This window comes from Stegostoma tigrinum, chromosome 10 (genome assembly GCF_030684315.1).
Source record: "Stegostoma tigrinum isolate sSteTig4 chromosome 10, sSteTig4.hap1, whole genome shotgun sequence".
Lineage (NCBI taxonomy): Eukaryota > Metazoa > Chordata > Chondrichthyes > Orectolobiformes > Stegostomatidae > Stegostoma > Stegostoma tigrinum.
The window spans coordinates 56619745-57571727 of NC_081363.1; the positions used below are offsets into that span (position 1 = coordinate 56619745).

General features: G+C 40.6%; 5 protein-coding genes across 21 annotated transcripts; 1 reads left to right on the forward strand and 4 right to left on the reverse strand.

Moving 5' to 3' along the window:
* Positions 1–103203: 103203 nt before the first annotated feature.
* Positions 103204–132938, reverse strand: mbip (MAP3K12 binding inhibitory protein 1). 3 transcript variants are annotated; one of them, XM_048538359.2, is made up of 10 exons: positions 132747–132930; positions 121624–121746; positions 119689–119946; positions 119473–119569; positions 119143–119208; positions 111838–111990; positions 108350–108447; positions 105106–105147; positions 103723–103821; positions 103204–103620 (listed from the first exon to the last, which is right to left on the reverse strand). In XM_048538359.2, the coding sequence occupies exons 1-10, from the start codon at positions 132837–132839 to the stop codon at positions 103603–103605; spliced, it is 1047 nt and encodes a 348-aa protein (XP_048394316.1). In that variant the 5' UTR covers positions 132840–132930; the 3' UTR covers positions 103204–103602. The 3 variants fall into 3 exon arrangements, with proteins under 3 accessions (XP_048394316.1, XP_059505172.1, XP_048394318.1); XM_059649189.1 differs by lacking the exon at positions 103204–103620 and having other exon boundaries at positions 103711–103821; positions 132747–132932; XM_048538361.2 differs by lacking the exons at positions 103204–103620; positions 103723–103821; positions 105106–105147; positions 108350–108447 and adding an exon at positions 110753–111451 and having other exon boundaries at positions 132747–132938.
* Positions 132939–250169: 117231 nt separating this feature from the next.
* On the reverse strand, positions 250170–252864 carry nkx2.1 (NK2 homeobox 1). Its single transcript, XM_048538064.1, has 2 exons — positions 252387–252864; positions 250170–251496 (listed from the first exon to the last, which is right to left on the reverse strand). Exons 1-2 carry the CDS (start codon positions 252763–252765, stop codon positions 250826–250828), a joined length of 1050 nt encoding a protein of 349 aa, XP_048394021.1. The 5' UTR covers positions 252766–252864; the 3' UTR covers positions 250170–250825.
* A 67667-nt stretch (positions 252865–320531) lies between these two features.
* On the reverse strand, positions 320532–321862 carry nkx2.9 (NK2 transcription factor related, locus 9 (Drosophila)). The gene is made up of 2 exons (XM_048538422.2): positions 321437–321862; positions 320532–321333 (listed from the first exon to the last, which is right to left on the reverse strand). The coding sequence occupies exons 1-2, from the start codon at positions 321636–321638 to the stop codon at positions 320789–320791; spliced, it is 747 nt and encodes a 248-aa protein (XP_048394379.1). The 5' UTR covers positions 321639–321862; the 3' UTR covers positions 320532–320788.
* Positions 321863–439165: 117303 nt separating this feature from the next.
* Positions 439166–447827, forward strand: pax9 (paired box 9). 4 transcript variants are annotated; one of them, XM_048538453.2, is made up of 5 exons: positions 439166–439532; positions 440571–441203; positions 443005–443153; positions 445607–445829; positions 447160–447827. In XM_048538453.2, exons 1-5 carry the CDS (start codon positions 439529–439531, stop codon positions 447264–447266), a joined length of 1116 nt encoding a protein of 371 aa, XP_048394410.1. In that variant the 5' UTR covers positions 439166–439528; the 3' UTR covers positions 447267–447827. The 4 variants fall into 4 exon arrangements, with proteins under 4 accessions (XP_048394410.1, XP_048394407.1, XP_048394408.1 ...); XM_048538450.2 differs by having other exon boundaries at positions 439166–439397; XM_048538451.2 differs by having other exon boundaries at positions 439166–439397; positions 447163–447827.
* slc25a21 (solute carrier family 25 member 21) lies at positions 445182–922424 on the reverse strand. Of its 12 annotated transcripts, none has more exons than XM_048538455.2 (12): positions 922324–922424; positions 921921–921993; positions 698375–698395; positions 574022–574070; positions 517607–517690; positions 491313–491379; positions 483461–483520; positions 467501–467608; positions 450624–450788; positions 449297–449478; positions 448347–448399; positions 445182–448207 (listed from the first exon to the last, which is right to left on the reverse strand). In XM_048538455.2, the coding sequence occupies exons 1-12, from the start codon at positions 922354–922356 to the stop codon at positions 448146–448148; spliced, it is 957 nt and encodes a 318-aa protein (XP_048394412.1). In that variant the 5' UTR covers positions 922357–922424; the 3' UTR covers positions 445182–448145. The 12 variants fall into 12 exon arrangements, with proteins under 12 accessions (XP_048394412.1, XP_048394415.1, XP_048394414.1 ...); XM_048538458.2 differs by lacking the exon at positions 922324–922424 and adding an exon at positions 922153–922209; XM_048538457.2 differs by lacking the exon at positions 922324–922424 and adding an exon at positions 922090–922169.
* Positions 922425–951983: the final 29559 nt, after the last annotated feature.

Consider the following 951983-nt stretch of genomic DNA (forward strand, 5'->3'; position numbering starts at 1 on the left):
GTTTGGGACCAGTGCTCGATGAGATCAAATTATGATCTAAAATATTATGTGACCTGATTAACATATTGCACAAAGTGTGATGTTGATGATTTAACTATTGATAATTAGTGATAGAATCTGATCTGGATCAAAAGAATGCAAATGATTTACTAATTACACTTCTGTAACAAAGTTAAGAAGCGTTTTTATTGTTGCTAATAATGGTAGGAAAATTCTTGGTGGCCAGTTTCCTGTAAATTGGTTTTTGAAGGGTCAATCCATTTTTCAGGAGCAAAACGAAGAATAAAGGGGCTGAACTCTGTTATACCACATGAGTGTGATGGGCTTGTGAGGCCTAAGGTTGTTTTCTTTTCTTGGAAGCAGGTTTTCTAATAGCAAGCTTTCTTTTGCAATGGCAGAGCCTACTGAATCTCTGTTGTGTACGTTCTTGGACGGACCCCTCAAATATCTGAAGGCTGAAGTATCTGTTCCATTTCTTGCAACCTACTGGCTGACCAGTGAATGTCCCATCTGGGTTTTCAAACTAGTGTGAAAATATAATTTGTGATATTAGGGCTGGCTGTCATTCTTGAAGCTAGTAGCATGCTTACACTTTGACATCAGAGAACTCTCCTGGGATATGGCTGGTCTCTCAACAGTGTCCTACAAATACAGCTAGTGCTCCCGCAGTTGTGTAATGACTACTTCAGGACTATACTTTCATCTCTCCCAGCAAATGAATGACTAACATGATTGGCATTAGCATGGCACATCATTCCCTATAGCAAATGAGTAGCCCAGGAGGCAACATTAGAAGCTGTTTTACATTATCTGGTGTTTGTCCCAATCCTGTTAATCTAAAATCAAAAGGCAAAACCAGTCTAACAGGCTAAGTGGCTGGGACATTTATCGACGATACTAAATACATCTGAGTATAACATACCATAAATGAGACTGAAGAATTAACTCCAGGAAATTATTATGATCAAACTGAAAAAGATCTGGGAGTCATTTCAGACTTATTACTCAATATGTCCAATTCGTACAGAGCGTTGAGCAACATTACCGATAAAACATAGACTATTGCAGAACCAAAGCAGGAGGATTCTTGTTGAATTAAACAGTTTTGTGATGCAGTGATAGTGACACTGTCTCCAGACCTGAAATACTAGGTTCTGCCCAGAGGTGTGACTTAGCATGTCTCAGCATGTTATTTCAAATAACTACAAGCTAAATAAAGTTATGATTAGCCTGTTCAGAACTCTGGTCTGACTGAGGAAACATAAAGCACTGAAGGCAGCAGAGAAATGAGGCAGAAGACTGATTTCCATTGAAAGAGGTGTCAATAATGAGGAAAAATTGGAGTAATTTGAGTTGTCAGCCTTAAACAAATATGTCATGGGGTGAATGTTGTGCAAACTTCATAAAAAATGTTATATCGAATTGTGACAATAGAGTAAAAGGTTAAAAGAAAACAGACATCTGTCAAAAGTGAACTAGCATCCCAACAGAGGAGCATCATTGTTGTTTTGTATGGATGAACTAAGGCAGGGCAAACAGGAGGGAAAAGTGAAAGTATGGTGTGGCAGAGTTGAAGAAGTGACTTGTTGCTTCCAATGACATTTGTCATTCCGTGGCTTCAGCTTGGCTCAGTACATAAGACTTGTACCCCGAGTTAGAAGTTTATGGCTTCAAGTTCCACTGCAGGATTGAGTACCTATCTCAGCTGGCACGTCAGCACAATAATGCCAAGCTGTTTATTAATTCCATCCCCTATTCCCAATTCCTCCGCCTCCACTGCATCTGCTCCCAGGATGAGGCATTCCACTCCCGCACATCCCAGATGGCCGCGTTCTTCAAGGACCGCAACTTTCCCCCGCAGTGGTCGAAAACGCCCTTGACCGTGTCTCCCGCATTTCCCACAACACATCCCTCACACCCTGCCCCCGCAACAAACGCCCCAAGAGAATCCCCCTGGTCCTCACATATCACCCCACCAACCTCCGGATACAACACATCATCCTCTGACACTTCCGTCATCTACAACCCAACCCCACCACCAAAGATATTTTTCATTCCCCTCCCTTGTCTGCCTTCCGGAGAGACCACTCTCTCCGTGACTCCCTTGTCCGCTCCACACTCCCCTCCAGCCCCACCACACACGGCACCTTCCCCTGCAACCGCAGGAAATGCTCCACCTGCCCCCACGCCTCCTCCCTCACCCCATCCCAGGCCCCAAGATGACTTTCCATATTAAGCAGATGCTCACCTGCACATCTGCTGATGTAGTATACTGTATCCACTGTACCTGGTGTGGCTTCCTCCACATTGGGGAAACCAAGCGGAGGCTTGGGGACCGCTTTGCAGAACACCTCCCCTCGGTTCGCAATAAACAATTGCACCTCCCAGTCGCGAACCATTTTAACTCCCCCTCTCATTCCTTAGATGACATGTCCATCATGGGCCTCCTGTAGTGCCACAATGATGCCTCCCGAAGGTTGCAGGAACAGCAACTCATATTCCACTTGGGAACCCTGCAGCCCAATGGTATCAATGTGGATTTCACAAACTTCAAAATCTCCCCTTCCCCCACTGCATCCCAAAACCAGTCCAGCTTGTCCCCTCCTCCCACTGCATCCCAAAACCAGCCCAGCTCCTCCTCTCCCCCCACTGCATCCCAAAACTAGCCCAGCTCATCCCCGCCTCCCTAACCTGTTTTTCCTCTCACCTATCCCCTCCTCCCACCTCAAGCCGCACCTCCATTTCCCACCTACTAACCGCATCCCACCTTGACCTGTCCGTCCTCCTCGGACTGACCTATCCCCTCCCCACCTCCCACCTATACTCTCCTCTCCACCTATCTTCTCCTCTATCCATCTTCGGTCCGCCTCCCCCTCTCTCCCTATTTATTCCGGAACCCTCTCCCCATCCCCCTCTCTGATGAAGGGCCTAGGCCCGAAACGTCAGCTTTTGTGCTGCTGAGATGCTGCTTGGCCAGCTGTGTTCATCCAGCTTCACATTTTGTTATCTTTTTTATTAATAGTGGTGCCCTTGTTTTGGATGATGTGTAATAGCGTCATATCTTCCTGGTCAGGTAAAGAATTCTATGATTGTATTTAAAGAGAAATGGGACACTATCCAGATGTACTTCTCAGCATCCATCCAACAACTAAGACCATCAAAAAGAACTTGGCCAAATTTTGAATACTTTTTTTGTCAATAAGCCCTTGCTTTGTGAAAACTGGGTGTAGTATGTACCTATATACTAGCAGTTAATTTCAGAAGTATTTTATTGATGTTGGAGAAGAGTGGTGTGGTTGTAAGTATCTGAAGCTGCAAAATCTTTGGAGAATGAGCACACATGATACAACATTGTCAAAGTCACAGAAAATATCATCTTGCAGCATAAGTTATTAGAACATATGGTAGCTTTGGGATGTTCTACAACATTATAGAAACAATAATATGAGAAATCTAAATCTTCATTCAGATTTGATGAATCTAATTGGCAAAGGTAGCCTTGGGAACAAGATCCCATATTGTATTTGGGACAATCTCTTAGAAGCATACATTGTGAATTAACCGGGGAACAGGACATTTTAGACATGGGACTGTTTCATGAGTGAGGATTAATTAATGATCACAGATTCAGTTTAAGGATGTGAAATTTGAGTGCAAAACTATTGTGTGAAATAAATAAAGGCAATTATAAAGGTACAAAGAAAGAGTTAGCTGAAGTAGACGTGGAGTATTGGTAAAAAGCTGATAATCAGTGGGAGGCATATAAATGATCTTTCATACATCTTTCAACCAGTATATATTCTATTGAGAAAGGAAGATTCAATGAGGATGATAAACAATCCATGGCTAAAAGCATCCTAAGAGTAGTAGAAAATCAAAGCAAAAAGGGGAGAAGAAGTTAAAACAGTTACTATCATGAGAGAGAAATTATGAGGAAAACTCATGGGACTAAAGGTCGATAAGTCCTTGGAGCTGTTGGCCTGTATCCAAATGTCATAAAAAAAGAGCTAATAGAGATTCAAAAAACATGCTCCCGATCCCACTGCATGCCTTTGGAACACACTCCCATAGATGTGTAAGTCTGAGTGTAGCCTTGTGACTTATAAGCAGAGAGTGCTCCTTTAAATGATGAGCTGGCTATTCTCCTACAGTAATCAAAAGGTTAAAAAAAAATCGCGTCCCAAACATTATTGATCTACTCAACAACACCCTTTTGCTGGAGATTTTCTGAAATAATGACAATTAAAATAGTAAGTTTAGTGGAGGAATTACAGAAAGCAATGTCACATTATGGTTATAAATTATGCAGCCATCGTTTTGGCGCAAAGTAATTTTATTTGATTAGTGATAAAACTGAAGTTTATATAAAACTGCTCAAAAACTAGAAAAACAGCAGAGTACTTCGATAAATGGAAGCCAATCTCTACAGCAATACTTTTTTGTTGTTTCTGCAAATTCAAACGCTGCTTAAGAGGTCCAATACTGCAGTAAGAGTTTGTTTTGTTCCTGCAGTTGCAAACTTATACAATGTAAATGATATTTGAAAAAGTCCTCAACCTGTCTTTGGCAAAGTTTACATCAGTCCAGAGTTCAGAAAAATGCAACCCAGTAAGTGCTCAGTGTTTGCTTTGTTCAGATTTTCAGAGGAAATAGGAGCACTGACCTGTTCAGGGCTGCCTGAAGCGTGGACAGCTAAGGGTTTGAAATGCAAACTGAATGCACTAGTTGTTAGTGCGTTTGACTGTTTCAAAGCAAACAGCTTTTTTTCGATCAATGCATATGTAGTGATTTACTTTGCTGGCTGTTTTCTTTGTTACATAATAGAGTTACGTTTCAGTTATTCTTCAGCTAAACTGATGCCAAAGCTCTCATAATAGCACATTGAACATTTCCCTGTGATTATCAGAGAAAAGCAGACTCACATAAAGGTTCACTGTTTGTGTCAGATGAATCAGAACAGTTTCAGAAACTCCACATCTTACTAACATTCACCAAAAATCTTTTTGTCATTTAAACAGTGGTGAAAGTATCTACAAACTTCTTTTTATGCTGCTATCAGTCGTTCAAGGGGCATTTCTATGCAGAAGTTACTTGGGCTCTCTCACTTAAGGCTTTGATCTGCTTTACTATCATGTTGGCTGAGATTACATGAGACTGCAGAGTACACAAGGCTGTCTGCTCTTGACTCAAATATAAAAGAGTGCTGTTTATATTCAGCAACTGATTAGCCAACTCAGTTAATATTTGCATGATGGGAAGATATTTAGTTTTTTATGTGACACTGGTTTTAATTTAGACAGGAAGAAAGTTGCTGGTGTGTTAACCTGTCTTGTCACAAAGAGCCAATCTGAAATGAGTAAGGAGGAGAAATCTCTCATGGTCTGTTTCAGGCCTAAGTTGAGCAATTTACGTGAGAGAACATTGGAATTTGAGGACAGCGTTGTATTCAGCCTGAAGTTAACTAATATTATCTAAACATTTGCTTCACTGGTAGAAAGGATGGAGAAACAACAGGAGGGTGAGGGCTTTGCCTGCTCTTACAGGATTGACAGGAATGACAATTGAATTTTAATAAAATAACTTGTTGATTGCTGCATAAGCCGCAATAGTTAGTGTGGAATCTGAGCTGGATCCAATATTATGTTCCACTTTTAGTTCAGGGGGTAAATCATGTTTTGGTCTCTTTTTATTCATTCATTGGATATATCCATCTGTCAGTTCTTCTATTTTCTTCACAGCCTACTTTCCTACCTATTTTTATATCATCTGCAAACTCAGTCACCTTGCCTTCAACCTCTGAGTTAAGTCATTTTTCAAATGGATAAAGATTGAAGGCCCAGCAGAAACCCCACTCATCACATTCTGCCAATCTGTAAAAGACACATTTATGCAGATCCTCTATTTTCTGGCAGCTAGCCCATCTTCTTTTCATGTAAGCATATTACTTCCCACACCATGAGCTTTAACTTGCACAATAACCTTGTGAAATACCTTCGGGAAATCCTGTACAGTTGATCGATGGGCTCTCTATATTCATAGCATATTACAACTTCAAAAAAATTCTCATTGGTTGGCTAAACATGCTTTGCCTTTCATAAAACCATGCTGACTGTTCCCAAAGTTTGAAGTATCCAGTTATAACCTCCTTATTAATTGATTCTAAAAGCTTCTCAATAACATAGGTCAACTTAGCTGGTTGACAGTTTTCTGCTTCCATCTCTTCCTGAACAGAATGTTATATTTGCTGTCTTCCAGACTAATGGAACATTCCCAGAGTATACTGAAGTTTGGACTATCTCATTAGTTCCCTCTTATAAGGACACCTAAGATTAAGCCCATCAGGACCCAGAGACTCATCAACTGGGCAAGGGAACCTCCTGCTGATTATCACATACTGTCCTCCCTCAGTTGATGAATCAGTGCTATGCCATGTTACACAACACTTAGAGGAAGCTCTCAGAGTGGCAAGGGTGCAAAATTTACTCAGGATTGGGATTTCACGCCCACCATGAAGAATGGCCTGGCAGCAGAACTACGGATCGAGCTGGTCGGGCCCTAAAGTTCATAGCTGCTAAATTGGGTCTGAGGTAGCTAGTGAGGGAAGTAACAAGAGGGTAAAACATACTTGATCTCATCCTTACCAAATCTGCTGGCTGCAGACACATCTGCCCATGATAATGTCGGTAACAGTGGCCATGGCACAGTCCGTGAAGAGATGAAATCCTGCCTTACTTTGTGAATACTCCATTATGTTGTGTAGCACTATCACTGTACTAAATCGGACAGACTTTGAACAAATCTAGCAAAACACGATTGGGCCTCCATGAGGTGCCGTGGGCCATCAACAGCAGCAGAATTGTACTCCAGGACAGTCTGCAACCTCATGGCCCGGCATATTCCTGGCTCAACCATTACCGTCAAGCCAGGGGATCAACCCTCGTTAATGAAGAGTGATGCTAGGAGGAGCGCCAGGCATACCTGAAAATGAGGTGTCAACCTGGTGAAGTTACTCGAGTGGACTACTTGCACGCTAAACAGCATAAGCAGCAAGTTATAAACAGACATAGGCAACCCTACAACCAACGGATCAGATCTAAGATCTGCAGTCCTGCCACATCCAGTCCTAAATTCAATGGAGGAGGAGACTCCACAAATATCCCTATCCTCAATGTTGGAAGAGTCCATCAGTGCAAAAAATAAGGCTGAAGCAGTCACAGCAATCAGCCAAATTCTCCCCAGCATCACAGTTATCAATCTTCAGCCAATTTGATTTACTCCATGTGATACCAAGAAACTTTCCCTAACTTCTTAAGTTACTCATAAATAATGGATCCTCCCTTTAGCATTCTTCTTTATAGTAGTAATATGCTTTTTCAGAGTGTTCTGAAGTATTCCCTTAAGTATCTGTCACTGAGTCATTATTGATCTATCCCTTAGCCTTTAGCTACATCCCCTTTCATGCTTAGTTTTAAAATACAAGTTGTAGTCTCAATCTTCTCCCTTCCAAACTTGATGTAAAGTTTAATCATATTGTGGTTGCTGCTACCTAAGAGTGCTTAACTCTGAAGCCATTAATTAATCCTACCACATGACATAATCTTGCCGAACATGCTGATCTGATAAACTGTCTCAAAAAGTACTCTAAGAACTCCTAATCTTGGCTATTATTGCCAATCTGAAATTATAAGCAAACTGCCAAACTTTTATCACAATCACCCAATGTTTATTCTTAAATTCTTTGTCCCACAGTGCAGTTGTTGTTAGCTGTACCATTAAGCCACTTCCATTAATGACAGCTTTCCCCATGCTCTTCAACTCCACCCAAACTGATTCTACATCCTAATCTTCTGAGTGATCTCTAATGATTGCACAATTGCCATTATGATTAACAGTGTTACTGTTACCTCAGTGTCTAGTTTCCTACATGAATGTCATATACTCTTGATATTCAAGATCAGTCCTTGTCATCTTTCAGCCAGGTCTTTGTAATGTAATCCGATCAGATCACATGCATTTACTTCAAAGTTCTCTATCAAGTCATTTATTTTGATCTGAATGCTACGCATATTCATATACACAATCTGTCCTGATTATTCATGTAGTCCTGGGTTTCTTTTTTCTTTCCACTCCTTCCTGTAAGTCTCTGATTCTCATTTCCCACATTTCTATTTTCCTCCCTTCCTCATCTCTACAGGCAGTTCCTAGGTTATGAACAGATTCTGTTCTGAAGTCTGTTCACAAGTTGATTTATACAAAAGTTAGAACAAAGTGCAGGGCAATATCGAGGAATGTTTGTTAGTACAGGAAATGTCTGTAATACTGGTTCTTTAAAATTACATCTCTGTATGCTCGTAAGTCCGAGTGTACGTGAGTCAGATGTTTGAAAATTGGGGATCCCACTACTTTTAACATGCCACATCTTTCTCCATTTGATCCCCTGCCTCCATTATTTGTTTTAAAACCTCTACATCCCTAGTTGTGGCCCAGTCGAAATGTCGGCCAGCTGAATGCTACAATTCCCACTAGTAGTGGTGTCAATAGACCACAAACTGGAACCCATTTCTCTCACACCAATCTTTGAGCCATGTATTCATCTCTCTAGTTTTATGTATCCCAAATAAATCTGCATGTGAATCAAGTAATAATCTGGAGATTATAAGGGTTATGGTTCAGTATTTTTAACTTAGTGTCTAATTCCTCACACGGCCTATGCAAACTCTGTCTCTTGGTTCTACCTAAGTTGTTGATACCTAAATGCACCACAACCACTCAACTTTTCCATCCCCTCCCATTCCTTTCCATCCCTGATCAGATGTCCCAACTCTAACAGCAGGGAGACCGTACAGCCATTTGGATTCTTGGCCTTTGCTGCAGGGAGCCCTATCAATCCACCTCAATATACTATCATTTACTACTGCTACATTCTTTGTTCATCGCCCTCTTGAATAGTTTCCTATACAATTGTCAGTTTGCATATCTTCTCTGCAGTCCTGACTCTCATCCAATCAGGTTGAGAGAACCTGAACACTAATGGACATTTCAAGAAACTAACAGTCCTGGACTCTTGGGTCCCTTTATTTTGTCACACTCACAGACACAATGAAAATACAGTGATATCAGAAAAAAAACTGTTTTTACATAGCCACTTGTTAGGGTATAGAATACACTGCCTGGAAACATGGTCGAGGTAGGTTCAATTGAGGCATTCAGAGGCATTGGATGTATTTTAAACAGTAAGTCTTCAGGAATAAGAGGAAGAAGCAGGATAGTGGCACTGGATAGCCGACCCAGACTAGATAGTACAACCTATATGGCATGCTGAGCTCAATGACCTCATTCTGCCATGTAATAAGTCTTTGTTTCAATGATAGTTGCAAGTACATAGAGTAATCAATATATAAGCCACACTTATGCATGTTAAAAAAATTACTGAAGTGTTTTTGAAGCCACCTAAAGAAGTGAATCATGTAGGAGAGAAGCTGTGGAAATTAAACAGATGCATTTCTGGATTGATGGTTGCGTCACAGGTGTGGTATTTCTTGGCTAAGTCTGTGTTCTCAAAAATAGGCTATACTCAACTGAAACCAGATCCTGCAATATCCTGGAAGAAAAACTGTGTTACATCTTTAGAGATAACAAAGTGTGGAGCTGGATGAACACAGCAGCCAAGCAGTATCACCACCCACGCCCTCCACCCCCTCCGGAACTTCCAATTCCCCGGTCCCCAATACCAAAAGAAACTAAGATGCTGTTAGCCTGCTGTGTTCATCCAGCTCCACACTTTGTTATCTTGGATTCTCTAGCATCGGTAGTTCCCATTATCTCTGAATACATCTTTACGATTCATATTGATGATTTTGTATGGGGAGGTTCTGTGACTTTGAACAATTTGTTACATAAAAGATCAGGGGTGTATTTAAGATTAGCAGACAAGTTTTAGGAGCCTTTCAATATATAAATTTGGGCATGAAATAGAATAGAGCAGAAATAATCTTACATTAACAATCATACCTAAAGATGCTACTCATATTCCAGGTTAGGTCATCAAAGGAAAATGATCTTACAAAAGAAACCGAGCAGTTCAGATGTTTAATTAGACAGTTAAATTGACTGTGTAAATCAGACCAGACCCAACACTAGTTGACATATTGGAAATAATAGAACATAGAACACAGAACATTACAGCACAGTACAGGCCCTTCGGCCCTCGATGTTGTGCTGACCTGTCATACCAATTTGAAGCCCATCTAACCTACACTATTCCATGTACGTCCATATGCTTGTCCAATGATGACTTAAATGTACTTAAAGTTGGTGAATCTACTACCATTGCAGGCAAAGCGTTCCATATCCTTACTACCCTCTGAGTAAAGAAACTACTTCTGACATCTGTCCTATATCTTTCACCCCTCAATTTAAAGCTATGCCCCCTCGTGCTCGCCGTCACCATCCTAGGAAAAAGGCTCTCACTATCCACCCTATCTAACCGTCTGATTATCTTACATGTCTCAATTAAGTCACCTCTCAACCTTCTTCTCTCCAACGAAAACAGCCTCAAGTCCCTCAGCCTTTCCACGTAAGACCTTCCCTCCATACCAGGCAACATCCTAGTAAATCTCCTCTGCATCCTTTCCAAAGCTTCCACATCCTTCTTATAATGCGGTGACCAGAACTGTATGCAATACTCCAAGTGCAGCCGCACCAGAGTTTTGTACAGCTGCAACATAACCTCTTGGTGCTGGAAATCGATCCCTCTATCAATAAAAGCTAAAACACTGTATGCCTTCTTAACAGCCCTGTCAACCTGGGTGGCAACTTTCAAGGATCTGTGTACATGGACACCGAGATCTCTCTGCTCATCTACACTACTAAGAATCTTACCATTAGCCCTGTACTTTGCATTCCGGTTACTCCTACCAAAGTGCATCACCTCACACTTGTCCGCATTAAACTCCATTTGCCACCTCTCAGCCTAGCTCTGCAGCTTATCTATGTCTCTCTGCAGCCTACAACATCCTTTGTCACTATCCACAACTCCACCGACCTTAGTGTCATCTGCAAATTTACTAACCCATCCTTCTACGCCCTCATCCAGGTCATTTATAAAAATGACAAACAGCAGTGGACCCAACACCGACCCTTGCGGTACACCACTAGTAACTGGACTCCAGGATGAACATTTCCCATCAACCACTATCCTCTGTCTTCTTTCAGCAAGCCAATTTCTAATCCAAACTGCTATATCTCTCACAATCCCATTCCTCCGCATTTTGTACAATAGCCTACTGTGGGGAACCTTATTGAAAGCCTTGCTGAAATCCATATACTCCACATCAACCGGTTTACTCTGATGAAGGGTCTAGGCCCGAAACGTCAGCTTTTGTGCTCCTGAGATGCTGCTTGGCCTGCTGTGTTCATCCAGCCTCACATTTTATTATCTTGGAATCTCCAGCATCTGCAGTTCCCATTATCTCTGATACTCTCATCTACCTGTTTGGTCACCTTCTCAAAGAACTCAATAAGGTTTGTGAGGCACGACCTACTCTTCACAAAACTGTGCTGACTATCCCTAATCAATTTATTCTTTTCTAGATGATTATAAATCCTATCTCTTACAACCTTTTCCAACACTTTACCAACAACTGAGGTAAGGTTCACTGGTCTACAATTACCAGGGTTGTTTCTACTCCCCTTGTTGAACAGGGGAACCACATTTGCTATCCTCCAGTCTTCTGGCACTATTCCTGTAGACAATGACGAGTTAAAGAACAATACCTCCCTGGCAATCTCCTCCCTGGCTTCCCAGAGGATCAGAGGATAAATCCCATCCGGCCCAGGGGACTTATCTATTTTCACACTCTGTAGGATTTCTAATACCTCTTCCTTGTGAACCTCAATCTCACCTAGTCCAGTAGCCTGTATCTCAGTATTCTCCTCGACAAATCGTCATTTTCTAGATTGAATACTGTCGAAAAATATTCATTTAGTGCTTCCCCTATCTCATCTGATTCCACACACAACTTCCCACTACTATCATTGATTAGCCCTAATCTTACTCTCGTCATTCTTTTATTCCTTAAATACCTATAGAAAGCCTTAGGGTTTACCCTGATCCTATCCACCAACAACTTCTCATGTCTCCTCCTGACTCTTCTGAGCTCTCTCTTTAGGTCTTTCCTGGCTACCTTGTAGCCCTCAAGTGCCCTTACTGAGCCTTCACCTCTCATCCTAACATAAGCCGCCTTCTCCCTCTTGACCAGAGATTCCACTTCCTTCGTAAACCACGGCTCCTGCGCTCTACAGCTTCCTCACTGCCTGACAGGTGCAAACTTATCTAGGACACACAGGAGCTTTTCCTTGAATAAGCTCCACATTTCTAATGTGCCCATCCCCTGCAGTTTCCTTCCCCATCCTATATTTCCTAAATCTTGCCTAATCTCATCGTAATTGCCTTTCCCCCAGCTATAACTCTTGCCCAGTGGTATACACCTATCCCTTTCCATCACCAGAGTACACATAACAGAATTGTGATCGCTATCACTAAAGTGCTCACCTACGTCCAAATCTAACACCTGGCCGGGCTCATTACCAAGTACCAAATCTAATGTGGCTTCGCCCCTGTTGGCCTGTCTACATACTGTGTCAGGAAGCCCTCCTACACACACTGGACAAAAACTTACCCATCTATAGTACTCGAACTATAGTGCTCCCAGTCAATATTTGGAAAGTTAAGTCCCCCATGACAACTACCCTGTCTCTCTCACTCCTATCGAGAATCATCTTTGCTATCCTTTCTTCTCCGTATCTGGAACTATTCGGAGGCCTATAGAAAACTCCCAACAGGGTGACCTTTCCTTTCCTGTTTCTAACCTCGGCCCATACTACCTCAGTTGACGAGTCCCCAAACATCCTTTCTGCAACTGTGATACTGTCCTGATCAACAATGTCACATTTTATATGGAAATATTTTACAATTGGAGTCACAGTCATAGAGTTGTAACAGCATGGACACAGACCCCTTGGTCCAATTCATCCACATCAACCTGATATCCTAAATTAATCTAATCCCATTTGCCAGAATTTAGCCCAGTAGCCCTCTAAGCTTTTCCTATTCATGTACCCATCCAATGCCTTTTCAATGTTTTAATTGTACCAGCCCTCCACCACTTCTTTTAGCAGCTCATTCCATACACCAAATATTTTACTCAGAATTCTATACCAAGGCACCCTGAATAGAGATGGCTCATTGAATACTATGTAGAAGTCATTCACTGAGATAATACACATTTTTCAAAGAGTGCGGCTCAGAGAAAGGTAAGGATTTATCTGCTGATATAAAGGATATGTTAAAGAAAAAGAAATCTCAAAAATAAAATGGATGATACACGTTACCAATTATCAGAATGCTTTATGAAATGGATTGCTGACTTGAAGAAATTGTTGGTGAGTAGAAAAGTGTTGCTTGGATTATGATTGTCATAGAATCTTAGAGTCCCACAGTATGGAGACAGGCCCTTCGGCCCAAATGAGCCCATGCTCACCAAAATGACCTTCCATGCTAACCCTATTTCCCTGCTCTTGACCCATATCCTTCTAAACCTTTCCTATCCATGCATACGTCCAAATGCCTTTTAAATCTTGTTAATGTACCGACACCAACCACTTCTGCCAGCATCTCATTCTATATGAGTATCACCCTCTAAATAATGAGATGCCATAAGATCCCCCCTCAGTTTCCTATGCTGTAATGAAAAACGTCCTAACCTGTCTATCCTCTCTTTATAACTCAGTCCCTTGAAGCCTGGCAATGTCTTTGTAAATTCCTTCTGCACTCTTTACAGCTTATTAACATCCTTCCTATAGCAAGGTAACCAAAACTGGACAGAACACTTCAAATGTGGCCTCACCAATGCCTATAAAACTATAACATAACTTCCCAACTTCTGTACTCAATGCCCTGGCTGATGAAGGTCAGCGTGCCAAAAGCCTTCTTCACTGCCCTGTCTACCTGTGACTCCATTTTCAAAGAACTGTGCACCTGAACTTCAAAGCCATTCTGTTCCTTCAGAACACTCCTTAAGGCCTTACCATTCACCATGAAACTCCTACCTTGATTTCACTTTCCAAAATGCAACATCTCACACTTCTCTACACAAAACTCCATTTACCATTTCTCAGCCCACTTCCCCAGCTGATCAAGATCCTGCTGTAATTTTTGATAACTTTCCTCACTGTCCACAATACTGTCTATTTTAGTGTCATCTGCAAACTTACTAATCAGGCCTTGTACATTTTCATCCAATTCATTGATATAGGTAACAAACATAAATGGGCCCATCACCGATCCCTGTGGCACACCACAAGTCACAGGCCTCCAGTCCAAGAAGCATCCTTCCACTATGTTTCCTCCCATCAAAACAATCGTGTATCCAATTTGCAAGCTCTCCCTCGATTTTGTGCGACCTAACCTTCCAGAGCAACCTACCATTTGGAACTTTATCAAAGGCCTTAGTGTAATCCATATAGACCATGTCTACTACCCTGCTGTCATCAGCCTTCCTAGTGACTTCAAAGAACTCTAACAAATTTGTGAGCCATGATCTGCCACAAACAAAGCCATGCTGACTACTCCTAATCAAACCCAGGCTTTCTAAGTGCATGTAAGCCCCCAAATAGTCAATGGGAATTATAGGAACAAATATACAGGGAGACAGCAGAAACTTGCAGGAGAAATAGGGTTGTCAATAGTGGGGGATTTTAACTTTCCTAACTAGGTCTGCATTAGTGTTAATGGCTTTGATGGGGTGGAATTTCTTAAATGTGTGCAAGAATGTTTGTCAAGCAGTATATAGAGGGTCCTACTCGGGAAGGGGCAAAACTCGACCTACTCTTGGGAAATAGGGCTGGATAGGTGACTGAGGTGACAGTGGGGGAGCGCATTGGGACCAGTGACCATGGTTCTATCAATTTTAAAATAGTTATGGAGAAGGACAAAACTGGTCCACAGGTTCAAGTTCTAAATTGGGGCAAGGCAAATTTTGATGGAGTTAGAAAGGAGCTTGCAGGAATTTATTGGAGTAGCTCTTTTGCAGGCAAATGGACCCCTGCAAAATGGGAAGTCTTTAAAAGTGTGATAGCTATAGTTCAAAGTCTACATGTTCCTGTGAGGGTGAAGGGCAGAAAAAAGGAGGCAAGGCTCAGGAATAAGCAGGTGGGATCAAGGGAATCCCCAGGAGTTTACTGAAGAAAGAAATCAGGAGGGCGAAAAGGGGGTATGAGATAGCCTAGGCTGAGAAGATTAGAATGAATCCAAAGAGATTTTTTCAGTATATCAAGGAAAAAGAATGACTAGAGAGAGAATTTGACTCCTCAAGGTTCCAAATGGACATATATGTGTGGAACTGTAGGAGATGGCAAAGTCCTCCTCTGTTTTTGCCGTGGACCTGGCCACTGCTGCTTTCCACTGAATGGTCGTTCCTCCCGACAGTATCCAAAACTGTATACTGATTTTCGAGGGGAATGGCCACAGGGGATTCCTGCACTCTCTGCCTACTCCCTTTGCCTTTCCTGCTGGTCACCTTGCTGATCTCGGCCTGCACCTTAGGTGTTACCACCTCACTAAAATTCTTACCTATGATGCGCTCAGCATCTCGGATGATCCTGAGTGCACCCAGCTCTAACTCCAGTTCCCTAACACGGTCTCCCAGGAGCTGCAGCTGAATGCACCTCCCACAGGGTGTAGTCATCAGGGACGACGGAAGTCTCCCTGAGCTCCCACATCCTGCAGGAGGAGCGTGCATCTGCCCTAACTACCATCTCACATACTGTAAGTCTAAAGAGGAAAGTTAAAAGGCCTTTACTTCAGTTACCTGTACTTTTTGCTGAGCCACTACCCTCCAAGCCTCTCCAGCAAATGTCTTACTTCTTGCTCTGATATCAGCAAATTTTCAACAGCTCATCTCTCTCTCCCCTTTTTTTTTGTTTAGTGGAGGAGAGACGGAGGGAAACACTACAGTGATCATATAAAGCATGGGAAATCATTGCTTAAATTGTTTTTGTTTTGTTGTTAAAATTGAAAATAATAGGAATCTGTTAATAGTATGCAATTATACCCTCAAGATGCCTGGGTAAAGTGCATTGTTTAATTCAGTCCCTTCTACTCCAAGGGTGTGAACTAACATCTCTGAAAAGACCATCCAAAACTAGGATCTCTGGGGGAGCAAAAGGATGTAGTTGTCCATGTACAACAATCACTAAAAGCTAATGGTCAGTATCTCAAGAGAGATTCATAGAATCCCTACAGTGTGGCATCAGGCCCTTTGGCCCAACAAGTCCACACCAACCCTTGGAGCATCCCACTCAGACCCATCCCCCTCTAAGCCAACTAAGCTACACACCCCTGAACACTACAGGCAACTTAGCATGGCTTATCCACCTAGCCTGCACATCTTTGGACACCAGAGCTCCCAGAGGAAACCCACACATACACAGGGAGAATGTGCCAACTCCGCACAGACAGTCACCTGAGGGTGTATTTGAACCCAGGTCCCTGGTGCTGTGAGGCACCAGTGCTAACCACTGTGCCACCCTGAAATACCAGAGAGAAGAAGTAACATTTCAGTGTGCAGGGTCTTCGTCAGGCACAATGTGGAAACCCATGTCCATATAAGTCACTGTACTGCAGGTAATTGATACCTTCTAGGGTCTGAGTGATGTGGCTCCAGCGACAGTTATGGCAGAATTCTGTGATAGGTTCCCCGAGGACTATCTCCGTTTTGGGAGCATCGCTGATCATGCATTTATCGTGCATTTCACAAGCATTAAGGTGAGTTTCTGTCCAGGCAATAAAAAGTTTCCAAGTAAGAGTGATCATAATTTGTTGAATGCCTTGTAATGCTATGCTTCAACTCATTAATACGCCAATCTTGCCAAAGATGCTGAGCAAGCTTGAGGTTGAGTAATCTCAATGTGAAAGTCAAAGTGGGTAACTGGTGGTCAAAGTGGGTAACTGGTGCCTTCAGCTCATTGCTGGCTGTGTCCATCCTCCAAGCCATTTGATACTGAGCAACTTACCAGGGACCAGCTTCACACACACTGCTCAAGCATGGACATTGGCCTCTGACACTTGTCAACCCCTCAAGACCATCGTGGCACCTTTCTACTTCATTTACAGGTTGCTTTGGAAGTACAGACATACGTTGTACAATGCACCTACAACTTGCATTGAAAGGCTGCTGAAGGGATGTTTTGCGCACAGGGAGAGGCACCCAGACAATGAGTGAAATTCAGGGCTGCTCGCTTGATCTCTTAGCACTAACTCACTCAGTACCTACCTGTATGCTCGCACTATCCAAGCCTTGGCTTGTGTCGTGTCATTTAGTGCAGTTACATATTTAGGTAGCTTGCGCTGTTGATCAGCATTCCCCAGTCAAGGGGTATACATTTTGCTCTCTGGCAGTATGCTATGCCAATCCCATGCCTGCATCATAGACCAGCAGCTTACACAGCAAACACATTGCATGTGCATTAGCAGGCAGTCATGTCTCAAAGTTTTAGAGGGGTAGTTCTCACTGAAGTCCACGGAAGCACCTGTCAGCACAGTAAGTCAAGGGAAGCCTCCCAGACCAGTAGATAGGGCTAGCCATTGTCAGGCGTCTGGTAGGAGTGATATCAGTCAGTCAGTCTATGCCTCTGAAGTCCAGGAAATGGGTCACGGTTAGTTCTAGAGCTCTGTAATCTGGTGGAGCGTGGGTGGGTGTGTTGGTGCAGAGGGCAGTGGGAGTGGGGATGGTGGGACCCTGTAGGAATAAGGAAGGCAACAGTGATGGGGAGCAGAATTGGGAATTTATTTTTTGGCATTGGCAGCTTTAGGCTGTGGGAGGGAGTAAGGGATGATTATTGTGAGGAGGGCAATGATATTTATAAGGCAGACAATATGGCAAATCGTAGCAAGTAAAGGGATCATGCAGGAAGGAGGGTGCCTCATTCATGATGGGGAGCACCTTGGTTTCAAGGTAATGTGGGTGGGGGGAAGTGTATGACCACATGTAGCATGCCAGGAGCTGTGGGGAAAGGTACAGCAGGTTCATGAGATGTGTTGAGTGGGGAGATACAAAGCCTACAGGATTCAAAGGAAGGGCTAGGTGGAAGGGGATCTAGACACCTGTAGGCTTCATCCTCATGCAGGGCTAGGGCTGGAAGCTACTGGATGAGAATTGTTTACCTCCCATCGTGCTTGGATTTGAAAGTGCATAATAAGAATGAAAATAGCATTGACAACACCCAGAATTGCTGGGGTAAGTGTCTGGACCTATGACTGAGGGAACTGTTGAACCCATAAATATGTGACTTTTTACAAAATTATTAGAGGCATGTGTAGAATTGCTAATTGGAGTCTTTTTCCCAGGATAGAAATGTCAACTACTAGGTGACATAGGTTTAAGGTAAAATGGCTAAATTTAAAGGAAATGTGAGAGGTGATCCTTTCACACAGAGGGGAGTAAGTGTCTAGAACGTGCTGCCAGAGGATGTGGTGGAGGTGGACACATTTAAAGGCATCTTGACAAATGCATGAATAGGCAGGAATAGAGCGTACAGACAGTATAGAGGCAAATGGTTTTTGTTTAGAAAGTCTTCATATGTTGGGTGCAGTCTTGGTGGGCTGAATGACTTGTCGCTGTTCTGCACTGTTCTTTGTTCTTTATTTTTAAAATCATTCACACCGAACCAATCCACTATCCAGGCCACAGTCTAATTTCTCACGATCCTGGTTCACCTCTGTTTGCTGCGTACATCCCTGTCCCAGAGACCACTGATCACCTCATTCACCCAGTGCTATTGGGCGCACAGGCTAGGGATAGAATAGGAATTTCATACAGTAAGGGGCAATGGTACCGGCATAACCCACAGTCTTATATATGCCATGTTCCTCTTGCTTCCACTTAATGTACAGCAATTGAATCATGGAACATGCAGTGTGAATGTGAGCTTTGTTATCACGCTGCCAGAGTTATGTTTGTGATTACATAGTGACTCAAACAAACAGATGTAATGCCAAAGCAGTGACATTTATACAAATGCAAAGATTTATATACAATGCATTGTATCCGTGCCACCAAAGAGCACTCAGTAGGTTTTCCTCCTTTTCTCCCTTCCACTATGTCTCAGTGTTGTCTCAGGTTCCACATCTGGGGTGGAGGGAGCCTGGTTGGATCAGTTGCCCATTGGTCGTGGAGGTGTGGTCAGGTTACCCTGGGGGCATTTGAACCTGAATGGATCACACAGGCTGAGAGACTTCTTGCTAGAGGCCAATGAACCCTCCATGGCTGAATTCCCAAGGGTTGGAGGGGGGCAGTCAGAGTGGAGATGGAGGGCCTGGTCACCTCTGGAGTGTTCTGAAAGGGGACTTCTGAGGGGACAGTGAGTGGTTTCTGCTCCAACTGTGTGCCTCCTGGCACCATTCTGCTGCTCTCTGAGGAAGGGGCACTTTGAAATGCATCCTGCCATTGTCATACCCTTGGTCCTGAGGACAAGTGACTGGGGTAATAGAGTGCTGGTTTGTGTGCGTCTCCAGCAAGCCCTGACAGTGCTGGGCCTGGCTGTCCATGGCAATTACCAACCTGTCCATTGGGCTGTTTGGGGGTGGGTGATACAGTCAGATGGCGACATGATCCACTGCACTGCTGCAGCTTCTGAGCAATGAAACCATTGCCTCCCACATCCCTGACTGCTGCTCCCGCACGTCCTTGTGCATGTGGACAAAGTCAATGACTGCTGACACCACAGAGCCCTCTACTGCCTGGGGCTGAGCAGGTACTTCGTCCCTCTGAGTTCCAGCGCCTGGGGTATGTCTTCCTAGGCCAGCAATAGAGCTGTTGTGGTGAAATGCTCACCTGATTGTGGCCCCACACTCTCTAATGGTGACATTCCCCTCATGATGCCAGTACTTGGCCTGGTGTGGCGTGCAGGAGGCAGCCTTGCTGTTGCTTCCTTTGAGGCCTCAGTGCTATCGTCCTCAAAGTTTGAAGAGGTAGCTTTGGTCAGAGCTGCCATTTCTCTACCGAGGCGGTGAACATCCTGCTGGCACATATAAAACAAAAGGGAGGGAAGGCACGGCGGCCGCTGGGTAGAAGTGATATTCAATTAATGAGAATGCCAGTGGCGCTACCGTGAGAGTTGCATTGGAACGAAAAATGGTACTTACTTGGTTGGCAGGGCCTGTATCAGCACCAAGCAAGAGTTGTCTCAGGTTTCTGCTGTGGGGGCAATGATTTCCTCCTTTCGTGGGACTAAAAAGTCTCATATCAGGCAGGCTTCCACCCTTTCTGCCCTTGAATGAAAGGAAGAGTGGTAGTAAGTGAGCGATAGGGTTTTACATGATTATTGTGAGGGAAAAGTAGTGTGAGAGATTGGAGGGCATGACAGTGAGTGAGTTGCAGGTAATAGTGAGTATGGTTTGTTTTCCTATGAATGCAGATGGTTGAATGGTTAGTATAAAGAAAGGCTTGATTGAAAAGCCACATAGGAAATAATTTGTCTGGTGGGGAATCCAAAACAAAAGGAACACCCTAAGAAATTGGGGCAAGGCCATTCAGCAGTGATATCAGGAATTTTTTTTACATAAAGGGTAATGAAATCTAAATTCTTTGCATTAAAACATGATAAATGCTTGGTAAAATGAAATTTTCAGGACTGATGTTGACAGGTTTCTGTAAGTATGGTTTTCAGATTGAAAGGCATAATAGTAGATAAATAAAACTGAGGTTCAGATCAACCATGGTCTAATTGAATTGCAGCACAAACTTGTGGGGTTGAATAATCTACTTCTCGAACAACGTTCCAAACAATGAGAACAGAAATTTAGAAAAATGGAAATGTGATCAATTTTAAGGCTGTTGTTTGAGGGATGAATGTTGACCAGGAAATCTGCCCTGCTTACAATAGTGCAATAGAATCTGTTGAATGCACCCAGTCAGTCAAATGAGGCCTCAGTTTAACAAATCATCCAAAAGATAGTCACTATGCTAATTGCATTTCAATTTATACTGGGAAAATCTGCTCGGGTTTTTCAGGGAACAACAAGATCAGCATGGGACAACAACAGAATTCAAATCCTTTAAAAGAATCATATGAAATGCCACAGCTTGTTAAATTATAGTTATTATAACTTCAGGAATGATAGCATTGTTTGTACAAAAAAGTACATCAACACGTTGAAAATAGATTCCTTTAACTGTTTTCTGTTATATAGTTATTTAAATTCACTTTGTTGCTGGAACCCCAGGACTAATATTTAATCCTGGAAGCCTGATGCAATCTCGTTATCATCGTCTGGTTAATGCACTGCAGAGCACAGTCTCCCTGTGTCTCATAAATAAAGGAACAATGAGGTTATCTTATCTCAAGCCTTTTGTTAATGTTATTCCCAACAATAATTTAGTTTCTTTCTTCCCTGCTTGTAACTCCATGCAGTGGATTTAAAAGGAATGACCTTAAACACAGTTCTGTTTGCACTTTACCTCCTAAGCAGCTGCCATGGAGAACAAGGCAAATAGTGGATTAACAGTGGTACCTTTTGTAAGTCTGACTAGTCTGTAAAATATGCTCATGGGAGACAAAACAAAGCCTCTAATTAGTGCAGAAATATATGCCTTCAGCATACTGTTTTGACTAATATATTTTTCCTCAGCAGGCTAAAGATAATGAGACATTATTCCTTTGATTGAAAGTTTTGCAAATACAGTGCTGTGGAATTGATCAGATACCGGATATAAATTTCCACAGTCAACAACAGCTCAGTTACAGAAAAAAAGAGCTTAATAATAGGGGGATTTAGGTGGATCTGATGAAAATGAGAAATGGCTTTCTTTAAAAAAATTTCTGAATACTGATAAAGAACTGTATTTAAAGTGTCATTCAACTTAATTTTAATTCAACGCCAGAACAAATCAATGCCACAACAGAAGTTAATAAATATCCTTTTGTGGGAACGTTTTATGTAGACTAAATCATTTTTAGAAGATCAGAACGTATTGTGCAGGCAATACCTTTCATTTACCAAATAGTTCTAAAATCGTAACCTTGTCGTAATATCCAGTGCGATACAGTTCATTTCTACTCCCACTGAGATGTGACCCATGAAGTTTAATTGAGGATTATGTACTGTGCTTGCTAATTAACATTAGGTAATTGTAAAATAATGTTCCATTGCTATACATGTGCTTTTAAACAACAGAAGATTACTAACACTATCAGATTGCTTTTCTCTGAAGTATTAAGGCCATTCAAAATTAATCAGGTACTGAATAACAAAGTTTTGTTAGTTTACCAGTAATCCTTTAGCTTCCCCTTGAAAATTATTCTTCAGTGTAAAATTTTAATAGTTGATGACATTCTGGTAGTTAACGATTGGTAGTATTTTTGAGCAGTTGGGAGTGCAGGGCAGGAAGGAAACTACAGAGAAAAGTTTGGTGCAAAGCTCAAGATAATCATAACTAATCTTCCAGCCAAAACCCAACAGGAGTGAATTTGGGGAAACCAAGCGGAGGCTTGGAGACCGCTTTGCAGAACACCTCCGCTCAGTTCGCAACAAACAACTGCACCTCCCAGTCGCAAACCATTTCCACTCCCCCTCCCATTCTTTAGATGACATGTCCATCATGGGCCTCCTGCAGTGCCACAATGATGCCACCCGAAGGTTGCAGGAACAGCAACTCATATTCCGCTTGGGAACCCTGCAGCCTAATGGTATCAATGTGGACTTCACCAGTTTCAAAATCTCCCCTTCCCCTACTGCAACCCTAAACCAGCCCAGTTCATCCCCTCCCCCCACTGCACCACACAACCAGCCCAGCTCTTCCCCCCCACCCACTGCATCCCAAAACCAGTCCAACCTGTCTCTGCCTCCCTAACCTGTTCTTCCTCTCACCCATCCCTTCCTCCCACCCCAAGCCGCACCCACATCCACCTACTAACTTCATCCCACCTCCTTGACCTGTCCGTCTTCCCTGGACTGACCTATCCCCTCCCTACCTCCCCACCTATACTCTCTCCACCTATCTTCTTTACTCTCCATCTTCGGTCCGCCTCCCCCTCTCTCCCTATTTATTCCAGTTCCCTCTCCCCATCCCCCTCTCTGATGAAGGGTCCAGGCCCGAAACGGCAGCTTTTGTGCTCCTGAGATGCTGCTTGGCCTGCTGTGTTCATCCAGCCTCACATTTTATTATCTAGGAGTGAATTTATAGCTAGAGAGTAGGAACCAGTGTGTTTTTAGATTAGATTCTCTACAGTGTGGAAACAGGCCCTTTGGCCCAACAAGTCCACACCACCCCTTGATATATCACACCCAGACCAAATTCCCTGTAACCCACACACCCCTGAATACTACAGGCAATTTAGCATGGCCAATCCACCTAACCTGCACATCTTTGGATTGTGGGAGGAAACCCATGCAGACACGGGGAGAATGTGCAAACTCCACACAGGCTGTCGCCCGAGGCGGGAATCCAATCCAGGTCCCTAGCGCTGTGAGGCTGCAGTGCTAACCACTGAGCCACCGTGCCACCCCAATACACCTTTCACTGCACCACTCAGTTCAACAAAAATGTGAAGTATGCACGGTACACAAACTGAACAAATGAGTGAAAATTATATTGGGCTTATGCCTATATGATAAAAGTTTGACGTTCAGGCATTAACAATTCAGGAGTTGCTCTGGTGCAACAAATATAAGACTGTATTAAATATGGTGGCAATTCAGTTATGAGGTCCCGAGTAATCCATGATGATTTGACTCTCCGAAAGTCGTTTTACTAAGGGATGGGCTGAGTTTAATCACCAATTGTGCTCAGAGGGTAAAAACCTAATATCATTGTTCCAAAAAGAAAGTTGCAGTGCAATATTTATTTGTTGATGTGACATTAATAAAATAGTTGTTTGTTTTAATGATACCCAAAGCTGTCCCAAAAATTGTAGCCTATTTCTGAAATTATTCTTAACTTCTTATCAGAATTTTGTCTTTCAACTACAAAGTTTTACTGAAAACTGATAGATAAGGAAACAAAGTATTTTGCAAACAAAAGATAGTTGCTGGTTAAACATCTCAGTTAAACATAGGTTAGAGAGAAAAAATGATTCCAGCTTATCTTTATCTACTAGGAGTAGAAAGTTTTTGTTATGCAGCTTTTATTGTGTGAATATTGATACACCTATAATGACAACAGCCAATAGTTTATTCAAAACAGGTTAATATTTCTGCTAAATTTGCTGCCAGAGGAATTTTATATCAATGTCCTGAGAATATCACCACTAATAGTTTCTAGGCTTGTAAGTATGTTAGGCTGCAATGTGGAACAGACAATTCATTACTAGGTGAAAAGTTTACAAATTAGTTCTTAAAATGTAACTCGGTGCATTGGCTAAGGATTTTTATACAGTACTAGATTTGATCTCTGTGCTCTTTGAGGAATGCAGGCTTCTACCATGCATTAGTGCTACCATCGAACTGTATGATTTATTTCCATTAACTACTTTACTAATGGATGACTAATGGGCAACAGGGTGCAAAGGGGAAAGGTCATGTTAGATTTTTAGAGTATATTACAGCTGAAAATATCCTTCTCACTCATGAACCAGTGTGTGAATGAATCAAATTGGGTGCCATAGGTAAAAAGACAAAACATTCCTGTCGCAAACAAATCCTTCAGCAGAACTTTTATTTTCTTTATGTTTGATAGATTGGTAGATGTGTGGTGTCCATCATTTCATACTTTTTAACTAAACTTTAGCTATCATTTCCTGCACAATGTTCACTTGAAAAGTTTGAACATTTATTTCAGCATGAAAAGTTCTGATGATACAATTTATGGGATAATTGTGATCATTGAAGCTTTGTTTTTATATGTAATGTACATGGAACAATGGTTAACAAACATTTATTCAGTATTAACAATGTTGAAAATAACATTAGTGAAAATATCCTTTTAAACGGCTTGTGATTTAATTCAGAAAGCAACTTGCATTATTGCAGCATTGGATTTTCTTTCATTCAATCTGTTGTGGGTGTTGAGTATTTATTGTTCAACCGTAATTGCCCTGACAAGGTGGTATTAGCTGCTTTCTTGAACAGCATCAGTCGTTGAGCTGTAGGAACAGCCATAGTGCAGTTAGGAAGAGAGTTCAAAGATTTTGACACAACAACAGTGAAGGAATACTCATATGGTTCCAATTAGGAAAGTGTCTGGCGTGGAGAGTAACTTGCAGCCAATGGGGGTACCATGCACCGTTGACTTGTCCCTTTGGGGTGGTGGAGATCACAAGTTAGGAAGATGCTGCCAAAGGAACTTTGGTGAGAGACTGCAGTGCATCTTATAGATGGTATACACTGTTGTCACTGTGCCAGTGGTGACTAAAGAGAATATTGAAGGTGTGCCAATCAAGCAGATTGTTTTATCAATGATAATGGGAACTGCAGATGCTGGAGAATCCAAGATAACAAAGTGTGAAGCTGGATGAACACATCAGGCCAAGCAGCATCTGAGGAGCACAAAAGCTGACGTTTCAGGCCTAGACCCTTCATCAGAGAAGGGGATGGGGAGAGGGAACTGGAATAAATAGGCAGAGAGGGGGAGGCGGACCAAAGATGGAGAGAAAAGAAGGTAGGTGGAGAGGAGAGTATAGGTGGGGAGGTAGGGAGGGGATAGGTCAGTCCAGGGAAGCTGCACAGGTCAAGGAGGCGGGATGGGGTGGTAGGTAGGAAATGGAGGTGCGGCTTGAGGTGGGAGGAAGGGATGGGTAAGAGGAAGAACAGGTTAGGGAGGCGGAGAGAGGCTGGGCTGGTTTTGGGATGCAGTGGGGGGAGGGGACGAGCTGGGCTGGTTTTGTGATGCAGTGGGAGGAGGGGAAGAACTGGGCTGGTTTTGGGATGCGGTGGGGGAAGGGGAGATTTTGAAGCTTGTGAAGTCCACATTGATACCATTGGGCTGCAGAGTTCCCAAGCGGAATATGAGTTGCTGTTCCTGCAAACTTCAGGTGGCATCATTATGACACTGCAGGAGGCCCATGATGGACATGTCGTCTGAGGAATGGGAGGGGGAGTTAAAATGGTTTGTGACTAGGAGGTGCAGTTGTTTATCGCGAACCGAGCGGAGTTGTTCTGCAAAGCGGTCCCCAAGCCTCCGCTTGGGTTCCCCAATGTAGAGGTAGCCACACCGGGTACAATGGATACAGTATACCACATTGGCAGATGTGCAGGTGAACATCTGCTTAATATGGAAAGTTAACTTAGGGCCTGGGATGGGGGTGAGGGAGGAGGTGTGGAGGCAAGTGTTGGGGAAGGTGCCGGGTGTGGTGGAGTTGGAGGGGAGTGTGGAGCGGATAAGGGAGTCATGGAGAGAGTGGTATCTCCGGAAGGCAGACAAGGGTGGGGATGGAAAAATGGCTTGTGTGGTGGGGTCGGATTGTAGATGGTGGAAGTGTTGGAGGATGATACGTTGTATCCGGAGGTTGGTGGGGTGGTATGTGAGAACGAGGGGGATCCTCTGGGGGCGGTTGTGGCGGGGGCGGGGTGTGAGGGATGTGTTGCGGGAAATGCGGGAGATACGGTCAAGGGCGTTCTCGACCACTGCGGGGGGAAAGTTGCGGTCCTTGAAGAACGTGGACATCTGGGATGTGTGGGAGTGGAATGCCTCATCCTGCGAGCAGATGCGGCAGAGGCGGAGGAATTGGGAATAGGGGATGGAATTTTTGCAGGAGGGTGGGTGGTGGAGGTGTATTCTAGGTAGCTGTGGGAGCCAGTGTGCTTGAAATGGACATCAGTTTCTAGCTGTTTTATAAAAATTGGATTTGAGCTCTTTGATTGTTGTTGGGGCTGCAACAATCCAAGCAAGTGGACACTATTCCATTATACTCCTAACTTGTGTCTTGTGGCCAGGTTCTGTAGAGTCAGGAGGTGAGCTGCTCAACGCAAGATTCTAGCCTCTAACCTGCTATTTTAGCCACAGGACTTACATGGCTGATTCAATTTGTTTTGGCCAATGTTAACTTCCAGGATATTAATACAGGGGGATTCAGTGATCATACTGTCATTGAACATCAACAGCCAAAGGTAAAAATCTCTCTTGTTGGAACTGATCACAGCTTGGCATTTGGGCAGCATTATTATGACATGCCCAAGCCTAGATATCATTCATATTTGCTGCATTTGGATGTGAATTGCTTTAATATCTGTGGAGTTGTGAATGGTGCTGAACATTGTGCAATCATCAAACATCCCCACCTCTGACCTTATGATGGAGGGAAGGTCATTGATGAAGCGGCTGAAGATGGTTAGGTCACGAACACTACCATGAGGAACTCGGGACTCTTGTGGTGGAGTGGTAGTGTCCCTATCTCTGGCTTAGAGGACTCATATTCAAGTTCCACCTGCCTCAGAGGTGTATCAGAACACACAACAGGTTGATTAGCGATATCTACCTTGAACAACTCCTCTAGTGATGTGCTGAGGCTGAGCTGATTGACCTTCACAGCAATCTTTCTTTATGCTAGGTGCTACTCCAACCAGCAGGGAGCCTTCCTCCTGATTCCCATGGACTCAGGTTTTGCTGGTGGTCTTTGAAGTCATGCTCATTTGGGAGCTATCTTAATGTACTCTCACCTCACTTTTGCAATTCAGCTCTTTGGTCTATGTTGAAACATGGTTGTACTGAGTTTAGGAGCCAAGTGGCTAAGTGCAACCCAAAAATGATCAAGTTTTTCTTTTGAAAATATTGTTTGGTAGCACTGTCAGAGACCTCTTCCGTCACTTTACTAAAGATTATGAGTTGACTGATAGGGTGATAATTGGATAGGTTGAATTTGTCCAGACTTGTGTATACAGGACATGTCTGGGCAATTTTCAACATATTGAATAACTGTCAGCATTTCAATTGAACTGGAACAGCTTGTTTAGAGATGCAGAAGTTAGCAAGAACTGCAGATGGGCTGGAGTTAGAGACAATGCAGTGTGGAGCTGGAGGAACACAGCAGGTCAGGCAGCATCAGAGGAGCAGGAAAGTTAATGTTTCAGGTCAGGATCCTTCTTCAGAAAAAGCTTGTGCTAGAGCACAAGTCTTTAGTATGATTACTGGAGTAGTACCAGTGCCCATAACCTTTGTAGTATCCAGTGTATTCAGGCATTTCTCAATATTGTATGGAGTGAACTGATTGATGCCAGTGCTCAACCAATGTCAGAATGAGGCCAAAATGGATAACCCACCTGACACGTCTGGCCAAAGAAGAATGTAAATGGCCCAGCCTTGTCTTTTGCTGGTCTCCCTATTGTTGATGGTGGGGATATTTGTCCTTTCTTCCTGCTGGCTGTTTAATTGTCTACCGCAAATCAGGACTGGATGCGACAGAACTGCGAAGGCTAGATCTGATCCATTTATTGAGAAATTACTTAGACCTGTCTATCACTTGCTGCTTCCTCTGTTTAACATTCAAGAATTCTGTAATGTAGCTTCATCATGTTGCCACCTCCTTTTTTTAGGAGGTGCTACCGCTCCCAGTATAGCTTCCTTCAGTCTTCACTGATAGGGTTGTAAAGAAGGCGTGTAATGTGTTGGCTTTCATTGACAGGGGAACTGAGTTTAAGAGCCGTAAGGTTATGCTGCAGCTCTATAAAACCCTGGTTAGACCACACTTGGAATATTGTGTTTGGTTACGATCGCCTCATTACAGGAAAGATGTGGAAGCTTTAGAGAGAATGCAGAGGAGATTTACCAGGATGCTGCCTGGAATGGAGGGCAGGTCTTATGAGGAAACTTTGAGGGAGCTAGGGCTTTTCTCACTGGAGTAAAGAAGGATGAGAGGTCACCTGATAGACATGTACAAAGTGATGAACGGCTTTGATAGAGTGTATACCCAGAGGCTTTTTCCAGGGCGGAAATGACTATTACAAGTGGACATAATTTTAAGGTGATTGGAGGAAGGTATAGGGGAGATGTCAGAGGTAAATTCTTTACACGGAGAGTGGTGAGGGTTTGGAATGCTCTGCCAGCTGTGGTCGTGGAGTCAGATACATTACAGACATTTCAGTGATTCATGGATGATAGCAAAATGCAGAGTATGCAGAGTAGTTTGATCCTAGTAGGATAATAGGTTGGCACAACATTGTAGGCTGAAGGCCCTATATTGTGTTGTGCTGTACTGTTCTACATTCTATATTCTCCTATGTCTTTGGTGCAAGTAGCTAGGTACAAATCTTACAGAATTGAGAAAAAACTGTGGCCTTACACAAAGGGAATTAAAGGAAAGCATAAGCATTACTTCAGAGGTAGTTACAACACAGCGAAAAGTTTTTTAAAAATTACAGTCCGATAACAACAGCTCAGCATGTAGCGCCAGACCCAAACCCAGCAATTATCTCGCGCTGCTCCAGCCTTCAGCGTGCTCCTCGCCGTGACCAGGTAAATCGCGCTGTACTGGGATTCTTACCTCGGCTTCTTCATTGCTCTGGGACTCAGTCTCCCCACCCCGTCACTCCGGGGCACAGCCTCTCTGACATTCCAGGGACTCGGCCCCTCCTTCGTTGCCTTGGGCTTCTGTTCCTGCGCATGCCACGAGCTCATGATTGCTACCTGTGTGATGCTCTGGGCCTGCTTCCGCATGTGCTGCTGTGGTGCCCTTCCCCATGCTGCTCCTGGGTTGGAGTCGCCACTTGCAGTGTTCTGGGGCATGAGGGCTCGCTGCTTGCTCTGGTGCTGAGGGGATAGAAGAAGAAATAAAAGGGAAGAATAGGAAAAAGGAGAAAAAAGAACAGGTGAAGCAGTGGAGCTCCAACAGGCGCACACCTATTATTTTACCCCTATTATCAATGCCTTACTGGATGCTCTCACTGAGACCCTATCATGGCCATGCCTTCTCTAGCCAAATGTCTATCTGAGAGATACAGGATCAGTTTCCCAGTTTGTGGGATGACCTAATAACCTTCAATAACAAACTTCTGTCAATACAGTGTCATCCATGACTTAGTTGATTCTCGTTTCTGACTTACAATGTTATTAGAACCAAGGTGCAAGATCCGAGTGAGGGAGTCTTTACCTGAGTGAGACAAAGTAAGTATCCGGTAATTTTGGTTAAAGTAATCTCAAAATTATTCCCAGTGCCACATGCTTGTGAGCATAAAATCAGGAAGATTGATTGAAAATGTAATTGGAGAACTGGAATAGGAAGGAGGCCATCAGATTTCTGTGGCAAGTAGGCCCCGTACCAGTGGGACTGATATCTTTGCAGGGAGATTTGCTAGTTTTGTTCGGTGGGTTTAACCTAGCTTGTCACAGAGGAGGTTTGGCGGGTGGTGGGGGGCGGCGGTATGGTGGGGAAGGGGTGAGAACCCAAATGGTAAGCCAAATTAGAAGGATATAAAGTTGGTAAGAGGAATTTGAAAATTTGCTTGGGAGCGAAAACAGGAGAAACAAAGCCAAATATTCAGAGTGCTTCAAAAGTGGAAAGGTGTCAACATATCCAGTTCTGGTTCTCCTACTTATAGGAAGGATATTATTAAGCTGCAGAAGGTTCAAAAAAGATTTACCAGGATGTGGCCAGGAATGGAGCATTAAGTTGTAAGGAGAGGCAGGGTAGGTGGGACTGGAGCATGGGAGGTTGAGGGGTGAACTTACAGAGGCTTATAAACTCACGAAGGGCATAGATAAGGTGAATTAGATAGGAGCATAGATAAATTGTTTACAATTTACATAGATGATTTGGAGTTGGGGACTGTGTGTGGTGTGTCAAAATTTGCAGATGACACAAAGGTGAGTGGTAGAGCAAAGTTGCAGAAGACACTGAAAGTCTGCAGAGGGATAAAGATATTCTAAGTGAGTGGGCAAAGGTCTGGCAGATGGAGGACAATGTTGATAAGTGTGAGGTCATCCATTTTGGTTGGAATAACTGGAAAATGGACTATGTTTTAAGTGGTAAAAAATTGCAGCACGCTGCTGTGCAGAGAGACTCGGGTGTCTTTGTGCATGAATCGCTAAAAGTAGGATTTCAGGTGCAGCAGGTAATTAAAAAGGCAAATGGAATTTTGTCTGCCATTGCGAGAGGGATGGAGTTTAAAAACAGGGAGGCTATGCTGCAGCTGTATAGGGTCCTGGTGAGGCCATACCTAGAGTAATGTGTGCAGTTTTTAGTCTCCTTACGTGAGAAGAGACTTACTAGCATTGGAGCGGGTGCAGAGGAGATTGACTCAGTTGATTCCAGAGTTGAGAGGGTTGGATTATGAGGAGAGACTGAGCAGGCTGGGATTATACTCATTGGAATTCAGAAGAATGAGGGGAGATCTTATAGAAACATATAAGATAATGAAGGGAATAGATAAGGTTGAGGCAGGGAGGTTGTTTCCGCGAGCAGGTGAAACTGGGACTAAGGGCATAGCCTCAAAATAAAGGGAAGCAGATGTAGGACTGAGGTTAGGAGGAACTTCTTCACCCAAAGGGTTGTGAATCTGTCGAATTCCCTGCCCAGTGAAGTGGTTGAAGCTTCCTCACTGAATGTTTTTACGGCAAGGCTAGATAAATTTTTGAACAGTAAAGGAATTAAGGGTTACGGTGAGTGGGCGGGTAAGTGGAGCTGAGTCTCAAAAAGATCAGCCATGATCTTAATAAAGATCGGGGCAGGCTCAAGGGGCCAGATGGCCTACTCCTGCTCCTAGTTCTTATGTTCTTGTTATGAATAACAGCTGTCTTTTCCCTAGCGTGGGGGATTTCAAGACTAAGGGGCATATCTTGAAGGTGACAGGAAAAAGATTTGAAAAATACAGCTAATTGACAATCTTATTGACAGAATTTTGTTATTGAAGGATATTAGATCACCCCACAAGCTGGGAAACTGATCCTGCAGTTCTCAGATAGACATCTAACTACAGAAAGCATGGCCATGATCGGGTCTCAGTGAGAACACTCTTGTTTTACACAGTGTGGTTTATGTGTGGAATGAAATTCCAGAGAAAGTGATGGATACAGCTACAGTTACAACATTCAAAAGACTACTTGGATAAGTAGATGAATAAGACATGTTTGGAGTGAAATGGGCAGGTGGGATGGGATTAGTTTGGGATCATGATTGGCATGGACTAGTTAGACAAAAGGGTCTGTTATCATGCTATATGACTCTATGATTGTATCAGAGAAAGTTAAGGGCACTCTACCTGAAAGCTTTTGAAATTTACCAAAGTTAGATAATTTAGTGGCTAAAATAGACATACATGGTATAATCTAATAGCCATTACAGAAACAGTGCTGTGTGGTAACCGGGATCCTGAATATTCCTTTAGGAAGGGTAAAGATGAAGGAATAGGAGGTGGAGTTGCACTCATAGTACAGGATGGCGTCAGCACTCTAGTAAGGAAGGATCTCAGATTGGAACAACTATGTGTGCAATCTGTTTGGGTGAAGCTTAGAAGCAGCAAGGGCAGCAGTAATTCGTTAGAGTAAATTATAGTCCACTGAATAGTAATAGTGGTGTGGAGCAAGGTATTAATAAGGAGATGAGAGAAGCATGTAGCATGGTCAATACAATTATGAGTAACTTCAAGCTGCATACAGAGTGGGTAAACTAGTTAAGCACCAAACTGTGGAGGATGAGTTTCTGGAGTATTTTAGAGAGATCTTTCTGGAGCAGTATATTGAGAAGTGATGTTCCCTCTCAGCTGTGCTCCTGCATTCGTCTGCAGTCGCTCTGATGTTTCATGCACAGCGCTCAGCATCAGTATACTGAACACAGCATTGACTTGCACCTCCTGAAATCACTGTCATGCAGAGACCACAGAGGCCTGCGCAGTCATTAAGAAAATTAGAGGGAACACTGTTGAGGAGTGAATTAGAGAACCTGCTAATTTAAATCTAGTATTATACAGTGAAAACAGCTAATTGACAATCTTATTGTAAAGAACCTTTAGGGATGAGTAACCACAATGTGAAAGAATTACACATTATGTTAAATTACATTAAAGTGATGTAGTTCCACCTGAAGTAAAGGTTTTAAATTAGAATAAAGGAAGTATTGAAGACATGAGGTATAAATTGGCTAAGGCAAATTGGGAAAATACAATAAAAGACATGACTATATACAGGCAAAGGATAGTCGTTAAAGAATGATTACATGACTCACAGCAAAAGATGCAAAAAACCCAATAAACATCAGTCAACCGTGGCTAACAAAGGTAGGTTCAAGATTAAAAGAAAGGGTTTATAAAGTTGCCAGAAATATCAGTAAATCTGAGAGCTGTTAGATTTTTAGAATGCAGTAACAGGGAGGCAAGAAACTGAAAATGGAGAGTATGATATGAATGTATTCTAGCAAAAAAAATACAGTAATGGGCTGTAAGAGCTTTGATTGGTACATAAAAGAAAGTATATTGATAAAATAATTATGGGTTCATTACAGGAGAGTCAGCAAAATTTATAATTGGAAATAAAGAAATGGCAGTGATACTAAATGGTTACTTTGTGTCTGTTTTCACTGAGAAACATGCATGAAGTCTCTCAGAAATAGAGATTGAAGTGACTAGGTAGAATAAGGAGTAAGGAAATTGTTGCAGGAGGGAAGGGAAGGGGTGAGGGCAGAAGTGTGGGAGATGGGTCGGACCAGATTGAGCTCCCTGTTAACAATGGTGTTGGGGTATCCCTGGTTGAGGCAGAAGATGGATATTTCGGAAGCTCTCTTGTCAAAGAAGACCTCAAGTGAATGTATGTGATGAAGATGGACGAACTGAGATAATGGGATGGAGTCTTTACAGGAAGCAGGGTGTGAGGATGTGTAGTCGAGGGAGCTGTGGGAGTCATTGGATTTATAATGGATACTTATGGCCAGGCTATTCCCGGAAATGGAAGTAGATATGTTGAGGAATGGAAGGGAGGAGTCAGAGCTAGACCAGGTGAAAGTGAGGGCAGGGTGGAAATTGAAAGCAAAATTGATGAACTTTCCCAATTCTGGAGGAGAGTAGGAAACAGCAACAATGATATCATCAACATATTGTAAAAGGAGTAGTGCGCGAGGGCCGGAATAGGACTGGAACAAGGAATGTTCCACGTACCCCACAAAGACACAGGCATAATGGGGGCCCATGCGGGTACTCATGGCAACCCCTCTTACCTGAAGAAAATGGGAGGAGTTAAAAGAGAAGTTATTGAGGGTGAGGATGAGGTTGGCCAAGGGGTGGAGAATGGTGGTGGGTGGGGGTGGAATTGCATGTCTATAATAAAGAGGAGATGGCTGTAATCTACAAACTGGAAATTTTCAGACCAGTGTAAAGCATCAGAGGAATCACAAATGTATGTTGGCAAGGACTGGGCCAGGGGAGAAGACTGAAAAGACTGTGGTTTCTAAGCTGTGATTTAGAAGTGGCAACACTGTATTCCTTTTTAAACAGAATCTCATCCACTTTGTTTTTAAAAACCTGCCATGTGTTTTTGTTCCATCCTTCACTCCTGCCAATCTGCTTCACAATTCTGCCACCATCTAACTAAATTGTTGTTTGCTGTCTTCTTTTGACATCATCAGTTTGAACCATGGCCTTAAGCCTCAAAGCTTTGCCTGTTGGGGGAGCTTTCCAGGTTTAAAATGTGTCGCATCTGTAATAATCCTATATAGTACTGTTAATTCTTCCTGCATCCTCTGACAAATAAAATAGTGGAAAAATTGATCCAATAAAGAAAAATAGTGGAAACAGCTATTCCAGCTGTAATGACTAATTCATATTAAACATTTATCTCATACTTTCAAAGTCAAGTCATCAAAATAGTTTGACACAAGCTAAATTATTATCCATTTATATGCTGTTATACTGCACATTTCAAAGAATCATCCATTGTGGGAATGTTATTAATAGAAATGTCTTTTCACTTAGCTCATTAATTTTTTGATATTGTAAAATTTGTAGTCCATAAAATAAAGGAAATATTATAATGATTTTTAAACCAAAGCCAGTCCTGGAGATCTAATTTAAAAGTAACACTCTGATATTTTAAATTAATGTTACTTAATTGCAAAATTTTGTTAGGAAAGCATTGCGTTTGATGGATGATGTTTACGGCATTCCAAGTAATTCACTAAAAATGTATGCTCCATAAACACAGAAGTTTTTAATAATGGTTGCATTCTACTTCATTAGCAGCATTTTCCACATACATAATACTGTCACTTTCTTTTGAGAACATTTTAACCCCAGGGTTACTTCTCTTGCTGCAGCCTATTGATTCCTTTTGTGTTAGATTGTCAATACTGTGAAATGATTTTGAGGGGAAAAAGCCCATCCACTTCAGATGTGATGTCTCCTGCATTACCTAAACCACAGCAGAACAATGATAGACAACAGAGCTTTTCTACTCTCTGCCAATTCATTCCCCATGGCAACACGGATAAGAATGCTTGTCTGGAAGAGCTTCAAGCTGAGGCCTAGGATAATAAAAAATGGAATAACATCACAATAATACACTGATGAGTGAGAGAGGCCACAGATGCATTCAGATACCCACAACACTGTAGGCTTGAGGCATTTAGTGTTTTGCTCAATGTCTCTTGTATGTTGAGAGCAGGTAAATAGAGATTTTCAAGTGAAACATGTAAGAGATACAATGTAAGAGGCAGCATGCAACCTTGGTTGCTTTGGTAAGTACACAAGTAGTTTTCAAATATATTGTCATCTACTTCTCCTAATTTAAGGCAACCTTTGGTTTTATACTTTATCGACATCTAAATGTCTGATTAGTGGTTTACCAGTGCAGATAAGAACAGAATGTCCAATATAATTCATCAGTCAAAATGCACTCTGCTCCATAACAGAGAAAAATATTTCCTTCTTAAAGTTTGCCAAAATGTTATCCCGTGGAATTTGACATTTGCGAATAAAGACACTATTTGAAATGTACAATAATAAAGTTGTTTACTTAATTTTCATAGCATGAAAAATACATGATTTTACAACATTAGACTTCCTAGCAGAAAGAGGTGTAAGATTTTGAAAAGATATTTACTGTCTCAGAACAGTCAGTCCTTGTCGCCTTGACTGTTCCACCATATTGTTATTAACCATGAATATTAGTGTTAACTTGATTCGTGATCTGCACGTTCTTTATATTTTCTGTGACAGTCTGACCTATAAACACATTTCATGTCACCTATGCTCAGTGTGCCCCAGTTCTCCCTTTAAGTAATGTGTATCACATTGCCTCACCTACCTGGTGAGCATACCAAAACTGCTTATGGTAATCCAGATGCAGTCTAACCAAGGAATTTGCTGAGGTAGAATGTTCTCCAGTACAAGTATTGAATGGTTCTATTAATGGAGTACAACACCCTGTTTCTTTTACTCTATAATGATACATTTCTCTAGTCTCCACACAAGCAATAGGGACTGAAATATAAAGGCTTTGGGAAAGGTTCAGGAGTAAACTAAGAGAAAAGCTCCTATCTTAAAGTAGAGATAATGGGAACTGCAGATGCTGGAGAATCCAAGAAAACAAAGTTTGAGGCTAGATGAGCACAGCAGGCCAAGCAGCATCTCAGGAGCTCAAAAGCTGCTGTTTTGGGCCTAGACCCTTCATCAGAAAACGGGGATGGGGAGAGGGTTCTGAAATAAATAGGGGGAGAGGGGGAGGTGGACTGAATATGGATAGAGGAGAAGATAGGTGGAGAGGAGAGTATGGGTGGGGAGGTAGGGAGGGAATAGGTCAGTCCGGAGAGGATGGACAGGTCAAGGGGGCAGGATGAGGTTAGTAGGTAGGAAATGGAGGTGCAGCTTGAGGTGGGTGGAGGGGATAGGTGAGAGGAAGACCAGGTTAGGCAGGCGGGGATGAGCTGGGCTGGTTTTCGGATGCAGTGGCGGGAGGGGAGATTTTGAAGCTGGTGAAATCCACATTAATACCATTGGGCTGCAGGGATCCCAAGTGGAATATGAGTTGCTGTTCCTGCAACCTATGGGAGGCATCATTATCGCACTGCAGGAGGCCCAGGATGGACACGTCGTCTAAGGAATGGGAGGGGGAGTTGAAATGGTTCGCGACTGGGAGGTGCAGTTGTTTACTGCGAACCAAGTGTAGGTCTTCTGTAAAGCGGTCCCCAAGCCTCCGCTTGGTTTCCCCAATGTAGAGGAAGCCACACCGTGTACAGTGGATGCAGTATACCACATTGGCAGATGTGCAGGCGAACATCTGCTTGATGTGGAAAGTCATCTTGGGGCCTGCGATAGGGGTGAGGGAGGAGGTGTGGGGGCAAGCGTAGCACTTCCTGCGGTTGCAGGGGAAGGTGCCGTGTGTGGTGGGGTTGGAGGGGAGTGTGGAGTGGACAAGGGAGTCACAGAGAGAGTGGTCTCTCCGGAAAGCAGACAGGGGTGGGGATGGAAAAATGTCTTTAGTGGTGGGGTTGGATTGTAGATGGCAGAAATGTTGGAGGATGATACGTTGTATCGGGAGGTTGGTCGGGTGGATTTACACAAATTGACCTTGTTTTAGAGCAGTCGAGGCAAAGTGAGTAAGAAATATGTTAAATAATGGATGAGCTGGATTGCATGTCTATGACTAGGCTTTTTCAATTTGGCAACTAGTGAAGGATTAAGGAACATGCACTTAAACAACCTAAGAGTTACAGTCAGAACAGTCTAGTGAGCCTCTGGTGATAATCCAGCTTGTCTGGCATTTGCCAATTCACAACACATTTCAAAGTGTGCAGCTTATTTGGGGCAGCAATCACTGCAGATAGAAGGCTTATGGCAAATTTATACATCGTCTCTGTTATTGTTTGCTCCAGATTCTAGGAATGAGAGACTGCAGCTATGAGGATAGATTGAATAAACTGAGATTGCTCCCCATGGAAAGAAGAAGGGGATTTGAAAGCAGCACAGCTTTATGCGTTAAACAGGATGAAAGATTAGTGTATTAAACAACTACTGCTAAAAATTATTTAAGTTTAAAAAAATGTCATTGGGTAAACAACAGATAAAAACTTTTAAAGTTAAGATAAAAGTTATGTATGAAGTTGAAAATGAGATCACTCTATATTGTCACACACCAGGCTCACTTGAGGATACTTTATCTGAAATGATGAGTTGAAATTTGAGTTAGATTCAGCAGCTGTGATAGCTTCTGTAACTGAATAGCCAGGTCTACCTTTATAGGTACACTCACTCCATAGGCACAGCAACTGTAGCAGCAAGTAAAGGTCACTCTTCTTTGCTGCTCCTGTTGGCTTGACACTTGAAAACAGCCTGAACTCCTTCTCAGCTTAACAAAGTCTTTCTGGACACTTTTTCTATGTAACTGCTTGCGTCAGAGAGACAAACCACTCTCACATGCTGTTCACAACTAGCTCAGATGGAGCTTGCGGTGGGAATTATCTTCACAAGGTCTCTCTAACACAGATCGAGACTTAAAATGGTTGTCATCCCAAACTGGAAAATTATGGTTCCACATCAGCATTGGGTTGTCTAGGCTTTGGGCATAGGCCGTATTCATTGCCTTTTAGTTGAGGTTATTCACTTTTAACCATCTTAGCCATTAGCTTTGGTGGCTCTGGATGTGAGTTTGCTCGCTGAGCTGGAAGGTTGGGCAAACTCACATCCAGAACCTCAACCTGAGCTACAAATCTTTTTTGGTGGGTCTCATTATCAGGTTTCTTTGGTGATGGGAAGAACTGTCCGCATCTAAAGGAAATCATATCAAGGAGTTTCTATTTACACTTGTAACTATCCATCAGATTTTAAAAAGTCTGTTGTGAGTTCTCCCTAAGATGTACATTCTAGTCCCAATACCAGCTAATATTCACAGGGGTAGTCATATCACTTTGGGAGCCAGTTTGTAAGATCCTGTGCCCATTTTAAAAACTAATCAACATTTTTAAACATCATATGTAGTATTATAAATATACAGCCAAGGAAAAGTATTCACAATTACAAGCGAACTGTTTAGCTCAACCATAATGTTACAATGGAATCAGTCCCCTGTTATCAGAATCAGTGTTATCCAGTGCATAATAGTGTTCTGCTGCATTAAATAATGTTGATCGGTACTTTTTGAGGAGCGCAGAAAGGATACCTCCCTTCAACTGTGATGCTTATTTTACTTTGGTCTGGATAGTTTAATTAAACTCAGATGTTTTGCTGTGTAAAAGGAAATAGGCAAAGTGTATTAAAAAAAAATCATAATCGTGTAGTCTAATACAGTAAAAACTCATTGCAGATACTGAAAGTCTAAACAAATGCAGAAAATGTTAGAAAAACTCAACAAGTCTAGCTACATTTGTGCTGGTGGAACCATGAATAATGTTAACAATTTGTTTTAAATATTTATTTACTACGTTAATGATAATAGGTCATTGGCAACTTGCAAGACCACAAATGAGCTAATTAATATATAATTGTAATAATATGGTTATAGATACTGGTAAAATATATCAAATATAGGGATTTAGATTATTTTGTCTAATGTTCTGAATTTTAACCCTAAGTAAAACTTTCTTAATTAAATGGCCTATTGAAATATTTGCAAACGAGGATATTTCATGTTTTTTTATTGCCCTTCCAATGTATTAAATTCACAGAATTTTACAGAGGTTATCTTGAGTGGAAGATGAATATGATCAATGAACCTGATTTGCAGTTTTTATGGCATAGTAAAATTGAACATTGCAATATGGCTGCCAAAACAGGAAATCTCATACCGTATATTATAAATACAGTTGACATAGTCAGTCACTATAAACTAATGACTTTAATGTTAAGCGAACAGAAAAACGGGATAAGATTTTCAAGCTCATGTCAAAATACTAAATCCCAAACTTAAAATTTGTATTATCCAACAGTTGTGATCCTACAATGTATTTTAACACACTTTCTTTTCTTTTCAAAGCCAATATGTGGTCTTTCCCATTTTTCCTGTTCCACTCACCAGGCAAAAAGTCTGTCTGGACCTTACTGCAAGGCCCTCCACACTCAGACCAGTCCAAGCATCAGGACCTCAACTTCAGGAGGCCTAACATCTGCTCAACAATGGCTGGTTGAAGAACGTAGTGTATTGAGTCTATATTCGTCCTCAGCCAGGGTTTTGAATCATTGAGTCATTAGCCATGGTTGGAGGGATTAAACCAAATCTCAAAGTAGCCATGCTTGCTTTTCTTTCTTGATGTGGTTATGGGAAGGCAAGGTATCAGTAACCATACAGAACTTAATAATGTCCTATTTTATTTGTGTGACATGGGTTGTGCTGCATTCATGAGAATAACTCACTGTGTCAGAATTCCATGTAGGGAGACTCCAAAGTGCTCTTTGTGGGAGTCCTCCATATCCTACTGTGTGGACGACTAGGCTAAACCATCATTTATGAGAAATGCGACCTGTATCTTTCACACACAGGTTCATTGGAACCATGACCCATGGATCCAGTTACAACAGTGATGGTAAAATATGAGGCTGGATGAACGCAGCAGGCCCAACAGCATCTCAGGAGCACAAAAGCTGATGTTTCGGGCCTAGACCCTCCATCAGAGAGCTCTCTGATTAAGAGTCTAGGCCCGAAACGTCAGCTTTTGTGCTCCTGAGATGCTGCTGGGCCTGCTGTGTTCATCCAGCCTCACATTTTATTATCTTGGATTCTCCAACTCACACAACAGTGATAGTCATTGCTGTCACTGAAGTGCAGCAAATGCATTGGTAAATTGAAGAGAAAAGAGTGCTTCAGCAAGCCTAAGACAGGTAGCTATCTCCCGTGAAGAGCAAATAGGGATGAAGGGGTCCCAGATGGTAACCTCGGGATTTGCAGGAGGTAGAGAAGACTCAGAGTCTCTTGTTCTCAATGCTCTTTCCTCCAGAGGTGCATTGCTGCCACATTCTGAGGATATCCTGGGACACTGTCACTGATTTTGCAACTGCTGGAGTAGAAATTGTGATCTAAAGGCAAGTGGGTGGTCATTCTATCTCAGTAGCTTTCAAGGTCAGAGCTGTGTTAAATTTTTATGCTACTGTCTGCTTCCATGGATCCACTGGGAACTTGTATGGGATCTCTCAACCCTCAAGCCAGAAATGCATCAAGGCTGTTACTGATATAGTTTGTGTTCAATCAATCAGCTTCATCTCATTTGTCCATGAAAAGCTCCGTGTGGCAGCACGGGCAGTAGGCTTTGCCAACATCGCTGGATTCTCCAGGTGCAGGGCACTATAGAATGTGCACAGATTGCATTGAGAATGCCATATTATAACACAGCTGACTTCAATAATAAAAACAGATTTCACTCCATCAATGTACAAGCCATTTTGGGATCATCGCTGTCACATCTTAGAAATCTGTACCAGGTACCTTGGTGCATACTTTCATGTTCCTACTGCATTTCAAGGGCTCACTGAGCATAGATCCAATGCAGCCCATTCACACACTATGGCCATCATGGAGCACATGACAGGCCTTCTGATGATAAGACTGAGATGCATGGCCCTGTGTGGGAGCCTTGACGTACCCTCCAGGCAAAGACTGCTACCTAATTCTTTTATGCTGTGCTCTGCAAACTGAAGCATGCAAATAGAGGTTGTGATGAACGTTGAAGATTTGGGAGAGTGGCAGAAGAGTTCCAAGGAGGAAAATATGGACATTAAATTGGAGAAACAACGCCTTCAGCATGATAGAGCAGTGCAGCATCAGGAGCAACAGACCCGACTGGACTTAATTGACACCTAGTTTGGGTGAATGATCATTGACTGTACAATTTTGTTCGAAAGGCAAGCAGCCCCTGTCACTCCCCGAAGAAAATGCAACTTTTTATTACGTTTGTTTTCTCTTTATTTTTGTTGTTGTTCACTGAAAGTAAACATTTTAACTGACACAGACAATCGAAGGAAGTTTTAGCTGATGTAACATTTCATACAGCTGAACTCATGGCCTTCTCAGCCAGACAACAGAATGCCTCAGCATCTTAATAAGATGAGACTAGAATGCAAACAGTTTATATGAAGTAGAAAGGGAAAGTTTGCCCTACCTGAGATGATGCTTTTAAAATAATTTTAATTACACTTTAGAGTAGGTACATAATCATACAAGTAGAGAAGTTTAAATTTATTAGATATTGGAGAATTAAATTTGTGAAGGCAGTTAACCTTGGATGCAAAGACTAGTTTTGATAAACAGACTTGAAGAAACTGGGTCCCCACATGAAAGCCAGACTCAGAGCCACCTCTAGCCTCTCCCACACTTCTGGTGAAGGAGCTTTAAACAAAGATTAATTTGTGCTACTGGATGTAGGACTCAGACTCCTGTTTAAAATCTGGCCTGGATGGTATGAAGCTTCTATTTATTAAGCATTGTGGAGCTTCATTCATCCAGGAAAGTGAGGATAATTCCATCACACTTTGGATTTGTGCCTTGCAAATGATGGACATGCCTTGTGGAGTCAGCAGGTGAGTTACACACTGCAGCTTTCTTAGCCTCTGACCTCCTTTTGTCGCCATAGTCCTTACATAGCTAGTCTAGTTCATTTCGTGGTCAACAATACCTCCAGGATGTTGATAACGGGGATTTCAGTGCTGGCGATGTCATTGAATATCAAGGGCCATAGTTAGATAATCACTTGTTGGAGATGATCATTACCTGGCATTTGTGTGATGCCACTTACCACTTGTCAGTCAAAACTTGGATATCGTGCAGGCCTTGTTGCATTTTTATATGGAATCATTTGGTATCTGAGGAGTTGCGATGATGCTGAACATTATGTGAACATATACAGTCAGTGAACCAGTGACTTCTGTCCTTAGGATAGAAAAAGTTCATCGATGAAGCAACTGACGATGGTTGGACCAAGGACACTACCCTGAGGAACTCCTGTATGCATAAAAATCTCCTTTTATCTCACTTCTACGCAGATTTATATTTTTCCATGGACTGGTGAAACAAGACAATGTCAATTCATGACTTGAAATTTAAAGCAATATCCTGGATGATGCAGATTGTCAGTATCTTCTTCATGTCTCCACGTTGGCCAGCCTTCCTTAATATCTTAGGGTATGTTCAATAGACAGTGACTATCCATATCTCCCCATTGGCAGAAGCTGGCATTGGCAAAGTCTCCACGTATCATCATTGCACATCTCAGACTAACATATATTACAGTTCAGCACTTTTTTACTCACCTGTGGGGCTTGTGTGTTACTGGCTTGGTCAGCGTTTACTGCCCATTACTCGCTGCCCTTGTGAGGCTGGTGGAGAGCTGCCTTCTTGACTCACTGAAGTCCAAGTGCTGTTGGTTGACCCAAAATACCAAAGGGAGAAAATTCCAGTGACATATTCGTTTGTCAAAAAAACTGCCAACAAATGCCATTAGATGATAATGTAAAGTCTTAATGTGGCATCCAAATCTGAAACACTTGGAAGCTGATAAGGGGAGTAGAAAAGGGAAGATCATTTTATTGAAAAATACAAACCAACTCAGGAAATGACCAGGAGTTCCTGGACAATGAACATATTTAGTGAGGAGCTTAAATTGTGGGGTGGGAAGGATGCTTTACAAAAATGGAGCAAAACTCAAAACACAGAAGATTGTGAGCACAGAAAAAAGACACTTGTCCTGATAAATCTCTGAGCCAGCTGATAAACAGGCCACTTAGTTTCATTCCACTTTCAAGCATTTGGTTCATGTTCTTCAGGTCATCGTTCGTCAGGCATCCCGACCACCTTTTAAATGAGCTGAGGGTTTCTGCCTGCACTAGCCTTTCAGACAATGAGTTCCTGAGGCCTATCATACTTTTGGTGTAAAAAATATTGTTTCTCATTTTCCATTTACTGTTCCTACCAACCACTTTAAATCCATGTTCCCTAGCCACTATTGTGTTGTCTCGCAGTCAGAATGAGATATGCACATGAATCATAGCACATGACGTGAGTGTATAAAGACATCACATTCAATCTTACTTTAGATCACACAAGGCATGACACTGTACTGAAAGCAAACTTTTCCAATGTATGTAATAGTTTAATATTAGTTTATGCTTTGATCATGTCTCCTACTTTTTGGTCCACATTTTAATACATAGCACAAAGACCCCTGCAGACCCAATTGGAAACAGTCTTCCAGTTGGAAAAATACCTATCAACAACAACCCTTTGTTTCCTACCACTGAGGTAATTTTGTATAAGGCTTAACATATTCTTTTGGATGCCACAGACTTTTACTTTATTAACCAGTATGGAACCTTGTAGCAAGCTTTGCTAAAATCCACATCGACAACATCAAATGTGCTACCCTCCTCAGTCCTTGTTATTACTTCCTCAGAAAAACCAATTAGGCTAGTCAGGCACAACCTATTCTAAACAAATCAATGCTGAGTATCCTTCATTAATACATACCTGCCTAAATGACAGTTTTTTCTTTCCCAGAATTGATTCCACTAATTTTCCTATTACTGAGGTTGAACTGACTCACCTGCATTTATTTGATCTTGACTGAGCTTCCTACTTAATTGAACGGTCCAACATTAGCAATCCTCTAATCCTCCATCGCCATACTTGCAGCTACAGAGCATTGGAAAATGATGGCCAGATTTGCCACTATTTCTTCTCTGACTTCTTTTAACAGCCTGGGTACATTTCATCCAGCCCCTTTTTTATTTATCAACTTTCAAGAATGCTAATCCATTTCAATACCATTACATTTCCCTCTTTTACAATTCTGATAGAATTAGAAATTCCACAGTGTGAAAACAAGCTCTTCAGCCCAACAAGTCCACACCGACTCTCTGACTATTGCTCTCAGACCCATCCCCCTGAAAGCTACATATCCCTGACCACTATGGACAGTTTAGTGTGGCCAATCCACCTAGCCTGCACATCTTTGGACTGTGGGAGGAAACTGGAGCACCTGAAGGAAACACATACATACATGGGGAGAATGTGCCAACACCACACAGACAGTTGCCCGAGGGTGGAATCAAACTTCGGCCCCTGGTGCTGTGAGGTAACAGTGCTAACCACTGAGTCACCGTGTTCTCTGTCTTACTCTTGTTAGGGATGCTAGTGCATGATCCGTAACATAAGATGAAAGGCAGGTGGACAACTTTTCTAGGGACAGTAGTTGCCCCTCCTCTGTTATTAAGGATATCCTCAACAGCATCTCCCCTATTTCCCACACGTATGCCCTCAAACCCTTCCCCCAATAACAATAAAGATAGAATCTCCTTAGTCCTCACCACCCCACCAACCTCCGACGTGCAACATACTGCAATATTTCTGCAACCTACAATCAGACCCTACTACCAAAAAGATATTCCACTATCCACTTTCCGCAGGGACCGTTCACTTCGCCACTGCCTTGTCAGCTTCAAACTCCCTGCCAAACGCTCCACCACACTCAATACCTTTCCCTGTAACCGCAGGAGATACTACATCTGCCCCAGACAACTTATACTGGAGGAACAGCACCTGATATTTTGCCTTGGAAGTTTACAGCCCAATGACCTGAATATTGACTTCACCAGCTTCAAAATCTCTCCTCCCCCAATCGATCTATCTTCTGACTCTCCTATCCCCTCCACCCTTCCCAATGACCAACCACAAAAACCCCAACTTGCATCCACCTACCTCCATCCCACCTACCATCCTCCTAGCCCCACCCTTCTCCCTCTTCTTAACTCTGGGCTCCCCTCCCTCTTTCCTGTCCTGACGAAGGGTTTCAGCCCAAAACATCAACTTCCCTGCTCCTTGGATGCTGCCTGACCTGTGCTTTTCCAGCTCCACATTTATGGATAACTTTTCACACAAACATATGGTTTTGTATTGATTTAAGTTGTAATTTAATGTGCAACACATCCTAGATGTTGCGAAGAGGGATACAATGAGGCAAGGAGGTACAACATTGAGAGCATATTGCATTCCTAATTACCAGCAGGAAAGATCAGAATGGAAAGAGTCAAAGGCAGCCTTCCTGCTTTAACTGGTGCAGCCAAGCAGGAGCACAACATCTGAGAAAGCTGCCCACTTGGTGTGGGCCTGCCTGCAGTCTGGCGAGTTTGTGATTGGGCAAGCTATGCTGAAAGACAGGATGCATTGACAAATACAGTTCCCTGCAGGAAGAATCTTTAACAGAATTCACCCTACTTTGACTCACTTATTCACCGAGGCCTGCCCCAGCCAGCCTGCCCCTTGAGATGTGAGGATCAATGACTGTTCTTCATTCTGTGGCCTACGGCAGCATCAACAGTATCAACTATTTGCAGTGATACGGCTGGTACCGAAGAAGAGCTGGCCTCCTACTGAATGGCAGCACTGGAAAGTGATACCTTTTCACTACAGAGCCTGGGAAGCCTGTGCTCACCAGGCAAGTTACTGACTGGGTCACGACATCTGGGAATGGCCACAGAGGTAGTTTCTCGCCAACAAACGGACTCATTGTTGATACAATTAAATATAGTCCTAAATGTGGTATTGAGTTTGTTTATGATGGAATTTGCCACAACAAGTAATGAAAAGTTTGTAGCATGTGCCCTGAATCAATATTGCTACCAGGATTTAATGGTATGTTGCATTTTAATCAACGTTCTCATCTTGTTCTTTGGACATCATATCCTTGTAAATAGATTTTAATGATATTACCTGCTTTATGTATATCAGTTATTTGCTACATGAATATATAATTTGTACAACATTTATAATGCATACATTATATTTTGACATCTTTTTGAATAACATGCAAGTATATTCATGTGCTAACTGCTTGAAATTCAAGCAACATTCAATGCAGTGATATCCATTTATATTTGCATTTACAATGCAGTATTCCCACAACACTATTGTTATAACCAAGTGAGGAAGGGGAGACTGGTTCTTCTCTGTGCCCATTCCACCCTTGACTGGAATGGGAATTTGAGTTTTTAAAAAAGTGCTAGATTTCGAATCAATGTATACTCGACTGTGTGTAACAAATGAGCCAGGCTGTTATTCTTCAGTGAAGCATGTAATGAGTTAGATTTATTGCTAATACCCACTGACGTAAAAGGTTTTTAAAATGTTTTCAAATGCACAGATAGTTAGTAATTCTTACTAATGGGCAGAAACTTACATACACTTGCCAAATGTGTAGAAAATACGCAATGTTACAGATTATCAGATGTTTAAACTGGATTAAAAGTACAGTTTGTTGTTCAGATATTTTCAGCCGAAGAAATCACTTTTCACAATAATGGTTGGGTGTAATTCTTTTTCTCCTGAAGATAGTAGCCTTACTTCAAAATCCTTTGTTTCCAGTGGTGAGGTTTTTTTAGATGGCTTGCAAAGCACAGAAGAGTTCAAAGATTTCAGAGAGACAACTGGCCATGGAAGGGTCTGAGGGCAATTGAGCTGTCTGATACTCCCTCACTATTCAGTGTAGAATGGAAATCAGGTTGGAGGAGATGGCGGTCAGGCCATGCACTGCATCTTTTCTGAATTTCCATTCACAAATTGGAAATTTGTATTAGCATTTACCTTGAATTTTGTAGCTACATTTTTCCAGTGGACAGCAACTTTTAGTTGCTTGGAAAAAGCAAATGCCTCACAAATATTAAAAAGGGGATTTGAATCTGGTCTTATGAGATATGTAGTCAGAGAAAATGCAGCACATGCAGTAAACTGAGAAGTGAGATTAGGCCAGAAAAAGAAAACAGAAAGAGCAACATACTTAGACAGGAGAAGTAGTTCAACTTGTCTTAAGGGCAACAGGTTTAGATGATTGATGCATGAGGGATAACACATTTAAAGGTCTGTTTTGAAAAATGAACCCTTATTTTTGAAGAGGATAATGGTGATAAACACACAGATGAATCAATTTATGATGACAATTTTCAGACCTTATCATCTTATACCAGCTCCTAACCTCTGCAGAAAGTAATAAACAGACTTTTGCCTCAAACAGTTCCATTAACCATCTTTCTTCCAAGAAATCATTTGAAAACTTTGAGTTCTCTCAGCAAAATATTGACAGTGCATCCCATAAGGAAGACTTGTACATTTAGATTGAAATCCACCTTGTGATAAAGACTCCAAAAGAAACTTACAGCCATTCATTATTATCTGTGAGGGTTCCATTTCTGAGAACCCCTGTATGATGAAATTTGTAAGTGTGGAACTCATTAAATACAGGTTAAAATGGTTAAAATATTGCAGATATGCGATTTTTGCTCACAGATATTGATTTTTCTTGTTACTTATCTTTTGGTGTGGATAAGCGAATTCACAATTTGTGACGTAATAGATACAGAGGGTTTACTGTACAGAAAAATGCTTCAGAAGAACAAGGCTGCAATACATCTTAAGAAGCTATTGTTAGGACCAGGTTAGGAGAGAAGAAACAGCTACCCTCTTTTCAACCTACTCAGTTGGTCACAAAAGAGGCTTGAGTTCTTTATGAACAAGACTGTACCCCTCTCCAATGAAAATCTTATTGACTATTGTTATTGTAAGCAGTAAGGAGCCAATCACAAAGGTTTCCTGAGCTAAAGAAGTAATAAATTTATTTGTAAACCCTAAGAAAAATAATAAAGGCATAATGTCAATTGTGTGGCTATCATGCAGTCATGTGAGCCCTCATACATATACAGACACATACAAAGTTAAATTAAATAGTATCAAATACAAAGGAAGACAAAAGTATAGATTCCTTAGGCTGTCTTTGAGGTGTTAAGTGTTTTAACCTGAGACCATGGTTATTTAGCTGTTTCCTTTGATGCAATTTGCATTGGTGAATGTTTCAGTAACTTTTAATATTCTCAGTACCCAAGTGTATCATTTCCAGAGCTGTTTCCACAGGTACTAGATCTGTTTCGAGAGAAAGAAAGAGTTAAGCGGCAATATCAACTTACTTTTTTGATAATTTGTCCAATTGTGACCTCGGAACTCACGTTAAAATATTAGTTGCAATGTGTTTTCTTCAAGATGTTATTTTTGGGTAGGTCTGCCTATGCTCAATATTTTGCTATTGCTAATGTCTACTTGAGAGTGTAATGTGTTTTGATTGATCTGGTCTATAAGGAATATTGATCTTCACCCCAATCCTTTCAGTGAATGATTTTTTGATTCACTCACCTCCATCTTGGGAGGATTTGCTTTTTAAACCTTTTTCTTTGTTTCAGTCAAATTTGCAACAGTTCCAACCAATTGAAAGTTTAAAAATTATATCTTCAAAAAAATGGTGCGTACCTTAGTGACCCTATGAAAAGGGCCAATCTACACAAAGTCAGTAGTGGCCAATATCCTAGAAATTATAATTCTTAGAGAATGAATACTCAAGTAGATAGGCACAGGAATATGAGAAAATTAGTTTATTAATGCCTGAGTAGAAAGGGTTAGGATTAAAAGGGAAAGTGGCTATGCAGATAGCTCCTGTCCGATGCCGTGGGATGTACACATGCTGGTTGGCCAACATTTATTGCCCATCCCTGGCTGCCCTTAAAAAGGTGGTGGTGAGCTGCCTTCTTGGTCCACTTCAGTCCACATGCTATAGGTAGATCCACAATGCCATTATGGTGAGAATTCCAGGATTTTGACTCAGCAACAGTGATAGCATGGCAATATACTTCTAAGTAAGGATAGTGAGTGGCTTAGAGGGGAACTTGCAGGTGGCGTTTTCATATACGTATTGTACTTGTCCTTTTAGATGGAAGTGGTCATGGGTTTGGAAGGTACTTTTTAAGGATCTTACATGAATGTCTGCAGTGCATCTTGTAGCCAGCACACAATGAATGTCAATGGTGGATGGAATGGATATTTGTGGATGTGGTACCAGTCAAGTGGCTGCTTTGTCCTGGACAGTGTCAAGCTTCTTGAGTGCTGCTGGAGCTGCATCCTGGTAAATGGGGAGTATGCCATCACACTCCTGATTGTGCTGTGTAGATGGTGAACAGGCTTTGAGGAGCCAGGAGGTAAGTTACTCCCCATTGCATTCCTAAACTCTGACCTGCTCTTGTAGCCACTGTATTTATATGGAAAGTCAAGTTGAGTTTCTGGTCAATTGTAACCCCAGGATGTTGATATTGGGTAATATCATTGATTGCCAGGAGCAGCACCATGCATACTAAAAAATGAAAGTATCAAACTGGTGAAGCTACAAAACAGGAATACTAGCCACAAGTGATAGACAGGGCCAAGCTATTTCACAAAATTGGATCAGATCTAAGCTCTGCAGTCCTGTCACATCCAGTCATGAACGTCAGTGACAAATTATGGATGGAGGAGCTTGCCACATCAGTGAAAAGCACACCTATCCTCCCCCGCTTAGGAAACCAGAATCCATCAACACCTAATCCTAGCCTCTCCCTCCAGGTACCCCTTTTAACACCTGACACCCTTTTACCCTCTCACCTATTTACCAATGTGCTTGGGCTGTGTAATTTTAATCAAAGTACCCAAAAGGATTGGCGTTGATTGATTGATTGGTTTTATTGACATGAATGGTAGTGGACAGTTAAGCTACAAATGAGAGGAGGACTTCATATTTATCCCTATTTGCAATACTGGGGGCTTCTACCAGGGTCACTCCAGATATTATAACTCTGGTCCAAATATAGACAAAAGGGAGGAAGGCAAGAGCTGTAATGAAGATGTCTGCACTTAACATCAAGGCAGTGTTTGACCATGTGTGTCATCAAAGAGTCCTAGCAATACTGAAATCAATGGGATTAATGGAAAATTCTCCATTAGTTAGAATCATGCTTAGTACAAAAAGAAGGTGGCTGTGGTCTGTCCAAGGACATCTCTGCAGGAGTTTTTTAGGGTAGTGTTCAAGGCCTAACCATATTTAGCTGCTTCATCAATGACAGTCTCTCCATCATAAGATCAGAAGTGGGAGTGATTGCTGACAATTGATCAATATTCAGTAGTTTTTGCAACTTTCTAGATTCAGAAAGTCTGTGTCCAAATGCAGCAAAGCCTGTATTGGCCACCCATGTAACAAGGAACATGCACATTTCACGTGTCAGGTAATGACAATCTCCAACAAGAGAGGGCCCAACCAATTCCCCTTGACATTAAGTGTTTATCAACGCTGAATACTCCAACTGTCTGGGTTTACCATTGGCAAGGAAATAAAACGGGCCATATAAATACTATGCCTGAAAAACAGGTCAGGCTGGGGATTCTATGGTGACTAACACAGCTCCTAAGTCATCAGTGCCTATCCACTATCTTCAGGCAAAAGTCAGGAGAGTCTGGAATTCTCTCCCCTTTGTCCGAATGACCACAGCTCAAAAAGACAAACACTCAAGAAGCTTGATACTATGCTGGAAAAAAAACAATCCACTAGGTCAGATCCCCATCCAGCATGTTTCACATTCACTACCTTCATCAGCAACTTACTGTGCAGCAGTGTGTAATATCTATAAGATGCATTGCAGCAACTGACCAAGGTTCCTTTCACAAAACCTTCCAAACCCATAACCTCTAACAACCTGAAAGTGTTAAGGCAACAGATGCATGGGGACACGACCACCTGCAAGATCACCTTCAAGTCACACAGCATCTTGACTTCAAACTACGTCAGCCTTTGTTCGCTGGTGCATGGTAAAAAGCATGTAACTCTTTTCCTAACTGTGATTGTATATACAACATATGGACTTCAGCATATCAAATAGACAGTTCATCAACACCTTCTCAAGGACAATTACAGATGGCCAACAAAATCTGGCTTGGCTAGCAATGTCTATATCCTGTCAAAGAATTTTTTAAAAAAGGAAATTTTACAGGATCAATTTGAATGCCAATTTACACTGTCTGATTTTACCTTCCATTGAAGTTGATGGGATGTACAACAGTGTGGGGTAAAAAGTAAATTGCTAATGCTGTCTGGCAGTTTTCTATCAGATCAACAGGCTTATGCCAACTCCAATAACTTTCAATCCTTGATTGTGCATTATTGCGTAAAATGAAAGTCTGGTGCACCTTTATTTCTAACTTAAGGAAGGACACAATTATACATTTGCTAATATAAATCATTGATTATTTAAATTCTTCTAGTGACTCCAGTTGAATTGACTGCTAAACTATTCATGAAATAAGAGAGCTATGAGTTAAAAATAAATAAAAAATAAATACCAAGTATTTGCTTGGTGAATCTACCTGCCTGCATTCTGACAATAACACTGACCAGATGGTGGAGCAGTCAGATATCACAAGGAGAACTGATGGTAATTTATGCTCAGTAACTTCTCAATTGAATTTGATGGTGCAGATTAGACAGCTGTTTTCATTGAAATAAATATTATTCAAAATTTGAGTGTTAGTAGAAGCCCAGTACTTAAAGCATGCTGTTCCAAAGGTAGAGATTTTTTGATGGTCCTTTTTGAAATGTGGTTCATGTCCACTGGATAAAGCTCAGGTTTGAAAATATATCAACATAACATGATAATCTGCAAGATTGTTTATTTAACCAGTACTAAGTATTGCAGTAATAGAAACTTTGCTCATTTTTTCAAAATTATTTCCTCAGTGCAATTTTTGCTAAATAACTAAAATACCCGAAAAAATCCCAGACTTAGTGAAATCTAATTATCATTTAATTTTGATTGCAAAGAGCATTTAATTACATATAGGTAAATAGATTAAATGAATTAAACAATAGAAAACAGATTGGACTATTGCTATTGCATCATGAGTCTTTTCTCTTCTGGTCTCTTTTGCAGTGGTTCCCTCACTCTTTGTCTTTAATTCAATACAACTGCAGTCCTCTATTCAAAATTCCTGGCACATTGATTTCAACTGTATCTTTTAATCATTGTCTTGCTATGTACCAAATGAAAATGCTTCACATTGCAAATAAATCAGATCACCAATATCGACATGTGTGATTTAGCTCAATCACAAGCTTGTATCATCACATTTATAACGTATATGACAACAATGAACTAGACAAAATTTCTGTTTACTAAGGCTGTACTCAGTACAGGAGTTAACGTGGCATTAAAAGCTGCATTACCTGGCCTAAACCTATTGTTCTTGCTGAGAAGGAATCATAGAATCTCTACAGCATGGAAGCAGGTCATTCAGCCCAGCAAATCCACACTGACCCTCTGAACAATGGACAATCCACCAAACCTGCACAGCTTTGGACTATGGGGGGAAACTGGCGCACCCAAAGGAAACTCACACAAACACAGGGAGAACATGCAAACTTCACACAGTCACCTGAGGGTGGAATCAAACTCGGGTCCCCAGTGCTGTGAGGCAGCAGTGAGAACCACTAAGCCACATGCCAGCTCAGCCAGTTAATGTTAAGATAGCTTTTGGTATTTTCGTGATCCGAGGACTGAAATACCACTGTAGCATTGAGCTATGCTACAAAGCTGTCTTTCAGATAAGACATTAAAACAATGCCCATTGCATAAAGAGGCAAAGATCTGACAGGATTAATGGTGAGGCATGTCATCCAGGTTTGGCAGAAGAACAGCTTAGAATCTTGAAGAATTAAGATTACCACCCCGGTCCTCCTCATAGTCTCTGTAATAGAGTCTATCATATCAATAATATTTGCACTAAACTCCTAACATGCAAAAAAAACAAAAACAGAAATTCCTAGAGAAACTCAGCAGGTCTGGCAGCATCTGTGGAGAGAAAGCAGAATTAACATTTCAGATCTAGTGACTGTTCTTCAGAGTTCTACTGACTTGCTGAGTTTCTCTAGGAATTTCTGCTTTAGTTGTAGATTTCCAGCATCTGCCGTTTTTTGTTTCTTTTTCCAGCACAATAAACGTTGTGTTGAAAACAAATGCCTCTTCTCTTTAGAATAGAAAGCGGGTTTCCTGTACATCCCTACCTGTATATCCCTACCATAAAAGAAGATTGTGACAACAAATGTAATCCATAACAACAAGAGTGTGGAGAGCCTTCAATCTCTTCTCACACCTGAGACCATTCTAGAAAATGGCTTCTGGGCATTTTCCAATGCATTAGTGTCATAGAGTCGTACAGCATGGAAACAGACCCTTCAGTCCAACTTGTCCATGCCAACTAAGCTTCCCCAACTAAATTAGCCCCATTTGCTTGCAATGGCACGTATTCTTCTGAAACTTTCACATTTGTGTACCTGTCCAAATGACTCTTAAATGTTGTAACAGTATCTACATGTATCACTTCCTCTGGCAGTTCATTCCACATATGAACCACCCTCTGTGTGAAGAAGTTACTCCTCAGATCCCTTTTAAATCCTTTGCTCTCACCTTCAAATTACACCCTCTAATTTTGAACTCCACTGCCCTGGGATATGACCTTTGCTATTCACCTTATCTATACCCCTCATGTTTATATAAATCTCAATAAGGTCACCCCGTCAACCTTCTGTGCTCAAGCTTATCCAGCCTCTCTTTATAACTCAAGTCGTCTGATCCTGGTAACACTCTTATAAATCTTTTCTTCACCCTCTCCAATTTAATAATATCTTTTCTATAGCAGGGTGACCAGAATTGTACACAGCCCTCCAAAAGTGGCCTCAATGTCCTGTACAACTCTAACATGACATCCCAACTCCTAAACTCAATGATCTGAGCAATGAAGGCAAGCATTCAAAGCTCTTTCTATACCACTCTCTTTGGCTGGGTGGCAACTTTCAATGAACTATACCTAAACCCCTAAGTCACTCTATTCGACTACACTCCCAGGGCCCATTTACTAAGTCCCTCTCATGTTCATCTTACTGAAATGCAAACATTACATTTATCCAAATTAAACTCCATCTGCTGCTTCTCAGCCCTTTGCCCCAGTTGACCAAGATACCTTTATAATCTTAGATAACCTTCCTCGCTGTCTTCTATAACACCAATTTTGGCGTCATCTGCAAACTTACTAACCATGCTTCCTATATTCTCATCCAAATTATTTATGTAAATGACAAATCAAAGCAGACCTAACACCAATCCCTGAGAATACTGCTGGTCACAGGCTTCTGCTCTGAAATACAAACCTCCACCACCAGCCTCTGTGTCCTACCATCAAGATAATTTTGCATCTAATTTGCAAGATCTCCCTGAACCCTATGTGATCTAAATTTACTAATCAGTCTACCATATTGACCTTGCCAAAAGCTTTACTAAAGTCCATGTAGACAATGTCAAGGGCTCTGCCTTCATCTACCATCAACTTGTTCATCCTCAACAAATGTATGAGTTACAATTTCATACTCACAAAGCCATACTGACTATCCCTATTTAGTCCTTACCTCTCCAAATTCATGTAAATTCTGCATCTAAGAATCCCCTCCAACAACTTACTCACCACTGATGTCAAACTAGTTTTCAGGCTTCTCTTTACAGCTTTTCTTAAATAAAGACATAACATCAGCTGCTCTTAGAGTTCTGGCATCTCATTCATAGTTATAGATGATGCAAATATCTCTGCTGGGGCTCTGCAACTCCTTCCCCAACTTCCCACAATGTCCTGGGATACACTTGATCAGGCCACAGAGATTTAACTACCGTTATGCTTTTTGAGACTTCCTATACCTCCTCTTCTGCAATGCGGACTATTTTCAAGAAAGAAGTATTTACTTCTCCTGGGTTCCCTAGCTTCTATATGTTTCTCCACAATAAGTAGTGAATTGAAATACTTGTTTAGTGTCTCTCCAATCTCCAGTGGTTCTACACACAGATGACCTTGTTGATCTTTAAGAGGCCCTATTCTCTCCCTAACTGCTCTTTTGCCCTTAATATGCTTGTAGAATATTTTTACAGTATGTAGTTTTTGGGCCCCAGGCCAGCAGCATCATTTTCTCTCTGTGTTATTCATCTTTTTGTTTTTCTTCCTCCTTCCTTCTTCATCTTTGAGGCCAGAGCAGTGTTAGTGGACCAGTGGCTACAGCTTCAGCAGCATGGATCAGGACTCCTGACAGCAGTGGCAGTGCCTGGAGCCTAGATTGTTGATGGCAAAGGGCCAAGAGCCTGGAGTCTCGGCAGCGCCAGCAGAGCTGGGTTCTCCTGGGCCATTGGCAGCATCACTGCTGTCCCCACAGCAGGACTCCTTGAGGCCCCAGAACACCCAGCAGAGACCTTGCAGAAGCCCTGAAGCCATGCTTGAGATCCCAGTTTGAACCAAAAATGAACTTATATTTAATTATTTCTTTTTTATCCTTAATGTAACTCAAAATGGCGCCAGGTTATGGCAACAAAACACTTTTCACTGTATCCACAAGATATATGTGACAATAAATCATTCATTCATTCATTGACTTTATCTGCCAAGGCTATCTTATATCCTCTTTTTGCCCTCCTGACTTCACTCTTCAGAATGCCCCACACCCCTCATACTCTTCAAGAGATTCACTTGATCCCAGTTACCTAACATATGCCTCCTTTTTATTTTTGACCAGGCCCTCAATATCTCTATTCATTTATTGTTCCCTACTTCCACCAACATTTAAATCTTTCCTGTGATGTGACACCCACACCTTTACACAATACTTCAGCAATTTATTTTTAATTCATCCTTGAGACGAAGGGAAGAAAAGCCCTGGCTTGCCACAGCATTTATTGCCCATCCACGGTTGTCCTTGAAGTGGTGGTGAGCTGCTTTCTTGAACCGCTGCAGTCCATAGGTCGATCTACTCTGCTATTAGGGAATGAATTCCACAATTTTGACCCTGTGACAGTGAAGCAATGGTGATATATTTCCAAATCAGGATAGCGATTTGCTTTGAGGGAGGTCCTTGCAGGTCATGGAGTTCCTATGTAACTGCTGACTTTGTCCTTCTAGATGGAAGTAGTTAAGGATTGGGAAAATACTGTCTAAGAATTATTGGTGAATTTCTGCAGTGCATCTTGTAGATATACACTACTGTTACTGAGTGCTGGTGGTGGAAGGAATGGATGCTTGTGGATGTGGTACCAGTCGAGCAGACTGCTTTATCTTGGATGGTGTCAAGCTACTTGAGTGCTGTTGAAGCTGCACTCATCCAGGCAAGTGGGAAGTATTCCATCATGCCATGATTTGTGTCTTGTAGATGGTGGACATTATCCCTAGATTCTGACCTGCCCTTGTAGCCACTGAGTTTATGTGACAAGTCCTTTTGAGTTTCTGGTCAATGGTAACCCTAAGGATGTTGATAGTGGGGGATTCAGGGGGCAGTAGTTGTATTGTTTTTTATTGAGCATGATCATAGCCTGGCATTTTGTGGTGTAATGTTACTTGCCACTTATCATCCCATCCTGGATATGTCTGGGCTTTGTTGCATTTGAACATGGACTGCTTCAGTATCTGAGGAGTCATGAATGGTGCTGAACATTGTGCATTCGTCAGCAAACATCCCCACCTCTGACCTTATGATGGAGGGAAGGTCATTGATGAAGCAGCTGAAAGTGGTTGGGCCGATGACACTACCCTGAGGGATTCTGCAGAGATAACTGACCTTCAAAGAACATGACCATCTTTCTATGTGCTAGGTATGGCTCCAACCAGAAGAGAGTTTACCCCGATATCAATTGATTCCTGTTTTGCCAGGACTCCTTGATGCCACACTCAATCAAATGCAGCTTTGATGTCAAGGGCTGTCACTCTCAACTCACTTCTGGAATTGAGCTCTTTTGTCCATGTTTGAACCAAGGCTGTACTGAGGCCAGGCGCTGAGTGGCCCTGGTGGTACCTAAACTGGCTGTCATTGAGCAGGTTATTGCTGTGCAAACGCTGCTCGGTAGCACTTTTGATGACACCTTCCGTTGTTTTTCTGATGATAGAGAGTAGACTGATGAGACAGTAATAGGCTGGTAATTTTCCACACTGTCAGGTAGATGTCTCTGTTGTAACTGTAGTGGAACAGCTTGCCTAGGAGAATGGCAAGTCTGGAACACAAGCCTTCAGTACTATTGCCAGAATATTTTCATAGCCTTTGCTATATCCAATGTTCCCTGCTGTTTCTTGATATCACTTGAAGTGAAAGGAATTGGCTGGGAATGGTATCTGTAATGCTGAGGATCATTGGATGAGTCCAAAACTGCAGAATATTGCTGCAAATGCTTTAGCTTTCGCTGTTGCACTGATGTGTTGGGCTCTTGTATCATTGATGTTGGGGATATTTGTGGATCTTCTTCCTCTAGTGAGTTGTTTAGTTGTCTATCACCATTCACGACTAGATGTGGCAGGGCTGCAAAGCTTAGATATGATCTACTGAATGGATAGCTTAGTTCTGTCTATTACTTGCTGCTCATGTTGTTTGGCATGCTAGTCATCCCATTTGGTAGCTTCACCAGATTGACAGCTTATTTTCAAGAATGTCTAGTACTGCTCCTGGCATACCCTCCTGCGCTTTCCAGTGAGCAAGAGTTGATCCACTGGGTTTATGGCAGTGTTGAGTGGGGGATATGCCAGGCCATGAGGTTACAGATCATGCTGGTGTACAATTCTGCTGCTGTTGATGGCCCACAGCACCTTGTGGATGCACATTTTAAAGATGCTGGATCTGGTCAAAATCTGTCCCATTTAGCACAGAGATAGTGCCACACAACATGATGGATGCTATTTTCAATATGAAAGCCTGGGTTTGTCTCCATGAGGACTATGCAATGGTCACTCTTACCAGTACTACAATGGACAAATGAATCTGCAGCCAGCAGATTAGTAAGGGTGAGTTTGAGTATGTTTTCCCTCTTATTGGTTCTTTCACCAACTTCTGTGGGCCCAGTCTAGCAGCTACATCCTTAAGGACTGACCAACTTGATTAGTAGTGCTGCTGCTGAGCCAGTCTTGGTGGTGGATATTGCAATCCCCCACCCAGAGTACATTTTGTGCTGTTGCCACCATCAGTGCTTCCCCCATGTGTTGTTCAACATCAAGAAGTACCAATTCATCAACTGAGGGAAGATAATATGTGGTAATCAGCAGAAGGTTTCTTGTCAATGTTTAACCTGAAGCCATGAAATGTCATGGCGTCCAGAGTCAATGTGGACAACTTCCAGGTCAACTCCCTCCTGACTGTATATCATTGTGTCACCACCTCTGCTGGGTCTGTCCTGCCAGTAGGACAGAACATATCCCAGAATGGCAATGGTGGTGCTGGGGACATTGTATGGTATGATTCTGTGAGCACCTCAGACTGTTGCTTGACTATTCTGTGAGACAGCTTTCCCAACTTTGACACTAGCCCCCAGATGTTAGTAAGAAGGGCTTTGCAGAGTCAAAGGGCTGTTTCAGTTGTTTTTTCAGGTCTCAGTTGATTGATTTGGTTTCATTTCTTTGTTGAAACTTTGTAGCAATTGATATAACTGAATGGCTTACTTGGCTCTTTTAGAGGTCAATTGAGAGTCAATCACGTTGTTATGGATCTGGAGTCACATGTAGAACAGACCAGATGAAGATAGCAGATTTCCTTCCCTCAAGGAAGGACTCTAGTGAGCCAGATGGATTTTTCCAACAATTGACAATAGTTTGATTGTCATCATTTTATTTTTAATTCCAGATATTTTTATGTGGCAGGATTCAAACCCAGTTTTCTGAAGAAGGATCTAGGCCTGAAACGTCAGCTTTCCTGCTCCTATGATGCTGCTTGGCCTGATGTGTTCATCTAACTCTACAGCTTGTTACCCCCGAACATTAGCTAAGTTTCTGGATTACTAGTCAAGTGATAATACCAGTAGAACATCAGTTCCCCTTGTTAGTGAAGGCTAATAAGTGTTCTATACAAGTTAAACATCACTCTCTTATTTTGTACTCTGTGCCCCGTTAATAAATCTGAGAACACTGCCTGCTTTATTTACTCACCTCTCTACCTCTGACCACCTTCAATGATCTGCACACATATGCATTCAGCTGCTTCCACTCCTGCAACCTTTTAGAATTGTACCACCTATTTTAAATTGTTTTTCAGTGTTAGACATAGACATAGACATAGAACATTACAGCACAGTACAGGCCCTTCGGCCCTTGATGTTGTGCCGACCTGTCATACCAATCTGAAGCCCATCTAACCTACACTATTCCATGTATGTTCATATGCTTGTCCGATGACGACTTAATTCTTCCAACCAAAGTCATCACTTTTCTGCATTGAGCCTTATCTGTCACCTATCCATCCACTCCATAACCTGACAATGTCCTTTTCAAGCTCCTCATTATCCTCCTCACAGTTGACAATTTTTCCAAATTTATTGTCATATGTAAACTTGTAAATTTCCCCCGTGCACTAAGATCCGTTTTATTAATATATATCAGAAACAGCAAGTGTCCTAATACTGACCTCTGGGATCTCTGTTTCCCAACCCTCAGCAAATTTTGCCACTGTTCCTTTTGCACCATGACCTACATCTTGCCTCACAGGTCTGTTGTGAGGCACTGTATCAAAATGCCTTCTGAAATCCATGTATACCTCATAAGTGCTACCCTCATCAATCCTTTCTGCTACCTCTTCAAAAACTCCAACAAGTTAGCTAAATACCATGTCCGCTTTAGAAATCCAAGCCGACTTTTTCTAATCAGCACAGCTATTGCATGTAACTACTGAATCAAACCCATATAACTGATTCCAAAATCTTCCCACTACTGAAGTCTATAATTGCCAGGATTAGCATTACAACTGTTTTTGAACAAGGTTTAATGTTGACAATTCTGCAGTCGTCTGGCACTTCTATGGAGTCCAGGGAAGACTAAACTTTTATGGCCAATTTCTACAATTTTTACCCTCATTTTCTTCAAAATTGTTGGATACACCCTTGTAATGTAGGCTTGGAACAGCAGGGTTTTGTGTGTATATGGTGTACTTGCCAAAAATAGTGTAATGGGGGTAATGCGGGCTTTTAGTTATTTTCGTGCTGATTTGGAAGAAAATCGCAGAATTGACCGATATCTAGATACAGTTAAGTTTTTTTTAAAAATATAAAAATATTCCATTTAGCTTCTATTAACATTTATTCAATTCTAGGAATGTTTTGGGACTGCCCTATGAGGACCATGTAAATATCCATCTTGTTTAAATGGGATTAGCAGCAGAAGCCTCCAATGTTCATTTTATTTTTATTTATCAAGGGGTAGGGATGAGATAGAATACTCATTATTCTTCAGTACAGATTTGTAGCTTTTAGCTTTCATTATGATTGTTAGAGAGTTAGCTCTGAACTCGGATTGTTACGAGAAAATTGTTTTGACAACTGCTGCAATACTGTCAAGTTTTCAGCTTTTAGTGCCCACTTACTACCACTAACTAGCTGTCATGACTAACTTTTAGTACTCGTGCTGTCATCATGATCCCATTTGTGCTTTTATATGCCATATGCCACAGGTAGTCAGTTCTTCTTGAGTCAGAAGATTATTTGCAACACGAAATATTAAAGAAGCTATGATACCCAAGGCTTGCAAGCATAGTCAGGGATCTATACTCACTGATGTTACTGTACATTACGTACTGATACAGCTGACTGACTACACTGACTTAGACAGATTGTAGATGAGGAGGGTTCTTTTATACTGGAACACCACATGTCATGATGTCATGTGGCCAGTTTGGCATCTATGCCATCCTACAACAGGCATGAGAAATGCTATATAAATCCAATCCTTTCTTTTTAACTGAAGTATAAACCAGTGGGAACCATCGTAAAATTCTGGGGTTACCATTGACCTGAAATATGATTAGATAAGACATATAAATATTATGCCTACAAGAGGAAGCAAGAGGCTGGTAATTCTGCACTCAGTAACTCATCTCTTGAATCCTCAAAGCTTGTCCACCACCTATAAGACATTAATTATGAGTGTCATAATTTATCTGGACAGGTAGAGGCCCAAGTACACATAAGAGTTGTGTCAAGCCTATTGAAAAGTGAGATAACTCCTCAAAGGCTGGTATCCCATCACCAAGTCACCCTTTATTGACACATGGACCGTCCTTGACACTGATCCAGCTTGCTCAGAGTGAGCAGAACCCCTGACACTCCTGTTTATATCTGTTAGCCAGCGTCTCCTGACTGGACCAGATTAACAGCCCAATCAGGAAGCCCACATTCTATGTGGTCCATTTGCCTGGCCACACTACCATTATTGCAATAAAAGACAAGATTATGTTGATTTTTCCCTCTTCTCTGGAAGAATTCTTTTGTGTGTATTAATGGCATTGACTGAAGTTTTCAGAGTATGTGGTACATAACATGAAGCCCAGAAAGACAATTAATAGTTAGGATGATTATAGTAAGCCTCAGGAAATCATGACGACGCAATGATCTCATGTGATGTTATCACTGGACAATTAGACTCCAGACTGAAACCTTGTTTAATAGATGTATTTCATTTTGTTCTGGTGTTAGCATTATAGCACAAGCACACAATGTTGCAAATTTTATTTTAACAATAAAAACAGAAGTTTATGCCAAAAGAGGGAAAGGTAAAATAGAATAAGCCAAAAAACAAGTTGTTTGCAAAACAAATTGGAAGATTTATTCAACACAAAATAAAAATACAATCCCATTAATTGCAAAACGCTCCTTTACAAGTTCCAAAAATACACACTACCCCTCATATTGTACCCTAAAGCACTTCTTTTATGAAACTCATGTCAAAGAAAATATTTAATTTCCTAACCCAATAGGCTCATGTTAAGCTGATGTACTGTTCCTCTGATGCTGCTGGGCCTACTGTGTTCCTCCAGCTCCACACTTTGTTATCTCTGACTCCAGCATCTGCAGTTCTTGCTGTCTGAGGCTCATGTTAAGTATGACTTTAATTCCTGGACTGAAAACACTGATAGTTCTTCCTGAAACATACTCAGCTTTAACTGACTACTTCAGCATTTCATCCCAACACTTTTGGTTTCATACAATCATTAACCCCTTACACTCAGGTAATCTAGCTTGACTGTGTTCTCCCCTTCTCAGGAACACAGCTCTTTATAACTGTCTCCATCCAGAATTCACAGAATTGCCCAAAGCAGAGTAAAACTGAAAAGAAAGTCCCAGTCTCAGTCTCAGTCTCAGTCTCAGTCTCAGTCTCTCTCTCTCACCTATGGGAATTTGCCTTAAGTTTTAAAAACAAGGCCTAAGGCATCCTGTTGTTCAGGAGTAACGTCTCTATCTCTGGACCAGGATGCTTGGATTAAGTCCCACCTGTTTCAGGGGTGTTCCATTATATCTGTCATGAGGTTAATTAAAATATCTTTAAAATCCCTACATTTCTAACAGACCTTAAATCACCTTGCTCAGGTGTAAATCAGAAAGATAAACAGGAACCATTAATGCTACCAAAGAAGATCCAACAAACTATTGCAAAGAAATCCGCGTGGATACAGAAATAATTACAAGTCAAATATCAACTTCAGACACACAGCAAGTATATATATCACTAACCCAAAATTGGAAGCCTCCAAATTTAAAATAAATGATGTAAATATATATTGTGATATTTTGTTACAACTGTTAAAAGCAAAAACCTATGGCAGATGTGATTTAATGCAAAGTGTAAATTTATGCATTTTGGTAGGAAGAATGGAAACAATCAGCATGAAATAAATGATACAAGTTTAACTGGGGTGCAAGAACAGAGGGAAGAGAGGTCTATGCACAGACCTTTTTGAATATGGTGGGATAAGGTCAGAAATCTGTTTAAAATAAAAACTTCTGAGTCTTTGTCTTTAAAAAAATTAAAGCCATGGAATACAAAAGCAAGAAGGTTATGCTGAATTTTTATGAATGATTGATTTGGCTCTAACTAGAATATCTGGGCATGGTGCAGGTTATCAAAGTTTCAGAGAAGGGCTAAGGAGATTTACTAGGAGTGATACCAGGAGTGTAGGAGAGATAATGGGAACTGCAGATGCTGGAGAATCCAAGATAACAAAGTGTGAAGCGGGATGAACATAGCAGGCCAAGCAGTATCTCAGGAGCACAAAAGCTGATGTTTCAGGCCTAGACCCTTCATCAGAGAGGGGGATGGGGAGAGGGTTCTGAAATAAATAGGGAGAGAGGGGGAGGCAGACTGAAGATGGCTAGAGGAGAAGATAGGTAGAGTGGAGGTGGGGAGGGGATAGGTCAGTCCGAGGAAGACGGGCAGGTCCAGGAGGTGGGATGAGGTTGGTAGGTGGGAAATGGAGGTGCAGCTTGAGGTGGGAGGAGGGGATAGCTGCACTTCCCAGTCGCGAACCATTTTGACTCCCCTCCCAGTCCTTAGACAACACATCCATCATGGGCCTCCTGCAGTCCACAATGATGCCACCCGAAGGTTGCAGGAACAGCAACTCATATTCCACTTGGGAACCCTGCAGCCCAATGGTATCAATGTGGACTTCACAAGCTTCAAAATCTCCCCCCCACCCCGCATCCCAAAACCAGCCCAGCTCATCCCCACCTCCCTAACCTGTTCTCCCTCTCACCTATCCCCTTTGTGCACGCTTTGTGATAATACTATCAGCAAAATTAGACTACGAACCTGTCATCACACAAGGCAACTTGCATTTTATCGCTGAATCCGACAAAGTAAACTGCAGAGCATTCATTTCCTGTTATGCATGTTTCAGCTTTTGGCTTCTCTGCTCATTGCTAAAAAAAATTTCATGCTCTTGCTCATTCTCAGTCTGTCTTTGTAATCAGACTTCAGCTGCCTGTATTTGTGGCTCTGCTCTCAACTAAAGCCCTGCTGAAGAGTTTCTCTAATTAACCATTATGCCACAGATGTTATTGATTTTTTTTCAAATGTAGTTGAAACATCGTTCTGTTGGATAATAGCCAATATCAAGACATGAATTCCTTGTGCTCAGCTTTTTCTCCTGAGTATCAACACAGAAATGTTATATTGAACTGCAAGAACTGGAAAGTGTAACTGTTACAGAATCTACGACATTGATTTTTGAGGCTGTCAACAAGATGGGTCTCTTAATTTGGAATTTCAAAAATATTTGCTACAGCACGTTTCACAGGAGTGGGCTTTCTAAATACAGGATTTGAAAAATGTGCAGTTGTTTAATCAGGGGCAGAAACCTTGCCTGAGCGCATTTCATGACTCACAAACCAAATTCATGAGCATTGATCCCAGTTAGACCAAGGAAAACCACTAGATTTTAAAGTAATTCTTTCACAATCCTTTCTCTAGCTTTAACTTTTCTAATAGTTTCATGTCTGGCTTTCTAAAAATTCCTATTGCACAGTTATATTTCAGGATAAAATTATAAATGTCAGAAAATTAACTAATCAGTGGAGACAGCATTCGAAGAAGTACTGAACATTTTGTTTTTCTTTGAATGAATAAAGCTTACTGAAGTTACATATGGCACAAAATTCTTTTGCATTAATATGCATAGTTCAGAGCCAAACTGTTGTGCATGCACCCTGCTAGAGTAGTTCACATATGAAACCATTTTAGGTAAGATGTTAGCCTGTGCCTGTGGTATGCAAAGCAGATTGTGAGGTCAGTCATTTTATAAGAGATAATAGGAACTGCAGATGCTGGAGAATCTGAGATAACAAGGTGTGGAGCTGGATGAACACAGCAGGCCAAGCAGCATCAGAGGAGCAGGAAAGCTGATGTTTCGGGTCTAGACCTTTATAAGGCTGATTTGACTCCAGCAATGCCCTTCTCAATATTAAAGCTCCAACGATATGTGTCTCTTACAGCCAAACATGTTCAGAATCAGGGCTATTGAAAGGGATCATCTGCTATTTTCAGGTTAGATGCTGTCCTTGTAGGAGAACGTAAAACTACTCCTATCTGCCTCACTAATGCCCTTTAAGGAATGTAATTGCCCATCCTATCTGGTCTGACATATTTGTGATTCCAGACCCATAGTAATATATTGGCTTTCAACTGCCATCCGAAATGGTCCAGCAAGCTCTGTGTAATGACAACTGGGGACTGGCAGTAAACTGACACTTTACCAACAATATCCACTTCCAGTGAAAGAATAAAGAAATAGAAAACGTTGGTGTTAATTCCTTTGGCAAAGTCAGTGAACTTCTTGCAGAACGTCTTCAGTGAAGGCTCCCACTGCCTTCTGGTCCCCTTCATGAGCATCTCACTTCATCTCGCACACTAAGGGCTCTAATGGTGGGAACATTGCAGCTTGCTCTGTCATATCCGGCTAGTTTTGTAACCTCACAGGTCAAACATACCAAGATAATGGCTACCAGCACCTGTTCCAGTCAAAATGCACCTCCCTTTAAGACATTCAGACTGCCTTTAAATAGTGGCGGCTAGCTTGAACTTGATTTTGGGTGCTCAGCTGATGTGTGCATCTGCTTAACAGCATACTCGCTAATGGTACAATGATTTAACTGAGAAGCAGCACAAGTTGCATTGGAAGTTATAAAGCAAGTTTCACTCACAGTAATCCCCCTGCCCAGTAATCAGCTGCCAATGAGTCCACAATATGGAAACAAAGCCCAACTGCTTTCTTTAGGAATGTTAAATGCTAAGATTGTTTTTGTTTGAACTGTAGATGTCAGTTAGAGAAATGGTCACTAAGAATTACTCGGCCATGTAGTGAGCATGGAGTGAAACAGTCAGAGCCCCAGGAACCTTAATGTCGTAGCCATTAGATGACAACTAATGCAACTAGAGCTCACCTCCTCTGCTGTCTCAGTGTTGCAGATCAGCCACAGGCACACAAGAGACATGCATGACTAAATCTTATGTTTTTTTGGCAAAGCGAGCATGGCATTGAGCTTTTTTTGGGAGGGAGATTTGCTGAAAGGCCTACTGGGATTCCATGCTGTATCTTGCCAAACTCTTCTCATTAACATCTCATCCAGTTGCCAGTTCTGAGGAAGGGTCACCGGACCCGAAACGTTAATTCTGTTTTCTCTTTCACAGATGCTGCCAGACCTGCTGAGCTTTTCCAGCAACTTTGTTTTTGTTTATCTCATTGACTACTTACCCTGCCCCATTGGTCTCTCCCATGTCTAATTCTGTCTGAATCTTCTCACATGACATTTCAGGAACATCTTGCACCTGAAAGACTAACATCCCTGACACACTGGTATCTTTAAAAGGGCACTGTACACCTGGACAAACACTTGCAATACAAAGCCTCTCTGGTTAGCCAAGGATACAGTTGGAATATGTTGGAGATGGGGAGAATGGTGCCACTGTTATCCAAGATGGATCTGGGGGTTCTGGTCGAGAGGTGGTGGTAAGAAGAGGAGACCTTTTCCTGGAGGACTGACAGAGCAGGGTAATAGCAGCCTGGTCTTGTCTTACTCGTTCTTATTTGCCACCGACATTCCAGTCAACTGACCCTATATGCCCTCTGCACTGCCTCCTCATTACAGCACCCCTCTTGACCACCTGCGCCAGCATGAGCAGATATGCCACTAATTTGCACCTCAGTTAATCCATGCCTTGTTCTTGTTCCAAAAGAAGACAGCCTACAACAAGGCAGAAAGGACCCAGATGGATATAAGGGAGCCCAAAATTTGACTGCTCATCCTAAAAGAAAATAATCTGGGCCCTTGTAGACTTAAGACCAAGACCTGTAGTGCAGGAATTCTGAGATATCCATGTCCCAACTGTGTAAATACCACTGTACATTCCTGTGTAACTTTCACAGTAACTCCTTGTCAGCCTCATTCATTGCAAACCACTTCTAAATACGATGCCATCTCTCTCTGTCTCTCTCTTTTGTCTTGCAGGGACTGACAGGATCTGTAACATCTCGACAGTGAAATGTTCAGCTATCCTATAAGCCCTGGCCTCTGTGGACGAGAGTACTGAGGTCTCAGAGGAAGCATTGGCAAGCTGTCTGGTGCATCAACCACTGTCTCAGGTACTAACACATTACTGGGTACATTAGATGTAGAAAATGTGGGAGCACAATCCAGTGAGCATCTTACTGTGACTGTTGTCTGAGGAAGATACCCTGAGTTGGCACTTGGAGGATTGCCACAGACCAGGTACCTGCTCAGCCCCAGGCAGGAGAAGGCCCTGTGGTGTCAGCAGTCATTGACTTTGTCCACATGCACAGGGAGGTACAGGAGCAGCAGACAGGGATGTGGGAGGCAATGGCCTCGTTGCTCAGAAGTTGCAAAAGTGCAGTGGATCATGTGACCGTCTGACTGCATCACACCCCCACCCCACCCCCAAGCAGCCCGATGGACAGGTTGGCAGTTGCCATAGACAGCCAGGCCCAGCACCCTCAGGGTTTGCTGGAGACGCACATAAACTGGCACTCCATTGTCCTCAGGACCAAATGAACAGCAATGCCAGGATGCACTCCAGGTGCCCCTTCCTCAGAGGGTGACAGGCCGGTGCCGGGAGGCACCCAGCTGGAGCAGAAACCACTCACTGCCCCCTCAGAAGGCTCCTTACAGAACACTTCAGAGGTGACCAGGCCCTCCATCTCCACCCTGACTGGCCCCCTCCAACCCTTGGGAATTCTAGCCATAGAGAGTTCATTGGTCTCTAGCAAGAAGACTCTCAGCCTCTGTGATCCATTCAGGATCAAATGTCCCCAGGGTAACCTGACCAAACCTCCAGGGCCAATGGGCAGCCTAGCCAGGCAGTTTCCCTCCACCCCAGATGTGGAACCTGAGACAACACTGAGACATAGTGGAAGGGAGAAAAGGAGGAAAACCTACTGAGTGCTCTTTGGTGGCACGGATACAATACATGGTACATTATTTGTTAATTATCTATAAATTTCACTGTTCTGATGTTAGACCTATTTGATAGACTCCGTACATAGTCCTGAATGTAACTATGCCAACAAGATGTCTAATTTTATCACTCCACAGGATTGCCATGGATCAATGCATTTGCTGAGAGCCTGCTGGAGCATGTTGAAGCAGGATGAGCAAGGCATATACAGGGCATGGGGCTTGCTGATATTATTGCCCCTTACCATACAACATCCTATTCTATGTCTAAAGTGTTGGTGTGAATGAACATGGTCAGTGATGTCTGGGCAGGAAGGTGCACAGCAAACAGGAGGCCAATGCATTGGGATCACCAATACCTAGGCACTCTGCAGACCCGTGTGGTGAATACCATATGAATTGAATTAGCTTTTGTTGTCAGGTGTACCCAAATGAGTGCAATGAGAAGTATCCAATGTCACCACTTATGGTGTCATCTTAGGTCTGGATGTAGTTTTTATTTCCTTTACAGTGTCCTGCAGACCCTCCCTCACTGATCAAAACACTTACCCCACCCACTCAGAGCATGGTCATATCAATTTTCTTCCCAATATGTACTTGCAATTTTCAACTCGATGGAAGATGGTGGAGGGCTCTTCAGCCTGCAGCTTCTGCCCTCTGCTTCTGTGGAAGAGAGTACTGAAGCATCAGAGGAAGCATTGATAAAGGTGCCTCTTACACCTCCCACCATCACAGATAATGATACCTCACTGGATACAGTCAGTGAGATCCCAATCATCCAGATCCCCGTCCCATGAACACCATAGGCTTATATATTTCCAGGTCCCCACCCAACTCATCTACATGAGCCTTCATCTGCCTAATTTCTCTGCCCTCAGCCCCTGGCATATGGGATTTCTTGAAGCCAGGATGTTCCTGACTGTGGATGAAGCCCTGCTTCTGCATGAGCCCTTCCCATCATGCTTTTCCATAATGCCCTTGCAGATATTGTTGCACCACTGAATACTTGTCACACTCCTTTCTACTCAAGCCTGCAGCCCCTCATCTCTAAGAATAGGTTCCTGAGTCACAATCCCACAACAGTGGGTCCCTCTGTCCCCTCCACCACCATTCCTCTGATTTCTGTGGACAGACTCAACTGGGTTGTGGCCTACATCCTTGAGCAATCTAACCAGACATCCACGAGATGAGAATGTCCAGATCACTGACTGGAAGCACATCTCTCCTTGGGCACAATAACCCTGCTACCTTCTCCCCTTGAAAGGCAGCCAAACAGCTGTTTACCAAAAGGAATTCCCGATCCATTTTGTTTTTGTACTTTGCATGCCTTTGATTTTGATTGGATACTGGCCTCGACCACCTTTGTTTACTATGCATGCTCCATCCTTCCCATGTGGTCCTTTGTTTTTGACCGGAATAGATTTTTGCTCAGTGCTATGACATATCTGCCTAAATGCCAGCCAACACTTATCCACTGACTATTCCTTAGTCTGTTTTTCCAGCCTACAGTAGACAAGTCTTTCCTCATACCTCTGCAATTGCCCTTATTTAAAGTGAGGACATTGGTTTAGACTTGGGTTCCTCTCTCTCAAACTAAATTTGAAATTCCACCATGGTGTGATTGTTACACCCTGTAGGATTCTTAACTGGGACATCTCTAATTAATCCTACCTCATTGCGCATTAGTAGATCTAAAGTAGCCTGTTTCAGGTAGGTTGTGCAGCTTTCTGATTTAAGAAAAATCCTTGATGTGCTTTATGAATTCATCATCTAAGTTACACTAGGCTATCTAATCCGCCCAGTCAATAAACAGATTAAAATCACCAATAGCAATTTCAATGTGCTTCTTATATGCCACCATTATTTCCCAATTTATATTTTTTCCACAGATAGGAAACTTTTCAGGAGCCTGTAGATGATTCCATTCATGATTTCCTTCCCCTGTATCCCGATTTCCAATCGAATTGACTCCACATTGTGATCTATTGCATCTAAATCAATAGTCACCACTGTTACTTTCTAAGCAATTTCTTTTTTGTCTGTTTTTCCAGAACACTGAATACTCTTGACTATTGAGTTCCCAGTCACGGTCATTCTGCATCGTGTCTCTTAGTAGCTCATAAGTCAATTCATTTGTTTCAATTGCCTATCTTGGTTAAAATGCTGCATGCTTTCAAATAAAGAGCCTTAAGCTTTTACTTTGTATCATTATTACTTATCAGGTTCTCATTCCTGATGCACTTTTCTACTTATGTCTCCTTCCCTTCCTGTCAGACCAATTTTCATTTGTCTCTTCACTACTTGCATGCCTACTCTATAATTTTATTGTGAATTTTTAAACTTCCCTTAAATTGTATCCTTCCACTACTATGTAGTTTAAAGCTCTTTCTATAACTGTAATTATATGATTCAGCAAGACAGGAAAAGAGGCAATGCATTTATAATTATTACATTTGATTTAAAATGATGTGTCACCTGTATCACCTACATACCATCAGAAACTTTTCTATTTCCTTCCCGCTACATCTACAGTGAAAGTCTATTTGTCGCTGGCAGGATTTGCACTGGTGCATAGCTGGCCTTTAAATGTGGCACAAATCTCAGAAGACCCTGTCAGAGTCAAATACCTTTGCTGATAGTGAGCACATGATAGCGTGAGAGTGGCAGTGAGCATTGGAGAGCCGTGTGAGCTAACTGAGTACAGCTCCATAAAACTCAGTGAGAAACCCTCTGTGAAACTGCTTCTTAGCTGATTTCTCGTAAAATTCAACTCTATGTTTTTACGGCCGCTGATTTTGCCTCTCTGTAATTTCCAGACATACAATTATGTCAGAGATAACAAAGTATAGAGCTGGATGAACACAGCAGGCCAAGCAGCATCATAGGAACAGGAAGAAGGCTAATGTTTTGGGCCTAGACCCTTCATCAGATCATGTCACCCTCCTCCATTGAGGCTTTCAAGTTACAACCACCCTGAGCTAAGATAATTTCCCTCATCGTCCCTCCATTATCCCATTCACCGCTCCCATCTTCACTTCTCATTCCCTCTGTTCCTCTTTGTTTTCCTTATTCTTAACCTGATCTTTCCTTCCCATTTCTAGTTTTATTCTCTTCCTTAAATAAAAACCAAAAGATCTGCAAATGCTGTGAATCAGAAACAAAAGGAGAAGTTGCTGGAAAAGCTCAGCGGGTCTGGCAGCATCTGTGAAAAGAAATCAGAGTTAACGTTTCGGGCCCAGTGACCCTTCCTCAGCACGTTAAGAAAAGTTAACTCCGATATCTCTTCACAGATGCTGTCGGACCTGCTGATCTTTTCCAGCAACTTCTGTTTTTATTTTCTGTTTCTTCCTTCTGTTTCTGTTTCTTCCTTCTCTGAATATTCACCTACCTTGTTCTCCTTCTTTATCTTACCCTAGTTATGTCCCACTCTTGATATAATTTACCCAATGAGAACTCAAACTATTGTTAGCCTGTTTTATCAGAGGGAGGTTCTCAGCACATTTCGCTTTCATGCACTCAGGTACCAAACAAGATATTAAGTCCAGAGTTATACATTCACTGTCAATCTGTATATGAAACCACTGTATAATGATATGCACTTGGAACATATTACTCAAATCATGCTATTTTAGCCAAAACATAATTAAATTTAAGATTGTTTTTAGTGATTAGATTATTATGCCAAATAATTTTCAGAAAATTTGGCTAATGACCCTTAATCCCAGTATGCAGTTCAATTTTGATCCTCTGCGTAATTCAAAATGAGTATGTGATCAGTAGGAATTCTATCAAAGATTTGAAAACTTAGAATTATTTTACTTGTAATAATACAACAAAGCAAATGTTATGAAAGTAAGGCTACATAAGATATATTTAAGATTACATTTGATTTTTTGAATATTCTTTTGTTATTGGTGAGGCCAGATTTAGAAAACTGTGTTCAATTCTGGTCTCCCTGCTCTAGGAAAGATATTGTTAAACTTGAAAGGGTTCCAAAAAGATTTATGAGAATGTTGCTTGGATCGGAGGGTTAGAGCTGTACAGGCTGATTAGGATGGGGCTTTAAATCCCTGCAGTGTTGGAGGTGAACGGTGACCTTATAGAGGTTTATATGAACAGGAGGGGCATGGATAGGGTGAATAGCCAAAGTCTTTTTCCCAAGATAGGGGAGTCCAAAACTACAAGGCATAGGTTTAAAGTGAGAGGGGCAGGATTTAAAAGAGACCTAAGGGGCATCATTTTCATGCAGAGGGTGGTGCATATATGGAACTAACTGCCAGAGGAGGAGGTGGAGGAAGATACAATTGCAACATTTAGCATCTGATGGGTATGTGAATGGGAAGGATTTAGAGGAATATGAACCAAATGCTGGTAAATGAGACTAGATCAGTTTAGGATATCTGGTTGGTGCGAAGGAGTTTGACAGAAGGGTCTGTTTCCATCTTGTATGACTCTATGACTCTATTCATAGCACTCTCAACATTACTGTTCATAAATTCCTTACTGTGGATGGGACTATATTTAACTTGCAAATTCTGAGTGGTGCACCTTTTTGGGGGAAAGACTATGGCTATTTTCTCTGTGGTAAAATATTTGGCGTTGTCATGAAATTATTAGCTGAGCTAAAACCTGCAAGTCATCTTCTGCCGGAATGTCATTGTGTGACAGTGTGTGATCACTTGCATGTCCTACATAAGGATGAATCTTGCTATTCCAGTAGACAATACATATGGGGATACTAGATTGAAACAGCATTCTTCACAAGATTTTAAAATCTATTTTTGTAATAAACCAAAGGCTATCTATTTGTTATTGTTTGATCCTCTTTGAAATATTCAAAAATAGATTTGTTTAGTTTAAAGACCATTTTTAACCCTTACAAATAAGGCCAACTTCAAAAATAGCTGAGAATCAGCCATGGAAATTATTTCCCTCAGAACCAAAAAGCAGTGCTGAATTAACAGGATTGAATTTTGTAACGCATGTAGGAACCTTGTAGAATAGCAAGAACAAAATTGCCATTTACTTAGGTTTTGAATTCAATTCTCAAATTGGAATTAAATCTGCAAAATCTTAGGAAATGTGGTCATTAAGCAATAGATCTCAGACAAGAACAATGATAATACCATCACATCCACATGTCTTAGAGATAATGGGAACTGCAGATGCGGGAGAATTCCAAGATAATAAAATGTGCGGCTGGATGAACACAGCAGGCCAAGCAGCATCTCAGGAGCACAAAAGCTGACGTTTCGGGCCTGGACCCTTCATCAGAGAGGGGGATGGGGAGAGGGAACTGGAATAAATAGGGAGAGAGGAGGAGGCGGACCGAAGATGGAGAGTAAAGAAGATAGGTGGAGAGAGTATAGGTGGGGAGGTAGGGAGGGGATAGGTCAGTCCAGGGAAGACGGACAGGTCAAGGAGGTGGGATGAGGTTAGTAGGTAGATGGGGGTGCGGCTTGGGGTGGGAGGAAGGGACGGGTGAGAGGAAGAACCGGTTAGGGAGGCAGAGACAGGTTGGACTGGTTTTGGGATGCAGTGGGTGGGGGGGAAGAGCTGGGCTGGTTGTGTGGTGCATCCCTAAACCAGCCCAGTTCGTCCCCTCCCCCCACTGCACCACACAACCAGCCCAGCTCTTCCCCCCCACCCACTGCATCCCAAAACCAGTCCAACCTGTCTCTGCCTCCCTAACCGGTTCTTCCTCTCACCCATCCCTTCCTCCCACCCCAAGCCGCACCCACATCTACCTACTAACCTCATCCCACCTCCTTGACCTGTCCGTCTTCCCTGGACTGACCTATTCCCTCCCTACCTCCCCACCTATACTCTCTCCACCTATCTTCTTTACTCTCCATCTTCGGTCCGCCTCCTCCTCTCTCCCTATTTATTCCAGTTCCCTCTCCCCATCCCCCTCTCTGATGAAGGGTCCAGGCCCAAAACGTCAGCTTTTGTGCTCCTGAGATGCTGCTTGGCCTGCTGTGTTCATCCAGCCTCACATTTTATTATCTTGACATCCACATGTCTTGCCCCTTTCATTCATTAAATCACAAAGCATCATGTACAACAGCAAAAGAAATTAGCTGCAACACAAAACTGTCTACAGGGTCAAGATGCACAGTGCTCACATGTGTTCATGTAATTTCATATTAAGACCCCGTTAAAATGATTCAGGGGTGCAACCTGCACATTTCATGCTTGTTCACAGAGAATGGGTGTGGAATGTAAATGTTTCTGAAATAATGAAAGACAGCCTCCACCTCTTTAAGAGGAGGTATACTATGGACACAGAGAAATGACTGCTAGACTTTCCAGTTGGGCTCCCAGGTTCCTGATGCTACCCTACAGACCTTGGTTTATGCAATAGACACACAGAGGAAAATCCTGAAAAAATCCTCCAGACAAAATTATTCCAAATAAAATTCCAAAACTCGCTTTTCCACACTTGACATCTGACTCATCCTGATAACTACTTTCTCTAAATAGTTCATAACTAATAAAGTTTTTTCCTTTCTTAAAGGAAAAGATTGAGTACAACTCCAGGAAAGAGATGGAAACTGGAGGAAGCCAAGTCTATCTAAACACTGTCTCACCCTCAAAGGAAAAATATTTGCCACCAAGCATTAAAGAGAATTATAACCATGGTGATTGCCAGTACTGGGGGAGATATTGTGTAGGGTTATTTTATACCGTAATTTCTATTTCACTATACACATTGTGTATGGCAAATTGCAGAGGTTTCCACTAATGTGTTACTTCTTTGTTCTCCATTCACACCATTTTGTCCTTGCCTTTCTTTTGGCTATTGAACATGTGGACACAGCTCTGCTAATTCAAAAAGAGATTCTTGGAGATGTAGCATCTCTCAATTTGAGTCTTGCAAACAGCTCAGAGCATCCAATGTTCTTCAAGGATATGCCAGCGGACAGATCTTCTTTAGACTCACAAGACTGGAAAACAACTTTAATAAGTAGGAAACTCATTTACGATGGTTAAGAAATGAGCTTCAAGAATTAGTTTTATGAGTTTGTGTAAATGCTCATCCTCACACAATTATGAAGTAACTGAATGTGAAGAAGGTTATATTTTTCCACTTCACTATTCCGACACAAAGAAAACTTTGATATGCCTTGAACAGGCAAGCAGAAATTAAACAGTGTAGTTGGATGGGCTGCGGGCCAAGGACACCAAATCTCTGTTTGAAGGAAGTATGAGGTAACTCCTGTTGCCCGGTGCCTGGCATTTCACATTTTAGAATTAAGAATCTGAATTCCAGTGCGGTTTCCACATTTATTAGGTTGGCTGATAGACCAAAACATAAGCAGCTGCCAGTGAAAGAACAGGATACAAAAATTACTCCATATGAAATTCACAGACAATATTGAATATAGTAACATGGTCACCACCACACCCAACCCAATCACATTAGCTGGAGAGCCAGCAGGGGCCCCACACCACTTCTTTTCAGGGAGACAAATGCATTAAGTGACAATCAGTTACTTAACTTGGTAGCAACATGCCTCCCCCAGACTGAGACTGGCCAATAGGACTTCTTTTCCTGGCAACACCAGTTGGAAGTATGTATCTGCTGCAGGTATTTTTTCTTATTCGTTCACGGGATGTGGGCAGCGCTGGCCAGGCAGCATTGATTGCCCAGAGGGCAATTAAGAATCAACCACATCGCTGTAGGTCTGGAGTCACATGTTGGCCAGACGAGGTAAGGACAGCAGTTTCCTCCCCTAAAGGACATTAGTGAATGAAATAGGTTTTTCCGAAAATCAGCAGTGGATTTATGATCATCATTACACTCTTAATTCCAGATATTTACTGAATTCAAATTCCGCCATCCGCCGTAGTGGCATTGTAACCCGAGTCGCCAGAACATTATCTGGGTGTTTGGATTAACTGCCCAGTGACAATACATGCACCCAAAGCACAGCACTGTCTGAGATCTAGGCTACAGGTGAGCGATAGTGGGCTGGGGATTACAGAATGGAGATTCACTGCAGAGAGATGAGTTGGCACCAAAGCAGTAGGGTGGCTATTACTCACATCCACTTCCCAATGCCAGATCCCTTCATCAGGCAATAAGTGTCTTTGAATGAGGGACACCCCTGAAAGCCTATAAGAAACCCCCTAAAATTTTGCTTTTTAGGCTTCCTGATTGGGAAACCTCCACTGCTGGGTGAATATCAGCAGTAACAGCAGCAGAGTGAAGACCGCAAATTCATGTTAATTGCTCACATAAGGGCCACAATTGGCAGCAGGGTGAGAAGGTTGTCCATGATTCTTTCTACCCTGGACTTGGGGCAAAAACAAGTAGATGGTGGGGTCCCATCTGCTAATGTGGCCCCGCCATCAAATTCGCTATAGGGCAGAATATTAAATTCAATCCCTTGTTTCTCCTTTTCGCAATAGCAAAGTGTGGGGAGGGAATATAGGTTCTTACCGCATGAGTCATCCTGGAAACTTTGACATTAGGCTGGGACCTGAGTGTATCTAATCCCTTGGCCAAGTTTCTTCTTATTCTGGTTAAGCCTCGCTTAAGGTACAGCAAAAGAAATAAGCACAACTGTGAACTTTTAGGGTTGAACACTTTAGCTTTTATTTTGGGTAAGTATTACACAATAACTGAAATTTCTCTACTTAGAGAATGAATATTTAGTAAACATAGTTTTGCATATAATGAATCAGATGCTTCAAACAAAAGTATTCTTTTTCAGTATATATTTTCAATGCATTCCAAATGGTTAAACCAGCTGCATTTTTAATATATAGCTGTTTTAAGAGAAAACTGTTGGCAGTCAGGGAAGTCAAGCCTTTAATATGGGCAGTAACAGCTAAGCAGCCGGAGTACTGAACAAAAATATTTTTTTAATTTGAAATATTTATTAGTTATAAATAAAGCTAAGCTACAGAGATATTTGATAAAGAAGAAAATGTTCAAATTTACTAAATATTTTCTTATCTTTTTTGGCTCTGATTATAACATAAGCAAATGGATTGAATAGTCATTCTGATATCTCAAGTAAGTAGTTGCTTTACCCTTTTCCCTCCTGCATGAGACAAGTAAATATTTATTTTGCTTTACAAAAAAGAGAAACGAGTTATCTAGCTATCTGGAGCAAATAAGGAAAGCATTGTCTATTATCAATCAATAATCACTTGTGCCATACTCTCTGAAAAAATCTTTTAGCAACTCATATTTAAATTGTTGCAAGTCAATGTGAATGCAATGCCAAAGGCCTACGTAGAAGTTCTGCATTAGATCACACATACGGACTACTACACTAAAATCATAATTATTTGCTGAGGAATTCCATCCAATCAAGAGGCTCTTGTATAACTACTCACATATTCTCCTTTTGCCACTCTGTTTCTTGCTTCTTCAGCTAACACTGATTTTTTAAAAACATTTCTTTCATTCGCTCCATTTCCAACCACTCCTATTCTTTTTTCCTCACAAATTATTATTTGATTTAAGTCAACATTTTGTCACATTATAAAATTTATTTCTTCCCACCTCGCTTTTATTCTTTCTTACTCATTCCAGTTGCACTTTTTTCCTTTCAACTTCCTGCTCAATATTTTAAGCTGTATTATTACTTATTTTACAGGTGTTTCAATTATTTATTTAGTCACTTCCAACGTATGGAAAGTGACATTTACAATCCATGAAAGTTTATGATCAACACATAAACACTTCCTCTACAGCAGTCCTTTCATTGCAATGTATGTGTGAATAGGACAATGCCAGTTATATATACATTTTCAGCAGATATTCCTTGGTTCTTTTTCCCCACACAACATAAATTTAGCTCTCTTCAATCGAAAACATTCATATACCTTGCCACCTATTTATCTCCAACAAGAGGAACAGCTATTACTTTGTCTATAATTTTGCAGAATCCACTTACTCAGAGGATTTTTATCCAGTGTTTATTTACATTGTAGAAGGAGAAATCCCTACTATTTAGGGAATGATACTTTTTTATAATTAGGGAATGATGCATGTTCTTACAATTCTTTCTATAAGAGCATTTTAAACAAGTCTCACAATGACCTATAGCCCATCTTATGCATGAGTGATAAATAACAATGAGGGTTCTTGACAACTCAGACATCAAGTGTGAATTTCAGCAGTTCCGCACACTTAGAAAAGAAGTCATTCAGTAAGCAATTAATTAATGCTCGTTAGCAGTTATCATTTTCGCTCTTTCGGAAGAGGTGTAGCAGGAAATAAATAAGCCATTTGCAGGTGGTGCTTTCAGCCTCAGTGCAATCAAATAGCTGAAAGAAGCTTCAGAACCCTTAGTTGTACTTCAAATCTCTTAGGGCAAATACTGATGGGAATAGAAGCACAGAAGGGGTCTAAAAGCTTCAGGTGTTAAACGTAGTGTTTGAGATCAGCAAGGGGTAAAATTTTACGGATTCCTCCAAACAGCTTCCCACTTACAACAGTCACTTCTTGTGCTTTATTGCTGTGATAGTCACAAGTATTCTCTAAACTGGACACTCAAGTGCAAACATGATCTGCAACTTAAACCTGGCAGAGCTACTCAGCACTGGCTGCTGTTTGAACTGAGACATGACTGCAAATCAAAAAGCGCCTTGTGAAGGTGGTAAACACAGAGGAATGAACATTCTAGATGGCTAATGCATCATTTTTATGACACGTTGTGACTGATGAGTGTAGCTGATGTGGGTTTTTGATAAGTGCCTCATCAGTATCCTCATCATGATCACGCAACTGTGCCATGGTATGTGCCCTGACTTGATTGTAATTGCCTGAATCTGCTCCTGCTGCTCAGAAGCACAGACCAATATGCAATAAAACAGCAAGAGTTCAAGGTTAACTCTCTGAGCACTGAGGCAACCATATTTCCCCAAAAAACACCTTGATAATGTATTACTTCAATACCAAAACAACTTGACCGAAAGCAAAGTATGTGTTGGATATGTATTTTTCTGTGTGCTTTAATATTGTTGATTGTATTAATTCTATTTTTATTTGGGCCATGAAGTTGGCTATCATGCTTTGTATCTAAAACTCAAAATCCTTGCTAACAATTCATACTTCGAGCTCTAATTAAATGCACAAAAACATAGCAATTGAAATAGCTCCAAGGATTCCATCTGAAGCAGAATTCCCATGAATCTTTCTCCTTCAAAAAAAATTCAAAGTAATCCAACTATTGTAGCTCTCCCAATAAAATTTCAAGCTGCACAATTTCAAATTACAAACATGCAAAGAGGGATATCCAATGAGACGTCTCATTTTTTTCCATTTTCCATAATATTGATGGAGTGGATGCAAGCTGTAAAAGACGTTAAGAACTTAGTGAGGTAAGTTTTAAAAAAATCATTTTTATGTTGTAAAGGGTTTCTTTTCATGCAATTGCAGCAGCTTTAAAAAAATGTTTTACTCAATAGGTGGTCTTTTTATGTTCCTGAGCTTCAACAATCAGAAAAAGCAGGCCACCATGAATGTGTCAGAATCTAATGTTCTGAAGCAGGCAAAGACCATTCACTTTCTTTTGTTAATTGTTAGTTTCTGTAATGCCAGGTATTGTTCAAATCACAAATGTGGGAACATTCTTATTTGACATTTTTCCATAAATAGATGCTGACTGAGAATGACCAGTCAGTGAGGCATCTTGTCAGAAGCAGGGAGGTACTTACTGGTGTAAAACAAGGCCACGAACCCATCTTGAATGAATGACAGTTAGAATAGCCAAAGAAATTGTGAATGTTTAAATGTCAAATAATTTAACATGGATTACCACTGCCAGATTATCTTTAAATGGACTTAAAACTTCTATTAAAGCTCAAGCATTGTTTTCCTGTGGTTATTAATGAACTTGCCGACAGAATACAATTAATTTGCTCAATTAAGACCACTTTTCATAATTTTGAAAAGATATATTGTCATAAGAATCTTATAAGTACATATATTTATTAATGTCTTTAAACATTTAACTGACTTGCATTTTGTTGAGAGCATTTAACTTACATTGGCAAAATCTTTGGTTTATTTTATGGATATTAATTTGGAAATAACTTACTGGGAATATGGAGCAAATGTTTAACTATTTTCAATGTAATAATGGCAAAAGAAACAATCTGCAGTTACTGACATTCACCCACATTAAAGACTTCATTGTATATGCCAAATTTGGAATAAAGAAATATTTCTAAAATTTGGTGATGTCACTTGGAATTTTTCACGATATTAATTCTATATAAACACAAATCGCTGTGGTATACAATAGCCCTAATGCTTTACAACTCATAGATACATTTTTGGGTGTTTATCTACTTATTCAGGAATAGATTTGATCTGTTTAACGCGCAAAATGTACCAACTATTTGAATGTTGATTAGGATGATGAGTTGGAACTCAAATAGAATAGTCAAAGTATGCAATTTTGAATGTCAAATCAGTTTTGATGCAACAGGAATTGTTCACGGCTTTCCATTACAGTTTGCACCCTGACAGTAGAATGAATATAATTCATTAAACCTAGTGAAGAGAGGGCTGGTTAAGAGCTGAGCTAACCAGACAATACAGGTGCTGACAGCTCCCATTCAAGGTGCTGATACTTAACACTCATTTACAATAATTTTACCCGATTCGTTTGGTTTGCTTCTCTTCCTTTGTACCTTCCTATACTAAGGTACTCAACTTACTATACTTAACTTGCAAACATTTAGCACAACTGTCTATTTCTTTACCCAAGACACCGATATATATGCTAAGCAGCTGAGGCCTCCCTACAAATCCGTGGAGAACACCACTCATCTCATCCTACTAATCAAAACACATGCCCTTTATCCCAATTCTCTGCCTTCTTCCTCCCAAGCAATTACCAACCCATATCACAAGGATATAGCCAATTCTATGCGTTTTTCTTTAGCTAATAATCTCTTGAGACTTGACCTACACTTAACAAATAGACACTGATTCTCTTTGATCAGTTCATGCTCGTCCAATTGCTTTATTCCTGTGCTGAGGATAGACCGCAATATTTTCCCACAACAATTAAAGGGGGAACACTTACAGGATCACCTATTAAGACGATGCAGACCTTATACATGAACTAAATAAAAGCAATGGGGCAAAACACATCAAATAAACTTACATTATACATTGCAAAGATGTTGAAAAATAGAACTGAATGATTGCAGGATAGCAGGATGTTCTTCGTGTTTCTTTGATGTAAGGAAGATTAAGGTTGTTGTGGGTCTTGTTATATGGCTAAGGCCAATGCCAATGATTTATTTGGCAAGAATACTGGCATCTGCGGAAATGGACGTGTTGTGCTAGAGATGTATTTGTTAACCAATCTTACTTGATCCACCCCAGCGCTCTCTGAGTAAGGAAGCCTCTCTCCTATGATTGAGTTTATGTTTTTGTTTTCCCTTTCTTCCCTTTCACAGCTGTGTCCTTCACTAAGTGAAGTCATGAAGGTTACAGCAGACAAAAATAATCTTGGAGACGTGAACAAGATTTACCACAGTACTGGCATCTTTCTTCTACTTACTGTACACACTGCTTTTGTCACGGGTACCATGCATTACTCATTATTTATTTTTGCTAGCCATCATGTGAAATGTGTTGTGAAATAAGTTGATCAGTTCATTGGCTTCCCACACACATGGAAATTAAATAAGAGTAGGGTGTGCCATTTGTTAAGTAATTTACACTTATTATACCCTGTGAGTGTGCAACACTCAATATTATCTTATATATTTTCAGAGTAATAAAATTGGTAAGGTTTTTTAAAATGCTTTTAGTTAGGGGCCTCTGTATTTCTCTATACCCCCTTCCAGTTTACTTCAAACTTCACCTTCAAAACTTGAAACTTTGAAACCTTCCCACTTGCACTTCAATTTTTATTTCACAATTGAAACCTGAATCTTTTGTCGATGGTGAAGGGCTGGAAGAGCTTCTTCTTCTTTCCATTTAATTTGAGATCCCTCAACCCGGCGTTTGCCTCTACTCATTCTCAGTTACTACCTGCAGAGGACCAGCTGTTGCTGTTACCAACAGCTCCAGAACTGCTGCTGAGTGTGATCACAGAAATATTTCTTCAGAAAGTCCAGCCCACACGGCGCTGTGTGCAGCTGCTATTTTTGTATCCCCCTTGAATGCACAAGAATCAACAATTCGTTAGCATGGTGACCCATGTGAGAATTAAAGATGATCAACTTTTCAAGCTCCATAGAAATTCTGAATATTTTGAATCCTGTGGTATTGGTTGACCATAAGGATTCATCTGTAAAGTATTAAGGAACAACAGCCACTTTTCCTTTACCACGCCATGCTGCAGTCTTTAAAAGCTAAATGCTACAGGCGCTGGAAATCTGAATCAAGTACAGATTTTGCTGAATAAACTCAACAAGTTTGCAATATCTGTGAAGAAAGAAACAGAGTTAATGTTTTGGGTTCAATTATTCGGAATTGGTTCTGAAATTTCTACAGCATTTTCTCTGTTGACTGCGATTATTCAATTTGTAAACTCAATCAGCCAACGAAAGAATTATGTTTTTGAAAGTACCTTCCAAAGCGATTGACAGCCAAGAAAACAATGCTCCTGTTAAATAAATTAACAGTCAATGTGTCCACTTTAAAGCCCCACAGTCAGCAACGAATTAATAGGCTGGTAATTTGTATCAACAAGATTGGTCAAGGGATAAATATTTGCCTGGGGTCAATAAGGAGCATACCACTGATTATTGAAAGAGTAGGATGGGGTGTTTTACATCTTAGTGAACAGATGGGAGTTTGGTTTAATGTCTCAAACAAGATACAGCACTTTCATAAGAGCAGCACTTCTCCAGCACTGTACTGAAGTGTAAGTCTGGATTTTGTCCTCTGGAATCTGGAATTAATTTTCAGAGGGGCAAAGGCCACAGTCTGAGCCAAGGCAACATTCATTAGAGTGGCCTATCTATAGCAGTCCTTGCTTCATTTTTCTTTAGTCTTCTTTGGTTTTTTTAATATTTCCTAAATTACTTTGTTGACCTGAAAAATTGGGCTAACTACTGTAGAAGTAGAGGGATTAGAATCAGTCCGTTCTGCTTTCAGAGTATATCAAAAGTGCCATCTGCAATAAAACTTCAAGGCTACATTATTTCAGATTAAATACATTCTGCTAGGATCACAATATTAAATCATACATAGTTACCAATCAAATTTTACCTGGAACTCAACATTTCAAAAAATCTACTTTTGCTGCAAAGATCTATACTCATATTGCTTTGTCTATTCAACCCTGTCCTATTCAGTCATATCTTACAGAAACTTTGGAGATTCAATTTCCTTATCCAAATTGTTAATCTATACTGTGAATAGATGGGGCCCAAGCACTGATCTCTACGGTATCCACTCATCACTGTCTTTGGCTCTGAAAATGTCCCAATTTAAGTACCATCTGAGTACCTAATGTGTCTTTTGAACAGTGAAACCAAGTCGGAGGTACCAGTCTAGTGTATGCATTATACAGATAACAAGAGGTTAATGGTAATTGATGGCCATGGTTATTTTGTGTTTTATTACTCCTATCACCAAGAAATTAAATGCCAGGAAGTTTTACTTGCACCTAAAACAACAAAACGTCACGAATGGTTTAGCACTCATCTCAAACACAAGATGATACTGGATTCAGACCTCATTTAAGACAACTGTTGAGCTATGGGCATGCCATCATAGTGCATGGTTCCTATGATCTTAATGCCCACAGATAATATCGGCTACCATAGGAATAGTCCACAAAATAACATTTCATTTTATCTGAGTGTCATTAAGCTTTTAAACAATTTAGGACAGCATGGTGACTTAGTAGCTAGCATTGCTGCCTCACAGTGCAAGGCACCCGGGTTTGATTCCACCCTCAGTTGACTGTCTGTATAGCGTTTGGACATTCTGCCCGTGTCTGCGTGGTTTTCCTCTGGGTGCTCCGGTTTCCGCCCACCGTCCAAAGATGTGCAGGCTAGGTGAATTGGCCGTGCTAAATTGTCCGTAGTGTTCAGGGATGCAAAGATTAGGGGATGGGTCAGGGTGGGATGCTCTGAGGGTCAGTGTGGACTTGTTAGACCGAAGGGCCTGTTTCTACTCTGTAAGCATTCTATGATTCTAACCCTACATGCTACTGGAGGTTTTTTGAGGACATAACTAGTAGAATAGATGAGGGAGAACCAGTGCATGGCATTTGAATTTTCAGAAAGCTTTTGATAAAGTGCCACCTAAGGAGTTAATATGCAAAAGCATAATGCACTGGATTGGTGGTAATATATAGGAATGAATTGATAATTGGTTGGCAGACAAGAAATAGGACTAAATGGGTCATTTTCAGAGCCCAAGACAGTGATGAGTGGATACCGTAGAGATCAGTGCTTGGGCCCCATCTATTCACAGTATAGATTAACAATTTGGATAAGGAAATTAAATTGAATATTTCCAAGTTTGCTGACATCACAGAACTATGGTTGGGGGGTTTATTGTAAGTTGTGTGGAAGATGTAAAGAGGCTTCAGGGTGATTTAGACTAATTGAGTGGGTGGGCAAATGAGTAACAGATGAAGTATAATGTGGGTAACGTGTGAAGTTGTCCACTTTTGTAGGAAAAACTGAATGGTAGAGTATCATTTAAATAAAGATAGATCGAGAAAGGTTGATGTACAAAGGAACTTGTGAGTCCTTGTACACAGGTCATTGAAAATAAGCATACACGAGCAGCAAACAATTAGGAAGGAAAATGATATAGAATAAAATAAAAATTGCTTCAAAAACTCAGCAGGTCCGGCAGCATCTGTGGAGAGAAAGCTGGTATAACCTTATGAGTCCAGTGTCCCTTCTTCAGAACCCTGTTGAGTTTCTTCAGCAATGCCTATTATCTTTTCGGATTTCCAGCACCCGCAGTTCTTTGTTTTATTTTAAGGCAAATAATATGTTGGACTTCATTGTTAGAGGATCTGAGTAAAGCAGGAATGAAATCTTGCTGCAGCTGTGTGAGGTCTTGATGAGTTCATCCATGAGGATTGTCTGCAATTTTGGTTTGCTTGCCTACGACAAGATATATATGTCAATTAGGGAGTGCAGTAAATGCTAACCAGATTGATTCCTGGGAAGACAAGTTTGTCATATGAGGAGAGATCAGGTTGGCTGTCCTGTAGTCACAGGAGTTTAGAAGAATGAGAAGGGATCTCATTGAAATGTATCCAATTCTGACAAGGCTCAATCGACAGGATGCAGGGATGATTTTTTTTCAATGGCTGGAGGGTCTAGATAAAGGACCACAGTCTCGGGATACATGAGAGGGCCTTTCAGGCTGAGATGAGGAGAAACTTATTCATGAAGAGAGTGGTGAACTTGTGGAATTCTCTACCACAGAAGTAAAGCCACTGAATATATCTAAGAAAGAAATAAAGACAAAGATTAAAGATGTCAGGTTTATGGGGAGAGAGTGTGACTATGGCACTGAGATAGAGGATTGGCCCTGATTTCATTTAATAACACAACAAGCTTGATGGACAAATTCCTCTTTTTTTTCTATGTTTATATTTGATCCCAATATTTGCAAGTGTTTTGCCTAGACTTTCCATAGATGACCAAGATATAGCCTGTTGGGCAAAAGGGGATGTGATTCATGTACAGCTTTACATTTTAAAAAATAAGCTATTGACTATCATGTCCATATAGGATGCATGTGTTTATTTCGTCAGCTGAGTAACCTGAATTTAAATAATGAAAAACATCAAAAGATCAGTATTAGTACTAGCTTAATATTTTTTAAATAAAATTTAAGAAATCTTATAAGCTGATTGCTAGTATCTGTGGCCTAAAAGAAAATAACACAATTTAAAGATTTCCTTGAAGGAATGCTAATAGATACAATTGGTAAAAAATTATCCAGCTTATTCATTTAACCCATGACATGGTCTGTACTTGGGTGGGGCTGGTTTCCACCACTTTTTTGTTTAAGCAAAACTGGACTGTGGCAACTTGACTTGTACTGGACATTACATGCATACAATCTTTTACATCAGTTTAAAGACATTCAAAATGCATAGTGGAAAAGCTATCCCTTAATCTGTGTGAATATTGAAGAATTCAAAAGCAACATTTCATGTTAATACCCATTCTTATTCCTTTCAGATATATCATTAATGTGAGGAAATGTGCTTTAGAGTTGAAATCCTGCCTATTCCTACTACCGAAATCACTCACATCTGTTTCAGTTTGGTGACAGTCTAATTGATTTCTGGAGTATCATCCATTGTACATATTATTCATTTCCGCCTGCATAGCATTTACACTAGCTATTCAGCTAATTTCATCGAGGCCAAATACAAGGGGGAGCAAGAGGGTGATGGAGAATATCTTACTGCACAGTAGTAGCAGAAAATCTCATTGGATGACAGGGACAATAAAAAAGGTCAATGCAATGACACTCCTAATGGAGTAAATGATTATTATCTAAAATAATTCAATACAAATTTGAATTTGTAGGGACAGTACTAACCTTTTTCACCTGTACTGAAATTAATCTTATTCCCTTTGTAATTGCTAGTATCATTTTACATGTTTTAGGTTTTGGAAATACATAGTTCAAGTTATGCTTGTATTGGAAGAACAGGTTCAAATGTCAACATGCAAATGCTGAAAAATATGCAGAATTAGCAAAAATCCTTATGGGGAAAGATGCATTACAAATGTACTTGAACACATTTATCCGCACTGATTTACTCGAGAGTTGCTTTTGGTTTTGCATTTTTTAAATAAGTATTTATTTTCTGCAGCCTCAAAATACTTTGTCAGGAAAAAATAACCCTCTAATGTTGTGATGACCACAATGTTAATGTGCTTATGGCTTGTTGTGTATGTATGGCTCACTTTATGTAGATACGATGCTTTTTCTATTCCACTGATCAGCTTCAATGAGTTTGTGTACCTTTTCCAATCTCAGTGAATCACATTCCTTTTTGGCCAACAGGATATATCTTGGTCATCTATGGAAGGACTAAGAAGAACATTTGTAAGTTCCAATCATTAATGTAGAGTGCCAGAGAATTACAAACCTATTAATGTAACACCCTAATTTAAAAAGGAGAACAAAAACAGGTAACTATAGACCAGAAAGCTTAACAGAGGCATAGATAGAGTCGATAGCCAGAGACTATTTCCCAGGGCAGAAATGGCTAGCACGAGGGGTCATAGTTTTAAGCTGGTTGGTGGAAAGTATAGAGGGGATGTCAGAGGCAGGTTCTTTACGCAGAGAGTTGTGAGAGCATGGAATGCGTTGCCAGCAGCAGTTGTGGAAGCAAGGTCATTGGGGTCATTTAAGAGACTGCTGGACATGCATATGGTCACAGAAATTTGAGGGTGCATCCATGAGGATCAATGGTCGGCACAACATTGTGGGCTGAAGGGCCTGTTCTGTGCTGTACTGTTCTATGTTCTATGTTCTATGTTCTATCTGTTATTGGAAAAATGATAAAGTCTATTATAAATTATGTACTTGTTGGCATTGAAAATAATGAATAAAAGTCAGGCAGGACCAGTATGGCTTAATGAAGGGAGAGTCATAGCCTGACAAATTTGTAATAGTTCTTTGAGAGAGTAACAAGTTGAATAGATAAAGGGGAACCAGTAGATATATTTGGATTTCCAAAAAGGTGTTTGATAAAGTACCGCACGTAAGACTGCTTAATAACACAAGTATCTCTGGTCTTGGGGTAATTTATTAGCATGGATGGAAGATTTGTGAAATAATAGAAGGCAGAGTTCGGATAAGGACGATATTTTCAGGATAGCTACCGGTAATTAGTGATTCCTGTAGCCTTCCAGTATTGGGGGCGGGATTATGCATATAGACATTGCCGATTTGGATAACAGAAGTTAATGTATTATCATCAAGTTTATACATGCCACAAAGGTAAGTGAGAAGGCAAGCACTGAGGATGATGCAACGACTCCACAGAGGGATACTAACTTAACTGGTTTCTAGGTGAAAACTTGGCAGCTGGACTATATGTGGGGAAATGTGTGGTTATTCACTTTGGCAGGAAAAATAGAGAGGTCCATGTTATTCAAATGAGGAAAGAATTCAGAAAGCTGTATCAAAGAGGGATTTTGTGTCCTTGTACATGAATCTCAAAAAGTTAGCATACGTGTTCAGTGGGTAATAAGGAAGGCAAATGGGCCACACCTGGTAAACTGTGAATAGTTTTAGTCCCATTATCTAAGGAAAGATATATTGGCTTGGAGGCAGCCCAGAGAAAGCTTGTTAGGTTGATTCTGGGTATGGAGGAATCTTCTTATGAGGAGAAGTTGAACAGGTTTCACTTAAATTCATTGGATTTTAGAAGAATAACAGGAAATGTTATTAAAACATGTAAGATTGTTAGGGTGGATGTGGAGAGGTTTATTGGCTTATGGGAGAATATAGAACCAGAAGGGAGAACCTCAGAATAGGGAGTTGACCACTTAAGACAGAGATGAGGAGGATTTTCTTCTCTCAGAGGGTAGACAATCTGTGGAATTCTTTACAACAGGGGGCTATAGAGGTTGAGTCCTTAAATATATTCAAGGCAGAAATAGATTTTGAATCAGTGAGGATATCAAAGATTGTGGGGATAAAGTAGAAGAGTGGAGTTGAGGATTATCAGAGCAGCGATGAGTTCCTTGAATGCTGGAGCGGACTCAATGGGCCGAATAGCCTGCTTCTATTCCTACAGCTTATGGTCTAACAGAGATGTACTGTGACACTGTAAGTTCTGAATGAGGTACCAATGCAAAACCAGGAAATGCACGGCAGGCATTCTGTGAGCATTCAAAGAAGTACAAAGTGAGTAAGCAATAAAAAACGGACGTTAAGAGCTTGAGGTGCACAGTGTTCCATTTCATGAGATTGGGTTTTGTCCCTGTGTGCAAAGCACACTGGCAGCAGCATTGTAATGTAAGGTAACAATGAGCTCCAAAATACTGCATTGAAGTGGTGAACTGAAGATGTGGTCTGATGTGATGCTGGGGCTTGTCCAATGCCAGCCTCCATGGATGAAAGTCGAAGGCAGTCTCTGCCCACAAGGCACTTCCTGAGGTATTGAGGATTGCTGCCCAAGATGGATAAGTGGAGTAAACACTGGCAAGTCAACTGCTAGGTACCAGCTCAGACTTTCACTTTGAGAATTGTTGCTGTGTAGCGTCTGCCCAATGCCTACAGGAATAGCAGCCTGCATAAAAATAATAATGATATGTTAGTAAAAGCAAAGAATCCACTCACTAGGCACAAAAATTAGATGGACAAAAAACTGGATGTTTTTCTCAATTGAGGAAAGCTCAATTTTCCTAGCTCACCATATTTTCCCAACTGATTCACTATCATCCAGGGACTGGAAAAATCCAGCCCAAAGACTTGTCTTCCAACTATACAACTGGATGAAATTTCTTCCGGTCCAGCACAGAATGCAAGACAAACATTCAGACAACCAAGGTATAAAGGAGATAATGGGAAATGCAGATGCTGGAGAATTCCAAGATAATAAAATGTGAGGCTGGATGAACACAGCAGGCCAAGCAGCATCTCAGGAGCACAAAAGCTGACGTTTCGGGCCTAGACCCTTCATCAGAGAGGGGGATGGGGAGAGGGAACTGGAATAAATAGGGAGAGAGGGGGAGGCGGACCGAAGATGGAGAGTAAAGAAGATAGGTGGAGAGGAGAGTACAGGTGGGGAGGTAGGGAGGGGATAGGTCAGTCCAGGGAAGACGGACAGGTCAAGGAGGTTGGATGAGGTTAGTAGGTAGATTGGGGTGCGGCTTGGGGTGGGAGGAAGGGATGGGTGAGAGGAAGAACAGGTTAGGGAGGCAGAGACAGATTGGACTGGTTTTGGGATGCAGTGGGTGGGGGGGAAGAGCTGGGCTGGTTGTGTGGTGCAGTGGGGGGAGGGGACGAACTGGGCTGGTTTAGGGATGCAGTAGGGGAAGGGGAGATTTTGAAACTGGTGAAGTCCACATTGATACCATTGGGCTGCAGGGTTCCCAGGCGGAATATGAGTTGCTGTTCCTGCAACCTTCGGGTGGCATCATTGTGGCACTGCAGGAGGCCCATGATGGACATGTCATCTAGAGAATGGGAGGGGGAGTGGAAATGGTTTGCGACTGGGAGGTGCAGTTGTTTGTTGCGAACTGAGCGGAGGTGTTCTGCAAAGCGGTCTCCAAGCCTCCGCTTGGTTTCCCCAATGTAGAGGTAGCCGCACCGGGTACAGTGGATGCAGTATACCACATTGGCAGATGTGCAGGTGAACCTCTGCTTAATGTGGAATGTCATCTTGGGGCCTGGGATAGGGGTGAGGGAGGAGGTGTGGGGGCAAGTGTAGCATATCCTGTGGTTGCAGGGGAAAGTGCCGTTTGTGGTGGGGTTGGAGGGCAGTGTGCACACATGGCACCTTCCCCTGCAACCGCAGGATATGCTACACTTGCCCCCACACCTCCTCCCTCACCCCTATCCCAGGCCCCAAGATGACATTCCACATTAAGCAGAGGTTCACCTGCACATCTGCCAATGTGGTATACTGCATCCACTGTACCCGGTGCGGCTTCCTCTACATTGGGGAAACCAAGCGGAGGCTTGGAGACCGCTTTGCAGAACACCTCCGCTCAGTTCGCAACAAACAACTGCACCTCCCAGTCGCAAACCATTTCCACTCCCCCTCCCATTCTCTAGATGACATGTCCATCATGGGCCTCCTGCAGTGCCACAATGATGCCACCCGAAGGTTGCAGGAACAGCAACTCATATTCCGCCTGGGAACCCTGCAGCCTAATGGTATCAATGTGGACTTCACCAGTTTCAAAATCTCCCCTTCCCCTACTGCATCCCTAAACCAGCCCAGTTCGTCCCCTCCCCCCACTGCATCACACAACCAGCCCAGCTCTTCCCCCCATCCACTGCATCCCAAAACCAGTCCAACCTGTCTCTGCCTCCCTAACCGGTTCTTCCTCTCACCCATCCCTTCCTCCCACCCCAAGCGCACCCTCATCTACCTACTAACCTCATCCCACCTCCTTGACCTGTCCGTCTTCCCTGGACTGACCTATCCCCTCCCTACCTCCCCACCTATGCTCTCTCCACCTATCTTCTTTACTCTCCATCTTCGGTCCGCCTCCCCCTCTCTCCCTATTTATTCCAGTTCCCTCTCCCCATCCCCCTCTCTGATGAAGGGTCTAGGCCCGAAACGTCAGCTTTTGTGCTCCTGGGATGCTGCTTGGCCTGCTGTGTTCATCCAGCCTCACATTTTATTGTCAAGGTATAAAGGAGGTTGTGACAAAGCGCCAATGGGAACATGTAAATTAAAATAGGAGCGGTGAATGACTATTACCATGAAATAAATGAAGTTCAGCACGTAACAGCTATTAAAAATGTGGAAAAGCAGACTACTCCTTTCAGATCTGGGACCCATTTGCAGGGCCACTTACCAAACAATAACTGTTATGGAGGATCACTCCACAGTGACAAACAAAAATTTACATTTTTAAACAAAATATGCATTATTGCCCAAAAATTTGAAATTTCGCATAGATATGTTCTCTATCTTATTAAAGATTAAAAATAGAAAATTTAGGGATCTTGATCTAGGCTCTCAGAATTTTTCTGCAAATTTTTTCTCTTTATCCCTGTCTAAACACATTCAATTGCTTGGCCTTCACGGACCTCTGCAGCAATGAGTTCCACAATTCACCGCCTACAGGCATCTCAGTTCCGAAGGGTTTTCCCTTCACCCTGAGGATGTACGCTAGAGTCTTAGCCTCGCCAATGAGTGCAGACATCTTCTCTATGTCAATTTTATCCAGGCCTCTCAGCTTCCTGTAAATTTCAATCAGATCCCCACTCATCTTTCTAAACTCGATCAGGTACGGCCCGAGAATCCTCAACTGTTCTTCATATAACAAGCCCTTAATCCATGGGAGCATTCTTGTAAACCTCCTGTGGATCTCCAAGACCAGCACATCATTCTTTAGATAAGAGACCCAAAACTGATCAGAATATTCAAAATACGGTCTGACCAGAAACCAATACATCTCTGCTCTGGTTTCCTAGCTCTTTAGAAATGAATGCCAACGTAGCATTTGCCTTCCAAAATGAACCTATATATTAACCTTAAAAGAATCCTGAATGAGGATTTCCAAGTCCTTTTGCACTTCAGATTTACAAAACATTTCCTTGTTTAAAAAATAGTTTATACCACTATTCTTCTTACCGAAACCAATAACCTAACACTTTGCCACATTGTATTCCATCTGCCACTTCTTTCCTCACTCGCCTATCATGTCCAAGTCCTTCTGCAATCTCCTGACCTCTCAACATGACCTGTCCCTCCATCTATCTTTATGTCATCAGTAAATTAGCAACAATGCCCTCAGTTCCTTTGTCCAGATCATTAATGCATAATGTGAATAATGTAATTAATGTATAATGTGGTCTCAACACTAACCCCTGTGGAATTCCATTAGTCACTGGCTACCATCCTGAAAAAGACCTCTTAATCCTCACTCTCTGCCTTCTGCCCATTATCTAAGCCTTTATCCGTGCCAGTATCTTGGATTTAACACTGTGGGCTTTTATCTTAATTAACAGCCTCCTGTGCACCATCTTGTCAAAGGCCTTCTAGAAATCCAAACAGATTAGATCCACTGGCTCTTTTTTGTCTAACTTGATCAAAGAATTCTAAAATTTGTCAGGCATGACCTCCCTTTGATGAAGCTGTGCTGACTCTACCCTATTTTATTATGTATTTCTAAGTAATCTGCAATGTCATCTTAATAATGGGCTCTAAAATCTTTATTGCCACGACAATGGAGGGTTTGAGTTATAGGGGGAGGCTGGATATGACAGGCTGGGACATTTTTTTCCCCCAATGGGGAGTAAGAGGTTAAGGGATGACCTTATACAGATTTAAGAAATCATGAGGGGTATAGATAAGGTGAATTACAGGTGTTTTTCCCTGGGTAGGGGGATTTTAAGACTAAGGGGCATATTTTTAATGTGAGGGGAGAAAGATGTGGAAAAGACATGAGAGATAATTTTGTTTTTTTAAAATAGCGTGGCTTGTGCATGGAATGAACTTCCAGAGGAACTGGTGGATGTGAGTACAGTTACAACGTTTAAAAGACATTTAGATAAGTACATTAATAAGAAATGATTGGACAGATATCAGCCAAGACCAAGCAAGTGGGACTTGCTTAGTTTGCAAATATGGTCAGCTTGGCCTGGTTGGACCAAAGAGTCTGTTTCCATACTGTATGACTGACCTATAGTTTCCGGTCTTCTGCCTCCCTCCCTTCTTAAACGGAGGTGTTATAGTTGCCACGTTCCAATCTTTTGACACCCTTCCTGACTCTAGCAATCCTTGAAAGATCACCACCAATGCCTCTATAAACTCCTTAGCCAGCTCTTTCAAAACTCTGGGGTGCAGTCCATCTAGTCTGAGTGATTTATCCACCTTCAGACTTTGTAGCTTCTGCAGAACCTTCTCCTCAGTGATGGTCACTTTATTTGCCTCTGTCCCCGCTCTTGAAGTTCTGATTTGTTACTGGTGTCTTCTTTTATGCAAAGTACGTTTTCAGCTCCTCTGCCATTTCTTTGTTGCCGTCTACCACTTCTCGAGCCTCATTTTCTCATCTCAGTCCTGAAATGGGCTATCCTGCATCATTAACTTGTGACCCACAGTTCTGGATTCCCCAGTCATCAGACAATTCTGTGTTAACGTTTAGTCCTATTAGATGTTGATAGCTTTCAACAAGATCCCCCTGATTCATCTAATCTCCAGTAATATTAGAGGTGCGTCTTCAGAAAGGCCCTGATCAAATGACCAAACAGGTAGATGAGAGTAAACCGGTTGATGTGGTGTATATGGATTTCAGCAAGGCGTTCGATAAGGTTCCCCACAATAGGCTATTGTACAAAATGCAGAGGAATGGAATTGTGGGAGATACAGCAGTTTGGATCGGAAATTGGCTTGCTGAAAGAAGACAGAGGGTGGTAGTTGAGGAAATGTTCATCCTGGAGACCAGTTACTAGTGGGGTACCGCAAGGTTTGGTGTTGTCATTTTTATAAATGACCTGGATGAGGGCATAGAAAGATGGGTTAGTAAATTTGCAGACGACACTAAGGTCAGTGGAGTTGTGGATAGTGACGAAGGATGCTGTAGGTTGCAGAGAGACATAGATAAGCTGCAGAGCGGGGCTGAGAGGTGGCAAATGGAGTTTAATACAGACAAGTGTGAGGCGATGCACTTTGGTAGGAGTAGCCAGAAGGTAAAGTCCAGGGCGAATGGTAAGATTCTTAGTAGTGTAGATGAGCAGAGAGATCTCGGTGTCCATGTACACAGATCCTTGAAAGTTCCCACCCAGGTTGACAGGGCTGTTAAGAAGGCATACAGTGTTTTAGCTTTTTATTAATAGAGGGATCGAGTTCCGGAACCAAGAGGTTATGCTGCAGCTGTACAAAACTCTGGTGCGGCCGCACTTGGAGTATTGTGTACAGTTCTGGTCACCGCATTATAAGAAGAATGTGGAGGCTTTGGAAAGGGTGCAGAGGAGATTTACTAGGATGTTGCATGGTATGGAGGGAAGGTCTTACGAGGAAAGGCTGAGGGACTTGAGGCTGTTTTCATTAGAGAGAAGAAGGTTGAGAGGTGACTTAATTGAAACATATAAAATAATCAGAGGGTTAGATAGGGTGGATAGGGAGAGCGTTTTTCCTAGGATGGTGATGGCAAGCATGAGGGGGCATAGCTTTAAATTGAGGGGTGAAAGATATAGGACAGATGTCAGAGGTAGTTTATTTACTCAGAGAGTAGTAAGAGAATGGAACGCTTTGCCTGTAACGGTAGTCGATTTGCCAACTTTAGGCACATTTAAGTCGTCATTGGACAAGCATATGGACGTACATGGAATAGTGTAGATTAGATGGGCTTGAGATCGGTATGACAGGTTGGCACAACATCGAGGGCTGAAGGGCCTGTAACGTTCTATGGTCTATGTGCTCAAATCTTCTCACTACGAAGGCCAACATATAATTTGCCGTCTTCACCATGTCCTGCACCAATCTATTGCAACTTGAAGAATGAGCTGCCTTCCTGTTCTTGCTACCACACTGGATAGCTTCTCATTTATTGACATTTCACTTCCTCTGTCATGCATTCGCCTACTCATTCAACTTAGTCAACTAACACTGAAGTATCTGTGTGACTTGACAATTTGTGCAGAGCAAGTCTCCACAAATTGTGATACGATAATAATTGTGCTTTTCAGGAAAAAATATTGTCCAAGGCACAGGAGATAACTCTCCTGCTCTGTAACTGGCATTCAGTGCACTACACCTCAGTACTTCACTGGTGTGTTAGCATTAAGTCAGAAGCTTAGAAAACAAAGATATGAAGTGAGTCATAGCTGACACCAGCAATAAATGAACATGCTAGAAACTATGAGCAGGGATGTGATAACAGAGCACTTAGAAAATAATAATATGACAATGCAGAATTAGCATCAATTTGCCACAGGGAAGGTAAAACTTGAAGAGTTTATAAGTTGTAACTAGCTGAGCAGGTAAGGAGTTGCAGATGTAGTATCTGAATATTCAAAAAGGATTTGATAAATGATACACAGAGGATCATTACTCAATACAAGAGCTCATGGAATTAGGGATAACTTATTTGCCAGGATTGAAAATTTTGAAGAAGAGTAGAGCATATACAGAGAAGGAAGTTATGGATATTTTTTCGTGTTAGCAGGCTGCAATGAACAGGTATTTCAATAATAGTTCAATTACTCAGGTAAAAGGTTTTCTGATCAGGGTTTGAGGGAAGATTTGTAGCTCCGATGCTGGTTGTAGATGTTGGTGTATTTGCTAAGCTGGGAGGTTTGATAGCAGACATTTTGTCCCTTTACTAGGTGCTCAGAGCTGTGGAGCCTCCAGTGAAGCGCTGTTGTTTTGTGCCAGTTCCAACTTACATGGTCTGGCTGCGTATGGTAGGTGCCGGTTCCGGTTGTGCATTGTAATAGTTGGCATATTGGTCTTAAAGGTCTTAAACTATCACAGCAACTACCCCAACTCATACAAGAGGAGATGCATCAGGGCCACCACACACTGCAGCACACATGATCTGCAGAAGGAAGAACACCTCTACAAAGGTCTTTACCAGGAATGGATACCCCCGCAGCTTCATCCACAGATGCCTAGCCAACAAACACAACCAGGACAGACCAAAACCCAAAACAATATCCACCAAACCATATATAAATAAAAAACACAGAGCTGACAGCCAGACTACTCAGACCACTAGGAATCATGACAGCTCAAAAACTGGCAGCAACTGACCAGGGTTAAAAACCCTATACATACCATCGACAGGACAAATGTGGTTTACAAGATACCATGCAGAGATTGCACAAAACACTACAAGGGGCAAACAGGCAGACAACCAGCAACCCACATCCATGAACACCAGCTAGCAACTGAACAATACGACCAGATGCCCTTGGTTTCAATATATACAGACAAAAAAGAACACATTTTCAACTGAGACAACACTATTCTCATAGGGCAAGCCAAATAGAGGACACCCCGGGAATTCCTGGAAGCTTGGCATTCATCCATGGACTCCATCAATAAACACATTGAATTAGACGTGAATGCCAAACATTACATCGCACAGCCAGAACCCACACCTATTAGAAAGCAGCAAAAACCAGACCACATAAGTTTGAACCAGTACAAGACAATAACATTTTACGGGAGGTTCCACAGCACTGAAGAAGTCACCTAGTAAGGGGACAAAACATCTGCTATCAAACCTCCCAGCTTGGCGAACACACCAAAATCTACAAGTTTTCTGATGATGAAAAGGTAGATGGGAGAGCAAGTTATGAAAAGGATGTAAACTGGCTGTATACAGATGTAGGCAGTTAACTAACAAGTGTGAGCATAGTAGATGGAACATAATGTATGAAGTGCAAGTTAACTACTCTGAAAGGAAAAACAGAAAAATAGAATATTCGTTAAATTGACAGTTGGAATGTTGGTTTTTAAAAGGTACCTAAACGTCGTTGTTCATAATTCACAACGTTAACGTAAAGATAAAGCAATAAATTAAGAAAATAAATGGCACAGTCACAAAGATTTAAAGCCCTTTACTTTTGAAGAGATAATTTTTAAAAAACTTTCAACAGGTTACAAATGTTGCAATATTTGTCTGAGACAAGACAAGCTGCTTAAAAACACAAAGCTACCTCAAACAGAAGTGATAGAGCCAATGGATCACCCTTGGAAAGGGGTGGGGTACAAAAACTCTTCTTACAATCCAGATCCATCAAAACCTACCACTGTCATTGTCTCAAGAAATATTAACAAATGATAAATGCTGGACTTTAGTACCAAGCTTATCACAGATGGACCCACAGAAGAGGAACTTTTGAAAATAAATACCAGAACCAGTATTTCAAAAGGAGGTTCTGACAGCTTTAGGGATATTACTGAAGGGGATGCTGCTGTCTCCACACGTTTTCTCTCAAAGAAAATGACATAATTCCCACAGAAACAACGCCAAAGGAGGACTATCATGAAGCTAAGAACTTCAAAAATAACTGCATTATTCATTACTGCTATGATGTAGTCAGTCAAGTAACCAACCAACAAATCTTGTCCTCAGGTTAAACTTATAAGCTTCCAAAATGACCAATGGATTGTAAACATCAGTTGTCTTCCTTCTCATTTTATACCTGTGTGTAATATATGTGTGTGTTTATTGCTTACTGTAAACATTGTTAACTATACTTTAATTGGAAAGAGGTATAGTCTAGTTCTAAACAGAACAAACATTTGTTGCCATCAACTAAGGGGGCTGAAGAGAGGGATGCCAATTTATCACTCTTCACCTGGTTGTAATAGTATGTTTGCCTTCATTACAAAGGAATTGGAGTAGAAATGTGACCACATCTAGGAGTAGTATACACAGTTTGTATCTCTTTCCTCAAAAGGAGACATACCTATCTTGAAAGATATGCAATGAATGGTTTACTAGTCTGATTTCAGATGAAGAGACAATTCTGAAGAGGAGTGAATTAAGTTGGCCAATATTTTCTAGAATTTTGAAGAATGAGAAGCAATTTCATTGAAACGTAAAATTCTAAAGAGATTTATCAGTACAGGCGTTTTCTTTGGCTAGTTTAGTCACAGTATAACAATACAGGTATTTAGAATCAGGGTTGAAAAAATTGTTCAGTGTTGTGAATCTTTGGATATTCTCTACCCCAGAGGACACCAGATATTCAATCATGGAGCATATACAACATGGGCTGATAACATTTTTTAAGAGGATCAAGGGATGGCAAGATGGATGGGAACTTAAGACAAAAAGCGATGATTTTACTGAATAGTGAAACAGGTTCCAAGGACCAAATCGCTTAGTCTTGCTGCTATTTTTCTGCAGCAGTACCGAACATGACTGAAACATTCTGGTTTAATTGAAAATACTGAACTCGGGTCTTAAATATTTAGCAAATCATCTAAATTTGATAAGCCCTGAATTTCTACTTCAAATTTGAAGATGAATATAAATAATTCAAATGTAGTTTACCCCATGTAGAATATTGACAACACAGAAGGATGAAATAATTTCAAAATTCAAAATTTCGTTTGCCACATAAAGAAGTATCCACCTGCTTTAGTAAATCGCATTTTTCAAAAAACTCACCTCAAGTTTTGACTTCATGCTATGCCTTCTTGAAAACAAAGAAGAGATAAGACTTACAACCATCCAACTACAGAATACCATGAATGCTCAATTTTGCTTTTTAAAAAGGTAAAAACCCTCATTCTAATTTCATCTGTAGTTATTCTCATTAGACCTAGTAAAGGAGGCAGTCTCTGAGAATAGCGAGTTTTGAGGAGATTTGCAGCTCAGGTTAAGGTTCTGGATGCAAGTTTGCTCACTGAGCTGGGAGGTTAGTTTTCAGACGTTTCATCACCATTCTAGGTAACATCAGTGAGCCTCCGGTGAAGCGCTGGCGTTATGTCCCGCTTTCTATTCGTGTGTTTAGGTTTCCTTGGGTTGGTGATGTCATTTCCTGTGTTGGTGATGTCATGTCCTGTTCTTTTTCTCAGAGAGTGGTAGACGGGCTCCAAATCAATGTGCTTGTTGGAGTTCCGGTTGGAATGCCGTGCTTCTAGGAATTCTCGTGTGTGTCTCTGTTTGGCTTGTCCTAGGATAGATGTGTTGTCCCAATCAAAGTGGTGTCCTTCCTCATCTGTATGTAAACCTAAACACATAAATAGAAAGCGGAGCATAACGCCAGCGCTTCACTGGAGGCTCACTGATGATGTTACCTAGAATGGCGATGAAACGTCTGAAAACGAACCTTCCAGCTTAGCGAGCAAACTTACATCCAGTCTCTGAGAATGTTATGCAGGATGGGTCTGGTTGGGATGCCTCGAGGGTTGGCATGGACCGTTGTGTTGAAGGGTCTGCTTCCACACTGTGGGGATTGTATTATGATTCTATGAATATTGATCATTTTCTGTCAAAACAGAATGTTGCTACACACTTGGAGTTACAAAATTCTATAACCTTAAGACAACCTTTGAGCACAGCGAAACTTCTGGGAAGTCTCAGGCATCTCAGAAGCCCAGACACTCCAAGTTCAAGCTCCTTTAAAGAAAAATCTGCAGTCAGACATCAACTTGAAAACAAGACGATAGATATGTAACAATTAGTTGTGTTACCACTTCTTAACTAAGAAATGTATAAAAATTAAGTCTTGACTACACTTTACATATTCAGCTACTTTGAGTTGGCAGCAGAGGTCTTTTGCAAGTATCGTATGCAATTTTAATTGGTAAATATTGCTGACTTACTCAACTGATAGTTTTCAAACACATATCTGTATGGTGGACAGTCACTGACACATCATATTGATAAATATACCCATTCCCAAACGCCCTGGGAGTCCTCAACATTGATTTTAGACACCATGTGGTCTCATGGTATCAGGTCAGACATCAACAAACAAATCTCCCGCTGACTAACATGTGACATCCTCTCTTGGCTGATGACGCTGTGCTCCTCCATGTTGAACAGCAAGGGTTACTCTGGGTGGGGGATTTTTATGTCTCCCACCAAAAGTGGCAGCAGTACTGAGCTGATTGGGGTATTAAAGAACATCAATGCTAGGCTGGGTCCGCAGCAGGTGGAAAATGAGGTGGAAAAACATACTTGCCCTCATGTTCAGCAATCTGCCGGCTGTAGATGCATCTGTCCATGACAATATCAGCAAGACTGATCGCCGCGCAGTCCTCATGGAGACATAGTCCAAAACAGTTCAGACTTAAAACAGGTCAAGCAACTCAAGACAAGAAAAAACATGGGATACTGTGGGCCATCAACAACTGTAGAAGCATTCAAACACAACCACATCCTCATGGCACAGCATATCCCCCACTCTACTACTACCATCAAGTCAGTGAATCCAGCCTTGCTCAATGGAGAATGCAAGAGCATGTCAATAGCAGTCCTAGGCATTCCCGAAAATAAGGTGCCAATCTGGTGAAGATACCAAGCAGGACGACTCGTGTGCCAAACAGCATTAGCAGCAAACAAGTGACAGAGCTAAGCGAGGCCATAACCAACTAATCAGATCTAAGCTCTGTACAATTGTGAATAGTAGTGGAGAATTAAACAAATCTACTGGAGGTATGACCTCCACAAATATCCACATCCTCAATGACAGAACAGCCCAACAAATCAGTGCAAAAGGATAGCGCTGAAGCATTTGTAACAATCTTCAGGCAAAAGTACCAAGCGAATGATCCATTGACTGCCTCCCATATCAAAAGATACCAGTCTTCAGCCAATTCAATTAATTCCACATGATATCAAGAAATGGTTGGCAGCACTGGGTACTGCAAAGGCTATTGGCTTGACAACATTCCAGCAATAGCAGTGAAGACTTGTGCTCCAGAACTTGTCGCTTGCCTAGCCAAGTTCTTTCAGTACAGTTATGATCCATGATAATGGGGAAAATTGCCTAGTTATGTCCTGTACATACACACATAGCTCAGCAATAATCTGCTTAGTGACACCCAGTTTGAGTTCTGCCAGGGCCACTGAGCTCCTCACCTCATTATAGCCTTGGTTCAAACATGGAGGAAAGAACTAATTTCCAGAGGTGAGGCAAGAGTGACAACCCTTGATATTAAGGTCACACTTAATTGAATGTAGCATCAAGGAGGCCTAACAAAACTGGAGTGAATGGGAATCGGGCAAACTCTCCACTGGTGGGAGTCATACCTGGCACATTGGAAGATGGCTGTGGTTATTGGAAGTCAGTCATCTCAGCTCTTGGACACCTCTGCAGGAGTTGGTCAGGTAGTGCCCTAGGTCTAACCATCTTCAACAGCTTTATCAATGACCTTCCTGCCATCATAAGGTCAGAAGTGGGTACATTTGCTGATGATTGCTCATCGTTCAGCACCATTTGCAACTCCTCAGTTACTGAAGCAGACCATGTCCTAAAATAATGATACCACGAAAATACGCTGGCTTGGGCCGAAAAGGAGAAAATAAACATTCCCACAACAAAACTGCCAGGGAATGACCATTTTCAATATGAGACAATCTAACAACTGTCACTCAACACTAAATAGCATTACCATCAATGAATTCCCACTATCAACATCCTGGAGGTTATCATGAACCAAAATTAGAACTGGACTAGCCACATAAATTCAGTGGATACAAGAGCAGATCGGAGATGAGGAATACCACAGCAACTAACTCAGCTCCTGACTCCCCAAATACAAGTCAGGGTTTTGATGGAATACTCCCCACTTGCCTGGATGAATACAACTCCCAAAACACTGAAGAAGCCTGACACCATCTAGGACAAAAGCAGCCCACTTGATTGGTGTCATATGCACAATCATCCACTCTCTCCAACACTAACACTCAGTACACACTATTGTAACTATCTACAAGACACTTTGCAGAAAATCACCAAAGATCCTTAGATAGCACCTTCCAAACCCATAATCACTTCCATCTAGGATGAGGGGAGCAGATATATTGAAACAGCACTACATGCAAGTTCTTCCGCAAGCCACTCAACATCTTGTCGTATAAATATTCTGCCATTCTTGTACTATCACTGTTAAAAATCATGTCAAGTTCAACTCTTTTGCATGTGTTTGGATCAAAACTATAAATGAGTTCAGGAGCAAGACAGCCTTGCCAGAATCCAAATGGAGAGCCAATGACCAGGTTTTAGTTCAAGGAGTGAAACTTCACAACACTGTCAATGCAAACTTCCTTCACTTTACTGATGATTAAGAGTAAACAGATCAGGCAGTAACTGGCCTGGTTTTGTCCTGCTTTTGTTCTGCTTTTTGTTAATGAAATGTACATGGACAATTTTGCACATTAGTGGGTAGACCTCATGCTGAAGCTGTAATGAAACATATTAGTTAGGGTGAGTTTAATTCTGAAGCACAAGGTCTAATTCCAGCATTTCTCCACATGGAAACATTTTTTAAACCAAGACTGTTAAATTTACACATTTCTCAAGACTGGCATTTTATATCTTCAGAAGGTGGTGTAGGGAAACAATCATTTACAAAGTAAAATTTAAAAATTAACATGAATATTATCAAAACTTTTATTGCATCACTGTTGTGCATACATAAAATTAACATGCAATAGTTACATGAACAATGAATGCTTAAAATATGATTTACTTGAGTGACTTGTTTGGTCAGCATTTGATACTTTCAACATTAAAAGCAATCTGATGCCAGAATCCAAAATTTTATACAAAACACATAATACACATGCTGTCATAGCACAAGTTCTGTTTATTCTGAATATTGGGATACATATATTTCTAAGTCTCCACTGTTGCGACAACTTTTGAAGAGCGATGGCTGCTTTTCCCATTTATCTGAGAACTAGAATTAGGAAACAACTTTATAGGAGCCAAACTGACATTTTCAATCTGGAATATGGATTTCAGACCGCAGCATCTGAACGTTAGTTACGTCACTTCAGCAGATTTTCATTTTCTGAAACAAAAATTTTTTCAGAAATTAGTAACTGACTAACTTGGTTGATTTTAAAGTCAAGTTATAAAGCCCAGTAAAAGAAAAGTGACATTAAACAGACACCTTGTCAGCTTCCGTTGGTTGAGTTTGGTCATTTGCTTTCTGCAACAGAACTGCCTTCAGTGCATTAATCTTCTCATCAATTTCTATCAGACTGTAGCCCTGCAACACAAATAATTTAAAGTATTTAAATGTGCAATACACTGGGATAAACAACTATAATTATGCTTCTCATTTAGAAGCAGCATGATGCAACACAAACATTCCAAATGAAAAAAAACGCAGCCACATTTAGCTGCTTTTTACATAATGTGAGCTCTGTTTATTTGCTTTAGCATTCAGGTACCAAGCTGAACTTGATGCAGCAACAAGGTAGGACATTTAGGCATTAAAATCATCTGACTTATTTTAATTAGATCGTTCAGGTTCTCTTGCTCCCCAAGACTGACAAACAAGATTGTTTGCCGCTCATCTGTTAATTACAGCAAGTTATGTGCACTTAACATCAGAGGAAACAGGTTAGCATTGATCAGAAGTGACGATACTGCAGCATATTAACAAAGTATTCACATCAATACTTCAGTAATGGCACTTATTGGGTTATTGTAAAAGGGACAGGGGGGGATAGAGAAAATTTGTCTATCCTCGAGACAGTACTGGATAATCCAGTGTTGAAAGACAACAATGCTGGTACTTCAATCAGTTCCTTTTCTCATTGTCCAGCAAAAAGTCGAACAGCAAGATGATGTTAAGGAAGGGAAGATGAAGAACGAGAAGTATGTAAAATAAACGAGTAAGGAAGAATTACATTAATTTTACTTTTAGAGTGGACTGAAAATTGCTCTACTTTCACTGTAACATAAATAGGAACTACACGTTTAGCTTGTTGACACTTTGCAGAGTCCGAGGCATACATATTCAAATCTAAGGACTAAACTATTTGCACACTTTCTGTAAATTGAAATGATTGAAAAGAGGGATGAATACAAGCAAATACTTTTAATTATTAAATTGTAAATGAGTTTTTGTATTCAACTTTAAAAGCTATTTTCTGACATACTTTGCATAAGCCACCTGTAGTGCAAGCAGATGATATCTGCATTAACAGTGGATTATGCCTAATTAGGCACCCACATTAACACCAAGAATAAATGCAGTATACAGGGATTGAAAACCCATTGATTCAGTAAAGAATATATACTTTCCATGTTTTTCAAATTGGTGTTTAAGATAAACAAGAGGTGGTGCATCCAGTCAAAAACAGCAGCCCAGATTTTTGTCACCATTCGTCCGCTAAGATTGAAGGAAAGTGAGGAAGGGAAACTGGCAAAAATTTCCCTGTCACCTCGTATGGAAGTACTATAACTATAATATCATTAAATGACCAAATATCCACGACCTCAGACTATATTGTATAAAATATTGAATATCAACGCAAAAACCTACCTGCATTGTTTCATGAGCTTTACGCCTTTTGCTTGGAAAATTCTGAAAAAGGTACCAGTTTGTGCATTACAAGCTTAGTTTCATTTAAGACACATATTTACTTGATAATTATTGATAATGTGAAATAAACCATAAAGAAATTGCAAAATCAGAATCATACCAGCTAACCACTTCCAGCAGCTGTAATATTAATGCCATGAAAACAAAATAAGTTGAATGAAGCATTTTTCTACTCTTAGCCGCCACCCCCTCGAACAAATTATCAGGATAATTAATATGGGCTGTGATATAGTCTAAATGCATCGTTTATTGAAGAGGGTTTTGTAAGTATAAGCTCCAAAGATCCCTCCGACCATGACAATATTTGTGCGAAATAAAAATAACTTACTGTCTTGCAGGATTTGTAGCAGGATATTCAATGTGTATTCAGGGTAAAATGATACTGCCCAACTCAGGTAATGAATTAAATGGGAAATGTGAGTTAATCAAAAATGGAAAATAAGAGTTTATGTTGAATGGAACACATCATGGACAAAATACTGGCTGCCTAACAGGAAGCAGAGAGTAGTAGGTATAATTAGTTCTTTTCAGGTTAGCAGGATGTAACGGTGGTGTACCACAGGGGTCAATGATGGGAACTCAGCCAGTAACGATTTATGTAAAACCATTTAAACAAAAGAAAGTGAAGGTATGACGGCCAAATTTGCTGATGACATAAAGATAGGTAGGAAAGTAAGTTATGAAGATGATGAAAGGAGGTTACAAAGATAGATATTGATAGGTTGAGAGAGTGGGCGAAGATTTGGCAAAACAAATTCAAAGATAGAAAATGTGAACTGCATGCTTTTGGCAAGAAGAATAAAAAATTATCTAAATATTGAGACACTGCAAAGTTCTGAGAGGCAGAGAAATCTAGGAGTACTTGTATAGGAACTGTAAGAAGTTAGTAAACCATTATAGCAAGTAATTAGGAAAATGAATAGAATGCTATCATTTATTGTAAGGGGAATTTAATACCAAAGTAGAAAGATTAGCTTCAGTACTTTCAGGACATTGGTGAGCCTGTATCTAGAGTTTAACTGAGAAAGACATGGCTATTAAAATAACGTACTCAAACATAAGGGAAGTAAAGTTAAGACTTTAAGTAAGGTCTCTAAAGACTTGAGGCAAGAATTATACATTGCAGCAAGATCATTTGGAGTGAATTAAAGTTCATAGCATAATTAGTATTCTTTAAAGGGAATAAGTTACAAACTTAATCTAAAGTGAGTCATGGCAATGGAGCTCACATCTGTGAAATGCTCCTCTTATGCTACTGGGCAAGTCATGACCCTGGCAACTAAATATGCAGGAACTGTGTCCAGCTGCAGCTGCTGGTAAACTGCATTTTGAGGAATGGGTGGACTTGCTGTGAAACATCCGCAATGCTGAGATTGTCATGGAGGGCATGTTCAGTGAGGCATTAACAATGTAGGCAAAGACTGAACAGGCATAAAGGGGATGGGTGATTACCAGACAGAGCAGAGGAAGGCAAGTATGTAGGAGTCCCCTATTGCTGTACTAGTTTCTCACAGGGATTTTGTTTTGGATACAGTGTGGGTTGTGGGAGGCAAATGATTGCTTAGGGCTAGCAATGGAAGCCATGTGTGGCTCTGCCAAATTTATTATCAGGCAAAGAGCAGGACAAACTCCTGAAATATATATCAAAGAACTTTATTAATCAAATGTTTCCAGCCAAACAAGGAAGGAAGCAATATTGATTTTAGTGCTGGGAACTAAATACAGGTTAAAGATGGGAAAGTATTTGGGGAAGTGATCATAATATCATGTTAATTAAGTTAGGGTTAATAATGGAAAAGGACAAAAAGAAGGATGAAAGATATTCATCTAAATGATCACTAACTTCACACAGTTGAAAAGGCGTTTTGCTCAGGTGGGCTGGAAGCAAAAGATTAGTTGCAAAACAGCACTTGAACAATGGGAAGTTGAAGAGAAATGGTTCAACTTGTGAACTGTACATTCCAGAAAGGAGAAAAGCAATGACATCCCTTTGAAATCAAGGTATTGAGGTTAAAATGGGAAAAAGAAAAGTTAAGAATATAGAGCTCAAAATGCAGTCAAGAGCGTAGAAGAAACAAAAACAAAAACCTTTTGCATTCACAGAAATATGGTCCGTGGAAGGGTGAGGCTGACTAGGGGGTGAAAAGGAGATCTTGTTGTTGAACTCCAAGCGAATGCATGAGGTACAATTTGAGTACTTTCTCATGTTTTCAATAAACAAGGGAACATTGCCAACTTAATAGTACAGAAAGAATACAGCAGGTTTTGTTATGATACAACAACATAAAGGGATAGTATGTAAACAGCTGGCAGTCCTGAAAATATAAAAGTTATCAGGTCCACATTATGCGTATCCCAGATTAGTACAGGGTGCAAGAATGAAGCAACCTTATAGCTATTCAGTACAAGGGTTCAGTACTACATTTTAAAATAAAAACCAAAAGAACTGCAGATGCTGTAAATCAGGAACAAACACAAACACAAAGTTGCTGGAAAAGCTTAGCAGGTCTGGCAGCATCTGTGAAGAAAAAAAATCAGAGTTAACGTTTTGGGTTTGGGTTCTGAGGAAGGGTCACCGGACCCAAAACATTAACTCTGATTTTTTCCTCTTCACAGATGCTGCCAGACCTGTTGAGTTTTTCCAGCAACTCAGTTTGTTCTTCAGTAAAACATTATTTTAATGGTATATTTTGGATGAGGTTTTTGTAATTTTCCCTGCTATTTGAAAGAGCTTATAAACATCCCTGTCCAGTCCTGACATTCAAGCTTACAACACGGTAAATCATCACAATTTTCAAAGAATAGCAGGCAAGTTTTCCAGGTATCCTGAGCAACATTGCTGCCTTAATAAAAAAAAATCCGACATTTTTTCAGGCTAGCCTAGTTCTTAGTGGTTAAATTTCCTTCCTCTTTATTGTGAAGTAGAATGCCAGACACGAGGTAATGATGGAAGCAGAATCCATAAAAACATCTGAGACTGAAGATGTGTTATTTACAAATCAAACACAAAGTTCTTGTTAAAGATAAGTATTGGGAAAGGGAATGGTATTAAGGAGATAGCTCTTTCAGAAAGCTAACACAGATAATATAGATCCCATGGTATCTTTCAATGCTGCAAAATCCTATAAGCTTACATTTAACCCTAAAAACATGATACTTTAGGGAATTAGGCTGATAAACCCACCACATGTTGAAAATATTCTGGAGAAAGTCCTTCCAAATGAAGAATTCTATCCTCCAGCCTCTTGATCCTTTGATAAATATCAATCGGAACTGGACCATCTAATAAGTAATGTAAACAAAAATATGATTTCTATTGATTAAAAGGTACTTAATGAAATATTTTTAAAAATGAGATCCTCTAAATTTATTTAATCTTTCAAGTTTTGAACATTAATGAAATTCAAAGTTCATGGAACAGAAGCAGTACCATGGTGAGAACCAATTCTCAATAATTAGCAAGAGTCACTGTGTTGCTCACCTGGGAAACCTTACGGGGCTAGCGATGAACTTGTAAGACAGGGTGGCGCAGACTGGGGGAGGTAAATCTTGTTGTTATAGTCCAATTTGAAACAAATAAACTCGATTACAATAGGGAGGAGTTTTGGGTGAAAGACGATTAGGGGTTTGGTTCTAAAATTAAAAAGCAGGGCCTCAAGGGTAATACTTACAGGATTACCCTCCTAGCTATGTGCAAACTGCCAACAGGAGCGGACAGATCCGGACAATCAATGCGTGGCTAATGTGCTAGTGTGGTAAAGATTGGTTCCTTTTCATAAGTTCTGGCACAGGAGGCATGGCACCTCGTGAATTGGGATGCGACCCTCACCTCGCAAAAAAGGATAATTATTGAGCTGACAAAGCTTTTCAGCTAGCAAGATGCACTGGGGGAGGGGTGGTGGAAATCTCCAGGAAGCAAAATCAACTTCACTAACTGTGCAAAATAAAACAATGCAGCAGAACAGTTGATGGAAAATAACGGGGGAGACTGATGGCAAGAAAATAGTTTGAGCAGATTTGTAAAAAAAAAAGGTTAAACTTACAGTCAGAGGAAATCCTGTGAACGATTGAAAATTACTGTACAGCAATACACTCTGACAAAACAAGGGCGATGGAGGCATTCATGTAACAAAAAAAATCTAAAGAACTGCAGACGCTGGAAATAAGAAACAAAAACAGAAACAGATCTCTGAAGGCGGCAAGCCAACTTAATAGGGCAGTTAAGGAGGAATACAGGACACATCTTTATCAGTTATTGTTTAGATTATAAAAAGCAGGGAGGTTTTGTTAAGTCCAAAAATCTTGATTAGGCCACAGCTGCAGTACTGTGCACAGTTCCTGACACTGCATTATAGGAAGGAAGTGAATGCACTGGAGGGGGCGGAGAAGAGATTCACTAGAATGTTGCCTGTAGCTATGAAGAGAGGCTGGATGTGTTTTTTCAGAAAAACAGCAGAGAAAGCTGAGAGGAGACTCGATTGAAATGTATGAGGCCATGAACAAGACAGATAGAAAACAGCTGTGCCCCTTAGTTGGGTATAATTTTAAAGATGAAAGGCAGGAGATTTAGAGGGGATTTGAGGACAAAAAGTAAAAATCACCTAGGGGTAATTGGGCCCTGAAATGCACTGCCTGAGAGGGTAGCTGAGGTGGGAAACCATACAACCTTTTTAAAAAAAAAGGTACTTGGATGAGCACTTTAAATGTCATAACATTCAAGGCTATGGGCCAAGTGCTGCTAAGTGGGGCTAGTGTAGGTTGCTTTGTCAGTGCTGACTCAATGGTTCCAAGGGCCTCTTCTGTACTGTATACTCGATGTATAGACAGCTTTTGTACAAGTGTCATTTGGTAATGGAGATAGGAAAAAAAAAGCATCAGCAAATAGATGCTAAAAGTTAGATGGTGCAAACAGCTGAAACATTAAAGGAGAAAAACAAGGGTAAAAAAGTCTGGATGGTCCAAAAGGTTTGGTACTGAATGTAGAAGATGGTGATGGGATGAATGCAGGCAGGAAAGAAGGAACTAGGGCTAGGAACAACAAAGAGATTACAGACGGATTCTTAAAATTTGAGGTTATTGGGATCTCAAAAGTGTGACTATAAAAAACAAATAAAAGCTGCTGGAAAGAGAAGAATTGGCAGTGATAGCATTTTAAACATTCTCAGATGCTACTGGACACTGGCTAATTTTTTTTTCACCATTGCACTCCCTAGCCTGACATTTTCTGCCAGTTCAATTTTTAAGTGCCACTGGTGCATCCAGGGTAACTTTGCTCATGCTCAGATTGCAGGGCCTGCCTTCAATTGAGTTGACAAGAATTACATCTCTGGGTGAAAATATTAAGCCAAGGTGGAGGTGTGAGAGGCTCAGACATTAACATACAACTTTATTGAAGTATTCAAGTTGCTTAGAAGAGGAGTTAAAAATAATTGTTATTGTGAGATACATGTGAATAAAATCAAAATTATATATCTCCTTATTTTGAACATGAAAAATTTCCAAGATTAAAAAAGGAAAAACAACTTTCCTAAAAAAAATGTTATTGATTTAATTAGATCACTTTTTCAAATAGATTTTTCTGTATCTGTATGTTCATTTCAACTGAGTCTTCCATAAGTATTTAGTGATCTCTTTTAACCAGCTAACTAATTTGAACAGTTTGTTCCCTGCTTGTTCGTCTGTGATTTGCATTAACACTTTGGCTCCCAAAGTGACAAAAAGAAGTTCATAATAAGATGCTGAATACCTTTAAGAGGCTGACAATTACAGAAAAGTAGATAAATATTTAATATGCAAATGGAAAAGCAATCATAATTCACTATTTAAAAATGTGTTTCAATGCATATGCAAGTGTATATGAAGAGTCAAATACCAATAAAAAGATAAATGGTCCAGTATAGTTAGAGCTTATGCAGATTTTCTTCACAGATGGTAGAATCCCTCACCATATCAATACCTTGATCAGGAATCCTTTATCTGAACTGGTTTTCAGATAGTCCATTTAATCTGTTTGGGCCCTTCACTTAATCTGAACAGACCTGAATGAACCCAAAAGTGAAGTTTCTTTTACCAAAGGGCTGAACTCTGTGTCTACAGATCCTGAGTTTGGCCCCTTTGGATAAAAGTTTTGCTTTATAGTTCATTAGGGTTTGTGCAGGCCAAGCAAAAATTTTTCCAAGGGACACAAACTCAACACTTGTACAGGTTCATTTAGATCTACTTACGAAAAGATCTTTGGGTTTTATGGCTTTTTGGTTTTCAGACGTATGAACAATGGATACTGAACCTGCACAAGAAATTTTATTTTCAGGTTGTGCTTATCTTTGTTTAATAAATATAAACTTAATTGTATGGTTTTATGAAATGCTCATAAGCTAAGCTATCATTTGTCCTGGTAAAGTCACAATGTATACAAGGCATTTATGAAAAAGTTCCAATTTCAGAACAGTAGAGGGTAAAACATCTGGCAACGAACAATGGTAAACAAAAACAAAATAGAACTGACTCTAATACTATTCCAATGTCAGAGTTCTACTAGCAGTACTAAAGGGACCAATCAAATATTCCCCTTGCAATTTACGCTAGCATATCAATTTAGTTAGATATTTTACAATCACTCCTCTGTACTCTTTATTAAGTTAGCCTTAGGAAAGGATACAAAATGAACTACACCTGTTGGAAGCTTCAAGTGGGTCTCCATATTCTGAAGCCTTTCTTCAACAGCAGGGTTACCACAATTTTGTGTCACAGTTTCACGTTTTTGCAGAGATGCTTCCACACCTTCAGTCCTTGTCTGAGGCCCATATGTATTCACAACTCTTGAAACTGCAATAAAAACAATTTTGAAAAATAAAGAAGGTGTATAGTTTTTTTTTGCTCCTTTGCTATAAATGACAGCTTTCACAAAGCAGCAACCACTTAAATAATCTACAACGATCACTTCAAATTGACTTCAAAACTCAACAATAATTATGTACAGAATGCAATGGTTACATAGAACAATACAGCGCAGAACAGGCCCTTTGGCCCTCGATGGTGCGCCGACCTGTGAACTAATCGAAGCCCATTCCCCTACACTATCCCATCATCATCCATATGCTTATCCAAGGACTGTTTAAATGCCCCTAATGTGGCTGAGTTTACTACATTGGCAGGCAGGGCATTCCACGCCCTTCCCACTCTCTGAGTAAAGAACCTGCCTCTGACATCTGTCTTAAATCTATCACCCCTCAATTTGCAGCCATGCCCGCTCGTACAAGCCAACGTCATCATCCTAGGAAAAAGACTCTCACTGTCCACCCTATCTAATCCTCTGATCATCTTGTATGTCCCTATTAAATCCCCTCTTGGGTCTTTTCTCCTTGGAGAGAAGAAGGCTAAGTCCCTCAGCCTTTCTTCATAAGACCGTTGCTCCAGACCAGGCAACATCCTGGTAAATATCCTCTGCACCTTTTCCAATGCTTCCACATCCTTGCTGTAATGGGGCGACCAGAAATGTGCGCAATATTCCAAGTGAGGCCGCACTAGCGTTTTGTACAGTTGCAGCATGACACCATGGCTCTGGAACCCAATCCCTCTACCAATAAAACCTAACACACCGTATCCCTTCTTAACAGCACTATCAACCTGGGTCGCAACTTTCAGTGATCTATGTATGTGGACACCAAGATTCCTCTGCACATCCACAGTACCAAGAATCTTTCTACTGACCCGGTATTCTGCCTTCCTATTATTCCTCCCAAAGTGAATCACCACATATTTATCTGCACTGAACTCCATTTGCCACCTTTCAGCCCAATTCTGCAGTTTATCGAAGTCTCACTGCAACCTGCAACATTCTTCCACACTGTCCACGACTCCACCGACTTTAGTGTCATCTGCAAACTTACTAACCCATCCACCTATGCCTGCGTCCAAGTTATTTATAAAAATGACAAACAGCAGTGGTCCCAAAACAGATCCTTGAGGCACACCACTTAGTAACCGGACTCCAGGCTGAATATTTTTCATCAACATCTACTCGTTGCCTTCTTACAGAAAGCTAGTTTCTATTCCAAACTGCTAAATCTCCTTCAATCCCATGCCTCCGCATTTTATCCAACCGCCTACCATGTGGAACCTTATCAAAGGCTTTACTGAAGCCCATGTACACCACGTCAACTGGCCTACCATCATCCACATGCTTGGTCACCTCAAAAAACTCAATGAGGTTTGTGAGACACGACCTCCCCTTGACGAATCCATGTTGACTATCTCCAATCAAATTGTTGCTTGCTAGATGATTATAAATCCTCTCTTATAATCCTTTCCAAAACTTTTCCTACAACAGACGTAAGGCTCACTGGTCTATAATTACCTGGGTCATCGCTACTGCCCTTCTTGAACAAGGACACAACATTTGCATCCTCCAGTCCTCAGGTACTAAACCTGAAGACAATGATGACTCAAAGATCAAGGCCAAAGGCTCCGCCATCTCCTCCCTAGCTTCTCAGAGAATCCTTGGAAAAATCCCATCCAGCCCAGGGGATTTATCTACCTTCACACCTTCTAGAATTGATAACACCTCCTCCTTACTAACCTCTATCCTTTCAATTCTAATAGCCTGTAACTCAGTCTTCTCCTCTACAATATTCTCCTTTTCCTGAGTGAAAACAGATGAGAAATATTTGTTTAGCACCTCTCCGATCTCCACAGGGTCCACACACAGCTTCCCACTTCTGTCTTTGAGTGGCCCTATTCCTACTCGTCATCCTCTTACTCCTCACATACCTATAGAAAGCTTTAGGGTTATCCTTTATTCTGTCTGCTAATGTCTGCTCGTGACCCCTCCTTGCTCTTCTTAACACTCTCTTTAAATCCTTCCTCGCTAATCTGTGACTCTCCATCGTCTCATTTGAACCATCTCGTCTCAATGTCACATAAGCCCCCTTCTTCTGCTTAACAAGAGATACAATTTCTTTAGTAAACCAAAGGTTCCCTTACCTTATCACTTCCTCCCTGCCTGACAGGGACATACCTATCAAGGACACGCAATATCTGTTCCTTAAACCAGCTCCACATTTCGATTGTCCCCATCCCTGCATTTTGCTACCCCATTCTATGCCTCCTAAGTCTTGCCTAATCGCATTATAATTGCCCTTCCCCCATCTATAACTCTTGCCCTGTGGCATGTTCCTATCCCTTTCCATCGCTAAAGTAAACATATCTGATTTACGGTCACTCTATCCAAAGTGCTCTCCTACCACTAAATCAAACACCTGGCCTGGTTCATTACCCAAGTACCAGATCCAGTGTGGCCTCCCATCTTGTTTGCCCTTCAACATACTGTGTCAGGAAACCCTCCTGCACACATTGGACAAAAACCGATCCATCCAACGTCCTAGAGTTACAGCATTTCCAGTCAATGTTGAGGAAGTTAAAGTCTCCCACAATGACCATTCTGTTCCTTTCCAGAATCGTTTTGCCAATCCTCTCCTCCACATCAACTTAAATCTATGACTGCCCACCATCCCCCGCCCCCAAAACCTACCCCTACCCAGTCACATCTCAACAACAATGCGGATGCCCACAACCACACACAATTCTTCACACAGCGAGAGCGACACAAACAGACAGACTGAACAGACACATTTATTTTGTTTAGAATCCCTACAGTGTGGAAACAGGCCCATTGGCCCAACATTCCACGCCAGCCCGAAAGGCATCCCACCCAAACCGTTCCCCTCTACAACCCACTCCAACCTACACACCTCTGGGCACTACAGGACAATTTCCCACAACCAATCCCACGCTAACCCGCACATCCCTGGGCACTATGGGACAATTTAGCTCAGCCAATCCAGCCATAGCCTGCACATCTTCGGACAGTGGGAGGAAAACGGAGCCCCCGGAGGAAACCCGCGCAGACGTGGAGGAGAATGTGCAAACTCCACATAGGCAGTCACCCGAGGGGTGAAAAAGGAGTGACATTTTGTCAAAGCTTTTCATTGTGCACTCAATGTGACAATTCACAAGAACACCAATATAAAGGAAAACAAAATTTTTATGTTATACAGGAAAAGCAAGCTGATTGGTTGGCAAGAGGACTCTGGTTTGGTATAGACATTGCCTTGAAAAACATGTTAAACGATGACTGACAGTTAACTGTCATGCTTGTTTGAATTTAAACCAGGCAGGGTGACTCTGACTGGTCAAAGCACTGTCCTTAGGGATGAATAGAGATTGGCTGTTGTCTGTTTTGTTCAGCCAAGATTGGCAAGTTGCACATACACGTTCTTTCCATCTGTAAATAACACGGTCTGCTCTGTTAATGCATGCAGCATTCAGTAAGCGCAAGTGCATCGCACTTTTTGCAGGTTGGCCTAGTAAGTGCAAGACAAAAACCTTTCATAAAATGTTCTTTTGCAGTAATTCTAAATGATTGTTTATCTGTACTGCAACTGGACCAAATGGGATACACTTCTAAAAGGAATGGGGAAAATTAGACAATAGACTTGGTTAATCTATCTCCTCCTTACTCCTAAAAACTCTATTAATGAAAATAATAGCTTAACTCTGATATCCAAACATAAATAAACTTGTACGTTGATCTAATGATGACTAGAGAGCTTGCCGAACTGCAATTAATAAGGTTTTTTTGGATACAGAAGCACTTTATTGGTTATGGTATGGGGCCAGCAAACCAGAGGTTATGCACTAGAATTTCAACATGATTAAGTTCCGCGAAGGAATATAATCTGTCGTCCGTGCTTTGGACACTTTGACTAGTTTGTGTGCTTAAAACACATTAGTTTGTCGGTGAGGTGGACAAAGGGAAATAAAATTGAATTGAAATGCAAACCAAATTCTATTAACAAAATATTTCTTATTAAAAGGATATGTGAGAATTTCCCAAATTCTCAATATTTATTCTCTACCAAGCTCTATCCATCTGAGAAAGGTGATTATCCACAACAATCCACACGTTTAAGGTGGGCTTTCCGAATCCCCTTTTTTCTGACATTGGGCTAGCTCTCTTCCACGAAGCAGGGTCTCTCAGGAATTAGGTGGATTTTCTTTCTCCAGGTGGTTGGAGCTCCAGTGCTGGGCCATTTTTCACTCGGTCTTCACCGAGGGTCTGGTATCCAGGTGTGTGCTCTTATCTCCCCTTCTTCCCGACCTTCCAAACTGTTTTTGACTAATGGAATCATGAGCTGATTTCAAATTATCCAATGGAGTTGTGTCAAAACTCTTCACACTGTTGCCATGCCACGAAGTATAAAGTGCACATACTCAGGCTGTCAGGATGCTAGAACATCTGGTCAACATTTCTCCAATACACAACACTCAGGGTGGCTGTAACAGGTTCCTCATGAACATTTGTAACCTCTTTGATTTTAGTTTCCACTTTTCCCTACAACTAATAGGTACTAGCTGCTGTTTAATTTAGCTTGGCCAATTTTCTGTCATGCCTCAGTTCTCCAACTGTCAGTCAACTCAGAATGTCCAACTTTGGGCTTGTGGTCACTTGATCTCAAATACAACAGGTAAAAACCAAGGGCAAAAGGAAAGGAAAGATGGCGGAAGTCATCAGATGAAAAAGTCAAACTTGTTCACAGAACGAATTCTGCCATTCTTGCCCAGATTAGATTACTTATGACTCAAGCTCCATATGTAAAATATAACTCATTAGTCTCTGAAGCAGCCTAACAAGTCACTTGATTGAAAAGCAACTCCAACTTGTACAAAGGATGCGCAACAGATGCAGGTTTTCTGGCACAGGTCACATTCAAACAGCATTTGTTGAAGTGTATAGAAGTACAAAATCAGATGGAAGACGGAGAAAGGAAATGTCTCACAAATCAACAGGAAAATTTTGGGCAGGTAACAAAATTAATGGGGATGGCTCCAAGTCTGCACTTTTTACTAGTATGTTGAGGAGGAATTGAAGGTAGAAAGCACTTAGTACAAAATAATGATGAGATCTACAAAGGACTTAGAGTTCTTTGCGATGCTTACGTTTCTAGTCAATTTGAAGCAATATTAGATTAATCAATTATTTAGTTGCTTCAGAAGGACAAATAATAATTTTGATTTTGTTTAGATTGCTGAATAAGGTAATTTTAAAATCTGCCTACAGTTTAGAGCAAGCTGTATTCAAAAGATGATAACAATTGTTAAAACAAATTATTGGTTTCAAGACACCAATTACAAAGACCTACTGGAAAAAGTTGAAACATTGAGTCGGATTTTCTAATGGCCTAGAAGTAGTTTCTACAACATAGGCAGTTGTGAATCAGGACCCTGTGGACACCCTGGTGTAACAGACTCTAAAGAAACTGCACTGAAATTGAAATTTCCAATAGGCAATTTCCTTGCACCTGGAACCCTCCCAGAGAATCCATTTAAAATCAGACAAAATGGAGAGTTCCATTACAGTTAGTAGTTAGGAATAGTTAAACAATTATAAACCTAGTCTAACTCTAATTATTAAACTTAATACACACACACCCAATTCAATATCTCCCAGATGCCTCATAAACCCTCCTTACCCCAAGGCTATGACTTGACATCATGCTCTCTTCCCTGATATTCACCCCCCTCTGCCCTGCAGGACTTGACACCATCTCCCTTACCCACTATGCTCTCCCTGACAAAACTGTATACCCCATCATACTTTGGTACCCTACAAACTCAGTCCCCTTTTCACAGCAGTGGTTGTCACATTCTGTGATTTTTTAAACATCCAGCAGCAGAAAGAGTCACTTTAACTACTCATTCGTACACGTCCACAACGTAATTAAAGTGACTCTTTCTGCTGCTGGATGTTTAAAAAAGAAACACACACAATATGGCAACTGCTGCTGTGAAAAGGGGACTTGATTTCATTTCCCCTGACTATCATGCACTATAAAATACCTTTTGGATTTAAGATACCCTCCAAATCATGATTGAAAATTTCCTACAAAAAAAATGCAGAGCTCATTCTTAGTATATGAAAAGGAATGATGTAGCAATGTGATTGTAACTGCCCCTCCTTTGAAAATTGTGATCACCATGGCTTTATTCTTTCTTGGATAATGAAAGCAAACAAATTTAGACTTTAATAGCCAAAGGCATTTTCTAAGATTGTGTGTTTCAGCCTGTTTCCCTCTTCCAATTCTTGATTCAAAACTCGTTCAAATGAGGGTGATTCTACAACACATTTGTCAAATAATTTCAAAATAGGGCTTTATTTGTACCCAATTAAAAAAAAAGGTGTGACCTCATGGATTTCTTTAAACATTATTAAAAGCATTGTTTAGGCAGATGTCAGGAAGATGTTCCCCCTAATGAAAAAGCCCAAAACTGAAGAAGTTCTTATACAATATTTAGCAATTAACAAACCTAATAGGGAATTCAAGAGAAATCATTTTAACTTAGCGTGTGCAGACAGTATGGAATATAATACCAGAAGGAGTAGTTAAAGCATATAATACAAATGCATTGAAAAAGCTGTATAAAACACAAGGGAGGAAGGAATAGCAGGTCATGCTAGTCGAGTTATATGAAAATAGTAGGAGGTTACTCCTCTGAAGTACAGATACCAGCACATGACCTAGTTTGGGAAAATGGCCTGTCACTGTGATCTACATTATATGTCAGTGAATGCAGAAATTTGACCATTAAGTTGCTCTGGCTGACTTATTACACACAAGAGAAAAGTCAGTAGTGACCGATGTACTCAAAATAGTGACAATTTCAAAAATCTACTACATTTAAACACAAGTCTATGAGTAATATGAGGTCCTCACGATTTCAGCTGCAGTGTAGTGATGAGATACATTCAGGATTTTCACAAGGTCAAACATACCCAAGGTGTATTTTTAAGTGAATACGCAAGGACACTGAAAATACATTTCAACCTTCTTTTTCCGATAGATGCCATACCATAAATCCCTAGCTTCAAAGGAGACATTGGAAAAATAAATACCTTTATAGAGTATGAAACTGGCATACCTTTTATATGACTTTTGAAACCAGGGTGCGGCGTGAAGACTGCATCTGTTCTAGCACAGCTGTTTTCTAGTTCAACACAGATTTATTCCAGAGATTAATTGTAAAAAGAAATCAGGAAAGATACTTCTCACATTTCAAATTAAATAAAACGGGCACAAAAGTTGACACAAAAGAAAATCTTCCAATATATATTATTAGGTATGTTTTACTACATGGTAATGGAGAATCAAGTGGACAGGTTAATATTTCTAATCTCACTAATATTTAATACACCTTAAAAATTAATACGTATTGGTACCTCGGTCTCTGCGGTACATCTTAGAAACTAACCTTGATTACAATTAATAACATTGCAGAATTCGCGGATGTTATTTTCATTGATCTCTGCCTGCTTTCTCTCCATGAATGCTGAAATTCTTCTTTCAATCTGTCAGAGAATAAAATTGCATGGTAAACAGTTTCAATACAGTATTTGCTCGAAAATAAGCAAACAATATTCAAAGAATTAAAACCAACAGACTTTCAGAAAATGTAACTACATCTTACTTCATCTCTGTTTGCCTTGATTTGAACCAATTCTGTATCAGTTTGGCTATTTGGTCCATCTTGTCCTTCAGACTTGTTTTGAGCGTCATTTAGGAATACTTTTGATTTTAGATTAATCGGTTTACTTGAAATTTGCTTATGGCCAGTCACTGCTGAATTGGAATAATTATTAGGTTTTGTAGGCAGCATAGTCTCTCCTGTGCTTCCAATTCCAGAAACGTCTTTTCTCATCAATAATTTCAATTTATCTGAAACACACTAACAATAATAATGTTAGCATACTATACTGGCGTTTTACTTTAATTGACACACAATCAATTCCATTTTTACATTCACCTCGGATGTTTTAACGAGTTATTTCCAACACCAGTCTCATAAGATATTGTTAAATACACCATGCCCCATGTGATTCAAACATTTTCTTGTCCTGTAAGGATGCATCCAACTGATGGAACTTTAAATCTTATCAGTAGTGTCAAAGCTCAAGAATCAATTGTATCTGCCGCTGTTTAACCAGCCAGAATCAGACAGTTTCCCATCACAAATTGCCAGTATACTTATATATCTTTAGCAAGACCTCCCTAACTATGGGACCCTGATTTTCACAGAATTATTTGGAGCATTGTGTGGAAAATCCCAATATGAGTAATGAGCTTTCTTCTCTACCCAACTCACCTCAAATGAGCCAGTTTAGTTGCTTAAATTATTAACAATGCCATGCACTAGCACCGACTCAACTGGCTCAACGACAGGAATATCAAATCTGCCAGTGTTGACATTGAAAGTATGGAACATCGCTTGGTCAGTGTCAGTTTAACCCCAAGAAACCCTGCTCATTTGAACAGCTTCACAGAAAATTAATCATTAGATGACTTCCTTCAATGAGTCTGAGCCTGTCCTGAACATCCCAAGAACTCCAGAGGCATAGCAAATACAAAACAAAACAAAACATTCAGTTGACACCATTTCTGATTGAACAATAGAAGCAAAACTCTACAAGCATTTGCTTACCCTGCATACCACTTGCAAGAAACCAAATGCAAAGTTCCACAGATACTAGAGAACTGAAATTTTGAAAGGTACTCGGTCATATTGGATTTAAAGTGTTGACTCTGTTTCTCTCTCCACAGATGCTGCCTGATCTGCTCAGTTTAGCTAGCTTTTGCTATTTTTATTTCAGATCTACAACAGACATTTGTTACAAATCTCAGCCTTTCATTTATTGGACATGCAATTCCATAAAGGTGAAAAATAAAGATAGGGAGCTTACAATGCACTATTCTGATGATTAATGATATAACAGCTGTTGCTGTAAGAAGTTTTTGCTCTCAGCCTCAACCGAGAAAGATATCTGTACTCACCCTCTGATATGTTTTTTAATTCATTCAATGGGATGAGGGCATCACTGGCCAGGCCAGCATTTATTGCCTATTCATAATTGCCCAATTAAGAGTCAACCATGTCTAGAGTGATGTGTAGGCCAATCCAGGTAAGGGTGGCAGTTTCCTTTCCTAAAGGGAATTGTTGAACCAGATGGATTTTTCCAGTGATTTGCTGAATTCAAATTCTACCATCTGCTTTGGCCGGATTCAAACCCAGATCCCCAGAACAATACTTGAGTCTCTGGATTAACAATCTAGCAATCCATCGCCTTCCCCTAGATTTCTGATTTTGCATCAGCACATCACTACTTTACCACTACTTCATCTTTACTTCAGATGGGTCTCATATGTTGTTCCAATTTCAATAACAAACCATGCTCTGGTCTGCCTCATACACTATACATGCAAAGAATATAGGAATTTATTTCCAAATAAGTGGCAACAGCATCTTGTAATTTAGTCATGCCATACGTAGAGCTCAATTTAAATTAATTTACTTAAAAGATACCTTAACATAGAGAACAATTTTCTTAAAAATCAAACTTATACTTACCTGCAAATCAAGGATATGTTGCTGGAGTAAGCTACTAAGGTGCCCTGGGTTGAGATGTGCTGGCAGGCTCTGAAGCTTACGTAGATCAATAGTAATGTTTAGAACATCACCTCCAACGTTAAGCTTTAAGAACAGAAAATCATAATTTTTAAAAAAAAAAAAAAATCACTGGTTTCCAACATCAGACAGCACTGACTTACTTGCAAGTCATATAAACTGAGTTAATTAATGAATGCAAATTTAACTGCCATCAATAAACTGATCATTTCAACATGTGGGAGCAGAGTTATTCTACACTTTAATATGCCGGCAAAGAAAGCACTGACAAAGGCTGGTGTTGCAACAATTATATGGAGTTATTGCACTATATTTCCAGATCATAATTTATCACTACTTTTGCATCAGTATCTTGAACACGTTGCTTTTACAACAACAATTCATAAAACTTCAGTAATTTCCCTACGGTATGTTTCTGCAGAGAAGGAGAAACAAACTCAGACACAAACACAGACACCTTTTACAGAAACAAAGAAGATAGGAGCAGGAGGAGGCCATTTGGTTCTTTGAGCCAGCTCCACCATTCATCACGATCATGGCTGATCATCCAACTCAATAGCCCAATCCTGCTTTCTCTCCATAACTTTGACCCCATTTTCATCAAGGGCTATATCTAGCTGCCTCTTGAATACATTCAATGTTTTAGCATCAACTACTTCCTGTGGTGATGAATTCCGCAAGCTCACCGCTCTTCGGGTGAAAAAAATCTCATCTCAGTCCTAAATGGTCGACACCGAATTATCAGGCTGTGACGCCTGGTTCTGGACAGACGCACCAGCGGGAACATCTACGCTGTCTAGTCCTGTTAGAGTTTTATGAGTCTCTATGAGATACCCCAGCCCCCGCCCCCGGTCATTTTTCTGAACTTCAGTGAAAACAATTCTAACCTAGCCAATATCTCCTCGTACGTCAGTCCCGCTATCCCTAAATCGGCCTGGTAAATGTTCGCTGAACTTCCTCAAGAGCTAGAGCATCCTTCATCAGAAAAGGAGATCAAAACTGCACACAAGCTTTTACCTCAAGCATTTGCTCTGGAGAACATTCCAACCATTATAGGTCACTCAAACTTGAATATTTATTTGTTAATGATTTATTTATGGAAGTAGCAATGATGGATTAGGCTCACATGTAAGCAGTTTTATGTAACACCTTTGTCTATTTTTAACACTATTTCTACTTTGTAAAGATATTCCTTAAATTTTGTAATGCTGACAGCTTAGAGATAACAGTAGAATCATTAGCAACTAATTTGTCCAACACCTCTCATCACTCCACACTGGTTGATAGTAGGCCTCAAAAAAACTCCAGTGTTTCATAAGAGGACCTCGGTTCAATTCCCACATCTGGTGACCATTTGTGAGGAGTGCACACATTCTCCACGTCTGTGTGGGTTTCCTTCGGGTGCTCTGGCTTCCTCCCACACAATCCAAAGATACGCAGGCTAGGTAGGGTGGCCACGGGAAATGCAGAGTTTACAGGGATAGTTTGGGAGCTGGATCTTGGTTGGGCTGCTCTTTGGAGGATCGGTGTGGACTTGAGGGATGAATGGCCTGCTTCCAGGGATTTTAAAGATTTTAGGTCTCTTAGATGAAGTAAATACTTGAATTGCATTTGCAATCCAAGTCTTTACAAGCTATGTGTTAGAAAGTGGTGCTTACTTTGTGAAATCTTGTGGCATAGTTTTGTCAGTTAGTTCATGGTCATTCAGATTTCTTCTTCAAATGCTAATGATCCCTCGCAGGATCAGAATAATTGCAACAGTGCTAAGTGCCTGAGGATACAATCTATGATATGATCATCAGATAGGAGACCTGCTTGGTTAGGTTTTTTGTTTAGAAACACTCATTTAGCAATAAACTCTTTCCAGGGGTTGCAGGCATTTACCACCCATCTCTAACAGACCTGGAGAAGGTGATGATCAGCTGACTTCTTGAAAGGCTATAGTCCATTTGGGTCTAAGATCCTAAGACATAGGAGGAGAATTAGGCATTCAGCCCATTAAGTCTCCTCCGCCATTCGATCATGGCTGCTACATTTCCTCGACCTTTCTCCTGCCTTATCCCCCAATACATTGCTCTCCTTACTAAAATCAAGAACCTGTTTATCTACTTCTGTTTTAAATGTACTCAGTGACTTTGCCACAGAAGGCTGTAGAGGCTACGAGTTCCATAAATTAACTGTCGTCTGGCTGAAGAAATTCGTCCACATCTGAGCTCGAAAGGGTAGTGGAACTATCTTCTCCGCATCCACTCTACCCAGGATTTTCAGTATTCTGTAAGTTTCAACATGATTGCCACCTCTCCTAAACTCCACTGAATACAAATCCAAAATCCTCAACTGCTCTTCATATGATAAGTCCTTTATCCCGATCATTCTTGTAAACCTCCTGTTGTTACACCCACCGTAAAATTTGGGAGGGAGTGAACGAATCAATATATTTCCAAGTCAGGATGGTGAGTTGCTTGGAGAAGAAGTTGTAGTTGATGGGATTCGCATGGATCTTCAAACCCAAATGTCAAGCGCAGCAAGGTACTCAGAAAGAAGCCTTGGTGAATTTCTACAGTGCATTTCATGGATGACACACATCTCTTCTACTGTGCAGCAGTGGTGTAGGGGTTGAATATTTGTGGATGTGGGCTGCTTTATCCTGGCTAACGTGAATCTCCTTCAGCATTGCTGGAGCTGCACTCATTCAGACAAATGAGAAGTATTCCATCAGAGAATTGATTTGCGCTTTCAAGGTCATGGGCTAGCTTTGGAGGAGGGGCTTCAGCCGATGAGCAGTTGGTGTTATTTTAATTCAGTGTGTGAACTGAATGGTGCAAATGTAGCAGCAAGCAGCTCTGGTAAAAGTGAGACCGATGTGAATCAAGTAGAAAATTTTCCAATGAGTGTTGCCCTAACTACCGCAAAGTAGTTGTTGGGGCCCATTTCTTTCAGCTGCAGGACATCAGTGAGGGGGGAGTCCTCAGTAGAGTGTTCTAGTCCCAACCACATTCAAGTGCTTCATCAATGGCTTTCTTTCCGTCAGAAGTGGGAACATTTGTTGATGATTCCATTCAATACTTCTTGGATATGAAGTAGTTCATGCCTGGGTAAAATGTCAGCTGAGTTAATAAAATGGCAAGTGTCATTTTCCCCCCTCAAATGTCAAGCAATGATCATCTCCATGCACTGAGAGCCTAACCATCACAACTGACTAGAAATTAACTGGGCTAACCATTTAACATAGTGATAACAAAAGCAAGTAAGAGCCCGGGTATTCTGCTGTAGTTTACTTCTCTCACACCCCAGAAGTCTTTCCACCATTTACAAAGCAAATGTCAAGTTTTCAGGGCACCAACTCCAGCTCAATTAAATGGAGTGTAAGTGTTGAAGCTATAGAATAGGGCTGCTTGCATGCTGGACAGCACAAACAGCATATTATTCCCAGAGCCTACAGATTCCATAACCAACAAATCAGAACAAAGTCCTTGCACATCCAGTCATGAATTGTGACATGCAATTAAACAAGTAACAGGAATCATCCCAACAAACATCTTATCCTCAACATATCAATGCAAAAGGCAAGGCTAAAACATCAGCTGCACCTTCAGCCATAAGTGTCAAATGGATGATCCTTCTCAGCCTCTTCCACTTATGCCCAGCATCATATGTGCAATTGTCAATGAATTCAATTCATTCCATATGATATCAAGAAACAGCTGAGCATCATGGCTACAGAAAAGGCTAAAGGTCCTGAGAACATCCTGGCAATCAGATTGAACATTTGAGTTCCAGAAGGAGCTGCACCTTGAATCAAGCTGTTCCAATACAGCAATAACACTGGTATCTACACAATAAAAAGTGTCATAATGCCTCCTGCCCACAGAAGGTAGAACAAATCTAATCTAGCCAATTACTGCAAATCAGTCCACTCTCAGTCATCAGCAAAGTGATGGAATGGGTCATCGAAAGTGCCATCAAGTGTCACTTACCCACAGTGACACGCTCACTGATGCGCAGTTCAGGTTCTGCTATGGCCACTTGGCTCTAACTCACATCACATCCTTGATCCAAATATGGACAAGAGCTGAATTTCAGAGGTAGGGCTGAGACCACTTTTGTGAAGTTGTTGAATATCTTACAGCACTGAACTTGAGTGTGTGCCTGGGCAGGGAAGGTGTGGGGCTCCAGGTCTCTACATTTAAATTGCTCAAAGTGTGAACTTTATCCGATACAGTAAAGGAAAAAATAGAATTGTGATCCAAGTGGAACACAGTTTACTGATATCACCTTACTCAGACTCTCTAAAAATTACCACAACCTTTCAAGAAACGTACTAACAGGTGTTCAAAGTGTTATTGGGATATCATAACAAAATGCTGGCCTTTCACATTCACACTGGACATCACAACTCACCAGCACAGCACCCCCATCTTCCATACAAATTAGCCAATTCCAACGTATGTTACTAGCAATTTACTTTACGTCAAGTGCATCTCTGCAGGAGTTCCTCGGGGTAGTGTCCTAGGCCTAACCATCCTCAGCTGCTTCAGCAACAACCTTCACTCCATCATTAGGTCAGTAGTTGGGATGTTTGCTAAAGGACAACACAACGTTCAGCACCATTCGTGACTCCTCAGGTACTGATGCAGTGCATTTTCAAATGCATCCAGACCTGGTCAATATCCAGGCTTGGGCCAAACAGTGGTAAGTAACATCTGTGCCACAATAGGAGATAATCTAACCACCACCTTTGGCATTCAATAGTCCAATGTCAACATCCCAGGGGTTACCATTGACCAGAAACTGAAGTAAACTGTATAAGTCATATAAATGCAGTGCCTGCAAGAACAGTTTAGAGGCTTGGAATATTGCAGTGGATAACTCACTTCCTGACTCCCAAAGCCTGTTCACAATCTAAAAGGCACAGGTCAGGAGTATATTGGAATACTCCCCACCTGGCTACATGAGTGCAGCTTCAACAACACAAAAAGATTGAAACCATCCAGGACAAAGCAGCTGTTTGGCACTTCATCCACCCCCTTCATCAGCAACGCTCAACAGCAGCATTATGCATCATCTAGAAAATGCTTAAAGAAATTCAAAGATCCTTAAACAGCATCTTCCAAACCCACTTTCCATCCAGAAGGGCAAAGGCAGCAGATGCATGGTGACACCACCACTTGCAAATTCCCTTCCAAGTTACACACCATCCTGGCTTGGAAATATATTGCCTTTCCTTCTGTATTGTTGGGGCAAATTCCCAGGATTCCCTCCCTAACAAGATTGTGGGTTTACCTACAGCGCATGGACTGCAGCACTTCAAGAAGGCAGTTCACCACTTCCTTTCCCAAGGCAACTACGGATGGGCAATAAATGCTGATCCAGGCAGTGGCACCCAGGTCACATGAGTGACTAAGACAAAGTCTCATTTACACATCAGCACATGCTTTTTTTTCAATACAAGCTTCTGGTGTCAAAACACCTCTATGTTAAATTTCACGTACCACTGTTCAAATCCCTCCATTATGTCACTCATCACTCCCTACCAACTCTCAATTACTTCAACAATCTCCTCCAGTCTCCCTGACTATTGACAGTTTGAAAAGCATCATAATCTAATTACGCTCCTGAGAATATATTGGGACATTAGGCACAATATAAATGCAAGATGTTAATTTTCAGTCATTGTTGACATGAAGAGAAAGGAAATGAACTTATCACAATGAAATAAATGACCAGTTACTCTGAAAATGCTACGAACAGTCTATATCTGTTACTAACTGACTAGTCTTCCCAGTTAAGGCATTTTAGTGCCATTGACTAAACGATCAATGATCATCAAGAAAGATACAAATAAAATCCTATTCCTCTGCAAACAAGAAAACAACACAGAATTGCCGGTCAAACTGAACAGATAAGATTGAAGTTTTACTTATAAACAAGAACATGATTTGATACTACTCACTTCATGTCGGCACTATTCACTTCATTCATCCTTATCCAAGTGCCACGGAAAGGAATTTATAAGAAATTATAAATCCAGATTTGTTTGGATCACTGAGATGATCGTTGGCACTGTTTCATTAACAGTTGTTACCTACAATCAAAGCTTTGCTCATGGAACAATGTTCTTGGCAAAATATTTCATACGCTACCTCAAACATGCAACACCTCTCACACGTACAAGGAGCAAAAGTAGGCCATTTGACCCCAAGAGCCTATTCCCCATTCAATATTTCCATTTACCCCTGAAAAACAAGGATTCCCCTACCTAAGAATATATCCACTCCTGTCTTATATATATTAATAACATCCTCCTTCACTGCTTTCTGAGGCAGAACATTTCAAAGTCATACAAACCTCAGAACAAAATTCTTCTCATCTCTGTCCTGAAAGGGCAACCCTTAAAATGAGTGCTGCCTATTTCTGGACGAACTCACAAGTGGAAAAATCCTTTCCATATCCACCTTATCAGGATCTTATACATTTCAAGTGGCTACTAAGTTTTCTAAACTCCAGTGAAAACAAGTTCAACCTATCCAGGCTATCCTTATTAGACAACTCTCTAGCTATCAATCTACTAAACTTCCAATGAACTGCTTCCAATTCATTTACGTCCTTCCATAAATTGGTAAGCCACGTACACAGTATTCTAGATGTGGTCTCTCAACAGTAAGGATGATATGCTTCAGCTATGTGCAATTTTACTTGTAATAAAGGATAGCTTTCTGTTAGCCTACTTGATTATGTGCTGTACAGTCAGTTCAGCTATAACACAATATTTATGTTCCTGGGCAATGTAGAAAATTGTGCTATAGAAATAATAGGGAATATGGGAAAAGCAGGGTTAGGGGCAGACCAAAGTAAAAATCACTCAAATCGCTCAAAAGCCGAACACAAAGGACAGCACACAGTTTGAATAAGTGTTTAATTCATGTCCAATAATGAAATAAAAAGAAATTTAATATCTTACTTTGAAAAAACTGCCAAGGTGACTTGATGGGAGGAGGAGGTTTTGAGGCTGCTCTGTTGCTAATGCAGGGGGCGAGAGCTATCATCACCTTCGTCATCATCATCACCACCACCACCACATTCAGGCAGAGTCATGGTTTGCAGGTTTAGGGCAAAAAATAGTTACTCCAGAAATGGGTGGCTGTGGTTCACTGTCTTCTGAGTGTTTCTTGAGGGTTGGCTTAAAAAAAACACCCAATTTTTGCTGCTTTGCCCTAAAAGATCTTATTCCATGAACTGCTACCCTTCTTCATCTTCAGCTTCCACTTGCCCCTCAGCAAAATGCTGTGGTAGATAGCTGTAGAGAGATCTTCACAGTGGGGCTCGTGCAACTCTTCAACATCTTCATCCTCCAGTTCTTCAAATCCAACTTGCTTTGCTAGATAACACAATGATCTTTGATTCTTGGGCACTCCTCTGACAGATCAAAGCCTTTAAAATCTTGAAAAAAATCCGGGAGAAGCTACCGCCAAACTGCACGCACAAAATCCTTACTGACATCAACTCAAGCCTCTACAATAAGGTCAACTGCATTCTTGATGTTAGACCTCTTCCAAAACTGAAGAACACAGTACTTATCCCCCACAGTGGCTGCAATCAGTACCTGAAATGTGGCGGCGAAATAATCATGTGATGCCGGAAGAGAACAATTTTTGGCACTAACACTGCACATGTTCAGGAAAAAGCCTGCAAAACAATCATGTGACATCATTTCATACTCCCCCACGCTCTGAAGGAATCAAACTATAACCAACACCAGTTCCCATTTTAGAAATAAGTTCCCCTATTCATCAGTTGCGGTGTAGCCAATTACCGTTGCCAGAACACGCATTATAGTAGAACCAACCATACTTGCATACTAACATTTTGTGACTCATGTACGAGAACAACTAAACATGTGTCCTTCAATTCCATTGTCAAATCTGACTCAACCACTGAAAACGTTATCATATTGCTTTCATGTCTGCTAAACTGCTTACAATTTCAGGATCAATGATAAAGGAGTCTAAAACCAAACCTTGGATTCTTTCCTCGACAGAAAGCCATCTTCTTTAACTACCTTCACTGTCCACTCCAAATTACAACCACAGCATGGGGAACTCATCAAGACGATCGGTCTGCTGTCTTTGCTATGACCCTGCGTTCTACTAGTCTGCTAGATTAAACTTCCAATAATGCTCCCCCACTTCCAGCTCTATTCCTGAACTCACATCTCTTTTTATAGTTTCTCTCCTCTCTGCCCTCATGCTCTCTCTAAGCTCATCTTGTCTATTAGATTCATCCAATGCACCGGCAATCTCTCTCCTTCAGTTCTCTGCCCGAAAAGAGGTCAGTCTAACAATGTCATGACCTCTGCCACATATAGAGCAAGGAGGGGCTAGCCTCAAATCCACCCCGGTGAAAATGGGAGTTATACAACCATGACAATGGCATCAATCTGTGTTGCAGGATATATCTGTGCTTGTATTTTGCATGATCTGTGAGTAGTTCTAATAAAGACTCCAACTTGCTTTCCATCACATAGCTAACCAGGGAATTCTTCCGCTCTTACCTTCTGCCACCTGTATATGTTAGAAGATTACACAGTTTGAAACTCAACCTGTTTGGTAATGTTAGGAATATTTCTTCCTTGGCCATCTGGTCCTGAGATGAGATCTGAACTCTGAGTTTCTGATCAGAGGCAAGGATATTATCATCTGTGCCATAGGACGTCTCCAACCAGCCCATTCTCACCAAACTACTAACTATCCACTTCCTCTCCTAGTCCCTATATTACCCAATGTTGCGAACAGATTTTCCAGTGTGGTTACCCATTCTTTTAAAATCTACCAAACTTCTTGAACACTATAGTGCCATTTCCAATCACACATTTCTCTCCATAATCCGTGAAGCAATTTTCACCTCCCAAATCTTTTCCCAGAAATCCATGAATAGAGGACCTCAATTTAGTTTTCCATACCAACCATATTAACAAATCAGCTCTTATCAAAGTAATAAACAACATCCTCTTTGACTGACAAAAGTAACTTTGCTTCTGTGGCCTGTATGCAGCACAACATGAGAACGTGGTTCACCACACCATGTTCGTCCAATGCTTCTCCATGTTCATCCATTCGGGCTGCTCTCGTCTGGTTTTGTTCTTATCTTAGGTTGGCAAATAATTTGCAATGATTTCTCTTCCTACACTAAGACTTTAGCATCCCCAAATATGGAGACTTGAACCCTTCTTATTTCTCATCTACATTTTCACCTTAGGTGGCAACACCTGAAGGCATGGCATTAGTCCTAACACACATTCTGATGACACCCAATTCTATCTCACCACCATTCTAAACTTCACCATTGTTAACAGATTGCCCGCCTTGAAAACCGAGGGCAGAGATATAGGATTATCACCACTTGCAAATACCCCTCCGAGCTACACACCATCCTGACTTGAAACTATATTGCTGTTCCTTCACTGTTGCCTGGGTCAAAATCTTTGCTAAGCAGCTGTGGATGTACCCACACCCCAAAGACTACAGTGGTTCAACAACACAGCTCACCACCATCTTCTCAAGGCAATTAATGTTGGCATCACCAACAACGCACATATCTTAAGAAGAAATTGAAAGAAAGACACTCCATACCTGACACCAGTATTGAACACACCACTATCTCCTTCAATTAAAACACACAGTCATCACTTTTGACCCCTGCTCCAAATCCCATTGCCTAGCAACTGGCTTTATCCCTCTAAGCTAATCTGTTCTAAGCTTTATTGCCATGTTTGACCCAAAATGAAATTCCTACCTCATATTCATGTAATGACACGACTACCTATTTCCAAATCCATAACATCATCTTTGTCTTTTTGTCAGGTCATCTTCTACTCAACCCTTCACAGACAAGTTGGGCCAATGGTATTCCTTCCATGCTGCAAAATCTCTATGACTCCAAGTGGCATTCACCCATTGCACATGTGTTCTCAGCTTGACTGGGAGCCAATATACTATGCGTTGATTTTTAAAACACACATTCTTGTTTTTAAATCCATTCATAGGCTCCCCTGTATCATTGTAAAGTCCTAAAGTTCCACAATGCTCCAAGACATATTGTGTTCTTCAAATTCTAGCTTCTTGAGCATCCCTGATTTTAATTGCTCCACTGCTGGTGACCAAATCTTCAGTTTCCTCAGCCCCAAACTCTAGAATTCCCCCTCTCTGCTTAGTTTTCCATCTTCATGATATCCTGATAAGGAAGTTTTGCTAATTCTATTGGCTCCACCTATTCTACTGATGTCAAGCTGTGAATAGAGGCAAGGAATTCGACTCTAACTTTTGGATGGATGAGCTGTGCTTACACTACCTTTTCCCCTTTGCTGTCATACGTATAAAACCATGTTTTTCTGGAGGTACTCTACAATGGCATATCCTGTACTACTAAGCACTAGGTAGGCCCAAAACAAAACAAAGCAAAGACAAAAGGATTGGTGACAGTAAACTACCTCAAACAATTCTTACCAAGTACCACATTCTGGTAAAGGTCGTTAAAAAAGGTAACAAGGAGTGGTCACCTGCAAAAACACCCCAAAATTTACGCTTTAATCTAGATGTTGATACTATATGGCTCTCTTACACTTTTATAATAATGTGAAAAGCCTTAAGTTGTTTTGATACACCAAAGCAAGTTATTGTTGAATTGTGCATTATTTCTAATGAAAAGCCAGTATCTACCTAAAACAATGTGTAAAGATGCTGCCTGAGGTCGCTCCACCGTCATTTAAACAGAGAGCGCTAACTCAAACGCACGGCCAGCTCCTCGGGCAGACATTTCTCGGCGAGTGAAAACAGATCCGCCTGAAATTACCTCGGTGCTCGGCGGCCGAAACCACAAACCACACCCTCCCTCCCCACCGTAAGCTCGGGCAATATCCGTTTGAGCCGGGGCTGGCGTTTTACTCCAGGCCCAGGCTCGGCGCGGGCCCGGGCCTGAAGACTATCTGCCCGCCCCCCACTCAAACAAAAAGGTCGGGGAGAAGATCCAGGACTTTTCAAATCAAAGAGATCGGGAGCGCGGTAACAGACCTGCTGGTGGAAGCGGCTGAGCGCATTGAGCAGGGTGTGCAGGCTCTGGGCCATCTCCTTGTCGGCAGCCCCTGGTTCTACCTCGGCCGCCATGACCGAAGCGAAAGGCGAGCAGGAGCAGCTCACAGGAGGCACTGGTACATTCTACACTGCACTGCCTGAGATCGAAACTTCACACACCTTCTCTGGCCGTCTCCCTAGCAATAAATATGTTGCATCTATCACCGATATTGGGCGCAATCTCTTTTTAACGCGTCTTAAAAGTTTCAGTTAAAGTCACATATTTAACAATTTTTAAAAAAAAACACCGAGATTTTTTTTGCTCGACAGAAGCCGAGTGTTTTCGGCGATTCTTGTTTCTATTGCAGCAGTTTCTATATTTGCATCTCCTCCGCCAGTAACTTGGTTCTAAGTTAGCGTCTAACCAGTAAAATGTTCCATTCATCGAAGTGTTATCGCACGCAATTTTAAAGTCAGCCAGGTAAGGAAATAAAAGGGCAGTTTCAATTCAAGGCACCCACTCTCCTCACCTCTGAAGTTTCATCGCTTTTATGCATGCCTGAACTTTCGCTGTAATCAGTGTGGAGTAGCTCTGGACAACTATCAGTGAACACTATTAGTTCGCAGTGTCGACTACATCTTTCATCACCTTGCTGATGACTGAGAGTGGACTTATGGGGTGACAAGTGCCGAATTGCATTTGTCCATCTTTTTTGCAGATAGTTTTCCACAACATTTGGTAGATGCTCTTATGTACCTGAACTGACAGTTAGTCCAGCAGCGTGACTCCTGTGAAACGCAAGGGTAGGAAGAATATAAAAGCAGAGTTTTGTTAAACATGGAATGTCTGAAGTGCAGAGTTATGTTGCGCATGAGTCATGATAAGTTAGTACAACTGTACAGCAAGTAATTGAAAGATTAATAGAACCATGTCCATTACTACAAGAAGAATTGTACGTGCAAATGTTGTGTTTCAGTTATATTGCAGTTTGCGAGACCACGTTCTGAGTACTGTTTGGTCTCCTTATATAGTAAAGGATGTAAATATTTTGGAGGCAGTTCTGAGAAGTTTTGCTAAGTTGATGCCCAGAAGGAGTGGGTTGTCTTTTGAACAAAGATTGTACAAGTGAGATAATGGGAACTGCAGATGCTGGAGAATCCAAGATAACAAAGTGTGGAGCTGGATGAACACAGCAGGCCAAGCAGCATCTCAGGAGCACAAAAGCTGACGTTTCGGGCCTAGACCCTCCCGAAACGCCAGCTTTTGTGCTCCTGAGATGCTGCATGGCCTGCTGTGTTCATCCAGCTCCACACTTTGTTACATTGTACAAGTGAGCCTTTTTCCACAGAAGAGTGACAGAGGCATATCGAAAAATATAAGATCTTCATAACCATAACAAGGTGAGTGGGTCCAGACTAGGCACTGTTTTGTTTTAAAAACTAGGCTTGCCCTTTTTAAGGCAGAGATGAGGAGGGTTCTTTTTCTCTCAGAGGGGTGTGCAACTTTGAAGTTCTCTGCCCTAGAAGGTGGCGGTAGGTACAGCCGTTGAATACTTTCAAGACAAGTAGTTTAGAGAATCAAAGGTCAGCCTGGGGTAGGTGGGGGCTTGGGGTTACGTGATGTAGTGTTGAATTTCCTTCATTTGGACTTTATGAAATATTAGAAAGACCCTCAAACTCAATGGACACGGCACTGCAACTAAAATTCATTCTTCCACGCAAATGCACAGAGGTTAAATTCAGACAATGGCTCAGCATGAAGGATTCAACATTGTCTAAACCCAAGAAATGCAGATACTGGAAATCTGACTGTCACTGGACCTGAAACATTGACTCTATCTTCTCTTCACAGACGCTGCCAGACCTACTGAGATTCTACGACAATTTCTGTATTTGTTTCAACTTTGTTTGACTGCTACCATGTGACAGTGGTGCAGAGAAATGTAACAACGCGCCTGATGCAATCCTAGAGAGTGATCACATACGACAAGGATTGTATTGGACCCTAGCCATTGTTATGGAGATGAGTTCCCATTCAGGAGGGAAATCAATAATTTGAGAAGTTGTCCATCTGGATTTAGGCCCATAATTGGGGTGGAGTGGCAGATTATAAGGACAATAAAGTTACCTTCAGCCCAGTGTCATCCATCTGTGCTAGTTACAGAAGGGTTTACCATTCATGATACTGCCCAAAATGCACAATGTATGATGTTCATTTGAGAAGTGAAATATACTCCAGACACAGGTGACATCCTGAGAGGGAGGAATGCCTATGAAGACTACCTACTTCTGGCACTGGTGGCTGAATTTTCATAGTGCAGCCAAGGCAGGGTAAAAGAAAGATGTGCCAGCAAATTTATAATCGCACTACGGCATGCTGAACTCCTGAAGCTTTCCCATCAATTCAGGTGGAGGCATTATATAGTGCCAGTTTAACCAAGGAACATTCAAAGTTATAGTTTTACATATCAAAACACTTATCTTCCTTTTACGATCCAAACCTCTTTTGGCCACTTCATCTGTTTAACTAGCTTTTCAAATGAGATAAAATACATTTTGTTGAATTCAGGCACCAAGCATATATAAAATCATTTCCCTCATTGGAATCAGAATCATCCTCTGAGCTGCTATCTTTTTTATTCTAAGCCTTCTTTTGGCCCACTCCTTTTTTTAAAAATTCCCAATCTCTTTGGAGTTCCAGTCTTTTCAATCCATCTCCTTCTGTTATTCTTTATCCTTTTTTTTGTTTTATGTTTTTTGAACACTACCTCCCTGTTTTCTCTCTACTCACTTTCCATTTTGCTCCCTTTTCATTTTCAAATTTTTTTTTCATTTTTCTTTTTCCAGTCAATTCTTTTTCCTTTCTTATCGTTTTGTTGCTAATCCCAGTTCCTTTCTCCTGATTCTAAATATTGTATAATCACTTGATGCATTTCGCCCTTATGGGACATTGCTGTTTGCTCTTCTGTTCATTTATCTGCTAACGGTGTTTAGATTTTGTCAAAGATTTTAGATATTACAATTTCGATTCCAGAAAAGCCTTAGCAAATTCAGAGTCATCTTCAACTCTCTGTACAATAAACTTCACCACAACAAAGCTGCTTTTTATGCCCAGAGCCACCATGTAGCCATAACTTTAACAATTCACCATTAACAGTTGATTCAAAAATTCCCAGACAATCCTCCACCAGAATGACCCACCAGAAGTTATTACTGTTTTGTTTACGTTTTGACAAGGTGGTCTCTAACTGAAATATAAGCATGCAATGTTGCAGATTTGGTTTCAACAGTAAAGTAAATTTTATTTCACACCAGCTATGAAGATAAAATAGAATAAAACCGAACTATTCACACAATACAAGTTTAGAGATTTTGAAACACACAGCAAATACAATCCCACTCCTTTTCAAATTCCCTAAACCATTGCTTATGCAATACACAAAAGCACACCTTGTACCGTACTCACACTGGAGAAGAATGCCTTCAGTAACACCTTGATAGGTTTAATTTAATGTTAACTTCACCTCCCATTTGTAGAAAACCTGAGCCTTTGCTTGGAGCATTAGGCATGGGTTCAAAACCCATCACGGAAGCCTATGAAGTTTAAATTCAATTGAATAGGACTTAGGAGTAGAGCATTTGGGTCTTTGCACTTGCTCCATCACTTAAGATCATCACTGATTTAGCTGTGGTCTCAGCTACACTTTCGCATTTGCACCATGTAATCCTTGACTCCCTTGTTATTAAAATTCCATCTAACTCATGAGCCTCAAATAAATTCAAAGATCCAACTTCACTGCCTTCTTGGAAGAAAATAAGACCATAAGACATAGAAGCAGAAATTAGGCCAATCGGCTCAGCGAGTCTGCTGTGCCATTGAATCATGGCTGATAAGTTCCTCAACCCCATTCTCCCATTTTCTCCCTGAAACCCTTGTTCCCCTTGATAATCAAGAACCAAGTCTTAAATGTACTTAATGACCTGGCTTCCACAGACTTCTGTGGCAGTCAATTCCATAGAGTCACCACTGTCTGGCTGAAGACGTTTCTTCTTATCTCCGTTCTAATAGGTCTTCCCTTTACACTAAGGCTGTGCCCTTGGGTCCTTGTCTCTCCTACAAATGAAAACATCTTCCCAACATCCACTGTGCCAGGTCATTCAGTATTCTGTAAGTTTCAATTAGATCCCCCCTCATCCTTCTAAATGCCAATGAGTAAAGTCCCAGAGTCCTCAAGCGTTCCTCATATGTTAAGCTTTCCATTCCTGGGACATTCTTGTGAACCTCCTCTGCATGTGTCTTACTAATGATCCTGAAGAACATAGTTCTTCTTATCACTGTCTTAAAAGACAGACCTTTTATTCTTAAACAATGTCCCTAATTTTAGCCTCCCCAACAAGAAGAATCATTCTTTGAGTATCTCCCTATCAATTTCTCTCAAGATCTCATATGTTTCAATAAGTTTGTCTATTTCTGTGATTGGTTATCTCTGATCTTTCTGTCAAAACTCTTAATGTAAAATAGATCAGAGTTTGCATTCTGTCCATTCGCATTTGGATAAGGATTACTTATTGTCCTGTAAATGATGCGGCTGCAATACTGAAGGAATCTTGATTGTAATGTGCTAAAACATCGGTGGGAAGAACGCCTCCTTTTGATCTTCTTCAAAATCTGCAGTCTGATGGCAATACTTTGCTGCACCTTTTTCGAAAGCTTTCTTATGGGTTAAGTAAAGCAGGCTTAGCTAGAAATAAGAAATAGTAAGAACTACTGATGCTGGACTCAGAGATAACACAGTGTGGAGCTGGAGGACAACAGCAGGCCAGGCTGTATCAGAGGAGCAGAAAAGTTGACATTTCAGGTCAGGACCCTTCTTCAGAAAAGACCTGAAACGTCACCTTTCCTGCTGCTCTGACGCTGTCTGGCCTGCTGTGCTTCCTCTAGCTCTATGCTGTGTTATCTATAAACTGGAAATAAAATGACTGAGCATACCTAAGCAGCTCATTTATGCATATCAATGTGGAAATTCAGGTGATGTGAACCTATTCCAAAGGCTTCTATTGATTCTTTCAAATACTGCAAACTAATTTTCTTCCCACAGCATCATAAGCTGTTTGGAAGTACAGCATAAAAAGAAAATCTGCTGACTTGGTGGTGTTGCTGTTTCACAGGTAAGCTTGAAGTCGTTTCCTTTGCTGAAAACTGCCACTTCCTGGCCATTCACTTTTGACCTCTGTATGGTCCTTTGTTGTTTATCATATGGCTGAGACAATGACAAAGTCTTCAGTAAAGCTGCTATCCCTGCAGACTGTCTTGCCCAGCTGACATGGGTAAGTACTTGGTTTTTTTTCTGCCTTTATTGTTGGTGTGTTCTGATTCTGTTTTCTTCCCTGTGTGGAATGTTGCTGACTCATGGCTAGGCTTCCGAATCTTCTCAGGTTCTATTTCCTGCCTGTCAGAGTCTTCTCCTTATACAAGTCTTCTGAGGTCTTGATCTGCCTTAGGAGTTTTCCTGCTTTATTCAGCTCCACCTTTGATGTCTTCCAGGTCCTGTCCAGCCTTTCCTGTCTTCCTATTTCAGCTTTATCCCCTGGACTTTGTTTTGATTTTGAATCCTGGCTCTGGAGGTTTTTCCCCCTGGTTGCCACAGCTTTTTGCCAATATTGCTACCTGCATTTTAGTTAGGAGTATCTTATGCTGTGCACATCTGCACATACACTGGCCCCTGACTGCCTAATCTAAATCTAATGAACATTCTTCAACTGCTTATGTACTGTAACACTTCTTTTAATACCTGTACCATATTAAGACAATGGGATGGCAATAAATGCTAACCCAGCCAGCATTGCGCACAACCCATGAAAGAATAATACAGTAAATACAATGAAAAGCACTGTATTTTACTGTATTATTCACTATAAAATACAAATATAAATCATTTGTTTTTACTTTATAAAAGAAAGGTTCTCAAATACAATTCTCTAATATGATGACTAAGACCTCCTTTTTTCCATGTTTGTTTTAGATTAGTGTTTTCTCTCTTACTGTTATCAATCATCCGTGACCAACTACTGCATCATGATTTTCATGTATTTGATTACACCATAACCATCCCTGGGTGTGTCATCCCTGCCTCATTGCCAGACAGACTCACAAGAGGTTACAACATAGTAGTGTACTCTGGGGAAGAATTTATCTTGGGAGTTTTGACTTTTAATTCAAGATCTCATGAAGACTCATGACCTCAAGTGAAACATAGCCAGTGAAATTTCTTACAGATTGCCTGATGCCCCTGCACACCACAATCCCCATCACACCTTCACAGTAGAAGAACGGACAAAAGATGACCAAAAGAATAGATGGAGAAAATAAACTTTGAGGGTAAACTTACAAGTAATATAAGGACAGACATCAAGAGCTTTTTGTTTCAATTATAAAAAAGAAGAAAGAATCAGCCTTCATGGTAGAAGACACTAATTGCGTTCCAAAGATACTAAACCAAGACAGAAATAGGAGAGGAAATAATTGCAATAACTATCACTCGGGGAAAGGGTACAAGGGAAACTAATGGAGCCTAAAGCTGATAAGTCCCCTGAACCTGATAGAATGCATCCTAGAATATTAAATGAATAGTTACAGCAATAGTGAATTCACTGGTGGTAATCTTCCAAGAATCCTTAGGTACTGTGAAAGTTCTGGAGGATTGGAAAATTGCTAATGCAAAGAGTTACTTTCCAAAAAGGAGATAACAACACAGGTAACTGCAAATTGAGAGACTGCAGAAAGCTGCAGCACAGAGGGACTTGGGAGTACTTGTGTATAAATCACAAAGCTAGCACCCAAGTTCAGCAGGTAATAGCAGAGACAAATTGAATGTTGGCCTTTATTTCACAGAACAATGGAGTATAAAACAGAGAAATCTTTATTATATGTGTAGAAGAAACAAGGCACTAGTTAGAACACACCATAAATTATGAACAGTTTTGGATTCTTAATCTGAGGACAGCTAAGGTTGAGGCCTATTCTCAATGTTTCGAGGAATGAGAGCCATCCTTATTGGAACATAGTGATTCTTTGGGTTTGACAGTTGCTACAGAGATTGTTTTCTCTTATGGAAGATTTTAGGACTCAGGAACATACTCATCAGAGTAAGGATTTGCCTAGTTAGGACAGAGTTGAAGATAATTTTTTTTGAGGGTAGTGAATCTGTGGAATTCTTTACTGTAGAGGTCTGGTCGTTAAATATATTCAAGACTTAGACAGAGAGTTTTTTAATCAATAAGGGAATCAATCGTAATGGGAAAAATACAGGAAATGGAGTTGAGGGTTTTAAGTTCAGTCATGATTTCATTGAATAGAACAACAAACTTGATGGGGCTGAATAGCCTGTTTCTGCTCCTACATCTTCTGATTTTACTAGCACTTCTCTGTGTTGAATATCGGTTAGAAGAAGCACTGAGGTTGGCAAGGGCACATAATGTTCTCCGGGCAGGGAACTTCTATGTCCACTATTGAGACGGAACTGATCAAATCTTGAGGACTGCAAGTCCAGTCTAGCAGTTAAGTTGAGATAACAAACAGGGAGAGAAACATACTTGACCTGGTTCTCACCAATCTACCTACCACAGATATATCTGTCCTTGATGTTTTTGGTAGGAGTGATCATCACATAGCCCTTATGAAGATGAACTCATCACAGAATTGTTATGTTGCAGAAAGAGGCCATTTGGGAAATTGTGCCTACACAGGCTCCACTGTCTCATCCAGCTCTATTATCTGGTGTCAATCTCCTGCCTTTACCCCATATCCCTGCACACCATTGCTATCCAAAAAAACTCCAATGCCGTTTTGAAAATCTCACTTGAATCTGCCTCAACTACATTTCCAGGCAGTGAATTCCATACCCTATCAGGTACATCCTTTCAACTCTATCTCGCCTGCTCATTTTTTGAAAACTTCAGTCAAATGTTCTCTCAGCCTTATCTCCAGGGAGAATAGTCCCAGCTTCTTCAATCTATCCTCTTAGCTGAAGTTTCTCATACCTGGAACCATCTTGGTAAATTGTTTCTGGAGTTTCTCCAATACATTGCAAGTTTCCTATAATGTGGCACCCACAACTGTACACAATACTCCAGTTGTGGTGTAACAAATGTGTTGTATAAGTTCAACATTACCTCCTTCCTCTGTACTCTATGCCTCTAATAATGAAGCTGAGAACGGTTCTGAAGAAGGGTGACTGGACCTGAAACTTTAATTCTGCTTTCTCTCCACAGATGCTGTTGGGCCTGCTGAGATTTTTCAGCAATTTATGATTTTGTTTTTAGTCAAATTTTAACTCAGCCTAGATTCCAATATGACTGCCTCACAATCCTGTATAAAACAGTTTTCCTGTCCTCTGTTGCAAATTGCTCCCGTTTATATCTTGTATCTATCATCCTGTCTCTCTTATAATGCGAAATGCAATACTTCTCTTGTTAGTATAAATGAATTGTTAGGTTTTATGCATAATTTTCATTATGATTTTGTTTTTAAGTTCTTTACTCATGAAATAAAGCTTAAAAGTTCATTCACTTTTATTTTTCAGGATTATCTTTCATATTTTGTGAACTGATACCCTAGGTTGCTTTGTTCTTTCACAGCTCTAAGCCTACATCCACTCAGAATATAATAGCAACAGTTTTTTGTTTTGTAACAAAAATGTATCACCTCAAACATATTGAATCTGAATTATATCTGTCATTTTTAGTTAATTCCTCCATGTTATCAATATCACTTTGCAGTTTAATTTTCATTCTCAAGAATTAACATTGTTTTCAGTTTGCATGAAAATTCCAACCCTTCTCTCTTTAGGTTTATGCCCATGCCATTGACACAGTGTTTAAAAGTGAGCCCAGAACTACACCATATGGGATACCAGCCCCCAGTTCCAAACAATGGAAAACTAACTTTTAACTTCTACTCCTTATGATCAACTTTGCAAGCTACTTTCTATGCAAGTTTCCTGTCTTCCCCCTTCCTTTCAAATCCATTGTTTAAAATATACCTTCTTGACAAAACCTTAACCTCTTCCAGTAACTTCTTTGGTTCAACATCTTTTATCTAATTAATGATATTTCTGAAAGGCTTTTTGAGACACTCTGTTGAGAAAATGCAGCAGTAAAATTAGATAAAAACGGAAAGCAAAGAGAGATACCCAGAAAAATACTGGCAGGTACAATCAAAGATATTTTATAAATGCATAAATAGCAAGATGATGAATAAAAGTATAATGGCAATTAAAGACTAAAAATATAATTTACATGTGAAGGCAGAAGATGTAGACATGGTTCTTGAATAATACTTTGAGTATGGTTTCACAAAACAGAGGGACAAAGCAGACATTGTATTTATGTGGGGCAGTTTGAAATATTGATTTAGATAAACCTAGTGATGGAAAATATATCAAGGTGTTTCTTCAAAGTCGATAAATCACCAAGCCCAGATAAAATACATCCTTGGCCATTCAAGGAAACAAAGGGAAGAAATAGAGGAAGATCTGGCCATCTTTTCTGAACCCTGCTGACTGTAGGCAAAGTGCCAGACAACTACATACATTATATACAAAAATAAAAATTGCTGGAAAAGCTCAACAGGTCTGCCAACATCTGTGGAGAGAAATCAAAGTTAACATTTCAGGTCAGGTGACCCTTCCTCAAAACTGATGGTAGTTAGGAAAATATCAGTTTATCTGCAGAAGTTGGGGGCAGGAAGGGGTAAGGTGTAAACAATAGCTGGGGATATAGCCCAAAGAGACAGCAGAGCATTTAGACAGACATGATCTAGCTAGGAAGGTGAATATCTGGAAAATGGGGACTGTTAGTGGTTAACAATAGATGATGTGTAATAGTAGGCTATGTGATAACGAAGCCTTGTTGTGGGAGTTGGGGTAAGGACATAGCAGAGCTCAAGCCCTAAAGTTATTGAACTCGATATTGAGTCCTGAATGCTGCAGGGTCCCCAAGCAGAAAATGACATGCTGTTCTTACAGCTTGCGTTATATTTCACAGGAGCACTGTAGCAAGCGTGAGACAGAGATGTTGGCCAGGGAACAGGGCAGTTGAGATGGTAGGCAACTGGAAGTTCATGGGTTTTTTTGTGAACAGAATGCGAGTGCTCTATGAAGCAGTCACTCAGTCTGTGCTTCATTTCCCTAATGTAAAGGAGACCATATTGTGAGCAGCGAATGCAGTCGACTAAATTGTGTGAAATGCAAGTAAAGCGCTGCTTCACCTGGAAGGTATGTTTGGGCCTTTGGATACTGAGGAGGGAAGAAGTAACTGGACAAGTGTTACACCTTCTGCAGTTGCACCGGAAGGTGCTGTGAGGCTGTTGGGGGTGTTGGGCGTGAAAGAAGATTGGACCAGGGTAGTCTGGAGGGAACAGTCCCTGCAGTAGGGTGACAAGGGAGGGGACGGGAATATTTGCCCAGTGGTGGCATCTCGCTGGAGGTGGCGGAAATGGCAGCTAATGATCCTCTGGATGTGGATGCTGGTGGGATGGCAGGAAAGGACAAGGGCGACCCAATCACTGTTGCATGAAGAAAGAGAGGGCGTGAGGGCTGAAGTGTGGGAAATGGGACAGACCCGACTGAGGGCCCTATTAATTGCAGTGCTGGGGAATCCTTGGCTGAGGAAGAAGGTGGACCTTTCATCGGCTCCCCTTTCCAACTTTAACTCACTAACATTATATAGTGGTTTAAAAAGCAAGGTAGAGATAGAATATGTAATTGCAGACGAATCAGCCAAACCTCAGTGGTCGGCAAATCATTGGTAAAAAAATTAATTAGACAGTAAACATTGTTATGTGGTGAGTCATGGATTACTGGGAGATAGTAGGCATGGATTTGTTAAGAGAAGGTCATGTCTTTAAAATCTTTCAATTTCTTGCTCAGGTAACAAGGAGGTCAATAAATGTGGTATGTTTAATGTATCTAAGGTGGATTTTAACAAAGTTTTTGACAAGGTCCCATATGGCAGACTGATCAGAAAGTTACACCCTTGAGGGATCAAAGGGAAAGTGCCGAGCTGGATCCAAAATTGATCTAGTGTCAGGAAGCAGTGGCTTCGGGTTTACAGGTTTCCTAGTGGCTGGTAAGTGGCTTCCAGTGAGGTTCCTCAGGCTTCAGTTTTAGATTCCTTATTAATCATGGTAAATATTGATAAATTAAATTTATATGTAGGGGTCTTGATTACATAGATGGCACATGATGTGAAAATTGGCAACGTCGTTGATAGTGAGGAAGAAAGCAATAGATCATAGCAAGATATCAATGGCCTTGTTGACTAGAAGAAGGATGGCAAGCGAAATTCAATCCAGAGAAGAATTACTTAGATAGACAAACAAACAGAATGTACAAAATTGGTAAGATTCTAAAAAAATTAAAAATATTAAGTGACTTAGGAGTCCAAGACTACAGATCCATGGAGGTAGCTAGACAGGAAGAAAAAGTGTTAAAGCAGACATTCATGATATTTTCCTTCATTGATCAAAGCTGTTACAAAAGACTGTAAGCATCTGTAAGGGGTATTGATGAGTAACGCAATACTCAGTGCCCAATTTGATAATATTGCATGGACTCTGCTTAACAGCTTTCAGAGCAATGAAAGCAATCTCAAAGGGCTAAGATCTAAAATTGAGGTTTCCCTCTCAGTTTCAGTAATGTGCTGAATTTTGCATTTGTTTTGGCTAAGTCTGATTTGCATTTTTTTTGGAGGGATTCCTGTCATAAGGCCTAGCTTGCTGTACTATATCAAAGTGGCCTCACTCCTTTCCTGTCTATCACATCTGATTTTTAGCCCCATCTAACACACACCACGCCTGTCAAAACTGGCCACTCAGCATATTTCCAGAATTTATTCGCGTCCTTTTTGCCCATGTCATCTTTAAAAGATTATTGAGCACCGGGACCGGCACTCAGTCTGGAGCTGCCCTGCACAGTTCCTGACATTTTGCCCTAGATATGGCAGACAGAAGGAAATTGTATACCCACTTTGTGGGCAGGGATCTGGAAGTCCTGCTGGACATGGAGATACAGATGTGGGATTTCCTTTTCCCCGAGGCCCAGCAATAGAGGCCATGACACCGAAACATGCCACCCTGTCCAAAGGTTGTCATTCAGGTAAAAGCAGTCTCAACTGACCGGAGGAATGCCCAGTACTATAGGAATAGTGACCTTCAATGATCACCTCTACTTTGCCAACTAATGACAACATCTTCTCTCCTCTACCTCTGACTCACATTCTTTTTGCTACTGTACACCCCCCACCAAGGTTTACGCTGTACTTCTCTTTATTGTGTGAAACATCTTCCCTCCTTTGTTCTCTGTCACCAAAACTGCCAACACCATCACCCTTGCATGCCCTCTGGATTGCCTACTAATGAACTTGCAGCACCTCCCCCTTGTGTCTGTTGTGCCTTCCCATTGCATCTCCATTTAATACCTATCTCTGTCTATTTCATTTCTGTTGAAAAACAGTCTTTACAAGGCAGAAAGACTAATGACAGGTAGCAGGCTGCCTATCATTCTGTTCGTCACCTATGCATCCTGTCTCCGACCAAATGGCTGACTGACCATGTCCAAACCATAGAGCCATAGAGTTTTTACAACACAGAAGGTGGCCTTCAACCCATTCGGCCTCTGCGCAATGGCCTTGTTGACTAGACGAAGGATGGCAAGCGAAACTCAATCCAGAGAAGTTTTCCATGGATATAAAATATCCATATACTCTAATCTCTCGTCAGTGTCTTGACTAATGCTGCCTAAAGACGGTCATCATTGACTTGACTGATTGTACCTGGGCCCTCTGAATAAATATTATTTCACTTGACTTGGCTGAGGCCTGCTGATGACCTTGACAAGCTTCCTACTTTTGTATCTGCACTAAATGGTAACTCAAGATACAAGTAATATGACCTGATATTTCTGACTGAGGAGCAAACACAAGACAGCGAGGCAATAAAGGATAGGGATGCTGAGACTATCCTCACAGGTTCAGAGTGAGCTTGCAATGGCACTGAGCAAGAGCTCATAGATGAAGCCTGGTCTTGTCCATGAGCTGAGTGCATGTCTCTGAGTACACTGTTCTTGCAGCAGCATTGCAATGAGAATTGCCAGTGCAGTAGGGTCCTGTTGGTGGATCTGAGATGTGCCAGGAGTTGTCTTGGAAGCTGGTCCTATCATATCTGATGCCAGTGTTTGTGGATTTGAGGTGTGTGTGTGTGGCAGCATCCAGGGAGTGTGCATTGAGATGTTGATGCCCAGTAGACATCCTTCTAAGCATATGGTGAGCTGAATTTGCCAGGTGCCAGCTCTAATATCCATGTTATGTTTTCTCTGTTTAGCTTTTTGTTACATTTAGTAATATAGGAAGCTGAATAACAATGAGGGAAACCGGACCATTAATAAAGCTTTAACAAGCAATAACCCCCTTTAGTTGGCAACTTGGTGCAGCCTAGCCAGAAACTTGTCATGCTGTTTGTCAAAAGCGAAAAAGATGGCGTGAGATCCTCTTGATATGGAGACTGGCCTTGCTGTTCTTCTTATCTGCTTCTGTCACAAACTTTGCCATAGCCCGTGACACTCAGGGTCCTAAAAGATTCCACCCATTGTAAAATAGACAATGTAACTTTTACCTAGTTGCTATCATGTAATGGTTTAAGATAAGATTTTCCTGATGACTGCCAGGTGATTTTCTTCAGGCATACTAGACTAAGCAGATCCTGCCAATTCCTACCAGGAAAGAGGATGATGGCAGCAAATCTATCAGTTAGATCTTGTGCCATGGTGAGCTGTGGACAACATGGTGGTAGATGTTATAGACTCCATTCAGCATCAGCATACAAAACATTGGCAGCCATGTAGATCTGAATATTCTTTAGACATAGTTTTAAAAGACTGCTGAGGCAACTGAAAGAGCTGAACAGTGAACCATACAGAAGAGATCCTTGTGGCAAAATTCTACAAGGCATAACATACTGTTGATGTTTGAAAAAAACATTTCAGGCTTAGGAAAAGACATGCAACAATGCACATGAGCAGGGGACTCTGTGCAGTTGAAGCATTAGTCAAACTGAGACAGTCACAGGTATAGTAGTGGTCCCAAGTCATGGTTCAGCTGGAGAGTGAATGGATGTTAGGGGTATGTGAGTAAAGTTGAAATCCCTGATAGGCAGGGAAATAGTTTGTTTAAAAAAAGTGTAGGCTTTGAAAGCTATAAGTAAATGAAGCACTTGAAGATCAGGTTAAGCATTGCCACCATTTTGGCTGAACACCATGAAGCACATCTATAACAAGAGAAATCATGGGCCACAGCAACAGTTTGTTAGGTTATAGACCTGGGAATGTTAGAATTAAAGGTATAAATTACAAGCCTAAGTGGGCAACATCAAATGGAAAAAGAAAGTTAGAAGATTATTGAGGCTGTTTTAAAGGCAAATAAGAGAATACGCCCAAACTAGTTTTGGCAGGAATAGTGGTGAGTGAGCTTTGACCATTTTTAACCAATACAGAGTTGGAGTGGAGGAATATTCGGGCCAGTATGGCATGTTATACAGTTTAGTTACTTGTATAAATTCACTGTAGAAGTCACTTTTTTTTTTACCAATCTGCTTACTTTGAGATCTATTAAACATCATGTTAAACCACAGACAACAGGAGTCCTTCCCGTAGGCAACCATAAACCACAATGGGGGTTATTAGTGGTGTCACAAACAATAGAAATGATCTAGGGTAATAACTAAAAGAAGGGAATACATCTTTGTAAAGCAGTAGAGAGCAGAAGTTATTTACTGAAAATGTGATTTCGAACAGAAATCACTTGTTAAAGCTGCAAGCAGCAGGATTCAATCAGTAAAGCCTGAAACAGAAATTATTTGTTATGCCTGTGACTGTAAAAGATGGGAATCCTCAATTTGACTTTATAAACAGGGGAAACGCATCCAGTACAGCAGTACAGAATAGCAGCATTGCTATACTGCATCAATAACCTTTTCAACAAGGAAGATATCTAACAGCATGAGCAAGACATGATATAAAAATAATACAGGTAGCAAGATTTGATTTCAGACTTGTCATGTGAATACGATTGTACATGTAGGAGAAAAGAATCCTTAAGATACAGCATTGCCTCCAAAACTACACCCTAATCAGAAACTGAGCAAATAAATGCACTTTCATATTTAAGATTGCAGCTGATGATGCTATAGCTCGCCATCACCTATGGCCATTCTCAATGCTAACACTGCCCAGATATCCAAGAATAGACTGGCATCCTTGACAGCAGCACCATCTTAGAAGCATAGCTAAACACATTGACACATACTGGCAGTCTGGAATTAACCTGCAATGTCAACGTAGTGTGACAGGAGCCACAAACACATATCTCTCATGGTACCTGACGTGGCACAACTGACACATCTTCACAAATGCAATTCCACCTTCTTACCCCAGTTGCTCTTTAACCTCCAGGCCACACAGCTTACTGTCTTTAGCTACATCTTATCTTACCATACTGTCTAAGTCGCCATAAATTCTTCAGCAATGTGCACTGTAGTCCAGCATCTTATCATTGCTCAGTCATGGGAGGACCATCACATACTGGGAAGACATCAAACGAACTTAACACGTATCTTTTATTTTACAAACTCCAAAAACAAACAGACATGACAGTTCTGTCCCAGATTATAAATGAATTGCTTGCATGTTGACCAGTATTTATTTCACTATCAAGGATTGTGACTGCATCCAGTAGTCATTGATTGGAAATGTGTCTCAATCAAGTTCAGTGTTATTTCCATCACCTGACCTAACTGAGCTCTGCCACAGCTGAGGTAAGGTTCCTCCTCCTCAGTATCTTCTTATTCCTCCTCAGAAAACTACTCCCACTCACAAGTTCCTCAACATCCATCATATCCCCTTGTTCCTGCTCTAACTGTTCTAAACCAGCTATGTTTCTGAATTTTACTGCCCAGGCTGCAGCACTAACCTTGACGCAGGGGAATGAAATAAAGCAGCACGATCTTGCACAAATGACATCCATAAATGATGCATATATCGATGGACAACTGAGAGATCCCACACAGGTCCCCCATACACATGTATGTTCTATCTCTTTCGCTGAACGGTGATATGACTGCAAATGATGTAAACCTGCATTCTGCAGGTACATGACTGATGCAGTGTTGACTGCATCAACATTGACTTTTCTGCTGCTCTGATGCTGTCTGACCTGTTGTGCTTTTTCAGCCTTACACTTATAGATTCAATAGTCTTAAACCCAGAGACCCACCAACTTACTGACGTCTGAAGAGAATGCACTCATGTTGACAAAAAAGCGTGTCATCATTTTCAAAAAATAAAGCACAGAGATGTATGCCTAAATAAGCCAACATGGAACCATGATACTTGTGTTCTCCTGCGGAATTTCACCACAAGATTCTGTCATCAAATTTCCTTCCAATTTCACTATTCATTGTCTGATACATGGTTCAGAATCTGGTAATTTCAAAATAACGCACAGTGCACAGTGCCCTCTGCACCTCAGCGTGCCACCAGTGTTTCTAACCACCGCCCCCGCCCCCACCCACCCACCCCCCATGCACATAGACAATGGGCTAGGTGAGACAGAGCCTCAGTTGTCTTACCTGATTAGCTGCCTCTAGCCTGTGCCACCATCCTACTTCAAGATAGCATGACCCCTGTCCACATTCTTCCCTGCTTGAATGCAATACAAACACAGTGAGGGTCATTTTCCACATCGACATCTGGGTGGTAACTTGGCAGACTGGATAATCCATTGAATTTCCATTGAAATCAGTGGGAAAAATGCACAGAACCAACAAAAAATCTGTAATCCACTTTATTCTAGGAAGAAATTAAAACATCTTGTTTCGTTTGTGAGTTTGACTACTAATGCAACTGCATTCCTCAAAGAGTTAACAGCATTATAACTGAAAAGCTGCTTTCTTTTGCCTTTTGTATTTGGAAGCCAATGTCTTTCAGCCAATTATTGGGAATATTTGTTCACTTTATTGCATGAAACAATACTTGAGCTGTGTTCATTGCCTTTTCCTCCCCAGATCCCATGTATATGTCAGGTCTAGAATATGGAAGTTTGACAGGTCAAAATAAACTGTTCCTTTTTCAGGTATCGTGCTTTTTTGGCTTTTATGTATGAATAGGAAATGGCTGAAGGCACCTGTGTTATTGCAGGTCCCACAGGCAGCTGCTCGGCTAATGAATGCCTGATTATGTGTTAACATGCTTTGTCAGATATTGGCAGGATCCATTCTGTTCTCTTTCTTGCCTTTTCAGTAAGGGTGCCATTGACAGACAGGTTACCATTTATAAAAATGTTGTCCATCAAGCTGAGGAAAGACAATGATGTTTTCTGTGGCCAGTGACTGTGGGAAACTTTCCTTTGGCTATTCAAGCAATTTTAGTGGCTTACATTTGATAGAGCAGAATGATGAGTGCAAAAAAAACTATAATTAGGATAAACGTATCGTGATAATTATAGCACGGTCATTCTGCTGTTTAAATTTTACACCACTGCGGAACAGCCTGATTTTTAAAGCAATGGCAGAATTTGGCAGAATAGTTGCAATAGTAGAGGTGAATTTAGTACCTAAGTCTTATCATGTGTGCATGTTTTAAGATTACTTTGTTAAGTGGCATTGGGAAGAAATGTAACTGTCACTGCCGACTGTGCTCCTGCAAAATAGGCAGCCAGCAGTCGAAAATAGAGGGGGTGCCTTAGCCAGTCTATTGATGCCCTCGTCCCACCCGGTGCCATATTCAGGAAACCCTGGTGAGCAGCCCACCTGCCGGAAACAGGAGGATAGCTGCATGAACATGCAAATCACGATCCCCTTCTGCCTGTAAAACAACAAAGGAAATATTCAGGTTAATGGATAGAATGTGTGCCAAACACGCACTGGCTGGTTTTACCATGCATTGCTTGAATGGATTGTGCACTGTCATATACTTTATAATAGGGTCCAGGATTTTTTTTTTAAAGCCAGTAAGAAGTAGAATACTTCCCCGAGGACCCACAAAAAATTCCAATCTGTTATCAATACACTTGCACTGTCCCCAAATTGTTTGCACTACCCAGACCCAATTTGCCAACCATAGGAAGCAGCCAATGTCTCAGTCTCTCTGTCTGCTCAGCCACAGCAATGGATCTATTACACACAAGGAGCATTTTAATTGGGCCCATTGTGAAATTTTAGCCCTGACCTAAGCTGGCAAGTATATTTACAGTGCAAGTCCATTTTCCACACACCGTCCTCCCAGCTCATATGGTTTCCTATCGGAATACTTACAATCAGACCAATCATATGGAATGTAATGATAGGTGTAGATGTAATATATTGTATATTCTTTCACTTTAAGTTAGAAGATGGCAGATGTAACTACTCTTCCTATAAGCCAGGAAATTTACATTTTATGATAGCTGAAACCTGACTGCGAATATTCGGTGCATAACGTTATCAATGATCCATGCAAGTTGACATTTGACTTAAGTTTTTTCAGTTGTGCCTGATTCCAATTGTTTTAAGTGTCCTTTTGATATCCATTAGATGTTAAATAAAGATAAAAGTTCTTTAATTTTCTTTTGATCATTTTATTATTTGTTGATTATTTCAAGATTATGATGAATGGTTTAGAAATGAACACATGATAAAGTGTTGCTGACTATTAAGGACTAAACTATAAACATATTTTTAACTAGAAACATGTTTCAATATGACATTTGGAAGACTTTTACTGGCTCGACTACAAGTACATAAAACAAGTGAAACAACAATGCCTTAAGTGAAGAATGGAGTAATATGTGTTATAAGAGATGAAGGGCTGAACTTCCCAGGTTTTGGAGAGGATGAGAAGGGAAGGGGGTATCAAGCAAATTCTGAAAAATAATGCTTTGGGCTAACTTGCTGAGTTCACACCTCTGGCTGCCCTTCCTGGCCTGGGTGTGTAACTAATTCACTGCCTGTCAGTCTGGGCTGCTGGTCATTTACAGTTATTGAAAGACTAATTATTGGCTACTTTTATACCACAAGGCAATTCTGGCTGCCTCTGTGGCACTCTACTGGTAAATTAGTGGAGACATCATAACAGATCCTGTTATAGCTAAAGGAGATCTAAATGTTTTCTGGAGGAAATGGCAGGGTATCCTGTCATGTTAGTCCAGAATTCTTGGAGACAAATACGTCAATCACTATGGCCTCGTGAAGTTTGAAGGTTCCTCTGACTTGAGAGGGCTCTGGTGTTTGGAGCTCAGCAGCTGTCCCACTGGTCACACATTGAGGCCTGCTGTTTCCCCTGGCTGTGTGCCATGCTGTCTGCTGCTCCCACCTCCAGAATAATGTGGAGGACATACTAATTGTGTCCATTCTGTAAAATTCATCCAAAAAATACACTGCTACCTTGAGCAGGGAATTGGCTCCAACATTATGGTATCATTTAGCTCAAACTACTTCCTTGAGTGTGGGGGAGAAAGGCAAAAGGAGACCAGAAGAAGAGAAAATAAATCAGTGAATTCAACCTTGTTCTCTCATATTTCCTTATTAATAGCCACGGTAACATCAGCAGAGCTTTGGATTAGGAAATAGTTTCTATCATTTAGAGAGCTCAAGAAAGATTTGCAAAAGCTAATTTACTTATAACTGTAAAACCATGGTGGCAGTTGTCTGCAAACAAAGCACACTATGTCCATATTTTTAATGACATAAAATAGTAGTATTCACTGTCATAACAAAAGGATGCTATTCCAATCTGACCCAATGTATGAAAGTTCTTTCACATCTTGTGCAATTAAATGCTATAAGTTAATGATAAAATCAGGACTGTGATAAACAAGAGACAATTAATGTTGTGATTTAAATAATATTGTCAAAAGTAAATTTGAGATGCAGAGCAAAGTGCAGCCCACCGAATGGAATGATCAGTTATTAGACAATATATTGTGTGGCAATTATATTTCACTTCTTCCAGCCTTTCATCTAAATCTTGTGGATGATGTAACTAAAGTGATTGTTGCTGATACAAAGTACAGGCAGGGGGCTGAATCTGTCGTCTGTGAATGGTAACACAAGCTGGTACATGCTACAAGAGGGGATGAAATAGCTTCAGCACTGGAACAAAATGTTTGAATAAGCAAATAGAAAGCAAGTCAACAGTTTTACTTTATTTGTCCCAATCCATCAGAAGATTGCTCATCTTCAAATCATCTAAAAAATTCAAGTAACATTCTTTACGTTTTAAACAAATACATGCATAAAAACCCATTATCCCTTTCTAATTTGTTCCAGGAAAATTTTATTCAACCAATCAGAAACAATGAAACACTTTCATTCAAATTTAGTTTCAAAATATCACTTGCAAAACATCATCAATGATATTGTCAAAATTATTAGGGCACTAAGGTTATTGACCCTATTTTGAGGTAGTTTTCAGTCTCATTTACATGAGGGTGTGATAGTGAATTGACAGCTCATTCTACCATTTATTTCCATTCATGATTCCAGAGATGAAATAACGTAGGTCGAGAGAAAGGGCTCGAGCTACCGGTGCTATTTGCACCAGAGTAAAGAAAGTAAGAAGAGATTTAGGAACATAAAAGGAGTAGACCATTCACTCCTTGAGCCTGCTCTGCCATTCTAGATCATGGCTGATCATCTATCTCAATGCTAATTTCCTGTGCTACTGTCATATCTCTTGATATCGTTAGTATCTGTACATCTATCAATCTCTGTCTACCTAATGATCCATCTTCCACAGCCATCTGAGGTCGACAATTCCTAAAATCCAGTGCTTCTAAGTGAAGAAATTCTTCCTCATCTCAGCCCTAAATTCTTTATTCTGAGATTTGTACCTCTTTGTTCTACGCCCCAATCTGTGTTAAACATCTTTTCTACATGTACTTCATCCACCGCTTTGAGAATTTTATGAGTTCCATTGACATCCTGTCTCACTGTAGACATTATTTGCGCACTCTCCTCAATTTCTCCTCTCAGGACAGCCCACTTATCCCAAGAATTAACCTCTATTGCATTACCTCAATGGAAAGTATATGTTTTCAAGGTAAGGAGACCAAAACTGCACATCGTAATACAAGTGTGGTTTCACCAAGGTTTTATAATCTGAAATTAGATATCTTTATTCCTGCAATAAAAACTGGAATACTATTTGCCTTCCAAATTGTTTGCTGCACTTACATGTTAACTTTCAGTGATTTATGAAGAAGAAAACCCAAGTCCAATTGGACATCAATATTTCACAATCACTCACCAACAAAGAAATAATCTGTACCTCTAAGGTTTTGTAGTCGATCTGTACTGTTTCTTCTACCAAAATGGATAACCTCACACTTATCCATATTACATTCCATCTACTATGGTCTTGCCTGCCCAAAATTCCCTTTAAGCTTCTTTGCATCATTCTCACAACACATGTTCCCAGCTAATTTTTGGCATCTAAAAACTTTAAAATATTGTAAATGAATCATTGACGTGGATTGTGAGTAGCTGGAACTCACGTACTGATCATTGTAGTTTCTTAGCCTGTCAACCTGAGAATGACTCATTTATTTCTACTGTCTGTTTTCTTTTTGTTAACCAATCCTCAATCCATGGCAGCATATTACCCTCTATCCAATGTGTTCTAATTTTGCTTGCTAGCCTCCTATGTGGGATCTTTTAGAGAACTGTCACAAAATTCAAATACACGACAACTGAGGGTTGCCCTTTATCTACTCTCTCATAGCATCTTCAAAAAACTCTAATAGATTTACCAAACACTGTTTCCCGTTCAGAAATCCATGCTGATTCTAAACAATCACATCAAAACGTCATGATTTTCCAAGTGTCTAGTTATCACAACCTTTATATTAGATTGTAGCATTTTCTCTGCTATTGACATTAGGCTAATAGTTCCCCATTTTCTCCCTCCCTATTTCCTTAAATAGGGATTACATCTGAAAACTTCCAATCTGCAGGCACAAGTCTAGAACCAGTAGAAATTTTGAAGATGATCACTAATGCATCCAACATTTCTTTCAACAGTTTTTGGCATAGATCATCAGGTTTTGGGGATTTTCAACTTTCAGTCCCATTAATTTTCCTAGTACTTCATTTTCACTAATTCCGATTTCTTCCAGTTCTTCATTCTTATTAATTCATTTTGTTTTATTTCTTGGAGATTTCTTACTTCTATGAAGACAGTACAAAGTAGTGAATCAGCTTGTCTGGTATTTCCTGAATTCTCATTGTGCTATCTGTGCCTAATCTGAAATTAGATTCGTCTTTGGTATTGACTTTCCCTTTTTATGTATCCATCAAAGATTTTACTGGATGATTTTATGTTTCTTTCTAGTTTGCACTCATCCTCTACACTCCATTTCTTTATTAGATTCCTGAACCTTCTTCACTGAAATCAAAAATGTCCTCAATCCTCAGGCTTATAACTATTCTTGGCAACTTTATGTGCCAAATGATTTAACCTAATATAATCTTTAAATTTCTTTGTAAGCTAAAATTGACTCACTTTTGCTTCTGGCATTTAAAAGAAGATATGTTTTTGTAAACCATGAATTAATTCTTTAAATATCAGCCATTTTCCTTCTGCATCTCACACAAAAAGTGAACACCTGGTTACCCGGTATCTATCCGCAAGACTTCTTGTCCCCTTTTACATTGGTCTACCTCGACAGCCCATTTCTATGCATTCCCTTCCTCCCCTCCATTTGTAGATACATCACATTGAACTCCACCTTCAAAAATCTTCCCTGCCCCTTAATCTCCAATATACACCTCAGTGATCCTCATCATGCTCCTCTATACTCATCCTGTGGATACAATAAAAGTGGTTCATGACAAAAACCCACTTGTCGGTAGCCTATCATGCCTCTCAATACTGTTCCATGTACCCCTCGTGTACAGTGTTTTTCCAAGTCTCTGAGCTTAATTCCGCTTCCACAAAAGCCTCTGCTTTCTGCCCTTATCCTGCTGCTGTAAAAGAGAATTGATGGACAAACACTAGAACTGTATTTGTCTCAGACCTCTGACTGACTTTGATGAGCAGCAACTAGAAATGACTAACCAGACTCCTGACTGCTATCTTTGTGGGTCTGTGACTGACGGTGCTTAATTTTCATGACTGCTGCCATTGGCCATAGAAGATGTACAGCTTTCTACTGCCAAGACTATATTTAAACAGGTCTCCTGACAGTAAGTTGCCCAAGCTGATAGTGGCTGTTGCCAAGCCCCTGGACTGTGCCTCTAACTGAGCACCAGGACCATCTAACTGACAACTACCCTCGCCAAAACCCTTTGAATGTATTGAGATCTTGCATCGAACCAGTTTCTGCTATAGATATTTGGTTGAATACCTGCACAGTATTGTAACCATGTAGGTAGCTGGCAGATGCTATTGGGGTTCAACTGCTGCCTTGGTGTTCCATACAACAAGATCTGAAGAATCCCTAATGATAAGTAGCTGGACTTTGTGTGAGCACAAAAGAGCACGTCACTATGGCAGTATTGAGAGCCTTTTGTTCTTACTGAAGCATCAATGCCCTGACAGGCAGAGCATAGCAAAGTAAGGCAAAGCCTGGGTGCAGTGAGCATATAAGTAGGTACTCTTAGGTGAATGATTCTTAAAAATTTTGACTATTCACATAGCCTATCTCTATCCCTTCACTGAGTCTCTACACTGACTTCACAACTTGCATTATTACTAATTTATATTGCAAATTTGTAATAATACAATCTAATCCAAGTCATAAATAATTGAGGCTCCAGCACTGAACTCCATGGTACTCCACTGGCGTCAGTTTGCCAACCAGAAAGTGACCCATTTATCATGATATTCTGTTACTGAATTATATCATGTTCACACATGGCTTTTTGTGCTTGTAGCTTGCCAATGGTATCCACCACACTCTTGTGTTTATATAAATATATTCTAAAGTTGCTTTTATATTTTTATAGTCCATCTAGGTACAATACTATCTAATAAGATACTAAATCCTTCACTAATATTATACAATGTTTGAACTCTTTTATGTATTTTCTTCTTATTTTTAGGAACCCAACCCCCTTCAGTTTTGTTTAAACCTTCCCAAATAAATGTGAGCCTCTCCACGGTGGCATTAGGGGCCTGTAGACTCCTTTTACTAATGACTTATTTTCTCTGCTGTTCGTCATCTCCACCCAAACCAATCCTACATCTTCATCTCTTGAACTGAGAGCATCTCTAACTGTTGCATAAATGCCATCCTTGATCAGCAGTGCTAGCCCTCCACCTTTACCCAGCCCAGGATTAGGGGGCCAGCATAAAAGAGTGTCATAGGTAAACCGTCAATAGGTGATAGCTACTAATTTGACTGTCAATTATAGGCTACTTTCAGATTGAAGGTAAATAGGGGCAATATTTACAGGCTGCAAACTGAAAGATCAACACAATATTTTTAAAAATCAAGGTAAGACCTGAATAATTAAAACAGACATGCTTGGCCAGGCAATGTGTTGTGACTGCATGTTACTTCCAGCAATGGCAAACACATCACCTTAAATCAGTGTGACAAAAATCACTGGCGTTCTCTTGCAGGATAAAATAGCACTAAATAGAAGGGAACAGATTAGAGATATAGGCGACGCAGATGCCTTCATCTCCTGAACCTCAAAAGAGGATTGCTCTTAGCATCTTGTAACAGCTGTGGCAGGTAGGATGATGATAAGTTCTTGACTTATGCTCCTTCTCAACCCTCTGCACACATTCACCCTGCTACTTGCTGAAGGTGTGATTATGGATTTGTGGCTTCCTATTGCAGCCCTGTTCACTTACATCAACCTTTTCCTCTTGATTTCCTGCTTCCAGACCCTCAAGAACTGCTAGCTACCCAGCCTTAGTAGCCCAAGGAAGAGGAAAACAAGAAGTACCGACACTGATGAGCTCCCCTTCTCAGCTCAAATACGAGCACATGTGCATCCTGGAGATACGTGCTGTCTGTGCATACTTGGCCTGCAGCCAGACAAGGGATAGTTAATTTTCCAGCCAACTGGAAGATGAGTTTGCATAGGATTAAAATAGTATACACTACACAGAAAGAGGCCATTTGCCACTGTCTATACAAAAGGTTATGCTCCATTAATGCAAAAGATATAACTGAAGTATTTGCCACCATCTTTGGCCGTAATTCTCAAGTGACTGGTCCATCTCAGTCTTTTTCTGAGGTCCCCGGCATCACAGGTACCAATCTTCACTCAACTGAATTTATTCTATATGTTATCATGAAAAAAAATTCAGCTGAAGGCATCAAATGCAGCAAAGGTTGTTAACCTGACAATATCCCAGCAGTAGAGTTGAAGATGTGTGCGCCACAACCAGTTGTGTCTGTAACCAACGTGTTCCAGTTCAGATTTCTGACAATGTGGAAAATAGCCCAGGTATATCCAGTCCACAAAAAGCAAGACAGATCAAAGAAGGCTAATTACCACCCTATCAGTTTTCTTTCGAATGTCAGCAAAGTGGTAGAAAGTTTTGTCAACAGTGTTATCAAGCGGATATTACATAGCAATAACCCGCTTTACAAAACTCAATTTGTGTTCCATAAGGGCCAATTTAGTTTCTGAACTCATTACAGCCTTAATCCAAATATGCCAAAACAATTGTATTACAAACAAAATGAGACTGACTTCCTTTTATGTCAGTTTAGCATGTGGCTGAGTATAGTATCAAGAACCCTCATAAAATTATGTTTGTTTTCATTCACAGGATGAGGACATCACAGGCTAGGCAAACATTTATTGCCTATTCCCTTAAAGCCCAGTTAAGAATCAACCACATAGTCATGGTTCTGGAGTCATATGTAGGCCAGGCCTCAGGTAAGGATGGCAGTTTTCTTCCATAATGGACATTGGTGAACCAAATGAGTTTTTCCTGATAATCAATAATGAAATCATGGTCATCATTAGCCTTTTAATTGCGATTTTTATTGAATTCAAATTCTATCAACTGCTATGGCAGGATTTGAACCTGGGTGCCTAGAACATTACCTGGGTCACTGGATCAATAGTCCAGCGATTAATGCCACAAGACTATTGCCTCTCCAATAACTGTTGATGGGGATCAGATGGAAAACTCCTACCGTTTGAATCACATCTAGTTTTAAAAAATGTAGTTGTGATTATTAAAGGCCAATCAGCTTAATCCCAAGATAAGGGTTCCTTAGGGTAGTGTCCTGAACCAACATCATCAACTTCTTATATTATTAGGTTAGAAATGGGGATATGTGGTGATGACCACACAATGATCAACATCATTTTCAACAGCTCAGACATGGAAATAGCATCTGAGGTGTAATAGGACTTGGACAACTTTCAAGCTTGCGCTGTTAAGTGGTAAATAACATTTGCACTACAGGAATGCCAGAAAACTCCTTTCATGAGATCATTTAACTGCTTCCACTTTACAGTCAATTGTATTGAATCCTCCACAATCAACACTCTGGAGGATAGTATTGACTAGAAGTCTAATTACCACAGTGACTCCATGTTTTATTTTTTATCTATCCTTTCTGATTACATTATAACTGACTATGTTTATATACCAGTCTTTATTATCTGGCCATTTTTTTGCCTAAAGACTTACAATATTTTCCTCAGATTCCTTCAACCACCTTACTAGGCTAGTCCCAAGACACAACTCCTTTCTGTATCAGTACAATGTGTCAAAAAAAAGACACCCACTTCCCACATTGGTCCTTTAGCCACACATGCACCTTCCTGATCAACGTATCCTTATTTCAATTAGCATGCGCCTGTAGTGACAATCACAAGATTAACACTCAGAAGATCCTGCTATTAAAATTATATCATTTCTGCTGATAATTTCTTAGCACATCCTCCCTTTTCTTTCTGATATTATTGGCCTGAACATGGAACTGGATCGCTAGTTATTTGACTTCCTTTTTCCAAGTTCTTCCCTAGTTGGCACCAAGGAATTCTTCAGTTCTTCACTGGATAGGCAATCCAACATTCTGCATTTCTTGTGCACCAGCCTGCAGAGAATTCCTTCCTTCCTTCTGTTTACCCATCTGTCAAAATCAATTATCAACTAAGTGTGTTCTATTCTGTCCTTTCCCCACTTTGACCGGGATCCTGATGTATGGTTCGCAAATTGGCTGTCAGCACCTTCATTTTCACAGGTAGCACATTGCAGCTGTGCCTATGGGACTCCCCTGTTGACCCTTGGTTCCCCTCACCTAGCTAACAGTCACACCCTGTCCTTTCTGTCGCTGTGTTTTCCTTGTATTTTGTATTTCAGTACTTTTGGTATTCTTCTCTATCATTTCTTCTTTCCCTTTAGTTATTCATTTACTGGAGTAATTGGCTGGCCTGTTTATTGCCTTTTAGTAAAATGTTAGTAAAAGTAAAAATCTTGAGATCTGCTAATTACCCTTTTAAAGTTTCCCACTGATTTTTTTCTCTTTCATTCTCAATATTTTCTCTACTTACTGTGCTTACTTCACCTTCATTTCTTCAAAATTTAGACTTTGCTAATCTCTTATCTTGGTTTTACTCATTCACAGTCCTAATCATCTCCTTCACCAAAGCACTATGAAAGATTGCGTATCCACCTGAACAGCCAAAAGGGGCTCAATTAAACACTTTATAACAAACATGACATCTACAGTAATGGAGCAATTCATTCAAATTACAGGGGACTCTTGAAGAGGACTGGGGTTTCATGAGATGGAGGAAGAAAAAAAATCTGACAGTGAATCACCCATGCATGTCCTAATCGGCAGCTCCAGAACAGCAGCCGCATCAGAAACAGTAAAACATGTCACTCCTTCTAAACTCCAGTGGTGCGTGGTATAATGATTTAAACTCACAGGGATTGCATGATGCACCGAAACCATGATTTTTCCATCCATCAGTTTTGTTAGGAAGAAGCTGATGGACCACACGCCTGTGACTGCCCTTTGGTTATACCTTCTGAGCTACATTTCCCATTGGGATGATAGGAGTATAGATTTAACTTTATAAAAAGAAGAAAGAGTTAAGTAATGAATGCAACAAAAAACTGATTCTGTTCTCATTGTATTCAATGAAAAGTTACTTTGAATGTGGCCTTTTGTCATTATAAATGTGACTTTCATTGCACCTTTGCTTGATCAATCTAACGCTGGGATAAATTGATTTTCTCAGTTGAAATGAAGATCATCTGCTGCTATGAGGATCTGCTAACAGAACATGCCGTGCACAGCAGGAAATCTTTGAAGGGCAGAAAGAGAATGTTTGCTCCACTACGTTAGCAGATTTAAGATCCAATTAGAGAGTCTATTGTGAATCCAAATGCTATTTTCATGCAATTATGTGATCAGAGAAGCATTAATTACTTTGGTAGGAAGCGTATATTGTGTCTTTGTTATATGGTCTTGACAAACATATATTGATATAATTGAGAGTTCCCTTTGAAAACAAACATGTTAGAATAATAATTGATAACAAATGTAAGAATTTAATGTTTTAAATTAAATGTTGCTTTGGAGTGAAAAGGGATTTGTTTAAAAACTGTGAAATAAAAACTAGGAAATAAATGTATCAGTCATTTTTAAGTGAGATGATATTTAGATCTCTCACACAACTTTATGAAAATAAAATATATATTTGTAAAGTTTAATAAAAATGAAAACATATCATCATCGCATGCTGATACAGTTAGTTTACTTATAAAGATTATTGATTCTTAGACAATAATTAAAAATAAGTTTATATTGAGAGCCTGTGGGCTGCACAGGAAATGATCATTGAATCCATCCTAATGTTATGTACACACATCTGTGAAAACACATTTTGAAGATAATTATGCATTAAAATATTATAGCAACTAAGCTCTATAAAGACAATAGCAAATTTTAATGAAAAGAGTATCTGTAGAATGAAAAGAACTTCATTTAACATTTAGGAGTGACATCGGTCTCAGGCAATTGTGGATCAGCTCCTTGATTTTCTTCTCCAATGACTTCTTCACTAAGACAGAAGTAAGATGAAAACTTCTTGAATGTAGAAGTTTCCACCATGCTCTCACCATTGTTCCAGTTTGATTTAAACTTTCACAAAGGCATCAAACGTACAGGCATCTTTATATGATACAAATTCTGTATGTAAATAGCATCCCAATACGATATTCAAATACTAATATATGTAGTGCGCATGCTGTGTATGGCCTGCTCTTGAATACTAAAAATAGAATGATTGAAGCAGTGATTCTTAAAGAAAACTGCTGGAATCTGCTCTAAAAGCAGCTCAGGTAAAGGGTTTTAGTATTAGCTTTTATGGAGCCAGACTAGGTTTCAATACAAAGAATGATCCACCCAATGGCCAATTTTCTATGATCTGTCCCCTAGTTTGTCTTTCTGTCTTAACTGTATCAACTTAGCTTTGCAGACCAGTCAGTAGATTTCCTTCCCCTCTCAGCAAACTGCCAGCCAGTGACCTAAATGCACATTAGAATGATGGACAATTTAAAAAATGGTTCAGACCTCCAACTTGCTAGAATATTGTTCAGAATACTCCCACTTCCCTCCAGCATGTGCTTAATGTATAGCACATTTCAATAATTTACTCCACTGTTATTAATGTTAAACAAAGGACAAAATTATCCTGGTGGTTCACTGTAAGCAATGGATGGAATCTGACCGATCTATTTCTACTGATTACTGGGTTACTGAGAGAGAAATTGATGCATTGAAACTTACACCCAGCACAGCCCTGACGAATCGTGGGTAAGCTTCACATTCCTATTTGTTCTGATTTGCATTTCATTTAATTTGTCTCTTCTTGTGCAAGGAAATGAGTAATAAAGACTTCCCGAGGCTCAACTGAAGCATTTGAGGGTGGTCTCATTTTTATAACTCCCAGGGTAGAACTCTTAAACCTGTTAGGAGCAGAAAATACCCACATTTATACCCAACATAAAGGAGCCTGTGTAAAAATAATAAAACACACAGATTTTAGGAAGACTATGCATGGGTTCATTACAATATTAACATTTTGAAAAGATTGTTAAAAATAGAAATTGAGGAGAGTAAGTGTGGAGCAAATGATTGAGAACCAGTTGTTAAGAAGTTATTAACATAATATAAAAAGGGGAGAGAGGAAAGGTAAAGAATGACCAGAGAAGAAGTTGGGTGAAGTGAAAGAGGTGTAACCAATCTCAGTACCTAGAAAGCTAATGTGCAGATCAGTGCAAGGAAAGTGAAGTATGGCAAGAGGAAATGTGCATGTAGATAGAAAATGAAGAAAGAGTGGAATCTTGAAGCCAGGACCTGAGGCAGAATTTAAAATAGCCATTAAAACAGCCATGGAACAGATCGTCATGGGAACCGTACTGACTGCCATTGGAAAATTAAGGAATGAAAACAGGAATTCCCCAAACACAGGGTGATAACAACAGCCCAAATTAAAATGAGGCCCTCTGGAGGATGAATGATGATCTCTACCAACTGTGCTATCATCTGCAACTTTCATTCTGGTAACTAAAGCCAGGTAGTGTTAAAAGTGAGAGATAGGAAATGAACCACAGAGGTATTTTCAGGTAAACAATAATCGTATTCAGTGAATGAGATGATGAGAAAGAGAAAAAGCTTTTGTTGCATACCTTTTGTTCCAAGGTCTTGACTTGTCTTCCTTCTGTGAGCAGCAAGTGTGAGAGGATTTATTAGTATTTAAAACAATAAGTTGGTCAAGTATTGCAACAAGCAAAAGGGAATCCACAATACCAGCAAGTGTTATTCCAGGGGTTAATGCAGAGATTGCAGACATGAGTCATGACACCCAATTTGATGATACGATGAGAAATTGGAATTGTGAGCTCACCTCTTCTGAAGCAACAATGATCATCGAGATTAATTTAGGCCTTAATGGAACAGATCTTGCAATAGGCCACTTTGTGAGAGCTATGCTATGCTCTCATTCTATGCTCTATGGCTGGTTATCAAAACATCCAATGGACTCAGTCTCTACTTAAAAAAAAGTCTGAAAGGACTGTGGATTCTGTAAATCAGGAACAAAAGCAGAAGTTGCTGGAAAAGCTCAGCAGGTCTGGCAGTATCTGTGAAGAAAATTCAGTGTTAATATTTCAGGTCCAGTGACCCTTAGAACTGATGGTAGCTAGGAAAATAAAGTCTGCAGAAAGGCCTAGGCCCGAAATGTCAGCCTTCCTGCCCCTCTGATGCTGCTTGGCCTGCTGTGTTCATCCAGCTCTACACTCTGTTATCTCAGATTCTCCAGCACCTACAGTTCCTGCTATCTCTGTTACTAGGAAAATGTCAGTTTATATGCAAAAGATAGGGTGGGGTGGGGTAAGCGTGTAAGGAGTAAACAATAGATAGAGATACAGCCCAGAGTGAGAGAAGAACAGTTGGACAGACAAAGGAGTTCATACCAATCTGGCTAGGAGGGTGAATATCTGTTAACGGAGACTATTGGTGACTAATTGGTGTGTAATGGCAGACTGTGTCATACAACACCTGTTGTGTGGGTAGGGGGCTAGGACACGGGAGATTTTAGGCCTTAAAATTATTGAATTCAGTATTGAATCCAGAGGGCTGCAGGATCCTCAAGAAGAAATGTTCTTCTAACTTGCATTGATCTTCGCTGGAACACTGCAGCAAGCCAGAGACAGAGATGTTGGCCAGGCATCAGGGTAGTGTGTTAAAGTGACAGGCAATTGGAAGCTCAGGGTCTATTTTTATGGATAACAGTCCATGCAGAAGGTGGACAAGGTGGGGAGAGGGAAATGTGTATCTGGTGGTAACATCTTGTTGGAGGTGGCAGAAATGGCGTCTGATGATCTTCTGCATGTGGATGCTGGTGGGATGTTAGGTTAGGTTAAGGTTCCACGTACCCCACAAAGAGACAGCCAAGCTCGTCCTCACTCTCAGTAACTTCTCTTTAAACTCTTCTTACTTTCTTCAGGTCAGACGGGTGGCCATGGGTACCTGCATGAGCCCCAATTATGCCTGTCTCTTTGTGGGTACTTGGAACATTCCTTGTTCCAATCATATGCCAGCCCACACCCACAACTCCTTCTCCGATACATCGATGATATTATTGATGCGTTTCCTGTCTCGTCCGGAATTAGAAAAGTTCATCGATTTCGCTTCCAATTTCCACCCTGCCCTCACTTGCACCTGGTCTATCTCTGACTCCTCCCATCCCTTCCTCGACATCTCTGTTTCCATTTCTGGGTATAGACTGGCCACTAATATCCACCATAAATCCACTGACTCCCACAGCTACCTGGACTATATATCCTTGCACCCTGTTTCTGGTAGACTCCATCCCATTCTCTCAGCTCCTCTGTCTCCGTCACATATGTTCAGATAAGGCCAACTTCGACAAGGGAATCTCTAAAATGTTCACCTTCTTCCTTAACCAAGGATTCCCCAGCTCCGTTGTCAACAGGACCCTTGATTGGATTCGATCCATCTCCCATACTTCCACCTTCACCCCCCTCTCTTCCCTCCTGCAACAGCGATAAGGTTCCCCTTGTCCTTACCTACCATCCCACCAGCATCCACATCCAGAAAATTATCAGGTGCCATTTCTGCCTCCTCCAGCAAGATGCCACCACCAGACACATCTTCTCCTCCCCTACCTTGCCTGACATCTGCATTAACCGTCACCTCCAGGACATCCTAGCCCACTCTTCTTTTACCCCCAACATTCCCCCACAGCCCCACGGCACCTTCCCCTGCAACCACTGAAGGTGTAACACCTGCCCCATTTACCTCCTCCCTCCCCAGTATCCAAGAGCCCAAACATACCTTTCAGATGAAGCAACACTTTATCTGCACTTCCCACAATCTAGTCTACTGCATTCGCTGCTCACAATGTGGTTTCCTCCACACTGGGGAAACGAAGCATTGACTGGATGACCACTTTGAAGAACATCAATGTCCTGTCTACAAAAAAGACCCTGAGTTTCCAGTTGCCTGTAACTTTAACACACCATTTTGTTCCCTGGTCAACATCTCTGTCTCAGGCTTGCTGCAGTGTTCCAGCGAAGCTCAGCACAAGTTGGAAGAATAACAGCTTATTTTTGGCTTGGGGACCCTGCAGCCCTCTGAACTCAATATTGAGTTCAATAATTTTAGCATCTGACTCTCCCAGATCCTAGACCCCTACCCTACTCACCAGGCCTTGTTATCATATAGTCTACCATTACACACAATCTATTGTTAGTCACTAACAGTCCCCATTGACAGCTATTCACCTCCTATCCAGATTTTTATGAACTGTCCAGCTGTTCTCCTCTGTCTCTCTGGGCTCTATCCCCACCCATCGTTTACTCCTTACACCTTCACTCACCCTATCTTCTGCATATAAGCCAACATCAGTTCTGAGGAAGGGTCACTGGACCCAAAACATTAACCCTGACTTTTCTTCACAGATGTTGCCAAACCTGTTGAGCTTTTCCAGCAGCTGTTGTTTTTGCGCCAGTATCTATTTTACTGCCTTTGACTTCGATACAGTGGTATTCACTAGACAAACACTGGGCCATTCCTCTTTCTTATGGCCTGCATGCTGCCTCCCTTTTTTTCAACGTTTCACTCTCTAAGTCTTCTGCTTGCTCATTCTCCATTCAGCCTTGCCTCTCACCACGTCTCTCTGGCTCACAACTCCCTTTGCCCACCCCTCGCGTGCTCACCTCCCACCTACTCAACACTTCTTGTCTCTCCTGGTGATCATTTCTCTCACTACCTTTCACACTTGCTGTCGTCCCTCTGCAAGGGCTCAAAATACATGGGGACAGCAGCCACATTCACTGCCTGAATCCTCGAAACATCCAATACAATTCAATCAGCAAGCAAACAGTCAGGGAGAAATCACTTGTAAGTAGAATGGACCAAGTTTCTGATGAGCTGCTCCTTCAAGTACTAATTCTCCTTTTTTTCATTTGCTACTGATGAAACCTATCAGCAGTTAAAGAGGGAGAGAACCAGCCAGTGATGGGAGAAGCAGGGAGCAGTCAGGGAAGTAAGTTGTGCCAGTGAGGGAGTAGCTGGGGAACCAGAGCCACCTTTTCTGGAGGCTGGGAATGGGATAGGCACTTTCAGAGGCTGGGGATTGGGGGCTGAGGCCAGAGGCCAGAGGTCAGAGGCCATATGATTTCCTAGGAGTCAGGAGTCAATTCTTAGACCTGGGACCTTATTCCAGGGACTTGGGGCTTGGGAGGAGGTATATGTCAAATGTCCAAGGCTTGAGCCGTGAGCCGGTGAGGCTGTGGGGTATCTTCCAGTTTAAAGGAGATGGATACAACAGGAGTTGGGTTGGAATAGACTGTTGTGGTGCTCACAATGTAGGCTGAAAGTGAGAAGTGGTGACCAAGAGTTTAGTTGGAAGAGTTGCGAAGAGTGGCTCCAAGAGGGTGGGGGAAGAAGTTGGTCCAAGTGTACCAGGGGAAGGAAGGAAGCTACAAAAAATAAGCTGGGTGAGGAGGATGCTAAAGGATTATGGAGAGGAGGAGGAAGTTGCAAAAGGAGATTTAGGGGAAGAGCAGGCTAAAAGAAGGGCAGAAGGTACTATTGTGCACTTCTTCACAAAGGCAGCTACAGATAGGGTGCTACAATGAATGGTCTCCAAGAGGGTCAGAAGAAGGAGCATGGATAAAGGAAGGCAGGAGGAGGTTGCATGATGGGTGTGTAGGGAGGAAGAGGCTGTTGAGGGGTGGGTGAGGAGGAAACTGCAATTGAGTGAAGGGGAACAGGAGCCTTTGAAGGGACTGGTGGGAAGAAGCTGCAAAGGGACAGAACCATTTCAAATCTGTCAACAAAGAAATACTCAGCTAATTGAGTAATTTAAGGCTACAAAAATTTTGAAAAATGTAGTGAATGTTACTGAAATGAACACAAGTTTTGTCAATTGGTAAATTTAAATCTATGATTGAGATCGGAGATGCAGTAACAAGAGTAGCAATGGTCTATTTAAAACAATTTGGTGTGTATGTGATGGTAATGCATTAACTGTGACCTCTTTAGTCTGTGGAAGGTGTACTTAGAATAGTGGCTTTTTGTGTATAGAAGTGGGCATCAGTTATTTAAAAGAAATTTTTTTATGAACTCATCACTGTGTCTTCTGTTGATTTAACGGCTGTGGTATTTAGGAAATTAATGCTTTCTTTACATGTCATAGCTTTAAACTTAATTAACTTGGCTACTGAAGAACTCTCCTCATTGTGCTCTGTGTTAAGTCCCAATACCTCATATGACAATACAAATATACAATGTATTGTTACTACGTGACTTCATCAGCTAATAACTGAGTCAATAATGATGAAAAATGGGCCCCTGGAAACTGAAAAGTCACTCCAGAAAGGCTAAAGTAGCCCTCAAGAAAACCTCCAGAATAGTCTTTGAAAATATATGATTTTGTAATCTGTCCTCCATCCAGCTTTTAAACTTCCACTCATAACGAAGATTCGGGAATCAGAAGTGCTAATGTGGGAAGATGGGTGGGCAAGTGGGAGGCAGAAAGTGATATTAATATTAAGTAATTAAGCAAATGATTAGGGTTAATTGGTTAATTAATTGGCAGGGTAAATATAAAGGGAGAACTGCTGGAATTGCTATGTGTACGGCTCTGTAAGACTGAGTAGTTAATAATCCCTCTCTAAAAAGAAAGATGTCTTGGTTTCTGTCTCACTGACTGGTGTGCATCCAATTAACAAGTGACTAATTTGGGGAGGGAAGTGACAAGCAGAAGGGAGGTGGTGAACGGGAGGGTTAGGGAGAGATGCAGTGAGTGCAAGGAAAGCAACAGCTAACAGTTGGCAGTTGGGAGAGAAACAGCATGTCGGAAACAGGGTAAGCTGAAAGTGAGAAGTGGTGATCAAGAGTTAAGTTGGAAGAGTTACTAAGTAATTTCTTAAGCAATTTTAATTATAAAGAGTTAGTATAAAGAAGCCAATATGTTTCATTAAAATTGGAGGTCAAAAATATACCAACCCTTATTATGTATTGGGTCAACTCCTTTCCTGACAACAGTGTGGGTTCTATTATATCCCAAGAACTTTTGAGAAGGGAGCTCACTGTCACTTTCTCCATGGGCAACTAGGAATGGGCAATAAATATTAACCTTGCCACAACACCCACATTCCATGAATGAATTCTGAACAGTTCCTATGGAAAAGTGATTTTTCCTCTGGCATGATTTGGTTTAAAAAACCACTTTTAGAAGTACATTTGGAGTGTCAAGGTTAGTGAATAAATAAGGGTCTTTGATACCACAGAGACAGCAAAATAATTCTCTCTTGCTAACTGGGGATTAATCTGAGAAAAGTGCAGAGCCTTCAAAATGGTATTGCATGTGGTCTGGCATGCTGCTCCCACAACTTCCACCCCACCTACCAACAACTTTCATGCCAAATTTTAACAAAAAGTGACTGTGGACTAACTGCAAATTAACCAAAAATACAAAGTTTCATGTACACCAGGCTGGTGTTTTAGTAACTTTCTTTGCTGTAGCCAAGAACATAAGATAAAAGAACAGAAGCAGGCCATTCGGCCCATTGAGTCTCTTCCACCATTCAATAAGATCCTGGCTAATTTCAAAATTCTCAAATCCTTTCTTGTCTTTACCCCATAATCTCTGATTCCTTTGCCAATTAAAAATCTAACTTAGCCTTGAATATAACTAATGATCCAAACTCTACAGTGCCCCTATGTTGAAGAATTCCATAAATTCTTTATATACGCTCTGAGAGAAGAAATTCCTCATTATCTCTCTTTTAGGAGGGTGACCTCTTATTCCAAGTTTATGCCTTCTTAACCACTTTATCCACCGGTCCCACTACCTTAAGGGACTACCATTCATTGTACATTCCTTTGCCTTGTTTATCCTGCTCATTTACAGAGTCATTGTGTCATCCAGCATGGAAGCAGACTCTTCGGTCCAACCAGTCCTTGCTGAACATAATCCCAAACTAAACTAGTCTGACCTCCCTGTGCTTGGCCCCTATCTCTCCAAACATTTCTTATTCATGTATTTATCTAAATATCTCTTAAGCATTGTAACTATACCCACTTTCACCACTTCCTCTGGAAGTTCATTCCTCACATGAACCACTCTCTGTGTAAAAAATAATGCTCCTCATGTCCTTTTTAAATCTTTCTCTTCTCACTTTAGAAGTATGCTCCCGGTCTTGAAATCTCCCATCTTAGGGAAAAGACGCCTGCCATTTACCCCATCTATACCCATCCCTGCCTATCCAGCCTCTTCTTATAACTCAAACTGTCCATTCCTGGCAACATGCTGGTAAATCATTTTTGAACCCTCTCCAGCTTAATAATATCCTTCCTATAACAGGGTGACCAGAACTGGACACAGTCCACCAGAAAAGGCCTCACCAATGTCCTGTAGAACCTCAACATATAGTCCCAACTCCTGCACTCAAAAGTCTGAGCAATAAAGGCAAGCATGTTAAATGCCTTCTTAATCACCCTATCTTGTAAACTTCAAGGAATTATGTACCTAAACCCCGAGGACCTGTCTGGTCTACAACACTACCCAATGCCCTACTTGTAATTATTTATGTCCTGCTCTTGTTTGTTTTACCAAAACGCAATACCTCACACTTATCCAAATTAAACTCTATCTGCAATGAATCCGATTTGTCACTGATCAGCACATCTGACCAGGCTGTCTATATCCACCTGTAATCTAAGGCTAACATCCTCGCTATTTACCACCTCTCTAATTTTTGTATTATTCACAAACTTATTGATGATCCCTCCCACATTCAAATCAAAATTCTTTACATACACCACAAACAGCAAAGGCACAAATATTGATTGCTGTGGAACACCAGGGCTTCCAGTCACAAAAACACCTTTCGCTCATCTGGTTCCTACCATTAGTCAACTTTGGATCCAATTAACCAAATTTCCTTGGATCCCCTGGGCTGTTACCTTTGCTATCAGTCTCCTATTTGGAACCTTATCAAAAGCCATGCTGAAGACCAAGCACACTATATCAAAAGCATGGCCTCATCTATACACCTTGGAAAAATTCAATCAAACTGATCAGACGTGACCTCACCTGAACAAAACTGTGCAGACTGTCTGTTCAAATGCAGAATAATTCTGTCTCTCAGAATTGCTTCCAATAGTTTCCCCATCACTAAGGTTAGACTGATTGGACTGTAGTTTCCTGTTTTATCCGTTGCTCCCTTCTTGAATAATGGTACCACATTGACCATCTTCCAGTGCTCTGACATGTCTCCTATGACCAGGGAGGAAGTGAAAATTATTTCATTTTGCCTGTTATTTCCTCCCTGGCCTCACCCAACAGCCTGAGATATATTTCATCCATCCTTGGAAATTTAGCTACTTTTAAGCCTGCTATACCACTCAAAACCTCCTCTCTCTGTGCTAATTTCTTTGATTGCATCACAGTCATTCTCCTGATTTCTTTATCCACATTATCCCTCTCACTAGCTAACACCACATAAAGTATTCATTTAGAACCCAACCTACGTCCATAGGCTCCATGCACAAGTTACCACCAAAGTCCTTAATGGGCCTTACTCTTTTTCTAGTTATCGTTAATGTGCCTGTAAAATAACTCATAGAACAGAATGTTGTACTCATAGAAGCCCTACAGAGTGGAAACAGGCCCTTCGGTCCAACAAGTCCACACTGATGCTCCCCCTACCCCCATAACCCACTTAATTTACACATCCCTGAACACTACTGGAAATTTAGCATGGCCAATCCACCTGACCTGCATATCTTTGGACTGTGGGAGGAAATGGGAGCACTCAGGAGAAGCCCACACAGACACAGGGAGAATTTGTAAACTCTGCATAGACAGTTCTCCTGAGGTGAGAATTGAACACAGGTCCCTAGCGCTGTAAGGCAGCAGTGCTAACCACTGAATGACCATGCCACCCCAGGACTTTCAGGACTTTCCTTTATTTTACCTGCTAGTATTCTTTCATGCCCCCTTTTTACTCTCCTAATTTCCTTTTAAATTTCCACTTGTACCTTATCTCAAGTCTCTGTCTTCAATTCAACAGTAAATCCTCTATTCGTGCTAATATATTACCTCCAACAGCATGGGCTCTAATAATTATTGAGCAGTCTAATGCCTATAACCTTATCAATGCCACAAGAAAACCTAAATATTACATCCACTTCTTCCCCTTTATCTAGCCTGCTTTTTAAATCTTCAGAGAATTTCAGTAAATTTATCAGGCGTGATTTCCCTTTTGTGAAATCTTTGTCACTCTGCTTGATCATATTATGGTTTGATTGATTTTATTTGATTTATTATTGTCACATGTACTGGGGTGCAGTGAAAAGTATTGTTTTGCATGCTAACCAGACTAATCATACTTTACGTAAGTACAGGGCAGTAGAACCAAATGCAGAATATAGTGTTACAGCAACAAAGAAGATGCAAAAAAAGATCAACTCTAAGATATGAGGGGCCATTCATAAAGTCTGATAACAGAATGGAAGAAGCTGCTTTGTAATTCTAAATGCTCTGCTTTACATCCTTTATAATTAACTCCACTGACAGCATATATGAACCAAAATAACCCACTAGACAGCTTCGGCCACACAACAACCCACCAGCTACCTCAGACAAATGTTGGGCATTTCCTGGTAAGACAAAATACTGAACATGGAAATACAACAGAAAGCAGGCATTCTTGCCCTCTTGAGGCAAGGGCAACTCCATTTACTGACCCATGGCAGTCAAATGCTATCAGAACAAGACTAACAGGTTGCCCACATCTGCAATGCAAGGATATCTGCAAATGAAACCCAAGTTCACTGAGATTCGAGTAAGTGTGTGGGAAGTCCTCGCTGCTGAATCGGGTGCCTGGAGACAAATAATCAGGAATGGCATGGAAAACGCAAAGGACAAAAGAAACAGTCATATACAGGAAACAGAGCTTGGCAGAAGGAATAAACATCTGTAATCATCCGGCCACCTGTACCAGTGGTGGAAGGGATTTCCACTCACAGGTCAGCCTCTACAGCCACAACAGATAATATTTAATCCAGGAATGACATGCACCCTGGAGACAGTCCATTATCTCCTGAGCTAGACAGATACCTACTGCTACCACTACGAGTACCTGAGCAGATGGCTGCATGTGATGGTATGCTATCTTCATTATCTTGGATATCAGACAAGAGAAAGACTCATGAGTAACGTTGTCTTGAGCAATGCTGGGGAAAGAAGAGGGGCATCCTTACAATACCTGCACCTTGTAAATCAAAACAGATTGTGGGATGAAGGAAGTGAGACGTGTCATAAAGGATTAGATATGATAATGCAGTTATCTTTGATGGTTTCATAACCATTGCAGGTAGATCTCCTCCATTTGGGATTCAGACATCCAGCTGTGCCACCCATTCTGGGTTAACTCCTGCTATCGCCAATTGTGGACCACCTCGAACTGCAAGCAAGAAGTATGATAATAAATCTGATACAACATCTTTGTACTATGTAGCTGCCATAGAAAAAAGGCTTACATTCATATAGCAGCTTTCACAACCTCAGGAGGTCCCAAAACATTTTGTAGCCTGAAGTATCATCACTGTTTTATGTCAGCAACTAAAGCAGCCAATTTGCTTACAGCAATGCACCAGTAAGGATTGTAAGAGGTAACCTATTTTGTGATGCTGATTGATAGATAAATATTCTCAATAAATGGGGATAACTTCCCTGCTTTTCTTAATGGGTCTCTTAAATCCACATGGGATAGCAGATATGCCTCCAATCAGTGATAATGGGAACTGCAGATGCTGGAGAATCCAAGATAACAAAGTGTGAAGCTGGATGAACACAGCAGGCCAAGCAGCATCTCAGGAGCACAAAAGCTGACATTTCGGGCCTAGACCCTTCATCAGAGAAGGCCCGAAACGTCAGCTTTTGTGTTCCTAAGGTGCTGCTTGGCCTGCTGTGTTCATCCAGCTTCACACTTTGCCATCTTGCCTCCAATCAGTGTCTCTTTTAAACTACAGCACCTTTGACAATGCAGTATTCCCCCTAATTGGTACTAGGTCTTCTGTGATAATGGGAACTGCAGATGCTGGAGAATCCAAGATAATAAAGTGTGAAGCTGGATAAACACAGCAGGCCAAGCAGCATCTCAGGAGCACAAAAGCTGACGTTTCGGAACTAGACCCTTCATCAGAGAGGGGGATGGGGTGAGGGTTCTGGAATAAATAGGGAGGGGGGGGGTGCGGACCGAAGATGGAGAGAAAAGAAGATAGGTGGAGAGGAGAGTATAGGTGGGGAGGTAGGGAGGGGATAGGTCAGTCCAGGGAAGACGGACAGGTCAAGGAGATGGGATGAGGTTAGTAGGTAGGAAATGGAGGTGCGGCTTGGGGTGGGAGGAAGGGATGGGTGAGAGGAAGAACAGGTTAGGGAGGCAGAGACAGGCTGGGCTGGTTTTGGGATGCAGTGGGGGGAGGGGAAGAGCTGGGCTGGTTGTGTGATGCAGTGGGGGGAGGGGACGAACTGGGCTGGTTTAGGGATGCAGTAGGGGAAGGGGAGATTTTGAAGCTGGTGAAGTCCACATTGATACCATTGGGCTGCAGGGTTCCCAAGCGGAATATGAGTTGCTGTTCCTGCAACCTTCGGGTGGCATCACTGTGGGACTGCAGGAGGCCCATGATGGACATGTCATCTAAAGAATGGGAGGGGGAGTTGAAATGGTTCGCGACTGGGAGGTGCAGTTGTTTGTTGCGAACCGAGCGGAGGTGTTCTGCAAAGCGGTCCCCAAGCCTCCACTTGGTTTCCCCAATGTAGGGGAAGCCACACTGGGTACAATGGATACAGTATACCACATTGGCAGATGTGCAGGTGAACCTCTGCTTAATATGGAAAGTCATCTTGGGGCCTGGGATAGGAGTGAGGGAGGAGGTGTGGGGGCAAGTGTAGCATTTCCTGCGGTTGCAGGGGAAGGTGCCGGATGTGGTGTGTCGCGAAACAACTGCACCTCCCAGTTGTTGACCATTTCAACTCCCCCTCCCATTCTTTAGATGACATGTCTATCATGGGCCTCCTGCAGTGCCACAATGATGCCACCCGAAGGTTGCAGGAACAGCAACTCATATTCCACTTGGGAACTCTGCAGCCCAATGGTATCAATGTGGACTTCACCAGCTTCAAAATCTCCCCTTCCCCCACCGCATCCCAAAACCAGCCCAGTTCGTCCCCTCCCCCCACTGCATCACACAACCAGCCCAGCTCTTCCCCTCCCCCCACTGCATCCCAAAACCAGCCCAGCCTGTCTCTGCCTCCCTAACCTGTTCTTCCTCTCACCCATCCCCTCCTCCCACCTCAAGCCGCACCTCCATTTCCTACCTACTAACCTCATCCCACCTCCTTGACCTGTCCGTCTTCCCTGGACTGACCTATCCCCTCCCTACCTCCCCACCTATACTCTCCTCTCCACCTATCTTCTTTTCTCTCCATCTTCGGTCTGCCTCCCCCTCTCTCTCTATTTATTCCAGAACCCTCACTCCATCCCCCTAGGTCTCCTGTGGTCTGTTTCTGGAGTGGAATATTAACTTACAGCCTGACAACTCAAAGACAAAGTGTTATTAACTGAACAACAGCTGCCATCATACTGCTGGATGGTTGAATACGTTGTAATATGTGCAAGCTGTGGTATACAGATGTGAGACAGACAGACTACCAAGTGTAAGGGTGAGTTGAAGCTATGAATATTAGCTGTAAGACATGATTGATAGAGATTGTTGGTTGGTTAGCAACTGGGATGTGAGTGGTACGTGAGGTTTGTGAGCAGTAGTGATAAAGCAATTGAAGATACATCCATTGGCTGTGATGGCCTTAAACCTTTGTGGCACTGTATCTATGTTTTGAGGATTAGACAACTAGCATTGATCATCACAGTTATGTTGTTCCACTGTCTTAACAAAGTTTGTCTGTAGGGCCCCAGATTGCCCATGAATAGATGGCCTTTCCCCTTCCCTCCATTTCTTGCGCTAAGGCATCTACCACCATATTGAAACTTCTTGGAACTCACTATCTGCCTCCATGTGCCAGTACTGAATGTTCCAGTTATCAAAATCACTTTTAGAACAAATTGGGTTCCTGCATCAGCCATAATATATTTTCCTTTTGGAGGGCAGGCCAGCTTTAAAGAGATGCTAGCTTCATACAAGCTTCCATGCCCTGCTCAGGTATGCAAATGCTCAGTGGTGGACTTAACACTGACTGCATAGTACAATCATTTATGTTTGCAAGTAGTACAAAGTTTTTGTGCTATCCACAATGGAATCATTGGGAATGTATAATCCACATCACAATTCCCTATGCCCATTTTTGAGCCACAACCAATGGTGTGGCCATAGTCTTGAATGGTAGTCACTGGAACCTTCACCAAAACATGCTATCACAGTATTTTAAAGCACATTTATGGACTGCAGAGAATGGCATATGACCTAGCCTCCAGGAGAGGTTCCAAACAGAGTTGGCAATCCTATAGAGCCAAAGAAAGGTTGGCCCATAGGAATTCGCATAGCTGGGTGCTAAAAAAAACCTCTAATAACAGCTGTATAAACAATCATTGACAAAAGAAACAGTACGGCTCTAAGTAGTTATCAGGAAGGCTCCAACAAGATTCAGTAGCTTTCTTTGTGCGACGAGACTAAAACAGTGCACAAATAATGAGTTGCTAGGAGATAACATTAATAGTAGTAATGTATCTTTAACAACACAGACTTAACTAAGAGGAACAAGCCTCTGTTTTATAAAGGCATTAAGCTTATTGGGTCCTGCTAAAGCCTCCTGTTTGCATTATGGGGGAGTACCTCTCATTAACTTAAAAATGTAGGCTGTAATGAGCCTGGTACACTGTCTGTACGCAGGCTCAAGTGCTTTTAAGCTTTTCAAGCATTTTGGCATTTTGTGCTTTGGACATATATTAGGCCTAAGGAGTCTATGCCCAATAAGACAATATATTAGTACCTGAAGTGCAGCACTTCTTCTTGCATTGTTTGTTTCAGTGTTTCTTCATGCAAGTGCATGAAGGATGTGGAACATCTATTTGTTTGTATAAGTATTGTTCTGAACCTATGGTTACTTATATTCAGCATTTTAAAAACATTTTTGCTACAGCAACCACATCACCACAACATTAACCTTTCTGGTTGACAAAGCATACAGTCACTCATTTGTCTCCAAATATATTGTGTTACATTATTTAAAAATATTTCCTCTCAGCAAGGTAAACAAAATGCAGCCTTCAACGTTGATGTGTTCTTTTCATACATGTTGATATCCTCTTAGTACCCCACCTTTAACTTACACCATGAATGAAATAAAGAATATATACCATTCTGTTAAAACCAACAAAATTCAGGTTTGTTTTCTCTTTCTATTTTCAGAGTTATGCTTGGTTTGCTGGCCTATTTTCAAAAATACAGGGTTTGTTTTTACAAAGCTTACAGCCATCATTAACTTTATCTAATTTGTTTCTTTGTAAGAGGTCAGTGTCCTCACTCCACATTAAAATACACAGGGAAGCAATCTTAAATGGATCAAGCATTTCATTCATAGCCCCTGCATATAATATTCAAAGTATCATATCTGACAGAGCCAGAGTTTGGGTGTGGTATCTTCAAATATCTCTTCCTCCTTTCTCAATATATTCCTATGATTACTCTTAATCAGTTTTTCTTTCAAATACATTGTCTCAGAACACTTTGAGAACACAAAATCAAAGGATCCCTTTCCACTGTTCAATAACTGGCAGCTGACTCACTGGAGCTGTGAACTCCTGCGCTTCAAATGTCACTGCTTTGCTATGAAACTGTCTCGGTGAATTGTTAACAGTGTTGACGCTGCAAGCATTATGTCTTCTTTTATGCACCCTATTTCTTGGACACTGTGTTGGTGATTGACCAAGAACAAGGAGTTATCACTCATTATAGATGTTTGCAGAGATGACCTGGATGGCCTATTAAGACTAGGCCTATGGGGCACACACAAGAAACCCAACAGCAAGAAGTTCAATGAACTCTCCTGGGTTGCTAAGGTTATATTTACATTCACAGATCTGCACAACTCTACCAAAGTCCCACATTGCCAAACCTCACTACCATCTTTTGTGTTGTTCTGTCTTTCAATAACAGCTGTATACATCGATGTACAGTCTATGCATCATGCAGCAGTTGTTTGGAATGTCTTCTAATATATCTAGCAATTGCTGCTTAACATTGATGAATTAGAATTTTGTTTATTGTCACCTGTATTCAAGGTAAGCAGGAGAGGAGCACAGTAACAAGTTAACAATGTCGCCCCACACCGTGCCATCTTTGGTACAAGTTACCTAGGTGCAAATGTTGGACTCAAAATAGAGAGATAAAGAAAGAAAAGTTACATTATCCTAAAGTTATTCACAGTATAAGTTAGAAAAATAAGAACTAAAGTTAAAAAGATAAACATTACAGTCCTTCTATAAAGGGCTTGCAGTGGATCAATGCAGGAGGCTTTCACATGTGGTCTGACCAGGGTCACCAGCTGCTGACTGCCCGCACCGATCCCCAGATCAACAACTGTCCTCATTCCAGGCATACCTGGGCACGCTGGCGACCTCTGCACCACTCCATAGCCTTCAGCCTGCACTGCTCCAGCCCTCAACTGTTCCGATGATGTCACGGCCACTCCAACATAAGCATTTTTAAAAAAAAACACCGAAAAAAATCTTTAAAAAGAGAGAAAAAGAAGAACAAGAAAGAAAAGAAAAAAAAATACAGGATGGATGAGTCCCGGCTGAGGAATGCGACTGCTGCCTGTTCCATCGCTACCATTTGGAGCAACAGATTCGTTTTCTCTAAAGGCTGAGGCCTAGACTCAGGCTTGCCCTTTGGAGAACTGTATCCTATACCATCCTTTCTTCTTACCTTTGCTCCTGATCACCTCTGTGCAGTGAATCATCTGGTACAGATCTAACACTGATCCTTATGCCCATTCAGTAAACCTTACCAATCTGAAAATAACCTTTTACCCCTACTTTCTTCTTCCCGTTAGGTAACTAATTCTCTAACCATTCCAAAAACTTAGCCCTGCACCACGAGTGCTTATTTTGTATAATGTTCTTTGATGCAGTATTTTATCAAACCTCTTTTAGAACTTCAAGTACTACACAGCTTCATGTTCCCCTTTACTCAGCTCAAGCAGTGGCACATAACATTCTTAGAACAGTAGTGCCAGCTAATGCCCATTCTGAACTAAGCAATGTATACCCAGCTGTCTTTAATCTTCAACAGTATCGTACTATTAGCATTTTTGGTGTCAACACTAAACATCAGCTGAATTGAACAAGCTAATTTATGACCATTGGCAATACAGCAGAGTGGAGACTGTGTACTTGCCTTATGACTACACAGAGCTTCCATTCCCATTGCTCAGGTATGAAGGATTGCAGATTTTTTTTATTCAATCACAGGATGCTAGATCAGAATTTATTGCCCATCCCTTGCTGCCCTTGACAAAGTAGCGGTGAGCTGTCTACTTGAACCACTACCATGTATAATCTACAAGATGTACTACAAAAAATCACCAAAGATCCTAAGACAGCATCTTCCAAATCAACAATCACTTCTATCCACAAAGACAAGGGCAACAGATACATGGGAACCTGGAATTTCTCCTCCAAGCCAGTCATCATCCTGACTCAGAAATATATTACCATTGCTTATTATCATTTAGCTGAGTCAAAATCCTGGAATTTCCTCCCTAAGGGCATTGTGGGTCAACCTACAATGAGTGGACTGCAGCAGTTCAAGAAGGTAGCTAGGGACAGGCAATAAATACTGGCCAGCCAGCGATGCCCATGTCCCATGAATGAATAACAAAAAAAACTGCAGTCCATGGGGGAGTTAGATGTACCCTTAGTGCTGTTAAGTAGATCCAGAATTTTGACTCAATAACAGTGAAATAATGGCAATATACTCGGTACATGGTAAGAGGTGCTGGAATGGCTCTAACTGCCTTTATGCAGCCTTCCTTCTGTTGTCCAAACTGTGGAGGACAGCATCACGACTCGCATTTAGGGGTCTAAATATTTTAATGACTTCTGAGATGGGTCAGCTGGCAAAACAGTGAACATTTGGTTTCCCAGTCTGAATCAGATGAATGATTTTCAACTAGTACAGCAAGATGGCAAGGTTTCAAACCCAGAGTTAAAGCGGTAAAATATCAGTAATTATCCCTGCTCATAACTTCTATCTAATGATCTCTTCTAGAATGCACACATGTATTGATGTCAAATGAGGACTGGAAATTGGCTCAGCCATGATGCTGCTCATCTCTATTACCATATAGCCTTGTCAACATCGCTTGGGCAATGCATCAGACTTTACAGACTAACCATGAACCGTAGTCCAACAGGACTGAATTGGATGGGAGAAAACTTGCCTATAAAAGCTTCTTAATAGTACCAGTTGTTGTGCTATATGAATTATCATCCATTTCAATACTTAATTACTCAAGTTGCACAGTAAATTGAGCATCATCAGAGTTTAATAAAACAAATTAGTGTCAAATTACAAACTATCACTTAGTCTTAAAATATTGTTTGGTGTATTGGAGTGAAATGCATAAAATTTAGTAATAAAGAAAGATATTACGGAGATTATAAATATTATATTATTGTTGCTGTCTCATGTAATAGCAGGATAAGATGATGATGTAATTCATTTAGAGATTTAAATTGAAAACGTGGAAGAACTTGAAGCTTATTGGTTAAAGTGTTTCAGAGAATTAGAAATTGCTGTAGATGGCTAAACAATTTAATTGCTAAAGAAAACTTAATGGTTATTCTTTTTCATATATTGTTTAACAACTGGAACAAAAACATTAAACATCATATTGACTTGCAATAAGGCAATATTTAGTGCTTGAACTGAACTAATCTCATTGACAGGCTTAATAATATTGATCAAAGATGGTTTAAAATGCTCTGAAGGAATTTTTGTAATTGCTTGTTTGTTTCATACATTTACTTAAATGTTCAAGAAGGGGAATAGAGACAACCCTGGTACTTATAGACCAGCGAGCCTTACTTTGGCTGTGGGTAAAGTGTTAGAGAGGATTATAAGAGATAGGATTTATAATCATCTGGAAAAGAATAATTTGATTAGGGATAGTCAACATGGTTTTGTGAAGGGTAGGTCGTGCCTCACAAACCTTATTGAGTTCCTCGCTAGGTGACCAAACAGGTGGATGATGTGCATAGATCCCTGAAAGTTGCCACCCAGGTTGATAGGGTCGTTAAGAAGGTGTACGGTGTGTTAGGTTTTATTGGTGGAGGGATTGAGTTTCGGAGCCATGAGGTCTTGTTGCAGCTGTACAAAACTCTGCTGCGGCTGCACTTGGAGTATTGCGTGCAGTTCTGGTCACCGCATTATAAGAAGGATGTGAAAGCTTTGGAAAGGGTGCAGAGGAGATTTACTAGGATGTTGCCTGGTATGGAGGGAAGGTCTTACGAGGAAAGGCTGAGGGACTTGAGGCTGTTTTCATTAGAGAGAAGAAGGTTAGGAGGCGACTTAATAGAGACATATAAGGTCATCAGAGGATTAGATAGGGAGGACAGTGAGAACCTTTTTCCTCAGATGGTGAGCACAAGGGGACATAGCTGTAAACTGAGTGGTGATAGATGTAGGACAGATGTCAGAGGTAGGTTCTTTACTCAGAGAGTAGTAAGTGCGTGGAATGCCCTGCCTGCAACAGTAGTAGACTCGCCAACTTTAAGGGCATTTATGTGATCATTAGATAAACATATGGACAATAATGGAATAGTGTAGGTTAGATGGGCTACAGATTGGTTTCACAAGTCAGTGCAACATCGAGGGCCAAAGGGCCTGTACTGCGCTGTAATGTTCTATGTTCTATGTTCTGTGCGCTGACCATTAGCCTGCAGTCGTACTGCCACTTTCAGATAAATTCTAGCATTTCAGATATACAGGAGCTAAAGTAGTAAATAAATCGGAGTAAAGCCAAATGATGTGAACTATAGAATGTTTACCACGCTATTCAACCCATCGTATCTGTGTCAGCTTACTGACCTCCTCTTTCTACGAAGCCTAGTATCTTCTTCAAATATTAATTCAATTTTCACTGAGAATAAGCAATAATCTTTGCCTCAACCACTTTCTATTGCTAAGCAGCCTGCTGCTTTAAGGAATTCCTCTTAGTCTCACATTTAACCGCTTCGTGATCATTTTAAATTAATTACCCCGTTGGCACTAACTCCTCAATACAAAACAGCATTTCCTTTCTCATTGTATCTAGATTTTAATAAGTACCATTTACATTTTCAGTTAGCTTTCTTTAATGGATATATTCTTTCACATCTTAAGTCTTTCTTCGTTGTTTGCCATACCTGTTATTGTATTGATGAACCTAAACCATGCGTTCCAAATACCTTAACATCCTTTGTATAACAGAGTGTGTGGAACTGTAAATGGTGCTCTCTTTTCTAATCAGTCCTTTCATATAATCCCATCATTACTTATTTGCTCTTGTAATCAATACCATTTTTCTAAAAATGTGTTTCTTACTTGCAATTACTTTGAGGGTATATATTAGCACCTCCGGGTTTTGGTTCATCTATTCCCTTTAATGATTATGTAAGCTCATCTTGTTTTTTTACTAGAATGTATAATGGTAAATATTTATTCATTTTAAATTGCACTTGTCAACTGATTGCTTGTATCTATATCTTCCCAGCTCTTTTAGAGAATATCTGTAACTCCATGCTTTTTTTTAATTCACTTTCACTTTTCTCCCATTTTTTACTCAATTCTTTTTCCAGAACTTCTACTTCAATGGTTTCAGGAACTTTTGAGCTGTGTGTTTTGTAACAATATCCAAATCATAATGAGAAGCAAAAGTGACACAACACTGAACATGAGCTACACACCTTTCAATGTTTATCCAGTGTGAGTGGCATGCATTTACACTAATTTGGCTTCCTGTTCATCAATCAACTTTCTATTCATGGCACAACTTTGTTCTCCTATATCATCCATTTAAATTGTCTCACATCCTTCTTGACAGACACATGGTGAAAATACATGTACATCTATATGTACTGCAGTTAGTTGTCCAGTTAATTGCTCAATAGGTCATATAAATACATTAAACATTACAGCTTTATCCAATCCATGCCACCAGTTCTAGATTAATTTGTACATTCTTATCCACTTACCTAACTTTGACTTTGGTTATGGTTTCCATGGCCACAAAATTTGGTTGTGTATTATATGTATTTTTTGGCAAACTTTATACAAGTTTGTGTTCACAGAAGACAAAACATAGAACATAGAACAGTACAGCACAGGACAGGCCCTTTGGCCCACTATGTTGGGCCGAAGTTACCCTAATCCTAAAGCCTATCTAACCTCCACCCCTAATTTACACTATAATCCATATGTCTACCTAATAGATGCTTAAATGCCCCTAACGAGGCTGACTCCACTACCCTCTCCAGCGATGCATTCCATGCCCTGGCCACTCTGAGTAAAGAACCTACCTCCAATGTCTCCCCTATATCTACCTCCATGTAGATGTATGAATAGATTCAAGAACAGCTTCTTAGCCACTGTTATCAGATTTTTGAACAGACTTGTTAAATGTTAATTCTGATCTCTCTCTCTCTGTGCACCTTTTCTGCAACTGTAACACTATATTCTGCACCCTGTTCTGCTACCCCAATGCACTTTATATGGTATGATCTGGTTGTACAGCACTCAGAACAACACTTTTCACTGCATCTTGGTACATATGACAACAATAAATTAACCAATCAATCACAGATGTCATTTGGGGCCCGGTGTGGACTGATCATTCTGGGTAGTATGCATGCTTCTTTGAGAGTTACTAGCTAACTTTCTGTAATGCACAATAGCTTTAAGTGGCACAAACCTCTCATGGATTTATGTCCCTTCATTTGCCTCTGATGGTAATCTACAAAATTTGTGTGCTGCTTGTTTCAAATGGAATTGGTATGGTTGATTGCACATCATGAACCTTACATTAGTTTCAGGCCTTTTTGAATTTTGTGGCAGAATAGGTAATCCTCAACTGATATTAGACCAACTAACCTGTAGTTATCTAGTTTACCCTTGTCTCTGTTCTTAGTCAGGTGTGTGACCTTAAAATTTCTCTCTAATTCCTTGGTATAAATTGTTTCTTTTAATGATTAAAAATACTTTCTCAGAAGTGCAGCTGTTCCTTAATTGGCTCAGAGGTTTACATTAAAGTTTGGTGGTCATCCAACTGAAGCCTCCTTATTTTCTGTGAGAATTAATGCCTACATAAATGGAAATATAATGTGCGCAAATGTGAAGTCATTCATTTTGGCAAGGAGAATATAAGAACAGAATATTATTTAAGTACAGAAAAACTGCAGAAAGCTATGATACAAAAAGGGTACATGTATGTGAAACACATAAAGCTAATACACTGTGTAGCAGGTAATCAGGAAGGTTTCAGAATATTGGTTCTTATTTCAAGAGGGTTGTAGCATAAGAGCAGGGAAGTCTTATTGCAAATGTACAAGGTGCCGAAGAGATGGCATCTTGAGTACTGTGAACAGTTTTGCTTCACTTATTTAAGAAAAGATATTGTTTCATAAGAGGCAATTCAGAGAAAGTTAACTAAGAAGGTCCCTCATATAGACAAATTGTCTTAAGAGCAAAGGCCAAACAGTTTGTGACTGTAGTCACGGAAGCTTAGAAAAAGGCAGGTGATTCTTAAGCGACTTGACAAAGTAAATGTTGAGAGGATGTTCCCCTAATCAGATAGTCTAGGACGAGAGGGCATTGTCTCAGATTAAAGGACAGCCAATTTATGACCGAAATGAAGAGGAATTTCTTCTCTCAGAGAATTGTGAATCGATGGAACTGCTTACCACTGAGATCTGTGTGGCCAAAGTTCTTGTGTGTATTTAAGGTTGAGATAGATTCTTAATCACTAGAGGAATCAAGGGCTATGGGGGAAAAGCAGGAGAGTGCATATAAGGAATATTCAGCCATGATATGACTGAATGGTGTATCAGACTCAAGGGGCCAAAACAGTTGACTTCTGTTCTTATTTCTAGTGGCCTTTTCTATACTTATCAGTAAAGGTTGGTCCATATCTTCCTGTGGTATACCTACACCATCATTTGTAAAAACTGGTACAATATATATATTTAATACTCAAATAATAGTTATGGATGCTAGAAATCTGAAACAAAAGCAGAAAATCCTGAAGAAACACAAGAAATCTGGAAACATCTTTGAAGGGAAACAGAGTAAATGTTTCAAGTTCAATATGACTTCCTCAGAACTCAAGTTACTGTTTCCTTTTTATGCTATCTACTAGTCTCTTATCTTTCACTGTTGGTCCTCATCACTGTTAATCTTCTGGTGATACTTTTTATGTTCATTATAATGATCTTTATTAAGTTCCTAACTTTATTGATATAACTCCCTTTGAATATTCAGTTTAGTTTTAGGCTATTTGTCCATAGATCTGTATATTTTGAAGCACAGCCATTTCATCTAATAAGAACAGGATTTTGTTTTTTCTTAGTTTAAATCTAGTTCCATTTCAAATACTGGGTATCTTATGCATTTTGGAAACTTATTTGTGAATGTTTTTCATTTACGCAACAGCAAATGCTTCCACTTTTAATAAAAATAGGAGATGCTGAAAGTATTCAGCAGTATCTGCAGAGAGACAGGGTGGGTTTGGGGGTGTGTGATTTCTTGTGGTTAACGAAATATTGTTGATTGCATGTTAGGAACTAGTTACAGGTTGAGAAAGAGACAGAGAGAGAGAGAACAGAGATAAAGAGAAACTTCTTCAGCCAGACAGCGGTGAATCTATGGAACTCACTGCCTCAGACAGCTGTGGAGGCCAGGTCATTGAGTATATTTAAGACAGAGATAGATAGGTTTTTGATTGTCAAGGGGATCACGGGTTACAGAGAGAAAGCAGGAGAATGGGCTTGAGAATCTTATCAGCCATGACTGAAAGGCAGAACAGACTGGATGGAGGTGAATGGCCTCATGTCTGCTCCCATATCTTATGGTCTTAGACAGGTTTGATTTTACAGGGTTCGTGATCACAGTTACCTAATATAGGCAGTCAACAATTTGTCACAATTTTCTGTTAGTTTATTGGGAAACAGAAGTTTAATTATGATACACTAATTTATTAAGCAATAAAAGGAAATATATGACCCATAACAAATGAGAACGCTTTACCAATTCCAGAGCCTTTCTATAGAATGGAGGAGTAGAGGCAGCATACTCCCACACCCAGCATCCAAGTCCTTCTATGGTGGTCTTTGGTGTTCCTGGCACCAACAGTCTTTGCTCTTTCCTTAAGGTGATGTAGGGGAATTCCTGGTCATCCTGCAAGGTGGTGGTGTGGCTCATCTCCCTGGGTCTTCTTGCCTCTTCCTCTCCTTCTGTCCCTGTCAATACCTTATTTTAGGAGCTGGAGATCAATGCTATATCAATCACCTGTCAAACTCCTCCTTGGCCAAGGGCAATGGGATAGCTAGTCTATCAGGTGAATGTTGTATTTTCACCTACCTCCATTTGAAGGTGAAGTTTAATTTTTTTCTAAGACTAAAATTTTCCAATTTTTGACACACTGCACTGATAATAGACTGGTGTGTCAGTCAAGATCTTGATGAATCTTATGTTTTCGTATAGAGATTTGTTTACATTATAGAAGCCTAGTTACTAATGTGACACAGTTAGATGAGGTCTCATGTTACATTGGAAATACCAAATATGCAATACCAAGTTAACACAGATTTAAGGGGATCCTCAATTCTCAACAAGAGTTGCAGTTCAGGTTAATTCACGTGTCATTACTTCTGGATACTAACAGTTATCTACTTATGGAACAAGCTTGCAGTCTTTGTTTGTTGATTATCTCAGTGGAATTTATTGAAATATACAGTCCGTGATATAATTCCAAATTGCCAGCTACATGATACAGTTCATGCTTTACATGGTTCTGAAAGGGTTAATACTGAGAAGTTCCATAATGACCAACCAAAATGGTGATGTCACTTGGACCCATGGGCAGAACAATTCTGGATCTCAACAGAATGAGACTGAATATTTTGTTTTTCTCAAAGTCTCTGGAACAATACCCATCATATCAATGCAACCTGTAACTAGTTCCTAACATGCAATCAACTATATTTCGTTAACCACAAGAAATCACAAATTTTCTACATTGAAAGGGGATAGTGGCAGCAATGTTCATCGTGAGCAGTACCGCATACAGTGTAGTGAGCTCACATGCCTATACACCCAACCACAGTTACTGATACTGATAATTGAGCTGTAGCAATCAAGTTATTTGAGTATTTCATTTTAAATAGTCACAAGGGATGTCAGTCAAAACAAATCATTGTTTAATATGTCATCTAATAGACAACCCATCTCTTAAAGCAGTGTTCTCTCTGTGTTTCACTGAATGTCAACTGACGTAGTGGTGTCGGATTCAGACTCAACTCTGACTCAAAAACTCTACAAACTAATCCCAGCTGACACAACAACACAAACTTCCTTCAGTGGCATCAACTGACTACTATGGAAGTCGGACAAGTGTCAAATTTGGACGACAGAAAATATTATTCTTATGGCACATTACTAGTGCAAAGTTCAAATTACATAAAGTTTATTATTTATTAGTCAGACAAAAAGAAAACATATGGGATAAATGATAAATAACAATGGTATCTTGGAAAAATGGGAAACTTTTGTGCTCCTAAGATGCTGCTTGTCCTGCTGTGTCCATCCAGCTTCACACTTTGTTATCTTGGATTCTCCAGCATCTGCAATTCCCATTATCTCAGATCAAATTTTGACCTTTGTCTTCTTGGGGTGAGGGCCTCATAGGCTGTCTGAAGAATGTGTGACAGTTCTGTGTGTTGCTCCAGTAAATGCCACTGATATTTTAACACCAAACAGACCCAATCTCTTCAGGGGTAGGATGTTAAAATAAAGTTAAATTTAAAGAAATTAAGGGATAAAGTCACAAGCTATTTTTAGTGTTTAAATAAAATGTTTCTGTAGGGTAAAATATTCACTTCACTGTGACAGAAACATGATGCAGTAAGTAAGATCAAACTCTCTACTGTTCAAAGTATTGGTTTAGTCAGATGTCAATATTTACCTAGGCTTAGGCTGATGGGACAACATGATATATATCACTGCAATTGCCATCAAACTGGTTTTAACTTTTCAAACACATCTTTGGTGTATTTGCACTACAGAAATGATGCTAAGTTGAATTTGCTTTGCATTATCATTAAATTTGGAGCTTTAACCAGGTAAGTGCCAATTTGAAAACTGATTCAATTGGAATTGTGCTCTACCTATAGTCATAGTGTCAATGTAAACTGCTTTTGCTTCATACCAGCTTTAAAGTTGTTTGTGAACGCAGTGGTGAGCTATTAACAATAACTGCCAAAGCACTTAAAATGCTTAGTGCTCATATGATGCACTCAAATGTTGAACGTTTCTGTCATTCAAATCAAAAGTTAATCATAAAAACTAAGGTAGTCTTCTGATTTGAGATATCCAAATCTTTTTTGACGACAAATTGGACTCATTAGTGACAGAAATAGCAAAAAAAGTTAGAAAATTAGCTGGGTCGGCACAGTGGCTCAATGGTTAGTGGCACTGCCTCACAGTGTCGGGGACTTGGGTTTGATTCCAGCCTTGGTTGGCTGTATGGAGTTTGCACATTCTCCCATTGGCTGCACAGTTTGCTCTGGTTTCCTCCTACAGTCCAAGGCTGTGCAGGTTAGATGGATGAACCATGGGAAATGCAGGATTACAGGGATAGGGTATGGGGATGGTTCCGGGTGGGATGTTCTTCGGAGGGTCAGTTTGGACTGAATGGCTTGCTTCTACACTGTAGGGATTCTATTGGAAGTTATTGTTATTTCATTTCTTCACCCAATCTTGATATTCTTCTCTTGCCTCTTCAGGATCACACAGGAGTTTGTGTGTGTGTGTGTGTGTATTGGGTTGGAGTGGGGGTCCAAATCCTTGTGCATTTTCCTCTGAACTGGTCCTCTTGACAGCAAGTGAGCCCAGACAAAAACTGGCAGTAGGCTTTAGATGGGGGTTATTATTTCCAGACCATAGTCTCAAATTCTTTTACCTTCTTTGACCTCTTAAATGATGTGATGGAAATATTTTGAGCTGCAGCACTTTTCAATGCAGTGTCAACACGAAAACAATCTAGGAATGTCTCAGCCACCTGAATAAAACTTTCTTTACCGTGTTCCAAATTTGTTTCTCCAAAAGGCATCCTTATTGCATTAATGCTATTTATGGCTTCCCAGAGCTTTTAGAGTTCTTAGAGTTTATAGAAACATTAACTTTTTGTATTTTGAATCCAGCTGGAACTGAGTCTTTATTCTGTCTTGTATTAAAAGTCAATTCAATTGTATTCAGATGCCATCTGTTAATTTCGAGGTCAGTTTCTTTCAAGCATTATCTTTCTGGCAATGTTGTGTCTTTAGCTGACAGTAAGCAATACTGGACAAGTCAGATTGCAGAATAAAAGGTCGTCAATGTCCTTTTAACATAAGGAAACAAGTTTAAAGCACAAATGACAATAAAAACAAATTTCTTACTTTGCAGAACACCTCCGCTCGGTTCGCAATAAACAACTGCACCTCCCAGTCGCGAACCATTTTAACTCCCCCTCCCATTCCTTAGACGACATGTCCATCATGGGCCTCCTGCAGTGCCACAATCATGCCACTCATATTCCACTCGGCAACACTGCAGGCCAATGGAATCAATGTGGATTTCACAAGCTTCAAAATCTTCCCCTCCCTCACTGCATCCCAAAACCAGCCCAGCTCACCCCTCCCCCATCTGCATCCCAAAACCAGCCCAGCTCGTCCCCGCCTCCCTAACCTGTTCTTCCTCTCACCTATCCCCTCCTCCCACCTCAAGCCACACCTCCATTTCCCACCTACTAATCTCATCCCACCTCCTTGACCTGTCCATCCTCCCTGGACTGACCTATCCCCTCCCACCTCCCCACCTATACTCTCCTCTCCACCTATCTTCTCCTCTATCCACCTTCGGTCCACATCCCCCTCTCTCCCTATTTATTTCAGAGCCCTCTCCCCATCCCCCTCACTGATGAAGAGTCTAGGCCCAAAACATCAGCTTTTGTGCTCCTGACAAGCTGCTTGGCCTGCTGTGTTCATCCAGCTTCACACTGTGTTATCTTGGATTCTCCAGCATCTGCAGTTCCCATTATCTCTAATTTCTTACTTTGCTGACTCTTCCTAAGTTTCCTTCTTCGACTGCAAAAAATGTGTTAAGACTCTTTCCAGTTCTGAGGGTCAAAACCTCCTTTCAGCCTTTCACTTCTGACAGCTTGGGAACTTTTAACAAACTGATAGCTAGGTGATCTCACAAACTAATGTCCTTTCTGCTAAGGTGGAACTGTACTCCTAAATGGTAAATCTACTTCTTCTATTAAGATGAAATTGAAATCTAATTCTGCTGAACTGAACTCACACTACGGAAGAGGCCACTAGTTGTCTGTCCCTGCACGTTACAAAAGTTCCACTTTGTAATCGCTAGATCAGTTAACACCACCGGCAGTCAACGAGGCACTTAACTGAAGTCACATGCTTTCTGAAATAATGTAACGATTTCCCTGTTCCAAAATTAATTTCTCACCTCTTAAAAATGCTTTACAGATTTGAGAACGCAGATTCAGTTTATGTCCACTATAAAATCCAAGTTCCAAATAATGACAATACATTGCACACCTTTAAATCAAGCAGAGCAATTTTTTCTTGTCTCCTGGAACATTCAGAATCTTACTCATTGTCAGAGATACAGAGAGATGCTTTTGAGTATTCCATGAAATGGCAAATTAGGTGTGCTCATACATTTGCTCATGTTCCTATCTGAAATTGGCTTAATTTTAAGTCAGTGGAAAACATTACAAACTTTAAAGGTGGAATATTATGGAGCCTGCAAGATTAGGAAACATGGAGCTGAACCTTACATTCTGTTGGCTAAGTGTCAATTTTGCCAAGTTTCATGTAGGATTTCTGTCCATGAAGCCTACTGAGTTGTTACTACTGCACCTTACCTTATTAGCTACTTACACTGTCACTATGGTAGCTTTCTCATGTGATTCTAGCCTTATTTTAACAGCTGCCATACCCAACATACTGCGAAGCAAGCCATCATAAGATGGACCACAGCCCTGGTTCAAGGTCCATCCTTACAAGGCTGTTGTGCATGCAGAAAAGTACAGTTAGTCCACAGCAGTCTTACACAGTTCCTGACATTTTCCCTGGACATGAAAGACAGAGGAAAATTTGGTGACCCTCTTTGCAATCAAGACCTGGATGTCCTACAGGACAGGGCAGTGCAGACATGGAACATGCCCTTCCCTCAGATTTGGCCTGGAGTGAGGTTGCCACCCAGCTTAGTGAGGTCTCAGCCATCTTTAGGAATATACAATAATGGGTGAAGAAGGTCAATGAGCTTCTCCACTCTGCAAGTTAAAGCGCCATCATCTTCTCTCCAATATGTTGCACTCAATCTCTGGTACTGTACCCAACTCCCACCAAAAGTCATAGCCTACTATCTCACTAATGCCTGCAACATCTTCCGTTACTTGCTGTCACTCACCACCAACCCTACACACCATCTTTGCTGTCTACTCACCCACTGAGGCCACCTCCACACCTGCACTAAAAGCTGTGTTAACCACTTTCACCTCTCTTAGTACCTGTCCCTTGCTCATTCCAGGAGGAAAACAGCCCACAATGGGGAAGAAACAGTAAGATGGGCCTGTGCTGTCTAACATTCAAACTCTCGCCACCTGTAAGGAGAGGATTCTGAGTTTGACAGCCCTGAGCACCAACTGGCCATGGATAAGCCCCTGGACTGATATTAGAGACTACCCTTAACGTTCTATGCCAGAAGTCCCTGATTAAAGACTGTGAGTTGACTGAGGACTGCAGACAACTTTGGCAATCTTCCCATCTTTGCGTCTCCACTAACCAGTGTTGGCAATATAGCAGTACTCTGAGCCCGGTATCCCTGGCTGAAGAGCAATGCACAAAAAGACAAGGAGATGCAGAAAATGTTGTGAGCATCCAGGTAGGTTCAAAGTTGCTGAGCAGAAAGAGAACAAGCAAATAGAGCAGAAATACAGGCTGGTCTAGTCTGGGAGCTGGCTGTGTGACTCTCAGTGCAAAGTGCCCTTGCTGAAGCATTTTAATGATAATTTCTGTTGCTTCCTGAGGTGCAGAACTGAAGTGTAGACCAACCTACAAGTGGATCAGAGATTGCCATGAGCTTTCTTAGAAACTGGCACATGTCAGATGTAAATGCCCATAAATGTGAGGTGTGTATATTTGGCGCCCTTGGAGCGTTCCCTGCAATTTTGATGCCTGGTGTTCAATACTGAGGTCCTTTGAAGAAAGCAGCCAGCTGAATTCACCAGATACACTCTTTCACTTCCTTGACGAGAATTCTTACTGTTTGCGAGGTGGATACTATGATAGAAAGTTGTATATTAATATATTTTCATGCTATGAATACTCATCAGTGTAAAATATTTTCTAATTGAATCCTACCTTCCAGATAAAACCAGCACTGCATGGGAATCTCAGGACCTCCACTTCACATTTATTTCAAGGTATCAAGAACCAGAGATAGTAGGAACTGCCGATGCTGGAGAATCTGAGATAACAAGGTGTAGAGCTGCATGAACACAGCAGGCCAAGCAGCATCATAGGAGCAGGAGAGCTGACGTTTTGGGCCTAGATGCTTCTTCAGAAATTTAAAAGAACAACAAGAATCAATTGGTTTTGTGCAACTGTGAGTTTCTTGTTAAACTCTGGGGCACAAAAAGAGAAGGGTAATGTCAGCTTGCATGGAATTTTGAGACAGGAAAGTGGAAGGAGTTTGGATTTGGAGTTCAGGAGCAGAAGAGGGAGGGGCCTAGCATCTGGTTACTGTAACACTGTGCATGTGTGGGGTACAGGAAAGGATAGAGACAGAAAAAAACTGCAGATGCTAGAATCTGAGGTCGACAGGAGGCTGAAAGAACAGAGCAAGTCAGGCAGCATCTGGAGGAAAGGAGGAGTTAACATTTCAGGTATTACCCTCCTTCAGGACTGGATGTGGGGGTGGGCCATGCTGCAAATAAAGAGGGGGGGGGTGAATGGGTGGTAGCGGACTCTTGGTGATAGGTAGACACTGGTGGTAGGTACAATGTAGTTGGCCAATGGGAGGGATGAATCCAGTTGATGGCTGCAAGGGAGAAGGTGGAGCCAGGAAGGGAGCAGGGGGATGGGTGGGGAAGGTTATTTGAAATTCGAGAGCTCAATTTGAAGAACAACACTTTATCTTTCACCTGGGCACCCTACAGCCCAGAGGACTCAACACCTACAAGTGACTCCAGGCCCACAGCAATGAGATTGGCTCTTAATTGCCCTCTGGCCAATTCGGCATGGGTAATAAACGCAGCCTAGCCAGCAACACCCTTGCCCTGTGAATGAATGAAAAAAAAAGCCCAAGTCTGGATGTTGTATAGTTTTCTCTGCTTCAGTGTCTGAGGAGTTCCAAGTTGTGCTGAACATCATGCAGTCATCAGGAAAGTTCCCTTTTCCGACTTTACGATGGGATGGAATTATACTCTCAGATGAAGCTGCTAAAAATGATTGGGCCTAGGCCTATCCTAAGGAATTCTTACAGAGTTGTTTCAAAATTGAATTGCACCTTCAGATGAAAAAAATCAAACTGGGAGAGTTTCCTGTTAGTTGTGTGGAGTTCTGAGTGTGGACAATTATTAATTATTAAAGGTACTCAGTGTTCAGTAGGTCCATAAATGACAATTATGGACAAGAATGTTTTCATCTCATTGTCTACCTTCTTAATGCAGTGAAATTGTCACAATAGCCATCAGTCTCATTCACAAAACTTCCACAAAGCTTTGGGGACACAACAGCAAGGATGCAGTGAAAAGTCTTGCCAGCCACCATCAGATGTTACAAAGCCAATAGCAGGCAGCACCAAAGCAGGGTGGAGGCTTGGTTCAGATACGGTTACTCAGGGAAAGTATCATTGAGAGATGGCTTTGCTGTTCAACATATCCTCAGGATAAGAACTAACGACCTGCAGATGTCTGAGAGGCAGTGCCAGATATGACTGAATATCTTCCAGGAAGTAATCACTAAAATACGTGGGAATGTTCCTCAAGATCTGCAGCCAGGTCACTTTTTTGGGTACCCCCTGCCAGAGGACTTCAAGGTCACAGTGGTTTCTTTGCCAACACTCAGACAGCCACTTTACAGGCAATTCTAATAAAGTCAGCATGCAAGTTCTCTTTGCACATGTAAACTCTCCAGAGGTTTTTCATTCTCTCCACAGAGGAAACCATGTGCTCATATGCCAGAGGCATGGCAGAACTAATACTATCCACGGACTCCCCCATGCAAAGCCATGCACCTCCACTATATTTTCCCCTGCTCTATGCTGCATGTCCAATAAGCTTTTGTAACTCCAATCAGCATGGAGCTCAGCAGGGACCTCGTCCCCACTGGTCCTTTGATGGTCTGCAGAGATTGTTACGGAGCCTCTCACAGCAGCTGGGTCACTCACGAGACTGGAATCCTGAATGTAAATGCAATGCTTCTGCAACGTGTGTGAGTGTATGCTGCACTGGCAGAGGTTGATAATGAGGCAGCTGACAGTGAAGGCTTTAGAGCAAAGACTTCGTTAAACCCAGGTGTACAGTCTTCTGTCTTCAGGGCATTGTTGACTTCAGTAGAGAACAAACAGAATCACACAAAGGATAATCACAGCACTAGCATTTCTCATTCCACCAGGTGCATCCTATGTCCTCTTCTATCACCACGAAAGTGATAATGGAGTCCAAGCAACTGGTGTGAAAGAAACTAAGACTTACTGTTTTCTTTGTGAAGGGAGATAATTGACAAGCTCAATCTTGTAGCTGTCATCAAACAATTCCAGTTTCCCAGCTGTCCCTTATTCATATGGGCTCAAAAACAATTAATATCTACCGCCTGTTTCTCTTAACATTAATAATGGAATTTACCAGCTTGAATGTTGTGAGTGACAAGTTATTCACACCAAAATGGTTGTCTCTTCTTCTTTAAAATTAACTGGTCCAGCTCACCATCTGTGATGGATCTCCTCTCCTCTTGCTTAGCAACAGGCACCGTGTCATTGTTGGCTCCAGTGAGGAGTCTGAAGTTAGCCATTCCACTGCCTATCTGTCTTCTCTCCCTGGCATTATGAATCTGCTTGTCCTGCATGACAAAGTGCAGAGATAGTGATATGTCGAGTGACACCTAAACTCCTTGCCTGCATGAATTCCCATCACATACATTTACACATTGTGTCTAAGAACATACAAAAGCTAAATGTCCATATGCCTTAGCCTCAATTAACTGGTGGTGCTAAAGCTGATCACGAATTCACACTTTTAAGAAGACTGCCCACTTGCCCATATTTATTACCAATGATTCCATAGTGAACTCATGTTGAAAAAGTGATACTTGCACTTAGCCTAGCTGATCAATGCAAGCTGTTGATTCATTGCTCACCTGCTCCATCATCTTCAATGGGCTACCCTTGGTCAAGCCAGAGGACCTATTGATATCATCCAGAGGAAAAAGCATTCTTTCCTGATAGTCTGGAGAAACATCTGTCGGCTGAATCTCACTGAACCCTGGAGCTGTTCCATTGTGACACTCTGATATTACAGAGGGACACAATCTGGATGGATTTGCTATATCTATGGAAGTGTCGTAGATACAAAAATACAGAAAATAAGTGCTGAAGCATTTGTTCTTTCAAGCTTACTCTCATGTTCAACAAGTGCAAGACTGATATTGGCCCAGCAATTCTATCACCACTAAACAGGTTGTCTGATTGCTAAGGTACAATTATAATGCTAAAATCTTCAGTCATGTTTTGAAATCCCTCCATATTCCCACTCCTTCCTATCTCTGTGACCTAAATCAGTCTTGCAAGTTTTTGATGTCTCTCCACTTTTCCACCCCTGAATTTAATCAGTCCCTCTTTAGAGATTGCACTTTCAACTTCTCAGGATCTAAACTCTGGAATTACTTCCCTTAACTGTTCTGCCCCTCTTTCCTCCTTTTCCGTAGATATACTCATGGTGCCATTTCGAAGCCTCTTCCTGATAGCTCTGTATGTGTTCCTACACCATACTACTCTGGCTCAAAAAGACAATATTCCATTCCACTTGCAAGGAAAATTAGACATCAGAAATACAGTAAAATCACATAAGTTAAATAGCAGGGGTCCAACTACAAATTAGAGTTAAATGGAGCTTTGAGATAGCTAAGGAACCCCTATGGAACCCAGTTTGAAAAAACAATGACATTATGTGGAAAAGCGCCTTTATTTTTCAACTTGTTCACACTTTATAATGACCTGACCTTGTTCAGTAAAAGGCATTGAAAGGTATTGGGAGCTAGTTTGGGAAAACATGATTAATTCTTTTCTGTTTAGCATGCAGACTTTGGACAAGTCCATCATCATGCCATGTCTTGGTGCATTCGGGACATGGCAGCCATTGCTGCACCCATAACTTCACACTGTAACATTGTCTAACTCCATTCCCATTGGTTGTCAAATGATGAAATTAACCAATGTCCTGGAAGCAGTTCAGAGAAGGTTTATGAGATTCAAAACAAAGTTGCTGGCAAAGCTCAGCAGGTCTGGCAGGATCTGCGAAATAAAAATCAGAGTTAACAGCTCTGAGGAAGGGTCACCAGACCCAAAACGTTAACTCTAATTTTGTTTTTCTTGACAGACGCTGCCAGACCTGCTGAGCTTGTCCAGCAACGTTGTTTTCCTGATTTACAGCATCCACTGTCCTTTTGGTTTTTGTGAGATTAAAGCCTAGAATGAGTGGGTAGTTTTATGAAGAAAAGATGGATAGGTTAGGCTTGTATCCTTTGGAGTTTTGAAGAGTAAGAGGTGGTTTGATTGAAACATATAAGATCATGAGGGGCTTGATAAAGGGGATGTGGGGAAGATGTTCCTCTTAGGCATCACTGTTTAAAATAAAAGGGTGTGTTATGGGTGATTTGGTCGTGTAAGAAAACCGTTCAGTTGTGTAGAAGAGCACTTCTGCGTATCAAAAAAAATAAAAATAAGGGGCTGCCCATTTAAAACAGCTGAAACAAATCTTTTTTCCTACAGTGGGCCTTTGGAGTCTTTGCAATATACCCTTTGAAAAGGCAGTGTGAATAAAGTCCATTAAAAGGCATAGGTGGACAGGTAATTTGGTGAGCAAGTGGGGGAAAGGTTATTAGGGTAGGTGGGTATATGGATTTGAGGTTATAATCAGATCAGTCACCATGTGGGCTTCTCCCATCACCTTTTTGAGGTTCAAGGAAGCTCACATGGTTTTTCTTAAATGGCGCTTTTATCAGTTGTTTAATCCATCAGAAACAAAACTCACTGTCGTTTTGGTCTTTTCAAAGAGACGTTATGTGCTGGCAGAATAATGAGCTGCAGTGAACTAACAAGCAAAATAGATTGACATCCAGTCTTGTAATTCAAGTTCACAATCAACTACCACAACCATCAGTTTACCCAATTTTGTCAAAAGATATTTTTGAAAAAAAATGAAGGATATACTATTTGATGGAAGGAACGATTTTACAATTTTCCATTAAAACACTCTTATTGAATTCTTAATCACTCTACAACAGAAATTTTCTGATTGTTTATCTCCAACGTAAGGAAGAAAATAATCTTTATCTTTACTTAACTATCAGTAGAAACATCGATAGAAAAGAAAAAAGTGACGTCCTAGTTTAACTTTTCTTTAACTGAGTTTAAAAGTTTTTTCTAATCAGGGCAGCTAATTCTTGTTGGAATCACAACAAAATATTCAAGTCATCAACAACATTTTGTACATCATGGCAAAGAAATATTTAAGCTAAAAATCTTTTATCATCTAAAAACAATCACTTGTTATGTAGGCAATGACAGAATATATTTTACATAATGTGTTTAAGATTATCACAATCACTGCAGCAAAGTTCTTGAAATATCTGTAAGTCGGTGACGTGGCAGTTAACTGCTTTAGATATTTGAGTTCTATAGTGTTATCATTAACTGGTAAAGTACTTGTTTATCTTCCATTACAATTTGTACAGTTTTAAACCATTAAGAAGAGGAGTATAATTGCTGACAAGCCTGGACCACTGCAGAAATCACTTCCTTGTTGACAGCAATTTTTCTCCTCGACCTAAATGTCACAGATTTCTGATTTGTGCAGATCTGTTATGGACTCATCAGTTGATTTACTGCACCTGTCACCTGTGTGCTAGTATTCTACTCAGGATCAATTTACATAACCTCATTTAATGGTTCACAAATCATGCCCATTAAGCCAAGCTAACAGGAGCTGAGGGTTCTAATTTACTCTGCCTTTCACAGCAGGAAATTGGGAGGCTGGAGTCTGTGGATAAAGAAGCAGGTCTTGGCTTTGATTGTTGATTGTGCTGGTAAATGTATGGATGATTAGGACAGATTTTCACTTTATTGATTTCCTGCCAAAATACAGCATGTTATAATGCAAAAGGGGGCCATTTGCCAGCAATGCTAAAGTGACAGTTGTGTACTTGCCCAAGTCAAGATGATACTTGGAGCAACATAAAATGACAAATACTGAAACAGTAACAAACTGGCACTTTTGTTTTCTATAATTGTTAGGAACGTACATGAAAATAACAGTACAATGAATCTATACTTCATAAATTTGAATAATTCTTTGACTGCAGTTATATTCCTGTCCTGACATTTGAATGCACAAGACCCCTTTATGTTGTCTGGCTGTGATTAAAGCGCTCTGGATATACATGCTTACACACACTTATCTGTGGTTCTACACCCAGTTTGTATAAATCAAGTGTTTATATCCTCAAAGTGTTTTTTAAGAAAAGCTGCTTGGGTTTCTAATGTGTCAGGTGACCCAATAGGCACCGAAGCACTAGTTATACTCCATTTGTTGTCCAGCCCAAGCAGTGTGAAACAGCTTCTCCAATGGGCTATCAAATTGGTAGGTTCTGGGAATAGATAGTGATTGAAGTGAAACATTGCCATCACTTAAATGGGCGAATAATTGTAACAAGAAAAAACTTTATCCCATATTCTTTTTGCAAAGAAGTTGTCATTGATTCAATTATGCTGAAATTGCAGATTTTAGGTCAATACATTTTGCATTTTTGTGTTAAAATCATAATCAATGGGAACTATATTAGCTAACATGTTTGTGGCAGATAAAATAACTTTTTTTGGAAAAACTTGCAATATAATTTGCAATCTATTAGATTTTTTATTTTAGCCATGCTCTGGATGTGAATTTGCTCGCTGAGCTGGAAGGTTAGTTTTCAGACGTTTCGTCACCATTCTAGGTAACATCATCAGTGAGCCTCCGACGAAGCGCTGGTGTTATGTCCCGCTTTCTATTTATCTGTTTAGGTTTCCTTGGGTTGGTAATGTCATTTCCTGTTCTTTTTCTCAGAGGATGGTAGATTGGCTCCAAATCAATGTGTTTGTTGATGGAGTTCCGGTTGGAATGCCATGCTTCTAGGAATTCTCGTGCGTGTCTCTGTTTGGCTTGTCCTAGGATGGATGTGTTGTCCCAATCAAAGTGGTGTCCTTCCTCATCTGTATGTAAGGATATGACTGATAGTGGGTATAGTGATACTACTATCCTTACATGAGAATTAGGAAGGACACCACTTTGATTGGGACGACACATCCATCCTAGGACAAGCCAAACAGAGACACGCACGAGAATTCCTAGAAGAATGGCATTCCAACCAGAACTCCATCAACCAACACATTGATTTGGAGCCAATCTACCATCCTTTGAGAAAAAGAACAGGAAATGACATCACCAATGCAGGAAATGACATCACCAACCCAAGGCAACCTAAACAGACAACTAGAAAGCGGGACATAACACCAGCGCTTCGTCGGAGGCTCACTGATGATGTTACCTAGAATGGTGACGAAACGTCTGAAAACTAACCTTCCAGCTCAGCGAGCAAACTCACATCCAGAACCTCAACCTGAGCTACAAATCTTCTCAAAACTCGCTAGCCATGCTCTATCGAGCTTTAAAAACAGTTAAAAAAGATGGCAGTGATAACAGTGAGCAGTATTTTATCAGTTTGACCATTGCTTCAATTCGACTCACAATTACAAAATTACATGAACTATAATCATTAGTGCTCTAAGCAATTCATATAGCTCTTATGTGATGATTGGATTTCCCTTTTGAATTAAATGCTTTTATTTATAAATCCTTTAAACTTTCCTTGATATTAAGGTATTGTCACACTTGATGAATTATTGTAAGCATGTCACCACATAGTGGAAGTCAAGTACAATTGAATGATACTCAGTTAGAATTAGATTTGGCATGATATTCTAAAAAAAAGGCTCAATTCAGAGTTTCCACTTGCTTCTGTTAAACTTGTCACTTGTAGGTGCTAGAGTGCTTGTTGTGTTAGTTTAATTAGTCAACAAATTGTTCGCTACTTGATTGCATGGTTGATCACATTCTTGATGGAGATATTAACAAGTGACAAGAGTCTCTTACACCACGGTCTAAAAAGAAGATAAGCTCTTCTATATTATTCCATTTGGCACTGCCAATGTTTATTAGATCATGTGCCTCACATGCAGCATGTCTACAAGTGAGAGGCAAGAAAAAATTCACAGGCTTATGCTCGTCTGAGTCTAAAGGGAAGGTCACTGAGCAATTGGTGTGCGAAGAGTGCAAATAAGATAAGTGTTTGCTCCTACGATGCCTTAGAAATTCATTATTTGCTACAGTTGCTTCAGATTTCCCTTTGAGCTATTTCACTTAAGGATAATTTATGGCAAGAACAGAGTGGTTCTTGAAAATACTATAGCAACTGGAGCTGAATGCTTAGTCTACAGGCCGCGTACACAGCCAAGAATGGCCTGCAATTTGTTTGTATTTGTATTCAAAATTTTAAAAAAAGATGAAAACAAAATTGCTTTAATATTCTATGAAACCAATGGGTTTACTTCAATATAAATTCTATTGTTAATGTACTGTCACTTTTTGTTTTGCTGGTACAAATTACTATGTTAATAAAACTCTCTGTAGGGCTGTTGAATGAGAATCATCGAGTCAGACTTCACAAAAGGATTTCTCTATTCATGTTTTGGCAAGACTAACAACAAAAGGGAGTGGATCCTTTTCATGTTATAGTTTTTCAAAAGTATCTGTGAATGAGCTCACAAAGAGAGGTTTTTGTTTTCAGCATTCCTTTCTATAAATTAGATGAATGATCTTCATTAATCACCAATGTTTGTGCAGATGCAGGTAATGAAACAACAGAAATATCTTTTATGGAATTTTTACTTCCCTTTAAATTTAAAATATGCAGCATTTAATCTAGATTACGTGTGCAAAGTTTTACAAATTTTGATAAATGTGTTATTTTTAATTAGGCTCACTCTAGGGTCCCAGAAAAGCATAGCATTTGGTTGAGTTATATATTGGCTATAACTCTTTTAAAAATGTGCTGTGGGGTCTTTTTGTACTCTAAAGGCTCATGTTAAGTACTTTTGAAATTTTGTGATATTGTTCTACAGTTCTGTTCTTTCAGATGAGGTCTACTTCGAACTAAATAGATCCATGTTTTTGAGAGAAAATGTAATTTTTTAATTTGAATCGGCAATGGTATTGAAATTATGGAAGATAGCACAGCAGTTTTCCTTATGTTATATCATAAATTACATTTTTAGAAAACATTTGAAGATCTTTACAAAGCAGTTTTAAAATAATCTTGTCCGAGGACAAAATCTCAGTTTTCCTTTTCTTGTTAGGAATTCACAACAGAAAGAAATAAACTGTCATTCTTTTTCCTTGTGCAGTTTGATAGCCAGACGCTGCCAGTTGTTGCTAGGGTAGTCATGCTGTTAAATTAGGTTTAATGAACAAGTAATTGCTTTATATATAGTGAACAGTTTCAAAGAAAACAAGGATTCTAATTGATTTGCAATTTGTTTGGCACATTGCATTGTCCAGTGTACTATTGATTAGTCTTCTGTATTTCACACTGCATGTGTTTCCCTTTATTAAGGGAATAACAGGTTACTGATTACTTTCCTCCTGGGTTTAATGTAGCGGTTAATGTCTACTTTGTTCCTGTGTCATGTTGCAGGGCAGGGACGAATAATATGCGAGTGGGTGGCCCTTTGCTATTAAAGATCCCCACTGGTGTGAGCTGTGTATTCCATAGCACGTTGAAAGGAAGATCACTGAAAAGGGTTAGAATAGCAAGAGTCACAGGTTATGGCCTGTACAAGACCAGCACAGGACTGAAAACTTAGCTTTTCACATAGGGTGTCAGTGCAACATGGTATTAGTAAACTTTTTTTTAATGCAGTGGCATAATTTGCAGACATATGTCACAAGAAAATATCAGAAACACCAGGAGAAAATATACTCTCAATGACTAATCAAAATTAATACATATCATTTACACGTCAAATATAAAAATTACATTTAACAATCTGAGTAATTTGGATTTAATATTCTAGAATTGTATGCTTAAACCTTAAAGAAAACTCACAATACCGAAATTGCTTCCAATAAATATATTTGTGGAAAAATAATGGTTGAATTAAAGTGCCTGTTGAATGCATGAAATTATTGCTTAATCTTTAAAGATATGCAAAAAATCTGAATGAAAATAACTAATTGTGCGGAACAATAGGTTCCAAAATACAATGATTAGATGAAGTAAACTGTAGTCTGTGAACACTGATTTGCACGTTAGTTAATTGTTAATTTTAGCAAATGCTACGGCTAATTACTGTGGCACACATCGGCTATTAGCATGACGCCCTACCACCTGCTTTTCTTATGAGCGGATTTCACCATTGCTGGCAGTAAAGCAAGTGGTACAATTATTGGCTATCAGTGGTGCAATTTTTCAGCTATTCTTTTGTGTGAACTGAATAAAACATAATGGCATATTTTATTAGAGGGCAAATAGCCATTTGTCACTGACAGGAGGTCTATGTTAGAAAGACATGAAGTAAAGTTATCCTTGGTAGTGGAAATTTAAAGACCTCATGCAAATTCAACCTGTTTATTTTTTGATGTAAATATGTTTGTATATATTGATGACCCCAGTCAATTGCTGCAAACACATATTCTAAGTTTTATTAATCTGATCCTTATTCGGATGAAACAAAACAAAAAGTTCTTGATCAAAATTCCTTTGGAAAAATTTTAATGCAAAATTATTTGTTTGAAAATCATTAATAAGTATGTAGGAAATGTCTACCATTGAGAGAACAACAAATCAGGCTGAATTGTTTTATACTCAAATGTGACGAGATAACTTGCAAAAGCAAAAATTAGAAAGTCTAAAAGACCCACAAATGCCCAGGTTATGTGCAAAATACAAATTAAATTGCATTGAAGTCCAGCACGACTATTCACACTTGAAAATTAAAAGGCAAGCTAAGTTCACAGATATTACAATTAGCTTCTTCACACAGGGTAAGAACACAACAGGGATTGTTTTGCATGTTTCAGTGGATTTAGTCAGTTTAATTGACCAGAAAAAATCCAATAAGTCTACACATGGGACATGTAATACACACCAGTCATTGCTTTCATAGATAAAAATCAATGGAACCCCAGCAATATGCCAGGTTCTTTTAGTCTAGAAGAACACTAACAATGTTATATACAGTTGACTGGAAATTTGGCATGAACATGACATCAATTTAGCAGCCACAAGAAAAAAAAGTCTGAATAATTGTTTTTAATTTATTGTGTTTGTTAAGTAAATGCTTATTCCTATTTATTTTACAGTAATACACAGTTGTGCATCAGATTTAAATTCTATGAAAACTGAGTATATTGAACAACATTATTCACCAGAGAAAAAACATTAGATACCATTTTAAAGAAAAGTTGTCAAACATTACATTATTACTGTAATATGGCTATATTTCTCCACCACTGAGTCTAGGGAGAATAAACTAAAATACTTAAATATTTTGTTGCTGCTCCAGAGAATTTGTGGTAAAATAATATATGTATGCAAATTAAGTATTAGTAAAGGTGATTCCAAATTATTTGCTATTTTCTATCAAGGACAGATGTTTTAATTTCACAACTATGACAGAATTTGGTTGTATAAAAAATAAGGACTGTAAATATGTAACTTATTGCTTCTTATAGCTACAATTTCATTTTATTTGCAATTCTATGTAAAACCTAAAATGCTGCATTGTAGTATTAAATAAATTTATTCCATCAATATCATTAACTTTGCCGTGAGCAACAATTATCAAACTGGTCCATAAACATGAACATCTCTACTAACAGCCCAAAGGAAATTACCACCTCCATGGGACAGCCAATCTTTTAAAGTATTTATCGCATTCACAAAAGACTACAGTTAATATTACTACAATAAACCTACTTAAACACCATGTAGTTTTTTTACTATCTAAGATTAAATAATAATTCTATGTTCACTATCAAAATGATGGCACAGAAATCTTTAACTTACCTATTAACCTTATCCCTTTCTAGGTTGGTAGAGGCAGAAACTTTTAAAGAATAACTTTCTTTGACAGATTAAAAAAGATCAATATGACAGATACTGTCAATTTAATCTTTAATATCAAATTCAGAGGCCCTATCTGCAAGAAAAATATACTCATGATGGGATGGATATTAATTTATCACTATTCCTGCTGTTACTGGTGACTTATTCTTGATGTTTTTCTTCTTCAATTGCAATTTACAGTAAAAATCTGAAAACCTCAGTTGTACTGCAGCATTCATTGTTCAAATTTATCCTTATATAGAAAAATGTTAAAAGTATAATTGCAGTGTGACCAATATTATATAATTTTTTTATTAATCTAAAATAATTGTTTATATTCGTAACATCCAATAGATGAGACTGTATGCCATCTCATTTTATGAACATTAACTGTCATTGCATATATTCAGCAACTTTCAAACTTGCACCCTCATCAAATCAAAATAATTTGGAGTTTGGAACTTGAATATTTAGATACTATAATACTTGTTTTAATATGGTGGTTTTACATTATGACACAACAAGCCTCCTCGATGGTACACTTCTGTTTTGAACACAGATCTAAATTTTATGGTTTCAATAATGGTGAAATAGTTTTAATGCTACCAAGCATTAACAATGGAACTTACAGCAATTTTTAAAGTCTGCACAAATGCAGTTTAACTCAAAAGTCCAGAAGTTGCTGTCGGTGATTCCATGCCCCTCTCGAGCGTATGCTTTTGAAGTCCTTGCATATAGGAACAGAGGCCTCATCTTACAGCATAGAAGAGGCTCTTCAGTTCATTAAGTCTGGACTGGCCTATCTAAATCAACCCCATTTTCTAGCACTTAGCCTACAGTCTTGAATGATATGACATTTCAATGCTCATTTAAATACTTTTTAAAGGTTATGAGGTTTCCCATCTTTACTAGCATCCAGAGCAGTGCATTCCAGATTTCCACCAGATTCTGAATGAATAATTTTCCTCAGATCCACTTTAAACCTTTTGTCCTTCGCCTTAAAATAATGCCTGACATGATTGAGTTCATTTGAGGAGAACAGTTGCTTCCTATCCAGTTGGTCTGTGCCTTTCACATTTTTATACACCTCAATGAGGTACCGACTTAGCCATTATATGAAAGCTCAGTATTGATAGGGCACTGTTTACAAAGCTGCTTGTTCAAGCAGTAAGGGAAGTGTAGTTTGTAGGTGAGCTAGAGCCAAGTACCAATGGAGCTCTGGGTTTAGAAATCTTTAGAAATCATTTGAATTAACATGTATCATCCCCTCCACACTGTAATTTTAAAAATAACTCTGAAGAGTTACACCTGTGAATGAGCTATAACTGGGTTTTTAGCTACTTGCTGCATCATAATTACTATTGACCAATTATCTAGCCTTGAGAAATCTCTCATTTTATGTAATGTCATTTTTAATATTATTAAAAGTTTTCTTTTTAATAATTAAAGTTATTATTTCATGTAAAGAATTTATAATTTGTGTTTATCTGCTATTCCAACCTTTATTTTGCCCTTTGATCATCCCAAAGGCTTTATAAAAATTTTTGGTACATTTACTTCCTGGTTTGCTGCCCATGAAGATTTTTCAATGTATTTGGTTTCCTATCCTATTTGATTATATTACTATTTCAGACTATTGGCCAAGGTTTGTATACTAAATGGTTGGGCATTGCATATGTTTCACATGCAGGCACTATGAAAGTGCCTGATTAATCACTTGCTCCTTGAAGGGCCTCCCATCATTCACAAGAACAAGCTGCGTCCTAAGACTGAAAAAAAACACTTACCCAGTCCACTGAATTGCGGTCCCAAAAGGGAAGGAGGAATATAATCTAATATGGTAGATGTTTACATTGGTATAGGAAAAAGCATTAAATATTTGTTTCTATTATTACATTTGGCAAAGTAATCAAGTTAATCTTCGTACACAATTGATCAAATACTATTTGTTTTGTCTCCCTATCGAGAACATTGATTGATTGATTTAGTCAGCTGTTTCATTTGCTGCACTCCCAGGATTTCCTTCAAGGGATATTGAACAAAATACACTGAAACCAAATTTATCTAACATGTATTGCTTATGGGAAAGTCTTTAAAAAGTATTTTGTTCCCACACAGGAATCACTTTAAGTAGCCATTGTTTGCAAATGACCTATGAAAGAACAAAAAAGTTGCATTTATATAGCGTCTTTCACAACCTTGAAAATCTCTATGCCAATAAAGCACTTTTGAAGTGTAATCCCTTTTATAATGCAGGGAATATGTTATAAATGGTAAATATTCCTGCAGTAAGTTTCCACAAATACCAATTTGCTAATAACCAGATAATCTGTTCAGATGATATTAGTTGAGTGTTAAATAAATATTAGCCAAGAAATCAAGAAAACTCACATGCATTTCTTTCAAAAAGTGCCATGGAATTGTTTGTAATCATCTGGGAGAGTGGGCGCATCTTAGGTTTAATTTCTCATCTCAAAGATAATGCTCTGAAGGTTCCCAAAAATAAATTGTATTAATTTCAGGGAGTTTCACAGAGCATTTCTCTCTGGGAGCACCAGCAAGTGATGTTAAGCCTTCTCCATTTCTCACATAAGATACACCATGTCTCTATGGCACTGCCCACCTGCTATTTGGCACTTACCAGTGGCAAAGTGTCCCTCACTATGGAGACTTGTTATTGTTTCCTGTCCCAATATTTAAAGCCCAGCTGTGCATCAGATTAAATACTGCCAGCTAGGAACAACAATTAAAAACTGAAGTTTCTGGGAATGCATAAGTAGCATTTGTAAATAGGATATCACATAGAATATTTATATTTTAAAGCATCATGCCGGGTTGACTATCATTGTAATAGGAATAAAGGCACAGAGACCAGTCATCCTTAGTGCCACTACTCTTTCCCTAACACCCAGTGTAGCAAAACATCATTGTTGAATATGGAAGATCACATGTTGTCAAGCCTTCAAGAGGAAATCAACTCCATCACCTTGAGCAGCCTACGAGATCTTGGATTGTTTTTGCCAACTGTGGTGTACAGGTGCCACTTTAAAGGTCATCTGTGATTACTTCTGCTTCACAGAGATGACTAAAATACATTTTTAAGGACAAATTGTTAGTGTTCAGGATGTGTATTAAGCATACTTGGTCACTGCATGTAAATCACATGAAGAATTTGGTGATGACAGATGATTTTAGCTTCTAGTATCCAAGTAGCTGAATAATGCAATTCCCCTTAAAAGGCCTCATATTGCTCATAAGTAGAGCCCGCAGGCTCAGAGAGAATAAAAAAAACCTTATTCTGCTCATGGTGGATGTGTTGCTGCTATTTTCACTTCTATTGAGCACTTGCCATTCAAATGGTGGCAGAAGATAACATCAGCTTAACCTCACAAAGTGAGTTCTGGGTTCAGTGCATCACCCACACCCTAAAGGTCCTTTCTTCCTGGCACTCCCTACTGACACCTAGGTTTGCATTTCCACATGTCCTCACTCTTCTCTTCGTATCCCCATCTCCCCACTTTATCCCCTGAGCCCCAGTTCTCGCTTAGATACGACAAATATTGTCAAGCATTGTTTCCTTATCAAAGTCGATGATGCCCCTCCCACAGTAATCCACCCTTTAATGCTCTACCTTTTCCCATGATTGTATGTTGACATGCTTTGCCTTCACAGTTATTGTTCTTTCTGCATCCCATCATGCTACAATGCCCACAATTGATTTTTCAAAATTCCTCACCATAGCAATGGGCCCTGATAACACCTCCACTCAACAAAATCAGTGAACAGACCCACAGGATTGATCATGGACCACTCCTCTGACCAATTTGGAAGAACAAGCCCAAATGATGAGTTACAAGACCCCTGTGCAGCTCCCCAAACTGACTTACTGCAAATGGCTAAACTGGTTGCTCTGGACCTATGGCGTGTGGACTGTAGGTCACTCCCCAAATTATAATGATATGGAACCCCTGGACTTAATTCCCAACACCACGCCCTACCTTCAACACCTGACTGACTACGTCTAAGCTCTTGGACTAATAATAGAAAACGTCACTGTCTGATCGATAGTTCGTCTTGACTGAAGAAAAATCCCTCTACACTTTATGATGTGGCCATTTGGTTGAAGCACATGTATTAGTATGTTGGCTGCTAACACATGGTGTAGCTGTAACATAAATGTCATACAATACTGAACAGAAACATGTCCACCCCCTTAACTGGTCGTAACTAAAGACAATCATGACAAGCTGCTTGGCTTTGTGTTTACATTAAAAAGGCAAGGCAAGACAGAAATATTATCAGCCTAGAAGTTCTGAATGAGGCAGCAATGCACAAAAAGACAAAGCAGACAGGGTAGGGATGCTGTGAGCACAATGCGAGTGAGCACTAAGACAGAAGCTAAGACCTCTCCAATGACTCTTGCTTCAATGCATGGGATGGGTGCCTGTCTCTGGGCACAAGCAACCTGGCAGCACCACTGCAATATAAGGTGTCAGTGAACTCCGAAGTGTGTTATCAGTGAGTTTGAGATGTACCATGACAACGTGGCGAGGCTGATACCTATCTAATGACAACTTTCACGAATGGGGGAGATTGGGTGGAGGCATGGCTGCTCAAGTAGCATGCCCTAAGATGTTGGAGAATGCTGGCAAAAATGGGACCACAAGAAAATGTCAGCATCATTTAGTTAGTTGCAGTTAGTTCTGAGCAGACTTTGATATCAGGAAATATCACCATGTAGATTCTTTCCACTACTGGAAAATTAGCACCTTATTATTGATAAGGTGAGATTTAGTGATGATGAGATATTAGTATATGCAAATAGGGCTCTCAATGCTCATTATTAGGAATTTTATGTAGTTGTTAAAGCCTTCATCAGAAAATCAGACTTTTTTATTTTTCATTTTTAACACCGTGGTTAGTTCTGAGGGGCTTTTTGTTTTGTTCTGGCCATGTTTTCCCAGGGTTTGCAAAAATGCCACCCATTATCTCCGAAAAAGCAACGCTGGGACCAAGCATAGATTTTGTGGTAAATAGTGTTCAAATTGTATCGTCTCTTTTTTTAAATAAGCTCAGAGGCCTGGATTGGATTCAAACTGCACATATCAAAACTAATTTATGTTGATTCATTGCATTTCTGATTAATGTCTGATCAATATAAGTTGGTTCACTGATTAATCTGGGGCTAAAATTCTCATTGTTGTTGATTAGATGAGCTGTGCTGATCGATACTTTAAATACTGATCAGTAAACAGCTAGTTAAACAGCTGTCTCGCTCCCTCCCAGTGCGCTCTACTGAATGTTAATGCTTTCAGTATTCGTCCTGGTTTTGATCTGCTTTTGGAGCTACAGCAGGCACATTGAACAAAATGGAATTCATAGCTGACAATTTAAGTTGTTGAGTCACTGTTGCAATTATCATTTAGATCACATGTCGAGCACAACCTGCATTGATAGATTTCCTGACACTACATTACTTACCTATCTATAATACAGATAGACATTATTATATAAGAAAATGTTTAAACTTGCCTTGATTTTAATTGTACTTCAAATATTTTGAAGTGAATTAAGAAGATGGGAGATAAGTTAGATCGCCAAAAAGTTTTCAGATTGGTGGGCAAAGTAAACTAAACTAGTGTTCCATACATGAATGCATGTAGCACAAGAGATAAAACAAATAAGAGACAATCTCAACTGCAGCTCAAAGATCTCAATACTGTAGCCATTACCAAGAGTTGGTCGTAAACTGGTGTGATTTAGAATTGAACAATCCAGACTACAGGACCTATAGATTGTGGAAGAAAATTGGCAGACCAGCAATACTGATAAACAACATAATTATAGCAGCAAGAAGATGCAGTTTAAGTACGGATGATCAAGCAGGGGAAACATATATGGGGAACAGCACAAACAGGGAAAAGTTCAACATATGGTGTTTGAGAATGTTAAACCAAAACCATGCTTCTTCTCTCAGGTGAATGCAACAATTCCATTGCACTAGTTTGTCAAGTGTCCTGCCGATATTTATCTCTGAACCGACATAATTAGAACAGGTTATCGGATCATTTATCCAATGCAGTTTGTGGGAATTAATTATGTGCATATTTGCTGCTGTTCTCAATATATCACTAAATGACGTAGGTGTTTTCAACAGACACCTAAATAAAAATGATTTGTGTATAAATAGAATTCAAGAAAGCAGCAGCAAAAACAATGCAGTTATATTGGCAGATATTAATTTTCACAGATTGAGAGAAGAAATGCTTAATGAAGGGAATTACTTTTTGTGATATATTTGACGCAATTTATGACAACATTGGCCTAGAACCTGCATAATAAAAATGGTGAAAATATTAGTGCTCATTGTAATTAGGCTGTGAAACTGACAACTTTGATTATCTGCACAAGTACAAATATGGAAGATCAAATGTTCCACCACAGGGCACACTGTTGAGGTTCTCACAGATGAAAACAATTAGAAATCACTGAAATCTTGTAATATTTCTGATAAAGAAAGAAAAATCCTCATTGCTGAAATGTAACTAGGTTTTTAAATAGTGTATTAAATTATAAAAACTTCTGAAGAACCTTTAAAGTTATAGAAACTTAATTTTATATTTGTGCAATGTTGAAATGTTTATGATAAAAGGTCAACAGTTGGTCAATTAAAGTAACTTCTAAAATTCATGACATTTCAGCTTCTGCGGTCTATGTTCTGATCTTTATTTTCCATCATATTTACAAAATGTTAATAATATTCAGTTCTTTTTATTTTCTGCTTTATTTTTTCGACAAAGAGCAAGATTGTATTGAATGGCAAAACAGGCTCAAAATTTTGAAAGGGCTGCAACTGCCCCTGTTTCATCTTCTGATGGCTTATGGTCTGTGAGAATTCTTTAGTATGATTGATGTCATCAAGCAGAGTCAGATGCCAATGTTCGTAGCTGCATAGCAATATCTGTGACTTAGTGAAAGATTCAAATGAATTATGGAAAAAGTAAAATCCATATCACAAGGATGGTGAGATCTTGGTAGAAAACATTCTTCAAGACCTTTGATAAATATTGTCACCTCACTGTTGTTAATGAAATCCAGACAATCAGGTTTTAGAGTCACAAGGGGTAAGGCCATATTAGATTTAGCGATAAGTAATGTATCAGAACTAGTGGTCCACATTAAATTTTCTTGTAAATAGTGGCCATTGTATGATTACATTTCAAATTAGTTTTCAGAAAAAGAGTGGAGGGTCTCAGACAAAAGTTATAGATTTCTGCAAAGAATGCCATGAGGTAATGATCAACGAATCAACCACAAGAATTTGGCCTGAACTATTATCAAGTGAACCTATAGATAAAACACTGGGAAAAATTCAAAGCTGTAATGAAACTTTGCAAAAGAATTACATACTTCCGAAAAATCAAATGCTCCACATGTACAGTTAAACAGCCATGACCAATGATTGAGGTAAAACCAAAGACAAGCTAAAAATTAGGCTTACATACACGCAAACCAAAGCAGATGGAAGATCTAAAAATAGATGTAAAAAAGATGTGTAAAATTGAACAGGGAAAAAAAATCTTGCAAAGCGTATCAAAGTTAACAGCAAGAGTTTTACTAATGTACCAAAACGTTGTGTGGACATATTAAAGACAGATTTAAACAAGGATTTAGTGGACAATAAGGTAATGACAGACAGGTTAAATTAATCATTTTAAATCAATTTTCTCAGTTAAACAAACGAACAAAAGCTTGGTGGATTTAATGAAAGTTTCAAAACATCAGAAAGAAGTCAGATCAAAGAAATAGTGCGTACTTGACCAAATGCTGAGTTATCTGTACTCTGATGCAGAAGATAATACCGTGGAACAGTTGATAATATCTGATTAATTCAGTTGAATATTATTGAGGAGCTGTCAAGTTCTCGAGGCAGGAGAGAAGGAATTCCCCATGGATGTTTCTATATGGATTTCCCAAAGGCATTTAATAAGGTTCATCACAAGAGATTCTTAGCAAAAATGAAAGCATGAAATTGATGGCAAATTAATGGTATAAGTTGCTAATTATTTGGGAACCAGACAGTTGCAACAGAGGGAAAGCTCTCTAACTGACAGGACAACGAAATGTGACGGAATATGATATTCCACAAGGATGTGTACTTGGATTTTCCCTCTCCGCCATCCATAAGAATAACTTAGGTAATGGAATACAGAGTTATAAATCTAATTTTTCACATGGCACTAAGAGGTACTGTAAGTTAAACAGGTGGGAGTTAAGTGTTACAAAGGAACAAAGATAAACTATAATGGTTGGAATAAACTATGTCAGATGGGGTTCATAACTGGTATTTCTGAGTCATTGAGAAAAGGTTTCCTGGACACTAGGGTGATGACAAAAGTGATAAGGAGCGGCATTCAGATGGTCTTCCAGAGTACTCCTCCGGCTGTAGAATTTCCCCATCTAGGCCCTCATCACATGAAGTGCCAAGTTCGCACAGCAAACTGGGGGAACCATTGGTAAAGAGGACAGTGCAGGAAAGAAATATAACCCCAGGCATCCTCAAGCCACCCACATAGGTTTCTCCACTTACGAGAAGCCTGCCTAATTGGTGTGTCTGAAGTTTTATTTTAAGCTCAGCTCACCAAAACACCTCCATGTTGAGCCAACCTCTGGATCTTGTGCTTACCTTAGTAATATCAATCTCTTACGTTGGGGCTAATGAAGTTTCTGGCTTGCCGTGTGAATGCAAGCACTTAGGCAGCCATATTCAGGAAAATCTTTGCACCAAATTTGCTGTCAGCAAGTGTACACTTGAGAATTCCATTTGGTTCCACCATCAGGATCCCCAAGTCCACAAGAAATTTCTGCCCACTGAACACAGAACTGAGAAAGACAAATTAGCAATTATCAAAATCGTTTTATGTTGTTTTCTCTGTGGCTCCTGTGGCCTTTCACCCTCACCCATTTCTGTTGAGTCCATGGTTTTCTAAATTCCTATGTCCATGTTGGTGTATACTCCTACCCACGCAGAAGCCAGGGTGACTGTAACAAGTGAGAATCTCCCCATCATGGAGCTCCCAGTCTTCTCTGGTGTTCTACGGATTTCATGCCTGTTCTAGGACCAACTGAAACACCAGTTCATCCTTCAACTCTTTGAAGCTCAGGACCTATCACTTGTAATTTTTCTGTGGAGCTGTGCAGAGATATATGGATGTGTGAATCCACTTGCAGAAACCAGTAAAAGCTTGTGCCCAGCTACAAAACAACCCTGATGGTATAACAAAGTGTGGAGCTGGATGAATACAGCAGGCCAAACAGCATCTTAGGAGCACAAAAGGTGACGTTTCAGGCCTTGACCCCTTTTTCTGATGAAGGGTCAAGGCCCAAAACGTCAGGTTTTGTGCTCCTAAGATGCTGCTTGGCCTGCTGTGTTCATCCAGCTCCACACTTTGTTATCTTAGATTCTCCAGCATCTGCAGTTCCCATTATCTCTGATCACAATTTTAACCCTGATGGGATGCTTGTCTTTCTTTGAAAAGGTATGGTTTATAAAAATTAAGGAAGTTATGCTTCTGTTCAGAGTTAAGACCATAAGATATAGTAGTGGAAGCAAGGCCATTTGGCCCATCGAGTCCACTCCACCATTTAAATTATGGCTGATGGGCATTTCAACTCCACTTCCCTGCACTCTCCCTATAGCCCTTGATTCCTTGAGAGATCAAGAATTTGTCGATCTCTGCCTTGAAGGCATCTAACGTCCCAGCCTCCACTGCACTCCGTGGCAGTGAATTCCATAAGCCCACCACCCTCTGGCTGAAGAAATGTTGTATCATTTCTGTTTTAAATTTACCCTCTCTAATTTTAAGGCCGTGCCCACGGGTCCTAGTCTCCCCGCCTAACGGAAACAGCTTCCCAGTATCCACTCCTTCTAAGCCACACATTATCTTGTAAGTTTCTATTAGATCTCCCCTCAACCTTCTAAACTCTAATGAGTACAATCCCAGGATCCTTAGCCGTTCATCATACGTTAAACCTACCATGCCAGGGATCATCTGTGTGAATCTTCACTGGACACGCTCCAGGGCTAGTATGTCCTTCCTGAGGTATGGGGCCAAAAATTGGACACAGTATTCTAAATGGGGCCTAACTAGAGCTTTATAAAGTCTCAGAAGCATATCGCTGCTTTCATATTCCAACCCTCTTGAGATAAACGACAACATTACATTCGCTTACTTAATCATGGACTCTACCTGCAAGTTAACTTTTAGAGAATCGTGGACCAACTCTCCCAGATCCCTTTGTACTTCTGCTTTGCGAATTTTCTCACCATTTAGAAAATAGTCCATGCCTGTATTCTTTTTTCCAAAGTGCAAAACCTCACATTTGCTCACATTGAATTTCATCAGCCATTTCCTGGACCACTCTCCTAAACTGTCTAAATCTTTCTGCAGCCACCCCACCTCCTCAGTACTACCTGCCTGTCCACCTATCTTCATATCATCGGCAAACTTCGCCAGAATGCCCTCAGTCCCTTCATCCAGATACTCCAGTTGGAGTAATGTGTTCAGGAAAGATACATTGGCCTTGAAGCTTGAAACTTTATTCCCCAGAAGGATGCATATTTTGGACCAACATAAATGTTCAAGACTTAAGATCAATAGATTTGTTTGGTTTTGTTAAGCTGACGTTAATGGTACTTTGTTCTTCTTTATAATCAGACTTACCTAATTTCAAATGTACATTAATTTATACATTTTAGTCATTATTAACTAAGCTTGGCCAGCAATCAGCAAAGTAATAAAGTGTCAGTTTCAAAGCCAAATGAGTGATATGCTAACTTTGTCCTTAAATGCCTTTAACAGTCTGGCACCTCAGTTGCAGTTTCTTCTGTCCCATCTTTCTTGTTATAATGTAAAACTTGACCCACCATTTTCAATGACAGTACAATGTGCACAACAGTCAGCCTGTATTAAAATAGAACCTCTCAACTTTAACCTGGTTGGCATTACAGTACAGCAATTGCATGTCAGCTTATCTTTGAATTTATTTCATCTGTTGCAGTGATGACATCATAAAATGCATTGTCGACTGCTAATCATAAGAGATGGGCACAGCAAGTTGCTAAGCAACAGTTCAATTGGATGCCTCTCATGACATTGGCATAGTCACTTAAGTCTCATCATGTTACATGAACTATTAAATTATAGCGTTATTACTCACTCCAATCATTCATAATTTTATACTTTTCAAAGTTCACATCTGACTTTTATACCATTATGTGGCAAGTGCATTAGAGGAAATGTGACATATTTGAAAAAATAAAAATGACAGTGTTGAAGAACCTGACAATGCACAGCATTACCTAATGCTAAAAGCCTTCAGCTTCACTGTCAAGGCACAATTCTAGCCCTCTTCTCTGTCAATCCCCTAACTCCACTTTGCAGTACATTACAGAAAGTACAGAATTTACATCAAAAATATTAAATATCTAATTTCAACTTGTTTCTGATGTTCATATTACAACAATTTAAACTTGTAGTTTAGTTAGCATAACATTTGCAGATGAAATATGAAACATTTCTAGTATTCTACAGAATCCAAAGTAAAGGCAGGGTAATTTCTTTTTATCTCAAATCTAGTATTATGAATATTATTTACCCTGCATTCCTTTACTAATTTGCTCACATTAACCACTTTTTTCAGTATTAGATGCAACACTGCTTCTATTCTGATTGTCTCAAATTCCATAAGCATTCTTCCAATCTTTAATCCAATGATAGAATTACTTCTCCTTGTCATGCCATAAACAATAGTAGGAATGTTGGAAAATTCTAGACAGATCTGTCTATTCAGGTACATGAATGGGCAGGGAGCATAGGGACACAGATCTTTGGAAATTAGGCGACCAGTTTAGATAGAGGACCTGGATCGGCGCAGGCTTGGAGGGCCAAAGGGCTTGTTCCTGTGCTGTAATTTTCTTTGTTCTTTCTTAAATATGATAAGAGTGAAAAAAATCAAAACGTCGACAAGAAAATGTTTTGATTTTATCCTTATGGCAACTTCAGAAATTTGGTGATTGAGCAGGGCTGACTCTATTTCCCAAGCATCTGCACTTTACTATTAGTCCAACTTGCCCATTTCTACACCACTTCCAGTTCTCCTCTCCTTGTCTGTAAAACTAGACAGCACAAACACCCACATTGCAGCTGGGTGGGTACCTGGTAGCTACTGCTTCAAAACTGCTTCTCCCAGCCATCGTGTATCTTTCTTTGATCATAACATCCGTACATGCTCCAATGGGCACTAAACTCCTTGTTCTTTCGTCAACATGTCAGCAGCAACAAACCATCAGGCTCACCATATCATTCTGCCTGTTCTGGGACCAACTGAAACACGAGTTTATCCTTCAACTCTTTGAAGCCCAGGACCTATGGCTTGTAATTTTCTGTAAACAGCAGTTATATACATTCATTTCCTGTCTCTATACAGGAAGCATTTGATGGCTCTTAGCTTGTGTTTTTAGCACTCATTCACTTTCTGCTTACTTGGAAGATGCCAGTACCTGTTGCTTTCATTCTTTTGTGTGTGTGCAGAGACTCCTCAGTGCTCAGTTAAAGACTGCCAGCATTTGTTTTCACAGTAGAGTAAGAGGCAAGTAGCTTGTCCTGGAGGAGAGCAGTGAAGGGTCAATGTGATGGACATGTTACAGTACGTCACTGGGCTACATCAATGTCATGTCTGCACCATGTAGCAGCAATTTAGGAGGCAAATGCATTGCATTTGCCTCACGCAACTGGCTATGTGTGAAAGAAAAAAGGACAGCAGTCCCTGGTTAGGTCAAGACAGACTACATCAATTGAGAGTACTGTCCCAAGCATCAAGGTACTCATCCAATTACAATATAGGTGCTTGACAGAACCAGTGTCCAGGGATTCATGTCCTCACAGTCTTGGAATACAGCCACAGTCAGTCCGGCAGGTTAGGTACAAGCCGTCAAGGATTATAGGGACATTACTCGGGGTGCTGTGGTCTCAGTTCCTGAAAAGGCTCAGTTGCAGGCTGTCCAGACGAATGATTCAGTAGATGGGTGTGGCACTGTCAATTCTGGGTGTTCGCTCAAAAATGATGAGGGAGCTAGTCACAGGGGCAGTCTGTAGTGTTCTAGGAAAATGGCAAATCAAGCTTGGGAATCATGTTCATTGTACTGTTCAGTGAAAGAGTTGATTCCAGTGAAAGAGGACAATTCTAGAAAGAAAGGTGAAATCCATTGAACACCAGAGAAGGCTGGGAGCTCCATCATGGTGGGATTCTCACTTGTTACAGTCACCCTGGCTTCTACGTGGGGAGGAGTGTAGACCAACACAGGCATAGGAATTTAGAAAACCATGGACTCAACAGACATGGGTAGGGGTGAAAGGCCATAGGAGCCACAGAGAAGGCAACATAAAAGAGAAGATGAAGAATAGGGTGTTGGAACCTTGGCATGTGAAATCGAAACGCAATCATGCAATGACTGTCCCAAAGTGGAATCGATTTTTTTTCCTTCAGCCAGAAGAAAATTTCTAGAATTTGAATCCATGCTTTGGGCAATATCAGTAATCATGGTACCAGTGATTCAGTACTGCCACCCATTTGGCCTTATCGAAAGGCCACTCAATCTCCAAAAGTGCATATTCTTGGCCTCACACAATTGTGACTATTTCATTGTGTGGACTAAGTGTCTCCTTATAATGTCATTTCAGTAAATGTAATTTGACAAACATACTTATAAAAAGCTTTATTGACCTTTTTTAAAACAAGAAATATGTTTCATAGTTGGAATTGGAAGAAAATGCTTCACAACTGCCAGAATTGCACACTGACTATAAGGATGCAAAGACACATAATGGCATTTTTATTTTGGTGGCCAGGATGATTCTAATACTTCAACTCAGTGGCAAAGTTCTAAACCACTGAAGTAGCACGAAAGTTTCAGTTTTGTAACTATACTTGGATACCTCAGAATTCCCTATGTGGGTGCAATATTGACATCCTTGGGAAGGCTTCATGTCACATTGTTTCAGCGCATACCCCAGAGGCTTCACTGTGATGGATGAGGGGGGCTCTGGAGTTCTTCCAATAAAATTGCATTAACTTTTTACCTCCACCACAGACTACCTGCTCACAGATCTTACATGGATGTCATTTTGGCTGGAATCCTTGTGACCTCTGTTCGAATGTGAAGTAGCACAGAAGGAGACAGCAAGTAGAATATTATCAGCAAGCCAAGCAGCACGATTCTCCACCATCACTAGTTTAGAATATAGAATCCCTACAGTGTGGAAACAGGCCCGTCGGGCCAACAAGTCCACACTGAACCTCAGAGCATGCACCTAGACCCATTCCCCTATAACCCACCGAATCTACACCTCCCTGAACACTATAGGCAATTTAGCACAGCCATTCCACCTACCCCGCACATCTTTGGACTGTGGGAGGAAACCAGAGCACCCAGAGGAAACCCACATAGACACAGGGAGAATGTGCAAACTCTGCACAGTTTCCCAAGGATGGAATCGAACCTGGGTCCCTGGCGCTCTGAGGCAACAGTGCTAACCACTGTGCCACCGTGCCGCCCACAGTTTATCCACATTCAGGACACAATGAACTGTACTCACATTGTTTTGAGTGTGTTCCATCACCTACTTGCAGAGTTCACAAACAGAAAAGGCTTCCACTCCAAAGCCTTGACATTTTGCAATGTACCTGCAGCTAAAGTGATAGGAGAATAGAACAGGTCCATTTGTGCATCTGAAAGGCATTGAATGTGCTGAACCTCGGTGCCATGCTAAATTGCCCGTAGTGTTCAGGGGTGTGTGGGTTAAGGGGGATGGGTCTGGGTGGGATGCTTCAAGGGGTGGTGTGGACTTGTTGGGCCGAAGGACCTGTTTCCACACTGTAGGGAATCTAATGTAATTCATGGCAGCTGTCAACCAGTCATGGGCACAGTCAGGTCCGCACATGTTGAAGCTAGCATGGCACTGATAATATTAATGGTCTCCTGCATCTTCAATCAAGTTTACTTACCGCCTCTGGCAAACCTACTGTGACTGTGCCTATCAATGCATTTTGAAACCAAGGGATAAAGTGGATGTTGTACTTGGATTTCCAGACAGCGTTTGCTATGATTTCACATCAAAGGTTGCTGTGGAACGTAAAAGCACATGGAGTAGGAGTTAACATATGAGCATGGAGAGAATACTGGTTAGATAACAGAAAACGGAGTATTCAGAAACCGGCCTTCAATTGGTAGGATATGATGAATGGAGTCCCACGTGGATCCTGGGGCCTCAAACTATTGCAATTTGCATAAATGACTTAGATAAAGGAGCAAAGACATGGAAACTAAATTCATAGATGCATGTTGTGAAGAAGACATAAGGAAGTTTCAGACAGATATAGAGAGGTTGAGTGAGTTGGCAAAAATCCAACAGATTTTGTATAATTAAGAAAATGTGAAGCTATTCACTTTGGTAGGAAATTAAAAACAGGTGATTACTTAAATAGAGAACAACTGTAGAATTTGGAGGTGCAGTGGGATTTGCTTATTCTAGTGTATAATTCATGAAATGCTAGGATGCAGATGGTGCAGGTCTTTAGCAAGGCTGATGGGATGTTATTCTTTATCATGAGAGGAACTGCACATATAAAAGGTTCTTATGCTCCAGTTATATAGGCTATTGGTGAGAGCACATCTTGAATACTGTGTGCAGTCTTGGTCTCCTTATTCAAGGAAGGACGTAAATTCATTGGAGCTGATTTCAAAGAAATTTTATTGACAGCTGGAAAGCATGGAGCTATGAAGCTAAGTTATGCATGCTGAGCTTGCTTCCTCTGGAGTTTTAGAAGTGGCTCAATTGAAGTATGTAAGATCCTAAAAAGAAGTCTTAACCAATGTTCCCTCTCATGGGTCAGTCCAGAATTAAAGTTTAAAATTAGGTGATGCCCTTTTGTGACAGATTTTTTTTTTCTCTCTCAGAGGACTCTGCAACTTTGGAACGTTCTGCCTCAGAAAGCAGTACATGCAAAGAAACTATAGTCCTATCAGGCTGCAGGGCTAATCTCTCAAAGAGAGATAACTGATGGTGGTTTAACCTAAGGGTCACCACAATTCAGTTGAGGAGACAGTTGAGAAGACAAGTCCTTTGTGGTACCTTGCTTGGTACAGGATTAGAAACCACATTGTTGGCAACACTCTGCATCACAATCCAGCCAACCGGCCAACTGAATTAAATTATTCCCACTTGAAGGCTAATTATTATTATGGTGAAAATTCTAATTTATGTCCCCCTTACTTTATCTTAAATGTCAGGAAGGGAAAAAAAGCATATGCCTTTTCGGCTCATTGAATATTGCTTCATAAAAACTGAAATGTTGTAAATCAGGAACAAAAACAGAGTTGCTGGAAAAGCTCAGATTGTCTGGCAGCATCTGTGAAGAAAAAATCAGAGTTAACATTTCAGGTCCAGTGACCCTTCCTCAGAACAGGGAATATAGCTTGTCCATTTTGATATGCCTAAACTGTCAGGGATTCATTTAAATGAAATCTTGCTTCGAATGTACATTTATAACTAGGGATTTTAGTTTCACCCAAATAACTTCACTAGTTATTTCATAAAATTATTAATTATCTGGAATGTTCTCAGTTACTTTCCCACTAAAGTATTAAAAAATAATGTTCATAACCAATTTGAACTCCTCTTATAACCTATAACACTTTGAAAATACAATGTAAACAGGATACAATTTCCTAAAAACAATCTCACTAATATTCTGCAGGATAGTGTCATTGAAACATTTAGATTTAATTTAAGACTTAGATTTAGATTTTGTTCTCATGGACCTTCAAAAGGATTTGCTTCACTGAATCCCCCAACGTCTTTCCTGGGGTCGCTATTAATCGGAAACATAACCAAGCCATCCCAGTAATAATGGTGGCTGCAAAAGCACATCAAAAGCTGAGAAATCTACAGCAAGAATCTCACTTGTTCACTTTTTAAATCTGCCATAGCTCAGGACTGTAGTGGATCACTCACAGGAATACAGGAACAGGAGTCAGCCGTTCAGACTGACAAGCCTATTTTACCATTCAACAAGATCACATTTACTTGGATAACAGCAACTTCAAGAATAAACAGGAGGCTGAACTTCATCCAGAACTAAGCAACCCCATGTGGCTGGCATCTCATCCACCGCATTACACGTTCACAGACTCCACCATAACACTGGCTCAAGTTTGCACTGTCAATAAGACGCACTGCAAGCATTTATGAAAGCTGCTTTGATCTTGTGATTTTTTTTAACTTTCAGAGATAAACACACAGCAAGTGGATGGGAACATTATCACTTCTCTAAGCCACATATGATCATGCGTTGGAAATATATTGGTTTTCCTCCACCATCGTTGAATCAGAATCCTGGATCTGCAACCTTAAAAGCGTCAAGAGTGTACCTACGCCACAGGAATTTCAACCACTGAAGAAAGCAGCTCATCCTCACCTTCTAGGGTTAATGAGAGGTGGGATATAACCATTAGCCTTGCCAACAACACCCATATCCAATGATGGATCCACTTTGGCATCATGATATGATCTTAATAATTGCCCGATTAAAAACAAACCATATATTTCTACAATAGAAATTAAAGGGCTTTAGACATTGGAATTAAAGCACCTTCTGGCTCCACTATAAAATTGCCAGCCACTATCTTCCAGTCCCTTCACCCTAATTAATTTCCTTCTGTCTGAATTCTAGATTGCTCGAGTCCTTCTATCCTCACTGAATTACTGACATCTTATGCATGACCAGTTAACTTGCTCTTGTAGAATGGCTGGCAATCCCAGCATGCCTCTTTAAAGCAGATCAGCAAGAGAACCAAAATGTTTATGGTTTCTTGCTCATCAGAATCAGTTTCATGTTTGGTGCTGGATTTGCACCGAGTTTCTCAGTCAAATAGACTGCACTTAAAATAAACCAACCATTCACAGTGAAAAGCTGCGCCAAGTAAAAATGCTTGACAATACATGAGTAAGAGTTGTTTAGATGAGTCATATGTGCCTATAGAACTGTAACCAATGGTCAATGTTTTTGTGTGAATAATGCGGAGAAATGAGGAACTTGTTTTTCTCTATCTGTCAATATTCTAGCCACTATCTTTGTGGCTCATATATTTCAATCTCATAATTTTTCTTCTAAAATCAAACGTAAAAAGGAAGAAAATCTGCACAGCATGCAAATTAGCTGTTGTAGAATAAGATGCTTGAAATAAATCAAATTTCCTAAATTCTTTGCTATGCATGAAGTCTGATCTGACCATTTCCAACCTTTTACAAAATCTATTTCATCAACACAATTATGCCAGAACTCTTTCATATGTACAAATTATGTATTAATTTAGTTTTTTTATAAGGCTAGGTGGCACATCATATACAGAAAGCTACACAGAGATGAAAGGTCACTGACTCATTAAAACAGGCAAAAGCCCAAAAATGTTATTCTGTCCTGGAGGTATTTTGTTCAAATGTTTCTTTTGGTTGGTGTCTGTAAATAAGCTGAATATTTAATGCTTCTCCACAGTTGTAATGGGTTGCTATTCCGTCACCTGGAGTCTTCTTACTGATAAGAGTGCAATGGTCAGCAATAAAAGAAAAAAACAAGGGTCAAGTTGAAAGGTCCTTGAGAGGGAAATTAAAATAAAAAAGATGTTGAAACAATAAAAAGAAATCAGCAAATGTCTAAACCTGCCAGTAGCAAAGTCTGCTGCATAAAGCCAAAGCATAATTAGGCACACACCTACAGTAATTTTCCAGTGCCATACAAAATCTGGTCTAAAATCAGAAATTGCTATTTTTAAACATTTATTCCAAATGCTGGCTAATTGCTGCAACGGTCATTACATAATGAATAATTTTCACTCAGAAAAAGAAAGAAGGGAACATTTTCTCTTTTTATTCCGCCGGGAAGCTCTATTCAGCGAATGTTGAATGCACAGCGTTTCACTGAAACATTTATTATGCTGAGAGGTCAAGTATTACACAGCATCTTGTATTATGCTTTGCATGCTAAGTATTTCACTTCGCCAATTGACCCTTCGGTGTACTTTGCTATACAACTGGCTAAAATGCAGGACAATTAGCAATACTTTTGTTACCAGTTAACAATCAGAACTGTCAAGGCAAGTGATTGCATTTACAGTACTTTTTCACAAAATTGCTGATTGACATATTCAGCTAGCTAAAAACCACATGGCACCAACAGGTACAAGGAGCTTCCTACAAATAATCTTTGAATGTTCACACAAAATAAACATGGCTGAATAATGTTCAAGTTAAAAGACAAACTGCACATTTTAGCTAATTATATAAATTTTAAGAAAAGAGAAGTCACACGCTTTGAAACCATTTGGGCAGTTTAACTTGTAATTTACTTTTGTTGTGGTGTTATATAATCAAATATTTTAACTTAATGTTTAATTGAAAGGCTTATTCAAAGAACAATATTTTCTTGTGCTAATTTTTAAATTAAGCACCGTGTGAATGTATGTATATCACACAAACTATAAAAAAAACTGTCAACACTTGTTACCATTTTTGTATAGCTTTGAATAAGGTATTTGAGCTCAGGATTTGTTAAATGCTGTGATGCCCATTATCTGTTCAGTTGATCTCCCAGCTATCCATTTGCTAGGATAAATTATTTTATCACAATATCCTCGACCTCATAATGGTTATCTGCTGTTGTCAACAGTAAAAACATGTTATGATACTGTGCTCTATGTCAACTAAGCTAATTAAAATTTCAATAGTCTGCATAATGCTCAAAGATAAGCTCATGCAAACTCTGATATGAATCCTCTTGGCAACTCATGAAGGGCATATAACATCAACTAAATATATTATTTCCTGGTCTTAAACAATATGAATGGTGAATGGATTAATTAAGTAGTAAATTAAAATATTCTTACAAATAATAATGAAACATTTATGTTATAAGATCATCTATTGCCAGTTAGATAAGACTTCAGGGACGCACAGAAGAAACCAAAGCAGACACAATTTTATTTCAAACATTAAAGGAGACAACATCCTTCTTTCAGTATTTCACCTTCAATGCAAACAATGTTTAAATATAAATGAGTAATTCTGTTAATAGGAAACAAAATATCCAAAAGCAAATCACTTTGAATCCCATACATTGCATACATTTTATTAACTTATTACCTTGAACAATAAATTTCTATTAAGTACCACGTTTTCCAATCAACTATACACTGCAATAAATTAAAATAATAAGTATCACTGCTCGTATTCTGCACTCTGTTCCATTTGGTCGGCATGTTCCATAGTCTAACTTTAGGTCTTCCACTAAAACAATACAAAAGAATGGTTAAATAATGCAACTGTACATCTTCCATTAAACTCAAGTATTTCCTTTCTACCAGAAAGCATACTGAAAATTACAGTCACACCATTAATATGATTTCATTATCATTTGACTAACATTGTCGTAAAATGGCCACATTATTTTTAAAAAATTCAGGGAGTGGGGGTTTTGTTGACTGGGATTGCATTTATTATCCATTCCTAGTTCCCCTGAGAAGGTTCTAATGCATTGTTCTCGAACTGCTGCAATGTATTTGGAGTAAACACATCCACAAAGCTGTCAGGGAGGGAGTTCCAGAATTTTAACTCAGCAACAGTGAAGGAATGGCAATATATTTCCACATCAGAATCATTAGTGTCTTTGAAGGAAATGGGCAGATTGTGGTATTCCTATAAAACTTCTGCCCTTGACCTAAGTGCTGGCACAGTCTTTAGGGATTCAGAAAGTGAGTTACTTCATGCAGTATTCCTAGCCTCTAGCCTACTTGTGTAGCCACAGGATTTATATAACTGTTCAGATCTAGGTTCTGCTCAGCAGTGGGCAATATAGCGATGATATGCCATTGAATGAAAGCATCAATGGTTTAGAAGATGGTCATTGCCTGACACTTATATGATGCAAATGTGACTTGCCACATGTTAACCCAAGTCTCAATATTGCTCAAGACTTGCTCTGCTTCAGTATCTGCGGAATCACAAATGGTGCTGCACATCATGCAATCATCAGCAAACATCCTCCTTTCTGACGGTATGATGGAGGGAAGGTCATTGGTGAAGCAGCTGAAGATTGCTGAGCCCAGAACATTTCCCTATGGAACTCCTACAGAGATGTTCTAGAGCTGAGAGGACTGACCTTTGACAACCACAAACATCTTCCTTTGTGCTAGATATGACTCCAAACAATAAAGTGTTTTGGCCCTGATTCCCATGGACTCTACATTTGTGAGGACTCCTTGATGCCACACTTGGTCACAAACCACCTTGATGTCAAGGGCTGTCACTCTTGCCTCACCTCCTGGAATTCCGGACTTTTGTCCAGGTTTGAACCAGGACTTCAATGAGGTCAGAAGCTGAGAGGTATGATGGAATTCAAACTGAGCATCAATGAGAAAGTTGGTGTTAAGCAAGTCTCCTTTCTATAACTTTACTATAGTCAAGTGTAGATTGATCGGACAGAAGTTGGCTGGGCTGAATGTGTTCTATCTTTTGTGTACAGGATATATCTGGGCAATTTTCCATACTGCCAGGTGGATGCCAGTGTTGTGGCTGTATTGGAACAGCTTGGCAAGGTGCATAGCAAGTTCTGGAGCACAAGTCTTCAGAACAATTACTGAGGCTATAGCCTTTGTAGCATTATGCACCTTCAGGCATTTCTGGATTTCAGATAGAGTGAATTGAACTGGCTGAAGACTGGCATCTGACTGTAATGCTGGAGACCTCTGGAGGAGGCCAACATAGATCAGCCACTTGTTCTGAGGGTCACTGGGTCCAAAATGTTAACTCTTGAGTTTTTCCTCACATATGCTGCCAGACCTGCTGAGCATTTCCAGCAACTTCTGTTCTTGTTCCAGCCACTTGTCATTTCTCACTGAAAATTATTCAGCCTTATTTCTGCAGTGACGTGCTAGGGTCCCACATCACTGAGGATGGTCATATTTACCGAGGCTTCTCCTCCAGTGAGTTGTTCAATTGCCAACATGATCCACAACTGGATATGGCAGGACTGCACAGTTTAGGTCTGATCCGTTGGTTGTGACTTACTGACCCTCATCCATCACTAGTTAATTATGCTGTTTAGGCAGATGGTCCTGTTTGTGACTTCAACTAGTTGGCATTTCATTTTTCCGTGTACTTTGTGACATACCTGGCATATCATCCTGCACTCGACTTTGAACAAGGGTTGATTCCCTGGCTTGATGGTAATGGAATGGTAATGGGGTAAGCTAGCCTACAAGTTTACAGATTTTAAGTATGATTCTACTGCTTTCTATTTATTTCTGAGCTCCACTACCCCTCCTCATTTTTGAAGAAGGGTCCCGAGCCAAAATGTCAACTTTCCTGCTCCTCTGATGCTGCCTGGCCTGCTGTGATCCTCCAGCTCCACACTGTGTTATTTCTATACCCAATACTTAGAATCCTTAATTATTACTGCTAATGGTAGGATTTTTAAAAAGTCAATTTTTACTGTGAAAAGTAAATCAAAAACAGTAGCACTTCTGATATTGAGGTTTTACTTTTCACATAATTTCGGCCCTTTTCAGATTAAAAGTTTATAATCATCAAACATTATTTTGGAAAGAACAAATAACATATAACATGAATTACAACTGTTTACAATCATTTCCAAAAGTGAAAATGCTGCAAAGTAGGTGAAATACATTATTTCATACATCCTCAGAAGCTCATCCTCTACTCAGCCATCTCTACATAATATGATTGTCTAAAGGAATATTTTATATCAATGCCTACTTCCCAATTAAAAACACAATGATGATCTCCCTGTATTTGATACAGAAATTTGATGTGAATGCCCCAGTCAAAAGTTGAATGCACTGATCTTTGTTTCTCTCTTCAAATAAATTAACTTCGGATGGGTCTGCTAGATGGGTGGATTGAGTATATTTAGAACTCATTTTAAGACAGATTTTATGATAATCAATATACGGTGGAAGTAGACAGTTGAAGTGATTTTTTTTGTCGAATAGCTTAGAGGTTGAACTTCATCTATGTTATCTTTGCGAAACAGGCTTGTAAAGAATCAGCAGCTGATTTCCCACATATAAATTCACATTTTGTAGAGACTCAGAAATTAATGCCATGATTTTTCATATGAAGCCAAAAGAGCAGGAGTGAGAATAGAATGGAGTCTAAAAAAAGAGCCTGAACTTTCATTCTGAGCACTTTAGTGGAAAGAAGACTGAGCAGGCTAAAAAAAATTACTGTCAATCCATTCTGAATCTGTTTTACCTTGCTGGCATAGACTAATTTAATCTGCTGAATACCTCCAATGATTTCTGTTCTTGCTTCAAATTTCCAGCAGTTGCAATATTCTGCTTTTCAGTACTAAACGATGGTATTTTTGGAAAGACTTAATTTGTAATGATAGTATTAAAAATCATTCTCTGCTTGCAATTCCATGTTCATGTATTTTATTAATAATTACATGAATCTGAGTGACTTTTTTTTACTGAAATAATTGAACACACTGGCTTTTAAAAGAGTAGTGAATGATGAAAACTTAAACTTTAACCCTAGAAATATCTTCACGTATTTTAACCACTGTGAACTGGTCTAACTTATACCAATAGTGGTTGATTTGTATCGATGCAATCTTTTTGTGGAAAATATAGATGCATGTAATGTTATTACTTTCAAATACTTGAGAGAAATAATAGACCCCAATTTCATCTTGCATTCTTGAGATATACAAAATAACATTTTAAAATTTACATTTAGATAGAAGTGTCAGTTTGAAACAACGGGTAAGGCCCTTGTCTCCAAATCAGAAAGTTTCTGTCAAATCTTTGCAACATCACTTAAATTCATAATCTAACACTTCTTTCGAATACAATTGAGTGAGATTAAAACTAAATCCATGTATACTATTAAGATGGATGTGAAATAGGCATATTTTGAAACAGCATATTCTCTGGCCATCTTTCTTCTGCTAATCCACACTAAAACAGCAACTGATCATATTTATTTTCTGGGATCTCACCATACAAACACTACCTGCTGTAGCTGTCTATACAGCAACCGTGACTGCACTTCAAAAAATATTCATATGATGAGAAGTGATTTTGCACATCCAGATAATGTGATGAAACCTGTTCACATGCAGTGTCTCCCTTTCAAAGGTGGCAACCTGGATACTAGACTATGGTAGTTGCAGAGTATGGCAATTATACAATTCATATTAACATGACATATGGTTTTATCCTTGCAATATAACAAATTTTACTTATTGATTTCCATAATTTTAAATTTAAACATATACCACAGTTTTATTGTCAATTCCTAATGCATAGAACTGTACATTACACAATTTCAGAATGTTACTCTGATGTTCAATACATGGACTGATGAGTATAGAACTTTTTAAAAAATTATTACTAGGTTCACCTTATAGTTTAATATTCTCAGATTGACTTTAATATGGATGATGTGGAAAATGAAGCTATCCCTCTAGAATACCCTGGTTAAGTGTCTAAGCTTAGAAAGGCAGCTCTGTCATATTGATCAATCCAACTCTGCAATTAAATCATGAGATTTCTCAGAGATCTGCAATGAAATTAATGAGGCTGTCACCATTAAAATGGAAGCAATATTTAAGGTAAGTATTAAAAGCAGAAATCCAGAAGATGTTACTGGAGATACCTTCTTTCTCCACATGGTGCACTATTGCAGTTCTCACCGACAGACTGGACACTGAAACAACTGCTTACGACAAGTGCTGGACTCAAATAATAACTTTTTTCTTTCTCCACAGATGCTGCCACACCTGCTGAGTTTCTTCAGCAACTTTTGTTTTTATTTCAAACTTCCAGCACCCACAATATTTTGCTTGCACTTAAACAGATAATTCTTTTCTCAAAAATCTTTTGGGGCTTAATGTAACTTATCATGTTATAATGAACGTAAAAAGTTCAACAATTCAGAAAACATATTATAGCCAATCAACTCACTCAATCTAATATCCCTCCTGCTTATCAGCAAAAAGCTTCGTACAGGAGTCCTCCAAAATGGTTAGCACACTTCTCAGATTAACACATTTCTTGACATCTGTAATATGTTGACAATCACTTAAAACAGTAATTTAATATACTTAGCATTATTATTAGTGAACTTTTATTACTCTAAATTTGTGAATCAATGAAAACTGGAATTGCATTAGCCCTTCATGTATGTTCACCTACAAAGTAGTCTGAGGTAAAACCTTACTTGAGTGGGCTATTCATATACAAGAATAAAAAGCCCACTGTGCTTTGACTATGCCATAATTTAGTTAAGGAATCCATAGAGCAACAGAACAGCAATTCTCAAATAACTTAATCACAAAAGGAAAAGGCAAACTCTAACAGCAGGAATGTGAAAAAATGGTTAAAATGTTGATAATGGCCCGCTTTGATGTTGTGATTTGAAGGTTTTACGAGGTGCGCCAAAGGAGACAGGCTCAATTTACAACTGAGGATTACGCTCTGGCGAACATCCATGAATCTAGCTGAAAGGAAAGAGCTCAGCAGCCAAGTTGGAGCTGTTAGCCAATCATTTGCACCTGTCTGAATTGAGCAAGAAGGTTGCTGGTGTCAAGAGTAAAGAAAGCGTGGTGTTCATTTTTACAAATATCTTTTGTGATATTTGCCATGGTGCAAGCCTAAGTTTGGAACTCTTTTGGTGTGTCAAATCTTTATACCATACTTGACCACAAAATCAAGGTGGTAGCTAAAGAACAAAAATATAATTCTGAGACATCTAGCTGCGAGCACCATGAAGTTTCTCAGTATATCTCAGTTGTAACCTCAGTTGCTGAAGATCAGGCATTTTTGTCCTGATAAGAGCTATCAATTTAACAGTGTTTCTTCAGTGACCTGGGCACAGTAGAATGCAACACAATGAACACATCATTTCTGCTACCTGGGCACAACAACCTATTACATTTAATGATTGTTCCAGGATCAAATGTCACCTGAGATAACTAAGTATAAGATTTTTCTGTTTATGAAAGCCATGATAATAATTTAGCATCTTGATACCTACATTGTTCCATCTATTGTGCTGCACTTGTGGGAACCGTGCCACGTGCCATATAAACTGTGTAACCTGTGCAGATGATATTGCTTTTCTCCAGGAAGGATGAATGAAAGTGATACCACTTACCATTTACTTGATATGTGCACGTACTGCAAGCTGTCTAATGTGCAGTTACTCCTGGGTGGGTTCAAATGATAGAAAAGCATAAAAGCTTCATGCTGTGGTAATTTTCACTGCTAAAGAAAGAACCAACCCTAAGCTAGATGTTATCTTCAGACAACTGTGCAGATGTGATGAAGGCTCGTCCCCCCAACACATACTTTCTTCCTCAAATCCTTTACAAAAATATTTCCTAGAATGACAGATTGCCCATGGTTGCCCATCTGAAAAAAACATTTGTACTATCAACTTGAAATCACTGTTTCTTCAGTCACCAAGGAAGAACTGAACACTGAATATGTTATAAAACCATATTTGCAAACCCATTAAACAATTCTGTGTTTATTCAAAGTAAGGCAGTGGGGCACCGTAACGACAGCATAATGATCAGTATGTGCAATAACCTGTGCCGGCTGAAGTGCTCACCAAATAATTCAAGGTGTTTTACAGATTTGTGTGAAGGCATTTTGTGAACAAGTGAATTTCTTGCTGGAGTAAAGGGAGATTGCAAAAGTTATGCTTTGATGATCAGATGTACAAGGCTCTGGTACAAGAACACATCAGAACTTCAGTAAATAGTTGGCATGAAAATGTCAACTAAGGTGCATTCAAGAATATTAATATGAATTAGAAAATTATTTTAAAAGGTAAAGACTACAAACAGAGATCAGGTTGATCACTTTTTGCCCTTCAATTAAAAATGTCATGGGACATATCATCCAGTCATTCATTCACTACTTCTGGGGACTTTGGAAAGGACAAAATTGCTGTTATTTTTTACTACATTACATTTGAAAGTAAATTAATTAAGGGTCGGCGCTTAGGGATATCTTGTGAGGTTCAGCAAGTAATATATGAACACAAAATCATTCTTCCCTTCAGTGTTTTGCCAACAGGCAAATCAATAGAGAGGTTAAGGGAATTTCCATATTAGGAGAATAAATGTAATAACCAGAGATCATTACAGTAATGATAATGGGAACTGCAGATGCTGGAGAATCCGAGATAACAAAGTGTAGAGCTGGATGAACACAGCAGGCCAAGCAGCATCTTAGGAGCACAAAAGCTAATGTTTCAGGCCTAGGCCCTTCATCAGAAAAGTAGGAGGGGGAGAGGATTCTGAAATAAATAAATAGGGAGAGAGGGGGAGGTGGATCAAAGATGGATAGAGGAGAAGCTAGGTGGAGAGGAGACGGGCAAGTTAAAGAGGCGGGGATGGAGCCAGTAGACGCGAGTATAGGTGGGGAGGTGGGGAGTGGATAGGTCAGTCCAGGGAGGACGGACAGGTCAAGGGGGCAGGATGAGGTTAGTAGGAAGGAAATTGGGGTACGCCTTGAGGTGGGAGGAGGGGATAGGTGAGAGGAAGAACAGGTTAGGGAGGCGGGGATGAGCTGGGCTGGTTTTGGGATGCAGTAGGGGGAGGGGAGATTTTGAAGCTTGTGAAATCCACATTGATACCATTGGGCTGCAGGGTTTCCAAGCGGAATATGAGTTGCTGTTCCTGCAACTTTCAGGTGGCATCGTTGTGGCACTGCAGGAGGCCCATGATGGACATGTCGTCTAAGGAATGGGAAGGGGAGTTGAAATAGTTCACGAATGGGAGGTGCAGTTGTTTATTGTGAACTGAGCATAGGTGTTCTGTAAAACGGTCCCCAAACCTCCGCTTGGTTTCCCCAATGTAGAGGAGGCCACAACGGGAACAGTGGATGCAGTATACCATATTGGCAGATGTGCAGGTGAACATCTGTTTAACGTGGAAAGTCTTTTTGGGGCCTGGAATAGGGGTGGATGCAGTATACCATATTGGCAGATGTGCAGGTGAACATCTGTTTAATATGGAAAGTCTTTTTGGGGCCTGGAATAGGGGTGAGGGAGGATGTATGGGGGCAGGTGTAGCACTTCCTGCAGTTGCAGGGGAAAGTGTCGGGTGTAGTGAGGTTGGAGGGGAGTGTGGAGCAGACGAGGGAGTCACGGAGGGAGTGGTCCCTCCGGAAAGCAAACAAGGATGGGGAGGGAAAATCGTCTTTGGTGGTGGGGTTGGATTGCAGGTGGTGGAAGTGTCGGAGGATGATGCGTTGGATCCGGAGGTTGGTGGGTGGTACGTGAGGATGAGGGAGATTCTCTTTTGGTGGTTATTGTGGGAACGGGTGTGAGGGATGAGTTTGTTATCATTATAGTAATGTTCACAATAAAATCATATCTAGGCCATTAAGTTTATTTATTCAGTTTACCGCAGACGTCCATTAAGTATGAAGGAATGGACAACTTGACGCTATGGAAGCATTATGCTCCAGTAATCCAGAGATTGTGGGATTAAATCCCAAATCTGCTAATTTGAGGGATACATGCGGTTAAAATAAGCAGAATTTTCCCCTTCTGAGAAAAGCCTGGAAAAGGCAGGGGAGGGGAAGATAATCAGGCAGGTTGGCAATGGGAAGAATCCTGTCACATTCTAGCCACCACAGCAATTACATGCTCAGTAGAAGAGCAAAGTATCATTTTTACCCTCCTGATGCCAACTGAAGCCCTTAAGGTGATTAATGGATGAACATTTACAGTTCTCTTCATGTCACTGCTACAATTAATTCTGTTTCCAGAGAGCGAGAACATTTTGCATGATCAGGGACATGGATAGGATTCAATGGCTTAGACAGTGAAAGCCATCTCCCTAACCTCTTCTCATGGCCCCACCTTGGAAAAGTTCCATGCCCCCTCCCACCCACAAATAACATTTCCCATTGCTTCCGGACTTCAGCATGTCACACCATGGCCAATGGCTTTAATGGAACATTGTTATCCAAGGCTCAAAAGTCATCTTCATGCCTAGCCACTCCACTCTCAAAATCACCTAATCTCAAAATCATTACGGTTTATAATACACCAGGTACAGTAGTTGAGGCAGTGGGATTTTGTGCACCAGTAGCTTTTATTTACTTAAACTTTTTTATTGTAGGAAAAGGCCAATCAGAAGTAAATGATGTTTTAGAGCCAAAGTCTTTGGTAGGAGATATGATAGGTATCCTACAAGAAGATTAAACCCATTCGTTGGATAGCTAACAACTTAGGAGGGTGGTTAATAAGTTCACAGATGACACAAAAACGGGTGGTGTATTGGACTGTGAAAAAGGTTATCAGAGCACAAGACCTTGATCTGATGGGCCAAAGGGCCGAGAAGTGGCAGGTGGAGTTTAATTTAAATAAATGTGAGGTGTTGTATTTGCTAAGGCAAGCCATAGTGGGAATTATACATTTAATTTTTGGGCCCCAGGGGCTGCTGCTAAATAAGGAGACCTCGGGGTGCAGGTGCATAGTTCCTTGAAAGTGGACTCACAGACGGACAGAGTGGTGAAGGTGGTGTTTGAAAGGTTGCCTTTATTGGTCAGTGCATTGAGTATAGGAGTTGGGACGTCATGTTACAGTTTTACAGGACATTGGTGAGGCCACTTTTCCAATACAGTGTACATTTCTGATCACACTTCTATAAGAAGGATGTTGTCAAACTTGAGAGGGTGTAGAAGAGATTTACGAGGATGTTGCTGGGACTGGACAGTTTGAGTTATAGGGAAAGGCTGAATAGTCTGGGGCTTTTTCCCTGGAGCATCGGAGGCTGAGGGGTGACCTTATAGAGGTTTACAAAATCACGAGAGGCACAGGTAGAGTGAATAACAAAGGTCTTTTTTCCTTGGGTGGGGAGGTTCAAAACTAAAGGGCATAGGTTTAAGGTGAGAGGGAAGAATACTTAAAAAGGACCTGAGGGGTAATATTTTCATGCAGAATATCGTGCATGTGTGGAACAAGCTGCCAGAAGTAATGGTGGCGGCGGGTGTAATTACACCATTTAAAAGGCATCCAAAATGGTGTATAAATAGGAAGGGTTTAGAGAGGGATATGGACCAATAAATGGCTGATAAATGGGACTAAGTTAGGTTGGAATGTCTGGTCGGCATGGGTGAATTGGACGGAAGGATCTGTATGGCCTATGACTCTATAGCCTCAGACTCTTCCGGCACATGCTTGATCGTTCTAAATAATTCTGCCTATACCTAAGGTTCTGGATATAGGAAAGAGTGTAGCATGCACAGCATGTGTCACTTCAGTTCACATATCTACTTTTCTTGGTCCTTAGCCAACTACGAAGCAAATTATACATTAATTCAAATTGCTGGGAAAAATTAGAATCGGAGCTCTCCTCAAAACAGATCATCTTTCACAAGCAAATGGATTTTGCACTTACTGTTTCAATGCCAGTTACATATCAGAATCCTGAATATAGCACACGTGATGACTGAATAGTGTAGGATGGTGCAATTGAATTTAAATATCAATTATGCCAACATTACCTATCCCAGTAGTTTTACCATCGTGATTCAACGCTTTAACATCTGACCAGCTACTTCATTCAGGTATCACTTATGCAGCAACAAAGATCGGAAAAAATGTGTGCTGAATTGCACTCTTACATTAATGGAACCTAAAACATAAGTAGCACATTGAGGAATAACCCCCAGTAAATTCTAGACTAAATTGTTCAACATACACTCCAATGTGTACATCTAAGTTCATTTTCATTTATCAAACAATGCAGCAATTGCTTAATGAAAAAGGACCTAGCAGATGAAATAAGAATGAATGGGTTGGACAAAATTAGATAAGTGCAGATTTCTACAAAAGAAAGATAATTTTCCAGAAACGGGTCTGTACAAACCTGCTGGTACAATTGGAACGGGCAAAAAAAAAGTGGGAAGTCAAATAGTGAGGATGACACAGAAAGTCTGCAGAAGGATTTAGACAAGTTCAATAAGTGGCAGATAGAATGTACTATGGGAAAATTTAGATTGTGCACTTTGTTAGGAAGAATAGAATGGATGAATATTATTTATATGGAAAAACACTGGATAAAGTCCGAGCACAGAAGGATTTGGGGATTTTTGTGTATTAATTACCAAACATTAGGAACAATTTCAACAGCTAATAGTGAAAGCAAATGGAATGATGGCCTACATTTCAAAAGAAAATGAAGTGAAAAAATGGGGAAGTCTTGCTAAAACTACATAAGATGCTTGTTAAACCACACCTGGTTTACCACAAACAGTTTTGATCCCCTAGCTAAAATATACTGACATTGGAGGCAGTGCCCAAAAGGTTCACTGGGTTGATTATGGATATCAGATGTTTTTTTTTAAATGAGGAAAGGATGGTAGGTTGGGCCTACATTCATTGGAGTTTAGAAGAATGAAAAGTGATCTAATTGATTGTTTAAGATTTTTGAGGGGTAGAGTTGGGGGGTCAGAGGATGAGAGGATATTTTTCCTTCTGGGACAGTCTCGGACCAGAAGGCATAATCCTAGAATTAGGATTTTCCTATTTTAAAGACATTGTTAAGGAGCAATTTGTTATCTTAAAGAGTAGTGAATCTGTACAATCTGCAGAGTGCTATTGAGGCTGAGTCATTAAGTATATGCAAGGCCTAGATAGGCAAATTTTAACTTAGTAGGGGAATCCATGGTTATGAAGAAAGGACAGGAATGTGGAGTTTAGGATTATCAGATCAACCATGATCTCATTGAATATCACACCAGACTCAATGGGCTGAATGGCCAACTTCTGCTCCGATGCCTTCTTGAATTATGGTCTGACGTGAAAAATAATCCCTGCAATGGAATGGATATGCTGACATCACACACAATGTGTGGCTGTCAAACTGCAAACTGTTTCAAATGGCAACATCACATAAGTTGATCCTGGGAGGGAGAGGAGCAATTGAGAGGAAGGAAATAAATTGGCATGAAAAAGAAGATTTATTGATTCAAAATCACATTTGATTCACCTTCTTCTATACATTTCTAATGTTCAATAAAAACTATTGTTCTGTACTAACATTAAGATTTTACTGGTATTAAATGATAACTACTGGTTCTCACCACAATTAAGTAAATATGCATGGAACTCAGCTGTTCTTCAACACAAACTGATAAAGTACAGTCGCAGAACAGAGACGCTCTCAAAGAAAAGAGGTGAGCTAAAGCTGCAATGTTTAAAGTCTAGTATTTAATGCAAGATAATCTTGAGGGATATTCTAATGTCTACACTATTTAGAAAAGGGTCTATTTTCCCTGACAGACAGTCCCAAATCACACTCTCATTAAAGACTTAATAAAAATGCTTTGTTCTTCCCCATATCACTGAACAATGCAAAGAAAATTATACTCATGTATGTAGAAAAGGATGTGTGTGACTGATCCAGGTTCTGAGCCATCACAACGCTTGTCAAGAATATTTTATTTTAACCATCATTTTAACAAGCATTTCCTGTGGGATGATTAAATTTATAATAGATACACAACTTAAAGCTCTAAGGATCGCACTTACGAATGCAATGAATTCTTTTGGCAACATGTTTGTACTGAATCCCATGTAATGAAAGCAAGCAGAATTTCTATCAGACTGTAATAAATTTTAATAGCTAGCTAATGGACCGAAGGTTAAAAAAAACTTAAGGATTCTAACTTAAGCACAAAAGTGATGCTTGAATGAATATCATCACCAAAAACAAACTGAAGTTTGGCCAATAATGTGCATCTTTCATTGCATTATTTTTCTATTTCAAGAGAGAAGAATATGAAACTCCACATTTTAAAAGTTGATCCATACAGTCATACAGCACAGAAACAGACCCTTCATCCAGCCAGGCCATGCTGACTATAATCCCAAACCAAACTAGTCCCACTTGCCTGCTTCTGGCCCATAACCTTCCAAACCTTTCCTATTCATGTCCTTATCCAAATGTCTTTTAAACATTGTAACTGTACTCACATCCACCATTTCCTCTGGATATTGACTCCATACACAGACCACTCTCTCTAAAAACTTTGTCCCTGAAGATTTGTTTTGAAAACTATCTCCTTCACCTTAAAAATGTGCCCCCAAATTTGATGTCTCCCATCAAAAGGCCATTGCCATTAAGTCTATCTATACCTCTCACTATTTTGTAAACTTCTATAAGGTTGGCTCTCAACTTCTATGCTCCAGTGAAAAAATCCCAGCCTATCCAGCCTTTCTTTATAATTCAATACTTCCATGCCTGGCAACATCCTGGTAATTATCATCTGAACCCTCTCTATCTTAATAACACCCTTTCTATAATTGGACAACCAGAACTGGACACAGACTTACAGAAGAGGCTTCAACAATATCCTATACAACATCAATATGACATCCTAACTCCTACATATTGGTGATAACAAGATATAGAGCTGGATGAACACAGCAGGCCAAGCAACATCAGAGGAGCAGGAAAGCTGATGTTTCAGATTTTTGCATAGTTCCACTCTTCAGCTACTGGATAATTAAAAATGAAATACTTCAAAGCTGTATCAACAGTAATTACAGCATGTATGAGTGAAGTTTAATCTTAAACTATAATGATAGATTACTTTCAGCTAGTTTTTAGTTGTCATTGAAGAATGCAAGTATGTCATCACTGAATATCTACATCAAACAAGCAAGCAATCCAGTTTTAAAATGAAAATACCTAATCTGTCTTCGGCTGTTTTTGCACTGTAAATTGGCATCAGTGTAGAACAATTAGGTGATGCAATGGCCTACTGGGACTATCACCAGACTATTAATCCGGACACTCAGGTAATGCTCTGGAGAACCTTGTTCAAATTCAAATTCAATTTGAGTTCAATAAAAAGAAGCCTGGAATTAAGAACACAATGGGGACCATGAATCAGCTGTCGAAAAAAAACCCACCTGGTTAACTAATGTCCTTTAGGAAACGAAACTGCCATCTTTGCCTTAGATAACAAAGTGTGAAGCTGGATGAACACAGCAGGCCAAGCAGCATCTCAGGAGCACAAAAGCTGACGTTTCGGGCCTAGACCCTTCATCATCTTTGCCTTGTCTGACGTACATGGAACGCCAGACTCAGCAATGTGGTTGAATTTAACTGCCCCCTCGGCATTGTGGATGGGCCATAAATGTGGGCCGAACCAGCGACGTCCCCCATCCCGTGAGTGAATAAAAAAAGGAATCGTCAAAGTTGCAGTGCGCAAATCTGCAGTAAAGGCCTCACTAAATTCCAGAATATTTTGGACTGGGATTTGGTTAAATGCATGCATGTATTCTGTGCCAACTCATAATCTGCATTCAAAGTGTGTTAGACTCTGAGCATAGCAAATCGACATATTTTTAATTTTAAATAACTGGGGAGGAGAGAATGTCCTCCTCCGTACTTTTTACTAATTTTGAAGTCAACCAATGTGCCTGCACTAAACAATTGAAGTTTCTAGAGACAAGCAATGTACGTACAGTAAGTAGAATTCTATCTGCGTGGAAACCGTGCTGCAACACGTAGCCTCAAACTAGTAAATACACTCACAAACCCTGCAATCCTATTTCGCTTGTCAAAAAAAGCTTTAGCTTTCTTTCAAAAAAAAGGAAACAGCCACCTCTTCCTCGCTCTTCGTCACAGCTCATTGGATCCTCCTATAATCAACTCACTGTGAAAACCGCCGTCATGTCCGCGGTCGCCTTCAGCAACAAAGATTGCAGCAAACTCAGAGCAAAGTGTCAAGCAGCACCATGTGCTACAGCTGCTGATGTTGCTCTGACCGCTGTGTGTGTGCGTTGGTGGGGGGAACTGCTCGGAGCAGGCGCAATAAGTGCGCTGGCTGTTGGGTGTGGTGGCTGCACCTCATGAAGATAGAGGTGATGTCCAAGATCTCCTCTTCACCTTTTGCATTTGGCAGAGTTTAAGAGGTTTTTGCATCACAAATTTTCTGTAATGTGCACTTTGGTATGTTCTCTTTATTTTACCACAACTAGGTCCCTGTATGATTCTGTGTATATAGTGATTTTTTTAGAAGAAAATCTGACCTCCCATTTCTCCCCAGTGTTTCATCGCTTTGCTGCAAAAACATCTCGCATTTCTTCATAACTTTTTTGAACTTCAATTAGCTTCAGCATGCTTACATTCGACCTATTCAATCACAACTGAACATGTTACAAAAAGAAACTAATTAATTTAAGCTATTCTTAGCATATTACACATTTTTAAACCATTAGAAGTTTATTGGTTTTAGCTATGCAGTGTTAAATCTTACTAAAGTATGAAAACATTAATACATATCCTATAACAGATTATATTTACGTTAAAAGACTTTCACACTTTATTCTTTATCCCTGGGTTATTGGTAGATTTTCAGTAATTGAAACGTAACATTTAAATCTTTACAACGTAAGAGAATATCCTTATATATTTTAAACGCGTTTAGCTAGGATCACCACTGCAATTTTTAAAGCGCTTGAATTGGCATCTACATATTTTTTGTTTTGGCTCTTAATTGAAAGCGATGTAACTCTGATGATGTCTTGCCCACACAACACTGAAACCGGCGACAGTTATAGTCAAAATGTATTTTCAAGAAATGAATTAATGCACCTTCAATTTATGTGCAGATAAACCCTGTTTAATAAGTTGATGTCTTAATATTATCACGGTTCTATATGTTTCTGGAAGATTTTACTGTGTAGTGCGTCTATTTGAGTTTATTATTTTATAGTATCAAATGCACTTGCTTACAATTTGTAGTAATTTAAAACTTTTCATTTCAAATTTTAATTAAACCGATGACTCGCCACTTTAAATTAAAATCTGCTTCGATGTTGAAAATACGGCAATCGTTTTACCCGTGTATCTGTTACATATCTGTAGACATATAAAATGGTTACTGCTGTAAATTCTTCTTCACAGAACAGAATTTCCGAATGGTACAATAATGAGTCTTTCTTGTTGAAGATTACATTGACATGGAAACTAAAATAATATATTAGCCCTGATACTCTCATCAAAAGTTTGGCCTGCAGTGGGATGTGTACCAACTACATCTGAAGAACTAATAGAAAGTTCGCTTTGTCGAAATGTACTAGGATGCATACCTAGGTAAATTTTCCGTTTAGAACCCCAAGTTTTTTTATATGTTCCAATGACCAGCGTCACACACCATTGTTTTACATTCAAGGTGTACAAAGTGGCATTAGCTATACTTTATTATACGTTCTGGTCAAAACTGGTAGTGCCATTTAGTAATTAAATGACTGAATGTACTTTTCTCTGTTTTATTACCTCTTTCGCTAACTTATAAGTTTGTACCGCGTATATATTTATGTGCACTACTTCTGGAATTAAAACAGTCACACCGTTAGCGAACTGTATTTGAACCTTCCATGAATTAAAACACCTGAAAAGATACATACAACAGTACAAGTTGGGACAGCGGGTGCATGCAAAGACTATCCTGGGATTTAATTGCATTTTCCCAAATTAGGATGATAAACCTTGAAGTTGAACAGCATGTCTTATTTTTACAGGATAACAATTATGTGACATTCGACGTTGGTTTAAAGAAGGGCAAATAGATAGGAGAAGATAACTCTATGATGTGTATGTGATCGCGGTAATGATAGCGATAAAAATAAACGAGAGCGTTTTCGGAGCATACCAAGTCATGAACCGAATAAGTTCTTCTCATAAACTTACGGCATGCTTTACGCTAATAGAGCTGCCTGTATTCTCTATTTTGTATGTGTCATTTGATAGAAATATTATTTGCTTCTATCGATACGCTTATTGGAATATTGGAGTGGTATTTACCGCGCGAAGGCCTCATTTCTGATTATTGCTCCTGAAACTCTTAGGCAAAATGTGAAACTATTAATGGCCATGACTATGCCAGTCACAGCTTTCTCAATTTAACTTAAGAATTGTTACAAGGTTGCACTTTGAAATATTTCCAACAATTATGTGCAAATGACGATGGAAAATGTAATCTGTATTGCTGCTGACACATCAATGGTGATATCTTAATGACCCATTATCTTTCGTACTTTGTGTAAGTTACATGGCATTGCCAAATATTTCTTATATTTGTTCAATCAAGGCAGCAATACGTTATTTTTTCCGGAATTGAATCCCCTCTTGTGTATAAATATATTTATTTTACGTATAATTTGTGAAATATTCCAAATTAACACATTTTATTCTGTTTTCTTGGTGTGTAGCTTTTTCAAATTTCCTCCATTTAACATTTCAGAAAAGCACAATATCAACATATACTGGTCACTTCCAAACTCCTTTCAATGTTAATTTGAGCTCAAAGCGTCAATTCCTTCATTTAGTGACGTCAACGTCAAATAAATTATGTGGCCTTTGGATAATTTTTCGTAGAATTGGGAAAATATATTCAGTGGCAAGTTTCCTAAATGAATAGTCCCAAGCATCATACATTTCAATAGCTTCCCATATACATTCAATTTGCTTGTGCATTCCTCAAAATACAATGTAAATTGGTCAGGAAGCCCCTTTTACCTGTTTACAAAATCTGTAGTCACACTGAAAGTGAATAGGAATGAAATATTAAAACATCTGTTTTAATGTAAATGAATTTCTTCAATCATCTGTGCAGTTGTTTTAATTGATCAATTACGATTCTTTTAGTTTAAACCTAGCTTTCTATTTGACTTAATTAATGGAAGAACAACTGATGATTCGTGACAAATTTACGGTATATATAAAGGGTATTTGTTTTAATGCAAACTGTTCAAGATACAACAAATATAGATTACCTAATAAACAACTCAGACTTTAACTCAAGGATGCCGCTAAACTTACTTAGTGCAATTTCAAAGAGTCTAGGCAAACATTTTAATGACGTATGGCGATAAATATTCTCTCATTTTCGTATCCTAGATTTTCTAACCCTGTTCTTGCGTTTATCATTCAAGCAAGAAGATGCAGTAAAGCCACTTTTAGTACATGGTATCAAAGTAGTTTGTAACTTTGTAAAGTTGTAGTGATGAAGAATTCTGAAGAATTTGCACAAATTATAGCTCTACGGCGAGAATATTCTCTAATTGCTTTCATTTTCGGACAAATTTGAAGCAAAGACTGCATATGCTTTTTATCTGTAGACCTTCTTGAGTTTTCCACATCATCGTTGAAGCTGAGACAGAGATGAGTGCACGCACGCTTCCCATAAGTAATTTCCAACAGTTACAAGCTATCCACAAAGACCACACAGAGAGTCTAAAGAGATGCAAATATAATCCGTGGTCATCCTACAAAGCTTGAGCAAAAATGTGCCAACGCCTAATGGAAAAGCAATCATTTTTCAATCATCGACTGCTGTTAAGATACCATTAGAAAATTATAGAAATAGATCTGTTTATGGACATGTTAGAGAACGATCTGGCAAAATCACAACTTCGGTGTGAGTGCCAATGTTTGATAAACGCTGCCATTTTACTGAAAGACAGAATGTGTTTCCATAAATGAAAAGAATGTATCAATTTTTCGCTGAAATGCATGCTGAACACAGTTAAACAGAAAAGCACTATACCAATAATTGCATTCCGAATATACTTATGTTTTTAGAAAGATGTATTATCAAAAATTGTGGTATAACGTGTGGCAGATATAGTGACTGTATGGTAAAAATGCTGGTTGTGTTTCTGTCCAGCATCTAAGCAAGCAATTATAGGGCATCTTGCACGCTCGATGATCGGATGTGGTGAACCAGTAGCTACAGTTAAGGTGTTTGTTCTAAAAAGCTGATAAAAAGTATTTAATCACTTTTATGGCAGAAATTCATTTAAGAACGAAAGAAAATGTTCTTTCCTAATCCACCCCTAGAATTAGGCAACGCATTTTCGTCTTGCCCGTGTGTAAAAACCGCTCCAGGCTCGGCTATAATTAAATGCTGTTACATGGACAAGAACTTATCATGGGCAACTGTGCTACGATGACAAAACGTTGCCATATGTGGAGTTTTTTTTAACACTTGTTATTTGCTTTAACATTTTTTAGATGAAACGGAAAATGCGTTGCAAGTCGTCCAGTTTTATATTGCAGGAAAGGAACAATATTTGTTAATTGACACTTCAGAATAAATGGTTCTTATGTCCTGGACAAAGACTGGTGCTCCAGATTCGTGAAATATAGCTCCTCAGACTAAAATGCGCATTTTTCTCCAATCTGTTCATATAATTTGAAAATACTAACGAGTAATCCCGTGTTGAATTCATAAAAAATCTTCCGTCTTATAAATGAATAGCGTTTTGTTTTAATTAATTTTAAACACTGTATTCTACAATCCATTGCTACTTTAAGTTCGTTAACCAATTACTTAAAATTGAATTGTGTTAACAGGTATAATGAAGGTCTGACGCATCCGACTAAACCTCAAATTAGCCAGTAGTTAACATACTGCGCCACGCAAATGGAGCTGCAGTTGTTATTACCAATTTGGAGACTGCTATGAAAGTAACAATGAGGAGGTACAATGATATATGTGAAAAAAGTAGTCTTAAGAGGTGCAGAGTTGAATGTGGTGTCCAAGAGTTCACAACTAATTCGCATTAAAAGACGAAATTCATAAAGGTTTCTATTTTATCGTCCTGGAGGCAGAACGAGACATGTGGATATTTTTAGTTATAAAACCTTAAGTATATGTTCCCAACGCCTATCACGACTTTCTATTCTGTATTCATTCTGAATCATTCACCATCCAGAGCTTTCATGATTGCAAATGTGCCTGTTTTCAAATGGAAATAAGACACAAACTGATTATGTGTACTGAATCCGAATCAGCCGTGGCAGTCTTCTGAAACCCCGCACTGAAAAGAAGCTGGCTGAAGACCTGTGCAACCCGGCCTTCTTATCTGAGTGGGGTCGATCTATTTTCCAACTTTTGCCATTTGTGAGTGTCTCTGCTAGATAATTACATTGCCATTGTAAATTGCCCAAACAGAATCTAGAGAGTCGTGCTCTTCCACGTCTGGGTCTTGCTACTGATTTTTCCAACAATGGCTTCAATGACTTGCATAGAAACGCCTTATTGAAGTGAACAAATGGGAGCGACATGTCTCCGCGGGAGGAAAAAAATGAGAAATCATGAGTTTTGAGTTGTTTGTCACTGCTGCAATCATTACACAAATTTAACTACCATTGATTGTACTCGAACATTTCATCTGCTGATGGACTTATGGTGCAGGATCAGAGAAATAGCTCGGTACTGTTTAAAGACTGTATAGGCCAGTTGCTGTTACTTACACTTGCACAGTTGGGCTATCGAAGAAATAAACGATTTCACAGCAGTTCAACATTCTTGTATTAATAAGGCGAATTACCCAACCACTGAGATTATTTGTGAATTTCCAATATAAGATTATTAATGTTAGAACGTTAATATGAAATCCAATTAATGTCTGTCCCTAGATATCTGCAGAAGACCTGATTTAAAAGCAATTTCCCGTGTTTGTCTATTAATCGCCCTGTAAATGACGAATATACAGACTAAAGAATAAACTTTCATCGGTTTGTCTGTGTTTTGAAATGTACAAGCAGGAAGTCTAACTTTCATTAATTTTTATAGCATTTCTTTCCAAAACCGTTATCTTTATTATAGGCAAGTGTACATTTATAGGATGATAAAGAGTAGTTATGACTCGCAACATTTGCTAGCATAGCCATGCAATTTTCTTTGAAAATATTCTTGACAAAGCTATGTGTTAAAGAGGATATGTTATGACGATACAGCAGGAATTTCGTCAGGAATCGTTGTAACAAATACATTCCGTCCGAAAGTGTCACTCCCAATATTTGTAGCTGAGGTGCTTAACTTCGTTGACGTTCTCGTTTCGTAATTTAAATGGGACGCAAATGATTTGAAAAGAAACACAGATGGTAAGGCGTCTTCTGCTATAGGAGACACTTAACATAAATGAGCAATAACAGATATGAACGGGATTACTATAACCGAATCCTCCATCTAGTTGATCGTTGAGCCTTGGGTAAGCACGAGGAGATTTCTAATATTAAATTCATACACACGTGTCTACGAAAACCACTTCTACAGCGTAGTTTGCCTCCAAACAAAATCTGTTACCAGATCATACTACATACAAGCAAACTAGGTTCTCTCAAGTCTGTTTTCATACAATCTTGTAGGTTATCAATTTTAAACAGTTTCGTTTCCAGTCCATACGGGAACACTTGCTCGAAGGCAGTTTTAAAAATCGTATCTCCGCTGTAAAGCTTGGAGAACTAGTTATTTCACCTTGCTCCGCTTAGAACAAAACAGCAATGGAATAAATAATCTTAGAATTATAGTCAGAGCTTTTCTGTTGAATGAATAGATTAGAGTTCACAAATGTCAAGATTTATGTTCATTTCTATTCACATAAGACCTTATCACTATGAAGTTAACTACTTTTTAAACTCTTTTGCTACATGTTCTTAACGAAATCTCGTTAGCACTTAAATTTCATCTTCTGCATGGCCGGCTATTCCGATTTTCGTCAGAATAGAGTTTTACTGCAACCTTTATTATAAATGTAAACGTAAAAGAATTATTTGTAGAATAACTATCATAATATCTTATTTTAAATCAAGCGATTATACAGAATTACACTCCTCCGAATGAAACTTTATATAATACCTTTGGAGTACACAATATCTACACGGTTTTTTAAAAAAAAATCAAATCTCAGTACAGTTCGAATGTTATAATTAATGGGATTAGATGAAACTAAAAACCATAGCATGTTTGAAATTGCTAGATAATCTCCATCTACATAAATGTGTGTAATGTACGGCATTACCTGTCGCAAACACGGCTCGGCTTGGCATGCGGGGGACAAACAAGTGGCCTACCTATCTGATTTCGAAATTCCATTTGAAATGTTATTCAATCGACAATGATTATACTGCTGGGAGCACAATTGTTGTTTTGAACACCTTAAAATGCAATCATTCTTTGCCAGACTGATTTATTATTTCAATAATTATTGTAATCTAAGAATTTTCATGATTTCAAGTAAAAATATTCTCTGTCGTGTTTTTGTTACGGAAGCAATTTAAATTTACAATTTAAGGAAGTTTGGATATGCGTTTCCGCAATAAATCGAATATATTGGATATCTTTTGTATTTCAAATAAGCGAAAAGAAAACAATGCCCATGTTTCACAATCTGGGAGAGTGTCGGTTGACCATGATGACGGATAATAATTTTCTTTCTGAATCCATGGTAATTCGCTCAGTAACAAACGAAAAGCGCTACATCACTTCAGAGCATTCCTTTGGAAATAAAATAAACTGCAAGAAAAAATTATGATCGCAAAGAAAGCATCCGAATTACAAAATTGAATTTGAAAGCATTGTATTGTTTAAATCTGTATTTGCGAGAAAATGGATACCGCCGGAAAATGAAGTTTAAAAGGTGTATCTTCATCATTTGGTTCTGCAAATGAATTATGCTTCGACTGAACACCGTTATACTGCAGTTTTGTGCCTCCATTTCAATGTTCTATTTGTACATAGGAAAGAAAACAGAGTATTCAAACTGCATTTTTTTCGCATTTGTTTTCAAAATCATCGGATCTCCTTTCTAAAAGTTCTCTATACTATTGTACCGTGTATTGTTTTACTTCATATCTTCTACACAGGTAATTGTCAGTGATAGATCATACAATTTTAAAACAACAATTGCATTGGGTAAGTATTTTCATCACGTCAATAAATAGAAGATGTTTTGGAGTACATCAGCGAACCGCAGCAAATGTACTGCCTGTCTAAGAACGCCATTAATTGACTTAAGTTAAAGTATAATTCAGAGCGTTTTGTAGAACGTTTGGAAGTACAAGTACTCATCAGAATATAAATTCATACTTGAAAGCGTGTCAATACCATTCCTATCTTCAGTAGTACCACTCTTTCACTAAAGAAATCCATTCGGCCAACTCCAAAGCATTCTCAAGTATCTATTTTCGGACTGAAGCGATGACAAATAATTCTGGAAACATACAGATTTAGCTCCAAATCTAAGTTATACAGCACTGAACTACACAACATTAATGATCGCTTATCACCATCTGACAACTTACCTCTAGTATTTTTCATTAGTCTTTGCGTTGAAAGGGGGTTCACGTATCACCACGCAGTTTAACTGCCTGATCTTAACAAAACAAAAACAAATTAATACTTCTAATGCTAGTTCTTTCATTTGTTATAAATAAGTGCAAATTTGAAGCGCTGTAGTCCGATACTTCCCAGGAACACGACATGCATTAACTAAAATTGTTTGGCACACCTTTTTAACAAACACCGACGCGCTGACCTGCCTGATAGCCTCAATTTCCCGAAATCATTCCACAGCACCCAGACAACTGAAAATCTTTAAACAAGCCATGGCCTTAATTTAAACAGCTCTCAGATCATTGCATCTTTATGTATGGATCGGCATGCAACGGTTAGTGCCAAATAGGACGAAAAATTGATAACATTTTAACTAACTATATACCTATGGGTTACACACAGAAATATTCATCAAAATGTTGTCTCAACCTTTTCTCGCAGTGTTTCCTGAGAGTGGAGTATTTAACGTTCACCCCTTAACTCTTCTGCTTGTGAGTATCATCTGCTAGAAGGCCTAGGCCTGAATGATCTCACAGTTCTACATACCGCTCAACAAAATCATGCCGCTTGTGTTTGGCCCTCCGTAGAACTCATTGACAGCAGATCTTGGAATTATTTCGTAGTGTACAATTCAAACGAGTTTCCACTTTTCTTTCAGCATGATAAAAATATGACAATGTAAGGGCCAGTTTAAAGGACACTTAACAAGCTTTGAGGTTGCTGGTGTGCAAATTTGAAAGGCCATAACCTTAGCCGTGATGATTACGCTTATTTCAATCAGACTAACAGCAGACATTTTAATTCTAAACAATCATCGCGAAAAGAAATGCATATGTTCAAGAAATGAGTCATAATGCGCTTCGCCAAATCTAATCCTTTAAATGTTGCGTCTTCCTTTGATGAAAAGGTGATCATTTGCATTGTTTTTTTTTGTGTAAATATCGATCAGCACTGCTGTCTGTCATTGAAACAACTCCTGGTTTGCTATAAAATTCGATCCCTGGTGTTTGTTAATAATCAAACATGAAACGACCCACGTCATGAGCAGAGAGTTTATCTTTTGTGCGAAAGTGGATCTGACCTTTTAACACCGGGCAAACTCCACGCCGCCACAGGCAGAAACATCAAACATAGTTTCCAATTCCAAGTGGTGGGCTACATTAGCCACTTCCTTACTGTGGTCTGTCAGTGGACTCGCTCATTTAGACTAATCGCTATATTTCCAAACCCGATACAGAAAATTATGAAAATATTGTGTATTCAGGTATAAGAAGGCTGACTGACGAAATCAGTTGCCCAAATTCTTGCTGAGAATAAATCCCAGCACTGCCACCACATCTGAATACAATAATGACAGGGGCGCTGATCACTGGATCGTGTAATCTGAACAGATTTCATTCTCATCGAAATGCACGCAAATCGTCTCGATTTTTGCGAGCTCATTTTTAAATCGACAGAAGCTGGCCGTACGACACGTAGATGGCTGCCTTTTACCCACAGCAAACAACTGAGATTTCCTTAATGCCAAAACAAACAGTGTCTTCCATGCAGAAATTATACTTGATCGTCCTAATTGAAATGCACTTTGGCCTCATTAACTACTTTAACTTTAATTCACTCTGTGGAATTAATTCAAAATAAATATCTGTAAAGCGCTCAAAGTGTTTAAATCATCACTGTTCTATTCTGGAGTTTACGGTCAATCCACAAACTGAACTTTCTAACGTTTGACATTTGTGGACTTTGAACTATTGGTTATCATCAGCGCTAGCAACAGACCAGATTATTCCGTCTGTGTTTAGAATGTGGGGCTATAATTAATTTACAACAGTAGTAATGCTCACGACAAAGTATATAAACCGGAGTCAAATATTTTTCTTAGTAAAGTTGCACGCAGGCCTCTGCATACGAAAAGTGAAGTGCAACATAGAACATGGCGAGGCAATATCATAAGTCTTTCTTTATACTTTTAGTTAATGTTAAATCAAATATACCATCGGATTCAGCAGCATTCATCTAGATACAGAAGTTAAGCTTTAAGTTACCTACCCTCCCTTTACAGAAATCCCAGGAAAATCAGGGGAGATTTCGCAGATTACCTGCTGGGCTGACTAGAACATATTATCTATTACCTCTTTGCTCAATTTATGTAACTGAAACTATACAATCGCTAGAAATACAGCGCGATGAATTCTAATTGCGCGGTACGTTTAGGCAAATTGTATTATTAAGAAGTAAGGGAAAGGTACAATGATCTTCAATAAAACATTTGTGGTTTTGCGGTTTAGGGATTCATAATTTATTAGAAGCTCTCGGAACTATATTTATACCAGTTATCTATTTTAAGTTACAACAAAAACGACTTTCATACGCCGGCAATAACGAACAAACTATCAAATACTGTACACGCTGAGTCCATCATGAAAACAGTTTTTACAGCATAATATACAAATTCCTAAAAACTATAAATTCGGCCCAGGCATGTGCATTTTACAGAAATATACACCTAAGTTTTATAGTAAAAACTAAGAAAATGCCGAGTCGTGTTAAATAAACCTATTTCTTTTCTTCCCGAGGAAAGAATATTACTGGGTGTCATATTTTTGTTAACACTATTATATTGCGAAAGCGTCATTCTTTCGGAACCCCTCAAAAAAAAGTTATGTTTCCAGATCTTATGTGTGGACAGATCTGTGCCGCATCAGGTTCAGCCTATCTTTGTATATGGAGCAACCGCTTTCGCTGTGATATTATAAGTCCAGCGAGCAATGTGTGCATTTCAAGTCTACAAAACAAAATTAATTTACAGCGTTTTGCCATCACTTCAGCCGGAGCCTCCTTCTATATTGATGCACATCTACGCAAATTAGTAACCGGGACACTTTACCAAAATACAGCAGATATGAATCAATACAACCTGGTGTTAAAACACAAGCCAAGTGAATCATTCACCAGGTCCTACCATACAGTAAAGTAGAGCATGACATGGCTGTACCATAATCAGAGCTAGAAGAGTTTAGGTGAGACAAGCTAGTGACGTGGCTTTGGATAGACGATGGACTTCCTGAGGTTTGTCCTAATTCCGATGTCTGGCCTGTGTTATTAGCTTGCTGGCTTGGGCCGTGAGCCGTGCCATTGGTAGCCACTGTGATTGATGTGTTGGTGGATTGCTGTTGTTGGGTCTGCATGGTGGTGGTTGGGGCATTGCCACCCCCTTGACATGGTTTGCCATCTTTAACCAGGACGGGCACAGCCACTCTTCTAGGAGATTGTTGCTGCTGTTGGCAAGTGCTGTTGTCCTGCTGCATGTGCTGCTGAGCCGCCTTGTCTTTCGCTTGCCGCTTCATCTTATAGCGGTGGTTCTGGAACCAGATCTTCACCTGAGTTGGCGTGAGATGGATCATGCTGGCTAAATGTTCCCTTTCAGGGGCTGAGAGGTATTTTTGCTGCTTGAAGCGCCTCTCTAACTCATAAACCTGGGCTTGCGAGAAAAGCACTCTGCGTTTTCTCCTTGGTGTACTTTGAAGTGGGGCCATGGGTTTGCCAACGTCTCCAAGAGAACCCAATGCGCCCATGCCCCCCATGTTCATTCCTGAGGATGGGGCCATGAAACGGGAAACTAGAGTGGGAATTAAACAGGATAAATTCAGACAAAGGCGTTTGAAAAGGAGTATTTATGCAAATTTAATATTATCAAAACAATATATGTCTTCATTCCAGCACATTTTCGACAAAGTAGGCGAAACGCGTAGCGCTGTTCCATAAAACCACCAATTAAGTAAACATTTTAAAATTTTCTTATCATAATTTTTGAATGCTTAACTTCCATTTAGAACTTTTAAATGAAATAGTTTGCTATTCTATGTTTGCAATAGAATAGGAATATCGGACGGTTTTAAAAACTCGATATTACAAAAATTGCCCAATTGATAAAGTTTTTTTATGTTTGGCAGACATTTTTACCGAAATGCTGCAACTGTGCAAAAATGTATATCTTAAGTTTGTGTATTTACCATTTTAAAAATTAAGTAACATTTATACAACTTTGGGAAAGTGCACTGGATTTCTTTAAACATTTCTCAATAAAGATAACATCATTATTTAAGTAGCACTGGGAAAATATTCCTCCATTTTATTTCGCACAATGCTGATGCGTTGCTTAGTCATTAAATACTTTAGCCTGCCTTATTAATACAATATTATAAAAATTAATTTAAAGAATTGTTACGAGAAACTCTACAGTTGTAGGATTATTTCAGCTGCCTATGTATTTACACCAAAAATATTGCTACAAAAGGCATGTGAAGTAAAACTGCACCAAGGTAACTGTTGTTCCATGTATCAAAACATTTACGTTTAACCTCATTAATGTAAGATTAAAACCCGCAAAACTCATGATTTTGAAATACTGATCTCTGAACAACATTTTCATAAAATGGGCACGCTTGCAATCTTTTGCGGGTTGCATTTTAACTGATCTGTTTATTAGAAACCAATTATTCCACTTACTTGATGAAAAGCGTGGATCGGGATTTGTCCCGTACCAGCCTGTCGCACTTGCACTGTTTCTCATGGCATCTTGGTAAGCAGGGAGCTCGCCCATATTGCCAATATTGCTAATATTGCCGTTGCAGTAGCTTCCCATAGCAGCATGTGAAAGCTGGGGGACCCCGTGTGACATGTGGTAGGTCGCCGCAGGCACCGACGTATTATGTCCGATAGGGTGTTGCTGCATGCCCGGCTGGGAGACCTGTGGCTGCCGGTAACTTGTCAAGTGAGCTCCGAGGTTACCCGCTGCGTCCATGCCAACTTTCTTGTAGCTCTCCTCGATGGGGCTCAAAATATCTGAAACTGAGAAGGGCGTAGTATGCTTGGGGCTCATCGACATGGTTCAGCAGCGAAGTAGGCAAATTTGTTGAACGGATAAACAGTGTTATGTTAGCGCCGATCTTGTGGACGTACACGTAAGAGAATGATTGAAGTCCGCCTTAATTGTATTAAGTCGAGGCTATAGACCTGCGAGCGCCTAGCTTTTGTTTGTTGTAGCCAGGCGCCAGGTTTTAGACAGACAGGAGAGGCGGGGCATGAGCGCAAACGAGCAAACAATAGAGCTCAACATCTTGCTAAGATAATTAGGTAACATGCTGATGGCAAGGTAAATACTTTTGAGCTTACCTTGCCAACATATTTTACTTTTAGTGAAATATTAAATAACATAGCATTTGAGGGCTTCCGTTATCTATAAAGGATGCAGACTGACATTTCATTGCATTCTTAATGGTTATGTTTAACGCCGAATTTTGATGTCATTGATAAAGCTTGAGGATAATTGCATTTTTAGATCGTGTTTTCAGTCTGGCTACATTGTACTAAAGCAATGTAAAAGTGACTTGCTACCTTAGAATAACTAAATATCTTTAGGTAGAGTGGCAGCATAAATGCTTGCTCGCTTTGTGACTCTACTCGATATTAATGCATAAGCATCGTTTTGCTTCAATTCAGGGCTCTTATTCAGCAGCCAAGAAGTCTTTCAGGAGAAAGAAGGCTCCCGCATGAGTTAACATCGTTCAAGTGTAAACCTCTGCCCTGATTGTATTTCACATCTCACGGAGAGGCGAGATTTCTACAAGATAGAATGTTAAGAGTCTTATTCTCGAAGCCGCAAGTCGATGTCCCTTGCAGCGCCGCAGCATCTATTTACCGTTTCCATCCCTCTGATATGTGGTAATATTTAAAATGTACCTAAAGATGCAAATTGCACGATTTGAAAATTTTCGTTTGACGCAAGATAACTTGTAGCAAATCACCAAAAGCATTCTGACTGGCGTCTATATAATCCTTGGAAACTGTTATCGACACTTAGATAAGAGATATTCCGGTCAGAATTCAGATTGACACTAAGTTTACAAGTGTTACTTATAGTACGTTCGTTTAACCCGTGGCTTGTAAATCGCCATTGTAGAACTGAGAAATATTAAGGTATTTGAGAGCAATTTTTGAACAGTTTGCAATAATACACGAAGAGGTATATCTCTGTTCTTGGTGTGCTCTATTGGTTCGTATGTTAATGATGATTCCTACCTCTTGCTAGTCACTTGCAGCTCCTCAAATACTTTACAATTTGCTATTTCAAATATGATCGTACTATTTATCACAATCACATTTCTTATATAGCTAGTTTCAAACAAATAAGCGCTATTTTATGAATTAATTAGTTTTAAGGCAGTCTTTGTTCACTTTATAACCGCAACCATATGAAGGACCATTGTCTGTGGGAAGATGACTGTCAGAGAATGGACACAATTTTGTGTCTGATACAAGTTTAAAACTCTCTAACGTACACATTTTTTTAGTTGTTGGATGATATATTTGGTTGTTGTGAATCAACCTTCGAATTGACAACAGCAATTCATTGAAATACTGCGCTAAATCTCCCATTTTAACGTAACGATTGGGTGGTGATTCTGTTAAAGATTGCATTACATGCGGCATATTTTCAATTACTTGATAATTCACATGATTTGAAATTGATTCTTTATTTGCCAATATTAACACACATTACTGCTTCAAGTACTGAAATATTTATTTGTTCTTCCACAAAATAACGCGCGCGATCTTACCCTATTATTGACCCTATTCTTTTCCGGGCGGTTATGTATTAACCAAGAAGGTATGATATGCAATGTGCAGGCTCATAAAATCCTTTTTAGAATGGTGCAGTCCTTTCTGTAGTTATGCGTACTTCATGAAGGGCTGCATCGAGATTGTTCAATAGCTTCTGACCTTACACAATCTAGTTGATAACACTCGAGATGCCGTGCTAGGCTAGATAATATTGTCAATCAAATGGTCCTAAACTTAATATGAACGGCCCCTCTAAGGCGAGGATGTTTTATTGATGGGTGGGACAAGTCGGAAACAAGCTTGTTTGCATCATGCTACTTTTAAAGAATAGATTAACCTAATTTTGAACAGACATTCGCACGCACAAGAAATATATATTTATTTGGCATAACCGTATTTCGAATGAAAAAGTTTAGTTTAGCTCGCCTCTCTATAGTCCCACCTTGAGAATTAGTACTTCATAAAGTATAGTCATTTGAAAAGGACTTGAACATTTTTTTCTAGTAATATTGTGGTATGAAATTTAAAGAATATAGCATTTTAATCGTTTTAACTGAATGGCATTGCATTCTCTGTTTCATCCAGCATTAAGCGATCGACACAATAGTCAGATGCACAGAAGCGAAACCCTTTAATTGCCTTTTTAAATGTAATTAGTGTTATTATGGTGAAAATCATAATAGCGATATAGCAGCGTGTTACGCTAATTTAGGATTTCTGATAAATGAAACATCCAGTGAGCTGCTGTTAATCGCTGAACTATGTGTTGATGCACTGTATGAAAGGCTCCCCCCCCCCCCACCCCACTCTGATCACAACAGGCTGAGTACCGGACAGAAGAATTCATAATGTTTTAAAAGTTCAAGATAAGTGCATTGACTGGAGATGTTCAATTATATATTTGAAAACAGTCGTAACTGTATTTTCAGATTTTTTCTCTCTCTCAACGTCTGTATTGTATTCGTATAAATGTGATTTTTCATCGGTGTAAAATATAAACAAAGTAGCAATTTATATTTATCAAATTACATTTAAGAACACATTCAAATGTGGTTTATTTGAAATCTGTTATTTCATGTAAGAGAGATCAAGGTCGCAATTCATGTTATATAAATGTCTATGTTTATAAACAAATTAACAATGTCCCCCAGATCATCTGAATGTCATAATTCTAACCTTCTCACCAGAGCAGATATACGCACGTATGAAATAAATTATACCATTGTGGATAACTAAAGAAACACAATAATTTCGAAATAAATCAAGCAATATAAGTCATTGAATCAGGTTAATGATGTAATACAGGCTGAAACACTGAAGTGCCTAACTATAAACATTGGAATTTCGTGTCTGCCCTAGAACTAAATTCGAGTCCAGATACCATCATCCGGATTTAATAAATGACGTTAAACGTGGTTTGCATTTTTTTAGAAGTGTATGCACCATCATATTTTAACATTGGTACTTGCTAGCTGTCACACTTGATTTTACCAGCATCCTAATAAAGTATCGATTCTCAACTCAACTGTAAGCGCACATTGATACTGAACATATGGGTGTACTTTAAAGCGTTACCCAGAAGTTCGTAACTATTAGCGCAGATATATATGGAACCACAAGGGAAAGTTGTTTTGATTGTAATGCATACTCGCAACAATTATACATCCTGCACTTGCTCGATGATTAACTCAAGAAAGTAACATCAACAAACAACTGAATTAATTAGCAGAACGCGAAGCCAATAGATACTATACACGACAGCATAGGGCGCTTCCAAATCACAGCACGTTCTACTTCGCGACTTTGTAATTCTCAGCAGCCCAGCAACAATTAGCAACACGGCAGTAGGTCGATAGCAAGTGAGGTATCTCTTTGAGAAATCCCATTTAATAGAAACTGAACGCGAACAGCGGCCTCTGTTGATGGTTTCTACGTACAATTTATTTAGCGAAAAGTGTACGATGTGAGTCCAATTCCATATGTCTCCATTTCCAAATTTTATCTGGAGATGTAATTCAGACTTCTTTCGGTAACAAGAATAGATGAGAGGGTGTTCTGCGGAACCTTCGCTATAGAAAAAAGAATACAGTTGTGATCTGGCTGAAGATTCTTCTTCAGTCTAGCTTACTGTTTCTTTGAACCCGATTCAACGCCAGAATGTTACCAATAGATAACTCCGATTTTATTTCCGAAAGAACGGCGGGATTTTGCTGTACTGACTACAAGTGTACAACAGTTTGTCAAACCACATTGCACGACAGCTGATGCCCACGTTTTGCGGTTTGTTTCTCATAGACAATTTGAACATTCCTATTGGAAATGTACAAAGTGGAGCTTTTCAGGAAATGTACTGCTACATTTAGTATTTAAAGCATTCAGTTTATGTCATGGGTTAATCTGATTTGAATTACATCTTTTAATTGCCTTGAAGTACTCAGTAAAGCTCAACCTCTTTCGATTGTTTATAATATTTTCAAGAAAAGTTAACTCAGTACAGCATTGTGGGAAGTTAAGGTAAAATAAGTCATGCATTTATGATATTTAATCCATGGTTAGGTCAGAAGATTCCAATTTCTCTTCTAAACATTCTCTCATAAATAGAATGTAATATGCTTGAGGTAATGGCGCATGTTTCATATCAATAGTCCAAAAACATCTTGATTTTGGGTCGTTATCGGCACAGAAACCGGGAAATGGAGATGACACAGGTAATACTGTCGGTGCAATTTATCTGGAATTTCAAAAGATCCTCCATCAGATGTCCACAGTAGACGAGTGAATAAAGTTAGAGAATATGGAATGAGGGAACAAGTGACAGAATGGATTGCTAGCCGGCTTCAAGATAGGAAGCAGGGAATGAGAGCAAAGTCTAGTTATTCAGTGCCAGAAGGTCCCACAAGGATCAGTACTCGAACTATTGCTGTTTATAAATTACATTAATGAGTTAAACTTTGCAAACCAATTTAGGCATGTAAATAATTTTTCAATTCGCAAATAGCACCAAATATAGTGGAAGGACGTCGATACAGTGTGGAGCTGGAGGAACACAGTAGATCAGGCAGCATCAAAGGAGCAGGACAGTCGACGTTTCGGGTCTAGAGCCTTCATTGGGTCTGGGGAGGGGAAGGGAGTTGGGAAATAAATAGAGGAAAGAGCGCTGGAGCTGGGAGAAAGAAGGTGGGATGGTAATACATGAATTTGCAAGTAGGGATAATGGGGATTGGTCAGTGGGAAAGCTGGCGCCGATAGGTGGGAAAGGAGAAGGGCATGGTGGAGAGATAATCAATACTGAGAAGTGTTGCATCATATTATTGGAGAACATTTAACAAGTTTGACGAATGAGAAAATAATCTTGTAAATAACATTCCACACAGGCAAAGGCGGGGGCGGGGGAGCATATTTTAACAGGAATACAAAGACAACTTACTATTTGGAAGGTGCAAGTCTGAATAGGGTAACACAGGCAAGTGGTTCTAATTTAGTTTGGGAACATTCTACGTCAGAATGTTGCCAATAGATAACTCCGATTTTACTTCCTAAAGAACGGCGGGGTTTTGCTGACTACAAGTGCACAGCAGTTTGTTAAACCATATTGCACGGCAGTCGGTGCCCACGTTTTGCAATTTGTTTCTCAGATACAGTTTGAACATTCATACTGGAAATGTACAAAGTGGCGTTTTCCAGGAAAAGTACTGCCACATTTAGTATTAAAAGCATTCAGTTCATGTCATGGGTCAATCTAATTTGAATTGCATCTTTCAGATTGCCTTGAAGCACACAGTAAAGTTCACGTTCTTTAGATTGTTTGTAATGCTTTCAAGAAAACTTAACTCACACAACATTGTGGAAAGCTACGGTAAATCAAGCTATACGTTTATAACATTTAATCTATGGTTAAGTGAGAAGATTCCAATTTCTCTTATAAAACATTCTCTCATAAACAGAATGTGATATGTAGCAGTTGGACCGAAAGGTCTGCTTTCATGCTGCACGACTCTATGACCGTATGAGAGATTAAAAAGAACTGCAGATGCTCTTATCTATGGTTCTATGACCTGAAACGTTAATTCTGTCTCTAGTTTTACAGATGGTGCTTGACCTGTTGACTATTTCCAGTTTTTTCTGTTATGATTCCAAACAGGTTTTTACTGAATTTACTTCATTAGAACAAGACGATTTCAAAGTGTTTGCATTCGCTGTGATTTAATGATTAACAGCTTCACGTTAAAAATACGTAATGATAGTACACAATAGAAAATACAAAAGGGTGAAACACAACACAATTACATTCTGCCGATCAGGGCGGCAGCAGTGGCAATTAAGCCTTCAGCACACACACTGGAGATAGTAGGAACTGCCAATGCTGGAGTCTGAGATAACAAGGTGTAGAGCTGGATGAACACAGCAGGCCAAGCAGCATCAGAGGAGCAGGAAAGCTGACTTTTCGGGTCTGGACCCTTCTTCAAAAATGGGGGAGGGGAAGAGGACTCTGAAGTAAATAGTGAGGGGGGGGTAGGCGATGATGGTAGGTGGATAGAGAAGCACACAGGTGGAGAGAAGACGGACAGGTCAAGGAGGCAGTGTTGGAGCCAGTAAAGGTGTGTGTAGGTAGGGAGTTGGGATGGGGCGCTGGTCAGCTAGGTGTGAGGGGTGGGTAGGTGGATGGAAGACGGACAGGTTAAGGAGGCGGAGATGAGGCTAGTAGATAGGAAGTGGGATGGGGTGTTAGTGAGGTGGGAGGAGCAGATAGGTGGGAGAGAAGGCGGACAGGTTAAGGAGGCGGGGACGAGCTGGGCTGTCCTTGGGATGAGGTCGGGGGTGGGGAGAATTTGAAGCTTGTGAAGCCAACTTTCAAACACTGGATACGGGTTATTGCTGATAGTTGCAATCACGGCAAGGTTAAAATCTGGTCGTTTCAGATAATATTGTGGAATGTATTTTGACATTTTAATGAAAACATTTGCGATATTTCAACATAGGAGTTAAAGTTCATTTGACTACCTAATGTTCTTACTGTTCAGAGACCAGAAAATTTTTGAGATCAGTGCTGTCTTTCAGGTCCACACTAGGCAAACAATATTTTTATTGCATTATTTTATTTAAAAGGGTGCAAATTGGAAAAAGATAAACAAATATCGTATGCACTGGTAAATACAAGCTTTTATTTTGCAAAGAAATTCAAACATCATGACCAACCCTTCACATCATGCCCATGGGCGGAAGTACACAGCCAACGACCATGGCTATGTTGACCACTTACTGGATTGGAGATTTTTTAGATTAGATTTTGTCACGTGTACTCAACTACAAAAGTACAGGACTGTAGTGAAAAGTGTGTAGAGTCGCCATACTCCGGTGCCCTCCTAGAATGCAATAGTTAGAATTACAATCAAGAGCTGAAATTACAGAAACAGAAACAAAAGGAAATGTCCACTCCATTCTCGGTGCCGCCGCCACAACCAGACTTTTTCAGGCTCACCAATGCCGGACTCACTAATGCCGGGGTACCGCCACTGCCGCTTCATCACCGCCGATGCCACCATGTCAAGTCCTGCACCTCGCTGCCACCTTCGCCATTCTCTGTAGCCATCACTCACTGTTGTGCTCACCTCGCTGGTGCTGTTACCATCTTGGAATCAACTGAAGTATCAGAGTCCACAATCTTCCTGAATAAATGCAAAAGTGTAACCCTTTGAACCAGCACTGGCATCAGAGCCGCCATCGATGGCTTTCTAATTATTGCAAATTATTTGTCTTTTAATTGAATACTAAGTCTCGTTAAACAATTCCTAAGTAAATCCAGTTTGAAAGTGGGGTAATTTGCCCCAATTCCGTCATTCAGAGCTTACTTAACATATTTTTATGAGCAAGAAAATGTTCTACAAATAAAGGAACATTAGTCAGATGCATGATCGTCCTTTCTCCTAGAGTCAAGGTGATTTGTTCAATTCAAATATCGCAAAGAACTGCGGAGATTCGGGAGTCCAGCTATGTTTATAGCATTTTTGATGGATGACAGTTTTTTTTAAATTCACCTTTGAGAAATGGTAAGTTAGATATTTCGAAATGGTTTCGATATTGGTTGCAATTGTAAGAAAAAAACATTTTCTCTTGGGAAAGATAATGCAACAACAGACTGTTGAGATTGGCTTGTATTTGCCCTTCCGCCTAGAAAATGATTCTTCTTAGAATATACGACATAGGAACAGACCAAAATAATTTCTGTTGGTAACTGAACTCCAATCAAGCCAAACAGTAATTTAAACACTTTTATGCTGAATAATTCACAAGTTGGAGGTTTATTTTCTGAATATTTTATTTTTAGGATATGAAGTGCATGTATCCTTGTTAAGCATAAACCTTTAAAAATTCGTCCTTGTTTATTTGGTCCAAAAGTTGAGTTTATTGTATTCCAATTCGCTCATCCACAAAATATTCTTGTTATCTCTTCCCTATTTCACATGTGTAGTTTCAAACAACTGAGTCGGAGCCTTATTCAGCCTACCCATATGTTCTTGGTTGTGCAAAGTGTGGACAAACAACTACTGAAAATATGACAAACTATTGATGCATTGAGATCCTGATGGAACACAACCTTAGAACTGAGCAGGCTATTGCTAAAGTAAATGTCACTCGATAACATTATGAGTGAGGCTGTCCATCTTTTGCTGATTATTGAGACAAAAGGGGTTCTAATTAGTTGAGTTGGATTTCTCCACTTTTATTTTGGAAATTGCTGGACAACTTCTAAAGAGCCAGATGGGTGTCAGTGTTACAGCCGTACTGGAGCTATTAGGCAAATCCTGGACACAAATGTAGAACAGGAATGTTGTGAGGGCCTATAGCTTTGGCAGCACTCAGTGCTCTGAGCCGTTTTATGCTATAACATGGACTGGATCAAATTCCCCGAAGACTGGGATTTGTCATGCAGGCGGCTCAAGTGGGCGTTGAAATTGATCATCCACTTGGCACTTTTGGCAAAAGATTGTTACAAAAGTTTCAGCCTAGCTTTTGCACAGATATGCTGGGGTCCCCTATTTTTGATAATAGGGGTGATTGTGATGTGTCCCCCTCCATTGTGTTGTTCGTTGTCCAACCCCATTTGTGACTGCTTTATGTCCTATGCTTTCATTAGCTTATTGACAATGATACAATAAAGGATATGCTGAGCCTGGAGAATACAGTTTCTGGTTAAGGATAAATCTGCTGCTGATGGCCTTAGCTGGGCATGAATGTCCAGTTTCGTGTACTAGATTGACTCCAAGTTTATCCTATTTAGCATTACGCTAATATAATTCAATCAATGGAGAGTATCAGTGTGAAAATGAAGCTTGGTTTCCACAAGAACAATGCAGTTATCGCTCCTGTCAATACTGTCTGGGTGGATATTTCTTGATAGATAGATGGATGAAAATGTTTTCCTTTTCCTCCTTGTTTGGTCCCCATATCACCTGCTGATGGCCTAGTCTGGAAAATATGTCCTTTCGGACTCAGCCAGACTTTGACACCAAGAAGAAAACTCAAGATCTGCTGTGAGAAGGCAGCGAAACCTATTTCTTAACTGTTAACGAGATGATTTCAAGAACATACCACGCAACTAAAAGTTGATAGGATGGACACAAAATTACAATGGACCTGTTTCTATGGCTTAGTATTACGCTTTGTTCGGATTTCCCCACCCGCCCCACGGTTTCCCTAGTATTCCTTAACATCAGGCAAATGGATCCAAGTATTGAGGACACATTGGTGAAATATTACACCGTTAGCCATTTAATTTCCAGCGCTTTCCAAACGAAGAGGCAACATTCCATAGCTTTTGGTATGGCACTGAATGGAATGATATCCCGCGAAAACTTGGCATCGGAAAGAGAAGCAAAACAAAAATCATCGAAGCCTTGTTTTGTGGGTACTGAGTTGATGTGACAGAATATTTCACAGCAGACACTTATTTTATTGAGAAATTTCAGTTTTAAAAGATATATGACGCTTTCTCTGTAACCAAAAGAGATTCTGCAGTAATGGAAAGCTCCTCTTGGATTTGCAACACGGCAACACCCCTGTTTCCCCATCTTTTGGTGAGATGGATAGATTCTTGGAGAAAATGTACGCTGCCAAAGTTACTGAGACGTCTACAATTACCTTCAATCAATCTGTTCAGGCACATACTTGTGGAATAGGAGGAACTTAAATCTGGTCCATGACAACTGCTCCACAAGACCATACAGCATTAAACATTGCAGATAGGACCGCCCGGAGTGGGACTCGAATCTACAATACAGGTTACAATTAACCAGCGTCTTAACCGCTTGTCAATCAAAGCTGAATGTTTTCCCAAAACTTCCATTAACAGCAATACTTGCGCACGTTCGGTCGACGGTATGTTTCTATGTTCGCCGCAGCATTGCTGTAACAAATATACAGTTTTGAATTAAGCCTGAAGTTTTGACGCATATTCAGTACCCCACCTTGCCGGGCGCTGTTGTCAGTGCCGATGCTGTACCATCATTCAGGATTGCTGGTGAAAATGCGCGATTGGTGCCGGCCACGGCTGGGTAACCACACTGTAAACGCACATATTCCAGAAGTATACTGCCGACCGTCCCTTGCATTAAGATAAATGAGAAAAGAGTATGGCACAGTGTTTTACTCCTTAGTTAAATTTCCTAATACATTGTTGTGCCATGACATTGTGACACCATGCTATATACTAAAAGTACACGTGCTTATTCAGGAGTAAAATGACATATTCGTTGGACTCTGATAGCACAACTGTTGGGTAGGGAATACTGATGCCGGTCCAACAACATTAAATCACTTTGATCCACTGCCTTCGAAGATGCTGTATTCTTTACATTTTGGAGCGCTCCACTGATACGCGTGTGCACACGAAATACAAACAGGGTGACGTATCGCTTGCAGACCGGAGGCACATCAAGTGCTTATTCACCACAGTAAGCAAGTCTAACGCTGAGGTGTTCTGGAGTGCTATCAATGGCATGACTGTAATAGTTAAGTGCTGTCTTTTAGTCTTGTGGGTATGTGGAGGATAGGATAAGTGTCAATGTAAATGCATTGCCTCCTCCAATAGCGCCACAAATGTCCAAGGTAATTGATCCAGTCATGAAGGTTCCATAACAAATTAGATTTGGAACCCATCTGAAAATTATATTGTGATAACAATACTTGTGTTTCCGATGTTTGATGAAAGTTGTAAAAAGAAATCAATGTTATATCTAGATTTAAATAACTCTCAATCTTGAAAATTTTGCGAATCCACTTATAATGATATCTTCAGAAAATGATTCCCAAAGTAACATCTTCCAGTTCAATTTGAATCCCAAGTTATCTGCAAAACATTCATTACCTGATTCACTAGAATAACTTGTAGGCAGCAATTTGATGGAAAATTTAATAGGGAAATTCATGTTTAAAAAATAGGGTTAGACAAGGTCTTCTTTGTTATGTTATCAGAAAATCAGGGCCTTATTAATCCAATTGGTATAACCTTCTATTCATTTTCTCCCTCAAGGATTTATCTAGTTTTCTTTTAACCACATCAATGCTATTCACTTCCTTTTTAAAAAAATGTTGACTTTATTCATTCATGGCACCACTGTTAAGGATAATATTTATTGCTCATTCTCAATTGCCCTTATGAAGATGCTGTTGAGCTGTCTCCTTAGATTGCTGCTGAAGTCCTTGGGGTATAGAAAGACTCACAGTACTGTTAGGAGGTGAGTTCAAGGTTTCTCATTCAGCCACAATGAAAGAACAGAGATATAGTTCCAAGTCATGATGCTGTGTGGCTCAGAGAGGAACCTGCAGGTAATTGTTTTTTTACTCGTATTTGCTGCCCTGGCCTTTCTGGAAGGTAGAGGTCATGGGTTTGTAACATGGTGTTGTAAGAGTTTTGGTGAGTTGCCACAGTGTATTGCATAGATGGTAAACACTGCAGCTGTTGGTGCATTGATGCTGAAGGGATTGGATGTTGCAAAGGTTCAGCGTCTTTATCTTTACCATGTAGCAGACAGTAGGTTATTTCTAAGCAAGAGCAGCTTGGTAGCATTGTCAAAGACCCCTTCCATCACTTTGCTGCTGATCAAGAGTAGACAGTTGGGGGGATGATTATCTGGGTTGACTTATTCTGATTTTGGTAGATAGGATATGCCTGCACCATTTTCTGCTTTGTTGGGTAGATGCAGGTGCTGTAAGCTGTATAGGAATAACATAGCTCAGGATGTGACTACTTCTGGAGCACAAGTCAATGAGCTGCAAATAAATCTCAGGGTAGTCTCTTGAATTACTTTTTGACTTTTAATTATCTTGCGATTTGTATCCTTAATTCTGAACTCTCTCATAAGTGGAAACTGTTTGCTATAAATACTTCATCAAGTTCTTCTCATAATCGTGGGCTGAAGGGCCTGTTCTGTGCTGTACTGTTCTATGTTCTATAATCTTATTTTTCACTATTATTATATAGACCCCAGGTTTCTCCTTTCAGTATTGTCCTATGAATAGAAATTCTTTGACCCTCATTTATTGGTCACAGGTCAAGGCATAGACTCAGAAGAAAGCCCAAATCTGCAATAACAACTTTTAAAAGTGGTCACTCATCCTTTAGAATTTTGTTTTGGGGTGTGGGCTGCATTTGGGAGTTGGGCTAGTCAACATGAGAAGACCCTTACAGTTTTTGACAAAGGCTGGGTGGAAAACCTGTCTGGGGACTTCGTTGCTCGATGCAAACTTTCAATATAAAGAGTTAAATGGAAAAAAATGGCTTTTGCTCTCACTCCCTCATTTTCTTCACTCTGTATGCCCCTACTGTCCTACAGCCAGTTCATGGCTCCTCATATTCTCTGTGATACCAAATGCCTATCTTGCTTCCTCTATGGCAACTCATTCCCACCCATGGAATCTCATGCACTATGCCAACCTACGTCAAACTACCAATTTCCAATTACCTTATTACTGCTTATGTCAACCCATGCCCATGTCTCCATTCCCTATGCCGCTCTCCACCATTGCAACTCCCCCTTCTTTTCTCATACATCATACACCATTCTATGCCATGTACCCATATCTTACGGCCCTAATGCCACCTGTTGCACCCTATGCCAATTTTCCATGGCCCTCATACTTCAAGGCATTTGATAAGGTTCCCCATGGTAGGCTCATTCAGAAGGTCAGGAGGAATGGGATACAGGGGAACTTAGCTGCTTGGATACAGAATTGGCTGGCCAACAGAAGACAGCGAGTGGTAGTAGAAGGAAAATATTCTGCCTGGAAGTCAGTGGTGAGTGGAGTTCCACAGGGCTCTGCCCTTGGGCCTCTACTGTTTGTAATTTTTATTAATGACTTGGACGATGGAATTGAAGGATGGGTCAGCAAGTTTGCAGACGACACAAAGGTCGGAGGTGTCGTTGACAGTGTAGAGGGCTGTTGTAGGCTGCAGCGGGACATTGACAGGATGCAGAGATGGGCTGAGAGGTGGCAGATGGAGTTCAACCTGGATAAATGCGAGGTGATGCATTTTGGAAGGTCGAATTTGAAAGCTGAGTACAGGATTAAGGATAGGATTCTTGGCAGCGTGGAGGAACAGAGGGATCTTGGTGTGCAGATACATAGATCCCTTAAAATGGCCACCCAAGTGGACAGGGTTGTTAAGAAAGCATATGGTGTTTTGGCTTTCATTAACAGGGGGATTGAGTTTAAGAGTCGTGAGATCTTGTTGCAGCTCTATAAAACTTTGGTTAGACCGCACTTGGAATACTGCGTCCAGTTCTGGGCGCACTATTATAGGAAAGATGTGGATGCTTTGGAGAGGGTTCAGAGGAGGTTTACCAGGATGCTGCCTGGACTGGAGGGCTTATCTTATGAAGAGAGGTTGACTGAGCTTGGTCTCTTTTCATTGGAGAAAAGGAGGAGGAGAGGGGACCTAATTGAGGTATACAAGATAATGAGAGGCATAGATAGAGTTGATAGCCAGAGACTATTTCCCAGGGCAGAAATGGCTAGCACGAGGGGTCATAGTTTTAAGCTGGTTGGTGGAAAGTATAGAGGGGATGTCAGAGGCAGGTTCTTTACGCAGAGAGTTGTGAGAGCATGGAATGCGTTGCCAGCAGCAGTTGTGGAAGCAAGGTCATTGGGGTCATTTAAGAGACTGCTGGACATGTATATGGTCACAGAAATTTGAGGGTGCATACATGAGGATCAATGGTCGGCACAACATTGTGGGCTGAAGGGCCTGTTCTGTGCTGTACTGTTCTATGTTCTATGTTCATATGCCACTAATCATTCCTTTGACCCTTTTTAGCCCCTATGCAAACTCAGTAGCAACTCATCTCCTACTCACCACCCTTTGCCCCTCCCTTTCCTTGCCAATTCAACTGTTCTTAAGAAGGTCGCACCTTGACAGAAAATAATGCTGCCAGTATTTTAGTTACTTCATTAATGAATGAACAGGCACTGATACGAAACAAGCATCCTACAGAAGGAAATTGCTGCATAAAAGTCACTGAGAGAAACAAATGGTTCACTGATGTTCCATGTCTAATGTAAACAAATCTTTCACGTGGTTAATACTTAGTGTCAAAAAATCTCACCCAGGTACTCAAAAGCCATATGTCAATAAATGTGTCCATTATCCATCAACAGGCATCCCATTGTGAAAACTATTTGGGAAAACAGCCTTGCAACATGAATCATAAATTGGTATTATGTAGCCTGACATTCTCAAATACCTATTGCTTTCTACAATTGCACATTTTTTGGATAGTTCGTTGACAAATTTGCAAGCCTTAATGAGTTCATGCAAGTTTTGGTAAGTCAGGAGCTGAGATGTTGACAAAAGAATTCTTACCCATTGATCCACTCTCATAACCATTGTATTTATAGGGCTTGTCTAGTTCAGGTTCTTGTTAAGCATAATGCTGCATCTTAACACTTCTAGACAGGTTAACATTCATTGAATCTTGTTGGTAGATCTTGACAAGATGGATAGTTCAAAGGGGTTTAGGTAAATGTGCACATAATCTTCTCCACAGCCAACAATCCCAAAGACTCCTCATGCCTCAACACCCAAAATGACCTTTCTGCCATGTCCAACAAGGTGTCCTGTGAATCATGTCTGCAGGGGTACCTCAGCACTCCAAGTAGGTACCTTGACTATCCAAATTAATCCCATTGAGAATTGGCCTGCTGTTTCCTGGTCTTATCTCCACATTCGAGGCTGCACACTTCAGGGGCTCCAAAATCATAATTCAGTGGAGGCGGCTGGCCACCTAAATGCTCAGCTGGTTCCAGGAACTGTACATAAAATAAATCATCCACCCACAATCCTCTCCACATGCAAATTTGAGAGGCCAGGATTAGGAGGAGAACTGGTGGTTTCAAGCAAATTCTGTCAATATCATCAGGCAGAGACAGTCTCTGTCCTGGTAAAAATCAGGGCTTCATTTCTGGTATCATAAATGGAGTTTTTTTTTCACTTTCTCCAATGGTTCTGTAATCTTTAGATAACAGGGGCTTAGATCTGTCCAGAACAAACAGTGTGGTCTGATCAAGATTTTATGCATGTTTAACATAAATTCTCCACTTCACAGTTCTATCCCTCTTGAAAGCAAACTCATGTAGGAGAAAATAAATGAAGTTTCTTTGCACTATCTGCTCAATATCCCAAGTTGATTCCATACTGCAGTAGTTAAAAATTTGTAGAAGCACAAGTGAAATTTACTACACTACAATTTCCAGAGAGCAATTGAGAATTGAATTATCCATTATTGACCATTCAGTAGAATGTGTGTCTGCTTTTACCAGTATATGTACCTTTTCCTGTTTGACATATTTCAAATTCTTCCATACTGAGAATGACTCAACTTCTCTTGGGTATGCCTCAAAACGAGGACTACAGCAAAATCCACCTACTCATGTATACATTTGCTATGTGTCCCTATTCTGTCCAGAAAATCGATCCAGGCAGTCTATAATGAGGCATAGGCCTTAGGTTTTGTTTATCTCCTTTTAACTTAAGTACAAGTTTTACAGTGCTTGTTTACTGTTTCCATGGTGATTACAGACTTCGAGAACAATGAATTTTAATTGTAATTAGAACCTATTTTCAGCACCGTTTTTCTAATTCCAACAGGGAATAAATAACAGAGTGAAAACTATACTATTTGAATACCATCTTTTAACTGGAAATCTTGATAGTAAACTATGCTATAAGAAATTTTAATTATGAAAATTAGCAAAAGGATCTTGTAAGATATTATTCAAGATTGATGAAAGTTGAAACCATCAGCTCCCCAAACACAAGGCGATAAACAAAAAGAATTGTAGACAGCTTTCTTTTCTCTTAGTTTTTGAGCAATAAGTGTATCACTGCAATAACAAAGCCACATGTGGAGCAAATGTTGATCTTCAATCAACAACAACAGCTTGTATTCATGTAGCACCATTGATGTAGTGAAAATGTCCTAATGCACTTCTCAGGAATACTATTAAGTAAAATTTCACACAAAGTCACATGATGTTACAACAGGGGCAACCAAAATCTTTGTCAAAGGAATGGGCTTCAGGAATATTCTACAGGAGAAAAAAAAGAGGAGGAAGTCAGAGAGATTTGGGGAGGACACTCTAATGATTAGTGTTACTATGTAAATCTGTTCATAAGATGCTAAATATCTAGAAGTTAAAGGTAACAAGGTAAACCAGAGAAAAATCAGCTAAAAGAGGGCTGGGTATTATGGTATGTGGTTGGTTATAAACTCCAATTAGGATATGAAAGTCTGGGCTTTGCTGAAAAGCATTTAACTTATTGCATGCAACATTTAAGGCCTACACAATGAAATTTAGTGAAGTGCTTAAAACTCACAATGCTCAAGGACAAGGAATAGGAGATGTGTAGATACCTCAGAGGCTTTCTGGGCTGGAGAAGATAACAGTGGTATGGAAGGTTTGAAAGCAAGTATGAGACTTTTACAATCAAAGCATTTCCACACCTGAAGCTTACATACAATTGAGGATGAGTAGTGACTAAACAGAGTTTGGTGTGATCCAAGTGACAGCGAAAATACTTTTGGATTATCTCAAGCCACTCCGTTTGCATCTGAATAGTTAAGTCTTAAAGCACCAAAGGTACAAAACAGAGTTTCAGCAGTAGAAGAGCTGAAGTACGGGCAGAGTTGGAAATGTTACAGAGGTGAAAATGTACAGCCTTAGAGATTGCATAGATATTTTTTTGGAGGCTCACCTCAGGGGCAAATATGATATCAAGGTTGTGAGCCATCTCTGAATTCCATCTTGCGCATTTGCCAATTTGGAGTTGGTGGCCAGTGAAATAGAGCTTGTGATGGGCCTGAAGACAAGAAGAGTGATTTTGTACTTTGTGGTGCTCACCACTGATTTTGAAGGTAGCTGCCCACAAAGGATAAAGATAAGTCTGTGGGATGAAATTCCACTTTTCTGATGGTAATTTGTTTTTGGCACTAGGCTGAGGTGACCTCCAGGCATATAAAGTAGCAATGTCATCTAACATGATATGTAACCAACCACAGCAAAGTATTCTCACAGGTTAAAAAAACACAAACTTATGCTGGTACAAACATTTCCTAGTTACAGCTAGAGTTAGGGTATAAGATAGGAAGTTCTCACATGGTAATTGGTCCAGATTTTTTGTGAAAAGCAAAGCAAGGGTCGGAGCTGCTGACATTGAAGTCTTGCTGAGACATCTAGTGATTTGTCATGGGAAGTATAACTTTCTCATCATTTAATTGGTTATAGCACTCTTTAGCGGAGATTCCCAGTTGTGCGCTACAACAATGCAACCAGCTTATCTAAGCTTTGCAGAGTCAGGAAATCAGATGCGTAGTGAGACAGCCCAAGTGATTCCATGGTTTAGTGACTCTGGAGACAGCATGGAAATTTGGTGCAGAGGGAAGAGGCGCTTTTCACTTACTTTTTTTTGGTTCATGTTTTATAAGATCCTTTAACAGGATAAATCAATGTGAACACAAAAGAAAGAGAGAAAACATGCAAAACCTATAAGTTCATTGCTTGGTGACAGCTACTAATTTGGCTATCAATTATAGGTTTCTTTTAGATTATAGGTAAATAGGGAAATATTTACAAGTTATAAGAGACCAATATGAATTTTTTTAAAAACCTAATTAAAAACTAAGGAAACAAATAGAGATGCAGGGCTGGGTGATGTGTTGTAGCTGCATGATCTGGGAGCTTGTAAGACCCATTGTGGTTTGAGGTGATCACATTTATAGAGCACATTTGGTTGCTTAAGGAGCTCCAGTTCAGAGTTAATGAGCTGGATTCTGAGCTTCAAACACTCCGACACATCAGGGAGGAGGAGAGTTACCCAGATACAGTGTTTCAGGAGGCAGTCAGCTCATTAAATTAACCTCAAATTTGGTCAATGGCCTGGGACAGGAGGGTGTGACCTATGAGTGAGGCAGGGGCAGGGCTTCAGGAAGTAATGCTGAAGGAACCTCAGAACTTGAGCTTGCTCCTGTCTGGTTGAGAGTTTGGGGGTGATGGGGGCTGTAGGGAGGATGAGCAAATTGATCGGAGCACCATGGTACAGGGAACTATTCAAAAGGGAGGAGTAAAGAGAAATTTAGTTGTAACTGGGAGTAGTACAGTCAAGGGAATAGACACAGTTGTTTATGGTCAGGTTCAAGAGTCTTGATGGCTGAATTCATGGGACATTGGCACTAGTACTGGGGAAGGATGGAGCTGTTCTGATGCAATAGGGTCCACCTGAATCATGCTGGGACCAGAATACAGGCGAATTACATAACTAATATTGTGGAACGGCTTTTAAACTAAATAGTGTCCGAATTGGGAGTTCAGTTGCATGAGAAATTGTAGAAAAGTTAAAAGGGTGGGGGTGGGAGGGATCAGCACAGTTTAATAAAGTTTCAGAACAAGTAATAGAGAAGACAGAACAGAAAGGCCCAGCAATCTAACTTCAGGCACAGTAGATAAAGGGTCAAGGTTAAGAGTATTATTAAGGATGAGAGTGTGGAGTACTTGCAAGTGCATGGTAAAATAGGGCTGAGTGAACATGGCTTTTTCAAGGGGAAGTCATGACTTGCAAATTTGTTAGAATTCTTTGAGGAGGTAACAAGCAAGACAGCCAAAGGAGGGCCAGTGGGCATGATATATTTAGATTCCCAGAGGCCTTCAACAAGGTGCTGCACAGAAGGCTGCTAAAAAAGAGCCCATGGTGTTAGCAAAAAAGTACTAACATGGATTGAGGATTGGCTGACTGGCAGAAGGCAGAGAGCAGGGATAAAGATGTCTCTTTCAGGATGACAGCCAGTGACTAGTGGAGTGCTGCAGGTGACAGTGCTGGGGCCACAGTTATTCATGTTATACATTAACACTCTGGATGAAGGAACTGAGGGCATTGTTCCTAAGTTTGCAGATGAGACAAAGATATTTAGTGTTGAAGAAGTGGGAAGGCTATGGAAGGATTTGAATCGGCTAGGAGAGTGGGCAAATAGGTAGCAGATAGAATAAAATGTGGGAAAGTGTGAAGTTATTCACTTTGGCAGGAAGAGCAAAAGGTGCAGAAAATCTTCTAAATGGGAAAAGGCTTTGAGCTCTAGTTCAGGATTATCTTGAGGTTAACATATGGGTTCATTTGGCACTTAGGAAGGCAAATGCAATGTTAGCATTCATTTCAAGAGTAGAGACACACTGCTGATGCTATAAAAGGCTCTGGTCAGAAACATTTGGAATATTGTGTGAGGTTTTGGGTCCCATATCTTTTTGGAAAGATATAAGATTTGTTACATGAGAAGTAGTTGAGGGCTCTGGGTTTGTACTCAATGGAGTAAAGATGGAAGAGGGGAGATCTGACTGAAACATAGAGAATACTGAGAGGCCTGGGTGGCATGGATGTGAAGAAGATGTTTCTTCTAGTAGGGAGACTAGGACCCAAGGGCATAACCTCAGTGACAGGTCAACCCCTTAGAACCAAGATGAGGAGGAATTTATTCTGTCAGTGAGCAGTAAATCTGTGGAGCCCGTTGCCACAGAAGGCTATGGAGGCCAAGTTATTGAGTATATTTAAGCTAGAAATAAATATGTTGTTGATTAGTAAGGGGATCAAGTTTTCTGGGGAGAAGGCAGGAGAATTAGGTTGCACATCATATCAGCCATGATTGAATGGTGGAGCAGACTGGATGGTCTAATTCTGCTCCTATATCTTATGGTTTTATGATCTTACATTAGAGAATTCTCATAGAGAATCAGAAGGTGAAGCCAGAAGATGAAATATCATGAAAAATCATTATTTTTTAATTATTTAAAAAACAGTTTTACAAAATCATAATTGAGGCAGAACAATATTTCTGACATCTGTCAGCATCAAATATGTGGTTCAGATATAAGTATTTCTCAGACCATTGTTCAACTTCTGGTTAGACTTCATTGGGTAGAATCTAACCATTATCTGTCTTAGTGTGAGTTGGGTTGAGCTTGGTGGAGTCATTCCTGCTGTGAGGCTGAGTGGATTTTCTCGCTGTTTCTAACCAAACTTGAATTGTTGTTTGAGTCCTTGCAGTGAGAATCACATGTATTTCTGCCCATGTTATCAGGCACCCTTTATGGTAAAATTCACTACTCATCAAACATCATGGAATTGTCCTGCAACAGAACCTTTTTTAAAAGGCCACTGTGCACCCAGATAAGCAATATTAGGCTGGAATTGCTCCACATAGTTCCTGATTTTGTTCCAGGCATGACAGATTAGGGGGAACTCCTCACCTTTCATCAGATGGCATGGTGCACAGGCAGGAATTCCTCCCTGCAGAGAACCATCAGTGGAAGCCATGACAGCAGACTATGCCAATGGTGTGAAGTTGCCTTCCATGTCAAAGTTGTTTCAGCCATCTGAAGGAATGCCCAGTACCAGACGAAGAAATTCAATATCCTTCAATATCCCAGTTTTAGTGTCATCATTCTCTTCAAATCTCATACTCACTCTATCTCTGCTACTGCACCTACCTCCTACAGTGCTTAATATTCTTCCATGCATGCAATATCTTCCTCACTCACCCTGATCCACCACAAACTGTGATACCACTAACCTGGCATATAGTCTGCGTTGCTGACTCATTCACTTAAGGAACCTTTCTCCTTTTATCTTCTGTAATACCTGCCTGACTCTCATTCAGAAGCAAAATAGCCCAATGGATAGAAAAAGTGAAAGCAGGTGGCATGTTGTCTGTCATTTGGCTCCCTATGAGCAGAAGATAGTAGCTCTGACTGCACTGAACAGGCCTGGACTGATATCGGAGGCTGTAGTGACCTTACTGTACTGGGATGCCCTATGTGAAACCCTCAACAATACTGAGGCCGGCTGACAACAGTGGCAAGCTTCCAGGCTTTACATCTGTGTTAAATTTCATGGCAACACTGTAGTACTATAAGCCAGCTTCCTCTGACTGAAGAGTCTACATAGAACATAGAACATTGAACATTACAGCACAGTACAGGCCCTTCGGCCCTCGATGTTGTGCCCATCTGTCATACCGATCTCAAGCCCATCTAACCTACACTATTCCATGTACGTCCATATGCTTATCCAATGACGACTTAAATGTACCTAAATTTGGCGAATCTACTACCGTTGCAGGCAAAGCGTTCCATTCCCTTACTACTCTCTGAGTAAAGAAACTACCTCTGACATCTGTCCGATATCTTTCACCCCTCAATTTAAAGCTATCCCCCCTCGTGCTCGCCGTCACCATCCTAGGAAAAAGGCTCTCCCTATCCACCCTATCTAACCCTCCGATTATTTTATATGTTTCAATTAAGTCACCTCTCAACCTTCTTCTCTCTAATGAAAACAGCCTCAAGTCCCTCAGACTTTCCTCGTAAGACCTTCCCTCCATACCAGGCAACATCCTAGTAAATCTCCTCTGCACCCTTTCCAAAGCTTCCACATCCTTCTTATAATGCGGTGACCAGAACTGTACACAAAACTCAAAGTGCGGCCGTACCAGAGTTTTGTACAGCTGCAGCATAACCTCTTGGTTCCGGAACTCGATCCCTCTATTAATAAAAGCTAAAACACTGTATGCCTTCTTAACAGCCCTGTCAACCTGGGTGGCAACTTTCTAGGATCTGTGTACATGGACACCGAGATCTCTCTGCTCATCTACACTACCAAGAATCTTACCATTAGCCCTGTACTTTGCCTTCCGGTTACTCCTACCAAAGTGCATCACCTCACACTTGTCCACATTAAACTCCATTTGCCACCTCTCAGCCCAGCTCTGCAGCTTATCTATGTCTCTCTGCAACCTACAGCATCCTTCGTCACTATCCACAACTGCACCGACCTTAGTGTCGTCTGCAAATTTACTAACCCATCCTTCTATGCCCTCATCTAGGTCATTTATAAAAATGACAAACAGCAGTGGACCCAACACCGACCCGTGAGGTACACCACTAGTAACTGGTCTCCAGGATGAACATTTCCCATCAACTACCACCCTCTGATAATAAAATGTGAGGCTGGATGAACACAGCAGGCCAAGCAGCATCTCAGGAGCACAAAAGCTGACGTTTCGGGCCTAGACCCTTCATCAGAGAGGGGGATGGGGGGAGGGAACTGGAATAAATAGGGAGAGAGGGGGAGGCGGACCGAAGATGGAGAGTAAAGAAGATAGGTGGAGAGGGTGTAGGTGGGGAGGTAGGGAGGGGATAGGTCAGTCCAGGGAAGACAGACAGGTCAAGGAGGTGGGATGAGGTTAGTAGGTAGCTGGGGGTGCGGCTTGGGGTGGGAGGAAGGGATGGGTGAGAGGAAGAACCGGTTAGGGAGGCAGAGACAGGTTGGACTGGTTTTGGGATGCAGTGGGTGGGGGGGAAGAGCTGGGCTGGTTGTGTGGTGCAGTGGGGGGAGGGGATGAACTGGGCTGGTTTAGGGATGCAGTGGGGGAAGGGGAGATTTTGAAACTGGTGAAGTCCACATTGATACCATATGGCTGCAGGGTTCCCAGGCGGAATATGAGTTGCTGTTCCTGCAACCTTCGGGTGGCATCATTGTGGCAGTGCAGGAGGCCCATGATGGACATGTCATCAAGAGAATGGGAGGGGGAGTGGAAATGGTTTGCGACTGGGAGGTGCAGTTGTTTGTTGCGAACTGAGCGGAGGTGTTCTGCAAAGCGGTCCCCAAGCCTCCGCTTGGTTTCCCCAATGTAGAGGAAGCCGCACCGGGTACAGTGGATGCAGTATACCTCATTGGCAGATGTGCAGGTGAACCTCTGCTTAATGTGGAATGTCATCTTGGGGCCTGGGATGGGGGTGAGGGAGGAGGTGTGGGGACAAGTGTAGCATTTCCTGCGGTTGCAGGGGAAGGTGCCGGGTGTGGTGGGGTTGGAGGGCAGTGTGGAGCGAACAAGGGAGTCACGGAGAGAGTGGTCTCTCCAGAAAGCAGACAGGGGAGGGGATGGAAAAATGTCTTGGGTGGTGGGGTCGGATTGTAAATGGCGGAAGTGTCGGAGGATAATGCGTTGTATCCGGAGGTTGGTAGGGTGGTGTGTGAGAACGAGGGGGATCCTCTTGGGGCGGTTGTGGCGGGGGCGGGGTGTGAGGGATGTGTCGCGGGAAATGCGGGAGACGCGGTCAAGGGCGTTCTCAATCACCATGGGGGGAAAGTTGCGGTCCTTAAAGAACTTGGACATCTGGGATGTGCGGGAGTGGAATGTCTTATCGTGGGAGCAGATGCGGCGGAGGCGGAGGAATTGGGAATAGGGGATGGAATTTTTGCAGGAGGGTGGGTGGGAGGAGGTGTATTCTAGGTAGCTGTGGGAGTCGGTGGGCTTGAAATGGACATCAGTTACAAGCTGGTTGCCTGAGATGGAGACTGAGAGGTCCAGGAAGGTGAGGGATGTGCTGGAGATGGCCCAGGTGAACTGAAGGTTGGGGTGGACGGTGTTGGTGAAGTGGATGAACTGTTCGAGCTCCTCTGGGGAGCAAGAGGCGGCGCCGATACAGTCATCAATGTACCGGAGGAAGAGGTGGGGTTTGGGGCCTGTGTAGGTGCGGAAGATGGACTGTTCCACATAACCTACAAAGAGGCAGGCATAGCTGGGGCCCATGCGGGTGCCCATGGCCACCCCCTTAGTCTGTAGGAAGTGGGAGGAGTCAAAAGAGAAGTTGTTGAGTGTGAGGACGAGTTCCGCTAGGCGGATGAGAGTGTCGGTGGAGGGGGCCTGGTCGGGCCTGCGGGACAGGAAGAAGCGGAGGGCCTTGAGGCCATCTTTTCCATGCGGAATGCAGGTGTACAGGGACTGGACGTCCATGGTGAATATGAGGTGTTGGGGGCCAGGGAATTGGAAGTCCTGGAGGAGGTGGAGGGCGTGGGTGGTGTCACGGACATAGGTGGGGAGTTCCTGGACCAAAGGGGACTTTTCCATGCGGAATGCAGATGGCCTCAAGGCCCTCCGCTTCTTCCTGTCCCGCAGGCCCGACCAGGCCCCCTCCACCGACACTCTCATCCGCCTAGCGGAACTCGTCCTCACACTCAACAACTTCTCTTTTGACTCCTCCCACTTCCTACAGACTAAGGGGGTGGCCATGGGCACCCGCATGGGCCCCAGCTATGCCTGCCTCTTTGTAGGTTACGTGGAACAGTCCATCTTCCGCACCTACACAGGCCCCAAACCCCACCTCTTCCTCCGGTACATTGATGACTGTATCGGCGCTGCCTCTTGCTCCCCAGAGGAGCTCGAACAGTTCATCCACTTCACCAACACCGTCCACCCCAACCTTCAGTTCACCTGGGCCATCTCCAGCACATCCCTCACCTTCCTGGACCTCTCAGTCTCCATCTCAGGCAACCAGCTTGTAACTGATGTCCATTTCAAGCCCACCGACTCCCACAGCTACCTAGAATACACCTCCTCCCACCCACCCTCCTGCAAAAATTCCATCCCCTATTCCCAATTCCTCCGCCTCCGCCGCATCTGCTCCCACGATAAGACATTCCACTCCCGCACATCCCAGATGTCCAAGTTCTTTAAGGACCGCAACTTTCCCCCCATGGTGATTGAGAACGCCCTTGACCGCGTCTCCCGCATTTCCCGCGACACATCCCTCACACCCCGCCCCCGCCACAACCGCCCCAAGAGGATCCCCCTCGTTCTCACACACCACCCTACCAACCTCCGGATACAACGCATTATCCTCCGACACTTCCGCCATTTACAATCCGACCCCACCACCCAAGACATTTTTCCATCCCCTCCCCTGTCTGCTTTCCAGAGAGACCACTCTCTCCGTGACTCCCTTGTTCGCTCCACACTGCCCTCCAACCCCACCACACCCGGCACCTTCCCCTGCAACCGCAGGAAATGCTACACTTGTCCCCACACCTCCTCCCTCACCCCCATCCCAGGCCCCAAGATGACATTCCACATTAAGCAGAGGTTCACCTGCACATCTGCCAATGTGGTATACTGCATCCACTGTACCCGGTGCGGCTTCCTCTACATTGGGGAAACCAAGCGGAGGCTTGGGGACCGCTTTGCAGAACACCTCCGCTCAGTTCGCAACAAACAACTGCACCTCCCAGTCGCAAACCATTTCCACTCCCCCTCCCATTCTCTTGATGACATGTCCATCATGGGCCTCCTGCACTGCCACAATGATGCCACCCGAAGGTTGCAGGAACAGCAACTCATATTCCGCCTGGGAACCCTGCAGCCATATGGTATCAATGTGGACTTCACCAGTTTCAAAATCTCCCCTTCCCCCACTGCATCCCTAAACCAGCCCAGTTCATCCCCTCCCCCCACTGCACCACACAACCAGCCCAGCTCTTCCCCCCCACCCACTGCATCCCAAAACCAGTCCAACCTGTCTCTGCCTCCCTAACCGGTTCTTCCTCTCACCCATCCCTTCCTCCCATCCCAAGCCGCACCCCCAGCTACCTACTAACCTCATCCCACCTCCTTGACCTGTCCGTCTTCCCTGGACTGACCTATCCCCTCCCTACCTCCCCACCTACACCCTCTCCACCTATCTTCTTTACTCTCCATCTTCGGTCCGCCTCCCCCTCTCTCCCTATTTATTCCAGTTCCCTCCCCCCATCCCCCTCTCTGATGAAGGGTCTAGGCCCGAAACGTCAGCTTTTGTGCTCCTGAGATGCTGCTTGGCCTGCTGTGTTCATCCAGCCTCACATTTTATTATCTTGGAATCTCCAGCATCTGCAGTTCCCATTATCTCTCAACTACCACCCTCTGTCTTCTTTCAGCAAGCCAATTTTCGATCCAAACTGCTGTATCTCCCCCAATTCCATTCCTCCGCATTTTGTGCAACAGCCTATTGTGGGGAACCTTATCGAACGCCTTGCTGAAATCCATATACACCACATCAACTGGTTTACTCTCATCTACCTGTTTGGTCACCTTCTCAAAGAACTCAATAAGGTTTGTGAGGCACGACCTTCCCTTCACAAAACCCTGCTGACTATCCCTAATCAATTTATTCTTTTCTAGATGATTATAAATCCTATCCCTTATAACCTTTCCCAACATTTTACCAACAACTGAGGTAAGGCTCACTGGTCTATAATTACCAGGGTTGTCTCTACTCCCCTTCTTGAACAGGGGAACCACATTTGCTATCCTCCAGTCATCTGGCACTATTCCGGTAGACAATGACGAGTTAAAGATCAATGGCAATGGCTCGGCAATCTCCTCCCTGGCTTCCCAGAGGATCAGAGGATAAATCCCATCCAGCCCAGGGGACTTATCTGTTTTCACCCTCTGTAGGATTTCTAATACCTCTTCCTTGTGAACCTCAATCCCACTAGTCTAGTAGCCTGTATCTCAGTATTCCCCTCGACAACATTGTTGTTTTCTAGAGTGAATACTGTTGAAAAATATTCATTTAGCGCTTCCCCATCTCATCTGACTCCACACACAACTTACCACTACTATCCTTGATTGGGCCTAATCTTACTTTCGTCATTCTTTTATTCCTTAAATACCTATAGAAAGCCTTGGGGTTTACCCTGATCCTATCCACCAACAACTTCTCATGTCTAAGCACAACATGGCAAGACAAACCAAGCCAAGGCAAGACAAGGCAAGGATGTTATGACTAACCAGCTAGGCTCAGTGTGAGTGAGAACAATGATAGCAAGTGAGGAGCCCAAAGATGCAATCTGGTCCAGTCTTTGAACTGGTTGCATGTCCCTGTGCACAAAGTGTTCTCGTTGCACCATAACCAAAGGTGAGGTGTTAAAGTGCTGAAGCTTCCCATGAGTAAATCTGAGATATGTTGCAAGGGTTCACAGAGATTGTAACATGTTGGATGTCAATGCTGTGGCTGTAGGCTGCACGTGGCTGGTGTCTATGAAAATGGCCCAAGATGATAGTGCCCAATGTCCAACATGGAGGTCTTTGGGAGCAAATGGCACGTTGAATCTGCCAAGAACCACTCTAGTTTCCATGCTGAGCTTTCCCGACCATTTGTGTGACAAGTTTGGTAAGATTGCAACTTGTGGTGAGTTGGACTGTTAACAAGAAACTCACCATTCACTGGGAGAATCTTGCCAAGCCAATTGAGCAAAGTGGGAAATGAAGCAAGATTATCTGAACATCAAGATGACCATCTATCTCAATTCTATCACTCATCATAACCTGTGTCACTGAGGTAACTTTCCATCAAGACTTGGTGACATTCCCGACAGTGATATGAGGCTGGAACAAGAAAAATTATCGCTAGAATGAACAGATTTTACAGAATTGAGAAAAGATAGATACAAAGAGAAAAAGAGGAAAGAGTGAAAAGAGAGAAACTGAAGAAAAAACAAAAACTAGTAATGAGAAAGGAAACAAGGTAAGGACAGAAGTTTCAAACTAAGTTTTTGAACTCTCAAAATACATATAAAAATAGTATGTTTTGCTACAACTGTACAGGATAATGTTGAGACCATGTCATTGTACTGCATATAGCAGCACATGCTATACTGCTTCCAGTACAACCCCACTTTAATATTTGAAAATTAACTCAACCCAAGATGCTAACGAAAGTAAAACAGTAATAAGGACCATAGAAACAGAGCACATAAGTATTAAAGTGCACATATTATAGATCAATATATACTTTATCTCATGCATATGAAAATCTGGAATGAATCTCCTGGGCCCTGGGTCACACATTCCTCTCTCCCAAAGGCACCAGTAAAATTATCATCCCTTATTAGACTGAGTGCACATCCTCGCATGCCATACCTCCACCACATGCCATATTAAAACCTCACTGAATTGTTCAAATCTAACTCATAATTAAATGGATATGTAACCATACCTTTTCCATCAATTTTAATATATTCAAAAGACTAGCTAGTATGAAACAATTTCTGTGATCTTAACATAATGTTATGGTGATTACCTGGATGCTAAGGCAGAGATTTACTGCTATGTTCAATTTTTACATCAGGCACTCAGTTCTGGACACCACACATTAACAAGGATGTGAAGGCATTGGAGAGAATACAGAAAAGATTCCCGAGAATGGAAAATGGAACAAAGAGCATTAGACTGGTAAATCAGGCAATGTTTTCTTGGAGAAGAGTGGATTGAAAGGAGGTATGATCATGGTGTTCAAAATCATGTGAGGTCTAAATAGAGTAAATCGGGAGAATTTGTCACCACAAGATGTCAGACAGTTATTATAATTAAAAAAAGAAGCAAAAGCAATGTGAGAAAAAGGTTTTTTACAGGGTGTATAAGGTCTGGAATGCACTGCCTGAGAGCGTGATAGAGACAAGTTGAATGAAATATCTAAAGGGAGTTAGGCTTCTATTTGATTAGGAAGAATATGCAGGGTTATGGGAAAAAGGCTCAAGGTGGATAATAAGTGGAAAGTTAGTGCCGATGCAATTAGTTGAATCCATCTCCTTCGATCTAATAAGTCAGTGATTTTGCTTAAGCGGTAAGTTTCTTATCGCAGATGTGCTTGTAGAAGTGTTTAGAACATGTTTAGAAGTCTTCACCCAGAATCTGGCAAGAGTGCATGACTGCTGGAACAGTTAAATCAATCAGGTTCAGTTGAAATAAAATTCTAGATAAGGTCCGAAGGAAGCTCAGATAATCCTTGAAGCCTGACTAGATATTACAGTGGAATCATACACCAAGGAATGCTAAAGGAAGTTATGGGTGGAGGTTAGAGATTATTTTTTCTTTGAATTTCATGACTTTTCCCCAACGTGAAATTAGATCCAGGCCACTAATTCAGCTTTATTGGCAAGAGAAATCTATTTTGCAGTAAAAGCTGCAATGTGTATGTACCCTAATCATATACATCACACTAGACACAGGAAAAATATCAGTAAGCTACGAATGGAGCACAGGCAACAGTGTGGTGGAGATTCTTGAAGAGTGATTGAATGAAAAGCTAACGTTATCGTCTAGAGTTTGAGAGGTCAGTTTTCTTGACATTTGCTTCATGTAATGAAGGTAGAAAAACAAGAAGAATTAAATGGTATTAGAAATGATTTTTAGTTTTTATATTTATAAAAATATTTGTGGGGGCACTAGTTCTGAACTCTGGCACTACTGACAATTAATTATCATCACAGTGATGCATCTATCTGATGTTCTTTACACTCCCACTTTTTTTCAATGCAAATTGTAATGCAGATCATATATTTGAATGTTCCAAAATAAGACTTACCTTCAATATAAATTTGTTGTATGTATTATTATTGAAAATACAAAATAGGAAAAAATGATGCTTACAGTTCACTACAAACCTTAAGGATGTCAATTTATTAATGCCACATCCCTTGAATACTGAAGCAACATGAAATAACTCTGAATGAACATGAATACTTAGTTTGTGGTTAAAAAATAAACTGCACAAGATAAATATTGGTGTACGGAATGTGCTGAGATAACGGTTCAAGTTATTGAAGAAAAATGCAGAGTATAGATCCATCACAGAATGAATTCATCTCTGGAGACATGTGAATCTTAGGACAGCAACAACAAATTGCAATAAACAGCACGAAAATGTGCTCAATCACATGCACAAATCTGTGCAAGAAGATACAACGGACCTTTGAAAATTAATGTCTTAGAGATGCAATAAAGAAGGCTTACCATCCAAATGGAACAGTGAAAATATTTCCACTGACAGGGGCAAATATTTGCAACTCTGGATCAAATGCTACCATGAGGTTTATTCAGGTGAAACTGCTGTTTCTGAAGTGGCACTAAATGTGATTCCTGGCCATTAGCCTATCAAACAGCTTATCTTAGAATCATCTATGAATAAACATGAATAAGTAACCATCACTCTAACTTCAGAAAGGATGCAGGAAAATGTGGGATTCCAGCTGGAGTTCTGAAACGAGGATGTCGACATCTATTACAATGGCTTGCTTGCATGCTGGAGGAAAGAAGGAGGGCCACAAGCCACTGAGGATGCCAACATAATTTTGTTGGTCAAAACTAAAGGGAGCAATTGGAGAAACATAAGTGCATCTTTTTTTCTCCGATTGATACTGGCAGAATATATTTATGGGTCACTGTTAAAAAAATCGCAATGGCTTGCTGAATTATTTTTCCATTAAATTTCCTGAAAGCATTTTGATTTTGGTGTCAAGGCAAATCTAACAATCGTGATGCCATCAAGCAGAATAGGGCAAATCACATCGAAGCATAAACACAGACAGCAAACTGGAAAGTAAAAGCTGCTTTTTGCTTAATTAAAGTTATACAGAGAGTGATATAAATAATTCTGACACAAACATGTGGTTGAGGAATAAATGTTACAAAGAAACTTTGTTTTGTAAAATATTATGTTTTATCATCATCAAGAAATTGAAACATTCCACAGATATAATATTACTTTTTCAGAGCCAGTGAGGTCTGTTTAACTTGATGAACTGATTTGTACTTCATTATGATTGAAAGTGCTCTTATCCCCATGTTGACTATAAACATATACTTGCTGCTTTACTTCAGGCAGTCCAGAGAAAGTTCACAAGATTGATTCAAGCATGGAGGAATTTTCTTATAAGGAATTGAATGAACTGAAATCATTGGAGTTTAGAAGTATGAGAGATGATCGTATTGAAAAATATGAGGTCATTAAGGGGCTTGACATGGTAGATGGGAAGATATATTTTTCTTCTTGTAAGATCAGAAGGCATAATCTCAAAATGAAGAATCACCTACTGAAGATAGACATAAATATGTTTTTTGTCTCAAAGGTAGCCAATATGTAAAATTATTTATTGCAGAAGATTATAGATGTTGGGAATTAAGTATTTTCAAGGCTGAAATTCTAATCAATAAGAGAATCAAGGGTTATAAGGAAAAAAGCAGGAAAATGAGATGAAGATTATTAGATCAATCATGATCCTATTGAAAGGCAGCATAGATTAGTTGCAATGGGAGAGAGATTCCCTCCGGACCAACCTCAGGGAATCTCTCTCCCATTGCAACTCTCTTGTAATCTCTTCGGCCTTGAACTCCACCTATCTTCTTTACTCTCCATCTTCGGTCCGCCTCCCCCTCTCTCCCTATTTATTCCAGTTCCCTCCCCCCATCCCCCTCTCTGATGAAGGGTCTAGGCCCGAAACGTCAGCTTTTGTGCTCCTGAGATGCCGCTTGGCCTGCTGTGTTCATCCAGCCTCACATTTTATTATCTTGGAATCTCCAGCATCTGCAGTCCCCATTATCTCTGATACTATTTTAACCTCACTGCGAAGCCTCTTCCAGGGATGCCTAACCTGAAGAAGTTACCCTCCTCCCACCGGACCAACCTCAGGGAATCTCTCTCCCATTGCAACTCTCTTGTAATCTCTTCGGCCTTGAACTCCACCTATCTTCTTTACTCTCCATCTTCGGTCCGCCTCCCCCTCTCTCCCTATTTATTCCAGTTCCCTCCCCCCATCCCCCTCTCTGATGAAGGGTCTAGGCCCGAAACGTCAGCTTTTGTGCTCCTGAGATGCTGCTTGGCCTGCTGTGTTCATCCAGCCTCACATTTTATTATCTTGGAATCTCCAGCATCTGCAGTCCCCATTATCTCTGATACTATTTTAACCTCACTGCGAAGCCTCTTCCAGGGATGCCTAACCTGAAGAAGTTACCCTCCTCCCTCCGGACCAACCTCAGGGAATCTCTCTCCCATTGCAACTCTCTTGTAATCTCTTCGGCCTTGAACTCCACCTATCTTCTTTACTCTCCATCTTCGGTCCGCCTCCCCCTCTCTCCCTATTTATTCCAGTTCCCTCCCCCCATCCCCCTCTCTGATGAAGGGTCTAGGCCCGAAACGTCAGCTTTTGTGCTCCTGAGATGCTGCTTGGCCTGCTGTGTTCATCCAGCCTCACATTTTATTATCTTGGAATCTCCAGCATCTGCAGTCCCCATTATCTCTGATACTATTTTAACCTCACTGCGAAGCCTCTTCCAGGGATGCCTAACCTGAAGAAGTTACCCTCCTCCCTCCGGACCAACCTCAGGGAATCTCTCTCCCATTGCAACTCTCTTGTAATCTCTTCGGCCTTGAACTCCACCTATCTTCTTTACTCTCCATCTTCGGTCCGCCTCCCCCTCTCTCCCTATTTATTCCAGTTCCCTCCCCCCATCCCCCTCTCTGATGAAGGGTCTAGGCCCGAAACGTCAGCTTTTGTGCTCCTGAGATGCTGCTTGGCCTGCTGTGTTCATCCAGCCTCACATTTTATTATCTTGGAATCTCCAGCATCTGCAGTCCCCATTATCTCTGATACTATTTTAACCTCACTGCGAAGCCTCTTCCAGGGATGCCTAACCTGAAGAAGTTACCCTCCTCCCTCCGGACCAACCTCAGGGAATCTCTCTCCCATTGCAACTCTCTTGTAATCTCTTTGGCCTTGAACTCCACCTATCTTCTTTACTCTCCATCTTCGGTCCGCCTCCCCCTCTCTCCCTATTTATTCCAGTTCCCTCCCCCCATCCCCCTCTCTGATGAAGGGTCTAGGCCCGAAACGTCAGCTTTTGTGCTCCTGAGATGCTGCTTGGCCTGCTGTGTTCATCCAGCCTCACATTTTATTATCTTGGAATCTCCAGCATCTGCAGTCCCCATTATCTCTGATACTATTTTAACCTCACTGCGAAGCCTCTTCCAGGGATGCCTAACCTGAAGAAGTTACCCTCCTCCCTCCGGACCAACCTCAGGGAATCTCTCTCCCATTGCAACTCTCTTGTAATCTCTTCGGCCTTGAACTCCACCTATCTTCTTTACTCTCCATCTTCGGTCCGCCTCCCCCTCTCTCCCTATTTATTCCAGTTCCCTCCCCCCATCCCCCTCTCTGATGAAGGGTCTAGGCCCGAAACGTCAGCTTTTGTGCTCCTGAGATGCTGCTTGGCCTGCTGTGTTCATCCAGCCTCACATTTTATTATCTTAGCATAGATTAGGTAGTCAGATTGCAGGCATTGGCACACAAAATGCTCTCTTACACCGTACTGTTTCCAAAGACAACACAGGACAGCTTCATGGTGGGTACAGGTCACAGCACTTCCCATGTTGTTTTCTTGCTTGCTGTGTCTTGGCTACACCAAAGCTCCTACCTTCATCCAATGTAGGCAGATGTTATAATTAGCCGCAACGGCTTCACATTTTCTCCTACTTTTAGCAGTGTGTCAAAGTCATATATTTTTTCTACGAAAGGTCTTTCTGGAAGGCATTGATTGTATAAAGCTATGAATAGTTCCATCAGCCTTTGGGAGAGCTAGGATTCAGAAAAATTACAATCTATGTCATTATTATGGCACATTGCTGATAAACTGATTAATTAATTCTTACAGCTGTTGGTCTATACATATTCAGCTCCAATTGATGTAGCTGCAATTTCATCTTTACATCAAACTGACAATCCAGAATGTGCCACAGTTTAACATGGTCCTACTAATCTTTTTCAATCAGATCTGAAGTTCTGATTTTATGTAAGTTCTGTTTCTAATGGTTACTTTTATTTTCACACTTGCTTTTTTGGTCCTGTGACAGACACTAGTGCTCAACACAGCATAATTCATCTGTTGTTTCAAGGAACTAAATTTGGATGTTACAGCTGTGGCCTTCCAATTAATGCTGGGGGAATATTGGTTTATTGCTTTGAAGTTTCCTATCTTTTACAAATAACAAATTTGCCTAGAAAATAGATATAAATAGTCATGATGTTGTTATGATGTGGAGACTTGGCTGCAGGATGACCAAAGACAAGGAATGAATATCCTGGAATATTCATCATCTAGGAAGGACATATAAAAAAAAGGAGGTGGAGCAGCATTTTTTTGTAAATTTTAAATCAATTTGATAGTGAGGAAGAATATTGGCTCAGTAAATCATGATGTGGAAGCTGTATGTGAGATTATTAGCAACACAAAGGGGCAGAAAACAGTTTTGAGGGTTCTGTATAGATCCCAAACAGTGGTAGAGACGTAAAGAAAACATTAAACAACAAAAGAAAATCAGAGATGCATGCAATAAGGATACAACAGTAATCATGGGTTACCTTAATTTACATGTAGATTTGACAACCAATCTGCTAGTTGTATTGCAGAGGAGAAATTCCAACAGTGCGTATGGGTTTTTTTTATAGCAATATATTGCGGAAGCAATCAGACAACAGGCTATTCTAGATTGGGCACTGTGCACTGAGAAAGGGGTCCCTTTGGGAAGCGACTCCATAATATGATAGAACTGTTCACAAAGATAGACAGTAAGTAGTTGAATCCAAATAAATAGGGGTCTAAATAATGGGAACTGTAAGGGAATGAAGCTTGAATTGACAAGGATGGATGAAACCTTACTAAAAAGGTGGATAGACAGTGGTTAATATTTAGAGAAAGTGTGCAACAATTTCAACAATTATTCACTCCTGTCGGTCATAAAAATAGAAGTGGAAATATGGCTCAAACATATCCTACAAAATAAATTATGGACAGTGCTAGATCTACAGATATATACAAATGTCCGAAAAAGCAGCAAGCCTGAGGATCGGGAGAATATTAAAATTCAGTAAAACAGGACAAGAAGTTTGATCAAGAAGCAAAAAATAGAGAATAAGAATAAAATTGCAGAAAGCATAAAAGCTTCTATAAATATGTGAAGAGAAGAAGATTAGTGAAGGCAATAGTCGGTCCCATGCAATCAGAAGCCAGGGAAATTATAATTGAATATAAATAAGTGACAGAAGAATCAAATTTATACTTAGATCCTGCCTTCACAAAAAAGGGCACAAATAATCTCCCAAAAAATGTTAGGGTGCCAAGGGTCTAGAGAGAGGGTAGTATCAAAGGTAATCAGTATGAGTAAAAAAATAGTGCAGAGAAAATCACTGGGGGTTAAAGGCTGACAAATCATCAAGGACTGATAATGTACACCCATAATACGAAAGGAAATCACTCTGGAAATATTGAATGTATTGGTGTAATTTTCCAAAATTCAAGAGACTCTGGAACAGTTCTTACAGATTGGAGGGTGGCAAATGTAACCACGTTATTTAAAAAGGGAGAGAAAAAAAAGAAGTAGAGATCAGTTAGCCTAACATCAGTCATAAAAAAATGCTAGAGTCTATTTCAAAAGATGTGATAACAGAACATGTGGAAAGCATTAACAGGACTGGACAAAACTAATATGAGTTTCTCAAAGGGAATGCATGACCTACAATTCTAGTGGAGTTTTTTTTTATTAGGATAGATAAAGAAGAACCAATGGATGTATTTGGATTTTCAGAAGGCTTTAGATAACGTCCCATATAAGAGGTCAGTGAGCAAAGTTAAAGCATATGGTTTGAAGGATGGGATATTGGCATGGATCAAGAAGTGACTGGCAGACAGGAAACAGAGGGTGGGCATAAATGAGTCTTTTCCTGGGTTGCAGGCAGTGATAGGTGGGTTACTGAAAGTATCGGTGCTTTGCCACAGCTATTCACAATATATATAAATGACTGAAATGAGGGAAGTACTTACAACTTTTCAAACTTTGCTGACAACACAAAACTAGGTTGGATTGTGAGTTGTGAACAGGGTGCAGGGAGGGTTCAGTGTGATTTTGACAAGTTGGGTGAGTGGGCAAATATGAGATAAATGCAATAGAACATAGAACATAACAGCAGAGTACAGGCCCTTCGGCCCTCGATGTTGTGCCGACCTGTCATACCGATCTCAAGCCCATCTAACCTACACTATTCCATGTACGTCCATATGCTTATCTAATGACGACTTAAATGTACCTAAAGTTGGCGAATCTACTACCGTTGCAGGCAAAACGTTCCATTCCCTTACTACTCTCTGAGTAAAGAAACTACATCTGACATCTGTCCTATATCTTTCACCCCTCAATTTAAAGCTATGCCCCCTCGTGCTCGCCGTCACCATCCTAGGAAAAAGGCTCTCCCTATCCACCCTATCTAACCCTCTGATTATTTTATATGTTTCAATTAAGTCACCTCTCAACCTTCTTCTCTCTAAAGAAAACAGCCTCAAGTCCCTCAGACTTTCCTCGTAAGACCTTCCCTCCATACCAGGCAACATCTTAGTAAATCTCCTCTGCACCCTTTCCAAAGCTTCCACATCCTTCTTTTAATAAGGTGACCAGAACTGTACACAATACTCCAAGTGCGGCCGCACCAGAGTTTTGTACAGCTGCAGCATAACCTCTTGGTTCCGGAACTCGATCCCTCTATTAATAAAAGCTAAAACACTATCTGCCTTCTTAACAGCCCTGTCAACCTGGGTGGCAACTTTCTAGGATCTGTGTACATGGACACCGAGATCTCTCTGCTCATCTACACTACCAAGAATCTTACCATTAGCCCTGTACTTTGCCTTCCAGTTACTCCTACCAAAGTGCATCACCTCACACATGTCCGCATTAAACTCCATTTGCCACCTCTCAGCCCAGCTCTGCAGCTTATCTATGTCTCTCTGCAACCTACAGCATCCTTCGTCACTATCCACAACTGCACCGACCTTAGTGTCATCTGCAAATTTACTAACCCATCCTTCTATGCCCTCATCCAGGTCATTTATAAAAATGACAAACAGCAGTGGACCCAACACCAACCCGTGAGGTACACCACTAGTAACTGGTCTCCAGGATGATCATTTCCCATCAACTACCACCCTCTGTCTTCTTTCAGCAAGCCAATTTCCAATCCAAACTGCTATATCTCCCACAATTCCATTCCTTCGCATTTTGTACAATAGCCTATTGTGGGGAACCTTATCGAACGCCTTGCTGAAATCCATATATACCACATCAACCGGTTTACTCTCATCCACCTGTTTGGTCACCTTCTCAAAGAACTCAATAAGGTTTGTGAGGCACGAACTTCCCTTCACAAAACCGTGCTGACTATCCCTAATCAATTTATTCTTTTCTAGATGATTATAAATCCTATCCCTTATAACCTTTTCCAACACTTTACCAACAACTGAGGTAAGGCTCACTGGTCTATAATTACCAGGGTTGTCTCTATTCCCCTTCTTGAACAGGGGAACCACCTTTGCTATCCTCCAGTCGTCTGGCACTATTCCGGTAGATAATGATGAGTTAAAGATCAATGCCAAAGGCTCGGCAATCTCCTCCCTGGCTTCCCAGAGGATCTTAGGATAAATCCCATCCGGCCCAGTGGATTTATCTATCTTCACCCTCTGTAGGATTTCTAATACCTCTTCCTTGAGAACCTCAAATAAAAGGTGGCTAAATGTGAAGTTATATTGTTTGGTATGAAAAACGGAAATGTAGAGTATTACTTATATAGAAATTTATTGGAAAATTTGGACGTGGGCAGGGAGGTGCAGCATGCAATAAGGAAGGAAAACAGCATATTGTCCTTGATTACAAGATGATTTGAGCTCATAAGTACAGACGTCTTACTGATGTTTTACAGGGCCTGAGTGAGACAACACCTGGAGTATTGCATGCAGTATGCCTCCTTACCTAAGAAAGGAAATACTTGCCACACAATGTAGGTTCATTGGATACAGCAGGCCTGTCCTTTGAAGGGAGATTGGATTGATGGGGCCTGTGTTCACTACTGTTTAGAAGCGTGAGAAAGGTTCTGGAGAAGGATCACTGAATCCAATATGTTAACTTTCTTTTCTCTCTACAGACACTGCCAGACCTGCTGGGATTTTCCAACAATTTCCAGATTTAGGCAGCGTGTTTTCCCGAGTTGGGAAATCTTAAATCTGGGTCACAGACTCAGAATATGGGGTACACTACGTAGGACTGAGAATTGAAAATATTTTTTCACTTAAGAGTAATGAACCCTTGGATTTCTCAGAAACAGAAGGCTGAATATATCAGTCACTGAACATATTAAAGAAAGAGATTTTTTTAGATTGTAAAGGCTTCAAGGGGTATGGGGGAAAATAGATGGAATATCACATTGCGATAGGAGATCAGGCATGATCATATCGAATGGTGGAGCAGGCTTAAGTGTTGAATGGACTACTCTTGCTCCTAGGTTTACATTTCAATGACACCTGTGACTTATAGGAGATTTGTAAGCTCTCTAGTCTTTGGAGAGAATCAGCATAGGTTGGAGGTGAGAGTGGAAAGCATCGCAGCTGCTTGTGTTTTCCTTTTTTTGTCTGCAGTATGGTCTCTTACATTCATTGCAGTAGTTTTGTCTTTTCCAGTTTCTTGCTTTTATTGTCTTTTGCATTGGTCATTTTAAACAACGAATTAAACACTGCATTTTATAGGTTGATAACAGGAGATGTGTTGCTACATGTGTTACTCCAAAACAGTAAAGACAGAAATCCAGTGTGGCTTACAAGGCTGTGGTAGTGTTCGACGGGAATACATCTTGCAAAGTTATTAAAGATAAAAGTTGAAGGAACCCACGTCTGGTAGTTATAGTGAATTGAGTTGGCAGATTGTTTAAAGCTTGCAGGGAGAGACACTAAGTGAAGTGTTTAGCGTCAAGAGAATGCACACAACTTTGCCAGAAAGGAAACTGATTACAGCTGTATAAGTTGTTCAAGAAGTTTAATGTGGAGATAGGTGTGATCTTATAATGAGGTTTGATTTTCTGCATGGTTATTGTTGGGGTAAAAGGGTTGACTCTTTCTTTCTGATATTTGTAATGAGTTTGTTTTGCATAGCTTTTGAATAATGTAATACAGTTTTTTTTCTCCATTTTTACTTACGATTTTGTTAAAAATACATCGGTAGCCTCTTGTGAATTGTTCAATGACTGGCCTTCAAAGTAAACTAAAAGTTTAAAAACCTCTTTCTGTATCAAGCCAGGTTTCACTCTGGCACCTGACATTTCTAGTATTGTCATTAGCTGAAATCATAATTAACTGCACTCAAGAATGCCTTAAAGGCTGTGCAGCTTTTCTGCCTAATTCAAAACTAGGATTTCAATTCATATATAGCCTCAAGAAATTTTTAGGAAATTTTAAGAAATATTTCAGGAAATTCTGTCTGTAGCACTTCTGTGATCTTCATCCCACAATGCAGTCACCACATGTATTTTTTAGCTTCTTTATGTGAACTAACCAATCACATACACACACAGGATTAGTAAATAACATGCAGGTTCAATTTATTTGAAGTCTTAAACACATATCACAGGATAGCTCAACAGATAGGTCTATGTTAAGGATTTAGCAAACACCGTTGTTCACACCAACAATTGTAATTCACAATTGCGCTAACAGACTGCTGATCACATGTAATGTTACATTCTGGTTCTTTGATGACATGTGTACATTATGTACTTATTCTCTTTAAGTCATCTGTGTAACTTTTTCCAAGTGGTTTCACAACAAGACAAAAGTGTAAAAGTTCAGCATTTATCCTATTGAATGTTGGAACACACCAGCAGAATGGTTTCTACTTATTTACAGATGGGAAAGGGGCCATCAAAAGCTGAAGAGTTGAATCCTATGAGAAAATATTGAATTGAATGGATTTAAGTTTTCTGGAGTTTTCAAGCATGAGCGGTAAACTCCTTGAATCATACAAAGTACATTACTTCAAGAAGGTAGATGTTGAGTGGTCATTTTCCTCTCAGGAATGTCCTCAACTCGGTGCAATGATTTATCAAACATTTTCTTCATCCAGAGAATTGCAAATATTCAAACCTCTGTACCCCAGTGAGCTGTGAATGTTGAGTATGTCCAAAATTGAAAATGATACATCTTTGGCTAGTAAGGAAAATCAAGATATATGTGAATAAGGCAGGAAAATTTAGTTTATACAAAAGTTAAGCCATACTTTTATGCAATGGTGGAGAAGGTTATCTGGCTAACTCCTGTGGTTAGCTCTAAACTTCTTAGCTAAATGTGAAATGATTCTGTATTTCATTACATTGATAATAATTCTAACAATGGCAGAATAATCAGAATACAGTTTTGTTACTGGCTATCTATATTTCAATTGATTCCCTGAATATTTTCTACGGTAAAGTATTGCCCTTCCTTGAGACTTGACATGGTATCCACGTAAGCCTTGATAGTGAAGGAGCAAGTAAATTGACAAGAAGGTGATGGCCTATTGGTATTATTCATAGATTATTAATCCACAGATTCAGGTAATTTTCTGAGGAGTCAGGCTCAAATCCTGTCATTGTATAATTTGAATTCAATTAAAAATCTGGAATTAAGATTCTAATGATGACCACAAAATGATTGTAAGGGAAAATATCCATCTGGTTCACCAATGCTCTGTAGGGAAGTAAGCTGCCATCCTTACATGATCTGTCCATTTATGCATGAGGATACCTGGATCTTTTTGCACCTTCTGATTATTTAGAGAATATGTTTCCTTTTTTCTGCGAAAATGGACAAGTTCCCATTTTTTCACATTATACTCCAACTGCCTGATCAGTGCCCACTCATTTAGGCCATCTACATCCCTATGTGGATTCCTTATGTCCTCTTCACAATTCACTGTTCCACCTATTATTGTGTTATCAGCAATTTTAGGTCTCATACCTTTGATCCTATCATTCAAATTATTTATATAAATTGTAGAGAGTTGAGGGCACAGCATTGACCCCTGTGGCATACCACTCATGAAATCCTGCCAGTCTGTAAAATACCCATTTATTCTTATTCTCTGCTTCCTGTTAGCTAGCTAATCTTCTATCCATGCCATTATTCCCTAAACCATGAGCTTTTATTTCCTGCAATAATCTTTGATGTGGCACCTTAGTAAATGCCCTCTGGAAAACTAAGTATAATACATCTACTTGTTCCCCTCTATCTGCAACAAAGTTACTTCTCAAGAAATTCAAATAAATGAGTCAAACATGATTTCTTTGACAAAAGCATATTGCCTCTTCTTAACCATCTTGAACGTATTCAAGTGCTCTATTCAAACATCTTTAATAATAACATGACATTTTCCTTGCCAGAATGTGAGCTAACTTGACTGTAGAGTCTTGCTTTTCATCTTCATCTCTGTTTGAATAAAGGAGTTACATTAAGTATTTTCCAATCGAAACATATATTTCCACAACTTGATGAGTTTTGGAAAATTAAAACCAATGCATCAACTATCTCATTGACTACTTTCAAGATTCTAGAATGAAATCCATTAAGACGCTAGGACTTGTCAACATGCAGCTCCGGCAATTTAGTACTATTTCCTTGGTGATTGTATTTTTTTGCGTTCATAGCTCCCTTTCAATTTCTGATTTATATTTGTTTCTGGGATGTTACTTCTATCGAGTCCAGTGAAGTCAACTCAAATTATCTGCTCATTTCATCTGCCATTTCTCTGTCCTCTATTAAGAATTCCGCAGATTTATTTTCTACTGGACCATTACCTACTTTGTTAACTCTTCTTTTGTTAAAAAAATCAAGGATATTGGACCCGGGAATAAAATGATGTCTTTCTAAATCTGAATGCGCCCTCAGCGCATTTCTCACGAGCGTAGAAAAGTCGCAAAAATCCGTACAAGTATGAAGTAAATTATTATGTCACTGGATGATTTTTCACTGACGAGCGAAGACAAAAAAAAAGCGCTAATTAGCACACTGAATTTCCTCATCTGCACTCGATAATACTGAGCTGTGCATCTTTGGATGTATATCTGGGAGTATTTAGTACATCGCGGTTCTCCAGATGGAAACAAATCTAATAAAACAGCGACACCAACTGCTCATTCCAAAAAAAATCAGTCCGACATAATCACGGTTAGACCGGAGTATAATCGCAGTCTAACAGCTTTCCAATAATTCAGGGGCTTTTACGAAAGCTGCCTGCTGTTTCCAGCAAGAAATAGTGAAAGGTTAAATACAGATTAGTTGAATTTTATTGTTAATGCACAAATTACACTGATTTCATTACTTGAACACAAACAATAAGCGCTACACGAATTTTCCCTCCTTACGCAAAGTTATTTGCTCTTATAAACAGGAACAAACTAACAAGAATGCTTCAATACAATCCGGCTATCCACCCAATGAGTTGACCGACACCACAGGAGCAATCCAAACAAATCTAACAGAAACTTTTTGCGAACTCATTGTCGCCCTCTTCTGGAATGTACTTTTCAATGTTTCTGGATTGCTTTCAATGTTGAATCATTGTTGTCAGTTGCCGAACTAATTAAGACATATATATATGCTGCTACTTTTCCAAAATGAGGGAGGTTTCTCTTAAGAAATTATATGCAGAGAAAGCACAACCAAATAGATAAATGTTCAATTCATTCCTCACCTCAAGATAGATGAGACTTTCTGCAGGGGACCACCTGCAGTAAACAGGATAGTTTGCAGAATGAGCTACACTATCTATTAAGCAGGTCGCTAGTGAAGCTGGACAGTTCAGTTCCACTTGGACATTTCAAAGATGGCGGTGCTGGTAAGGTAGGCAGCATTTGGGATCTTGTGCCCATCCGCTCCAGGCCAGCCACTTTCTTCTTCTTTCTTTTTCTTTTCTCCATCTTCCTGTAGGCGGTGGAGAAGGTAACATCGTGGAGGAGGGCAGCTGGAGCAGGACTCTTGGTGAGGCCATGGCTTGTTAGAGGTGTACAAAATGATCCGAGTTATAGATAGAGTGGACAGCCTGAGACTTTTTCCTAGGGTGGAAGTAGCTATTACGAGGGGGCATAGTTTTAAAGTGAATGGAGGTAGATATAGGCGAGATGTCAGAGGTAGGTTCTGTACTCAGAGAGTGGTTGTGATGTGGAATGCATTGCTGGAGAGGGTAGTGGAGTCAGCCTCATTAGGGGCATTTAAGTGGCTATTAGATAGGCATATGGATGATGAAATAAAGTAGGGGTGGAGGTTACACAGATTAGGGTAAAAATTCGGCATAACATCATGGGCCGAAGAGCCTGTACTGTGCTGTACTGTATTGTTCTATGTTCTATGTTCTGGCAGGAGTGTAAGAGACCCCTGGTAGTGGTGTGCCCAGAGCTGGGCATTCCTGTTTATAGGTGAGGAGGTGGCGGTGGTGTCAGCAAGGTGGTCCCAGCAATGAAGAGATGACTCCAATGTTGATGGGTCCAGCACAAGCAACGTTCGGCAGGCTCAGGGCTCAGGGCTTGCAGTGGATGTGGTTGAATGAAAATGGACTCTTTCAGTTGTATAATTTTATTTCATTTATTCTTCAACTATGCAAAATGTCCAACTGCTCTTCTCTTTCTTTAGGCTCTATCCTATTGTTTACTCCCTACCCCATCCCCCACCCTTTTATTCTGCATATAAACTGACATTTTCCCAGCCACCATGTGTTCTGAGGAAGGGTCACCAGACTAAACGTTAACTCTGTTTTTTCCTTCACAGATGCTGCCAGACATGCTGAGCTTTTCCAGCAACTTTTGAATTCAAAATAGTGCCTGATTGTGGCGATTGAAGCTTTCCATTATATTTTACTGTGTTGTTCATTGTAGAGTACAAGTGTCAATAAAACATCATTTACTCGTAAACTTGTTTCTTAACTTCTCAGATTGCTTTATTCATCTTTCTTCGATGGTCGATTTTCTCTGATGCTGTGTGATGACAAGATGTTGTGGGCCATTTTGACCCATCATTGTTCTCACAGTCGAATGAACCCAGCACCTTTGTCCACATAACATTTTAATCTGTAGTTATTCTGGAAGTTTCACGTACTTTTTTCTATTCAAATACACATCAAATTTATTTATTACTCCTTGTGTAGACTATCTCCCTGAAACTGGGCCTGAATTTGGCCACACAAATATGAGCATGTGTCCTCTCAACTTATTGCACAAAATGTTAATCAGGGAAGCTGTAAGATACTGTGTATGGTGGACTTTGTGCAGTTATAAACTTTAAAGGAACAAAGCCACCTGTTCACTACAGAGGGATGTAAAATGGGTGACCTGCTGATTCTCATTCTGTAGGTCCCAGCTTGATTAAGTAAACTTTCTTTTTCTATTTATTTGTGGGATGTGGCATCGCTGGCAAGCCAACATTTATTGCCCATTTCTGGTTGCCCCTGAGAAGGTGGTGGTGAGCTGCCTTCTTGAACCTCTGCAGTCCACCAGCTGTAGGTCAACCAGCAATGCCATTCGGGAGGGAATTCCAGGATATTGTCCCAGTAACAGTGAAGAAAGTCAGGATGTGGCTTGGAGGGGAATTTGGAGGCAATGGCATTCCCATATGTCTACTGCCCTTATCTTTCTAGATGAAAGTGGTCGTCGGTGGTGGAGAGAGTGAATGCTTGTGAATGTAGTGCCAATCAAGTGGGTTGCTTTTTCCTGGGTGGTGTCAAGCTTCTTGAGTGTTATTGGGGCTGCAGTTATCCAGGCAAGTGGGGAGCATTCCAACACAGTTCTGACTTGTGCCTTATAGATGGTGGACAGGCTTTGAGAAATCAGGAGGTGAGTTATTCGCAGTAGTATTCCTAGCTTCTGGCCTGTTCTGTAAGTCATTGTGTTCATGTGGTGAATTCAGTTGAGATTCTGGTCTATCATAACACTCAGGATGTTGAAAGTGGGGGATTCAGTGAGGGTAACACCACTGAATGCCTAGGGGTGGTGGGTAGATTATCTCTTAGTGGTGATGGTCATAGCCTGGCATTTGTGTGGCACAAATGTCACCTGCTACTTGTCAGCCCAAACCTGGATATTGTCCAGATTGCATTTAAACATGGACTGCTTCAATATCTGAGGAGTCACGAATGGTGCTGAACATTGTATAATCATCGGCGAACTTCCCCACTTCTGACCTTATGATGGAGGGAGGGTCATTGATGAAGCAGCTGAAGATGGTCTGGCTGAGGGCACCACCCTGAGGAACTCCTGCAGAGATGTCCTGGAGCTGAGATGATCGACCCCCAACAACCATGACCATCTTCATGTGTGTCAGGTATGACTCTAACCACCGGAGAGTTTGCCCCCGATACCCATTGATTCCAGTTTTGCTCGGGCTCCTTGATGCCACACTCAGTCAAATATAGCCTTGATGTCAAGGGCTGTCACTCTCACCTCACCTCTAGAATGCAGCTCTTTTGTCCATGTTTGAACCAAGGCTGTAATGAGGTCAGGAGCTGAGTGGCCCTGGCAGAACCCAAACTGGGCATCACCGAGCAGGTTATTGCTGAGCAGTTGCTGCTTGATAGCACTGTTGATGATTACTTCCATCACTTTACTGATGATCAAGAGGAGACTGATGGGGCAGTAATTGGCTGGGTTGGATTCGTCCTGTTTTTTATGTACAGGACATACTTGGGCAATTTTCCACATTGCTGGGTAGACACCAGTGTTCTAACTGTACTGGAACAGCTTGGCTAGGGAAGCAGCAAGTTCTGGAGCACAAGTCTTCAGTACTATTGCTGGAATGTTGTCAGGGCCCATAGCCTTTGCAGTATCCAGTGTCTCCAACTATTTCTTGATATCATGTGGAGTGAATCAAATTGGCTGAAGAGTAGTATCTGTAATGCTGGGGACCACTGGAAGATCACCCACTGGGCACTTCTGGTTGAAGATTGCTGAAAAAGCTCCAGCCTTATCTTTTGCACATCTTTTTGATGTACTGGACTCTTCCATCATTGATTATGGTTGATACCTTATCTTCAGGTTTGGCTGATGCTGCTCCTGGCATGCCCTCCTGCACTCTCCGTTGAACCAGGGTTGATCCACTGGCTTGATGATAATGATTGAGTGGGGAAATATGATGAGCCATGAGGTTACAGATTGTGCTGGAGTACAATTCCGCTGCTGCTGATGGCCCACAGCACCTCATCGGTGCCCAGTATTGAGTTGCTACATCTGTGCAAAGTCTGTCCCATTTAGCATGGTGATAGCGTCACACAACCTGTTGGAAGTTGTTATGAATGTGAAGGTGGGATTTCATCTCCACAAGGACTTTGTGATGGTCACTCTTACCAATACTGTCATGGACAGATGCAACTGCAGCTGATAGCTTGGTAGGAATGAGGTCAAGTGTATTTTTCCCTCTTGTTAGTTCCCTCACAACTGCCACAGACCCAGTCTAGCAGCCATGTCCTGTAGGACGCGACCAGATCAATCAGTAGTAATGCTGCTTAGCCACTCTTGGTGGTGGACATTAAAATCTCCCAACCAGAGTACAATATGTGCTCTTGCCATCCTCAGTGCTTCCTCTAAGGGTTGTTCAACATGGATGAGTACCAATTCATAAGCTGAGGGAAGACGGTCTGTGGTAATCAACAGGAGGTTTTCTTGCCCAAGTTTAACCTGAAGCCATGAGACTTTGTGGGGTCCAGAGTCAATGTTGATGACTTCTGCAGCAACACCCTCCCGGCTGTACACCACTGTGCCACCACATCTGCTGGGTCTGTCCAGCCATTGGGATAGGATATATCCAGGGATGGTGATGGTGGTGTCTGAGACATTATCTGTAAGGCTTGGTTTTGTAAGTATGTCTATGCCAGACAATTGCTTAATCAGTCTGTGAGACAGCTCTCCCAATTTTGGCACTCGCCCCCAGATGCTGGTGAGGAGGACTTTGCGGGGTCGACAGAGCTGTTTCTGCTGTTGTCCTTTCTGATGCCTAGTTTGATGCCAGGTGATCTGTCCAGTTTTAGTGCTTTGAGACTGTAGTGTTTGGTACAGCGGAGTGGCCATTTCAGGGGGCAATTAAGAGTCAACCACATTGCTGTGAGCCTGCAGTCACATGTAGGCCAGATCAGGTGAGGGTGGCAGACTTTCTTTTCTGAAGGACACAAGTGGAACTCTTGGCATCAGTATCTGAAACCAAAGCAGAGAATGCTGGAGAAATACATATATCTGTCAGCATCTGTCGAGAAAAAAAGAGTTAATGCGTCAGAACAGTTTTATTTTAATGTCAGTATCTCCTCTCTAACACCACTCCATTGAATATTTTTGCCACATTGCTATTGCAACCATTGAGGTGGTGGGCTAGAATCATAGAATCCGTTTGAACAACGACACCTATGTCAGACTCCTGCTCATTGACTACAGGTCCGCCTTCAAAGCCATTATCTCTTACAGACTGATCTCAAAGCTGTGTGACCTTGATTTCGGCTCCACCCTCCAAAAATGGATCCTCAGCTTTCAGACCTATAGACCACAATCAATGAGGATAGGTAACTGTACCTCCTCCACAAAAAACAATTAACACTGGATCCTACAAAGGATATATCCAATGCCCCCTTTTGTACTCCCTATACACCTACAACTTTGTTGCCAAATTCTGAATGAATGCTACCTATGAGTTTGCTGACAACACCACCACACAATGGCACAGATATCTACCAACGATGAGTCAAAATGCAAAACGGAGATAGAGGGCTTCGTAATTTGGTGCATTGAAAACAATCTGTCTCTCAACATTAGCAAAACTAAAGAACCAATCATCAACTTCAGGAGAAAATGAGAACACGCTCCCACCTACATCAACAGAACGGAGGTTGAGAGAGTGAAGAGCATCAAGTTCCTTGGAGTGCCAATAATGTGTCCTGGATTTCCCGCGTAAAGAAGGCATGACAACGCCTATTCTTCCTCAGGTGGCTCAAGAAATTTGGCATGTCCATAAGGTCTCTCACCAACTTCTACCGATGCACCATTGCAAGCAGACTGTGCGGGTGCATAACCGCCTGGTATTGCAACTGCTCTGTCCAGGACTGTAAGAAACTACAGAAGGCAGTGTGCACAGCCCAGACCATCACAGAAGCCAACCTTCCATCCATGGACTCCATTTACAAGGCTTGCTGCTGCGGAAAGGAGGCCGATATCATCAAACACCCATTGCACCCTGGCAATGACCTTCTGCGATCTCTTCCATCATGCAGAAGACACAGAAGTCTGAACACATGCACAGGCAGGTTCAGGAACAGCTTCTTTCCAGCTGTTATTAGTCTGTTGAATGGACTCTGGCCTCAAATAATGTAATCTGCAATGTAACCTCAATGCCTGTAAGTCTTTTTGATCTGTGATTTTCCTCTACCACCCGTAAACAAAGCTTTTCACTGTATTTTGGTACATGTGACAATAAATCAATCAATCAACCAAACAATCATGTGGAAGTAGGCCTTTTGGCCCATCAAGTCTACAGCAAGTCTCTGAAGAGCATCTCACCCAGACCTATCTGCCCTAGCCGATCCCTGTCACCCTGCATTTCTCACAGCTAATCCAACCAGCCTGCACATACCTGGACCTATGGGTAATTTAGCACAGCCAATCCACACAGATCTTTGGACTGTGGGAGGAAACCGGAGCACCTGAAGGAAATCCACACATTCATGGAGAGAATGTGCAAACTCCATACAGACTGATGCTGGAAGATGGAATCGAACCTAGGTCCCGGATACTGGGAAGAAGATTTCTCCAATGATTTGATCTTATTTTCTCAAATACAATTGGTTCATTACATTTGGTTATTTTTCACTTGCACCTTAATCTTACTGCTCTTTTATCAAAATCAAAAGATGTTTAAATCTCAAGACAACATTGTTGGCTGCAAAATTGAAAGTATAGATTTAATAGTTATTTTTCAAGTAGTCATGATCACTATTTTGTGCCATCTAATGTTGTTTATTGAATCACTGTCCTTTTACAATTAATGCAATCAGTTTCTTATATTAACAACTTAACTTCAACAAGTGGTTAATTGTATCAATATGCTGTCATAAGTTGTCATTATCCCAGAGGGCTGCTGTCTCCTTAGAAAGAGACAACTATTGCAGTTTTATATAATTTTAGTCAACCTGTTCAGGGATACTATGACACATCTCTGGAACTGGTGAGACCAGAACACAGACTTTCCTGACCCAGAGGCAGAGACAATACCACTGAACCAGAAGAGCCCTGATGGTAGTTTAAATTGAGGGTGACCACATCCTCAGGCAAGTAGCGAGGTTGAGAAGGTGGGATGTTCATGGTAGTCTCAGCAAGTACAGGAAATGAAACTGTGCTGTTGGTGTCTGAAATAACTGTGCAGAGGTTGGTATCCCAGCTCCAAGTCACCCTTTTATTTACTTGTGCACAGTACACTGGCTGCAGTCAGCCAGGTCAGAGTCAGTCCCCTGAACTGAGGAGATTCTAAATCTTCTGTTAATATTGGTCAGCTAAAGCTTCTTGATTGGCCCAGGTTAACAACTCAATCAAGGATCTCATAGTTAACAAGGTCCACTTGGTTCCAATCACTATCATGTCACTCTTCAGTAAGCATGTGGACAGGTGTTAGTATCTATGAAATTAGCACCCATATCATTGTTTAATATTTATGAAACAAAACACAAATGTTTTATTGACTTGGAGAGAGGTAAAGCAAAGAATTAAGATTTCAGTAAGCTAGAAGGCATAAAATGTTTTGCAGATGGAAACAGGAAGTGGAAAGGAGAAATAGAAGAAATGAGTAGTCAAAACTATGCAGATGGAGTTCACTATTGCAAAGGGTACAATCAATTCCTTTAGCTTTGTGAGGTACAGAATATTTTCTTAACCGTGAGTGAACAGCATAATGCAGAAGTAAATGTACTTAGGTGTCTATATGCACAAATACACCAAACATTAATGATCAGGCAAAAATGTAATCATGAAAGGCAAATGGAATGCTGGCATTCATCTAAAAGGGTTGGAATTCAAAACTGAGGAAATTAGCCTTCAGTTCATAAATTAATAAAAAGATTATCTTCTACAGATAACTAAAGCCACAAAAACAAACAATTTGTATTTATAGTATCAGAGATAATGGGAACTGCAGATGCTGGAGATTCCAAGATAATAAAATGTGAGGCTGGATGAACACAGCAGGCCAAGCAGCATCTCAGGAGCACAAAAGCTGACGTTTCGGGCCTAGACCCTTCATCAGAGAGGGGGATGGGGGGAGGGAACTGGAATAAATAGGGAGAGAGGGGGAGGCGGACCGAAGATGGAGAGTAAAGAAGATAGGTGGAGAGGGTGTAGGTGGGGAGGTAGGGAGGGGATAGGTCAGTCCAGGGAAGACGGACAGGTCAAGGAGGTGGGATGAGGTTAGTAGGTAGCTGGGGGTGCGGCTTGGGGTGGGAGGAAGGGATGGGTGAGAGGAAGAGCCGGTTAGGGAGGCAGAGACAGGTTGGACTGGTTTTGGGATGCAGTGGGTGGGGGGGAAGAGCTGGGCTGGTTGTGTGGTGCAGTGGGGGGAGGGGATGAACTGGGCTGGTTTAGGGATACAGTAGGGGAAGGGGAGATTTTGAAACTGGTGAAGTCCACATTGATACCATATGGCTGCAGGGTTCCCAGGCGGAATATGAGTTGCTGTTCCTGCAACCTTCGGGTGGCATCATTGTGGCAGTGCAGGAGGCCCATGATGGACATGTCATCAAGAGAATGGGAGGGGGAGTGGAAATGGTTTGCGACTGGGAGGTGCAGTTGTTTGTTGCGAACTGAGCGGAGGTGTTCTGCAAAGCGGTCCCCAAGCCTCCGCTTGGTTTCCCCAATGTAGAGGAAGCCGCACCGGGTACAGTGGATGCAGTATACCACATTGGCAGATGTGCAGGTGAACCTCTGCTTAATGTGGAATGTCATCTTGGGGCCTGGGATGGGGGTGAGGGAGGAGGTGTGGGGACAAGTGTAGCATTTCCTGCGGTTGCGGGGGAAGGTGCCGGGTGTGGTGGGGTTGGAGGGCAGTGTGGAGCGAACAAGGGAGTCACGGAGAGAGTGGTCTCTCCGGAAAGCAGACAGGGGAGGGGATGGAAAAATGTCTTGGGTGGTGGGGTCGGATTGTAAATGGCGGAAGTGTCGGAGGATGATGCGTTGTATCCGGAGGTTGGTAGGGTGGTGTGTGAGAACGAGGGGGATCCTCTTGGGGCGGTTGTGGCGGGGGCGGGGTGTGAGGGATGTGTCGCGGGAAATGCGGGAGACGCGGTCAAGGGCGTTCTCACTCACCGTGGGGGGAAAGTTGCGGTCCTTAAAGAACTTGGACATCTGGGATGTGCGGGAGTGGAATGTCTTATCGTGGGAGCAGATGCGGCGGAGGCGGAGGAATTGGGAATAGGGGATGGAATTTTTGCAGGAGGGTGGGTGGGAGGAGGTGTATTCTAGGTAGGTAGCCCTCTCTGATGAAGGGTCTAGGCCCGAAACGTCAGCTTTTGTGCTCCTGAGATGCTGCTTGGCCTGCTGTGTTCATCCAGCCTCACATTTTATTAATTTGTATTTATAGCTTCTGTTTAATCAGGAAAATGTGTTAAGGAATTTCACAGACACTTTGCCAAACAAAATTTGATACTAAACTGTATAGGAGATTTGTGGTGGTAGTGATGAAAATATTAGTCAAAGAGTTAGATGTTATAGAGCTTCTCAAAGAGGAGAGAGAAGAAGAGATAAAGGCAAATTTAGGGAGTGAGAAATTCAGATTAAGAGAGACCTGACCTGATTGAGATGTATAGGATTATTACGGGATTGGACACTCTGGAGGCAGGAAGCATGTTTCTGTTGATGGGTGAGTCCAGAACCAGAGGACACAGTTTAAAAATAAGGGGTAGGCCATTTAGAACAGAGTTGAGGAAAAACGTCTTCACCCAGAGAGTGGTGGATATATGGAATGCTCTGCCCCAGAAGGCAGTGGAGGCCAAGTCTCTGGATACTTTCAAGAAAGAGATAGATAGGGCTCTTAAAGATAGTGGAATCAAGGGTTATGGGGATAAGGCAGGAACAGGATACTGATTGTGGATGATCAGCCTTGATCATAATGAATGGTGGTGCTGGCTCGAAGGGCCGTATGGCCTACTCCAGCACCTATTGTCTATTGTCTATAAAGTTCAAGCAATTAAAATTTGGGACCACAAAAAGACAGAATGGGAAGAGTGGTCAGATTTCAGATTTGTAGGGCTCAAGGAGGTTATAAGGTACAGAAGGTCAATACCATGCAAGGACTGAAAGCAAGAAAAAGAATGTCAAAATCAAGATATAGCCAGATATTATTATAAAGATATGGTTGATAAATACTGAAACTGTGGATTCTAATTCATTAGCTGAGCCACCCTATCATTTTGCAGTCTTAAAATCACGAGGGATCCAAAATGGAGGGAAACATGTGACTTTAACTACCAATGGGAGCAGACTGATTTGCTTTTGCTAACAACCAGCAACAGGCATAGTATGATTTCATCTCATAACATGAACTTCTTTAGTTCTTTGAAGTAGAACATAGAACATTACAGCACAGTACAGGCCCTTCAGCCCTCGATGTTGTGCCGACCTGTCATACCGATCTGAAGCCCATCTAACCTACACTATTCCATGTACGTCCATGTGCTTATCCAATGATGACTTAAATGTACCTAAAGTTGGCGAATCTACTACCGTTGCAGGCAAAGCATTCCATTCCCTTACTACTCTCTGAGTAAAGAAACTACCTCTGACATCTGTCCTATATCTTTCACCCCTCAATTTAAAGCTATGGCCCCTCATGCTCGCCGTCACCATCCTAGGAAAAAGGCTCTCCCTGTCCACCCTATCTAACCCTCTGATTATTTTATATGTCTCAATTAAGTCACCTCTCAACCTTCTTCACTCTAATGAAAACAGCCTCAAGCCCCTCAGCCTTTCCTCATAAGACGTTCCCTCCATACCAGGCAACACCCTAGTAAATCTCCTTTACACCCTTTCCAAAGCTTCCACATCCTTCTTATAATGCGGTGACCAGAACTGTACACAATACTCCAAGTGCGGCCGCACCAGAGTTTTGTACAGCTGCAGCATAACCTCTTGGTTCCAGAACTCGATCCCTCTATTAATAAAAGCTAAAACACTGTATGCCTTCTTAACAGCCCTGTCAACCTGGGTGGCAACTTTCAAGGATCTGTGTAAATAGACACTGAGATCTCTTTGCTCATCTACACTACCAAGAATCTTACCATTAGCCCAATACTTTGCCTTCCAGTTACTCCTACCAAAGTGCGTCACCTCACACTTGTCCGCATTAAACTCCATTTGCCACCTCTCAGCCCAGCTCTGCAGCTTATCTATGTCTCTCTGCAACCTACAGCATCCTTCGTCACTATCCACAACTCCACCGACCATAGTGTCGTCTCAAATTTACTAACCTTTCAGTGATATCACTACTGTCTCATTTGCAAATTATTTTAATAATGATTTTCAGCCTGATAAGGACAGTTTCATAATGTAGCATGAAGAACTTTGCAACAATATCTTGCATTTATATTATGCCTTGCTCGTAGTGAAACTTCTAAAGAAGCTTCACAGGAGCATTTTAAAAACAAATTCAAGATCGAACTAGCTGAGGGGACATTGTAATGAGTGACTGAAACTTGATCAAAGAGATAGGCTTTAGGTAAATTGTAATGGAGGACAGAGATATGGAGAGGCAGAAGGATTAAGTGAAGAAATTTGTAGCTTAGGGCCGAGGCAGCTGAAGGCATATTTGCCAATTGGAGTAATGAAAATTAGAGAGATACAAGGGGGTGGAATTAGTGGAGTGCAGGGACATTGAGGGATTATAGAACTGTGGGAGTTTATGGAGATAACAACAGGAGATTTGAAACAAGAATCCTAATTTTAAAATCAAGGTATTATCTGACTGGGAGCACAGGAAGATAAGTGAATGAACATGGGGCAATTTAAGAAATATGTGAGTACTTAACTCATAAGTACATCAGACCAAAGGGTGTAGGAGCAGAAGTAGGCTATTTCACCATTAAGTCTGCTACACAATTCAATGAGATCACGGCTGATTTGATAATCTTCAATTTCACTTTCATGCCTTTTCCCCATAACCCTTAATTTCCCTGCTGATTAAAAATCTGTCAATCTCAGTCTTGAATATACTTAAATTAAATGACGGTGTTCTGTGATAAAGAATTCCACAGATTCGCAGCTCTCTGAAGAAAAAGAATCCTCCTCGGCTCTGCCTTAAATTCATGAATCTTTGCTAAGGTATTATGCTCTCTGGTTGTAGACTCTTCCAAAAAGGGAAATAACATTTCCACATCTACCTTTTAAGCTTACAATAATATGTTATATTTCAACAACATCTCCTCTCAATCTAAAACATTCCATTGAGTACAAGCCAATCTTCTCAATCAATCCTCATGAGAAAATCCTTCATACCTGGAATCAACTTAATGATGCTTGTCCAGACTGCATCCAAAGTCCGTGTATCGTTCCTGAGGTAATGGGGACTAAAACTGTTCACAGTATTCCATGTGTGATCATTACAATGCCTTGTAAAGTTTTAGCAAGACTTCCCTATTTTCAAATCCTATTCTCTTTGAAATATAGGCTAATAGTCCATTTGCCTTCCCTATTATCTTAGATGCTAATGTTTTGTGATCCATTCAAAAGAAACTTTGTCATTTTACTGCTCCCACAGGGTACTTAGAGGCTTCAAAAAAACACAGTTGGGATGATTCAAGGAAGCTCCGCACGGATGAAGACCTGTGAGGTGACTGTAGCTGATGAGTCACGAGCGTGACTGGACCCAGCAGCATACATGGCTTCTGTCGGTTCTGTTTGGCTTTGCAATGGATTTTCGGCCACCATTCTTATATAAGTGACAAATGTTATCCTGAGAAGTGACTAACCCTGTTAGTGCAGTTGTGTGGCTGTTACCACATTTTTTTCCAAGAAAGAAACATTATTCATAAATTTGTAAAAATACATTACAGAACATTTCAATATAAATATTACAACATTTGCAAGTAAATTCTTTTTGTACCTATACCACATGTTCCATTCAATATGATTATCATTGGCTTAATATGTACAAAATGGCTCAATTTCAGGTGTACAGTCCAAGGGCAAAAACATTTCAAATTGAAATGAACAAGAATTGCAATTGATATAAAATTCTTTATACATCACGTTTTACCAGGTGTCTTAAAACCTTTATACACAATGTACATTTTTTATAAATAATAGCCTGAGGTGTTTCACAGTTTCAGCTCCTTTGTGTATGACAGCTGAAAGGTTTTAGAAAGGTCTTTGCCTACTGCACCTCTGCCTCAAGCTGTGTGCATTTCATGGTGCATTGTCCTAAATGTTCGTATGTACCCATCTCCAACAGTTGGTCAAGAACAAGTCTTTGCTCCAACAAGTTTTGGGTAGACCATCATCATCTTTCACCTCATTGATGGTCCTTCAGGTGCCTTTGACATTCTCAGGATGAACCACAACTAAAAATATTGCATCTCTTTTTACACGTTCTTTGCAAAGGAAAAGGTGGACAAGAAGGTGGACAGCAGTCTCTCCCTCACCGTATCTACTTCAAGGGCAATGTGCAGAGGGTTAAGATGCCTGATGTGTCAGAACAATCTGACAGGAAGTGCATTTTCCACCACCAGCCAAGGTACATCTTGGTGTTTCTTCACTATTCTGCTGATGAGGTATTTTTGACTTTGGCAGTTGCTTAGGGAATCATCTAACAAGATCTGCCATCTTTTACAATAAGCCCTTCAGGATGTTATATGCTGACCACTGCATGATGAACCTGTAAGTTGCTCTACAAAGAATGTCCAGGTACCTATTTTGTGTTCTGCAGCAATGTGGCCAGACCCATCCTTCATTTCACCTCAGCATATAATAATAACCTGATGTATACATACTGAGGATTCATGCACAGCCATGATGTAATGGGATAAGGATAAGGGTAATGTTGGGCCTGTATTTTTTCTCCCTTTACGTGGAAGTTTATACATCAGGTGTCTTTGAATGCAATCCAAATTGTACCTGCAAATAAAGCAGAAGATTGCTTGCCATGGTACAGGATTGAGGAACTATCATCTCAATTGTTGCAGGTACTCAGTAATGATGCACTAGAGAGTACACTACTGAAGATAATTAATGCCTATTCATTTAGACCACTAATCATTTCAAGGTCAACATCTCCAAGACAGATAGCATCTACTCAGAGGAGGTCTATCTATCCCAGATGCAACGCAAATTAATAGAATCACCTGTTATGAGTGTTACAACTCTGAAGGTAGCTACATGTTCCAAATTGGCTGAAAAATGCTGAAGCATGTAAGAGCAGACCACCCAGGATAGAAACAAAATGGTATGAAACTTGTTGGCAGCACTTCCAATACCTCATATATCTGTTTGTCTAAAGCAAGGAGGTTACTTCTCATTGCAGTACCTCCAAAGTTTCCAACTCTGTCCTGTAGGACTAATAGGGAGATCGGTTGTTCGCGATTAAGATAGTCGTAACCACACAAAGTATATTTATTGATGAACCCATATGCATTATTTTGTCCCTGTAGACTTTACTTTAAACCAAGTGACTCTGCTTAGCCTCATTTGACAAAGAAATGTACTTTTGGATTTTGTGCAGTTACATTATGAGAACGTTCAACTTTCTTTTTGAACAAACTTATATCATCTCACTTGTTCCATTTGTGTCATCGAAACTGCTGTTATCAATTAAAGAAGATTAGCAGGGATTTATTGTGGAAAAGAGAAAGAGAAAAATAAAGCAGTTGTGCTGTTCATTAGATTTATTTTATTTATAGTGTTTTAGAAGTGAAGTGAGTTAACTTTGTAACAATGTGTACTTGAATTTGTAAGTTGCAGTCCTTTAGACCACAATCACTCAAAACTATATACTCATTAAACTATTTAGACCGTAAGCGACATGATCATTAAAAATACGAACAGGAGTAGGCCATTCTGCCCTCTAACCTGCTTCACCATTCAATACACCATGATTGATTGAACATTCTTTAAATTCGTTTGCCTGCCTTTTCCCCGTAACCCTTGATTCCCCTACAGATCAAGAATCTATCTATTTCAGCCTTAAGGACTCTGCCCCCCACAGGTCTCTGTGATAAGGAGTTTCAAAGACTCTCAACACTCTGAGAGGAAAAAAAATGCTCCATTCTCAGTCTTAAATGGGTGGCCCTTTATTTTGAGATTATGCCCTTTGGTTTTAGACTCTTCCATGAGATGAAATATCCTATCAGCATTTATCCTATCAAGCCCCTTAAGAATCTTATGTATTTCAATAAGATTACTTCTCATTCATCTAAATTCTAAGGAGCGGGGTAACAACCTCTTTAGCCTTTGCTTGTAAGCCAATCCCTCCATACCAGGATTATTTTAGCGAATCTTCTCAGAACTGCCTTTAATTAAATGATATCTTTCCTTAAATGAAGGGACTAAACCTGCTCACAGCATTCCAGACTTGGTTTCGCCAGCACCTTGTATAGTTATAATAAGACTTCTCTATTATACTCCAACCCCTTTGAAATAAGGGTCAACATTCCATTAGCCTTCCTGATTACCTACCGCACCTCTGTGCTAGCTTTCTGTGCTTCATGCCCAAGTACTCCGAAGTCCCTTTGAGGTGTAGCTTTCTGCAGTTTTTCTCCATTTAAACAATATGCTATTCTTTTGTTCTCTCTTCCAAATTTACAACTTTACATTTGGCCACATTATTCAACTTCTGCAAACTTTTCCCCACTTAATTAACAATTCATTTCTCTCTGTAACCTGTTTATATCTTTTTTGCAACTTGCCTTTCCATCTACTCTTGTGTTCAGGTTATAGTCCAATAGGTTTATTTGAAATCGCGAGCTTTCAAAGCGCTGCTCCTTCATCAGGTGAAGTGACCTGTTCACCTGACAAAGGAGCAGTGCTCAGGAAGTTTGTGATTTCAGATAAACCTGTTAGACTATAACCTGGTGTCATGTGATTTCTGATATTGGCCATCCCAGTCCAACACTGGCACCTAAACATCATGTTTTTGTGTTGTCTGCAAACTTGCCTATAATACATTAACTTCCTTCCTCCAAGTCATTGATATTTTAAAAAGTTGTGGTGTCAGACATGATTTCATTTTCATGAGGCCATGCTGACTCTGCTTGACTAGATTATGATTTTCTGAATGTTCTGTTATTATTTCCTTAATAATTAATTTCAAATCTTTTCTAACAATGGATGCTAGTTGCTAGATCTCATTTTGAATGGGGTGTCACATTAGCAGTTTTCCAATCATCTAGTACTTCGCCAGAATCCAAGGATTTTTGGAAAATTACAGTCAACACATTCAATACCTTTAAAGCTACATTATTTAGGATCCTCAGATACGTTACATCTGAGCCATCTGAGCACCTGTTTTTAGCTCCATTAGTTTGTTGAGTACTACTTCTCTCGTAATGGTGGTGGTACTTAATTCCTCTTGCTGTATTATGCATTTGCATTGCATACTCACTCTGTAATCTTTTATATTATACTGTGTTAACTCGTAAATTAGTTTCATATATTTTTTAATTCATAGTAAATGTTTCCACTACATCCTGTTTTTAAAGTGAAGAAACTCGATCCAGTAACCCACAACCACACCAATAAAAATAGTACTGAGCAGATGAACTCTGAAAACCTGCAGTCATTAATTGTTTGATTTAATGAGAGATGGTAACAACTTAAGCAAAATCTAAGATCGAGATCTCAGACTATCAATCTCAGTGACTTAAAGCCATAGATTGATACAGCACAGAAGTGGATCTTTGGCTGTTTGAGTTTGTGTCAGCATGGCAAATGCAAGCCCCTTTCCTAAACAAATGAGCAAGGAAAATATCGTGAAGTAACAAAAACAGACCATTATCAAGGAGATGAGTCCATGGATGAGTGATACCTTAAAGATTCAAACAGGAGACAGTAGAAGTGATGGCAATCAATGCCCATCGCTCTCAAGGATCAGTCATGGTTTGACAGTGCACCTCTTCAGCAGCTTAGAAACAGGTCTAACTTCACCTGGGCTAACCAAATGAAATAATTATTGAACATATTGAGGTGTGGCTTGGGAAAAATTAATAGACAACAGTGACCAAAGCACATGTGCCAAGTTTGAAACTGACCTTAGTAAGGTCAGCTGTCCAGTTGGAAGTAGAAAGCTCCAAAGGCTTGGAGAAAGAGTGAGACGAAATATCAAACCAAGTACCAATCCTAAACTAAACCAGATAGTAAATAGAGAAGGTGTTACTTTGCAACTTAGTGCAATTTCCAGAGTTGCCTCACCAAATAATCTCCTGTTGCCTGAATGGTTAAATACTTAAGCTAATAAATAAATAAATAAGTGGATTAGAGTTGAAGTTATGATTTATAATATGTGTTTATCAACAGAAGCAGACATGGATCACTGAAAATTTGTATAACATTCCATACAAAGAGTCCTGCAAACCAGCATTAGGTTTATTACCACGTACAGATCAGACTACCACATTATTTAATGTAATCATAGTACCAATCCCTATACTGAGCTATTAATTATTGAGGAATGGGATAGTTTTCTCTCAAAATGATCCTCCTCTAAGATATAGGGTGAGGGGAAGAATGTTATAACTAATCTAATACATTTCTCTGAACATGCGTCTTCCATTAATTAATGGTGGGGCACAAGCAATAGGAAACTCTGCATTAAGTACAGCTCTGGGTGGTCCACAATTTTCTATAGGGTTTGTCTTCAGCTGACTTAAAGATCATGAGATTAACTGGTTCTCTCTCAATTTTGTTCTTCTCGTGATTATTATACACGGTTGTGCTATCTTTAAACTAGGCCCCTCCCTTCCTGGCTGCAATGTTAGCTGGCAGTTGCAGAGTCAGAGAATAATTTGCATCTCGGAAGACCATTCAGTGCATTAACTTTATGCTATTTCTCCATGCGGCAATCCAGTCAATCTCATTTCCCTGTTCTAACTCCAGAGTCCTGAATGTTTATTTTCTTCTAATGCCTATCAAATTTCTGTATGGAATCACTTTCACACTCTTGTAAACTTCAATGCTTTTAAGCTTAAACTGCTCAATTTGTCTTCATAAGACAACACCTTCAATTTAGGAATCAGCTGAGTTCACCTTCTTTGAAGTGCTTCCAATGCAGGTATTGGAGGGTTCTTCTGGCACAGTGGTAGCCACCCTATCTCTACACCAAAACAACTGTGTTCAAATCCCCTCTACTCTGTGAGGTGTTTAATAACATCTCTGAGCAGGTTGATTTGGAAAATATCAATCATTGATGAGGTGAATAGCCACTCTCAAGGACAAATGCAGCATTACTTACCCCTCACCCTGATATTCCAGCCTTTTGAGATTAAGGCGAATATTTCATTAGCCTCTTAAATGAATTCTTGTAATTGCACACTTTTTCAGTGATTAAGGTGTACGGTTTTTGAAATTTCTCTCCTCTATGGTTCCTAGTTTCTCAACAGTTAGATAAAGTTTGGACTTATCTTCCTTTCAGCCCAAAGGCTCAAACCTCACACTTCTCTCATTGAACTCCACTGTTACAGTTTTGATGACTTACTTATTCTATTAATGTTCCTTTGCAACTTCCTGTTTCAATCAGTACTACATGCTGTGCCACCTTGCTTGGTTTCATTAGCAAACCTGAATTTATGGATCTCTACTCTGTCATCTAGGATCTGAATAAACTGAACAGCTGGTCTTGTATAGATCTATGAGGTAAAGAGAAACTAGGAGCAGGGGTCAGCCCTTTGGCCTCCCAAGCCTATTCCACTATTCAAAATGATCATGCCTGATCCTCTGTTCAGTGCAATATTCTTGCTTTTTCCCTATACCCCAATGCCTTTAATAACTAAAAAATTAACAATCTCTTTCTTGAATATACTCAGTGACCCAGACCACAAGCCCACATCACTAGTCATAACTTGTCAACTGAAGTGTGTACCCATAGTTCCTGCTCTCTGACTCCTACCTCCTAATCATTTCTCTATCCATATGAAAGGGTGACCTCCAATTCCATTTGTATTTACTTTTGTTTAAGTAAGCTTATCGAATGCCCTGTCGATTGAGAGGTTTGGAGTTAATGCATGCCTATTGGTAAACAGAGTGAAGATGTAACCGGGCTTAGGCTGGCAATGGTAGAGAAGAAGTAACATTAGAAGTTAACGAAAAGATGCAAGTGTGTAGAATATTAAGTTAGGAAGGATGTGAAGACATAAGAGAGACAGAAAAGAAAAAAAAATCACAAGAATTGTGTCAGGAATGAGAAAATTCAGTTAGACAGATTAGATAGACTAGAGAAGTTTGAACAGTTCTGTTTGGACAACAGAAGATTGAGAGTAGATTTTAGACAGACATTTAAAATCTTGAATGGTCAGAATATAGTAGGTCAGGGAAAGAGTAAGTTCTTGTTGGTTGAAGGAGTGAGAGCGGAAAGATAAAAATTTATGGTAATTGGCAAAAGAAGCAATGACACTATAAAGAAAATATTTTATCAAGCAGTGATTAGTTTTGATGTGATATGTACTGCCAGAGTGTTTAATTAAAGTTGGTTCAATTGAGGCATTCGGGAGGAAATTGAGTTGTTAGCTGAAAAGAAAGAATGTGCATGGCTACAGGGAGAACACTGGGTGGAGGGGGTGGAGGGTGGCAGTGGCACTAGGTAAATTACACTTGCATAGAGCTCGCACAGACACAACAGGCCAAATGTCTTCCTTCTGTGCTTCTGGTTATCAAAACCTGTCAGACCAAAATTACAATTTGAAATTAGATTTTAAAAAAACACAAAAGCTCTGCTTTTGGTTGAACTGGGTAAATTTTAGACTGAATGAAAATTCAGCATTATTAAACTGATCCAGAATGAAAATTAGGGTCACTGTTAACTTTAAGTGCCCTTCTTCAGGGGCCATAAATGTTCTATTCAATTACAATTAATGCTATCCTCAACATTTTTTTCCAGGGAATCCTTGTGCAGTTTAGGCCAATAATTCATTATTATCTTTTGACAGTTTGAATGTTAAGGACTCTTGCAAGAAGAGAAGAAAGGAGATAGTACAAGTATTTGCTTAATGCCTCACCATTTGAACATGCATTTCTCCAGAATTCTTAATTGGATTAACTGGATAATACCTTATATTTAAGACGCCTAGTTTTGGATAGCCATTATGGAAACATATATCTGCTTCTCCTCGATCCAACTATTTAACATCAGGTCACTCCTCAATTTTCCCTTTTCTAAATTAGAAACCTAACCTATTCAATCTTTCAGATTTATTGTGGGTTGATTTTAAATTTACTATGAGTGTAATGTATTTGAATACCTCACGTTGTATGCATTTGCTTGATATTATGACTGAAAAGAAGACTCGGATCTATGTAGTTACTTTTTTGTTGCACGGATCAGATATGTTTCCAAACACACCAAATGCATGGAAAGCACGGTAAGCTCTTCCTATGAAGGAAGATGATGCAGCTATTTTGAATACTTACATCAAAACCACTAGTTAATTAATTGCGGACATTGGTTGTGAAAATCTTAACTAAGACATCAAGGACATAACTGAATGCTAGTACTGGGTTTTTAGTATCTCATATGAAAAATGGTGCCTCCAACTACAGACCCTATATTGAGCTTAAGGCTGCTTTGAAGCTGCTTCATCAATGGCTGTCCCTTCATAACAAATCTGAGGTGGGGATGTTTGCTGATAATTTCACAATATTCTGTACCATTTGCAACCTCTTAGATTCTGAAGCAGTCCATGTCAATATGCAGCAAGATTTGGACAACATGATACTCAGGCTGATAACGGGAAGTAATTGTTTGCACCATGCAATAGCCAAGCAATGACAATAAGGACACGGTATCCTCACTTTCAACATCCTGGGGGTTTCCATTAACCAGAACCTAAGTTGGACCAGGTATAGAGACTCTGTGGCTACAAGAGCAGGTCTGAGGTAAGTAAATCTCGTATCTTCTGTAATTGCCTTACCTTCCGTCTCCCCAGTGGCTGCTTGCTATCTACAAAACACAAATCCGGAGCGTAAAAGAGTACTGTCCACTGGCCTGGACGAGTCAACCTCCAGCAACACTCAAGAGCTTGATATCATGCAGGACACAGCTGCCGGCTAAACTGATACTCCAACTTAAACATTTACTCGCTTCACCGTCGATGCTCAGTCACAGTAGTGTGTACCATCTGCAACATGCACTTCAGTTATTCAGCAAGGTTCTTTCAACAGCGGGCTTTCCAAATCCGTCACCTCAACAAGGACAGTAAACTTGCGGGAAGACTGACACCTGCAAGTTCCTCTCCAACTCATATCTGATCCTAAGTTGTTTCTTCATTGTCACTGGATTAAAATCTTTGAAATGCCTTTCTAACAACACCGAGAATAACCTTTCAGTGATTCAAGAAGGCAGTTCACCACGACCTTCTCCGGAGCATTTAAGAATGTGTAATAAATGCTGGCCTAGCCCGCAACGCCCATATCGCATGAAATATAACGTTTTCTAATCGGCCTAAAGTATGGGCTCACGCCTTGAGGTATAACGTGAAGCGACAGCTTTGCAGAGACTATAATGCTACCAAGTTCTCATATCCATTTTTTAGAAAAATTCGAAGTCTCTCGTATATCGTTTGTGCAGTCTTCAAACGTTTGGTTACAATTGCATCATGTGGCGTCTCCTGGGTATTTCTTAAGTTATAGAGGAACAGCTATTCAACTGCATGAAAATCACAAGGGTGTGGAACTCTTCCACACAATCAAAGCAGTGTCTTGGATAGACCCTCCGAATGTTTCACACTGTGAATTCTTGACGGAAGTGTGAAAGTACGCATTTTTTTTTCCAAACACAAAAATATTTGTTGCATACAGTTAATGAAAAATACTTCGTTGTGCCTCTCGCAACTGGGCTTTTCAAAAGCATTACATTTCCTTAGCTATTCAGGGAAGTTTGAAGCGTCATTGTTTTGTTAAAGTATTGCATTATCCAACAATAGCGACGAACAAATAGGCAACGAAGATACTGGCAGAGATTTTGAGAATGAAACACACAAGCGTTTAGATATCAAACGCGTTCAATGAAAGAGCAACAACATTCAAGGAGAGAAAACATCAATCGTGACATTTTAATATCCAATTTAAGGTTTCATGCGAAAATCAATCACGTAAATTCCCATCGTGTAGATGTCAGTATTACGGCTATCTGAACAAAAGTGTGTATTCTTTCGTATTTTTCCCATTTAATGAAGACAACACTATAAGGGCAACGAGTCAAAAATAATCACATTACCAATAGGAATAATATCGTCTTTGTTTCTTTAAAAGCCATTTGGAGTAACAAATCATTTTAATAGATGAGTTAAGTTTCGTCCGAAAGGCATAATATCTTAACAAGATCACGGATTTCCAAAATAGCATTGTCACCCCTTCAAAAACCATGTCCTTTGTGTTCATGAAGGTTACAATGTTTTAAAAGATGCTATTGTGTCCTCCGTAAACCATAAAATTGTCACCGGGGACTGATTAAAAAGTTCTGAATTGAAACACTGCGGAATTTGTCTGCATCCTATTCATTCCTGACAATGCCCCTTTCAGCTTAGTATACAAAAAGACTTTAATGGTGGTTCTGCTGGAGATTCTCCAAGGCTAGCTGCATCCATATGGAATACACGGAGGACATCAGCTGGGACAAAGAACCCAGGTGACGGCGCCAGCCCCTGTCTTTGCCGAGCAGGGAGAGATTCTCCGCGAGGTTCATCAAAATGCACGCCTCCTACATTTCACTTTCTCATGGAGACAACTTTCTCTTTTACTGCTCCTTAATAGTAATTGTGCCAATATAAACTGCTTAACTTCCTGATACATCCCCAGTGAGATCCAAGCGCTGCCTTGATTCCGGGCGAGATATGATGACAATGGGTCATTTTGCATGATCTTGCTGCGGTTGTTGCAGTAACCTTCGCTCAGTTTGTTTCCTTAGACACGAGCTAAACATCGAAATTATTGATGTTTGCAAAACAATGTGATAGTACAACGACATAATGCGATCAGTTATTCAGTTTTACTTCTCATGACGATCTTTTCCATAGATCATTTACAGGTATAATGCAGCGATAACAGTAAAGTTTCCTTGTACGGAAACACGGACATTTTAGTTTGGGGAGGGGTTGGAGTAGGGGAGGAGGGCGGTTGAAACAATCCACAACCTTTAGCCTAGGAGCACTCTTACCTGAAGTATTCTTTGGCTCAGTTAAATGCAAAGTGGCTGTACGTCTCAGGAAAACCGAATAAATATATAGGTGCCCAAAATTGTTTAAATTATCTTCAGAATGCAATAAGGCACAGTAATGAGCGTGTCCCCGTTACCCCCACCCCCGCCCCACAACCTGGTTATTGGCATTTTAACAGTCACGCAATCACATACTGTTGTTTACTCCGATATATCTCTAAGATCATCCCGATTTCTTGGCTGGATATGTAACGTTGAGCTAAACGTTTTTTCAAGCTTCAAATGGGCTCTTCAGCAAACACACTTGAAACCCGGCGGTTACACAAGGCAAACCATTTTATTTTCCAGGATGCCCTGGTGGGAAACATTCTTTTTGGAGATCTTTTAAGTGTTTAAAACTTCCAATATAAATCTCTGACCTTTTTCTCAGTCTCGCCTTAGCAGCAGTTTTTGGGATTTCTGAAACTATAGAGAAAAAGAATTATGACTTGAGAGAAGCAACGTTTGTAATATCGTGTTAGAACGTACGGGACTCATCTACTTTACTGGTCAGCTATCATTCTAAATACCATGCCATTTCATTACATTGAAAGTACAAGACACAAAACAATTCGACATTGTTTCACTTTCTTCCTTTACTTATATGCATTAATCTTCGGGAATCTAACAAAAGTCACCTTTGATATTACTCTGGTGTTCTGACGAAGACTGTGCATCGATTTCCTCCTGGGTTAGGCTAATTGAAACGGATATATCATGACGAAATTCACCTCAGTCTATAACTGCCGCGCCAACTGATGTTTCGGAATGCTTTTTAAATTACAGAATGACCAATACAATGACCTATTTTGAACTATTGTAACACATCCTTGATTTATCTTAAACTAAATTTATTAGAATTCAATGACATTTCTCAAAAGTGAGCGAAATTTACCTTGTGTTATTAATACTATGGATAGACGTTCACAAATCACTGAACAGAACAGAAAAACTACATTTGTAATGATGGTTCGTTTGCTATATGTTTATTCACTTCTATTCTTCGGATCAATGACATTTAATGAGCGTTGTTGCAAATTTTAGAACTTTTTGTGATCATGACAATTCATGCAAACAAGTTCATCAAATCCCGTTACAAAGTTCTTTGTTAAAATCTAACAAGGAGTGAAGAGATTTAAATGTATCCTCTGCTAGTGATTAAATAGAAAGGGAGAGAGGATTCTAGAAAATACGCGCACATCGTTATCCAGCGTGTCTTTGGCGTAAGATTTCGTCTGTTGGTGGCGCGAAACTAAATTTCAAACACGTCTATGAAGAACGGGTTAATGATTTCTTTTAACAAAACATCTCAGGGAATATCTCTCCTTTTGTGCTTCTAGAGTCTTTGAACATTTTCTTAAAACGATAGCATTTAAATAATGAGAAGTTCAGGAATAAATTAGGCTGGCACTATTTTCAAATTTATATATCTGTTGACAGTAAATTAACCGATATTACTGCCTCTTCAGAAACATTTTTAAAAAAATCTCAGGTAATTTAGCAGTAATGCAGAAGTACATTGTTTTCTCATGGTAACGTGTGTGGCTTCATTGGTTGAAATTATGAATATGTTCTTTAGTAATATTTCTTAAGAATGTGCGATCTATAGTAAGATTTGGGTACAGAACATCTTCGCCGGCAATTATACAGACTTATTTCACTGTAACCAGCATTTAAGAAAAAGAATGAAGCTGATATTGAGCAATGTTAATTGCCTTTTTTTATAACATAGCATGGGTGTATTTTAAATAATGCATTTATATTTAAACGCAAATTCTCCTCAGCAGAATAAAGTAATGCGAAGGGCTAAATCTGTTTAAGCTCAGAAAAAATTTGCTTGTTCTCCTTTCAAAAACGTAGAGATAACTGATGTATATAGTGCAAGTATTTAACCTATGTATGAAAGTTAGGAGATTACATTTCCATTGCCAATGTAACGCGTTGGTATGCATGGCACCTCCTCACCCCGTGGGATTTTTTTGTACAATCTTGATTTAAAGGGGAAAGTTAACTTTAACATATAATTCAATAAAACTCACTATGAAAGAATTGTCTTCAGTTACAGGTGGAGTGTTTGTAGGACAACTGTTACACATTTTTTTAAAAAATGAATTTCATTCTGTAGAAGAGAATTTAGTTCGAACACTTTATCTCACAAAACGTGCCTAATGAATGCGTTCGAATCGCCCAATACGAAAATTATAGTCAATTTTAACATTAATTGAAAGTATTCGGGTCAAATCTCAAAAATAATATTTCGCATTAGTTTCCAATGTCTGACGTGGCGTAAGAAATCCACTCATGCACTTTATCGGAGCGAAGAAGTAAATGGTTCTTGAAAAAGCAGAAATATCAGCGTGGACGTTTAGGAGGAACTAATCTGGTAAAATACAAATGACTGTGATAACTAATACTTTCAAAATAAGCCTTTGTTTAATGAAGGATCCATTTGCATCATTTTTCCCCAGAAACAATATATAGCAAAACAATTGGTGACTAAGTGTCATTTTTATTTTCTCAAGCAGGAAATTACAACGTATAAAGCAAGAGAAACTGCTTTGTTGGCATTTTCTATGCTTGAAGAGGAATAGTTTAGACGTTTTAGGCTATCTCACATCCATGAAATTATGAACCAGGTATATTGCTTTTGGGCGACGAGTTATGTACGATAGGAAGACGTCAGTTACATTCCAAAAGTGGTCAAAAGAAAAATCTAGAAAAGGACTTTGAAAAGCTTTCGTGCAGAACATACCACAAAAACGACTACAACGGAAAATTCGACCATTCGCAAACTCACTGAACTATGTAAGCAATTATTTATACATGGCGTAACAACAGGAATTATTTTGAGTTTAGAGTGTCCTTGATTCACCAGCTCCACTGTTGCCTCCGTATTCCAGGATGTGTTAAATGATGATAGCTGGGGAAGACGCCAAACGGTCCAGTGTGCTGTACCTGTTGAAAACCGTGAACTGTGAAAGCGGTGTAGGAATGATTAGGCTGAAGAGCGTCGGCGGGCTTCTCCTGAATATGTACGGAGGTAATGGAACAAGAGTGACATGGCTTGCCATCTCTGACCAGCACTGGCACTGCCACTCTGCGAACCAGTTGCGGCTGGTTCATATCTATCTGAAGGGTGCCATCTACACGGGCTCTCTTCAATTTATACCTGTGGTTTTGGAACCAGATCTTCACCTGAGTTGGGGTAAGGCTCAAAAGGTGAGCGAAGTGTTCGCGTTCAGGGGCGGATAGGTAACGCTGTTGTTGGAATCTTCGTTCTAACTCAAATGTTTGTGCTTTGGAGAACAGAACTCGTCGTTTCTTCTTCTTCTTCTCATTCTTCATGATGGACGAACAGCCTTTTCTTGGATGACAATCGGCGGGAGTTGTTTCCGTGCTGCTTTCATCAGAGGCTACAATGAAACATTTTCCAGTTAAAATTTCTTGCGAAACTTTATCAGAGGCCAAGGTACTAAATTCGCACTTGTAAAACGAAATTTGCATGGGTATACTTACAAATCTTGTCCGAGCCAAGCCACCCCGAAAATGATAATTTTGAATACTCATGGCGTGATTTTTGGCCTGCTTCTCTCTTAATGACAGGAGATTGTATCGCTTTGCCACTTCCTTGATCCCAGTGATCTAAACTGTCAATTTCATGTTGATCGGGTAAATTCAGAATACTGCGCACAGTGAAACTGGCCCTGGTTAGCGACATGTTGACAAATTATCAGCGTTCACCGAACTTTTGAGAAATAATCTACTTGCAGGTTAAAGCCCTCCCTGTGAATGGGAGGTACGGTTATATCTCTCTGCTTAATGGTGCAGCAGTAGAGAGTCTTTTACAGGGAGCGTCCTGTGTTTACACACACAGTCCTCTTCAACGCAACAGTGGCAACCTTCAGATGGTGACTGACCACAGGATACCAAGTACCTGCATCAGTCAAGTGCCAAAGCATTAATGTGAGTAAGTGTAACCTTACCAGAGAATTACCCAGCACTTCCCGAATGACAGCAGGAAACAGGCTTCATCGTTACATATTCTGCCTGATTAGCAAAGGACGTAGTGAACAGATAATGGTAATTGTGTCAGTGAATTAGTGAATGACATCTTGGGTGGTTAGTGGCGGCCACAGCCCTTCCCCCTTCCCCATTATTTGCATACAAAGTAAAGCAGTGACAGATTTCTCCAGTTCATTTAATTACTTATTCATTTGTTAACTAACCCATGAGTGTTACTTAACGTGAATTGGGCGCTGTATTACTGAGAGTAAATACATAAAATGCGTATTCCTGCTCCAGAGAAAATTCCTTTTTGAGATTACGACAAATGGGAATTTCTGTGGCAGAATTTACAGCAGATATGAAGTATTAGTTTTGCAGGGAACGTTACTCCGGATATCGAAACAAGCGAACCAATGGGGAACAACAGACAACTACGAGGAGTATCAAAATGTACACTGTTTAGTTGGTTTCATTTTATTAAGCATTTCTTAATTATTTGGATAGAAAATATTTAGATAGGTGCGTTTCTATTTAGAAACAGAAATGGGACAATATGTGCCAATTACGGAAAACTATGCGGTTATAGTAGAACATTTTATTTTTCCTCAAGACTCTAGTTGTTTCTAAAAAAAAGCACATTTGATAGCTTAGTTAAATACTGATGTTTTTTTTCTGTGTTCTTTACACTAAACTCGAGTTGGCCATCTTTCTGATAAGTTCTGTTGGTAATCTTCAGGCAAAGATTCCCATGCCAGGCCTATTTGTGCCACCTATCAAGTCTGCTTCTGTGACAGTGCTCCATGCTCCACAAACTCCCTCACAACGTCCTGGGTGGTCGAAAGTGGGTGAACACAAATACATGCCAACTGCTAGGCTGCAAACAATAGAGGAAATGTAGACCATCGTCCCGGACCTGTTGGAAGCATTTGTTCCAGTCAAGATTTTGCATTTGTTCAGTCATCAAATAATAGATGATTGACACCTCAACACAATGTGCTTTAACTTTTTGGGATAAGTCCGAGTTTGTTCCTTGTTGTCATGGTTTTCAATGGAATTAAAAAGGATTTGCCTGCTATCGACATTGCTTCTCGTCTAATGCTGCCAAGTGCATAAAAAGTTATTACTTAGATCGTTTAGAATTAAATGGGATTTTCTAAAATGCAAAATAATGTAACGCAAGGTATAATTCACTCCGAAAAGATGGATTAACACATCTCTAAGAAATACATTTTTTCTCACTTTTACAAGTTTAGTACTTCTAGTGCAGTAATAATTTTTGGAATTGTACTTTAGGAAAATTGAAGGTAATATTAAATAAGGTAGTACAAAGGGTTTGCTTTTATGTCTGAATAAAATCGCTACGATTGCAGTATTTTCAATATTTCACATCGGCTGCTGGATTTCAATGCACTCCATATTTCAGCAGAACCTACACAGTTATTACAATGTTATTACATGATGGGGAATAGCTTATGTTGCTCAATAACATAAATCTTTGCGCTGTTTACAGAGCTCATGTTATCATGTTGCTCACAGGGCTGCATGAGCATTGAAAAGCGACGCATGACTATTTTCTGCTGATACTGACTGCTGTGATCGTGTTATTCCACCCCAACTGTAGACCGTCTGATGTATCCGCCTTTGGTACCTTTTGCAATACCACAGAACAGTTAACCCTTCGCTTTAAATGAAAAATCTTCACAGATTGCCTCTATATTCCAGTCTTCAAATACACTGTGGCGTAGATTTACCTATCACAGTGCAATGTAATTGCAGTTTTAAAAAAATCCTCTTGGTAAAACAAATTTACAGCTTTGATGACCTCTTGTAGCCCTTCAATCTATTTAACATCTGAGGAATACAACGAAGTGCAGAAATAAGCAAACAGATACACTTACAAGCTTAAGGACTCTTCACCATCAAATGTTTGCATTCGCTTCTAAAACATTTAGTGGCTGCATGAATGTTTGCCGCCGCCAAGGTATTGATAGCAAAAAAACTTATAAAATATTGCTTTTACATGCTACGTGTTCGTAAACTTGGAGAAAACTGTCCAAGTGAATAGCTGGTTTTAAGAATCAATAATTATATTCCAAGAATATGATTATGTATTAAAGATTCAATTCTAGTCATTCACATACTTAGTTTCTTAGATTCTCTTGAAAGGTTAAGGACATCAGATTCCATTTGTGTGTATCCAGAAAAATAACGAATTGGACTTTGAGTCAGATGTAATATGTCGCAAAATTTATATTTTTGCCTTATGGTAAACGTACTGGATTATATTTCCATGAACTTTATGGAACTGGATATTTGCAATGTTCAAAACAGTTAACAGGGTACTAGAGTTCCACGCGATTCTGAAGATCTAATTAGTTGTGATTAAGGGGTTAATAGTATAACACTTAATCTGGGAGCAAACCATATGGGGGTGTACATTTGTTCGAAAATTGAGTATTAATTCAATTTGAGCTAGTGAATAAGGACGCTTAATGAAAATTCAAGTTTCAATTCTGCGACAGCAAGCAGAGCTGTATGTTAAGGGAAAAGTGCGGTAGGATGTCCCAAGTATACAATCCGTGTTTGCAGCGTTGCCAGTTTTGCGCGCTGAGTGCCTTGGGCTTGCGGCGGCATAATTGGTTCAGACGAAGCAGTGCCTCGTTTATTGGCTCTCATTCCAATTCTCACGCTGCACCAGCTCTCTCTCTACAATCGTTTGTAACAAAATTAGACTACTATTCAGTGTCTATATTGTGATTAAATTTATAGGGCAGCTGAACTTCGTACCCACAAGAAGAATAAACTCTTGTACTAGAGATTTTAGGTCGTAATGGTAATGGCTTGTGGTTGAATCAAAAAGTTCGAGATTTAAAAACCAATCTAGAGACTTAAACGGAGAACCTAAAATCTTAGTCCTTTTCTTGAGAGGCGCTGCTTATTGGTGGTGCTGTTAGTAAAACACCACTTGCCGGTTCAGGTAACTGAAAAAAAACCGGGTATATTTGGAAAATAGGGGCGCTCTCTGAACCAATGTCTGACCCTCAACGAACGTCGCATGCACAAAAAAGATCTGTCGCTTATTTGCTTTTCGATTTCAGAGATCCAACAGTACAAATTAGCTGCCACGGTGCAGTCTAATAGTAACAGCACTTCAACAGTTATGCCCGTCAGCTGTAAAGCGTTTGGGACTTATTCATTTACAGGATGAAGATGAGCATTTATTGCCCTTCTCAGGATGGCAGTTTCCTTTCCCTGGAAGAATCGCAAGCTGGTGGCGATTTGCACCTGGGTACCCAGAACATTACTTGGGTCCCTGGAGACAGTCCTGCAACAATACCATTGCACCATGACCTCCCCCTAAGTTAGGGAGCCATAAAAGGCAAAGTTTATGTAAAACGGATGAAAGATTAAACTGTGCTATTTAATTTAGTCTACAGTACAACTTTTGTTCATTTTTAAAATATATATTTAACTTGAATACTATTATCACTGAGACTAGCAACAAATATTGTCAAACCAGTTCAGTCTAAAAGTGGTTAGGTCCTGTAGCAAAAAGATCAAAAGTATCTGAAACAGCAATTTAAATTTTACAAGTTTAAACAGCAACATTTATTGTACACTTATGTAACTATGGTGTTGGCCTTCATATTGCCCCTAAAACACGAGCCCTATATAACAGCAATGACCTGCAGAGAGGGGCTGGTAAATGAAATTAAAAAATTCAAATTAAAACAGTGAAGTGTTTATTGATATATGTAACTTTTGTTTGGTGCTGAAAGAAGCAAAAGTAAGCCACGGATTTGCTCTGTAAAAAGAGGGAAATTCAGAAGTAGCTGTCAGTAATGTAGAGAATTAAACAGCTCTTGCCCTGATTGAGGGAGATGAATTGTTCAAAACAATGAGAGCTTGTGGCTGTTCCAAGAGAATAACAACTTTTTTATAGAGAAAATGCAGAAGCTTTTATGCTTTGCTGCTCATTTCTACGTAAAAAAAAGTCATGAATTACCAGCAACAGGTATGGCTACTATTGGGAAAATACTCTTTTAAGATGAAATAGTCTGGGACCAGGTAAATCTCTTGGAACAGCTGTGTCATGCAGTTCCTGTGCCTGAACTTTAACAAATCTATGTTTAGTACCAGGAGGACGTAGAGAGAGTCAGCAGAGTTCATGATAGACTTTCACAGCAAATAAATGTTGCAATCAAAAAAAAATTCTTGGTTGGACACCTCATGTGTAACAAAACAGTTTGGGAAAAAGTGATAAAACCCCAGCAAAAAATAACATTGCTATTAGAAGAAAAATAGGTACCCTTTAAGAACTGAGTTAGTAGGAGCTGCCGATGCTGGGGAACCTGAGATAACACAGTGTGAAGCTAGATGAACACAGCAGGCCAAGCAGCATCAGAGGACCAGGAAAGTTTGATGTTTTGGGTCGAGACCCTTCTTCAGACCCTTAGTCTCGACCCAAAACATCAAACTTTCCTGCTCCTCTGATGCTGCTTGGCCTGCTGCGTTCATCCAGCTTCACACCGTGTTATCTCAGGTTCTCCAGCATCGGCAGTTCCTACTAACCTTTTAAGTACTTTCAGCACTTTCAATTTTTATTTAAGAAGTAAAGCTCTCAAACATTTTGATTCAGTCTCTGAATATGTGAAGGTTTGCAGCTCATTTTATAATTTTGAATCTTAGACATGATAGTATGAACTGAGAATATTTTCAGTAGAACTGCTGTTGCTCTCTGTTTCAGTGTTTGAACTAATTTGGAGTAATTGACATATTAAGTGCCTGGTTAATATCAAATTGTACTTTTGCTGACAAGTAACATGCACAGATAATCACAGCTCTGGGATTGACCCCTTGATTTGATCGATCACTTCAAGCAAAGTAAACATGCATCCATGCTAATGTCTTATAATACTCTTCCTTCTTCAATAGACAATAGACAATAGATGCTGGAGTAGGCCATTTGGCCCTTCGAACCAACACCACCATTCATTATGATCATGGCTGATCATCCACAATCAGTATCCTGTTCCTGCCTTATCCCCATGACCCTTGATTCCACTATGTTTAAGAGCTCTATCCATCTTCTTCTTGAAAGTATCCAGAGACTTGGCCTCCACTGTCTTCTGGGGCAGAGCATTCCATATATCCACCACTCTCTGGGTGAAGACATTTTTCCTCAACTCTGTTATAAATGGCCTACCCCTTATTTTTAAACTGTGTCCTCTGGTTCTGGACTCACGCATCAGCGGAAACATGCTTCCTGCCTCCAAAGTGTCCAATCCCTTAATAATCTAATATGCCTCAATCAGATCCCCTCTCATCCTTCTAAACTCAAGTGTATACAAGCCCAGTCGCTCCAATCTTCAGGAGACTAACATGCATAATCACACAAATGTACACAGATTTTGAGAGATGGGAGGGGGGAATTGCTTAAGGTAACATGCCTCATTCTTTCAGATTGCTAAACCTGCAGGAGACCAAAAAGATTATACCAGTGTTCAAGAGAAGATTGGATATCCACAGCCATCTATCAAGAAAGCCTTGAGCAGCAACTCCGAACTGCACATCAAGCAGCTACATTTTACTGAAACCTTGATACTAACAGATCTTTATACAGTACTTTACTATATAGCCTCTGGATCCCACTCCTAAGTAGGGCCAAAGAAAATTAAGAACCAGAATCCTTAGGCCCACCTCAGTCAGCATCTCAGCACATCTCTGAAGAGAAATAGTTCTACATCTTGAAGAAAACACCATCAAGGTCTTTCTCTCTTGCCTCCATCAGCCAAATTCTGTTTCTTAAATGCATAACCTATCTAGAGTAGACTTGAGGTCAGAATCTGGTGAGCATAACATTGACATAACTATAGAAAGAAAACCGGATCCAAGTCTTTGACTCCCAGCAGACTTCTGGGGAATTGGCCCTCACTGAGCTCAATGCGCAGCAAAGGTCAAAATTATTTTTCGAAGGATTCCCTTGACATTTTCTTGGGACTATGCTTTGATTTCTGCTGACTACCTTTTCATTCTCATTAACCTATTTATGATGTGTTGCATTCACATCATAAAAATGCCTTTTGTGGTTGTGTTGACAGATGGCACTTTTTGAATCACATAGAAACAGAATTAGGAGAATTCATTAATATCCTCAAAGCAATGAGCTCCCTGTTAAACTTAAAGTTTATCCTTTCAAGGAAGCCATTAATTTCTAGACATCACAGATTTTAAACTGGCGTAACACAATAAGCATAAATTCTCAATGAAGTTTTTATCAATTTTGCTGACACACTTCTAGATACAATAAGCGATCACTCAGAATATATCTTCCACAGATTGGTGAGTTTACAGCTAAAGAATTTCTAATGCATATGCACAAAACTAGTGTATTTTAGCCAGGCAGTTACTACAATTTTTACTACATTTTAGATCTCAATTTCAAATTTTAATTTAACAGTCTGATCCATTGCATTTTACCAAGTAAAGGAGCTCCTATGCAGCCTCAAACTGGCAATTCCAGATTTATTTGTAAGCAGTTCACACCTCAGTAATATGACGTTTCCTGGATCACATGAGTTGGCAGAGTATTCCTTCGGTGACTGGTTTAAAACTGTTCTCTTCCATTGTGGCCTCTCTCACTCAACCACACAGCTTCCTTTATCCCCCAGTTGCCTCTTGCATTCTTCTTCTCCTGCAGCCATTTCACAGACCCTGGAATTATGAGTCTAATGATGACCATGAATCCATTGCCAATTATTGGGGAAAACCCACTTGGTTCACTAATGTCCTTTAGGGAATGAAAGTGCCATCCTTACGTGGTCTGGCCCACATGTGACTCTCGACCCACAGCAATGTTGTTGACTCTTAAATGTGCTTGGACAATAAAGGATGGACAATAAATGCTGCTGAGCTAGTGACATCTTCATCCCGTGAATGAATAAAAAAAGAAATGTGTTGAATATGCACAGAAACCCTCATTGCAGCACTGAAACCCATACGCATTCATTTACTGACTAGGTGTGAAAGACCTGATGGACCTTCTTCCTGGTGTCCTATACAGTCACGGTGTGAGGGAAGTACCATTGCAAGCTGACAGGAAGGGGGGTGACAGCAAGGCACCTAGGGATTGTCATCTTAGGACAGTCCAGAGACTTTGTTACACCTCTTCCCCTCAGTCAGAGATCCAAACAGCTGCATCAGGTAAGGCCAAGGAGGTTACACTGTCCCTGGGCAGGAGATGTCCCAGCAGACTGCAGCTCCCTAGGCCTGGATCACACACCAAAATCATCTAAGACAACTTGACAAGACAGTCAGCAGGTTTCCTCAAGGTCAATGCCAGCTGCCAAGGTGATATTAACATGGGAATCACTTCAGAAGTCATTGAAGTCACTTGAAGGCATTTGAGTCAAATACAGCATTTTGAATCAATCTGTTTCAATCTATTAAGGTTTCTGACTTCAAATGTTTCTCTTATAGACTACTTTGAGAGGTGATTATACATGCATCATGTGCAATAGTACAAGAAATGCTAAGGTTCTCATTCGTTGCTGACCTCTGGGAGGAACATTATGTCTATAAATTGGGAAATAAGCCAGATGCTAAGGTTTTGGAATTTATTCAGCATAGTTTTAGTCCCTCTATATCTCAATGATAGATGATTGCCTCTTGCAAATGAAGATTAGAGTTATGTAAGCACAGCTCTAATAGAATCCTTGATAGCTTCATACTGATGCTAGAAAAAGAAACAGGAGGCTATTGGTGCAAAGGAAATAAAATTTCCAAATCAGGATGGTGAATAGCATGGAGGGCAACTTGCAATTGGTAGTGTTCCCATGTATCTGCTGTCTTTGTTCTGCTGGATAGAAGTGGCTGTGGGTTTCAAAAGAGCTGTCTAAGGAACTTTGATAAATTTCTGCAGTGCATTTTGTAGATAGTATAAATTGCAGCTACTAAGAATTGGTGGTGGAGGGAATAGATATTGGTGGATGTGGTGGTAATCAAATGGGTTGCTTTGTCCTGGAGGGTTTCAAGCTTTTTGAACATTATTGGAGTTGCACCCATTCAGGCAAGTTCGGGGCATTCTATCACATATCTGACCTATGTCTTGTAGATGATGGACAAGCTTTGGGGAGTCAGCAGGTCAATTACCCACTGCAGTATTCCAAGCCTCTGACATGCTTGAGTAGACACTGTCTTTGTGAGGGGAGTCTAATTGAGTTTCTTGTCAATGGTAACCCCCAAAATGTTGATAGTGTGGATTCAGTGATGTTAACACCATTGAATACCATTGGAGGTGGTTAAGTTATCCCTTTTAAGAAACAATCATTGCCAGGCATTTGAATGGCATGAATTTTACTTGCTACTTGTCAGCACAAGCTTGGAAAATTGTCTGGATCTTGTTGCATTTGAACATGGATTACTTCAGTATTTGAGGAGTTGATAATGGTGATGAACATGGTGCAAAGACGGGTGAACTTCCTCACTTCTGACCTTATGATGGACGGAAGGTCATTAATGAAGCAGCTGAAGATAATTAGGCTGACGACACAATCCTGAGGAACTCCTGCAGAGGTGTCCTGGAGCTAAGATTACTGACATCTACCAACCACAACCATCTTCCAAGCCAGATATGACTCCAATTAGCCAAAAATTTGCCTCCTCATGCCCATTGATTCCAGTTTTGCCAGGGCTTTGTGATGATCCTGTGGCTTTAACAGCTTTATTTTTTTCCTATTCTTTTTATGAAGAACGGTTGAGACAGAGGTGGTGAGCAGTATGCTGAAAGCCATTAAGGAAAGCATCTTGTGAGGCCTTGGCTTTTTTTAAAGTTTGAACAGTAGAACCAGTCTGAATGGGTGGGGCAAGCTCCTATAGAACCAGGACTTTTAGTTTCAGATTTCTGCAGTTGCTGGGGTCTTGAAGCTGGATGTAAAAGCTTTTATTCCTCTCTCTGTTACAGCTAAAAGCTGGTGTTCTCCTCCTGCTGCTAGAATTTCATGCGAGACAATCTGTTTTACTGAATTTGCCTTTGCCAAGGGTGTGTTTATGGGATATTACTATATCGGAACAGTTAGTAAGTAGCAACTAATTTTTATGTTATTTTGTTAAGCACTTCAACAGAGTTATAGTTAAACCAATTATTTTATTTTATTTTTATTTTGTCTATATTTTAACTGTAGCGTAAAAATTAAGTGTGCTTTACTAAAATTTGACGCTTTGACCAATCAAATTGCATCTGGAACACAACACCTCACACTTACTCCTAAAATAAGAAAACAGTTACAGTCCAAACTATCTTCCAAATATGTTTTGAGTGGGTTTGGTCTGGTTCATTAAAAAATGAGGGCTCTTGTCGGTATCAAGATCTCAAATTCCAGGTTGGGTTTAGTATTATTGGGCACACAGGTAGTGAGTGGTGAGTGTGGATGATTTTTATTTCAGGTGTTGCACTTGCTTGGTTTAAACAGAGTGTGCTATGTGTAACAATGGTGATTTCAATTGCTAGAGTTTCCTGGGGTTAGAAGTCACTTTGGGTGTTTTACACCAAGTGAGCAAGGCAAAGCTTTCTGGATTGGCAAACAAGTTGAAGTTGGAGCTGCTTGTGTCTGTGAGGAAAGAGGAAATAATTGCAACAATAACTCTACATTTACAATTGCCAGGAATGTAATCAGAGTCATTGGAGATTGCTAAAATTCAATTGAAAATGAAGCAGCTTGAATTATGGGCAGCATCGTGGCTCAGTGGCTAGCACTTCTGCCTTACAGCACCAGGGACCCAGGTTCAATTCCATCCTCAAGCAACTATCTGTGTGGGGTTTGCACATTCTCCCTGTGTCTGCATAGGTTTCCTCTGGGTACTCCGGTTTCCTCCCATAGTCCAAAGATGTGCAGGTTAGATGGATTGGCCATGCTAAATTGCCCACAGTGTTCAGGGATGAGTAGGTGGATGGATTATAAGGGTGGGATGCTCCAAGGGTTGCTGTGGGCTTGTTAGGCTGAAGGGCCTGTTTCCACACTGTAGGTATTCTAATTCTTCCAATTAAAGGCAACGGCAAGGAAAAAGAAAGAATAGCCCTCGCAGAAGAAAATGAAATGAGTCAGTTTGAATTATAGTTAAAAGGAAAGAATCGCCCAAGCAGAAGAAAGGGAGAAAGAGAGAATTTTTGTACTTCAGAGGTTGGAAGTGAAAACTCAAAGTTGACTTAAAATGACAGAGATAAAGGTGAAAGGAAGGAGTAGTGGTGATGACAGTGATGGAGTGGAATCCCATCATAGCCAAGGACTTGATGGGGATCTGTTTAAATATGTCCAAGCATTGCATAAGTTCGATGAGAAGGATATAGAAGCTTTTTTCACTTCATTTGTGAAAGTGGCTAAACAAATGGAATAGCTGCTGACCGTGTGGTATTGGTGATCCAAACAAAATTGATAGGTAGAGTTAGTCAGGTATTTGCATCACTATCAGAGGAGGTATCTGGGGAGTATGATGAGCTTAAAAAAGCCATCTTAAGTGCAGATGACCTAGCACCAGAAGTCTACAGACAATGTTTTAGCAATCTAAGGAGAGAACCTGGTCAAACGTACATAGCGTTTGAAAGGATCAAATAAAGTAATTTTGATGGGTGGATTAAGGCATTGAGACTGGATCAGGTATATGATGCTCTTATAGTGGCGATATTTTGGAGGTGTTCAAAAGTTCACTTCCTGAAGTAATGAGAACTCATGTGGAAGAACAAATTATTAAAACTGCAAGATAGCAGTGGAAATGGCAGTTGATTATGAGTGGGTTCATAAATCAAAGTTTGGCTTCTGACATCAATTTCAATCTGTGACAGATAGAAATTGGAGAAAAAAGAAATCCTCAGGTGGTAAGGGAAAAGGAGATCACACTGAAAATAGTAAAAAATAGTTTACCACAGGTTAACAAAAGAAATTCATGAGGGAAGAGATAAGTAAGAAATGTTCAGGTGTTTTCACTGCAATATAGTAGGTCACATGAAGTCACAGTGCTGGAGGGGATGGGGGGTGGTGTATGTTAGAAATAGCATTGGAAAGATGATTGTGGGATAACAAGAAAAAGCAGTGAGTTTTCTTGAAGTGGTAAAGGAAAGTATAGTAGAAGCTAAAAACCTACAAAATAATGTACAACCTGATCAGGGGTTTGTTGAGAAAGAAATACCAGATCTCTTGATGAATTTACTTGCATAGGTAAGGTTTATTCGTATATGCCAGGAGGAGCAGGTAAAGAAATTTAGATTTTTAAGAGGTACAGGAGTAAGTCAATCTTTGATCATGAGAGATCAGGAGATATGTAATTCAGAAGGAGTGTTGTCATAAAAAATGCTATTATGTAGAATTCATGGTGAGAAGAACAGTGTTCCATTATTTAAATTGAGGTTGGAGAGTTTGGTGAAAAGTGGTGAAGTGGTGGTAGGAGTAAGAGAGCTTCATCCCTCGATGAGGGAGATATGGGGTTTTCCTTTGTAATGATATAGTCGGATCACAAGTGGGAATGATGCCTATGGTGGTAGAAAAGCCAGTGGAATATCAAGCAGCTGATGGGTTACAGGAAATATATCCTGGGATTTTCCACGACTGTATGATTTGAAGGTCACAAGTTGAAGCAGGAGCAGAACTCAAAAACTAAATATAAGGAAGCTGAAGCTCAATTATCAGATACTATGTTTGATCAAATGGTTGGGGATAAACTAGACCAGATGGATGACAAAGTGGATATGTTTAGTTCAGAGAAATTACCTGGAATTCAGCAGGAAGATGAAAAACTATATCAGTTATATCAAAACGCAAACACAGAAGAAGAATCTGATAGTAACATCCTGCAACACAATCTTGAAATTGAAGTCTCGATGAGGACATTGAGACCATCACATAGTCAGTCAGATGAAAAATGAGAAGATAGTTCATCAAGTCGCGTTGCTGATGGGTTACAGAAAGGAGGTATTACAGGTAACACATAATTTACAAGTAAGACATTATTTGGAAGTATGGAAAAGTCAAGCCATAATACAAAAACATTTTTATTGACCTTGACTGCATCAAGATGGGTTGACTTTTGCCCGATATGTCATACATGTCACGTAATTTGAAAACCTCAGGCAGTAATAAAACCAACATCCTGAATGTCCATTTTTGAGAAACATATTACAAGAGTTTTAATTATTGTGTAGGATCCCTACCTAAAATAAAATGTGGGAATCAGCATTTGTTGACCATAATGCTTTCCAGAGGCCATTCCATTATGCAGTCACAAGACTAAAAGGATTGTAGAAGAGTTATTTAGTTTTTACTAGAGATGGACTATTCACAGAAATACAATCAGATCAAGGGTTAAATTTTACATTAAAGTTAATCAACAAAGTTATGAATAGCTTAGGAATAAGATAGTTCAAATCTCCTGCTTGCCATCCTGAATCACAGGGACCATGAGAGTGGTGGCTTCAAACTTTAAAGACCATGTTGACAGCTTATAGTCAAGACTATCCAGCTGATTGGGATAAAGAAATTTGAGTCTAGGCCCGAAACGTCAGCTTTTGTGCTCCTAAGATGCTGCTTGGCCTGCTGTGTTCATCCAACTCCATACTTTGCTATCTCGAATTCCATTTGTACCTTTTTTCAATTAGGAATGCACATGATGAATCAATCAAGTTCAGTTCATTTGAATTCGTTTTTTGGTATGTCGTGAGAGGGCCACTGAAATCAATTAAGGTAAACTTGGTAAGTCAGTGTTTAGAGACCACGTATTTAGGCTATGTATCATACTTAATGGAAAGATTAAATAGAGCAGGTGCGTTGGTTAGACAGCATTTAAAAGTACCACGGTGTGCGATGAAACAGGAAGCAGACAAAAGATCAAAAATTTGTAATGTTGCTAAATCAGATTAAGTGATAGTGTTACTCCCAGTGGTAGATGAACCTTTAAAGGCAGGTTTTACTGGGCCTTGTTAAATTGAAAGGAAATTGAGTGAGGTGAATTATTTGATAAGAATGCCAGATAGAAAGAAATCTCTCAGAATATGTCATTTGAATATGCTCAAAAGGTATTTTGATAGGGAAGGGAAGAAAAAGGAGAATGTGTTACTGGTTACAATGCAGAGTGAACAACCAAGTTCAGATGACTTTTAATTGGACATTCCTCTAATGTACAATGAAGAAGTTCTCAAAAATTGGAATGAATGATTGAGTTGCACGCTGGAGGAAAATCTAAAAGACCTGAAAGGGTTGTTACAATCACCTGGAGAGAAAAGTAGAAATAAGCTGGGAAGTACTAATCTGGTTATGCATGATGAATACATATGAAATGCAGTTCCAATTAAGAAATATCCTTATAGTCTAAGCCCTCTAAGGTTGGCACAGGTTCAAAAGAGAATGACTGCATGCTCAAAGACAAAATAATCAATGTGAATTATAGTAAATGGAACTCATCCATAGTATTGGTGCCAAAACTAAATGGTACCCAATGATTTTGTGTGGACTAGCACAAAGGCAGTACAGTTACAAAATTTGATTCATATCCTATTCTGCATTTGGAAGATTGTATTGAGAAGGTGGAGCAAACAACTTATAATTCTAAGTGGACTCACTCAGAAGAAACTGACAGATGCCTTTATCCAAAACAGCAAAGGAAATTTTGGCTTTTGTGATGCCAAATGGGCTGTACCATTTAAAGTCATGCCATTTGAAATACAAAATAATGTGCCAGGCACATTTCAAAGACTAACCAATAAACTAATTTTGGGAATTACACAATTATGCAAGATACATTGACAATCTGGCAATTTTTAGTCACATGTGGAAGGAACATTTTGAGTAATGTTTGGAATTGTTTGATCCACATCAGGAGGCAGGCTTGGTGATAAACCTGGCTAAGAGTGAGTTTACAGAAGTCCAACTTATCTTCCTGGGCCATGTTATTGGTTATCGACAGATGGCTGCCTGGGATGTAAAAATATAAGTTACTTGGGAGTTTCCCATGCTATCGATGAAGAGGAAAGTAACAGAATTTCTGGGACTTGGTGGTTTTTATCGGAAGTTTGTACCGAATTTTAGCACTGTGGTTGTTCTACTGACTGATTGCTGAAGATGTGCAGAAAATTTCAATGGATGTAGGAATATCAAAAGACATTTGACAGCCTGAAAGCTGTGTTAACCACTGCCCTGGTGTTAGCCACACATAATTACGCAAGCCATTCAAAGTGGCTATCAAACTGATGTTGGTATGAGTGCTGTACTCTTGCAAGAAGATGATGAGAAGATAGAAAGACTTATTGGGTGTTTTCCAGAAAATGGTACAATATTCAACAGAAATATTCCACATTGTTGTTGGCACTGCAACATTTCAACATTTATATTACAATCATATGTCTGAGACAATTGTACATACTGATCATAACCTTTAAAAAGGTTTTGGAAAAAATTAAGGATAAATATTCCAGACTGCTTAAATGGACGTTATTACTTCAGTCAATCAATTTGAAAATTACACATGGGGAAAACCGAGAGAAAATAATTGTGACATGTTGTTGTAACTTTGATGAAGGAAGACCGAGTGCTGAACTCCCACACTATAATATGAAGTTGAAAGGCATAATATGTCTCAATGGTTTGATGTTAGTAAGGCTTACATCTTATTGGACATTGCTCAGATCCCATTGTACAGGAACAGAAATCATACATGGCACATCCTGCATGCCTAAAATTGGACATCTCTAAATTTCTACACCTATATATATATCTTTGAATTATAGATTGTATTTGACAAACATTACAGGTATAAGGATTAGAGCATTATTATGAGGAGGATGCAAAATTCTGCTTTGCCATGTTAAAGTAATGTTTTTGCAATAATGAAGCTCTTTCTTACAATGTTTCCATTTGTGGTTAATGCTCTGCTTATTTCAGCTTTGTAGGTACTATCACTTTATTAAGAGTTTCCACATTGCTGAGGAGACTTCAATTTACATTGCATTTAACAACCTGCTCTGAAAATTCTACTCACATTCTGACACCTGTGATAAACTCTGCCATAGCTGTTGAAAGAATCCATGACATTCTAAAACGTTAACAACATTCTAGATAAAATAACATTTGAAAGAAGAAGTCGATTTACCCCAATACAATTCCAGGGTGTGATCCACACCTTTACCAAACACAGAGCAATTCTTCCTCAGAGAATCTGTGTTCCAACTTCTACTGAAATCTGTTTATTAGTATTTTAGATATAATGTTTACGGGCAAACAGATTAACTGGATTAAAACATTACCTCCATACATCTTTAGTGGCAGTATTCAGTATTCTATTCTCAGCTTTGTGCTTTCTTGGGAAAAATTAAAGGTTACAATTTGCTTAAAGTTAAAATGGCTTTTGCTGTTTCAGCTCACATGCTAAATATGCTTTCAGAACTGAAATCTGCAATTTAAGTAGGAAGTATTGGTGAAGTATGGGACAGGGGTTGATTGGGAGGTTTGTGGTTATGGAGGGCAAGTTAGGTGTAAGTCAGGTCTGGAGTTGGATTGGGAGTTAGAATCTGGTCAGTTTGGATTATTGAGGAAAGGTGTCAGGAAGTATCAGGTTTGGGGAGTTGACAGGTCTGGAAGGTGTCAGGGGTGTTGTCAGGATTGGGAGAGATGTCAGTGGTGTGGGAGAGGGTGGGAACAAGTTTGGGAGTGGTGCAGTTTGGGGGTTAGTGGATGTTGCCTTCTGGGGTTATGTTTATCCATGGAGTATCAGGAGGGGAAGGAATGAATAGCGAGTCATGGGGTCAGTTTAATAGTTAGTGTATGATTAAATTCCTATAATCTTTCCCGGATAACTGTTAAACTGAGTGAGTCAAAACCAATGTGAAATCTCTGACACTAACTTAGAATCACAGGTTTCAGCTGCAAGAAAATTGCCCATTGAAGTTTGGCTGGAAAAGTCAAGTTAAGTTAAGCATTTTTGGTTTGATTAGCCCATATTTAAGAAGCGAATTTAAGCATATGATCAATTGAGCCTGCTGCATTATTACAGATATTCATAGCTGATTTTGAACTTCAACGCTACTTTTTCATCTGCTCCCCATATTCCTTAGTTTCCTGAGACATCAAAAATTAGTCTAGCTCAGCCTAAAAAAAATCATTCATGGCACATACACAACTCTTTGGGGTGCAGAATTCCAAAAATCACAAATCTTTGCATGAAGAAATTTCTCCTCACCTCAGGATAAATAATTTCCCCTTATGCTGAACTAGATTCCCCAGTCAGGGGAAACAAAGGAGTGAATTTTTCCAGATCTTGTATGATGTGGGCAATAGTGAGCCAGTGACTTTGACTCAGCTAACTAATAATAATAGCAAGTTGAAATAAAGGGGGCACTTTCAGGATGGTACATCACAGGAACCAGTGCTGGGACCACAATTATTTACAATATACATGAGTGACTTAGATGAGGAAAGTGAACAGACTACAGCCAAGCTTGTAGGTGACACAAAAATAGGTAGGGAGGCAAGTGGTGAGGATAACACAAACAGTCCGCAGATGGACATAGGCAGGTTAAGTAACTGGGCATAAATTTGCCAGATGGAATATAATGTAGGGAAATGTGTGGAGCTAAATATTTAAAACGGAGAACGACTGCAGAAAACTGCAGGCTTTGGGAGTCCTTATCCATGAACCACAAAAAAAAACTAGTCTCCAAGTTCAACGAGTAACAAGGGAGGCTGGTGGACTGTTGGCCTTTATTTTGAGCGGAACGGAGTATAGAAATAAAGAGGCCTTGCTAAAACTATACAAGGCACTAGTCAGACAACACCTGGACTACTCTGAATAGTTTTTGCCCCTTATGAGAAGGAAAGATACACAGGCATTGTTGGCAGTCTACATAAGGTTCTCTTGGTTGATTCTGGGAATGGAAAGATTTTCATATGAGGCGAGTTTGAGTAGATTTGGATTGCACTTACTAGAAGAATGCAAGATGACCTTATTGAAACATATAAGATTGTAAGAGGGATTGACAGGGTAGATACAGTGAGGGAGTTAAGCTGTTATTTGAAAAAGAAGAAAGTACAATGTTATGGGAAGAAGGCATGTGATGGGCATTATGTAGAAAGTCGGTGTTGAGACTACTGGTCATATTGGTCTCCTTCTTTAATGTAATAATTCTGTAATTCCACTTAAATGTACACTCCTTGTCTCAGTGTGCTCTCATAGAAGTACGCTCATGATCATGAATAGAAATCTTCACCTACCAATTAGAGAATCTCCCAAGGGTACATGACGGTTGAAACATTCAAAGCCTCAATAAGGTTCAAAGAAAACTCTGATCCCCTTAAAGCCTGACAAGAAATTAGACTGAAATCATACTCCAAGGAATGCTGTAGCAAGTTATGGATAAAGGGCAGAGATTACTTACTCTGGGAATTTCATATTACTTTTTCCCAAAGTCAGGCTAGATCCAGACTACTAATTTAGTTTTTAACCAAGAATACTCCATTTTGCAGTAACATGAAATCTGCAGTGTACATGCATCCTAATCATGTACTTCTGACTAGACAAAGAAAAAAATTCATTGGAATAAAGGAATGGAGCACAGACAACTATGGGGTGACCAATCTTGGAGAGTGATTGAATGGAAAGTTAGCCTATTGACTAGAGTTTGAGAGTTCAGTGTTCTTGATGTTTCCTCCCTGAAACACAGGTAGAGAATTAAAAAGAATGAAATTTTCTTTCATTTAAAAGTTTTGTGGTGATTTTGCATGGGGCTTACTTTCTGATATACCATTGCTACTAATCTCTCTGTCCCTTCATAACACACTCACCTTATCTGTACCTGCATGGTTTTTTTTTAATTGTCTCAACTTTTCCCTTTAGATTTCTAAAAATCCATTCACCCAAACACAATTTATCACAGTTCTTGGATGAAGTGACATATAAGGTGGACAAAGGGGAACCTGTGGATGTGGTATATTTGGATTTATAAAAGGCTGGCCATAGGATGCCACATCAAAGGTTACTACACAAAATAAGAGCTTATGGTGCAGTGATAAAGGATTAGTTTGCTAATGCAACACAGAGAGTAGAGATAAGTGTGTCATTTTTATGGTACCAAGCTGTAACCAGTGGAATCCCACAGGGACCTGTGCTCTGGGCTCAACTATTTAGAATCCACATTAATGACTCAGATGAAGTAATTGAATGTGTGGTTGTTAAATGTGCTGATGGTACAAAGTAAGGTAGGAAAGTAAATTGTCAAGCAGACATAAAGAGTCTACAAATGATTTAGATAGATTCAGTGAGTGGGTAAAATTATTGGTACTTGGAATGTATTGTGGGAAAATGTAAACTTGCCCAGTTCAGCAGGTCCAAAAAACAAACAGTACGTTATTTAAATGCGAGGAAACAACAGTATTCTGCAGTCCCGAGGAATCTCAGTGCCTTTCTGCACATTTCATTAAAAAAGTATGCAACCACAGCAAATGATTCAGAAGGCAAATAGAATGTTAGCGTTTATTGTAAGGGACATTGAGGTTAAAAGTAAGGAAGTGCTGTTACAGGGTACAGAGTTGATACAGAGTGTACAGAGTTGATACAGAGTGTACAGAGCTTTGGTGAGACAACATCTGTTTTGGCTATAATATTGGTGCCCTTAGTTACAAAAAGATATAATTGCTTTAGGAGTTCAGAGAACGCTCACGGCATTAATTCCTAGGTTGAATAAGTCAGCTTGCGAGAAAATATTGAGCAGATTTTGCCTATACTTATTGAACTTTAGAAGAGAGAACATGATGAATTGGATATTGTAAGAATGTTTCCACTTTTAACAGAGCCTAGAACTAGGGCACAGAGCTAAAAAAATTAGGAGTCACCCATTTAGTGCTGAAATGAGGAGAATTTGTTTTTTCAGAGTATCACTGGGAATGATCTTCCTTGAAATCAGTGGAAGCTGGTTTATTGAATATATTCAAGGCCAAGTTAGGTAGATTTTTGATCAACAAGGGTGACAGAATTATGAGGGGGGTAGTAGGAAAATGGAAATGAGACAACAGACAGATCAGCCTTGATCTTATGAAAAAGTGGAACAGGATGGAGGGGCTAAATGGCCTACTCCTGCATCTAATTCTTGTGCTTGTAAAAGTGAGGCACTACCGGTAACCAAGGATCTTCTGCTCCTTACCATGGTGGATTGCTAGAGGACCACTGCATATTAACCGTGAGAAAACTATTCCCATGAATGTGCATCCTTTCTGAAATTAGGAGATAAAATTGTAGACCTATCATATCGAAATAACTCAGTCATATGTTTATAGTTCTATCTTACCACAAAACAACGAAAGCAAGAGCTTTGATGTAGCTATCTTCTGTAGTTTTATAGTTAAATATTAATAATCTCTTATTTAAATATTTCAAAAATATTTCAATATTTTGATACTTGAAACAGTCAAGTGTTGTTGACTATAACAACATACACATGTAATATGGAAACAGGCTATAATCAGTTTGTACAATCAGAAAGTTGAGCTAGCTTAATTAATCTCCTGAGGGAAAGGATTACTCAAGAAGGAAAAAAACCTTCAAGGTATTAGAAGGTCTTTGAAATTTCTCATTAAAAAGCCAATCAAGTGAAACTTCAATAATCAGGATTTTCGCAATCTTGTATTCTAGGTGTGAGACCATGCTTGAAGTCAGTATAAGTTACTGATTAAACTCTGGATTCTGTACTGTCCCTTCAATGGCTTCTTCTACTAGGTGTGTCAAATTAATGCATTTATCCTATCAAGTCAGTCCACATGCAGTGCTCACATGGAGGACACTGTCCATCATGATGTATGGCACCTCCAGTGTGTAAAACGGGTTATTTTCAGAACTGATCTAGTAACTCAAAAGTAGGCATCCATGAGGTACTGTAGGCTATCAGCATCAGCAAGATTGTCTTAAACCACAATCTGCAACCTCATGGCCCAGCAAATACTGCACATTCATTACATTCAGGCTGGGGGTACAAATGCAGTTTAATGGGCAGTGTAGGAGAACATGCACAGGGCAATCCCACGCATGCCAAAAAATTAGATATTGATCAAAAGATATTATAGCAAAGAATGATATGGATGCTAAAAGCAGATGTAGCATGCTGTAGATGCAGCTAAATGATCCCATAACCACTGGATCAGATAAAAACTCTGCAGTCCTGCCACAACTAGATATGAATGGTGGAGGCTATCTAAATGATTACTTAAGGAGGAGGTTCCAAAAACATCCCCATACCCAGAACATCAGTGCAAAATACAAGTTGGATGAATTGGAAACCATCTTTAACCAGAAGTACTGTATTAGTACTTGGCGTCACCATCTTACATTATTACATGATGGCAATGTTAGTGAGACCCATTAAACTGGAGTTAGTGGTCTTATGAGCCTAAAATGAAGTCCAGTACTACAGGAAGAAACCATGAGACCAGCTCCGCAATGGGAAAATATTTGAAGTGAAGTTAATCAGTAGTGGAAGCTATTGAGTGAAAGATTCTGATGATTATCTAGACAACAAAGCACAGAACAGGAAAGCTTGCAGAGAAGCTGAGGAAGGCATATGAAAGGGCCTAAGGAACTCAATCAGCTGCAGTGATTAAAATTTACAGAAACCAAGAGTACTTGCAGAGTTGAGGATGAACAGAGCACTTAGAAAATACACAGACAGCATGCAGGTGAAGTATCAGGATGTGGGTCAAAGCCACAAAGGAACTCTACCAGAGGGAACTTACCTGAGCCAGCTTCATAGAGGATTGACTGTAGCAATTTATGAGTGGACCAACAGAACAGGATGCAGACAGCAGAAATAAACCCTTACTGGGGGATGTAACAGGCCCATAGCAAGACCATAGCTGAGGCCAAAAATCCTCAGACTGCCTTCATTCAATTTTGGAGCTTGGGAAGGAGTAGAATCAGAGTGATGGACCAAATGTATGGTACATTTTGCCACAATGAGAGTTTACAGAGATCTTGTTAGGATGTCCTAATGATTATGATTCTTTAATGAGCAGGTCTGCTTGTAGAGCTTTAAATAGTCTTCAGTTAGAAGACAATGAAGGTTAGACAATGAAGACACTCCAGCTTCGACATTGCAAGAGAGTGGATCAGACAATTTCTCAAAACATAGGCGGAAAAGAAGATGATGACCAGACATCAGAGGGCCTTCACAACTATGGTGTGCTCTTCTGGCACATACTTACATGGAAGGAAATGGTCACTCAAGTTGTTCATTTACTTGAGATCTGAAATTGTGGACCATCTTTGCCTTTAAATTCAGATGGTAATGTTCCTGAAAAAAAAAATTCTTAATGAGAGTCAATCCTTACTTGAATAAGGTGGCTCAGTGCTGCCTCACAGCGCCATGGACCCGGGTTCAATTCTACCCTCAGGCGTATGTCTGTTTGTAGTTTGTGCATTCTTCACCTGTCTGTGTGGGTTTCTGCCGGGTGCTCCAGCTTCCTCCCACAGTCCAAAGATGTCCAGGTCAGATGGAATGGCCATGCTAAATTGCTTGTAATGTCCAGGGATGTGTAAGTTAGGTGGATTAGCCATGTGAAAAGCAGGGTTACAGGGAAAAGGGTAGGGGAATGGGTCTGGGTGGGATGCTCTTCAGAGAGATGCTGTGGACTTGTTGGGCTGATCGGCCTGTTTCCACACTGTAGGGATTCTATGATTCTATGATATAGGAGTAAATTTCTCTTTATTGCACATCACCTGCCACAAAGATACAGCAACAACTGCAGTCAGAGTTAAATGATGAATTTTTTCCCAGAGTAGAACAATGACTATTCCCAAGAAGCTGGAAAAAGGCCTTGTGCTGCTCAATCACTAATGGAAACAAATGAAGCTCCAAATATTTCTACAGCCAGTAAATGACCACAGAAGCTGAAATATCCAGGATTATAGAGTTAAACAAAGATCTTCAATCTTCAATTGGAGATTAAAAACAAATTTCAGGACCATTTTAGCTTCATATAGAATAGATGTTGACATTCTTTGCAATTAGGTACAGAGAATGCCAACAGGAACTAGGTACATTCAAAGAAAAACCTCAATTCTCATAACAGTATCACCAAGTGGTAATATAACAACACCAAATAACTAATAAAGAGCTATCCAGACAAGTCTTTATTGGATCATGTTAATACTCAACATGTTGAAATTGTTGATATGTATAGATAGAGGAAAGTTCAGGGCTGCAAGACAAACCTATCAGCAAGTCATAAATGAATTAGGGAGGTTTTCAGCCTAAACCTACAAGTCCAAATTCACTGAGCTCTTGCAAATGCAGAATGTCTCAGCGAGACTTTAAGTTGAGTAACAACATCTTGCATTCAGAAAACCAATGATCTCCCCTTAGTGACACAACACAGACAGCTCCCCTGTTGCAGAAATGTCCAGAACTTCAAGATCCGTGATTGATTAGCTAGAGAAAACCTTCTGCTTTAGTTAATAAACAATGACATTCTTTCAAAAGAAAACCTGGAGAGAGAACAAGAATTTTTTTTAAAACTTCATTTTCTGTTCATGGAATATCAGTGGCACAGGCAAGGTTAGAATTTGTTGTCCACGCCTAATTGTCACTGAATTGAATGGCTTACTATGCTATTTCAGAGGGCAATTAAGAACTAACCACATTGCTGAAGGTCTGGTGTCACATGTAGGCCAGACTAGGTAAGGATGGTAGATTTCCTTCCCTGAGGAACTTTTTTTATTCACTCATGGCTCATGGGCATTGCTGGCTGTACCACCATTTGTTGCCAGTACTCAGTTGCCGTTGAGAAGGTGGCCGTCAGCTGCCCTTTTGAACTGCTTCAGTCTATGTGCTGTATGCAGACGCACAGTCGCATTAAGGAGGAAATTCCAGGGTTTTGACCCAGTGACAGTGAGGGAATGGCACAATGTTTCCTAGGCAGAACGATGAGTGGCTTGAAGTGGAACTTGCAGGTGGTGTTGTTCTCATATATCTGCTGCTCTTATTCATCTAGGAAGTAGAGGCGGATTTGGAAGATGCTGTCTAAGGATCTTTACTGAATTTCTGAGTGCATCTTGTAGATAGTACAACTACTACTACTGAACATTGGTGGTGGAGGGAGTGAATGATTCTGGATGTGGTGCCAATCAATCAGAGCTAATAGGAACTGCAGATGCTGGAGAATCCAAGATAACAAGGTGTGGAGCTGGATGAACGCAGCAGGCGAAGCAGCTCCTCAGCCCGCTGTGTTCATCCAGATCCACACCTTGTTATCTCTGTGCCAACCAATCATGCTGCTTTGACCTGGATATTCCTAGCCTCCAATCTGCTCTTGTAGCCACTCTGTTTATAGGACGAGTCCAGTTGAGTTTCTGGTCTATGGTAACCCCCAGGATGCTGATAGTGCGGCATTCAGTGGTAATACCATTGAAGGTGGCCATTGCCTGGCATTTGTGTGGTGCAAATGTTATTTGCCACTTATCAACCCAAGCCTGGATATTGTCCAGATCTTATTGCATTTGAACATGAACTATTTCTTTATCTGAGGAGTTGTGAATAGCACTGAATGGTGTGTAATCATTGGCAAACATCCCTGCTTCCTTCTTCTTTCTCTTAGGCCAGGTCTGAGTGGAATTAGGTGGTAGTAAAACAGAAACATTAATTCTCAATTAACAGAAATTACATTGGGTTTAGATCAAATCCAGGCACCAACCCACTTACATAATCTTTGGAAGCTCTGGAAATTCTTGGTATTTGACCAACATCCTCGATTCCATGATAAAGAAAGATTCATGAGGGCTGGGGAGATTTTCTTCCCCATACCCTCCAAATAGTACCCGCATGTTGGTTCATTGCAAAAGAATCTGCTTTTGTGGCAGCCCTTTCTTTTTCTTTATTCTTTGATGGGATGTGTGTTGTTGGAAAGGCCAGCATTTGCAGTAACAAAAACAGAAATTGCAGGAAAATCTCAGCAGCTCTGTGGACAGAAATCAGAGCTAATGTTGCTCAGCCAGTGACCTTTCTTCAGAACTAATAACAGCTGGGAAAAGGATCGTTTCCATTCAGAAAATATGGTGGGAGCAGAGGGAAGGGGGAGGACTAAATGATAGGTGGAGATAGAGCCCAATGTGACCGCTTGTTCCAACTTGTTCCTGTCCTAAACTGGCCCCCACCCACAATTCTTTCTCCAGTATAATGATGACAAAAAAGACCCTGAGCTTCTTGCTGCCTACCACTTCAACACATCAGTGTTCTCTTACCAACATCTCTGTCTCGGGCTTTCTGCAATACTCCAGTGAAGCTCAGTGCAAGCTGAAAGAACAGTAGCTCATTTTTCGCTTGCTAAGCCTGCAGCCTTCTGGACTTAAAATTGATTTCAACAATTTTAGGGCTTGAACACCTTTCGGCATGCTTTCGCCCATCCCCATACACTAAGTCCTGTCATCATATGGGTTGTTACTACTCACTCCTCATTGTCTGCTAATAGATCTCATTAGCGGCTGTTCATTGTCCTAAGCAGATCTTTATCTACTCCTTTGTCCAACAGTTTTTCTGTCTGTTTGGGCTCTATCTCCATCTATCGTTTACTCCTCCCCACTCTCAACCACCCTGTCTTCTGCATTAAACCATCTTTTTCCTTGCTACTATCACCTCTGAAGAAGAGCTATTACACTCTGCTTTCTCTCCACAGATCCTGCCTGACCTGCTTAGATTTTCAAGAAATTTCTGTTTTTATTTCAGATTTCCAGCATCCGCAGTTCTTTTGAGTTTTTTTTGACCGGTTTTTGCTGTATATTTGCAAACAATGATAAGATTGGCTGGGTAATTGTCAGTGAGGAGGAGGATCTTAGGTTAGAGGAGGATTTCGATGGGTAAGTGGGTAGATCCAAGGCAGATGGAATTTAACCCTGATAAATGTGAGGTGATGTACTTTGGAAGCAGTAACAAGTCGGGGTGTCCTCAATGAATGGCAAGACATTGAGAAACTCAAAGAATCAGGGTATTTTTGGGATGCTTTTCCACAGATCCTTGAAGGCAGCAGGATAGATTAGTAGGGCAGTTAAGAAGGCATATGGGATGTTTATCTTTATCAGTCAAGATATAGATTAAAAGAGCAGGAAAGTTTTGTTAAAATTGTACAGAATTTTGGTCAAGCCACAACTGAACAACTGTGTGCAGTTTTGCTCACCACACTATAGAAAGGATGTGACAGCACTGGAGGAAGTACAAAGGAGATTCATCAGGATCTTGCTTGGGTTGGAACATTTCAGCTATGAAGTGATCCTAAAAAAGCTTGGGTTATTTTTAGATCAGAGAAGGTTGAGGCAGGACCCGATAGAGGTGTATTAGATGAGTAGAAGCATCGACAGGATGAATAGAAAGCAACCTTATTGAATTCTTTGAGCAGGTGACCAAACACGTGGATGAAGGTAGAGCAGTGGATGCAGGATACGTGGATATAAGTAAGGTGTTGATAAGGTTCCCCATGGTATTGCAGAAAATACGGAGGCATGGGATTGAGGGTGATTTAGCGGTTTGGATCAGAAATTGGCTAACTGTAAAAAGGCAGAGGGTGGTGGTTAATGGGCAACATTCAGCCTGGAGGTCAGTTACTAGAGGTGTACTGCAAGGATCTGTTTTGAGGCCACTGCTGTTTGTCATTTTTATAAATAACCTGGACGAGGGTGTAGAAGGATGGGTTAGTAAATTTGCGGATAACACTAAAATCGGTGCTGTTGAGGATAGTGCAGAAGAATGTTGCAGGTTACAGAGGGACATAGGTAAGCTGTAGAACTGGGCTAAGAGGTGGCAAATGGAGATTAATGTGGAAAAGTGTGAGATGATTCACTTTGGAAGGAGTATGAGGAATACAGAGTACTGGGGTAATGGTAAGATTCTTGGTAGTGTGGATAAGCAGGGAGATCTCGGTGTCCACGTGCATAGATCCCTGAAAGTTGCCACCCAGGTTGATAGGGTTGTTCAGAAGGCGTTAGGTTTTAATGGTAGAGGGATTGAGTTTCAGAGCCATGAGGTCATGTTGCAGCTGCACAAAGCTCTGGTGCGGCTGCACTTGGAGTATTGCGTACAGTTCTGGTCGCTGCATTATAGGAAGGATGTGGAAGCATTGGAAATGGTGCAGAGATTTACCAGGATGTTGCCTGGTATGGAGGGAAGGTCTTATGAGGAAAGGCTAAGGGACTTGATGCTGTTTTTGTTGGAGAGAAGAAGGTTAAGAGATGGCTTAATAGAGACATACAAGATGATCAGAGGATTAGATAGGGTGGACAGTGAGAGCCCTTTTCCTCGGATGGCGATGGCTAGCCTGAGCGGACATAGCAATAAATTGAGGGGTGATAGATATAGGACATATGTCAGAGGTAAGTTCTTTACACAGAGAGTAGTAAGGACGTGGAATGTCCTGCCTACAACAGTAGTAGGCTCGCCAACTTTAAGGGCATTTAAATGGTCATTGGATAAACATATGGATGATAATGGAATAGTGTAGGTTAAATGGGCTTCAGATTGGTTTCACAGGTTGGTGCAACATCGAGGGCCAAATGGCCTGCACTGCACCGTAATGTTCTATGTTCCACATTCTATGGTAGGCTCATGCAGTGAGTAAGGAGGCATGGGATGGGGGGAAATGTGGCTGATTGGATTCAGAATTTGCTGACTTTTAGAAGACAAAGGGTAGTAGTGGATGGAAAATATTCAACAATGTACTCATTTACGAGTCGTGTACCACAAGGATCTGTTCTGGGTCCTCTTCTATTTGTGATTTTTGTAAATGATTTGGATGAGTAAGTTCGCGGATGATATGAAGGTAGGTTGAGTTATGGATAGTGCGGAGGGCTTTTCTAGGTTACAAAGAGACATTGAAATGATGCAGAGCTGGGCTGAGAATTGGCAGATGGAGTTTAACCCTGAAAAATGTGAGCTGATGCATTTTGGAAGGACAAACTTGAAAGCAAAATACAGGGTTCACAGAAAGATTCTTGGCAGTGTGGAAGAGCAGAGGGATCTTGGGGTTCGTGTCCACAGTTCCCTGAAAGCTGCCATCCAGGTGGATAGAGTTGTTAAGAAGGCATATGGTCTGTTAGCTTTCATTAATAGAGGGATTGAGTTCAAGAGCCGTGAAGTTATGCTCCAGCTATACAAAAGCCTAGTTCAGCCACACCTTTAGTATTGCGTCCACTTCTGGTCACCTCATTTCAAGGAAAGATGTGGAAGTGTTGGAAAAAGTGCAGAGGAGATTAATTAGGATGTTGCCTGGAATGGAGGGAAGGTCTTACGCGGAAAGGCTGAGAGAGCTAGGGCTTTTCTCTTTAGAATGACGAAGGATGAGGGGTGACTTGATAGAGGTGTACAAAATAATCAGAGGTATAGATAGAGTGGACAGCCAGAGACTTTTTCCTCGGGTGGAGGTAACTATTATGAGGGGTCATAGTTTTAAAGTGAGTGAAGGTAGATATAGGGGAAGCATCAGAGGTAGGTTCTGTACTCAGAGAGTGGTAGGGATGTGGAATACATTGCCAGAGAGGGTAGTGGAGTCGGTCTCATTAGGGGCATTTAATTGGCTATTAGACAGGCATATGAATGATAGTATAAGGAAGAGGTGGAGGTTAGATAAAGATTAGGATTAGGGTAAAAGTTTGGCACAACATTGTGGACTGAATGGCCTGTACAGGGCTATACTGTTCTATGTTCAACTATTTCCCTTAGTCTAAGGGTCAAGAACAAGGGGGCCCACTTTTAAAGTGAAAGGCAGACGGTTTAGAGGGGATTTGAAGAAAAGCCTTTTCTTCCAAATGTAGAGTGGTCTAGAATACACTAAATAGGAGGATAGATAAGGCAGGAAACCTCACAACTTTTAACAGTATTTGGATGAGCACTTGAAGTGCTGTACATTCAAAGCTGTGGGTCTCTTGCAGGAAAGTGGGACTAATATAGGTAGTGCATTTTTGGAGGTACAAACGTGATGGGCTGAAGGGCCTTTTCTGCACTGCTTGAGTCTATGATTCCACAACTTTTAATTTCCATTGAACCGAATACTTTGCTAGGCCAGTTCAGAGAACAATTAAGAGTTAACCACATTGCTGTGGGTCTGGAGTCATACGGGACATTATCACTGTACCATCATCGCCCTTCTATGTTCCGAAGAAAGGTCACGTCAGTCAAAGCATTAATTTTGTTTACTCTTCACAATGGCTGCCAGACCTGCTAAGTTTCTCCTGAAATTTCTGTTTCTGTTTGTTTCAGATCTTCAGCATCCTCCGTTCTTTGTTTTATCTGCCATCCGAACCTGCATTGCATACAGCAAGCAGTTATTTTATACAAAGGTGTCAGAAGTCTTTACATATGAAAGCTTTTGAGAGACAAAAGGCAGGGGAGAAATAGTTGATTAGAGGGCAAGAGCCATGGCGTGAGAGAGACCCAGCCTGTAGCAGATGTGGGGAGCAAAAGTTAAGTAGGTGGAAGTGAATTAGTGTATCTCTTTTAAATTGTGTAATGAACATGCATTATCTGAAAATTAATTAAAATATCATTGACTGGACAAATACCTCCATCTTGAACAAGTTGAACAGAGCATTTTGCAAAGAAAAGAATACTAGCTGCAATGAGGGAAGTGCTTTATTTGTGGAAAACACAAGTTGTTCAGCTGAAGTCACTGCATCACCAATATATTCAGAGAGTGGTCATGTGACCCAGTTTGTGGGTGAGAAAAGCTAACAGGTGAAATATAACAGGAGTGTGAATGATATGACAAGATGTATGGCACAACTGAAACAAGTACGGTAAGGCATAGCTCATCATTGGGAGCAACATGTGCCCTTTATACGCTTTTCACAAGCGGTGTGACGAGATTCTCACTAAACAGTGGTGAGTTGTCAATTGCTAATTGGTGATTATTCCTCGCTAAGTGTCTTGTTAAAAGTCCAATTCACATTATTATTCAGATTCCCATCTTCTCAACAAATTTGACTATGAAACCCTAGCATGCATCTGGCAACTTCAGCCTGCCACTTGCTCCCACCTACCATCATGTTGGACACTGGGCAGTGCCATCTCAGGGCATGCTTCACAGGCACTGGGCACACATATTGCATGCCGTGACATCCAACATGTGCTAACCTCTAAAAATCTTCATGGCACATCTCCAATCCATTTACAGGATGTTTCTGCACTTCACTGCTGCACTTTGGGCTGCAACTGCAACTATCATTGCAATGCTGTGACTGTCGTTGCAATGCTGCAGGAAGAACATTGTGCTCAAGGACATGCAATCAGCTCAAAGACTGGACCAAGCTTTATCTCTGGATCCCCACCTACTGTCATAAGGCTCACTCATCTGAGCCTACCTGATGCTCACAACATACCCACCATGCATTGCCTTGCCTTGGGTTTTTTTGTACATTCCACTTACCATGTTCTTTAGCACAGACTCAAAGCCACGAAGCTTGTTATGGTTGACAGCAGGCTTCAGCAAAGTCAAGGGTGATGGTTGTTCCTGATACAACATGTCAAGGGTAGCTTCAGATATCAGTCCAAGGCCTGATTGGGACTGTCACAATCAGAATTCTCTCCACAATCACAGGCAGCCAGCATCTGTCTTGAGTCTTTCGGCCCTTTTCTGGGCTGGTGTCTCTCAGAATAAGACAGGCAGGTAGCCCAGAGATGAACGTGGATGACACAACTGTTACTTTTGGTGCAGAAAGGGAGATCGCTGCAGCCAATGAGCAGGCAGAGTAGAGGGCATACAGGTCCAGGATTGGAGTGGGTGACCATGAGTGAGGGAAGATTGCAGTCAATAGTGAGAGTGCTGATGGATGAGCCTTGGTCGAAGGTGGGTACAGCAGCAGAGACTGAATGAGTGTGAAGTCTTGGACAGAAGATGGTGGCACTTAGCCTGACAGAGTGAAGAAGGACACTGACCTTCTTCCGAAATTGCTGTTCATCCAACCTTATTGTTGAGACTGCTTTAACTTGGGTGGCAACCTCAAACCATGCTGCCATGCCTTGGGCTCCATTGCTGATCCTGAGGGAGGACGAAGTCCTGCATCAGCACTGTTCTTTCCAACAGGACCTCTGGGACCATGGTGGAAAAGCAGGATGCTAATTTCCCTCTGTCTGCCACATCCAGAGCAAAATGTCAAAATTACCCAGCTCTGGATAGACAGCGGTTGTCTGGATGCTCCACAGGATTTCAAAGGTGGCACTGATTCAAGGAATGCTGGCCTTTTGGCAGATATCTACTGAGTGGTGAGTTGTCCCAGGAATGGCGCTTCGTAAGACGGGTGGAAATGGACATGACAGACATCATGCAGTGTAGTAGTTAACTAATGAGGTAAGTTTGGTAAGACATAGCAAGAGAATTTGCAAGGTGCCAGGCATTAAACCTTCCAAAAGACACCTCAGGCTTAGCCAAAATAGAGGTGAGACTCAGTTTATTTAATGTGAAAACAGACAAAGCAATAACCTGCCTGGAGCAACCTTCTACCTGTCTGTTCACTCAACATCTGATCACAGGTTCATTGAACCACAAAACTGTTACAGCATGGAAGCAACCTGTTCAGTTCATTATGTTAGCATGTGTGAATTCTATTGTAAGTTTGGTCTGAACTCCTGCACTGTTGTTACACCCTTAACAAACTTGTTGAAAACAAGCAAAAAATTTGAATGATTGTCAAACTGCCTTTGAAAATCTTGAAGTTGCACGAACAACAGTATCAGCTTTAGACTTATCAAATTATGCAAAGCCATTCGAACTAGCTGTAGATGCCTGTGATATTAGTGCGGGTACCCTGTTTTGCTTCAGGACGGCATGAGATGTTTTTCAGAGAAACTGACTGCATACCAGCAAAAATATTCAACTGTTGAAAAAGACACTGACTCTTGTGCTGGCTCTACATGGTTTTGAAATATACCTTAGCAGCAATGTGGAAGAAAGTGTTACTTATGTGGAATATGGTCCTTTGATTTTCTTACAAAAATGTCAGGACAAGACTTTCTGGTCATTTCAATGGAACTTAAATCTCCAAGTGTGCAATGTGAAAATCATTCATGTGCCTGGAAAAGACCACATAATTGTGAATGCTTTCCTGAGAGTGCACACGTTCGGGACTATGTGACATATAAAAATGATTGCAGTGTAATTCAGCATATAGTTAATGTTAACATGTATTTATTACTAGCATGTCATGGAATTAGTGGTAAGATAACTATTGATTAATAATGAAAATGCCTCTAAGGTACATTGTTGTTCTTCTTTGGGGGAAGGCATGATGTATATTATGTGGTTTACTATGTTTTAAATATAATTTTTCATGAAAAAACTTCGGTTTGTTTTGTTGTGCCTTCAATCTGGGTGGAGCTAAGAAATAAGAAGCAGCAGAAAACATTAGTGGAAGTTGTTTAGAGACCTCCAAAATAGAGATGACACAGAAGATGGCACAAACAGGAAATTAGAGATGGATGCCACAAGGACGCTACCATAATCATGAGTGATTTTATTCTACATACAGACTGGGTAAGCCACATTAGTGATAATACTGTACTGGATTAATTACAGAATGAATACACATTGGACTTTCAGATGAGAAAATTGAGAAACCATTTAGGCAACAGGCTATTTTAGATTTGATATTATGCAATGAGAAGTATCAGTTAATTATTTTGTCCTGAGAGGATCTTTCGGAAAAGTGACCATAGAATGACAGAACTCTTCATTGGGATATATAGTAAAGTAATCCAATCCAAAACTGGGATCCTAAATCTAGACAAAGTAAACCACAAAGGTGTGATGTAAAGATGCCAGTGTTGGACTGAGGTGGACAATGGTCAAAAATCACATGACACCATGTCTGACGAAGGAGCTGAGCTATGAAATCTTGTGTTTTCAAATAAACCTGTTGGACTATAACCTGGTGTTGTGTGATTTTTGATCTTACAAAGACATGAGGTATGTGTTGGTTATAATAGATTGTGTAACTTCATTAAAAGGCATGACATTGGATAAGCAATGATTAATATTTAAGGAATGAATGCATACATTGCAACAATTATAGCAAATCATACTGAGAGGTGATAAATTCTAGGGTCAGATAATCTATATGCCAGGGTATTGAAGGAGGTGACCATGGAAATTGTGGACACATTTGTTCTCATCTTCCAAAATTCTATAGATTTTGAAACAGTCTTAGTAGATTAGAAGGGTGGAAAATGTAAACCCATTGTTTTTAAATGGAGCAAGGGAGAAAACTGGGAATTACAGCGCAGTTAGTCTAACATCAACAGGAGGGAGAATACTTAGACTTTATTGCAAAAGATGTGATAATAGGCATTTAAAATACACCAGAATTAGACAGAATTATCATGGATTTATGAAAGGGAATTACATTTGAGAAACCTATTGGAGTTAGTTGAGGACGTAACTAGTGGAATAAATTAGGGTGAACTGAGGACGTAAAGAGTTTGGATTTTCAGAAAGCTTTTGACAAAGTCTCACATGTGACATTTTGTGCAAAATCAAAGTACATGGGATTGGTCATAACCTATTGGCATGGATTGAGAATTGGTTAGCAGACAGAAAACACAGCAGGAATAAATTGATCATTTTGGAGTGGAAGACAGTGACAAATGTGCACCTCAATTATCAGTGATGGAGTTCCAGCTATTCACAATACATGTCAACAATTTGGATGATTTAATTGCGTATAACATTTCCAAGTTTACTTACGACACTAAACTAGGTGGGAGTGTGTGGGGAGGAGAACATAAAGAGGCTTGGGTGTGATTTAGTGAATGGGCAAATACATGACAGCTCTAGCATAAGGTGTATAAATGTGAAGTTCTCCACTTAGGATAAACAGAATGGCAGAATATTATTTAAATGATAGTAGATTAGGAAATATTGATATTCCTGGACGAATATCCTGTTGATATACTTTGTACACTGGTCATTGAAAGCAAACATAAGGATGCAGCAAGCAATTAGGAAGGCAAATTGTATGTTGGTTTTCAATGAAAGCGGACTTGATTATACAAGCGAGGAAGCCAGGATCTGGGTAAGACCATGTCTGGAGTAGGATGTGCAGCTTTGGTCTCCTTACGTAAGATATACTTACCATCAGAGGGAGTGCAGCAAAACTTTACCAGACAGATTCCTATGATGGTAGGTTTGTCATTATGAGGAGAGACTAAGTCAACTGGATCTGTATTCACTGGAGTTTAGAAGAATGAGAGGAAATCTTATTGAAGCGTACAGAAATCTGACAGGGTTGGATAGGCTCTGGATGCAGGAATGATGTATTCCCTAGCAGGTTGATAACAAAGGATCATAGTCTTATGAGATGTAGTAGGCCATTTTGAATTGAGATAAGGGGAAGCTTCTTGACTCTGAGGGTGGCGAGCCTGTGGAGTTCTGTACCACAGAAGGCTGTGGAAGTGAAGTTACTGAATGTACTTAAGAAAGACATATATTGCTAGAAACTAATGGCATCTAGGGATATATGGAAAGATTGGGAGTGTGTCATTGAGATAAAGGATCACCCATGACCATATTGAATGGTGGAGGGGGTTAATGAGATAAATACCTTATTCCTGCTCTTATTTTCTTTGTTTCTGTTGACAATATTTCAACTTATATGGTCTAGGTGTTTTAATAGCTGTTTTCCTTCTAACATAAAAGGTTCTACAGAACATAAGAAATGAAAGACTATCAGGGATATACAGCAGTGTAGAATTGAGGTTATAAATCAGATCAGTCATGATCTCATTGGATAGCAAAGCAGGCTCAAAGGGCTGAGTGGCCTATTCTTATTCATTGTTCCCTGTTCCCATGTAACTCTGATCTAGGTTGTAATGAAATGTTTGATTCACTTCAAATTGCTTCACTTGAAGTTGCATCTTTCACATTCAACCACAATTTGATTTGACACACTACAGTATTACAGCATTAATTTGATTTCACAAAGCACAGTTGAAGATTATGCAAGATAAACCATATAAATACATGAATAAGCATAATTATTGCAAATGTACTTTCTTATCTGAACAGTCAAATTTGCTAGAACACATTTCCAAACTTCTAGTTTTCTGTTTTTATTTAGTCATATGCCTGCATTTGCCATTACCTCACTCACTAGATCATGACCACATTTTGTTTTTATTCATACTTAAAATACAAAACATGTGTGGACATACTCTTCCTCTTTGAACACAATTTTAGTCCTTTGTTGTGTAGTTATTTTTCCAATTATTTTTCAGTGAAATTTCCATTGAATTTTTCATTGATAATTAAGTATTGCACAAGAGGGACACAATTATTCAAGGTTTTCATCTTGCACTCATCATGACATTCACAATGTGGGAACACTATTTTATACTGTAAGAGAAGAAAGCTCTGAATGGTTGGCAAATTGACTCTGATTGGCAGAGGCATTGCCATGGGGAATGCACTCTTTAGGTGTTGATTGACAGTTAATTTAAATTTAAACCGGCAGACCAAATCTGGTTAGTCAAGTCATTGCCTTGAGTAATGAATTAGAGAACGGCTGTTACCCCTGCTTTGTTAAATTACAACATTCAACTTGTTTACATTTGTTTGCAAAGAACAGGCTCCTGTGTATGTGGCTTCCAATACTTGCAAATGTGCCACACTGTGACCCTGATAAACAACATTTAACTGATTGTCAGCATAATGCTTAGCACATTCACTATTTATTAGCAAATGTTTTCTGATCACAGAATTACATCTCATTGTTAATCACTGTATTTTGAAGTGTGAGCTGATTGGGTACAATCAATATCTTACCTGTTGTGAACAGTTGATGGACATGCTGTTTGATATGATCCACCGGCCTTTGGAACATATGACCTACATACCTCGCATTACAGTCATTCTGAAATTCATTTAACACAATTTATTTGTGTAATAGGCAGCATCCTGTTGATGATGGGTACCACTCACTGCATAGTAGTAGTGTGAAACTGCTCACTTTACCTATTGATCAAAACGATGATATACCTTGTTCTTGCACAGTAATCAGAGGTAGGCTAGGCACATTTCAGGATGAAAAGTGAGTCAGTAAGGCCCATTCATGACTTCTGGTGATATTTACTGAGAAATGATTGGATCAGGACAGCCATTATTATTGTTAACGATATCATTATCATTGTAATTATCTAGCTATTTTTAGCAATATCCACTTTTTTATGGGAAAAGCTTCCCTTAAATTACCATAGTTTAAAAATCCCACAGCTTTTTTTTTATTGCCACTGAGGTAAGCAATGTTTGTGAGATAAATCAATGAAGGGCTGGTATGGCAAGTGGTTAGGTAAAAGGTAAGGGACTATGGTCTCGGGTCAGTGAATAGGTAATATGGCAGCAAGTGGTTTGTGGATATCTCTTGGAAGCTGAGTGGGCGGGATGGCAGATAGACCGATGAGAAGGTAGAATGGAAGGTAAGCGGTTGAGAGGATAGCTAGCAGGTAAATTGTTGAGGGGTAGTGTGGGGGATGGGTATGATGTATGAAGGTGTGAGATGGCATATATGTATCAAGGTAGGGTAGCAGAAAGGTGGGTTGGGGCTATGGTACCAAGAAGGTGGCTGCAAAATTAGATGTATGGGCATGGGGGTATAAGTGGCATTTCATGGGTCCAGGGTTGAGATGATTGAGAGTGCTGGAGGGAGCGATAACAATGTGAGTGAATATGGCTCCATAGTATATTTAGCTAGAAGTTCAATCAAGCTTTAACATTAAACTTTCTTTAACTTTTGCTGTCTAACTATTAAAGTATGTAAATCAGAGACTTCTAATGTCTCTGACTCCATCTCAAAGTTCAGGATTTTTGAGGGGGGGATTCCAGATGTTAGGTAATTGTATACCAGATGTTTAATCTTCCTGGGATAGTACCAGACTGTCAGTGTGTAAGAACCTCCGAGGGATCTCAACACATATCTTTCAGCATACAATCAGCCTCTGATTATCCAGAGACTGAGGTCTGACTGATCAGCTTATAAATAATTATTGATGTAACATTTCATGCATAGCCATACACGCAACTGAAGCATCAAAGATCAGCAATTCACTGAATCTGCTGTGTATGTATCTCCTACCTACTTCACTATTTTTGCATTTTATTTTAAAGTTTGTGTGTATGATTGTATCTAAACTATGCATCAGCCTCATTGAAGTATTATTGATGGCGATGAGGAACCCTGTATTATTCCAATTTTTATGCTTTAAAAGTAAAATGCATTCAATTGAGTCCATATGTAAACTGGAGGAGATTTTTGCATCTTGGCACTCAGTGGTTATCATTGCAGTTTCAGAGTTAGTGTAAGTCAAAGGGTCACTCCAGTATTTTTAGTGCTCTGACTTTTGATCTAGTGGAGAGTGCTAAACAGGATGGTAGAAGAGATGACATAGCTTTAGACGACACTAAATATAAAAAATCTGGATATGTATGCCACCCATCCCATTCACTGAAACCAAAAGAACTGCAGATGCTGTAAATCAGGAACAAAAACAAAGTTGCTGGAAAAGCTCAGCAGGACTGGCAGCATCTGTGAAGGAAAAGACAGAGTTAATGTTTTGGCTCTGGTGACAGTACTTAACTCACTGCCACATCTCTACCAGGCATGCCCACCTTAAAGACGTTCTGCTCCTCTCTCCAACGGGATTTCCGTTCCAATCTTTCTTCTTGCTCACCGACATTAATGTCCCTGTCACTCCTAGTGTTTGACCAAGTATTTGCTAAAACTCTTTTCCCCAGCCATATCACATTCCTCAGAGATTGCCTCCAGCTCAGACAAATTCTGAGGAAGGATCACTGGACCCAAAACGTTTACTCCGTTTTGTCCTTCACAGATACTGCCAGGCCTGCTGAACTTTTCCATAAACTTTGTTTTTGCATCACATTTATAGAGTTGATCACAGCTGCTTGGCCAAAAAAGGGTTAAAAACTTCACTGTGAACCAATTACAGAATTATGTTCTGCACTGGAGGAAGTTTTGTAGGCAAAGTCAAAGGGATAGCAGTTCTGGTGGATGTCAAAGGGAACAAATGTTTTCCAGGTGGGCGCAGGCGATTTCAGCAATATCAAATACTTAATTATCCAAAGATGCATCTAACAGATGACTAATATTTTGTTTGTGAGGATTATCTATTTCATCTGTACTTTTATTAACATCTTAGTACCAGATTTTTGCTTTCTCTAAAGAATAAAGGATGATGGATATAATTTAGACCATGACCATTTCAGCACCTAACCCACTTAGCAATGACATAAATTAATAGAAACTTTAATCACGGGTCTGTAACTATCTTTACTTGCATAATACAATTACAGATAATTTTCAGGCAGCAGCCACCATGTGTGCATTTTGTGTCAGGCTTCACTGTCAAGCCCATTTGAAGATGAAGGTCTAGGAGTATAACTTCTCAGATACCAAAAAACACCTCTTCAATTTTAACAAATGATATCCTACAGCAGGTCAGGACAGAAGCACATTTCAGGCATGACTGGCTACAACAAAGATAGAAAGCAGAGAGTTAGAGTGATGGATAGTTATTTGGATAAGGGGAATGCACTCAGCGATGCTCCAAAAGGATTAGTGCTGGAACCATTGTTATTTATAAATTACTGATTTGAACTCAGTACCAACATTTACCGATGCAGAGGAAGAAATGCAATAAAATAAAGTTAAAATATAAAAAAAACTGTTTGAACAGTTAGATAGATGAGATTTGGTTAAAATAGCCAGAAACATTGACAAAGTAGAAAATATTTTTTAAAAATTGAATGACGTAGAGATCTATGGATTTAGAAAGACAGGTAAACAAATCATTAACAGCAGCATGGGAACAAAGCACATAAAAATTCTCACTGAGCACTGGGATTCATTTCTAGAGGTATTGAATTTTAAATGATATGTGCAAACAAAAGAAGTGAAGTTACTTTGAATTTGGATAGCATCTTTGTCAGACTATAGTTTTAGTAATATGGACTGTTTACGGGCTGGATTTCGTGACTCCAACTGTTATCTCAGATTGAGGTCCCTGGCAAATTTTGACAGCACAGGATAAGGGTGCAAATGGCACTCCAGCAAATAGCTCGCCTGCCCTTGCCTGCTCCAATGAGAGGGTTAGGTCTTTCAATTTTTTTTACAATCTTCATGGAGTTAGAATGAATTTATCGCCGAAGAAATAGCTCATGACTCATGTGAGATGAACTGTGGAGAAAATCTGGCTTGCAGCAGGAAATCAAAGCAAAATCAAACATTCAAGTTCCCTTTGAAAAACATTGCACTTCTTATTATCTCAAAAAATACAAAATAACCACTGAAAGCCCTATTGAAAGAGCCTTTAACACTGACCAAATAAACACACAGGTATAGAAAAACTACTTCAAGGAATCAGCAAGCTATTACAGGTTGTAAAACTGCTAATAAAAAGAACATCCATTCCCTTTGCTCTGTGTTTCAGTTTGCTTTTAGCTGTTTTAGCGGCGGGAGTCCAGAAGGAAGCGCGAGGGCAGCCTGGCAAGGTAAGCTTTTCCAGTGTAAAAGCCTTACCTTGCGTGATTGCGGCCTTTTAGTTGTTTCAGCGGTGGGAGTCTGGAAGGAGGTGCGAGGGCAGCCTGGGAAAGTAAGCTTTTCCTTTAAAAATTTACCTCATGAATAGGCGGAGCACACACTGAGCTGGAGCGGATACATGACGGCTGAGTAAGTGAGGTCATAAATGTGGTGGTTGCTCTACCCGAAACACTACTCAGGTGGTGTCTCCCACCCATCCTTCTCCTCTAACCAAAAAAAGTTCTGAGCGTCGATTTGGTAAGTTACTAGTTTTTCTTTCCCAATAGTCTGTTTTTGGGAATTCAGAATAGTGGGAATGGATGTTAGGGCAGTTTCATGCTCCTCCTGTAGAATATGGGAGGTAAGGTTCACCACAAGTGTCCCTGCTGACTTCATCTGCAGGAAGTGCACCCAATGCCAGCTCCTTGGAAACCGCATTAGGGAACTGCAGCTGGAGCTGGATGAACTTCGGATCATTTGGGAGGCTGAGGGGGTGATTGAAAGAAGTTGCAAGGAGGTAGTCACACCTCAGGTGCAGGAAAAAGGTAGGTGGGTTACAGTCAGGGGATGGAAAGGGAACAGGCAGAAGTACAGGGATCCCCTGTAGCCATTTCCCTCAATAACAAGTATACAATTTTGGATACTGTTGAAGGGGACGACTTACCAGGGGTAAGCCATGGGGTACAGGTCTCTGGCACAGAGTCTGTCCCTGTTGCTCAGAAGGAAAGGGGGAGAGGAGGACAGAGTTAGTCATTGGGGACTCCGTAGTTAGGGGGACGGATAGGAGATTCTGTGGGAATGAGAGAGACTCACGGTTGGTGTATTGCCTCTTAGGTGCTAGAGTCTGTGATGTCTCGTATTGTGTTTTCAGGATCCTTAAGGGAGAGGGGGAACAGCCCCAAGTCGTGGTCCACATAGGCACCAACAACATAGGTAGGAAAAGGGATGGCGATGTAAGGCAGAAATTCCAGGAGCTCGGGTGGAAGCTTAGAGCTAGAACAAGCAGAGTTGTTATCTCTGGTTTATTACCCGTGCCGTGTGCTACAAGGCAAGGAGTAGGGAGAGAGAGCAGTTGAATACGTGGCTACAGGGATGGTGCAGAAGAGAGGGATACAGATATCTGGATAATTGGGGGTCATTCTGGGGTAGGTGGGACCTCTACAAATTGGATGGTCTACACCTGAACCAGAAGGGTGCTAATATCCTGAGGGGGGAGGAATTTGCTAATGATTTTCGGGAGGGTTTAAACTGTTTTGGCAGGGGGATGGGAACCTGAATTGTAGCTCCAGTGTACAGGAAGTTGAGAGTAATGAGGTCATGAATAAGGTTTCAAGGTCGCAGGAGTGTACCGGCAGGCAGGAAGGTGGTTTGAAGTGTGTCTACTTCAACGCCAGGAGCATCCGGAATAAGGTGGGTGAACCTGCAGCATGGATTGGTACCTGGGACTTCAATGTTGTGGCCATTTCGGAGACATGGATAGAGGAGGGACAGGAATGGTTGTTGCATGTTCCGGGGTTTAGATATTTCAGTAAGAACAGGGAAGGTGGTAAAAGAGGGGGAGGTGTGGCATTGTTAGTCAAGGAAAGTATTACAGTTGCAGAAAGGATGTTTGATTGAGGACTTGCTACTGAGGTAGTATGGGCTGAGGTTAGAAACAGGAAAGGAGAGGTCACCCTTCTGGAAGTTTTCTATAGGCATCCAAAAAGTTCCAGAGATGTAGAGGAAAGGATAGCAAAGATGATACTGGACAAGAGTGGAAGTAACAGGTTAGTTGTCATGGGGGCTTTAACTTTCCAAATATTGATTGGAAACACTATAGTTCGAGTACTTTAGATGGGTCAGTTTTTGTCCAATGTGTGCAGGAGGGTTTCCTGACACCGCATGTAGATAGGCCGACAAGAGGCGAGGCCACGTTGGGTTTGGTACGGGGTAATGAGCCCGGCCAGGTGTTAGATTTGGAGGTAGGTGAGCACTTTGGTGATAGTGACTACAATTCGGTTACGTTTGCTTTAGTGATGGAAAGGGATAGGTATATGGGCCAAGAGTTATAGCTGGGGGAAAGGCAATTATGAGGTGATTAGGCAAGACTTAGGATGTATAGAATCAGGAAGGAAACTGCAGGGGCTGAGCACAATTGAAATGTGGAGCTTGTTCAAGGAACATCTCCTGCGTGTCCTTGATAAGTATATACCTGTCAGACAGGGAGGAAGTGGTCGAGTGAGGGAACCATGGTTTACGAAAGAAGTTGAATCTCCTGTCAAGAGGAAGAAGGAGGCTTATGTAAAGATGAAGCATGAAGGCTCAGTTACGGCGCTTGACAGTTACAAGTTAGCCAGAAAGGAGCTAGAGAGAGAGCTAACAAGAGCCAGGAGGGAACATGAGAAGTCTTTGGCAGGCAGGATCATGGAAAACCCTGAAGTTTCCAACAGGTATGTCAGGAATAAAAGAATGACATGAGTAAGATTAGGGCCTGTCAAGGACAGTAGTGGGAAGTTGTGTGTGGAGTCCGAAGAGACAGGAGAGGTGCTAAATGAATATTTTTCATCAGTATTCACACAGGAAAAAGATAATGTTGTTGAGGAAAATACTGAGATACAGGCAATTAGACCAGGCAGGATTGAAGTTTATAAGGAGGAGGTGTTAGCAATAACGGAAAATGTGAAAATAGATAAGTCCCCTTGGCCAGATGAGATCTATCCTAGGATTCTCTGGGAAGCGAGGGAGAGATTGCAGAGCCTTTGGCTTTGATCTTTCTATCGTCATTGTCTATAAGAATAGTGCCAGAAGACTGGAGGATAGCAAATTTTGTCTCCTTGTTCAAGAAGGGGAGTAGAGACAACCCTGGTAATTATAGACCAGTGAGCCTTACTTCGCCTGTGGGTAAAGTGTTGGAAAGGATTATAAGAGATGGGATTTATAATCATCTAGAAAGGAATAATTTGATTAGGGATAGTCAACATGTTCGTGCCTAACAAACCTTATTGAGTTCTTTGAGAAGATGACTAAATAGGTGGATGAGGGTAAAGCGGTTCATGTGGTGTATATGGATTTCAGTAAAGCATTTCATAAGGTAACCCATGGTAGGCTATTGCAGAAAATTCAAAGGCATGGGATTGAGGGCGATTTAGCGGTTTGGATCAGAAATTGATTAGCTGGAAGAAGACGGAGGGTGGTGGATGATGGGAAATGTTCATCCTGGAGTTCAATTACTGGTGGTTGACTGCAAGGATGTGTTTTGGGCCACTGCTGTTTGTCAATTTTATAAATGACCTGGATAAGTGCGTAGAAGGATGAGTTGATAAATTTGCAGATGACACTAAAGTTGGTGGAGTTGTAGGTAGTGTGGAAAAATTTTGCAGGTTAAGAGGGACATAGATAAGCTGCGTATGGTGTATTAGGTTTTGTTGGTAGAGGTATTGAGTTTCAAAGCCATGCGGTCATGTTGCAGCTATACAAAACTCTGGTGCAGCCACACTTGGAGTATTGCATACAGTTGTGGTCGCCGCATTATAGGAAAGATGTGGAAGCATTGGAAAGGGTGCAGAGGAGATTTACTCGATATTGCCTGGTATGGAGGGAAGGTCTTATGAGGGCAGGCTGAGGGACTTGAGGTTGTTTTGGTTAGAGAGAAGACGGTTAAGAGGTGACTTAACAGAGACATACAAGATGATCAGAGAATTAGATAGGGTGGACAGTGAGAGCCTTTTTCCTCGGATGGTGATGGCTAGCACAAGGAGACATAGCTTTAAATTGCGGGGTGATAGATATAGGACAGATGTCAGAGATAGATTCTTTACTCAGAGAGTAGTAAGGACGTGGAATGCCCTGCCTGCAACAGTAGTAGACTCACCAACATTAAAGGCATTTAAATGGTCGTTGGATAAACATATGGGTGATAATAGATTAGTGTAAGTTAGATGGGCTTCAGATTGGTTTCATAGGTCGGTGCAACATCAAGGGCTGAATGGCCTGTACTGCGCTGTAATGTTCTATGTTCTATGTGTAAATAATTCTACTCCTCACCTGGCCCCACAAAAGGCTCTTTGTTTTAGACATTCTAGTTGTTCAACTGAATATTGATAATGAGGCCATCTCGCCAAAATGTTTGGCCATCTATTCGTCCTACTTCTGTTGATATAATTGTCCCACAGAGGGCCCAGCAAAGGAAGTGAAGGTGGCAGCATCCAGGCTGCACAGGCCAGGGAGATGGTCTATTGAAAGCAGGCTACTGGGCGGAAAGGTGATCCACGAAGGAGGTATTTCCAATTTATCACCTGTGACCCAAGCCATCTTGTCAACTGGCCCTACTGGCTTTCACTAACCTCCTGTACTGATCATTAAATTGTGACTATAACACTGAGAAATTATTAGACATAGGAGGAGAATTAGGCCATTCAACCCATTGAGTCTACTCTACCAATCCATCATGGCTGATATGTTTTTCAACTCCATCCTTCTGCCTTCTCCCTGTAACTAGTTTCTCCTAAAAGTGGAAACATCTTCTCCAGGTCAGTTCTATCTAGGCCTCTTAGTATCCTGCAAGTTTTAATCGGATACCCTCATCATCCTTCTGAACTTCATTGAGTACAAGTTCCTCCTAAACTCGTCCTCATATGACAAGCCCTTCATCCCTGGAATCATTCTTATGAACCTCCCTGGACCACCTACGATGCAAGCACATCCTTCCCTCGATGTAGGGCCCAAAACTGCTCACAATATTCCAAATACCATTTGACCAGAGCCTTATACAGCCTTAACAGTGCATCTCTGCTCTTGTTTTCTCACTCCCTTGAAATGAATAGCCACATTGTATTTGCCTTTTTAACTGCCACTGAAATTGCATATTAATCTTAAGAGAATCCTGAGCTAGGACTCCATGTCCCTTTGTGCTTCAGATTTCCAAAGCATTTCGCCATTTAGAAAATAGTCTCTGTCTCTGTTCGTCTTACTAAATATATAACCTCACACTTTGCCACATCGTATTCCATCTGCCACTTCTTTGTCCACTGACCTTTCACGTCCAAGTCCTTCTACAGTCTCCCTGCTTTCTCAACACCATCTGTCCCTCCACCTATCTTTGTGTCATCTGCAAATTTAACAGCAATGCCATCAGTTCCTTCGTCGAGATCGTTAATGTATAGATGAATAGTGTGGTCCCAATACTGACTTCTGCGGGTCTCCACGAGTCACCGGATGCCATCCTGAAAAAGACCACTTTATCCCTACTCTCTTCCTTCTGCCAATCCTCTATCCATGCCAATACCTTGCCTCCAGATTATGGGTTCCTACCTTGTTTAGCAGTGTACTACGTGGTGCCTTTTTCTTTTCAAAGGCTTTCTTGAAATCCAAATAGATTACAAGCATTTGATCTCCTTTGCCAACTTGCTCATTACCTCTTCAAAGAGTTCAGATACATTTGTCAGACATGACCTCCTCTTGAGGTGACTCAGCCCTATTTTACCATGCATTTCCATGCACTCTGCAATCTCATCTTTCAGACTCCTAAATTTAACTGAGGTCTGGCTAACTGACCTATAGTTTCCTGTATTCTGCCTCCCTCCCTATGTAACAGGGATGCTACATTAGGCCTTTTTCCAGTCCTTCCTGACTTCAGTGATTCCTGGAAGATCACCACTAATGCCTCTACAATCTCCTCAGCTATCTCCTCCAGAACACTGGGGCATTGTGAATCTGGTCCAGGTGATTTATCCGCTTTCAGACATTTCAGCTTCCCCAGAATCTTCTCCCTAGTGATGGTCACTTCACTTGCCTCTGTCCTCTGATTTCTTGAAGTTCTGATAAGTTGCAGGTGTCATCCATTGTGAAAACTGATGCAAGTACCTATTCAGTTCCTCCACCATTTCTTTGCTCCCTATTACTACTTCTTCAGCTTCATTTTGTCGTGATCCAATGTACCTCTCACATCTCTGTTATCTTTTAAATATATGAAAGAAATCTTGCAATCTTCTTTTACACTACTAGCTAGCTTACTCTCATATTTCATCTTTTCCTCTCTTACTGTTTTTTTTAGTTATCTTTTGGTGGTTTTTAAAGATTTTACAATGGCTTGGCTTCCCACTAAGCTTCACTACATTGTATACTTTTATTTTTAATTTTATTTTATTTCTTTTGCTTTTATACTGACACTGACTTCCCTTGTAAGCAATGATTGCCTCATCCTCCCCTTAATATGTTTCTTCTTCCATGGGATGAACATCTGCTGTGCCGTCCAAGTTATCCCAAGAAACTCCGGCCAATGCTGATCTTCTGTCTTCCCTAGGCTCCCTTCCAATCAACTTTAGCCAGCTCCTCCCTGATGTCTTTGCAGTTAACTTTACTCATTTGTAATAATTTACTTCTGATTCAATCAGCTCTCAAACTGCAGGGTAAATTCTATCATATTATAGTCATTACCCCTTGGGGCTCCTTTACCTTAAGCTCCCTAATCAAGTCTGCCTCGTTACACATCAGTAAATCCAGAACTGCCTGTTCCCTAATGGGTTGTATCACAGCTGCTCCAGAAAAATCATCTTGTAGACATTTCACAAATTCGTTTCCTTGAGATCTGTTACCAACTTGATTTTCCCACTCTACCTTCATTTTGAAGTCCCCATGATTATTGCAATAAGGTATTTCTCTTGATTTATTTTCTTTTCCTTATTCTGCTAGGAGGCCTGGACACATCATATCTTGGCCTCTTTTCCTTTGCAATTCCTCCACTCTATCCATGCCTTCTGACTCCATATCACTTCTTGCTATTGATTTAATTTCATTCCTTACTTGCATAGCAACCACAGTCCCCCATCCATCCATCTGTCCTTGTATACCCTTGGATATTTAGCTCCGAGTACTGATCCCCGTAGCCCTGTCTCTGTATGGCCCACCACATTGTACCTGCCAATTTCAATCTGCAGCACAAGCTCATTTATCTTGTTTTGCATATTGCTGGCATTTAAATCAAACACCCTCAGTTCTGCAAAGTCCTTCTTATTAATAATAGAACACTTGTTTCAAAATTGGGAGAGCTGACCCACAAACTAGCCATCCAATAGTGTGGTATTATCACACTCAAAGAACTATACCTTTCAGGTAAAATTTCATACTCCTCAATTACCATTTCTGAGCATGGTCTGTCTCACCAGTAGGAGGTGTCTGCTATCTAACAGAGATGGCAGTGGAATTCTATACATTGGATGGCTATCGAAGACAATTCATCACCCTTTGACATTCTTTAAGGAGTATCTATCACAGAAGGACCCAACATCCTGGGCTTACCATTGACCAGAAACTACATAGCTAGCCAAACTCGTATTGCAGCCACAAGGAAATTCTGCAGCAAGGCTGTCTGCTGGATCCTTTCCAGCTCAAATACTGACATCTTTGTGGAAATAATAAAATGTGAGGCTGGATGAACACAGCAGGCCCAACAGCATCTCAGGAGCACAAAAGCTGACGCTTCGGGAGATGCTGCTGGGCCTGCTGTGTTCATCCAGCCTCACATTTCATTATCTTGGATTCTCCAGCATCTGCAGTTCCCATTATCACATCTTAGTGGAAATGTTAGCTTTCTAAAGTGTGGGAGCACAATCTGATGAGCACCTCAGTGAGACCGATCCGCAGATGGCCCAGGAAGCAATGCTCCAGACCACTGACATTTGGAGGACTGCCAGAGACCAGACTGTCAGCAAATGTCAAAATGCACAGGGAGGAACAGGAACAGCAGAGACGTATGCAGGAGGCAACAGCCCTTAAAATAACTCCACAGATGCCAACATCCCACCACCAAGTCATCCCTTATTTATACATGGAGAATCCTTGACCCTGACCAGCTTCTTCAGAGCTAGCGCTCAGAGTGAACAGAACCTGTAACACTCCTATTTATATCTGTCAGCCAGGGCTCCCTGATTGGATCAGTTTAACAGCCCCAATCAGGGAACTCACATTCTGTGAGGTCACCTAGCTAATCTTGTTCCAATTATTACATCCCTCCCCTCTGAGTCTGAGGACATAGGCCTTTTATTTTTGTCATTCCTTCTAGGGCATTTTAGCACTGGGTCAGTTTCCTCCAAAGCTGCCTCTGATATGCGCAGCATGTAACTTACAGTAGCTCACCTCTTGTGACTGGGATGTCTCAACAGAAAGTCATTCTCGTCTTCAGGTGGCAAAGGCATCAAGGCGGCAGCATCTGCTATGTCCATCTCACATTCTGAGGTGTTTTCAATACTTGTTTGAGAGAAAGGACTCAGGGGTTCCAGAAAAGTCAGGAAGGCAAACAAGCGGCTGGGCATATTTTGATCCCGTACCATTTGTGAGTTTTCATATGGTCCATGTGCTTGACAGGACCACTGCACCTACCCAAACTTTATACGTCCCTGAACATGACCTCGTGTTGACCATGCCTCTTACCCAGGCAGGGACATTCCTGTGGTTCCTACATCAAACTTTGCTCTCTGAGGTAAACTGTGTCTCTCACTTAGCAAAGTCCGGTATTGGTGTTCTTGATGCCGTTTCACCTTTACCCCCCAGGTCCAGGAAGATCAGATTTAACCTGGTGCAGAGTGTCCTCCCATTAGTAACTGCTGGAGCTATCGCTGCAATTGCATGAGGGTTGGGTTCATAATCAAACAGAAACCAGGTCAATTTGGTATCAGGTGAACTTCTAGGGTGTTTCTTTAAGCCTGCCTTCAAAGTTTGATCTGCGCGTTCTGCCAGACCATTGAATGATGGATGATATGGCGTTGTCCTTATATTATGAATACCATATGACTTTAGGAATACTCAAATTTCCTGTTGGTAAATGATGGCATATTATCTGTAACCAATACTTCCAAGAGTCCATATATTGCAAAAGATGCATGCAGTTTGTCTATTGTTGTTCCCATGTCCAACCATTTGGAATGGGGTGTTCACAATGACTAAGAACATTTAACCCATGAGAGGATTTGCATACCCGGCCATTCCCACAAATATGGGGGTATTGCTGGCTGTAATATTTGTCCTTTTTGACACTCTCTGGGCACTTCCCACTAACGTGGTTATGTCTGCATCCAATCCTGGCCAACAGATATAACCTCCCTCCAACTTCTTCAATTTGGAAACCCCTTGATGATGCTGGTAGTGTTCAGCCAGTATCTGGTAGTGACCTTTACTCAGGACAATCACTCTTGCTCCTCATAATAATATGCTGTCCTCTGCTATGATCTCGTTCCTCTGGGAGGCATTGCATTTCAAGGTTTCAATTCTCATTGTGCTGGCCCTTTGGTTTCCCCCATCACCACCTCCAGGTCTGCCAGGATCGGATCATTCCATGTCCAAAATCTGATATTGTCAGCTGTGGCTGCAAATGTGCTCAGAAAATTTAAAACCATTGTGTATCATCTACTGATAGTGCCACCAGTGGTGTATCTGCCAGCAGGAGGGGGCTTAAGCCATCCACATGTGTTACTTGGCCTCCTGGATCGTGTTTCAACTTAAAGTTAGAAGCAATTAGTTTTAGAACCCATCACTGAATTCAACCTGAAGCTATGGGTGGCACCACCTTGTCCTCTTTAAGCAGACCTAGCGAGAGTTCCATTATTATTATTGACCAGAGGCTGCAAGAATGCAGCTATACTATGGGGAGCCAGTTTTCTTTATCATGAGAGCAGCTAATTGCCTTCATTGTTCAGGTGGGCAGCTGCCATGGAGAGTCAGAGTCCAGCACCCTCACAGGATGGTGACAGGAGGGCGATGTACTCCTGATCTTCTTCCTCACAAAGCGGGCCAGAGGGGGGAACCACATTCAGGTTACTCAGAAGTCTCCTCTCAAGGCTCTTCCGAAGTGTTCAGGCCTTCTACCTGTTTGTTTGACCCACCCAACTCTGATCTCTGGAATGTGAAGTCCAAGGAGGGTTCATTTGCCTCTTGCAAGAAGAGCTTCAGCATGTCTGGACCATCTGGATACAAATGCCCTGGGATGTCCAATCACATCTCCAGGGCTTAGTGCACTGAGTCACACTGTCGAGCAGGCTGTCTCTCCACCCCAGCTATGGAACTTGGGGTCACACTGAGATGGAGTGAGATGGAGAGAAAGAAGAACGTCTACTGAGGGCACTTTGGCAGCAAGGGAAACAATGCACTGGACACAATTTTTCACATTTGTATAGTTTTCATAATACGGGATAAGGTAAATATACACAGAGAAAAATAAATTAGTACTAGACAGTCAACATGGCCCTGTCAACACGAGGTCATGGCTGAAAATTTTAATTGAGATCTTTGACAAAGTGACACAGGCAGCGAATGAGGGTAGTGCTATCCATGTTGTATATTTTGACTTCAGCAGGTATTTGATATCTTGCTACATGGAAAGTTGGTTCGCAAATTAGAAATGTTTGGGATTGATGAGCAGCAAGGCAAGCTACCTCGTTGTGTGACTTGTCTACTTAGCAAGATATGGGTGCTGCAAGCTTGCAGGGAGGCACTAAGTGAGTGAGCATTGAAAGAGCAAGGGAGCATCTCTGTGATGCAGCCTGGTACAATCTGTGAACTGGGTAGCCACCCTTGTGCACAAAGTGTCCTTGCAACTGCTTTTCAACTCTAGTTGCTGGCTTGCACTGAAATGTAAGTCTGGTTCCTGAGCTGCTTGCAAACAGACTGGACAGCTGTCTTCATGGCCATGAGGAATTGACAATTTCTGTAACCAAGGGATGGATATCACTGGTCCCCACGGCGCATGCCCTGAGATGTTGTTTGGTGCTGAGCAACATGGAGGCTGGCCACAGCCATAGAGCGATTTCTCAACTTCTAGCTCATTTGGTGTGTTTGCTAACATTGGAAATTGAATATTAATAAGATGGGTTCACCCCTAATAAGATGTTCAATAAGCTTTATTTTTGTTTAATTGGCAAATCACCACTGTCTAGCAAGAAACTCACTTCTCCACTCAGCAAAAGCATAAATGATGGAACAAGATTCTCCTGACATCACAATGGACTTTGTCAGCCTTCTTGTCTGATACTGACTCACATCTTTAGAACCATGAGTAGCAAGACATCTGTCCTCTTGTTCTCCAATACCCTAACAATGAAAACCAACCTGCAATTTATATTCCAAATGCTTACCTTTGGGTTCCAAATGTATGCACAAAGTATCTTTGAACATCAACATTTAAACATTTCACATCTCTAGTAAATATTCTACTTTTCTGTTCCTTTTATCAAAGTGGAGAATTTAACACTTCACCCATCTTGTTTCCTGTGCGCTTAAGTTATCCAATGCATTTTGATATCAGTTGATTTTCTTTGCAGCTTCTTTTTGACCTCCGTACAGTTTACCTCTAGCTTTGTACCATCAACAAACTTATATACATTGCTCTCTATCTGTTCTACTAAGTTATTAATATAGATTTTATATTGTTCATGGTCCAACAGTGATCCTTGCATGCTCCACTAGCCACAGAATGATAATTTGAAAATACAATGTTTATGCCCACACTTTGTCTTCTATCCATTAATCAGCCCTCTATCCAGGTAATATAACACCCCCAACTTCATGAACCCTTTTCCTAGGTTCTGTGAGTTTTTTGAGTGGCACCTTACCAAATGCTTACATCTATCAGTGCCCTGTATCCACTCTTTTAGTTACACCTTTAAATCACTCTAATTATTTTTTCCCTTGAAAAAGCCATGTGGACTTGTTCTAATCATCATAAAATTTTCCAAGAGACATCATTAATAATAAATTCCAAATTTTCCAAAGTGTTAATTTTGGACTAATTGGTCTGCTGCTCCTTATTATCTTCCTTCCTCTTTTTTCGAAGAGCTGTGTTGCTATTTGACAACCATCAAACTGATGGGACCATTCCAAAACATAAAAGAATTTTGGAGAATCATAGCTAAAACATTCACCGTTTCTGCAGGGATTTGTCAGATTATCATCCCTTAATTTCTCCAATATTTCTTCTCTGTGACGTTAATTAATTTAGTTTCCAAACTTAATTTCTTGGGTTATCCTCTTTCTGGTATGCAACTTGTTTATTCCACTGCATGACAAAGAAAATATTTGTTCAATGCCTCTTGCCTTGCCTCTTTCCTCACGATCATTTATCCTATTTCTGCTTCTAAGGGACCAATGTTTTCTTTAGCTACTCTCTTCATCATTGCTTACTTATAAAAGCTCATATGATCTGTTTTTATTTTTCTGGCTTGTTTATCTTTGTATTTGTACTTTCCCTTTTTATTAACCTTTTCATTGTTCTTTGCTAGTTTTTACAACACTTTTAATCCTCAGATTGTCTTTTGCAACATTATAAACCTATCCTTTAACGATCTGCATAAGTCACAGATGTGCCTATTGTAATTCTGAAGTCCTCCTTTTGAATCATAAAACTTTGAACTGCTCTTACCGCAGTAACTTCTTTAAGACTAACTCCTGTCATATGCAAAAAAGCACCAATTATTGCAAAGCAATATTCCATAATAGTAAAGCAGATGAATCACCACAAACAATCACACATAAGTCCCAGGTTCACTTCCCAAAATAGCGAAGCCAACTTTCATTGCTGCTTGTACCTTGTAAGAGTTACGCACTTGGAACTTGATGTTTCTAGACTGGACTGAGGCTATTTTTAAAGCCACTCAAGCCATACTTGGCTCTGAAGATACTTGCCATTGGACAAACAGCAGTCAGCTCATAAACAGTAGAATATTTGTCAACATACTTTGGTTAATTCTACACCCAGTTCAACACAAATCAAGATGTGAACAAAGCTACTGCACTGTTCTGCTTACCTATTGAAACATTTCATGCAGGTGGTGTCTACTGCATAGGCTGTTGGGAAAAGAGTTTGCTTTCAAGTACATTTGACGATACAAAAACAACTCAGCAGGTGTGGTATCATCTGTGTAGTAAAAATCAGAGCTAACGTTTCGGGTCCAGTGACCTTTCCTCAGAATTTTTTTATTCGAAGAGAGAGTTGTGTATAGTGGCCGGAATAAAACTGAAACAAGGAACGTTCCACGTACCCAACAAAGAAACAGGCATAACTGGGGACTATGGCCACCACTATGACCTGAAGAAAATGAGAGGAGTTAAGAGAAAAATTGTTGAGGGTGAGGATGAGCTCGGCCAAGCAGAGGAGGGTGGTGGTGGGTGGGGACGGTGCAGGTCTTTGCTCCAGGAAGAAGCAGAGAACCCTAAGACCTTCCTGGTGGGGAATGGACATGCAAAGGGATTGCACGTCCATGGGAAAGAGGAGGTGACTGGAACTTGCAAAATGGAAGTTTTGAAACCAGCATAAAGCATCAGAGGAATCACGGGTGTATGGGGGCAGGGGTTGGACCGGGGAGGGAAGACCGGACCCGTATCGTTAACTCTGATTTTTCCTCACAGATGCTGCCAGACATGCTGAACTTCCATCAACTACTGTGTTTGCTCCTGATTTACAGCATCTGCAGTTCGTTCTATTTTTATGTCTGACAGATATGTAGGAAAAAGGGGATAATATCTCTTCACCTCCAACGCTGTAGCAGTCATGCCATTACATCAGCTGAATCTCTCAGATCTGCACTGAGTTAAACATTTATAATAGCAGGTTTAGAAAAAAATGTCCAGACTATTTTAAAGTTTCATTCTTAACAGTGTACTAGTGACATTGACAGTGAACTTACACCTTTTTTCATGACTATGTTCACAGAAACGGAAGTTTATTCTTGGAAGTTACTAACTTCTGGATTTGAGTTTGCTCACTGAGCTGGAAGGTTAGTTTTCAGACGTTTCGTCACAATGGGGGTACGAATTGCGAGCATTAATGTGCGCAGCGTCAAGTCAACCGCGAGATGTGTGTCCACGTTGGCCTACCTGACCACCATCAAGGCGGACCTCCTGTTTCTGCCATGCCTGTGGTAGGTCAGGTCACATGGCGGCTGACTGCAAAGCCACCATCTGCAGGAACTGCAGGGAGGAGGGACACCTTGCAAAAGATTGCCCACGAGAGAGAAGCTGCAACCTTTGCGGGGAAGCGGGCCACTTCTATAGGGCATGCCCGCGGCGGGGTACCACCTACGCCCAGGTCGCCGGCAGGGGAAATGCGGGGCCAGCCCCCCCGGAGGAGAGGAAGGCACCAGGGCCCAGCAAGGACGCCACTAATGTGCACGAGGGCCAGGCCGTGCAGGAGGGCCCAGCCCTGCAGGATGGGCCCGAGACCAGCAAAGCACCCCTGCAGGCTCCGATCCCCCCTGACAACCCGGAGCCAATGGAGGCGGCGACAGGTGACCCAGGGGAGTGGACAACAGTCCGGAAAGCGAGGAGGAAGGTGCGTCGACGGGCCCAGGAACCGCAACAATCAGGAGGGAAGAGGCAGCTACAGGGGGGCTATAAGAGCTCCTCTGACGAGGAGGATTCGGAGAGGGCCCACCCGAAGCAGAAGTTAAAGGTCTCGAGGGGGAAGGAAAGCAGCACCCCGCTTCCAGGTGACGGGAGGCGTCCTGAGGCTCCCTCCGACACCCAGTCAAGTGCTGCTGGAGCACTGGAGGGCCCCCCGGAACTTCCAGGCGGGAAGGAGGAAACAGCAAGTCCCCAGCCTGACCCGGAGCCGGACCCTCCTGCCTCCGCACCCCTGATGGGGGGATGCCACCCAGAACGCAGCACGGACGGTTTCCTGAGCCCAGAGAGCGTCCAGCAGTTAGCCCGGGCAATGGGCATGAAGGGACAGATGGAGGGGCTGGACCTTGGACTTGGGGAGGGTACTGCGGTCACTGCCCACAATGGGGGTACGAATTGCGAGCATTAATGTACGCAGCGTCAAGTCAACCGCGAGATGTGTGTCCACGTTGGCCTACCTGACCACCATCAAGGCGGACCTCCTGTTTCTGCAGGAGTGCGGGATACCGCACCTCGGCAGGTACGGGAAATGGTCCGGCGCCTGGACCTGTGGGCCTTCGATCTGGTCGGGGGGTAACGACTGTCGCTCCTCGGGCCTGGCTATTCTGCTGCGGGGGCACAACTTCACCATCTCTCAAGTTCAGGAGGTGGTGGGGGGGCGCCTCCTAGAGCCTGACATCACCTACAGGAATGCTCCCCTGAGGCTGATCAACGTGTACGCCCCAGCGGTACGGAGTGAGCGGTTGGCCGTCCTGCAGCGGCTTCCACCCCTGCTGGCTACGTCCAGGCCGGTCATCCTAGGCGGAGACTTCAACTGCATCATTGATGCAGATGGAAGATCCGGCGTGGGGACAGCGGGTGGGGGGATTCAACTGGACGTCACGTCCAGATTCCTGATGGGCACGGTGAAGGACGCCAAGCTGCTCGACGTCTTCAGCACCCCTGCAGACGGAGCGCAGCAGAGGTACACCTGGTCGCGGCCAGACGGGTCTATCCGCTCAAGGATAGACTTCCTGTTTGTGTCACGGACGTTCTCGGTCAGATCCACCGGTGTCGAGCCGGTGTTCTTCTCTGACCACTGCCTCCTGTTGGCCGACTGTCACTTACAGGACGACCAGCCGGCCGGCAAGGGGACGTGGAAGCTCAACACGACTCTGTTGACCCCAGAGAACGTCGAGGAGCTTAAGAGGGAGTACGCCGGTTGGAGAACCGTGAAACCCCTCTTTGAGTCTCCAGGCGACTGGTGGGAGACGGTGAAGGAGAACATCAAGAGGTTCTTTGTCCTCAAGGGTGTTCGGAAGGCGAGAGAGAGGCGGGGATAGCTGTCGCGACTCCAGAAAAGGGTGCAGAACCTGCTCCTTCTGCAGTTGATGGGGGTCGATGTCACGGAGGACCTCCGCGAGGTGAGGGGCCAGCGAGCCTCGCTCTTCGCCGCGGAGGCCTCCAGGATAATCTTCCGGTCCAGGGTCTGCTCCGTGGAGCAGGACGAGACGTGCTCGCGTTTCTTCTTTCAGAAGGTGCACAAAGAGAGCTCTGTGCTTAGCCGGCTGAAGGAGGACGACGGCTCGGTGACGTCGTCTCGGCCCGACGTTTTGAGGATCAGCAGATCCTTCTATGCCAGAATATACGTCACGAAGCCCACGGACAGCACGGCCTCCGAGTCGTTCATGTCGTCTATCACGGAGGTCTTAGACAACGGCACGAGGGAGTGGCTGGACCGGCCGATATCCCTGGACGAGCTGGCCAGAGCCCTCAAGTCCTTGCAGAGGAATAGGACTCCCGGAAGTGACGGCTTACCGGTCGAGCTGTATTCTGCTCTGTGGGGCCTGATCGGCCAGGACCTGCTGGAGGTGTACGATAGTGCGCTTCGGGCAGGGGAAATGTGCAAGTCCATGAGGAAGGGCATCATCACCCTCATTTACAAGAGGAAGGGGGAGAGGGAAGAAATTAAGAATTGGCGTCCCATTTCACTTTTGAACGTGGACTACAAAATCCTGGCCAAGGTCATTGCCAACCGGGTCAGGTCTGTCCTGGAGTCAGTGATTCACCCTGACCAAACCTGTGCTGTGCCGGGCAGGAAGATCGCTGAGAGCCTCGCGCTCATCAGGGATACGATTGCCTACGTACAGGACAGGCAGGTGGACACCTGCCTCGTCAGCCTGGACCAGGAGAAGGCCTTCGACAGGGTCTCTCATGCTTACATGAGGGACGTCCTCTCCAAATTGGGGTTCGGGGAGGGCATCCGCAATTGGATCCGGCTGCTCTACGCCAACATCGTTTGCGCGGTCTCGATCAACGGGTGGGAATCAGACAGTTTTCCTGTTAGATCTGGAGTCAGGCAGGGCTGCCCGCTCTCTCCTGCCTCGTTCGTGTGCTGTGTGGAGCCCTTCGCCGCCTCCATCAGGAAGGACGTGAGCCCGAAGGGCGTGACTATCCCAGGCAGCGGAGGCCTTCAGATCAAGACCTCCCTGTACATGGATGATGTTGCCGTCTTCTGCACCGATCGTCGGTCGGTGAGTAGGCTGTTGGACATCTGCGGCCAGTTTGAACTGGCCTCGGGTGCCAAAGTCAATAGGGGTAAGAGCGAGGTCACGTTCTTCGGGAACTGGGACGACCGCTCCTTCATCCCCTTCACCGTCAGTACAGACTACCTGAAGGTGCTGGGTGTTTGGTTTGGTGGAGCTGGGGCATGCACTAAGACTTGGGAGGAGCGTATCCCCAAATTTAAGCAGAAGCTGGGCAGGTGGACGCTCCGGTCCCCCTCCATCGCGGGTAAGAACCTGGTTGTCAGGTGCGAGGGGCTTTCGGTACTGTTGTATGTGGCGCACGCCTGGCCTATTACCTGGACCTGCGCCGCTGCGGTCACCCGGGCCATCTTCCACTTCATTTGGGGGTCGAGGATGGACCGGGTCCGCAGAGATACCATGTACAAAGACCTGGGAAATGGGGGAAAGGGCGTACCGAACGCCACCCTCGCCCTGACGGCTACCTTTGTGTGTGGCTGCATCGAGCTATGCGTAGATCCTCAGTACGCAAACACCAAGTGTCACTACTTACTGAGGTTCTACCTGTCCCCGGTGTTGCGAAGGATGGGCCTGGCCTCGTTGCCGCGGAACGCTCCGAGTAGTTGGACCGTTCCGTACCACCTGTCCTTCGTGGAGAAATTTTTGAAAGGAAACACCTTTGACCACAAGGCCGTCAGGCAGTGGTCAGCACGTAGTATCCTCAGGACCCTTCGGGAAAAGGAGAGGGTGGATCCCGTCGTGTGGTTCCCCACGCAGACTGCCAAAGTCGTTTGGCAGAATGCCTCATCGCCAGAACTTTCAAACAAGCACAAGGACATTGCTTGGCTGGCGGTGAGAGGAGCTCTGCCAGTGAGATCCTTTATGCATGCCCGGAATCTCTGCACCACCGCACGCTGCCCTCGAGGTGGCTGCGGGGGGGACGAGACTGTTGATCACCTCCTTCTGGAGTGTGCCTATGCGCAGGAGGTCTGGAGGGGGATGCAGTGGTATTTGTCGAGGTTCGTCCCGAGCAGCTCCGTGACGCGGGACTCCGTGCTCTACGGGCTGTTTCCGGGGACGCACACCGAGACCAACATCAACTGCGCCTGGAGGACCATCAATGCGGTGAAAGATGCTCTTTGGTCTACCCGCAACTTGCTGGTCTGCCAGCTGAAAGAACTGACCCCGACCGAGTGTTGCAGACTGGCGCACTCCAAGGTCCAGGGCTACGTGCTGAGGGACGCGCTAAAGCTTGGGGCAGCCGCCGCCAAGGCGCAGTGCGGAAAGACCACCGTATGAGCCCCCTCATCCAGAAAAGGGAAAAGAATCCTATCTGGTAACTGGGCCCAGCTGGCGCCTTCCCCAACTGGTCAGGGGGCCAACTGGGACTGTGCGGGGTGACGACTGCCAGGGCGGTTTCTTTGCTTTTTTTCTTCTCTGTTTTGTTTTTTTTCCCTTTAGTTGGTGTACGTACCCCCAGGTAACCCGGAGTGGCTTGCACGACTGGGTAGGTGTATAAATGTTTTATTTTTTGTACATTCTATGAATAAAGTATATTTTTTCAAATAAAAAAAAGGTGACGAAACGTCTGAAAACTAACCTTCCAGCTCAGCGAGCAAACTCACATCCAGAACCTCAACCTGAGCTACAAATCTTCTCAAAACTCACTAGTTACTAACTTAATGGGCTACTTAAAAACTTCCAACAGATCCCTCAAGAACCAGGCAGTCATCAACTGAGAATCCCTGACTATATTATGTAACCAAAAATGTGCAATCCAAAGATGTGCAGTTTAGGTGGGTTGGCTGTGCCAAATTGCCCCCTAATGTCCAGAGATGTGCAGGCTAGGCAAATGTGGGTTTGCAGGGATAGGATGGGAAGGTTGAGTCTGGGTGTGATGCTTTTCAGAGGGTCAATCCAGATTCAATAGGCTGAGCGGCCTCTATCTGCACTGGAGGGATTCCATGATTCTATGACTCCATCCAGCTCTTCTGCTGCTCCTTAACTCTAACAAAAACATTCAGCGTGGAACTTTAGAGGGTTCAGAAGGGCATGAGCTACAGCGAGATTCATGATGGAGTTGGATGAGAAGTCTGGCAAAGGGAGCACCTTGCTCCATCTGCTCAATATCTTCTAATCAACCTGTTCAGGGATGCTATTACACACCTCTCAAGAGGTAGGACTTGATACTAGGACTTCTGGACTCAGATGATTTTGACAGGTGGCTTGGTGAGTTTATTAGGCAGCAGTGAATCACCGAGTAAAGGGATTATTGCTTGTTAAATGTCTTGTTAGTGGCCCGACTCATCTAATTAATTTTCAGCTTCCATTCCTACCAAAAATGCCAGTCATACTAGATATTGAGAAAATTCGACACAGAACACTGAATGGGTACCTGTCAAATTCAGCTCACCACCTACTTCAAAGGACCTCCAAACTACACATGGCCAAACAGCACCTCAGGGCACAATCCATGGGCACCAGCGACATGCACTGCTCATCCATGGACAGTGGTATCCGGCATTTCCCAACTTCTATTGACCATCCTGGAACCTCTCTGAGACACTTCCAGGTCACTTAGGAAACATAGCTTGAATTGTAGGGCAACTAATATTGAAAGGCTGCAGCAGGGACACTTTATGTACAGGGATGGGCATCCAGTTCACAGATCAGGCTAGGCTGCAGCTCAAGGCTGCTCATTTGCTCTCTTAGTGGTTGTACACATAATGCCTACCCAGTATCCCTGCCCTGCCTTGCTGTGCTATCTTGTACTTGTTATTAAGTTGGTGCTTCAGTCAGATCCAAAGACTATCAGCACTGCTATACAATAGACAATAGATAATAGGTGCAGGAGTAGGCCAATTGGCCCTTTCGAGCCAGCACCTCCATTCATTATGATCAAGGCTGATCATCCACAATCAGTATCCTGTTCCTGCCTTATCCCCATAACCCTTGATTCCACTATCTTTAAGAGCTCTATCCATCTCTTTCTTGAAAGTATCCAGAGACTTGGCCTCTACTGCCTTCTGGGGCACAGCATTCCATATATCCACCACTCTCTGGGTGAAGAAGTTTCTTGTCAACTCTGTTCTAAATGGCCTACCCCTTATTTTTAAACTGTGTCCTCTGGTTCTGGACTCACCCATCAACGGAAACATGCTTCCTGCCTCCACAGTGTCCAATCCTTTAATTATCTTATATGTCTCAATCAGAACCCCTCTCATCCTCCTAAACGCAAGTGTATACAAGCCCAGTCGCTTCAATCTTTCAACATATGATAATCCCACCATTCCAGGAATTGACTTCGTGAACCTACGCTGCACTCCCTCAATAGCCAGAATGTCGTTCCTCAAATTTGGAGACCAAAACTGCACACAATACTCCAGGTGTGGTCTCACCAGGGCCCTGTACAGATGCAGAAGGACCTCTTTGCTCCTATACTCAATTCCTCTTGTTATGAAGGCCAGCATGCCATTAGCTTTCTTCACTGCCTGCTGTACTTGCATGCTTGCTTTCATTGACTGATGTAGAAGAACACCCAGATCTCGTTGTACTTCCCCTTTACCTAACCTGACTCCATTTAGATAGTAATCTGCCTTCCTGTTCTTGCCACCAAAGTGGATAACCACACATTTATCCATTAAAACTTATCATATTATGGTCACTACCTCCTAATGGCTCCTGCACTTCAAGATCCCTGATGAAATCCACTTCGTTGCACAACACCAGATCCAGAATTGTCTTCTCCCTGGTCGGCTCCAGTACCAGCTGTTCCAAGAATCCATCTCAGAGGCACTCCACAAACTCCCTTTCTTGGGGTCCAGTACCATCCTGATTCTCCTAGTCTACCTGCATGTTGAAATCCCCCATTACAACTGTTTGCAACAGGCCGATTTCAACTCCTGATTAAACTTACACCCTACATCCTGACTACTGTTTGGGGGCCTGTAGATAACTCCCATTAGGGTCTTTCTACCCTTAGAATTCCTCAGCTCTATCCATACTGACTCTACATCTCCTGTTTCTACGTCCCTCCTCACATTGGACTGAATATCATTCCTCACCAACACTAATATAATTTTTAGCTCAGGCACAGAAACAGACTGTTTGTCATGCATGTCATTAGTGATCAATCCAGAGGCATTGGTGCATATCTTGATGTACAAGAATATCGAGGCATCAACATAATACTTATGCGATGTGCCAGCTACTGCACAGCAAACACACTGCATATATTTTCAACCAAATGGCCATGTCAGAAACTGTTAGGCTCATCCTGAGCTCAGTCAAGTACCTTTTGCAGTTTGAGATCCTACTGTTTTGTCTCCTTTCTATTTCCAGAAATTCTCTCTGTGGATCTCATCCACTTTTCTTTCCTATGTCATTGGTCCAATATGAACCAGCACGACAATTCCCTTCCTCAACAGAATGTCCAGCACATGATCTTATACCTCCATATCAGGGAAACAAAACACTTTGCAAGACTTGCAGCTGTATTTTCAGAAATATCTCCATATCTTCATGAGTGTTGCATTTCCCTTGAATTTTACACTGCTCCATTTCGCTGAACCCTTTTGTTCTGTTGCTTGTCCCACAGTGTCACACATCTTCCACAGACTGAAGTCTCTTGTGATATTAACATCCTCAATGACATTTACAGCTTCTACTGAAATTCTCACAGCAGCTGGGAAGAATCTTGAATATTTTTTTCATGTATTATCCTAAGATGTTCATTCATTTCCAAAGAAAATGAATCATGAATCATGGTACACTGGTTTAGAAGGTCAAATTGCATGGAATCCATGGTGAATTTGCAAGTTGGATATAAAATTAGCCGGGCTATGGAAGAGAGACGGTAATTGTGGAGGGGAGTTCTTCTGACTGGAAGATCACTGTTGGGACTTCTGCTGTTGATAAATATATATAAATATTTTAGATGAAAATGTCAGTCGTCTGATCAGTAAATTTGCAGATGGCACAAAATTTGGTGGAGTTGTGGATAGTGAGAAAGGATATCAAACGATGCAACAGGATGTAGATTAGCTGAATTGATGGGCAGAGAAATGGCAGATGTAAATTAATCTGGACAAGTATGAGGTGCTGTATTTTGGGAAGTTAAATGCAAGAGGAAAGTATACTGTAAATGACTGGAATCTTCACAGCATTGATTTACAGATGGATATTGGGGTCCAAGTCCAAGGATGAACAAATTTGGCAATGCAAGTGGATAAGGTAATAAAGAAGGCATATGGCATGCTTGCCTTCATTGGTCAGGGCATTGAGTATAAAAGTTGGCAATTCATATTACAATATAAGAGTTTGGTCAGGCCACACTTGGAGTACTGTGCACAGTTCTGGTCACCAAACTACAGGAAGGATATGGAGGCTTTGGAAAGGGCACAAAAATGGTTTACCAGGACGTTGCCTGGGTTGGAGTGTATTAGTTATATGGAGAGGTTGGACAAACTTGGCTTGTTTTCACTACAGCATTGGAGATTGAGAGGCAACCTGATATAAAATTTTGAGAGGTGTGGTTAGGGTAGATAGTCAGAGTTCCTTTCCTAGGGTGAAAGCATCAAATAGTAGGGGCAAATGGTTAAAATGAGATGGGGCAAGTTCAATGGAAATGAATGAGGGAAGATTTTTACACAAAGGTAGAGGTGTGTGGAACATGCCACCAGAGAAGGTGTTAGAAACAGAAACGAAAGCAAAGTTTAAGAGGCTTGTACACAGATACATGAACAGGCAGAGAATGGAGGGACATGGACTGTGTACAAGCTGACAGGATTAGTTTAGAATAGCATCACGGTCAACACAGACAAGGTGAACCAAAGGGTCTGTCCCTTTGTTGTATTATTCTATGTTCTATGTAATAATGCCAAAAATAAAAATACTGCTTGTCAATAATATTTACTTAGTCAGTTCCAAATGTAGTCACTGTGACCATTATCAAGTGTATTGTAATTGTAGATTCTTTAGCATCATTTGCAATGTAAACAAAGGCATGTACATATAAGTTACATAAAATTGAATATGTGCTTTATCACTTGGCTTGTGTTTGTTTAGAACTGATTCATGACAAACATAAAACTGTGACCATACAGTTATGAATTGCACATTCTGATACTGAACGTGCAGAAAAGTGAAAATTACCTCATCCGTATTCAAAAAAGAAATGTTGTTAACCACATTGGTATGTATCTTTTAGGCATGATGAGGTCTAAATGTGCACACAATTTCCTTTCTCTGCAATCAGAGCCTGTTCCAGAAATGAAGCCGTGGAAATGAGTCATACTATAACTTGGAATTATTCACGCACTTTCAACTCAAACAAAATCATTGGTCAAAGACCTACACAATTTGGAAAGTCATCTATTTAGACCACTGATATTTGGACAACTGATTTTCTAGTATGCATGAAAACCAGGACTAAATAAGCTATTAATAAGGTTTTTTTTCAAGCGCTGGTAAACTTATTCTTACAATAAACTAAACCAATGTCATTCCACAGCTACTCTACCTCTGTGGGCCTCAGCTGCTGATCCTCATTAAATGTGTGCTTCAGGAAAAAAGTCATGTATCATATGTTTGGTGATGTCCCAGGGTAGTAATACTAGCAGAAACTAATAAGATTCCCAACCACGCTGCCTAAAGTTCATGTTTCATTCCTGCAAGGGTTAGGTATATTTGCTGATCTAGTAAGTCTCTTTGGACTTGTTCACAAGAAAAGAAAGATCTTGCCATCCCCTATATTAAGAAAACAATGCTTCATTCCAGAGAGGCTAGATTCAAAGCTGGATCTCAAGCGTGGTTAAAAGATTTGGAATTGGCTCAAATTAGGAAAGCCAATCTAATTCCAAAACTGTTAAGAAAAACTAAAGGCTTTACTTCACATGTTCAAATGAAAACATCTAACAATTTGAATTGAACAACTTCCAATTAAGAGTAAACCATGTGTAAAACGATGCCTGACAGTAGTTTGTGGTAATTGTTTCCATGATCAGATGAGCTGGAGTCATTAGCACAAAGAGACAAAATGTGGGTAGGTAGAGCTGGATGAACTGGCAGGAGGTGAAATTTTCTCTGGGTCCAGGAGGAGTGTTCCAGTCCCCCTTTGCACTTTCTCCAAACAAAAACTTCTCCTGAATCATTTTGTCAGCAAGTTCCTGCAAGCCACTTTAAGGACTACTAGCTACTTGTGGCTGGTACCTGAGAGTAATTCATGCATGATGCTTGTACCAATGACTGATACCCCAAAATTACAGTATTACAAGTGATCCTTACTGCCTAAATCAGTACCTTTGTCTCAGATAGCAGTAGCTAAAGTGAAGCAATGAATGATCCGACACTCCATTTAGTAAGTATCCCTAGTTCCCTACTCTTCATGGACAAATTGCCCTCCCATGAAATGATCCAACAGCTTTGATTTCTAATACACTGAAGATCTCTGTGCCTCCTTGCTCCTCCCACTACTGCTGTTAAATTATTAGACTGTATTAGTAGATGAAGAAATGCTTCCTTCCGTTAAATATCAGGAAAATGAAAGACCTTGTTTTCAGTTCCTACTTCAAACTCCATCCCTGAGCTGTTGATGCCATGCCTCTCCATAGCAACTGTCTGAGGTTAAACTTGACTATATATAAACTTAGTGTCACATTTTAGATTTGAATGAACTTCCAGCCACATTTCCATGTTTTGAATAAGTTTGCCAGTTTCCACTTTGCTACTGTGGTTTCATATTTAATCATGTTTGTGGACTTGATTTTGAGGAATTTATTTTACGGAGATCAATGAAAGGATAGTGAAATGTTTCTTAAACAAGATAGTCACATGTTGCTTGTTGCCTGCAGACTCCCTAACTGAGTCTAAAACTGCCAGGTTGCTACTTCTACTTTGCAGATCGTTTGGATTGTTCAATTGTTTCTCAGCCTGTGGAAGGAAAAGAGCTTCGCAGCACAGTTCTTCTGTGTCTGAAAAAAAGCTTTTATTATAGGCCCAGTGTGCTACTTGATGCCTGGATTCTGTGTAAATCCTGATTGTTCTCCTGGAGGACATCTGGTTGACACCCTCAATACAGTGTTTTCTGAGTTTTCAAAGATCCCACATACAACTTGCTTGTCTTTGGTGACACCGGTCTTTGTGCACCAGAATGTCTGATCAACAGCTGTCTGAACATTCCGCACCTTTGTGGCCTTCACCAACCAAGACATATTGATGAAAAGTGTTTATTCTTCCCAAAGTGAATTACTTCAGAGAGTCGTGTGTGTGTGTGTGTGTGTGTGTGTGTGTGTGTGTGTGTGTGTGTGTGTGTGTGTGTGTGTGTGTGTGTGTGTGTTTGTGTGCATGTGTTGGGGATTTTATGAGGGACAAATGTATATTACAAAATATGTTAATCTGTTTTATATTGTCACTGAATAAGTTTAGTTTATATTAAATCAATAATTTTGTTTTTATTATAAAATACTGTTTGATTGATCTTTTTAGTTTAAGTCTAATATAGAAAAAATATATTTGGAATTGGGTTAGACAATACATTTACGCTGAGATATGTATAGTGGCATTAAGGAAAGACAATGCATTTCTTCCATCTCATTCATACTATCATAGTGGAGGCTCACACTGATTAGAAGTAGAATAATAATAATTGGAAAAGCAAATATAAGAAATGCACCAAGTTTATTGTGCATTATTAAATCAAAATGGTTTTGCAATTGTTCAGAATTATCTAGAACTGGAAGATTTATCCTTAAGTGATTTGCCAAAGATAACCAAGACTAGGTTCTTAGTATTAGTAGATAAGTTGACCAGTGGAGCAAAGATAAACGAATTAGAGGCAAAACATTTGAAACTGGAAGAAGGAAAAAAGCAAATACATGGTAATTCAGGTAAGTAAGCAAGAATTCAGTTGCATGTGAAACATTTTAAACAGGAAAGAGAGTTGGAAATGAAAGGAAAAACTTGAACCTCAGAAAAACAAAAAACCTTTGAAAAGTCTGAATTGGAATTTTAATGATAAAGACAAAATAGTAAAGAAAAGATGAGAGAGAGAAATAGGAAGAAAGGGAATCTGGTTTAAAAGGGTGGAACGAAAAAAAGGCTCTGATTCAATAGGAAATTCTGAGGAGGAAACTTTTTTGGGGGAAAGAATTGAGTCCAATCCATGGCCAAACAGACAACTGTTTAATTTGTGCAAGCTCTCCCAAATCATAATGAAAAAATATGGGGACATTTTTATTTCATTCGATAAAATAACTAAGCAGATGAGGTTGCCAAAAGAAATCTGGACACTGCTCAAGCAATGCAAATTGATAAGCAGAACTTGTACAGTTTAGGCCTTGCCTTCCACGGTGGATGCTATAAGGTGATAAGAAATGTTATTCTCAGTATGTACAGTTTGGTCCCTGAGGTTTACAGGCAAAAAATTCAGAATTGGATGCTCTTGCTAAAGATAGAGACTTTGTTTGAGACCCTTATGGAAACAATTTCTCTGGAAGAATTTAAAAGTTCACTCCTTCCAAATATCTCTGATAGAAAGCCAGAAGGGTGAAAGAGTAAGTCAGGCAGCTGCGATGGCTGACAAAAATAAGCAGGCCTTTAAATCCAAACACTTAGTTCTGTCACCCTCAAAAACCCGAAGAACTGGGCTGGTTTTGGGATGCAGTGGGGGGAGGGATGAGCTGGGCTGGGTGTGTGATGCAGTGGGGGGAGGGGACAAACTGGGCTGGTTTTGGGATGCAGTGGGGGAAGGGGAGATTTTGAAGCTGGTGAAGTCCACATTGATACCATTGGGCTGCAGGGTTCCCAAGCGGAATATGAGTTGCTGTTCCTGCAACCTTCAGGTGGCATCATTGTGGCACTGCAGGAGGCCCATGATGGACATGTCATCTAAAGAATGGGAGGGGGAGTTGAAATGGTTCGCGACTGGGAGGTGCAGTTGTTTATTGCGAACTGAGCGGAGGTGTTCTGCAGAACCCTGCAGCCCAACGGTATCAATGTGGACTTCACCAGCTTCAAAATCTCCCCTTCCCCCACCACATCCCAAAACCAGCCCAGTTCGTCCCCTCCCCCCACTGCATCACACAACCAGCCCAGCTCATCCCCTCCCCCCACTGCATCCCAAAACCAGCCCAGCCTGTCTCTGCCTCCCTAACCTGTTCTTCCTCTCATCCATCCCTTCCTCCCACCCCAAGCTGCACCTCCATTTCCTACCTACTAACTCATCCCACCTCCTTGACCTGTCCATCTTCCCTGGACTGACCTATCCCCTCCCTACCTCCCCACCTATACTCTCCTCTCCACCTATCTTCTTTTCTCTCCATCTTTGGTCCGCCTCCCCCTCTCTCCCTATTTATTCCAGAACCCTCACCCCATCCCCCTCTCTGATGAAGGGTCTAGGCCCGAAACGTCAGCTTTTGTGCTCCTGAGATGCTGCTTGGCCTGCTGTGTTCATCCAGCTTCACACTTTATTATCTCCCATTCATGGACTTCATCTATACTTCTTAATGCTGTGGAAAGAGTGCCAATATCATCAAAAGACCCCTACCAGCCTAGTAACACTCTCTTCCAATCTTTCCTGTCAGGCAGAAGATACAGAAGCTTGAACACACGGACCAACAAGTTCAAGAACAGCTTCTTTCCTACCATTAATACACTGGTGAATGGCCATCTCTTATTTCAAATCGAATGTTGACCTTGCTTTTCTGCACCTACTGTGTTGTCGTAACTTTGTATGCCTCATTCTATCTAAGCTGCCTATGATCTGTATGTTCTTGCTTGTTATGATCTATCTGTACTGCTTGTAAAACAAAATTTTTCACTGTAATTAGGTAGATGTGACGACAATAAATCAAATCAAATTAAAATTATTGAGGAGGGCCTATTGAAGGTCTAAATATTTCCATTGTTACAAAGTAGGACACCATTGTGCAGATTGCTGGACTTTGCAGGGTCAAGCTATGGGACTTAATAGAATATATAAGGTCATAACATAGAAAGGAGACTCGAATGAGTGTACAACAGACCAACTTGTAGCTTTGAACGCAGCTGTGAAACTGAGTATAAATACTGCTGAGAATCTCGGGAAAGTAAACAAGATACCTGAGAGTTCAAGTGGATTCTTGACCAGAGGAAAAATAACTCTGTTTTTCTTACGTAAGCCTATAGTTATACTGGAGGATGCCATGACCACTGAAAAGCTTTTGCTGGGAACATCAGAGATTTCCCGTCAAGGTTTAACTGCATAGTATTAGTGATAATTAAGCCTTTGAATCAAGTGCACATAGAACAAAGGACAAAGAACAAAGAAAATTACAGCACAGGAACAGGCCCTTCGGCCCTCCATGCCTGCGCTGATCCAAATCCTCAATGTAAATCTGTCGCCTATTCTCCAATGATCTGTATCCCTCTGCTCCCTGCCCATTCATGTATCTGTCTAGATACATCTTTAATGACACTAAGATGACTTAAATGACACCTCCGCTGGCAACGCATTCCAGGCGCCCACTATCCTCTGCGTAAAGAATTTTCCACACATATCTCCCTTAAACCTTTCCCCTCTCAACTTGAAATCGTGACCCCCAGTAATTGAATCCCGGACTCTGGGAAAAAAGCTTCTTGCTATCCACCATGTCTACACCTCTCATGATTTTGTAGACCTCAATCTGGTCCCCCGTCCACCGCCATCTTTCTAATGTAAATAATCATAATCTACTCAACTTCTCTTCATAGCTAGCACCCTCCATCCAGGCAACATCCTGGTGAACCTCCTCTGCACCCTCTCCAAGGCATCCACATCCTTTTGGTAATGTGGCGACCAGAACTGTACACAGTATTTCAAATATGGTCGAACCAAATTCCTATACAACTATAACATGACCTGCCAACTCTTGTACTCAATGCCCCGTCTGATGAATGAAAGCATGCCATATGCCTTCTCGACCACTCTATCCATCTGCTTTGCCACCTTCGGGGTACAATGGACCTGAACACCCAGATCTCTCTGTGCATCAATTTTCCCCAGGGCTTTTCCATTTACTGTATAGTTCGCTTTTGAATTGGATCTTTCAAAATGCATCACCTTGCATTTGCCTGGATTGAACTCCATCTGCCATTTCTCCACCCAACACTCCAATCTATCCATATTCTGCTGCATTCGCCAACAGTCCCCTTCACTATCTGCGACTCCACCAATCTTAGTTCCATCTGCAAACTTGCTAATCAGACCATCTATACCTTCTTCCAGATCATTATATATCACATTTATCACAAACAACAGTGGTCCCAACACGGATCCCTGTGGAACACCACTGGTCCCAGTTCTCCATTTTGAGAAACTCCCCTCCACTACAACTGGTTACCCAGCCAGTTCTCTATCTATCTAGCTAGTACACCTTGGACCCCATGCAATTTCACTTTCTCCATCAGCGTACCATGGGGAACCTTAGCAAATGCCTTACTGAAGTCCCATGTATATGACATCTGCAGCCCTTCCCTCATCTATCAACTTTGTCACTTCCTCAAAGAATTCTATCAAGTTGGTAAGACATGACCTTCCCTGCACAAAACCATGCTGCCTATCACTAATAAGCCCATTTTCTTCCAAATGTAAACAGACAATATCCCTCAGTATCTTCTCCAGCAGCTTCTCCAACCCTGACGTCAGGCTCACCGGTCAATAATTACCTGGGTTATCCTTGCTACCCTTCTTAAACAAGGGGACAACATTAGCAATTCTCCAGTCCTCTGGGACCTCACCCATGCTCAAGGATGCTGCAAAGATATCTGTTAAGACCCTAGCTATTTCCTCTCGCGCGACCCTCAGTAACCTGGGATAGATCCCATCCGGACCTGGGGGTTTGTCCACCCTAATGCATTTGAGAATACCCAACACTTCCCCCTCCTTATGCCGACTTGACCTAGAGTAATCAAACATCTATCCCTAACCTCAACATCCATCATGTCCCTCTCCTCACTGAATACCGACGCAAAGTACTCATTAAGAATCTCACTCATTTACTCTGACTCCTCATATAACTTCCCTCCTTTGTCCTTGTGTGGGCCAACCCTTTCTCTAGTTAACGAGGTGTAGAGCTGGATGAACATAGCAGGCCAATGCTGAATTCAAAAATTCAGAAAAAAAACTTTCTGAAGAAGGGTTGAGGACCAAAAAGTCAGCCTTCCTGCTTCTCTGATATTGCTTGGCCTGCTGTGTTCATCTAGCTCTGCATCTTGTTTTCTCAGATTCTCCAGCATCTGCACTTCCTATTATCTCTGAAACCCTTTCTCTAGTTACCGTCTTGCTCCTCATGTATGAATAAAAAGCTTTGGGATTTTCATTAACCCTGTTTGCTAAAGATATTTTGTGACCCCTTTTAGCCCTCTAAATTCCTCATTTAAGATTAGCCCGACTTTCCCAATATTATTCCAAAGCTTCGTCTGTTTTCAGTCGCCTAAACTTTATGTATGCTTCCTTTTTCCTCTTTGCTAGTCTCATAATTTCACTGGTCATCCATGGCTCCCTAATCTTGCCTCTTCTATCCTTCATTTTCACAGGGACATGTCTGTCCTGTACTCTAATCAATCTCTCTTTAAAAGCCTCCCACATATCAAGCATGGATTTACCCTCAAACAGCTGTTCCGAATCCACATTCCCCAGCTCCTGCCAAATTTTGGTATAGTTGGCCTTCCCCCAATTCAGCACTCTTCCCTTAGGACTACTCTCATCTTTGCCCATCAGTATTCTAAAACTTACGGAATGGTGATCACTATTCCCAAAGTAATCCCCTGCTGAAACTTCAACCACCTGGTCTGGCTCATTCCCCAACACCAAGTCCAGTAATGGCCCCAGCAGAGTTTTACCTAATCTCTTGAATGGTAACTGTAGGAGTTCTCCATAGTTTCCTTGCGAACAGAAATGACCGACTCCTGGGGAATGATCTGAACGGAGCAAAAGTAGTAGATTCTCCAGGAGTTACAGAAAGGCCAAGTGAAGTCAAGAGGACAGAGCAGAAGTAGTTACTTCATTTGTAGTGATCCACGTAATGGTTAAATAAAGTCAATTATCAGACATAAGGGTGTCACCACAGCCAGATATTTGGTTATCTGAAGCTTCCTTTGAGGATTTCAATAATCAGAAGGCAACATCCAATTAATCTTCACCAACTGAGATTCTGCAAGCCATGCTGAGTTAAGTAAAGTAATCCAATGAGCATAATATGAATGTGAAGTTGAGGGTATTCCAGAATACTATTATGTTCAAAATAAGAATCCAATAAGGGAATCACAGATGAAAAGTAAAGGTGATTTGTCAGATGATTGTGCCACCCAAATATCTTTAAAAGATATCAAGGATAGTCCATGAAATGCCCATGCCAAGACACGTAAGGACCTGGGAAAACCAAGCATAAATAAGTTAGCATTTTTATTGCCCATGTTGTCATAAGAATGTGGTACAATTTTGTAATTTGAGCCATATGCGGCAGATGGTGGGAAAAAATAACAGCATGCAATCAAACCAGCAATTTTGCCATGCCAGCTTTTAAGGAAGCATTTAGTAGGGTGTTAGCACATCATATGGGATCTTGATCATAAACAAAAGCAGATGCCAATATATCCTGTAATACATCTAACTACAAAATTCCCAGAAGCTATCATTTTATTTTTCTGTACTTTTGATTGTTGACTGAGCAGGGAAAGGGGGTATTTTAAACACCAAAGATTATTAATTATTGCACTTCTTAAAAATGAATTACCTGGCACTCATTGTAAGTGCTGTTTACACAGCTGTTGGTTCAAACAGTAGGGGATATTTAGATATAAGCTGGCTGGAGCCTAAGGGTGTATGCGAACTGAGCTTCAGCCAGCAACAAGAAGCTGACTTGTCTGTGGTATGGTGACCTAACTATCAGTGACAAAGATCTTGTACCTTTCAACAATTCTGTGATTTCCTCCCAGGTCACTGAACAACTTGGGCGTGTGAATGTTTGAGAGAGAAGCTATGAGATATTTAAATGGGAAGCTTATCCTTTTCTCTGTGGTAAAAATCACAGAGAAGAAAACCAATTATCTTTTCACTCATAGGTTGCTTTAAGCTGTGGTAGTTTAACCAATGTATCAGAGAATTTATAGATGTGACCCTGTCACCCTTTGTCCCCCATAAGAAAGTGAAAGTACTCAGAGAAAGACGATCAAGGAGCAACATCCTGACAAGTCAAAAGGATCATCTTGGTGAACACTGTGGGCATGGACCATTGAATGACCTTCCCCAATCATTTTCCTGTCCGTGGCTTTATATATGTCCTAGGAGAATATATAAGCAGGGGTGGGGGGGAGGTTGTGAGTGAGAGTTTCACTTGGTGGAGTTGCATGGTGATGGTTCATAGTTATTTACCTGTAGCTCAAGCCTACTTATTTTGAAAAAAATGTAGTTCTTAAGTACAGAAACCTGGTCCATGCTTTCTGTCAAGCTGGATCTAAGGGCGCCATATGTTGGGAAATTATGCATGGCCTGAGCAAGTGAGTAGGAAGGCAGAGGCCATGCATGGCTAGTGATATCAGGGATTGGGATGGGTGAAGGTGAGTGGAGAAGATATTGCAGGCAATAGTCACGATGGTAAAGCATGACTCTTGGCAGGACATGGGTATAATAGCAGAGACAGAGTGAGTGTAGGGTTTCAAAGAGATCATGGTGGCACTAATGTTGACAGAGTAGAGAAGGGCATTGACCTCTTCCTACATTGCTGTGCATTTGTCCAGACAGCTGAGACTGCAATGACCTTGGTGGCAACATTGGACCAGACTGCCATAGTCTGGTGTCATGGCCTCCAAAGCTATTCCTGGAGGAAGATAGACATCCACCTCTGCAACACCCCATCCAAGCAAGGGATGGGGTATTGCCTGAAAAGTCAATCACCAACTTTCTATTGACTTCCATGTGTGGGACAAATGTCAGGAACCATGCAGGGCGGCTCTGTACTAGTCATGCTTGACTAAGTGTGCAAGGGCCTTTTTAAGATTTGAGCCAGTATCAGGGATACAAGTCAATTCTAAGATTTCCCAGCTATACCAAGTTTTTTTAGGAATGGCACATGGTTGGATGGTCTAGAATTGGGCAAGATGGGTGGCATTGTGGCGAGGTAAGTAATCACTGATGTGAGTTTAGTAGGATATGGTGAAAGACCTCACTAGGTTCTTGTCATGAGAAATCTTTCGAGAAACCTGATGGAACTGACAGTTAGCCAAAGAATTGTAAGATTCAGACCCTTGTCTCCAAATTCTGGGAATAGGGCTTACACGAGCCTGCAAAGCATTTCAAGAACATATCAGAGCATCACAAACAACCATGAAAGAATGAGATGAAAAGAATGCCAAATTCCGAATATTTCATCCAAGGATGCAGTGTTAGTATTATTGTCATTAAAAGATCAACCAAAAAAATGCATAGTTCGGTGGCCCATAAAGGATAGTCAAAGGGGTTGAGCAAATAAAGTATTTGACTGACTGCCAAAATCATTGGAAAAAAATTGTCTGTATGATATCAATATATTAAAGCAATAACACCACCTGGAAGGGGATAAGTGCAGGTATGTCAGCCAGTAAGGACCCCACAGGGTTAGGGAGAATGAGGCAGAAAGAGAACTAGACAACACCTAACTTGAACCTCCTGCTACCTAGTTAACTAACACTGTGCTATTACGGAGGTTAAACATTATGCTTTCATATGTAGAGCCAGAACAATGAGAAGGCCTAGCAAGACTACGTAAAGAATTTGAAGGGGTCTGTACTGACAAACCAGTGTGTAAAATTTTGGCCATACATGTGGTGAATATAGAAATATTTTCTTCTATGAAACAGTGTTCCCATTAACTAGGTCCAGAAAAACAGGTGCAGGGGAAAACTGAAATTCAACATGCACTAGGAAATCACCAAATTAAAGCCAGTCAGATCTGTTGGAGTTCCCCAGGCATGATAATGTCTAAGCCTGATGGTTCAATCATATTCTGCATTGGCTACAGAAAGAGAAATGCACTAACAAAGGCAGATTTCTACCTAATTCCTTGATTGAGAGATGTATTGATAACATTGGCAGTGCTAGAATTCCTACCAAAACACATTCGTTACAGGGATACTAGTAGATTTCTTTACCAGTCTAAGCTCATGAGATATAGACCTGTGTCACACCAAATAGGCTTTTCTAATTCTGGGTGATGCCATTCAGGCTAGAAAATGTCCTGAATCAATTTTCAAAGACTGAAGAACCAAGTGGTAGTCAGTGTTCTGAACAGTATTGATTAACTTGATGATGTACTGGTATATACTGAGCCTAGGAAGGACCATTTATATCAATTAGAAACTCTGTTTAGAAAATTACAAACAGCTGATTTAGTGAGAAGCCTGGTCAAAAATGAGTTTGCAAAAATGTCAATTAAGCAACTTACAGCATATAATAGGGCAAGAACGCATGCTGCCAAAAGCAGCAAAATTATAAGCTTTAGTGGAATTCCCTGCCTTCAAACTAAATGAGAAATAATGAGGTCTTAACAGATGTTTGGTTTCTATTTGGGATTGGGAGTGCCGGAAGGGTACAAGCTGTGTTGGCAAAGATTCCAGAGACATCTGCTTGTATTTGATGATGTCCATTTTGGAGTGACGGAACGCCAGACCAACAGCTGTCGGAGCATTCCGCTCCTTATCTTACATTATTGCCTTCAAGAATCGAGACTTATCAGTCAATACAGCTTGTTTTTTCAAAGTGAATCACTGCAAAGACAATAATAGACAAATTTGTTTTTATTTTACCTTTTCTCTGCATTTGTGCATGGATTTTGCATTATTTAGCGGGGTAAAAAATTATATTTTCATACTACATACAATAAACTATGTTTATTAAAGAAGTCTGATTGATAGATCACTTTATTTGATGCCCAATACACAGAAAACATCTGATTGGCCACAACAGGATCTAGGTAAAATGATTAAACTTACTTTATGACCCATGAACCATCTAGTTAAAAAGATTGTATTCTTCCCATTTCAGTCATAAGCAGCCTCCATGGTATTCCTCCACTTTGACTTTCCCTTAGCTCATCTGAAACTCTCATTTATACATCAAAGAGCAAGAAAAGAGGACCTTGAATTTCTGAAACAAAGTAAGAGAAAATGGGGATTGTGCTTGACAAAAAACAGCGGAAGGACAGGGTCAGTAGTTTCTTAAACCATGTGAGAAAGGGGGACCAGCAGCTTAGGGCTGAATTAAAAGTCTTAAACACAAAAGCAATAGTCTATGGATTACTACCAGAACTAAGTGCAAATTGTTGCAGATTAAGTAAGAGAAGTAATAAGTATCTCAAAGATTGGTGCTAGAGAAATGGGTTCCAATTCATGGTGCACTGGTGTCTGTCCTGGGGAAAGAGAGAGTTGTTCCATTGGGAGGGACTTTATTTGAACAATACTGCACCCAGTGTCCCAAATATTCATACAATTACGGTTATAGACAGGAATTCAAATTAATTAATAAGAGGGAGGGTTCAGTTGACGTTAAGTTTAAAAATTAAAAAGAAACAAGAGGTCAGAGATGCAGGGTAGTGAAGAAGCAAAGAGTAATCAACATGAGACAGGAAGGGATAGAAAATATATTCGGAAGAGTGCAGCAGAAATTAGAAACAATGTAGCAATGGTAAACTTTTACACTTAAGCCTCTTTATCTGAAAGTGCAGAGCATTTCTAAGAAGATAAATGATTTGACAGCACAACAGAAACAATTAATACAATCTTGAAGCTACAAAGGTAGAGTGGGGGTGACCGAGATTAGGCACTCAGTATTAAAGGGTGTTCAATATTTTGGAAGAATAAGCAAAAAAGGAAAATCTGGATAGTTTTAGTTCCAAAGAAAAATATTAATAGGGTGGTGAGTAGTGATATCGATACAGTCAATCACGATGTAAAGATAGTGAGGTGGAAGTAAGGAATGGCAAGTGAAGGAAGTCAAGAGTTGAAATTGTGTACAGGCTCCCAAACAGCTGTAGGACCATGTATAAATCCTCTAACTTGCTTGCAATAATGGAGGTATGTAAGATGAACACTATGAATATTATGAATGATTTAAATCTGCATATCGACTGGACAAATCAGATTGGCAAGAGCAGCATGAAAGACAAATTGTAGAGTGCATGAGGGAATGGTTTCTTAGAACGGTATGTTTCAGAACTTACTGGAAACTGGCAAATTTATATATTTTAATGCGTAATAATATAGGATTAAAAGGAGATCTCAGTTAATGATTGTCTTGGGATTAGCAATTACAATGTGGGAAAATTGCAAATTCAATTTGAAGGTGAGCAACCCAGGTCTCAAACCAGTGTCCTCAACTTAAATAAGGCCAATTGCAGAGGTATGAAGAAAGAGTTGTCTAAAGTCGACTGGGAAAATAGACTAAGGGGAGAGTTAGTGGATGAGCATTGGAAGATATTTCATAACGCTCAGCAAAAATTTACTTTAGTTTTAAAAAAATCAGACTCAATGAGCAAGCTGAACTGCCTGAAGTTAGCAAATGCAGTCAGTGAGAGTATCCACTCAAAAACTAAGGTATGAAAAGAGGTGAAAACTAGTCATAGGTCATTGGATTGGGAATTCGTTTGGAACAGTGAATGACTATAACACAAATAAAGAGAGAGAAAATTGATTATGGTACCACGCTACAGGAAGCCATTCAAACTGACAGCACAAAAAGAAATATAATGGTAGTAACAGACAGTATAATGAGGGAGCTTGACATTGTTCTGTGTAGCAATTTGCAAGAGTACTTCCTGGTGCCAGGGTTTGGGACATTTGCTTAGGACTGGAGAAAACATATAGTGGAAGTGGAAGGATCCAGTCATCATGGTCTGTATAGGTGCCAATGGCATAGAATCAAGAAAGAGGTTCTACAAAGTCAGTATGAGAAGCTAGGCACCAATTTAAGAAGAAGACTTCTAAATGTCATATCTTTCAATTAGTACTTGAATTACATGCAAATTCAAAGGTCATACTATACCAGGTTATAGTCCAACAGATTTATTTAAAATCACAGCCTTTCAGAGCACTGCTCCTTCATCAGGAGCAGCACTCTGAAGGCTTGTGATTTTAAATAAATCTGTTGATCTCTAACCTGTTGTCATGTGACCAATGACTTTGTTTACCCCAGTACAACACTGGCATCTTCAAATCACATGAAAATTGGAATAGGACAATTGAGATCAGAGAAATGGATACGTGTCTCAAAGACGGTTGAGGGAGAAGTGGATTTTGGTTCGTGGAGCACTGAGGTCAGTACTGGGAAAAGTGGGACTGGGATGGTCTACAACTGAACTCTGCTAGAGCCAGTGACTAGTAGAGGGGAAGTGGAGATGTTTTTTAAAAAATTAGCAGAAAATCAAAGACAGGCAAGGCAGAATGGTGTTTGTAAGTGAAATGATAGAGAGTACAAATCTAAGGGTAAATCAATACATGGCTAGAGTGAAGAAAATAATAAGATATAAAAAAAAGGAACTGTATCTTAATGCTGATAGAATTTGCAACAAGACAGAGAAGCCACTGTTGTATACAGAAATAAGTAAGTACAGTCTAACAACAATCCCAGAGACACTTGATAATGTAGATTGGAACTTGGTTACTGAAGAGTATATACAATTTAGGAAGGACAAGGTGAAAGGATGGCTCAGTTAATAATAGTTAATTAATGTTAAATAATGATGGTATTAGAACAATAAAGTGAGTAAACCGAGTATTGACTCTTTGACTCTGGACCATTAATAATAGAAACTGGTGAGATAGCAGTTGAATTGAACATCTATTTTGCATCAGCTTCATTGCTGAGGATAGAAGTAACATCCCAATAATAGCCATAAAACTGGAAGTAGAAGGGATAGATGAACTCAAGAAAACAGTAATTGCTCAGTTGCATCAATCGCTATGAAGCCTCAACAACGAAATGAAACCAAACAGATAATTTGGCATCTATCTAGGCACCAGAAGTGACAATGGCAAAAAAAAGTCCCATGGATGCTGAATGTCCTCCTTACAAGAGCCCTTTAAGTTAGAATCAAAATCTTCAGCAACTTTAAAAGACATTTGAAAATTTTCAGCACTTTTACAAGTTTTATAGGGAGAATGTCTAGTAGTATTCTTGTTGGACTATTAATCCAGAAACTCAGTTAATGTTCCAGGTTCCAAACCCACCACATCAGGTGGTGGCATTTGAATTCAGTTAAAAAGAAAATCTGGAATTAAGAATCTACAGATGATCTTGAAACCATTGTCAAGTGTTGGAAAAACCCATCTGACTCACTAATGTCTTTAAATGAAGAATATTTGCCATCCTTTTACACTCCAGATTACATGTGATGCCAGTCCCATAGCAATGTGGTTGCCCTCTGAATTGACCTGGCAAACGACTCAGTCCAAGGGCAGTTACGGATGGGCAATAAATGCTGGTCATCCAGCGATGCCCACATTCCACAAGTGAATAAAATAAACTAACATCTGGCAGTTAGTGCCAAAATTTGGAGAGCCGTCTCGGAGACTAGTCAAGCAACAAATTGCCATACTCATGTGATCAGATCTTACTGACAATAACCCAAACACCACTGTCACTATCGCTGTCCTGTCACGCCAGTAGGATTGACCCAGCAGAAGTGATGGGAGAGTAATATACAGTGAAGGAGTTGCCTGGGAATCCTCAACATTAACTCCTGACCTCATTGATTCAAGTCAAAATGGATAAGGAAAATTGCTGCTGATCTCCACATACTGTCCTCCTTCATCTGATGAATTTGTGCTCCTCCACTTTGAGGAAGACACAGGCTGGAAAAGGCATGGAATGTACACTAGATGGGGGACTTCATCCTACCATCAAAATTAGCTTGGCAGCAGCACTACTGATTGAGCTGCTCAAGGACCGAAATGCTCGACTGGGTCTGAGGCAATAGTTGAGGAAACCAACAAGAGGGAAATACGGTTGAAATACCTCAGCTCTGCCTAGTGGTTCTAAGCACCACAGGTGCTGGTCCTCAGCCAATTTGATTCACTTCATGTGATATCAAGAAATGTTTGGAGGCACTAGATACTACAAAGGCTGTGGGCCCTGATAACATTCCTACAACAGTGCTGAAAACCTCTGCTCCAGAACCTGCTGCATGCCGAGCCAAGCTTTTCCAGGAGAGTTAACAACACTAGCATTTACCCGACAATGTGGAAAATTGCCTGGGTATGTACTGTATACAAAAAGCTGGATAAATCCATCACAGCCAATTACTGAAAGAACTGTGGATGCTGTAAATCAGGGACAAAAACAGAAGTTGCTGGAAAAGCTCAGCAGCTCTGGCAGTATCTGCGAAGAAAAAATCAGAGTGACCATTTCAGATCTGGCTATTGGGCCAGAAATGTTAACTCTGTTTTTTCTTCACACAGCCAATTACCATCACATCAGCCTACTCTCGATCATCACTAAAGTGTTGGAATGTGTCATCAACAGTGCTATGTAGCAACACCTGCTCAGCAATAACCTGCTCAGTGATGCACAATTTGGATTCTGGCATGAACACACAGCTCTTGACTTCATTATACCCTTGATTCAAACATGATTAAAAGAGCTGGCTTCCAGAGGTAAAGCGAGAGTATCAGCCTTTGACATCAAGCAGCATTTGACTGAGTGTGGCATCAAAAAACCATAGCACAACTGGAATCAGTGGGATTGAGGAGATAAAAACTTCACTTGTTGGAATTATACCTGGCATATAGAAAGATGATTATAGTTGTCATTTCTGTTAGACAACTTTTCTGCGGAAGTTCCTCAGGGCAGTGTCCAAAGTCCAACCATCTTCAGCTGTGTCATCAATGATCTTCCCTTTATCATAAGGTCACAAGTGTGAATATTCGCCAATTATTGCACTATATTCAGCACCACTCATGACTCCTCACATTGAAGCAGTCCATGTCCAAATGCAAAAAGACCTGGACTATACGTAGGTGTCAGTTGAAAAGTGGTAAGTAACATTCACGCATGCAAATACCAGGTAATGACCATCTCCAGTAAGTGACAATCTAACCATCGCACCTCAACATTCTATGGCATTACCAATTTAGAATTTCCCACTATCAATATCCTAAGCGTTGCCATTAACCAAAAACTCAACTTGGCTCATCATGTCAATACTGTGGCCACAAAAGTAGGTCAGACTCTAGCCAGACGAGTGACTCCACAGCTGGCTCTGTTCTTAAGAAGGGAAGAACAAAGACCACTAGAACAGTACTTATAGGGGACTCTATAGTTAGGGGTACGGATAGTTGCTTCTGTGGATGTAAAAGAGACTCCAGGATGGTATGTTGCCTCCCTGGTGCCAGGGCCCAGGATGTCTCTGAACAGGCAGAGAACATTCCGAAGGGAGACGGTGAACAGCCAGAGGTTGTGATACATACTGGTACTAGGAACATAGGTAGGATGAGTGATGAGGTCCTGCAGCAGCAGTTCAGGGTGTTAGGTAGAAAGTTAAAAAGCAGGACCTCCAAGGTTATAATCTCAGGATTATTCCCTGTGCCACAGGCCAGTGAGGCTGGACATAGGAAGACAGTACAGGTCAACATGTGGCTAAACAGATGGTGTAGGAGGGAGGGTTTCAGTTATCTGGGCCATTGGGATCTCTTCCAGGGCAGGTGGGGCCTGTACAAGAAAGACCGGTTGCATCTAAACTGGAGGGACACGAATATTCTGGCTGGGAGGTTTGCTGGTGTCACTCGGGCAGATTTAAACTATTTTGGCAGGGGTGTGGGAACCAAAGCAAAAGTGCATGGAATGAAAGGGAACTCGAGAATAGGGCCAGTAAGACTCACAGGAAGAGTAGGCAGGGTCTGGTTGCTGATCAAAGCGGGTCTGGTGGACTGAAGTGCATCTGTTTCAATGCAAGAAGTGGAACAGGTAAGGCAGATGAACTTAGAGCTTGGATTTGTATTTTGAACTATGACATTGTTGCTATTACAGAGACTTGGTTAAGGGATAGACAGGATTGGCAGTTTAGCATTCCAGGATACAGATAGTTCGGGGGGGATATAAAAGGGATGGGGGAGTTGTATTACTTCTTCAGGAGGAAATCACAGCTGTACTGCAGGAGGACACCTCGAATGGCTCATACAGTGAGGCAATATGAGTAGAGGTCAGGAACAGGAAGGGTGTAATCACAACATTTTGGGGTTTACTATAGGCCTCACAACAGCCAGCACGAGATAGAAGAGCAGATATGAAGGCAGATTTTGGCAAGATGTAAAAGCAACAGGGTTGCTGTTGTGGGCAATTTTAACTTCCCATATATTGACTGCAACTCGCTTAGTGCTTGGGGCGCAGATGGGGCAGAGTTTGTAAGGAGCATCCAGGAGGGCTTCTTGAAACAGTATGTAGGTAGCCCAACTAGGAAAAGGGCCGTACTGGACCTAGTATTGGGGAATGAACCTGGCTAGGTGGTCGATGTCTCAGTCGAGGAGCAGCTTGGGAACAATGATCACAATTCAGTAACCTTCAGTTACTAATGGATAAAGATAGTTATAGTTGTCAGGCAAAGGTCTTAAATTATGGGAAGGTTAATTACAATAATATTAGGCAGGACCTGAAGACTATAGATTGGAAGCAGATGTTTGAGGGAAAATTAATGTCTGGTATGTTAGAGACTTTCAAGTATAAGTTGATGGGAACTCAGGATCAGCACATTCCTGAAAGGATGAAAGATAAGTATGGTAAGATTAGGGAACCTTGGATAATGAGAGGTATTGTGAGCCTAGTCAAAAAGAAAAAGGAAGCATTTGTCAAGGCTAGGAGAAGTTGGAACACACGTAGCAAGGGTGGAATACAAGAAAAGTCAAAAGAAACTTAAGCAAGGAATTAGGAAGTTTAAAAGGGGTCATGAAAAGTCATTGGCCAACTGGATTAAGGAAAATACCAAGGCTTTTTAGAACAAGAGGGTAGCCAGGGAGAGGGTTAACACACTCAAGGGCATGGAAGGGAATTTATGTGTCGAGCCAGAGGAAATGGGCAAGGTTTTGAATAAGTACATTATGTCAGTATTCACCATAGAGAAGGGCTTGGTGGATGATGAGTCTGGGGAAGGATGTGCAGATATTTTGGGTCATGTTGACATCAAAAGGGAGGAGGTATTGGGGGTCTTGTAAAACATTAAGGTAGACAAGTCCGCAGGGCCTGATGGGATATATCCCAGAATACTGACAGAAGCAAGGGATGAAATTGCTGGAGCCTTGAAAGAAATCTTTGTATCCTCACTGGCTACAGGGGAGGTCCCAGAGGATTGGAGAATAGCCAGTGTTGTTCCTTTGTTTAAGAAGAGTGGCAGGGGTAATCCAGCAAATTACAGGCCGGTGAGCCTTACATCAATGGTACAGACATCATTGGAGAAGATTCTTTGAGGTAGGACTTGCTCCCACTTGGAAATTAGTAGGTGTATTAGCAAGAGGCAGCATGGTTTTGTTAAGGGTAAGTCATGCTACACTAACTTGATTGAGTTTTTTGAGGAAGTGATGAAAATGATCAATGAGGGTATGGCAGTGAATGTTGTCTCATGGACTTCAGTAAGGCTTTTGACAAGGTCCCTCATGGCACATTGATACAGAAAGTAAAGTCACATGGGGTCACAGGTGAGCTTGGAAGATGGATAAAGAAACTGGCTCAGTCATACAAGAGAGAGGGTAGCAGTGGAAGGGTGTGTTTCTGAATGGGGGGCTGTGACTAGTAGCATTCTTTAGGGATCAGTGCTGGGACCTTTGCTATTTGCAATGTATGTAAATGATTTGGAGGAAAATGTAACTGGTTTGATTAGTAAGTTTGTGGATGACATAAAGGTTGGTGGAATTGCAGATATCGATGATGACCATCAGAGAATACAACAGGATATAGATTGATTGGTGACTTGGTCAGAGAGATGGCACATGAAATTTAATCCAGAAAAGTGTGAGGTAAAGCATTCAGAAGGTCGAATCCAGATGGAAAATATGGCATGCTTTCCTTCATCGGCCAGGGCAGAGAGTTTAAAAATTGCCAGGAACTGTTACAGCTTTACAGAACGTTAGTTCGGCCACATTTGCAAGATTGTGTTCAATTCTGGTCACCAAATTACCAGAAGGATGTAGTAGCTTTGGAGAAGGTACAGAAAAGATTTATCAGGATGTTGCCTGGCAAGAAGGTCATTAGCTATGCGGAGAGGTTGGAGAAACTTGGGTTGTTCTCATTGGAACGGCTGAGGTTGAGGTGTGACCTGTTAGAGGTTACAAGATTACGAACAGCATGGACAGAGTGGACAGACAGAAGCTTTTTCCCAGGGTGGAAGAGTCAGTTACTAGGGGGTTTAGATAGGTTTAAGATGCAAGGGGTAAGGTTTAAAGATGATAACAAGACAAGATTTTACACAGAAGGTGCTGGATGTGTGGAACTTGCTGCTGGGGGAGCTAGTGGAAGCAGATACTATTAGTAACTTTTAAAGGGCATCTTGACAAATAGAGGAATAGGATGAGAATAGAGGGATACGGTCCCCGGAAGGGTAGGGAGGTTTTGTTGTGATGGGCAGCATGTCGGTACAGGCTTGGAGGGCCGAATGCCTGTTCCTGCGCTATAATTTTCTTTGTTCTTTGTACTTTGAATATTACAATGAGTAAATCACCTCCTGACTCCTCACAGCCTGTCCACCATTGACAAGGCACAAGTCAGGACTGTAATGGAATAGTTCCCACTTGCCTAGATGGGTGAGCTCTAACAGCATTCAAGAAGCTTGAACCATTGAGGACAAAGCAGCATACTTGATCTGAGAATCTGAAATTTGGGTCCAGGCACAAGATGGCTCCTGGTGCAAGTTAGCAAGAAAATGGCTTCCAGCCTGGGAACTGTAAATTCTGCTAGAACTGTTCTTTTAGCCTGGGAACTCCGAGTTCTGCTAGAGCTGTATAAATAAAGCAGTAATGATAAGATAATACAGCACTAACCAATCTAGCTGACCTTCGGTTGCAAATGTTACGGCGCTGTATGGCGAGGCAAAAAGTAACCTAAGCATTGTGACATAAGTTGTTTACCAGTTAATACGATTGGATTATGTAACTGTCAATGAAGCAATATCATGTATTGATTGGTAGAAGTTTGAATACACCATGCGATCACACCATGTACCCTGCTTTAAGAAAAGTATAAAAATGTTTTTGTATTAAGTTGTGTGTGCAGCTCCTCCGAGGAATACGGAAGTGCTCAACTTCTGTGTTTTCTGGATGATCTGTACCCGACCGATTGAAGAAATAAAGAGTGAAGTCTTAAACAGCCAGACAGACTGCGAGTGTTCATTGACTGAGCACAGAATTGAGAGACCCCACCGGGAGTCTAGATTTACACATCCACAAGAATTCACCGTGATAATGGGAACTGCCGATGCTGGAGAATCCGAGATAACAAAGTGTGGAGATGGATGAACACAGCAGGCCAAGCAGCAGCTCAGGAGTACAAAAACTGACGTTTCGGGCCTAGACCCTTCATCAGAGAGGGCAATGGGGAGAGGGTTCTGGAATAAATAGGGAGAGGGGGGAGGCGGACAGAAGATGGAGAGAAAAGAGAGTAGAGTATGGGTGGGGAGGTAGGGAGGGGATAGGTCAGCCCAGGGAAGACGGTCAGGTCAAGGAGGTGGGATGAGGTTAGTAGGTAGGAAATAGAGGTGCGGCTTGAGGTGGGAGGAAGGGATGGGTGAGACGAAGAACTGGTCAGGGAGGTGGAGACAGGCTGGGCTGGTTTTGGGATGCAGTGGGGGGAGGGGACGAACTGGGCTGGTTTTGTGATGCAGTGGGGGGAGGAGACGAACTGGGCTGGTTTTGGGATGCAGTGGGGGAAGAGGAGATTTTGAAGCTTGTGAAATCCACATTGATGCCATTGGGCTGCAGAGTTCCCAAGCAGAATATGAGTTGCTGTTCCTGCAACCTGTAGGTGTCCAAGCGGAATATGAAGAATTCACAAGAATTCACCTCTGACTTTTAGTAGCAGCAATGTTTACTATCTAGAAGATGCACTGCAGAAATTCACCCAAAATCGCTCAAGAACACTTCTGAATCCACACTTGCTCCTGTCTAGAGAGACAAGGTAGCAGATACATTGAAACACCACCACATGCAAGTTCCCCTCTGAGCTACTCACCATCCAGACTTGAAAACATATGGTTGTTCCTTCAATGCTGTAGGGTCAAATTCCTGGAATCTCCCCTCTAACCGTATTGTGATAAACCTACAGCACATGGACTGCAGTGATTCATGAAGTCAGCTCACCGCCATCTTCTCAAGCAAAACTCAGGTTGAGCAATAAATTCTCGCTCAGCCAGTGATGCCCCATCTGGTGAGTGAATTAAAAATAAGAAAGCAACCAGTAACTAAATTGAAAATCGTTAATGCTCTCTTTAAAAACTGGTGGAGGATCTTCACTGCTACTGAAGCAAATACAGACCTGTGAGTTTAAGAATGAGCATCAGTTAGTGCAGCAAGGCTGAACATGGTAGTGCTGAGACCAATCAGGTTTGCATGGGGAAACAATCTGTTTACTCAGAATTCCTACAGTGTATCTCCTTAATGTCTGTATCAAAAATAACATCAGCATGAGCCATGCCAGAAATGTGGTGCACGGCACGAACACTATTTTTGGACTAAAGTCACATTAATGGTACCAAAATATGAATGCTACAGAGTTGATCTTTCTAGTTTTAATTACTTTACAGTGTTGTACTTTTTACCAAAACCTTCAACTATTCATAACAGCACTCACGCCTTTAAAAAACAGTTCCTGTACTACATTATTGCAGTAATACATCTATTGTCATAATAGGAATGTAGTTTTCTCACATATAACTGCATCTCTTCCACAATATTTGGAACAGGGACATAGGTCATCACTTCAGGATTCTTTTTTGATGGCCGAATACCAAAATGTATGAACAATGAAGGAAAAATATTCTACAATGTCTTGTAACAGCAAGCATTGAGACTTCATTATTTAAAAATCACATTTATGTAAATGCTTGAAAACTATTTGAAATTTCACAGATGTTCTTCCTGTGATCTTCCAGTAATCAGGCAATCATATATGATGCAATGGCTTCCTTAGAGACTGGCTAAAATCGTTTCCATTTTTTTTTCTGAAATACAGCCAGAACAGATGCACTACCAAAATTCTGTCATTTGTGATTATAAAGTCCTTGGAACATATTTATCATTGTCAAATTTCAACGTTCGTCAGCAATCTTCCATTGCAAGTTATATCTAAGAAATGTCAAATTTAGAAATATGTTCATCACCACTGAGCTAAACATGTCACTTCTGAGCAGGAGATGTCAATGAACAAAATTAGGGTTTATGCCTATAAGATATTCATTAAATTGTGATACCACCATCAGAATTGGGTTTACCTGATCTGCAGTCATTCTTTTCCAATTATGCCCTTATGTTTCAGCCAATCTTTGGCTGCAGCACTTTCCCTCTTAAAATAAAGTGCTGATTTGGGATTTTTTTAACTTCTTTGCATTAAGATGTATTTGGAGATTCTTTGTAAAACCACAATTCAGTCCAAATTAGAACATAACTTCAATGAAAACATCCACAGGTCTTGTCGTGATCGTCTTTTCATTACACTTCAATTTAATTTCAGGCTTTGGTGCCAGTCTCAGCCTATCAATAAGGGACATTTGCTCTTAATTATAATGGAAGACAACTGCTTTGTCTGATTATTGTGTTTCACTATGATTTTTATATTCCTAGAGATAGGCAATGGAAGTGGAAAACAATTTCTCAGCTGAATATTTTATTATGCATTTTTGATGACATGATGTTTATCTGAGTCCCAGTCCCTAATTGAAATCTGCATTATACACCTGAGATAATGATGGGGATCATAATTTTGTACTGCCTGTTTCCTATCTACAGAAAGTCCGGATTAATCCATAATAACTTGCATTTTTTTCTCAGATTCCTGGTCAGCATCAGTATAATGGATACTAGATTTTATTCTCGCAGATTCCTCTCAGTAATAGCTACCAATTTTTGCTTCTTTCTGCTTCTAATTTTGAAACAGTTACTAGCTTCCAGTTATAGTTAGCTAAACAGCCCAAATCCACGTAGCCATGGCAATTGATCTTCTTGAAAATAGATATCAATCGGAGGATTACTGTATAGTTACCACAGATTCAACATTATTGGACGCTGTGGCATTCAACAACTCTCCAACATGCTTAGTGGGAGTTTCCACTCCAAGTGCTAGCTCAAGAACTCTTGCCAATGGAATATTAATACAACCTTGGCAGAAGGCAATGTTGCTTTGAAACAGCAGAATATTCAGCTTTGCAACATTATGAAACCCACTAAATCCCATTCTTGGACAGTTTCCTTGGTTTTGCCATAAACTGAAAAATATGTTTCTTTAATACGTTTTGCTTCCACTGATCTAACTTGTTCAGTTCTCATATACTTGGCTTAAAGACAGGTGTAAGTGATCAGATTTTCCATCAAAGTGTATGTTGCAGGTTCACAAATGGCAAGAAGAATGCATTCTTTTTCTATGTCATTGACAATTTATTGACTTCAATATGAAAAAAGAACAAGCCTTAAATTCCTCCCATCTATGTACTATTTGAAGCGCTCCAATTTTCTCAACCAGTGACACCATGACAAACATTACAATGTTCAGGTTGACCAATACATAAATAGCCAAGATGTCCAAAGTATGAGGTTGTAGACTTGCTCGCCAAACCAGTGTGTTTGATTGCAGATGTTTTGTCACCATGCTAGGTAACATCATCAGTGTGCCTCCAGGGAAGCATTCATATTCCGTTCCGTTTGTTATTTATATGCCTCAGTTCACTGGGATGGATGACATCATTTCCGGGTCTGTTTTTCAGTGGTTTGTATATCAGATCCAGTTCAATGTATTTGCTGATGGAGTTCCAGTTGGCTTGCCAGGCCTCCAGGAATTCCCCGGCATGTCTCTGTTTGGCTTGTGGTATTATGGATGTGTTGGTCCAGTTGAATTTGTGTCCTTCTTTGTCCATGTGTACTGAGGCCGGTGAGAATTGGTTGTGTCTCTTGGTAGCTAGTTTGTGTATCCTTATTGTCAGTTTTCTTCCAGGTTGGCCTAGATAATATTTCTCACAGTCTGTAAAACTGGAAGACTGTGAAAAAACATTGCATAAGCCAAACTGGAAGAAAAATTGACAATAAGGATATATGAACAACACCTAGTTACCAAGAGACATGACCAGTTCTCACTGGTCTCAGTACTCACGGACAATAAAGGAGAAGAATTCAAGAGAGACAACACATCCATAACAGCACAAGCCAAACAGAGACAAGCCAGGAGATTCCTGGAGGCCTAGCATTCCAACTGGAATTCCATGAACAAACACATTGAACTGGTCCTGATACACAAACCACTGAAAAACAGGCCCGGTGTCAACCACCCCTATAAACTGAGGCATACAAATAACAAGCGGGACAGAACATTTATGCTTCACTGGACGCGCACAGACAATGTTACCCAGCAGGATAGCAAAACGTCTGCAATGATATTCAGTCCCTTGCGAGTGGGGACATAGAGTCAGTATGGATAGAGCTGAGAAATTTTAAGGGTAGAAAGACCCTAATGGGAGTTATCTACAGGCCCCCAAACAGTAGTCAGGAGGTAGGGTGCAGGTTGAATCAAGAGTTGAAATTGGCCTGTCACTACAGTTGTTATGGGAGATTTCAACATGCGGGTAGACTGGGAGAATCAGGATGGTACTGGACCCCAAGAAAGGGAGTTTGTGGAGTGCCTCAGAGATGGATTCTTAGAACAGCTTGTACTGGAGCCTACCAGGGAGGAGGCAATTCTGGATCTGGTGTTGTGCAATGAACTGGATTTGATCAGGGACCCTCAAAGTAAAGGAGCCATTAGGAGGTAGTGACCATAATATGATAAGTTTTAATCTGCAGTTTGAGAGGGAGAAGGGAGAATCGGAAGTGTCAGTATTGCAGTTGAATAAAGGGAACTATGAGCTATGAGGGAGGAGCTGGCCAAAGTTCAGTGGTACAGTACCCTAGCAAGGATGGCAGTGGAACAACAATGGCAGGTATTTCTGGATATAATGCAGAAGGTGCAGGATCAGTTCATACCAAAGAGGAAGAAAGATCCTAAGGGGAGGCAGGGGCAGCCGTGGCTGACGAGGGAAGTTAAGGACTGTATAACAATAAAAGAGAAGTATAACATAGCAAAGATGAGTGGGAAGCCGGAGGACTGGGAAGCTTTTAAAGATCAACAGCGGATAACTAAAAGGGCAATGCACAGAGAAAAAATGAGCTATGAAGGAAAACTGGCCAAAAATATAAAGGAGGATAGTAAAAGCTTTTTTAGGTATGTGAAAAGAAGAAAAATGGTTACAACTAAAATTGGGCCCTTGAAGTCAGAAACGGCTGAATTTATTATGGGGAACAAGGAAATGGCAGAAGAGTTGAATAGGTACTTTGGATCTGTCTTCACGAGGCAAGACACAAGCAATCTCCCAGATGTAATAGTGGCTAAAGAACCGAGGGTAATGGGCAAACTGAAGGGTATTTATATTAGGCAGGAAATGGTGTTGGATAGACTGTTAGGTCAGAAGGCTGATAAGTCCCCAGGACCTGATGGTCTGCATCCCAGGGTACTTAAGGAGGTGGCTGTAGAAATTGTGGATGCGTTGGTAATTATTTTCCAAGGTTCTATAGATTCAGGATCAGTTCCTGCAGATTGGAGGGTGGCAAATGTTGTCCCACTTTTCAAGAAAGGAGGGAGAGAGAAAACATGAAACTACAGACCAGTTAGCCTGACGTCAGTGGTGGGAAAGATGCTGGAGTCAATTATAAAAGATGAAATTACGACTCATTTGGATAGCAGTAACAGAATAGGTCAGAGTCAGCATGGATTTACGAAGGGGAAATCGTGCTTGACTAATCTTCTGGAATTTTTTGAGGATGTGTCTATGAAAATGGATAAGGGAGAGCCAGTGGATATAGTGTACTTGGACTTTCAGAAAGCCTTTGATAAAGTCCCGCATAGGAGATTGGTGAACAAAATTAGGGCACATGGCATTGGGGGCAAAATACTGGCTTGGATTGAAAATTGGCTGGCTGACAGGAAGCAAAGAGTAGTGACAAACGGGTCCCTTTCAGAATGGCAGGCAGTGACCAGTGGGGTACCACAAGGTTCGGTGCTGGGACCGCAGCTGTTTACGATATATATTAATGATATAGACAAAGGCATTAGAAGTAATATTAGCAAATTTGCTGATGACACAAAGTTGGGTGGCAGTGTGAAATGTGAGGAGGATGTTATGAGAATACAGGGTGACTTGGGCAGGCTAGGTGAGTGGACGGATGTATGGCAGATGCAGTTTAATGTGGATAAATGTGTGATTATACACTTTGGTGGCAAGAACAGGAAGGCAGATTACTATCTCAATGGAGTCAAGTTAGGTAAAGGGAAAGCACAATGAGATCTAGATGTTCTTGTACATCAGTCAATGAAAGCAAGCATGCAGGTACAGCAGGTAGTGAAGAAAGCTAATAGCATGCTGGTCTTCATCACAAGAGGAATTGAGTATAGGAGCAAAGAGGTCCTTCTGCAGCTGTACAGGGCCCTGGTGAGACCACACCTGGAGTATTGTGTGCAGTTTTGGTCTCCCAATTTATGGAAGGACATTCTTGCTATTGAGGGAGTGCAGCATAGGTTCACAAGGTCAATTCCCGGAATGGCGGGACTATCATATGTTGAAAGATTGGAGCAACTGGGCTTGTATACTCTTGAGTTTAGAAGGATGAGAGGGGATCTGATTGAGACAGATAAGATTATTAAGGGATTGGACACTGTGGAGGCAGGAAGCATGTTTCCGCTGATGGGTGAGTCCAGGACCAGAGGACACAGTTTAAAAATAAGGGGTAGGCCATTTAGAACAGAGTTGACAAGAAACTTCTTCACCCAGAGAGTGGTGGATATATGGAATGCTCTGCCCCAGAAGGCAGTGGAGGCCAAGTCTCTGGATGCTTTCAAGAAAGAGATAGACAGAGTTCTTAAAGATAGTGGAATCAAGGGTTATGGGGATAAGGCAGAAACAGGATACTGATTGTGGATGATCAGCCATGATCATAATGAATGGTGGTGCTGGCTCGAAGGGCTGAATGGCCTACTCCAGCACCTATTGTCTATTGTCTATTGTCTAAACACACTGGATCGGTAAGCAAGTCTACAACCTCAGCAATAACCGGAGTGACAAATCTTGCCAAAAACTTTGATGTTGAAATTATAATCTTCATGACAATGCATTATCCTCACTGCTGCAATGTTAGGCACATTAAACATTCATTTCACATGGTAATGTTGTGGCTGCTTTGTCTAACTTATTGCGGATTGGATCCCCCAGTTTTATACTTATCACCCTTTGAATCTCCCAGTTTTTTTTGTCAAGTTAACATTAAATGAGATTATGTTTGGTTCAATTCATTAAATTTTGCTCTACTGCCACATGAAATGTCCTGAATCACAGGTGTACATAGTGTAATTTTATTCAAATGATTAATGGTGCACATTACAGCACAATGTATACGACTTGAAAGAGAACAAACCTTTCACATTTTGCTTGGATCCAACTACTCTTCTTTCATAGGTTTTTGTAGTCTTACTGCCTAGACAGTTTATTGAACCAAATACATGTCTCTATTTATTCAGATGCGTAAGAAAAGGAGACCATACAAAAATTCTTCCCCCGAATGGTTACCAGCAAACATATACAGATTCATCATTTGTTTCATTGCTGTTAGGGAGATCTTGATGTCCTTATAATTACTGCTGCATTTCCTTAAACAATAGCTTAAAATAATTCATCTATGGTACACATGTTGAGATATTTCTGTAAATTGTTATCAAATATAAATGCCCAATTTTCTCATTTCCCTTTACACTGGAACACTAAATTTACTGGTTCAAATTTTCACTGGATACCTTTTTTTTACAATTGAGCTCAGTTTGGGAAAAGATGGAAGAAAATCACATTTTACATGTAAAAATCATATAGTGGGCTCCATACTCTGAAAATATTTTGATATTGGGAGAGAGATTACAGGATCCTAATGCTTACGATATCAAGGAAAATGGTTCACAATATACAATTTCAGTTGATCCAAAGCCTCCCTTATTTTCTGTAAGAGTGAAGCTACAAGATTTAACAGTTTAAAACAAAATATATTTTACTATGCAAGAATGAAATTAAACTTGCATTATCTTGTTTAAATACCTTTACTTTAAATTACAGCATCAACACAATTCAACTTTAAGTTACGCATTAAATAACAAACACAATTAGCCAGATCTTAAAAGTTGGTTTGATAGTCTACTTAGCATATGTATGTCATCAATATTAGTCACAAAGTCCTTCAAAAATCTATCTTCCTCACAAAGAATTCCTGCTCCTCTGCTCCATGACTTTAACCTGGTTCCCACTAGACAGCAGTGCCCAACAATGCATATTCATCTGGGTGTAGTCTTACTGAAAATTGCACACATTTGCACAAATTCCTCAACACTGTTTACAACAGTGATTCTCGTCTCTCAATAGTATATTGAAATATTAGATAGAGCTGCATCAGTGGTCTATTCTGAGCTTCTGCATCTAGCTGTTCCTTCTTCAGCCTACCTGTCCTACACCACTGAGGTCATTATCTCAGCACTGATAACTCACTGTTCCTTTTACCTGGTTTCAATCAGTTTCAACTCTGCAGAAATTTCAGTATTCAATCTCAATTTCAGTTTTAATTAGATTGCCCTTTTGGTTTCACTTCTAACATTAGGGCCTATCTCAAATAATACAATCTTTGAAACTACAGATTTCATCATGATATGTATTAACAGATTCTTTTACACTTGTGACCTGCGACCAATGACTATGTCACCAAAGGCATTCAATAAGGTCTTTGAACAGGCTTCATCAGAACAAGTTGGGCAGAGATTAGTAAGGCACAGCAACTGTCTGTACCAGATATTCATGAAGAGAATGTGCAGTTCCTGAAAAAAAGAAGATTTTTTAAATAATTTGTTACTTTGTTGGAAAATTACTTTTAAAGCCTTTTTTTTACAATTGTACCTGGAGACACCTGGATTTGCTCTCTACTCTTTTTCATGGGGTTGGACCACTAGAAGATTTCCAAAAATCCCATCAACACACAATTTTTCAGGAACAGATCTGATATTCCCTTTTGACACTTATTCTGATATTTCATCAACGACCTGAGGGTCAAGATTGCAGAGATAATAACTATTTAGGTATTGCAGAAACCTATGAGGCTGCAGCAGACTTTGTTGTCAGTTTGCTGTTTAGTAGCAATATGTTGTCTCCCACATCATTATGTGGTAGTCTGAAGGGGTTGTTTAAAGGCCCACAACATGCTGCTCTGTGAAGCAAAAATAATACAGTGCTGCGTTCTCACAATCTGCTTCACAATAATCGTTGAGTTTGCAGGAAAGAGGAGACATTGGCTAAGTGTTATGCTTTCAGTTTAGAGTCTGACAATCAGTTGTTGCATGAAACGTCATCTGGATGCCAAATCACTACATATGTTTATGATCATAGCATGAGGGAATTAAAGGTAACAATGACTCTAGTTGACATGTCCTTGGTGGGCATTTTGATAATTTTAAATTAATTCCATGCTAATTTCTGGCAATAAGTTCAAACTTGTTTCCCTTTAAATAGATGCATGCTAAAACTGTGGTTGTTGGATTACAAGGTGCATCTTTGTAATAGAACTGTTTGTAAATGTACAAAAGCAAGTTCCACTTACATCCTTCAGTAGCTGACGTTATAGGCTGTAACATTGTGCACCCAAAGATGAAGTGAATCCTAATAAATGCTAACATGTAATATATTAAATAACATGGGGGAATATCGGCACATGAGGATGTTGAAGTGGTGTCAAGAATTTTAGAGTTATTTATTCAAGTGATTGCTGTGACTTTAGCAGGTAGCCTAGTAGAAGATGCTGAGCTGGAATCTTTTCTGACGAAGTAATCTGAAGGGTTAGCAATGGAATTAGTTCTTTAAGATCACCATGACAGAAAATGTGGCTTCAAAGCTGTATTTTTTTTGCATCAGGCCTTAACTAGAGGGAAACTGAAACTTGGCTTTGTAGGGGAACTGGTCTCAGGACTAAAAACGGAAACTGAAATGGAAGGGTCAAGTCTTTAGAAAATCTGAAGCTTGTTAAAATCCAGAGAAAGGCACAGAGATACTGGAGATCACATCATTCAGTGGTGAAATTCAGGCAAGCTGAGAAGAATGAAACCTGAATCTGGGAGGGTAGATAAAGGAAAGCAAGATGATGTTCCGGTTATTTTAAGGGAACTAATTGGCCACAGCAGCTATTTATTACCGAAGGTTCAGGTGAAGGTGTTTCTGGTACACTCAAGTCATTAAGAATGTTGTAAGTGAAGCTGAGGATGTTCGTCAAACTTTTGCCAACTTAGCAAAGACCATACCTATGGAACTCAGGTGGTTGGAAGCTGCTGTGGGTTAAGAATCAGAGGCTAAATCCTCAAAGGAGGGAAATTGGAATTGAGAGATAATGGGAACTGCAGATGCTGGAGAATTCCAAGATAATAAAATGTGAGGCTGGATGAACACAGCAGGCCAAGCAGCATCTCAGGAGCACAAAAGCTGACGTTTCGGGCCTAGACCCTTCATCAGAGGCTCTGATGAAGGGTCTAGGCCCGAAACGTCAGCTTTTGTGCTCCTGAGATGCTGCTTGGCCTGCTGTGTTCATCCAGCCTCACATTTTATTAACTTGAAGTTGGAATTGACTTCGACGGACATTTGGTTGAATTTAGTGCTATATCTGTTAAGAGGTGTGTGACAAAAATGAGAACTATCTACACTGAATTTATTATGTAACTTGTAATTCATAGTTTATAACAAATACAATTTGCTGTCAATTCATGTTTAATTTATGTTGACTTTTATTTGATTGTTAAAAAAAATGTTGTAACTGTTGACCTTAGGTTTTCCCAGTGGGGCTGCTTGGTAAATTTTCTTTACGTTTGTTTGTCTCCACGGGATCATAACTGCATAAAGAATAATTTGCTGCCCAGGGTGGGAATGAAGTTAAAAAAGAAATGTGCACAGTGCACATGTCCTGGTAAAGTTGTGGAACGTCTTGAGCATTGTTCTGCAAGCTTGGTAATGAGGAAGTTGAGAATCTGCCACTGCTGAGAAGCATGAGTAAAATCTTTGGGCCACAGGAGCATCCACACCCAGAAATTAATTCACCTTCCCTTCAGTAGTTTCCTGCAGGTTTAGAAGTCACGTATGCCCTTCCTTCAACTTAAAGCTATCCTCTACTTTAACATATTACTGCTGAAGGAAAGTAAAAATATGGCTAAGACATGCAGTGAAATTATTTGACAGTACAGTGAAAAAAGGATGTTCTATTGTACTCTTTACTTCCATGTCTTCTGTGGAGGAACTGTCTTTTTAAAAGTTGCACAGAAATTCTAGGCAGTTCAATTGCTTAACTTACAGTAATCCTGCACCAATTTATATGTAAGTGAATAGACCCAAGAAATGTGAGTGCATCTCCCTCTAGAGACCACTATTGGGTTCAACACTTCCAAAGCAATATCAATGCAAGTCCATTTCAAAATCATAATAGGCTGTTTTTAATATTCATTCTAAAATATTTAAAATTATCTTGAGTGAACAAACTTCAGTCTGACTTGAGTTAGAATTTGAGAACCTTGCCATAGCTTTAAAATCTTATGTAATACCTATGTTTTAGAAAATGTTCTGCACCCATTGTTACTGACATGCTTCCATCACAAAACAAGTATTGTTTATTTAATTATCAGCAGAATGATACAAATCTCATTTTCAGCAAAGAACAAAGGCAAGAGTTTTCCTATCCAGGAAGGGGCAAGCTGAGAGAGCAGAAGGCAGGCAAAATAGCAGGAAACTATATCAGGCCAGTTCCCCAGTGCAGTTCACTGTTAATGAAGTTTCCCAGCAGCAGAACTGCACATGAATTGGTTATCTACCAGAGACAGACGGGCAATTTAAATATTTATGTACCCTATTAGGTTTGATTCTTCAAGCCGCCCAGCATCACGCTGGTGTCAAGGCTCCTCAACAAACTCAAATAGCCATTCAGAGGGTGCTGCCTGATGGTCCCGTCGATTTTAATTTTGTTAATTATTTTGCTGCCTCAGCAGTACCAAGTTCTCCCAGTGGGACTGCGAAAACATTTGAGCTGCTGATTAGGCTGGCAGTATCGGGGCCAACCTTAATGGATCAGCAAGCCCAGAGGTGTCCAATTAAAAGGTCAAGTCTGGCAAAATTGCTGAGTCTGTCCTGCTGACAGTAAATCACAATCGGCGATTTGGGAAGGGATTTTATTATTGATGTCATGCAGAAGAACAATGCAAAGTGCATGATAACCTTCCCAGCCATGAAATCTTTTGTTCAGAAACAGCAGATGTCCAGAGTACTCTGAGGAAAATCACTTGTATCTTGTTCCCTCTACAGATCAGCAATATTTAATATAGTGGAGTCATAGAGTCATAAAGCACAGAAGGAGACCCTTTGGTCCAAACAGTCCATGCCAACCATAATCCCAAACTAAACTAGTCCCAACTGCCTACACTTGGCCCAAATCACTCCAAACCTTTCTTAATCATGTACTTACTGAAATGTCCTTTAAATCCTGTAATTGTACCCACATCCACCACTTCCCCTGGGAGTTCATTCCACACACAAACTACTCTCTATATAAAAAAGGTTGCCCCTTATGTCTTTTTAAAGTCATTCTTTTGTCACCCCAAAAACATGCCCCCTATTCAAATGAAAGCCCCAAACAAAGCAAAAAGACACCTGCCATCCATCTTACCTATCATCCTCATGACGCTAAAAACCTCTGTAAGGTCAGCCCTGAACCTCCTATGCTCTAATGGAAAAAGTCCCACCCTATCCAGCCTCAGTCAACGTACTATACAACCTCAACATGACTTCCCAACTTCTATACTCAAAGATCTGAGTAGTGAAAGCCAGCGTGCTAAATACCTTCTTAACTATACTGTCTTCATGTGACATAAACTTCAAAGAATCGTTATAATGTTTAATCACTACTTTATGTTTCAGCTAAGTATTTATATATCTAAGGGGCTTTGTAATGATGCTATGATTCACTTATGGTTAGGTCTTCTATAGTCCAGAAAAATTCAAACTCAAGGATTCACTTGGTCCCAAGCATTTCAAACAGGAAAGGTTACCATGTATAAATTTTATGAATAAGTACTAAGAAGGTACAAAATATATTCAACTGAGAGTCGACAGCCAGGAAATTGTTACAATGAAATGGTTAACAAGGAAATTGAGACAAATATTTGAAATCATCCCAAATATTTTTCGATCCTACATTTTTAAATCAGCAGCACAAATATCTAAGTTGGAGTTTAAGGACTTTTTTAACATAATAAACACAAAAAAGTATAATTCACTCCAAGAGTTACTAATATTTACTTATTCATTCCAGGGAATAGGCTGCCCATCAATGACAACAACAGCGGCCTTGATTATAGCTCCATCCACCCAACTTTCTGCAAGTACTCTATTACCTCAATGTTTTCATCTTTATCTTATGTGTTCCACTGATGCTGCCTTCTACACCAGCATTTTTCACTTCTAAGTTAAACTTATTCACAGCATCTACCTCTTCCCCTCGCTGTGGCTTCATTCAGTAAATAGCTGCCAAAACTCTGATCTGTAATTGTTCATGATTTATTGCTATTTATTTGTGAGATGTGGGTGTTGCTGGCAGGCCAGCATTTCTTGCCCATCCCTGGTTGCCTTTGAGAAGGCGGTGGTGAGCTGCCTTCATGAACCACTGCAGTCCACCAGCTGTAGGTTGACCCAAAATGCCATTAGGGAAGGAATTCCAGAATTTAGACCCAGTGTCAGTGAAGGAATAGTGTTACACTTCCAAGTCGGGATGGTGAGTGGCTTGGAGAGGAACGGGCTCCACTGGCTGAGTTGATATGTATTGCACATCCTAATTACTTTTGAGAAGATGTTAATGAGCTGCTCTCTTGAATTAATGAAACCTATGAGCTGATAAGTACACAAAGAGCATTGCTGAAAGGAAGTTTCAAGATTTTGACATAGTAAGAGTGAAGGAAGAGTGTACTAGTTTCAAGTCAGGATGACATGAATTGATGGCTCTCACCTATTTGCTGTGGTTTTTCCTTCCAAGTGGTAGAGGTCATGGATTTAACAGGTGCTGTCAGAGTAGCCTGGGTTAGTAGCTAAGTACACTTTGTAAATGATTCATACTACTGCCACTATGCATGGTGTTGAAGTGAGTACCAATCAGTTGGGCTGTTTTGTTCTGGATTGTGTTGAGCTTCTTGCGTGCTGGAGCTGCACTCAACCAGCTAAGAGTATTTCATCACACTTCTAACTTTTAAACAATGGGCCCCTGGTGCTGTGAGGCTGCAGTGCTAACCACTGAGCCACCGTGCCGCCCCTTATATATAAGAATCATTCTGATGAAATATTAAGAATTAAGGGAAACAGAAGGTGAGTGATTCACTGCAGAATTCCTAGACTCTGACTATCTCTTCCAATGGCATTTATACAGCTGTTCCAGTTCAGCGTTTGGTAAATAGTGCACCCAGGATGTTGATAGAAGAAGATGACAATGCCATTGAACATCAAGTAGGTTAAACAAACAAAAAAGAACTGCAGATGCTGGAAACCAAAAGCAAAAACAGATATTGCTGGAAAAGGTCAACAGATCTGGCAGTATCTGCAGAAAGAAAGCAGAGTTAATATTTCAGGTCCAGTAAGCCTACTTCTGAAATATTAACTCTACTTTCTCTTCACAGATGCTGCTAGACCTTATGAGTTTTTCCAGCAATTTCTGTCAAGAAGGTTGAATTCTCTCTTCCTGAGGATGGTCCTTGCTCTGCACTTGTGTGGTGCAAATGTTACTTGTCACCCATTCCAAACTAGTTTGTTAAAATGGATTGACAAGTTGTTAAAAATATTCTATGGTTTTGTGCATTCCCTTAATTCTTAATATTTCATCAGAATGATTCTTATATATAAGGGGCGGCACGGTGGCTCAGTGGTTAGCACTGCAGCCTCACAGCACCAGGGGCCTGGGTTCGATTCCAGCCTTGGGCAACTGTCTGTGTGGAGTTTGCACATTCTCCCTGTGTCTGTGTGGGTTTCTTCCGGGTGGTGCAGTTTCCTCCCACAGTCCAAAGATGTGCAGGCTAGGTGGATTAGCCATGCTAAATTGCCCGTAGTGTTCAGGGGTGTGTGGGTTATAGGGGAGTGAGTCTGGATGGGATATATCAAGGGGCGGTGTGGACTTGTTGGGCCAAAGGGCCTGTTTCCACACTGTAGGGAATCTAATCTAATCATAACACTAGATTTGTTAAAATAAGTATAGAATTTTTGCTCGCTGAGCTGGAAGGTTCGTTTTCAGATGTTTTGTCAGCATTCTAGGTAACATCATCAGTGAGCCTCAGTGAAGTGCTGGTGTTATGTCCTGCTTTCTATTTATCCGGTTAGGTTTCCTTGGGTTGGTGATGTCATTTCCTGTGTTGATGTCATTTCCTGCTCTTTTTCTCAGAGGGTGATAGATGGGCTCCAAATCAATGTGTTCGTTGATGAAATTCCAGTTAGAATGCCATGCTTCTAGGAATTCTTGTGCATGTCACTGTTTGGCTTGTCCTAGGATGGATGTGTTGTCCCAATCAAAGTGGTGTCCTTCCTCATCTGTATGTAAGGATAGGAGTGATAGTGGGTCATGTCTTTTTGTGGCTAGTTGATGTTCATGATGTTCAAACTTACATCCAGAACCTCAACCAGAGCTACCAATCTTCTCAAAACTCGCTAAATATAGAAGAGAATCATCCAAAAACTCCATAATATGCATACACAACATGTCTAGTCCATTAACATCTGAACATCAGAACGTATTTGAACATTCTCAGTTGAATTCCACCAGAAAAGACTGAGGAAAGAAAATTCATTACTTGCACTAATCAAAACAAAGAAGAAAGGAGGAACAGATAAAAGTGAAACCAGTGTTCCAGCTACCCACAATCTATACTCATGATTTAGATGTGATGGGTGTCAAACATTTTATTTCCAAGTTTCCTTATGACACAAAACTGGGTGGGAACGTGAGTTGTGAGGAAGATGCAAAGAGATTTCAGATGACTTTAGGCTATGTGATTGGGCAAGACATGGCAAATGGAATGTGTGGAAAACCATTGATAGGAAAATCAGAAATACAGTGTCTTTCTTAAATGGTGAGTGATCAGGCACTGTTGATGATCAAAGGGACCTGTGTGTTTTTATTCAGAAATCAAGTTAAAATGCAGAGTTAGCAAGCAATTCAGAAGGCAAAAGGTATATTGGTCTAAACTGCAAGAGAACTTGAGAACATGACTAAAAACATTTTTTCCGCAATTGGACACAGCCTTGGTGAGACCACACCTGATGCATTGTGTAGCGGTAATATTTGCAGCTAAGGTTCAACAGACTGATCCTCATCACAGTGACATTGTCGTATGTGGAGAGAAGAAACTTAGCCATCTACAGGAGTTAATCTTTTTGAAACACCCACATTTCTTACAGGGTCAATAGGATATATGCAGCAAGTTTATTTCCTCTGGCTAGGGCGTTCTAGATGCAGGCAACAAAGTCTCAGAATGTGGATACAACAAGTAGAATAATTATTGTCACAATGTAACAGGAAAAGTGTTTAACAGAAAGCTGCAGATGGTTACAAAATGCGAGTGATGCATATGAGTTCATCTCAAATGCATTGAAAAGACAAAATGCATGCGGAATGACCAATGAATGAAGGCATAGGTTGTAATTTGAATGAGGAAATTAGCTGGAAAAGTGGGAAGTCAGCAGAGATCCTAAATTCCTTAAGTCAATGTCAATGGCCCAGGGTTGCAGTCGATAAAGGAGAAAAATGATTTTGTTCCTGATGTATATATTCACTCATGAATATGAAGAATATACTGAAAAGCTATCTTGATATTTCAAGGTACTATTTTCCTTTCCATAGTTTAAAGGCTCCAAAGGTTGGGTATTTTGTTTAGAGTTTTAATGCCATTATGATGTACAAACTAAACAAAGTGAGAATATTTTAATACGACATTTGATTGAAATGAATATTTATGGAGCAATGGGCCAAACTCTACTAGTTTTTACAACCTGTTTAGCATTTTTTTAGACTGAACTGGAGGGGATTGGAAAAAGGTTGATTGAAGATTACATATGAAATATTTATGAACAAAATAGTGAACAAAGCCTTGGAAATCCACATTGAATCCAATTGGGAAGTTTCACAAAACTTTTCAAGTTGAATTTTTTTTCAACATTTATTGAAATAATAAACTGCCATTTTTTCACACTTTTCACTGAAAACTTCCCCAAAATTGCTTTGTTATCTTTGAAATATTAAATTATTAGCTTGTTTGTAACGTCTACACTCTAATTGTCTTGAGCACATTATGCGCAACTTCTTACAAACTGTCCTGACGAATGTAAATACTAATGCGACACCACATTTTGTTTATTCTCTAAGGCACTCAACTCACAGCTGAATAATCTAAAACATGCGAAAAATAACGGATTATTTTACATCACCTCTAAAATGCCTCAGAGTTAACTCGAGTGAAATATATATTTTTTGGACTAATTCAATGTACACAGATGTCGGTCGTATGTACAAACATGCAGGAGGAAGAAAATCAGTTGATCGACAGTAATTTCACACAACAGATGCCACAATGAAGCAAATTGAATGCATTCTTTTGTAAAGTTTTTGTTTTAAACGGCGATATTAAATAGTCTACAGGTTTGGGAATACTCACCAGAGCGCATTCTCTTTCTCTCTCGCAATCTTGGGGAGGCCGCCAATGGTATACCGGTTTCCGAGCCTCCGGTTGCAATAGTTTAAATGGCCCAGCACCAGCACACAGGGAGAGGAGGGAAGGGAGGGTGTCGGGTGTGGGCAGAGGAGAGGACAGCGAGGAGTGAGGAAAGGAGGGGAGGGAGAAAGCGGAGGAGAGAAGGGAAAAAGATGGGAGAGGGAAGGAGGGCAGAGGGGAAGGAGGGAACGAGGGAGGGGATGAAGAAGGGAGGGAGGGCACCTGGAAAAAAGATGTGAAAGAAAATAGGGCGAGGAAGGTGGCAGCTGAGTGTGGAAGTGGGTGATAAGGATGGAGGGAGAATAATGGCGTGTTGGAAGGCTTGCGAGAGATTAGTTGGGAAGGGATGGGTGAGGATGAGAAGAAGAAATTCTGGAGTTGTTCGGGTGTAATGGAGAAATTGAAGATGGGTAAGGGGGAAGAGGGAACCTGGGAAAGTGGAAAGAGAGAGAAATGGTGTAGACTGGAATAGGAAGCAGTGGAGAAGGAAGGAAGTGTGGAGAGAACACAGAGAACCGGGGAGGAGGTGAGGGAGAGGGAGTTGTGTGGCTGAGAAAACAAAAGGGAATAGGTGTGGGTTAGAGGAGAAGGATTGAGGGGTGTGAGTGAAAGGAGGAGTGAATGGGGAGTGGGCTGGAGGAGGAGAGGAAAGGGAATGGGTAGGAGGGGGAAGGAAAAATAAATCAGTTGGAATGTTGGAGACGGGGAGTGGGTGGACGGGCTATGGAGGCAGAAGAATATAAAGGGGAGTTGGGAGAGCAGAATGTTGGGGAATGAGGGTGGGTTGGAGTTGTAGGGGAAGGAAGAAATTGGGAGGGGTGTGGATTAGGAAGAGGATAAAGGAAATGATGTGGTGTCGAAGTTGCTGGAAGAAGGAGGGGAGTGTGGAAAAGGAAAGGGGAAATAGGAGTAGGTTAGAAAGGGATGAAATAGGAGGGGGAAAGGGGAGTAGGTGTGAGTGAGTGAGTGTGAGGTGGGAGAGGAGGATAAATGAAGGGGAGTGGGTGGGAGCCAGAACAGAGTGGAAAGCATAATGGGAAGCTAAGTGTTGGAACTAACTAGGGACGGTGGGAGTTGACAACCTTAGGAGAGACGGGACAGAATGGAAAGGGAAGGTTTTGGGAAAGAAGAGGATGGAGAGAGATGAAGGGATTGAGAACACAGAAATGGGGAAAAGTGCTTCGGCAAAATTCAGCAGGGATCAAGGGAGATATGAGGAGAGGAAGTGACCCACTGCATGCGCGGGACAGCTTTTTATTGCAGGAGTAATGTAAGGTGTGTCATGATACGGACTGCTTCATTGAGCAAGACAGAAAACGGGAAAGAAACACACTTTCTCAATAAGCTAACCGTTGAGGTGAATAATTAATACTGCCCGCATAACTACATTACTATGTTTAACTCCAGTTAAGCATTAAATCCATAAAATTTTCCATCCTTGCCAGTTTTGCTGAGCTCAATATTACCATAATTTAAAAGTATAAGCCAGGTTATCAAATTAGACTATGCCATTTGGCCTAAAGGATCTCTTTTTGAGTACTTAAAGTGTTGCAGTTCGATTAGTAGCTTTGGAATGCACATCAAAGTGTGAATATCGCTCAGAACTGAGCCTGGAAGCCATGAAACTAGCCCACCTCAAGTACAATATTTTGTGCCAGGCAGTCCTTTGAACCTGGACCCTTCTTCAGAAATGCGGAGGGGGAAGAGAGCTCAGAAGTAAATAGTGAGAGGAGGGGTGAGGCTGGGGAAGGTAGACGGGATGTTGATACGTGAGTACAGGTATGGAGTAGTGGGGATTGGTCAGTGGTTTGGGTAGGCAGATACGTGGGAGAGAAGATGGAGAGGCTGTGTCAGGTCAAGGAGGCGGGGATGAGAGGGAGGGGTGGTCATGGGATGAGGACGGCGTGGGGGGATTTTATCCGTCGGACCCATCCCACTGAACAATCCCCACCACTCCCCACCTGCACTATCTCAGTTCCCTTCCCCCTCCGCCAGTTCTGAAGAAGGGTCCCCATCCGATACGTCAACTTTCCTGTTTCTCTGATGCTGCCTGGCCTGCTGTGTTCCTCAAGCTCCACACTGTGTTATGTCTGGCTCCAGCCAGTACTTGCTATCTCTGAGTCTGTTGGACCTGTCTGATTATCATATTGGTGTTAGCGGGAGATTGCTGTTTCAAATTGGCTGCCGCTTCTGCTACATTATAACGTTGCCTACACCTCGGAAGTAAATCGGCTGGAAATGCTTTGCAGCATCATGTGGTTGTGGAAAGTATTACAAAAATGCAAACCTTTTTCTTCAGAACTACATAAAAGTAGATGTATCTGTGAGAAGTGAGTGTGCTCTTATTGCACTAAAAGAATAACCACCCGGATAGTGTACCTATCAGGAGCTGTTGTCAATGTGTTGTCAATTGGTGCAGTTGTTGATATGTCTTGAGTCAGCTGACCGGGGGGTTGCAAATTTAACAAAGTCCAGTATTTATGGCTACAGCTATACAGCCAGTTCTGCAATTGAAAATGATAAATTCACGGCAGGCATAGATACGAAAATGGCAATGCAATATATGAGGCTAAACAATGAACTAGCTAAGAACTTTTACAGCGTGCTGTACATTGTAACTGAAACATAAGTCAAAAGAAATGGTTTCCGATTTTCAGCATTTTCCTCCATCTGAGACTACCTCCTGACTCAAATGAGATGTATCCATAACTATGTTGCATCAATGTGAAAGTATTCACATAATGGCATTTAATAACAATTGTAAACATTGGCACCACAACTACCATCATTCAATTTTTAAAAAAAATTGTTTAAAAGAAGTTTGCTCACACAGTGGCCAGAATTCCAGTGGTTTTGCACATCAGAACAGGGGTTCTTCCAATCATTGAAATAGAAACCATGGAAAATGCTTGACAAGATAAACATCAAATAAGCTTAAACATTCATTAATAATAATGAAAACCATATCACAATACACTACACATAAAATGGCACATACTTGGACAGGATTCCTAGCAGGGCTCCACACTTGCTTAAGGCCTTTGGGCACAGGTCCAATGTGCCAGCGCTGTCTTTCAATATCCTCAGACTAATTGAATTCTATTATTAATTTTTCTAGTTTTTGATATTTTCAACTTACATAATACTTGTCTCTGAGAGAAGAGTACAATCAGTTTTTGTACTTTTAAAAGTCTTTTGCAATATCTTCTGTCCATATTTTTTCCCCTAAATATGTGCAGTAACCAAATTCCAGTATCAGTCCAGGGGCTGGAATACAGACAGGATAATAATTGTGAAGGTGGGTCAACTCAACATATAAGAGTGGGAGTTGGTATGGAATGAAGAGGGCTTAGGATACTGTGGGAGGGGGAATCATTGTCAGTCACCACTACCCTGGCATCAGTGGGGGTGAAGTACATTTTGATGTTTGGCAAAACTAAGCCATAGGCCTGGAACTAGGTGGAGAGAAAAAGAGTTAGAGATAACAGAGTGAGGAGTTCGACAAGCACAGCAGGTCAGGCAGCATCAGAGGAGCAGGAAAGCTGAAGTTTCATGTCAGGCCCCTTCTTCAGAAATGATGGGAATTTGTGGAACACAAGCCTGATGGGGTTAACAGGATGGCAAGGGAGAAAGGAACATAATGCTTTGCTAGATAATAAAATGTGAGGCTGGATGAACACAGCAGGCCAAGCAGCATCTCAGGAGCACAAAAGCTGACGTTTCGGGCCTAGACCCTTCATCATCTACACCCAGAATATTCAGACACTTCAGAAGCGGCGTCAGCTTTTGTGCTCCTGAGATGCTGCTTGGCCTGCTGTGTTCATCCAGCCTCACATTTTATTATCTTGGAATTCTCCAGCATCTGCAGTTCCCATTATCCATCATGCTTTGCTGGTCATCTAGGTTTACAGCTTGATCCTACAACTCACTCCATGCAGTATTATCTGTTTCAACGTCCATCCCATTCAAATTGTATGCGTGCAATTGAAAATGGATGCCACCATTCAGGGAGTGGGCAGAGTAAGCAGTCTACTTCCAAGTAAGGCCCTTTACAGGCAATTGCATTAAACAGACATACAAGTTCATGAAGTAGGAAGAGAAGTAGATCATTCTCGATCAGATGCCTGTGGGTCTTACCTCGTCACATCCTACCATAGCTCTTTTCCTGTCTGGTCTAAGCAGGTGCCTGGTCTCCAGCTGCTGTCTGTGTGAAGCAATTTCTCCCTTACCAGTGATGGAGAAGTAGCAGTGATGACCTTACTAGAATGTGTTTCCAATTCTAATCTCGCAGAATTACTCTCTAAGGTGACAGTATGTGAGCTGATTCAACTGATTGTGGGCCATTTTCTTCTGTAATGAGACAAAGGGAGAGATTGATTGAGGTGAAAGTGGTTTGCACAGGTGTTGTTGCAAGTAAGTAAAGGTAGTGAGATGTCTGGAGTGTGTGAGTAAGACGTGCAAAGGGCTGGACGGTTAGTAAATGTGGAGTGGGGATGGTGGTGCTGATGGAGTTAGTAAGAATATGTGATGAAAGATCCTGCATGAAATAATGAAAATCATAAACCAGAAGACTTATTGGAAGGGGGTACAACAGCAGAGCTTCAGTGAATGGAGAGAAGGTGACACTTAGCTTCGCACTGTTGTGCATTCCTCTGGACCATTGGAGACCCAACTGATCTGGGTGGAAACATCAGAACAGGCTAACAGAGCCTGATGCTGTGGTCTCCTCTCATGGGCCTAAGGAAAGACGACAGCACTCCTATGCACCAACCCATCCAGCAAGACCTGCAAGTTCCTATTAGCATATTAGGGTACCAACACATCTCTGTAGGCCACCTCAAGGGCAATTCTTCCCACAATACAACTTTGAAAGATTATTTCTGATTTGTAGCAATTGTCTATAAGCACAGCTGGGATTTAAATATGACTCTGTCATTGGGGAACCCAGAAAATCCTGGCAAAAATGAAGATTTCCACCACTGGTATGCACACAGTAGTGACAAAACACAGACGTCATTTATACCTACTGAGGTGAGCATGTAAAATTGTGTTTGAAAACATACTGACGCTCATGGAGAGGAACTCTCCTTGAAACTCCTTAAAATTGACACTCAGCTGATGTCTGGAAAAGTTCTGTCAAGAGTCTTTACACTTCAGGCTTTACATGTGTAATCTGGCAATGATACAGACTGCAGAACTGACTGAGCACTGCTTGGTAGAAGTGTTCTGTCCCAGTTCAATTCTTAAATTATGGCTATGCCCATTTAGTTCAGATGGATAGTAAAGATATCATGTGATTTATTGAAAGGATGGCATAAAATCTTTCTGATCTCTTGGTCAACAATCATCCCTCAAACAACATCACCAATAATAGATTAATTAGTGGCTAATCTTGCTCCTGATTGTGAGATTTTGTTGTGTTATGTGACAGATAGTCCCAGATTTTCCAGGGCCATCCCTTAATTTTGGAATTTTCTCCCAGATCAGGCTTTCCTGTGATATGTTCTGTCTCAGATTTCTTTTTCTGTACAAGTCTTGTGTTCAGGGCTAGAACACATGCTTCTGGAAGGGGTCCAAATGTTAGAATCAGTTTGCACACATTCCCCTCCTCCCCCACCCTGCACTCTGTGTGGTGACTTCAGTAGCAACTCCCCACCTGTTTGAAGACCTAATCTGATTCTTTCCCCTGATCTGAAACCAGCAACCCCAATGCCTCTACCCGATCTCAAGGCTTCACCAACAATTTCACCACCCCACCTAACATCTCCTCCAAAACCCAGTCTCTGCCGGATACTCCTACTAGTCTCACGACCCTGCCAGGGACCCTTACCCCATCCCTCAACTAGACTCACGACTCTGTAAGGATCTATACCCAACCTTCACTACCTCATGCTGGGCCAGCATCTCACACAGTTTCCTGCGTTACTTTTTTTCCAACCATCTTTGGTCAAACTTCACATCATGTACAAGCTGTTTGCCATGTTTTACTGGAAAGAAAAGAAATGCCAACATTGGAAAACTAAAAAAATTGCTTTGACAAATTATAAAAAGGTAAAGTGGCCAAAGGGCCTCAGACTATAGGGTTGCTTCCTTATTAGAGACAGATGACTGGTGGTATTTCAACCAAAGGGTTACCAGGCCTCAGATGAGGGGCAAGATTGAGAAGGAAAGTCTTTCATGGTAATCTCAGCTGGTGTGGGAATTGAATCCATGATGTTGGCATCACTCTGCATCAACTGAACTCACAAAAACATCTGACATACATGGACCACCTAAGAAAACAAAATTTCCCCAAAGTACAAGTTCTTTCTTTCAATTGGTTGATTACAGTTATTCCTCCATGCTTACGTGACTGGAAAGTGATTCTGGTTTACAGCAATGCAAATCTAAAAGATTGAAATCTAGTTCTTAATATGTTTTCAGGATGCAATTCTAAATTTCCCTTTATAAGCCCATATCACGTCTTTGTCTGGCATCACATGAATCACAATTCAATATCGGTTTCAGGCTAGGTTTACAAATGCCCGTTAGACTGTTTGTCTTAGCTATAACCTTCAGTCGACCCTTTTAATAACATGCTTTGAGGCGAGATGCACTTTCAGCTATTTCCAACGCAGCAAAAACAGCCAGTGATGCAGTGGCTCGGCGCACTTCCAGTGGGCAGTATTGTTCAGGTGTAGTTGCTCTAGATGCTCTTTTTGCAGTGCAAAACGGAGAATGGCTGCATGATATAATGAGCAATGCATCGAAACGCTTGGCCGACTGTTTTCGCAATATATTGAAACAAAATCCAGGCAGAAAATCGTGTTCAATTATAATCAGTCACATCTAAACAAATAATTTACCTAAAATATCCTTAAAAACATAAACATTGAATAATTTCCAAACAACAGGAACGTACACGACGATTTACAATTAACATAATACTGTCAAGACGTGGATTTTTTGAAGAAATATTTATGTTCGACGAAACGAACATATGGAAGGACTTAAAATGTGTTTGAAATGCTTTGCAGTGGGCGATAAATGTCTACGTTGGTTTTACCGCCGATTTCAAATCAAAAACACCAGGCAAAACATGGCGAATTCATCAGCTTTCAAAAATATTTTTCATATTTTATCAATATGTGGCTTTCTAAAATAAGTAGAATGAGGGCAGAACTCCTTGCATATGTTTATTAGTATTACCTTTTATTTTCAAATGTCAAGTTTGAACGTTTAAATAGGCGTGTATCATGTTATGTATTTTGTAAGCAGAAAGTTGCATCGATGCTGCACCGCATCTACGTGAGAGTTAGTCACCGAGAAACTCTACACATAAACACGGGTCTTAGTTCGAACTTCTTCAAAAATCAATATCTTTAATTCAAAAATCAAGATCAAATTCATCTTTGCATGAACTTCAAATACATCTTTCAGAAAATTGTATTGTCATCTTCCAATAATTTGTTCGCATTTGTTACGTTCTGAATAAATTCAAAGATAGTGTCAATACGGTTAGCAACTCGGATTCCATTCAGATCCGTATTTATACTGCAATAAGAAAATGCTGCGACCAAGCGCGACAAAGTAACCATCGTCATCATGTTTAGCCTGATATATTTCGAACGAATATTCGACAACTGCTTGTTTCAGGCTTGTTTCTCATTTTCAGTTAATCATGTTAATTTGTAACAGGTAAATCGAAAGAGTTTGCTCAATTATTTTAAATGTTGTTAATCTGATTTTACTTTAAGAAAAAAAAACTATTGAGCAACATCATATACAATTGGATCTGGAAAAACTTTGCTTTACTAGGCTGGAATGAATGCAATGGATTTCTAGGGGCTTCAAAATAGAACCGCAGTCTCATCACGTGGTATCTATATTTTAATTCACATAATCCTTTTTGCAGAACATGCCAGTTGATGGCTCTTACTAACTTTAACTTCATCGTTTTCATTATTATTATCGAAGAGAATATTTGAACAAATTTATCCGCGGTCAATAAATGAGTTGAACTTTCACACAAAGAATAATTATCAATGACAGCTGCTTATGTGATGGACAGTTGTCACAATTTTCCTCAGAGTGAAATTTACCGCTTTACGTTATCTTTATTCTTCTTCATTCTTTAATTCAACAATGTATACTTTCAAGAGTGAGTTCCAATCATGGATGCCACTTATTGCCTTGTACTCAAGCAGTATTCATACAATTCCTATCCTTGTAACTATTAGCAAGACTGTTATCATACTGTGATGTTATAATTTGCAAGGTACTATGCTGAATGTTGTACATCATTGATTAGACTGCCGGATCATTTTAGTCAGAGGACGTCAAAAATTATTACGATGTATGCTGATAATCTGAAATCGTTGTTTGTTAACGCCTACCTGCCAGCTGTAATCAGGAGGTGGCGCCAGATCCCAACAGGGTTTCTTTCAACTGAAACGCCGGGTTGGAAACAAGCCAACTCTGCGGTTTTGGAAGAAAATTGACGGTAGAGACGATTTTCAATGAAAGAATGGCACAGTTTATATTCAAAAATCGCATGTTCAGTGCAGATACAGCAAAAAAAAAAACCCGAAAAGACAAGCATTAATGATAGCAGCAGTTTGCCAAAATTGTGTTTTAGTCGCAATTAGGAAAATAATTGCAACGTTATGTTAATTTTGAAATGATTTAAATACAGGTCATATTCGCAAGTTTTATAAAAGGTAAAATGTTTATACAATGTAATTTCAAGACCACATATTGCGGTGTAATAGCAGGTGTGGTGCTTGGCTTGCTGTGCAGCAGAATGCTGGCATATTCTGAAAACGCTGCTGGAAATTAATTCTTACCAAGTCCGTCACTCCTGCAATTTACCTTATAGTTAGTGTCATGCATCCGACTAAAGAAATGAATAATCAGACTAGAAAAAAATAGTAATGCAAATATTTAAGGAGGCGTATTAAAGGTAGTCCTTTAGCATCGGAGCATCATTCAGCAAATTCTGGCCTGTGAATATTTTGCGGAATTGCAATTTATTCAGGAAATTCTTCGTTGCGGCACTTAAATGACGCAGAATAATCTCCATTGAGCATTCCAGAAACAAACTGTTATGTAATATAAGGATAATTTTGAATAAAACGGTTTGGGTGTTGAGTGGTGACCCGAATCCATGTTGTACAATATCAATTTAACTTAATTCAGCAGCTCGCAAGTATTATCTGCACAATTGAATGTGTGCTGATAACGAAGTAGGCTCTGAGTTCCCTATTAGTAAGGACAGTAATTGCGTGATTGCTTAGAATGACAAGTTGCTTTATCTTGCTTATCCTAACTTTGTAATTCCATTAATTCACAGCACGAACTTGTTCATATATAAATTTAAACGTCCAAATTATACAAGTGGATGACAGCTATCTCGTACCCTTCGCAGAACATTTTTCCGTTTTGGTTGCCTTTAAAAGAATATAACAAAAAATGCATTTGTTCTAAATTACAAGTTGTCTTTCATTTCACTATCACGAAACTTAATTTACTCCTTATGAACTACTATTCCGCAAACTTTCAGCTGCATAAACATTCCGATATTTATATACAGCATTGGAATTAATATGTTTTTGTTCTTGTTTTATATCTTCATGAATTCTTTCTCTAGAATATAATGTCCATGTGTATTTATATTATTCCCGCTTACATTGTTTTATATCGCTAATATTCAACAAAAATTATGCACATATGTTAAACATTCTAAATATATTCGTTTTACGCACATTTTTTTCTTTCCTAGTATGAAACTGTTTTCAATATTGTAAATACAGTTGTTATTTTTGGAAGGAGCCCCGGGGAAATTCGGTTTTACCTATGTAAAGCTAAATGCAAAATATATGGAACAACGATCTTATTCACAAATTTCACGGAACTTGTTTCAGTCATTTATTTCCTGTCGTTGTAAAAAAAGAACTGCCTTTTTTTTAGAAAAGGTTTGAAAATTTCAGAAAACTGCAGGAAGGCATTTGCTAAAAATTAATATTCATTAGCTAGAAGGAAAGAGATAGAACATCCAAGATGCCAATACTGAAAGATACAAATCAAACTAATGAGTTCAGTGTGATCTATTGCGCATGAAATTGCACATGCTTCCAAAATCAAAATAAGACTAGTTTTTGACCGTTGATGCTTTTTACACCCTTCCAATGACTAAACATAATGAGAACTGAAGTGTTAAATTTGCGTGACATTTTTATTTACTATTCCATGAGTTACACTTTAATGGGAGGCATTTGAGATTCTAAACTTTTGCCGTTGGTCAGTAATTTACCTGTGAAAAACGGAATGACAAACATACAACATACACATGACTGAATACAAATATTACATCTAGGTACCTTGCTCTTTCGCCCGATTTAAAATAGCGGTGACCATAGCTGCTTTACTTGGCAAGCATGCTTTTTTTTGTCATTGTCTGTAATACGGGATGATTTCGGACAGGTTTCATAAAATTTTCCCAGCGCTCATCAGCATGACACGAAATGGTTTGCTTCAGAAAGTGTTGTCAGATAGGACTCCTGGCCTACTCATGGCAGTGACGTTAAATTTGAAACTAGCGAAATGGACTCTGAGGACATTTTCCACCCACTTATGACCAACCAGATACCACGCTAGCCATTACACCTTATAAGCACCGACACAGCGGTTTGTGCAGCAGAAATAGGAGTACGTTCGAATCCTATTCATATTTCATCGCACAGTTCGTATATTTAGAACACTAATTTTATAGAGTCACAGAGTCATTAAGCGTGGAAACAGACCTTCACTCCACCCAGTCCACTCCTACCATGATCCAAAACTAAACTAGTCTACCTACCTGCGTTTAGCCCATATCTGTTCAACCCTTTCCAATTCATGAACTTATCCAAATGTCTTTTAAACATTGTAGCTGTACCTGAATCCACCACTTACCTTCACAGTTCATTTCCACACATGCTGTGTAAAAATGTTGCCTCTCTTATCCTTTTCAAATCTTTCTCTTTTCATCCTAAAATATGTCCCCTAGTTTTGAATTCACCCATCCTAGGGAAAAAAACCCCGTCATTTGCCTTATCTACATCCGTGATTCTGTAAACCTTATACAGTCTCTCTTCATCCTCCTAAGCTCCAGTGAAAGAAGTGTCAGCCTATCCAGCCTATTTTCATAAGCAAACCTTCCATGTCTGGCAACATCTTGGTAAATATTTTCTGAACTCTTTCCAGTTTAAAGACATCCTTCCTACAACAGTGTGACCAGAACTGCACACAGTTCTCCAGAAGAGGCCTGACCAACAGTCCCAACTCCTTCACTCAAAGGAATGAGCAATGAAAGCAAGCATGCTAAATGCCATCTTAAACACCCTTTCTAACCATAAAGCAAATTTCAAAGAATTTTATACTTGAACCCTTAGGTCTCTCTGTTCTACAACACTACCTGTTTAAGTCCTGACCTTGTTTGTGTTACCAAAATGCAATACCTCACATTTATCCAAATTAAACCCTGTCTGCCACTCTTCAACCCATTGACTCAATTGATCACGGTTTCCTTTGGTATCATTTGCAAACTAACTAGCACTGCCTACTATATTCTCATCCAAATCATTTATATAAATAGCAAACAAAAGTGGACACAATAATAATCCTTGTGAACACTACTGGTCACAGGCCTCCAGTCCAAAAATAATCCTCCATCACTATCCTCTGTGTATCTAATTTGCAAGCTCACCCTGAATCCCAAGTGATCTAGGTTTATTAATTAGTCTACCACGCAGACCCTTGTCAACTGCTTAACAGAAGTCCAACTAAACAATGTCTACTGCTCTGCCCCATCAATCTTTGTTATTTTTCTTAAAAAAACTCAAGTTTTTGGGACACAACATTCCTTGAACAAATTTGTGTTAACTATCCCTAAATAATCGTTGCCTCTGCACATGCATGTAAATCTTATCTTTCAGAGTCACCTCCAAAAACTTACCCACCACTAATGCCAGACTCACAGATCTACAGTTTTCAGGCTTCTCCTTATTGCCTTCCTTAAACAATGGCATAACATTAACCACCCTCCAGTCCTCTGGTACTACACCTATGTTGATAGATGATACAAAGCCCTGCAATTTCGTCTTTAAATTCCCACAACGTCCTAGGATACACTTGATCAGGTAACCAAGAATATAATTTAGAAAATCTAATGTTTATTGATATATGCTTTATTAATTTATCAGTAGAATGTTTGTAACACCTACACTGTTGTTTTGGATACGAAACAAATTGTGTATATTCTTTGGAATTTACACCACAGGCATCGATTATTCAATTGGTCAAATCCTTTTGGACGTGCTGTTTCACCCATCAGCTGGGAACAGACTTTCTGAAATAATAATGATATTCAGAATACAGCATGCTCGAAACAATTTTTTTTGAATTTGTAATTCGAGCAACATCCTGATGCTTCACTTCTAAGGTTATTACTTTACGAGACAGGCATAGGTTCTGCAGCATGGTTTTAGAAAGGTGTCCAGCAGGAAAGTGATTTCAGTTGTTCTTCTCATAATTTCAATGCCGACTATAAAGCTGAAAATGGTTTTGTTACCGCGAACGATCAAAGGAGGGAGAGTAGAGAAAATATTGTGCATGTTTAATTCATAACCGTCTCTAATACTAGTTCTAATACCTCCTTTGATTGTTTAAATATCCATCCAGATCACATGAAGAAGCATTACGTTTTGCAGCATGATTCTTTAGTTTATAACTAAACAGACAATTTGGAGCACTATGTCCGGCGTCTTCTTAGTTTCGTGCATCATAACATTTTGCTTACCGATTACAGTAGCATTATTTAACATGACTTGCGAACTCGTAAGTTTCAATGGAACTACAGCTAGTTTTGAGGTGATATAGAATTTGTAGGACCTAATTAAAGTTGAGATTTTTAAAACTCGAATTTGAAAAAAAATATCATGCATATGTTCTGAAATAACATTTGTCGCATTAGTAACGAAATCCATTAGACTGAAAGCACGGCTGTGATAATTTTTATCCGATAGGATCAACTTCCCGTTGAAGCTACGTGGGCGGTGTAATGTTTTTAAATTGAGTGTTACCTGATAGGTCAGACCGTAAACTATATCTAATGGATCCGAGCCTATCTCGAACATTGCATTCAGTTTTGGGCAATTAACCTCAGTAAATATATATATATTAATTACGGGAAGAGCAAAGTGCATGTCCACGAGAAGCATACCAAGACTAGGAGAACCATATTATGAAAACGGGCTCTATAAAATATCTTTCCTTCATTTTAGGCCATAAAGGGGCAATCCAGTCGAAGTGTTCAAATGATAAGGAAAGCCCATAGAGGTGATTTAAATAAAAAACAAAGAGCTGGGCCTTTCTGGCATGAGACCAGGAAACATTTATTCACACATGAGGGGCAGTGTGGAATTCACTCCCCGAAATGTTAGTTTCAATACTGAGAGAGAAAGATTTTTATTGGTAATGGTTTCAAGGGCTATCGAGCAAAAGCCGATAAATCAAGTTGAAATACAAATGAGCCACGATCCATTTAAGTACTGGAAAAGGCGCAAGAGACTGCGTTGTCCATCGATGTTTTAAACCCACGTTCCCCCGTTTGTTGCATTGTAACGCGGTTTGTTCATATGTCCAAATATACTATGACGCATTCTAAATAGAATTAACCTTTGACGCAACTGCAAGCTTAGATAACGGTGATAACATATTATTCAGACAAAACTTAATTTACTTTTAGGAAGCACCACATATTTGGATCAATTAAATTTTGTATAACTCGAGTGTCATAGTTGGTTGCTTTAGAAATAAGATTTGAGCTTTATGTTAAACGGTGACTTGAATAATAGTTAATCCTTGATTAATTCACTTTACACTTGTTGAATAGTCTATTTTAGAAATCTAGCGACACCCTGTTGTACGTGAAAAGCAGATACAGTAGATTTCACCAGAGGGAGACAGCGAGAAATCATATTTAGCTTCGTTTTATCAATCTTCACACCTATTTCTTGAACGCTAGCGTGTTGTGTAAAGATCTCCACGGTCAATGACAACTTGCAAACATTTTTCGGATTTATTAATATCAATTATCTTTTGAAATTCGTCATCCAAAAACGATTTCAGATTTTGTTTTGTTTGCGGCCCAGTGATGCGTTCACTAATCTGGCTGCGACAGTTTTGTTTCTTAACACGATTTTGTAAACCGTGGTAGTTCGTTTCACTTTACATCCAGTTTAAATGTCAAGTTGCCTATTCGAAAACCCCCGTCCTTTTTATAGTCATCTTTTCAATTCTTTTGAGAAAATACTCAAAAAAACTTCAAGGGAGACATTGTCTGAGACACTGCGCTTCAATGAAATTTGCTGTAAATATTTATTCCTATTATTTCCAATTATTTCAAATAGGTGTTTGAAGTTCAATAAGTATTTTATTGGCTTACCTATTGGATTGTGGATGAAGGACATGTTTTTATCCCGAAAGAATCTGGAAAGTTTGAATGCCGCATTGTAAAGGGAAATTTAAAGTTAACATAAAGCGTAAATTAAAGAGTGGAAACACCAGATATTCTCCCAAAGCTACATTTAAAAAAAAGAAGAAACCTGGTGCGAACTGTTACCATTAAATAATGGAGAAAATTGTTTTAAAGTTATAATGAATGCACTCTGCGGTATTTAGTCCAGCAACGTGCATGCTTGGACATTCAAATACAATTTTCACATTTGGAAATCAGCAGCGTATTTCTAAATGTATTGAAAAACCATTCTGGCCTTCAAAACGTACTGTTCCGAAATGAAGCAGCCAAATTCAAAATGATTTAATGCTTGCTTGCAGAAACAATTGAGGATTCATCCCGTTTGTGTTCCTTTGCCCTTTAACGGGCCAGTGTGCATCTGACCTTTGTCATTTAAGACCACACTCAGCACCTCTATGGAAACAAGTTAAGCACGTTCAACCCGGGTAAACATTTATGCTTTCTCACTAGAGAGCAGCCTTGTCGACAAGGATTCTTCCTTCTGTCCGAAGTTCCAGCCTCACACGCGGCCCACAGATAGAAGGAGAGGAGAACAGAGGTCCCACAGTTAGTTCCGAAGGAAAACAGGATACAGACTCAGAAAGACAACGGGGCAAAGACAGGAACATGTTCAAAAACAATTACAGAAAATCAGCAAATTGAGAAAAGAAACGTAAACCGATAGAAAGAAGCGAAGATCGGCCGTCTTATCGAATTACAACATGCCCAACACCCATCAAAAACAAATAAGAGGAAAGAATTGTCACCTGAGAACTTAAACTGGGAGACTTTGCAAAGAATACAAAAGCAAAATACAAGGGAAACTGGAAGTCTGAAGTCAACAGGTCTGACAAAAGATCATTTTCTTGAAACCTTCCTTCTACATCTTTACTTTCTTCGTGCGCTGCCGGTTTTATTGAATATTGCCAACATTGCTGCTTTTATCAGCAGAGTTTACTCGGTTGAACTGTCAATCACTATAAGAAAATTCTTAAATTTTTTTTCGTACAGGCTATAATTTTAGAAAAGTTTAAAACGCCTTCACCTCAAAGCCATTAAATAGTTCAACGCTATCCTTAAAGATCATTAAATGAGTTATGTTTAAGTAATAGAATTTTATTGACACCAGAACCTACCTGGCATCTTCAACATAACATTATCAAATGAACTAATCTAACAAAAATACTTGTGCATAATTAAAATGACGTATTTGACTGTTACTTGCAAATAAACATTAAGAACTTTGTAGGTATGCTTCACCTTCAATAACACAGAATCCATTTCAAACCTGATTTTCTGCCGGGTTTGGAACATACCGCAAAATATAAACGGTGGGGTAAACTATTACGACAAAGATAAATAGATACCCCCAGAAAATTAGTCATGAATTTCTTTCTTTTAAAAAAATATAGGTCGCAGTAATAAAACAGCATAAATTCGGGATTGACGTTCCACTTGGCAATTAAACAAAGGTAAAGATTAGTATTTTCATGAAAGGAAGTGATTCTCGCTAGTCAGTATCGCGCAAAGGTGGACTACATAAGCAAATCTTGCGCTGAAATTGAAATGATGGACATTTCGTTTGCAAAGACTGCTTGGTGTTAAGTCATTTATCAGCTCTATATTACGTCATATTTTGATTCAAACCGTAGCATGATACAATACATTCTAATAACTAATCAACTAATGCAAGAATATTTTCACTATGCAATCAATAATGAATTATGAATTTATCTTATTTTTACAAACATCGTTAAATAAGCTTCCAGCGGCTAACAGCAAATTAAAATGGGAAGCTACATGTAATTATTTACTCTAACAAATATTTAGTACTCTTGTTACAGTGAAAAAAAATAAAGAACAACCATTTTAATTATTAATTTGCCGTGAAAAATGTTGGTCGACTTTTTTATGAGACATGGCATTCACCAGTAACTAAAATAAAATGTGGGCTGAAACTTACTTTGGAATAACACGAACTTACATGATCATTGATTTTAAGATGCATTTTTAAAATAAATAATCTATACACTTATAATGTTGCTCTGCGAGGGAAACAGAACTTACAATGGGAACTTACCGGTTGAATGAACAATTCCATTTAAAATAACAATATTAGTTTAGTACAATTTGCAATTTATTGAAATATTTAAGTAATATCTCCTTCACATTAACAGTCTACCAAAAGCTTCAAGACGGTGGTCAGCCCGAGAATAATTCGTATGAGCAACTTCCAGGTAGTATTGCCAGGTCACGTCCATCCACCAATGAGTCAATGGGATTTTTATCCTCCCGCCTCTTCCGTCATTGCCGAAGGTGTGTCCATGGTGATTGACAGACAGAGTGTGTAAAATCCATTTCCCATGCTGTGCTTTGAAATGCAGAACCGAGCCACCTCTCCCGAGGAAAAGGGAAGCATTTTTACTCTATACATGCTCTTCTATAACTCCGAAGGTGAGATCAGTTATTAAGCAGCACTTATAAGCGGATTCCAAAGCAATCTGTACTTCAGGGGATTTGAATTCTATTTGAAACGCTGACATATTCAGCAGGAAGCTTTGAGGATCACTTGAGTAATAACTATCATGGGTAAGTAGTCTCTATATTTTACATTGCTGTCAACAGATGCACAGTCGATCAATAAAGCTAGCATTAGCAAGCACTAACTTATGTTTCCACCATTCATATTAATTGAAAAAGTACGCTTTAAGATCGAGCTAGTCACGCCTAGTTAGATGACTACGTGTTGGGATGTTTATCTTGTATTTAGGGAAGTTAGACCGAGTTTTGCGGAAATGTTATTTTTGGACAATTTACATTTCATGGCCAACTATTGGAGAGTCGATGAGTTTGATGGAATTATTCAGATGTGTTTTGTCCTCTGGAAAACAAGGTACAATAATAGCCAAACGAGCCAATTAGCAAACACTGCAAACTGAAAGGAGAGCGGAGGGTAACTTTCAAACATAGTCGTTAAATATTCCCGGGGAGTTACCATTCCTCCTCTCAATATGACAGAAAAATACATTCTGAGCAGAAATGAAAGCTCGTAATTCAATTACATCCAGGTTTTGAATCCACGCTACGGTTTTTGTTTTATTTACATCTAAACATTGGAGAAATGAAAACTCAAGTCTAGGGATATGAAAATAGAATGACATTTCGAAAAACAATCTCATGGTCGTGTAAATATTTCTTTGTAAAGAAACGACAGAAAATGAAGATTTATCAAACAAACGTCCACAAAATCAATTCAGAGACAAACCTTTTGCCATTTAAGAGCTCTTTCGAATAAAAGCTCCGAGCGATTGAAAAAAAAATTCCCGCAACGCTCATGCAAAAGCTATCGAGTGCAGATGGCGATCTCAATTTCAACTGTTGTGCCTATTAGTGGTTGACTTCCACTCGGAAATGTCAGGAACTACGTTAGTACCGAATGTACGATTTTGAGTCGAATGCAAACTTTACACAGTGCAGGCCTACCCCACCGATACGGTCCATAAACGTAAAGAAGTAGAGCTTGTCAAAAGTTGGTTAACAGAACAAAAATAGATCCGCTGTCGGGTTAACGTGTTTCTGCAGTTAACTTTTTGTTTGAATGCGCCTTTTTGTTCTATTCCATACCAGAACCAGCGTTTGGAGAAGTAAACCAGTTAGGAGGTGTATTTGTCAATGGCAGACCACTGCCAAATGCCATTAGACTGCGGATAGTCGAACTGGCTCAACTGGGGATTCGACCCTGCGATATCAGTAGACAGCTCAGAGTTTCACACGGTTGTGTCAGTAAAATTCTGGCTCGGTACAACGAGACCGGTTCCATATTGCCCGGTGCGATCGGAGGCAGCAAACCCAGGGTGACGACCCCCACAGTGGTCAAACACATTCGAGCTTACAAGCAGAGGGATCCAGGGATTTTTGCGTGGGAGATCCGAGACAGACTCTTGGCTGATGGAGTCTGCGATAAATACAACGTCCCTTCAGTGAGCTCCATCAGCAGAATCCTACGCAACAAGATCGGAAACTTGTCGCAGCAGAGCAATTACGAATCGAGTAAAACTCCAGCGCACCCGTCTCCGCAATCGGCTCTCCAGTACAATGCGATTTATTCTTATTCGAGTCCCATAACAACGGCCGGAGGTAAAATGCCAGCGTCGCCCGGTGTACCCGCAATCCCAGGACACGTGGGAATTCACAGGACCTGGCCTTCATCACATTCTGTCTCTGACATCCTGGGGATTAGAGCAATCATCGAGCAGCAAGGTAAGCGGCAGCAATCCAGCTATCAGTCGTCCAGTGCCAAAGGCCCAGCTAAAAGAATTACAGCATTAAATATGTTGTTTGTACTTTACCGTTAAATTTAGTTGGCCCCATGGATAATACAGAAAAAAACCCTCTGTTTAGTGAAAATTCAGCTTTTACTGTTTCATATTTTAGACTTACCCGTACGTTTTCTGCCTTAAACCCACTAACCCACCTTTTCCTTCCATGTAATTAGAACCTAAGCACAAATTTGTAAATTTCAAGTCACCCTGTAACAGTTTATTAATTTCATTTCAGTAGCTGTTACAGTGACAGCCATCAAAACCAAGACTTCACATTTAATTTCAATTCAGTAGTTTCAGATGTACGCTTTTTATCGACATGTATTTAAACGCTTTCGTATGAGGAGACGAAGATCTGTGAACTCCATTCTACCCATTTACAGTGCTTCAATACATGTTAATTTCTAACGCATTCAGTTTTCGCAATCTAGTTAACAAAGCAAAGCCAGGCCGCTTCCCACTAGGAAATGTCCACTCCAGTTGTCAAACGACATAATTATTTCCTCTCTCAGCATCGGCTGATTATAATGGTCTCCTAGTTATACCTTGCGTTTATAGTAGTTGGTCACCGATTTTGTTGACGTTTTCGCGAAGGTTTGTGCAGTAGCATTCCTTCAGGCCACTGTTCAGAGATAGATTGCGCAGCTAATAAGTCATTAGTAAAATACTATTTTAGATTATTTTGCTGTTTCTGTGATACACGCAAGTATTTTTCGGATCAGTTCGTTGGAGTCCCCTCTCTGTTGCACCTCCTAAATCACAATATCATTTCCACATTTCCACGAAACATGTAACAAATCACTTGTTGGAAAGTTGCATCAAACAATGACATGGGTATCCGGGAATCGCCCAGGGGTTTATTTAAAACAGATTTAGTAGTTGTGTCGTTTTAACCCTACGATGTAAAGAGATGACAACTGCTTACATTTACGATAGTGCTACCTGGAAAATTATTATCGGCTTTAACCACCAACATCAGTTTTCCTTTTTGAAACCATCACAATAACACATCTTGTTCTGGACTAAGAGGAAATATATAATTAAAGCTCCAATTGCATTTCCTACATAATGTATCGCTTCAGGCTACAACTAAATACATGAACATAAAGTGCATTTAAAATGAATCCTGTACTTATGATTTTGGGGAAATTTTGGTAAAATAATTTAATGGCTTACTTTCACGGCAGAGAACCATGAAGAGAGACCTGATACAAGACCTACTTAAAACGATATCAGTAACCCTAAATATCTGTAGAAATAGTGAAAGCTCGTAGAGACATAGATTTGAAAACAGTGTTTACAGAAATTCACAATCAAATAAAGTATGTGAAAATTTTTACAACATAATTTCCAAGGACGTAGATTGAGTATATTTCAAAAATAATGTTTCGAAATGCACTGTTGGGGAAGTAACGCATATCAGAAATAATATTCAAACACTAATCGCGAAACAATTTGTGGAAATACATGATATACAACTGTTGCCTCTCTGATTTATTAATTTGTGCCATATTGGATATGATCCAGACTGCTGAGAAATGCACACTGAACTCGACTAAATCCGATAAGTTTAAGCAGTACAAATAAGCGGAATGGTATTCCAGTAAACTTCATCTGGCCGTCTGCACCAAATTAAAACAAAATGCCGGAATGATAAAGGGATGAAAAACGATGCGAATATGATGACTGCTGCAAGGATTCTGATTCAAGTTATGTGATATAAATATTTTTATTGTTAGGTGCTATTCCCATTAGTGACAGCTCTTCCTATCCAACTAAAGTGGAGGAATGGAACAGTATAAACAGGAGCCACTTCCAGTCCTCAAACCAGGCTGCAGTGAATGGACTGGACAAGTCCCCACTGGAGCAGGAAGTCAAATATACTCAGGTAATTGTAGTGTGCCTTTCCTCTCGACTGGACAGATTACAGCGTTTCCAGAACTCAGAACTACAAAAATAAATACGTTTGAACAATTATAACCTAGGTGTAATTAGTGCTTTAAATTCCAGTGACTTGTACACAGTGGGAACTTCTAATTAGTTTGTAACGTTATGTAATGTGTAGTAAACATTTTTTAATCAGAAGGAATTAAGGGGGAATATAAGGACGACATTTAGTTGGCGTTTTACATGGCATTAGATACGTCGCTGATAAATCGAAATAGTAACTAAGCCTGGCACAGATGGATGTGCCAAATCGCAGAACGAGAACAAAAACATATAATAAACATCTTGAAGGGGCGGGCGAAGAGGGGGGGGGGGGATCCGAACCATTTCTGTATATAATCAATAATTTTATTGCTAATTGTAGGATCATAGGACATTTTCACGATGCTGAAGAAATTAAGTAGCCGCTGTAACAAAGTAAATCAGCAATAAACTCTTTAAATATGGGAAAACTGAATTTATCATTTACACAAATTTACAATGAATATGTAGTCCGGTGTAATTGGTGTAAAACAAGAACTAGGCCTGGGAACGCAGAAGTGGATTTATACCAGATTCAATCACAAGCACAATTTGGTTTCCTCGTAATATTACTACTTTTTCTTAAAATATTAGAAAGTCTGCCATTTGATGAACTTAATCGTCCAATACAGAATGAAGATCGACTGATAAAGTACAGATTTATACACAGCTGTTTAAAAAGTTTGGGTAGGCGAGAAGGGGTGGAGAAACGTGGTGAAATGTCAAAGAAGGATTAACTGCTCAGACATGCAGGTATATTCATGACTATTAGCTTTATGTTACAAGTATTCGCAAGAAATTTGGCGTAAGCTCCTTTACGACTAGAAATGATTCTAGCCCACATCCTGATTGTTCAGTGCATTTCTTTTGCTCCACTGAAATAATCTAAATAATCTATCAACGTCATTGTCCAATTGATCCCATCCCGTCCCCAAGAAATACCGACAATTAAAAAAAAGGCAGAACAGAATCAAACAAAGACACTGGCACAACTGAGCAACAACAGAATGTATTTTATGGTGGAGGAAAGAACTATTGAAACGGTGTTCCGTCCCAATATTTTCATTAAAAATTAAAATTGAAAGAGCAGAAAGCTCGGCCCGCTCCTTTTACCAGCTCGTCTGATCGTGTCCAGCAAGTTTAGTAGTGTCTAATGATAGGCAAGATCATTGATATTTATACATTGAAACTGATCACATTGGACGTATCTGATATTAAAACGAAAGTGATCATGACGTATTTCAAAGATAACAAGGTGTAGAGCTGGATGAACACATCAGGCCAAGCACCATCAGAGGAGCAGGAAGGCTGACGTTTCGGGCCTAGACCCTTCTTCAGAAAATCATTTTTTTCTGAAGAAGGGTCTAGGCCCGAAACGTCAGCTTTCCTGCTCCTCTGATGCTGCTTGGCCTGATGTGTTCATCCAGCTCTACACCTTGTTACCTAAGATTCTCCAGCATCTGCAGTTCCTACTATCTCTTATGACTTATTTCAAATATGTGCCGGGGTGAAAACCTATATTTCAAATCGATGCGATATGGCAGGTTATGAAAAGTAAACATCATACTCTCTTTGGCTATCCACGCGGTTTGTATTATTCTGTCGTTGTATAATATTGGTGTCAATTGTATTTATGCAACAGCATATACAACGGGCGGCAAAACTCTGTTTGGCCCCGCATTTTTGTTCAAGGACACTGCATGAGGAAACATTGTGAGAACAGTCATCAGTGTGATCTGCGCCTGGTCTTAAGCTGACCTGCACTTGGCCATTATTTTCATTGATACAATAATATGTGTCAATTGTTATGATTCACCAAAAACCTCAAACATTAATTTCACTTCAAAACAGAATCCAACACATTCATGACTTTTAATTTGGGGATCTTGTGATGAATATTTTAAATACCAACACAATTTAATCTATTTCCTATTGTAGTTAGATTATTATTTCCCACATTTTATCAGTCACTTAATCTTCGAATATTCACATATATTTAACATTTTAAAATGTCACTCTTTATAAATCAATCGACATTGTGCATTGGTTTCACTTAAAATAGTACATCCGTTTTCGTATTGGTAGTATTATCTAATACTTCCAGATAACTATGAAGTGGATACTTCTATACTGTTAAGGAATACAGTAATACATAAAATAAATTGGCACTGTTGGTTCAGATTTGTCATTCATGCAAAATTTTACATCAACGTGGCTTAAGTTATAAACATACTTCATGTAATTTTTCATGACATAGTCTTGTTGTGCATTCTGTGGTACATTCTGCTAACATCAATAACATAATACAAAGTAATTATAGTTGGCTTATTTTCTCTTTATTAAGATAATTTAACTTTTTTTTTAATCTTCCAGGGTCCTAATGGTCTGCCTACAGTTAGCAGCTTTGTCTCTGTTCCAAGTATGGCTCCTTATCCTCCACCTGCACAAGTATCTCCCTATATGACATACAGTGCAGCTGCCTCCAGTTACATGGCAACCCACGGCTGGCAACATTCAGGTGGCAGCACACTACCAACTCATAGTTGTGACCTTCCCACACCACTGCCATTCAAAAGTATTCAAGCAACCAGAGAAGGTAGCCATTCCATTATAGCCTCCGCATTGTAGTAGTTAATTACAATACAAAGCAGTTTAATGCCAACATAGCATTAAAGAAAGTACTTTGATCCAGGCAGGGTGAGATGCACATTTTATGGAAATTCAAAAACTTTGACTTTTTTTAATTCAGATCACTTTGAATCTCCATGAAATACTAGCTCGATCTCTCTCATTTTATCACTGGAACCCAGTCTTCTGCAGGACACAGATATTAACACAATTGGCATTTAAAGAACGTGAAGGTCAGGACTGAAGCCCAAATTGAGTACAAGGAAAACTTATTATCACTATATGCCTGAGACAATGATTCGAATCTTAAAAAGTGAGCATTTTCATTTGAGTAAGGAAACACAGTGTTCCGTCTTACTTTCTCTGAGAGGACAATTTTTACATTCATTCACAGAATAGCATCACCTCTAGTTACAAAGTAAATATGATTTGGAAAATCCCAAATTTATGCATAGCAAGGAAATGTGATGGCAAATGTCATTAAGTGCCATGTTAAGGGAAGGTGGCAATATTATTGGAAATTGTAATAATAGATTAAACGTAAAATTTCAGAGCAACAGATTTTCAAAACATCATGCTATTATAGGTACAAATACAGTTGACTAACTAATTTGAACTTGTCACAAGTATCCCAGGTCATTTAACATTTTTAATTTGTTGATCCAGGCTCCATTCGAAGGCTTTTTTAAAAAAAAAGCCTATTTTAAATACTTTGCAAAAAATATGCAGATTATTGTAAAAATATCCAATGTATCGATTATTCATTCAGATTATTTTATGAGAACAATTCTATAATGTGCTGTGTTGTTTCTAATATTTGGAGGAAAACAGTATCAAGAATTATGAAGAAAATTTTCACGGACTTTTGCACCAATACTTATACTTCAATTGAAAATCTGATCCCACGTGGTGTATGCTTTGCAAAACTAAAAATAAATACATGTGTTTATGTAGATAGCATTACCTTCTGTTAATGAAATAACATCTAAGTAATTGGACCCACAGAACAAGGCAAAGCATTGTAATTTAATTAATTAGTAAGGTAAGAATTGATTGTAGGGAGAATTAATTATGGAATAGAGATATTCTTCTTTGTAAATACAAATAAAATGGCAAAATTTATTTTTGTATTATTGTGTAAGACTCTTCGCCCTAACTGTTACTGTTAGGTTTCTGGAAAACATATTCATCAATGGCAGAATGCCCATACACTTGAAAAACTGGACTTTATTTTATTATTTTATGCACTTACAGTAGAAGGTTCAGCATGTTTTACGAAGGACATTTTCTTTCTTCAGCAGAGGACACAAAGTCAAACAGCCCTCCAAGTAAATCTACAGGATCCTATGCAGGCTCACAGGGTCAAACACAGCTAGGGTATAAAGTTAGCTATTTGAAGACCTGAACAAATGTCTTAAGAAGTTGATCAGAAGGTTCAAGCTTCACGTGAAAGCTTTAAATGGACTCAAATCGTGGACTTATAGCGTAACCACTGTGAAAAGCAACTTCTGCTCTAGATGATGGCTTTAGCATTGACCCTACAATTCAGATGAAAAGTTAACATATTTTCATGATAATTTCAAGGAAGTTTCTATTTGAAATGAATGTACATCAGCTTGCTGTGAAGTTTACATTTATGTAAATAATCGTTCTTTTTTGTGAGGATAATGGTGGTGGTAAAAAGAATGCTTATAAATTGTATTTAATTATAATTATTACTTCATCTATGAAATGTCAGTAAATTAGGTAATTAGGCAGCAAATCAAATCTGCAATCCTCATAAAGCATAAATAATCTGGCAAACAATTTATGTTGAAACCTAAACTTTTTTTGAAGTATGCTAATTCTCATGTTCCTGTAATGAAATAGGTTCAGCTATTTTGTCAGTTCTCATCAAAACATTCTATAAAATCTGTTCCCTAATAAAGTTCAAGATGGATGTAAAAAAAATTAAAAAGGGTGTAAATCATTAGGCTTTACCTGTATATATTTGTAAGAATGCCTTTTATTTTTATATCATATCTAAATTAAAAATGTGAATTACAAAGTATGTGTTTTATTCAGAGATGTAAAAATTATTGTACTTTTCAGTTAATCATGTTAGATTAATTTATTGACATGAAAACGTACTTTTTAATGATATAATATTGTTTGCTTTGAATACGGATTCTGATGAATGTCCTCTAAAATAATTTTCTGCATGTTTACTAAAATTTGTTGAGGGTGTAACATGATGTTTCATAAGAAAATACAAATCTTTCAGCGATATCCTGTTCTGTTTGAATCAGAAGTTTTCCTGAAGCCACGCAAATGAATATTCATAAACCAAAAGCATAACTGCACCTCCTGGAGATAGAGAGGAATTAAAAAAAACAATTAATGTAAATTAGTGAAAGACTTTAAAAGATCAATGATACAAGCCATCATAGATCATTATTGCTAACATTTCTGATCAGATTGTATATAAACAATATGACTGGATTACCTGGTCCTAGGCGCATGATCTTAGGCAGCAAGCCTTTGTACAATGCGAAGAACCTATTGAATGGAAAATCCATGATTTTGTTAATCTAGCTAACAAAATATTCCAATGGTCAGTGAGAAATTATGTTATGTGAGTGGATATATCCTTCAGCTCATCTTTCCCCCGACTGAACAATAGATTGTGTTAGCACTTTGCATTTAGTTCTGTTTTTAACATGCTCTGTAAAATGAGGATATTCTCTAAATATGTAAATGGTAGAATGTAACTGAAAGCATGATGTTGAAAGTTATAATTTAACATATTTTTAAAATTTCCTTTTACATAATTCCTATGCAATTTTACATTTCAATAGCTGAACTATGTACCAGGATTTTCACACATTAAATATATTTCTGGAAAATGTGAATAATTTGATCTGAAAATAATTATATATATTCTTGTAACTTAGTGTGGATTTTCATAAATTCATTTGCTTTCTTCAGCTAAGGAACAAGAATATTACATATATGTAATAGAGCACATTACATATATAATTCAAGGATGTGGATCCTGGGAATTTTCACTTGTGTCTCCATTAAACTCATGGGGTTAAGGGAAGGCCCTTAATTTGCATGCTGAACATGAGAGCTGACACCTTTTATGACAAATCTCATGCACTTGTTCACCAAGCAGACCAGAAAATTTAATCAAACAGTGTCTTCTCTAGGTGAAGGTGGGGTGTTATGACCCATCCTAAATTAATAATTTTTCACCTCTTCACTACTTTGTACGTGAGCATATTATATAGTTTAAAAAAAAGTTGAATGAAGGCCAAGTTTCTGGTGGATTTCAGCCAAAGTTATGGATGGGATTTTCTACACCACTCTTTTAACTAGTTAACAATTGCATGAAAACTTACTGAGAGTGACAATGCTAAGATTATTCAACTTTAAACTAAAAGGAACTCTTACCCTTCCTCCCTATAGATAGTTCTGATTGTGTTAATACAGGTTTTGTATTTTATCACTCCTGACTTAGGCTGTGGTCCTTGGATTCTGCTCTTTGCAACATCGAAAGGTATGTTAACACAAGAAGCAATCGTTCCTGACAATAATCCTATTCCAAGTTTCCTCAGGAACTCCATTGCTGGGTCCTAAAACAAACATAAAATTGTTTAAAGGGAGAGAAAAGAATTACAATTAATCAAAAATCTACATGGCACTCTTTTGTTATTCTACCTAAACACATTAAGATTTCCCATACTCAAGCTGACTTTCTTGACAATCATATTGCCTGTGTTTTTACACATGTTCTAAATTGCTGAAACACACATTTCCTCACACAGGATTTATAAACAAAGTTTCTAAAAAGGACTGGCTAGGCATATGGGGATGATTTGTATAATTAGGCCTTACAATATACTTAGTAATACTGTATCAAAACATAAGAAATCCAAGCAACTATATTAGCTAATTGACCAGAATACTTTACAAATGACAGCAACTTCCACCATGAAATCTATGAAAATACTGATTTGTATATGAGATCTCCATATGTTAAAAAAAAAATTGATCCCAGTGTCCTGTGTTTTTGTTCTCTTTCCTGCATGCTTTTCTCTTCAGATTTGCTTTCATGTTTAAGTTATCCAAGTCTATCAAGAAGTAGAAGTTTCCTGTTATTAACAATCCACATTAGTTCAATTACAGCAGTGACTGAAGTCTCTTGTATTTTTGGAAACCAGCAGCAACTAATTTAATTGACCTAAAGGATTTTTACAGTACACTGCTACCCCAAAATACTGCGAGGTTCAGACTTTTGCTGTATGCAGTGGTATTATTTGCCCTCTTGTAGGCACTTCAACATTGCTTTGTGTTGATATAATACAATTACCACTTTATTAAGGTTAGTGTTGACTATTATTTATATAGGCTTGTCATTTAACACATTTATATGGACAATTAAATATAATGGTGTGTAATACTTTACTCTTGCAAATAGCCACATTTCAATGTAATGTTAGTAATGGCAACTTCTTGGAAGATTACAAAACTAAATGATTGATACAGAAAAGCTATGACAGATGGACAAATGACACATTCCTCCTGAAGGCCAGTTTAATTGGGACATTGTAACAGATGTAATGCCTTTGTTTGAATAAAATATTTGCAAGAGGAAGTGAATTCGACTGGAGTGAAAGGAACATGAAAATAGATTGCTCATTTCCATGCTAACAATAACAAGTTTCTGACTTATTTTTCATTATCTAATATTGGTTAGGGATTTGGATCAAATAGTTACCTCATTTACAGGAATAATACTTTTCACATTGAAGTAAAATCCAAAATAGATCATGTTAAAAACACCATGACGACCCAATGTTGCTGTCAGTCCCTTGTTCAGGCCCCTGAGTCCAAAACCCTGAGATCGAATTATTTCATGTGCATAAGCAAATGTGGATGGTTGCTGTATTGAAACAAAATGTGAAGTTACTTTAAGGTAAAATAAACAGTACAAAAGAAAACAGTTTTTTTTTACTATTACGTGGCAGATGCAGATTGTGGTCCAAATTTAAAATGCAAGTTTTTTAATCTGAGAAAATCTCCTGCTGTGTGGTTCATTGTGCTAAACGGAGATGAGAAATAAATCGGTGCCTGAGATCAGAGGGCTGAAATTGGAATTTTCATGACTGTTCTATGTAGGAGGAACTGAGTATAGCTGGGGTCTGAAGGAGCAATAATAGGCTGCTGAACAATTAGGGAGGGGACCAGATTCAGTGGAAACAGAGGCCAGGCTAAATGCCAAGTAAAGGAAGGAAAGGGATTAGGGGACTAACGTAGCAATTCAAAAACAATTCGATTGCTTAGTGTGAACAATATTAGTGGCTTATTGTAATCCTAATAATACGATAAATACAAGGTATCCATTCATTTTAACTGTGTAAACACCAAGTTACACTGTAGAACATTAGTGCACATTGGTTTGAAGGTCATCTTTTCTGCTAAATGAGTACAATAATTCATTATTTTATACTAAACATGTCAATGCCTCAAATAAAGCAACAGGGAGTCAATTCGAGTATATTAAGTATTATGTCAGGATTCCACACAGAATAGCAGAAAAATGATTGCAAGATCTAGGAACTTCCACAGAACTTACCTTGATCATCATAAATAAAATCATGTTGTGGCATCTGCCATTTACATTAATTTTACAGGAGCTTGCCAATCTTCTATTTCAATTAGTGTGGGAGATCAGGCAAACTATACATGTTCCAACCCTTTTCTTTACCAAGAATACATTTAAAGGGTTAAATTTCCTGCTCTCAGTACACCTGAGTTGAAGGCAGGATCTATTTTAAGTGCGTTCCATCTGCAAGAACTGGGACCACCTGCATTTTTGAGTTCAGATGAGCTACTCTGAATATGGGCCAGACAGTCATACTCTGACAGGGCATTGCACTTAGAAACTGAGATGGAATTACATCTGCTGCAGCAAGCCTTAGAGGCGTGCAGCAGTAGGAATAGCCACTGCCTTCAGTACATTCTGGCAGTTATCCAAAAACAACAGTCAGAAAGCTCCAGTTTGAAGATACACACAAAGCAGTAAGAAAAGATTTTTCTTATACTTTTGTACCTTCTTTGCTTATCTATCTATACCATTCAGTTTGAATGTGAAAGTGAGTGAGAATCACAAGCTGCCATTAATGTCTTTATTTTCAGCCCTTTTAGTCAACTTGAAGAAAGGTGAGATGGAAAGGCCATTGCAATTTCATCTTACATCTGTTCCATGGGTTCTTTGCTTGTGTCTGTTGTAGGTAGAGTTACAAGGCTTCTCTTTTTGATGTAGTTCTAGAAAACCTGGGACAATATAAAAGCCTCAGAGACCTAGGTTCATGAATCCTTTCCAAGTTACAATTAAGCATTCACCAGGAATATTAGAAGGAAATAGTGCAATTAAATAAGTAACATAGATTCCTTGATAACTTTGTGATCAAACAAGCAACGTGAAATGATATTGAGCAGCACGGTCCCAGGTTCAAGCCAAGCTAATTTCATAGAATCCCTTCAGTGTGGAAGCAGGCCCTTTGAGTCAACACTGACCATCCAAAGAGTATCCCACCCTGATCCATGACCCATCTTAAAACCCTGCATTTCCCATAGCTAATCTGCCTAGCTTGCACATCCCCAGACGCTATGGACAATTTAGCAGGGCCAATCTGCCTAAACTGTACATCTTTGGACTGTGGAAGGAAAGTGAATAGCAGAACTATGATTACAAGTCCTGCGAATTTTCACAGAAATTCTCCTGATCATTATAAATAAACTCCAATTGTGACACCAGCCTTTTACAACAATTTTACAGGACATCACCAAACTTTTTTTTAAATTTGAGTGGGAGATCAGGAAACCCACACAGACAGGTGTCTGAGGGTTTAAACTGTGTCCCCAACACTGTGAGGCAGTGGTGCTAACCATTGAGCCATCCTGCCACCCAAATTTAGATGTTTTATGTTGGGACTCGGAAATTCTGTTTCTCCAGGCTTAGAAGCAAAACATCAATGGGTTTTCTAATCTTAATTCATTTACTTTTCCTGATTTCTGTGCATGTGGTTGTTGGATTGGGCTCAAATGTGCCACCTATTATGTTTATGCACAGATTCATATTTAGACAACGTGAAAAGATTATCAGATTTACCAGTGCTCAACCAATTCAATAAACAGTGTAATTTTATAAATGCAGTAATGACATTTATTGTAATGGCTGATGATGGTAAAATACAGATTGAAAAAACTATTGACTCTTCTGGAAAAATCTATGGAGTCCTTTGGATTCCATCAGACAACTGAACAAGACAACATTCCAGGAGATCATGGTTGTCCAAGGTGTATTATAAATCAATGGTAAGGGAAACAACAAGTGAGAAAAACATACTTGACCTCATGCTTAACAATATGCTGGCTGCAGATGCACCTGTACATGACAGTTTCAGAAAGAGTACCCACTTTGAGGTGACAAAGTCCTGCTATCATGCTAGCAATACTGGGGCAGCACAGTGGCTCAGCGGTTATGACTACTGCCTCATGGCACCAGGGACGCAGATTCAATTCCACTCTTGCGGGATTCCTCTGGGTACTCTGGTTCCCTCCCTGCTTCAAAGATATGCAGGTTAGGTGGATTGGCTGTCTGGAGATGTACACTCCAGCTTGAATAGCCACAGGAAATGTACAGTTACAGAGATAAGGTGGAGGGATACTCTTCAGAGGGTTAATGTGGACTTGATAGGCTGAATGGCCTGCTTCCACACTGTAGGAAGTCTACCCTATCATTCTGATACCCTCTACCATGTTGTATGGCATTACCACTGTGATAAATGATACAAAGTTTGAGCAGATTTAGTAGCTCAAAACTGGACATCCATGAAGCACTGTGGGTAATCAACAGCAGCACACTTGTATTCCAGCACAATCTGAAATCGCATGGCCTGCATAACCCCCACTCAACCTTTGTCATCAAGCCAGGGTCCCAATGGAGGGTGAAGGTTGGCATGCCAGGAGCAGCACCAGGCATATCTAAAATTGAGGTGTCAACCTGGAGAAGCCACCAAACAGGACTACTTGCATGGCAAATAGTATAAGCAATAAGTGATTGAGAGAGCTAAGTGATCCCACAACCAATGGATCACATCTCAGATCAGCAGTTGTAAATTATGGTGGACAATTGAACAACTTGCTGGAGGAGGTAGCTCCATGAATATCCCATCCTCAATGATGGGAGAGTCCAACACTTAAATGCAAAAGTTAATACTGAAGCATTCTCAGCAATCTTCTGCCAGAAGTGCCATGTGGATGATCCATCTCAGTATCCTCCATTGGTCCCCGGCATTACAGATACCAGTCTTCAGCCAATTCATTTCACTCCACACAATGTCAAGAAACAGTCAGAAGCACTGAATACTGCAAAGGCTATAGGCCCTGTCAACATTCCAGCAATAGAATTGAAGATTGTTCTCTAGAACTTGTTGCTGCCCCAGCCAAGCTCATTTAGTACAGTTGCAACACTGGCATCTACTCAATGATGTGGAAAATTACTCAAGGATGTTCTATAAACAAAACACAGGGCAAATCCTGCCCCATCAGTCTACTCTCCATGATAGAAGGTGTTACCAAGTAGCAACTGCTCAGTAATGCCCAGTTTGGGTTTCATCAGAGCCACTCAGCTCCTGACCTCATTATAGCCTTGCTTCAAACTTGGACAGAGGAGCTGAATTCCAGAAAGGAGGTGAGAGTGACAGCTCTTGACATAAGTGCTGCATTCAACTGAGAGTGTCATCAAGGAGCCCTTACAAAACTGGAATCAATGGGTATCAAGGGCTAAACTCTCCACTGGTTGGAGTCATACCTGACACATAGGAAGATGGTTGTGATTGTTGGAGGTCAGTCATCTCAACTCCAGGACATTTCCACAGGAGTTCCTCAGGGTAATGTCCTCAGTCCAATCATCTTCAGCTGCTTCATCAGTGACCCCCCTCCATCATAACGTCAGAAGTGGGATATTTGCCAATGATTTCACAATTCTCAGCAACTCCTCCAATTCTGAAGCAACCCATGTTCAAATAGAACAAAATTTGCACAATATCCAGGCTTGGGCTGAAAAGTGGTAAGTAAGATTTGCACCACACAAATGTCAGGCAATGGCCATTTCCAGTAAGAGACAATTTAATCACTATCCCAGTGTTAGCAGCACTGATTGCCTCACTATCACATCCATGGGTCTACCATTGATCAAAAACTCAACTGGACTCACCACATAAACAGCACGGCTGCAAAAGCAAGTCAGAGGCTAGGAATACTGTGGCAAGTAATTCACCTCCTAACTCCCCAAAACCTATCCACCATCTACAAAGCACAAGTCACAAATGTGACAGAATAGTGCCCACTTGCCTGGATGAGTGCAGCCCCAGCAACACTCAAGATGCTTGACACTATCCGGGATAAAGCAATTCACTTTCTTGTCACTGCATCCACAAGCTTCTGCTCCCTCCGCCATTGAAGCTCAGTAGCAGCAGTAAGTGCTATTTACCAAGATGCACTACGGAATTTCATCAAAGATCCCAGACAGTACCTTTCAAACCCATGACCACTTCCAAGTATAAGGGCAAGGACAGCAGATAGTTGAGAACACCACCACTAGCAAGTTTCCTTCACAGTCACTCATCATCTTGATTTGGAAATATATTGCTGTCCATCCTAAAATTGTTGTCCTAAAATTCCATTGCATTGTGGGTCTACCTACAGCAAGTGGACTGCAGCAATTCAAGAAGGCAGCTCACCACCATCTACTCAAACGCGAATAGGGATGGGCAAAAAATAATGGCCCACTAATGATGCCCACATCCCACGAGTAAATAAAACAAAAATTAATTCTTGTCCCCTGGGTAAAAGCACCCCATGCTAGTGAAAAATCAATGCTTCCAGGTTTTATCATTGAGAGCTGATGAAGGGTCTAGGCCCGAAACGTCAGCTTTTGTGCTCCTGAGATGCTGCTTGGCCTGCTGTGTTCATCCAGCTCCACACTTTGTTATACTGAAGGGAGACCTAGTTGAAGTATATAAATTACCAGAGGTTCAAATTGCATGGACAGGATACAGTATTTGCCGTAGTTGATGGGTCTAGAACCACGGGGTGTACATTTAGGAATAAGAGGTCAGAGGCTTAGAGGTATGTCAGGTTGGTAGAGCTCTGGAACCAATTGTCAGAAAGGGTGATAGAAGCAGAAACCCTCATAAGCCACACTTCAATATGATGGTAAAGTGACATAACCTGTGGAACAACAGCAATACAGTCAGATCAGACTGAATAGACTCTGGCAAGGAAACGCTGAACTGAATGGCCTCCTTCAGTGTTGTAAATTATGATTTGATGATTCGATGAAATGAAAAGTCTGTGTGACCTTGTTGGGAAGAAACTATTATGAGTAACATACTAAACAACATAAATAGCCACAGAATATACAAATTCATTTCCATCATCTTCCTGACCACAATCTGAACATACAAATACCAGATTTGAAGATATTTTCATAAATTAGAGGTATGGAATTTCTAATTGCCGATATTTGCTTCTATACAACATATTCCTATTCAAGGCAGTGATTATGGGGTTACAGCAGCACAATAGCTATATTACTAGACTAGTAACCCAGAGGTATAAACTAATACCCTAGACATGTAAGCTCAAATCCCACCATAGTATTAAAAATTAAAAGGCTAGTAATAGTCACCATGAAACTAGTCGGTAGTTAAGAAAATCCATCTGGTTCACTAATATTTAATTGTGATGGAAATTCTTGTCCTTACCTGTTTGTCTGAAACTGTAACTTCGGCCACCAAATGGAAGGCATCAGGAATGGTTGCACATATACATTCAGCCAGCACATGCACAACTATCCTTGACACCTTTCCGTTGGGCAACATTCAGAAAACTGGTGAAGTTTAAGCAAGTTGCTTTAAAATTTATGAAGACTACAAAATATTGTTCCAAAACCCACGTGTTCAAAACGTTCTTGCTCAGACTGGTGAGCAGGTAAAGTTTTACAAAGTTTGCACTGTGAGTTGTGGAGTTGTCAGTCTTTGTGGAGCAAGTTTCTGCATAACTCAGTTAGTTCAACTGATAGTTAATGGGGCTTGTAGTTCCAGTGTCAAGGCTTAGAAACCCATATTAGATGACATTTTTTATTTAGCATATTACTTGGGAAGATAATAGACTGCACTCAATGAACCGAGCAAGGGTTTTTGCAATTGGTAGTTTGAGCACACTTCTTTGGCAAACCTGGCCTATGAAATACGGCCAGTATGAAATACTGCAGCTATACGTTCATTAAAAAAAAACATCTGGATTTGTTGCTGGCATTGCTGTTACTTTCTCATTGGCATTTCCTCTCACTCTGTCATGGCTTTGCTACCTTCATTTTTATTTTCAGGCATGCTTTTAGGATTGATCGTGCATTAGATGCCTTAACTCATATCATTGTGCATTGCAAAGGCACAGTTACAAAGTGCTTCCCCTACCAATGTGGCGCAAATAAATGCACCATTGCCTATGTGTCACACACACACACAGTAATATAATTGATCCTTAACCACCTGTTGAACTGGATTAATAGGTCTTTTGGTTGTATTTGAAAAGGTATTTCCTCGGTATCACACTCTCAAATGCAAGTATGAACTGGAATTATGGAATTTGGACTTTTCCAGCTGTCATTCCATGAATGAATAATAAAAATAAACTTGGATTGAAGAACATATAATAGCACACACAGCATCCAAATAACCATTTATACAGTGCATTTAATGTAGTAAAACATTTCAAACTGTTCATTAAAAATTATATCAATAAAAATATTTTGACACTAAGTCATTTAAGGAACAATCACAAAAGATGAACAAAATCTTGGTCAAAGCAGCAGTTTTTGTTTAGGAGTATTAAAATCAAGAGATGGAAAGATTTCAGACCATTTAAAATCTGGGAACACAAAGGGGACCAGATTTGGATAAGTGCTCAAAGGCTTATATGGTGAGAAAAGGCCACACAGAATGGAAAGAGAAACGTCATGGAGGAACAAGAATGCAAAGACGAGGGTTTTAAAATTGTGACATTGTTAGTCTGGGAGTCAGTGACACACAGCAGGTATGGGGGTCTGTATGGTTGAAACTCAATTGAGTTTAGATACAGGGAGCACAGTGCAGAATCTGTTAATTAGGTTGAGGATGCATTAAGGGCTGCTTTGACCAAGATTTTGTTCATCTTTTGTGATTGTTCCTTAAATGACTTAGTGTCAAAATATTTTTATTGATATAACTTTTAATGAACCGTTTGAAATGTTTTACTACATTAAATGCACTGTATAAATGCAAGTTCTCATTGTTAATCAGAATAAGGAGGAGATTATAGGCTGTCACATTATTTAGATAAGTTAAATGAGAAGGTGAAGTGCTGCCTAATGCCCCAGGAGCTACCCTCTTCCTCCTCCTCTTCCTTTAGCTGAAGTGCCCTCTGAAGTCCTGGTGGCAAGCACTACAACCTCAGGCTAGGAAGCATGAATGCTGTCATTGTGAGAAAGGTTTGTACACCGCGGAACTATCATGGTGTGGTGCCTCAGCTATTCCTCTAATCCTGGCATTTTGGTACATGAGAATCACTGGCTACACCTGGATTTATTGTACTTCCCTAATTGCTCTTGAGAAACTTGGTTGAGTTGACTTCTTGAACTCCTGCAGCTCATATTGTTTCGGTGCACCCACAGTGTTTTAAGGTAGGGAGGTTCAGGGTTTTAGTCCAGCAACCCAGAGGAACAGTTATATAGCTTCAAATACAATGGTATCTGAGTTGAAGTGCAATTTTCAGGTGAAACCCTAACCCTATTGATGGTACATGCTGCTGTCATTGTGCATCTGCAGTGGATACAGTGAAAGCTGGAGGTGGTGGATGGTCTGCTAATGAATTGGGGTGTTTTGTCCTGATTGGTGTTGAGTCTCTTGTGTGTTGTTGAAGTTACACTCACCAAAATAATTGGAAAGTATTCTAGCACACTCCTGACGTGTGCCTTGTAGATGTCACACGGGCTTTGGAGTAGCAGGAAAGAAGTTACATGCCACAAAATTCCTGGCCACCACATTTATAGTGCTGGGCCAAATCAGTTTGCTGATTATAGATGATTCAGTAATGGTAATATCATTGTTTTTCAAGGAGAGGTGATCAGATTCTCTTTCATTGAGACAATCATTGCTAGCACTAGTGTAGCACAGATGTTTCTCACCATTTATTAGTCCAACCAAATATCTTCCAAGTCTTTCTGCAGATATACATAGACTGCATCAGTGTCTGAGGAATTACAAATGGACAACAGCTGCATGCAGATTGCTACACTGCTGTGAGAATCTGCAGCTCTCTGAGAGTACTGGTATCCATGAGGCTGCCTGGAAGCAAACTGAGCTAACATGGTAATAAGCATGAGTCTCATTACTTCATTTGAGAATTCTACTGCAGCGCTGAGATCGGTCTTTCTCACAATGAAAACAGAGTCATCGATCACAAGATGTTGCACTATGGCTGCGTCTGCAAATGTTTTTATGGATGTTCTACTCCAAAATCCTTGCAGACTTTTATGTATGTATGAGTTACAAAACATCTCCTCACCTATCAAGGCTATATATTTGTTTATAGTGATTCAAGATAATTCATGTCCACTAAATAAATACAATTAATACACAACTAACAATGAAGTGGGCTATGACTTCCAGGCTTAAAAGATAGGGTCCAAGCTCCAAGTATTGCCCATCCCAAGTTGGAGTCAGACGATACCATTCCTAAATTGTGACAGGAATCTCTGTGATAGTTTTACAAATGCACCAAGCATCTTTATGTGATTAGCCAACAACCATACCATCTTATGAATACATATCTCTGGATTTATGTTGTGTTTACCATCCTGGATTCACCTAATGAGTCGACCCGTTTTAGTTAATTATTTTATGAACATGAGCTAGAGATCCTCTGAAAGTGGATTAGATTAGATTCCCTACAGTGTAGAAACAGGCCCTTTGGCCCAACAAGTCCACACTGCCCCTTGCAGCATCCCGCCCAGACCCATCCCCCTATAACCCACACACACCCCCGAACACTACAGGCAATTTAGCACAGCGAATCCACCTAGCCTGCACATCTTTGGACTTTGGGAGGAAACCCACGCAGACACGGGGACAATGTGCAAACTCCACACAGGCAGTTACCTGAGGCTGGAATTGAACCCGGGTCCCTGGTGCTGTGAGGTTGCAGTGCTAACCACTGAACCACTGTGCCGCCCAAACTAACCAAACTTTTTTTTAAAGAGGGATAAATATTCCATAAAACTAAACAATAAAGCACTGCGGATGCTGGAAATCAGAAACAAAAATTAGAAAGTGCTGGGAAAACCCAGCAGGTATGGCATCATCTGTGGTGTGAAATCAACAATTTCTGTGTTTTTGTTTTGCGAAAAATCTTCCATGTTAGATTAGGTATCCTTCTCGAATGATCAGCTCACAAGAAACTGCAAAGTAGCTTACAAACACCTTATAGCTTTACAAACAACCATAAAAAATTGGGCCAACAGCATGACGGCATTTCAGTCAAGGGATGAAGTATTAGTGTTATAACACAGTGTGAAGCTGGACGAACACAGCGGGCCAAGCAGCATCGGAGATTTCGCAGCGGGGTTAAAATTGTCACAGAGATAGTAGGAACTGCCGATGCTGGAGAATCTGAGATAACACTCTCTGAAGCTGGATGAACGCAGCAGGCCAAGCAGCATCAGAGGTTTCGCAGCGGGGTTAAAATTGTCACAGAGTGTTATTTAGTTTACAAGGTAAGCCATTGAAATAATAATTTATTTGTTGCTATAGGCTATTCAAAAGCATTTGGAAAGTAAATTATTTGATTGACTTCACTTATCACTCAAAAAAGAAATGCAGTGTCACTTCAAAATGTTGAAGTAATATCATTGCCAGGTCAGCAAGTACTGGCATGATAAGCAGTAAGGACAGTGGAAGCTGAAATGGGAAAGAAAATGATTTGGGAGGCAGCTTAGACAGTTCTTAAATTTAACATTCCACCATCTGGTTTACAAACATTGAATTATTAGCAAGAATGCCATACTTTCATATTTAGAAGCAAAGCCATGAAGAGACCTAACAAGGCTACTTAAGGAATTTGAAGGAGTCAAATCTGGGCGTATTATCTTAGCAATAGAAGATGTGGAGTAGGGGAATATTTTTCTACAAAACAGTATCCTTACTGTTTAGGTCCAGTGAAACAATCCAGGTGAAAGCAGAAATGCAATATATGCTGAAAAGCCACCAAAGTAAACCTATTCGAAGTAGGTGGAGGTCCTCAATTTATTAATGCCTCAGCCTGATGCTTCAGCCAGTTTCTGCACAGACTACAGAAAGGTCAATGCAGCCACGTAAGCAGTCTCTGACCCAATTCCTTGCTGGAAGACTGTATAGTTAGTGACATATTTTTCACCAAAACACATCAGTTAAAGGGATACTGGAATGTCGCTTTAACACCCAGAACTAAAGAAATATCAAAAATAAATCAGAAATTGCTGGAAAAACTCAGCAGGCCTGGCACCATCTGCAGAAAGAAAGAAGACTTAGTGTTTTGGGTCCAGCGACGCTTCTTCAGTACTGATAGTGGCCAGGAAAAGGATGGTACATATGCTAGAATAGAGATTGGCAGGAATCAACAATAAGTGGAGAGAGAGAGACAGAAAATAGTTGGGCAGACAAAGGAATGGGTAAAGGTCATCCCGGGAGAATGAATAGCTACTAATGGGGCCGTTAGTGGCCGACAATGGGCTGTTTGTGGTAGCAATTCATGTGATCTCAGGGCCTGGTGTGAGGGTTGGGGTAAGGGCATGAGGGATAGTAGTTAGGCCCTACATCAGTCAATAATGTGTCCAGAAGGTTGCAGAGTTCCCAAGCAGAAAATGAGGTGTTGTTCTTCCAGCTTGAGCCGAGCTTCATCGGAGCACTGTAGAAAGCCTGAGACAGAAATGCTGGCCAGGGAACATGGTGGCGTGTTGAAGTGGCAGGGAAACGGAAGCTCCGGGTAATCTCTGCAGACAGAAAATAGGTGTTCTGTGAAGCTGTCGATCACTCTGCGCTTCATTGGCCCACTGTAGAGGAGATCACATTGTGAGCAGCAAATGCAGTGGACTGAATTGAGTGGAGTGCAGATAAATTGTTGCTTCATCTGGACAGTCTGCCTGGTGCTTTGGACAGTAAGGATGGAGGAAGTAAACAGACAGGTGTTACACCTTCTACAATTGCATGCAAAGGTGCCCTGGGACTGTGGTTGGATATTGAGAATGGAAGAGCAGTATATGAGGATGCTCTGGAGGGAACACCTCTGCAGATGGCTGACAAGAGAAGGAAGGGTAATATGTGTCTGGTGGTGGCATCCAGCTGGAGGTGAAGGAAATGGTGCCTGTTGATCCTTTGCATGTGGATGCTGGTGGGACAGTAGGTGAGGATGAGGGGAACCCTATCGTTTTTATGTACTTACTCACTAGGCAGCAATTTCTGATTTGTTTCTGGTTTCCAGCATCCATAGTTCATTGCTTTTTTGTTAAAGAAATATTAGTCTTAGTCAAAATGGATGGTCTTTTCCAATGCTGAGTGATGCCACTTGGGCCAGAAGGTGCCTTAGCAGTTTTCCAGAGACTGATAAACTAAGTGGTAGTCAATGTTCCTATCTATTTCTCATTTAACTTGATGTGCTGTTATACAGTGATACCTATAAGGACCACTTGGAACAACTGTAAACTCTGCTTATAAAATTAGTCTGTTGATTTGGTGATAAACCTTGCCAAAATATATTTTCAAGTGCATGGGCATCCCGGCCTTGGGAATATAGTAGAGCAAGGATAAATACTGCTAAACATCGCAAAAGCACAAATATTAGCAGAGTTTGCTAGCTTGTAAGACGAAATAAGGAATCATGGTGTTTCTGGGTGTATACCACAGGATTTAACAAAATTTCAGCACCATTCACAGAATTGCTGTAAAAGAAAGCTAAGATGACATAAGGCAGTGCCAAGGACCTTTCAAGAGGCTGAACATAGTTTTGTAAATGACCCAGTGTTAGTTGCCTTAAATTTCACTAAGGCCTTCAAGGAAGAAATTGATGCTGGTTTTAGGAATGTGGATAGGATAACAGAAGCAAGTGGGTTACTTTTCCAAAATGCTAAGTTCACAACTAAGCAGTAGAAAAAGAAACCCTAGAATTGTTTCTGGCTTTTAAATATTTTGCTATTGGCAGACACACTGATCATCACCAATTTACTTTTGTGGAGTTTACTATTACAGCCTTAACATTTAAAAATTGACCACTTTGTGAGAAAAACTGATATAATTGCTGATGCTTTGTATTGCCTGAGTGCTAAAGACGATGCCTGGTACAACTGTATAGCCTTTTTAAAGAGTGAATGACAGAGAATGTGAATATCGTTTTTATCATATTTTGCTCAGTTAACATTTTGTGATGAAATACATTTAAAAATGATGTTTTATTTTTCTATGGATGGATGTATGAAAACACTTCATTATTTTTTGAGGTTTTATGGAAAGATAAAAGTTCATTTGGATGTTTAAACTAACTTTTTTTTAAAGGGGCTATTAAATACATTGGGACATTTCTTTTAAAGACATTTCTTGTAAGTCATATGGTTTAGTTCAATTTCTTGGAATGATTCATTGGAACTCAATACCATAGCCATCAAGCAAGGGTTCAACCATGTTCTTTGCGGATCATTGAAAGGTCTACCTGTAGCAACAGACCACAAATGAGGTACCAAACTGGTGAAGCTACAAACAGAGGAATATGTGACTGCGAACCAATGGAAGCAGCATTTTAGAAATTACCAAATGAACAACAAACAGGTTAAAGTTTTGCAGGTTCTGAGGAAGGGTCACTGGACCTGAAACATTAACTCTGACTTCTCTTCACAGACACTGCTAGATTTACTGAGCTTTTCTATCAACCTCTGTTTTTGTTAAATGTTTTCAGTCCTGAAACATTCAGTTGTGACTGTTGCTGAATTTTAAACAATGGAGGGAGAGGTTCACAAATGTCTATGTTTCCATTCTTCATGAGCCAGAATGTTAGCACAAAAGACAAGGCCGGAGTGTTTGTAAACATTATCAGCCAGAAATGCTGAATGGATGATCCATCCTTATGACATTCCTAACAGCACAGTCAAAAATCAGCAAGTCAATACACTCCATGCAAAACTAAGGAACAAAAGATCTCAATGGACACTGCATAAACTAGGGCCCTGACAAAATTTTGGTCGCATTGGTTTTAATCTCAAATCCATCTTTCTCTGTTCGTAGACGCTGCCAGAGCTGCTGAATTTCTCCAGAGCTTTGTATTTTTATTTTAGACCTCCAGCATCCATAATATTTTGGTTTTGCATATAAAATCTTGGCTGTGCTGTGAAGACTTGGGTTCGAGAACTAGTCATGTGTCAAGCTATGCTGTTCAATCAGTTTCTAAATAACAATATAGAAAATTTTCCAGCTATATCCTGTCCCACAATGAGGAACTACTATGATAAAAATGTTCTTCTTCAAAAAATGTACATTCATTTCCTTAATCTAATGCCAACTTTATCATACTTCTATCAAATACTCAAAACAGAGCAAGAATCTGGTAATGTGAAATCATTTGGTCCATGAGGGAAGAGGTGCAGTTATGACTTTGTATAAAAAGCTAATAGGCTAAGAGGGGGATCTGGTGACCAACAGCAGGATCTAAGAGCTGAAGCATAGGTGCATTAATTAGGTGAACAGCTAAGTGCATAGTTTGTGAGTTTTCTGTTTTCTTTTGGGCTCTCAACAGAGCATCTCATCCTGATGTCCAAATCTCAGTTGGAAAATGTAGCTAGTTGCTTTCAACATTGGGGAAGACCTCATGATGTCTCATGCAAATTTCCCAGATTTCTCACCATAGCCATGGAATATATTACAGAGAGGAAGGTAGATTATACGAGGGGGATAAAACATGCATGGCCAAGCAAGGAAGTTGAAGGCAACATCAAAACAAAAACTGAGTTGTACCATATTGCAAAAGCCAGTGGTAGGCTGGAAGATTGGGAAACTTATAAAGATCAACAAAGGGTATCTAAACATAATAAAGATAAATTATAAAAGAAAACTGGTGCAAAAGATCAAAATGGTTAGCAATAGCTTCTAAAAGTACAGAAAAGGGAAAAGAGTAGCTAAAGTGAATGTAGGTCAGAGACTGGGAGGCTGACACTGGGAATCAATAGTTGGGAACTCAGAAGTGTAGGAGACATTAAACCAATATTTTGTAGTGGATGTCACAGTGGAGGACACTAGTACCATCTTAATTCTATCCGGCAGAGATTATAAAAAGGGAGGAACTTAGAACAATCTTCATCACAAGGAAAGAAGTACTGAGTAAACTTTTAGGATTGAAGGTAGGCAAGTCCCGGATCCTCTTTGCCTACAACCTAGGTCTTAAAGGAGGTGGCAGTAGAGATAGTGGGACCATTGGTTACAATGTTCCAAAATTACCTGGATTAGTAGATTGGAGAAATATGAATACAATTCCAAAAGAAAAAGGTGGGAAGCAAAATGTAAGAATCTATAGACCAGTTAGTTTAACATTTGTCATTGGGGAATTGTTAGAATCCATTATTAAGGGAGTAATAACAGGATATTTGTGAAGTTAAAATACAGCCATCAAAGTCAACATGGTTTCATGAAGGGTAGATCATGTTTGACAAATTTTCTTGAGTTCTTTGAAAACACAGCAAGCAACGTGGATGATTTGGATCCTATAAATGTAGCATATCTGGATTTACAGAAGACATTTGATAAGGCTGCTGTATAAAATGTCAATTCACAATGTAAGATCACATAGGGTTAAGGATGTCAACAGAAGGCTGGGATAAATGGTTCTTTATCTGGTTTGCAAGATGTAACTTATGAGTGTTCAGTCCTCGCACAGCAACTATTGACAGTAATGGCTTGGAAACAGGAATAGAAGGTAAGATAGCCGAATTTTCAGAATACCCTAAAATAGGTGGGAAATGAAGTTGCAATAAAGAAAATAAGAAATTTATAAATGAATATGGATAGATTATGTGAATGGGCCAATTAATTAATAATAGATTGAAAGATTATGGAGAGCAGGCAGGAAAGTGAAGTTGAGGCTAAATTGAAATCAGCCATAATTGCAGTGAATAGCATAGCAAGTTCAAGGGCTGAATTGTTTATTCCTGGTCCTAGTTCTAGGATCTTGCATTATTTTCTGAGAAAAATGTTAGACTGCAACAGGTCACAGAAAGTCTGTTAGAATTAACACATTAATGAAATTTAATGCAGAGAAATGTAAAGTTGTATATTTTGGTAGGAAGACTGAGGATAAGTATTAATATTAAAGGATCCAATAACATAGCGGATGTAAGAGCAGAGGGGCTCGAGTGCACTTGTGCAAAATATTGTTGAAGGTGGCAAGGTTGCTTGTGCAAGCGGTTAATAAGGCATTAAAGATCCTAGGCTTTACGTTGGAGGTATAGAATATAAAACAAGGAAGTTATGGTGAATCTTTCTAGAACACCGATCCAGTGTCAACTGGAATATTGCGTCTAATTTTGGACACAGCCCTTTAGGAAGATTTCTTTTCTCCTTTATTCATTCATAGGATTTGGGCATCGCTGACCAGGCCGACTTTATTGTCCATCCCTAATTGCCGAGAGGGAAGTTAAGAGTAAACCACATTGTTTTGGTCTGGAGTCACACGTTGGCCAGACCAGGTAAGGATGGCAGTTTCCTTCCTGAAAGGACATTAGTGAACCAGATGGGATTTTCCGACAATCGGCAATGGATTCATAGTTATGAATTAGTTATATTCATAGTTACAGACTTTAAATTCCATATGTTTTACTGAATTCAAATTCCGCCATCTTCCCGCGGTGGTATTTGAACCTGTGTCCCCGGAATGTTAACCAGGTCTCTGGATTAACAGTCCAGCGATAAAACCACTTGACCATGTTAAGTGTTATTCCCAAGGCAGAAATGGTTTACAAGCATAGCTGCAGGGCTGAGAGACTTATGTTTTTTGGGTAGATTAGTGAAGCTAGGATTGTTCTTTTCAGACAAGAGTAGGGTGGGAGGAGTTTTTAATTGAAGTATTTAAAGTCACAAGAAGTTTTGCCAGGACAGCTGAGGAGTAACTGTTCTCAGGAGCAGAAGCGTTGAATGAGATGATATTAATTTAAGGCAAATCAGAGGTGACGTGAAGAAAATTATTTTCATGCTTAGTGCTTTGGATGTGGAACCCATTGCCTGTGTGTATGTTTAAGACAGGTTCAAAAAGAATATGACAAATATCTAGCGTATTGTGCTTACATAAAGCTGGCATGGACATGATGAGCTGAATGGCCTCTTTCTTACTGTAATCATTCTGTAGTTCATGTCATTGTAAGATAATACTGAAAAATGCTTATAAATGTAGAACTTTATATGTCACATGCAGTGTTGTAAGATATGACAATAAAATGGATGACACTGTTCTAAAACACAAAAAAATTAAAATGACACCAACCTCTGAAAAAGAATTCCGCTGAGCTTGTAAGCTCACCTTGACCACTTCAAAAGGGTTGACAACAACACCTTCAGTGAGTCCAGATCCAAGTCCAGCAACTGTAAAAATCTAAATAGTTGTTAAATAGTACATTGGTAAAAAGAAAATACAATGTAATATTTCTTAAAATTAAATATTGGCTTTGGCTTCATGGCAGTTCTCTTGTTTTTGGTTCAGGTAATCACTGATTCAAATCCCACATCAGAACCTTGAATGCGGACAGTTTATTGGTGTACTGATGGGGCATTGCATTGGTTGACTGTATCGCCTTTCAAATAAGACAAATTACTCTTTCAGCCACACTTGAAAGAATGTGGAACAATTAAGTACAGAACTACAGAGTACTACGCCACTGTTGGCCTTCTCTCATCTTCTTCCTGATTGTGCTTCCCCACACTCTCAATGACTTCCCTCATTCTCCTGATTGCTCTTCCCCCTCCTAATGTACTTCCTCTTTCTTAAGCATTTCCCACTGCCTCACAGGACTTACGACGGTAATAGGATCCAAAAATTCAAACACTGTTCATGGATGTTCTCCAAGCATGTACCTACTGTTTACAGATAAATGAGGTCCAAGCTTCAATATGAAGTCTGCCTCACCCACTCATTTTGAAATATGGATTGTTTATTTCAGTTAACCTTGAAAGACAATGGGAATCAATTTCAGGCCCTTGCATCAATAATCACATTTCAGAAGATTTTCCACTAGCCTATATCACACATTTGGTTGAATGAACTTGCAGCTGAATTGACATCTTCCTGATTTGGATCCCAAAATCTCAAACAACTCCACAAAGCTCCCTCATTCTGCTAACATATGACAAGCCACATAACTGACTGACTTGCTATATTTCGAAAAGTCTCGATTTTAAATATTTTGAGCACATTCTTCAATGAGATAAATGTCTTTTGTTTGAATTTCTTCCTTCAATTTCACTAATTTCCTTGCAAAATAAATACTTTTCATACTTATTCCACTTCATCTACATCAAGATGGGTTTTAAAACTTTAATTTGCTTTTCTTGGGAAATATACATATTGCTTGTTCCAAGTTGTCCTGAGAGCAAAAGGCTTAGCCACATAGAATGAGGGTGATAATTAAAAGTAGATCAGAGCAGGTGGTGACATGTGCCTTGTCTGATGAAAACAAGTGAAGCAATTGGGTTTTTACAGCAGCTTTCACAACTACGGAGCTGAAATTTGATCTTGGAACCTTTAAACTATTACCATAAATACTAGTCTACTTTATCTCAGTCTATCTCTATGGTTCATAGACCCCTTGCACATGACAGGACTATGATTAGTTCTTTTCATTGCACATTCAATTAAGGTTCATTTCTCATGGTTAATTGGGAAGTGATTGCAACCTAAGAATTAGAGAGGCTGATAGAAGGTGATAAGGCATCTGAATCTCTCCTATGCATATGTTTTGTGTTAACAGTTCTGAGGAGCAGAATATGATAAATCTGTGCTGGATGGTGGTGGACTGAATGATCACGACATACAAGTCAAGGCTGTTACCATCCAAAGACACACTGCATAAAGTAGGCTTTTTGGGTGATATGTTCCTGAAAGTTCCAGCAAATAGATGGATGTGACTATCATGAGATTTGCACAAAATGCTACTGGCATGTTTAATATTGGACAAATGTGCAAAATGACGGCGAAGAACATGAGGTCCATGAACTGGCAGAATAGGAGACAAGTGTGGAAACTAAGAAAGCAAGTTCTAATATTGGCACTGAGAGTGACTTTTGTGTGACACAATCACATACCAGAGAATTGCTGGTAACCAAAACATCATTGAATTGTATGTGAAGGCTGTAGATTGTATTAATTTACAATGTCAGAAGAGCTACAGAAGAGTCTCAGAATATGATGGAAGCACAAAATCTCATAATTTTGAAATTTTGGTTGCTGTAAGAAGAGTAAAGAACAAACTAATCAAATGGGCAAAACAGAAGGAATTGAGGTGACACAGCGGCTCAGTGGTTAGCACTGCAGACTCACAGCACCAGGGTCCTGGGTTTGATTCCAGCCTTGGGCAACTGCCTGTGTGGAGTTTGCACATTTTCCCTGTGTCTGCGTGGGTTTCCAGAGTCTATTCTTTGCAAACCCTGAAACTGCTGCCAATGTTAAATCATAAATACCTTGCAACTTCTCCACAGCAATACCATCTAAGCCTTCCTTTGTCCTCTAACAATTAAATTACACAAGCTTTCCGTCAAGCAATTCAACACAAAGAATGGAAATATAAATGTAGGTTAATGGCTAGTTTTTGTGATAAAATAATTTTCAAAGCATAACAAACTACCTAAAACTGAAAATAACAGCATAGGAAGGTGTTGGCTTGGGCAAACACATACATGGGGGAGGTCACTGATTCATTTTGTTCAAATCCAAAATCTTAGACTTAGAGGAAATGGAGACAAATTAGCATGTTGATTTTTGGAATGCATTTTGAGAGAAGGTCAGACCAATACCAAAACACAGGATGAGTAACTTTCAAAAGGCCTGAGAAAGGACAAAAGGGAAGGTTACAGGAAGTGTATCCAGAGCAAATTACACTCTCAAAGTTTGTCGAACTTTTAGCATTTGAAGGTAAATGAATTCTGCAGGCATGGCTATCAAAAGAATAAAAACGACAGCTATAAATGAGTTAATAAAATGTGAGGCTGGATGAACACAGCAGGCCAAGCAGCATCTCAGGAGCACAAAAGCTGACGTTTCGGGGTCTAGGCCCGAAACGTCAGCTTTTGTGCTCCTGAGATGCTGCTTGGCCTGCTGTGTTCATCCAGCCTCACATTTTATTATCTTGGAATCTCCAGCATCTGCAGTTCCCATTATCTCTGAAGCTATAAATGAGTATCAGCTGAGGATGGGTGGTACGGGTGACATGCGGTGGGGTGCAGGGAGGTAAAAAGCATCTCTGAAAATATAGCAGTGTCGGGTGATTTAATAGCTAGAAAGGGTGAAACAATCCCTGCATCTGATCAAGGAAGCTTTGGTATCCTCTGGCAGCAAAGTAAAAAAGATAGCAAATAGAATGGAGCGATATAAGGAAGGGAGGAAAACAGTCAAAAATTCGAGTCTGTGTAGGAGGCAATGACATGTGAAAAGAAACATCACCTAAATTCAATTTGGTCTAAGATTATGAAGCAACCTGAAGAGGAGGATTTGATAGATGATAATTTGAGGACAACTTTCCCTTCTATGCACTGAAATAGAAAAGGAATGAAAGCAACATATGACTAAATGTGTTATGTCAGCAAGAAGGATTCCACTTTCTTGGGCACTGTGGTAAGTCCTGAATGAACTGGCAATAAGTCAGTTCTTTATTTCTGAAGAAGGGTCTAGGCCTGAAACATCAGCTCTCCTGCTCCTCTGATGCTGCTCGGCATGCTGTGTTCATCCAGCCCTGCACCTTGTTATCTCAGATTCTCCAGCATCTGCAGTTCCTACTATCTCTGGCAATTACATTTGGTTACATTGAATCAACCAAGTTTCTAAAGTACTGGCCAAATAATTAAAAATAGAAAGTATTAAAGCTAAAAATTTATTAAGTGAAAGTGAGGATGGAGAACTAGTTTATTAAATTAAAACCAGCTAGAATCATTAATAAGACAGGAGAAATAGGTTTGAATAATGTACCACAGAAAACAAGTTAGCAAAGATATGATGTAAGGAAATAAAAGCAAATGGCTTAATTATAATTGAAAAGACAAGCTTGAGTGATGATAACAGGCAAGAGGGGAGAGGAGTGTTTGAATTAAGATTTTAAAAAATTAAAATGAATGTATCATAATGTACAGCGTGTGGGAAATAAACTGTGGAAACTGGAAGCAATTAATTGCATGAGTAGATCCAGACTTAATAACATTCACAGAAATCTGGCAGCAAACTGCACAAACATAAACATGCAATGGTATACAATTAAGCAAATTTTGTTCACAGCATTAAATGATTATGCCCAGTCATTCTTTACACAGGCACACAGTTATTCTGAAGGGACCCGAGTTTATTATAAATCAGAGAGCCAAAATAGCACAGCGCCCTCTACAGTGTGTCTGAGACCTGGATGAACAGCGCAAGTGACTGTATATCTCATTAAAGAATCAGATGTTAATGAACAGTACAGACTTTGAATCAAGAAGTTCAGTTCAAATTTTAAATCCTAATTAATATCAGAACCAGCAAAAAAGAAGTAGAGAGGGAACAAAACAGAAATTCAGAGAGAGGGAGATTGGAGAATCAGAAAGGAAAAGAATGTATTGTTTTTATTTAAATTAGTTTTACAATCTCCATCAACAATTTCTTTTTATTCATGCACTGGATATGGAGATCTCTGGCCAGTGCCATTCACATTCCATGAGTAAATTAAAAAGAAAGACCAGAATAAGATGAAATGGCACTCTAGTATAAGCTAATTTTTAGTATCAAGGCAGTTATCTGGCAGCAATTAAGACATATTTAGCTGTTTTAAAATGTACTTGCACTAGAATTTGAAAAACACAACTTCCATTTTCCTTCTGTATATACCTGCCACATAAGTACAACAACATTATGCTGTTCCCAAGAGTTTCAAAGTGGACTGTCTTAGGAGGATACTGTCACACAAAAGCAGCATGGCAACTTAGACAGTAACTGACTAATTTTGAGTTTAACCTACTAAAGTCTCTGTCCAATTTACACTTCAATAACAGTTACCACTACTAGCCCCATCATTATCGCTATGGAAAATCCAGCCAGTACATTTTGAAGGAATGCAAAGGAGAATGACAATATTAGCAAAAGAATGAAAAGTGAGTTAGCAGGAGTGTTTAAAAGAACTACAAAGGAGGAGAGTTAATTGAAGACCATGGGGTTCAAATGGCTGAGGGTATGCTGATGCCGCAATAAGAAGAAAGAACAATGGGTCAGAATCAGTAACTGAACACTGGAGATTTTGCTTGAACTGCATTAGAGTTAGGCAGACCATTAATGGTCTCCGGAGGCAACAGTTTGAGGATAGGATCAGAACTGATTGCTACCGTTTCCTTGTCCATTGCGTCACAGGTTTTGGTGGAGAAAAGCATGGCAAGTCTGAATAACCTTGTCAATATAGTAATGGTGTTGGAGAAAAGTGGTGATGGCAGCCTTATCAAAGGTTTGCAGTGAACTCACACTGAATGAAGGATAGTACAGTGGTGCTTATAATCATGTAGCACATCATTTGTGACTTTGATGAAGGAATTTTGCTGCAGTGGAAACCTGACTGAGGAAATTCAACTTTGGGTAATTTTAACCTGTTATTCGCCCATTACTCCAGATGACACTCAGGTTTTTAATATTTAAATATTTATTCATGCATGCATGGGAGCTGTTCATAATCAAAGATGGTGCACAAGTCAAATTTTTCTATGGAAACAAAGATTTATACTATTTCTACTGACAACAAGGCTATTTCAACAGAAAATAATTTCCAATCAAAATGCTATACATTTATTCACCCATATCTCTTTTCAACAGTGTTCACATGATCTACATTCAGGGTTAGTACGTGACTACATATCTAATCACATTCAAACTAATACACATTATCCAATCATACCATAACGCCTTCATGTCTTCTATTCTTCTTTCCAAAGTGGACAACCTCACTTTTCCCACCTCCTAGAGTTTTGATTATTCCTGTAACCTATTATAACCTTTTACACATTCTGCAGATATTTTTAATCAATCTGCCTAGTCATGGTGGGACTTGAACCCCGGCCTCTTGGTCAACAGGTACGTGCACTATTACTGCACAACCTCCTCACAAGTTGCTTCTCTAACTATTGTTGATTCAACAAATTTGGCTACATCACAATTGGTTCTGATCCGTTATCATTTATCATGCCACTAATTAAATCTGAAAATGACCATTCAGCCAGACCCTTTTCTGTTAGTTAACTAATCCTCTTTCCATTAAAACATGCTATTCCCTGGCTTCGATAAGAGGGAATGAAGCTGGGGGCTGTGCTGGGACAATAGTCAGATAGTAAAGTGTAAATGGATATTGGTCACAAAATCATTACAAATGAAATTGAAAGAATGATTAAAAAGCCAGTGGGTCCAAGCACCCTATGATCTGTATGTCCTTGCTTATGACGATTTGCCTGTACTGCTCACAAACGAAACTTTTCACTATACTTACATACACGTGACTACAATAAATAAAATCAAATATTCAAATCAGTAATGCACTTGGGAGACTGAAAGCACCATTGTGAGTTGTTTGTAGCAGCGTTTTCCTTTCGGTGGCTATATACATCAGGAAGTGTCTGAAAGTCAGTATGCAGAAGTTGGTGGTGAGATATATGGGGCTGTAACCAGACCTTACCTTGTTTGAAATTAACACAATTGAAGAGGAGGCCTATCTGACTGCACAGAAATGATTGAGAAGATGGATAGGTGAGATTTTATGGAGGGGAAGTATTAGAGACCATAGGAGGTCACTGAATTCAGAGGTGAGAAGCCAAGGGAAGATTGGATAAAGTTTGAAATCATCAGGACATGGGGAAAACAGTGGAGGCAATATGTCAGAGAAACCTGTTATTGTGCTTGGGAGTAGAAGCAGAAAGCCAGGCTTTTCTGTCACCAAAAACATCTACTGCAGCTAGGTAACAAGATTTGATCATTTTTGCATATACAAGCAATATTCATGTGTTAGTTTGAACACGATTGGATAATATGGCCATATGTACTAACTTGAAATGTTGACTATTCAAACACAGCTGGGTAGAGATATGAGTGAGTAAATGTGTAAACCTTTGATTGGAAGCTGTTATCTGTCAAAATGGTATGAAATCTCTATCTTTTCTTGGAGTCATAGGGTCATACAGCACTGAAACAGATCCTTTGGTGCAACTTGTTCATGCTGACCGAGTTGCCCAAACTAAACTAGGCTCACTTGCCTGCATCTGGCCCATATCCCTCGAAAGCCTTTCTATTCATGCAACTGTCCAAATGTCTTTTAATTGTTGTTACTGTACCTGCATCTACCACTTCCTCTGGCAGTTCATCCACACACGTACTACCCTATGTATAAAAAAGTTGTCCCTCAGGTTCCTTTTAAATCTTAGCACTCTCACCTTAAAAATATGCCCTCCTAGTTTTGAATTCCCCCACCTGAGGAAAATGACCTTTGCTATTCACCCTGTCTATGACCCTCAAGATTTTATAAACCTCTATCAGGTCACCCTTCAAACTCCTACCTTCTAGTGAAACAGGTCTCAGCCTATCCGGCCTCGCCTGCAACTCAAACCCTTGAGCTGCATGACATTGTCTTGATGTGTACATCTCCCATGCTTGCACATTTAACCAAGGGAACCTGGATCTTGTCTGGTCAAAGAGGAAATAAAATGTTAAACTCACGCTTTGATGTTAAAGCAATTGACCACAATAAAGTCAGAGGTGGCTAGTGATGGTTCACAAATGATTGGAGATTGAGTGAAAAGCAAAGAGTAGTAGTGATTGTTGATCCACTTGAAGAGTCAATGCAATAAACAGTGCAACTGAGAGTGCAAGGGAAGGCATTTGGCTAGATTCATCATCAGTGGGTTCTGAGGAAGGGTCATCAGACCCAATATGTTAACTCTGTCTTTTTTTCTTCATAGATCTGGTGAGCTTTTCCAGCAACTTCTGTTTCTGTTCCTGATTCATAGCATCTGCAGTTCCTTTGGATTTTCTTTTCAAAAGATCAAGAAATTGGGCAATTTGGATAACTGCTCTAAAGGAACAGGGGAAGGATTAAGGAAACTGGAATTTTTTTACATGTTGACTGGGGAAGGGTAATGAAAAGTTATAAGGAATGAGGCCCTGTGTGAAAGAATAGACATGGGCAGCAATGTTCTGGTCATTTTGCAGTGCTTTCCTGTTTACTCGGATGACTCTTTTAGGTGAGTGAATATGTGAATAACTTCAGTACTGCTTGGCAATTGAAACCGAAGCATGTGACAGTGTGACCTGAGTGAGCAAGTGACACCTGGGGGTGCAGACAGACAAGGTGGTGGTGCATTACATGATATGTCACTAAAGCTATATATTCTCATAGAGAACAGTCCTACAATGTGAGAGAGAAGTCAAGGGCTGGAGTTGACAAAATTGATGCTGCTCAGCCATGTAAAGGAAGAGGTAATGCAGAATATATATGTGGTAGAGCAATGGGGGTTGGGGGCGTTGGGGTAGGATGGGAGGATTGGATAACTGGTTAATCACTGTTGGTGAGAGTCAAATGACCAGATATAAATGTAAGCATCCGTCCAACCTGATGGTGGCAAATGAGCACACAGAATGACAAGAAGAAATGTGATGCATTCTTGGATTATGCTGATCCTTAATGTAGTTCTTTTTATTCCCTCTCTATAGACCATCCCAATGCTTCAGCCGCAGTAGAAACCTGATGACTGCACATCTGGAGGATGTTACAGCAGAAGTCTCTGTCATTCGAGTACTGCTGGGGGGCCAGGCCCCTGCTAATCCCACTCTGATCTAGTCACAGTCACAATAAGCCTGCCAAACATGCAAGTTAGTGAACATATGATGAAGATGTCAGTGGTCATGCACACAGTTGATCATAGTAATAGTGGAGACAATGCAAGCCATTAATTCTGCCATGCCTCCAGGTATGTGAGTGTATAGCTGCCTCCCAGAGGTGTTGAAAGCTACCATAGAGAATCAGGTGGGACATATGCCCCACATATGCTTTGAGCTGCATTTTGTTTCTCTAGCTATGGTCACCTTACAACAAAGGCTAGCTGAGAGGAGTTGAGGACTTGGACATTCCCCAAAGAGCCTTTTCTGCTCAGGGAAACAGAGGTACCATCAAATGCCGACGACAACGATGAACACATGCCAGATACCCCTAGACCTTCCTCTCCAGATATCACTTCCTTCATCCCGTCTGCCAGCGGCTACATTAACCTGGCTGGTGAAGCAATGAAAAATGTCCCTACAGCATTTCAGAAGACCCAAGAGGGCAGAAATCTTAAGATCTCAGCATTCCAGCGAACAACTGCCACAGCTAACAAAAGCAACATGACAGCACATTGCATGGAAACCCTTAATCTCAGCTGGGGTTGAACCAAAACATATTAGCATAAGAGAAAAGTTAAGACTTTATGAAAGCACAAAAGTGGCACACGTAAGTTAAGAAAATTAAATTTGGTCACATATAAATATTGTACAATATATTGTCTTCACTTAATTCATGCATGCACTGCTGTCATTTCTTAGGTCGAGTCTTGTCAGACAGCTAAACATACAGGTTCACCTCGTGGTTAGTACTCATTGATAGCTACAGGAGTTAGGAACATTTCCTTTCGCATGGAGTAAATTATGTAAGTTTGTATTCAGTTATATTCAGTGTTCATTCATGTTCTATAATTACTATGTCTTTTTAAAAATTGGGGACTGAAATAAGAAAGGATTGTTTTTAAAATCCAGTGTCTGAAAGAGTGGCTGCAAATTTGAAAGCAATTAACATGATGCCCATAGCTGATATTGTAAACAATTGTTTGAACAAGCAGTAATCAAAGTTCAGATTACAAATGATCTGGAGCCTAGGGTGTTTATTGATGCAGCTCTGCTTGGCAACAAGAAGTTGATTGGTCCACGGACTAGTGACAATTAGACAGAGATAGAGAGAAAAGGGGGAGGGGGAGAGAGAGAGAGAAATGTACAGATCTTCTCCCAGCCCAAAGGCTGCTTGTCAAAATCTCACTTTAAACTTGAAGAAAACTAGTTATCTTTCCTGCTGCAGTTGCTGTAAGCTGTGACATTTTAATTCATCAATTAAAGACAATTTCTAAGTGAATCGGCCACTCTGCATATTTCTCACAAGCCAGTGAAAGCATTCAGAGAAAGACATCTGAATAACAAGGAGTCCAGCCAGCTGAAGAAGATAGATCTCAACATTGGAAAAGACTAAGCAAAAATAAGAAAATGTTTTAGTTTCACTAAAGACCCTGCAACAATAATGAAAAATCTGAATTTTCAGTCATGACAGACTGACTGACACATGTCCAAGTGCAAAACAATTTTCCAAAGGATCAATGCTCCTGTGTATGACAATGATCGTTTCCTTTGATCTTTCAGATGGCAGAGAATGCAAGTTTAGATGTAGATCTGACAGGGATGCTGGTAGAGGTTAGTTAACATCCCAAACAGGCAATGGACGTCACAAAATCAGAATATTTTCAGATACTTATCTCAATTTTGGGGCAAATTGGATATGTATGAGGGTATTCTTTACATCCCTTGCACATCTCTCAATGGCCCTGGGTTCATGTCATTTGTTGACCTATGAGGAGAAGGATTACTTCTTCCTTGTATGCTATTGTAACATTTCTCCATATTAAATGGCCAAGTTGTGCAGTTTACAGTGGACCACAGCTATTCATGTTATCCTATGTGATGTATATATAAGAGCCCATGCACACTGCCAGGGTAACGAACATAAACTTCTGATGTGCGGATAGTCTGTTCATTGATGGTTCTAGTGGAGTCATTTGCTGCATTATATTGCTTTTCTGCTGCACAGTCAGGATACCTTTATATGTGTAATTAACCAAGCACTGTGGGAATACTGTAGCCAGTGTCATTCAAGTTCCAGCCATCAAAAGGCCTCAAGAGGTTTTGGGACATGTAAGTTATGCAAAATGTATGAGCCATGAGAACTTTCTGGAAATAAGCACAGACATGAACAATTCTTTACCTGTGTAGTAGACCAATTGCATGTTTTAAAACTGAAAGCCCTTGTTTCATAAATGCCTCTGATTCCACACAGCTTTATTGGCAACATGAGTGCAATTGCTGACCTCTTGCCCTCTAGGAAGTCAGTGAAGGCCCCAAGTCCAATGTGCTTGCCACTTCATTGTCTAAATCAGTGGATAAATAATTCATGTAACAAAAGATGGCATTGGTCATCTCTTTATTCCCCCATGTGAGACAGCCTGTGAAATACCATACATTGACTATGAAGTCCTGGAAACTACTGGCAGACACTGAGTCATCCTGCAGCTCACTAGCATGGAGTTCTCTTAAAATCCACAGGCCAAAAGCCTTGTTTCAGAATCCCGCATACCTCTAGGACGATTTTCCAGGACAGTCTCAGTTGTCTCCAGCATTACCTCCTAAACATTTGTAGGTAGTTAGTTCCAGTTCTGACAATGTGCTGATATGCTTGTGTTCATTGTTTGTAATGCTTTTTTAGAATTCCTCCTGAGCTTTCGAATCTACCCATGGACCACGTTCACTGTTGGTTTGTAGCAATGGTACAGAAAGAATCACCTTCCATCTGGAACCTGTTAGACTCCACCCTCTTGACTTTGAGCCCATCACTCACGACCCCCCAAACATCAATGTGCCACCTCCCATTGTCATTCTGATCCTGTGATAACAGTGAACAGACCATCACTTCAGAGATGATGGGAACTGCAGATGTTGGAGAATCCAAGATAACAAAGTGTGAAGCTGGATGAACACAGCAGGCCAAGCAGCATCTTAGGAGCAAAAAAGCTGGCGTTTCGGACCTAGACCCTTCATCCGAGAGGGGGATGGGGAGTGGGTTATGAAATAAATAGGGAGAGAGGGGGAGGCGGACCGAAGATGGATAGAGGAGGAGAAGAGAGTATAGGTGGGCAGGTAGGGAGGGGATAGGTCAGTCCAGGGAGGACGGACAGGCCGAGGGGGCAGAATGAGGATAGTAGGTAGGAAATGGAGGTGCGGCTTGAGGTGGGAGGGGGGGATAGGTGAGAGGAAGAACAGGTTAGGGAGGCAGGATGAGCTGGGCTGGTTTTGGGATGCAGTGGGGCAAGAGGAGATTTTGAAGCTTGTGAAGTCCACATTCATATCATTGGGCTGCAAAATATGAGTTGTCGTTCCTGCAACCTTTGGGTGGCATCATTGTAGCACTGCAGGAGGCCCAGGGTGGACATTTCGTCTAAGGAATGGGAGGGGGAGTTAAAATGGTTCGCGACTGGGAGGTGCAGTTGGTTATTGCAAACTGAGCGGCGGTGTTCTGCAAAGTGGTCCCCAAAGTGGTTTCCCCAATGTAGAGGAAGCCACAACGGGTATAGTGGATGCAGTATACTACATTGGCAGATGTGCAGGTGAACATCTGCTTGATATGGAAAGTCATCTTGGGGCCTGGGATGGGGGTGAGGGAGGAGGTGTGGGGGCAAGTGTAGCACTTCCTGCGGTTGCAGGGGAAGGGGCCAGGTGCGGTGGGGTTGGAGGGGACTGTGAAGCGGACAAGGGCGACCCAGAGAGAGTGGTCTCTTTGGAAGGCAGACAAGGGTGGGGATGGAAAAATGTCTTGGGTAATGGGGTCGGATTGTAGACAGCGGAAGTGTCGGAGGATGATGCGTTGTATCCGGAGGTTGGTGGGGTGGTATGTGAGGACTAGGGGTATTCTCTTTGGGCGGTCATTGCGGGGGCAGGGTGTGAGGGATGTGTTGCGGGAAATGCGGGAGACACAGCCAAGGGCATTCTTGACCACTGCGGGGGTGGGGGGGGGGAAAGTTGCGGTCCTTGAAGAACTTGGACATCTGGGATGTGCGGGATTTGAATGCCTCATCCTGGGAGCATATGCGGTGGAGGCGAAGGAATTAGGAATAGGGGATGGAATTTTTGCAGGAGGGTGGGTGGGAGGAGGTGTATTCTAGGTAGCTGCGGGAATCGGTTGGCAGAAATGGACATCAGTTTCTAGCTGGTTGCCTGAGATGGAGGCAGAGAGGTCCAGGAAGGTGAGGGATGTGTTGGAGATGGCCCAGGTGAACTGGTGGTTGGGGTGGAAGGTGTTGATGAAGTGGATGAACTGTTCAAGCTCCTCTTGGGAGGAAGAGGCAGCTCCGACACAGTCATCAATGTAACGGAGGAAGAGGTGGGGTTTGGGGCCAGTGTAGGTGCGGAAGAGGGACTGTTCCACGTAACCTACAAAGAGGCAGGCATAGCTGGGGCCCACGCGGGTACCCATTGCCACCCCCTTAGTCTGTAGGAAGTGGGACAAATTGAAAGAGAAGTTGTTGAGGGTGAGGACAAGTTCGGCTAGGCAGATGAGGGTGTTGGTGGAGGGGGACTGGTTGGGCCTGCAGGACAGGAAGAAGCGGAGGGCCATCTCTTCACCTTGATCCTAATCCCGAGCCAACCTCCTCTGATCTGAGACCTTCTCCCCAACATCAGTGATATATTTTTGCAATGCCTTGACTTTTGAAAGCCCTATGAGACCTTGAATCATCACTACTTCTCCTGTAGTGCACTGACCTTCCTCCAAAATAATGAACTTTCCCCATGATAGAGTCCTCCTCTTGACAACTAGGACCTGATGTTGAATAGCACATTAGGCCCTCATTTCACTCTGGTGACAACTATTACCTACCCTCTCCCCTTACAATACTCAAACTACACATCCAAATGAAAAAAACTCTCACCTTGCCTTCTCATTCCAATTCAAGGCATGGAGAACTCCCCGTTCAATTACTTCATAATCCCCTTCATGGTCCAAAGCCTCCTTTTGATTCCCTCATGATCGTTTCTTTGCCCGATCCAAATATCTTCTCTTGCTCACTTCCCCAACTCAACAACTGTCCTCCTGACACTCTATCCCAACTGATAGTCTCCAGCTTCCATCTCTTGTGCTGCAGATTTCCATAAAAATATTGCTTTTGTCAAGCAAAATGAACAAACTCAACTGAAACATGCCATCTTTAAAAGATTGTGAAATTGTGTGATGCCATGAATTTCCCATGTTGTGTTGATTTAACCTTGAAGTTAAGACTTAAATTTAAAAGGTTTTAACATAATCATGAGGTACAAATATTGAAAATAAGAAGTAGCTGCCACCACAAAGCCTGAGGCCCCATTCATAACTGCAATACCATTGGCTTAAAGTCTAACCTGCCACCAAGAAACCAATCCTGCTTAAATAAGTCACCCTGCAACAACAAATCCCACTCCTATAGACACCACTGAATATTGCATTGTAAAAGTATATACCGCTAAACATCACACCTTGTCCACTACATAATTTCTGCTTTGGTTATGTTGCATCACAGGCCAATTGTCAAATTTGATCAATTTTACATGTGTGGTTAACCATATAATAATGACAGACAATCTGTTTTTATCTGTTTTGACTGAGGGACAGACGCTTTGGAAATAGCTCCTCTGATCTTCTTTGAATTGTGCCATGGGATCTTTACAACCAACTGACCAAACAAATCAGTCCTTGTTTTAACATCTCAACTGAAAGACAGAACATCCAACATTGCAATGGTCACTTGGTTCTGCACTGAAGTACTTTTTGAACAATATCTCCTGCCAAAGGCACTGGAAGAGCAAGTTTGGTGCCACTAATGACATCACGGTGTATCCATACTGCATTGAAGCAGCAAGTCATGCCAGGGATGTCATTGTTAGGCATTTGTTGTTGCTTCCAGAAACAAAGTTGCTGGAAAAGCTCAGCAGGTCTGGCAGCATCTGTGAAGGGAAAAAACAGTTGTGTTTCGGGTCCGGTGACCCTTCCTCAGAGGGGTCAAATTTGTTGCTGCTTGATACTCTACTCACCACCCCATTCTCTGCTTTACCCTTCTTGCTTGTTGCTACCCTTGCCACGCATTCATTATTCCCTGCACTTTCTCACTTCTTTTCTTGCTACTCCAGTCACGTCTTACTCAGTGTCCCCCCTTTGTCTCACTACTTGCTGCCCTCTCCTCACCACCCTGCTGCTTCGTTCAGGGAGCAGGACATTCAGTGATACACTGCGTGAGACAGCAAGAGCTCACAAGTATGGAACTGTTCTGTCAGAGAGTCAACAAGATGGGTAGTGAATGGGAGCTGAGTGAGGTGGCAAAAGATAGGCTGGGAGTGGGACAGCAATTCGCAGGTATCAAAAGTATTCAAGTTGATAAAGAAAGCTCCCTGCACAGTGACTGGCAATGACATGCCAGGCACTGTGGCTGTACATGTGGTAAGTGCATCCTTTACAGTTGCATGGTGGCAAATATGACCCAGTTTTTATGTGCTGAAGTCCCAGAGTGCAACTTGAATTGAAACCTTCTCATTTAGAAGTGTGTGCTACCACGTGAGCTACAGGTAAGACAAAATGGCTTATAATTTTTACATATCAGCATAGAAGTATTAACTCAGCAAATCTCCCTGAAGGAATGAAGATCAGATTTAAACTTCATAAGTTGTAGTCACTTTTTCTGTCATTGATTTTTAATTTACTCATAACATTTAAAAGTTCCTGGAGCAATATACCCTTGGATCCCTGCAATTTTGTGAGGCCCCTCCAGACAATGATACATGCCCTGAGTGCTCAAAAAACAGAACCTTTTTCCTGAAAGCCTGCACACAAGCCGTGATTGATCAGTCAGCAAGCTTACGACAAAACAATCTGGCTTTGTGCCATGACTTAGCTGCTGAGCAGGTTTTCCCGTAAAAGTTTCTCCTCACCTAGCTCTGTTCAGCACGTATGTACACACCTACAGGTAAACAGGAAGATGAAAGCAGGAATGCAAGAAACAAAGATACTAATCCCAATACTGAGTGACAACCCCTGAGCAAATCTGCAGTGAAATAAATCCAGCATAAAAATTTTTCTGGATTATTATAAAACTTAACAGTATACAGAGATTTGGTTGACCTGAAAGTAACTTAAATAACATGAAAATGTCTTTAATTGAAGTCTTTAGAAGGGAAATGACATTTAACTAATACTAACAAAGGGATTTAAATGAAACCATGTGTTGCGTCAAAGAACCATTTATTGTTGAACACTGTAACAATAAATTATTCACATTTGTGTCAACATCTTTAGGGAAATGCCTATTAATAAATGTTTATCACTATCTTAACTGGAATATTAATAGTAGAAAGAATTGCAATTTGTGTACTTACCACACCAGAAGGCAATGAGGCATAACTTAATATCTTCTTGTATTGTTCAAAAGTTAGAAACTGGAAACCAAATCATAAGGACATAACCATCAGTTTGAGAAATTTGACAGAGCTCTTTGGATGTCTTTTTTTTTCAAAAAAAAAGTAATATCACGATATCTAGCAAATGACTAAAATAAGACGTAGGTATAATAAGTAGAATACACTGAATGTGAATAATTAAGATGTGTTTTACAGTGTCACATTTTCAAAACTAAAAATACAACATATAAAGCAGGTATAATTTGTTGTGTGGTCTTTAGTAATTCAATAAAAAAAACAATCAACCTGAAGAACATAAACAAGAGGTAATTGCACGTCTTAATCTAAAAAGGAAGCAATTAGTGTCAATATTTAACAGCCACTTTCTCACAAACAGAATGCAATGCAGTCACATATTCAGTTAACGTCTTTTAAACTGAATCAATTCAATTTAAAATCAATCCATTTACATCTTTGGCCAAAATGAGATATTCAGACTGGCAGGCACAAAGCCATCTTAGGCAGTTAAAATAAAAACATAAGCTCTGCATTTTCTACCCATAGTCACTGAATAGGCAGAAAATCCAGAGTGAGTAAAAGACATTTGCCTTTTAAAGCTTTTTATTCTATCAGAGCTCTTTCCTCCCATTCTTCTCAAACTATTCTTTCCACATCAGCAGTGCTTTTCATGTATCCATTCTACATTTCTCAATTCCTTTTCTCAACAAATATTGATTCAGCTGCCTTTTAAAGGTGTCGATTGACTTTAAGTCATTAATAACCGGACTAGTGTTAAGTCGTAAAAGGATTCGCAGGCTGATTAATAGCTTGACAGAAGCAGTGATGTAGCTCTCACACAGAGTTCATCTGAATTTTATTAGCAAATTGCCATTTTTTGTAGAATTTTGCAGCAAACAAAAGCCATTGACAGAGAGAGCAGAATGGCATTCCTCGAGGCAGTGTGCTGGGAGTAATGTTGCTCATTATTCTGATGACGCACCCGTCCAATCTGGTATGAGAAATTCCTATATGCAGCTGATTTTCTGTAATGGCTTTAAGTAGACTTCTTCAGGATTGAAGAAACCCTGCATGATGTCTGATCTGACACAATTCTATATCACAAATGTCTAATGACACTATGGAGTCAATCAATAAGTTGCATAATGAGAGCTAGTCAGCCAGAGGGAGATAAAATATACAACAAACAGTCTACTTTACAACAAAATTAGAGCCAATCCAACCAAAGGCATAGATCTACATGTTCAATTTAAGACTAGAAACGCCAAATAGAAATTATATTGAGGGGTATGGGGGAAAAAACTTCATTACTGCTTCAACCCATCTACCTGGAACACCACAAGACAAAGCCAAAGCTGGAGCGAGGAATAATACCTCACAACATCTGACTAACTCCAAGCGGGGCAGTGATCCAAACAGGATCAAGTCTACAGCTCTGGGTCTGTTTCTCTGCTACTAGATATTTTTGTGTTGTATAAAACATGTAAAGAAATTTAACTTTGTTTTTAATTCTGTACCTGAAGCATACCAAGTTGAATAAACCACCAATTGTTAGGTAATGCCATTGAAGACACACAAACAGCAGCCACAGCTATAAAGAACAAATAATCTAATGGTCTTTGTTCTGGCGTCATTCTGCTCTGCAACTAGCTGCAATCTGTCAACCTTCTTAACTCAGGTATATAACATAGTGCCTAGATCATATCTACAGATTAAGCTATGTAATTCTGCATAATAAATTTAATGGCCACAGAAACATAGAAACAAGGAGCAGGGGTTGGCTATTTAGCTCTTTGAGCTACTCTGTTATTCAGTATGACTGTGGCCAATCTTCTATCTCAACACAATATTCCTGCTTTCTCCCCATATTTCCTAATATCTTTAAAATCTAAAAATATATCAATTTCCTTAAATATACTCAATAACTTGGTAATCGTAGCCTTTTGTGGTAGAGATTCCCTACTCCTATTGCAAGTTCACTATCCTTTCAGTGAAGAGCCTTTTCCTCAACTCAGACGTAAATGGCTTACCCCATATCCTGAAACTGTGACCCCCTCGTTCTGGACTGCCCAACTGGGAAAATATTCTCCATATATCCAATCTGTCTAGGTCTTTAGAATTTTATATCCCCACTCATCCTACTATAGGCTAGTGAATATAGGCCCAGTTGAATCAATCTGTCCTCATAGAACAGTTCTGCCATCCCCAATATTAGCCTAGTGAACCTATGCCTCACAAACTCTATAGTGTATCCTTTCATAGTTAGCAAGAGCAAAACTGCACATAATACTTAAGACATGGTCTCAGCAAGGCCCTATATAACTATAGAGAAGCACCCTTACTTCTGAATTCAAATCCTTTTGCAATGAAGGCCAATATATCATTTGGCTTCCTAACTGTTTGCTGCGCCTGTCTACTTTCATGACTGGTATACCAGGACATTCAATCCTCTTTTGCACATCTACATTTCCCAAGATAACACCATTGAAATAGTACTCTGTATTTCTGTTTTTCATATGAAGTAAATAATATCATATTGAGCCATGTTGTACTGCATCTTCCATGTATTTGACCACTCACTTATCTTGTTTAAATCACCCTGAAGACTCTTTGCTTCCTCGTCATAGCACAGAATTCTGTCCAATTTGTGTCATCACCAAACTTCAGATAAGTTACATTTGGTCCCTCATCCAGGTCATTTGTATATATTGTGAATAGCTGGGGCTCAAGCACTGACCAATGCCATGCTCCACTAGTCTCTGCCTGCCACCCTCAAAGACCTATTTCTTTCCATTCGCTGTTTCTTATCTGTCAACCAATTTTCAATTCATGCCAGAAATCATACAACACCAGGCTATAGCCCAAAAGGTTTATGTAGAATCACAAGCTTTCATATTGCTGCTCCTTTGTTAGGTGAAGTGATTTCACCTGGTGAAGGAAAAACACTCAGAAAGCTTGTGATTTCAAACAAACTTGTTGGACTATAAGCTGGTGTCGTGTGACTTCTGACTTTTTCTACCTCAGTCCAAAACCAGCAACTCCACATTATCAATTCATACCAATATATTGCCCCTCTGCCATGTGCCTTAATGCTGCCCAATAAGATCTTTTATAGGATCTTATCAAAAACCTTCTGAAAATTCAAGTAAACCTCATCCACTGGTTCTTCCATATTTATTCTACTAGTTATATCCTCAAAAATTCCGGTAGTAAGCATAATTTTCCCTTCATAATCCATGCTGGCCTCGTCCAACCCTGGAAATGACTTCCAAGTTTTTTTGTTATTATGTCTTTTATAATCGACTGGCATTTTTCGTACAAATGATGTTAGGTTAACTGATCTATATTCTCTGTCTTTTCTCTCCCTACCTTTTTAAATTGTGGGGTTACATTTGCCATCTTCCAATCTGGACAACTACTGCAGAATCTACACAATTTTGGAAAATGACTGGCAATACACACAATATTCCTTAAGTATTCTGGGATGTAGATTATCAGGCCTTGGTGATTTGTTAGCCTTTAACTGCATTAATTTCTCTAGCTCTATTTTCTTACAACCATTGATTTCCTTCAACTACGCTCTTTCGCAAACATTTCTTTATTTGTGCTCTCGTTTGTGAAGACATTACTAATATATGGCTGTTATTTTCTGTCATTTCTTTGTTCCCCATTAATAATTTTTATGATCCCTGCAATTTTACTCATGCATCCTATTTTTAACCTCTTGATAAAGCTTTCTGTCCTCTTCTGCTGGATTCTAAGCTGCTCCCAATCCTCAGGTTTGCTGCCTTTTCTGGCAATTTTACGTTTCCTGGTTGGATCTGACACTATCCCTAATTTCTCTTTCAAGCTATGGTTGAGCTATCTTTTTTTTTCTTTTTTGTATTAGATAGGAACAAATAATTGTTGTAATTCAAATACATATCCTGTCAACTCTAAGGAATACTCCCTAGTCCATTCTTGCCAATTCACCTCTCAGACCCTTTAAAGTTCCCATTATTCAGATTGTCCCAGGTGGAGTCTCTGCACTATGGCTAATTTTCCAGTCACTTACGCACTAGTTCTGCTCATTCAAAACAATATTTCAGTGTACAAATTGTCAATCCATAGAAGAGGCTTCTTAGGGAGAAAGCAGAAATAATCACTTTAAATACAAGTTAGATAGATTTCATTAAAACATGGTAAAATTACACCTCTTGAGTGTATGACTGAACTATCCATATTTTAGTAGCTAACTACAAGTAGCACCAGCAAACATTCCTGCTACCTACCACTTACTCATCTTATCTGTAAAAACTCATCATGGGATCAAAGTGAAACAGCCACTGTGGTATTTACCTCCTCTATCAACTGAATTGCTTGACTACACATAAGAAAAATAGCTTTTTTTTCCCACAATAGAAATACAACAACACAAGTTATGACTGGCATCAAGTTTGGTAGTGCAAGGACCTTGGTGCAGTACATTGGACACAATGATGATGGAAAGAAAAGTTGTCAGGGATATTTCACAGTTGACCAATATAACACCACTTATTTCAGATGTCTTTCAAAACTGAAATTTCTTTCCCAAACTGACACACTAGCATAGAAAGTAAAATGCCAATACTTACTATTTACGAATAAATAAATACAACTCTAGCAGAGACAGCTCGACTTGTTATTACCACTGAGCTGCCCAGCTCTATTTCACAGGATTATTTCTTTCCTCAAGCATTAGTAAAAACATTCAGTTGTTGATACTCGGGTTTGTGCATGTGTGCAAGTTTATTTTTTCCACTATAAATTTAATAAACTAATTTTAGTTAAAACTTAGCAATTGAAATTTCGAATTACAATTGGTTAAACAAAATATTATTCTAAGTTCCTTTATCTTTCAGTAGAAATTCCAGCCCAGTTAACACATATAGATATGGAGCATTTCTCAGCTGATGTGACGGTCTCATTTTCCAGAATCTAGTTCATAAGACAAAAGATGTTAATCAGTGACTTTGCTGATCCATGACGGTCTTCAATCCTAGGCACACTTTTCTTCTTTTCACTTTGCAGCTGTGACACTGAGTGAAAAGCACACAACGCAGGAAGAAATATATCATATTACAACTCTTAGGTTAGTCTGTGACCTGCCAAAAGGCCATTTCCCTAGCAGTTTTTTTTGGGAGTTGTGGTTTACCATTGCTTTCCATTTTCAGTGAAGGAAAAGGAGGCAGGTCCCAATTCCATATCAACTGGAACAGAAATCACATCTATGTTGTTGGCATAATTTTGAACAATACGTCAGCTATCTAGTCAGATTAACATAAAACAAAGAACAATGGATGCTGGAGATCTGAAACAGATTGACTTGTTAGAAGGTCCACTTCAGTTCTTTAAAACTTCATTCATGTTGTATTAAAAGTTCATAGGCCCTCCTAGTCTCAACCCTGCCATCATCTCACCCTCCTCCACTTCCAGTCCTCACATCCCTACTCTGCCTCTCAGACCCAAGCTTATTCCATGCACTCAATGCTCTCATACTACCAGCAAATCCCCATCATCCCTCCATACCCGCCTTAATAGTATTCACTGCCAAACCAATGAGCCCAGTAATAACAATACCCGAATTTATTATGGTTCTTAGCTCATAGAATCCCTACAGTGTGGAAGCAGGACAATCAGCCCACCAAGTCCACACCAACCCTCTAAAGTGTATCTCACCCAGACCAACCCACTTACCCTCCCCTATCCCTGTATTTTCCATGGGTAATCCACCTAGCATGCATACCCCTGGACACATCTGAGCAATTTAGCATAGCCAGTACACCTAACCTGCACATCTTTGGACTGTGCGACGATAACCAGAGCAATTGGAGGAAACCCAAGTACACATGAGGAGAATGTGCAAACTCGGACAGTTGCCCAAGGCTAGAAACAAACTCAGGTCCCTGGCACTGTGAGGCATTGGTGTTAGCCACTGTTTCACCGCGCCAACCCAAAATGGAATGAAGTTTTTTTTTAAAGTAACAGTTTTAGGAAGTCTCCTTGCATTTACAGTCCTATAAAAGTGTCAATCAAACAGAACCATTAAGAAGCTTTACCTCACTTCACAGACATTAAATGAAACAGTTCAAAGAAAAAATAACTTAGTTTTATCTCATAATGATGTTAATTAACCAAAGCAAACAAGCCACTTTAGTCCGTGAAAATGTACCCCCTGTTGAGCTAATCCACGAGTGATTGGAAATAAAACATGCATTCACAATAAGAACATCTGCTCTTGTTTTAGTTCCCATTTTAAAAATTGCCACTTTCTTCACATGGCCTGTTGGTCAATAAGACTGTTGGACATCGGAGCAGAAGTAGGCCATTCAGCTCATTGAGATCAGAGATAATGGGAACTGCAGATGCTGGAGAATCCAAGATAACAAAGTGTGGAGCTGGATGAACACAGCAGGCCAAGCAGCATCTCAGGAGCACAAAAGCTGACGTTTCGGGTCCAGACCCTTCATCAGAGAGGGGGATGGGGAGAGGGTTCTGGAATAAATAGGGAGAAAATGAACTGGAACAGCCACATAAATACTGTGGTTACAAGACCAGGTCAGAAATGTGAGATCCCCTGTCACCTCAAACCCTATTTATCTTTTCCCAAGGCCAAGCTAGGAGTGCATTTAAATACTCTCCAACTACTCGGATTGTGCCACTACAACAACATTCAACAAGCTTGACATCATTTAGGATAACGCAACCTGTTCATTTGGCACATCATCTGCCATTCACTCCCTTCACCACCAATGCGCATTGGCAGCAATTCGTACCTTTGACACATCCACATCAGTGACAAGATGTGCTGCAGTAACACAAGGCTTACCAGACTGCACCTTCCAATCCCTCCAACATTTACCAGAAGGAGGGAAAATGCAGCAAAAGCAACGGAACACTGCCAACTGCAATTTCTCCTCCAAGCTATATTTCAACCTGACTTGGAACGAAAATAACATAAAGAACCACAGATACTGGAAATCTGAAACAAACAGAAACATAAATTGTTTGGAAAATTCAGCATCTGTGGAGACAAAACAGAGTTAATGTTTCAAGCCCGGTGACTCTTCTTAGAGCTTCCCTCCTAAAAGCACTATGGCGTTCTTACACTGCAAGGACAGCAGCTTACCACTACCTTCCCAGGGCAACTAGGGATGCAGAATAAAGATTGGCCAAGTCAGCATGACACAGACCTCATAAACAAATAAAAAAGGTAGGGTCATTAGCTTCATCTATATGGATGCTAATTTATCCTACGTGAAGTTACCTTCTATTGTGATTTCGCAGTATTTCTGTTGGTCAGCAAGCCAAAGGTTGCTCTCAACAGCAGTCCATCAAAAACTCAGTCTAGAAGTTTCTGTCCTACAGCATGCACTCAGTTATGCTAATAGCCTTGTTCAGATGATTGTGGGGTGTTTGTATAAGGCTCGTGGGTCTTAAAGGGTCAATAATGAGTAATGCTTTAAACATTCTTCTTTGACCAAGAGGTTCTCTCATTAGACTAGGAAATAGTTTACCCTCAACCATACCAGACCAAGAGAGCCCTATGGATGTCTACCCCAAAAAAAGGATGGTGACAGCAAACCTACCAGAGTGCAACCATCATGGTGATCAGCAGCGAGGACTGCTCATACAACGGGGGCAAGGGTCTTTTCCAGAAAAGAACAGATACCAGTGCGTAATGAATTCATCATATTAGTACCATGTTATCACAATTCTGCTGAATGAATGGCAGGAGCTGCAATCTCACAGCTTTCATTATGTTACAGTCTTTGGAAAAATACATTGCACTTACCTTCACAGCCCTTTTTGGTGTCTCAGCCAGGATGGGCGGTAAGATTCCTTTGTAAAAGCCAAGAATTCTAAAATGAGAAGGAAAAGACATATTTCTTCATTATGACTCAAACAATACAATATAGCTCAATATGTTAGCAATGTTGTTATGTGGTTTGCTAACCTGAGTTTCTGACAATAACACTAATTTTTCTAGTACCTTATAACAGTGAAAATCCTCATGACCAGTTTGATGAAAATCCACAATTATTGTAACTTATTAAGGCAGTCATGATTAGAAATTATTTTCATATCTTCCCAACAAAGCAAATTGTTGGGAAGATATGCAATGCAAATTAGTCTCCAGAATAATTTAAATTTTATTCTCTGAATCATGCTTCCTTCACTGTCTACGTAATTTTCAACTCTCAGAAGTGATTAGGAGTAAAGGATGAGTTAAGGAAAGGGAGCTTAGTGAAATAATTCGCAGTTTGGAAAATAATCCACAGTTTATATTGCTCTCAAGGATGAACCTTGATTATTGGACAGTTTTGGCAGAGGAATAGACCTTGGTATATGGTTCAAGCAGATCCAGTAATGGCTAAGCTCTAGGTAGGCTTAAGAACACTCTTTTTAGACTTAAGGGAGCAAACATTGAAGACCACAGGGGAATTGAACAGGATAGGAATCAGTAGTAGGAACAAGATAATTAATTGGAGAGGTGAATGCCAGGTCGAGCAAATTGACAACTGCTGAGTATTGTCCAAAGAAGAAGTTGAAAGTGAAATTATAAGCAATTAGTGGATTTTTTTTCCCCTGGAGAAAGTAAATGATGTTGCTAGGTGGACAGGAATATGTGGATTATGGCAAGTACAAGAAATGGTCAGAAATGGCCTTCTCAGATGATTAATGTCACAAGGTTAGGGAGGGGACAGGAAACAGTGAGGTAAAGTGGGTGGTGACAAGAATGGAGATTTTAATGGAGCCAAGGCAGCAGTGAATTAAGAAGAGAAATTAAAAGGAGAGTTGACGTAGCGTCATAGAGATGTGCATCACAGAAGCAGACCCTTCAGCCCAACTTGTCCATGCCGACTAGATATCCTAAGTTAATCCATTCCAATTTGCCAGCATTTGGCCCATGTCCCTCTAAACCCTTTCTATTCATGTACCCATCAGCTGTCTTTTAAATGTCGTATTTGTACCAGCACCCACCACTTCCTCTGGCAGCTTCTTCCACACAAGCACTAGCATCTGCATGAAGACGTTGGCCCTTAGGTCTCTTTTAAATCTTTCCTCTCTCACCTTATACCTATGCCCTCTAGTTTTGGGCTGCAGTACCCTGGGGAAAAGACCTTGACTATTCACCCTATCCATGCCCCTCATGATTGTATAAGTTTCCACAAGGCCACCCCTCAGCCTCTGATGCTCTAGGGAAAATAGCCCCAGCCTATTCAACCTCTCACTTTTGTGACAAAGCTGTCACTTTAAAAATGTTACTTCGTTCTCGGTTTTTTGAAGACAGGCTGTAAAGGTAGAGGCACTGAACTGGCTACTGGAGACAGCCCAAGCAAGCAACTTAGGAGGCCGTAAGTTTTTTTTTGAAAAGCTGGAACAATGCAAGTAGCTTAAATGGGACTAGCCAGTTCTCACAGAACAGGTTTTCTAGTTTTTCTTTAGCTTAAACATTCAAAAGCAGTTTGGGGCCCAGAAGAGTTGAAGTTTTCAGTGAATGATTCCTCACTGTTACTATCTCTGAAATCTCTCATGATGTTTTTTCCCTCCTGGATTGGAGAACTGCATGTAAGAATCTGTGTCTGCATTTACCTTTTTGCCAAGGGGTGTGTTTACGGGATGTTACTATATTGGAACAGTTAACTAGTAATAGGTACCGTATCTATTATTTGGTTAAGTTTTCCAATAGTTAAATTAGTCTAAATTCCTTCTTCTTGTGTTTAAATAAATTATGTTTTGCTTAACATCAAGTAGTTTGAACATTCGCATCACATCTGGGATATGTACTTCACATCTACCTTTAAAATAAGAAAAAAATTAGGGTCTAGGTGACCTTAAAATATTTTGAGGGGGTCCGGTCTGGCCAATACCACTACAGCTCAAGTCTCCAACCTGGCAACATCCTTGTAAATCTTTTCTGAATCATTTCAGATTTCACAACATTGTTCTTGTGGCCAGGAGACCAGAACTGAATGCATAATTCCAAAAGTGGCCTAACCAATGTCCTGTCCCGCTGCAACATGACATCCCAACTCCTATACTCAACACACTGGCCAACAAAGGCAACCGCACCAAATGCCTTCTTCACTATCCTCTCGACCTGCAACTCCACTTTCAAGGAACTAAGAACCTGCAGTGCAATGTCTCTTTGTTTGGTAATACACCCCAGTTCTTTAGCATTAAGCGTATACGTCCTCCCCTTGATTTGCCACATCAAAATGTAGCACTTCACATTTATCTAGATTAAACTCAATTTTCCAGTCATCAGCCCACTGGCCGATCAAGGTCTCGTTGCACTCTGAGATTACTTTCCTGGCTGTACACTAAACTACCAATTTTTCCGTCATCTGCAAACTTAACAACCATACCTTCTATATTCACATCCAAATCATTTATATAAATGACAAAAAGCAATAAACCCAGCACTGCTCCCTGTAGCACACCATTGGTTATAGGCATCCAGTATAAAAAACAATCCTCCACCACAACCAACTGTCTCCTAACTTTGAGTCAATTATGTATCCAAAGTCCTAGTCATTTCTCCCTGGAAAACATTCACCTTAGAAGGGAAAAATGCATGTTCCAGCACCCCGAGTGATCTAATTGGGCTACAAGATCAACAAGACTGGGTTACACCCATTGGAAGATACAATGAGGATGATCAACAGTGCCTTGACTCCCATGTCTGTACTGGAGCTCAGGTCTTTCCTTGGGCTGGTGAATTATTATGGGAAGTTCAGACATAACCTGGCCTCCATCCTGGCACCTTTGCATCAAGCCTTAAAATAAGGTCACCTTGAAAATGGTCAAGTAGCCAAGCCATAGCTTTCAGGAAAGTGAGGAAACAAATATCATCCTCTAAGGCACTGGCACATTATGGTTCCAAGCAAGATCTAGTATTGGCATGCAATTCCTCTTCATACAGAACTGGGGTAGTATTAGCTCATAGGCACCCGATGGAGAGGAACATCCAATAGAGTACGCATCTAGGACTTTGGCTTATATACCCCCAGATAGAGAAGGAAGGTTTGGCAGTCATATTTAAATCAGGAATTCATCCAATACCTTTACAGTAAATTTGTAATAACAATGGGCCACAAATCCCTGTCAGGTCTGCTTAAAGAGGACAAGGCAGTGCTGATCATTGCTTCAGATCATATTCAGCTTTAATACTAAGTGCATAAAATTACAAGTTGGAACATGGCCCAGGATGGCCAAGTAGCAATTGCGGATGCTTTGAGCCACCTCTTGCTGGTAGATACACAACCAGTGGTCTGTCACAATCACGTCCTTCCCACAGTTTTCCATCTATGCCTAAACAATTTTTATAAAGTTGCAGTAAGACTTCCTTGCTCCTACATTAAACGCTCTGGTTACTGAAGACAAGCATTCTCTATGCCTTCTTCACCATTCTGCCTACCTCTGCTGACACCTTCAGAGATCTATTAACTTGTACATCAAGGTTCCTTTGTTCCTCAGTACTCCACAAAGACCTACAACTCATTGTGTACGTCCTTCCCTATTAAACCTCGCAAAATGCATCATATTGCACTTCTTAGAATTAAACTCTAACTGCTATTGCTCTGCAAAATTCACCAGCTAATCAATTTCAGACTATAGCCTGAGACTACCTAACTCAGTATCAACAAATTTATAGAAACATACAATTCAATGCATTGACCTTGGTGCAAAGTATATTATATCAAATCAGGGTTAGTTCAAATTAAGATTAAAGTTGCATATTGCTTGAATTATGAACAGACACTAGTTGTATTCTGCAAAAAGTAGGTAAACAGTAACTAAGGGCTGATTTTACTCAGCCTCTAAGACAGACCAGGATTTGGGAAGGCTGATAACAATGACATGTGAAGGCATGGTGGTACTGTGTCAGGTTTTGATACTGGTACTTTCTTTGGTACCACTGGGAAAGATGGCAGATTTCTTGCCTAAAGACCAACTACATTTTTAATAGCCAATGAAATGCCACTTCTCACCTCCACATATATTTTGATAGCAACAAGAAAGTCTATTACTATCTGAGGAGATTGGCTGCTGAAACCTACAGGTCTCCCAGTGGATTTAATGAGGGCAGTGCTTGCAGTTTGGATACAAGGAGAAAATTCACAGCTGCAATGGCTACACCTGTGGCAATGCTGTTGTCTGACAACCAAGGTCATCTCCGGCTCCCCCTCTTCTGAATGGCTGTCTCCCCAACTCTCTTTGAGGGCACTCCATTCTCATTCTGCAGGTTCAGCCTAGCAATGGCCACTCTTAGCAGTGATATTATTGAGCTGATTGGTTCAACAATTCTTGCGGCCAAATCACTGTCCTTAACATGAACTACTGCACTTATGCAGTGACCTATCCAATCCTGAAAATGTAACAGTTTAACACCTGAATCCTATTCTAGTCCAATTGCTAACAAGAGTGATGTGAGACCTGCTACAGGAGGTACAACAATACTTGAGATTGTCAATGAATTGAAGTTAATTTCAGTGTACTGTGTAAAGATGGGTTTAAAGAGGAGTTCAAATTCTTTTCATTCAATTGAATTGAGAGAAGAAAATTAAAGATTTAAATGCTGGGTAACACCGTGAGCTTACAAATTGAGTGTATGGATGCAAACACTTTCTTGACAAGGAGAATTTAGATCGAAACCTATAAATACTGTATTGCCTAACAATCTAAAGCGATAAAACCTCAACTTTTTTTCAGTATACTCCGAATGTAATTATTCAAGGAATTTATTGATGAATTTCTGTCAGTGAAATATTTAATATGATTTAACTATTGTGTTAAAATTTGGGTCAACACTTCTTCCTACAATTTATATAACTTGATTGCTTGAAGATGTTAAAAGCTTGCATGGCTATTTTGTGTCATGTCATAAACTGGAGTTGATGTAATAAGAAAAAAGGAAAAAATATTAACAAACATTTAAACTCAGTAAATCTGGATAATAATCTGAGGTTATCAAATAATATTAGAAAATATAGACTAATTCTTAAATGAAATAATGAGATGAAGATAAGAACATAAGAATTAGGACCAGGAGTAGATAATTCAGCATCGACTCCACTTTCCTGCCTGCTTTCCATAAATCTTCAATCCTTTGCTAATTAAAAGTCTAACTCTTCCTTAAAAATTATTCAATCTCTCAACATCTACTACGCTCTGGGGTAGTGACTTCCACAGATTCTCAACACTTTGCAAGAAATAATTTTTCCTCATCTTTGTTTTAAACCTGCCACCCCTTATCCTAAAACTTTGACTCCCCATTCTAGATTCATCCAAATAGGGAAACATCGTTTCTACATCGAAAGAAACAAATAGAATTATTAGAGTTTTATAACTGAAGCAGTTCTATCAACAGTTTCTCAGAAGCTGACATTTGGTTAAAGAATAAGACACACATTAAAGTAACATTTCTTGGTATTCCATTGATTTTATATCTATCACGTAACCTTTGAGCATGAAAATGTGTTAACCATTTACTGTGAAATTGATCTAAGATTTCATAAATTAAACATATAGGCTTTGGAGGTATTCTTTATCCTCAGTGCATTATGTTTAATGTTGTTGGAAAGGTTCTGCTAAATGATTGCTTAGCCAGAACTGGTATTTCTAGTACTCAAAAGTGCAAAGGTCATTTTTCACAATGCAGTTTCACCTAAAGATCTTTTTCACAGCAAGAATGCTGGCTGCTAAGGAATGAGTAACAGTTGCAAAAAGAAAAATCTGACATAGAATGGCTCTGATCCATGAATCCATTAGTGACTTTAAAAAATGATGCTGCTGTTCTCGACAATTCTTTAGTACTCAATGTTTTCCAAGACATCTATACAGATATTGAATTGTATAAAACTAGAATAGTGCTTGTATAAGTTACCAGTAAGAGAAAAGAAATATATAATGTCGGATAAATCACAATGCATAAGCTTTTACAATGATAAATAAACCCTCTATGCTTATTAGAATCATCATGATGCATGCAGGTTGCACTGAAAAATTGCCTGCTTTTGGGGTCATTCTGAATGGCTTACATTTGAATAGATGAATATGCATGACAAATGCCTGCTTTAATTCAGCGAAATAAAACTATAAAAGATGCTCAAAAACACACGTATAATTGGTAACAGCCTGTATCAACTTCCAAAACATTGCAAGTCATCTACTGTGATCAGCTAAGAACATATTGTCATCATAACCATTATAGAATCCCTACAGTGTGGAAGCAGGCCATTCAGCCCAATAAATCCACGCTGACCATCCAAAGAGAATTCCACCCAGACCCAGACCCCTTCCCTATCCCTATAACTGTGAATTTCCCAAACCTAATGCACCTAACCTACACATCCCTGGGCACTGTGGGCAATTTAGCAAAGAAAATCCACCTAGCTTGCACATCTTTGGACTGTGGGAGGAAACGGGAGCACTCAAAGGAAACCTACACAGACTATAGAGTACGAGATGGGAATAAAGGGAAAGGTTGATCTTGGCAAATTTGGCTAGTTGACCTTGTAATGCTAACCTAAACTGATTACAAGCTATAAACGTTGTACAATGTGCAGTCACGTAATTACAAAACACTTAAACGGAAGAATATACAGTCCAAAATTCCTGGGTTGAACTGAAGAGGGGAACTGAGTGTGACCGGCCCTGACATCGAGGTATTGATTGTCTGTCGCATCAAGGAATCCTAGCAAAGCTGGAATCAATGGGAATCAAGGAAAAGACCCAACTGTTCAGAGTCATGTTTAGCATTAAGGAGCTATGGTTGCTATTGGCCAATCATCTCAATCCTAGGACATCACTGCAGAATTCGTCAGGATAAGGGCCTAGTACTAATTATTTTCAGATGCTTTATCTACCATATTCCCTCCATTTTGGCCACGTCTGGAATATTGCGTCCAGTTCTGGTCACCTCGTTACAGGAAAGATGTGGAAGCATTGGAAAAGGTGCAGAGGAGATATACCAGGACGTTGCCTGGAATGGAGGGAAGATCTTATGAGGAAAGGTTGAGAGAGCTAGGGCTTTTCTCTTAGAATGATGAAGGATGAGAGGTGACTTGATTGAGGTGTACAAAACGATCAGAGGTATAGATAGACCGGACAGCCAGAGACTATTTCCTAGGGTGGAGGTAGCTATTATGAGGGGGCATTGTCTTAAAGTGAGTGGAAGTAGATATAGGGGAGACATCAGAGGTAGGATCTTCACTCACAGAGTGGTAGGGGAATGGAATGCATTTTCGGAGATGGTAGTGGAGTCGGCCTCATTAGGGGCATTTAAGTGGCTATTAGATAGGCATATGGATGATTGTGGGCCAAAGGGACCATGCTGTGCTGCACTGTTCTATATTCTATGTTCTATTTGCTTTCATTGCTCAGTCCTTTGAGTGTAGGTGGGAAGTCATGTTATGGTTGTACAGGGTATTGGTGATGCATCTTCTGCAGTATTGTTATAGGAAGGATATTATTAAGCTATATAGAATTCAGAACAGATTTTCCAGGATGTTGCTAGGTTTGGAAGGTTTGAGTTATAAAGAGAGGCTGGATAGGTTAGGACTTCTATCACTGGAACTTAGGAGGTTGAGAGGTGACCCCATAAAAGATTAGAAAATCATTAGGGGTAAAGATAAAGCTATAGATAGGGCTAAGGACAGGGATATCTTTTCCCTTGGATAGGGGATTTCAAGGCTAGGATACATCTTTTTAAGGTGAGAGGAGGAAAATTTTAAAAATACATGATGGGCAACTTTTTTACACACAGGGTCATTTGTGTTTGGAATAAACTCCCTGAGGAAGTAGTGTACATGGCATAGTTACAATATTTAAAAGACACTTACATAAGTATATGACTAGGAAAGGTTTGGAGGGATATGGGCCAGGCAAGTGGGACAAATTTAGAATGGGATCATGTTCAGCATGGACTGGTTGGACCAAAGTGTCTGTTTCTGTGTTGTAAGACTCTGTGCGATCATCAGAGAACTGATTAGAGTCATAACGTTCATCACCATCTGTGACTCTCAAATACTGAAGTAGTCTGTGTCCATATACAGTAAGCCTTGGACAATATCAGGCTTGGGTTGAAAAGTGGCAAGTATATTCACACCAAACAAGAGCTAGGCAATGGCCATCTTGAACAAATTAACCATCACCCCTTGACATTCAATGGGATTTACCATCATGAATACCCCACTGTCAACATCCTGCGCACTGACTGACAATAAAGTGACCTAGACAAGCTATATGATTACAAGACTAGTCAGAAGCTTGGAATTCTATGGCAAGTAATGCATCATGATTTCCTGAAGCCACACCACCATCTGAAAGGTACAAGTCAGGAGTGTGATGGAAGGCAGCTTCAACAACATTTGACTCGCTCAACACTACCCAGGATAAAGCAGTCCACTTGACTGAGACTCTAGCCACCATCTTAGCCATTCAACAAACTGCACCACCATTGCACATGGGCAACAGTGCATACCCTCCACAAGATGTAGTGCACCAACTTACCAAGGCTCCTCTGATAGCATCTTCCAAACCCAAGATCTCGACTAGTTAATGGGACAAGGGCAGAGATGTAACCTCAGTGCCTGCAAGTTCCCATACATGCCAGACACTATTCTCTCTTGGAGTTATCATTTTTCCTTCACTGAGTCCAAATACTGGCACTCCCTGACAACACTGTGGGTGTGTATGCAAGGGTTTTAGCAGTTCAAGGCGGTAAATCACTCTCATATTCTCAGGGGAAATTCATATAAGTGTTGGCCTAGCCAGTGATGCCCACATCCTATGAAAGCATGAAATTAAGGTTGTTCTCTCATTATGGCAAGGTGGATCTGACATGCACCAATCATAATGCAGATGAACATGGCCTGCTGCTGGGGTCCAACTCCCCTTCCTCCTCCTCCTCCTCCCTCTTCAAGCAGTTTTTCCCTTTCCCATTCATACTACACACTATGAAAGATATAAATGACTGCATCCAGCTTCAAAACATTTGATCTGAATTGGAAAGCCCATTTCTGACCCGGTCAGATAAGAAGTTATATAAGCATTTTTCTGTTTTTGTTGGCCTAACTTCTGATGCAGGATCTAATCAAAATGCAGTGCAGCAAACCACACAGGTAGCAGTGGAGTGAATTTTACCAGTAGTACTGGTTGCCATATAATGGCAAGTGGATAATGTTTAAAAATCCCAAAGATCTTTGAAAAGCTCTGGCAGGAAGTTAAGTGTATGAGGTAAGTGGTTGAAGGAACAGTGGAACAGGTGGTGAGGGATGTTCAGTATCAGATGTATAACAAAAACGGGTGGCAAGGGGGTGAGGGAGCATGGCATTAAGTGAGTGAAGGCCAGGTTGGTGAGTCTGTGGATATGGGGTCAGAGTGGCAGGTGATAGGGAGCAGATTGGCAGGAAAGCAGGTGAGATTGTAAAGTTTACAAGGCATGGAGCTGGATGAACACAGCAGGCCAAGCAGCATCAGAGGAGCAGGAAGGCTGACGTTTTGGGCCTAGACCCTTCTTCCAGGCCCTTCTAGGCCCAAAACGTCAGCTTTCCAGCTCTTCTGATGCTGCTTGGCCTGCTGCGTTCATCCAGCTCTACACCTTGTTATCTCAGATTCTCTAGCATCTGTAGTTCCTACTATCTCTAAGATTGTCGAGAGTAAGGTGGACAAGGGTATATGTTGGCAGGTGGGTGAGACATATGGAGAAAAGTGGCGAGTGATTTGAGGGAGGGGTAGGCCCACTGGATAAGGGGCTAAGTGCCAGGTGGCTGGTGGGAAAGGGGTAGGTGCCTGATGGCTAGAAGATTAGATCAGCACGTGGGTAACAGGATAAGGGTATTTGGAGTAAGAGGGATGGGTAGGAAGTTGATAAGCAGAAAGTATGCCAGGTGGAGGATGGGGTTGGGTGCCACATTGATGAAAGTGTCAGGTAGAAGTTGGTGAGGGAGTAGTTTGGCAAGTTGCTGATGGGTAGGTCTACAGGGGAGCTGAGGGGGTAATTGGGTGAAGTCTTGGGGTGCCAGGCAGCTGGGTGAAATAATAGATTGTCAGTTACGTGAATGAGAGGGGAGGGTGGGTCAGGAGCACAGGAAGTTGGGTCTTCCAATGATGTAATGCCAAATCAGGATGAGGTGGGATGGGATTCAGATATCAAGGCGGATAATCTGGTTAGGCTAGAGGTCAAGGTTCAGGTCAATGGTGGGGTTGAACGATGGAGGGATAGAAGTCCAGATAGTGGGGGCTGTCAGGTGCCTTGGAGGAAGGAATTGGGTTTCTGAGTGAGAAGGGTTGTTGAGGGGAATATTTAGTTTATGAGGGGTTGGCACCAGTGGTTGGGGGAATCAGAGTATAGTTATTGAAGATTTAGAGCTGGTTTTATCATCTAACCTTTCCAAAGTAACTTTCCAGGCTTTTTAAAAGTAGTCATGAATTCTAATAATGTGGGCATTGTGGGCTAGACCACATTTATTATCCAACCCTAATTGTCTTGAAAAGGTGAAAATGAAAGGACACTTCTTGAACCACTGTAATCCATTGGAAGTGGGTGCTGCAAGGAAGTCAATTCCAGAATTTTGACCCGGTGACAGTGAAGGAATAGCAGTCAGGGCGATGTATGGCTTGGAGGAAAACTTGCAGCTGGAAGTGTTCCCAGCTCTTTCGTGCACTTGTTTCTCTAGATGCTAAAAAGTTACAGGTCTGTAATTTACAGTCAGATGGACCTCTCAGAGTGGTAGTCTTTTCTGGAGACTTTGAGACACATAGTAATTGCTTTTCAGAAGATTAGCTTTCCTAGGCCAGAAGATCTGGGCCACTGTGCCTCAAATTCTATCAGGTAGAAGAAAAGCTTCCTGAAAACCTTCGGCTGATATGTCCTGCTGCTGGGGGTCCTACTGTGTTCTTTTTTCTTCCTCCTCTCAGATCTTGTACTTCTCCCTTTCATACTTTGACAAGAGAGCTATAATTCCACAGTCATAGAATTATTCAGCATGGAAACAGATCCTTCAATCCAACTCATCGATGCTGACCAATTTTTACAAATAAAACTAGTCCCATTTGCCTGCATTTGGCCCATATCCCTCTAAATCTTTCCTATTCATGTACCTGTTCAAATGTGTTTTAAACGTTGCACTTGTACCTGCATCTACCATTTCCTCTGGCAGTTTGTTCCATATATGCAACATTCTCTGCCTGAAAATATTGCCTCTCAAGTCCCTTTTAAATCTTTCCTTCTCATCTTAAACCTCTGCCTTCTAGTTTTGGACTCCCGTACCCCTGGGAAAAGACCTTTGTTATTCATCTTATCCAAGCCACTCATGATTTTATAAACTTGTATAAGGTCATGCCTCAACTGCCTAAACTGGAGGGAATAAAGTCTCAGACTCTCCTTTGCATCCATGTCTGGGAGTTTATGGTCTGAGCAGAATTCTCCAAGTCAGCAACAGGTCCTGTAGCACTGTCATATCACTGTACACAACCTGCCAATTTCAACAACATTCAAACTCTTCACCATCTCAGCTAGTGCCAGAAAAAAAGTCAATCAGCACTAATCTGAAAGAATTTGATGATTTGTTTAAGTAGTGCTGTTGGAGAGTCTCTCTCATTATATGTATGCTCAGCTGTGTGTGAACTACAAGCAAGATTTTCAGTGGCAGTCCTTACATCTTGATGTGGTTATTCTGTATACATCTAGCATTATGCTCCCTGTATTCGAAAAGCACTATCCTCAAGATAGTAAAGTGTGGAGCTGGATGAACACAGCAGGCCAAGCAGCATCTCAGGAGCACTAAAGCTGATGTTTCGGGCCTAGACCCTTCATCTGATGAAGGGTCCAGGCCCGAAACATCAGCTTTCGTGCTCCTGAGATGCTGCTTGGCCTGCTGTGTTCATCCAGCTCCACACTTTATTATCTTGGATTCTCCAGCATCTGCAGTTCCCACTATCTCTGATACATCTTCAAGATAGTGATTGGCATGATTCAAACCAGAGAAAAACAAATGCTTACTGTGCCTTGTTAGAGCCAAAAGGGAATTCATAACACTGAAAGCACAGGGGCTACACAACTTTTTCAGCCAAGGTGCAAAAAGATTAGATGTTTAGCCTAACTTTGTAGGCACATTTTTGATCACGCTGAGCATCATTACAGTCAGCACAGATTGAACTGCAGAGCATGATTTGGCCACTGGAGTTGATACAAAATAGGAATTATAGACAAGTGATATTTTTAATTGGGAAAGGTTTGGGTAATTTCATGTGCATGCCAGTATGAAAATAGAAACCATTTTTTTTTGTTAGAAACAAGTCAGTTAATCTTGTCATTAGCTGACAATGTAAAACACATGATAATGAATTGGTACTAACAAAGTCTGGAGTTGCAGGAACACAGCAGGCCAAGCAGCATCAGAGGAACAGGAAAGCTGATGTTTTGGGTTGGGAGCCTTCTTCAGAAATCATTTCTGTTATGTTCCTCCAGATCCATACTTTCTTATCTCTCACGCCAGCATCTGCAGTTCTTGCTATCTCTCTGATAGTGAATTGGTAGCTCTTTTGCAAGTGTTCAGCTTACATTTCCATTGACTTTGAATCCCAAATCAGTAGACGCAGAAGGAATCAACGAGGAAACTGATCTAACACCCTGCTCTCCCCCCAGGATCCAACATTCACCACCCCCATCACCAGGCCACACATACCCCTTCCAGACTGACACAAGTCTCCCAGTCCAATGCACCCCAACTTAGCCTCAGAACTTGGCCCAGGACATAACAGTGTTGTACCTGCAACACCTGGTGCCTCCTACGCACACCCCACCCGAACTGATATCACCCACGCACTTTTGACCCATGCTAAGTAATCCATCACTGACCTGGACCTTGTGATCTGGCACCCTACCCCTGCCCTCTTGGCACCCTACTCATTTAGCACCCTCTCACCACACTTACCTTACACACTTACCCTCTCACAAGATCTATCAAAATGCCTGTCTGTGATGCTGGGCCTTTAAATTTCAGAATGCAGCAAATGACTTCTGTGAAAAAGCGAACACAATTTGCCTGCTCACCTCTGATCACAATTTACCTGCCTTTGACCTCCTGCTGATAAGTGTAAGCCTCATGTTCATGTTCAGTTTCCCCAGCTGTTTCTAAGCATAGATCTCAGAGGTCCACAAAGCAGAAATAAGAGGGAACTTAGGAGGGACCTGTCACAATACAAGTTAGGCTCTGCATTTCTGAAGTTACTCTGTTAAAGAATCTCCTGTCAGAAACGCAGACCTCTTTTGCTTTGTAAAAGAGGAGCTGAATGGCAATCTGTATGAGATTGCCACTCCTTGGAAAATCCAACCTAATTTTTGTGAAAATCGTCCAAAAACACAACAAGGCTATTTCCAGAAATTTAAATGATTTCCTGAAAGCATATCATGTATTTGTTTTTTAAATTTAATTTTAAAAGGGAGCCAATAGCTTAGTGGTATCATTGCTACATAACTAATACAGAAACTCAGCTCATGTTCTGGGAATCCAGGTTCAAATCCTCCCATGGCTGATAGTGAAATTTGAATTCAATAAGTAATTTGGAATTAAGGGTGTCATGATGGCCATGAGGCACTGTTGATCATGGCGAAAATCCCATCTGATTCACTAATGCCCTTTAGGGAAAGGAATATGTCATCCTCACCTGACCTGGCCTACTTGTGAGTCCATAACTACAGCAATGTGGGTGAGAGTAAACTGTCTCCTGGGCAATTAGGAATGGGCAATAAATGCTGGCCTAGCCAGAGACACCGTCATCCCTTGAGGGGATAAGCAATTAAAGTAATTTTTTCCATTTGTTTTCATGTCTGACTTGAAATTTTGGCATTTTTCTTAACTTGTTTAGTGAATGGTTTAAAGATTTACCTTGATAGTAAACTTAGAAAATCTTTCAAATTTACCTTTAATGTAAAAAATCTTCACAAAAAACACAAACGTTTTGTTTTACAGGAGTTTTTTTCCAATGTGGCAGGAGCCATCATTTAACTGTGTTATTGTGGTAACTAACTTTGTACAAGCAAAAATGTAGAATTTATTATGGACTCCACTAACCTGTTTTGAATGCAATATATTGGAAAATAAGTTTCTGTTTTTGGAAGAAATGAAAACTAACCTTCAAATGCAGATGGCCAAGGGGACATTGATCACTCTAGCATCATGAGCAGCTGACCTTCATTTGTTAAGAAGGTTTAGATAGGTGATTGCCACAGCATAGGTTACAAGCCCCCAAAATAAGATATATCAGTAGAGGTCAGTGGAGTAAGAGAGGGTCCCTTTTTTTTCTGAAGATACAAGAAGTGTCTTGCCAAATTCTTAATCTGTAATTGTCTTTTAAAATAAAAGCATTGTAACCTTCATCTATCACCTTAAGTTGACAAACTGTAATTTGATACATAACAAATATTACAAGCTGAATGGCTGATGCCCATTATTAATGAGGCTTCCTTGCCATTGATAGGAGACTGTCGCTAAACGATTGCTGTGCAAACAGAGTGACTTGAAACTTGCACGCAACAGTCTGTCACCTCATGTGTGAAAGGAAGCACTGCCTGGGAAAACTGGCTGTTATCTATGGGATAACTTGCTGCAACTCCTTTTAATACAGAACAAAAACCTGTCAAGGCACCTTGGCATGCCACGATAACTTGATAGTGGTTTATCAACCCTACATCGCATTCCTCTTTACAAATCAACTGAAACCAAGCAGCATACCGTACTTGGAAAATATGATGCAGACGCTACATAATAGGCTAGTGACAATGAGCATCAAATTGTTCTGTCTTGTGTAACAAACCACTGAACAATTATAATCTAAAACAGGCACAATAAATTTTAACCTGATTGGTGTTTGATTAATTATCACAATAAGAATGAATGGTTTTTACTTGTTCAGTGGTAAACATAAATAGCGTGACATTTTATTGTCTATTGATGTAAATGCCTATGGCTATCCAGCAACCTCTAGGTTAGTTATCTTTTTCTGCTTCAGCTGTGTGCAATGAGAACTGCACAGACACTAAATGATGTGAATAAATTGTACACTACGTACTAACAGATAAATATTCCAATTGCTGGTGCTGTATGTGCAACCAAAGAGTCTGTGCAATTGACAAGAGCTAAGAATCAGATTCAGCTGAGCTAGTCTTAAAAGTCCAGTATATTGGTGGCCAGGTTGTCACTGCATGTCCAGTCTCATACCCGAGACACTACCAATTTCATCTCTGTGGAATCGCAAACTGGCAATGTAGTAGATTCAGGAAAACGTGGGTGGAGGGAAAGGTTTGAAATTAGTGGCTGATTCCAATCCAAAGTAAAAATATATCATGAATGAAATATGGGCCCAGAAATGTGCAGCAATTCTGAACTTGCACAATAATTTTATCAGCTTTCAAAGTTCATGTTGGGCAACTGCCAGGTACTCAGATTTCTAAGGCAGACTTACAAACAGAAGAGGGAGCTTCTGCTCACACATAAAACAAACGCCATGATGTAGAGGTGCTGGTGTTGGACTGGGGTAGACAAGGTCAGAAATCAGATGACACCAGGTAGTAATCCAACAGATCTATTTGAAATCACAAGCTTTCAGAGGGTAGCTCCTTCATCAAATGAAGTCCAGGATATTGTTCCGACTGTGTAATTATAATATGTATATTTTGGAAAGGCTGAATTGAAACTTTGAAAAAATGGCCAAGAGTCACTTGGTTCTTTCACTTCAAACAGAAAAAGCAGACAGCTGCTGTGTAATTTCAGTCACATAGGAAATTGTTTAGAATGTGATCAACGTTTGGAAAACACCTTGAGTTGTTGAACACCATTTGAAGGAAGTACTGCGGGTAGCAAGTACACAGAGTACACTCTGGGTGGAAACTTCAGCGCCCATCACCCAGACTGTTTCAGCAGCACCATGACTGGCTCAGTTGGCTGAGTCCTAAAGGACACAGCTACTGGACCGGATCTGTGGCAGGTGGTGAGGGAACCAAAAGGAGGGGAAATCTATTTGACATTGTCCTCATCAGCCTGACTGCTGAATTTAGAAGGTCCATAAATGCAATTATCTAATAAAGGCAATCTACAATGTGTAGCAGTTTTCGAATTGCTTGTTGAGATTGTTAGGCAGCAGTTTAAATATGATACATTAATTAATTAGCCAAAGAAAGATTACGACCACGACAAACGAGAATGCTTCACTAATTCCGAAGCTGGTCTGTAGACTGGAGAAGCAAAGATGGCATTTTGAAGTGGTACAGTGTTTTTCCTGATGTAATGCAATCTTTGATAGTAACAGTCTTTCCCTCAGATTGATGCAGGGGAATTCCTTGTCTTCTCCTAAGTGGGTAGCGGCTCATCCCCAGGACCCTCTCTTACTCCACTGACCTCTACTGATATATCTTATTTTGGGGGCTTGTAACCTATGCTGTGGCAATCACCTATCTAAACCTTCTTAACAAATGAAGGTCAGCTGCTCATGATGCTAGAGTGATCAATGTCCCCTTGGCCATCTGCATTTGAAGGTTAGTTTTCATTTCTTCCAAGAACAGAAACTTATTTTCCAATATATTGCATTCAAAACAGATTAGTGGAGTCCATAATAAATTCTACATTTTTGCTTGTACAAAGTTAGTTACCACAACAACACAGTTAAATGATGGCTCCTGCCACATTGGAAATATTCAATACTGAACAGCAATAAAATTCCATTTTAAAGGGGACCCCAATTTCCACGTCAGTTGCAGATATATCCATCCATGACAGTATCAGCAGAAGTGCCAAATGCACTTTTGGAGATGAAGTCCCATTTTTGCGTTGAGAATATGCTCCACCATGTAATGTAACATTACCAATGGGCTAAATGTACAGACTTTGAACAGCTATCACAATTTATAAAGGGGGTCAGTTAACTCAGTTGGCTGGACAGAAGCCCGGGTTCCTTCTCACACTGGCTGAGGTTACCATGACAGGTTCTCTTTCTCAACCACTCGCTTCACCTGATATGTGCTGACCCTCAGGTTAAACCATCACCTGTTGTCTTTCTCTAATGAGAGAGCAACCTCATTGTCTGGTATGAATTTGCTGACACTACCTTTTGGGGAGTCAATGGCTTCGTGGTATTATCATTAGGTTATCAATCCTGAGATCCATGTAATGTTTTGGGTACCTGGGTTTGAATTACATCATGGCGATTGGCAAAATGTGAATCCATTAAATCAGCCTCTGTCTTGCAGAGAGTCCTGGCAAACCGAAAGTGCCATAACCGAGGAACTAGTGAACAGCAAAGAAACGTTTCTTTCTCAATATCTGCACTAAATCCACTGCATAAGCAACTCTCAACTGTTCCACTTGCTAAATTCTGGCTGCAATTTTTAAGTTTTTTTTTACCTTTGCTAAGAGAATCTCCTCTAAGTTACAGGTCTGCAACAATAATAGATTGATTCTTCTCTCACATTTTATCAATATTTAATTTTTCTCTTCATATCTGTATTTTATGTAATGACTGCATTATTTCTTACTTGGTAACTCTCAGCCATGCTTATGTCATAAACTAACTTTTGCTCTTAATTAAAACTACTGCTTTACTGCTGGTTATTTTTCAATTCAAACACACTAAAAACCAATTACATAAATCCAGTTCACAGGCCATGCTTCAGGCATGCCTAGCAGTCACGGTGAACATAAATGAGAAGAGATTTTGGCAGGACATCAAAATTTAAAGTTCATAATTCCCCAAGACTTCTTTGTGACTCTGATTTGATTGGTGAAGGTTGAGAAGGCTGGTGAGTGTGGGCGTTCTGACTGATAAGAGGTACATGTGATGCTCATCACAGATCCAGTTCGAGATTGTGATTTGCTGTCATGAAGATCTGCCTGTGTGTTTCTTCTAAGTGGGACTCCATCTTCATCAGTCCCAGGAAACTTGTGTGAGATTTTTTTAATTGCTTCAATGGGTAGACAGGCATCATTGTCCGTGATTGTACCAACCTTCTCAATTCAAGAGCTTCTATCTGAACTTTAACCAAGTGAACCTCTGCAAGATTTTTCTGTAGATCTTCAGGGCTTTGCATTATGCCACCTTGTGGAGTTTCTGGTTTTTCAAATTTCTGAGCAACTACAACCTAAGGCAAACAGAAAACATTTGTACACTGTTTTAAACAACAGTTCAAAAGAAAAAAAATCAAAAGTATTTTGAAATCTTTGACATAATTGTCTTTGAAACAACTATAATTTTAAATATATCCGTTTCGTACATAGCCATAAGCAATTGAAATCATCTAAATGTCTAATAGTTAAAATAGTAGATCTACTGTCAATGAAAAATATATATTGCTGAGGCAATTACAACTACCAATTGAATCACTAATTATGTTAATTCTTTCATGGCATGTGGGTGCTGCTAGCAATATTATTTGACAATTTTTGTTCATCATCCCTAATTGGCCTTGAGCAGTTGGTGATTAGCTTAATTCTTGAATCACTGCACTTTGGTGAAGGTGCACTTATCAGAAGTGAGCTCCATAATTTTAAATCCAACAGTGGTGAAGGAACAGTGATATCGCTCCAATTAAGGATGGTGTGCAATATCATCTCCTCTTGTTTTTCCAGGTGGCAGTGCCAAAGGAGGATTGATGAGTTGCTGCAGTGAATCTTTTAGATTTCTACATTGCTGTCGCTGTGGTCTAGTGGTAGATGAAGTGAATGTGGTGCCAATAAAAATAGTTCCTTTGTTCTGGATGGTGCTGTATTTCGAGTATTGTTGGAGCCAAACTTATCCAGACAACTGGATAATATTTTATCATACTCCTAACCTATGTTTTGTAGATGGTGGACAGACTTAGTGGAGACTGGAGTTACATGATCTGCTCTTATAGACACAATATTTATCTGGCTGGTCAAGTTCACTTTATAGAAATTGGTAATCTCTAGAGAAATTGATAGTGGGAAATTCAGCAATGGTAATGCTGTTGAGTTCTTTCTTTTTGGAGATCGTAGAATCCCCAGAGCATGGAAGTAGAGCAATTGGCCCATTGCATCCCACCCAGAACCATACCCCATCCCTGTAACCCCACATTTAACATTGCCTGCACATCACTGTGGGTGAGTGAAAAACTCCATCACGGGACAGTATGGGCAGTTTAGCATGGCCAAACCACCTCATATGCGCATCTTTGGACTGTGGGAGAAAACCACACAGACAATCACCCAAGGATGGAATTGAACCCAGGTCCCTTGCACTGTGAGGCAACAGTGTTAGCCTCTGAGCCACCATGCCACCTGACATTTTTACATTAGCCAAAACAGTTTTGACTTCTCTACCTTTTAAACAAATAAGTATACACCTGTGCAACCTATTAAAGTGTCACATTAATGAGGAAATGAATGAAATTCAGTGAAATGATCTGTAACACGCTGTCACCTCACATCTGTGCTTGAAGTTTAACTCACCCTGAGAGAGGAAATGTTTTCTCATCGCTGAGTCTCTTGCACTCCTCTGACACTAACTGAGGAACTACCAACTCAGTTAATTGTTGTCACTGCATGAACAATTTCTATTCAAATTCATCAAAATGTGTACAATAAATCAACTCTGTGTGTGAGTTTTTCTATCATACTGGCATTTTAAAGTTATTTCTACATTTGCATACAAAATCACCTCATTTTTAAGAGTACAAAATGTATTACTTTAAAATTTTACTGGATGCCAGATTTTACCAGATGCAAAAAATATACATCAACTCATTTACTTTGCATCTCTTGCTTCTGAGTCAGGTTGCCACATCCTCACTATTTTGAATAATCAGTCATGATGGGGAGTTGCTAGCAGTGTAGTGATGTCATTGGACATAAAATATGGAACCACCAAGTCAATGTCCTGGAGAGATACGTTTGAATCCAACAATTGCAGATGATAATAAAAATATGGATTAAGATGCTAGCCAATGGCAACCATGTAACAATTGCTGATTGTCATAAAAACCCATCTGGTTCACTAATGTTCTTTAGGGAAAGAAATCTGCTGTCCTCACCCAGTCTAGCCTACATGTGACTCCAGTTCCACAACACTGTGGTTGACTCTTAACTGTCTTCTAGGCTATTAGGAATGGGCAATAAATGCTGACCTAGTTAACCAAGCCCACATGCCATGAACAATTCAGAAAAAATAATCTTCGTTTGGGTATATCATCTTCTCCTATCTCTACACATTTATTCACTGGTGTGGAAATGTATGTGGACAGTAGCTCAAAGTTAATGATATTGGTCAGCCTGTTGATATCTATGCCTGATAGTTCCATTGACTTCACTAGAACCGAGCTCAAACAAGGAGTAATACAAATTTTGATATGAGGCTTTGAATGTATAACATCCTGGGCCAAGTCAAATTTATCTCCATGTGGTTTTTGCTTTTTAATCTCTTTGCATATCTTTTTCTTTGAGGCTGGTCCAGTAGTTACTTTTGGCCCTTCTGGTGGAAGATGTGTTCATATACTTATATGATAAATTAAATAAAAGTAGGAGCAACTGTACTAAAATTAATCACACAAGAAATTTATAGAAATATACTTTGTATTGGTTCATTAATGCCGCCATAGATAATTCCTACACTCTAACTTTATTTTTCTTGGCCCATTTTTTCCACTGGCCAGACAGTTTTTATTCCGCATTGGAGATCAGAGGGTTCCAATGGAATTAGGCGAAAGTAAGTAAGCTACTCAGAAAAAGTTAGTCAGTTAAACATATAGTCAAACTCCCTAATAACTACTGAACTGACCCCAAACTTGCCTCACAAACCTACAACTGTCAGAAGCCCTGATCAAAATCTCCAGTCTTAGAAATGTCGAGCTCCTTTCTTTCATACAAAAGAAGGGCCGGAGTGCATAAGATTCCACTCCTTGCAAAATACGGACCAGAACTTCTTTTGTTTCCATCATTCTCTCTGTAGGTTTTCTTTGCTCTTTAGAATCTAGAATCCCTACAGTGTGAACAGGCCATTCGGCCCAACAAGTCCACACCAACTCTCCAGAGAGCATCCCAGACTCAGCCCGTTACCCTATAACCCAGTATTTCCCATTGTTAACTCACCTAGCCTGCACATCCCTGGGCACCATGGGCAATTTAGCATGGCCAAGCCACCTTACCTACACATCTTTGGACTGTGGGAGGAAACTGGAGCACCCGGAGGAAATGCATACAGACACGAGGAGAACATGCAAAACTCCAAATAGACATTAAGATAAACTGGAAGCTTCATTAGCAGATAGTGTAAGGATAATTGGTGTAAGAAATCAAAATTATTACAAAGCTGGGTGAATCAGTTTATAATCCCATGCACAATATAGCTAATCTGGGAATACTTGAAGTCCAAATCTGATAAATCAAAAAGCATTGTGCATCGTTGCTATCCCACACACAAATCTAATTATTGAGCCTACTAAAGTTTAATATTTTCACTGGGTTATATAGATCTGTGATGCCTAGTATATATAATGAAATAAAAATAAAAGTTTCTTATTTTGCACCAGATTTAAATTTTATAATAATTGTCTTTATTCATAAAGAAATAATCATAAAACCCCTATTATTTTGTATCTATGAGCACATGATATCAAGTACTCTCTGATAGATGATGTTGAGATCACTCATTTTAGAATTCTTAAGACTATGAATAAATCTTTAAGAAAACTTTTATCATCTGTTATTGTTCCCTGTGATTGAAATTCTCTCTGTGGAATTACAATGTGGCTCTAAACATCAGAGTTTAATTTAGCCTAATGATACAAACATGAACTTCTAACTGAATGAAGAGAGGTAGGGGGATGGTGGATCCATGATACCATTAAAACTTCAGAGCATAAGATATCCCATAAATCAATTTAAAGGAGACATACTTCAAATTTCAGGTCAACCAATGGTATGTTGAACTGTAATTGGCTTCCTGAACATTGACTCATCACACGCAGCAGCTAACTGAAAGCTGATCACTCTCCTGAGAACAACATAAGGTAAGCACTTTAATGCTTTGCACAAGCCACAATGGCAAGGAAAAATAAAACTCTACAGTTATTCAGAAATATAAATAACTATATTAAAGAAAGCACATGTAAATCAAGATACATGTCCAGGACAAAAAGGACAACATAATCTGTAAACTCTGTAATGCAGATTATTGTAAATTATGATGTTCTTTATGTTTTTCTATGATTAACGTTCCATTAATTTTAAAACTTCAAAACAGTAAATCAAAACACAATTTCTAACATCATCTATTTGAATTATTCCACAGATTCTTCCATGGTCAACAAGTCCTGGTAGAAGACTTAAACCTGGTATATCTGCTTCATAACAAGATCAGTAATACAGCCAATGTGAAAAACTGACCTTTCTATTCTTTTAAATTCACTGTTGCCTGATTAACAATTAGTTGCAGCCAATCAGATCTGCAACTTAAAAGCAAATTTTCAATATTTCTCAGTAAGCAGTGTAGAAAAGTATAGTTTTGATAGCAGGTTGCTGGGTGAAAGGATGCACTGTCCACCCTGAGCTCAGTTGCAATTTTGCTTAGAATGAAGAGAAGAAAGCAGCTCATGATGAAGCTTTTCACCTCCAGTTGATGGAAGCTTTTATTCAACGGAAATAGCTCACAAATTGGTGAAGCAGTTCATCAAGGAAAATTAATGGAACATTTGGCCTTACTTCACGTGGGTTGGGGTATAAGAGTAGAGAAGCCATACTGCAACAGTACAAGGTGTTGGTGAGAGACCATATCTAGAGTCTTTCAGCAGCTTTAGTCTGCTTACCTAAGTTATTATTTTATTGGAAGCAGTTCAGACAAGGTTCACTAGAATGATCCCTGGTATGGAGGGATTGCTTTATGAGCAAAGTTTAAACTGGGTCACCATTCACTAGAATTTAGAAGAATGAGGGGTGATCTCATTGCAATATACAGGATTCTTATGTGACAGGATAAAACTAAGAGGATGTTCCACCTCATGGTGCGGGGGGAGGGAGGGTGTTACTGCCAATTTAAGACTAAGAATAGGAAGCATTTCTTCTTTCAGAGATTTGACAGTGTTTGAAATTCTTTGCCAGAGAGTTGTAGGACAGAGTTGTGTGTATTTAAGGCTAAGATAGATATTTGATCAGTAGGGGAATTACGTTATGGAGAAGGGCAGGAAATTGGGCATAAGGAGAGTCATTTCAATGACTTTTGTGAACAGGAATCAGTGGTCAAATGGTAGATTACATGTGTGAACTGTGCAGTTTTAGCTGGTTTGGCTCCAGCGGTGCTCCTCTGCCGGTTTTAGCTTATTTAACTTCAGTATTGCCCCTTTGCACACCTGGGAGTTCTTAATCTTTGACTCTGCTAAATTCCACCTCAGCTGAGTGCAAACACTGTTTTGGAAAAATAAAACCTTTTGAGTGCAGATTTCTAGCTAGCTTGATTTAGAGATTTGTAAACATGGTTTTGGGCTTCTGCATGTGTTAGACACCACAACGAAAAGAAAATAAATACTTCCAAAATGCAAGAAAATAAATGCGTCACAAAGCTGCTTACTTTATCTTTAAGCAGCAATGCCTGTAAAGTTTAATTTAGTAGTTTTCTCCCACCCCCACATTACAGCTTGAGAATATAACAACCAACTAAAAAGTAAAGTTTCAGAAGACAATAAGAATAATCTTGTCAGTTGTCTTATAGTTATTTAATTTCAAAACAACTATTTACTTCAATAATTGATCTTAAACTCAGTTATTTAAGTTTATAGATGCCAGTAAGATACTGTCCTACAGAGATAATAAAAAAACCCACTAATCACTCTTATGTTGCCACATGCACACAATCATCTTTGCTCCTAGTACTAGCACAAGAACAAGTTTATGCAGGCTATAAAACTGTCAGCTCTCAATAAACAAATGCATTCCCAGTGGGTTCACTTTTGCTGTCTGCAAACTTACTACAGTATCTAATCACCATTTATCATCTACAAAGTAACTACAGTATATAATCACCACTTATCAAGACTAAAATAAGTAAGATTTTACTATTAATGAAATGGGAAAATGTATTAAAATGAATGAATAAAGAGAGTCAAAAATAATTAATTCCTCATCTAGACATTGTTGGCATTAAGGTGACTGCATTAATGTTGCATTTTTTAACTCTGAATAACTCAGTGCTCATTTATGAATTAAATGTGAATTTACACCAGTGCAAACAGAATACTTTTTCTTTTACTTTCTAATGGTAGTGAGGTGAACTTGTAAACTGGAAATCTGCCCGAAGCATCCAGATGATGAGCAGAAAGAACAGCACAATATGAATGCCCTGTTAATGCAATTTTAAACTATATTATTTGCATTTTGCCACAGGATGATCAGACCAAGCCTTTCAGTTGAAGGACAAGAATCAGCCATTGCACAGACAATACTTAAAAAATCTCAGCTGATTTTTCACGCATTTTCCCAGAAGGTGGAATTGAAGAGAAATGGGAGAAGAGAAAATAAATATAGGATGTCACTACCCTTTAACATTTTCTGAGTGTGGCCTAGAACAAGAGAATCTAGCAATCCAGAGATATTACTTTACAAAAGTAGTAATTAAAATAAATGAACTAAAGTTTTGATCATTAGTTAATAGGACAATTTGTTCAAAATTTTAAAAAATAATGGTAAAAGCCAACTATATAGATGATTCTGATTCAAATGGATACCCAAATGGGATGCAGATTTAATTATAGCTCCAAAAATCAAAGAAATTTTCTCAAGACAAATCTACTGAAAGTCCAATAAAGCATAATTGGATCGACAATACATAATGTAATGTTGGACATCATGCAAGTAGATTATTCTTTTTGCTGGCTTAGAATAGAAGCTTCATCTGACTATTACTTTGTCTTGGTTTGTTTTACAACATTAGAACTCTGAGTCAGTGATAAGAGTGCCAAGGCCAGTTTCTATTTAAATGACAGTAAGACGAACTTCCATGGAATTTAAATTGGCAATACAAATCATGATGCAGGGACTGACGACTTCAGGCAAGTGGAGTCAAGTTCAAGGCAAGTATTTGTCTCACACTTTCATGGCGTAATACAGATGAATCTCCTGTTCACTTCTGAGCTTACTTAGCCTCAACTTAAATGTCTAACTTTAAGGAAACAGTTTTGTCTATGCATGAATTCAGGAACAAGTAGTAGTTTATCCTATATAGAACAGTCGAAGTTATCATAAGAAAGAAATTAAAGAGAAAGTTAATATTTTGAGTCAGTACTCCCAACAAATTATTTGTTCTTGTCTTGAGCGTCTTCAAAGTCTTTGCATGAATGTACATAAAATTAGGTAATTTTAAACAAGTTAATATTATGACATATCACCAAAGTTATGCTTAGGGCTATCCACCTCTCTAGTGTGAATTACATTGTAATTGGTGCCTCAAAATTTTTCCATTAACTCAGAGTTTCTGCACATTTATAGCATCTATCCAATCTGGTCACTATCATGTTGCTATAAGATGTGCATTTGCTGAGCACAAATGAAATATTGTATTTCCCACATTAAAAAAGTGACTTCTTTTCAAAACATACTTTTGTTGGTTGTGGAATGCCTTGAGCAGTGATCATGACAAGATCTATAAATGCAACTCTTTCTTTTTCCATTTTGTAATAATGAAGTTACCATAGTCCAGCTAGCTCATACAGCTGCTGTCTCATTAAAGAGAGGCGACTACCTGATGGTCACCACTTCTCAGGCAAGGGGCGGAATTGAGAATGAGAATCTTTCATGGCAGCCACAACTGGTGTGGCAATCGAACCCACATTGTTGGCATCACTGACCAACTACCTGGCCAGTTAAGTTAACTGACCCTCTTGTATTGATACGAATTAAAAAGCAAAATACTTGTTTTGGAGTGTTGGCATGGTACAAAGAAATTAAAATCGGAATAATTTTTTAACATCTATCAATTGCTCTACGCTCATTTATACGCTTCTATTAGCTCACATACCGTCCGTGTTCAAAAACCTCATTCCCACAAATCAAATTCTTGGATAATTAGAATCAAAAGCCTTACCCTTCCTGATGAAACATTGTTTTAAAGCAATGGCCAAGACTCCTGTAACTGGTGGCATCACCTTGCCCTCTTTGAATTTGGAACCTAGGAATAATATTAATAAATTTAATTTTTAATTAAATTTTAATAAATCTGGCTAAAAATGAATCAAGTACAAGCTATTTCCATTCATTGTTGTCATAACATGGCTAAAGCATGCTAGAAAAAAATGTATTTCCAAAGAGAAATATGAAGTTGAAGCTCATCGTCTTGTACTCATCTTGACTGAAATGAAAGAAAACCAATCATACTGTTTAAATTGACATATCCTTTAAGAAAGAGGGTGCTAATTGTTTGATTATTTTGGCATGGAGTTAGCAACTATTATCAATTAAAAATGCATCTGCATAGATATTGTGTAGCAGCAAACAATCATCCTATTCTTTGCTCTCCAGAAAAATAATATCATGATTGTATAAATCTAGGCTTGTTGGGTAGAATATTATTCTTTTAGTTTCTATAAATGGCTTACAGTAACCAGTAATCATAAATGAAATTCCTTATCCCTTGTTTGATTTAAATTATAAAATATATGAAAATTCTAATTTTTTAAAAATAACAAGGACTTTGTATAATGGCACAAGAAAATTCTGTAACAGGTCAATGAATAAACTATTACAATTTGGAATTCCTACATTCTCCAATTCAGGAGGAGAAATTAACTCACAAAATGCATTTCCAAACTTAGGTTGATTGGTTAGCGGTAGATGGCACCGAGAGTTGCTATTTGCGAAGCTTACGCAGCATTCCTCAGAGTCAAAGGTTAGCAATACGTCAGTCAGGGTACTGCACAGATATCAGGGGATTGTTTAGTCATCAGTCAGGACTATCAGTTCAAGTCAGTGAGGATTGTAGGCAATGGTCAGTTCTGGGGATCTGTTTGTTCAAGAGGGTCCACAGTGGCAGGGAAGTTGGGTAAATGAATTCTGGGGATTGGAGGTAATACGATAGAATTCAGAGTGTACTTTAATTGTGAAGGAGCAACTCAACATATAAAGAGGGCAGAGACAATAAAGCATGGGAGGGTATGGGATACTGCACAAAGGGGTGGGTGTGCAGTTATCCACAGTCACTGCAACCATGGCTTTAACAAGGGCAGTGCAAAATGAAGTTTGGCATAGCTAAGATGTAGGCCTGGAGCCCATGGGATAAAGTGGGAAGATGAAATATAAGGGTTGGGTGAGAACTTTGGGAAACTCAAACCTGATAGGGGTGACAGGTAGGTAATAGCAGAAAGGAGCCTACATGTTGAGGGGAAGCGGTGGGAATTGGTCACCTAGACAGACATGTTGGGCCTGCAAATCACACTATGCAGGCCTGTCTTTGATGCCTTCCATCCCATTTCAGTCATAAATGCAGAATGGAAATTAAAAAATGGCTGCCGCCACATCAGGGTGGGTGAAGAATATTTTTTTTCCCTCAGGGATCAGGCTGTTTGTGAGCAATATGAGATCTGCATTTATCAGCCACTTACAGTGCTGGTTAAAGGCATCTGTAATCAGAGAGTTCTGGGTGTGAACTTCATGTATTGATTAACTATGTCGAATACAAATCCTAGCCTTAAGCAGTCTTTACAATGTCATTGAAGATTACAAATTAAACTGAGTATTGGCTATGAATCAAAAGTATAGTTGGGTGAACTGAAAGAAACAGTTGGGTGCGAGGGCAGTGGCGAATAGAAAGTTTTATTATTTCTATTATCTCTAAAATTTCTGACTGTGTGTGGCTTGTACAATATACATCTACAGCAGGTCGTTTTGTTGGAGTCACTAGGCAAACTAGATCAATGGCTGAAGGCTGCTTGGCCTGCTGTGTTCGTATGCTGCTTGGCCTGCTGTGTTCGTCCAGCCTCACATTTTATTACAATGGCTGAAGGGTTCCACCAAGTGCTATCTGTACCACACACATACAGACATGTGTGCGTCTAGCTGTCTTCACAGACAACCTGGCAGTTACCATGAGGACCCAAGCCTGGAACCAGACTGTTTGACTTTATTTGAAGGTTAGACTGTAGGCCACTTCTAGATTGTAATGCTATGAGCCGCTAAACTTGAATGTTCCTAGCAGCAGATTGGACAGATATCAGACAATGCCATTGACTTACTGTGCTGATATCCTCTGTCTGGCCATAGATCCCATAAGCTTGACTGAGGTCAACTCCCCTTAGACTTTATGGCATGGTCATTAATTGAAGGGCACATTCAGTGCATTTTGTGCATAAGCTGCTGGCACATACTGCAGGTGTGACATTAATCTAGTATAATGCCAGACAACAATCTGTCTGCACCCTGGAAAGATAATTTCTGGAAAATATTACAGACTGCCTGATTTTTTGTCTGCACTAAAGGGCAAGTCAAGAAGGGAATATTGTGAGATATCAAGTTCAGAATGAGGCAACAATGTGAAAAAAGGCAAGGCACAGTACAGGAGAGATGGTGTGAGCATCAAAGTAGCTGTTATGTCAGTGGGCATGAAAAAGCAAACTAAGACCCCTGAAATGCACCATGTTCCAATCCTTGAGCTGCATGTGTCCATATGGACAAAGCATAGCAGCAACATTGCAATGTCAAGTATTGGGGAGCTCCAACATGCAGCATTTAAGTCATTTTCCACACTATAACTAAGTCAAGATGTGGCATGACATGTTGTGGTTGCTGCTTGGCTGATGCTGGCTTCCATGGGCAGAGATTGAAAAGGGGCATGCCCTGAAATGTTGGTGCCCAGTCTTCAATATACAGGTCATTTTGGAGTAAGTGGAAGCTGAAGTCACCATGTACCCTCTCTGATTTCCTTGACATCTATCTTTTTTGGTGAGTTCGGTATGATAGGAAGCTGAGTATTAGTGACGCGAGAAGGACCACTGATAGGTGTTTATCATGCTATAGTCTTCCTTAATTAGCAATTCGAGCTAATTCAAGCAATGTTGAACTAGGCCTCGGACTTCTTGCCCATTTCTGCCACAAATTTCAACATTGTCCACATTGCTCGGACATTTACAAGATTCTGCAGTTAATAGGCAACATTCATAAACAAATCTTACAGGTCAAATGGAACTGATTGTAAAACAAAGTGCTAAATGCTTTTGTGGAAGGAGTACTTGTAAAAATAAAAGCAATTTGTATCTTCAAGTTGGTAAACTTAGAAGTGCTACTTCATTATTTGCCTTCAACCTGAATCAAATCATAAATCAATACATTTATGGATTACATTTCAGACCAAGTTCAGTATATGTTGGATGAAAATGCAAACAGACTTGGCATCTTAATTTGCATAGTGCTCATGTCATTCATCTGATATTGGCATGTTTGAGTTCTAAAATCCGGTAAAGAGAAAATAAAATGGCAGGATTAAAAGAAAATCAACTTTAACACCACAACTTTGATACATTTTTAAATTTTTTAAATTTAGCAACTGTTGATAAAATTCATCTTTAAAACAGTAGAGAAAGTAAGGTTAAAATAAAGATTGTTTAGTTCCTGTAAACAATGGGAAAGTTAAAAAGGTTCTCTTGATGAATAGGGTGAATTTTTACTGGTACAAAGTGGTCAGGATTGATTTCAGCAAGTTACTGTAAGGGACAATTACTTTTCCAGAATATTTCAAATTCACACCACTAGGAGAAGACTATTTCGACAACAGTACAGCTGTCAAAATTGCATATATTTACTTAATTTCCACTTGATCATTATTAAATTTAGTCCTTAGTTCTTCAACTGATTCCTTTCAAAGTTTGGAAAAGTTGAAATTAATATGTTTCCTTAGTATGACATTGGTCAATAGAAACCATAATCCAAAAGGTTTATTTTTATAAATACTGCAGACAAGTACTACTTTTACTGTGGTTGGAAAGGAGCCATTTTTTGAAGAGTCTAATTAACTCCATAAATAGTGAACTAAGGCTGACCAAAATTGTTTACAGAACCCACAGGGGAATCTGTTGGTTCCTGAAGATTTATCATTTTGTGTGTTGTAAAAGGTTCCTTTGACAATTGTACTCAAAGCTTCAAATCATCCAATAATTAGTGAAATACTTTCAATGACAAACAAATTAAACATGAGTAAGATTAATTGCAGAAATATGTTGGCTGGTTCAAAATTTGTTCATTTGCGTGTCATTCAGTATACTAACTAAATAAATATCTATTTATTAAATATCTTCTGTTCAAATAGAATCAACAATTGCATTGAGAGGTATAAATCTTCTGTTCTTTTTATAAATTATTTATTTCTCACATGAACTATTTATGTATTATGGTTTGTGCTACCAAACGTCCTCATACCTCATGCATACAATTAATCATCAGCAAACCTTACTGAGATACAGAATGTATTCGAGATTCAGAGCAGCTTAACTGCCTATGCAGAAGAAATAGCCTAAGTCTCCTCTTCACCATAGTGTATGTTTTCAGTGAACTGCAACAAACTTGATAGGCAGGCTATGTAATTTGTGTTGATACATGGTGATTTCTGCATTCTGTTAACATTGCTCTGCAATTCGACTCCAAAATCATCTGCAGTACACTGCAGATTTCTCAATTTGAGTCTTTACCTGGCAACAAATTACATGCACACTGGAATATGGTCATGTACAGAGATACTAATGTCTCATAGTCTAGCATCCTATTGTCTTGGGAATGCCCTTGCCATTGGATCAAGTCCCTTCTCTGCTGAGACCACATGCAAGTCTATGCTAGAAGTACCCAACATTGAAAAAAAGATGTACAGATATCCTCCGCTTATCAAAATATACCATGGGACCTGGTATATCAGCACCTTCACGGCCAGCTTCAAGAAATACAGATTTGAGGGTCATGTTGATATCATAGCTCAGGTACTTCAACATTAGCACTGCCACTACCCCATTGAGACACAGTGTTTTAGAAGACGAATTAAACAAGGTGATCTGGAACAGTCTTTCAAAATAACAACATCTGCATGGAGTGGGCTTCACCATAAAAAGTAAGCTTGTGTGGCATTCCGTGGCCCCACTTGTAGGATGCATAAGCGACTCATGGCTGCACAACTCGCCTTAACAAAGAATCAGCATGCTTTTCTCACCTAAACACACGTACGCACACACAGACACACGCACGCACTCCTACACTGGTGACAAATTGATCCTAGTTGGAGTTGGGAAGGACACAAATCTCTAGAAGGGTGTGATACACAATAAAAGAATATTAAAGATCATTGCAACAGACTCATCCCCCTTATGAAATATCTACGATGTGTATTCTGTCAGTAAAACCAGCATCAGAGCTCACAGAAACACCCACAATTCAAGCATTGATATCTTGCTTATTGTGTGATCATTTGACTAAGGGATTACACAGATGTCTAGGTCTCCTATGCCATGACAAATATTGATGACAGCAGGAATGATCACTGCTTTATCCAACCCTCTATCAACATCAAGCTCTACTTGCTCAAATAGGTGAAGGAACAGAAGCAATGATACAAAAAAAATTAACACCAAAGATCTCAAGGATTCCATGAAGGATAATGCTGCACTGCTACCCTCTAAACATTGATCACAGGAGTTACAGTGTTCCATAGTGCCTGGTTGACCAAAAGTCCACCACAACAATCACCTTCAAAGAAGCTCTCTCAACCAGGAAATATTATGACTGGTTTGATGAAAATGACAAGTGATACAGGATCTCATTCACAAGCAAAAAATATTCATTTACAGGAAACCTCCCTCTAGCTAAAATGTAGCAGTTCTACAGGCAACAGTTCACATAACACTTATGACATAAATAACAAAAGGCAGATATAAGCTTGCAGGAGGTTCAACAGCTCATGAACACCAACAACTTACCACGTCACTCAGCACTGTGAAGCTGAATCTAAGCCCTGAGAACCAAGGGGAGTCCAGCAAGGATGGGAGGCAGTCAATGGTCACTGGGGAAAATATTATGAAGTATTTCTCAACCAAGCATCAATTTTCAACTAGAAAGCATTCAACCCCTTCAATAATTGTTTCTCATTTGTTTTCAGCTCCAGTAATGTTACAAACTGGGTGTAGGTATCTAATATTGAAGAATCCAACAGACATGGAATACAACTATCTATCATGTAGACATGTTACACTCTTCAGATGTCCAGGCAAATATTGAGTTATGCTTCAAGTGGTCTGAGGTAAGATGAAATATGAGATTTTTACAGCCTCAGTTTACATGCTATGATGCAATAATAACTATAAGACATAACACAATAATTTTAAGTAAGTTTTCCACTTACATTAGAAAGGATCCCTTCACTGTCAGCAAACAAATGCAACACCTACATATTGATGGCCAAGCTAGGTCTTTGTGCCCTTCCAACACTGATGGCCTATTCATGAATGGAAGCCATTACCAGTTGTACCAGGTCACTATAAAATGGTGATCCAGTTGTGCTTACAGTATTGGACTCTGTTTTTAACCAAATGCATGATCTTAGCAATTTGTGTAGTTGAGTTCCATTTCAGTTACACCACTTATTCCCAAATGGACTATGACACCATGAGGTCCCCTCTTCACCAAGTTTTCGATAGCATCTTTGTCACTTTCCATTAGAAATATGTTTTCAACCATTAATCTCCCACCCATTGCATAATCTAACATGTAGATGAAATATTGACTGAATTTGAATCTGTAGCTGCATCTAAGAATTTCCTGATATACCATAGAGGATTCCATCCTGCACTCAGATTCACCTTTGAAATGCAGCAGTCAAATCAATTCCCTTGATGTGCCAGTCCAGAAACGTGACCGTTTGTTTTTCACTACCATCAACCACAAGCCTATGTTCACTAGTCAATGCCTTGGATTCCTACAGTTCCTTGCATTACAACATCAGCCTTACTGGCAATCTCATACATGGAACTATGTACTTAATATGTAAGCCTGATGCTAAGATAGCGTGATTCTGTTCAGTAATGACTGCACTGATCAAATCTTTCATGAGTTTGCACTATATCTAATGCAAACTCACAGAAGGGCCATTTTCATGCCTGAAAAGTCTATCTCAGATTACCCTGAAAGGGGAAGATGTCTCGAAAATTTTAGCAAAAGATGAAGTTAACTGTCTTAGACTGAAACTTTGCAATAAAGACACAAGAGATATTTGCCATTGACAGGATGTTGCCATCAAGCCAAAAGATGTTCAGCATACCATATTAATTTGTGCTAGTTCGATGCCAGGAATGTACGTTATATTTTGTAATCACTGGCAGGTCACATCAAACAACACATCCCTTTGACTGTCAGAGTAAGTAGTGAGCCAACCATGCTCACCCAGCACCTGCATGCAAAACCCAAATATAGCACCCAACAGGAGATGAGATTCCACGACTGGCAACATTTACTAAATAATCCAAACTCACTAAGAATTACAATAGAAACCAATTTAAGATTATCAGTTGTGCTTTTAATAAGATTCACATGTTTATACTAAAAGGTACACTTTGTTTCACAAATGATTCTGTTCTATTTTTTGGCAAAAAAAAATCCACAAGTTGTATATTTTCACTCAGGACACATTATAAACACAGGCTATCATTATTGTATCCCTGCAACGACATCTGACCCATCATACTTGCCTTGTTTGAATTTTAATCAACAGGTCATGCTGCATCACTATGTCAACCACAATGCAAGCAATCAGCATCCTCTTCTCGTGCTATATAAGTTATTCTTTCCATTCCAAAAGTTGGTTTTCTTGAACTGCAGTCCTGCTGAATGCACATGGAAATGTTTTGATATCATGTCTCTTTGCAGCAATGTTTTTTTAAGTACTGTACAGTCCAAAAATTATTGATAGTGTGGTCAGCCGTGGGACCACACGTTAAGAAAAATCTTGAAGACTTAGGTGGAGTGCAGAAGAAATTTACTTGAATGGTGCTGGAGAAAAGGGACATCAGTTTCACGTAGAAACTGGACATGATGTGGCTTTTCCTTCTTAGGACAGAGAAAGCTAAGAGGAGATTTGACAGAGATGTTCAAAATCATAAACAGTTGTGACAGAGTAACAAAGGAGGATCTCGTTAGTAGGAAAACAGTCAGTAACCAGAGAGTTCCAAGATAATAAAATGTGAGGCTGGATGAACACAGCAGGCCAAGCAGCATCTCAGGAGCACAAAAGCTGACGTTTCGGGCCTAGACCCTTCATCAGACAGGGGGATGGGGAGAGGAAACTGGAATAAATAGGGAGAGAGGGGGAGGCGGACCGAAGATGGAGAGTAAAGAAGATAGGTGGAGAGAGTATAGGTGGGGAGGTAGGGAGGGGATAGGTCAGTCCAGGGAAGACGGACAGGTCAAGGAGGTGGGATGAGGTGAGTAGGTAGATGGGGGTGCGGCTTGGGGTGGGAGGAAGGGATGGGTGAGAGGAAGAACCAGTTAGGGAGGCAGAGACAGGTTGGACTGGTTTTGGGATGCATTGGGTGGGGGGGGGGGGAAGAGCTGGGCTGGTTGTGTGGTGCAGTGGGGGGGAGGGGACGAACTGGGCTGGTTTAGGGATGCAGTTGGGGAAGGGGAGATTTTGAAACTGGTGAAGCCCACATTGATACCATATGGCTGCAGGGTTCCCAGGCGGAATATGAGTTGCTGTTCCTGCAACCTTCGGGTGGCATCATTGTGGCACTGCAGGAGGCCCATGATGGACATGTCATCTAAAGAATGGGAGGGGGAGTGGAAATGGTTTGCGACTGGGAGGTGCAGTTGTTTGTTGCGAACTGAGCGGAGGTGTTCTGCAAAGCGGTCTCCAAGCCTCCGCTTGGTTTCCCCAATGTAGAGGAAGCCACACCGGGTACAGTGGATGCAGTATACCACATTGGCAGATGTGCAGGTGAACCTGTGCTTAATGTGGAATGTCATCTGGGGGCCTGGGATAGGGGTGAGGGAGGAGGTGTGGGGGCAAGTGTAGCATTTCCTGCGGTTGCAGGGGAAGGTGCCGGGTGCGGTGGGGTTGGAGGGCAGTGTGGAGCGAACAAGGGAGTCACGGAGAGAGTGGTCTCTCCGGAAAGCAGACAGGGGGTGGGGATGGAAAAATGTCTTGGGTGGTGGGGTCGGATTGTAAATGGCGGAAGTGTCGGAGGATGATGCGTTGTATCCGGAGGTTGGTAGGGTGGTGTGTGAGAACGAGGGGGATCCTCTTTGGGCGGTTGTGGCGGGGGCGGGGTGTGAGGGATGTGTTGCGGGAAACATGGGAGACGCGGTCAAGGGCGTTCTCGATCACTGTGGGGGGCAAGTTGTGGTCCTTGAAGAACTTGGACATCTGGGATGTGCCGGGGTGGAATGTCTTATCGTGGGAGCAGATGTCTAGGCCCGAAACGTCAGCTTTTGTGCTCCTGAGATGCTGCTTGGCCTGCTGTGTTCATCTAGCCTCATATCTTATTATCTTGGAATTCTCCAGCATCTACAGTTCCCATTATCTCAGTAACCAGAGAGGACAGATTTTAGATGATTGGTAAAAGATATAGGGGCTAACTGGAAGAACAATGTTGTAATTTGGAATGCTCAGCCCGAAATATTGTCAGGTAATATTCAAAAGGAACTTTATGAAACATGAAGTGAAAACTACTTGTGAAGCTCTGAGTAAAGCACAGCAGAAGGGTGGATAAATGATACAAGATGAGTCAATGTCCTTCTCAATTCTATAACATCTCCACTCACAATCATTTGGTTCCATTCAGCTAACTCACTGCTTCCATCTGCCATCTCAAGTGATCATGCTTCCTTTCCTCTGATTTCTGTGTCTTCTTATCCTCCCTTAGACTCTCTGGCAGCAGAATCTTCAAATCCTTATTCATCACCAACCCCTTGATCATGTCACCAGAGGTGGTCTTATTATTTCCAGCTTATCAATCACAAATAAGCCTATCCTTGGTATTATATACTTCCAGTCAACTAATCCTCCAACCACACCAACACTCTTCTACCACAACATAAATTTTCACCCCCTGCAACAACTTTTGAATTAGTATCCCACCAAATGCCTCAGAAATCCAAGCATAATATGTTTAGAAGACACGCCCATCCACATGTTACTCCTTCAAAAAACTCCAATAAAACCAGCCAGACATGAGTTTCCCCTGACAAAACCAGTCTTACTTTTCCTGACCACCTTGAACTCCTCCAAGTGCACAGCTCTAAACTCTCTAACAATCAATTCCAACACTGTATTAAATATCTACTTAATTCTGTTAATTTTAAATATAATTTATCTTAATGGAATGACCTTAATGGAATGCAGACATTGCTAACGATACCAGCATTTGGGCGACACGGTGGCTCAGTGGCTAGCACTGCTGCTTCACAGCACCAGGAACCCAGGTTCAATTTCACCCTCGGGCGACCATCTGTGTGGACTTTGCACATTCTCCCTGCGTCTGCATGGGTTTCCTCTGGGTGCACCGGTTTCCTCCCACAGTCCAAAGATGTGCGGTTAGGTGGATTGGCCATGCTAAATTGTCTGTAGTGTCCAGGGATGTTTAGGTTAGACATGGGGAAATACAGGCGTAGGGGAATGAGTCAGGGTGGGATGCTCTTCAGAGGGGCAGTGTGGACTTGTTGGGGTGAATGGCCTGTTTGCAGACTGTAGAGATTCTACTCTATGAATGTGTTCCCTCTTAAATTGCCCTTAAGGTGGTAGTAGTCAGCCACATTTTTGAATTATTGCAATCTGTCTGGGGCAGGTGCAGTCATTGTGTTCAGAAGGGGAATCCCAAGATTTGACCCAGAAAGAGTGAAGGAAAAGCAATACAGTTCTAAGTAGTCACTGATAGTGTAGAACTTGAGTTTTGTTGAAGGAAGAGGCACCCCCTAGTACAGGATGGAAATACATGTGGCGGTAATGTGTTGGTTTGTTTGGAGGACTGGCTGACTGGAAGTATATAATGTTAAGGATAGGCTTATTTGTGATTGTTATGATGGAAATAACGACATTAGCTCTGGTGACATGATGAAAGTGATTTGTTGTTAAAGTTTTTCATCTTGTAATTATCACGACAGAATCACAAGAATATTGAAGCTCAAAGTGATGAATAATTTATACTTCATGAGAAGAGGTCGCTGATTGATTGGCAAGTGAGCCATTTATGATGCACCAGAGCACTGCTAACTGCCAAGCTTTGGTTTAAATTTAAACCAGGCAGGAGGACTTCAATTATTCAAGGTATTGTTACTGGAGATATACCACAGAATGACTGACCCTCAAGCTTTTGCTTTGTTAAAAAAAGCCATGTGTTGACATGTTCATCTGTTTGAAAAGGACAGGGCCCTGCTTATGAAAAAATGTAATTTATGTCGCCACACTTCAGGGCTGACTGATTCTTAGGGCAAGCAGGATTGATCAGCAGGTTTTAGCCAATTGTGGAATCACGTCTAATGTAATACACTGGGCCCTCTTCTGATGCAGTGGCTATGTCTCTACCCCTGGACCAAGAAACCCAGGTTCAAGTCCCACCTACAGAGGTGTTTAATAACATCCCTGTTAGCTCAGTTGATTGGGTGGCTGGTCTGTGATGCAGAGTGACACCAACCGCATGGGTTCTATTCCTGCATTGGCTGAGGTAAACATGAAGGATTATCCTTCTTAATTTCTCCCCATGTCTAACATATGGTGACTTTCAGGTTAAAACATCAGCAGCAGTCACCTCCCTCAAATGACAGAGCAGCCCTATGTGCTGCTAAGACTATAGTGACTTTACCTTGACCTTATAGCAGCAACACAAGTTGTAATGTCCACAAACAGGATACTGCCAGCAAGCTAAATGATTTTCTGATGATGTGTTCTCAGATATGTAGATTACATGTTTTGCTGGAATGTACCAAACATCACTTCTTTGATTGTTCACAATAGGCAGAATGCCGACCATGCCCAACCAATCTATGCTTGCAATGCATAGAACACAGAGTCCAACATTAAATAAGATCCTGTAATTGAGCACCATTTGCCACAGAATCACATCTATGTTAAGAATTAGGCTAACAATCAATTTAAGATCATTAGAGTTTCACAGTGGCTAACTTATGAACACTAGAAATATACATTTTCACACATAGGACATTTACAAATAAGAATGAGTCCATATAGTGTGTATTTTTCAATCAAACAAGAATCTATGGACAGTCATTCCGTGCTAAATTCTTGACCAATCAGTCTGGTCAACTAGTCTTACCAACTAGTAGTCAACCAACTAGTCTTACACCACTAGCCTGGTGTAAGGACAAGATGTGTAACAAGAAGTGTTGACAGCAGGCCATGTTATTTAATGCAGAGCTTTAACTCATGATGATGTATCACTTGGAGCATAATCTGCAGGTAGTTGTGTTCCTGTGTGTTTGTTACCCATTGTCCTTCAATGTGGAAAAGGTCCGGTTTTGGAAGTTATGGTTGAAGAAAGCTTGGTGAGTGCCTGTTTTAGTACATGCTCTTGCCACTGTCTGCCAGTACTGGATGGAGTCAATGTTTTAGATAGTAGATGGGGTGCTGATCAAATAGGCTGCTAGATCCTGAATAGTCTTGACTTTCATGAATGTTGTTTGAACTGCACTCACCCAGTCAGGTGGAACAGTCCACCATCATACTGCTTGTAGCTTGTGGATATGCTTTGAAGAGTCAGGGAACAAGTTGTTTGGCACAAAATTACCAGACTCTGGCCTCCTCTTGTCGCTACATTATATACATATGGCAGTTAAGCTTTTGGTTAGTTGATCACTGGGTCTGTGACAGTAATTTGGCTAAATTACTGAAAGGGAAGTTAGTTGGATCCCCTCTTGTTGGAGAAAATTATAGTCTTGCAATTACATTGCACAAATGTGACTTGTCTCTTGCAACTTATCAGTGAATGGCACTGTAAAATGCACAATCACCAACAAGCATCTTCACTTCTACCTTCTAATTGTCATTCATAAAACAACTAAACATGTAGCCATTGTCCTGACAAACTTGTGCAGAAATGTCTTGGTGCTGATTGAGTGGCCTTCAATAACTACAACCAGCTTGCCTGGTTCTATTAAATTTTCCAATGGAGTTAACGTTAAACCATTCTTCTTTCTTTTGTTTGTACTTTAACTGAAGGGTAAGAACAAAGTGTGTTTTGTTTAAAGCCGAGTAGCATAACAGCTGGAACACAACACCTTACACTTGCCTTTAAATAAGATAGAAGTTAGAGTCCAGACTATGTCCGTGACATATCTGGAGGGGGTTTGGTCTGGTCCATTATATACAGTAGAACATAATTGATAACAAGAGCACAGACATGCAAGCATCATTGATTGTAGCATATTTATGCTTATAACATAGGCTAGAATAAAAAATTCATTGAATTCCTCAGGACTATGTGACCCATGTCTCATCCTTGCGTACCTCATACCACTTCAGGTCATGGTTACAGCGCAGAAGTAAATGCCAATAATTGCTTTTAAAGAATCCTCACTGAAGATTAGACAGCCCTGGATCATAAGGCATTTGGGCAAAAAACCACATTAACTTATATGAGTACTGGCTTCTAATTTGAAATAGCCTGAAAGCAAACTTACCTTCACTCTGTTTAGAGTTCAAGACCTATCAAGTCAGAAGCCGTCTATCTCTTTTCATAAAACCAAAAAAAGTTTCAGCCTGTTTCCTAAAATAACAGCAAAGATACACTAGTAAAATTTCTCTGCAGAAAAGATAGTGAGTCCATATGGCCAGGTTACCTCCCCAGTGCTAAAGTTAAGAGCATCTCTTCAGGGCTGGAGGAATTTGGAATAGGAGGGGAACATCCAGTTGTGGGTGGTACCAACAGCAAAGGCATGTCTACAAACGTGGTTCTGCCTTGGGATTATGAGCAGCTCGGGGAAAAATCATAAAGTATAAGGCTATCTGAGCAGAAGGCTATTTTGTATGAAAATTGATATTTTGTACATAGGATTAGATGGGTAACTGCATGACTTAGTGGGAGAAATAGGTTCCATTCATTGGGCATTGACACCACTGGGAAAAGAGAGATCTGTTCCATTGGGCCAGCTCTATTTGAACCACGCTGGGACCAGTGTCCTGTTTAATCCTATAACAACAATTGTAGATTGGCCTTTAAAATACTTAAGGTGTTGGATGGGGCTCCAACTGAAGGGAAGTTTAAAAACTAGAGTGGAGATACCAGCTGGTGAAGAGGTGAGCAATAATTAAAGTGTGATAGAAAGGGGCTGAAAATATAACAGGAAGATGCAGTAGGAATTAAAAGCAGAGTAAATTATAATGGTGAAATCTCAAAGTTAAGGTTCTTTACCTGAATACGAGCAGCAGTTGTAACAAGATAGAAGGGTTTATGGTGCAAATAGAAATAAATGAATGTGACTTGATAGCTATTATATAGTTGTAGGGTGGCTAAAAGTAGGAACTCAATATTCAAGAGTATTTGACATTTGGAAGTAAGGGCTTCCAATAGAAAAGATGGAGGGATGGTTTTCTTCATAAATAAAGGCATCAGTGCAGTGGTGACTAGAATTAGAGCTATAATCAATCACGATGTGGAATCGGTTAAAGGTGTAAGATATTATACTGTGGAATCAGTTTGCATAGAAATAAGGAACAGCAGGGAAAAGACATTGCCAATAGGAACCATCTGCAGCTCCCAAAATGTTGTCTCACTGTGAGACAAGGTATAAATCAGGAAATAACGTATGCATGTGAGAATACGCTATAATTCAATAAAAGTTTATTGAAGAATTTAACAAAGTAACTGGAATTAAGAGTCTAATGATGACTATAATTCCATTGTTAATTGGTGGAAAAAACCCATCTGGTTCGCTGATGTCCTTTGAAGAAAACTTCCATTCTTACCTAGTCTGACCTACATGTGACTCCAGGCCCACAGCAATATGGATGACTCTGAACTGCCCTCTGGGCAATTAGGGATGGACAATAAATGCTGTCTAGCCAGTGATATCCTCATCGCATTAATGAATAAAGAAATTATCATGGGAAATTCTAATTTGCATAATGGCTGGACAAATCAAATTGGCAAGGGTAAGGATAAAATTTTACAGTTCATCAGAGACTGTTTCTTAAAGCAATATGTTGATCTCAGCCTTGATCACACTGAATAGCAGAGCAGATTTAATGGGCTGATTGGCCTAATTCTGCTCCTACAACTTATGGCCGTAGGGTGTAACTTGATTGACATTAATATTGTAAAAATTACATCATGTCTGCTCAAGCAAGCAGCTTTAAATAAACTTTAACAAATAAGTTAAGATTTCAATAACCAATGATCATGTAATTCTGATCCCATACAGGGTTTTTATTTTATTTGTACTGTACTTAAAATCAGAAAATGAATATTGCAACTTGTCTCTAGTTACTGCTTTTTTGATATTTAACCTTTAAAAACTTTGATTTGTGTATAAAAGGACATTCCATACAATCCAGCTATTTACTCTCATAATAGTTAAAATATCAAACAGCACACAAACAGACCTGATTTATATATAAGACGAGTTGATTATATTTAGTTTTGAAATTGTTTAAGATTTTACAGTAACAGAAATCAATCCTTTGATGTAGATTGTAGTCTTACTCTTGCAGATTGATTGTCTGTTTATTATGTAAAGTAGTTCTCATATTTACTTTCTATAACTTTTGTACTGTAGCATAACATAAATAAATATGTCACAATTTGTTTTCATAAAACCAAAAGGGGGATTTATGCTTTCATAGAAGTAAAACAGGAGATTTAGAAATCAGGTCAACATTTGTTAAATAATAAATAATGCACCTGGATATACTTTTCAATCCTATGTATGTTTAATGCCTATTCATATCATATAAGACTGGGTGCTTGCAATTTTCTGGAGTGAGCCTAAATCATCAGTCAGTGCAGGCTCTAGCCCAACTTGAACCTGGTACCGGTGATGCATCAAAATTACATGAGGGACGCAAGAAGAGGTGATTATCAGCAGTTCTGCAGGTAATATTTAAGGAATGTGGCCACTTAAAGATAAATGGAAGAATGAGAGGTAAAATCTGTCACAACCTTTTATTTACACAAATTAAGTTTTTCAAGCTGGGACAAAAAATGTGAAGTCAGGAAATAGAAATTTGAGGAAAACGATGGAGCAGAGCAGCATCTGATCTCCTTGTTTGATGGTTAATTAAATACAGATGCTCCTACATGTTGTGAATGCAAGAAGAGTTTCCCTGTTTGACATCCTAAGGCACTTCCTAGAAGACAGCAGAGTGCACAGCTGTCAGAAGATATGGATATGGCCCACATCTTACCTAACAGTACCATTCAACAGAAGTTGACCAAAGTTTGCATGTCACAAAATCTTACCTTTCAATCTACTGAATATTTGTTGCTCTAACATGCTAAACTCTCAGACAAGCTTACAGGTCTTAATTCATAATGTAGGATCAATTAGGAAACAGATTCAAGTCACAGCTGATGTATTTGTCACATTCATACTGAATGGCACTTTAGCGAAGTTAATGTCAGAGAAATGCAATTCAGACAACATCTTTCAGATATTCAGATAGAAAAGCACATCTGCTCTTCATCGAAAATTGGTCTGCCATTTACACATACATGGCAATGAGTATTATTTTGCCATTAGTTTGACGGTAAATTCTACCTCAAACTGTTTGCTCTTTTAAATTTTGTTGATAAAATATTTACACTTGAATTGATAAATTTAAAGGAAATTTAAACAGAGGTAATCTGCTCTTATCATTCACCAATCTTTGATATTTAATATTATGAATCAAGTTGGCAGGCAGATTGGTGAGGGTGAGATTAAATTTGTTCTTCTCTGGCTGCTTCCCTCATTCCATGATGCAAACCCAGTCTGGCAAGGATGTTCTTTAGGAGTTGACCAGTTTCATCACTAGTGCTACTGCACTCTTGGTGGTGGACGCTGAAATCCCTCACCCAGCGTATATTCTGGACCTTGTTACTCTCAGTAATTTGTCCAAGTAGTGCCGAACATGGAGAACACTGATTCATCAGCCAAGGCATGGAGAAGGATGTATATGTTAATCAGTAGGTTTCCTTGTCCATGTTTGATCAGAGTCAGTGTTGAGGACAGGATAATAAAATGAAAGGCTGGATGAACACAGCAGGCCAAGCAGCATCTCAGGAGCACAAAAGCTGACGTTTCTGGCCTAGACCCTTCATCAGAGAGGTTCTACGGAACGAGAAACACCTCAAACCGGCACCCAAAGTCAAAGGCAAACCTGGGAGAAGCGACCGTGTATGGTCACAGGAGGAGGTTGCACTCCTGAGGGAACTGGAGGTGAGATTTGCAGGATGCAAATTTATAAACAAATCGATCACAGGCATCCTTAAAATGAAAACACCTAAGCAAATCTCTGACAAGCGCAGGCTCCTGGCAAACACCCCGACGGAGGTCCAGACGATCTGCGAGTCAGCGGCAGACTCGCATGATTCTGAGGCAGAGAGTGTCCAGGAGAATTCCAATGACGAAGCCCAACGCCAAACAGCCAGCCGGAAAACACCGGCTTCGATCCCTAAACATCGGGACGTAGACGATCAGCTTACACAAGCTGAAGAGCTCTTGGACGCAAGGAAGGACCCGGACATGCTTGCCCTCGGAATTGGACTAGTGGAAAGCATTACCGACCTACTAATAAACAGTAGGAAAAGACAGGGCAAAAACAAAAGGCCTCGAAAAGATCGGGCCAGGAAAGACAAAAAGCCTGGTAGCAATACCGGAGCAAAAAAACGGTGGGCAGCAAGCAAAGCGCTGTTTAGAACAACACAGCTGCTTTACAAAACCAATCGGCGCCAACTAGCTCGCGAGATCATGGGGGCGCCAACCTCATCCGTTTGTCCTCTCACAAAAGAGGAATTGGAGACATGTTTCCGTGAGAAACTGTCTAAACCAAACGAGAAATCCAACATCAATAAGTATGCCCCATACTCAGGCAAAGTCGATGACGGGTCCTTGATGAAACCCATAGAGGTAGAGGAGGTCGAAGCAGCCATCGAGGGGATAGACGAGAACAGTGCCGCTGGGCCAGATGGCCTGAAATTGCAGGACATAAGAGCACTCCATGAGGAGGAGGAAACTCGTCTACCCTGCCTCTTCTCCCCATGGCTAAAGTCAAGTACGATCCCCGATTCACTAAAAAAGAGTCGAACAGTCCTGATTCCTAAGTGGGAGGATAAGGAACACCTGAAAAACATTGATAACTGGTGACCAATAACCATCGGTCCAATGCTGCTCCGGCTGTTCATGAAAATAATGGCAAAACGCCTAAGTGAAACAGTTGAAATAAACCCCAGGCAAAAAGGGTTTCTGGCAGCCACTCCCGGATGCAATGAGAACATTGTTATCCTCGAAAATATCATCAAGGGAGCAAAACACAATCGTAAGGACCTCGCAGTTGTCTTTGTTGATCTAGCGAAAGCGTTCGACTCGGTTGGGCACAAATTATTAATCAAATCTCTGCAAAGAACGCAACTACCGAAAGCCTTTGTAAGTCTCATTAAAGACCTATACACTGGCAACACAACAGTGGTGGAAGGGAATGGTAACTTGACCACCCCAATAACCATAGAGAGGGGCGTGAAGCAGGGCGACCCACTCTCACCAAGTCTATTTAACATTGCTCTGGATCCGTTGGTGTGCTCTCTGGAGAAGGCCAACTCAGGGGTCTCCATGCCCCTGGGCGGCAGAAGAGTCAACTGCTCGACCTTGGCCTTCGCGGATGACATCGTCCTTCTAAGCGACTCACACACTTTTATGGCTAGGAACCTGAAGCTGCTCCAGGCATACTGTGACCATACAGGCCTCAGTATTAACACAGCGAAAACGAAGGGATTCCACTTCAACTTTAAAAGGAAAACCTTCATGTACAACCATTTCGCTAACTGGAAGCTAAGGGACGAATCCATAGCCTACATACCCCCAGGCGACACAGAGAAATACCTGGGTGCCCGCATCGATCCATGGGCAGGTGTGGCAGAAGGGGAGTGGGAGGAGAAGCTTAAGTCCTGGGTTAAAGGAATACAGGCAGCACCTCTCCGACCACGGCAACGGTTGGAAATCCTATAGGTACATGTCATTCCCAGATTGTACTTCCATCTGATCCTAACAGAAGCATCACAAACTACTCTTGTAAAGCTGGACCAAATCATCCGTAACGCCACCAAAGAATTCCTACACCTACCACCTCATACCACAGACGGAATGCTATATTCGAGCAACAGGAACGGTGGTCTAGGCATCCCAAAACTCGAAGTGCAAATACCATCCGCGATTATCCGCAAACGCGAAGCACTAGACATGTCCAGTGATGTAGTCATTTGGGCCTCCTTTCAATATAAAGGAGAGAGCAACACAGAGACAGTTGCGGGACTGCGTGAACTCAAGGTCCTAAAAAAAATTGAAAACTTCCAACCCAACAGCCGCGGCAACGGTGAGGGGGAAATAGACCTGATGACTGACATCCAGGACATGATGCCGATACTCCAAAAGGCAAACGCGGGGCAGCCGAAACCACCCAATAGGTATGCAGGCTGGAGGGAGTGGGAATTCGAAAAGTGGCAAAAGCTGGAATGTCAGGGAACGGGCATCCAGTACTTTAGAGATGACAAGATCTCTAATTCTTGGACTAAGGCTGGAGTACAACAAAAATCCTCTAGATTCATTAACAGCATGCTCTTGCGGTGTAATCTATACCTGACGAGAACCACATTATCTAGAGGCCGGCCGAGCAGAAACAAATTATGCCGTAGGTGTGAGATGGCAAATGAGACCCTACCACACATCTCAGGAAGCTGCCCATTCGTTAAGAACGCTCGGATCAAATGCCATAACAAGATCGCTGACCAGTTGCAGAAACACGTCAGTAAGTACGGCTGGACATCGTACGTGGAGCCCAGACTATTCGACAAACACGGCTCCCTATGGAAACCTGATCTCATATTTAAGAAAGACCAGAAGATTGCAGTCGTAGATGTCACAGTGCGGTACGAAAATGACAGTAAAGCACTGGAAACAGCATGGCGTGAAAAAGTGGAAAAGTATAAACACCTGAATGCCGAGATCACGGAATTGACGGGAGGCGTGGTGCCCAGCTACTTTGGCTTCGTGATGGGCGCACGAGGCAAGTGGTCGGAAATGAATAACCGCCTCATGACATTCCTCGGCATCGAGAGATATGACACATTCGCCCAAAAGACCTCAAGACTCACTTTGTCACTGACACTTGAACTCTTACAACTCTTCAGTGACAAGTGAGCAAAAACCACAAACGGTGAGATAAGATCCTCCACCGAGACATAAGACCATCAATGCGGCACGTAACATCAGTCTCCGTTAATGACAATAACAACCTGCCTCATTTAACACCAGTATCACCTGGGCCCTTGGTCTGTGGTGGTGCTAGAGAGTACAAGAACATCGACGAGCGATGTAAAGACTCGGAAAAGGCACTTCCCCGAGTGTTCCAAAATAGCCAAATGCCTCGTCATCTAATCAGTGACGCGCATGAATGGATGAACGAGATTCCCACTGTCCCTACCTACTATCTAGCGAAACCACAGCCAAGGGAACGGGCTTGGCAGAGGATAAGCAACTTATAAAGATTTTGGAATTTCCAGATTGCCTGTCTTCACATTTTACACTAGACAAAAGAAAACATTGTGGCAAATGCAATAGAACAGCCACTATTAACCTCCTATTGTATCATGATGGCCTACTCCACCAAAACTAGACTGAGTTGGCCTCAATAGTTTTAAATCACAACACAGAATGTGGAATCAATAACAATTTTTTTGGAAAAGACCTTGGACATGTAAAAAACCACAAGAAGCAACAGCTATAATTTTATGTTTATTAAAAAGATATGCTAATGCATGTCTGTTAGAAGATCCAACAAATGCATCAAATTCATCAGCATCAGTTCAAGAACTAGATGCCAAAATACGTTGCCAGTAATCAAGCAAAGTAGTTAACCTGAAATTTTTGACTGCAAGAAAACACACAATCTGCTTTATTTTAAAACACTTGCACCTCAACTTTAAACCATCAAATCCATTGAAGAAATCATAGGCCAAGCACCTGAAAAACAGTACAACATACATCAGAGGTAACACAGCGTGGAGTTGGAGGAACACAGCAGGCCAGGCAGCATCACTGGAGCAGGAAAGTTGACGTTTTGGGTCGGGACCTTTCTTCAGAAATGGGGGAGGGCTCCCTGCTCCTCTGATGCTGCCTGGCCTGTTGTGTATCTCCAGCTCTGCACTGTGTTATCCCTGACTCCAGCACCAGCAATTCTTACTATCTCATCATTAATCAGATACTGAATTAATCATAATCTATAAAGGTTTACTCCCTTTTCACGTAACAAATCTTTTGTGTGAATCCATGTGTGAACCCAAAGATTGAATCTTACTTCTCTTTTTGACCAAATCAGAGTTGAGTCATGTCTTTTTGGAGGTTATACATCATGAGGCCGAGCCAGTACCCTCACCATGTCTTACTAAACTCACCTCATCAATTACCTACTCTGCCTCTGTGGCAATATCTCACATTCAATTACTGCATCTTACATCAAGGTATTCCACAACAACTTTCCAGTCAGTGGATATCCCAAAATTCACCAGCTTCACTTGCAGCCATGCAATCTTTAAAAGCCATTCTTTGATGAGAATAGTCAGTCTGGAGCTGCCCTGCACAGTCTTAAGCATGGCAGGGACAAAGAAACTGGCAATCAGCTTTGCAATCAATGTCCTCGGAGTCCTCCTGGAAGGGGTGATGTCAATGACAGATTTCACCTCCCCAACCCAGGACCAGCAGTGGAAGCCACAACAGCCTGGTCTGAAGTTGCCATTCATGAATCAAGTACCCTCAGGCATTTGGACATATGCATTGTAGGAAGAAGTTCAAGCTCCATCTGCATTCTAACAAGATAAAGTCAACTATCTTCTATGAAATACTTCAGATTTACTCTGTCTCTGCTACTATTTTCACCTCCCACCAAGGCTCATCCTTGACACTTCAAGACTTCCTGCAACGACTACCCTCACTAAGTCTCAGCCAGCACTAACCCTGCATGACCTCTGCAATGCTTACTCACTCACTTGGGACACCTCCCCACCTGCATCAACAGTATTAACTGTGCCACCCACTTTCATATCCCAAATTATGTAACTTTTTCCCGTTTCAGGAGGGAAATAGCACACAAAGTGAATGTTGCATTCCATGTCCTTTAGCTTTTGAGCAGAGGATCAAGGCTCTGGATTGGAATCAGGAATTGTCCCTAATTTGTTGAATTAAAACAGAATAAATAACATCCTTTGGTTCTACATGCACGAAAGCTTACTGCTTAATTGTACTTAATTGTAATATACACTGCAAGGATAAGAAAGGAAAGACTTCATTCCACATAAAATATATTGACTATTGATAGTAAGAGAACACATTTATTCTGTTTTGGTATCATCATTTGATGGGCCAGACCATGAATTAAGATGCAACAACTCCAGACATAACATAAGCATTTTAAGTTTTAAGCTGAAACAGTCTCTGTTCTTTCTCAAGTTACACAATCCTTGTTTTGTATTTGAGCAAAGAAAAACTGTGAACAGGTGAGTACACTATGCATGTAATAAACTGAAAAATACTATGTATATATGATATATGCGATGAAAATGTCACAGCTTCTTCAAGCTTAAACATTTCCTTGAACCAAAGAGGCTATTTTTGCTGAGTATATTGCAAGTTTTGTTGTTGTTTGATAAGCATTATGTTCAACAATAATAGAACTTCACCTGCACATATATATTATTCTGCAAAATACTCAACTAAATTATTTCATATTACTGGAGGACTTGACTGGGAAGAAAAATCAGTTCTAGATCATTTACAACAGTGAACATCCTCTCTGTGTCTCTGCAGAAGGTTCTATTTTAAACTACAAATGGTTTTTTTCAAATTGAAAAACATGACTTAAGTAGAGATGGTAAGAACTGCCGATGCTGGAATCTGAAATAACACAGTGTGGAGCTGGAGCAGCATCAGAGGAGCAGGAAATTGACATTTTGGGTTGGGACTCTTCTTCAGAAATCTTTAAGTATCTAGATTTCATAACTGTAAATACAAATAAAATGCTTTGCAAGACATTTAAATTATTTCTTGTCAAATCTGGCAGCAAGAGGATTAATTTTGAGCTTACTAAACATTCTAAACTCCTCTCAGGTGAAAATAGTTTTCAGTGCAAGCTTTCCATGGAATTGACAGTATTGTTGTCACAATTTTAAATTGAATTCTTCTTCATCTGTACTTAATTAGTCACAACTTGATTGTTAACTCAATTCTCCAATGGTTCTGCCTACAAAAACCATATAGGTATTGGATTGAAGTCGTCCAGATACTTAAGGGACCAATCAAAATATAATATTGAAATGAAGAGGGTAAGTGGGGACTCTTCATGCTAATTTGTAGAAATGGCAGCACAACAGGAAGTTGCCCACTGAAATAACTCCATAGAGGTCAATATCCCATCACCAAGTCACCTTTTATTTACATGTGGGAACTTCTTGAGACTGATCCAGCTTCTTCAGAGCCAGCTCTCAGAGTGAACAGAACATCTCACACTTCTGCTTATATATGTCCACCAGGTCTTCCTGATTAAACCAGATTAACAGCCCCAATTACAGAACTAATATTCTGTGAGGTCCATCTGGCTGACTTCATTACAATCACTATGCCCACCACTCCTTGTGCTGAATGCTGTAGCAGTGGCGAGTGTCCCAGTGATTGAATGGGATATGTGTTGGTGTTCCATTTCAAGGTGGGGCTGCATACCCTGTTCAACCGCATGGAGTCTCGGGACCTAGCCAATCATGTGGTGGAGGTAGGCAGAAAGTTACCAATCCTACTATTACTTCATGGAGTCAAGGGTCCAGGTGCCATTTTTATAAAGCTCCTGAAAATTCACCCACTCTGCAAGCCAACAGCATCTATCTGGCTCTCTATGAGGAGGTGTTTCGTTTTCAGAGGAGAAAGTTGTTGACCTGGTGGGCAGGTGGACAGCAACACAGTTGTATGAAGCTAGCACTCTAACTTTGAGAACAACAGCACTGAACACAGAGAGGAGGCACCATAATTTCCTCCACCCTCAAGCAGTGCAGCTCTAGTTACTGCTTGGGGAACATAGTTGCAATTAATCTAGGGGTCACAATTTGGTGAGAAAATTACAGATACGTTTCAGTAGCTGATGGAGGCTATAATAGTTAAGTGCTCTGTTAGTTGGAGGACATTTGTAGACTGTACAAGATGGCAACAGGCCTCTGGCAATGGCCAAAGAAAATCTAATGGAAATGTAGATACTGACAGGGAACATCTGGCAAAAAACAATAGTGCAACCTTGCACAAATGGTGGAAGAGTCCACTCAAGCAATGCATTCTGCCACATCTTTGAGATGAATGTATGGTACCTCCATGGTGAGAATGGCTCAGTGGCTGCTGGATAGGTATCCTGCTGAATACAAGGTGAAATTCACATTCTGTTTCTCTAGCAAGGGAGTGTAAACAGGGCTGATAAGGCGAATGGGAGAAAGAGGCACCATCAATCTCCTGCTAGGTGATTGGAGCCACATGGGGCAAAGGAGCCAGCGAGCTGCCTCAAAGGATTATCTCAGGCTGCTCTAAGGATGAGCTTGTGCTTCTCTTAGTAACCCCAATGCTTCCAATGGGTGAGGTTGAGGAACATGCCCCTGTATCTGAGCAAGAATTCCTCAGTAGGCCAGCATCCAAATTTTTTTCATTCACTTATGGAATATGAACATTGCTGTTTGGCCAGCAATTTTATTATCCATCCCTAGTTGCCCTTGAGAAGATGGTGGTGAGCTGTGTGGTGACCTAGCTTCAAGCCAACAGAGACATCTGCCAACATCATCTCAGTCAACAAGAAACAGAATTCAACAGCTAGCCTCCACCTCAGCTGTGGATGTCAGGAACACCCAAAGGCCAAGTGGCAGAAAGTATAAGTGTAAAACTATGTGATGGCACACAATGGCCCATTTATCAGAGTTATAGAGCTGTACAGCTTGGAAACAAACCCTTCAATCTAACTCGTCTGTGCTGACCAGATAATTATTTGATATTAAAATGCTGTGTGTAAATACATTCCCTCGATCACTTTCTTTATGGGTGTTGAATGATCATGTTTTTTGGACATTTCCAGTCAAATAATAGCTTGGAAGGGTTTTCTTATGCTTCTTTGTTAATTAATTATAACTGAAGTGGAGAATATGGGCATATCTATTTCTATGGTCCTCAGAGGGATTGGCTCGTTTGCATGAATTGAAAAACATGCTTTTTTTTTGTTTTGTTAACCATGTACTAAAGTAATAATCCAGAATCCATGGGTCATTGGTTTGAATTCCAGATGGTGCTATTTGAATTCAAACAAAAAACAGAGTAAAAAGCTTGCCAGTGGCAACTACGTAACCACTGTCAATCATTGTAAAAGGCTATTTGATTTACCAATGTCTATTAGGAAAGAAAATCTGCCATCCTTGCCTGGTCTGGCCTATGTGCTTTCAGGTTATTAACGGTTCTCTGAACAAATAGATATGGGAAAGAAATCCTGGCCAGGCCATTGATATTTCATGAATAAGTTAATTATAGGTCAGAGGACTGTAAACTCACTAGCAAAGCAGAGTCGAATGCACAGCCAATATCACCTTTCAGAAGGTGTAGTCTCAATAGCATCATCATCCAAAGCATTTTATCTTTTGAAGATGTACACACTAATCTTCAACAAGGTCTTTCCAGGATCTGCAGCATGCATGAAACAATTACAATATTCTAAGTCAGAAGTGTGTGTGTGGCTTTGTTGTGATCATTTGTATTGACTTGGTTCTTCTAAGGACCAACAGCCACTTTTCTCCTATGTGCCTGAAGTTGGAGATCTGTAGATTTGTTCTGGAGAAAAGCTGAATGATCTGGTGACATTTCTGCAATGCTATCTCTTAAAGCAATGACCATTAGATGTTGCAAGAGCTTCATCCCACCTGAAATCAAGACTCAATAGGTTTGCTAGAGGCCAACTTTGCTAGTCGCTGCATTGTTCTGTCATCTACAGCTGGGGCAGCACCTAGAATTCCCTTAGTCGTACGATTTTTCTTTTACATCCTTGTGAACGGATGAATCTAGCACCTTCACCCACTGGTTGGCAATTCCACACTCTTATGCAGTACAGGTCATAGAGGATGAAGCGAGCAACAATGATCCCGGAAATCTCTGTGGTACTTCTGCCTAATTGGAACGATTTCTTCCAGTGCCAATGTCAGGACTGTTGAGGCAGGGAGGCATTGTACCTTCCTTCTGGTCCACTTTGTGGATTTGGAGTAAGAGTTATCTGTCAGATTTTCAGAGGATACCTGTTGTTACCCAGGGACCAGCCCTAAAGTTGCTGAGGGGGACCACACAGCTCTGGTATCTGAGAGTGACTGAGAGTGTACAAGTTATGACAGCTTCCTGGAATGCAAGCACAATCTGCAGGACTCATTTGCAGTGGTCATGGTGTGAAAACCTCCGGCTTATAAATGCTGCTGGGTGTTCTAGAGAGCTCTCACTATCACATGCAAGCAATCAATAGTTTTTTGTATTGGATAAATCCAGTTCACAGCTCTGCTTGATGGTATTCTTGTCCAACATAGAAGATTAGCAGTCTCTCTCCTAACTTTTTAATCTGCATTTAGATGCCCTCTATTGAGATTTGTAGGATCTGGTTTGTTATTAATTTCTGGCTCAATGTCTGGTTCATCTTTGATGAATAAAAATAAGATTCCTCTTGATTTTACTTTTCGTACCTTCAGAATTATGATCCAAATAATACTGCTGTTGCTTATCACCACTCTGAGCTATTACTCTGCCTCCTTCTTGGTTTTATACACATATCTTTTTTGCTTCCATCAACCTGGGGGTGGGGTGGGGCTCTTCATACAGTAACCCCAGATATTGTTGTAAGCTTATCATTTCAAATAAGGCTATCCACTAATTTGAACTATTTTATAACCTTGAACTGACTGACTTTGAAATAATGTTTTAGGTGAGATAGCAAGCTCTGTTTTAGTTTTTAACTATCAACAGTTCTGACAGTGTCAACCTACACTGAAGGGAGTGAATCTGTAATTTAGGAGTGTAGTGAGAAAATCTTCATTCTTCAACAGTGCTTTGATGGTTTGTCTGTACCCATCAGTTTCAAGGTATTGTCAAGAACCCAGGATGGAAGCAGAGACTGAGAAGATTCAAATGGCTTTTGTTTTGCTCCGATAAGATAAAAAATTTATCCAAGCTCTTCTCCACAAAATAGACAATTCTTGATTTTGTATAACTAACAGTACTTCCAATAGGCAATAGCCTAGTGGTATTATCGCTGGATTGTTAATCCAGAGACCCAGACAATGTTCTGAGGACTGGGTTTGCATCCCACTATGGCAGATGGTAGAATTTGAATTCATTAAATATCTCAAATTATGAGTCTAATGGTGACCATGGATGATTGTCCTTTAGGGAATGAAACTGCCATCCTTACCTAGTCTGGCCTACATGTGATTTCAGACCCACAACAATTTGGTTGACTCTTAACTGCCTTCTCGCCAATAACTGACCTAGCCATGCCCTCATCCTATGAATAAAAAAAAAATGCCTGTTTTCCCCTGTACTAGATATTGCCTGTAACTTCTCTTTGACTTGTAGTTCAATCCCTTCTGGATCATGTGACTGAGATTCAGTTGATTGCAGGCAATACGTTGATAACCATTGTTCATTGATAAAACTATCTCCACCTCCTCCAGCATTTAGTTTTAAGTTGGTGATCTGTTTGTTGATATATAGTTTGCATTCCAGAATCCATGACTGGGATCACTAATCTCACCAAAGAAGTATCTGTTGATGGAAATTTTACAACTTCAATCGCCTTGTACGAAAGCATTTCCTTTGGAACCTCAAGCAGTTGAGATAATACTTCAGCACATTTTCCCAAAATGGCCAATTTCTCTGCAAAGCAAGCATTCTGAAATATTAGCATGACATTGTTTCTGCCTGAGGATCTTTCCAGTGTGCCAGCCCTGGCAAACTTTTATGGAGATTTACACTTTCACTCCCAAGTGTACTTTATTTGTTAATGGTTCTTTTACATTCCCATGCTTCAGAAAGGTATGGCAATTTGTAATTTCTTGGTCTAAGGGTTTTCCTCATCTCTGAGTGTGCCTTTGTTCTTTTTAAGAAGGTCTGCTGTCTCACCAGCTGTATTGCTTTTTCTAAGGTGACGTCTCCCTTAGGTTACATTAAATCTGACAGGGATTCATTGGTAATACTGAGTGTGGTCTCATACTAATTTTGCACTTTGGTCTCCACACTCAAAACCTTCAACTATCCTGTGAAGGACATTACTGAAAGGTTCACCTGGTTTCTGGAACTTCCTGTTGAATTTGATCATTTGCAGTCTTCTTACTACTTAGGTTGAAATAATTGTTGATGGTTTTAAGACTTCTTCAGATTTATCTGAGGACACACTAATGCCTTCTCTTGCAATAACATTGTCTGTTCCTACAGATTGAAACAATCTGTTGACATGTTCAGCTTCAGTCTTATTGTATAAACCTGAAGCATTTGAAATCTGAAGAAGTTCTTTCTTCAAAGTCTCCAGATTGGAGTTTGACTTGGTCTTTTCATGTGTACAAATCTTTCAGATTATATAAATTTAGGGTCCACAGCTTTTCTTTTAGCTTAGCAAATATTCACCTGAACTTTAAAAACTTTTCTTACAATATTTTATACTTTCCTGTCTTACTCAGCATCTCTCTGCGGTTCTTGCTTCTCCCGTGCAAATCCCTCAACTACATTTGGTTTTTATTTCTGAAAAGGTACAAAACCATTGAAAACTGTTTTATTTTAAGTTATTTCAAGAATTTTTTTCATTTCTTCCCTAGAACATCGAATATTTGCAGCCAATTTATTTTGATTTGGTTTCCTTCTCTATCCCAAGGTCCAACGGTGACAAGCTTGGATCTAGACTGCAGTGCTTTTACTTTTGTATCAGAGATAATGGGAACTGCAGATGCTGGAGAATCCGAGATAACAAAGTGTGGAGCTGGATGAACTCAGCAGGCCAAGCAGCATCTTAGGAGGACTAGGTTTTCTGATGAAGGGTCTAGGCCCGAAACGTCAGCTTTTGTGCTCCTAAGATGCTGCTTGGCCTGCTGTGTTCATCCAGCTCCACACCTTGTTATCTCAGCGCTTTTACTTTTGCTGCCTTTGCTACGAATTCTGCTTTTCCAGTGTCACCTGCTTAGTGTACTGTTCAAATTGACTCTTTTTAAGAGTTGCTCACCAGATCTACAATCTTTGTTTTGTTCTCCAGCAACAAGTCCGCAATTGCCGGATTGGTATTTTCTTCACAGACCACCAATCTGCTGATGTACAGCCTTGAATGGCTCTGGAAGTTGAATCTCTGACTCTGGCTGCCCCTACTCTGTCAAAGGAGCATCTTCAAAATTCAATTATCTCCTTACCAAGTTCTACAGTTCTAATGGATAACCTTCTTTTAAAGTTTTCAGTGTTTATGGGCCCGCCACTGTTATTACCAGGTTGTGTATTGATTAGTCCAGCTTCAGAATGATTACTGAGTAATTAATCAAACAACTGCTTGTTTATTCTATATTAAAGAACAATTACACCTGACCATGTCTTATTCTGCTGAAGCCATGACCATTCTTTCCCAGAATCCATCAGTTATACAATCTCTAACATCATCATTATGAGCGGAAACCCAGTGTGGAGCTGAAGGAACACAACAGGCCAGGCAACATCAGAGGAACAGGAAAGCTGGCGTTTTGGATTGGGACCTTCTTTAGAATTTCTGAAGAAGGGTCCCGACCTGAAATATCAGCTTTCCTCCTCCTCCAATGCTGCCTGGCCTGCTGTGTTCCTCCACTTCCATACTATGTTATCTCTGACTCCAGCATCGAAAGTTCTTAATATCTCTGGGATCATTGCGGGAGGTTCTATTTACACGCTCCCAAATTCTAATGGTTAAAACTGTAATAGCACACATGGCATGCTAATAAATTAAAAATAAGTTCCAGACATCTGCCAACTTAATTTGCAAGTTTAATGCTGACATTGGGAAGCTCACATTTCACCTCCCACACTATTAAATTCCTGCCTTTATTCCTGCTCACAGGGGCAGCATAGATTCCAGTCTTTGGTCTTTCTGATGCTAGATCATCAATGTGAATTAACAAACTAAACTTCATGTCTCTAACCAGTTTCTAGCACTATAAAATCTGCAGCTCAGTGGAGGCATTTAGCCTGCTTGATCTGTGCTATCTCTTTGCCACAGTAATCAAATTGAATGTCATTATCATGTTGTCTTTCTATAACCTTCTGTTTCAAATTTTTGTCCAATTTTCCTTAACAGATGCAATTGTCTTTGCCTCAACTATTCCCCTTGGCAAAACATTCCATGCTCCTTCAGCTTGTGAACAAACACATTTCTGCTAATCACCCCTTGCACTAATTTAGCGATATTCTTAAATTTAAACTCTTCGTTAGTTATTTCTCAACCAGAAGAAACAATTTTTTTAAATTCGCTCTATCAAAATCCTTCAACATTTTAACAACCGTGGATATGAAGCTGACTGAAATTGACCGGAAGGAGAGAGTCGTAGATAGTGGATGTTTTTCTGGCTGTAGGAAAGTTTTATGTTGGAGTTGTTCAGGAACCAGTGTTGGGACTCTTGCATTTATCTGCAAACATATGTACATTCAAATGAGGAGCAAACTTAGATAAATTGACATCTCAAGCCTGCATTCAATAAGATCATGACTGAACTGTTTGTTTTCCAAATTTCACAATCATAATCTTGTAATCTTTGATCCCCTTACCTAATAAACATCTGTTTATTTCCAATTCAAAAATATTCAAGGACACCATCTTCCTATATATTAATTTGGATATATATTAATGACTGAGAAGTTGTTGGAAGCGATCCTGAGGGACAGGATTTACATGTATTTGGAAGAGCTAGGGATGGTCAACATGGCTTTGTACATGGGGAGTCATGTCCCACTAGCCTGACTGAGTTTTTTGAATAAGTAACAAAGAGTTTTGACAAAGGCACAGTTGTGGACGTAATCTATATGGACTTCAGTAAAGCGTTCGACAAGCTTCCCCTTTGTAGAATGTTTAACAAGGTTAGATCACATGGAATACTGGGAGAAACAGCCATTTGGATATAGAACTGGCTCAAAGGTAGAAGACAGAGGATGGCGGTGGAGAGTTCATTTTCAGACTGAAGGCCTGTCACCAGCGGTGTTCACTGCTATTTGTCAATGACTTGAATGTGAACATAGTAAATTTGCAGATGACACCAAAATTGGAGGTGTAGTTCTCAGCCAAGAAGGTTACCTCAGAGTACAATGGGCTCTTGAACACATGGGCCACCAGTCTGAGGAGTGGCAGATGGAATTTAATTTAGATAAATGTGAGGTGTTGCACTTTGGAAAGGCAAATCAGAGCAGGATTTATGCACTTAATAGTAAGGTCCAAGGGAGTGTTGCTGAAAAGACATCTTGGAGTGCAGGTACATAATTTCTTGAAAATAGAATCGCAGTCAGACAAAATAGTGAAGAAGGCATTTGGTATGCCTGCCTTTAATGGTCAGTGCATTGAGTAAAGGAGTTGGGAGATCATGTTGTGGCTGTACAGGTTATTGGTTAGGCCACTTCTGGAATACTGCATTCAGTTCTGGTCTCCCTGCTGTAGGAAGGATGTTGTAATATTTAAAAAGGTTCACAAAGATGTTACCAGGGTTGGAGGGCTTGAGCTTTGGGAGAGCCTGAATAGGCTGGAGCTATCTTCTCTGGAGTGTCAGAGGTTGAGGGGTGACCTTATAGAAGTTTACAAAATCTTAGGGGCATAGAAAGGTGAAAGCCAAGGTCTTTTTCTCAGAGTAGCAGAGTCCAAAACGAGATGGCATAAATTTAAGGTAAGAGACGGATTTAAAATGGTCCCAAGGGGAAAATGTTTTATGCAGACGATGGATTGTGTATGGAATGGGCCACCAGAGAAAGTGGTGGAGGTTAGTACGATTATAACATTTAAAAGGCATCTGGATGGGTATATGAAAAGGAAGGGCTTAGAGAGATATGGATCAAATGCTGGCAAAAAGGACTAGATTCATTTAGGATATTGTCAGCACAGACAAATTGGACCAAGAGGTCTGTTTCCATGCTATACAGGTCTAACTTGGTGTACAGGGCACAACCTCTGTGGATGATATGAAACATGGAGACATTTTGAACTCCAGGGAGGATAGTGTAGAACTTCAACTGGACTGAAACAGGTTGGTAGAATGGGCAGTAAGTGTTGGTATAAATTTGAAATAAAAAGGTGTGAACTTATTCTTCTCGTCGAAAGAATGTGGAGATACAGCACAAAAAAGGGGCATAATTCCGAAGATGGTGTAGGAGCAGAGGTACCTATATAAGTGTACATAAATCACTGAAGTTAGTAGAACATGTTGAGAGAATGAGTAATAAAGCGTACTATTTTGCCTTTATTAATAGAACACTGATTTGATGCAATTGGAGTGCTTAAGCAGTTCTGCATGCCACAATTAAGGAAAGGTATGAAGATAATAGACAGTGCAGAAAACATTCATACAAATGGTCCCAGGGAAGAGAGATTTCAGTTCCATTGAAAGATTGTTAAAGTTTGCACTGACTTCCTCAAAAAAGAGAAGGTTGACAGGAAATTTGATCATGATATTTAAAATCATAAGACAGAGTCATTAGCGAGAAACTGATTTCATCCGTGGAAGGATCAAGAATAAGATGACAGAGGTTTAAGGTGGCATGAGAAAAGAAATTTTTCCATTCAATGAGTGGCTATGTTCTGGAATAATTGACTAAAGGCGTAGTGAAAGTAAGTTCAATTAAAGCATTCAAGAGGGAATTGAATTGATATGAGAAAAGAGAAGATATGCAAAGAGAAGGCATGGAATGCCACTAGGCATGTTTCTCCAGAGAGCTAGCACAGATACTACAGGCCAAATAGACTCCTTCTGGACGGCAACAATTCTGTGTTTTAACGATATATGCTCCCTTACTTTGCCTTTTTCCAATGTGAATAATTCTATTAACTCAATTCTCTTGTCATAAGTTTAGTTTATTAACACTAGCATCATGAGTTAGTTTGCATAGCAAATTCACCATAGTTTTAGTGGATGTTTGTTATATTCTAATTATGTACTAACTGTTGTTTTGCACAAATTTAGTCGATTACTCCTGTAATCTACGTTGGTTTCATGATGACTTAATTCAATCTCCAGGTTTACAGTCCTAATAACTGTTTTATCCAACTCTTAGATTTCTGTTTCTCTGCAACATTTGGCAGCTCTCTACTAAATGTCTACCTGCTTTTATAATTTTTCTTCCCAAAATGTATCTCATGCTGATTCACATTAGATGGCTTCTGTCAGCTATATGCTCTTCCATTAGCCAGTTCGTCTTCCCAAAATCTTCTGGTCATTTTGCTGACTGCCGCACTCCCTATCATAAACACATCTTGAGACAGAGTTCTGTATACCTGTGTTCCGATTCAACTACACATACAAAAAAGAAATGTGGACCCAGTACTGACCCTGGGGGGACTTCATTTTCAATCCAATCAACTCCTATTTACCCATTCTGTTCCCTTCTGAACATCAACCAATATTCTACTTCTTTTTAAACTTTTCATTCAGAACATTTTTCATACCAATTTTCACGAGATCTCAAATCATGTCTAAGTATTGATATATATTTGATATATGTCTCTCCAATCAAGTTTTTGGAACAAAGAGACATAACTTCCCTTTAATAGCTGTATGTCTGCTGTCTTTTGACATACTGTGTTTTCATACAGTTTATCAAATTTCCTTTGAATTGTCCCTCAATAGTGACTGCGTGAAAAGCAAATCAGGCTCTTAAAAGTGCTCAATTTTAAACCAATTCCTTTTATCAAGCATTAGAAAATATCTCATTATTTTTACATATCTTTCTCAATATATCGTGGCTTACATTTATCTGCATTGAATTTGTCTTTCCAATCTGCTAAACTTCCATCTGAATATCAGTACTTACAAAGGAAATATTCCCTTCATCTGTATATGGATAGGAATTGTCATTCTTGCTGATTCCAATTATGTCCATCTATCCTTTCTAATGTTGAACTCATTCAAAATTCTATTGCTCGCATCAAGTTCCATTCAGCCATTGGAAACCGTTCACAATGACCTATACTGGTTTTTGATTTGGTAACACTTAGATTTTGAAATGATTGTTCTTGTTTTTCAATCATCTATGGCCTCATTCCCCCCTACCTCTGTTACCTCCAATCCTAAAACCCTTCAAGTTCTCTGCTTTACTCAAATTCTAGCCTCTTGTGAATTTCCAGTTTTCTTTTCTTCCCCTTTGGCAATCAGACCTTTAACAATCTTATAGCTAAGCTTTGGAATTTCCTCCCTTATTATCTTTGTGAATGCATCTCCTTCCTTTTAATATACTGCTTATAACTTAGATTTTTATTAAGTTTTTGTTTAGCTGTCTGAATATCACTTTGTGAAATTTGGTGGCAATTCTGTTTGGTCTCTTTCCAATACAGTACTCTGAAAGTTTGCCATTCCTAAAATTTGAGATTAAACTTCAATATTATTTCAGCTGTGCTGGTGTCCTGATCATTTATATAAATGGAACTCAATACAGTGCTCAATAGCATGTACAGAAAGATAGCATGTACAGCACTCCCATCAAAATAAGAAAATCTTCTAGGAATCAGACTACAACAGAATTTCTTACCCCTCTGTCCCTGTAAATGCTATTCCATGGGATGACCTGGCAGAGATTTCAGGGAACAGTGCTAACTATTAAAGTGAAAGTAAAGAATTACGTGAAAGGCTCTTCTTTTCCATTCTTTTATCTTTGTCTCTGTTTTGATCCATAACAGCTCTTGCCTCCTTCAGGGCTTTTCTGCCCTCTAAACCTCCTTTGCAGTCCGTAGGTTCTATTGATGCAGCAAACACTTGCTTTCCCTTTCTTTCAGCTGGTTTCTGCTGTGTGCAATCTTTGGAAAATCTGCTCAGGATGGATAGTGGTCAGAGAAACTGGGTACGTTTTGGCAAGGTCTGAGTAGGAGCCTTCCACCCCTACGAGAAGAAAAACCCAGTCAAAGGGATTTACCGACTGCCAGCTAGGATTAACTGGACCATAATTTGTGAGCTTATTACCTTTCTCCTGTTATGAACAAATTTGTAATGTATTCCACCCTCCAGACATTTGCCACAATTACCACTTCCAAAGATTTTTGTACAATTAAAGCATGTCTGTTATCTTCTCAATCTCGTTCAATAACCTCAGCTTCATGCCCTCTGGTCCTGACGAATTTACATTTTTAGGCCTATTAACTTTTTAATGCAGCAGCCTTTTAAAGTTTATCTCTAGCATCCACTGCATCCTGTTCAAGTATTTCTGCAATCTCATTTTCATTCTTTGAAAACTGTTGTGAAACACTGAAGAAGTACCTTAGCTATTCTCAGTCTCAAGTCCAAATGACTTCTGGTCCCAATGCATCATTCTATGTCAATTATCAAATATCTCACCATTTCCCTTTACTGTCTTTACTAGTCATCCTTTACATTTTCTTAGTTGCCCTTTAACTTACTTTCTATGCCTTTTTCCTATAAAGTGCATCAACATTGCTGTTTTTACAATAGATATCTATAATGCTAACCACTAACAAATTATTGGCATAATTGGAATGTGAACCTATTATTGCTGAAGACACCACACTTCTAATTAATTTAAGTAAGGAATAGAGTGTTCTTTTTTGGAAATCACCGGTTAATGCTCAAATTCCTAGCCCAGCAGATTTGAAAACTTAAATCCTGCTTATATTTTATAAATGATGAACTGTAGTTGTTGGAGAAATTAAACGCTCTGTGCTGACATAATAGTGATGATTTTACGGAGTTGAAGGGAGAGGTTTTGAATGACAGGCAAGACATTGGGAGGGAAGCCTAAGGTGTTTAACTGCTAGGCAGAGCTTTTGAAAATTTTTCTACTATCACCCCATGTCAAGGCTTGACAATTACTATGGCACACCCCCACCTTGAAAATGGAGAAGTAGATTGGGTTTGTGGTGGAGGGGGGTTGGTTGGCTGCGTTAAGATCACAGAGAGAAGCAAGTAGGATAAAGAGGGCATGTTAGAAGGAACAAGGTGGGAATGGAATGCCATGGTGACTATTGCTGCTTGGAGCTCACGTTGCCAATATTTCAGCTCCTGATTCTAACTGGGGTTCTGACCCTTGCTTTTGGAAACTCTGCACTAGGGGTTATTCCGAGTTTTGGGAATGTTGGATGCTCAGCCACTTGCTGACTGATGGCAGGTGGTCAAATTATTGGCCTATTGAAGGTCATTTTTCTTGGCTGTTGTCTTTATGCCTGTGTAGAAATGGCTTCCAGCTGCATAGGGAGTGCACCAGATGGATTAATGCAACCTCGTAGTAGATTCCTGGAGGATCAAAGCGGGATTCCTTTCCAGAGATTCTATGGTCTATGATGGCGTCCTTTGGAGGCAATCACTATTTATGTGGTTCAACATCACTGTTGGCATGATTATCCCTCCAACTCGGCATATCTTCCCACTTGCAGTCTCTACAGCAACCAACTTTACCAAAGCTGCAGACCTACTGGCTCTCTGAATGGGTTAGCCAATCAGAGAACCAGAAATCCACCTTTAATTGGACAGTGGGCCTGGACCTGACCTCTTAACTAACTGCCATCAAGAAGATTGCAGCGATGGTCCCACTGTCCTCCTGTGCAGGCTGGCGACCCATTGTCAGGACCTACCTCATTCTGGCAAAATCATAGCTGATGATGCACTGGGACAGGAGCTGTCTTTGAACCCTTGTGGTGATTATTGTCAACTATCTGATTATTGTATTTTGGAGGAGTTTAGCAGCACTTCCTCACCAAAAAAACCTGACAGCAATTTGAGTATTTCTATTTTGCAGAATGCTTGTGCATAATTTATAGAGTCATAGAGCCATATAGCATGAAAACAAACCCGTCAGTCCAACTCATCCACGCTGATCAGACATGCCAATCTGACCTAGTACCATTAATCAACATTTGGCCCATATTCCCCTAAACCCTTCCTATTCATAAAGCCATCCAGATGCCTTTTAAATGTTGTAGTTGTACCAGCCTCCACCACTTCCTCTCAGCTCATTCCTTACATGTACCACCCTATACGTGAAAGTAGTTACCCCTCAGGTCCCTTTTAAATCTTTCCTCTCTTACCTTAATTGTATGCCCTCTAGTTTTGGACTCTTCCACACCAGGAAAAAGATCTTGGCTACTCACCCTATTCATGCCATTCATGATTTTCTAAGGTCACCCCTCAGCCTCTGACACTCCAGGGAGAAAAGACCCAGTCTCTTTAGCCTCCCTCTAACTCAAGTGCTCCAGTCCCAGCAACAAAGTTGTAAATCTTTTCTGCACCCTTTCAAGTTTAATAATATCCTTCCTATATCAGGGCAACCAGATTGTATACGGTATTCTAAAAGTGGCCTCACCAATGTGCTGTACAGCAACAGCATGACATCCCAAATCCTGTACTCAATCTTCTGACCAATGAAGGCAAGCGTGCCAAATACCCTCTTCACTACCTTGCCCTCATGTGACTCCACTTTCAAAGAAGTATGCACCTGCACCCTAGGTGTCTTTGTTTGGCAACACTCCCTAGGCCCTGCCGTTGACTGCATCAGTCCTGCTCTGGTTTGCCTTACCAAAAGCAACTCCTCATAGTTATTTAAATTAAACTCCACCTGCAATTCCTCAGCTCATTGACCCATCTGATCAAGGTCCAGTTGCACTCTGAGATAATCTTCACTGTCCAATATACCACCTATTTCGGTGTCATCTGCAAACTTGCTAACCATATCACCTATATTCACATCTAAATCAATTATATAAATGATGGAAAGCAGCAGATCCAGCATCGATCCTTGAGGCACACCACTCGCCACAAGTCTCCAGTCCGAAAAGCAACTCTCCACTACCACCGTCTCTATCTCCTTATCTTCCAACCAATTTTGTATCCAATTGACTAGCTCCCCCGGAATCCATATGATCTCATCCAACTGTCCAGTCTACCATGGAGAACATTGTCAAATACTTTCCTGAAGTCCAGAAGCAAACTAATGATTCTAACAATGGAGGACTGAAATCACCTTTGAGGACATTCATTCTCTGAAACATGTTTTGGAGCTACATTAAGCATTTTCCGGTTGCATCGAACATCAGGGAAAGCTACAGTACTATGTTATACCCACAGACCGTACATCTAAGTAGTTGATCATAGAATAGCTTGGACATTTTATTGTGAAAGAGTCAATGACCACAGCCCTGAAAATTTCCAACAGGTAAAGATAGTGCAGGTGAACAGTAACAGAAGTAATATTAAATTATCATATTTATGCATTAGTTTAAGATCATTCTATTCACAATTAGAATATTTGTAATTTGAAAATTGTTGAGGTCACTGAACTACAAATTCAATAACTGAAAAGTCTTCTTTTGTAAACAGCAGTTATAAACATCCTCCTGCTCCTTTGACGCTGCTTAGCCTGCTGTGATCATTCAGCTCTACATCTTGTTATCTCAGATTCTCCAGCATCTGCAGTTCCCACTGTCCCTTATAAATATCCAGTTGATTCTTACGAAGAGATCAGTGTTCATAGCTTAAGGTGGAACTTCCAAAGCTCCTGAGCAATGTGGGCAACGATGAGTCAGTTAATAAAAATTGTGAGAAGAGAAAAATGAGAGACTTGATGCCGAGAAAGAAAGTCTGATTTTCCATGAAAGGAGAATCTCCCTAGTGAGCGGCTACAGGCCTGTTTATTTGCATTGACTTGTCATTATTATGTATTCCCACAACATTTACATGCAATTTCTCTTCCATTCTCATTCAAATCACAAATACGCAATCAAGTAATTTGGCTGCCACCTTGCCTGGGGTAGGTGGGATTAGTGATTACACTGAGGGAGCAAGCTTTCCTTGTGATTGATGTGAGGCCCTGCAAGGGTGATGGAATTAAATGTACACTCAATCAGTGGGGATTAAAGACCTTGGTTATCATATTTTCCTCTATGTGGCCATCATCCACTGACCTATTGTCTCAACGAAAATTCTTGGCCACAGGCAATCTTGACCGTATCAATTAACATTACACATGAATTCTAGTATAAACTACAATTAATGTTAATTAAGTTCCAAAGAGTTCCAAAAGTCACAATCACCTTCGAAGGTTTATTAGCCCACACAATTTTCAGGAGCTGCTCAATTTACATCATGAACTAAAAAATGTCTACATCATTATCATATGTACAATGGTGCTTTTCTTGGGGAGTTGAGGGGAAGAAATTTTCATTAGTGCTCCACAGGCACGGTCCCCTATTGCATGTGTGCCAATAGGATTGAGCAGCATACATCAGAATTAGGTAAACAATGGGCAAGGTTCAAATACAGGCATCCCATTGCTCTCCTTGTGAGGGGCCTTCTATATCCTCAGAGATAGTAAAAATTGCCAATGCTGGAGTCAGCGATAACACAGTGTGGAGTTGGAGGAACACAGCAGGCCAGGCAGCATCAGAGGAGCAGGAAAGCTGATGTTCCCTTCCCAATCCGAAACGTTGGCTTCCCTGCTCCTCTGATGCTGCCTGGTCTGCTGTGTTCCTTCTATATCCTAATGTTTTGAGAACACTGTTTCTGTGTGTTCCGCAATTATTGTGTGATCACTTTACTGAGGAGATGCTTTGTTTCTGATATTGACCACATAGGCTCATCACTACAGTTCCCAATGGAGTCAGGCCACTGCACTAAGAAAACCCAGAGGAAGAGATGTGAAACACAAGCATCTGGAAGTCCATGACTAACAGCAGACTCCAGCAAACATGGTGCAGCTTCCTAATTCAGATCTCCCAGTCATAGGTACTCGTATGATGTGGGAAAGGTGAGTTGTTCATCTTCTACGAAAGGCTGTACTGTTTAGTGAGGGACACTGGCGCTACACTCTGTATAGAGATGGCAGTCAGGTCACTATGTCATAAGATCCTGCAGATCTTCAATTTAACCCTTTCTTCAACAATTTTATCATTGAAAAGAGCTACTTCCACATCAGGTCCCCATGCAAGTCAGGTCTGACACTTTGTTACAGCACAATAAGAAGAGGGCATGATTAACCTGTGAATTCTTTCCTTTCGACAAGTGAAGAATGCAAAAAAGCTCTCTGATGGATGATGAGAATTCCTGACAGCTGCAGCATTGCACTGAATAGGAAATGTAGAATGTATCTCAGAGGAAGTATCACCTTCAGCATCCTACAGCGCACCTGCATCAGCCGATGCAACACAGGCAAGACTTTTTTGTGAATTGTCATCTTTCAATGTCTATCAATGTGCTGATGCAGCAGAAACCAGCCTCCCTGCGGAATCCCAACTGTAACTGTGACTTGCCACTTTGATGCTTCTCATTCATTTCCTGTTGTTTAATAAAGCTGTTAGCTGTAAACTGATGGAAGCCTTTCACAACGACCGGAAGCTACTCCATTCAATCATGACAAAGTTTCATGGTAGCGCGGATGTAACAGAAAACAGAGTCATTGTTGAGACACTGTTATAAAACTGTTTGATATTACTGATTGCTAGTCTCTCTACCTTCATTTTTGTACCTTTGAAACCCTACAGTGGGGAAACAGGCGATTCGGCCTAACAAGTCCCAGGGTCACCACACCACTCTCCCCTCACAGCCTCCCGACCCTGTACCTGTCACCCTGCATTTTCCTGGCCCCAAGGGCAATTTTGCAAGCCCAATATATCTGCAGCTACAATAACAACTACTCATGGAGCTGATGATGTAAAGCGAACATTTAAAAATGTAATGACGTATTTACAATCAACTTCGACCAGTGCCACCTATGTGCCCTAAGAAGGTTTTCTCTTTCCTTTCCCATTCGTTACATTTATTGCTGTCCTGAGGTCCAAGCTGGGGTAGAAGGAGCCTAATGGCGCCAATTGGCTTTGGGGTTTTGGATGGATGACCCATGGAGCTTTTATGGTTCGAGAACCCAAACAAGATGAGAGTACCCTGCCTTGACACAGGTTCACCTTTCTTGGCTTGAACTGTGACATAGTTGGGGATTGAAGATGTGGCAGAGGTAACAACTCTGGGTATTTCCAGAGTGTCCTGAGAGGTGCCTACTAAGAAGCTGTATGTGGTTCTGCTTCTGGGTGGGTGCCAACTGGCACTACCCTATCTCCTTGTGAGAAGAGAGCTTCTGGCATGACGTTAAGGTCCTTCACACCCCTGCTGCCTTGCCATTAGTGATGTGCATCAATAGCTCCACCGGATGGAGCACAGATCAATATGCACATTTAGCTGGGCTTAGAGTTGCATTTCAGCTGCCAACGTGACCACCAAGGCCGCCAAACACGTACATGGAAGATACAGCACAGTACAGATGGCATTAGAATAGTCCACTGACCTTTGACAAATCTGCCTGCTGTACCTAAGCCTGCTTGCGCATTTGAAAGAAGTTGTTAATGGCTGATACTATAGGATGTTTATTGCCTACGGCTGAGCATGTGATCAAAGATAATGGGAACTGCAGATGCTGGAGAATCCAAGACAACAAAGTGTGAAGCTGGATGAACACAGCAGGCCAAGCAGCATCTCAGGAGCACAAAAGCTGATGTTTCGGGCCTAGGCCCTTCATCAGAGAGGGGGATGAGGAGAGGGTTTTGAAATAAAGAAGGAGAGAGGGAGAGGCCAACCGAAGATGGATAGAGGAGAAGATAGGTGGAGAGGAGAGTATAGGTGGGGAGGTGGGGAGGGGATAGATCATTCCGGGGAGGACGGACAGGTCAAGGAGGTGGGCTGAGGTTAGTAGGTAGGAGATCACTCTCTCCGTGACTCCCTTGTCTGCTCCACACTCCCCTCCAACCCCACCACACCCGGCACATTCCCCCGCAACCGCAGGAAGTGCTACACCTGCCCCCACACCTCCTCCCTCACCCCCATCCCAGGCGCCAATATGACTTTCCATATCAAGCAGATGTTCACCTGCACATCTGCCAATGTGGTATACTGTATCCACTGTACCCGTAGTGGCTACCTCTACATTGGGGAAACCAAGTGGAGGCGTGGGGACCGCTTCGCAGAACACCTCCGCTCGGTTCGCAATAAACAACTGCTCCTCCCAGCCGCGAACCATTTTAACTCCCACTCCCATTCCTTAGACGACATGTCCATCCTGGGCCTCCTGCAGTGCTACGATGATGCCACCCGAAGGTTGCAGGAACAGCGACTCATATTCCGCTTGGGAACCCTGCAGCCCAATGGTATCAATGTGGACTTCACAAGCTTCAAAATCTCCCCTTCCCCCACTGCATGCCAAAACCAGCCCACCTCATCCCTGCCTCCCAAGCCTGTTCTTCCTCTCACCTATCCCCTCCTCCCACCTCAAGCCACACCTCCAATTTCCACCTACTAACCTCATCCCGCCTCCTTGGCCTAACTGTCCTCCCTGGACTGATCTATCCCCTACCCACCTCCTCACCTATACTCTCCTCTCCACTTATCTTCTCCTCCATCCATCTTCGGATCGCCTCCCCCTCTCCCTCTATTTATTTCAGAACCCTCTCCCCATCCCCCTCTCCAATGTAGGGTCTAGGCCCGAAACATCAGCTTTTGTGCTCCTGAGATGCTGCTTGGCCTGCTGTGTTCATCCAGCTCCACACTTTGTTATCTGGGGCTGAGCATAGAACATAGAATATAGAACTTTACAGCACAGTACAGGCCCTTTGGCTCTCAATGTTGTGCTGACCTGTCATACCGATCTGAAGCCCATCTAACCTACAATATTCCATGTACGTCCATACGCTTATCCAATGATGACTTAAATGTACCTAAAGTTGACGAATCTACTACCGTTGCAGGCAAAGCGTTCCATTCCCTTACTACTCTCCGAGTAAAGAAACTACATCTGACATCTGTCCTATATCTTTCACTCCTCAATTTAAAGCTATGCTCCCTCGTGCTCGCTGTCACCATCCTAGGAAAAAGGCTCTCCCTATCCACCCTATCTAACCCTCTGATTATTTTATATGTCTCAATTAAGTCACCTCTCAACCTTCTTCTCTCTAATGAAAACAGCCTCAACTCCCTCAGCCTTTCCTCGTAAGACCTTCCCTCCATACCAGGCAACATCCTAGTAAATCTCCTCTGCACCCTTTCCAAAGCTTCCACATCCTTCTTATAATGCGGTGACCAGAACTGTACGCAATACTCCAAGTGCGGCCACACCAGAGTTTTGTACAGCTGCAGCATAACCTCTTGGTTCCGGAACTCAATCCCTCTATTAATAAAAGCTGAAACACTGTATGCCTTCTTAACAGCTCTGTCAACCTTGGTGGCATCCTTCAAGGATCTGTGTACATGGACACCGAGATCTCCCTGTTCATCGACACTACCAAGAATCTTACCATTAGCCCTGTACTTTGCCTTCCGGTTATTCCTACCAAAGTGCATCACCTCACACTTGTCTGCATTAAACTCCATTTGCCACCTCTCAGCCCAGCTCTGCAGCTTATCTATGTCTCTCTGCAATCTACAGCATCCTTCATCACTATCCACAACTCCACTGACCTTAGTGTCGTCTGGAAATTTACTAACCCATCCTTCTACGCCCTCATCCAGGTCATTTATAAAAATGACAAACAGCAGTGGACCCTACACCGACCCTTGCGGTACACCACTAGTAGCTGGTCTCCAGGATGAACATTTCCCATCAACTACCACCCTCTGTCTTCTTTCAGCAGGCCAATTTCCGATCCAAACTGCTATATCTCCCACAATCCCATTCCTCCACATTTTGTACAGTAGCCTACTGTGGGGAACCTTATCAAACACCTTGCTGAAATCCATACACACCACATCAACCGGTTTATTCTCATCTACCTATTTGGTCACCTTTTCAAAGAACTCTAAGGTTTGTGAGGCATGACCTACCCTTCACAAAACCGTGCTGACTATCCCTAATCAAATTACTCTTTTCTAGGTGATTACAAATCCTATCTCTTATAACCTTTTCATACACTTTACCAACAACTGAGGTAAGGCTCACTGGTCTATAATTACCAGGGTTGTCTCTAATCCCCTTCTTGAACAGGGGAACCACATTTGCTATCCTCCAGTCATCTGACACTATTCCTGTAGACAATGACGAATTAAAGATCAATGCCAAAGGCTCAGCAATCTCCTCCCTGGTTTCCCAGAGGATCCTAGGATAAATCCCATCTGGCCCAGGGGATTTCTCATACGTCTTTCTTGTGAACCTCAATCCCACCTAGTCTAGTAGCCTGTATCTCAATATTCTCCTCGACAACATTGTCATTTTCTAGAGCGAATACTGTCGAAAAATATTCATTTAGTGCTTCCCCTATCTCCTCTGACTCCACACACTACTTTGCACTACTGTCTTTGATTGGCCCTAATCTTACTTATGTCATTCTTTTATTCCTTAAATACCTATAGAAAGCCTTAGGGTTTACCCTGATCCTATCCGCCAACAACTTCTCATGTCTCCTCCTGGCTCTTCTGAGCTCTCTCTTTAGGTCTTTCCTGACTACCTTATAGCCCTCAAGCGCCCTAGCTGAGCCTTCATATCGCATCCTAACATAAGCCGCCTTCTTCCTCTTGACCAGAGATTCCACTTCCTTCGAAAACCACGGCTCCCGCGCTGTACAGCTTCTTCCCTGCCTGACAGGTACATACTTATCTTGGACATACAGGAGTTTTTCCTTGAATAGACTCCACATTTCTAATGTGCCCATCCCCTGCAGTTTCCTTCCCCATCTTATGCTCCCTAAATCTTGCCTCATCTCATCGTAATTGCCTTTCCCCCAGCTATAACTCTTGCCCAGAGATATACGCCTATCCCTTTCCATCACTAACATAAACATAACAGAATTATGATCGCTATCACCAAAGTGCTCACCTACTTCCATATCTAACGCCTGGCCGGGCTCACTACCCAGTACCAAATCTAATGTGGCTTTGCCCCTTGTTGGCCTATCTACATACTGTGTCAGGAAGCCCTCCTGCACACACTGGATAAAAACTTACCCATCTATAGTACACAAACTATAGTGTTCCCAGTCAATATTTGGAAAGTTGATGTCTCCCATGACAACTACCCTGTCTCTCTCACTCCTATCGAGAATCATCTTTGCTATCCTTTCCTCTACATATCATGTGCCTGGTCTCTGGCAGTCCAGTGAGTACAGTAACCTGGGGCACTTCTACCTTTGCTAACTTCTTTTTCACTGACAGGCTAGCATAATGAGGTATCAGGATCTGAGCTGGTGGAGGATTCTGAAGATGGGTGCTTCCTCTGATGCATCTACCTTTTCTTCCTCAGAGCTGGAGGAAGGACTAGTCTTTTCAGGTTGTGGAGATGTCACTGGTACTTGCAGAAGACAAGACAGGTGATGAGTTTTAAAATAGGAGCAGAAGTTTTTGGATGTTAAGAATACATTCAGAGTGCAGGTAATGGGAGATCAGCGCAGCCCTTGGCAATGAATCTTACTCGTTGCCAGGACAAGGAAGTCTGAGCACCACCATGAGTGGTTTCTATCCTGTACTTTAGGAGGAATGCCTCTACCCAAAGTTTTGTTTGAGCATGGAGGATTTTTAATAGAGCATGAAACACAGGGAATGTTTGAGGCTGAGATGATTCTCCTTTTCTGGAAAGAAGTCCTTAAATATTTGAAGCAGAGGAAGATACTGTGATGTGGGAAAAGAGCTGGCCTGTGACTCAGTTTTGAGTTCGTCACAAGATATTGGGAGGGGAACATACATTTCATAAAATACGTACAACATTAGAAGCGGGTGTGCTTTATGGGTACGTTTTAGAAAGAACAGATATTTTGACACAGACCTAATCAGTTAAAAAGGTAGGAATTTTTTTCAATTGTCCATTGTTATGCACCAAAGTTTAATTTTCAGGTTGGAAAATAAAATATCCATTTAAATTAAGAACAAAACATTAAGTTGCATTACTGCAGGAACGACTGCCACATCTGCAATTTTCTGAGACGTGCCCAATTGCTCAGTAATTCACAAATCAGGTGAAACAGCAGGAATGATTCTATGTGTATTTTATAGACGTAGTGGGGTTTTAAGAGTTAAAGCCATTTTCTGTAATTTCACAGTTATCTGTGCCTTCATTAGTGTTCTGAATTCCATGATGGAGAAATATCATGGAATAGATCAGACTTGTAACAGCTTTTGTAGCCCATGTGAATTTTTATGCCTTTTTAAACATTATTTTTACAGGCAGTCAGTAAAGGATTGTCAGTATCCATGTAAGACGATACCAAGTGCAGTTAAACATTCGTTGTAAAACATCACTTGTTGTGTTACACTTTACATGAAGACCAATTACTCTATGTCCTACTGTATAATGAGGTCTCTCAATATTTGCACATTGAAAATCCAAAGGATCCACAGCCAAAAAACTCCTTTTAATTTAGCCAAGTTTTTTTTGTGTTATAAATAGTTCAATTAAACGTTATGCACTATAAAACTTAGTATAGGAAATGCCTAGTAAAAGGGAAGGCAGGTTGTGGTTGGTGGAGGTCAATTATCTCAGATCTAGGACATTTCTAAATGAGATCGTCAGGGTAGTATCCCTGGTCCAATTATCTTCAGCTGATTCATCAATAACCTCCCCTCCATCTTAAAGTCAGAAGTTGGGATATTTGCTGATGATTGTTCAATGTTCAGCACTATTTGCAACTCCTCAGAAAATGAAGCAGTCCATGTCCAAATGCAGCATGACCTGCACACACTAAGTTTGGGCTAATGAGTGACAAGAAAAATTTGCATCAACAACCTTTCAGGCAATAGCTATCTCCAACAAGAGACAATCCAACCATCACCCTTACTACCCAATGTCATTCCTACAGCTAAATCCCCTACCACTAACATCTTGGGGTTACTATTGAGCAAAAACTGAAGTGAACTGGAGTCACCATATAGAATCATCACAGAATTCCTACAGTGTGGAAGCCAGGCCATTTGGCCCATCAAGCCCACATCAACACTCTGAACAGCATCGCAACCAGACACCCCACCTACTCTATACCTATAGCCCCGCTTTATCCATGGCTAATCCACATCCCTGGACACTATAGCAATTTAGCATGGCCAATGCACCCAACCTGCATATCTTTGGACTGTGGGAGGGAACCAGAGCACCCAGAGGAAACCCACACAGACATGGGGAGAAAGTGAAAACCCCACACAGAAAGTCGCCCAAGACTGGAATCCAACCCAGTTCCCTGGCACTGTGAGGCAGCAGTACTAACTGCTAAGCCACCATGCCCACCCCAAATACAGTGACAACAGAGCAGATCAGAAGCTGGGAATGCTGTAGTGAATAACTTGCATCCTAACTCCTCAAAGCCTATCCATTATTTACAAGGCACAAGTCAGGAGTGTGATGGAATACATTTTACTTTGTGGAAGGGTGTATTTTCAATAACACTCAAGAGGTTTGATGTAATCCAGGTCAAAGCAGCCGATACATTGGCACCCATCTAATACCTTCAATATTCACTCCCTTCACCACCAATATACAGGGACAGGATATTGTACCATCTACTAGATGCACAGCAAAAAATTATGAAAGTTTCTGAACTCAAACAAAAAGCTAGCTTCCAATTTCAGCAGGTAATAGAGAAGGCAACTGGAAAGTGGTATTTATTTCAAAGTGAATAGAGTATAAAAATCAGAAACACGGGCTAGAGCTACACAAGGCACTAGTTTGACCACACATGGAATACAGCTTTTGTACAATTTTAGACCCCTCATCTAAGGAAAGATATACTGGGGTTAGAAACTGTCCAGAGACGGTTCACTAGAATGATCCAGGGTAGGGTCTTATGAGGAAAGATTAAGTAGTTTGGAGTTGTATTTACTGAAATTTGGAGAACAAGAATGGACTTTATTAAAACAAATAAGTTTCTTAAAAGACGGTATGTTTTAATTACAGAATCATTGTTTGCCTTTGTGGAAGAGTCTAGGACAGGAGAGTGTAATCTCAAAGTATGGGGTCACCCATTATGACATAGGCAAGGAGGGATTTCTCCTCTTAAAGGTCAGCCATTCTGTAAACTTTTTTTACCGCAGAGGACTGCAGATGTTTCGTTATTGAGTGTATTCAAGTTTGAGATAAACAAACATTTGCTCATTTAGGGAATCGAGGATTATGCGGCAAAGACAGGAAAGTGGAGTTGGGGATTATCAGATCAGTCATGATCACATTGAACTATGGAGCAGACTCAATGGGCTGAATGACCCACTTCTGTTCCTATATCTTATGGTCCATCAAATAAATTCCAACATCTGGAAGGTCAAGGACAACAAATGCATGGAATGACCACTACCAACAATTTTCTCTTGAAACTACACACGATGTCAATTTACAACTATATTGCTGTTTCTGCATTGTCATTGGGTAACTGAGAGTGTACATTTGCCATGTGAGCTGTAATAGTTCAGGGAAGCAGCTCACTGCCACTTCCTAAGGGCAGTTAGGTATTGGCAGTAAATGTTGACCAAGCTAATGATGGCCACATTCTGTGAATAATGAAAGAAACTCTGGAGCCCGGGAATAGGAGTTGGTCACTCAGCAATCAAGCCTGTTCTACCAATAAGTTAGATCTTGTTCAATATCTCGACACCATTTACCTATCTCTGCTCCATATCCAATGCTATAAACATTGAATCGTTCCTATCTGGTTCAGTTGTGAAAACTGTAATTAATCCAGCATCTACATATGCTCATATTTGCAATATCCTTTGAAGGAAAATGTACTTTCAGAGTTCAGTCCACATGGTCTTTTAATTTTAAGACTCTGACCATTAGTCAATTCAATTAGAGGAAATAGTTATTTTGGACTGAATCATATATTTGTTAGCCAAGTCTACATTGCTTCTGGGTTTTTGCCATAGGCCTTACATGTTTTCTCACACTATCAAGCCAGGCTCACCACATAAATTATGTACCCTACTCTGATGGCATGTCTCATATCCAACTTCTGCCCATCTTATCACAAGCCAAACTCATAGGAACTAGCTACTCAGTGGAATTCTGCCCAAAGGTCAGCATGCTTTGCACCTTAACAATCTAGGAAATGTCAATATGCACTGAAGAAGCATTGGGAATCTGATATTTCTCCTCATCAGCGGCTTAGTGGCAGAACAGCCACAAAGCCATGCTGTTCATGGCCCACAGATGACATGGCTGACATGCCCTTACACATACAACTGCCTCCTCTCACCCTCATCACTACGTGACCACTGTGCCAGACATTTCACTCGTTCCTAACTGCATCCCATATGAGGACCTTCAGTCCCTATACACCTACATTCCCCATGCAGATGGCCTAAAGGCCCTCTGCTTCTTCCTGTCCCGCAGGCTCGACCAGTCCCCCTCCACTGACACCCTCATCTGCCTAGCTGAACTCGTCCTCACCCTCAACTTCTCTTTCGATTCCTCCCACTTCCTACAGACAAAGGGGGTGGCCATGGGCACCCGCATGGGCCCAAGCTATGCCTGCCTCTTTGTAAGTTACATGGAACAATCCATCCTCCATACCTACACTGGCCCTAAACCCCACCTCATCCTCCGTTACATTGATGACTGTGTCGGCGCCGCCTCGTGCTCCCACGAGGAGCTCAAACTGTTCATGCACTTCACCAACACCTTCCACCCCAACCTTAAGTTCAGCTGGACTATTTCTAACACCTCCCTCACCTTCTTGGACCTCTCTGTCTCCATCTAAGGCAACCACCTAGAAACCGATATCCATTTCAAGCCCACCGACTCCCACAGCTACCTAGAATATACCTCTTCCCAACCACCTTCCTGCAAAAATGCCATCCGCTATTCCCAATTCCTTCGCCTCCGCCACATCTGCTCCCAGGATCAGGCACTCGACTCCCGTACATCTCCGATGTCCTCGTTTTCCAAGAACCGCAACATCCACCCCAAGGTGGTCAAGAACACCCTCGACCATGTCTCCTGCATTTCCCGCACCTCATCCCTCACACCCCACCCCCACAATAATCGTCCTAAAGGAATCTCCCTCGTCCTCACATACTACCCCACCAACCCATGGATACAACGCAATATCCTCCCGACATCTACAATCCAACCCCACCACCAAAGACATCTCCCCAACCTTGGCTGCTTTCCAGAGGGACCACTCTCTCCGTGACTCCCTTGTCCGCTCCACACTGCCCTCCAATCCCACCACACCCAGCACATTCTCCTGCAACCACAGGAAGTGTTACACCTGCCCCCATACCTCCTCCCTCACCCACATCTCAGGCCCCAAGAAGATTTTCCACATTAAGCAGATGTTCACCTGCACATCTGCCAATGTGGTATACTGCATCCGCTGTACCCGTTATAGCTTCCTCTACATTGGGGAAACCAAACGGAGGCTTGGGGACCACTTTGCAGAATACCTACACTCAGTTCGCAACAAACAACTGCACCTCCCAGTCGCAAACCATTTCAACTCCTCTTCCCATTCCTTAGACGACATGTCCATCCTGGGCCTCCTGCAGTGCCACTACGATGCCACCCGAAGATTGCAGGAACAGCAACTCATATTCCGCTTGGGAACCCTGCAGCCCAATGGTATCAATGTGGATTTCACAAGCTTCAAAATCTCCTGTCCCCTTCCCCTACTGCATCCCACGATCAGCCCAGCTCATCCCCGCCTCCCTAACCTGTTCTTCCTCTCGCCTATCCCCTCCTCCCACCTCAAGCCACACCACCATTTCTTTCCTATTAACCTCATCCTGCACCCTTGACCTGTCCGTCCTCCCAGACTGACCTATCCCCTCCCCACCTCCCCACCTACACTCACCTTTATTGCTCCATCACTGCCTCCTTAACTTGTCTGTCTCCTCTCCACCTCCTCTCCTCTCCTCTCCTCTATCCATCTTCAATCTGCTTCCCCCTCTCTCCCTATTTATTTCAGAACCCTCTCCCCAAATCACCCTTTTCTGACGAAGGGTCTAGGCCCGAAACGTCAGCTTTTAGATTAGAATCCCTACAGTGTGGAAACAGGCCCTTTGGCCCAACAAGTCCACCCCGCCTCTTGGAGCATCCCACCCAGACCCTTCCCCCTATAATCCACACACCCCTGAACACTATGGGCAATTTAGCCAGGCCGATCCACCTAGCCTGCACATCTTTGTACTGTGGGAGGAAACCGGAGCACCCGGAGAAAACCCACACAGACACAGGGAGAATGTGCAAACTCTGCACAGACAGTTGCCGAAGGCTGGAATCGAACCCGGGTCCCTGGCGCTGTGAGGCTGCAATGCTAACCACTGAGACACCGTGCCATGCTCCTAAGATGCTGCTTGGCCTGCCGTGTTCATCCAACTCTACACTTTGTTGTCTCTGATGACCTTCTAAGTCAGTGTTACTCTATCCCCAATATCCACCGCAGACTCAGCATCTTGTTGTTGTCCAGTATAGAACCATTACGTACAGGCAAGTATTTGGGTAATTTCAAACACAAACATGAGCGGATATTGACAGAAATGAAAAGATAACAAAAATGAAATCAACAGAAGCTGAACCTCTGTCCCCACATTGCGAAACAATTTCTGCACGATGATCAAAAAATGTTAGCCAATAATTGTTTGCCGTGCATAACTCTCATTTATTGGAACCAGGCCTCAAAAATGATTTGTCTGGTGTCATGGATCAGACAAATGCCTTCAAAATATATTAAGAAGGTGGTGATCAATGTGCTCACTTTCTTATTTTAAAGGGAAATGACATGTGCTGTGCTTCAGATGCAATTCGATTGATCAAATCACTGAATGTTAAGCAAAATATAATTAATTAAAAACAGCAGTTAAATGCAACTAAAGAAGGAAGAGCTTGGAATAACTTAACTCTATTGGAAAACTTAAAAGAATAATAGATACAGTAACTGCTACTAATTAACTGTTCCAATATAGCAACATCCCATAAACACACCCTTGGCAAAAAGGCAAACTCAGAAAACAGATGGCCTCACACACAGTTCTCCAATCCATGAAGAAAGAGCATCAAAAGACAATTCCGAGTGAAAAAAAGACAGTGTACAGCCAGGAGAGAGTCACTGCCTTCCAACCCATCTGAGATCTCAGCAACAACTGCTAAAAGCTAACTAACAACCCAAGATCTGTGAGGGCTTGACTGCAAACACTCAAGTTGCTTATTCTGTTCCAATTTTTAAAAAACAAGTTGTTTATCTTCTCGTAGACTGCTTGGCACCTGTCCCCCAATCTCTCCCTTAAAGAAATCAGGAAAAAACACACCTCTTAAAGCCACAGCATCGTCACACTGGTTCATAATATCCATCAGAGTTGAGCTCTGTTATGGACAATGTCAACTTCCTCCACCCTAATGTCTTCGTTCTCCTCCTTGGAAAACTATTTCTATCTTCTCCTCCAGTCGCTCTGGACATTGCTCCATTGCCAGCCCTAATTGTGCAGAGTACTGCCCACCAAGATTATTGTAGCACACTCTGTCCAGAGAACATGAGAGGTCACTATCCTGCTGCATTTCAGAGTGTACAACTGAGAGATCGCACAAAGGTGTTTTGTTGCTCCTTGGAAGTAACCAATCATATACAGGTTTCGCGACACAACAACCTTCACAATACTGGAAGAGGATCGTCTCTAACTCCTGCAGCCCTAAGGTCCCACTCCAACATCTGGCACAGTTCCATCACAGTGTGCTGGGACATAAAGAGCCAGCACCAACACTGCACCTTGCTTATGCCCAGGAAATAGAGTCGGGGCTGAAAAACTCTGGGCCTTCTGTGAGTCTCAGCATCCTGAGGGGATCTGCAGCTGCAACCTCTCAGTGAGCTGGGTGCTTGTCTGCTCTTTGTGTCTATACAAGAAAATCCTTACACTATTTGAAACACTTAATAGGCTCCAACCTTCAAATGACCAGGGTGTACAACAATTATTTAATCAACGTCAGAAACTGCTGGAAAAACTCAGCAGATCTGGAGGTATCTGCGGAGAGAAAGCAAACTTCACAATTTGGATCCAGTGACTCTTCTTCAGAAATTTTCCAGCAATTTCTGATTTTGTTTCTGATTTCCAGCATCCACAATTCTTTGTTTTTTTTATTATTATTTATTCAACCCATCCTCATAATTTAATCCTTTAAGGCTTGCCCCCTTCCTGTGAGTTACTTCTGCATCCTGCCTGAAGCACAGTGCACAAAATTAAGACCCCAACATAATTCATTAATTTACAATTATTCCCAGGTTGCCTTTTCTTCATGTACAATGTGACAAATGTCAATCACAAACCAACATTTTAAACCTTAATGTCATCCTATGAGGTCTGATTTGAAGCAGTTAAGCTTCACTTCAGAGAGAGTTTTATTAATTCCCTAATGTCCATTTGTAGACTTCATCTAATTTCTTCGTAGTTTTAAATAGTGCATGATGTTAAATAATCAAGTTTCTCCTTAACCCCTTCTCATTCAGAAACGTCAAGAATTGAACGACTTTCAAACACTTGAGACAGAAGATTTGGTTGTTTTGGAAGTCATTAAAGTATCTTTCACCCAATCTGCAAACTTTGAGACATAAAAATACAGCCAATATTTTCCAAGTCTGCAAACTATACCCGTTCATATTCTTGGTTTACATAATAAGTATGCTTGTCAGCAGTCTTGTAGTCATAAAGAGTAATTTTAGGATGTAAGGGTGCATTTCACTCTTCACAGTAGACCTAGTTTTGCCTTAGGCACTACAGATAATGAACTGTTTGGGATCAGCAAGGAAACACTTGTGTTTCTACAAAATCTTGTATACTTCCTTTCCTAGTTAAGTTAATGCTATCTACAACTGTAACAAAGAATTACATTGCCTCTGCCCATCTTTCACATGCACATGAGCAAGCGTGAATTTATGTGGCATCAACTGGTATTCGCTGTTCTACCTAAGACTGGAAAAAATGTCAGGAATACCACTGGCTCCAGCAAATGAGGCACTGTTCTTATTTCTTTATCTTAAAGGACTACAACAGTAAATAAATCCATGTCTTTGCTTTGGAGTGTGAAATCGAAGAGTGTCTCCCTCAGCCAAACAATTCTACATTCAACATTATAGAATGTTTTAAATGTCAAAGGCAAAGCACCATTTACACACTGCTACCCATCATCAACATCAAAGCTTTGTAGCAGAATGACATAAACTTGATTACATGAACTGCCCCAGTGACTGATACGTCTCATTTATTAACACTGTTCTATTTAGTTTACTGTGTTCACTCGACCTGTAACAAATGCAAGTTTATTAAAAAAACTCAATTTAGCATTCTTAACTAAAGGACAAACAGCAAGGTTTCTACAAAAAATAATCAGCTACCTAATGTCTGGAACAAACTTGAGCTCTCTGTAATATGATCCTTACATGAACCATAATCTCCTGTTTATTTCCCCTAATGAGGCAGGAGTTAAAACAGTTGACCTGATCAGATTCAGATGGCAGCCCTAAAGGAGTGAGCCCCCTGCTGCATTTTGGGTCCGACACCCTTTGTTACCTCCAAGTGAGCTGAGACCAGGCTGTGAACCATGTAAATAGGAGGTTTCCAGGTTAATGAAAAGCCATAACTTCACCCCACTGGTGCTGCGGACTTCTCTTCACTCCAAGTTTAGAACATTCTTTCCACAATCTACTATTAATGCTTAACAAATGTGTTTGAGAAACAAAATGAACTTAGTCGTAATATATTTTTGATTAAATGGAGAACTTAAAATGCCATGTTTTCATGTAAAAATATATATTTTCATTAAGATTTAATACAGTAAAATGTCAATGACAAAATCAAATCACAATGGCTTGTAATCTCAAAGTTTAAGTTTCTGACAATTGTGATTGAACTTAGTCTTGCTGCCTCTATGACAGAAATATTGTAGAGAATGAATTGTGCAATTCAGGATTTAATTGAATTTTCAGTGTTAATTTCAAATGCAAATTAATATCCAAACATATTCATGGTAGTAGACCTGCTATTTTTAATTTACATAAATGTGCCAAATTTTCTCAATACATCAATGCCAGAATAGTATCCTCGTGAATCTAATGCGAAATAATCTACATGCTAAGCTCAAAGCAGTATGCAACACAATGGAAAGTGAGAATTTAAAACTTTCCTCTTTCAACTGAAGTTGATTTAACTTGGAAACTAAACTCCTTTACATGTGTGCTGGCAAATTGCATCAATTTAAGAACAGCAGCCTTAGCATTCCCATATTATGTTACAGTGTCTTTCATTCAACTGCTGTTTTCTGCTGTACTCAATTACAAGTCAACAATGAAAAATATGATGTGATGTGAGTCTGTGGTCAGGTCAATCATATGCTGCACTACCCTGTAAACTGTGACCAGAATCTATTCGAACAATTCGAAAAGTTGGAATGGAATGAGTTAATGTGCACAAAATGGTTTAACAGTTTCTCAGCTTAATGATCAAACAGAATTGAATGATATAATGTATATGATGATACACAGCAAAGTTCACATTTGTTTTAACTTCTGATCAAAATATGGGACAGAATTGCCTTACACTTACCCTAATCCAGTAATCTGCCTTCTCATTGCCAACCCCTAATGCTCTCCACAACACAATTTTGGTACAATAGAAGAGAGAATTTTGTTCTGATTAAAGCATGCAGAGCACATGCAGATCTGAATCACATATTGTTTTTGTATCAGTTTGCAAGTAAACTATGAATTGTCCATGGGAATAGACTCATTCGTTTGGCTTGCTCAACCACTAAAGTAAAACCAGTTTGAAAAGTAACTTTTTTTAAAGAAACAGAAAAACAGTACGTCAACAGAGATTCTAGATGGTGAACACAGCATAAATTGTAAATTCAAATCCAAACTCAAAAATAATCACAAGGATGTAATTCTGTTAGCTACTTTACCCTTGATAGGACTTCTTTGGCATTTGTCTCCTTTAAAAAGGAACAGCTTATGTTTTTTGACAGAATGAAAAATGATCAGTTTGCCGAGTTGCCTCCATTGCAGAATGACATTAAGATACCAAATACACAGGCAAGCTCTGATATTTTAAATCACCAGTTTGACAGCCCACATTCTGGATGACTTCCAATATCAATAAAACTTGCTCAAGCAAAGTCTTACCTGGTTTTCACCACATCGAGGGGATGCATCAGACAAATTTCCACAAGACCTAAGCAGGTGACAGAAAAGGAACAACCAGTAAATATTGGCACAAATGATGGTTATGTTTCACTGCAGGAGTGTGAAAATTATTATTGTAAAGAAGATCAAATATGATAACTGAGGCAAAATGGAGCAACTAAGTAAGACAAAAAAGTGTGTGGAGAAAAACAACTCAGTAATTCATAATAATTCAGCATAAACATCTAAGCCATGAGTATAAAGCATAGAATAATTATTTTCACCACATTTGGGGATACAGTAATATTTTGCCCATTTTGAATTGATTTGGCCTGGACCAAAGCATCCGCAATGTACAAGTTTATTTTGATTAGAACAAAATTATACTAGGAACTCACTTTAAATATTTCTTATCACAACTGAAGTATGCATTCAGTTCTGGACACAGTCTTGAAAAATAATGTGAGGGCCATGTGAGCAGAAAAGATTTATGAGAATGGCTCTGGGTGTTGGATTTTAGGAAAAGGTTAGATTGTGGAAGCTAACCAGAGGCATTGGAATAGACCATTTAGTTTTTGAGGTTGTTTCTCCAGTCAGTAAAATCATGGTTGTTCCAATTGTGGCTGTAACTCCACTTTTCTGCCTCTAATTCAATGTAGATCAAAACTCTGTCCAACCAGTTTTGATTATATTTACTGATTCAAACTCCATTATCCTTGAAGTAAGAGAATTCCAAACATTAAAGATGATCTGAGAGGAGAAATTTCTCATTATTCTCATTGTAAATTGGAAACACTTTATTTTTAAACCGTGATCCCTACTTCCAAATTTCCTTATGACGAGAAGTATTCTCTCAGCACTCAACTAGTCAAGCCGCCTCAGAATCTTGTGAGTAATAACATCACTTCCCAATCTTCTAAACTCCAATAATTTTAGCTCTAACCTGCTCAGCCTTTCTCATAACCCAACACCTTCATCCGAAGAGTCAGAGTAGTGAACATTCTCAGAACTGCCTCCAATACGAGCATTTCCCACAGATAATTTGTACCCATGTTCCTACTGCCCCATTTACTTCAGAAGCTGTACCTTTTCTTATAAGTCTGTTGTGAGACATTCTGTAGAATGGCCTACTCAAATCCAGGTAGATCATGTCTATGGCTTTATCCTCATCAACTCTTGTTTTCTTGATCAAAAATCTTCAGAAAGTCAGTCCAACATGGTTTTTCCTTTAGAAATTCATGAAAGCTCTTCCCAGATAATTTTTTTTGATACAACTATTTGTTCTATTTTGAGTAATTGTTTCCAACAATTTCCCCCACTGAAATTAAACTGACCTGTCTGTAACTTCTGGGTTTATCTTTACAACCTTTCTCGAACAAGGGAGCAAAGTTGCAATTCTCTTCAGTTCCATTCCAAGTCTAGGGAAAGATTATTCCCAGTGCCTCTGCAATTACCACTCTTGCTTCCTTCAGTATCCTTGAATGCACCTTATCTGATCTGGGTGCATTATCAATGTTAGGTACCAAAGCCTATGCAATGTCTTCTTTTAAACCATTCCAGTGACTGAGTTTCTTCCTCTGTCACCATGGATTGTGCAGCATTTCCACCCTTAGTAAAGACAGATGTGAATTATTCATTCAACATCTCAGCCAAGTCCACTGTCTACTGCTTCTATGCCATCTTATCTTATAACCTAGTTGCCCAAAGCACATCGACCGAAGCTGTCTTTCATATCCCTGTACATGGCTAAGGTCTGTTCAAGGCAAAGGAAACAAAGAAAATGGCATTAGATGGTACTAGGACTAAGGGGCACAGATTTGATGGTTTAGGCAATTGATGGAAGGAGATGTGAGGAAGAACATTTGTTGTAGTGAATGCAAAAAACTGGATCTTGTTACCTATAATGGTGGTAGGAAATATAGATGAGGTAAAATCTCAAAAGGAAATTGGATGGGCACTTAAGAGAAACAACTTTACAGGGCGAACAAACTAGAACACAAAAATGGGACTGATTGGATTACTCTTCAGATTTTGAACGCTGAATAGTCTCCTTTGGTGCCTTAATTACTCTGACAGATGAATCTACTCTTTTAAGTGTTCAAAGAATTGTTGGGCCTTATGTGGCCCATTTTGAGGTTATAAACACAATATTAATTGATATAGTGAGCAGCATTACCAATAGGATCAGCAATATACTAAAGACAGTATACTAAAGGACTTTGGTTCGGCCACATTTGGAGTACTGTGTACAGTTCTGGTCGCCACTTTACCAAAAGGATGTGGATGCTTTGGAGAGGAGGTTCACCAGGATGTTGCCTGGTATGGAGGGTTCTAGCTATGAGGAGAGGTTGAATAGATTAGGATTATTTTCATTAGAAAGACGGAGATTGAGGGAGGACCTGATTGAGGTCTACAAAATCATGAGGGGTATAGACAGGGTGGATAGCAAAAAGCTTTTTCCCCAGAGTGGGGGACTCAATTACTAGGGGTCATGAGTTCAAAGTGAGAGGAGGAAAATTTAAGGGAGATATGCGTGGAAAGTTCTTTACACAGAGGGTGGTGGGTGCCTGGAACACATTGCCAGCGGAGGTGGTAGATGCAGACACGTTAACGTCTTTTAAGATATATTTGGACAGGTACATGGATGGGCAGGGAGCAAATGGACACAGACCGTTAGAAAATAGATGACAGGTTAGACAGAGGATCTTGATCGGCGCTGTCTTGGAGGGCCGAAGGGCCTGTTCCTGTGCTGTAGGTTTCTTTGTTTCTTTGACAGTGATGAGCAAATAGAATCCAGTGCTGGCTTATAAAACTAATTTCAGAAAACATATTTTTACAATATATATACAGACCAAAAGTAATCTTCAGTTTGTTCAGCATGTTGTCAGCAAGACATTTGCAAAACAATAAGTTGTCTTTATACAGCATCTTTAATGCTGAAAATTCATCATGAAACACTTCACATAGATGTTGAACAATGGAAATGAAATTGAGAGGAGTGATCAGAAACCTGGTCAAAGAAACAACATTTTTTCATGATTGCAAAGTAGATGTGTTTAGGGAGAAGGAGCTGGGGAAAATAAAAGAGGTTTTTAAAAACAGTTATACCTAAAGTAGAGCAAAAAGCAGAGGAAGGCACAGGAGATCAGACTTAAGGTACAAGACTGTTTGTAACATTATAGGCTTTATGGAGATTAGAAGTGAAGAAACTGAGATTGATTCAAATATGACCAAGATTTTTAAGTTTGAAATAGTAGGGATAAAATTGTTTGGCTTTTAAAGACATAGAAGTTAATTATTGACAGCTAGCATAGATTTGTTAAAGAAAAATTGCATTAACAGATTGCAAATTTACTGGAGGGACGGGGATGTATGTTGGAGGTATCCTTGAGGTAATAACATCATATCATTTCTGTTTTCTTCTGTTTCCCCGCTGAGGGTTATTTTTATTTCATGGCTACGATTCATTTTTCTGGTCAAATTTACTCTAATTGTTGGATGCACTTTTGAATGTAGCTATGATATTTTGACCAACCCAAACTACTTTTCTCCCCTCCTGAAATGGCTCCATTCACCGATCATTGTGGCTTTAACACTGTAATTTAAATCAGTTTAATTTGTTTCACTGACCTGATGCGTGCTTAAAATATCATTTTGAAAAAAAACAGACATTTTTAAAATGTTTAAGCGGCATTCGAGACCATCCACCACATCTAAAACTAGGTCTTTTTGCATTGTCTTGTTGTGCAATGCAAAACAAATAACTACAATGTCAGACACCCTGGCTAGCTTGAACTGAAGGGCACCATCTCATTGGCAAAAGCACCAGAAATACATCTTGAAGATACCAACAGTTTGTTCAATGTAGGTTCATATCATTAGATGAGTTCGATTTTAGCATTTCTCAGTTTCTGTGAGTGCATACCAGACAGATGTCAGGTGATATCTCCTCAGAGGATAACTTTTACTCCCCAGCAGCCACTCACTTAACTATAAGATGCGACCTACTCTTCAATGTCTACATTAAACTTCCGTACCTCAGTGGCACTTAGAGCTTCACATAGGAGGCTGTCATGTGAAGCAATGGGGCATCAGGTTATTATGGACCTAAGAATAAATATCCAAAACCAACAACAAAGTCTCCAAAATGCTGTCATTTGAAGGGAAATGACTCTTTGCTGATACATCTGATGTTTTGGGTAGCACCCTTGTCTCCTTGTAGCCCTTTGCTCCACTCCTCTGGCCTCCTCTTGAACAACAGGAAGCATATGTCAAAGTTTCTGCTCACTATCCCATCTCAATTTATTTATCTTTGACTGTTTAGTTCACCAACACTTCCTCTAGCCATCTCTGATGCCCAAGTGATTCCAACAGCCTACCAGACCTCTCAAGAGTCTAACCACTCACTGTTCACAAAAACAAGCTTCTCAGTGCCAGCTATGATAGCTCAGTGCCACTGAGCAGCTGGGTTTATCTGCCATCTCTTACAACAATTGACCATTAGCTCTCATGGCTCCCTGCTACTTACAGAACAGCTGTTCCTTAATGTGTCCCAGACCTTCAACTTTTCCCCCAAACGATGACAATTTAAAACTGCTGCTCTAAATACTGTTAATAAGCTCCACAACAAGCTCAATAATCTGTTAATTTGAGGCATGCGGACTGTGGGCTCCGGCCCTCCCTTTGAAAATCTCAGCACGTTCTGGGGGCATTGGGATCCAGAGAGTTTCAAAGTAAGCTCACACCCAATCTCAAACTCATAACCTTTTGAAAAATCCAGCCAACAATGCTACAGGACCTCCAGCTTATTTGTGAAGAATACATCATGACCTGGAATACTATGGTATTTTAGAATACTTTTTTAGCGTTTTCATCTCTATACTACACAATATCACCCATTGTTCACTGGCTCTTCTTTATCTGAATACTCATTTAGGAAACCAAATTTGACAAAATCAAACCTGATGAAAGTAAGACAGTCCCTTAGGGGCACTCTGTATTAAATCAAATTTAGAGAACTTTAAATGTCTTTAATCAACCTGTTCAGACATATTATGACACAACCCTGTTTTAAATGGGACTTGAACAAGGACCCTCATGCTCAGAGGCAAGGACATTATCAGTGCACCATAAGGTTCCGCCCTACATACATCTCAGTACTTAACTGAGATAGCAAAACTAAAAATTTAACTAAATTAAAAATAACTCAAACAGCTGATTAAATGACTGGAGTAAAAATAAAATGGAGGCGGGATCAACTTAATATGTCATTGGTTGGATAGGCACCGCATCACACCATCACCATCCCCCACTTCTACCCCCAACCAGTGCCCATCAGCCTCTACAAGTTTCTAGTATGTTGTCAAACACCAGATGCACCCTGTCCAGGGACATGCAGGCACATATGTAGCCATGAATGAGATGCAGGTGGTTAGGAGTTATGACCTCTTCTTCCAGGATCTATTAATAGCTATCCTAGTCAGGCACAGGAGCAGATTTTATCAAGAGGTCCTCCGTGTTGTCTGTGCCCCTACTCACTGGGTGCACAAAGATTAGGAACGTGGGGGCTGAAGTGCAAACAAAAATTTAACTACTCCAATCTCCTGTAACCAATACATATTAAGTTTACCACATCACGCAATAATGCACTTATAAGGATATAAGACCTGGAGAAATAGGAAGGAGCATGAATATACCATTTAGCTCCCTCAGTCTGCTCCACCATTCAATAGGATCATGGCTGGCGTCCAACATTCCAACATTTCCAGCCCTTTCCCCATAAGCCTTGATATCTTTACTGATCAAGAATGTATCTATCTCAGCTTTAAATATACATCAGGATTCTGCCCACAGCTTTCTGTAGAAAGGCGGTTCCAAAGACTCACAACCTCAGGAGAATTTCCTCCTCATCTCAGTCTTAAAATGGTGCTTCTTTATTCTAAGATTATGCCTGGAACTTGGAGTCTGTGAACCACTTAAGTGTATGGTTGCAATGGATTGCCATACAAAACATCATTCACCACCAGGTCCTGATTACAAGCGGGAGGACTCCTGCACAGAAAGACCTTACTCAGGGTAGGAAGCTTGTTCAACTTAACAAGGAGCTAAACTCATACAACAGAAAGTGCAACTCTGTCTATGGAAGGCTTAGTTAGAATGTAAAACACAATGAATAAAACAACAGGACAGTGAGAGGATTTTTGCATTATAGCATGTGTTGTTAGGGGTGTAAACAACAGAGTATTACATCCAGACACGAGGTGAGGTTCCCAAATTTGTTCTAGGTTCACATCAACTGTCCAAATTTTTAAGCGCCCAGATGAACAGGGATAATAAACTGGCTTGCATTCTTTATTCACTGACTGACTTGGTCGGTTGCAACACAGGATCATTTTAAAATATTCCATTCATCTGCAAATTTGTTTCTCCCAAAACTCAAATGAACTTCTTGGTTTAAAAAGCAGACAATTTAACCAGGCTTTCTTCAATTAACAAAGACTGAGGTTATTAATTACTAAATGCAAAAAAATTAGCAAAGCAACACACCTAACATGGATTAAAAATAATAGGTGAGGCTAAGAGGAGAAAAGCAAAAAACGTACACAATCAGCTCAGTCTCTAAATTCTCTAATGGTGAATTATTGAACATTGCAGACACTGCAACGCAAGTTAGATGAAGGTCGTTAAAGAACCAATTTCATGATCCCAAGTTTTGTAGAGAGTCCATTGGCATTATCTTCACTGAAGTCACTATTAACAATATCCTAGGGGTTGCCATTCACCAGAAACTGAATTAAATCAGCTTTATAACTGCTGTGGCTACAACAACAATTAGAGACTGAAAATCCTGCTTGATTAACCCACCTCCAGTCTCCTCAATACTTGCCCATCATCTACAAGGCACAGGTCAGGAGTATGATCAAATACTCTCCACTTGCAACAATGAGTGCAACTTTAACAAAGGTCATGAACCTTAATGTTATCTAAGCCAAAATAGACCACTCGATTTTCAGCGTGAATATCTTCAACATTTACTCTCTTTACCAACAACATAGACTGGCAGCAGAGTGCACCATGAGGAAGGCTAAGGTTCCAAGGGTGCTTAGAAAGCACCTTCCAATTCCATGGTTTCTACCATTGAGAAGGACAAGAAGCACAGGTATAGGAACAGCTCACCTGCAAGTTCCTCTTCAAAACACACACTGTTCTTAAGTATATCAGCATTCCTTCATTGTTGCAGGGTTAAAATCTTGGTATTTCCTTCCTGGCAGACCTGAATGACATAGGCTATGGAAATTAAAGAAGGAAAAGGGAGGCAGTGGCCTAGTGGTATTATCGCTGGACTGTTAATCCAGAGACCCAGATAATGTTCTGGGACCCAGGTTCGAATCCCACCCCAGCAGATAGTGGCATTTGAATTGAATAAATATCTGGAATTAAGAATCTAATGATGACTGTGCATCTGTTGTCAATTGTCAGAAAAACCCATCTGGTTCACTAATGTCCCTGAGGAAGGAAACTGCCGTCCTTCCCTGGTCTAGCCTACATATGACTCCAAACCCAAAGCAATGTGGTTGACTCTTAGCTGCCCTATGGGCAATAAATGCTACCCAGCCAGCAACGCCCTTATCCTGTGAATGAATAAAGGGAAAAATAATTCACGATTCACTAAAATGAGCAATAAACACCAATCTGATCAGCAATTCCCACATCCTATGAATGGATTTTTTTTCTAAAAACTGCAAGTATTATTAGTGCTATTATTGTTCCCTTCATTCTATAATTTATTAACTGCACTTTGGCACCACATAAATTTAATAAGGTTTAACTTGTCTCCTTTCCTCCTGTTCTCCATACTGGCTGCCATTTTCTCTGAGTTAGATTTTATTTCCATTGTTAAAAGCTAACAAAATTTTGGTCTCCTTTTCTTACCTTCCATTTAAATGGCACTATCATACTGTGAGTATTTCATTTATTACAAGCTCCTGGTTCAAGAGATTCACTTTACTTCAATCCTAATTCAGGATAATAGGCTTAAAAGTAAACACTCATAAATCTAAAGTGACAGTCATCTGGTGTAGCATCACAAAATTTTATAGCATGAAGCCTGCCATCAGCTGCCAGACTGCAATTTGAACACTAGCAACTTAACACAAGTTCTGTAAGTTACTGTATGTTATTCAAACAAAGCTTATAATTTTGATTGGTGAGATATGCAGTCCAGATGACTGTATGTACAATCCACCTCAGGCAGTCATGTGCAGTACTATTGGATATTTAACACAAAAGTGGTACTTTTTTTTATTTGAAGTGATTAAAAGACAAATTAGTAATTTCAAATCAATAGGGACTGATGATTAAAATCATTAAATAAGTTTATATTAATTAGTTAGCATCTAGAAACCAAATTTGCAAATAGGACCCCATTGGTAAAATGTAGCAAGATTGTTTATTACAAAGCAGTAAACTATAACTGTTGGATCCCAAATGCAAATTATCTGAATACTGTTGTTGCTGTACAGCATATATTTATTGTCTTGCACGGATTTCTTTTATTAAAATATCAACATGTCAGAACTCATAAAACAATTTCAGAAACATGAGTACAGGGAGGATAGTAACAAATAAAAAGCTAAATTTCATAGCAATATAGTACCAATGCTATAAAACACAATAAATTACATCATAATTATCATAGGGGTAGATTAACTGATTGTTAAAGGATACTATTCTTTCTTTATATTCATTCTAATATAGTACAGTTAATGACAATTACTGTCATTTACACTATATAATTAGTTATGGGGATGCACATAATTATTAAAGCCCAAACTACAATGATCAAGCTAGAGACAGCATTATTGCATACCTAAGGTCACTTCAGACATTGGTATTTACTGATAAAACATGAAACATACCACAAAAAGCAACATGGTCAATTTCAATGCAAAAATGTTTGGAGAACAAGAGAATTTGACTGGGAATAATTAGCATCCCTAAACCAGTAAAGCCAGCTATAGCCAATAAGATAGATCGGACTTACTCAAGATGCTTTTTGAGCATTTCTAGTCCAAGTTCAGATCTGCATCAGGTACAGAAGAATCAGAACCTGAATCTGATCAGTTTATGCTACTCAATGTTGAATAGGTAAGATTAGAGCTAGAGATTAAGGAAAATAAACAAGACAGAATCATAAAAGTATGAAGAGTATGAGAGAGAAAGAGCTTTCCAAAAACTGGAGCTGAAAATTGGTGCATAGTGACAGGGAGAGATCTAGAACAACTTCTAGCAGCTGGGGACAATATAACTCTGCCTAATAGTAGCTCAACAAATTTTCCATAGCCTATAAACATACGTTGAATGTCTAAGCTTTAAATAAACCTGTTGGGCTATAACCTGGTGCCTTGTGACTTCTGACTTTGCCCACCCCACTCCAACACCAGCATGTCAACAGCACAAGAAGTATGGGCTCTCAAGGTACAAGCTCTGTTGCAGAAAATGACCAAGAGATCTCAGCTCTCTCTTGAAATATGGATCAGTTATGAACAGGCTAAAGTTCCCATTCTAAGCACTTGTAAGTTACTCCAGGGGGCCTATCATCAGCAATTTGGAATACCTATGCGATATCCATACAAACCAATATAGAATTTGAAAGACTAAATATCTTTTAACTGATGGGTCTACACTTTAAAAATAGAATGCACTTGCAACAATATAGAAAATAAACTACTTGAGGAGTTTAAAAATTGCCTTCCCTGCAACCAAAGGATGCACATGGAGAATCAAAAGGTGTCCACATTCAGGGCAGTAGCAATTATGACTGATAACCGATCTCTCTCTAAATCTAGAAATTCAAGCAACCCATCTTGAATTGTGCCAAGAACTTCTGGAGAGCTAAAAAGGGGAGAAGTAAGTCCCAGGAGAAAGAATAGCGAAAACCAGGGAAATTAATCCATAACTTCTAAAACAAAGCTCTGAGCCAGAAAAATGATGGGGAACATTGTAGCGCATTTGGTCTCCGACGTTGTGGAGTTATAATTCTCTGTACATGCACAGAAGAGGAACCAGACACTCATCAGGATTTTACGCACAAGAGCAAGTTGGCCTCTCGTATTTCCAAGAAACCAGACAAGATCAGCATTTTCTTACCCACCACTGCTTTTTTATTTCCCTTCTTTGCTCTTCTTATTACTTTCTTAAGATCCCCCCCGCACTTTTTATATCCCACTAGGGCCTCTACTGACTTGTTCCCTTTGCACCTGTTAAAAAGCATCTCCTTTCCTTCCAGTCCTGAATATTCTTAGATATCCAGGATTCTTTGATGTTGTTGGTCCTACATTTCACTCTAAACTCTTGTTAATTCCATTTTGAACATTCCCACTATTCTGATTTAGATCTACCCAGAAGTAACTGCTTCCAGTCTTGTTTGGTCAGACCCAGTCTTACATTAATAAAAAAAAACGAAAGAACTGTGGATGCTGTAAATCAGGAACAAAAACAAAGCTGCTGGAAAAGCTCAGCAGGTCTGGCAGCATCTGTGAAGGAGAAAACGGTGTTAATGTTTCGGATCCGGTGATCCCTCCACCAAATCTACCTTCTCCCAGTCCAAAATCATTTTTTTTGCAGAATATCTTTCTCCTGATGGGATCTATCCCAGAATATTGAGGAGCCAAGAGAACAAATTGCTGGAGCATTGACAGGCATCTTTGTACCCACTTTTGCATCAGGTGAAGCCCCAGAGGACTGGAGAATAGCCAAAGTTGTGCCATTGTTTAAGTAGGGTAGCAGGGATAATCCTGGAAATGACAGACCTGTGAGCCTCATGTCACTGGTCAGAAAATTTTTCGACAAGATTCTCAGGGGCAAGATCTATAAACATTTAGAAGCAAATGGACTTCTTAGCAATAGACAGCATTTGTTGGGGGTAAGTCATGCTTAACTAACTTGATCAGGTTTTTTTGAGGAAGTGACAAAGATGATTGATGAAGGAAAAACAGTTGATATTGTCTACATGGGCTTCAGTAAAGCCTTTGACAAAGTCCCTCATGGCAGACTGGTTCAAAAGGTGAAGTCACATGGTATCAGGGATGTGCTGGCAAATTGGATACAGGACTGGCTTAGTCAAAGGAAACAGAGGGTTTCAGTGGAAGGATGGTTTTCGTAATGGAGGTTGTGACGATGGTGCTCCACAGAGATTAATGCTCACAGGGATTAAACCTCAGCTGTTCATGGTCTACATAAATGACTTGGAGGAAAATATAGCTGTCTTATTAGTAGACAGATTGGTGGAGTTGCAGATAGTGAGGAGGATTGTCAGAGAATATGGCAGGATATAGATCAGTTGGAGGCATGGGCAGAAAATGGAACATGGAGTTTAATCTGGAAAAATATCAGGTGATACATTTTGGAAGGTCAAGTACAAGTAGAAATTATATGCGGAATGGCAAACCCATAGGACTAGTGAAATGCAGAGGGATCTTGGTGTGCAGATCCACAAATCACTGAAGGTGACAGTGCAGTTGGATAAGGTAGTAAAAAAGGCTTATGGTATGCTTGCCTTCATTGTAAGGGGCATTGAGTAGAAGGATAAAATTTTAGTCAGGCCACTCTTGGAATATTGCATACTACCAGAAATATGGATGCATTGGAGAGGGTACAGAAAAGGTTTACCAGGATGTTGCCCGGTATGGGGGATTTTACCTATGAAGAAAGGTTGGATAGACTGGGTTTGTTTCCTCTGGAACGCAGGAGCATGAGGGGTGACCTGATAGAAATTTATAAGATTGTGAATGGCATGGATAGAGTGGAAAGTATGAGGCTTTTTCCCAGGGTGGAGGGGTCAATTACTAGGGGACACAGGTCAAAGGTGCAAAGGGGGTGGGGCAAGTTTAAAAAAGATGTACAAGGCAAGTTTTTCACACAAAGGGTGGTGAGTGCTGGAATCTGTTGCAAGAGTAGCTGTTCTTCTTGAACAGCTACAGCCCATTTGAGGAAATACTAGAAACTGAATTTATTGGCAGTCACCATGATGGTGGGTACAAAATGAGGTGTAATCTCATTGTGTTAATCTCAGGGAGCCACACCATTCAATGATGATCAGCGTCAGAGATTTCAGCTCTTTTAAAAGCAAATATCCTGCTTAGCAGAACTGCCAGCCAATCTGAATGCTGACAGTTCTTCAGTTTCAGGTATCTCACTGTGAGCAGTCACCACCACAAGGACCACATCCAGCTTGAAGCAGAACTATTGAATGTGGTACCAGGAAATAAAACAGTCTGGTATTTCACACTCACTCAGTTAGGAAGACAAGGGTGCAAGAGCAGGGATTTTTCCATGGGGGTAGCACTTACTGCTGAGCTTGCCCTCCTTAGGGAAATAGGGTGCCTGATCAAGAGGATCATGACATCAGATAGAGTTAAAAGTTGAGAGGGACCATTACAAGTGAAGATGAATTTTCAGATGATGATGCTTTGGTGACAAAGAAATCTATGACAACCACACACTTTTGATTGGAAATGAAAATTAAAGAGACAGAAGAGGATTTTAAGGTAGCTTGCAGTGGAGAAGGACTGAAGATTATATATGTATTCCAGGACGATCCTGATATTTTAGCCTGACATTAATTCATATGTTCCAGCCAAATCTAATGATGAATGGGTAAACCAGTGATCCAAGAAATCTATTTGAATAGTTGCTCTGTAGTACAGATCTTGAATACTACTCAAAAAGACATATTTTGACAAAGCTTTTTGTTTTGCTCTCATCAAGGGGACACTCACACATGCGAATATTTTATTGACCTCCAAATAACCAGTGGGCAATCGAGGAACTGATGTGTAAACAATTCACAAGAAAACAATTCACAGTGAAACAGATAACAGAGTAATTATATTCGGGTATTTCAACTTGCCCAAAATTAATTGTGATTGTCCATAGTATAAAAGGGGTAGATTTCTTGAAATGTATTCAGGACAGCTTTTTATATCAACATGTAGAAGGTCCAACAACAGCGCAGTATTGGACCTATTTGTGGGGAGCCAAGCTGGGCGGGTGTTCAAGGTAGCAATGGGGGTGAATTTTAGTGATAGTGATGACAACACCATTTGTTTTAAGTTGGTGATGTAAAAGGGCAAAGAACAAAACAGCATTGGAATAGGCGCTTCAGCCTTCTAAACCTGCGCCAACACATTTTGCCCTACCATACTAAAATTTTCTTCACTTCTCGGATCCATATCTCTCTATTCCCTTCCTACTCGTGTACTCATCCAAGTGCTTCTTGAATGCTGGTGGTGACTGCTCACAGTGAGATACCTGAAACTGAAGAACTGTCAGCATTCAGATTGGCTGGCAGTTCTGCTAAGCAGGATATTTGCTTTTAAAAGAGCTGAAATCTCTGACGCTGATCATCATTGAATGGTGTGGCTCCCTGAGATTAACACAATGAGATTACACCTCATTTTGTACCCACCATCATGGTGACTGCCAATAAATTCAGTTTCTAGTATTTCCTCAAATGGGCTGTAGCTGTTCAAGAAGACAGTTCACCACCAACTTCTGAGGGCCAATTTGGGATGGGCAATAAATGCTGGCTCAGCTAGTGATGCCCACATTTCCAGGAATGATTAAAAATATCATTTTTCTTCACTCTTTTATGGGATATGTGTTTAGCACCAAGCCCAGACTTTGTCACCCATTCTTAATTTCATTTGAAATCAGTAGCTTTTTAGATAATTTCAGAAGACATCTAAGAATCAGTCATGTTATCAGATCTGGTGACACACAGACCAGACCAGGTCAGGTGGCATATTTCCTTGCCTAAAAGATAATAGCAAACTACTTATAGTCTCATAATCACACTAAAGCTAGCTTTCAATTTCTAATTTGTCAGCTAGATTTAAATTCCAGTAGCTTCCATTGTGGGATTTGAAATTCTGATGCCATAGCATAAGCCTGGGCCTACAGATTACTAGGCTAGTGGCATGTCAACTACATATCTGCTATCTCGAAGACCAACTATTTCCACCTTGGTAGCATCAGTTGGCTTTGCCTCTCTCTCAGCTCCATTGTTGGTAAAACACGATTCCATGACTTTGTCACCTCCGGACATACTGATTTTGAGTGCACTCCTACCAGGTCTTCCACATTCCCAGGCAGACAACCAGTTTAAAAAAAAAACTTGCCTTGTGATTTTCCATTTTGAAGATGAATGAGCCTGGTGATCAATCCTTCATTCACCTTTTTTTTGTTTTCCCTTCTGCATTTTGTAAACTTAAAGTTGTCAAAAAATCTGCTGGCAATGTTTTAACATGTGCCAAACCTGATTGCCTGTTATCCTGTGGTCACTGTATAGATAGTTCTCCTATAATGCAATGGCTGCATTCTTATGTGACCATGAGCAATAGAAAATCACTATATCTTTCCAGCAAAGTTCATGTTATCCAAACAGAGTCCATTATTCATCAATCGTGTTTCAGTTAATTCAACACATATTATAGCGGAACTACCTGTACGGGCTCCTGGTTAAGCTACGTCTCAATGTTAGAATTCTCATCCTTGATTTGAAATCTCTCCATGTCCTGGCCTCACTTTATTTCTGTAATTTCTTGCAGCCCTCCAACCCTCAGAGATATCTGTACTTTGCCAACTTTGGCACCGTGTGCTTCTTTGGTTGTTTTGCTGTAGCATGGCAGCCAGGCCATCAGCTGCCTGTACCCTTGGCTTTGGACTTTGTTTCCTAAACCTCTCTGTTTCTAACATATTTCCTCTATTAACATGTTCCTTAAAATCTATCTCTTCGAACAAACTTTGTCACTTACCCTACTATCTCTTTTCTGGTTTGGTCTCTTATTTGTTTTATAACATCTCTGTGAAGCACCATGCAATGTTTTATTACATTCAAGGCTCTACATAACTACAGGCTGCTATTCCTAAGCTTTGCAGTTCCAGTCAATGGAATATGTATATATGTGTATTGCTTGAGCTTTGTATGTTCCTTTCTTTTCAGTCACTTGCTGGTTGCTCTGGGATCCATTAAGGAATACAAAAACAGAAGCAGGCATGGTCACCATTCCAATTTCCTGAAAAGAATCACATTATTCAAATAGCATTTTGGTAGATCCAAACTTGCATTGTGCTGTGATGCCACTTACTTCCCAAGGATGTGGTATTCATTTTACATTATCTGTCAGCTGACATTTTTATATAGCACTGGCAAGTTTGTCAACACATCCCAAGACACAAGAGGGGGAAGACAAGCCAGAACAAGAATCTGAAGGTGAATGAAGGCTGATTCTGCAGCCTTAGAATGAGATTAAAAGGCAGTTTTTGAAGGCGAAGAGAGATGTAGTAAGGTATAAGTCTGATTTGACTAAAGATTGTCACCACTAGTGGAACAGATAGAAAAGTGAAAGCATATGAGACACAGAGTCAGAAAAATGGGAGGAGACCACAAATAAACACAAATGAAAGAGTTGGCAGAAGTAAGCTGGGGTGCACTCACGCACAATTCAGATAACATCAAAGATTTTAAGCTCCATGTGCTGAAGATGTGAACAAATACAGAATACGAATGATCATTCAGTAACAAGGATAAAATTGCCCACCAAAATTCATAATTTCTTGTCTCATCTGGAGGGTGCATTGACATTAACCATGCGGACAGAATGAAAAGCCACAGCAGGAAATAGAATAGAATAGAACAGAATAGTCTTTATTGTCACATGTACTCAATTAAAGTGGCCACTTGCCTTACCTCAGCACAGCTTCTTTTGTTACAAGGTTTTAGACAATACAGAATAAAATGTCTGGCATTACAAGGAAGACTTCAGTACAGCAGACCATGCTGGCACTTAGCTTCCAGTCTACACCAGGCCCTGGTTCCACACTACATTGGTGACACGCCACGCCAGGAAGGCACTCAAGGAGGTCGGGAGGTCCCCAAGCCATGTTGGGAGGCCCCTATAACAGGAGGATGCTGCAGGAGGCTGGCAGGTCACAATGCCAAACCAGGAGGCCCCTACAGAAGGAGGTCACCACGCCAGTCTGGCGGTTCACCACACCACGCCAGGAGGTGCCATGCCAATGCCGGGAGGCCGCTGCACCAGACCAGCTGGCCACTACGAGAGGCTGCTGGATGCCAGGAAATCTTCACTGGAGCCCAGGGATTGTCACTCCTCATTGGAAGTTGCTGAAGGCCAGGAGTCATCGTCAGAGGCCAAGAGTAGAAGGGGCAACAAAAAGGAGGAATAAAAAGCATTAGGAGGATGTAAAAGAGAAGAAAAAAGAAGAAAAGAAGAAGAGTGGGCAGAGCAGACGAGCTCCAGCTAGAGTATGCTGCTCCACTGCCATTTTGCAACACATGAACTGCAGTGATCCATTCCTAACCCACTCAGTAATACTTAAAGTTGTAGGAAGTTTTGAAAGGACATTATGACATTCACAAGTTAGAAGTGCTGTGGTATAAATGCACAACTCTGAATTTATTAAGTATATTGCACATGCGGCTGGTGTAGTTCAAGCTAAATCTTGCAGATGGGTTGCCAGTACTGCTGAGAGGCATTTAAACTAGTTTGCTGGGGGAGGGGACATAGAGTATTTTTGAATTAGGGATTCAACGTACTTTAGTAAAGGTAGAGGCAGTTCGGCCATATTAAGATTCAAGGGAGTAACAGGAGACTGGATGGCTTCTACTTTTAATGCTAGGAATATTATAGGTAAGACAGATGAGTTAAGTGGGTGCTGTGACACATGGAAATGTGGTGCTATCCCAGAGTCAAGGATATGATGGGGCAGGATAAGAAACTCAACATTCTGGAGTATAGGATCTTCTTGAAGGACAGGGAGAAATATGAAAAAGGAAGTGGTGTTGCAATATTAGTTGAGGAGTCAGTTACAATTATAAAGAGAGACATCTTGGAAGGGACTTGAAACTAGGCTTTGTAGGTAGAGTTTAGGAATAAAAGGGGATGGTCACACTGCTGGGAATGTTTTACAAACTTCCAAATAGTCAGTGAGCAATCAAGGAACAGATATGTAGACAGTTCACAGTAAAAACAGTAATACAATAATTATATTAGGAGATTTCAACTTCCCCAAAATTAATTGTGGCAGTCCATAGCATAAAGAGGCCATATTTGTTGAAATGTATTCAGGACAGCTTTTATATCAACATGTAGAAGGTCCAACAAGGGTGCAGTGTTGGACTTAATTCTGGGGAGCAAGGCAGGACAGGCGTCATTCAAGTTATTTGAATGTGCAAAGAACTATGCTGAAAACTAATTGAAGATGATCAGCTGAGTTGACGGTGTACTGCATGTTTTGAAAGCTACATTTATTAATACACAGGGCCTTATTCTTTACAGACACAAAGAACATGTAAATGCACTACTCCTATTTTAACTCAACAAAATAGGTGACAGCCATTTGGTGGTTCATTTCTCAGGGCAATGCCTTGTCTACTAAGAGTCAGAGTGCCTGGTTTAACCTTTAAAAACCTTGGCTGATAACTGTCAATCAGCATTAATGGATGCATTCGCCACATCAATGCCTCTACCAATTAGAGTCTACTTGCTAAATAATCAGCACACTCCTCTTATGTTGTATAAATGTTCTTTTCTTCTTACACATGCATTCTTGCAAAATATCCTGATGAGTGCAAGAAGCATACTTTGACAAAATGTGTCTTTTTTTTAATCAATAACCATCTGAGTCTGCATCCTCTGGACTCATGGAGCGAAGCTGCTGGTTCCACCAATGGGAATGACTTCATTAAGTAAAGGTAAAAGAGTGTCGTGGTTTTCATGGGGTTTAGGGTATAGAAGATGGAGATCCAAGTGTTTTGAACAGATCGGTGACTGCAGAAGTGTTGTGATCGATGAAGGGCCAAAAAGTAGATCACGGCTAAAAACTAGAAACCAGAGGAAAATATATAATTGCTTCTACATTCAAACAACTGCGAAAAGCACGGTGAAGATAAGCCACCATCTACAATTCATATTTATAAAGATGACACCTGAAAAATTCTATAAACCAAATCAACACCCACTCATCACCCAGATTATAAAATATCTCTGGTAGTTATATCATGGCCACAGAAATATTTTGAAATAATATTGCAGGAATATTTTTGTTTTAGTGTAAATATGTAAATGAAAAAAATTACTCTGCATATGAAACATTTTCAAATTGTATGAGGAAAACTCACATTCGAGTCATTTTTCATTTAGCCTTTGTGGCAGCTGCACAAAGATTCAGTACATTCTTCAGAATGCCAACCTGAAAAATGGAATGCGCAACTCTCAGTCAGAAATGTTTTTGCTGTGGAAAACTATTAAGTTGCAGGCAAGCCAAAGAACATATTTCACCGAATTGATGGCTTTCCAGCAGCAGACATTTATTATCTTTGTGTGTGTTCCTGGGATCAGGCCATGGATCACTATAGCTGTGTTATGGAAATGTTTGGAGACAAACATTGATAGAACTGCCAGATTTCACTCCTGATTTGATTAATAAACATCAATTTCATAAGGTGGTGTGTAAGAAACTTGTCATTGCTAGAGCTGTCTCAAGAACAGCATGTGGTATTGCCGGAACTGGTGGAAGATGATAGATCTGACAAAAATGAAACTTCATAGTAAATCTGGAATTTTACATGATTGTTCCACAAGACACCTTGATCATGAAGCATTCTGCCAAGTGTCTTAAGCTTATTTGCTCAGAACCTTCCAAAGAGAATCCATCATCTCTTTTTTGGGGAAAACCTGGATGGCATTTTATGTCGACCACTCTTTGATTGGCTCATAGCTAATTATATAGTTAATTTATTTTAGAAAGCTTTTTATCCACATTGGTTGTTGGGATTGCATCCTGTCAGCAGATATTTAATTCTGTGGCAGTATGCGCACTAGCAGCAGCTACAACAGTAGTATTATATTAAAATTTGAGCAGAAATTCTATTGTTTCCCAAAACTGCTGGCATTTTAGTTGTGGAGTATGCAGTATTTCAGTTCATTTCAAAAGTTGGCCAAGGTGAGACTATAGGTAGCACTTCACCAACATTGTAACCATCAGAAAATAACAATTGATTTAGCCAGGAGTAGAATTAAAGAGGTAGCGCAGTAAAACTTTGAAAAACAGGAAGTTCAAAACTTTCAACATTTAGTAAAATTTCAAAATATATATATGTGTGCTTTTAAAGTTAAGCATGCTGGAACATGTGATTAGTATGTTGCCTTAAATTGACATACTCACTTCCTGGTGGAAACAGGACTGTAACATATAAAATAAAACAATTATAAGAAATATGCAGCTAATCTCATTAGTTTTAATGAGTGTACAACCTTGTGCATTGAATTCATAGAACAGAGCTTTTAGTATGAGGGAGAACTTCCCAGGAAGAAAGTCAAAAAATAAATGATGTAAAGTAAATAAACAGTTCCATAAATAACATTTTTTAAAAAGCCAAAAGCAGATATGAAAAAAGCAAATATGATATAAAATTTAAGGCAAAAAATTTTTTAAAAATGTAAACTAAAAGTAATGAAGTTACATAATGCATAACATTTGTGGGAGGCTATAATTAATTTACCAGCTCACCTCATTATTGGCCTTGGTCACTACTACCATCACTATTGTAGCCTTAAGCACTCAGTTACCCCTCATTGTCCCTACATGAAATGATCAATTCTCTTGCTCTAGGCTCCAGGCTGTAAGAAATATAGTTTAGATCAAGACTTGATGGCGGTGGTGCAGTCAAAAGATTGATTGACTGGATGAAACTTGCTTTCAGTCACATGCTTTAATTGAAAGTGCAATTAATTCTAACAAAAACATTCTTTCGGTCAAGTCATATGAATGCTTTCAATGTAAGGACTTGTCTCAATCAACTCCCTACATCCTAAACTGCAGCATTTCAATTTAATAAAACATACACTTTAAAATGGTCAGAAGGTTGCATCCTTACTTCTTTCATTTTCACTTTTAAGAAAGGTAAAATTCAGCATTATTTTGGGAACATAATATTAAACATACCTTCCAGTATTTAAATGGAATATACTAATGTTGCACAGATTAGAAGCATCAAATAACATTTTTCATTGGGTGGAGGAGTGAAAAAGAGTGTTCAATTGGAAAAGGGCTGTATGAATCAATGTTGGTGATCCACAGGCAAATTCATTCCCTCTGAACAACATGGAGCATTTTTTGCTGTCATTTATGCTGAGTTAGTGTATCTGATCTTGGCCAGCTATAAGAGCTCTGTAGTTGACTATTTTGGGCTAGAAAAATAGGTCAGCAATCTGCTGCTGATACATTCAAAGTGAAGTATAATTTGCCAGCTAAGGACAACTCTGATGGTGTCCTCATTTGGATAGTGACCTGGCATGAAGGGTTTATTTTCAATCTAGAGTCAGTAACTCATTGCCTGGATTATTTCTAAATCATGACCTTGCACTGGCTCTGTGTAATTGATATAACCCTATTTTTAAATATGTATCCTAATCTGGCCAGAAACAAACTCAGCACCCACAACTTTGTGCTGCAAGCGCTTGTATGATGTGAGAACTGAGTTCAGGTTAAAATCCTTAAAGACAGGTAGCAGCTAGGACTGAACTTGCTGATGCCTTGCAGATTAGAGGAGACAGATGATCAAAGGATCAACTACCTTATGTCTTATGTATGAACATGTGGCCAAACAATCAACCAGATGGTAGTAGACCCATTCTGAGAGAACATCCCATTTTCCAAACTGTTTTGTTCAGCAGAATCGTAGCTTAATGGTTGCCCACACTACGCCCAACAGATGTGCAATAACCCACATACAATTGTAGGTTGGCAAAATGAAACAATCTTAAAATTGCCTGCAGATTCCTTTTAAACCAGTTGAAGGTTTTGTTCCAAACAAACTAGACAATGAATTCCAGATAACCACAAGACGTTGTGTGAAAAGATTTTTTCATGTCCTCTCTATTATCTGTCTACTGACCACGTTCAATCTGTGACTCCTGGTAATTAATCATTTTGTTAGGGGTAATAGATCCACTCCATCCAAGCGTTTCAGAATTTTGCACACTTTACTCCTTAGCCTCTTCTATTAGAAAGAAAATAACCTTAGCCTATCGAAGCTTTCCAGAAGCTGCAACTTTCAAGCTGTGGCAACATTCTTATAAATCTTCTCTACACTCTCTACGTCAGTTATGTCCTTCTTGTATGATGATAAGAACTGGATGCAAAATTGCAGCTATTGGTTAACCAGTACCTTATATAATTTCAGCATTATCTTCCTACTGTATTCATTACCTTGTCCATTGAAGGAAAATATTCCAAACACATTCTTTGCTACCTTATCTATCTATCCTGGCATCTTCAGGAATCTTTGAACATACATTCAAAGGTCTCTCACCTGCTCTATTGCTCTCATTATTTGGAATAAATAGGGAGAGAGGGGGATGTGGACCGAAGATGGAGAGAAAAGAAGATAGGTGGAGAGGAGAGTATAGGTTGGGAGGTAGGGAGGGGGTAGGTCAGTCCAGGGAAGACGGACAGATCAAGGAGTCAGGATGAGGTTAGTAGGTAGTAAATGGAGGTGCAGCTTGAGGTGGGAGGAAGGGATAGGTGAGAGGAAGAACAGGTTAGGGAAGCGGGGACAGGCTAGGCTGGTTTTGGGATGCAGGGGGGGAAGGTCATATTCCGTGGGAACACTGCAGCCCAATGGTATCAATGTGGACTTCACAAGCTTCAAAATCTCCCCTTCCCCCACTGCATCCTAAAACCAACCCAGCTCGTCCCCTCCCCCCACTGCATCCCAAAACCAGCCCAGCCTGTCCCCGGCTCCCTAACCTGTTCTTCCTCTCACCTATCCCTTCCTCCCACCTCAAGCCACACCTCCATTTCCTACCTACTAACCTCATCCCGACTCCTTGACCTGTCCGTCTTCCCTGGACTGACCTATCCCCTCCCTACCTCCTCACCTATACTCTCCTCTCCACCTATCTTCTTTTCTCTCCATCTTCGGTCCGCCTCCCCCTCTCTCCCTATTTATTCCAGAACCCTCACCCCAACCCCCTCTCTGATGCAGGGTCTAGGCCCGAAACGTCAGCTTTTGTGCTCCTGAGATGCTGCTTGGCCTGCTGTGTTCATCCAGCTCCACACTTCGTTATCTTAGATTCTCCAGCATCTGCGGTTCCTATTATTTCTGCTCTCATTATTTATTGTGTTTTCTCTTACTCTTTGTTTGTTCTCTTCTTACACATGGTCTGGATTGAATTCTATTTGCAATTTTTCCACCCATTCATCCTAACAATGGAAATCACTCTGGAGTAAACAACCATCCTCCTCATTATCAGCTATATGGTCAATTTTTGTGGCTAACTCTGCATCATTAATATATATCACAAACAGCATGGGACCAACAAACACTGAGGCCTGTAGAACACAAGTGGAAACTAATACCCATTCAGAAAAACATTCATTCACAATTACTCATGTTTTTCAGACACCGAACCAAATTTAAATCCAACTTGCCACATTTTTTTCTATATTTCATAGACTTTAATTTTTATGACTGGTCTGCCACATGAGAGCTTGGTATGTGCCTTACTAAAATCCATGCAGACAACATCAATTGTATTACTCTCATCAATCCTTCTCTTCATTTCCTCCAAAAATTCAATTAAAATTAGTAAGACTGAAAAAAAAATGCTGATTATCAATGACTGACACCAAGCCTTTCTAATCCTATCTCTCAGTACTAATTCTCAATGTATCAACCATGAGGTCAAATTGACCAGCCTGTAATTATTTGGCCTAACCCTTACATTCTTTTTGGATTATGATACAACATTAATAAGCTTCTTATCCTCTGATACCTTGCTTATATTTATTGAAGAGTAGAAAATAATTCTCAGAGCTTCCATTATTTCCGCTCAGATATCCTTTAACAGCCTAGAACACAATTCAGCCAAACCTTGGTAAATTATCTACCTTAGAGGAAAAAAGTCCCTCAACTACTTCCCATCCCATTTATGTTTATTTTACCTAAAATTTCACACTCTTATTTAACCAGACTGCCTGCACTAACCCTCTCTTTTCCGAGGATAGATAAAGTGCTCATTAAGAACCCTGCCTACATCTTCAACATCCACACACAAGGTGTCATGTACATCTCTGACAGTCCCTGCCCTTTCCTTAGTCTTTTCTTAAAATCTTAACGTGCTTATAAAAGAAATTTATATTTTCCCGAGTTTACCAGTGAATGGCATGGAATTTAAGACAGAAATTACAAAGTATAATGTTAATACAGGAAAACAAAGATTACTCAGTTAAACCCCGCCTAAATTAACCATTCAAAGAATTATGGCTAGTGACAATCTTTGAGTCACTTCAAATCATTCACTATCTACAATATCATTGGTGTCCTTCATCATACTGCATTTCCTTATCCAAAGGCAGGTGGTTTTTCAGGAGGATCCCACTGCACAGCAAAATTGTGCAATGACCTTAAATCACTATTGGAGGGGATAATCATCATCAAATATCATCAAATCTCTATGAATGAGAACAGTTGCTCAAGTTATGCCACTGACTTGCTCACCATGGGCTCAACTTGGCCCATGGTCCTCAGTTCAACACAGTTCTGATGTTGAACATTAGTGTTTGAAAGGAGTCACGAGTCAAACATACAGAAGTTAATTCTTGCCCAAACATCTTCTCATTTGTTTTGAAGTGGTAGACGTTGTTGGTGGGTAGGGGGTGGGAGTGGGGGGAATTAAATTTTAACCTAAAAGAACTGCATTGTTTGGGTCTGGTGTGGGGTCAGCAGAGTTATCATCTTAAAAGCTCAGTCTCCTGACACAAATATATTAACATCTTTAACTGATACTTCAGCTTGTAGCTTTCTACAGTCTTTCTCTATTTAAATAATATACAGCTCCTCTATTCTTCCTGCCAAAGTGCACCTGCACATTTTCCATATTATATTCCATCTGCAAAGTTTTTGACCACTCACTTAACCCATCTATATCTCTCGGCAGACCTTTTATTTCATCATCACTTGCATTCCCTCTTATTTTTGCGACTTTCGCAGCTTGGCATAGCACATTCACTTTCCTCATCCTAATCATAAATAAATATGATAAATAATTTTAGTCCCAGCACTTATCCTTGTGGCACTCATATTGTTATCCCAAAAAATGCCCCTCTTATCCCAACTTTCTGTCTTCTATTGGTTAGGCAATGCTCTGACTCTGCTTGATTATATTATGTACTTCCACATGTTATGCTATTATTCTCAACAGTATTCCATCTTCCCAAGAACAGATGTTAAGCTGATTTACCTATAGTTACCTGTTTTTGTCTCCTTCCATTTAGAAACAAATTTGGTTCATTGGCAGTTTTCCAATCTTCAGGGACTTTTCCAGAATGTAAGGATTCTTGGACAGTTATAGCTAGTTCATCCAATATCTCTGCAGCTACTTTTGTTAATATCCTAGGATGGTTCTGATCAGGTCCAGAAGGCTTATTGATTTTTAACTCCTAATATTTTCCCCAGTACTTTTTCTCCAGCGATAGTTATTATATTTATTCCCTCTCCTCTTTTTTTAACTCTTGATTATGTCACAATTTTGTAATATTGTTGGTTATTTCTATTGTTAATTCATCTATTTTGTTACAAATATAATGCGTATTCAAGAGTCATAAATTTTGCATTTTTATCATTATATCGTTAGCTTAAAGCCCTCTTAATGGACTTAATTATTTGCTTTGCCGATATACTCGGCCCAGCAACTTTCAATCGAAGCCCAGCCCACCAGAACAGCTCATTGGGTCCCAGTACTGGTGAAAGTGTCCCGCAACCCAAAATCCTTTACATCTACTAATCATTTAGCCATGCATTTAGCTCCCTGACTTTATTTACCTTCAAGCCAACTTGCCCATGGGTCAGGTAATAATAGAGAGTTTTCTATCTTGGAGGTTCTGCTTTCTAGTTCAATTCCTAGCTGTTCAAAATCTTCAAGCAGAACTTCCTTTCTAGCCCTACTAATATTGTTGATGTGAATGTGGACAACTACACATCCTTCCCTTCCATCTCAAGCTCTTTTCTAGCCCAGAGGGTATGTCCTTAACTGTGGCACGTGTCAGGCAACACAGCTTCAGGACCACCACTCACAGTTACACAAAATAGTATCATAATTGTACATCTTCTACTACCACTAAATCCTATTCCACTGCCCCCGACCTCACTTGAGTGATTCCACAAACTAAGGTGAAATGGTCAGTTCGCTCATTCCCCACTGCCAACTCCACTCTGATTCACACAGTTTGCAGGAACCTTGTGACTGTTGGATATTGCAGGGGCTGACGCTACTCATACGTAACCTCCTGGGTCCTCGTACCTGCCTCTCCTGCAGTCACACCATCCTATCCCTGATCACAGATCAATTTTAAATTACTTAATTTGAAGAGTATGACCACATTCTGGAGCAAAGTGTCCAGATAACTTTCCTTCCCTGACGTGGTGTGATGTCTCCAGCTCAGATTCTGTCAAGCTGCAAACATTACTGGTGTTTTTGCTCTAGATCACCTTGGTGTCCAGCACTTCTACATATTGCTGCAGCAATACATCATTCACCCGGTCTTCACTATCACATTTAATTTAATTTATTAACTCTAAATTCTGTGACATTCACACTTTACTGGAGTGATGTTTCGTTTTCATAGAATACAAATAAAGATATCCCGAGTGTCAATCTATTTTTAAGCAGTTTTGTTTCAAGAGAGAAGTAAACACTAACTTAAGACTTTACTTTTACTTTAATACTCATCAGTTTGACTCACCAAACAGCTTCTCTCACTGCACTTGCATCATGCTGTGGCTTGTATTACCACTCTGCTGTTTGTCTCTTTGCGGGTTGGCTTCTCATTACACACCTTTTATTCTCTCCCTCTCACCTCTTACACTGAAAACTTTACTTCTCGCAATCAACCCTAGTTAAAGTACCTCTATTCTCCTTTGCATGAATTTCCACACTGCATTCAGACGAAGGAACTCAGGTTCTTAAATTCTAAAAGCCAGGATCAGGCAGCTACCTCCTTTAATTAGGCTATTTAACAAACTTAAAGAATACTGTCTTAATCTGAACTTGGAAAGGATTTGCTAGCTGAATTTCTACTTTGAACCAAATTTCCAACAATATAGTCAGTAACTCACTCAGTCTTCATTTCTCGCTGCCCCTCATACTGGTCATGCCCAAAGAAGTTACAAGTGCTGGCTTTCAGCTTAATCCGGGATATTAGTAGGGACTAGCTGACTGGCCCAAACAAAGGCGTGTGGCTGGTTTTGAGATGCAAAAAGTGAATTAAAGAAAGGTATTGGTGCCTTTGATAAAGACTCTCAAATGAAGCTGATCCCTCTTGCCTGACGCCTAAGTATCTCAGGAAGAGCTATAGGGCTGGCCTTACAGCTTACAATCATTAAATTAGTCACTTGAGAGCCCCAGTTTAACTTAAGCTTGGGTGGGCCGTCCAGCATCTTTAGTGCCCCCTTAAATGAGAGGCATATCAGGTTGAATGGGTAGGCCGCTTGCTGTATTCCACAAAAACCCCTGTCTTCAAACCTGCCAGCAGGAGAACTGGAAAATTCTGCCCCATTGCTGTGGTACTATATGACAGGAGTAGAAGATACAAGATTTCTCTTTGCAATATATTAGCATAATTGGCATAATTGATACATACCTATGTATACCTACATTAAGTCAATGTTGGGGGTGATGCACTCTCAGGTGAATGTAGCACTGACAGCCATGTTTCTAGTGTTGAGACTGGCTGTACTGTAATGAGGGGTATTTCGGGTTCCAAGTGATCAATTGTGGTAGGGGGCTTTCTGGTTAGGGATACAGATAGAAGTTTCTGCTGCTGTTGGCAAGACATTGGAAAGTTGTGTTGCCTTCCTGATGCAAGCCTCAAGGATGTCTCAGAGAGGGTGCAGAACATTCTCAATGGGGAGAGTGACCAGCAGGAGATCGTTCAACTTGTTGGTACCAAAAACATGGGAAGAGAAAGGGTCAAGTCTCGGAATGGAGAGTATAGGAAATTAGGCAGGAGGTTACAAAGTAGGCCCTTAAGGGTAGTAATATCTGGATTACTCCTACTGCCACGTGCTCGTGAGAGTAGTGATAAGAGGATACTGCAGATCAGTGAGGGCTTGAGGAGCTGTTGCGGGGCATGGGGATTCTCATCTTTGGATCATTGGTATCTCTTCTGGGTAGAAGTAATCTGCATAAGGAGGAGGGTTTGCACCTGTGCACCTGATATCCTGGTGGGGAGATTTGCTCCTGCTACTTGGGAGGCTTGAAACTAGTAAGTGGGTAGGAGTGGAACCCGAAGAAAGACAGTGAGAAAAGTGTTAAGTCTGAGTCTGGTACAGTTGAGAATAGGAGCAAGTCAAACAGTCAAGGCAGGAAACAGCAAGGCAGAGAACGAGTTAAGACTGAAAAATTAAACTGTATTTATTTCAATGCAAGAGACCTGACATGTAAGGCAGATGAACTCAGGGCATGGTTAGGAACATGGAAATTGAGATATCACAGCTATTGCAGAAAAGTGGTTCAGGGAAGAGAAGGTCTGGCAACTTAATTTTCCAGGGTATAGATGCTATAGGAAGGATAGAAAGGTGGGCAAGAGAGCAGGGGGAGTGTTGTCTTTGGCTAAGGACAATATTACGACTGTATTTAACGTGGATAATGCCGGCGTACATCTAGTGAAAATATTTGAGTGATACTGAGAAATAAGAAAGGGATGAGTACCCCATTGGGATTGTACTGTTGGTCCCCAATAGTCAGCATGAAATTTGAAGGAAATTTGGAAGGAGATCTCAGATATCTGTAAAAATGTTAGGGTTGCAATGGTAGAGGGTTTTACCTTTCCGAACGTAGACTGGGACTACCTTAGTTTTAAGGGCCTGGATGGAGAGGAATTTCTTAGGTATGTACAAGAATCTTTCTGATTCAGTATGTGGATGAACTGACTAGAGAAGGTGCAAAACTTGACCTTCTTCTTGGGAAATAAGGCAGGGCAAGTGACTGAGGTATCAGTGGGGGAGCACTTTGAGGCCAGTGATCATGGTTCTATTAGTTTAAAAATAGTTATGGGTAAGGATAGACTTGATTCAAAAGTTAAAGTTCTAACTTGGAGTAAGGGCCAATTTTGATGGTATTAGGCAAGAACTTTTAAAAGTTGACTGGGTGAGGCTATTCACAGGTTAAAGGGCAGTTGGAAAGTGGGGGGCTTTCAAAAGTGAAATATCAAGAGTCCAGAGGTAATATGTTCCAACTGGTCTGAAGGGCAAGGCTGATAGGTGCAAGGAATCCTCGATGACTACAGAAATTGAGGTGCTGTCAAGAAAAAGAAGGAAGCATATATCAGGGATAGATAGCTGGGATCGAGTGAATCACTCAAGGAGTACAAGGGCAGGAGGGGTTTACTCCATATGGAAAAAAGGGGCATGAAAAAGCTTTGGCAAATAGGGTTAAGGAGAATCAAAATTGATTCTATCAGCATATTAAGGGCAAAAGAGTAGTTAGGGAGATATTAGGGCTCCTTAAAGATCTGCAAGGCTGTCTATGTATAGAACCTCAGGAGACAGGTGAGATGCTAAATGAGTATTTTGTGCAAAGAAGAATATGGAAGCTAGAGGACTTTGAGAAATAAACTGTGATATCCTGAAAAGTGTCCATATTACAGAGGCGGTGGTGCTGGATGTCTTAAAATACATAAAAGTGGATAAATCAATGGGATCTGATCAAGTGTATCTCAGAACTTTTTGAGAAGCTAGGGAAATGATTGCTGGGATCTTGCTGAGATATTGGTATCATTGATCTCCACAGGTGGGATGCTGAAACACTGGAGGATGGCTTACGTGGTGTCATTATTTAACAAAAGTGTTAAGGAAAGCCAGGGAACTATAGGCTGGTGAGCCTGATGTCAGTGGTGGGGATTCTGAGGGACTGGATTTACATGTATTTGGAAAAGTACAGACTAATTAGGGTTAGCCAACATGGCTTTGTGAGAACTCATGTCTCATGAGCTTGATTAAATGTTTTGAAGAAGTGACAAAGAAGATTAAATATGGCAGAGCGGTGAATGTTGTCTACATGGATTTCAGCAAGGTATTCGACAAGTTTCTGTATGGTAGACTGGTTATCAGGGAGAGTTAGCTGTTTGGATACAAAATTAACTTGAAGTAAGGAGACACAGTGTGGAGGTGAAGAGTTGTTTTTTGGACTGGAGGCCTGTGACCAGTGGTGTGCTCCAAGGATCAATGCTGTGTCCACTGCTTTTTGTCATTTATATAAATTATTTGGATGTGAATGTAGGAGGAATGGTTAATAAGTTTACAGATGACACCAAAATTGGTGGTGTAGTGGGCGGTGAAGAGTACAACAGGGCCGTGACCAGATGGGCCAATGGACTGAGGAATAGTGGACGGAGTATAATTTAGATATATGTGAGGTGCTGCACTTTGGTAAAGCAAATCAGGGTAGGACTTACACACTTAATGGTAAGGTCCTAGGGAATGAGGCCTTGGGGTGCATGTTCATAATTCCTTGAAGGTGAAGTCACAAATACATAGGGTAGTGAAAAAGGCATTTAGTACATTTGCCTCTAATGGTTAATTCATTGAGTACAGGAGTTGGAAGGTCAAACTGTGGCTGTACAGGACATTGGTTAGGCCACTTTTGGAATACTGCATTCAATTCTGGTCTCCCTGCTATTGGAAGGATGTTGTTAAACTTGAAAGGATGTAGAAAAGATGTTGCCTGGTTTGGAGGCTTTGAACTAGCGGGTGGTACATGTAATAAATGAGCTGCCAGAAGAAGTGATGGAGGCTGGTACAATTACAACATATAGAAGGCATGGGGATTGGTATATGAATAGGAAGGGTTTCGAGAGATACAGGCAAAATGCTGGCAAATAGGACTAGATTAATTTAGGATATCTGGTCGGCATGGATGAGTTAGACTGAAGGGTCTCTTTCTGTGCTGCACAACTCTATGATTCTATGACTTGTATTGATTTTAAAATATATGATAGAATTTCTAATTTATATGCTCAAAATAATTTGAAACCCTCCTGATCAAAGAGATGTTGTTTTACTCTGTACTTAAAAACAGGAGAAATTGTGATCAAAGCAGCCGTGTTTAGTACTAGATTTCCAGCTGCACTAATATTCAGAAGACCTTGATCTGTCTGCTCAGAGTTCCCGCAGCAATCAGGTGGGGGCATCATTAAAAATGGAAATTAGGTTCAGATGACATATTTACAATGTCTGAAGCCATTTTTATCTCTGCCAACATGCGTTGGGTGATATACGAGGAAGCAACCATTTTCAGCAATATTTCAAGGAATTGTAGGACATTATGGTAGAACATGTTGTGAAAACTTTTTGTACATTTTTGTTGCTTAGAAAAATTTCGAGATTGAACAATTAGACAATTTGCCCAATTATTGCAGAGTATTCTGAACTTTTAACTGGGCGATGGCAACTGATTGCAGGAGTTGCTCAGGAAGGCACACTGGATCCAGGAGTAAGTGTGTTGGTGAAACATCCTAGATGCATCTTGCAATGGAGTCAAACCCAAATTTAGTTTCTTTCTAAATGCACATTATGTTTATATGTTTGTGGAGACTGTATGATTAGTTGGAGCCTATTTCAACATGAAATATCATACTGTCACAGGAGCAAATCATTTTGTTAAAAAAAAGGGAAAATAAAGCCTTTTGGAAGTAGGATAATAGAGTGTGAAGCTGTATGAACACAGCAGGCCAAGCAGCATCTCAGGAGCACAAAAGCTGATGTTTCGGGCCTAGACCCTTCATCAGAGAGGGGGATGGGGAGAGGGTTCTGGAATATGCAGTGGGAGAGAGATTCCCTGAGCTTGGTCCGGAGGGAGGAGGCTAACTTCTTCAGGTTAGGCATCCCTGGAAGAGGCTTCGCAGTGAGGTTAAAATTGTATCAGAGATAATGGGAACTGCAGGAGCAGGATTAGGTTATTCAACCTTTCAAGTTTGCTTCATTATTCAAAATAACAATGGCTGATCCTCTATCTCAATGTTATATTCCTGCTTTCACCCCATACCTCTTGTTGCCATTAAAATGTAAAAGCATATTTATCTCTTTCTTGAATTTCTTCAGTGACTTGGCCTCCATAGCCTTCTGTGGAAATGAATCCCAAGTTTGTCCACTTGAGTGAAGAAACTTTTCTTTACCTCACTCCTAAATGATCTTCCACATATCCTTGAAAATCAAGCAATGATCTGGAAACCGAAAATGACAGCCAGTTTACCACATCTTCCAATATTCCCTGATTAAACAACAGTTAAATCCTGACCTCACCTGTGATCACAAACAACAACAGTATTTGGTAGTGTTAAAACGATACAGTTCATTGACAGCAGCAGAATAATGCACAGTACACTTTTAAAATGTAAAACAAAACACTCCTTTCTTTATTAAGCAATATTTCACTTAGCTTCTCAGGAAATATAAAAAAGGGTGTACAATTTTGCCTCTGAGTTGTGCACCTAGTATTGTGACCATTTCCATGTGTTGTCGAACTCAATATAGATAAATAGTCACAGTTCAAGATTCTCATAGGGAAATTGGTCTTGGCATAGAGCAGTTTGGGCACTGGTTTCAACGCAGGAACACTATCCACCACAGAGCTTGGGTGGTCTGTAAAGGATGACACCAGTGAAAGGCTTCCTCATCCTCATGAGTGCCAAATCCTTTGGTGCTCTGACTAAAGGGTGGCAGCCATCATTTGGGTTGCAAATGGCATCACTCCATCCATCTTTATGTCACCAATTCCTCCGACCAATGCTACATAGTATTGCGCTCAATTGTTAGAAGTACAACAGAACACAAGCTGAACAGATCATTCCAATCATTACTCAAGCACTGGCCCTGCTTCAGAGAACATGAACATGTGGATACAAATCCTTGCTAATTGTCAAAGTGAAGCTGCCTTTTTATGGAACTGCGAAAGACCTACATCTGCAACCAGCTACACTTGGCTAGGTCCGGTCTCTCTGCATGGGGCTTCTTACAGCTCCTTTTCTCTCTATCATTTTCTTTACATACTAGTGCATGTTCTTCACCCACTGCCACCTTTTCTTCATGAGGACCCACCAACATGACTCAATTTGTGCTGGTAAATGATGCACTTCTTGGAAGTGCCAGTGCTGCTTGTTCTCTATTTTTGAGCTAGTGCTGGTGAAGCAACTGAATTCAGTCTCATCCCCCTTGATTTACCCTGTAAAAGATAGGAGGTGCTTATGAGAATAAACCTATGACAGCAGAAAGCAGATTGCTGACACTTCCTGATGTAATTTAACCTTTGACATGCTGTCAGATGGAGAATAGTGCATTCTACCCATTTCATCCACAGTAGCAATACTCTTTTCACACTGTCCTCCATGCATGTTTATTTCTCACCCCACACATGGTTGTAAAGGTTTCCCTGATGATTCATATTGCTACATCTTGCATCTCACTTTGAACAGCACGCTGAGGCAGTAATCTTCCAGTCCAAGGCATATGCTCTTGCATTATGTGCCCTTTCTCCTGAAAGGTCAATAAGACAGAAATGATCTGAGCAAACTGTCAAAAGCAGGAAAGGCAATGTAAAAGCAACACACTGTTGAGAGGCATTACTGTTTCTACCTGCTGCCTCTTGAATTATTTGGCTGCTGAAGAAAAGGGTGTTGATCATTTAGAGTAGAAGGCTAAAGTTGCAGGGAAATGGTTCAGCAAGCAGAGCACCACACCCCCATCCATCATTCACAGAGTGCCATTCCTGGCTCCAAATTAATTTCTTATGATGAGGTTGACAATGCGCTGCCATTCTGTGCTCCCACTTCACCACTGCTCACACCATAAATTTAAATGCCTGACTCAGTTACCATTCTGGTCAATGATACACTTCAGTTATATTCCATTTAGAATCAGAAGTCCCATAAAGCAGGTTTCTTTAAGAAACTACATCATTGATTTATTGTGAAAACAGACCTTATTTGGCAAAGATGTAAAATTGATTAACACAGTTTGAAACAGGAAAGAATGAATGCATAACATTCTAAATAACACCACACACACTACACCAATTAAAGAGGAAAAATACATACATTTTCTGCAGATGTTTTAAAAAAAACAACCGCATTGAGTAATAACTATTAATTCTTGAAGAAAAATAGCACAAGGTGTGAAAAGCACAAAATAGTTTTCAGTTAGCATCCTGACATCTGCAGATGAATGCCACTAAAAACAGTCAGTTGTCACTGGGTCAGTTGCTGATGCAATTCATACTAAAATCATCAAGTATTCAAAGACTTTTCAGAAAGACAGTGGCATCTGTTTTTCAGGTCACAATGGAAACTCCATAAACATTTCCTGAAAAAGGCAGACGATAAGCTTGGTAGCTTCTCTCTCATATCAGATTGCTCAAAAAACTGACTTCCTTACAATATCCAACATAAAGTCGTAAACCCAGGTTTAGATACTAGTACTGCACAAACTTTAGAGCCAAGTACAGATTTGGAGCTGTATGTGGAGAGTTTTTGGGCATTAATGGACAAGGTAATACTTGGTGAATTGGCAGGCCTAGCTGAAAGCCTCCAGTCACTGTCGAAGAGTTTGGAGGAGCCTGGCTGCAAGTGGCAAAGAGTATCATGAGGAGCTTTCAGCCCATTCTTTCTACCATGAAGTTTTAGGCAAACTGAAACTAGTTCTGATGTAAGGCCACAAACATGAAACATTATTCTAGCTCCTTTCGACAATGGTGCTGAATTTTTCCAGCATTTTCTGTTTCAGTTATGCAAAAACACCTCATCAATAACTTATTGACTTTTTAATACAGTTTAATTTCAGTGACCAATTTGCAGCAGAACTCCTTATTTTGGTAACCAATGTTTGAGTTTGTTAAATACATCAATCTTGTCCAAATTAGGAATATTCACAATGCAACAGCCAGTTAGAATAACACTTCAGAACCTTCTGCTTCATGTCAGGAATGCCCAAGAATGTGACTTGGTTCATGCAGTTTACCAGCCAGTGACATGAAGCAGACACAGACAGCAGCGCTAAGCATCCATAACCTACTTCATGCAGTCCTATGTAACCTAACTTCACAACTTACATGTTTGCATTGATATTGAGCTGACTTTGATACAATTCAATTCTTTGAATTTATGGTTTTCAACGTCTCTTGAAGATCTCAGATCTGTGTAGTTTTGAAAACACTCCAAATCAGTTATTGCATTTACATTCAAACAATGTTATTTGGTATTTTATTCAAAGGGAAAATAACTCTTATGCTACTTTATGTAAGTAAACACTTTTTTCTCAAAAAGTAGTCATCATAGAAATAGCTATAAAACAGAATTAAACAACTCACTGCATTGGCATCTGAAATGTTTATGAACCATCTGACCTTCTGTTCCTACAAGAGCCAACAACTACCATAACATATACAATTGCAATAGAAAAGATGCTCAAGTATAAAATATCTTAAAATGAATACATTTGTATTTCTTCTAACAGTACATTAAGGCTGACAATTATGAAGATTTCACTCATCAATTTCATAGATTATACATACGTCATTTACAGCGAAATAATTATCTTGACCTTGAATGGAATGTGACAATCCTAACTGGTTCATGTGCCCCATGCAGATTAGAAAATTAAATATCATTCTGTGTAAGCACTCAATCAATTCATATTGATTTTCAGCTATGCATGTTGAGGCACTAATAATCATTTTACAGTATCATGCTACAGATCTTCTAAATGGAACTAAGCATTTCAAAGGCATTAAATACAACACTGCCCAAGCTAAATGACACATCCCTTCTATCAATGAGCACCGAAGAGGACATTTTCTAAATGTAATAGAAGAAACTGCAAAGGTCAACATTAGGTTACACAGTGTTAGTGCCATCACAGCTGTAGCCGATTCCATCCATATTGAACCAATCTTACTGCAATGAAAATGTGTAAGTAATATTTTTTCCCTGCATACTTAAAAACAGCTTGATAAAAACCTTTCCCTGAAAAAGCTGACCAGTCATGTGTCCCTAAGCTGTTGTAATTCTTGTTACTTGGTTGATCTGCATTTGTGGATAGTTCTCTTTCAATAGACATGTTTAAGATTCTCTAATAAATAGAGCTAACAGCTTACGGCTGCTTCAATTGTCATCCCTTTATCTTTCTGTCACTTTTTTGCCCTTAAGGGCCCTAATGTCTTTAAAATAGGCCTCCTGGCTAGAATTTAACTGCCTTGTCCAAAGGGGTCTGAAGGGTACAGCAGATCAAAGGTGTGCTTGCGACGTAAAAAAACAGCTGTCCTTCATTTACATTTAATTAAGTACATCTGACCATTGAAGCTGTTGCGTCTTTTTCGTTCTTTCATCCACTTAATATCACAAACTGATCTTGGAATATAATTTGTTAAAACGCTAATTTTAATTTTGTATTACAGTAGCTTCTAAAAAGCATAAACTGAGAATATAATCTTCTCAATAATGGAAGATCACCTAGTACTAATGTCTAGTTTTCCCACCTGGAAGTAATGGCTACTTTACGTTGGTTTAGCTTCAGTCGTGTTGTTCGAAACAATTTTTCATTTACAAGTAAGAAAACTTAATATTCATTAAACTGACATTCATTGTAAGAGCTAAATCAATAAATAATTTTAAATCTGAGATTGATATACTTTTGGTGGTCAAAGGTTCAAACAAAAAGGGAGCTAAGATACAGATTAACAGTGTTTCACTGAATTCAGAACAAGATTGAGGACTGAATAGTCTCAATTAGACATAATACACATACAACTTCTCATTGATACAGCAGCGCCATGTTCAGTCATAGCACTTTTTATATTCTTGTTCATTTCAAACAATCTGGCCTAAAACAATATTATCATGTACTATAACTATGGTGCAGGATTCAATTCATTACCTAGAAGTAAAACTCCACTGCAAATTGGCCATCCCTTCTTTATCTTTTGATTTTTCGAATTTGTACCTAAGATTTTGTATCTAAGTATCTTCGTACCTAAGATGGCACTGGAAATGGCAACTTTGTATACTTTTCACTGGGCTCATGAGTGCATATGACAATAAACATAATTCTAATTTTAATTCTAATTCTGAACATATCCAGAGAATGAGATGAAAGTGTACCTATATGAGCCAAATACAAAAGAGAGTGGATGAATCACGTGATCAATAATTATTCAATATTATCACTAGTGAAACATTTTACTAGATTATGCAAACCTACCCAAGAAGTCTTTTCAAAAAATCACAAATAATAAATGTAAGAATAAAAGTAATCTTTCTTAGAATTTTTTTAGGCATCCCAAAATTATAGAATTAAATATTTTGAAATCTTGATATTTTTATTGTTTAACTGCAATTTTGGAAAATCATTAGTAGAGATTAAAGAATCAAGGACAATGTTTTAAAAACTTATAAATTACAGCATTTGTGAAGATTATTTACAATTCAACTCATTTCAAAATGCAAAACTATCTGAAATAAAATTTGAATCCATAATATCAGATACTATTGATTACAAATTTTAAAGAGGGTTTCAATGTGGTTTAGAAGATTTTGTTCATGAATTGTGATGAAATCATTCTAAAAAATTAGTGGACATGTATTCAAAATGCTAGTTGTCAGCCATTTAGTTCATTATCACTTCATGCAGCTCAAATTACTTTAAAAACAAGTATGAGTAAGCGATCTGTTACATTGTCTTAAACAAAAATAAAATAAACTAACATTCCTAAATTTTAATACATAGACTATGCTTTGAAAACATTGTATCATTTACGTATTGTGTTTAGGTGCATGCCTCAAAAGATTAAATGAGACAACTGAAAATAAATTATTTCACTTCAAGTGATCAAAATGATCCCACAACAAAATATTAAATGCTGTAAAGTAAAAATTCTTTGAATTTTCTTTTGATTTAATTTCAGATTCACTGATTAAGCAGCACTCCTTATTTCAACAATTGTATTCAAACAAAATTATTGATCAAAATTCTAGATATTCATATAACCACATAAACCTAATCCAGTTGTTCAAGTACATGGTATGTTGAAAATACATAAATGTTAACATTTTATGAAACAATCAAGAAAATTGACATTCTTTTTAAAAGATATATTATTGTTTTAGCTTTGCTTAGTTTCAGGAGAAGGAAGAAGAATTTGCTTGGAATAGGGAATAAGCAGATTTCTTTTAACCTTTGCGACCCAGATCTTAATCCAGCATAATGCAGTGAGGTGGACGCATCCTTCTTTTGCTGACAATAAGTGTATAATTTGACAGCAAAAAGGAGTAGTAACTAAAAATCCATTTATAAGATAGATTGGTACAGCATTTTCAATTCAGGTTAAGTCACTTAATTGCTGAAACAGTGTGGCCTGTTTCTAATGCTTGATGCTATCATGAGGGTTCATTTTATGAAATAAAGTTCCCAGAATGTAATTCCACTTTTCACAGCATAAACTGGGAATATGTGGAAAGTGTATCTCACAATTTTCCATCCAACTCCTGGGGACCGCTTTGCAGAACACCTCCGCTCGGTTCACAATAAACAACTGCACCTCCCAGTCGCAAACCATTTCCACTCCCCCTCCCATTCTTTAGATGACATGTCCATTATGGGCCTCCTGCAGTGCCACAATGATGCCACCCGAAGGCTGCAGGAACAGCAACTCATATTCCGCTTGGGAACCCTGCAGCTCAATGGTATCGACGTGGACTTCACCAGCTTCAAAATCTCCCCTTCTCCCACCGCATCCCAAAACCAGCCCAGTTCGTCCCCTTCCCCCAATGCACCACACAACCAGCCCAGCTCTTCCCCTCCACCCACTTCATCCCAAAATCAGTTCAACCTGTCTCTGCCTCCCTAACCTGTTCTTCCTCTCACCCATCCCTTCCTCCCACCCTAAGCCGCACCTCCATCTCCTACCTACTAACCTCATCCCACCTCCTTGACCTGTCCGTCTTCCCTGGACTGACCTATCCCCTCCCCACCTCCCCACCTATACTCTCCTCTCCACCTATCTTCTTTTCTCTCCATCTTTGGTCCGCCTCCCCCTCTCTCCCTATTTATTCCAGAACCCTCACCCCATCCCCCTCTCTGAAGAAGGGTCTAGGCCCGAAATGTTAGCTTTTGTGCTCCTGAGATGCTGCTGGGCCTGCTGTGTTCATCCAGCCTCACATTTTATTATCCTTGCTGGCATATTACCAAAGCTCCCAGAATACCCTCTCAATTGGTAAGATGTGATGTTGGCAAATTGGCAAATGTGATGTTCATCATTTTGGTGAGTAAAACTCCCCAAAATAAGGAAGTTAAAAAGAAAATGAGAGTATAAGAACCAGGAGTAGGAGTAGGCCATCTAGCTCTGCCATTCAATAAGTCACAGCTGATCTTTTCGTGGCCTCAGTTCCATGTGCCCACCCTCTCACCATAACCCTGAATTCCTTTACTATTCAAAAAAAATGTATTTTAGCTGTAAAAAACATTCAATGAGGAAGTTGCAACTGCTTCACAGGGCAGGGAATTCCACAAATTCACAACCCTTGGGATGAAAAAGTTCCTCCTCAATTCAGTCCTAAATCTGGTCTCCCTAATTTTGAGGCTATGCCCTCTTGTTCTAGTTTCATCCACCAGTGGAAGCAACCTCCCTGCTTCTATCTTATATATTCTTTTCATAATTTTATATGATTCAATAAGTTTCCTCCTCATTTTTCTAAATTCCAATGAATATAATCCCAATTTATTCGGCCTCTCCTCATAAACCAACCCTCTAAACTTTGGAATCAACCTAGTGAACCTCTCCTCTGTACCCCCTCCAGTGCCATTCATCGTTTCTCAAGTAAGGAGACCAAAACTGCATGCAGTACTCCAGGTGTGGCCTCACCGGCACCCAATACAGCTGTAACATAACCTCTCTGCATTTAAACTCAATCCCTCTAGCAATGAAGGGCAAAATTCCATTTGCCTTCTTAATTACTTGTTGCACCTGCAAACCAGCCTTCTGAGATTCATGCACAAGGACACCCAAGTCCCTCTGCACAGCAGCACGCAGCAATTTTTTTACCATTCAAGTAACAGTCCTTTTTTTCTGTTATTCTTACCAAAATGGATGACTTCATATTCATCAAGATTGAATTTCATCTGCCAGGCAATGCTTCCATTGCAGAAAACAAGGCTAGTATTTTCAATGTTATGGCTCTAGCTGCAGGTTCCCTGCCACCTGCAGTGTGATACTTCATACAGATAGCAAAAATGAAGAAGTATTGATCTTCTTAACTTACTTGTCAATATATAGCAGCAGGCATCAGTACTGTATATTGAAAGGCTCAGCTTAGGCCATATTAATTTGAAACTAGTCTATAAACAATTCTTAAAGTTGATCTTAGAGGAATGAGAGAAGCCTCTAAAACAAAAGATTTTAGAACATCCCATACAAAAAATGCATTCCAAAAATTAGTTTTTGAATGTGTTTTAGTTTTAACGACAAGACAAACACTGCAGATATGTGGAAACCACTGCTTTAGAGTTCCATTCCAAGACACACACCATACTGACTTGGAACTATATCATCACACCTTCACTACTATTCAGTTAAGATTCTGGAACTTCTTCCCTCATAACATCAAAGGCTGAGTTTTCTCATTTTTTCCTGAACTTATTTTTTCAGATGACATACCTAGTTCCCCAGGCTGGCACGGCCCAAGTCAACTTCTCTAACACGATCGTCCCGTCTTCATCTCAATAATTGTGTTGCTCAACTCTCTGATGCACTGCTCATGGTATTGTGTTTGAGATAGTGGAAATGTTTGCTGGTGCCTGGGCTTTAAAATTTTGACGCAAATTGCACCATATTAAAGCCCAGCTCCACAGCACTTCAGGCACTGCAAGACAAGAACAGTTCCTTGCATTGTGTTCAGGGGTATATCCCCAAGTAAGTGATCAGGAAAGGCAAGTTAGCTCCTTGATTGGCCTACAGTGACCTAGGGCTGCTGGTGGACAGCATGATGGAAAGAATGGCAATGTTTTTTTCCTGTTGACCAGCAAAGGAGGCGACAACCTAAAAATTAAGTTAACTTGGAGGCCTAAGTCAGTGCAGTGTCCTGGGTAAATTGCAATGCACAGCAGTGCAAGAAGAAAGTTAAAGATCTTCTATGCTCCGTAAGGGCAAGTATGCCATTTTTGTTCTGCTACCTCATAGGACCATGACTCTCTAACTCTCCCACAGCAAACACCTCACATCAAAGTTCATGAATGACCGTTCTCATTATTTCATGCACCATGCCTTCTCAATGGCTCTCACCCACTTCAACCTCCCAAATGACGAATCCTTCCTCCTATCTGCACTTCCTGCTCATTCACGGAGGGCGTCTTAACACACCTCCACCTTATACAGCACATTATCCTCCCCTCCCATCCATTTTCAACATAGTTGATCCCTCCCTTGCTCTTATTTTGGGACAAGTTGTAAAACACCTCCAGACTGATATTTCCAAAGCACATTGACTGGCACATTTGTATTCACCAGTCAGTAGTACCTGACTTGCAGAGCTAACTGCAGCCGACGTTCTGCTCTGGAATCAGACAAGTCCTATGACTGACATGTGGTGGTATCCTCTGACAGACTGTAGTCTCACTGAACCCCACTAAGATTTGCTTTTATAAGAACTGCTTGTTTGCAATATAAGCTGTTGGCATTTGCTGTAAGTATGACAGAACTATAGTGCTGTACAGCAACATGGCCATCCCTTGAGTATTCAGTTTTCCAAAAAATGACAAGTTGCTGCAAATGCCCACGCACTAAAAAGCTATGCAAGCCACAGAGATTGGCAGTCTCTAAGTAAGCACAAAGTGGATGAGTACTAAGAAATGAAGCTAAGAAACATGAGATGAATCCTGTGTAGATGCATGTGTCCCTCTGTGCAAAGTGTCCAGGCAGAATCATGCAAGTCATACATTGTTCAACGTGTTGCTTACCTAACATCCAGAAAACCAAGAGGTGATGGATAGAAATGGAGCCAATCTTTCCTCATTTTATTTAAGGAAATACACAATGCAGTTATATACCTCTAAACTCAACATCCACAGTTTCAGTCTGTTCCTATTTATTGGAGTACAAGTGAATCTCCAGCTATTGTCAAATACCTGTATACAATTAAATAAAATGAATATACATTTAACATTCGCTTAGCAGAAATTTCCTTTAAGAAAGTAATGAGAAGATTGGGACCATTGGCTTCAGCCCACCATAACATATGTTTCCTAACTAGGTTTCAATTCATTTCTTTAGCAATGGTTGAGATTAACTAGACGTTTGATCTCACCATGCTATACATGAATTTCATTCATACAAACTCCAGCACTAAGCTTATCTACTTTCACTTCCAACCTTTTCCAATCCTCAGCTCTGAAATTCTTGTCCATGTCTTTATGCCTGAGCCTCTCAACTCCAATCTTTCCCATTTGGCAGAAATTGAACTAATCAAAACTTTGACTGCCATATTTTATTCAGATGAAATCCAGCTCACCCACCGTTCTTGCTCACAGACCCACATTGGCTCCAGCTGAACTTCAATTTTAAAATTCTCATTCCTATTTTCAAGTTCCCCTATGGCTTCACTCATCCCCATTTCTGTGATTTCCTTCTGCCTTACAGTTCTTTGTGGTATATGCATTCCTGCAATTCTAGCTATTGTGCGTCTCCGATTTTAATAGTTCTACCATTGGTTCTTCTGCCATCAGCTGCCGAGGACCTTCCTAATACACTCCATATTTTTCTCTCTCCCTTCAGATCTTCTTCAGAAGCTACCTCTTTGACTAAGCTTTTTGTTATTTGTCTTGACACCTTCTTCTGAGACACAGTGTCAAGTGTGGGTTATTCATACTCATGTGCAAAGTTTGGGATCTTTACCGACATTAAAGATGCTACCCAAATTCAAATTGTTTTGTTGATGGAAACAAATTGAAGTGGTCTGCAGAGTTGTTTGTTTGTTGGCTATCTCTGTGACAACTGGTGAATAATCTTGAGATAATATTAAATTGTTCAGATATCAAACATGAGATTTATATCAGAGTATGTGAAACAAAAGTTTCAGAAAGTGAACTAAAACTACTACTTAGTAAATATAAATGCATCAGTTTGATTTAAGATTGATATGCTAATGTTCTGCGCACTCTAAGACGTACAACAAATGTTCATCAAAAAATATTAACATGTCAGGTATGATTCTATGACATTTGCAAGTAGTGTAGAATTGCATTCCAATGACATTTCAAATTGGCAACTTACAAACATAACTCGTCCCCTCACATTTACTGGTGACACGACATGACACATAGTGGAGCTGTTACATGTGCTCAAAGGGAATGCAAACAAAATGTAACAGAAACTTTGATCATAGAATCTACATTGTGGAAGCTGGCCATTTGAATGAATACCAATCCGCCACACAGACTCACCCCATCCCTGTAAACCTGCATTTCCCACAGTTTATCCACTTTGTGTGTACATTCCCTAGACCTATGGGCAATTTAGCATGACTAATTTGCCTAAACTGCATACATTTGGACTGTAGGAAGACTATATGTATTTTGGTAGTAGAATAGCTTTGATTCATTTCGCTGGAAGTGACTAGTTCCTAAATGCTACAACATAGCAGACTTTTATTCACTGGCTATTAGATTACTTCACTAAAATTAGTAAAATTACTAAAATTAGACTGCTGTATTAAAATATAATTGCAAATAAATATCTGTGCTCTGTACACTATAATCAACAACACCTTCCAGTTGCCAAATATATTAAGTCTCCCTGCCACTCCCTGAGTGACATGTCCATCCTGGGCCTCCTCCTGTGTCACAATGATGCCACAAGCAACTGGAGGAACAACACCTCATATTCTGCCACAGGAACTTCCAGCCTGATGGCCTCAACATAGAATTCACAAGTCTCAAAATCTCCCCACCCCTGGCTTCATCCCTGTCTCCTTGACATGACACTACCTGCCCATCTGCTTTCCCACCTATCCGCCCCACACTGACCAATCTCCATTAGCCCTGGCCTGCATCTACCTATCACCATCACAGCTACCTTCTCCCAGCCCCAAATCCCCATCCTGCTTTTTATTTCTGAGCTCCCTTCCCCCTCCTCAGTCCTGATGAAGGATATAAACCCAAAACATCGACTCTCCTGTTCTTCTGATGCTACCTGATCTGATATGTTCATCCAGCTCCACACTGAGTTGATTAAAAATAAGTTGCTTTCTGCTGCATCTGTCCACTTCATTCATGACTGTCCAACTTTATTTTTGTTGAAAATCATATTTTCAGGCTTCTTAATTTCATTCAGTGGTTGGCTATCACCTTTAAGCAACCATAGTTGAACTGCAAGATAAATCTTCCAACATTGTTGTACTTCCAATGCAGGAAGGCAGAATGAGATTAGATGAAACAAACACAGAAATTGCTGGACAATGTCCATCAGGGCTGGCAGCATCTGTGGAGACTGAAACAGAATCGACTTTTTAAAGTTCAACGTGACTCTTCTGCGGAATGGTTCTGAAGAATTTTCATATTGAACCTAAAAAGTTGACTCAGTTTCTGTCTCCACAAAATCTTTCATATCTGCTGAACTTCTCCAGCATTTTCCATGCTTGATTTAGATTTCCAACATCCGCAGCATTTGCCTTTATTTGAGATCCCATCTGTTTAAATTCAGACCTGAGATCCCATTATGGCTGTACTCCAACAATGAGGAAAGTCCAGGCCATGGACTCATATCATCAACATCTTTTGCATAGGATGATCAATTTCATGTACGTGACATGAATCTTTGTGAGTCAGCAACCAGTGCATTCTTACCTCATTTTCCTTGGAAACACACTGATCATTTTTCTATCATATAGCATGAAAAACACAAAAGAATTTGGATTTGTCAGTTGGACACCAAACAGGAAAGTCACAAATCAGTCATTGCTAAGAATATGAAAATTAATTTAAATAGTTTCATGCAATTTCTTTGGTGCCAATATGAAGCATCCTATTTTGTGAGCCATCCGACACAAAAACACAGCATTTAGATATAGGCTGTAATGCTACTGGTGTTTCTGCATTCTGACTAGACTTATTTCCCAACACGTAGACACATAAACCATGAATTGATTGGTTGCTTTCCCCTACACCCACCACCCCCCCCCCCCCCCGCCAGACCCAGGGTGTCAGGAAGGGCCACATTTTAAAGGGGGGATGATTGACAACATCCAGCATATCCCATATTGATCTGTAGAATCCTTTGTACTTTGTGATGTTTAATTTGTTATTCAAAGTATAGACCTAATTCCTGATGAAGATATTCATAGAAGTCTCTTTAGGACCTCACAAGCCAACATAGGTGTGATTAATTGTGCTCTGGACTTTGTCCAGAATATCCAAAGTCCACCAGCATGCAAAATGGGCAATCCCATCTCACTGTTATTTTAATATCAAAAAAGTGATGAATTCCATGGTTATGTTGCACAGAAATGACAGAATTACGTAGCAGTTGATAAATATTTTGTGCCTACAGTACTTGAAATTTACCTATGCTGTGAAAGCTAATTGCAATCATCATATGCAGTAGGAAGGACAGCAATGTGACAAGATGATCATCATTTTCCATCCTCATGTAAGACGTAGCAAGGCTTAGCAATATCCTCTTTGGTGAAATGTAATTCCTCCACACATCCTCATTGTAAGGTCTTATGTGAACTCTATTGGCTGTTTACTCTGAGTTGCAGAGGTATTAGTAATAAATGGTGGGATCCATACTTTCCTTTGCCCTTTGATATGTTGTTCCACCTCTTTTCCACATCAATAGCAGGTCCGTATAGAATATTAACTTTTTCAAGAGAAGCCAGCACTGTGAGTATAGATTGGGAGAGAAGCAGGGCTCAAAATTTCTGAATTAAGAACAGAATATTCTAGAGAAACTAAGCCGGTCTGCGGAGAAAGAAGAGAGTTAACATTTTCTGTCGAGATCGACAAAGTCATTGGACTTGAAACTTAAACTGTGCTTCTCTCTCCACAAATGCTGCCATATTTTGCTGAGATTTTGCAGTATATTCCACTTTCATATTTCAGGTCTCCAGCATCTGCGGTAGTTTACTTTATAACAAAATTTCTCATTTATATTCTCAGAATTCAGATGTCAAAGCTATTGTCAGCTGTAGAAATTGATATAGAAGCACATGTAATTCAAGCAGATACCCTTGTCTTTTTTTTTCCCTTCCTCAGCTTTTCTTCCTTGTAGCTTTCTTTTGCATTACACCTGACTGGAGTATGAGTATAGAGAAAGGAGAGACAAAGCTGCAGTTCAACTTGCCATCATTAGCTATAGGTTCTGTAAAGGAGCATACCCAGAACTCAGTAGATAAATGGTTTGACTGGCGAAGTAGCACAATTTTGCCACCAAAACAACGTTATGTGCTGAAATTATCATGAAAATGATGCAGAATTTCTGGGCCTATAACTTGTACATTGTGTGTGAAGTCTAGAGAAGGAATCAGGGCACACAAAATATTGACACTATATTTTCTGAGAATAGAAAATGACAGAACAAAGAGGGTAATTTAAGGATTGAATCAGCATCTGAACTTCCAGGATTTGAATTTTGGGCAACATTTTAAAAACGTGTTAACAAATCTAAAAATAGTTTCCAGTAAATCCAAAATTATCTTGTGTCAATAAATTAAACATACTGATTGCTGTGTGGTTTTGGTACTGTGTTTTAACTGAAAAAAGTGGATAAATGCTGGCTGGGCATTGACAGTGACCACCCACCCTTAGCCCCTTCAAGTCCACATATATTGAAAGAGGAGAATACAAACTGGTTACAATCTTAGTTTGGTGCTTGCCCAAGGCATAATTAAAGAACATTGGTTCCTTTGTATTTAAACAGGAAGACATTTCTAAAATTTTAAGGCAACATTTTTTGTCAAAATTTTCCCATCGACATGTTTCTCTCTCAAATGTGTTTTGAGAATACTCAGTGCTTACTTCAGAAATGCTGCTAGCTATCTGCCGTTTCTTGCCAATAAATGAATAGGAATTAAGTGGGTTTGAGATTGTGCCCTTTCGAAAACAAAGCAAGAACTGCAACCAGATTTTCTAAAGTATTTTTCAACAAAGTATCTCACATTAGCCTTAATTTTAAATGTGCTGACTTACCTCAGAACTCGATCAAACACATTTTATATTTTGATTGTCCACTTGTTTGATATGTTGGTAAATCCATCATCAAATTTTAGAGCTCTTAAATAAAGCTACTAAAAAATCTGCACATACAGGTTTTGCCTTTCATGAAGTGCACACTCTTTTCTCTTGCAATAATACCCTAGACTGAGTGATTTTAGGGTTAGGTTGGGTGTCAGGATTGTGTGTATGTCGAGATATTTCTAGAGATTGACCTGTTAAAATCAGAACAGCAAAGGGTTTCAGGATGCTACTAAACCTCTAGCTAGGACCACCCTACCTGTTAAGGCATTGGCTGCAGGATTATTTAAACCCAAATGTGAAGAATCCTAGGCCTCCAGATTTTGTCAATGAACTAGGCTGCCTAGTCAATAATCAACAGCACCCTGAAGCTTAAGGACCTACCTAACTCATATATCCAAATATAAAGACTGCCAGAAAGAATCAGCGTCGTTCCAATCTCCCACTGCCAAGCATGTTATCTTGGTGGCAACTTGATTGCAAAGAGAACCTACTTTCCTCCCCCTTTCACCCCAGGGGATAGTTACAAAAGAGATTAATGCTTTTCTTCCAATACTTGACTTTAAAACTCTCCCACATATGTGGCAAGCATTTTTCATTTCCCCAGTGGAGATTTTTCCATGATAGGCTATCACTCGTTAACATTTTGCCTGAAGTTAGGAACTCCGTTGTACAATCATAAATTTAATCAGCTTCTGTTCATGAAATGTCACCATGCTGCAGACATTCAACTGCACTGGTACTCTGTGCATGGGAAGAAAGTAGAGTCACAAAACTATGGATATTCAGTCAACAGTACGCTGATACCCAAGTGTTTTTCTGACTGTGATTTATTGGACAGAAACAGGTATGCTTCTGTAAATTAAGATCTTTAATTGTTAACCTTTGGATCAGTGCTGAAAATAGTCATGGAAATTCTGTCAGAAAATAAGCAGTGTAAATTTACTTTCTGTGACTGTCATACACTGAAACACATGAAGCAATAAACCACAGAAATATGGGGGAGAAATCTTAAAACAAAATCAAAGAGAATTTAATATTTATTATGGTGCCAAAATGGTATAAACAGTTGCCAAATTGAAGCAGCTGGTTTGTTTAAATAAGTTTTATATAAAAATTAAAACACTTATGTTTTTCTATGTGGGTTACCTGCCTTCCTCCAGTCCTACACACTTTTATCTCCTCCCCAAGAATATGGCAGTCAGCTAACTCAGGTGGCTAGATGTTTAGAGTATGATATAGAATGACAACCAGCAAAAGGTTCACAAGCATGGTTCCTTGCATTGCTCCATGTTTGATGTAGAGTGATGCTGTTTAGCTACATAACCATTTCTCTAATTGATGGTCCAAAAAGGACTGCATCTTACTACCAACTTATCCAAATATTGCTATTCTGGAGGACCAAGTGTTTCCTCTGGTTGCTTTCCTGGTTTCTATCCTATTATTTGACATCTATTCATTCCTGCACTACTACTCCATTCAGTCTACCTACTTTTGTGAATCTTTTGTTCATTTACTACCAGTTTAACGATTTTAGAATCTCTGCCCCAATTGTTGCCTTTTTACATCAACACTACCTCAATGTCCTACACCTAATAAGGTTTATAGGTTAAGTGTTTCCTTCATAAGAAGAGCTCAACAAGATCCACCCCCTCCCACTCTCTTCCATCTGGCTAAACTTTTCTTATATCACAAGTAATTTCTCTTTTAAACTCATTCATCTTGTGCACATAAGAAGTTATACAAAAGGGATATAAAAGGAGGACTACAGTATTTCCTACAGGTTGAAGGAAATTCTGAAGTCCATTGCATCGTCCCAAACTCCAGCCCTTTCGTCCAACTCCCAGGATCGCATCATTGGTTGCAACAACTATAGTATACCATGAACATCGGAAATCCAAAATAAGCATGAAAGTCTGGAAATACTCAGATCTGCCAACACCCATGGAGAGAGAAACATCAAAAGTATTTCATGCCATTAACATTGGGTGAAATTATACAACTCACCATCCTGCCCTCCCTGTAGAGAGGGGTTGGGGCAGATGAGTGGATGGAAAATTGAACAGCATGGGAAGTAACTGCCACGCAGGTTATAACTAGCCTCCATTATTATTTTATGAAAAGAGGGTAGGTAATGGGCAGCTCACCATTAGGACAATTGAGGCATAAGGCCTCAGGTGACCAATTAATAAGACTGTGGAAGAGCTCAGGCACATTACCTACCAGTGACACCAGAAATGGCGTTTTTTTGCTCAGGTATTATTTCCATCTTCACTATCTTAACCGCCTTTGCAGTCCCTATTTACCTCCCTTAATCAAAGTTACTAATAACATCCTCTTTGAGTGTGATTTGGTGCATTACGTGTATTATCTTCCTGAATCATGACAGATTATTTCATTCTGCTCCACTGCTCCTTCTTTCAGACCATGTGTGTCAGGCAGCTTTGGTTTCATACTTACTTACCACAACAGAATAAGGAAATTTCAACCGGAAATTTCAACCACTTGATGCTCTTCCTGCCCAAACTCTATAATATCTGAAGGTTCCATCCTCAGCACCACCTCACATGACATGTACTTATTTATTTCTTACTCTATTGCTACAGTAACTGTATCTAAAGAAATACAGCAATTTGCTTTAAAGATTTTCCAATATCAACTCAATTCAACAACATTTCTTTGCTGTCAGTTTGCATATCTATCAGTGAAGTTTATTCCATAACATAAGTGAACGAAAAATTAGTAAAACTATTGTTATTTATTTCAAGACAACAAAATGTGAGGCTGGATGAACACAGCAGGCCAAGCAGCATCTCAGGAGCATAAAAGCTGACGTTTCGGGCCTAGACCCTTCATCAGAGAGCCTGAGATGCTCCTGAGATGCTGCTTGGCCTGCTGTGTTCATCCAGCCTCATATTTTGTTGTCTTGGATTCTCCAGCATCTGCAGTTCCCATTATCTCTGATGTTATTTATTTCAGTTGTGCCAAGAAGTATTCATTCATGCTCATGCTGACGATCCTGATCCCTACTTCTCATTTGCTAATGGTCCATTCACTGACTTCCTGAGCTCCTCTCTGTGAAACTCCACTGCTCACATCCCATCACATGCAAAGGCACTTTCAACCATCAGCTCAGTCGTCAGCAACTTCCATATTTCCCAACTAAGGAAGGAGTAGAATTGAAATAACAATTTATTCTTTGATAATGCTACTTGGAAGAGTACAACATGTACAGTTGCATATTTTCCGACCAGGTGGAATAAGACTATTTGTAAGAAGTGCGTGAGAAGGCTTCCCATGTCGTGGATTTCAACCTTGTACCACTGACAACTTGACTTCTCTAAACTTTCTGCTCCAGTCCATCAGTATTGTTATCATTCTCAATGACTTCATGTCGAATACAGTGTTAAAGTTTGAAAGTTAGAGCATTGGAGGTGCAAGGTGAAGACTGGTCACTGAACAGATCAACTGTTCTGTCCTTTTAAGTGTACATTCAGATAGCAGTCTTAGTTTTATAACACAATTCTGTTAACTTTGTGCTGCATGAGGTATATTTGAACATTAAATTTTAGTTAACTATACCTGGAAATGGTGGTTACTTTTGAAGTAAGTTTGGAATTGATCAATGGAGAAAAGCCTTTAACAGTTGAATGACCTTTTCTTGATCCAGGCTTAGTTATTTGAATCACTATATTAATAATAAAGAAATTCAAAAATTTTGACCCAAATCTTCTACAAATTGACGATCATTGTCTGACTGCCATTGTGCTCTGACATTTTGCACCTGATTTGCTTTACATTTCTGGCTGATTCAACTTCTTCAAAAAAAGTGGAATGGTAGTCCAATGGAGAGCTTCACCATAGCGAAGTTGCATTGAAAGACAAGACAAGCCAACTTTTTTTTAGAAGTCAGAAGTCACATGACACTAGGTTACAGTCCAACAGATTTATTTGAAATCACAAGCCTTCGGAATGCTGCTCCTTTGTCAGTTTTTTTATACAGACACTTGTTGCCAAGGTCTGTTTAAGTGTCAATTCTGACTGTGCATGAATGGGTAAATAGGATGATTGAGTGACTGCGTATGTGTGTGAGTTTAGAGGTAGAATGCAATGTGGGCAAGGTGGTAGGTGAGGTAAAAAGTTGGAAAGGTGATAGGTGGATAGGTTGGTAAGTAGTTAAGGGAAGCAGGTGACTCAGAGCGGCAAGTGTGTTTGGCAGGTCAGGTTGTGTTTGAGGAGTGGACAGATGCTGGTAGGTAGTCAATATGATTTGATGGGGATGAGTCAGTTGGGCCAGGAAAAGTGGATGGTGGGGGATATTCGGGTCAGGTCAGGCGGTCAGACTATTCGGGTTGGGTCAGGTAGTCAGCTCGGGTTGGGTGGGAGTGCAGGGGGTTTAGGGAAAAAATCAGAGTGTCACTGTGAAGGATTTGGAGGTTACTTGTAGTTACCCAGGGGTCAGACTTGGATTTCTCTCTTTAACACTTTTCTGGTAGCTATCCAGCTAAGAATGCCAAAGTCTCTGGTTCTGGCTCAGGAACAGTGATTTTAAGGAGGGTCCCAGGAAGTTGGAGATTTGCACATCAGAGTTTCAAATTTCCCAAGACATCCATATGGAGGTCAGCATGTATGGATTTCTGCAAGGTCGCAATGCACGTCATGGGTTGTAATCCATATTTTCAAATCCAAAGACAGGAAGATCTGAGCCAACATGTTTTTAATTTTGCACTAAAGAAGCTTTTCTGCACCTTTATAGATTAAATGCTGAATTGATAAAGCAAGTGTGAGCATGTCTTATTGATGTAATGGCTTATTGTTTCAACAAAATGTAGTGCAAAGTGACAGTTTATGGAGTTTGAGCAGTCCGAATCTCAAAAAAGATGTTAACCTGAGATTCTGAATGTGAACTTGCTTTAAAATGTCATCCCATGAGTATATTAAATGTCTGATTTTGTTTGGGAATGGGACGTGTAGCAGCGTTTAAAACAACTTTTCTGAAGGGACGAGATGGTAACAGTACATCATAAAAAAAATCATACTATTATAGTTTTGTTTGAAATATGATACAGATCAAAGGAATTTCAATTCCTGTAATATTCATAAAATCTATCATTTAAATTTACATTTAATTTAAAAGCGCACATTTAAAAGATGCATGGTTTTATCGTGGACATGTGTTGAATGGAGACTACTGAACCGACCCAAATCAAACTACTAATTATGCATGAAGGTAAATACCCAACTCCAACTTGTCATGGTGAATGTTATAAAGGTTGTCGAAATTCATTGCTGCATGCCAGATGTTACTGCATACCTAAAAGTTATGCAGAGATAGATGATGTATTTCTTTGCGCAGTTTTCAGTGATGTATGTATCAATGGTTGCCTACTGATACTGTTCCAGTTTGTAAGAATGTAACCTAGCAAATCAGACAATGTAATAAAATGTGAGGCTGGATGAACACAGCAGGCCAAGCAGCATCTCAGGAGCACAAAAGCTGACGTTTCGGGCCTAGACCCTTCATCAGAGAGGGGGATGGGGGGAGGGAACTGGAATAAATAGGGAGAGAGGGGGAGGCGGACCAAAGATGGAGAGTAAAGAAGATAGGTGGAGAGGGTGTAGGTGGGGAGGTAGGGAGGGGATAGGTCAGTCCAGGGAAGACGGACAGGTCAAGGAGGTGGGATGAGGTTAGTAGGTAGCTGGGGGTGCGGCTTGGGGTGGGAGGAAGGGATGGGTGAGAGGAAGAACCGGTTAGGGAGGCAGAGACAGGTTGGACTGGTTTTGGGAATGCAGTGGGTGGGGGGGAAGAGCTGGGCTGGTTGTGTGGTGCAGTGGGGGGAGGGGATGCACTGGGCTGGTTTAGGGATGCAGTAGGGGAAGGGGAGATTTTGAAACTGGTGAAGTCCACATTGATACCATATGGCTGCAGGGTTCCCAGGCGGAATATGAGTTGCTGTTCCTGCAACCTTCGGGTGGCATCATTGTGGCAGTGCAGGAGGCCCATGATGGACATGTCATCAAGAGAATGGGAGGGGGAGTGGAAATGGTTTGCGACTGGGAGGTGCAGTTGTTTGTTGCGAACTGAGCGGAGGTGTTCTGCAAAGCGGTCCCCAAGCCTCCGCTTGGTTTCCCCAATGTAGAGGAAGCCGCACCGGGTACAGTGGATGCAGTATACCACATTGGCAGATGTGCAGGTGAATCTCTGCTTAATGTGGAATGTCATCTTGGGGCCTGGGATGGGGGTGAGGGAGGAGGTGTGGGGACAAGTGTAGCATTTCCTGCGGTTGCAGGGGAAGGTGCCGGGTGTGGTGGGGTTGGAGGGCAGTGTGGAGCGAACAAGGGAGTCACGGAGAGAGTGGTCTCTCCGGAAAGCAGACAGGGGAGGGGATGGAAAAATGTCTTGGGTGGTGGGGTCGGATTGTAAATGGCGGAAGTGTTGGAGGATAATGCGTTGTATCCGGAGGTTGGTAGGGTGGTGTGTGAGAACGAGGGGGATCCTCTTGGGGCGGTTGTGGCGGGGGCGGGGTGTGAGGGATGTGTCGCGGGAAATGCGGGAGACGCGGTCAAGGGCGTTCTCAATCACCGTGGGGGGAAAGTTGCGGTCCTTAAAGAACTTGGACATCTGGGATGTGCGGGAGTGGAATGTCTTATCGTGGGAGCAGATGCGGCGGAGGCGGAGGAATTGGGAATAGGGGATGGAATTTTTGCAGGAGGGTGGGTGGGAGGAGGTGTATTCTAGGTAGCTGTGGGAGTCGGTGGGCTTGAAATGGACATCAGTTACAAGCTGGTTGCCTGAGATGGAGACTGAGAGGTCCAGGAAGGTGAGGGATGTGCTGGAGATGGCCCAGGTGAACTGAAGGTTGGGGTGGAAGGTGTTGGTGAAGTGGATGAACTGTTCGAGCTCCTCTGGGGAGCAAGAGGCAGCGCCGATACAGTCATCAATGTACCGGAGGAAGAGGTGGGGTTTGGGGCCTGTGTAGGTGCGGAAGAGGGACTGTTCCACGTAACCTACAAAGAGGCAGGCATAGCTGGGGCCCATGCGGGTGCCCATGGCCACCCCCTTAGTCTGTAGGAAGTGGGAGGAGTCAAAAGAGAAGTGGTTGAGTGTGAGGACGAGTTCAGCTAGGCGGATGAGAGTGTCGGTGGAGGGGGCCTGGTCGGGCCTGCGGGACAGGAAGAAGCGGAGGGCCTTGAGGCCATCTCCATGCGGAATGCAGGTGTACAGGGACTGGACGTCCATGGTGAATATGAGGTGTTGGGGGCACAGACAATGTATTTGTCTGCAAATGTTATGAAACAGCAAAGGCAATTAAAAGAGGAACATCTCAAATAATATTAAACATTTTTAGGAAAAACATAAGACAAAACTTGTTCAACATGTTTTATACTAAACAAATTAAAGTCACGTTTTCCTAATAAGCATACTATTAAAATAAATCCAAAATACATTCCAAGAGGTAGAGCTATTATCAGTTGCCAGAGCTAAGCCACTTTAGATCCTAACATTTCAACATTATAAAATTGAATTAAAAAGACTGACAGTCATCAAAGACAAAGAAACCAGAAAAAAACTGCTAAAGAAGAACAGTAAAAGTCTTGCAATCTAACAGCAGGAATCTAGTAGTGGGATTCTTATCTGGGGAAAGTGTTTATAGTAATTTGTGCAGGGATGACTGTCACAAGCTATGTTAAACACATTTGTGGTCAAATTTTTAATATTTGTCCCTTTCTGCACTTTTCGTATGAGTGTCTGATGGCCACACATGTGTCTGGCAGTGTGATACTAGATCTTTCCTTGAAAGAGTGCAGAATTGTGTCTTGACTCATTGATTTTCCAATCATACTTACCAGAATGGTTGGAAAGAACAGTTGTTAACGATGTGGTGAACCACATTAGTCCAAATTGTTGCATCAATGTGTCTGTCTTACTTGTTTCTGAGTGGTTAAAATAGGGGTCAATAACTCAGAACAAAAAAATTGCACTCACAATGCTAGTTGCAGAAAGATTTTACTGGCAGTTTTAAAACAGAATGAGAGGAATACTAAAGAAAAATATTTAGTTTAATTTATGTACCCAGCACATTCATTTTAAGAGATTACAGCACTGAAATTATAGTAATTAACTGAAAATTGAATGGTTGTTTCACATATTCCAAGAGACCACCAAAGCTTGCAATAACGAGGTAACTAATAGTTTGCTGCTTTGTATCACTGTGTAACTTGCACCCTGTATTTTCACATTTAATTACAGAAAAATAAAAATAATTTTTAAAAAATTTATGTAAGAGGATTATGGTTGCAAACTTCTCTCCTCCTATTACTTGTCACTGCAACTACATTGTGGGGTCATAACAGGCATTTTTAATGGGGATGGCACACTATTTGCAGCATTAGGAACATATGCTCTGTGTAGAGATACCTATATCTGAGGGTACAACAATAGTCCTTATGAGCAATAGGCTGGGACTCGTTCCCCTGGAGAATTGGAAGCTAACAGGTGACCTTATAGAGGTTTATAAAATCATGAGGAGAGTAGATAAGGTCTTTTTCCAAGGATAGGGAGTCCAAAAACTAGACAGCACAGGTTTAAGGTGAGAGAGGAAAGAATTAAAAGGGACCTGAGGGGCAACTTTTTCACACAGAAGGTAGTGCATATACAGAAACAACTGCTGGAGAAACTGGTAGTGACAAGTACAATTACCACATTTAAAAGATAGATACATTGAAAGAGAAGGTTTAGAGGGATATGGGCCAAAAGCAGGCAAACTGGACTAGATGAGTTTAGGAAATTTAGTCAGCATGGACGAGTTCCCATGCTCTGTGACTATGACTTGAAGGAATACCAAGGTAAAGGTAAGGAAGAAACAGAAGGAAGGCAACATCAACTTCTTTCAGCTAAACTAAAAACATGCTAATAAATCTCAATGATTATATTCATTGTTATAAATCAACTCAGTAAAAGCAATCATCCAATACACTCTTGGGATCCCTGCTGTGTGACACATATTGGATATGTTCACTGTTTGAAACAAACCATCTGACCTAGTTTATTTTCAAACTCTGCAGAAAAGTAACCAACTGTATTTACTACTGCTTTAAAATTTAAACTCTAAGAAATTTATGAAAAACTGTACACATTTCATCATACCACACATTTCTGTTGTTACTATACAGCTTATTATATATTCTAGATGAATGGGTAAGGAAAGGCTATGAGTTCGTATAAGATAGAACATCAGGGATACAGAAAGGGCACAGGGCATGAGTAAGACTAGGGATCAAAGTAATTTTTTATGGCTTTTCTCGAGATTTCTCAAGGACTATTTTTGATATTCATGAGCCATGTTTTTAATTTTCAGGATTAATTCCTTCTCACTAATTCTTTATTAGGTGAGTTGTATTCATGTAGTAACATTATCTTCTATATTTAGTGTATTGGAATGAATGGAGTAATGCATGGAATATATGGACTCTAAGAAGCAGAATTTAATATCCTCAATAATTAACAATCGTTCATCAAACTTAAAAACCTCAACACACAAGGAAAGCTCATTTAAAAATGGTGTAGGACAACAAGTAAATTTTTATCAAAAGCATTATTTTTCCAATAACTGAAATTTTCATAAAAAGCAGATCAATTTGCAAGTTATTCATTACTTGTTACTTCAGATCTTCTTCACTTCCATTCAGTTGAGTATTTTTTCCCCTTGGCAATCTCCCTCCCTCCGTATATTCCTTTGCAGCCAATGGCCTCTTCCTCACTCTCCAATTGGCCTCCTCCGCTTCTCCTCTGGCTTCTCCCATATCTCGTTTGCAGTCACTTGTTTCCCCGCCATGGGCCCATTCCGCTTCTTTGTAATGACTCACCTCTTGCCTCATGTGGCAGGTTCTAGTGTTCCACCCCCAACCCCTCGACTCATTTGAGTTTACATTCACTTACACACTTAGCTCAGCCTTATTCACTGCCAGTGTTCAACTTGCTGTTCCTCCATTACAGGTTTTTGGCCTACAATATATTGAGCAGCATACTGAAGGGAGAAGCAACCTATGATTGGAGAAGCAATTCCTTTCAGAATTTTTCAGTCTACATACTGAGGTGTTGGGAAGGGGCTTTTTACTGATTGCTCCTGCGATTCAATCATTTTCCTGAAGTGATCTGGCCACTTTTTGGGCAAATTCACCTGATGCCTCACCGAACTTTCAGCAATCTTTACATTCAAAATGTTTGCAAAAACAAACTATGTTTCATGACACCTCAGTCATACAGAAGCTGACCTACCTTAATGAAAACTGGAGGAGCCTCAACGATGCCTAGCCTATAATACAGGCACCCAGGTCGGGAACATAGGGTGTGCGCTCAATTCTGTGCCAGCCAATGTTGAAAAAATTGGGAATGGGATGGGTATCCAGGAAACACTTTGCTCCCAATTTAAATGTTTCCATTAGTTGTCAGGATTTATTAGAAATCCAGGCCAGAGTTTAAGACCAGTGACTTTTCATCAGAACTAATACCTGACCTACTAACTGTTACAGCATTTTCTGCTGTTTTATCTAATTTACAAGTGAGAGACAAAGAAAGAGTAGGCCTCTCAAGTCATCTGCAAAATTACAAGAGCCACTATGTTAAATCAGAAAAGAGCAGAAATCACACCCCACCAAGTTACAGTCTAACATATTTATCTGAAAACTTGCAGAGCCTTACCCCTCCTTCAGGTGTTGCTGAGGGACGTAGTATCAGACACAGAATTTATAAGTAAAAGATCAAAGGGCCACACCACTGAAGAGGATATACTAAGCAAACTGAAGATACTATTAACTCTTTAATCAGTTAAAAGGATTTAATTGATTAATCTGTATATGAAAATCTGTGACTTTCTTTTGAGTCACTGTCCAGTGATACTTAAGATTTCATCAGTGTACAGAGGTGACATTCTAGGTCAGACAATGCTGTTAGGTGTGAGACCTTGATAATAAAGCATGAAGCTGGATGAACACAGCAGGCCAAGCAGCATCTCAGGAGCACAAAAGCTGCCGTTTCGGGCCTAGACCCTTCATCAGAGAGGGGGATGGGGAGAGGGAACTGGAATAAATAGGGAGAGAGGGGGAGGCGGACCGAAGATGGAGAGAAAAGAAGATAGGTGGAGAGGAGACTATAGGTGGGGAGGTGGGGAGGGGATAGGTCAGTCCAGGGAAGACGGACAGGTCAAGGAGGTGGGATGAGGTTAGTAGGTAGGAGATGGAGGTGCGGCTTGGGGTGGGAGGAAGGGATGGGTGAGAGGAAGAACAGGTTAGGGAGGCAGAGACAGGCTGGACTGGTTTTGGAATGCAGTGGGTGGAGGGGAAGAGCTGGGCTGGTTGTGTGGTGCAGTGGGGGGAGGGGACAAACTGGGCTGGTTTTGGGATGCGGTGGGGGAAGGGGAGATTTTGAAGCTGGTGAAGTCCACATCGATACCATTGGGCTGCAGGGTTCCCAAGAGGAATATGAGTTGCTGTTCCTGCAACCTTCGGGTGGCATCATTGTGGCACTGCAGGAGGCCCATGATGGACATGTCATCTAAAGAATGGGAGGGGGAGTGGAAATGGTTTGCGACTGGGAGGTGCAGTTGTTTATTGTGAACCGAGCGGAGGTGTTCTGCAAGGCAGTCCCCAAGCCTCCGCTTGGTTTCCCCAATGTAGAGGGAAGCCATACCGGATACAATGGATGCAGTGTACCACATTGGCAGATGTGCAGGTGAACCTCTGCTTAACATGGAAAGTCATCTTGGGGCCTGGGATAGGGGTGAGGGAGGTGGTGTGGGGGCAAGTGTAGCATTTCCTGTGGTTGCAGGGGAAGGTCCCGGGCGTGGTGGGGTTGGAGGGCAGTGTGGAGCGAACAAGGGAGTCACGGAGAGAGTGGTCTCTCCGGAAAGCAGACAAGGGTGGGGATGGAAAATGTCTTGGGTGGTGGGGTCGGATTGTAGGTGGCGGAAGTGTCGGAGGATGATGCGTTGTATCCGGAGGTTGGTGGGGTGGTGTGTGAGAACGAGGAGGATCCTCTTTCGGCGGTTGTGGCGGGGGCAGGGTGTGAGGGATGTATTGCGGGAAATGCGGGAGATGCAGTCAAGGGCGTTCTCGACCACTGTGGGGGGAAAGTTGCGGTCCTTGAAGAACTTGGACATCTGGGATGTGCAGGAGTGGAATGCCTCATCGTGAGAGCAGATGCGGCGGAGGCAGAGGAATTGGGAATAGGGGATGGAATTTTTGCAGGAGGGTGGGTGGGAGGAGGTGTATTCTAGGTAGCTGTGGGAGTCGGTGGGCGTGAAGTGGACATCAGTTACAAGCTGGTTGCCTGAGATGGAGACTGAGAGGTCCAGGAAGGTGAGGGATGTGCTGGAGATGGCCCAGGTGAACTGAAGGTTGGGGTGGAAGGTGTTGGTGAAGTGGATGAACTGTTCGAGCTCCTCTGGGGAGCAAGAGGCGGCGCCGATACAGTCATCAATGTAACGGAGGAAGAGGTGGGGTTTGGGGCCTGTGTAGGTGCGGAAGAGGGACTGTTCCACGTAACCTACAAAGAGGCAGGCATAGCTGGGGCCCAAACGGGTGCCCATGGCCACCCCCTTTGTCTGTAGGAAGTGGGAGGAATCGAAAGAGAAGTTGTTGAGGGTGAAGACAAGTTTGGCTAGGCGGATGAGGGTGTCAGTGGAGGGGAACTGGTCGGGCCTGCGGGACAGGAAGAAGCGGAGGGCCTTGAGGCCACCTGCATGCGGAATACAGGTGTATAGGGACTGGACGTCCATGGTGAAAATGAGGTGTTGGGGGCCAGGGAATTGGAAGTCCTGGAGGAGGTGGAGGGCGTGGGTGGTATCACGGACGTAGGTAGGAAGTTCCTGGACCAAAGGGGAGAAAATGGAATCCAGATAGGTGGAGATGAGTTCGGTGGGGCTGGAACAGGCTGAGACAATGGGTCAACCAGGACAGGCAGGTTTGTGGATTTTGGGAATTAGCTAGAAACGGGCCGTGCGGGGTTGGGGAACAATGAGGTTGGAGGCTGTGGGTGGGAGGTCCCCTGAGGTGATGAGGTCATGAATGGTGTTGGAGATGATGGTTTGGTGCTCGCGAGTGGGGTAATGATCGAGGGGACGGTAGAAGATGGAGTCGGAGAGTTGGCGTTTGGCCTCAGCGATGTAGAGGTCTGTGCGTCATACTACCACTGCGCCACCCTTGTCTGCGGGTTTGACGGTGAGGTTGGGGTTGGAGCGGAGGGAGCGGAGGGCTGCCTGTTCTGTTGGGGAGAGATTGGAGTGGGTGAGAGAGGGTTGATGTCTCGACGGCAGTTGGAGATGAAGAGGTCGAGGGAAGGTAGGAGGCCTGGGGGTGTTGTCCAGGAGGAGGAGTTGTGTTGGAAGTGGGCGAAGGGGTCAGTGGAGGGAGGGTTAGGTTCCCGGTTGAAGAAGTAAGCGTGGAGGTGAAGGCAGCGGAAAAACTGCTCTACGTCCAACCGTGACTGGTATTCATTGATGTGTGGTTGTAGGGGGACAAAGGTGAGCCCCTTGCTTAGGACTGACCGTTCGTCCTCAGTCAGTGAGAGGTCTTGGGGGATGGTGAAGATTCGGCAGGGCTCAGTGTGGCTGTCTTCTCTGGGGTTGCTGGCTGTGGAGGTAGTGGGCGGAGCGATGAGTTCGTCAGCCATGGGCGGGGTTCCATCGGTGTCGGCTGTGGGCGGGGTTCCGTCAGCGTCATGAGGTGTGAGACCTTGTTTAGAATCTGTTTGTATCTTGGTTAGGATTCAGACTAATTTTATTTCTAAAGAAGGAATTTACAAAACACTATGTTGGCTGACCATAAATTGCCTATAAATTGCATGCTTTTTGAACAAAATAAATGTATCTGCAAATACAAATTCACTCCATAGATGCATGTGTGTGTGTGTGTGTGTGTGTGTGTGTGTGTGTGTGTGTGTGTGTGTGTGCGCGCGCGTGTGCGCGAGAGAGAGAGAGTGTGTGTGAGTGAGAGAGAGAGAGAGGGAGAGTGTGTGTATAGTGTGGTGGGGTCACCTGTAGTGCAACATGTACCCAAGGTTACTGTTGAGGCCGTCCTCATGGATACCGCACATGGCTATCAGCCTCTGCTTGACAACTCTGTGTTGTTGTGTATCGCCAATATACCATGTCTCGGGGCATCCTTGCCTGCAGCATAAGAGATAGACATGTTGGCCAAGTCACAGAAGTATTTGCCATGTACGTGTTGGGTAGTGTTCCCATTGAAGATCTGATATGTCTTGCAGAGGTTACCATAACAGTGTGGTCGATGTTGTCCTAAAGGCTGAGCAGCTTGCTACGAACAATGGTTTGTTTAATGTTTGGCAGTTGTTTGAAGGTGAGAACTGGAGGCATGGGGAAGATCTTGGCGAGGTGCTCATCGCCATCAATAATGTGTTGAAGGTTGTGAAGAGCATTGTCTAAGTTTCTCCGCTGCCAGGAAGTACTGGATGACGAAGGGTACTTATCGGACATATTCTGTGTCTGTCGTCTGAGGAGGTCATTACAGGTTTTTCGCTGTGATCCAGTCCAACACCAGCACCTCCACATCATAGACTGGAAAAGGCAATTTCTTGTGAGGGGTCGAAGTCTTGAGAGTAGGGAGGGTACTTGGTGATTGGGTGTCCTGATTGTTGAGTAGGTGCAAGGCTTGATAATGCTCAGTTGGGAAGAAGGATGTAATGGTGGGCAACGTTCAGTGGTATTCTGGGGTCAAATGCTGATTTAGAAAGCAACTGATGACCAGGAAAAGAAGTCTCACCATAGTCCAATGGAACAGATGACAAGGAATTTCAGATGGTGCAAACACAAGGATAGTCTGCTAGGGTGGATGAAACACATTTGCTCATTTTAGCCCATAAGCAGTGCTGTAAAAGCAAATTACCTCATGATTCCACTTCTTCTGATTTTTAAAAAATCTGCCAAGTCCTAAAAGTAGTATGTCTATTAAAATGAGGGCCAGCAGTCTCACTATAGTATTTAAATGACCAAACTGCAATGTCACCTAGTCTCCATTTAAACCAGAAGTGGGGCAAGTTTAAAGCAGATTTAGTATCAGTTCCATTTTTTTTTACATTTTAACCTCTGACATGACTCCAAAGCTGCAAGGTCTTAAACAGGTAGGAAAATAAAGTTGACCAGAATTATGGTGCTTTGCATAGCGAGCTCATGTGCCAGCAGATCTGAGCACATCTTTATTTGAATATTGGCCTGTATTACTTATACTAGACTGTACACTTATGTTTTAGCAAACCTCAGCTACAATGACTGATTTGTTTACTCATGCACACAACAACATATGTACAAAGATTTTTTTAAAAATCGGTTTATCTTCCTCTGTTATAAGTTCCTTCTTTAATGCAAATAATTTAAACAGGATCAGCAATAGGCTATTCAACACCTGTGAAGGAAGTTATGAAAATCAAGCAGCTTCATAATGTGATGAATTAAATGATCAAGTGATCAGCAAAAGATGTACAAAGCAGCATCTTGCTTTAGCATTGTGACTGCATAATTGTTGGATCAATCGGAATGTCACTTGCGTTCCTGCTTTGGGATAACTATTATATTTCTGCTTCAAGGGGGAGATGAATCTGCACTAGCTAATGCTTTGAAATGAACTGAAACATTTTCTGTAGCAAGCAAAGAATATACAACTTAGATGTACACACTACCAACAGTATCCTGATAAAGTTCCTCATTCAATAACCTCTGTAAAACAACATCTGACATCTGCAGCAAATTTCAATGTCCTATATCAAATCTCAAAATGTTTGGAAATGCATTGCTGTTTATTCATATGTTAGAAGTAACAACAGTGTTCAAACTCATGTCAGTCATTTTTTTGATCCACATTAAAGGTGCATACTGGACTGCTTAATTTAAACAATTACATAACACAATGATTAATTTTGAAAATCAGACTTGAAGAAAGATTGGAAAAGTTAGGACCATTTTTGTTGGAGATGAGAAGGCCAAGGGGAGTTTTGATTTAAGTTTTCAAAACCCTGATGGCTATGGGTAGAGTGGATAAAGATTCATTGAAGCATTCAAGGGGCCTCTTTCCATATTGTAACATTCCAGTGATTGTGCTTGTTATGCCACACAAAGCTCTATAGAGATTCTTTTCAAAAGTTACATATTCAGTATTACTGTTTTGCCAGCACATATTAATTGCTGTGGTATAAATCATTTTTAGCAGCATTGAGTGAGCTCCATTCCAGCCTAAGTCTCAGTATGTAACTATGCTTGTTACATTGGATTAAATTACAATTAGATACAGTATTATTTAATTCAAAGAATTAAACAACATACAATACTTAATCTTGCAAATCAGATATAAGGAAAGATTGTAAAAGTTGAGATAGTTTTCCTTGGAGAGAAGAAGGCCAAGGGGAGATATGAAAGAAGCTTGCAAAATCATGATGGCTCAGGACAGAGTCGTTAGGGACAAACAGTGCCTGCTCATGCAAGAACATACATCCTCTTCCCACAATTTCCCACACAGTTCAACTTCTTTGGTCCCGAAAAATGGAATTTGGGACGAATTTAACAAGTAATATTTTTAATTGAGAGATAATACAAGTCCATCTCAGTCTGGGAGCTGCAAAATTTCAAGTATTCTCTTTTAGATTTATGGCCATGTAGGCTGCACTGCCACTACTTACAGATTTTTAACCAATAGTTCAGGTTCTAATCTAATGCTTGAATTAATGGACATAAACGCCATACTTTAAAACATGTGACTTGATAAATGATTTTATTGTGGTTCTTGTACAAAGTGTTGCAAACTCATCCACACAATTACATCTGGATCGACATAATTTTCATTAACATTAAAAGAAAAGTGGATTTACGTTTGTGTTAATTATTACATACTTGCAAATCTATCGTGATATATCTGTACTGAGTCTGGGGAATGTTACTCACATGCTGTCTTTGTCACCTTTCTGTTCAGTTGCTATTTCTTAACTCATTTCTTTATACCTAAGATAGCAACATTGTAAATGTTTCATTGTACTCCTGCACTTACTGTACTTAAGTACATGTGATAATAAAGGATATTCTATTCCTAGTTCTATTATCTAAAGCTTTAACCTATTACTTCTGTCTTAGTTGGAAGGTAGAAAATCTTGGGGCTTGGGAAGGCAACGAGCACTTAAATATTTGGGATTCATGCATTCTTTTCCTTCACCCAACAATCATGCTTAAATTGTATTTTCAAAACCTCCTGTTAATTGCCATGTTGGAGATTGATATTCTGAAGGTACTCTACTGGACTTATCTGGGGAGCAATTTAAGGTTTTCTACATGTATAACATTCAATGCTGCATATTAGCTATGTATTTGAAAAGAGTGATTTAGCTATCATTTGAAAACCAAGATTAGTTACCAAAAGGAAGTGATAAAATATTGGGATCATACGGATGCATCAGACCTCTTCAGCAAAACTTCCTAGTAGATACCTCAGTGCATGTCAATGTAATGACACAAAATTGGTGGGATTGAGAGTTGTGAGCGGGATTCAAGGTGATTTAGACAAGTTGAATGGATGACCAAGCACATGGCATATGCAGCACAATATGACTAAATATGATGTTATACATTTTGGTGTGAAAAACAGAAAGGTGTAACATTATTTAAATGGTGGTATATTGGGAAAAGCAGATGTATAAAAGGATCTGGGTATGTTTGTTCAACAGTCAATAAAATTAAACAGGTAGGTACAGCAAGCAATTGTCCAACTGCATCCTTTTCTACGGTCCACCGACCTCAAAAGTTACAGCTGCTCAGTTTGAAATATATGAACGCAACACAGTTCATATCCTCCAGTCTAGAATATTCAAAATTTACAATATGCACCGCAGCTAAAAGGAGGAGGAGAGATAATAGCCCACATCATCTGATAGGAAGATTGTCATTGCAGCAGTGTAGACAGAAGTTGCACATCAGAATCAAGCAGAAGACCCAATATGACTTATTATGTATGACCCAGGAGTTGCCTGGGAACTTGAAATCTCCAATTTGCAATTACTTGCCATCTGGAATCCTCTGAAATAGACCTTTGTTCTGACTTAGAAGTGAAGGTTTGAGAGGGTTCCGACTGACCTACTTAAATGGGTAGCTTAAAAGCGGTAGCACAAATAAAACCTTTTCCAACTCTTCACCAACTATAGAACTGATTCCACCCCAATTCACTGTTGGCCCTGACAACAGTACTCCAGACCCAACACAACCCTCCCCAACACCCTGGGCTCTACATCCCCTGCTAAATTCTAAATCTCCTGGATCTGAGACACAAATCCATATCCCAACATCCTTGACTCTCCTCAAGCCTTCCAACTCATGACTCTCCGTCCACACTGAATCTCCTCCATCCCCTCAGACTCGACTTCACCCACAGCACTCTAAAGATTCAACCCCTCCCTTCAAATTCCCTCACCTGCCAGCTTACCCCTCCCTCACTTACATTACATACATAAATTCTCTCAGTGGCTATCAAATTGGCTTTGGAACTTTAAAACAAAGATTGCAGCACCGACCACGATAAAAAGGTGTATGCTTTCAGTGCCACTGCTGGCTGTGGATTCGCCAATGCTGACGGTTCCTGACCTGCAAGTTTAGTCAAAAAACTGCAGCAAATGTTACAGGATTTTGTTTTAGTCAGATCTGAGATAGAAAGTGGCATTCCAATCCAAATTGGATGATTAGGACTAATACAAAAGATATAATTCTAAATGGAGCAGCAGAGGGACCTGAAGACACTTTTGCACAAATCATTGGAGGAGGCAAAACAGGTTGAGGAAATGGTTAACTAGGCATATGGGATCATAGATGGCAGCAGAGTGAACCTTTAAAAATTAACTGGTTTGACCTCAGCTCGAGGGTTCTGTCCAATTTTGGGCAACACACTTGAGGCAGGGTGTGGAAGCATTACAGCTGATAGAAACAGGATTCATTAGAATGGTCGCACGACTCAGGGACTTCATTTTGTTGGATAGATTTGAAGAGCCAGGCCATGTCTTCTTTGAGATGATGTTGAGAGAGGATCTGATAGAAGCGTTCAAAAATTATGAGTAACTTGGTCATAGTACATAGGGAGAAAATGCTCCTCTTGGCAGAAAGGTTCAAAACCAGAGGACAGTAATTGTACAGCACATGACAAGAGAAGTTAAAATGAGAGTTTTATGTAGCAAGTGGCTAAGGATTGGAATGCAGCGTTGAAAAATGTGATCGATACAGATTCAATCATGGCTTTCAAACAGGAATTAGATGAAACCCAGATGATTTGAAGGGCCATGCAGCTTTGAGCATTAGGTTGGAGGTCCAAGGCAGCCATTACTGCCTCAGGGTCTCAGGTTAGGAGGCCCTGGTCTACATCATTACAACCCGCTCTAATTTTCACAAGGGAACTGTTCTACGCACGAGCCACGTTGAATGTACCTTGTTTTGTGATTCAGTAATATGTGAAATATAAGACTAAGATATAAGAACATGTTTAAAAATGTTATTCCTTTATTTCAATCTCATAAACACTTTCTTGAGGATCTTCTGACTGTTAAGGCACACAGAACAAGAGAATTAATAACAAAAAAACTCATTTAAAGCAGAAATGAAATACTCAAAGCAGAATTAGGGATAACAAATAACTTGCAAAGTGTACAAAGTATTGCAGAGGATACACATCACAGAAATAGGCCATATGACCAAACCACATGATGGTGTTTATGCTGTCCCATCTCATCTTTGTTCATTTAACTTATCTCAATAACCATCTGTTCTTTTTCCCTCACAAGTTTGCCTTTCCCTTAAACTGAGCTATACTATTTGCTTTAAACGCTCTGATGAGTAGTGGGTTTGAAGAAGATTCTTCTGAATTCCCTAATGAGTTTCTTGATGACTGTCTTATGTTGATGTTCTCTAGTCAGGCTCATCCTCATAAGAGAAACATTGACTGGATCCAGCTGGAATGAGCATGATGGCAGAGGAACTGAAGAATATACATTAAAAAATCCACATTGAGCTCCCAATATTGGGAATGCTGCCCACAATTATATTGGGCCAGATGTGGGAATCCTACCTTCTAATGGAAAAAAAATGCAATTAGGGATATTAAAGTATTTTTTTCCTGAGCTCTGCAGAACGTAGTAGTGGTTCAGAGTTTGTGACAGTCTTGTAAGAGATTTCCCACTTTGTGCCCAATTGAGGACTCCAGCATTGAGAAGACGGAGGGCCCGCTGAAAGCCACTTTAAATTTTTCTCCTAGCCATCAATCCCACCTAACAAACCCAAACCAATCAAATTTTCCTGTGTCCTGAGATCCAAGGTTAATTTTTTTTTAATGGGCATTGACATGTGGGTGTCAGCGGTTAGGGCATAGTTTATTAACTGTCCCTAATTGCTTCAGAGACAATGGTGTTGAGTTGCTTTCTTTCCCACTACAGTGCTGGGGTATAGGTACAATTAGTAATGGATTTCCTGGATTTTGACCCCCAACATTGGTGAAGGGCCAGCAGTATATTTCCAAATCAGGATGGTGCATGGCTTGAAGGAAAATCTGCAGGCGGTAATGTTCCCACGTATCTGCTGCCCTTATCTTTCCAGGTGGTAGATGTTTTTGGGTTGGAAGGTGCTGTCAGATGAAATTTACTGCAGTGCATCCTGTAGATGGTACTGTGCATGCGTGGTGAAGGGAATGAATGATGAAGATGGCGGATAGTGTCATAATCAAGAGGACTGCTTTACACTGAATGGTTTCAAGCTAGAGTGTTCTCAGAACTTCTCCCATCCAGGCAAATGGAGAGTATTCTTTCATATTCTTGATTTCTGTCTTGTAGCTGGTGGACAGTCATTGGGGATACAGGAGGTAAAATACTTGCCACAAAATTCTTTAGCTTCTGACCTGCTCTTGTAGCTTCAGTATTTATATGGTTAGCTCAGTTTGGTTCCTGATCAAAAGTAGCCCCCAAGTTGTTGATAGGCTGGGTTTCAGTGGATTACTGACTGCAGACAACTTTTCTGGAGGTGTTGCTTGCAACAGAGAGTTTTTAAGCATCTTGGGTGGTGAAATTTCTGAGCTCCAATTGCATGGAAGACCTTACACCGGCTAGATAGGTAGTTAGTTGAAGAGATGCAGGATCCCCAGTATTTCTTCACCCAGCAGGGGTATGGCGGGGCTGTGGTGGAATCCTGAATTGCTATAATAAAATTAAGTATATTGTCCCTGTATCCACTTTATCAAAACTTTCTAAATTTCGAAGACCTCTATTAGTTCAACTTTTTTTCAATGAGATAAGAGATCAGTTTGTTTGTTAATTGTTTTCAATGTGAATAACCACACATTTCTGGTATCATTTTTCCTGTTTCTTGCATTCTTTTCACTGACTCTACATCTTTTTCACAATAGAGCAACCACAACTACATACAGTACTTAAGTGTGGCTTAACAAAAGTCTAATACATGTTTCGCATAAATGGTCTAATTTTCAATTGTATCTCTCTAAAAATGAAGCATAAAACTTCACTTGTCTCCTTCATGGCCCTGTTCACCTGTTTTGCAATCTTCAGTAATGGTTGTACACAGAGGTCTCGTTGCTCCTTAACCCCACAAAGACTTGTGCCTCCCAAGTAATAAGTAACCTCAAATAAAAAGCAGCACTAAAGAAATTTTTATCAGGTTTGAAATGTTTTTTATCACTTCTCTCTCCACACAGATTCTGCCAGAGGTGCTGAGTTTCTCCAGCACTTGATTTTGATAGCAAGTGACCTCACTATTCTTACAAAAATGTACTACCTCACATCTATCTTATGTTGAACTTCCTTTATCAATTATTTTCCCTTTCTGTAAGTTTATTAATTTCCTCCTGTAATTTGTTGCAGTCTTTCTCAGAAATAACTAGCCTTCTTATAGATTTCATCCATAAAAGTAATCATTGTGAACAGAGATAATTGTAGAATCTCCTCTTCCAGTTAATTTTTAACTGTCCATGACAATATATTACAGCACAGCATTGTCTATGAGTTGGGTGATTGCTAAATATTCAGGTATCAGCCATGGTTCAGTTGGTAGCACTCTTGTATTTGGGATAGGAGAGGTATAGGTTCAAATCTTATGTCAAAGATTTGAGTATAAAATCCAGGCAGACAATCCATTGCAATGTGGGCAGAAAGCTGCACTGTTGGATGTGCATTCTTTTGGTTGAGACATTAAACCATGTGTCCATGTGCCCTTTTAAATGTCAAGAGTCAAATGGCATGATTTCGTGCAATAACAACAGAGTTCACCAGGCCAAATTTTATTCATAAACTACAAAATCATTAAATTAGATTATTTGGTGATTATTTTAGAATTATTTGTTGAGGTTTGCTATATGTGAATCAGTGGGCATGTTTCCTGCAATACAATAATGACTAAACTTCAGAAAGTATATAATTGCCTGTAAAGTACTTCAGGACACCCTGAAAATGTCAATGCACTTTATAAATGCAAGTTTTCTTTTCCTTTTTATGCAAATCTGGTTGCAACCAAGTTAATGCCAGGCCTAAAAGGATTTAAAATTCAACGTTAATAGCATACTAAAGTTTGATGAGACAGGTTTAAAACTCTCTACCCAGAAAACTGTTAAGAAATTGCACAGACATTTTGCTTTTTGTGTTGAAAAATACCAATCTGATATTAATGTAAATGTGGGTAGATTAAGTTACAGATGTAGTTAGCCAATTTTAATTTTTTTTTAGTAAAGAGATTATTGTTTGTTGTCTTTAAATTATTCTTTCAGAGTCAACAGAGACACAATTGGATCAATGGCCTTGACTGTACTTTAAATTTCTAGTAAAGCATTAGAAACACAACCATCCAAAAATATTGTTTCTTTCTTCAACAGGTACCTCAGTGTTGCAATTTTTAAGTATTTTCACTTCCCTTGGTCATTGGTAATTGATTGAAATAAATGACAAGTAGAATAAAGATTTCAATTTAAACTACTGTTGCTGTTAAGCTAAAAGCAATGGTTAATTCACATTTGACGTCAACAAATGAAGTTGTAAACAAACTCCACCAAAATACCTATATCCTTTTATTAGCTTCTTTACTTGCTTGGAGATCAATTTCTGAAGTTAACACACATTTGTGCAACAAATTGGAACCAAACTCTTTTCATGGTCACCATCTTTCGTTTTTTTTGTAAGCTGCTGCAAGTCTGGACTGTACGTTACTGCTTTGAAAGATATGGAGATAATGTTTGAGAGGTGAAAATAATCCACAAGAACATAAAGTGAACTTATAAATGAGATGTTGAATATTAATGCACTTTTGAGGTTGGTAACCTCAACTAAAAATGTAAATCAATCAGAAAAGGTGAAATTGTTTGTTTTAACAACTGGCTAACTCTATCATTTGGATGCAAGATGAAAAGCGATCAACATTTTCCTTTGTATTTACCAGCACACTGTATGAAACAAAACATTGTCTATGAGAACTCAAAATGCAAACATCATAAGGAATGTAAACATGAGATTGAAAAGCAAGTCTTTCATGAAGGCATTTTTTCAGTCATCTTGAGAAACTGCCCAAACCAGAATTTGATCTTTTGAATTGCTTAACTCAACTCAGGACTCAAATTTAACAGATTAAAGGCAGAGTAATAAATTTGGTGCAGACATCAAAACTGGTCATATTATCAATCAACTCCATGTATGTAATCACAATAGTGTAAAATATTTAGTTTATAAAACTTTGCATAGATTGCAATAATTCCTCACAATAAAATGGCAAATTTTATTTGACTAATTTAAATTATACATATTCTATGTTCATCATTCTTTCAAAAAATTACCAGTTTCATATGACAATTTGAATTAATGCACCCTCACCAAGGTTCATTTCACATGTAAACTAAACATTTTGCAATATTACTGAAATGCTCAACACTGCATATTTTATAGAACTTTTAAAACAATTATTTCCTTCTGCCTAAATAATCCACAGCCAAATAGAACTATGCATCAGATTGGTGAATACTGTTCATGAGATCACCATGAGTTACAAGACAGACACTTCCTAAGAAAGTTAGATATTCTGTCCAATGGAATTCAGAGGATGTAATATTAAGTGCTTATAAATTAGGAATCTGCTGCTACAACTGTAGACCACTTTGATTTCACCCTCAACGTGGCAACTAACAGCCACCCATCTATAGTTCCGAAGAGATATCAGTGTCATTTTAAGGACAAGGACTGCTATTCGTTTAATTTACAAAATGTGTACATTCTGATCAAGATACTACGATAAAAAGAAAAATTCAGAGGGTCAAAGAAAGTCAGGGGTAGAGAGAGAAAAAATGGGAAACACAGGCATAGAGGCAGAAATAGCACATGAGATTGGGAAATGCAGGGAAAGAAAAGTCAAAAACAGACATATGCTTCCAGAAACTAATTACAACACACCAAATTCAATCATTATAGGAAGTTACAAAGCCCACACTTCAATGCTGCCAAAACAGAGGGACCTTTGGAAATGAATTTGACTTCGGAAACAGTGAGAATGGCACAGCATGAAACATGAGTTCCAGGGATTGTACTGCGCTGGAGGTCTTGGTAGAGCAAGTGAGAAGTTGGAAAGTTGTCCTACTGTCATACAGGGCTAGCAAGCTGTCCAAAAACACATTTAATAGATATGTGGAAGAACAGTTACAGAGGTCAATGACAGGAGTCAAGCCCTGAGGACCTAGATGCACTGACACAAGCAGTTAACTGGCTTCCCAAGGTAATCAAGGTCAGTGAATTCATTTTTACATGCCATATCCTATCAACTGCGCCATTAGCCCTCTAAAACACTCTACAATTTATTACACTATCATGACTAACCTATCAACTGGCACTATCAATCAGATGTGTAACTATAATTCAGTTGTTTCACCTCACTTTCTCGTCACTAACACTGCTACAAGCATCATACCGATATCTCAACTTGGACATGCTGCCAGCTATTAAATCATGCAGGCTACTGCTTTACTGATGCTTAGATTGAATCATCGAAACATTTAAGACAGTTTCTTGACATTATGATATGTGATATTTTGGCACAAAGGTATCAATCTTGCCTTCAGTCATTCTCAGTTAGTGTAGTGTGTTCAAACAGACAGCTATGTTCATGTAATGTATAGTAACATCAGTAAGCACAGAATCCAGGTAGAATCTAGTGCTTCAAAATGAAAATAAATAGTTTCCTGCATAAGTAGAAAATGCCTGCTTTTGCAACTGTAGAGAAGCACTAAGAACAGCAGAATCCCAATATTTCGTTTTCTTTTCCTCAAAAGACTGAACAGAACTTATTTAGAACCTTTATACGTATTTACAGACGATTTTAATGAAGAGGATATCTTTGAAATAGAAGAAACCCAGGCATTAGTCCAAGTGTGATATCGTAGTATTCTAAGTAGTCAATGTTCTAAATAAATGGCAAGATATCTGACTCAACAAGAATGCGACTCTAACGTGGGCTAACATATAGAAAACCACTAAGTATATCAGTCGCATAAATAAAAACAGATTGTGCAATACTTAATGATGCATATTGATTTCTCTTACAGGACAAGATGGAATAAAACAGGAACAAATGAACTAGAAGATAATTGACTCTTATTGGGACTCCTATGGGATCACGGTCAGCAGCAGGCTGAAAATATTAAAAATGGCGGTTTTATCACATCTAAAACTTATACCCACATTCTCTCCTGATAACCTTCTGGTGGTATTGAATTCACTGTGAGCAATATCCCTGGACACTATGAGCAATTTAGCATGGTCAATTCACCTACCTTGCACATCTTTAGACTGTGGAAGGAAACCGGAGCACCCAGAGGAAACACACACAGACACAGGGAGAATGTGCAAACTCCACACACCAGCCACCTGGAGTTATACTCGGGTCCCTGGCACTATGAGCCATGGTGCCACTTCTCCCAGAATCGGAATCATTACTTCGTGTATTTTTCCTTTCAGATACCAAGAGATGGGAACTTGACTAGGAAGAACAGCAGGAAGTCAGTGATTGACCAATCGCCAACATGATTCCATATTTGCAGCTATCAGATTAGGTAGAAGCACAGCGTGCATTGAGAGGATAGGTGACTGATGGAATCTGCATGCAAGGTGACAATAGGCATGATTTGACTGCAAAGATCTTGAAAATGCCAGTTCATTTAGGACAATGTCACACATGGCTTCCTCTGTAGAAGACTCATTTCAGCACTGAAGGAGGTACACAACAGAAGATTGCGGATTTGTATCATAAATTAGCTATTTGATAAAAGTGAACTTAAACATTGAAATACAAGAGATGTTGCCAAAACTTTTCATTTTAGACCAGGGAAACCCAGTGGATGTTATCTATCTAGACTTCCAATAGGCCTTTGATAAGGTGCCTCATGGGAGGCTGCTGAGCAAGGTGAGGGCCCATGGTGTTTGAGGTGAGCTACTGGCTTGGATTGAGGATTGGTTGTCTGACAGAAGGCAGAGAGTTGGGATAAAAGGCTCTTTATTGGAATGGCAACCAGTGATGAGTGGTATCCCACAGGATTCAGTGTTGGGGCCGCAGCTGTTCACTTTATATATTGATGATCTGGATGGAGGAACTGGGGGCATTCTGGTGAAGTTTGCCGATGATACGAAGATAGCTGGACAGGCAGGTACTACTGAGGAGGTGGAGAGGCTGCAGAAAGATTTAGACAGTTTAGGAGAGTGGTCCAGGAAAAGGCTGATGAAATTCAATGTGAGCAAATGCGAGGTTTTGCACTTTGGAAAAAAGAGTACAGGCATGGACTATTTTCTAAACGGTGAGAAAATTCGTAAAGCAGAAGTACAAAGGGATCTGGGAGTGTTGGTCCAGGATTCTCTAAAGATTAACTTGCAGGTAGAGTCCGTGATTAAGAAAGCGAATGTAATGTTGTCGTTTATCTCAAGAGGGTTGGAATATAAAAGCAGTGATGTGCTTCTGAGACTTTATAAAGCACTAGTTAGACCCCATTTAGAATACTGTGTCCAATTTTGGGCCCCACACCTCAGGAAGGAAATACTGGCCCTGGAGCGTGTCCAGCAGAGATTCACATGGATGATCCCCGGAATGGTAGGTTTAACGTATGATGAACAACTAAGGATCCTGGGATTGTACTCATTAGAGTTTAGAAGATTGAGGGGAGATCTAATAGAAACTTACAAGATAATGTATGGTTTAGAAGGGGTGGACGCTGGGAAGTTGTTTCTGTTAGGCGGGGAGACTAGGACCCGTGGGCACAGCCTTCGAGTTAGAGGGGGTAAATTTAAAATGGAAATTAGGAGACATTTCTTCAGCCAGAGAGTGGTGGGCTTGTGGAATTCAATGCCACGACGTGCAGTGGCGGCTAGGACGTTAGATGCCTTCAAGGCAGAGATCGACAAATTCTTGATCTCTCAAGGAATCAAGGGCTACGGGGAGAGTGCAGGGAAGTGGAGTTGAAATGTCCATCAGCCATGATTTAAATGGCGGCGTGGGCTCGATGGGCCGAATGGCCTTACTTACACTCCTATGTCTTATGGTCTTATGGTCTAAATTCTCAACCATAGATAAATTGGGAGTTTGTTACAATGTGAAGTTTACACTCTTATGAGTGAAAATTAACATGTTCTATTGAACATAACCATTTACAAGGCATGACAGAAGAGTAAATCCTTCTTGGAACCTTACATACTTAGGCTCCAATCCCATGTGATTTAATATCATTATGACATACAGTAAGTCCTTTTGCACCTGCTCAGTAGCTGTTCTAAAATGTACAAATAGCTCTCTGCACTCTGCACTCAATGTCCACGACCTCTCCCTGTACAAGTTCTTTTACGGTAGACCCATTTAACCATCAACATGTAAATCTTCATCACAACCCTACAATTTTCCTTGGCTAAATCTCCAATAACATTCTCAATTCTTTTGGATGCCAAAATGAGACATGGACTCATTTGTCATTAGCTGGGAAGGTGGGTATTAGGTTGGGTTGGGATAGCAGCTTCTTTTAAAACAAGCACACTTTGGGAACTACCTCTTAAAGCAGAAGTGCATCATCTGTGAGAAAATAGACCTCTGGACAAGGATCAATTACAATTGCCTGTGTAACACATCAGTCTGCACATTAGACAGCAATTTAGCTTACTTCCCCATGTGTTTCTAACCATTTATTTTTAAAAATCAGCCATAATCTCAATTGATCCCCATCTTTAACAAAGGCATGCTGTTACATGACAGCCTCGTGTGAACATTTATTCTTTAACTCAAGAACATCTTTCTTAAACATAATACTATTAATTCCCAATTGCAGGTAAACTTGTTCCTCTCCTAATAGCTCACAGCAATCATACAGATCAGAAAAGTTCCAACTTTTTCCTCCATCTATTTATCTCTTTGTTGTGTTCATTCATTGGCTGCATCTAGAGGGAATTTCTGGGATTCTGTTCTAAGATTTTCTTTTTCAGTCTGCAAGGCTTCATTGCGTTGTGTGACTGCTAATGGCATGGAGTTTTTATTGGTGTTCTTTGTGTATGATTAAAGAACGTGAGTACGCATAACTGGCTTTTACCACCTTGCTTCAAGCTTCAAAGTTTATGAATCTATTTCGGAGATGTGAGACCTCTTTCTTGCACATTTAAGGATCTACCTCTTAGCCCACAGTCATAAATATTATGGTTACTTTTGTAGATGTAGAATTATTTGAAGGTTCACTTGCTTGGTAGCTGAATTCAAGTAACATCTTATTCCTGCTTTCCTGAAGTGGTCCAGCTTTCACATGAGGAGGAACTTCTTCATCTGACCATGGTTACAGCTTCTCTCTTTGGATTTCCTTAGTAGGTTCTTTAAAATGAGCCCTGACCTGTTGCTGCAGCCATAGCATTTAAATCTCTGGCACAGGTCAATGGTAACTCCAATGACGTCAACAGTGAGGTTCAGTGATGGTAATGTTGTGAAATATCAAGGGGCAATGGTTAGATTCTTGCTTGTTGGAGATGGTCATTGCTGAGCACTTGTGTAGCACAAAATGCTACTTGCAAATTGTCAGCTTAAACAGGGGTATTGTGCAGGTCACACTTGGGCATGGATAGCTTCAATACCTAGGGACTCTCAGGTGCTGAACCCTGTGCAATCATCCCTACTAGCGAACAACCCTACTTCTGACCTTGTGATGCAGGAGTCATTGACGAAACAGCTGAGGATGGTTGGGCAGAGGACATTACTATGAGGAACTCCTAGAGAGATTTCTTGGATCTGAGATGACTGACTTCCAAACACGACAATCATGTTCCTTTGTGCCAGGTATGACTCCAAACAAAAGTGACGTTTCCCCAATTCCCAATTATGCAGCGAGAATGGGAACATAAAATAGATTCCAGTGCATAAATTGCTGACTCTAATGATTCACTTCCTAAATTCACAAATGCAAGTCTTACCTTGTCACAGTATCTTACTCAAAATCCTGAAATAGTAAACCAAGATAGTTTGTTTTTATGAAACATTCAAAAATATGACATGGGTACCATTCCTACAGGTCTTTTCAAAGAAAAAACTTATTTACACTATTGATAAATAATTATGTTCAAATTGATTTCATCCAACTATTGAAGTGAAGCTCACTCAGTAATAACAGTTGGGCTACCCATTTGACCTGGTCCTCCCCTCGTCAGAGGCAGACAGCAGCAGAGGCAGTATGAGGCATTAAAGTGGCCATTACTTGGCTATTTAAGGTGCTCAGTAGGTCCAATGGAGAACAGATCACATAATGTTGCCACCACTGCCTAGAAAATGGGAGAGTGCCCAAAACAGTTCTTCTATATTGTGGTCTTATTATGACACCTGTATTTTATACTGACTGATTTAGTCATTGATATGAATGACAAACTAATGTGTGAAATTTCTTAATGATGTTAAAAATATACTTTATGCTTGTGTTGTTAAGTAATATTTTGAAAACTGTACAAATACTCACACCTAGTACACCTTCAATGGAATTAAGTTTTCAACAGCAATTTAGGCTGTTACTATTTGTGATATTTCTTGTCAGAACCTATAACTGCTACATAAATTTTCAAAATAGCCTAATTAAATACAAAAATGTTGACAATACACAATCAAGACTTGCATTTAGGATCTGTGTAACACTTATTGATGTCATACTATACATTAGTCAAAAACCTAGTGTTGTTTTTGTTTATTTAGCTGAACAATTAATACTTAGTCAAAAATATACCAATCTACATCTACATATACCGACATACATTTTGCCCTTTAAACTTCAGGTATTAGTTTTCCTTTTTTAAAATAAATTACTTCAGTTTTAAGCCTACAATGAAAATTACATTATCTTCCTATGATAGAAAAAAGGCAGAAGAGTTTTACTGTCACCTAGTGGGCAAATATATGCAGGCATTAATTCAGCATACCAGACACAAATGAACTAACTGCATGTGAAGTTCATGCGACACGTAACGAATCTTTGGTGCTACAACGCAATTTACACTTCAAAAGGGGAAGCAGCATGAAGAAATAGCATGGGGGTGGCTCATGTTACAATCTTGGAAGGCACTGCTATAACAGGTTTGGTCATTTGCTATATTTCTCTTGTAACAGTACACAGTCTTGGCACTGCACTGTAGAGGTAGTGAATGCTTTAGGTCATGGATGAGGTAACAATCATGAGGTTGCTTCAAACTAAATGTGACTCAATTTCTTGAACAGTATTGGATATGCGCTCATCCAGAGTCTGTTCCATCAGATTCCTGTCTTATGTCTTGCAGGTGGTCAGTAACATTCAGGGAATTTGGAGGTGAGTTACAGCCTTCCATTTTCTTAATGGCTGTTCTGGCCTGTGAGGCCCGAGTGCTGCACTGTCTAATGCTGTGATCAGCACACCAGCATCAGTCATGTATGCCAAACATCGAAGCAGCTCTGTGCTGCTTAGAGAAAACATTAGTAAGTTACTCTGTGCAAAATTCCCAGTTGCTGGCTTGTTCATGTAGCTGCAATATTTATATAACTAGTCCAATTACATTTTTGGTCAAGAATAATCCACAAAATTAATACTCAAATCAGGTGCAATTCAGGGGTTTAATACCTCCAGAACTTTGTCACTTTATACCACTCTACCTTTGTCTTCCTACAAATCATAATGCATCCTTAGCCTCATCATTATTCTGGCGAACTTGCAGATTTGCATATTAAACTCACCATAGTAACCTACCTTGTGATGGACAGCCTTTTACTGATATCTTAAATGCAAATTTTTAACCCAGGTATTTGACAGTATAAATTGTGAAGTTTAATTTCCTCAGCTAATAAATTGCTCATTACAAATCCAAAAGTGTCAAACTTTTAAATTTCTTTGTGCTTTTCCTTGTTATCTCTTTTTTCACACTTCTTTTCTGTCCATTCTTGGGATTTGAGACAGCATCTATTGCCTATCCTCAGTTGATCCGTGGATGGTTACAGCAAAGAAAGGAGGCTATCCGACCTAACATATGTGCACGGGTCAACAAAGATCTTACAACACCAATCCCGTTTTGGCCTATAGACCTGGGGGCTACAGCAACACAAGTGAATATCTAAATACTGATTAAATTGTTCAAGAGCTTCTGACTCAATTACTCTTTCCTAAAGTGAGTTCCAGACTCCTACAACCTTCTGGGTGAAAAAGAAATTCTCCTCAACTCTCTTAGCCTTCTACCTCCAGCATTAAAGTTGTGCCCCTGGTTCTTGAGTCCTCTATTAATGGAGTCAGTTAGTTGAGTTGTTTGGATGGCTGAATTGCGATGCAGAATGAAGCAAACAACATGCCACACTGGCTGAGGTTACAATGAAGATCCTACCATCTCAAAATCACCCCTCACTTGAGGTGTGGTGACATTCAGAGTCACACAGCATAGAAACAGACCCTTTGTACAACTTGTCCAAAACGACCAAGTATCCCAAAACAAAACAGTTCCACTTGCCTGTGTTTGTCCCAGACTCTCTAAATCTTCCTTTCACATCCTATCCAAATGTCTTTTAAATGTTCCGACTGTATGTGCACTTCCTCTGACAGGTCATTCCCTATATGAATCACCCTCTGCGGGAAACATTGCCCCTCAGAAAGAGTAGCCCCTTGGCCCTCTGAATCTATGAAGACGTTTACGATTGCAGTGCCTTTCTATTCATCCTAGGTGCCTCTCATAATCTTATAGAACTCTATCAGCTTTCTTGACAGTATTGTATAAATGGCCTTCTCGAATCACTGCAAAAGCGATGTGATATATGGACAGTCACAGTGCCTTTGTTCCATTGCAGCTTGATAACTCATAAATGGCCTAGGAAGCCACTCAGCCTCTAGAGTTAATCACACTGCTCTAGATGTGATATGACATATTGGGCAGACTGGTTAAGGATGGCAGATCTCCTCCCATGAAAGACATTAATAAACTATATCTGTTTTTACAACAATGCAGCAATTTCATGATCACCATTATGAAGACTAGCGTCTTAATTCAGTCTTGCTAATGAAACTTAAACTCCCACAGCTGCCATGGCAAGTGGACATGAACTTCTCTCTCTAGAACATTAGCTGTAGCCTTTGGACTATTAGTCTATAACATTACCAGTGCGCCACATCCCCTTCTCTGTCTTAATTTTTCTTTCCTCTGTTTATTTTTCTTTCTGTCCCTGATTTGATTCCAAATCAATCTAATTCCCTGTCATTCCTTACTTGCTTTCTTAATCTATAAATTGCATCAGTTAAGAAGATAGGCTGCTGACCTCATTATTTACCGATGTCTCAGATACTCTGTCATTCTCTAGGCATCATTATCATCCTAGATTTCCAGCAAGTTATAGCAGAAAAAGTTTATCAGCAGAAGGGTTACAAAAAATTTAATGGTGCATGTTATGAGGTGTTTCTTTTCAACAAGATCTGACTTAATAAGAATCATGTACACCACAGCATTCAGAAAACTCCACTTTGTACAATTCCAAATTAGCTTCATCTATGAAATAGGATTAATGTCTAATTTATTCTCAGATGTTGTAAGGTTTTATGAGTGTCAGTAAGAAAGGAAAGATTTTTTATTTTAAATTTTATGGACAGCATCAATTTAGAATGATACATTAAAATTTACATAAGAACAATGAGGAATTATTTCAATCATGTTCACATATTGCTAGCTTCTCCTTTTACACCCTTCCTGTTAACATCAGTTAAGAACATCACGGTATCAGAATCATAAAGTGGATCAGTAGTAACAACCAAGCTCTTCATTAAAGCAGCATTGGGGCAGCACAGTGGCTCAGTGGTTAGCACTGCAGCCTCACAGTGCCAGGGACCTGGGTTCGATTCCAGCCTTGGGCAACTGTCTGTGTGGAGTTTGCACATTCTCCCTGTGTCTGCGTGGGTTTCGTCCGGGTGCTCCGGTTTCCTCCCACAGTCCAAAGATGTGCAGGCTAGGTGGATCGGCCATGCTAAAAATTGCCTGTAATGTTCAGGGGTGTGTGGGTTATAGGGGAATGGGTCTGGGTGGGACTTGTTGGGCCAAAGGGCCTGTTTCCACACTGTAGGGAATCTAATCTAAAGCAGGAAATACTTGAAATGGCTAGACGCTGGAGTTTTAAAATGTCCTTGAAGGTGCTTTGTCAGATTAGTTGGCATGGGTATGGATCTCTCTTTTCAATTAATTCTGAATATTTCATTGCAAATCCAAGAGACTTGTTTAGAGTTTAAAGTATGTTGTCAAACATGTTTACATTTGGTATGCTGGACTTGGTAGTCTCAAAGGATAGCTATTTATTGTTATCATTTTGCATTAGACAAGCATGGAGTCTGATGTTCAGCCTTGAAAATTGCTTACAATTTACAATTTATTGCAGTGAGCCCAACAAAGCATGTCAACAAATTATTACAGGATTAGTATCAGTGTTCACTACCAAAGAAAACATCATTAAGTTTAAGAGTATGAATATACAGACAAGTAGCTTCTGCCCCCTTACACACTGTTTAAAGCTGGTATTCACATTGTAACCGAACAACCACAAACATTTTAACCGCCTGATGACAGTCAATTATTGGCACAGAAGAGCCATAAAAAGTTTAGTGGACTTGTAAATATTTAATTAGCTGTTAAAACTGTGCTACCTTGTATACTTTCACACATTTATGAAACGTGTACTTTGATAAAGGAAAGATGCAACACTGCACATGGTTTACAGAAATAGAAGAGTTAAGAAAGGCTATAAATTGAATTTAACAATGAAATATAAATCCTGCTGACATGCGAATCAGATATTGAATGGCAAGAAATAATGCACATGAGGTTTTACAACACATTGAATCAAAATGATAAGTATTTAACCAAAGGGAAACTAGATGATTTAAAAATGAGAGGAGTATTAAAAAGGTCTCAGACATACAGCTTGTTTTTAATACTACTGTCTGGTAAACTTTTAACAACAAAGGGTAACATCTAGAAGTCTTGGATAAATAAACAGTTGCATAATAGCACTGCATAACTGAGGCACGTTGCATGGTCTGACCTGCTTTAGTTAAGACAAAATATCTGAACCTCCAATCCCTAGATATGCAGATTCATTTCTTCACACAATATATAGAATAAGATTGTTTTTAGAAACAATCATTTTAGCTCATTTTTGAAACTAATGGTCTGAAATTAATTGTTTTGCTAATGTTTTAATGGGTTTCCTCCTACAGTCCAAAAACGTGCAGGCTAAGTGGATTGGCCATGCTAAATTGCCCATAGTGTTCAGGGATGTGTAGATTAGGTGGGTTATAGGGGGATGGGTCTGCGGGGGATCTGTGTGGACTTGTTGGGCTGAAGAGTCTGTTCCCACACTGTAGGGATTCTATGATGTAGGATATTCAGCTTGCTGCTTATTCTGAGTGACCATCATGTTGGATACCAGCCACCGAAATCTCCTTAGGCACTCTCTATGGCACAGGCCACAGCACCCAACATTTTCATCCAATATGCGTCAGCACCAAAGAACCCTGACAGTACATTTTTAATCCATTTATAGGATACTTCTGCACTTCAATGCTGCACCTTATGCTGCATTGATAGTTGCCAATATAGTGTTGCTGCAACAAAACAAGACTAGACTGGGCTCTTTACAGACTGTCATAGATTCACTCACTTTGAGCCTATCTAGATGCTCATAGCTTCTCTTCCTTGTCTTGTCTTTTTGGCCTGTGCTTGCTCAGCTAGAGATATGAGGTTTTTATTACCTCTGTCTTGCCTTGTGCAGACACAAAACAAGGTAGTTGGCAGCCCTCAGTTAAGTCAAGAGAGGTAGACTTCAGTCAGGGATACCAGCATAGGAGGTCAAGTACAGCCTATTATACCAGTCAGGGCCGTTGACCCAGTCAGACAAGCACTCAAACCAAATAGAGTCAGGATGCCTTCCAACTAAGGGTTGAGGAGCCAAATGTCAGGCAGGCCCTATTGTGATGTGCATTCCTCCTGGAATGAGAGATAGGAGAGTTTTAAGGGAGCTGAAAGCTGTTATTTTTGGTACAGGTAGCAAGATATCCCTGGGAGCACAGACAGCATATAGGGTTAATACTGTCGGGGATTGGGGTGGGTGGGAGCAAGTGAGGAAAAATGTTGCATGGATTAGTGAAAGTAGTAGAGCTTGAGCCCTGGTGAGAGGTGAGTGCAGCAGCAAAAGGTGAATATAATGTATCCTGGTGTAGTGATGCAGATCAATGACCTTTCCTCCTACAGTACTGAGCATTTCTCCAGACAGCAGAGAGGGCTTTAACACAAGTGGCAAACTTGGGCCTGGCTGGCATGGTTTGGTGTCATAGCTTTGACTGCTGGGCCTGGCTGGCATGGTTTGGTGTCATAGCTTTGACTGCTGGGCCTGTGGAACAATGAAATCCTGTTTCCACACCACCTCATCCACCAGGACCTCCAGATTCTTACCCACAAAGTGGCTGACAATTTCTGTTGGTCTGCCACAACCGGGGAAAGTGTCAGGAATTGTGCAGGGGAGCTGTGGCTTGATGGTGCTGTCTGCGTGCACAGTTAAAAAACAGGCATCCAGGAATTCTTAATGCTTGCTTTTGTCTTTGACACTGATGCAATTAACAAACATGTTGAAACAGACCGTATTTACATACCACTACAGTACAAAACTGGAAATAAGACTACCCACCATGACAGACCAGACCATATAAATTCAGAGCGGTACAGAAGAACAGCGCTTCAATGGAGGCTACATAGCACTGATGATGTCACGTAGAGGCGAGACAAAACATTTGCATGAAAACCAGTCAGCTTAGTGAACCAACCAACAACTCCAGCTGCAATCCAAGCTACAGATCTTCATTAAAGCATCGTTGTTACACGGCTGAAACAGAAAGTGAGCAAACCACTTCCTACAAAACCATAACTCATTAGATATTCAATGAAATGTTCTTCATCATTAAAGAGCTTGAAAAATAGGTTGTACGTTTTTTTGAAAAGCGCTAAAAATTGAATATAAAGAAACCTTTAGCACATATAGACATAAAACATTAATGTAGGAGTCTGCCAACATGTTATGGAAATACCTGATGTGAAGTCAGGGTGTTATTGTTTGGCCACAGGATATGCTATGACAGATGTTCCTTGTGAACTACTGATACAAACTTACTTACCAGCTCCAGATCCCCTAATCTTACATGTCTCTTTTCTGATTTAACAACGCCCTTGGTATTTTACCATCCTACCAGATATCATGGGCATTAAATTCAATATTCAAAAATACAAACCCAGAGCAGGTCATGAGTCAAATCAAGACATGCAATTTGGTAAAAATATGTGTACAGGTTATAAGTCAACTGAGAAAATTCAAGTTTCAAGTTGATTTTACATTTATGAAAGAATGCACACACATTTGTCTTGAGTTCAACTTATGAAAATGTTGAAGAAAAAGGATTGAAAAATCAGAAAAGAAAACAATTGTATATAATCTGGGGGTAGTCCAAAAACGTAATTTTTAAACATACTTATAAATTCTGGAGTTGCAGCATTTCAATTGTAATGAAGGAGAACTTGCATTTTGACATAACAATTGCTATTAAACTTATTTTGCCTTTGAATCTACCAAACACAAATTTGCTTAAAATGCATTATAAAGACTCTGCCATTAATGTCTATGGTATTTCTAAGCAACATTTTGTTCCATATATAGTACTATATTTACAGATCAAGTAAGAAGATTGGACAAGTCACTTCAAATAATATTTTAAAGTCAGTGTGCCACATATTCCTTGTCCAGAAAATACATCAAAATCATTCTTGCCTCACAGGTGCAACTCATGTCTATTGATACCTGGTGTGGGTCTTTCTAAGGTCTTCTGAAGACTGCAAAACAGTACCACGATTTACATTATTCAGACCAGTCAGGGACTGGAGGATATGGGAAGCAGGTTTGGGAATGCTGGATGGGAGCATTGTTATTCCATTTGTGCAGCTGGGCACAACTCTGCCACATTTGAATGGATTGGGCAAGGCAAGGCCCAAAACCACTTAAGCAAGTGCTGGCAACCAATACCGCATCTGGAAATTTGCATATACAAAATTCACAAAGAACAGTACAGCACAGGAGCCGGCCCTTTGACCCACCAAGCATATGCTGCCACATGGCGTCGTTCTAAACTAAAAAGCTTTTGCCTCTACACAATCCATATCCATCTATCTCCTATCTTTTCATGCATCTGTCAAGATACCTCTTAAACACTAGTGTTGTATCTGCTTCTGCCACCTCATCTTGCAGTGCATTCCAAGCAAGTACCATCCTCAGAGCAAAAAACTTAGCTCTCACATCTCTTTTAGACTTTCCCCCTTTCACTTTAAACCTATGTCCTCTAGTACCCTGGGAAAGGTTACTATTTCTAACCTGGGAAGACTCCAACAATCCATTCTGTTCAAGATTCTCATAATTTTGAACACTTCTATCAGATCATTCCTCAGCCTCTGACGTTCAAGTGAAACTAAACCAAGTTTGTTCAATCTCTCTTTCTCGATAATACCCTTCCATCAGGCAACATCCTGTGAAACTTTTTCAATACCTTCACCAAAGCATCCACATCCTTCTGGTAGTGTGGGCAAAGAGAACTGTCTGCCATATTCCTAATGTGGCTTAATCGAAGTTGTTTTCAGATGCAACAGAACTTGCCAATTTTTATTCGAATTAAACTTTATCATTTTGTGTACTCAAAATCAGCAAAAAGTGTTCTAAGTCGCCATTCTCTGGTGCAAACTTGGTTGCTAAACCAGAATTTTAAAATAAACAACAGCAGAAAGCAAAAATGAAAGAAAAACGTCCAGATCTTGAATTCTAAGCCTTATCTCCATAAAGTTGTTTGGAACCACCGAAGCAGGCATCCAGGCCTAGCATTGGTCTGAAGTCTCTGTCAGCCTGTGAATCTCACATCGTTCGCCAGGAGGAGCTGCGTTCTTGCTACTGCCGATGCTTCCACCGCTGCCTCTTCCTCTGCCTCTGACTTCTGGTAAAGTTTTGCTACAACTGCCGGTGGCCTTAGACACTGGGAGGAACTGCATTCTTGTTGCTGCTGCCATTGCTGTCTCTGACCATCAGGAGGCTGCCGCCATTCTGCGCTCACCTCGCTGTCATTGCCAATGCTGCGCTGCCGCTGTCTCCGATCACTGAGAGGACCCAGGAGGAACCACGTCTGTGACTGCTGCCTCTGATCGCCAAGAGAAACTGCATCAGCTGATGCCACCAGCTCAGACTGCCAGGAAGGTGCTGACAATCTGCACTGTGCAAACCCACCACAACCCTACTACTCTGTCACCATCTTGGATTTTTTTTTATTGTGCCCCAACCGACGATGGCAAGCATGCCATACATCTTCTCCACCACCTTATCTACTTTTGTTGCCACAATCAGGGCAGTGTGGATTTGTGCACCTAGATCCCTCTGTATGCTAATGCTAAGGTTCTGCCATTTACTATATACTTCTCTCCTGCATTATGCTTTCCAAAATGCATTATCTCACATTTGTTGGATTAAAATCCATCCACCAAGTCTCTGGTTTATCTGTATGCTGCTACATTGTCTCTCAATCTTCCTCATTATCTGCAGTTCCTACATTCTTTGTGTCATTCACGATCCTACTAATTAGACCATCTACATTCTCCTCTAAATCATTTATGCACATTACACAACAGGGGTTCCCTGGGAACAAAACTGGTCACAGATCTCCAACCTGAAAAGCACCCTTCCACTGTTACTCTCTGTCTTCTATGACCAACCATTCTACATCCATCTTACAAGCTCACCGCCAATTCCATGTTTCATCAACATGTCTGACAGCCTGCCATGAGGGACCTTGTCAAAGGTGTTGCTAAAATCCATGTAGAGAATGTCCACCACCCTGCCCTCGTCAATCATCTTTGCCATTTCCTCAAAAAACTCAATCTCATTTGTGAGACAAAGCCATTTTGCCTATTGCTGATAAGGTTATATTTTTCCAATGGCGAGTAAATCTTGTCGCTAAGAATCTTCTCTAATAATTTGCCTACCACTGCCACACAGCTCAACAGACTATAAATTTCCAGGATTATCCCTGTTGCCTTTCTTGAAAATAAGAAACAATATTGGCTAACAAAGTGTGGAGCTGGATGAACACATTGCTATTCTTCACTCCCCTGGGACCTCTGCTATGATTAAAGAGGATACAAACATTTTGGACAAGGCCCCAGGAATTTCCTCCCTCAATATTCTAGGATAGATTCCATTGTGCCTGGGCACTTGTCTACCTTAATGCTTTTCAAAACACCTAACACCTCTGCCTTTTTTTAATCTTGATATGCCCCTAGTTTAACAACATTATCCTCTCTACACTTACCATCCACCATGTCCTTCTCCTTCGTGAATATCATCCAAAGTATTTCTTAAGGATCCTCACCCACTTCCACTGGCTCCAAGCATAAACTCCTTCCTTTGTCCTTGAGTGAACCATCCCTATCCCTAACATTGTCTTGCTCCTTGTATAAAACACCTTGGGATTTTTCCTAATCTTGTCTGTCAGGACATTTTATGGTCCATTTTAGCCTTCCTAATCCCTTGTTTAATTTCTTTTCTGCTTTCCTTATATTCTTCGAGGGCTCGGTCTGTCTTCAGTCTCCGAAACCTTACATATGCCTCCTTTATCTTTTTGAACAATCTCACAATTCTCTTATCATCCAAAGTTCTTGAATCTTGCCATCCTTCTCTTTTATTTTCACAGGGATGTGTTGGCCCTGAACTCTAAACATCTGACCTTTAAAAGATTCTCACAAGGGATTAACCCTTACATTAACCACTCCTAATCTGTATTCCCCAGTCCCTGCCAAATGGCTAGCCTTCCCCCACTTTAGTACTTTCATCCAAGGACTACTCTTATCCTTATCTAAGTATCTAATTATGGTCACTGTTCTGGAAATAATGTCCCACTGAAACTTTGATCATTTGGTCAGGTTCAATCCCCAATATCAGTGTACGATGGCCCCTTCCCGAGTTGGATTACTTTCATCCTCTGGGACACATATAACAAATTGCTTCCCGTCCAGGTCCCTGACACTAAGGGAGTTCCAGTCAATATAGGGGAATTTAAAATCACCCACTACAACAACCCTGTTGTTTTTACATTTTTCCAAATCTATGCACATATCTGTTCCCCGATAAAAACCAAAAGAACCGTGGATGCTGTAAATCAGGAACAAAAACAGAAGTTGCTGGAAAAGCTCAGCAGGTTTGGCAGCATCTGTGAAGAAAAAAATCAGTGTTAACATTTCGGGTCTGGTGACCCTTCCTCAGAATTACAGCTGTGATATTCTCCCTAATCAATAACGCTATCTTATCGGAGAGATTTAAATCCCGGAATATTAAGGTGCGAGTCTGGTCCCTCTCTCAACTGAGTCTCTGATAGCTTCAACATCATGGCTATATGTGTTAATCCAAGGTTAGGTTTATCTGCATTACTTGTTGTACTCCTTGCATTAATGAAAATACACTTCATTTCGCCAGTTCTGCTAAGTTCTCACTGTCTGTTCTTCCTCTTAGCCTTATTGGCCTTGGTCTCTAATTCCTCCTCAGTTACTTCATTTGCTGATTTATTGCTCTGCTTCCTATCCCCCTTGCCGCACCAGTGTAAACCCTCCTAAGTGACACTAGCAAACCTGCCTGCCATTATACTGGTGCTCCTCCAGTTTAGGTGCACCAGCTCTCTGGCTACATTTTTCCCTGTACTATATTTCTATTTCTAACCTGACTTGCATGTGGCACAGGGAGTAATCCTGAGATTACAACCTTAGAGGTCCTACTTTTGAATTTACTACATTATTCCACGAACTCCCTTTGCAGAGCTTTGCTGCTCACCCTCCCTTTCAAGAAAATCTCACACCGACTTAGAGACACCATTGACTCTGGCATCAGGGAGGCAATACATTATCCTGGAGTCTCTTTTCCAGCCACAGAAATGCCTATTTGTGCCCTGATTATAGAGTTCCCTACTACTACTGCTCTACTGCACTTTGACCCTTTCTGCTGATATCACTCCGGCTGCTGCTGTTACAACCATGACAGCCACCAGCCCCTAACTTCCTGTCACCAACCACCCCCACCACAGTATCCAAAACGGTACACATGTTAGAGTGGGGGAGCTACAGGGGCCTCCTGCACTGTCTGCCTGCCCCTTCTAGCGGTCACCCATCTATTTATCTGAACTTTGGATGTGACCACGTCTTTAAAACTGCTACCTATGATGTTTTCCATCTCCTGCACGCTCCAAAGTACGACCAACTGTCAATCCAAACAATCTAAGAAGTCTGACAGGAGCTGCAATTAGAACATAGAACATAGAACATAGAACATAGAAGAGTACAGCACAGAACAGGCCCTTCAGCCCACAATGTTGTGCCGACCATTGATCCTCATGTATGCACCCTCAAATTTCTGTGACCATATACATGTCCAGCAGTCTCTTAAATGACCCCAATGACCTTGCTTCCACAACTGCTGCTGGCAACGCATTCCATGCTCTCACAACTCTCTGCGTAAAGAACCTGCCTCTGACATCCCCTCTATACTTTCCACCAACCAGCTTAAAACTATGACCCCTCGTGCTAGCCATTTCTGCCCTGGGAAATAGTCTCTGGCTATCAACTCTATCTATGCCTCTCATTATCTTGTATACCTCAATTAGGTCCCCTCTCCTCCTCCTTTTCTCCAATGAAAAGAGACCGAGCTCAGTCAACCTCTCTTCATAAGATAAGCCCTCCAGTCCAGGCAGCATCCTGGTAAACCTCCTCTGAACCCTCTCCAAAGCATCCACATCTTTCCTATAATAGGGCGACCAGAACTGGACGCAGTATTCCAAGTGCGGTCTAACCAAAGTTTTACAGAGCTGCAACAAGATCTCACGACTCTTAAACTCAATCCCCCTGTTAATGAAAGCCAAAACACCATATGCTTTCTTAACAACCCTGTCCACTTGGGTGGCCATTTTAAGGGATCTATGTATCTGCACACCAAGATCCCTCTGTTCCTCCACGCTGCCAAGAATCCTATCCTTAATCCTGCACTCAGCTTTCAAATTCAACCTTCCAAAATGCATCACCTCGCATTTATCCAGGTTGAACTCCATCTGCCACCTCTCAGCCCATCTCTGCATCCTGTCAATGTCCCGCTGCAGCCTACAACAGCCCTCTACACTGTCAACGACACCTCCGACCTTTGTGTCGTCTGCAAACCTGCTGACCCATCCTTCAATTCCCTCGTCCAAGTCATTAATAAAAATTACAAACAGTAGAGGCCCAAGGACAGAGCCCTGTGGAACTCCACTCACCACTGACTTCCAGGCAGAATATTTTCCTTCTACTACCACTCGCTGTCTTCTGTTGGCCAGCCAATTCTGTATCCAAGCAGCTAAGTTCCCCTGTATCCCATTCCTCCTGACCTTCTGAATGAGCCTACCATGGGGAACCTTATCAAATGCCTTACTGAAGTCCATATACACCACATCCACAGCTCGACCCTCATCAACTTTTCTAGTCACATCCTCAAAAAACTCGATAAGGTTTGTAAGGCATGACCTACCCCTCACAAATTTGGACATACTTCCTGTAGATGTACTCTTCAGGGACATTCAAACTGTCAGGATGGGTTGTTTAGGCTTTGACCTGGGTACCTAGAAGTTCCTCTCTGCTCCTGGACTGGGGCCAAAGGAATTTCCAAATAATGGCTTTCTGCAAGAATGTAACGCCATACTCATACTTGCACTACAACATGCCAGTGACATTGATTTGAATATGACTAAACTTGATAGTCTCATATTAGCATGGTGCAGTATTTTGAGGTTTTTCACAGATTTGTTTTAAAACATTAGAGCAATTAAATTTCTATTAATAACCCTGCTCTGGAATGTTAATCATTTAGAATTCATACCAGTAATAGTAGAGATAGATTGCAAAACTGTCCATTCATTATACTCATTATTTAAATACTGTTGTCAGCTTTCAAGTTGTCATCTTTTATGCAGTGAGAGAACAACTACGAATTCTGCTTGTGATGACATCTAATAATGTAATTGTATATTACTGTGTTGTAGAAAATATGACCTTACAACCATTTAGAGCATCCAACAATAATACATTTTGGCCAGATTTTCCATCACAGATTATGAAAACAATCTAATCCCACAATACTCTTATTGTGTATATGAAAACTTTTTAAAGCCATCGCACATTAGACATATTTGCTTTAACTGACGCCACTCCCACCCTTCAAAGGACACCAACAGTACATTTGCATAACATGAAAAGTCCAAGTTAACTATTTAAAGGGAGAAAGTTGGAAGAAATGGCAAAGAAATTACATTTTTCAAGCACCTTTCACACCTTCAAGGTGACCCTATATTCCAACTTACCTCTTCCTCCACACATGAAAGAATACTTCAAGATCAAAATATTTTAAATGATTTCACAAAGTACATTACGAAGTGCAGTAATGTTGTAATGTAGGTTCTGTACTTATTTCAAGCTCAGATGATCACACGAGATACAGTTGGGTGCTTACTCAATATTAGGTGTCTATTTTATCTGAGGGGAGTAGTGTCTTATTTATTCCTCTAGAATGTTGGAAATAGGGGTAAGATGGAGGCTTAAATGCAGCTTCAGAGGGAAACAGAAGGGGCAGAGTGCATTAACCATTTGTTCCACTCTCCAACTGATTTACCTTTCCATTGATCTTATGTGGTAAAATTGTACTGATACTTCTAGGATTTCCATGAACATTTTGTGTTTAACAAGGAGTTAAATCATTGAACCCATTTATAGCAAAATGTAAGATTCCAGGCACCTCTTGGTGTAATTTCAAATATCTCAGCTTGCTTTGATATGGATTGTGATAGCATGGCAAATTCATTAGAAAATGCACAATACTGTATAGAAAATTTATCAAAGGCTTTTCGTTTATTTTGCACAGCCAGGGTCATTAAATTGAGATAGTAAAATGATAGGAAACAACAAACATAATTCAATATTGCATTACCACCAAAGCGGTACCTTTCGATCGGAGCAATTCAAAGGTTTCAGACAATATGCCTTCGTACATACCAATTTATTGGAGTTGGTGTTTGTAAGCAATGTAAATAAAAATGTCTACATATCAAAATAAGCGGAACATGAAACAAATTTGTTGAGCACCTGGTAGTCAGTGTAAACACTAAGTGATAGCATCCGACCACGAACTCTATTTGAGATAGCCTGATAAGTGAGCTGTTGCCCTGAAGTTCACAAAAGTAGCCAAGACAATAATATTATAATTATTTAATATATATTATTTAATACAATTAACTTCTGCAGCCTGAAGGAAGGCATCTTGCAATGTTTTCTACTTTGCCCACTGCATGAGCAGGCCATTTAACTAATGAGTTACGACATCACAAAACAATGCAACATTTTTCTATTACACAATGACATTGCCAGGCAGTGGGAAGTAGCATCAACTAGTTGCTAATATATAATAACTTCAGCAAAATATGCCTAATATTTTGGTCCACAGGTGTACGTATTATAGAGAACATCTGTTGACTGACAGTGGGTGTTTCAGTTCTTTCGCAAGGATGAAATATGCAGAATCTACTTATGGAAAATATATTTAACAGTGTCATTTTCCCTTTTACCTTCACCATGGTAATTAAGGATAAGCAACAAATGCTATTTGCTGGAAATACTCTCAACACTTAAGACGTTGTCTTGCTCTTTTCCATTAAAAATCTGAATGTTCAATTTGTGTTTTCTCCCACTACTATTATTTACAAAATATTTTACAAACTATATTGAACTGTATCTGGCACATATTTTCCATTACAGTCTCTGTCCTTTTGCAGATTTTCCTGATCCTTGCGACTAATTTTTCTTATTCCTTTTCCTGTTCCATACCGTATCATTAGAAATTTGCAATATTGTTCTCTCGATTCCCATGTGAAAAATCATACCAAGAAAAGCTCTGTGAAACATTACTCAGGACAACTTTACAGTCTGAGAAATTTCTCGGAGGTTATTTTGGGGACCAATTAAAAACAGACAGTTTGTGGTTACTGTGCTAATAAAATGCACCTGTTTCCAAGTCTGGATTTGGCCTGCAATCTTGGGTTAATCACTGATGGCTACATTTAGTTGTGCGTGGAGGCACGAAGCAAAGACCTGCCAGTTTCACTACCATGTATAAACCTCTGCTGATGGTCAAAAGTAGACCAGCTGTTTGCAAAATTGAAGCAGTAGGACATTTGGAGAGTAGATGTCCGAGTAGTATTATCACTAGGCTATTAATTCAGACAGCCAGGCAACTGGATTTGAATCCTACTATGTGAGCTGGAATTTGAATTCAGTAATAATCTGGAAATAAGAATCTAATGAAGACCATAAAGCAGTTGTTGATTGTTGCCAAAAAAAATCTCATTCTCTAATGGCTCTTACCTGACTTCACCTGATGAAGGACTAGCGCTCTAAATAATCCTGATGTCATGTGACTTCTGACTAATGACCTCTTGGAAAGGAAATCTGCCATTCATACCTGATCTGGTCTACATGTGACTCTAGTCGCACAGCTGACTTATAACTGCCCTCTGGGCAATTAGCGATGGGCAATGAACGTTGTGTCAGTCAGTGGTGCCCATGTCCTGTGAAAAAAACTTTAAAAACTGCCTTATCTCAGGATGGTGCAGCAACCAAAGGTAAAGATTATTGGAGGCAGCACTTGGGGTCCTGATGGAGATGCTACAGGTGAGGAGGCATGTCTTGTACCCATAGCTGAAAAGGAAGCCACAGAAAAACCAAAGGTAGCAAATTTGGAAGGCAATTGTTGAGAAGGTCATGGCCTGGATATTTTTCCTCAGGGCACAAACAAAAATTAACATCTTGAAATGAGTGGTCTCAGCCCTCAAACACCCTTTTCAACAAGTCAATAGTTTACCTTTACAACCTCAACAGACTGAATGTACCATCTGGCTAGACATTGACATTCTACATTCACACAGTGACAAATTACACGGCAGACATTTAGAGTCATAGAATCAAACAAATTCATAGTCTATACCAGTCAACAAACAATAAACTACTCTAATCCCATTTACTTGCACTTAGACCATAGCCTACTGTGCCCTGGCATTTTAAGTGCCCCTCCAGATGCTTCTTTAAATCTGTGAAAGTACCTGCCTCTACCACACAGTCAGGTAGTACGATCCAGATAACTATCTTTCATAATTTTGTTACCTGAATGAAATAACCCATCAGCCTGTACTGTTCCAAGGAGAGCTAACTCAGCCTCCCCAATCTCTCCATATAATTGAGACTTTTCTTAAGCAACATCCTGGTGAAAGTCCTCTGCATTTTCTCCATTGTAATATTGTTCTTCTGATAGTGTGACAACAAGAATTGCACACTATATTCTAACTGCGGCCTAACAAGACTCTCTTGTTCCTAGACGCGACATTCCATCTAATGAAGGCAATTAGCCCATGTGCCTTCATCACCACCTTTTCCACCAATGGCGGCACTTTCCAGGATTTAGTGACTTGTACACAAAAGTCCTCAGTATGCCCTAGGGACCTTCCATTCATTGTGTATATCCTCCGCTTTTAACTCTCCCAAAATGCATCACTTCACACTTATCAGGATTAAATTCCACTTGCCCTTGATCTGCCAATTTATCAGCTAATTAATAATAAACTGTACCTTGAGACTATCCAATTTTCTCATTATTTGCAAACTTACTCATTAATCCTTGTATATTTACATCCAAGTCATTCACGAAACATCAAGAGTACCAGAACTGATCTGTGTGGTAGATTGCTGGTCTAAAACAACCCTCCACCATAGCATCACTTTTTGTCTCCTATTTGTAAACCAATTTTGGGTCCAGTGGGTCAACTTGCCTTGTATCCCATAAGTTCTTAGCTATTGACCAGCGTTCCATGTGGGACCTTGTCAAAGGCCTTCTCACAACTCGCCAACCATCTCTAATACGTGTATATACACACAAACACATTAAGAATCTGCTTTGTTACGGGACAAGATCGCACATAATGATTAGCAGCAAGACATAACCATGGAAGCAAAGCATAACTCCATGATATCATTTCCATTCACAAGGCATTGTGGGTAGTGATTGGGAAGATTGCTGTGGTCACAAGCTGATCAGAGGAAATATTGAGAGACAGGTCGCTATTTGTCTCCTTACATTTGTATCTATTCCTGATTCCTAAGTCTTGCACTATTCTCAATCATAAGGTTTTAATGGTCACCTTATTCATACCAATACATAGTGGCCACATGTACTGAAACTTAGCCCTTAGAGCTTCATCATTTAAAACTTCCAAGATACACCTTGTTGCACCAATGGAGCAATGGGGAAGAAAAGCCACCAGGCCTCCTCAGAAAGCGTAAGTAGAGAGTAAGGAAATAGATGCAATTTAGTTCAACAGACATTCTTTGCTCCCTATTAAGTTCCAGCCTGACCTGTCTCTTCAACTTGCTATTTCTGATTAGATTAGATTAGATTAGATTCCCTACAGTGTGGAAACATGCCCTTCAGCCCAACAAGCCCACACCGCCACTTCAGGCATCCCACCCAGACCAATCCCCCTATAACCCACACGCCCCTGAACACTACGGGCATTTTAGCATGCCCAATCCACCTAACCTGCACATCTTTGGACTGTGGGAGGAAACCGGAGCACCCAGAGGAAACCCACACAGACACAGGGAGAATGTGCAAACTCCACAAATCCCCTTCCAACCTTACACTTACCTTCATGTTGTTGAGGATCCTTCCAGCATCACACTTTTCTCCCTGTTGTTGAGGATCCCACGCCCCTGCCAAGTTTTAGGGAGAGGTCTCACACAATTAATTAAAACCCACATAAAAGGTTCTTCAAATGTGGGAACTGGCGTTAAAGGTTTTATTACTGCCTGTGGCTTTCCTACCATCGGACATGTATGACGGGTATGGGAAAATTTAACCACATCTTTATGAAATCAAGGCCAATAGAAATGTTTCTTTATCTTAGCCTGAGTCTTCCTCACTCCTAGATGATCTCCTACAGGTAACTGTGTGCTACCCACAATACTTCCTGTCTGTATTCTACCAGCAAAACAATCTGGTGAACTTTCACCCATTTTTCATCTGCACGAACCTGCCAAGGTCTCTATTTCAGTCTTAAAATTTGTAACAATGAGTCAGTTCTATGACATAAATCATTTATTGTCTCGTCTTTTGTTGTAACTACATTAATCTTTCAGAATTAAACACCTCTGCCTAATCATCTACCCGCTTAGGTTTTTCCTTTACCATTTCAACAGAATGTATGCTAACTGGACATGAACTCTTCCTTCTTTCTCTTTTGTTTTCCCTTCTTGTCTTAACTTATGGTTGTGGGATCCTGTCACCACACAGTCTGGAAAAATTCCAGGAAATTTTTCTTTTAACTCCTCAGTTCCTGGTTTTCTTTGGGCTTTTCACGACAATGGGCATCACTCCCACCTGTGATCCAGCTATATCATTTCCAAGAACAAAATGTCTCCCACTATCACTTCCCCAGTCTCAATTGTACTTTCTAGCCCTATCTTACATGGGGGACACTATTTTGCAGATTACACTTTCTCAGGCAATATTTCCAAAGGAGTGCAAATATTTTCACTCTTAGTGTTAGAGACTAACTAGCTCCCGTATCTCAATATTTGAACTTCTTTACCTACTCCCCCTATTCCACCTGAGTAAATCTTACCCACACAGGTGAAGTCTTCGAAATGATCAGGCACTATTTTACTGTCCAGCCCATGAATAGGCTGTGCCCTATTCTCTAGCTCCTTAACTTGTCATGGGATTTCCTTTGCAACCTCAAGTAATCCCGCCGGTTTAGCCGCTTCTACTACATCCTTTTTCCCAGTGCCTTTCTTAAACGACCAGCACTGTGAATTTATGTGTCCCACCTTGTTGTAATGAAAACACCTGAGGCCTTTCACCTTTTCTCGTACCCTCTTGGGTTTCATTTTTCACCTGTCGTAAATTGTTAACAGAGTGATCTATTTTTTGTTTTTCATTGAAGGATCTCCCTTTTTCCAAATTTCTATCCTTTATGGAATGAAACTGCTGTCGGAAGCTAATTTCGATTTATGCACTAAAGCATATTCATCTGCCGTCTCTGCAGCTCTTCTCACTGTTTTAACTTTTCTTGTTCCTTAACATGAGTTCTTATCACTACTGCAAGTGAGTTGTTAAACTCCACCAGCAGAATAATATCTCTAAGAGCTTCATATGTCTCTTCAATCTTGAATGCTCTCATCCATTGGTCAAAGTTGCTCTGTTCAGTTCTTTCAAAATCGACCTAAGTCTGACATTTCTGAACCGTTATCTGTATGCTTCTGCTACCAATTTGTCGGCACTCAAACTCGCCGGTTTTATTTCTTCAGATTCCCTTGACACCACCTCTAACAATGATGCAAACACCTCACTAGCTCTGCCTACCACCTTTCAATTTCTCAAAGGGGATAAAAAAGGCTTCTATGTATTTTTCATCAAATTTCGGTAAGGTTTGGGCATATTTGTATATATCCCTCCTAGGCTGCCAGCTACAATAAGTTTACTTATCATCAGTTAAATCTTGTACATTTACGTCCATCATTTGAAGTCTTTTTGTTGCAAGTTCCAACTTTATCATTTCCAACTCAAACATTCTTTTCGTTCTCTTCTGCTTTTAACCATAATTCAAACTCTCTCTGCTGCCTTTCTTTGTCTTCAGCTGGGGCATTTCTTTCCTTTTTGTTCAGCTAGAATGCTTCTTTCCCTTTCTTGCTCTTCTGCTCTTAACCAAAATTCAAAACTCTTTCTCCTTCTTTTCATTTTCTAACTTCAGTGGTCTCATTTGCAATACAGAGATGCTGGGAAATCCAAGATAACATTCGTAAATTACAAATGATTGATCAGATGAATGACATATAATGCCTCAAGTTCACTGAAGATTCACATCAAATTAATTGGCAAAAATGCCTGTTAAGTATTTGCTGCTTTGTCTAACAATAATTAATGATCTATAGACAACAAACGAAGATGACATGCACCACAGTGGCTTAGTAAGGTGGAAAACTGGGCAGCTCCCATGTTCAGTGGGCCAGTGTGTCAGATCTGGAGGTGAGGACAATTCCAAGAGTAGAAGATCTCAGTTAAACTGGTGTTAGCCTGGTGTAACTACTTGTGATCAGTCTCTGGTACAAATGCACAGAACATAATTCACAGATGATGGAATTGTTATGGTGTAGAAAGAGACCATTTGGCCATAATTTAAGTTGGGCCTCAATGAATTTGATGTGTCAGAGTTCTACGTATAGGTACAAAGTCAGTAGACACTCCTTTCTTTTATGTAGATGTTATCAACGACTTATTTTCAATATTTGTTTTTAAAAACAAAATCATTTTGATATCCTTCTTCTCCTTACTTTCACAGAGCCAAAATCTTCATCTACTTTTCTTAGAATGCCTCTCAGATCCTGAAAAGACCAGTATTCCAACACCAAGTCACCTTTTACTTGATGCATATAGTACATGACACTGATCCAGCTAGCTCAAAACCGGCTCCAAGAGCAAACAGAACCCCTGGCACTCCTGGTTGTAGCTGTCAGCCAGGGCTCCCTAATTGTACCAGGTTAACGCCCCATTCAGGGAACTCATATCCTATGAGGTCCATCTGACTGGCCTTGTTCCAATTATTACATATCAAACAGTTCATTCTGTCTTCGAAATTGGCATAAAGCAAAATGCAAAGGTATGATACACAAATGTTCAAGGCCCAGATCCCCAAATATTTATATCATAGACACAACTGAATCTAACATGGCGTACTGACCACATTGGAAGAACTACAGATCAATGAAATATCTCAATCCCCCTGAAAATGTGTAGTGTACTGATTCAACAAGCTAGTCTGAGCTTTCGGTGGGCTCATGGAATCATATGATCATAAGATATAAGAGCAGAATTAGGCTATTCAGCCATTCGATCATGGCTGATATGTTTCTCAACTTCATTCTCCTGCCTTCACTCTGTAACCCTTGATCCCCTTACTAATCAAGAATCTATCTGTCTTAAATATAATCACTGACTTGGCCTCCCCGAGCCTTCTGTGGCAATGAGTTCCACAGATTCACCACGTTCTGGCTGAAGAAATTCCTCCTTATCTCAGTTCTAAAGAGTGTCCTTTCTCTCTGAGGTACTGCCTTTTGTCCCTCGCCTCCTATTAATAGGCACTTCTCCATGTCTACTTTTTCCAGACTTGTCAGTATTCTGTAAGTTTCAATCAGATCCTCCCTTCTACTTCTAAACTGCAGTGAATACAGACTTCATACAGCATACCTTCATTCCCGGAATAAGTGCTGTAGGCCTCCTCTGGACCCCCTCCAAGACCAACACATTTATCCTTCAATATGGGGCCCAAGGCTCTTCACTATATTCCAAATTCAATCTGTCTACAGTCTTATACGACCTCAGCAATAAATCCCTGCTCTTGAACTCTAGCCCTCTCAAAATGAATGCTACCATTGCATTTGCCTTCCTAACTGCCAACTGAACCTGCATGTTTAAGAGAATCCTCAACTAGGACTCCTAAGTAGTCTCTTCGTGCTTTAGATTTCCAAAGCCTTTCCCTATTTAGAAAGTAGTCTATGCCTCTATTCTTCCGACAAAAATTTCTGATTTCCAGCATCCACAGTTCTTTCACTTTCATTACATAACCTAACATTTCCCACAGATATATTCCATCTGTCACTTCCTTGTCCACTCTCTGAGCCTGTCCAACTCCTCTTGTAGCCTCCACACTTCCTCAACACTACTTGTTCCATTGTAAGTACAGAAGGGCTAAAGCACAGGAAGAAGCTATTCAGACCTTCATTGCTCTACAAGAATAACTCTGCCAGTACCACTCCTTCACTCTTTTTCCACTCCTCTCTTTGGATATTTTGGTAATCTCCTTTTGACAGCCACAAGTGAATCTACCTCTGCCGCACTCTCAGGCACTGCATTCCAAATCCTAGCCCTGCAGTAAACGGGATTTCTCATCATTGCTTCTTTTATTGTAGACTATGGGGACATTTCAAATGACTTCAAGTATTCATCTACATAGCTTAATGAGAGTAGCAAGTTAAAATCAGATGGGAAAGAACCTGAAACCACTCAAGCTAGGGCCAAACTGCTGGTACGGTACTGGAACCGCGGGATCAGCTTCAAAAAAATACGAAATACTATCTCCTATTAAAATTAGCAGTCGGTCATGAAGGCATATATCTAATATCTTCAAAAGAGAAAGAAAGAAATTACTCAAATGGAGGATCTTCGTAAAGATGAATATGCAATGCCATTGAGATCCCAAAAATGAGAACACTGAACAAATTGTAAATTTGTTCGGATTTGCGTGATGTATCATAATGATAACAAGAATATCAAGCTTGGAAGAACGAAGGATAAGAAAATAAGCAGCAGAACTGTAAGCTTAAATCTAAACACCAAAAAGCATTTACCATACAAACTTGAACAAAATAAACACAAATATTACTAAAAGGATACATGAGGTTTAAACTTTTTCTCTTGCATTCTTCTGGAATAAATTGAAGAAAAAGAAACAGAAAGAAAGAAACAATTTATACAGCATGAGAAAAGGATGCTGCTTAGTTAGATTACACTTGGCATATAGATGCAACAGGAACTGTAGCTATCTTACTTGAAGACTTAAATTGAAACCAGGTAATGTGACTCTGATTGGTCAGAGTATTGCCATGGGCATGCAGCAGGGATTGGCTTTCGTCACAGTCATTTTCTCAGTGAGAGAGGCACGATGTGTGTCATTTTGCTGAGAAAGAGAGGTTCTGTCTCTGTGTGGATACTGTTCAGTTAACAATAAAGGGTTTTTCTGGTGAAAGGAGTTGCATATCTGGATCTTCTCCTATTCTTTTCACTAAATCTAGATAGAAAATGTTCCAGGGAGTCTGAAAAGCATTGATTACTTAAGCAATTTGAGTGCCTAATAGATGCAGCACAAACCTTCAGAATTTTGGTATATAAGTTCATATATTTGTCATTACACAATACCTTAACTCAGCCTAACATAAACATTTTTCTGGAGTTGATTAAGAGCAGAAGTTATAACTTTACTGTACTGCGATTTAACCAGGAAATAGACAAAATGCTTCACATTGAGTACAGGTCATTTTCACTCAGTCAACAGACATTTATAACTTATTTGCATTTTTTATAAACTGTAGCTCTGTATTTGTGAAGGAAATGCCATAATTCATCACCACTAATGAGACAGATTGAATACAGTCAATATAAACAGAAACTGTTTCCATGGATAATTACAATCAAAAGACTATAAGGTAGTAAAATGGAAACAGGTCTTATTTAACAAGGAAAATAATATAAATACAGAACTTTCATCAGCAGTTAGATTCCACACAGAAAAAGTTATTTTACATCATGAGGCCAAATTACTTGTGTCCCTTAATTGGGGCGGTTGCACAAAATTTATCCCCCAAATTCCTAGCTTTATCATTAAAAAGGTGAACAATTAGGTGCTCAAAAAGTTACAGCATTCATTTTGAGTTATAATTGGCAATAAATGAAGTCATACCTTCTTTGAAGTAGCTTTCCAACAATGACTTTGTAAAGAAACTGATGCACGGGTATTCATCAAAACAGTTGACCTTTCTTGTTAGATTTTGCATAATCTCAAAATTGTTACGGCACAGTGAAGACCATTCAGCCCATCATGTGTATTCTGGCTCTTCAAAAGATTTTGTGACATTCTTCCCCACTGTCCTTGTAACCCTGCATGCTTTTCTATTTAAATAACCATCTAATAGTCTGTAAATGCCTCAGTAAACCTCCCTCCACTGCACTTCCAAGCAGTGCAATATTGTCCCAAACTACTTGCATTGTGAAAATGTTTCTTCTCACATCACATTTACTTCTTCTTGAAAATCAGTTTAAATCTGTGCCTTCTATTCTTGATCCTTTTGTGAATGGGAACAGTTTCTTCCTATATATTCTGTGCAGACCTCCAACAATTTAGAGTCATAGATTTGATTTGATTGATTTATTGTCATGTGTACCAGAATACAGTAAAAAGCTTTGTTTATGACCAGTACAGACAGATTACAGCAAGCAAAGGATGTATAGATCAAAAAGACTCAGAAGCACAGAGGTTATATTATTTGCGGCTACAGTCCATTCAACAGTCTGATAATGGCCGGAAAGAAGCTGTTCCTGAACCTGCTGGTGCATGTATTCAAGTTACTGTATCTTCTGCCTGACGGAAGAGGTTGTAGGAGGGCATTACCAGGGTGTGATGGGTCTTTGATGTTGTTAGTCACTCTTCCATGGCAGCAAATTGTATAAATAGAGTCAATGGATGGACTGTGTTCTGAGGAAGGGTCACTGAACCCAAAATGTTAACTCTGATTTTTATTCATAGATGCTGCCAGATCTGCTAAGATTTTCCAGCAACTTGCTTTTATCCATTGATGGAAGGTTGGCTTCCATGATGGTCTGGGCTATGCACACAAACTTGTATAGTTTATTGCGGTTCTGCACAGAGCAGTTGTCATGCCAGGTCATTATGCACGCGGACAATATGCTTTCTACGGTACATCTGTAGAAGTTGGTGAGGGACCCTATGGACATGCCAAATTTCCTGAGCCACTGAGGAAGAAGAGGCGTTATTATGCCTTCTTGACTGTTGTATTTACTTGGGAAGTCCAGGACAGGATGTCAGTTGTCGTGTCTCTGAGGAACTTGATGTTCTTTATTCTCTCAACCTCAGTTCCATGCAGAGCTGTACAGCATGGAAACTTTGATCTAACTCATGCATGCCAACCAGGTATCCTAAATTAATCTAGTCCCATTTGCCAGCATTTGGCCCATATCCCTCTAAATTCTTTTTATTCACAAACCCATCTTGATGCCTTTTAAATGTTGCTATTGTACTGGCCTACACCACTTCCTCCAGCAGCTCATTCCATACATGCATAAGTCCTCTGCATGAAGAAGTTGCCCGTTAGGTCTCTTTTAAATCTTTCCCCTCTCACCTAAAATCTATGCTCTCTAGTTTTGAAATCTGCTACACAGGGGAAAAGACCTTGGCTATTCACCCTATCCATGCCATTCATGAATTTATAAACTTCTACAAGGTCACCCCTCAGCATCCAACCCTCCATGGAATATAGCCCCAGACTATTAAGCCTTTCCCCATAGCTCAAATCCTCCAAACCTGGAAACATCTTTGTAAATCTTTTCTGAACCCTTTCAAGTTTAACAACATATTTCCCGTAGCAGGCAGACCAGAACTGAACACAGTATTCCAACAGTGGCCTAAACAATGTCCTATACAGCTGCAACATGACTCTGAACTCTAATACTCAATACGTTGACCAATAAAGGCAAGCACACCAAACACCTTCTTCACTATCCTGTCTAACTGCGGCTCTACTTTCAAGGAACTATAAACCTACACTCCAAGATCTCTTTGTTCAGCCACATTCCCCAGAACCTTACCATTAAATGTATAAGTCCTGACCTGATTTGCCTTTCCAAAATGCAGCACATCACATTTATTTAAATGAAACTCCATCTGCCAGTCCTCGACCCATCAGCCCATCTGATCAAGGTCCCATTGTGCTCTGAGGTCACCTTCTTGGCTGTCCACTACACCACCAATTTTGGAGTCATCTGCAAACTTACTAACCATATGTTCACATCCAAAATATTTACACAAAAGATAAAAAGCAGATAGAACATAGAACATTACAGCACAGCACAGGCCCTTCGGCCCTTGTGCCGACCTGTCGTACTGATCTGAAGCCCATCTAACTACACTATTCCACATACGTTCATATGCTTATCCAAAGATGACTTAAATGTACCTAAAGTTGGCGAGTCAACTACCGTTGCAGGCAAAGCATTCCATTCCCTTACTACTCTCTGAGTAAAGAAACTACCTCTGATATCTGTCCTATATCTTTCACCCCTCAATTTAAAGCTATGCCCCCTCGTGCTTGCTGTCACCATCCTAGGAAAAAGGCTCTCCCTATCCACCCTATCTAACCCTCTGATTATCTTACGTGTTTCAATTAAGTCACCATTCAACCTTCTTCTCTCTAATGAAAACAGCCTCAAGTCCCTCAGCCTTTCCTCGTAAGACCTTCCCTCCATACCAGGCAACATCCTAGTACGTCTCCTCTGCACCCTTTCCAAAGCTTCCACATCCTTCTTTTAATGTGGTGACCAGAACTGTACACAATACTCCAAGTGCGGCCGCACCAGAGTTTTGTACAGCTTCACCATAACCTCTTGGTTCCGGAACTCAATCCGTCTATTAATAAAAGCTAAAACACTGTATGCCTTCTTAACAGCCCTGTCAACCTGGGTGGCAACTTTCAAGGATCTGTGCACATGGACACCGAGATCTCTCTGCTCATCTACACTACCAAGAATCTTACCATTAGCCCAGTACTTTGCCTTCCGGTTACTCCTACCAAAGTGCATCACCTCACACTTGTCTGCATTAAACTCCATTTGCCACCTCTCAGCCCAACTCTGCAGCTTATCTATGTCTCTCTGCAAATTAATGATGATTTGCAAAACTTCAATTAAATCTCCTCTTAGCCTTACCTTCTCCAATCTATCTTCATAAGTGAAGTTCCTCATTACTAGACCTCCTATGAATTTGCTACATGTTCGCATCTGTTCCTAAAGTGTGGTGTCCATAACTGTACATAATACTCAAACAGATGTCGAACAATTAACTTGTACCAGCTTAGCACTCTTATTAATAAAGCCTAAAATATTGTATACTTTATTCAGCTCTAACTCCTCCTATTCTGCCACATTTAATGACCTATGTGCCAATATATCCAAGTCTCTTTGCTCTTGCACATCCTTTGAACTAGACCCCTTTAGTCTATACGATCTTTCCACCAAAATGTACCATCAGTCTTCTCCAAATTGAATGTCAACTGTAACCCATCCATCCACTCAGTCAACTTCCTTTTGGAGTTTTATACTATCCTCCTCACAGCTTAAAATGCTCTTTGAACTTTGAAATTGTCCTCTGCACACCAAGGTTAGATCATTAATTGAAATCAGGAAAAGCAAGGTTCTCAATATTGACTCCTGGGGAGCTCAACCTTAAATCTTCTACCAGCTTGATAAGTTTCCAATAACATTACGATCTCTATTTATTATCACTTAGGTAGAGTCATAGTCAATTTTGTTTTGTGGCTATGTCTTTGAGTTAGGAAAAAATTAAAACAACCATGTGGCCTGTTCTGAAGTCTGCCTGACAACAAGCCTGGATAATGTAAGGCGCTCACATGTGAAAAAAAAACACTGTTCATCTCCAAATCCCAAAGAATATGCTGAGAATACAGAGTTGTAAACAGTTATGCTTTAAATTGCTGTCTCCTCTACATTGGAGATGAAACACAGACTGGATGACTGTTTTTATAACACTTACATTGTATGTGGAAAAAGAATTCTTAATTTCCAGTCACCTGCCATTTCAATAGACCACGTGTTCACATTCCAACATTTCTGTCTCAGATCTGTTACAGCACTTCAGTGAAGCTCAACACAAGCTGGAAGAACAACACAAGTTGGAAGAACAACACCTCATCTTTCTCTTAGGTACCTCGCAGCCCTCAGGACTCAACATTGAGCTTAACGAGTTTACAGCATGATCAGACAACTCCTCACTCCGGGTGTGAGAGGGTTATGTTGCAGTCTGCCTTGAAAGTATTCATTATAATTCTTTTACTCTTTCATTTAATGTGGCTACTGTCGGCTAAACCAGCATTTCTTGTCCATCCCTAATTGCCCTGGAGAAGGTTATGGTGAATTGACTTTTTGAACTGCTGCAATGTTTTGGGTGCAGTGAAATTCGAGTTGCTATTAGGCATGGAGTTCCAGGGTTTGGCCCAGAAAGGGTGAAGAAATGGTAACATACATGTCAGGATAGTGTGCGACTAAGGAGTAGTGCTCCCATGCATCTCCCATGGCCTTGTCCTTCCAGATAGAAGTGGTTATTGGTGTGGAAGGTGTTTTCAGTTAATGCTGTAAATTACAGCAGTGCATCTTGTAGATGAAGCACATCACTCCTACCATACATCAGTGGTAAAGGTGTTGAATGTTGAAAGTGGTGGACAGACGTCAGTCAAGGGACTGCTTTGTCCTGGATGGTGTCAAGTTTCTTGAATGTTGTTGCAGCAACACCCATCCTGGCAATTGGGGAGCATTCCATCACACCCCTGGCCTGTGCCTTGTAGATGGTGGACTAGCAGACCGGAAATAAGGGATCACTATCTGACACAGAATTTATGTGGCTAATTTCAATTTCTGGTCAATGGTAAACCCAGGTTGTTTAAAGTGAGGGATTCAGCAATAATAGTGCCATTAAATGGTTAGACTGTTTTTTTTTGATGGAGATGGTCTTTCGTTGGCATTGTGTAGCACAGATTTTATTTCATTATTTACTTATCTGCCCAAACCTGGATGTTGTGCAGGTCTTGTTGTACATGGATATTGACTCCTTCATTTTCTGAGGAATGACTAATATAGAACATTCACAGTGAGCATCCCACTTTTGACCTTATGATGGAGAGAGAGAGAGTTGAAGCAAAAACAACCTAGAGAACCCCTGTAGTGATACCCTGGAGCTGAGTTGATTGATCTCCAATGACCACAACCATCCTTTGTTGTCTTTGGGTTGAGTCGAACCAGCAGAGAGTTTTTTTCGCTGATTTCATTAACACCAGTTTTGTTCAGATTCTTTGAAGCAACACCCAGTCAAGTACTCCATTGAAATCACAGGCAGTCACTCTCTTCTCATCCTTGACGTTCAGCTCCTTTGTCCATGTTTGGCCCAAGGCTGCAATGAAGTCAGGATCAGCTATCACGGAACCCAAACTGAGCATCAGTGAGTAGGTTGTTGCTTTGCAAAGGTCACTTACGTGCTGATAACCAAGAGTAGGCTGATAGGGCAGTGATTGGCATGGTTAGTTTTGTCCTGCTTTTTCTACATAAGATAGTCTTCCACATTGCTAGCTACATACCAGTGTTGTAGCAGTACTAGACCAGCTTGCTGAGGCTAATAGCTCGTTCCAGGGCAAAAGTCTTTAATATTATTGCCAGAATATTGTTATGGCCCATAATCTATGTAATATGGTATTCAACCATTTTCTACATCATTCGGAGTGATTGGTTTGGACAAATAGTGGTATCTGTGATGCTGGGACATCAGAATGAGGCCAAGGTAAATCAGCAACTTGGCACATCAGGCAAAAGTTTTAGCCTTGACTTTTTCACTGATGAGTTGGGCTCCCCAATCATTGAGATTGTGTTATTTATCGAGTCTTCACCGCCACTCAGTTTTTTTCATTATCTGTCACCAATCATGACTGAATCTGGCAAGGCTGTAGAGTTTAGACCTGTTGGTTGTAAGATCACTAAGCATTATCTACAACACACTGCTTCCACTGTTTCACATGCAAGTAGTCCTGTTTTGTAGCTTCACTACGTTGATACGTCATTTTTAAGTTTGCCTCGTGATGCTCCTTTCATGTTCTTCTGCACTCTCCACTGAACCAAGGTTGGTCCCTTGGTTTAATGGTAATCGTACTGTGGGAATATGCTTCTCTAATAGGTTACAGATTATGCTTGAATACAGTTCTGCTGTTACTGATGGTGCTTGATACCTCATGGATGCTCCCAATCCATTATTGATGGACCATCCTTACGTGGAAGAGATTTAGGTTATTGAGTAGACCCAATCAGCATTTATGCCTGGATAAAAGGCCCGTATGCTGCATATTGTTGTGGAGGTGGGCATTGAGACGAGAAAGGTATCAGGAATCCCTGAAAGATGAAAGACAAAATGAGCCTGTTAGCATCTAGGAGAGGGAAAGCAGCAACAGACAGTGAGACATTATAGATCACCATACAGGTGTGCAGGTGGAGCTTGCTTTCAGATTAATAAAACCAAATTCATAAGGAAATAAAATGAGGCTGGGGATTTGTCGAGATGGGCTCGAGGAAGCATCTTAGGAGGAAAATTCCTCCCTGTGAAACACAGTTCTGAGATTAAAAATTCCCAGGATGAAAAAAGAATGGAACGTGGAAATATACCGCCATTCCTTCACTGTCGCTGGGTCAAAATCCTGGAATTCCCTTCCTAATAGCATTGTGGGTCAACCCATAGCAGGCGGACTGCAGCAGTTCAAGAAAGCAACTCACCACCACCTTCTCAAGGGCACTAGGGACTGGCAAGAAATGCTAGCCAGCTAGCAACACCCACATGCCAGAAATGAATAGAAGAAAAACAAATTTCATTCCCCAAAGGACATTAGTGAACCAAAATTGAGAATCTAAGGAATTCACAAGTTACATAATTGCATTTGGTCAGCTTTTCTTTAAAAAAAAATCAACATTTTTGAGATCGAATTTGAATTTCATCATTAGCCATAGTGAACCTACTTCCCCTGAACATTGGACAGAATATTCGCTGAGTTTCTATCAGACTCGTCCAGTAACAATACCATGGTGCCAATTCTTCCCAAGCTAATAGGCAATTTATATGTTAAATCACAAAACAGAACCACTTTTCCTTTTATCACAATCAAAGCACATTTCACAATCTACTTTACACTATCCTTTTAGCAGAAATTCAGTTATACTGAACAAGTCCAATGTTATTCTTCAGTTCTGAGGGTTTATTTCTGTTCCATTCTTTTTTCATCCTGGGAATTTTTAATCTCAGAACTGTGTTTCACAGGGTGGAATTTACCTCCTAAGATGCTTCCTCGAGCCCATCTCGACAAATCCCCAGCCTCATTTTATTTCCTTATGAATTTGGTTTTATTAATCTGAAAGCAAGCTCCACCTGCACACCTGTATGGTGATCTATAATGTCTCACTGTCTGTTGCTGCTGTCCCTCTCCTAGATGCTAACAGGCTCATTTTGTCTTTCATCTTTCAGGGATTCCTGATACCTTTCACGTTTCAATGCCCACCTCCACAACAATATGCACCATACGGGCCATTTATCCAGGCATAAATGCTGATTGGGCCTACTCAATAACCTAAATCTCTTTTATTTTGGAAATAAATAGACAGTTTAAAGCACAGCTATTTAGAACTCATACACTTGTTTCTGGCATTTTAGTGACACTCCAATCTATCTACTGTTTTCCCAGAGGCTTGTTGTTCTTGTCCCCAAGAGTAAACAGCTTGTGTCTCTATCTTGGTAAAACAACTTGGGTCCCCTTTAATCTCTCTCAATCACACCACCCAAGCTTGCTGTCAAACAAACTTCAGAACAGGTCATATAACTCCTTTCTTTTTTCCTTAAATTAAAGATGCAGTCCCAAAACATAATAATCTAATAAACCACATAATTGTAACAATGTGCTTTGATCAACAAAGCTCACTTATCACTCTCCACCGAAATATGCTCGTTGATAAATTTGCAGAGTGGTGTCTTTAATGTGGAAACCTTGGATTGTAGCAGCTGGAGGAAATCATAATCAGCTCTGAAGAATGAAATAATTAGGGCTACAGTGGCCAGCAATAATGAGCTAAAAAAGAGGGAGTATTACGCTATATAGCAATGAGGCAAACATCTGACAGGCAGCTGGTATCATGATCTGTGGAGGAGCAACCCAAATCCTTTGGTAACAATGCATTGCAGGTGCGTGGATCAAACATAAAACGCTGAAACTGAACTGTTTATTCAAATCATACACATACTCAATAAGAAGAAGTGCAAATCTTCTTTAACTTATATTCTTTTGGCAATGTTGATCATGCAATATGGGTTTGGAAAGGCTAATAATTTATGATTATTCAGTGTTTTTGCTTCTGATATGTGCACATTAGACTGAACCTGAACCATACATATTACATGGAAATTGCAAGCTCTGTATCGAATCTCAATGCATGACAGAGTATTATAGAGAAGGCTGTTTTTCTATAAGAGTAGTTGAAGGGCAACTAAAATCTCCTTGTAAGTAAACAATCTTGCAGTGTTACAGTGGCCAGGAATATACACGCAAAATATATTCAAAGTTGTAATGGGTTAGCCAAATAGCAAAACAAATTTTACTTGACTTACAACCATAAAATAATAAATGATTTCATGAAGTAGCCTTCCATTTGGGGAAATGAATGATCTCATCCAGCAGGCCAGCAGAAAACTGAGCACAACTATAGAATACCACTAGAATAGGCAACAAATGATCTCATATACACAGATTGCTAGAAGAGTGAAACACCAGTTTTAAGCCTTTAACCTTGTACTGAGACCTGTACTCTTGACCTGACAACCAGAAACCTGCCAAAGTTATATTGAACAAGTTGCCAAACTTAAATATTTTGAAGAAGAATCCGTTGAAGTGTTGATGAAAACATCAAAATGAAACTTTCAGGAAGTTCTCTCACTCTTCCAACATCTTCCTTCATGAAAGGGAAGCCACAGAAGTGAAAATCTTATCCACCTCATCATGCTACACGGAGTCTCACTTTGAAGCAGCAGCTGCCCACCATAAATTTCACTGACCCACAAAGACATTTGTGATGCTTTCCAACTGCTTTCTCTGTGGAACTGCAGCCTAGCATTACATCCAAGCACAACACCTGACAAAACTAAGCAGCCTTACAATGTGAAAATTTTAAAGCCTCGTTGTTGTTATTTTTCTCCTACTGTAATGGTAGAGAAGCATGAAGGCACACCACAAAGGAATAACGAAGCAGTAAATGGATTCAAAGTAAGTAAGGTTGTGAAAAGAGATTACTTCTTTAAATATACAATCACTTCTGTCTCATTTGAATAAAGATTGTGTTAAAATACTTTGGAAAGCCAATATTCAATAATTTGATATTTTTTACTTCCCAAACACTGAATAAACAGATTAATTTGCATTATTGACAGCAAAATTTTTCACTCTTTCAGCATATATGAAATTATAGTAGCTGTTACAGACATAACAAAGCATTTCAAATTATTCAACATAGCGCAGGTTGCATTTATTTCTGTGGATGCAAACTTCTACCATGATGCCTGATTTGCTCTCATGTCATTCATTTCATCCTCTGAATCTGTTAATTAAACTACAGCCTTATAATCACTATCTCTAAAATAGGTTTCATGAATGAAAGCACCCTTTAAAAATTAGGCTAACTTGTTACTCCAGATTGTGAACATTTACTTTTTGAAGCAATATGCGCTTATAAGAAACAAGTTCTACAAAAACAATAAAGCAAAGTATACCATCCATTCAACCATAACAACAGTGCGAGTTTCTTTTTCATGCTGTTCAAATGTGCAAGTCTGCTTTTTTTGTCTCAGTAATCCATACTGGTAGAAACTTTGTACAGAAGGAATGCAGGTTTGCAGCAATTACGTTGCCAGTCAGAATAAATAATGCTTAAGAAGTTTAACTTTTAGAGTTAATGTTTTTTAAACCCCTAAGTGAAACTTTTAAAGTACTTTCTAAAATATTTTCTGTTAAGTTTCTTCACTCGTCTCCATAAAGTCACAGGTGTCATGGGTGCCAGCATAGGCAACAAGTTAGAAATCTACCACTGTAAAAGTTAAGGGGCAATAAATGGGTCAGAAAAGGGCGTAAGGGCAGCAATGACAATTATTATGCAGTTCCTTGTGACCATCTTCACATCTACAACTTCAAAAATTAATGATGGATTGCAATCTTTTAAACTGATACCCATTTTGCTCTTACCCCTCCTCAATCTTTATAACAACTGTGCCATTCTCAACATTGCGTTGGCTGAGCTCAGCCTTCTTGTTCTGTGGAGTTCAGTATTAGGCCATTATATCTGAATTAAATGACTAAAACCTCGACAAAAACTATACTTAGAGTCAGTTATGATCCCAGAATTCTACTAGGCAAGGAGTTCATTGGCTAGAAATACATTGGCAGGAAATTTCAAAAGGTTAGGCATGAAACTAGCATGAATAGGTACAGTCTGCCTCACTTTCCTCCCAATGAAACCAGGGATATGTAACCAATTGATATCACCAGGCTTTCGTCCAAAGTTGGAAGTGATATTGGTTTTATTGTTCACGTACAAAATCTCATACAGATAGATGCCACCATACTAAATGGGACAGATTTCAAACAGATCCAGCAACTCAAGATTGGGTATCCACCAGGCACTGTGGGTCATGAACAGCAGCAGAATTGCACTCCAACACAATCTGTAACCTCATGGCCCAGAATTTCCCCACTCAACCATTATCATCAAGGCAGGGGAACAACCCTGGTTCTATGGAGAGTGCAGGAGGGTATTCCAGGAACAGCACCATGCATGCCTGAAGATGAGGTATCAATCTGGTGAAGCCACCAAACAGCAATACTTGCACGCCAAACAGTAAAAGCAGCAAGTAATAGAAAAGCCAAGTGATCCGACAACCAACGGATCAGATCTAAGCTCTGCAGTCCTGCCACATTCAGTTGTGAATGGTGGTGGACAATTAAACAATTCACTAGAGGAGGTGGCTCCACAGATATCCCCATCCTCAATGATGGAAGACCCCAGCACATCAGTGCAAAAGATAAGGCTGAAGCATTCGCAGCAATCTTCAGCCAGTCGTGCCGAATGGCCAATCCATCTCAGCCTCCTCCAGTGGCCCCCAGCATCACAGAAATGGTTAGATAGACTGGATAGTGCAAAAGCTACGGGCCCTGACAACATTCCAGCAATAGTACCGAAGTCTCACGCTCCAATTCTTGCCATTCCCCTAACCAAGCTGTTCCAGTATGGTTACAACATTTGCAACCACCTGACAACATGGAAAATCGCTTACGCATATCCTGTGCATAAAAAGCAGGACACATCCAACACAGCCCATCAATCTACTCTTGATCATCAATAAAGTGATGGAAGGTGTCATCAGTAGTGCTATCAAGCAGCACCTGCTCAGCAGTAACCTGGGTTCTGCCAGGGCCACTCAGCTCCTGATCACATTACAGACTTGGTTCAAATATGGACAATACAGGTGAACTCCAGAGGTGATGTGACAGTGACAGCCCTTGAAATCAATGCTGCATCTGTCCAAGTGTGGCATTAAGGAGCCTTAGCAAACCTAGAATCAGTGGGTATCAGGGGCAAACTCTCCAGTGGTTTGAGTCATATCTGGCACATGGGAAGATAGAGGTCAGTCATCTCCCCTGCAGTAGTTCCTGAGCATAGTGTTCTAGGTCCACCATCTTCAGCTGCTTCATCAATGACCCTCCCTCCATCATAAGGTCAGATGTGGGGATGTTCACCAACGATTACATACTGTTCAGCACTATTTGCAGCACCTCAGATACCGGAAAAGTCCGTGTTCAAATACAACAAGATCTGGACAATATCCAGGCTTGGTCTGATAAGTGGCAAGTAACATTCGTGCTACAAAAATGCCAGGCAGTGACTATCACCAATAAGAGACAATCCAACCACTGTCTCTTGGCACTAAATGGTCAGCACTGAATCCCCCGCTGTCAACATCCTGTGGATTATCATTGACCAGAAATTCAACTGGACTCATCACATAAACACAGTGGTGACAAAAGCAAGTCAGAAGCTAGGAATACTGCAGCCAATAACTCTTCCAGACTCCCGAAAGCCTGTCCACCATCTACGACGCACAAGTCAGGAATATGATGGAATGCTCCCCACTTGCCTGGATGAGTGCAGCCCCAACAACAGGCAGGAAGCTTGACACCATCCAGGACAAAGCAGCCAGCTTGATTGGCACTACACCCACAAGTATCCACTCCCTCCACCAGTGACACTCAATAGCAGCAACATGTACTAACTACAAGACACGCTGCAAAAATTCACCTAAGATCCTCAGACAGCACCTTCCAAACCCACAACCACTTCCATCTAGAAGTACAAGGTTGCAGATATATGGGAATATCACCACCTCCAAGATCCCCTCTAAGCCACTAACTATCCTGACTTGGAAATATGTGGCCGTTCCTTCACTGTCACCGGGACAAAATCCTGGAATTCACTCCCTAAAGGTATTGTGGGTCAATCCACAGCAGATGGGCAGGAGCAAATTGAAAAATTCACTTGGCTGAGTGACCGCAATTTTATCAGATCATTGGCCTTTTGCCAATGATGGATCGACCTTCTGCCTACTACCTACCACCACCATCATCCCTGGCCTCACAGCAGCAGCCTGGAGGGGGAAAAGCACCCTTTATTCAAAAAGGAAATTGGAACAGCAGCCCCCTTGGCATAATCACTTGCCTATTTTTCCCTCTCCCAATCAAAATTTGAAGTGTTATTTGTGTTTCTTCAGGTTCGCTTGTGTTGGCTGCAGGGCTTTTGTCTTTTTCAGCAGCGGCCATTGTGCCAGTGATGTCACTGAGCTGTTGCCGAAAAGAGTGGGCAGATGAGTGGCATTGCCGCATTGGACAGAAAGCTCGCTAGCAGCTTACTCGAGTTGTGTAGCAAATTGCCAAAACGCATCTCCAAATATTATTTTAAACCATGACCATTCCCAACAAAATTCTACCAGCATTTCACATTACTGGAACCAACAAAAGATAGAATGCTAACAATTTTTGAGCAATTCATAGGAGAAAGGTTGAATGGACAAAGATGGTGACCTATGGTACAGTGAAGGCGGGAGAAATTAAATAACAGAAGTTTTTAACAATGTAAAAGTCAAAGTGAGTGTCAATGCACATAGTAATAAGATTAAAGATGTGGCCAGATGAGGTGTGAATAGCTGCACAATGGTCAACAGCGTGAAACAGGAAGGAAGTGAAACAAAACGAAACCAGCAAAATGTTGCAACAAAATGGTTGAAGAGGTTATCATCCAAAATTGTTGAACCCAATGTTTAGGCCAGAAGGCTATAATCTGCTGAGTTGAAGGATGAGGTGTTGTTCCTTGGGTTTTGTTAATCTTCACTTATACACCACAGCAGACCAAGGACACAAGATTTGGGAGCAAGGAGGAGAATTGAAATGACAAGCAAATCACCATAATATCCCTTTCCCCAGCCCTTTTACATAACAGCAAAGGAGATGCAACACCAGAACTGACAGAATCTCATGTCTAAGGAGTTAAAGTATTCTATCCAAGTGGAATAGTGATGTAGTTTCACTTCCGTTTTTGTATGATACTGTATTCACTGTTGACAGTGTAGTCTCCTCTACACTGGGGGGACTACCTAGCAGATGACCTCCATTCAGTCTGCTCCCATCCTGAACCTGCAGTCGCTTGTCATTTGAATTCTTCAGATTTCCTTGAAGTCTGACATTTCTGCCCTTGGTCTGTGTCAGTCTTCCAAAGAAGATGAAGACAAGCTTAAGAAATCCATCTTGTGAGTCAGCGCTCTACAGCTCTATGGACTTAACACTTTTAATTGATCATCTCTGCCTCCATTTTGTTTCTTTTTTGCTGGCCGAATATCGTCTCATCTTTTTCTTTATGGTTCACATAATATTCATAGTAGGCTGCTACGCAGTTTCTCACGTCTTGTCTAAAAACATCTTTGTTTCATGACTGTTCCATTGTTATGTTATTCCAATATCATTTAGGAACTATACATTCAAGTGTTCATATATGCAAGTCATAATGATGTACAACATGAAAACAGACATTTCGGTCCAACTCATTCATGCCTACAAGATTTCCGAGATAATTCAAGTTCCAATTGCCAGCATTTAGGCCTAATCCCTCTAAACCCTTCCTATTCATATACCTGTCCGGTTGCACTTTAAATGTTGTCAGTGTATCACTCTCCAACACTTCCTTTGGCAGCTCATTCCATATGTGCACCACCCTCTGAGTGAAAAAGTTGCCCCAATGATCCCTTTGAAATCTTTCTCCTCTCACCTAAACCTATGCCAGCTAGTTTTGGACTCTCCCATCTTGCAGAAAATGAGGAGACAATGGCCCAGTGGTATTCGTGCTGGACTGCTATTCTGGAGGCCCAGATAATGTTCTGGGGACCCGGGTTCGAATCCTACCTTGGCACATGGTAGAACTCGAATTCAATAAATTATGGGGAATTAAAGAGTATATTTTAAGGTAATGAATCCATTGTCGATTGGTGGAAAAATCCTTCTGGATCACTAATGTCCTTGAGGGAAGAGAACTGCCATCTTTACATGGTCTGGCCTACTTGTGACACCAGGCCCACAGCAATGTGGTTGACTCTTAACTGCCTTCTGGGAAATTAGGGATGGACAATAAATGCTGGCCTAGCCAGTGACACCCTCATTCTGTGAATGAATGAATAAAAAAGACATTGTCTATTTGCTCTATCCATACTTCTCATGATTTTATGAACCTCTATCATGTAATCCCTCAGCCTCCGTTGCTCCAGGGAAAACAGCCCCAGTCTTTTCTGCCTCTCCCTATAGCTCAAAACCTCCAACCCTAGGAACATCCTTGCAAATCTTTTCTGAGCCCTTTCAAGTACCACAACAGCCTTCCTATAGCAGGGAGATGAGAATTGGACGCAGTATTCCAAACGTGACTGAGCCAACGTTCTGTACAACGACAACATAACGTCCCAACTCCTTTACTCAATGCACTGACTAATAAAAGCAAACATACCAAATGCCTACTTCACTATCCTATCTACAAGCGACTCCACTTTCAAGGAACAATGAACCTGGACTCCAAGGTCTCTTTGTTCTACAACACTCCACAGGACCTTACCATTACATGTATAAATCCTGCCCTGATTTGTCTTTCCAAAATGCAGCATCCCACATTTATCTAAATTAAACTCCATCTGCCACTCCTCGGCCCATTATCCCATCTGATTAAGATCCCATTGTAATCAGAGGTAGCCTTCTTCACTGTCCATTAATCCTTCAACTTTGGTGTCACTTGCAAACTTATTAAAAATACCTCCTATGTTCGCATTCAAATCATCTATATTGATGAAGAAAAGCAGCAGACACAGCACCAACCCTTGTGTCACCCCACTGGTCCCCAGAATCTAGACTAAACATCAACCCTCCACCACTACCCTCTGCCTTCGATCTTCAAGTCAGTTTTGTATCCAAATGGCTAGTTCTTCCTGTATTTCACGTGATCTAAACTTGCTAACCAGTCTACCATTACAAACCTTGGTGAACACCTTACTCAAGTCCATGTAGATCACATCCACCACTCTGACCTCATCAATCATCATCTTCAAAGTACACAGTGTTACACACCCCAAACTAGTACATGGGAATCTGTGATAATGGGAACTGCAGATGCTGGAGAATCCAAGATAATAAAGTGTGAAGCTGGATGAACACAGCAGGCCAAGCAGCATCTCAGGAGCACAAAAGCTGACATTTCGGGCCTAGACCCTTCATCAGAGAGGGGGATGGGGTGAGGGTTCCGGAATAAATAGCGAGAGAGGGGGAGGCGGACCGAAGATGGAGAGAAAAGAAGATAGGTGGAGAGGAGAGTATAGGTGGGGAAATAGGGAGGGGATAGGCCAGTCCAGGGAAGACGGACAGGTCAAGGAGGTGGGATGAGGTTAGTAGGTAGGAAATGGAGGTGCGGCTTGGAGTGGGAGGAAGGGATGAGTGAAAGGAAGAACAGGTTAGGGAGGCAAAGACAGGCTGAGCTGGTTGTGTGATGCAGTTAGGAGAGGGGACAAACTGGGCTGGTTTTGGGATGCGGTGGGGGGAAGGGGAGATTTTGAAGCTGGTGAAGTCCACATTGATACCATTGGGCTGCAGGGTTCCCAAGCGACATATGAGTCCCACTTCCTACAGACAAAGGGGGTGGCCATGGGCACCCGCATGGGCCCCAGCTATGCCTGCCTCTTTGTAGGTTACGTGGAACAATCCCTCTTCCGCACCTACACAGGCCCCAAACCCCACCTCTTCCTCCGTTACATAGATGACAGTATCGGCGCTGCCTCTTGCTCCCCAGAGGAGCTCAAACAGTTCATCCACTTCACCAACACCTTCCACCCCAACCTTCAGTTCACCTCCAGCACATCCCTCACCTTCCTGGATCTCTCAGTCTCCATCTCAGGCAACCAGCTTGTAACTGATGCCCATTTCAAGCCCACCGACTCCCACAGCTACCTAGAATACACCTCCTCCCACCCACCCTCCTGCAAAAATTCCTTTCCCTATTCCCTATTCCCAATTCCTCCGCCTCCGCCGCATCTGCTCCCACGATGAGGCATTCCACTCCCGCACATCCCAGATGTCCAAGTTCTTCAAGGGCCGCAACTTTCCCCCCACAGTGATCGAGGACGCCCTTGACCGCGTCTCCCGCATTTCCCGCAACACATCCCTCACACCCCGCCCCTGCCACAACCGCCCCAAGAGGATCCCCCTCGTTCTCACACACCACCCCACCAACCTCCAGATACAACGCATCATCCTCCGACACTTCCGCCATCTACAATCCGACCCCACCACCCAAGACATTTTTCCATCCCCACCCTTGTCTGTTTTCCAGAGAGACCACTCTCTCCGTGACTCCCTTGTTCGCTCCACACTGCCCTGCAACCCCACCACAACCGGCACCTTCCCCTGCAACTGCAGGAAATGCTACACTTGCCCCCACACCTTCTCCCTCACCGCTATCCCAGGCCCCAAGATGACTTCCCATATTAAGTAGAGGTTCACCTGCACATCTGCCAATGTGGTATACTGTATCCATTGTACCCGGTGTGGCTTTCTCTACATTGGGGAACCCAAGCGGAGGCTTGGGGACTGCTTTGCAGAACACCTCCGCTCGGTTCACAATAAACAACTGCACCTCCCAGTCGAGAACCATTTCAACTCCCCCTCCCATTCTTTAGATGACATGTCCATCATGGGCCTCCTGCAGTGCCACAATGATGCCACCCGAAGGTTGCAGGAACAGCAACTCATATTCCGCTTGGGAACCCTGCAGCCCAATGGTATCAATGTGGACTTCACCAGCTTCAAAATCTCGCCTTCCCCCACCGCATCCCAAAACCAGCCCAGTTCGTCCCCTCCCCCCACTGCATCACACAACCAGCCCAGCTCTTCCCCTCCACCCACTGCATCCCAAAACCAGCCCAGCCTGTCTCTGCGTCTCTAACCTGTTCTTCCTCTCACTCATCCCTTCCTCCCACCCCAAGCCGCACATCCATTTCCTACCTATTAACCTCATCCCACCTCCTTGACCTGTCCGTCTTCCCTGGACTGACCTATCCCCTCCCTACCTCCCCACCTATACTCTCCTCTCCACCTATCTTCTTTTCTCTCCATCTTCGGTCCGCCTCCTCCTCTCTCGCTATTTATTCCAGAACCCTCACCCCATCCCCCTCTCTCATGAAGGGTCTAGGCCCGAAACGTCAGCTTTTGTGCTCCTGAGATGCTGCTTGGCCTGCTGTGTTCATCCAGCTTCACACTTTATTATCATGGGAATCTGTGCATTGAACTACCAATGTATCACTCTGCAACACATGGTATATTCTGAGAAATATATTTGACAAGGGTTTACAGTTAAATCAAAAAGTGTGATTACTTCAAACTTTTGGGAATCACAAGGCATAACATAGTGGACAGTAAACAGTTAAACATGTTCGCATCAAATGCTAATTAGAGTGAGAAAAATCTGCTCAAATTTAGTGTCTGAGAGAGCTAAGTGTAAATCAAGCAAAAATGGAATAGCCAACAGTACAGTAATACACTCACAGCTACAGATCAGGATGAAGTCACAGGCTGATAAACATCATGGAGGCATTTGAGAAGACTGAACATAAGTTCAGTATTATTCTAACAGGTGTTGGTAAAGATGAAAGGATCTCTTTTCTGAGCAGGCTACAAAGCTTTCGATCCATTTGACAACTTGGAGAGGAATTCAGCACACATTTCTAGCCAAAGTCAAACCTTCAGATCTAACAATATGAATTTCAAACCCTAAGGCAGGTGAGCCTGTTGACAATTTCTCAATGAAATTGAATTTACACCCATTGGCTTCAATTATTGAAGAAATTGAATAAAGGCTGGTAGCTCAGTTCACTGGAGCTCTGCACACCCTGAAGTGCAGAAAGATCTGATTGGAAAGGACAAGCTTATATTAGACAAGCTATAAACATTGCCAGAGCACATGAAGCCAAGGGTAAACAGACAAAGAAGCTGACTACCTAAATGGCTAACTTTCAGTTATGCCAAGGCAACAGGACTGATTCAGTGAAATAGGAAGTGAAGAATGCATATCGGAAATACATGTAAGAGCCAGATGTCAGAATTTCAAGATGGTCAGCGAGAGAGCTAAGAGTAAGATGAGAAACCTCTTTAGAGAAAATGGTGAGGATTGGGAATGGACCACCTGGCAGAGTACTGGAAGCAGATTCCATAGGAAGTTTCAAATGAGAACAGGACATATATTTAAAAGTGATGAATTTACAGGGTTATGGAGATAGGGTTAGAGAATTCAACCAGCTGGATAATTTTTTTGGGAGCTAATACAAATATGATTTGTTGAATGGTCTCCTTCTGTACTGTAAAATCCCATACTATTCCATAAGCTATGGATGATCGTAAGTTCAAAACAACAGGAAGTGTCCTGTGTACAGATCAAACAGAATGTTTGAGGAATCTGGGACGATACTCATTGGAGTTCAGAAGCATGAGGGGGGATCTAATTGAAACTTTCAAAATACTGAATGGCCTGAATAGAGTGGATGTTGGGAAGAGGTTTTCATTTGTAGGAGAGACTAGGACCCAAGAGCACAACCTCAGAGTAAAGGGAAAACCTATTAGAATGGAGATAAGGAGAAGTTTCTTCAGCCAGAGAGTGGTGGTTCTATGGAATTCATTGCCACAGAAGGTTGTGGAGGCCAGGTCATTGAGTACATTTAAGACTGAGATAGATAGGTTCTTGATTATCAAGGGAATCAAGAGTTATGGAGACAAAGTAGGACAATGGGGTTGAGGAATGTATCAACCATGACTGAATGGTGGAGCAGACTCAATGGGCCAAATGGCCTAATTTCTGCTCCTATGTCTTATGGTCAAACTGCACTAATGGCAGAAACCTCAATCACTGTGAAACATTGTTTCCAATAAAGGAGAAAAAGATGGTGAAGGAGTTGCCAAAAGTAGAGGAATATGATAAATAAAAAAAAAGAAAAATCACATCCTGGAAGCTGATGAAGAGTTTGAGAATACAGTAGATTTTAGAATAATATAATTGTTATCATCTAATATGATCTGACAGAAAGTCTAGTACTTAATGGAATGACAGAACATGTGATGAGTGTGTTGTATGGAGTGTGTTTAACTGAAATAAAGCTCTCACTAAGCAAAGTGTGAAGCTGGATGAACACAGCAGGCCAAGCAGCATCTCAGGAGCACAAAAGTTGTCATTTCGGGCCTAGACCCTTCATCAGAGAGGGAGATGGGGAGAGGGTTCTGGAATAAATAGGGAGAGAGGGGGAGGCGGACCGAAGATGGAGAGAAACCTGAAGAAGTTACCCTCCTCCCTCCGGACCAAACTCAGGGAATCTCTCTCCCACTGCAACTCTCTTGTAATCTCTTCCTCTCCATCTATCTTCTTTTCTCTCCATCTTCGGTCCACCTCCCCCTCTCTCCCTATTTATTCCAGAACCCTCTCCGATGAAGGTTCTAGGCCTGAAATGTCAGCTTTTGTGCTCCTGAGATGCTACTTGGCCTGCTGTGTTCATCCAGCTTCACACTTTATTATCTTGGATTCTCCAGCATCTGCAGTTCCCATTATTTCTCACAAAACATGTGGACTTGGACACCATTTAAATACAATTATCTTCTCATGTACAACAATAACTGCACAAAATAGCTGCCTGCAACATTAAATACACACAACCATTCATATCAGAGTGTGGGTGAAAAATAATTGCATAACATAAATCTGAAGCTGAAGCTTGATATCACAAAACAGTGAAGAATCATTCTGTTCAGATTGTATGAGAGTAATCTCCCTGAAAATCTGGAGTAAAATAGTATGTCAAGGATGCTGCTCAGAAATTGAAAATTCAATCCTGAAAATATATCGTGGAACTGAGAGCCATCCACTGGAAACAATCCAAATCTGAGGCAAGCACAAAGGAGTGATTGTTCACTGCAGATTCTATGCCACTGAAATAACTGGTCCTGCTGATCTGGGGTTCTGCAGTTATGACAAGTGCAGCTAATCTAAGCAAACTATGAGGTGAATGAGGATAGCTTACCTATGAAACAGCAACCTTTAATCACAAACAATAAAAATCTGGCCAGAATGTATTACAGCATTTTCATCAGACAGTTGGATGGTTTAAAGGTTTTGAGCATTATTGATCCAGTGAAGAAACCAATGATCTATCCTTTGTGTAAAGTACCAATAGATCTGAAAGGAAAGGTTGAAAGACAGCTTCAATACATGGGAGTGATGGGCCTACAGATTGAGTGAATTTGACTGTTATGACAGAGAAGCCCAAATAAGCACCACAAATTTGCATGGATCCCAAATGAATTAATTATGAATGTCTTAATTAATGAGAAATTACTATGCTTTTCAAATACTGAAATCAATAACACCTGCAATGGAGGATACAGAAACTTTCAGCAGTCCCGTTGCAGGAAATGGATAGTGGAAGGCAAAGCCTGATTACAAATCTTCACAGTTGATAATACTTAACACATTCTTTCAGCGATACAAATACCTTTTGGCCTTAGAGAGAGACATGATCCAGCAGAAAATGGAATACAAACACAAAGGAGCATTTGCCAAGGCTGATGATATCCAAATCCAAATCCAAGTCCAAATTGATGAAAAAGAGCTTAACTACCATCTGTATGAAGGCATGGAGGGACACCTAACCCTAAGCTCATCAATCTAACTGAATGGTCCACAGACCAGATCAAATCGAGTTGAATCCTGAAAAATTATTTGTTAACCTTACAATAGAAGTTTGGAGAAAGAAGAGCTGAGAATTTTCCATGGCTTGATCAAGTACAAGAGTTCTTTCATGCATTGCATGTAAGAACTCACAGCTAAACGACATGAATTGATGAGAAAGGATGTTGAGTACCAGTGGTTGGAGTCACATGAAAGGAGTTCCAGTAATTTCACAGATGTAGTACGTAAGCAGACAAGTCTGGCAAATTACAAAACAGAAAAATCGGTCACTCTGCATAAAAGAACTGCGAACAGCCCTGGTACAAGTAGGAAAGTCAACAGCTTTCACGTCTAATTTGCAATCACTCAGAAGTACAGGCCAATAAAAAAAAATGGTGCGAGCAGATGCCCAACCTTATCTGTCACCACAGCAAAAAATGCAAGTTAAAAGATCTAGACATGAAGATTCGTAACTGAGTGAAAATAACATCACTAAAATGAATCAATTTAGAAAGGAGATCAGCAAAGATAGAGTTACTGTTGCTGTCTCAGCAAATGATCCAGGGATGTCCTGATAAGTTACCACAAGTAAAGTTAGCAACAGAGCAACCTAACCAATCAGAGATAACCTCTCACCAGAAGATGGTATTTTTCTGACTGGATCCAGAATCTTCATTCTCATAACAATGCATAAAATCTCTACAAGATATATAAGGTCACAAGAGAATGGATGAGTATAAGCTCCAAGCCAAATTATATACTGGATAGGCAGGTATCTACATGCCAGAAGTAACAAAATACACAGCAGGGAGAGATGATAGATCCTGAATGCAATCATTACAGAAATGTGGGAACTAATCTACTCTCACACAGCCATGATTGGTATCACAGGCTCGATGATTATTACTCAAAGTCTGCTATTATTGGAAAGGTAAAAAATTGGGCAGTTACAACAATCAATTCAGCAGAATAAGTTCTGCTTCCTGATCAAGGGATTCATGCAAAAGTAATATGTGCTAATGGAACCTAGTTTATCTCCAGAGAGTTTAAGGAGGTTTCAGATAATATGCATTAAACACCATCACATTATCAGACAGAAATTGTTCAATAGTGAGACAGTCACAAAATCTAACTCTTGTCTTATTGTGCTACACCTCTCAAGATTGACATGAAATTGTCCCCAGTGCTGTTCTATCCAAAATAGTAAAAGTAATGTCTGCTAACCAAGATACACCCTCAAATAACCAGAAGAAAAATGACAACTGGTTGATGCACAGAAAGGAGATCAACACTTATCAATCTTGTCAAATCCTTGGTCAAGTAGTTATGGGAACAAAAATATATACACTCCAAATCAAACCTGGATCCTTTGTGGTATCAAGATATTCATTGTCAAGTCTGAAACTGGGGAAAAATGAAAAGAAAGTGGCCCTTTTTGACTAAAACCTGAGTTGGGAAAGCAGTAAAATCACCCAACACTGCCAAAAATTCTCCAACAAGTGAGACATCACTCACATCATCAACAAAGTGTGCAATGTCAAATGGTGAGTAATGAAACATTAAGCATAAGTAGCACAACACCAGGCTCAGCATGTACAACAACTGACTCACACTCAGACTGATATTACTGAATCCCAACATGGAAGCAGACCATCTCACCACGAAAGCAAGATCAGAAATAATCTTTCATAGGAAGAAGAATAAGCAAAAGAAAAAAAAAACTTCAGACATTCAGTTTAATTCTAAAATTAACAATTGATCTTCTTTAGTTTAGGCATAAAGATTGTTTGACAGGTGTTACATTCTTCTTCCAGACATAATCATACACAAGGATGGGTGAAGCAATAATGTGAGTTCTTTGCATGAGGATAAGATTATGTTCAGTGGGAGAACAAGGCAACACATCTTACTTCTGCAGCCACTTCAGACTGTCACAATCATGAGACCTGTTCTTCATCTCAAGTAAATAATGATTGTCAACAGTCTAAGATACACCTCCTTAAAGTTTTTGTGGTCTGAATGTACTTTAATGCACACTAACAAATTACAACTCTTTAAAGGTTATTGGCAGTTTGCTTATTTGTCTAGCTTTAGCTATGGCATTCCTCACTTGAGGCAGCTGTAAGTTTTCAGAATATTTCTAAGGATATTTTGTTTGTGTTGCATCTAGGTGCAATTGGAATAGGTAATGCTTCTGATTGTGGTGCTGTTGGGATTTGGCATCTGTTTCGTTGCACAGTCATGTCATTTGATGTTCATACTTGATACAATATTGGTTCTTGGCATATGTTGATGATTTCTGCTAGATTCCAGGTGCCAACAGTTGGATATTCGACTGGTGTTAGACTTGTGTAAAGGAAGTGACCCAGTTAATGAAGAAATTGAGGTGTTAATTAAATTAATAAAAGTAAAAAGCAAACCATATTATGCAGCATTTGAATCAGTGCCAAGAAGCTAGTTAACACGTTACGCAGAGATCACAAGAACCATAAAAATTATTGAATGCATTACCTTTGGAAGACAGCCAAACACCTGTAAGAAGCCAAACAATAAACTGAGTGACCCAAACGAATTCAATGGTAAAAGCTAAGAAAATAGGTGATAAGATTAAAAAATAGAGACTTGTTTCTGACAGCTAAAACAAAACTCCATGCAATGCACCATAGCAGCTTGGCTTGTAATAGCTACAGGAACAAGGTAATTTCTTAAAAGTCAACAGATAAACAGACATAGACACATGTGGCAGAATCATCCAAGCCTCTGAATAATGTGCGTAGAGGTAAAAAGGTTGGGAAAAATCAGGTATCAGTAACAGTAATGAAACTCCCACTTTGAGATCAAATATGTCCCTTCTCCAAAAACGTACTGAACGGGTGGTAAGAATCTTACTAGTGAGCAGTGAGAGGGCCGTTTACATTAAGTTGTATGCATTAACAGCTCCTTATAACCTAATCTTGTCTCTTGTATAAGCAGTTTCCCATTCTCCCTCCTGCAAGATAGAAGTTAAATGGTGACAATTCCCAATGTGAAATTTGGAGTGGGTATCTGACAACTCAGCTTGCTCCTCTAGCTCTTCGTCTTGAACACCAGGCACGACCATTTCATGCTACACTCACTTGGCATCAATTACCTGTAGCACCACAACCAACCACCATACCTCCTCCCTCACACGCCCAAAACTTTCCTGCAGCACTGCTGAGCGTTAATCCTGATGGCAAACTTGGATCAGGCTGACAGGGTCTGTTGGGGTGATCTTCTCTGTTGATCCTGAGTAAAAAGGATGACCCTCCTCCGCACTCATTCAACAACACCTCTAGATTTCTGTCAAAACAAGGTACACCAATTTTCCTCTGTCTGCCATGTCTGGATCAATTCCTGAGATGACAGAACTAGACAGGGCAGCTCGGGTTTGAGTTTCAACGTTTGAATTGGTGTAAAACCTCATTTTAAACATGGCACTGATGCCAAGAAACCCAGGATGTCCTAGCAATGGAGAGTACTTCTGTCTTTGATGAAAGGTGGGACTTGATCAGTAGGGTGTACGAGAGATCTGGTGTATAGTTAATGAGTTGAGTTTTGGAAAATAACGTGAGAAGTCTTGCTTGGGCTCATGGAGAAAAACCGTCCATGAAACTCACCAAAGTTGATACTTAGCTAGTTTCTAGCTACTGGCACAGCTCAGCCACCTTGCTGGAAAAATGAAAGGGTTGCATTCTAAGAGAATTCTCATTAAAAGTTGAGACATAGAAATTTCATACTGTTAAGAAATTATACTGGATTGAAAATATAATCTGTTTCACATGTTTGTTTGAAATCCAATTGCTTCTAAAGGCAGATTTTGACATTGTGTGTAATTGGAAAGTAGAATTTTCCATCAGAACTATCTTTAATGACTATATACTTTATGATATAGTATTCATTGTTCCAGAATTGTAGTCCAGAATTGATTCTTATAATACATACTCACGAAAAACGTTAACAGGTTGTAGTTTCATACTTTAATCCTCTGAAAACCACAAAAAGATAACAATGTCTTACAATTCCTAAGTTAAGATTTTATGTGCTGATATTGGTTAAATTATACAAATGTTTCCTGCTATTATGTATCTGTAGATATATTCAATCCTGAGATGATTTTGCTGATCTGGAAATTCCTTGGGGGGAGGATATTTTATTTCAGGAGCCAGTCAATAGTTAACAATGCTAACTAAATCTTTCAACGATCTGAAATTTCTTTTAGCTGTGGTTTTAGATAACACATTTGACATCTAGTTCTATTTTGCTGCCGGCATGGGTGGAGGAGGTGAAGATTGGAGAACTATTGCCACTGAACTTTCTGTCCAATGTTCATTTGGGTAATTCATTACTTATATGCCAGTCAGTGGAACGTTTCATTTTCCTCTGGGAAACCGGAATATTTATATGTACTAGTCAACGACAATTCCACATTGGTTCTACAGAGTGATGAAGTATGCAGCTTTGGAATGATTACAGCAAATTGATTCAAACTGTACCGCTCAACCTATGATAATCTATATTGCAAAATTAGGTGCTCACCTTCCAGTGTAAACAAAGGTTTTCCAATGCCGACCTTCTGGTCTGTAATATTCATCAGTGTCTTCGTGATACTTGTGACTGATGACCAACAACATGTCCTCACTTGCCAGTAGACCAAACAATCATTGCAAACATAGCCACAATATAAAAACCTGAAAATTTTAAAAGAGCAAGTTTTTGTCTCAATTCTTGCGTCTAATACATTCCAATGATGGAATTTGAGAGTTTTAAAATGCATGTAGTTTAGAATTGATTGGTTAACTCACTACTTGTCACATATATTTCAGTGTGCAATGTCATAGGACATCCATACCTGCACTGGTGTCCAGCTTTGTATCTAGATTATGCTGATCCCTCATCTGTGGGCAAATAACCTACACAGTGGTGCTACAGTGCAAAAAACATTGTTTGAGGCTAACCCAGGCTGAAAGTTTGCTCATTTTGTGGGGGTCAACGTGCTGGTCATTCTCATTATCTGACCGAACAGCTTGTCTCAAAATTATGTGGATTTTGCCTTGAAGCTATTTGGTACGTGATATTTATTGTTTGGAATGCTGGCCTGTCTGACTTTTGCATTTGGCTTTTCATAACGCTGAATCGCTTGCTTTGGCCTTTTGTTTTCTACATTGGTGCTGCTGCATTATGTGATGCGACATATCTTGTACTTAGCATTGAAGGCTGGGCAATGGTTGAGTGCAGGTATGAAGCCACATTGTCTACAGTGTTTTCTACACTTTGCCGCTGTTAGTGGTGGAGAAATTACACACAGCCTGCAGACTCTGCATTGCTTTATATTTGCATCTGCTTTGCAGTAGCACTAAGGCATAACCTTTGGGTTCATGTGAGATGTCTTTTTGCAATGTTTCAACTGGGGGGTATGACGGTAAATGCTATCACGTGGCTGATTATTCTGTCTGCTAGCTAGGCTGCAAAGAAGTTGCAAAGACACCCACTGTCATGCATAAACAATAAATTCATGAATGATCTCTGTCTGCTGTTGTCAAAAAAACAAACTTCATACAGTGCATTCTAAAGTTGCATGGTGGCTCATTGGGGTTAGCACTAGTGCCTCACAGTGCCGAGGACCCGGGTCTTCTGTGTGGAATTTGCACATTCTCCCTTTGTCAGCTTGGGTTTCCTCTGGGTGCTCCGGTTTCCTCCCACAGTCCAAAAATGCTCAGGTTAGGCGGTTTGGCAATGCTAAATTGCCCAAAGTGTGCTGGGATGTGCTGGCTAGCTGGATTAGTCATGGGAAATGCAGAGTTACAGGGATACAGTAAGAGAGGTTAGTCTGGGCATGATGCTGTTTGCAGGATCAATGTGGAGTCAATTGACCAAATGGCCTGCTTTCACACTGTCAGGATTCTATGATCTCTTCACCGTTGACCGTGTCTTTTCTAGACTTTTCAGATGATTGTCAGACAGTCCTAACGTATTCAGTCTGCAGAAGCCTTCACTGTCTATACTAATTTTAATTTTTATGAATTACTTATCTGATTTGGAAATACTGGTCAAGAAAACCACAGCTTGACAAACTGTCTGAAAAATAATGTTATGCAAATTGGAGATCCATTTGAATGCAGGAAAGTCAATGGTAATTTTACAGTTTCTTGCATGATCTTTAGTGCTCTCTAGAGTTTTACAGCTATTTAATTTTCTTCCAGATTTTCTATGACCAAATTGACCTTGAGTTGCAATACCTATCATGGCCACTGCATTAGCTGGTCATACATTCTTGCTTGATTGTGATAGGGTCACTGCTGAACTCTTTCTGCTTTCTCCAAGTTTCAATTTTAAAGCTCTTCCCGTGAAGTGATTTTTGGCACAAAATAAAGCAGGCTGCTTGAAAGTGTAAGTAAAACAGTGGAAAAATGTTTTTCTTGATAAACCTCTTTCAATGGTTAGAAAATGTTACTGCTCAGAACAATTCTTGCTGGCCCAATCTACTGTTTTCAATATTAATAATTTGTCTTGTCTGTGGGAATTTTTTCCTGAGTGAAACAAGACTGTTGTTTAGTCTCTGTTCTTGCATAAATGTTTAGCAAATAGGCAATAGTATTTAAACTCTTCTAGACTTTAACGATCTTACTGGGGCCCAGTATCTACTGACTGGAACAAGGTGTGATCCCAGAATGAAGGAATGTTGTATAAAATGGTGTGTACAGATCTACAGAATCAATTAGACACTGTGTGGTTTTGGATGGCTTTATCATTAACACACCAGCTCTTTTCCTCCACTGTCTGAAAAGGTTCAAATTTTGTATTCTGCTCAGCCAAACTTTCAAAACTATGCCGCCATCATGCTTTGGATAGTATCTTCAGAAACTGCCGATGTCATTATGTTACATTCCTCTTCTAAACACAAACGTACCAGTCACAGAGGGGGAATACTGCAACAACAATGTTGGTTCTATATCTGAAGCCAAGACTTACACTTTGGGGCAAAGAGAACTCCTCCTATCACTGCTTGGTTCAGACTTCAATCCATATCATGCCAAGGTAGATACAGTAATGACTGACATCAATTTCAGATACATTTACCTCATCAGATCAAAACTCTTCAACTTGTTATGCTACGAAGAGGTATTTTCCTTAAACTAAATGTAGGAACCAGATGCTCATACATAATTATACATAAATATTCACAATAGCACATAACTCAATATATTCACCAGACTGCACGATTATCTGTGGATTGAACTAACAATGCATCTTACCTCAGTGCATGGTCTGATCTCAGAAATACATTCAATGAAGCACCAGCATTTGAGTACAAAAGGGTGACAGTTCCAACTCGTCAGAACAAAAAGACTGCTTCGGTTTTGCCTTGTTTCTTTCTTTATTCCCTTACACTGCATTTATACATATGTCTGCTGTGCAGACATACACACCTCACCTAGACGTATCCTTTCTTTCTTTAACCCTCCATTAGTATCACTCTCTTGACTTTATGTACTCCGAAACTTTATGTCAAATAATCCTTCCTGCTCTCCAACCTCTCACAGGCCTTCCCTTTTGTTCTTCCACACCCATGTCCCTTCCATCAACTCATTTCAATCTTTTCTCAGTTCTAATAAAGGGTCACCTTAAATTTGAAAATCAACCGTTTCTTTCCCCAGTTTTATGTCTGCCCTATTGAATATTTACAGCATTTTTTTTTGTTTTAATACGTATTCAGATTCTAGTCCAGTGGCATCCCAAACTGGGAAATATCTCTTCGGGCAACTTTATACAAATTACAGATTCAACTTGTAAAAGTCCACTACAGGAAGGCAAAAAGAGAAGAAAAAGTATCTTCTTTAATCATGAGAGTAATTAACACAAAAGAGAAAGGACTTGGTGTTAAAGAAGAAACAATGAACTTATGAATATGTGATGTATATATTTTATGAACTTTTTGTCACAGCAATAGGCAAACCATTGTTTTATTTAGGTTGCAGCAAGATTTTTATAAAAATCAGAAAATGCACTTCAGCCTAGCAAGCATGTGTGAGCAATTACTTGGGAAATCTACCAGCCTATTACATACAACACCTACATTTGTTCATTGAAAGAGAGAAAAAAATATTTTAGAGTATAAATTAAAGTCGAGCTCATTACTTAGATCAATCTTGTCTTTTCATTTATGAAAATTATATTCAGTTAACTGTTAATAAAAAAGCTGCCAAAGTAGTCATAGAGAATAACTGTTATAACTGAAGAACCTTTTGTAGCCACTATGTCTGTATTGCATTTTGTGGTTTATTTGTTCTATTAGCTTCTCAACTGGTGATAATTCCAAAAAAAGCAAGTATTCAAGCTAATTAGATGTACTCAGAGCAATAAGAAACACTAGTTACAAATCAGGCTTTTTTCAAACATTTCTGTCTTGGGTTCACTGCTAAAAGATTTCCTGATGCAAGTTAAGTCTGAAGGAAAATTTGCAAATTTACAAATGATGTGTTTGGGTACATCAAATTAAAGACAATCTTCAATTACAGTACATCAATTATTATGAAAGATACAGGACATATTGTCATACCTTATTATCTTTGTCCAATTGGAGCACGGAAAAGGACACACTCAAACTGATATGTGCAGGCTAAACAACTAGTCATATTCATTTATGGGTCAGATAACACACAGCAAAACATCAGAACAGTATGAGATCAAATAGAAAATAAAAATACATTCAGTTTACAAAAGGTTAATGGAACCTTTATAATAACATTTTTTTACAGTACCAAACAACAAATCTTTTGGATTTCAAGCAGACAGTTTTGTCTCTTGGTAGATGTTCATGATGCAATGTTATATAAATTCCAGACAATCCACTGATTTTGGGTATTTTGAGACATCTAAAGATAAGCAACTACTGGTAAATGTCTTTTACATGACAATCATTTTCTTAATGTAAGCAAACAGAATAAACTTTATGTATCTCACTCTTTGAAGTGTTTACTACTGTCTGAATTAAGTTGTTCGCATTCATTTACATCCCTTAAATGACTCAGTATTTGAAGAAAGTTAAATAATCTACTTTACCGTCTGTCACCACAATAATGTTCCAAATGAACTATTTCAACTACCAAGTAACTGTTTGATTTAATTTGTTTCTGTACAAAGGCAATGAAAAAACAAAGGACATGTTTAAGCCAGATATTTTGCAATGAGTGCAATGACTAAAATAGATTGCAGGCTACCAGTTACATGTGCTTCTCAAAAAAAAATGTTATCCTCCTAGAGACACAGCTTTTAAAGTGTACTTATTACATTTGATATCAGAAACAATATGCATTGCAACCTAATTGTCCCAACCCTGCTCTAGACTACTTTTGGGGAACAAATGCAGCTCATCACAGTTGAGCTCTTTAAACTGTTACAGGCTGTTAGTGTCTATGAACTAGCTGAACGGATTGCTAAGCTAATTAGATTAGATTTTTATTGTCACACCTACTCAAGTACAGGGATACAGGAAAAAGGTGAAAAGTTTAAAATGTTACCATTCACATATTTCATGGCACCATCTAAGGTCCAAGATGCCTAAATACAAAATCTTATGTAAAAACGTAGAAAAATAAAGAAATAAGTTATAATTCAAACATTACAGTCCTTTTCTCGGTAAATAAGAAATAAAGTTCCAAATTACAGTCCTTCTTTAGCCATGGGCCTGCAGTTGCATCATACTGGGCTTCTTCTCTGTCTTGGCACTGGGCTCACCAGCTACCTTGCTACAGGCCACGAGAGTCCTGCTCTGGTGCCACTCCAAGCCTCCAACTGCTTCCACGATGTTGCCGACTGCCAGTGTTCTACCAGGGCACACCAACCACCTTGTGGTCAACCGCCAAGGTCCCACAGTCACTGCCACCACTGCTTCCACGTAAACAGTAGAAAAAAAAAACTAAAAAAAAGCTAAATAAAGAAAACAAAAAAGTGACAAAAGAAGAAAGAAAAGCAAGCGGAGTACATGAGCTCTGCCTCAGGGACCCTACTCTGCCACCATCTTGTACAATCAGTAGGTGTATAATGACAGTAAAGTTCAGAGAGGCTCAGGTGACCCTACCAGTGGATGAGACATAAGTGTCATTATTTGCTACAGTGCAGACAGATACATTCTATCAATGTGGAAGACAGCCCGAGTAGATGAAAGAAGAAACACGATTGGAAGGTCAGCAAAAATAAAACCACATTTGCTCCCCTCATTTTCAAACCTCTCAAACCCAATCTTTTGAAGCACTCATTTCCACAAATTATTTTCTAACTTGCTGCTGCTTTCTCCGTGCACCCTCCTTGTTGAGACTGAACAGCCTCTCCCCAGAATGTAGTGAAGGATACACTGAAAAATTAACTAATCTTAGCTCTGCACCAACTATTAGCCTTCCAGATTTCTACTACCAAAAAGGACAAGAGGAAAAAGTTTTTATATGTAAAGTTAGGTATGACATGTCTTAAATTGAAGCCAAGCAGGCACATTTTGCGACTTTCAGTATTTTGACTTCAAAGGAATATGGGTACAGCCAGTGACTTCAACTGCATCACTGACACAGCTGGACAATCCAGAGGGGCTGACAACAAACTGGATGCCATGTTCTGTTCCTGATGAAAATGGTTAAAGGCATCAAATCGCACAATGTCTTCAGCAACCCCTGCAGACACAGTGTGGCACAGTTACAGCAGGGTTGCAGCCACACAGGTCTAGCTGCTTATTGATGGTTTCATGCTTGTGTCCCAAGTGGTCTCAGTCAGATCCACCAAAGTTAAGCTAATGTTCTTCTCTGATCACTGATTCCTGCTGGCCAAATATCATCTACAGGATGACCATTGGGTTGGCAAAGGAACGTGGAACTTGAACGTGAAACTGTTGACCCCAAAACATACTGAGGGGCTGAGGAGTACACTGGATGGGGAACCATGAAACAACTCTTTGAGTCTCCAGCAGATTGGTGGGTAACAGGTTAAGGGGAATACCAAGAGTTTCTTTATCCTGAAAGGTGTTCAGAGGTGGGATTGGGCAGATTGCATAACTCTGGAAAGCCTGTAGATCCTCCTCCTGCTGCAGACAATGGGATTGATGTCACAGATGATGTCCAGGAGCTGATGAGCCAACAAGCCTCACTCTACCCCAGAGGCCTTAGAGATAAATCTTCCAGTCCAGGGACCCCTGTTGTTTCTTTTACCAGAAGGTGCAAAGGGAAAGGTCCGTGATCAGCAGCCTGAAGAAAGAATATGGCTGAGTAACTCAACCTGAGAATCAGCAAATCTTTTTATGCCTGACTATATGGCATAAAGCTTCCCAATCATTTCGGTCCTCTATAATGGAGGTCTCAGACTACAGCTTGAAGGAGAGGTTGGACCAACCATTATCTCTGGATGAGTTGACTAAGATCAAGTCCTTTGAGAAGAGTACAATTCCTGAAATGGTAGCTAACTGTCTGAGTCATATTAAGCCATGCAGATCTTGTTTGGCCAGGACCTGCTATAGGTGTACAATAGTATGCTTCTGGAAGGGAGCATTTGCAAATATGCAAGGAAGGATATTATCACCTTCACCTATAAGAGGAAGAGGGTGAAGGAGAAAACCAATTCCACTGTTGAATATGAATTACAAAATTCTGTCTCAGATCATCATCAACTAGGTCAGGTCTGCTCTGAGATCAGCATTTCACCCTGATCAAACCTGTGCTGTAGCAGGCAAGAAGATCTCTGAGAAACTCATGCTCCTCAGGGATACAATCACCAATGTGCACAACACACATTGGCGGGGTGGGGGGGTAAGCATCTGCCTTATCAGGCTGAACCGAGGTGGCCTTTGTCAGTGTTAGGGCCACCCTACCTGAAAGTGACATACAATAAAAAATTGTTTGCAATAAAAAAACACAAGTAGTAGCAAGATTACGCTGAATTCAACACACACACACACACAAGATTATAGATCACAAACTTCTGACAGAATGAAGCAATGATGCTTTACGTACTCATCAGCTGCCTGGGGGGAGAAAAAGCCATTTAGAGTTCCTAGTAAACATTCATGCATTAAAATTGTTTCATTTACATGAGCTGACTGGAGTGAGTCAAGGGAAATTTACATCTAAGAGGCTGCAAAAGCAGCTGGTCATTCCCTGCAAAGAAAAATCCATGGAAGGATCAAAGGTTTACTATCTAGTAGGAAAACGGAAATGGTAGACAGAGTACAGAATTTTGGACTGTAAGTCACATAATAAGCAGGAAACTCCCGCTTTAGATATTGTCTCAATTAGCTTCCAAGCTCATCTCATTAGAAAAATGAAACTAAACTACCATGGAATAATTTGGCATTTTAATATGTTCTATGCTTCAAATATAATGAAAGAATTGATGCAATAAAATTCAGTTATCCAGTGTTTGGCATTTTTGACAGTATGGTTGCCTTCTCGGTCCAAAACGAAGCTCACACGTGTACATGGATCTGTTGCTGGCCAAACCAAGCACCATTTAGGTGAGGATATCAGTACAGGTTCAATAAACACACGAGGTATCCAGAGTAGGCAACACAACATGGATGCAATATCATTGGCACCATTTCAATCTTAACATTCCGTCTTGCCCTTCTTCCTTTAAGATGCTCATTAAAACCAAACTGGACTCTATGTCCTGATGTATTTGTAAGCAGCTTGTTGTCTCATTTTATTTGATACAGCTCCTGCCAAGTATCTTAGCACATGTTACATCATAAATGGCACTATATGAAAGGATGGCACTTTGATCTGAGGTCATGCCTACCTGTCAGATGGACAGAAAAAAATGACATGGTACTATTTCAAAGAAGAGCATACTTATGACATCTGCATCCAGTTTGAATTGGTTAAGGTAAATTGAGGCAAGAGTAAGGCCATGTTCTTTGGGAACTGAGCCAACTATTCCTTTATCCCCTCACTATCAGCTCAGACTATCCGGAGTTGCTGAGTATTTGGTTCACAGGGGTTGGGACTTGCGCTGAAACTTGGGAGGAGCATATTGCCAAAGTGAAGCAGAAACGGGACACATGGGGGCCCTCCCCACTGCAGGTTAAAAACTTGGTCATCAGGTACGAAGTACTCTTGGTGTTGCAGTATGTGATGCAGATCTGGCCTATTCCCGAATCTGCACCAATGCCTTCACCTGAACCATCTTTCACTTCATCTGTAGAACAAAAATGGAACAGGCCCACAGTGACATCATGTAAAAAGCTCTGCATAAATAGAGGAAGATCATTCTCAATATCGCCTTCATCCTGATGGCCACCTTTGCGCGTGGCTGCATCAAACTGTGCACAGACCTTCGGTGCATATATATGAAGTGTCACTCCGTACTGAGTTTTTATTTGTTCCTGGTGTTGCAAAGGATGGGCCTGACCCTGTTGTCTCAGAACGCTCCAATAAGTTGGATCATTCCACAACTCCTGATGCTCAAGGAAAAATTTGTAAAAGAAAAACACCTTTGAACACAATTCTATCAGGCAGTGGTTAAAATATGACATCCTCAAGACTGCAGAGAAAGGATAGGGTTGATTCTGTTGGGTAGTTCCCTGAGCAGACTGTCAAAGTCAGAACGACTCATTTTATAAAACAAAGATGAACCTCCCCCTCCACCCTGATAACTAAAATCAAACACCTAAAGAGGAGCACTTCACACTGTAATCTATAAAAGGAGTATTAAAAAGTGATGTAATCTGCCTTTCAGCAACTTCTAATAGTTAAATAAATCCCTGACACTCGTTCTAAAATCAACAAGTAACAATTTACTTACCTAACTCTAACAGTGAGCAAATTAACTAATCTATTAACAAATCAAATAAATCCCTTTTAACTACCACCTATTCCCCAAATAAATCAAGATTCTAATGATATCCTGTTCCAATAAATAGAAGTCCCATTCATAAAAAATAAAAATAGAATTTAGGCTCTCAAAATTAGAGCCAGGTTATGTGGCTTCCCGAATGCTGTGTGCTTTCTCCGCCGATTTTTCTGTTGGGAATATTCACGATATGTGCCATGCGTACCTTTGTTATTTAGAGAGTGCTTTCTCTAATACCTAGAGGTATTTGTGACAGCCAGAGATTCTCTCCCGAGAACTGAGGACTGTTAACTCCGGTGAACAGCAGTTAGCTCTCCTGCCTTCGTCCAACTTTATACTCTTGATGACACATCAATTTCTTGCAAGCAGATTTGTCCTGTGTTGTCAAAATCATCAGATTTAAATTTCATTAGTTCTTGGTATCAAACTGCCTCGTTCAAATTGATTGGCTAAATTCAATTGGCTATCTTGGTAAAAACTGCTGTTTGGCCTGCTAACTGTACGGCCTTTTGATACAAATGTTTCAATACGGTATTCTCCGTATATTTGTAAACTTTCATCCTGCTGCACACAGACTTATTTTAAATCTCTAAGTGTACAAAAGACACATCATCTTTTAAAAGAACCATACAATTCGTTGTCCCCAAACATTTGACAAATACCAAATTCTAACTTACTACCTCCCAAACCACAAGTACTCTACAAAAGTTTGCAACATCTCCCCCTTAAGAAAAAAAACATTATGAAAAGATTGCTTCATTTTCTCTAAACTTTAACTCCATTATACTACTAGATCAATGCCTCATTAATCTAGAGTTACACATTCTGTACTAATTCTACGTATGTGTAATATTGAACCTGACCATTTCTACATTATATAATCATTTTTCTTTTAAGCTCACAATCAAACATCCACAATTATATTTTCACAACCCACATGTATAATCTGTAAATTTAGTGCTTGTAACATGAAACTCCAATTAAATAGTCTGGTGTTCTTGTCCTTAAATCTTTTGAGAAATGTCAAAGGATTGTGATCGGTATACACAATTGCCTACAATGCATTGTTTGCAATGGAAACATCAGAAAGTTGTCAGGCCATCACCAAACTCAGTAACTCTTTTTCAATGGTTGATTATTTTTTCTGATGAATAGTTTTTTTTTGAAAAAAAAAACCAGTTAGCTTTTCAATTCCACAATCATCCTTCTGTAACAACACAGTTCCAATACCTACATCACTTATGTTGACGGCGACTTTGAAGGGTTTCAAAACATTTGGCATGGCTAAAACTGGTGTGTTGGTTAACACTGCTTCGAAGTTCTCAAATGATTTCTAGCATTGTTCTGTCCACAGATGTTTTGTGGTCTTTTTTAAGAAATCTGTCAATTGTGCCACTGAACTACTAAAGGTTTGGTACAAATTTCCTATAGAATCAGTTCAATCCTAAAAATTGTTGCATTTCGTTCTTCGATGATGATCTTGGAAATTCCTCGATGGCCTTTGTCTTCATATTCCTCGGTGTCATCTGTCTGTGTCCAATATTGTACCCTAAGAACGTCACCTCCATCTTTGCAAATGCTGTCTTTGTCAAGTTTATGACCGACTTTGTGTTCTGTAGTCTCTCAAAAAGCTGTGCATAATTCTCCTTGTGATCCATGAATAGCTAAAGATCACTAAGTTATCTATCTAGACAGCACAGTTAGTCAATCCTGCAACAGCTCTGTTCATAAGCCTTTGAAAAGTGGCTGATGCATTTTTCATTCCAAAGGGCATTACTTTAAATTGATGTAGTCCATTTGAGGTGACAAAAGCAGAAACTTCTTTTGCTTTTTCTGATAAAAGTACTTGCCAGTAATGGCAAGCTAAGTCCAACTTTGTGGCTCACCTACATTTTCCACACAGTCCTCTAGCCTTAGAATTGAATCTGAGTCAGATTTGGTCACAGCGTTGACCTTCCAATAATCTACTCAGAATCGTTGATTACCATGATGGTTAGGAATCAACCCAATTGGTGAACTCCACACACTTTGACTCAGATTGATAATGTCTTCTTGGAGCATCTCTTCTACTTCTATCTGAACCTGGGCTGCTTTAAGAGGATTAAGCCTGTAGGGGTGTTGTTTTATCAGAATACTAAACTCTACATCAACCTCACGTACTATGATGTTAGTCCTCCCCATTCTTTTTCTACATATCTCCTCATAGCACTGTAACAAGTCTTTCAATTCTATTCCCTGTTCCTGGGACAAATAGCTCACTACTCTGTCCCATCCTTAAAGACTTCCTCATTATTCAATTTATTCTGAGGCACCTCAAAATCCAAATCGTCTGGGTTTGATTCCTCACTCTGAGCGGCAGTAACCAATATCTGTTTCTCCGGTTCCCTTGGCCTGTCATACTAATGTTTCAGCATGTTCACATAATATGCTTGATTAAGTTTTTCCTATTTGGCATCTTTACCAGATAATTCACCTGACTTAACTTCGCAATCTGATAGGGACCACTAAACCTTGCTTTGAAGGGATCTCCCACCACTGGTAACACCAAATACTTAATCCCCAAGAGGAAATGTATGAATTTTGAATTTCTTAGCTGCTTCTTGTTTCATGGGGTGCTGCGCCACCTTCAAATGTTATCTAGCTAATTCACCTACTCTGCTTAATCATTCTCCCACCTCAAATATATTATCCAACTGTAAGATTTCTAACTTCAGACCGATCAAAATTTCATTAATTAATTTTAAAGGCCCTCTTACTTTGCGTCCAAATATCAATTCAAATGGAATAAACCGAGTCAATTCATTTGGAGCATCTCTAATAGTAAATAATATCAATGGGATACCTTTATCCCAATCATTTGGGTAATCCTGGCAATAAGCCCTCAACATTATCTTTCAGGTCTGATGCCACCTTTCCAATGCTGCTTGATTTAAAGTGTATGATGTTTAAACCACTCATGGCCTCCTTAAATAATATGGCAGTAAAATTGGACCCTTAGTCTGACTGAATCTCTCTGGGTTGATCCTAATGGGTAAAGAGAGAAAGCAACTCTTCCACAACATTTTTTGCCTTGACATTCCCTAACGAAATTTCCTCCGGAAACCTGGTACACACTCCATTATGGTTGGCAAATACTGGTTCCCACTTTTGGTTTTAGGGAGGGGACATACACAATCAATCATAACCTACATGAAACTTTCTTCAAATGCGGGAAGTGGCATCGAAGCTGCAGGTTTTATTACTGCCTGTGGCTTTCCTACCATCCGACATGTATGAGAGGTATGGCATCACTCCCACCTGTGATCCAGCTACCTCATTCCCAATTACAAACTGTATTCCTGGAAATAGCCAATTTTTCTATCAATTCCCAGTCTTGATTGAGCTTTCTAGCCTAATGTTACACACAGAAACACTAATTCTCTCTCCATTTATTCCACAGATTATCACTTTCTCAGGCAATATTTCAGAAGGAGTACAAATATTTTCATTTCTTACTCTTAGAGATAGACCAGCTCCCATATCTCTCAATAATTTAATATCTTTGCCTGCTCCCCCATTCTACCTGAGTAAACCTTGCCCAAACAGGTGAAGTCTTTGAAAAGATCGGGCACTATCTTACTATCCAGCCCATGACTAGGCTGTGCAGGCTCCTGTAGCTCCTTAACTTCTCTTGGGATTTCCTTCACTACCTCAACTAATCCCACTGGTTTAGCCTCATTTACCACATCCTTTTTCCTCGTGCCTGCCTTAAACAACCAGCACTGTGACTTTGTGTATCCTACCTTATTGCAGTTAAAACACCTGAGGTTTTGCAGCTCTTTTCCACCCTCTTGGGTTTCTTTTTTCACATGTGGTAAATGGTTCCCACTGTAATCGACTATTTGTTTTTCATTGAAGGATCTCCCTCTTTCCAAATTTCTATCCGTTATGGAATGAAATTGCTGTCAGAAGCTAGAGTTCGACTTGTGCACTAATGCGTATTCATCCGCCATCTCTGCAGCTCTTCTCGCTGTTTTAAATTTCAGTGAAGCAGGTTTTTGAACTTCTCCAGCAGAATAATCTCTCTAAGGTCTTCATATGTCTTTTTTATCCTTAATTCCCTCATTCATCTATTGAAGTTGCTCCGTTTAATTCTTTCAAACTTGATATACGTCTGACCTGATTCCTTTCTTACATTTCTGAACCATTGTCTATATGCTTCTGGCACCCAAAATAGCCTCTTTTACTGCTTCATATTCCCCTGACACCCTCTCTGACAGCACCGCAAACACCTCATTAGCCCTGTCTACCAACTTAGTCAGAATTAACATTACTCACATAGTCTCTGGCCTGTTCATCTGTTTAGCCTGCTTCTCAAAGGAAATGAAAAAGGCTTCTACATTCTTTTAACATCGAATTTTGATAAGGTTTTGCCATATTTGTATGTATCTCTACCAGGCCTTTAGCTACAATGGGTTTATTCGTCATCACTATCCCCCTCACTAAGCCTACCTTCAAACTTCGTTTTAAGTTGACTTTCCTGTCTAATTGTTAACTTCTGAAGTTCATTCTCTCTTTCTTTCTTCTTTTCTTCTCTCCCCTTTTTTTTCTGTTCTTTTTTTTTCCCCTTTTCCTCTTTCATTTTCCCTTTCTTCTCTCTCCTTTCCTTTTTGTTCAGCTAGGAACCTTCTTTCCCTTTCTTCCTCTCTATCTCCAGTTGTCTTATTTGCAGTTTAATTTTTTCTAAGTCCGCTGCACTTTACTGCTTCTCGATACACCTAAATGCAAAACTCAATTTTAGCCTGCCTGCTAATTCTAAAAGCGTTCCCTTTCTCTGCCTTTCTAAAACTTCTTTGGCAAATCTGGGAAGCGTCCTCAACCCTCAAAATCTCTTTAGCAATGTTAAGAGCTATTTCCCCACTTTTCATTTACCAACAATCAACCGCAATTAAACAGATGCTCCACTTCTCACTTAAGTTTTATTTAAAGATCTAGGACACTATTTCCCAAAGCTGTTCAAATCTGTCCAAATCCATTCAGATTCATCCACATCCATTCAGATCCATCCAGATCTGTTCAAAACTCAGACACAAGGCCCCAATCTGTTATAAAGCAGAGGTTGACCCACCCTCTGAGAACTAAAACTGAAACACCCGGAGTGTGAAAAGTGGTGTAACCTGCCTTTTAGCAACTTCTAGTGGTTAGATAAAATAAATCCCTGACACTTGCTTTAAAATCAACAAGTAACAATTTACTTATCTAACTCTAACAGTGAACAAATTACCTAAACTGTTAACAAACCGAATAAATCCCTACTAGCTACTAACTATTCCTGAATAAAACAGGTTCTAATGGTTTGCAGTTCCAATAAATGTAAGTCCCACTTGCAAGAAAATAAAAATAGAACTTAGTCTCTCAAAATTACAGCCGCATTATGCTTCTTCCGGAATGCTCTTCTTGTCGATCCTTCTGACAGGAAGGCCCTCTCTGTTGATTCTTCTATCAGGAATGTTCACTAGTTGTGCCATGAGCACTTTTATTACTTAGATGGTGCTTTCTCTAATAAGTAGAGGAGTCTGTGAGATCCAGTGATTCTCTCTTGAGGGCTGAGGACAGTTAACTCTGGCAGATGGCAGTTAGCGCTCCTGTCTTTGTCCAACTGACCCTTCTTTTGTACCTTTGGTGACATATCAGTTTCTTACAATCGGATTGGTCCGATGTTGTTAAAACCATCAGATTTAAATTTAATTGGTTTTTGGTATCAAAGTGCCTGGTTCAAATTGATTGGCTAAATTCAAAACTTGTTATCTTGGTAAAAACTGCTGCTTCACCTGCTAACTGTACAGCCCTTTGATACAAATGTTTCAATTCAGATGTTCTCTGTATACTTGCAAACTTTCAAGCTGCAATTTCCAAATTCTAATTTCCTGTCTCTCAAACTATAAGTACTCTACTCAGCTTCCAAGTGCCTCCCATAGACCCTTGGTACATATACATGAAGTGTCACTACGTACTGAGGTTCTACTTCTTCCTGGTGTTATGCAGGATGGGCCTGGCCCCTTTGCCACAGAATTGTCCAAAAAGATGGATTGTTTTACAACGCTTGACATCAAAGAGAAGTTTGTAAAGGAAAACACCTTTGAACACAAGTTCATCAGGCAGTGATCAAAATGTGACACCCTCAAGGCCCTGTAGGAAAAGGAAAAGGTTGATTCTGTCAAGTAGTTCACTGAGCAGACCATCAAAGTCATTTGGTGGAATGCCTCATCACTAGACCATTCCAATAACACTAAGACAATGCTTGGCAGGTGGTGAGACAAGGCAATCTTTTGCAGATCCTTTGAGTACACCCAGACTCTTTCTACCACCTTATGCTACCCTCGAAGCAGCTGTGCTAACAAAGAGACTGTCACACATCTCTTTTTGGAATGTATCTTTTCAAAGAAGGTGTGGACAAAGATGCAATGGTTTTTGTTCAGGTTTGTCCCAGGCAGTTCATGACACCAGACGCTGTGCACCCAATACAGTCTTGTCTATACTGGGGAGACCAAATACAGACGTCAGGGACTGATTCGTGGAGCATCTGCACTCTATATACATCAACCAACCTGACCTTCCAGTTGCCATCCATTTTAATTCCTCCTCTCACTCCCCTGATGACATGTCCATCCTTGGCGTCCTTCATTTTCAGAGTGAGGCCAAACGTAAAGTGGAGGAATAACACCTGATATTTCACCTTGTAAGCTTATGGTCCATTGGTCTTAACACAGACTTCACAAGCTTCAAATTCCTTCTACTCCCAACCTTATCCCATGTCCAGCCCTCCCCGCTCTTGACCCGACCTAACCTGTCCATCTTCCTCCTCACATGTACACTTCATACTTCCCATGGACCGATCACAATAACCCCCTACCTATATCTACCTATCTCCTTCTCTCCTACCCATCCCCCAGCTCCATCTCTGGTTCTGTCTTAATTTCAGGGCTCCCCTTCCCCTCCCCAGTCCTGATGAAGGGTTTTTGCCCAAAACATTGACTTTCCTACCCTTTGATGCTTCTTACCTGCTGTGCTTTTCCAGCCTCACACCTATAGACTCTGTGTTCTACAGTTTTTTTTTCTCTGGGACATGCACCATGACAAACATCGACTGTTGTTTGAAGACCATCAACTCAGTGAATGATGCCCTTTGGTCTGCCTGAAATTTGTTGACCTTCCAATGTAAAGGATTGACCACAACCAAGAGTTGCAGACTGACATATTCCAAGGCACAGGACTATGTGCAGAGGGGCAGACTAAAGCTTGGGGCAGCAGCTGGCAAGGCTCAATGCAGAAAGGCTACCATTTAAGGTCTTCCTGCCAATGTACAATGTACAATGGGGGTCCATTCAGGTCTCTCAGTGCCTCAAATGTATGAAAATGTTGTCCTTAATAACTAAGAAATGTCTGGTGCTTTTTTGGCTATGGCAAGGAATACCAAATCCCAACGTTTGTTCTTCCTGTGCAAGGACTGTATAGAACTGCTTCAGTAACTGTTTGTTACATAAAGATGATTTGTTAAGAATAAATTACATTTTTGCAATTAAAAATCAATCTGGGACGTAATTCTAGTAGCCTGGACAATATTCCTCAGTCAATCAACATCACAACATCAGATTACGTAGTAATTATCACATTTTGGAGACATGCTGTGCACTAACTGGCTGATATGTTTCCGACATTAAATCAGTGACTACATTAAAATATTTTGTTTGCTGTAAAGCACTTTGAGAAGTTAGATGTTTGTGAAAGATGTTCTAGAAATGCCCTTATTTCATTTCCACATATTATAAATTTGTGCTGGTTAAGCATTACACTGTTGGAAGGTTCCATCACAGAAACAAAAGATTCATCTGGAGAAATAAATTGACATGAGAGAAAGATAATGACAAGTGTAAAAAGTTGATTGCAAGAGTTTCAAGAGATATTTAGAAAGCAAAAGAGTAAGTTAAGTGATTGTTGGTACACCAATGAGTGAGAATTGGGATTGTATTGTAGGTAATAAGGAAATAACAAATAAAATAAACAATATTTTGCTTCTATCTTCATTAAAAGAGATACAAAAACATTGTAGCACAATGGTACAGAATTGGGGGGAGTTACTGTGGGAGTTCTTAACATTGTGTATGGTCTGAAGACAGTCTCATGGCATCAGGACAAACATGGGCAAGGAAAATGCCAGGGATTACCACATATGCCCCTTTCTCAGCTGATGAATCAGTATTCCTCCACATAGAATATCACTTGTGGCAAGGGCACGGTAAGTTCTCTGGGTCAGGACATCAATGTCCATCACCAACAGCAGCTCAGCGGCACCACTACCGACCAAGACAGTAAAGTCCTGAAGAACACTGCTGTTAGTCTGGATCTGCAGCAGGTGGTCAGTGAAATAAAACAAAAGGGAAAAACATACTTGACTTCAACATCACCAACCTGCCAGCCACAGGTGCATTTGTCCATCATGGTGTCTGTAGGAGTGCTACAGTCACTTGTGGATACAACACTTCATCATGTCGTGTGGGACCATCACCATATGGAATGTGACTGATTTTGAACAGATTTAGTAATTTAAGACTCAGCAACAATGAGGTTCAGCAGGCCATCATTATCAACAGAATTGTACTGATATGCAATCTGCAACCTCATGGCCCAGCTTAGCTCCCACTCTACCATTACCATCAAGCAAGGGATCAATGCTGGATCAAAGAAGAGTCCAAATGGCATGACAGGAGCAGCACCAAGCATGACTAAACAAAATGAGAGGTCAACCTTGTGAAGCTACAGAACTGTAAAATATTACGAGTGTGCCAAGCAGCATAAGCAGTAAATGATAGATAATAAAATGTGAGGCTGGATGAACACGGCAGGCCCAGCAGCATCTCAGGAGCACAAAAGCTGACGTTTCGGGCCTAGACCCTTCATCAGAGAGGGGGATGGGGTGAGGGTTCTGGAATAAATAGGGAGAGAGGGGGAGGTGGACCGAAGATGGACAGAAAAGGAGATAGGTGGAGAGGAGAGTATAGGTGGGGAGGTAGGGAGGGGATAGGTCAGTCCAGGGAAGACGGACAGGTCAAGGAGGTGGGATGAGGTTAGTTGGTAGGAGATGGAGGTGCAGCTTGGGGTGGGAGGAAGGGATGGGTGAGAGGAAGAACAGGTTAGGGAGGCAGAGACAGGTTGGACTGGTTTTGGTTTTTCTAACCTCATCCCACCTCCTTGACCTGTCCGTCTTCCCTGGACTGACCTATCCCCTCCCTGCCTCCCCACCTATACTCTCCTCTCCACCTATCTTCTTTTCTCTCCATCTTCGGTCCACCTCCCCCTCTCTCCCTATTTATTCCAGAAACCTCACCCCATCCCCCTCTCTGATGAAGGGTCTAGGCCCAAAACGTCAGCTTTTGTGCTCCTGAGATGCTGCTGGGCCTGCTGTGTTCATCCAGCCTCACATTTTATTATCCTGGATTCTCCAGCATCTGCAGTTCCCATTATCACAGTAAATGATAGACATAGCTTTGCGAATATACAGCCAATGAATAAAACCTAAGCTTTGTGATCTTCCACATCCAGCCATGATTGGCAATGCATCATTAAACAATTCATTGGAAAAAAAACTCTGCAAATATCTCATTTAAATGGGGGAGCTCAGCACATCAGTGTAAAAGATAAGGCTGAGGAAATTTGCAAAAATCTTCAGATAGAAGTGTTGAATATATGACGCACCTTTATCTCTTCCTGAGATTCCCAGTGTCACAGTTGTCAGTCTTCAGCCTGCATGGTTTACTCAATGTGATATCAACAAACATCTGAAGTTGCTGGATACTGAGAGGGTTATGGGCCCTAACAATAATATTGAAAACTCATGTTGCAGCATTAGCTGCATTGGAAGCCAAGCTGTTCCACAACAACTATAACACTGGCATTCATCCAGCAATATGGAAAATTGCCCAGGTATGTCCTGTACACAAAGAAGCAGGACAAATCCAAACACCAAATGGAATAACACCAGTCTATTCTCTAAAATCAGGAAAGTGATGGAGTGTTATCAATAGTGCTATCAAGGAGCTCTTGCTCAATAATGGTCAATTTGGGTGGTACCAGGACTATCTAGCTCCTGACTTCATTTCAGCCTTGGCTCAAACATGGATAAAGGAGCTGAACTCCACAGGTGAGGGGAAGTGACTGTCTTGGCATCAAAGCTGCATTTGACCAACTGTCGTATCAGGGATCCCTTTCAAAACTGGAGTTAATGAGAATCAGGGTGAAAAATCTTATTGATTGGAGTCAGACCTGGCACTTAGGACGATGTTTACAAATGTTGATCATCTCAGCTCCAGGACATCTCTGTAAGAATTCCTCAGTATAGTGTCCTAGACCTAATGATCATCAGCAGCAGCATCAATGAGCCTCCCTCCATCATAGGGTCAGAAATGGAGATACTTGTTACTGATTGCATAATTTTCAAGATTTATGACTCCTCACACATTGAGGCAGTCCATGGCTATATGCAGCAAGACCTGAGCAATATCTAGCTGATAAGGAGAAAGGAACATACGTGCCACACAGGTGCAAGGCAACAACCATCCCCAAAGCAAGAAAACCTAACTATTTCCCCAAGTGTTGGCCATCCGATCAATGATTAAATTTGTCATATCCTGCAGATGTTTTAGAAATTTAGCTGCGTTCAGTGTCACTTGTGACACATCCTTGCCCATCTGGTTGGTCCATATCTGGTCTAAGTAACCTTCCCCAGTAATGACTTGCATTTTCTGCTGGAGGAATTGTACTTGACTTTCTAATTCTGCTATGTCCAAGTTGTTGACGGTTGCAACTTCTGATGCATATCCAGTCCTGATATTCCCCCACCAGCATAAGAATGCAATTTTCACTCCTCATACTGACAGGCATTTGCTAAATCATGCAACTAACGGGATCAAAACAGAGCCCTGTTTTGGCCATATAGGCACTCCCTGAAATATGCTCTCGTTCTCTGGATAGTTTGCTGAGAAGTACTGAATACTTTAGTGCTACATTTCCCACACTAACCTCCAACAGTATGCTCATATGCCCCACTTGTGAATGTCCCAAGAATCTGTTTAAAATGATTTTACTTTGAATGTTACAATTTGTGATATTGACATGGATAGTATTGAAGATGGTTTGGGATCCCTCAGTGTGCTAAAGAATGTAACAGGGTGGCCCCCAATCCTACCATTCGCTAGGGGTTTCCCCATTTTATACCACCTTGCATCACATACCCATAATGGAGAGGCCTGTGGCTGTCACTGAACTTCGGGGTACATCCCCAAAGATGATAATACCTTCATCACAATGCAGTGAGGGTTGGGTCTATTTGGCACTTCCAAAGGTAGACTCTGGCTTCCTCCCCAGCCTGCATTCTTGCATCTCAGGTCTGGGCTTTCTCTTGTAAAATGTCCTTCCTGGCCACAGTTATAACACTTGGACACGCAGCTTTGAGTCCTTCCCGTTCCCTAAACAGTTTCTCTGCCTCTACCTCTATCTCGTTCCAATGTCGGATAAGCCAGAGGGGATGCCCTCTGAGTAGGTCTTCACCTTTGAATTCTTCAGATTCTTGCCTGATCTTTAACAGGCATCATCCTTACCCAAGAGGTCCTGGGAAATTTTATTGTTTCCTTTTCCCATGCCCTAACCATCTTCTTGATTACCCAAGCCTCTGTGTGTGTCATCAGTGGAACCAAACTGTTCTAATGTCCTCCTTGACTCCACAGTGCCATGTGACACCAGCATTCTCAGACATCGGTTTCTAACCACTAGATGCAAATCATTCCTATCTGAGGCCAAACCATAAATCCTCTAAACACCATTCACAGGTGAGCCACAAACGCAGTGGGGTGTTCACCTTTCCTTTGATAGCACCTTGTCAGCATCTCTATAGCAAAGTGTGGAGCTGGATAAACACAGCAGGCCAAGCAGCATCTTAGGAGCCCAAAAGCTGACATTTTGGGCCTAGACCCATCATCAGAAAGAGGGATGGGGAGAGGATTCTGAAATAAATAGGGAGAGAGGGGGAGGCGGACTGAAGATGAATAGAGGAAAAGATAGGTGGAGAGGAACGTATAGGTGTTTTGCAGTGTTGCCTTGATGCAACAGCTTGGACATAAGATGTTAATATAATAGAACTAAACACTGAAAAGATCAGAGGAGTCAGAGTTAAAAGGGACCTGAGAGACAACTTTTTCACACAGAGGGTGGTTCAAATATGGAATGAACAGTAGACGCAAGTACAGTTACATTATAACGACACTTGGACAGGTACCTGAATAGGAAAGGTTTAGAGGGACATAGGATAAACGCAGGCATGTGGGACTAGCTTAGTTTGGGAAATTTGGTTGGCATAGATGATTTGGACAAAAGGGTTTGTCTCCATGACATTAGACTCTATGATTGTATAAACATTAAACTAGTCATTGCTACATTCCACAGAGCTTCCAAAGTAGACTATAATACAAAGGATAAAAAATACTCATATCCATTTGCTTAACAATTATGTTACCAATCAATTTTGCACTCAAGTTCAAGATTATGAATTTAAGCCTTTTAACTTTGATGAGGTTTGTGCTTTCTTTTCACATCCAACTGGCATATCAAATAATTTAGTATTGTAAACAGCTCTTTATGACTTTTGATGTCTGCAAGCCCAACTTGCAATCAATATGTCAAAGCCAAAAAAAAATCCTGCTCCAAACAACATGTAGTGGCTAACCTCCAGTAATTTGGTTGTAAATCATTTTCACTCAATCTCCTTTCTGTAATGTGCAAAGGAGCCCAAAATTCCTTTCATTGAATGACAAACAAAATTTCATGTTATATTCATGACAGTCAATTTATAATTTCAAATAGAGTAGAACTAATTGGATCTTTGTGATCCAATGTAAGATGAAGTTCTGCCTCCACTGCACATACCAGATTTTATAACCATTCTAAACTTTCAGAAATACTATTCATGAAGATCGGGATGACAGAGCAGGTCTTGAGGTTTGGTGTCACTAGGAATGGGTGAGCTTGGAGGTTCGTCCAAAATGAAAAAGAATTGGATACATGATTTATAAATAAATAAGTATTCGTCAAAACTTGATACAAGTAGTGTTATAATATTGCTTTGTCATACAAGTAGTATCACAGACTTACTGTTATAATGTTGATTATGTAAAGGATTTTGTATGCGCCATTATAGAAAGTGATACAAGTCAGCATATGCAGTGTCATTGGAGCAGTGCTCATCAGCAGGTAACGTGATGTACAGCTATCTTGGAATCATGTTATTCCCCAATAAAGAACCTTTTTGATTTACAGTACCAATAATTAGTACAGTGCATGATACATTTATGTTAAAAACCAATAACATAACACAATGACAGCTATACACCATGGTGTCAGTGAGTCGCACATAATGACGAACACAAAGCAGTGATATCGTTGAGAAATAGAACAACTATAAAGCTTAGAAAATGCTGCCGAATGGCTGAAAGAAGCAAAGAGCCATTTTCACTTGCGATCCATTCTGAAAATCACCCTTGAGAAAATTGGTACTCTGAAAAAGTGATTAATTGAAAGAGCAGGTATATTAGAATGGTGCTTGACAAAGAAGGCAGCATTCTGGAATTAAGCCAGATAATTTGATGTGCAGGACAACAAACCTGCTCAGTATTGAGAAGTTTCACGCCAAAAACAGCTCCATGAGTGGAACCTCCCAGTACAAAGTCCATAAGCCCATACACGGGCATTGAACTCAGGAATGGCAGAGGTTTACACTGCAGGTGCGTAAACCATCAAAAATGTCATTTCAGGGGAATGTCTTGGGAAATAATGTTCTTGAGAAACAAGAAATGTTAATGTCATGACCACTAAATCTAGTTACAAATTGGACATTTTGAACAAATTCAAGTTGTTTAGTGACCATGTGAAGTTGTGCTCTTAGATCTACTAGTAAAAGCTAGGGACTAGAAATAAAAAAACTTCATCGTATCAACTTCTCTGGACTGTCAGAAACAGACATAAAGACCAGTTTAATCTCTGGAAAATGGAGGATCAGTTGGGTGTGAAGGTTAACTTCAAAATCTATCAGCTCTAACTTATAGCCAATAGGAGCCAGTTCAAAGAAAATGTTTTGCAGTTTTTGTTCAGTCATATTCGGAACACAGGGAAAGATTGTGATTTGTCAAATGCAGGATTCAGAGAGTAATGGGGTGGGTTATCAATTTGACCCCAAGACACGTTTCAAAAATATGCTCAATATTTTAAAAGAGATAAGTTGACAGCCTTCCCAAAGGCAGCAGTAAATATAAGGCTCTCTGGAGCAGTCAATATCTGAAAGCCCTTGCAGTAGCAGCAGCAGCAGCAGCTGTAGGTGAATTAGCCAAGGCTCTCACTCAGGTAAGGCAATATGGCCAGATGCCACCAAGGCACTGTGGGGTAAGAACACCGTGTAAGGTCCTTTTGCCAAAGCAAAGCAGGAGTCCATTCAGTTAGCGGACCCTGCTGAGGCCTCAGCTAAATGTCAAGAGGTTAATTGTAAATCTAGAGAAAGATGAACATCAATGTTTATTTTATTGTCTGTAAGCTATGACTGTATAGATTGGAATGGTTACATTAACTGTGTATGTACATAAAGATTTCCTTCTATGAATAAAGTATATGTTCACAATAAAAAAATGTGTCCTGATGAATTAGCCATGTAACTGACCTGCATTTAAAGCTAGTCTCAGGCATATGGTTTAAAGGCACACTGGACAAAATTATGTAGAAAGCCTGCTCGTGCGGAGACAGTCAGAAGACGAGCACCAATAAGAAAATGCTTGTCAAATACCATGTCAAGCATACACATGTCCACAAGGTAGGCAGAGATTTAGATGGTAAAGAAGACATAGAGAAAGGCATGAAGGGTCTAGGCCCAAAACGTCAGCTTTTGTGCTCCTGAGATGCTGCTTGGCCTGCTGTGTTCATCCAGCTTCACACTTTATGATATAGAGAAAGGCAAATGACTTTGAAAGTGAACAAACTTGTCACAAAATGATTGTCATGCAGCACATAGATGCAATCAGCCAACTGTAAGTTTTCATAGTTGAGAATCATCTGCTGTTAGAAGTGGTGAACTTGAATGTGTGAAGGGCATTTGATGAGGTCAGGTGTTGGTGTAGTTCAAACCTGCCACTTATTCCACTGGAATTAATCTTTGAGTGCAAAGGTTCATTGTTAAACTTCCTGCTCTGTTGCCAATTGAGCCCCTTAAGTAACCAATTATTGAACACTAAAGGGCCTTATCCCACCACCAATTTGATTAACACAGCTACAGGAATGCCTGTTGCCACACAACATGCTTGACTGATGAAATTGTACAGGCCACTTGGCACAATGTGGGGATTGGGGAGTCCCTCGTTCAAAGGCGATTGGTGTTCAAGAAACTGAACATTAGGAAGGGAAGATACAGCTGCTACACAATTGACCCACAGCAAATACTCAAAGACATAGCTTGAAGTCGGAGTATATAATCCAGCCAAGAAAGGTTGGCTCACTAAACAATCTACTGCATAGGAGTATTCAAATTGAAGTCCCAATTATTGCATGGTTACCACAAGTCTTTCTATGTTTCATAGTACAGAACGCGCGAATAACTTTCTCAATGTGGAAAGCATGTTTGCCCACTGGTTCAAAATTCCTGCTAGTATTGCAACTAGAACTTGCAAGCGCTATTCTCTGGCTACAATTTTTTTTCTGCCAACTGTTAGCAGTGAATTGATGATGTGTCCTTTTTTTTTCTCCAAGAGGTCTTTTTGGAATGCTTTGATACGTTGAGGAATCGCCAACTCCAACAGTTTAGATTCTGAAAAATTGCATTCACAGGCCTTTGTACAGCACCTACTAACCAATTAATCTGTTGATTCCTGTGGGTTGTTGTATGTAGGTCATCAATTCTAAGCAATGAAATTCTAAAATTAACCCTTACTTCCATATCCTTTCAGGGTCCTTCTAGTTCTCTTCACATAAACCGGAGGTATTGCTTACAATTATCAGCATTCTCATGGCTTGTTTAACAAGTTCTGCAACTGCTTGACCTATGAAGGACAGACGAATTCTTTGTTTAAAAGGTTTGATCTTAAATAAGACATTGGCAGTCTTCTAGTTCCTGCTGGGTATTTTGTAAATCCTTCTGCTTTTCTTTTGCCTTTTTCAGATACAAATGTTTTAGCAATCCAACTCTAATAGAGACATTGTACGTACCTTTTGTGATGTTTCTGCTGTGTTCCTTCCCTTTTGATAGTTTCCATTTTTGCAGTATATTTTAGTTTGTGCCCTCAGCACTGTAATTTGCCCTCTTTTTCTATTTATAACTTAAAACATGTGGATTCTTGTTTTCTTAACTTTGCACTGTTCCACATTGCACCCTGCTTTTGTTTTCTCCTTGTTTGAATGTAGGATAGTCTTTTCTTTATTCTGTGCAAGTTGACTTCTAAAGGCCTGTTAAATTGTAAAGTAAGGTCACCATAATCTCAGATAACCACTAAGCTGCTCTCTTGTTAGAGAGACAACTGGTGTTACATTAACCTCAGGACCAATATGCTGGAGGCAAGAGGAGAGGTTGAGAAGAACACTCCGTCATGGTAACCACAACCAGTGAAGAAATTGAATTCGGTCTGTTGGCATCACTGTGTGTTGCAAACTAGTCATCCAACGAACTGAGCTAATCGACTCCCTATCAAATTGTAAGTTGCCTTTGAACTGCACGATTTTTCAGCTGCGGGACTGCCTTATTTTTTCCAACTCCGTGCACTCACAATTTGCAAGTTAAACCCTGTTTTCCTCTGTTTTCTGTACTTCTTTTCTTCTGTTCTTCATACTGTGGGAACTTCTTCCCTCTGAAGTGCAAATGTGCTATTTGACCCCATAGTTTTCACGTTTATATAACCATCCCTACTATTTTTAACATTTAAGAGAATCATTACTGCCGTCCAACATTTGGCGTGTTCTTGTTCTCCCTAATTGTGACACAAATGATGCATATAGATTTCATTTTCTTGAAAATTTATGCTAGATTTAATTTACAACAAAATGAATATAGGTAGTACAGAGTGATCTCCAGATGTAGCCTTTGTCTAGGGTGTTGCAAAGATTTTTTAAATTATTCATTCATAGGATGTGGGTGTCAGCGTCTAGGCCAACATCAATTGACCAACCATAATTGCCTAGAGGACCATTAAGAGTCAATCACACTTCAGTGGATCTGGAACTATATGTAGGCCAGGCAAGGTAAGGGCAGATTTCCTTCTCTAAAGGACATTAGTTGAACCAGATGGGCTTTTACAACAATTGACAGTGGTTGCCACTAGGCTGGCTTTTTAAAAATATAATTCAGACATGTTATTGAAATTAAATTTCACCAACTGTTTTGAGACTCAAACTCATGTCCCTAGTCCATTTGCCTGGAGTTTCTGGATTATTCATCCAGTGACATCACCACTGTATCACCGTCTCCCCTTCAATGAGAGATGGTTCTTAGTCATGTCATACTTGGCTCATCTGCATGATGAACTTCTTAAAAAGACATCACTATTAAAAAGCAATAAAACAAGTTGGAACAGTCATGAGGTTTATTCAAAGCCCAAACCTATCAAAAAGAGACTTTTAACTCAAAACATTAATGACAACATTAAAGACCAGGGGCAAAAAAAAAAACACTTCAGGGTCAGATTTAATCACATTATTTTGATTTATCTAATATTTAGAATTTCTCTTTTTTTTGTGCGAGTGAAATTACATGTAACATGTGAGAAACTGCATGCCAGATGGAACATTTTTAGTAATATGTAAAAATTGAACAATTTATTTTGACCTCTGCATTCTATACATTGAATTTTATGCTACAGTAATACACAGGGAATTATAGGCTGCATTATATTCTATCAGTAAGAATTTACATTGTTGGGAATGCTAGTATTAATGACATATGCCTATACACCATCCTTTGAGTTATTTACAAACTGGAATTTAGATTCTTGGGTAGATTATGGAATTCGAAAAGCCATTCATCATTCAAGCTGTTTGGGAGAAATACAGAAAGAAAACCAACTGGTAGTGACTTATTAACCACTCTCATAGAGATTAAGGAATGACATGTACCTACAGCACAGAAGGAAGCTAACTGACCCAAATGATCTGTGCTGGTGTTTATACTTCATATGAGAACCATTTCAGGCAAACCACCACACTATTCCTATCTTCCTGTATTTCTTTCACCCTCATATATTTATCATGCCTTTCCTTGAATATAATAATGCCATTTACTTCTACTACATGTGATAGTAAAGAAGGTAGAGACAGCAAAAGTCACTTAATATCAGAGACCCTGTTAAAATATTTTCAGATACCATCCAATTTTCCCCTAAGCTTTCTTGACAATTTCATTGTGATAATGACATTTGATTGAATTTAACCAGTTGCTTGGTAAATTGGCTTGAGAAGCCAGGAAAAAACAACCCTGCCATCAATCACGGGCCCCTCCCATACTAAATATCCCAGCTAAGACTGATTCAACACATTTTTATGTGGAGTTGAGAGTGAGACTAGGGTGATTCAGTTAGAAGCCCAATCCTTGCTTTGAGGCCACCCAAGGTTTTTTTTTTTCATTTTAAACAGTGTAAAATAAAGTTCCTTTCGATCTCTGAGGTCATGCACTTTTTGTTTTAGGAACCGCAAGTTCAGTTAAAGCAAGTGAACTGCATTAAGGGTTCAATTGATACTCAAAACACTAATAGTAGGGTTGTCAAAATGTATAAATTATTATAGTTGAAAATGTTTCTATTTGTTACTTCATCATGTCCTATAACTAAGTTGTGCGACAAAGTCACAATTTGTCACATAGCAGAAAAACATGATTTTATATTACTCAACAGTTCTTAGTGGCTAAATATACAAGGTGGAAAATATACCAAAATTATTTCACATATTCAAATTAGAAATTCAAACAATGTCACTTTCACTTTTATATTACACACTTTGAGAAAGATACTGTACTTCTAGTGACATTAACATTTTTGAAGACCACAAGTTTTTAAAAGAAGATGTGCATTAGTAGTTGATATATAGCCTTTACCAGACCGTGAACTGTCAATTTTCAAACATGCTGTGCTTCAAAGACAGCATGTTCCCTGACACCATTAATATCAATTTTTGATCAACCAATAAGGATTTGGAAAAGACCCCAAAAGATACTTTGACCAGAAGTCTAATCTAAACCATCAAAATATTCCTGTTCAATTAACAGCAACGTTTTCACGAGTCAAAACATTTGTTAGCCAACTAAAATCCTGGACAATGCATTGTGAACAAACTACATTTGGTTTCCCTCATGATACTTACTAATTAAGCATCTGATATCACATTTCCAAAAAAAAATAAAGACATAGATCATTTCATAAAGGGGTGGTGAAAAGACTAAAGTTGTTCAGTTGTATTGCCACATGCAACACAGTGTTGGCAACTGAAGTATGCAATTCTTAAATGACAATCCTTGCCACAAACAGGACTCAGATAAATCCCAGGACTAGATGATGAAACGCAACATTCTTTCTTGTTTGTTCTTTTTTTTCCCCATCTTCTAGCCACCTTTTTTCAGCCTCTTTGGGTTCCTGATAACGCACCAGCCTCTGGTAGGGTCTGATGTTAGCCAGCTTGATATTAATGCAAAAAGTTTTCAAGGCTCCCTTGTAAACATTTTAAACCTGAGATTGGGATAATGCCCTTATAGCATCTGTTAGTTGTCTCCACATATAAAAGTGTATAAGATGTGACATTTATCTGACATAAGTGAACAAACCACTGGAGAAATCTGTGGTTGGAAAGGGTATCAGCCTTGGCAACTTGGTTTATTCTAACTAAAACAATACCTGAAACTTTATCTTCTAACTTTTTATTTAGAATATGCCGGATATAGTGGGTTTGGGAAGTTTAATCTTCCGATGCTTGCTATACGTGGGTCATGTTTCACTACCATACAATGGAATTGTCATTAAATATAGTTGGTAGACTCACAAATGAGTCCAATTTTTTTTCAAATCAGATGGTATCCTGTTGCTGGGATCAAAAGCAGTGCCTGTGCTCTTTCAGACAAGCAGCAGGGCCCTGGGCAAAGTTTCACTGGTAGCAGCCAATTAAAAGGCCACTGCTGGGACTATAGTTACTTGAAGATGGTGATCTGCCTCTAAGAGCTATTGGTTTAAAAAGCAAGGCAATGCCACTGACAACGGTAGCCACTGCGATGGTTGAAAGAAAAAGAATGCTCAGGTGCCAAAGGTTAGGTGACATTTTCTCTTTACTCTTCTAGTGCCAGGCAGGCTGAGATCAGTGATCAGAAGGATGGACTCTCCATTTGTGCAGCAACACCTCCAGTACAATTCCACTGCTGCTTGTGGAGCTTCTCTGCTGGTCATTGTTGGAATGCTTCCTCCCAAATCAATTTTGTCATCTTTCCAGAAACAGGTGGGAAGTCACCTCATTACATCTTCTGCCATTTGCAGGCAGCAGGATTCATCTGGTGCCAGGAGATGAGTTGTTGAGCTTGGGCTTGAGGGGAAGGGGGTGGTGTGATGGGAAGAGGAGAAAAAGGTTGATATTCACCCATTTACATGGTTGTGTACCTCAGGTTACTGCTGTTCCCATTTAAGAATATTCTGTGGCAATTGTTGAGCTATCTTTCTGAAGATTTTTTAACTGCCATTTTATTAGCCCACATGCCTTCACAGACAATCTCCAGAAGGCAGGTAAAATGCAGCCTTGATGTTGACGAATAATATTCTACTTATTATTCCACACACATTTAGCTCTCTATTGACACAACTCTGAATTTGAAAACAAGTTCGACCAAAGGGTTTGTTTCTATGTTGAATGACTAAGAATCTATAAGTGTTGTCTTGGGGGTGGGGCAAGGATGGCAGAGCCAACCACCTAATGCTTTCTCCACAATAAATTTGGTTCCCAATCTTGTTTAACTAAAACCCTACTGCAATGCACATTACCTTACAATTTATATTCTAGAAGGGTCATTTCAGGGTCCTAAATGCGGCATACTTCTGCCAACTTACAATCCACTTCTTAGGCTTGCACTTCCCAGCTCATCACCCAACCCATGCTCACATACATTGGCAATAACTACTATCTGAAGTTATACACCACATAAATACTTCATCTATTTGTCACGAATATAGTTACCGACCTCCTACCACTGGTGGACAGAAGTGTTTCCAAATCAAAGTCATTAGTGTTCTGTGAATGATCACTGGACTTAAACATTGACTCTGCTTTCTCTCCACAGATACTGCCAGCCTTGCTGAGTTTCTCAAGCAAATATCTGTTTTGTTTCAAGAGTTAGCCCTGGTAATCACGTAGTTCCGCAACATGGCAGAAAATCTCAAGGTTGTTGAAAACAGGTTAATATTTCCCTGAAACATTATAAAACTGCAATAAACTAGTTAATCCCTTGTGACATTGCATGCCTTAGCTTCTTCAATGATTGGCTATAATTAGATCAGGATATGAAATATTAATACAGATACTATTTTAAAATAGTATGTTCTATTTTAATATTTGCAGTCTAAATTCCAAAGTATATTTATATATTCTAACATGTATTGGTACATCTTCCAAGTATACTGCTTAGAGGTAGCAGTCTGCAGAAAGCTTGCCTTTTCTCTCAATGACTTGTCCCATTGTCTCCTTCCTTTTACTTATGGCCCTTTGACTAGCCTGTCACTCTCTATTTCCCCATGATACATAGCATGTATTACCCGAGTTTTTAACATCAGATGCTCATCAGGCAGAGGGGAGTTCACTTCCAATTTGACATCACCAGGGAGAAGGCTAGCAAGCAGTTTGAGGAGAAAATAAATGGTTTTGGCTAATGTTCTGTCTTCCAAGCAATGCTATCTGTTAAAATAGAGCAAGAATACAAGTGGCAGAAATAAAAGATGTGTAATAGATATTTTCTAATCAACCTGTTCAGAGATGTTACCGCTACAGCTGATGGGACTTGAAACCTAGTCTCCTGGTACAGATATAGGCACACTACCACTGCACCGGAAGGTAAATGCTGTGCAATGCAAACAGAGCACAACAGAGCTCAAAGCTGAGGCTGGAAGAGTCTCAGTGGCCATTGAGGGCCATAACTTTAAATTCTCTAACTTTCTGTCATTTATATCATTGATTCAGTGAGACAATGAAAAATAGCTAGTCAATAATCTACATTAACTAATCAGATTGGCTAAAAGTGATAATTTATCAATGAGCTCATAAATATGTGAATCATATTATAAAACATATATATGTGTGTATTATACAATGAGGTCATCTCTTCATATTGATATTACATAATTAAGTCTCTTTGTTTTAATTAATTTATTGGTGAAATGATTGGCACTAAGCCACTGCTGAAAAGGTTGTGTGAGAGGCTGTTAGGGATTTTGTTCAATGAACTACATTTACTCCTTCAGAACCTCTTGCCCCAAATATTAACATATACGTTTTTAAACTTTCCAGTCTTCATAAACCAAAAACTTCAACAGATTATCATAAATGTATTTGATGCTTTAAAATGTATTTTTGAAGTTAAAAATATTGCAGTATCTGTAATTACTGAGCCTTTGCTTACAGAGCTACATTAAAAGAAAAGGAAATTTAACAGCAGTTGCTTGTAAGCTGGTGCAAAAACATGGTACATGTTGAGAAGGGGCAAATCTTACTCAACAGGGCATTCTTCAATTCCCAAGGCACTCATAAACAACTCATAGACTGATGACCTTTTCAGAACTATCCAGGAAAATACCTAACCATGTAAAAATGCCTGTCTAATTTAGTGATTCATTCTGGGCCATCATGAGAAACTCTTGAGGCCTGTAGTTCCTTACCCTGAGGCATTGTGGCCATATTTGACATTTACTGAAAGTGCCTGACTACATGGAGGCCCTTGGTACCCGCTGGTGCAATTCCCTAGCACAATGTTTATCTTGGATCAGCCTTCCAGCCAACTGTTTGTAATTGACCCTCTACAGGGACAAGTTAGGATATGAACATGAACGTTTTTTTTTAAACTCTATCAGTATTTATTTCCAGCCCCCTTCATTCCCATCCACTTTGGCTCAGACCCAAGCTGCTGTCATGATGCAAAGCAGTTTTAAAAGCAGCTCCTGAAAATGCTCAGGCTCTCCGCTTATGAAGCCATGCAATGTCTGTGCTTACAATAGACACCGTTCCACCTTGTATGACAGAAAGCACACCTAATTATTACATCACTAATTTCTGCAAGCAAAATGTCAAACTGACATTTATCTCCAGATCAGTCATCAGTCAATTTGACATACAAAGCACATACACAATCACGAAATTCAAAAAGCGGATGTGCAAACTTTCAAAGGTTCTCTTCCTAAGGGCAAGTATTGCCAGATCCACATTTACCAAATTCAGCACCACACTGAAACTTGCTTTCAACTCTCTGGACAATGAAAGTTAAGATTGATTCAGTAAATTCATCTTAATTTAGAGAGGATGAAGGCCTTCACATGGAACACACCAGGATTTAATCATCCCAAACCTAAATAATGCTCACAGAAAACCCCCTCTGTTACTCAAGCATTGTTTGTTTTTCTTTAACTTTCAGTTTGAACAGTACAATTAGTGTACATTTTGATTCTGATTTTCAGCTTTCTGATTAAAACTGGCACAAATCCCTGGGTATTCAGGATTAATCCAAGCAAGCATCAAATTTTACTGAAAACAAGCTAACTTGGACCCCTTCTGGTAACATGGATTAAGATGGAAATATTGGCAGCTGATAGCACATTTTTTTCTTAAAAGCAAGCCAAACTGACATTAAAAAAAAATTAAACAAGTAAATTAGCTTGCTAAGGATCTGCATATGCTTAAAATAATAGGATTGGCAAGCTAATCAGCCACTCAGAAGGAAGGCTTGGCTGAGCCTTCAATTACAACACTGTAAAGTTAGCTTCTGTCAGCCTTTTAAGGTAGTCTGAACTGTATATTTGCATTTGCAAACACTCTTACAGTTATGGGCAAAGCCATAATGGCATTAAACTAATTGGAAAAATTCCACCAAAAACTTAAAATTATTAGGTTTTAAAGATGGAACATTGTTCCTTTTGTTAAAATAAAGCAAAATATTTACTTACCCTCATTTAAACTCAAGGTCATGAAATAAATGGGATCGGTGCCAATTTGTAGTAAGGCCTGCCCATACAGGTCCAATTTTCCCTTTTTCTCCCACAAGCAAAACAAATCTTCATCTAATGGAGGAGTGAATTTTTCCCTTTTTTTAATGTTAATGTAACCCTATTACTTCTGAAGGCTTCTTAAATTTCATATTGAAATAATTATGGAATCAATTTTCAAATCTGGCCGTCCCATCATATTTCGCCTATTCTCCAGGTCAACTGGAGCAACAGACATGATCACGAGTCTGCTACATCTGTCACCATACCATGTGCCGTCTGGGAAATGGGGTCACGCTGCAGGTGGGCAAGAATATACAGCTGCAATCTACATAGCCCACCCATATGGAAAAGTGGCAGTTTAAGCAGGTACAACTACTTGTATTATTCCACATTCCATTAGTTAGTCAGAAACAAAAATTCTTACATTTTTGTTTATTGTTGGTAGAACTGCAGAATTAGTAATGCTACTATTAGCACCACCAAATTAAGAGTAGAATTCAACACTTGTTTCTGTCACTCTCTTTAGCAAAGTACTTAACTGCATATACAGATCCAAGGGAAACACTGGCTGCCTCTGCTACAGGTGTTCTTCAACAGGCTGTATGTGCAGAAAAGATAACGTATATAAACTTATGTGAGAAAATGAAACATATTTCAATCACCATGACCAAGGAATTTCAGGTGGACTGTAGCATTGCTACCTTCCTCAGTTCTCTTTTGCAATTGATCTCAACAGCACTTCACAAAAATTTCCCTTGACAATAATGGACTTTCTCCTCAACTTCCAAAATTCAGTCTTTTGAAGGGTTTCAAATCAAGAAAGAAAATGTATTAAATAAGCTACCTGTACTTTCAGCTGTTAAGGTACCAGTGCTGGATGAGGCAAGTCTGAGTGAAAATTCCAGTGGAACTGACCATAATCTTCCAATCTTCCTCACACACAACAGCGGTGGCAGAGGAACAATGAATTGCAAATCTTCTACCCGTGTTCATAAAAGGGCATAAAATAAATCCAGCAACATCAGGCCAGTCAGTTTACCTTCAGTGGTGGAGAAGTTTCAAAAACATGGATGGAATTTTCTGAGGCCTTGAATAATGCAGACAATGACAATACATTGTTGGGAAATTACAACAAGAATAGAAAAGAGAATCAAGGAAAAGTCCAATTCCCTGTACAAGGTTTTAATGCTCAGAGAATTTCGCTAGTGAGAGAGGTGCCTATTATCATGAATTTACATTTCATATGACCTTATCTACCCTCATTTATAAACACAGTTTGCCATTTTTTTAAAATAGCAGTGAGAAACTAGATTGTGTCAATAGCCAAAATGAAAACTAGAGCTGGCATCTGGATGCTACAGTTTGCTGGCATCATTTCTGGCTATTAATTTAGGCCAGCATCTTTGGGTGTGTTCCATCCACAGTGACTGCCTGCATCTTCCATACATAGAGGTTGTTGTCGAGTAAGCACCTGCCTCACCACATCATCATGGCACATCTTTGACTCAGTTATAATGCAGTTCAACACCTCAAACACTTTGGAGCTCACCAACACCTTTCATTGTAGTGCTGTTACCAAGCCAATTTGCATGCAGGGGCAGACACTCATGCATGAGAACAGAGTTCATCTCTGCCTTCTTGACCAGTTGCAGTGACATGGCAGTGATCTGCTCACCAGATTATGCACCCAACTCTAATCTAATTTATATCACCAACATGTCAGTACTGAGCTGCTGGAGAGAGCAGGAGGCAGCCTTGGCATGGCATCTTCTGTGACTTCTTCCTCAGAGGTGGGAGAGGTAATTTTAGGTGGAGGTGGCTTAAGATTGGAGCTTGTATGGATACTATTTCTGTCTGTAGAAAGCAAGAGAAAAGAAAAGAGTTGCAAGATAGAGATGGACGGATGCTGGTGGAGCAGCACAGCACTTGACACTGAAACTTATTTGGGTGCTGAGATGTAGAGATCTTGGCATCATCATATGAGCAGCCACCATCCTCTCCAGTCTAGGTAAAGATTCTCTTTTCATAAGCAGTGAGCGGACAAATGTTGGGCACCCCAACATCAATCTTTGTTTTCTTTGTCCTCTGTGAGCTCCTGTAGAGGCTGTTTTCTCTTACAATGAGACAGCGACATTGATGAAATGAGGTGAAGTGGCTGGCACAGCATTAGTGTTGGTGCAGGTGGGGGAATGATCTTAAGTTGTCCCGAGTGAGTGAATAAGGAATGCAGTAGTCAGGGGACGAGAGTACTTTGGGGCATGGGATGTCTGAGAGTGAGTGATAGAAGATGATGCATGCAACTTTGAGAGTGGCAGACCATGAACCTTGGTGGGAGATGAGTGCAATAGCAGAGTTTAAAGGGTAAGTGTGAGGTGTCAGAGTGAAGATGGCAGCTTTTACCTTTGTTGAGAATAGAATTAATAAGTGGCATTGCTGGGTATTCCTCCAGCCTGTGGATACTGAAGTGACCTGGGCAGCAAATTCAGTCTAACATAGTCTGGTGCCTTGCTTTTCTGTAGTACCCCTGAGGAAAGAGATGGCCTTCCAGCCCATCACTCCAATTTGATTCTATCTGCCATCTCCTTATCGATTTTTCACAAAGTGGAAATTCAAACTCCAGTTCCTGGCTTGCTGTGATTGACCTTGCATTGAGCTGGGCTTTAAAAATTACCCCAGCAGACAGAAACCTGATGGTGGAATTACTGATCAATCACTGGTAATTTCAAGATAGTGCAAGAACAGCACTGTGGAGGCGTGGTGCATAGTTAACAAGGAGAGCACCATAAAACTGTGTGAAAATGTCAGTAGTGAAGCAAAATTCAACCCAATAATTCAGACCAAAACTAACAGTCATTCAGGCAATAGTCAGTTAATTAAGGAAAGTCAGGATGGATGTATTAAGAGCAAAATGTTTTCACAAACTTGAAGTTTTTTGATGAGTTAACAGAAAGGATTGATGAGGTAAAAGCTGGTGACATGGTGTATATTGTCTTCCAAACAGCATGTCGTTTAGTGCCACACATCAAAGATGAGAGTAAAACTCATGGAATAAAAGGGATGGTCACAGCATGGATACAAGATTGGTTGAGTGACAGGAAACAAAGAGTTGAAATTATTGAGAGATAGTAGCAACTGCCGATGCTGAAGAATCTGAGATAACAAGGTGTACAGCTGGATGAACACAGCAGGCCAAGCAGCATCAGAAGAGCAGGAAAGATTACGTTTCAGGTCTGGACCCTTCTTCAGAAAGAATATTTTTCAGACTGCAGGAAGGTATGTAGTAGAATTTCTCAAGAGTCAGAGTTAGAACAATTGCTCTTCCTAATATGTCTTCATCACCTAGGCCTGGAACTTCAGGGCACAATTTCAAAATGAATGCATGATATAAAAATTCAAAGTAATGTGAAGATGAGTAGGGATTATAAAATTCAATGCAGGCATACCAAGTGATTCACTTTGATAGGAAGAGCACAAGGAAACAACAGAGATTAAAACATCCAATTCTGAAAGTGATGCAGAAGCTGAGGAAGCTAGGTGCATAAATGCATAATTCATTGATCATGGCAAGACAGGTTGATAGAATGCTTAATAAAGTAGACAGTATTTTAAATTTTACTAATGCGTGCAAAAAGTTAATGACAAAGGAACATACACTAAGCTTCTTAAAGACATTGGTTCTGTCTGAGCTGGAGTTTTGCCTTGAGTTCATGGTACCACATGTTCAGTACCACAAGACAAAGGGATTACACAGGTTGTAGAAATGCTCCAGGACTGGAGAATTGGGACTGTTTCTCTTGAAGAGGAGAAAATTGAGAGGAGATTTGTAATATAAACTCAAAATCATTAAACATCTGGATGGAATAGATCTAGAAAATTTGTTCAAATTGGTAGAAGAATTGAGAATTTGAGGACACAGATTTCAGGTAATTGTCAAAAGAAGCAATGAAGACAAGAGGAAAAGTTTTTTTTTCCACATAGCACATGGTTAGGATCTAGAATGCACTGCTTGAGAATGTGGTGTAGGCAGGTTCAATCAAAGCGTGTAAAAATAATTTGGATAGGACAAGGAAGAATGTGCAGGGTTATGGGGAGAAGGTAGGTAATGGTGTTAAGTGTGTTGCTCATTTACAGACCAGGCAAGTTGTAGGGTGAATAGCCTTCTTCTCTGCAATTGTCTGTTAATACCTGATCGGAAAGAAACAACAAATTCTTTTAAAAATTCTATTTTACATTTTACCCTTCTGTATCCATAAAAAAGTGATAGGATGGTCCACAAAGTACAGAACACAGATCTTTAACATATTACTATATATTAATTGTCAGGAGACAATTGTTGACAATTGGCATTTACATTAAAAAAAAACTACTTGTGATCCACTGAGAAATAAACCAACTTGTCTTTTTCCCCATTTCTCCCAAGCCCCAGTCTTTGGCCTACTTCTTTCCCTCAGCCAAAATAGCAGACTCCATACCCCAGCGACCCCCTTCCATCCTATTCCCCCTTACTCTGAGCTCGCACTCATCAGTCTTACTCTCTCCTCACTCCAGCAACTCTATCGGAACTCAAGATATGTCAGCATATCAGCCAGTGTTGGATCTCTGTGGCAAAGGGGTTAAGTAGCATCAGTGAGAGAGAAGCTTTGCAACAGCAGCTGCCATTGCAGCAGGATTAAAACTCAGACCAATAACAATGCTCCATTCCAGGAGTGTCTGGGGCAAATTCAGGAAGGGGAATGGTAGTTGATGTTGGCTGTATTCATGATATTCCCAGTTTCTATCAGTGCAATCTTACTTTCCAGCCAGCAATTGCAAGTACTGAATGAGTATAATAATGTGTTATATCTCTCAACATAAATTTTAAACTTTTAAATGTAACAAATTATAGAAGATGTGTGTTTTAAATTTTGACCTCATATAAATATGTGTTTTAGCAGATAAAACTATAACTTAAACTCCTTTTTGAGTAATTTTATTCACATGATAAAATATGATTAAGACCAAACTATAAAATAGTCTACCAAGTTTCATAAATATGTTGCATTTTTGCGCTACAAAAATGAAGGTTTCCATTATGAAAACTAATTAGATACAATAGCATCCTACAATATTTAATAAGGAACTTCAAATCATTTCAGTTGGAAGGTTTGTACTTTGCAAAGGTGAACTAACTCTGTATGGGAACTCAAGTCATTTCAATACAAAGTATTAAAAAGTTTAGTTCATAAGTTATGTTTAAAAAAATTTATAATTTCTCCGCCCCAAAGAAGGAATTTCAATCTTTCCAAGCGAGAAACCATCTGCTGGAGACATGCCATATTAGATCTCCCAGACAGAAGACATGCTCTGGTGATGAATGCAGTGGACCTAACTTCGGAAAGCTCTCATTATGTTCAGCAGTAATTGGCATACTTCCCAGTCCTATATCCCAGTGCTCAAAAGCAGTTAAAAAGTTCAGCACCACTCCTGACTTGTGTAAATAAGGTGAGTTTCTACCAGACCTATTCCTCACTGGGAAAAGTTTTCGATCTTTAAGATAGGAGAAATGAGAAATGATAAACTACTCTTGTAGCGCATATAGTCAAGCACAGTTTGAATATACTTTACACATAATTCCGATACGATCACTGTGACTGCCAAGTGTTAAAGCTGGTTGTTTAAAAAGCCCACCTAGGTTCCCTGAGGTAAAAACAGAAAGTGCTGGAGAAACTCAACGGCTCTGGTAGTATCTGTAATGAGAGGAAGTAAGTTAAAGTTTGAGTTTGACTTTATTATTCTTTAGAGCTTTAGCGTGCTAACATGATCACACCTATTACAGAGATCAAGATATAAAAAGACATCCCATTGCATTAAATTCATTCAAGTCCCCGTAGTAATGAAATTCCTTACAAAAATTTTTTTATTCATAACTCCGATCACGTACAGCTAATTGTTGAATAAAGTCTTTGCGATGTCAATAAAACTGTGAACCGAAAGATCCGGTTTTGTGATAATGATAATTTTTGGAAAGCAGTCAAGCAGTAAGAATGTTATAATAATGGTGCTCTTGGTTACAATTACCAACCACTGATTAAAAATGATTTTCTTTTATTCTAACAGGCACAGACAGGCATCTTTTTTCTCCGAATATTAAAGGGGAGGCGATTTAAATAACTTGACCATTCAATTAATCTATATACTTTTTCACACCTTCAACAGCATTTCACATTTCCATCATAAAGTCTTCGAACACACATTGTGTGTTATGGTGATTCTCAGAGAGAAAATTGGAAATGTTAACTCTGATTTTTTTCTTCACAGATGCAGCCAGATCTGCTGAGCCTTTCCAGCAACTTCTGGCTTTATTCCTGCTTTACAGCATCCACAGTTCTTTCAGTTTTTATGCTGCACATCTTTTGACTGTGGGGGGGAAACCAGAGCACTCAGAAAACCACACAGACAAAGGGAGAATGTGCAAACTCCACGCAGACAGTCGCCTGAGGCTGGAATCAAACCCAGTTCCCTGATGCAGTGACGCAGCAATGCTAACCACTTAGCCAATGTGCCATTCCAGTGGCATAATATTGGTTGCCTTCTCCATGGCCATATGTTAGTCAATCAAAGGCCAGCTTGCCAATCAATCAGCACCTTTTATTACAGAAATATTAATTTTTGTGCTTGTTTGAAGTTAGGCATTTTTGCATTTGTCCTGATGAATGCAGGATGAAAAGCTTTTGCAGCAAGGATGTCTTTCCAATATTATTCAAAGTCCTGTAATACAGAGCAACCAAGTATTTTCCTCCAAGTTATCATTGCTTAAAGCTTCTCCACCCTCAAGGTTAAATTGATTGGTTGGTAAATATTGGACTTATCTTTACACCCTTTCTTGGACAAGGGTGAATCATTTAGAATTCTCTAGTCATCTTGTACCACCCTAGAGTCTAAGATTTGAAAATTGTGACCACTACCTCCACAATTTCCAATCTCACTTCCCTCAGTTTCCTTGCATATATCTCACCAGTCATGTTATCTTAAATGATTTTAGCACAGACAGCCTATTCAGAACCCCTTTCTTGTCAATTTCAAAACATTCCCTCTCACCATGACCTGGGTGGAATTTTTTCTTTCCCAATGTACCTTGGCTTTGGACAGCTTTTCACTGCCCTGATTAGCCAATCTGGCAGACTTTGGTTGGACTGGATAACCAGAGATTCCATGACCTCGGTTAGATTCAAAATTGAAGCCACAGCAAAAGATGTCTCTGATTAAAAAAATAAATCGGATAAGGCAGGCATCTATTTTATACTGTTGCAAAGTGGCTACAAGAGTGTCCTCGAGAATAGTAGAAAAACTTTGATATGGAGCTGCAGCATTGCCAAGCATTTTTCACCACAGAACATATAATGTTGCTGTTCTCCCAGGCAAATGAGCTTTCATTTTCTAAGCAGCCAATTCAAACAGGCTCTCTTGAATTGGCAAGGAGTGAGATTAATAATTGCTAATCACAAGAAGAGTTTGTAACACAACACACATATTGCAGAGATTAGAAAGAAGAGGTGAGGCAAGTTCAAGAAGATAAAAGGTTAAAAAGAAATGGGTTCATCACTGAACCGTTAACGAAGAGCAGATCGTTAATATTGTGGCTATCAACAGTGGAGATTGATGTTGGTAATGTTGACATTGGTACTTTTTTCCCCTTGGTTTAGTAGGCTGATTGAAGCTCCTTTGTCCTAATTTATTTTTTAAGCTGGTTTGCAGCCCTTGGAGTTCAAGAAAGTATTTACCTGCAACATGGGCAAAACTAAGGGATAGTGCTTTGAATGTGACCTTCACAAATGTTAATGCTTAAAACCAGGCAGGTGCACATTTGAGTGTTCAGACTCACTGGAACACTCCAGTGGAGTTGAAACTGATCTTTTAACGTATGTTCTTGTGGATTCTTCAAATGGAAAACATAATATGTCTGTAGATTGGGACAAAATCTTCAAGGGGTGGTTGCAGTTCAGCAGGGAGATTGGGTCAGTACTGCATATTCATCTTTGTATTCACAGGTCCAGTCCGTTTGAAATTTTTTTGATACCTTTAGCTCTTAAAACCCAAGGATCCCACACAATTTACTTTTTATGTCAATAGTTATCTTGTCCCTGTAGCAGGTCTCCATTTAAAACACATTTCAGAATTGAGGGTTAAAAAGCCCAAGTATTTCAGGCTTCTGACCTGTCATTCTAACTCTTTTTCATTACAAATGAGTTTAGGTATAAAACAACAGATACATTCACACATTCATTCTCTTGGCCTTGGTCAATATTGTCATTTCAATTCTAACTGGGTCTCCTGGTTCAGCAGCCTTTGAAAGGTGGCATTTCAGAGTCTGAATGATAGAACTTGAATATTCCATCTGAAGTTACAAATGTGGAGGTTTCCTTTTTGTAAGCTGTCACGGGAATCCTCAGGTAAACCTACCTTGAGAACGTAGGTGGCTTTACATACTCTTCTGCAATCTTTCATGTGGGGTATAGGGTAGGGCACAGCTCAGGACACAGCCCTTATAGAGTTATTCGGCTTGGAACTGAGGACTACGAGGGCGTGCTGGCTTCAGCTGCCAGCGCTATCATTAGTTGGTGTTTCAGCATGTAGTACTCTCCTTCTGAACCTGGTCAATAACGTTGTTATCCTTGAGTGTATCTCCCACATCCAAATCATGTACAGCAAAGCTGGTGCATCCTGTGTAAGCCACTGCATTGGACTCTTAAAAGTTCATCTTGTGTTGGTAGTAGCATCAACATATAGTCTCCTTACTGAAAGAGTGGCCCATGGCATATTTATCTGCTATTTGTTGCATCGCTGTTTGTCAGACTTTCTCAGGCCACCTCCCAGGCTTGTGAGAGTCGCACTCAGAATTCTGCCAAATAGTCTATAAAAATATACTTCCTCCTTTAGTTCTATAAACCTCTCCCTGCTTAGTTTCAAAAACCCTCTCACTTGGTGCCCAGAAACTATTTCATATGGAGTGAACCTGCTAAACTTATTGTGTGAGCCCTTGGTGACGAATCAAAGAAAATCTTTATCCCAGTCATGGAGCTACTCATGGAAGTATGCTCTGATCATGTTTCATAGACACTGGTGGTACAGTTTTGGCACCTTATGACTGTGGTTGATATGCTGAGGGCCTGGCTCAGGTTACATATGGTTTCCTGAAATATTTGGGACATGAAATTTCAGCACAGATCCAACTGGATCTTGATGGGAAGTCCACACTCTACAAAGAATTGGGTCAATTGCCTCACTGCTGTTTTGGTGGAGATGATTCTCAGATGTACAGCTTCAGGAAAGAAAAAAAGCAGCTTCATCTATGATAGTGAGGGAATACTGGTAGAACAATTTTGTTTTGGGCAGAGGTCCCACACAGTCCACACATTTTGCACACTGGTTCCCCAGAAGCCAGTATGGAACTCATACGTCCAGGTAATGAGTTGGGATTTTCCCACAACCTGTCAGCTGTGGGGAATTCTACAAAATTTTATGATGTCCTTGTGCAGCTATGACCAGCAAAAACGTTGATTACAGTCCACTCCTCATTTGCATGTCTGTGAGAGGATCTCCATTTCCTCATTGGCACCTCGTTTTGAACGTAATAGCATTCAGAGACTGTTTCTGTCTCAGCTTCAATGTCAACAGTCTGAACTATCTTTTTAGCAGAGGGTCAGTTTATGGGGATGCTACCAAAGAAGTTTAATCATTAACTCATTGGAGTCTTCAAGATGTCCTTAAAAAGGTTTTGATTTAGTTTGGATATCCCTCTGTTGCAGTGCCATCTCAGTTTCAACCGGCTAAACTTATCTGGTTACAGACAGAGTAACCACACATTCAGGAATATGCCAAACAAATTTCTTTGAAGCTGTTCAGTCTGCTTGATGTGAATGAGCTTTTTATACAACAATGGGAATGATATTAACTTTCATCATCCCAGGTCATTAATAAGAATTAGGTCAAAACCTGTTCACTGGCAAACTAGGCACAACTCCCATGTTGACTCGTCCCAACATCAAGTTACAATCCAGATGTACTGGATAAGAGGGTTTGGCATGCACTTTCAATCCTTTTTATGTGCACCTTAGCACCAACTGTATTCTCTGTTAGGAGTGTTGTTCCTTCTTCTAACAGTAGAGATTGGCTAGCCTTGATGTCTCTCAGTATCACTACAAGCATTCTTGCCTTACCCTGGGAAAATGTGAATATCCTTCCTTTAGATACAAAATTCTAGTAACTCTCAGGAAATTGTTTATTCATATCCACAATCTTGGGAGTGCTTTTATAGGGATTTTCAGCTGCAGTCAGAACTTCAGCCCACCTCTGCTATGCTCTCTGAGACTTTGATTCTCTCCATGAGATATACGTCCTCCACTGGTTTTTCCTATAGCTTTCAGCAGTTGTCCCATACGAGCCCTATGATTTAGCAGTTGAAGCACTCATGCTTCTTATGCTCATCTTTCATGGCACTTACCTCATGCAAGAGGGAGTAAATCTCAAGCATTAACCCCTACTCTAATTCTTTCATATTGTCTGTGGATACAAATTCCGACAGAAGCCCCCAGTTTGTTCCAACTATATCCCTAAATAGAACAAATGGGAACCGGGTGTTGCTGGCTGGCCAGCATTTATTGGCTGTCCCTAGTTACCCTTCAGAAGGTGGTGGCAAGCTGCCTTCTTGAACTGCTGCAGTTCACCTGCTATGGGTTGACACACAATGCCACTAGGGAGGGAACTGCAGGGTTTTGACCAAGAATGATGGCAAAGTGGAACTCACCGACCTTCCAATTAATGCAAGGACATCCAGCGAAATCAGAATGTCAAGGATTGAAATAAGATGCAGGATGCGTGCAACCCTAATCTCTATAGAGTCATCAGGCAGCTGGACACAGGTGACCACACCTATATCATTGAATCAATAGCTGGAGCACATTCAACAAAAGAACATCACATGTTGGAAACCTGATCACAGTTGAAATGTTAACTTTTGTTGAACAACAAGAAAAGTGAAGTAAAAACAAACATACAAAAGCTGAATTTGCTTCTGGGAATAAACAGGGGCTGATTGCCTTTCCAACAAGAACAAACTTACAGTCAGTGAATGATGACCTCACCAAATCCAGAACTATTGGAAGCAGATGTCAATTAAATCTTTTCTGGTTTGTTGTGCCCAACACTTCACCACTCTGTGATAGTGAAGGTAACATTTCTCCTGCTCACTTGTCATCTTTCTCTTTGGAAGACTGCTGCCAATCTCCCAGCTCTTCAGCATCCTTCACACCCCCTCCTTGCATGCTCCAACTGTGCAGTGCACTGCATGCATGGTTTATATTGTACAGTCTGTTGTATTGCAAGAACCCACAGACTGATTGCAGCATCTGAACTTGTTCTTCAGGGTGCTTGTCATCTGCTCCACCTAGCCCTGGTGGAAGAATAAGCTGCACTGTATCTGCATTCAGCCTCATCTTATTCCAAGTATGGAGGGATTTTCTTATGAGCAGAGGTTGAATAGTTTACACTTGTACTCATTGAAGTTTAGAAGAATGAGAGGTGACTTTATTGAAACATATCAGATTGTTAGGGGACTTGACAGAGTAGATGCAGAGAGGTTGTTTCTCCTGTGAGAGAGTCTAAAACCAGAGGGAAGCCATTTTTTATTTGCATTATGAATTTGAGATTTGATGAGGATGGAAGGCAACAAACATCATATATCATCAAGTGAGTCGCAGTCTTATCCAGTTAATCCAGGTGGCACATCCCTCCCCTAACCTCAAAACTTCATGTTCCTTTCTTCCTTGTCTTTCATGGTGACCACACAATTTCTGAACTACCACACATTACCATTCAATTAAGACTCCATTTTCTAAAATTCATTTCTGAACCTTGGGCTTACAGCTAAGTTGTGCCAACCATCATGATAGACCGCCTCCTGTTGAAGGCAAGGTGGTAGTGACCATCGATGATCCCTCCTCCCACAGTAGCCCATGTCTTCCAATGCGCTATTATCTCTCATTCCCAGGTGTCAAGTTGCCCTTCATCTGAATTATGGTTCCCTCTGTATCTAGCACATTGCCTCTGATCCCTGCAATTAAATTCCAAATTGTCTGTCACAACAGTGACCCTGATAAACCATCTTAATCTTCAGTGAACAGAACCCACAACTGACTGTGACCCATCTCCAAAAGATGTGAAAGCTCAGCCCTGACTGATGAGTGACCACATATCTGAGTGACCTCCATGCAGCTCCCCAAATGACTGCATATAAATGAGGCAAGATTAGATAATAATGAGATGCTCACAAGCAAGATTTCCATGTTGCCATTAAAACATTGCATGGAGGATTAAACATATTTTTCCTTCACCATCAAGAGCCTCAATTTTCCAATCTCTCATGTTTTACCAACTAATTCAGCATTGTCCACATTATTCGGGGCTGGAAATAATTCTGCATCCAATCTTTTTCTTTGCAGGACGAGCTAGTGCAGAACAATACACAGCAGGAGCTAACTAGGTATGCAGAAAAGGCTAAGTGTCCAAAGAGGAAGAGATGGTGCTGTCCACATTTGGAACCGTAATTTCTAAGCCTGTAGCTAGCATGAAATTGAAACCAAAGATGATGATGTCTACACATGTAATTTTTCCACACACATCCCAACTCCCTGGCATTTGTTTTCAGATTTACAAGGTGCAGATGTTAGCATAAGCCTTTTACTTCCTCCATATTGATCTGCAAAACAATGTACCTGTAGTCAATAGCACCTTGAACCATGGAGAAGCCTCCATCCAAGCAAATTCATACATGTGCTCTGCCTGCTCATCTGTAGCATGACAGAATGAAATGTAACTCTCTGAAATAACACTGTAGAGAAAGCTCTAAGGTGTTATAAATATCTCCAGCTCCAGCCTGTATGGAACCAGAAGCATAAAAATTCATTCCAAAGCTACGTTCACGGCCACTATTGACGCTGTCTTTTTCCCTACTCTAGAATTGCAATTATGGTTGCAACAGGGCAGAGTTCATTGAGGATATCTTTAGCACTGATGTCCACGTCAAGGGTCCAGTTAGAAATCTCTGAAATCCCTTGCATTGATAGGCCTCCTGCTGAAAGCCTTCTTTCCTTTTTCCTTCTCCTTTCTCGTAAATCTGTCCTACTCTATTTGGTGTCAGCTCATTCTCCAAGTCATTTTACATTCCAAGGGGAATATTTATTTACATTAAGGACAACAGGTTTGTGCAGAAAACCCAAAATCATTGGAAGCCTCTTCAGGGCCTGCTGCATGACTCTCTATGGATATTTGCTGCTTGAAATAAGAACAGGAAGCGCATGAATCCTGGAAGTGACCACAGAAATTAATTTGCAATTAGTTTATAAGTCATTGATGATCCCATTAAATAATATTGTAAAACAACTGTTCAGTTATGTAAATTTGAGGTGTGTTAGCTAGGTCTTTGAGCTCCAAAATGGATATCCTGATATCGGGACCTGCGTACTCCGCGACTTTCAATGGATACTGGCCACACACCAACACTCACTGCAATATGGAGTCCAGCATAATTTACCAACAAAATTAATGCAATGACTACTTCAATTTCTCCCCTGCAGAGTCTGTAAGAAATATGTCAGAAAGTGTAGATTATATTTAAATTATTTGTAGACCACAGAATAAAGTTATAAAAGACAGATAAGACTGCAGTGAGGTAAGGTATGGGAAACAAACGTTTGAAAAATAATCTTCAAATCTTGAACATAAGTTAATCTCTTCAGGAATGAACCTCTACACTCAAAAGTTACATTTTTGGGGAAATAGAGTTTAATTGGAATTAATTATCAAATAACACACCACCAAGAATTCACCTTGACCTGAATGCAACTTTTGTATTGTGAGTAAACATGACACACTTTCTGGACTGGGACAGTCTTGCAAACAATAACTAGGTACATAACCAGCTTTTAGTTAAGGCAAATGTATTGTCTAGGGTACTTATAAACCTCAATAGGTCAACTTTGAATAGAGCAATTAGGTCATTAAGGTTCATGGCATCTTGATTTAGTTGGAGTAATTGTGCAATGCAAGTCTTTTGGCACAAAGCTTCACCAGTGGTGAGCTAAGTTGGAAAATAAAGGCTGCTGTTTCACAAGCTCATCTCAGCTTCCACATCTGTTGCTCATGAGGCTCTGCGCTACCAAGGTACTGCCCTGCCACATTACTCCTCATTAACTCATCCAAAAGTTGACACTCTTAATCCTGCAGCATTTCTTTAATGGATTGCTAATCAAGATTAGGCATGAAATCCAAGGGTTTGACAAACACAATGTTTCTAAATGGTATCATCTGAACCAAATGGCTCTCATATATATAATGCAGATTGAAAAAAAACCAAATCTTTCCTATTAAATTAAATGATAGAGTTACCGACAGTTCAATAGTAATAGTAAAATTAAAATTATAATGCCCTTTTTGCACAATGTCTCCTCAAATGTAATCTTAGACAGATAAATCACTGGAATTTAGAACATCTTAACTCAGAGCTGATCTGCAAATATCCAAATCATCACAAGTCAGAATACCAAATAGGTTATCATTGGGTGTGGTAACTGTAGCAACGAAAACAAAAAACTCATCTAGAAGTCAGTTCCGAAAAACACAGTCTAATGTTAACTTGAAACATATTTGAAGTATAATTACAACCACTTTAAGTAAAAGGTTATTTATCTGTGATTCATCAAACCCTTGTAATCTTCATGGGAAACTGTTGCTGTTGATTCTCTATAAACATTACCAATAATGCAAAATCTACAATATTCATGGTTGAATGTAAAATTATTTTTAGTGGCTGAAGTTAAAATAAAATGTCACATCTGAATTCAGACCTAAATATTGTTTTCGACATTATCTGTTGCTCTTTGAATGAACCTGAAGCATCAAATTAGCTTTCTAGAGCTCAAGATTTATATCAATTTTTTTAAAGTAACAGCAAATTGTAGTTCTTACTAAACCAAAAGCAAATTGTCATCAACACGTATTTATTAGGTAGCTCAAGGGCCCAAGTTCTTTAACCTCTTGAGTTTATGCAGTCTGAGAAATATTCCTGTATTAGGAATTGAACTCCTTTCATGGCTCAAAGGCAATAATTTGTTACAAGAAAAAGGGTCATATGTCTGTGTTATCATTTTTAAGAATCGAGAAACTACATAAAACGACAGAATGTTTAAATATAGGCATAATTACTGCAATCATTTTTTCTTTGGTTTCCTCCAGACAATCCCATCTCTTAGTGTTGGTAAAACCTGACAGTTGCATGACAAGGAATGTTTCCCTTTGTAAAAGCCAACTTCCTTTCTGTGTAGTTTTAGCCTAATTGAAATGTTTCCTATTGAGCTCAATCAAGACAGCAATTATCTAATTACTCACTTATGCTTTTTCAGCCAAAAAATGCCTAGTCAAGCATACTGGAAGCACCAGACAAAGGTTTTTTTTTATTGGCAGAGGTGGGGGGCAGGGGGAAGGTGGCGTTGTTACTGTTGATGTCTAAAAAATCTGTCTGGTTCTGTGCTTATAGTTCTGAATATTTAGTTCAGGATCCTTTTCTTAATTGTTCCAACAAGAGTATTACATTATGACACTTCTGGATTCCACATTTATGCACATACAGCCAAATAAGAAGAATGACAAAATAATTTTTAGTCAAAAATTCACGAACAATAACTTAATCCTTGAGTTAAGACAAATAGTAAGGACAACTATGGTAGCATATGTTCTTCAGCAAAAATCCTAATCAACCTCCCACAAACATGTAATTACTTTCTGATGGCAATGTGTACTAGTTCTATTCTATGGATGGGAAAACCGCGCTTCTGTTTGTTCTAGGAGTATCAGCAAAAAACTAAACCAAATCTTTATCCCAAATCTATAGATTATAATCTCCAAATCATGTCAGTATTCCTAAATTGATAATTACATAATGTCTAAAAATATTATACAGACAAAACAGTGTGATTCTCCACAATCCATTTTATGCAAACATGCATGGTATGTGAGCACTGAGACAGATTAATTTTTTTAATAATCAAAGTACCAATGGGAATTATTTGGTGGCAAAGAACATCACAGTGACAATTTTCTTTAGTGCTGCAACTCGTATTAAGGGATGGTTTCGTCTCAACATTCCTTAGTGGTGTGTACCCAGCTAAAGAACAAGGATCAGTTGGCTGGATGGATCATTTGCAATGCCGAATGACACCAACAGGTTCAACACCTGCACTGGCTGAGTTTACCATGAAGGTCCAGCATTCTCAACTTCACCCCTTGCCTACAGTGTGGTGAACATCATGTTAAACTCACTACCAACTGTTTCTGTCCAGTGGAAAAAAATCATAAGAAATAGGAGCAGGAGAAGTCCATATGGCCCATCAAGCCTGTTTGACCATTCAATGTGATCATAACTCAACTCCACTTTCCACTACATTTCCCATGTCCTCATTATGCCATTTCAAAAGATAAAGGCCTCAAGGCAGCAAAACAGAGGTTAAAAACCGTATTCCTTAATAGTCCATGTATGGTCAATACATAGCTTTTTGATTAAGTGGCACATTGATAAAAACATGCCAAACTGACCTCTAAGTAACAGAAATTCATGGACAATAGTAGAAAAGAATGAATTCACACATAGTAACCTTAAACATAGCCAAGCTTACTTTGAAGGAGCCCTAGCAAAACTATAGTCATTGAAAATCGGAGGAATGCACTTCACTGATTGGATTACACATCTCATAACAAAATATGCTTTTGCCTGTTGGAGGTCAATCATCTTATTCCAGGATATCTCTGCAGGAGTTCTTCGGGGTAATGTCCTAACTCAATCATCTTCAGCTGCTTTATCAATGAGCTTCCCTCCATCAAAAAGTTAGAAGTGATGATGTTCACTCATTATTATGCAATATCTAGCTCCACAGATACTGAAGCAGTCAGTGTTCAGCGACAAAATCCAAGCTTGAGCTGCTAAGTATCAAGTAATAATCAAGCCATTGAAGTTCCAGACAATGGTTGTCTCCAAAAAGCAAACTTCTCACCATCCTTTCTTGATATTCAATAACACTATTGATAGTAAATCACCTAGTTATTAACTCTGATGAGTGACTATCAACCAGAAATTGAACTGGACTGGCCATAAAAGTACTGTAATTACTAGAGGAGTTGCGGAGAAAGCAGTTGCACATTGGTCTAATATTTACCCACTTGTAAAAAAATAATTTTTCAGTTTCTTTAGTATTCATTCATCTCAGTTGTTCCAAAAGCAAATATTTTCACGTAAATTAAATTACAAACATTTTCAATTCCAGACTGTGGTTACAGTCCACTTCCTGACATTTAGTAATCTGCAATATAGTTTCATCTTAATTTGGAATTTTTTTTACACTTTTGTATATGGCTGGAATTTAGCAGTCTAGGATCAGTAAACAGTGCTGCAAAATCAATGTAATTCGCTTATATGTACATTATACATCAATGAAAGAAACACAAACAATGAAAGTACATGAACTAATTATGAGCTGCCTCATTGTTTTTTCATCCAATGAAAGAAGCTAAAATATTGATGTACATGATTAAGTAATACTTTGCAGTTAAGAAAGTAAGTCTTAAAATATATTATATTTTCTTATAAATAAATAATTCCAATCTAAAGTAATTCATAAAATAAACACCACAACATTTTGAATCTGAAAGCTTATGCAGAAGTCATAGTGTGTTTATTTCTGATCAGCACAATATAGCGATAACTATGTTATGTTGTGCCAAGACCTGTGAATAGTTGGACATGGCTTATTTCTGAATTAGAAAAAGAGTCAAAGTTGATAATTTCCTGTGAATAAGTCAACGAGGTTGTTGTTGATTTTAATCTTTATACTGATATAATCAATTAGATCTTTTGAAAAACACACCTAAGCCTTTAAAACAGTCTAGTGAAACAATGATCTGGAAATTGAAAGGGACAATTGAATGTTTATAACATTCTAATATTTCACTAAAATTCACTGCGGCAGATCAATATTGGGGCTGTTATCAGTTTCAATTAGGCAACAGGCAAGCATACTGTGGTTGAGTCATTATAGATTTGATGCAAACTCTTGAGTGAAACGTTATCCCTTAGGCAGGATATCGTAAGGCAGAAATAACTAATAACATGATTATAATGCTAACAATCTGCCAAGGTTAAACCATTAGTATTAAGTCCCCGTCACTTAACAGAATAACAAATTAAAGGCAGAAATACTATTTCTCCTTTATGTATCTTAACAGCGATTCACATGACATTAGCAATAATATACATGCAAATCTTATGTACTATTTTGATAGGAAATGGCACATTACATTGTGTATTTCAGCAGTATTTGATTATTTGACTAGATGTAAGTTGGCAGTTATCCTGTACCTTTATCGAAAACACCCTACAAGTAATGGTTTGGAAATAAACACTGCTACAAAGAGACATGAGGTCAAGTTTTTTTTTGTTTTGCAACCATCAGGACCAAAGATATGACAAATAACGGAGAAAGGAAGCAACAGTTTATACAACTTGAGGAGAGGGTGTTGATTGTTGTAATGGTGCAGTAGGAACTGTTAATTGTCTTAGTTAACTTATAAATTGAAACCAAGCAAGTCAGCATGGATTAGTCAGGGCATTTCCATGAGGATTCACCAGCAATTAGCTTTCTCCACAGCACTTCCTTCAGTAAATGAGATGCAAACTATGAACATAGTCTTTACACTTATAAAGAAGATTGCCCTATCAAATATTGCATTTAGCATGCACAGGTGAATCAACTGCAAGTCCAATTCATTTCCTATTTTTTTTAATATATATCTTAATTGTGATGAGAATTTTTTGGGAAATACTGTTCCCATTGCAGAATCATGTCTAACGGTAGACAATATGTTCAGAGTTTTGCAAGCAGTGGCTTTTGGAACACTGTTGGTCTGCTGAGGATAATCATTTGTATCACTCGATATGGTGTACCAGTTATTGGGATCAATGGTATACATTTGTCATCACATCTGCACTGACACTCAGGCACCACATCATTTAGTTACCTCTTCTCAAGCTATACAAATTGCTGCTTTCTTTCCAACATGGTTTTCATGCATTTCAGTCCTGATGAGTACAAGACAAAAATCTTCAACTTCATATCTCATTTAAGCAATGTTTAAACTGGATGAGAAAGAAAAGTAGTGAGAATATGAATGGAAAGGGTTTTTGAAATGCAGTCACATGGATATGGATATCAACTGATCAGTCAACATTTATTATTTATCCAAAATTTCCCTTGGGATAGTTATAGTGACCTCCCTTTTTGAACTGTAGTAGAACATTGGATTTTTTTTCCTTTATTCATTCACAGGATGAGGACATCACTAGCTAGGCAGCTTTTATTGCCCAGAGGGCAGTAAAGAGTCAACTACATTACTGTGGTTCTGGAGTCACATGGAGGCCAGATCAAGTAAGAATGGCAGTTTCCTTCCCTAAAAGAAATTAGTGAACTAGATGGGTTTTTCCAGACAATCAGCAATAGATTTATAATCATTAGACTTTTAATTCCAGATATTTATTGAATTCAAGTTCCACTATCTGCCATGGTGGATTTGAATCCAGGTGTCAGAAACATTATTTGAGCCTCTGGATTAACAGTTCAACGATAATACTGCTAGGCCATTGCTTCCCCTCATATGGAAATATGAACATCCATGGTGCTATTAGGAAGGGAATTACAGGATTTTGACTCAGCTACACTGAAGGAGCAGCAATATAGTTCCAAATTAGGATGGTGTATGGCTTGGAGGGAAATTTGCAGCTGTTGGTGATCCCAGGCATCAGCTACCCTTGCCCTTCTAGACGGTCATGGTCACAGATTTGGAAAGTGCTGTTGAAGGAGTCTTGTTTAATTTCTACAGTGCATCCTTTACATGGCATACATTGTGCTACTGAGTGTCTCAAGTGGGGAGAGGGGTGCCAGTTAAGATGGAAGCTGTCTTCTGGGTGGTATCAAGCTTCTTGAGTAAATTTAGAATTTCACTTTTAAGGCCAGAAAACCATCTATCTTTCAAAAGCCAAAACATTTTGTCAAAGCTTTTTGTCTTGCTCACAGCAGTACATTTAAAAGATAGAGTTGATTACAATGCGTGTTTGGATTTCTAAATTGCAGATGATTCAGCAATTCAACCAAATATTTATGTTCAGCAGAACAACCAGTGACTAAAGTGAATGGTCAAATAAGACACATGGAGGCCAAGAGAACATAACAAATAGAAACAGATGAGAGCCATGTGACCCCTTGAGCACACTCCACAATTCAACTAGATAATGACTGATCTTGTGTGTTGATATTATTTTGCTGCATTACTCCCGTAACCCTTCTTCTCAGTGCTATCTGAAAGTCTGTCAATTTCTTCTTGAACGTATACTCAATGTCAAAACTTCCACAGCTGACCAGTGTAGAGAATTTGAAAGATTCACCATATCTGACTGAAGGAATTCATCCTCATCACAACCCTAGATGGTCTAGATCTTAGATAATAAAATGTGAGGCTGGATGAACACAGCAGGCCAAGCAGCATCTCAGGAGCACAAAAGCTGACGTTTCGGGCCTCGGCCCTTCATCAGAGAGCTCCTGAGATGCTGCTTGGCCTGCTGTGTTCATCCAGCCTCACATTTTATTATCTTGGAATTCTCCAGCATCTGCAGTTCCCATTATCTCATGGTCTAGATCTTATTGTGAGACTGTGTCTCTCGCGCATCAGAAAGCTCTGCCCCCAACCAATCACAGCAAATATCCTTACTACATTTGCCCTGTCATGTCCTATAAGAATAGTGTTTGCTTTCGTGAGATCATCTTTCATTCTTATAAATGCTAGAGAACTTAGGCCTATTCTCCTGAAACTTCCTTCATTGGAAAATCCTGCCATGGTAGGTATAAGACTGGTGAAGCTCTGTTGTACTCTGTCTGTGGCAAACAGTTCATTCCTTAGGTAAGATGACCAAATCTGTACATAATACACCAGGTGCCATCTCACCAAGCCTCTGTACAATGGTACTCAGATCTTCATGCAATACAAAACAACAAACAATTAGTCTTTCTGGTATTGCTGAAAAAGTGCATACTTTATTAAAGTGTTTTATCTTGCAATCATTGGGGCATTTTCAAGAACCAATGTAAAGGAATAATACTTTCATATTGGATGACAAGAATTTGCTGATTGGCTGGTATGCAGACTCCGATTAGTAGAGGTTTCACATGGACAATTGACCAGTTAGATGATGACTGACAGTTGACTGATTTTATTGTTATGTTTAATTAAAATATGTTGACTCTAACATGTCCAAGCATTAGCCTTAGGAATGTACCAGTGAACAGCTGTCACACATTTTGTTATTTCGAAACTGAAGCATGGAAGGGCGGCACAATGGCTGAGTGGTTAACACTAAACAACTCATAGCACCGGACACCCAGGTTCAATCCCTGCCTTTGGTGACTGTCTTGGCAGGGTGGGGGGGGGGGGGGGGGGGGGTTTGTTTCCTCCCACAGTCTAAAGATGCACAGGTTGGGTGGACTGGCCATGCTAAATTGCCCATTGTGTCCAGGGATGTGCAAATTAGGTGGATTAGCAATGGAAAATGCAGAGATAGATGGGGTGAGTCTGGGTAGGATGTACCTTGAAGAGCCAGGATGCCCTTGTTGGGCCAAAGGGCCTGTTTCCACACTGTAGGGATTCTATTAATACATGTCAATTTTAAAATATGGTCGCCTTCAACAGTTCTCAAAATCTGTATTACATAATGACTATTTTGTTTTCCGATATTACTGCAGCTGCCTGTTAGTATTTGACGGTTTAAGAATTAGATCAGCCAACCCCCTTTGATCTTCAATAATTTCCAGCCTTTCATCATTTAAGAAATACTCTGCCTTCCTGTTTTTTTTCTTGTCAAATGGATAACTCCACATTTTTCCATGTATTTCATCTGCCATGTTCTTCCACACTCATTTCATCTGCCAAAATCCCTTTGAAATCTCTCTACATCCTGTTAAAATTCACACACCCTAGTTTTGTGTGTTCAACGAACGTGGAAATATTACATTTTGTCTCCCTTGCCAAACATTGATACAGACTGAGATTAGTTGGGGCATAAGCTCTGATCATTAAAGGTACTCCACTAGTCACTGTCCACCAGCCAAACAAGGACCCATTTTATTTCTATTCTGCTTTGTCGCCATTAACTGATTTTCAACTCATGTCAGTACACTATATCTAATTCCACATTGTCTAATTTTGCTTCTGAACCTTTTGTGTGGGAACTTATTGAAAGTCATTCAAAAATCCAATTGCACTACGTACACTAGCTCATCCTCATCTATTCTGCTCACTGCCTGCTCAGAAAACAGGTTTGTCAAAGCTGATTTTCCTTCCATCGATCCATGTTGACTCAAACCTACTATTTTCTGAGTTTCCTATTATGATGTGTTATTTTAGATTCTAACATTTTCACAATTATTGGCTTCAGTTTAACTACTCTTATTTCCTTTTTTCTATCTCTCCTCTATTCTTAAGTCATGGCTTTAGATTTCCCACCATCCAACACACATGAGGAGAAGACTCTGGTCTAAATTTCATGCATTTTTTTGCCTGTGCCAATTGTGTTGGTTTTTGGAGGCTTTTTGCACTGTGGGTCTTGTGGATTCTCAGGCCACTTCCTACCAAATCTGTCCCATTAACTACTCATCACATCCCACGGCGTCTCTGACATCTAATCGCCAGATCGACTTGTCACGGTTTCTACCTTTCTAAACTTGTTAATGGTGTGGTGTGAAGAATATGTTCAGAGGCAAATTCTTTACAAAATATGTCGATTCGTCGTGGACAGCTTTTCATGGAGTTTCCCTTAAATGAGTTTAAGTTCGCATCATCGTTACAAATTATTGCTATCATAGTGCGGTTCCTTTCCATGTGATAGAAACTTACATTTTACATAATAAGTGAGAGAACTCGAACTGAGCTTTCTTAAAAAAAAATTTTAAAAACAGCTCAGATTACTGAAAATAGTACACAGTTATACTTGTAATTATATAACCGTAAAAATTATTTTTAGCTGATAAGCTCAAACTATCTATTTAACATACACAGAACACAAGTTTGTGAGGCATCACTTTGTTATAGACTTGATCAGCAAAATAAGTTATTCTTGTTGATTCAGTTACTGTTTTTTCAGTCAATATGAATGTCAGACAGTCATTTTGAAAGAAACACAGATCAACTTGGGCTGATTTACCCACAAATGAAACAGTTTGGAAGCAAGTCAAATTAACATAGAAGACAATCATTTGTTGTCTTGACTGCTGATTTAGGAGGAAAAGCAGACGACTCCTTCGTGGTAACCATAGGTTAAATAAAAGGAGGAAGTACTCGTTAATTGGGTTTGGTCTAAATAAATGTTTCTGCACACAAATCTAAAGCATATTACTTGGATTCCGGTTTAAGTTTCTGTATTTCCTGAACCCAGTCGTTTCCTATGGTCATCTATTTTTGGTAACCACTGAACAATCAGTGGAAGAAAATATTCAGTGTGAATCTTTGTAGACATTTTAGCCATCATTTATGTTTCACTCGGCAGTTTTTAAGAAGATCTTATTAAGTGCTTGTCTATGATTAATTATTGCATTAGGTAATTCAGCAGTAAAATGAAATTGAAAAATATTTATTAAGGATAAGAACCTAACAATTAAAAAACAGATTGGGTGACAAGAATGCAGAGCCTCCATTTAGTTGCTAGCATGACCGCGAGCTTCCGGTCATCTGTCTATTTCATTGACTACTTAGCTGTTGCTCTGACCTCTCCATCCTCAGCCTCCCTCCAGTATTCCAACAAAGTTCAGTGTGAGCCCAAGGAACAGAGAACCATGTCTTCTACATTATGTACTTTACGGCATTCCAAAATAAGAGAGTTCAACAATTTGATATCACAACCTCTGCCCCCATTTCATTTCCTTTTCCTTCATTGAGTTATTGTTTTATATTTTCAATTCTACTTCTATTTTGCTTTCAGTTGACAACTAACATGTGATCTTGCTAATCACAACATTTCCAAGCATATTTTTTGAATCTTTAAATGTTCAATTACCATTTTCTTGTCTTTGTACCAAGAATCCTTTTGCCAATTAATCTATCCTGCCCTTCTTTTTCTCACCCACTCTTCTTTCACTTATTGAAAACTTATTAAATTCCTTACTTCTATCAATTCACATCTTTCAGTAGCAAAGTTAATTCAGTTTCTTTTTCTATTTATGCCCCAAAACCTGCCAAATATTGAACATTTTCTATTTTTAATTCATCCACAGAATTTCACTCTTATATTGTTCTACATAGGGCTCTGATGAGAAAGTCAGGAAAAGAGGCGAGTTTTGGATTGCTCTAACAAATGCTTGGCACAGACGCAGTTGACAAATAAACAGCATTCTATGGTTCAGTTTTGCAAAGCCCCAAAATTAACAAGCATATGAATCATAACAGTTCTGATAATGTAAGGAAGGGTGAGCAGAGGTAAACTGGTTTTCCTCTTTTCCCACAAGCACGTTGTGCGCTCGCTGCTGAAATCCAAATTCAAAAACTCACACCAAAAGATTGCATCACCAGACCCCTCTCTATTTAGATTGTATGTTCTCAAAGACAGCCGATGTGCTCATATTCGACCCAGAGTCCTCATAGCCACTGTTGAGGTGACGTTTATTGATCCAATAATTAACTTCTGAATAGTCCATTCTCTACCTTGGCAAGATAGGAAGGAGCTATTCACATCCTCAATACTGGGTGGAATCTTGTAAAGGTCCGAGTGACATGGGCTATGATGAGATTTGTGGAAAAATTGGACAAGATGTCCACTGAGGCCTATCTTGATGTTGGGAGAATTTCATGCCATCTACTATACTTTTGCAGAGTGGAGAGGCGGCTTTCTCGCTCAGCAGTGGCAAATTGCCAATTAAAGGGTATAATTGCTTGTTAAATGCCTTGTTAAAGGCACAGCTCATCAGTTTCTTATTTTACCATGCATGCTAAACAAACCAGGCATTGAGAAGTCTTCACACGGAAATCTTGACGTGGAAATCAGGATGAGTAACTCTGTAGCCAGTGGCGAGCCCTGGAACCCCCATGTTGATCAACATCAAACAGCATCTCAAGGCACAATGTAGGGTCACCAGTCACACATACCTCTCATAAAAGAACATTAGCATCTGGCATTTATCAACCTGTCATGGCCATCACGTCACCTCTCTGATGCACTGCAGGTGATTAGGATGCACAGACCTGCATTGAAAAGCTGGAGCAGGAACGCGTTATGTGGAGGAGCAAGAGGCACCAAGCTCATGGATTGGATCAGGCTACATCTCAGTTAATTCCTTAGCACCTGCTCACATAATGCCTGAGCTGCATGCTTGCAACATTCATGCCATGCCATACTTGTTAACGCATTGGAGATTCAGCCAGAGCCAAATGCTATTAATACTACCATACTGGCGTGCTCTTCGGCACAGACAAGCTGCTTGTAAGTTGTAATCTGTCCCAGAGGAGGAGAGTGGGTACAGGTTAATATTTTTGGGTACAGCACTTGAGGTGTCACTTAAACATCTACAGCTTATGGTAGCTGCATGCACAACAAACACCTTGAATATATATTCAGCGATATGCCCATGTCAGAAACTGGGTAGTAGCTAATCCTCGGGCCCTGTCAGTCAGAGGGTTTCATTACTGCCAGTTAGATTCACAGTCTGCACAGTCCAGGGGCTTCACCACAGACAGGTCCTCAGGGGATATGCAACATCAGAGGACCTGTCTGGCCTTAGTCCAGCGACAGAACATTGCCCAAATAGGATGGGTTGGAGGCAGGGGAATTGTGAATCATCATTTGGGGAGTTTCAAATGTCTGGTCAGTCAATTCTTAAGGACTGCTTGTCATATTCATTCAGAGGTCTGGGGTAAATACAACACTTGGGGTTTGTGCACCAATTGCTAAGTCAGTTGTGAGGGGATCCTGTTGGGGCAGCAGCGAGATCACTGACAAAAAAGAGGCAGGGAAGTCAAAGCTAGAGATGAGAAAGCAGACACACATGTGGAGGTGGGAATAATGCTGATGGGGAATTTCAAGCTGTCTGGGTGGCACTTGCAAGCATCAAAGGGTATGGCAAGCTTTGGGGTCAGCGATCACGAGTGTAGCCTCCACAGGGGAGGAGTTGAAGGGCAGGTTAGCTGTTAGTAATGGATGACATAGAAGTTCGGGGGCCGGGAGAACATTGGGGGGAAAATTCATTGTTGTGTGTCTCCACACAGGATCATGGAAGGAAAGATGGGTGGAAATGGAGTGCGAGGTAAAAGGGGATGTGGATGCTCTTGGTGGAGGCTGGTCCTTAAACTCAATACTGATGGCACGCATTACAAGCTGTGTTCCCTATCATTATTTGCCATTCTCGCCATGAGAAAGGCAACTGAGAAATGGTTGGGACACACTGGGTGGAATCAGTTTCACTATAATGGCTTATGTGGGATCCATGTATAGTGGTTGTTAAGACATTGAAGGGACAAGTACATGAAGCATGTGGTTACAAACTTTAATTACATTTGATCTGCAAATATTTCTCTGCACATATACAATGCATGCAGAGTGAATGCGTTAATGGGTCAAATATTTTTTGAAGGCAGACTGCACCATGCTATTGGTGCTGGCTAAACTAATATCGTCATCTCAGTGACGCAGAAGTTAGTAGGAATAACTTAAAAGGAGGCAAATGCTGGCCAGAAGCATCTCTTTATTTACGGAACTTCCAAGGGTGCTGAGGCAAAAAAGGAACATCACTATATCATATGTCACACAAGTATGATGATGGACTCAAATGACAGCAATGAAAAGAGGAATGGTCAAAAGGTATTTGGGATTATATGAGGGTTGGAGTGCAGTTGGGATTTCCCTGTGGATGTAATTTGTTGGTCATTCAGCTCATGAGGCACATGCTGCAACCAGGTACATGGTGAAGCAGATAAAAGGCTGCCGGAGGTCTGATTTTACAGCTTACCGTGGTCTTGGGGTCTATCCAGTATAGTCTGGACAGAGTGTACCACACCATCCTACCATGCCATGTCCTGTACAGTGAGAGAAGGCAACAAAGCAATGTGACAAAGACAAGAGATGCAGGTGACTACTGGGCATTGTGGAGAGTATCAAGGACTCAAGCGAGAGTTCTCAGATATGATGTACGTAAGGGCAAGCAACTGTGTAGCCTGGTGGCTAAACAGCAACAAGGATGAGAGAACAGAATTGAATTTGGAAGCAATCATGTGTCAGCCATGTACATTATGTGCCTTGGACAGCATGGCATTAGTTGCTGTGCCATTACACTGCTTGCGTGCTGCAATGCCAGATTGTTAACTCTTGTTCGGGTACACAATAAAATATCCATGGTGTAGTAATGCTCTCCTTGTCCCACAGCAGCCTCAGACATTCTGTAAATAATGGGATTTTTTTTTCCCAGCATGAACCTACTTTTCAGCTCTGCATTGAAAAAGAGGATGTTAATTTACTTTGCACTCAATTTCATGGTGCAATCAACCTTTGACACAAAATCACATTCGTTCTACATGCATTGCATACAGAGTAGCTGAAGTTTGTAAATCCATTTGCCCCTTTAATCTCCTAATGTCCAAAGACCTGAATCCATGGGTGCATAACAGCTTCTTAAAGATGGCATGTGTGCAAGGAATGCCAATCTTTTGATGGACATCCAAGTGATGTGTTGTCCTGGAAACAGTGTTATGTCAAGAAGGAACATCATAGGGGTGGGTTAGAATATAGTGAGAAATCTTGCTAGACTGCATGGCAAGAATCCCTTCAAAACACTTGTATAACTTGGAGTTAGCAAAAAATACACAAGAGTCAGCCCATTGTCTTCGTTGTGCATCTCCATCAATTTTGTTTCCACAGTTAAAGTGGCTTCACACGAATCGGACCACAATGCAGGACAATATAAAGTAGCTACTTGTAAGTACAGGAAATATTAACATGTTGAAACTTTAAAATTATACCCCTATATGGGATTGTGTTCATAGGTTGGACATTTGTAAATTGAGGACCCCCTTGTGCTGGGAGAAAGCATTTATACGTAACAGAAATGAATTTCATTGGTTAGATTTTTTTTGATCATAAGATTTATAACCCAACTTTGCAATACACTAAGAAAAATAATGGGTACATCTGATTTCTAAATAGAGATTTTGTACACAGAAATGACAAAAAGACTTACGTAAACCACAATATACCAGTAATAATGGTTCTTCAATTTTGCTTCAGAAGTGAGATCAATAACCAGGGAGCATAGATTTAAGATAAAGGTGGGAGACTTAGAGATTTAAGGAAGACGTCTTTTACCCAAAGGGTGGTGAGTTACTGAAAATAGGGCTAGATAATCTAATACTCTATTATCCATAATAATATATGCACAATTGCATCAGTGTAAGCATCCAGCAGTCTCTTTAAGGGCTGTTGATTCAGTTGCTTAATGTCTGGAGCAGAGAAAGAAGAGGATCCATAGATTTTGACATACATTCTTGCCATAACTTCTGGGAGTGCATCAACAACTCCAAAGTGAACCCAGACCACAAATGCACACTGGGTGTTTTGTGTGGATTGGTCAGGGTCACGGCATTTATCAAATCGAATCAAGAAAGTAAGAGGAACACCTACTTTTGGGAACATTCATATCCACAGGCTCTCAAAATTCACCATTATTTTCACTATCAATGAATCTAGCAAAACCAGAAGTACCAAGATGATTGTGAGAATATCTGCAAGTTAAGGTCAAGGATTAATGGCCTGGCCAATAACAATTTAAGGACATAACAGGATCAACTGACAACAGGTGCCATGACAGCATCATTGCTTTAAGCTTTCCTAGGGCCCAGAAATCTGACTGTCACAGTCAAGCACTACTCTGCAGCAATTTAGAGCTTTCAGGCACAGGTGTGTATCTAAATGTCATGGTACAATCACCAGTCTTTGCAATAAAAATGCAGAAACCTTCCTGGTATGGCAAACTTTAGCAGTAAAAACACGAGTGATTGTGAACCGTTGCCTCTCAGTAACTTTCCAGCATGTCTCCCAGAATGTCTAGTGGGTTCAATAGCAGCATGCCCAAAAGCAGCAGGAATGCAATTGTGGAAATTTACAAGGTTGCAAGTGACAGCACGCCGAATCTTTGCTATGCAAGGAGCTCAAAAATAAATCAGAGGGTCTTCATGACAGAAAGCTGAAGCTGCGACACATTTGAGGATGTAAATGGACTGGTAAGCATGAAATCACAAAAGAGATTTGGACACTGACATCCTGCTAATGTTTGCCTTGATGCAATACCACTAGAGCTATTTCCAGGTTTATGATCAAGAGCGCACCCTGGCAGCAAGGAAAACCATCTAGGAAAAGTAATTCCTGGTTTCTAAAAATAAGACCATAAAACCATAAGACATAGGAGCAGAAATTAGGCCATTCGGCCTATTGATTCTGCTCTGGCATTCAATCATGGCTGATAAGTTCCTCAACCCCATTTTCCTGCTTGGTCCGTAACCTTTGATCCCCTTGATAATCAAGAACCTATCTATCTCAGTCTTAAATATACTCAATGACTTGGCCTCCACAGCCTTCTGTGGCAGTGAATTCCATAGATTCACCACTCTCTGGATGAAGTAGTTTTTCCTTATCTCTGTTCTAGAAGGTCTTCCCTTTACTCTAAGGCTGTGCCCTCGGGCCCTAGACTCTCCTACCAATGGGAACATCTTCCCAACATCCACTTTGTCCAGGCCATTCGGTATTTTGAAGTTTCAATTAGATCCCCCTTCATCCTTCTAAACTCCGATGAATATGGTCCCAGAGTCCTCAAACATTCCTCATATGTTAAGCTTTCCATTCCTGGGACCATTCTCATGAACCTCCTCTGAACCTGTTCCACGGCCAGTAAATCCTTCCTGAGATATGGGACCAAAAACTGCATGGAATACTCCTAATGTGGCCTGATCAGTGCCTTATAAGCCTCAGTAATAAATCCCAGCTTTTATATTCAAATCCTCTTAAAATAAATGACAACATTGCATTTCCCTTCCTGACGACTGACTCAACCTGCAAAATTACCTTGAGAGAATTCTGGGCTAGAACTCCCAAGTCTCTTTGTACTTCAGACTTCTGAATTTTTTCCACATTTAGAAAATAGTCCATACTTTGGTTCTTCTTACCAAAGTGCATGACCTCACTTTCCCATGTTGTATTTCATCTGCCACTTCTTTCCCTACTCTCCAGACCTGTCCAAGTGCTTCTGCAGCCTTGCCACCTCCTCAATACTACCTGTCCCTCCACCTATTTTTGTGTCATCTGCAAACTTAGCCAAAATGTCCACAGTTCTTTCATCTAGATCATTAATGGACAAAGTGAAGAGATGTAGTCCCAGCACTGATGTTTGTGGAACACCACTTGTCACTGGTTGCCGTCCTGAAAAAGACCCTTTTATCCTCACTTTCTGCCAGACAGCCAATCTTCTATCCATGCTAGCACCTTGCCTGTAACACCATGGGCCCTTAATCTTACTTAGCAGCTTCCTGTGGCACCTTATCAAAGACCTTCTTGAAGTACAGGTAGATAACATCCATTTACTCTCCTTGGTCTATCCTGCTCATTACTTCCTCAAAGAATTCTAGCAGATTTGTCAGGCATGACCTCTCCTTGACAAAAACCATGCTGACTTTGACCTATTTTACAATACACTTCCATATATTCAGAAATCTCATTCTTTACAATGGACTCCAAAATCTTGCCCACAACCAAGGTTAGGACAATCGGCCTGTAATTTTCCATTTTTTGCCTTACTCCCTTTTTAACTAGGGGCATCATGTTAGCGATTTTCTAATCCTCTGGGACCCTCCTGACTGTAGTGATTCCTGAAAGATCACCACTAATGCTTCCACTATCTCTTCAACTATCTCCTTTAGAACTCTGGAATATAGTCCATCTGGTCCAGGTTATTTGTCCCCCTTCAGGCCAATCAGTTTTACTAGCACCTTGTCTTCAGTGATGGCCACCATACTCAGATCTGCCCCCTGGCTCTCATGAACTTTTGGGATATTACTCGTGTCTTCCACCATGAAGACTGACGTGAAGTAATTATTCAGTTCCTCAGCCATTTCCTTGTTCCCCACTACTATCTCTCCACCGTCATTTTCCAGTGGTCCAATGTCCTCTTTTGCCTCTCTTTTGCCCTTTATACACCTAAAGAAACTCTTATAGTCTTCATTTATATTACTGGCCTCACCTCATATTTAATCTTCTCCCTCCATACTTTTTTCTGTTGCCCTCTGTTGGTCTTTGTAAGCTTCCCAGTCCTCTGGTTTCCTACTACCCTTACCCACATTACATGCTTTCTCTTTTGCTTTTATGATATCCCTGGCTTCCTTAGTCAGCCATGATTGCCTCATCCTCCTTGTACCATGCTTCTTTTTCCTTCGGATGATTTTTTGCTGCGTCTCGTGAATTACTCCCAAAAACTCCTGCCATTGCTGTTCCACTGTCTTCCTGCTAGGCTCGTCTTCCAGTCAATTCTGCCTAGCTCCGCCTTCATACCTCTGTTATCGCCTTTATTCAGCTGTGATATTGTTACCTCTGATTCTATCTTCTCCCTTTCAAATTGCAGAGTAAATTCTATCATCTTATGATCACTGCCTCCGAAGGGTTCCTTTAACTTAAGCTCCCTTATCAAGTCTGCCTCATTGTACAACACTAAATCCAGTATTGCCTTTTCCCTTGTGAGCTCCACTACAAGCTGCCCCAAAAAGCCATCACGTAGACATTCCACAAACTCCATTTCTTGCAATCCACCACCAACATGATTTTCACAGTGCACCTGCATATTGAAATCCCCCATGATCACTGTGACTTTGCCTTTCTTACACACCTTTTCTATCTCTTGACATATCTTGCACCTGTCAAGGCTGACTCTCAAATTAGTGCGATCATTTTATGGAACATTCCAATCACAATGTGGCTCTCCATTACAGTATTGTGAAATGGTTTGTACAGCATCAATAAAATTGCTAGCTCTACCAACAATCACAGAACTAGTTGCTCACACCAAACTTCTTTAAACATCAGCATCGAATAACCGAATAAATGATAATTTCTTGATAAAAGAAACAAGGGGTTGCTTGTTTGTTCTTTTAATGCCTATTGTCCTTTTGTTTTCTTCATCTTCCTACAATAAATACTCACAGAACCAAAGAGAATAAATGCCATTTTGCAATGTGTTTTGTTGCATACAATTCAGCAGGATCCCATAGGCACAATTTAGAACTGCTTGATGTGGAATATGCAAATTGCTAAAACCAAATAATAGTGAGTAATCACATATCATCTTTTTCTTCACTTCCCACTTTGTCATACTGAATTTAGTTAGGGGTTGATCAAACTATTTAGTCCATACCTGCATTGTGTTGGGGTGGCACGGTGGCTCAGTGGTTAGCACTGCAGCGTCACCGTGCCAGAGACCTGGTTCAAGAAGGGTCTAGGCCTAAAACGTCAGCTTTTGTGCTCCTGAGATGCTGCTTGGCCTGCTGTGTTCATCCAGCCTCACATTTTATTATCTTGGTTCAATTCCATCCTTGGGCGATTGTCTGAGTGGAGTTTGCAATTCTCATGTCTAAATGGGTTTCCTCCCACAGGCCAAAGATGTGCAGGCTAGGTGAATTGGCCATGTTAAATTGCCCACTGTTCAGGGATGTGTAGATTTGTTGGGTTTTTAGGGGAATGGGTGTGGACTTGTTGGGCTGAAGAGCCTGTTTCCACACTGTAGGGATTCTATGATTCTCTTCCCTCTCATCTAGCAATATTACGGATAAGGTAATACTGCATTTGTTAGAATTACTAATGCCAAATCTAACCTGAATATCAAAACTCACTTTATATAGCTTTTCTGATTCCCTCAAGTCTCCAACTAATTGTGCATCACTCTGTACCCCATTTCTTCATTTTCCATTATTGACTGAAAACAATTTTTGGCTGAATCTTAGATAACAAAGGGTGGGGCTGGATGAACACAGCAGGCCAAGCATCTTAGGAGCATAAGGCCTGCTGTGTTCATCCAGCCCCACACTTTGTTATCTTGGATTCTCCAGCATCTGCAGTTCTCATTATCTTTGGCTAAATCTTCACAGCAACAGTAATAGTCTACTGGTGTGTCCGATCCGCAGTGTACCATCTTGTTGTGAAAATACAGATGATAGCAATTATACAGGTGCTTTTGAATTCTCGTTTTGAATTTAACTAGGATTAACTCTGTAGCAAAAGTCCAACATAAAGGGAATTTGAATGCCTTTGATTATCTATTTAAATAAACTTAATTTGCAGTATAAATCCAATATGTCACGCATCCATTTTTAAATCTACAAGAACTGTACTAGAAGCCGAGTTTCTTTATAAATGTTTTAACTCTGGCCATTGAACAAAGTGAAATTGATGAGTACCAGTGATATTCTATACATCTTGGTTTTATTTATTTCAATTTGTTTATACTGCATACAAGAATATAGAATCAAATAACATTGTGCTCACCACAAAGTCTTGACAGACCAATTAAGGGATCATGCAAACCAGCTAACAGCACAGTGTTGTAATTCATTTTAAAAGAAACACAAAATGCATTAGGAACGAAAGAAAACTGTAAACTCAAGAACATTCACTTCTCCAACATGTCATTTATGTATTTATGTCAACTCAGGTACTAGATAGCAAAGTTTTCTTCAGACAAGTAGGTTCCTTTGCCAGAATGCCCTTTTTCAGATCACTCGCCTGCCTGCCCCATAGGACCTACTATTAACTGTATCTGTTTCCCCACTCATTCCCACAATTGTATGTTAAAAGAAGAGAAGGAGGGAGGGAATGACTTTCCAGTTTCTTCACCCTCATTTGATTGTAACAGGTGAGCTTAAAATTTAGAAGATGGATTTGTTAATCAAGCGTATACACTTAAATGTTTATGTGCCTATTGTAAAGAATCAGTCAATCCATCAATCCAGGGACATGGTTATGGTGAATAGACAACGTCTCCTTGCTGGGGTGGGAGAGTCCAAAACCAGAGGGCATAGGTTAGGTGAAAGGGGAAAGATTTAAATGGGACCTAAAAGTCAACTTTCTCACGCAGAGATTCGTGCATGTATGGAATGAGCTGCCAGAGGAAGTGGTGGAGGCTGATACAATTACAACATTTAAAAGGCAATGGATGAGTATTTGAGTAGGAGTGGTTTAGAAGAATATGGGTCCAATGCAAATAGGACGAGATTTATTCAGGGTATCTGGTCAGCATGGATGAATTGGACCAAAAGCCCTATTTCCGTGCTGTATAGCTCCATGACTCTATGACTCTTGAGCTTTTAAGCAAAGAAAGAAGTCAGGTTTAGTATTTTGAAAGTGACCTGGGTAAATACATGAAAAAGTTATCGCTAACTTATCGCTAACACAGCACGGTGGCTCAGTGGTTACCACTGCAGCCTCACAGCGCCAGGGATCTGGGTTCGATTCCAGCCTCGGGCGACTGTCTGTGTGGAGTTTGCACATTCTCCCTGTGTCTGTGTGGGTTTCCTCCGGGTGCTCCGGTTTCCTCCCACAGTCCAAAGATGCGCAGGCTAGGTGAATTGGCCATGCTAAATTGCCCGCAGTGTTCAGGGGTGTGTGGGTTATAGGGGGTGGGCCTGGATGGGATGCTTCAAGGGGCGGTGTGGACTTGTTGGGCCGAAGTGCCTGTTTCCACACTGTAGGGAATCTAATCTAATCTAATCTAAACTATTGTTGATCTACTTACATCACATGGACTGCAAGGTGACTGTTCAAGGCGACAGTTCATTGCCAACTTTTCAAAGGCCCAGCCCAGCTCATTCCATCAATTAATCTTTAAAAGTCCTGAAGCACAATACATACACTTGAAGTCCATGCAGGCAAATGCAGATTAAAAATAGAGGCAGGTAAATTTGGGTAAATATTAGGTATGAGAGATAAGTCAGTCAGTCAGTTCACAGTTGATGGCGGTTATCCCAGGGTGATACAATTCAAAGGCTTTTTTGGTTCTTCAGTACCACATTGTTTTAGTGTCAAGTCCCACTCAGCAAGGGGCCCTTGAAGTATTTTGCTCATTTATACATTCCAGAGAAACTATTAGTTCATGCCTGCTGCAGTCACTGTTTCAAAACGGGTAATTGCAATTGAGTATCAGTTCAAAGATTTGACGAGTTTTAAACCAGTGTATATTGACAAATGTGGTTTTTCACTTTAAAAAGGATCTAATTTTCTGTTTCCATCCAATTTGGGGGAATGCAATTTCAAAACATAGCAAATACTAAACAATTTATTTTCTCTCCATGAAGCAAAACAGTAAATGTAGCATTGTGGATCTATCTACAGCATATGGAATGCAAGTTCGAGGAGCCAGCACATCACCAACTTTGCAAGAGTAATTAAGAATAGGTAATAAATGTTGGCCTAACCAGAAACATCCACATCCAATGATAGGATTTGAAAAATCCTGAGATACTATTTGAAAACATAGCAGGAATATCCTTTCCTTTCTGGAAATATTGTTCTTAAGGTTTGGTGGCCTGAAGTGTTGAGGCAAATTGGATTAACCAGAAACCTGAGCTTCAATCCTTGGACAGATATCGTGGAAATGTAGGGATAAGTTAAAACATCATTTGTAATTTAATGACTTGGACCAGTTGCGACCATTTCTTCCATTCATTAAACTCAACCACTGTTGTTAAGCTGCTGACATTGTTGGTATCACTATCATCCCTGATCCCAAATAGATTTCCAACATCAACACCATTGCTGAAGTTTCTTCTAAGTCTTTTAATTACTTCTTTTGTAACAAATATCCCTTTCACCCTCAACAATTCTAAACTCTCGACTAAAGCCAACTCCATTCCATTTATATTCCCAATTCTGGGAAAGCTTTTGTACTACCACTTTTTCACAATTCTGCACAAAATACAAAGAACATCAGATGATCTGGTATACAATTTTAATTCATCTCTAGTCTTTAACGTTATGATCATAATCTATTCCATGGGCACTCCCATCACCAGCGTTCTCTTGTGTTTCTCTGTCCTGTCCCTCCTGGGCGTGAAATACATCAGCTTACACATGCATCATATTTGGAGTAAAATTGTCAATTACATGGTTTTCAAGTGTAATTTATCCTTTCCCCAAGTCAAACAACTGTGAACTCCTCAGGATGAATTTTACCAAAAATTGGCTAATTGCCAATTTCCATGGAGAGACAAGTTGAAAGAACAGCACCTCATTTTCAGCCTGGAAACTCAACAGACTTCTGGACTCAAAATCGAGTTCAACAAATCTCGTAATTGAGGTGCCTTCTCCCATGTCCTTATGCCAAAACCCAGACACCAAGTGTTGTTATTCCATGGTCAGCTATTACACATAATCTGTTATTAGTCATTAAGTCCCCATTAGTAGTTTATCATTCTCCTAGGCTGACTGTCAGCCACTCCTTTGTCTGCTGAACTGTTCTTCTCTCCCTTTGGGCTTTATCTCCACCTATTGTTTACTCCCTACCCCCTCCCCCCACTCTATCTTCTGCCTAAAAACTAACTTTCCCTAGCTATCCATCAGTTCTGAGGAATGGTCACTGGACCTGAAGCATTAACTCTGATTTCTCTCTACAGGTACTGCCAGACCTTCTGTGCTTTCTCCAGCAATTTTTGGTTTAATATTCATTCACAGCATTTCTCTGTGAGCTCTGTTGAATTACTGTGTACAATCATTCGCATCTTGCCTTATTAAACTGCAATGGTACCTCTCTTGTATTGTCTCATGCTCACCAACAGAAATGCTCCTCATTTCCAGGATTTCCAAGGATTTCCGCCATTGGTGCCATATTTAAAATGCAGACTTGCACTAGATTGACCATAGCAACACACAAATAGCCATTGACGACATAGGTGGCACTGGTGACAGTTTATTACAAATAAAAGCTCATATTTGCAGCTATAGCAATCATCATTTTAACCAGCATCTTAACTAGCACCCATGACAAGCAGCAAAAATTATATGCCTCAAATAACATGATCAACCACAATGTCAGAGTATTTATGCTCGAAATAAAGTATAACAGTGATATGCATTCCCCCTGCATTGTGCTTCTATTACTTACTATATGTTTTCACATTGATTTTCAGAGCTGTGTTAATGTTTTGACACGGATGTTTTGAGGGATATCATCTCAAAGTTTAATTTGGTTAGGATTTACCGTGATTATATATAATTCTTGATTATTTGAAATATTTGATCAACCGACACAATCCTACTCCCAAAGATGCTCGTCAATAAAATGTTTGCTGTTTGCATATATATTGCTATCTTATATCATCACTTATCTGATTATCTGTCAGAGCAACTGATGCTACAAGATTCAAGATGCACAGGCTGTCCTTCCATAGTGTCACACCATGTCTGAGCCCTGTCTCAAGAAACCCTAACCTTTTCCTGTGCCCACCACGACATAACATCTCATCATTGCTCAGCACTGATGGTGGCCCAGCTTTTAATCTTTTTATTTATTCAGTTACGATGAGTGAGTGTCACCGGGCTGGGCCAGAATTGATTGCTCATTCCTCATTTCCCTTGAGAAGGCAGGCAAATTGACTTTCTTGAATTGCTGCAGTCTATCTGCTAGAGGTCGACCCACAATTAGGAAGAGATTTTGATCCAGTGACAGTGAAGGAACTGCGGTACATTTTCAAGTCAGAATAGTGAGTGGCTTGGAGGAAAACATACAGGCTGCGGTTTTCCTTTGTATCTGTTGTCCTTGTCCTTCTGGATGGTAGTACTCACAGGTTTGGAAAGTCCTATCTGCGGAACCTTTGTCAATCTCTGCTGCGCACCTTAAAGATGGCACACACTGCTCTTGAGCACAGGTGTCAGAAGGCCTAAATATTTGTGGATGTGGTGGCAATTAAACAGGGTGGTTTGTCCTAGAAGGGGTTAAGCTTCTTGGAATCACTTATCCAGACAAGTGCAGAGTATTCATTCAGACTCCTGCCTTGTGCCTTGTAGGCAGTGGACTGGCTATTCCTAACCTATTATCTGCTCCTGTAGCTACAATACATATATGACTGATCCAATTCAGTTTCTGGTCAATGAAAACGCCTACAATGGGAGAATTTGGTGATGGTTACATCATTAAATGCCAAGTGGTAATAGTTGGATTCTCTTTAGTTGTAGATGGTCATTACCTGGCACTTGTGAAATGCAAATATTGCTTGTCACTTACCTGGATACTGACCAAATCTCATTGCATTTGAACATGGACTACTTCTGTGACTGATTCGTCACAAGTATGCTGAACATTGCGACATTTTGGAGGGAAGGTCATTGATGAAGCAGCTGAAGGTGGTTGTGCCGAGGACATTGGCTGGAGGAACTCCTACAGAGAAATCCTGGGCCTTAGATGATTGATCTCCAACAACCACAAACATTTTCCTTTATGCCAGGTACAAATCCAACCAGCAGACAGTTAGCTCCGATTTCCACTGCTCTCAAGCTCTTCAATGCCACACTCTGTCAAATGCAGCCTTGATGTCAAGAGCTGTCACTCTCATCTCACCTCCAGAATTCAGCTCTTTTGCTCATGTCATTCAGAAGCAGTGAAAATTTAGCTTATTTCCTTCAGTCTTTCCCATTCTGCACTATCATGACATATGGAGGCAAAGTCTAGAATTGCACTAATACTATTACATGATTCACCTCATCTATTTTTTGTTTCCTTCTCCTAGGGATTTGGCAATCACGCAAAATCTCTCTGGGGACTTGAACACTAGATCCATAAATGTAGCAAGGAATTTCAGAGACTGTGGCAGTGTGGGTGTCATACCACCAGATTTTATAATTCACATCAGAATAGACCAATGTTCCTTTTTGGTATGTTTGAACATTTCTAGCATTTGTCCAAATTGCCACAGGTGTACTCTAACACAAAGAAAAAATATTAGACTAATCTTGAATAATAAACACTGATTGGAATACTCTACATCTCACAGCATGATCCCAGTTGCTTCTCAACAACCAAAATAATTGATCCTCAGATAGCACCTTTGACAGTAGAACATCCCAAGATGCTTCACTGAAGTGTTATCAAACAAAATATGACACCATGCTACATCAAAAGATGGTATATATTAGATAATGAAAAGGTCAAAGAAATAGGTTTTAAGGGGCATCTTAAAAGGGGGAAGAAAAATGACAAAGAGATTTAATAAGACCCAAATGGCGAAATTATTAAAATCAGGAATGCTCAACAGACAAAAACTGGAAGCATGGATAGCGCAGAATATTATTAGGTTGGAGGAGAATATAAAAACAATGGCAAAATAATTGACAATGCTTGGATGAACCTCACGTTTTTGCGATTATAGCAATTCATTTTGACAGAATATGACAATTCTGCTAATAGTATTGATAAAAACATTTGTGTGGTCTGTTGAGTCCAAAAAACTATTTCACAACAGGTTAACAGGAATAGTTTTTAAAAAAAAGATTATTGAAGGTATGTTAGCAAAGGGAAGCAGATGTACATTATTCAATAAAAGTACTGTCAAAATTACATGCAGATGAAAAGCTTGGTGCAGCAGTGAACACTGTTTAGAAAAGGAATTTTGAGTGTATAAACATCCTTTGGCGACAGATTTTATAATAAAGAAAGATTTAAGGCATTGCATGCCATCTGTGTAATGGCCAGCTCTTATATTATTTATGTTGGCATTAAACTTTAAAGCACATTCAGGGTAATCATATAGCAACCAATTAAACTTCAGATAAATATCATTATACATAGAATTTTTTAAAAACGCTCGAAATAACAAAGGATTACAGATAGGGATAAAGCAGCCTGCAATGTTCCAGCACATTTTCTAATCATAGAATCCCTACAGTTTTCTTTTGAAGCAGGAAATTCAGCCCATCATGTTTATACCAACTCTCCAAACAGGATCCCACCCCAACCCACCCCTTTCACTATCTCTAAAACCCTGCATTTCTCAAGGCTAACCCACCTAATCTAGGCAGACAGTCATCTGAGGCTGGAATCGATCCCAGGTCCCAGACACAGTGAGGCAGCCATTCTGCTTCCCCAATGCAACAAGAGAAATGAGATGTTATTTAAGAATGTTTAAAGTGATATTTTAAGTCCACGCTGCAGTTACCTAGAACATTAATTATGTTTGTTCATCTAGTCTCGTGTGCAATTTTCATAAATGAATTTGTAAAGTTAAGTCAATGGGCAAAATCTTTGGTAGATGGAACATAGAGCATAATGTGGAAAAATATGAAGTTATCCACATTGTCACGAAGAAATTCTCAAAACTGTTTAGGAGCTCCAAAGGTTAATTATCTTATTTGAACATGTGACGGTAATAGTGATATTAAGAGATGGAAATTCATTCAAAATACGATTGAATTTCAAAGAACTAATTAATGTAATATCTGAAGATCAAAATCTATGCAAACTGATCGTGAGAAAATCACTTCTGAAGGTAATTTTATTTTGTTTTGAAGAATAGTATATCTTTTGATCACAAGTAAAACGTGTGTATCCTTACAACAGTACATTATGGAAAATAATCCACACATTTCCAATGCCTCAATGTAATGTATTCTGGGAGGATGATATCATCTTGCTGGCTGGTTTTCTATCACTACATCATAAAATTCTATACCGTAGTTCTACAATAAATCTTTCCATAGAACTTTGGCTCAGAGAAAAATAACAAATATCCAGTTTATTTATGAGCCAAAATTCTCTGGAAAATTTTACTACATAGCTCCAGAGTACAAGCTGGCCTCAATTATATCATCTGCCTCAAAAAAAACTGCATGAAGGAGAAGCAATAGCATCTCCTGCTGAAATATTACAAGTTGCATTTTTTTAAACTGCAAGAGTGTATACTTCAAATGACATCAGAGGGAATTTGTTCAAGAAGTCAATTCAATTTAAAACAATGACTAACTTCTAAAATGCTTTTGCAACTTACTACTATATGGAGGTGCTTAATCAAACCAAAAGTTGTCAAACTAATTATCTTGTGTTCACTTTCATGGAAGACCAGTTGAAACCTTAAATTTAACATACTTACATACCTCTTCATGAAACTTCCAAACAACATTATTTAGTACAACGGTCAGGAGTATACTTCCATGGAAACCGTAATCATTGGATTTTATCACTGCATAATCAGTTCAGTATATAATGTTACTGTATAACTTTTAAAAATTAGTATAAGATGATTTTGAAGATATTGTAAATTAGAATATATGGGTTTAGGAATGATACTTACAGGTTGCAGGTTGTGGAATTGCAGAATTACACAGCATGTACAGAGAGTATTTGGCCCTTTCTGCAAGCACCAACAGTTCTTAAGGGATATCCAAATTTTGCCATTTCCTGGTATGGTTTTCCTTTACAAGCATTTCTTCAATTTAATTTTGTAAGTTAGGATTTAATCTGCTTCCACCATTCTTTGAGGCCGTGAATTCCAGAACATCAGAACTCACTTCATGATTTTTTTTTACATGTCAGATAAACACCCTTAACTTGGCACATCATGTTGTGAACAAACATGATCAGGTTTCTCTGTCCTGCATCTCACTTAAAATTGTAGTCTGCATTACCATTCCTAAATTTTCACAAAATAAGAATCAATTTATACCGTATTAATTTTGTCTGTGATGTGAATGCCCATTTCATTACATTATGTCTCTCTGAAGTCTGTTACTATCCTCCTCACTGCTCACCATATTGGTCAGTCACATATCTTTAACAAATTTTAAAATGAAATCCGATTACCTACGTCATTAATACATCTGAAGAAGGATAAACATTCAAACTCAAAGCCTTGTGGGAAAATAATTGCAGTCTGACTGCCAGTTCCACTTTGAACTGGATATGTCGTCTAGCTTAGGCCATAAGACCATAAGCCATAGGAGTGGAAGTAAGGCCATTTGGCCCATCAAGTCCACTCTGTCATTTAAATCATGGCTGATGGGCATTTCAACACCACTTCCCTGCACTCTCCCCGTAGACCTTGATTTCCTCTGAGATCAAGAATTTGCCGATCTCTGCCTTGAAGGCATCTAACATCCTGCCCTCCACTGCACTCTGCGGCAATGAATTCCACAAGCCCACCACTCTCTGGCTGAAGAAATGTCATCTCATTTCAGTTTTAAACTTACCCCCTCTAATTTTATGGCTGTGCCCGTGGGTCCTAGTCTCCCCGCCTAACGGAAACAACTTCCTAGTGTCCACCCCTTCCAAGCCATACATTATCTTGTAAGTTTCTATTAGATCGCCCCTCAATCTTCTAAACTCTAATGACTACAATCCCAGGATCCTTAGCCATTCATCATACGTTAAACCTACCATTCCTGGGATCATCCGTGTGAATCTCCGCTGGACAGGCTCCAGGGCTGGTATGTCCTTCCTGAGGTGTGGGGCCCAAAATTGGACACTGTATTCCAAATGGGGCCTAACTAGAGCTTTATAAAGTCTCAGAAGCACATCGCTGCTTTTATATTCCAACCCTCTTGAGATAAAGGACAACATTACATTTGCTTTCTTAATCACGGACTCTACCTGCAAGTTAACCTTTAGAGAATCCTGGACCAACACTCCCAGATCCCTTTATACTTCTGCTTTACGAATTTTCTCACCGTTTAGAAAATAGTCCATGCCTGTATTCTATTTTCCAAAGTGCAAAACCTCACATTTACTCACATTGAATTTCATCAGCCATTTCCTGGGCCACTCTCCTAAACTGTCTAAATCTTTCTGCAGCGTCCCAACCTCCTCAGTAGCACCTGCCTGTCCAGCTATCTTCGTATCATCGACAAACTTCGCCAGAATGCCCCCAGTCCCTTCATCCAGATCATTAATATATAAGGTGAACAGCTGTGGCCCCAACACTGAACCCTGCGGGACACCACTCGTCACCAGTTGCCGTTCCAAAAAAGAGCCTTTTATCCCAACTCTCTGCCTTCTGTCTCACAGCCAATCCTCAACCCAAGCCAGTAGCTCACCTCGAACACCATGGGCCCTCACCTTGCTCAGCAGCCTCCCCTGAGGCACCGTATCAAAGGCCTTTTGGAAGTCTAGGTAGATAACATCTACTGAGTTTCCCTGGTCTAACATACTTGTTACCTCTTCAAAGAATTCTAACAGGTTTGTCAGGCACGACCTCCCCTTACTAAATCCATGCTGACTTGTTCTAATCTGACCCTGCACTTCCAGGAATTTAGATATCTCATCCTTGACAATGGATTCAAGAATTTTACCAACTACCGAGGTTAGGCTAATCGGCCTATAATTTTCCACCTTTTGCCTTGATCCTTTCTTAAACAAGGGAGTTACAACAGCTATTTTCCAATCATCTGGGATTTTCCCTGACTCCAGTGACTTTTGAAAGATCACAACCAAAACCTCTGCTATTTCCTCAGCCACCTCCCTCAGAACTCTAGGATGGAGCCCATCAGGGCCAGGAGATTTATCAATTTTTAGACCTTTTAGCTTTTCTAACTTTGGACAATATGCCTCACAGGTCCAACTGCATTTGATGTCATCTTATGAATTCATCTTATCTTAATTAAGCAGTGTTATGGTAACTTCAAAGAAATTCCCATCTTCATCAATTCACCATGTTAATCAAGGAGCAACAGTGGGGGATATTTTGCTTGCAGCCAACATTCCTGCAAAGGTTTCAGAGATAGTAGGAACATCAGATGCTGGAGAATCTGAGATAACAAGGTGTAGAGCTGGATGAACACAGTAGGCCAAGCAGCATCATAGGAGCAGGAGTTTTGAAATCTGGGCAGGCTACAGAATTCAGTGATAATGGGAACTGCAGATGCTGGAGAATCCAAGATAACAAAGTGTGGAGCTGGATGAACACAGCAGGCCAAGCAGCATCTCAGGAGCACAAAAGCTGACGTTTCAGGCCTCGACCCTTCATCAGAGAGGGGGATGGGGAGAGGGAACTGGAATAAATAGGGTGACAGGGGGAGGCGGACCGAAGATGGAGAGAAAAGAAGATAGGTAGAGAGGAGAGTATAGGTGGGGAGGGGATAGGCCAGTCCAGGGAAGATGGACAGGTCAAAGAAGCGGGATGAGGTGGTAGGTAGGAAATGGAGGTGCGGCTTGAGGTGGGAGGAAAGGATGGGTGAGAGGAAGAACAGGTTAGGGAAGCAGAGACAGGCTGGGCTGGTTTTGGGATGCAGTGGGTGGAGGGTAAGAACTGGGCTGGTTTTGGGATGCAGTAGGGGAAGGGGAGATTTTGATGCTTGTGAAGTCCACATTGACATCATTGGGCTGCAGGGGTCCCAAGCGGAATATGAGTGGCTGTTCCTGCAACCTTCGGGTGGCATCATTGTGGCATTGCAGGAGGCCCATGATGGACATGTTGTCTGAAGAATGGGAGGGTAAGTTGAAATGCTTTGCGACTGGGAGGTGCAGTTGTTTGTTGCGAGCCGAGCAGCGGTGTTCTGCAAAGTGGTCCCCAAGCCTCCGCTTGGTTTCCCCAACGTAGAGCAAGCCACACCGCAATTGATACAATATACCACATTGGCAGATGTGCAGGTGAACATCTGCTTGAAATGGAAGGTCATCTTGGGGCCTGGGATGGGGGTGAGGGAGGAGCTGTGGGGGCAAGTGTAGCCATTCCTGCAGTTGCAGGGGAAGGTTCTGGGTGTGGTGGGGTTGGAGACGAGTATGGAGCGGACAAGAGAGTCGTGGAGAGAGTGGTCTCTCCAGAAGGCAGATAAGGGTGGGGATGGAAAAATCGCTTGGGTGGTGGGGTCGGATTGTAGAAGACGGAAGTGTCGGAGGATGATGTGTTGTATCCGGAGGTTGGTGGGCTAGTATGAGAGAACGAGGGGGATCCTCTGGGGGCGGTTGTGGCGGGGGCGGGGTGTGAGGGATGTGTTGCGGGAAATGCGGGAGACGCGGTCAAGGGCGTTCTCGACCACTGTGGGGGGAAAATTGCAGTCCTGGAAGAACATGGACATCTGGGATGTGCGGGAGTGGAATGCCTCATCCTGGGAGCAGATGCAGCGGAGGCGGAGGAATTGGGAATGGGGGTGGAATGTTTGCAGGAGGGTGGATGGGAGGAGGTGTATTGTAGGTAGCTGTGGGAGACAGTGGGCTTGAAATGGACATCAGTTTCTAGCTGATTACCTGAGATGGAGACTGAGAAGTCCAGGAAGATGAGGGATGTGTTGGAGATGGCCCAGGTGAGCTTGAGGTTGGGGTGGAAGGTGTTAGTAAAGTGGATGAACTGTTCGAGCTCCTCTGGGAAGCAAGAGGCGGCACCGATACAGTCATCAATGTAACGGAGGAAGAGGTGGGCTTTGGGGCCTGTGTAGGTGTGGAAGAGGGACTGTTCCACGTAACCTACAAAGAGGCAGGCATAGCTTGGGGCCATGTGGGTATCCATGGCCACCCCGTTTGTCTGTAGGAAGTGGGAGGAATCGAAAGAGAAGTTGTTGAGGGTGAGGACGAGTTCGGCTAGGCGGATGAGGGTGTCGGTGGAGGGGGACTGGTCGGGCCTGCGGGACAGGAAGAAGCAGAGGGCCTTGAGGCCATCTGCATGAGGAATACAGGTGTATAGGGACTGGACGTCCATGATGAAAATGAGGTGTTGGGGGCCGGGGAATTGGAAGTCCTGGAGGAGGTGGAGGGCGTGGGTGGTGTCACGGACATAAGTGGGGAGTTCCTGGACCAAAGGGGAGAAAATTGAGTCCAGACAGGTGGAGATGAGTTCGGTGGGGCAGGAACAGGCTGAGACAATGGGTCGACCAGGGCAGGCAGGTTTGTGGATTTTGGGAAGGAGATAGAAACGGGCCATGCGGGGTTGGGGAGCAATAAGGTTGGAGGATGTGGGTGGGAGGTCCCCTGAAGTGATGAGGTCATGGATGGTGTTGGAGATGATGGTTTGGTGCTCGGGGGTGGGGTCATGATCAAGGGGGCGGTACGAGGTGGTGTCGGAGAGTTGGCGTTTGGCCTCGGCGATGTAGAGGTCAGTGCGCCATACTACCACTGCGCCACCCTTGTCTGCGGGTTTGATGGTGAGGTTGGAGTTGGAGTGGAGGGAGCGGAGGGCTGCCCGTTGCGGGGGGAGAGGTTGGAGTGGGTGAGAGGGGTGGAGAGGTTGAGGCTGTTGATGTCTCGATGGCAGTTGGAGATGAAGAGGTCGAGGGAGGGTAGGAGGCCTGGGGGTGGTGTCCAGGAGGAGAACTTGTGTTGGAGGCAAGTGAAGGGCTCAGTGGAGGGAGGGTTAGACTCCCGGTTAAAGTAGTAAGCGTGGAGGCGAAGGCGGCGGAAAAACTGCTCGATGTTCAAACATGACTGGTTTTCATTGATGTGTGGGTGGAGGGGGACAAAGGTGAGCCCCTTGCTTAGGACTGCCCGTTCGTCCTCAGTCAGTGGGAGGTCTGCTGGGATGGTGAAGATGCGGCAGGGCTCAGTGTGGCTGTCTACTCTGGGGATGCTGGCTGTGGAGGTTGTGGGCGGGGTTCCGTCAGCGGCATCGGCTGTGGGTGGGGTTCCAGGACTACAGAATTCACTGTCTACAGAAATTTGATTGCATCATGTCATTACTTGACTTCAGGAGGGACATCCATTCCAATCTGGGAGGATATTGCTAATCAAATAACCAGCAGCCCTTCCATCTCAGCAGTGCCATAGAGAAGAAGCTATTGCTGAAGCCACAGATAGGACACCGATGAAGAGAATGACAGAATCAGGTCAATTTTTGAGCTGCAGCAAGCAAGGCAAAAGGGTCAGGATCTGCAGTACAGGAGATAGCAAGATCTGCCGAGTAGATACTGTGTGGTCCTTTAGGAACACAGCAGGTCACACAGCACCAGAGGAACAGGAGAGTTGATGTTTCAGGCCTAGATCCTTCATCAGGACTTGGGAGGGGGAAGATGGAAATGAGACTGGAATTTTGCGGAAGCAGTGAGGATCTGGATTTCCTGAAGAAATGGGGATTGGCAACAGACATCCACATCTGCAAACTAGTCATTATGGAGGGCATATGATACTGCCTTCAATATGGATAATAATTTACTACAAGTTAAGAGTTGCAAAGCTTGTTGCAATCATTCTCTGTTTTACCAAACTACATATTACAAAATCAAGCATGCAGCAAATTGTGTGCGAGAGACCAAGGATCTCATTTCATGCCACATCGCCCCACAGTGGACAAGTTCCATCTTCCTAAAACTTACCTGTACAAATCCACAAACTTGGCTCAGATTATTGTGAAATAGAACACAGAACATAGAACAGTATAGCACCGTACAGGCCCTTCATCCCACAATGTTGTGCTGAACTTTTACTCTAATCCTAAAGTCTATCTAACCTCCACCCCTACCTTATACTATCATCCATATGCCTGTCTAATAGGCACTTAAATGCTCATAATGAGGTTGACTCCACTACCCTCTCTGGCAATGCATTCCATGCGGCGACCATTCTCTGAGTAAATAACCTACCTCTGACATCTCTCCTATATTTACCTCCACTCAATTTAAATCTATGCCCCCTCATAATAGCTACCTCCACCCGAAGAAAAAGTCTCTGGCTGTCTATCTATACCTCTGATTATTTTGTACACCTCTATTAAGTCACCTCTCATCCTTCGTCATTCTCAAGAGAAAACCCCTAGCTCTCTCAACCTTTCCTCAAAAGACCTTCCCTCCATTTCAGGCAACATCCTTGCAAATCTCCTCTGCACCTTTTCCAACGTTTTCACATCTTTCCTGCAATGAGGTGACCAGAACTGGACACAATACTCCAGATGTGGCCGAACCAGGCTTTTGTGTGAAATTTTCAGAAATGTACAGTGATAACCATGAGGGATTTTACTCTAAATTTGACTGGAAAAATTAGGTGGGCAAAGATGAGGCAGCCTAGATGAGAAGATCATCGAATATTTTGGGACATTTTCTCAGAGCTGCACATTCTAGAATGAGACAACAGGCTCAATGAGATAAGATTATTTAATAATTCCATCATGAAGGCACCCCTCGGAAGTAGTGATTGAATTTTAATAAATTTCCTGCCATTTCCTAATAACCTAAGGTTCTCTTATTAATTAAAATTATGTCTATCTCAGTCTTGAACATTTTGAAGGAGAGATGATTCAGTCAAGACTAACATTTTAAACTTCAAGAAAGACAATTATTAAAGTATAAAAGCAGGCTACATAAACCGAACTGGCAAAGAAGTTTCAGGTCTAGGTCAACAGAGATGTATTGGCAAACACTGAAGGAATTATATCAGAATATCCAGAATAGATACTTTCCATCAAGAAAGAAGAATCCCAAGGTAAGAACCCACCTTCCATGGATAATGAAAAGAAAATATATTATGTGACTTAAAGAGAAACTATAATTTACAAAGATGGCTAGCAGCCCAGATGATTGGACAGAACAAAATAAAACAGCAAAGAATTACTAAAAAATTAATGGAAAGGGAAATTGAGCATACGGGGAAGCTAGCTAGAAATATAAAAGCAGTTAAGAAGAATTTTTACAGATATTTTAAAAATTAACCGAAGTAAGTACTGATGAGCGACAGCAGAGCATGCATGGGCCGAATCCTGGAAGGGAGCCAACGCCAGAACCCACAGCAGGAGCAGAGTGATACCCTGCATGGGGTGGAGTATAAGATGTGGAGAAAGTCCTGTCATCGTCATCTCTTCAGACTTTATATGTTCCAATAAAATCACTTCACTACCTTTTAATCTCTGATGCGTATAGGCCTAAATTGGTTGACCTTTCCTTGTTTAAAAAAAAATTGATTAAGAACAGTTGCATAATACTGTTAACAGAAGACCACAACCATGAGTCTACAAGATAGCTTTAGTACTTCCATGAAGAGGTTAGACACGGCCATAATTTTTTCACATCTCAAATTTTTCAAGCGAACTGTATAACTTGGTCCCCACTGTGTTCTGACACTGATTTATATTTTTGGTCTACTCCTGCACCTTTTCTTCAGCTGTTAAGCGAGGTATTGCATTTCATTGCACAAAATTTTAAAGATGCTGAAAACTGGTCAAAACATCTGACTGTGTCAATAACAATGGAAGAAAAATCATGGCTAATTTCAATGCCTGCTTGTGGTGAACTGAACTAGCGTCATGGAATAAATCAGAAAGATCCGGTCATTTGATGTCAGATTCAAAACACAGGCTGAAAGATTCTTAAAAAAATATATTTCCTGAACACTCATGCAATGTAGTGAAACCGAAGTTAAGCAATCATGAAAAATTTGAAGGCCTGGCCTTTATAAACTTAAGTTTGTGTGTCATGTTTACCTTTATTAAGCCACAAAAATATTTCATGCTGATGCAAGGAGTACTTTCAAGAAAAATCAAAGGTTTATTCTGCAAACAATAATTTGAAATCCACATGGTCACTTCATCCTTTTAAGATTGATTAAAAACAGTTGCATAATTCTGTTTACCACAACCATGAGTCTACAAGATAGCTTTAGTACTTCCATGAAGAGGTTAGACACCGGCATAATTTTTTCACATCTCAAATTTTTCAAGCCAACTGTATAACTAGGTCCCCACCGTGTTCTGACACTGATTTATATTTTTGGACAATAATGAGGCATTCCTCAATTTCTCAGCCAGAAATATATTAAAATCCATGAAAATGACAACATTGTTTTCAACAACCAATTGTTAAAGGACTTCAACAATGCCAGACCTACGAATAAACTCTGTGGGACTTACCTCACAGACATTGCTGTATATCAAGAGACATTGACATGCAGCCACTTGGAATAGAGGATCAAAGGCGAGTTCTGAATTGTAAGTTATTTATTGCACACTTCTTTGCATTTTAACTGTATGTTTCTCAGTGTTTGTTTATATTGGACAGCATTTTTGCAAGCTTCATCTGAGTAGCAAAACATGGAGTACAAACATTTATCACAAAATGATGGCAGTGTGTGGAATCACATGCCAGCAAAGCATCAGCTACACTTGATGATGAGGTGCCAACTTGCTGAAACTACAACACAGTGCGAAAAAAAAACAAAGAACTGCAGAAATCCAAAAAAAAACACAGAAATTGCTGGAGGTCTGGCAGCATCAGTGGACAGAAAGCAAAGTTAATGTTTCAGGTCCAGTGACCCTTCCCAAGAACATAGTACAACATACACGATGCACACTGTGGACAGACCAAAATAACACAACATCGAACACATACGATCAAACCTACGCAGTGCTACCACATTCAATTGCAAATCCAGAAGTGAACAATTAAGCAATAAACAGGAAGACGAAGCTGCATGAACATTCCTGTCCTTAAAGATGGAGTACGTGCAGCAGGTGAGCACATAATACAATGTGAAAGCATCCCAAACCATTTTTATCCAGAAGCAAAAAGTGGATAGCACTTCTCAACCTCCTCCTAAGATCTACACCTGCACAGACGCCATCTCCACCCAATTCAATTTCCCCCATGTGATATTAAGAAATGTTTGAGTCATTCACAGCAAAGGCAACATTGACATCTACCTGGAAATGTCAAAATCTTCCCAGGTATATCCTGTCTGAAAAGCAAGACAAATTGAATTCAGTTAGTTACTATTTCATTCGCCAACTTACAACCATCAGCCAAGTGAGGAACAAGCTGTTCACAGCTCTCAGTTTCCATTTCATTCATATTATTTGAATCCAGACCTCAGCACAGCCTTGGCCTAAAGTTAAGCAAAGTACTGAATTCCAGAAGAATGATGTGTGGTCTTGATATCAGGACAGCATGTGATGGTATGGGCCAAAGAAGACCCAGCAAAACTAATGTTAATGTGCACCAAAAGGAAATCACTCCAATGGAATTGTGAACACATTGTCATTGAAAACATGGACTGTGATAATACGTCAAAAAGTACTTCATTGGCTTTACAGCATTTTGGGATATCATGAGGTTGTGAGAAATGTTTTAGAAACATGAGTTTTTTTTTTCATTTTGTACGAAGCAGAAGTGATCTGCTCCATCTGCAATCAGATAACAATATTTCTTCTTTATGCACTAAGACTTAGATAACATCCAGGCCTAAGCTGACAAATGATATTCTACTATACAAATACTAAACAATGATCATTTCCAAAACAGGGGAGGTTAACCACTGTTCAATAGCCAACGGCAATGCCATTGTCAAATAAAGCAGCATCAAAATCCCAAGTGTTGCCAGTGATCAGAAACACAACTGGACTAGCTGTGCACAAGGACACTCATGTCAGACTCCTGCTCATCGACTACAGCTTTACCTTCAACATCATTATCCCCTCCAGACTGATGCCAAAACTCTGAGACTTGGGTCTCAGCTCTGCTCTCTGCAACTGGATCCTCAGCTTCCAGGCCCATACAATGCAATCAGTGAATAAAGAAAACTGAACCTCCTCCACAGCAACACTCAACACTGGAGTCCCCTCAAGGTTGCATCCTCAGCCCCCTACAGTACTCCCTGTACACCCATGACTGTTTTGCAAAATTCTGAATGAACAGCATCAACAATTTTTTTGACAGCACCACTACAGTAGGATGGATATTAAACAATGGCGAGTCGGAGTAGAGAAAGGCAATTGAGGGCTTGGTGATGTGGAGCAATGACAGCAACCAGTCCCTCAACATAGCAAAACTAAAGAACTAATCGTTGACTTCAGAAGAAAAGGAGAACACACCCCCATCTATATCAATGGAGTGAAGGTTGAAAGGGTTGATAACATCAAAGTTCCTAAGAGTGATCATAACTGACAATCTGTCCAGGGCTTCCCATGTAGACACGACAGTCAAGATGACACAATAATGCCTCTTCTTCCTCAGGCAGCTCAGGGAATTTTGCATATCCGTAAGGATCCTCACCAACTTTTACAGATGGACTACAGAAAGCAAACTGTCCGGGTGCATAATGGCCTGGTATGGCAACTGTTCTGCCCAAGACCTTAAGGAACTACAGAAGGTTGTGTACACAGCCCAGACCATCACGGAAGCCAACCTTCTGTCCAGGGGCTCCATTTACCTTTAATTGCAAATGGAAAGGCTGTCAACATCATCAAAAGACCCATCCCACCTTGGTAATGCTCTCCTATAACCTCCTCTGTCAGACAGAAGATACACAGGCTTGAACACATGCAACAGCAGGTTCAAGAACAGTTTCTTTCCTGCCGTTATTAGACTGATGAATAGACTCTAATTTCAAATAATGCTGATTTTATTAATGTTGTTCTTGCCTCGTGCACATCCTATGTGGGGTAACCTGTAGGCCTCACATTGTACATGCTTTTTTTCACCCTAAGATCTGCATGTCCTTACTCACTATGATCTGCCTGTGTTCCTTGCAACACGTTGCCTCAATGGTTAGCACTGCTGCATCACAGCACCATGGACTTGGGCTGGATTCCACCCTCACTGTCTGTGTGGAGTTTGCACGTTTTCATGTGTCTGTGCAGGATTCCTCCAGTTGCTCTGGTTTTCTCTCACAATCCAAAGATGTGCAAGTTAGGTGGATTAGTCATGGGAAATGTAGGATTATAGGGATAGGGTGGGTTGCTCTTCAAAGAGTCATGGACTCAGTGGGCCTGCTTCCACACTGTATGGATTCAAACTCAAAAGCTTTTCACTATACCTAGGTACACATGACAATAAATAAATCAAACAAAAAGCACAGTAGCTACCAAAGCTGATCAGAGACTAGGTATTCTGCAGCAAACAGCTGGCCTTTTAACTCCTCAAAGCCACAGCACTATTTCCTAAGAACAAGTCAGGAGTGTAATTCTCCACTTGTCTGGATGACTGAAAATGTGACAACACTTCAGGCCCTACCATTGTTGCAAAGGTATGCTTTATAGGCTATTAAATTTCAGTTTAAATCAGCTGTTTCCATACATTGGTATTTTTTAAGAAAAGATTTGAACGAAAATAACATTTTTAAGAAATAAGAGCTAAGGTTGGAGAGTACTTATTTCATCCAAGGAGTGTTGTAAGGCAGATAAGTTGAGTGTACGGACTAACGCATGGATTATGACATCAATGCTATCATGGAGCGGCAGGGGGTGGTAGCTGAATATCCTGGAGTAACAATCTTCAGGTGAGACCGGGTGACGTCTAAAAGAAGAAGTGACCCTGCAATACAATCAAGGAATTAGAACATAGAACATAGAACATTACAGCACAGTACAGGCCCTTCGGCCCTCAATGTTGTGCCAACCTGTCAAACCGATCTCAAGCCCATCTAACCGAATTAATTACTGATATCTTAAAAGATACCTAAATTGAACCCGTATCGGTACAACTTAAAAACAAAAAAGGAAACAATCACATTGTTGGGCGTGTACAAGGCCCTCAGACAACCAGAATGAGATTGAAGGGCAGATATGTTTTAGACAAGTGTGAAAATAATAGGATAATAAGGTGGGGAATGTCAACTTTCCCATTATCAACAGAGATAGACAAAGCATGAAAGATTTAAATGGTGGCGTTCTTAAAATGTATCCAAGAGAGTACTTTAAGCCAGGTGTAGAAAAGGCCTACAAGAGGCGAGCAGTGCTAAACCTAATTTTGGGAAATTTAGCTGGGGGAGTAGTAGAATTGCCAGTGGGACAGCATTTCAGTGATAGTGACCATAATTTATTAAGATTTAAGATAGTCATGGAGAATAACAAAGATGGACCAGATATAAAGGTTTTCAATAGGGGAAGGATGATCTTAAGATGAGACAGGATGTGGCCAAAGTAGACTTAGACCAGATAATTGTAATAAAATTTACATGGAACAGTGGGAGTCTTTCAAAAAGGAAATAGTGAAAGTTCAGACAACCACATTCCTGGAAAGGTGCAGAGTGGGACAAAAAATTTCAGAGAATCCTGGGTATCAAAGAGTGTGCAAGACTAGGTAAGGTAAAAAAGGGATACTACAATAGATACTGATGTCTCAGCACATCAGAAGCCTAGAGACACACAGGAAGTGCAGGGGCTTATTTAAAAAAGAAATCAGGAAAGTGAAGAGTGGGTATGAAAAAGCTACTAAAATGTGAGGCTGGATGAACACAGCAGGCCAAGCAGCATCTCAGGAGCACAAAAGCTGACGTTTCGGGCCTGGACCCTTCATCAGAGAGGGGGATGGGGAGAGGGAACTGGAATAAATAGGGAGAGAGGGGGAGGCGGACTGAAGATGGAGAGTAAAGAAGATAGGTGGAGAGGAGAGTATAGGTGGGGAGGTAGGGAGGGGATAGGTCAGTCCAGGGAAGACGGACAGGTCAAGGAGGTGGGATGAGGTTAGTAGGTAGATGGGGGTGCGGCTTGGGGTGGGAGGGAGGGATGGGTGAGAGGAAGAACCGGTTAGGGAGGCAGAGACAGGTTGGACTGGTTTTGGGATGCAGTGGGTCGGGGGGGAAGAGCTGGGCTGGTTGTGTGGTGCAGTGGGGATGTGGTATACTGCATCCACTGTACCCGGTGCGGCTTCCTCTACATTGGGGAAACCAAGCGGAGGCTTGGAGACCGCTCTGCAGAACACCTCCACTCAGTTCGCAACAAACAACTGCACCTCCCAGTCGCAAACCATTTCCACTCCCCCTCCCATTCTCTTGATGACATGTCCATCATGGGCCTCCTGCAGTGCCACAATGATGCCACCCGAAGGTTGCAGGAACAGCAACTCATATTCCGCCTGGGAACCCTGCAGCCTAATGGTATCAATGTGGGCTTCACCAGTTTCAAAATCTCCCCTTCCCCTACTGCATCCCTAAACCAGCCTAGTTCGTCCCCTCCCCCCACTGCACCACACAACCAGCCCAGCTCTTCCCCCCCACCCACTGCATCCCAAAACCAGTCCAACCTGTCTCTGCCTCCCTAACCGGTTCTTCCTCTCACCCATCCCTTCCTCCCACCCCAAGCCGCACCCCCATCTACCTACTAACCTCATCCCACCTCCTTGACCTGTCCGTCTTCCCTGGACTGACCTATCCCCTCCCTACCTCCCCACCTATACTCTCTCCACCTATCTTCTTTACTCTCCATCTTCGGTCCGCCTCCCCCTCTCTCCCTATTTATTCCAGTTCCCTCTCCGATGAAGGGTCCAGGCCCGAAACGTCAGCTTTTGTGCTCCTGAGATGCTGCTTGGCCTGCTGTGTTCATCCAGCTTCACATTTTATTATCTTGGAATTCTCCAGCATCTGCAGTTCCCATTATCTATGAAAAAGCTACTGGTCGGTCTAATGCAAAATACAGTGTTACAACTACAGAGAAGGTGCAGTGAAAGATCAAATCTAATATATTGAGAGGTCCATTCATAAGTCTGCTGACAGTGGGGAAGAAGCTAGTCTTAAATCTGTTGGTACATGTTTTCAAATTTTTGTCTCCTCTGTCCAATTGAAGAGGTAGAGGAGAGTATAGCCACTCTGGGAGGGGCCTTTGGTTATGCTAGCTGCTTTCCTAAGGCAGCAGGAAAGACAGACGGAGTCAATAGAAGGAAGGCTGGTTTCCATGACGGACTGGGCTGTGTTCTCAACCCTCGATAATATTTTGCCGTCCTGGGCAGAGCAGTTGCCATATCAAGCTGCGATGCATCCAGACAAAGTGCTTTCTATGGTGCGTCTATAAAAATTGGTAAGAGTCATTGTGGACCTGCCAAATTTCTTCAACCTTCTGAGGAAGTCCTTGACAGTTGTGTCAACATGGAAAAAACAGGCGGAAGTTCATCCACCACCTTAATTTTACAGTCCTTTCATAACCTGCACACAGGTGTAGGGATATCATCTTCACGTTTCCTCCAAGTCACAAACCATCTCAATCTTAAAATATGTATCACTGATCCTTCATGTTTGCAGGGTCAAGTCTCAGGAATCCCTATCTAACAATTTTATAGAAATACCTTCAGATGCAGATGACAGTGGTTCAAGGTGGTCACATCACATGCTAATACTATTCACAAAGAGTTTGATGACAAAGACCATTTTTTTAAAAAATATTTCTTTCATGGGATGTAAGTGTCACCAAGAAGGCCAGCATTTGTTGCTCATCCCTTCGTACTTAGTGAAATTGAACTTGCCTCATGATCACCTGCCTTGCTATTATGGCGTCATCTCCTTGGATTGTATCCCCATTTTACCATGTGCTGTTCCTCGAACATCTGCACTCTGCCAAAAATCTAGCATTCCTTGCACTCGTGTCACTTTTGAAGGGCTGTTGCGCACCTGGACAAGCACTATTGGTCTGGAGCTGCCCTGTGCAATTCCTGACATGTGTCATGAATATGGAAGACAAAGGGAAATTGGCATGCTGCTTCATGGACAAAATCCTGGAGAACCTACTGAATGATGTAGTGCAGACATAGATGTCCGTTTTCCCCAGGACCAACACAACACCTGACTATGCCAGTGAGGTCAGAGGTTGTTAGGTCAGCGCAGTGTCTACCATCTGGAAGAGTATACAATGTAGGAAGTATGATCTCCACTCTACCAAAATAAGTGCCACCACTTTCTCTCCAATACCATACACTCAGTCAACTCTGATACAGCACCCATATTGCAAAAAGTCTAATTTTTTAAAAATTACATTTATAGACTGTGGGAGTCACTGGGTTGGCTAGCATAATTTGCTCATCCTGAGTGCTCTATTATTCTTCTGTTGCATGCAACGTCTTCCCTACTCATTCTACCTACCTGAACTACTGACATCATGAAACCTGCACGCCCTCTGCATTGCCTTTTTCGTTGCCGAGAACCTCTACCCAACACCAAAAGTAACAGCTATACAACCTATTTGACCTCCCTTAATGCCTGTTTGTCTCTCTCTCTCATTCCAGAAAGAAAATAGGCCACAACAATGCAGAAACAGACACGATTGTTGCTGTGATCCTCAACATTCAGCTCCTCACAACTTAGGAGAGAATCCTGACTCGAAACACTCAGTGGATGACTGAGCCTGTCCAAAGACGTGGACTGGTAGTGGACGCCGCCCTTCACTTACGGTGCTGGGAGCTCCAGACCAAGGCTATCTCCTTTGTTTGATTCAGGCTTACGGACAATCATGACAAGCTTTCTGGCTTTGTGTCTGCACTATACAGCAAGGAAGGACAGGCATAATATGAGCCCAGTATCTCTAGCTGAATGGGCTAAGTTTAAAAATGCAAGGCAGGGATACTGTAAGCATCCAGGTGGGCTCAGATAGCAAGATTATTTTCATTTACTTGTGGGAAGCTGCCATTACTGGCTTGTCAACGTTTATTGCCCATCCCTGGTTACACTTCAAAAGGTGGTTCTGAACTACCTCTTGAATTGCTGCATGTTGATGCACTATGCCCTTAGGGGGGGGCATTCAGGATTTTAACTCAGTGAATGTGAAAGAATGGTGATATATTTGCAAGTCAGAATGGCGAATGGCTTGGAGGTGAACTTGTGGGCGGTGGCATTCCCACCACCAAATGTAATGTTATCCGGGAGCTTATGTGCAACCTACTTATACACAATTATTTACTTACATGCAAATATAATTCATCAATTTATAACGGCAGCAATAACAAACTTCGAAAGATTCTGTGTATTGGATTCACCAAGTAACGATTGCCCATTAAAACTTCACTATTAACAAATTCGTTATCACTTGGGAAATTCATTGACAGAAACGAAAAGCTGTTGACAAAACAAAACATTTCCAATAATCACTACCTTTATAATACTGCAGTGCAGAAAATAAGCTGCAACACTATAAGCAGAAACAAGGGCCTGAGTCTTACGTGTTTCAGCTCAGTCACAGATTTGTCAAGTTTCACAGAGGGCTTCTCTGAGTCAGGCCAGCAAGGTTTCTTCCTCTATCTCACCAAATTCCTTTCATCAACGACCTAACACATGGCGCCTCTCTTCATCAATTCGAGTCCCACCCTGCTACCTGCCATTCAGAGAAGAAGTTGTCAATCACAGATATCCCAATTAGGCCATCAGCCCTAGTGCTGGCACCATCTTTAAAAGACCATAGTTCACCCAGAAAAGCACCATGGGTCCAGACCTGTGCTGCACGTTCTTGACATTTCCCATGGACATGACAGACGAAGGGAAAATTGTCTGGGGATTGGGTGAATGACAGAAAGAGAGGGAAGATGTTACATGCAATAATGAGTATGGTAAAACATAAGCCTTGTGTGAGAGGAGGGTGCAGTGGCAGAGAGATCCTGATGAACAAGGTGGTACAGAGATAGGACATCCACTAACCACAGGACTTGCAGAGAAAGCCCAACACCAGACCCAGGGCATCCATGTCAGTGGAATCATAGCTGTCTGGAGGAATGCACAGCATCATAAGAAGAATGTCAACATCTTTTTCTAACCCACCAGCATAAATGCTCCTATTTTCTCTCTGATACCACATACAATCAATCTCTGCCACTGTACCCACCAGTCACCAGGCTCACGTCCATCATCATCATCACCTTTGTACATAATATCTTCCCTCTCTCTGCCACCCATTCAACCTACAACACCTTGCATTGCCCATGCTTTGCCTACTCACTTGCTTGGGACATGTCCATTCCTGTGCTGATCATTTTCATCTCTCATTTCAAAAGGAAAACAACCCACAATGGTGCAGAGCAGAAAAGATGGGTGTTGGGTTGCCTAATATTCAGCTCCTCATCTTGGACTCTGACCAGCCCAACAGCTGACTGACCAACTCCATGGCTTTGGATTGATATTGAAGGCTTACTGTATTGATACCTCTAACCAAAGGTAATATCTCTTAACTTGACTGAAGACTGCTCACAACCAAAACAAGCTTCCTAGCTTTGTGTCAGCACTAAACAACAAAGCAAGGCAGCAATGCTGAGAGCCTGCTATCTCTGGCTAAGGAAAAAGATGCTGAATGGCAAAGCAAAATAAGGCAGGATGTGGAGTTAAACAAGAGAGACTCAAAATAAGTGAGTGCTTTGTCTAGTCTGTGGTATGGATGCATGCTTCAGAGCAAGTTCTTGTTGCAGCATTGCAATGATAGCTAATATTGAAACACTGAAGTGTAGAAGCACACTGTAAATGGTTGAGAGATGTGCTCGGGGTGCTCTCAGAGGTTAGATGATAAATGTTCATGCCTGAAGTCCAACATGGAAGTTCTTGAGGTAAGCAGCAAGCTGTAGTCACCAAGCATCCACTCTGATTTACATGTCAAAACATTCAGCAGCTAGTTTGTTTGTTAGGAATGGTAGGATGGCAAGCTGTACATTAACGAGGGGAGGTGTGCATTGATGTGGTCATTTACCAGCAATAATCCTCTTTAACAAAAAACTCACTGTTGTCTAGTGAAGGCCTCATCTCAAGGCCAAAAAGTCAGTTGAAACATGCAATAAGTTGCTTCCGACTTTGAAATAGGCCTCATGTGATTGTGCCACATTTCTCACTGTAGGCCGTGTCAATCAAGCTGCTATAAACAATCTCCACCAAGGTGACTGAAAATGTGAGATATAAGGTAACTTACATTTAGGTGTACTTAGCATTCAGCTTAAATATTTATTGTTTTAAAATAAATAGCCTAGCAAAACACAATGTTTTAAGCATTTTAAATTTTAATGATATTATGGAGAAAAGCAGTATTAATTTGCAAAGTAGCCAAATAGCCCAAGGTATATTCCAAATATGTCAAAAGACCCTCAGTGTCTGGCATGAAATTTATTTTGTTCAATGGATTCTTAAGTGCTGAAAACATCTTCATCTATATATCTAAGCTTTCTTGTTTTGAACAAGTGTCTCCCCATTCTTCCAATTCCTGAGTTACTATCCATTGAGGAGCACCATAGGTTTCAATTATGTCTTCTATAACAGGCTCCAGATATAATAGTGAAATGCCAATGACTCTCGTCAGAATGGCCTTTTTTTCACCTTAACATTTTTACAGAACTGGTGCATGGAAGGGTGACTGCAATAACCTCCAAAAGACAACATTTTAACAAGTTGGTTAAAAAGGTGAAAAGCAGAACACTAATAAATAACTTAGCAAAACAGAAATAATAGATGTTTATTCAAATAACAGGCCATAAAAATGGAGGCAAAAGTTGAAAAAGATTCATGGAAATGCAAATAATTTCATTCTTTCATTTCTGCTTCTTGTTTCATATAAATTCTAAATGATCCAGAATACATCTTATTCAAAAAATTAGTATTAAATTATTTCTATTATTAGTGTTTGGAAAAGACATATCTCTATTGCTAAATTAAATCCTCTCAAAATGCAGTCACTCTTCATTTGTTGTCAAGAACTATCAAAAGAAAAATTAACAGCTAAGCATTTTATCAGGTCTAAATTCAGCCTCCAGAAAGGCTAACTCACACTACTTGGAGTTAATATATTGTGAAATTTAATTCCAGTGTTGTAACAGATACTTTTTAAAAGTATTCATAGTTTAAAAAGATATCAAAGATAGATTGTAATAAATATTGTGAATTCAAGCAGAATTTCTTAAAATGTTCTGATGAAACAGGGGCTGAGCACAGACATTTATCATGTGCTTACAAGGGAACAGCCTCTTGCAAATGTGAACAAGCATACTTACACATTCCTGATCATGGAACTGTGATCTCAGATTTTCAATCTGCAGTATATTTAGAATGTAACTGCATTCCAAATTTACTGTTCATAGGCTGACAGTGCAGTAAACCAGAGCATAAATGTCACTGGTTTTGGCTTATGATGCCTATCTTTAGCTTCCAAGTTTACAATGTGGATGATTTGTAAGATCTGTCAGTTTGCCAAAATTCTCGGCTGCCCTTGGTTAGCTTTGCGTAATGAACAGTTTCAACTGAAAAATACTGCATTTTATTTGAACTGTTTCATTTTTAAAACAGTAACCATCAAGTGATTCCATAAAGTATTTCAAACGTGCATATGTAAAAACAAAATTAAAGCAGTCAACTACTTGAAGCGAATTGAATCAAGAAATATGGTATCAGAATATGGAATGTTATTTTTCAATGCTGGGAAATGGTACTAAAAGGATAAGATGCAGGGTATCAATACTTTCAATCACAGTTTAGTATCACTATTATTACAACACAACCTAATTAAATACAAATGTAACAAAGAATAACAAACAATGGTTGATTAAACACTTGATATTGTGGGTTAATCAAACATTCTAAATAGACTAATCCAAACCCAAGGAACAGCATCAGTTTCTGTTATGATTAACTTTATATAACCAGCCAACTCATGACCTGGAATAATTTACTCCCTTGAGAAACTATAGAAAAGTTCTGTGGTTGACTGGAGCAGAGTTCTGATTAAAATGCATCGGTATTTTCAAATGTGTACAGATAAACACTTACACAGATCTGTATGAGGCTTTGCAATATTACTTGCATGCAATGAGTCGTAATAGAAAACATGAAGAGTCAATTCCTTATTCAGAATGGAAAGTTACTACACATAAGCTTTGCTCAACATAAGCAGCTTAAATTATTTTTAGGAGCTCACCAGGCTCATTTTCCATAAGTGGATATTTTGGGTCATTTGAAAGATTTTCAATACAATATTAAATGATAGGTTATATAAAGTTTGCGATACTAGATTTTCACTTCAAGTCATGACTTTTTGGTTTGCAAAGAAACCTTACGCATACTGATCATGGGCTGGATTTTGTAGTCAGCGTTGATTTCACTGATTTCCAGTTCTGGTGGGTGGGGGACAGCAGGTAGTTGTCTACAGACTGCATGTAGTGGAACTGTGAATGGCATTTGCATCTCCAGGTAAATCTTTATCTTCACTAAATCTTGGAACTGCAGTCAGATAGAGGGATCATAACGAAGAACACAAAGTCTGCTGTAAAACCCTGTATGTTCTGGGCAGATGCATAGAGGTATACAAGATAATGAGAGGCATAGATAGAGTTGATAGCCAGAGACTATTTCCCAGGGCAGAAATGGCTAGCACAAGGGGTCATAGTTTTAAGCTGGTTGGTGGAAAGTATAGAGGGGATGTCAGAGGCGGGTTCTTTACACAGAGAGTTGAGAGAGCATGGAATGTGTTGCCAGCAGCAGTTGTGGAAGCAAGGTCATTGGGGTCATTTAAGAGACTGCTGGACATGTATATGGTCACAGAAATTTGAGGGTGCATACATGAGGATCAATGGTCGGCACAACATTGTGGGCTGAAGGGCCTGTTTTGTGCTGTACTGTTCTATGTTCTATGTTCTATAGTAAACATTCAGCTCCGTGTGAGCCTCTCTCTCACATAAAGAAAATTTTAAAAAATGACCCACAGCAATGTGGTTAACTCTCAATTGCCCACTGAAATGGCCTAGCAAGCCTCTCGGTTGCATCAATCGTTACAATGTCTAATAAGAAATGAAACCAAACGTACTACCCGGCATCCCACATTGGCACCGGAAACGACAATAGCAAAAACAGCCCTGTCAACCTGCAAATTTCTCCTCAGTAACATCTAGGGGAAAGAGTCAAAATTGGGAGAATTGTCTAACAGACTAGTCAAACATCAGGCTGACATAGTTGTATGTGCGGAATCATACCTTACATACAATGCCCTAGACACCACTATCACCATTCCTGGATATGTCCTATCCCAATGGCAGTACAGATCTAGCAGAGGTGGTGGTATACAGTCAGGAGGGAGCTGCCCTAAGAGTCCTCAAGACTGACTCCAGACCCTGTGAAGTCTTAGAGCATCAGGTTAAACATAGGAAAGGAAATTTCCTGCTGATTACCAGAAGCTTCAGTCCTTCAGCTGATGAATCAGTACTCCTGAACAACACTTGGAAGAAGTGCTCAGGCTGACAAGGATGCAAAATGTACTCTGGGTGGGGGGATTCCAATGTCTACCATAAACAGCGGCTCAGCAGCAGCACTGCTGATTGAGACAGTCAGGTCCTTTTTGATTGACGGTCAGGTCCTAAAGGATAAAGCTGCTAGACTGGGGTTGCGATAGATGTTCTGTCATGTGTAGTGTTCAGAGCAATGGCTAAACAAAGTAAAGAACCAGACGTCAAAGTAACACCACAGGTAGATGTTAGAGGAATCAAACTTTTCTTTAATGCTGGGATAATTAAAAGGGAGTAATTAACATGCCTTCATAATTAGGGTTGAAGGTGTGCCGAAGTATTATCGAATTAAGCAGTACTGATAAGGAGGTAGAGACCCCAACTTAGACTGGAGATAAGAATTGGACAGTTGCTCAGGTGGTGCTCCTTTCACATACATACCAGCTTTGAAGAACTATTCAGTTGAGTGTTTGTAGACTGTGTAGAATAATTATCCAAAATCAATGCAGCACATCAGTTTATCCTTGCAATTCAATTTCCCAAAGCTATTCTTTTGAGGGCAAACACAGCTAAGACAGCAATGCAAACATTAACTCAGTTTTTTTTAAAACTTGATCTAGACTATGAATTAAAATAAAAAGACTTTACGTTTTTCAGATTTTGCCAAAGCTGCAGAGTTTCTTCAATAACTGAATGGAGGTTTATTACACAAATTAAATAATTGAAAAAAACATATATAGGACACAACTCAACAAATCTTAAAACACATATAGCAAAGACTCCTGACACTATCCATTAAAGAGACTCATATTTGGACAGATTCACCTTCAATATCAAAGCTTTAAGCTCTACTTAACAATCCTTGTCCATTATTTGTCCAACAGACAGATGTCTTCTATATTTGACTGGTGCAGAAATAAAAATGACTAATCATGTTATTAAATTCTACATTCCACTGACAGAATAATATTCCTCCATATTTTCCAATCTCAATGCTATTTAAAACCACATTACAAAAATCAACCTGTCCAACTTCCGACACTCTGCTCAGTACTACAACTACATTTTCCTCAAGCCTCAAGTGGGTCTTCAATCCACAATCTTCTGACATAATTGCTTAATGGTCACTTTGGCAGTGAGAACAACACACAAGCCATGCAGCCACTGTGCACTGTACAATTCTGCAGAAATTACAATTTACCAATTTGTGGCAGAGCATAATTTAGTGACAGGACTATCGAGCAATTCAATAGTTCGATATTGGCCAGGGATATCTGTTTATCAACACAATCTATCATAAGATAAATTGAAAAATATTGACCCGAAATATTTCTGCCATACATCTATCATCTGAAGCACAAGTAGTTTCAAGCTTTCAAGGAAAGGTCTGAGGTGAACCAATATGAAACTGTGTGGCAAAATAATGAAAACATTGCCACCCAATTTCTTGCTAATGAAATTATCTTTACAATTCAAGCAGTGAATGGTGCAACTGTACATAATGTTATTAGATTAGAGTCCTAATACACTGGAGCTTGAATGTTATATTTTATCAGCCAGCTTCTCATACAAATCAGAAGGATTGATCATTCTAAATGACAAACACATTCAAGAATATTGCAGAGATAGTAGGAACTGCTGATGCTGGAGAATCTGAGGTAACAAGGTGTAGAGTTGGATGAACACAGCTGGCCAAGCAGCATCAGAGGAGCAGGAAAGCTGACGTTTCGGATCTAGACCCAAAACGTCAGCTTTCCTGCTCCTCTGATGCTGCTTGGCCTGCTGTGTTCATCCAGCTCTATACCTTGTTATCCAAGAATGTAGCATGCTATTCTTTGGTGTCCTCTATTTGCTTATTGTAGATTTTTTTCTCAGATTCTCATTATGAGTCACAGTGTACCTCAGTAACTATTTTTATATTGTTTTGCCTTAAAACACACATATGCTAGTTGTTTTTATTAGTGGTGTTAAAGCTCAGGACTCATGCAGATTTATAATGGCCAGCACACAGGCCAATTTGATCTAATCCACTCCCTACCTAAGACCAGACATGCAGCATTCAAGTCAGGTGAACTGGACCAATACAGGAAATCCAGATATAGCCTTCACAGAGCCATCAGGGATGCCAAGGGGCAATACTGAACCAAGTTAGAAGTCCAAATCTTTCAAACTAACTCCTGCCACCCACGGTGAGGCTGAAAAAACATTACAGCATATAAAATAAAGCATTACAAGCTAGCAGACAAAGGCACATCCATTCCTGATGCATTCAAAGATTTCTATGCTCGGATTCAGCAGAATGCCAGCGGCGCAGTCATGCCTGCCCCAACAGCCCTGGTCATGATTTTTCCCTCATTCACTGCTCCAGAAGTCAGATCAGTCTTCCTGGGAGCCAACCCGAAGAAAGTGACAGGCCCGGATGGTGTCCCCAGCTGAGCACTCATGTCCTGTGTGAACCAACTAGCCAAAATATTCACTGATGTCTTCATCCTCTCCCCCCTACAAGCCGAAGTCCCCACCTGCTTTAAAAAGACCACCATCATCCCTGTACCTGAGAAAGCATGAGCAGCGTGCCTTCTGATTACTGCCCAGTGGCTCCAACCTCAATAATCATAAAGCACTTCAAGAGGCTGGTCCTGGCCCACATCAACTCCAGTCTCCAGGCCTGCGTCGATCCCCTACAATTTGCCTACTAATGTAACAGGTCCACAGAGGATGCCATATCCCAGGCCTGCACTCATCCCTGGAACATCTGGGCATCAAAGAAAACTATGTCACACTCCTGCTCATTGAAGGCAGAGCTTTAGTCAACACCATTATCCCCTCTGATCTGATCTCAAATCTTCAAGACCTTGGTCTCGGCTCAACCCTCTGCAACCCTCTAGCTTTCTGACCAACAGGGTGTAATCAGTGAGGATAGGTAACTGCTCCTCCTCCACAATAACACTCAACACAGGAGTCCCCCAAGGCTGTGTCCTCAGCCCCCTACTGTACTCCCTGTACACTTATGACTGTGTTGCAATATTCTGAATGAAAGGCATCTGCAATTCGCTGATGACACCACCATAGTTGAATGGATATCTAACAACAATGAGTCAAGCTACAGAAGGGAGCTAGAGGGCTAGGTGATGTGGTGCAACAAAAACAATGTGTCTCTCAACATCAGCAAAACTAAAGAACTGATCATTGGCTTCAGAAAGAAAGGAGGAAAACATGCCCCCATCTACTTCAATGGAATTGAGGTTGAGAGGGTGAACAGCATAAGTTCCTCAGAGTGACAATAACTGACAACCTGTACTGGACTTCCCATGTAGATGCAACAGTCAAGAAGGCACAACAATACTTCCTCAGGCAGCTCAGGAAATTTGGCACATCCACAGGGTCCCTCACCAAATTCTATAAAAGGGACCATTGAAGAATACTGTTTGGGTGCATAAAAACGGAAAGAACTGCACATGCTGTAAATCAAGAACAAAAACAGAAGTTTCTGGAAAAGCTCAGAGGATCTGGCAGGATCTGTGAAGAAAAATATCTGAGTTATGTTTCTGGTCCAATGACCCTTCCTAAACGCAACTCTGTTTTTGTTCCCGATTTACAACATCTGCAGTTCTTGGTACAACAACTGCTCTGTCCAGGACCATAAAAAAACTACAGAAGGTGATGTGCATGGCCGAGACCATCACGGAAGCAATCCTTTCATCCATGGTTAATACAGTGTGGAGCTGGGGGAGCACAGCAGGCCAGGCAACAGCAGAGGACCAGGACAATTAACATTTTGGGTGGGGACCCCTCTTTCATCCATTGTCTCCATTTACACAACGGAAAGGCTGCCAATATCAAAGATCCATCGCATCCTGATAATGATCTACTACAACCTCTGCTGTCAGGCAGAAGATACAGAAACCTGAATGCACATATGAGCAGGGTCAGGAACAGTTTCTTCTTGGTCATTATCAGACTAAACAATAGACTCTGTAGCGTCAAATAACGCTGATCTTGCTAATGTTGATCTCACCTCAAGCATGCCCTGTGCAATGTAACCTGTATGCTTCTGTCTAAGTCACTTTGATCTGTACATACTTTGCTTACTATGATCTGCCTATACCACTCATTAACAAAGATTTTCACTGTGTTTTGACACACATGATAATAAATAAATCAACCAAACAAACCACAGGATCAGAAAATAATTAGAGCATAGGAGGAGACGATTTGGTCTGTTCATGTCTGTGCAAGCTCTTTGCAAAAATAATTCAACGAGTCTCATTCCCCTGCCTTTTTTCTAACAGTCCTGCAAATTGCTTCTTACCCAACTGTCTTTTCAAAGCAATGACTGAATCTACCTCTGCTACCATTTTTGGCATATGAACCAATGCTCACAGGTTTACAATAGGTTTCCTGTTGGGATACATGGCAACTGCACAGGAAACCTATGGCAAACATTTGGGATCAATCCTCACTATGTGCTCTCACTGTCCCTGCAGATATCTGTGGTTTTCTGTCTCTCTGCGTCAGTGACTTGGATATTTTGTCTCTCTGCCGATGTATGTCTTTAGTTCCAGTGTCCCAAAGATCAATTGTACAATGCTCTGAATCAAAACTGAGATCTTTCTTAAAACATTGTTTGCAGCACTATGGTGTTGCATAGTATCACATGACAATGCTATAAAGCAACATTTTGCGTAAGTTTCATCAATAGAAAAAGAATGTGTCTTTGGAAGCATGTAAATTTGAAAAGTGAAAAATACAACACCTTAAAAGATTTGAAAGATACATGACATGAAACATCAACTAAAAATTATTTTCAAATAACTGATTGAAAGACAACTGTGATCAGACGTGTCTGAATTCAGTCTGAAAAAATATATTTGTTTTGAACTTCTCAACTCAAAATAACTGGTCAAGTGGCCTACAGAAAAAAAAATTAGCACTAAACAGATTCTGCAACTGTTCCATTCTCTATCCCATCTCCTGCATTTACTGGGGACAGGAAGTATCAGAACAGCGAGAAAAAACGTTTTGCAGCATCTTATGATAGGTGAATAATCTTCAGATTATTCTTCACATTTCCCCAGGAATTGCCTGGAAGGCTTCAGAATAATGAATCACCTGGATCTGCTTGGAATGGAGGAAAACCTTGTCGGAGCTGGGGTCTGCCAACTGGTGGTGCTGTGATGAGGTGATTTTTAAACTTGAGAATGTGCAACCATTTATCTTAAGAATATTGGTCATTTTAAGTTTCTGACTATTGAAAAATAAAAATAAAATCCAAGACAACTTTGTATGTCATTTTGCTTATGAAATATTTCCGTGGTCTTTAAAGTGTTAAATGCAGGAGGCCACGTGAAAATTATAATCAATTGAAAAAAAGGGCTTGTCACACCACTAAAACCTGTCACCTATGCTAACAGCTGCAGGTTGTTGATTATAGTTCAGAATTTTTCTTTCAGCTAGCCATTCAGTATCAATTTAGATAACTGTGTCACAATCGATTTGCATGTGATCTTTTTCGAAGTGCATGCTAGTGACATAGTCACTATCCTTGCACTCACCCTTTTCAGATGATATTAAGTTACTGTCATTTTTATTCCCCACTTTAATGACAACTGCATATAACACAAAGACAGTTGTGGGTTTCTTTCTTCTGTATTCAAATTGTAATCTTAAGAAGTGGCAGGAACTAAAATCACAAACTGTTCTGTTAAAGCTTTCAAACCAACATAATTCAGAACTTGTGCCTTTAACTATACAGCATATTTAAAAACAGCTGGTTCAGAAAAATGTCATTTCTTGAAAAATTAATACACTGCTGTACAAATGTTCTGTAAAATTGGTACGTAATGCTTTGTGTCATTAATGTAGGAATTAAATTCAATTCTGCAGTTATAGCTAGTCTATTATGCTTAAATGTCAAAACTACATTATAATATTCTATATTCCACAAATTCAAGTCGAAAATGAAAACATTTAAGCTTGCACACCATCTCCCCGATGTGAATCATATCCCACTATCAAAACTTACTAACTGGTTTAACATGAAAAATCCATATATTGCAGTCATGAAATCAACATTTTTTTCTCTATTTTCTCCATTCTCTTTTACTTTACAATGAATCAAACAAAGGATTCCATCTGAGCTATAAACGAAAAAGAATCAATGCAAAACATGCATTCAGCTGTCAAGCAGAAGAGTTCACATGATGTAAAATAATACATTGCCATGTTACTGGACACAATCTGTTCTGTCCAGTTATAGGTGTTCCCATTAGCAGCTTTAGACAACATGGTATTTGACCTTTGACAACAGCACAGTTGTTTCCCACAAGCCAGAGCTTAGACAATAGATTGCTTTATTCCTGTGGCTCAGACTACAGTATTTCTTCAGGAAGACCTCAAGCAGAAAAGCCAACATCCCCGACAAGCAATAGAGAAGGCACCAAGGGTCCAAGTGGTAAATGTTGGAAAACAAATGGAAAAGCACACAAAACGACATCTGGAATCCTAATGGCCCACCAATGATTCTCAATCCAAGGAGGAATTAATTCTGTTTTTTCACCATCCCTTGTGTTAACTTCACTATTTATAGACAGTAATAAATGATTTTTAAAAACATATTTAGGTCATGATGTCATATACCACCAGCATGTAGCGTTGTTTTATTGTGCTTGCAGTCAAAATATACCTCCAAACCCACATGCAAGGAAATCTGGCTCGTCTATTACTCCTGGATTCACTTCTCATGGAAAAATATTTTCAGATTTTAACTGGGGAGCTCAGCTTTTTTATGGCCAATGAACACTCATCATAGAAAAATTGACTTCCTACTAGTGTCTTCCTACTTACTATTGACGAATTAGGAAACCAAGAAGCTAAAGTTTCCTTACCAGCTAAAAATTTCACAAAAGCAGCAGTAATGGAATTAAATAAAAACTTTCCTCCAAATCTAGCAATGATCTGATCACAATGATCTTAGCAATCATCAGCCACTTGTTATTAACGATAAGTCAGGGGTAATGTGAGTTTTTCTATAATGATGAACCCATGCCCAATTGCTTGCCTCTGGGAATATAGGATAGTGAAAGGTTAGCCCCAGACTCCAGAAGATGAAGGTGATCTTTGATGGCGGTACAAAACAGACTAAAACAGGAACCTGCTTGACACTCAACTGTTTTTCTTCATTGAGATAAATGGAAATGAATATCAGACAGTCAAACTGGCTCCTGTTTCATCTTGCATTAACAATACAAGCAAAATTCAAACTCTACTTGTTTTAAGTTTTCAGAAACCATGTTGGTGATAACAGGTCAGAGGTGCACTTAAACAATATTTATTACTTCATGATTAGCACATGGTGCATCACCAAGCAATTCAGTTGATCTTCATTATCCATATTTCACTAAGTGCGCTCATCAATACTGGTGCTATTTGTGATGATGAAGTCATAATGACATGTAATTGGGATAACAGCCCATTGATTTCTATATTTCTATAAATTAATGTCCTTTATCTGCTTACACATAGGTATGCTGACACTGCCTTAAAACTTCCTGCCAACTGGAAATTAGGTGTAAAACATTGTAACTCCTTATCTTCCTACACATAGGTATACAGACACTGCCTTAAGCTTCCTGCCTGAATAGAATTAATGTTAAACTGTGCAAATCTTTATCCTCCTGCACAGGGGTATGTGGAAACTGTCTCAAATGAAGTTAAGTGAGGAGAATTTGTAAAGGTGTGAGTCTTCTGAAGTATGTAACTTCTGTTCCTGACTAAGGGGCCAGGGCGCTGACTTTTGTTCAAGCCAGACACTTCGGCGGCTTGAAATTACATTCTGCCACTTCCGCAACTTGAAATCGCCTCCTGTCATTAGCAGTCGCTTCGCAAACGATCGATACTATATCCTGCTCTTTATGTTTTCGATGTAGTAATTGTTCTGTATCATGTTGTTGTTTGTTATATTGATTGTCTCATGTATCATGCCATTGTGAGAAGTAAAATTGCTTTATGTATTATGCACTTGGTAAAGTATAAAAAGCAGAGACTGTCTGCTGCTCGGGGAGGATTGCTTACGAGACTCTGCACTCTGTGCTGGGTTTAGTACAATGATCCTCCACAGCTTGTACTTGCTTTGTAATAAAGGATTTGTGTTTTTCTAAACAGATCAGTATCTTGTTACTGCAGCAAGCCCGTGAGTGTCTCCAAAAACTCTTCAATACTCTTCAATTTTGGTGAGCACACTGGCCGCATTTTCCGTTTTCTATGAAAACAGCAAATTAAACATTTTGGAAATAAACATTTTCATTTGAATAGGGTATTGGCAGTGTGTTGTATTGCATCTTCAGTTTAATAACAGAGTAAAGATAGGTTTATCTAAAATATTCACAAAATCATGTGAATCCACATAATTAGTCAGAGTGCATGACAGGCTTCAGCATCTCTTTTCCTACTGTAATTACATGCACTGTTCTCATTCCCCTCTCCCTCCAACTATTGATTTGTCCACATATCCAATCCTATTCTTTTCTAGTGTTCCACTTTCAATTGCCACAGACACCAGACTCATACCTGGACTTTTCTTTTATCACTCCTTGCTCTGCCAAAATGATATGGTACATCCACTTTTCAAGTCTAAGTCTCAACCCTTCCAATACATCTTCCAAGTTGGACCAGAAATTACATACTTAGGGCAGATGATAGCCTAGTGGTGTTACTGCTAGGTTACGAATCTGGGGACCCAGGTAATGCTGTGAACCCAAGTGTAAATCTCACCATGGCAGATGGTGGAGTTTGAATTTAATAAAAATCTGGAATTAAGAGTCAACTGATAACCTTGAAATCATTGTCGGTTATCATAAAAACTAACATCCTTTAGGAAAGGAAACTGCCATCATGCCTACATGTTATCCCAAACCCAAATCAATATGGTTGACTCATAATTGTCCTCTGGGCAATGTAGGATGGAGAATAAATGCTGGCCTAGCCAACAATGTCCACATCCCATAAATGAATAAAATAAATCTAATTAGTGATCAGTGATTTATGATGTCAGGAGTAATGATGATTTGTGATGTCAGGACAATAACTTGTTAAGACTGCTGTGTGTTCAAGTCCCATCCGCTCCAGGTACATCATAACATGTCTGGGCAGGTTGACTAGGAAATATCTAAATGACACGCTTTACCTTATCCAATCGGATAATCAGTTTAAGGCTTTACAGAAATAAACAATATTGAGACGGGTTGATCCTGTCCATTGAATGCTTTCTTTACCATAGAGGATATGCTATTATAAAAACAGATAAAAAGTAACATGATGAAGCCATTACTTTCACTTAAAAGACCTCACTATACTGTCTGCATTTTTGAAAGGCATCCTCATATTTAAACTTGGCATCATGTATTCTGTGTTGCAACTTCAAGCAATAGAAATGTTTTATCTCATGCTTTACTCATTCATGAAACTTCTCCTCAAAGCTATTCTGCACTTTACTACAGCATTCAGCATTCCTCTATGTATTCCCTCCCTTGGTTTCTTACTTTCCTTTGGGTGCATTTTCCTACCAATACTGCACTGTACCATTACACAGGGCTGAATTTTACCAAAAAGCAGTCCAGTGTCAGTTTTGCAGAGTTTAATGGAGGTTATGTTTTATAGTGAGTTCTCTCACACTATGCTCGGTAACTTGCCCCTATTGTGCCTTGTTGGTGCTATCACTTGCTCAGCAATGGTAGAAGTACTCAACAACTGCTCAGACTTCTTGGGGTTTCTGACACCAGCACCATTTTTAAAAGCTTAACCACACACCAGGTCAAGTGTTGCCAGCTAGGAGCTTCCCATCATAGAGCATGGAGTGGCAGTTTAATGAATAAGAAGCACTTCTAAGGGCAAATAAACATCATTGCAAATACAAGCTCACATTCATAAATGTACTGCTATTTTTGATCATCACCTATCTGATCAACTATTCTTACTGTACCTACATGAATCAAGCTATAGGAGTTACCATCGTTTAGAGTCATAGAGATTACAACCTGGAAACAGACCCTTCAGACCAACACGTCCATGCTGACCATTTATCCTAAATTAATCTAATCCCATTTGCCAGTATTTGGCCCATATCCCTCTAAATCGTTCCTATTCAAGTACCCATCCAGATGCCTTTTAAAAGATGTAATTTTACCAGCCTCCACCAATTCCTCTGGTAGTTTGTTCCATGCACGCATCATTCTCTGTGGTGAAAAAGTTGCCCCTTAGGTTCCTCTTAAATCTTTCCTCCTCACCCTAAAGCTATGCCTTTTAACGTTGGACTCCCGTACCCTGGAGAAAAGACCTTGACTATTCACCCTAACCATGCCTCTCATGATTTTATAAACCTCTGTTAGGTCACCCCTAAGCCTCTGATGCTCCAGGGAAAACTGGCCCCTGTCTACTCAACCTCTCCCTGCAGCTCAAATCATCCCACCCTGGCAAGATCCTTGTAAATCTTTTCTGAACCCTTTCAAGTGTAACAACAGATTTCATACAGCAGGGAGACCAGATGTGTGCCACAATATACCATATTAAAATCTAAGGGAATGCTGCTACTCTTGCCCAAATGCCCACTGTAGCATAGCCCTCTCATTGTTCGATGTGTGATTACATAGTGGAAACACACTTCAAATGGTTGAAAATGGTCACTTTTATCCAACAACAACGAAAGCAAAAAAAAACAAAACAAATAAAACCATTTGCTTCTGGGAATAAACGGGACTGCTAATCTTCAAAAAGATAAAACTACAGTCAATGATTGATTGTAGTACACAGGACTGTGACATTAACCCTTGTTGTGGCTGGATCAATTGGTCACATTTTCAATGAACCCAAGAAAAGAATATGAGAAACGGAACAGGTCCTTAATTATGTTAGTAGTCAGCATTCTCACCACACACAAATGGCTGTTGGTATTGTCCTCCATAGAGTGGGTCATGGAGGACCTTGACAAGGAAAGCCATAGACAGAGGAAACCTTGTTTCAATGTTCACAGCACAAGCCATAGCGCACACATACAGTACGAGATTGAGAATGCAATAGGATTACTGATGTCTTGAAATACTCTGACAGTGCTGGCTGACAGACACCCCTTAACTTTCATTGAGCAGACCCTCAGGACTGACTGTGACGCACCTCCTTGATCACCTTATAAGGTAAGCCTCAGCTGACGAGTGATCAGATTCCTGACTGATCTCTGTGCAATTCCTGACTGATTTACCATGAATCCTTGGACTGGGTGAACTGGATATCCAGGACTGCAGCCTACACCCTGCAAAGATACAAAACCCCTGAGACCATTATTGCTCCAAATGTCTCACTGTTTCCAAGCCCTTGGACTTAGATCAGGCACTGCCCTTGACTGACTGTGGCAAGATCCAATAACGCCCACCCCTCTACCAAAGGCTACCTTAGACTTGGAGACATGGCCACTTGGTTGATTGACACTGAATGATCGATTTGATTTATTGTCAAGTGTACCAGAGTACAATGAAAAGATTTGTTTACAAGCAGTATGGGCAGACCATAGTAAGCAAGGATGTACAGATCAAAGGTTGCAAAAAAAATTTAGACAGAGACATACAGGTTACATTGCACAGGGCATGCACTAGATCAAAAGAACATTAACAAGATCAGCGTTATTGGAGGCTAGACAGTCCATTCATCAGTCTCATCATGGCTGGGAAAAAGTTGTTCCTGAACCTGCTCACACATGTATTCAAGCTTCCCTATCTTCTGCCTGATGGAAAATGTTGTAGGAGATCATTACCGGGGTACAATGATCGTTGATGATGTTGGCAGCCTCTCTGCAGCAACAGCCGTGTAAATGGAGACCATGGGTAGAAGGTTGGCTTCAGCGATGATCTGGGCTGTACACAAAGCGTTTTGTAGTTTCTTACAGTACTGACCAGGCAGTATGCTTTCAATGGTGCACCTGTGGAATTTGGTGAGGGACCTTATGCACATGCCAAATTTCCTGAGCCGCCTGAAGAAGAGGCGTGGTTGTGCCTTCTTGGCCATTGCATCTATGCAAGAACTCCAAGACAGATAGTCAGTTATCATCATGCAGAGCAGCTTGAAGTTCTCTACCCTCTCAACCTTAATGCCATTGATGTAGATGGGTGCAGGCTCCCCTCCTTTCTTTCTGAAGTCAATGCTCAGTTCTTTAGTTTTGCCGATATTGAGAGACAGATTGTTTTTGTTGCACCACATCATGAAGCCCTCTAGCTTCCTTCTGTAGTTTGACTGGTCATTGTTAGATATCTGTCCCACTATGGTGGTGTTGTCAGTGAATGTGCAGCTGGCATTCATTTGGAATTTGGCAACGTAGTCATAGGTGTAAGGAGAATACAGTAGGGGGATGAGAATGCATGGGGGGGGTGGTTTCAGGGTTGAGTGTTATTACGGAGGAGGTGCAGATACCTATCTTCACTGATTGTGGTCTGTGGGTCAGAAAGCTGAGGATCCAGTTGCAGAGGGCAGAGCTGAGACCAAGTTCTCGGAGTTTTGAGTTCAGTCTGGAGGGCATAATGGTGTTGAAGGCAAAGCTGTAGTCAATAAGTAGGAGCCTCACATAGATGACCTTGTTCTCCAGATGCTCCGGGGATGAATGCAGGGCTAGGGATATGACATCCTCTGTGGACCTGTTACACTGGTAGGTAAATTGTAGGGTTTCGAAGCAGGCTGGGAGATTACAGTTGATGTGGGCCAGGACCAGCCTCTCAAAGTACTTTATGATTATTGAGATCACAGCCACTCTGGGCAGTCATTAAGGCACATTGCATGGCTGAAACACATTTGATGTATTTGCTGATTAGGCTGCTGGAACATCGTGTAAGTGTGACATTAGACATAGCATGTTGCAACACAGCGAAACGTCCACCCCCTTGACTGATCACTGCTGATAATGGTGACAAGCTGCCTGGCTTTGTTTTTATCCTAGTCAGCAAGGCAACACTGAAGTTCTGAATGAGACAGCAAGCACAAAAATACAATGTAAGACAAAAGCACTGTGAGCAGCCAAGAAGGCACAAAGTGAGTGAGCACTAACAGAGCAACCCTGGAGCTGTGAAATACAATCTAGTCTAATCCATGAAACACATGTCCTTGTGTGCAAATCATCTTGGAAACATTACAATGACAGGTGATGATCTGCTCCAACAAACAGACTGAAATGCAGAATTATTGAACAAGAGGGTCATTGGTGTTGCAATGTGGCTGGTATATGCGTGATGCCAAATTTGATGTATGAAGTGCGTTGGCACTGTTTGATGGAGTGTAACCTGAGATGTTAACGAATGATGGAAGCCCAGAGGAGCAAACGGTGAACTGGAGCTGTCAGGTAATGTCAGAGATAATGGGAACTGCAGATGCTGGAGATTCCAAGATAATAAAATGTGAGGCTGGATGAACACAGCAGGCCAAGCAGCATCTCAGGAGCACAAAAGCTGACGTTTCGGGCCTAGGCCCTTCATCAGAGAGCTGACTTTCATTTCAGGAATTGTCACTGTCTATTTTCTATCTGGCTCATAGGAGAATAGGAAACTTCACATGAATGCAGCAAGATTAGGTACTAATGGATGAAAACACATGGAAATAGGCCTCTCACTGACCACAATCTCACCTTGCTGTTGAAAATTTAGTTGCAGAATCAATCTACCTTTCCTCAATGTTGAGAATCACATTTTTTTATGACGACATCATATTTTCCCAATTGATTCCTCATTGCCCAAATCATTCAGCGGCTGGAACATTCCATCCACAATTCATGGAACTTGCATCATGATGCCACTACAATGAAAATGCACTGGTTTTTAAAAAATTCATTTTCTAATTTACTTTAGTGACCCATGCAATATGTGAACAAAGATTCTCACATTGTTAGAGGCTCATCCTGGTTATTCACTTAATTTTTATGACCAGAAAACAAAAACAGTTTCAGTTTCAGTATTCAGACATATTAAAAATATTGTTCACCACTATTTGAAAAACAATTTGCTAACTCGAAAAATAACCTGAACTTTTCTAAATATAGAAATTTCAACTCCCAGTTGTGTATTAGCTAAATGAGCAAAATAGGTCTCACACAACAGGCTGTGCCAGAAATATAGAATAATACATCACTTTCTTAACAATTATAAAATAAAATGACCATATCTAAATAATTGGTAGCACAACAGGTCATCAAAAACCACCAACAAAACGTTGGAGAGCAATTCCCCATCCTTCAAGCATTATTTCTGTGTGTAAAATGCTACATGAAAGCAATGTGAAAAGGTCTCTATCTGCATAGTCAGTTAACTTATTCACACTAACTTGTTGTGTGCATATAATTTGTTGCAAATTAAAATAAAATCCACAACACATGCTAGCAGCAGGTAGATTAAGGAAACACCAGAGTGCACCCATCCCTGCTGTGCAATGTATTCTACATGTGGGATAAAAGAAATACAAATTCCTGAAAAAGTATTACTGAAGCAATCAGCTAGGATAATTTATCACCATATCCATAAATTAGTGGCTAGACCACCCAAATTCAATTTTATACAATCTTGGTGAGCCTAAACTAACGAAAATGCACACATGGAAGCTTATAATCCTCGAGTTAGCTTCCTGATTAACTCTGAGATGTACACTAATGGATACTATTACCCAGGTTATGATCTGCCAAGGAGACCACCATAAAGTACCCATTTGTTCATATATATGGGATCTATTCTGATACTACAGTGGTAATATCAAATAGCAAATATCTTTCCCCATTTTGATTGCCGAAATGCTTTGGCACATGTCATCAGTTTTCTTTTATTCTGTTATCTAGTTCCTTGTACTTTCCTGGGAAAAAGTTTAAACATTTAAACGGACAATGGACCATTGCAGAATACAGTTTAAGCTTTGAAAAAAATCTCTTTAAATATCATTGGCCTTACTTGCTGTAGCCTCAGGAGTTGCCAGAAATTTAAAACCCATCCACAAAAACTATTAAAACATGCACATTGTTAAAATTATTCCATCTTCTGCGAAATAAATGTTATCGATTTCTTAGAATATGTAACTTAGAGTGTACTGTAGGAATTTTAAATTTAATATCAGGTCAGTTTTCAGTAAAGTAGTGAGGCAAGTTAGAAACGCATCTGCTGCACCAGATATTAGAGCAGGATTAACGTAAATCCTGAAGGTACTTGTTACAGCTGGGAAGTGAAAAATCACTAGAGATCAGTGGCCCTGAGATCATTCACTACCTTGACCCCACCAAGTAAAATTTAAAAATTACATGTTTGGGCATGTTCTGGTCCAAATGCCCTTTCTCATCAGGTCTGGCAAGAAATCCATGACAGCATCCCACTCATACTGGGAAGTTAAATAGTAGTGATAATGGGAACTGCAGATGCTGGAGAATCCAAGATAATGAAATCTGAGGCTGGATGAACACAGCAGGCCCAGCAGCATCTCAGGAGCACAAAAGCTGACATTTCGGGCCTAGACCCTTCATCAGAGAGGGGGATGGGGTGAGGGTTCTGGAATAAATAGGGAGAGAGGGGGAGGTGGACCGAAGATGGAGAGAAAAGAAGATAGGTGGAGAGGAGAATATAGGTGGGGAGGTAAAGAGGGGATAGTTCAGTCCAGGGAAGACGGACAGGTCCAGGAGGCGGGATGAGGTTAGTAGATAGGAGATGGAGGTGTGGCTTGGGGTGGGAGGTCACTCCCCCTCCCATTCTTTAGATGACATGTCCATCATGGGCCTCCTGCAGTGCCACAATGATGCCACCCAAAGGTTGCAGGAACAGCAACTCATATTCCGCTTGGGAACCCTGCAGCCCAATGGTATCAATGTGGACTTCACCAGCTTCAAAATCTCCCCTTCCCCCACCGCATCCCAAAACCAGCCCAGGTTGTCCCCTCCCCCCACTGCATCCCAAAACCAGTCCAACCTGTTTCTGCCTCCCTAACCTGTTCTTCCTCTCACCCAACCTTCCTCCCACCCCAAGCCGCACTTCCATCTCCTACCTACTAACCTCATCCCGCCTCCTTGACCTGTCCATCTCCCCTGGACTGACCTATCCCCTCCCTACCTATATTCTCCTCTCCACCTATCTTCTTTTCTCTCCATCTTCGGTCCGCCTCCCCGTCTCTCCCTATTTATTCCAGAACCCTCACCCCATCCCCCTCTCTGATGAAGGGTCTAGGCCCGAAACGTCAGCTTTTGTGCTCCTGAGATGCTGCTGGGCCTGCTGTGTTCATCCAACCTCACATTTCATTATCTTAAGTTAAATAGTAGGCTGCATTTTAAGCGTTCAGAGAGGTGCTCCGGTCAGATAATGTAAACATATTAAAATTCTGCACTTCCATCTCCAGTATCTTGTAAAATATTTCAATAATCTGGGCAATTATAATTGCCCAGCTCCTGATTTGCAGCAGTTGGGTGGGGTTAAAATTGTCCCTTTAAGATTATACACTTTAGAATTCATAGTTAATATTAAATATTGAGGCCACAAACTTTGAGATAAAGCTATTACAAAATGTCTTCCTAAGGAGTTTAATTGATTGGATTTTTGCACTACTTTTGTAAGCTATATGAAGCTTCTGAGTGAAATAAAAAGAAGCTGGATTGCAAGAGAAAGCCTCTTCAAAAATTACTGGCTGTTTGAATTACCATCAAAATGCGAACAATTTCTGCATTACTTTTGCAAAGCTTGTTGTTTGGAGAGTTTTCAGAATCACTATTTTCCTAAAATGATTTTTGATAATCATTTAGCCAGCACTTTCAGGATATTTTACCATCAAATACTTTTTCATTTTAACAATTTCTCGAACAAAAGCATTATTAAAAATAAAACACAAAATTGTGTCTTCAGTTAGTTTCCCAAGTAATGTGCATCTTTCAAAAACATGAATGCATTAATGGAAAATACATGGGAACTAATGTTCTCATCAAACAAGACTCCCTAATTTAACAAACAAATTTTCTAAAACTAGTTTAGTGGCACGTATTCTGAAAAGCAAATAACTGTATGCAATTCTTTGATGCAATAATGAAACCATAAATTTTATATTAATTGAGATCTTTTACTGAGTGAAAAGACAGTCAATGCACATTCACTTGCCAGGCAACTGTGTATCCCACTTGCTTTACTGACAGTGACATCACTGAACTGTAGGATATCGCTATTGGCCAAATCTCTGTTTCAGTTACCTCAGGACATGCAAGAAGCAATTTAATTGAGGAATATTAAATTCGCAGTTACAGTAGAATTTAAGCTGAGAAGTAACCTGACATCATAATGTCATGATTAACATTTTTGCTGGACCAAAGTAATGACTTCCAGTTTGGCAAATATGCCACTAAACTAGTTTTAGAAAAACATCAGTAGCATCCTCCTGCCATGTGGAAAACAATCTTCAACTTTATTCTTCAATCTTTTGAAAGGCAAAACATTTTTTGATAATAGGTATTGATTTATGTTTTCACAGAAAAAAAAAGTTAAAGTTGTGATAAACATCGTTTTTTAAACATGGATCTTGATGTAGTCAGCCAAGTCAGTGAATTTACATATAAAATAGACGGAATTATGGGACACAAATCCCAGAGTATTGGGTAAATAAAAATCTCCTATGAAAACAGAATTTGACTGATTCTGTCACTCCAATGTAGTAGCCTTGCTTACATTAAGGTTTTCACAATAACAATTTTGAAGTTTTCTTTATTAATAGTTACAACAGAAAAAAAAAGTCCTCTTTCATGAACATTTTCAAAATCTCAAAGTGAAAGTAAAATACAACATTACCTGACACATGCACGTACTAACTCTCAACCATACCTGAACTTTAAATGGCTTTTGGAATACCAATTATATGCAGTGCATTACAAACTAATTATAACCTGTCTTCAATATTCTATATCATTCTGTACCTCTTTCTCAGTCACAGGTATCAGTGCAGAATTACTGGCCAGGGGGAAAAAAATGTGCACTCTGGTAAAACACCAACTCTATGCCATGTATTCTCTGTTAATTAAGTAACCTTCCCAGCCTTTTTCTCTGATTTTAAAATGTTGCTGCAATATGCATACTGATCAGTAAAATAGCGTGGTTAATGAAATCATAAAATGAAAACAGCCCAAGTCCCATTTACGATATCACGCTAATTCTAACAGCAGCTTGGCAATGTGAGAAACAGAATGTCATTTTGAGACCCAAAGTTAATGAAGTGTTTTTTTTGCTGACACACCTGCAGATACAACTCCTGCAACATTCTTGTGGTGTTACAAACAGTTGGATTTGCCTCTTCACAATGTATCATACAACTAATTATAAAACAAATAGGTCATTAAAAAGGCTAAAGATTTAAGGTTTGTGGAAGTTTTTCCCCATATGTCTTCCTGCCTTATTGTGGCACTCCATCAGCACTTTCCATCCTTTTTGCTCTATTCATCTGTTTCTTTGACAAGGACTTCCAGCTACTGGGGCCATATACAGTCACATGACAGAAGTCTCCATCGATAATCAAATTCCCATCATTGTTTGGCATACAATGCAATAATGCAACGAGCAGGAAGCGCCGGTTATGGCTTAGCAGTGATATGTTCGTGGGCCCATGCACAAATTCAGCCTGTTCATTTATCCTGCAGCAATAGCTAAGTTGCTGTTAAAGAAGCAGAACAGCATGGCAACAAAAACAGAACTTGCTTGAGTAACTCTACAGGTCTGGCAGTACCAGTAGAGAGAAAGCAGAGACAACATTATGGGTCCAGTGACCCATCTCCAAAACTGACAACATTTGCAGTTCCCATTATCTCTAACATTATATCCTGATTTATGGTAGGTTAAGTGTCTCAAAAATGTATCTACCTTTTCCAAACTCAAGTATTTTTTTTTAAGTACAGCTTTTCAACTGTATATGCCGTATCAGTGCAATCAAAATTGATTTTGTTGTTTCAGACAATGTTTAAAAAAAAAACTTCCTGAAGCTGCTTTGTAATATAAATAAACCATGACATGCTTACAAATACGACCTATACTAACATTGAATATTTCAAGCAAATTCACCAGCTGTCCAATTTAGTTTTCTTTACAGCAGATGTAAACATTAGAATTCAATTATTTCACGAACAAATACAATGACTAAAATGTACAATATACAATGCAAAATACCAAAGAAACTAGACTTTACAAAGGAAAGCATCTTATTTTAAGGTATGTCCATATACCATAAGACCACAAGATACAGGTGCAGAATTGGGCAATTTGGCCTGCCATTCCATCATGATTGATATGTTTCTTAATCCCATTCTTCTGCCTTCTCCCTGTAACCTTGATCCCCTTACTAATCAAGAACACCTCTGTCTTAAATACACTCAATGACTTGGCCTTCACAGCCCTCCGCAGTAGTGTTCCACAGATTTGCCATGCTCTTCAACTCAGTTCTAAAGGGTTGTCCCTTCACTCTCAGCCCTCTTGTCCTAGTCTCTCCTATTAGTGAAAACATCTTTTCCACGTCCACTCTATCAAAGCCTCTTAATATTCTGTATGTCACCATCATCCTTTAAAACTCCATCAAGTACAGCCCACCGTTCTCAAGTGCTCCTCATATATTCAAGCCCTTCACTCCAGATCATTCTTGTAAACCTCCTCTAGATCTCCTCCAAGGCCAGCACATCTATTCTTAGATGTGGGGCCCAAAACTGCTCACAATACAGACTGACCACTGTCTTACACAGCCTCAGCAATACATCCTTGCGAGATAATAAAATGTGAGGCTGGATGAACACAGCAGGCCAAGCAGCATCTCAGGAGCACAAAAGCTGACGTTTCGGGCCTAGACCCTTCATCAGAGAGGGGGATGGGGGGAGGGAACTGGAATAAATAGGGAGAGAGGGGGAGGCGGACCGAAGATGGAGAGTAAAGAAGATAGGTGGAGAGGGTGTAGGTGGGGAGGTAGGGAGGGGATATGTCAGTCCAGGGAAGACGGACAGGTCAAGGAGGTGGGATGAGGTTAGTAGGTAGCTGGGGGTGCGGCTTGGGGTGGGAGGAAGGGATGGGTGAGAGGAAGAACCGGTTAGGGAGGCAGAGACAGGTTGGACTGGTTTTGGGATGCAGTGGGTGGGGGGGAAGAGCTGGGCTGGTTGTGTGGTGCAGTGGGGGGGAGGGGATGAACTGGGCTGGTTTAGGGATGCAGTGGGGGAAGGGGAGATTTTGAAACTGGTGAAGTCCACATTGATACCATATGGCTGCAGGGTTCCCAGGCGGAATATGAGTTGCTGTTCCTGCAACCTTCGGGTGGCATCATTGTGGCAGTGCAGGAGGCCCATGATGGACATGTCATCAAGAGAATGGGAGGGGGAGTGGAAATGGTTTGCGACTGGGAGGTGCAGTTGTTTGTTGCGAACTGAGCGGAGGTGTTCTGCAAAGCGGTCCCCAAGCCTCCGCTTGGTTTCCCCAATGTAGAGGAAGCCGCACCGGGTACAGTGGATGCAGTATACCACATTGGCAGATGTGCAGGTGAACCTCTGCTTAATGTGGAATGTCATCTTGGGGCCTGGGATGGGGGTGAGGGAGGAGGTGTGGGGACAAGTGTAGCATTTCCTGCGGTTGCAGGGGAAGGTGCCGGGTGTGGTGGGGTTGGAGGGCAGTGTGGAGCGAACAAGGGAGTCACGGAGAGAGTGGTCTCTCCGGAAAGCAGACAGTGGAGGGGATGGAAAAATGTCTTGGGTGGTGGGGTCGGATTGTGAATGGCGGAAGTGTCGGAGGATAATGCGTTGTATCCGGAGGTTGGTAGGGTGGTGTGTGAGAACGAGGGGGATCCTCTTGGGGCGGTTGTGGCGGGGGTGGGGTGTGAGGGATGTGTCGCGGGAGATGCGGGAGAAATTCCATCCCCTATTCCCAATTCCTCCGCCTCCGCCGCATCTGCTCCCACGATAAGACATTCCACTCCCGCACATCCCAGATGTCCAAGTTCTTTAAGGACCGCAACTTTCCCCCCACGGTGATTGAGAACGCCCTTGACCGCGTCTCCCGCATCTCCCGCGACACATCCCTCACACCCCGCCCCCGCCACAACCGCCCCAAGAGGATCCCCCTCGTTCTCACACACCACCCTACCAACCTCCGGATACAACGCATTATCCTCCGACACTTCCGCCATTTACAATCCGACCCCACCACCCAAGACATTTTTCCATCCCCTCCCCTGTCTGCTTTCCGGAGAGACCACTCTCTCCGTGACTCCCTTGTTCGCTCCACACTGCCCTCCAACCCCACCACACCCGGCACCTTCCCCTGCAACCGCAGGAAATGCTACACTTGTCCCCACACCTCCTCCCTCACCCCCATCCCAGGCCCCAAGATGACATTCCACATTAAGCAGAGGTTCACCTGCACATCTGCCAATGTGGTATACTGCATCCACTGTACCCGGTGCGGCTTCCTCTACATTGGGGAAACCAAGCGGAGGCTTGGGGACCGCTTTGCAGAACACCTCCGCTCAGTTCGCAACAAACAACTGCACCTCCCAGTCGCAAACCATTTCCACTCCCCCTCCCATTCTCTTGATGACATGTCCATCATGGGCCTCCTGCACTGCCACAATGATGCCACCCGAAGGTTGCAGGAACAGCAACTCATATTCCGCCTGGGAACCCTGCAGCCATATGGTATCAATGTGGACTTCACCAGTTTCAAAATCTCCCCTTCCCCCACTGCATCCCTAAACCAGCCCAGTTCATCCCCTCCCCCCCACTGCACCACACAACCAGCCCAGCTCTTCCCCCCCACCCACTGCATCCCAAAACCAGTCCAACCTGTCTCTGCCTCCCTAACCGGTTCTTCCTCTCACCCATCCCTTCCTCCCACCCCAAGCCGCACCCCCAGCTACCTACTAACCTCATCCCACCTCCTTGACCTGTCCGTCTTCCCTGGACTGACCTATCCCCTCCCTACCTCCCCACCTACACCCTCTCCACCTATCTTCTTTACTCTCCATCTTCGGTCCGCCTCCCCCTCTCTCCCTATTTATTCCAGTTCCCTCCCCCCATCCCCCTCTCTGATGAAGGGTCTAGGCCCGAAACGTCAGCTTTTGTGCTCCTGAGATGCTGCTTGGCCTGCTGTGTTCATCCAGCCTCACATTTTATTATCTTGGAATCTCCAGCATCTGCAGTTCCCATTATCTCTGATACATCCTTGCGCTTGTGTTCAACTCCTCTTGAAATGTACGTGAACATAAAAGCATACAAGATAATGTATGGTTTAGAATGGGTGGATGCTAGGAAGTTGTTTCCGTTAGTTGGGGAGACTAGGACCCATGGGCACAGCCTTAAAATTAGAAGGGATAAATTTAAAACTGAAATGAGACGACATTTCTTCAGCCAGAGAGTGGTGGACTTGTGGAATTCATTGCCGCAGAGTGCAGCGGAGGGCGGGACGTTGGATGCCTTCAAGGCAGAGATCGACAAATTCTTGATCTCAGAAGGAATCAAGGGCTACGGGGAGAGTGCAGGGAAGTGGTGTTGAAATGCCCATCAGCCATGATTTAAATGGCGGAGTGGACTTGATGGGCCGAATAGCCTTACTTCCACTCCTATGTCTTATGGTCTTATGGTCTAACATTGCATTTGCCTTCCTAACCGACAAATGACCCTGAAAGTTAACCTCAAGTGAATCCTGAACTAGGAATCCCAAGACCCTTTGTGCTTCAGATTTCCAAAGCCTTACCCCATTTAGAAAATAGTCTATGTCTCTATTCTTCCTTCCAAAGTGCATGACTTCACACTTGCCCACATTATATTCGATCTGCCACTTCTTTGCCCACTTTTCTAGGCTGTCCGATTCATTCTGCAGCCTTCCCGCGTTCTTAACGCTATCCCTCCACCTATCTTTGTGTCATCTGCTAACTTACCAACAATTTCCTCAGTTCCTTCATTCAAATCGTTATTGTGTAATGTGAACAGTTGTAGTTCTAACACTGACTCCTGCAGAACTCCACTAGTCAATGGCTGCCATCCTGAAAGAGACCCCTTTTATCCCTACACTCTGCCTTCTGCCAGTCAGTCCTCTATCCACACTAGTACCTTGCCCCTAACACCACGGGCTCTTATTCAGGTATATATGTCCTGATATGTCACAATTCTAAGCAGCCTGGGTTATAGATTTTTAGTCTTAGAATTAGTCTAACAAAGATGCCATATTGTGTGATCACACAATGTAACACATTAGTTTGAAAGCAGCCTGTGTTGTTAATTTCCACAAATTACAATACTGCCATTTAAACAAAAAATTGGAAGAAACTTTGGGGAACAAAGAAGACACTTTCAGGATCTTATCAACAGTATTGCTCTTGGGTCTTCAAACTATTATTGAATAATGATTTGTTCATTTAAATGCAAAGTAAACATTCTAAACACTTCATTGCTGTCTTGTTTATGGCAATGTGCTTGCACAGACATGCCAAACCAAATTGGCTATTATTACATCAATAGTTATTTGGAAGTGAACAACAACCTTTAATTTTGTAAAGTTAATCCAAAAACTAAGTACAGAAACAAAATTCCAAGAGCTATTTCCTTGAATATTTCATTTATTCAAGAGGCAGTGAAGGGATTCCCATCTTCGGCTGGGATTTGATTTGATTCCTAGTTATTGGTGGCAGTTCTCCGGACAGATACTGTACTTCTGTATACAAATCGGGTCCCTGTCAGTGTGAGAATTTGGGACATTTAATTTCGAGGATGGAACGATCTCTTGTCCATAATGCAGGTTCTGAATTGACTATCCAGTTCAAAGTCTGTCCGGTATTTCATATAACTTATTTGAGTAATTTCTTCATAAATTAGGCAGTTATTAGGTATTAGATAAATATATTCTTTTGACTATACTTAACAAAATTTATTATTCATTAACTATGTGCCCTGGCCTGCTTGTTGAATAAATTGTCCAATTTGAAGTATCTGAACTAAACAGTCTGAAGGGGTTAATTTGAGACTTTTCATGAGGCCTGCAGGATGACCAAGTTGAACTAACACCCTCTCCAAACTTAGACAACTGAAAGCAACTTTTTGTTTTATTTATTACATTACACAGCAAACTCAAATAAATATAAAATGTCTTGTTTACTTGGGTTCCTGTTGTGAACATATCTTCATGTTTTGTATTATATCTTTGGACGATAAAACAGACTGAATGGAAAAAGTATAATTGAACAAATAACAAGGGTAATTAACTGATTCCATTATTTTAGCAGCATTTGTTTTGTTTTTGTAGTCTTGGTAGTGACAATTGACACAGGCAGAAAGCATAGTATTCTATAACTGAAAATATTAGCACACAGAGCTCCTGCAAAACTACATCAGCGAAATTATAGAACTTGAAATCACTGAACACATTCCCCAACCCTCATCTCCACCTACAGGAAAATTTTGAAAATACAGGGGCCGTTTACTTTATTCCATGTTTCTTAACATTAAGCTAAATGCGGAAGCAGAAACCTGCTTGACTTGGGTGCACTTCTGGTTTATTCCAATCCCAGAGTTTTTAAGATAAATCTGAATATCAACAAAGAAAAATCTCTTGCATTGTATTCGTATCCAGTCATGCAACCAGCAAAAGTAAATCTGCCAAAGTCTTACCAGACCATGGGACCGCTCTCTCTTTAGAGAGAGATGACTTGTGGTGGTTTAACCTGAGGCTCACCATGCCTCAGGTCAGGGAAGGGATTGAGGAGAGTCCTTCATGGTATCCTCAGTCAGCGCGACAATTGAGCTTGTATTGTTGGTGTCAATCTGCATCATAAGTTTGCCATCTAGCTAGCTGACCCCTGCAACCAGCAGATGTACAATAATTTAAGAAAACACTTCCATTAGATTCATAAAATTTCACAAAGAAATCATGCGTATTTTCACAAAAACTTAGACAATGAAAACGAAAATAAAACATCGGCAATAACTTCATTAATTCAAATACATCATCCTCCTAGGTGAGTCAATGAAATTTTCCAATGCAGATTTAACCTTTATTACTGCTATATTTAAAATGAAATTGCAGGTCAATTATTTTACGATCCATGGACACGAGTGCAATGTTTAGACAGCACAGAAAAATTGTGCCTGAATCAGTGCTTTATGCCCAATTTCCTGTTGAATTAGAAACATGTGATGGGCATTAGGTGGAGAGATGTAGTCATGAGGCCACATGAGATTGATGGACACACAATGACATAAGAGATTGAAATGTTCCTGCAATCATTAGAAATGTTAACAGGTCAGTGTACATTGGATCTGAAGTGAGGCTATGGAGAGAATAGGGAAGCCTCATCTGATTTGAACAATGAAGATGTCTAAAAGCTTTCTTGGTTTGACCTTTCCCCTAATAAGCTCAGTCAAAAGCTGTGGCTGTAGCATAATATTTACTGTCAAATCTAAATCCTCATGCTTTTGCATGCTGCTCAGAGGCCAAATAATCACCTGTTAATTTTATCATTGCAAATCACAAGATCACTTGGAATTCCACGTTTGTTTTAAAAGATGAAACATGGAACCAGAAAAACAACATGTTGCAATGTGAATACTTTGAGAGTGATGGATATACTTACAAGCTGTCTAAAACACAGAAGTATGCCCACGGTAACAGACCGAAGACTCCTTTGAACAAAGAGTCCTTAAAAAGGGATAAAATGTTTTAAAAAGGTTTCTTAAACATTTTAAAAACAGGGTTCTAGATGAAAGCCTTGGACAGAATTTGGTGATCCAATATTGTACAACTGATGGTGCAGATTTTCATTGCACTCCTGGTGTTCAAATTTCTAAAAGGAATTACAACCTATGACATCATGCTTCAAAAGTAAATCATTAAAAATCCTTTAAGCTGATGTTTGCCAACCATCCTTGATTAAAGGCAGCACATATGCCCAGACTTTGCATTGAGGCAATCAGTGCTCATTGTTCCATCCTTACCAGTCACTTTGGTCAGACCTAGGAGTAGACCCAGAGGTGGCTTTCCAATCTGCTCTCACTCCCCCTCATAAATAGGATGCCCATAGATTAGAAACATGGGACTGAAGCACAACCAAAAATTTAAAAGTAGTCCCTTCTAAAAAGTAAATCAGGTCTGCAAAGTAAATAATCAATGTAAACATGGAATACCATCTCCCCCAGGCCATAAAAGGTGACATGTGACCTGGCATCATAGCAAAACACAACTAAGTAGCTAATAAAAACCTATAAAAATTAATGGAAACTTATCAAATAAAAATAATATTGTACAGGTGATGCCTCCAGCCTCTCTCAGGTCTTCCTGTTTTTTATTTTCAATTTAAGTGTCTCTTGAATTCGGTGTCAGAGGATACACTGTGGATATGCCTTAACAAAAAGAGGCACATATTCTATAATAACAAAAGACTGTAACTACATGACAGCAATAGTGACAAATTACATTACTAGTTAGACATAATTATTTGGAGGCCATCATGAGTTAGGTCTGTCACTTTGGACCTCATTGGGATCTCATGCAAATGACCAGGTTCTCCACTCAAAGACTGTAACATCCTATTGGATGAAGTTTTTTGGAAAATCTTTCACACAGAGGATGGTGGGTGCCGGAAACACACAGCTAGTAGAGGTGATGGAAGCAGGAAAATTAGCAGTGTTTAAGATGTATCTTCACAGATACAAGAATTAAAGATATAAACTGTGGATGGGCAATGCATAGTGGGTATAAATAAGGACTAGGAATCAGCACAGGCTTGGTGGGCTGAAGGGCCTGTTCCATTCTGTATTGTATTGTAAACAATATTAACAAGAGTTAATGTTAGAATAAACTCCTACACAGTTAATAAACTTTAACAAGCGCAGCAGCAGTCAACCAAAGTTATTGGCCTGCCAAACGTTAGAGAATACAGGGCAATGTAGGGCTGTCTTGTAGGTAGTGTCCAGAGAAGCTTTGGTTCAATACCCACTTGCTCCAGAGATGCGTAATAATTGTTCTGAACTGGTCAATTAGAAAAATGGATTAATTTAAAAATAAAATTACAGAGCAAAACACAAAGTCTCACAACTCCAATCACGCATCTGTGGTTCTCTGTTTAATGCCCAGGTGCTAGTCACTCCTCTGCTCCAAATCCCAATTCCACCTAATGGTGCTCTCATATCTGAACATTTTTCCACGGCAACCCGCACTGCTTGTAGCACATAGGACAAAGTCAGAGTCGAAATCATACAACACAGAAACGAACCCTTCAGTCCAACTCATTCATGCTTACCAGACATCCCAATCTGACCTAATCCCATTTGCCAGCAATTGACCCATATGTCTCTAAACCCTTTTTATGCAAATACCATCCAGATGCCTTTTAAATGTTGTAACTGTAACCACCTCTGCCACTTCCTCTAGCAGTTTGCTTCAGACACATACCACCCTCCCTATGAGATAGTTAGCATTCAGGTCCTTTTTAAGTCTTTCCCCTCTCATCACAGACCTATTATGCCCTTTAGTTTTGGACTCCCTCACCCTCTGAGAAAACAGTTGGCAATTCATCCTTTCCACGTCCTTCATGATTTTATAAACCTCTATAAGGTCATCTCTCAGCCTCCGACAATTCAAGGAGAAACAGTCCCAGCCTGTTCAGCCTCTCCCTATCGCCCAAACCCTCAAAACTGACTACTACTTCCCGGCTTTTTATCTCTCAGAAAGCCTTACTATTTCTCCTTCTCAATGCCAATGAGCCTGGCCTGTCAATTTCTGCTTCTCCTTTGCTGTGTCTCTCCTTGTTTGTGTTTCTTGCCTATCTATGGCCACAACCTCGTACATGTAGAAAGTTTTTAATTGTCAGGACCGTTTGTATGTCCCAACCTTGCTCATTGCAGTACTATGCCAGCTGAAGAAATCTTTTAGAAGGTGGTTAATCATCAGGCCACCCCTTGTTCCACAGTACAACTGGCAACTCCAGGTATACGCAAGTAGCAGAAGTTGAAAACTGCATGATCCATTTAAAAGCACCTGCTGGGTGCTCTGTCTGGCTTTTGATCCAATCTGTCATAAGGACAATAATACCTCTACAAAGACACCTTTCTGAAAATGATGGAGTTGAAGGCCTACAACAATGAATCGCACCTTAATAAAGGAAGGGAGGTGGTCAGCTAGTGTGATTTGGCAAGGCAGAGGCGACTCAGTAGATGGACACCTGCAGTTTTGAGGAGTGAAAATGATGTGGATTTAGTGCCAGAAATCCTTTAATGGCCTCTCAAATCTTAGAAGATGAGCATCCTCCAAAACTGGCAGGCTTGAGGATTTCAGAATCACAACAGCCTACTATTACTGTATGGCTGTCATGCAAGCATGTCCCAACGATATGGAGGAGTGTGCACACAGGTCCCATCCTAACTTTAGGAAAGGCACACACCATTTATATGCAGATTCAAGGTTACACAAACAACACAGTCTGACTAGTGAGTAGCATGAAAATTACAACATTTTATCCTATGTATTTTGGAACTCTTTGGGGAACTTTATTTTACCAACCTTCAAGAGAAGGCAGCACATAAAATCCAAGGTAGAGGGCCGTACTTGAGCTGCACTGTTCCTACAGTCAATCCATGCATGGACACAGGAGGCAGAAACAGAGCAGCAGGACAGTCAGATGCTAAGGATGAAATTGGATTGAGGAGAAAGCTAGTTAAAGCTTCATGTCTTAGCCATGCAAATAACTTGGATCAGCTCCTACATTTATGCAGTTGTATCCTTAAGCTCTCAGTTGAAAAGTAGCTACTCAGAGATCCAAGTTACGATAATCCTGAAGGACCAATTCTGTGGCAGAGCAGCAGCAAGTAGTCAATGAGCAGCATGTGGTCAAATGCACAGGCCAGCAGCAGCACAAATACATCCATTGATATGATCTCAGTCATAAGCATAGAAGCAGCTGAAACGAGCGGGAGCATACGTCAGATGTCAACTCAGATCTAAGCAAAAACAGAAATTGCTAGAATAACTCAGCAGATCTGACAGCATCTGGAGGGAAAGCAGACTTAATATTTTGGGTTCAGTGACCCTTCTTGAGGGAAGCATGATGGCTGAGTGTTTAGAACAATCACCAGGGACCTGATTTGATTCCAGCCTTCAATGACTGTCTGTGTGGAGTTTGCACATTTTCTCTATGTCAGCATGGCTTTCTGCTGGATGGTCCAGTTTCTTCCCACAGTCCAAGAGATGTGCAAGTTAAGTTGAATGGCTATGCTAGGTTGCCCCAAAGTGTCCAGGTATGTGAGTCAATAGGATGAATGGCCTTTATCTGCTCTGAAGGGATTCTACAAATGTGAGCTGCAGTGAGTCATGTGTGAGGTGTGCAGGGATTCTATCATTCTTTAGAACTGTTCAGTTTTTCCAACAATGCATGTGTTTTTGTTTCTGATTTCCAGATCTGTCGTTCCTTGTTTTTATTTGTTCAGATCTAAACTTGGTGCTGAAATAAAACTCAATTGGGACTTGTGGGCATATGCAGGAGGCAGGTGTTAAAGTATGCACAGTTTATTTAAAGGACTACATGACTGCAGGAAAAAAAATGTCCAAACACATTGGGTCAAGAGCCAGATAAAAGCACTGCGATGGCATGAGATATTTGTCCTTCTCACTCCTTGTGGAAAGAGTCACCTAGCTCTTATCACATCCAATTTTATCTGCCCATGCCTTTCTATTTACTCAGTTACTCAATGAACCAATTAACTCCACTCAACTCTTGCTATACTGAGAATAGTTGCAGCAAAAGGTAGAGACAGTCTGCATTTGAAAGTTGAAGATATCATCAACTAAGTTTAGCCCTTTGGAGAGGACAGGCTGCATAATATTGCAGAATGGGTGCTTATGGAGCAGCAAGGGAATGTGTGGGTGGGTGTCAGAGTTCTTTATGGCTATGGTTACCCTTTGGCAGAAAACAGATCTTTTGTGTCATGAGATAATAGGAACTACAGATGCTGGAGAATCCGTGATAACAAGGTGTAGAGTTGGATGAACACAGCAGGCCAAACAGCATCTTAGGAGCAGGAAAGCTGACATTTCGGGCCTAGGGCCTTTTTCTAATGAAGGGTCTAGGCCCAAAACATCAGCTTTCCTGCTCCTAAGATGCTGCTTGACCTGCTGTGTTCATCCTGCTCTACACCTTGTTATCTCCTCCATGTCATGAGTTCTGCGATATCTTTCAGTCTCATGAGTGCATGAATTCCTCCATCATGGAGACAAGTCCAGCATGATAGAAGGGTATATGTAAAAACAACACCATGTCCTGTATAATATGCTTGTAACCTTCAGTAGCATTGACCATTTGCACCAGTAATAGAGCAGAGATACATGCAAGTGCTGCCCAATTCCTGGTCAGCAAGCAAGTGCAAATATGCCTCGAGAGAGCAGCAGCAATGGGTAATAGGAAGGCAGAGGGCAACTCAAGGCACTGTGACTGTTCCCCTTAGCCACTGTGACAGAAACACGTGCACAATCTGATAGACACATGACTGAACCCGTCCCTGTACTGTGAAGGTCAGACAGTCACTTGGATCCATTGCCATCCTGAGGACTTTGACCATGGACAGCTCCTTTTACAGAGGAGGGAAACAAGCAGACTGACACTAATTCAGCTGCAGGCAAGAGAGAAGGTTCAAAGAAGAGAACATAACGAGCGTATACATCACTGGTATGAACTTGGAAGAAGCTCTTTCTGTTTCTGTTAGAAGGATCCTCTGTATTTGAATGTGCTTATAAGGATGATGTTATTCACTCTGCTCCATTGCACAAGTATCATAGAGAGTCACCCGGATGAAGTGTATGTTGTATCTGTGCATAGCAGCATTTGGTCTCACACAGGCCTAGACAGCACCACTTAAATACAGGATAGCTTGTACTCAGCTGGCAATTGCCTGGATCAGAGCATGTAGGTCAATGTCCACACATCTGTGGGGCCTCTGCAGCCGCAAGCTGATCCAGTGGACTGTCCTCTTCCTGCTTAGAGAAGGATACTGTGTGTTCAAATCTATACTGTGTCTCCATATGCTAGACTCTCCGCATTATCATAGCATGCAATGCATAGCACACTACCACAATACCCAAATCACTTGAATTGTGATATTCGAGGGCTCCTCAAAATGCATCATGCATGAGCTGATTGATGAGAGAGTGGGCGCCCTTCCTATTAAAAAATATATCTAGCAGCTCTGAAAGAGCCTTCGCAGCCACATGGGGATAGTCGGTCACTCCATACGGAAGGGAATCCTGCCAAGATGGTGAAGTCAATTGCTCTCTGGATCTATGTATTTCTGCTCTCTGACACAGGAGGTCAGTCACCTACATGATGTGATTACAGGTGACCAATTGGACTGTCCAACATGTCTGAAGCCATGGGCTGGAAGGAGATGAAGGCAAAAAAGTTCAGCTCAACTTTATTTTCAACATGAATGCTCACCCTCGAGTCTTGTTTCCTGATCCAAAAGGCAAACACAAATCTGTGAGAAGTAGTGCTTTTGGTGATGCAATTACTCTGACTGGTCAAGAAAGCAGACATTATTAGTAGCGGCTCCTTCCACTTCCTGCCGATGATTCACTGCCACTGCACTACACTGCTGCATGTGGCCATTGCTGAGTTGCTCCTCCTCTTCTACAAGTGACTTTGTCTCTTAATACATGGGGCCCAACTGCTGATGGGACTGCTGTTCCACAGGTCTGTGCATTCTTGTCGCCTTCACAGTTTATACTGCCACACTTCACCGAAAGCAATTTCACGCTACCCTGCCCTCAAAAAAGAAAATCAAGGATATTAGTTGCCTACTATTGTCAAATTGCTTATAATGCATTGGCTCATTCTTGCTGTTTTCCCATTTATACTACAGGCTACATGCCAACTCAATGGGTCCCACCATGCAATCACCTCAGCAGAGTTTAAGAAGCTGGAACAGTGCATATCCATTCAGTGTTCAGAAGAATGCATTTCTGACATAGTTAATACCTGTTCTATCTTTTCAAATACCTTCCCATTGCTGACTGGGAGTTTAGTCTTCTCACTGCAATCCTGTCTCTGTGAAATAAAAATACCAAGGAGGCAGTAGGAAAGTTTAGGAAGCTGGCTCAGTGATAACTTTTCTGATTTCTCCAGGCCTGTGTCTCCAAAATCATCTATATGGGACTGAGAAATTATGTGCGTATAGACCCGTCAATCAAAATATAATGTTCCCTAAATCTTCCAAAAAACTCGCTCCATTCACCAACTCCACAAAACAGTAGTACTAGGCTAATCAACACTCAAAATAAAGCAAAGAACTATGAATGCATGGATCATCAAAATTTCTATATTTTGTTCCAGAAGCATAGCAAGCCTGGCAAACTCTCAGGACAGGCAAATAGATTTAACAATTCAAATTGACTAAGAGTATTCTTCAGAACTGCAGAATGATGGTTTCAATGTTATGGAATTCTCACAATGTAGAAACAGATCATTTGGCCCAACATGTCCACACCAACCCTTTGAAGTGCATCTGACCCAGACCCACCCTCAAAATGTAACCGTGCATTTCTCATGGTTAACGTGCCTAACCTCTACATCCCTGAATACTATGGGCAATTTATCACTGCCAACCCACCTAACTTGCACATCTTTAGACTGTGGGAGGAAACTGGAGCACTCAGCAGAAACCAGAAAGCAGACATGGCAAGAACATGGAAACTCCACACAGACAGTCGCCCAAGGCTGGAATTAAACTGGGGTCCCTGGCACTGTGAGACACCAGAGGGGAGGAGCATGTGAAAGAGATGACAAGGGTGCCAGAAACTGAGGTACTTTCCCTTGAGCTTGTTCTGGGATTCACTGGAACACTGCAGCAGGACTACGGCAGCAATGTTACCATGAGAGCAAGCTGCTGTATTGAAATAACAAGCAACCACAAGGTTAGGGGTCATTCTTGCAGCCAAGCAGAGGTATTTATAAACCAGCCAGTTATGCATTTGTCTTGCCAATGCAGGGAAGACCACACAATGAGCAGCAAATACAGTAGACAAGATTGAAATAAATAGCAGTAAATTGCTGCTTCACTTGCAAGATATATTTGGAATCTTGGACAGTGAAGAACAAGGAAGTGTTACATTTATGCACTAGCATGAGAATTTTCCAAGGTGATGTGAAGAGGAGTTGGATGTGATGAAGGAGTGGACTAGACTATCACGGAGCGAACAATTTTGCAAAAATGCTGACGGGGGGGCGGGGGGGAGGATGTATTTGGTGGAGAGAAAGGAAAATGTGTGAACTCTGGAGGAGAAGCTTCATATTAGATTGGGATTGCCTTTCTTTCTCCACAGATGCTGCTTGGCCTGCTGAGTTTCTCCAGCAGTCTTTTTCTTCGGCTGATATAACAAGTGACGAGACAGATAATAGATACGACTTTTGTAAAGGATTTTGTCAAGCCTCTTCAGATGCAGTGCTACGAGCTGTGACCTTTTAGAGATGAAATAATCCATCAGTGATGTTTAAACACCAACTATATACATTTTGCACGTTATATACAATGCCAGTTAAGATTTGGTGAAGAAAGCAACTCACAATTTTGATAGCAGAGTTTAAGAGCTTGTCTCTTAATTTTTATCAATTCATTTATGACATGATGGGATGGGCTGTCGTTATGTTGAAGTATGATTGTAAAACACTGGGTGAGCTGCTAATCCAAGTCAAGAGGGATAAACTAGCTCCCCTTCTTTATTCACCCACCCCTCCACCCAGACCAAATGAATTTGAAGTTCAAAGGAGTCAATTTAACCAGGTTTTCTTCAATTTGTAAAAAAGTGAGTTTACTCCTTACTAAACAGGAGAAGAAATGTAACACAGCACACATACACAGATTAAGAATAAGAAGCAAATCCAAAATAAGAAGTGGGTTCAAAGTGAGTGACACTGCTCACTTACAACTGATATGACAATTTGTAACATTTATTTATTATGTTTACTGTACTTCAGCTGATCATACATCATCTAGTTTCAAATGCATGGTAATGCTTTGAGCACATGCAATCTAATTAGAAAACAAAAATACAAAGGGACTGGGGGCATTCTGGCGAAGTTTGCCAATGATACGAGGAAAAGGCTGACAAAATTCAATGTGAGCAAATGCGAGGTCTTGCACTTTGGAAAAAAGAACACAGGCATGGACTATTTTCTAAACGCTGAGAAAATTCGTAAAGCAGAAGTACAAAGGGATCTGGGAGTGTTGGTCCAGGATTCCCTAAAAGTTAACTTGCAGGTAGAATCCGTGATTAAGAAAGCGAATGTAATGTTGTCCTTTATCTCAAGAGGGTTGGAATATAAAAGCAGTGATGTGCTTCTAAGACTTTATAAAGCTCTAGTTAGGCCCCATTTGGAATACTGAGTCCAATTTTGGATCCCACGCCTCAGTAAGGACATAGTGGCCCTGGAGCCTGTCCAGCGGAGATTCACATGGATGATCCCTGGAATGGTAGGTTTAACGTATGATGAACGGCTAAGGATCCTGGGTTTGTATTCATTAGAGTTTAGAAGGTTGAGGGGTGATCTAATAGAAACTTACAAGATAATGTATGGCTTAGAAAGGGTGGAGCTGGGAAGTTGTTTCCATTAGGCAGGGAGACTAGGAACTGTGGGCACAGCTTTAGAATTAGAGGAGGTAAATTTAAAATGGAAATGAGGAGACATTTCTTCAGCCAGGGAGTGGTGGGCCTGTGGAATTCATTGCCACAGAGCGCAGTGGAGGCCGGGACGTTGAATGCCTTCAAGGCAAAGATTGATAAATTCTTGATCTCACAAGGAATCAAGGGCTATGGGGAGAGTGCAGGGAAGTGGAGTTGAAATGCCCATCAGCCAAGATTTAAATGGTGGAGTTGACTCAATGGGCCAAATGGCCTTACTTCCACTCCTATGTCTTATGGCCTTATGGCCTATATTCAAACTAATTCTCAGAAAAATCAATCAAACCAAAGCAAACATCACAGACAGTGAATCTCCTGACCTCCATTTTGGAAATTTGGTTTAGGGAAGGCAATTTGGCTTTTAAGATGAGTGACTTTTAAATACAAAATTAAACAAACAAAGTAATTTCCACGGTTTCCCACAAGTAAAACATCTTTTTATTATCCCAAAAATGTTATTGCAGAAACAACAGAACGGAGTAAGTGTTAGTAGAAATGCTTCTTTTCTTTACAATACTTGGGATTATTTTCCCTGTAATCTACAGAACGTCAAGAGCTAGACAAATTTATAGGACTTTCCCCAGTCCGTTAGAGAAATGCTAATGAAATATAGATGGTATGCTAACAAATTTCCCAACGAGTAATGGCTGAACACAGATGTTTTGTTCCACTGTTCATTGTGATTAAGAAATTACTGATATGCTGAGTTTCATTTGCTCCCCCTGCCATGAGATCTACTGTCATACTAAGCCACACTCATCTGTCTCACATATCCACTGTAGCTCGGCTGCAACCACTCTGTGACATCTGTCGTGCAGCTGTGGTTAGGTCGACCCCTTGTTCAGCTGTCCTCCACTTTTCCATCTAGAATAGATGTCTATAGCTTTTCAGCTCTGGTTAAATGTGTAAAATGAAGGCTTTTTTTTCTTTTAATTTAAATAGCTAGATATATCTTATTGCTTTCATGATAAATGAACTTTGCATTATCAGAAGTAGTCAGAAAAATCAAACTACTTAAAATATGATTTGTGACACAGTGCCAAAATAATCACCAGTCTGCTAGCAGGCAGCATGAAAATAAATATTATAATCAATATAACTATTTTTAAACTTGTTTATCTCAAGATAAAAATGGATGATCATTTTAATAATTTTTAATCTCTGTGCATGTCTGAAATCTACTGCACTCCTTTTTCCAACTTTGCGAGTATGGCTGAACCTGTGAAAAAGTGAAAAGCGCCATTGATGAGAGCTCAAGTGAATTTGATACAAGTTGAAAACCCCGGTGCAAAGTGTAAAGTAGACATTGCTAAAGAGTGAGAGTTTCTGCCACCAAGTTAGTCAATCATTCTGAAGCACGAGGAAAACGTCAATGGTTCAACAAATGACACTGTTTCCAGCAAGGACAGAGGTGAGAACAGGTGCCTATCCCGATGTCAACAAAACTCTGTTAATTTGGTTCAAGACAGTTGAACAGAGAATGCTCATTTCTCATAGTCCAATAGTAGAGGAAAGGGAGCCATCCTGCCAAAGAAGCTAGGCCACAATGCACAAGGGGCACCTGCACTGATGGATCATTGAACTGATTAAAGACAAGGTATGGCAATAGTTTTCCATGTGGCAAGCACTGAGGGTAAACTGTCGCAGAAATAACAGAGCATTACCTGCAAAATAATCTCACCAATGTCCTGAACAAATCTGCAGCAAAATACATCCTCAATATGAAAGAAGACAGACTGTTTTATTGTCCTTTACCAAACTGATCTTCAACTTCTAAAGATGAAACATACAATGGTGGAAAGAAAAACAAAAAACATGTCACTGCTATGGTCTGTGCCATCAGGAAAAGCACTGAAATACTGCCAATTCTTTAGGTATTCATGTCCAAGAAGCCAAAGTGTGTTGCAAATGTCAAAAGATTATCTCCACAGCAGGAGGCTAACCAAACCAACTGTTACCTTCCAGTACTTTGAGGCATAGATCAGAAAAGTGAATAAACATAAAATGGAAACAAAGAATATTATCATTATAGTCAACTGTCCGGCACAGCCTCAAATTGCTGACCTTAAAGAGCATTCAGCTGACATTGTCTCCTTGGATCGCATCTAAGCTCCAGCTCATAGATCAGGGATTAATTAGCAACCTAAAAATCATACAACCATAATAAAGACGAATATGTGTAGGCCATTTGACCCCTCATACCTGCTCCACTATTCAACAGGATCATGGCTGATCTGACACTCCATGAATTCACTTTCTGGCTCTTTCTCCATAAATGAATGAATTTCCAATGGTAGCTAACCTCAGGTAATTGGGAATAATTAAGAATTAATAATGAAGAAGTACCACTCAAATTGTTCCAGAGGCCATGTTTACAATGAAGATGCTGGGGAAGATGTTGAAGGAAGCCACAATTGGCAATTGGCACTTTGGGTTCAAATGGGCTGCAACTGTATATGTTGCTAAGATGAAGTGAAGCAGGGTCATCATATGTGGAGGGTCTTTTCACTGACTTGTAGAAGGTCAGCATGGCAATTCCCAAAAGATGACCATAGAAACATTAGGAAGGGTGGCTATTTCTGTATGCTGCATAAAGAAATTGATGATGGGGATCACTGTAAATGCAACCGAGGAGCCCAACGAGGCTGATGACCATGAAACATCTAATCAATGATGAATGCCTGCCCTTTTATCTTCTAGCATCCCTATCTGATGCTGCAAAGTCTTCATGTGCCAGCACAAGAACTCAGAAAACATCTTTGATTGCATTAACACAGTTGACTGTGTGACGTTCGTCTGAAGTCAACACACCAGAGAAAAATGTTTGAGTCTTTTCAGACCTAACTCGCAACATTTTTCAAAATGCCCTTCATTGTACAATGTTAAGCCATTGTAAGGTGTGAGCAAATTGAAAATACGGACAATTTTCACCACTCTATTATGTCACAGTTCTCAGTTGTTTTTACATGCAGCATATTTGGTGAGAAATTGGGTTATGCTGGCACTTTGACAGTTCTCTCAAAAGGTCCACTTAGCACATGTTCGTAGATGATCAGCATATGATTAATGTTATTAAAATTATGCCGCTTAGGAAAATGGGTGTAAAGTTTGAAAACCAAATAAGTATCTTATCACTTGATACGTATCTCTTTAAAAGTAATCAATTCATAACATAACTGAAAAACTTATCCGATTTCATCTTTTAGTATCTTATTGGTTTTTTTGTCCTGCAATTTAGCAGAGAAATATGCCAATATTTCAAGAGGTTTTTTTGCATGGATGTTCTATGATGATTTTAATCAATTCCACCAAATTAACAGCGTTTAACAAAATAAAATTAAGGTTGTCACAACTAAGATTGGAGAGTCTGGTAACATCTGTGGAGACAGAATCTAAGTTAGTACTTCAAGTTCATCTTCAGAATAAATAAGTATGTGTCACACTGGACTCAAAATGTTAACTCAGTTTCTCTCTACATAGATGCTGCCGCACCTGCTGAGTTTCTCAAACAGGGTGCTCATTTCACACTTCCAGCATCAGTTTGTGCTTTTATTTGAGACAGTAGTGTACACTGCCACTGTGGAGTCTCACCGTTCTACTTAGTGCAATACAAATGCTTTACCCAGCTACTGAAACATATTCAGTTTATAAAAAGAATTCAAACTTTTTTCACAGGCAAATACACGATGGATTTACTCGAAAATGAGATTTATTTAACTCAGTTGCAAAGCTGATTGACACATAGCTTAAAACATTTTGGCAAATAATTTTTAGCTCAAGAGAAAAAGGGGTACAAATGAAATACCCAAGATGGCTTTGAGTTGACATCCTGCACATAAGAGGTGCTATCAAACACACAATTATTAGGCATCTTTGAAGATGCAGTTCATTCAGGAAACATTGAGAAGAACCCTTTCAGAAGCTTTTCAGGAGAGCAGCTGGGTCAGTGTTTCAGTTGTCCCATCAGACACTCAAAAGGGTTTTCTGATAAAGGCAGAAAGTGTACTGAATATCTTGTGTCTCAGTAGACTATACCCCAACTGAACTCCAAGCAACATCCATGGTAAAAACAAATTCCTAACAGACGTAAATATAGGCATGTGATTACTAGTAAATAAATCCAAGCAATAATCTTAATTCATGTCACATCCAAGAAATGAATTTTAAAAGAAACATGTCCAACATGTCCTTTGAGTGATCCCTTTTTAGAAGAAAATATGCCAGCTGGTTGAATTTTCAAATGAACGACTGTCCACAATCTTTTCAACATAATCCTTAAAAAAGGATATTGATAACAAAGTATCTTTATAACAGCACTAATTTCCCAATTTTGCACCACCAGGATGCTGTTACATTCTATCTTGATTTGATTTACTTTGATTTATTACTTTCATGTGTATGGAGGCACGGTGAAAAGTGTTGCTTTATGTGCTTTACAGGCAGATCATACTACTATACAAGTGCAGAGTAACAGAGCAGAGTACAGGATACAATGTTACAGCTGCCGAGAAGGTGGGGAGAGAGATAGATCAACATTAACATTAAAATAAGTCCATTCAAAAGTCTGATAACAACAGGGCAGAAGCTGGTCTGTTTGCACGTGTTTTTGAACTTTTATATCTTCTGCGTAGTGGAAGAGAGTATAACCAGGAAGGGAAGCGTCTTTAATTATGTTGGTTGCTTTCCCAAGGCAAAAGGGAAGTATATAGGAGACTGGATAATAAAATGTGAGGCTGGATGAACACAGCAGGCCAAGCAGCATCTCAGGAGCACAAAAGCTGACGTTTCGGGCCTGGACCCTTCATCAGAGAGGGGGATGGGGGGAGGGAACTGGAATAAATAGGGAGAGAGGGGGAGGCGGACCGAAGATGGAGAGTAAAGAAGATAGGTGGAGAGGGTGTAGGTGGGGAGGTAGGGAGGGGATAGGTCAGTCCAGGGAAGACGGACAGGTCAAGGAGGTGGGATGAGGTTAGTAGGTAGCTGGGGGTGCGGCTTGGGGTGGGAGGAAGGGATGGGTGAGAGGAAGAACCGGTTAGGGAGGCAGAGACAGGTTGGACTGGTTTTGGGATGCAGTGGGTGGGGGGGGAAGAGCTGGGCTGGTTGTGTGGTGCAGTGGGGGGAGGGGATGAACTGGGCTGGTTTAGGGATGCAGTGGGGGAAGGGGAGATTTTGAAACTGGTGAAGTCCACATTGATGGATACCATATGGTATCAATGTGGACTTCACCAGTTTCAAAATCTCCCCTTCCCCCACTGCATCCCTAAACCAGCCCAGTTCATCCCCTCCCCCCACTGCACCACACAACCAGCCCAGCTCTTCCCCCCCACCCACTGCATCCCAAAACCAGTCCAACCTGTCTCTGCCTCCCTAACCGGTTCTTCCTCTCACCCATCCCTTCCTCCCACCCCAAGCCGCACCCCCAGCTACCTACTAACCTCATCCCACCTCCTTGACCTGTCCGTCTTCCCTGGACTGACCTATCCCCTCCCTACCTCCCCACCTACACCCTCTCCACCTATCTTCTTTACTCTCCATCTTCGGTCCGCCTCCCCCTCTCTCCCTATTTATTCCAGTTCCCTCCCCCCATCCCCCTCTCTGATGAAGGGTCCAGGCCCGAAACGTCAGCTTTTGTGCTCCTGAGATGCTGCTTGGCCTGCTGTGTTCATCCAGCCTCACATTTTATTATCTTGGAATCTCCAGCATCTGCAGTTCCCATTATCTCTATATAGGAGACTGGTTTGTGTGATGGACTGGGCTGTGTTCATGGCTCTGTAGTTTCTTGTGGTCTTAGGAACAGCAGTTGCCATAGCATGCTGTGATGGATCCAGATTAGATACCAATTTTTACAGGTGCACTATAGAAAGTAAGAGTCCTTGCAGACACACTGAATTTGCTAAGTCTCCTGAGGAAGTAGAGACTTTGCTGTGCTTTCTTGACTATAGAGTCAACATTGTTGGAGATTGTTGGTGATCCTCACTCCCAGGAACTTGAAGCTCTCAACTACCTCCACTTCAGTACCATTGATGGATACAGGAATGTGCCCTCCTCTCTGCTTCCTGAAGTCAATGACCAACTATTTCATTTTGCCGACATTGATGGAGAGATTGTTGTCTTTACACCATGTCATTAGCACTCAAATCTCTTTCCCATACTCTGTTTCATCCGACCTACAATGCTGGTGTCGTTAGTGAACTAATTTGGAAATACAGAATTTGGCTATAGTCATGTGTACGTAGGTTGTACAGTAGGGACCTGAGCACACAGCCTTGCAGGCCACTGGCGTTAAGGATTATCTTGAAGGAAGTCTTGTCTATCCTTTCTTACTGCAGTCTATTGGTCAGGAGGTCATGAATCAAGTTACAGAGGTGGGAAGAGAGACCTAGGTCCCAGATTTTCTGGATGAATGTGTTCGGAATTATGTTGTTGTAGCCAGTACATTGAAGCCTGATAAGTATCCTAGTTTTCCAGATGTTCCAGGGATGAGTATAAGGCCAGGGAGATGCTGTCTTCTATGGGCCTGTTGCACCAGTAAGTAGATTGCAAGGGATCAAGGCAACCTGGGAAGCTGGACTTGATGTGAACCATGACCAACCTCTCAAAGCATGTCATAATTTTGGATTATGTCAGAGCCACCAAGCAGTGGTCATTGAGGCACGTGTATAACTTTTCTTTGGTACTGGTACAACAGCAGTATTCTTGAAGCAGGTGGGGTCTTTGGATCATAATAAGGAGAGGGTGAAGATGCCTCCCAATACTCCCGCCAGCTGGTTCGCACAGGGTCTGAGTGCGTGGTTGGCACTCCATCTGGGCAGGCTGCTTTCCACTGACTCATTCTTAAGAAGGCCAATCTAATGTTTCCAGTGGTGACAAAGTATAGATGCAAGCAAGGCTGACAGGACAGGTGATTTCATCTCACTGGCCTTCTGTTCAAAGTGATCATAGAATGCATTGAGTTCGTCAGGTAGGGATGTACTGTTGTCAGTGATTCTGTTTGACTTTGCTTTGTAGCCTATTATGTCTTGTAACAGGCACAAATGACGGGTTGTCCATGTGATTAGTCTGGGTCTTAAGCTCAATTTGGTATTGCTTCTTGGCATCCATGATAGCTTCCTCAGTGTTGGGCTACGATGTGGTCAGGTCTCATTCTGCGCTGGTCGGGCCTTGAGTCCAGTGTCAGCCATTAGGCTTCATTGATCAGAGATCCCCAGACTTACAAGTAGATTTCAGAGAACATTGTAATAATTTTGATTGATTTAGAATTGAGTTTTAAAGGAGCAGAATAATAAGATATTTAAGAATAAGATCTGCTGTAGATAGCTTTCAAGGAATTTCCATGCTCCGGCTCCATCTTTTATTTCAGTCTCAGACTTTTAAAATGCTGCATAAATGATTTAAGCTAAAATTGTGCCAAAAATTTCTTTAGGTGTCTTATTTTAACCAAATGTTTCTACCTCTTATCTTTGATGTATTACCTTCCATCCTTCCTCATCTATTGAAGATCTTCACTTTATTACTTTTTCTAATGAAAAAAGGAACTCCCAGTTTTACTACATTGCCCAATTTACTTAAGAACCAAATAAGTTTTCCCTTACAAAAACAGCTAAATACCTTATAAACGTGCGCTTCTTGAATAATGCTCTGCTATTTGCTTCTGATATCCAAATTTCCTCCTTTTCAAACTTTCTAGTCATTCACAATTGTGTTAATACTCGTGTCGTTTCTGCCACCTTCTTTTCAATGTAAAATCCAATATGCAATCAGGTATCAGGTGCCATCATTCCTTCCCTACACATCCATTGTGTAAAAAAGAAATTTCATCCCACCGTCAAAGCCTAACTCATTTTTCCAAATTTCAAAACATTTACTTGTAATTTTTCCTTTCTCCTACATATTTAAATCTTTAAAATCGAAGCTTGGCATCATCTAAATATTTATGCATTTCCTTCACCACTTTAACTCTTTCCATTAATTTTTCAATAAATAAAAGCTAAACAAATGTATTGTCCACATTTCCTCTAATTACCTTTCTTAATAAAGTTCATCTTTATGACTAGTTTTGGCATGTGGTCGGGTGAAGGGAGATTTTGAAGCTTGTGAAGTCCACATTGATACCCTTGGGAGTATTTCAGAAGTCGCAGCAAGAAATGCTTGTGTAGGATATTTCAGAAGTCACATCTACGCTCAGTTTGCAACAAACAACTACATCGCCCAGTCGCGAACCACTTCAACTCCACTACCAACACCCCCCCCCCCCAAACTCCTCAGACGACACTTCCATCCTGGGCCTCCTGCAATGCCATAATGACGCCACCCGAAAGATGCAGGAACAGCATCTCATGTTTCACTTGGGAACCCTGCAGCCCAAGGGTATCAATGTGGACTTCGCAAGCTTCAAAATCTCCCCTCCCCTGACCACATACCAAAACCAGCCCAGCTAGTCCTCACCTCCCTAGCCATTCCTCCCACCTCAGGCCCCGCCCCCCCATCCCCTACCCACTAACCTCATCCTGCCCCCCTGACCTATCCGTCCACCCTGGACTGACCTTTCCCCTCCCTAACTCCCTACCTACATTCACTTTCACTGGCTTTGACCCCGCCTCTTTGACCTGTCTGTCTCCTCTCACCCTATCTTCTCCTTTATCCATCTTCGATCTGCCTCCCCCGTCTCCCTATTTGTTTTAGAATCCCCTTCCCCTCCCCCGCTTCTGAAGAAGGATCCCGACCCAAAACGTCAAGCTTTCCTGCTCCTCTGATGCTGCTTGGCCTGCTGTGTTCATCCACCGTGTTATCTCAGAGTTGGGGACATGCTGCCGGGGTAATGGTGGAAGCAGATATGATGGGGAAGTTTAAGGGATTTTTATATAAGCACTTGAATATGCAAGGAACAGAGGGATATGGATCAAGGGCAGCATGAAGGCTTTAGTTTAATTTGGTGTCATGTTCGACACAGCATTGTGGGCTGAAGGTTCCTGTGCTGTACTGTTCTAAATACAGCATCTTCAACTTGCTAACAAATTTTAAAAACAGTAGTTTTCTGGACCAAATACAATCCTGTTCTTTTTACAGGCAATGAACAGGTGGTGTTAATGTACATTAAAATTAAGGATCTGACTTTGATGGAAACAAAAGGCACACAACAACCAAGGACAATATGGAAAGATGAGAAACAGGTGTTACATTTAGTTATTCATCTTGGTAATAATATCTTTTGTGCACTGGGGCAAACAAATAATATTATTAAATGTTTAAGAAACAGAGAGTCTATTAACTAGTGGTCTATTTCTGGAACAACATAGCAATGTTCTGAAAGTAACAAAAAAAATCTATTACTTATCTTTCAGTTCTGAAAGATCATTGATCTGAAATGTCAACTTGTTTCCTTCTCCACAAATGTTACCAGACCTGAGTACTTTTAGTATTTTCTGTTTGTATTCCAGATTGAGCATCTGCAATTTGTTTTGCTTTTGTATAACTTCTTCCTAACCTAGCTCAGTGCTAATTTTATGCCAGAATTCATCCTTTTGAACATTAGTGGGATTGGTGGCCAGACGATCAATTCTCCACAATATTATGATTTGTGCAGGACCACAAGAATTTGTACTGCAGTATTAGCCATTACTTACTGAAACCAGACTAAAGAGGCATGCATTATGCTAGGAACTTGCTCCCCCTTTGGCATACAGTAGCAATTATTCTTCTTTTTCTTGTCAGCTGCATTCCATGCCTTTGTGGCTGAAGAGTGGTCATAGAATTTCTGGAGGGCCAGATTAAAAAGGACAAGCTGGATGATATCTGTATTTTGTTTTTTGTCTGCATGTTTTTTCTTCAAAAAAAACACCAGCATCTAATGTTCAGACAGGCAGTCACCAATGGGACTTGCCAACCAATATAAAGGGTATGAATATTAAATAACCAATGATCCTAGGTCAGAAACCCGCAGCAGTCAGCATCTTGATTGCACTAAAAATATTGTAAACATACTGTTGAGTTAAAATACATGTCTCATTTAACAGTCAGGTCAAACTTTAAAATAGCAAATTTGCTCATTTGACTATGGAATTTAAGGACAAGTTTTATTATAATTTCTAAACAAAATCAAATTGAATTAACAACTTCCGTTCCCATTACTTTGTGGACAGGTAATCAATTCCAAGTGTAGTTTTTAGGTCAAATAGATTGAGGGAGGATCACTGGGGTGGGGGAGCATGTTGAAGAAGTGGACGGAGGAAATGAAATGGAGTGAAAAGAAACGTAGGAGGGAAAAATGAGGTATGAAAGGGAAGGTGAGAAGAGAGAGAAAACAGTGAGAGACTAAGACAAAAGAGGAGGGAGGACAAAAAGGAACAAGAAATGGTAAATAACAGAGAAACAATAAAGAGGAAAATTAGGGAGCACTGTGACTGAGGAGAGGTGTAGGAGAAAGAGGTAGACTGATGGGAAGGGAGTAGGTGGGATAAAGAAAGAAAGAGTGAAATAGTGAAGAAAGAAGAGGTAGAGCAAAAGAGAAGAGGAAGGATGGAGGTAAGAGGAAGGAAAAATAGAATATACAGCAAAAGGCACAATCATGACAGCATAATTGTAAAATTTCCATTGCTCCCCCACCCATGTTTTTGCATCCCCCCTCACCTTCATATTATTCTACCCCATCGCCCTCACTCCTCCAACCCTCTAACACTGGTCTTTCTCTTAAAGTTAAAATTCAATCCAATACTGAGTGAAAGACCCATGGGGACGAGTAAGGAGGTGGGAAACTGTTCTGATGAATATCTGCTATGTAAGAGGAGACGGTCAGAGCATGGGTGGTGTTGAATTGCTGCTCTGTTCAAATTTGTACAATGGGTGCCTGAGGGTCAGTTTGGTGTCAACTTTCTTGGTTCCTGTTTGCAGTCAATAATATTATTTACATTTTATTCGCTAATTGGCTAGAAAATTAAATAGGTATATTTGAGTGCCAGAAACGTCAACTCCTTTACAGTCTTCATCACTTTAGCTGAGATTCGTGAATGTAAATATCCTATTGTTTGTGAAAGTATTTTTAACCAGGTAGCCACTGATATCAATTAAGCACTTAGTTTATTTAGTCAGCAGTTTACATACATTTTCAACAAGTTATTGATTCTTGTTCCTAGATGCTTAAGATGAGTTCAAGTTATGTGAGAATTTCTTGATGAAACATTATTTCAATAGAGGAGGATTATTATTGGCACAGTTGTATATCTGAAGGAGGGTTCCAAGAGTGAAATGGCTGGTTACATAGGTCTGAATGTTCAGATGTGTGTCAGAGGGGTTCTGACCAGGATCAGCTGAAACAAACATTGTCCAGTTTAAACTCAAGGAGCTGTTTGACCAAAATTCTAGAACAGGAGCCTTCCCAACCAAAACAGTTCAGTCTAGTTTGGCAATCCACACTGGTAGCAGCAGAGTGGAGTTGAGCTGAAACTACACCCCCTTTTGACCACAGTATCTCCTGTATTCCATGGTTTAAAAAGGTCCTAAAATCACTTTGGCAACTGTGGAACAAATTATACTGACTAAAGTATTTACGTATTGTAGTGCCAGGTGTTTGGATAAGGAGGGTTCCAAGTGGCTGGGTTGGATAAAGCATCAGTTGGATAGGGAGTGCAGTGTGCCATGTAGGCAAAGGACATAAGTGTGAGGTGGGTGATACAGATACCATGGTAGATAAGTACAGGAGGACTTAGGCTAGCCATAAATAGTGAGGTAGGTGGGGATAGCTGTGCACTGTCAGAACAGGTCTGCACTAGGGGTACATGGGAATGTGGGGATTGGGTGGGAGGGGAAGATATTGGTAAGGGGAAAACTGGGGAGTCAGTTAGAGAGGAGTCGGCACATCGGGTCAAGGGGTTTTGGGTGAGAATTGCACAGGTTATTGGAAGGGAAGGGGAAGTCAGGGGGTCAAAAGGCGGGTCAGTGGTGAGTAGAGATGAAGTGTCAGTTCTACAGCTGGCCAAGAGTTAGGCCAGGTTTTAGTTCCTCTAACATTTCCTATCATGGTAAGTAGATGGGAATCCTCTGAAGTTTTCAATTCTAACTCACAATTGTGGATTCTTTCTTTAAAAAAAAGAGGGTTCCAGACACTAGACAGCTGTCCATTAGATTTTTCAACTGCCTAGGAAATTCCATGGAGTCAGCTGCAATGCGACTTCTGCATGGCTCTGACACACAAGTATATAGCCTTTGTTGAAGCTTCCGTCTGAAGATCTGAGCCACACTTTTTTTAAAAAACACAAGTCCCATTCTGTTTAATGGGTTGTATAACATTCTACTCATACCACCAACTACAGGTACAATGCTACTACAATACTGAGACCATTCATAGATATTTGTCCAAAATGTATTTCACTGAACAGCCCCACACAGCAACTGTATTTAACAGTATAGGAAGTACACAAGTTGTGAACAACTTTTAAAAAGAATGGAAAATTGCTGGGAAGTATACACTTATTGAGAAGTATTTTGCAAATTTTTAAGATAGCTAGAGGCTAAATAAACATTTAAGATCTTGGAATAGAATTTCATTGAAAAAGCACTGAAGAAAATTGATTTCAGGAGCATTTTAAGGTATAAACTCTTTCAGATAATAAACTAATCAATATTGAAATCCAAAGTAATGCCCTTTCAAGTATCTTTGTTCAACGATGGTGCCTCCAAGAAAAGAAGCTGAGGTAGAAATCGGCAGAATGAATTGACAGGCACGTGTATTCAAAACTCAAGCAGTTATATAATCAGTTAAAACAGCTTGTAAAATTGAGATTATTTATTAAAACTGAACAGGGATTCATAAAAAAAGCCTGCAACTTAGGCATTTTTGCTTTAATTTGTTTAAAAATAATTAGGCCTCCTCAGTTAGATCTGCAAAGAGAAAGGAACTGGTAAAATCAATATTAAATTCTTTATATTATCTACTCACCTGAATACTGGATTTGTTTTATGCTCTTGTTTGCCATTAGTCAGTTGCACATTTTTTTTAATTTCAAGAAACCTTTACTTGTCTAGAAATGAATGAGGTTACATGAAGTGGAACGGTGCAAGTACTCAGTTTAACATATTTTCTTAATGCAGACAAAAACTAAGTTCTTTAAGCTCACTTACATATCTGTTCATTCTGTAACTTAAACAAGGGATGATAAAATTTCTGAACAGATACTATCAACAAAATAAACAAGGTGCTTTGAATTACATCAAAGCTTATTTATAATGTGTTTAGCAAACTGCAATGGAAACAGGAAAATAATGCCCGATTTTCTAAACTGTTCAACATCTGCTTTTACTTAATGTCAATTTTTGATAACATTGAGAAGCTTCCAAACATTTTTGTGGAAAAATTCTATATACTTTCCCCATAGTTTAACGTCTCAAAAGTTATTTGTACAAACATTTTATACACTTGATGTAGACCATTCGGCATTTATGATCTAATGATAATTCTACCAGATACTGGATATTTGACAAAATACTGTGCTGAAGTCTAAACAGTCTAAACCAAGATGTAAGAACACACAATTAGTACAATCATTAGCATCTGAAATTTTTGCTCAATATAAAAGCTGAAAATGGCTCACTATATCGACTGATTATTCAGTCTCAAAAGTCACCTAAAGCCTTTAAGCTAACTGGCCATATGCTGACACTCATCCATCAAATCTCAGGTCCACTAATAAATGCCAATTATGGGTCAAATATTCACAAACGTGGATAGCATAAACCATAGGATCATTTCCTTCCATGGAAATTACTGATCAGTGAAACACCCAGGCAGTGTAAACTGCACAGACTGCCCTACAGCAAACATGCTACTCTTTCCCGGCTGCTAACGAGCTGCATTTCATCCTCCTCCATTGGTGCTGAAGGGAACTGCAGAGTGGCTGTTCGGGCTCATCCATATTTTTCCTTATTTCTGTGCAGATCTAAAACTTAAGGAACCTGTCATTTACCCTTAACAGAAATCAAACTCTTCAGCAGACTTTCACTTTGCTTCAGCAGAGAAGCTTACGTTTCACATCACCATTCAACTTAAAATCATGTTGTTTCTTTTCATTTTCCAGAAGCACTTAAATGTATTCCAGATTCTCTTTAGTTAGTGTGCAGCTAATTCGCATTGTTAAAAGTTGGATAATCTAGGGGAATTTTTAAAAGACTCTCAAATATTAGTGATATGATAATGCTCTGCGAAGAGGCATTTTAGCTTCTGAATCATTGCAAAATGTTGAAATCACTAGTTTGTGTAACAAATTAATTAAGTATAAAATGTATAGAAATCGTATAATCCAGTTTGTTGTCCTACCCAATTTGTTATATTGTAACGTCTTCCATCAGACAGACGGCCCATGTTACAGTAATTTATTTCCGTCCTGCCCAAAATTATGATGAATGGTCAGAACTCAATTCAATTATTTAAAAAGTGCAAAGAAACACTAAAACAATAAAACTGGCAATGTGAACTGCATTCTTAGGAACAATTTAAGCTAATTAGCATCAAATTCTCCCCCCATTCATCATACTCCTTAAGAAATATAAACAAACTGTCAGGTCTAACGTAACAAACAGATCACTGAGCTACTTAGCACAAATTATTCTTACATGAAAGCTCCTTCTCAGGCAATATTCTCCTCAAGGGCATTTGGGGAACTGAGCTATTAAAATTGAAGACATATGTTTCAGTCAAACTCAACTCACAGATTATAATGATCACTGTTGTGACAGTTTTCAGCCACCATGTATGATGTTAGAAATGTTGCATAAATGGATTGGATAACCCACTTTAGAATATCCTGAACAAAAACAACGTCAATAAACTTTGCATATTAGCAACACTGAACAAAAGCATGCAACCCCCAAAGATAGGCTGTTACATTGTGCGGCATAAATTTCAAAACACTGAAAACTAACTTCTATTGAAAAGGTTAATTAAACTTCTAAAATCTATGACAAAATTTCGGGATTGCGTCACTAATTTACATATTTTTCAATAGGTAGCTCTTGTTCAACAGTAATTAATTAATTTCATGAAATCAGCCCTCATGCTACGTCTGCATTTTCACTGATACACCAAAACTATTTTCCATGATTTTTTAAAAATTGTACAACATAATTTAATCATGATTGCTCTATGTTAGTTCATGAAAAATGTCCCACTAAGCTTGTGAAATGATTGTTTCATCATCCACAGCAGGCTGGATAAAAAGCTAAGCTGTTGAGGTATAAGCTTGAGCTAAGAAGTGTTCTTATTTGAAAATAAAAGCAAGAGAACGATGAATAAATATTATACGGTGTAATATACAATGTAACTTATATTTTCCAAACTAAAAGAAGCACATCTCTTTTTTTCTCTAAATTAAGCCAATCTCTAGCTATACATTTACTTACTTGACCCAAGTAACCTCGCTTGGCATATCTAGCTGGAATGGAACTTCTAAACCAGAAAGGTTTGCAGCTCTTAAGTAACCAAACACTGAACCACTCACCTCAACTTTTTCCTCAAGGAGAAAAAAGATCGAGGTTGAGTTATCTCTGCCTACTGAGCTGTCAGAAGGCTCCAATCAAAGAAATAGCCTAATTCCAAAGGTATTGGAAAAGCTTTATTTTGTACATCTAAAAAGGGTTTCTGCTAGTTTTCCATCATAGTTACAGCAACTGATTGGGGAACCCCCAAGGAAAAAACATAATCTAAGTTCAGAAATGAACATTGACAGCAGCGAGAATCAGATTTTTACGCATATAGATGGAAATAGTATGCTTCAATGTGATACAAAAGTTTGACACATGTACGTGTGTTAAAATATTGTCTGCAAATGTAACAATTGTTGACACAAACAATGGTTACACTTACTGACAATATTTTAGCACATAAATACACAATACATATGTATTTTTATATATCAAGCAACTTTGAAAGAAAAATACATTTCTTGATTCAGCTGAAACCAAATATGCCAAGCCTCAATATTGCTTGTTTTGTGACTGACAAGTAGCTGACTCCAATCCAGACTACCTCACTTCAGTTAAGTGACGGGTGCAGCTTCAGTCAATTATGGAAACTGATTAGTCTCACCTTACATACTGAATTTACTGATGCCAGCCTGATATGCGCTGCAAGGTCAAAGAAAAGGGGAATTGGACTGAGGTAGGCAGATTTTGTCAAGTATGCACAGGTGTGATGAGCCATACTTTCACCCAGCCAGTCAGCAGTTCCCAAAAGTCATATTTTTCAGTTTCTGGTGAGCTCTTTGGCTATTGTGAATTTAAAATCTCCACTGAAATAAATGGATTAACTCAAGAAGCACAGAGTTTGAGCATTCTGGAGGAAAGGAAATCCAACATTCTGGCATTTAACTGCCACAAGAAATTTGGCATTCATTCTGCATGGGGAATATTCAAATTATTATATAAATTGTAAGGTACAAATGTATTCTTTGTTCGAAATAGATATTCTTAATGAAATTAACAATGAGTACATGATTCTTCTGAAGAGGATTTTAATATTCAGTGATAAATATCATTGTTTGGGAAGAGAAGTAATTATTGTGGAGTTGCGTAGAGCATTTATTACAACTCACTAAATGCCTTTGTTCTTACTTTTGAGGGATTTTTTTTTAAAAAGGGCTTAATTAAAAAGAGTTCAACCAAGAAATCAGATAGTCATAACTAATCTGGACAGAGCTGAAACAAAAGTATTCTTGAATATGAACACCAATGTTCCTTTCCAAACACTAATTGACAACCTTGTTGTTAATAAACCTCACATTTCTAGTTCATCAGAAGACTTTTTAAATTAATTTTTAAGATTTAGGATTCATTGGCCCATTTATTAGCTAAATCTAAATGCCTTGAAGGCGTGGTAGTAAGTTTTCCTCTTTACCACGGTCGTGCTCACGGAAGGTTAAAATATTAATATAGATATGGATTCACATCGTCCAAATCAGCTAAGAATAGCTAGCTTTGTTCCCTAAAGGGCATGAGATTTTATAACAAATAGCTTCATATCTGATAACATCTTGTATTTTTAGATCCTTGAAAATTACCATCATAGTTTTAGAGCTGAAATTGTCCAGACTGTAAGTATAGGTTCAGTAAAATAACCAAGACATTGCATGAATGCATCAAATCATGTGCACACGCACGTATGTGAATGCATGTGTGAGTGAGTGTGCATTTGTACACATGCAAGCAAGAGTGTGAGATAGATAGAGAGAGAGAGACAGAGAGAGAGAGAGAGACAGAGACAGAGACAGAGAGAGAGTCAGAGATGGAGAGAGAGACAGAGACGGAGAGAGAGACAGAGACAGACAGAGAGACAGAGACAGAGAGAGAGAGAGAGAGAGAGAGAGAGAGAGAGAGAGAGAGGCAGAGAGATGTCAACTGACACATTTGACCAGTAAAGCATTTCAAGATAAGAACAGTATTACTAAATTTAAGGAATACTGCTACTCCATATATGAGAAAAAGTCTTTGTCCCTCGATTTTTGTACATTTCTATTATTGTAAAGTATGTACTTTTCACTATTATGTTATTTAATAACAAATTTCCTATAAACATTAATCATCTAAACAATCAGGAAAATAACTACTGTCATAAAAACAATTTCACTAATTGCGTATCATTTTAAATAAAGTATTAAATTTATTTTATAACAATGGTTCCCATTTATATAGTTTCCTTAATGTAATAGAATTGTTATAAATGGAAACATTAAAACAGAATTCATAACAATGACAGAAGTTGCTGGAAAAACTCAGCTGTAAGTATAGGATCAGTAAAGTAACCAAGACATTGCATGAATGCATCAAATCATGTGCACACGCGCGTATGTGAATGCATGTGAGTGAGTGTGCATTTGTACACATGCAAACTGGCAGCATCTGTGGAGTTAATGTTTCAGGCCCAGTGACCCTTTCTCAAAATTGATGGTAACTGGGAATAAAGTTTTTTTCTAGTGCAGTAAATAGGGTGGGAGGAGGGGGCAGGGAGAAAATAATTGGTGGAGACAGACCCCAAAGAAACAGAAGAAGAGTTAGACAGACAAAAGAGTGGGTAACAATCAGCCTAGGAGAATAAATGGGGATTATTAGTGGTTAACAATGGGTCATGTGTAATAGTTGACCATTGGATATCGAGGCCTAGTGTGTAGGAGTTGGGGTACATACATGGGAAAAGTTTGCTCAAGCCCTACAATTGTTGAATTTGGTATGGAGTCCAGATGGCTATGGAGTTCCCAAGTGGAAAATAAGGTGTTGTTCTTCCAGCTTGTGCACTGCAGTAAGCCTGAGACAGAGATTTTGACCAGGGTATGTTGAAGTGGCAAGCAACTGGAAGGTCAGGGTCTAGTTTGCGGACCAAATATAGGTGTTCTACAAAGCAGTCACCAAGTCTATGCTCTGTTCCCCAAAGTAGGGGATACCACATTGTGAGCAGTGAATGCAGTAGATTAGATTTAGCAAAGCGCTGCTTCATCTGTTTGGACCCTTGGATACTGAGTAGGAACAAAGTAAATGGGCTGGTGTTACACTTTATGCAGACACATGCTGTGGGGCTGTTGGGGGGTGGGGAATTGAGTTGGAATTGAGGGAGGAATAGACCTGCATGTTCCGAAGGGAATGGTCCTCGTAGAAGGCTGACGAGAGAGGGGACTGGAACATGTGCCTGGTGGTGGCATCCTGCTGGATGTGGTGAAATGTTGTTTAATAATCCTCTGGAATGTGGATGCTAGTAGTATGGTCGGTCAGAATGGAGGGGCCCTATTGCTGTTGAGGGGCCCAAGAGAGGAGGTGAGGACTGAAGTGCAGGAGATGGGTCAGACCTGGCTGTGGGCCTTGTCAACTACAGTATTGGGGAATCTTCAGGTCAGGAAGAAGGTAGACATTTTCAGAGGCCCTCTTGTCAAAGTTGGCATCTTCAGAAAAGATGCAATGAAGCTGGCAGAACAGGGAGAATGGAATACTGACTTTACATGAAACAGGATTTGAGGAAGTGTAATCAGGGTAACTGTGGGAGTCAGTTGGTTTGTAGTGCTTGTTGGTGGCAACCCTATCCACTGAAATGGAAACAGTGATGTTGAGGAAGGGGAGGGAGAAGTCAGAGATGGACCAGATTAAGGAGAGAGAAGCATAAAAATTGGAAGTAAAATTGATAAACATTTTCAATTGCAGATGAAAGACAGAAGCAGCGTGGATGATATAATCGATACTGAGGTGAAAGATTTGTGAGTGGGATCCAGAATAAGACTGAAACAAGGAATGCTCCAACAAAAGATAACAGGCAAATGCAGAGAGCAACTGGAAAGGTACATACTATATTGATCTTCACTGCAAGACAATTCGAGTTCAGAAGTAGGAATGTCTTACTGCATTTATACAGTATCTTAATGAGACCTCACCTGGAATACTGCATGCAGTTTTGATCCTCCTAAGAAAGGATATACTTACAACAGAGGCAGTGCAGCGTAAGTTCGCTCAGCAGGACTGTTGTTGTTCAAGGTGAAATTGGTTTGGTTGGGTCAGTATTCATGAGTTTAGTACAATGAGAGGGGGCCCAATTGAAAACTAAAATTCTAACAGGGCTAGTCAGACTAGTCAAGGGAGAACATTTCCACCGTGTCTGTGGAGTCTAGAACCAGGGGTTTTAGTTTTATGTAATGGGGTAGGGAATTTTGAACACAAATGAGAAAACATTTCTCCACTCAGAGGGTGGTCAACATAGGGAATTCATTACCACAAAAGACCGTGGAAGCTGACTGAATATATTCAAAAAAGGCCTAGCTAATTTTTTATATATTAAAAGCATCAAGGGGTACAGAGCCAAAGTGGGAAATGGTGATGAGATAGAGGATTAGGCACAATCAGTTTGAATAGGCAGAGTGCTCTTGTTCCCAGTTTTGATACTTCTCTGAGTTACAGCAATTTAAAGACAGTTTCTAGTAGCAATATCTCAGAAAACAATGACTTACATCACTGCTTCAGTCTCATGGGTCGGTTCCAAGCCACTGAATGGCATGCCTGACTCCCAGGCTAGTGGTGAGGCCTTGAGACTCACCCACACAGTTTGTAGCCTCCCATTCTGAGCTGCTCCCTCATAAGGTGCAATGCTTCTCTGACTCTTCATGCATGTCCTGTACTATCTACAAAAAGCAGGACAACTGCAACCTATCTAATTACTACCCCATTAGTAGGGTTCCAATTATGAGGAAAAAGTGTCATCCAACAGTGCTACCAAGTAGCACTTAGTAAATAATAACCTGATCACAGGTCCTGAGTTTGGCTTTGGCTTTGTCAGTACTACTTGACTTCATATTTCAATAGGACATTTACAAAAGAAGGAAATTCCAGAAGAGAAAGTACACTGATTTCCTTTGATTGGAAAGCAACATTTGATGCAGAATGTTAACAAAGTGTAAACTTGAAACAAATGGGAATTGAGGGAATATTCTCTACTGGCCTAGCACAAAATTGTTGCTGCAGGAAGTGAATCATTTCAAATGGTATGTCAATGAGATTCCCTAGATCATAAAGTCAGAAGTTAAGATATTTCCTCAAGTTCACACAGTGTTTGTTTCCATCACAACTCCTCAGAAAGTGAAGCAGCCCATGTTCACATGCAGCAAGATCATTTGGGCTGGTAAAAGACATTCAAGACTCACAAGTACCAGCTAATGACTGACCCCGACAATAAAAGTTCTATCCTTGGCACTTAACAGTATTATCATTATTAAATTTCCCACCATTAACATCCTGAAGGTCAGTGAGGAGAAACCTAAAGCAGTCACATAAATATTACAGCTATAAGAGCAGGTGAGATGTTTGCATTCTGCATTACATAACTGAACACTCTTAAGGTACTTAATGAGTTGAGCACCAATGAGAAGTTCAAGATTTATGGTGCAGTAACTCACGCTGAATGCCCCATCCACCATTTTAAACAGTTACTCCCTCTCTGACCAGCACATCTTAGCTGCAGTCCTTATCATTTACAAGCATCGCAGTAATGAGCTAAGGCTTTCCTCATAGCACTTGCAAATGCAAAACTACTAAATTCTCAAAAGGGCTGGGAAACACCACCACCATAGAGCTGCCCTCCAGGCTACACATCTTTTAGACTTGGAAATACATTGCAATTCTTTTGCCGTTGCTGGATCAAAATCCTGCAAAGACTTATCTTAATGCAGAACGGGTTTAACTTAACCACACAGGCTGCAGAAGTTAAAGAAGGTAGTTTCTCAAAAGGTAATTTATGCTGGGCAACAAATGCCAGGCTGGAAAATGATCCTCTTTCCATGAATGAATACATTGAAAAATGCAAATACTTGCTTCTTCTTTATTGTGGCCTAGAAACTCCTTTAACTCCTTTATGCCTCTGCTGTCAAAATTATCATTTGACATGTGGTACTGATGAGCAATAGTTTGCTCCAACTAAGCATTATGAACAAACTCTGAAGCCAGTGCCTTCAGCACTCATCAATAACTTGAAAGCATATTCTAAATTCTATACTATTCAACTATTTTAATACTCTCCTGTTGTCTCCACAAATCTCAGCTTCATACAAACTCTGCTGCCTCTACCCTATCCCAAGTTGTATTCCACTCATCGATTACCTTTGCCTCCTTGAATCCAAAATACAAACAGCAACTTCTTATCTGTTTAGTGTTTTTAATGTAATAAAAGGACACAAAGGTGCATAATGGGGCCATTATTAAGCAACAAGCTATATGGAGAGATACCAGAACAGTGTCCAAAACTCAGTCAAAGACGTATGTTCTAAGAAGCATTTTAGAGTGTCAGGAATTGGTAGGGAGTCACAGCTGTTAATAGAAAGAATTTCAGAAATGGAGCTGGACCTGGATCCATTGGATACAGGAATGCACAGGAAACTACAAGTAGAATAGTGAAGAGATCATTGTGACATTTAGGGGCAGAGATTAAAGATATAGGGGAGGGTGTGACATCTCGGGGTTTCGCAAATAAGGATGCAAATTTTAACATCAGTCAATGCTGAACCAAGAGCACAAAGATGACGAGTGAAAACAATTTTGCATAAGTTAGAATTTGGCAGCAGTTGAGCTTTTTTTTAAAACAAAGGATGAGGTGTGAGAAGTCAGATGGAAAAGCACTGTAAAAGTCACATCCTACGAAAAAAAAAGCACAGACGAGGGTTTCAGCAACTGATACACATGGGCAGGATTGAAATTGCAATGTTAGATGTAAAACTTTGATAGCACAGTTATTTAATCAGAAGCTTATCACATGGCCAACTATGACACCAGGGTTGTGAATAGTCTGGTTCATCTTCAGACAGCTGACAAGGAGAGGAATGGAGTTGGCGATGGAGAACAGATTTTGATGGGCACCGAAGAAAATTGCTTCAATTTCCCACATATATAATCGAAGGAAATTTCATCTCATCCAGTATCAGATATTGAACAAGGATCTGGCAAATTTAAAGACAATAAAGGATTGAGGGAAACATTGGTAAGGCAATGCTGAGTATTGTTTGTGAAAATGTAAACCAAATTTTGTGCTTTCAGATGATGTTACTAAAGTTGATGAGAAGCAAAGTGATCTCAGGAATAGTTGGAATTGAAGAGATTGCAGTTGGATTCACTGGTTGTGATAACTAAAAAATGGAAATCAGTGCAGTCTCACCCGGTTGAGAGAAGAGACATTGGAGATCGGTGTTATGGACAACCATGTCAAAGGTTGAAAAGTGATCAAGAGGACTGCTAATTTACAACAGACACCAACACTCTGGATGTCATTTGAGAATGTGCTGCTTGCTACACCACGGGTGGAAATCTGACTGGAATGAAATAAACATGGAGTTCCAGATAAGATGGGATGTGAGAGGTAACAGCATTTTTTAAGAAAGGGAAAAGGGAGATGGGGCAGTCATGTATACTATCAAGGGGACTTTATTAGTGAAGAAGAAATTAACGAGCAGGAAAACTGATAAATCTCTGGTGCTTGACAGACTACACCCCAGAAAACTAAAGTAAATGACCATGTTGGCCTTCTTACAAGATGTTTCAAGTACAGGAGCAGGAATGTGTTGTTGCAGTTATACATGGACTAAAGGAGGTGTACAGTTTGGTCTCCTTTTCTGAGGAAGGATGTTCTTGCTCTCAAGGGAGTGCAGCAAAGGTTTACCAAGCTGATTCTAGGGATGGCGGGACTACGTATGAGGAGAGATCAACTAGGTTAAAATTGTTTTTGCTGGAGTTCAGATGAATGAGGGGGGAATCTCAGGGAATTTTAAAATTCTAACAGGACTAGACAAGGTAGATGTAGGGAGGATGTTCCCAATGGTGAATGTGTCTAATACCAGGGGTCAAAGTCTAAGGATAGGGGTCAAACATTGAATACAAAGATGAGGAGACATTTCTTCACCCAAAGAGTGGTGAGCCTGTGGAATTCATTATCGTAGGAAGTACTTGATGCCAAAAAGTTGCATGTATTCAAGAAGCAGCTAGATATAGCACTTGGGAGAAATGAGATCAAAGGTAATGGCGAGAAAGCAGGATTAGGGTACCGACTTGGACGATCAGCCATGAATGGTGCAGCAGGCCTGATGGGCAAATGGCCTCCTCCTACTCGTATCTTCTATGTTTCTATGCAATGGAAATCGTGAAAACATTGTCAGCTTCCAAAAATTCTGGAGATTTTGTTAACCATCTCCATGAGACAACAGCACATACACAGACAAAAATATAGCAGAGACACTTAGAGCTCTATAAAACCACAATTCATTTCAAGTACTTCAACAAATAACATACACTTTTAACTACTAGAGATACCTCAACCGCTGTCTTTCACTACCCTGACTTCTGTAACTAAACCCAAATGGTATTAACCAGGAGAGTTCACAACTGCTCAGGCTAAAACTCTGCTCGATACCTTCACCACACCTCCCAACATCAGCTACTTCTTGCACAACATGAATCTTCGAAAAGAGTTTTGAACAAAGGGGTTTCTTCAGGCCCTTTATACACAAGTCTCTATGCCAAGTGTGCGTATTATTTGGAATTATCCATACATATGAACAATCCTGGAAATTTTGGCCAAATGCACACCTTGTTTGGACTTATCCATGCACGTGATCAATCCCAAATGTTTTGTCCAAATGAATGCCTTATCTGGTAGATACAGTAGTTCTTGATTTCTTGCAGTTCTAACTCTTAGCAGACCTGACGAACTCAGCATAATTCTGTTCACATAACAGTCTATTGTTAAGCATATCTGTTCCTGTCGGTTCCAGTTAACTTCAGCCTTATCCAACAATTTGGAACCAGTGCCATCAGATTTGAGGGTGGCAAATGTAAGCCCACTATTTAAAAAAAGCCGGGGGTGGGGAGAAAAGAGAATATTACAGACAAGTCAGACTAGCATCAGTGGTAGGGATAAAACTAGTCTCTTATAAAGGATGCAGTTGTTAAAACACTAGAAAATAACTGTTTTTGAACAGAATCCAAGTCCACAGTTTTACTGACTGCTTTATTTCAGTTGCCCACACTACATAAAACTCATGCAATGGATTATAAATTCCTCATCCTTATATTTATACAACCAATTTACACACAAGTTCCTAATTAACGTAACCAAACCACGGACCCTCATTTCATTAGGTCTTCAGTTTATCTTTGGATCATGTTAAATGATAATAGATTCTCTACCTTTTTAAATGATTAAAAATATTTTTAAAATGACATTATATTTTCTTTCTCTCCCACATTCTGTCTGCTAAAAATGACCCCTATCTTCTAGTTGGCTGCTACTTTAACACACCACTGTGTCCCTGGCCAACATCAAGGAGGAGACAGTGGCCTAATGGTTTTATTGCTGGGCTGTTAATCCAGAGACCCAGATAACATCCCGAGGACCTGGGTTTAAATCCTGCCACAGCAGATAGTGGAATTTGAGTTCAGTAAAATATCTGTAATTACGAATTCAATGATGACCCTGAACCCATTACCGATTGTCAGAAAAACCCATCTGATTCACTAATCTCCTTTAGAGAAGGAAACTGCCATCCTTACCTGGTATGGCCTACATGTGACTCTAGTCCTACAACAATGTGGTTGACTCTCAACTGCCCTCTGGGCAATTAGGGATGGGCAATAAATGCTACCCAGCCAGCAACACCCTCATCCCATGAATGAATAAAGAACAAAGAAATCTGTGATTCAGGCTTGAGGCTGTACATGACATTGGTCAGGCCACTTTTGGAATACTGTGTGAAATTCAGGTCTCCCTGCTACAGAAATTATGTTGTGAAACCTGAAGGGATTCAAAAAAGATTGACAAAGATGTTCCCATGGTTGGAGGGTTGAGCTATAGGGAGAGGCTGAATATGCTGGGGCTATTTTCCTTGGAGTGTCTGAGGCCAAAGGCTGACCTTATAGAAGTTTATAAAATCATGAGGGGCAAGGATAGGGTGAATAGTCAAATCTTTTCCCCAGGCTAGGGGAATCCAAAACTAGAGGGCATAGGTTTAAGGTTAGAGAGGAAAGATTTAAAATGCACCTAATGGGAAATTCTTCCTCATAGAGGGTGGTGCATATACGGAATAAGCGGCCAGAGAAGGCTGGTACAATTACAACATTTAACAGGCATCTAGATGAGTACCTGAATAGGAAGGGTTGACAGGGATATGTGCCAAATGCTGGCAAATGGGACCAGATTAATTTAAAATATCTGGTCAAGTTGGACCAAAGGGTCTGTTTCTATGCTGTACATGTCTATGACTCTATGACCTTAAATCCACATTTCCACATACCACTTATAACCTTGCACTGAAAAATTCTCCCATTTTCCATCCTAAATAAAAGACCCCCTTATTTTCAAACCAGCACAAGGGGAAACATCCTTTCAACATTCACCCTGTCAATTTCCCTCAGGGTTCTATTTGATTCAATAATATCACCTCTCATCCTTCTAAACTCCAATGGGTATGAGTCCAACCTGTACAATGTTTCCTTCTAAGATGACCTTCCAATCCCAGGTATTAGCTGAGTGAAGCTCCCTTCAACGGTTTCTAATGGATCTATATCTTTTCTTAAATAAGGAAACCAAATCACTGCACAGCATCTCAGTAGCGGCCTCAATTAATGCTTCATCAAATTAGAGTAACATATCTTTACTTGTACATTCAATAAAAAATAATGTTCCATTTATCTTCCCAATCATTTCCTGCACCTGCATGCTATTGTTTTTGAGATTCATATACCAGAAGATTGAGATCTCTCTTAATCTCAGTTATAGAGTCAGAGAGGTAAACAGTACTGAAACAGACCCCTTGGTCCAACTCATCCATACCAACCAGATATCCTACACTAATCTAGTCCCATTTGCCAGCATTTGGTCCATATCCCTAGTCCTTCCTATTCATATAGCCATCCAGATAATTTTTAAATATTGTAATTGTACCAGCTCCCACCACTTCCTCTGGCAGCTCAGTCCAAACACACAAGACCCTTGGTGTGAAAAAGTTACCCCTTGGATCCCTTCTAAATCTTTAAACCCTTTCACCTTAAGCCTACACCCTTTAGTTTTGTGCTTCCCCCCACCCTGGGAAAAAGGACCTTATCTATTTACCTTATCCATGCCCTAATGATTTTATAAACCTTTATAACGTCTCCAACACTACAATGAAAATAGCCCCAGCCTATTCAATCTCTCCCTCTAGCTCAAACGCTCCAACCCTGGCAACATCCTTGTAAATCTTTTCTGAACCTTTGAGTTTCAAAACATCATTCAAATAAGCAGGGAGACCAGAATTACACACAGTATTTCCAAAGTGGCCGAACCAATGTCCTGCATTGCTGCAACATAACCTCCCAACTTCTATACTCCATACACTGATAAATAAAGGCATGCGTATCAAAATACCTTCGTCACGGTTCTACCTACCAGCAACTCCACTTTCAATGACTTATGAACCTGCACTCCAAGGCCTCATTGTTCATCAACACTCCCCAGAACCTTACCATTAAAGGTACATGTCCTGCCCTGATGTGCATTTCCAAATGCAGCACCGCACATTTATCAAAATTAAACTCCATCTGCCACTCCTCGGCCCATGGGCCCATTTGGTCAAGATTCCATTGCACTTTGAGGTAAACTTTTTCACTGTCCACTACACCTCCAAATTGTGGTGTCATTTGCAAACTTACTAACCATGCCTCCTGTGTTCACATCCAATTCATTTATGTAAATGGCAAAAAGCAGCGGACCCAGCACCCATCCTTATGGTACATCACTGCTCACAGGCTTCCAATCTGGAAAACAACCCCCCACCACCAACCCTTGTCTTCTACATTTGAGCTAGTTCTATATCCAGATGGCTAGTTCTCCCTGCATTCCATGTGCTCTAACCTTGCTAACCAGTCTGCCATGAGGCATCTTATTGAATGCCTTAAGACCATATCGATCATGTCCACCACTCTGCCCTCATCAATCCTCTTTGTTACTTATTTAAAAAACTCAATCAAGTTAGTGAGACATGATTTCCCTTGCACAAAACCAATTTTGACTATCCCTAATCAGCCCTTGTTTTTCCAAATACATGTAAATCCTGTCCCTCAAGATTCCCTCCAACAAATTGCCCACCAGCGATGTCAGGCTCACCAGTCTATAATTCCATGACTTTTTCTTATCATCTTTCTCAAATAGTGGCACCAGATTCGCCAACCTCCAATCTTCTGACACCTGACCTGAGGCTACGAAAGATACAAGTATCTCAGCAAGTGGCCCAGCAATAACTTCCCTAGTTTTACACAGAGTTCTCCTAGATCAGGTCCCTTTGTGTTTTAAGCTGTCCAGCATCTCCTCCTCTGTAAAATGGACATTTCTGAAGATGTCACTATTTATTTCCCCACATTCTATGTCTTCAATATCCTTCTTACCAGTAAGCACTGAAGCAAAATGCTCATTTAATATCTCTCCTATCTCCAGCAGTTGCATACATAGGTGGCCTTGCTGATCTTTAAGGGGACCTATTCTTCCCTAGTTACCCTTTTGCCTTTAATGTATTCGTGGATCTGCAATTTCTCTCCATTTAAATCATGTACTGCATTTCTTTTCTCTCTGCCAAAGTGGACAAAGTTAAATTTTCCCTCCTAATACTCTGCCAACATTTTGCTCTTGACTATCGTCCTCCTTGGAATCTGGAGTAGTAGCCTCCAATGTAGATGTGAAACTGGGAAAATGTTATGGTTAAGTTGTTTCCTGAATTTTTAACCATTTCTGCAGGTATTTAGTCTATTCCAGCTGCATATTTTTCAGTTTTTAAATCTCATTTATTGCTGCTTTTATTCCATTGTTTAATATTTCTGGACCAATAAAATTGAATGACAATGTTACTCTCTTCAAGCTGAATCTTTTCAGATCTTCCATACTGTGTAGATAGTTCTATAATGTGCTCCTTCCATGTTTTTCTTAATTCATTAGAGAGTTTGTTCATTTAAAAAAAAACTTCCTTCACTCGATAAAAGCAACAGTGAAAATAATCAATAGATAATTGGGACCATGTGTACTTTGAAGAGGGCTTTAACATGGGTGTTGTTTATCACCAGTCCTCTTCACTATCTACTCAGAAACAATGATCAAAGAAGCATTTATACATACAGTACACGGTGATAAGTTTGGGAGGGGAAGAAGATGGAAAAACGATAACATTAGTTAGATTTGCAGATGACCATGCACCACTGGCAGATATGAAATCTGGAATCAAAGTGACCACTGGCAAAACTGAAGTGTTACATAGCTTGAAGTAATCAATAAATACTTCTATATTCATAGAATGAAGAGAACTAGAATATGTACAAGAATTCAAGTATTTCAAGCATAATATCCACAGATGGGAGATGCAACAAATGATTGAGGAATGTTGGTAATTGGAAAGGCTGCATTTTGTAAGATGAGATTATTGCAATCCAGAAAGCTGAATAAACAAGTCAAGAAATACGTTGTAAAGAATCTTGATTAACGTTTTCAGTCCAAAGACTCTTCTCAAAACAAGAATGTTTTGAAGAATCTTTAGACTCAAAACATTAACTCTTCCTCCACAAATATCAGTCAGACCTGCTGACTTTCTCCAGCACTTCAGCACTTTCTGCTTTTATTTCAGATTTCCAACATGTGATATATTTGGCTTTTGCGAGCCTTTTTTTGTGAATGTCAGACATGGATCTCACAGAAAGAGGAATCCATCTTGCTAAATAGCACAGAAACAAAAACTTGAGGTAAATGTAATGGCTAACTGGACAGAAAAAGGTAATAAATAACAAATTTTTGTAGCGAGTGAATGGCAAGTTAAAATGACAAGTGACAGGAAATCAGGGTCATGTTTACAGACTGAATAGAGGTGTTTTGCAAAGTGGTTACCCCAGTCTGCATTTGCTCTCCCCACTGTGAAGGCCACTATATCATGAGCAGCAAATACAATACACTGAATTGAAAGAAGCAGAAGCACAATACTCTTTCACTTTGATGCAGTGTCTGGGGCTTTGGATGGTGTGAAGTGAGGAGGAAAAATGACTAATGTTGCACTGAAAGCTCCTGTAGCGAAGACAGTGATTTTTGTGGATACCTTAGGATGGTATACCGCTAAGGAACCTCATCCACGGTCAGATCATAAATTGGCACAGTTCCAACTGGGATATCCCAAATCATTAAGTTCCTAGGTAAAGAGATGAGAGTGTATCAGTGTGTGAATATCTTTCCCTTTATCTTAGTTACCTGCAGGGATGGTTAAAATATCTACTCTCAAAGCTGTGGACTTGACAGGACACTTGGACATCCAGTCAACGACACATAGATACTGATAAAGACAGTGCTGCAGTCAGTTTTTAACCCTGTTTTTGTATATTCCTGTAGAATAAAACTAACTGGCCTGCAAGACATGGCTTGCTGCTGTGAGGGTGGGGTTTTTCCCTGTTTGATGCTTTCACTGATGTGTCATTCCTTGGGCTTCACCAAGAACTCTACAAGTCAGGCACTGAACTTACATTCACAGTTTTGTTTTTTATTTGTTGTTGTGAGTATGTTTTGGAAATGAAGTCAAAATGCTATCCACACCCAACAGTTTTAATAATAGGTGTACGCCCAACAAAACAAAATCCCATCTACTTTTTAACGCCTTTACTCTATAGTTAATCTAACATCCAGAGGAAATTTACTTCCTTATTAAATTGGTACTTGAACTTGACTGCTTTTTCTCAGTTCCAGTCTTTTGAGCTGCAAAGCTTTTTTTTCCTTTCACAACTGATGTCTGAAAATTTTTAGCTCTGAATAACCAATGCATACTTTTAACCAAATACTCCTGCATCTGGAGGTTTTCACAAACTGAAACATTTATACCGAGGTAACAGTGTGGAGCTGCAGGAAAACAGCAGGCCAGGCAGCCTCAGAGGATTAGGAGAGTTGATGTTTCGGGTTGGTACCCTCCAGCTCCACACTACATTGTCTCTACTCCAGCATCTGCAGTTCTTGCTATCTACTGAGGTAACATGTTCCTTTACTGCTCTTAAACTCCTTTCATGCAGAGACTATTCTTACACACATCTAAAATTGAATTCAAAGGCTCTTTGATGAAATTAAGAGAAAACTTGCTCATCAAGCTTCTAGTAAGCTAATTCAGAGATAGGAAGAACTGCCAATGCTGGCGTTAGATGCTGATGCTGGAGTCGGAGATAACACAGTGTGGAGCTGAAGGAACAAAGCACACCAGCAGCATCAGAGGAACAGGAAATTTCTGAAGAAGGGTCCCGACCCGAAATGTCAGCTTTCCTGCTCCTCTGATGCTACCTGGCCTGCTGTGTTCCTCCAGCTCCACACTGTTATCTCTACTAAACTAATGTTTTTCATGTTTTCCTCTCCTGTCATAAATCTGATAATATAAAGCAATTCTCATTAACGTTCAGGAGGCTTTCAATTATCAGCTCTCTGATGTATACTGGCTTAAAATTACATCCCTGAAAGGACTCAACTAATGAACTGTTAAATTTCTTTACAGAAGTAGACCAAACCTATGTGATAACAAGGTGTGGAGCTGGATGAACACAGCGGGCCAAGCAGCATCTTAGGAGCAGGAAAGCTGATGTTTTGGGCCTAGACCCTTCATCACCTTGTTATCTCAGATTCTCCAGCATCTGCAGTTTGTATTATCTCTGATACAAACCTATGTGTGACTAGTTTGAAATACAAACTCTAAAATATATATCACCCAGTTTTCATTACAACATTCGTGCTAAATGTGACATGCTAACGTATTATTGTGCCTACCACGCAAAGGCCCCTCAATTATTAATTAGCCCTTTCTCATTACATTAAAATTAAATCTGTATCATCGATTGCCATAAGGGAGGTGCTGGAAGACTGGGGGTTGGCTAATTGATGCCATTATTTAAAAACAGTGGTGAAGAAATGCCAGGGAAATACAGACTGGTGGGTCAGACATCAGTGATGGGGATCCTGAGAGACAGGATTTACATGCCTTTCTAAATACAAGGACTGATTAGGGATAGTCAACATGGCTTTGTTTGGGGAAAAACGTGTCTCACTAACTTGATAATAAAATGTGAGGCTGGATGAACACAGCAGGCCAAGCAGCATCTCAGGAGCACAAAAGCTTTTGTGCTCCTGAGATGCTGCTTGGCCTGCTGTGTTCATCCAGCCTCACATTTTATTATCTTGGAATTCTCCAGCATCTGCAGTTCCCATTATCTCTCACTAACTTGACTGAGTTTTTTTGAAGAAGTAACAAAGCAGGTTAATTAAGGCAGAGTGGTGGGTGTGATCTATATATAGACTTCAGTGAGGCATTTGACAAAGTTCCTCATGGAAGACTGGTTACAAGGTTAGATCACATGGAATACAAGGGAGAAACAGCCATATAGATACAGAGCTAGTTCCAAGGTAGAAGACGGAGGATGGTGGAGGACAGTTGCTTTTCAGACTGGAGGCCTGTGACCAGGGGTATGCCACAAGAACGGGTGCTGGGTCCACTGCTTTTCATCATTTATATAAATGATTTGGAACTGAACACAGGAGGCGTGGTTAGTAACTTTACAGATGACACCAAAATTGGAGGTGTAGTGGCCAACAAAGCAGGTTACCTCAGTACAACAGGATCTTGATCAGATGGGCCAATGGGCCAAGGAGTGGCAGATGAAGTTTAATTTTGATAAATGTGCCGTGCTGCATTTTGGAAATGCAAATCAGGGCAGGACTTATACCCTTAAATGGTAAGGTCCTGGGGAGTGTTGGTGAACAAACAGACCTTGGAGTGCAGGTTCATACTTCCTTGAAAGTGGAGTCCCAGGTAGACAGGTTTGCTTTGCTTTCCTTTATTGATCAGTGCATGGAGTATAGGAATTGGAAGATCACATTGCAGCATGACATTGGTTAGGCAACTATTGGAATACTGTATGCAGTTCTGGTCTCCCTGTTATAGGAAGGCTCTTGTGAAACTTGAACGAGTTCAGAAGAGATTTACAACAATGTCACCAGTGTTGGAGGGTTGAGCTATGGGGAGACGCTGGACAGGCTGGGGCTATTTTCCCTGGAGCATCAGAGGCTGTGGGGTGACCATACAGAGGTTTATAAAATCATGATGCATGTGGACAGGGTGAATAGCCAAGGTTTCTTTTTTCCCTTGAGGGAGGGGGTGTCCCAACCTAGAGGGCATAAGTTTAAGGTGAGAGGTGAAAGATTTAGAAGAGACCCAAGGGGCAACATTTTCACACAGAGGCTGGTGCATTTATGGAATGAGTGGCCACAGGAAGTGGTGGAGGCTGGCACAATTACAACATTTAAAAGGCGACTGGATGGGTACATGATTAAGAAGTGTTGAGGGATATGGGCCAAATGGGACTAGATTAGTTTAGAATATCTGACTGGCATGGAAGAGTTGTTTCCATGCTATACAGCTATATGACTCTAAATCTTAAATAGCCCCATTTTTTGAAGAAGGGTCTAGGCCCGAAACATCAGCCTTCCTGCTGCTCGGATGTTGCTTGGCCTGCTGTGTTCATCCAGCTCTACACCTTGTTATCTCTAGCCCCATTCCTAGTTGTTTCTTTAAAATACTGCTCCAGAAATCCATTTCATATACATACTCTAGTAATTCATTCTCCTCAACATGAATGCAGATTAATTTAATCATACACTGTGTAGATGTAAAGTCACATATTATAACTGTATTATACACATTAAAAGCAAATGTCTAATTTGCTAATTTGTACCATGCCTAACATTACTATGACTGTTTGGTTGCTCATAAACAAGTCCTGCCCATGTTTACTACATTTTTGAAAGTTCTAGGCCCGAAATGTCAGCCTTCCTGCTCCTCTGATGCTGCTTGGCCTGCCGTATTCATCCAGCTCTACACTTTGTTATCTTGGATTCTCCAGCATCTGCAGCTCCTGCTATCTCTTACTACCCTTTGCTGTTCCTCAGCTCTTCCCAAACTGATTCAACATAGTTTTATTGCTCTACTTGTGCTAATTATGTAGAGATACAACCTTACAACAAATGTAGGCTTGCCAAATCAACTGTTGCATTCCTAACAATGAGGTTGACAAGGATGACATTTCAGTCTCCTACCGTACTCCCTGTACACTCATGACTGTATAGTCAAATTCCATATCAACGCCATCTACAGATCTGCTGACAACACTACCATGGTAGGCCAGATAGCAAACAACAATGATTCAGAATACAGGAAGGAGACAGCATGCTTGGTGTCATGGTGCAATAACAATCACTCTCTCAATCTTGGAAAAACAAAAGAACTGATCATTGACTGCAGGAAGAAAGGAAGAGGACACATCCCCATCTACATCAACAGAGCTGAAGTGGAGAGGGTAGACAGCATCACGTTCCTGACAGTGACGATGACCGACAACCTCTCAAATAGATATAATGGTCAAGAAGGCTCAACAAGAATCCTTCTACTTCCTCAGGCGGCTTCGGAAATTTGGCACATCCATAAGGACGCTCACCAACCTTTACTGATGCACCACAGAAAGCACTCTATCCAGGTGCATTACACCTGGAATGCTAACTGCTCTGCCCAGGACCTTAAGAAACTACAGAAAGTTGTGTACGCAGAGAGAACCAGGATGGATGCGAACTGCCCATCCATGGACTCCATTTAAATTTTGCGTTGCCACGAAAAGGCTGCCAATATCAAAGATTCCTCCCACCTTGGTAATGCTCTCTTCCAAAATCTTCCTTCAGACAATAGGCACAGAAGCTTGAATATGCGCACAAATAGGTTCAAGAATAGCCTCTTCCTTACAGTTACTGGACTGCTGAATGGACTTCTCTAACTTCAAATAACGTTTACCATGCTAACTTTGCCTTGCGCACCTCCTGTGCAGTCATTCCCTTATACACCTTGCTCTGCCAAAGTGCACTATGATCTGTATATTCTTGTTTGCTATGATCTACCTGTACTCCTCACAGAACAAAACTTTTCACTTTAAAAGGTTAAAGGTACATGTGACAGCGATAATTCAAATCAAATATGGTCCTAAATGATTTTGAGAAATCCTAATCCTTGCGCACACTAGGAATCTGAAGATTAAAACTAGTATAGATTTTGAGGACTGTAGTAAACCGCACAATTGCAATTCCAATATTCTGGTACCAACAGGCTAAAGCAGCAAACAAACCTAAGCAGATCCAGTGGTATTAACTTGCTCAGTTTGATTTGTATCTGGTGATCCTTTTACCAAGAAAGCTCCTCAGGAGTTTACACATGCTGCAAAAGATGAGGCCTCCTCTTCCTCCTGGGTTTCTATGTCTAATGCATGAGTTACCACAAACATCAAAAAAATCCTTTGTCAGTACGTGACCGTGAACCAAAGGAACTTATTCTTTTTTTATATGGCTGTTGTATTATTGGGACCAGCTGAAAGTTGATGTAATTAAGGCCAGATTTTAGCAATGGAAGTTTCAGAAAAACCATCATGCTGTGGCATTAACAAGCATCTCCTAACGTAACTATTAAATTAATATTGAGTGATAACCATTACCATGAGTAAAAATAAGTGAAAAGGACCAAGTTTGCCACAATGCTAACTTTAATGTTAAAGCTAATTTTAAGTTCTAACCCTGCCAGAAATATGCTGATCAGTAGGTTTATGCATGTATTTAGGTCATAAGTTCCAATAGTCAAAAACGAAGCTGTTTACTTCCAGAAATCATTCCTGTATCCATTACTTGATAAAGCCAGATTGTTGAATTCCACCCAGAGTAGGGTTAATCATCAATTGAAGTCTAATAGCTTTGATTTTTTCAGTAGAAGACAATAACAACAATAAGAATTTACAAAAATTGTTCTGAAGACACACTATCATCCAGTTTTTCAGAATAAACATTCCTAACGTAAGGAAGGGAGGGGAGGTGTTGGAATATTGTAGTGTTTGTTTTCCTCCTGATATTTTTAAGGTTAATTGTTTACCATAGATGGCACCAATCGAATCGACCTCTTTTTATGCAGAGCATAAGGTATGCTGAAGCCAATACACAGAGCATCCATTTCTCATTTATTAACTACACATTTGGGGCTACACCTGCATTAGCAGTTGGCCTCAATTTTGCAGCTCATAAATAAGTATCTAGGGTTATACACACCTTGTAGTCAGTACATGGGATCAAGTAGGGTATCTATCTAGAACATATTAATTAGTGCTAATTCACAGAGAACCTGATGGCAAGATTACATATATGGGGGTATTTTTTTAATGTCAGGTCACATAGGAGTTCATTTCTGATGAGCTGTCATATTATCACTGGGCCTCTATGTCATTAAATTACCATTGATTATTGCCATGTTTAAGTCAAAATGAATGTAAACAAAAATACGGAGATAATTGACTGCACTGGGTTCCCAAAATCCATTTCAAGTTCGAACATGACGAAGCCAGAAGGGAATCTGCACCACAGACTGCATGTAACTAGATTTCAATGCACAATTTTGTAATTATAGTTCCTTTCACAAGATCATTGTGCTTGCTTTAACTTGGACTGATCTCAGCCAGAAATCAATCAAGTGAATATATTCAGAATTTTGCTCCATCTACTGGATTAATATATAATTACATTACGCAGCCTTCTTCCTTTCATCAATTGCTAAATAATGAAAGCGTGCTTCAGTAAATCAGGAATTACTGCAATATTTATTTAATGCATTCCAGTAAATTCTAAAAGTAAATCTATTTTAATAACTATATACTTATCTTCCCACCTAACTTCAGCTCAAATTAAATTTTACTTACACAATCTTGGAACTATGCCAATGGTTATTAAATGTTGTAATGAGGCAACAATCCTGTGTATTTCCTCATGAAGAAAAGAACTCTCTTTCTTCCCATATCTATTTCATAGTTTCAATCTTGCTGTACTCTTTCTATGTATTTTCCGTATAATTGTGTTCTTCCTTTCTCTTTCTCCCTGGTTACATAATTGTGTGCCAATCTGGCGTCTACTATTCGGTCGATGACATATTAGTTTGTCGCTTTCTTTCTCTAGGAATTTCATCACTTCTGAAAGCAGCAGTAACGATGAAAATGTAGGAAGGATAACCAAGCTTTCAGATGGATGCATGAGAAGCAAGGGAGTATCATGGCTCGATTAAATCTCAGATGTTTAGGGATCAAAGTAAAGGTAATGAAAAGAGATTTATGGAGTAAAGTCGTTTGGTACATTTGAGATAAGATGGGTCAGCCACTTATTCTCGAAAATTGTTTAGCTTTTCACATTCATCATGAAGTAATGGATCAATTTCATAATATACAGCAGAGGATATGGTCAATCAATATGTTCATTGAACATTTTACAAAATGTTAGAGATGCAATTAAGAATTTCATTCAGGATTATATATGTGAAAAATAGATGTTTTTCTGTAATTGAGTATGAACAAATGAAACATGTTTTCCACCTATGGGCTTGCAGGTGCTTCCTCTATCTTCCATACATGCAAGCCAGTAACACAATTTTTAACGAATAAGAACAGTACAGATGGTTAGTGTTTATGGAGTAAAAAAAACCTGCTATACTTGCAAATTTTCTACTGACACTTCATCTCCTTCTTTGCCCCCCACTGTATGAACATGCTTCCTAATAACCCCAAAGATTTCAACTGTCCTTTAGAAACCTGTTATAAAACTGTTTAACTTGGATCTTGTGACTCCAGAAGATGTGAATGCTGAGATATTTGGAATTACAGAGCGCTTTAACAGAATCACAACTTATGGAGAGGTGATTTACGCTCAAAATCCAAAGTTCAATCAAAACATAATATATTCCAGGGTAATCCATGGAGTTTGGGCTGTTCAGATTTGTCAACATGTAAATTTAGGTGATTATCCTGTACTTGGACTATGTTAATTTACATCAGTCTATTCAGCTGTACAGTCCTCAAAATTTTGCAGGAACTTAAAAAGTCCCCAAAGCAACATCCCCATCAACCATGCCTGAAGGCAATATCAATTTGTTCCAATCAGCCCCACCCTCAACTACTCAGTCTCACTTCATTTAAATAACATGTTTTGAGATTGTGTTGGCTCTAATAGTTTTTTGTTAAAAGTCAGAATGGTAAAAATTGAAGGCAGATTTGACAACTTATGTCAGAAGAGAGTGGGGATATTCGAGGTCAATGAAGAAGGGTGATGGTGACAGATTGCATTTGGAGGAAGGAATGATGATGGTTGGGTGCCAGTGAGTGGGTCTGTAATTAGAAATACATTTGAGAAAAATATTTAAAACAGTTAGAAATACTTACTTGACAAAGAGCTGAGAGATAAGACCACCACTTCCCCCCACCCCATCATCAACCCTTCCAAAAAGTGCTGTGTTGAGCTGATGATGTCAAAGGGTTCATGGCTTTGCTGAAATTCTGCTTTGCTGCTAGACTTCCACACTTATCGCAGTGATGCAGGCAAGTTACGACCAAACAAGCAAGCTCCTACTTAGCCTACAAAAAAGGTAAGAATGCATTTTAAATTTGGGCCAGCAATATATACCTCCTCTTCATTGATGAACATAAGCTTTTGTCTTACTTCTGAGTTAAATGATTCTTGGTTACATTAGGATTAAAAGGCTGCAACTTCAACTTTTTGCGGAAAAAGATGTTTATTTCCCACTTATTTCTGCAATCCATGCTTCCATTCTTCTCGGTCTACTTAGACTGAGCAACCTGTCTTCTTAATAAAGTGCCTGTATGAATATGAATGCTTCACCATTGCTTCTAAGCCAATTGGATGCCACCTTCCAGCAATTAAATGTAACATATTGTGAGAAATACAGCGGATTCTGTGCATTTTAATGAAGGCCCTGCTGAACTCCACTTCTGGAACTCCATAAACTGAATATTCTGGCCAAAGTACAGTACTGCAGCATGACCAGATGTCAATTGTATAATTATAACTTCAGATAATTGCCAGATGGAAACCGTCCACAGAAATCAAAGCTTAGTGTATGCATGGCTAATCTGGACATTCATACAGCATAAGTGATTCTTCCTGATTTTCTTAATTTTGTTATTGCACAAACCAAACAAAATTAACAATTTTGTTCGCTTTCCACTTGATGCCAGGGAGTTGCACTGTGCGACTGTGTACTCATGATTTCTTTGCCATTTAACATTTCCTGCATTCCCTTTATTCTTTCCCTCAGGGATTCCATTTTGTTACTATTCCCACCCTCCATCCTTCTACTTGTCTAAAATATCAACACGAAATGTTAACACTATTTCTCTCTCCACTAATGTTGCTGGGCTTGTTAACATTTTCTTTCAGATTTCCAGCAGCTGCTGCATTTTGCTTCTATATTAGTGTTAAGCTCACTGCCACTTCCCTTCTTCCCTGTGATAAGATTAAAGTAACAAACAGAAATCCTAAATCACATCTCAAGCTTTTAGTTTTCTTTCTTGTGTTTCATCAGTACTTAACAAAAACCCATTCAAAACCACAGTTCTCCCCTCAGCACTGATTTATTCCGCATGAATTCCGAATTATTCTACATTCCTTGTAGGCGCAATTATAGGTATTACCAAGATATGCAGCACTCCTTAAATGTTTGTTCTTGGTGTATCCCAGGATCGACTGCACAGTTACATGCGTGGTCTCAACAGCCTTACACTATGAATCCTCTGTCATTTAATCTCTCTTCCCTTCTACAATCTGAAAAGGTTTGCCTTTTCTTTTTTCTCACCCTCATACTTTCATTTATTTGTTGCCTACACAATCTCCAACTTTACCCAGTTCTGATCAGCGGTGTTCTGAATGAATTCTTTTCCTCTCTTCACAGATACTGCCCCATGATCACAACAGTTCTATTAACACAAAATAATATGGCTATTCAACATTGAAGTACATGGCGAGTAATGTTATCAAGTGTAACATTTTGTCTTTTAAAAAGCTAATGCAAATTGAACAACTTGACTGCTTAATTTATCAAGCATATCGATTACAGTAATATAACAGATGAGGTTCAAACTGAAAATGACCATTTCCAGTACATTTCTCACTTCAGCAGTATTTTTAAAATTGGATTTGTGCAAAGCTCCATGTTCCTTGAGTCTGGTATCAATTTTGAAAAATATCAATGCAGAATGGGTAAGATTATTCTTACTAAACAGATATTTGTGATAAATAAGCATAAAACCTTGCTTTTTCTCTCTAGTAAAATCTTTAAATTTGACATCACACTCTACCTTGCTGTTTGAACAAAAACAAAAATTGACAAACAACTTCAGATTGGGGCAGCACAGAGGTTCACTGGCTGGCACTGCTGCCTCACAGCACCAGGGACCTGGGTTCAATTCTACCCTCAGGTGGCTGTCTGTGTGGAGTTTGCACATTGTCCCCATGTTTATATGAGTTTCCTCTGGGTGCTCTGGTTTCCTCCCACAGTCCACAGACATGCTGGTGAGGTGGATTGTGTTCAGAAATGTGTAAATTAGGTGGGTTATAGGAGGATGTGTCTGGGCAGGATACCTGAGGTTCGGTGTGGGCTTATTAGGCCGAAGGACCTGTTTCCACACTGTAGGGATTCTATGATCATATTTTGAATGCCTCATGTTATTTTGTCAGATAATAGTTCACTGAAACAAAGAGGTAAATATTGGGACAGGTGACCAAAGGAAAAGCGAGTAATTGTGCTTGAAACAGAAGCAAACATTGCTGTAAAAAAAAATCAGGTCTCACAGCATTAATGGTGATAACACTGGGTATTTTTCAACAATTTGTTTCTTGTTTCCGACTTCCAGCATCCACAGTTCTTCGGTATATTTTTTGCAAATTATACATTTTTGGCTCCAAAGTCTCATAGAAAACAGAATCTTGACGTTTTCAATCTTCAAAAAATTTCCCAAAAAGAATGCAAATAGTTTCACCCTGAAATGATTCAGAGAATTTTCTTTTCAGAATTAGGCGATCAGCTGAGCAGTTTGCTCATAGCGTTTTTGCTTTCAACCCAGGCTCATAGCGTTTTTGCTTTCAACCCAGTCCAGGGAAGACGGACAGGTCAAGGAGGTGGGATGAGGTTAGTAGGTAGGAAATGGAGGCTGGGCTGGTTTTGGGATGCGGTGGGGGAAGGGGAGATTTTGAAGCTGGTGAAGTCCACATTGATACCATTGGGCTGCAGGGTTCCCAAGCGGAATATGAGTTGCTGTTCCTGCAACCTTCGGGTGGCATCATTGTGGCACAGCAGGAGGCCCATGATGGACATGTCGTCGAAAGAATGGGAGGGGGAGTTAAAATGGTTCGCGACTGGGAGGTGCAGTTGCTCATTGCGAACTGCGCGGAGGTTTTCTGCAAAGCGGTCCCCAAGCCTCCACTTGGTGTCTCCAATGTAGAGGAAGCCACACCGGGTACAATGGATACAGTATACCACATTGGCAGATGTGCAGGTGAACCTCCGCTTAATATGGAAAGTCATCTTGGGGCCTAGGATAGGTGTGAGGGAGGAGGTGTAGGGGCAAGGGTAGCACTTCCTGCGGTTGCAGGGGGAAGGTGCCGGGTGTGGTCGGGTTGGAGGGGATTGTGGAGCGAACAAGGGAGTCATGGAGAGAGTGGCCTCTCCGGACGTCAGACGAGGGTGGGGATGGAAAAATGTCTTGGGTGGTGGGGTCGGATTGTAGATGGCGGAAGTGTCGGAGGATGATGCGTTGTATCCGGAGGTTGGTGGAGTGGTGTGTGAGAACGAGGGGGATCCTCTTGGGGCGGTTGTGGCAGGGGCGGGGTGTGAGGGATGCGTTGTGGGAAATGCGGGAGACGCAGTCAAGGGCGTTCTCAGTGGGCGTTTCCCCACCTCGGGGGGAAGTTGCGGTCCTTGAAGAACGCGGACATCTGGATTATGCGGGAGTGGAATGCCTCATCCTGGGAGCAGATGCGGTGGAGGCAGAGGAATTGGGAATAGGGGATGGAATTTTTGCAGGAGGATGGGTGGGAGGAGGTGTATTCTAGGTAGCTGTCTGTAGGAAGTGGGAGGAATCGAAAGAGAAGTTGTTGAGGGTGAGAACGAGTTCGGCTAGGCACATGAGGGTGTCGGTGGCGGGGGACTGGTCGGGCCTGCGGGACAGGAAGAAGCGGAAGCAATAAACAACTGCACCTCCCAGTCACGAACCATTTTAACTCCCCCTCCCATTCTTTAGATGACATGTCCATCATGGGCCTCCTGCAGTGCCACAATGAAGCCACCCGAAGGTTGCAGGAACAGCAACTCATATTCCACTTGGGAACCCTGCAGCCCAATGGTATCAATGTGGACTTCACCAGCTTCAAAATCTCCCCTTCCCCCATCGCATCCCAAAACCAGCCCAGCTTGTCCCCTCCCCCCACTGCATCACACAACCAGCCCAGCTCGTCCCCTCCCCCCACTGCATCCCAAAACCAGTCCAGCCTGTCTCTGCCTCCCTAACCTGTTCTTCCTCTCACCCATCCCTTCCTCCCACCTCAAGCCACACCTCCATTTCCTACCTACTAACCTCATCCCACCTCCTTGACCTGTCCGTCTTCCCTGGTCTGACCTATCCCCTCCCCACCTATACTCTCCTCTCCACCTATCTTCTTTTCTCTCCATCTTCGGTCCGCATCCCCCTCTCTCCCTATTTATTCCAGAACCCTCTCCCCATCCCCCTCTCTGATGAAGGGCCTAGGCCCGAAACGTCAGCTTTTGTGCTCCTGAGATGCTGCTTGGCCTGCTGTGTTCATCCAGCTTCACACTTTGTTATGTAATAATGGAGTTGTTTTTGTCCATTTAAAAGAAAGGGACAAAGTATATGAGACATCAGCCTATACATTCCATAATTCATTCATGTTCAGTTTTCATTAATTTGAAAGGGCTTACTTGTTCCTATTATTGAAGAGGAGTAACAAAGAAAAAGCATCTCATGGGACTTTCAGCAGTTGTTGATAGATTTTCTCACGTACCCAGGAACAGGTATTACATTGTAGAAGCAGCGAGTTGAACTTATAAGCATTGTTAGTAATAAGATACAGTCTGATTAAGACTTGATCATACAATCACGAACAGACGAAGTACAGAGGGAGGCGATTTAACTCATCACGTCTATCCATCTATAGAAAAACATTTTGCACAATCCCCCCTCCTTGTGTTAATTTCAATCCTTCTCATTTTAGGCAATGATTAAAGTGTCTTTTAAAGTTCACAACGGAATATGTCTCCACCATATTTTGACTCAGTATTCCAGATCCTCAGCACTTGCTGGAATTAAAACAAAAAACTTTATTCCTCATGTTCACATTGATAAAAGTAGTAATGACTTTCACTCAGTGACCTCTGATTTTCGATCCTTCCAAAAATTGAAGTTTTCATCTCTAATATTACTTTGTGACTCTCTCACTGAAACAACTCCACAGAAGCCAGGACCCATCACCAAATCACACCTTTTCTTTGCTAGTGCACAGTACACTGGCTGTGGCCAACCAGCTCAGAGTCCATCCTCAGCTGAGAAGATTCTCATTTTCTGGTTATGTTGGTCAACCAAGGCTTTCCTGATTGGGGTTGTTAACCTGGGCCAATCAAGAACCTCTGAGTTAATGAGGTCAACCTGGTCCTAATCACTACATCACTCCACCCAACCACCACCTTCCCACCACCCCCAATAAAACTCCAGGACGTAAGCCTGGTCTTTCATTTGTAGCTCCTCTTGTTTGTAGTTACGCCTTCGCAAGTGTACTGGATCATGGCCCATCTCGTGTGTCTGGAACACCTTGGAAGAGTCTCCTCCTCTTCCAGTATGGAGGCTACATCCATTTTGGACCCTGAGGTTTCCTGGACTCTCGACAGAGGGAGAGCACCTGCAGTTTCTGGTGGGTCTTTGGACTGTTCTGAGGAGCCAGGTATGTTTTGGTCTGGCCCCATTTGCGAGGAAATGGCTTTTAGGTGATCCACATGTTTGTTCTGAACTGTATCACCTACCCTAACTTTGTAAATCACAGGACCTGACAACACATCATCCTCATCTTGTACCCATCCATGGCCATTTCCATGGTTCCAGCATCAAACTTCATCCCCTGAATCGAAGCTTCTCAATCATTGTCTGAGTTTGCTGAATGAACTTTATGCATGTTCAACCGCTTTCAATAGACATCCTCAATGACCAGGAACACTGAACCCATGAAAGGACCAGCGTAGTCGACATGCAAGCATATGTATTGTTTCCCTGGACATTCCCGTAAATGTGAGGGTGCTCCTGGTGGCAATTTTTGTCCTTGTTGACACTCTGGGCACTGGCCCAACAGCGCAGCTATGTTCACATCCTATTGCGGCCACCAGACATAGCTTCTTACTAGCATCTTCATCTTGGAAACACCCGGTGGAGCTCAGCCAGAATCGGCGGCAACCTTGACTTGGGACAATCACCCTTGATCCCCATTGTAATATGCAATCCTCTACGGTGAACTGATCTGATCTTGGAGGTCCAAAAAGATTTCAATCCTGTTGCAATGGCCCTTCTGTTTCCTTCATTATCACCAGTTGTTTCTGTTTCTTTTAGTACAGAATCTTTCCATGTCTATACTCAAATATTGTCCACTGTGACTGGAAGGGCGTCCAGAAAGATTAAAAGCTTAAATAGACTTCCAAGGAGGCAACACTGGTGGAGTATCTGCCAGTGGGAGGTGGCTCAAAGCATCCAGGTTAGCCACTTCACTCCCAGGATGGTGTTCTAACTTGTACGCACTGAGAATACGGGCCCAACACAGAATGTTACCAGAAGCTGTGGGGAGCATTGTCTTGTTTTCCTTCAGTAGCCCTAGCAAGGTGTGGCGGTATGTGACTCTGACAAATTCCCATCCGTAATGGTACTGGTTAAACTTTTTCCACACCAAGGATGACTGCCAGATCTTCCTTCTCTATCTGGGAATACTTGCATTCAGCATCAGCCAAAGTCCAGGAAGCATATGCCACTGGGCATTCCTTTCCGTTGGGTCACTAGTGAGCTAACACTACCCTGATACTGTACTGGGAGGCATTGCATGTCAGCACTACCTCTAGCTTCAGATCACAGTGGGCCAACTGCTTTTTCATTTCCCTAAAGCCTGTTTCTTGGCTTCATAACCATTTCCGAAGCTGACCTTTCTTTAGTAGCAGGTATAGGGGTGCCAAGATGGAGGCCAGGTTACCTGTTTTCTGTAATAATTCACTAACTGCAGGAAAGACCAAAGTGCCGGTACAGACATGGCAACCGGGGTTCCTTTGATTACATTCACTTTCTCTTTCAACAGGTATAACCTGGATTTGTTCACTCTGTAACCCAAGCAGGTCAGTTGGAGTGCCTGGAACACGCATGTTTCCCTTTTAAGGTGTCAGCCTGCCTGAAAGAAGCATTTAAGAGCTATGACCAAGTTAACCAAGTGGTCTTTACTGGTCTGCCCAGTTATTAGTGTGTCATCCAGATAAATGGCAACCTGGGGGAGCCCTTGCAAAATGTTCTCCATGGTCCACTGGAAAAGGGCGCAGGTTAATGGTACCCCAATGGCAGTCTTGTATATTGATATAAACTCTTGTGGGTAGTAATGCTTCTGGGGACTCCTCTTCCAGTTGCAATTGCAGGTAGGTGTGGCTCACGTCCAACTTTCTAAAGAATAGCCCGCTCAGCATCTTTGCGTACAAGTCTTCTATGTGAGGGATCTGGTGTTTATCCAGTTGCAAGAAGCGGGTTTACCAGTTGCTTATCATCCCCACGAAAGTGAGCTAACCATCAGGCTTCACAATTGGTGCTGCCCATTCTGCAAACTGCACTGGTTTGATGATTCCTTTGCTTTCCAGCCTCCTAACGTCTGCCTCTACTTCTGCCCACAAGGCAAATGACACCAGATAGCCCTTGCAAAATATTGGAATTGCTTCCTGGTAAATGACATCCTATTGACAGTGTCCAGTACTTCTGGGAGTCTGTATCGCGAGCAAAGCTCGCAGCTCCTCAATCATCATTGAGTGTCAACTATGCCGGGCTTTTCATGGGTTCAGTGTTCCTGGTCAGTGTGGATGCTCATTTAAAGTGGTTGGCCATGCATAGAGTTCATACAGTAAACTCAGGGATGATTGAGAAGCTGCAAGCATTGTTCGCAATACTGTGTCTTCGGCCCCTTTGATAGTCCCAGGCCCTTCTTGAAAAATTCCTGGGTATTTCATTAGGGCTTCACTGAGGTAGCCATTTTTCAACCAAAAAGTGTTGCGTCAATCAAGATGAATCTTTCTCAAACAATTCCGTCCCAATAGGCTTGGACCCGAGCCAGTAACTGCACCAAGTGATTCCCATAGGAGACCAGAACCAAAGTCATACCCTGGATTTGCAATAGTTCCCCAGTGTATGTTCTCAGTCTGGCTGAGGTTTGCACAGACTTAAAGATTGGAGACGCGAGTGAATCTTGTTAAAGACAGATTCTTAAACTGCAGATACAGCTGTGCCAGTATCAATCCTCATGGAGCTGGGTGACCATTTAACCAAATGTTGTTTTTAATTGGATCTGGATTAGTGTCACTAAGCAATGGAATTGTTCTAACCCACATGTAGGGGAACTTTCCAGGGTGCATGGTCTCCTGGGTACTGGCCTCCAAGTTTCTAATACTCCAGTCAGGCCTTGTAGGATGCTGTTGCTGTCTCGAGTCTACACACCGACAATAACTACAATGGCTTGTTGGCCCAAATTCCAAAGAACGGTTTAACCACTTAGCCAAGGGTTGGCTTTGTTGTGGAGTTCTGCTGTGATTGACCTAGGGTCCCTCTGCTCAGGGCATGCCCTGAATGAAGCTCTGCAATTGCCTACACTGAAGTGGTGTTCCCCAAGCTCAGTTGGGCAGGTGAGGGTATCCCACTTCCATTGGGATGTTCCCGTGTTCCACTTGCTGCATTTTGTAATGCTAAAGCCAGCTGCAGTGCATGCTTGAAATACAGTTGGGCCTCAGCTAGTAGGTGCTTCTGCATGGTTACATCATTAATCCCACATTCCAAACCATACCTTAGCATCTCATTCAAGGGTAACTCAAAATCAAATGCCTCTGCTAGTCATCATAACCTTGTCAAATACCCTGCTAAGGACTCCCAGTTCTCTAACAGCTGAATGACACCAATAACATCTCAGGATTAGAGTTGGTTTTGGGGGTCATAATATTCCTTAACCAACTCTGGTCAACTCCAGGAGGGTTTTAGTGTCCAGTGCCTCTGAGAAGGTTAAGCTCCTTATAACTGAAAATGCTGTGGGCCCACACACAGTTAGAAATATTCTCATTCATCTGCCCCAACATCATTTGCCCAGAAAAAAAGAAAATTGCATTTTTTCAACATACTGGGCCCAGTCTTCAACAACAGGGTCAAATGAGTCAAGTTTCCCAAATAGAGGCATGATGCTAGAAATGCTTAACTTAACTCCAATTTGACAGCTGCAGGCTAATATTCTTCAGGTGGGTCCTGTTTCCTCCCTGCACTGCTGAAATATCTGCATAGAGGCCAGGTCCTGTCACCAAGTCACACTTTACTTACGAGTGCACAGTGCAGTGACTTATGACCAGCCAGCTCACAGTCCTCAACTGAGGAGATTCTAATCTCCTGGTTCTACTGTCAGCCAAGGCTTTCCTGATTGGAGTTGCTAACCTGGACCAATCAAGAACCTCAGTCAACAAGATCAACCTGGTCCCAATCACTACACTCACCCTTGCCTGAAGGTCCACAAGTCTCTCCTGAATGATTTTTCATTACTTTAGTATTTTTTTAAAACCATTTTGGTTTGAGGCTGAAAATTGAGAGCTGAAGGTGACCTGCAGACCCGAAGCAGAATTTTGATTAGAAACAAACAAACAAATTGATACTTTCTTGTGAAACCAGGCCTGTTATTTTAGTACAGGTTGATTTTTTTCAAAGAATGTTTTAAACATTTCATGCTGTAGATGCATTTTGATCAAACAGATAGAGATGTTTGTAAGTTATTCAAGCCTCACAGGGAGGCAACCTGTTGAAAAAAGAGAAACCAAAGTTTTTGAAATGCATTTAAATCAGAAGCATTATGCCTGTGATAGTTGCAGTTCCCTGGTTATTATCCCACTATTAACTTATAACCAAGATTCTATTGCTCAAATTTCCATAAATATTAATAGATTATTTGTCAGAGCTGGCAAGATGAAATCTCATGGACCTGTGGTGTTTCGGATAGTGGAATCTGTTTAAATGAACTGCCCAGTTAGACCTTTTCTTTTATCTCTTTCTTTATGGTGTCTGTTTTTCAGACTGCATTGTGTGAAAGTTGGGCTAGAATCAAAGGAGATTACATTTATACCATAGACATTAATTAGATTACCTTGTGGGTTAACATTAAGCTGTTAAAGTGATTGTATTATTAATAAATTCAGTTCTTTGGTTTAAGCTATAAATTTAGATTAGATTACCTACAGTGTGGAAACAGGCCCTTCAGCCCAACAAGTCCACACTGCCCCTTGAAATATCCCACCCAGACCCATCCCTCTGTAATTCACACACCTCTGAACACTACGGGCAATTTAGCATGGCCAATCCACCTAGCCTGCACATCTTTGGACTGTGGGAGGAAACTGGAGCACCCAGAGGAAACCCATGGAGACACTGGGAGAATGTGCAAACTCTACACACAGTCGCCAGAGGCTGGAATCGAATCCAGGTCCCTGGCATTGTGAGGCTGCAGTGCTAACCACTGAGCCACCATACTGCCACCCGGTAGTATCTGGTATTGATTATTCAAAAAATCTGGTTAAGGTCCACCACGGGCAATTTTTAATGAGTGACTGTTTTAGTTCTTGTGTTGTAAATGCAAGGCTAGCGAGGCTGATTTGATATGACTGTCTATATTTGCATTGTAAAATATTTTTAAAATCAACCTTCTCAGCAATACTATTAAGTATCTCTGAAGTAGTTGGGAGTTGAATACAGATCATCAGGCCCAGAAGTTGAGACACCAACATTATACCACAACAATCATGATTTACTTATAATTTAGATAAGGGCCTTAATATTTAGCATTAGTAATAGAGGTAAGTCAATAGGCTGAAGACTGATGTAAACACATTCAGAAAATGAGCATGCCATTCAATAAAGAAAAATGCAATGTCAAAGCTTTTGGAGTTAAGAATCATTAGACATCCTTATATAATGAAAAGAGGTTGGAGGGGGCATTCAATAAAGCCAACATATTATGAAGGAGAGCCAAGGGAAATAAACACTGATTTGCAACATACACAAAGAGCAAAGTGGCTAAAGGCAAAACAAGTAGATTTTAAGATTTTTTGGCAATATGTGGTGGGTTAAAAATTGTAGCTCTTTAAAAGAGGCGTTCATGTGTTTTTAGTGGGGGGGGGGGGTGGAGTGCAGGAAGGTATTTTTGGTGTGGCAAGATAAACTTCTACTCCGCTGAAATGGTGAGTAATGAGCAAACTAGTCTCCTGTAACATTGACTGCTTACCTTAGGGAGGTGGAAAGTAATGTCGTCGTACTTTTTCTGAATTGGTTGCAGGCAAGTTACTTTTTCGGGCATCTCAGAGTGGTTTCCAATAATAGAGAACATTGTTCTGTTCTGTTCTCTGCCTACGGGAGGTTTCTTCAAACTTTTATTACTTTCCACCATATACCTCACCCAGGACCTTGACCTCTCCCATTGTATGTTTCTCCTTCTCATCCTTTGATCACTTTATCTTGCTATTCCTTTCTTTTCCTCTGTTTGTTAAACCATACTTCAGGTTTCACTGTAAAATTCTCATTCCCTTCCTCCCTCAGCCCCTTCAGACCACACTTTGTGGCTTCTGTAACATCTCAACTCCCCTTGCTGCTGACTTCAGATTGGGCGCTGTCTAGTGGACAGTGAAGGAGATTATCTCATAGTACAATGGGACCTCAATCAGCTGGGCCAAAGGGCAGATGGAGTTTAATTTAGATAAACGTGAGGTGCTGCATTTTAGCAAAGCAAGTCAGGGCAGGACTTGTATACTTAATGGTAGGGTCCTGGGGAGTGTTGCCAACAAAGAGATATTGGGCTGCAGGTTCAAAGTGCCTTAAAAGGTGGAGTCAGAGGTCAACAGGGTAGTGAAGAAAGCATTTGGCATCCTTGCCTTTATTGGTCAATGCACTGAGTATAGGAGTTGGTCTGTCATACTGCGGTTGTACAGGACATTGGAATTTTGGAATACTCCGTTCAGTTCTGCTGTCCCTGCTATTGGGGAGGCAATGGCCTCATCATGTTATTGCTGGACTGTTAATCCAGAGACTCGGATAACATTCTGGGGACCTGGGTTTGAAACCCACCATGGCAGGTGGTGAAATTTGAATTCAATAACTATCTAGAATTAAAAATCTATTGATGACCATGAATCCATTGTCGACCCGATTCTCTAATGTCCTTTAGAGAAGAAAACTGCCATCATACGTAGTCTGGCCTACATGTGACTCCAGACCCACAGCAATGTGGTTGATTCCGAACTGCCGTCTGGGCAATGAAGGATGAACAATAAATGCTGCCTAGCCAGCAATGCCCCTCATCCCGTGACTGAAGCAAGTGTGCAAAGAAGATTTACAAAATGTTGTCAGGGTTGAGGGGTTTGAGCTATAGGGAGAGGCTGAATAGGCTGGAGGTGACCTTTATAGAGGATTAGAAAATCATAGGGGATATGGATAGGGTGAATAGCCAAGGTCTTTCTGCCAAGGTAGTTGAGCCCAAAACTTGAGGGCATAGGTTTTAAAGGTGAGAGGGGAAGATATAAAAAGGAACCTAAGGGGCAATTTCTACACACAGGGTTGTATGTGTATGCACTGAGCTACTAGAGGAAGTGGTGGAGGCTGATACAATTAGAACATTTAAAAGGCATATGGGTTAGAATATAAAAGCAGCGATGTGTTTTATCGGCTTTATAAAGCTCTAGTTAGGCCACATTTAGAATAATGTGTCCAGTTTTGGGCCCCATACCTCAGGAAGGACATACTAGCCCTGGAGCGTCTCCAGCAGAGATTCACATGGATGATCCCTGGAATGGTAGGTTTAACTTATGATGAACAGCTAAGGATCCTGGGATTGTACTCATTAGAGTTTAGAAGTTTGAGGGGAGATCTAATAGAAACTTAGAAGATAATCTATTGTTTAGAAGGGGTGGACGCTAAAGTTGTTTCCGTTAGGTGGGGAGACTAGGACCCGTGGGCACAGACTTAAAATTAGAGAGGATAAATTTAAAACTGAAATGTGGTGACATTTCTTCAGCCAGAGAGTGGTAGGCCTGTGGAATTCACTGCCGCAGAGTGCAGCGGAGGCCGGGACGTTGGATGCCTTCAAGGCAGAGATCGACAAATTCTTGATCTCTCAAGGAATCAAGGGCTATGGGGAGAGTGCAGGGAAGTGGAGTTGAAATGCCCATCAGCCATGATTTAAATGGCGGAGTGGACTTGATGGGCCGAATGGCCTGGCTGCCACTCCGGTGTCTTCTGGTCTTATGGATGGGTATATGAATAGGAGAGGTATAGAAAGATATGGGCCAAATGCTGGCGAATGGGACTAGATTAATTTCGGATATCTGGTTGGCATGGATGAGTTGGATTTGTAGGGATCTGTATCCATGCTGTTCATCTTTATGACTCTCATACTTTTGGGTAACTATCTACACATAACAACATTGAGTATATGGATGTCAGCCTTCCTGTGTTATCCTGGAATCTCCAGGAATTGATGATTAATCTCCAAGAAACTGTGCAGGTAACCCAGGAGTAAAATCACAAGTGCATGGTTTATTTTTCTTATTTTATTTGAAGCACATGTTACTTGTTGTTGAATTATCAAAGATGAGGAAAAGGCTATTTGACTGACAATTGATGTAATCCACTGGATGTTCAAAAATCTGCTTGCTTCTCAGTTTGAGTGCATTGCAAGGATATACTGTCAGACTGGAGGGGAGAGAGTGGGTTGCTGAATTAAGGTGACTTGATGAAAATTCCAGCAATACATCCAACCTGAGCTCCTGCGGGCTCAAGTTCGCTGGACCTGAAACGTTAAGTCTGATTTTCCTTCACAGATACTGCAAGCTGTGCTGAGCTTTTCCAACAACTTCCTGATTTACAGCATCCACAGCTCTTTCGATTTTTACCAAATATCTTTTAAAATCTGGATTTAGCTACTTTCTTGAACTGGAACATTCCTATAGAATTCCACTAACATAAGAGAATATTTTTCTAATCCTACATTCAAGTTATAATGACAGATTCTCAGGCTCTCAGCATTTAAACGCATTGCTATTTCCCACTCACAACAGTTTGTCTTTCTCCTGCCTAGTTATATTTGACAATTCTTGTTACCACATCTCACATGTATAAAGAATTGCACTTGAAAATCAGAGCAAATAATACTTACTTTTAATTGGAGATGTTCACACACTTTTTCATTCTTTATCTCCAGAGACAAAAGTTTGGTTGGAGCATAGCCATTTAACATCCAGAATTATCTCCCTCTGCTGGACATCTAAAGCCGCATGACAGACTGAAACCCTGGGCTGAAGTTAAGCAACAATAGCTGCTCAATTTTGCTCATTTACTTTTTCATAAGTCATCACAACATAACTCAACACTTGCTTTTCTAAAAGCTGTTAAATTTTACACAAATAAAATGAATGTGATACACTAAACCAAGCATGCAGATGACTGGTAAATTAAATGGCAAGAAGAATTACAGAAGTCAGAGTTCAGAAGCACAATGCTGCCAACTCAACCGTAGCTATCTGTTTCCATTTGAAATCTCCACCACAAATGTGTCTGCCCAGTGATGAACATTTAATATTCAGAGCTTTCTTGTTTAGAATATTATCTTCAAATTTATCATTGTATTCTTAGATCAACACAGAATCCACAGAAAAGAAACAAACTATATAGTCTAACTTGTCTACACTAGTCATTGTCGACAAGTGCCTCCACTGATTCTAATGAACGTGCATATGAATTATGTTTTTTAAAAAATGAGTTATTTTATTCCCACCAGGGCTCCATGGAAAATCATTCTTTCATGTTTGTTCTCCATGCGCAGGATTTTATGCTGCATTGAACAGCTGTTCTCCAGCTTCTGCCAGTGTAACTCCAAAGATGGGCTGAAGAAAGTATCCCAGATTGGTTGACCCTCTAATTATCTTTTCTTCCTGATTGGTAGGAAACTTGCCCACGCACACTAACTCTCCTAAAAAAAAAAATCTGTTTCTTCTTCATGGCAAATGTACTAGAATGCAATGTTTCTGAGTAACTGGAAAATTAAAACCAGATTTACAATACAAAGCTGCTTTCAAACATGACGCTGTACTTTTAAGGCTGATAATTCAACTACACGCACACACACATTTATAATCCAGGGATTTATTGAAAGAACACAACTAACAAAGCCTGGCAGTTCTGTTGTTTCTCCCCTGACTGGTAGATATGGTGAGTAAACAGTCTCCTGGGTAGCTTTTGGAGAGGTTCGCAAGAATCGCTTTTGAACAATAAGGATGGATTTACTCTACCCAATGTAAGAATTCTTAAATACTTAATCACCCAGGTTATTTACCCACACTCAAATGCCTAGGTCTCCAAACTAGGATTTTCTTCAGCATGCCTCTGATTAGCTTAGTTAACCAATTTCCCAAAAACAGCAGGGTCATTCATTAAAAGTTCAGGTCAGAATCTGATGTGACTAAACCAATAAATATAACTTTACCTATTAGTTTTGTACCAAGCCATTTATACATTACAACAATCTCCCAAATTTTGGTTTGATTTTAGGAAGCCCACCTAAACTAAAAAGGTACAGATTGCAAAATAATTTAAATTTCAATTTGGAATGTGAGAATGTCTTTCCTTCCAAGGTTTTCTTTTCCAGATAGCTAAAGAAACAAAGAAAAAAAAATTTGGAACCATTAAGTGATTATTTAATATTACTAAAAGGCTTCATATTCCACCAAACTACATTTTTTTCATAATGTGCAGCATTTTTGCAGATGGACAGAGGCAGTATATCCGCAGGACTTTCAATTTACCCACACTATCTAACAACTTTTTTCAAATATATAGATGTACAACTATTATTTAGGTAACAGACAATGCTACTGATTGACATGTTCCAAAAACATAGGCACTAACCTGGTAATGTGCAAAGTAAAAACCTCTCAAATTATAGCTTGAAAATATTAAAAATTGTGTCAAAATGTACATATCTTAAACACAATGAAAATATCCTAACGTTGAAATGAACTTAACATGTAAAGAGCTCAAAAACACAATACAAATTCCTAGCTGTCCATGAATTATTTGAGAAATGCTTACCAAATATTAAGAGTAGCATTTCATACTGTTAGAAAACATTGCCGCAGATGGGACAAAGTGAATATTTATACTTTTTCTTTTTGAAGAATATATGGCTGTCATTTAGCTGTTAGTATGGTAGCTAATACTTGTGTAACGCTGTCTAACTAAAGAAAATACTTTGCTTTCCTCTCTATTAAAAGCCGTCTTCTCATACTTTCGCTGTCTGATTTGGCAATGAAGTAACTGTCTATACAGTGAAGAACTGGTGCTGCTCGAGTGGCCTACAATGGCACACATTGAAGATGTGGTTGGCAATCATTTGCTTTTTTATGCAATGCATTTCATTGCAAAAAGTGATCATTTATCCTCCAATGTCATTCAAGAGTGAGATCAAATTCAGGTCTTCTACGTGAAATAACTATCTCCTGGTATATAGCAAACGCTCTAGAATAATAAAAATAAATAATTACTGCCTGAAATTAAGTGATGGAGTGCACTTGGTTATTTAACAGTTTATAATTTGCTGTTCCAAATCATTTTTTAACTCTTAAATTGCAACACTGCTCAGAAATTTATCTGGGTTATTTCACAATTTCCAAGGAAGTAGTATCTTGTGCAAACGTTACAGAAAGAGCAGAAGTGGTTTTTTTTAAACTCAATAGTCAGAGAATATATAGTGAAGTTTTCTTTATTAAATTCTACTGAGTGTGGTTGGTCAGTTTCAGAATGTTTATTCAAGATAAAGTTTTCTGATCAGATTTTACTATAGCATTTCTTCCTAGAACTCATTATTTTGTGTTACTCCTCATTAGTTTCATGTTATTGCATGTTTTCTTGAGAGGCAGGGAAAAAATATTGAACAAAAATCAGAATTAAAATCATCTTTACACAAGTAAATATTTTCCTCCTAGTTTTTCCAGCCATTGTATGGATCTCGAGGTCTGTGTGGGTGGCAGACCAAGAAAGCAGAAATGAATGCCAAATGACATGCACAGATCCTGGAACAGAAGGCTAAGAGGCAACTTAATTTGCATTAAACAGAGGGACATCTCGCCTCAATTCAGTTGGAAAATCGAAGTCATTTACAGTCTAATTTTGAGATGTAAAGACCTTACGACAAATCAAAACATTTAATTCCCGGAATAACTTAACAGTCACCAATGTTCTCTCCTCTCCTCTCCACCTATCTTCTTTTCTCTCCATCTTTGGTCCGCCTCCCCCTCTCTCCCTATTTATTCCAGAACCCTCACCCCATCCCCCTCTCTGATGAAGGGTCTAGGCCCAAAACGTCAGCTTTTGTGCTCCTGAGATGCTGCTGGGGCTGCTGTGTTCATCCAGCCTCACATTTTATTATCTTGGAGTCACCAATGTTACTTGAGGATAACAGAAGATATTGTTAATTGTAGCTTAAGATATTTCCTCCTGGACATCATTGGTTTCTTAGTGTTCAAGGTACTTCATCTATTCATCTCATTGCATAGTAACACAGAACTTGAATGCTGAGGGGGGAAAAAAGAAAACTATTACCGTGTCTTCTCATTTTGCACTCATAAGAACAAATGGAAGAATGCAAAACTTCAAACAGTAACAACAACTTGTACGTCAGGAGAAAAGAAGCTCTTTGGAGTATGGGAGTCACAAAGTCATGTTGTTGTACAGGACATTGGTGAGGCCTCTTCTGGAATATTGTGTCCAGTCCAGACACTTAGTTAGAGAAAGGATATTATCAAGCTGGAGAGCGTTCAGAAGAGATTCACCAGGATGTTGCCGGGTATGGAACGTTTGAGTTGTAAAAGAAGGTTGGATAGGCTAGGACTGCGCTACCCCCCCACCCCCGTCCCCCGCCACCACCCCCAACCCCAGGAGTATACGAGGTTGACAGGCAACCTTACAGTAGTTCATAAAATAATGACAGCTATAGACAGAGTTAATGGTCGTTGTCTTTTGCCTAGGATGGGGAATTTCAAGACTAGTGGGCACATTTTTCAGGTGAGAGCAGAGAGATTTAGAAAAGACATGACAAACAATTTTGGGTGGTTTACGTGCGGAATGAACTTCCTGAGGAATTGGATATGGGTACAAATACAACATTAAAAAGACATTTGGATAGATACATGACTAGAAAAGGTTTGGAGGGGTATGGGCCAGGAGCAGGCAGGTGGGGCTAGTTTAGTTTGGGTTTATGTTCAGCATAAAATGGTTGGATTAAAGGGTCTGTTTCTGTGCTGTATGACTCAATGACTTTATAAGTGATAGTTGGCTCTGATTTATCAATGCATTGTCATGAAAAAAGTAATAGAAGACGACAGACTGATTATCTTAAATCAACTGTTTGTGTAGTACTGATATTTTTACTTGTTAGAAGTGACATTAGTCCAGTGCTACAGATCAATATAACTTAATTCCCTTGCTCTTGCACTTCCTCTTCACCCCATTGCAAAATGTCCAGTATCCATTTCATATGGAGAATTCAAGAGCACTACAATGACATTTCCAATATTTGAGGGCTGAGAAAATATGTCAAAATAAACAAATATAAAGCCCTTGAATGGAGGTATAAGCAAATCCTGCAGGGCAGAACCCATTATCAGTTTGCCTTTCTTCCAAACTATCAAACTGACAATACCCAGCCTGGATTTGTAAATAAACCCAACACTATAGAATCCAGTAAAACAGGTAAATAAATGGCAACACTGATTGTTTTAAAAAGGAGTTAAAGCTCAGACATACATTAAAGCTTTAACGTTTTCAAACAAATAACTGAGATGTTGTTTAAAGAACTAGAAACTCTGGGAAAAGTGGAAAGAACTAGCTGTTATTATCAAACAGATATTAATTGATATCAATAATGAGTGATTAATCTGATGAATGATCTATTCTAATGCCACCTGAAGACTTCTCCACTTTGTTATGAAGACATTTTATCTGAAATAGTCATTGACAATGTTATAGACTGGAAATATATTGATATCTTCAACTTATTAAAAGAATACTTTGCAAAGGAAACAGGCCGCAACATGGAAAAAGCTTGCATTTGCAAAGAATGGAGTCATTGAATCTACAATACATTTAGAGAGATTCTGTTTATGGATCTAAGAAAGCTGTAAGATATGAAGTCAGAGAGATAACCTGCCTGCACAATAGCCTTTGTGCCCTCTGTCTTCCTCTGAAACTCCTCTCATTGAAGTCTGAGAGTTGAAAACTTACTGGAAAACCTCACTGCAACAAGTGGGAACCTGACACACCAGACTGTCAAACTTCTGTCACAATCTGGCTAGGGACCAGTGGCTTTTATTTTTAATTTAGAGTAAGTGTGATTTCCAAGGAAATTACTGAAATGATAAAACCATACAATTCCACAATATTGTATTATAACGCTTACCATTGCTTGTTCAATGTTAGAACAGTATTAAAGTCCACAATGGTTGAGCAATGTCTAACATCCAGAATTAATATGTAATAAATATGGGCAATACATGGGGATCATAAGCCTCACTCCTCATCAAATACGAGATCAAGACAGATCCTACTGTAATATCCACACCCACCACACCCCATATGGTAGGTCACCAAATATTACCAAACTTCAAAAGTGATCACAATTCTTCACCTTCGCTGATGTAGCCTTGAAACTCCCTCTTCAGGGAGTCCATGGTGGAGTGGCTCTTAACAACTGCTTCCATTCTTGTTGAGCACACCTGCCTTTCCTGGATTTATGCTCTCCTGGATTCCAAAACTGCATTGTAGCACTCATCCACACATATCACCAACCCTTCATCACCAGAGTCTTTCCCTGGGGTTTTCTATAGAGTTCTAAATTTGATCAGTTGCTTTCAGGTAAATACAGCTTATGAACTTTTCATCCGAACTTTTTCAGTGCACTGAAGTTCCCACTTTCTCAGCTCTGACTTCCTCCAAAATCCTGACTCTAACAATTAGCCTATTTAATCCTTGAATTTCTCTGAATTTTAATGGCACAGGATCATCCAGCTTCTTTTGACTCCTCACCAAGTCCCCTGCACAGAATCTGTGCAGTTCAGTTGAGCTGAGTGCAGTTAACTGAAGCCCTTCTAACAGCCCTCCTTAGAATTTGTCCCTGACGACTACCAAATTAGAACACACTATCCAAAAGGATGCATTTATTTACTTAATGAAGATATGATTATTCTGGATCGTACTGCTATTCATGAGCTAAAGTACAATGCAACTGTAACATATCACCTATTTTGCAATTCTTATTCATTTTAAATCAACCAACTAATTTCTTTACCACCAGCTAACTATTGACTGATAGTGCATAACTAATGTTGGGCACTAACAAGTCAACATGTAACTGTCCTGTGGTCACTGATTGACATTCTTTTCTCTCTTGAAACAAACTTGTGCACCAATTCCTGAAGGCAAGTTCCTCAGTAAATTCCCTACTGTCACCTCTTTCAATTTCATCCAAGGTTGGTGCCCAAGATATACTTTCTTCTGTAGTCTCCCCTATAGTTCCACTTTTGCTGTTACCTCCTCCAAATGACACTCCTGGACAGCCAACCATTCAAGTACTACAGAACTGAGACATTCATGGAGAGTCACAGGGAGCAGCACATTAGATGTTTAAACCTCTCAGGCTCTCACATAGATTCATACATCAAGACATCCACTATATCCTGACAAGCATCTCCAATCATATATACAGCATTCAATAATTTGCAATCTGGGACGTGACCCACTGTCTACGGGCAATTTCAGTCTAACTATAAGGGGAGTCTAAAACTAGAAAGCATACATTTGAGAGGGGAAAGATTTAAAAGGGACCTTAGGGGCAATTTTTCCACACAGAAAGTGGCATGCGAGTATGAAATGGGCTGCCAGAAAAAGTGATAGAGGCTGGTACAATTACAACATTCAAAAGAATTTGGAATGATGCATGAATAGGAAAGGTTTAAGGATTTAAACACCAGCAAATGGGACTAGTTCACTTTAGGATAGATGGTCGGCATGGACAAGTTAGACCCAAGGGTCTGTTTCCTTGCTGTATGACTATGAATCTGTAAAATTCAGCATGCTATACTTAGCAGTATGGACAAAGACCATTTTTTCTAAAACTATTTTTGACTTAGAACTAACTCATAAATGAACCTTTTGGCAACCTACATGTCTTTTCCAAGATACATATAGACTCATAGGAGGTGGCCGATGTCAAATTCTATTGTCCAACAAATTTTTCTATTTTTTTTACCTTATTTCAATTTCAACAAAAAAAAATCACGAGCAATACAGTAAACAAATTAGTATGATTGGAAACTCTTCAGTTAAAGTTTGATCAATGATTTATTTTCAGCAGTTGTTACACTTCACAGATTGCTCTAAGGCAAGGTGCGGAAACAAGCCACTGTTTCAATTTCTTGAATCTTCATTAACTCCAATCTGGACCTACATTATGGGACATTTGCAAATGAGGAGCAGTGTTAGGATACTATTTTACGGAACTATAATCTAACCACAGGCCAGAAAAAGTGCTGATTCACTACTGACAGATGTAACTAATTGATTTCATACAACTAACAAGTAAAAGATTCCAGAAAATTTGAAGTACTCAAATTGCAGAAAATCTGAAATAAATACAGAAAATATTGGAAATAAATCAGCAGATCTGGTAACATCTGTTAAAGAGAGAAACACAAAATAACACATCGTTAGACCACATTGAGAATAGGATTGGTGGTTGACAAATAGACAGGTGATAAGATGAAAAAGGCTTCATGAACATCTTAATTCTCTATTTTCTTGGAGTCCATTAGTTGAGTTTAAGAACAAGACAAAAGCATGTGCAAGTATTTTCTACCAGAACTGCCAAGTAAATAATTTGGAGTTCAATCATTGTAATTGTAAATGCACTGCAGGCCCAGGAAGCAATTTGGCACATTCTATGTGACATTAAGAAAGAATCTGAAAGACATGGTAAAGGTGAAAGAATCCTGGACTGAAGAGCTCTGCACCAAGGCATATTTTTCTGCAAGCCATGCTAGTATACTTGTAATTTAATGATCTTGCCAACTTGAGAAATTGCCCATTATATCCATTCCTAAAAATTAAAATCACTCAATCAACACCTTAACAGTAGTCAGAATTAGAGAAAAAGTGCAGTCAATTGTGTTTGCCAATAACAACCAATCTCAAATCACAGATAGAATGGGAACTGCAGATGCTGGAGAATCCGAGATAACAAAGTGTGAGGCTGGATGAACACAGCAGGCCAAGCAGCATCTCAGGAGCACAAAAGCTGATGTTTCGGGTCTAGACCCTTCAGAGAGGGGGATGGGGAGAGGGTTCTGAAATAAGTAGGGAGAGAGGGGGAGGCGGACCGAAGATGGGCAGAGGAGAAGATGGGTGGACAGGAAAGTATAGGTGGGGAGGGCGGACAGGTCAAGGAGGTGGGATGAGGTTAGTAGGTGGGAAATGGAGGTGCGGCTTGAGGTGAGAGGAGGGGATGGGTGAGAGGAAGAACAGGTTAGAGAGATGGGGACGAGCTGGGCTGGTTTTGGGATGTGGTGGGGGAAGGGGAGATTTTGAAGCTTGTGACATCCACATTGATGCCATTGGGCTGCAGGGTTCCCAAGCAGAACATGGAGTTGCTGTTCCTGCAACCTTCGGGTGGCATCATTGTGGCACTGCAGGAGGCCCAGGATGGACATGCCGTCTAAGGAATGGGAGGGGGGAGTTAAAATGGTTCGCAACTGGGAGGTGCAGTTGTTTATTGCGAACCGAGCGGAGGTGTTCTGCAAAGCGGTCCCCAAGCCTCGGCTTGGTTTCCCCGATGTAGAGGAAGCCACTCCGGGTACAGTGGATACAGTATACCACATTGGCAGATGTGCAGGTGAACATCTGCTTAATATGGAAAGTCATATTGGGGCCTGTTTCCATATTAAGTAGAGGTTCACCTGCACATCTGCCAATGTGGTATACTGTATCCACTGTACCCATTGTCGCTTCCTCTACATCAGGGAAACCAAGCAGAGGCTTGGGGGCCACTTTGCAGAACATCTCGCTCGGTTCGCAATAAACAACTGCACCTCCCAGTCGCGAACCATTTCCACTCCCCCTCCCATTCTTTAGATGACATGTCCATCATGGGCCTCCTGCAGTGCCACAATGATGCCACCCGAAGGTTGCAGGAACAGCAACTCATATTCCGCTTGGGAACCCTGCAGCCCAATGGTATCAATGTGGATGTCACAAGCTTCAAAATCTCACCTTCCCCCACTGCATCCCAAAACCAGCCCAGCTCGTCCCCGCCTCCCTAACCTGTTCTTCCTCTCACCTATCCTCTCCTCCCACCCCAAGCCGCACCTCCATTTCCCACCTACTAACCTCATCCCACCTCCTTGACCTGTCCATCTTCCCTGGACTGACCTATCCCCTCCCCACCTCCCCACCTATCTTCTGCTCTGTCCATCTTTGCTCCACCTCCCCCTCTCCCTACTTATTTCAGAACCCTCTCACCATCCCCCTCACTGAAGAAGTGTCTAGGCCCAAAACAAATGGATTGGATAGATTAGATTAGATTACCTACAGTGTGGAAACAGGCCCTTTGGCCCAACAAGTCCACACTGCCCCTTGAAGAATCCCACCCAGGCCCGTCCCCCTGTAACCCAAACACCTCTGAACACGATGGGCAATTTAGCATTGCCAATCCACCTAGCCTGCACATCTTTGGTCTGTGGGAGGAAACGGAGCACCCGGAGGAAACCCACGCAGACACAGGGAGAATGTGCAAACTCCACACAGACAGTCGCCCGAGGCTGGAATCGAACCCGGGGCTCTGGCGCTGTGAGGCTGCAGTGCTAACCACTGAGCCACCGTGCCGCCAAATGTCAGCTTTTGTGCTCCCAAGATGCTGCTTGGCCTGCTGTGTTCATCCAGCTTCATATTTTGTAATCTCAAGTCACAATTTGCTCATCAATGGATGGTTCAAATTCTGCAAAAAAAAACCACTTTTCTTCCAAATCACACTGCAACCTAAGTTTGATAACAGTGAAAGAACTGAATGCCACAGAAGAGGTTAAAGTAGCTGCTTTCAACATCAGGGCAACATATGTCCTGAGTACAGCACTAATCAAACAAAGCAAACCTTGTTAGTGAGGTTTATAGGACAAAACCTTTTTCACTCATCACAAACAAAACTGGCTGTGGTTGGTAGAAGATCATCATTGCAGCCCCAAGATGTCTCTGCAAGCAATATCAGTGGCCCAGTGTTCTTCAATAGCATGACAAATTGCCTTCCTTTCACTGAACATCAGCAGTTCTTTGATGACTGTAATGTTTATTCAAATTCAACATCTCTTAGACAATAGCAATATTCATGCCACAAGTGCTGAGCAGTGATCATCTCCAACCAGAAAGAATCTAACAATTGTCCCTTGATAAGTGACATTACCATCTCAGAATCTCCGATTATCCTGGAGATTACGTTTGACCAGAAGCTGAGCTAGACCAGGCATTTAAATACTGTGGTTACAAGAGAAGGTCAGAGTCTCGGAATCCTGTGGCAAGTATCTCAACTCCTGACTTCCTAACTCCCCAAAGCTGTCCTCCATGTACAAGGTACAAGTCAGCAGGGTGATGAAATACAGTCCACGTGCTTGGACATGTGAAGCTCCAACAAGACCGAAGACACAATCCAGGACAAAGCAGCCTGGTGAATAGCATCATATCCACCACCTTCCACATCTCTTCACCACTAATATACAGTGAAAGAAATATGCACCATGTATCAGCCTCTTGGCTCATCAAACACAGATGGACTTCTAACTTGGCCAAACAGCCAGGGATGCTGGGTACATTGACCAAGTAAAATTCTGAAATCACAAAGCTCACACACTAGACATAGTGCAAACACAGCAGCCAGGTAGATAATGTAAAAGCCAACAATTATCTTGAACTGACATACCCCCAACAACTTATCCACAAACAAATGGAGGGCCAGTCAGAAAGGCACTAGGTCATGCTACACAAAGAAACAAACAGTAGTAAGACATCCAAATGATTGACAATGTTTCAAAATATTAAGTGGATCTTCCTGCTCAGCCAGAACTATAAAATGTCCCAGAAAACCTTCCAACAAGGTTAAAAAAAACACAGGGTGCCCTGCAGACGAGTCGCTCTTTGACCCTCTTGGGCGTTCCGAGGACAGCAGCATGGCCAAAGGCAGAGACCGCTAGCTGTCCAGAAAGAGAGGCAGAGAGAAAATACCTTTGCATACCCAAAGACAGAGCCAGAGAGAGACAGCAACTACGTAATAGGTACTTGGAAAGTATTGCAAGCTTAATGGGCCAAATAGGATACAGATAGTTCTGCTGTAATGAGTGTTTCACTAGCGTGAATTGGCTACAACGCGATTGATGATAGTGGATGCTGTTTGCATAACGGGAACTTTCTACTGTACAGGTATAGCAATTTTCTCTAGCAATTTCCCTGTTACGTGATTTTTCTGTAGCACAAGATCACACATGAAAGCAACTACCATGTTATAGGAGAACGACCTATAGTATGTTTAGGATTAAAGGCTTTTGTAATTTGTTTCCTCAAAGTTGGGACTATTTTGCATTGGCACTTGTGTAAGTAGTGATTTGACCAACTCAGTATTTTGAGACACCTGGGTAATCCATTCATAACATTCTGGTTGGAATTGTCTAACTTTTGAGGAGGAACTAGACAACAACATTATATACTACAGTAACTGACCAAAGCTCCTCTGACAGCACCTTACAAACTCAACCTGCTGCAAGGACAAAGGCACCAAATGCATGCAGCATTATCACCTGCAAGCTGATCTCTCAATCACACAATCCCAAACCATGCTGACTTGAAACTGAAAATGAAGCAGCTCATTTTGGCTTTTGATGACAAATCTATATTGGCAGCAGATTCAGACATTCCAATTTACAGTTACATTCATAGGTTATACAGCACAAAAACAGGTCATCCAGTTCATGTCAGTGGAGACCCTACACTACTTTCTTCACGTAAAACTATTATAACCCTCTAGATCCATTTAAATGCAACTATAATGTTCAGATCCTCCCATCAGCCAATCCTTGATTAGAAGACAAAGCCTATGCAAGGTAGAGAGTTTCAAAGAAACCTGGTTGATAGTTCTTTTGACCTTCTCTTGGGTAATAAAACAGGGCAAGCGATAGTAGAGGAACACTTTAGGTCTAGTGACCGTAAAGTTTTTAATTGCAATATGCCAAAGGTCAATGGAATAAAACAAGAACTTTCAAAAATTGATTGGATTTGACTGTTTGCAGATAAAGGGACATATAATAAGTGGGAGATTATCAAAATTGTGATAATGGGAGTTGAGTCATTATATTCCTGTTAGAGTGAAAGGTAAGCCTGGTATGATTAGAAAACAATGGATGAATAAAGATATTGAGGTTCCAGTCAAGAATAAAAAAAATCATGTTAGATATAGACAACTGGATTCAAATGAATCTCTTGAGCAGTATGAAGTGTGTAAGGGCATTCTTAAAAGCGAGAACAAGGCGGCAAAGACAGGACATGAGGCAGCCTTGGCAAATAAGGTTAATGATAATCCAAAGAGGTTCTACAAGTACATTAAGAGCAAGAGAACAGCGAGAGAGAGAGTATGGCCCCATAAAAGATTAAAGAGGTCATCTTTTTATAAGTTCAGGAGATGGGAGAGATATTAAATGAATGTTTTGTGTCAGTTTTTTTACTGTGGAGAAAGAAAGAGGCTAAAGAACTCAGGGAAATAAATATTGATGTTTTTAAATCAGTTCACATTACAGAAGAGGAAATGCTTGAGGTCTTAGAAAATATAAAAGGTGGATAAATCTTCAGCACCCAATCTGGTATATCCCAGAGTATTGTGGGAAGTTAGGAAGATAATTGTGGGACCTGTTGCAAAAATATTTGAATCATCTTTAACTACGGGTGAGGTGCTGGATGACTTGACAGTGGCTAATGTTGTGCTATTGTTTATGAAGGGATGTAAGGAGAAGCCTGGAAACGGTAGATCAGAGAGTCTGACTTCAGTGGTGCGTAAGTTGTCAGAGGTAATTCTGAAAGATGGATTTATACACATTCAGAGAGGCAAGGAATGATTAAAAAGATATTGAGTATGCGAGGAAAATCATGTCTCACAACCTTGATTGAACTTTTTGAAGGAGTAACCAAGAAGATTCATGAGAGCAGAGCAATAGACCTTGTTTAGTTGGACTTTAGTAAAGCTTTTGACAAAGGTCTGCTTGGTGGACTAATTACTAAGGTGAGATCACATGGGATTCGGGGTGAACTTGCCAATTACATACAAAATTGGCTCAATGGCAAGGGACAGAGCAATAGTGGACGGTTGATTTTTGGGCTGGAGGCCTGTGACCGGCAGTGTTCCACAGGGATCAGTGCTAGGCCCACTTTTGTTTGTCATTTTATATAAATGACTTAAAATGAGGATACAGAAGGCATTGTTAGTAAGTTCATGAAATTTGGCGGTATAAAGGACAGTGAATAAAGTTATCTAAGATTACAAAGAGATCTTGATCAATCAGCCAAAGAGTGACAGATGGAGTTTATTTGGATAAATTTGGAGACACCAAGCAAGTTTAGAACTCAGAACCAATTATTGGGGGCGGGGGGGGGGGGGGGGGGGGCGCGGAAACAGTAAGGGTACGGTGGTGAGGGTCATGTTGACGTATGTTAGTTTTCAGGTCCCAGGTTTCTATAGCTCTATTCTTTCTTCATTACTGTGGTAAAATTAACAAGGGCATGACTTGTACAATTAAAAATAGGGTTTTGGGTCGTTGTGTAGAAGAGAGAGGTACAGGTTCTATAGGAATGGAAATAAGGCCATTTGGCCCATCATGTCCACTGTGCCATTGAATCATGGCTGATGGGCAATTCAGCTTCACCTACCAGCACTCTCCCCATAACCCTTAATTTCCTGCAAGATCAAGAATTTGTCAGTCAATCTCTGCCTTGAAGACATTTAACGTCCCAGTCTCCACCGCGCTCCGTGGCAATGAAATCCACAGGCCCACCACTCTCTGGCTGAAGAAATGTCTCCTCATTTCCGTTCTAAATTGACCCCCTCTAATTCTAAGGCTGTGCCCACGGGTCCTAGTCTCCCCACCTAACGGAAACAACTTCCCAGTGTTGCCCCTTTCTAAGCCATACATTATCTTGTAAGTTTCTATTAGATCTCCCCTTAACCTTCTAAACTTTAATGAATACAATCCCACGATCCTCAGCTGTTCATCGTATGTGAGGCCTACCATTCCAGGGATCATCCGTGTGAATCTCCGCTGGACATGCTCAGTGCTGGTATGTCCCTGCTGAGGTGTGGGGCCCAAAATTGGACACAGTATTCTAAATGGGGCCTAACTAGAGCTTTATAAAGTCTCAGAAGCATATCACTGCTTTTATATTCTAACCCTCTCGAGATAAATGACAACATTACATTTGCTTTCTTAATCACAGACTCAACCTGCAAGTTAATCTTTAGAAAATCCTGGACTAGCACTCCCATATCCCTTGAGTATAGAAATTGGGACATTATGTTGAGGTTGTACAAGAAGTTGGTGAGGCCTCTTCAAGATACTGTGTCCATTTATATGGAGGATATTATTAAACAGAGATTTACCTGGATTTTACCAGAAATGGAGGATTTGAACTATATGGAGAGGCTGAATAGAGTCAGGCTTCTTTTAATTGAGCTCAGGAGCACCGGAGATTGAGGCATGACTTTAAAGACTTCGATAAAATCATGACAGACATTTGTAAGGTGAATAGCAAAAGTCTTTTCCCCAGGCTGGGTTCAAAAACTAGAGGGCATACTTTTAAGGCGTATGGAGAAAGGTTAAAAAAAGACATGAGGGGCATTTTATTTCTTAAACACAGAATAATGTGTGTGGGGAATGAACTTCCAGAAATAGTCGTGGATATTGGATACAATTACACTATTTAAAAGAAATTTAGATAAGCATGTCAATAAGAAATATTTGGAGGGGTATGGACCAAGCACAGGTAGGTGGAATTAAATTAGTTTGGGATTATTATCAGCGTGGACTGGTTGGACTGAAGATTCTGTTTCCATACTGTATGAACCGATGACTCTATGACTTGATGTAAGATATTTCAATTGATCATCTGAATAACTGGGAGAATTTTTTTTTTGGATGTTGTGACCCAGCAGAGTAGTAGGGTCACACTAACAGTCCCATTCCTCCAGCTGGAGTCATAACAGTTTAATATGGCAGGGAGACACCAAGCAAGTTTAGAACTCTGACAACCTAAAGCTATGTGTAGGCCCAATTATTGGGGGGGGGGGGGGGGGGTCATGTTGATGAATGTTAGTTTTCAGGTCCCAGGTTTCTACAGCACTATTCTTTCTTCATTACTGTGGAAAACTAAGAAACTGCTATTATGCCAGCAGCTAAGTATGGTTCCTTTTTCAGACTGCTTCCCTGAGAATCACATAAGCAGAACTTTTCTGTCTTCAGTTGCGATGTTCAGCGATATTTTTCAGTTTTTGCAAAATCAGATCATCCACAATCGATATCATAACAGAATGAAAATTACTCATTACCCAGAAGAACCTCACAACACCAGACCATAAAACAGCAAAACTTTTACTGTTCTTCAGCTTCAGCAAACAAAAGGCTCAAATCTGCCACCTTCTGCTCAACACTAACATACTCTGAAGGTCTCCCTAAAATACATAACTTGTATATTGGTAATGCAGCCAAGGCTGGCAAACTATTTTTGTTCAGGGGCTAACATTTGTTTCAGTTTCAAGTACTTGTTCCTACTTTTCAGTGCTGGTTTTTGCCGCATTTTATTGTAATGTGTAAGATATTAACAACTTTGTACAATGCACTAAGATATTAACAACTCTGTACAATGAAACAATTACATTTCTTGGTAGACATGTTTGCAACAGTATTTTGTTTCCGAGCCCTTTCTTTGCACTCAAAGTGTTCAATATTGTAGAGGAGTAAGAAGAGGATGGGGCAGGGGGAAATGGATCCAAGGGAAAATGGATACATATTAAGCAAAGGAGGGAATGGAGGGCAAAGTAAAATAGCTTGTGAGAAAAAAAATCTGAAAAAACAGAAGAAAACAACAAGCGTGAAAAAGGAAGAGCACTAACGAAGAAAAAAAATGAATAGAAGCATGGAACACGTGCATAGATACGAATAAAGGGTATGTGAGAAACACAATAAAGGACACACAGGAACAAAGGAACAGAAGAATAAATGACTAAGACTGGGAGTACATAGGTTTTATTGCTCATATGCTGTCCTATGAGATAAAATTAGAAAAAATATATCAGCTAAAAAGATTTGAGGATAAGAGATGCAAAATTAAAGTTTTAAGCATTCAGTTCAACACAACATTTCTCGAGCGACTGATCTGCTGAACCATAACTTCACCCTTTATACTATATATTTAAAAAATGTTCACATTGGTTGTTCCTATATTGCCCATACCCTGGTCCCCTCAGCTCAAGCAACGTGTGCCCAATTGGATATAGTTGAAAAGTTTAGCCACTCACTGCCCAATTTGACTGGGATGGATCAAGAATCATCAGGTCCTCCCCCACTGATGATTCCAAAATTATCCTTGAATGCAAAGATAACCCCTACTTTCTGTTCTCTACTGCAAAGTGTTTTCCTAAATCCACTGATTGCTCCACGCTCAATTCCATGAACAAGTCAAGGAGATCTTTTGTTAAAAAAGACAGGGGTCATCTGATCACCTGTGTCTGCCACTACCCTCCTTCCCAAACAAGTCAAACTACCTTGAACATTCCTGAAGGCTAAATATGTATCTTTTTCCTCAATCCTCGGTTTGTCACTGACTTCCCTTCCTGGGTCCAATGTTAACAGTTACAATTTTACTTTATCTCCCGCTTCGGCTAAATTCCTTTCTCTCTTAATCTGCCATCATTTTCCCACTCCTCAAAAAGGCCAAGCACTGACAACACTTTCCCTGAAACGATTACCAATTCCCAAGTCCTTTTCCTCTCTGAAATCCTTTAAAATGTAGTCCTAAATCCATGCCTGTTTTTCTGTGGCTCCTAACCTCGAGTCTTCTAATTAGGGAGTAATTGAAAGACAGCGGATTTGAGGAGGAGCACAGATACTTTTACAGGGTTGAGAAACTGGGGGACATTACAGAGACAAGGACAAATGGCAGCATTGAGGGATTTGGAAAGTACAGTAGATTGACCAATAACAAAAAAAGAGGCATTGATTAGGCAAATATCATTGTAGATAAGTAAGCACTGGATGATGGATGGCTTCATCCAAGTTAGGAGAGCCAGAATTTTAAGTGAAGTCAACTTGATAGAGAACTGAATGTAGGAGGTTGACAAGGAATACATTAATGAGGGAAAATTTACAATCGTCTAGTACCTAATTTCCATTAAGCAGTCTGGCATCAAGCAGTTTAACAACACAATGATGGTTGCATGGTCAAAGAGGGAATAAGAATGATGAGACAGATTATCATTGGCATACATAAAAAAGCTGGTCCGTGCCTGTAAATGATGTCACAATAGCTTACACTTCACCTCTTACATCGAATTACTTTGAAAAATAGAGATGGCTATGAACGCCAAATGTTTGAGCCACCAGATGGCACAATGGCTCACTGCTTCCTCACAGCACCAGGGACCTGGGTTTGATTCCACCCTCAGGTGACTGTCTGTGTGGAGTTTGCACATTCTCCACATGTTTGCATGGTCTCCTCCCACAATCCAAAAATGTGCAGATTAGGTGGGCTGACCATGCTAAATTGCCAGGGATATGCAATCTAAGTGGATTAGCTATGGGAAATGCAGAGGTGATAGGGTGGGGAGGGGGCAGCTGAGTCTGGGTGGGATGCTCTTTGTTGGGGGGGGGGTCAAAGTGGACTCAACTGGCCCGCTTCCATGCTGTATGGGATTTTATAAAGTAATGGTACCGAATCCAGAACTTCTCCCTCATGATAGTACCATTACAAACATTTTTTAACTGGGATTTGCAGAAATCCCAATTTTTTCAAAAATTGTTCTAAGAAACTTACTTTTTAAGTTTAAAAAAAGGCAACAAAACAAACATCAGCTCAAATTTCATGATGTAACCTAAATATGATATATCAACAAAGTAATGGTAAGGGACAAATCAACACTCTTTTATACTATGCACTGTTAAGATACTGGGGGGACAAGTAATTGACTCCAAAAACGATCCCACTTATTAAGGTAAAGATTAAAGGTCATTTGTGCAATGAATTTCAGACAGAACATTAAATTCGTGCTGACTGCTTTATTAACAGATCATTCCTCAGGAACGCCATATGAGACGACAACATCAAATGCTACCTGGCCATTATGACAGGGCTATCTTTTGTCTCCTCAAGGTTGTCAGTGGCATCTGTACAGGCTCCAGCCTCAAGGCAGCAACCCCACAAGACATCATCTTCTTCACCAATTCAGAAGAAGAAACCACAGATCCTGCAGAGGAGACACCAGAAAGACTGCCTGACACACTGTCCATCAGCTCAAGTACTCGTCAGGATGTCAGTACATCAGCTGAATCCACGTTTAGGAGCATATTCTGATAAACAAATTACTACCATTCAGTGGTGCTGACTGAGGGAGAAATGTTCCAGGTCGATAGCACTCAGGGTCCAGGCATCTGCATAGCCCCAAGCATGCAGAGAGACCCCACTGTGTCCAATCCAAGCATATTTTCAAAGGTATCATTGTCCCCCTTTGGAAAGTGTAGCCCTCATCTTTGTGAGCAGCCCTGTATGATTTGTATACCCTTGGAAGGAGTTCTCTCAAGTGGATGCATCATGGCAGCTCCCAGGAATTCTGGTGCACCTCCAAAATCTGCCAATTCATTAAAAAGTCATTTTAAAAAGTCTCCTCTTACTGACACAAAAACAAAGTTGCTGGAAAAGCTCAACAGGTCTGGCAGCATCTGTGAAGGAAAAAAACAGAGTTAACGTTTTGGGTCCGGTGACCCTTCCTCAGAACTTTCTCTTACTGACGTGTGTTCACTCTGTAATTTTGATTCGCAGAATGCAAAGTTTAGACTCAGGTTTCAAAATGCGTTAAATTAGCAAGGACACTTCCCGTAGTACCTGAGATAATGGGAACTGCAGGTGCTGGAGAATCCAAGATAATAAAATGTGAGGCTGGATGAACACAGCAGGCCCAGCAGCATCTCAGGAGCACAAAAGCTGACGTTTCGGGCCTAGACCCTTCATCAGAGAGGGGGATGGGGTGAGGGTTCTGGAATAAATAGGGAGAGAGGGGGAGGCGGACCGAAGATGGAGAGAAAAAAAGATAGGTGGAGAGAGTATAGGTGGGGAGGTAGGGAGGGGATAGGTCAGTCCAGGGAAGACGGACAGGTCAAGGAGGTGGGATGAGGTTAGTATGTAGATGGGGGTGCGGCTTGGGGTGGGAGGAAGAACAGGTTAGGGAGGCAGAGACAGGTTGGACTGGTTTTGAGTGGGCCTCCTGCAGTGCCACAATGATGCCACCCGAAGGTTGCAGGAACAGCAACTCATATTCCGCTTGGGAACCCTGCAGCCTAATGGTATCAATGTGGACTTCGAGCTTCAAAATCTCCCCTTCCCCCACCGCATCCCTAAACCAGCCTAGTTCGTCCCCTTCCCCCACTGCACCACACAACCAGCCCAGCTCTTCCCCTCCACCCACTGCATCCCAAAACCAGTCCAACCTGTCTGTGCCTCCCTAACCTGTTCTTCCTCCCACCCATCCCTTCCTCCCACCCCAAGCCGCACCCCCATCTCCTACCTACTAACCTCATCCCACCTCCTTGACCTGTCCGTCTTCCCTGGATTGACCTATCCCCTCCCTACCTCCCCACCTATACTCTCTCCACCTATCTTCTTTTCTCCCCATCTTCAGTCCGCCTCCCCCTCTCTCCCTATTTATTCCAGAACCCTCACCCCATCCCCCTCTCTGATGAAGGGTCTAGGCCCGAAACGTCAGCTTTTGTGCGCCTGAGATGCTGCTTGGCCTGCTGTGTTCATCCAGCCTCACATTTTATTCCCTTAATACCTGTTTTGATTCCAACATCAAGATCTGCTTTTAGTCAGTAACAACTAACCGTAACAGTAATAGGGTTTTCTGCAAAAGCAGTGTATGTCTCACGGCTTCAATTCTAAGTTCTCATTCAAACATTCAATTATCTTGGCTAATCTGGTGAAGATAATTTCAAGTTTTAGTTTGAGCATCTATTCATTCTTGGCTTCAAGATAATGAAAAAAAAGCGTTGGTAGTAGTAATTTCTATACCATCTATTAACTGCAGACCCGTTATCCATTATCCAATATTTTCCAATTTTCTGAAGAAGGGTCAAGACCCGAAACGTCAGCTTTGTGCTCCTCTGATGCTGCTTGGCTTGCTGTGTTCATCCAGCTCTACACCTTGTTATCTCTTGTAAAAACAATTAGATGTTTTCACCCCAACTTGAATCAACCAAGATCAGCAATCACCTTTTTAAAATTGCCGTACGAAAGTGAGCACACTTCAAAAAAAAAATCCAAGTGTCTTAAAGATGGACTTATGAATGCTGGTACATATTTCCTTGAAAATGTGGCATCACAGATAGGAAAGGTAGTTAGGAAGGCATTTGACCAATGAAGGCAAACATGTCAGAACACTGAGTCTAGGAGTTGGGCATCATGTTACAGCTGTAGAAGCCATAAGTAATGCTACATTTGGAGTACTACATAGAGGTCTGGATGTCCTGTTATAGGAAAGATGTCATTAAACTGAAAAGAGAGTGCAAAAAAGATTTACAAAGGATTTAACTGAAACTGGAAAGTTTGAGATATAAGAAGAGGCTGGATGGGATGGGACTTTTTTCCTCTGGAGTGTAGGAGGCCGAAGGGTAATCTTAGAAGTTTGTAAAATCATGAGGGGCATACACAACGTGGCCCAGAAATGGTTGATTAGTATCCAGTGTGTCCTTGCCTTCCAAATAGATGCATGGGCTTTTGAAGTTTGACAGCCATTAGAATGTTATTTCATTGAAGACAGTGTAAAAAAAATCATTGCAGATAAAGGTGTAAGAGGGGATTGCCATCTCGTGACATTTTTAAATGTAGTGGAGACACTTATAAATTTAAAAAAAGCCACTGCTACCAGGCCACCAGTGTGAAGGGTAAGCTCCTGCCTCCAGGCTGTTGATATAATTCCTGTTGCTGTGTGGCCTCTGACAATTGATTGACTTTAATAGACTCAATTTTAGCTTTAAGTGAGGGGTGACAGATATAGGACAGATGTCAGAGGTAGGTTCTTTACTCAGAGTAGTAAGGGCGTGGAATGCCCTGCCTGCAACAGTAGTAGACTCGCCAACTTTAAAGGGCATTTAAAAGGTCATTGGATAAACATATGGATGATACCAGAATAGTGTAGGTTAGATTGGCTTCAGTTTGGTTTCACAGGTCGGCACAACATCAAGGGCCGAAGGGCCTGTGTTGCTCTGAAACGTTCTATGTTCTGATAGCTAAGGTCTTTTCGCTAGGTGGGGGAGTCCAAACAGACAAAGGTAAGAGGCAATGGATTTAAAAAAAATAAACTGAGGGGGTAACTTTTTCACATAGAGGCTGGTGTGTTATATGGAACAAGCTGCCAGCGGAGTGGTAGAGGCAGGTACAATTGCAACATTTAAGAGACCTTTGGGTAGGTACATGGATAGGAAAGGCTAGAGGGATATGGGCCAAATGCAGACAAATGGGACTAGTTCAGTTTAGGAAACCTGGTCAGTATGGAAGAGTTTGGCCAAAGGGCCTGCTTCTGTGCTGTATAACTCTATGTCTCCACAATCTTCAAAGCTCAATTCCACAAAAAAAAATTATGACAATAATTGCAATATTCTGAATATAATTTCAACAATGTGAGCTGACCCAGAAATATACTTATCCACTTGTTTTAAATTGTACTTTTAAATGCAACAGAATGAACTTTGGAAGCAATTTCTAAGTGACCTTCCACAGTGAAGAGGTGATGACAGTAGCAAAATTATGTGCTGGACATGATATGGATTGATCTATCAGCCAAAAGCCTGGTTAAAACATTTGCTCCTATATACCTTAAAAACACGCAATCTAGCGCAACCTATTGTCAATGGAAATATATTGTAATGTCACATGTTACAATGTTGAAAGAAAATCGGTTGGATTCAATGCGTATATTGGAAGGCCTGGTAAATGAGGAGGAAAAATGTCCTATTTTCTTGCATTTCGGTTATCTCAATACTCTTTTTTCCCTTAATTTCACTCTCTCCTCTTCATTTCTGCATGTCAGCATGCGACTTCCATATTTTTGTTCTCCTGCATCTAATGATCTTCAGACTTTCCTTACACTTAACCACATAATCTTACTTCCACTCCTTGTACAGAGGAAGCCTCCGATTTGGAAAAATCGGCAACTTCACCATTGTAAAAAACTGATCACTTGAAAAACTTCCTTTTTTCTGTTAACTGAATGACTAAATTACTGTCAACATAGCAGGCCAGGCAGCATCAGAGGAACAGGAAAATTGATGTCCTGGAAAGAATGCTTCTTCATTCCATCTTCTCTCCCACCTATCTGCCCCACCCATCCCATTGACCAATCCCCACCGCTACCTACCTGCACTCACCTATCGCCATCCCACCTGCCTTCCCCAGCCATACTCTCCCTCTCTATTTCACAGCTCCATTCACCCTCCCCATTTCTGAAAAATGGTCCTGACCAAAACGTTAGCTTTCCTGCTCCTCTGATGCTGCCTGGCATGCTGTGTTCCTCCAGCTCCACACCATGTTGTCTCTGACCACCATCTGCAGTTCTTACTATCTGTAAATTACTGTCAATCCGTAGCACAAAATTCCCCAGTGGAATAACCATCAACCGATATGAGAAAAGCCAAAAGGATGGTACTGGATGCAGTTGAGGGATCTGGCATACAATTAAGAATTTGAAAGGAAATTAGACAAATTTTGCTGGAAAAAAAGTGTCAGCGTACAACAGAGACATTTTTAAATATGTTAACAGTTAATATCGTCGAGGCATGAAGAGATATGCCATTATCCATCAAACCTGTGGAACAGCAAAAAACAACCAATTTACATCCGACAAATGACAATTCACCCATACTTGTTTTTTTTAAGGACGTGCTGGATTTGAGCAGTAATTGTTCATTTTATCTGTTACGCTAAGCGGGATAAAGGCTCAGAAATTTACACAGTACATTTCCATCCCTGCACAAAGTAAATTGTCAGATTTCATTAAAATATGGACTTTGTCTTAAAAGGGAAGAGAGAAATTAAATGTAAGACATAAAACAATCTTTCATTCTCTCTCCTACTCTGTATCTAATTCAACTTTAATTCTTTCTAAGTAAATATACCTTTCATCTCCATTATTCTTGTTTCTTCATTAATCTTAAATCCCACAGTTTAAGAATATAGGCTGCAGGTTCCATCTGTTGTGCACAAATTACCACAAGCTGTCTTTAATTCAGCTACTTAAGAAATCTCACAATCAAATACTGAAACAATTATTTAATCTTATTGCATGCAGCATCCAAAATAAGACCCCAAGTAATCAAGTTAAGCCTCTCAGGCCAACTTGACTATACCTGATTAATGGTAGAATTTAGCTGTGATTCTGAACAACAGGTCTGTCTCTGGATATATCTAGAGTTCGATCCTTATGCAGTTTTCTTTGGAATTCTGCTGCCGAAAAATCCAAGAGTCGAACTCTTCTGGAATTTTCTGTCTTGTTAAGATTGTGGTGTGACATTATTTGACACTTGTAAAGTCATCAAGTCTGTAGCTTATTTTCTTATCGAAGTGAAAGCCAGCTGTTCCTAACCTTCTGGTCCTTGTTACATTTGGTTTTAGCTGTTAGTTCAAAACACTTCCTGTCCGAACCTAAACTTCTTAAAATTCCTCTGCAGGGCAATAACTCATCCTTGTGGCATAAGACAGCCAGTTATCCACCAGTTGTTACCTCCTCTGTACCAGGAAACTGTTTGTCATGTAGCTTTGACTCATTTTTCATAATTGGCAAATTGCTTTTAATTTCTTGTCCCTTTAGGTCTGGAAACAGTTTATTCTAAGATGAGTTATAGCTGAGTTTTTCAGTCCATAAGCAATTATTAAAGTTCTGAAGTTTATATTGTCACACATCTTTTTCCAAAGTCTCAGATGCCTCTCATTTACTGTTTCATAATTACAGCTAAAAATGTTGTAAAGTTGAGGGGAAAAAAATCCAGCTAACAAGGCATGATGTTCCAACAAATTTGATGACATTCTTTTAATCATCCTTCATTGTTCAACGTTAATTTTCTTCTTCATAAAATAGCCCTTTACTGTTCTTGCATATTCATTTTTCACTTTGTTAACAGTTCTTTTGATTAATTCAATTTGAGCTAACCTGATGTGTTCTATTTTTGAGAAAACCTGTTTGCTCAGTTTTGTCAGACTCCTAACACCACAATCATATGCTACATCATAATAGTAAAAGTGGTAAAAATTAGTAAATTCCCAATAATCATTTGAAAGAAATCTCACAAAATTTCAAATACTAAGGCTTTTACTGTAACAAAACCTGATATCTACAATGATTAAACATTTAATAGGCAACTAATACTACAGATGCAACAGTCAGGTATTATTGTTGCTGCACTAAGTTACCTAGGTACAAATCCTGCCATGATAGATGATAGGATTTGAAAAACTAACACAGTCTAATGATGAATATGAGGCCATTGTCAGGTGTCATAAAGATCCATCGATTCACTCATATTGCCCTTCGAAGTGGCTCAACAACCCAGTCGTGCCAAACCTCTAAAATGTCTCTAAACAAATGAATCCAGGTAGTCCAGCTGGCATGAACTTAGACACCTGTACAACAACAGAAAACTCAGCCCTGTTGACACTGCAGAAATCCATACCACAAGAATTTGAGAGCTAGTGCCAAACCTGAGAGTTATCTCACAAAAGAGCCAAGCAAACAACTCAAAACATACTCATGGAATCAGACCTTACCTACAATGTCCCAGACAAAAATCCTGGTTTTGTCCTGTCCTAGCAAAAAGGACAGGCCTAGCAGAGGTGGCAACACATTTGTACAGAGTAGAGTATAGCCCTAGGACTTCTCAACATTAATTTGGGACACCATGAAGTCTTTTGGCATCAGATCAAACATAGAAAAAGAAACGTTCTGCTGATTCCCATGCACCACCAATGCCTCCCCTTATGAACAAGTGCTTTTCCAATTTGGCCACCATTTGGAGGAAACAACAAGAGCAGCTAGGATGCAGGACATACTTTGGATGGGGCCATCAATGTCCATTACCAAGAGTGGCTTCGCAAAACCACTAGTGATTGAATGGTTCAGTCTGGAAGGACACATCAGTCTGCAGAAGGTTGTGAAGGAACCGACAGGAGGGGAAAACATACTTAATCTCATCCTCACCAACTGCTGTCAATAATGCTTTGGTATCTACTGAACAGTTCTTGTGGAGAGAGGTGAAGTACATGGAAGACAACTCTATCATTATTGTATGGTACTATAATCATACTAAATGGGTTAGACTTTGAACAGATATAGCAGTTCAACACTGGACATACCAAAGGCACTGTGGGCCATCAACAAGAATGGACTCTAATTCAAACTGCAAATTCAGTATAGCATACCCCCATTTTATCGTGACTATCAAACCAGAAGGTCAACTCAGATCCAATGAAAGTGCAGGATGGCATATCAGGAGCAGACCAAACATACCTAAAAGTGAAGTGGCAACCTGGTGAAGCTACAACACAGGACCACTCATGTGCCAAAAGTGAGGATTGGTGGAGGACAATTATACTTTCTGGAGAAGGAGTCTCCACAAATATTCCCACCCTCAAATATGGGGGAGCCAAGTGCACCAGTGCAAAAGGGATTGAAATTCAAGCCATATTTTACACTTTTCCAGATTTAAAAGCTCTTCTTTTTCCTCAGCTAATTGTTCTGAGATTATCCAAATCAGAACAAAAGTAACTTGAAAGATTAACATTGTTTCTCTACCCAACGGATGTTTCCAGACCTGCTAAGTTGCTCTGACTCTTGCTGTTTTTATTTCAGCTCCATGTTCTGAACATAGACTGAGGCCAAAATACTTGAAAACAACTTCTTAAAATTCATTCATAGGATGTAGGAGTCGTTGACTGGGCCAGCATTTATTGTCCAAGACTGGTGCCCTTGAGAAGTAATTAGAGTAACTCAGGTCATTTTGACTTGCTAGATTCTCCAAGCTTCAAATCTTAACTGCCCTATCCACTGAAAGACTAACTTTTCAACAATTAAATTTTCTTTTCCTACGAAAATCTTTTCTTGCATTCTGCTCTAATATTTTGGATTAACAGAATTTGCTATTTCTAAACGTATTAGAAACTTAAAAGATAAATTTCAGACATTGCATTTTTCCTTCCAAGTTTGATTTTGTTTAGAATCTGACTCTGTTTCTTAGATTTGGACTCTCATCGTGTTTTTCACTTTAGTCAAATTTAGCTTGTTTAAATGGATCTTCCCATACGTGAGTCCCCAATGTCTGCTGCAAATAACAACTGAACTGGATCATTTTACTGTTCTGATCTTTACATAAGGAGAGGGTTTTGAAAACTTTTTTCCCTAATTTTTTTTCACTTGTAAAATAAGCCATGATATGGTCTCCTAAAACTTCTGTTTGGGAACTCAAAATTTTAAATGACCCCCAACTAACTCTCTTTAGGGTTAAATCTCATCTGGTTCATTCATGCATACAAAACTGCAGACTGATTTGCAATGCACTGACATCCCCTATGAATACGTACAATAGAAGGAACAAAGTAAACAAAATTTGCCATGTATTAAAACTCAAAAGATGTGAATGTTTAATTTAGGTGATTTTTGACCATGCCCAGAAAATGAGTGCCCAGTTAATTTTCAATAATCCCTCAAATTCAGATGGGTGCAGTTGGGTTAAGTTGCAGAATTTCTTTTAAAGTTGACAAAGGCACATCTAGCAAATTCTAGCAAAAGCAAGATTTCTTCTAAAAGTTGGTTTGAAGGAGACAAATGAGAGGAAGGATTACTTAATCCACCCATCCTCTCACTTTACAACCACTTCCGCCACTATTTACAACATATATACCACTGTTTCCTAGCTACTACCAGTTCTGATGAAGGACCTGAAACGTTGCCTCTGCCTTCTCTCCTCAAATGCTGCCAGGCTTGCTGAGCTCCTCCAGCAATTTCTGGTTTTGAGTTAAATCTGGAGACTTGCTGTGAAGTCAGTTAGTTTTTAGCAGATTGATTTGATGATTCACAGCAGATTGAGGTATTGTATTCCAGAAATTGCAATTATGCATTTTATCCACCGCCGGAACAGGGATTTTTCCTTTCCTTGAAACCACGTGAACAATGGTAAGTGTCTTAGGAAATATACAGGAGTGCAGTAAAACCAGATTTGATGTTGATAAAGAAAGAGTCTCATTATGGGTATATGAGATTCTCACTAGTGAGCAGTGAGGAACTTTTTGCATACATTAATATCTCATTCTAACCCCCATTTCACCTCATTTACATGCAGTTTGTAGTTTAGATAAACTAGACAGTGCCAATTCTCGAAATGAAACTCAGAGTGGGTACCTGGTGGCTGCAACTCACCGGCGCCTTCTCAGAGTATCTATCATGGCCAACATTCCCCAACACAACAAGGCAAGCTCCAGAGGAAGTGACTATCAGCATTCTTTGTCCATGGAGACTGTTATCAGTCAAGCACCTTCTTCTTGTGTCATGGAACATCTATGACTCGCTTATAATACAATTCCCCACTTTACAACTGCATATTGGAGATCACCAACACCTTCCACTGCAGGGACAGGAACCCATCTTAAGCATTAGAACATGGTGACTTTCTGGATCCTCAGTTTACTTTCCTGGTGTACACTTACTTGGATCTCTCAGAATCTCTGCCTTGCCAATTCATTCAGAACTTGCAGGCTCACAGTACTTCTGTCTTCCCTTGGCTCTTTGTGCAGACAAAGCCAGACAGTTTGTCATGTTTATCAGCAATGATCAGTCAAGGATTTGGACATTTGCTGTATGGCACACTGATACATCACTATCAGAGCTACAGCATGTGCCAGCAGCTTACACAGCAAATGCACTGAACATGCCCCAACTAAGTTTCCATATCTCAGAATATAAGGAGATTAGATGTCAGTTCAAGTTAAGGAGACTGTCAATAATCAGACGGTATTGGGGAAATAAGTGAAGGGAATTGTCTAATTGCTGTGCAGAGGCATGGACACATTCAGTTGACTATTTAAGATATTCAGGGTTAGTAATTTTATTACATTGCAGTCTGGAGAGTGGGTTGGGTCTGTCCTGCAAGTCCAATGCAATCAATCCAAGGATTAGCGGTACATCAGTTGAGGAACAGCACAAATATCAGTGGCTTGTGAATGATCAGTTGGGAAGTCATTTGAAGTCGATTGAGGTTAGGCCACAATCATTCCTGGAGATCTATTCACTGAAAGTCAAGCAGCGCTATCAGGGATTCCTGCTGTATTGGGAACAGGAAATAGTCAATGGCTTGGACAGAAAGCAGCATGCTGAATGAAGAGAAAATAATAATGGAGAAAATTGTTAATATAAAGTTGAGAAATGGTCAAGCATAGGTGGGAAAGCAGCACCACAGGAGAGGTGTAATCGACAGTCATGACCACTATGGTTTGATAGGGGTCAATGCTTAAAAACTCACAACTCAAGTGTAGGATTTCCAAAGAACATCCCATCCAGCCCCAGCCCCTCACCCTATGGCCATAATCCTGCATTCACAATGGCTAATCCACTTAGCCTACATATCCCTGGAAACTACAGGTAATTTAGCACGGTCAATGCACTTAACTTGGTCTGTGGGAACAAACTGGAGCACTTGACAGAAATCCATGCAGATATGGGGAGAATGTCTGTGTAGAGTTTGCACAGCGACCCAAAGGTAAAATCAAACCCAGGTCCCTGGCAGTGTGAGGCGGCAGTGCTAACTACTACACGATCCCCAAAAGTAGAATGACACTGATTTGCACTGCTGGGGGTTTAAAGGTCAGGGAACACCGTTGTACATAGACAGGAGTAGCTAGTGACAAGCTGAGGCCAAGTGCTGGCAGAGTCCATCACAAGCTGCATTCCCTGCTTCTAGACAATGGAAAGTGAAGGCAAAATGCTACTAGACAATGTCCAGGGATGGGTGGAGTCAGTGTTTCTTCAATCGGGTGAAAGTGCAGGATCCACATTTAGTGGATACAAGGACAGTAGAGGAACAAATGCATGAAGCAGTTGTGCTCCTGAGATGCTGCTTGGCCTGCTGTGTTCATCTAGCCTCACATTTTATTATCTTGCATGAAGCAGTTGTTTGCAAACATCAGCTATATTTAATTTGCAAAGATTTCAGAAACAATTTGCTATGCATGCAGAATTAATGTGTTTACAGATTAGATGCTTGTCAAAGGGGATTTGCAACAGGCCATTGGTTCTTGCAAATTGAACATGGTTATCTCAAAAATTTAGAAGTTAGCAGTAAAGGCTAATGCTGGCTGAAGGAAGCCATAATTTGCATAATTTCAAAATTTGCTATGGAAGCCACAAAACATCAATTCATCATCTGCCATGTCAGTGTAACGACGGTCTGTAATGAATGCAATGAGAAGTAGAGCATTCCTTTTCGATGCCATATACTTGTCCTTCAGCCACCAAGGTGCCCTCACTAAGTAGCTGAGGCATGTTGAGCCAGCATGGACAGACAGATGATGTAAAACATGTCCCTCATTATCACCAGGGACAACATATCTCACTGTGGGGAGATGTAGCCTCATCCTTAATCTGCAGAGTATGCTATTGGTAAGTATTCTGGCATTTAAGAAACACGTGTTCTCTTTCTGTTACCATTTAGATCATTTTTATGCAGACTCCAGGGGCAACAAGTGGAAACTGTCAATTGACGTGAACAAGCACCCATTCTTCGACAGGGCCAAGAGGCTGCAGGCCACGCACGTGAAGGACCACCCAGAGGCCTGGGGTTCTTTGGCCCTGACTGCTGCAGATAAGAATGGCACAGTGTCCACACATGCCAGCACACTGACAGAATTCTGCTGGATACTAGATTGGGATCCGAGCTGGCTGTGAAAGTGACATCTACGCTAAACATCAATGCTACTGGTTCCTTCCCAGGAGTGACAGGAAACCATTGTGGGATCTTGGTGTTATACACACATGAATGCATCAGGATAATGACCGGTGCCATCTAGAACATAGAACATTACAGCACAGTACAGGCCCTTCGGCCCTTGACGTTGTGCCGACCTGTCATACCAATCTCAAGCCCATCTAACCTACACTATTCCATGTACGTCCATATGCTTATCTGTGCATCATCATACTGGATCATTGAGTCCTCTCTGACGAGGTCAGCTTACACAGTTAGATTTAACAACATGTGTGACTTCCCCAGGTGCAGGGCGCTATTGACTGTACACAAGTGGCACTGAGAGGGTTGTATCACAATGCTGTGGAATTTATGTACAGTAGGTGTTTCCACTTCATAATTGTTTACATGATCTGGAATCACATTACCACTTCATGGATGTGCATGCCCACTACCCTGGGAGCTGCCTTAGCTAGTACATTGTTGAAGGATTGCTGCATTTTTAAAAGCAAGTTACCTGACACCCATTCTAAACAGAACTGTTGGTTCATGTACCGGGGCGGGGCGGGGCAGGTGTGTGGCGGGGTATTGCCTAGTTAGAGACGGGCTGGAACGAGGAGGCTGTGTACAGATGGTTCTTTGGCTGGTAACAAATCTGTGACCAGTTATGAATAACAAAGACTTCTTCCTGTCATGAAATGTATGACTGGCTCCCAGGTAACTGAACAGCTTGGGGATATAAATGGTTGAGCCAGAAGCCACTACATCCGTAAAAAGGTGCAAGGACTGATTTTTACTGCAAAGAATAAAACATCTCAAGTCTGAGATAGCCAGTTTATTTCCCCTTGTGTTACATTTAATAAGTCGGACACCGTTATAGTTGTGAAGCAGTCATCTTATACCTTCTGCAAACAAGTGAAAGTGCTTAGAAAAACAAGACTAAGAATGCGCATCCTGATCAACAAATGGATCATCTCAGCAAACTGTGGACAGGGGCCACTGCACTACTTTCTCAGACATTCCCTTTGCTCATAACTAATTTTTGTGTTTCTCTGTAGGTGTGTGTAAGGGAGAGTTTATAATGGAGTTAGAATTTTAACTAGTAGTCTTATATGTCAATGGTTCATAGTTTCTAAACAGATAAATATCTATTTTAAACAAATAACCATCATTTTTAAACCTAGAAACTTGGTCCTTTAATTTCTGTCAACCTAAATCTAAAAGGCAGGTAAATTAGGGAATTCTACACATTTAAAAATAATCTTTCACTTTCATGTCAACTGAAGAAATAGGAGGGCTTAATTTCAAGCCCGCAGCCCCACTGAGCTGTAATACTAGGAGTTACAGTCTGTGAAAATGAAATCCATATTCATTAACAGGACTAGGGCATTGCTGGCTCAGCTAACATTTATTGCCCATAGGTATAGAACTGGAAGAAAAAGAACTTTCTCATTCAGAGTTGTAAACCTTTTGAATTGGCTCTCATAGAGAAATATGGGTGCTCAATAATTGCCATCAAATCAAAATCGATACATTTTTCAATATATAAGGGAATCAAGGAACATGGAACATTTGCACAAAGTAATAGCTGATGCGAAAGTCTGAATGGCTCACTTCCGCTCTTTTTGAAAATGCTCATAAAAGATAAAATCTACTTCAGCTTACCTACTTCAAGTTTAAGAAAATCAAGGTCACCATTTCAATTACATTATTCAAATGTACAGTTTTCCCTTCCAATTCACTCTCTGTAATTTTAAACTTCTGTTTTACAGTTTCTGAAGTTAAATAGATTTCATGTGATTTAATGTGCCTTTATTCTGCTAAGCATTTAGTGAACTAAGTCTATAATTGCATCTGTCAGTTTCTCCTCTGTCATGGTGAACCTTCAAAAATGTCTTTATTTTTAATCCCATTATGATAGCAATGCTCATCATTTCTTGCCCAAAGCTCCAAAATACCATCCACATGAAAAGATTTGAGAGGATAGCAATGACTGCAAACAGTGGGAGTTTGTTTCCAAAAACTAGTAAAACATAAAAATGGGAGCACAAGATGAATGAGTATCATGAGAACAATAAAAATTGTTTGATGTTTTGCCATCAGTGTACGAGGCATTTGGATGTAGCGGGATTGTTAAAAGCTTCAAAAAAGTTAAATAGCTAAATCAAAAGAGGATGACACTACATTTAAGCATTGTAAATGAAAGGACTTTGGTCACTGGAAATATTTTTATTAAAATTGTTCAAAAATTAATTTTGTAAGGGCAAGAGTACATGTCGTCAAGCAAGTAAAAAGATGAATTTAAAACACACAGTCTATGATCTTCTTCTTTTCATACAGCAATTAACCCAAATAAAATCCTACATAGAGCAGTTCAGATGAAAACTATTTACATGGTGAAATAGGAGGGGAGTAAGTTTTACTTTAAATCAACGATCTGAAATGCCTTTCTTCGCCTATTACTTTCCTTCTATCACAAATGGCATCAACTTCCAGTTGATCTAAAATCAGCAGCAATCTATTCACTCATATTTACTCCAAAGAGATATTGTGTATGGTCCTTCTAGCTGTAGAGATTTTTTATTGGATCAATGAGGGACAAAATCTTGAAAGATTAACTTTGATGAGGTAGTGGTTTATGGGTCAAGCAAAACTGAAGCATTTCCTTTTAGATATTTTTGAGCCAACCTATTGTTATAACAATCTGAAGCCTGCAAGACTTGAACAATTGGATTGAAAAGGTAGAGACACTACCACTGTGCTACAAGAGCCCTAAGTTCCACTGCATTGTGTTCTGGGCATACAGCTGCTTCATCAATAACTTTCCCTCTATGGGATGGCATGTTGAGGATTGCAATACATTAGATGCTGGAGCATGTCATGTCCAAATGCAGCAAGATCTAGACAACATCCAGGCTTCATCTGAAAAGCAGAAAGTAATATTCACATCACAAATTCTAGGCAATGACCATTTACAGTAAGAGGCAATCTAGTCACCAATCCACTGACATTCAATGGTGATACCGTTGAATCTCCCACTATCAGCATCCTGGGATTACTGTTGACCAGAAACACAATTGGACTCACCATATAAATACAATAGCTAAGAGTCCTGCAGCAAGCAACTCAGCTCAACTCTGCAAAGCCTGTCCATCATCTACAAGGCGCAAGTCAGGAGGAGTACAATGAAATATTTCCCACTTGCTTGGATGGGTGCAGCTCCAGCAACACTCAAGAAATCTGACACCATCCAGGACAAAACAGCCCACTTTATTGTCACCACATCCACCAGCATCCACTCCTTCTTCTACCACAGATGCTCAGTAACAGTAGAGTATACCATCTACAAAGATGCACTGTAGAAATCACTATGGCTCCTTACAGAACATCTTCCAAACCCATTACCACCTTACAGAATACAATGGCAGCTGATTCATGTGAACACCACCAATTCAAGTTCCCCTCAAGCCATTCACCACCCAGATTCGGAAAAATGTTGCCGTCCTTCAGTTTTGCTGGGTCAAAACCTGGAATTCCCACTCTAATGCCATTGCAGGTCAACAGCCATTCAAGAAGGCACCTCACTACTACATTCTCAAGGGCCACCAGGAATGACAAACAAATATTGGGCCAGGCCAGAGATGCCCACATCCCAAGAGCGAATTTAAAAAACTGCTCTGAGAAGACCTAGTAAACCAATTCACTATATCAAACTGCTACAAAGTCTAAAGAAAGGAACAGATCGGACAAACTAATCAGCATTGACATAGGCACCAGAAACATCAATGGCAAGAACAGCCTTGTTAACTTTGCAAACTCCTCCTCACCAATCTTTTAGGACTTATGCCAGAATCGGGGAAGGGGGCGGGGGAAATCTGTCCCACAGACGAGCAAAACAACAGGCTGAGACTGTCTCAGAGATAATGGGAACTGCAGATGCTGGAGAATCCAAGATAACAAAGTGTGAAGCTGGATGAACACAGCAGGCCAAGCAGCATCTCAGGAGCACAACAGCTGATGTTTCGGGCCTAGACCCTTCATCAGAGAGCTAGTTTTTTTTGAGACTGTCTGTTGGTTACACTCATGAATTAAACCTGCGTCCGAGCACCACATCACTGTTTTCCTCCCATCAGTAGGACAGGTCCACCAGTGGCACACAAATATCAGACAGGGAAAGGTCAGGCAGAAGTTGACTTGTGTGTCCTAAACATTGACACTGTAACCCATAAAATCTCATGGTATCAGGTGAAACATGTGCAAGGAAGCCTCCTGCTAATTACAATATACTGTACCCCACGCATTCACCCCCAAGTTGACGACCAGATACTGATTCTGTGAACACCTCCCACCTCAATGTACTCCACCATAATGGACACCACTTGGAAGAAGCACCGAGGATGGCAGGGACATTGAATGCATTTATTGCCAAGTGTGGTTCCATAACACCACTTTAGAATGAGCTATCAAGTCCAAAACAGGCATAAGTGCAAGAGTTACATTTCTCGCCATGAATATTTCTCCTACTTGTTAATTGAGTTTATTAAAAAAAATTATAGCTTGCCAATAGCATGCATATGTTGAACCATTTAGAAAGCAAGAGAGAGCCAGTATGAACTTTTAGAAAAGATGTTTAATGCAGCTGAGGTTTATCTGGAAGCACAAGATCGCACAAAAAAAAACTCAAGGAGCATAAAACACTTTTATTCCAATAGCCAGCTCAAGAATCCTTCCTCAGTCAACAACACAAAAACAAGTTATTTGACTAAACATTAATATACCAATTCCTGTGCCAACTGCAAAGGCATCACAAACAGTTGAGCATCTGCACCATGGCCACTCATTAATTAATTAACCAGATCATTGGACAAATGGATGTTATGAAGCTCACCAAATGTGCTGAATGCTATTCAAAATTAGGAAATACTTGAAATCCCTGTTGGTAATTGATGTCCTAATGTCCATGATCACTACTTCTACGAGTCCATGTATTGCAAACAATACTCGCTGCTTTTCAATTTTCACCCTTGATTTGATAAATGAACTCTATAGACGTCCAGCTACTTTGATTGGACATTTACAATGACCAAGAACACTGAGCCTATGAAAGGACTAGTATAGTTAAAAGTAACCAAGTCCAGGGTGTACACAGCCGTTCCCATGAATGTTGGGGTGCTGCTGTCGGGAATTTGTCCTTGTTGGCACACTGGGCATTGCCCCACCAATGTGGCTGTGTCAGTATCCTGGCCATCAGACATAACTGCTTGCCAACATTTTCATTATTGAAACCCCTGGATGACCCCAGTAGACCCTTTCCTTGGGACAATCACCCTCGCTCCCCATAATAATATGCTGTCCTCGACGGTGATCTGGTCTTTCCAGCTCCAGAAAAGTTATAATTCAGGTTGTGATGGCCCTTTTGTTTCCTTATCACCATCAGCTGTTTTAGTTTCGTCTGGGCAGGATCTTTTTGTATCCACAGTCATTATCAGCAGCGACTGGAAGGGCGTCCAGAAAGTTTAAAACCAGAGCAGAGAAGACTCTTCCAAGGGAGGACACATTTGCAACTTGGCCTCCAGGGCAGTGTGCAAACTTGTAATTGTATGCACTGAGAAGAAGGGTCCACTACTGAATTTGACCAGAAGCTGTGGGCAGCATGGCCTCGTCCTCTTTGATTATCCATAGCGGGGGTTGTGATCCATTTCTATTAGAAATGCAAGTCTATAAAAGGTATTGAACAATCTCCCCCACACCAAAGCTAACCAGCAAACCCTCCTTCTCTATCTGGGCATATTTGTGTTTGGTATCAGCCGAAGTCCAGGAAGCTATGCGATCAGGCATTCCTCACTGTTGGGCTTCTGATACTGTGTGGGGTGGCATCGCATGTCAGCACCTCATCTCACTTGAGATTGTAGTATAGCAACACTTTTTCTGCTTTTTCACTTCCTTAAAGGCAACTCCTTATTTACGTGACCATTTCCAAGGCTGACCCTTTTTCAAACGCAAGTGTCAGGATGCCAAAACAGAAACGAGGCTACAAATGAATTTTCAGTAATAATTCACTAATTCAGAGAAAGACCTAAGCTCCAATACAGACATGGGAGCCGGGGCACCTTTGATTGCCCTCACTATCTTCCAGCAGGCGTAATGCTGTCTTGTTGACCCTGTAGCCCAAGTAGATCACTTGGGGTGCCTGGACACAAATTTTTCCCTTGTAAGGCAGAAGCCTTCCAGGGAGAAACATTTAAGCACTATGTACAAGTTTTTTCAAGTGTTCTTTATTGGTCTTCCTGGTTATTACCATGGCATCCGGATAAATGACAACTAGAGTAGACCTGGTAAAATATTCTACATTGTCTGCTGGAAAAGCGTACAGACTGATGATACTTTGGTAAAAACTGTTATGGGTATTATTTGTGGCATACTTGTGGGACTCATCCAATTCCAATTGCAGGTATGCCTGGCTCACATCCATCTTTGTAAAAGACAACCCACACCACCCTACTCCTGTTCTGCACACAAACCCTCTATGCAAGGGATTGGGTATGTATCCAGCTGTGAAAAGCAGTTTGTCATTTGTTTAAAATTGCCACAAAGGCAAACCAATCAGGCTTCGTAATTGTTATGACTGGTATTACTCATTCCACAAACTTTACAGGTTTGATGATTCCTTCACTTTTCAGCCTCCAGATTACTGCCTCGACTTTTTCCACAGAAGGCAAAGGGCACTGGGCAGGCCTTGCAGAATCACAGAATTGCCTCTTGGTCAACATGTAAGGTGGCCTTGACTCTTTTGATAGTCCCTAGACCTTCCTGAAAGACTTCAGGCCTTTAATTAGGGCTTCACTCCAGCAGCCATTTTTCTAATTGAAAAATGTTAAGACTGTCAAGGTGAATCTTTCTCAACCAGTTCAGCCCCGTCAAGCTTGGGCCCAAGCCTTTTACTACAATCACTGTTAAATGCACCAACTGCTTCCCAGAAGAGACTAGAGGCGAACCCATACCTTTAATCTGTATTGGTTCAAGTAAATATTCTCAGTCTTGCGCAAACCTAAGGGTGGGAGTCTAGAGCAAATCTTTTTAAAACTGGTTCAGCAATCACTGTTACAGGTGCACCAGTATCAGCCTCCATTAGAATCAGGTGATGAGTAAACCATAAGTTCATTTTGATTGGTTCCGAGTTGGATGTTGCTAAGTAATTTAACTGTTCTAAACATGTAGGTGGACTTTCTAGAGTGTACACTCTCCTGGATATCAGCTTGTGAGCTCTCTTACTCAAATCTGGCATCACAGGATTTTTTTTTATGTGGAGTCTGCATTGTGGCAGAAACGACAATGGCTTTCCAGTGGAGATTCTAAAGAACATTGTTGCTCTGTGGCTGAGACTTAGCTTTCTGTGTCTGATACGACCTCTCTCACCAACACCTGAAGTAACAGTCTGAAAGCTTGTGTTTTCAAATACATCTGTTGGACTATAGACCTGGTGTCGTGTGATTTCTTCCGACCCTGTCCACCTCAGTCCAACACCAACACCTCCACATCAGAGGATGGACAGCACACAGGGTATGTGTCACTTCAGACTGAACAATAATTCATCAATATTGTTTTAAAATATATGTAAGACAAGAGTGGTTCAAAATTCTCTGTCAGTGGAGATTTAAAGACAGTGCTTCCAAAGAATAGTGGTAGAGGACTTCTTGCGAACTGAAAATTTACCGATTCTACAAACTAAAGTTACGTGAAATTAAACACGTCCCTAAACCTTCATTCATACTGCAATTTGGAAGGCGAATAGTTGTTTTCCTCTAAACCTGGAAGTAGCTTGAATCGTGGACGGGCGTCAATTCAGTTCCGAATCACGGAACTAAAAATGCACACACCAACTATCAAAGGCTTTTCCAAGCAAGGGCAGATCTGAATCGGTATCCAAAGACCTCAATACGTGTCCACGATGAGCCTTTGCACTTGTCATAAAGAAAAAAAACTAACATATGTATATTTTGGAAATGAGGGAATTTGGGAAATCTTTGTTTATCCCAAGTTACGATGAGGACATCTAGATTCAACAATTACTCCCCGATCTGTTCAACATGGCTCAAACATGTTACAAACGCATTTGGAGGCCGTTGATTTCCCCGTCAGCTCACCAGTTGCTGAAACATTCTGTATTTAAATACCTTTGCAAATTTCTCAAGTCACTAACAAAATGTACATTGTGTGTGCTTTTAAATATGACTCCAGACTCACCCGCAGACCCTCCGGCAACTGTCTGGTGAAAGGCTTCTCGCAACAAACTCTGGCTTTTCATCGTCATTTTTAACTGTGGAAAAAAATATCTCCTTTCACAATTATACTGTGCTGTGTTATTTACAGACAATAATTACAAAATTAACTTAAGTTTTACGGCTATCCCGACCTCTCCGATTTTTGCTTCGTTGTTGAAACAGAGTCAATTAAAAAGCACTAAAGAAACACTCACGCTGCTCACACGAAAACGGTACCGGGGTAAAGCATGAGATCAGCAAGGGCGGGGACTACTGAAGTTGGGAGGGACTGAAACGAAGGTTGAAAGCAAACTGGGTAAGATACAAAGGAGGCAGTGACAGCAGAAGCAAAGAGAGCGCGATAAGCATTGGAAAGGTTACAGAACCTGATAAGAGTCGTGTGATTGGTGAGGGTGCATTTGGATCAATTGCCAGGAGAGAGGGTAAATTAAAATCTGATGGAACTGCACAGGGGAGGCCGAAGCACATTCGATGATCGTCTTGCAGCATATAAACCACTAGAATGACTACCGGCTATAGGAGGTCCCTCATTTTAATCGTCCGCTCCCCGCCACACCCCCGACCTTGGACTTCACGTTTTCAATGCCACGCAACTAAAAGCTGAAGCATGAAGTGTTAATAACATGTCTTAGTTCGCAACAAAAACAAAGTTGCTGGAAAAGCTCAGCAGGTCTGGCAGCATCTGTGAACGTTCCGTTCTGAGAGTCAGCGGACCCGAAACGTTAACTCTGTTTTCTCCTTCACAGATGCTGCCAGTTGAGCTTTTCCAGCAACTTTGTTTTGTTCCTGATTTACAGCGTCCGCAGTTCTTCTGGTTTTTATTACGACTTAGTTCACCACGTTACTTTTAGAACCAACATTGATTATTATTTGAAAATTTTGAACTCGATGCTCGGTATTTTTCATACAGCAACAATCGTTAGTAACACTTCAATTGGCAGAATTGTAACAGAATAGCAACATAGTCATGATATTCCAAGCAATCCAAATACCTTCTGCAAGGTTTCTAAAACATGATGCATATGGGGGTCTGTAAAGATTTATGTTGAGAACTACTATCTCCATGAAAATGATATAATGTGGCTACAATAGTGATCTAGTCACATCTGCTCTCTGTCAAATTTTCCACAACATTGTTGACCCAATGATTATAACAAATAATTGCGAACATGCAAAATTATATCTTGTGTACTATTGGACGTTCTTAGTCAAACCAGGAGATGCTTGTCTCGACCACACCAGACCAAGCAACCTCTGTAGTTTTGTACATTTGAAGAGAATGCTGGCAGCAATCTTCGTCATGCCAGCAACTCACACAACCTAAAGAGCTGGCATGCTATTTAACAGTCCAATCTCACCAAAGCACCTGCTGGATTTTAACTTCAATTAATTATTAAATCTTGATTTTAAAAAAGTGAGTCAAGGTAGCAGTTTCATTTTTTTCACAGGACTTCAGCATCATTGGTTAAATTAGACAACAAGGTGTGGAGCTGAAGGAAAACAGCACGCCAGGCAGCATCAGAGGAGCAGGAAAGCTGATGTTTCAGGTAGGGAGCCTTCTTCAGAAATGGGGAGAGGAAGGGAACTCTGAAAGAGAGGGGGTGTGGTGATAGAGGTGGATAGTGGAGCAGATAGGGAGAGAGAAGATGGACAGGTCAAGGAGGTAGGGATGAATCTATTAAAGGTGAGTGTAGGTAGAAAGTTGGGATGGAGGTTGCATGCATGTTGGGGGAAAGAGTGTGTGTGTGTTTGTGAGGGGGGAGAGAGTGAGTGTGCATATGTGTGTGTGAGGGGGTAAGAGAGAGACAGAGTGTGTGTGTGAGAGGGGGAGCGAGAGAGAGCGTGTGTGTGGGAAAGACAGTGTGTGTGTGTGTGTGTGGGGGAGGGGAGGAGAGAGAGAGAGAGACTCTGTGTGTGTGTGTGTGTGTGTGTGAATGTATAGTGTGGTGGGGTCACCTGTAGTGCGACATGAACCGAAAACCCCAGTTAAGGCCATTCTCATGAGGACCGAACTTGGTCTCAGCCTCTGCTCAACAACTCGGCGTTGTTGTTGTGATTTAACAGCATCTTAGGTTTGTTTAGTACATCCTCATTAATTGTGTGAGCCTTTGATCATTTACTTATAAATTCTGTGTCTGATACTATCACTCTCATCAACACCCAAAGAAGGACTGATGTTCCACAAGCTTGGCTTTTCAAATAAACCTGTTGGAGTGAAATCTGGTGTCATGACCTTCTCCATCCCAGGCCAACACTGGAACCTCCATATCATGGCTGCTATCGACACCACCAACTGCCGGCTGAAAGTGGAAAGGATATCTGAGAGGATCACACATATCAATAGAGACATCAAGTTTCTGTACAAATGCCAGAAGGCACAAAAGATCGCAAGAAGACTACAGATCATGAACCCACTCAAGTCAATCTACAACATTAATTATGCTGAAAGACCTTGCCGTTGCACATCTCACAAAGTCCTCAATCATCTCATACACCAACTCTACAGCAAGTGCCGTAACTTTGAAATTGAGATAGAGTCGATATTCTCAGCTAGTGCTCAAGATACAGCACCACAGTTAAGAGACACTGCGAAACAGATGAGGCAATGGAGCTACACCATCTACATGCACACCAAGAACAAAAAACTGGAGAAACTTGGAATCACCACCAGCAATAATTAAGTCTCCCCTGGTACCAACATGGGAAATTCCATTGTCAACATCTCTGACCACAGCCTTCAACCATACAAGATTGAAATTCTCAACTGAGGACTCAATTTCTGTCCCATCACCAAAATGGATCCCATTGGTCTCACAGAAGACACAGAGGAATTCATCAGACAAATGAAACGCCAAGAATTCTTCCAAGATATCAGTAGCGAGCCCAGTGAGACAACCCACAAACTGGATCAGTCAACAGATATCCATAGGGGAGGGCAGGCAATGGAGTCGAATTGGACCCCTGTGGAGGGGCATTGCCCGGGGCTTGACGGGTATAATCAAACCATCAGAGAATGTGTGAATGCCAGGTTCATTAGCCGCACTCACAAGTTAGCATAAAACGTCACCCAGGTTACCACATCCGTGCTCTGAAGACCAATCGCATCAAATGTCATCAAACGAATGTCATCAAACCAGCAGACAAGGAAGAGCCGTTGTCATATAGAACAGAATGGACTACTGCAAGGAAGTTTACCGACAGCTGAACAACCAGGAACGCTACAGATAACTACCTGCTGATCCGGCCAAAGAGCACGCATGTCAAATGAACAGACGGGTCAAGACTTTTGCTGAAGTCCTTCAGAGAACCTTACTAACTCTCATACAAAGTACTTCCTGCTTAGAGGACTTCGGCTGCCTTCCAAAGACACACAGTGCCAACACACCCGGATATCCCAACGTATCAGGCAATGGGACGCTGTGTGAGAACCTCTCTGGCTATGTCAAGGCATCTTAAAACCCACTGGATAGAGAACCCCCAGTTTCTGTAGTGACACTATAGATTTCTTACAGAAACTCAGCACCTATGGACTGGTCAACTAGGGACATTGCTCATCACAATGGATGTTTTCGCACTCTACATCCCTCACAATGATGGCATCACTGCAACTGCCTCAGTACTCGATAACACCAATTGCCAATTTCCAGATGCCATCCTACAACTCATCCACTTCATCCTTAACCACAACGTCTTCACCTTTGACAACCAGTCCTTCATCCAGACACAAGGACAGCCATGGGAACTAGACTGGCTCCTTATTATGTTGATATGTTCATGCACAGATTTGAACAAGACTTTGTTGCTGCAAAGAACCTCTGACAAATGCTATACACCAGATACATTGATGACATCTTCTTCCTTTGGACTCATGGCAAGGTGTACAAAATGATCAGAGGTATGGGTAGAGTGGATAGCCAGAGACTTTTTCCTCGGGTGGAGGTAGCTATTACGAGGGGGCATAGTTTTAAAGTGAGTGGAGGTAGATATAGGGGAGATGTCAGAGATAGGTTCTTTACTCAGAGAGTGGTAAGGGCGTGGAATGCATTGCCAGAGAGGATAGTGGAGTCGGCCTCATAAGGGGCATTTAAGCGGCTATTAGATAGGCATATCGATGATGGTATAAAGAAGGGGTGGCGGATAGATAGACCTTAGGTTTAGGGTAAAAGTTCAGCACAACGTCATGGGCCGAAGGGCCTGTACTGTGCTGGACAGTTCTATGTTCTATGAATCAATGAGACAACTACATAGTGATATCAACAAGTTTCATCCCACAATCAGACTTACTCTGGACTACTCTTTACAATCAGTCTCATTCTTGGACACATGCACTTCCATCTAGAATGGACATCTCAGTACATCACTACCACAAGCCGACAAATAACCGCACAATGCTGCACTTCTCTAGCTTCCACCTGAAACATATTAAAACAGTCAATCCCTACAGACAAGCTCGATGCATACACACAATCTGTTCAGATGAGGAGGAGTGAGACAGACAACTGAAGGTGTTGAAGGATGCCCTCATAGGAACAGAATATGATGCTCAACTCATCAATGGCCAGTTCCAATGTGCTACAGTGAAAAACTGTAATGACCTTCTCAGAAGACAGACATGGGATATATCCGATAGGGTGCCCTTCGTCATACAGTATTTCCTGGGATTGGAGAAATGATGCCATGTTCTTCACAGCTTTCAACACATTATCGACGACGATGAGCACCTTGCTGAGGTCTTCCCCATCTCTTGCCTTCAAACAACTGGCAAACCTTAAACAGACCATTGTTTGCAGCAAACAACTCAGCTTTCAGGACAACATTGACCACAATACAGTACAACCTTGTCATGGCAACATCTGCAAGACATGTCAGATCTTTGACATGGGCACTACCATCACGTGGGAACACCACCCACCGCTGTGCACAGCAGATAGTCATGTGACTTGGCCAACACTGCTTCTCATACGCTGCAGGCAAGGATGCCCCGTGACTTGGTACATTGGCAAAACCATGGAGATGCTACAACAACAGATGAATGAACAGCGCATAACAATCGCCAGACAGGAATGTTCCCACCCAGTGGGAGAACAGTTCAGCGATCAAGGACATTCAGCCTCGGATCTTCGGGTAAACGTCCTCCAAGGCGGACTATGGGATACACAACAACGCAGAATTGCTGAGCACAGGCTGGTAGCCACATTCGGTACCTGTGAAGATGGCCTCAACCAGGATCTTGGGATCATGTCACACTACAGGTCACCCCACCACACTATACAGTCTCATACACTTACACACACACACTCTCTCTCTCCAAGCACACACACACTCTCTTCCCCCCCCCCATACACACATATGCGCTCTCTTCCTCCACACACACACACTCTCTCTCTCTCTCCAACAAGCACACACACGCTCTCCTCCCCCCCAATACACACATATGTGCTCTCTCCCTCCACACACACACATATGCACTCTCCTCCCACGCGCACACACACTCTCCCCTCCCCCTCCCCCCCAACACAGTCTCTCTCCCACATGCACACACACACTCTGTATCCTCCCACACACAAACACATATACACACACACTCTCCACCCCCTGCTACACTCACTCTTTCTTCCCCCTCATATGCACACTCTCTTTCCACCCCATACACACACATTCTCTCTCTTCCTACACAGACACACACACACACAGACATTCTCTCTGTCTCCCACATGCCCACATACATTCTCTCCTCCCACATGCACACACACATACATTCTCTCATCCTACACACACTGCGACTTCAAAGGAATTTGAGGGTTTACATAATCATACAAATCAATTAAAACCTTCTAACTGATTAAAGATTCATCAGCATCTTAGGTTTGTTTAGAACATCCTCATTAATTGTGTGTACCTTTGATGTTTTACTTATAAATTCTGTGTCTGATACTAGCTTTCTCACTAACACCTGAAGAAGGATTAAGTTCTGAAAGCTTGTGCCTTAAATTAAACCAGTTGGACTATAATCTGATGTTGTGTGATTTTTGACCTTGTACTAGCTTTCGGCCATGGAACTGATTACTGAAAAATATTTATCCCTGTGTCAATCAGAAAGTGATCTTCATTTAATATCTCAAAGCCCTACAGAAAAAGAAGATGCTGGATTATTTCAAGAAGTTTAGTGAGCAGACAGACAACATTACTTGAGATCATGTTACATTTCCAGAATTTTTAATGAGGCTCCAAGACATAGCTTAACTGGTGATGAGTACCTGTCAGTTTCTTTAGAAACCCCGTATATCTGAGCATTTTGCATTCTTTTCTCAGTGTGGCTATGATAGGGAAGAAAGTACAATCCACCTCTTTCTGGAACAAGCCTTTATTAATGATGCCTGGAAAGATATGCAGTGTTTCATTTTGGTTATAACTCAAGTAGCTGAATTGTACAGATTATTCTTGGCAATAACAGAGACAAACAATAACTGCTGTTAGAAGACTGTCAACATAATGAATGAGGCTGTTTTGTCTGCCCATGGATTTTGCCGGTTTTCCAGTGCAAGGAGCTGTTGAAGATCAAGAATCGCAGACTGACACATACTAAACACTTTACACACTTTAAAACTTGGTACTGCAGAAGCACAGACCTGTCTGAGAAAATTATAAGCCCTTTCAATATAGTTACCAATAGATCAGAGGCAATTGAAAATCATTGGGCTATTCACACCAGGCAATAGTTTAAATATAACTGTGGTTATAATTTGCCTTGGTTCATACTTATAATAACAATTTAACTGCATTGTTCTTTATACAGTACCAAACTTCATATGAATGGTAACATACTTGTATAAATTTTATGAATACAGTTTTTTTGAAAATCACTTTACTTCCCTGGTTTGAAGCTAACCGATGAAAATGCTGTAATTCTGAAAGCGAGATCAGTAGATACATTCTATATCGTATAACACTTTTTGGATTTGATTCAAGACTAGAGCCTCTGCAGATTCACATTTTGCATTATACAATAAATAATGCAATAAGTCAATTAATCTTAGGGTTAACACTTGTTAATTGTTCAATGGTACATTTAATATAGAACAAATATAAATATAAATATGTTTGACTATTTATAACGCAAGCACCCTTTAGCTGTTTTCACATTGTGCCATCAACATTTCATAAAGAATCAATGTCTACTTAATCTCACAGCTCCCCTACTCTCCTAAATCCTTACTTTGGTGTTTTCAAGATGCCAGGTCAAAGGTTACTGCATAAAATAAGAACTCATTGAGTAGGAGTTAACATTTTTTATGGATAGTGGGTTCTTTACCTATCAGTATTGGAGAGATAGGCGTAAAGGGTAACTTTCTTGTTTGCAAGATGAAATTAGCAGATTTCCAAAATCAATGACTTAGACGAAAGGACCAATTGTATGGTCGCTAAATGTGCCGTAAATCCAAGATTTATAGGAAAGTAAGTTATGAGGAGGACATTAGGAACCTGCAAAGTGATATGGATAGATTAAGTGAGTGGGCAAAGGTTTGGCAGATGGAGAAAAAAATGTGTGAATTTGTCCATTTTGATGGGAAATACTAATAATTCCCCAGGATCAAAGAATCTACATCCTAGACAATGTAAGGAAGAGGTCCTTATCTTGTCTGAGGAAGGGCTATGGAGTGAGTGCATTGAAGGTTTACCAGACTAATTCCTGAGATGGCAGGGCTGATGTATGAAGAGAAACTGGAACAGTTAAAATAATATTTACTCGGGTTTGGAAGTGGCCCTAGAAATAGTAGATGCATTCATTGTCATCTTTCAAGATTCAATACACTCTATGGCAGTTCCCATGGATTGGAGGGGTCCTAATGTAACCCCACTATTTTTTAAAGGCGGTAGAAAGAAAACAGAGAATTATAGACCAGTTAAACTGACATTGGTGGTAGGGAAATGCTGGAGTCCATGAGAAAAAATTTAATCATGGAACACTTGGAAAACAGTGACAGGATTGAACAGAGCCAGTACAATTTACAAAAGGAAAACCATGGTTGACAAACCTATTACATTTTTTCAAGATGTAACTAGTAGAATCGATAAGAGGAACAACTGGATTCTGGACTGTGAGAGGGTTTTGATAAGGTTTCGCATAAGAGTGTATCAGATTTGTTGTCATGTACCAACATAGATAGAGAATTGGTTAGCAGACAGGAGGCAGAGAGTAGAAATAATTGGGTCCTTTTCCACGCAGTAAGCTGTGGCTGATGGTTTTTTTTATATTCATTTGTGGGACATCGGTGTCACTGGCTGGCCAGCATTTATTGCCTGTCTCTAACTGCCCTTGAGAAGGTGATGATGAGCTGCTTTCTTGAGCTGCTGCTGTCCAACTGCTGTGGGTTAACCCACAATGACATTAGGATGGGAATTCTAGCACTTTGACCCAGTAACAGTGAAGGAACAGCAAAATATTTCCAAGTCAGGATAGTGAGTGGCTTGGAAGGGAGCTTGAAGATGGTAGAAAACAAAATGTGAAAGAACTGCGGATGCTGTAAATCAGTAACACAAAAAGAAGTTGCTGGAGAAGCTCAACAGGTCTGGCAGCATCTGTGAAGAAAAAAAAATCACAGTTAATGCCTCAGGTCCGGTGACCCTTCCTCAGAACTGAAGGTGGTAGTGTTCCCACATATCTTGCTGTCCTTGTTCTAGAAGGAAGTGGCCATGGGTTTGGAAAGCACTGTCTGAGGATCTTTGGTGAATTTCTGCAGTACATCTTGTCGATAATAAGTTATGCAAGGGATCAGTGCTTAATCTTTATTAATAATGTAATTGAGGAAACTAAATTTAATACCTCCAAGATTGTAGGTGACACAAAATTGAGTGGATGGGTGAACTAGGAGGATGCAGAAATGCCTTGGTGTGATTTGAACAAGTTGACTGGCTGGTCAAATGCATGGCAGGTTGGGTGAAATATGTAAAAATGTGAGTTTATCGACTTTGACAGTAAAAACAAGAAGGACAATTATTATCTGAATGGCAGTAGATTGGGAAAGGAGAAAGTGCAATGAAACTTTGCACCACAGTCACTGAAAATACACATGCAGGTGCAGTTGACGGTGAAGAAGGCAATTGGTACATTGGCCTTCATAGCGAGGGGATTTGAATATAAAAGCAGGGATGTTTGGCTGGAATTGCACAGGGCCTTGGTGAGTCCACACCGCAGTACTGTGTGTAGTTTTGAATATCTTATCTGAGGAAGGATGTTCTGGCGAGGAGGGAGTGCACTGAATTTCTTCCAGACTAATTTGTGAGATGACAAGACTTATATATGATGAGACACTGGAATGGTTAGGACAATATTTACTGAGATTTAGAAGAATGAAAGGGAAATCCCATAGAAATGGAGAAATTATAACAGGATCAGACAGAGGAAATGCAGGAAGGATGCTCCCAATTACTGGGGAGCCCAGAACCAGAGTAAAAATGTTGAATTAGCCATTTAGAACTGAGATGACAAGAAATTTCTTCAGCCAGAGTGATGAGCCTGTGGAACTCTTTACCACTAAAGCCAATTTAGGCTAAACCATTGAATGTTTTCAAGATGCCATTAGAAAAATTATTCATGCTAAACGAATTAAATAGAGAAATCAGGAACAGGATACCAAGATAACAAAGTGTAGAGCTGGATGAACACAAAAGGCCAAGCAGCATCTTGGTACTGAGTTGGATGATCGGCTACAATCATATTGAATGGCAGAATAGGCTCAACAGACCAAGTGGCTTAAACCTGCTTCTATTTTCTATGTTTCTAAATGGGTGTCCTGGTGTATAAGTCACACAAAATTAGTACGCAGTTACAATCAAGTGATCAATAAGGAAAATGGAATGTTGTGGCTTACTGCAAAGGGAATGGAATATACAAGTAGAGATCTTCTATAACTGTACAGGAATTTTTTGAAAATACATCTAGACTATTATGTAGAGTTTTGCTTTCCTAATTTAAAAAAGGATATAATTGCATTTATTGTATTTTAGGTTTCATCAACTAATTTGTAGGATGAGAAGTTAGCTTATGAGGAGATGTAGGTCAGGTTGGATCTGTATCATTGGAATTTAAAAGAATTTCAAAACTGCTTTACTTTTTTATGAGAGTGGGCATTTGTGGCAACAGCAACATTTGTTGCTGATCTCTAATTGACCTTAAGTTAAGTGGCTTGCTAGACCATTTCAAAGGTCAGTTAAGAGTCAGTCACATTATAATGCATCAGGAGTCACAAGTAGGCAGATATTGTTCCTTAAATAGTATTAGTGAACCTGAAGGGTGTTTACAACAATCTATGATAATTCCATACTTATTACAACTAAGACCAGTTTTTAACTCCAGATTTGAGTAATTGAATTTAAACTTCAGCAACTGTTATGTCAACTTCCAGTGATATTACCATGAAATATCATTGGATACCATTTGGGGCCAGCACAGTAGCTCAGTGGTTAGTATTGCTGCCATACAGCACCAGGACCCTAGGTTCAATTCCACCCTCAAGCAACTGTCTGTGTGGAGTTTGCACATTCTGCCCATGTCTGTGTGGATTTCCTCCCATAATCCAAAAATGTGCAGGTTAGGTCAATTGACCACAGTGTTCAGGGATATGTCGATTAGGGGGATGGGTCCATCTGGGATGCTCTGAGTGTCAGTGTAGACATTTTGGGCCAAAGGGCCTGTTTCCACACTGTAGGGATTCTATGAAAGGACCACCTCTTCTTTATTACATTTTACAAAGTCCTGAGGGGACTTAAAGAATGAATACTGAGAGGACATTTCTCCTTATTACTTGAAGAACTAACAGCACCATTGAAAAATAGAAAGTCTCCCATTTTAGACAGAGATAAAAGTTCTTTCTTTCTTTTAAAGTATTGTGGCTCTGTGGAACACTCTCCTAGAAAGCAGTACAGGCAGACCTGAATTGTGAAGAAGGGTCTAGGCCCGAAATGTCAGCTCTGATGCTGCTTGACGTGTTGTGTTTATCCAGTTCTTCACCTTGTTATCACAGGCAGAGTCACTGATTTTTCAAGAGGACAACTGAATCCTGACTAACAAGGGAGCCAAAGGGTATCAAGTGTAGGCAGGAAAGCTAACTTGAGGTAATAATCATATTAAACACAAACTTATTAAATGGCATAACAGCCTGCAGAAGTTCAAAGGCCATCCTGCTTCTGTAAGTGCATAATACCATGATCAACTAATTGGAAAGTAAAGGAAGTTTAGGGATGATCTGCAGTTTGCAACATTAGAGGGGCTAACAATGGATTTTGAACAGGGGATGATGGCAGCAGATGACAGGGGGTAAGACTGTACTTGAAGAAGTGGAATGATTCATCATAACCATGAAATGTCTGGAACGACGGTGGAGCAGGGACAGGACTAATAAGAGGGAGGTAGATCGAATGAACAAAATGAACTAAGAGAGGAATTATAGAAAATGAATCAGGCAGGAAATAGATTCTGGCTTCAGCAGAGTGAAACATTTGGGTTGGGGCAGAGTGACAAGTTCACAGAGATAGTATTCTGAAACAAGGTCAGAAATCACATGACACCAGGCTATAGTCCAACAGGTTTATTTGAAAACACAAGCTTTCAGAGCCTCAGTCCTTTTTTAGGTGTTAATGAGAGAGGTAGTATCAGACACAGAATTTACAAGTAAAAATCAAAGGTTCACACAATTGATGAGGATGTACTAAACAAACCTAAGATGCTGTTAAATCTTTAATCAGTTATAAGGCTTTAATTGATTCATATGAATATGTAAATCCCTAAATTCCATTCAATTCAATGTCCTGAGAGAAATAAAGGTTCTATCAGTGTAAAGAATAGGTGACACTTTAGATCAGATAATAAATGTTTGGTGTGAGACCTAGTTTAGAATCTGTTTGTGTTTTAGTTTGGAGTCAGACTGGTTTTATTTCTCAAATAGGAATTTATAAAACACCATATTGACTGACTATCTGTAAGTTGTGTGCTATTTGAAGTAAATAGAATGTAGCTGCAATTACAAATTCACCCGTAGGTTCACATGTGTGTGTGTGTGTGTGTGTGTGCACACGTGCACAGAGGGAGAATTTGTGTGTTGGGGGTGAGTGAGGGGGAAGGGAGAGTGTGTGCGCGAGGAGGGGAGAGTGAAAGTGTGTGTGAAGGGGGAGAAAGTGTGGGTGTGGGTGTAGGTGTATGAGAGTGAGGACAGGAGACAGAGTGAGTGTGTGTGCAAGGGGGACAGAGTGTGAGCATATGCGTGAGGGGGAGATAGAGTGTGTGTGTGTGCGAGGGGGGGAGAGAGTGTGTGTGCATGCGGGGGGAGTGTGTGTGTGTGCAAGGTGGGGAGGGAGTGAGAGTGTGTGCAAGGGGTGGGGAGAGTGTGTGAATGTGTGCAAAGGGCAGAAGAGAGGGTGCGTGTGGGAAAGAGACTGTGTGTGTGTGTGTTTATGTGAATGAGTATGTGTGAATGTATGCATGTGCGGGAATGTATAGTGTGGGGGTCACCTGTAGTGTGACATGAACCCAAGATCTTGGTTAAGGTAGTCCTCCTGGATACCAAACTTGGCTATCAGCCTCTGCTCAGCAACCCTGTGTTGTTCTGTATCCCCAGTCCACCTTGAAGGACGTTTACCCAAAGTTCTGACGTTGAATGGGAGGGAACATTCCTGTCTGGTGATTGTTGCATGGTGTCCATTCATCCATTGTTGTAATGTCTGCATGGTTTCGCCAATATACAATGCCTTGGGGCATTCTCCTCAACGGGGTGAACCTTTGATCTTTTACTTATAAATTCTGGATCTGATAGTGCCTCTCTCACTAACACCTGAAGAAGGACTGAGGCTCTGAAAGCTTGTCTTTCAAATAAACTTGTTGGAGTATAACCTGGTATTGTGTGATTTCTCAGCTTGTCCACTCTAGCCTAACACTGGCACCTCCACATCATTGTGAAACAAGGCACTGGAATTGTTCTTTAATCTATCTCTTAATTGCCCTTCATTGGATTTACATTTCTTCCATATAAATAAGTAAACCACAAAATAAGGTTGTTCAAACACTTTATCCCTGTTTTGTGATGTCCCTTCCCCGACATTTATGAGCTAACATATTGTTTTGGACTTCTGAGAGTTGGATAAATCAAGTTTGCTCTCCGATTCTGGAATTCCCCTTTGCTACTACATTTCTGCATTTTCTCCATATTCTATCGCAACCGCTCACTCCACAATGTGATGGTTTTCTCGAAGATTGCCCTTTCAGTTTTAGTTACTGTCATAGGTATTATGCAAAATACCATTCATCAATTTAAAACTCTCAGGAAATTCATGTACTGCCCCTCTGTTTGGTCATCTTACCAAAGTCAATGATACTCATTTCCTCTTTTTCCAGGCTTTGTTTGCCTGCAAAGTGACAGTTTGTTGGAATGTTCATCGCAAGAACCATGCTGCCTGTTTAATGTGATCAAGTATCATTAAATCACCAATTGCACAAGTGATCATACTATGTATAATGATTCCATTTAACACAGCAAGATTATCCTTATCAATCTCAAACTCTGGGCAAAAAGGAATGTAAATTAATAATGGATGGTGCCCTGAAGTTTTAATTTGCCCCTAATTTTGTCCATCATCATTCCCTTACTCTGAAAATTGTGTATCCATACTGTGTAGACAATTTGGATCTGATTATGCAGAGGCCAGAGATCAAAGTTCAAATCAAAGATATCAAAGTTTTCCTGCATCTGGTAGTCTAACCTTCAGGATTTACAATATTTTTGGAAATTTAAATGTTGATATTCCAGTTAGAAGGGCTGAACTTATTCCTTTTCTTGTCCTACTCCTCCACTGGTGACACAAAGGTATGAATTTAAAAAGGGAGGAGACACTGAGAGTTGTGTGGCTATATCAGGCTATATACAGTTCAGCATCAGAAACAAGTTCCTACTGTTAGAAACAGAACAAGTTTATCGTAACTTAAACTTAGTCAAGCAAAGATATAAAAATTACTAATAAAATATTTAACCTATAAATATATACAACTCCATTTCAAGAAAAATAACTCACACGGACAACTTCCAGAGCATTATCTTAAAAGTACTTAGGTTGAGTAACAGCTATATTCAAGAAAAAGAATTATTTGGAGACTGTCCAAACGTTAGTCTGTAGCCAAAGTCACTTTGCATGCAGGCTACTGGAACTAGATGTCTTCTTGGATCAGATATGGCTAACTGAATTCACTTTTCTGAAGACAATGATGTAGATTTTGAACTCTTCTTAGAAACTGTTAACTTGCGGTGATGAAGGCGTTCAACAGGCTTTCAAATCATACACTTTGACGATATAAGATTCAAAATAAAATCAGAGAGGGTGAAGCCTATTTTTCAACGCAAGTTATATTGCTGACTTTCTATGTTCCAATCCAATAGCTTTATTGCACACAGCCGAAGGTTAACTCGCCTCTTTGAAAGTATTGAAGACTTACTGACTCCAGTTGAGAAGCTTGTGTTCTTTGCAGATGCAACATTTTTGCCTTCTCTCGCCAGCTCTTCTTCTTTGCAAAGTCTTCTTTCCAAAATATCCAGGAAATATATAAATGTCCAGTCAATGATATTTCAAAATTAATATTTCAAATAAAATATCCTCACAACAGAAGATGTAGGTGGTTAGTTTTCTGTCCCTCTCCGTTGTTGAGGTCAACCAATTTGATTCAGCGCGTGCAAATAAATTATTTGAGATGTCAGGTTTATGTTTCCATTTTGTAGATATGATGCTACCTCACTCAATCATGGTACTTGCAGTATAGTTTTTGTGCTTGAAGTTCTCGGTAATCTTTTGAAATTTTGTGAATACATTGATATTAACCTGTTCTATCTTTGCTAGGAACATGATTCCATCTTTTCCTAGTGAACAATGTGTTGTTTCAGGATAATTGTCATTAGATGGCAGGGATTATTTGGATACTGCAGGATATTTTGGGGATTTTGGGCAACTGCTGAAACTCTATTGGAAACTAACAACAGTAGAGTTGACTTGATCCTGTCCTGGCTGGGGTCTTTGGAAAGAAGATTTTGAGACTGAAAGTCAAGATGAGGTAAAATCCTCTGACCTAAAGATAATAAGGAAAGTTACTTTTATAAAAGTAGGGATGACCTGAAGGACTAAATTACGCGACAAACTTTTATTGCAATTATAAAACTTCAAAATTCCTTCATACAATGTGACAATACTAGCAGGGCCAGAATTTATCGCCTGCCACTAATTGACCTTGAGAAGGTGGTGATGAGGTACTTTCTTGAACCACTGCAGTCATAGGTAGATGCCCAATAGTATTAGGGAGGGAGTTCCAGGATTTTGACTGAGTGACACTAAAGTCAGGACAGTGAGTGGTTTGCAGGGGAACTTGCAGTTGGTGGCATCCCACATTTCTACTGCTTTTGTTTCTTGATGAAAGTGGTCACAAGTCTAGAAGGTGTCGAATGAGGAGCCTTGGTGAACTTCTGCAGTGCATCTTGTAGATGGTACACACTGCCGCTACTATATCAGTGTTGTAGGGAGTGGATGTTTGTAGATGTGATGCCAATCAAAAGCTTTGTTTAGATGGCTGAAGTTGCATTTATCACTCTTAACTTGTGCCTTGTAGATAGTGCACAGGGTTTGAGGAGTCAAGACCTGAGTTACTCACTGCAGGATTCCTAGCTTTTGGCCTGCTCTGTGACAATCAATTCCTTTGTTAAAAACCTGCAAAACTTAAGCAGAGCAATTTGGTACAGCCCCAATAACCCCAAGGTGAACTCTCACATATGAGTAATTGAGCAAATCAATAAATCTTTGTGGAATGACACCAAAAAAAGACAGCAGTGTTAAATGCCAAATTGTCGTAAAAATCCAACTGGTTTACTCGAGTCATTCAGAAAATTTACCTGGTGCCTCCACTTGATCTATATGTGACTCTTATGCCACGGTTGGAAATCTCCCAGATTCTGAATGACATTAACAATAGCACGTTGTTTGGAAAAATATGGTCTGACCAGAAAAGTGGCATTCTCAACATCACAAAAAAATCTATTTTCCACCCAAGGTAAAGGACCCCAGTCCAACTCAGCCATGCCGACCAGATATCCTAAAGAAATTGAGTCCCATTTGCCAGCATTTGGCCCATATTCCTCTAAACACTTCCTGTTCATATACACACCCAGATGCCTTTTAGATGTTATAATTATAGCAGCCTCCACTACTTCCTCTGGCAGCTCATTCTACACACAGACACGACCCTGTGTTTGAAAAGGTTGCTCCTTAGGTCCCCTTTAAATCTTTCCCTTCTCACTTTAAACCTATCCCCTCTAGTCCTAGACTCTCCAATCCTAGGGAAAAGACCTTGTCTATTTACTCCATTCATGCCCCTCAAGATGAATCTTTATAAAGTTATGTCTCAGCCTCTAACATTCCAGGAAAAATGGCCCCAGCATTTTCAGGCTCTCCCTATATGTCAAACTCTCCAATCCCGGCAACATCCTTGTAAATCTTTTCTGAGCGCTTTCAGGTTTCACAACATCCTTCCTACGGGAGTGGAGAGTGGGTGTACAATTGCATACAGTATTCCAATAGTGGTCTAACTAATGTCCCGTGCAGTCACAACATCATCTCCCAACTCCTATACTTGATGCACAGATCAATAAAGGCAGCTTACCAAACTTCGTCTTCACTATCCTATCTACCTGTGACTGCACTTTCAAGAAACTATGAACCTGCACTCTCAAGTCTCTTTGTTCAGCAACCTTACTATTAAGTGTATAAGTCCTGCCCTGACTTTCCTTCCCAAAATGCAGCACCTCACATTTGTCTGAATTAAAATCAGTCCAGGAGCATGAACACAGTCAGTCACATATTTGGGCTGATCAGAGTCACTCCAGTTCAGGAACTGGGCCACAGTCAGTCTATATGTTCGGTGCTACCAGATTCAGGATTAACAGCAAGTCATTTGGGAAATTGCACAGAAATCAGTCAGGATTCTAGTCACTCACCTGGTGGTATTACTCCTCCAAGATTGTCAGTGTTAGACCAGTCAGTCAAGGGATTTTTGTTTTGATTCATTTGTTGGTAGTGGACATTGCTGGCTGGCTCATCCCTAGTTGAGAGGGTGGTAGTGAGCTGCCTTCTTGAACTGCTGTAGCCCACATGTGTAGGTTCAAGAATTTTGACCCAGCGACTTTGAAGGAACAGTGATATATTTCCAAGTCAGTATAGTGAGTGGCTTGAAGGGGAACTTTCAGGTGGTGGTGTTTCCACAAATCTGACGTCTTTGTCCTTCTAAATGGAAGTGGTTGTTGGTGTGGAAGGTACTGTCTCAGGACGTTTGGTGAATTTCTGCATTGCATCTTGTAGATAGTAGATGATGCTGTGACTCAGTGCTGATGGTGCAGGGATGGATGCTTGTGCAAGTGGTACTAATCAAGCAGGCTGCTTTGTCCTGGATGGTGTCAAGCTTGAGGATTTTGCAGATGGTGGACAGGCTTTGGCAAGTCAGGGTATAAGTTATTGTCCGCAGTATTTTTAGTCTCTGACCTGCTCTTGCAGCGACTGAGTTTATGAGGCAATTCCAGTTGAGAGTTCAGTTAACGGTAATCCCATAACATGTTGAATGTTGGGCTTTCAGTGTTGTTAACACCATTGGATGTCAAGGTGTGATAAGACTGCCTCTGATTAAAGGTGGTCATCGCACTTATTTGTGAGACGTGAATGTTACTTGCCACTTGTCAGTGCAAACTTGGATATTGTAGAGTTTTTTTTTCATTTGAACATGGGCTGCTTCAGTATCTGAGCAGTTGTGAATTCTGCTAAATATTGTTTGCTGATAATTGCGCATCGCTACTTCTGACCTTATGGTGAAGGGGAAGTCATTAGTGAAGCAGCTGATGATTGGGCATTGGAAACAACCCTGAAGAATTCCTACAGAGATCTCCTGGACGTGAACTGACTGACCTCCAACAACCACAACTATCTCCCTATGTGACAGGTGTGACTATTACCAGTGGAGAGTTTGCCCTCAATATCCATTGATTCCAGTTTTGCTCAGACTCCTTGATACCACTCCGTCAAATGCCGTCTTGATGTCAAGGGCTGTCACTCTCACCTTAACTCTGGAATCCAGTTCTTTTCTCCATGTTTGAACCAAGGCTGTAACGAGGTTGGGGGCTGAGTGCCCCTGGTAGAATCCAAATGGGGCATGACACAGCAAGTTATTGCTGAGCAGCTGGTGCTGGATTGCACTGTTGATGACACCCTTCCATCATTTTATAGATGATGAAGAGTAGACTGATGGGGCGGTAATTGGCCAGTTTGGATTTGCCTTGTTATTTCTGTACGGATGTACCTGGAAAATTTTCCACATTTTTCGGGTAGCTGCCAGTGTTGCTACTGTACTGGAAGAGCTTGGCTGTTGGACTCGAAAGTTCTGGTGCACAGGTCCTCAGTACTATTGCTGGAATATTGTTAAGGCCCTTAAACTTTGCAGTATCCAGTGCCTCCAACGATTTCTTATAGCATGTGATGTGAATTGAATTGGCTGAAGACTGGTATCTGTGATGCAGTGGACCACTGGAGGACACAGAGATAGTTTATTCTAGTACTTCTGGCTTAAGATTTCTGCAAATGCTTCAGCCCTATCTTTTGCACTAATGTGTTGGATTCTTCCATCATTGAGGATGGGCACACCTGTAGATATTCCTCCTCTGGTGAGTTGTTTAATTGTCGATCACCATTCATGACTGAATGTGGCAGGACTGCAGATCTGATCTGTTGGTCGTGGGAATGCTTCGCTCCATCGCTTGCTCCTTATCCTGTGTGGCAGGCATATAGTCTTGTCTGATAGCTTCACAGGTTGATAACTCACTTTTAGGTATGCTGATGCTGCTTGTGGCATGCTCTCCTACACTCTCTATTGAACCAGGATTGTTCCCTGGCTTGATGTGGGGGATATGCCAAGCAATGAGGTCACATATAGTGTTGGAGTACAATTCTGCTGCTGTTGATGGCCAATAACGCCTCATAAATGCCCAGTAACCATGAGTTGCTAGGTCTGTTCGAAGTCTGTCCCATTTAACGTAGTACTAGTGGCGCACACAGCACAATGGAGGGTATTGTCAATGTGAAGACAGGACTATGCAGGGGCCACTCTTACCAGTAGAGTCATGGGCAGATGCATTTGCAGTGTTTTCCTCATGTTCCCCATATGTAAAGGCAGCTATTGCTCAGACAGGGTTAGAATGGATGGCTAAGGTTAGCTAACCCCTTTTGCTTTACTTAGAGTCATAGAATCCCTACAGTGTGGAAACAGGCCCTTTGGCCCAACAAGTCCACACTGACCCTCAGAGCATCCCACCCAGACCCATCTCCCTATAACCTACCTAATCTTCACATCCCTAAACACTACGGGCAATTTAGCATAACCAATCCACCTAGCCTGTATATCTTTGGATTGTGGGAGGAAACTGGAGCACCCGGAGGAAACCCACACAGGCAAAGGGAGAATGTGCAAACTCCACATAGACAGTTGCCCAAAAGTGGAATTGAACCTGGGTCCCTGGCGCTGAAGAGGCATTAGTGCTAACCACTGTGCCACCATGCTGCCCCCAAGTGCTCACAAAGCTGATGAAGAAAAGTGAACAAGCATGTAAAAATGTAATGAAATATTTGAAATCGATTTCCACCATTTTTTTTTACCCTGGGGAGGCTTCTAAATAAGACGTGAGCCCATGGTGCTAGGGGCAAAGTAGTGTCATAAATAGAGGATTAGCTGACTGGCAGAAGGCAGAGTAGGGATTAACTGGTCTAGCAGCTGGTGACTAGTGGAGTTTTTCAGAGGTCATTGTTGAGACAACAACCATTCACATTATATATTAACAATCTGAATGAAGGAGCAGAGAGAGAGAACATGTTGCTAAATTTGCAGATTACACAAAGATAAGTGGATGGACCGGTGGTGTTGAGGAAGCAGGGAGGCTGCAGAAGGATTTGGACAGCCTAGGAGAGTGGACAAAGTGGTAGATGGAATAATAAGAAGTGAGGTTATGAAATAATAGAGGTGTAGACAATTTTCTAAATGGGGAAAGCCTTCAGAAATCTGAGGCACAAAGGTTCTTCTGAGACCTTGCTCAGTATTCTCTACCCTACTTATCATTTACTCCTTACATCCCCCCGCCCCACCCTCTGCATATAAACCGACATTTTCCCAGCTGGCATCAGTTCTGAGGAAGGGTCACTGGGCCCAAAATGTTAATTCTAATTTTCCTGCCTGGACGCTGCCAGACCTGATAAGCTTTTCCAGCAACTCCTGTGTTTATTCCTGGAGAAGAAGGGCTTGTCATATGAAGATTGGTTGAGGATTCTGGGTCTATACTCTCTGGAGTTTAGAAGGATGACGGTGGATCTCATTGTAAATTACAGAATTCTAAAATGTCTGGATATGTAGGATGTAGGGAAGATGTTTTCAATACTGGGAGAGATTAGGACCCAAAGGCACAGCCTTAGCGTAAAGGAGTAACCCTTTAGAACTAAGATTAGGATAAATTTCTTCAGCAAAGGGTGGTTAATCTGTATAACAAATTGCCACAGAAGATTGTAAAGGCCAAGTCATTGGGTGTATTTTAGAGATAGATTCTTGATCAAGAATAACAGGGAAAAGGCAGGGTTGAGAAATATATCAGGTATTATTGAATGGCAGAACAGACTCAATGGGCCAAATGGCCTATTTCTGCTCCACTATCTTATGTCCTTCCCTTCCATCTTGTCTTGAGCAGTTTCTGGTCTGCAACTAGGATGGAGGGAACCTGCCTCTCATGAGACTGTTGACTTTGGGATTTTGGACAGGTGGCATTTGTGGTACTACAGGGTTCAAATGTTGAGAGTATCCAGCCTAGATGCAGGTTCAGCCTCCTTGGCTTGAACTTTCACATGGTTGACAAGGTGATGAGAAGGAGTTTGGCACTGCTGGATTGTCCAAGAGAAGACCGCCGGGGGATTTGCAATAGTCCCTCCTCTGACTGGGTGTCTAGTGGCTTCACCCTACTGAGTACCAATGGCTAGATTGATTGAGTATAGGTATATGCGCATATCCACGGTAATTACTGCATTGGACTTGGGTCTCCAGTTCTGCCACTGAACTATCAAAAAGGGCAAGAACACACATGCCTGCGAGTATGGTATAGATAGTGCGACGGATTTCGTCATTTTCCCAAGTGCCTCTGAAATACATGCCGGCAGTACTTGAATTTGCTTGTACATTTTAATGGCATGATGAATGGCTGACACCATGGGATCCTCTTTTGTCTTGGGCTGAGCAGGTGTCTGGTTCTTCCGAGACCAGCTATGGAATTATGCCCGTGGTGTGTTGAACAGAATGACTTCTCAACTCTAATCGACCTACTGAGGTGTCAGCATCCGAGCTGGTCAAGGGTGCAGGAGACCGCCTTGTTGGTGTTTCTTGAGTGATCTGTGATTCCTTGCTCAGATGTCCTATAGGAGATGATGTCCTGGGAGGTTGATCTCTTCACAGTGGAGACTACGCAGAAGCCAATGGCAGCTGCTAGAGACATGTGAGAATGAGTTGTGAAATACGGTTAGGGGTTTGGGCAGGTTAAAAATACATTCACAATTCTTATAATGGGAGTGCAGCGCAGCACTTAAAAATGAATCATACTTGTTGCCAGGACATGAAAGTCTTGGCATTACAACATGAATAGTCAGGATCCTCTCTGCTAAGGCAAGGATCCTGTCCTCATAGAGGTAAAGAGTTGAACGTTGGGCACCACACGACCTGTCGTCAGTCTGTTTGCCCTATTGTGCTGTTTTCTTCTTGAAACAGAGGGAGGAATTGAGTGAGATAAAAGTGGCTGGCACAACAATTAATGGGAAAGGTGGTGTGGTGACCTGAGTTGGAAGTGCAGAGGGCATGGGGTGGGATGGGTGAGGGCATTTGAACATGGAAGCTACATACAATTGAAAGACTGGTCGGCCATTAGCCGAACTTAGGTGATGGCAACTTCAGTCAGAAGAGTCGCAGAGTCTATAGCCATAGTCTCCTCTTACTGTCTCCCTTTCCACCAACCCATCTGCCATGTCCCCGTGATCAAATTGGGGTTCTAAGTCACTGGAGATCATGGAGAAAATATTTCAATGCAATTCCTCAAAACTGACACTTAGCTAATTTTTGACAGAACTCAGACTGAGGAGTTTGACTTTTGCCAAAGAAACTTGAGGTGGAGAATGACTGCTGTCTTGCCAGTCTGACCCACATGACAAGAATAAATAAAACAGGTAGATTTAAAAGTTTCATAAAATCACAACTGTCTTTAAATACTGTAAAGAAGAAAATAACACAGCAGCTAAGTAAAGAATACTGAGAAGTTATTTCCTAATTTTGTTTCAGCATATTTACAAGGCTCCTTATGTAGCAACTACTTTCTCTTTCCTTCAAATGTTGTTCAGGACACATTCTTTGGAATCTTGCAGTGAGCATATTGAATGAAGTAATTTATACCTTTTCCCTTAGTTTTTGCCCTCAGGGTGAATGAATCAGTTCCTCAGAAATTGAATCATCAGAGCCTGTTTTTGAAAATAATGTGCAAGAGCAGAATTCATGCAACTGGTCTAGAACACTCTCAGAAGTCATGACTACTGAATTGGGGAAACCAAGCGGAGGCTTGGGTACGGCTTTGCAGAACACCTCCGCTCGGTTCGCAATAAACAACTGCACCTCCCAGTCGCAAACCATTTCCACTCCCCCTCCCATTCTTTAGATGACATGTCCATCATGGGCCTCCTGCAGTGCCACAATGATGCCACCCGAAGGTTGCAGGAACAGCAACTCATATTCCGCTTGGGAACCCTGCAGCCCAATGGTATCAATGTGGACTTCACCAGCTTCAAAATCTCCCCTTCCCCCACCGTATCCCAAAACCAGCCCAGTCCGTTCCCTCCCCCCACTGCACCACACAACCAGCCCAGCTTTTCCCCTCCACCCACTGCATCCCAAAACCAGTCCAGCCTGTCTCTGCCTCCCTAACCTGTTCTTCCTCTCACCCATCCCTTCCTCCCACCCCTAGCCACACCTCTATCTCCTACCTACTAACCTCATCCCACCTCCTTGACCTGTCCGTCTTCCCTGGACTGACCTATCCCCTCCCTACCTCCCCACCTATACTCTCCACTCCACCTATCTTCTTTTCTCTCCATCTTCCGTCCGCCTCCCCCTCTCTCCCTATTTATTCCAGAACCCTCACCCCATCCCCCTCTCTGATGAAGGGTCTAGGCCCGAAACGTCAGCTCTTGTGCTCCTGAGATGCTGCTGGGCCTGCTGTGTTCATCCAGCCTCACATTTTATTACCATGACTACTGAATATTGCTTGGCCTGTGAGACCAAAAATAATAGAAAACTACTGAGTGTTCATTAGATAAAGCAGCACATTTGTTCCATGATGCAATATTACTAACAAGAATTATTGACAATGCAGCGACCCATTTGTCAAAAACCAATTAAAGAACATCCATGGATATAAGATTGGACAGGAATCTGTCTTCACAAAGTTTGGTACTTGTAATCATTGTTTGCTAAATTAAAATACAGGTTTAAATTGACTCTTTTTACAAAGCATTTATCACGTATCCTGCAATCACTGAAAATGCGGGAACCAAGTTGTGCATATGAATAAGATCATGTCTCTGCATGACTGGAAGAGCTATCCTATATCAGATTTAAATATAGACCACTGAATTGCTTAGACAGTTGCTCAGTGACCAGATGATCTGCTGCTTTTTAAAAGGAATATTATACTCTGTAATGTACAGCATAACAATTAAGCTGGAAAGATTTAAAGCATGTTTGAAAAAAAATTGGATTGAAGTTTCAATCCTGCAAAACTACCTGTGATGTAATCATCAAAGTTGACATTGCAAAACTCTAATATTTGAAGGAGAATCTTCCATACAAATCCAGAGAGGAATAATATTAAAAAAAATTAACTTGGGACATTTTGCTTCATAATAATAATTGAGGGAAGAAAAAAATGGAGCATAAATAAAGGTTCAAGGAAGAAGGTAATTTTCAAAAAAATGTATGAAAACACTTATCTCTTACTTGAACTATATTCCAAATAAGGAATTATACCTGTGATGTAAGATGTATGATTTTCACATATCTTAACACCAATTGTTTGGATTTTGAACTTGTGTGATTTGGGATTTCTGAGTACCTGAAAGGGTTTAATGAAGAACTTGTAAATAAACTGTGGTCACGGCAATTTTCTTTAAAATACAGTATTAGAGACCCTTCCTGGAAAGAAATGGAATTTTATTTATACGTGAGTGTTTTCAAGCAAACAAAGTAAACAGTGTAGAGCATTTGACCTTTAGATAGCAGATTATGGATTTTCTTCGGGCTACAGGGAAGCATCCATTGGTTAAGAAAGGGATTTTCAGTTTCACTTTGGAGCAATGTTATAGATGTCTTGGCTAAAGCTCAATGTGCAAAGTAGTAGTTTTAGGACTTAAGAAAAATGTGACTTCAGTACGTTGGATAAGGCTGAAGATAACAAGAAGCGATAACAGGCTTAAAAATGTGTATTCTGTCAATGGAATTTTGCTGAGTCAGTCAGGTCTGCTAAGAGTTAAAACTGTGGGAAATCAGGAATTGTTGTCTCTACGAGATAAGGCAAACACTTGGACAAAACATTCTGGATTGGTCACATGTATGTATCATTCCAAATAAGACACGTGGTTCAAAGACTTGTGTGTAAGGAGCCTGAAGAAATCTTTTTGTTCAACAATACTTCATAGATTCACATTATAAGAAATACCTTATGTGAAGAGGCACGGTGAAGACACTGAACAGTTTTAGCGAGGCCAGCAGCGACCTCCCCTGGGTAAAGATGTTCTGGTTTAATTACAGAAATCAGGGTAGTGAAAGACAGTGATTGAGATATTTCTCGTAGTTAAAAGTGTGGGCTATTTAAGTACTTAATAAATGAATTATAGCTTTAGAGAGCTCTAAATGTCTCTGTTGTATCTTCATCTATGTATGTACTGTTGTGTCTCACAGATAGGCAACAAGTATAAGGAGCTCAGATTGAAAGTTACAAACTATAAATGTTTGGTTAAAATCCTACAAGGGTCATATTAAGCTGATCAAGTCAAAGCTCACTTATATGACAAACCAAGAATGAGGCTATCAGATTCTTGGGACCAGTAATTGAAGACACAGGTAAGTTGTGGGATGGGCAAGGGAATTCTCTCTGCTGTTTGCACACCGTAATGGGATGCAGTTGGAATTACTGGCACTGTATGTAATATAATTTATCTTAAATCTATGGTATATGGAAGTAGCTTGCTTTATTCTATCTGCACTTCTTTTACATAATAAACTTTTGTTTTATTGTTAAACCCAAACCTGCATCATTGCATGAGTGTGAATTTCAGTGAAAGACCATCTCATTAAAACCAAAAGAAAAATAAAATACGATCTATCAAGCCAGATTTCAGTCTGTTATCTAATTTTTCCAGTAATAACATTAACTGGAATCATAACAAATCAATTAAAGGTATTATAAGTTTTCTATTTTAATAAAATATTGGACTATGGATTCTAAAAAGCCAACAATTCGGCTTTTAGGTTCTATGAAGGTGACGACTTCTTTAAGGTCAGAAATTAATTTGATTTTAGCAGTGGATCAAAACCGCTTTTCCAAAATATCCTGTAACTTAAGCAAGAGGACTATACATGCTGTCTGCTGAGATAAATGCTTAAGTGCTTACAGCTTTCCAAGCACCCAAAGAGAACCTGGGGGTCAAACGAAGACTCAGTTCAGAAGATCTTTATCAGCCTGCTCCAATATTCAACATGATCAAGATTGATCCTCTATCTCAACGCCATACTTCTGCTCTCTCTCATATATCTTGACACCTTCAGCTTTCAGAAAACTACCATTTATTTCTTAATTATATTCAGTGGCTTTGCCTCCACAGCCCTCCTCACCATTTGAGTGAAGAAACGTCTCACCTCAGTCCAATATGGTCCACTGCGTATCCTGAGAGTATGATCCCATTTTGGATCCCCCAGGCAGGGCAAAAAGCATATCTCCATCCAGTCTATTCAGCCTGTTAGCACTTTGTAAATTTGAATATATCCCCTCCCATACTTGCCAACTGCAATAAGAACATGCGCAATTTGGCCAGTCCCTCATCATATGACAAACCTGCCATCCCAGATCAATGAAACTTCATTACAATTCTCAAGACGATAAGAAATGCTTGCCATTTGGCCATCTCCATCATTCAGCAGGATCATAGCTAATTTGACACACATGTCCACTTTCCTGCTTTTCCCCCAGGAATATTGATTCCCCAACAAATCATAAGGCAAGCTAAGCCTTAAATATAAACAACGACTCTGCACCTGCAGCTCTCTGAGATGAGTTCCAAAGACACTTAACATTGAGGAAATTCCCCCTCATTTCAGCCTTAAGTTGGTGCCCCTTTATTCTGAGATTATGCCCTCTGATCCTCAACTCTCCCATGAGGGTAACATCCTCAGAATTTACCATCAAGTGATGAGATCGCCTCTCATTCTTCTAAATTCCAGTAAGTCATCTACCAACTGGTTTAGCTTTTCCTCCTAAGACAATGCATCCATTCCAGGAATAATTCTGGGGAACATCTGACCTGCTGCTAATGATGTTATGTATTTTCTTTAATGAACAAAACTGCTCATAGTACTGTAAATGTGGTCTCACCAGCACCTTGTACAGCTGCAATAGGATTTGTCTACTTTACACTCCAAACCCTTTGAAATAAGGGCCAACATTCCATTAACCTTTCTGATCACCTGCTGCATATGCAGCTTTCCGTGTTTCATGCAGAAGTTCTCCAAAATCCCTTTGTTTTGCAGCATTCTACAATTTTTCTCTATTTAAATAATACTTTTGTTCTCCCTTTGGAAATAAACAACTTCACATTTTCCCACATTACATTCCATTTGGCAACATTTTGCCCACTCACTTAACTGATCAATATTGTTCTGTAAACTATTTTCATTGCTCTTTCAACTTGTCTTTCCACCTATTTTTGAGTCATTTGCAAATTTGGCTTCCATACAAATGCTTCCTTACTCCAAGTTATTAATATAACAATTGATATCCTAGCACTAATTCCCGTGGAACCACACTGATTACAGGTTGCTCCCTGAAGGAGAGGCCCTTATTGCTGTTTGCTGCCATCAACCAATTCTCCATCCATGCCAATATACTACTATTAACACTGAGGATTCTTAACATTTGATTTAACCTTTTGAGAGGTCCCTTGTCAAACTCCTTCTGGATGTCCATACACCACATTGACTGGGTCTCCTCTGGTTCAGACTTCGTCAAAAAACTAATACATTAGAATAGACATGGTTTCCCTTTCATGAAACCATGCGGATTTGGCTCAATGAAATTAGGATTTTCAAAATGTGCTGCTATTGCTTCCTCAATAATTTATTCCAAATTTTTCCAACTATAAATGTTGGGCAAATTGACCTAGAGTTACCCACTTTTGCATCTCTTCCATTTTGAATATGGGTGTCACCTTAGCAATTTTCCAGTCCTTCGGCACATCTCCAAAATCAAAGGAATTTTGGAAAATTACATCACTATCTCTGCAGCTACATTTTCTAGGAATTTGAGAATGCAAAGCATCATGATCAGGGACTGATCTGCCTTTAGCCACATTCGTTTGTCTGATATTACTTCTCTAGTGATGAGAATAAATATATCTTTTCTTCCCTTAGGGACAGCAAAGCTAATGACAGTACTCTAGGCACGGTCTCAACAAGGCCCAACACAGCTGCTGTAAGATATCCTTACTCCTCAGTTCAAACCCTCCAACAAGAAGGGCAATCATATAATTTGCCTTTCTAACTACCTACTATATTCGCTTGCTTGTTTTCAGTGGCCACATGTACAGTTTTTTTTAGCTTCATGGAAGTCTTTGACTCAATCAATCATGATGGCTTATGTGTATCCTTCTAGAATTTGGGTTCCCTCAAATTTGTCAACATCCTCTGCATGCTGTATGGCATGCAAGCCAGAAATGGAAGCCAGTAAAGGAAAGCACATATACTACACATCAGAAGAAATAATAGATAGCACACCTATTCCATTAATGTTACTGAAATTGCTCGCAATTAAATGAAATTTGGAACTCTGAACAAACCTGATATTTAGCATGTGCAATATCATAGAAACTAGACTTCTTTCATTTTAGCAACTTGCCATTCCCTGCTCACGATGTGGTCTATTGTATCCTGGCAAAACTAAATACGGATTATAGGGTCAAAGAGTTATACAGCATTGAAACAGACTCTTCGGTAACTTGTCCGCACCAACCAGATATCTGAAACTGGTCTAGTCCCATCTGCCATTATTTGACCCATATTCCTCTAAACTCTTCCTATTCATGCATGCATCTACGTGACTTTTAAATGTTGTAACAAACCTGCCTCCACCACCTCCTCCTCCTCCTCCTCTGGCAGCTCATTCCAAGCATTGCACCACTGTCCCCATGAAAAAGTTGCCCCTCAGGTCCCTTTTAAATCGTTTCCCTCTCATATTAAGCCTATGCCCTCTGGTTTTAGACTCCCTTTCCTGTGAACAAACCTTGGCTATTCATCCTATCCATACCTCTCATTGATTTTCTAAACATCTATAAAGTCACCCCTTAGTCTCCTATAATCCAGGAAAGCAATGGCTCCCACTTAAACTCAAACAGTCTAATCCTGACAACAGCCTTGTATGTCTTTTCTGAGCCCTTTCAAGTTTAACAGCATGTTTCCTTTGGCAGGGAGATCAGAACAGAAGGCGATATTTTAAAAGTGGCCTCAACAACATGACATCCCAATTCCTACTCAAAGTTCTGACCAATGAAGGAAAACCTGCCCAATGCCTTCGTTTTGTGGGATATCCCCTGCAGCCCTCAAACGTGTCCCTGAAATTCAATCTGTCAACCATTTTAATTCTCTATTCACAACCATCTTGACATCTATTCTGTTCAAGTGAAGTGCATTTTCAATTGGTGTTTACAGAACAACGTCTTTTGTTTAGGTACTTTATAGCTTTCTGAAATTAACATGAGTTTAACTATTTTAAACCATAACCCTACCTTCATTTTTAGTAAGACATCAGTTGAAATTAATTTTGCAATCGTCATTTACACCCATAAACACATTTTTCTTCCTTTGTTTACTCTATCTCCATGTTCATTTTTCCTCACATCATTCCTTCTCAGCATTTCATTTTTGATTTTTCTTTCGCAGTACTTCCTTATTGTCTGTCACTCCTCATTTTTTCCTCAAAAAGTGTCCGTTCTGATGAAGGCTCATAACAAACACTACCTGTTTGTTTCTAGTGATGCGGGAAGGTCTGTTTTATATTTATAGCAAGGTGTAGAGCTGGATGAACACAGCAGGCCAAGGAGCATCAGAGAAGCAGAAAGGCTGATGTTTCAGGCCTAGACCCATCTTTAGCATTTTTTGCTTTTCATTTCAGATATCTAGCAACTACAGGAACAAAAACAAAGTTGCTGGAAAAGTTCAGCACATCTGGCAGCATCTGTGGAGAAGAAAACCAGGCTTAATGTTTCAGGTCTGGTGACCCTTCCTTAGAACTGATGGTGGCTGGGAAAACATCAGTTTATATGCAGAAAATAGGGAGGTGGGTGGGGTAAGGAGTAAACGATGGGATAGAGCCCAAAGGGAGAGAAACACATGTGGACAGACAAAGGAGCTGCTAATGATCAGGTTGGGAGGGCGAGTACTTGTTAATGGGAACTGTTAGTGACTAACCACAGTGGATGTGTAATGGCAGGCTATGTGGTAACAAGGCCTGGTGTGTGGGGTGGGGGGGTCTGGGACATGAGAGAGTTTAGGCCCTAAAATTATTGAACTCAATATTGAGTCCAGAGGGTTGTAGGGTCCCCAAGCAGCAAATGAGGTGTCGTTCTTCCA

Coding starts and splice junctions, on each gene's coding strand:
- mbip (XM_048538359.2), bottom strand. CDS start 132,839: ATGGCGGCCGAGGTAGAACCAGGGGCTGCCGACAAGGAGATGGCCCAG. Junction 119,947..121,623: donor AACATATCCTTGATTTGCAG/GTAAGTATAAGT, acceptor TATTATTGTTAG/TGTGTTTCAGATAAATTGAA. Junction 103,822..105,105: donor AAGCTCATGAAACAATGCAG/GTAGGTTTTTGC, acceptor TTTGTGTTGCAG/GGCTACAGTCTGATAGAAAT.
- nkx2.1 (XM_048538064.1), bottom strand. CDS start 252,765: ATGTCGATGAGCCCCAAGCATACTACGCCCTTCTCAGTTTCAGATATT. Junction 251,497..252,386: donor CGATCCACGCTTTTCATCAA/GTAAGTGGAATA, acceptor TTCCCACTCTAG/TTTCCCGTTTCATGGCCCCA.
- nkx2.9 (XM_048538422.2), bottom strand. CDS start 321,638: ATGTCGCTAACCAGGGCCAGTTTCACTGTGCGCAGTATTCTGAATTTA. Junction 321,334..321,436: donor GCTTGGCTCGGACAAGATTT/GTAAGTATACCC, acceptor GTTTCATTGTAG/CCTCTGATGAAAGCAGCACG.
- pax9 (XM_048538450.2), top strand. CDS start 439,307: ATGCTGTGCTTTGAAATGCAGAACCGAGCCACCTCTCCCGAGGAAAAG. Junction 439,398..440,570: donor GCTCTTCTATAACTCCGAAG/GTGAGATCAGTT, acceptor ATTCCATACCAG/AACCAGCGTTTGGAGAAGTA. Junction 445,830..447,159: donor TATTCAAGCAACCAGAGAAG/GTAGCCATTCCA, acceptor TTCTTTCTTCAG/CAGAGGACACAAAGTCAAAC.
- slc25a21 (XM_048538455.2), bottom strand. CDS start 922,356: ATGCACCCTCACCAATCACACGACTCTTATCAG. Junction 698,396..921,920: donor AGTTGCCGGAGGGTCTGCGG/GTGAGTCTGGAG, acceptor GGCTTCTTACAG/GTGTTTGGCTGTCTTCCAAA. Junction 483,521..491,312: donor CACCAAAAAGGGCTGTGAAG/GTAAGTGCAATG, acceptor TTTGGTTTCCAG/TTTCTAACTTTTGAACAATA.